Consider the following 1153433-nt stretch of genomic DNA (forward strand, 5'->3'; position numbering starts at 1 on the left):
ATGAAGGGACTGGCATGGTGGGTACAGAAAGTGTCTTACCTGTCCATGTGTTGATATGTGCCATAACAAATGCAGACCCATGCCACTTCAGGGGATGGGGTTCAGTGGTATGTACCTGTACTACAGAACACTACTTTGGACATACAGGGAGTGCAGAATTATTAGGCAAATGAGTATTTTGACCACATCATCCTCTTTATGCATGTTGTCTTACTCCAAGCTGTATAGGCTCGAAAGCCTACTACCAATTAAGCATATTAGGTGATGTGCATCTCTGTAATGAGAAGGGGTGTGGTCTAATGACATCAACACCCTATATCAGGTGTGCATAATTATTAGGCAACTTCCTTTCCTTTGGCAAAATGGGTCAAAAGAAGGACTTGACAGGCTCAGAAAAGTCAAAAATAGTGAGATATCTTGCAGAGGGATGCAGCACTCTTAAAATTGCAAAGCTTCTGAAGCGTGATCATCGAACAATCAAGCGTTTCATTCAAAATAGTCAACAGGGTCGCAAGAAGCGTGTGGAAAAACCAAGGCGCAAAATAACTGCCCATGAACTGAGAAAAGTCAAGCGTGCAGCTGCCACGATGCCACTTGCCACCAGTTTGGCCATATTTCAGAGCTGCAACATCACTGGAGTGCCCAAAAGCACAAGGTGTGCAATACTCAGAGACATGGCCAAGGTAAGAAAGGCTGAAAGACGACCACCACTGAACAAGACACACAAGCTGAAACGTCAAGACTGGGCCAAGAAATATCTCAAGACTGATTTTTCTAAGGTTTTATGGACTGATGAAATGAGAGTGAGTCTTGATGGGCCAGATGGATGGGCCCGTGGCTGGATTGGTAAAGGGCAGAGAGCTCCAGTCCGACTCAGACGCCAGCAAGGTGGAGGTGGAGTACTGGTTTGGGCTGGTATCATCAAAGATGAGCTTGTGGGGCCTTTTCGGGTTGAGGATGGAGTCAAGCTCAACTCCCAGTCCTACTGCCAGTTCCTGGAAGACACCTTCTTCAAGCAGTGGTACAGGAAGAAGCCTGCATCCTTCAAGAAAAACATGATTTTCATGCAGGGCAATGCTCCATCACACGCGTCCAAGTACTCCACAGCGTGGCTGGCTAGAAAGGGTATAAAAGAAGGAAATCTAATGACATGGCCTCCTTGTTCACCTGATCTGAACCCCATTGAGAACCTGTGGTCCATCATCAAATGTGAGATTTACAAGGAGGGAAAACAGTACACCTCCCTGAACAGTGTCTGGGAGGCTGTGGTTGCTGCTGCACGCAATGTTGATGGTGAACAGATCAAAACACTGACAGAATCCATGGATGGCAGGCTTTTGAGTGTCCTTGCAAAGAAAGGTGGCTATATTGGTCACTGATTTGTTTTTGTTTTGTTTTTGAATGTCAGAAATGTATATTTGTGAATGTTGAGATGTTATATTGGTTTCACTGGTAATAATAAATCATTGAAATGGGTATATATTTGTTTTTTGTTAAGTTGCCTAATAATTATGCACAGTAATAGTCACCTGCACACACAGATATCCCCCTAACACAGCTAAAACTAAAAACAAACTAAAAACTACTTCCAAAAATATTCAGCTTTGATATTAATGAGTTTTTTGGGTTCATTGAGAACATGGTTGTTGTTCAATAATAAAATTAATCCTCAAAAATACAACTTGCCTAATAATTCTGCACTCCCTGTATGTGCCCATCCTACAGAGATGGCATCCAACAAACCAAAGCATGTGTTGTACAGTTTCTGCTATTTGACCAAGCTACTGAGTTACATATCAAGGCCTCCCTGGAATCAACACACTGTCTACACTGTCAGTTATGCAGTAAGCCTCTACAGGGCAAATATGACCTGTGTGAAGGTGACAACAGGCCTGTGGGAGTAAGGGACCTGTCATGAGTCAAAGACACACATTGTCAATGAAGCTAAGTGCACAAATGGCTTAGATTAATAATTTACCTCTGTACTCATTCCTAATCTAATCAAAGGAATGAGGCATTCTGGGAAGGATTTGCCACCAGAGTCTTATATTGGCCACATGATAGGATCTGCTGGGGTAGAGGGAGTGGACTCAGTGCCATAGTTGCATAGCCAAAGTAACTCTACCCCAGCCTGGACTAGGACTCATACTGGGAGATGCATATGACAGGCCCTGGTCTCTGTAGGCTGAGCATACAGAACCTACATGACACTCCATTCTCATCACTTCCAGGCATGACATTACATCATGTAGCCAGCAGCAATTTGACATGTGGTGTGTGTGGCAGCCTGAAGGGCAGAGTGAGTCATGACATGCCTTCCATACAACAGTTTAGCAAGGGCAGACGTGTTAAGAAATCTCTGTGGCACCATACACATTGCTTACATGACTCTCAACTTACTCATAAAACCTGCACACTCAGCTCATGCTGTCATGCACATACATGTTGTCTGACATTGAGAACAATCATGAGGAAAGATATGTCTGTGGATTTCAGCAATGTCTCCTCACCTAGTTATCTGCATCCAGCACAAAGGGGATCTAGGAACCCAAAAACCTCAAACAACACAATGTGACTGAACACTGGTTATCAATACCTGCACATTGCCCTTCCCATTAATGCCACACAAACAGCAACAACAGGCACAAGAGTAGTCAAACTGGCACACATGGCCACATTATATGGTGGATGGTTAAGTACAGAGAAAACTGTGCACATGAGGTATTTACCTTCTCCTCTCATGCACCATAAAGCTTTCCATACAGCGGTAGGAGCTCATCTACTAGCCTCTTCAGCTCCTCTGTAAAGAAGGCAGGGGCCCTACCACCTGTGGGAGACGGCATAATTGCTCCCAGAGGTGGCACACAGCAACTTAGGTATTGGAGGTCTTGCTGCAGTATCAGGAGTCAAGTGAGTGAATCTGCAGAACATGACGGTCACGTTGCCACATACGCTGTCTTCACCACCAGCAGACACAGCCATTGGCCTGCGACCGCCACTGGAAAGAACGTTATTCTATGGCTGTGTTCACTGCAGTCGGAATGGTCTACTGCCATGATGACTTTCACCAGCAGTCGCAGGCGGTTCCTAAGGTCTAGTGAAGTAGGTTAAGCAGCTGCCATTTTGGAGGCCTGAAATGCTGAATTGGGCTTTTCAAACTGTGTCACACCTCAAACATGTTGTTTTGAACTCAAAGAAATGCTTATCCTGTCTTGTTCTGTAGGTCCTACTAATCAAACACCATTGTAATTTGTTGCAGGTTACAGATGAGCTGTCAGCCCTGATGGTGGGGCATAGTCCTCCCCCGCCGACATTCATTGAGGTGGTAGGGGAATTCAGTCACATTTCAATGTGAAATTGTGTTGCACATCTTTGAGTTTGGTCCAGATAAATGTTGTATACACATGTGTCAAAAACTATGGGGGTTACATGTGACCCTTGTGTTATTTGCAGCTGTGATGTGTACTGGTTGCCATGTCTATCCCTTATGAAATGTCTTGTCACATGATATCATGTATGTTACTGTAGACACAATGACTAATGTCAGAAATCATGTCTTGTCGTACATAGGTATCCAGGGAGAGGGAGGATGTGACAACCTCCTGTCTACCGTCCACTGCCAAACCTTCATATCATGGAAGAAAACTACATCATACAGCTCTGTCATCTGAATCGGCAAACAATAGTGGACTTATGTTTTCAGTTGGATCCAGATCTGATGCCAGCTATTAGTTATCCAACCAGCATTCCACCCTTTGTACAAGTCATGTCAGTATTGCACTTCCAAGCTACAGGGTCCTTCCAACATACAGTGGTCCTGTCAGTCGGCATGCCCCAATCTATGCTTAGTCTGGTGTTGAAGGATGTCCTCACAGCATTGATGAAAAACCTGGACACCTACATCCAGTTTCCCCAACATCAGTATTCAGTCAAAGTGTGCTTGATGAGTAAGCCTTTGAAATATCCCCACCTTGAAGTAGCTACTTTGTTTTTGTCAGACTCATTGCAATGAAATTTCCTTTCCAGATGTTTGCTATATGATTTGTGTAATAGATACATTTTCAAGCCTAAACTTCTTGTTTTGTCTTTGTACAGACACCCTCAACATGACATCTTCATGGGAGCATTTCAGAGTTGTGACATTGGCAGTTATATGATGCAGTTCTGACACACAAAGTGGACATGGATTGTTCCAGGTAATGTAGGTCACAGATTTGGCATGTATGAGACCGATGCCAAGGCAGCTTCAACAGTGTTTGGGTGGAAGGTCAGAATTGCACATTGTACTTGATAATTGTTCTGTGTTGGGCCAATTGCATTATGTGTGTGATCATGTGGACATGAAATATGTTGTCATCAATTGCAAGCAAGGCATTCACCCTTCACATAAGCTAATCACTATTCTTGTATGAGCTCTATGTGTATGTAGATGTGTTTCACAATTGCAGGCCACAGTGCCTGTGCCACAACACTGACATATGTTTGTGTCATACCACCAGGTGCATGGTCATTGGATTATGAAGGGACTGTGATCTGTAACTGTTGTACTGCCCTCTGTCTGTATTTTGGTTTATGGTATGTTGGATTTCTTTGGTGTGGTATGTGATAAGGCTCAAGCTAGTGATACCATCCACTATTTTGCTTGCCTATTCTACAGGACAATGTCTGACAAGGCCCTCCATTCTGTGGGCTGGGGGTCTGTAGCTTGGCATGTGCACCATGACACAATGACACAATATGAGTCAGCCATTCTTAGCTATGACAGTCCAGACATTTCAACAGCCTATGTGCTGTACAGTGGGATAAAATATTTGGTGTGACCAGACCCTTGTAGAAATGTATTTGTGTGTGTTGGTAGTAATCCTTAGCAGGATACTGTACCTGTAAAATATACCTCCTTGCAGTAGCAGGTCACGGTTCCTGTAACACATGCATTAGTATCCTGTGTCTTCCTCATTTGCTTCACATGGTCTTCATCTCTACATAGCAAAATGTGGAACTGAAGCAAGCAGATAATGACTTTGTGATAGGTGGATTTATTGAACATTTGTGCAGTGAACAAATTGGGGCATTATGGAGAAGAAAAGTGAAGGTAGATGAAATCATTGAAGTAGACTCCACACCACTGGAAGTCCAAAGTCTGTGTACTCCTTCCAGTGAAAATGGAAGGTGACTGAAAAACAGTCAAAAGAGTGAACATGTGGCACAAAACAGAGGTCATTTTGAAAGAGGTCACTTTCTGGCAGTAGTGGATGTCTTGCCATCAACACCTCCTGGAATACTTGCTGGACATCCCAGCTTGCATGGTAGGGGGGGAGATTTGCTGCTATAGAGGCAGGGGTGTCTTGGGCAGGTTTTTCCCTTGACAGGGCCTGCCTTCCGGTGGCTGGCACCGATGAAGGGTCTGGTGTAGATGCACCAAAGGAAGGGGTAGTGTGTTGTTGTTGATCCCTGCTCACGGTGGTGGTAATGTCCCTCAGAACCCCTGTTCAGTAGGCTAAGTTGTTATTGTGAGCCTCCCACTGTCCATGCATTTTCCGATTGAAGTCCTTCTCCAGCTTCTTCTTTTCCCGGACTTCTGTAAGTACCTGGCCCATCACACTTTGGGACTCCCGGTAGACCCAGAAGGCATGGCTGATGGTGTCCTGACCAGGAGCATCTGCAGTGGCCTCAACTTTCTGTCCAGGTCCAGACATCCAGGACTCCGTCACTAGACCGCCGGCGGTATCACAACCCTGCATACTGCCATGGATTGCATGGGGTTATGTACCGCCACGAAATCCATGGCGGTAGGCACTATCAGTGCCAGGGATTACATTCCCTGGCACTGATAGGGGTCACCCCCACACCCCTCCCCCTCCCCCTCCCCAGAGTCCTACCCCCAAACCCACGACCCCCCTACCACCCTCCAAAGGTGGCAGGACCCACTTCCCCCCAAAATATTGACACACACACCCCCACCCTATACACGTATGCTCACACAACTACTACACATACACACAGACATAAACGCACACATGCACACAGACATATACGCACACATTTCCCATACACACAACACCCCCACATGCATACATGCACTCACACACCCCCTCTACACACACACACACCACAATGCACGCACACAACACCCACCCACATCCCTCCCCTAATGGACTATCACCTTACCTTGTCTGGTGATCCTCTGGGAGGGAACGGGATCCATGAGGGCTGCTCCATCACCAGCTCCCCCGTCACCAGAACACTGCCACACCGAATCCTGCATTGTGATTCAGTGGGTGGTGTTCTGATGACGTGGCGGTGGAGGTGGAGCAGCCTCCACTTCACCGCTGACCGCCAGTATGGCTGCTGGCGGCTCTCTGTCCGAAAAAGGGCAGAGGGCTGCCAGCAGTCATAATACGCTGGGCGGAAAACCACCTGCACTGGCGGTCTTCAGCCCGGCGGTACCTCAGTGGTCTTTGAAAAAGACCGCTGTGGTCCAACTGAAGGCCTTAATGTGTGAGTTAACAAACAAGGATATTTGGTGAAGGAAACATTGGGATGGTGGTTTGGGTGACAGTAACACCAAGGAGTTGTAGTCATGTAACTTCCTCTACTACATACTCAATATAAATGTTATCCCCCCACATGAGTAGAGTCTTTGGACACATGAAGACTGGGCTGGTGAGTGGAGTAGCAGTAAGTGAGGCAAAAGATGAGCTATGAACATGCATGACATAGCATTTTGATGGCATTTTTATTGTTGTCACTTACCAGCCTCCACTCCCCCAGATATTCCTGTCAAGCACTCAGGATGCAGGATGGCCAAGGCCTACACCTCTCAGGGATAGAGTTGAAATTGGGGAGAAGGAGGACCGCAACCAGTCATCTTGGCCTGCAACTGGTGCAAGGAAACAGACCATACCCCTTAGGTTGTTCTACCTCTTCCTAAGGTCCTCCCTTGTGTAGACGGTAGTGCCTACAGTATTCATTCTATCGACAATCCTGTCCCACATTTCCATTTTCCCACATAGACGAATGTGCTGCTCCAAACAATTGTGGCTCTACTCTGATGATTTCATCCACCATGATTTTCAACTCATCCTCAGAAAAACGTGTAGTTTTAGAACGTGACATGGTGGAATTTGAAAACAAAATGACAGAAAAGGGGAAGTGCAAAGGTGCGTGACTGATCAAAAGTGTGTGCTGGGTGTGAATGGAGATTTTTAGAAAAAAGTGGTGCCTAGTAGCTGTACTGCTGTGTTGAATTATGGGCTTTGGCTTGTTTGTGTTGCAGTGTAAATGCAAAAGATTGTGGTGTGTGAAGGGGTGTGTTTTACAGTGTCCGTCGCAGGTGTGTCCAGTGTGGCAATGTGTGTCAGCTGTGTTGTTTTCAAATGCATCCAATGTGCCTCTAAGTGTTACTTTGCTGACTGTGAACCACCGTGGTTCAAGTCGCCATTGGCTGACCACCATATGTGCCTATCACTGCGACTTTGGCTTTGTAATGTGGTCAGTGGTTGGTCACTGTGCTGTGGGGAATGGAGGCTGGGCCGCCTATTTCCAGGCTTCCACATCACTGGCAGTGTACCTTTTTTGGATGGCAGTCCTTTCTGTCTGCAAGACTACAAACATGGTGGTATTTGTAGGACCTCCACCATGGCGGTCTGGCGGTCTGAGTGCCAAACTCGTAATCAGGCCCTTAGTCCCCTGTCCTGGAGTTGGAAACAAAATAAAATAATGTAAGGAGCAGGTTACAGATACTCTGACCCACTAAGCCCCATTGGGGGACCCAAAGGGGCCTCTCCTGGGGTGAAATAGGGAAAAACAGCAAAAATTGCTGTGATCCTGATGGACTACCATGGGACTGAAAAAACACAAAATACCGGCTGGGCCACATTTATAAAATATATTCCTTGGGGAGCCCACCACCTAGGCTATATTCTTAAAGGGGTGGGCTTCTGGCCCCCTTCCCTGATCCTCCAGAGGCCCCAGGGAGTCCATCCCCAGGGATGAAATTTGACAGGTTGGAGAGGGGATCCATGAGGCCCCCCTCTCCAGGCCCCCAAAAGCCCTTGGAAGCCTACCCAACGGGATGACATTTTGCAATATTGGGAGGGGGCCACACAGCCTCCCTCCCTAAGCCACTATTTGACCCAGGGACCCCATCACCTGTAACCGGCTCTGTAGCAATGTTCTGAGGAGCCCCCCACCAGGACATAGCAGTTTGCTTGCCTGCAGCAGAGTGAACAGTGAAACCTGTGTTTGCTCTGGCTTGGGGGGAGAAGCATGAGCAAGCACCAGGGGGCATATTTACAAGCCCTGTATGCTGCTGGTGCATCACCTTTTGTGACGCACTGGTGGTGCATAGTGTAGACCCGTATCTACAAGGCTACACAAAGCCATTTTGCATGGCTTTTCATGATCTTGTAGATATGGTGTGAGGCAACACAGCACAAGTTGTTGCATTCCCTTACACTGGATCAGGGAGGCGTACCAAGGGCATTACAGTGGGTGTTCCCACGCAACACCCATGGGTTTTGACACATTCCCAGATTTACAAGAATATGTAAACCTGAAAATATGTCAAAATTGTACACATCCCCAGGGCAGGCGCAACAAGGAGAAATATATTTTTTTCTTCTCATTGTTTCCTTTGTGTATGTGTGCTGCATCCTCAGCACACACAGAAAGAGGAAAATACCTCTCTGGATTGTTTTTGTGCAGTAAGGTGTCCCTTCCTGCACAAAAACAATCATCCCTGCAACGAAGACACCCTTGCACCATGGTGCAAGGTCGCCTGCATTGCCTCTAGGCAGCAATTTGTACACCAGCGCAGAGAGAAAGAACAGATCTTATAAATACAGTGCATTTCTTTCCTTGCCTTGCATCATGGGGCTTGAAAATGCTTCTGTCCTCTGGGAGTGCACTTCTGATATGTTTGCTTGCCCACAGTGAAGATGGCAGGAAAAAAGATCTAAACATTTCTCCGACCCGAGAGAGCGACATTAATAGCTGCTCTCTACAGACGGGAGCAATGCTGACTCCTGATGCATTTGGGAAGTTGGTTGAGGCCCCAAGGGCACTGGTTCTTCCCCCATAGCCCCCAACAAGAGTATAATGTGTGCCATGGGTGGGCACCAGAGCACTTACCTTTAAGTGTGAGGGCCCCAGAAGATGGGATCCCTGGGGCCAATAACAGCTAGAGGAAGGAGCAACATGTCACTCTTCCCCTGAAAATCACACGGGCACTAAGGGATGGGTTATCCCGGGCCAAGATTGGCCTGGGTAGAGGGGCTGTGTGCGGCCCTCCCCCTATAGAGCACACTGGGCACAGGGAATGGGACCCTGGGGCTGAAATCAGCCAGGAGAGAGTGGCTGTGTGGCCCCTCCCCTTAAAAATCATGCCAGGCACCAGGGAATGGGGTCCCTGGGGGAGATCGGTCAGGGGAGGGGGCCACATGCAACTCTTCCCCTTTTTTTAAATGAATAGCCCTGGGGATGGGGTCCCCAGGGACTACCAAGGCTAGGGAAGAGGGGGGAGGGCATACAGCCCCCTCCCCTTTAATACAAAAAAACAGTCCTAGGTGATGTGGTCCTGAGGGCGTAATAAGGCTCTAGCAGGGGGTTGCATGACTTTTTTTATTTTAGACCCAGGGAGGGGGGCCCTTTGGGCCCCCCCCATGGGGTCTAGTTGGCAGAGTATCCCTACCCTACCTCCTTATATATTTTTTTTAAAGTTCAGGACAGTGCACTAAAGGCCTAATATAGATCTTGGTGATAACAGTCTCGCCATAGATTTTCCATTTGGATTTCCCTTCCTCCACCTTTGCAATCTTCCCATTCTATTTAGAAGTTCACAGTCCCATAGATGAAAGACTACCAACAAACCAATGTCACAGCCATGCCTGCATGCCAATGGACACCTACATAAAAGGGCACAACAATCCCTAAATGGGAGTGTGTCCATACTGGTGTGTGTAATCATTTAATATAAACTACCATATCATTGACATAAACAGTGCACATCATTGTAAATACATAAAGCCAATATAATGTAGTATTTGCACTACACAATTAAACAAGTGGGTTTAAACAGAATATACAACCAATGCAACCTCTAAACCTCAAACATGTCTGAGATGTATTAAGGTCACAGGTCCTATTGATTTGTATAATAATTCCTGTGAGACCTTAGATATCGTGCAACTCTAAAGTATCATACTCCCTGTGTAATGCATATATGTACATCATTAATACATCATGATGAAATAAACACACATGAATTCTCAAGTCACAAAAACAGAAACATATATACTTTTGGTGCAACTGTCCAGTACCAGGATGAATGCTTGCACCAAAAACATATCTATCACAACTGTACAGCACTAATGTATGCACTATAGAAATATGACAACACTATAACCTGTGCATGTCACTGTCAGGAATTATAATAACTGCATGTCACATACAATGGCATAAATAACATCATCAGCAATCAATTACTAATAATCTAAAATCAATGCCAGGACAAAGGTATAGAAAATGATTGAACTTCTAATTGCACCAAGAGATAAGTCTCTCAAGAAGTCAGTAATGATATAAGGAAACACAGTTTCCAGAGTCCAGCTTTGGATCATTGAGCTGCAGGCCCAAAAGCTGCCTCCTATTTTCACTGCCAAGTGAATGGTTTTCAGGAAGGGAGCATCTACTGGGGACAGAGCAGGAACATCAATTAAGTTACTTCGGAAAGGGGATTGTGCTTGTGGAGGGGTGGTTTTGTTTTTGGGAGGGGTAGCTGTGTGTTTGAGAGGGGGGATTTTTGGTTTGGGAGGGGTGGTTTTTGACTTGGGAGGGGTGGTCTTGGGTGTGGGGGTTGGTTTGGCTATGGGAGGGGTGGATTGGGGTTTGAGGTGGTGGTTTTACATTTGTGTGTGATGGTTTGAGATGTTGAAGGGGTTGGGCCAGGTCAAATAAAAAATCTTCCAGAGGAAAATGGGTTGCATTTGGCAGGGAATTCAGATTGAGGGGGTAGATGGAATAGCAGTGGGTGATGTATGTGTGTATGTTGAGGGTACAGGTGCCTGTGGGTCTGGTGTATGTGGTGTATGTTTGCGTGTGCGCTTTTTGCTTGGTGTCTGTTGTTTGGGTAAGTGTGGGCATTTGTGTCATGTTGGTATATTGCTATGTCTGTGGTTATGTGTGCATGCATTGCTTCTGTGTGTTAGAGTGGGTGAGTGCAAAGGAATGAGTGTGTTTTGGACAGGGCTTGTAATAGGAGTTTGGGATGGGAAAGGAGTGGGCTTTGGGGCATGAGGGTGGGAAGGTTGGGAGGCTGTGGTCAGTTAGAAGGCCAGACCTTGAATGACCTCTGTAGTCCAGATGTTGAATGCCGTCCAGGTAAGCCAACATCTGTTGCGTCTGGCAACAAAGCCCCTGGATAGGATTCAAAAGGGCAGTTTGGCCTACAGAGATAGCCTGCAAAGGTCAATAACCTCCTCACATAGCGCAGCTAGGGATGAACAGGGGCAAGGTGGAGGTACCTGCAGCAAATTTCATAATGGTAACACTTACTTAAAGTAAATAAAGAATATTTCAAACATACTGTATATCATGTGGAGTCTGTACTGAATTAGAGCAGGATTGCGTTAGGCACTATGTACTTATCTATGCTGTTGAAGCTACTTAAAAAATATTTTTGTGGTAGATTGATAAATGGCTTTGACAGCATGAGTAAATACCTACGCCTCGATACACTTCTAACCCACTTCAATACAGAGCAAAAACATTTTCATTCTTCTGAAAGAGACAGGTTTTGGGCCTGATATTTACTTTTCAAGATGGGATACTCCAACCTCCATGTGATATAACCTTCCTTAAGCAAAAGTCCCTTTAAGTAACACATTTCTCACCATCATTGATTTCACATATAGACATAACTAAGGGCACTAAAATGTTGTTTGGGGTATGTCTAACTCTGTCACCAATTTGGACACTGTTTAGATAAAGAATAATATTGATTAAAACAGACTGGCTTACATGCACATTTGTGAAGAACTAAGGCTTTATGCCAATTTGCTACTGTCTACATGAACTGCCTTGAATCCTGATGTGAATACATATACCTAACATGTTTTTGATGAGGAAAGATGCCATTGCACTCATGACTCCAGTCCTTTTGGACCAGATGCTTATTATCTTTTGGTCATCGTACCAGCTTACCAATGTAAAGTCGGAAACATCAACTGCATCATATGTGCTTAGTAGTCATGTGACCTGTGATGAGCCTACATTACTTGCTCACATTTGTGATGGAGCATCACACCTGACCCAATGCTGAAATGGGTTGAATGTTTGGCGCAACTGTTCCTCATAACATCTGCAAAATGCAGGTCCCCATTTTTTGTATTGCAGCCATGTGTTTGTTCAAACAGTGCTTGGCTTGTGATGAGGAATCTAGTGACAATCTGTAGCACAATTCAATACATCAAACACAGCATCAGACACAGTATGAAAAACTTAAACCTCCAGAAATCCTCATGTACATTAGACATGTGACAACAATCATGTTGATCCCATAAAACAGTGCTGTAAACAATAAAAGGTTAAATAACAAGAATGGCTACAAACAATAACTCAACCCCCAGATGCTGCTGTTGGGCCCTCAATTGTATAACATGCTCTGGGTAGGTCACCACAAGGATGCAGGCCATTAGGGGGCCCAGGGTGCAGCACATGCACTTGGCTCGTTGGGACGACTGGCCGAGCTGGACTTATGCTGGCTTTCTGGTTCAGCATTGAAGGTCCTCCCACCTCTTCCTGCAATGCAGGTTGTGCCACTTATGGATATTCAGGGTTTGCACCTTCAAATCCTCTTTTTTCTTGATATAGCTATTAATGCTGGTCCAACATCACAGCAGGAAACAGTAGCCCGGCTGCGGCAGCAGAAGCTGGAGGCCATCAGGGCAGAATATCGGCCGCTGGTGGTCCTCGAGGAGGAGGAGACAGCAGCAGCCACTGCAAATGCTCAGGGCTCCAGCCAGCCCCCAGTGCCAACAGCCCACTCTCAGCACTGGTGCCGCAATTCTAGGGCAGCCGCCCGCTGCCGTACTACCACTGCTGCCCCCATCCTCGGACACCGCTTTCCAACACCGCATTCTTAGAAGGCCGGTGCAAATAGAAGCCAGGCAGGCAGACAGGAGTGGCTACTCAAACAACTCCTGGTCCACCATAAGGGCCCTCTTCTGCCCCATTTTTAACCTTTTAGTTTGGTGGGTGGGACTTGTTATGGGTAGAAAAGGGTGGGAATGGGTTTTTGGATGGGGACTTATGCACTTTGTTTTCATTTATTCAAGGACAATTGGACATTTTGGCCCTCATTACAACATGGCGGTAAATGCCACTTACCGCCGTGCAGAATACCGCCCACACACTGCTGTGGCGGCGAAATTCTGCTACAGCTATTACGACCCACAGCTCGAAATCTGCCAAAATCCAGACACACACACAAGTCCGCCACACCAATGCTCAGTAATAAACTGGCGATAACAAAACCGACACCGTCTCGCCAACAGGAACACGCCCACACTATCACGACCCACGAATCCACGGGGGTGTCTTTCAACCGCGGTATTCCATTGGGGGTACACACCGCCACGCTCAAAATACACACACATTTACAAAACACAACCACATTGGACAAATCGAAATACACACACCTGATACACATACACACACCACTCCCACACACCCAATCCAATATAAAACACACACCCACATCACCCACAAACCCTACCAAAATTGCGAACGAAGGCCAGAAAGAGACACCACCAGAAACAACACTAGCATCCACAGACCTACAACATCATCACTCATACAACATCCACGCACCTCAGACAACACACACAAACACATCCATTCACACATCACAACACACACCACCCCACACATCATCCACACCACATCATGGCACCTCAACGACACCCCAGGTTTTCTGAGGAGGAGCTCAGGGTCATGGTGGAGGAAATCGTCCGGATAGAGCCACAGCTATTCGGATCACAGGTGCAGCACATCTCCATTGCTAGGAAGATGGAGCTGTGGCGCAGAATCGTCGACAGGGTCAACGCAGTGGGACAGCATCTAAGAACACGGGATGACATCAGGAAGAGGTGGAATGACTTACTGGGGAAGGTGCGTTCCGTGGTCTCAAGATTCCAGATTGCAGTACAGAGGACTGGCGGTGGGCCCCCACCTCCTCCCCCACAACTAACAACATGGGAGGAGCAAGTCTTGGCAATACTGCATCCTGAGGGCATTGCAGGAGTAGCAGGAGGAATGGATGCTGGTAAGTCAACTCTTAACTATTATATCCCCCACCCTACCTGCATGCCATCACATACCCCCACCCTCACCCTCACCCCATCACCCCAACATCTCACATATGTCCCACTATCACAAACCACCCATCCCAACACCAAGCCCTGCATGCAACACCAAAGCATGGACACTCATCACCAAAGCATGTCCACTACAGATACCCACACAGACCCCAAACCAAATATCACACAAGGACCTAGACAAGAATGCAAGTACTGGAGTACAGGGTCACTCACCCATTGCACACAATGGCACACACAGATGTAATAATCATGCCTTTACACCCCTGCAGGACCCCTACCCAACGTCACCGGCCAGGAGGTTCCAGACATGTCCACTCCCCCCCACAGAAGAGGCCCACAGTGATGACAGCAGCTCTGTACAGCTGGATCAAGATGACCAGCCCGCCCCATCTGGGACCTCTGGACAGTCGGTTCCCCTGACACTGGCACAAGCCACCACAGAGCCTCCCCCCTCAGGAAACACCAGCACAGCACCCACCCAGCAGGCCCATCCCTCTGTCCCCAGGACACGTCAAGCAACAGTGTGTCCACCACTACAGGGAACCCAGCAAACCCACCACCCCAAGAAAATCAGGGACCTGGGGGCAGTGGGAGTGTGCACACCGTTCAGGGGACAGAGGCACAGGAAAACAGGGGAACTGGGAGGACTGCTGTGCGACAGGGGGAGGACATGCCCAGGGAACCCACTCTCCACGAGGCCCTCTTCAACATCATGGGAGCGTACCATCATTCCCAGGAGAGGATGGCAACGGTACTGGCCAACTTTCAGGAGACCCAGCGGCTGCAGGAGAAACACTATATGGGGATCAGGGAGGAACTCAAGTCCATCAACACCACCCTGGTCACCATTGTAGGGGTGCTGCAGGACCTTGTCAACACCAGGAGGGACACTGTGGCACAACAAGGGGCCCCTGACACTAGCCTGTATGATGAACAGCCCACCCCCTCTGCCAGCGCTAGTGGACAAGAGGCTCCGCCACAGGACCACGACACCAGCACCCCACCCCCTGCAGATGGAGAGCCACCCTGCAAACGGTCCCTAAGATCCAGGAACAAGACAGAGAACATTACCAAGTCCCAGGAAATGAGACCCTGAATGTCATCCTTCTGTCCCACTTTGTCACCCTGTTCATCCTTAAACTGCCCTTGCTCCACTTCCTATGCCCTTTTGGACAATGCACCTGTGAAACAAATAGACTGGACTCTGCCATTGACATTCCTCCACCATCACCCCTGACCATTTTACAACCCCCTCCACTTATTTGCACAAAAATAAACACACATCAATCACAAAAGAATCTGGAGTCAGTCTGTGCTTTCACAAATGTGTATTTACAATAACTTTGAAATATGGCAATGCCAATTTTATTGTTAACATAAAGATGTAACACAGCTCTAGTCCATGAGGAAATATAGCAGAGGTCGCATAGTGGGACCCACGTCTGTGAAATGGAAAGCCAAAGTGACAAGTCTGGGTCCATACACTGGGTGAAAGTGACAGACTTATGATAGTTCAAACAATAGTATGAGATATGTGAGGCAGTGATATCTTCTTACCTGTGTCTCACTGGAAGTATTGCTGGATAATGTTGTTTCTGTTGTCGATATCCTCTTCTTCTGCCTCCTCTTCTTCAGTGTCCACAGGCTCCACAGCTGCCACAAGACCTCCAGCTGGACCATCCTCCTGTAGAAAAGTCACCTGTCGTCGTAAAGCCAGGTTGTGCAGCATACAGCAGGACACGATGATCTGGAACACCTTCTTTGGTGAGTAGTAGAGAGAACCACCTGTCATGTGGAGGCACCGGAACCTGGCCTTCAGGAGGCCGAAGGTTCTTTCTATAATCCTCCTAGTCCGCCCATGTGCTTCATTGTAGTGCTCCTCTGCCCTTGTCCTGAGATTTCTCACTGGGGTCAGTAGCCATGACAGGTTGGGATACCCAGAGTCACCTGCAAATGTCGAGGGACAACTGTTAGACACACACTAACCCGTAGGGACAACCCCAGACAACTATTCACAGGGTATAGGGTCCTTGTCCTCACCTATTAGCCATACACTGTGCCTCTGGAGTTGCCCCATCACATAAGGGATGCTGCTATTCCTCAGAATGTAAGTGTCATGCACTGAGCCAGGAAACATGGAATCATATGGGAGATGTACTGGTCGGCCAAACACACCATCTGTACATTCACTGAATGGTAGCTCTTCCTGTTTCTGTACACCTGTTCACTCCTGCGGGGGTACCAAGGCCACATGTGTCCCATTAATGGCACCTTTGATGTTGGGGATATGTCTTAGGGCATAGAAGTCACCTTTCACTGTAGGCAAATCTTCCACCTGAAGGAAAACAATGTAGCTGCGCTTGTGTTTCAGCAGGGCAGACAACACTCTGGACTACATGTTAGAGAACATTGGCTGGGACATCCCTGATGCAATGGCCACTGTTGTTTGAAAAGACCCACTTGCCAGGAAATGGAGTACTGAGAGGACCTGCTCTAAAGGGGGTTCCCTGCGGGATGGCGGATAGCTGACATCAGGTCTGGCTTCAACTGGGCACACAGTACATGGATTGTTGCACGATCAAGTCTGTAGGTGACTATTACGTGTCTCTCTTCCATTGTCGACAGGTCCACCAGCAGTCTGTACACCGGAGGATGCCCCCACCTCATCACCTGCCCCAGCGGACGTGCCCTATGGATAAGAACAGCAAGCAGAGAGTCAGCAAATACTGAGGTATCACAAATTGTCATTAGCACACATTTATTAATCCGCAATGTGCCTGTTACTGTGTGAGTTATAGGCCTACATAGGTGTGACGCAGTTGTTATTATTATTGCCATGTGGCCCCCTGAAATGGCGGCTGCTTGACCTGTAAGATGGGACAAGGGGATATGAGGTAACTGTGCTGGCGTTCTACACCATAGCAGTGGGCGGTCGAAGTCCGCGGTGCAATCCTGCATTGGTTAACATTGGACCATATGGGTCCGAGGAGCCAATGACGATGTACGCCGGCAGTGATGGTACGCACCGCCGCAGACGAGACAGCCATTTTCTCTCTGTTCACTCACTTGATAACTGGCCTTCAACAGGAGAGGATCTACACTGCAAGTGCTGCTGTGACCTCAGTCTGGAAGCGACGATGGCTCATGCGTCTGGGTAAAGGACCCCTGCCTTCATTTTGGAGGAGTTGGAGAAGTTAGCGGATGGGGTCCTCCCACAGTACACGCTACTCTACGGTCCTCCAGAAAAACAGTTGAGTACACTGTGAGCATGCTGCATGGGCAATGGCTGTTTGGAGTGGTGTGGATGGAAGATACATGGGGGGCAGACTGAGCCCTGCATGAGCGGACGGTGAGTGTCTGTGCGTCAGGGCAAGGGTGGGAACGTCGGCCAATTACTATGACGGTCTGGACGGTGAAAGATTTACCTTTTCCCCTGTACTATTCCTCTAGGTCAGCGCCCACCAGAAGAAGGATATTTGGCGTGCCATCGCGAAGGAAGTCCGGTCCCTGGGGGTCCACCACAGACGGAGCACCCACTGCCTGAAAAGATGGGAGAACATTTGCCGCTGGAGCAAGAAGATGGCGGAGGCCCAGTTGGGGATGGCCTCCCAACGTGGGAGGGGTGCCCGTCGCACCATGTACCCCCTGATGTTCCGGATCCTGGTGGTGGCGTATCCCAAGTTGGATGGGTGCTTGAGGGCATCACAGCAGCCACAAGGGGGTGAGTACAGACACATTCATCTGACTCTGCACGCATTACGAGGTGTCTGGGTGGGGGAGGTGGGCAGTGGGATCCCCTAGGCCAGGGCAAAGTTGGTAGGCAAGGTTCCTTGTGAGGCAGGCTATGTGGCACACCAACCCCATCAGTGGTAACATCCATCTACACCTAGTCAGGCTCCTGTGACTTCCATGTGAGCAGCAATCGGGCACAGGCCTTGTACTCCATGGCCTTGTGAATAATCTAGGAACTGTTAGTGCATGGCGTAGTGCAGAGGTCTGCTGTGTCTGTAGTGTCCGCCAACGGTAGTGGTATTGCATGCACTGAACATGATTTCTTCTGTCCTCCCTCCCATTTTTGTGGTTTCCCTGTTCTTGTGTGCAATAGCATCATCTGGCACCCACTTGGCCCTGGAAGGTGAAACAATGGAGTCTGAAGCCACCAGTGGGACGGAGGGCAAGTAGAGCTCCAGGGCGGGGACAGGAGGAGACAGCAGTGACAGCGACTCCTCCTCTGATAGGAGCTCCCTTGCGGTGGCAGGTCCTTCTGTGCCCCACGCATCCACAGGTACAGCCGCCACCCCCCCTACCAGAACCTCCCTCCCAGCAGCCCCTCAGCATGTGTCCTGTGCCCGCTCACCCAGGAGGGTGGGCATCTCCTTCGCCCCAGGCACCTCAGGCCCTGCCCCAATCAGCCCTGCTGCCCTCAGTGAGGAGGCTATTGACCTCCTGAGATCCCTCACTGTTGGGCAGTCTACCATTGTGAATGCCATCCAGGGTGTTGAGAGGCATTTGCAACAAACAAATGCATACCTGGAGGGTATTCATTCTGGCCAGGCAACCCAACAGAGAGCATTTTGCCTAAGCACTGATGGCAGCCATTGTCCCTGTGTCCAGCCTCCCCCTCCAACTTCCTCCACCCAGACCCAATCCCCTGTACCTCAGCCTATCCCAAGCACTCAATCATACCAGCATGCACACACCTCAACACACAAAAGTGTCTCAGGCAAACATAAGCACCACACATCCCACAGGCACTCACACAAGCATCATACCCATGCAGACATACCAACATCCACTGCCTCCACTGTGTCCCCCTCCTTCTCGTCTCCCTCCTCCCTCCCAGTCTCATCTCCACTCACACCTGCATGCACTACATCTTCAGCCACTACCTCCATCACCAGCACACCCATCACCACACACCGCTCACGTGCACTCACCAACCCCACTACCATACACACATCCCCTGTGTCCTCTACCAGTGTGTCTATGAGCCCTCCTCCCAAAGTACACAAACACAGGCACGCACCCACCCATTAGCCATCCACCTCACAACAGCCTCCATTCCATGCACCTTCACCCAAATTCAGCAGACGTACACCTCCCACAACAACTACCTCTTACTCCACTCCCAAACCCCCTCCATCTACCCGTCCCAGTGTGTCTAAAAAACTTTTCCTGGCTAGTATTGACCTCTTCCCTACACCCCCCCACCGCCCGTCCCCCAGGGCCAGGCTTTCCAGGTCCCAACCCAGCACCTCATCCACCACATCACCAGGCACAGTGGTGCCAGCAACTGCGGGCTATTGGAGTGCGCTAACCATCAGGACTGCCAGTGTGCCTCGGAGCGAGGGCAAGGACATTACGCCACCTTCAAAACTTAAAATGTTGCCCACATCCCGGAGGAGAAGCAGAAAACACCTGCCACGAAGGGCTCAGGTAACCGAAAGATGCCCCTCCAGTGTTCTCTCCGTTTGGAGTCAGGTATCAAGTGTGGGCCTCGCCCATGCATTTTTGGCCCAGTGGTCCACGGACAATGATTGGTGCACTATCCGGACTTGTGTAGTTGGTGTTCATAATTGTACGTACTGTATTTAGAGTTTTGAGTACTGGATTTTTATTGATTACAATCGTTCAAATCAATTCCTTTTGTCCTTGCGTTATTGAAGGGGGGTGTATTTGTAATGTTGCAGCGTGTATTTGTGTGTATGGTGTTGTGGGTGAGGGTGGGGGTGGGGGCGTTGCGTGTGTGTGTCATTCTCTTTTCCCTCCCCTCTCCCCTGTGTTGTAGGTGCAGTACTCACCGTGGTCATCGCCGCCGTCTCTGGAGCTCCTGATAGAGGAGCAGGAAGACGATTGCCGGCAGGATGTGAAGTTCTGGCTCCATGGCATCCTGGTTCCTCAAGGGGTGTGGAGAGGTGAGTGATTTCCCCTTCTGTGTACTGTTTCCGCTGCGTTTTTGATTGCGTTGGTTCCACCCCGGAAAAGGTGGTGGATTGGCATCTTGTGAGAGGGTGGGCAGTACATTGTCTTCCGCCTGTCTGTTGGCGGTTACCGCTGCACTGTTTGTTTGTACCACCGTGGCGGTCAGAGTGTTAAAGTGGCTGTCTATGTTGGCGGTTTCCGCTGTGGTCGTAATCCCAGGGTTGTAATGACGGCCATAGTTTTTTTGGGCATTGGTTGGAGAAAGGGATATTTGTTTGGAGATGGAGTGGGCCAGTTGTGGGTGGAAGGAGTAGGTTTCTATTCTTGTTGTTAGGGACAGTGGGTTAATAAATATGTACTTATTATTATTCATGCCTAAAATCTTTTTGGGGGTGTTTTACTTCGCACTGCTGCCTTTTAGAGCAGCGTGTTTTTAAAATCTGCTTATAATGTATTCCTCTTAGCGCAGCATGATTTAAAATCTGCTGATAGTATATAACAATTATTTATGTGGTTAGGTACCTTTGTTCTACTACTCTTCTAGTCTCTACACTAAGTTCTGCAACTATATTTGACTCAAAAGAGGGGGGAGATTCACCATTATCTATTATATTGCATGAACAAAAAGTACAACAATGCTCCATAGTTTTCTTACCTGAATAGATGAAGCGAGTGCTGCATGGTTTCTCAAGGTGCCATGGTGATGTAGTAGTAGCATGCTATTGCACTAACAGTGAAGGCATCTGAACCAAGTTCCAACTTCACCTAGATGAACTCAATGAAGATCCTGGACACTGAGTTGGCATTGCTTCCACCACACCCACCCCACCAAGTGTGTGATTAATCAATGGTGTAAATTATTAAGTAAAACCTCAATAAATCACACAGCCCAGGAGAAGAGGGTTCGGGATTTGATGAATGGATGGAATAGGGATTTAGAGAAAGGTCTGATAAAAAGACAAATACTACACAAACACAATATTCATCTGGGCAATGATCAGCAGCCTGCTGTGGGAGGAAAATAAATGAGTATGTATGACACAGTTAACATTGCATTCCGTCAGCCCCAGAGAGACCCAAGTCATTATGGCCCATATTTAGACTTTTTGACGCAAAACTGCGCCAACGCAGTTTTGCGTCAAAAAAATTAGCGCCGGCTAATGCCATTCTGAAGCGCCATGCGGGCGCCGTATTTATTCAATGACGTTAGCCGGCGTTAGCCGCCGGCGCTGTCTGGTGTGCGTTAAAAAAAACGACGTACACCAGGCATCGCCGGCGTAGGGGGAAAATGGCGTATGGGCGTCCACAAATGGTGCAAGTCAGGCTGAGGCAAAAAAATCGCCACAACCCGATTTGCGCCATTTTTTTATGACGCCCATCCCCCATTGAAATGACTCCTGTCTTAGGAAAGACAGGAGTCATGCCCCCTTGCCCAATGGCCATGCCCAGGGGACTTATGTCCCCTGGGCATGGCCATTGGGCATAGTGGCATGTAGGGGGGCACAAATCAGGCCCCCCTATGCCAAAAAAATAAATAAAAAAAAATTCTTACCTGGACTTACCTTAATGTCCCTGGGGTGGGTCCCTCCATCCTTGGGTGTCCTCCTGGGGTGGGCAAGGGTGGCAGGGGGTGTCCCTGGGGGCGGGGGAGGGCCCCTCTGGGCTCATTCTGAGCCCACAGGTCCCTTAACGCCTGCCCTGACCCAGGCACTAAAATCCGGCGCAAATGCGGGTTTTTTAGACCCGCCCACTCCCGGGCGTCATTTTTGCCCGGGAGTATAAATACGACGCACATGCATCGCAGTCATTTTATAACACGGGAACGCCTACCTTGCATATCATTAACGCAAGGAAGGTGTTCACGCAAAAAAATGACGCTAACTCCATGAACTTTGGCGCTAGACGCGTCTAACGCCAAAGTATAAATATGGAGTTAGTTTTGCGGCGAATTTGCGTCGAAAAAAACGACGCAAATTCGGCGCAAACGGAGTATAAATATGCCCCTATATATCTAAAAATTTTCTAGCACCCACGTTTGCAAAAGAGTAAATATAATTAATGTTGGAGTGAAGCTAATAAACACAGTTCTCAAAAAAAGATTATTGAAAGAAAAATTATAGTAGTCTGTATTGCCAAATTGGGTGGTGCATCTGCATTGTTCTTGGATTGCCCCATCAATCTTCTTGAGTGCCCTCCTGAAGCTGTCTGATAAAATAAGCATGAGTGTTATGATGCAGGAGAAGAGAAGGCTGTGGGTTGTAAAACAGAAATGATTAATATGATATTGGAGAATCAAGAAGGACAGAATGGAACGTATGCTTCATGAGGAGTAGTGTACCAAGAAGACTCAGAGGTGGCAGAACAAGAGCAAAGTCCTTTCGAAAAATACATTACTGATATGCAATCAATTAAGTGAGAGCAATTACAACAACTAACAATCACAGACTAGTGGCTGCATGTATCTGGGTGATCAAACGCACAGCTGTCATGATCATCATAACATTTAGCCTAGAGCACGTGCACATTGTGACATCATCCATTAAATGTCTGTCTCCTTCAATTAACTACAACAGCCACCCCACTCAACCACATAGTTTAAAATTTGAGCCAGCCAGCACACAGATACAGCAGCATTACATTTCCCAAATCAAGTAATCGATGCACCTCTCATCACCAGTCCATAGATTGGAGTAGGCCTCTTAGACTCATCATCATCCATGTTGATTTCCATGAATTTGATGACTTCCTCCTTCTGGCAGTTGTTTAAGTTGTCAATTCACGCTCTGAGTCCCTCCATCATCCTCCTGACTCAGATTATGTCCAACTCCATACCAACTGCTCCTGAGAGTCACAGGCTCATGACCCAATTGAGATAGAGCAACCTGTAGTACATAGTTGTGTTCAACAACAACAAACACATTGACTCGCTTTTTTTGTGTAGACTAGATTTGTGTTTGTTAACTAAATGGACTGGTCAGAACTTTGACCAAGGTGATCCAGAAAAAAAAGCACCAGAAAGCAAAGCAATGTGACACTACTGGCAAACAAATTTTGCTCAATGTCAAAGGCAAAGGAAAAAAAATCACCTTCACGAAAAAAATGTATCACCCATTATTAGGCCACCAACATTGTAAATCAATCACGACACAAACACAATCAATCATAATAATTATAGTGAAATAATAAACACTCACTGTCACTATCTGCCACCACTAGACATGAGTCCCATGAACCATCTCAATATTGAAACAAGAATCGCTCACATCACTCGTTGGGGCATATGGCATTACTTACCTCTTCAATCAAGCATAGTGGTACATTGCTGCTCCTCTTTGATTCAGAAAAAAAACATGCATTGGCCAGTGAGTTGTAAATCACATTTCTGGGGCAGTCCTGCTAGGGTATAAAATGAAGTATAGGCTCAAGATGGATGCAAGCATTGTCTCTCAAATCTCCTTGAAGTGATTTTGTGGGTGAGGAGGCTTCTTCACTGTACACTGGTCCAACTCCATTCCGGCCATACATGTGCCTAAAATGGTTGCAGTTCATTAGTCATTGAGACAGAAACAAACAATATAAAATAATAATGTTCCCCCAGCTAGCAATATCCTTTTTATCTCACAGCAGTTCATCAATAGAAAAAAGAAGAAAGTTCTATGGTGGCCCAGGTCTACTCAGTAGTCATGGAAGTAGAGTTTGTCCTCAAACTCAGGTGGTTCACCCAGAAGTTGGTCCACTAACACACTACCATGACCTGAGTCTGACCAATCACCCTTATCCACCTCCTGTTGTAGTCCAGGTATGCTGGTATGCTGTAATTTGGGGGTTTAAAGTGCTGATTCATTTTGATCATGGTCAAGCTCTCAATATTTTGGGGCAAGAGACTGGTCCTTCTCACTGTGACAACTGCACCAGCTGCAGTGAACACAAGCTACAGGGCAGGCCAGATACTTTATTGCCAGCCTGCTCAGCACTGGCCATTGGCACCTCTTTTCATACCAATACACCAATTGGCTTTGATCCAGATAGACCTGTGTTGGGTCATCCATGTAGGCTTGGAACATCCTTTCAATAGTCATTTGTGCTCCGCCTTGCTTTGCCTTCGCCTCTGCAGTGGACTTAAGCCCTGCCTTTAGAAACCAATCAAAATACAGGTTTTGGGGCTGCTGCTCCCATTCCTGTCATTGTTGCGGATGCTGGTTTTGGCTGCTGTGAGCAACAGCACTGTCTGCAGGCTCTATGGAAGTTGTAGGCTGCACACCAGAACTTCTGCCCATGAGTGGGCCTCTAATTCCCAGCAATTCTTTTTCTTTGTCGCTAGCTTGCTCAGCGGTCCATGACTTATACTTTGAAACATCCCTGTCTGAAAAAGGAATGAAAGTGGCCAGCAATTGTTGGTATCTTGGGTCAAAAGTGTGGCACAGATTTGATATTTGGATGACACAATGGCCCTCATTACAACCTTGGTGGTAAATGCCACATACCACCGTGCTGACGGCCGCCAACCTACCGTGACTGCGGCGGCATACCGCTACGGGTATTATGACCCACACAGAGAAATCTGCCACTATACAGACACCCACCCAAGTCTGCCAGACCAAAGGTCAGTGATAAACTGGCAGTACCAAAACCCAAACCGTTACGCCAGCAGAAATACACCCACAGTATCAGGACACACGATTCACAGCGGCGGTGTTTCAACCGCGGTAACCCATTGGCGGTACACACCGCCGCGCTCAAAATACACAGACTTACAAAACTACACCACATTGGACAATTCAAACTACACACACCTGCAACACATACACACACCACACCCACACACTCAGACCACTATAAAACACAAACCCTAATTACCCACAACCCTTTCAATGAAAAAAAAGATTGCCAACAGAGAGAGAGAGACTAGCCAGGAGCGCCCACTCAATCGGAGCCACAGAACAACATCACCCATACACCATCCACGCACCTCACAGCACACACCATAACACATAACCCTACACATCACCCCACACATCCTCACACATACCACTCACACCACATCCATGGCACCCCAAAGACACCCCAGGATTTCTGTGGAAGATCTATGGATCATGGTGGAGGAAATCATCCGGGCACAGTCACAGCTATTCGGATCACAGGGGCAGCAGATGTCCATTGCTAGGAAGATGGAGCTATAGCGGAGAATCGTGGACAGGGTCAATGCCGTGGGACAGCACCCAAGAACAAGGGATGGCATCAGGAAGAGATAGAACGACCTACGGGGGAAGGTGAATTCCATGGTTGCAAGAGACCAGGTAGCTATACAGAGGACTGGCGGTGGACCCTCAACTCCTCCCCCACAACTAACAACATGGGAGGAGCAAGTCTTGGTGATCATGCATCCTGAGGGCCTCGCAGGAGTTGCAGGAGGACTGGACTCTGGTAAGTCAAATCTTTACTACTACTCCCCACCCTACCTGCATGCCCTCACAAACTCCTACCCATACCCTCACCCCATCACTCCACCACCTCACATATACCCCACTATCACCACCCACCCATTCCAATACCAAGCCCTGCATGCCACACCAATGCATGGACCCCCATCACAGACCTGCATGGACACCCATCACCACAGCATGCCCATTAGAGAGAGGAGGTGCCCGCCACATCCAGTCCCCCCACAGAAGAGGCCCACAATGATGACAGCAGCTCTGCATGCCTGGATCACGATGACCAACCTGGCCCATCAGGGACCTCTGGACAGTCGGTTACCCTGCCACAGTCCCAAACCACCACAGAGACTCCCCCCTCAGGAAACACCAGCACAGCACCTACCCAGCGGGCCCGTGCCACTGTCCCCAGGACAAGTCAATCAGCAGTGTGTCCACCACTACAGGGACCCCAGGCAACCCCACAAACTCAAGACAATCAGGGCCCTGGGGTCAGTGGCAGGGGGCACACGGTTCAGGGGACAGAGGCACAGGACAACATGGAAGCTGGGAGGACAGGGGGAGGACAGGCCCAGGGAACCCACTCTCCACGAGGCACTTGCAGGGATCCTGGGAGCATACCAACATTCCCAGGAGACCTTGGGCCAGATACTGGCCAAGTTACAGGAGACCCAGCAGCTGCAGGAGGGACAGTACCAGGGGATCAGGGAGGACCTCAAACACATCCACACCATCCTGGTCACCATTGCAGTGGTGCTGGCTGACATGGGCAACACCATGAGGGAGGCAGCGGTACAACAACGGGCCCCTGAGACTAGCCACACTGATGAACAGCCCTCCACCTCCGCTGGTGCTAGCGTAAGGAGGCCCGTCACTGGAACAACAGGCCACCTGCACCCCTCCCCCTGCAGAAGGAGAACCACCCCGCAAACGGTCCCTGCGATCAAGGCAGAAGCCAGAGAACATTGCAAAGACCCCTGCGAGGAAATAGGACTCTCCTGATTGTCACCCTTGTGCCCCACTCTGTCACCCTGACCACCTTGAACTGCCATTGCTCCCCTTTCAATACCCCATTGGACAATGCACCTGTGATACCAAGAGACTGGACTCTAACTGGACATTTCTCCATCATCACCCCAGTCCATTGAACATCCCCCTTTACTTATTAGCACTTAAATAAACACCCTTGGAACAAATACAATTCTGGAGTCTGTCAACTTGATTGAAATATGTATAAGTACAACATTCTGAAAACATTGCAATTCATATATACAGCAATTTATACATTGGTATTACTTGTAGTGGGCAGCAGTAAACACACCAAGAGCCAGAGTCGGGCACAGGGATCTGAAAATAGAGATGCCAAAGGGTACAGTAAGTGGCCATAGACATAGGAAAATCATTCTGCCATGTACAATGTCCAACAGAAAACTGAAAAGTAAAGCAAAGTTACAGTGTCTTACCTGTGTGTCACTGGAAGTACTGCTGTGTGGTACTATCTCTATTGTCCACATCTTCTTCCTCTGCCTCCTCTTCTTCACTTTCCACAGGCTCCATCGTTGCCACAAGACCATCTCCAGGCTCATCATCCTGCAGAAAAGGCACCTGGCATCTCAAGGCCAGGTTGTGCAACATGAAACGATGATTTGGCACACCTTCTTGGGTGAATAGTACAGGGATCCACCTGTCAGATGGAGGCACCGGAACCTGGCCTTCAGGAGGCCGAAGGTTCTCTCAATAATCTTCCTTGTTCGCCCATGTGCCTCATTGTAACGTTCCTCTGCCCTTGTCCTGACATTCCTCACTGGGGTCAGAAGACATGACAGGTTGGGGTAACCAGAGTCACCTACAAATTTCGAGGGACTATACATAGAAAAACATGTGGAGCACAACAAAGCTATATGTAATTAATTCTTACAACCATCATAGTATACAATTGTATATAGTCATTTAGAGGCAATCTTGAAAAAGGAACCAGTATAACTGCATGTATGTGACAAAACAAAATTATACAATCTTTGGCTGGTGGCTCGCAAGGTCCACCAGGGGTCTGTACACGGGAGATGTCTCCATCTCCTATTCATCATCAGCAGTTGAAGTCCAGGGATGTGCAATCACACATCTATTGCAATAATGATGCATCTCTTCATTTACAGAACCAGTATGTGAATCCGAGAGTCAGTTGATATGCCAATGTCTGCTGTGTTGCAGTTAGGTGCCATTGCCTTTGTCCCCCTGAAATGGCAGCTGCCTGACCTGTGAGGAGGGACAAGTGGAAATGAGGTAATTCCGCTGGCGTTGTGCGCGGTTGTGTGCCGCACAACTTGGCATTGGTTAATATTGGGCCCTATGTGTTCCAGGAGCCAATGGGGATTTACGCCGGCGGTGACGGTATGCACCGCTGCGGACGTGACCGCCATTTTCTATCTATTCACTCACTTGCTACCTGACCTTCAACAGGAGAGGACCTACACTGCAAGTGCTGCTGTGACCTGTGTCTGGAAACAACAATGGCTCATGTGTCTGGGGAAAGAGCCCCTGCCTTCACTTTGGAGGAGTTGGAGAGACTTGTGGATTGGGTCCTGTCCCAGTACACTTTACATTATGGTCCTCCAGACACACAGGTGAGTGCACTGTGAGCATTATGGGCCATGAATGTATGGAGTGCTGTGAGTGTAAGCCACATGTAGGGGGGGCTGAGGTGTCCTGGGCAGAGTGCTGCATGTATGGTGGTCAATGTATGTGCGTTAGTGGATGGGAGGGATATGGTGGGCCATGAGTGTGACGGTCCAGACGGTATTATTAATCCCTTTTCTGCTGTATTTTTCCTGCAGATCAACACCCATCAGAAAAAGGGTATTTGGTGTGCCATTGCCAAGGAGGTGCGGACCCTGGGGGTTTTTGACAGGCGTAGCACCCACTGCCGCAAATGGTGGGAGGACCTGCACTGCCGGACAAGGAAGATGACAGAGGCCCAGCTGGGGCTGGCCTCCCAACGAGGAAGGGGTGCCCGTTGTACCCACTGATGTTCCGCATCCTGGCTGTGGCCTATCCGGAGTTGGATGGGCACTTGAACACATCACAGCAGCCACAAGGGGGTGAGTACAAATTCAGATTGATGATTTGGCGCGTGTTAAGGTTTTACCTGGGTGGAGGATGTGGACTGTGGGTGGCCCTATGCCAGGATGAACATGTTGTTGGGCAGGCTCTGAAGCACTCCATCTACTACTGGGCAGGGTCCCATGAGTTTCAGGTGTGCAGCTGATGGCGTTATGCCATGTCCCCCATGGACTGGTGACTAGCATTGGAACTGGTGATGCATGGCCTAGTGCATAGAGCAGCTCCCTGTGTGTTGTGTACGCCAACAGTAGTGTTGTTGCTGGCATTGACCAAGTGTATCCTCTGTCTCTCCCTCCTTTTTGTTTTGTCACCCTGTCCTTGTGTGTATTGGCATCATCTGGCAGAGGAGCAGAGGCACGGAGACAGAGGGAGCTGTATCCCACATGGCCCATGAGGCCGAATCTACCAAGGGTGAGGGCACCAGTGGGACAGAGGGCGAGGGGAGTACCACGACGGAGACAGGAGGGGACACTACAGACACCTCTGTTCCCACTCCAACAACAGGTACAGCCGTCACCCTCCCTACCAGCACCACCCTTTCAGCAGCCCCTCAGCATGTTTCCCGTGCCCGCTCACCCAGGAGGGTGGGCATCTCCTTTGCTCCAGGCACCTCAGGCCCTGCCCCAGTCAGACCTGCTGCCCTCAGTGAGGAGGCTATTGACCTCCTGAGAGCCCTCACTGTTGGGCAGTCAACCATTCTGAATGCCATCCAGGGTGTTGAGAGGCATTTGCAACAAACAAATGCATACCTGGAGGGCATTCACTCTGGCATGGCTGCCCAACAGAGAGCATTTCAGGCTCTTGCCTCTGCACTGATGGCAGCCATTGTCCCTGACTCTAGCCTCTCCCTCCAACTTCTTCTACCCTGTCCCAATCCCCTCAACCCAGCCTATCCCAAGCATACCTTCAGACCAGCATTCACCCAAATCAACACACAGAAGTGGCTCAGGCAAACACAAGCACCACACTTCATCACCGGCACTCACACAAGCACCATCCCCATGCAGACACACCAATATCCACTGCCTCCACTGTGTCATCCTTCTCTTCGTCATCCACCTCCCTCCCAGTAGCGTCTCCACTCACACCTGCATGCACTACATCCTCATCCACTACCTCCATCACCAGCACGGCCATCACTGGCAGTCACCACCCCCACATCCATGCACACGTCCCCTGTGTCCTCTCCCACTGTGTCTGTGACCCTTCCACCCAAAGTACGCAAACGCAAGCACACACTCACCCAACAGCCATCCACCTCACAACAGCATCCAGCTCATGCACCTGCACCCAACCACATCAGACTAACACCTCCTACAAGCACTCCCTCTTCCTCCACTCCCAGACCTTCACCCTCTTCCCACCCCAATGTCCCTAAGAAGCTTTTCCTAGCTAACATTGACCTCTTCCCTTCCCCCCTGTCCTTCCCCTCAGGCCAGGTGGTCAAAACCCAGCCAAGCACCTCAGCCACCAAGTCCACGTCCGCTGTGGTTCCTGAAGCTGTCAGAGGCTCAAAGGGGGCAGCCGTCAGCCAAGCCAGTGGCCCACCAACCCCTGCCGAGGCAAAGAACATTCCGCCACCTGGCAAGGTGAAGAAGGGGACAGCATCCAGCAAGGGGAAGGAGCCACAACCACCTAGCAAGACCACCTCAAAGACTCCAGCTGCCAGACCCAAGGTGACACCACCATCTGCCAAGGACAGGAAGGGGCACAAAACACCAGACCAGGCATTTCATCCGTCCGAGCCTGCAGGTGAAGGCCTGGTGGCTACTAGCACAACCGCCAGCACCACCACCTGCACCGCCGCCAGCACTGCCACCTGCACCGCCGCAAGCACTGCCACCTGCACCTCTACCTGTATCGCCGCAAGCACCACTACTGTCAGCAGCAGCAGCCCCAGTGGGCAGCCATCCAAGGCTGCAGGAGAAGGGCTGGAGCCTTCCCCCACCACTGGCAGCACCGGCACCTGCACCACAGCCAGCACCGCCACCTGCACTGAAGCAAGCACCGCCGCAAGCCCTGCCACCTGCACCGCTGACAGTAGCACAACTGCCAGCAGCAGCAGCCCCAGTGGGCAGCCGTCCGACGCTGCAGGAGAAGGGCTAGAGCGTCCCCCACCACTGGCAGCACCGGCACCTGCACCGCAGCCAGCACCAGCACCTGCACTGCCACAAGCACCGCTGCAAGTCCCGCCACCTGCACCGTTGACGGTAACACCACTGCCAGCAGCAGCAGCTCTAGTGGGCAGCCGTCCGAGGCTGCAGGAGAAGGGCTGGAGCCTCCCCCCACCACTGGCAGCACCTCCACCACTAGCGGCACTACCACCACTGTGCAGCCGTAGCCACCGGCGGATGGACTGTAGCCCTGCCTCCATGGACTATCATGCATCCTGACCACTGCAAATCTCGTGGCTCTGACACCCAGGTGAAGGACTGTGACCTGGCATCCCCCAAGTGCTGCATCACTGGGCACCAATCCCCCTCCAGAACGAGTGGAGAAAGGCGTCCACTCACCCTATCCTTGGCAGGATCAAGAACACTGGGCACAAAGCCCCCATCAGAACCAGTGGAGAAAGGCATCCATTCACCCTATCCTTGGCAGGGTGAAGCACACTGGGTACCAAGTCCCCTCCAGAACCAGTGGAGAAAGGTTTCCAATCACCCTATCCTTTGCAGGATGAAGCACACTGGGCACAAAGCCCCCTCCAGAACCAGTGGAGAAATGCATCACTTGATAGACTGTGGCCTTGCACTCCCCAGGACTAAGCAGTGGGCAGACCACCCACTTGAGAGACTGTGGCCTTGCACTCCCCAGGAGCAAGCAGTGGGCAAACCACCCACTTGAGAGACTGTGGCTTTGCACTCCCCAGGAGCAAGCAGTGCCATGGGGTACAAGGCCTATGCCTGATTGCTGCACACATGGAAGTCACAGGAGCCTGACGAGGGGTAGATGGCTCTTAACACTGGTGGGGTGCCACATAGCCTGCCTCACGAAGGGACCTTGCCTTCGAAACTCGCCCTGGCCTAGGGGAACCCACTGCCCACCTCCCCCAACCTGACACCTCCCATGCAAGCTGAATCAGATGAATGTGACTATACTCACCCCCTTGTGGCTGCTGTGATGCCCTCAAGCGCCCATCCAAATCCAGATACGCCACCGCCAGGATCCGGAACATCAGGGGGGTCATGGTGCAACGGGCACCCCTCCCATGTTGGGAGGCCATCCCCAGCTGGGCCTCCGCCGTCTTCTTGCTCCAGAGGCAAATGTCCTCCCATCTTTTCTGGCAGTAGGTGCTCCGTCTGTGGTGGACCCCCAAGGTCCGGACTTCCTTGGCAATGGCACGCCAATTATCATTCTTCTGGTGGGCGCTGATCTACAGGAATAGTAGAGGGGAAAAGGAAAAACTATAACCGTCCGGACCGTCACAGTCATTGGCCCACGTTCCCACCTTGCCCTGACGCACATCCACTCACCGTTGTTTCATGAACGCCTCATTCCCCCCCTATCTCCCATCCACACCACTACAAACAGGCATTGCCCATACAGCATGCTCACAGTGTACTCACCTGGTTGTCTGGAGGACCGTAGAGTAGTGTGTACTGGGGGAGGACCCCATCCACTAGTTTGTCCAAGTTCTCCGATGTGAAGGCAGGGGCCCTTTCCCCAGACACTTGAGCCATTGTCGCTTCCAGGCTGAGGCCACAGCAGCACTTGCAGTGTAGGTCCTCTCCTGTCAAAGATCAGGTATCAAGTGAGTAAACAGAGTGAAAATGGTGGTTACGTCCGTGGCGGTGCGTACCGTCACCGCCGGCGTACATCGTCATTGGCTCCTGGGACCCATAAGGTCCAATGTTAACCAATGCAGGATTGTGCCGCGGTCTTCGACTGCCTACCGCGACGATGTACAATGCCAGCGCAGTTACCTCATATCCCATTGTCCCACATTACAGGTCAGGCAGCCGCCATTTCAGGGGGCCACATGGCATTAATTTTAAATGCGTCACACATATCTAGGCCTTGCATACACACTAAGACAGTCACATAGCGGATTGACAAATGTGTGCAATAAAGTTGTTTTTTCGTACCTCAGTGTTGGCTGACCCTCTGATCACTGTTCTCATCCTTAGAGCATGTCCACTGGGGCAGGTGAGGAGATGGCAGCATCCTCTGGTGTACAGACCGCTGGTGGACCTGTCGACAATGGAAGAGCGACATGTAATAGTCACCTACAGACTTGATCGTGCCACAATCCATGAACTGTGTGCCCAGTTGGAGCCAGACCTGATGTCAGCTATCCGCCATCCCACAGGAATCCCCCCTCTAGTGCAGGTCCTGTCAGTACTCCATTTCCTGGCAAGTGGTTCCTTTCAAACAACAGTGGCCATTGCATTAGGGATGTCCCAGCCTATGTTCTCCAACGTGTTGTCCAGAGTGTTGTCTGCCCTGCTGAAACACATGTGCAGCTACATCGTTTTCCCTCAGGTGGAGGATTTGCCTACAGTGAAAGGTGACTGATATGCCATGGAACATATCCCCAACATCATAGGTGCCATTGATGGGACACATGTGGGCTTGGTCCCCCCCCCTGCAGGAGTGAACAGGTGTACAGAAACCGGAAGAGTTACCATTCAATGAATCTGCAGATGGTGTGTTTGGCCGACCAGTACATCTCCCATGTGAACGCCAAGTTTCCTGGCTCAGTGCATGACGCTTACATTCTAAGGAATAGCAGCATCCCTTATGTGATGGGGCAACTCCAGAGGCACCATTTGTGGCTATTAGGTGAGGGCATGGACCCTATACAGTGTGAATAGTTGTCTGGGGTTGTCCCTAAGGGTTAGTGTGTGTCTATCAGTTGTCCCTCGACATTTGCAGGTGACTCTGGCTACCCCAACCTGTCATGGATACTGACCCCAGTGAGGCATCCCAGGACAAGGGCAGAGGAACGCTACAATGAGGCACATGGGCGAACTAGGAGAGTGATCGAAAGGACATTCGGCCTCCTGAAGGCCAGGTTCAGGTGCCTCCATATGACAGGTGGTTCCCTATACTACTCACCAAAGAAGGTGTGCCAGATCATCGTGGCCTGCTGTATGCTGCACAACTTGGCTTTGCGACGATAGGTGCCTTTTCTGCAGGATAATGGTCCAGATGGAGGTCTTGTGGCAGCTGTGGAGCCTGTGGACAGTGAAGAAGAGAAGGCAGAAGAAGAGGACATAGACAACAGAAACACCGTGATCCATCAATACTTCCTGTGAGACACAGGTAAGAAGACCTCACTGCCTCCTACATCTGATGAAATTATTCGACCTCTCATCTGTCTGTCACTTTCACCCAGTGTATGGAACCTGATTTGTCACTTTCCCTTTCAATTTCACAGATGTGGGTCCCACTGTGTGACCTCTGCTATGTTACCTCATGGACTAGAGCTGTGTGACATAGGTATGTTGGCAATACAATGGACATTGGTATTTTCCTTAGTTATAGCTAATACACATTTGTGAAAGCACAGACTAACTCCAGCTTGTTTTGTGATTCAAGGGTGTTTAATTAAGTGTAAAATAGTGGAGGGGGTTGTAAAATGGTCAGGGTTGATGGTGGAGGTATGTCCATGGCAGAGTCCAGTCTATTTGTCTCACAGGTGCATTGTCCAAAGGGGTATAGGAAGTGGAGTTAGTGCAGTTTAAGGATGGACAGGGTGACAAAGTGGGACAGAAGGATGACAATCAGGGTGGTCTCATTTCTTGGTGGGGGTCTTGGCATTGTTCTCTGTCTTTGTCCTGGATCTTAGGGACAGTTTGCAGGGTGGTTCTCCATCTGCAGGGGGTGGGGTGCTGGTGTCGTGGTACTGTGGCGGTGCCTCCTGTCCACTAGCGCCGGCGGAGGTGGTGGGCAGTTCATCATCCAGACTAGTGTCAGGCGCCCCTTGTTGTAACACAGTGTCCCTCCTGGTGTTCACGAGGTCCGTCAGGATCCCTACAAATGTGCCCAGGGTGGTATTGATGGGCTTGAGTTCCTCCCTGAACCCCAAATACAATTCCTCCTGCAGCCGCTGGGTCTCCTGAAACTTGGCCAGTACCGTTGCCATCATCTCCTGGGAATGAGGGTAGGCTCCCATGATGTTGAAGAGGGCCTCATAGAGAGTGTGTTCCCTGGGCCTGTCTTCCCACTGTCACACAGCAGCACCTCCCAGTTCCCCTGGGTTCCTGGGCCTCTGTCCCCTGAACCGTGTGACCACTACCACTGCCCAGAGGTCCCTGCTGTTGTTGGGGTGGTGGGTTAGCCTGGGTTCCCTGTAGTGGTGGACACACCGCTGCTTGACGTGTCCTTCGGACAGAGGTATGGGCCCGCTGGGTGGGTGCTGTACTGGTGTTTCCTGAGGGGGAGGCTCTGTAGTGGCCTGTGACTGTGTGAGGGGAACCGACTGTCCCGAGGTCCCAGATGGGCCAGGCTGGTCATCTAGATCCAGTTGGACAGAGCTGCTGTCATCACTGTGGGCCTCTCCTGTGGGTGGAGTGGACATGTCTGGAACCTCCTGTCCGGTGACGTTGGGTAGGGGTCCTGCAGGGGTGTAAATGCATAGTTTTAGTATCTGTGTGTGAGGTGGTGTGCAATGGGTGGGTGACCCTGTACCCCAGTGCTTCCATTCCTGTGTAGGACCTTGTGTGATAATTGTTTAGGGGTCTGTGTGGGTATGTGTAGTGGACTTGCATTGGTGATTGGTGTCCATGCTTTGTTGTTGCATGCAGGGCTTGGTGTTGGGATGTGTGGTTTGTGATAGTGGGACATATGTGAGGAGTTGGCGTGATGGGGTGAGTGCGAGGGTGGGAGTATGTGATAGCATGCAGGTAGGGTGGGGGATGAAGTAGTTAAAGCTTTGATTTACCAGAGTCCATTCCTCCAGCTACTCCTGCAAGGCCCTCAGGATGCAGTATAGCCAAAACCAGCTCCTCCCATGTTGTTAGTTGTGTGGGAGGAGGTGGGGGTCCGCCACCAGTCCTCTGAACCGCAATGTGGTGTCTTGAGACCACGGAACGCACCTTACCCCGTAGGTCGTTCCACCTCTTCCTGATGTCATCCCGTGTTCTTGGATTCTGCGCCATAGCTCCATCTTCCTAGCTATGGTGGTGTGCTGCACCTGTGATCCGAATAGCTGTGGCTCTACCCGAATGATTTCCTCCACCATGACCCTGATCTCCTCCTCAGAAAACCTGGGGTGTCTTTGCAGTGCCATGGGGTGGTGTGGGTGATGTGTGAAGTGGTGTGTGTTGTGATGTGTGGGGTGATGTTTAGAGGTGTATGGTGTTTTGTGCGTGGATGTGTATGTGTGTTGGTGTTGTGTGCCTCTGTATGCTGGTGTTGTTTTTGCTTTGCTGTCTCTCTGGCCTACTTTGGATTTTTGGGTAGTAAGGGTTTGTGGGTAATGTGGGTGTGTGATTTATATTGTATTGGGTGTGTGGGAGTGGTGTGTGTATGTATATCAGGTGTGTGCATTTTGAATTGTCCAATGTGGTTGTGTTTTGTGAGTGTGTGTATTTGGAGCGCGGCAGTGTGTACCGCCAATGGATTACCGCCACGTGGATTCGTGGGTTGTGATAGCGTGGGCTTATTCCTGACGGTGTCGGTTTTGTGATCGGCTGTTTATCACTAACCTTTGGTGTGGCGGACTTGTGTGGGTGTCTAGATTTTGGCGGTTTCTTAGCAGTGGGTCATAATAGCTGTAGCAGAATTCCGCGGCTGCAGCGGTGTGTTGGCGGTCTTCTGCACGGCGGTAAGCGCCTTTTACCGCCAATGTTGTAATGAGGGCCAGAGTGTTTTATATTATGGCTCTTATTTATTCTTATGTGTGTATTGTAGGATGAGCTTTTATGGTACGTTTATTACCGAGATAAAGCTAAGGAAATGAAATGAGATTGTGTGTTTGAAAATGCCACTTTTAGAAAGTGAGCATTTTCTTGCTTATACCATTTTTGTAACTCTGCCTGTTTGTGGATTCCCTGTCTGTGTCAGTTTGACAGTTGGGCTCGTTGCACCTCACACTAGACAGTGACACAAGGTGAGCTGGGGTGTAGTCTGCATTTACTGATGAGCCATCTGTGCTAGGAGGGAGGGGAGGAGTGGTGACTCACTCCTGAAAGGGCTGTGCCTGCCCTCACACAATGCAGTCTTTAACCCCCTGGTGAGTGTCTGGGGCCTGGCCTGGGCAAGGCAGTATTTCACATTCAAGAGAGACTTTGCTTTGAAGTAGGCCTACTTTCAAGTTTTTCAAATTCTTCATCGTAAAACTTTATTACGATCAGCAAGATCATAAAAGCATAGCATAAATAAAACAGCAGATAAGAATACATATAACTTAAAAGAGAGGAGAATCTCATAAAATTAACATATTCATCCAAGGACAACAGGGCAATTAAATAAATAAAATCCAGAAATTAAGATAGGCTTGTTTCATTCTCTCTAAAAATACAAATAACAGCTTATGTAAAATAATCCCAATATAAAATGTGTTATCTTATCACAACAACTATAAAAATACATTAGCCAGATAAAAAAATAATACCCAATAAATTTCACAGTTGACTTTGGCTCTACAAAGAGAGGGGAATCTCTGCTATCTAACATTATAACTAATCCAGAAGATATAACAACATTTATTCAACAAACTGCATAAGGAGCTATGTTGTGTACTGCAGGCAGCTAAAAAGAGCACAAATTAGCTTCAAAACACCTCCCATATCTCATAGCACCCTAGAAACACATTCCCACAACCGAAATACATACTAAAGATACTGTAAATAAGGAAGTGCACGTTGCCTAATTTTCCACATCGCCAACAAGAAACGGGAGACAGAGAAAGCCATGCAAGGCTTAGCATCAGTTTTTAGAAGCCTTAGAGCAGTCTGATGTTCTCTTACCCCTAGTAAATGGCACACAGGAACAATCCACTTCGCCCTGCTCTGTACATACGCTGGACAGAAAAATAAAATATGCTCTTCTGTCTCCTTGGCTGCCCCACACAAAACACAAGAAAAAGAAGCAGAATTCTTCTTGTGCATCCAGTTACCCATAGAAGATGCAATTGGTAATATGCTGTACCTAAACTGCAAGTACAATATCCTTGCAAGGGACAGCTGAATCTCGTCCAGAGATGGTTCCAGATGAAACACATCCATAAACTATAAAAAAGAAATGGGCCAACGCACCTCCTAGAGAGTGCGCAAGGACCTGCCCCGTAATGTACTCCCAATATCTTTTCTTTAAGAGAGCATTCCCAATAAAAGGAGGGGACTCCAGGGAAAACCACAAGCCCCTCAAACCTATTTTTGAGAGAATATCAATAATATATCTAAGGCAGGAGAAATGGTTTGACCCTGGAAGGACTAGCACTTCTTTTAAGACTTCACACTAGGAATACAATGCAAGTGGACCAAAGCCTTCGCCAATAAGGAGGGGGCCTAAACCCTCCTTCCTCTTTGATAGACGGAGGCCTAAATCGAGTCTAAGGGGGAACAGTGGAGTACTAGTAGGAAGGCCAACTAACTGACGTTTAAAGCAGTTCTCAGCAACCAATAATTTACTCATATCCTAATGCCCCTAAAGTTCGGCCCCATAGAGGACCATCCCTAAGGCCTGCGATCTATACATTTGCAAATAAGGGACTTCTGGGTGAAAAGAAGAAGCACTATGTACTCCCAAAATCGCCCCCAGGCACTGCACCAATGTCAGTCTACATTATTCAATATGGGCATTCCAGTATAAATTTCCTGTCAGAACACAAATAATCAAACACACAGACCCGATCAGGGGAAACCCCTGCAAGCTTAGGATTTGATCTGGAAACACGGCTCATGTTAAATATCATAAATTGTGTCATCTCTATATTAATTTCTAAACCTCTTTGTACACAAAAACTGTAAAAATGACCCAAAGTTCTTTGCAACCCCATGGGTGATTTAGATAACAGAAGGATATCATCTGTGAAAAAAAGCACAGGAATTTTGAGGTTAGCCAACTGAGGAGCATCCCCATTACAAGAATTCAGGTGTTCAACCAACCATTCATATTATGGGAAAAAAGAGGAGGGAAGATACAACTCTGCCTGACCCCCTGATCCACCGGGAAACAATCAGTCAGCTCCCCAAATGGACCATACCGCACTTGGGCATAATTATTATTGTGTATCAATATAAGCAATGTATAAACGACTACCTCCCAAAACCACTGTTTTCCAGTAAATTAACTGGAGTCTGACAACCTGATCGATTGTACTGACATCCTCCCTGAAACCTGCTTGGAGATCGGTCAAGATGTCATTGTCCTCCATCCACATCTGCAATCGAGTAAAATGGAACTAATTAAGCTGATTGGCCTGTAATTCCACAGATCATTAGGTGAGCCCTTTTTATGGATGGAGATGATTTCTGCCCCTGCCCAGGAAAGAGTGATCGGTGCACCCACTAGAATATTAATAAATGTAACCAAAAGTTGTGGGGTCCAAACATCTGGCTCGCTTAAATGGAGATCGCTGAGGACTTTATCCAGCCTGGGTGATTTATTAGGTTTTATTTTAGTAATGGCTGCTCTTACTTAATCTTCAGTGATAGGGGAGTTACCCAACTTACTACAAGTGCCAGACTCCCTACCATCAAGCTATCACCCCGGAGGATGGGGTTTGGAGAGTGAGAAGTACCTTCATAACCGTGTAATATGAAGAAAAGTGGGCAAACCAGTCTGCTGCCACAATGTTAGTCCCCAATTGAAAGGCACTTTCTCTACTCCTTGTTGAAACCAAGGTCCAAAACCCACGTGTGTTTCCATCCCTAGTGGCAACAGGCATCTTCTCCCATCGTGCCACTTCCCATTCTTTTTTAGCAGCTGAAATAGATTTTTTATACAAAACCCTCTGGACTTTAATTTCACCCCTGTCCTGCTCTGTGATTGCAGAAATTAAAGTGGACTTTGCATCTTTACAGGCCCTACTGTACCATGATTGGGGAGCCCTCCTGTCTATGGATCATCGACCGGCCACATAAAAAAAATCCTTTATCCCACTTAATAAATTGTTGTGAATTGAACAAATCTACTCTCCACAAATCAGCTGGTTAAGGGCCCCATCTCCTCTTAAGAGGGCATCTAAACTAGCAGTGACCTTAGCATCAATAACCCCTAGCTTTTCCGTTGAGCCAATCAAAGTGGACCATTACACCTTGTGCTTATTACTAGTTAAATGCAGATTACAAGCTAAAGAGTCACTTGCACTACCCTCCCTCCCAGGACCTGTTCAAGACTCAAAACATTATGATCGCTATCCTGGCGTAAAATAATGACCATGTCAACCAAGGACGGCCAAATCCTAACATCCACTAAATACAATGAATCAGACTAGTGCCAGGGGCTTGGTTAAAAGTATGCCTTCTTTCCTTGTCAGCCTCATTCTCCCAATGCATGCTCGCAGGCCATACTTCATGGTAAAGGCATTATTTGCAGGGCCAAACTAGACCATTTCTTGATTGGTGCCATTGTCAACAGGGGTATGGATCAGACATTGTCAAGCTCTGAGGTCAGTGAGACAGCACTATCATCTAAGGGTCATATTGACAATTAAAGTCCCCACCCACAATCTTCTGAACACTCCCTGTTGCATCTGACATATGAGAGTTCAAAACTTTCATAGTAGGTGGATTCTTTGTTAGCTCCACCAGGCCTTAGATAGGCATTATAAAGATATATCACACGGGACGTGGAACTCAAACAAACACACAGGATATCCTGGGAGGGTATTGATAGTTCCCTTGCCTTACAAGGAAGGCTTGTATGAACCCAAATAGTTAACCCCCCTGATGGACGACCCCTCCCACAGGTAACTGTTGCTTTGCTAAAATTTGTAAACCCTAAATGGTGACAGGGTTGAACTACCCAGGTTTTCTGAAATAAACATATATCATACAGGTCAACAAACCTGGTCCATTCGGGAATACTACGTTTTGCTGCTACCCTTGTGATATTCCATGACAGCTCTGTCTCTGCTGTTTTTAAACCACTGGGCTGGGACTGCTCCTGGATGGATAATCCCCCAATAATACCATTACTATCCAAAGGAGCAGGTAATACACAAACACCGCTAAGGAAGCCTATATCCAAGGACCTTTGCTCACAGTTAACACCAGTGGGTTGGCTAGCCTCAATACAAGTTTGGTGGAAACCGCAGAAGGCCAACTCTTCACCCGGATATCCTGCCTGCACAAGAGGAAGAATGGGCCTAACAAACCCAACACACCCATTAGCCACCTCAGTGCCCTGCAGCCCAATTCCCATAGATTCCAAAGCACTAGTTCCCTTGGAACGAATGTTCATGCGATAATCCCCACTGGATTTCACTCTATCTATGACACCACACCCTTCCTTGTGCCCCCACTTCACCGTTCCCCACTTCTAACTGCCAAATGGGTGGAACCCTTCCCCTTGGGGGTAAGTCAATCCACCCTGTCCAGAATATCAACCAGGTTAGAGAGTGGGAGAAGGAAACCATTATTATTAGGTGCTTGCTTAGCATAATGCCTTGGAAATGGATTTTTAACATGATAAACCCAGTTTACCGTCCTTTGTCCAAAGGACCCCTTTTCCCTACTGCAACCAGGCTCATAAAAAATATCCCAGTGACAGCAGTACCAACTTTGATTCCCTCAAGAAACACCCTGTGGGGGGTAAATAGGAGCCTGTGCACCTCTTGGGGGGACCGAATGTTGATGATAATACAATCGCCAATAATATCTTTGAGACCAGAAACCCACCCAACCCACCAGATGTGTAAGTAAAATTTCACTGGCCATACTAAGGAAAATCCTTATGGAGGGCTAACCAGTTGATACACTTAGGTGGTCATTCCGAGTTTGGCTGTAACCTGACCGCCACGCCGGTGGCGGTATTGTGACTGCCGCCAGGGTAGCGGTGCAGACCGCCATATAACGTGTAAGGCAGTGAACCCAACGCAACACAGACAACTGACTGCCAGTACTGCCACCGCCGATGAGCAGCATCAGGCAGCGGTAGGCAAATTCAGTCTGGCGGAAACCTATGTGCTGCCCACCACATTCTGAGTCACCATACCGCCAGGATAACTGGGGCAGGCTGGGCGTGACCAAAATCCTGGCAGAAACAAAAAGTACAAAAGGAGACACTCACCTCTAGCCACAGAGACACGTCCTCGGACGCCATGACAAACAAACTGCTAGTCTTCCCAGCGTTGTATCTCATCATACACCTTCAGGGTCTGTGACAATGACGAAGACGACAACCATAAGTTGGAGGAAATGGCAGTGATACACACCCACACATAGCACACATTCCCGGCACGGACAGCGAAGGCCACACACACATGCATACATACGTACCGTAATAGCACACACATCCACACACACACACACACAGGCACACACAAGATACATCAAAGCCACTGTCCTGGGTTCACACTGCATCATCATCTGCTTATCGTCACAAATTCATTAATTTCAGTTACACTTAGTGGATAATCACATATGTGGTGAGAGTCAGGTGACATCTCCACACTTGTCACTACATTTGTCAGTATTGACAATCCGTGTGGTGGAACACATGGAAAGTGTATGTTTACATGTCCTGTAAACGTCCATTGTCACAGGGATTATGTGGCATTGTCTGGTTTGGAATGGAGTGTGGAGGAATGTGTCTTCCAACAACATAACATCCAACTTACATGACCAATTATTTGTGATTGTCGTATGTCATACTTGGTGCTTAACATTGTGAGAGGTTCCCAGATTGTTGTTTGTCTCCCTACCTAGATATCGCCAACATGGAGTGATGAGGAACGTACCAGTTTACCGGCCACTCGTAGATCATTAAACCATGGAAGAGTGCCACATCATCCTGACCTATCGACTAAACCGTTGGTGCATTAAGGAACTGGTTGCCCAATGGAAGGAAGATCTCCTGACAGCTTTGAGAAATCCCCATACCATCCCTCCAACAGTACAGGTGTTGTCAGACCTGCATTTTCTGGTGAGTGGCTCTTTTCAGGTGACTGTGGGACTGGCTGCAGGGATGTCACAGCCCAAATTCAGTAAGGTTTTGGAGGATGTTCTGGATGCCCTATTCAAGCATGTGCACAGGTACATCAGGTTCCCACAAAGTGCAGAATTGGCCACTGTCAAAGCAGCCTTCTACAATATATCAAATGTCCCACATGCAATATGAGCCATTGATGGTACTCACATTTCCTTGGTACTTCTGAGGGCCAATGAACAGGTCTACAGAAACCGGAAAAATACATATTTGCTCAATGTACAAGTGGTTTGTCTTGCAGATGGGTACATAGTACATATAAACGCAAAATTCCCAGAATCAGTACATCATTCCTGCATTCTGAGGAAAAGCATTGTCCCTTCATTGATGTCACAGCTACAGGGACAAAGGGCCTGACTCATAGGTATGTGTACTGCTCTCCATATCAGAGGTTTGCACCCCTCCCTACACAGTCTGCACTCTGCCTTGCGTTGTTACCTATAGTCATCCCCTTTTCCACACAGGTGACTCCAAATACCCCAACCTGCCCTGGCTCCTGACACCTGTTAGATGTCCAACTACAGGAGGGGAGAACAGGTACAGTGAGGCATATGGCCGGACGAGGAGAGTGAATGAGAGGAATTTTAGCCTCTTGAAAGCTAGGTTTTGTTGCTTCCACATGTCTGGCGGTGCCCTACAATACCGACCAGGGAAAGTCTGGAAGATCTTTGTTGCATGCTGCGTGCTCCATAATCTGGCCCTCAGAAGGCACATTCCACTGTTGGAGGATGGGGACATTGATGCTGGAGATGTGTTTGGGGTCGGTGACTGAGGACGAGGCAGAGGAGAATGAGGCACATGACAACAGGACTGACCTGATTCGTCACTATTTTCAATGATGAACAGGTATGTGTGATTTGCATGTCATCTGCACTTGGAATAATTATTGTTAATGCCAGTCTGTACCCAGATTTTGCATGCATCAAGGTGTGCGTGGGGACTACAGCCTTCCAACCTATTTTCCAACCCAAAAAGGTAGCTTTTCCACTTACCATGAGAGGTAGCAGAAATGCATTCCTGCTAATGACGTGTGTAATGCTGGTGTCATTAGGGAACATCCTTATGGTTGTACCAAAGGTTTTCAGTTCTCAGTCTGCCTGTTTGGGTTAATGTAAGAGACATTTATCTGTCTTGTCCTGCTGTGCAAGCATGTCATGCTGCATTGTTAGCTGCTGTGTGGCAACTACCTGTCCCTGACTACTAAGGGAGGTGGACAGTAGAGGATGTTACCTATGTGGCATCTTATAAGTCTATCACATGTGTGAGAGACAATGCAGGCCCTTACATATGTGGTATCATAGCTGCTGGGACAGTCACCCTGTGTTTGTGTTCAACTGCTGTTGATGTATGACTGTGGATTACATACCTTACAACATTGTGCCTAATTCAATTTAATTTTTACTTCTCTGTTTGCAATCTGCTTACTGAATAGCCTGTAGGGATTGTTGACAGTGGATGTTACAACAACATGGATGCACTTACACACCTGCTGAAGTATCCCACTACATCTGTCACTTTGACATTATTGTTGTGTCGAAATGTGTATATATTTGTTGCTTCTAAACAGAATTGCCACTACATACAATGAAGAGACATGCACCATGACTTGTGATAATTGGTGTTTATTTAGTGTTTAAAATCACGGTCTAGAGGAGTTGGGTGATGGGCTAGGTGAAGGTCAGAGTGGATGATATAGCTGTTTGTTTCACAGGTCCTGTATCCATTTGCCTCGGAATGATGGGAACTGGTATTGGACAGCCAACAGGGTGTAACAGTGGCACACAAATGTGACAGTTCAGAAGAGGGATTACTTCCTGGTGGGGGGATTGGTCTTTGCCTCAGGTCCTGCAGGATGTCTAGATGGCTGACCTCTTTTATAGGGTGGGGGTCCCTCAGATGCAGGGGTGGGGGTGCTGGTGGCCTGTGGGTCCTCCTTCTGGGCCTCCATTCCAGTAGCAGGTGCTGATGCTGAGGGCAGTGCTGTAGACTGACTACTGGACGGGGCCTGCTGTTGGGTGGAGGATGTCCGCAGGATGTTGTTCAGTTTCTTGAACTCCCCTAATATGGAGACCATGGTGGCACTGAGTGCCTACCACTGGTGCATGGCCTCCTGGTGGTATTCCCCCTGCGGCCTTTCGGTGTCCTGCAAGGCAGAGAGTATCTGGCCTATCTTGTCCTGGGATTTCTGGTAGGCTCCCAGGACTCTGTAAACGGCCTCCTGGCCAGTCGTGTCCTGTACCTGCCTTATCCCGTGGCCCACGATTGCCCTCCCACTGGCCCTTGCACCCTGTGTCTGTGCCACTGGTGCATTGTGCCCCCTCCCACTGACACCAGGACCGTCATTGTCTTCGGTTTGCACCGTTGACTCCTGCCCCTGTCCTGTGGAACACACTGATGATTGATGTGACCTTGGGACACTGGTTTGGGAAGGTGGGCTCTGCTGTGCAATGGATGCCACGGGTGAGGTTGTTTCAATTGGGGCAGGGTGAGGTTGGTGTTGGTGGTGGACTGACCGCTCATGCCTGATGAGCAAGGTTTGTTATCCATATCTAAGCATCCAGGGGATTCCTCCACTATTGGACATGCTTCCAGGCCTGGACTTTCTGTCACTGGCCTCCTCTGCTATGTGACAGCACTTTGGAGACCTGTGGATTGAGAGGTATTGTGTCAGATGATGGTATTGTAGAGGTGATACGCATGGTATGTGCCATCATTGAATGGATTTGCAGGGCAGTAATAGCATTGACAGTTACTAGACCACTGCTTGTGTTCCCATCAGTGGAATGTTGCAATGGTCCTATTTTGGGGAATAGTTTATATATGTCTTGCTATTATCATTGCCATGTACTGATGTGTATTCCAAATACTTTTTAGTGATATGGAGTGACATGGCTTAATGTGCAAGTACTGAGATGTGAAGTGGATGTAGCAGTAATGCAGGGATAGGGAATGTTGCATTGTGGTAGTTGTAGTACTTCTTGCAGTGTGGGTTATCCATGCACTAAGTGGGCCTGTGAGGGAATGGTGTCAGTAAGGAGCTGTGGCATGCAAGGGTGGGCATTGTGTTCATGGTGGATATGTGCACATTAGGGTGGTGTGAGGGGGTCAGAGGGTGGTGGGGGTTTGTGCTGTGCACTGGTACATGTTGGCCAGGGTGTGTAATGACTTACCAGTGTCGAGTCCACTATGTATTCCCATCAGCTCTTCTGGTTGTGGGATGGCCAAGACCTTCTCCTCCCACGCTGATAATTCTGGGGGAGGCGGTGGGGGCCCACCACCAGTCTTCATGACAGTGATTTGGTGCCTGGAAGCCATGGCCCGTACCTTCCCCCATAGGTCATTCAACCTCTTCCTAATGTCCGCCCATGTGCATGGATTGTTCCCCACAGCATTCACCCTAATGACTATCCTCTGCCATAAGTTGTTTTTCCGGGATATTGATGTCTGCTGGACCTGTGGTCCAAACAGTTGTGGCTCTACTCTGACGATTTTGTCGACCATTACCCTCAGCTCCTTGTCTGTGAATCTGGGATTTTTTTGCAGTTCCATGGTGGTTGGGTTGTGGGTGGGAGATGTGTGTTGTGCAGGGATGCTGGGTGTGCTGTTTGTTGGTGTGACTTAGGATAATGGGATGTGTGTGTGGTTTGTGGTGTTTGTATGCAGTGGTGTGTTGTTTGATGCATGTTCAGTGTGATGGTACCTGTGATATCTAGGTGCAGTCCCTTCTTTCAGTGTGCTCTTGCCTCTCTCTAACAAAGTTTCTGGGGACAAAGTGTTCTGGGTATGTGTGGGGGTTGTTTTGTAGTGCTGTGGTCAGGTGTGTGTACGTGAATCAGGTGTGGGGTAATGGTATTGTCCAATGTGGTGCAGGGTTCTGGTGGACCTGCATTTTTTTACGCGGCGGTTTGGACCGCCAATGGAATAGCGCCATTTTGAGAACGCAGTGTAGATTTGTGATTTGTTATTTGGCGGGCAGGAGGTTTTCGGCATGGTGGTGCTGGTGGTGAAGACGCCTCCTTCACGCCATCGTTTCAGCTGACAGTGTCGTTTTTTGGGTGAATTTTAGGTGGTGTTGTGTTGGTGACTCGTTATGCGACGGTCTCCAGACTGCCATCACTGGTGGTCTTTCGGCGGTCGCTTACACGGCGGTCTTCAGTAAAGACTGCCAAAGTCACAATGACCACCCTATTGTACAAATCACTTTGATCCTCCTTCTGGCCATTTTGCCACTGAGGGACCCCAGCTAAAATTGTCACATAAGGGCATGAGGCTAGTGGATTATCAGTCACAGGTTGCCTCTTCACAGGGTGACCAACGGTTAATGCCACCTGAAGCCCTCCCTACCCAGCCACCTTAACAGAAGCCTGGACCCCTCAGGCATCGAAATTTGGCCTCCACCCGCATCATGCACATTAGAGGAATACCTGACCCTGGCTAACCCAGTGTCCAGGTGACCTAAAGGCTGCGCATCATCTAGTTTAGCCAAATTAGCAGAAAAGTAATTTTCAGGAATCTGAGCACCCACTTGTGAATTGAACGCATCAGGAGAGGTGTGGGTGGCTTCTTCTATTGTGATAGTACAACATCTAAGCCTTTTTCTGTGGCTTCCAGGCAGTTAAATACAGGTATTGGTGTCTTATGCAAGAGGTCTTCAAATTTTCATAAAACGATTTCCAACCAATTCTCCACCCCAAGGGGAAGTTGGTCAAGCCATCCCGGAGCAGCGACACCTGGATTCAAAACACCCACTCCCATACTACCACTAGAGTCTGAAGCCACTACCAGGCTTCGTCTAGCAAAGTGCGAGTTTGAATCATTGGTGAGTTGCAAAGGCTGGAAACCAATTTAGGGTGTGCATCTGTTGATCCCGGTGCCTGTATCTCACCAGGATTACTAGATTGACCATTGTCTATTGCAGAGCAGTCCGACCTGATGCTAAAAGATGGCTGGTTAGTGTTGCATTGAGGGGATCCTCCTATAGACAAATAGTTAGTACCACCCAACGATGACCTCCTCTCTGTTAACTCGATCTCGGTAAAAATAATCCCCGTTGCCCTCTTCAGCATTTTGTCAATACTGGTAGTATTTTTTGGTGAGGGCAAGTTTTTAGAGGAACCACCTGGAGTTTTCCTCCTAACCATTTCCTTGTGAAAATAGATTAGAAGCAAGGAATCTCTGCACGCAGCAGCAAGTGTGATAGAAAACACAAGAAGAATGAATCCAACACAATCAGTGTCACCACATAGGGAGTACTTGCTAGGAGAGACTGAACCTTGGGAGCTCGACGATAGATAGTGGTCCCAGGCCAGCATCCTGCAGGGCTTTGACGGATGCAGATGGATCCACTCTTGCCCTAGTCTTCGCCCAGGCATGTGTCTGGGTACATCTCCGCACGGCCCGTGCCGTGGGGGCCTTAAAGTGCTTATAGCGCAAAGTTAGTCCTGGCCACGCCTCCTCCAGCAGCAAAGCTCCATTGGGGATGAAGTCCCACCCCAGAAGAACAACAAGTTAGCAACAACTCGCTCCGCTTATCGCACAAAGATTGTAATGGCCCCCATCCTCCAGCAGCAAAGCTCCGTGGGAGATGATGCCCCACCCCTTGGGAGCAGCAGCAAGTCAGCAACAACTCTTCAAATTACATCTGGGAGTTTTGAGGCCTTATATAAACCACCTCTCAAATGACATCTTGAAGGATATGCAGATTCCTGTATTCCAGGCGCACAGCGGAAAACATTCCAATCCATAAGAAAGGTGACCATAGCTCCTGAGCAATTACTGATAAATTAGTTTAATTGACGCCTCACAGAAGATATTTTGTAAACAGACCTTACAACACCTCTTAGAATGGATAGGGGACAGCAATGTACTATCCAATTTTGAGGCAGGGTTTAGAAGCGTATTCAGTACGGTAGAGCAGATCTCCTGCTTTAATTGCTTGTATTGGAAGACTGTAGCTGTCAATGGAGGTCGACTTTTTGTTGCTTTTGCCGACCTGTGTGCAGCTTTTGATTTAATCCCTAGGGCCAAGCTTTAGTCTACATTGTATAGGATGGGCATTCCGCCCAAACTGTTGGCAATATCAGTACGGTTGCACGAAGAGAACTACACAAAGGTTACATGGGGGTCAGGGGCAGTTCACTTATCCAATGGGTATTCAGCAGAGGGTTCATCCAGAGCTGTGACTGGCCCTGACCTTGTTTTCGCTTTATATTAAAGATGCTGTGAAAACACTGGATAGGGACGGCTGTGATACACAGGGTGGGGGGTAGGAGAGTGCCCACCATGCTTTTTGTGGACTACACTCTCCTGACTTCAAAATCGCTGAAAGGCCTCCAGCAGCTTCTGTTTAATTTGAATACTTTTTGTACAGAGCAAGGGGTAAAACTTAATAGATAGAAATAAAAGGTATGATCTTTAATCCCATAAGAAGCAAAAAGTACAATTGCAAGCTGTATGTAAATACAGATCAAATAGAGCAGGTCTTCAATTTTTATTATCTAGGGATATGGCTAACACACAATTTAGGTGGGTCTATGCAGGTTCAATAATCAAAAGCACAGATACACAATTCCTCTAGACTGCTGAAGACCTTCAACAAAACGTGTTCAAAGAAAGCTCCTCTAGCGATCAAGATTTATAATATAAAGGCTGTTCTTTATGGAGCCCAGATTTGGGGGTATGCTGACTGTAACATATTATTGATAACAGAAAAACCATTTGTGATGCTCATATTTGCTCTGCCAAAGAGCACACCCTGACCCCGCTATTTCTTGATCTTGCATTTAGGAGAATATCCTGGAAAGTTGATCTTAGGCCTTGAATTTATTGGCATAGGCTATGGACCTCACCAGTTTTAGGATCGTAGAGAACCCTTAGGGACCTTTTGGCTCTGTCTTGTGTGCATGATATACTGTTGTTTGTGATTGTCAGGTCTATGCTTAAGACGCTGGGAATGGAAACATTTTGGGCAATACCAGAGGATCTCATCTCCATCTCTAAAATGAACATCAAACTAGCCTACTGGTAGAACCGACAGGTGGAAAACTTGACAGATTGATTGATGATATAACCCCTCCTCTAGCTCAGAAATTGTTTTTACAAGACTCTAACCATTAGGGTTTTTGTGCTAAATGGATTAATGCAAAATGTAAGAGCACCAAGTGCCTGACGTGTAGGGGGGCACCTGAAACTATAACACATTTTATATTTTTCAGTCCCGCATATGGTCCACGGAGTAGAAAATGGTCATTACCCCTGTGTAGGACCCTGGGTGCAAGAATGCACTTGGACGCCCTTAAGATTTTAAGAACTGATACTTCCAGGTGGTGGTGTTCGCTGTTTGGAGATACCTCCATGCAGTCTGGATTTGGCGTCCTAAGTGTATTCATAATTATGATGTTAATGCGTCCCAGGAAAAACAATAAGGGGGGTAAGATTATTCCTGTTGCTCCTTGGCGCTACAATTTCACAGTGCATATCCGGTATTTTTAACCGGGTTTTAATTCTTGTTCAATTTTAATTGATTGACCTCTGGTCACTTTATTGTTGCTTTTAATTTTGCCATGAATTTTGTGTTTTTTACCCCCTTCCCCAAATGCACTAACAATTTAAATGGCCATGGGTTACTACGGTAATCCCTTAGCGGATGTGCCAGAAGAAATGACTTTGCACAGGCACATCTGTTTCGGTGGTGTGATTTTAAACACAACACCCTGAATACTACTACTAAGGTACTATTATGATAATGTGGTTTTTATGTGAGAGAAAATATGTAACAGTTCGGTACAAATGAGATGACCATTGTATAAGAATGGACGTGTGGGGTCTAAATGTACAATATTTGTTTTTAACGAAAGTTCTTAGTACTTGCACTTTTATGATCTATGCAGACCGAAATAAAGTTATGAACTGAAGTAAATCATTATTTTAAACTTGTGTTACACACACTATAAGAGGTTGCTCCAAATGTGCAAAATAATTTAATGGGTGTAAAGCATGTGACTTCAAAATATATACTTTTAGTGATACTTTAACAATTCACTTTTTTATACGTATCATTTGAAAGGGTGCAGTTCAATACTCAGTTCCTAATACCCTTACTTTATCTCTCTAAAAGAATAAATCCTTGTCTAAGTGAAAGGTCAAATGGTTGCATCATTTAAAGCCTACACGAGCTCATAAGCAACCTTTGTATTTGCTGATTAACCAATAGCACACATTTATATTTCTCACCCAGGTATCCTGGCAAGAAGGGTAGCTTCTAAATCTTTTTGTTCCTCCCTCGGTGTCTCATTACAGGAGACACTCCTCCTACTCCATCTCAGTCAGAGCCAACTCGAAGTTGGCATAACTGTTCAGGACCAGTTGTGTTTTTTTAACAAAAAGTAGGGGAAGAGTCCTTGTAAAATTAGAAAAAAAAGGTTGTGAACGTTGTGCCCAAGAGACCCTACCTACTTTGAGCTCTGCCTGCTGTGTTGTAAAGAGGAAGAGGAACAGATGAGAACAAGTTACTCTAGAGTAGGTGTCAGCTTGATGACATAGGGCCTCATTTTGACCCGCCGGCCCAGCGGGAAAGACCCTGCAACAAGGATGGACCCGGCGGAGTTGCAGGGGTGCGGTCAGAATGGCCCTGGAAGCACCGCCAGCCTGGTGGCGGTGCTTCCGTGTCCCTCGGTTGGAATGAGGGCCATAATGTATTTGTGTGTGGACCAGTACGTAGTCAAGCTTAGACTGCAAGTCTGTACCGTGAGAATATTGAAATAGAAGAGCCTTTAATGAAATTCTGATTGAGAGGAAAGTCCCTGCACTGCCATAAAAGTTCCACCAGCTATTTCCTTTTTGTGTTAGCTTGTTTTGGGAATGGTTTCCATCCTGCTCTCGCCATCTGCATTCTCTGTATTTACAAGAATGTGTTGTTACTTTAACATAAAGTCGTGCTTGGCTTATAAATTTGTTTCAAAGACTCTTTCTCACTTAAAGCAATAGGAAGACGTCTCAGGACGTGTGCGGCTTCTCATCCCCAGGCGTGGTTTAGCAAAGAATGGCCAGAATGAATTGTTTTTGAAAACATCTCAAAGGAGAGTGGGTCCCCGCAGTGAAATAACTGTGTTTAGACTACATGTGCATAACAGAAGTCTGCGTCTTGTTTCGATGGAGATTCTAAATGGGCAACAGAGGAGTCTGGACAGAGCAAATTGCAGGCTGGCCCTGCATGTGAGTAAAGCACTGTGGTTTTGTTTTTAAAAGCTGTCCTGCTCTAATAGGGCCCACCTTCCACTGCTGAGTCGCACAAAATAAGCAGCACAATTCCCTGTGGATAATTGGTCTACACGTCACAGCTGTGCAAAAAAGGCAAACTCTGCGGCTATTCCTGCCCTGATCAGAGATTTAGAGATGTTTAAGAAATTCATATTTAAGTACACTATTCGAAAGTCCTGGGGTGACCCCGCATTTGTTACAAAATGTGCACTGCACATGGGCAGAGAGTTTGGAGCGCCCGCACAGATGTTGGATTGTGAGGACCCGGCATATCGACAGTGATTTTAATACATTCCCTCCCCGCATAATGACGGGGCAGAAGTCATTGTCCCTGCTTTAGGGTCACACAGCCAGGCCAGTCACAGAGAGCTGGCATCATTTTGATCCAACATTCCCACTTAAGCACAAGTTCATTAAAATAGTCAAAACAAATTCCGACATGCTTGGTCCTCACTGGTGTAAAAAAATATTTGGCTAGAACACAAGGGGTCTCATAGACAAGAAATCGATTCTGTAAAAGTGGTCACAAGTCGCTCACCATTTTATACTGAATAATTTTTGATTTTGTGAACCAACCTATGTAGTAATAGGTTGGTTTGCAAAATACATAATCATAATGGGTCACAATTAGACCTACCCTCATCAATGTGCTAACGCAGTTTTGTGTTAAAAAGTATAGCACCGGCTTGCACCATTCCAGGACACCAGACGCGTGGCATATTAATGGAATGGTGCAATCATGCGCAAAGAGTGGGCTACCGTCAAAAAAACTGATGTTAGCCAGGTGGGTGTGGTGGTATGGGAGAAGGGGGTTTAGGGTTAAAAAATGGCATTAGGCTGGTTAGAGTAAAAAAAGATAAATCTAACCAGCCTAGCGTCATTTATTGATGCTAAACCTACCATACCACTTGACTCCTGTCTTATAAAAGACAGGAGTCATGCCCATAACCCAGTGGCCAGCACAGGGGACAAGAGCCCCCCGGGCATGGCCATTGCACCCACTGCCATGTATGGGGGCCCATTTCTGGGCCCCCTATGGCACTTTGAGAAAAAAAGGTAAATACTTACCTTTACTTACCTGTACCTACTTGGTAATCCTCCACTGCCCCTTTGGTGTGGGTGTCCCTGGGGAGGGCACCTGTGGCCTTATTTCATGGTGTTCCACCATGGAAGTGGGCCCACAGGTCCCCTAACGCCTGCCCTAACCCAGGTGTAAAATAATGGCACTAAGCAAGCTTAGCGCCATTTTTTAGGCCCACCTCGCTCCCGTGCACCATTTGTACACGAGAGGATAAATAAGGCGCTAAGGCCTTTGAGTATTTCTTTGCCTGGGAACGCCTACCTTGCATCTCATTGATGCAAGGTAGTATTCTGCAGGCAAAAAATTATTTTAACTCCAATATTTTGGCGCTAGACATGTCTAGCACCAAAATATAGATATGGAGTTAAGTTTGCGCTGAATTAGCGTAAAAAATGATCTGTGTTTTATCACGGTGCAAGAACTACTATGGTGTGCGCTTGTCATCCCTGACGTCACTGCATGCTATGTTGATTTTGTTTCTAACTAACACAGAGAACAATGTCCTGGAATATCTAAAGTATACCACAATAGTTCGCTGCTCATTATACAAATTGAAATTTCTCTGCAAATTGACGTGATATGCCTTCTTTTAGTTATCTTACATTTTATGGGATTTATATTGTCACAATGGCCCACATTATGACATTGGTGGTATAAACGGCCTACCACCGTGGTGACGGCTGCCGAAAGACCATTGCTGTGGCTACCAGCCATCCGCCAGATTATGACCACAGCTGGACTTCCGCCACAGGAAGTGGGGAAATCCACCTGTGGCCATACTGGCAGATGGTGGTAAGGTGTTGCTGCAACCACCAGCACTGCCACGCCAGTAGACCGCCGCCAGCTGTATCATGACATATGATACGGCCCGGCGGTGTTCTGCCGGTGGGCGCTGCTGGCGGTAACAGCACCCCATCCCGTTCCCTGACGGAAGACCAGCTGGAAGAAGATAAGTTGGACTTCCAACAGGGGAAGGGGGGTGGGGGGTGTTGTGTGTGTGGGGTTGTGCGTGCATGAATGTGTGAGTGTGTGCGTGCATGCGTCTGTGTATATAGTGTTGTTTGCATAGGTGTATGCATGTGTGAATGCGTGGAAGAATGGAAATGTGCATGTCAGTGTGAATGTGTGTACGGATGTGTGCGAGCATGACTGGATGTTTGCCTGTATGAATGTGTGTATGCCAGCGTGAGTGAGTTGGTGTATGCGTGGTGCATGTCTGAGGGTGTGTGCGTGTATGGAGGGTGGGGGATTCGAAGGGAGGAGGGTGGATGGGGGGAATGGGGGTGTCTGGGAAGTGTTTGGGGGGGTGGGTGAGCCTCTTACTAGTGACAGGGAAGGAACTCCCTGTCACTGGTAGGGTCTACCACCATGGTTTTTGTGGTGTTGCTAACGCCATGAAAACCATGGCGATAGGCTGGCTCATAATGCCGCCGGCAGTACTATAGTGGACGCCAAGCTGGAGATTGTTATCTCTGGCCCGACGGCTGCTACCGCTATGGCGGTAGGAATGGTAAATTGGAGGGTAGGCTGCAGCCAACCCGCCAATATCATAATGCGGCTGTATGTACCGCCATCCTGTTGGCGGTACTACCGCCACCTTATCACCTACCCCCGGGCCATAATGACCCCCCAATGTGTGATCTTCGTCACTCACTGAAAGTAGTGCCTTTCTTAAAGACGAAGGCCCAGATTTATACTTTTTGATGCAAAACTGCTCTAACATAGTTTTGCGTCAAAATGGTTAGCCCTGACTAGCGCCATTTTTTAACGCCACCCGGGCGTCGTATTTATACTATGACGCTGGGTGGTGCTAAAAATAGGTTAGAGTAATTTTTTCTGACATTAACCATTGCGCCTTGTCGTAAGACAAAATGACGTTAATTTAGGAAAAATGAATCTAATCCAGTTTACGACTTGTCGCAAAACAGAAATGCACCACTTTTACCCGCAATAGCGTCAAATACAGATGCTAACAGTGAAAACAGTGCAAGGAGAGGCAAAAGGGAGACAGGAAGCCAAGAGAGACCCCAGGGAGACCCTATTCAACCAGGAGCCAGCTAGGAGGACACAGACAAGACCCAGTGGAGGGAGAAAAAAAAGAGAAAGTGTTGTTTCAGCACAGAGGAGCATGAAATATTGGTGAGAGAGGTGACGGAGCAGCAACATCAACTCTTCGTCACCTCAAAATTGCCAATTGAAAGGAGAGAGACAATCTGGCAGCAGATAGTGGATAAGATTAACAGTGTGGCAGAGTTCAGGAGAACTGTAACTGAGTGCAAGAAACACAGGCTTGACTGCAAGTGAAGGACAAAGTAAAAAATGGCAAGGAACAGGAAGGCAGCGCTGCAAACTGGATGTGGGATTCCAGCACCACAAGAGGACTTGGGTGAGATTGTAGTGAATCCTAGTTTGTTTTTACGGGATAACAGGAGTTAGCTTAGCTGTAGACTTGTAAACTTGTGCCCCCGTCACCCAGTGACTTTTAACCTACTTAGCTTGCTCTGTCTTAGTCCATTTAATTATTTATTTCCGTTAAGATGGCGGCCTTGTTTATAGTTAGGCCACTTGTTATGGGTTCTATTATCAGTGTCACTGCGCCAAGGCGTCAAGATCAAGCACGAAAGACAAACATACAATAGGCATTCACACTTAGGGATTTTCCCTCTCTATACTTTCGAGGGATTTTTTATATTAATTGCCGTCCCTAGCATGCCTGTTATCTATTGTTATGAATAACACTTATGTCAGGGGACCTTGTAGATCTGTATAAATACAACACACTTTTAGACAGATAATCAGAGGGATTCCGACCAGAGGGCATCGCCACCATCGCTGATACCGATGCTGCAGTCATCTTGACGCTGACCCAGTCTTCGTGTCCCTGCGGAGTCTGAGATAGAGACATTATTCCAAGGTAACGAGGGTTGGGGGCTCCTCTCATGGACACGGCTTTGGCAGATTAGGTTTAACGAACCCAGCTCTCCTTTTAGGTAGGAGGTTAGACCTACTCTCCTTAGGGTATTAGGGCTTATTCCATTTTATACATATACATATATTTCTTTCATATATTGCATAATGGTGGGGGTCTTTATAACAATGACTCTCCTCTTCACAATACTGTTGCTTGGTATATTCATTATCCTAATCATTGCAGTTCATGCAACTTATCACAAATTGCAGTTATGTTGAATAAAAACTATTATAACTTCACTGCATCTGTGTTATTGCCTTTGTTTGTATGAGACATAATAAATCTGTGAGAAAAGGGTAATTTCCGTTTAACCACGACAACCCTGAGAGATCTTACTTTGAGTCCATGCGTAAGCGACTGCTACAAATCACCTTTTACTATTATGTTTCTGCTGAGGTACTGCTAGTAAGCCGGTAAGGTTTGGACAACAGTTACAACTAGTTGTAGGAAGAAACTTAGTCACCTACAAACGAAAGTACTGTCATCCTGAGACCAGCAGTCTTGCTTAGAGCAAGAGTCCAAACTATGACAAGATGGATGAGATGGTTGCAGCGGTCGTCCCGGGGGAGATCATCACAGGAATCACAGGACAGGACTGCACAGACTACCAGGAAACACCACAAATGCAGGGTAAGTTGCATGGGGGAAAGTTAAGTGCAAGAAGGCGGAGGCACATGGGACTCACACAATGCATGTCAACAGAGCGCAGAGGGACACAATGCACATTAAGCAAGTTGTACCATGCCAACATAAGCTACACATGTACCTACGCCTTGGTAGTGCCATGCACCATGACACATACACAACCTGGATGTACTTTGAACACCAGGCCTAAATACCTACATGTACATATGCAGCACATGGGATGGATGGCATGTATAATCACTGTGACATGATTGTGTTATCACAATATCCCTTGCATGTAGTCATATCAATACCACCAACACAACCAAGAACTCAGAGACCAGGCAGTCAGTCAATACCATTCCTGGGGTTACGTCATAGTGGTGTTCCTTGCAGTTACACCTTGCAAATGCCTTGCCTCATTGCCCAAGCACATGTGTACTGCATCTCACAGCACACAAGTAATCCAAATGAGGAGGCCACCACTCCATCATGCAGACAGGGTGTTCCCTGGGTGCATGGAACAATGAACTGAACAGGCGCTGGGGGAATAGCAGGCTGGACTTGTGTCATTAGTAACATGTCACTACCCAGACCAACTAAACTGAATTAGTGTTGAACCACACATCTTGATGCTGAACTGAAATGTGCCACTACAGAACATATGTACCACAGATAGCAAACAGTAGGTCACATCAGTCACAGGCTGAGCCCACAACTACTCTGACACAAACATGTCAGACACATGGGATTGGGGAAATAAACACAAACATACAACTCATGGGGTATGACTGTGAACATAATGGTGTATAACTCCACATCGATGGGGGGGATGGTGCATGGGCATGTCCAGTGTTGGTAAGACTGCCGGTGCAGTGTGCCCTTTGCGCTTGGCAGTGTGAGTCACACTATGGGAGGGCAGCTTGAAATCTGTCTGCTCATGGTAGCTTTGTGGGGCACTTAGCACAACATTCTTGATGGATCAACTAGACTCAGTGCCACTTTTGGGCTGCATTGAATGTAGCAGGGCATGCTACACTTAGCCCTGCAAGTCAGGCAGTGGATAGGGCAAAGGACCAGGGCATGGGACACCCTGCACTGCCCATGCCAAGAGCATGGGCTGTGCATGGGCACCCAGGGCCACACCACACCACATCACCAACAACCATTGTATGGGGGTTTCACTGCTATGCAAAGGCTGGTGGAAATGTGGAAATAGACCTGGAGGGTAGTGTTGAACTAAATACTGGTTTGGTGTCACAAGACAGATGGCATAGCCAGTCAGTAAGCTGCTGGAAATCTGCTATGTCGAGGACATTGTCCCATTAGGCATTCCACATTGACAACAGTTTCCACTACCACCTGTGCTGTTGGGGGTGCTCAAACAGACAATGGCAGTCAGGTGCCAATAGGACTGATGCACTTGAAATTAGGGACTAGTATGCCTGCAGAATCACCTCTAACTAGCTTCAGGCCCTAAGTACAATTCCTGTTATCTGGCTATGTCCATCGACTCATTTACCATCAGGCACTGTCACATACAGAATGACATACACACCAGAAATGTCATACCTATGCTCCCCATACCTGGGTCTAACTCTGAACTTGTGTCAAATGAGCTGTACTATCACCATGCTGCACTCAAGTATCATAGTGCAAGGAGGGCTGCATTGAGGGGGAGGACATAAGTGTTTAGTAAGGAAAACACACCTACACAGACAGAAGATGAAACTGAACTCTGCCAGGTCCATGAGTGCCATGCAATGTAGGACACAAACAACAACATCAATGGTAACAAGAGCATAGTGCCCTGGCAATGCCATCCCTGGGGTGGTGCAAGGTCTCAGTACAGCATGGGTGTATGTGAAACATGTAAGACTATGACAGGTGAAAATTGCCATGTGTGGTGCTGTGGCATGAGCACAGCAATACCCATTGCAAGGCCTCACCATGCAAATGGATGCACAGGGAGGGTAGATAATGAAAAGATGGTGTCAAGCCACAAAAAGGATAGACATCACACTTAGAATATATGACCCAGCCAATTGTGCCAACTGGGCTTCCCTTCATGTGACATGCAGGTAGGGCATAGGTCTGTGGACTGCAGTCATGATTCACAAGAACAATCCTTTGGTACTAAGGGGAGCAACATAGGCCCCTAGCGTCACTTTTAGTGACGCTCCTGTGGCGCTAAGCACTGCACCATATTGACAAGGTGGCGTTAATGTCACCTTGTAAATATGGCTCCTTCCTACTCATCACTGTCCGTGGAAAGGGTGTGCAATGGGTGTCACTGTGGGAGTATCACAGCAACACCCATTTCATTTTGATGCTGCCTCAGATTAATAGATTTTTTTTTAAACTGAGGCAGCACCTAAATCTTACACCACCACCAGGGGTGGCGTTAGCGGGGCGCAATGAGGAGGAACACATTTATACCTCCTCATTTTTTCATTCTGCAGCATGCACAGGAAGAGCAAAATGCCAGAAATTATTGTTTATATGCATTAAGATGTCCCTTCCTGCACATAAACAATCATTTGAAAATGACACTTTGGCACTTCTGTGTTTGATGCATTCTACAGCTCACACAGAAGTGCCAAAGCACCATTAGTGATTGTTAATGTGCAGGAAGGGACACCTTGACGCACATAAACAACCACACCCCTCAACACAGACATCCTTGCACTATGGTGCAAGGATGACTGCGTTGGCACGGGCAGCTGAATTTTGCACTAGCGTGGGGGACAACACAGGAGTGCACCATATTCACTTACATACGGCGCATCCTTGAGTTACCAAAGTGACGCAGCACAGTGCTGCCAAGTTTTGCACAGCACCGAGCTACACCACTTTTCCATAAATCTGGCCCTAAGATGACAATGAGCCTCAAGTATCAAGTCAGTGACATAAAGTGACATATCAACTGCCACAACAAAGATAGACTGATTTTACACCATTTCATTGCAGAGGATGATGGCTCTTCTGCAGATCTGCCTGTCCTGGAGTACCCTGATGACCTGGATGTCCAGCTGGCAACTATTAGCCAAGATACCCTCCATGAAGTCCGTGTAAACCTCCTGACACCACCTCCAGTTGTAAGGAGGAGTATTTATGTATCAGACATCCCACAGGTCCCACTTAGCACCCCAATAGTATGACCCGCCAGCGCCTACACAGCTGAGGACTCCAAGGACCAGCTTTGAGAGGACAGTGGTAAGAGTCTAGTGGGAGCTGGCCAAGGCGGTGCGGGTGGGGATGCAAACTATGGCAGCCAGCCTGAAGGGGATGCGGACGTGCATGGTTACGGTTACTGAACCGACTGCAGCCAACCGATGCACACACTCCCAAAATGCGTGGAGTCCAGGAGTGTCTGAGGGAGATAGCTGCTGCCATAAGGGAGAGGCCACAACAACTGCCCTCCAAACTGACATCAACATGCTTGAGGACAAGATGGACTCCATGCACCAGGAAATGGTCTCCTTCAGGGCAGACATGGCTGCCTACGACAGAGATGTTGCTGCTGTACTCAAAAATCAGCAGCTCCTCCTTGCTGCAGTGATGCCATATGTAGTTCCACAGATGGCAGCTGCTGGGAATTGGGAAACCTCCCCACTACCACTATCAAGGGTAGACGAGACACCACACACATCGGAGGATGAAGATATGGAACAGATCATCTTCACCCATAGGAGTTCCCGATAGCACCTGCCCATGCCACATGAGCAGTGTTTTCCTTTGTCCTGTGCTTAACATCATGCCAGTGTTAGCACTGTTGCCGATATGCACTCTTCACCAACACACTGTTGACCTTTCTGCTATGGACTGCAATTGTCTCTATCTTTTCAATTGGCAATGTATGTTCCCCAGCACTGAAAGACTCTTTACCCAAGCATGTCCCATGACATGTCCCTCAACCATGGACTTGTGTTGTGTCACAATTGGATGGATTCCACTAATGGGATCACAGACCTGGACATTGTAAATTTTGCACTACAACACTTGTTATGTAACACCACCTACACAACCAGCATGTCCTTGTGTGTTGTGACACATCTACTATGCTTGGGAATTGTGATATGTGTGACATGTCTTTAGTCACAGAGTGTTGGTACAAGCGTGCATGCATATGCAGGCACATATCTACGCACAAGATACCCACATGATGAACGTTGATGCTCGTCTCTTCCCCTACAAGCAATTCACTGAGTATGTTGAACGCATGTATGCTGCGCCCACTACATATGGCAGGAATGGCTGTGAAACAGTTGTTGGGCAATATCATCAGCTGGGAGTACCAGTAGAACACATTGGTGTGACACAGAGGGACTCGACCTCATCTGTAATTGCCACTGATCAGTTTAGCAAGATAGAAATGAAATGTAGGCTGTTGTCAGATGTCCCACAGTGCCCAACATTCCGACACAGGACCCATACAATGGCAGCTGAATTACCACACCTACCTGTCCTATACATGGTCAACATAGTCACCTTGAGTGGTGAGTATACTGGATGGCAGGTGCACAGACAAGTAGATGTGTTGTATCTGCCAATGTGACAGCTCAGTTAGAATAAGGTGATGAACATGTCAAGAGAGGGATCCGGAGGCAGGACGGAATCCCTAGGACAACACACAATTTTGACTTTACGCCCATGGGAACACCCAGAGACCCATGCAGAAGACACATGAAGTAAGGGAGTATCCAAACAATTTTAATTACAATTTAACTAAACTAAAAAGAATGATGAACACCTATCCTAACCTAACCTAACCTATCCTAACTCTACATAACCAACAACAGACCCTAACTACTATACGCTACACGTACCTGATGCATTTAACAATACACTCTAAACATTGCACCCCCAACCTCCTTATATCACAAGACACATGCAGGACAACGTATACTAAGCTACACATATACTACCTATTAGTAAAGAAATATACATATTTTTGGTATATTTTATCTTTTTTTTTTAAATATATAACACATAAAAGCCCCAACATCACCCCCCTACACCCACCCACATAGTAAAATGTAAAAAGTAGAATTCCCACCCCCAAACCTACTTATCCTAACTGGGGATGAGTGTCATTAGGCAATTCACAGATTGGCCCTCTTGAGTTTCCTCTTGATGAATTTGAGTCTTTGTGTGTTCTTCTCCACCTCCTTCTCAAGAGTGTCCAACTTTTTGAGGACCAGTGTGACATCCCTCTGTAGGTCCCTAATAGCACTCATTTCCATGGCAGCAGGTGTGGTCGGCTGTGGAACGGACATTGAGGGTGCAGCAGCTGGGGCTTTTGTGATGGTGACAGCTGTGGCCCTCTGCACACCTGTGGTGCTTGGGCCTCCCTGTGTGGGCAGTGTGGGTGAATGCCCGCCACTCACCCGGGAATTGCTCCATGCGATAGTGTTGTGCCATCCTCTGGAACCCAGATTCCACTGCCAGTATGTGCCGATAGTGGACTTCCTTCTTCTGTAAAGCCCACAGTTTCTCATTGGTCATGTTGGCAGCTGTTAAACTGAGACTGGCGACCATCAGTGTCAGTATTGTGTGGAGTATGTACAGATAATTAGCTTACACTCTGCATAGAATTGCACATGCACTCCAACTCACATTCCAGATATTACAATGGCCCTGCTGAATTAAATAACAAAGGTGCCTTATCATCATTTTATTGACACCATAGCCACTCACAAGATTAGTAAACAAACAAAATAAGATGAGCATTGATTTTGTGCCATGTGTAAGAATGCAAAGGCAGCGTCAACTTCACATAGATCAGGGCCACTATTCCTCATCATCTGTGTCAATTCTGGACCATACATCACCAGTAACATGAATCTGTTATTGGGAGTATGCGATGCATTTGGTAACCGCAAGGGGTCAGTGTTGATAGGTACACATGCAAGCCTGATCAAAATTACTGTCACCTACACTGTGAGAATCACATCTACCTACAAATGTGTTGTTCCTCACCCCCGTGCCTCAGGGGGGATGGCCATGCAATTCATCATCTCAACTGTCCAGGTCATCCACAAAGGCATGCCCACTTGTACATGGAGGCAGGGAGTGGACGATATGTTAGGAGGGCTGACAACTAGGAAGCTGGTATCCATAGGTCTTTCATATCTACATTCATGTGTCCAGGTGTAGACACCCACCAATACCTGATCAGCCAATACCATTCCTTACACACCCATATCCATGCCAGCACACGTTTGGACTTGACCTGCATGCATGCCTATTACATTCCATATAAATGTCACGTAAGTGGAGTACAGCACCATGTTGGGGACAATTGCCCACCCAGTCCTACATGTACATTTCAATACAGGGATGTACCAATTTGTGTAAAAAATGGTGCATCACTGTGTTGTGAGAATGACAATGTGTCCCAGTGCCAATATTTTCACAACGGTGCACATCTAAGTCACATATGGGCCTACATGTGGCTTGTCATCACCTTGTTTACATGATGCTGCCCATTGAGCGCCACAAGCTTCACAAGATATGACTCTGTGCTCATGCATGGGGAACCCTTAAACGGGACACAGTGTCACCCTCCAGCCTACTTTGATATTTGATCATTTGACAGGACATGACTTCTAGCATTGCATGCAACACACATGACTAACTCACACAAAAGCCTTTATCACTACCTAGGACATACATAATCACACTTACTGGATACATCTGGGTCCTCTAATCTTGCCACTTCGCCTATGGTCTAGGGGGCTGGTCCACATGTAAGATATGGATGGAAAACCATGCTTACTATTATATCACTGTCACTACTAGTGGGCAACATATTACAGTGTGTACTATTTTAGAGGAGTGATCTAATTATCCAGGTTGAGAAGAGTGCAACAGATACACCACTGCAAACTCACAATGACACTGACACTCAGGTGAGTGGGAGCCACACATCTGCACACTTACACTAGGCCTGAGACTTATGTAGTGCTACACTCTGCAACAACCATATGTGGGCAATCTGCAGAAGATGGAACTCCATGGTATGAGGGGGACTTGGGTGACAGATACATGACACTACCCTGTTCCTGCAAGGCAGAGAGAGGCACTTTGTGAAGGACAAGCAGCTCAATGTTTAGTCTGCAATGTTCATGCATTGAGTAATCGATGACTGATGTGTCAAAGTTGTCTGATGGTATGAAATGCCCCATTGCCAGTGCCCCGTAAGGCGGATATGCCCCCTTTGCTAACATAATGGCAAGGATAATGTATGTGAAATTATGACAATGTAGCGCCATACATGGATTGCCCTACTTTGTTATCACAATCCAGTTACAAATGGTATGCTGGTGGTGTATTGGCCTATCGTACATGACACAATTCTGGGGCACAGATGTTGTCATGGCCCCTGAAATGTGTGACTTAGTGATGGTTGTACATGACTCAACAAACATCTGACTTGCATTGGTAAACTGTAGGATATGTAACTCCATGTCTATACTGGTGCAGGCACACTTATTCTGGTTGCAAGCAACCTGTCCACAAGCATTGCATGCAGCACGCCAACACATCTGCTACTGTCATTCAAGTGCGGTGAACAGTAAATAGTTTGCCAATGGAAGACTCACCAACATGGCCACCAATCACCACACCAAGATGGTCTAGCAGATCCTGCTCCCTGGCCACCAGACCTGTCCAGCGATGCTTCAGCTGGTGCTCTCTGCGGCTGCTGTGGTACACCCTCTTCAGGTGGTGAATACCTTGCCCCACCGCAGCCACCTCTCTCCATCCGGTAGCCCTGTATCACATGGTCCCACCATGTCCAACATTAATGGGATATAGCGGGCTACCAGCCACACAAAGCCTCCCAGCTCCACCTCCTCCATCCTAGTAAGCCTCCCCCTACCAGACATATCTCTGTGGTACAGGTTGACAAAAAATATGATTGTAAACAAAAATTAAGTAATGGAAACTTCAGCCCTAAAAGTAACAATCCCAGCTACCCCAAATTAACAACTATACTAGACAGACACCCCACAGCACAAGTACAATGAAAAATACAAAAAACACACAAATTCACTAACACTGGGACAAAGTACAGTCAAATACTACAGAAAACACAACAGGAGGGACACCACAAGATACAATACAGAGCAATAACACACCACCAACTCCAAGACATAACCACACAGTCAAAAGAGGCAGAGACTGTAAAGAGAAAGTGAAAGTATGCCCACTGTACCATGCCTGTAAACAGGATTTCCTATGACATCACTTCCTGTCCCTGTGCGTCACATTTTCTGTAATGTGTGTATTGATTTGACAAATCTGATATTTGCGTGAGTATTTCTGACACATGACCTACGTGCGTCTTTTTTTATTGATGCATTACCTTAATGCGTCGATTTAACAGTAAATCAGCATTGAGATGAGTGCGAAGGTGGAATTGACGCTAATGGCCCAGGGATCATATACTTTGCGTTTGCTGATGTTTTCGACTCATTTGCATAATGTTTTTTACTCTATTCCTGATTGCATGATTTTGTCCATTGTCAATTAATACACCCTGTATCAACATGCACATTGAATGGCCTGGGCTGCAATGTGGCTCTTTTCGTATGGCCACATGTGGTAGTCTATACAACAATGTGATGTGGGTGTGATTGGTCTATTACACCAATGTGTGTGTTAGAGAATTGACAGCATGAACATGTATTCACGTCATGCATATGTATGCATGTGTGACAACAGTGTACCTACTTATGTATGGCAGTTAGTACTATGCAACAGTTATGGAATGTGATTGTGAATTGTGTTTACTTATAAGATGCGTGTAGTTGTCTTACAGAGCATTACATTTTAGACGACATACACAGCTCGAGCATTGTTGATGATGACTGATGAATGCTATCTAGCAAATGTTATCCGACAACTGTCTCTATATGTTGATCTTCAGTATATGGTGACATTTGTGTGTACTACACATATGTCTGAAATGTGTACATATTTGGTACATTCTGTGATTGACACACTCTGCCTACATTCCAACCATATCATGTTTTGAACACAATAATCAGATCAACGTCATTACATTTGGCAGTGTTATAATGATTTTTGTGGGATGGACCTACAGCCCTAGCTGCTTATGTTCTCATCCATTCTGATGTGCATTCCACAGACATGTCCGTCCAAAGTGTGAGGTCATGTGTACCCTGTATCAGGATTGGGCACCATGGCAGTGGCAGGACTTATTTCCATGGATGTACTGCACAGTCTCAATTTCTCCTATTGCTTGTCAAACCTAGGCTAATCATAATGACCATTGTCACCAATGATATCCCTCCCTTGTCACACATGCTCCATGCAGCCATTGAAACTCTCATACTGAGTTGTGTCAGCGGTCTGTTCAAACATGACAGTCTCACCATGATTTGACATCCACTACCTCATGTGTGGGCCCCTTTTCTACCTCCTATTTGGACATGTTGTAGTTGTGTGTGATGAGCTATTATTGTACAAGTTGTCAACATGGATGTAAATAATATGTTGTGGTCCATAGATTGTGTTCTTCAGTTGTCACATTCAAGTGATGAGGCTATTTGGGATATGCATGATGTAGCAGTTCAATCTTACACATCACATGTGATGTTGCTACTGTACTCATCAGATAAGTGTTTGTGACATGCTCCCTGAGGTTAGACTCACAATCCTGTGGTATATATTGTGTAGATTGAAGAGACCAAAGCTGGATTTTGTGAATAAGTGAGGTGTGTATTGACAAAATGTACAAGGTGAGTTACTTGATTATTACCTGAAGAGGTTTTCAACGATGTGCAGTCTGCGGCGTATCCCAGCAGCTGTGTTTTGCCGTTCCCACCCATTTTCTTCTTCACCATCTTCCTCCTTCTCCTCAGGCAGGTCATCAACCTGCTCATATAAGGGGATGTTCATCTGCACACATATGATGTGTAGGATGGCACATGCCATGATTATTTTGCAGATGATGTGTGGAGCATATATGAGGCTGCTTCCTGTGATGTCCAGGCACCTGAATCTGGACTTCAGGATGCCAAATATCCTCTCCACAATAGTCTGTGTCCTCTGATGTCCCTCATTATATGCATGCACTGCTGATGTGCTTGAATTGGGAAATAGGGTCATTATCCATGGCTGTATGCCATAACCCTGATCCGCTGCAAAAGATTAATGGAGTAAGTTGTTGTTAGGGCTTGCAACAGGTATGTCATCTTGCATGGCATTTGATATTTTGAGCTGGTTGTGACTCATATGTATTTGTGGAATGGTGTGTGTTCCTATCGTTGTGTAATGTCTCCTCAGCACTAGGTTGTTGGACATGACAACCTTGCGTTTGGCTCAGGGAGCTGGGACATGTGATTTAGATTCCACACTGATGGTCATTATGTATGTATATGCGTTGTATAGTGCACCTGTGTCTCAGTGTGCTATCACTAGAGGGGACATGACACATCCTCACAACAAAATGGGGTCAGATGTGGTGGAAACATGGTAGCACTAGAGAGCTTCAACATCCCATCCCCTTTTGACATGTGTCATTGCCGATGATGTGTGACACTTAGGGCCTTTGAAATTGGTAAGTGAGAATGCACAACACATCTCCAAAATTGGCTGCACTGTCCTGCAACATTTATACTATGCAAGAATGCCCCGTGTGTGACATGTCACTTGGCAACCCTTTGTTGTCCCCTGCGCCAGTTGCTCATACACTACCTACTGCTCCAGAGTACTTGGCTAGCTGCCTTGTTGAGGTGGATGTATCTGTGCAGGAAGGTACACTGCTCTATACAAATGCTGTTTTGATGGCCAATTGGTTCTTTCTGTGTGAGCATCAGTATGCAGCATGCATTGGTGGCACAATCATCTGAGTTCAAAGCACAGTCTACTTCCTTATTGCAACAGATATCCAGGACCCCTGGGGTGGTCTTTGTTGTTGGCACTTCCTCAGGTTTTAGGTGACAGCTACATGTGAGTCAGCATCATCATGCTATGAATCTTGTGGTGAGAGACTTGCAGCAGCACATGTTGCACACTGTAAGGAAATGGCTCCCTGTTGCAGTTACCCCCCCACTTTTTGCCTTATACTGATGCTGACTTGACTGAGAAGTGTGCTGGGACCCTGCTAACCAGGCCCCAGCACCAGTGTTCTTTCACCTAAAATGTACCATTGTCTCCACAATTGGCACAACCCTGGCACCCAGGTAAGTCCCTTGTAACTGGTACCCCTGGTACCAAGGGCCCTGATGCCAGGGAAGGTCTCTAAGAGCTGCAGCGTGTCTTATACCACCCTAGAGACCCCTCACTCAGTGCAGACACACTGCTTGCCAGCTTGTGTGTGCTGGTGGGGAGAAAATGACTAAGTCGACATGGCACTCCCCTCAGGGTGCCATGCCAACCTCACACTGCCTGTGGCATAGGTAAGTCACCCCTCTAGCAGGCCTTACAGCCCTAAGGCAGGGTGCACTATACCACAGGTGAGGGCATAGGTGCATGAGCACTATGCCCCTACAGTGTCTAAGCAAAACCTTAGACATTGTAACTGCAGGGTAGCCATAAGAGTATATTGTCAAAAACAAACTCCACAGCTCCATAATGGCTACACTGAATACTGGGAAGTTTGGTATCAAACTTCTCAGAATAATAAACCCACACTGATGCCAGTGTTGGATTTATTAAAAAATGCACACAGAGGGCATCTTAGAGATGCCCCCTGTATTTTACCCAATTGTTCAGTGCAGGACTGACTGGTCTGTGCCAGCCTGCTGGAGAGAGACGAGTTTCTGACCCCATGTGGTGAGGGCCTTTGTGCTCTCTGAGGACAGAAACAAAAGCCTGCTCTGGGTAGGTGCTTCACACCTCCCTCCTGCAGGAACTGTAACACCTAGCAGTGAGCTTCAAAGGCTCAGGCTTCGTGTTACAATGCCTCAGGGCACTTCAGCTAGTGGAGATGCCCGCCCCATGGACACAGCCCCCACTTTTGGCGGCAAGTCCAGGAGAGATAATGAGAAAAACAAGGAGGAGTCACTGGCCAGTCAGGACAGCCCCTAAGGTGTCCTGAGCTGAGGTGACTCTGACTTTTAGAAATCCTCCATCTTGCAGATGGAGGATTCCCCCAATAGGATTAGGGATGTGCCCCCCCTCCCCTCAGGGAGGAGGCACAAAGAGGGTGTAGCCACCCTCAAGGACAGTAGCCATTGGCTACTGCCCTCCCAGACCTAAACACACCCCTAAATCGAGTATTTAGGGGCTCCCGGAACACAGCAAGATAGATTCCTGCAACCTAAGAAGAAGAGGACTGCTAAGCTGAAAAACCCTAAGGAGAAGAGGGAGACACCAACTGCTTTGGCACCAGCTCTACCGGCCTGTCTCCCCACTTCTAAAGACACTGCTTCAGCGACGCTTTCCACAGGGACCAGTGACCTCTGAAGCCTCAGAGGACTGCCCTGCATCTAGAAGGACCAAGAACTCCCGAGGACAGCGGCTCTGTTCACCAAAGACTGCAACTTTGCAACAAAGAAGCAACTTTGAAACAACTCGTGTTTCCCGCCAGAAGCGTGAGACTTGGCACTCTGCACCCGACGCCCCCGGCTCGACTTGTGGAGAACAAACACTTCAGGGTGGACTCCCCGGCGACTGCGAGACCGTGAGTAGCCAGAGTTGCCCCCCTTGAGCCCCCACAGCGACGCCTGCAGAGGGAATCCCGAGGCTCCCCCTGACCGCGACTGCCTGCTTCTAAGAACCCGACGCCTGGTAGGGACACTGCACCCGCAGCCCCCAGGACCTGAAGGATCTGAACTCCAGTGCAGGAGTGACCCCCAGGAGGCCCTCTCCCTTGCCCAGGTGGTGGCTACCCCGAGGAGCCCCCCCCCTTGCCTGCCTGCATCGCTGAAGAGACCCCTTGGTCTCCCATTGTTTTCTATTACAAACCCAACGCTTGTTTGCACACTGCACCCGGCCGCCCCCGTGCCGCTGAGGGTTTACTTTCTGTGTGGACTTGTGTCCCCCTCGGTGCCCTACAAAACCCCCCTGGTCTGCCCTCCGAAGATGCGGGTACTTACCTGCTGGCAGACTGGAACCGGGGCACCCCCTTCTCTATTGAAGCCTATGCGTTTTGGGCACCACTTTGACCTCTGCACCTGACCGGACCTGAGCTGCTGGTGTGGTAACTTTGGGGTTGCTCTGAACCCCCAACGGTGGGCTACTTTGGACCCAAACTTGAACCCCGTAGGTGGTTTACTTACCTGCAAAAACTAACAAACTCTTACTCCCCCAGGAACTGTTGAAAATTGCACTGTCTAGTTTTAAAATAGCTATATGTGATTTATGTGAAAACTGTATATGCTATTTTGATGATTCAAAGTTCCTAAAGTACCTACCTGCAATACCTTTCATTTGAAGTATTACATGTAAATTTTGAACCTGTGGTTCTTTAAATAAACTAAGAAAATATATTTTTCTATACAAAAACCTATTGGCCTGGAATTGTCTCTGAGTGTGTGTTCCTCATTTATTGTTTGTGTATGTACAACAAATGCTTAACACTACTCCTTTGATAAGCCTACTGCTCGACCACACTACCACAAAATAGAGCATTAGTATTATCTCTTTTTGCCACTATCTTACCTCTAAGGGGAACCCTTGGACTCTGTGCATACTATTCCTTACTTTGAAATAGTGCATACAGAGCCAACTTCCTTCACACACCCCTTCCACACTAGGGGGGGTGGCCGATTTACAATGTGGCTTCAAGTCATTATGGAATGGTCTTCTGCCAAGTTGTACATACAGTGCCTGCCATGACAATGGAACTGTGGGCTAGGACATAGGTCCCTTGGTGATCCAGAGTGGTTGCTAATGTTTGTGGCAACCATGGGGTGTCCAAGGGTGTGTATCCCATTGTCACAGGATGATCAACATTACTACCAGTGTCTCTTCTATCTTCCAAAACATGAATGTGCATTTATACTGTTGACAAATGCACGGTGCAGGCTATGGCATGGAGCTCAGCTACTTAGCAAATGTGTCCCTTGGCACAGTGCATGCAAGATCAGTGATGTCTTGTTTTCTCCTACTGGGTCCCACTATGACATCTATGATCTACAGTGTCTGACAGTGACTCTGCCCCATGTCGGGTCATTTGTTGTATCTGGTACAGACATAATGGTGTTGTGAGTCAGTGAGTGTTGCATGTGAGGTGGCATTACAGTAGATATGGTACCACTTATCACACATCTGGCACATGGGCCCTCATTCTGACCTTGGCGGGCGGCGGAGGCCGCCCGCCAAAGTCCCGCCGTCAGGTTACCGTTCCGCGGTCGAAAGACCGCGGCGGTAATTCTGACTTTCCCGCTGGGCTGGCGGGCGGTCGCCTTCAGACCGCCCGCCAGCCCAGCGGGAAAGAGGCTTCCACGATGAAGCCGGCTCGGAATCGAGCCGGCGGAGTGGAAGCTGTGCGACGGGTGCAGTTGCACCCGTCGCGTATTTCACTGTCTGCGCAGCAGACAGTGAAATACATGTAGGGGCCCTCTTACGGGGGCCCCTGCAATGCCCATGCCAGTGGCATGGGCACTGCAGGGGCCCCCAGGGGCCCCGCGACCCCCCCTACCGCCATCCGGATCCCGGCAGCCGGACCGCCGGGATCTGGATGGCGGTAGGGGGGGTCGGAATCCCCGCGGCGGTGCAGCAAGCTGCGCCGCCGTGGAGGATTCAATGGGGCGGCGGTACACTGGCGGGAGCCCGCAAGTGGTGCCGGTCCGACCGCGGCTTTACCGCCGCGGTCGGAATCCCCATTGGAGCACCACCGGCCTGTCGGCGGTGCTCCCGCGGTCCTCCGCCCTGGCGGTCTTTGACCGCCAGGGTCAGAATGAGGGCCATGGTATGTGATGGGCATTGATATTGTATTCCTATGTGTGTGAGCCAATGCGTCAGGCAATGTGTCGCTGCATACTACAGTTAAGTCAGGTATGTGTGGATGAGATGCATTTTATATGGTGGCAAGTTGTCTGGTAGTAGATATTTGTTCTAGCAGTGATTTGCACGGCATGATTTGAAGGATCTGTTCCTACATGGAACTTACATGGCATGGGCATGGTGTATGTCATTGACATGTCTGTGCTATTCTTTGTTTGGTGTACTCTGTGTGAATTGTAGGTAGTAGGCAACCTGTGGGCACTTGTAGTGGTCTGTGTAGTTCTACTGTTAGCAAAGGGTACATGTCTGCACCTGTCCTTCACACTGTGTGCCTGTCAAGTTATGGGTGTGTTACGTCCATGTTGGTGTATGTATATGTGTTGTGCTGCAGCATGATGCATATGTGTAATCACCTACACATGTGTGTTACCCTGGCCATGTGTAACTGTAGTAGTGTATGTCTTGTGTGTCCGACAGGGTTGGTGCGTTGTGTGTGTATATTGCTAGATTTGTTGACTTACCCACAAGTAGGTCATTTCCAAGTTGTCCATCCTGGAATTGTTCATTGATCCTGGTGTGCCGGAACATGTAGGCGACATGGACACTCCCAGGATACTTGGCCAGAATGTTTATGAATAGTCACCGGTAGTCCACTATGCCCTGCACATTAATGGAATGCGTGTGCTTGCCATTCCGCTTTAAGTACTCTGTTGCTGCAGGTGGTACGAGCTGGACATGGGTGCAGTCAATTGCACCAAGCACATGTGGGAAGCCATTGATTTGATAGAACCCCTATTTGTTCTCCTGCTGCTTTTGCTGGGTTTTGGGGAAGCTGATGTGACGGGGTGTCAGGAAGATGATAGCGTCTAACACCTTTGGCAGGAATGTAGAGAACGACGGCTGTGAGACACCAGCAACCTTTACACCCCTTGTTTGGGAAGAACCACTTGCCAGCATGTGCAGGACAGCAAGCAGCTTTGTCACAGGTGGTATGTTGTGTGGGGTCTGCAGGCTTGCTGTAATTTGTGGATCAATGTGGTGCAGCAGGTGTAGTAGGGCTTGCCGGTTCAGTCTGTAGGTCCTAATAATGAGCAGGTCCCTGAGGCCAGGATTGTTGTCCTTGTTCTGAACATCCTCTCCTGCCTTCTGCCTTGCATTAGTGGGCTGCATTGTCGGGCTGATGATTGCTGGAGTTATTGCTGTCCTCTGCGCCATCTAGCAAGCTGGATCAATATCACCTCCATCTTCCGTTGAGGGTTGGCAATGTTGCTCTGTGTGTTCTCCTTAAGTAGTGGTGTGTTTGCCTCATTTTAATGCCTGCCCTGACCCAGGCATTACATTTTGATGCAAATCGGTGTTAACATCATCTTTTGGGTCCGCCTCCCACCCATGCATCTTTTATGCCCGGTTGGATAAATACAGTGCTAGGGTGTTTGAGTCATTTTTTGGATGGGAACGCCTACCTTGCATCTCATTGATGCAAGGAGGTTTGATTCACCCGAAAAATTACGTTAACACCAATATTTCAAAGCTAGACTGGTCTAGTGTCAAAATATAAATGTAGCTGAATTAGCGTAAAATAATGATGCTAATTCAGAACAAACAGAGTATACATATGCCCTGAAATGTGGGTTATTCAGAGGCCAAACTGGATTTAGATTGAAAACAACTGCCTTCACAGGCCTGTGAACAACAAGGAGCAGAATATGCCTTGACCTACTTTTCATAGATAGAGCCCAATATATTCTATTGCTTTTGAGAAGGTAATCCACAACCTTTAAAGTTTGTCTATGGTTTTGTACACCTCATAGGTGTCTTGTAGTTGCTTTGTATGAAAAATTATGTGTTTTTGCAAGCCTCTCTCTCTCAAGTCAATTGTAGCGGAACCATTTTTATAAATGCTCTTTCTCTGTTTTGTTGTGCGCTATTCATATATAGTCACTTAAAATTGATTTAAATTAGTGCCTGGGAGCTTTTTGCTGTTGGCATAGTGCAGTTTTTGATTGGTCATTACAACTAAAAGCATGATGCCAGTGTGAAGATGATGTATCTGTAAGTGCGTCAACACTGATCTTTTGTCACCACATAGTTGTTATCTTGCGTTTAGTGCTCCTTGCACCCTGAAGATTGTAAAATTCATGCAGAAGACTGCCTAGATTTACTGGAAGTTTCTACAGAATTAACTGAAACACCATTATGAAATTACAGGTAACACCACTGAAATATCATCTTCCTCAAGCAGGGTACTCGTTACAAATGAGTCTTATATAATGAAAAGGACTTCAAAATAGACGAGTCGAAAGTGGTTTCTTGCCTGTCATGGGCTCTTTTATGACAATGGCACTATTATTCACCATTGTGATCTATCATGCAAAATGACCAACAGCAATCCAAACGTGGTGCAGGGTTCCTTATGGTTTATTTTCTGCTTACCATGAAGTGTATCATAATGTTGCTACACTGCCTGTTTAGTTCCTGACCACTGCCTCTTGTGTATGGAAATGGTAACCAGTTTATGTGAATCTATTGACGAGTGCCAGTTAGGGCCTGAGTACGAGCGTGAAGTGGTTTTCCGACCACTGCCTATGTTTCTGTCTGCACATGGGTCGGAATTATGAGTTTGGTTGTATTTAACGCATCAGATAATTATTGAATGCATTTAATACCTCACCATTCGTTAAGTTTGTCAGGTCAAACCTGACAAAATTTAACAGGGGAAATGTGCACGGTATATACTGTGCCATGCAGATTTCGGGGGGTTAAACACCAAAAGTAGAATGTTATTCATCAGAAACTTGTACTAGATGCTTTCTATCACACCTGATAGATAACGTACCCTGTGGTATCTTTACTTGTCAAGTGTGATAATTAGCACCTTGGCATGCAATATAGGATGCAAGATACAAGATTTCTCAGTATTATCAATTTATTTTTACAGTTATTATAACACTGTTGTTTTCCTAATTCTTCTATTCTCCTTTTCTACCAGGAGGATTTTTGTCTCCTCAGCACCCTAGAGAAAGGAAAAGATCTCAGGTAAGTATTTATCAGGCAGGGTTTCCAGATTAAGGGTTAATAATAAAGTGACCTTGTCTTCTCTGGGATTCAATGAGGAGAAGAGGACAGTGACATTAGTCCTGTGAGGAATTGTTGGGGTATCGCTGGTCACATAAAGAAAATAGAACCAATCACCAAACAAAGGAAATGTAAGATCAAAGGAACCAAAGAAAAAAATGAAAATAAATAGAAGCTCTTTTATCCAGGAGCCAATTTAAGTGAGGGTTAGCTCTATGTTCTAGGTGTTCCTCTTGTCTAATAACCGAGTAAATCTCTCTCCACTATCATCTGCGCAGAGAAGAGAAGGGGAGATTCAGCTTCATTAGCCTAAGGTGTAATGTAGCCCACCGTCTTGTTGCGTATGTGTTACACCCGTGTGAGCATCTCTGAACTCAGGAAGGTAGGGTCTTACAGTCCTAAAACCCACCAGAGTATACCACCCACACAAAATAAACCCTCCCACTACAAAATCCTATATTTCAGCTCCCAGTCTGGCCCTGACTCCACCTCAGCTTTCTTGGTGTGCCTAGACCGTAACTGGTCACGTACCTGAGAAAGCAGCTGGTGGCTCCTCTCAGGTTCTGCCATCCTCGCGTCACCATCTCGGGTCACTTCAGGAGTCTCAGCTCCTTGTCTCACTTCTCTCGGCATGATGGTGGTGTCTCTCACGTCCTCTCCGCATCCAGCACTTATTGTCAAGTCTGGCTCTGCTTCCGAAGAAATTGGATTCTCCTTTATCCTGCTGGGTGACCAATTAGGAAATGACTCCCAGTGTACCAATACTACTTGCCTGACCCTGGTCATCTTCACTGTCGATGCTACATTGGAAGTCCTGTAAAGCCAAAGGGGACCCTTGGTTCCTTAATGTCAGAGTGCCAGGGGATAAGATACAAGGCATTTCCCCAGGTAAGTTGTCAAGTCATCTGACGGTTAGAAAGTGTGTCTCTGGTTGGCAGAGATATGCACCTGTCCAAGTGGGGAGCACAATCCTAGTCAGGGTAAGTCACCACAGAACCTTAATTATCCCATGCTCACCCTCCGTTAGCTTGCCACAGAGCAGGCAGGCTTAACTTAGAAGGCATTGTGTAAAGTATTTGTGCAATTACTCCTGCAGTAGCACAGTACAAAATACAAAAAAGTAATCCACACTTATCTGATAAAACAAGAACAAAGCGACAAAAATCCAATATGCACAAGTCAAAATATAACGTTTTGGAGTTTTAACTAAGTCTTAATTCATAGGAATCGATAAATGTATCTCTTTAGTAGAAAGTACTTGGGAATGCATCAAAAATAAAGATGCTGCAGGCCAAAGAGGAGATGAGGCATCGGAAAGTAAATCAATGCATTGATTTTTCCAGTGCAGTGGAGGTGGTGCGTCAATTCATTCCTTGCAGGCAAGGTGATGCGTCAATTTCCAGGGCACGCAGCCTTGGTTCCTTACTATGGTGCAGGGTTCATTACAAATTGATGCCCAGGGATGATGTCCAAATGCGCTGTGATTAGAAAACAGGAGCTGCATCACTTCTGCAGGTGTTGGGTTGATTTTTCCAGTGTGGTGGATTTTCTTTCTTAGGTTAAGTCTTTGATGGCCTTGAGACTTCTGAACAGGAGACAAGCTGATAAGTCCTTGGAGATCGCATGTGGGGGGGAAAAGTCTTTCAAGCAAAGTCAGGGAGCAGCAGGCAGCAGGGCAACAAACAGGAGAGCAGTCCTTCTAGAAAAGCAGTCCAGATGAGTCCCTTGGGAAGCACTGCAGTCCTTCTGACAGAGTCCTGCATTACCAACAGGTTAGATGCTAACAGTGCTGCAGCACCATAGGCACTTTTGACTAAAACTGAAAGAATCAAAGGAGAACTCTTGAGTACAGCCCAATAGTGAGCATTTCCGTGATGCAGCCACCAGTGAATGGGGAATAATCCTGAAAACATTACATGAAAGAGGGTGGGATAGGAATTTGACTGATAACTACTAGAGCCCTGACCTCAAGGGGATTGTGTTGTTGCTTCTGAATGTTTTATTCCTTTGCAAGTCTAGAGTTAGAAATAAAACACTACTTTTTCTTATAAAAACAAGTATTATAGTGGACATTGATTTATCATTTTTGCCACATGCACTTAGAGTAAATAGGTTGGGTTTACTGACCTGTACCTACATCTGCCCCTGAGGGAGCCTTGACTGCTTGACAACAGCTATCACTGAAAGTCAAGTGCAGTAGAGCTTCTTACCCAGTTGCTCTTGATCCATAGAAGGTCGGGTCCTGGGACATAAGGGGTTTTAAGGCCTCAGTCACCATGGCTAGGCCTAGTAGCCCCTGCTTCCCTCATAACCCTCTAAAAGGGGTTCTGAGAGAATTTTTTCTGCATGCTGTTTCAAAATGTCAAGTATCAAAGTTACCCCGGACTGCTAACTTGTTTCTTTCATGTTGTTGTGTTTCTTTCATATTAGAGTGTTCTGTCAATAATATTAACTGTTCTCTCTTGGGTTCCAGAACAGAAATTATTGGATCATTATCTATGTGAGTCTTCCTCAGGCTTGGATACAATGGGCCATATTTACAAGAAAGTGGCACATCAGCTTGCGCCCCCGCCTCCCTAACGAAACTATGTGTGTGCCGTATTTACAAATCCGGCGCACCATGGTGCATGTTAGGACAATAGTGTCACAGATTTTTTACACTATTGTGGTACTTTGCAGGTGGCGCTAATCCTGCAAAGTGAAGGGAGGCATTTTCAAAGTAATGGGCATGTCAAAATGATGCTAACAAGGGGCAGCAAAATGTTACAAGTTTCAGTGTGCCATTTTTACAGGCATCCCTGCTTGGGAACGCTCTCTTGAATACATTATGCCTGCCGCAGACATAGGGCCTGATTCTAACTTTGGAGGACGGTGTTAAACCGTCCCAAAAGTGGCCGATATACCACCTACCGTATTACGAGTCCATTATATCCTATGGAACTCGTAATACGGTAGGTGGTATATCCGCCACTTTTGGGACGGTTTAACACCGTCCTCCAAAGTTAGAATCAGGCCCATAATGTGGAGCAAGGGGTTACATAGTGGTGCAATGTGTATATTGGCCCTTTCTGGAAATATGGTGAAGGAGAATGGCCTCCTTAATGCCACATTAGCGTAAACAATTATGCTAGTGTGGCGCTAATAGGTGCTAGGGCCTTGTAAAGCTGACCTTAAGTTTATAAATTTAGCTAAACCACACTCAATTGGAGCAGACAGATAATGAACAACCACCAATACAGCCTCTTAGTTGCTTTGCAGATTTTTTTTTTGATGTAAGTTGAATAGTGTACTTCATTTTGCACTTTTGTGTCTCATCTTCGTATCTAAGTGCTTTGTGTGCTTTTTGTGCTACACGTTACTTTAGTGAGCCACCATCTGTTTATGAGCTGCTTACAATATGCACTCGCAGATTCACCACAATTCTGATCTAAGCTGATCGACAAATGATATTTTTACAAAACTTTATTAAAAGAGTTTTATTGATAGTCACCCTTTTGATTATCTGCTATCATGGGCAATATATTTTTGAAGAAGGTATATTTTGTGAAAGTGTATAATCAAAATGTTACTGTGTATCGTTATTGAAAGTTGCATTAGTGCATAGAGCTGTGAGTGTTATTTTTTCATTGCATTACCATGCTACTTCACATTTGGAGAGCCATGGGATATTAGCCGTACACATAATCATTTTATTAGCACCACAAAAGAAGAACAGCAGAACACAATTTATTGGTCTATACTGGCTACTCACAAAAAATGCTATAATTCTTGACATTGGAACATGCAACATAGCAAAATAGTTACGTGTGTTTAAATATATATGTATATTTACGGCACCAATCTCCCCCCACGATTATATAGTGATGTGGATATTACAATGCTGGTATTATGACAATGTAAACATGAGTGCCACAAAGATGATGCATAGATGTTGTTATGTTGTTTTTTGATGATGGTAATTTTATGCTTGCACTTGAAGCATTGGTGGAAGCGTATTCTGTCTTTGACCGTTGGGATAATGTATTGTTGATCACTAACTGTGTTCTGCTTTTGATGTTATTATGTGGCATTTTAGATTCTTGCACATAGTTTAAGCAGTCGATCTCTACTCACACTTTATAGTAGAGGGGTTAGACTGTAAACCAGTGCTTAATTTGAGGCAGTGGTTTCCCGTGTGTGGCACCAGCACTTGTTTTTGATGGCCAGTACTTAGTTTTCTGGATCAGGCATTTATTGGGAGCCAAAGACATATATGGGAAAGGCAGAGGAAGAGAAACATGAAAAACGTCAAAAAGGGAGAAAGCAGGAAGCTGAGGGAGTGATTGAAGGGACAGGGAGTGGCTGTGAATGGATTAAAGAGGTCCAAGATGGCTTTAGGATTACGCTTTCTCAATGTTCTGTGCTCGCACATTTAGTTGTACCAGCTGCATGTTTCACTGGAGAGCTTTGGGCACCAGCACGTTTTTATTTACAAATTAAGCACTGCTGTAAACTGTCTTGGGATTGAATATGTGATATATCAGACACTTATTTAAGCCATCCTATTCATCAATCTGCTGTTTAGGTTCAAATCTTTTTATTGAATTTTAAAACATTACAAACATCTCACCTAAAACCACTATCCGGTGAAGGAAGGAATGCCTGAACCTTTAAGTAATTAGCTTAAATAGTAGGAAAGAACTGCCCTATATAATGTCTCTCCAGCCCACATAACCAGTTGATATCAAAATGAATTTAGCCTAGGGTGAGACGTTGGCCGTGAGGGGAAGAATTCTCAGGAAGTGGGGCAGGTAAGATCCAAGAATTCTTGTGAAAGATGTTTTAATCATGGTCTCCATGTTTTATCAAATTGTGGCCGTTTCTGTTCTATCATTGCCGTCAGCTTCTCCATACCGAGTAAGTTCTAAAGCTTGTATAGACAATCAAGGTGTGTGGGTATGGTATCAGTACCACATCTATTTAGTAAAACGTGCATGGCAGCGCATAGCACCAATTTCATAGCTCACCCTCTCAGGGATTTCAAAGTGTGGTTCAAGACATCGGGCGACCCAAAAGAGCTTAGCTTGGGAACCTTGGGATCACAATGTGATACATTTGGTCAATGGAGTCTAATACCCCAGCCCAGTAATGGTGAAGCGTTGGACAGTGCCAAAGAAGGTGAGTTAATGCCCCCTCCTGATCACAGCCCCACCAACAATGTGCAGTCCTGTCCCTTTTCCATTAGGCAATACATGCTGATGTGTAATACCAGTAGTGGACTACTTTATGAAGGGTCTCTTTTCCTGTAGCTCAACATGCTGATATGTTAGCTCGTTTGAGAATATCTGACCACTCCCTTGATGTGAAGGATTGCTCGCATTCCCTCTTCCACGGTTGCTGTGAGGATGATTTTAGTGTGGTCTTTGAAGTGTTGATAAAAGAGTAGATGTCTGAAAGTATATGCTTTTCGGACTTCCTAGTCAGAAGCCATTTCTTGAATGCAAGTAAAAGACGGCTAGCATATGGTCTAATGGATGGCTGAGTCACCCAGTGGCAAAGGGCCACATGCTGCCAACTAACTCCTGATAGGCTACACTGTTGTTGAAGTTGATCGAAAGTCATAAGTCCAGATTTGTCAAACAAGTCGCCAATCCTTTTACAATTGGCCTGCTGCTGAGTGGCCTATGATCAGCGTGAATGGTGAAATGAAAGTAGAAAGGCCTTTATCCATATGTACCTTTTCCCAGACTCCTGTTGTGGCCCTACGAATGGGGGGAAGATAAGTTCCTAGTGGTCTGTGTTGTTTAGGTAGCCACAGTATCTTCCAAATATGTATAGCCTGTTCTATGAAACACCAAAGTTTTTCAGTGAGTGGTCTGGCCCACTCAATAAGATGCATCAGCTGTGCAGCCTGGTAATAATGCATAAGGTGAGGAATCCCAAGACCACCCACTGCCAGTGGTAAATAGGACTGCTTCTTGGTCATGCATGCTTTCCTTCCTGCTGAGATGTAGTCCTCAATATAGAGCTGCAGCTTATATAACACTTGAGGGGAGGGAGGAGAGACAGTGTTTGCACGACATATAACATTTTGGGTAATAATATTTTGACAGCTGCGATGCAGCAAGCCACGAAAGGGGGTGGACCTTCCAAGAGTGGAGGTCCAAACATGTGTTGGTCAATAGATGCCATAATTAGACACTGTAGTTTGAGTTGTAGTGGGAAAATGCAGAGTCCCAAATATAATACTTCCTGTGTGGCCCAGGATAATGGGAAGCGTTGCTGCAGAAGTCCCTGATCCGTTGTCTAGACCATCAGGTTTAGGATTTGGGATGATTGCAATTAACTTTAAACCCTGAGGTCCTCCCAAAGGATTCCAGTTCCTCCATGAATGGTGTTGATCATCGTAGAGGATGTGTTAGGACCACCGTGATGTCATCTGCATAAAGAGCTAACTTATGATCCCTTCCTCCCATATGTATACCTGTTATTGTGGGGTTCTGGCAGACACGCTCTGCAAAAGGCTCCATATACAAGGAGAAGAGCAACAGAGACAGTGGACACCCCTGTCTGGTGCCCTGGGATACTGTAAAAGGAGAGGGAGTAAGCCCATTCACCAGGACCACTGCCCTGGGAGTCTTGTAACTACATTTTACCCATCTAAGGAACTGCAGGCCCAGACCCACCTTCCGGAGCACCGCAAATAGATAGAGCCAGTGCACCCTGTCAAACGCCTTTTCAGCATCCACTGATAGCAGTAAAGATGTATTAGGTTTTATCTAACAGATGGCATGTATTCTTCGTCTTGTCATTACAGTTGTGCTTTGGGAAAAACCCTGCCTGGTTTGGGTCAACAAGGCCCTGCATATAGGGAGCTAGCCCGTTCACAGAGATAGCTGAGAAGATCTTGGCTTCTACATTTAGTAATGAGAGTGGCCAGTAGAAGGAGCAGTGTAGTGAATCCCTACCTGGTTTGGGTAATACCATAATGGTGTCGAGTCTCATAGACTCTGCAAGATCCCCCATGGTACTAAATGAGTTGTACAGTCGGGTTAGGATTGGTGTCAGTTTGCCAGCAAAATATTTACAAAATTCCAAAGTATAACCATCATATCCTGGTGCCTTACCGGGTTGTAAGTGGGAAATTAAAGACAACACTTCTTCTTCACGGATGTCTTGATCTAAATGCCTGGCTTCCGATGGGGTTGACTATCTATTGGGATGTGTGCTAGGTAAGACACAGTGGTGGTCATTCTGACCTCGGCGGTAAAAGGCGCCCACCGCCGGTCAGAAATCCTCCATAATTCCGCTGCGGTCGCGGTAACCCGCCACGGTCATTCTGACCCGCAGCAGCCAAACCTCAGAAAATCCGACAGCCACAACAGACCGCCAGACCAGCGGTCGGCGGAAAAGTGGAGGTGACCAAACCTCCACCGTCACGCCAACAGAAATACGCCCATGCCATTACGACCCAGGAATCCACGCGGCGGTCATTCAAACGCGGTTTTCCATTGGCGGTACACACCGCCGCGGTCAGAATACACACAAACTAACAAAACTCAGCCACATTGGCCGATTTGAATTCCACACACCTGATACACATACACACACCACTCCCACACACACAATACAATATAAAACACACACCCACATCACCCACAAACCCCTACGACAAAAAATTCAGAAAGAAGCACCGAGAGACACATCATCGAACACAGAATACCATCACACAGAGGCACACTACACCATCACCCACACAATATCCACACACAAAACAACACACACCACCACACTCAACACACTTAACTACACATACTCCACCCCACACATCATACACACCACTCCATGGCACCCCAAAGACAGCCCCGCTTCTCAGACGAAGAACTCAGGGTCATGGTGGAGGAAATCGTTCGGGTAGAGCCCCAGCTCTTCGGCACACAGGTCCAATACACCAGCATTGCCCAGAGGACGGAGCTATGGCAGAGGATTGTCGACAGGGTCAACGCTGTGGGACAGCACCCCAGAAATCGGGAAGACATCAGGAAGCGATGGAACGACCTACGGGGGAAGGTGCGTTCCATGGTATCCCGGCACAACATCGCCGTGCAGAAGACTGGCGGAGGACCCCCACCTCAACCCCCACAATTTACAACATGGGAGGAGGAAGTCTTGAACATCCTGCATCCTGACGGCCTCGCAGGAGTCGGCGGAGGAATGGACACTGGTAAGTTGAAACTTCACTACTGCTTCCCCCCACCTGCATGCCAAATCATACCCCAACCCTCACCCCCATCCTCGAACCCCACCCTCACCCCCACCCCCATCCTCACCCCCACCCTCACCCTCACCCCACCACCATCCTCACCCCCACCACCATCCTCACCCCCACCCCCAGCACACCTATTCCCTGCCAATGTCTCACCATCACAACCCACACATCCCAAAACCTAGGCCTGCATGCGTCCACTAAGCATGGACACCCATCACCAAAGCATGCCCAATGCATATACACATCCCCCCCACAAGCCACCCTCACCAAAGCCCCCACACACGAATGCCAGCACTTGGGGACACGGGAACCCACAGATACACCCATATGCCACACATTGAAACTATAACCATACCTCTATACCCCTGCAGGACCCGACCGCCAACACACCGCCACGGAGGGCCCAGAATTCTCCACACCCCCCACCCAAGAGGCCGTCAGCGATGACAGCAGCTCTGTCGACCTGGACACCGATGACCAGCCCGGACCATCGGGGACCTCTGGACAGTCGGTTCCCCTCAGACAGCCACAGGCCACCACAGACCCAAACCCCTCTGGGAACACCAGCACAGCTCCCACCCAGCGGGCCCATGCCTCTGTCTCCAGGGCGCGTCAATCTGCGGTGTGTCTACCACTACAGGGCACCCAGGATAACCCACCACCCCAACAACAACAGGGACCTGGGGGCAGTGGTAGTGGGCACACCGGCCAGGGGGCAGAGGCCCAGGGAAACAGGGCAACTCGGAGGGCAGCTGAGCGACAGGGGGGGACGGGCCCAGGGAACCCACTCTCCACGAGGTCCTCACCACCATCATGGGAGCATACAACCGCTCCCAGGAGACGATGGCGACGGTACTGGCCCGGTTCCAGGAGATCCAGGTACTGCAGGAGGAACACTATCGGGGGTACAGGGAGGACATCAGAGCCCTCACCTCCACCCTGGTTACCATGGTCGGGCTGCTGCAGGACCTCATCAACACCAGGACGGACACTCAACAACAACAAAGGGCCCCTGCCACTAGCCTGGACCAAGAACAGCCAACCACCTCCGCTGGCGCTAGTGGTCAGGAGGCCACCAGACCCCCACCTCCTGCAGGAGAAGAACCACCCCGCAAGAGGGCCCTGAGATCTCGCAAGAAGACAGAGTAGGATGTCAAGACCCCCGCCAGCAAAGGATACCACCTGATGTCATCCCACTGTCCCACATTGTCACCCTGTCCATCCTTGAACTGCCCATGCTCCATCTCTCCACAGGCCTCTGGACAATGCACCTGTGTGACTGTTACTCTGGACTCTGCCATGGACATTCCTTCACCATAGCCCCCACCCACTTGAAACCACCCATCCCATTTTGAGCACTTAAATAAACACCCATTTAGCACAAAACTATCTGGAGTCTGGCTGTGATTTCAAAATATTGTAATTGACATGACATTGCAAATATGTCCTTGTACATAGTGAAGTCAACAAACAGCTGCCACAAAGCTGTAGTCCATGGGGAAACGAAGCACAGGACTCGTAGTGGGGACCCAAGATCTGAAATAGGGAGGGAAAAGCCACAACTCAGTCATCATACACTGGGGCAAATAGACAGGCAGCAGAGATGCAGGAGAGTAGTTCACATTCACTAAATTATGTTTGAATTGTTACCTGTGTCCTATTGGAAGTACTGTTCAATGATTCTGTCCCTGTTGTCTGTTTCAGCCCCGTCGTCTTCCTCCTCGTCACTCTCCACAGGTTCCACAGCTGCCACTACACCACCGTCTCGACCATCCTCCTGCAGGAAAGGCACCTGGCGGCGCAAAGCCAGGTTGTGAAGCATGCAGCAGGCCACGGTGATGTGACACACCTTCTTAGGTGAGTACATTAGGGATCCACCTGTCATATGCAGACACCTAAACCTGGCCTTTAGGAGGCCAAAGGTGCGTTCGATCACCCTCCTAGTACGCCCATGGGCCTCATTGTACCGTTCCTCTGCCCTGGTCCGGGGATTCCTAACTGGGGTCAGTAGCCACGACAGGTTGGGGTACCCAGAGTCCCCCAATAGCCATACACGGTGTCTCTCTAGCTGTTCCATCACGTAAGGGATGCTGCTATTCCTCAGGATGAAGGCGTCATGCACTGACCCAGGGAACTTGGCATTTACATGTGAGATGTACTGGTCAGCCAAACACACCACCTGGATGTTCATGGAATGGTAACTTTTTCTGTTCCTGTACACCTGCTCCCTGTCTCTTGGGGGAACGAAAGCCACATGGGTCCCATCAATGGCACCAATGACGTTGGGAATATGTCCAAGGGCGTAGAAATCACCCTTCACTGTAGCCAATTCGCCCACCTCAGGGAAAATGATGTAGCTCCTCACGTATTTCATCAGGGCAGACAACACTCTGGATAACACCTTCGAAAACATGGGCTGAGACATCCCAGAAGCAATTCCCACTGTTGTCTGAAATGACCCACTTGCCAGGAAATGGAGTACTGACAGGACCTGCACCAGAGGGGGAATCCCTGTGGGTTGGCGGATGGGGGACATCAGGTCGGGCTCCAGCTGGGCACACAGTTCATGTATAGTGGCACGGTCAAGCCGGTAGGTCAGGATAATGTGGCGTTCTTCCATTGTCGACAGGTCCACCAGCAGTCGGTACACGCGAGGATTCATCCGTCTCCTCGCCAAACCCAGCGGACGGTGCCTAGGAAGGACAACATGGAGCACACAGTCAAGCAACCCACAGGTACGTACTCACAGCTTGCACAGTAAACGATTCTCTATAAAGTGAATGGCGTGTCTGAGTGGCTATGCAAGGCCTAGGCCTGTGTGACGCAGTTGAAATTGAGCCATGTGGACCCTCGAAATGGCGGCTGCCTGACCTGTGAAGTGTGACAATGGGATGTGAGGTCAATGCGCTGGCGTGGCACACCGCGGCGGTCGGCGGGCGAAGACCGCGGCGCGAAGCCGCATTGGTTAACATTGAAGCCTATGGGTTTCAGGAGCCAATGGCGAAGGGCGCCGGCGGTGGCGGTACGCACCGCCGCGGTACGCACCGCCGCGGACGTGACCGCCATTTCCTATCTACTTATCCACTTGCGACTTGAACTTTCACAGGAGAGGACCTATACTGCAAGTGTTGCTGTGACCTCGGTCTGGAAGGGACAATGGCTGCTGCGACTGGGGAAAGGGCCCCTGCCTTCACTGGAGAGGAGTTGGAGAAACTTGTGGATGGGGTCCTCCCCCAGTATGCGCTACTCTACGGTCCTCCAGACCAACAAGTGAGTTTAATTCAATATGGATTTGGGGCCACTGGCTGGCTTGGGGGCCTGGCGGGGGGCCTGGCGGGGGGCCTGGCGGGGATGGGGGGCATGTTGGGCCTGGCGGGGGGCCTGGCGGGGATGGGGGGCATGTTGGGCCTGGCGGGGGGCCTGGCGGGGGGCCTGGCGGGGATGGGGGGCATGTTGGGCCTGGCGGGGGGCCTGGCGGGGATGGGGGGCATGTTGGGCCTGGCGGGGGGCCTGGCGGGGATGGGGGGCATGTTGGGCCTGGCGGGGGGCCTGGCGGGGGGCCTGGCGGGGATGGGGGGCATGTTGGGCCTGGCGGAGGGCCTGGCGGGGGGCCTGGTGGGGATGGGGGGCATGTTGGGCCTGGCGGGGGGCCTGGCGGGGGGCCTGGCGGGGATGGGGGGCATGTTGGGCCTGGCGGGGGGCCTGGCGGGGATGGGGGGCATGTTGGGCCTGGCGGGGGCCTGGTGGGGGGCCTGGCGGGGATGGGGGGCATGTTGGGCCTGGCGGAGGGCCTGGCGGGGGCATGGCGGGGATGGGGGGCATGTTGGGCCTGGCGGGGGGCCTGGCGGGGGGCCTGGCGGGGATGGGGGGCATGTTGGGCCTGGCGGGGGGCCTGGCGGGGATGGGGGGCGTTGGGCCACTGGCAACGATAATGCAGACAAACTTGAACGTGGTATTTCTCCCTCCCTGTACGTGTCACATAGGTCCGCGCCCATGAGAAGATCGGGATTTGGCGTGCCATTGCCAAGGAAGTCCGGACCCTGGGGGTCCACCATCGACGGGGCACCCACTGCCGCAAGAGATGGGAGGACATCCGCCGCGGGACCAAGAAGACCGCCGAGTCTCTGCTGGGGATGACCTCCCAACGTAGGCGGGGTGCCTGCCGTCAACTGACCCCCCTGATGTTCCGGATCCTGGCGGTGGCCTACCCTGATTTGGATGGGCGCGTGAGGGCAGCACAGCAGACACAAGGGGGTGAGTACAAGCATCATCTACTCTGTTGTCGTGCAGTGGAGGTGTCTGGGTGGGGGAGGAGGGCTGTGGGTCCCCCTAGGCCAGGGCGATATCTGTAGGCTGGGCACCCCCGTAAGCCCCTGTGTCCCCAGCCACCACCCTCAGTAGTGTGTCAGTACAGCCATCCCTGGGCCGTGTCATCCATGGGTGCAGTTGTCAACTCTAGGCGTGTAGGGCATGTTCCACGGAATGCGTAGCGGACCCCAAGTGCGCAACTTAGTGCAGGGGGCATCTGTGTCTGTCATGTCCGCTAACTGTACCGGTGATCCATGTACTCAAAATCTCTTTATTTCTCTCTCCCCCCCCCTTTTTGTTTGTCCTTCTGTGCTTGTGTGCATCAGCATCATCAGGCGGAGGAGAAGTGGCATCGGGGCAGGAGGGAGCTGCATCTCACATGGCCCAGGAGGGCCATGCCACAGAGTCTGACTGGACCAGTGAGACGGAGGGCGAGGGGAGCTCCACGACGGGGACGACTGGACCCTGCAGCGACACGGACACGTCCTCGGAAGGGAGCTCCCTTGCGGGGGTGGCACCATCCGTGCCCCCCGCCATTACAGGTACAGCCGCCACCCAGCGCACCATCTCCGCCCTCCCAGCAGCCCCTCAGCGTTCGCCCCGTGCCCGCTCTGCCAGGAAGCCGGGCATCTCCTTCGCCCCAGGCACCTCAGGCCCTGCCCCTGTTACCCCCGCTGCCCTCAGTGAGGAGGTCATTGACCTCCTCCGAACGCTCATTGTTGGGCAGACTACCCTTTTGAATGCCATCCAGGGGGTGGAGAGGGAGGTTCATCGCAGCAATGCGTACCTGGAGGGCATTCATTCGGGTCAGGCTGCCCATCAGCGATCGTTCCAGGCTCTGGCCTCAGCACTGACGGCAGCCATTGTCCCTGTCTCCTGCCACCCTCTACTAACTACCTCCTCCCAGTCTCCTGTTCCTCTGCCTGTCCCACCCACACCATCAGACCAGCCTGCACACACCTCAACACCCAAGAGCAGCTCATCCAAACATAAGCACCACAGATCACGCAGACATTCACACAAGCAACATTCCAATGCAGACATGCCAACAGTCACTACCACCTCTGTGACCCCCACCTCCTCGTCTCCCTCCTCCCTCCCTGTGACGTCTACACTCACACCTTCATTCACCTCACCATCAGCCAGTGTTTCCATCACCAGCATACCCTCCACTCCAGTCCGCACACGTGCAGTCACCACCCCCACTGCCATTTACACGTCCCCTGTGTCCTCTCCCACTGTGTCTGTCACCCCCTCTTCCACACCACACAAACGCAGCCACCCACCCACCCAACAGCCATCCACCTCACGACAGCCTCCCGCTCCTGCACCTGCACCCAAAGACAGCAAACTTGTCTCGCCTACAACCACATCCTCTCCCTCCACTCCCATACCCACTGTACCTACCACTCTCCATTGTCCCAAGAAAATCTATCTCTCTACTGCTACCTTCTTTCCTGACCCTGAGCCCCCCCTCCTTCTCGTCGGAGTAAGAAGAGCACCTCAGCCACCACCAGCCCTGCAGCCCCCTTGACAAGGGTGCAGGGGTATTGGAGCCCACCAGCCCGCAGGTCTGGATCTTCGCCCAGCAGCAAGGGGACAGCCAGCCCACCCCCTGGGAAGAGGAGCAGAAGGCGGAAGGGCCGCCGCCGGAGCCCGGATTCGATATACCCCCAGGACACTAGCCAGCCACCGTCAACAGCCACAACTCCAAAGGGAGGAAAGGGCCACAGACTCCCGACTAAGGAGGGCAAGGGCAGCAAGGCGGAGAAGTCAGGCAGCAGGCCTGCTGCCCATGGAGGACCCGTCACAGCTGCCCAGGAGGAGCCCGCAACCCCCATAGCCGCTGCCCCGGGAGGAACCGGCACAGCTGCCCCGGGAGAGCCCACCACCCCCATAGCCGCTGCCCAGGGAGGACCCAGCCCAGCTGGCCAGGAGGGCCCCACCACCCACAGCCCAGGTGGGCATTGAAGGAGCACCATCCCCGCTGCCCAGGAGGGCACCACCAGGCAATGAGCAGTTGGCCATAGAATGGCCGCCGTCTCCAGCACCGCTCCGCTGGGGACCGCCGTCTCAAGAACCGCTGAACTGGGCCCTTCAAGGCAAGAACCGCTGAACTGGGCCCCGCCGTCTCCAGCACCGCTCCGCTGGGGCCGGTCGTCTCAAGAACCGCTGAACTGGGCCCTTCAAGGCAAGAACCGCTGAACTGGGCCCTTCAAGGCAAGAACCGCTGAACAGGGCCCCGCCGTCTCCAGCACCGCTCCGCTGGGGCCCGCCGTCTCAAGAACCGCTGAACTGGGCCCTTCAAGGCAAGAACCGCTGAACTGGGCCCTTCAAGGCAAAAACCGCTGAACTGGGCCCCGCCGTCTCCAGCACCGCTCCGCTGGGGCCCGCCGTCTCAAGAACCGCTGAACTGGGCCCTTCAAGGCAAGGACCACTGAACTGGGCCCTTCAAGGCAAGAACCGCTGAACTGGGCCCCGCCGTCTCCAGCACCGCTCCGCTGGGGCCCGCCGTCTCAAGAACCGCTGAACTGGGCCCTTCAAGGCATGGACCGCTGAACTGGGCCCTTCAAGGCAAGAACCGCTGAACTAGGCCCCGCCGTCTCCAGCACCGCTCCGCTGGGGCCCGCCGTCTCAAGAACCGCTGAACTGGGCCCTTCAAGGCAAGGACCGCTGAACTGGGCCCTTCGAGGCAGGAACCACTGGCCCTTTGGCGGACGTGGCAGGGCAGGATCTGTCTCGGGCAGGGCTGCAGGATGTCCTCTGGCCAACATGCCTCCTCCAGTGGCAGTGGAGTCTGTTATGGACTGCTTGGACTGTGGCTTTGCTCTCCCCAGGATGGCCCAGTGGGCAGGCCACCCACTGTATGGACTGTATGGACTGTGGCTTTGCTCTCCCCAGGATGGCCCAGTGGGCAGGCCACCCACTGTATGGACTGTTTGGACTGTGGCTTTGCTCTCCCCAGGATGGCCCAGTGGGCAGGCCACCCACTGTATGGACTGTATTGACTGTGGCTTGGCTCTCCCCAGGATGGCCCAGTGGGCAGGCCACCCACTGTATGGACTGTTTGGACTGTGGCTTTGCTCTCCCCAGGATGGCCCAGTGGGCAGGCCACCCACTGTATGGACTGTATGGACTGTGGCTTTGCTCTCCCCAGGATGGCCCAGTGGGCAGGCCACCCACTGTATGGACTGTTTGGACTGTGGCTTTGCTCTCCCCAGGATGGCCCAGTGGGCAGGCCACCCGCTGTATGGACTGTATGGACTGTATGGACTGTGGCTTTGCTCTCCCCAGGATGGCCCAGTGGGCAGGCCACCCACTGTATGGACTGTTTGGACTGTGGCTTTGCTCTCCCCAGGAAGGGCCAGTGGTCATGGAGTCCCCTCGTGGATCTGGCGTCGTGTACTCAAGTGGCTGAGGTGCCCCCCCTTCCCTTCCCCCTGAGGTGCCTGTCCTTTTTTCTTTCTGATGCCCCTGCAGTGTTCTCTCCGTGGAGTTCTTGTCGTGGGACTGGGCCTTGCCCCTTTGCTCAGGACCCCTGTGGTCCACGGACAGTGGTTGGACTACATTTAGTAGATGTATATATTTTGTACATAGTTTATTTATTTATTTGGATTACTGCTGTCCATTTTTCAATATATCTGCCCGTTTGAGATCTCTTCTTTTGGTCTTTGCATTATTTCGGAAGGGGGGGGTTTGTGGGTTGTGACAGTGATCTGTGGGAATGCATTGATGTGTGTGTTGTAGTGGGTGTGGGTGGGTGGGTGTGTGCCGGTAATCTTTTCCCTCCCCTGTGTCGTAGGTGCAGTACTCACCGATGTCTTCCGCGCCGCCGGGCGTGCTCCTGGTACAGGAGCAGGTATAGGAGTGTGGGGATGACCTGCAACTCGGGTTCCATACTGCCGGAATCTCGCGTGGTGTATGTGGAGGTGAGCGTTTTCCCGTTCGTAGTCTGTTTCCGCCGTGTTTTTATCGGCGGTGCTCCCGCCCCGGAAAAGGTGGCAGATTGGTGGGTCGTGATAGGGTGGGCGGTACATTGTCTGCCGCCTGGCTGTTGGCGGGGACCGCCGCGCTGTTTGTTTGTTCCGCCGTGGCGGGCGGAGTGTTAATGCGGCGGGCTGTGTTGGCGGTTCCCGCCAGGGTCAGAATTGCATATTTTGGACCGCCGGCCTGATGGCGGGTTGGCCGCCGCTTTATCACCGACCGCCAGGGTCAGAATGAGGGCCAGTGTCTCCCTCCACCATGGGTTCTGCTGCATAAAGATGAGCATAGAACTGTTCAAAGGAGTCGGCAATTTGGTCATCCTGTAGCAAGCATTCACCCTGAGGCCTCTCCAACTCCTCTACCTTCTGCTGGACAGCTTGAGTTTGCAGGTGATGTGCCAGAGGTCACCCAGCCTTATTTCTCCAAGTATAATATTTTTGTTTAGTGCGTACTAGAGTGTATGCCGCTTTTTCCATATCCAGTGCTTGAAGTTGTTTGCGTGCCACGGTTAGCTGGCGGCAGATCTTGTAGGACCCTGTTCTTTTATGATCCATTTCTAGGTCTTTCACCTGCTTCTCAAGCAGAGTTCTCTATTGAGTCGCACAGCTAGGGCGATTAAATATCTGCGTAGTACTAATCTCAAGTGTAGTAATGGGTGTATCTGGGTTGTCATTGTGCTGTAAATACTCAGTGATCACCCCTGTTAGCTCTTTGACATGTGTTGCACTGGTGAGAAGTCTATGATTGAGGCACCAACTGTGTTGTTGAGCAACTAGGCTTGGAAGGTGTACTGTAGTGTTCAAGGGGGCATGGTCTGAGAGTGCTGCTGTCCCTATCACTGCCTGAAGTCAAGGTATGGCCGAATAGAGAACTATTTGTGCATATGTCTGGTGTGCTGCTGAGAAGAAAGTATAATCCCTCTCTATGGGATGGTGGCTGCGCCATACATCTCTGAGTCCAAACCAAATTATACTTTATTTCGGCTAAAAGCCATAAAAGTAAACAATAAAACATCATATCATAGCTAAGCAGTATGCCGATTACAAATGGAAATCAACAGCAATTACCACATTATGCATTAAGACCCTGAATAAATATTAAATTCGCTTTTTATAAAACCAATATAATACAGATATTATTCTCAAATCTTTTGTCTTAAGGTGTTAAATATGTGGTGCGATGACCACTGTATCTTGGCTCTGGTCGGTTTACAACTTGCTTCTTAAGATAAATAAATGAGTAGAATCTAAAACCAATATGTTAAAACACACAATTATGACAATTCTCTATTTCTTATTGCCCATGCACTTTGCAGGTATCTTGCGACAGAAAAAACTATTTTGTCATTTGTGTCAGTTATGAAGAGACGTAAGGCTGTGTTCCATTCCCTTATCCCCATTAACCTACATAACGGGGCAATCCACTTCTTCCTGGGCACCAGATATCTAGGGCAAAAGAACATAAAGTGCGCTAGTGACTCTTTTGTCTTTTGGCAATAATGACAAAATATTGAATTACAGTCCTCCACACTCCATCGTGCAGTGAATGTCTTGAGTGGGAGGATCCCTAATCTAAATTTAATAAAAAGTGTTTTGGTGTAGGGAGGATTTATGTTATCCATATAGGCCTCAAATTTGGGGCTCCATTTATGATCCACGAACTGTAGCGTCAGACTATCTTGGTTTTCCGTCCAAATTTGCACCAGGATGTTCTCCCAATAACACCTATTAATACGCTCTTTTGCTTCCTAGGTCAGGTTATATGGAGCACTCCACACCTCCTCCATTTTAAGGAGTTTACACGTGTCTATGATGTGTCTAAGCCAAGGGATCTTTAATACGCAGTCACCTAGAAGAAACACCTTTAATGCTATGTGTAGGATAGACAGGTGCTCGGAAGTCCAAAGGCGCACCCAATACTTTAGTGGTCTTAGCGCAATTTCGTGGTGGATTTCATTTAAGGCTAGGTCGAATCTAAGCGGAATAAGAGGGGTGCTCGTCGGCAGTCGCAGAAAGTTCCGTAAAAAATGGTTTTCTGCTATAGTCAAACACCTGGGATTAGTGTGGCCCCAGAGCTCAGCACCATAGGTTGTGGGTTAAAAGCCATGAACTTTGATTTTGTTGGATTTATTTCAAGCCCTCTATTCAAACAAAATTTATAAAAAGCATTCAATTCATTTTGCAAGCCCATAGGTGTTCTTGAAATTAGTAGAGTATCGTCAGCGAACATTAAAATGGGGACAGGGGTTCCAGCGAGCTTTAAGGCATCGTGGTTGCAATGTAATAATTGGTCTGCCACACCATTAATATAAAGATTAAACAATACTGGGGCCAGAACGCACCCCTGCCTAACCCCCCTATTAACGGGTATTGCTTCTGTAAAGTCGCCACTTTGAGACCAACGTACTTGAGCGTTCGTTCCCTCATGAAGATATCTAATCAATCTTAGTAGTTCTCCATCAAGTTGATAGCTCTCCAAGACATTCCACAATAGATCACGGGGGACCATGTCAAAAGCAGCTTTTAGATCAATGAAAGCTACATACAGGTGGCTCTTATTCAGTGACAGATATTTCCAACAAAGGAGATTAAACCTGAATACCTGATCTATTGTACTCATTCCTTTCCTAAATCCTAACTGGAAGTCGGAAAGAATATGAAAATCCTCTGTCCATGCCTGTAATCTGTTCAGTACCTGCTTGCTAAATATTTTTTGAGTGACATCGAGTAGGCTAATCGACCTGTAGTTAGTAGGTTCTTCTCTTGGCCCTTTCTTGTGAATAGGGGCTATGATTGCTCCTTGCCACGTGGGGGGAAATCCTCCCCCCCTCAGTATCTCATTGCTGAGCGCATTTAAGTACAAGGACCAAATTGTCGGTCGAGACAGGTATAAATCACCTGGGATGCCATCCAGCCCAGGGGCCTTCCCTTTGCGCACTGATTGTAGGGCCAAAGTTGTTTCTTTTAGGGAAAAGAAAGCCAGAGCAAATTTGGGTGATATAGGTCTTCCAGCAGGTAGTGTGTTAGCAACAAGATCATTAGATTTGAGTAAAGGGATGGTAATACTATTAATTTGAGGTTTTCCATATACTTTGCTAAAATGTGTCACCCAAGTTTCTGGCTGGATTACAGGATAAGTCTCCCCGTCTTTAGAGCTACCTTTGTCTACCACTAATTTCCAAAATAGTTTGAAGTCCTTCTCGTGAAGTGCATCTACCAGCCCATTCCAATATTTGGCTTCCCACTCTTTTTTTGCTTTTTTGAGTGCAACTTTGTACGCAACCCTGGATTCTCTTATCTCTAAATGGGTCCCTGCCTTTAGTGCTCCCAATAACTGTATTTTAGCCTGGCGACAGGAGTTAGAGAACCAACTTACAGTTCTAATTCCAATCGCTGTCCGCCTCCTTGCTACCTGAAAGTGTAGTTTTAGCCGGTTGGTCAAAGTGCTATGCAGACTGATCAGATCCACCAGTGTGATATTTGAATGCTTCAATGGGGAAAGTGTTGTTGCAACTCTTCTGTATATAGATAGCTGGACATTTGCATCATCTTCTACCCGTTCCCATTTTACACTTTTAAGATCATTCGTCATAGCTAGGGCATTGCCCTTAACCCATGTTGTCAGTGTTTTACAGCTAAATGAAATTGTAGAAAAGACGGTACTCAGGGCTTGGTGATCACTATCATTTCGAGGGAGGACGGCCATGTCTATGAGAGATTTCCAGAGAACATCATCTACTATGACGTAGTCAAGATGACTAGTGTACAGTCCTCTCCTATAAGTGGGCGAAGCCGGACTGTCTGATCTAGTGTTTCCGTTTACTATTCTTAGTCCCCTTGTTGTTATTAGGTCATCTAATATATTTAATGCTCCCCATTCTCTTTTAGCCGTGGCTCAAACCTGCCCAGATCTATCCCAAGGCTCTGCAAACTGGATTTCTTTTTGCTGATTTACATCTCTGGAGTTCAGTTGCATATTGAAATCTCCTGCGATGATTAGGCCCTGCCCTCCCGGTAGACAGTTAAGAAAATCTGCTAGCATGCTCATCAATGCAATCTACGTCCTTTGAGTGCCAGGTCTAATGTATATGTCCCCTGGCAGTACTAAGTTCCACCTCAACGGCTAATAGATTTCTTGTGGGAGTTGTTAGCTCCTTCACCTTTGGGAACAGATCGTGTTTTATCCAAGTTATCAAACCCCCTGACGCCCTACCAGATGGTGAGGGAAGCGCGGTCTTCTGAAAGGCCCAATAACCTTCCCTGTTAGTCACTGCTGACACCCATGTCTCCTGTAGTAAAATGATGTGGTGTTGGTCTATAAAACTACACCAGTCAGGGTTATCTGGCTTCTGAAGCAGCCCTGCCACATTCCAAGATAAAAACCTAATCTGAGGATTAAGACCATTCCCCGTATCTAGTGGGATCTCTCTGTTCTCATTTAAACAAGGCATTGCTCCATAGTCCAGCTCCTCTAGTGGATCGCTACAATGTGCTCCTAGTTCCGCTCCCCGGGTATACAGTGTCTGGTTACTTGGCTTAGAGGGTTCTAGGTTGGATATGCCATCTTTCCCATCCTCCAACATGTGGGCCTCACGTCAGTCTATGGCTGAGGTTGGGCTCCTCTTTTGATGCCTTCTAGGTGTGTTTATATGCAGGGCCGTTGTTATATCTCTCTTGGGGAGACAGATTTGCCAATGGTTGAGGGATTTTTTGAGCGAGTGACATTTGTGAAAAAGTACCAGGTCTCACTCTTGAATCCAATGCCAAGAGACCCTTTACTAGGCTCTGGCTACTCAGTTTGAGGCCTATGATATCTGTTGTTAAACCTTCTCTTGTATGTCTGTGAGCGGTGATTATGTCATCCCTTATGATGGAGCTACACTTCTTCGTCCCCCTTATCCAATGGATTACTTTATTTGTGAGAGAATCTCTCTGCTCCTTTTGGCCATTGCTTAGCTTGGGTACATTTATCATGTATATGTCGTAGTTACTATATCTGGTCTGGCTTAGAGGAACATTTCTCAATGGGCCTATGGTCCTTTTATCTGAATGATCATTCCTATGCACCTCATAGCTAGGCCCTCTATTACACATTGTTTCATACTTGTTAGAAACGCCCACAGTCGGAGGTACACCTTTGCCCCCCTGAAAATTCTGCTTTACCACTTCGGTCCTTTTGTCCCTACATATTCCTGTCATAGATGTTCTAGCTGGATGGGTTTGCTTGGGGAGGGGGTTAGGGTCAGATTTGGGTGATGAATTCCTTATGTCCCCAATTGCAGCAGATATGTCGTCCAGTTTCTTATGCATCATGAGGGTAAAGGACGTGAGGTATTCTTTTAAGCTCATGATTTCAGCTCTTATCTGCACTAGCTGTGGCTCGGCGGGTTCATCCCTCTGCCTGGCTGAGGGAGTTGGTGGCTCCTCTACCTCCCTGTATCTGCTCCTCTCTAATTCAGGTGGCATCGATAGTGCGAGTGGCGCAAAACGGTTGTTACAGTTTATAAGTGGGGACTCACCACCCTGGTAGCTAGGCTGGCTCTGTTTAGGACTCGCTATTAGGTTGTTTGAATTTCCTGACCTGATAGGTTCCGTATTAGGTCCTTGTAATATAGGCAGCTGTGGGTCTCTGCTCACAGGGACAAAGAAAGTTTTTATGTCATTAGTAGTAACAGTCATGTCTTTTTTGTGAGATTTTGCAGGCTTGGTGGCTAAGAGGCTTTCCACTTCCTCAATGAGCTCGTCAATTTGAGTCAGAGTACAATTTTAGGCGGCATGTCGAGGAACTTTCTATGCCCCTCCCTGGTCAGTGGAATTGCCACTGGCTTTCCTCTTCCCCATCCTTATAAGTTATTTAAGTATCCTCCGTTTAATTGTCACGCAAATAAGAAGGTGGAAGAGAGGAGGAATATAAGCGCTGTAGCAGTATGTGGGAACTCGACCTAGCCTAGCCACAATGACTAAATACTGGTGTTTAAGTTTGTTTGTTAATAGTGAAGGTTGAATCCAATCACAAGGTGGTATGTAAAACAGCCAAAACAAACACCAGACAGTACCTCTAGGCAGACACACGCCTGTGTGCCACCTAATCCTGCAGTCTTTGGGAGGATGTCAGGGGGGGCCCTGCTTTCCTCTTCCTGGCGATGACGGGCGAAGGACGGGCCCGCCCTTGGCCCGGGCTTTGCCCGGGTGCGTCCCACGAGCGGGAGCGCGTTTGTGGAATTTAAAGGGCTCCTGCCCTTCTCGAATGCTGCTGCCGCCGCCTCCAGGTAAGAAACGCGCTTCCCGCGAGCGGGAGCGCGTTTGTGGAATTTAAAGGGCTCCTGCCCTTCTCGAATGCTGCTGCCGCCGCCTCCAGGCAAGAGACACGCTTCCCCAAAGTCCATATTTATTCAACTGCTCCTGACCGTGCGGAGAGAACACCCTGGTCTGTCCCACCCATTGCACAGATCTGTCTACACTCATAACAAGTACTAAGTTGAAATCCCCTCCAATCAGTACATCTTTATCAGTGGTAGCCATGACCCGACCCAGGGCCTCTAAGATAAAAGCTTATTTATGTTCATTGGGTGCATGGAGAGTAGTGAGTGTAAAAGTGTATTGCTGTATTGTTATACGAAGTGATAGAAGTCTACCAGGAATCTCGGCCTGCATCTGGACCACTTTCCCAGGAAAATGAGAGGCAATGGAAACGCAACCCCCACCTTCTTCCCTATGCCCAATGAGAAATATTGGCGGTCATTCTGACCTTGGCGGGCGGCGGAGGCCGCCCGCCAAAGTCCCGCCGTCAGGTTACCGTTCCGCGGTCGAAAGACCGCGGCGGTAATTCTGACTTTCCCGCTGGGCTGGCGGGCGGTCGCCTTCAGACCGCCCGCCAGCCGCGCGGGAAAGAGGCTTCCACGATGAAGCCGGCTCGGAATCGAGCCGGCGGAGTGGAAGCTGTGCGACGGGTGCAGTTGCACCCGTCGCGTATTTCACTGTCTGCGCTGCAGACAGTGAAATACATGTAGGGGCCCTCTTACGGGGGCCCCTGCAATGCCCATGCCAGTGGCATGGGCACTGCAGGGGCCCCGCGACCCCCCCTACCGCCATCCGGATCCCGGCGGTCGGACCGCCGGGATCTGGATGCGGTAGGGGGGGTCGGAATCCCCGCGGCGGTGCAGCAAGCTGCGCCGCCGTGGAGGATTCAATGGGGCGGCGGTACACTGGCGGGAGCCCGCCAGTGGTGCCGGTCCGACCGCGGCTTTACCGCCGCGGTCGGAATCCCCATTGGAGCACCGCCGGCCTGTCGGCGGTGCTCCCGCGGTCCTCCGCCCTGGCGGTCTTTGACCGCCAGGGTCAGAATGACCGCCATTGTCTGTCGAACCACTTGTATCAGAGACGCTACCAATCCACTTGAAGGAGATATGTCACTTGCACCTGGCAGATGTCACATTTAGATTTGCACAGCACTGATAAGAATGCTAATAGTTTTGCAGGTGCATTAAGGCCCTGCACATTATAACACATGATGTGTACCATACTGGTTCTAATTTAGGGGTGTAGCTATATGAGGAACACCACAAGCTGTATTCGGCCGACCACCTCTTGTCCAGCAAGCTAATAAAATACACCATTCATTTCCCATTCTATAGGTCAGGTAAGAGGATAGAAAGTGAAAAGTAGCACAAAGTGTCAGATAAGAATAAAGAGTACACAAACAATGCAATCTCTCCCAGTACCACCTTAAACAGCAGAATTGGGGTCCATGTCATGACACCATGAGTAGAACAGTCATCTTCTAAAATCAGCATATCTCATCCCCGAACTATGGTGATGGGATTCGTGCATCTCATTCACTTCCGAGACGTGGTTTGTAGCATTGTAACTGTGTTGGCCCGGTTTCTCTTATTCGAAGCCTGCAATTGAAGGGTTATATATTGTGACACTCACATTTCAATTATTTGAATGCTACTTACCAATATCTGCAATACAGTGCGTGTAGACCTTGGGAAGTTATAAGATGGCAGTTAGTGACCAGGTAAGCTGTCAGAGTACGCTTATCACTATTCACAATGTAGCACTTGATTACAGTATGCATTTTTTAAGTTAGCCAGGAGGGTGTCTTATATGTCAATTTCACAGGTTACCAACTTGAAACAAAAGCGTGTATGTATCATGATGGATTATTGAATGTGGCTTGCAGATATCTGCAATTTAGTGGGCTTAGACTTTTGTGATAGTATGATGGGCAACAGATTGTAATTTAGATGCATAAGCAATACTGTGTTTTGTCACATCAGTAGCCTTTGAATGAAAAAATATAATGCACTTAAGCACTTTCTGGAATATGTTTCCTATTCTTGCATTATTGCCAATTTGGGCCTTGATATGTTGTGCACTTTTTCAGAAATTGTTAGGTTGCTCTCACTGTTTTACCTGATGTGGCATTCTATGCTCAGGCACTTTTTGTATCAATACGAATAAACGTATAGTGTGCATGAGTTCGCAACCACAGCATGTATGATCCTGCACGCAATACAACAATCACTTGCTCATAATCTGTCAATGTGTGTAATATTAGGTATGGATATGTTATACAAATGAGGTTACAAGCAGTTTTTGAATTTTTTATTCTGCTTGAATATTTTCTGTGAGCACGGGTTTAGAGTTGTAGCATTTGTAAAATTGTCAGACACTCCTATGAATGTACTTATTGAAATTTTTATTAATAATTGCTTACAAGTTAACAATGTTGGAACATATGTGATTGCAACAGTGGCAACTCTGCCATGTTTGAAACTGTTTATATGATTGAGCACTCTGTCATGACATGAGAGCAGGGCTGAAAGATGCAGCGGTCTAGTGTGTGGGTGTCAGGGGCACAGCAACTGACAAAGGACCATTTTTAAATTACTGAGATGTGGGGAAATGGGGTGCCCAGTTGAAGACTTGAGCCGATATGCGTTGCCATCCTGTTTGTGTTTAGTGCTATAATAATGATTGGAAAAGAATAAAGATATGCTGTAACATCCTGCTGTGCTGGAGCTCTTTGATGTATTATCCTCAGACCGTGGTGCAGTGACTTTGTTGGGATGAAGTACTGCCACAATTGTTGATTGAGCTTGCAAGCTATACATCCAGCATGACGTGACAAGAGAGCTTCTGACTGGTCTCAGGAAATTGTGTTTGGAGAAAAAGGAGCGACTCTCTGTTGAAAAGAAACTGGAGAATGGCTACGGTGGACATGTGATTGGGGTAAGTGGATTTCCCAAGGAAGTGCCTGGGGGGCTCGTGAGGAGGGTATCACTCCCAGCACTTGCTGTCCTAGCCAAAGACATGCTTTACCTGACATTCTCAGCCCGGTTACCAAGAGGAGAGTGATCGACTGGCATAATAGGACCAGCATGACATGCAGGCTAGCTCTGCAGTGATCACATAGACATTGTCAAGTAGCAGTGGATGTGAAAATAAGCAACATAAAAATACAGAGGCACTTTTGAATTTATTTAGCACCATCACACAGCTCTATGGGAATACACAATAATTTATATTGAATTGAATAGACATATAAGACGAAAAAAAATTACCAGAGCTTGCTTTTTCAATGCATCTTCAGCCTAGGCAAGCCTGTTTTGTGGTTAATGACCAATATGGCCGATGAAAGGGCCCAGTGGGAAAGGACCATGAAGGAGGTGTTCAAGGGCGCTGTTACAACTAATGTGGAACAACAGGGAGCCACTAAGGGCACTTGGGCTGCAACCTTGACCCTGCTCACCAAATATATGGCATGCAATAGAGTGCCACGTGTATTGCGAATCTTGGTAATGCCTATGATTGGAGGCATGGTTCGAGATCTCTTTGAGGAATGGAGCACACATACGGAAAAGCATTCCAAGAAGATGATGGGCACGCTCAATACACATGCAAAATGTCACATGGAACAACAGACAGTGAGAATTGAGGAACTATTGAAGGAAATGGAATGTATTAGAGACAAACAAGAAGGAAAAACACAATTGACCAAAATGGAGGAGCACATAGCTAAGCAAGAGGATGACATTTTTTACATTAAGCTCACAAATTTCTTTGGAGATAAGTTGGACTATCAATATGGCAGGATTTTTAAGTTTGCTCAAAAATATGAATCATTAAGAGCGAAAGAGAAAATTAGCACACCTGGTCAAATTAATATGGTATCCAGCAACACAAAAGTCAGTTCAGATCCGAGATCTTCAGCAGATGAGGATCCCAATGAGAAATTGGATTTTCACAGGGAAATGCGGCTATTCAGAATGGCTACACCACAATGTGGAAGAGGAAGAAGTTGAGGACGCAATATCACAAATTGAGGAGGGGGAAGAGGAAAAGCCACCAATGCACAGGCGAAATAGGGACCATCAAGGCAGACCCAACAGACAATCTGAGAGTCAACAATATTTCCAGTACACCCCTCACAAGAGAACAAGAAAGAATCTTGAATTATGGGTTCAGTTTGTATACTATATTAGTTCCAGACTGTGTGAATCTCCGTACTGAAACATACAAATTTGTTAGTAAGTTGAAGTTGTGTAAATAACATGCTATGAAATCTCTGAGACAAAATATCAGCCCTGGAGTGTCATCTGCCTTGGACATCAAGTTCAACATTGAGAACATTACAGAAATGTTAACTTTGAATGATCTCATCAAGGATGAAGCTGATGGGATGTCAGAAACATCAGAAGTGAATCACACACCCATCCAACAGTTGGAAGAATGGGATTCCCCAGTGATTGTCATATTGATAGTGGCCTGAAGCTAACCAGCAAGTTTAATCCTCAACTACTGAGTGACAATATGATTGATATCTTTCATGAGCTAGTAGTTGAAGACATCCATTCATTGAGAAAAACATCAAGATAGAAGATTCTTAACAATTTTAAATTTTAAGACTTTCAAGAAATCAACCAGTTGAAGAATAACAAATCCATCATCATTAAGCCCTCAGATAAGGGACGGAACATCATAATAATGGATATTGACGAATATCTGAAGGAGGCTTATAAACAACTCAACATCAAGGATCATAATGAAAATATGAGAGTTAATCCTATTAAGATACATCAAACTGAGTACCATAGCATGCTCAAGGAATGGCTGGGTTGTGGGTTATTACAATTTGAAGAATATACTTATCCTAAGATCGACCATCCCAGGAATCCAGTTATATAAGTCCTGCCAATAATTCATAACGACAGACAAAACTCTCCAAGGAGACCAATTGTGAGTATGATTGGCTCATTGTTGGAAAACACCGCCACATTCTTAGATTTTTTTCCTCTGTGAATATGTTAAAGGCCTGCTCTTTGCACATTCAGGACACAAATGATTTCTTATGCAAAATCAATAAAATTGCTGGTGTAACACCTACATCATGGTTATGATGCATATTGCTTCATTATATACGTCCATTAAACACGAATATGGCCTTGAAGCTTCCGTTCACTTTCTGAGAGCCCGTCCCTTGAACTATGTGCAACATACTCACATGTTGATCACCATGTTAAGATATTTTCTTGCACACAACATCTTTCTATTTGACAATAAGATCTATCTACTGAGACTAGGGGTTGCTATGGGGGCCTCCTTTGCTAAAACATATTCAAACTTATATATGGGATGGTGGGAAAAGGAGGTTGACTGGTCTGACAGCCATATCCATTATATGGAAAAAGTTGTGCTTTGGTACATTTCTTTAATGGCCTATTTGTGATATGGGATGAAGTAGAAACTCTCTTAAAGGAATACATTGAAAAACTAAACTACAAAGTGTTCAACATCAAGCTCACAGCAAAATGGAGCAAAAGCAGTATTGACTTCTAGACGTACGTCTGGATGTTGACAATAAATCCATCAATACCAGCATTTTTTAAAAAGAGTCAGCTTGTAACTCCATCCTTCATGGCTACACTGCACAATCCAAAGCACTCATACGGAGTATTCCATATATCCAAATGTTGAGAGCCCGAAGTATCTGCTCCACTGACATGCTTTTGGAAACTGAATCTAGGCCATGACCAAATGGTTTGCAGAAAGGTAATATCCAAACAAAAGTCTGACTGAAGCGTACCAAAGAGTAAAAACTCAAACCAGGGATAAATTGCTACATGGCAGTGCACAGAATAAGACACAGGGGCCCACCACCACAGATTCGTTTTCTTCTGGAATATAATTGAGAACAACAATTAATAAGATTGATCTTGAAATGAAACTGGCATGTTTTGCTGCATGAGGAACATATTTAAATTATGACAGGTCAACATCATCAGATTACTTTTCGCATAGTTGTTAGGTATTTTAACTAGGAGTATGTTTATCATCAATGATAATAGGAACTGTCTGTCCAAGAATAATTTGGGGTTTTGGAAATGTGAACATTGTAAAGCCTGGAAACATGCCCTTTATAGGAAAACATACAAAACGTTTGAATGTAATAACTGTCCAATAACTGAAAGAACTACTTGTGACACCGAATGTGTGATATATGTCCTTGAGTGCGAATCCCACATAAGATATGTTAGAAGCACCATCCATAAAGTCAAAGTTCTGATTTTGCAGCACCTAAGGGCAATTAGGAACCATAAGAGAAACTATCCTGTGGCCAAGCATTTTTGGGAGGTGCACCAAGGAAACCCTAGTGGTTTGACCTTTTCTGGCATTACATGTGTTAGAGCTCATCCAAGGTGGGAATATTGTGAGCTTCAGTTGCACGGAAATGAATTATGTTGTTGAGGACCGATAAACCATCGGCCCACAACCTTAATGCTGAGCTACATATTCATATTTAAGTGAGGGAACATCTATTATACAACCTTTCAACATCATGTGGAGCTGCTCATTGATTGAATATGTGGTCCTGTGGTGAAGTGTGGCTATCGCTCATGATGACAAGAAGGTGGACGAGTATGAGCACCGATCTTGCCCCATGATTATAAAGTGATGTGGATATTACAATGTTGGATTACCAATTGGATTGGTACAGTGTATAAATGACTGCCACAAGGATTATGCATACAGTTTGTTTTTTAATGATGGTCCTTTTATGTGCACACTCAAGGAATTGATGGAAATGTATTCTGTCCTTGACCGTTGGAATAATGTATTGTTTATCAGTAACTGTGTTCTGCTTTGGATAATATTATGTGGCATTTTAGACTCTTGCACATAGCATTGTAAGCAGTAGATCTCCACCCAGACTTTGTAGTTGAGGGGATGGACACTTTTGACAAATTCTATTTCAACTTATTGTATACGATTTATCTAAAGGTGTCACATTGTGGGCTTGAATCTTGAGAGAGAATAGATGTTAGTAAATGACAACTGGAGCCTCCTCGCATTTTAGCACATATCACTTTATCTATTTTATTATATGTACTGAAATTTACAATGTCATGCCTTGCTAGGTAGTGCTTTCTTGATTGAAGTGGCAGGGTATTTCCCTATCCCTCTCCCAGATGGTGTATCTTGGTTACCAACTGTAAACTCTCTTGGGATTGAGTATGTGATATACCAAACCCTTATTTGTGCCATTCTTTAAATCAGTCTGTTGTTTAGAGTTTTCAAATGAGGTAACAGGCATTGTGACACACACATTTCAACTAATTGATAGCTGCTCATCAATATGTGCAATAGAGTACTCTTAGACTTTGAGAGACCACAAGAAGGTAGTGATGGTGTACCTTGATTACCAACTGTAAACTGTCTTGGGATTTAATATGTGATATATTAGAACCGTATTAATGCCATCCTGTATATCACTTTCTTGTTTAGAGTATGCAATTGGGGTAACAGATATTGTGACATATATTTTAACCGATGGATTGCTGGTTATCAATATGTGCAATTTAGAAGGCTCAGACACTGAAAGATCACAAGATGGTAGTGATTAACAACTGAAGAAATTAAGCACAGTACTTTAGCTGCTAGATTTAATATGTGATACATCAGACCCTTATTCATGTCGCCCACTCTTGTTCAAAGTCTGCAAATGAGGTGTTAGACACTGTGACACACACATTTCAATTAATTGAATGCTACTTACCAACATGTGCAATACAGTACGAGTAGACCTAGGGACATCATAAGATGGCAGTTAGTGACAACTGAGGCACTTTGGCACACAGCACCCTTAGCTATCAGCGTACGCTTATCATTATTCACAATGTTGCATTTGATTGTGTTATGCATTTTTTGAGTAGGTCAGGAGTGTGTATTATATGTCCATTTCACAGGTTGCCAATTTTAAACAAAGGCTTGTATGTATCATGGTGGATTATTGAATGTGGCTTACAGGCATCTACAATTTAGTGGGCTTAGACTTTTGTGATAGTATGATGTGCAAAAGATTGTAATTTAGATGCATTTATGAATCCCAGCACCCAGCACAGCACAAGTCATATTTACATGTGTAAGCAAAACTGTGTTTTGTCACATCAGAAGCCTCTAAATAACCCACTTGACTTTTTGAAAAATTAAAATGCACTTTGGCACTTTCTGGAATATGTTTACTATTCTTGCATTATTGCATTGTTTTTCCCTGCTTTAGCATACCATGCTCAGGTACTTTTAGTATGAATGTGAAAAAATATATAGTGCTCATCAGTTCACAACCGCGGCTTAGATGATCCTGCATGCAATACCGCAATCACTTGATTATGATGTATCAATGTGGGGTCAGCTATGGGTATGTTATACAAACGGCTGTATAAGCAGCAATACTGCTTTATTATGCTTGAGTACTTTTTATGAGCAGGGGTTGAGAGCTGCAGCAATTGTAAAATTGTTAGACACTGGAATGTACTTATTGAAATTTTCATTAGTAATCGCTTACATGTTAATGATGTTCAAACATACATGATTACAAGAGTAGCAACTCTGCCTGTTTGAAACTGTTTATATGATTGAGCACATTGTCATGGCACCAGAGTAGGGCTGAGAGCTACATGGATACAGTGGCCTAGTGTATGGGTCTCAGGGGCAGAGGAACTGATAAATGACCATGTTTAAATCACAGTGATGTGGGGATATGGGTTGCCTATTTGAAGGTGTATACCAAAAAGCACTGGAGTCATGTTTGTGTTTGGTGTGATAATCATGATTAGAAGAGAATAAAGAATAAATGATCTGACGTCCAGCTATGTATGAACCCGAGACTGTGTGCAGCGACTTTGGTGGGAGAAATACTGCATAAATGTTGATAGATATATTTTGTCAATGAAAAAAACAAAGATTACAGGGACGTTATATACACAAAGCCATAGAAATTCATCTGTTAAAGTTAATTCAAGTAATTAGAACTCATGCCTTAAGGTAACTATACCTCACACTCCTACATCCAGAGTTTTCTCATGAATACTTTTATTGCAAATGTTTCAGTGATAATGTCAATGATGCCCTAGAAGATGTCATGAATGATGTAATATGTGGGGTAATTAGCTGGGCATGGTGAAGGCATGAGTTATATTTGCACAGAAAAAGACAAAGATGAAAATTCTGTCCCTAGTGGGTGGGTGGAAACAGCTTTCCTTCTCCCACCCGCTGGGACCAGACTTACAGTTTGCTCTCATTTGGCAGGAGCTGCCAAATCTCCCACCAAGTGAAAGCAAACTGCTATCTCCCAAGGGTGACAAAAGAAAAAAAAAAGGTGATGGACAGAATGCTGAACAATGCAAACATTCAGAGATCTGGGCTTAACCCATTGTTTTTTGGCTCACCATACCACCCCAGTTTAGACCCATCCATATGCAAATCAGTCTTGACCCTGTTCCCCATGGGAACAGTTCAGCCGGTACTGCCAAGTGAGGTCCTCCCTGGAACAGAATCAAGTATCCTGCACGGAACCTACATATGTGCATACCCTTCCAACTTAAGTGACAAAAGCAAAAAGAAAAGATGATGGACGGAATGCTGAACAATGCAAACATTCACACCCAGTCACAAAGATCTGGGTTTAATCCATTGTTTTTTTTTCCTCACCACCTCACTTTATACTGTTTCCTATGCAAATCAGCTTTGCCCCTGCTTGCCATGGGAAAAGTCCAGCCTGAACTGCCAGTCCAGGTCAAGGCTGATTTGTACTTCACTCATCACTTCATGCCAGGTCAGTATAGTGCTCACCCTTTGTCCTGAAAGTGGTTAAAGAAACAAATGCTTGCCAACGGAACAGGTTTTTGCAAGAGTTTTATTAATTATGCTCCGTTTAGGAGAAATACAGGCTACAAAATAACCAAAAGACTTACCAAGCCCTGAAAAACCTATTTGATGATGACTGTGTTGCATCTGTGGATCAACAGCAGATACAAGGCGACCAGGAGCTTGTGCTTGGCAAGTTAATTAAAGATCTTGCGCATGCTCGCATTATGGAGATCAACAAATGGTGGGATATGGCTACCTTAAAAAAGTGTATTGATTGTTTAAGCATACGAAGGGGGCTGAGGATCTTTGTTTTACCAACCTTGAATGACATGGGTGAAGATTTTATGAAGCAGTAGTAGGCAAATACAGTTGAGTGTTTAATGAAGCTCATGAATACACTAATTATACATGTGAAATGGAAATTGCAGCTCATCTCTGAAAGGATCAAGGAGAAAAGGAAATTATTACATTGAGTGAGATTAAAAAAAGAGTGGAAAAACATGAGAAAGCGGTACAGACAAAAAGAGAAATTTAATTACGACAGGATAGAGTATGCTACACGCCAAGTATATACATTTGCAAGGAGATTCAACCCACTATACAACAGGCAAACAATGGACAGAGTACAGTTTGTGCTATCAAGTTTTGACAGCTCTCATGTCAGTTCGGGGGAAAAGGCCTCAACCCTGGGAATACAAAAACTGGACTTCTCAGGGTAGATGCATCTATTTATAATGCAGACAAGAAGAAGGGGGGGGGGCAAGTGAACAGGATGCCTGCAAACTTAAGCAAACCAGAACAGAGAGGGGGCAAAAAAGGGGTTGGAACTCTAGTCATCAGCATTTAAAAAAGAAAACTCAAGAAGAAGCAGATTGACCTGTTAAATAAGGGCTTAACATTCTGCCCTTTGACTCGGATGGATCTGGTGAATTACTCAGAATAGATGACACTTTCAATCAGATACTTACTGGTTGCACATAAAATGGCAGGTTCATCAGGGGGATCATTTACAGAGCAGAGGAAATGATAACTCTATTTGCTTGACATCTAAACAGGAGCGTTTTTGGCGTTGTTTGAAAATGTAAAGCCTGCTATCATGGTAAAAATAGGACATCTTTTCCATTTTGTAATGGTCAAACCAAGCTCATCAAAGAATGGTTAACCTGTGAGATGCCACATGTGGCATATATTTTGGAGTGCGCCTGCAGGGATTGGTTTGTGGGGAGTACTGTCAACAAGCTCAAATTCCAAATTTTGCAACATCTTAGAGCCATCGCTAATAAAGAATTCTTCTATTCCATGGCTAGACAAATTTGGGAAAATCATGACCGGTATAAATGCAAAAGGAGCTACTATGGCATTCAGCACATCAGGAGAGCCTGAGAGGACGTGATCATGAGCTAATGTTTGAAGATCAGAGTTGAGGTGGATAATTAAAATGGGCCCAGCGGTATCATGGGATTTGAGTGCAGAATTACATGTATACTTATGATATAGCGCAACACCCTAAGTACAAGTGGACTTCACAGACTCTGATGTACAGGGCACTTTAGGGAATGGTAGAATCATATAGGGTAACCTAAGTGTTGACACTTCCAGCCATTTCCAGCCTCAATATATTGATGTACATTATAGTAAGCACAAGGCAATCTAAGCATTGATATTTTCAGTCTCAGTGCTTTAACATTTATTAGAACATTGGAATGCTGGGGGCTCCATTGAAGACAATGGACTGCTGCAGGCTTTTACTGGCTGGTAAAAGCCCGCAGCGCCAACATTCCAATGTTCGCTTTGTTCACAGCAACAGCTGTGAACAAAGCCTCACGGAGCCCGAGGGGATTTAAATCCCCTCTGGCTCCGTGAACATTTTTTTTTTTAATAGAACATTCTGCCCTGTGTGGCAGAATGTTCTAATAGCCTTAGAACCCGCCGTAGCGGGCTCTACCGGCTATTAAAGTCCCTCTGCCTTGTTAAATGCCCTCGCCTTCGGCTCGGGCATTTAACGCGGGGAGCGGGCCTTTAATAGCCGGTAGAGCCCGCTACGGCGGGTTCTAAGGCTATATTATTTTCGCACAGGACACTTTGGAGAACGCAAATTACCAAGGGTTACTTAAGTGTTGATATTTCCAGCCTCAGCACTTTAATATAAATTACTGCATGCACAATACACTTTAGAGAGCAAGAACTACTCAGAGTAACTTAATTACCTCATTGCTTTGCCCAATTAGTAAGTTATAATAATGAGCATAAGACATTTCAAAGAATGTGAATCACTTAGGGCAGCATTGGCATTGAGAAAGTGGAATATTCACACCAACTTGAGAGCTAACAATGCTACTTTTAAAGCTCATTCAGGGGCTCGGAGAAATCCAATTGCTGACAACACCAGCTTTAACATTTTAATGTATATTTGTGCATGCACAAGACACTTTAGAGAATGTTCCACCAGCCCAAAACAACCGTAGTGTGAACAATGACAGCATTTGAATCACAAGACACTTTAGAGAATGGTACAATAACTCAGGACAACCTAGGTGTGGATAATGTCAGCTTTAGCACCTAATGTAAATGGCTGCATGCACAGGACACTTTGGAGAATATGAAATATTTCTTAAGAATTCTAATGTAAATTATTACTTGCACAAAACACTTTAGAGAATGTAAAACACACAGGGTTAATTCAAGTGCTGACAATGCCAGCTTCAGCATGGGTACTATGGTTGAAATGGTAATTAGGGCATGCAAATTCTGAAAGTGTAGATTTAAATGTGTTGTGGGCAGTTGAACTATTGAAAATAAGAGCTAATAGGGCTTCATTACAAGCCCCTGCGGTGCCGGTGCGTCACTTTTTCCCATTTAAAAAGTGAAGCACCGCCAGCGCAAGGGGCTTGTAAATAAGAACCAATGTGTCTAGATTGCAGTGAATCCTCAGAGGACATATGAAAATAGTGTGAATTTCAGCTATATTGTTACTGTTAAGCATAATGTCCAGTGAGTAGTAAAAATAGCATTTTACTAACAGAAATGTTTGGAACATCCATGTGGATATTTTGAGCAACCTTATTGGTGTTTACAAAGCCTGGGTGGAGCTTGCGGAGTCTCTCTATGTGGGACTCAGCAAAGTGGTTAAAAACCTCTGCTGCACTAGGCTGAGTTTCCCATTGTGCCCGTTCCCTTTGGGTTTTACATCAATCGCAATGCAGAGTACATCCTTGCACCCAAAATTGTGCGTGAATAGCACCATGTGGTTTACATGGGCGCGGCCAACTTGTTTTCTTACTCTGTTCATGGTGCTGGGTCTTTTTGAATTCCTTCCTAATCTTTTCAATCCTCAACCCTCCTAAATAATCTACCCCACATTTTTTATTATTGTATTAGTGTGTGTTTTTGTGACTGTGTATTTAATGTTTTTTCCTTTTTTTGTGACTTTTTGTATTATTGTTTTTTTCCCTTTACTTCCTTATTTCTTCCTTCCTCCCTTCTCCTATTTCTTTTCTTTACCAAACCCAGCACCACTGCAGAGCAGGGTAGCGACCAGGGAGCAGTATACCAGCCTCCCCTGGACAGCCAACAGCAGCAGCCGACTACCATGTAGACAGTGTCACTGCCAAGAGGCGCAGCCCGGCCAATCTTTTGTGAGGTGGAGGTGGCAGCATTGGTTTTTACATGCAGTGCCACCTCCCCTCCATGCTGGCAGCAGGTGGCAGGCCTGGCAGTGGCTGTCCCCTGTGGGAGCATCAGCTGCGTTGGCAGAGGGTATGCAGGTGTATGCAGCGCACCAGGCAGGCCCATAGCACCACCTCGCAGCTGATGCACCACTGGGTAGATATCCTTGACCAGGAGTAGGACCTGCTCGACCTCCTAGGCGGACACATTTCAGGGCTCAGTGAGTATTAATTGTATTATTTGTTGTGTTTGTGTTCTTCAATGCTAACTTTTTTTTCTGAATAGCATACTGCTCACACTCAGAGGTGAGTTACATTTAGTTTACATTACATATATTGTTATGAGGTCCAGTTTGAACTAGGGATGTGCTTGGCGGTACCTAATTGTACTCATTGGCACTCTCCTCGGCTGGTTATATAAGAAGCCATTGCAATGCAGACTTCTCTGTCCTCCAGTCACCATAGTGAATTAGGGAAATCAGTGAGTTGACATTCTCTGTGACTGTGTAGCTCATACAGTCCCAAGCAATTTTCCAGTGATGTGTAGTACTAGTATGCATCTATACATCCATGCAGCGCAAAAAAGACTCAGTTGAATCAGTTGGTCCATAAAGGGTGTTGAGAAAAGAGAATAGAACCAAAGATGATTCATTGCAATGCAATAGTTCCAAATGTAGTTGTTATTAGGGAAATTTAGCATAGGGATTTTAGGATTAGTTTAGCCAACTCAACGATAGCAGATGCTAGTACCATAGGCGATCTGATTTTGATAAGTATAATGGTACCACGTTTGCATGTTATAATAATTTTGTGGAGATTAACTGAACCACTAATCTATTTTTTTTACCTTCTTTACATCAGCACCCAAGGGCAAGAGAAGGGGCAGTGCCAAGGCAGGTCCGGGAAGAGCTGGGGGGGGGAGGCTCTGACCACCAGCAGCACTGCTGAAGGGTCTTCTATTATTTAATTTTCGATATCCCTACTTTTATCTCTGCCCACTATTGTACTACTTTTAATTTTACCTTGTTTATTTTTTGTTCTGTTTCCTTTTTCCAAATTCCCTATCCAATTTTTGTTTAACTCAGGTTTTTTTTCTGGTAGCTGACTTTTTCCAGTCTCTACTAGCCTGCAGATTACTTCTACTTTGTTGGTAATCTTTCCCTCTGCCCTACATATCTTGTGGTACTGTAAGACTAAGAACAGATTTGAGGTACTCTACTGTCTACTGTAAAGATTGCATACCCAAGTAAGCCAGTATTATAAATACTATTCACCATGTATGTTTGTTGAGAAGGCTTTCATATTCTTTAGCTAACAAGAGAGTGGCTACTCCTCCAACCCCCAATGTTGTGCAGTGTAATTCATTTATGCAGTATACCAGCAGTTCCCATGACAGTGCTGCATGACTGGAAAGTATAAGGTCCCATTGTATTTGCCAACCAAACCAAGGGGCATATTTAAACTTATTGATCCAAAACTGCACTAACGCAGTTTTGCATCAAAAAGTTTTGCACTGGCTTGCACCATTCTTGAGCGCCAGCCAGGCACCATATTTATGGAATGGTGTAGCACGGTGCAAAGGGTAGGCTACCTTAAATAAAAACAACGTTAGTCGGGTGAAGTGGCGGTATTGGAGAAGGGGGTTTTGCACCAAAAAATTACGTTAGGCAGGTTAGAGTAAAAAAAATGACTCTAACCAGCCTAGCGTCATTTTTTGATGCAAAACCATCGATACCACATGACTCCTGTCTTGGAAAAGACAGGAGTCATGCCCACCACCCCAATGGCCAGCATAGGGGACCAGGGTCCCCTGGGCATGGCCAATGAACCCAGTGCCATGTAGGGGGGCCCATTTCAGGCCCACAATGGCACTTTAAAAAAATACTTACCTGTACGTACTTATACTGACCTGGATGGGGTCCCCCATCCTCTGCTGTCCCTCTGGTGTGGGTTAGGGTGTCCCTGGTGCCTGGGGAGGGCACCTGTGGGCTTATTCCATGGTGTTCTACCATGGAAATAGGCCCATAGGTCCCCTAACACCTGCCCTGACCCAGGCGTTAAATAATGGTGCAAAGCATGCTTTGCACTTTTATTTGTCCCCTCTTTCCCTGTGCGTGATTTGAGCACGGGGGATAAATATGGCACTAAGGCTATAGAATTATTTTTTTGAACGGGAACGCCTATCTTGCATCTCATCGGTTTCCACGTCCAAAAATCGACTTTGACTCCATAACTTTGGCACTGGAAGGGTCTAGCGCCAAAGAATAAATATGGAGTTAGTTTTGCATCTAATTTGAGCCCAGATGTCTTACATTGACCATTATTATTCCACCCGTTCATTGTGCTTCAGTGATTTGGAGTCATCATCTTCATAGGGTATAGCTCTGCCCCTCCATTACGAAATGTTTTTTGGTTAGCTTGACTGCCTGGCTTTTCTAACATTGTGAACCGTCAATATGCCCAAAGTGATATTTTTGATAGAAGATACTGCAGTGCTAACTGAACTGTAGGGATTTATTGAGGTTGTAGTTTTTGATTACAACAATTAAGCAGAGACGTATCTGGCATCTAAAAAAAATGATGATTTTCTTTCTAGCCACACAGAGTGCCACCGGCTCAAGTGCCTGTGCAAGAAGAGATTCCATTGGAGGAGGAGAAGCGGCAGCAGGGACCGGTGGTGGTAAGTCATATTTCTTACTTATTGAGAATTATTATTGTATCCTATAATTATGATACAGGGGGCATTATGGTGACTCTTGATCGTGAATTCCTCACTTTACCAAGTACAGCGGTGGTTGAGTTGTGGCTCTTCTAGCTGCAGCTCAGCAAAAACTCATATAATGTATGCTAAAAATTATGGCTTGATGGAAAAAGGAAAGAATGGAAGGTTAAAAGAAAGGATGGGTGAAATTAGTGATATAATAGGAAGAATGAAAGGATGATTGAAATTGCTTGGATTAATAAACAAGGGAGCTATTCTGGAAAAGGGCATGCTCTTCACCTACTTCACTTACTTTGTTTTCTGGTTATCAAACCTATGGTTTAAAGTGGGGACATTTAAATTTTTGTTCTAATCACTTGACTCACTGTATTTGTTAATTGAGGGAGATATGTATCCCATCCATCATCATTCATCAAACCCCATCCCTGCCCATGGCATTTTGCACCCCGACCAAAGAAGTACAGTATGGTTCAATTCATGACTGCAGTGTTGGCTGTGCAATGTGCATCTGCTTCAGTTAATGCTGCATTTACAAATCTTTCAATGTATTGCCAACCAAACACACAAGGTGTGTTTCTCTTTGCCGACTCAGTCACCTGTTAGTCCTTCAGTCCTTTATTCTTTGCTAAGTTCTTCCACCCCAGCCTACCAAAAAAAACTGAAAAATCCATTCTTGACATGTGCCACATTTTTTATGGCCATGTGAAGTGATTCCAAAATATATTTCATGGTTTCCCATAACAGATTTAGGCCCTCATTACAACATTGGCGGTAAATCCCGCTTACCGCCGTGCAGAAGACCACCAACACACCGCTGCGGCCACAGAATTCTGCAACAGCTGTTACGACCCACAGCTCGGAATCCGCCAAAATCTACACACCCACACAAGTCCGCCACGCCAAACGTCAGTGATAAACTGGCGATAACAAAACCTCCACCGTCACGCCCACAGGAATACGCCCACACTATCACGACTAACGAATCCACGCGGCGGTCTTTCAACCGTGGTATTGCATTGCCGGTAAACACAGCAGCGCTCAAAATACACACACATTTACAAAACACAAACACATTAGACAAATCGAAATACACACACCTGACACACATACACACACCACTCCCACACACCCAATACAATATAAAACACACACACATTACCCACAAACCCTTACAATGAAAAATTTGGAAGAAGCAGAGAGACAGAAAAGCAAAGACCACACCAGCATACAGAGGCACACACCACTATCACTCATACACATCCACGCACAAAACAACACACACCCCTAAACATCACCCCACACATCCCAACACACAGCACCTCACACATCACCCACACCACCCCATGGCACCGCAAAGACACCCCAGGCTTTCTGAGGAGGAGCTCAGGGTCATGGTGGAGGAAATCATCAGGGTAGAGCCACAGCTATTCCGATCACAGGTGCAGCACATCACCATAGCTAGGAAGATGGAGCTATGGTGCAGAATCGCAGACAGGGTCAACGCAGTGTGACAGCACCCAAGAACACGGGATGACATCAGGAAGAGGTGGAACGACCTACGGGTAAGGTGCGTTCCGTGGTCTCAAGACACAACATTGCGGTTCAGAGGACTGTCAGCAGACCCCCACCTCCTCCCCCACAACTAACAACATGGGAGGAGCAGGTCTTGGTTATACTGCATCCTGAGGGCCTCGCAGGAGTAGCTGGAGGAATGGACTCTGGTAAGTCAAATCTTTAACTACCATATACCCCACCCTACCTGCATGCTATAACATACCCCCACCCTCACCCTCACCCCATCACTCCAACTCCTCACATATGTCCCACTATCACAAACCACACATCCCAACACCAAGCCCTGCATGCAACACCAAAGCATGGACACCCATCACCAATGCATGTCCACTACAGATACCCACACAGACCCCAAAACAATTATCACACAAGGTCCTACACAAGAATGTAAGCACTGGGGTACATGGTCACCCACCCATTGCACACCATGTCACACACAGATGCAATAATCATGCCTTTACACTCCTGCAGGACCCTTACCCAGCATCACCGGACAGGAGATTCCAGACATGCCCACTCCCCCCACAGAAGAGGCCCACAGTGATGACAGCAGCTCTGTCCAACTGGATCTAGATGACCAGCCCAGCCCATCTGGGACCTCGGTAAAGTTGGTTCCCCTGACACAGTGACAGGCCACCACAGAGCCTTCCCTCTCAGGAAACACCAGCACGGCACCCACCCGGCGGGCCCATACCTCTGTCCCCAGGACACGTCAAGCAGCAGTGTGTCCACCACACAGGGACCCCAGGAAAACCCACCACCCCAAGATCAGCAGGGACCTGTGGGCAGTGGGCACACGGTTCAGGGGACAGAGGCCCATGGAAAGCCGGGGAACTGGGAGGTCTGCTGTGCGACAGGGGGAGGACAGGCCCAGGGAACCCACTCTCCACGAGGCCCTCTCCAACATCATGGGAGCATACCATCATTCCCAGAAGACGATGGCAACGGTACTGGCCAAGTTTCAGGAGACCCAGCGGCTGCAGGAGGAACAGTATTTGGGGTTCAGGGAGGAACTCAAGTCCATCAACACCACCCTGGGCACCATTGTAAGGGTGCTGAAGGACCTTGTGAACACCAGGAGAGACACTGTGGCACAAGGGGCCCCTTACACTAGCCTGGACGATGAACTGCCCACCACCTCCGCCGGCCCTAGTGGACAGGAGGCACTGCCACAGGACCACAACACCAGCAGCCCACCCCCTGCAGATGGAGAACCACCCCGCAAGCAGTCCCTGAGATCCAGGACAAAGACAGAGAACAATGCCAGGACCCACGCCAAGAAATGAGAACACCCTGAATGTCATCCTTTTGTCCCACTTTGTCACCCTGTCCATCCTTAAACTGCCCTAGCTCTACTTCCTATGCCCCTTTGGACAATGCACCTGTGAGACAAATAGACTGGACTCTGCCATGGACATTCCTCCACCATCACCCCTGCCCATTTTACAACCCCCTCCACTATTTTGCACTTAAATAAACACCCTTGAATCACAAAACAATCTGGAGTCAGTCTGTGCTTTCACAACTGTGTATTTGCAATAATTGAGGAAAAATCATATGTCAATTCTAATGTCTACATACCTATGTCACACAGCTCTAGTCCATGAGGTAACATAGCAGAGGTAACACACTGGGACACACATCTGTGAAATTGAAAGGCAAAGTGACAAATCAGGGTCTATACACTGGGTGAAAGTGACAGACAGGTGATCTTCTTCTGCCTCCTCTTCTTCACTGTCCACAGGCTCCACAGCTGCCACAAGACCTCCTTCTGGACCATCCTCCTGCAGAAAAGGCACCTGTCGTCGCAAAGCCAAGTTGTGCAGCATACAGCAGGCCACAATGATCTGGCACACCTTCTTTGGTGAGTAGTATAGGTAACCACCTGTCATATGGATGCACCTGAACCTGGCCTTCAGGAGGCGAAGGTTCTTTCAATAATCCTCCTAGTTCGCCCATGTGCCTCATTGTAGCATTCCTCTGCCCTTGTTTGGGATTTCTCACTGGGGTCAGTAGCCATGACAGGTTGGGGTACCCAGAGTCACCTGCAAATGTTGAGGGACAACTGTTAGACAAACACTAACCCTTAGGGACAACCCCAGACCCAGACAACTATTGACACGGTATAGGGTCCTTGTCCTCACCTAATAGCCACACACGGTGCCTCTGGAGTTGCCCCATCACATAAGGGATGCTGCTATTCCGCAGAATGAAAGCGTCATGCACTGAGCCAGGAAACTTGACGTTCACATGGGAGATGTACTGGTCAGCCAAACACACCATCTGCACATTCATAGAATGGTAGCTCTTCCGGTTTCTGTACACCTGTTCACTCCTGCGGGAGGTACCAAGGCCACATGTGTACCATCAATGGCACCTATGATGTTGGGGATATGTCCCAGGGCATAGAAGTCATCTTTCACTGTAGGCAAATCCTCCACCTGAGGGAACACGATGTAACTGCACATGTGTTTCAGCAGGGCAGACAACACTCTGGACAACACGTTAGAGAACATTGGCTGTGACATCCCTGATGCAATGGCCACTGTTGTTTGAAAAGACCCACTTGCCTGGAAATGGAGTACTGACAGGACCTGCACTAAAGGTGGGTTCCTGTGGGATGGCGGATAGCTGACATCAGGTCTGGCTCCAACTGGGCACACAGTTCCTGGATTGTGGCACGATCTAGTCTGTAGGTGACTATTACATGTCGCTCTTCCATTGTCGACAGGTCCACCAGCGGTCTGTACACCGAAGGATGCCGCCATCTCCTCACCTGCCCCAGCGGACGTGCCCTATGGATGCGAACAGCGAGCACAGAGTCAGCCAACACTGAGGTAGGAAAAAAACAATTGTATTGCACACATTTGTCAATACGCTATGTGCCTGTCTCTGTGTATATGCAATGCCTATATATGTGTGACGCATTAAAAATAATGCAATGTGGCCACCTGAAATGGCGGCTGCCTGACCTGTAACGTGGGACAAGGGGATATGAGGTAACTGCGCTGGTGTTCTACATCGTCGCGGTAGGCGGTCAATCCTACATTGGTTAACATTGGGCCCTATGGTCCCAGGAGCCATGTACACCGGCCGTGACAGTACGCACCACCACGGACGTAACCGCCATTTTCTTTCTGTTCACTCACCTGATACCTGATCTTCGACAGGAGAGGATCTACACTGCAAGTGCTGCTGTGACCTCAGTCTGGAAGCGACGATGGCTCATGTGTCTAGAGAAAGGGCCCCTGCCTTCAAATCGGAGGTGTTGGATAAACTAGTGGATGGGGTCCTCCCCCAGTACACGCTACTCTACAGTCCTTCAAATAAACAGGTGAGTACACTGTGAGCATGCTGTATGGGCAATGCCTGTTTGGAGTGGTGTGGATATAAGATACAGGCGGAGATGAGGCTGGCATGATCGGACGGTGAGTGTATGTGCGTCAGGGCAAGGGTGGGAGTGTAGGACAATGACTGTGACGGTCCGGACAGTAAAAGTGTTACATTTTCCCCTGTACTATTCCTCTAGGTCAGCACCCACCAGAAGAAGGATATTTGGCGTGCCATCGCCAAGGACGTCTGGACCCTGAGGGTCCACCACAGACGGAGCACCCACTGCCGTAAAAGATGGGAGGACCTTTGCCGCTGGAACAAGAAGACGGCGGATGCCCAGCTGGGGATGGCCTCCCAACGTGGGAGGGGTGCCCGTCGCACCATGACCCCCCTGATGTTCTGGATCCTGGCGGTGGCGTATCTGGAGTTGGATGGGCACTTGAGGGCATCACAGCAGCCACAAGGGGGTGAGTACACTCACATTCAGCTGACTCTGCGTGCATTGGAGGTGTCTCAGTGGGGGAGGTGGGCAGTGGGTTCCCCTAGGCTAGGGCGACCTTTGTAGGCAAGGACCCTTTGTGAGGCAGGCTAAGGCACACCCCAACCCCACCTGTGGTAAGAGCCATCTACACCTAGTCAGGCTCCTGTGACTTCCATGTGTGCAGCAATCGGGCATAGGCCATGTACCCCATGTCCCTGTGATTAATTAGGGAACTCCAAGTGCATGGCGTAGTGCAGAGGGCTAATGCGTCTGTAGTGTCCGCCGACGGTAGCGGTATTGTATGCACTGAACATGTCTTTCTTCTTTCTTCCCCCACCCCCTTTTTGTGGTCTCCCTGTTCTTGTGTGCATTAGCATCATCAGACGGAGGAGCTGTGCCACCGGAGCAGGAGGGAGCTGCATCCCACATGGCCCTGGAGGGCCAGACAACAGAGTCTGAATTCACCAGTGGGACGGAGGGCGAGGGGATCTCCATGCGGGGACAGGAGCTGAGACCAGCGATACCGACTCTTCCTCTGATGGGAGCTCCCTTGCGGTGGAGGGACACTCTGTTGCCACCGCATCTACAGGTACAGCCGCCACCCCCCCTACCAGCACTGCCCTCCCAGCAGCCCCTCAGCGTGTGTCCCGTGGCCGCTCACCCAGAAGGGTAGGCATCTCCTTCACATCAGGCACCTTAGGCCCTGCCCCAGTCAGCCCTGCTGCCCTCAGTGAGGAGGCTATTGACCTCCTGAGATCCCTCACTGTTGGGCAGTCTACCATTCTGAATGCCATCCAGGGTGTTGAGAGGCAATTGCAACAGACAAATGCACACCTAGAGGGAATTCATTCTGGCCAGGCAGCCCAACAGCGAGCATTTCAGGCTCTGGCCTCTGCACTGATGGCAGCCATTGTCCCTGTGTCCAGCCTCCCCCCTCCAACTTCTTCCACCCAGACCTAATCTCCAGTACCTCAGCCTACCCAAGCACACCATCAGACCAGCACGCACACACCTCAACACACAAGGGTCGCTCTGGCATACATAAGCACCACACACCCCACAAGGACTCACACAAGCATCATACCCATGCACACATACCAGCATCCACTGCCTCCACTGTGTCCCCCTCCTCCATGTCCCCCTCCTCCCTCCCTGTCACGTCTCCACTCACACCTGCATGCACTGCATCTTCAGCCACTACCTCCATCACCAGCACGCCCATTACCACACACCGCTCATGTGCACTCACAATCCCCACTACCATTCACACATCCCCAGTGTCCTCTCCCAGTGTGTCTGTGAGCCCTCCTCCCAAACTACACAAATGCAGTCACACACCCACCCAACAGCCATCCACCTCATGACAGCCTCCATCCCATGCACCTTCACCCAAAGTCAGCAAACGAACACCTCCTACAACCACTACCTCTTCCTCCACGCCCAAAACCCCCTCCATCTACCCGTCCCATTGTGTCAAAAAAACTTTTCCTCTTAAATGTTGACCTCTTCCCTACACCCCCGTCCGTCCGTCACCTACGGCCTGCCTTTCCAGGTCCCAACCCAGCACCTCAGCTACCACATCACTGGGCACACGGGTGCCAGCAATACCCGGTTTTTGGAGTGCACCAAGCAACAGGGCTGCCAGTGTCCCAAGGAGCGAAGTCAAGGACATTCCCCCACCTCCAAAACAGAAAAAGTTGCCCACAACCCAGAGGGAGAAGGCCAAGACACCTGCCACCAAGGGCTCAGCCAAGACAAGTGTGGGGAGTGGCAAGACAGCAGCGCCAGCATCCACGGTGGGGAAGGGCCTGAAGCAGAAAGTCAAGTCAACATCGCTGCCAACCTGAACGGCGGACAAGACCGCCACCGGCACTGCCACATGCACCGCCGCCAAGGACACCGCCGCCAGCAGCCCAGATACAGAGCCCTTCAACAGCACCGCAGTCAGTGAGCCCGCCACCAGCACCGCCATTACTGACATCGCCGCCAGCACCGCGGTCAGTGAGCCAGCCACCAGCACGGCAGTCAGTGAGCCAGCCACCAGCAGGGCAGTCAGTGAGCCAGCCATCAGCACCGCAGTCAATGAGGCCGCCACCAGCACCGCCGCCACAATTACCTCCGCAAGCACCGCCTCCACCATGACAGCCACAAGCACCGCCGCTAATGACACCACCGCCAGCCCCGCCAGCAGCCCGTGACAATCTGAGCCAGTGGCACCACCGCAGACATGGCTGCCATCCCCAGTGGTCATCCTGTACGTGGCTGGTGGTCAGTTCCAGGGGTCTGGGCAGCTTCCATGTTGCCCCACCGTCAGTGGAGTATCACATCCACTACCTCAGTCCTTGGCAGGATGAAGCACTCTGGGCAGAAAGCCCCCTCCAGAACCAGTCTCGAAAGGAATACACTACCTCAGTCCTTGGCAGGATGAAGCATTCTGGGCAGAAAGCCCCCTCCAGAACCAGTGGAGAAAGGCATCCACTACCTCAGTCCTTGGCAGGATGGAGCACTCTGGGCACAAAGCCCCCTCCAGAACCAGTGGAGACTGTTATCCATTCGAGAGACTGTGGCTTTGCACTCCCCTGGATAAAGCAGTGGGCAACCCACCCACTGGAGAGACTTGAGAGACTGTGGCTTTGCACTCCCCAGGATAAAGCAGTGGGCAACCTACCCACTGGAGAGTCTTGAGAGACTGTGGCTTTCAACTCCCCAGGATAAAGCAGTGGGCAAACCACCCACTGGAGAGACTTGAGAGACTGTGGCTTTGCACTCCCCAGGATAAAGCATTGGGCAAACCACCCACTGGAGAGACTTGAGAGACTATGGCTTTGCACTCCCCAGGATACATCAATGGGCATGGAGCCCCCTTGTGAAGCTGGCATCGTGCACTCATCCGGCTGAGGTGCCCCCCCTTCCCTTCCCCCTGAGGTGCCTGTTTTATTTCGATCTGATGCCCCTGCAGTGTTCTCTCCGTTTCGATCGGGTATCTTGTGTCGGCCTCGCCCATGCATTTTGGGCCCTGTGGTCCACGGACTATATAGGTGCAGTACCTGGACTTGAATTCTTGGTGTACATATTTGTTTATAGTGTATACACATTTTTGACTAATGGATGTCTATTGATTACAATGGTTACAATAATTTTCTTTTGTCCTTGTGTTCTTCCAGGGGTGGTTGCGGGGTCTAAATGTAATCTTTCAGCATGTATTGGTGTGTGTGTTGTTGTAGGTGAGGGTGGGGGTGCGGGTTTTGGGTGTTGCACGTGTGTGTGTCACTCTCTTTTCCCTTCCCCCTCCCCTGTGTCGTAGGTGCTGTACTCACCGTGGTCGTCGCCACCGTCGGTCGTGCTCCTGGTAGAGGAGCAGGAAGACAATTGCAGGGAGTATTTGGAGTTCAGGCTCCATGGAGTCCTGGTTCCTCATGGGGTGTGTAGAGGTGAGTGTTTTCCCTTCCAAGTCCTGTTTCCGTCGTGTTTTTGTTCACGTTGAATCCGCCCCGGAAAAGGTGGCGGATTGGCCTGTCATAATAGTGTGGGCGGTACATTGTGTTCCACCTGTCTGTTGGCGGTGACCGCCATGCTGTTTGTTTGTACCGCCATGGCGTCGGAGTATTAAAGTGCCTATCTATGTTTGCGGTTTCCGCCATGGTCATAATTCCATTGTTTTTACTGCCGGCCTGTTGGCGGTTTTACCGCCGCTTTACCACTGACCGCCAGGGTTGTAATGAGGGCCTTATTTTACACCTGTTCTAATTTTCCCCTCCAGGTTTTCTCTTACAGTGACTGAATAAGTCAAAGTTTATGCACATGACAAAGATGGTCAGTGACTCCCTTCTATTCTATACCAAAAGCTCTTCCTACCTGCCTATTCTATCTATCTTACCTTGCAGTAGAGTAAGTCACATTTTCTTTGCTTACTGCTCAGCGAATGAATTTGTTTAAAATACTTTGTGGAGGTGGGCGAGGTCAGTGAGTAAAGTGAGACAAAGTGTCTGATTTGATTTCAGGTTTTGGCATAAGGGATATTCTGTGATGAACAAGCCAAGTACAATATATATAGCCCCCTCCTTTCCCTGTAGTGCATTGCATCATTTTCCACACTTATAGCAGACAAGTTGATAATATCTGCATTTCATACGTGACATGTGTGACATAGTATCTTATTTATTATTCATCTGTGTCTTTTGAGTCAGGGCAGAAAGTTAAAGGCATTTGGAGAAGAGCAGGGCTACTGTAAATAAAGATAGATAATTGTCAACTACAACTGCCCCTGCAGCAGACAGTAGAAAAGTAACCAAAGTGCTACATAGCATGCCTCCATTAATTTAGCACAACAACTTGTATTTCATAGTGCATATGTTACTCCTAAATAAGAGGGAATTTATCTTTATTTTTCCACTCAGCGTGTCATCTGGTAAATTACTAGAAAAGCCTTTAAAAGAAAAAAATCAAATCAATTTTTAACCTTGTGTTATTCTTCCTTAATCATCTTCTGTCAGAAAGTCAGTGCTTTTTATGTGAGGCATGTGTGGGTAAGCAAATAGAAGTGGCCCTCTGGCACTCCTATTCATAATTATATCAAATTCCAATGTCCCTATGGAACCAGCAATATACTGCTACTGTGCCACCCACTACTTAATTTTAAACAAATGTTTGCACAGAGCATTGTTCACAATGAGTCTTTTTTCTTTTTGTTTTTCTCAATACAGCTATTCCTGCTGGTCCACCAGCACCACCCAGCAGCTAAGAGTAATTGGCCCGTCTGCAGTGGCAGAGGCTGGAGATCATCCAGGCAGAATACTGGCACCTAGATATTCTGGAGGATGAAGAGGCCATAATAGCTGCCTCTGCCCCAGGCTCAAGTTCAACGCACCAGCCCCAACCTCCAGCCTCCTAGGTATTACATCCCCAGTGCTGCCGCCAGCTATCTGGGGCCCTGACTACAACTGTTTCTGCACCCTCCTGCTCTGACAGGGCATTGCTGGAGCACATCCTGCAGTGGATAGACAGTATGGAGAGCTGGCTAGGGAGGATAGAACAGAGACCGGACCAGCCCTTGACCCAAATTGACAATTCCATCCTCTGAGTACTTTTTTTTTTTTTTTTTTTGGGTGGAAGGGACCAGTTGTGTGTGGAGAGGTTGAGAAGGGAGTTGGGACTGGGGTTTTTCAACTTTGGACTTTCATTGGACTTTTGGGACAAGGCCATTTGTTTGGGGAGAGAGGAGGGCCTGTTGCGGGTGGAAAGGGTGGGTTTTGTATTTGTAAAAAATAAGGGGTGAAAATTTATTTTCTTTCATTTATGCCTCAAATGTGTTTTAGTTGGCACCTCTGTCTTCTAGTGTAGCCTGTTTTTTATATCTGTAAAAAAGGTGTACGTCATTTACTTATATCCTTTCTTCACTGGCCTCTGTAAGTAAATTGACCACTAGCTGATGATTGCCATTGTCTATTTTTTTGTACAAAAACCCAGATACACACAAACAACATATTCTTAGTTAATTACTAATTAAACAAGTTCACTTTAATCCATAGTTCTTCTTTTACCTGAATAGATGAAGTGAGGGCTGATTCCTCAGTCTCCTTACTGCAGGGTTTTCCCAAGGTGGAACCTTATTTTAATGGGGTGGTAGTCATAGTAGTTGTTGTAGTAGTAGTAGTAGTAGTAGTAGTAGTAGTAGTAGTAGTAGTAGCAGGATAGCGTACCAACAAGGATGACACAAGGGGCCACTCCCATCTATGCAAACTTCAACTGGAGGATTAATCAAAGGGTTACCCATCACTGTCAACTAGACTGAAATAAAACAGAGAGTTAGTGGGTTATATATTATATCATATCTTTAGGAAGACTGAGACCAAACTACTACAATGGCAGTATTTGAGATACAACAAAGAAGACCTGATATGATAATAAAATTAACAATATCAACTTCTTCTGAGTAATGGTGACCTAGTATTTAATGAAACTAAACTTAGGAAATGAAATCCTTGAGTCAGGAGAAGTGTGCTCGGAGTCAAGCGTGGTGGGGCAAGGTTAAATGTTTACGCAACACAAGACCTTAATGATGATATTGATGGGGCCAGTGTGGAATATTGCTCAGGTAATAAGAGGTCATGCAGTGAGTCGGAGTTGCTTTTACCACATTCGCCCCAGCAAGTGTGTGATCCTTTTATAGTGTAAAATGAAGGGCCTAATTAAGGCTTTGGCAGTCTGAGCATTGGAACACCAAAGCCGCGGGATGAGGCCATCATTAAGCTTGCTGCCTCACCCCCCATCGTATTAAGATGTTTCCATCGCTCTGACAGGCGGAAAGGTCATATTACAATGTTTCCACCTATCAGCCCAGTGGAAGAAGTTTGGTGGCATTGACCTTGGCTCTCCGAGGGAGCCAAGACCAATGCTGTGGCACACCAGCACTGTCTGAATGTGGGTGCTGGCAGGGGGGACCCTGCACTGCCCATGACATGGTCATGGCCAGTACATGCGTTTCCCTGTGACCCCCATCACTGGCTTTCAACCACCCTTTCCATGGCGGTAAAACTGCCATGGAATGGCTAGCGAAAAGTGAAGTTGTGATCAGCAAGGAGGTGCCACCATGGGCACAACCGTGGTTGACCACAACTCCAACCGCCACCAACCCATCAGGATCTGACCACCAGGATCGTAATCTGGCAGTTGGACCACCAAGAGTGAGGTGGTCCGACCACCACCACGTGTTTGGCGGTCCTCGGACCGCCAAATTGGAAATCAGGCCCTAAGTCATAGCTCAATAAATCACACAGCCTGGGGGAAGAGGGCCAGGGGCTTAATGAATGGATGGGAAAGGGGATTTGGGGAAAGGTGTTATAAACACTACACAAAAGAAAAACAACATATTTATTGGGGTACTGAGCAGCACACCATCATCAGTCTGTTGTGGATGGAAACAATGAAGGGATAAGTATGACACAGTTCAGGTAAATGCATTTCAAATAGTCCTTTTGCCCCATAGAGACACAGGAGAGTATATCTCTAAATGTTAAGTCTTCTAGGTTTGGAAAATACAAATTATGGAGGATTGAAGTTAACCCACAACGTTCTAAAAATTATGATTGTTTAAAGAAAAATGATACTGCATTACCAAATTGGGAGGTGTATCTCCATTCTTCTTGGAATGTCTGTCACTCTTGGGTACCTCTCTGAACCTGGCTGCAAGGTAAGTTGGAGTGCTGAGCTTTCACCACGTTTTGTTCGTGCAGGAGAGGACTAGGGAAAGACCTTTGTATTGAAAAACAGTAACTGTATTATGGAGTAAAGGAAAAGGACAAAAGGAAGCAAGATAAGCTTCATGAGGAGTCAGGAGTGTACCAAAAAAGACTCAGAGGCAGAGCAAGAACACAAAGAAAAGTTTCATGTTTGAGCCAGCAATGCAGCAAACACACACTCACCAGCATTTTCCAAATCAACACATTTTCCTCCAATCCACAGAGCTAAGTAAGTACTAGGCCTCAGACTCAGAATCTTCACAATCATCATAGTTTTTCTTTGAATTTGATAACGTTATCCTTTTAGCTGTATGAGTAGTCCCACCCTGAGTCCCACCATCCTCCTCCCCCTGATTCTGAGAAACTTTGTCCCAGTCCCAAACCAAGTGAGGTAGACCTGTGTAGTGCACTGCTGTAGCAAAACAAATAGAGAAATAGAATTCAAGTATCTTGTGTAGATTTGTGTTTGGTAACTAAAGTGACTGGTCTGCTCTCTGAAGGACCAGAAAAAAGGAGTGGACCATGCAGGTAAATTTCACTAAGTTTGAAAGGCTAATCACTTTGAGAAAAAATGATCGCCCATCAGCCCCCAAACATTTCTAATCATCAAAATCAAGTTTACAAATTTGTTGAACTCCCTCCGTCACTGTCAGCCACCACGTACATCATTAATCATTACTCACAATCACTCAATATATCATCACTCATTGGTGCAGTAGGTAGTGGTTACCCCTTCCAGTCCAAGCGTGGTGGCTGATACAAAATATTATTTCCATTTTGATAGCAGCAACACATTGAAATTTGGCAATGGCACTGGCAGTCTTTTAAACTATGATCTTCTGGGGCAGCCCTGCTAGATGATGTAAAAAGAGGATACGCAGTAGCATGTGAGGGAGGCAGGCATTGTCTCCAATGTCCTGAAGGGATTGTAGGGTTTCTTCAATGCACAGGAGTCCAACTCCAATCCAGCCAATAGCTAAGGGGGTCATTATGAACTACCGCCGTGTTCATGCTGGCGGTCAAAACACTGACCGCCAGCGACCCCAGAACCCCGCCGGCCACATTCTGAACTTTTCTTTGAGCCGGCAGGGGAAAACCTTGTTTCCGCCCGCCAGCTCACAGAAAAGCTCGGCCGGGACATTGACGGCGGCTCCACATGGAGCCGCTGTCAATGCTTCTGTGCGGCAGGTGCAGTTGTACCTGTCGCACAGATCGCTGCCCGAAAATTGGGCAGTGACCTGCGCGATGGGGCTCTGCACCGGGGCCCCTGCACTGCCCATGCAAAATGGGCACCCCCTCCACCAGCCTTTTCCTGGCGGGATATTCTGCCAGGAAAAGCTACCGTGGCCGCTACCCTGGCGGATGGTGTTTCATCCCGCCGCCAGGCTGCCTGACGGCAGGAGCCTGGCGGTGGGTGACGGCTGCCGGCTGTCACCATGTTTATTATATGGCAGTTCGGCCTGCCATGCCGGCTGGCAGCTTCAGCTGCCATGATCATAATGAGGGCCTATGTTTTTGGCAAAGAAAGAAATAAGTTCAAAGAGAAATGATAAAAAAGTTCTATGGTGGCACTGGCATACTCAGTCCAGTAGAGTTTTCACTCAGTAGTTGGTCAGCAAATACACTTGATTCTGAAAAATCATCCTCTTCCTCCTCCTGTGGTGTTTTGAGAACTGTGTATTCACATGGTATAAGTGCTGGTTTATTTTGTTCATGGTTAATCCCTCCATGTTTGAGGCAAGAGACTGGTCCTTGTCACTGTAACAATTGTGAGAGTGCACTGAACACACATTTAGGAAACACGCTGGCCACATGACAAGTCAGAGTTTTTATTGCCAGCCTGCTGTGCTCTGGGCAACGGTACATCTTCCCATATCAATACATCAATGGGTTTTGTTCCACATCCTCTGGTGCCATTGGTGCTGCTACTTGCTCGACCACTTTTGCTTTCTTCTGTGTACTGGACTTAAGACCTACCACTTGAAACCAAGTCAATGCAGAGATTGGGTCAGATTCCTCTGATGCTGTTGTTGCCTGTATTCTTGTTTTTGGTGTTGGCTACTGTGAGACAAGACTACCCTTTCTGTAAGTTTAATGCAGCACCTCAAAACTGGGGAGTGGGACTCTACATTCCAGCCATTCTTCTCCAGTACTCTGACTTGCTTAACAATCCTTCGCTAGTATTTTTAGACATCCCCTTCAGGAAAAGAAATGTTTTCGTAGTGTGTCTCAAGTAAGGTGGCAAAGATGTGCTCTTTGGACAAGATAATATCATTTTGCAGCCTTGCATTAGAAGTCAAGCAGAAACTTAGGCAACCATCATACTGTCCTCCTTGCTAACCTCCCATGTGAAAACCTCAAAGAGGAGCAGCATCTGTGTCAGGCATCTATGGTCATAGCTCTCCCAATTGCATCCCCTCCTATTTGAATGACATGATCATTGATCTGTCTGTACTGCTCAAACAGATTTTGCAATAAATAATAGGTTGAGTTCCAACATGTTGGGACCTCCTGTAGCAGGGATTTAACTGGGACCCTGTAGCATGGTGAATAATCTCCAACATCTTCTGGGCTTTAAAAAAATAAGTGAAATAAGTGCAGATTTGTCCGCAGGTTGTCAGTATGTTGCTGACTATGGGGCAGATTTAACAGCCCCTAGCACTTCCTTGCACCACATTAGCATCATTTTTTAAATGCTAATGTGGCCCAACGAGGCCAAAATCGCAGCACCAAATTTACAAAATGGCGCAATGCATGCATTGCGCCACTTTGTAAGCCTTTGCACTACATTATGCCTGTACAGGCATAATGTATGCAAAGGGGACGTTCCACTGTTAGGAGGGCCAAAGAATGGTGCAAAGAAATCTAAAAGATTTCTTTGCATTATTTTTTTCACCACTTGTATCGCCTGCTCAGAGCAGGCGTCAAAAGCAGGCACACCATTGTTTACAACGGTCCTCAATGGGCTTTGCAGGATTAGCTATTCCTGCAAAGCTCCAAACTAGAGAAAAAATGTTGATGCTAGTTCCCCTAGCTACCGGCATGGTGTGGCGCATCTTAGATGCAATTCACACATGATGGCATTGGGGGGGCACTAAGGGCACAACAAAAGTTGCGCTGCACTGGGTGCAGCACCACTTTTCTTGAATCAGGATATATGCCTTTTTTTTCTCAGAAAGTCTTGCACAACTATTTTGATGCAGTGCGCCAAAAACAGGACACTGAAGCAGCAACCGTCTGCCATGGCCGTAACTATGTTACTGCCATTGTCTGTGGCAATAAATCCAATTCAGAGACCTCTGGGTCACAGCCATTCAGATACCTTGCTATTAAATTTGTCCAAGATGTTTGCAGATGTTTGTGATTTCTCCATGATGAACATAACTACTGTTGCATGCCGCAAATGCTCTCACAATTTTCTTCAGGGCCAAGACCTGTAGAAAGCTTTTACTTTACCTCCGCAAAAGAAATCCAGTGTGCAGTGATGCACATGTAATCAGTAGCCTGACAAATGGTCCACATGTCTGTCGTCAGGTGAGTAGTGTGGACAACACTTTGCTGCAAAGCTTGTCCAACCAATTGCAGCATATCATGATTCAATGCTGGAACAGCAATTGTGGCAAAATAAGTCTGATTTGGAACATTCCATTTCAGGCAGAAGAATTCCACAAATTCTAAGAATACCACTGCTTCCCGAAAAGAAAAAGGGAGGAGGTCCAGCGCTAACATTTTTTCCAGCTTCCCATTGTACAAACGTGTCATTGGATGGTTGTGGTTGAAGGGCCCCTCCTACCTCAACATGCCTGTGATAGTAGCCTGGATTTTCTTCTTTTCGGGGCCACTGAAATAGGCAACTTTCGAGAAGTAGGTGGTGGTAGACTCAATGTGCATCATGGTGCAGTGACCGTATGCCAGGGTGTTTCAATCTGACCCTGAGTCTTCCTGTGCCAATGTGAGATTGCTGAGGTGGATGATTCTGGAGCATTGCTGTGGACAGGGCTGCTTTGCATGAGGATGTCATTTCTCTTCTGCTTTAACTTCCATCATGATTTCACCAGTTGTAGCTGTTCTTTCCCGGCTCTCCTCACCTTCACCACCTTTACCATGATCAGCAATTTTTAAGGTGCTTTAGAACAGGGTGGGGTAGGTTTTAGGATAGGGCAGGGTAGCTTTTAGGGTTTGGGATGGGGATGGGTAGGTTTTAGGACAAAGCAGGGTAGGTTTTAGGGTTTACGGCAGGGCAGAGTGTCAGGGTAGTTTTTAGGACAGGGCAGGGTAGGTTTTAGGACAGGGTAGATTTTAGAGTTTAGAGTGGGGGTCAGGGTAGTTTTTAGGACAGGGTAGGTTTTAGGGTTGGGGAGGGGTAGTTTTCAGTGGTAGAGGTAGGGTTTAGGAGAGAGCAGGTAGCTTTCAGGGGTTAGGCCAGGGGGCTGGGGTGGTTTTTAGGACAGGACAGGGTACTTTCAGTACAGGGCAGTGTAGCTCTTAGGCGGGCTATGGTAGATTTTAGGACAGGTCGGGTAGATTTTACGTTTCAGGGCGGGGGTCAGAGTAGTTTTTAAAACAGGAAGGGGTAGTTTTTAGGGCAGGGTAGGTTTTACAGTTCATGGCGAAGGTGGGGGTAGTTTTTAGGACAGGGTGGGGTAGGTTTTAGGACAGTGCAGGGTAGGTTTTAGGGTTTAGTATGGGGTCGGGGTTGGGGTAGTTTTTAGGACAGGGTAGGTTTCAAGGTTTAGATTTGTGTCAGGGTAGTTTTTAGGACAGATGTAAAATTGCTACTGGGGTGAAAAGTTGGGGTTACATAGGCGCTCGGGATCAACAAATAACATCAACTTTAGATCAAGTAAACATGGAAACAAAGAAAAACATGGGTGCCTGCACAAGGGAACACCCCCATCCCTTATAGGTTAGAAACAACCAAACAGACAGGATTACATGGTGCGGCACACCTAAAGAAACTAATTAAGAATGATCCGTAGAAAATTCAACACATTCAAGTATCCACTTTTAATACAAATTCAAAAAGTCCATTCAGTGTTTTAAATATTTGCTCCTCATAAGTATAAACATGTCTCCAAAATGGTACAACTCAAGCCAACACGTGTTTCGTCTTGGGAAAACTCCAAATCGATCCCAAACGACTTCTTCAGGGCTCTTAATTTTTCAAAAGGTTGACCAAACTTCAAAACATCCTCAAGCACAATCCACGAGATATCACACAAAAAAAGTAAGTGATGATTTTCTATCATCACAGGATTTCTATACTCCAATGTACGGTTTAGAACATCAATGTTGGTAATTAGTCCATAAATCAGTAAATGTCCAATACAATAGCCTTTATAACGCCTCCAGATCGTATCCACAATATAAGCAGAAATAAGCTCCAAAATCTACTACGAAGATACCGGAGAGGCGAGTACGCTAGTCTCCGACTTAGTGAAATTTAATGAAAAACGGGAAACGCGAGTACGCGACTCTTGCAACTGTCTCTCTAGTTTTTAGGACAGTGTGGGATAGTTTTAAGGACAGGGAAGGTTTTAGGGTTTAGTGTGGGGTTGGGTTCGTTTTTAGGACAGGGCAGGGTAGGTTTTAGGCTAGGGCAGGATAGCTTTTAGGGTTGACATAGTTTTTAAGTCAGGGCGGGGCAGTGTTTAGGACAGAGCGCAGTAGGTGTTAGGTCAGGGTGATTTTTAGGTCAGGGAGGGGTAGTTTTTAGGAAAGTTTAGGTTTTATGGTTTAGGTTGGGGGTCAGGGTAATTTTTAGGACAGGGAGGGTTAGGTTTTAGGACAGGGCAGGGTAGCTTTTAGGGTTTAGGTTGGGGTGGTGGTTGGGGTAATTTTTAGGACGGGGCAAGGTGGGTTTTAGGGTTTAGGGTGGAAGGTCGGGGTAGTTTTTAGGACAAGGTGTGGTAGTTTTTAGGACAGGGTAGGTTTTAAGGTTGAGAGCAGTGTGGGGGTCAGGGTAGTGTTTAGTACAGGGCAGAGTTGTTTTTAAGATAGGGAAGCATAGAGTACGGGGTTAGGGCCCGGGGCCAAGGGCAGGAGGTAGAAGGGTAAGTTTTAAGGGCTTGAGCAGGTGCAATATGGCATCAGGTGTAGGGGGCAGGAGGGGCAGAGGGGTGGAGAGGCATCTAATTTACCATGCATGTTCCTTTAACAAACATGCTTTTACAATGAAATTCGTTGTAAAGGCATGCATGGTAAAGGCATGCGTGGGAAAGACGCAGTCGTAGAAACCGCGCTTTAAAAGCATGCGTGATATACGCATGCGTTGTTCCATCATACATCTAGTAGTACCTTTCCTTGTTCTTGCTGGAAATCTGGGAGCTATTGATTCTAAAAGAAGAAATTCTTGCTCTGCAGGAAACTCAACCTCCTATTCTGCTCCAAATTCAGAAGGATCTACTATTGCTGGCTTCAGCTGCTGTCTACTTTGCTCTATTTCCTGAAACAATTGGGTACTACTTTGGGAAAGGGATGAATCCATTTCAATGTCACTGCTCATCAACGTCACTATGATTGTAGTAGCTGCCTCACTGACATAGGCCCTCATTACAACCCTGGCGGTCGGTGTTAAAGCGGCAGTAATACCGTCATCAGGACAGCGCTAAAAAAAGTGGAATCACGACCATGGCGGAAACCGCCAACACAGACAGCCACTTTAACGCTCCGACTGCCACAGCGGTAGAAACAAACACTGTGGCGGTAACTGGCAACAGACAGGCGGAAGACAATGTACCGCCCACTGTATTACAAGGCACCAATCTGCCAGCTTTTCGGGGGGGGTACCAACGATATCGAAAGCACGGCGGAAACAGTCTTTGGAACGGAAACCACTCACCTCTCGACACCCAACGAGGAACCAGGAGCCCGAGTTACAGGTGCTGCTAATGTTGGTTTACCTCCTCTTCTACCAGGAGCAGCAAAGACGGCGGCGACGACCACGGTGAGGAATGCACCTAGTACACAGGGGAGGGGGGAAGGAAAAAGAGAGTGACACATACACGCAACACGCAACACGCAACACGCAACACCCCCACCCTCACCCTCACCCACAACACCATACACACAAATACATGCAGCAACATTACAGTTACACCCCGTGACTCCCTGGAAGAACGCGAGGACAAAAGGGAATGATTATAACAAGTGTAATCATCTAAAATTCAGATATGGAAACAAGTCTGTAACAGATCAGTATAAACAAGTATGTACAGCAACTACACAAGTCCGGACAGTGTTCCATTCATTGTCCGTGGACCAGTAGTCCCAAAATGCATGGGCGAAGCCCACACATGATACCTGCCTCTAAACGGAGAGAACACTGCTGGGGCATAAGGTAAAAAAAAAACAGGCACCTCAGGGGGAAGGAGAGGTGGGGCACCTCAGCTGGATGAAGGGACAACGCTACTGCTCCACGAGGGGGCTCCATGCCCATTGATTGGTCCTGGGGAGTGAAAAGCCACAGTCTCACAAGTCTCTCAAGTGGGTGGTTTACCCACTGATTGGTCCTGGGGAGTGAAAAGCCACAGTCTCACAAGTCTCTCAAGTGGGTGGTTTACCCACTGATTGGTCCTGGGGAGTGCAAAGCCACAGTCTCACAAGTCTCTCAGTGGGTGGTTTAGTCTCTCAGGTGGGTGGTTTGCCCACTGATTGGTCCTGGGGAGTGCAAAGTCACAGTCTCACAAGTCTCTCAATTGGGTGGTTTGCCCACTGATTGGTCCTGGGGAGTGCAAAGCCACAGTCTCTGAGGAAGTCCTTTTCTCCACTGGTTCTTGAGGGGGCTTGGTGCTCAGAGTGCTTCTTCCTGCCAAGGACTGGGGTAATGGCTGCTCTTCTCCACTGGTTCTGGAGGAGGCTTGGTGCGCAGAGTGCTTCATCCTGCCAAGGACTGGGGTAGTGGATGCTCTTCTCCACTGGTTCTGGAGGGGGCTTGATGCCCAGAGTGCTTCACATGGTGTGTGGCAGTTCCCATTCCCACACATGGGTGTCAGAGCCATGAGATTTCCTGGGAACAGGTAGCATGATACTCCATGGAGGCAGAGAAACACTCCACCCTGCGGTGACTCAGCCTGACAACTGCTGGTACTGCCAGTGCTGGTTGTGGTGCCTCATGTACGCTGTGCAGGGTCCCATATGCCTCCTGCAGCCTCGGATGACTGCCCACTGGGGATGATGTCCATGTCGGCTGTGGTGGCACAGTCTGAGTATGTCGTGGGGCAGGTGGCAGTGGTTGCCATGGTGTCTGCGGCAGACATGCTGGCGGTGGTGCATGTGTCAGCACCTGTGGAGGGAAACACCAGGACGTCTCCTGCAGCCTTGGATGGCTGCCCACTGGGGATGATGCTGGGGACTGGAGCAGAAGCAGCAGGCATGCAGGTGGCAGTGCTGGTGGCAGTGGTTGCGGCGGTGTCCATGGTAGTACAGGTTGCTGTTCTGACCTGCAGAAGGGATGTCACCAGTCCCTCAGCCTGAGGCTCCGTGCCCTGAGCTACCTTCCCTTTAGCCTTGTGTCCCTTCCCCACCTTGGAAGTCGCTGCTGGGACCTTGGCACTGTTCGCTTTATTCTTGGAGGAGGCCTTGCTGTTTGGTTGGTGCAGCTTGTCCTTACGGCATGTTGCCCCTTCTTCACCTTGGCAGGTGGCGGAATAGGGTGATCCTTGGCCTCATTAGGTGGCACACTGGCAGCTCTGATGGGTGCATGCCATGATGTAACAGGACTTGAAGGGACCACAGTGCTGGAGGATTTTGTGGCTGAGGTGCTGGGCTGGGATCTGGACATCCTGGCCATAGGGGAAGGACAGAGGGGGGAGGCGTAGGGAAGAGGTCAATGTTAGCCAGGAAAAGTTTCTTAGACACACTGGGATGGAAAGATGGAGGGGGTTTGGGAGTGGAGGAAGAGGTAATAGTTGTAGGAGGTGTACGTCTGCAGAATGTGGGTGATGTTGCATGGGCCGGAGGCTCTTGTGAGGTGGATGGCTGTTGAGTGTGTGTACCGGCGTTTGTGTAATTTGGGAGGAGGGCTCACAGATACACTGGGAGAGGACAGAGGGGATCTGTGCATGGTAGTGGGGGTGGTGATTGCACGTGAGCGGTGTGTGGTGATGGGCGTGCTGGTGATGGAGGTAATGGCTGAGGATGTAGTGCATGCAGGTGTGAGTAGAGACGAGACAGGGAGGGAGATGGAGGATGTGGAGGAGGGGGACACAGTGGAGGCAGTGGATGCCGGTGTGTCTGCATGGGTATGGTGCTTGTGTGAGTGCCTGTGGGATGTGTGGTGCTTGTATTTGCCATGTCCACTCTTGTGTGTTGATGAGTGTGCATGCTGGTCTGATGGTGTGCTCGGGACAGGCTGAGGTACAGGGGATTGGAAGTTGGAGGGGGGATGCTGGACACAGGGACAATGGCTGCCATCAGTGCTGAGGCCAGAGCCTGAAATGCTTTCTGTTGGGCCGCCACACCAGAATGAATGCCCTCCAGGTATGCATTTGTTTGCTGCCTCTTGACACCCTGGATGGCATTCAAAATGGTTGATTGCCCAACAGTGAGGGATCTCAGGAGGTCAATAGCCTCCTCACTGAGGGCAGCAGGGCTGACTGGGGCAGGGCCTGAGGTGCCTGGGGGGAAGGAGATGCCCACCCCCCTGGGTGAGCGGGCTCGGGAAACTCGATGAGGGGCTGTTGGGAGGGCGGTGCTGGTAGGGAGGGTGGCAGCTGTACCTGTTGTTGCAGTGGGCACAGAGGTGCCCACCACCGCAAGGGAGCTCCCATCAGAGGAGGAGTTGATGTCGCTGGTGTCTCTTCCTGTCCCCGTCGTGGAGCTCCCCTCGCCCTCCGTCCCACTGGTGCCTTCAGACTCCGTACATTCACCCTCCAGGCCCATGTGGGTTGCAGCTCCCTCCGGCTCCGGTGCCACTGCTCCTCTGCTAGATTATGCTAATGCACACAAGGACACGGTGACAAAACAAAAAGGGGGGGGGAGACAGAGGAGAGACATGGTCAATGGCTGCAACAACACCACCGTTGGTGGACAAAACACACAGAGAGCAGCCCTATGCACTAGGCCATGCACTAACAGTTCAGGGGGAAATCACATGCCCATGGTGGACTGTGCCTATACCCATTTGATGCACACCTGGAACCCACAGGAGGCTGACTAGGTGTAGAGGGCCACTACCACTTTTGAGGTTGGACTGACACTGAGCCTGCCTAACAATGGATCTACTCTGGCACACTTTCCCTGCCCTAGGGGAACCCACAGCCCTCTTCCCACACCCAGAAACCTCATGAAGCACGCCGAGTCAGCTGCATGAGACAGTACTCAACGCCTTGTGGCTGCTGTGATGCCCTCAAGCGCCCATCCAACTCCAGATATGCCACCACCAGGATCCGGTACATCAGGGGGGTCATGGAGCAACGGGCACCCCTTCCACATTGGGAGGCCATCCCCAGCTGGGCCTTCTCTGTCTTCTTGCTCCAGCGGCGCAGGTCCTCCCATCTTTTGCAGCAGTGGGTGCTCCGTCTATAGACCCCAAGGTTCCACACTTCCTTGGTGATGGCACATCAAATACCCTTCTTCTGGTGGGCACTGATCTAGAGGAAATGTAAAGTAGGAATGGCTCTTACTCCCCCGTCCGTCCGTCCGGTTATTCTCACTCACTGGCCACAACCACCCACCCTGGCCCACAAACACATACACTGACCATCCTCACATGCTGGCCTCTGCCCACCACCCACCTGTATCTTCCATTGACGCCACTCCATACATTGATGTCCCATCCATCATCCTCACAGTGTACTCACCTATTTGTCTGGTGGACCGTAGAGTTGCGTGTACTAGGGGAGGACCCCATCCACCAGTTTGTCCAACTCCTCTGCAGTGAAGGCATGGGCCCTTTCCCCAGACACTGTAGCCGTTGTCGCTTCCAGACTCAGGTCACAGCAGCACTTGCAGTGTAAGTCCTCTCCTGTTGAAGGTCAGGTATCAAGTGAGCAAACAGATAGAAAATGGCGGTCACGTTCACGGCGGTGCATACCGTCACCACCGGCGATATCGTCATCGGCTCCTGGAACCCATAGGGCCCAATGATAACCAATGCTGAATTGCGCAGTGGTCTTCGTCCGCCTAGCACAACGCTGCACAATGCCAGCACAGTTACCTAATTTCCCCTTGTCCCTCCTTACAGGTCAGGCAGCCGACATTTCTGGTGGCCACATGGCAGGCCAAACACTGTGTCATAGCACTTTTGGGAAGGAATACGGACAAACAGCGCTAAACACAGATTACATCACATTTGTTCTAAACACCCTTGTGAAACCTGTGTGGTGTATGACCCTCTGCTCACCCTTCTGCTCCATCGGGCACGTCGGCTGGGGCAGATGATGAGATTGTGTCATCCTCCGGTATACAGACCCCCTGGTGGACCTGTCGACAATGGAAGACAGACACATCATCATTACATACAGACTTGATCGTGCCACAGTCCAAGAACTGTGTGCCCAGTTGAAGCCAGACCTGATGTCAGCTATCCACTATCCCACAGGAATCCTCCCTCTAGTGCAGGTCCTGTTAGTACTCCATTTCCTGGAGAATGGATCCTTTCAAACAACCGTGGCCATGGCATCAGGGATGTCACAGCCAATGTTCTCCAACGTGTTGACAAGAGTGTTGTCTGCCCTTCTGAAACACATGCGCAGCTACATAGTATTCCCCCAGGTGGAGGATTTGCCCACAGTGAAAGGTGACTTCTATGCCCTGCGACATATCCCCAACATCATTAGTGCCATTGATGTTACACATGTGGCATTTGTCCCCCCGCATAAATGAATAGGTGTACAGAAACCTCAAAAGCTACCATTCAATGAATGTGCAGATGGTGTGTTTGGCAGACCAGTACATCTCCCATGTGAATGCCAAGTATCCTGGTTCAGTTCATGACCCTTATATTTTGAGGAATAGCAGCCACCCTTATGAGATGGGGCAACTCCAAAGGCACCGGGTGTGGCTAGTAGGTGAGCCCAAGGTCCCAAAACAGATTACATATGTGTCTGGCTATGGTAGAGTCCTTAATTGTTGGTGTATGTCTCACAGTTGTCCTTCTATATTTGCAGGTGACTCTGGTTACCCCAACCTCTCATGGCTACTGACCCCAGTGAGGAATCCCAGGACAAGGGCAGAGGAACGCTACAATGAGGCACATGGGCAGACTAGGAGGATAATTGAGCGTACTTTCGGCCTCCTGAAGGCCAGGTTCCTGTGCCTCCATCTGACAGGTGGCTCCCTATACTACTCACCGAAGAAGCTGTGCCAGATCATTGTGGCATGCTGTATGTTGCACAACCTGGCTTTTCAACGCCAGGTGCCTTTTCTGCAGGAGTATGGGCCTGATGATGGTCTTGAGGCAGCTGTGGAGCCTGTGGACAGTGAAGAAGAGGAGGCAGAAGAAGAAGATATAGACAACCGAAACAACATCATTATGCAATACTTCCAGTGAGACACAGGTCAGAGACTGGCACTGCTCCTCTCATATCAGACTACTGTAGGTCATTGCTTGATTCTGCCTTTTTGCCTCTGTGTATTGACCCTGACAGTTCACTTTGGCTTTCCATTTTACAGATCTGTTGACCACTTTGTGCCTTCTGCTATGTTTACTGCTGCCCAACAACTGTCTAACATTTGTATGTGAAAATGAACATTGACATTGCTATTTTTCTGAAAGTTTGCAATAGCACATTTGTGGAAGTACAGACTGACTCCAGATTGATTTGTGATTCAAGGGTGTTTATTTCTGTGCTAATAAGTGGAGGGGGCTGTGCAATGGGCTGGGGTGATGGTGGAGGAAAGTCCAGGATAGAGTCCAGTCTCTTGGCATCACAGGTGCATTGTCCAAGGGGGCATAGGAAGTGGAGTAATGGCAGTTGAAAGTGGACAGGGTAACAGAGTTGGACTGAAGGGTGACTATCAGGAGAGTCCTATTTCCTGGCAGGGGTCTTGGCAATGTTCTCAGTCTTGTGCCTAGATTTCAGGGACCGTTAATGGGGTGGTTCTCCATCTGCAGGGGGTGGGGTGCTGCTGGCCTGTTGGTCCTGTGGCAGGACCTCCTGTCTACTAGCGCCGGCAGAGGTGGAGGGCTGTTCATCATTCATCCTAGTGTCAGGGGCCTGTTGGTGTGCCACTGTGTCCCTCTTGGTGTTGGCCATGTCTGCCAGCACCCCTGCAATGGTGACCAGGGTGTTGTTAATGGACTTCAAGTCCTCCCTGATCCCCAGGTAGTGTTCCTCCTGCAGCCTCTGGGTCTCCTGAAACGTAGCCAGTACTGTGCCCATGGTCTCCTGCAAATGATGGTATGCTCCCATGATGTTGGAGAGTGCCTCGTGGAGAGTTGGTTCCTTGGGCCTGTCCTCCCCCTGTCGCACAGCAGTCCTCCCAGCTTCCCTGTTGTCCTGTGCCTCTGTCCCCTGAACCGTGTGCCCACTGCCACTGACCCAAGGTCCCTGATTGTCTTGGGTTAGTGGGGTTACCTGGGGTCCCTGTAGTGGTGGACACACTGCTGCTTGACGTGTCCTGGAGACAGTGGCATGGGTCCTCTGTGTGGGTGCTGTGGGGGTGTTTCCTGAGGGAGGAGGTTCTGTGGTTGTTTTGACAGTGGCAGGGGAATCGACTGTCCTGAGGTCCCCGAAGGAGCCGGGCTGGTCATCTTTATCCAGGCGTGCAGAGCTTCTGTCGTCACTGTGGGCCTCTTCTGTGAGGGGACTGGACATGTCTGGCACCTCCTGTCCGGTGACGTTGGGTTAGGGACCTGTTGGGGGGTAAATGCATAGTTATTGTATCTGTGTGTGCCCTCTTGTCCGATGGGCGAGTTACCCTCTACTCCTGCGCTTGGCTTACTGTCTTTGGCCTTGTGTGATTGTTAATTTTGGGGCCTGGGTGTGTATCTGTACTGGACATGCTTTGGTGATGGGTGTCCATGCATTAGTGTGACATGCAGGCCTTGGGATTGGGATGTGTGGGTTGTGATAGTGGGGTGTCTGTGGGGTGCTGGGGTGATGGGTGTGAGGGTAGGGGTATACGTTTGTGATGGCATGCAGGTTGGGATGGGGGGATATAGTAGTAAAGATATGACTTACCAGAGTCCAGTCCTCCTGCTACTCCTGCGAGGCCCTCAGGATGCATGATCGCCAAGACTTGCTCCTCCCATGTTGTTAGTTGTGGGGGAGGAGGTGTGGGGTCCACCGCCAGTCCTGTGTACTGCTACCTGGTGTCTTGATACCACGGAACGCATCTTCCCCCATAGGTAGTTCCACCTCTTCCTGATGTCATCCCGTGTTCTTGAATGCTGTCCCACTGCATTGACCCTGTCGACAATTCTCTGCCATAGCTCCATCTTCCTTGCAATGGATGTCTGCTGCACCTGTGATCCGAATAGCTGTGGCTCTACCCGGATGATTTCCTTCACCATGACCCTGAGCTCCTCCTCAGAGAACCTGGGGTGTCTTTGAGGTGCCATGATGTGGTGTGGGTGATGTGTGAGGTGCTGTCTGCTGTGATGTGTGGGGGGATGTGTTGGGGTGTGTTGTTTGAGGTGCGTGAATGTTGTATGAGTGATGGTGTTGTGTGCCTGTGGATGCTGGTGTTGTGGTTGATATTCTCTCTCTCTGGGCTTCTGCCAAACGGGTCATTGTAAGGGGTTGTGGGTAATGTGGGTGTGTGTTTTATATTTTTGTGGGTGTGTGGGTGTGGGTGTGGTGTGTGTATGTGTATCAGGTGTGTGTATTTTGAATTGTCCAATGTGATTGTGTTTTGTAAGTGTGTGTGTATTTTGAGCGTGTTGGTGTGTACCGCCAATGGATTACCGCGGTTGAAAGACCGCCGCGTTGATTCATGGGTCGTCATAGTGTGGGTGTAGTTCCGTTGGCGTGACGGTGTAGGTTTTGCTATTGCCAGTTTATCACTGACCTTTGGTGTGGCGGACTTGTGTGGGTATCTGTATTGTGGCGGATTTCTAGATGTGGGTTGTAATACCTGTAGCGGCATTCCGCCATGGTCACGGTATATTGAGGGCCTTCAGCACGGCGGTAAGCAGGATTTACCGTCAGGGTTGTAATGAGGGCCATAGTCTTGGGTTTAGGTTGGGGTGGTGCTCCGGCAAGTTACTCCCCGGGGGCCAGTGTGGCAGGCACATGTCTCCCGAAAAAGGTTGAGTTCTGCATGCTGCTTCTTCTCAATGATCACTTTCTTGGGAGAATTTTTTTTTGGGGCCATCGTAAAGCTCTCAGATGGCAGTGGCACTAAGCTGCACAAGTGGAAGAGATTGGGGGAACTGGAAGCTCTGTACAGGCCTTCTCTTTGGCAGTACTGCAGGTAATTTAACGTCTTTTCTCGTAAAAAAATTAAATTAAAAAACAAGAAATTAAATTAAAAACATTAAATACTAAAATAAAAAAATTAAATAAAAAAAATGTAAACATAAAAGAAATCAAAAATTACAAAAAGAAAAGAAAAAAGAAAAAGAAAAAAAACATTGAAATAAAAGGTAAAAGAAAAAAGAACATAAAAAATAAAATTAAAATATAAACTTATATTACACAAATGATCAATAATTGCCTATTGAGAGGAAAGGACTAATGAGAAGTAAAATAAAAAAATGCAAATAAAGAAAGGATATAATATAAGCAATCATATTCTTTTTGTGTGTGTGTGTGTAAATATATATATATATATATATAGACATACATATATATATATAGACACTGGCTGGCCGACAGCCACATGGTTTACCAACAACAACAAGGTGCAAGGAGGCATGGGAAAAAAAGAACACATGCAAGCCTATGGCAAAGGAACACTGGCTTGATGCACAAAATAGCCACCAGCCACATGGTCAAGCAACAACAAGGTGCAAGGAGCAAGGAGGTATGAGGCATAAATAAAGAACACATGCAAGCCTATGGCAAATGCACACTGGCTGGATGCACTAAATAGCCACCAGCCACATGACCAAACAATAACAACAAGGAGCAAGGAGGCATGGGGAATAAAGAGAACATGCAAACCTATGGCAAAAAGAAACTTACTGGATTCACAAAATAGCCACAAGCCACATGGTCAAACAACAACAACAACAAGGAGCAATGAGGCATAGGGAAGAAAGAAAACATACAACTCTTTGGTGAAAGAACACTGGCTGCATGCACAAAATGGCAGCCAGCCACATGGTGAAACAACAACAACTAGTAGCAAGGATAACAAAGAACACATGCAAGCCCCTGGCAAAGACACACCGGCTGGATGCATAAAATGGCTGCCAGCCACATAGTCAAGCAACAACTGAGAACAAGGAGGCATAGAGAACAAAGAACACATGCAAGTCTATGGACATAGACTACACAAAATGACCCCTGGCAACACAGCATGGAGAACAAAGACAAAAAGTGGATGATGACAAACACACACACACACACATGTGCACTGACCATAACGAGGCATGGTGTTAACACTGAGGAAAACACTAGCACGTTGATTCAGCAATGCACAGCATGAAAATTAACGGAGCTATTAAACTTGAACAGCACTCATCCTCTCATGCCATCATATATTAACCCGCAACATATATACTTTTTGTTAAAAAAAAATGAAATGCAAACACTGCAAACAATGGGCAACATTTTTAATTTAATCCTATGACATCACTGCCCTGAATGAATTTTTAAAAACATATACCACTGAACCATTTATTTCATGCTCTGAAGACTACTAGTATTTGGCCTACTAGCTAGATGGTCTTTTGCAAATCTAGGCAACATAGTAAAATAATATTGCAAATGTTACAAAGATGTAGGAAAAAGTACTGAGCTGTGCAAAGATTTTCCTGTACCAGAACTGAAAATGAAATGTAAAATAAATAATAACGAGTCCCATACTTAAATCCCGGTCCGCCCACCACTATAAAATTTAAAAATAAGAATTAAAATACAAAGAAATACTGGTGCATGACCAAGCAAACCAACAACACCCTTATACCATAGTTTTTTAAATTCCTTTTGTGATTTCACAAAAACAAAGGCCCTGATTAAGGGTTTGGTGGATGGGAAAACCCGTCCATCAAACTCCCGACTTTAGTGGCAACCTTCCCGCCGGTCGCATTATGACTTTCTCGTAGAGCTGACTGGTAGAAACCAAGGTTTTAGACGGTCAGCCCAGCGGGATAGTGGCAGCAGCATTGTTGCCAGCTCATAATCAAGGTGGGTGGCAATGCTAGCACAGTTGGGCGTCAAAGAATTTACAGTGAGCTAACGGTATCCCTTAGCACCATCCATGTGGCATATTTAAAAAATGAAGCACCATGGCGCTAAGGAATGGTTAGCATAAAAAACAAAAATGACGCTAGCCATTGCTAACCATTGCGACATGCCGGAAAGACAAATGATGCTAATGCTGTAAAAGTGGCATTAGAACATTTTGCAACACTTTTTTTGATGCTCACGCCCATATTTATACTTTTTTAGCGCTGCATTGGCGTCATTTTTCAACGCAAAAACATCTGTATTTTGTGAGTTTGTCAAATAATGATGCAAATGAGGTGCTAAAAAAGTATAAATATGGGCTTAAATGTTTCAACGCCATATTTAACAGCATATGCAAAAAAAAATGTGCCAGGAAGAACAAAAATAGGGAGACATAATGGAAAATGCAGGCCAGAAGAGACCCCAGAGAGATCCCATTCAGCCCAGTACCAGCCAGGAGGGACCAGCAAAGAAGGAAAATGGGAAGCAGAAGTGTCGCTTTAGTGAGGAGGAGAAATACATCTTGGTCAGAGAGGTAATGGAGCTCTTCGTCACCCCAAATTGCCAGAAGGTAGGAGAGAGACAATATGGCAGGCAAGAGTAGATAAATTCAAGGGGATGGCAGAGGTGAAGAGGACTGTCACTGATTGTCAGAAGTGATGGGACGATTGCAAAGCGCAGAACTAAGGAGAAACTGGTTAGGAACTGAAAGGGAGAACTGCAGACTGGAGGTGGAAGTCCTGTGCCCCAGGAGGACCTGGATGAGCTGGAAGAGATGGTGGCAGAGGTCATCCCGGAAGAGCTGGTCACTGGAATTGCAGAACAGGACAGGGCAGACTACCAAGAACTACCACTAATGCATGGTAAGTTGTAGGGGGGACTATCTGCAATTTTACAAATTACAGAAGGGGGAGGCACATAGGACACACTGAATGCATGCAAAGGGGTTGCATCAGGACACTTAGGGCCAGAATCAAAAGGCCCCATCATCACCGGACCCTCACTTTTAGTGACGCTCTAGTGGTGCTATGCACTCCGACATATCAACAACGTGGTGTTAAGCCACTTACTGTGGCTTAATGCCACTTTGTAAATAAGGGCCTACACATTCAGCACTTTGCCTGGAAGGGTCATTCTACCAGTGTGGCTGTGGATAGTTGTTGCCCCAGATCAAAGACTACATGTTAGACTGAGGCTGTGACTAACTTCAACACCATCCCAGGGGTGGTGTTAAGTTGGCGCAACAAGGTGAAATGCTTTCCTTCCTCCTCGTCTCACAGCCCTTCTTATGTGTGCTGCATCGTGCAGCACACATAGAAATACCAATTGCCACAATAGATTGTTTAGGGACACCTTCCTGCAGATAAACAATCAATCACCTCAATGCAGACACCCTTGCACTATGGTGCAAGAATGCCTGTGTTGGTGCAGGGAGCTTAAATCTGTGCAGGGGGGAACACAGGGATGTGCTGTATTCCTCTGATATAGCTCATCCCTGCACAACTCTCACACACCTCCATGCACCATTCAGGAATGGGTATACAATTGAACATATACAACATATAGGGAATGTCTGTGATCATCATTTGTGTTGCTGTACAAGTAGCTCCAATTTCACCATATAATGAGGTTGCCTGTGTTGTGGGAATCGTTGACATTGTGCATAAAGGTCAACCTTCATCTGTAAGAACAGGCACAAGTGGCATCAATGTTGCACTACGGGCCCAATGTCACTGGCCTGTAATGCAACAGTACCATCATACAAATAGTTGCCAATGTGGATCCAAACTGCCCATTCCCCTCGTTCCACATTAACAAAGTCTCAAACACATGCATAGATCCACATTGCACATCCTTACACCAACATATGACTGTGGCAGATATGCTGTATGCAAGGAAATGTCCCTAATGTAGGGGGGGCCTGACTAATGGGGCTGATAGTCCATAAAGGTGGGGGACCTGCTAAAGGCAGATGACAAAGTTACACAAGCATTGTCAGCAATTGACCTCTCTGTGCTTTGCTGTAGTAGTGCCATCATTCATCGTGCCAATGCAGTAAAGCACCAAAATAGCGACAACGCTCTTTACACTACTGTGAGAATGTACACCATGGTGAATAGGAATGTAAATGACATGCTACCATGGAGTCAGTGGCTGGGCAAGGGGCCTGCAAGCAATATGGTGATGTGGGATCAATACACAAAATACCTTGAAAGATTGCCCCACATGTGATGAGCAATGCAATACATAATAAACAACTACAACCTGGGGTCTGTAACATGTCACTGAGCCACCAATACACCAATAGCAAGTAAATGATGAGCCATGTCAACAGCCACTACAGACAAAGATTGGCATTTTACTATCCCATTGCAGAGGATGATGCCATGGATTACCAGCTGCAGACCATCAATGGAGAGATTCTCCAGGATGTCCTAGGTTCCTTCCAGACACCACCTGCAGTCACAGAGAGGACACACAGCGTTGTGGGGTCTCCACATGAACCACCCAACTACCAACACACAGCACCAACCAGTCCTGCCGCAGCCCTGGATTCTGAGGACCCAGACATCACCTTTCGAGGGGCAGTGGTAGGAGTCCAGCGGGAGCTGCCCAAGCATGTGCGGGTGGGGATGGAGACCATGGCAGGCAGCCTAGAGGGAGTGCAGAGGTGCCTCAGTCCAAAGAAGAACTCAAGTGCCATTAGAGGAACCCACTCCCCGTTACGTGGACTCCAGCAGTCCCTGGTCAACATAGCTGCTGTCATGAGGCAGAGGCTTCAACAATTGCTCTTCCAAAGTGGCAGCAGCATGATAGTTAACAGGCTGGGGGTGATATAAAATGCCCTGGAGTCCATACAGTGGGAAGTTGTGCCCCTCAGGGAAACCATGGCTGCCTACCACTGTGATGGAGCTATGGTGTTGAGAAATCAGCAGTTCCTCCTTGCTGCAGTGATGCCTTATGTGTTCCCACAAATGGCAGCTGCCAGGACCTCAATTCCACATCTCTATCCCCTGATGTGTGTGTGGCCCCCTCAACTTCAACAACACCACCCGTAGCACAGGAGGCACCACACACATCAGAGGATGAAGATGTGGAAGGAACAACATTCACACGTAAAACCACCTGGTAGCACCAGTCTATGCCACATGGACAGGATCTCCTTAGTTCTGTGCTTAAGATCATGACAGTATTGTAACAGATGGCAGTGTGCCCTCTTCACTCAGCCACTGGTGACTTATCTGTTATGGACTGTCATTGTCTCAATTCCTACCTATTGTTAATTTGGACACCTCCTCACTAATGCAAACGTCTTCTACCCATATCTCGTAACATATTCCTCACCCTTGGACTCTGAATATACATCAAATGTCTCAGGAACTCTCATGGGGTTAGCGAACTGGACATTGTACTGCATTGGAAAATAAATTTGAACATGTAAATAAAACACCATAATCACATGTATCATGCACCTTTTTTCAGTGTTTAATCAACTCATGTAAATGTCTGCAATGCGTGAAGCAATGTAAATATCTGCAATGTGAAGCAATGTCAATGAGAACAGAACCAAATGACATATGTGGCTTACTGTCAGACACAAAGGCATGTACTATGACTTAAACATGATTAAGGTGACAGATAGTATTGTGGACTACAAACACTTTATTGAACCTCACATGCATGTATTGAGCGCATCTCCATGCAAACCAAAAAAGGAGCACCCTGCCTCACACTCCAGCATGCAGTCAGCCCCAATGCATCAACGTAAATGCAGTCAAAGTTAGCTTTTTATCCATAAAGTAAACTGTAGTTTTTCACCTTAGGTGCAGCAAGTGCTGTAAATCTCTGGACACATGCTTCTAGGTTCAGCCCTTCATCAGCAGAGTGCAGCTTTGTCTCTGGGGTTGCTGGAAATGCTGCCAAAAGTCCTCTCAGGTTTATGTACCACTCACTGGCATGCAGGTGCTCAATCAGAGCTCGTCAGCTCATTGGCTCAAAGGAGCCTTCTTAAACAGGAAAACCAAAAAGGGAGCACCCTGCCTCACACTCCAGCATGCAGTCAGCCCCAATGCATCATGGTAAATGCAGTCAAAGTTTATTTTTTATCCATTCAAGTTGGCATAAATGGTTCAGATTTGTTAGGAAATTTTCCTGATGAATGTACCAATACAACAAATATGTAAGGAATTGAAGAGCATATTCAAAACTGTGACAGGCAGCTGTCAGTTTGCCAGTATCCATACCCCCAAATAAGGTGGAGTATAATGTGCAAAACTTTTCTAAAAGGTTGTGACACATCTTAGCAATGTCAATTGATGTAGCATCATTACATGTCAAATATATTCTATTCATACACAATCAGATTGTCAGGAACTGCGCTGAAACTGTTTTGAGTAGTTGATGTCATTGCACTGTCAATCAGACTGGTCATTGGACATTGGGGATACACATAGCCATACTTGTAAATCAATACTGAATGCAGGCCCCAGGCCATTTCTCCAACTTGGCTAGTGCAGACATGAGAACACTCATACAATCAACCATCATGGACACCTAATTGTCAAAAATATAACAGGATTTATTGGTACCTAAAAACACACTCTATTAAAAGGCTAACCTACTCACTAACCTACACTAAGCTAACCTATACTAACTTATCTTAACTTAACCCTACAGCTATCTATCCTATTCTAAACTTAACTCATACGCATAACGCCACTCAATAAACATTGCCCCCTTATCCCCCTTATGAGACAATAGACATGTAGGATAACATGAACTAAACTATACACATACTAACCAAGCCTGTGTTCTAAACAAATAAATATTTTCTTTTGTTTTCTTTGTACATATATCCCAAAACATAACCCCCATCCAACTACCCCCAAAACAAAACCAATGCCTAAATCCCACCACCAAACTAAAGTAACTATATCCTACAACTAACCTACACTATCCTACCTAACCTATGTCTAATTCCCTAAAACCCACTACAACTTTGAACGATGCACTCTAGGGAAGGGAAGGTCCATGGAAGTAGTGAATGGCCACACCTACAGCTGCTTTAGCTTTCTATCTATGAATTGCAGCAATTTATAATATCGGGCATTGTCTGCCTCAAGTCTGGCCAACCTAGCCATCAGCTCAGCCATGTCTTTTAGCATTTCTGTCTCCAAGCTGGTCCCAGTGGCAGATGGTGGTGGCTGTCCTGGTGTTGGTGCTGTCAGATGTGCTGTAGATGTTGAGGGTACCAGACCTGAAGGAGCATCACAGACTCTAAGTGTGGAGGACACTCCAGTAGTTGAGTTGGTTTGGGATGTTTGGTTGGTGCACAATCAGGGAAAGCCTTACACTCCACAGAGGACCTTTCCATGTGGTATCTCCTTCCCATCTTCCTGTAACAGGCTGGACCTTGCAAATGTGCCTGAACCTTTCCACATGTTTAATGAACTTCTGTTTTTGCACTGGAGTCATTGTTGCAGCTAAAACATGAGGAGAGCATGTCATCAGTAACTGCATTGGTTAGGGGAAGAACAAGTATGCATAGTAAACAGCATTTTGAGATGACACATGCTGTCAAGCAGTAAGCCAACAACAAGGGAAAGACCCGAGTCCATACAAATCTGCCTAGCAAGCATCTACAGTATTTGGTACTTGTCACAGGGACAATGGCTCTCCAAAGTTGCACACAATGTTAAAGGCCAAAATGTTAGAGGGTCTAGGGCGTCATTCCACCACATTCGCTTCATAAGCATTATGATGCAAATAAGGCTTACCAAGGCCAAATGGTCAGCAGAATCTCAACAAAGTGTTGCAATATCTGTTTTTTGCCACTTTGACACCCCATGCCCTACATCAGGCCTGTGCAAGGCATGATGTATGCAAGGTTTGCGTTACCCCAGTAGGGTGACTGCAAAAATGTTGCACTGCAATCTAAGAGATTCACCTGCCTCATTTATTTTCCTAGTTGTAGTGCCAGCTCAGAGTTGGAACTAAAAGGAAGCACACAATTGGTCACAATGGGCCCCTTTATATAGTCAAGGGTTAGCATTAGATTCTCTTGCACTAACCATGATGGACGGAATGCAGAACCAATCAAATACTCCCAGTAACAGATCTTGGTTCAGTCCATCAGTTCTTTTGCTCATCATGCCACCCTAGTTTGGATTTTTCCATATGCAAATCAGCCTTAACCCTGTTTCTTATGGGACAGTCCAGCCCGAACTGCCAGGCCAGGCCCTCCCTGGACCGGAGACAAGCTTCTAGGGACTGCTTTCAGGAAATCACCCTACATCAGCCAAGCTAACTTGAATCCGGTGGCACAGTAAGCCTGGGATCCACGTTTGGGCATAGCTGGCACACTTAGGGTGTGAAAAGCAAACAAACACAAATGATGGATGGAATGAGGAACCAATCAAACATTCACCCCCATTCACAGATCTGGGTTCTATCCATTAAGTCTTTTGCTCTTCATGCCACCCCTGTTTGGACCTTGCCATATGCAAATCACTCTTGACCCAGTTCCCTATAGAAACAGTCCAGCCCGAACTGCCAGGCCAGACCATCTCTGGACCAGAGACAAGATTCTTGTGGCTGAATTCAGTTTATCATGCTTCATCAGCCATGATAGCTTGAATCCAGCCGCCAATCTTTTTACTTTTTATATGCTGCATTTGTGTCATTTTTTGGCACAAAAGTGGTGCAAACTTACAAAATACAATTATAATTAGTAATTTTGCACCACTTTTGTGTAAAAAAATTATGCAAATACGGCACAAAAAAGGTATAAATATGGGCCATAGGGCATAAAAATAAAAAATAAAAAACACAAATGATGGACGGAAGCCGTAACCAATCAAACATTCAGCTTCAGTCACAGATCTGAGTTCAATCCATCAATTATTTTGCTCACCATGTCACCCCCGTTTGGACCTAGCTATATGCAAATCATTCTTGACCCTAGTCCCTATGGGAACCGTCCAGCCTGAACTGCCAGGCCATTTTTGCATTGTTTGAGCATTCCATCAATCATTTGTTCTTTTTGCTTTTGTCACCCTAAGTGTGCCAGGTATGCCCAGACATGAGTCGTGGGTTCACTATGCCACTGGAATCATGCTAGCCTGGCTGATGAAGGGTGCTACTCTGAAATTTGTTGCCCTAAGTGTGCCGGTTATGCCCAGACATCGGTCCCAGGCTCACTATGCCGCTGGATTCAAGCTAGCCTGGCTGATGAAGGCTGAAACCGGTTCCAGGATGCTTGTCTCTGGTTCAGGGAGAACCTGGCATGGCAGTTCAGGCTGGACTGTCTTCATGGGGAGCAGGGTCAAGGCTGATTTGCACATGGCTAGGTCCAAACCGCGGAAGCGTGGTGGGCAAAAAACTATGGATTTGACTCATACATTTGCAACTTAGGGTGAATGTTTGCATTGTTCAGCATTCCATCCATCATTTGTTCTTTTTATTTTTGTCGTCCTAAATGTGCCAGATATGCCCGACATGAGTTGTGGGTTCACTATGCCACTGGAATCATGCTAGCCTGGCTGATGAAGGATGCTACCCTGAAATTGGTCCTAGGATGGTTGTTTCTGAACCAGGGAAGACCTGGCTTGCTAGTTTGTGCTGGACTGTTTCCATGGGGAACAGGGTCAAGACTGATTTGCATATGGCTAGGTCCAAAGTGGGGTGGCGTGGTGGGCAAAAAAATTATGGATTAAACCCAGATGTTTGTGACTGGGCATGAATGTTTGCATTGTTCAGCATTCTTTGCTTTCTTTTGCCTTAAGTGCACCGGGTATGCTCAGATGTGGGTCCCAGGCTCACTATGCCACTGAATATAAAGCTAGCCTGGCTGATGAAGGGTAATACTCTGAAACTGGTCCCAGGATGCTTGTTTCCAGTTCAGGGAGGACTTGGCTTGGCAGTTCAGGCTGGACTATTTCAGTCGAGAACAGGTTCAAGACAGATTTGCATATGGCTGGGTCCAAACTAGGGTGGGGTGGTTGGCAAAAATACAATGGATTAAACCCAGATCTTTGCGATTGGAGGTGAGTGTTTGCATTGTTCAGCATTCCGTCCATCAATTGTTGCAGATGCAAGGTGAGGTGGTGCTCCCCAAAAATAAGACTAAGTCAAAAAAAATTACTCTAGACTGCTCTAGTGACAAATCTAAACATGCTGTTAAATTAGTGCAGCTTTTACCTAAAAAAATGATGCAAACACAGCGCTAACTTTTCTTGAATCTGGGCCTAAATGTTTTGCATACTTCTGTCATTGGGCTGTACTTGGACTACATTTGGGTGATATTTGTGCTACATTTTACTCTGATGGCCATCTTGGGAGACTTATTTGTTCTGAAGCTCCATAATTTCCTCATTTAGTACAGTATCTTCTGGAGAAAATGCTTTCAGTTTTCCACTTCTATCCATCAAGATATTATTCTGTCATGCCACACTTTTGGCTTAAATCCAGTATTTTAGCACTCTAGTTGCACTTTAATATTCTGTAGAGAAGCTGCTGATCACTAGGGAGTTACCTGGCAGTCTGCTGCTGGTGTTGAAACTGCATGTTTCATTCTGCAGGTAATGTTTTAATGAAATAGAACTCACTTAAAACATGTCATCGTTTTTCTTTCTACAACTCTAACCATAATGTCTATAACAAAATGAACCCCTTCATTTTGTTCCTTTCTAAATTAAATGTTTTAAGTTTTATCAGTCTGTTTCAATCAAGATGGCTTCAGGTGTGCCAGAAGTTTGACATAAGTAAGACTCTTAGCGCTCTAGTTTTTCATTAGAAGAATCTGGATGCTGCAGTAGAACACAAGAGAATCAATTGACAGGCTGCTTCAGTTGGAAGTACATGTTTTACTGAGAATGTCAGACTTCATTCTTATATGGCTCAGAAAGACAGTGTGAATTTACAGAACATATGCTCTCATTTTAGCTTCTGGAGCACCTTCCCTCCCCTCTATGGGAAAATCATGAGAAAACAGTTTTCCCACAAATATGATTCACAAAATCCCAGCAGAAGCCTTCTTCATAGGATAAAATCACCTTAGAACACACCACAATTCCTAAACTTAGTATGGTACCATCACACAATGATTTATATTGCAACTAAAATCTGTTATCCCCTTTATATGTTCTCCTTTTGTGACATGCAAAATCTGCCATTCACGACAATGCATTTCAATCCAGTGCTATCATGTATATTGGTCCCAAGATGGCTGCCAACACTTACTGGTTGAAGTGCTGACAGGCAATCAGATCTCACCATGAGATCTGTGCTTAAGCTCAGACTAGCTGTTGGAAAATGGGTTATTGGTAGGGCAGGTAGGTACCTACACCTAGCAACAAGCCACAAACCTCCACATAAGTACAGTTAGGTCTCAGTAAATTAATCCCAGCTCTACCCTTGGTAGCTTGGCATCGAGCGTCAAGGCTTAACTTAGGAGACAAAGTGTAAAGCATTCAAATATCACAAAACAGTAATTAAATAAAACACAGGAAACAGTTTAAAAATCCAAAACCAATTTATAAAAATAGCTTATATTTTTATCTTTAAAATGACACAAAAACGATTAAAATCGGTTCAGGGGAACCAGAGATATGAATTTTTAAAGTATTATTATTTTCTAGCGCTTAGAAACAAAAAGCGCCAATCGGGTCATCTGGTTGCACCAGGACCGGGGCAAAGTCAAACTTTCAGGCCGACCGCGATGGAGCCCTGCTCGGCTACAAGTCGCGGGAGGCCTCGGTTAAAAAGTTACCTTCTGACTTAGTCTCTTTTTTGATGTTTTTCTTCCCCGGGACGAACCTGCCAGTTGGATCCGACCTCCTGGAGCCCTTGCCCGGATACGCGAAGTCGGTTTCCTCGGTGGTGATTTTTACCTTCGGACTTAGTCGTTTTTTCAAGATGAAAATCCTTCGACCGGGGTAAACCTGGATCTTGATCCGACGTCCGTGGAGCCCTTCTCGGATACGATGGCTGGAAGGTCCCGGTCAACTTTTTACGTTCGGACTTAGTCTCTTTTTTGGATGTTTTTCTTTACCGGGACGAACCACAAAGTCAGGCCGGGTCGCGGTTGAGGCAAGCCGGCTAGAATTTCCGCGTCGGGTCGGTCACTTTATGGAGCTTTTTTTCAAAAATTCTCCAATCTTTTCCAAACTTCTGGGGCTTCACCCAGATGTTCTTTTAAGGTTCTTTTGGGGTCCACAGCTCACCCCAAGGGTCCAGAAGTTCTGTGATGGTCCTTGGGAAGTGCGGACTTCAACTCCCAGAATGCACCTGGTGCAAACTCCTTTTTGGCCACTGGACTGGTCAGCTGGTCACTTTTTCAGGAGTTGGTGCAGGGGACTCTGGATAGCAATTTTTCACCTGTAGCAAATAGGGAGTCCCTCCTTGAACCAGTGGAAGCCAGGCAAAGTCCTTCTTGTGGTGAAGCCCAAGTGTGCAGCTGGTGCAGTCTTTCTGAGTGCAGGGTCCAGGTGCAGGCCAGGGGTCCAGCAGGGCAGTCCTTCTTCTCCTTGTAGTTCTTTCTTCTTGAAATTTGGTGGGGATCTGAGGCGTGGGTGCAGGTCTGCCAGTTTTATCCTTGCTCCTGGGTGAAAAGCAGGGGGGCCCTGGTTCTCCAATCAGGGACAGGGTCGTCCCCCTGTGATGACCACTTCCTGGGAAGTGTGGCAAAAATCCATCCCAGAAGGCAACAGTCTCTAAAAATCCAAAATGGATGAATCTGATTTTTGGAGGAGAGATCTGGCTGAGCCCACCCACTGGTGTGGCTAAAAATCATAAACACACCCCTCTCCTGCCCTCTTCTAATCTAATCAAGGGGGCACCTAGCTGTCTGGGGTTGCAGGATGTGGGGGTGTTGCTGGGTGCTCCAGATGTCCTTCTCTGCCTTTGAAGACCAGTTTGGCAGCCCTCCCCCTTCCTGCCTCACCATCTGCTGAGGGGAGATTCTCTCCCCCAAGCACATTCCTTTGTGTGAAGCCAGGCCACTTCACACCTCATTAAAGTGGCCTGGCAGAAGCTGCTGCAGGCTGGCCAATCAGAGCACAGCAGCAAAAACAATGCAGAGCTGAAATTGGCAACTTTTTAGGTAAAGTCTAAACTTTTTACCTCCACTAGTTATATTAAATCCAACAACTGGAAGTTGTGGGATTTATTATAACAATCAATTTGATACCAAATTCTTGGTATGTAACATTTAAGGAGACTTTAAAATTTAAAATAAAGTCTGCCCATTCTAGCCTGTGAAGTCCATCCCCTGTAGGGAAATGGACCACCTTAACAGTTTTGGGTTCTCCCCCCTCATCTGCATCAACCATCTGAGAGGTCTGTGGTCAGTTTGTACACGGAAGTGAGTGCCAAACAAGTAAGGCCTCAACTTCTTCAGGGACCAAACCACAGCAAAGGCCTCCCTCTCAATGGCACTCCATTTTTTCTCTCTGGGGAGTAGTTGCCTGCTGATGAAGGCAACTGGGTGATCATGGCCCTCTTCATTAACTTCTGCTAACACTGCCCCAATCCCTTCCTCTGAAGCATCTGTTTGCACTACAAACTCCTTGCTATAGTCAGGGGCCAGTAACACTGGTGCTGAACACATAGCCTGTTTTAGGGTGTCAAAAGCTTTCTGACACTCTGGGGTCCCAATGACCTTCTTGGGTTGTTTCTTGGAGGTAAGCTCAGTCAGAGGGGCCACTATGGTCCCAAAATTCTGAACAAACCTCCTGTAATACCCAGTCAGGCCAAGAAAGGCCCTGACCTGTGTCTGGGTTTTTGGAGCCTCCCAATCCAGGATAGTCTGGATCTTGGGCTGGAGAGGTTGTACATGGCCTCCACCAACAAGGTGGCCCAGGTACACAACAGAACTTTGCCCTATCTGGCACTTGCTTGCCTTGATAGTCAGGCCTGCTTGAAGCAGGGCCTGAAGCACTTCCTTCAGGTGGACCAGGTGGTCCCTCCAGGTGGAACTAAATACAGCTATATCATCCAGATAAGCTGCACTAAAAGATTCCAACCCAGATAGGACTCTATTCACCAACCGTTGGAAGGTGGCAGGAGCATTTTTCATCCCAAAGGGCATCACCTTGAACTGAAAGTGGCCCTCTGGTGTGGAAAACGCTGACCTCTCCTTAGCTCTTGGACTTAAGGCAATCTGCCAATATCCTGAGGTCAGATCAAATGTGCTCAGGAATTTGGCAGCCCCCAACCTGTCAATGAGCTCATCAGCTCTAGGTATGGGGTGAGCATCAGTCCTAGTGACTGCATTTAGACCTCTGTAGTCCACACAGAATCTTAATTCTTTCTTCCCACCTTGGGGATTAGCTTTGGGCACCAGTACCACTGGACTGGACCAAGGACTATCAGAGGGCTCAATTACCTTCAGGTCCAACATCTTAGCCACTTCAGCTTTGATGTTGGCCTTGACCTGGTCAGACAGCCTGTACAGCTTGTTCTTGACAGGCAAGCTGTCACCAGTGTCAACATCATGGACACACCAATTGGTGAGTCCAGGGGTCAGGGAGAACAGACTAGCAAACTGTCCCAAGACTTGCTTACAGTCTTGTTGTTGCTGATCTGTCAATTTGGGAGAGAGTACCACTCCCTCCACTGACCCATCTTTTTCCTTTGAGGACAGGAGGTCTGGGAGAGGTTCACCCTCCTCCTCCTTCCCTTCATCAGTGACCATCAGCATGGTCATGTCTGCCCTGTCCTGGTGGGGTTTCATCCTATTAACATGCAGGATCCTGTGAGGATTCCTGGGGGTGCCACGGTCCACCAAGTAGGTGACCTCACCTTTTTTCTCTAGGATTGGATAGGGCCCAGTCCATTTGGCCTGTAGTGCCCTAGGAGCCATGGGCTCCAAAACCCACACCAGCTGTCCTGGGTGATACTCAGGCATGGTAGCCTTTTGATCATGCCAGAGCTTCATGAGCTCCTGACTGGCCTCCAGGTTTCTGCTTGCCTTCTTCATATACTCAGCCATGCGAGACCGCAGGCCTAGTACATAATCCAGCACATTCTCCTTGGCTTCCTTGAGAGGCTTTTCCCAAGACTCTCTCACCAAGCACAATGGGCCTCTTACAGGGTGCCCAAACAGTAACTCAAAGGGGCTGAATCCAACCCCCTTCTGTGGCACCTCCCTGTAGGCAAACAGCAGGCATGGGAGGAGGACATCCCATCTCCTCCTGAGTTTGTCAGACAAACCCATGATCATGCCCTTCAGGGTCTTATTGAATCTTTCCACCAGACCATTGGTCTGTGGATGGTAGGGTGTGCTGAACTTATAAGTAACACCACACTCCTCCCACATGGCTTTCAGATAGGCTGACATAAAGTTTGTGCCCCTATCTGAGACCACCTCCTTTGGGAATCCCACTCTGGTGAACACACCAAGTAGGGCCCTAGCCACTGTGGGAGCAGTGACTGTCCGGAGGGGTATTGCTTCAGGGTACCTGGTGGCATGGTCCACTACCACCACAATGTACCTGTTACCTGAAGCAGTTGGTGGGTCTAGGGGACCAACAATGTCAATCCCCACCCTCTCAAAGGGAGTCCCAACCACTGGCAGTGGAATTAAGGGAGCCTTTGGCTTGCCCCCTGTCTTGCCACTGGCTTGACAGGTGACACAGGAGCTGCAAAACTCCCTGACTTTTTCTGACATTTCGGGCCAAAAAAAATGGTTGACCAGCCTGCTCCAGGTCTTGGTCTGTCCCAAATGACCAGCTAAGGGGATATCATGGCTTAAGGTAAGGAGGAATTCTCTATACTTTTGGGGGACCACTACTCTCCTAGTAGCCCCTTCTTTGAGGGCCCTTGTCTCAGTGTAGAGAACTCCATCCTCCCAGTAAACCTTGTGGGTACCACTGGTATCCCCTTGTTCTTGCCTGGCAGCAGTCTGCCTCAGGCCCTCAAGAGTGGGACACTCTCTTTGTCCCTGGCACAACTCTTCTCTGGTGGGCCCACCTGCCCCTTGCAGTTCTGCCAAGTCAGGCAGAGTTTGCAGGGAAGGTGTCCCTCCCTCAGAGTTCAGATCCTCCCCCTCAGGGTTGGATTCTTCCTGACCCTCTGTACTTGTTGGGGCTGGCAAGCCAGACCCAGTGCCTTTTCTCTTTTTCTTGGAGGCTTGGCCCATTGTTCCAGGGTCCAAGTGTCCAGCATTTCCCTGTTGTGCTGCCTGTGACCTGGTCACAGCACACACCCATTCAGGGAGGTCCAGCATCTGTGCATGGACCCTTCTCTCCACTTCTGACCATTCAGATGCTTCAAGATCATTTCCCAGCAGACACTCTACTGGGAGGGCAGGAGCTACAGCTACTTTTTTAGGGCCAGTCACACCTCCCCATTCCAGACTCACCATAGCCATGGGATGGAGTTTGGTTCTGGTATCTGCATAAGTCACCTGGTGGAAGACACCAGGTAAGACCTGCTCTGGAGAAACCAGCTTTTCTGCAACCATTGTCACACTGGCTCCTGTATCTCTCAGAGCTTCCACTTCAGTCCCATTGACTTTAGGCCTCTGCCTATACCTCTGCATGATGGGAGGTAAGGTGGCCATAGTTGCAATGTCCACCCCACCCACGGATACTAAGGTGACTTCAGTGTACCCTGATTCCACCCCTGGGCCAACTTCCACCCCCAACCCTACACTAGCAATCCCCTGGGATTGCCCACCAGTGGGGGGCTTCTTGGTGCAGATAGCATCTCCTCTTTTATGTCCTGGCTGATAACAGTCAAAACACTTGCCGGCCTTAGCAAGCTCCTGAAACTTTCCTGCTTTAGCAGGATCAAAATTCTTTCCCTGATACCCTTTCCCTTTAAAAGTGAATTGGCTCGGGGCTCCCCCTCCCTGAGAAGTTTTTGGGGACTCTTGTGAGGACTCTTTGGGTTTTTTGTCATCTTTCCCTTGGTTCTTCCCCTGAGAAGAACCATGTCCTCCCTTTTTCTGATCACCCCCTGGGGGTCTCTGGTTAACTCTAGTTCTTAACCAGTCATCTGCTGCCTCCCCCAGCTCTCTGGGGTTGGTCAACCTAGAGTCTACTAGATACTGGCGGAGCCTCTCTTGGACACAATTAGTTAGAAGGTGCTCCCTCATAATCAAATTGTACAGCCCCTCAAAGGTACTTACCCTGTTGCCCTGTATCCAGCCCTCCAGTGCTTTTACTGAAATGTCCACAAAGTCCACCCAGGACTGGGTGCTTGTCTTTTGGGTGTCCCTAAACATAAGCCTATACTGCTCTGGAGTTAGACCAAACTTTTTAGTCAAGCAACTCTTCATACTGGGGTATGAGTCTGCATCCTCCCCACTCATGGTTAGGAGCCTATCCCTCCCAGAGTTGGGAACTAACTCCCAAAGGAGTGAACCCCAGTACTGAGGCTTGACTTTCCTCATCTGGAGGGCCCTCTCAAAGGCCCCCAGCCACTTATCTATGTCATCCCCCTCCACATAGGCAGGAACCACCCCTTTGGGTAATCTGGGGGCAAAACCCCCACCCAGGGACACCTCAGTTTCTTTCTCGCTGCTTCCATCTTTTTTTTCTTTGCTTGCCCACTTTTTCTTTTCTAGGGCAAGCTTATCTGCTTCCAAAGCTATGTAGGCTAGCTGGGCTTCCAGCTCTCTTTCCCTGATGGATGGGTTCTCTCCTCCTGAAAGGACCCTCTTCCTACCACTAGCTTTGGGTCTGCCCCTAGTGACTGTATCCAGTGAGGACCGTTCCTCCTCTTCCTCACTTGGGGTCTGATGCCTTCCCTCCCCTGAGTGGTTAGAGTTAGCATTTTCCTCTTTTTCTTCCTCCTCTGGAGCTTCCTCTGTCTCTACCTCTTGGGCCTCAGCCCATGCTGTCAGGGATTTAATCAGGATTTGCTTCCTGAGATCAGGGGTTGCAGGCAACCCCCTCTCAATACACAACCCCCTAAGCTGGACTACTGTCAGTGTGGGTAGGCTAGCCAGATCAAGCTCCATGGTTCCCTAGTTTTGTGTCAACAAAAACTTTTTGCAAAAATTGGTAACAAGAATTTAGAAAAATTACAAAAATTCAATAATTGAAATTAATCCAAATTAATAAAAAAAAAAAAAATTAAAATTAAAAATTAAAAACAATTTTTGCACTAGGACAATTTAAAGGATTTTTAATTTGTTTTATCTAAAACTGTAACGTGATATTGAACACAAGTACAGGATCCCGTCGCTGCTTCCAATTATGTTGGAAAATGGGTTATTGGTAGGGCAGGTAGGTACCTACACCTAGCAACAAGCCACAAACCTCCACATAAGTACAGTTAGGTCTCAGTAAATTAATCCCAGCTCTACCCTTGGTAGCTTGGCATCGAGCGTCAAGGCTTAACTTAGGAGACAAAGTGTAAAGCATTCAAATATCACAAAACAGTAATTAAATAAAACACAGGAAACAGTTTAAAAATCCAAAACCAATTTATAAAAATAGCTTATATTTTTATCTTTAAAATGACACAAAAACGATTAAAATCGGTTCAGGGGAACCGGAGATATGAATTTTTAAAGTATTATTATTTTCTAGCGCTTAGAAACAAAAAGCGCCAATCGGGTCATCTGGTTGCACCAGGACCGGGGCAAAGTCAAACTTTCAGGCCGACCGCGATGGAGCCCTGCTCGGCTACAAGTCGCGGGAGGCCTCGGTTAAAAAGTTACCTTCTGACTTAGTCTCTTTTTTGATGTTTTTCTTCCCCGGGACGAACCTGCCAGTTGGATCCGACCTCCTGGAGCCCTTGTCCGGATACGCGAAGTCGGTTTCCTCGGTGGTGATTTTTACCTTCGGACTTAGTCGTTTTTTCGAGATGAAAATCCTTCGACCGGGGTAAACCTGGATCTTGATCCGACGTCCGTGGAGCCCTTCTCGGATACGATGGCTGGAAGGTCCCGGTCAACTTTTTACAATCGGACTTAGTCTCTTTTTTGGATGTTTTTCTTTACCGGGACGAACCACGAAGTCAGGCCGGGTCGCGGTTGAGGCAAGCCGGCTAGAATTTCCGCGTCGGGTCGGTCACTTTATGGAGCTTTTTTTCAAAAATTCTCCAATCTTTTCCAAACTTCTGGGGCTTCACCCAGATGTTCTTTTAAGGTTCTTTTGGGGTCCACAGCTCACCCCAAGGGTCCAGAAGTTCTGTGATGGTCCTTGGGAAATGCGGACTTCAACTCCCAGAATGCACCTGGTGCAAACTCCTTTTTGGCCACTGGACTGGTCAGCTGGTCACTTTTTCAGGAGTTGGTGCAGGGGACTCTGGATAGCAATTTTTCACCTGTAGCAAACAGGGAGTCCCTCCTTGAACCAGTGGAAGCCAGGCAAAGTCCTTCTTGTGGTGAAGCCCAAGTGTGCAGCTGGTGCAGTCTTTCTGAGTGCAGGGTCCAGGTGCAGGCCAGGGGTCCAGCAGGGCAGTCCTTCTTCTCCTTGTAGTTCTTTCTTCTTGAAATTTGGTGGGGATCTGAGGCGTGGGTGCAGGTCTGCCAGTTTTATCCTTGCTCCTGGGTGAAAAGCAGGGGGGCCCTGGTTCTCCAATCAGGGACAGGGTCGTCCCCCTGTGATGACCACTTCCTGGGAAGTGTGGCAAAAATCCATCCCAGAAGGCAACAGTCTCTAAAAATCCAAAATGGATGAATCTGATTTTTGGAGGAGAGATCTGGCTGAGCCCACCCACTGGTGTGGCTAAAAATCATAAGCACACCCCTCTCCTGCCCTCTCCTAATCTAATCAAGGGGGCACCTAGCTGTCTGGGGTTGCAGGATGTGGGGGTGTTGCTGGGTGCTCCAGATGTCCTTCTCTGCCTTTAAAGACCAGTTTGGCAGCCCTCCCCCTTCCTGCCTCACCATCTGCTGAGGGGAGATTCTCTCCCCCAAGCACATTCCTTTGTGTGAAGCCAGGCCACTTCACACCTCATTAAAGTGGCCTGGCAGAAGCTGCTGCAGGCTGGCCAATCAGAGCACAGCAGCAAAAACAATGCAGAGCTGAAATTGGCAACTTTTTAGGTAAAGTCTAAACTTTTTACCTGCACTAGTTATATTAAATCCAACAACTGGAAGTTGTGGGATTTATTATAACAATCAATTTGATACCAAATTCTTGGTATGTAACATTTAAGGAGACTTTAAAATTTAAAATAAAGTCTGCCCATTCTAGCCTATGAAGGCCATTTACTTCAATGAGGGAAAAACGAATTTGGCTGTTTTTACCTCACCAGGGCTTATAAATCTATTTTTATAAAGTCCCTGCTTATAGTTACATGGCACCCAGCCCTAGGGGCACATAGGGCACACCTTAGGGGTGACTTATATGTAAAAATAAGGTAGTTTAAAACTTTGGAAGTACCTTTAATTCCAAAGTCGAATTTGCATATAACTTTAATTTAAAAGCAGCCAGCAAGGCAGGCTTGCTTTTAAAATGACACTGGGCACCTCAGCAATGCACCTAGGTGTGCACCACCTATGCTGTGGTCCCTAAACCTACATGCCCTACCATATACTAGGGACTTATAGGTAGGTTAACTTAGCCAATTATAATTAGCCTAATTTGCATATCCATTTTACACAGAGCACTGGCCCTGGGACTGGTAAGCAGTACCCAGGGCACAGCCAAGAGTCAGTAACCACCAGTACCTATCCAGAAAGAGTGGGGGTGATCAGGCAAAAAAAAAGGACTTTCCTACACTAGCTATCTAGATTTCCTTTACCTTTCATAACTCCAAAATTACTGACCAGATTTACCATAAAAAGCACACTCCAACTCCACACTACAGCTGCATAAAGAATCCCAAAGTAATGTCTCCAGTGACCTTGTGTGTCCCTAATTTTGGCAATGTAATTGTTACTCAAGCATCTTCATACTGATATCCTGTTGTGGTGAAGATGATAAAACTACAAACAGTTGAATGTCCACCAAACAAGGTTCCTTTTTTTTTTTTTAATTAAATGCAGTAAGTGCTTCTCTGTTTAGTGGAGATGCGCTCATATTGCTCTGCGTAAGGAAGGTGTCCCCAAAATCAGTGAGAAAAGTTCTCCAGGTGCTTTTTAGTAATCTGTCCATCATCTCGGTAAAAGAGGGGAAGAATTTCCACACGACTGACATCTACGTGGCGGGACCAAGGTCCTGTCGCAGTTGATTCTGCATGCATGGAGCAGCTTTAAATGCTGCTTGCGGCAGCAATACTTTCATCTATTTAAACAGATGGAAAGTCTGCTCCTAGCAAGGGGGGGACAGGTTCCTGCTCCCACCCACTGAGAACGGAATTACAGATTGCTCTCACTTGGCAGGAGCTGTCAAAGCTCCCATGAAGCAAAAGCAAACTGCTATCTCCTGATGGTGGGCACCTCAGGAGATAGGGAGCTGACCCAGGGAACCATGGTCTCCTCCCCCTTTATTTGGATTTCTGGCCTCAAAGAGGTGGTGGTCTATGGCTATGAAGGGGGGTCTGCACCGTCCCCCTCCAAAACAATAATTATGCCCTGGGAAGGTGGTGATTCCCAGGGACAGGAGGGGTTCCGTGTGGCCCCCTCTCCATTTTATCATGAGAGCCCCAGGGAGGTGGTAGTCCCCGGGGCTCCAATAAGCGTCTGGGGGGGATCCATGTGGCCCCCCTCAATTACTCATATAAAACCACATGGAAGTGGTGGTCTGTGGGGCTCAAAGGAAGCTGAGGAGGAAGGCTACATGCACCCCTCCTCCCTTTTTTAAAAGTTGCATGCCCCAAGGACCTGGCCCACCTGGAGGATCATAAAAAAACAAGCATATACATGGCTAGTTCTTTAGAGGGTTGTGCAGTCAGTGCTGTACAGTGCTAAGTCCATAACATTTCATTGTGGTTTTGGATCATTAAGTCACATGTGTGAAATGTAGGCCAATCTATCAATAGTTTTTCTGATCACTGGGATGGCTGACATCCAGATTGCTTGTTATTAGGCACGTGCATAGTTGTGGCACATGGTAGGATGTTTTAAATCGAGAATGTCAGAAAGTGGGTTATTAATTTGGGAAAGAGAAACCTATATCATCTTAATAAACACGCACTGATTACATCTGAAAACAAGTCTCACTGCTGCTAGCGCAGGTGTTTTAATAAAAAATGATTAATAAGTGTTTATATATTTTGAATAATAAGTTTATGTAGAAAATAAAATAACGTAGAAAAATAATGCATGCATTTGAAAATGTGATTACGCAGAATGGCCACCAATGTTTAAAAAATGTACTAATCAATGACTTAATATTATGTTATTTGAATATATGTTATACTAATGCAGTAATATGTCATATTAAGAGTTATGCAATAAGCTTTAGCTTTATTAATTGTAGGCCTTAACCTAGCGAGTTGCCTACTTGCCAGGCCTCATGTAAAAGCTGTATTTCTTAATGTTAAATGAAATGGCTGTTCAAGAAAGCTAAACTGTTAATTTCTATTGTATTGTTTAATATGCTCATAACGGAAGCTTCACATGAGAACCGAGTGCTAGAAGATGATGTTCCAACTAATGCAACATTTTATATGTAATGTGTGTGAGACTGACTTTCCCAGGACAAGAACAATGAAGATACTGACTAGAGCAGAAGCTGCAACAATAATATTACCTGACCAACCGGATGATGAGGATATTGCAAGACAAATTAATCAACAACATGTGAACAGAGTCATATTAGAATTCATAGATTTGGGATTTTAGTTTTATTGGAGAAAGTGTGAACATATGTTTAACTGACCAATAGGGATTTGGGAGGTAGTTTTAACAGTTTTGACTTAACAGGATCACACGGAGAGAAGACATTCATTCAGACCATTGCCCATTTTGCTTTTGGCCGAAAGGCATTTTCGTTAGACATTCTGCCCTTACCTTTACCCATAATGCGTCATGACAAGAGACGTGCTTAGCTTTAATGCTTACAGACTTTGCGTTTTCAAGACTTTGATACTGAATCCTGATGCCTTGCTGATCGACTGATGTCCTGAGGATGAAGACTGATTCTGCTTTGCTGATCCGTGCTGAGGATAGTTATAACATAAACTGTGATTATTATGCATTATTGCTTTTTCTTTCTAGGTACCAACTGCACTGTTTTGATAGAGCCATAGTTAGATGTTTTTCCAAATTTGTGTTACTAACTTGTTTTGCATGAAGCCCAACATGCTGATGCTAATTTGATGTTAGTTAAGGATTCTCACTAATGAATTATGATAATAGGGACTAATGCTTGATGACTTTCTCTGGCGAACTTCATGTATATAATTACATTGACGCAGTTGACTTTGCTATTGATTTGCACTATACAGTACCCTATAATGTGTTGTTGTTCAAGCTTTGATTAGATTACATTTCTTCCACCGCCTTGGACAGCCAGTATTGTTTCTGTATGTGTTTCATCTGATTTTGAGATTAATCTACATGACCTTAGCATTGTTAACATAGGGAAATAAATATTCTAACTTTTACTAAATGGTGTGGTTATTCATGAATGAAAGGTCATGGTGTGTGACAATTAGTGACTCCATTCATTATTGATGTTCTTGATTACTAATGATTATTGATTATTGTGTATTGATTATCAATTATGTACTGGAGCTATGGTAAGAACATCTTAATTGCGAGTCAAAATGTTTAATGACCTATTTGTCTCCCCTTGTAAGTTTACTTACTACGGTCAGATGCGCTAACAGAGATGGTAGCAGACAGAGGGTTCGTCTCCTTTAGAGTTTGCTATAGACGTCCGGTACAGAGTGATAGGTGTTAACAGAGATAGTAGCAGGATTGAAGGTGCGCGAGGGGGTAGCAGAATTCATGATTATTGAGATTTGGATTTTGTTTTTCAAGGATGATAATTGGAGAGAAAATGTTCCCTTAAGTCCAGAAATGACTTTCCCAGATCCTGTATCCTGCTAGTGACAGGGTGAATGAAGTAGGTTGCGCTTGCACAGCTTATGCAAATTGCTGGTGAATTGCGAGGTTTGAGAGGATTTTACGGAGTTTACGTACTCCAAATGAAGTTGTAGTAGGAGTGTGCATACTCTGCAGTGTGAGAGTAGGGAAGTCGTCGAACTACATATGTGTGGCACTTTGTGCTAAAAAATTGTCCAGGTGGTTGTTGATGTACAGACCTTGCGTGGTCTAAGACTCTGGAGTATATTGAAAAGTGTACAAGACAATTGGTTTTATGTTGTAATCTGTCTGGTTTAGTAGGTTGATCGGTCATGGTCAACAAGCCAGTGTATGAATGAAAGTGAGTTAAAGAAAATTTTGACTGAGATTTGGCAAGTCCTATGTGCACCAGGACAGACCCACTGATCAGTTGAGGGTAAAATCTGCAGGTTGGATTTGCTTGTGAATCTGGGAGACTGAGAAAGGAGTATCTGTAAGTGCGGGAAGAGCCATCAGTGAAAAATCTGTAAGGTTTCTGAAGCGATTGTGTTACTGTTCCTGTAGTAAATCAGATGATTTGTTTTTTTGTTTTTGATTAGTGCGTGCAATAGTTGCATTAGTTTGTGTGAATCGGAGTTCGGGAGGACAAGCCACAAGACTTTGTCAGCCGTGATATGTGTGAGTGTGACATCACTGGAGCCGCGCCGGGATAGGTCAGTTAGTGAGAAGGGTCACGCACGGATTGGCAGACGTCCGCGAGAGGCAATTGGTTGAGATCGTAGGTGAAAGGGATCTCGGGGTTAAAGTCACTTTCTGATTCAATTTTGAATAACAAAAAGGTTGAAAAGATGACATTTTTCAAAGCTTTAAAAAGTGCCCTCAGGGGAGATACGTAGAGTACAACGAGTGTAGGTGAAGCTACACCAACAAAAGGAACACCAGCTTACATTGTAATGGAAGAGACCAGCACAGTTTGAGACATTAGAAATTTGGGAGCTAGTAGCCAGACAGCAACAGCAACTGAAATTCGAGAGGAGGATGAAAAAGGCAGAAAAGACTCTAGCGGAAGCTAGATGGGACTGTGTTCAGAAAGCATGGAGGATGGAGACTTTGCAAGGGATTAAGTTGTTTCCAGCAATTACGCAGGCGAATGAGAAGGAAGGAAAGAATGCTACTAGAAAAACTAATAAAAGTCCATCTGAGAGTAAGGAGGGTAGAAAGTCTTCAAACGAAGAGGAGGACTTGGACTATGATGAGTTTATTACACAGTTATTGAGAGATCGACCACCACCATATACAGTATATGAAAGTGGTCCAAGTACCAGTATTGATTCAACAGCCCGACACAGGTTCCAGAGACTGTTAATGGTTCAGACTGAGCCAACTGCTATGTTATTGCCCCAAGTGCAGCCACAGGTGATGCCAAGATTTACTCTAGTAACAGGGACACAGTCAGATATGACTCCGATGATGAATCAGAATATGGGCGTTACTCTCCCACAGAGCATAAATGCCAGAACAGCCCTAGATGCTCTAATGCTACTTTCAGTGGTACCATTCTTTTCACAGAAGAAGCTGACGGTAGGTGAACAGGGAACAATGTATGAGAACCTAATGATAGGAGGACATAATGAAAATGTTTGAGTTGTCTCTCCTGTGGGACACACTTTTGACGGATCAAGATCACTGTTAGACCTTAGTCCATTTATAGCACTCACAAATACTGTGACAGGTCCAAACGTTAGCCAGCACTTTAAATTATTGACACCGCAGACTCCGAATGCAGTTGCACAGAAGGTGCCACCGGTTCAAACAAGTAACATTTCGTTACAAGGATTGACAGCTCAATACGTCACAAATTGCCCCTAAGGGAGAGGAGCATTTGAATTATACTAGGCTAGGCATGGAAGCGGGTGAACTCATTGAGGGAACAAAGGAGGTTAATAGATTAGAATCCTACACAGAGGGAAAATTTAGATATTTATGCCCAAAGATTACGAGAGAAGTGAGCAATGTGCATCAGAGATTAGCAGACTTGGCGGAAAAGTACGGCATAGAAATAGAGAAAACGAAGCATTTGAAAAGGAGTTACAGATTAGATTTTGAGATGAAAGACTTTGAACACATCAGAACTGCCAGAATGAAGACACACCTTAAAGAAATGCTCCAGAGTGTTCAGACCTGGGGAGCTTTAGACAAATGGGAAGGCAGATGGGTAAAGAAAAGTGAGAAGAGAAAAAGGGATTCTTTAGAGCTGACTGAAAATGTGCAGCAAGATAGAGATCAAGTAAAAATGTTACCAATGAGAGAAATTCATGTACCGTGGAGCAGAAGTGACATTCTGTCATTTACAAATGATTATCCAAAATTGAGAGAAAAGCCAGAACAGTGGTGTTAGCATACAGACAGGTTTGTAAAACTTGCAAAGTGTTTGAGGGAGGACTTGAACAATTTACTAGAGATAGTGGTTCAAGCTGATCTGTGGAACGAGTGTAAAAGGAGTGTAGATTGGCCAACAAGTGAACCAAAGAGAGACAAGAATACAGGTGCACCTTCTCCTGAGGTAATGAAATATTACTATAAGGTGATTGAGTTTTTGAAAATGAGAATTTCGCCCAAGAATATTGATTGGCAGAGGATTAGCAGGACAGCCCAGGAAGCAAAGGAGTTGATACATGCATATTATGAGAGATTGTTGCAGGCATTCAAGCATTACAGTGTGCAATTCAATTGAGGCGAAAAACATGCTTCATTTTGTGTTCAGATTTGTGGAAGGATAGAGACCTGAAATTAGCCAGATGATTAAGAGTCATTTGATTTGATGGCAAGCAAAGCCAATTGATGAGGTGTTGCAGTATGCAAAATACTGTAGTGATGAGATTGAGTTCAAGAAGAAAACGTTGGCAAAGAAGGCGATGTTGATGCAGATTAAAGCCACTCAAACAGGAGTGCAAGGGAATTGTTCTCAGCAGTTACCACAGCAGCAGCAAGGAAACATGATGTTTCAGCCCCAGATGAGAGGTAGAGGTCGTGGAGGTAATATCAATCATGGTCCAGACTTGAATACTGTAGTCGTTCAGAATGATGTTTAGGGAATGGAGAAGCTATTGCCATGTCACTTTTGCGGAGCCATTGGACATTGGAAATGGGAGTGTCCAATGATGGTGCAAGAAGGTGTTGTTCAGCAGATTAATTACATCAATTCATTTCAGAACATGAGAGGACTGAGAGTGAGAGGTCCTAATCCGAAATGTCAGAATAATGTAAATCGAATGCAACATTTTCAGCCCATGCAGCAGGTGCAAATGCCCCATGCACAAATGTCACAGTTGCAGACAATGCAACAGCAGGGTTCCATGGCACCTAGACAGCAAATTCAAATACCTCAAGCCCAGATGGAGCAGCAACAGATGATCCTTTCTCAGCAGGTCACAGGTCAGAGGCATAACAGAAATAGTAACACAGTGCACCTATTCCTGTTACACGGTGAGAATGGAATAAATGATGAATGGACGAGTGACAGTTCAGATGAGGAGCCGTGTGTGCTTGTGACTTTCCTAGAAGTAGATCAAAGGTAATGGGTCACAAAGTTTCATTCTTGGTTGACACAGGAGCTACACGTTCTACAGTGAGAAGCGCAGAAGTTACAAATTTGGCACTTTCAGGAAGAACTGTTCAGGTTGTGGGAGTAGCGAACACAGTATTTGACAAACCTGATTACAGATCCAGTTCAGTTGAGATTAGCAATTTTCAGGGACTGCATAAATTTGTAGTCTGCGATTCAAGTTTGGTATCCCTACTGGGAAGATACTTGTTATGTAAAACAAGGTGTTTGATTACTTGTTCAAAAGATGGAATTGAGATTCAGACGAATAGTGATGAAGAAGATGACCTAGCCCCGGAAATAGAGTGTGAAACTACAAATGAGGAGTTCCCTTTGATTGTATTTTTCCTGATGTTCACAGTGAAAGAGCTTCATCCTGATTTGCAGGAAACGGTTAAGGAGAAAGTGTGGGATTTAACAGGAAAAGAAGTGGGTTTAATAAAGGGAGTTGAGCCAGTCAAAATTACTGTGAAGCCGAATGCAGTTTTTCCTCAACTTCCACAGTACCACATGCCGCAAGATGTCCTGATGAAAGTAACCCAGATAATTGCAGACTTTGTAAAGCAAGGGTATCTGAAGGAAGTATTCAGCAGTCCATGTAACTCACCAATAATGGGTTTGAAGAAGCCCTGTGGGAAGGTTCGAATTGTTCAGGATTTGAGAAAAATAAATGAGATTGTGGTTAAATGTCCCATGGTGCCAAACCCAGCTGTGATAATGTTCCAAATTCCATGTGATGCCGAGTGGTTCACTGTCATCGATTTGTCACAAGCATTCTTTTTTGTGCCTCTTCAATGTCAATTTCTCTTTTGTTTCAAATTCCTGGATCGAGTTTATTGCTGGTGCCAAATTCCTCAAGGGTTTTCAGAGTCACCTTCCATATTCCATCAGATTTTGAAAAAGAATTTGGAGTTGCTGGAATTGACTTTCCAATCGACTTTGGTGCAGTACATTGATGACTTACTGATTGCGTCCAAAACAAGAGACAGGTGCAAGTATGATACAATTGACCTGTTGAACCATTTCGGAAAGAATGGTCACAAGGTGTCTCCGCTTAAATTGCACTACTGTGAGAAAGTAGTGAAATATTTGGGTCTTCAGATTGAAAAGGGTTCAAGAAAGATATCCAGAGAAAGGATTACAACAATATTGCAGATGAATCCCCTGACTACACAGAGAGATGTCAGGATGTTTTTGGGGATGGTAGCTTATTGTTGCCAATGGATTCCAAATTTCTCAGTCATTTCAAGACCATTGCAGAGGTTGACTCATAAGAAAGTCACTGATCCCATAGTGTTAGACCAGGATGAAATGAAAGTGTTCACTGAATTGAGAGAGAGTCTCTGCAGGACTCCAACGTTGGGTAAGCCTGATTACATTAAACCTTTCAAATTGTTTTGTCATCAGCGTGACTCATGTTCTTTGTCTGTCTTGACCCAGGTCCATGGAGGTGTAAACCGCCTAGTAGCATATGTTTCAGCTACTTTGGACCCAGTTGCAGCAGCCTTACCAGGTTTGTTTGCACCCAGGTGCAGCAGGTGGTCATAGCCTTAAACAGTGTGAGGGCATTGTGATGGGACATCCCCTGACTGTAATGGTCCCTCACTCTATTGAGATTCTACTCACAAGGAAGAAAACCCAATATTTGACTGGTGCAAGGTGGACTAGATATGAAACGAGTATTCTAGGGTCACCAAATGTGTCATTGAAAAGATGTACAGTGCTGATCCCGGCAACCTTACTTCCGAGTGAAAATGCTGAAATTGAAAAAGAGGAAGATGTTGAGCATGATTGTCGTGAAGTAACTGATTTGTGCACAAAACCGAGACCTGACATTAGAAATTCCCGGTTGGAAGAAAGTGACCAAATTATCGTTGTTGATGGTCCTTGTCTGAGAGACAATACAGGGACACTGAGAGCAGGATATGCTGTGTACACAATTCCTGATACCTTGGAAGCTTCTTGGCTTCGAGGAGTGTATTCTGCCCAAGTAGCGTAACTGGTAGACCTTGCTAGAGCGTGCCATGTTTCTGCTTAGCTGAAAGTTACAATCTCTATGGATAGCCAGAATGGATTTGGAATAGTCCATGGTTTTGGCCAGTTGCGATCACAGAAAGGTTTCCTGACCTCTTCTTGTTCACCAGTAAGAAATGGTGAGAGAATTAAAGAATTGCTACATGCTATTCAAATGCCTGAAAAGATTGCTGTGGTGAAATGCAGTCCACATCTAAAGTCACAGGACTTTGTGTCATTGGGAAATGGATATGCGGTTCAAGTAGCAAGGTTTTGTGCATTTAACTGTATATCGTTCAAAGACAAATGGGAACTGTTATCTGAAGAAGATGAAACATGTACAAGCTATGCATTGAAAATAACTGACACTTTGGAAGAATTGAAAAAGTTGCACAATAATGTTGACATGGAGGAAAAGCGTTCATGGAGCAAAATTAAATGTGCAAAGACAAGAAGAATTGTCGGTTTCAGAAGAGGGTCAATTGGTTTTGCCAAATAGCCTGTTGTCTCAAATGGCGAGGTACTTATGATGGTCAAGCACATATTGGGAGGGATGCAATGATTTCTTTGTTCATACATGATTGGTTTAACCCAAAGTTTAGACAAGTTGCTGAAGCAGTTTGCCATCGATGTGTTATTTGCCAACAACTAAACACAGGGAAAGGAACAGTGGTTAACTTGAGCCACATTGGAAGAGTGGGAGGTCCATTCAGCAGAATGCAGATGGATTTTATTGAGATGCCTGTGTGTGAAGGTTTGAGATATGTGTTGGTGATTGTCTGCACCTGTAGTCACTGGATTGAATCTTACCCTACACAAAGACATGATAGTCTCACAGTAGCAAAACTACTGCTTAGGCACCTGATACGTCTTTAGAATCAGATAGGGGAAGTCTCTTCAACAATGAAGTAATTAAATTACTATGTGTACTATTGAACATTGAGCAGAAGTTCCATTTTAGCTACCGCCCTGAAGCATCAGGACTAGTGGAACAGATGAATGGTACATTGAAGTCAAGACTTACAAAGATGTGTGCATCCAAAAATTTGAAATGACCTGCGTTTAGTGTTGATTCCAATGAGAAACACACCTGACAGGAAGACAGGATGTCGCCGCAGGAGATCATCATGGGCAGAGCAATGAGGGTTCCAGCGGTGCCTGCAAATGCACTTGTCAACATTACAGATGATATGGTGTTGGATTACTGCAAAGGTCTGGCTGATGTGGTTCACTCTTCTTCTCAGCAGGTGGAAGCCACCACACTTGCACTGATCCATGACCCAGGGCACAACCTGTGAGATGGGGACTGGGTTATGATTCAAAAACACTTGAGAAAGATGTGTTTGGAGCCTCATTGGAAGGGACCTTATCAGATAGTTTTGACAACTACCACAGTTGTGAATTGTGCTGGAATTCCGAACTGGATTCACGCAAGTCATATGAAGAAAGTGGCATGTCCACTGGATCATGAAGAAGCGTTGTTGAGAGCACCAACAACAGTGAGACAAGTCTCAGGGCTGGAAAGAGAACAAGGGGAACTGAAACCGGATCTGAGCCCGTTGAGGACGGTTCAGTCACTCCTGTGAGAGACGAGGTAGGAGAACTCTAGGAGGGTGAATGAGAGCCTATCTCAATCGAGGCAACAGGAGAGTCAGAGGAGGGTTTCCCAGCAGCAGGTCATCTTGAGAGACAAACAGAGCGATTGCCAGAACCAGAAGGGGAAGGAGTTGAGGTGGATCAAAGTCAATGTGATCTGACTCCTCCTTAACCGGTTGCGGGTCCGTCAAGAGAAAACACCACAGAACAAGGAGAAGGTTCAAGTTCGACTCTGAAAAGAACTCTGACAAAGGGTTCACTGAGAGGAGATAAGTGGCCAGAGTCAAAGGTGGAGAAAGGGAAAGAAGTGGTTGGTGAACCAACAATCGAAGAAGAAGTAGGCACCACAAGGAGAGAAGATCTAAGTGAAGGAGGGCTGAATGGTGATCGAAAATTTAAAAGAAAGAGAATAGCAAGTTCAAGATATGCAGGTCCTGAATGGCCGAATGCAACTATGAATGAATGGCAACAAGAGTTTATGTCTTTTTGAATTGATAGAGAAATTCCGGGTCAGTATTTTGGCATGTGAAGGAAGCTAATAAACCCAACTGTTGAAACAATTTGAGAGAAATTTTTGAGAAAAGAAACTGTTGAAGATAACCAGAAGATACATTTATAACCTGATTTGACTTTTGAACCTGATTTTGACAAAGCTGCTAACCGATTTTTTCGAGGGATCATGGAAGTGAGACTGAATTGCTGAAAAAAGAGTTGTCTATTTTTGATTTTTGATGCAATTTTTTTTTAATTCCTTCTGCTTTCTGATTCTTTACAGATCATGAGTAACATTAGTCAACAGGGTAGTGATGCTAAACGCTGTAAATATATGAGCATTGGTTTGGTGATTATGGGGGTCATTACGACCTCGGGAGTCTTTTTGCAAGACCGCCGAGGGACCGCCGTGTGGAAGACCGCCTGTGCAAGCGGTTTGCCGCTCGGCGTATTATGACTGTTGGCGGCTCTCCGTCGTTATTCCAACGGAGAGCCGCCAACAGCCATACTTGCGGGCGACGGGGAAGTGGAGGTTGCTCCACCTCCACCGCCACGCCAACAGAACACCGCCCAGCGAATCACGTCCAGGCAAGTCGATCGTCCGTCAGGGGAGGGGGGTGGGGGTGTGTTGTGTGTTGTGTGCGTGCATGGGGGTGTGTGTGTGTGTATGTAGAGGGGGTGTGTGAGTGCGTGTATGCTTGCGTGGGTGTTGTGTGTATGGGAATGAGTGCGTGTATGGCTGTGGGTATGTCTGTATGGATGTGTGCGTGTATGTTTGAATGTGGGTGTGCGTGTCTTACTGTGTGTGTGGATGTAGGCATGTATGTCGGGGTGTGTGCGTGTGTGTGTTGGTGGTGCCTGCATGCGTGTCAGGTGTGTGTGAGTAATGTTATGTTGGGGGTCGGGGTGGGGAGGGGGGCCCTGCCACCTTTGGGGGGTGGCAGGGGTGGTTGAGGGTGCAGGGGAGGGAGTCGGGGTGGGGGTGGGGGGTGGGGGAGACCCCTATCAGTGCCAGGGAAGGAATTCCCTGGCACTGATAGTGCTTACCGCCATGGATTTCATGGCGGTTGAAACTGCTGGAAATCCACGGCGGTAAGCCGGGTCCAAATACCGCCGGCGGTATACTGACGGCCGCCGGGCTGGAGACCCAGGTCTCCAGCCCGGCGGTCGTCTCCGCCCTGGCGGGCGGGACGGAGAACCGGCGGTTGACCATGGCGGTAACCGCCATGGTCATAATACAACAAGGTAAGACCGCCAGCCTGTTGGCGGTCTTACCGCTGGTTCTCCGCCATCCGCCAGGGTTGTAATGACCCCCTATGTGTGGGATATTGTCTGTGGCGTTGATTGTGGGTATGTCTGTTCTTGATATAGAGAGAACTCAAACATACCTCTGCTTTTGAGACAACTAATGCACTAATGGCATTAGAGAAGTTTATGTTCAATGAGAAATATTTGCATTAGGATACTAATGCGCAGGCAGAACTTTCTTCTAATGTTTTCCATAGCTTATTGAGTGAGTATGTTGAGACAATGGATGCAAAGAATTGCTTTGTGTGTACGCAAATTCCTTCATCAGTCGAGGAAGGAGTCACCTATCATAGTTTGCCTTTAACTTATGGGAAAAGTTGTAGTCTGCTACTAAGAAGATTTTATAACCAGGTGTACATTCAGTACTTTTATTCAAATTATGATGTTGTGTTTTCGTTTGTTCCTTCAATTAGTATTGGAGTAGAGTAGCTAAAGATAATGACATAGTAATAGTCAGAGGTTTCTTTGAACCTTCATTGATGCTTGGCACAGATTATGCACATAAAGATTATTTGACACGCTTGCTTACACCTTCAGAGAAAAGCTTCTTAGATCACATAGATGACAGAAGAGAAGCATTAAAAGAGAAAATAGAAAAAATGGTTAGAGAACAGTCTTACGAGAATGATTATGCTAATAGTGCAATTAAAATGCATGGGAAATTAGCTTTAGATGCACAACATGTAGGGAAACTTTCTATATATAGGCCTAAATCACACACTGACACTTTATTTGTGGGAACAAGTGAATGTGGGCATGTGTTTTTGTTTCAGAGTAAATGGACGTTTATGTTGAATGGACAGAACCCTCCAATTCCAGGGATTTATTCTGTGGTCTTAATGCTTATTACCGCCTTCCAAGAGGATGTTATGGGACATGTTATTTGGGCATAGTTTTCGCAAAGATTTATCAAATGGAGGATTTGAAGAAATTTCCAAAAGTTACTGAATTACATCATTAGAGACAGAGGAGGGAGTCCTCTTCTGCTAAAGTGGGAGATATATTTGGTGCAGTGATTCCTTCAGTGGGATTCATTCTGAGTTTGATAAAGATTAGAAAGTTGTCTACTATTGTAGATAACATGCTGACACATTTTTCAGGGGCTATACTCCTGATAGATACTGAATTAGCTGCTGATAGAGTCTTCAACATTTTCTTGCTTTAGAAATTCTTTTAGAGAAGGATGGTGGAGTCTGTAGAATGATTAATTCTAGGCATTGTTGCTCGTATATACCAAAGAACAGTAAAGAGATAAGAGACTTAGGCCCTCATTATGACCCTGGTGGTGGGTGATAAAGTGGTGGTAATACCGCCAATAGGCTGGCAGTAACTACCTCCAAATTATGACTATGACGGAAAGATCTCCGAAAGCCAGCCAATGTACCACACCGATCGCCAGGGCGGACACAACAGCCACAACGGCAGTAGCCGCCAACAGCCAGGCGGAAGTCACTGTTCCGCCCATCATATTAAGACCCTGCAAACCGCCACCTTTTCTGGGGTGATACCAACGACATCAAAAGCCTGGCGGAAACTGAGCTCAGAAGTGAAAGGACTCAACATTGGAGACACAGGGAAGAATCACGCCGTCATGGAACCAGAACTGCATGTTTTTCCGATGCTATTCTACATTCTGCTCCACCACGAACCCCCACACCAGTGAAGATGATGACGGTGAATACAGCCAACTAGCACAGAAGGAAGGGTGGGAGGAAAACGAGAGTGACACACACACACACGCACAATACACACCCCACGCACACACACACTATACACACAACCAGATGCACAAGAAAATAATTTGACCCCATAACTTGGCTGAATAATGCAAGGACAAAATGATTTCGCCAAAGTGTTTGTAATAAGATTAACACAGTAGAATTAACAAGTTAGACAAGACATATTTACAGAAAAAGGGACACAGCCCAATCCTCAATTTGCGTGGGCCACATGGCCACAGGCCAAACTCCAAGGCCACACTTGTCACCTGCTTCAACATGAAGAGAACACTGCAGGGGCATCAGTTGGTAAATAGGCAGGCACCACAGGGGGACGGGGTGCGGGAGGCACCTCAGCCGGGAGATGAAACAAGACCACTGGTTCTGGAGGGGGAAACATGCCCTGTGCTTGATCCTGGGGAGTGATGGGCCACAGCCTGTCTAGTGGGTGTCTTGCCCACTGGTTCTGGAGGGGGCAACATGCCCTGTGCTTGATCCTGTCGAGTGATGGGCCACAGTCTCTCATCTGGATGTCTTACCCACTGGTTCTGGAGGGGGCAACAAGCCCTGTGCTTGGTCGTGGGAATTGATGGGCCACAGTGTGCCGAGTGGGTGTCTTACCCACTGGTTCTGGAGGGGGCAGGCCGCACACTAGCCCATGGAGGCAGGGTTACATAGTGTCCGCCAGCGGTGATGGCTTCACAGTGGTGGTGCTGCTGGTGGGGGGGAGGCTCCTGCTCATCCCCTGCACCCTCGTATGGAGGGACAGTGGTCATGCTGTTGGTGGGGGGAGGCTCCTGCACATCCCCTGCACCCTCGGATGGATGCACTGTGGAGGTGCTGCTGGTGGGGGGAGGCTCCTGCACATCCCCTGAACCCTCAGACAGATGCACTGCGGTGGAGCTGGTGGTGGGGGAGGATCCTGCACATCCCCAGCACCCTTGGATGGATGCACAACCATGGTTGGTGGTGGAGGCTCCGTCACAGTTCCTGGTCCAGGCTTCTTGCCCTTCCTGCCTGCTGGTGCAGCCTCCTTGCTCTTCCTGCCTGCTGGTGCAGACTCCTTGCACTTCCTGCCAATTGGTGTAGGCTCATTGTTCTTCCTGCCTGCTGGTGCAGACTTCTTGCTCTTGCTGCCTGCTGGTGCAGGCTCCTTGGCCTTTTGGCTGGCAAGTGCAGGCTCCTTGGCCTTCTTGTTTGCTGGGGTAGGCTCCTTCCCCTTTAGGCTGGCTGGTGCAGGCTCCTTCCCCTTCAGTACATGTGGCCTGGGTCCCTTTCTACCACAATTGGGTGCGGTTAGGACTGGGCCAGTGGACTGTGGGGCTGAGGTGCTTGGCTGGGTTCGTGATACCCTGGCCATGCATACAGGATGGGGGTGGTGTAGGGAAGAGGTCAATGGTGGATAGGAACAGTTTTTTAGGGACATTGGGGAGGGAAGAGGGATAAGGAATGGGAGTGGAGGATGAGGGAGTGGTTTTTGGAGGTGTCTGTCTGCTGCTTTTGGGTGCAGGTGCATGGGCTGTATGCTGTTGTGAGGTGGATGGCTGTTGGGTGTTTGAGTGCTTGCTTTTGTGTACATTAGGAGGGGTGGGGACAGACACAGTGGGAGAGGACACAGGGGACGTGTGCATGGCTGTTATGGAGGTGTCTGCCAGTGAGGTGTGTGTTCTGCTTGGTGTGGTGATGATGCTGGTAGTGGATAATGATGTAGTGCATGCAGGTGTGAGTGTAGTCATGGCTGGGAGGTAGGTGGTGGAGGGGCATGAGGGGGAGACATTGGAAATAGTGGATGTTGTTGTGTTTGCAACTAGATGGTGTTTGTGTGAGTGCCTGTGGGTTGAGGTGTGGTGCTTGTGGTTGCCTGTGACACTTTTGGGTGTTGTCTTGAGTGCATGTGTGTTTGTATGTGTGCCTGGGATAGGTTGGGGTTGAGGGGAATGGGACTGGGCAGTGGAAGCTGGAGGGGGTCGGTAGAAACAGGGACAATTTCTGCAATCAGAGAGGAGGCCAGAGCTTCAAACGATCTCTGTTGGGACGCCAATCCAGTGTGAATGCCCTCCAGGAATGCATTAGATTGTTGCATCTGGGCTGCCAGCCCCGGGATGGCATTCACAATGGTTGACTGCCCTACAGAGATGGATCTCAGGAGGGCAATAGCCTCCTCACTCAGGGCAGCAGGGCTAATTGGGGCAGGGCCTGAGGTGCCTGGGGCGAAGGAGATGCCCGCCCTCCTGGGTGAGTGGGCACGGGCAATTCGATGAGGTGCTACTGTCGCGTGGGCTCTCATTATCCTAAATGAGACTACTGGATTTCTAGGCAGCAGGATCGATAACGGTGTGGGGGACTGAGTCTGACCCACGTGTAAGGAACTCTGTCACCCTAAATCCGGTTGTTGCTCCGGCTAACTAGCAGTGCCTCATTTCTCCCACGGGGAAGAAATGATTGGGCAGCCGAGCGCATGACATCTTTGGAACTTCTCAGGGAAGTCGTGGTCACTCAGATCCAAACCAACTCTCTCATTCACAATATGGTCTCATATACAAATGACAAAGACAGTATAAGTTTTATATAATGTTTTAATAAAACAACTGTATTTTAGATATTAAGGCGTGAGCCGCAATAACCAGAACAATACAACATAGTAGGATGGATATAGTAACCAGGAGAGTAAAACATAGAAATAAAGCTATCATAATTCCTAACCGTTTCTACTCTCCCTCTGCTTGTTCTATTTAGAGCACAGCATGTTAAGCTTTCAGCTTGCCTTTCTGTATCACTAGGGAGACGGATACACTCATACCTGAGCAAAGGCCTGTGATCTTGGTTCAGCATCTGCAATGAGGCAGTCAGCGTCAAGTTGTGGTTCCCTGGTCGGAATCTCCCTCTTGCGTGTACTGGGACAAGGAAGTGATTTTATAACTAACATGTCAGCGAGATCACAAAATGTCCCTACGCAGGAATGCAGAGTCTAAACTCTTACCACGTCTACCGGCAATGTACCAGACTGTATCCTTGACTGAAGCACAGAGTAAATATGTTATGGAGAACTCTAGTGCAGAGTAGGCAAAACAGTGTGATATGAATAAAAAACATCACCGTAGAACTGGCTATTTGAAAAATAACAGTACGAAGCCTAATAAAAAGCATGTAGAGCAAAGTGCACAGAGGCTCTAAGCTATTAGCAAATGAATAAAATATATTCAGGGCAAAATGCACAAAGGCCTTAAGCCTGAAGCTAAAGCGCAATGAATACGTAAAACTAACCACACTACACCCTCCCCTTGTCGGTAGCAAGTGGTTCCAATAACATAAAAGGATACCCTAAACATAAACCAAATCTAAAACAAGTATTTCGACAAGGTGAGAAGACAATAAAGTCATAAATTTAGGTAACATGTGAGCACAACCAAATTCAAGATATTGTCAATTTTGTAAAAATCCAATCATCAGACAGAAGCAATAGAACGTAGGAGTTCCTCCACCTCGATATATGTCAATATCGGAAGATCCACGCCACAAAGTACCATGGAGCAGGTGTGATCCAAAGCCCCAAAACCACTCAGGGCGGCACCCCGTGCAGGGCCTATGAAAGAGACAATACCATCTTCCTCCAGGAAGGGAATCTCATAAACTGCCTCACGAAGCAAGCGCATCTGTAGTGCACAAGTCTGGGAATGAGCCCTCATCGGGAACATCAACAGATCAGTATCGACCATTGGAGGGCGCTGCAATGAGAGACAGAGAGCCAGTGCATGTTCAAACGAGCACCAAAGGCATCGAAACACGGGTTGCACACAATCCAAAACCGGTCTGCATGACAGAGACCAGTCGCACTCCAAATGTCCCAGGAGTGTTGCTCCAAAATGCCGCATCATGCGTTCACGACACAGCTGCGCTGATGGGAGCAGCAGTACAGGATCTCGTCGTGACGGGACAGCCATTGCGAAAAAATAGCAATAACAGCAAGACTCCAGCCAATAAAGCCAAAGTAATCGGGAAACCCCCAAAAATGCTTCCGAAAATAGAATGTATAGCCGAAGGTATCAAACCGAATATGGAAGAGAAGGTATTAGCAAAACCAACACCAACGACTTTGAAAAAATGTGCAATACCAGCAGTGCTGGATGCATTAAATATACGTCCCACAAGTTCACCGAAGTGAGTCGGAAAGTTAGTATTCAAAAGGGACTGTATCTCCGCCGATGACCTTGCCACCTGAAGTGCGCAGGTCTCGCTAGCAGATGTAAGGGCCACATGCTTTTGAAACAATAAAGCTTTTAGCCGACTCAACTTGTCGAAATCAACCTTGGAAGTAGCAATATGAGGCCAGATGTCCGCTACCTCCCTAATTTGAGTGGGGGGAAACAACACATTCCCGCAGCACGTAACGGCCTTGTTGACAACGACGATGTAAACTATTCCGGCACGCATGCCACAGCAGCGTTCGCTGTTAAGAACAATGTAACTGCCGTTAGAAAGCACCTGGAAAGTGTTTTTAATAACCGGGACTGGAACTCCCTTCAGATAACTAGCTAAGTTAGCAATCGAAGCGTTACACGCCCCGTGCAAGGACAGCTGTTTACAAACCATTGAATGGCTGACAGAAGCTTCGCATTCGCTGCCGCTAAGAAAAACCTCCTTCAAACCATTAACACATCTGTACTGAAAGGGAAGGTCCCACACCTCGTGTATGTAACTGTCTCCCAATAGTTCATATCTACCCACCGGAATGTGCTTCAAACACGAAGTAAATTGCAAAGTAGAGATAGGCAAATTAATAACCCCATGGATCAACCATTCAGCTGACGGAATCTCAGCTACCGTGAAAGGCAGTTTCTCTAATTTTTCAATATTTAACATAACATATGTTGCTTCCTTTTTAGCCATCAGTTGTTGTTGACGAGTCAAATTAAAAGAGATAAAGATCTCTCTGGCACGAACGTGCTGCCATGGAACGCGACCCGCCTTCAAGGTCTGAAGAGTCCAACCCAGCTGCATGATGGATCGTGTCTGACTCTGCCCATGATATAAAGAAGACATGTCCGATTTAATAATGTCTATAGCAGAGGACACAATGCTGTCAATCGTGTAAACACGTTCAGAAAGTGTATGCATGCCATTATCAACAACAGACAAAGGGCCTCATTATGACCCTGGCGGTAGAGAACCAATGGCATGGGCACTGCAGGGGCCCCCGTAAGAGGGCCCCGCTAGTATTTCACTGTCTGCGTAGCAGACAGTGAAATACGCGACGGGTGCAGTAGCACCCGTCGCACCTTCCCATTCCGCCGGCTCGATTACGAGCCGGCATCCTCGTGGGAAGGGAGTTTTTCCCTGGGCTGGCGGGCGGTCTTTTGGAGACCGCCCGCCAGCCCAGGGAAAAACTCATAATACCCTCCGCGGTCTTCTGACCGCTGAGCGGTATTATGGAGGGCGGCATCCTGGCGGGCGGCCTCCGCCGCCCGCCAGGGTCGTAATGAGGCCCAAAGTTTGCATCAGATTTGCTTGATCAATCTGCCTCAACCGGGCTGCAGCCTCTTGTTGTGAAAGCTTCCAAATCTCATTATAAACCTCGTATAAGAACCTTTTCTTCCGTGGTACTCTGGGACCTGACAAAAAATCTTGTAAATCAGTATTATTAGACAGTAACATGAGATGTGACTTAACTGCATCCAGCGTGGAGGACTTCAACCATTGCTGACAAAGCTTCCCCACACTGTATGTAGTTATAATATCAGCATGTTCTGGTGAAACGTAACGAGGGTCTGCCCTACTAGTCCTGAACCCCCCTGAAGAGGTGACAAAATGTTGATGACACATATTAGTGTCTATAGGCCATAATAACCACCCGCCTGGATGTAACGATGAAGTGTTAAGTGTACCATTCTGGACCCAATGTGTAAAGTCACTGAAAGTAGCATTCACATAGTGCTGCCAAGTTTTTAATTTAGAAGGGACAGGTATACTAGGCAAAGTTAATTCCTTAATCGTCGCTAAGCCCAAACAGCTAGTCTGTTGTACTGTGTCATTGAGGAAAATCATCTGCACAGGGATAATACATGCTCTAAATAACGTGTCCCTGCCTCGCATTTGCCAATTTTTCGTACCCCAAACACTTTTCAAGTCAACAGTTTTGAACCAGTATTCATATCCCTCGACCGACAGTTTAGATACAAACAAATTAGAATACAGTAATTTAGTATCGGTCAATAACATTTGCTTATTAGAATATGGTGTAACTTTAAAATAGTAGGACCTAGCATTACGCGGATCATGCCCAGTAAAATATGCAAATTTGTCATAATACGTTTTTGAACTCCCTTGTGGAGGAGTCGAGCAATGTTCCCATTGCACATAATTAAACATGGACTTAGGGCTACTAGCTTTATGAATAAAGTGGTGTCCATAATAGTTGTAACAAAACATTTCACCATGATTATCTCTAAACTGGTAAGCATCTTCATCGTCATAGACAGTATAATATTGCAAATCCGTTAGCATAGAATCTACTGTCTTCACATCCCAATCATCAGAAACAATGCCTGGTATAACAATATCATTCATAGATCATTTGAGGACATATGGTATTTGAATCAATTCAGTGGGACCATATATATCAAACATTACTTTATCCCACACAATTCCATCCGGAACTGGTATAGCAGAAATGTTCACTGTGGACAAGTCTCTTCGAACCATATGAGACGAAAAATGTGGTTTCAACACAGTCTCCACGTGCTCAATGTCAGATCGATCGGGAAGAAAATGACCATGTATTATTAGAAAAAAAGTAACCACAAATCCCAACCATAATAATATAGTCATCACGGCCAAAAATAGCCAAAAATAGTTCCAAGGAAAAACAAAATATGTTCGTTTAAGCCATCCCAGCAGCCGTTGTGGACCGTGGACAGAAGACATCGAAGACGAAGAGCCGGACCCATCATTATCAGCGTCGTTGAAGCAGCCAGAAGCAGTTCTAGCAAAAGGTGCAACTCTGAACGAAGAAGCAGACGGAGGCTCCCGCCGTGGCACGCTATAAACCACATGTTCAGAAACATCAGTAGAACGTACAGCAATTTGATCACAAGATTCCATATTAATCGCCGTCGGTGGAACGATCGCAAGATCATCATCCACCCTCCCCAAGCTCGGAGAGGAAACAGTGTCGGTGAAAATCACCTGCAGCGGGACCTCATCCCCAGTAGCGAGAGGGATTCCGGAACTACTGGGTGTCCCTCTTGGTTTGCTGTGCAGAATCGGCCACATGTTGTAACTTGACATTGTCAATGGAAACAAAGCGATTTCCTTTGGCCCCTCGCAGCGGCGGTAAAATCACAGTTCTCGTGCCGCTTACCCCTAACACAGGGACAGGTTCTCGATAAGAAGGACCAAATTCTTTTTTAACTGCGACCTTTTCACGCACCAGATCCCCAATCCTGGGTATCCAAACAGTAGGTGTTACTGGCTCATCCTTAATTCCTGAGGAGGCAGCATTGGCAGAAGAGTTATCTTCACGGAATTGTTGTAAATCCTGCAAAACAGTGACACGATCATTTATGTCAAAGGGCGTATCTGCCGCCTCCACACCAGGACCATCTAGATCAGGAACATACATTCGTGTTCCGAACAGGCACTCATATGAAGTACGACCCCCCAGTGACCTTCTAGGCAAGTTATTAAGTGCTCTCTGTACGCCATACAGGTGGGCTAGCCAACCACGACCCGTACCTATAACTCTGGCCGTTAAGGACTGCTTTAAATCACGATTTAAACGCTCCACGACAGAATTTCCCTCGGGATGAAATGGAGACGAGAATTGGAGTTGGACCCCCAACGAAGCCATGGTGTCCCTGAATGCCTTAGAGGCAAAAGCAGGGCCCTGGTCCGAATGAAAAGCCGCAACTGCAAATATATCGACAAATATGCGCAAATCTTTAATAACAGTGCGAGCGTCAGCCGAGCGTTGTGGCCATACCCATACAAATCTGGAGCACGAATCTACAGCAACCAATATATATTTGTATGCACTATCTGGTGTCAGCGGACCACAATGATCCAAGTACACACACTGTAATGGTTTGTTTGAAATCAGAAGGGGCGTCTGCTGCGGGCGTCTAGCCGACGATGTCTTAATTTCTTGACAAATGTCACAACAAAGGACATACTGTTTCGTCTCTTTATAGAGACCAGGCCACCAGTAACGAGCCTGTAAAAGTGAAATTGTGGCAGCCACCCCAGCATGTGCAGAAGCCACCCCCTCATGTGCTGCAGAAATCAATCGAGGTCTTTCAATTTTATTGGGAATTTCACGTACACCAATGCCTGGAATTGTAACAGTAGCATTTAGCGCACCATTCAAGCAGTAACTATATTTTGAAGGAAATCCCTTAGGAAAAGGCGTGCCATCAGCCGTAGCCTTTATGGCAGCTGAAATTTATGTGTCTGGTTTTGAACTCGAACGAGTCACTGCGGCTACTGTGGCGACAGCCACTGCTGATTTCGCGGCTTCATCAGCCAAAGTATTCCCAGCAACGTGTATTCCAATGCGCTGGTGTCCAAGTGTATGCACAACATGGACATTAGGAAGCGTTTCCTTTAGATCCGCAACCTTACCACACAACATTTTATGCTTAATGGTGTTGCCTTTAGAATCTCTGAACCCATTCATCTTCCAATAGTGTAAATATTCGTTGAAAGACTGCACACAGTAGTAGGAGTCACAGACCAGCAAGGTTAAAAGTGCCGGATCCGCGTGCTCCAATGCTAACAATAGAGCTTTGAGCTCAGCCAGCTGTGCCGTGCAATCTCCCAAGGTTTAAGTATAAGTATGTCGGGGGCAGAACACTTCCCCCTCCATAGTGCCGCTCACCACCGCACATGCAGCAGAATATTGTTGTTTAGTCCCAACCGCCGGTTGCGCAGAGCCATCAGTACACATGACCACTTCATATTGGTCAATAGGCAATGTACCAGCAGGAACAGGGTATTCTATTTCGTATTGAAGAAATTCTTGAGTCTGCAGTTTAGGGTCAAATACATAATCTACATCAGTGGCTGTCAAAGACGTAGCCCATTGTATCCATCGCGGGTGTAGAGCCTTTGAATTAGGAACACTTGCTTTAGTAACAGCCTCTAAGGCCGGAACCGGGGAAACGACAACAATGCGTTGACCCCGGGCCAGCGGTCTTTCTTTAATAACAGCCATCTGTACTGCAGTGAGAATTTTCTCAGTTTGTGCAAAACGTTGCTCTGCAGCCGAATACAAGTGAGATTTGTATGCAATCGGGGCAGTCTCCCCTTCATTAAAGGTGACATAAGTAAACCCAACAGCCCCAGGTATTCCCCTGATCACTAAATGTGTCTTATTGTCCCGAGTGTGTAAGTGTTTAACTGCTAAAAGATCACTCTGTAATTCTCGCAGTATGTGTGTATGTTCAATCGTCCAAAGTTTACTCGAAAAATTCGGGCGAATCAACTCGTATAATGGTTTTATACGCGTTGCATATTCAGGAATGTAAGTTCTGCCAAAATTCAGAAACCCCAACAATGACTGGAGCTTCCGAACCGTATTAGGAGGCTGCAATAAAGCACATTTCTCCCAAAAATGTGGCGCTAAGCTCTTGCCCTCACTCGACAACTCATATCCCAGGAAAATGACGCTGAGGAAAGCAATCTTTGATTTCTTAAAATTGAACTTATAGCCAATATCTGCAAATCCCACAACAATGCGCGATACACGCCTTAGATGTTGCAGAATCTCATCATCTGTCAGATATATGTCATCAACATATGATAATGCTTCAGGGTCGAACTCATGCAGCATTTCAGTTACACGAGCCGAAAACAGTCCTGGGCTATTCTTATACCCCTGAGGCAAACGACAACATTTTTTCTGAGAGCCAAACGCACTGAAACAGGTATAGTCCCGACTCTCGGGCGCTATATTCTGGCAGAAAAATCCATTCGAGATATCCAATGTTGTTTTGTATTTTTTACGCACTATATTATTCATAAGCGCTGCGCTATGTGAATTCTGTATTGCATATGTGCGTGTATGACTATTCAAATGTCGGTAATCCACCACTATCCTATATGAATGGTCCGGTTTAGCAACCGGAAACAATGGATTATTCATCGGCGAGACACAGGCCTCAATAACACCCTGATACTCCAATTCAGTAAGAATTTTCCTAACCGATGCCCTAGCTTCAAATTTGATAGGATATTGCGGTTGTGGCTGAGGTTCGCCCTTTATCGGTATTACATGATAAGGTGATTGTCTGTCCCACCCCACGTTATTTCTATACAAGGCGGGAGCCTGTGCTAGAGCCCATGATTTACTATAGGACTCCGCGAGTTCTCTCGGAACAAGTGGTGAGAAGGAAGGTGTAATAACCTCCTCCCCAACTGGACAGTCGCGAACAAAGTCAGGTGGCCAATCTTGTTCGGCCAACAGAACATCATATGATTTTACCACATGGTCCCAGAAAATGGCATTTATAACACGGTCAATGTCCCCTTCCAATCGCAGAGTTACTTCATATACTCTATCAGGATCAGAGACTCGCATATCCGCAGTCTCGACTTGTATGAAGTCATCAGTTGCTTTCACCTCCAGATGCTCTAGAAGACTCCGGCGAACTATTGTGACATCTGCCGCGCTGTCTAACAGTGCTAACGCCCATGTCTTGTTCGTCAAGAGAACTCTCTTCTTGAGCGGCATGTCTAACTGAGACAGCTGCCACTTTCTTCTTTTTGAATTGCTGTTTCTGTTGCAGCGGTTTCTCTTCTTGTTTAATAGAAACCTCCGCTGAGCGTTGTGAATCCTGTCTCGGTTTAACGTACTCCGTCCTCCGCTCTGACCGCCCACCTCTCTCACTTCTCTTTTCCGAGGAGTCCTGAAAGGAACGAGATTGGCGTGTATCAGTATAATGATATCTATCAGGCGTCTTCAAAGTATCCCTATTCCTGAGATTATACTTATTCTGAGGGGTCTCCGGCTGCGGAGACTGCCCATCATCCTTCTTAGGTGTTTGCTGTTTCTTTTCCCAGCGCTTTTTCGAACCCTCAGGTTGTTGCTGTTTAGCATGATCTTTATTATTTTTACCCTGTAACTGGGGTTTTTGTGGTCTAGCCCCTAGGCTATCACGACCAATACTAGAATATGTTTCCGCTATTATTCTCGGAAGCTCCTGCTCCTGTTGAAGCAGCGGAACATCCCGAAGACGCATACGCACTGCTAGTGCTACTGCCTCTCCCTTGAGATTACTCAAAATAATAGAAGAAACTGTGGCAAAATTGCCCAGCAACTGCATGCCCAAATCCAAGGCAGGGGCAGCCCCATATTCTTCCTGTATCTGCTTAAGTACGTCCGGTAAATTAGCTAATGTCGGTGTACCGTGTGCCGTAGTGTAGAGCGCGGCAAACACCGTGCCCCAGGTATTACAAAGGTCCACCGGAGGAACCATCCCGTACGGCAAACACATCGTCAAAATTCTATGTTTATCCTGAGGTCCCGTATGGGGAAATACTGCTTCCAGCGTATTAATTTTTTGCGCCAGCCAAAACGGAGTCTCCTCTCGTTTAGCCGTTGCTTTACCCATAACTGAGTGTACAGTGGCCGGATTAAGACCCGGAACCACCGCCTGTGGGTGCGATGGAGCAGCACGTGCTGCATTCGTATTTAATGTCTGCATCACAAACTGAACTAATCGTCTATATGTATCCGTTAATTCTGTATATAAATGACGAACTTCAACCACTGCCAATTGAGCAACCGCAGGATGTGGTGTATATGTGGCCAATAAAGGCCAGGTAGGACCATCATTACTCAGTGGACCTAACCTTACTTGTGCTATTGTGTGTGGGAGGGCGTCATCAAGCCAATTATGGTGTTCTTGATAAGATAGAGGTATTTCTAAATAAGCGTAAGCCCTGTATTGTCCAGGGGCATTCGCAACTGTGTATTTGTGAAAAGTATTTGTTCCCCCTTCCACTGCTGGAAAAGCGACCCAAGAATAAAAAAGTTCTGTTCTATAGGCTGCATGGGCGTCCACCACAAAAGTGACTGGACCCCCCTGGACTGTCAGTCCATGTGTCAATAGATGTCCCGTGAGCGGATGTCGCATATTAATTGCTATGTTCACTACATTAGGATTCGCCATTTCATTAAAAAAACGGCTGCAGGCCAGAGAAGGCACACCAATATCGGGGTTTTTTCCTTTCAAAGTTCAAGCTTGAACAACCGACCACTAAGCAATAGGATGTACCCAACCTGTGGTGGCGGAAACCCTCAGCCCCATGGACGTCTCCGCATACGGAACCGAGGAGTCAAAATATATACGAGACCGAGAGAGTCAGTCGGACCCAAACATTAGAGCCAGACCAAACGTTGGCGGCGCCATGTCGCGTGGGCTCTCATTATCCTAAATGAGACTACTGGATTTCTAGGCAGCAGGATCGATAACGGTGTGGGGGACTGAGTCTGACCCATGTGTAAGGAACTCTGTCACCCTAAATCCGGTTGTTGCTCCGGCTAACTAGCAGTGCCTCATTTCTCCCACGGGGAAGAAATGATTGGGCAGCCGAGCGCATGACATCTTTGGAACTTCTCAGGGAAGTCGTGGTCACTCAGATCCAAACCAACTCTCTCATTCACAATATGGTCTCATATACAAATGACAAAGACAGTATAAGTTTTATATAATGTTTTAATAAAACGACTGTATTTTAGATATTAAGGTGTGAGCCGCAATAACCAGAACAATACAACATAGTAGGATGGATATAGTAACCAGGAGAGTAAAACATAGAAATAAAGCTATCATAATTCCTAACCGTTTCTACTCTACCTCTGCTTGTTCTATTTAGAGCACAGCATGTTAAGCTTTCAGCTTGCCTTTCTGTATCACTAGGGAGACGGATACACTCATACCTGAGCAAAGGCCTGTGATCTTGGTTCAGCATCGGCAACGAGGCAGTCAGCGTCAAGTTGTGGTTCCCTGGTCGGAATCTCCCTCTTGCGTGTACTGGGACAAGGAAGTGATTTTATAACTAACATGTCAGCGAGATCACAAAATGTCCCTACGCAGGAATGCAGAGTCTAAACTCTTACCACGTCTATCGGCAATGTACCAGACTGTATCCTTGACTGAAGCACAGAGTAAATATGTTATGGAGAACTCTAGTGCAGAGTAGGCAAAACAGTGTGATATGAATAAAAAACAACACCGTAGAACTGGCTATTTGAAAAATAACAGTACGAAGCCTAATAAAAAGCATGTAGAGCAAAGTGCACAGAGGCTCTAAGCTATTAGCAAATGAATAAAATATATTCAGGGCAAAATGCACAAAGGCCTAAAGCCTGAAGCTAAAGCGCAATGAATACGTAAAACTAACCACACTACACTACTGGGAGGGCGGTGCTGGTATGGGGGTGGCGGCTGTACCTGTAGCTGAGGTGGTCACAGAAGTGTCCGCTACCACAAGCGAGCTTCCATCGGAGGAGGTATCTGTCTTAACTATCCCTTCCAGTCTCCGCCATGGTGCTCCCCTTGCCCTCCGTCCCACTGGTGCCCTCACCGTCGGTGGACTCTGCCTCCTGGGTCTGTGGGATGCAGTTCCCTCCGTCGCTGGTGCCTCTGCTCCTCTGCCAGAAGATGCTAATGCACATAAGGACAGGATGACAAAACAAAAAAGGGGGGAAGAGACAAAGGATACACTGGGTCAATGACTGCACCAACACCACTGTTGGTGTACACAGCACCCTCACACACAGGGAACAGGTCTACGCAATATGCATTGCACTACCAGAGAAAAAGCTGCATCAAAGGTATGGGGAGGGACACACACCGCCAAATGCTGCACAGCTGGGACCCAGGAAGCCCTGACCAGTAGTGGATGCCCACGAGCTAAGTAGCAAGATTATCCTTTCAAAACCCTAGCCACCAGGGGACCTACTCTGCAATGTCAGGCCTGGCCTAGAGGCACCCACCATGCGTAAGTTCTAATGATGGGCACTCTACTCACCCCCTTGTGGCTGCTGTGATGCCCTCAAGTGCCCATCCAACTCTGGATAGGCCACCACCAGTATGCAGGCCATCGGGGGCTCAGGGTTTGACGGGCACCCCATCTTCATTGGGAGGCCATCCCCAGCTGGACCGCCGCCGTCTTCCATGCCCAAAGTCTCAGATCCTCCCACTGTTTGCGACAGTGGGTGCTCCGCCTGCCATAGACCCCCAGGGTCCGCACGTCCTTGGCGATGACATGCCATATACCCTTCTTTTGATGGGTGCTGACCTGCAGAGGCAATATACACATGAACATAGAATTAGACAAACAATCCTGCCTCTTACACATATGGCACACCATACCCCTTCCCATCAGCATTTACACACACACAGGCCAGCACACAACCTGTACACCGCCAAGAGGACATCCACCCACCCGCCTTACACGAGGCCTTCACACACACAACTCCATGCATTCATGTCACATGCATCGTGCTCACAGTGTACTCACCTGTTGGTCTGGAGGCCCATACAGCAGTCGGTACTGGGATAGGGACCCCATCCACTAGTCTCTCCAACTCCTCCGAAGTGAAGGCTGGGGCCCTTACCCCGTCACACGGGCCATGGTGGTTCCAGACACAGGTCACAGCAGCACATGAAGTGTAGGTACTCTCCTATGGAAGGTCAGGTAGAAAGTGAGGAATATGATAGAAAATGGCGGTCAAGTCCATGGCGGTGCATACCATTACCACCGGCATAGATCACCATTGGCCACAGTACCCCATAGGGGCCCAATGTTAGCCAATGAGGAGTTGCACGGCGGTTCCCGACCGCCTCCCACAACGGCACACAATTTCAGCTGAATTACCTCACTTACACCTGTCCCTCTACACAGGACAGGCGGATGCCACTTCAGGGGGGGGCAGGCCCTGGAATAATGCTGCATCACAGGAGATATTAACACATACTGGACAAATCACAATGACCCATTACATGTTTACAGAATGCAAAGTACTGTTGTAGCTCCATTGTTCAGTTTGTGACCGGCTCCTCACTCTTTTGTCCCTTAGATTCCTACTGCTGTGGATGAATAGGAGATGGAGACATACCCCCGTGTACAGACCCCTGGTGGACTTGGTAACACTGGAGGACAGGCACATTATCCTCACCTATAGACTCGACAGGGCCACAATCACAGAGCTGTGTGCCCAGTTGGAGCCTGACCTGATATCTTCTATCCGTCACCCCTTTGGGATCCCCTCTCTTGTGCAAGTGCTATCTGTGCTCCATTTCCCGGCAACTGGTTCTTTCCAAGTGACAATGGGCTTGGCAGCAGGAATGTCACAGCCAATGTTCTCAATAGTGCTGACAAAAGTGTTTTCTGCACTGATAAAACACATGAGCAGCTACATTGTTTTCCCCCAGGTTGAAGATTTGGCCACAGTGAAGGCCGAGTTCTATGCAATGGGACATATCCCCAACATAATTGGGGCGATTGATGGAACACATATTGCATTTGTTCACCCCTCCCCCCAGCAGAATGAACAGGTGTTCAGGAATCATAAGAGTTTCCACTCCATGAATGTTCAGATTGTGTGCTTGGCGGACCAGTACATCTCCCACGTCAATGCTAAGTATCCTGGGTCGGTGCATGATGCCTTTGTCCTAAAGAATAGCAGCATCCCAAATGTGATGGGCCAAGTACAGAAGCACAGGGTGTGGCTGATAAGTGAGCCCTGGTTCCCACCCAGAATATGTTGGTGTATGGTGTGGGCCAAATATGATAGTGTGTGGCTTAATATTTGCAGGTGACTCTGTTTACCCAAACTTATCATGGCTGCTGACTCCTGTGAGGAATGCCAGGACAAGGGCAGAAGAACGTCATAATGAGGCACATGGGTGAACCAGAAGGATCATTGAAAGGACTCTTGGCCTCCTGAAGGTCAGGTTCCGGTGCCTCCATCTACCAGGTGGATTCCTGTCCTACTCACCAAAGAAGATCTGCCAGATAGTGGTGGCATGCTGCATGTTGCATAATCTGGTCCTCAGATGCCATGTCCCATTCCTGCAGGAGGAGGAGGCTGGAGATGCCTGTGTGGCAGCAGTAGACCCTGTGGACAGTGAGGATGAGGAGGCAGAGGATGAGGACAACAGGACATAGGTGATCTGACAATACTTACAATGACACACAGGTAGGACAATGTTACTTCACATTTCAATGACTTTTGATGGGATTTGTGTGGCAATGGCATGCTGATATTTTCAACTTCTGGGCCCACATACTGTTCCCTCTGGCAATTCATTTTGCAGATGTTGGTGACCTGACATTTACTCCTGGTGTGATCACTACAGCCAGCTACAGGTCATTAATCTATTTTCATTCTCTGTACAGTTGGTTTGCAATGTTTGTACCTGTTACACTAAATACATGTTTTAAATACATGACATTCTCCAAAATGCTTTTTTTCCAAAGGGTGTTTATTGAAGTGCTAATATATGGAGGGGCAATTGCAATGGGATGGGGTGATGATGGAGGAAAGTCCAGGGTATTGTTCCAGGATTTTTGCAGTGCAGGGGCATTGTCCAAGGGGACATAGGAAGGGGAGCAATGGCAGTTCAAGGTGGACAGGGTGACAGAGTGGGACACAAGGGTGACAATCAGGAGAGTCTCATGTCCTGGCGGGGGTCTTGGCAAGTGTCTCTGGCTTCTGTCTGGATCGCAGGGAACATTTGTAGGGTGGTTCTCCTTCTGCAGGGGTAGGGGTGCTGGTGGCCTGTGAGTCCTGTGACGGGGCCTCCTTGCCACTAGCGGTACTAACCCATATATGTTCAGTAGCATATGCCTTTTCTTGAAGTGGGTACTACAGTCTTGATAATCGTTGTTCTACCCAATGGAAAGCTAAAGGCAATTGTTTTAAACAGCTTAATGTTTTTTGCTGTCTTATCTCTATGTACATCAAATAAGAAAGCTCCTGAGTATAGATGGTGCACGAATTATGATACTGCCTGAAAAAGAGATGCAGTTGTAAACTGAAACTTTGTATAGTGAAGCATTTCCCTCATTCTGTGTTTCTTTAATTTTGTTTATGAACCAGAAAAAAATAGAAAGAGAATATCAATTTTTTCATAAAGTTTATTGCCTCTCTAACGCTAATTAATTGAAAACCCTTTTCAACATCTCTCCAATTAAATATCTGCTTTGTTTTGACTATGCTCATCTTGGTTGTATTGATGCTGTCAGGGCTACTAGATTTGAAAGAAACATTTGACATAGCGATCCCCACCATCCTGTTGCATTATTTGGAACCAGCAGGCCTATGACAAGCTATTCCCTCTTCCGCTGTTTTTCAAGAAGAAATGCCTCACTTGACTAGTCTCACAGGACTCCTTGCAGTTTTCCATGTTTTTTTTTTAAATCATTAATACAGTGTGTGCACCATGTACTATTTTCTTTTACACTTTTCTATATAGATATCCAGGTCGACCTCTGGCTGGAAAGGGACATAGACTTGAAACTGTATATTTTCGAGCAGGGTATTGTGGAGGTCAAGATTGGATGGGCAGCACGTGACTCAAACTTAGTTCTGGCAAATCCAAAGTGATGATTTTTGGGAAAAACAATGACCTCATATTCTGGCCCGACTAGTTTAAGGAGTCCCACCCCAGACATTTTTGGTAAAACTTGGAACTTTAAACTGAACTTAAATTTAGATCTGGGACTTCAAATACCTACACTGGTCCTTTTCTCTTTTTCCAGCATAACCTTTGCAGAAGGATAAAACCTTGTTTTTCCCCTGATTTTAGAATGTCTGCAGCCACTGTTTTATTTGGTGTTCACCTTGACTAATGTACCTCATTTCTTTAAAAGAAATCACTATTTTTAATACTTGTATTCCTCTGCTGAAATTACTCTACTTGCTTTGCAACTCAGGATAAGTGGTAATTAATTCTCTCTCTTTTTCCACTGAACTCAGTTTTGCAACTGCAAGATTTATCAATTTATCATAGAAATGTATCATAGAAAAAGTCCAACACTGAAATGTCAGGCATATTTTCCATAGTATTCATGTATAGTGTTGTCCCATCAACCAAATCTCATGTTTCACATAGCTCCACATTCCATTCAAAATAATCTCTTCAGTCACAAAGGAATATCTGGAGGTCTGCGCTTCACACTTGATTCTTTATACATTTGTTGGTTTCACCAACCTCCACACCATTCCATAGTTCAAAAAACGCACTTTCTAAAGCTTCTGATTATCTATTTTCTCTTCAGTCACAAATCTTTACTCTCACTTCATTCCACTTGTAGTTCTTCAGATCCTTGCTTTAGTCTCATGCATTTTACATTCCCCTTCTCTCTTCCTACAAATATATGAATCGTCCATCCACTATAGTTTTCTATAGTACATTGACTTACACCGCAATGCTTCCCTCTAATTGGACTCATCCTAGGTGGCACCTACACAAAGGGACTTTAGGTCCTGACATACAATATTTTGGAATAGGCAGTGGAGGTAATTTTGAAATGTATACTTTAAATCACCTACCTCTTAGCATGAGGCTATTTTATACCAAGTACTATCCTGTTTACATGGTTGAGCATATTTGTAAAAAATTGAATTTTGTTCTTGTCATTAATAACATTGCATGCGACTCATCAATAAAGGCTGACGTCCTGGGTTAAGGTTTGGGTGAACATTGTTCTTTACCTATCAGTAGCATTGCATTTGTTATTTTCCATGCATTATACTACATTTGTTCCTGTTACAGTCTTGCATCGTTGTGGCAAAATGTGTTATCAAGAGGCACATAATTCACATTTGCCCCAGATTATACTCTATCTTCTACCAATTGCTATGGAAATTATAGGAAAGGAGACTGCTCCTATAATACACATATACAAATATATCTTTTGTAGTAAATTAGATATACTCTAACTCATTCTCATGATTAGAGCTTTGCTGCGGTGCCACTTCCCAAAGTAACCCAAATAGAATGGTGTATTGTCAAAATGCATCTTTTAGTTGCTGTGCAAAGTCGTAGGTTGTAGATCTCTTTTGGTAATTTAAATATCTTTTGGCAATTTCTATGAGGGACCAGGTACAATGGTGTTGATAACAGATTCATCAAATGCACTGGTTAAATGTTGGTAATCCGTTGTTTATTCGAAAATATGAGTTTTGGAGAGCATCTAGAATGTTGGGAAGACTTTAAATAGGCTACCTCCCTTGGAGGATGGTGTAAAGATTGCAGAGTCACACACTTTGATATCGGTTCTGAGTCACGATCTGAAACTTACATTTAAGATTCAAGGTCAGTCAAGATTATTCACATGATCCAGGAAAGTGGCATTTGAGACATTCTTGGTAGGGAGGAGCTAATGATAACAAAGTGGACATTTAATTAATCTCCATCATGTATGAATAAAGGTCTCGGCTATTGTGGAGTTGTTTGCTAGGAATTCTTTCATAATATAGATGATTTGTGCTTGACATGGTTTGAGCAATGAATGAGTTGATGGCAGCATCACCTGATAGAAGGGGGACTTTTGAGACTCAAAGGATTTCGTTTTTTAGAGATGATGCTAGTTTGGTCGATGATGATGTATTCAGATTTAAAGTGCAAAAGCCTCTCAGGAATTCGAGTTGTAGTATTTCTCGAGAATGTTTATTTGAGCATTATTGCTGCAGAAATGAACTGCTGTTGCTGTTTTTTTGTGGCCTTACAGGGCGCGAACACAACCCGAAAGTACTGGAGTGCTTTAGAAGGGCACCACTTGCATGACACAACTTCACATTAACTGTTCATAGGCACAAGTAGAAGAAGACATTTGCCCAGAATCACAGGATGTTGAGTCACGCCGAGACCTGGTTCTCCGGAGCTAAAGTCGCGTCTCTGACCATTACGCCCCATATTTTGATATGTCAATAGCCCTCCCAGTACTTATAACCTAAACTACTGAGCCAAAATCTAATTACATGCTGTAAATGGTCCGACAGCATAACGATAATGTCTATTCGTAACCCCTGCACAACCTCTTCCATAACAGACAATCATGCGCGCGCTTTCCCTATATGCAGAAATATCCCAGAGGATTGAAGGCAGGCAAACAGCACAATTTAGTCCCTGCATTCTTAGCAGTTGGCAGAACTCATCGCTACATACGGTGTGAGGTGCTAATCCAGTGTTGTGTCAGAGTATTTGTGTAAGTCAACTGGGCAAGCTAAAAGAATGTCTATGAATTAACGCCTGTTTAACGTTCATTAATAAGCGAACAGACTAAATGCTATGGAGATTATAAACATGCGTGAAACAAACTTATTGTTTCCACAGTAAGAAATCATGACTTCAAGGTTCACAGGCACACTATTCTTAAGCAAAATGGAACATGTACTAGTAATAAAGCACCGTATTTTTATTTCTCGAAGTGCCAGCATTCATCAGTCCAATATTGTTCGACGAGAGTATTAAGCACATGGTTCGTGGTTTGTCCTGAAGGAAGACAGATATAGAAACAGCTGCTTGGAATCAGCTGAAATCGCACGGACTTTCATATTTCTGGACGGCATTAACTGAACATCTGTTCCCCTTTTATTTGCGGTGATGTTTTTGTTGTATTGTCCTGTATATCAACCTCCATTGAAAGAGCATCGGAACTGCTTTCCCTGAAGTGATTCAACTATCTCTAGGTTCATCTTACTTTTTTTTCATGTTTTCTGGTGGCTGCAAAAGAGAGAATAAAACAATATGTACAAGTCTGTCCGCAGCAGCCTTGTCAATTTTGTCAACAGTTTGAAAAAAACTAGCTTGATTCAATGATGCATCTGGTGACTTATAAAACAAGTGTAAATGTCAATAAATCACGGTGATTTCAAATATGACATGCACGTTTTGGTTGATACTAAATAAACAAGAAAGTCCCAGGGGCAAGACTTCACGCTTTACGCACTGCATGATATGTGTGCCTCGTGCACACTGTTGTTAACGTGCGCCAGTCTTGAAAAAATGACTTCAGATGCTGCTCATTCACTCTGCTCCCAGGTGTTACCCCTGGCCTAGTCAGGTAGGATAGAAGGCCCCCGAAGTTGGATCACACCCTGATGAGAACTAGGCCAGTTAGGCCATGCTGGATCCGTTGAAAGATTCAAGAGAGCACAGGGACTAGACAACCCCAGGTTTCTAAATAATTTGTGGTTTTCAGCCAGCTTCAGTCATGGGAAATAGACTAAGGTATGGTGTGGCATCGTGCCACATGATAATGAGTACAACCCTGGGAAAATGGCTCTTGAGGGTATTTAAATCTATCACTTCACTTAAGATTGTGTTTGCATCCGTCCAACATATGTGCAAATATGTATGTGTTTGCCCTATTTATTCCACCGTGAATTGCTCAGTGAATAGAAGATTTCATGACACTACTGTTTAGTACCAGAAAGCTCTAGACTTTGGAAACTTCGAGCTTCCCTTAGGGAGCCTCTGCAATAGGGTGCCTACCCATGCAATCCCTAATACTCTGAGGGCAGTTTTTCAATACAGGAATGTTTTATAATTTGGTCTCCCAGAAGAATTGGATGCAGTGAATTCCTCTCAACCTTAATTAGCTTGAAATTGGGCTGATAATTCTTTTTTTTGTTTATAACAGTTGGTTATAATAAATCCATTCATTAACCATGAAATATTTAGTGTTGGCCAAACAGACACAGGAGGGTGATACTTCTACAGGAAGCTTTTTGCGTTTTACTAGTACCCTAGCTGTCAAGAAGAAGAGGAAGACTTTATTGCATGGGCTAGAATAAAATCAAGCATCTGCGGAATAGCCCACTAAAGATATCATGGTTTTGGGTGACATCTAATAAAAGAAGTTTAATAATGTCTGCAAAGATTGAGCATAATAATTTTTCCAAGTGGTGCTGTTGTGCTATGGCATGGTGCTGTTGTGCTGTGGTATTGTTTCCGCCAGGCTGACCATCAGAAACATCGTAATACAATGTTTTTGCGGGTCAACCTGGTGGAAACATCGTAATGCGACAGGGGGAGGAGGGCACCGGCATGACAGGAGCCTCCTCTCTGCAGATTTGGTGGTTGTCTCGTCTGACCACCAAAGTCGTAATTAGCTGGTTTGTGAAAAGCAATAGTCATGGAGTTCCTACTGAATCTCAATTAAGGTACTTCACCACTGAAGATATTTAAAATGTTCCCAATTTAAAGGAACCCATATTTAACTTCTGGTTCCTCAAAAAGATTTTATCCCCAAACTGTTAAACCTCTTTGAATACTTGATTTTCTATCTTGGTAGGGGATAGAGTGATTGCTGTCAGAAAAACCATATTCCTTGACAGTGGTGGTTATCTGACTTCCCACAAGAAGTCAAACTTTCTTATGCCAGAGATTATTCTGACACAACATCTCCATTGTACAGAATTCAATTGCAGAGGTGAACAAGGACCCTGAAATTTGGCAGTGAAGCCAAACAATTCTAAGCCACCTGTCATCTCGGAAAGTATTGACAAAGAGAACTGATCACTTGCCTCCCATATGTCAAGCCTCTGTACAATGTGAAAGACCATCAGAAAATAACTGCTTGCGAACTTTGGAAGAATCCAGTACCCTTTAATTCAATTTGCCACAGAGCTCTTTAACCATTCAAAACGGGGTGATTTACCTGCCCAAACAATAATTAATTTATTTCGTTTTTTTAAAAACTCGGTTGAGATAGATACATAGGGTTTTAGAAAAATGGAAGTGGGTAGTCATTTCCACGGGGTTTAGATACTCAAACAGTAACAGGAAGTATGCCCCAACTTAAAGAAGTCTTGCCTAGTTTTCAAACTTCTTTTTGGACAATGTTTCCGCCACATAGTTTAATAAGGAATATTTAATCTGTTGCATGGGATAATAATACGTTTGCCTTAATTCTGTTAATACAATTCCATGAGGTACTAGAAAAATCATCTTTCAATTTGTACACATTTTCAAAATTCGACATCTAGGGGCTAGAAACAGAGCACTATCACCAGCATTCTGGCAAATTTTTGAGGCCCATTGAATGCTCGGACTAAAGCTAATGTAAATTTTTAATATATGACGCAAGACAACCTTGTTGGGTTCCCTCTTTAGCCATATTGATCCATGAACAAATATTATGGGGAGCAGGGCAATTCATTTAAATTAAAACATCTTTCAAATATACCCTGCTCTCCACCGCGAAAGTTTTTCTCTGCATCAAGAAAAAAAAACTGCTAAGGGATTTCAAAATGATATCGGAACTGTCTAAAGCCTCTATAAATTAAAGTGTGTAAGCACGTGAATATAAAATTAATTTACTGTGGGTCTGTGAGATTCAGGATCAGACCAGCCAACTTCATTGCAGCTTTCAAAAATATTATAATTAATGCTCGGAATTGGAACTGACCGATTTGAGACACAGACCTTGTGGCTGTTTTCAGGTTTCATAAACGATATCAATTTAGATTGGTAAAATGAATCAGACATGATTACACACCATAATTCAGTACTGGAAAAGTTATTTATCCTTGGCATAGCTCAGGCTGAAGTTGCTTGTATAAATTTCAGGAAAGCCCAGCCTTCACTTGTCAAAGATACTTACACTTGGCTCATCTTATTTCTTCTTCTGACATTACATCAATTAAAATGAATTGCTCTTTGCTGTTTATTTTTATAAGATCCTTGAAACTTAAAAAATCCTTAATCTTGTCCAGACCTAAGGAGAGAGTTGCTGCATATGGCTAACATTTTATAAATATCTTGCTGACAGCAGCAGGTTTCCCAAATAACCTACCAATATCTTTGTCACATATTTTATTGGCCTTTTAGATTTTAGAATATTCTGATAATTACTCTTTGTTTGCACCCTTAGTATCGAAGTCAGCATAACAACTGAATAAATATATATAATATATAAAACAATATAAATAATATATCAAAGCCAGAATATTGTGAGTATAATTATATTGAGGTAAATATTAACATTGGAAGATATATTTTATTTTACTTTATACAATAATATTTAAGTTTTACATACTAAAACAAATTTTGTTTTATAATATAATTGCTTGAAGTGTTTTAATGTGTAATTTCTGTGTAATGTTATTAATCTATATTTGAATGTTAAATGTCTGTTTACTCTCAAATATAATTGTAATAGTTTAAGTATGTGGGTGAGTATGTGTGTGGGTGTGTTGGTATTTAGATATATATATTTATTTTCAGTGGCTTTGCTGTTTTATGTACATTAAAATATTACTTATAAATGATATTGACTGTTGGGTATTATGGGGAATTAGTGAGGACAGTGTACTGAAATATGTTCTTTTGGTGGTCCAACCGCCAGCATTATAATCTGGCAGTTGGTCCGCCAAGGATGTGGTGGTCGGATGGCCACCATCGGTACAGCGGTCCTATGGACTGCTGTAGTCATGATCAGGTTGAACGTTTCTTTTAGATTGCTTAAGAAATTGCAGTTGAAATCTTTAGAATTCAATAGTGGTATTTATTTTTTGGTTAGTTGGTTATTTAGGGGTTTAGTGAGTAGTAAATTAAAATATATTTTTAAATATGATTTTATTTTTAATTTAACATTTTTAACAATTTAAAATGTATTTATGTGATTTATAGGTTGACATTTTGGGTTTTATATAAGTTTGGGTGGGCAGTTCTTTAAATGTATTTTTATTTAATTTATAAATAATCAATTGTATTTCGTTTTTTAGATTTATTTTATTTTAGACTTCATGTTTTTACAAGCCATAGCTGTTATTTATTTTTTGGTTTGTTGCAGGGTATTTTTACTGTCTATCTTGTGGTTTGTTCAGGTTTAGAGGGTGATAAACCACCTCTTAGTAGGACATCTCTTTATTCTACATTATTCCATGGTCTGCAATGTATCAAAATCTTCAACAAATCTATCGAAGTAAAAATGTACACCTCATAAATGTCCTTGTCACATAGAATTTGTGTATAGGACTGTTTTGCAAATCGTTAACATGGGCATGTGTCCAGGTATTCTCTAGTGGATAACGTATTGTCAACTCCAGTTTTTGTGTTTCTCAAAAGATTTTTCAGAACAGGCTATCACTTTAACCCGAACCAGCTTTGAACCATAACTCTAAAGTCCACATCAGTTGCACACAACCTTCACCATGTTTGATTTAGAGCACTACTTCCACTCCAAATGACAGTGTTTCATAAATGGTGCACCTCATACCTTTAAACATGCACAATTACAAGGCTTAGACTAAGGTCTGATTTTCTAGTGCTGGAGACAAGACAGGCTTCCTAAAGAGTTGCTTTTAGGGGAGCCTACATAAGGTTTAGATAGACCAGCTAAGAGGGCGTTACCTCCATCAATATGAGAAAGAACACAGGATTAGACAGCTCTCTTGAATCAAGCTGGTGGAATGGTAGATTGCATTTTCTTATGAAGGGCAGCTGATATGAAGTTGATTTTGTTAGCTTGTTAATGTGTTCATTTCATTTGAGGTTGAAGTTGATGATGAAACCTACAGATCTGGTTAATGGTGTTAAAGAATATGTAATACGTAATGGAAGGAGGAATCAATTTTTTTTTGAACTGTTGAGAGATAATTGTTGGAATCGAGTAAGATGATTTTTGTCCTGTTCAGGTTTAGTTTTAGGAATAAGTCATCCAGTTGATTATTTTTTTAAAAGAGCTTAAGCAATGTAATGTCTGAAGGGCTGTAATGTTTGTGGTATAGATTAATGTCATCAACATATTGATGTATGGAGAACTTCTTATAATGAATCATTATGTTTAGAGGTTCCAATGCAAACAAATGTCTCTGCCAAGAATGTCTATTCTGGTTTTCTTGCATTGGGGTCTATTTGATATGTTTCCTCTAATGTTTGGTAAAATGACTGAAATACTAGTTAATTGACTTAGCTGGTCTTGCTTTGTCCTAGGCTCCTTCTCTAACCTGACAGTCAAGAAATAGGCGATTGTAATTTGAAAGGAGCCTCGCAGCTTCAGTATTTTGAAAAGGATACTTGCAACTGAAAGGACCCTTAAAGACGATGATGAATCTTAAAAAATTGTCACCCTTATCAAGTGAAGATGGGGCATGAGGTAGAGCAGTGCCTAACTGAGAACTAACTGATTTAAGACCCCAGACAGAAACATGAGAGCAGAGAGATGAGGTGAGGAGCCCCTACATCTCACACTCTCAACCTTGATATAACTAAGTAGCCACGGGCATGATGTGTGGAAATGCACATGATTTATGAAGAGAACTGGGCCCAGTTGTGTGAATACACAGGTGTGCAGAAGGCCTTCTCTTTGTTCTTTTTAGGGAATGGTGCTGCCTTCCTATCCACTGGACTGGCTGTTGTAGCTGGCTCCTGATAGGCAGTACCTGGCACATAAGATAGCAGTTACCTTACTTTGCTGATGCTGCTGGTTGGGTCAGCCTCAGCTGTTGCCAATCTTGAGTATATGACATTGTCCTGCCCATATCCAGGACAGAAGACACTACCTGACAAAACCCTCCCCTAGAAAGCGTGTTACAATAAACAGACAAAAGACTGAGGGGAATAGACCTCAACTTCTCCACAAACCTAAACCTGTGACTTTATGTCCTATTTCATGCAAACTCCTGTATACAGACTAACATTCACCTTGGTGGCCATTTGCCATGGGGTGAAATGACAAAAATACCAAAATATACTGAAACAGCTATAATGGGAGAAGTAAGCAGGGTGACCCTACCTATGCAGCAAGATGAGCAGGGAATCAGGAAGCATATGACTGACATTACTCACACAGATTACATTCAGCAGGCTAATATTGACATGGATAAGAATTCCCGCAGCTTGGTTCATTTTCCTAACACCCTGATGCAAGTACTTAGATCAACGCATCATTACTGAAGTATGAAAATCAGTTGGACCACAGCCCAGTCACAGGCTCGCAAAGCAATCTTGCCCAGGCAGTGTTTTCCGGTTACCATCAGCCCCATTCAAGTTTTAGGGACAAACTGAAAATCCAAACAACCGTTTGTTTGTGAACAAAACATTCGACGATGGCACCATGAATCAAAGGCATTTAGATTGCAATGTTTTTTTAAATCGTCAGTCCAGTGCATAACATGAACTGTAACCGCACAGAAAATAAAAACAGGAGCAGTTAGGCTTGTTATAATGAGCAAATAAAGAAGATATTTCCTAGCATTTAAGTGAGCAGTTCCTAACATTCTAACACCTTAACGCTATTTCTAAGAGTTAGGCTTAATTGTAACTACAGCATTAAATAGCACATTTGCATATTGAGTTTCTCACGATGGATCGCACATCATTCCTTTGAAAGAACCAGTTCATCTGTTTCGTATCAGTGGATCAAGAATGTGTGCCTTGTGTCAGGAACGCTTTCATCAGGGCTTCCGGAGTGAGGAATCAGTTCTCAGGTCTCCGACTGACAGTGGTTGGATCAGCAATCTGGCATGTCCTCTGGCGATAATTCCAACACAAAGACTTCTTCAACTCAACGGTCAATTTCTGGGGTATAAATAGGATTGGACCACTTATTCTGTCTTATGTTTTCCAAATAAAACAGTGTGCAGAGGCACTGTATCCCTAACCAGACTAACTTAACATGGCAAAAAGCATGTTAGATCTAAGTTTCACTTTAAGTAAGGTGCCATTTTGTAAATGACTAAAGTTACAAAACGTGTCAACTTAGACAGTGAGCAGCCATGATGAACTCAGCATTATCATGTTAATACTTTCTATTACAGATAACACAGACGGCAAACCATGAAGCAGAAATATGCTAACTATATTGAAGACTTATCGCGGTGTTCACAACACCGCCCTGGAGAGCTAATCTGAGAGATTGATGTTGATGTGGCACTACTGTGAAAGCACTTGAGGAATACGTTGAACCATATGACAGAAGTAAAGATTAAGGGGGTCATTCTGACCCTGGCGGTCGACCACGGAAGCACCGCCAACAGGCTGGCGGTGCTTCCTCTTGTATTCCGACCGCGGCTGAGAAGCAGCGGTCGCCCAGCCGGGTCCGGTGGTTTCCCGCCGGATTACCCCCGGCTGGGAGAATCCTCCATGGCGGCGCTGCTTGCAGCGCCGCTATGGGGATTCCGACCCCCTTCCCGCCAGCCTGTTTCTGGCGGTTTTCACCGCCAGAACCAGGATGGCTGGAACGGGTGTCGTGGGCCCCCTAACAGGGCCCCAGGGAGATTTTCACTGTCTGCATTGCAGACAGTGAAAATCGCGACGGGTGCAACTGCACCCGTCGCACCCCTGCAACTCCGCCGGCTCCATTCGGAGCCGGCTTCATTGTTGCAGGGCCTTTCCCGCTGGGCCGGCGGGCGCTCCTTTGGCGGGCGCCCGCCGGCCCAGCGGGAAAGTCAGAATGGCCTCCACGGTCTTCTGACCGCGGAGCGGGCATTTGGCTGTTCCCGCCAGACCCTCTAAGTGCCAGATCAGAAAAACGAGATTAAAGCACCAGGAAAAAAGTCCAAATAATTACTGAAATGTCACACTCACCGCAGGACATGCTGGAGCGTTCAATGACTCAATTTGCAGTAAGGTTGGTAGGACAGACGGAGATGAATGCAGATATCCACAGAAATTCCTTGAGTTTAGGCTCCACACTTTGATCCCAAGAGAGGACTTTTCCAACAGTTTTGAGAGGACCCTTAGATCATTGTTGTGCAAACCATTACAGGGGGCCCCTGTGAGCCACTTCCTTGTGAGATTCCTCAGCTTTAAAGATGGAGATGCTATTCGAAAATACCATATGAGAAGAAAAATGTCAACTTTGAATCAGTTTGTATCATGTTCTTGCCGGACTATCCCAAACTAGTACAAAAAACGACGATGAGGGTACTGCAACTAAAATATATGCTCCTGTTATTGACATAAAGTGACACATAACATCAGGATATTGTTCTGGAATCAGCTTGGGATTCGCTAGTGAAATGGAAAGACTTTTCACAATTACAGTGGCTTTCCAAGAATGAAAAAGCGTGTAAGCAACCATTTGAGATGGTGGAAAAAAAGCAAAAAAAAGTATATTAACATGCGAAGAAGGCTCAGTAACAGGAAAAAAGCATGTTCCCCATAAATCTCCCTCTCCTGAGACAACATTGACAGGTTGTGAGGACTGGGAGCAGCAACAAGAACTTGGGCCATGAGCGAGGTGAGTGACACTTGGGTAGGACCCGCAACTGAATAGGGGGCCAATGTAATACATACATGACACATATCCTTTATGTGATGATGAATGGCAAACTAAACCTTGCAGGCTCCGCTTGGAGGAATGTTTCACTGTGATATGTATCTCCATCAAGCACTTTGTAGGGGATTGTGAATTGCTCATTGTTGGTTCATTCATAGGTTTTATGGAATTTGGGACGTGGGTGCCACATACCTCTCCAGCATTGGAAGGCAGATATTTGAAATCTATTGTATGCAAAAGTTTGGGGCACTTCGGTCATTTGGTCTAATACAAGTTTGTTCGATTATTTTTTTATGTCTAAAAGCATGGAGGAGGGTATCCAAAAGGTAGAGGTAAGATGAAGGAATATGGTGCAAGATGTAAAAGACAATGAATAACTAAGAATCCCTCCCTGGAATATGAGCAGCCTGGCAATGAAATGACATATGGTGTTGTGACCCCATTTCTTCGGCAACACAGACCAGGCATGATTCTCTTGCAAGAGACCCAGCTGATAATTTCCGTATGCAGGATTTTGGCAAAGGAGAAAATATATCTCTCTGTTTCATGTGGTTTACACACTAGGGTCTAGGGGAGTAATCATAGTGGCTAAGAAATTGATTCCCTTCATACTTAAAAAGACATTGACTGATCCAAATAGATGCAACATATGCAGCCTTGACCTTGCCATTATTAGCATACATTCTTCACTAAGGGCCATATGTACAAACACTTTTTCCCATAGACACAAAATGGGTAAAAACCTTTGTTACATCTGGCCCCAAGTCTGTAAAAGATGATAGACAAAATAGGTGCATTACTCCTGAAAACAGCATCATCCCTACACATGTAAGGTGGCAACTTCAATGATGTTATGTCCACCAAGGTAGACAGATCAACTATTATGGCAACAGTTTCTCCTACACCAGGGCATTTGGGCTGAAAAACACATGGAGGATAAAACATGCCTCAGACAGGCAATGCTCATATGTCTGTCGGGTAAATGGGTGACTCTCAAGACTATACTATTTCTTTATCATAGCACTACAGATCTCTCCCCATCATTGTAATAGGAAATGTGGCAAGAGTCATATTGGTCCCCACTCCTCTCATGACTACTGTGGGCCCCAGGGGCAGGTAGATAAGGGCTTCATGAAGATATAATGTATGGGCACTGATAGACCCTAACATTAAGGTAGGTCTACTGGAAGGCAATACCACTTAGTTCAAAGATAGTAAGGGGTTGGTGCAACCCCCTTGTATGTTTTGTGTGGCTTGCAAAACGACACTCAAATACAGAGTCCAGAACATGATCAGCAAGGAAAAATCCAGAGAGGAGAAAAATCTTGTTTTGGAAAATAAGATTGTAGAAATAGAGAAATCAATGGCTGCTCTGCCATAGGCCATGCAACTGTGCAAGCTAGAGCTGATTCAGAGAGTGTATAAATACTAGATAAACAGTACTATAAAACTGCATTAGTTGAGCATGCAGCTGAGAGGAAACTGTACTAGTTTGGGGAAAAGGTGGGCAGACTCCAGGCCTCCTTCAGAAGAAAAGAAGAAATAACCAGATGGGCAGGAGAAGTTCTTGATAGGAAGTGAGGCGGATCTTAGGTCACCCAGCCATTATCCAAACGTTTGAAACCTAGTACCAGGTAGTGTATTTAGCCAGAAATAAGCAGGGGCTGCCAGAAATGTCAATCTTTCTACAATACCTGGATGTCCCATTTCCCTCTGGAAAAGATTTGGCAATATTAGATGAGACAATTACGCATGAGGAAAAGATTGAGGCTAGCTGTCCTCATCAAAGTGAAAAATGTCCTGGACTGTGTGGTTAGTTACGGGAACGTTTAAGTGGGCTTAACTCGCTGTATTTCCTTGACATTTTTATAGAAGCCCTAACAATGGCCAACCTAATGAGAGAGCTCAGACATGCTGTCATTCTTGTTATACCCAAAGAAGGTACATCCAAAGAAAAATATACGTCATATTGTCCAATATTTCTACCTCAATGTAAAGGGAAAGTTCTGGCTATGGTACTTGTGAGTAGGCTAATGGGGGGTAATAACATCCTTCATTCACTAGGATCAGTCTTGGTTTATGCCTGTAGATCCAGCAGACTGAATCTGTGCCAAATTGTACAGTTGGCTCAAGAAATGGGAAACTATAATAGAGCACCTATTTTTACTGTCAGTGTGAGCGTGGTGATGTTATCTGAATTGAATCTGGGGAGAGAGATCTGTCAGGGGTGGCCCGTCTCCCAACTTCCGATTTCCCTGAGTATAGAGCCATTGGTGTAATGGAGACAAATGGGACAAATCCAACTTTCTCAAAATACATGACTAGAACAAAGGTGGACTGTGACTGACCTGCATCTGTTTGACCCCCACGAGTTTTAATTATTTGGGGGTAAAAATAACAAAAAAATAAAGTTCTGTTTCTGGAACACAAGGTGATGATGCTGTTTCTGTGCAATTGTGCAGAAATGTCATGAATGCTTTCCTAGAAAAACATACATTTAAATTACAATGATTATCTTACCCAAAATATTCTATGTACTGCACAAAACTCAATACATGGCATAGGGATCCTTTTTCCAGCATCTGGAATTACGCATCTTACTGTGGGAAGGAGGTACCCTGAGGATATTATTTGAAACTCTTTTTTAGGTATGTATACGCCAAGGGTACTGTACTGCAATATGAGAGCGCATACTGGGCTTCCAACTCAATTACTGAAAGACTGGATATGTGCCCCAACAGATCACAACACAATACAGTTAGACTGACTGACATTGGGTGATATTACTTATCTGCATTACATAAATTGAGGAGGAGGCAAACAATCTGTCTGGGTAGCAACTCAGATAGTGCTACAACCTTAGAGCAGGGCAATATATCCCAAAGGATGGATGGAGAAGATTATCAAGAAAATTCTACTATACGTGAGTACTCTGTTTAAGGAAGTATATAAACTGAAGGGATTTCGAAGAGGGAACATGGTAGTATATAAACAAAATAATAAAATGTGGCACACTCACTGGGATTCAAATACATTCAATTGTGCCATTCCATAGAATTGTCCCACATACTGGGCAGGCTTTAGCGCTAGTGGTGCCCTGTGCAGCAGTCTTTTTTAGTGCTCCCCCACCCCATGACCAGCTCCTCTGATTCACTCACTACCACCTGGCAAATGTGCTCCTCATCTCTCCATAGCCCCTCTCACATATATTTCATTTGTTTTAAAGCGCTTATAAAGGCTGGCTTTACTTATCCACTCAGTTATACACATAAAATATAGCTCTGTTCTTTGCAGCATGCATCTTAACCCTCTACGCAACTTTATGGTGAGTCAAAGCTGCTGCTAGATAAAACTGCCAGCTCTCTCCCTAGCAGGAACATTACTCACAAGAGGTATCATGACATTTTAATTGTTTCCTGAAGGCTGGACCCACAAGGAACTTTTCAGCAGGTACTTTTAAATCGCAAGTTTCGTAAGTCATTGCTAAACACAGCGCCCCCCTGAGGTCAGCACCCAGTGCGCCCGCACCACCCCAAAGCCGGCCCTGCCAACATGGATTGTGTGGAGATGTCAGATGCTGGCCCCTGGGAAGCAGAGTTTTGATGGGAGAACTGATTAGAGGAGAGGCCTCATCAGTCTATAAGACCATAACTAACAGAATGTCCGACTTAGATTGGGAAGCAGCATTAAAACATCCTAGTAAAGTGGCAATAAAAGCAAGACTCATCCCAATGAAAATATTACATAGAGCCTATTACAACAGAAGTAGATTACAAAAATCGGGCCTGCTTTAGACGGCTACCTTTTTAAAATGTAAGGCAAAAGAGGGTACGTTCGTCCACAATATGCCAAGGCACTTGAATACTTATGCAGAATAAAATCATAACCAACATTCACCCTCACTTCGGATAGGCTGTGAACTGCCAGTTACTTCCAAGAGACTACAGCAAGTGTAGGGGAAGGGTTTAGAGAAGGTGCCTTCCTCAATGAATAGATCCTGTTGACGAGAGATCACGTTAAAGGTATTTAAGTAGGGGCGTGGCCAAGATGGCGGCCAGAGCAGACGCCTGATTCAGGAGCTCTGCTCTTGGCCCACCGATTATTAAAATATCCTGATCCCGGATGCGCAACACCGTAAAGAGGCTCCCCCCTGTTTTCTAGGAGAAGCCCAGCACGCGAACACCCTGGACCGGCGGCGCCTCTGATGCAAGGAGCGGAGCGGGACAGGTGCGAGGCTTCCGGCGCCGAGGAGCGGCTGCACCTGAGGAGGTGAGGGGAGGAGAGGCCCATGTGGTGTCCGCTGCCGCCGCTGTGGCCCTGATGCCTGGCGGGGCCCGCGGGGGCTGCGAGCTGCCTCCCGGAATGCGCTGATCGCTTCCGACACCCTCTGCCCCGGTCACGGTCGACTAGAGCGGTTTTGACCCGGAGCGCGAGGGACGGATGGGCCGACCCCCGGGCTGGGAGCTGCGACCCACCGGCCTCATTGTCTTCGTGCGGGGGCGGCGCGCGGACCCTGGTGCCTGTCCACGTCCTAGGATAGCAACAAGGAACGAGCAAATATAATCCTGAGGCGGAGTCCGTGGTTGCACCAGGACTAGTCACCAAAACTACTTTGGAGAAACCCAAAAAACAAAGAAAAGCATAAAAGGACAAAAAAAAAAAAGTGAGTAAAGGTGAAAAAAGGGAAAAAATCTTTAATTAGATACCAGAAAAACAAAATTCCTTAAGTAGTAAGTACTTGACTACAATAAACACCATTGGCGCACGATAATACTTTTGCTCTCCAATAAGCGGAGGCTGTTGCTGAGGGGGCTGCACATGTGAGGACACTGTGGATTGCGCAGGAGAGGCAAAGAGAAAAAAAAAAACGAATCCCGCACTAATAACATAATCTCAGACAACCTTTGGCTCCACAACAGTACTAAACTTCGCCCTACTATTCATAGAACCCCACAACGGTAGCACCGAACGCTGCATCTCCATATCACGCACAAACTGTCTGGCCTAAACCTCCTGGAACCCCTGCTGGATCCTACCTAACTCTACTTATTCCGCCCAAGAAGAGGGCACCATGGTCAAGCCAAAGCTCCCCAAACCGGGACCCCCCACTGCTGGGGAATCCCTCCATGACGCCGAATACCCTGATACGCAAGCTGCAACACTGCTCCAACTGATCAAAACTCTATGAAACATTCCCAACAGTTCGACAAAATCATGCAAGCAATAATGGAGACCAAGACCTCGCTGGAAGGGAAAATAGACTCCGCGGCATTGGAGGTCTCGCTACTCCACGATGATCACTGCAAACTGACAGACAGAGTGCATAATACAGAATCAATGTTAAAAACGGTCCAACCAAAGATAGCAGACATGAAAAATAAAATCCAACAAATGGAAACGGAACTGGCGCAACTGCACCACAGGACCGAAGAAGCGAAAGGGCGCTCCAGACGCAATAACATCATATTTGTTGGCATCCCGAAGCGCCTGGAACTACCTACAGCCGAAGATTTCATCGAAAAATGGCTGAAAAACATTATGGATATACAAGGCACCGCCAAAGTTCCGGTAATAGAAAGAGCCCATAGAATTCCGGGCAAACCCCCCCGACCCGGAGCACCGCCACGCCCACTGATAGCTAGATTCATTAACCACAGGGAAAGAGATTCCCCTCCAGCACTTCAGAAAAGCTAATCCAATCATTTTGGAAAACAGTACGGTCTCCGCTTACCCAGACTACACATTGGAAGTGCAACGTAAAAGAGCGGCATAAGTCAAGATAAAACAACTGCTGCGGGAACATAACATCATCTACTCACTTGTTTCCAGCCCGCCTGCGTATAGACACCGACGATAAAACACTCATGTTCCCCACTCCGGAGGACGCATGGACATGGATTTACGCAAAGGGCCTGGTCGACTCGCCCAAAGGAAAAGAACCAACTGAAGAATGGGTCACCCCCAAATCCAGAAGGAAAAAGAAACCCAAAACAACATCTCGACCAACAAAATCACAGATGGAAGCCGATCATGCACAAAGCTTAAAGGAAACTAGCACATTCACCCGATCCCAAACAGACACCAGAAGCGAGGCGGACAACACCGACAATGGCTCTCCCGGAGGGGGGTCCAGTCCGTCCATCTCCCCTCTCCTGGCTGGTCCCGTCTTCACCCCACGCTCGGGTAACGAACTCTAATGTTTCCACGCGAGCCCGAACCGCGCTCTCTCCAGATGCCATGCGAGGGGGGGCTGGACCCCCCTTCCCACGTAGCCACGAATGGAGCCGCGTGGCCGCCCTGAACTGGGGCCGGAGCTGCTTCTGCCCCTCCGGCTCCTCGCTGAACTGCCGCCACGAGACGAGTCCACAACTTAACGCACAAAGGGAAAGAACTATCTTTGAGGTGGGCCACTGCAGGTCCAACCTCAATTAACCCACGCTCCCCATCAACCTCAAACCCATATGGAACTTAACCTCCTGGACTGCTGTTTAGGCACCGGTTGTGCCACTTTGATTCAAATCGGGCCTTACCCGAAATATCCTTTAGCGTTGTATTTTGTTTTCCCTCTCTATTTTTCCCACTTTACCTCTGCACTATCTCCCCTTTTCGCGGCTGGGGTGGCTTCCGTGCCGGTACGGGACGGGCGGGGGGCTCGGGCTGGGGATGCGCGCGGCGTTCTGACATCGTTACATAGACGACACTGGGGATGGGATCCCGAGATCACTTTGCTGACACGTTAAACCTCAAATTAACATAATGAATAAGGAACCAATATACAATATAATGACTTGGAATGTAAAAGGCATGGCGGGAATAAACAAGCGCAACAGAATTCTTGCACATCTAAAAAGACATCGCATCCACCTAGCTATTCTTCAAGAAACACATATCCCCTCAGATGAGATCCCGCGGTTGGCAAAATCTTGGACGGGACAAGTTTACGGCTCTGGCAACTCATCCTTCGCTAGGGGGGTTCTGATCTGGATAGCTCCAGGGGTTCCCTATGTGGTACTACGCAGCGTAACAGACAGAGATGGCAGGTACATACAACTAGTAGGCCATCTCGACGGAGAGATACTGAGGATAAATGGACTATATGTCCCGAACGCTGGTCAGGGCGACTTTCGACAAAGAACGATATTGCATATATCAAACGACTCACTCTCAGCATGCGTCTGGGGTGGGGATATGAACTGCGTCCCACAGATAGACATGGATAGATCACACACCCCCATAGCGGCCACCCCGGTAGCTAAAAACTCTCAAATTCTGCGACTATGGATGTCGGATCACCGCTTGATAGACTCTTGGAGACATTTACATCCTCAAGACAGGACATACTCCTATTACTCCCCAGTACATAGATCTCATTCTCACTACACAAGACTTGATACACAGAATCACAAGCGCCGAATACACTGCCAGAGTAATTTCAGATCATTCCCCACTTATTGCACATATCAAGTGGAGCAAGCCACGCGCTTGTATCCCAACTTGGCGCCTGCAAACACACTTATTACAGGACCTGCCATTCAGAAAAGAACTAGCCACACATATCTCCTCCTATTTCACTCACAATGACGGATCAACGAGCACAAGAGCAAATGAATGGGACGCCCACAAAGCAGTTATAAGAGGTGCTTGCATATCAACAACGGTAGGGGTACGCCAAACATTGGTACGCGAGCTCCGCAAGCTCGAGGATGAAGTCCACTCCTCGGAATGTAAATTTGCCTGTGGCACAATTACCCAAGCTGAGCTCACTGGAACGCGTACACAATGGCATGAAACGGATAGGCGACTAAGGCTCTTCGATTTCAAACACCACACGGCGCGTGCGCACGCGGAGGGAGATAGGTCAGGCAAACTCCTATCATGGCTCACGCGTTCCGAACCAAAGAATTCTCCTGTAGGGGCCATCCGCCTCGACACAGGACTAATAGTAAACACGCAAGTTGAGAGAAACTGCGCCTTCAGAGAGTATTACAGTACACTATACAAAGCTCACCCACCACCTCCCACAGAATCACTGAATGAGTTTTTTACAGATATCAAACTGACCTGCCTGACCGCCCCACAAACAGCTGACCTAGATAGGCCAATAGACATTATGGAAATACAACAGGCTTTACAACTACTATCACAATGCAAGGCTCCCGGCAGCGATGGGTTACCGCTAGAATATTACAGCACGTTCCTGACTCAAACATTAACTCCATATCTCGCTATGCTATCTGAAGCCCTGAAGCACGGCCAACTCCCTGACACTTGCCGGGAGGCTCTAATAGCGGTACTCCCCAAAACGGGCCGTGACCCACTAGATGTACGCTCATACAGACCACTTTCGTTACTTAACACAGACTGTAAATTATTAGGTAAACTGTTAGCCAGTCGATTACTCCCATATATGACATATCTGGTCCACCAAGACCAATCCGGCTTCATACCAGGTCGCAGCACCTTCAGCAACATCCGGAATTTACTGCGCCTAATGACAAACTCCCCAGAGGGCGACTATCACTGTGTTGCCGTGTCATTAGACATAGAAAAAGCTTTCGATACGTTGGGATGGCCCTTCGTGATGGATACACTTCGACGCATGGGATTCGGACTGATATACATGGATTGGGTGGGGGTGCTCTACGCTAACCCCATCGCACGAGTCAAAACTGGCGACACGATCTCCCAACCATTCAACATAGAAAGGGGAACCAGACAGGGATGTCCATTGTCACCACTCCTGTTCGCACTTGCTATCGAACCACTAGCAGCCCGATTACGAGCGGTTGCCCCTTTATACACATACCGCATAGTATCTTTATATGCTGACGATGCCCTTATTTTCCTTCGTAATCACAATGAAACTCTGCCGGACCTATGGAAACTACTGAGTGAATTCGGCGCTTTAGCCGGTTTAAAGGTGAACTGGACAAAGTTGTGTATATTCCCTATGCGCTCAGTCCCTGAAGCACTCAGGACGCCTCCCAGCTCGGGCGATCTGAAGTGGTGCAGCAATACTTTCAAATACTTAGGCATAAATATATACCATGATACACGCCACCTTAGGGAGGGCAACCTAGGTCAAGCAATCAGATCCATCAGAGGCTCCCTGCCCTTCTGGTGCTCGCTCCTGCTCTCACCCCTGGGCAGAGTGGCCATATGTAGGAGGCTGGACTGGCTTGTAGTGAGTACCTAGGGGTACTTGCACCTTGCACCAGGCCCAGTTATCCCTTATTAGTGTATAGGGTATCTAGCAGCATAGGCTGATAGATAATGGTAGCTTAGCAGAGCAGCTTAGGCTGAACTAGGAGACGAGTGAAGCTCCTACAGTACCACTTAGTGTCATATGCACAATATCATAAGAAAACACAATACACAGATATACTAAAAATAAAGGTACTTTATTTTTATGACAATATGCCAAAAGTATCTCAGTGAGTACCCTCAGTATGAGGATAGCAAATATACACAAGATATATATACACAATACCAAAATATGCAGTAATAGTCTTAGAAAACAGTGCAAACAATGTATAGTTACAATAGGATGCAATGGAGACACATAGGGATAGGGGCAACACAAACCATATACTCCAAAAGTGGAATGCGAACCACGAATGGACCCAAAACCTATGTGACCTTGTATAGGGTCGCTGGGACTATTAGAAAATAGTCAGGGTTAGAAAAATAGCCCACCCCAAGACCCTGAAAAGTGAGTGCAAAGTGCATTAAAGTTCCCCAAAGGACATAGAAGTTGTGATAGGGGAATTCTGCAGGAAAGACACAAACCAAAAATGCAACAACGATGGATTTCTAGTCGAGGGTACCTGTGGAACAAGGGGACCAAGTACAAAAGTCACAAGCAAGTCGGAGATGGGCAGATGCCCAGGAAATGCCAGCTGTGGGTGCAAAGGAGCTGCTACTGGACTGTAGAAGCTTAGGTTTCTGCAGGAACGACAAGGGCTAGAGACTTCCCCTTTGGAGGACGTATCCCTCACGCCGTGGAGAGTCGTGCAGAAGTATTTTCCCGCCGAAAGACCGCCAACAAGCCTTGCTAGCTGCAAATTGTGCAGTAAGCGTTTTTGGATGCTGCTGTGGTCCAGGAGGGACCAGGATGTCGCAAATTGCGTCAGGAGAGAGAGGGGACATCGACCAAGACAAGGAGCCCTCTCAGCAGCAGGTAGCACCCGGAAAAGTGCCAGAAACAGGCACTACGAGGATGCGTGAAATGGTGCTCACCCGAAGTTGCACAAAGGAGTCCCACGTCACCGGAGGCCAACTTAGAAAGTCGTGCAATGCAGGTTAGAGTGCCGTGGACCCAGGCTTGGCTGTGCACAAAGGATTTCCGCCGGAAGTGCACAGGGGCCGGAGTAGCTGCAAAAGTTGCGGTTCCCAGCAATGCAGTCTGGCGTGGGGAGGCAAGGACTTACCTCCACCAAACTTGGACTGAAGAGTCACTGGACTGTGAGGGTCACTTGGACACAGTTGCTGGATTCGAGGAACCTCGCTCGTCGTGCTGAGAGGAGACCCAAGGGACCGGTGATGCAGTTCTTTGGTGCCTGCGGTTGCAGGGGGACGATTCCGTCGACCCACGGGAGATTTCTTCGGAGCTTCTAGTGCAGAGAGGAGGCAGACTACCCCCAGAGCATGCACCACCAGGAAAACAGTCGAGAAGGCGGCAGGATCAGCGTTACAGAGTTGCAGTAGTCGTCTTTGCTACTATGTTGCAGTTTTGCAGGCTTCCAGCGCGGTCAGCAGTCGATTCCTTGGCAGAAGGTGAATAGACAGATGCAGAGGAACTCGGATGAGCTCTTGCATTCGTTATCTAAGGAATCCCAAGAGACAGAGACCCTAAATAGCCAGAAAAGAGGGTTTGGCTACCTAGGAGAGAGGATAGGCTAGCAACACCTGAAGGAGCCTATCAGGAGGAGTCTCTGACGTCACCTGATGGCACTGGCCACTCAGAGCAGTCCAGTGTGCCAGCAGCACCTCTGTTTCCAAGATGGCAGAGGTCTGGAGCACACTGGAGGAGCTCTGGGCACCTCCCAGGGGAGGTACAGGTCAGGGGAGTGGTCACTCCCCTTTCCTTTGTCCAGTTTCGCGCCAGAGCAGGGCTATGGGGTCCCTGAACCGGTGGAGACTGGCTTATGCAGAAATGGGCACCAAATGTGCCCATGAAAGCATTTCCAGAGGCTGGGGGAGGCTACTCCTCCCCTGCCTTCACACCATTTTCCAAAGGGAGAGGGTGTAACACCCTCTCTCAGAGGAAGTCCTTTGTTCTGCCATCCTGGGCCAGGCCTGGCTGGACCCCAGGAGGGCAGATGCCTGTCTGAGGGGTTGGCAGCAGCAGCAGCTGTAGTGAAACCCCGGGAAAGGCAGTTTGGCAGTACCAGGGTCTGTGCTACAGACCACTGGGATCATGGGATTGTGCCAACTATGCCAGGATGGTATAGAGGGGGCAATTCCATGATCATAGACATATTACATGGCCATATTCGGAGTTACCATTGTGAAGCTACATATAGGTAGTGACCTATATGTAGTGCACGCGTGTAATGGTGTCCCCGCACTCACAAAGTCCGGGGAATTGGCCCTGAACAATGTGGGGGCGCCTTGGCTAGTGCCAGGGTGCCCTCACACTAAGTAACTTAGCACCCAACCTTTACCAGGTAAAGGTTAGACATATAGGTGACTTATAAGTTACTTAAGTGCAGTGTAAAATGGCTGTGAAATAACGTGGACGTTATTTCACTCAGGCTGCAGTGGCAGGCCTGTGTAAGAATTGTCAGAGCTCCCTATGGGTGGGAAAAGAAATGCTGCAGCCCATAGGGATCTCCTGAAACCCCAATACCCTGGGTACCTCAGTACCATATACTAGGGAATTATAAGGGTGTTCCAGTAAGCCAATGTAAATTGGTAAAATTGGTCACTAGCCTGTTAGTGACAATTTGGAAAGAAATGAGAGAGCATAACCCCTGAGGTTCTGGTTAGCAGAGCCTAAGTGAGACAGTTAGGCACCACACAGGGAACACATACATATAGGCCACAAACTTATGAGCACTGGGGTCCTGACTAGCAGGGTCCCAGTGACACATAACAAACATACTGAAAACATAGGGTTTTCACTATGAGCACTGGGCCCTGGCTAGCAGGATCCCAGTGAGACAGTGAAAACACCCTGACATACACTCACAAACAGGCCAAAAGTGGGGGTAACAAGGCTAGAAAGAGGCCACTTTCTCACACCATAGCAAAAATGATCATCCTCCCCTGGCTATTATACTACTTTATGGCCCTCCCACTGATCTTACCAGCATCCTTCTTCAAACCACTGAATAGCCTATTAACAGCCTTAATTTGGGGCACCGGCAGGCGCCGAGTAGCGCAAACTAAAATATACCAATCAGTGAACGTGGGAGGACTGGGAGCACCCAGTCTTGAACTATACTACGCAGCCGCCCAGATACAGTGGACATCCACCTGGTTTGGGTGCCCTGATAGCGCGGAATCACAATTGATTCTCTCCACAATGGGTAACCCGGGACTACTAAAATACCTGATGAATCGTGAGCACCCCAAACACCCACGCAATATATTATTGAAAACCGCGCACTGGATATGGGGCCGCTACGTCCTAGCCAGCGCCCAAAAACCGCCGTACTCCCCCAAAATTCCACTACTAGCTAATTCGAAACTCGCCAATATAGCTGCAAGGGTGGGGCTAGATGGATGGATTGATAAAGGCATACGCACAATCGGCGATATATATAGTGAAGGGCACCTCCCAACATTCAATGCTCTTGCCGAAAAGTATGACTTGGGACAGGGTGGTTTCATAACAATTGGAGCAGTAAGACAGATAATACGCTCCTGGTGGAACTGCAGCAATTTAGGACCCAACATTGCTCCCACGCTCCACGACATACTGGGCAGCATAGACACCCCACTAAATGTATCCAGAACATACACGATCCTAGCAGCCCACCAAGAACACAGACAAGAACAAGCAAAAAACAGATGGGACAACGTGCTGACTGCACCACTCTCACAACACGCATGGAGCCAAGCTATGAACATGATAAAAGAGGTATGACGCAACCCACGTTTCCGCTATACCCAGTTTAATTATATACACCAAACATACCTATCCCCTCATCGTATTACGTGCATGTTCCCTCAGTCAATTCAGGTGTGCCCCAGATGCTCTGTTCCTGACGCCAACTTCTATCACATGACCTGGGACTGTCCCCCGGTTCAAACAACATGGAATGACATAATAACTTTGCTGTTGGAATGGACGGCCATTACGCTCTCCCCCACACCCGATCTGTGCCTACTGGGGATAGCTCCAAGACTTAAAAACCGGAAATAGTCACTGAAATGCATAGCTCTGGCACTGGTGATGTACCCTGGGATAGATCTGTGGCGTTCTGAGCTGCTGCGATGGGCCAAAGCGGAAGCAGACACACTGCAGCTCCTATTGGCCAGGGGGATTCTAGTTAAAGGCTTAACCACCTGGAACTCCTTTGTAACAACCATAGAAAACAAAGACGACGAACGCCCACCATAAATATCCTACAAAACGGCAATCCCCGAGACTTCACACCACAATCCCGTTAACACTACCTCATATTAACATAAACATAACAAGGTTGTGTCTCAAAGCACACAGAACTACACGGGCACATGGAAAGCTCAACACACTTCTGGCAAACGAACACACAATAACAATGTACAATAATAACAAAACAAAAAAAAAAGCGGCTCGGTGCCCCCTCGCCCCGCCTTGCGTGCCCCCCCCTCTGCCCACAGCACTCGCTGGCTGGGCACCCCACCCCCTGACCTGTGCTCTCATCTATACTTCCCTAGTAATAGACTCTTAATTTCTTAAGGTCGATCAGATAAACGTTCTCCCTGTGCCCTGCCATCCAAAACCAGCGCGCGCCACTCCCTGATCGCGCGCGCACCGGCACCACTGGGCATCTTTACCAGGAGGTGCCTGATTTGATAGCTGAGGGCTGTGCAGAACATGTTGCTATTTGCCATGTAACTTGATCACCTGTATCTATCTCTTTTTTCTATGATTATTTGTTACATGTTAAAACAATAAAAATATATTTAAAAAAAAAAGGTAATTAAGTGGATTGGCTCCTGACAGAGGGAAGCTCTGCAGATTTTTCTCCCTGTGGAGTAGAGTGATGGGGAATTCGGAAATAAAGTTTAGTGAACATACACAGAGTTTCTCACTTTTTCTCCAAGAAATCATTCTCTCCCGCAACTCAGGGATTCTTCCAGTTCATTCAGGACTCAAAACATATATCCAGAAATTCTTGATGTCAGAAAGAGAGTTTTAAAGTCAATTACCAGCTCACGTTCCTATTATGCAATCTTCTTTATATGCAAGAACAGCATTGGCTAGCAGTTTCCTGTGGGTGATACACTCTTTTGCAGTGGGGTTCCACTCTAGATGGCTGCCAGGTGTCACAAGATCTCACATCTACATCACAAGATCTACCACAAAATAATACCCAATCTTGCTCCTCTCCAAATAGAAATGGGCATGGTTTACACAGACTACTACCCACTGTGAGGACTCATGAAAGTCCGCACCTAGGGTCTGAGTCAAGAGTCCATACTGCCACCTGAGCATCACTTTTTGTGATGACCCGGTGGCGCTAACCACTGCTCCATATTTACAAGGAGGTGTAACTCCACTTTCTGTGGCGTTTCGCCTCCTTGTAAATATGGGCCGTCCATGTAGTTTTCTGCATCACAGGGGCATGCAATGGGTGTTGCTGTGGGCATTCCACTGCAGCACCTATTGCTTTTGACGCTGCCCCAGATTTACGAGAAATCATAAATCTGTGACAGTGCCAAAAACTAACCTCACCCCAGGGGTGGTGTTAGCATAGCAAAACTAGGAGGTGTGAATTTATTCCTCCTTGCATTCTGCAGCACACATAGAAGAAGCAAAATGCCATGGATGATTGTTTATGTGCAGGAAGGTTTACCTTCCTGCACATAAACAATCATACGAAAATGACGCTTTGGTACTTCTATGTGTGTTGCATTTTGCAGCACACATAGAAGTGCCAAATAGCCAATATAGATGGTTTATCTGCAGGAATGGACACCTTCCTGCACATAAAAAAATTTATCCCCTCAACACAGACAACCTTGCACTATGGCAGCTTAATTCAGCGCTGGCGCAGCTGAAACTCAGGGGTGCGCCGTATTCCTATAAGTATTTAAGTACCAGGTTTTTCTTTGCTTTGTCAATAACATCTCAATGACAAACTTGTTTTCTAAAATTTCTTTATGAGAACTTCCAAACCTGTCTTTGATAATGTGAAAAAGGAATTACCTTACTAGTTTAGTTTCAGATTTTCATGGTTCTATTCCAGATCGAGTATCTAGAGACACTGAGACCCTCAATACGTGTTTGGCGGTCCATTGACTGCCACAGTGATGATGGCAGTCGCACCGCTGGTGGCCCGGCAGATAAGACCACCATATTATGATCATGGTGGTGTTCCCAACAGAACACAGTCAATACACTGGCTGTACTGTCAGTGTGGACGGACCGCTTTGTCTGGCAGCAGGTATCTTCAGGCCGGCGGAGACCATGTTTCCATCAACCATATTACAAGGATGCACACGGCCAGGATTTCCGGGGAGGTTACACCCCCACAAAAAGCCTGGTGGAAACGAACAACATAAAAGGAGGCACTCACTTCAAGGAACACAGACACGTCAGCAGCTGCCATGGAACATGAACTTGAAGTCTTCCCACGGCTCCTGCTGGCGATACTACTCCAGAATCAGCAATGGTGACTAAGACAATAACCGTAAGTGCACCCACCTAGCACAAACTGGAGGGAAGGCCATTAGTACACACCCATACACAACCTCAGCAGGGCTAAACAGGGCCACACACACACTCAAACATACACCTGTAGCAACACACAAACAAATCTACATACACACACCCACACACACATAACACACACCAAGGCCAACATACATGTGCCATACACACACCACAGCGCACACACACACCACCGCCACTGTCAAACACATCTACACACAACACCACTGAGTCAACGACAACACCATTGTAATCACACAAAGCATTGTCAGAGAGGCACATTGCACACCTCTACAGAAAACACATACTAGCAGCAACACGTAACAACAGCACACAGTCAATTCAAACAATAACACTGCCAAACAACGTGTCTGAGCACACGCCACATCCACCCAACACACAAAGTACATCACAGATGCATCACAATACACACACCACTATCACACAATGCCACACAACACCAACACAACACATCACGACAAGTGTTTAGCCCAACTCACCCACACAACCCGTGCTGCTACACAAAAACATCATATAAACAGAAAACACACATCAAATCGCACATATAAAACACATACATGTGGAAGGAAAGCCAGGTCAAGTTTGTAACCATCAACACCAACGGTGAAGGGGTGCAGATATATTAAAATATATAAATAGATGTATAAAAAATTATATACAAAATGGGCCTATTGGTTAGTCCAATAGTTCTCAGTGCCCCTGGCACACTGGGCAATGTCTCTCAGCTCAACTTGGCTCCTGACTGCAAAGTGGCCTCCACAAGGCAGGGGCATCAATGGGGCAAGCAGCTACCTCAGGAGTGATGAGGGACGAGATGGGGGATTGGGTTTGGTAAGGAGGTCCTTTGGTTTAGGCTTGGAGGTGGGGTTTGGCCGTAGACTTCAACTTAGGGGGAGGGCCCTTGGTTATGGATTTGGGAGGGCTCTCCCTAGCTTTTGTGGGGGTCAAAGTCTTAGGTGTGGTAGGGACATAGGCAGTACTAGGGAAGCCATGGGAGGACTGGGAGGTGGAAGAACTGGGTCTGGGGAGGATAGCAGGGTGCTCGGAGGAAACAGGGACTGGGTCAGTGGGAGGGAGTAGGGCAAACTCATGCAGGCAGTCATGGAAAAAACATTTGGGAGTGGAGGGAGAGGACGTGCTTAAGAGGTGTGTATGGGTATGTGCCTTGGCTGCTGGTGCGTGGGTGGATGCCATGTGTGTGCTGGGCGTCTGCTAGGTGGGTGGTTGTGGACGTTTAGATGTACTGGGAGGAGGGGGGAGGAGATGCAGGGAGATTCCATGGAAGATGTATGTGTGTCTGTTGGGGTGGTGTGTGCAGGTAAGGTGGATGTACTGCATGTGGGGGTGTTGGTATCCGTGGTGAGTGCACATGTTTTGTATGGGGTGGATGTATGGGTGTCTGCTATTGTGGTGATGGTGGGCATGAGGGACTGGTGGCTGAATCTGGGAGTGTTGATGTGGTGATAGCAGGTTTGAATGTTTTAGTGTCTGTGAGGGAGGAGTTGGTGGAGGAGTCTGTCTAGGGAGTGGATGTTGTTATGTCTGCATGTGTGTTGTCTGTGTGCATGGTGGTGGTGTGACTTGTGGTGCCTGTGTTTGTCTTTGCGAACCATGTCCGCTGAGGTGGATGAATGGTGGTCTGACTGTGTGCTTTGGATAGGTGTGGGGTGTGGGATTGGGCACAAGTAGCTGGAGGGGGGACGGAAGATGAAGAGACATTGGCTGCTATCAACAGTGAGGCCAGAGCCTGAAAGGATCTCTGCAGGCCAGTCAGGGCACTGTGAATGCCTTCCAGGTAGACATTTGTCTGTTGAATCTGTGATGCTGGTCCCTGGACAGCATTCGCGATGGTTGAGTGTCCCACAGAGATGGACCTCAGGAGGTCAATAGCCTCCTCATTCCGGGCAGCAGGGCTGACTGGAGCATGGGCAGAGGTGCCTGCAGTGGAGGAGACGCCCACCCTCCTGGGTGAGCAGGCATGGGCAACTGGGTGGAGAGCTACAGGGAGGGAGGTGCTGGTAAGGGGGGTAGTGGAAAATGTTGGTGCTGGGCTGGTCCCAGATGGGTTTGCCACTGCCAGGGAGCATCCATCAGAGAAGGAGTCTGTAGATGATTTTGTCAATCCGGGCCCCCTCTAGAACTCCCCTCGTCCTCTGTCCCAATGGTCCCCTCAGCTTTGCTGGTATCAGGCTCCTGGGTCCCGTGGGTTGCAGCTTCCCCATTCGCCGGTGCACTTCTCTTTTGCATGATGATGCTGATGTGTGGAAAGAAAGAGAAGAAGAGGGAGGGTTGGAGAGAAAGGATTTTTGCAATGGGTCAATACCTACCCATCATTCACACAGAGTAACAAGGCCAACACCCTTCATCACACAGAGTACAAGGCCATACACAATGCAGGACCAGCCTACCTGAACCACTGAATCTCCTTCCACACCCCCACCAGTTCCCTCTGCTCTGCCCAGATGGACCACCATCGCAGTAAAGAGCTGGAACAACCTACCCCTGCACCTCAGACAAAGCCTGTCGCTCACCATCTTCAGGAAGAAGCTCAAGACGTGGCTCTTAGGACGAGGCCCTTCCCTTCCCCTACAGCACATTAAGAGCCTCATGGGTGAGTAGCCGATCTTTACAAAAACTGATTGATTGATTAACAACCTCAAAATCTGCTGATATGCCATGCCATTGAATGCCTTTAAACTCACATGGACATCTGGCTGGAATCATAGGACAAACTGAAGCTATGCAGTGAAAACCTACGGATGTGGATATATGGGACACTTTGATTTGATGAAGGGTTCTACAATGCACAGTAGCAAAATACTTGCCATACTACCATGCTCGTTTGCATAGACATACCCTGTACTCCTTACCCATACCATTAAGGTAGCATGCCAACAAATCCTTTCACAATGTTTAAAGTAATATCTTGGCCCCCTGCAGCCAACTGCACCTACAGTATGAGGCAGCTGAATGAGAACTCACCAATTTCCTCTGTCATAGGGGCAGTCTATTACTGATGGCAGTATTGTGATGTGTTTATTCTTTGTGCACACACTCTGGCTATCCTAACCTACTGTGGCTGCTGACACCAGTGAGATACCCGACCACAGATGGGGAAGACTATTTCAATGAGGCCCACGGCAGGACAAGGCGTGTCGAGAAGACCTTTGAGCCACTGAAGGCCAGATTCCGATGTCTTCAAGTTTCAGGAGGTGCCCTGCTCTACAGAACACCAAAGGTCTGCCAGATAGTCAATGCTTGCTGCATGTGACGCAATCTAGCCCTGAGATATCACATCCCATTACAGGATGTTGAGGAGGTGACAGCTGGACCAGTGGCTGATGATGGTGACATTGATAGTGATGAGGAAGCAGGTGATGAGGATGCAGCTAACACTAGAACAGAGTTAATTTAATAATATTTCCTATGAAATACAGATATGTGTTTATTCTGTTGTATGTGTACTGTACTGCTGTCTGCCTTGTGACATTGCTCATCTTGAAGTTTGCCATCAGTGGAGGTGGAAAGTGCAGCTATCCCACTGTGTGGGTTTGGGAGACAACATGTTGGCCATCAGGAAAGGAGTTACTGTTCTGATGTCAGAGCAAATTTTACTATGCTGTAGTCTAGCATCACATCTGCATTGACTTGGGCATTTGTATGTTCCCTGAACTGCTATGTCAAATGCAATTGGAATGCCACACATATTGTGGTTAACAGTATTGCTTCTTATCCTCAATGCACACAATGGACGTTTATAGACAGTGGGACTTGCCTTTAGAGGAGTAACATCAGCTGTGAGGGATGTACCATTGGGAATGCATGTCTGGAACATGTGGGCCTGCCATGGTAATATGTGTTAACATTACACTTGCCTATTCACATTAGTGAACTTGACTGGTGGTTCCCTTGACACAAGATTTCAGAAAATGTCTGTTCTACTGTCATCCTCCTTGCACATTACACCCCCTTCTATCCATCTTCTAGACTTTTAATGGTCAATGTGTTAACTATAATGACATTTTGTACAAAAGTAAATCTTACTGGTTACAATAAAGACAGGTAAGCAGTAGCTGAGCTCAATGCTGTTTATTGTGATACATAAGTGCAATGGGTGAAGAGTGGGGTCCTGGTGGCTGAAATCATCAGAGCAGTTGGCCCAGCTGCAGGTAGTACAGGTCCATTGTCCAAGGGCCACGGGAACATGGAGACATGGCAGTGGACAGTCAACAGGGTGTGTCAGTGGTACACAAGGGAGAATATTAAGGAGAGGCTCACTTCCTGGCAGTGGTTTTGGTCTTGGCATCAGGTCCTTCAGGATGTCTGGATGGATGACCTCGTTTGCGTAGGGGTTCCTCAGCTACAGAGGGAGGGGTGCTAGTGGCCCCTGGGTCCACTGGCAGGGCTTCCATTCCACTACCGTGACAGAAGTGGATGGGACAGTTGGTGTGTGGCTAGTGCAAGGGGCCTGCTGTTTGGTGGAGAACCCACACAGGATGGTAGTAAGTTCTTTGACCACCCCTGCAATGGAGGCCATGGTGGCATTGTGGACCTGCCACTGCTGCATGGCCTCTCGGTGGTATTCTCTTTCCAGATCTGGTTCTTCTGCAAGGTTGAGAGGATCTGGCCTATCTTGTCTGGGGATTTCTGGTATGCTCCCAGGACTTTTAAGATGGCCTCCTGGCCAGTCATTTCCATGTGGGGGCCCCATCCCTTGGCCCACAGGTGCCCCCTGGCACAGTGTGCCCACTCACATTTACACCAAAACCTTCATTGTCTTCTGTGTGAGGGGTTGGTGCCAGGGAAGTATTGTTGACTTACCAAAGTCCAGTCCTCCGGTTATTCTAGTCAGGCCCCCCGGATGCATGATGTCCAAGACCTTTGCCTCCCACAATATGAACTCCAGGGGAGGGGGTGGGGGACCACCGCCAGTCTTGTTGATGGCAATCTGGTGTTGTGGGATCATGGAACACACCTTCTCCCTAAGGTCTTTCCAACTCTTCATGATGTCCTCCCTTGTGTGTGGATGGGTGCCCACTGAGTTGACCCTGTCAACTATCCTCTGCCATAACTACATTTTCCTGGCTATGGATGTTTGCTGGACGTGTGCTCCCAACAGTTGTGGCTCTACCCCAAGGATTTCTTCTACCATGACCCTCAACTCTTTGTCTGTGAATCATGGATGCAATCAAAAAGACCGCCAAACTCATAATGAGGGCCTGAGTTTGACAATGCTGCTTCCTCTGTCTCAATGCCTGTTGACACTTGCTTTATTTAGTTGTTATTCATACCCAGTCGCTTCAAGTAATTAACTAGTATTGTCCCTGAAGAAATTATATCTGCTGTCATTTTCGCTTACCATCTTTTTGAACCTATTTTTGGCCACTTTCTTGTGCATCTTCTGTCCAATAGAAGTGGCATCAGATCCAACACCTTTTGAGTCATAGTTTTATTCTGTTGAAGAACCTTGATGCTTTAATGAAAGGAGAATGAGGCTCTCTCTGCTTGATTCCTTTATAATGGGTATTGGTCCACAGAGCATTTTTGCCAGATCATTACTTTCCTTTTCCAAGCTGTAGCCTGTCGAGTTACTATGTCATGTTTTTTTTGGATTGCTGGTACAGTGGCGTATCATCTTTATGAACGCCTGTTTTTATACCCTTTTCTGTTTATACTCGACATGTATATGTTAGAATCATCCTCACAGCCACCCTCTGGAACCGCACTGGCACCGGAAGTGACCTGCTTTTTATATCTGCCAAATCTGGGTTATAAATCCACTTTATCAGAAACCCTTGCCATGTTCACTCATTTGCCATTAGCACTCAAAGCATAAAAAGTATCTTTCATTTTCCTCTGTGTGGTAGTAGACCTTTTCTATACTGAGGTTTTATTCTTAGCAGCATTTTTTTATTTTCAAGTGTCTCCCTTGTATACATATGAACCACGTTTATCCCTTTTAACTACTTCCCAGGCTAGTCTGCGCTGTAGCTCGCACGTCCTCCACCACCTATTACAGGTATAGTATGCCTGTTTTCCTCTTTTCCTTTCTTTCTTACATTTTTCCTCCTCAATTTGTGCACTAGAGCCTTGATGTAACATCAGGCCTGTGCTGAGGGGAAAGCTGGGATTTGAGTACTGAATCCCTAATTGCACATGGTGCAATTCAGAGACTGTGGGTTTAATTCCTTCCATCTTCCCTTTAACACCGAAGGTCAGTGCTTTTGTGTTTAGATATTCAATTATTGTTATTCATTGAGTATTAACTTCTGGCGTTCAATAAATACACTTTTCATTGCTTACATCAAACTGACGACCTTAGAAGTAAACTCTCTGAAGGCTTGACAAACAGACAGATTTGAGGGCAGGTTCAAAATCTTAGTGACCACAATTAAATAATGAATAAAACAAAGATGTGTTAGAGCTCCTTTAGGTAACAGCACTTCAAGGAGAATTAAGCGATGTGCAACATGGCTTCAGAAAGATATTTTCAGTCGACCACTGTTTTCATTTCGGTTGCCACTTTAAAATCTAGGGGGTGTTGTTTCCTACATCTCCCGCTCACTCTAGAATCTGGGGTAGGGGTGGGGGAGATACATTTCCTTGATCTTCCTGGTTTCAATGTTCATACTGTGTAACTCAAAGAATTTGTCTAGGATAGACAAGCCTTCTTCTATAGATCAGAGTTCTCAATATGTTAAGACCACATCACTCAATTCTTCAGTTTACTAAATAATGCAACAATGCAGCATGAAGAAGGGAAAATCATTTGAAAATAGTGTTTATAGAGAACCCAACAACACAACGGCTCTTCGTCACTAAAACACACAGGAAAATTATACAACACATACCGAATTGCAGCTTCATGAAATATTCAGACCTGCAAACTTCTGTAAACAAAGATGACCATCAACCCTGCCTAGATCAACTTGTGCGGAGGAGCATCTGTGTTATTACCATCAAGAGGTAACAATATTCTGCATCCCTCCATGCATCCATCAAGAACTTGCAGATTGATAAGAATGATAAGTAGCAAAGGTTCTTTTTCCGCTTGACAAAAATGCTGAACCACCCACAGCGAATTAAGTTGAAAACAGTTGCGAGGACCACTCATATTCTTTCTGTCAGTAAACCCCTCGACCCTACAAGAATATAATTCTGCATCACCGACAGAGCCCCATCCGGTGGAGCACCATAATATGGCCATGGTGCCCACATCACCATTGAGGGAGCAGTAAATCTCAACTAAGTTATGCTAACGTTTATAGCTTCCATGATTTCAAGGACAGGCTGAGAATGCTAAATTATATAAAAGCAGGATGACTACCAAGGATCTAACTGTTTATATTACTTTTTAAACTTTTTGTTTTATGAAATATGACCCAAACAGTAGTGGTAAAACTAACAGAAACCTGAGTCTAAGACGGTGGCATTAGGTCTATCTGTGTTCTGATGACTGGAAGAGGAGAACAATGTGATTTAAAATCTAATGATTACAATATACATGTGATGTGCAAAATCCATATTAATGTAAATTCTTCAGCAGGGCACAGGCATCATTTAAATATTCATGCTCACCATTGGGAATGCCAAAGAAGAAATGCCAGAGAAGAAAATGCTCCTGTTTTTCTTGGTTGGTCGATGCCTATGGACAACATTTTGTCGCTTTGATTTCATTGTATCTGTCTGCATGCAACAACTAAGCAGTTTCTTGTGGGTTACATGCATGAACCATGCCTCACAAGTCATTACATGGCTACTATAATTTTCTCAAAAGTTTGCAAACCACAGTGTCCTATGATGTTTGCTACAGTTCATCGTGCCTTAATTTTTTACATATAGCTTTACTTCCCCACAACCTTGACTCTCTACTACCTCTTTAAAGATATTGAATATACTATATGTTGTGATTTGTGTAGGACCTGCTAAGTTCATTTTCGGTACTCCTAAATTCTGAAAAGTAAGTTTTGCTCAAACAGAAAATTATTTAGTACAAAGGTAAAGATTCTATTTTACATTAATCATGAGTTTCAACATAGGAAGCCAAGGCCTATTTCTGCTCTTTTTTAGATTTTGCTTTTGTTGATGCTAATCTATAGCTTTGTGTAAAGAGAGGCATGTTTCCAGAGATGTTTGTAGTGTCCCCTTAATTGCTTGCAGCATTTTTAGGTCTTACCTAAGACAACGCATGGCTCTCACTTGTGAAAGACTTTGTGCATGATTATGAGTTCAGAACTTCAGACGGGGAGGTTGCGGCCATACTGGCTACCTCCCTGCTGGGCCCATTAAGAATTTCCTGCTAGATCAGCAGGCGGAAACCTGACTTTCTGCCCACTGACCTAGCAGGAAACTGCCTACAGCATTATCTCCAACTCGTAATCAAGCCGGTGGCAATACTGTAGGCTGCAAGGTGCACCAGCACCCTCACAATGTTCACTGTTTGCAAGGCAGACAATGAACATTGCAAGGTCCTGGCCAGGCACCCCTTCTCTGCCAACCTTTTCATGTCGATGCTATGGCTGGCAGAGAATGTGGTCATAATCCCCAGTGTTGCCATGGTGGATTATGACCGCCATCTACCACCAGGATCCCAGATCCTGGCAGAGCTGGCAGTCCCCTTGTGGCCTGATCGCCAGGGTTGAAATATGGCACTCAGACTGCCACATTGGTGGTGGCCCAACCACCATCCGTGAGTCTGGCGGTCTAGTGACCTCCAGACTTGTAATGAAGGTCTTTGTTTACTTACAGGGTGCTAGGATGCTGCCAGTTGCTTACCATTAGTTAGCTTTATTGTCACTGTAATTTGTTTGCTTTTTATAAATTGGTGCATGTGGCATTTTCTCCCACTTCTTGTGTTTGTTCCACCCTTGGAGTATGGTCGAAGTACTTGTGTTCTTCCACATATGTCCTGAAGTACTCCAATCCCCAAGCTGTTGCTAGTGCCTCTTTTTAAGTTATGGCATAATGATGCTCTAATATTGTCAAGGACCAGAAAGTAAAAGCTGCAGTTTTCTCTGTGGACCAATGCATCTGTGATAACACTGCTCTTATGCCAGTGGCACTGGCGTCCAATGTTACTATCATTTGTTTTTCATATTATATGGGACTAAGATGCCTCCTTTGCATACTTCATCCTTAATACTTTGAACACACTCCTGTTCCACCTTTTCGCATTAAAGATTTTGTCTTACTGGCAAAGGTTATGACAAATTTGGAATAGAATTCTATTAGACTGAGGAATGAGAATAACTGATCCTTGTTCTTGGGCATTGGAGCAGATTTGATAGAATATAACAAATCATTCTTTGGTTTAACACCATCTGCAGACAATGTGTGTCTGAGGTATTCAAACTCTTCCACCAGAAATTCACATTTCTCTTTGCTCAACGAACGACCTGATTCTGATTGTCTGTCTAAAGCCAAGTTCAAAGTAACAGTGTGACTCTCCACACTATCCTCAAAGACTAAGATATTATCCTGAAAGTAGATGAAATTGTCCAAGCCCCTAACACCTCATTCATCATCCTCTGAAAGACACTAACCCATATGATAATCCAAATGGCATTCTGGTAAATTGATAAGTGCCTTCAATGGGAATGAATGCTGTGAAGGGCATGGACTAACTGTGGAGACATATCTGGTGGTACACATGTCTGAAGTCTAATGATGTTAGGCAGTAGAAACTTGTCTGGAACAATATTCTGATTTAATCTTCTTAGGTTGACACAGAATATCAACTTTCCATTTTTCTTTTCTCTGATTTCAACAGGAAAAACTGAATTGGATGTTTCAATTGCTTCAATCACACCACTCTCAAGCAAATCTCCCAACAATTGTTCAACTTCTTCCCTCACCAAAATGTGTACTGTTCTGGCCTTGTGGTGTAAAGGGACCACTCCATGTTTCAACTAAATTTCATGTACATATCCCTTCAATTCTCCTATGTCCTCTCTGAACATATTTTTTGCCCCGTTAGAATTTCTTAAACTGTAGTGTCTTCAACAACCATAACCTGAGTGGGTGCCCCCAGATTTATGATAATGTGGAAATCATCTTGAGGGAACCACCCTAAAAAGGGCAGTAGTGATTCAGCAATGTACACTTTACCCGTTACATGTCTGTCCTTGAAGGTGACATCAGTAGTCATGTATCTTATAATGTCAATCTTTTCTCCTTGGTTCCCCCCCCCCCCCAGGATTGATGCCCTTGGGCAACAACCACACTCCAGGCAATTCACACGTGAACATATTTTTGGTATAATGGTATTCAATGGCCCTGAGGCAACCATTAACTCAACTGACTTGCCCCTAATGGTAAATTGCACTCTCGGTCTATTTAAACTGCCCACCTTTACTCTTCATTCTAAAATTATTCTGCTCGCGATTCTTTCTCATCCAGTGTCACATGCAGAGAAACTGTTTGAAAACCACCCGGGGCGATTGCACTGATACCTCTGTTGGAGAAGTTTTCAAAATCTGATGTACGTCTGCTTTAAAGAACAGGTGTCTGCACATGTTGCTATGGTAACTGGAATCTGGTTTCTAATACAGCATTTCCACATGTACTGCAGTTCCCATTGAGCTAAGACATGCTCTCATTGTGGAGACTCCAGCATTTAACAGAGTATGAGAGCATGATACTGTTGCTATGGTAGCAGTGCGCATGCTAACACCAAGCATACAAAGAAGGATTTGACTAGATTTCGCTGGGCCATAGTTATAAATCAAATAATCAGAGTTAATCGCAAAACATGTGTATGGATCCGATGGAGACAAAAGCTAACATATGGTGCACTGTAAAGTTTAACTTTAAATCGAAGCTTCAGGAGCTCTAAATGGAGTGAATACATTTTGCTGCTGATTTTCATACTTGAAGTTCTCCATGCTTTCCTTTGGATTCGTGGCCTTCATGCTTGAAGAGAGTACATTTTACTTTGCTGGCCTGGTCGTCCCAAAAATATTGTATTCAATAGGCCATCTGATGAGTTGATTTAAGGCCCGCATTCACAATGACATTGTCTCCCTAATGTGGTGCTTCCTTCACCAGTCAGCAGCAACTGCCGGTGAATGGAACACCATAACAGATTACAATTCAAATGGAATGCAGCTGATTAAAGGCATTTTAATTTGAAAGCAATAGGTAAATATTTACAAGTAAATTACAACAGTGCCCTAACCTCCTGCCCCACCCACTCTGTGTTGTTGTTCTCCATACCTTACCCACACCTTCTCTCTTCTTGTTGCCTTTAGCCCCCAACCTGCAATAAACAACAAAAGCACAATGTTGCGGATAACACTGGGCGCACCACAGCACGTTTTTCTCTGCCAGTGTTCTCTCTTTTGCCCCCCCACATGCCCTTCCTACATGTTGCTGCCTGCTCCGTAATAAACAAAAGTGTGAGGGCACTACCAGCAATGACCACATCATATTGGTTATTTTTTTGGTTTGTCATGTTTTATCTATATTGAAGGGTGGGATAAAGATTCTCCCTACCATATAATACCAATTAGGTCCCAACCACAACCTCAACCCCAATATCCCAAAAAGCATGAAGCTAGAGCACCAGTGAGAGAAATCCTCATGCAGTTAGAGTACCAGGGCGTGATTGAATCTTGTGTCTCACCAATGAACAATCTATTGTTCCCCATAGCTAGACTGGACCATTCATATAGAATAGTCTTAGACTACAGACACTCAAATAGTCACACACGCACATTTGCCATTTAAAATGCACACAGCACTGCACGTATTATCAATATAATGAGCAAAAAATACAAAACATCCTTGGATATTTCCACTGCTTTTTTCTGCCAATAGCACCTAAAAGTAGGGATTTAACACGTTCTAGCGTGTTAGGCTCACAAAACAATCTGCAGACTCCCACAGAGGTACAAAAACAGTCCAGGATTGCTTTCAGCTTGTGTTACTTTAATTTTACATGACATTGACCCTGAGGCATTGTCCTACATAGATGATAGCTACCTTACGGATGATGATCTCACTCAGCATATAAAATGGGTAAAATGCATTGTTGTAGGATTTGCCAAAATAGGCTGCAAATTTATCTTAAAAATAAACAACAGTACCCTTCCTTAGTGTCCTGTTTTTGGGATATGAATTATCAGATGAAGGCAAGTGCCTAGCGTCCCAATTTTGAGTAAAATGCACGCAATTACAACCACCCAACACCATCAAAAAGCTTCAGTCATTGTTGTTTTTTTTTTACTTTGGCAAAACTTACATTCCAGATTATGCACAACGCATTAAACCACTGCATTATTTGATACATCATGACTTTTCAAGAAAATATTGGAGAGTCGAACACACATGCATTATCAGAGCATTGTAACAAGAAATGTTTACAGCTAAACACCTACATACAAGAGACAGCAAAACACATTTGGTCATTACATGATTGCTGGTGCCATTGGTTTCCCCTATGTAACGTGCAATGAGGGTAATACTGTCCTTATTGCATACAAATCACATCTGTATTCCACAGTTAAACAATGCTTTGCTCCCACAGAAAAAAAAATCTGACTGCTGTTCAGATGGCTGTCATTAAGAGAGACCTCTGGGCCAGGGGAAACACATTATTATCATATCTCTGATCCCAGCCCTCAAGGCTGTCACAAAAGCCAGCGTTCCACTGTTTAACACCAAGGCATTACATCCATGTTGGATTCAATGGAAAATGTCTCTGACAGCCACTGATGATGATTATGTTTTTTACCCTAAATCACAAACGCAAGAATTTCTCCAACATGAACTAGAATACCCAGTTCCAGCAACTACTTTGCCTATTGATCAATATCATACAATAATTTGCACTGATGGTTCAGCCCAACCAGCAATTGGCACTAAACATCAATACTCCACCACCTGTGCAGTTGTGAGTGACTACATGAAGGATGGTGAATTCCATCCACAACACACCTCCACGCAGACCTTATGGGACTATACAGCACAGTTAGCAGAGCTCAAGGTGCTGTGGATGCCACTGGAACACATAGATCCAGGACAGTTAACACTAATTGCCTGTGATTCGTACTACTGCGCCCAGTCCTTCAATGAATACCTGCATTACTAGTGCCAGAATGAATTCAGAGATTCCGAAGGCAACACCATTAAACACAGACTACTGTGGGGGAAAGTAGCAGAACTGAAAGGAATGCTACCCAATGTCCATGTAGTTCATACATTCGGACATGAACGTATTGGAATCCATGTCACAGGCAATACCTTGGCAGATGAAGCGGCCAAGTCAGCAGTAGCTGTGACTTCTGTTGCTACAATAACTCATTCATGGACGATGTTGGATAATAAAACATTGGCTTCTGTGAAAGCTTTGGCTGGAAGGAAACCCATTCCAAAGGCATATCCTGCCAAATAGTCCTAACGCATATCTAACCTAAATACTACCCTAGTAGCAATAACAGGGGTGGGTGATAGTGTGATCCCAAACTAAGACCTAAGTTGATAAAAGCAGTACATGATTGAGTTGCTTCTGCCCATGCTGGTGTGGTGGCTACTATTTCACTAGTACAAGTGTGTTACTGGTGGTCAGGTCTATACAAACAGACCAAGCAATATGTCCTTTGCTGTGACATCTGTCAGCAAAGAAAAGGGTCCATCGTCAATCACCTACTGCAGACCCCACTCCTAATTTCCAACAAACCTCTACAATCTGTGTACCTGGACCTTTGTGGTCCCTTGACACCTGATGGTGCATACAAATACATCTTGGTCACTATTGACTCATGCTCCAGATTTCTATCGGTATGGCCACAACGCTCATCTGAAGCTCGAACTGTTATTAAAGATTTGCAAGCCTTTATTGGCACATATGTAGTTGCAGATTTCCACTCAGACCAGGGCCCTGCATTCACCTCAAGGGCTTTCAGGGACACCATGGCTTCATTAGGGATCCAACTGTAATATTTGTCTCCATATCATCCTGAGGGAAATAGTTTTGTGGAGCAAAGAAACCAGGACTTAAAGCAATCCTTAACAGCGAGAGTATTAGGCACCGATCATAGGTGATTAAGGTTATGGAGTCCAGAGAGCACTTAACAATCTTTTCAGAAGGTCCCTAGGAGGGTGAACCCCCATATGAAGTCCTGTTTGTGGCACAAATTTTAATTCCAAATCTTGGAGCAGAGCCGGCAGATATACCTTTTGACATAAATGAACGTGTAACTGTCTTGCAGGACTTACAAACGTTCCGTGATGACATCGCATCTGCCAGTGCCACCTACTTGGGAATAAGGGATACACCAATAACACCTACTGCCTGGATTCCAAAAGTTGGGGATCTAGTGAGTGAAAAGACTGCTGTGAAAAAAGGAGTTCAGTCCTTCTTATAGTGTACCAGTTCCAGTCCTGGGAGTAGAAGGTATAAGAACTGTGATTCTACCACCGCTGCATGGTTCTAAAGAAAACTGCTTTGTCTCCATCGACAATGTCAAGCTACACCATATGGCTGATCCTACACAGCAGACCTAGAGAACTCCTGGGTAGTAACCAACTCCCTCTCACTACAGACCAGGATATTCCCCTACAGGTTTTGAGCAGCAATGCTGACACCTCTCGAAGCTTGGAAAGTGGTCGAAATGATCTTTCAAGTAATGTCCACAACAATGAACAATTGTTCTAAAATTCTACTCAAATAGATGGACTCGCTTACTATGAACCACCAACAAAGACTACTGCCAGTTCTCCTCTTCCAAACACAGCTCCAAACTGCTTCTGGATATTTTGCCAATGTCACTGACTCGTCTGCCTCTTCTGCGACTCATCTGCCTCTTCTGCAACAAGATTGTCAAGAGCACATAAGCTGATAAATTGGCTCAAAATTAACTATTTTATACATCCATGGAACTATCTATGGCTCGTATTAACTGTACTTGTCTTCCTTCTTTGGATTGGGTTTCTCATTGTCATTTTCTTATTAATACATGGTCACTACCTTCCTGAACCCTCTGCAGTTGAACTGGTGGATGGGGACCTAAAACCACTCATAAGATCTATCATGATTTGTCCCGAGTGAACATTTTAGCTATACCAATTCCTGATGGGATTGTTTGTGATAAAGTGTCTTTTGATATATATGGCCCGACAGAGGTTATTCAAATTCCATATCTGTTTAAACTTTCAATGGATGATGTAGTATCACCTGGAGTTGTTTCTGATGAATGGGATGTAAAACAGTTGATTCTATGTTGCCTGAACTTGAATATTTTACTATATTTGAAAGTGAAGATGTTTATCAATCAAAAGAAAATTATCCAGATAAGTTCTGTTGCAATTATTAGGGACCTCATTTCATTCATAGACCAAGTACCCCAAAGACTATTTTTAATTACATGCAATGGAAACATTGTCCTACTCCACCAGTGAGTTCTAAAACTTATTCTGAAAAGTTTCACATTTTTCTGAGCCCAATGTTAAAAATGGTGAGTCATATTATTTTTAATTGCCTATAATGATAATGGACAATATTTTATTGACTGATACAAAATAAATTTATTCTGATTCCTTGGTTTCCCAGTTGGCTATAGAAGGCTATGAATATTGGCTGAAGTCGATTGACTTAAAAAGTGTATGAGGAAGTAAAAATTGGCAAACAAGAGAAAATGAAGCTTTATTTAGAGCATGCCTGATACCTGTTCAAATGATATTTTTAAATGGAACTGTTTAACAGACAAGTTGTTTAGGCTTTGCAAAAATTAAGGAATTGAAAGCTCCCATTATCCCTGCCCCAGTTCAATTCTATAAAAGGCAAACATTCCTTAATGCAACTGAAGAGCAGCTCGATGGGTGGGTTCAAAATGGATCATTTAACACATCACTTTCACATCCTGGCAGGTGGTTATTGTGGCCAGTGGAAACAAATGGTTGTCATGTACATTTTATGGACTTCATAGGGAGTTTTAGAGCTAGTAGACCAGACCCCTGCTATGTGTCAACAGAACACTCGGGTTTGGTAACAAATTATGCCAACAATGGTTAAATGGTTTCTCACTAGATGCTGTTAAAGACCACCCCAGTCTCCCGTGCAACAACACAGATTTGCAGGATTTCCAGTTAGCACCAGAAGACAATGTAAAAAGTGCTTCTTATATACAGTTCACAATGAAACTTGGAAACTTTCCTTACAAGAAGTGCTTCCCGGTTAAGGCAAATAGATCAGGAAAATTTACAGAAAGCATTAGCCATTGTAGATAATGGGACTAACACCTTGTCCGACTGAATACGCACTCTAAACAACATTGTGTCATCTGCAATAGACATTGTACAAAGTGACATATCATTTTTACAATAAGGACAGAGTCAGCGTAGGTCCATTATGAAGTTGAGATGGACACTACAAACATTAAAATCTGGTTGCGTTCCCCGGCAACACGTTAGTGCAAGGGGCATCTTTTCAACATTTAATTTGCTACAACAGCAACAAATTATGGCTTACAGGGAAGTGACTTATGTTATGCTAAACATCGAAGTTAGAAAAGTTGCCTTTTACTGTGGCTGATGTACCATCTTCCAAATGGCTAATACATGGGTTTATCAATCTGCCTATTTCAACACAGCAAATCACATGCGTAAAACACAATCTAGTGGGAAGATATGATAGGCTAGGAGATAGGTACATCCATGAGGTGTGAGAGCTACCCTTTTTGCACAAATGTCTCAATGGCATGAAAGAGGTCTTTCTAAGCTGCAGTGAATGCAAGACTTCTGTGAGTCATTAAGTGGTTTGAAAGCAGCTGTCCTTGCACGTGGCGTTCAAAGCTTCAGAAACAAATTTAGCTTCCTATCTGAAGGGGGTTCCAGTCCCTTTGATTAGCCGGCATTCCAGGTGCTCTCTTGTGAAAGTTATGTGCTTCTTAATAGTGACAGCTGTTGAGGAATGCGAACTGGAATTGCTTATGTAGTTTCTGTCTCCCAAATTGTCACCTGTTTCGGTAACATTCTTTCCCCCATGCAACAGACTAAAGTAGCAGATATTTGGCCTTATATTGCTACTTCAAATGTGAATTTTGACAAGTTAAGCAAACTAAAAGCTGTATTGTTTCAAAAACATGTGGTGCTGACATCAGCACGCGAGAACTATGCACTCCAAGTGGCAAGCTCATCTACAGGGATACAATCCCATTTAAATACAAACTTTCTGAGACACTTTGGTGAACTCTTGGGATGAACTTTTAATGTGTCCATTACTACAGGGATTGTGCATTTCTGCAAGGCTGTTGATTCTGGTTTCATAAGCACTTTGTTCTCTATATTTGGCAAAATACCTTCAGCCATACACTCAATATTTTCAAGTATTTGTGGGGGATGTATTACTTTGGCTATAATAGGTGACATCTTGCTGTTGCTATTTTTTATGCACAATGCCTGCCCCATCGCAACAAGGAGGACTGATGGCGCTTCCAGCAGCGCAACTGTGCTGTGAAAGCATGATGCAGTATTTCAGAGCACAAGTTCTGGAAGAATTAGAGTGTAACCGCTCTCTGTCATTTAGACTGTGTACAGCCTGTGTTTCGATGCTTGTGATGCCTTTTCAAATGTGCACTAGAAGATTGCCTTTTTACGTGGTGCTTATTTTCATTGGATGCTGATCTGCTGATGTTCTCGCTGAGGGCTCTTTACCAGACATAACCAGACATGCGCACTGAGGGTGCGTTTGCTACAGTAAGCAATCTATGAGCTGCTCTTCGTGGATCATGTGGCTCTTGCTTCAACATCTGGCACAACATAGAATGCTGTTGCTTCAACTGGAGCTCAGGCTTTGGAACATGAGTGCTCTTGGGTTTTCCTTGGCACCAATTTAGCTAACTTACCCCCTGCCAAAGGGAAGCATTTCCGTGCTTCAATTGTTCCAGCTGTAATTGGAGATTTTCAAAATGACACTGACTTTTAAATTCTGCTTCATTGGTGCCACTGTAACTTTTTAAATTGTCCACTTAAAAAATGTTTTTAATCCAAATGCTCAAGTATGTTTTGACTTGTCACAGTTGGCATTTATGTATATATGTTTTAAAGTATTGCTTTTTAGTTCCTTTTATATTTAGTAACTGGGCTGCTTTACAACTTCTAAACCAACAAGGGAACGATTTTAGAGACGTCTGTCAGCACGTAATTTTAGCAAATAGGCCTGATGCCTGTGCCCTTCGCCTAGTAACATTTCATTTTATTCTTTTAGAAATGATCACAATTGTGGTGCTGTTTTATTTTCCTTTATCTTGCTTTCCTTTCAACTAGGAAAGTATTTAATTTTCTTAATATGGCATTCTTTCAACCTGTGCTTTCTTCAAGGATGCAAGAGAATGGATTGTCGGCACAAGTGGTACACTGCGTCTCTAACATAGAAACATACGTATTTTTACATGTTGACACTTTTCTCGGAACACTAGCTGTTTTAAAAAAAATAATTTCTCTGTCCAGTGCATGCAGAGGGAGGTTCCAGACAGATGACCACAACGTCATGCTGTGTGACTTCGTTACAGCTGCTCGCTGAGACTACCATTTCCCTGGCTTATATGGGGATGATGCCTCTATAGCTAACAGACTTCTCCACTACTGTCATACTCAGGTATGGGGGATGATGTCTTCCCAGGGGGCCCTAAATTGTGGGTTAGGGCTTATCCTGCTGTGATCTAACAGCATAGGTAAGAATCACATAGTTGGCATAGTTGACAGTATGGTGGGACTTTTCTTGTATTTCACTTTTTTGCTTCTAGTGTGTTTCATCATCCTAATTATTGTAGTTCATGTTATTTTATGTAGGACACAGCTGATTTAATAAACCTTATTGAACCATTCCCTGCTTCTGTTTGTCTTTGCATGTGTTAGATGAATGTGACTGAGAGAAAAGGATGAAATCTGATCCACCACAACTTCCCTGAGAATTTACAATGTCATGAGCCCGGATGTCACAAATCTTCCCTGATGTTGGGCAGAGGTGCTCACTGGCTGGAAATGGGTTAGGCTGACAGTTTTCACATGGTGTGTGATTGAACTCAGTTCCCCACATTCAGATGATGCTGCACCCAAATCCCACAGTCTCATTGGTACAATGAGAGCCAACGCAACAATGGTATTAAGTTATGTAATATGTGTATTTTTCACTTATCTCATACAGGATAACAGCATACTTCTTTCTTTTCCTCCCATAAGTTCCCACTCTCTCCTTTATCTCATGGTTGTACTATATATGTGCTCTGGATTGTCCCCTTCTGGTTGCCTCTGGGCTCCCGTCATGTCATCTTCCCCTTGTGGTCTCACCATCCCCATTTATTTGTTTGTTGCCCAGTATGTTAATTGTCTCCTTCTGTCCTCCTTATTGAGGTTATGTTTTCTTTCTCTATTATGATGCCTTCCTATCACTTCTCTCTTCCTTTTTCTTTCTAGTGCAGTCCTTTTTTATCCATCTACTAATTTTTCCCTGCACTTTTCTTTTTCCTTTCCCACTTTTAATGCAATTCACTCTTTTTATTTATCTAATGTTGATGATTTCAAGCTTAAGAGCATTCCAGAGAGTTTTTCTACTGCTCTGTGCCTAGAGGCTGATCATGGGAATGAGCTGGAACTGGGAAATCAGTCTGACACCGCTCTATCTTGCACTTTGTTTTAAATATAATTTCCCTCGAAGATTCCAGGAATGTTATACTGAACCTTAAGTCTGGTTCTCCTGGCAAACCATGCCCTACTTCTATTTTGGCATTGAGTATTGATGTTATTAATCCTACCCTAAATGCACTGTTGAAGAAGTCTTTAGGCAATGCGTCAGTTTCTACAAGCTGGAAGAAGTCTAAAATTGGCCCGCTGTTAAAGAAACCTATGATGGACCTGGATATACCATGTAACTAAAGACCTATCTCCCTTCTTCTTGTGATGCAGAGAGTGGTGGGAGTGTCAGGACAGGTTGTGACAGTTCATGTGTGTGCAGGTGTATGTTGCTTGAGTACATGCCAGTGGTGTGTCTTGTGGTGCCTGTGTTTGTCTGAGCTACCCTTGGGTGTTGAGGATAACGCATGCTTGTCTGTCTGTGTGCTTTGGCTGGGTCGGGTAAGAGGGGTTTGGGATTGGGAAGAGGAATGTGGAAGGGGGCAGAAGACAAAGGATGACTGGCTGTCATCATTGTGGAGGCCAGAGCCTGAAAGAATCTCTGTAGGCCAGCCACTATACCGTGAAAACCCTCCAGGAATGCATTACTCTGTTGTATTTGAATTGCCAGACCCAGGATGGCATTCATTATGGTTGACTGACCCACAGAGATCGACCTCAGGATGTCAATAGCCTCCTCACTGAGGGAAGCAGGGCTGACAGGGGCAGGGACAGAGATGCCTGCGGCCAAGAAGATGGCCACACTCTTGGGTGAGCTGGCATGGCCAACTGGGTGGGGAGCTACAGAGAGGGCAGTGGTAGTGAGGGGGTGGCATATAGAGATGGTCCCAGATGGCCACACCAGGGAGTGTCCACTGTAGGAGGATTCCAATGATAGAGAGGGGGAACCTGTCTCCCCCGTGGCACTCCCCTCGCCCTTCAGGTCACTGGGTCCCTTGGTGCTGTGGTCTCAGCGCTCCATGTCCCGTGGCCAGCAGCTTCCCTACTCAACTGTGCCCCATCTCCTTTGCTTGCTGATACTGATGCAGAGAAGAGAGAGATAGACAGTCATCACATTTATCACACACACATATATTACAGCATGCACAACAGTAACAACACATCTATGTCAAATAAAACCCCAGTTAGAAACCTTTCAGAGCCTACATCATGTCACATGAAGATATTTCCAACATTCCCATATGACCACTGTATCACCCACAACATAAGCCAACCATCTGACCACTACATCACCATCCCATCAATTCAGCTATAACTCAAAAGTATCATGCACAAGATGGATTGGCTACATCTGAACTCTATCCCCGTACAGATCATCACTGTCCATCAACAAATCATCCTAAGGAAATATATTTGAATGACTACACAATAATATGCCTCCCCCCCACTCCACACTTGCCCAGTTCATCACCAGTAGTCATGTTCCAAGAAAGAAAGGCCATCTCAATTCAAATATGACACAGCATGTTGCTTTCCAATCACATGCTTAACTTATCATTCTGTACACAATGTACACAGTGTCAAACACCTCAGATGAAGACACTACATATGGCATGACCATACAGTGTGCATCACAAAATGACTTAGCATGTCATTGAAACATCTATCTAAATACTAGGAAAAGATTATTAGGAGTATCTGGACCCACTTATCTAACTCATTGGCACATTGACAACAATTCTATGTACTGAAAAAGGGGCCTACCTAGCACACTGGATACATCCACAGACAACCACAGGGAACCTAGAAACACCAACAATACAATGGACACCAAACAATGTGCACGAAGGGCTCCTAGCATTTCACCATACGTGCTGATTAGAAACCTCTACATCACTAACAACTGCCCAGAAATGTGATTCCCATTACCTTGGTCCAGAACCGACACTTACACAACTGATTTCCAATGTAACCATGAATGACACATACACCTAGTGTCAAGCAAATTGAATGACAACATATCCCAACACAACAACATGTGTATCCGAAATGGAACACCTGCTATACCATCAAGTCAGGCAGAAATGATCAGAGCTGTTACCAAAACTGTCCAAACAGCCCCTGATTAGCAAAGGTAAGTGACAAGCCTGCAGGAATATGACCCATGTAAGTGAAAGGTTCCAGTACTTGGTAGATCAGTCCTGATCTCTGTCTGTACAGTGGGATGTGTATATTTGGAAGCTATGGTATGGATATGTGATAAGGCTTTACCAGATGATACAGAGAAACAATCTGTGTGCCTCTTGCCTTGTTGGTAGAGTTACATGAGCCTAACGTCTATATTGTATAGTTTATCATTGTGTTACACCTTAGCAGACACCCTGATGCTACTCTCAGTCATTCTCCGTGTGCTGTTAACATATCTATCACTGATTGTGTGTAGTTGTAGTTCACAACTTTTTGGTACTCTGTTCTGCTACAATCCTATTGTAATGAGTCTCCTGCTGATGGAGTCCATGTTTGAGGTCCATAACAATGATTGTCCGATGCAAAGGGACATAATCAGACTAGCGTTGGCATGGATGATAAATGAGACATACACAGAACCTCTGTTTAAGTGTGATTTATTGTGGAAATGAAAACAACATATGTGACTGTTAACATAAAACACACACAAATAAATAATGATAGGCTCAGTCATGGTGGATGAAATCATTAGGGTAGCTGCTACACTATTTAGAAACACATGTCCAGTGTCCTTGCACCATAGGAAAATGGGGATTGGTTACAGAACATTCAACAGGGTGTATCTGTGGCACACAAGGGGAACAAATCAGGAGAAGGTTACTTCCTGGCAGTTGGTTTAGTCTTGGCATCTGCTCCTGCTGGATGTCTGAGTGGACGTCAACGTTTGCTGGTAGGTTCTTCAGCTACAGAGGGTGGGTTGTCTGAGGCATGTCCTTCCCCTGGCAGGCCCTCCATTTCACTAGGAGCACACAATGGATGAAACAGTCCTTGGGACACATGTTGGGTGGCGAATAGTTGCCTGTGACGCTGATGCAAAAGGGCTGGGAGGAGTTGATGTGGGCAGGGTGAGGCTGACAGTTGTTGACTGACCAGGTGTCCCAGATGGGCCAGGTCCTTCATCAGTGTCCAGACATCCAGGGATGATGTCCTCACTGGGGCCTTCATTCAGAGGGGTAGTGACAGTCTCTGGTATCCTCTCAAGGGGGAGAATGGCAAGGTTACCTGTGCAGGGAGTGAAACAGAGTTATGGTTAAAATAGGGGCATTGTAGCAGATGTTTGAGATGTAGACAGTGCCTTAACATGATCCCCAGCAAAGACAATGACAGCTGTTGCACAGTGTAACTTGGTACAACATGAAACTCTCTAACTTCAAATCCATACACCATGTTTTGTGCTGTAAAACTATGTTTTCAGTGATTGTACTGCTGATGGCATCTGATGTAGTCTCCTTTTGTCATCGCTGTTCACCTCCGTTACCTAGTGAACTGCCTGGCATGACATATGGCACAAATAAGAGCTGTACAATGCAGATTGTGTCCTTCTAGGAACACAGTATGTGAGTTAACAATGGACATTGATCTGTATCTGGATGTACTGCATGTGCATCCACTCACCCATCTGGCTTTCCAAAACAGGTGAGTATATTTCAAGCTTGGGGTCTTTAATCTGTGACCATTATAAATGGGCACTCAGTTATAGCTGTGTTTTGCTTGGATGCTAGTGTGAGTGAGCCATTGCATTGCTGTCATTGTCATGCACTGTTCCACATTGGAACAATCAAGATGGGTTACATAGGATATTGGTTTAACATGCATGACAAGTAATATTTGGAAATGTTGGGACATTGCATTCTGGGAGTTGCAGCGCTATAATTAGCCAGTACTTCACATGCCATTTCCAAGGGCTGTAGGGCCACATGAGGTTAGTGGACATGTGGCATTCCAGGGAGGGATATTAGGTGATTTGGATAGAGTTGTAATGAGTGGTGTGTAAATTGGGTGGGTATAAGTGGCGGGGAAGCATGCAGGGCAAGACTATTGTGTGACATGAATGTTGTTGGTACTTACCAGACTCCCCCAGGTATTCATGTTAGGCCCTCAGGATGCAGGATGTTCAAGACCTTTTCCTCCCAAGATGCGAAGGGTGAGGAGGTGGGGCCCAGCGCCAGTCTTCAGTACCGCTAGCTGGTGCCTGGATACCATGGACCGTACCTTTCCCTGAGGTCATCCCACCTCTTCCTGATGTCCTCCCTTGTGCGTGGATAACAGCCTACAGAATTTACCCTGTTGACTATCTTTTGCCACAACTCCATTTTCCTTACAATAGATGTTGGTTGGACCTGTGCTCTGAACAGGTATGGCTCTACCCTTACAATTCTGTCCACAATGACCCTCAACTGAAATGTGGGTGTTTTTGTGGGGACGTGGTAGACATTGTGAGAATGGTGCGGTTGTGTTCAAAGTGAAAAGTTGCAGAGTTAGTTAAATGGTGAGGTGTAGGTTTTGTGATGTGAGTGGGTGTTGTGGATTGTTGTGGTACTATTGTGTGCATTTTGTATGTGGTGCAAGTGTGTGATGTGTGCGTAGTGAAGTGTATGTGCATGCCAATTCTTGCTATTTTAAACTCTCTGGGATGTTGGTTGTCTGTGGCTGTGTGTGGAGTTTTGATTGCAAAGGATTGTGGGTTGTGTTGGGGTGTGTTATATAGTGCAGTGAGTAGGTTTGTCAGGTGTGTGGAGGTATATCAGGTGTGGGGTATTCAGACTATCCAATGTGGTGTGGTTTTCTGACTGAAGTGAGTTGAGACTGCTGCGGCTTGCACCTCCAATGGGTTTCAGCTTTGGAAGATCCTCTGTCATGATTTGTAGATCGTAATCTGATGGGAGGATTTTTGTCTGGCTGGCGGTGCTGGTTGTGGGACCATCTCTTTTCCGTATTCCAGTGTCTTGGCTGTTTCAGAAATTTGGCTGCTTCTTAGTGGAATTCACTGTGTGACTCTTAATATGGCGATTGGATTGCCACCAACATGGCAGTCTTTTGGCAGCTACCACTGCGGGGATATTGCCAAAAGACAGCAAAACTCGCAATAAGACCATCAGTATTTTCTAACTGTCCAGAATTTAGATTCAAAATTAGAAAGGTAATAAAATATATAGTATTGTTGCTGAATAGTTTCAAAATTAAGAAGCTAATTAAATATATTGTATTCTTGCTGAAATGTATTACTTATCCCTAGTAATCAAAAGGTTGCAAGAGCTTTTTTTAGTAAGTACCACACAATCTATTTTGAACAGTACATAAAAGCTCTTAGGAAGCAGCTAGGATGTAGACAAAGTGACTACATTCATACGAGATGAGTAGATCAATAAAACCGAAAGAACAAGAACCTCAAGGGACTTCAATGATAATGAAGTGGGTTTACGTGAGAAAGGATAGGTCTTTTTACAGCATTTGTAGACATCCAAGCAGCATTTGAAAACTTATGTTGGTGTTTGTCAACAATGGGTAGCTTTAAATAGACATGCTGTATGATCTTGCTATTACACTATTCGTGCTGTATACCAAAAAATATTCAAGTGTTAGATTTGTCTCACGTGGAGAGCAAAATAGCTTTTAATGAGGACATTAGGAAAGACTTCACTATTTTGCCAGCTGTATTCATATTTTTATATAAATGATATTAATGCCTATCATCTCTGGGACTCGCAAGCTGTACCAAATTCCAATGGAATGTCTGTCCCATATCCCCTGTACAAAAGGTATGCAATATTTGCAAAAACAATGTAAAATTGAAACTAACCTTTCAAACTTACTCTATGCTAAAAGAATTAAAGCCTCGTGTTGATAACTGCACGGATGTAATAGTAGTAATAGTAAGGCACAGGTCCTGAGGAAATCATTTTAGATTTACTATAAGAAAAAATAGGTAGCAGGCAATTTTCATTACTTTGTATTTTTATCCAATAAACAGGATATGTCATCTTCACAAAAGCAACCAACTCCAACCAACAACACACATATTTTCTCAGTGTATAACCTTAAGTCAGAAGGGACATTTTATTAGCACCACTATCGCATTCCAAATAAATGCTGAATGATTTGGCCTTTATGAGGCTGAAGCATTTGGGTTCAGCAAAAACTCTTTATAAAGCACCAGAACACTTTCCTCGGGTGAATATGCAGCCTCCAATAGTTTGGACCTCTGATAGCTTTAAGAACGGAATAGGGTGTTCGATGTATCAATAGTTTCAACAGTACCACTCCAATCAAACAAGTCCTCTTGGAATCTAAAACTGACCAACCATCAACAAAGATATATTAAGATGTCCTGAGAAATGTATTTCTTTGTATACATGCTCTGCATTTGCATTAGAGACTGCAGGCCAGATTTATTATTATTTTATGTGTTAGAAATGAGATCTTTGTTTGGCAGTCAAGTTACCCCCTGCCCAACTAAGGACCCTCACTATAGTCAGGACAAAGGCGAAACACACCGGTTAACCCCCACTTACCCCATGGTAGCTTGGCATGAGCAGAAAGACTTAACCCAGAGACAAAGTGTAAAGCATTTGTACCAGCACACACAGTATTACAGTGAGAACATTGCAAAAGGACTCAACACCAGGTTAGAAATAGCCAATATTTACCTAAGTAAAACAAGACCAAAATGACAAACATCCAACGTGCACAAGAAACCTTATGAATTTTTAAAAGATTAAACTTCAATATAGCGCTTAGAAATAATGCTTCAAATTGTTGATGTTGGAGTCTGCATTGTTTGAGGGCAGGCATTGCCCATTGAGGTGTAAGTGACCACTCCTCCCTCCTCTCTAGCCCAGATGGCTCATCAGGATATGCAGGTTACACCTCAGTTCCCTTTGTGACACTGTCTAGAGAAGATTCACAAATAGCCAAAATGTCAGTCTGACCCAGACAGGTAATTCACAAACATGCAGTCACAGAATGGTTTGAACAAGAAAATGGATACTTTCTAAAAGTGGCATTTTCAAACTAACAATCTAAAAACCAACTTCACAAAAAGATGTATTTTTAAATTGTGAGTTCTTAGACCTCAAACTCCAGATTCCTATTTGCTCTCAAAGGGAAACTTCACTTTAAGGCTAGTTAAAGGCAGCCCCCACTTTAACCTATGAGAGAGATTGCAACAGTGAAAACTGAATTTGGCAGTATTTCTCTGTTAGGACATGTAAAAGCACATCACTACCTGTCCTAACTTTAACAGACACTGCACCCTGCCCATGGGGCTACCTAGGGCCTACCTTAGGGTTGCCTTACATGTATAAACAAGCATTTGCAATGCAATAGGTCTTGCATTTGCTCAGGTTAGAGCTATTAGCATAGTAAATTCCCAACTGGACTTTTCTTGCCACATAAATTGAAAATGAAAAGTAAAACAGTTGACAGAAGCAAGCCGATTCAAAGCGCCACCACCGCCAAGAGCGTGAGCACAAGAGTGATTGGCTCCTTGCGTCAATGTCTAGAAAGGATCATGGCTGGGATGAAAGGCAAACCAAAAATGGAGGAGGAGCCATCACATGATGTAACAGGAGGAAGCGTGATGTAGTGTGATGGTCAACAGAAATGTTCACTGAGTGAAATCGCCTGGGGAGAGAACTCAGCACGCAAAGGAGGGGCAGTTCATAAAATGCACCAATAAAAATGAAGCAGTTAAGGCAAGAACAACAAAGAACAAATAACAAGAGTGGGCATGTTTAAAAGCCCACAAAGAGATTACAATAGGCTAGAGCACTTGCGCACTCATAATGTAAAAATACAATAGTCTCTTCAAAATTAAAAAAGAGCATTTCTTAATGTATAAAAGTGTTACACCTTCGTATGTCACTGCAAAGACAGACATTTATTACAAGTGATCATTTTTCAAAAAATTAAGGGCTCACTCGCCCGCCATCCACAACAACAATGCCAGCAGTGAACTAAGAGACAAGTTGGTAATCATGCAAACTCTAAACATGGCCTATGTCCTTATTACGGATGGCGCAACATTATAGAATGTGTCAGGATACTTCAATTCGATTTCCTCAGAAGCAGAAGATAACTCCTCATTCCCGACCCGAGCTACTCACAATGAATATTAATCCTTCGTGCTGAGTACCCCGGAGGGGGAAAGGGGAATGGGATGGTAGAGAGACTGCCACAGAGATGATGAACGCCAGTACTCAGTCTGCCTCTTCACATCTAAGATTGGATACAGCACCTGCAAGAGTCACAGTCGCAATTACTAGGGACATACAACATCAGTTTTTCACTTTCTACTCTCAACACTTAATTCTCTTTAATTCTATTATTTCTTCACTCACCCTGAGTTCTCTGTAGCCTTGCTTCTCTCTATAAATGATAGCTCTTCTTAAAAAAATGCTTATTACTGATTCTGGAAGAACTTCTCAACCTTTGTTAGAGATTGGTTTTATGTTGCTATATATATATATATAGTTTGTGATAATGCGTTCTTCAAATCAGCTGATGTTATTTAATTTCTCCTGTCTTATTGTGACTTCTGTCAATACTTGTATTTGTAAATGCTTGTTTATTAAAGATCTTTTCTCCTTTCTTACTTCGACATTTGTTGATAACTTGTATTTGTAAATGCTTGTTTATTACAGGGACAGTTTTTAACAAAATGCCCAGATGCACTGCAATATAAACATAGTTGATTCACTCTTCTTTTCTCTTTTTCTTCCTTAGATAAAGGACCTCGGATGGAACCAATTTGCATTGGTTCTTCTATCGTTATCCCTTCTCCGGCTCTCGTATGATCATTTCTTACACGATCAATTCTCAGGGGAAATGGTCGATACTCTCTTCTCTTTTCTGCTCTTCGTTCAGTTAACTGGTGGTCAATCTGTAACACAAGATCAATTAACTCCGAAATTTCAGTGGTTCTATTTGGAACTTGTGCTAAGGCATCTTTCAATTCATCTCTCAGTCCACGATAAAATATGGCGGCTCTTTTTGACTCCGGCCAGGCAGTCTCTACAATGAGTTTATTGAAATGAGCCAGATAGGCTACTAGATCTTTATTACCTTGCCTGATTTCCAGTAGTTCATTGTCAGTGGCTTGAGCTGCAGTTCGCCGATCAAATATTCTTAAGAACTCTTCCTTGAAATTTTGGAAATTATGTAAAACAGGATCATTTCTGGAAATTATTGGCATGGACCATGCGGCCACATCTCCTGTCAGATAAGTCAATATAAATGCCACTTTGGACTGGTCTTCGGAAAAAAGGACTGGTCTACATAAAAAATGCAATGAGCATTGGGTCAGAAAAATCTGCGCCTTATTTGGATCCCCACCGAAGCGCTCGGGTTGAGCCAAAGGAATAATAGGGGAAACCGCATGAATTACTTGAGTGGATATACCTGCAGACTGTGAAGGGCTAGGGATTTGTGAAAACACAGATTCATTTGATTTAGCGGTGTTCCCTAACTCATTTATTCGCTGTTTTATTTGGACTGTTTCTTCTATGGTGTTATTTAATTGTTTCTGTAACCCTTCCAAAACGGTGGCTAATGCTTTTATATCAATTCCTTCTGCCATTCTGCTCAGGAGGAAATCTGTTTTTTCCCTAAAATTAGGGTGATGGCACTTCAATCTGTCAGGATACTTCAATTCGATTTCCTCAGAAGCAGAAGATAACTCCTCAGTCCCGACCCGAGCTACTCACAACGAATATTAATCCTTCGTGCTGAGTACCCCGGAGGGGGAAAGGGGAATGGGATGGTAGAGAGACTGCCACAGAGATGATGAACGGCAGTACTCAGTCTGCCTCTTCACATCTAAGATTGGATACAGCACCTGCAAGAGTCACAGTCGCAATTACTAGGGACATACAACATTAGTTTTTCACTTTCTACTCTCAACACTTAATTCTCTTTAATTCTATTATTTCTTCACTCACCCTGAGTTCTCTGTAGCCTTGCTTCTCTCTATAAATTATAGCTCTTCTTAATAAAATGCTTATTACTGATTCTGGAAGAACTTCTCAACCTTTGTTAGAGATTGGTTTTATGTTGCTATATATATATATATAGTTGGTGATAATGCGTTCTTCAAATCAGCTGATGTTATTTAATTTCTCCTGTCTTATTGTGACTTCTGTCAATACTTGTATTTGTAAATGCTTGTTTATTAAAGTTCGTTTCTCCTTTCTTACTTCGACATTTGTTGATAACTTGTATTTGTAAATGCTTGTTTATTACAGTTAGTTTCTCCTTCCTTACTTCGACATCTGTCGATAACTTGTAGTTGTAAATGCTTGTTTATTTAAGTTTGTTTCTCTTTTAAACTCTATTTTGGTTTATTACCATTGAATTTGTAAATGCTTATTTGTTAACAGTTCGTTTCTCCTTTAAACTTGGCCTTTCTTTATAACATTGACATTTGTAGATACTTGCTCTTTTAAAGTTTGTTTTTTCTTTGACTTTAATATCTTAAATAAGAACCTTGTAAACATAAGGTTAATTCATACATTAACTCTGTAGCCTTGCCGACTTCCACGGGAACGGTCTACTATCAAACTCTTCAAATAAACCTTGACAGTATTTATCAGTTTTCTGTAATATAGGGGGTCATTCCTACATTGGCGGGCGGCGGTCGCCGCCCGCCAAGCGGGCACCGCCGAATGACCGCACCGCGGTCAAAAGACCGCGGCGGCCATTCTGGCTTTCCCGCTGGGCCGGCGGGCGACCGCCAGAAGGCCGCCTGCCGGCCCAGCGGGAAACCCCCTTCTACGAGGATGCCGGCTCCGAATGGAGCCGGCGGAGTCGAAGGGGTGCGACGGGTGCAGTGGCACCAGTCGCGATTTTCAGTGTCTGCTTTGCAGACACTGAAAATCTTAGTGGGCCCCCAGGGGCCCCACGACACCCGTTACCGCCATCCTGTTCCTGGCGGTGAAAACCGCCAGGAACAGGATGGCGGTAAGGGGGTCGGAATCCCCATTGTGGCGCTGCAAGCAGCGCCGCCATGGAGGATTCCCTGGGCCAGGGGTAAACCGGCGGGAAACTGGCGGTTGCACTTTTCTGACCGCGGCTTTACCGCCGCGGTCAGAATGGCCAAGGAAGCACCGCCAGCCTGTTGGCGGTGCTTCCGTCATTTTAGCCCTGGTGGTCGCCGACTGCCAGGGTTAGAATGACCCCCATAACCTTTAAATGTAATTTTACCTCACAGGAGTTTCTGTTCTGAAGCGCGCTCTCTCTCCACACAGCTGATTCCTGTCAGACCTCAGTTGAAGTGCAAGGCTTCCAGCTGGAGAGCTCGTAACCTAGCAAACAACCGATTGCAAGACTAGAACTATAACTAACCTTCAGGACTCACAGCGGCCATCTTGGATCTTCTCTTCTTGATTCTTCCTTTGAAATAAGCGCAAGATTACTCTGCAAACCTTCTTCCAGTTTGGGCTTTGCTGTCTCCACTGAGGATATCTCTTTGCTTTTCTCATGCACTTCTTTGATTTGACTTGGCAAGTTTGTGTGGTCATGACAGAATGTTAACAGTTTCATAACACAAAGAGATAGGGCCCCCCTGCTGAATGTGATGAGGAGCCTCTAAGCTTCCCATATCTCACCGATTGGTCTTAGGCTGAATTAGGGCCCCCCTTGGGGGTTGAGGTTCCTGCTTTACAGCAAGGAGCTGCAATGGACTGTGCTATGCCCCTGACTATTGAATTAAACATAAGAGGTGCTTGTATAGTGAACATCCTGAACTCAGATATTTAAATGTGGTCTCATGTGTGATAATAAAGAATGGTCTGTGAAATAAATAATTTACCTAGAATTACACAATTTGGACAAGTAGGGAAGCCGGTATTGATTTCAGGTTATTTGATTTCACATCTTAAAATTTAGACACCACATGGGTAACTGTCCTTTTCTCTGTCGTGTTTACATCAAAGATCAGAATTTGGCTTTTGGCTTTTCTTGGACCATGAAATGAAAAACCAACACAGGTATAGCAGACTTGACTGAGGGCCCCCAGACCCAACCACCACACCAAGAAGGACTTTATTTAGGGGTGTCACAGCCCAAACCACCTCTCCTCAAAGCTATGCCCCTAGAACCTTTGTTTATCCTTTCCACTCAAATTGTCCCAACACCTAACCACTCACCGGCACTCGTTTATAGGTAACTTCTACAAGGCATCAAAAATGATTAGAATTCTAAAATTCATATGCGGTACCTATATATTTTATGCCTCACAGCGACTTTACATCCACCTTACTTTGAGGTGTGAAACCTGGGGATTGCGCCCGTGGGCAGCAGAGAGGAGGCTACACTCCCTGACACCCCTGAGTTAGGTCAAAGGTTCCTTAAGATAAAATAAGGCGATACTTTTAGTGCACCACCAGGCGGTAGTGACAAGGAATGCACAAGGCCTGAAAAATAGCTAATGATAACAATCCAGCTTTAAAAAATGTATTCTCCCTGGAGAGCTAAAACTCCTTGCATCCTCCCCAACTTCCTCTGGAACTTCCCTTCTCAGAATATTCTCAAAATAACCACATTCATATAAGCCAAATGCAGTGAGCACCCGCCCATCTGCTCACATCGGGTCCACAGCTGAGATCACCTCCTTCTTCTGCAGGCTTCTAACGGGTCCTCCATCTGTTACACACATATACATCTCTCTAGACATTATGAACTCGTCAACCAATCAGAACACTCTCCTCACTGTTTCTGCGCATGCACTTCCTGCACAGCCAGTTCAGCTCACAAAACACTCACAGGTAGCTTCTCCTTATTGCCTTTTTTTACAGTCACACTGCTCTTAAACAGACAAGAGCTTTTAACGCTGTTTTATTTTTTAAAGGTAAATCAGCTTTATTGAAATCAAATACATATTAATCTCATAGTAACAGTACAAATGTCAATCTCAAAGACAACTGAATAAATGTGGAAGTAACTGAAAAAAGCTGTTTAACATTTTAAATGTAAGGGGTGATAAATAGGGAAAGAAGGGTGAGTGAAAACAATAAAAGGAACAAGACCAATAAAAAGAAAAGCGGTACAATGTATATTAAAAACTAGAGCGCATTAGCAATAATTAAAAGCATATAATAAAATTTAAATTAAACTCAATCAATCACGGAAAAAGCAAACCAATTACGGTGACCTAAAATCTTCGGATAGTGTACAATGGATAGATTTTCAAGCAGAAGCATCAAGATAAGTAGTCAAAGGTAACCAATACAGATCTCTATTAATGGAGGGGCAGCATAGAGAGGTAAATGCAGTATCAAGCCTATGGTAGTGGCATACATTATACCACCAAGCTTTGTAGGAAATATTGGATGAATATTTCCAATTAAGGGCAATTTGCTGAAAAGCTAAAGCTAACATAAGATCTAACAGCTTTAAATTATCATCATCTGAAACAATATCATCAGATAAACTGCCTAGGAAGAGCGCATAGGGAGATAATTGGGTTCGCAAATGAAAAATGGAGGTGAGCTGATGCCAAACTTTCCTCAAAAAAGAGCCAGAGGGTGGACATTAAAAAAGGATGTGCAGAAGATCTCCCTTTTGGTTGTCACATGACCAACAATGTGAAGTTGAAGATATAGAAAATTTAACTATGGTGGAGGGGGTAAAATAAAGTCTGTGATAAAGAAAAAACAATGATTGTGTAGTAGAAGCTTATCTAGATATTTTATATGATCTCTGCTATATCATATCCTGTTCTAGAAAGGAATAGTCCAGGTACATCCCAAATCCAATTCCCATTGAGATTCAATTTTAGATTTAGGTCTTGTCAAAATAGGAGAATGAAAAAGTTTATAGATATTTGATGCCGTAGGAAAAGAGGTAAGAAAGGAAGCCAAAGAAGAAGGCAACTCCACAGAAGAAGGGAAATTTGGCAATGAAAATAAAATATCAAGAATAATATTATTAAGAAGGAGATATTTAGGCATGAAGGAGTTAAGACAGTTAAAAAGAAGTAGAAATTGCGATAACAAAAGTGGAGTGTCATTGGAAAAAAAGTCCTTGACCCATACTATGCCTTTTTGACTCCAAGATTTCCAAAATAGAGGTTTTTTATTTATAGTTATAAGATGATTATGCCAAAGAGGGGAGTTTAGAAATGAGAAACAAGTGACAGATGGAGATAAACAATGAGAGTGTAGAAGAGCACAAGTATGTTTAAGAAGCGGGGAGGAGATGAGCAAAATATTATAAATAAGAAAAGGACACCACCTCACGAGGAGAAAACGGTAAAAGAAAAGAACATTCAATATCCAGCCATAAAGGGGTAAACGGAGAACCTGACAAGGCAATCCATCTAGAAGCATGACACAAACAAAAAGATTTATGGTAAAGTTGAAAATCAGGAAAGTTGGCTCCACCTTCTTGTTTAGAACAGCGAAGTTGACAAAAAAAAATTCTAGATTTCTTATTGTTTCAAAGAAATTTAGACAATCTTGAATCACGTTGTTTGAAAAAAGTAGCAGGAAGAGGGACCAGAATCATAGAAAGAATATATAAAATGATAAGAGGAATCATCATTTTGATCGAGTCAAGACGACCCCAACAAAGATAAAAATAAAAGGTTCCATAATAGAAGGGATCTATCTATTTTCTCTAAAGCATCACAGATGTTTACTTCAATAGACTTTTTAAATGGAAGAGGTAAACCAAATGCCTAAATATTTAGTCGTGGACGTTTTCCAATGAAAGCCAGTAATAGCAAACAGTAATCTAAAACACAATTTTGTAAGAGGGAGGATTTCAGTTTTATCTGCATTTATCTTATTACCTGAAATCAAAGAAAAATCTTCTATGTCCTGGAGTAGAGATGGTATCGAAATTTCCGGGTTTGAAATACATAGAAGTATGACATCTGCATATGCCGTTAGTTTTAAGTGTTTCTCACCATTTTGGAAGCCCTCAATTTTAATATTATTTCTAATACAAGATAGAAATGGCTCTAGAGCTAAGATAAATAAGAGAAGAGAAAGCAGACAACCTTGACGAACCCCACGACTTAATGAAAAATATCTATAAAATTTTCCATTAACTAAAACCAATGCCATTGGGGAGTGATAAAGCAAATAAATAAACTAAATAAAATGGGACCCTAGGCCATGCCAAGCTAAGGCTTTTAATAGAAAAGACCAGTCTATTCAATCAAACGCTTTCTCAGCACCTTTGGAAATTGCTGCTAGGGAGCATGAAAGAGGGAATGCTTTACTAAGTACATTAAAAAATATTCTAGAATTATCAGAAGCAAGTCTACCTTTAACAAATCCAGTTTGTTCTTTCCCTATCAAAGCAGGCAAAAGAGGTTCAAGACGTAAGGTGAACAATTTATCAAAAACTTTATAATCTGTATTAAGTTGAGAAATTGGCCTGTAATTTTTACAAAAATAATGATCCTTACCCTCCTTTGGGAGAAGACAAATAGTGGCTTCTTGAAAAGTCCCCCTGTATATCCTGATTCTGAGAAAAACTGGAAAAGAAATAAAAGTTTGGGAAGTAGAAAATCTGGAAAATGAAGGATAAATTCCACAGTAAAGCCACCCGGGCCAGGAGTCTTACCTTTTTTAAGAGAATGAAAAGCATTACGAATTTCTAGCAAAGAAATATCTACTTCAATAGAAGAAACATCAAATAAAGTCCTATTGGGATTTGGACTTTTCTTTAAGTACTCATCTAGCTGTGAAGAACACGGGACCGATTCAGGAGTATAGAGTGTTTGATCATAATTGACAAATTGAGCTAAAATATCCTTAAGGAGAGATTTCCCAGTATCCGTAGTTATAAACTTCACTGTGTGGCGTTGTTTCTGGGCTTTTAAATAATTAGCAAGAAGTTTTCCCGATCTATTTCGACCTCCCTAATAGCGGGCACTACTGCGTAAATGAAAGGAAGAGGCATTATCCATGGACAATTTATTAAATTGCAATTTTGCTTGAAAGAGTTCTCGCAAGTTAAAGGGAGAAGAAGAGGAATAATTTGATGTTCTAAACGTTTAATTTTTAGAAGTAGAGATTGATGTTGTGCATTATAAGCTTTTCTTTTATTAGAAACAACATTAATTATATGCCCATGAGCTGCAGCCTTAAAAGAATCCAATAACAATTGTAGGCTATGGTTGCTACATGAACATTAAAGCTTTGACTACTGCATGAATATCCAAATGTAAGGATGATTTGTTTTATATTGATGGCGAACTTTGTACTGCAAAAATAAATGGTTTATGAACTCTCTATGGTGTTATTGCCATTCCAAAGCTAAAGTCTCTATACCGTATTAACTTTTAATCATGAGTGCCCTGACAGCTGGCCTTTTCTTTGGTAGTTTCCCTTGAAACATTGGAGGAGTAAGGAAGATCCTCTTGCCAGGAGCACCGTGCCACATTTAGAATTCGAATTTTACCATATGGACTCACTGTGAGCGCCCAAATCCTATGATTTTCTTCCTATGTGCCTTTGTTCTAAAACAATTGCAGGGAGATATGAGAATCATATTGAATTTAAAAAACTCCTCCGCAAAAGCAATAAAAGAAGTGGAAAATTTAGAATCAAGCAACAAAGAATCATTAAATCTTCATCTATTGTACTTGGGATGTACCAGGAGTAAATCAAAATCCGTAATGACTGGAGCATGATCAGATATAACCATGGGTTCAATGGAAGAATTAATAAGGTTTTGGGAAAGTGATTTTGAAATAAAAATATGACCAAGTCTATATAAGGAGCTACGTGGTGGAGAATAAAACGAAAAATCCCTGCTATCAGGATTGCAGATTCTCCATGAGTAAACTAAATTGCAATGTGATAGAAATGCCTTGAATTGTGTATGCATTTTGTGGGGAGAAAATTTGACTATGGATTACCTATCTATAAAAGGGTCAATCATTTAATTGCAATCCCCTCCAAGTAGAAAAGAATCATCATTATATTGCATACATTGTTTAGTAACACTAGGCCAAAAAAGATACTCTGATTGACCATAAATGTTACCAATAGCCAGTGTAATTCCATTAATAATTAGTTTCACAAAGAGCCATCTGCCATCTGAATCTGAGTCCTGAGAAAGAACACTGACTGATAATTTTTTATGGCAAAGCAAAATTACTCAATTTTTCTTTGTGGATGTAGGAGAAGTAAAAACATTACCCACCCAACCTCTTTTAGGTTTCATCACTTCAGGAACAGTCAAATGGGTCTGTTGTAAAAGGACCAAGTCTGGATTTTATTTAGCTAAATGGGATAAAATTATCTGCCTTTTTATTGGATTAATAAAACCTTTGACATTCCAGAAAACAACTCTGAATTTACGTTACATAACTATATATACACACTAAGGGCCTGATTCTAACTTTGGAGGACGGTGTTAAACCGTCCCAAAAGTGGCGGATATACCACCTACCGTATTACAAGTCCATTATATCCTATGGAACTCGTAATACGGTAGGTGGTATATCCGCCACTTTTGGGACGGTTTAACACCGTCCTCCAAAGTTAGAATCAGGCCCTAAGGGTCTTGCAAAATAAGTAACTGAAGAAATATAAAAGGGATAGGAAAACAAGAATAACAAAGGAAAGAAAGAGTGAAGAAAAAACAATAAGAAAATGGAAGGAAACTATTCAAGTGAAAAAGAAAAGACAGTACATGCCAAATAAAGACGACTGTAGGAACATACCTGATATGAATGAACAATAGGGTAGGGGTGGAGACAGCACAGACTGAAGACGGCACAGCGAGGATACGGAACGCATCAATGGACAAATGATACATGCAAGAGTAATAAAGAGAACACCAGGAACCTGTAAAAAAGAACATTTATATTAACAACATAAACATAACACATATAGGTGGTCATTACAACCCTGGCGGACGGTGTTAAAGTGGCGGTAAGACCGCCAACAGGCCGGTGGTAAAAAATTGGAATTACGACCGTGGCAGAAACCGCCAACAAACACAGCCACTTTAACAGTCCGACTGCCACGGCGGTACAGACAAACAGCTTGGCGGTCACCGCCAACAGACAGGCTGAAGACAAAGTAGCGCCCACAGTATCACAATCTACCAATCTGCCACCTTTTCTGGGGTGGATTCACTGCGGACAAAAACACAGCGGAAACAGGATCTCGAAGGGAAAACGCTCACCTCTACACACCCCATGAGGAATCTGGACGCCATGGAACCAGAGCAGCACATCCTGCCAGCCCTTATCTTCTTGCTCCCCTACCAGGAACACGAACGCCTGTGGCGAAGACAAAGGTGAGTACTGCACCTACGACACAGGGGAGGGCAAAAATAGGGACACACACACGTAACACCCCCACCCCCACCCTCACCCACGACAACACACACACAAATACAGCATGATACATTACAGTTACACCCCCCAACCCCCTGGAAGAATGCAAATACAAAAGGAAATGAGTGTAACCATTGTAATATATTAAAATCAAGTATGCAAAAATATATATTTTCACCATAAACAAAATATACACCAAGCTTAGTAGTCCAGGTAGTGCTCCAATGAAGTCCGTGGAACACTGGGCCCACACGGTATGGGCGAGGCCCACACAAGATCCCCGACCATGACGGAGAGAGCACTGCAGGGGCATCAGAGAGCAAGAAAACAGCCACCTCAGGGGGAGGTAAAGGGGGAGCACCTCAGCCGGATGAGTGCACAATGCCACATGCCCACTGTTCAATCCTGGGGAGTGCAAAGCCACAGTCTCTCAAGTCTATACAGTGGGTGGGTTGTCCACTGTTCCATCCTGGGGCATGCAAAGCCACAGTCTCTCAATTCTATGCAGTGGGTGGGTTGCCACTGTTCCATCCTGGGGAGTGCAAAGCCACAGACTCTCAAGTCTATACAGTGGGTGGGTTGCCCACTGTTCCATCCTGGGGAGTGCAAAGCCACAGTCTCTCAAGTCTATACAGTGGGTGGGTTGCCCACTGTTCAATCCTGGGGAGTGCAAAGCCACAGTCTCTCAAGTGGATAACAGTCTCCACTGGTTCTGGAGGGGGCATGGTGCCCAGAGTGCTTCATCCTGCTAAGGACAGAGGTAGTGGATGACAGTCTCCACTGGTCGTGGAGGGGGCATGGTGCCCAGAGTGCTTCATCCTGCTAAGGACAGAGGTAGTGGATGGCAGTCTCCACTGGTTCTGGAGGGGGTCTGTGCCCAGAGTGCTTCATCCTGCTCGTGATGGACTCAGCGGTGCTTGTGGTGCCGGTGCCCTGTTCAGCGGTGCTTGTAGCGCCGGTGCCCTGTTCAGCGGTGCTTGGAGCGGCGGTGCCCTGTTCAGAGGTGCTAGAGGCGGCGGTGCCCTGTTCAGCGGTGCTTGTAGCGGCGGTGCCCTGTTCATCAGTGCTTGTAGCGGCGGGCTCCTTTGCAGTGACTCAGCTGCTGGTGCTCCTCTCTAGCCCAGCTGGGCTTGTGCTGGCAGTCCTCTCTAGCCCAGCGGGGCTTGTGCTGGCGGTCCTCTCTAGCCCAGCGTGGCTTGTGCTGGTGGTCCTCTCTAGCCCAGCGGGGCTTGTGCTGGCGGTGGCCTCCAGGGCAGCGGGGATGATGGCGGTGGCCTCCTGGGAAGCGGGGATGATGGCGGTGGCCTCTTGGGCAGCAGGGCAGGTGCTGGCGGTGGCCTCCTGGGCAGCGGGGATGATGGCGGTGGCCTCCTGGGCAGCAGGGCCGGTGCTGGCGGTGGCCTCCTGGGCAGCGGGGATGATGGCGGTGGCCTCCTGGGCAGCGAGGATGATGGCGGTGGCCACCTGGGCAGCGGGGATGATGGCGGTGGCCTCTTGGGCAGCAGTGCAGGTGCTGGCAGTGGCCTCCTGGGCAGCAGGGATGATGGCGGTCTGCTCCGCCGTGCTGCTCTTCCTAGACTTGCTGGGTTTCTTGTGGCCCTTCCCCACCTTGGAAGGTGTCGCAGCTGACTCCACACTCCCACCGGGACCCCTGGGAGCGGCTTTGGTGGCTGGAGTCTTCCCCCTCTCCCACCGGGCACTGGCCAACTTTTGATGCTTGACAGGCGGGGGACTGTCCATGCTGTGGCTCCGTGCCACACTGGCTGCCCTGGTGGCCGGTGCATTCCAAATTCTGGTGACTACAGGCACCACTGGTCCCGGAGATGTTGTGGCTGAAGTGCTAGGTTGGGACCTGGAGAGTCGGGCCCTAGGAGACGGACGGGGTGGGGGAGGTGTGGGAAAGAGGTCAAGGTTGGACAGGAAAAGTTTTTGGGAGACACTGGGACAGGTAGCTGGATGGGGTTTGGGAGTGGAGAAAGAGGTTGTGGTTGTAGGAGGTGTTCGTTTGGTGACTTTGGGTGAAGGTGCATGCGCTGGAGGCTGTCGTGAGGTGGATGGCTGTTGGGTGGGTGTGTGCCTTCGTTTGTGTATCTTGGGAGGTGGCGTCACAGACACACTGGGAGAGGACACAGGGGACGTCTGAATGGTAGTGGGGGTGGTGACTGCACGTGAGCGGGGTGTGGTGGTGTGTGTGCTGGTGATGGCAGTAGTGTCTGTAGATTTAGTGCATGCAGGTGTGAGTGTAGACGAGACTGGGAGGGAGGAGGGAGACGAGGAGGAGGGGGACACAGTAGAGGCAGTGGATGTTGGTGTGTCTGCATGTGTGTGATGTTTGCGTGAGTGCCTGTGGGATGTGTGGTGCTTATATTTGCCTGAGCTTCCCTTGTGTGTTGACGTGTGTGCATGCTGGTCTGAAGCTGTGCTTGGGATAGGCTGGGGTACAGGGGACTGGGTCTGGGTGGAGGAAGTTGGAGGGGGGAGGCTAGAAACGTGGACAATGGCTGCCATCAGTGCTGAGGCCAGAGTCTGAAAAGCTCGCTGAAGGGCGGCCTGACCAGAATGAATGCCCTCCAGGAATGCATTTGTTTGTTGCAACTGCCTTTCTACACCCTGGATGGATTTCAAAATGGTAGACTGCCCAACAATGAGGGACCTGAGGAGGTAAATGGCCTCCTCACTGAGGGCAGCAGTGGTGACTGGGGCAGGACCTGAGGTGCCTGGGGCAAAGGTGATGCCCACCTTCCTGGGTGAGCGGGCATGGGGAAAAGGCTGAGGGGCTGCTGGGAGGGTGGTGCTGGTAGGGAGGGTGGCAGCTGTACCTGTAGATGTGGGGGGAACAGATGTTGCCACCACCACAATGGAGCTCCCATCAGAGGACGAGTCCGTGTCGCTGGTGTCAGCTCCTGTCCCCGCCGTGGAGCTCCCCTCGCCCTCCGTCACACGGGTGAACTCCGAGTCCGTAGTGTTGCCCTCCAGGGCTATGTGGGATGCGGCTCCCTCGTGTTCCGGTGCCACTTCTCCTCCGTCTGATGATGCTAATGCACACAAGAACAGGGAGACCACAAAAAGGGGGGGGGACGACAGAAGAAAGACATGTTGAGTGTATGCATTACCGCTACTGTTGGCAGACACAACAGACATAGAAGTCCCCTGCACTACGCCGCGCTCTTGGGCTCCTCTGTTCAATCCCTGAGAAATGGCCTACAAGGCTATGGACGACCTCGGCACACATGGATGACACAGGGGCATGACTAGGTGTACTTGGCACTCTACAGAGGTGGGGTGGGGTGCCACATGGCCTGCCTTACGGAGGGACCTTGCCTACTAAACTCGTCCTGGCCTAAGGAAACCCACAGCCCACCTCCCCCACCCAGACACCTCCAATGCGCGCAAAATCAGCAGGATGAGAGTGTACTCACCCCCTTGTGGCTGCTGTTATGCCCCCAAGCGCCCATCCAACTCCGGGTACACCACCGCCAGGATCCTGAAAATCAGGGGGGTCATGGTGCGACGGTGCACCCCTCCCACGTTGGAAGGCCATCCCCAGCTGAGCCTCTGCTGTCTTCTTGCTCCAGCGGCGAATGTACTCCCATCTTTTCCGGCAGTGGGTGCTCTGTCTGTGGTAGACCCCCAGGGTCCGGACGTCCTTGGCGATGGCACGCCAAATATATTTTTTCTGGTGGGCGCTGACCTACATGAATTGTACAGGGGGAAGAGAAACTTTATTACCAACTGCACCGTCACAGTCATTGGCCCCCATCCCTACCCTTGCCATGTGGCACATGCATTCATCGTTGTTTCATACACGCCTCAATCTCCTCCCCCCATCTTTCATCCACCCCACTCCACTCAGGCATAGCCCACACAGCATGCCCCCCGTGTACTTACCCGTTTGTCTGGAGGACCGTAGAGTAGCGTGTACTGGGGGAGGACCCCATCCACGAGTTTCTCCAACTCCTCCGTTGTGAAGGCAGGGGCCCTTTCCCCAGACACTCGAGCCATTGTCTCTTCCAGACCGAGGTCACAGCAGCACTTGCAGTGTAGGTCCTCTCCTGTCGAGATGAGGTATCGAGTGATTGAACAGATAGAAAATGGCGGTCACGTCGGCGGCGGTGCATACCCTCACCGCCGACGTACATTGTCATTGGCTCCTGGGACCCATAGGGTCCAATGTTAACCAATGCAACATTGCACCACGGTCTTCGACCGCCTACCACAAAGATGTACAACGCCAGCACAGTTACCTCTCATCCCATTGTCCCACTTTAGAGGTCAGGCAGCCGCCATTTCAGGGGCCCACATGGCTTAATTTTTAACTGTATCACACATACCTAGGACTAGACTCAACACACATACAGGCCACTTTTCGGATTAGGTTCCGTGTTCTGTGTAAGCTGTGGGTACGTACCTCTTAGTTGGTTGACTCTGTGCTCGCTTTTGTCCTTCATAGGCACCGTCCGCTGGGACATGTGAAATGATGGCGGCATCCTCCGGTGTTCAGCTCGCTGGTGGACCTGTCGACAATGGATGAAAGACATGTGATCATCACCTACAGGCTTGACCGTGCAACAATCCAGGAACTGTGTGCCCAGTTGGAGCCAGACCTGATGTCAGCTATCCGCCATCCCACAGGAATCCCCCCTCAAGTGCAGGTGCTGGCAGTACTCCATTTCCTTGCAAGTGGGTCATTTCAAACAACAGTGGCCATAGCATCAGGGATGTCCCAGCCTATGTTTTCCAACGTGTTGTCCAGAGTGTTGCTGCCCTGTTGAAACACATGCGGACCTACATCGTTTTCCCTCAGGTGGAGGATTTGCCTACAGTGAAAGGAGACTTCTATGCCCTGGGACATATCCCCAACATCATAGGTGCCATTGATGCAACACATGTGGCTTTGTTCCCCCCTGCAGGAGTGGACAGGTGTACAGAAACCGGAAGAGTTATCATTCCATGAATGTGCAGATGGTGTGTTTGGCCGACCAGTACATCTCCCATGTGAATGCCAAATTCCCTGGCTCAGTGCATGATGCTTACATCCTGCGGAATAGCAGCATCCCTTATGTGATGGGTCAACTCCAGAGGCACCATGTGTGACTATTAGGTGAGCACCTGGAAGGAAGTCAGTGGGAATGGTTGTGTGGGTCTGGGGATATCACTCCAGGTTAGTGTGTGTCTAACAGTTGTCCCTCGCCATTTGCAGGTGACTCTGGTTACCCCAACCTGTCATGGCTACTGACCCCAGTGAGGAATCCCAGGACAAGGGCAGAGGAACGCTACAATGGGCGAACACGCGGATAATAGAGCGGACCTTCGGCCTCCTGAAGGCCAGGTTCAGGTGCCTACATATGACAGGTGGATCCCTATTCTACTCACCAAAGAAGGTGTGCCAGATCATCGTGGCCTGCTGTATGCTTCACAACTTAGCTTTGCGACGACAGGTGCCTTTTCTGCAGGAGGATGGTCCAGATGGCGGTGTTGTTGCAGCTGTGGAGCCTGTGGACAGTGAAGACGAGGAAGCAGAAGAAGAGGACATGGACAACAGGAACTCGGTGATCCTGCAATATTTCCATTGAGACACAGGTAAGAGTACAAACCTGCCTACTACATGTACTTTAACACTACTTCCTCTGTACTGTCTGTTGTTTTCACCCAGTGTATGGTCACTGAGTTGTCACTCTCCCTTACGATTTCACAGATGTGGGTCCCACTGTGTGACATCTGCTTTGATTCCTCATGGACTAGAGCTGTGTGACATAGGTATGTTGACATTACAATTGTAAGAGCATTTTGCCACAGTAATTGCTAATACACTATTCCGAAATCACAGACTGACTCCAGATTGTTTTGTGCTTCAAGGGTGTTTATTTAAGTGCTCAATATGTGAGGGGGTTGCAAAATGGTGAGGGTTGATGGTGGAGGACTGTCCATGGCAGAGTCCAGTCTATTAGTCTCACAGGTGCATTGCCCAAATGGGCAAAGGAAGTGGAGCTGGGGCAGTTTTATGATGGACAGGGTGACAAAGTGGGACATGGGGATGACATTCAGGGTGGTTTAATTTCTTGGCGGGGGTCTTGGCATTGTTCTCTGTCTTTGTCCTGGATCTCAGGGACTGTTTGCGGGGTGGTTCTCCCTCTGCACGGGGTGGGGTGCTGGTGTGGTTGTCCTGTGGCGGTGCCTCCTGTCCACTAGCGCCGGCGGAGGTGGTGGGCAGTTCATCGTCCATGCTAGTGTCAGGGTGCCCTTGTAGTGCCACACTGTCCCTCCTAGTGTTGAGTACTTCCTTCTGCACCCCTACGATGGTGCCCAGGGTGGAATTGATGGTTCTGAGTTCCTCCCTGAAGCCCAAATACTGTTCCTCCTGCAGGCACTGGGTCTCCTGGGAGTGGTGGTAGGCTCCCATGATGGAGGAGAGGGCCTAGTGAAGAGTGGGTTCCCTGGGCCTGTCCTCCCCTGTCGCACAGCAGCCCTCCCAGTTCCCCTGTGTTCCTGGGCATCTGTCCCCCGGACCGTGTGCCCACTACCAGGTCCCTGTTGTTGTTGGGGTGGTGGGTTATCCTGGGTTCCCTGTAGTGGTGGACACACTGCTGCTTGACGTGTCCTGGGGACAGAGGTAAGGGCCCGCTGGGTGGGTGCTGTGCTGGTGTTTCTAGAGGGGGGAAGCTCTGTGGTGGCCTGTGACTGTGTCAGGGGAACCGACTGTCCAGAGGTCCCCGATGGGCTGGGCTGGTCATCTCGATCCAGTTGGACAGAGCTGCTGTCATCACTGTGGCCTCTTCTGTTTGTGGTGTGGACATGTGTGGACCCTCCTGTCCGTTGACATTGGGTCCTGCAGGGGTATAAAAGGATGTTTATTTACATCTGTGTGTGCCATGGTGTGCAATGGGTGGGTGTCCGTGTACCCCAGTGCTTGCATTCCTGTGTAGGACCTTGTGTGATGATGGTTTAGGGGGTGTATGGGTATGTGCAGTGGGCATGCTTTGGTGATGGGTGTCCAAGCTTTGTTGTTGCATGCAGGGCTTGGTGTTGGGATGTGTGGGTTGTGATAGTGGAACATTTGTGAGGAGTAGGAGTGATGGGGGTGAGGGTAAGGGTGGGGGTATGTAATGGCATGCAGGAAGGGTGGGGGATGTAATAGTTAAGATTTGGCTTACCAGAGTCCATTCCTCCATCTACTCCTGCGAGGCCCTCAGGATGCAAAATCGCCAAGACCATGTTGTTAGTTGTTGGGGAGGAGGTGGGGGTCCACCGCCAGTCCGCTGAACCGCGATGTGGTGTCTTGAGACCACAGAACACACCTTCCCCCATAGGTCGTTCCACCTCTTCCTGATGTCATCCCGATTCCTTGGGTGCTGTCCCACTGCGTTTACCCTGTCCACGATTCTTCGCCATAGCTCCATCTTCCTTGCAATGTAGGTGTGCTGCACCTGGGATCCGAATAGCTGTGGCTTTACCCGGACGATTTCCTCCACCATGACCCTGAGCTCCTCCTCAGAGAAACTGGGGTGTCTTTGCCGTGCCATGGGGTGGTGTGGGTGATGTGTGGGGTGGTGTGTGTGGTGATAGGTGGGGTGCTATTTAGTGGTGTGTTGTGTGAGGTGCGTGGAAGTTCTGTGGGTGATGGTATTGTGTGCCTGTGGATGCTTGTTAGTTGTTTGTGGTGTCTCTCTCTGGCCTTCTGTCGCAATTGTTGTTGTTGGGGTTTGTGGGTGATGTGGGTGTGTGTGTTATATTGTATTGAGTGTGTGGGAGTGGTGTGTGTATGTGTATCGGGTGTGTGTATTTCTAATTGTCCAATGTGGCTGTGTTTTGTAAATGTGTGTGTATTTTGAGCGCGGCGGTGTGTACCGCCAATGGAATACCGCGGTTGAAAGACCACCGCGTGGATTCGTGTGTCGTGATACCGTGGGCGTATTTCTGTTGGCATGGCGGTGGAGGATTTGTTTTTGCCAGTTTATCACTGACCTTCGGTGTGGAGGACTTGTGTGGGTGTCTAAATTTTGGCAGATTCCGAGCAGTGGGTCATAATGGCCGTGGCGGGATTCCGCGGCCGCGGCGGTGTGTTGGCAGTCTTCTGCATGGTGGTAAGTAGCTTTTACAGCCAATGTTGTAATGACCCCCATAATAACATAAATATATATAATATATAAACTACAAATGAAGGACCATCAGCTGCATCTCAATAAACAGCAACAAAAGCATAGTAAATTAAGAGACTTGTACAGTCAACGTGTAGAGGGCCCAGCTGTTTCCATAGAGTTTGTAGATTGTAATCTTAGAAAATCACGAAGAGCTGCAGGAGATGTGTATGAAGTTGTCTTATTTTGATATGTCACTTTAAAGAAACAAGGATGGAATAATCCAAAACGAGCTCCCAAATCACAAAGCTGTGGACGAAGATCCAAAAATTATTTTCTTCTCTTTGCTGTAACTTTGGACACATCTTGTGAAATGAAGATCTTACTTCCATGCCAGGAAAGTTGTTTTTTGGGTTTTTGCTGCATTAAGGACTTTCAAGAGATCAGTAAATTAAAGGAAGAAAATAATCACTCCTCTTGGTCTAAATAAAGGAGAGTTCTGAGGACAATGTCCTATACGATGTGCCCTCTGAATGTTCAAAACTGTAGTAGATGGTAAATCCACTAACTGTGGAAAGATTGAAGCAAAAATTGAAATTGGGTCACTTCCTTCACGACCTTCCGGTAATCCATAAAGGCAAAGATTGTTTCGCCTATTTCTGTTTTCCAAATCCTCAGTAAGTGACTTTAATGTTGTTACTTTCTTCTCCAAAATGTTAATTTTATTTGTTTCCTCCTGCACATCACTAACTCTTTGCTCCAAATCAGAAACTCTCACTTCCATTTGAGACCACTTATTATCTAAATTCTGCATCCGAGAGTTGGTTTCTTCAATAAAAGGACCCAGTGCACGTATTTCATCAAGCACAAGTTCAAGAGAAATCGGTGAAGGAGATTTCACTCGTGAAGGTGGATCCTGTTTAACCCTCTTATGAGGAGTTGTAGAAATACTCTGAGAGGCCTTAGGCAGAGAAGAAGCTTTAAAAATTGTGAAAGTCTATCGGTGGAAGAGGACTGATGTGTCCAAGATTTAAGTTTCTTTAATTTGCCCATATAGGGTAAAAAGCCTTCAAAAAGGAAAAAACTCCAAATATATATTGATGGAACAGCAAATAGAAGAAGTGTTAATTAAAGGAAATAGGAACTCGCTCACAAAAGAGTCATAATCCAGTCAGATGGGCACCTATAATAATGAGCAGTTGAGATTTAAGATGGCCGCCTTGTGAAGTAAAATGTAAAAAGCATTTTAAGAACAAAAAAGACAGAACAAGGCGGCTTCCAAAAGAGTAAACTGCTCACCAAGCCTTCCAACAAATATGCAAATGATCAAAACGCCATTAAACCGAAGAAAAACGTTTCCGGTCCGCAAAACACGTCAAACGATGCACGGTACTCCGATTTCAGGCGGCCAACTTGTCTGGTGGTTTGCGTGCCTCCCCCCAGCTCTTAACATTTTATGTATGCGAGTCCCTCCTATTTTGCATATTGGCTAATTAAATCTGTGATGCCTCCTATGCTCTAATGTGACTCATTAGCTTTTATCAAAACTGTTTTTCATATAACATATTCATAGCAGCCAAGTGGCTGTGTGACACTGGGGCACTTTTTTACCAAACTAAGCTTGACAGCCAACAAAGAGCACTTTACATGCTAGGTGTTTGAAGCCCATGTTTATAACTGTAAAAGCAAAACTACATGTCCCAGTATGTAAAGCAGGGTTGGCTAAAAGGCCAGGGCTGGGCTATGGCTTCTCACCTAACATTCGTCCAATTGGCTGCGATGTAAAAATAAAATGACACTGAAAAGATATCATTCCATTTAAAGTCCAAGAAATCAATGTTCTCAACTTATACAATTTAACTTGGACTTTCAGTGAAGTGCACTGGAGTGAATACAAACCACAGACCCCCTCTACATATATCTGTGCGTTTTCAGGATTTGCTGGTTACATTATTAGCGAGGTAGCACAGTGGGTTAGGGGTCTGGTTGAGAGTTCTCTGCATAGCTTACAACCTGCGATATGCAAAGTTTCACAGTCTGATGACTTACAACTTTACAAAATGAGTTAAAAAAAAAACTCTCACAAAGGTTTAAAAATCGTGTCCCCAATGAAGTTAGAGCTGTGCAAGACAGGTGGTGGTTTGCTACCTAGATGGCTGTTGTGTTTCCTCTACCCCAAGTCCTCTTACCTTCAGAGTCCTGGGTTCCATCCACCGGCCTCTCCCACACCCACTTCAGCAGTGCTTTGGGTCACCGTCCCCACACACCACAACCTCGGGTGAAATCAAAAAAATTGGTCTTCAATTGCCCTACTCGCAGCTCCCAGGCTTTGGTGGTGGTAAGCAAGCTCACTGGGTTGTGTGCCTGCTGCAGAGGTGTGTGTGTGCGTTTATGTCCCTGTGTGTACATTTCTCTGCTTGAGCAGTTTAGATCGTAGGTGTTCAGTGTGGCTACAATGTACCTCTATATTCATCTAAATGATCGTTGTGTGGGCATCTCCAAAGTCCGTTGTGAAGCAGTCCTTCCCCCATTCCCGTTTTTGAAACCCTGTTAGTGGCTTCAATTGTCCCTAATGCAATTGTACCATATACTCCCCGTAGTACAGCTAAACCACGTTATAGTGTGGTTCTCGGAGCCTACCAGGTGTAACCGGTATCACTATTACCCCATCTCATAGTAATCAGCCTAGGCAGGATCAGAGGCAGCGTTGGCCCTGCCAGGAATCAAACCTATCACTTGCAGGTGACATATTAGCTCAGCATTAAGCACTTGGGTCGTTAAGCCATCTTCCACCATCAAGCACCTTCATTCATGCATTTATCCATCCATCCCCTGTGGGGTCCGCCCTGTTGCAAGTCATGTGTAATACTTCGGGGATGGGAGGCACCTTACATAAGCAAAGAAAAGTAGGGCACTAGACGTGCCTTACCTAAGGTGCCCACGCACCATGCGACAGACCTGCCAACAACGAGCTGTGGGCAGCAGATAGCACCTACAAGCTGCAATGACTGCCTCCACATTTCGGTAGATTATACTTCTGCAGTTTCTAAGCACTGTAACTATTGTGTTCCTCTTACCAATGCTAATTTATTCAATGTACTACTATAGAAGAGCTGGAAACCTAGGCTGGTCCAGTGGTGATCTGGAGCCATGACCCTCAGATCACTGCATGTTTCAGCAGCGAGCGTTTCAATCCACCCCACATTCCACCACTTTCTAAGGCAAGAGTCCTTGCAGTGGGTGCAGGCACTGGTCTGGATAGGGTGTTTTTACCAAGTCTGCTGATTTAGGGCATAAGGCGGAGGTTTGTTCTAAAGAAGCTTAAAGCATGCTTAAATACTTGGGCACTTTGGACCCTCGGTACTAAGGGCCCAGACATCCATCCCTACACATGATTGACACCATCTAGCCTGCATACCTCCCCCATGCCATACCCTTTTCCACTCTCTTTGAGGCCATTTAGCAAGGAAGTTCACCCCAAAAACCTAACAAAACAGGGGGGATAGGAGAGGGTGGGGAAAGGTCCGGGAAAAAATAAAAAAACGATTTAATTTTTTTTTTAAACTGAGCACTATCGCGCGGTGTAAAACCTTGAAATGATGAAGGAGTGCTAGGATAAACAATATGATTAACCCTACCTGGTGCGGGTCCCGACTAGTGGCCGACACCAGGGAGAGGATTTTTTCTTTCTTTTTTTTCCCGTTGGAGAAGCGGAACAACTTCTGCGTCTCCATCTCTGCCCCCTTCCACCCCTTGGTGATGTCAGCGCACCGCGAGGTGCGCTGACGTCACATTTTTTCCCCACCGGAGCAGAAGCGGATCAGGTAAGAGTCCTCTTCTACTCCGGTGGGGATAAAAAGGCCAAAACCGCCTCCCCAGATGCCAGGAAGGCATCGATGGAAAGGGGAGACTATCCCCTTTCCATCGATGCCTCCCTGGCACCGTTTCCGTGCCATGGATCGCGGCACGGCTTCTTTGAGGGGGTCGGCCCCCTTGTAAAAGCTTTTCGCGCACCCCAGATTGGAAAAAAATGTTTTTAAAAAAAATGGCGGGGTCGGCCCTCCGAACACGGGCCGACCCATGGGGGTAAAAGAAAAATCTAGTTTTCCCTGGGGCGGCCCGATCGCCCACCAAGGGAAAACTAAATTGTATTACAAAAAAAAATAATTGAAATTGATGGTCAGCCCTTAGGGTGACCATCTATGGGCCCATTTTATTTTATACATGAGTGCTTTGCCAAGGGAAAGCACACATGTATGAAAAAAAAGTTATGTAAAGTTAGTGTCTTGCTTTCTCTCTCTCTCTCTCTCTATATATATATATATATATATATTTTTTTTTTTTTTTTTTTTTTCAGGTCGAGCATTGCAGCACGCATGCGCTGCTTTTCTGACGTGTTGGTGTGTATCTGGGCTTTTAACAACGCCCACCTCATGCCCATCGCTACCACTCGTTTGTGGGCTTGCCCTTCAAAAATCCTTTGATTACATTCGTAAATGGTTTAACTTTGTCTCTTCTTGGGGAGGTTTTGTTACCACCTTGGTCATCACTCCTGGTACATGGCTAATTGCACTTTTGCCGTTAAATTTAACTGCGAGCGAACTTCTTTTCCTTTTGTGTATCTCTTCACCTGATGCTCATGGCGGCCGTGGCGCTGTGAATTGGCTCCCTTATGTGAAAGTGTTTAACTTTCAATTTCCAATTTATGTGGCAAGAAAAGTCGGGTTAGGTAACACAAATTGGTTAAAAGATTGTTGCTCAGCGCACTCCACTGCCAGTGCTCGGTGATGGAGGAGAGCAACCTCGAAAATATTTTGAGAACAAGAATCTCACTGCACTCCACGAGGTTCACATTGACATGTTTTATTGCAAGTATAAAAAATGAAAGAAAAGAGGGACTCATTTACCGTGATCAAGACTTGAGAGTCGAAACGCGTAGGTGGCTGTTGCTTGCAAGAAAACATGCCAATTTGAACCTCATGGAGTGCGGTGAGATTCTTGTTCACAAAATATATATATATATATATATATATATATATATATGTACATGCATGTATGTCTTTTCTGTAGTGGCAGTTGCCATAAAGTAGCGCAGATGGTTTATTGTCCCACCTCAAATGATATACATTTATATGTATTTGGCTGAGTGGATAAGAAAAGGCAAGCGTTACCTGCGCTTTAGAACAAATGTTATGCCAGGGGGACTATGGAAATATGAGTGGCACTTTTGCTGGGTGTTACTGGGGGAATTAGAAGAGGAGGTAATGGGAGGCAGAGCACCAAAAATGACTGTCGCACTAGGTGCCACCAGCGTTGAAGGCTGTGATGATGGGTATGTTGTAAGGTGAAGTAATACATTATTTTTTGTTTTTTCAGTGTTTTCAGAGAATCTGCAGAATTGGAGAAGCGGCGAAGGTAAGGTGACGACATTTCCTATTGTACACAACAAACATACCCATGAGCAATTTTGTGACTATCTGCCTTCTACGTAGGCTAGTAATTTAGAGGGACAGTTTAGCCAGTAGCAGAGATGGCGTCTCTTTGGATGACTGCTGATCAAGCCCTAACTCGGGTTATGGAGGACAGTTCTGATGTAGGCTCAGAGACTGAGACAGCAGATACTGAGACAGCATCTGAGGGAGAGGACAATGGGGCAGAATCTGGGAGTGATTTTTCAGTCAGCGGAGTCCCATCTGACAACACCTCTTCCAGTGAGTCTGAAGGAGACAATGACGACAGCCATGCTGTCCCTTCGTAAGCACATTCTGTGCAGCGGGACCACATTGGGTTAGCCGAACCCAGAAAGCACATGTTTGCGGCTGCAAGCACAGAGAGAGTGCTCTCTTGGCAGCCCGCCTGTTTAGTTCAGCCCCAAATTCCACCTTTTACTGGTGACGCTGGATGTAAAGTCGATACAGCTAACTTTTTGCCAGTCGACTACATCCATCTATTTTTGGATGTTGACTTCCTTCAGAAAATTGTGCAGCAAACAAATTTGCGTGCAGACCAATTTCTGAGGGAGCGTGGAGGCACTCTAGGGCCCCGTTTTAGGGCACACCAGTGGACTTCCACTTCACTGGCGGAGTTGAAGATATTTTTGGGCCTTACGCTCAAAATGGGATTAGTGCAGAAACCCACCTTACAGTCCTACTAGACGACTCGCACGGTTTGGGTAACTTCCATCTTCGCACCATACATGAGCAGAGATCGTTTTTTGCTACTGCAGCGCATGCTGCATTTCAATGACAATTCTGCTGCATTGCCCCGGGAACATCCAGACCATGACAGGTTGTTCAAAATTTGGCCTGTTGTGGAACATTTGTCTGCCAGGTTTCCAGAGATCTATACTCCTGGAAAGAATATAGCAGTCGATAAGTCCTTGATCCTGTACAAAGGACGGCTGCTTTTCAGACAGTACATTGCGAGCAAAAGAGCTCGCTATGGCATAAAACTGTACATGCAGTGTGAGAGCTCTTCTGACTATGTGTACAGCTTGAGAGTGTATACAGGGAAGGATTCTACCCTAAACCCTGTAGGTTGCCCTCCCGCGTTAGGGGTCACAGGTAAGACTGTATGGGAACTTGTCCAGCCACTTCTTTACAAAGGTTATAACCTTTATGTGGGCAATTTCTATACAGGAGTAGAGCCGTTCAGTGAGCTCTACAAAGCTGGCACTGTGGCCTGCGGTACAGTTCATTGTAACCGCAAAGGATTCCCGCAGGAGCTTGTTTGCAAGAAGCTCCAGAAATCAGAGAGTACTGCATTGCATTCTAACGAACTGCTCGCAGTCAAGTTCTTAGATAGGCGTGATGTATACGTGCTCACTACAATTCATGATGAGAGCACTTCTCCCATCACGGTTTGGGGTCAGATGGCCGAAGTCCACAAGCCCATCTGTATACTTGATTACAATAAGTACATGGGCGGAGTGGACAAGAACGAACAAGTTCTTCAACCATACAATGCGTGTCGTAAAACTCGCACTTGGTACAAGAAACTGTTTACCCACCTGATTCAGATGGCAACATATAATGCATATGTTGTTTACCGTCAGACAACCACAGGAAGACTCATGACTTTCCTTGACTTCCAGTTGTCTGTAATTGAAAGCTGCACTGCTGTTACAGAAGCAGCAGCAGCCTCCACCTCATATGTTCTGGAGGATGTGGCAATGCTGCAGGAGTGACACTTTGCTGATCGCATTCCTAAAACACCCAAAAAGGATCGTCCATGTCGTCGCTTTAAAGTGTGCTCGAAGCATGTAAAGTGGCAGGAGAGTCGGTATTACTGTCCCCAGTCTCCATCTCAAACAGGCCTCTGTATCCCTACTTGCTTTACGTTGTATCATACTAAAGCAAAGTTCTGGGAAATCGACTGAGGTTGAGATGCCATTGGGTAACCCTTTCAGTGGCAGTGCATGGATACCGAATGTCCATGGGCCACTGCTTCGTTAGGCAAGGAGCCACAGAATTTTACTTCATCATGGACTTCCTTTTGAACTGCTTGAGAGCTAAATCCACTGTCAGAACGTGGTCGGTGTTCTGTTCAATTAACATGCATTATATTCCTCCTACTGCATATACTAGTGGACAGACATATGCCACATTGTCACGGAGTACCCTTTCTTCACCAGCATGTCTACCTTACTTTCAACGGTAGATATGCTCTCTCAGTTCGAGGAATCACTTTGTTCGGCATACTTGGAAACCCCCAACTGGCATCCACAAACTAGTATAGGTTCACTTGGCAATTATACAGGATTAGCCAGGACTCTGATGAGAACAGAGATATGCATGGGTAAGGAGAGCTTATGGTAGGTGTGCCTTCACAGGCTTCTTGCATAGGTAGAAGGCAGATAGTAAAGGTAGTACAGATGTACATCATCTACACCTATGGATTCAAACCCATTGGTGCCATCCCAGCACTGAAGGAGAATGACTTGTATAGGTCAGTGTTTGACCTGCTTTTCATGTACATCCTTCATCAGAACTTAATAGATGTTCAGTTTGCTGTATAAGTGCATTACAGTCACATCACTGCACATAATGTTGGCTGGGACATATGCTACGTTCTCATGGACTCCCCTGTGTACCAAACACTACCCTTTTTATAGCCTATGACCTTCTCTTTAGGGAACTTCATGAGAAATCCCCGGCATGTCTCCCTTAGTTTCAAAGGTGGATCTGCTCACTCAGTTCGAGGAATCGCTTTGTACGGCATACTCGGACACCCCAACTTGCATCCACAAGCTGGAAGAAGTTGGATTTAGCACAGATAGTGCATTAAAGGCGCATGAAAAACATGTCTTTCTGAGCCTCAGGTGGCTGTCACAGGAGTCATTAGTAAAGGTTTGTCACGCATGCATTTGGTAATGTTAAGGAAGAAGGAGGCAGTTAGCCTATGACCTTCTCTTTAGGTAACATCATGAGAAATCCCCAGCATGTCTACCTTAGTTTCAAAGGTAGATATGCTCACTCAGCTCGAGGAATCGCTTTGTACGGCATACTCAGACACCCCCAACTTGCATCCACAAACTGGAAGGAGTTGGATTTAGCACAGAGAGTGCGTTAAAGGCGCATGAAAAACATGTCTTCCTGAGCCTCAGGTGGCTGTCACAGGAGTCATTAGTAAAGGTTCGTTACGCATGCATTTGGTAATGTTAAGGAAGAAGGAGGCAGTTAGCCTATGACCTTCTCTTTAGGTAACATCATGAGAAATCCCCAGCATATCTAACTTAGTTTCAAAGGTAGATATGCTCACTCAGCTCGAGGAATCGCTTTGTACGGCATACTCAGACACCCCCAACTTGCATCCACAAACTGGAAGGAGTTGGAATTAGCACAGAGAGTGCGTTAAAGGTGCATAAAAAACATGTCTTCCTGAGCCTCAGGTGGCTGTCACAGGAGTCATTAGTAAAGGTTCGTTACGCATGCATTTGGTAATCTTAAGGAAGAAGGAGGCAGTTACTTGACAGGTGGTAAAATGTAGGCAAACTTATTCCGTTCTGTGGCGTGTGAATGTGATGGGCCCTTGTCTGGCAGCGGTAAGTTAATGTGAGTGCAGTGATTGGTTGGATTGGGCCCATGGCTGGTGATATGAAAGGGTTGTTTGTTGTGCGTGAATGGCGTGTGAATGGACCATAAAGAGGTTGGTGCCTGGACACGGCTTTATGGCCCACCTTCAGATGGCTTGGTTTCAATATTCAGATACTTTGATAAGTATTCATGCTTTGAAACCATAATTTCTGGAGGTGCTAAAACCAACCAGTGTGAGTGGTGGGTTAACTTTAACAAACTAGTACCAGGGGAGTCCAAGGGTGCAAGACTTGCGTGGCTCTCACCAGTTTTCCTTCACCCAGAATCCCCTTGAAATCACAAAATGTGCTTAAAAAACACATTTGCCTTGCATTCCAATGAGCAGAAGTCCAGGATCTGCAGGGAGCCCCAAGTTACACTAAGGGGGTGATTCTAACCCTGGCGGTCGGTGTTAAAGTGGCGGCCAACCCGCCAACAGGCTGGCGGTCCAAAAAATGGAATTCTGACCCTGGCGGGAACCGCCAACACACCCCGCCAACTTAACACTCCGACCGCCGCGGCGGTACAGACAAACAGCGCGGCGGTCACCGCCAACAGGCAGGCGGCAGACAATGTACCGCCCACACTATCATAACTCACCAATCCGCCACCTTTTCCGGGGCGGGAGCACCGCCGATAAAAACACGGCGGAAACAGACTACGAACGGGAAAACGCTCACCAAAACACACTCCACGAGTACGGAGGACAGCATGGAACCCGAATTAAACATCCTACCTGCTCTTGTCTACCTTCTCATCTACCACGAGTACGAAGTCCGGCGCAGACGACAACGGTGAGTACTGCACCTACGACACACGGGAGGGGGAGGACGAAAGGTTACGGGCACACACATATGCGACCCCCCAATCATGTACTCACCAATGCAGAGCACCAAGTCACAGTGACACGACCCAAACACCCCTGAAAAATGCTAGGACATAATCATATTTGGAATAAATATTTATGTACCAAAAAGCTCCAGAAAATTAGCGTACAACCATGAAAGATATCCACAACAAAACAAATGACATACACATCAGTGTATAACTGAAGTACCAAGTCCTGCACATCCTACGAATTCAGCATGTCCGTGGGCCAAAGTCTTGAGAAACAAGGGCAAAGCCCACACAGGAGACCTGAGTCCTTTGGAGAGAACACTGCAGGGGCATCAGATGTAAAAACTACAGGCACCTCAGGGGGAAGGGAAGGGGGGGGCACCACAGCCACATGAGTCCACGACGCCAGATCCACGAGGAGCCACCATGCCCACGGGACCATCCTGGGGAGTGCAAAGCCACAGTCTCTCAAGTCTCTGCAGTGGGTGGATTGCCCACTGGACCATCCTGGGGAGTGCAAAGCCACAGTCTCTCAATGTCTCTACAGTGGGTGGGCTGCCCACTGGGCCATCCTGGGGAGTGCAAAGCCACAGTCTCTCAATGTCTCTACAGTGGGTGGGCTGCCCACTGGGCCATCCTGGGGAGTGCAAAGCCACAGTCTCTCAAGTCTCTGCAGTGGGTGGATTGCCCACTGGACCATCCTGGGGAGTGCAAAGCCACAGTCCATCAGGTGGATGACAGTCTCCACTGGTCAAGGAGGAGGCATGGTGGGCACAATGAACCATCAACGGTGCTTGAGACGGCGGTGCCCTGTTCAGCGGTGCTTGAGACGGCGGGGCCCAGCGGAGCGGTGCTTGAGAGGAAGGGCCCAGCGGAGCGGTGCTTGAGAGGAAGGGCCCAGCGGAGCGGTGCTTGAGACGGCGGGGCCCAGCGGAGCGGTGCTTGACAGGAAGGGCCCAGCGGAGCGGTGCTTGAGACGGCGGGGCCCAGCGGAGCGGTGCTTGACAGGAAGGGCCCAGCGGAGCGGTGCTTGAGACGGCGGGGCCCAGCGGAGCGGTGCTTGAGAGGAAGGGCCCAGCGGAGCGGTGCTTGACAGGAAGGGCCCAGCGGAGCGGTGCTTGAGAGGAAGGGCCCAGCGGAGCGGTGCTTGAGAGGAAGGGCCCAGCGGAGCGGTGCTTGAGAGGAAGGGCCCAGCGGAGCGGTGCTTGACAGGAAGGGCCCAGCGGAGCGGTGCTTGAGATGAAGGGCCCAGCGGAGCGGTGCTTGACAGGAAAGGCCCAGCGGAGCGGTGCTTGACAGGAAGGGCCCAGCGGAGCGGTGCTTGAGACGGCGGGGCCCAGCGGAGCGGTGCTTGACAGGAAGGGCCCAGCGGAGCGGTGCTTGAGACGGCGGGGCCCAGCGGAGCGGTGCTTGAGAGGAAGGGCCCAGCGGAGCGGTGCTTGAGAGGAAGGGCCCAGCGGAGCGGTGCTTGAGAGGAAGGGCCCAGCGGAGCGGTGCTTGAGACGGCGGGGCCCAGCGGAGCGGTGCTTGACAGGAAGGGCCCAGCGGAGCGGTGCTTGAGACGGCGGGGCCCAGCGGAGCGGTGCTTGACAGGAAGGGCCCAGCGGAGCGGTGCTTGAGACGGCGGGGCCCAGCGGAGCGGTGCTTGAGAGGAAGGGCCCAGCGGAGCGGTGCTTGACAGGAAGGGCCCAGCGGAGCGGTGCTTGAGAGGAAGGGCCCAGCGGAGCGGTGCTTGAGAGGAAGGGCCCAGCGGAGCGGTGCTTGAGAGGAAGGGCCCAGCGGAGCGGTGCTTGAGACGGCGGGGCCCAGCGGAGCGGTGCTTGACAGGAAGGGCCCAGCGGAGCGGTGCTTGAGACGGCGGGGCCCAGCAGAGTGGTGCTTGACAGGAAGGGCCCAGCGGAGCGGTGCTTGAGACGGCGGGGCCCAGCGGAGCGGTGCTTGAGAGGAAGGGCCCAGCAGAGCGGTGCTTGAGACGGCGGGGCCCAGCGGAGCGGTGCTTGACAGGAAGGGCCCAGCGGAGCGGTGCTTGAGACGGCGGGGCCCAGCGGAGCGGTGCTTGACAGGAAGGGCCCAGCGGAGCGGTGCTTGAGACGGCGTGGCCCAGCGGAGCGGTGCTTGAGAGGAAGGGCCCAGCGGAGCGGTGCTTGACAGGAAGGGCCCAGCGGAGCGGTGCTTGAGAGGAAGGGCCCAGCGGAGCGGTGCTTGAGAGGAAGGGCCCAGCGGAGCGGTGCTTGAGAGGAAGGGCCCAGCGGAGCGGTGCTTGACAGGAAGGGCCCAGCGGAGCGGTGCTTGAGATGAAGGGCCCAGCGGAGCGGTGCTTGACAGGAAAGGCCCAGCGGAGCGGTGCTTGACAGGAAGGGCCCAGCGGAGCGGTGCTTGAGATGGCGCGGCCCAGCGGAGCGGTGCTTGACAGGAAGGGCCCAGCGGAGCGGTGCTTGAGACGGCGGGGCCCAGCGGAGCGGTGCTTGACAGGAAGGGCCCAGCGGAGCGGTGCTTGAGACGGCGGGGCCCAGCGGAGCGGTGCTTGACAGGAAGGGCCCAGCGGAGCGGTGCTTGAGACGGCGGGGCCCAGCGGAGCGGTGCTTGAGAGGAAGGGCCCAGCGGAGCGGTGCTTGACAGGAAGGGCCCAGCGGAGCGGTGCTTGAGAGGAAGGGCCCAGCGGAGCGGTGCTTGACAGGAAGGGCCCAGCGGAGCGGTGCTTGAGATGAAGGGCCCAGCGGAGCGGTGCTTGACAGGAAAGGCCCAGCGGAGCGGTGCTTGACAGGAAGGGCCCAGCGGAGCGGTGCTTGAGACGGCGGGGCCCAGCGGAGCGGTGCTTGACAGGAAGGGCCCAGTGGAGCGGTGCTTGAGACGGCGGGGCCCAGCGGAGCGGTGCTTGAGAGGAAGGGCCCAGCGGAGCGGTGCTTGACAGGAAGGGCCCAGCGGAGCGGTGCTTGAGAGGAAGGGCCCAGCGGAGCGGTGCTTGAGAGGAAGGGCCCAGCGGAGCGGTGATTGAGACGGCGGGGCCCAGCGGAGCGGTGCTTGACAGGAAGGGCCCAGCGGAGCGGTGCTTGAGACGGCGGGGCCCAGCGGAGCGGTGCTTGACAGGAAGGGCCCAGCGGAGCGGTGCTTGAGACGGCGGGGCCCAGCGGAGCGGTGCTTGACAGGAAGGGCCCAGCGGAGCGGTGCTTGAGACGGCGGGGCCCTGTTCAGCGGTACTCTTCTGCACCGCGGGCCCTGTTCAGCGGTGCCTATCTCCAAGGCGGGGCCCTGTTCAGCGGTACTCTTCTGCACCGCGGGCCCTGTTCAGCGGTGCCTATCTCCACGGCGGGGCCCTGTTCAGCGGTGCTCTTCTGCACCGCGGGCCTTGTTCAGTGGTGCCTATCTCCACGGCGGGGCTCTGTTCAGCGGTGCTCTTCTGCACCGCGGGCCCTGTTCAGCGGTGCCTATCTCCACGGCGGGGCCCTGTTCAGCGGTGCTCTTCTGCACCACGGGCCCTGTTCAGCGGTGCCCATCCAGCAGGTCAAGGGAGCCAGACCTGGCCTGGACTCCCTGTTCAGTCGCCCTCGGACCGTGACGTTTCTGGACCCTTCGGGGACGGACTCCTGGCCTCCTTAGTGTCCTCCTTCCCAGCTGGGATGTGGCATGTGGGGTCCACCTTCTCCGCGCTCCTGCTGCCCTTCCGCTCCTTTGATGGGGCTCTCGGGCCCTTGCCTCCCCCAGATGGTGTGGGTGGTGAAGTGGCCGCACATTGCTCCTTGGGGGCAGCCCTGTCGGTCCTCGCACGGCGGTCCTTGGTTTTGCGGGTCCTCTTGCCGGGGGGGGGGCTGGACGTGTCCTTGCTGCTGATCGATGTGTCACTGCTGGCAAAGGGTGGGCTCCAGAACCCAGGCACAACAGTGACACCCGAAGCTGGGCTGGTGGTGGCTGCGGTGCTCTTGGGACTCTTTGAAGATGGATGGGGGAGGTCATCGGGGGGAAAGAGGTTAAGGTTAGCCAGGAAAAGTTTTTTAGGGCCAAGGTAAAGGGTAGGAGAAGTGGAGATGGAAGTGGAGGTAGAGGAGGTGGTTGTAGGAGAGTCAGGTGTGCTGTCATTGGGTGAATGTGCTGGTGCTGTAGGCTGTCGTGAGGTGGATGGCTGTTGGGTGGGTGGCTGCCTGCGTTTGTGTGTCTTGGAAGAGGGGGTGACAGACACAGTGGGAGAGGACACAGGGGACGTGTACATGGCAGTGGGGGTGGTGACTGCACGAGTGTGGACTGTACTGGAGGGTGAGGTGGTGATGGAAGCACTGGCTGATGTTGGGGTGCATGCAGGTGTGAGTGTAGACGTCACAGGGAGGGAGGAGGGAGACGAGGAGGAGGGGGACACAGGGGTGGCAGTGGCTGTTGGCATGTCTGCATCTGGGTGTTGCTCGGGTGAGAGTTTGCGGGATCTGTGGGGCTTGTGTTTGGATGAGCTGCTCTTGGGTGTTGAGGTGTGTGCAGGCTGGTCTGATGGTGTGGATGGGATAGGCTGAGGAACAGGAGACAGAGACAGGCTGGAGGCAGTCAGAAGAGGGAGGCTGGAAACAGGGACAATGGCTGCCGTCAGTGCTGAGGCCAGAGCAGTGAACGCTCGTTGATGGGCAGCCTGACCCGAATGAATGCCCTCCAGGTACGCATTGCTCTGTTGCACCTCCCTTTGCACACCCTGGATGGCATTCAGAAGGGTCGTCTGCCCAACAATGAGCGTCCTTACCAGGTCAATGAGCTCCGCACTGAGGGCAGCAGGGGCAGGGGCTGAGGTGCCTGGGGCGAAGGAGACGCGCGCCTTCCTGGGCGAACCGGCATGGAGCGAAGACTGAGGGGCTGCTGGGAGGGCGGGGCTGGTGCGCTGGGTGGCGGCTGTACCTGTAGAGGCGGGGGGCATGGATGTTGCCGCCACCCCTAGGGAGCTCCCATCTGAGGACATGTCGCTTTCGCTGCTCTCACCAGCGGTCCCCGTCGTGGTGCTCCCCTCGCCCTCCGGATCACTGGTGCCCTCGGTGTCTGTTCCTGGGCCCACCGGGGCCTTGTGTCCTGCAGCTCCCTCGTGCTCCGATGCCATATCTCCTCCGCCTGATGATGCTAATGCACACATGCACAAGAAGATGAAGAGAAAGGGTGGGGGGAGAAAAAAGAAGACCAGGTTGAGTGCATGCAATGTCAACACCGTTGGCGGAGAGGACAGACACAGGTGCCTAATGCACTAAGCCGCGCATTCGGGGTACACTACTCAGTACTACTGACTAAGACAACAGGCCAAGAGACGTCAAACGCGCACATGGGAGATGCTGGACCTTCAATGGCTGTACTTGTCACCCTACAGAGGTGGGGGCCGGGGGCACAGGGCCATGCCTAAGGGAGAGGACTACACTACAGAAAGCGCCCTGGCCTAATGTCACCCACAGCCCTCCTCCCCCACCCAGACGCCTCTACTGCGCAGAAAGATAGGAGAATGTGCTGATACTCACACCCTTGTGTCTGCTGTGATGTCTTAAAGCACCCATCCAATTCAGGGTAGGCCACCGCCAGGATCCGGGACATCAGGGGGGTCATGGTGCGACTGGCACCCCTCCTAGGTTGGGAGGCCATCCCCAGCAGTGTTTCTGCGGTCTTCCTTGTTCCGCGGCGGATGTCCTCCCACCTCTTGCGGCAGTGGGTGCCCCGTCTGTTGTGGACCCCCAAGGTCCGGACTTCCTTGGCGATGGCACGCCAAATCTCGATCTTCTGATGGGCGCTGACCTATTAGACATGTACAGGGTGGAAGGAGGAAATCATCAATGGCCTGCATGTTAGATGTAATTGGCCCCCCCCCACCCACTTTGCCATATGGCACATGCTCTCATCTGTCGGGCGTTGAACTCCTCATTCGCCCCCCACCCCACCAACTTACATCCACCCCAATCCACACAGGCATAGCCCATTCCATTGGCACCCGGGGTACTCACTTGTTGGTCTGGAGGACCGTAGAGTAGCGCATACTGGGGGAGGACCCCATCCACGAGCTTGTCCAATTCTTCAGACGTCAAGGCAGGGGCCCTTTCCCCAGTCACAGCAGCCATTGTATCTTCCAGACCGAGGTCACAGCAGCACTTGCAGTATAGGTCCTCTCCTGTGGATGATCAGGTCTCGAGTGATTAAGCAGATAGAAAATGGCGGTCACGTCCGCGGCGGTGCGTACCGCGGCGGTGCGTACCGCGACCGCCGGCGCACTTCGTTATTGGCTCCTGAAACCCATAGGCTTCAATGTTAACCAATGCGGCTTTGCGCCGCGGTCTTCGACCGCCTACCGCCATGGTGTGCCCCGCCAGCGCAGTGACCTCACATCCCATTGTCCCACTTCACAGGTCAGGCAGCCGCCATTTCAAGGGCCCACATGGCTTAATTTTGACTGCGACACACAGGCCTAGGCCTTGCATTGCCACACATACACGCCTTTCAACCCATTGCCATTCTTTAACTGTGCAAGCTGTCTGTACGTACCTGTGGTTTGGCTGACTCTGTGCTCCATGTTGTCCTTCCTAGGCACCGTCCGCTGGGACTTGGGATGAGAAGGAGGAATCCTCGCGTGTACCGACCGCTGGTGGACCTGTCGACAATGGAAGAACGCCATATAATCCTTCGATACCGACTTGACCGTGCCACTATCCATGAACTGTGTGCCCAGCTGGAGCCAGCCCTGATGTCCCCCATCCGCCAACCCACAGGGATTCCCCCTCTGGTGCAGGTTTTGTCAGTCCTCCATTTTTTGGCCAGTGGGTCATTCCAGACCACAGTGGCCATGTCATCTGGAATGTCTCAGCCTATGTTTTCAAAGATTTTGAGCAGAGTGTTGTCTGCCCTGAAGAAACTCATGCAGAGCTACATCATTTTCCCCGAGGAGGGTGACTTGCCCACAGTGAAGGGTGATTTCTATGCCCTTGGACATATCCCCAACATCATTGATGCCATTGATGGGACCCATGTGGCTTTCGTACCCCCAAAAGACGATGAGCAGGTGTACCGAAACAGAAAGAATTATCATTCGATGAATGTCCAGGTGGTCTGTTTGGCTGACCAGTACATCTCCCATGTAAATGCCAAGTTCCCAGGGTCAGTGCATGACGCGTATGTGATGCGAAATAGCAGCATCCCCTATGTGATGGAGCAGCTACAGAGACAACGTGTGTGGCTAATAGGTGACTCTGGTTACCCCAACCTGCCGTGGCTACTGACCCCAGTAAGGAATCCCCGGACAAGGGCAGAGGAACGCTACAATGAGGCCCATGGGCGTACAAGGAGGGTGACTGAGCGAACCTTTGGCCTCCTGAAGGCCAGGTTTAGGTGCCTGCATATGACTGGTGGATCCCTAATGTACTCACCAAAGAAGGTGTGCCATATCATCGTGGCGTGCTGTATGCTTCACAACCTGGCTTTGCGACGCCAGGTGCCTTTCCTGCAGGAGGATGGTCCAGATGGTGGTGTTGTAGAAGCCGTGGAGCCTGTGGAGAGTGAAGAGGAGGAAGACTCTGAGGACGACACAGACAATAGGGACAGAGTGATACAACAGTATTTCCAGTAACACCCAGGTAAGAATCACCCACGCCATTTCACAATTGCTTCTAGCCTCCTGCATCTGTACTTTCTGTAGTTCCCCACAGATGTTTTTTATTAATTTATGCCTTTCCCTTCCCTTCTCAGTGCTGTCTGACTCAGTACCTGACTTCTGCTTGGTTCGCCCATGAAATACAGCGTATTGACATTGGTATGTTGTCATGACTAATTGACAGAACAGAAATTGAACAGTAATATGTTATCCCTTTGTTAATAATACAGCATGACTCAAAACAGGTTTGTGTGCAAAATGTGATTTATTTACAGTGCTAGATACCGGTACATGTGATTCTAAGGGTGATGGGTGGGGGTGGAGGAATATCCATGGCAGAGTCCAGTTCTCAGTCTCACAGGTGCATTGTTCTTTTGCCTGTGGAAGGATGGAGCATAGGCAGTTCATGGTTGGACAGGGTGGCAATGTGGGACAGTGGGAAGACTTGAGGGGGTATGTCCTGCTGGCGGGGGTCTTGACATCCTACTCTGTCTTTTTCTTTGGTCTCAGGCTCCTCTTACGGGGTGGTTGTTCTTCAGCAGGAGGTGGGGTTCTGGGGGGCTGTCGAGGTGTTGGGACCTCCTGTCCACTAGCGCCGGCGGAGGTGGTAGGCTGTTCCTGGTCCGGCCTAGTGACAGGGGCCCTGTGTGGTGCACCATGGTCCCGCAACGCGTCCTCTATCCTGTGGAGGGCCAGGACGATGGTCCCCATTGCGGTCCCGATGATTCTCAGCTCCTCCCTGAACCCCATGTAGCGTTCCTCCTGCTGTGCCTGGATCTCAGTGAACCTGGCCAGTACCGTCGCCATCGTTTCTTGGGAGTGGTGGTAGGCCCCCATGAGGGTGGTGAGGGCCTCTTGGAGAGTGGGTTCCCTGGGCCTCTCCTCCCCCCCCTGTCGCACAGCAGCCCTCCGAGCTGCCCGGTTTCCCCCGGCCTCTGTCCCCTGGCCGGTGTGCCCGCTCCCACTGCCCCCAGGTCCCTGTTGTTGTTGGGGTGTCGGGTTAGCCTGGGTGCCCTGTAGTGGCAGACACACCGCTGATTGAGCTGTCCTAGAGACAGAGGCATGGGCCCGCTGGGTGGGAGCTGTGCTGGTGTCGGCAGAGGGGGTCGGGTCTGGTGTGGCCTGTGTCTGGGTGAGGGGAACCGACTGCCCAGAGGTCCCCGATGGTCCGGGCTGGTCATCAGGTTCACTGTTGACAGAGCTGCTATCCTCAGTGTGGGCCTGTTCCGGTGGTGGGATGGACACTTCTGGACCCTCCTGGCTGGTGTGTTGTCGTTCGGGTCCTGCATGGGGTAAGAGAGTTTGGTTATTGTTTCTGTGTGTGCAATAGCATGCGTGTTGTGGGTGCCCTTGTCCCCCAGTGCAGGCATTCCCTGGAGGGAGGTGTTGTGAGGGTATTTAGTGGGGGGGAGGGGTTAGTGCAGTGGTCATGCTTAGGTGATGGGTGCCCATGGTTTGTGTTGGCATGCAGGAGTTGGTGTTGGGATGGGTGGGTTGTGCTGGTGAGACATTGTCAGGAAGGATGTGTGCTGGGGGGTTGGGGGTGAGGGTGGGGGTGTGGGTTGGCATGCTGGTGGGGTGTGGGGGATATAGTAGTTGAGATGAAACTTACCAGAGTCCATTCCTCCGGCTACTCCTGCGAGGCCCTGAGGATGCAGGATGGTCAAGACCTCTTGCTCCCACGATGTAAATTCGGGAGGGGTGGGTGGGGGTCCGCCGCCAGTCTTCTGGACCGCGATGTTGTGCCTGGAGACCATCGACCGGACCTTCCCCCGTAGGTCGTTCCATCTTTTGCAGATGTCCTCCCTATTCCTGGGATGCTGTCCCACCGCGTTGACCCTGTCCACGATCCGCTGCCATAGCTCCGCCTTCCTGGCTATACTGGTGTGCTGCACCTGCGAGCCGAAGAGCTGGGGTTCCACTCTTAGGATTCCTCCACCATGACCCGGAGTTCTTGGTCCGAAAATCGTGGATGCCTTTGGGGTGCCATGGGGTGGTGTGGGTGAGGTGTGGGGTGGTGTATGTGATGAGGAGTGTGTTGGTGAGTGGTGCTTTGTGCTACTATGTGGTGTGTGTGATGGTGTAGTGTGCCTCAGTGTGTCTTGCTTTGGATTGTCTGCTGTGTCTCTCTCTCCTTCTCTCAGTAATTGGGGTCGCAGGGGTTTGTGGGTGATGTGGGTGTGTGTTTTATAGTTGGTTGATTGTGTGGGAGTGGTGTGTGTATGTGTATCAGGTGTGTGTTTTTCAAATTGTCCAATGTGGCTGTGTTTTGGTGATGTGTGTGTATTCTGACCGCGGCGGTGTGTAGCGCCAATGGAATACCGCGTTTGAATGACCGCCGTGTGGATTCGTGGGTCGTAATGGCATGGGCGTATTTCTGTTGGCGTGACGGTGGAGGTTTGGTCATCTCCAGTTTATCGCTGCCCCCCGATGTGGCGGGCTGCAGTGGAGGACGGATTTTTGGAGGTTTGGCCGTTGTGGGTCAGAATGACCGTGGCGGTTGACCGCGGCCGCGGCGGTGTTATGGCGGTCTTCTGACCGGCGGTAAGGGCATTTTACCGCCGAGGTCAGAATCACCCCCTAAGTCTCCAGCGAAAAACTACCTCACTTTAGTGAGTGGGCAAGTGACCACAACAGGGAAGTACCCAAAACGGATTGTGGAGACATTAAAATTACCTACCACAAAACAGCCTCGTTTTTTAAGACAGTCACCTAAGTATTTGGTCCTGGGCTCAGCAGCCATATAGGGAAACGTACCAAACACAGACATTTCTGAAAACTAGACACCCAAGGCAGCCCACGTAAATGTGGCTTGTTTGGATTTAACAAAGTTTTCTTACCCCGAATACCCTGCAAAAGTGAAACGTTGATTAAAACCACTATTTTTCCTTTCTTTTTTATCACAGAAACTACAGGAATGTGCAGGGATCCTCAAAATTCCTACCACCTAGTGTTTCCCCACTTGTCCTGATAAAAACACAACCCCCCTTGTGTGCCTGTGCCTAGTGCCTGCTTCAGGAATGGATCACTCCAGGGTTAACAGTAGCCCTTATGCAAGGACTACCATTGACCCTTGTGTGATCCATTCCTGTCGCGGGCACTAGGCCTACCCACACAAGTGAGGTACCATTTTTATCGGGACACTTGGGGGAATGCTTGCTGAAAGGAAATGTGTGGCTCCTCTCAGATCCCAGAACTTTCTGTCACCAAAATGTGAGGAAAATGTGTTTTTTAGCCAAATCTTTAGGTTTTCAAAGGATTCTGGGTAACAGAACCTGGTCAGAGCCCCACAAGTCACCCCATCTTGGATTCTCCTAGGTCTCTAGTTTTCACAAATGCACAGGTTTGGTAGGTTTCCCTAGGTGCCGGCTGAGCTAGAGGCCACAATCTACAGTTAGGCACTTTGCAAAAAACGCCTCTGTTTTCTGTCAAAAAATGGGATGTGTCCACGTTGTGTTTTGGGGCATTTCCTATTGCGGGCGCTAGGTCTACCCACACAATGAGGTATCATTTTTATTGGGAGACTTGGGGGAACGCTGGGTGGAAGGAAATTCGTGGCTCCTCTCAGATTCCAGAACTCTCTGTCACCGATTTGTGATAAAAAAGTGTTTTCTTAGCCAAATTTTGAGGTTTGCAAAGGAATCTGGGTAACAGAACCTGGTCAGAGCCCCACAAGTTACCCCATCTTGGATTCCCCTAGGTCTCTAGTTTTCAAAACTGCACATTTTTGGTATGTTTTCCTAGGTGCTGGCTGAGCTAGAGGCCAAAAACCACAGGTAGGCATTTTGCAAAAAACACCTCTGTTTTCTTCGAGAAAATGTGATATGTCCACTTTGTGTTTTGGAGCATTTCCTGTCACGGGCACTAGGCCTACCCACACAAGTGAGCTACAATTTTTATCAGGACACTTGGGGGAACGCTTGCTGGGAGGAAATTTGTGGCTCCTCTCAGATTCCAGAACTTTCTGTCACTGAAATGGGAGGAAAACATGTTTTTCGGGGTAACAGAACCTGGTCAGAGCCCCACAAGTCACCCCATCTTGGATTCCCCTAGGTCTCTAGTTTTCAAAAATGCACAGGTTTGGTAGGTTTCCCTAGGTGCCGGTTGAGCTAGAGGCCAAAATCTACAGGTAGGCACTTTGCAAAAAATGCCTCTGTTTTCTGTCAAAAAATGGGATGTGTCCACGTTGTGTTTTGGGGCATTTCCTGTTGCGGGCACTAGGCCTACCCACACAAGTGATGTATCATTTTTATCGGGAGACTTAGGGGAGTGCTGGATGGAAGGAAATTTGTGGCTCCTCTCAGACTTCAGAACTTTCTGTCACCAAAATGTGAGGAAAACGTGTTTTTTTAGCCACATTTTGAGGTTTGCAAAGGCTTCTGGGTAACAGAACCTGGTCAGAGCCCCACAAGTCACCCCATCTTGGGTTCCCCTAGGTCTCTAGTTTTCACAAATGCACAGGTTTGGTACGTTTTCCTAGGTGCCGGCTGAGCTTGAGGCGAAAAACCACAGGTAGGCATTTTGCAAAAAACCACCTCTGTTTTCTTTGAGAAAATGTGATATGGCCAAAATCTACAGGTAGGCACTTTGCAAAAAATGCCTCTGTTTTCTGTAAAAAAATGTGATATGTCCACTTTGTGTTTTGGGGCATTTCCTGTCACGGGCACTAGGCCTACCCACACAAGCGAGGTACCATTTTTATCAGGACACTTGGGGGAACGCTTGCTGGAAGGAAATTTGTGGCTCCTCTCAGGTTCCAGAACTCTCTATCACCGAAATGTGAGGAAAACATGTTTTTTTAGCCAAATTTTGAGGTTTGCAAAGGATTCTGGGAAACAGAACCTGGTGATAGCCCCACAAGTCACCCCATCTTGGATTCCCCTAGGTCTCTAGTTTTCAAAAACGCTAAGCCTACCCACACAAGTGAGGTACTATTTTTATCGGGAGACTTGGGGGAACATAGAATTGCAAAACAAGTGTGATTGCCCCTTGTCTTTCTCTACATTTTTTCCTCCCAAATAGAAGAGAGTGTGTAAAAAAAGACGTCTATTTGAGAAATGCCCTGTAATTCACATGCTAGTATGGGCACCCCGGAATTCAGAGATGTGCAAATAACCACTGCTCCTCAACACCTTATCTTGAGCCCATTTTGGAAATCCAAAGGTTTTCTTGATACCTATTTTTCACTCTTCATATTTCAGCAAATGAATTGCTGTATACCCTGTATAAAATGAAAACCCACAGCAGGGTGCAACTCATTTATTGGCTCTGTTTACCTAGGGTTCTTGATGAACCTACAAGCCCTATATATCCCCGCAACCAGAAGAGTCCAGCAGACATAACGGTATATTGCTTGAAAAAATCTGACATCGCAGGAAAAAGTTACAGAGTAAAACATAAAGAAAAATGGCTGTTGTTTTCAGCTCAATTTCAATATTTTTTTAATTTCAGCTGTTATTTTCTGTAGGAAAACCTTGTACGATCTACACAAATGAACCTTTGCTGAATTCAGAATTTTGTTTATTTTTCAAAAATAGTTAGCTTTCTGGGATCCAGCATTGGTTTCACACCCATTTCTGTCACTAACTGGAAGGAGGCTGAAAGCACAAAAAATTGTAAAGATGGGGTATGTATCAGAAAAATGCCAAAAATGTGTTGAAAAATGTGGTTTTCTGATTAAAGTCTGCCTTTTCCTGACAGCTGGGAAGCTGATGATTTTAGCACCGCAAACCCTTTGTTGGTGCCATTTTCAGGGGAAAAACCACAAGCCTTCTTCGGCAGCCCTTTTTTAATTTTGTTTTGAAAAAAACAAAATGTTTGCTTTATTTTGGCTAATTTCTTTGTCTCCTCCAGGGGAAACCACAAACTCTGGGTACCTTTAGAATCCCTAGGATGTTGGAAAAAAAGGACGCAAATTTGGCATGGATAGCTTACGTGGACAAAAAGTTATGAAGGCCTAAGCGCGAACTACCCCATATAGCCAAAAAAGGGCTCAGAACTGGGGGGGGGACAGGGGGACGGCCCAGCAGCTAAGAGGTTAAACTGGTAGTTATGAAAAGTGCTAGATTATTGCCAAGTGTGATTGCGCTGCATAGGAAATAAAAATAAAAAAGTAGTCCAGAAGCCATACGGTAAACATGGAGCCTCGTATGTTTTCAGTAATTGGCCGGTACGCTCGAGGAGGGCTAAAAAACGGAAAAGGCGTGACGTATGCATGCCTTTCACTAATGAAATGAATCAAATTTTAAAAGGCAAGACCATTAACTAACGAAACTGAGGGGCATGACATGGGCATGGTTAAAAGCCCACAGAGAGATCACAACAGGGGCCATTGTGCTTGGGCACTTGACCCTATAAGAGGAAGGTTTGGGCCTGGCAAGTTGTTTCACTTACCAAGTCGACTTGGCACTGCAAGACTGCACACACAGACACTGCAGTCGCAGGTCTGAGACATGTTTACGGGGCTACTCATGGGTGGCACAATCAGTGCTGCAGGCCCACTAGTAGCATTTGATTTACAGGCCCTAGTCACCTCTAGTGCACTTTACAAGGGTCTTACTAGTAAATCAAAGCTGCCAATAATGGAAAAGCCAATTACACATACAATTTCACATAAGGAGCACTTGTACTTCAGCACTAGTCAGCAGTGGTGAAGTGCCCAGAGTAACAAAAACAGCAAAAACAGAGTCCAGCACATAGCAACTACCTGGGAAGTAGAGGCACAAAGTTAGGGGAGACCACGCCAAGGATGCCAGGTCTAACATGTGTCCCTCCCCTTGTGAAAGTGGGGAGAACTACCCAACCTCATGGGAGCTCTCATCACTAAGGCAGAAGAATCTGGACAGATTATCAGCATTGGCGTATTCTGTTCCAGGCATTGTTTCACCATAAAGTCCATTCCCCATAGGTAGATGGACCACCCCAACAGTTTTGGATTCTCACACCTCAACTGAATTAATCTTATGAGGTGCCTGTGGTCAGTCTGAAACCGCAAGTGAGTCCCAAACAAGTAGGGTCTTAGCTTCTTTAGAGCCCAGACCAGAGCAAAAGCTTCACGCTCAATTCCACTCCACCTACGTTCCCTAGGAAGTAACCTCCTACTGATGAAGACTACAAGTTGATCTAGGCCTTCTTTATTTAGGTGTGACAACAATGTTCCTACACCATGCTCTGAAGCATCAGTCTGCATGACAAATTCTTGAGAGAAGTCAGGTGCCTTCAGCATGGATGCCATGCACATGGCAGTCTTCAGGGCATCAAAAGCTGTCTGTCAAGGCTCAGTCAGATCACTTTCTTTGGTTGTTTCTTGGAATTTAACTCTGTTAAGGGAGCAACAATGGTGCCGTACCCCTTAACAAACCTCCTATAGTATCCAGGCTCTCACATCAGTCTGAGTCTTGGGAGGCTCCCAAGACACAATAGTGTCAGTCTTGGATTGTAGGGGTACCACCCGGCCACACCCTACCTGGTTCCCCAAGTAGACTACAGAGCCCTGTCCTATTTGGCACTTGCAAGCCTTATTAGTGAGGCCTGCTTTTTTGCAGGGCCTCTAACACTTTGCAGAGGTGTTGCAAGTGTTCCTCCCTCCCTTGTTGCAAGTGTTCCTCCTCCAAGTGGAGCTGAACACTTCAATGTCATCCGGGTAGGCTGCACTGAAATCATCCAGCCAACACCTGGTTAACCAGCTTTTAAAAGGTGGCAAAGGAATTTTTATCCCAAAGGGCATCACTCTAAACTGGTAGTTCCTATCTGGGGTAGAAAATGCAGACCTCTCTAGCCCATCTGGGGTAGACAATGCAGACCTCTCTTTAGCCCCCTCAGTCAGAGCAGTCTGCGAATACCCAAACATTAAGTTAAATGTGCTGAGATATTTGGCAGCCCCTAACCGTTAGCTCGGGGTGGGGTGGGGTGCAGGTCAGTTTTAGAGACCGCATTGACTCCCCAGTAATCCACACAGAACCTGAGTTCTGGAGTGGCACCAGGAGCAGCAGCTTTTGGGATAAAGACCACAGGACTGGCCAAGGGCTACTGGAGAACTCAATAACTTACATTTTGGATATCTCATCCTTAATGTTGGCCCTAACCTTGTCAATCAATCTTTAAGCTTTATGTTTTACAGGAGGACTGTCCCCAGTGTCCTCATCATGTGTACACAAATGAGTAAGCCCTGGGATCAAGGAAAACAAGGAGGCAAACTGTCCCAACACCTGGCAAGCCTGGCAATAGTCCCTCTGTTGCTCTAGGGTCGGTGAGGGCTAGAGGTTCACACCTTCCACAGACCACTCTTTCTCCTTAGCAGACAGGAGGTCAGTCTTTTCCTCCACCCCATCATCTGTTGCTAGGAGCATTGTCATCTCTGACCTCTCAAAGTGAGGCTTGCTGCAGTTCACATGTAGGACCCTCAAAGAGTTCCTATGAGACCGTAAGTTCACCAGATAGGTGACATCACTCTTGCTCTCCACCACCTAAAAGGCCTAGTCCACTTATCTTGTAGAGCGCAAGACTCCACTGGGGCAATCTCCCACACTTTTTGTCCAGGATGAAACTCAAACAGAGTTGGCATTCTGGTCATACCAATGTTTCATATCTTCCTGGCTTGCTTCCAAGTTCTCCTGGGCGAGCTTCCTGAAGCGAGAAGACTGGTTTCTAAAAGCTAACATGTAAGGGAATACATCTTGGGGGGCTTACTGGAGGCCTTCTACAAGCCTTCACTAACCAGACTCAAAGGTCCCCTGATAGGGTGGCCATACAGCAACTCGAAAGGGCTAAATCCAAGACCCTTTCCTGCCACCTCCCTATAGGCGAAAAGTAGGCATGGCAAGAGGAGGTCCCACTTACGCATCAAGGGCTTTGACAGGCCATAATCATGCCCTTCCAGGTGCAGTTGAATTTCTCAACCAGACTGTTTCCTTGGGGATGGTAAGGAGTGCTAAACTTGTAGGTTACCCCATTACTCCTTCCATAGAGACTTCATATATGTAGACATGAAGTTGTTACCCCTATCATATATCACCTCCTTGGGGAACCCCATGCTGATAAAACCAACCATCAATCCCATATCCCGCCACAGGGTCTCTGATTGACCTCGGGGGATAGCTTCTGGGTACCGAGTGGCATGGTCCACCAAGACCAGGATGAACCTGTTGCTCATGGTTGTCCTGGGATCCAGAGGCCCCACAATGTCAATACCAACCCTTTCAAAGGGGGTGCTGACTACAGGAAAAAGTTGGATGGGAGCCTTACATCTTCCCCACTCTTCCCACTTGCCTGACAAGTATGGCAAGATCTATAGAGTGCATCAGAGTGCCTGTTCACTTGGGGCCTGTAAAAAAGAGTGAGATGCTGTTCAAAGGTCTTATCCTGCCCCACATGTCCAGCTAAAGGCACATCATGAGCCAGACACAGTAGGAAGGCGCTGGAGCACTGGGGTACCACCAGCACACATGCTGACCCAGGCTTGGCAGCCTTAGGCTCTCTATATAGGAGGCCGTCCTCCCAGAAGATCAAGTGTGATCCAGACTCGTTGCCAGACACCTGGTCTGCAGCCTGCTGCCGCATACCTTCTGTGCCTCCCAAAATGCTTTCCTGGTGGGCCCCCTTCCTGCTGCTACTGAGTCAGCTCAGGTACCTCCCCCAGTTCAGCCACCTCTTTCCCTGTAGGCCACAGTTCCTTCTCCTCAGGTTCAGCCCCCTTTGGACCGTGGGAACTTTTGGAGCAGGTTTCCTGCAGCTCTTGCCCTTCTTCCTTCTGGTACACACCTCAACCACTCTTTTAGACTTCAAGGTCTCCTGATCACCCTGATGGGCTGCCATTGACTGGGTGGACACACACAGCCACCCAGGCAGACCCATCTCCAAGTGGCACCTGTGTTCCACCTCCTTCCAAGGGGAATCCTCCAGGTCATTGCCAAGCAGACAATCTACAGGCATGTTTAGACTCAAAGCTATTCTCAAGGCACCTGAGGCCCCCTCATTTAAAGGGAAACTGCACCATTCTGCACAGGTGCTCTGAGTTGTCTACTGCAACTACTTGGTGAAGTACATGGAGAACTACCTGCTCCTCAGACACCAGGTGACTTCTCACAGTAGTCACACTGGCTCCTGTGTCTCTTAGAGCCTCTACCCTCTGTCCATTGATGCTCACCCACTGCCTTTACTTTTTAGTGTTTTCAGGAACATGGGTTCTCTGGACCATCTCACTGCCCACTAGTGAGACAAGAGTCATCTCAGCTGGCTCCCACCCACAGGGAACCAATTCCTCCCCAAGCGCTACACTGGCCAAACCCTGTGACTGAGAATCAGTTGGTGCCGGTGTCCACTTGGTACATTTGGGATCCCCCTTCACATGACCTACCTTTCCGCATGCATAACACTTGTGGAGACCCCCTTCTGCTGATTTCCCTTTAGAAACCATGGCTTCTTTTCAACTGGGGTCTGGGAATCCTTACTCTGGGAACTAGGTTGGGGCGCTTTAGAGAACACCCCCTGTTTACCCCTACCCCCAACTTCTTCTGAGAGGGACCCTGCCCACCCTTGCTGTGGTCTCCCCCAAACCTCCTTTGGACCCTGGTGCTCTCCCAATGGTCCACTTGCTGTCAATGAGGTGCTGGTGCAGCTCTGGAAAACAAAGACTGTACAAGTGCTCCCAAGCAATTAAGTTGTAAAGCCCCTCATAAGTTGTTACCTTACTGCTCTTCACCCAGCAATCCAGTGACCTGCAGAAAGAGGCAACACATTCTAACCATATTGGGGTTCCTTCTTCTTGTAGGACCTAAACTTGTCCTTATACTGCTTAGGGGTGAGACGATACCCTGTGAATAGGGTGTCCTGTATGATAGTGTAGGTGAGTCCCTGAGAATCTCCTAAGGATGTCAAGGTATCCCTCCCTTCTACCTCAAAGTGCTTCCCCAGATCTACCCTCTAATGTGCTTCAGGGACTATGTTCATGTGCGGAACAGACTCATAACCCCTTAAACCACAAGTAGATGTCATCCTCCCTCTTGTAATCCTTAACTAGGTCTTTGGGAATTTCAGGCTGTACTGTGGTTGCTGCTACCATCTATACTGGACTGGCTCCTCTGATTTAATTCCTTTAAACTAAGCTCATAATCCAGCAGTATCTTCTTCTCCTCAATGGCCAGCCTCCTCTCCTCTGTCTCCATTTTGATCTTTTCTACCTCAAATCTGTGCACCCTCTCTGCCTGTCTGTCCTGCAACTCTTAAGGAGTCAGACCCATAGAGGACACACTGTTACCCACCCTGGAGACCCTACCCCTAGGAATTAAAGGCACCTCTACAACACCATGGCTGTCTTGCACCTCTGTATTCTCAATCTCCTCCTCTGTGTGCCCCTCAACATTCTTGGCTTGCATCCAGTCCCTCAGTGCCTCCAGCGGAGTTGATATCTGGCAGTCATGAAATGGTACGGCGACTTCTACAGTGGCCTTAGGCCTGCGGGGTCATCTTACTCCAGTAAGGACCACTGCTTCAGTTGCAGGCGGCATCACGGGACCTGCCAGCGTCCCGGACTCGTCCGAAGTCAGTTTCCTTAATTCTTCTTGTTTTTCCACCAGCTTCTCCTTTCAAGGGCCCGGAGACTAGATAGGGTAATACTTGGCAGAGCAGGAGTCTCAACAGAGAATCCAGGACCTGGCAGAGGAAGTCTTTGATGGCCCTGCGACTTCGGAACAGGGGGCAAGCTCAGTCCAAGCCCTTGGAGATACCTCTTAAGCAGGAATATACCACAAAGTCCAGTCTTTGTTCCCTTTCTCAGGGAGAAGCAGCAACTGCAGGATAGCCCAACAAAGCCCAGTCCCAGGCAGGGGCGCCACTTCTTCAGCTCTTCTGGAAGAGGTGCCTCTTAAACTCTTGAAGTGATCTAAAGTCTGGGGTTTTGTGTCAAATTCTTATACCCCTTTCTGCCTTTGAAGTTGCCCAACTTCAAAGAAAAGTCTCTGTTGCTTACAGGATCCTGCCTTGCCCAGGCCAGGCCCCAGACAAACACCAGGGGGTTGGAGACTGCATTGTGTGAGGGTAGGCATAGCCCATTCCGGTGTAATTGACCACTCCTCCCTACACTCTAGCCAAGATGGCTCATCAGGATATGCAGGCTACACCCCAGCTCCCTTTGTGACACTGTCTAGAGGAGATTAACAAACAGCTTAACTGTCAGTCTGACCCAGTCAGTGAATCCACAAACAGACAGAGTTACTGAATGGTTTAAGCAAGAAAATGCCTACTTTCTAAAAGTGGAATTTTCAAACTAACAAAGTAACAATCTAAAAACCAACTTTACTAAAAGTTCAGAAACCTGAAACTCCATATTCCTTTCAGTTCTCAAAAGGAAACTGCACTTTAAGGATATTTAAAGACAGCCCCCATGTTAACCTATGAGAGAGATAAGCCTTGCAGCAGGAAAAACCAAATTTGTCAGTTTTTCACTGTTAGGACATGTAAAAGCACATGACCTACCTTTAACATACACAGCACCCTGTCCATGGGGCTACCTAGGGCCTACTTTAGAGGTGCCTTACATTTATAAAAAAGGGAAAGTTTGGGCCTGGCAAGTGGGTACACTTGCCAAGTCAAATTGGCAGTGTACGACTGCACACACAGACACTGCAGTGGCAGGTCTGAGACATGTTTTTATGGCTACTAATGTGGGTGGCACAATCAGTGCTGCAGGCCCACTATTACCAGGGATTTACTAGTAAATCAAATATGCCAATCATGGAAAAGCCAATTACACATACAATTTCACATAGGGAGCACTTGCACTTTAGCACTGGCCAGCAGGGGTGATGTGTCCAGGCCAACAAAAACAGCAAAAACAGAGTCCAGCACATAGCAACAACCTGGGAAGTAGAGGCACAAAGTTAGGGGAAACCACACCAAGGATGCCAAGGTTAACATCATGAAATGTAGCATGACAACTTTGCTATGCTGGTTGAAACGGAGAGGGCAGGGATACACCATACCAATCAAGATATGGTGCATTGCAGCTCTCTGCCTGCTTTGGCACACAATCTGCTCCCTAGCCACAATGCAGGCACCCTTGTGCCATGGTGTAAGGGGGCCTGCATTGTAGACAGGATTTTTTTGTGTAAAAATATTCCTCTGTGGCTTTTACCTCTTTGTCTTGTGATGAAAAATGCAGCACATTAAGAAAGAGGAAATAACAAGGTTACAGATATTTCTCCTCATTGCATCGCTCCTGGGGAGGCATAGCATTTTGAGTAATTTCCAGGTTTACCAGTGTTGGGAAATCTGGGAATGCGCCAAAATCCATGGTTCGATGAATGGGAACACCCTTGCTCCACCCATGCAACGTCATCCCGGCAGACAGTACCCTAAGGCAGCAATTTGTGCTGCTTTGTGTTACACCAGATTTACCAAGCCACGCTAGGTGCATCTTTGTGTCATAGTAAATCTCATACTAAGTTTTGCATTGCTTTGCATCGTCCAATGGCAATGTAAATCCTTGATAAATCTGGGCCTGCATATTAAGAAAACTGTGGTGAGGGGGGGGGGTTCTGAACTTGGCCAGTTCTGAACTGGTGGAGTGAAAACTAGGTGCAAATTGACCTGGAGGAATTCAAAGAAAATCTGCTAAAATTCAGTAGCATCTATATCTCAATGCTACCAATCTTTTGTGTCTGTGATAACTTTGCAAATCATAACTCACTTTGTTTGAGACAGAACTCTGTGGTGATAGTTCTATTACTAATATTTTACTATTTCATCAATCTCTAAATAATAGTTACATTAACTATTATGATTTTTTCTGACATTAATTATGATGAACTGTGTAGTGGGTTTGCCTCACAAGTGAGGATGTAGCCAATTGAAGACGTGTGAGAACAAGCGTAACGTGCTAAACATAGTCCTCTACTGTTTGAGCTTTAAAGAAGTTTTCCATCGGACACCAGCTGCAAAATCCTGAGCCTTCCAGCTTTCATACAGGTTTGGAAAGTTTCTCCAGTTTTGGCTGCAGGTATGGAGCACCAATAATATTCTGATATTATACAGGGTATTAAAAAATAAAATAAAGTATATGGAGATATCTTTTAACTGTAGTCCAATTTCTACCATCCAAACATAAATAGCAATTTCGGAAAATAGTCATTTTTGCAATAACATGGTTCCTGAAGATCGCGCCGGGGACATGGGCTGAGGATGTGCTAGTGCTGTAATAGCTGAGCGAGGAGCGGGAGAACCAGGAGCTGTGAGAGCTGTGGGGGCCCATGGGGCCCAGCACAGTCAGAGAGGACAGGGATTTCCACCTGATCCCTATCTCCCATTTTTCTCTGCTGCCCGTAAGCTCTGGTTTGATCCACCAGACCCGCTTTCTGCTCATACAGACCTGCAGCCAACCCCTGCCTCCATGTATGCACAGGACTAAGGCATAGTTTGGCGGGTGAGAGCCAGGACAGGAAGCCACCATCGGAGACACCAAAGAGTGGCGGTAAGTGCATTTGAAAGTGCAGCAGGCACTAGTCGCTCGTCGGTCACTTGATGGGTAGAGGCAGCCATCATTAAGATGGTAGGGCTTGCTCTTGGGTGGCAATTTTCACCATTCTCCATCACATACCCTCTACATTTTCTGCTTACCAGTATTCCTGCTGCTGCGTCTGCCGAGATTGTGGCTTTGGTTTGCACAGTTCCTTTATAATTCTTACACAGCTTTTTACTCATTAGGGGTGAGGAAAAGCATGAGGAAACAGGGGGTTAGGAGGTTAGGAGTCGGGGAGCCAATAGGACATACCAAAGAGTGGTACTACTCCCTTCCTGCCATAGCAGTGACTGTGACCAATTACTGCTCTCTTGGAGGGCAAATTGCAGTGATACAAGTGATAAGAGGCACTGAATGGTTGCACAACTAGTGGAAGTATTATTGTGTTGAAGTTAATGCAATCTGTGAGTGAATTATAAGCAAGCAAGAAACATGTTGAGAAGTTTAGAGTGGAGTCGGAGACACATTCGCTTTATGTCTTCTTGAATTGGCTGGTCAAATCAACTAAATTTGAGGAAGGAGTGTGAAGACGACTCAGCTAGGACTTGGTGCAGCTTGACACTGCAGGTGAGCTGGTTGTATTTTCTCTTAGTTGGAGTGCTATTGTATATATCATTGTATAATTAATACTTTTTCATCACACCTAGAAGAAGATATTCTTCATGTTTTGAATGCCACAAGCAGTCATCTAGTCATTTGTGTTGGAGCGTGCCTATCTTTTGGTGTGGCTGATCCCAACACTTCTCTGGGCTGCTTAGATAAGATGACATTGAAGAAATTGCAATCTGGGTTTTTAATTGCCGCAAAAAAATCCTTTGAAGCAAAAAAAAATCAATTTGTAGGAAAAAAACACAGCTGCCCCACCTTAAGTCTTATACTACTATTTTGAACTTCTTCTCTCCAAACAGTAAAGAATTGAACAAATATATGGATATTTTTAGAGCTAAGGACTTAGGTTTTATGCAGCATAAAGTTCCTTTGACTCCACCCCTTAGTATCAGCATGTCAGAGGGGGTCAAGCTGGTCAACATTTTCCGCTTTTCATGGAGTTAAGTACGGTAAGAAGGTCTCCCGGCACAAAAGAAGGAGGGGATGGTGTTAGAGATCTTGCCATTCATTTGAGTCCTCAAAACTGGGAAAGAAATGATACTGAGCTAAGTCTGCTGGAGTTTTGATGTTGCACAGGGCGGAGCTTAAATCCCATTCGGGAAAACTTCAAGAGGCCCCCTTTAACGTGGAGGATTCAGCTTTAGTTCCAAATGATGTTATTCCCTTGGCAAATTCATCTGAGACTGCTGGTGAGGGGGTAGTCGTGTTTGAGGATTTTACTCTGCCAGACATTTAACCTTCTAGCAGGAATGAGCTGTTGGAGGCATGCTCAAAATTTCCCACACCCCTGGTAGGAGTGAAACGAGTCTGTTCCCGCAATGACCCCCCAATCGTCCATCCGTGACTGCCCTATATATTAGTACTCCTTCCATGCGAGGTTCTTCAGATTCTTTGAACTCAATGAACTGTAAATCATTGTCTTCTAGAGCACAATGGAACTTGCAGCCATCTAATTCTGGAAGGAGGCAGGAGCTTCATCTGAAATATTGTTTTGTACTGTTTTATATTTAGAAAGTTTTATCTTCTATTTTATTCTGATCATGTGCTTTTTGTGCTGTCTCCAATTTTTTTCGGGATTCAAAGTGTTACCTCCCTGGGGTTGTGTCAAATATAAGTCCAATATTTGAAAAAATTGAAATCGCAAGCTATCCAAACTAATTGCATGGTCACAGATATCAGCAGACAGGTGGAGAAGGTATGTTGGATTCAGCGTTCTCTATATAAACCAAACTATTGTAAAATCTACTTTAAAACAAATGGAGGACCAAGTATATTCTCAAAAGTCTTTCTTTAGGGGGTGCAATTCAGACGTCTTAGAAGAACAGTTATTGGTTAAAAAAATCCCAATTTAAAAAAAAGGGGCAATTCACTCTGGTGGGTTTTCCTCTTCTTCCTCAGGGACTGTCGTAGATTCCTAAACCTTAACAATTAAGGATTCACAAGGGGATACATGGGTAGTGTCTAAACTAAAGGGCTCAGGGGCTTATAAGAAAATAGGGAAAAGAGAAAAGAAATGTATTATGAAACAGATCCAAATTACTCAGATTTGCAAGTGGCTCAGTCTTGGGCATTGAAGAACACATGTTATGCTTCTCCTCCATGAGTAATATTATTCCAGTTCGCGTTTCCTCTTCTCTGGGCTCAGCGCCTGGTCCATCGAAAAACCCTATTTCCCAGGTGTTGATTGATGAGGTGTAAGAGACTGGATTTATGCCAGAAAAGGGGGTCGGTGTCACACAGTGCCAGAGGTGATCCTGATTTAATCGACAACAAGGATGCTGTGAACCACGATGGAGGATGTAAAAGAGGGAATGAGAGCACTGGTGGAATAGGGGTTTATGTTGATTCCCATTGGGTCTCTCTGGAAGTGCAAGGTACCTAGAAGATATCAACAGTAGCCCATACCAAAAAGATGTATCCAAGGCATGGTCCAAGACCTATTAACCCCTAAACAGGGATGCAAATCCTTTTCTTCCTCTATCACATTGTCATGAGTGTAGATGTAAACTTAAACAAACTGAAAGGATGCCCAATGGGTCTAGAAACAGTCCCAAAAAACAAATATGTCGGATTTCGTTATTTTGTTTGCTCAGAAATTGGACCCTCTCAAGACACCCTTTATTCTACAATCTTTAACTGAAAAGTGAAGCACTGACACTGGAGACAAGTAGCAACATTGAAAATGTCTACATAAATCCTTCTCTGCTGCCTAGTTCTAGAATAACGTTTTGCCAAAAGTTATTGTCAAGGTAATCCTGGAGAATGCTGATTATTTCCTTAAAGAGGTAATCAACATAACCCGTGTAGAGCATGAGTTGGAGCCTAATCGCCATAGTCCCAGGATGAACAGTCATGAATGTTTCTGGTATCAGTATCAATGTGCTCTGCTAACTTATTCCGCCTAGATCATCTTAAGGATATTACTGTTTCAGTGGGTGAATGGAGGAGAATTATAAATATTTCGGAGGCAGCAGAATTCCGTTCCCGGGGGCCTGAGCAGGGGGGATGTGAGTTATCAAATTGGGCTGAGTAGCAGGTCCCAGCAATAATTTAAAGTACCCGGTGTCACGGAGGTAACCCCAGGGCAATACTTTTATCCTGGAATATTTCAGGCCGGGCAAGCTGATGAAAATTGAAATATATGATGCACCTTAATCCATTGATTTTATGTTTGCAGGAAACTTGGGCCTGCACGGACGTTGTGCAGAAGTATTTAATTTTTTCACGGAGAGTAAAATTAGCTGCAAAAGGTCATGCTGGTGGAGGTATACCCATTCTGCTCGAAAATAGCATCTATTGGAATCAAAAATATTTTTACACCCAACAAACTTGTGTCTTTGTTTAAAAATGGCCTTGTTTAAAGGGAGAGGAAGCTTTCATTTTTCTGTATATTCCCCCCCGGCTACACTTAGGACCATTTAGTTAATGTAATGCTCATATTCATCTACAATATCAGTTTAATGGAGGAATGTAGTCTGTTGATTATTGTAGAAGATTCCAATGGTAAGGTATCGAATTCAGCTTGTTTGACATTTAGTAACACTGAAATGGATGAAGCGTGGTCTATAGTGAAGTGGTGGTGCCCGAAAAGGTTAGAACAGACAGGCGTGGTCCATTATTCATAGAGAATCTGAGACTGCATGATCTTATCCTTTGGAATGGTAGGTTCCCCAAAGATACACTTGCTGCTTACACTTTTCACTCTTCTCACGGTCAGTCACTAATTGATAACAGGATAGTGCCACATCAAATGTTTAGTGCATGTTTGCAGTCGGACCTAAGTGACCACAATATTCTCTCTATTTAATTTGACTTACAGTTGAAGACTTTTGATTCCTGGACTACAGCAGGGGATAGTGTGGTTTATAATAAATCAAATGGGAACACTTTTTGGTCCCATAACAACATAAAGGCTCTAGGCCAATGCCTGAGGGTAGCAAGTGTTGGCCCACTGGGTAAGCCCCAACACAACCATCCTACAGGGTATGAAAGTCATAAGAATTGCTCACGCACTTTTGGGAGTAAAGATAAAGGATTAAAACCATTTAAAAGGGCTCTAAAGGTGGTAAACGAGGAAATAAATAACATTGTCAGGAAGCAATTTATGTAATTCACAATTACAAGATGGGGTGAAGTTTCCTACCTCCAACACAAGAGCTAGATTGAAATTGTCAGAAAGTACAGAAAAAGAGGCTGAAAAACTGATCAATTTGAGGGCAGATGCTGTCTTCAATAATTGGCAAACTATTGGTCTCAAGTCACCCACTACTGTGACTCCAGAGTTGGCGCTCAAGGGATTCCGATTTCAGATGATGTTTGGAGTCAATACGTTTCTGATCTATATGCATGGAACTCAAGCAGCAGTGACTCTTGTGCTTTAGGAGCAAATGTAGTTTCCTTAGCTTCATATGGTCCACCGACATGCATGGAGATTTAGGGATTTATTAAAGGTGTTAGAGCATACGGTGCCATGGACCCTGATGGAATCCAGATAGCAATTAATAAACAGGAGGACCTTTTATGGACTACCTGTTTATGCCTGTTACTCTAGCATTGCTACCTTTCAGGTGATGCTCCATCCTCGTGGAAGGGAAGCATTATTGTTCTAATGCTTAAATAAGGGCTGAAAAAGTCTCCAGCTTACTATAGGCAAATTGCACTTCTTGATGTGACAGGCAAATTATTTGCCAAAAGCATCCTACTTCATCTCCGTTAGTGAGCATTTGGAAATAATATAACACCCGCAGAGCAGGACAGTTTTCAGAGTAATTGCAGTACTCTTGATAACACTGCGTAGGTATAGATAAGTACCCCAATTTTAGAAGTCTGTCCATTAAGTCACCTTTCATTGTTTTCTACACAGCGTTCAGTGGAGCAGAAAACTGCTTCTGCTAAGAATCCCCACATATCTTCTGAGGCTAATCATAGGTTTTCACACTTCTATGTAGACCCAAGTGTGGATGGGTGGAATTCAGGGTCTATCGCAAAGAGTTATGACAAATAATGGATTGAAGCTGGAGCCTCTGTTGGTGCTGTTGCCTTTCTCGCTTTACTTTTAGGATATGCCCAGTAGAGTAGGAATGGCAAGGAGTGTTTCTCCTAAAATTGGCTCCATCGGCGTACGTTCCCTTTTATACACCGAAGATGTCATACTGTTGGATTTAACACCAATAAGGCTCGGAAGATGTCGCAATGCCTCGGAAGAATATGCTGAGGAGCACTTTAAAAAAGAAACATTTCAAAATGTTGTCTTGACTTTTAGAAAAAAGTATGCTAGAATCAGGTACAATATTAACTGCTTTTGGGGGAGTGATACGAGGGATAAAGTGCAATTTTACCTTTATTAGTGCTAGATTCTCTCTAGCAATTGTTGTGACAGAAATTGTATAAGCCATTGTACAAGTAAGGAACTCACCCAAGATCATGATTTTAAGAGATTGTATAAAAGCTGCTGGAAAAGGCGCTCTGCACATGTCCTGTCAGTTTATAAGGCAAAACGTTTGCCAACATTATGCCTGCAAAGTGATGGACCTAACGCTTTGGGCCTTTTTGATGTAGGGGAGGGCGTATTTGATGTCAACTTTGTATTTGTAATTCTCTGGTGTCCTCTTATGTACTGCGACTTCAGTTTGGGCTACCTTTACCTAATGTGCTTGCTCTGGTGGCAGTTTTGAGATTGGGGAACTGCCAGCTCAGAAGTGAACAGGGGTCATTTAGAGCTGCATTAAGGCATGACGTTTTCGACCTCCAGAGAGGAGATGTTTGAGATTGTTCAAATTGGTGATATTACACTGCCAAAATCACTTTTTATAAGCTTTTTGAAAAAGTAAGCATGAAAAGAGATCTTTTGCTATGTAACCAGCACATGAGAAATATGGTTGCTCAGGAAAGCTGTTTATGCAAAAAAAAATCAGCCTTACCTTATTTGAAATCTTCCTCATTAAGTGTGCAGAATTGTTTTGCTTTTAAGGCTAAATTTACTCCCTCAGCGGATGATCACAGGAATATTGGAAGGCTTACCCAAGGGAGAGGGACTTCGGGACATACAGGCGTGACACTCTTGTTGGTGTAAAAGGTCATTTATTAGAACAGGTTTTAACATCATTACTCAAAACTTAACTATATTTCCTTTAACAGACTTTAACTTAAACAATTCCTTTTCCTTTATTTCCTCCTTAAAATATCTCCCTTCAATTTCCCTACCGTATCTACTCCCCTATTCTTCCCATGCCTTCCCTGCCTGTAGCCTACCCCTCCCCGCTCTGATCCTTCAAATCCTTGTTTTTCCCCCTGGAAGGGTGGACAAGCCCGCACCTGGCTCTCCACCCTCCCCCATCTCCTGCCATCCCTTCGAATTCACCTGTCCTAAATGACTATTAACCGCCCCTACTTACCCCTTCCTACCTACCTACGATCTCCTCCTTCTGTCTTCCTAAGCTGGGTGGGTGGGTGGTCCTAAATAAATCTCCCTCCTACACTAGCGTCGGCGCGGTGAAGAGGCCGACCCCAGCCTCCACCCCCCTTATATCCCCTGCCTAAAACCCACCCCCACCTAACTCTCGACCAATGAGGCGCCTTGCGTGCCACTTCCCTTCCCGAAATGCCCGCGGAGAGACTAGACTGCGTCTCTCCCTCTCCGCGGGCCCCTCCATCCGGACATACAGGCGTGACACTCTTGTTGGTGTAAAAGGTCATTTATTAGAACAGGTTTTAACATCATTACTCAAAACTTAACTATATTTCCTTTAACAGACTTTAACTTAAACAATTCCTTTTCCTTTACTTCCTCCTTAAAATATCTCCCTTCAATTTCCCTACCGTATCTACTCCCCTATTCTTCCCATGCCTTCCCTGCCTGTAGCCTACCCCTCCCCGCTCTGATCCTTCAAATCCTTGTTTTTCCCCCTGGAAGGGTGGACAAGCCCGCACCTGGCTCTCCACCCTCCCCCATCTCCTGCCAACCAGGGAAACCCGTGAGGCGTTTCGCTGCCCCACCCTCCCTTATTCCTTGGTACACAAATTTGTACCCCATGCGCTTTCTAACATCAATCTCAATTCTGTAATATAATACACATTGCCCAGTTGTGATAAATGTACCCCATCATCACGAAACAACTCTTTTTCTTGTTCTTTCATGTCCCCGTGTCTCAGCACTTTGATCCCCTGGGCCCAGCAGAAAACCCTCATAGCTCTGTTCAATTTTTTCCGAGCCCGCTTTATGGCTCCGTGATTGATAGCCCCTCTCCAAGCCCTTCTTGGCACAAATTCCGTCCAAATCAAGCATGTTCCACATAGTTTGTGTTTTAAAAGTTCCAGATCCCTCTGCATCATTTGAATCAAAGTGAGGCCCGATAGTTTCACCAGATCATTCTCCCCCAAATGTATCAATAACAAATCTGGACACCCCCAATGCGGCAAGTTACTCGTGATAAATGGAAGCAGGCTCCCCCACCTCATACCACTCTTGCCCCACCAGCGCACTTCATGGTTTCTGCTGGGCAGTCCCAATGATCTGCCGTACACTTGCTTCTCTGCAAATTTCGCCGCCCAATGTACAAACGAATGGCCGACCAACCATGTCGTCATCTTTCCCTTCTCTGGCCCAGCCACGCAACCTATAAAGAAAAAACATTGTAACAACTGCCTGAATATACAAGACCCCCCCCCCCTCCCTCCCCTATTTTCTTCTTCTGTCTGTACCTTATTCTTCACGGCCTAACATATCTTTCACAGCACCTCGACTTCCATCTCCCTATGGCCTTGATCTTAGCCCAATCCCATCCCAAATGTGCCGCCTCTGTTGCCGCGCCAATCCTAAAAGAGTGCGTTCCATAATCACCTGCGCGCCGCCCTGTCCTTCCAAGTGCCATTCTCATAACTTGTAAAAGTTGGTAACTCGTTAGCTTCTTTCCTGACGTATGCACGAAAACACCTGTTTCACCTGCCCTTGGCCATCTTTCTTTAAAACTAACCCATTCCTCAAACGGGCAAGCTAAAACCACACCCCCCTTTCTCAACCATATCCATTTGCCTTTCCCCAGCTGGTCAGTTTTTGATCGTCTTAACCATATCCCCAACCTGTCTCTATGCACATATACCTCTTTTTTCCTTACCCCGATTTCTTTCCCCACCCCCAACAACTCTGATACTCTAAAAGCGCCAAAAAACATCCACAACATGCCTAACCTAAACAAGCCCACCTCGTATTCATCCCTACAACAAACTGGTAACACCTGTAACATCTCTACCAACAGTTCAAACGTAATGGGCTCCCTGGCTGGTTTGTCTCCGCTCACTCTAACTTTGCTCCATCCGTTCAGCATTTTGCCCAATAAGTCATTACGTGCTGGATCATAGCCAAAAAACAATTTACCAAAAAACAACACACCAGCCGGTTTCCCCCCGATAGTAGCTGGAGATAAACCCTCCCGATCAAAAACAGCACGAAACGTCTAGTCCTGGCTTCCAGCATTGGCAGGCTTTGTGCCCAGAAATTGCCCCAAAACCGTTCAAAAGATTGAAATTCCAACCATGCCATTCTGTAATTATGCCGCGTAGATACTGCTAATGACATCTCCACCAGCCCCATGATCATCATGCCCCCTATTCCCAGATGTCTGCCGGGACCACAGTCTTGTTCCGATCCGCTCCAGGTGCCAATTAGCGGAAACGCCGCCACTGTGAACGAGATAGTGAGTCTGCAATCTCGTTGTAAATCCCCAGTATATGTGCAGCTTTAAAAATAACATTCAATGACAGGCATAACAACATGAACTGGCGCAACAAGCGCAACACTCTGAGGTCCCTTGCTCTCTGTCTATTGACCAATTCTACCACTGCCATATTGTCTATCTGAAAAACCACTGTCCTGTTCGCTAATTCTTGACCCCACACTGCCAGTGCAACTAAAAGGGGAAAAAACTCCAAGAACGCAATGCTTCTCCCTTGCTGCATCCAAAATGCCGGCCATTTCTCCGCACACCACCTCCCGTCCCAATACAGACCAAAACCTGACGCTCCTGCTGCGTCTGAAAAAATTTGTATTTGCCATACCGTGTCCGACTCTCCAAAAGACATCGGCACTCCATTGAAATGTCTCAGAAAAATCTCCCACACTCTAATGTCTTCTCGTAACGACAATGATACTCGTATCCTGTGGTGCGGAAGCACAGCACCTGACATGGAAAGTCCCAAATGCCTGCAAAAGGTTCTACCTCCCCTAACTACCCTGCACGCAAAATTGAGATAACCTAACAGCCTCTGAGCCATTCTCAGGTCCATCTTACGCAACGTGCGCACTTCCTCTAGGCAACCAAGCATTTCCCTCACTTTTGCCGCCGGCAACCTGGCGACCAAATTTTTTGTATCCAGTTCAATGCCCAAAAAGGTTAAAATCGGCACTGGGCCTTCTGTTTTTTCTGGGGCCAAAGGCACACCTGCTTGTTGTGTCAGATTTTGGAAAGCGTCCAGGGCCCGCCCACATGCCCCTGATGCCGCTGGCCCTACGAATAAGAAGTCGTCTAGGTAATGCGTCACCCACCTATGGCCGCTCGCCCTTACGAAAACCCATTGTAAAAAGGTGCTGAAAGTCTCGAAAAGGGCACATGATATCGAGCAGCCCATGGGCAGCACCCTGTCCACGTATATGTTGCCATCCAGCTGCATGCCCAAGAGGTCAAAATCTGCCGCATGAATAGGGAGCAGTCTAAAAGCTGATTGGATGTCGCATTTTGCCAATTCCGCCATCCTGCCACATTTCAAAACTAACTTTATCGCATCATCAACTGATGCGTAAATTACTTTAGAGTCCTCGTGGGCAATGAAGTCGTTGACCGACGTCCCTTCCGGCCAAGACAAATGATGAATCAACCGGAATTCTCCTTGTGCTTTCTTGGGTACCACTCCCAAGGGGGATATCATAAGAGTGTCACTTGGCCACCCAGAGAATGGGCCCGCTATTCTTCCTAAGGCTACCTCTTTTGCCAACTTGTCATGCACTATCTGCGGGCGTTCTTTGGCTGACCGCAAATTGTCAGCCCATCTACGTTGCCGGGGGCCTTGGTAGCCTATTCTAAAACCTTCTCTAAAACCCCATTCGAGTAGACGCGCTTTATCCCTGTCTGGGTATCTATGCAACCATGGTAACAGAAATTCCAGTCTAACTGTTGTAGGCCCCTTTTGGTGCAGGAGTGCCATGCCCCCCTCTCCCTCTAGCAGCCCTCCACTGTTCAGCTGGGCTGGACAATGAGAAACATTGGGTGACTGGATGACGGCCCCCGCACTTGGAGCAGTCGTGCTTGAATCTGCATTGTGTCCTGGAACAAAAACCTTTGTTAAAGTTCCAACAAGCCCCTGCCGTTGTCCCTGTTGCCTCAGTAGTATTGCCCGCCCCTCCCTGGGCGGGGCGAATTTGAAAGGGCTTATAAGTCACTGGCAGGCCACTCGCAGTGTGAGTGGACGCCGCTGTCTGCGCCAATGCCATCCACTGCATCCATAATTCGGGGTCCACGTCACCCCACGGTTTCTCCGGATTACCACTCACCCGGGCCCTGAATTCCTCGTCATAACTGAGCCATGCAAAACCTCCAAAATGCATCTGTGCCTTTCTAATTATATCCATGTATTTGAAAAGTGCAATGGCCCTGTCCGGGTATTTCTCGCAATATATACTGGCGAATATCAAAAAGGCCGATGTCCAGTTATCCATTGTTATCGGCACCCGAGGTCTACGCGCTAGCTCCCATTCCTCCTCCTTGGACCCTTCCTTTGCCTGTATGTCCCTATGCAACAGTTTAAACACGTCCCCATATTCATGTTTCCATATTTTGTTTTTTGTTTTTTTCGCCACATGCGAACCCAGAGGCATGGCTAAACCCATGTATGGCAGTCTCTTTCTGAGGCCTCCCCCTTCTTTGTCCTCTACCATCTTTTCTCCCATATCCTCCTTCCCCGTTGTAGCCGTACCACTCGTGGCTGTGCCTTCTTTGTCCTTGTTCTCTACCGACTTCTGAATGTCGCTATCACCTGCCTTCTCTAGAACTGACCCGTTCCCTACCCCAATGGACCTTTTTGTGTTAGCCTCCTTCATTATACCACTCCCTTCGTCCCACACTGACCACCAGTTCTTACCTCCAGTGGTGTCTGCCAGACTCCTTGGTATTCTTTTTAGGCTTCTGCCTCGCGGCGTAATTTGCCGACCGCCCACGGGGCCTTCCAGCGGGGGTGCCACCTGTAAAACAGACAACAAAGAGGTTGCGCCGCTCTTGCGCCCTCGCCCGCCCCCTTTGGTAACCGTATTCACCTCCCAATCACGTATTTCGCCATCCTCCCATTCATCCCCTTCCTCCTCATAGTCCAGTTCAAGTTCGTCATCTCCTTCCCACTGGCCCCTGCGCTGCCCGAAATCTCTAGTATTGTCAGATGTCCTCGTACTTGCTTTCCCACCCGCATGGCGCGTGCCATCGGGATGGCGTCCGTGGTCCCTTGGTGTGGAGAAGGCCGCTGCAGACCCCTCCAGAGCTTCGTGCCAACGCGTTTGGGCGGTATTGCGCCCAGTTGGCGTATTCCGTCTCTTGCCAACCTCCGCCGCTGGCATTGCTGCCCTTCTGACCCCATGACCGTCTGCGTCACCGGGTTTCACCGCGCCTACTGCCCCTTCGGCCGCTCGAGCCTCTTGTCTCTGTTCTCCCCTTGCCTGTGGCACCCATACCCAGGTACCATCTCCCTGCCCTGGTTGTTGTGGCCCCGCCTGTCCCTTGGCCTCTCTAAGCTTTGGTGTTAGCTCACTGCGGGCCTGTGCCTCGTCTCTGTCCTTACAGAGCTGCGCCCACCTGGCTTCCGTTTCTGCCACTGCCTTGCGCTGTTCCCTTATTCTAGCCTCTAAATCCCATGTCTCTGCCTGGTTCCAGGCCACCTGCCTGTGCGAGCTCAGGTCCCCCGCGGTCCCCGTTCCCTGCGCTGCCTTGACTTTTCCTCCCTTGGCTTGGCGGGGCGCTGCCTTGGCCCTTCCTGGCCCGCCCCTGTGCCTTCCGGCATATTTTCCTCTTTTCTTGACAGGTGCCCCGAAAAAACCCGAGCTGTGGACCTCCCCCCTGCGGTATGACAAATCTAGCGGGGCAAAATCCCCGCTGGGCCCCGCTATGGGTTGCTCTGCCTCCTTGTTATGACTGTCGTCTCCTGCCTCCCCCACCTTGGGACCCCCGATACCTGCTGGGTCCGCGCCTACTTGCGCGCTGACTGAAGCTGTGTCCTGCGAAGCCTGGGTTTCCCCGTCAAACATCAGCGGGCTCTGAGTCCCTTGGGGGACCTGCTGGGTGATCCCGGCATGCCCGGGGGCTATCGCCTCGTCATCTCCTTCCTCTTCAGAGTCCTGTGACTCGCAAGCCGCAATTGCGGCCGCCACCCGCCCCGATGCCGCCCTGCTGGGGCGTGTCATCCCCACCCAGGCCTTATCTAAGACCCCAGGTCTAAGCAAATCCGCCCTCCCTGCCTCGCCTAGCACGCGTAGTGCGGCCCTTACAGCCTCCGTGTCGTGGCCGGTGGCCATGTTGTGGCCTGGACTTCACTGGTTGCAACTACCCCCAGGCTTATTGGCTGTGTATGTATATATTTGTTTTTTCTTATTATCTTATTATTTATATATATATATATATATATATTATTTTTTTAGTGGCCCAAAAATATCTGGCCCCACTCTGGTGCGCCCTGCGCTGTCCCTTGCCCTTGGGGGGGGGTGTCCGCTATTTTTCTAAATGCCGCCAGAAATTGTGAGGGCAAAAGAAAAATTATTATTTTTTTAAAATTATTATTTTATTTTTTTTGAAGGCCCTTCCGCGTGGCCTAGCGCTCGTTAATGGCCCCGGGGGCCCCGCGCGTCGGTGCCGACAAGGCCTGCCCCTGCCTGTTTATGTCCCGCTCCTCCGGTGTCCTTTATTGAGGCAAAACCCCCCGGGGGCCGCCTCCCGCAAGCGCGCGGCTCCGCGCTGTATAATTAATGTAGAGGGGTGGGGCCGCCCTTCCCCGGTCCCACCGCTGGTGTTCTGCCCAACGGAGCCGCTCCCCCCTTCAAAAACGGGCCGCCCGCACCTTCCGCCGGTGCCCTAATAATGAAAGCAGGGGGAAAATTACAAACGGCCCGCGAGGCGGGGCGCCTGTTTATTAAACAAAAAACCTCCCCAGCCTGGCCCTGTGGCCTGACTAGCCTGCCCAACTCCTTACCTACACCTCCTAAATAAATCTCCCTCCTACACTAGCGTCGGCGCGGTGAAGAGGCCGACCCCACCCTCCACCCCCCTTATATCCCCTGCCTAAAACCCACCCCCACCTAACTCTCGACCAATGAGGCGCCTTGCGTGCCACTTCCCTTCCCGAAAATGCCTGCGGAGAGACTAGACTGCGTCTCTCCCTCTCCGCGGGCCCCTCCATTGCGAGTTTTTCTCTATAGAAGTACAAGTACAATACAAGATTTAAATCATGTGGTTTTTGTGTGCCCTTATTTGCTCTCTGCATGGCGTCACTTTTGACCCCGATCTTTTTAAACTATAATGTACATTTGGCAGCTGAGGCTCGTCAATGTTTATTTGTCCCCCCCCCCACCAGTGGCAGTTGAGGCTCGTCAATGTTTATTTGTCCCCTCCCACCAGTGAGATGGTTTGTGTAAAAACGTTTAACTTCTTTTAAATGCTTCTTAAATGTGTAATAATCCTTTGCTTTGTCACCATTAATTGCAATTATGCTTGTGTAAATATGTGTGTATTTGCACTCTTTGCACTTTTTAAGTGTATTGTTGTGAATTTTGCTGTATTCACACATAACATTGAAATCGTGTAGTTTTATATGCCCTACTTGCACTTCGCACGTCACTACTTTTTAAGAGCGTTACTTTTATATTTTCGTCATAACTATTACTGTGAAAATATATGTTTAGATTCGTATTTTTGTACTTCCTGTGTGGAACTCCATTGGAGTTCCAATAATTAATTGTAAATAGCAAAAAAAACTAATTTAATATGCAAATGACAGGATAGTAATTTTTGTGTTTGGACAATTACAAAGCCCAGTAAAACCTTCAGTTATAAGCGTTATTACCAATGCTGCAGTTTCATTCCTGAACCAATTGCTTGCTAGGGCTAGTTGTAGTTTATTCAATGAGTCATCTAAAGCAGTGTAACCATGCAGTTACTAAGCGAGATCTAAAGTGATATTTGTTTTACACAGCAATAAAATACAGTTTTCGCTTTTTCATTGTTCATGAACTTAAGATTTCTTGAGATATGACTTACTCAACAAAACAGATTGATGGTTTGTCTAAGGAGCCAAGAAAATGTTAATACAATAACCTCAAAACCAAAACATACTGGAAGATGATCCATAAAGAGCTACAGTTCTTTCTTAGATCATCGACCCGTGCTATTTATTCAGCCATCCATCTGTCGAGTCTCTCGACAAAAGGAGGTAGACAGGGCCAAAGGCCCTACAGCAGTGAAAATGCTCTCACTAAAATTGAAAGCATATTAAAGCGTCTGGAAGCATTAATGCTTCTGGCAACTTTTCAGAGTTTCCATCGATAAGAAATAATTTTTTAGATGTATTGCTTCTCTTAGTCAAGATGGCACTGACAAATGTTCATTTTTCATCTAATGTCGATGCTGAGTTGTGAGAATTGCACTGCCACTTTGTCAGTAGTATCCAAGGGCCAGATGTAGCAAAATGCTAATTTGCGACTTGCAAATTGCGAGTCCCTGTGACTCGCAGTTTGCAACTCGCAAATTGGTATGCAGTACGGTGTCTCAGACACCGACTGCGACTCGGTATGGGGTCGCAATGACCCACCTCATTAATATTCATGAGGTGGGTCGCTAATTGCGGCCCCATAGCGAGTCTAGGCACTCGCAAACATGGAGGCCTGCTGTCGTCAGCAGACCTCCATGTTCGTGACTGCTTTCAATAAAGCAGTTTTTTTTTTTTTAAGTGTAGCCCGTTTTCTTTAAAGGAAAACAAGCTGCACTTAAAAAAAAAAACTAAACCTTTAGTTTCGTTTTTTTTTCAGGGCAGGTAGTGGTCTCTTGGACCACTACCTACCCTGAAAAAATATTTGTGGGTCCATTCACAAAGTGGAAGGGGACCCCTTCCAATTTGCGAGTGGGTTACCATCCACTTGAAGTGGATGGTAACTGCAACACCATTTGCGACCGCATATGCGGTCGCAAATGGTATTGCATACCACTCAGAATCGCAAATAGGAAGGGAACACCCCTTCCTATTTGCGATTCTGAAATGCATATTGCGAGTCGGTACCGACTCGCAATATGCATTTCTGCATTGGGAAACGCAAATAGCGAGTCGCAAACGGCAATTTTTGCCGTTTGCGACTCGCTATTTGTTTCCTGCATCTGGCCCCTAGTATCTACAGCATCCAATCGCACATTTAAATATATATTTATATTCAATGAAATAAACAAAGGTTAAAGTAACATTATAGTTAGGTAAAACGTTCAGTAACAACGTAATGTTTTAAACTCTAATACCACTGAAATTCACCTCTTATAGTTCCAGTTATCGCAAGTAACTATAACTCATGCCCTCAGGTAACTGTGACTTGCTCCCCCAACCATTCACAGTTTTGTCATCAATAGTTTCTTTGTATATGTTGCAATTATATTACCAATGATGTAATAATGCATGGCAAGAGCATGAGATATAGTTACTTTTGGTTACTGAACATTTCACCTAATTATGATGTTACTAAAACCTTTGTTTGAAAAAAAAAAACAAATCTAGTTTTTTTTTAAATTTTAAAGTAACATTTAATTACCATATGTAAATCTAACCCCTCACAGTGCACAGCTTTGAGCCATGCATAGCTGGGGGGTGGTTGGCCTCAGGGTCTGGCTGCGGCTAACACCCTGCATGCAACCAATGCACCTAATGGCAGCCAACACCTGTAAAGGCCGCCACCCCCACACTGTCTTTGGCCATGCACAATGGAGGGTTGGCCACAAGCCTGATACACAAAAGGAGTGGGTGTGGGGGTCTAGTGAACAGACCTGCAGGACCTGTTCAACCTGTGATAATATCACTCTTTTCTACCATCTAGTCAAAATAAAGCATGATTGTGATAACTCTGTGTTGGGGACCTATCGCAGGGGTTCCTCCTTACGGAATAGGTGGTCTCACACACACATTAAAGTGACATGCTCCATCATTTGGCCACCTATCCCCACTCAGGTGGGATGATACCACCTGGGCAGACTCACCCTCGTGGTTAAATGAACACTGAGGGAGTGCCGAAATGCTATTTCTCTGGATAATATAGGATCCAGTTATATAAATAAAATTCCCTAGTAGATCACCAGTTTAGATCACACCTTTTAATAATGGTGTTTGTTGGTAAAATAAAAACAAAGTCGGGACACTATTGAGTATAATGACTCATAATGTCACTCTAATCCTACTGGCCAAAATGTTTCTGCCCACCCTGGTCTGGGGCATTCTTCAGGGCCTGGGATCCCTCCTAAGTATAGGGTGAAGAGGATGCCTCCCCCAAATTAACGGTGAAAGGCTCATATATAACACATTCAGGGCCTACCTGAGTATTTACTCAAAACTGGAAGGCCTAAGAAAAGAAAAGGAGGAAGGAAGATTAAAACATGACATGCACAAAGGCTATATGTATGTGAACATAACCACAGCAAACCACTGCACACAAAGTGTGAAAACACATGCCAATTGTGGTATCACAACCATGCAACTACTCATTGTTGTCAACACAGTGCCTAGAGACATTAATTTATTGTATACACTGCATCTGTGAAGAAAAAATGGACTTTTTCTCTTACCCTAAATACTAAGGGCAGCTGGCCCCTGGTCTGGGGGAAGGGGTGATGCCACTTACAGTCACACCCTGTGAGAGAAATTAAAAGGAATTAAAGGGAATCAAATGGAAAGAAAAATGAATGCTGTAGAGAGGTATTACACGTGTTGCAATTTCACGACCTCCTCCATCAAAGCAGAGGGAAGAAAAGCTACAAGTGGAGGAAATCCAGAGCATTGCAAAATGCCTAGTCTCTCATTAAATTGTTAGGAGTGGTCTTTAGTAGAATTAAGTAAATCAAAGCACATACCAGGAGTCTATCTATATCACTAAGGACCCCCAAATAGACATAGGATGTTAATTAGTGGAAGGCAGTAGGTCACAAAAGTGCATAATTAGATAAATAAATAAACAAACTGAGTCTCTGCATTTGGGAAAAGAACCCCCGCCCTTGCGGGAAACTCACTTCCACGTGCCTGTATGTCACGAGATTCTTCTTGTGTAACTCAACACAGACCAAACTAGACAAAAACAAAGGACAGACACAAAATGTGACAAAAACGAAAAAGAAAGAGAAAACAAAGGAGACTCATCTTATCTCCCGTTTGGGATATGGAGGTATGGAGCTCACTAGCTCCTGTGCGCCTTCAAGATGTGGCGCCCTAGGGGGTACAAGAGTTACTTTGTCAAAGGGAGCAATCTCTTGTTGCACCTATTAGGGCCCCTTCCCAGCTGCTAGTGATCGCGAGCTGGAGAGGAGTGTCGAGTAATGTAGCAAGTCAGAGTGTGACTGGCGTTCGTCAGGGCATGAGGGAGGCGCTTCATCTCTGCGTCTCCATAGTTTGATTTTGGGAGGTAGTATGGGGGCTATTACCTTCCTTGTCTCTCTCTATGTGTAATAAGGGTCCCTCAGAGAGGCATTTTTGCCCAGAACCATGACCGATGTTGTTTTTTCACCATTGTGCTTGAGAGAGCTTTTATTCATCCATCCATAGATTCTACTCAAGCCCTGGTTCATGGTCCAAGGGTCCTGGTTCTGAGCCAATGACAAAGAGAAGATGATCTGTGTGTCATTTGCATATAAAAAGAGGGCAAGCTTGCAACTCTCTATCCAGTCTGCCAAAGTGTGGGCATAGATATTGAATAGCAAAGGGCTCTGGACACAGCTTTCAGGTACTCCTAAAGTAAGAGCATAGGTCTTAGATTTCGCATCAGCTGAAAAAACCTGAAACAGGTAGTCTGATAGGAAGGAGATAAGCCATTTTAGAGCTGTGCCTTCCAGGCCTAGAGCCTCCAGGGATTCCACCAGGATTGGGAGGGATACCATGCCAATGGCTGCACTCAAATCCAACAGGATGAGTGCAACTGTACCTCCATCATCCAGATGTTGTCTGAGATGTTCAGTAACACCCAACAGGGCAGACTCAGTGCTGTGTCTGGACATGAAACTGGACTGTGAAGGATAACAAAATTTGGGGCCTCGACAAAGCTAGTAAGGTGAGCATTAACATGATTTTCTAGAACTTTGAAGAAGGCAGATAAAAAAGAAATAGGCAGGAAATTCGACAGGTTGGAGGGACCCAAATTAGTTTTTTTCAGTAAAGGAAGGATCATAGTAAGTTTCCACCTCAAAGGTATAAACCCATCCCACAAAGAAGAATTAAGAAGGTGTAATAGCAAAGTTTAGCAAGTCCTGTCCAGTAGTCTGCACTTATTGGGGGGTAAAATATCCACTGGGGATCCTGATAAATGGATTGCAGGACAGCTAAAAACAATATGAAATAGAAAAGAGGCCATTCACTTAATTTAGCGTTGGATCCTGCCTGAGATGACAGGTCATTCCCCACCTCTGCAGGCAGATTTAACACATTCATACCTGGGTCAGAACCTACTTTCAAAGAGTCTCTGGCCAACTTTATGTGAATGTGCTCCACGTTTTGATTGAAAAAGGAAGCTAACTCATCACACTGTCTCTGAGAAAGAGGGGAGGCAGCGAAAAAATTACTAGTGTCTGCCAGCTCTTTCACCACTTTAAAAAGTGTCTGCGGGCAATCCTGGATGTTAGTAATTTTATGTGTGTATAATGTAGCATGAGAAGACATACAGAGGGCATGATCGACTTTCAAAGACTCCTTTTAATTAATCTTGGCCTCATCCATGTATGACTTCATCAAGAGGCTTTCTAAAGCTTTGCAGTGATTATTTTCTAATTTAAGTGCATCCGTAAACCAGTGGGCAGGAGGATAAATTCTGCCAGCATGTTTAGCAGTAATTGGCTGTGTAACATCAATGGCCTCAGTGAGTCACTAGTGGACAGTAGCCTGGTCAGGATCAACCTGATGTTGTAAAGCAGGCTGAGTGCTAAGCAACTGGTCATTAATTGCCATGATATTACATTTGGGTCTATTCTTAAAATTCATTTTGGATTTTCATGTTGCAGGATGATAAGAATAGACCTGCAACTTGAACGGCACAGCAAGGTGATCAGACCAGCAAAGTGGGAGAGGAGGGTCTATTTTCAAATTCTTAATGTTAGAGAAAATGAGATTCAAGAGATGCCCCATTACGTGAGTGGGCGCAGAGTTGAGGAGTGCCAAATTAAGTACACTCAAATCCTCAATAAAAGATGTATGCAAATTATTATGTGCATCATCAAGGTGGAGATTAATATCCCCAAGTAAAATAAAGTTAGTAGTTCTCAATATGTGAAGAACCAATAAGTCAGGTAAGGAGGTGCACTACTTTCAGGGTACCCGAGGGAACAATAAATGAAGGCTACAGAAAGTGTAAAATTGTGAGTGAGGGAGAGTGAAAAGGTCAATGCTTCACAGTCAGGGACCAAAAATTCTTCAATTTCACATCAGTAATATATATATATTTTTTTTAAATAGTGGCAGTACCTCCTCTTAGTCTGTCTATCCTAACTAGAGAAAAGTTAGTAGGAAGTGTTGTGATGGTGAAGAACCTGTATGTAGCCATGTATCAGTGAGGAATACTGTGTCTGGATTATAGTCACACAAGAAATTAAATAGGTGTTGCTGCTGTTTCGAAAACGAGCAGGAGTTAAGGCAAAAAAAAAAAAGTAAGGTGGTGCTCGGCTAAGGGCTGATGACTGTGCATATCAGCAGTCTCTTTCATAGAAGCATGGTTGGTCAGCAAATGTGGGGAAGTGGGATCAGCACCAGAGTTGTTAAAGACTGTCATGACCACACAAACTTGCCAAGTCAAATCAAAGAAGTGCATGAGAAAAGAATCAAGAAGAGAAGATCCAAGATGGCCGCTGTGAGTCCTGAAGGTTAGTTACAGTTCTAGTCTTGCAATCGGTTGGTTGCTAGGTTACGAGCTCTCCAGTTGGAAGCCTTGAACTTCAACTGAGGTCTGACAGGAATCAGCTGTGTGGAGAGAGAGCGCGCTTCAGAACAGAAACTCCTGTGAGGTAAAATTACATTTGAAGATTATATTACAGAAAACTGATAAATATTGTCAAGGTTTATTCGAAGAGTTTGATAGTAGACCGTTCCCGTGGAAGTCGGCAAGGCTACAGAGTTAATGTATGAATTAACCTTATGTTTACAAGGTTCTTGTTTAAGATATTAAAGTCAAAGAAAAAACGAACTTTAAAAGAGCAAGTATCTACAAATGTCAAGGTTATAAACAAAGGCCAAGTTTAAAGGAGAAACGAACTGTTAACAAATAAGCATTTACAAATTCAATGGTAATAAACCAAAATAGAGTTTAAAAGAGAAACGAACCTAAATAAACAAGCATTTACAACTACAAGTTATCGGCAGATGTCGAAGTAAGGAAGGAGAAACTAACTGTAATAAACAAGCATTTACAAATACAAGTTATCAACAAATGTTGAAGTAAGAAAGGAGAAAAGAACTTTAATAAACAAGCATTTACAAATACAAGTATTGACAGAAGTCACAATAAGACAGGAGAAATTAAATAACATCAGCTGATTTGAAGAACGCATTATCACCAACTATATATATATATATATATAGCAACATAAAACCAATCTCTAACAAAGGTTGAGAAGTTCTTCCAGAATCAGTAATAAGCATTTTTTTAAGAAGAGCTATCATTTATAGAGAGAAGCAAGGCTACAGAGAACTCAGGGTGAGTGAAGAAATAATAGAATTAAAGAGAATTAAGTGTTGAGAGTAGAAAGTGAAAAACTGATGTTGTATGTCCCTAGTAATTGCGACTGTGACTCTTGCAGGTGCTGTATCCAATCTTAGATGTGAAGAGGCAGACAGTACTGCCGTTCATCATCTCTGTGGCAGTCTCTCTACCATCCCATTCCCCTTTCCCCCTCCGGGGTACTCAGTACGAAGGATTAATATTCATTGTGAGTAGCTCGGGTTGGGACTGAGGAGTTATCTTCTGCTTCTGAGGAAATCGAATTGAAGTATCCTGACAGATTGAAGTGCCATCACCCTAATTTTAGGGAAAAAACAGATTTCCTCCTGAGCAGAATGGCAGAAGGAATTGATATAAAAGCATTAGCCACCATTTTGGAAGGGTTACAGAAACAATTAAATAACACCAAAGAAGAAACAGTCCAAATAAAACAGCGAATAAATGAGTGAGGGAACACCGCTAAATCAAATGAATCTGTGTTTTCACAAATCCCTAGCCCTTCACAGTCTGCAGGTATATCCACTCAAGTAATTCATGCGGTTTCCCCTATTATTCCTTGGCTCAACCCGAGCGCTTCGGTGGGGATCCAAATAAGGCGCAGATTTTTCTGACCCAATGCTCATTGCATTTTTTTTATGTAGACCAGTCATTTTTTCCGAAGACCAGTCCAAAGTGGCATTTATATTGTCTTATCTGACAGGAGATGCGGCCGCATGGTCCATGCCAATAATTTCCAGAAATGATCCTGTTTTATACAAGTTCCAAAATTTCAAGGAAGAGTTCTTAAGAATATTTGATCGGCGAACTGCAGCTCAAGCCACTGACAATGAACTACTGGAAATCAGGCAAGGTAATAAAGATCTAGTAGCTTATCTGGCTCATTTCAATAAACTCATTGTAGAGTGCCTGGCCGGAGTCAAAAAGAGCCGCCATATTTTATCGTGGACTGAGAGATGAATTGAAAGATGCCTTAGCACAAGTTCCAAATAGACCCACCGAAATTTCGGAGTTAATTGATCTTGTGTTACAGATTGACCACCGGTTAACTGAACGAAGAGCAGAAAAGAGAAGAGAGTATCGACCATTTCCCCTGAGAATTGATCGTGTAAGAAATTATCATACGAGAGCCGGAGAAGGGATAACGATAGAAGAACCAATGCAAATTGGTTCCATCCGAGGTCCTTTATCAAAGGAAGAAAAAGAGAAAAGAAGAGTGAATCAACTATGTTTATATTGCGGTGCATCTGGGCATTTTGTTAAAAACTGTCCCAAGAAACCCAAAGCTCTTCAGTCGGGAAAAGGCCAGCTTCATCAGTAGAGGGAGTTGCCCTGATGAAAGCAGAACCCAAGACAACTCCTTTAGATCAACGAGTGGCGAATACCTTACAAACCGCAGCGCCACATTTGGTACAAACAGTATCAGTTAAGACCCTTGAGAAGGAAATTCAAGGGATCTCAGTTATGATAGACTCTGGAGCTACGGGCAACTTCTGTGATATCAAATACGCTCGTAAAATGGGTATTCGATTTATCAAGAAATCTACTTTGGAAGTAGTAAGAGCTGTGGATGGAACCAATCTTTCTTCAGGACCCATTTCCCATGAGCGAAGGATTAATATTCGTTGTGAGTAGTTTGGGTCGGGACTGAGGAGTTATCTTCTGCTTCTGAGGAAATCGAATTGAAGTATCATGACAAAGACATTGCATGCAGAATTCCAGTAGCTGCATGTCAAGGAATTCCCCCTGTGGTTAAAGACCTGACAGCCTATCTTATGGACCGGCGACAGTGATTTAAAAAAATCAACTGTATATGATCTTACCTCTGGCTGCAACAGACCAGGGTTGATGGCCACCAGCCCTGGTCAGACATGGATGGGTGGCATACTATCAGCGTGCCTGATGCGTGCATACACTACAAGTCCACCACCTGGCCATCTTAAATAAGGCCGTCTACCTGGGAGCTAGAGGGCTAGCTCACAAGCATCACCAAAGATGGCCCTCTCTAAAAGGAACAGAAAACTGAACACGCACAGGTCCACAAATAAAAGTAAAAGAAATAAAAAGCCCTGGTCCCCCCAAAAAAGTCCTAAAAAGTATCCACTAAATTTTAAAAAGGCCCCCGTTCCCCTCAAATGAGAATATCAAAAGTGTCCGACAGAATATAAAATTAGTCTAAAAAGTGCAATAAAGTGGTGTAAAAAGGTAAGACAGCACCCTACCTCGGCGCTGCACATCTGCTCCCTGGCCATCTTAAATTAAGCCATCTATCCTGAGGTAGAGTGCTAAACCCACAAGCATCACTAAAGATGGCCACAGCTAAGTGGAACAGCAAACTGAACACATGATGTCCCACAAGTAAAAGTAAAAGAAGTAAAAATCTTGGTTCCCCCCAGAAAAGTTAAAAAAATATCCTCAAATTTTAGAAAGGCCCCAATTCCCCCCAAATGAGTATATCAAAAGGGTCCAACAGATTATAGAATTAGTCTAAATAAAGCGGTGTAGAAAGGTAAGCAATATATACTTTGAAAAGATAAGCACCCTACCTAGGCGCTGCAGGTCCACTCCCTGGTTATCTTCAATAAGGCTATCTATCTGGGAGCTAGAGTGCTATCCCACAAGTGACACCAAAAATGGCTGCCGCTAAGTGGATCAGCAAACTGAACATATGATGGCCCACAAATAAAAGTGAAAGAAGTAAAAAGGCCAAGTTCTGCTCAAATTTTTTCCAGACGTAGCCCCCAAATTTTAAAAAGGCAACGGTTCTCCCAAATAAGTATATCAAAAGCATCTAACAGAATATGAAATTAGTCTAAAAAGAAAGAGTGACTCTGCAATAAAGCGGTGTACAAAGGTAAAATAGCAGCATTTATACTTTGTAAAGAGTTTGTAAAGACAAGCACCCTACCTAGGACATCATCCTCAAGGCAGTTTATAGGGAAGGGAACATTTTTTTTTATTAATGGGGAGAAAGGCTGGGTGGATCCCTCCTCACGCCTTATTAGGCCATGCAAACCCATCCCTCAGTCCCACTACTGAAAATATAGGGGATGGGAAACCGTTATCAGTCCCAGGGACCCTATTCCAGCATTACTTAAAGATAGGTGCCCTGGTGCCTGCCCAGGGTAACAACCATATGCTAGTTTTGGGCTGCTGGGGAAGCCCCTGCTGCCCCAGCCGGTTCTCTGCATGCTGCAAGAGACGGCATTGCTCCGCGCCCGCAGGGAGTAGCTATTATGCAGCTCCCTCCAGGTAGGAGCATTATTTTGATCTGTTTCCCTTCCCTGCATCATTGCTTTCAGGGAAACAGATGAAAAGTATACTCCCAGCTGGTGGGAGCATTCTTAAAACTCCGGCCCTCAAGGAGCAGACTTTGTGTTTGCTCCTGCATAGCAGGAGTTTTTGAAAATGGGAGCAAACACAGGTTTCCCTACCAACTCTGTGTCCTGGGGTTGGGTCCCCGGGACAGAGCATGTGATTTGGCCCCAGGCGTGGGATCCCCAGGGTCATTAATGGTCCAGGGAGGGGAGCTGCACATACCATGCTGTCCACTTCCCCTTTCTGGCATATTTTGGCCCCAGAGGTAGGCTCCCCAGGGCGAATATTGGCTCACAAATGGGGACCACGGAACCCCCTTCCCTCAAAATGCATTACTACCTAGGGGAATGGGGTTTCAGGGGTCTCTTTGAGGCGCATTCAGGGACACAGTTGGCATTGTCTGCTTATGTGAAGGTGAGCCACAGGGAGAAAAGCAAAAGGAAAATGCCATAGAGACTGTAGAGACCTGATCATGGGAGACTGGGGGTGAGGGACAGGAGCCAGATCTTTCAGGTCAGAATGACAAGGTCAGCCAATCAACCTTCACATCCACCATAATTTAAACAACCAGGTAGCAGAGGAAAGTTGCTTTACAGCTATGTTGTATAGTACCTATTCACTTAGTTGGTTCACCATTCACAACCATTGTATTTGGTGTGCAACTTATAGCTTACATGGCTGTTGTGCAGGATATAAATTTCTGATTTAAGCATAACTTGCAAGGTTCAGTGTTTTTAGTTATATTTTGTAACTATGCCTGTACTTTAGGTATAGTTTAAGTGAATAGCGCTGTTATAACCGAAGATCATCATAACCTAAATTTAACCTTAGATATTTCAGTCAGGCTTTTGCTCATATACCACACCCAGCATCTATGAAAGTTTACCATATACTGAGGCACAAGATAGAAGTCGATGCACAGAGGAGGTTGGTGAGTGCAACAGGCCTAAAGCCAGGCCCTGTGATGACACCATCACAGGAGGCCAGCCCCTTCTGGGCACAGCTTTTAGCTGTTTGCAGCAGGGGTGGGCTGCAGAGCCAGGCCTAATGCCAGTCCCTGTGCCCAGCCCTGTGTAAGTAGTCAACTCCTACTGTATATAGCCTTTGGCCTTCTGCAGTAGAAGTTGGCTCTAGGGATTGCACACAACCATCTGCAGGCAGACAATCAGCATTATGCATGGCCGAAGATGGTGAGCAGTGGAGCTACTTTGCAGGGGCTGGCATTTGGCAGCTCCTGCGCCCAATTCTGTGCAAACTACCAACCACCACTGCAAATGGACAGTGGACTTTGGTCAGGCCCTGATGCCAAACCTGCTGCAGGCTGCTGATCCCTGCAGAAGACGCCCATGTGCAGTGGGGTTGGCCACATGGCAAAGCTGCGCTAGGCCATACACTCAACCTGCTGCAGTTGGCCAACCCCCATTCCACACAACCTTCTGCCTTGTCCAGTGGACTTTATGTACAGCCAGGCCCTATGCACATCTTTCTGTAGATGATGATTTTGTGCTGCACGTGTCCTTTGGCCATGCAAAGTGGGATTGCCAAAGCCAATTTGCACAACATTGTGAAGATGGCCAACTACCAATGCAGTTAGACATAGGCTATGCACAATGGAATTGGTCACAGGACCTGGCATTCAGGCACAATTGATGTAAAATTATCTGCAACCAACCCTCACTGCACTTGCCTGGAGACTGTGCACAGTGTGGGTTGCCCAAAGCTCCTAGCCTTCTACCAATCCCTAAACCCAACCTGCCTCAGGCAGATGACCTCTACTGTGAATGACCATGCGCTATTTGACTGCAGGCAGCCAACCTTGTTGTGCATGGTATATTTTCTGAAAAACACCAACACTTCATCAGCTTACCTCCGGCCAGGGCTGGTGCCATTGCAATAAACGATGCCCTAAAAAGACCAGGCAATAAATGTGATTGTTTTCCACAACTGAAAACCTGCAGCAACTTCTTCTGCAGCTAAGAGCCCACCCTATTGAATGCTCTCACACAGCACACAAAAAACATGACTTCCGTCCTGTCCTTACAGTTATTTTCAGACAAGCTTTGTTCCTGTACGTAAACACGTTTAGCTGAAAAAATGTCTTTTAACCCATGTTTTTTTCAAATGTAACTGTTTAATTATTGGGCAGATAAATGCTGATCTTTTAGGCATCCATGACATAAGTGGTGAAATGGGGCATAGTAACTTGTTGGGCCAATCATACTCTGCGTAACTAAAAACAATCCGTATGTGATTCTGGGAGAACAGTTTTCAATCCCTGTACACGGTCTGTAATGATTGTGAGTCTAGTTTCACCTGTAACGAGAGACCACATGAAAAATTGGCTCGCTGCTATACCCTGTGCTGCCAATTACAAATGTGCTGGAAGTAACAGTGAGTCAGAAGCATGTTTTCGATTCTTTGTCTCCCAGAGACATGACTCCTATAAAAAAAAAAGTAAAGATAATACAGCACCTTTGTTTGTGAAGAGTGACCCTCGGTTGGGGTGTTTGCAAGGAAAATATTGTCTCGTAGATGCATTTGGTTTATGAACCAACATGTTAGTGTCAAACTCAATATTACGGTAGGTAGCAAACATCCTTGGTTTAGGCACAAGTACATAAATAGGAGGGGCAGGAAATCTTATAATTTCCATCGAAGAGATTTTTAACCACATCCAATTCTTTTCAGAGTAGCTCCGGAGCTGATTTCACAAAACAACTAGGATAATGAAATGAAGCCCACGAAGGTCACAGAATTGCAGGCAAAAAGATTTATCTGACAATGTACTATTTTTAAAAATGTCACAATGATTACCCCAATGTTCTCCCTGCCAGAACGCGGAAGTGGGATTAGCTGGCAGAAGGGCATTTACATAAATAGAGTTGTGCTAAATTTTCATATAAATCTGGTCCGCCACAGCAGCCATTCTAATATGTGTTGATAACAGATGATAGAAAAAGCATTCCCACATAATAAAACTGAAGGTCAGTATGATAAGCATCCAATCATTGTTAAGCTAACTGTTCGAATTCTGCCACGAAGCTGTAATGCAGAATTATGTACCTGCTTATAATGGAATCATAAAGCCGTTTTCTGGTTGATGAATTGCTATGTGAGCTTTTGCTAGGCCGTGGAGTGCTGGATGTTAAACATCTCTGACGATTAAATCATGCATTAAATTCCAATACTCGCGTAAGTCTATTTCTTTTGAATTTTCATATTAACTGGAAACTGAAAAAGATGATCATCTTTATCAGAATGTAACTCAAAACATGCTTCCGTACAGTCCTGACCAACAGGTTTTGATCACTCACCTTTGGCCCAGGTGGTATATTGAGTCCCTCTGCCAAACTTTAAATATATGTTCTTTTAAGAATATAAGGTGAATAGTGTTTTCTTATTGTAGCTGCTCCTGTTCTGTAATTGATCAGAATGGGTATCATGTTGCTTCTTATGTATGTAATTAACCTGCATATGCATACTAAGCCCCTCTAAATCTCTACTCGTGGCATCTGTCAGTTCTGTGGAAGGTTCTACGTTGTCATAATAGTTTTCAATCTTCAAGATTTTAAATTTGACCCATTCCTTACATAGACCCATTTCCGTACTTCCTTCCCCCTCTAAGGTTTTAGAAAAGGCAGTAAATATCCAGCTTTGTACTTTAATACAAAGCAAACTATATTGTATAACTTGCAGACCGGCTTTTCCCCCCTACACAGTTCTGAAACAGCTTTACTTTCCGTGACTAATGATATGCTGATAGTGCTGGTCAGGGGGGGAGCACGGTATTTTACACCGTGGTTCATTCAGTTCACCAGCAAAGGCTCCCCTCTGTTAGCATTTCAGGTAAAGTATTGGATTGGCTGCATTTTTTTCTGGAATGACCTCTCACAGTCGGTTGCCCTGGGTCCAATCCGCTTTCAGCTAGGCCTCTAATATGTGGGTGTTGGATGTGGCCCTTTTTGGAGCATCTCCGCTAGATGTTTGCCTTCTGTTGTTGAACCAGGTTTTGTTGGCATTGGGTCCCTGTCTACCGGTTCCCTGCTAACTACCGGTAAAATGCTTGTGCTTTTTCCTTCAAACATGGTAAGATTGGCCTAGACCTAACTGGCACATTTCATTTACTTGTAAGTCCCTGGTAAATGGTAATATATGTATTCAGAGCCTGTAAACTAAAAGCTGCTAGTGGGTCTGCAGCACTAATTGTCCCACCCACTAAAGTAGCCTTTTAAAACATGTCTCAGACATGCCACTGCAGCCTGTAGCGCAAATATATACTGCTATTTTGACCTGGCAAAATACAAGTTTTGCCAAGCCTAACCCTTCATTTTTGATGCATACAAGTCTTCCGCAAGGCAGGCCCCACAGGCTCATAGGGCAGGGTGCATTGCATATAATAGGTAGGACATGCTCACCTAGGTTTGCATGCCCTGACAGTGCAAAACCCCTACAGCAGTTTTTCCCTGTTGTTAGGCCTATATTTCCCATTGACTAACACTAGGTTACCCAATTAAATGTAATAACTGATAACTTTGGATTAGAAGCAGACAGAAATGTGTTGTAATTTAAAATCCTCATTAATTGTAAAGTTGAATTTTAACAATGCTGCTTTTAGAAAGTTGACATTTTCTTGTCTCAACCATTTGTGCCTTCTGCCAGTATCCTAGGTCACATGGTGAATGGTTCTGCATTTAGGGTTTGTGTATTGCTTTCAGACAGTAACACAAGTGTGGACAGGATGGGCAAACTTGCCGGAATGCTGAGGAAAAGATCTATAGTTAATCTCATTTACACTTCAAAGGGCTTTTCCTCCAGCACCCATGAAGGAATCTGACATTAGGGCTGCCTGCCTTTTTCAACCCCCAAAGAGTTTGGAGCTGTGATAGGGGAACAGCCTTCCAGGACCAGGACAGGGACAGGGAATCCCCCCACACAAAGTCTGGCCTCAGATATAAATATTTGCTCTCCAGAGCCACCCTTCAGAACACTCCTGCACAACAGAAGTTAAGAAAGAAGTACTACCTGCTGCCAGAGGACTTCCCTGCTGCGTGAGGTCTGCCTTGCTGTCTGTGAAGGAAAACTGAACCAGCTTACCTTCATCCTCGGCTAAAACAAAGTGACTCTAAAGGTCAGTTGTCTTACCTCCTGTGTGAATTACAGGGACACAACAAGACCCAGATGCTTCCCTGCAACTGCTCAGCTGACCTGCTGCAACTGGACCTGCATCGACCTGCAAGTGTACTTGCCTGAGCACTCAGGGCTCTGCTGGAATAAGCCCTGATCCCCAAAAAGTGCATCCTCATGTCCTGGACCATTAACTGGCGTTAGCATCAGAGTCTTCTCCTCCATGCATAAGTGTGGCTTCATTAGAACTGACGCAGTGTGACAACTTGATGCAGGAACGTGCATCGCAGCCTTCACCGCTCCTGATCGGGACTTATGTAGCGCAATACCACTCAGCATAGGAAATTGCATCACAGCACTTGGAGCTCCTGTTCTGAACAGACAGGGTGTGAATCATATCGATGCAGGTATTTGCATTGTTGCATCATGGAGATCCTGAACAGAACTGATGTTGAGTGAAGAGAAGCCTCACATTGACAACATAAGTACAACTCTCAGCAAGATTAACCTGGTCCCTGTATCTGGCATGCACATTATCATGGTCAGGCTGAACTTCTGACTCTGTCCCAGTCCAGCAAAACCAGATAACCACAGTTGGCCCTTTGTGTTTTAGGTACTACTGATTGGGATTTTGTTGTTATAGTATCATTTTTTTTATTACATTTTTTCTAAATTGTTAGGGATTGTTCTTGTACTGTGTTTTCACTTTATTACTGTTTGAGTGCTGAATAAATACTTTAAACATTACTTCTACAGTTAAGCCTGACTGCTTTGTGATCTACCCTGACAAGGATTGTTGTTGCTGAATGACTGGGGCTTCCAACTCCTCAACAAATAACCCAATGTCTTACATAGTGGTCAGTGGTGAGTAGTTCTAGTACTTGTTTTGTGCCACTCAGTGATTTGCATAACACTAAAACCCTGAATATAATCTGATATCAGATTCCACCTCTTTTTAAATTCTCTTTGGTTGACTATTTTTCCAAATGTAATTCTTGTCTCACATTTTGTGCACCTGTAACACTTGTCTGCAATGATGGAGTCGGATCTTGACAAACTTGAAAGCTGCAGTATGGCAGAGTTGAAGAAGTTGTGCAAGGAGAGGGGGATGTCGGTGGTCAAGAGCTCTCCAAGCTGTACTATGAGATAGCCCTCCAAGCTTGGGAGGAGGTCCGCAGGATACAAGCTGCAAGACAGGAGCAGGGTGATGATGAGGAGGAGGAGGAGGACAAAGAGGAAGATACATTTGCAGCAGCTCAGGAATAAAGGAGAGACGAAGAAACACAGAAATGAAGTCCTCTGCTGGATCCATTGTAGGAAACTGAAGAGGAGCAAAAGGCCGAAAGAACCTTTGAGAAAAAAAGATGTGGTTGCTGATGAAATGAGACCAAGAGAACTCAACCTAAAGATCAAGCAAGCCTCAGAATCTAGCAGAAATGATGGCAGCAAAAATACAGTGCCCAGTGGAGTCAAAAGGGTTCACGTACCCAAAGACCTGGTGAGTAGCTTTGAAGTGGGGAATGATCTTGATAAGTCGTTTGCAGCCTCTGAGGTAGCCCTAAGAATGCATAGGGCCCAGATGACCTTTGGCGGGCTAATCTGTGGAGGCACAGGTGAGCTACTGAGAGAGATACCCTGCTGGCTTTAGAGGTGGCTGTCCTTATCTTCTGCAACCCAGTGAAAACTGCCCTTATCACAAAGTTTGGCACCACCTAAGCGGGATACCGTTTAAGGGTTAGGGACAGGCACCAACTGTCTAACCAGTCTTGGGCAGAATTTATGGACTTCTCCATGAGGCACTGAATGGTTGGATGAGAGGAAGTACTGTGTGTAGTTATGAAGAGCTGTAGAGTCTGAGTTTGAGAAGGCACAGGACCAATACCTGTTCCAAAGAGCTGTACCAATACCTAATAGATAGCAGTCTCATTGACATCAGGGAGCTTGCCAAGGAAGTGGACCTTTGGCTCAGCTCTAGGTATATTAGAATGTACCTGGGAGCAATACTGAATAAGGTGTTTCAAGTTCCCCAAGCAGAGTGAGGGGAAGGTCCAGAGTGACACAGACAAGTCCCAAAAAAGTGTGGAAGGAAAAGGGTTCCCATGCCTCTTCTAAGAATAGGGGGAAGGTTCTGGTGGGCAGTGGCCAAAGGACACCCTTTTTCCAAACCTGTGCTTTGTTTGCTGGCAGTTGGAGCACAAACAAGGGAACTTGTTCTGTACCAAGAGTTCATCCACTGGAGGAACCTCTACGAGGGTGGCCAGTGTGACCTTATAAGGAGGTAGTGCCTAATGATGGGGATAGAACATGCCTAGGTGTCCCTTAGCAGGAAGGTGGACTCCAAGTCTCCAAGTACAAACTAGTGATCCCTGAGGGTGGAAGTCTTCACTTCACACTTAATGGGATACCTATTATAGCTTTAGGGGATATCTGTGCCAGTCAGACCATGGTGGTGGAAAGACTGGTTTCCCCAGAGCAGTGCACTGGGCAGGTGTTTAGGCTAAACCAGGCCCATGAGCTTGACTTCTTCCACCATATGGCTCTGGTATTCCCAGAGTGGGTCAGGAATGTGACCTAGCGGAGGGTTATAGTTAATCCCCAGATGCCCATTAACTGTATTCAGGGAAATAAATTATCACCATTGTTAGAAGAGCTGGGAGGGGCTGCTGTCCAGGGTACCCTGAAAGTTCTGGTTTCTGGGGGTTCCTATACCAACAGAGGAGTAAGGAGGCCTGTATGTATTGGCAGTAGGTGGAAACAGCCCACAGTGGGAGAACCAGTGGATCAGGGGTTGCCACCTCTTTCAAAAAAAGAACCTCAAGACTGACCTTGGTGAGGTCATGTCTGGCCTGGAGGTGATCTCTGCAATGTCAAAGAGACAGAGGGCCAGAGACCTCCACCAGGCAGACCACTTCATGACACAGATGGAGTGTGAAGGTGGTGATAGTTTCCTCCTGGAAGTCTTGGCTTGCCAGGTGTCTGTCCACCCGTACTGTGCAGACCCTGGGCTGAGTGGGCAGCTTCAGTTTACCACCCCTGGATTGGTGGGAAGGAGAGTGGAATTAGGGTGCTTAACACCCAGGGCTGGTATCCCCCCACAATCAGATGTCATAGAGATCAGAGATCCTTCAGGAGCGAGTAGGGGACTCATTGCCAGCCCCAAGGTTGGAAGTGAGGCCTGTCTGTAAACCCCACCTATAGACTCCACCTGGCAGTGGATTCCCGGGGCCTATCTCTTACCACTGAAATCTTTCAGTTGCTTCTGTCGGTTGCTGTCTTTATGGGTAGAGTTTTCCTAGGCTGGGGAAGTCTGACCCAAGGAATGGAATGGGCCATATCACCTTGTTGGCCATGGTGGTATTGTCTGTCTTCTGCAATGCATCTGTGAGCAAGTTAAGGTAAGGAGCTTCACAGATGGGATCAAAAGATGAAGAGAACAGTTCCCCATTGGCTAGTGTAGTGACTCCAGAGGATACTGTCAGGTGGATACAGTAAAGCTAGGATGGGAATAACTGATAGAGGTTCCACTGCAAACATATTGATTAGCCCACCCTAGCTTTTGGCATGGGGTGTTCAGTTGGACTTGGCTTTTCGCAGGGTCTCCCATAGAACTTTTGGCTTCTGTTGCTGAACTTGATTTTGTTGGCACTAGTTGCACTTTTTTCCTGCTAACCAGTGGTAAATTGCTTGTGACGTCTCCTTCAAACTAGGTATAATTGGCCTACACCTACTTTTCCCATTAAATTTACTTGTAAGCCCATAGTAAATGGTACTACATGTGTTCAGGGCCTGTAAATTAAAGGCTACTAGTGGGATTACAGTAGGGTACTAGATGGCTCCTCATTATGCTTCTTGTCCTACATAACAACACTCTGGCTGTTGTCTCTTTTCCTGACTTGTCCTCCCCCACTGCTTCTAATTTCCATATCTGCCTGTCTGCTGTAGCTTTATGGATGAATGAACTCCCAGCATTTAAATGGAGATAAAACTGAGCTGTTCATTTTTGGGGGCCTCCCTCATCTTGTCTCTTTTGTTGTCATCTTCTGAACTAGCTGAATGCATATCCCCCAAAGTGTCTGCAAAAACGTAGGAAATATTCTGAATGTTTCCCTATCCTTCACAAAACAAATATATGCTTTTCCAATTTATGTATGCTTCCTTTAAATTGTTATTATTCTTTGTGAAATAACATGTGTAACAATCCTCAAAGTGTTGAAAATCTAATCCCACCTTCTTCCAATAGAGGCTGTCCCATTCCCATATCAGTGTCCAGGAGAATACGGAGCACCTATAATCATTTAGAGGAAGAAGAGGTAAGGGATGAGAGAGGGACAGCAACATCATAATTTCCAGCAGGATGGGTGTTAGGAGACTTGGACTGTGCTCTCTGGGGTACAGGATGACACAGAATTGCAAAGGCATACTTAGACTCACTGTTAAGAAGATCAATTTTAAATGCCTGTACAGAAACCTATACTAAGTATCCTGTCAGGAGCGTGAGAAGCTTTACCTATCTTTGGAGAAGCAGTGATCTAACTAGTCCCCAGGCAAACCAATAAACTTGCCTGAGAACCAAAGATGGAATGTACAACTCTATCAAAAAGCAGAGGTCCAGTTACCAAAGCAGAAAAGGGGAGTTTCATAGCAAAATGCAAAAGCAGGTTCCGGATAGTCAAGCCTATTTGCAGGAAAGACAAAAACAAATGTAAGTACAGAGAGTAGGTCGTAGGGAAAACAGGTAACCAATAAAAGGGAAAAACAACAGAGGTGAACTAACAGAGATACAGGTGTAAAGTAAAGTGTCAAGAGAAACAAATGAATGATGTTACCAGTCCCTGCCTTGAGCTTCAACAGCTCTGTCCTCTCTGTTTTTTCTAATTTGGAAGTCAAGTTCTGGTCCGCAGGTTGCTGCAGCGTGTATCAGACTCAACCCTAGACGTTGATGTCCAACACGAATGACCCATTCTCTAGCTCCACCATTTGACACTCTACCTGAAACTTGTATGTGGCATCTTATGTTGAGACACATTTTTTGTGTGGTTTCCCCATGACTGTTTGCTTTCAGACCTCCTGTTTTGACTTTGTGCTGAACTTAATTTTGCTGGCTTTATGACGCTGCACACTTTATCACTGCTATCCAGTGCTAAAGTGCATGTGCTCTGTGTCTAAAACATGGTAGCATTGGCTTATCCATGATTGTCATATTTGATTTACTAGTATGCCCCTAGTACATTGCAGTATGTGTTCCCAGGGCCTGAAAGTCAAATGCGACTAGTGGACCTGCAGCACTGGTTGCGTCACCCACTACAGTGGCCTTTCAAACACGCCTCAGGCCTGCCATTGCAGAGCCTCCTTGTGCAGTTTTAACTACTGCCATTTCAACCAGGAAAGTGTACCCACTTGCTTGGCCCAAACCTTCATTTTTATTACATGTAAGGCACCCCTAAGGTAGACTCTAGTTAACAACAAGGGCAGGGTGCAGTGTATCAAAAGGTTGAACGTGTACTTTTAAGTCTAACAAGTCCAGATAGTGAAAAACTCTTAAATTCATTTTTTACTCATGCAAGGACTATCTTTCACATGGGCTAGTATGGGGATTGCCGTAAAGCATTTTTGAGTGCAATTTCCAATTGAGTAAAGTTAGAAAATTTTTGTTTTGTGTCTCTGTACTCACAATATAAAAAAACATATTTTGCTAAAGGAGTTTTTTAAACTGCAGGTCTGAAACTGCCACTTTTAGAAAGTTTACATCTTCTTACTGTAACCATCCTTTGCCTTAGCCTTCCTCTGCCTTGGCCTACCTCCAGTCCACATCTGATCTGTGTAAGGTTAGGTGACAGCTACCTTTGTGCATTCCCTCCAGATACCCATAAATAGAGGACACTCAACTGCCCCTGCATTCCATCTACATACTGATGGGTCTTCTTCCTGGGCAGGAAGGGTGGAGGGGCTCTCACTTATACTTCAAAGGGTAGTGGCCTGATCCCCCCACAAGGGACTGATAAGGCTCCAGGCAGACATGACTGGGCTGAAAGGGAACTGAGGCACTATAAAACCACTCTTTGAAGTATCTTCTGTTTCAAAGGCACATTTAGGTATACGTACTGGGACGCTGACACCATATAATCAAAACATTTCTGGACTGAGGATATTCTACCAGGAAGAAGGATATTGGGGCTTCCACTTTGCTGTTTGCTCTGCTGTGTTTGCCTGCTGCCTGCTACTTCTTGCCAGGAAGTGAGAGGACTGTATCTAACTCTCTACATCCTGTAATCTAAAGTTTCTCCAAGGGCCTGATTGAGCTTGCCTCCTGTTTCTGGGTATCAAAGACTTCACCTGCATCTTGCTACCAGCACTTGGGCTCCTCTGCCAAGTGTTGTCAAGCCCAGTCCTGGGTCCTTGGAGGTGAGTGTGGTGCTGCAAGAACTGACACAACAACACTGGTGTTTCACTTGGAACTGACGTATACCACTGCTGAAATGCTGCTTTGTCGCTGCCGACACTGAAACCATGGACACCACTTACTGACTGCACAATGCAACAGCCCCGACTTACAACACAGCTCCGGCTTGGCCGATGCAGCACCTTTGCATCAGAACCTGTACTCATCACATCTGGGCATTGATACATCAATGATGTTGCTTGACCAGGAAAAGACGCATCAACTGCAGATGTGACACATCCCCTCCTCTGTATTAATGCAACGTCATCGAGCATCAACACAACAAAAGTAATGTCAGCAGGTCTGCATGACTCCTACCCGGCCTGTGCTCTATCATGGTCAGACTGCACTGACGAATTTGCCCTGCTCCAGCACAAACAGAAAGTTCTGGTTGTAGCTATTGTCTTCTAAGCACTGCAATTTGATTGAATCTTTGAAAATTCATAACTTGACCTGTGCATGTTGCATGTTTGTCCATTTGGTCTTGTTTGACTGAGATAAATATTGGCTATTGTTCAAAACAGGTGTGGAGTCCTTTTGCAGTGCTTTCATGGGGTTCCTGTGTGTGTGTGTGTGTGTGCATAAATACTTTACACATTGCCTCTTTAGTTTAGCCTGACTGCTTTGTGCCAAGCTACCAGAGGGTGAGCACAGGTACACTTGTAGTGTCTATCTTAATTGCCCTGACTAGGAATGTGGGGCCAGATGTAGGAAACTGTTTGCGACTCGCAAACGGCAAAATTTGCCGTTTGCGAGTCGCAAATCGCAGTTTCCTATTCAGAAATGCATTTTGCGAGTCGGGACCGACTCGCAAAATGCATTTCCGACTCGCAAATAGGAAGGGGTGTTCCCTTCCTATTTGCGAGTCTGAGTGGTATGCAATACCATTTGCGACCGCGTACGCGGTCGCAAATGGCATCGCAGTTACCATCCACTTCAAGTGGATGGTAACCCACTCGCAAATTGGAAGGGGTCCCCATGGGGCCCCTTCCAGTTTGTGACTGGACCCACAAATATTTTTTCAGGGCAGGGAGTGGTCCAAGGGACCACTCCCTGCCCTGAAAAAATTCCGAAACTAAAGGTTTCGTTTTTTTTTTAAGTGCAGCTCGTTTTCCTGTAAGGAAAACGGGCTACACGTAAAAAAAAAAAAACTGCTTTATTGATCAAGCAGTCACGAACATGGAGGTCTGCTGACGACAGCAGGCCTCCATGTTAGCGAGTGCCTATACTCGCTATGGGGCCGCAATTTGCGACCCACCTCATGAATATTCATGAGGTGGGTCATTGCGACCCCATAGCGAGTCGCAGTCGGTGTCTGAGACACCGTACTGCATTGCAATTTGCGACTTGCAAATTGCCGTTTTGCTACATCTGGCCAGTGGTCCCTACTTGTACAGAGTGCAAACCTCTGCCAACTAGAGACCCAATTTCTAACAAAGTGATTATGTAATCACACTTGCATACTGTAACTCTCTTAACTGAGTTTGCCTGCATGAACATTACAGCATCTACTCAACTTCTCTGATACACTTCTACCAAATATTTATTTTCATTGTTCCATTTCCTAGAATCTTAGACGTTTACAAAAGCTGTCCATGAAATAGCACATTAATGTCAAGATTTTGTGCATTGTTCACAAAGGTCTTGTTGTGTTCAATCCAGAGTTAAGCACTACAATTATATTATACTAAGCAGAAACCTCCCTGCTCCTTGTATCCATATGTTTTGTACTCCACTAGGAGAAAGCATTTTCTTTTATGTGACTCCTAAACATGGGAACTTTCTTCCCACTCATCTTTATTCAGAGACTGATCATTCAAGGTTGCTAAAAGCTGGAAAAAGCATTGAAAAAAGTGTTATACTCCTAAGTTTATTGACATTGTTAAGCTCAGTGTTAGCTCACACATTTTTGGTTAACTGAGGCATATTTACAAGCCCTTTGCGCCACCTGAGCACCTTCATAACATCATTTTTCTGATGCTAAGGCAGCACTAAAGTGGCTTTTCTGCTGCGCAATATTTACAAAGTGGTGCAATGCTTGCATTATGCCACTTTGTAAATTCATTCGCCACATTATGCCTGCACCAGGCATAATGTATGCAAGGGGGGGTGTTCCGGGGAAGGGAGGCCCAAAACAATGGTGCAGTGAAATTAACAACATTTCACTGCACCATTTTTGCCATAATTTTTAATGCCTGCTCAGAACAGGTGTTAAAATGACACACCCATTAGATGCAATGGGCCTCACTGTGCTGTGCTGCAGTAGTGTCAAAATTATTGAGGCTAATGTAGCAAAGCACCACAATTTTATCAGAAATTTTGCACTATTGTGCTAATAACTGCCATGGTGCGCAGTATTGTAAATGCGTCGCAACCATGGTGCCGTTAGGTGCCGATAGGGGGGAGCAAGAAAAGTGGTGCATCATCTATGATGCGTCACTTTCTTGTAAATATGCCCCATTGTACTTTACAAGTACTTATCATAATCATTAGTCTACTAATAGCTCCTCCATTACTTGGCAGCACTATAGATTGATACATCTGCAGCTTTTTCAAGTTTCCACATACGTGAACACTATGATTGCTATTAAAGTCACCACATGACATAATATTGATTTACATCAGATGCTATTATACTGTAATATGTGCATTGATATGGTTATCAGCCACTGTGTGAGCGTCTACATATGTGACAATTGCTAGTGTTATAAAGATTACTATTTCACTGCCTACCAATTAAGGTAGTTTTGGAACTACTTGACATTCCTGCATATGTCAACAGCTAACCCCTCATTAAGGTTCTACAAATGGAACCACTAACAATGCACCAAAGCACTGATTGCAATTTTTGTGCAGATGGGACTGTTGACTGTCCCATAGACAGCAGCCCACCTTCCTACAAAGAAGCATATTTTTGTTCCATGTATACTTTTTGAATGTTTACCATGGTGCCCAACACGCTCCACCAGTCTGGAATGGTCTATACTATGAACATTGTATGCATTAATACAGAAATGGTCTCCTTTGAAGGAAATGATGAAATATCAATACTATCTATTGCTTAATATTAATTGATAAAGGACCTCCTTGATATGTGCTGTATGGAATATTTATAGCATCAATTAATCAGTGGTAAATTACAGAAGACCTGCTTGATATGAGTTGTATGAAAGATCAAAATCACCAATTGCTCAGTAGTAGCTGCCAAAGGCCTGCTTGATATGAGCTCAGTCAAAAAACAATATCATCAATTGCTCAGTAGTACTTGCAGAAGACCTGGTTGTATGAACTATTAATTTAATCAACTGTTCAGTATTAGTAGTAATAATATTGTTTTTTTTCTTTAAAAGAAAGAGAAGAGGGGGCCCATGTGGGACTAACTTTTTTAAGGCAACATGTTTGCACTTGTTTTTTGATGGTGTCCTAGGGTTAAATATACCTTTTCTCCATTCATTTGCGCATTGTGGGACGTTTGTACTGATTTGTATTTTACTGTAATGATATTTTAATGATACGGGGAAGTTTATACTGCACTAGGTCTTTGATATATACCTGATGTAGTTTTCACATTCTCACTGCCTCTGTGCTATACATTTTTTTAAACATTTATGAGGTCTTATGAGGTTGTGTTATTTTGTTTTGCCCACATGTGCATGTTGGTAGTTAGGATTGAAGTGGCTCCTGGATCCTAGGCCCATGTAGCCTGACATCTGCCTTTGTTCTCAGTTAGCTTCTTCTTGCCAACTTTTATTTGAGTTTGCGTATGTGACATGGTTTAAATTGTGGTTGGGGAATTTTTAAACTTGATTTAATTTTAATTTCTAACATTGCTGTTATAATGGTGGTGGGTATATGGCAGTGGCAAGTGTGGCCCCAGTCACATTGGGTAAATAATAGCTTTGCAATGCCTTACCTGCGATGCTACAAGATGTTTTTTATTGGGGGAATGGTGCTCCAGGGAGGGCAGGGGACTGCCTTTCTTTGTTCTCCATGTCTCTTGTTTTGCTGGCCCTGCAGTGGTGGGCATTTTGCGTACCAAGTGTGTGTATTGGCCTTTGGCTTTCATGTGTTCTTTGTTCTCCATGTATTCATCTGTGCTGGCCATTTGGCCATGGCCATGTTGTGTAGCGTGTGTGTGTGGGTGTGTATGTGCATGTGTGTGTGTGCTAGCTCTCACATTTCGTGCAACCAGTGTGTGCTACAACCCTTTAATTCCAATGTTTAAATCTATCTAGTAGGAATAGTGATAGAAGACACCCCGGACAGGTTTTTCTTTTCATTTTTTCTATTTTCATGGTATATTGATTTCCACTTGTGGCTGATTGTAGTACTGTCTTCTTGTTTTTTTTATCAATTATTTCAATTTTTGACTGCCTCCCCTGACTAAGATAGAATTCCCACGGACCCTGGTGGGGCACCTGTAATTATTTAATGTATTTTTCAATTTTTGTCTCCATCCCCCTCTCCATAGATTCTACACTGTATCTGGTGGGGCGCCAGCAATTATTTTATGAATTTATATTTATTTTTGCCTGCCTCCTATAGAGTGCCCATGGTCCCTAATGGGGCACCAGCAATTTTTAAAGATATTTGCTTTCAATTTTGTCTGCCTCCCCTAGAGTCCCTGTTGGCCCTGGAGGGGCACCAGCAATTTTTTATGCATTTATCTGTTTCTTTGTCTGGCTTCCAGATGAATCCCATCCCACAGCCTTGGAGGGAAACCAGCAAATAATTAATTATTTTTCTTTTCTCTGTGATTCCTGCCTTCTGTAGGCATCCGTGGCTCTGAAGGGCCACAAACTGACATTTACAGTGTAATGTTGTTATGTGAAAAATAGTGGAATCATGTTTAACCATTTGAGATGATGATGAGAATGATGATTTAATTTGTGTTACATTTCCTAGATTCTGATTATCTATGTTTAATTGACTTGTTGATTTTCTTGTGGGTGCACAAGACATCCACAAAGTATTGATGCAGAGAGAGGCCTGTGAATTATCTGTCCTCCTCTGCCAAATGCTTCTGCTCCTGGTGTAAATGCCAAGTGCCAGTGCTAAGAAGAGGGACCCAACGAAAGAGATTCCTGCCACAAAAGTGGCCAGTGGGGAGCAGAAGAAGAAGCCAGTTGTCATCACTGGCATCCAGCCTGCATCCTTTTCCAGGAAATGTGACATACCTGCTGCAGCCTCCTCTGTTCAGAAAGACGCTGAAAGGATCACTCGGCCATCAACACCATGACCACCATCAAAATCTAAGGTCATGTCTCTCACAGTTGCACTGACTGCAGCCATAGAGAGCAATGAACCAGAAATGAAATTATCTCCACTGTAAACTGAATCATCATTGGAAAGTGGAGAACAGGAGCACCAGTCAACAACAGATCTTCTGGAAATTGGAGCAGAACAGAAGGTTGAGGTCCTGTTTTTGACAAGCCTGCCCTTCCCCTATCAGCATCATGATCTCCAGCACGGAAAAGAAAGAGTACATCACCACTTTCTCCAAGACCCTTTTCTTATGGGCTGGACATGTATTGGGCCACAGACTTTTTTAAGAGACAAAAGAAAAGGGAGCTTCCTGAAAGCCTTGCAAGTGAGGAAGGTGGTGAAGATGATGATGATGATGAGCAAATGGTCATCAATGTGGAGAGTAACACAGAGAAAGTATGACTCACCTCTATTGAACCTGCTCAGAGGCAGGTGGTACAACCAATACAATTGGCTCGAATATTTGCAGGACCACAGAAACCTGCAGCAACCATCACCCCACCTCCCCCAATGGGGTCACAAACCACCTTACACAAAGGCAAACAACACATCTGTATTTCCAGTGCTTCAGGCTTTGGCATAATTAGAAAGCTACTCAACCCAATTTGAAACTTACTTATGCTTTACCTGCCTGGGGATAATATTGCAATATGTTCCATTTGGCACAATACAGTTTGTCCTGTTTGGCCAGGAAGGTGCAAGGGTACCTCACACTAAGCATCTTATTTGAAAACACAATACTTAATCATTTGAGAAAAGCATCCTTAAAGACATAGCTGCTGGTGGTGTTTGAAAATCAGCAGCTGAAGTGATAGAAGGCAGTGGTGATGAGGAAGAAGGAGAGCATGTCAGCAGCAGCATTACGCAAAGCAGACCTGTAAGCCTCTTCCTTAGTGTACAATTGTTACTCACAGCAGCCCCTGTATGGCTCAAGGCATAGCAGGATATAGCAACTTTCACTCCAAAGCACCCAGGCAGCCTACCTGCTGCCAGTATCCATAGGTTGCTTCTGGCAGTAGTACCACAACAAAAACAGTCTACTATTAAGGCTCTGTTTACCAAAGAGTCTCTGTACCACAAGAACCACAAAAAAGCCCATTTCTACAGTGATAAGCTGGCTAAAAAGTCTGCAATTGACCACTATCATTTTTCTTTTGTGTAAGGATTGGACTTTTTGGGGATTTGTGGAGGTCTTCTGCCCAAAATGAATGGTACCCATCCAGACTTAGTTTCCACAGTTACTGTGCCAGTACTGCTTCACAAAGTGCTACAAGTGATTGGCAAAGCTATGAAGAAAAGTGCTGTTTAGTTGACCCACCTCACAACAGACATGTGGACCAGCTGTCAAGCAACAGATTATATGTGCATCACTGCACACTGGCTCTCTTTCCAGGGAGCTAAGCAAAGGCTAGCCTCTGGTATCACAACTAATGATGGTTCTTCAGAGCATTTGCTGGCAAGCAACTGTTGCAATGTTTTCAGATACAGTGGCCAAATCTAGGATGAGGTCTATGAATGGCTTAAACCCAGAGGTCTCACCGTTTGTCTTATTGACACTGACAGTGGCAGTGATATAGGCAAAGCCATGGCTAATGGTGGATATTTCAGAGTCCTGCATTGAGCTTGTGCAGTAGCAAATCTACTCAGACAGCAGCCCTCTGACTGACACTGCATGCAGATGTTGGCGACTGGCATGTTAAAAAACCGCCTTAGGGGATGCCAAATCTCGTTTGCGCTCGCTAGCGTGCATATTCTGGAGCCTCAGATGAGAAAGATCATAACATGTGAAGGGATTTGGCCAGAAATCCATCTAAAAAAAGTGCCAAAAATATCAATGATTATGTAATTTAATAGAGGTGGGATGCAACTGTCAATGTCATGACAATGGAGGTGGACAAATGGAGGATATTGGAGCGCCTCCTACAAAAATGTACTTCCTTTCAAGATTAAGTAGCAGGAAGTCAGCAAGGAGGACAGTACCACGATCCAAGCGATCTTGTTGTTGCATCTGATACAGGATAATTTGACAAAGGTGGAACAAACATTCACGAATGTCAAAGAGGAAGCAACTTCTTTGATGGATAACTTAATCCTTCACTTGAACACTAATCAATGGCTACAAACTGAGATTGTGTCCTCCAAAGATAACATTTAAGCCACAATACTGGGTCAGTGATAGAAAGAAGCACTGACCACCATCATTGCTTTTGCTGAAACAGATGTTTGAATTTACAAGAGTTTGGGCGTCAGTAAAGTGAGTGATCAAGAAGAACAATTTCAAATTTGGGGCCATGGCAACAGTTCTGAAGTGCATCCTTCAAACTCTACAGAGAGCAGTGCTATTGATTCACAATCTCTGTAGCAGCAGCCAACACCATTGCAGCTACTCCAAAAACTTGCAACTGTAACTACTTCATGTCCACTGCCAACCTCTTAAACAGGTTAATTGTATTCAGCATAACTTAAATCAAGTGTAGAGGTACAGGTAATGCAGGCACAGCAGGTGGCAGCACCAATGTCAGATCAGAAGATGGCCCAAGACTATCTGGATGACTAAACAGAGGTGTACACAGAGCAAAACCCACTGATGTATGGGCAAGGCAAGAGGGCACGGTGGCCACAGGTCAGTAGGCTCGCAACAAAATAGCTATCATGGCTGGCAGCAGATGTGTCTTCAGAGCATGTTTTGGTGCAGATGGCACAGTTGTCACAGTCAGAAGGGCCAGTCTCTCATCTCAAAACGGAGAGAGACTGGTGATGATTAAAACTAACAAACACTTTATTCAAAAAGATTACAGTGCTCCTAAACAACTGAGGCTGAAGAGGGCAATTGGGCTGACCTCTCAAGTTCAGCCATTGGTTATCCTCAGACTATCCTCTTTCCAACAAAAGTTATATAGGAGGACTGGGTAAAAATGATATTGAATTCATATCTGATTTGCAGCTTGCACCGCCTATTGTAAATATGAAACTGAAATGGAGTGGACCAGTGTGCATGGCACAAACAGTCAATCAAAAAGGACCGAGTAATTGTTTAGCCTGGATGGCTGAACAGTGAGAGCTAAAAAAGGCTAATTAAACCTTTGTTTCAACCATAGACTTTGAACTGAGCAAATCATTACAGTCTACTGCAGACAAAGCCTCCAATTACTATAAAGAAGTTAAAGAACAAGATGACTCCCATCCCTATCCTTCATTTGATTCCCTTGCTGGGCCACCAGTGAAGCCTGCTGTATATTGTGCATCACTTCCATGGAGAAGACAGATACATAGATAGGTGAACACCAAACTTGGAAAGGCACATTACATGTACCAATGAGTATTACCAAATAAATGATTCTTGTTGTGTTGGCTGGAAGGGTCTGATAAATTAAATTTGACAAGGTCATGTTAGGGGGATAATGCTGCATCAATGTTTGCATTTCACATTTTACTGGGTGTTAGAAATGGAGATACACACCTAGGATAACCCCTTCTCACCCCCTTGGTAGCTTGGCACAAGCAGTTAGGTTTATCTCAGTGGCAATGTGTGAAGTATTTGTAGAAACACAGACAGTAACACAGTGAAAACACCACAGAAGCATTCAACACCAGTTTAGAAAAACAGACAAAATATCTGAGTAAAACAAGACCAAAATGACAAAAAACAATCATATACAAGCAAAGATACAAATTTTCAAAGACTCAATTTCAATATAGCGCTTACAAACAAAATAGCTCAAACTTTGGCAATTGCGACATCATTGATGGAGTCCTTCCCAGCAATCCAACGCCACTCATGAGGAGGGCGGTGCCAGTCATGGAGTCACACGGACCCCCAGGTATAGTACCTTTGATGAACAAGGAAACAAGCCAGTGCACAGAGTTAGAGGACTTACTGGATACAGTGTGGCGTTGGTTCCTTACGGCAGAGCAGGGAAGGGGATGCTGCGTCAGTGTGAGGCATTGGTTCCTGATGATCCGGCGGCGTTGATGAATCCAACAGGTCAAGATACGGTGGACGACCTCACTGGGTCATGGTCATACCACAGGGCTACAGATGCCGCAGTGGTGTTGGGTGTCATGGAAATCAGTGACACAGCACTCGGGACTCACTGAGCACCAGCAGGGCTGCAGCAGTATCGGGCCTGTGGTGTCAGTCATGGTCGTCGCACCCCAGCAGGGAACACAGCTTCAGTTGCAGGCAGCGTCGCTGAGTTGGGCAGTGGTGCTGGTCCTGGAGTCATCCGGAGTCGGTGAACCTGATTCTTCTTGTTTTTATGCCATTGTTCACTCCAAGGAGCCCATAAACTGGAATAGGCACCACCTTGTGAGTTAGGGTCCACAGCAAGTGAACCCAGAGGCTGGTAGGTGAAGTCTTTGAGACTTCTTAACAGGAGGCAAGCTCAATCCAAGCCCTTGAAGAAACTTCACAAGCAAGCTACACAGCAAAGTCCAGTCTTTGTCCTCTTTAAGTCAGAAGCAGCAACCGCAGGCCAAGCCAGCAAAGCACACACAACAAATGGGCAATACTCCTCCTCCAGCTCTTCTGCTGTTTTCCTTGGCAGAGCTTCCTCTTAGTCCAGACATGTTCTAAGAATCTGGGGTTTTGGGTCTACTGCTTATTTTCATTTCTGCCTTTGAAATAGGTAAACTTCAAAGAAAAGTCTCTGCTGTTCTCAAGAGCCTGACTTGCCCAGGCCTAGCGCCAGACACACACCAGTGGGTTGGAGACTGCATTGTGTGAGGACAGGCACAGCCCATCAGATGCAAGTCTCAGCTCCGCCCCCCCTCACACTTCCCACTATAGACCGGAAAGACTCATCAGGAAATTCAGGAGACACCTCAGCTCTCTTTGTGTCTACGTGGATTTCACAGGCAGGAAGAGGCACAGAATGGTTAAATAAGAAAACTTCCTGAAAGTGGCATTTTGAAACAAACAATCTAAAAATCAACTCTAACAAAAGATGTATTTTAAAATGTTGAATTCAGAGACACCTAACTCCATATGTCTATCTGCTCCTAATAGGAAACTGCACTTAAAAGATATTTAAAGGCAGTCCACATGGTAATCTATGGGAGAGCCAGAACTTGCATTAGTGAAAACTGAATTTGGCAGTATTTTACTATCAGGATTTGTAAAGCACACCAGTAAATGTCTTACATTTTAAATACACTGCACCCTGCCCATGGGGCTACCTAAGGCCTTCCTTAAGGGTGACTTATATGGAGTAAAAAGGAATGTTTGGGCCTGCCAAGTCGGTACACTTGCCAGGTTGAATTGGCAGTACAAAACTACACACAGGCAGGTCTGAGACATGTTTACAGGGCTGCTCATGTGGGTGGCCCATTCAGTGCTGCAGGCCCACTAGAAGCATTTTATTTACAGTCCCTGGACCCTCTAGTGGACTTTACTAGGAACTTACTAGTAAATCAAATATGCCAATCAGGGATAACCAATCACAATTTATACGGGGAGCACTTGCACTTTAGCACTGGTCAACAGTGGTAAAGTGCCCAGAGTACCGAAACCAGCAAAAACAAAGTCCAGCACACAGTCAAAAATAAAGGAAGCAGAGGCAAAATGATAGGGGAAACCATACTTATGATGCCAGGTCAAACATGGGATATATACTTTAATTTTCCTTTCGTTAAAGTCCATCATCTCTTTATTCGTCTGAGACCACCAGTCAGCTTATTTACATAGAAAGCTTATTGCTTTCCTTCACTCTCCAATATTGAGCTTTTATTTTTGCTTTCCACAGGCCATCTCACCTTTTAGAAGAGTCCTCCGTAGCGCTTCAGTTTTGCTGTTTAGCCCTCCACCCAAGAAGGACAAAGATATAAGAAGAGGAGCATAGCTTGGGGTGGGATGTTTGGGCTGTTACACCCCCCTAATAAATGTATTATATACTAAATAGTTGGGTACAGAAGCTTCCAGTCAGGTATGGAGAGGTGTCTGTTGGATATCACCTAGGACTTTTTAATGCAAACAGAGAAGAATGCACATACACACACTCCTCTCAGTTTTGACTAAGTACCACTAACAACTCACACTGCTCTCCCTTTCCATTGTCCCTCATAGCCCCCTCATGTCCTATTTCTCAGATAATGTATTTTACCATTATATGTGAGTGTGATTGTTGGGAAATCTGAAGTTTCCCCAACTCAACCCACTCTTACTGACCAAACTATACCCCCTGTAGAAGAATGGAGATGGACCATCCATTTGTCTACAGTATCAGTTTATTTTCTTAACTACTGTGGGTCCACACTGTTTTTCACTTTGTAAGCCTAGATGACAAGTCAATTAGATAACCTGAGAGCTTGGGCTGAAGGAATGTTTGCATTTGGTAACCAAACTGTTATCTTCCTTCTGCAATAGAAGTGATGTGCTCATTGACTTGCTCAATGTTGTACTTGTCTGTCTCTCCACTTTTCCCCAGTTCCCCCTACCCATTTAATAATGAAAGCCCTAACACTTTTCCCCCAGATTCTCTGTGATTGTTTAAGGTGTGAGTAGATTTCCACCATCAACAGATCTCTCTCTTGGCAGGGTGGTTAAAGTAACACCAACTGTTACAGTAGGTAGTTTAAAAAAATTCCACATTTTCCCAAATCACCCCTCCCACCCAGGAATGAAAGGGACAGCATATTGCAGAGACTTAATGACAGCAATGTTTTTACATAATCTATACTCAATGGATTCTACTGAATTAACCTTCTCCTGAGTTCTGACTACCAATACTTGGGGGTTTTGATAGGCTTACTGTAGTAAATAATTCAATGCTATGGAGCTAGTTATTGTATTCTCATGGCGATCTCAGTTTTTGATCCACTCGCTCTGTGTTTTCTTTTAGTCTAGTTGCCTGTGAATGCTTTGGCTTGTTCACCCATCAGCATTATTCACAATAAGAAGAACCTTGTTCCTTTTGTTATATCTTCCCTGTTAGCGCTGGGCCACCACTATCACTGGCATTAAGAAGGACCTTGAAGTGAGGTATGGGACAATTGTGAGAGGTAGCAGGTATTGCCTAATCTACCCAAGCAATAAAGAAGTCTTCAGGAAGGAGGGTTTGTTGTTTTGGTGTTGTTTTGGTGTAAGCTTTGGTGTATGTTCACAGAGCCCATTATTGATTATTAGTTACAGAGGTTAGAGAACGGGCAATAAGTAAGCAGTGTACCACTATTACCTCTCTTCCCAGAACTGGCCCACCCAGGAAACCCACAAAACATAATAAATAAGTGCCCTGTACCCATTCCCCAATTGTTCTTACTACACTCTCCTCCCACAACAGGCCCAATCAATAACCTAAAAACCATAAAGTCCAAGTACCCTGTTGCTAATGGTAACCACCACCACCTCCTACAACAGTCCTTCCCCCTCCCTCCCTATAAAAAAAATGGCCTCCATAGCCTTCATTCTCATTGAAAAGTCTAATGGTGGTGGTATTGATGCACAAGAGTGGCTGGGATCCTCGGCTACCTGCAGCAGTGACAATGACATTGCTGGGTTCCTTTCAGATGGTGGCCGGAGGCAATGGTGGCTGCTGCTGCCTTGCTGTCCTCCTTCTCAAGGACCACCAGTGGGTGGTGCTCCACTGCAAGATTTCCATTTTCTGGAAGCACAGTGAGAGGCTGTCTCCGACCAGGAGTGCACCTCTGGTACAGGTCCTCCATCAGGAGTGGCTAGATGAGCCAAAGAAAGAAGAAAATAATATATATTTAGGTTCTCAATGCAAACACTTGTTTATATACCGTTGCTCAGTAACAAAAACATTTCTCGTCATCTAAGGCCATTGGAAAGTATTTTGGTGTGTTTCATGGTCACATGGTGAAGATTCTTTTAATACTTACATACTGCACACAGTGCAGTAGCTGTGCATGGTATGAATTATTCCATGACAATCACCATAAGCAGGTCTCTGTGCTATTTTACTCTTCCTGCAGCTTGATTTTGAAGCACAACAAGGGCAAAGCCATTTTTGGGTTGGCACTGTTCGTGTTCACGCCTTTCAGTTCGGATTGGGCTAGTTATGTGGGGGTGCACCTTGTCTGATGTGCTGATGGCTTTCCCACATCTGTATTAGCACAGTTAGATAATGAATTGGAATTAGGCCCAGAGCAATTGTCAGTGGCTGAGATTAATTCAAGCATTCGACTCATCACTTCTCATTTTGCTCATTCAGATGTCCAAAGTGTGCCAGTTATACCCAGACACGAGTCCAGTAGCTGTCTGTGTCATAGGACTCTAGTTAAAACTCACCTATGAGGCAAAAAAGGTCAAATTCACTGTGGGGTTGCTTGTGTTTCTGTGTAAGGGAGATGTGCCCTGGCAGTTCATACTGGAATGTTCCTAAAAGGGTAGGGCCATGTTGCCTGTTGTGGCATAGTAAATAAAGAATCAATGTACTAGGGTGATGCCCAGAATAATTGTTAATGGTGGCGATTAATGCAAATATTTCTCCCATCATCTATTCATGTTTTCATTACAATGACTATCAGCATAAGGTAAATGCTGAAAGTAGGTCAGAAGAAGTTGCTTAGGGGAGTCTTCCTAGAGATCTGTAGTGTGTCCCTTATTATTTGCCTCTTTTTGCAGCCAACTCCAGGGAGGAGACTCAGGGTCTTATTTAGCATGTGTTTGGCAATCCACCATTGTGCCTTGTCAGCGGATGGATGTTCTCTACTCCCCAGGTAGACCACCGCCCACACAGTGTTTAATGTGATTTTGTGGTTGAAGGTGGAGCCCACCAGCACTCATTTTCAGGACTGACAAATATTTTTCCTCATCAGATTTTTAACGAAAGAACAAGAAAAATAAAAACACACAAGAATGAAAGGGGGAAAAAGAGCAATAACCTTTAAAAGGAGAAGGCAGGAAACTGCATGAAAAAGTCAAAGGGACTAGGAGTGTCTGTGGGTGGATTAAAGAGGCACGTGATGTAACCAAGTCTATGCAACCTTGGTACTAGGCAAGCTAGCATTGAGTATTGTCAGTCACATGCTTCGTAACAAATCTAAGGCCCTGGCATTTATTCTTTTACAAACTAAGCACTTCACCAACCATATCTAGAGATTCTGTCTATGGGGTGGGGTTTCCTTCCGTTAAAGTTTCCTCTTTGCTGGGGCTCCCTTCACAGCAGTAAAATGTACTGAGCAGATGCCAAGTCTACAGCAGGAGTATGTTTGTTTTTTGCTGAACAAAAAGTAAATGCCATTGATGCTTAAGGGGATTTTTCCCTGTATGTGGAGGCCATTTACATTTTGTCCTGCCTGGCTGCTATGGGCAGAAAAGATTGGTGACAGTAGACCCACCCTCAAAAACATGAGATGACTGTCACTGTCTGGTTGCTCTGGACAGGAAAAATTTGTGACAGTCGACCCATTCTCACAAATGTGAAACAACCTAGTAGTCCTATGATTGATGAACTGGGAAGTAAGGCGTACCACCAGCAGAGCCAAAGAAGGCTCTGTTGAAGGTAAAACAACAGTTCTCCCAACTATAAATCGAGCACGGGAACATTAGGGTTGGCATTGCAGAAGGACCACCAATTTACAACTTTCTTCCCAATCTGCCAAACAATAAAAAAAGCCCCACATCTTTGATGTGCATGGTATAAACAGAACAATGATATGAAGGTAAATAAGCCCCATTTTAAGATTGACAACAGGTGGTGACATGCACAGTGATGACAGTGAAGATCCGGCATGACTTTATAAAGCGGTGCTTTGCTGACAGGCAGCTAGTAGGTATTTTTTCACTGCTACAATATGGACTACTCCACGGTACTTTCACCATCGCTTTTTCTGACTATCACAGCCACCCCGTACTGCCTACATTGCCCTTTCAGCACTATTGAAGCTATTTCGGGAATGATCCTTCTTTATACGACTGTTATTGACATGTCAGTTGACGCTCAACATTACCTATGACCTTGACCTCTCAATTCATGGATTTCTGCCATCTCAACAAAGTCCACTTGAGCATGTTTGCTGTTTTCAGAGTGCTTGTTATTTACATGAGTTAGAAATGGGGTTTTTGGTTGGTAGTCAGGTTACCCCCTGTCCAAGAAAGGACCCTAGTCAGTCAGGGTAAGTAACACACAATCCAAATTATCCTGTGCCCACCCTCTGGTAGCTTCTCACTGAGCAGTCAGGATTAACTTAGAAGGCAATGTGTAAAGTACTTGTGCAATAAATCATACCATAACACCATATAGCACCACAAAAATACACCAGACAGTGTTTAGAAAAATACATAATATTTATCTGATAAGATGCAGGCCAAAACGATTAGAATGCCATATGTATATGTTGAGATATCACAGTAGAAGTGATATGAAGTGTCTTAAGTATCTTAAAAGCAATCAAAGCCTCTTTCAAGCACAAAGTACCTGGTTCACGTGCAAAATCTCTGCAAAGAACCGCAGAGGAGGAGATATGTGGAAACAAAGGGGTGTGCTTCGATTTCTCAGGCCGCACGCGGCGATGCGTCGTTTGGTGCTCACGCATGGACGGCTGTGCATCGATTTCCGGTGCTCATTCATGGATCCTCTTTGGGTTGCGGGGTTTTCGGATGCCCCGGGGATGATGTGTGGATTTCCTGCGCTGGCAGGCTGAAGTCACAGGAGCTGCGTCGATTCAGTGGGCATTGTGTCAAATTTTCTACTGCACAGTAGATGTGGATTCCTCTCTGGAAGTCAGTCTGCATCGTTCTGGCTCAGCTGTACATCGATCCGGTGGGCCGTGCGTCGAATTTCCGGTCGCTACGCTGGCACTGCGTCGATCTTCTCTATGCGAAGTCAGGCTGCGTTGTTCCGGTTGGGCATTAGGTGAAATTTTCACCGTGGTGCAGGCTGTACGTCATTTCTAGCAGGCTGTGCATTGACTTTTGCCGCACAAGCATTCCTTCTTGTAGAGATGAAGTCTTTTTGGTCCTGAGACTTCCGGGAGGCAAGCTCTATCCAAGTCCTTGGACAGCACATCTTCACCGCAGCCAGAGAGGAGCAAGGCAGCAGGGCAACAGCAAGGCAGCAGTCCTTCACAGGAAGCAGACAGATGAGTCCTTTGGGCAGCCAGCCACGTCTTCCTGGCAGGATGCAGGTTCTGGTTCAGATTCTCTTCTCCAGGAAGTGTCTGTCAGTTAGAGTGTCTACCTCAAAAGTGTCTGAGTTGGTTGGGGCAGAGGTTGTGTTTAAATACTGAAATGTGTCTTTGAAGTGGGGGAAACGCATTGCCAATATTAAGGACATTGTGGTCCACACCCGCCCACGAGTCCCACGTGACATCTCTACCCAAAAGACTTTATGGGGTCTTCCCCCTATGGAAGGACACCATCCTTGTGGCAATTGTAATGTATGTTCCCTTACCAGACACCTTTTGACCCTGAATTTGGATCCTGTGGGTGTCTGGCGTCTTAAAAAAAACACTAATTGCAACACCAGGAACTGTATTTACATGATAACATGCCCCTGTGATTTACGCTACATTGGGATGACATCTAGACCCGTAAAGATACGCATTAATGAACACAGAAGCAACATTTGATGCAACAGAATCACAACTAAACTTAGTGCTCACTTTTTGGATTCTTCACATTCCCCGGATGACCTTTGGTGGGTGGTAATAGAAGCACCAATAATTCGCCCTGATGATCCGGGGCATTGTTCAGGATTGAACAAAGATTGGTGTTTAAACTGGGTACTTACCTACGGGGATTAAACAATGACATTCCCTGGTCTTCACTTTCTTATTAATGTTAATGATCTATATGCATATGTGGATTCCTTTGGATGAAATCCACTAAATTTCATAATTATGTGAATATGCCACCACCTAAGCACATTCCACTGTTGCCCCTATATGACATTGCTTTAATCTATTCCACACTAGGTCCTTTTGGATATAGGCATGCTTTAATTTTATCGTTTTTGGGGTTGCCTATTTTTCCTTTTTTACTGGTTTTTACAGTCAGTGCCAACCCCTATGCAGCCTATCCGGTCCCCTGGCTCCAGTTAAAGGCAGTCCTTTTTCGAGTTTGATTGTTTCTCCAAGGGACTACACCGCGTTAGTCCCTTCTTCATTTCTACTATTTTAGATGCACGCGTACCGAGAGACTCAGTTCTTCCGGGTTCGCGGCGTCTTATTTATAACTCTGACGGTGCCCGAAGCAGATGGTTGTTCGGGACACCATTTCAGAGGGTAGGTCCATAGTGTTGGACCAGCGACACAATTGTGAGTACATTATTCTTTTGCAGCGATACGCGGAGGCCATTTAGTGAATTGTTTAAACTGGCACACCTATCCACCTCGACTAATTGACGAGGTTTACTTGGGCTACAGCCCGATTGTATTGACGTTCTACTAAGATAATTCATAATTGGGCTATAATTAATGAGATCTAGCACATTTGAGCATATCTTTTATGATGAGAAAAACTCCATTCTCCTAATTCTTTTTCTATTATTTCTTCGTATAAAATCACACAAGAGACTGAATTCACTTTACATTAGGTTGTTTAATTTATACATTGTTGTTCTTATTCACCATGTACAGTGTCAATCTGAGTCCCAGGAACGTTCTTCCCAAGGGGCCTGTTCTCGATTTGGGGATGGTAAGCCCGTTTTAACACACTTTTTGACGACCCATCACTTGCTTATCCGTCTGACCACCTTTAACCACATTTTGGGTATTTTTGGTGTGTTGTTTGTTCTATGTGTTTGTTTTCTAGGGTGACCTGACTTAACCAGTGTACCGGTTTATCTACCCTAAATAGAGGTGGTTTTTCTTTTTTGTTTGTGAAGAGGTGATTTATAATTGATTGGTCCTGATGAAGCGTCAATGGATCCGGCTGGACCGATAGACGCGAAACATGTCGACCTGAACTTAGAGGCCCTACAAAAATTCGGAGTCCTCTGAGATTATATTATTTAGTGAAAGTAACATGAGCATTATACTCTACATATGACTTTCAATGTTTTGGTTTTAGTCTTGGTCTTCATCTTCGTTATACTGATTAAATTATGATGTTGATTGTGAGATGAATAACCAATTTTAACTATTTTTTGGACCTCTCTTTTGTTTACTGGTGCCTGAATGTAAGCATCTTTGACTGCACAGTAGATTCCACCAGTCACGATTAGATGAGTATGGTCTGGGCCCACCAGGCATTGCAGTTCCAGCCTGGTGAAGAGCATTTCCCGATGATGATACTAGTCATCCATTGTGATGCTTGAGGGCTCTCGCTCCTGAGACCAGTGGTCCCCTAGGACGATAGTTTAATTTTTGGAACAGTGTATCTTAAATAATTGAAAGAAGTTTTAAATGCCAAGTCGAAGTGGCAGTCAACCTGCACACACAGGCACTGCAGGGGCAGACCTGAGACATGGTTAAGGGGCTACGTCTGTGGGTGGCACAAGCAGTGCTGCAGCCCACTAGTAGCATTTAATTTACAGGCCCTGGGCACATGTAGTGCACTTGACTAGGGACTTACAAGTAGATTAAATAAACCAATTGGGTATGAGCCAATGTCACCATGTTTTAAGGAGAGAGCATATGCACTTTAGAACTGATTAGTCCTAAAGCAAGCAAAAATTAGGTCAGAAAAAGAGAAGGAGGAAGGCAAAAAGTTTGGGGGTGACCCTGCAAAAAGGCCATTTCCAACAATGCCCCCCCCCCCAGGAATGTGTTCCCTTTTTCCAAGGTTTGAGAAAATTGAGTTAGGATAATAAATCTAATAAATCTCCCCTCTTTCGTTGTATGTATGTTTCCCAATGTTTGGTAGACTGGACTTGGTGAGAATAGTAAATCTTCAAACCTGAAGTGGTACTGAGTGTCATCTACAAACATGGTATCCAGTACTGTACGATTATAAAATGTCTTCAAGGAAGGCCATGTAAGTGTTAAAAAGCATTGGTGACTGAGCCTAGCTGAGACCCAACCCGGATAATGTGACCCATTTCCTCTGACGGGTGAAGTTCCAAAGGACTAAAGCAAGTCAGGACACTACTGTTCCTCCAACCCCAGCCTAAGCAGGCAACCTTTTGATTTGCATGTGATGGTCAATGGTGTCCAAAGTGGCCAAAAGGTCTACAATGATTTATTGTGTTTTCATTTGACATTCTTGCCAACCTGTCATCTTCAACATCTAAATTCTCTCTCTGCTGAAATGAATTAACAAAACGTGGTTGTTTTCACTAGGACCATCACCATCTATAACATTTGAATATTAGAGATGAAGGTGCATAAGATGCCATAGACATTGTCCTGTACTCCAAATCATGTTGGACTGCTGCCAGGGTATTCCTACTATCTCTGTTCTACTCACTACTAACTTCAGTCCATCCAGAGGCACCCTAACATTTATGGGATTAACTCGGTAATTCTTGCAATTCCAATGACGATGCCATTTTCTGAAATGTTTTAATAATCATTTTAGCTGAATCTCATTTTGCTGCCACTCTTTGAAAGTACTTCTCTGGTTCCTTCAGTTCACGTTATTCCTTTCACAGAAAATAATACCTTATGGCAAAGTATAGTATCCTGGTTTCCCTAAAGCAAGGAAATGTATCCATGATAGTGCTCATGTATTCCCCTCCCTCACATAGTTGCCCTAGCTTCATTATTTAGATGGAATTATTTGTCATCAGAAAACTGTTCTCCATGAGGGGGAAGAATTAACCTTTTCAAACTGAATATCAGAAATAAATGTCTCAACTGCATCTCTGCCTACCAGTTGTAACCTTCGGTCAAGCAGCCAATGTCTTCATTTTCTCAAGAGCTCCCTCTATTAGTAGTCTATTGTAACTAGGTATGCCTTTAAGGGATGGCAGCATTATTTTAAATAGTGTGAGCTATTGGGAACATAACATGAGTTTCCCAATTTTCCCATATTGTCCCTATGTTAGGATGTTACTTAAAGGGATTTAGAATCACACATAAATTAAGTCAGGGTGTAGTGAGTATTCAGCACTGGAGCAGACTGTTCAGTGAGTTCCACTGCAGTAAGACCCTGAACCTTATTTTTCATACCATTAACTGCATGCATGCATGTGTGTGTAAGCATGCATGTGTTTCTACATAAGTATCTATGAAGTGAAGTATATCTATAGTGCAAACCTATGCAAAAAGGCAGCAAGCACCATACAGGTAAAAGAAAAACATAAAGCCAAGGATTGATAGGGAGAAGTAGCTGATCTGTGGACTGCTAATGCATTGAGAGGTAGTGTTCTTAAAAGAGGTGCGCCTTCAACTTTTTGTTAAGTTGAACCAATGTTGGGGTGGTTTTGATGAATGCAGGGATGTTTTTTCAAATCCTGGGTGCACAGATGGAAAAGGCCTGCTCTCTTGCTATTTCATTTTTACCCTTCTGAGTCAGCAGTCTGATGGCTGTGGGTATGCTGATAACCACCTGAAATGGCAAGCTTGTTTGCAAGATATGTGGTGTTCCTGGTTGGTGCAGGCCGGAAAATGGATCCAATGGAGTTCCAAGATGAGGCATGCAGCATTACCTTAAGGAGTGCCAGTATGGAGTCTGGTAGGGCACGGAGTAGGGTGCTACCATCATCCAGAATCAAGAGTGCAAAGGCTTGAACATCAGTTCTGAAATCTCTTTCTAAAATAAACAGCTTCCCTTTCTTTAGAAGAGAGAATTGGTATCAGGCCATTTTTGTTTTTTGGCAATGTGTTTCTTGAGATGAAGGCTGGTGCTCAGGATGAATTCAAGTAACTTAGCATGGAGTGAAGTTGGGTGTTTGAAGCCATCAAGGTTCATTTCATTGAGAATGGGCACACGCCTGGAGTATTGAAGAGCTGGATGTGTATCACATCATCACTCTATATGCAGATGATGCCCTGGTTTACCTCCGCGAGGCAGAGGCCTCCCTACTAGCCCTCATGTGTTTGCTGGGACAACTCAGGACTCCTGGTGAACTGTTTGTTCCCAGAGGTGCCGAGCCCCGATCAGAACAGAATCCATCCATTGAGGACTCACCTTCAGTGGTGCAATGATACTTTTAAATATCTGGGCATTCAAATGTACCACTCAGAGAAGGACATCAAAGATGGCAATGTAGACAAAGCAGTCGGGTCTGTTCGCTGTCTCTGCTTTTCTGGCATTCATTGCCCCTGTCTCCGCTGGGTTGAGTGGCGATCTCCAAAATGCTGGCATTACCCTGACTATCTTTTTGTGGCTCTCCCAACAGAAGTTTTTTCCAAGAGCTCAATGGTCTATTTCTCACAGTAAAATGGGCTGGGGGCAGTCGACCAGTTGTATTTTCAACCCTACAATGTCTGCTGACTACTGACAGGCCCAGTGCACCTACATTTGAGTTAAACTATGTAGCCACCCAGCTGCAGTAGACAATAGTCTGGCTGTGCATACCCACATGTCCTGAGTTGATATCTATCAATAACATCTTGGGTAGACTGAGCATCCATACATGGCTGTCAGATCCAACAAACCACCCCCATCAAGAGATGGGCCAGATGGCCATGGACTGTGCATACAGACGTAGATTTGTACATGGTAGAGGACCTCATCTTCTATACTCTCCAACCTTTCTGATTTGGGACCTGCCATGACTCCAGAGTGTGACACAACTCTATGACACAGTTTCATGGAGGGAAGCTGGAGTAGGTCAACTGAGGGAGCTTTACCATGAGGGACCTCTCATGCCTTTCAAAATACATCATAGACGCTTATAGCATTGGAGGTGGTCAGTTTTTACTGTTTCATACCATACACAATGCACTGTGCGCTGCATGGAACATGGGGGAGAGTGAGTCTCCCCCATCCACCACATTGTATGTGCTCCTGACTTATGATAGTATGACTCAACAAAGCAGGGGCACATGCCAAATGGGATGGCATGTTGCTGCACACATTGTCAGACAAGGCATGGTCTTGTACACTTCAAATGGTGAAGGATCTATCTTGCAAACCTAAATTTCATTTCATGCAATTCGACTATGTGCATCATGTTTACCTCTTGCCTCAGCGTATCATGCCCATGTACACGACTTTCACCCCAGAGTGCCTTCGTTGTGAACTATTGGATGCCTGGTTTTCCCACATGGTATGGGATTGCTCAGTGCTATACCCGGCCTGGCAAGCGATGACTGCAATTTTGGCAGAACTCGCAGATCACACCCTTGATTTTACACCTTAATCCTGCCTATTGGGATTATAGCCCAGATCAAAAGATGACAAACACCTTCACAGGTTCATTGATCTTGCCTTTATTCTGTTCAAGAGGCAGCCACAGATGCCAAAGAAGGTGCCTACCCCTCCTGATCTTTAGGGCTTAATGGCCCCATTGCTAACATGGACATGAGTGGAAGTTATCATCCTCAATTTGCTTCACATAAGCGGGGACTCACAGACGAGGGGGATGCTCTGGGAAACCTATTTACATAATGTCGAAGCTAAGAATAACACGTACCCACCCTGACATACAATATCACACCACAAAAATAGTCTCAAAATCACACGGTTGATGGTGGGCATACTGTTCCGGGACAAGACTGTGCAACATAATGCCCATAAGTGCCATGCTGGCCCTGTCCATAATTTGTTAGTATTGACATAAGACATGATTCTTACAACTTTGTGTAACTGCCATCAACTCTCTCTCATGTGCCTCTTCCCACTCTCTTATTGCCCTCCTGTTCTGTTTATGTAACAACCTCACTGAATAACCCACTTATGGGCTAGCCCCTTCCTATTTAACCTATCATGCAAGTCACACCTCATCCCCAGTCTCCATAGACTCCATGGTTCCTATTGTTTCTGTTATTGCAAAAAATTGTTTATGTTTTTGATCATGCTGTTTTGTAACATGGTGAATGATAACGGCTACACTATGAGGCCTAATTGTACTCCCACATGTGACATGCTGGACTGCACTGTTATGCTTGGATTTTTAAGCGTTGTTATTGTCGTATTATGCCTAAAACCTGAATAAAGCACATTTTAAAAAAGCTGATTGTCATTGAGCCTGGTTTGTTCCATTTGTTGTTCTTCACAGTAAAAATAATTCTGGCTTGGTTTGGCTGAGCTTCAGGTAGGCACTGGACATTCAAGTCTGGATGATATGCAGACAGTGTTGGAGGCAATGGATGTTTGAGGCAGAGGAAACATTCAAGTAGAGTTGTGTACCGTCTGCATATTGGAGAATCTTGATGCTATTATTTGTGAGTAGAGCAGCAAGTGTGTCTATGAAGAGGCTGAGCTGACCTGGAGCCTCTGGAGGTGATAGGGATCTTTTGGCCATTGCTGTTGAATCCAGTTTGAGACCCCAAGGTACATATGTTGTCATGTGTGTCTTTGAGGGAGCTGAGTATGTTGGTGATACCTGATGTGGATATGATTAAGATAGGGCTTTAGACCGGAGACCTTTATTGGATTCTAAAGGAAAGGGGTGGGTGTCAGAGATGAAGCAAGCTTGGTATTGGGTGACTGGCTATAGGATATTTTATATTTTGTTACTGAAAAAATAGGTGGATAGAATTGCACATTTCAGTGGAGTGACAAATAGGTAGGTCCTGTAAGGAAGTGAAGCAGTGCTTGATTGTCTTGAAACTTGTATTAATGGATTCCTTGAGAGTCTTTGCAGTAATACCTTTCTTTAGCAGATGTGATGGGCTATCTTTGTCTTGCCCAAAGGGGCTTCAGTATCATGAGGTCATGGGAGTCTTGTTTTTCATCCATTTTCCTTCCTGTCTGCAAATAAATAACTTATTATCATCAAGGCTTTATGGTACCAGGGTGCTGAAGACCTTAGTTTGCATTTGTGTGTTTTAAGTGGTGCATAGATCTCCACATAGTGTTCCAAACGAACGTGGAAGTTATTTAAATGGCTGTTGGCATCAGACATGGAGTTGATAGGGTAAGAGATGATTTCAAGCATTAGGTTGTCACGTTTGAGGACTTTGAAGGTTCTGAAAGTTTGATCTTGTTTTTTGGGTTGACATTGATTTGTTGGTAGAACGCAGAGGAGGGGAGATAAGGATAGCAAGGTGGGTGTTCTACTACAGGACATTGGTGGTTTGTGCTGGATTGTTGGTGGTCTTAACAAGAGAAGGTTGAGGATGTAGTCCTTGGAGCCTGTTGGTTGTGTGATATGCTGTACCAAAAGGCACTAATTCTAGATTCTAGATGCCTGTACCAAACAGGCTACAACTCCTTTGTTGATTTCTTTAAAACTAAGTATAACCAGTCTAAGTTCTGGAGATATCCTCAATGCTCTCTCTGGGGGATAATGGTAGAGGTTCCTCAGATCCCTAGCTAAAGTACACTCTGGCTAATTTCATGGACCAGCAATTGTCGACTGAGTTGTAAGTAATTATCCTGATCAGCCTTGAGAAAATAGGATTCCCCACCAGATGGTCTTGTCAATAAATTTGTATAAAGAAATGCCACTGAGCATCTACAGCAGAGATTACAATCAAGATGTCAGAGCATTCATCGTAATAACTCTCTAGATGTGATTGTCACATGCAAGTCCCGGATTTAGTTGTGGTTGGGACTGGAAAAGGCAAGATCCTACTTTTTCAGGCAAAAAGCTAAAGGCATAAACCTCTACTTCCCCTGTGACAAGGTCCTTCATTTTATCTTCATTTAGCTTCATGCCATTTGGTCTCATCGATCAAATACCGCAGAAGCCAGTTGGGTATTTTACTCCCTGCTAGTGGTTTTTCTCCATCTAACCTCAGTATAGTACAGAAGTGAATGTATTCACATTTGCCTTGCGTTCTATGGTCTTTGACTAATTGACTGAGGACAGGTGTCCTGAAGAATATCATTTTTCAATTCATCTATATTGAAAGTGACCTAGATGTTACAGAGTTATTGTGAGATGGGGATTTCTGGGTTCCTGGAGCCGGGGGTTTCTGAATTTTGTCACCACTCGTAACAGCTCCCAGAAGACACATTGGACACACAAGAAGGTACTTTAATGCTACTTGTCATAGTGCTGCATACTCATAGCTAATTGCAATAAGTGTTTTTCCACCTCCTACCTGGTTCCTGTTCCTTAATAAACAACAAGGTAGCGAAATTCCTTTATTATGTCATTTCAATAACCTTTATTCGATCTAATTAAATAAACCACAAAAATACATTAAAATAGAGGAAAAAATGCATAAAAATGCTATTAATATCCAGGTACATTTAAAACAGTACCTAATAAACACAATTCAAGTAAAAAAAAAACTGTCACGCTTTGACGTTCCGACATCTGTTGCATCAGAATTAAAGACAGTACATATCCACTCTCAAGAGAAAGAAGAAAAAAACTTCAACTAGCAGCCCACTATGTGATCCTATCAATATGATTGCCATTATGCTATTTTCTCTCTTGTGCTTATTGGGTGGGATTTTAAAAGAGCAGATCACAGGTGGTCAGCAAACATTTCTTGTAGTTATCAAGTGGTACAGTTAGTTTATTAGATACCGTGTCACTATTACCATCAATGTGTCAATAGATCTATTCTATAAAAAAGCACCATCTTACATTAGGGTAGCAGAGGAAAATACACCTGACTGTGTTGTTGATGCAATTTTTAGAAATGCGTCTCAGATGTGACAAAGAGTGATTCTGTGCAGCAATGGATGTACAAATATGTCATTACAATTTCAGCATTTGGTAGGATTCACAAAATTCGTATATAATTAATATTAATGAAACAGAAGTCCGTATGTGAATCAGTCTGAGTGCATACAAATGAAGGGGTTGAAGCCTGCCAGGAACAATAGATCTCTGTATCCTGGCTCGTTTGTGCAAAATAGAGAACGGTAGCCCCTGACCCTCCAATGGACAGGGGATGTAATTTAAACGGTAGCGGTAAAGCCAAAATGTCTCACCTATACAAGAACATTTGACTTAGTCAATGTGGTTTGCCATGCTGTACACCAGTATGGCTGCTGTTCAGCATGGCTAAATGTTAATGGCGTGGAGTGTCAGAGTGGAGTGGGGGAGTACAGTGTAATTGAGTCGATTGGTTGGAGTGTCATAGAGTGGAGTAGGGGAAGTAGTGTGTCAAACAGTTGAATAGAGGAACTAGAGTTCAGTGGTTTAGTGACAGTGTGTAGAGTGGAGTGGGGTGGAATTGCGTGGAGTGGGTTAGAGTGATTGAGGTAGTGGGTGAATTGGAGTGGGGATGATTGGATTCATTAGATTGGAGTGGGGTAGATTGGACTGGAGTGGGATGGGATGATTGGAGTGGGGTGGGTTGGAGTGGGGTAGATTGGAGTGGTGCAGGCTGGATTGGAGTAGGGTGGGCTGGGTGGATTGAAGTGGGGTGGAATAGATTGGATTTGGGAAGAAGAAGGTTGGCTTGGAGTAGATTGTGGTAGATTGGAGTGAGTGTGGTGTGGTGGAGTGGGGAAGACTGGAGTGAGGTGGATTGCAGTGGGGTGGGTGGATTTGGCTAGGGTGTGGTAGGTTGCAGGATGGATTGGGGTGGGGTGTGTTGAATTGGATTTAGGTGGATTGGAGCGAGGTGATGAAGTGGGGTAGATTGGAGTAGGGTGGATTACACTGGGGTGGATTACACTGCGGTGGGGTGGACTGAACTGGGAAGGGTGGGTGTATTGGAGAGGAGTGGATTGGATTGGCATGGGATGGGATGGATTGGATTGGACTGGGGTGGATTGGAGTGTGGTAGGCTGGATGGATTGGACTGGAGTGTGGTGGACTGAACTGAGATGGGTAGGATGGGTTGGACTGGGGTGGAGTGGGGTGGATTGGCGTACAGTTGGGTGGAGTGGATTGAAATGGGGTGGGTGGGTGGAGGTGATGAGGATTAGATTGGGGTGGGTTGGCTTGGAATGTGATGGGGTGGATTAGGATGGATTGAATTGGGGTCAGGGTGTATAAGAGTAGGGTGAATTTCAATGAGTTGGGGTGGATTGAATTGGTGTGGGGTGAATTGTTTTGGTGTGGGGTGATTTGGTTTGGAGTGGGGTGGGCTGGAGTGGGGTGACCTGGAGTGGGGAGGACCAGATTGTGGTGGACTGGATTGGGATGGATCGGATTAAGTGGGGTGGATTGGATTGAGTGGGATGGATTAGGGTGGGGTGGGTTGAACTGAATGTGTTGTATTGGAGTGGGTGGGATGGGATGGGGTTGATTTGACTGGAGTGGGGTGGGTTGGGTTAGAGTCAGTAGATTGAATTGGAGTGGGTGGAATAGATGGGTGTGGGGTGGAGTAAAGTGGTTTAGAGTGAAATTAATTTGATTGAGTAGGGTGGATTAATGTGGACTGGATTGGATTTGAGTGTGTTTGGTTGGGGTGGATTAAAGTGGATGGGTTAAGGTGGTGTAGGTGGATTGGACTGCAATGAGATTAATTGGGTAGCTGTGGACGTGATAGGAGTTGGGTGTATTGGGTTAGATTGGATTGAAGTGGAATGGGTTGGACTGGAGTAGGGTGGGTTGGATTGGATTGGGGTGAGGTGTATTGAACTGGAGTGGGGTAGATTGGACTGGGCTGGATTGGGTTGGGTTGGTGTTGGATGGACTGGATTGTAGAGGGGTAGATTGTAATGGATTGGAGTGGGGTGAATTGGGATGGAGTGGGGTGGATAGGATTGGGGGAGGTGGAATAGATTTGGGGGAGGTGGATTGGCTTGGAGTGGTGTAAATTGGAGTAGGGCAGATTGTTTTGGGTTGTAGTATGTTGTTTGATATTGGAGTGGAGCAGGGTGGAGAGGAGCAGATTGGAGTGGGTCAGGTTGTTTTAGATTAAAGTGGGACCGATCAGAGTGTGGAAGATTGAAATGGATTGGAGTGGGACAGATTGGTTTGGATTGAAATGGGACAGATTGGAGTGGGGCAGATTGGAATGGGACAGAAGGTTTTGGATTAGAGTGGGGCAGACTAGAATGGGGCAAATTGTTTTGCATTTGAGTGGGTCAAATTGGGGCTGATTGGAGTGTGGCAGATGGGGAGTGGGGTAGATTGGATTGGTGTGGGGTGGATTGGATGGGACTGGGGTGGAGTGGATTGGTGTGGTTGGATTGGATGGGAGTTGGTGGATTGGATTGGAGTGGGAGTGGATCGGAGTGTAGCAGATTGGGGTGGGGTAGAAAGGAGTGGGGCAGACCTGCATGGGACGGATTCAAGTGGGACAGATTGTTTTGGACTTGAGTTGGGCAGATTGGAGTGGGAGTGGATTGGATGGCAGCAGATTGTTTTGGATTATAATGGGGCAGATAGGAGTGAGGCAACTTGGAGTGGGGCAGATTGTTTAGGATTTGAGTGGGGCAGATTGGAGTGGGGCAGTTTGTTTTGGATTGGAGTGAAGGATATTGCAGTGGGGCAAATTGTTTTGGATTACAGTGGGGCAGATTGGAGTGGGGCCAATTGTTTTGGATTGGTGTGGGGTTGATTGTCTGGGGTGTGGTGAGGTGGATTGCTGTGTGGTGGGGTAGGGTGGGGTGGATTGGGGTATACTGCACGATTATGTGTTAAAGCACAATTTCAGAAATTACACATAATAAAGAAACAACATCGCTGTGCAATATTTATAACACAATAATCATCATGTTTTGAGGACAGCACTTACAAGCAAAAACAAGAAAAAAACAAAGACAATTTGGCAAAATAAAAGAAAGTTAGTTATAGAAAATGAAACTGTGCAGATTTCTTGTCCTGCTGGGCACAATTTTTCTAGTCACAACCCTTCTGTTTGCAGGGAACTAGAAGTTAAAAAGAACAAAATAGAACCTTAATAACGTCAGGAGCAGTGGTAGGGGAATGATTAAGTTGAAACAGTTAGTGCTGGTCCCTTCACCACACAGAAGAATGGAAATGATGTTTGGCCTGAAGTAACGAATTACGAGGCTTACGAATTACGAGAAGAGTGACATGCAAGACAACAAATGGTAAGTGACAGGCAAGCTTCAAGCCCTTTACTGTACACAGCAGAGTCTGAAGAGCCAGACACAGGTGCTAGCGCACACACTCGCAGGTTCGACCCTGAAAACAAATGGCATTATTCAACTGGATATTGGGAGGACCATGCAGAGTCTTCTGTAATTGCTGTCTGCCCCCTATACCATCAGCTGTCATTCTCAAAGTGAAAATTCTCGCTCATGGTCAGCTTCCAATTTGTGAATAAATGCCCCACCTCCTTGGGCCACAGCACCCCCCACCCTTTGTGATATGTGGTATTCCACCATAAGTTTCCAGTCGCAATAACGGTTGTGAATCACGAGCCCGTTTTATAATACCTTTCCTTCCAGTTTGGAATGAATCGTAATGTGGAAACTGTGAGTTGCAAATTGATTTGAGACTCACAGTTTTCATTTTGAACATTTCTAACATGATTTTGCACCATAAAACATACTTTTTTCTGCCCTGCAAATTTTAGGTAAGCAAAAGGACTTTGTGCGTGAGGTTTCAGATAATATTAAAAAACAAATTGTTTTAATGAAAACTGTTTTTGACATGGCTCTGCACGTATTAGGTCTTAATAATTATTACTTATTTTATCACACTTATAGTAAATTCACTTCAATTTAGACATCTAACATTTTGGGAACATTTCAGAGGATACTCTGTCTTGTACACCAGCAGGCTTAGTGGGAAAAAAATAGGTAACCACTGAAAAGTAGTCACAAAGGTGGCATTCACCATGTACAGAAAAAAGTGCATAGAACTCATACTGGGCCTATGTTCTTCAATCCATTCTTTGAACAACCACTTTTCGGTCATTCCACTATCATGTGTATGCATCATGTACATCCCATCTAAAATGGCTGTCTGGTAAGGCCATATATTAAATTTATATTTTTCCTACAAAACTGGACAATTTTGTACTGGGAACAAGAGGACTGAGGCCACCACCATATTTCACTTCGGTCATGAAAGAGCATAGTCTTTGTTTACCTCCTATGATCACTCACAACCATGGCAATAATTGAACAAACAAACATAGAAAGAAAAGCGTCTTGAATTGATGTGCATTTCAAACTGATGGGCAATCTCACATTTTTAGGGTCAAGTTTGCGAGTGCATGCACTTGCGCATGCGTTTCGTAAGCGATATGCTGTTGTGTTCAGTAAAGGGCTTGGAGCTTGCCTTTCGCTCACCATTTGTTGGTTTGCGTGGCACTCTTCTTTACAGCCTCGTAATTCGTCAAGGTATGTCTGGCATCATTTCCGTTCCTCTGTGTGGAGCAGAGATCAAGCACTAATTGATTTCAACTTAATCAGTGCCTGTCTGCTGCTACCGATGTAACTAAGGTACTATTTTGATCTACCTTCCAGTGCCCCACAAACAGAAGGCTTGTGACTGGCAAAAACGTTCCCAGCAGGACAAACAAAAGTGCAAAGCTTTATTTTTCAAAGCTAACTTTATTTCAATTGAAGTCGTCTTTTCTCAGTTTCCACTCATGTTTTTTTTTTTTTGTAGCCACTCTTGGCAAAGGATGGCAATAAGGTGGTTCAAAATATGCGAGACCTAAAGCATTTCAAATGCTTGTTAAGGCTGGCATCATCAACCATAGCAGAGATTCATTTTACTGGGGCAAGCCCATCATCTGAAGTTAAGTACTAAGTTCACATCGCCTCTTTCAATCATGCTCACCCCTACTTCTCATAAGTCAATGTATAGATTTGGGTCTTATCTTTCAGAAATAAATAGTTTGAATCGCAGGGTTGCAGCCTGCACACCTTTATATACGTTTCTCCCTGAGGCTCTTGACAAACAAGATTAGCAAGAACTGTCTATTCAATAGGTATTGGGGTTGCTGTTCATGTTTGGTTACTTTTGATTAAAATGCTCAGCATAAATCTAATTTTCTAGACATGCCTAAATAAACAGAAGCAAAACAAAGGACAATGAACAGGAACTTCATGTAAATGTTTTAAATAAGAGGCGATCTGAATTTGTCAAATGATTGGCTGTCATGAATGACTGAAGCAAACATCACAGGTGGTGGAGATGGTGTGGCTGAATTAAAATAAAATCTGTATGAGTTGCTGTAATGACGCTATAGACTTATGAAATAGCTTCTTAAGTTGGCTGCTGTCCAGCCAGAATAGCTGATCGTTTTAGGAATTGCCAGTAAGTTAAAAAATATTAAATCAAATTAATTAACTAAGATAGACTCCACATCTGCCAGACAGGGAGGATGCCGATGTGAGTGAGTTCATCCCCTAGGCACTCAAACTTCAGAAAATGCTAAATTATGGGGGGGATAGGAAGCCTGGCAATGGTGCTGAGAGACTAGTTGGCAGCCCTCCCCATGCGAGAAAGGCAGCTGGTTTTACAAACAAGACTCCTTTTCATTCTCAACAGTGGTAGCTTGGAAACGGTGGTGGATAGGGCTTCAACCCTTTGGGTGCCCAGGTGATGCGCCGGTTCCCTAGTGCCGAGGACGAGACCACCTGGTCCTGCTATGGGCCCCCGGGGGAGTACTAGAGCTCCCCCGATGGCCAGGCACCCCCAGCCCCTGGGCAGGGATGGAAGGGGAATCGCTTCTCCTTCCACCCCCGCCCCCCTCCGTCACCCACTGTGGCATCTGATGACATCAGCGCGCTTTCGCGCGCTGACCTCATCAGAGACCTTTCCTCCACCCAATCGAAGGAGAAATGCTTTGCATTTCTCCTCCGATCACATGGAGGGAGCAGAGAAGCCTGAAAGGAGAGGAAAGGCCATCCTCTTCTTTCAGGCTTCTCTGAGCATTTCTGCTGCCCGATCGCGATGTGATCTGGCAGCAGAAATGCCACTAGACACCAGGGAATTTTTTTGTTTTCTATTTACTTGACAAGGAGAGCGGCCCCTTGGGCAAGGGCCGCTCTCCAGGGGGGCAATTTGTTTCTTGGCTGTTTCTGCCCCCAGGAGGGGCAGAAACCCCCCTAGACACCAGGGATTTTTTTTTGTGTTTTATATTTGTGGGGAGCGACCCCTTAGGCAAGGGTCGCTCCCCTGGGGGCAAATAATTTTCTAGGACATTTCTGCCCCCCTTGGGGGCAGGTCGGCCTATTTTTATTAGGCCAATCTGCTCCCAAGGGGAGCAGAAACCACTAGACTCAAGGGATTTAGTTTTTTTATTATCTGTACACATAAGGGGAGTAGCCCTTTGGGCAAGGGCCGCCCCCCAGGGGGGCAAATAATTTCACGGCTGTTTCTGCCACCCCTGGGGGCAGATCGGCCTAATATAATTAGGCTGATCTGGCAGAAACCCCCTAGACACCAGGTATTTTGTTTTGTTTGTTTTGTTTTTTGTTTGTTATATGTGGGGAGCGACCCCTTAGGCAAGGGTCGCCCCCCTGGGGGCAAAATTAATTCTAGGCAGTTTCTGACCCCAGATTGGCCTATTTCTATTCCCCCCAAGGGGGGGCAGAAACCACTAGACACCAGGGATTTTTTTTTTGTCAGTTTCACTTGAGGGGAGCGACCCCTTAGGCAAGGGTCGCTCTCCTGGGGGGGGGGCAATTTAATTTTAGGCCATTTCTGCCCCCCTTGGGGGCAGATCAGCCTATTCTAATTAGGCTGATCTGCCCCTGGGGGGCAGAAACCTCTAGGCACCAGGGATTTTTTTTGTTTTGTTTTGTTTTATTTTTTAATATGTGGGGAGCGACCCCTTAGGCAAGGGTCGCTCCCCTGGGGGTAAAATTATCTTTGGGCCATTTCTGCCCCCCTAGGGGGCACATCGGCCTATTTTTATTAGGCCACTCTGCCCCCACGGGGGGCAGAAACCACTAGACACCAGGGATTTTTATTTCTTTGTGAAAATTTCACGCAAGGGGAGCAACTTCTTAGGCAAGGGTTGTTCCCATCGGGGGAAAATTTATTTTAGGCCATCTCTGCCCCCCTTGGGGGCAGAGCTGGCTATTTTTATTAGGCCGATCTGCCTCTGAGGGGGGCAGAATCCACTAGGCACCAGGGATTTTTTTTTTGCACCAATTTTACGCAAGGGGAGCGACCCTTAGGCAAGGTCAGTTCTGCTCCCCTTGGGGGCAGATCGGCCTATTTCTATTAGGCAGATCTGGCCCCGGGGGGCAGAAACCACTTAGGTACCAGGGATTGGTGTGTGTGTTTTGTTTGGGGGGCCAGCCCCTTGGGCAAGGGTCGCTCCCCATGGGGGCACATTACTGTTGGCCATATCTGCCCCCCTTTGGGGCAGATCAGCTTAGTTTTAGAAGGCCCATCTGCCCCCAAGAGGGGGGGGGGGCAGAAAGCCCACCAGAGACCAGGGAAGATTTTGTTTTCAAAATAAGAGGGTGGGGGTATGGCCAAACCCCCACCGCAAATAAATGGGGCCAAAGTTGTTCTGCCAACCAGTGGGCAGATGGGGCAACTACCCCCGATCCACACCCCGGGGGGCAGGAAGTCTACTAAATGCCAGGGAATAAAAAAAAAAAAGTGGGGCTGTGGCTACCAACCAGTATGGGCATGGTTATGCCCCCACCCCAACTGAAGGGGGTAACAGTCTTTCAGCTTTCCCCCGCACACTAAAACATCTTATCCCACGGCAAGCAAGTGGACATTTGATTATTTGGGGTTTTGGTTTTACATTTGGGCCATGGGAGCTTGGCTAACTCTCAAAATCGTCCCACTTGGAATGGTGAGGGCTGCTCTTTTTGGACTTTGGGACGCTGTCTTGTAGAAAAATCCATAAGACCTAGACACATCTGAACACTAAACATCTGGGTGAGTCCAGGGTGGTGTGCTTCACATGCACCCCGCACCATTTTCTTACCCACAATGCCCTGAAAACCTCCAACTTTGCTGGAAATCACACATTTTTCCCACATTTTTGTGATGGAACCTTCCGGAATCTGCAGAAATCCACAAAAAATTCCTACCACCCAGCATTGTCTCATCTATACCAATAGAAATTCTGCCCCACTTGTCAGCCTAAAAATGTTTTTTTTCCAAACTGCCCTTTTGGACCCGCTTTGGTTCCCCCTCAATTTTGACATGTTTTTGGCTCTTCTCTGTCACAGGCACTTGTCCCACCTACACAAGTGAGGTATAATTTTTACTGGGAGGCTGAGGGGAACGTTGGGTGGTAGGAAATTTGTACCGGTGCGGTGATCCCACACAGAAATGTGGGAAAAATTAGATTTTTTTTAGCTAAGTTTGAGGTTTGCTGAGGATTCTGGGAAAGAAAACACTGGGGTATCCACGCAAGTCACACCTCCCTGGACTCCCTCGGGTGTCTAATTTTCAGAAATGTCTGGGTTTGGTAGGTTTCCCTGCATGGCTGCTGAGCCCAGTGCCAAAAACGCAGGTGCCCCCCGCAAAAACAGGTAGTTTTGTATTTGATAATTTTGATGTGTCCAGATAGTGTTTTGGGGCATTTCCTTTCGCGGGCACTGGGCCTACCCACACAAGTGAGGTACTAAATTTGTGGATCCTCTCAGATTTCAGGTGCTGGCTGAGCTGGAGGCCAAAATTTACAGCTAGGCACTTTGCAAAAAACACGTCAGTTTTCAATGTAAAAATGTGATGTCTCCATGTTGTGTTTTGGGGCATTTCCTGTCGCGGGTGCTATGCCTACCTACACAAGTGAGGTACCGTTTTTGTAGGCAGACTTGGGGGAACGCTGGGTAGAAGAAAATTTGTGGCTCCTCTTAGATTCCAGAACTTTCTGTCACCGAAATGTGAGCAAAAAGTGTTTTTATGGCCAAATTTCGATGATTGCATAGGATTCTGGGTAACAGAACCTGGTGAGAGCCCCACAAGTCACCCCATCTTCTATTCCCCTAGGTGTCTAGATTTTAAAAATGTGCAGGTTTGGTAGGTTTTCCTAGGTGCCGGCTGAGCTGGAGGCCAAAATCTACAGCTAGGCACTTTGCAAAAAACATCTTGTGTTTTGGGGCAATTCCTGTCGCGGGCGCTAGGCCTACCCACACAAGTGAGGTTTCATTTTTATCAGCAGATTTGGGGGAACATAGAATACCAAAACAAGTGTTATTGCCCCTTGTCTTTCTCTACATTTTATTCTTCCAAATATAAGACATTGTGTAAAAAAGACGTCTATTTGAGAAATGCTCTGTAATTCACATGCTAGTATGGGCACCCCAGAATTCAGAGATGTGCAAATAACCACTGCTCCTCAACACCTTATCTTGTGCCCATTTTGGAAATACAAAGGTTTTCTTGATACCTATTTTTGTCTCTTTATATTTCAGCAAATGAATTGCTGGATACCCGGTATAGAATGAAAACCCACTGCAAGGTGCAGCTCATTTATTGGCTCTGGGTACCTAGGGTTCTTGATGAACCTATCCTATATCCCCGCAACCAGAAGAGTACAGCAGACGTAACGCTATATTGCTTTCAAAAATCTGACATTGCAAAAAAAAGTTACAGAGTAAAACGTAGAAAAAAAATGGCAGTTTTTTTCACCTAAATTTCATTTTTTTTTATTTCAGTTGTTAATTTCTGTAGCAAACCCTTGTATGATCTACACAAATTACCCATTGCTGAATTCATAATTTTGTCTTCTTTTCAGAATTGTTAGGGTTTCTGGGGTCCAGCATTGGTTTCACACCCATTTCTGTCACTGACTGGAAGGAGGCTGAAAGCACATTAAATAATTAAAATGGGGTATGCCCCAGTAAAATGCCAAAATTGTGTTGAAAAATTGGATTTTCTGATTCAAGTCTGCCTGTTCCTGAAAGCTGGGAAGCTTTTAATTTTATCACCGCAAACCCTTTGTTGATGCCATTTTCAGGGAAAAAACCACAAGCCTTATTCTGCAGCCCCTTTTTCCCATTTTTTTGAAAAAAATAATTATTCACTGTATTTTGGCTATTTTCTTGGCCTCCTTCAGGGGAACCCATGAAGTCTGGGTACCTTTAGAATCCCTCGGATGTTGGAAAAAAAGGACGCAAATTTGGCGTGGGTAGCTTATGTGGACAAAAAGTTATGAGGGCCTAAGCGCGCCCTGCCCCAAATAGCCAAAAAAAGGCCTGGCACCTGAGGGGGAAAAGGCCTGGCAGCAAAGGGGTTAAAAAAGTGTTGTGCTGCACAGTGGCTGATATGCATTCCCAACCTTTTCTTAGGTAGGCAAAGACATTTTTACTTTATTATTGGTACATTACTTTAATAATAAGGCATTGTGCTACCCAGTTGGATCCCGCCTGGCCAGCCATACCACATTCCAATGGAAAAGGTGTATGTCAGATTTATCTGCCGAGCGTTCCAGTTCCAGAGACAGCCGATCATTACCAGGGGCGACACATTACATTAATAATATCATTAATTACCTAGCTAAAATATATTTGCAGTAAAGGTTTAAACAAAAATGTAAACAGTGGAAATATACACTAATGAAGTAAAAATACAGTAAAAACTTTAGGGCCCTCTGACACAAAGACAATATGAAATTGGTTAATTTATTTTTGGTTCCAAAACCTGTACCTTTCACAACACTGATTATCCTAACCTTAAAGATAAGGTGTAACTGAGAAATACAGTGGTAAATGATGAACCAACACCACAGACAACTTTTAAGGTGGAATAACAATTTTAAGATTAAGTATTCAAATCTATAACTGAAGATATTTCATGTCCTGAGGTGCTAACACAAATGAGTAATAATTGTCCCTACACTCAGGAAAATGTACGTAAATGAGAAAGGGGGAGCATACACAGCAGTCTGATATCCACAGACACAGAAGTAAGTAAATCAACAGGACAAAGAGGCACACCATGGAAACATTTAAGTCCTTTTTAGGTCTTGTCTAAGATAGTGCATGCTCTGTCGCTTGTGAGATCTCTTGTAAACTAAAGGAAAAAAGTATATATGGCTTAGAGTGTAGTGAATCCTAGTTTGTTTTAACGGGATGACATGAGTTAGCTTAGGCGTAGGCTTGTAAACTCGTGCCCCCGTCACCCAGTGACTTTTAACCTACTTAGCTTGCTCTGTCTTAGTCCATTTAATTATTTATTTCCTTTAAGATGGCGGCCTTGTTTATAGTTAGGCCACTTGTTATGGGTTCTATTATCAGTGTCACTGCGCCAAGGCGTCAAGATCAAGCATGTAAGACAAACATACAGTAGGTATTCACACTTAGGGATTTTCCCTCTCTATACTTTTGAGGGATCGTTGATATTAATTGCCGTCCCAAGCATGCCTGTTATCTATTGTTATGAATAACACTTATGTCAGGGGACCTTGTAGATCTGTATAAATACAACACACTTTAGACAGATAATCAGAGGGATTCCGACCAGAGGGCATCGCCACCATCGCTGACACCGATGCTGCAGTCATCTTGACGCTGACCCAGTCTTCGTGTCCCTGCGGAGTCTGAGATAGAGACCTCATTCCAAGGTAACGAGGGTTGGGGGCTCCTCTCATGGACACGGCTTTGGCAGATTAGGTTTAACGAACCCAGCTCTCCTTTTAGGTAGGAGGTTAGACCTATTCTCCTTAGGGTATTAGGGCTTATTCCATCTTATATATATACATATATTTCTTTCATATATTGCTCAATGGTGGGGGTCTTTATAACAATGACTCTCTTCTTCACAATACTGTTGCTTGGTATATTCATTATCCTAATCATTGCAGTTCATGCAACTTATCACAAATTGCAGTTATGTTGAATAAAAACTATTATAAACTTCACTGCATCTGTGTTATTGCCTTTGTTTGTATGAAACATAATAAATCTGTGAGAAAAGGGTAATTTCCGTTTAACCACGACAACCCTGAGAGATCTTACTTTGAGTCCATGCGTAAGCGACTGCTACAAATCACCTTTTACTATTTTGTTTCTGGTGAGGTACTGCGAGTAAGCCGGTAAGGTTTGGACAACAGTTACAACTAGTTGTAGGAAGAGACTTAGGGGGTGATTCCAACCTTGGCGGGTGGCGGTACCCGCCCGCCAGGCAGGAACCGCCAAGCGGCTGCCATGCAGCCGCAATAACGCGGCCCCCATTCCAACATTCCCGCTGGGCCGGCCGGCGCTAACCATGTTAGCGCCCGCTGGCCCAGCGGGAAGGAGGCCGCAACACAGGAGCCGGCTCCTAATGGAGCCGGCGGTGTTGCAGCCGTTAGGGGGCCCCTGCACTGCCCATGCCAGTGGCATGGGCAGTGCAGGGGCCCCCCGGGGCCGCAGGACACCCCTTACTGCCAGCCTCTTCCTGGCGGTGTAAACAGCCAGAAACAGGCTGGCGGTAAGGGGGTCATAATCCCCAGGGCAGCGCTGCTTGCAGCGCTGCCCTGGAGGATTATCACCGCCGGAGGAAAATCGACGGGAAACCGCCGGCCCCGGCGGTGCGACCGCAGCTTTACCGCCGCAGTCAGAATAGGGATTGAAGCACCGCCAGCCTGTTGGCGGTGCTTCCGTCATTCTTGCCCTGGCGGTCCAAGACCGCCAGGGTCAGAATGACCCCCTTAGTCACCTACAAACAAAAGTACTGTCATCCTGAGACCAGCAGTCTTGCTCAGAGCAAGAGTCCAAACTACGACATGGTGCCACCAACGATGGTGTTTAGGCACTAATTTACGGATACCCTGACTATCACTGTCTCACAGACAACAGGTACCCTCAGTACCATTATACGGAGACGTCCGTGGTCTTTGGGAGAATCCACCTCAGCCAAACAGGTAACACCTAATTAGGCTGTAGGTTGTTCGAGCTCGAACTCACAAAAGGAAAAACTTCCCCTATTTTGGTGTTCCGTTTCTCTAAACAACTATGGCTAATACCATAGACATTCCTGCAAATGCTAGACATGCACTTACACAACATTTATTAGCGCATGGCCTTACAGAATAGGGCGGGATGTTACTCTGAATATAGAAGCGTCTGAAGCCTACCAAACAGAATTGTTTTACTGTTGGGTTGCCTTTCCTGAGGCTGACCAACGCCTTATTCTGCAGCCCTTTTTTCCCATTTTTTTGAAAAAAATAATTATTCACTGTATTTTGGCTATTTTCTTGGCCTCCTTCAGGGGAACCCATGAAGTCTGGGTACCTTTAGAATCCCTCGGATGTTGGAAAAAAAGGACGCAAATTTGGCGTGGGTAGCTTATGTGGACAAAAAGTTATGAGGGCCTAAGCGCGCCCTGCCCCAAATAGCCAAAAAAAGGCCTGGCACCTGAGGGGGAAAAGGCCTGGCAGCAAAGGGGTTAAAAAAGTGTTGTGCTGCACAGTGACTGATATGCATTCCCAACCTTTTCTTAGGTAGGCAAAGACATTTTTACTTTATTATTGGTACATTACTTTAATAATAAGGCATTGTGCTACCCAGTTGGATCCCGCCTGGCCAGCCATACCACATTCCAATGGAAAAGGTGTATGTCAGATTTATCTGCCGAGCGTTCCAGTTCCAGAGACAGCCGATCATTACCAGGGGCGACACGTTACATTAATAATATCATTAATTACCTAGCTAAAATATATTTGCAGTAAAGGTTTAAACAAAAATGTAAACAGTGGAAATATACACTAATGAAGTAAAAATACAGTAAAAACTTTAGGGCCCTCTGACACAAAGACAATATGAAATTGGTTAATTTATTTTTGGTTCCAAAACCTATACCTTTCACAACACTGATTATCATAACCTTAAAGATAAGGTGTAACTGAGAAATACAGTGGTAAATGATGAACCAACACCACAGACAACTTTTAAGGTGGAATAACAATTTTAAGATTAAGTATTCAAATCTATAACTGAAGATATTTCATGTCCTGAGGTGCTAACACAAATGAGTAATAATTGTCCCTACACTCAGGAAAATGTACGTAAATGAGAAAGGGGGAGCATACACAGCAGTCTGATATCCACAGACACAGAAGTAAGTAAATCAACAGGACAAAGAGGCACACCATGGAAACATTTAAGTCCTTTTTAGGTCTTGTCTAAGATAGTGCATGCTCTGTCGCTTGTGAGATCTCTTGTAAACTAAAGGAAAAAAGTATATATGGCTTAGAGTGTAGTGAATCCTAGTTTGTTTTAACGGGATGACATGAGTTAGCTTAGGCGTAGGCTTGTAAACTCGTGCCCCCGTCACCCAGTGACTTTTAACCTACTTAGCTTGCTCTGTCTTAGTCCATTTAATTATTTATTTCCTTTAAGATGGCGGCCTTGTTTATAGTTAGGCCACTTGTTATGGGTTCTATTATCAGTGTCACTGCGCCAAGGCGTCAAGATCAAGCATGAAAGACAAACATACAGTAGGTATTCACACTTAGGGATTTTCCCTCTCTATACTTTTGAGGGATCGTTGATATTAATTGCCGTCCCAAGCATGCCTGTTATCTATTGTTATGAATAACACTTATGTCAGGGGACCTTGTAGATTTGTATAAATACAACACACTTTAGACAGATAATCAGAGGGATTCCGACCAGAGGGCATCGCCACCATCGCTGACACCGATGCTGCAGTCATCTTGACGCTGACCCAGTCTTCGTGTCCCTGCGGAGTCTGAGATAGAGACCTCATTCCAAGGTAACGAGGGTTGGGGGCTCCTCTCATGGACACGGCTTTGGCAGATTAGGTTTAACGAACCCAGCTCTCCTTTTAGGTAGGAGGTTAGACCTATTCTCCTTAGGGTATTAGGGCTTATTCCATCTTATATATATACATATATTTCTTTCATATATTGCTCAATGGTGGGGGTCTTTATAACAATGACTCTCTTCTTCACAATACTGTTGCTTGGTATATTCATTATCCTAATCATTGCAGTTCATGCAACTTATCACAAATTGCAGTTATGTTGAATAAAAACTATTATAAACTTCACTGCATCTGTGTTATTGCCTTTGTTTGTATGAAACATAATAAATCTGTGAGAAAAGGGTAATTTCCGTTTAACCACGACAACCCTGAGAGATCTTACTTTGAGTCCATGCGTAAGCGACTGCTACAAATCACCTTTTACTATTTTGTTTCTGGTGAGGTACTGCTAGTAAGCCGGTAAGGTTTGGACAACAGTTACAACTAGTTGTAGGAAGAGACTTAGGGGGTGATTCCAACCTTGGCGGGTGGCGGTACCCGCCCGCCAGGCAAGAACCGCCAAGCGGCCGCCATGCGGCCGCAATAACGCGGCCCCCATTCCAACATTCCCGCTGGGCCGGCCGGCGCTAACCATGTTAGCGCCCGCTGGCCCAGCGGGAAGGAGGCCGCAACACAGGAGCCGGCTCCTAATGGAGCCGGCGGTGTTGCAGCCGTTAGGGGGCCCCTGCACTGCCCATGCCAGTGGCATGGGCAGTGCAGGGGCCCCCAGGGGCCGCAGGACACCCCTTACTGCCAGCCTCTTCCTGGCGGTGTAAACAGCCAGAAACAGGCTGGCGGTAAGGGGGTCATAATCCCCAGGGCAGCGCTGCTTGCAGCGCTGCCCTGGAGGATTATCACCGCCGGAGGAAAATCGACGGGAAACCGCCGGCCCCGGCGGTGCGACCGCAGCTTTAACGCCGCAGTCAGAATAGGGATTGAAGCACCGCCAGCCTGTTGGCGGTGCTTCTGTCATTCTTGCCCTGGCGGTCCAAGACCGCCAGGGTCAGAATGACCCCCTTAGTCACCTACAAACAAAAGTACTGTCATCCTGAGACCAGCAGTCTTGCTCAGAGCAAGAGTCCAAACTACGACATGGTGCCACCAACGATGGTGTTTAGGCACTAATTTACGGATACCCTGACTATCACTGTCTCACAGACAACAGGTACCCTCAGTACCATTATACGGAGACGTCCGTGGTCTTTGGGAGAATCCACCTCAGCCAAACAGGTAACACCTAATTAGGCTGTAGGTTGTTCGAGCTCGAACTCACAAAAGGAAAAACTTCCCCTATTTTGGTGTTCCGTTTCTCTAAACAACTATGGCTAATACCATAGACATTCCTGCAAATGCTAGACATGCACTTACACAACATTTATTAGCGCATGGCCTTACAGAATAGGGCGGGATGTTACTCTGAATATAGAAGCGTCTGAAGCCTACCAAACAGAATTGTTTTACTGTTGGGTTGCCTTTCCTGAGGCTGACCAACGCCTTATTCTGCAGCCCTTTTTTCCCATTTTTTTGAAAAAAATAATTATTCACTGTATTTTGGCTATTTTCTTGGCCTCCTTCAGGGGAACCCATGAAGTCTGGGTACCTTTAGAATCCCTCGGATGTTGGAAAAAAAGGACGCAAATTTGGCGTGGGTAGCTTATGTGGACAAAAAGTTATGAGGGCCTAAGCGCGCCCTGCCCCAAATAGCCAAAAAAAGGCCTGGCACCTGAGGGGGAAAAGGCCTGGCAGCAAAGGGGTTAAAAAAGTGTTGTGCTGCACAGTGGCTGATATGCATTCCCAACCTTTTCTTAGGTAGGCAAAGACATTTTTACTTTATTATTGGTACATTACTTTAATAATAAGGCATTGTGCTACCCAGTTGGATCCCGCCTGGCCAGCCATACATCATTCCAATGGAAAAGGTGTATGTCAGATTTATCTGCCGAGCGTTCCAGTTCCAGAGACAGCCGATCATTACCAGGGGCGACACATTACATTAATAATATCATTAATTACCTAGCTAAAATATATTTGCAGTAAAGGTTTAAACAAAAATGTAAACAGTGGAAATATACACTAATGAAGTAAAAATACAGTAAAAACTTTAGGGCCCTCTGACACAAAGACAATATGAAATTGGTTAATTTATTTTTGGTTCCAAAACCTATACCTTTCACAACACTGATTATCCTAACCTTAAAGATAAGGTGTAACTGAGAAATACAGTGGTAAATGATGAACCAACACCACAGACAACTTTTAAGGTGGAATAACAATTTTAAGATTAAGTATTCAAATCTATAACTGAAGATATTTCATGTCCTGAGGTGCTAACACAAATGAGTAATAATTGTCCCTACACTCAGGAAAATGTACGTAAATGAGAAAGGGGGAGCATACACAGCAGTCTGATATCCACAGACACAGAAGTAAGTAAATCAACAGGACAAAGAGGCACACCATGGAAACATTTAAGTCCTTTTTAGGTCTTGTCTAAGATAGTGCATGCTCTGTCGCTTGTGAGATCTCTTGTAAACTAAAGGAAAAAAGTATATATGGCTTAGAGTGTAGTGAATCCTAGTTTGTTTTAACGGGATGACATGAGTTAGCTTAGGCGTAGGCTTGTAAACTCGTGCCCCCGTCACCCAGTGACTTTTAACCTACTTAGCTTGCTCTGTCTTAGTCCATTTAATTATTTATTTCCTTTAAGATGGCGGCCTTGTTTATAGTTAGGCCACTTGTTATGGGTTCTATTATCAGTGTCACTGCGCCAAGGCGTCAAGATCAAGCATGAAAGACAAACATACAGTAGGTATTCACACTTAGGGATTTTCCCTCTCTATACTTTTGAGGGATCGTTGATATTAATTGCCGTCCCAAGCATGCCTGTTATCTATTGTTATGAATAACACTTATGTCAGGGGACCTTGTAGATCTGTATAAATACAACACACTTTAGACAGATAATCAGAGGGATTCCGACCAGAGGGCATCGCCACCATCGCTGACACCGATGCTGCAGTCATCTTGACGCTGACCCAGTCTTCGTGTCCCTGCGGAGTCTGAGATAGAGACCTCATTCCAAGGTAACGAGGGTTGGGGGCTCCTCTCATGGACACGGCTTTGGCAGATTAGGTTTAACGAACCCAGCTCTCCTTTTAGGTAGGAGGTTAGACCTATTCTCCTTAGGGTATTAGGGCTTATTCCATCTTATATATATACATATATTTCTTTCATATATTGCTCAATGGTGGGGGTCTTTATAACAATGACTCTCTTCTTCACAATACTGTTGCTTGGTATATTCATTATCCTAATCATTGCAGTTCATGCAACTTATCACAAATTGCAGTTATGTTGAATAAAAACTATTATAAACTTCACTGCATCTGTGTTATTGCCTTTGTTTGTATGAAACATAATAAATCTGTGAGAAAAGGGTAATTTCCGTTTAACCACGACAACCCTGAGAGATCTTACTTTGAGTCCATGCGTAAGCGACTGCTACAAATCACCTTTTACTATTTTGTTTCTGGTGAGGTACTGCTAGTAAGCCGGTAAGGTTTGGACAACAGTTACAACTAGTTGTAGGAAGAGATTTAGGGGGTGATTCCAACCTTGGCGGGTGGCGGTACCCGCCCGCCAGGCAGGAACCGCCAAGCGGCCGCCATGCAGCCGCAATAACGCGGCCCCCATTCCAACATTCCCGCTGGGCCGGCCGGCGCTAACCATGTTAGCGCCCGCTGGCCCAGCGGGAAGGAGGCCGCAACACAGGAGCCGGCTCCTAATGGAGCCGGCGGTGTTGCAGCCGTTAGGGGGCCCCTGCACTGCCCATGCCAGTGGCATGGGCAGTGCAGGGGCCCCCCGGGGCCGCAGGACACCCCTTACTGCCAGCCTCTTCCTGGCGGTGTAAACAGCCAGAAACAGGCTGGCGGTAAGGGGGTCATAATCCCCAGGGCAGCGCTGCTTGCAGCGCTGCCCTGGAGGATTATCACCGCCGGAGGAAAATCGGCGGGAAACCGCCGGCCCCGGCGGTGCGACCGCAGCTTTACCGCCACAGTCAGAATAGGGATTGAAGCACCGCCAGCCTGTTGGCGGTGCTTCCGTCATTCTTGCCCTGGCGGTCCAAGACCGCCAGGGTCAGAATGACCCCCTTAGTCACCTACAAACAAAAGTACTGTCATCCTGAGACCAGCAGTCTTGCTCAGAGCAAGAGTCCAAACTACGACATGGTGCCACCAACGATGGTGTTTAGGCACTAATTTACGGATACCCTGACTATCACTGTCTCACAGACAACAGGTACCCTCAGTACCATTATACGGAGACGTCCGTGGTCTTTGGGAGAATCCACCTCAGCCAAACAGGTAACACCTAATTAGGCTGTAGGTTGTTCGAGCTCGAACTCACAAAAGGAAAAACTTCCCCTATTTTGGTGTTCCGTTTCTCTAAACAACTATGGCTAATACCATAGACATTCCTGCAAATGCTAGACATGCACTTACACAACATTTATTAGCGCATGGCCTTACAGAATAGGGCGGGATGTTACTCTGAATATAGAAGCGTCTGAAGCCTACCAAACAGAATTGTTTTACTGTTGGGTTGCCTTTCCTGAGGCTGACCAACGCCTTATTCTGCAGCCCTTTTTTCCCATTTTTTTGAAAAAAATAATTATTCACTGTATTTTGGCTATTTTCTTGGCCTCCTTCAGGGGAACCCATGAAGTCTGGGTACCTTTAGAATCCCTCGGATGTTGGAAAAAAAGGACGCAAATTTGGCGTGGGTAGCTTATGTGGACAAAAAGTTATGAGGGCCTAAGCGCGCCCTGCCCCAAATAGCCAAAAAAAGGCCTGGCACCTGAGGGGGAAAAGGCCTGGCAGCAAAGGGGTTAAAAAAGTGTTGTGCTGCACAGTGGCTGATATGCATTCCCAACCTTTTCTTAGGTAGGCAAAGACATTTTTACTTTATTATTGGTACATTACTTTAATAATAAGGCATTGTGCTACCCAGTTGGATCCCGCCTGGCCAGCCATACCACATTCCAATGGAAAAGGTGTATGTCAGATTTATCTGCCGAGCGTTCCAGTTCCAGAGACAGCCGATCATTACCAGGGGCGACACATTACATTAATAATATCATTAATTACCTAGCTAAAATATATTTGCAGTAAAGGTTTAAACAAAAATGTAAACAGTGGAAATATACACTAATGAAGTAAAAATACAGTAAAAACTTTAGGGCCCTCTGACACAAAGACAATATGAAATTGGTTAATTTATTTTTGGTTCCAAAACCTATACCTTTCACAACACTGATTATCCTAACCTTAAAGATAAGGTGTAACTGAGAAATACAGTGGTAAATGATGAACCAACACCACAGACAACTTTTAAGGTGGAATAACAATTTTAAGATTAAGTATTCAAATCTATAACTGAAGATATTTCATGTCCTGAGGTGCTAACACAAATGAGTAATAATTGTCCCTACACTCAGGAAAATGTACGTAAATGAGAAAGGGGGAGCATACACAGCAGTCTGATATCCACAGACACAGAAGTAAGTAAATCAACAGGACAAAGAGGCACACCATGGAAACATTTAAGTCCTTTTTAGGTCTTGTCTAAGATAGTGCATGCTCTGTCGCTTGTGAGATCTCTTGTAAACTAAAGGAAAAAAGTATATATGGCTTAGAGTGTAGTGAATCCTAGTTTGTTTTAACGGGATGACATGAGTTAGCTTAGGCGTAGGCTTGTAAACTCGTGCCCCCGTCACCCAGTGACTTTTAACCTACTTAGCTTGCTCTGTCTTAGTCCATTTAATTATTTATTTCCTTTAAGATGGCGGCCTTGTTTATAGTTAGGCCACTTGTTATGGGTTCTATTATCAGTGTCACTGCGCCAAGGCGTCAAGATCAAGCATGAAAGACAAACATACAGTAGGTATTCACACTTAGGGATTTTCCCTCTCTATACTTTTGAGGGATCGTTGATATTAATTGCCGTCCCAAGCATGCCTGTTATCTATTGTTATGAATAACACTTATGTCAGGGGACCTTGTAGATCTGTATAAATACAACACACTTTAGACAGATAATCAGAGGGATTCCGACCAGAGGGCATCGCCACCATCGCTGACACCGATGCTGCAGTCATCTTGACGCTGACCCAGTCTTCGTGTCCCTGCGGAGTCTGAGATAGAGACCTCATTCCAAGGTAACGAGGGTTGGGGGCTCCTCTCATGGACACGGCTTTGGCAGATTAGGTTTAACGAACCCAGCTCTCCTTTTAGGTAGGAGGTTAGACCTATTCTCCTTAGGGTATTAGGGCTTATTCCATCTTATATATATACATATATTTCTTTCATATATTGCTCAATGGTGGGGGTCTTTATAACAATGACTCTCTTCTTCACAATACTGTTGCTTGGTATATTCATTATCCTAATCATTGCAGTTCATGCAACTTATCACAAATTGCAGTTATGTTGAATAAAAACTATTATAAACTTCACTGCATCTGTGTTATTGCCTTTGTTTGTATGAAACATAATAAATCTGTGAGAAAAGGGTAATTTCCGTTTAACCACGACAACCCTGAGAGATCTTACTTTGAGTCCATGCGTAAGCGACTGCTACAAATCACCTTTTACTATTTTGTTTCTGGTGAGGTACTGCTAGTAAGCCGGTAAGGTTTGGACAACAGTTACAACTAGTTGTAGGAAGAGACTTAGGGGGTGATTCCAACCTTGGCGGGTGGCGGTACCCGCCCGCCAGGCAAGAACCGCCAAGCGGCCGCCATGCGGCCGCAATAACGCGGCCCCCATTCCAACATTCCCGCTGGGCCGGCCGGCGCTAACCATGTTAGCGCCCGCTGGCCCAGCAGGAAGGAGGCCGCAACACAGGAGCCGGCTCCTAATGGAGCCGGCGGTGTTGCAGCCGTTAGGGGGCCCCTGCACTGCCCATGCCAGTGGCATGGGCAGTGCAGGGGCCCCCCGGGGCCGCAGGACACCCCTTACTGCCAGCCTCTTCCTGGCGGTGTAAACAGCCAGAAACAGGCTGGCGGTAAGGGGGTCATAATCCCCAGGGCAGCGCTGCTTGCAGCGCTGCCCTGGAGGATTATCACCGCCGGAGGAAAATCGGCGGGAAACCGCCGGCCCCGGCGGTGCGACCGCAGCTTTAACGCCGCAGTCAGAATAGGGATTGAAGCACCGCCAGCCTGTTGGCGGTGCTTCCGTCATTCTTGCCCTGGCGGTCCAAGACCGCCAGGGTCAGAATGACCCCCTTAGTCACCTACAAACAAAAGTACTGTCATCCTGAGACCAGCAGTCTTGCTCAGAGCAAGAGTCCAAACTACGACATGGTGCCACCAACGATGGTGTTTAGGCACTAATTTACGGATACCCTGACTATCACTGTCTCACAGACAACAGGTACCCTCAGTACCATTATACGGAGACGTCCGTGGTCTTTGGGAGAATCCACCTCAGCCAAACAGGTAACACCTAATTAGGCTGTAGGTTGTTCGAGCTCGAACTCACAAAAGGAAAAACTTCCCCTATTTTGGTGTTCCGTTTCTCTAAACAACTATGGCTAATACCATAGACATTCCTGCAAATGCTAGACATGCACTTACACAACATTTATTAGCGCATGGCCTTACAGAATAGGGCGGGATGTTACTCTGAATATAGAAGCGTCTGAAGCCTACCAAACAGAATTGTTTTACTGTTGGGTTGCCTTTCCTGAGGCTGACCAACGAACGCACACATTTCACACTTATGAAATTGCAGACGTACCCCTAAGATACGAAGCATACCAGTATCATGAAATATCGCTCACATATCAAGAGCATCAGAACTGGTTTGAAGGCGCCCTACCGCATGTACTACGACGGGTGAGGCTAGGTCGTTTAAGTAATGAAGGGCCTACATGGCCCATGTTTGCCACATATACACCTCACCCAGGCATACAGACTATGCCGATTGTAGATTTAAGAATATTATATAATGAATTAGTGGCATTATATAGACGATTGGTTCAGTTCGTAATGCGAACATTGAACACTACACCAGCGCGTCCAGCACCACCAGTAGCTGGTGGATATCAATTGGCTACTGGGATTAATCCTCAAACAGTTCATACTATTATGGGTAAAGTGCCCACGGAGCGTGAAAAAATACCGTTCTGGATTGCTCAGAAAACAAATCAGCTGGAAGCTGTGTTCCCCCATACGGGGCCACAGGAGAAACATAGATTGCTCACTATGTACTTGCCATTCGGGATGGTTCCCTCGGTGGATGAATGTGCCACTTGGGGTACAGTCTTCGCTGCCATTTATACTACCACACATGGTACCCCTACACTTGCCAATTTACCGGAAGTGTTGAAACAAATACAAAATGAGCATGGGGCTGCACCGGCCCTGGATCTGGGGATGAAATTGATGCATAACTTTGACGCCGTCTCCTCGATAATACTAAGTAATATTAAAGGGGAAGCGGTGGCACTGGCAATACGCCAACATCTCCGGGAAACTCCAAATGTGGAACAAGAGAGACAGCTACCGAAAATAATCTCCGATACCTATACTAGTATAGGACGGGATGGGTTGGGAGCCAAACCTAAAAAATTGGACATACCAAGTACCGCCCATAGGGAAGGTACAAAGCAAGCACAAGAGGGCTCCAAAAAGCGCTGGGATAAACAAAAAGATTTCAAAGACAGGAGAAATAAAAGAGCTGATTCTCCACATCCGGAGTAGTCCGAAAGGTGATATAATCTCAGGAATAGGGATAACATTAGAAATCCAGACAGATATACTGATTCACGTCCCTCTCGTTCCTTTCAGGACGCACCGGAAAAACATAGCGAGAGAGGGGGCCGTCAAGATCGATGTCCGGAATACGTGAAAGAAAAGAAAGACTCGCCGCAGTCTACCAGTAAAAAAGAAGAAAAGACTCCTCAGCAAAAACCACAATTTAAAAAGAAGAAAGTGGCAGCACTGACTGAGAGGTGGGCAGTGACTCTGTTGGACAGCGCGGGAGAGGTCACGATATGTCGCCAGAGTCTGAAAGATCATCTGGATGTGATAGCAACTAGCGATTACATTGCGGTTGAGACGGCGGATGGCCGCGTTCTCCCACCCGATCGGGTTTATGATTTAACAATTCAGGTAGAGGGAGACGTGGAACGCATTATTAGTGTAATATTCTGGGATGAACTTACTAGTGATATCCTGTTGGCCAAGAGAGACTGGCCACCTGAACATGTCCGCAAGCTCCCACATGGGGAAGATGTCATTTTGCCTTCTTTCTCCGATCTTGTTCCGGAGGCAGACAAAAAAGCCTATGCTGCTGAATGGGCTTTAGCGAAAGGCACCTGCGTTATACCGTAATCATGTAGGTTGGGACAAGGACTCTCCTTGTCATGTTATTCCTGTTCGGTCTACACAACACCCACAGCCACAATACCCTGTTAAACATGAAGCGAAAGCTCCAGTGACGGAGATACTGTCACAACTTGAATACCAGGGAGTAACTGAGCCCTGTACATCGGCAATGAATAATCCGCTATTTCCCGTTGCGAAACCTGATCATTCATGTAGAATAGTGGTTGATTATAGACACTTGAATAGTCATACACGCACATATGCTATACAAAATTTACACAGCACAGCGCTGATCAATAATATAGTGCGTAAAAAATATAAAACTACATTGGATATATCTAATGGGTTTTTCTGCCAGAATTTAGCACATGAAAGTAGGGACCTAAGTGCATTTTCCTTTGGCTCTCAGAAACGCTTTTGTCTTTTACCCCAAGGCTATAAAAACAGCCCAGGACTGTTTTCGGCCCGTGTAACATCAATCTTGCACGAGCTTGATTCTGATGCATTATCCTATGTGGATGACATCTATCTCACTGACGACACCCTCGACATTCATCTTGCAAGGGTCGATCGGATAATTTTGGGATTTGCAGCCTTCGGCTATAAATTTAATTTTAAGAAAAGCAAGATAGCCTTTCTTAGTGTATTGTTCCTAGGATATGAACTATCAAACGAGGGAAAGAGCCTGGCCCCGCACTTCCTAGAAAAGTGTGCTCAGCTACAGCCTCCAAACACGCTTAAGAAATTACAGTCATTACTGTGTTTCTTTAATTTTGGCAGAACATACATACCAGATTATGCTGAACGCATCAAGCCTCTTTATGACTTAATTCAGCCCAACTTTTCTGGCAGGCGATGGACGATTGAACACACACACATCCTTAGGGACATACAACGGGACATGCTGGAAGCTAGACATTTATACACACGTGACAATAAAACAAATTTGGTCATCAGAATAATAGCTGGTGCCCTTGGATTTACCTATGTCACCTTTAATGAGGGTGACACGGTGCCGATAGCATACAAATCACATTTATACTCCAAATCCTGAGAAACGTTTTGCTCCTACTGAAAAAATTCTGACAGCAGTTCAGATGGCCGTCATAAAGGAGTGGCCACTTGCCCAGGGGAAACGCATTATTGTTGTCTCCCCGGTGCAAGCCTTAGAGGCTGTCACTAAAGCGAGCGTTCCAAATGCTAAGGCATTACATCCACGCTGGATTCAATGGGCAACGTCTCTGACCGCCACTGATGTTTATGTGTTTGACCCAAGACTTCAGACACAAGAATTTCTCCAGTATGAACAGGAGTACCCCGCTCCTCTACACATATTGGCAATAGACAGTTATGATACCATCATTTATACTGACGGATCGGCACAACCGGCTGTGGGTACTAAACATCAATACTCTGCAGCTTGCGCAGCCGTGTGCTGGGTAATGGAAGACAGAGTTTTCCATCCTCACAATACCTACACGCAGACCTTAGGGGACTGGACAGCCCAGTTGGCCGAGCTTAAGGCTCTTCTTCTAGCGCTCGAACATTAAGAGCCAGAAACACAGACTTTGATCGTCTGTGATTCATATTACTGCGTCCAGTCATACAATGAATATCTCAATCATTGGAAACTGAACGGGTTTAGAGATTCTAAAGGAAACACCATTAAACACAAAATGTTGTGGGGAAGGGTGGCTGATCTTAAGGATAAGCTACCATGTGTCCATGTAGTTCATACATTAGGGCACCAACGTGTAGGAATACACGTTGCCGGCAATACATTGGCTGATGAAGCAGCCAAAGCATCAGTAGCTACGGCTTCTGTGGCTGCAGTGACTCGTTCTCGGACGAGGTTGGATAATGAAATACTGATTGCCGTTAAAGCTTCGGCTGCAGGCAAAACGCTTCCGAAAGGATACCCTACGAACTATACTTATCATATCAGTGCACAGAATGTTGCTTTTGCAACGATTCCTTAGGTAGGTGATCGAGTGATCCCAAATGAAGACCAAAGATTAGGACTGATTACAGCTGCACATGAGGGTGTCACTTCTGCACATGCTGGTATACAGGCCACTATCACCATTCTATTTCAACGGTACTGGTGGCCTGGTCTATGCAGACGGATTAAACAGTATGTCCTTTGCTGTGACATTTGTCAGCAGATTAAGGGCTCAAATATCAAATGCCCTCCGCAGACATCTCTCTTAGTGTCAGACAAGCCACTCCATTGTGTGTACCTGGACCATTGTGGTCCCTTGCAGCCTGATGGTGCATATAAATACATTCTAGTGGCTGTAGATTCCTGTTCTAGATTCCTGTGGGTATGGCCACAGCGGTCGGCTGACGCCCGGACTGTTATAAAAGATTTGCTGATCTTTATCGGTACATATGCGGTTGCAGCATTCCATTCGGACCAGGGCCCTGCATTTGCCTCTAAAGCTTTCAGGGACACCATGAGAACGATGGGTGTTGAACTCCATTACTCCTCACCATACCATCCCGAGGGAAATTCGATCGTGGAGAGGTGGAATCGTGATCTGAAGCAGTCCTTAGCAGCTCGAGTATTAGGTTCAGGCCGCAGTTGGTTACATCACCTATATGGGGTCCACAGAGCACTGAATAATCTGCCAAGCCGGTCCTTGGGGGGAATGTCTCCATATGAGGTTCTCTTTGGGACACCTATGTATGTCCCCGATCTAGATGCCCCTGGTATGGTAGCAGCAGAAACACCATTTGACATAAAAGAACGTCTCGCTGTTTTACAGGAGCTTCAACAATTTTGTGATGATAAATCATCTACAAGTGCTGCCACCTTGGGAATAAAGGAATTGGTGAAAACTTCGACTGGCTGGATTCCTAACGTTGGGGATCTGGTTCATGAGAAGATCGCTGTGAAAAAAGAGTTTGGTCCATCATACAGAGCACCTGTACCGGTCTTGGGGATAAAAGGCACCAGGACTGTCATCCTTCCACCATTGTCTGGTTCCAAGTCAAACAGATTCATCTACATTGATGACATCAAATTACACCATGTGGCCGATTCTCCACAGTAGACCAGGAGGTCCCTTTGGTAGTTCCCGATCCCCTCTCACTACCCAACAGGACATCCATCTACATAGTAGGATGAATATCACTACTACTGACTATGCAACTATGTCGACTGCTGTTCCGAACACTTCCTCGACCATGGGGAGGGCGGAAAATGAACTTTTGTTGGTTCCAGTAACAACTTCGGAGACCACCCCGCTTCAGGATTTGGCTGTGTTTTACACGAACACTTCCACGGCTAATAACGTTGTCTATCAAGAACTTCCACAAGCAATAGATGAGAATTCAACGGGTCCTGTGTTTGCAGAGACTTCCTCTGGCTATTTTGTAGACATTGATGATTTTTCTTCAGATTCATCCTCAACTGAGACTGACAAACTTTCGAGAGGTAGCAAATTCTATCGATGGCTTAAGAAGAACTATTTGATATATCCATGGAACTATCTCTGGTTCTGTTTGACATTTATTGCATTGTTTTTATGGATTGGTTTTGTGACTGTTTTCTTTTTACTAATTAATGGTCACTATATCGCTGATCGCTCCTCTGTGGAGCCTGTTGATGTAATTTTAACACCACATCATTCATCACACAAGGTCCGACGTGATTTGTCCCCTGTCAATATTACAGCTATTCCGATTCCTGATGGGATTGTATGGGACAAAGTTCCGTTCAATATATATGGGCCTACAGAGATAATTCAAATACCATACGTGTTCAAAATTTCAATGTCTGATGTTATTACACCTAATGTTGTCTCTGATGATTGGGATGTCCAAACAGTTGATTCAATGCTAACTGAAATGAAGGACTACTCCGCTTTTGGAAGTGATGATGTATATGATTATATAATGAATTATGGGGAAATGTTCTGCTATAACAATTGGGGACATCACTACCTGCACCGTGCAACTAGATATAGGCCTCTCTTTAACTACACACAATGGGAACACTGTTCAACACCACAGGTGGGGAGTCCAAAGTATTACAGTGACAAATTCACATACTTTTCTGGGCATGATACAAAGAAAGCTGAATCATATTATTTTAAATTACCTACAGCACAATTTAGAAAACTTTTGCTAACAGATACGAAACTGATTTATTCTGACCCCTTTGTTTCCCGACTCTCGATTGAGGGTTACGAATATTGGAAGAACACTATCGATTTGAAGAGTGTATGGGGAACATAAGATTGGCAAATACAAGGTAGGGAGGCTTTGTTTCGAGCTTGCTTGATTCCTGTGCAAATGATTTTTGTGAATGACACTGTTGAGCAGACATCATGTCTGGGGTTAGCAAAAATTAAAGATCTAAACACGCCCAATATCCCTACACCGACAAAATTTAGAGATTGGCAACACTTTCTTAATGTTTCAGAGGACAGGCTAGATGCAATGGTTAAGGCTGGTGCTTATAATTCTTCACTTTCCCATCCCGGGGGGTGGTTGGTATGGCCCACCGACACTGATGAGTGTCAAAGGCGTTTTTTGAACTCTTCAGGGGTTTTTTCCATTCATAGGCCAGACCCTCGCTTTCTATCAGGTCAACATACTGGAATAATTACAACATACAGTGTGGGTAAGCTGTGCCAGCAATGGGTGCAGACAAACACTTTAACAGCGGTTAAACAACACCTGAACACTCTTTCTGATAATATAGACTTACAGGATTTCCTGTTAGGTCGTAGGAAACAACGCTCGAAACGTTTTTTATATTTGGAAACTTTCTCAAATTGAGGCTGCTGCATGTTTAAGGCAACTTGATAAGGAGAATTTGGAAAAAACATTGGCTGTTGTCGACAATGGCATGAACACACTGTCTAACAGGATTTATTCACTGTCAAATATAGTGTCATCTGCTATTGATATCACTCAGACTGATTTGTCCCGGTTATATCATGGGCAAACACAGCTGCGTTCCATCATGCAGCTGGGTTGGGCATTGCAGACACTAAGAAGTGGCCACATTCCATGGAAGTACATTATTGGGAGTGAGCTATTCGCTGCTTTTAATTTTTCCAGGGAATAAGAGACAATGGCTAAAAGGGAGGCTCGTTTCACCTTGCTTCAAGTAGAAAAATTAGATAAGTTGCCCTTCACGGTAGCAGAGAGTCCTTCAACTATCTGGCTTTTACACGGCATTATTAATTTACCGTTTTCGACCTTTCGTTTCTCGAGCTGACTGAAACATCTTGCAGTGGCACAATATGAACGGCTAGGAGATAGCTTTATTAAGGAAGAGTGGGAGTTGCCCTTTGAGTATTGATGTCTGAACGGTGAACAGGAGGTCTTTCTAAGCGGAAGTGAATGTGAGACTACTGTTCGTCATTCCATGATATGCAAACAGGTGTCTCTTCACGGTCTTTGCAATGCAGTGGTCGCAAATTTGGCCTGTTTTCTGAAGGGTACTCCCGTCCCCTTGATTCATTCAGTGTTTCATGTACTTTCTAATGGGAGTTATGTTCTACTGAGCGATGACAGCTGTTGCGGCTTGCGACCTGGAATTGCCTACGCAATCTCAGTCACGAAGGTCGTTACGTGTTGTGGACATGTTTTGTTTCCCCCCACACGAGAGATACAAGTATCTGAAATGTGGCCCCACATTAATACTATTAATGTGAACTATGACAAGTTGAGTAGACTAAAGGCGCTATTGTTTCAAAAACAGGTCGCCTTGACATCCGCAAAAGAGACGTATGCTCTCCAGATTGCGCGATCATCAGCCGAGATACAATCCCTTTTAAATACCGATTTCCCCAAACACTTTGGAGAGTTGGTATCCAGAATATTCAATGCTTCAAGCACAACTGGGATTGTTCATTTCTTTAAGGCTGTCGGGTCTGGTTTCGTGTCCATCTTCCAGACTGTCTTCGGAGTCATCCCATCAGCCATCCATTCTCTCTTTTCAAGTGTGTTTGGAGGCTTTCCAATTATTTTGGCATTAATTGGCGGACTGCTACTGCTGTTTTTTCTGATTCGCGGTGGTTGTTTATTTCCAGCGACACAGAGCAATGGAGCCGCTTCCGTCAACCCCGCTGTGCCGTGAACGCATCGTTCGGATCTTCAGTACACTTTTGCTGGTGGAACTGGAGTTTGATTGGTCATTGTCATTCCGGCCTCTACTCTGGTGTGTGCAACCGGTGTTCCGCTGCATATGGTGTCTCTTTGAACATCTGCCTATGGTCTGTCTTGCTGTTGCACCGACATCTCCTGTGGACAACGAACTGCTGATGTCCCCGATGAGGGTTCATACACGCTCATGCCCCTTGAGACTGAGGTTGCTCCGCGAGGCCACCTATGAGCCTTCTGTTATACGATCTAACATGGATGAGGACGCTGCAGCGAGTGTCGATACACAGATGAATGTGGCTCACTTCTGCTCTGTGGATCCGTTTGTCCGTCCAGCTCTCGATTTCACTTCAGACGATGTTGACTCGTTTTTAAGATCCTTGAATGGTGACGTCGATGACATTCTTCAAGAGCCTGCATATAGCACATGATTTGATGAATTTGCTTACCAGTTCCCGGTTCTAAAATAAGCGATTATACTAAAAGTTTGCTATACTTGTCATGGTTGATATTAACATCTCTGTATGTTTGTTTTAAACAAATTTTAACACACAGCAATTATTTTGTCATTAAGTAAATTTTTTAGCTTGAGTTTTCGTTTTTGTTTTTTGGCTTTTAGTTCAGTAGCGGCTTTTTTAGCGTTTGGGTTGCTTTACCTTCATCATACCTGTTACGGCAATGGGGAGGGTGTAGTGAATCCTAGTTTGTTTTAACGGGATAACAGGAGTTAGCTTAGCCGTAGGCTTGTAAACTCGTGCCCCTGTCACCCAAGGACTTTTAACCTACTTAGCTTGCTCTGTCTTAGTCCATTTAATTATTTATTTCCTTTAAGATTGCGGCCTTGTTTATAGTTAGGCCACTTGTTATGGGTTCTATTATCAGTGTCACTGCGCCAAGGCGACAAGATCAAGCACGAAAGACAAACATACAGTAGGTATTCACACTTAGGGATTTTCCCTCTCTATGTTGATATTAATTGCCGTCCCAAGAATGCCTGTTATCTATTGTTATGAATAACACTTATGTCAGGGGACCTTGTAGATCTGTATAAATACAACACACTTTAGACAGATAATCAGAGGGATTCCGACCAGAGGGCATCGCCACCATCGCTGATACCGATGCTGCAGGCATCTTGACGCTGACCCAGTCTTCGTGTCCCTGCGGAGTCTGAGATAGAGACCTCATTCCAAGGTAACGAGGGTTGGGGGCTCCTCTCATGGACACAGCTTTGGCAGATTAGGTTTAACGAGCCCAGCTCTCCTTTTAGGTAGGAGGTTAGACCTATTCTCCTTAGGGTATTAGGGCTTATTCCATCTTATACATATACATATATTTCTTTCATATATTGCACAATGGTGGGGGTCTTTATAACAATGACTCTCTTCTTCACAATACTGTTGCTTGGTATATTCATTATCCTAATCATTGCAGTTCATGCAACCTATCACAAATTGCAGTTATGTTGAATAAAAACTATTATAAACTTTACTGCATCTGTGTTATTGCCTTTGTTTGTATCAGACATAATAAATCTGTGAGAAAAGGGTAATTTCCGTTTAACCACGACAACCCTGAGAGATCTTACTTTGAGTCCATGCGTAAGCGACTGCTACAAATCACCTTTTACTATTTTGTTTCTGGTGAGGTACTGCTAGTAAGCCGGTAAGGTTTGGACAACAGTTATAACTAGTTGTAGGAAGAGGCTTAGGGGGTCATTCCAACCCTGGCGGTCGGTGTTAAAGCGGCAGCCAACCCGCCAACAGGCAGGCGGTGCAAAAAATGGAATTCTGACCCTGGCGGAAACCGCCAACAGAGACCGCCACTTTAACACTCCGACCGCCACGGCAGGACAAACAAACAGCGCGGCGGTCACCGCCAACAGACAGGCGGGAGACAATGTACCGCCCACCCTGTCACAACTCACCAATCCGCCACCTTTTCCGGGGCGGGAGCCCTGCCGATAAAAACACGGCGGAAACAGACTACGAACGGGAAAACGCTCACCTCTACACACTCCACGAGGAATCTGGACAGCATAGAACCCGAATTACACATCCTGCCAGCTATTGTCTACCTGCTCCTCTACCAGGAGCACGAACGCCGCCGCAGGAGACAACGGTGAGTACTGCACCTACAACACAGGGGAGGGGGGAGGAGAAAACATTACGGGCACACACACATACGCGACACACCCACCCTCTCCCACAACTACCTACACATCAATGCAGAGCAACAACTCAGAGTGACACCCCCCAAACCGCCCGGAAGAATGCAAAGACAAAATAAAATGATCATGAAATGCAAAATATATTGTAAGGCTACGTAAAACTTTTCTTTCAAACATCTATAACTATATACACATATGTAAATTGTCCTGTCCAAATTGGGTTTCAGTCATTGTACGTGGGCTGATGGGCCTCAACACATGGGCAAAGCCCACACAGGAGACCCGAAGCCATTGGAGAGAACACTGCAGGGGCATCAGATAGAAAAACTACAGGCACCTCAGGGGGAAGGGAAGGGGAGGCACCTCAGCCAGATGAGTCCACGATGCCAGATCCACGAGGGGCCTCCATGCCCACTGTCCCATCCTGGGGAGTGCAAAGCCACACAGTCTCACAAGTCTCTACAGTGGGTGGATTGGCCACTGTGCCATCCTGGGGAGTGCAAAGCCACAGTCTCACAAGTCTCTACAGTGGGTGGATTGCCCACTGTGCCATCCTGGGGAGTGCAAAGCCACAGTCTCACAAGTCTCTACAGTGGGTGGATTGCCCACTGTGCCATCCTGGGGAGTGCAAAGCCACAGTCTCACATGTCTCTACAGTGGGTGGATTGCCCACTATGCCATCCTGGGGAGTGCAAAGCCACAGTCTCACAAGTCTCTACAGTGGGTGGATTGCCCACTGTGCCATCCTGGGGAGTGCAAAGCCACAGTCTCTCAAGTGGATTACAGACTCCACTGGTACTGGAGGAGGCATGGTGCCCAGAGTGCATCGTGCAGCCCTGCCCAACACAGATCCGGGCCTGCCCCTTCTGCCAATGGGCCAGCGGTGCTTGAGACGGCGGTGCCCAGCGGAGTGGTGCTTGAGACGGCGGTGCCCAGCGGAGTGGTGCTTGAGATGAAGGGCCCAGCGGAGTGGTGCTTGAGACCCTCGGGTAGGTCGCTCCCCTGCTCACGCAGCGCCACCAGTCCCTGACTGCCCTCCTCACCGTTCTCATCCTGTGAGTGTGTGCGAGTGTCCCCCCTCTTTACCCGTGTACCCCGAGTGCTTGTGCTGACTGACTGACCGGAATCCTCCTTTCTTCCCGTGTATCCCGTGCGTGTCCCCCTGAGTGCCGTGTGCCCCCTCCTGCCGTTCTCCCTCATTTTCAGCCCCTCCCTTTAGAGTTTTACCTGGCCTCTCGCCGTTTTTTGCCGCCGTTCTTTTTGCCGCCTTTTTCGCTGCTTTTTCTTTTCCCGCCTCCAGATTCCCCTGCCCGCCCGCCTCCCGCCTCCCAGCTGACCCCTCCTCCCCGGCTACCCTTAAATGGCGGCCGCTGCGAGGCAGAGGTAGCGACCACTGACCCTCGGGTAGGTCGCTCCCCTGCTCACGCAGCGCCACCAGTCCCTGACTGCCCTCCTCACCGTTCTCATCCTGTGAGTGTGTGCGAGTGTCCCCCCTCTTTACCCGTGTACCCCGAGTGCTTGTGCTGACTGACTGACCGGAATCCTCCTTTCTTCCCGTGTATCCCGTGCGTGTCCCCCTGAGTGCCGTGTGCCCCCTCCTGCCGTTCTCCCTCATTTTCAGCCCCTCCCTTTAGAGTTTTACCTGGCCTCTCGCCGTTTTTTTGCCGCCGTTCTTTTTGCCGCCTTTTTCGCTGCTTTTTCTTTTCCCGCCTCCAGATTCCCCCGCCCGCCCGCCTCCCGCCTCCCAGCTGACCCCTCCTCCCCGGCTACCCTTAAATGGCGGCCGCTGCGAGGCAGAGGTAGCGACCACTGACCCTCGGGTAGGTCGCTCCCCTGCTCACGCAGCGCCACCAGTCCCTGACTGCCCTCCTCACTGTTCTCATCCTGTGAGTGTGTGCGAGTGTCCCCCCTCTTTACCCGTGTACCCCGAGTGCTTGTGCTGACTGACTGACCGGAATCCTCCTTTCTTCCCGTGTATCCCGTGCGTGTCCCCCTGAGTGCCGTGTGCCCCCTCCTGCCGTTCTCCCTCATTTTCAGCCCCTCCCTTTAGAGTTTTACATGGCCTCTCGCCGTTTTTTGGCCGCCGTTCTTTTTGCCGCCTTTTTCGCTGCTTTTTCTTTTCCCGCCTCCAGATTCCCCCGCCCGCCCGCCTCCCAGCTGACCCCTCCTCCCCGGCTACCCTTAAATGGCGGCCGCTGCGAGGCAGAGGTAGCGACCACTGACCCTCGGGTAGGTCGCTCCCCTGCTCACGCAGCGCCACCAGTCCCTGACTGCCCTCCTCACCGTTCTCATCCTGTGAGTGTGTGCGAGTGTCCCCCCTCTTTACCCGTGTACCCCGAGTGCTTGTGCTGACTGACTGACCGGAATCCTCCTTTCTTCCCGTGTATCCCGTGCGTGTCCCCCTGAGTGCCATGTGCCCCCTCCTGCCGTTCTCCCTCATTTTCAGCCCCTCCCTTTAGAGTTTTACCTGGCCTCTCGCCGATTTTTTGCCGCCGTTCTTTTTGCCGCCTTTTTCGCTGCTTTTTCTTTTTCCGCCTCCAGATTCCCCCGCCCGCCCGCCTCCCGCCTCCCAGCTGACCCTCCTCCCCGGCTACCCTTAAATGGCGGCCGCTGCGAGGCAGAGGTAGCGACCACTGACCCTCAGGTAGGTCGCTCCCCTGCTCACGCAGCGCCACCAGTCCCTGACTGCCCTCCTCACCGTTCTCATCCTGTGAGTGTGTGCGAGTGTCCCCCCTCTTTACCCGTGTACCCCGAGTGCTTGTGCTGACTGACTGACCGGAATCCTCCTTTCTTCCCGTGTATCCCGTGCGTGTCCCCCTGAGTGCCGTGTGCCCCCTCCTGCCGTTCTCCCTCATTTTCAGCCCCTCCCTTTAGAGTTTTACCTGGCCTCTCGCCGTTTTTTTGCCGCCGTTCTTTTTGCCGCCTTTTTCGCTGCTTTTTCTTTTCCCGCCTCCAGATTCCCCCGCCCGCCCGCCTCCCGCCTCCCAGCTGACCCCTCCTCCCCGGCTACCCTTAAATGGCGGCCGCTGCGAGGCAGAGGTAGCGACCACTGACCCTCGGGTAGGTCGCTCCCCTGCTCACGCAGCGCCACCAGTCCCTGACTGCCCTCCTCACCGTTCTCATCCTGTGAGTGTGTGCGAGTGTCCCCCCTCTTTACCCGTGTACCCCGAGTGCTTGTGCTGACTGACTGACCGGAATCCTCCTTTCTTCCCGTGTATCCCGTGCGTGTCCCCCTGAGTGCCGTGTGCCCCCTCCTGCCGTTCTCCCTCATTTTCAGCCCCTCCCTTTAGAGTTTTACCTGGCCTCTCGCCGTTTTTTTGCCGCCGTTCTTTTTGCCGCCTTTTTCGCTGCTTTTTCTTTTCCCGCCTCCAGATTCCCCCGCCCGCCCGCCTCCCGCCTCCCAGCTGACCCCTCCTCCCCGGCTACCCTTAAATGGCGGCCGCTGCGAGGCAGAGGTAGCGACCACTGACCCTCGGGTAGGTCGCTCCCCTGCTCACGCAGCGCCACCAGTCCCTGACTGCCCTCCTCACCGTTCTCATCCTGTGAGTGTGTGCGAGTGTCCCCCCTCTTTACCCGTGTACCCCGAGTGCTTGTGCTGACTGACTGACCGGAATCCTCCTTTCTTCCCGTGTATCCCGTGCGTGTCCCCCTGAGTGCCGTGTGCCCCCTCCTGCCGTTCTCCCTCATTTTCAGCCCCTCCCTTTAGAGTTTTACCTGGCCTCTCGCCGTTTTTTTGCCGCCGTTCTTTTTGCCGCCTTTTTCGCTGCTTTTTCTTTTCCCGCCTCCAGATTCCCCCGCCCGCCCGCCTCCCGCCTCCCAGCTGACCCCTCCTCCCCGGCTACCCTTAAATGGCGGCCGCTGCGAGGCAGAGGTAGCAACCACTGACCCTCGGGTAGGTCACTCCCCTGCTCACGCAGCGCCACCAGTCCCTGACTGCCCTCCTCACCGTTCTCATCCTGTGAGTGTGTGCGAGTGTCCCCCCTCTTTACCCGTGTACCCCGAGTGCTTGTGCTGACTGACTGACCGGAATCCTCCTTTCTTCCCGTGTATCCCGTGCGTGTCCCCCTGAGTGCCGTGTGCCCCCTCCTGCCGTTCTCCCTCATTTTCAGCCCCTCCCTTTAGAGTTTTACCTGGCCTCTCGCCGTTTTTTGCCGCCGTTCTTTTTGCCGCCTTTTTCGCTGATTTTTCTTTTCCCGCCTCCAGATTCCCCCGCCCGCCCGCCTCCCGCCTCCCAGCTGACCCCTCCTCCCCGGCTACCCTTAAATGGCGGCCGCTGCGAGGCAGAGGTAGCGACCACTGACCCTCGGGTAGGTCGCTCCCCTGCTCACGCAGCGCCACCAGTCCCTGACTGCCCTCCTATTTGCTATTTTGAGCCTCAGGGGCTATGGTTGCCAGACTTCAAATCTGATTGTTATTGCTTCTTTCAACCTCTCACATTGCTGCTTCAGCTACCCAACCCATTATGCCCAGAAAAAAAGCATTGGCAAAGCCAAAATATCTCATCTATGCAGTGTTCCGGCTTAGACAAAGGGGGTCATTCTGAGCTTGGCGGGCGGGAAGGCCGCCCGCCCGCCCAGTGGGAAACCCCTTCCCACGAGGATGCCGGCTCCGAATGGAGCCGGCGGAGTGGGAAGGGTGCGACGGGTGCATTTGCACCCGTCGCGATTTTCAGTGTCTGCTATGCAGACACTGAAAATCTTAGTGGGGCCCTGTTAGGGGGCCCCTGCAGTGCCCATGCCATTGGCATGGGCACTGCAGGGGCCCCCAGGGGCCCCACGACACCCGTTACCGCCACCTGTTCCTGGCGGTGAAAACCGCCAGGAACAGGATGGCGGTAAGGGGGTCGGAATCCCCATGGCAGCACTTTTTGCAGCGCCGCCGTGGAGGATTCCTTAGGGCAGCGGGAAACCGGCGGGACACCGCCGGTTTCCCGTTTCTGACCGCGGCTGTACCGCCGCGGTCAGAATGCCCATGGGAGCACCGCCAGCCTGTTGGCGGTGCTCCCGTCATTTTAGCCCTGGCGGTCGTCGACCGCCAGGGTTAGAATGACCCCCAAAGTCTTTAGCCTTGACGCAAAGCAGCACGGCTGCTGTGCAGCATGGCTAAAAGGTCAAAACATTGCTATAATGCTGATAATGCCAGAGCACTATGATGCAGTCAGCGTTGGCCGCTTCATATCACTTTTATTTTAACATTCAGCCATGCTACACAGCAGCTGCTCTGCTGTACAGCATGGCTGTAACCTATTTTCAAAGTCAATAGCCCTCATCGTAGGTGATACCCATTGGCTTTACCAATGATTACTGATCAGGTCAGTGTGCAGGGTAACCATAAGCTAGACAAAGGGCACACAAAGAAAGGGAAGCAAAAACAAATAAATGTAGTGCAAGAAGGAAGAGAATCAAGGGTTTACTCTACATGGATCTCTGCTGAGGAATAGAAACAGATTGTATGCACTGTATCCGCTGTGTCTGAATCTCAGGACTCCTCATGCAGCATGGGGAGTCCATGTAGGCAAAACAGCAGCAAGAAGAGGGCAGTCCAGCAGAACTCCCAGAGGGGATGCAGGATTGTTCCCTGTCAGAGGAAAGTGGACTGCATCTCATTCTGGATTCACAGCAACAGGGTCCACATAGCTCAGTTCAATATTGGTGAGATTCTCCTAGAGCTGGAGAGAATGGACTCCAGGCTAACTGTTGGATAGCAACTTACTGCTTATCAAGGTCAGTGCTTATTTCTAACTTTAAAAAAATCCTTGCTAGAGAGACTTTTGATAAAGCCCTTCCCATCAATTTATCAGGAGGCGCATCCAGCCGGCCATGCACAATTTCCATGGACCTGAACTGGCAAGACACCTTTCGTATTTCTATCACAATGATTAGGGAAGTAGGGGTGTACCACAAAGCAGGGGAATGGCTTTCATTATTGATTTCTTTCATCTGTAAACATTTTCCATGTTGCAAACATTATTTATTCAATCAGTTAAGGATAAGCCTACCAAAAGCAACATTTCAAACTATCCTCTGTGATAATTCAATATTAGTAATCAATATGGCAAAACCTATGCCTGCAAAAACATTCCCACTGAGAAATCAATAAACATGAAGAAAGCCCCAGTTGTTTCAGGATACTGAACCTATAAGTTGTCAAACAGATGGGGCTCAATCAAATTGGTTCAAGGGATCCACACAAATTGGGGTTCTTCCCAATCTCAGGACACACTGAAAGTGTATCTCTGGAGTATCATTTGAAGGATGCTACAGTATCCGAGGCACACAGATTATGCCAAAGGATGAAGAGAATAAAGTGGGACAAATGTTGAGGGACTTCTGTTCTTACATTTAATGGTAGTGAAGGATGGAAGGTGCTTCATACCTATATCAGGCCCAAGCCATGGAGAAACTTCAGAATCAAAGAGGGTATGTTAAACAATGTTATACGTCTTGTTTATTGTAGAGTAGGTAGCCAAGTAGGCCTGCTGGCTACATGGAGGTACCACCTCCATCTCTTTTCAGCAAACACCCCCCTATACCTTTCATACAAGGCTCACAAACCCTGAACATATTCTAATGTGTGGAATATCCACCTAAGTCTCTGACAAATGCAGAGTGGGCTTGCTCAGCATTTATTCTGTCCTCCACAGAAAAACTCCCAAATAGGATTTTTTTTTTGTGAAAAACAAAATAGTAAAATCATTGACATAGACACACAAGGAGTTTTTCCCTGCAGGTGTGGGCAATTGTTTGTTTTCTCTACTCAGATATGCTATGGCTTGCATAAATAGGTCTAGAGATCCAAACCTAGTTAAGGATTTCCAATGAAAGATCTAGCTGTGACTCCACCTGGCTGAAAACATTTGGTTCACCCAAATATAAAGGAGGTGCAGGAATCGTGATTTTGGTAGGATGAGAACTCAGTCAATTTATGGCAGATCCTTTCTCCTTCCAAATTCTAGATTATATTGTATGTTTGGAAAGGATAATCTGATCAATAATACGGACAATTCCAGTTCAGTGATGTAGAAAAAGAAAGAGATGAACTCAGTAGAGACAAGTAAAAAACATTTTTTTTATGATGTTGAAGAGTGAAAAAAATGAAGAAATTACATGACTTTGTTTGGCAATATAATATCTGCTTTTATGAATTACAGCCAGAAGGGCAGCTCAGCTCAGCGACTGATACCGCACTCAAATTCGTCATCACAAACAACACCTTTCATAGTCTCAGAATATCTTGTATGTATCTTATCACCTGTCATGCATATTAATTTAAGTGCTTACTTGCGACATTGTTTTCTCTTCTTATTTTAGCACAAAGCAATATTTCTCCTTAAGAAAGCACCTAATTACGCATTTACCGGAAAGCGAAGATTACACATCAATCATGGATACATTTGCTATAATCACAGTGCTTTTGTTCTCACGTTCTGAAGGCTATCAATATGTCCTTCCTCAGTTAGCTCCATGCTTGGAAACATTTCTGTCTATCGTCCTTTGCACAGCTGCTGGCCTTCAAGCATCAAAGCTTATTGTGTTCCCTTTCCAAAATCACCATGATGTACACTTTTCCTTGTGAACGTGGATCAGAGTGTACGCCCTCCCTGTGAGTGTGTTATCAGGTTGTGGCTCAAACTTTCATGTTGTGACCTTCTACTTTCAGCTGCATTATGAATAAGTGTTTCTGCTCACCCCTGTCCTTGCACCCCTAGCATCCTCTCTATCATTGGCTCTCTGTTTGGAGATCATGAGCATTTTAGGTCTGTACTCTTCCCTAACCCTGTACGATTCTGTACATTTTCCTCCTAATTCATGCTTTAGCAAATGTGGGCCTCCTCCTTGTTCCATATTTTCAGTAACATTCCCTCCTTTAGTTAAACTTTCAACTACTTCCTCACCTTTCCTGCTAAGTCCATTCATTAGTGTGTATATGTTGTCCCCATCTTCCTGCACTTTCCTGACCACTCTAAAAGTGAACATCCCACTCAACGTCTGGCTAACCCTCTTACAGAATCCTACCACTACCTGGAAGATATAGTACATCAAGAGTATCACCAAAAGGATCGAGAATAACCCTTAAGACAGTCCTGACAACCAGGATTACATCCATACAAACCACCCTGAAAACCATTCATTGGGGACATCCCCTTCGTCAGCCATCTTCTTCCGCAGGTTATGTAGAGTCTGTATGGCCTCCGTTATTGTTCCATTGTCCGCATCATTAGCTGGCACATACGTACAGCAGGCAGTTCCGATTTTAGCACAAACCCCACCCTCCATGCCGTTATCAAGTCTAGCACATACCTTTGCTGCATAAGCATCACCCTCATAGCCCCCAATTCTTCTTTGACTGCATTGAAACCATCTTCAGTTGCGTTGATGGTCTTCATCAGTTCCCATCGGGTTATTTGCAGCCAGAGGGCAGTCGCCTTTGCTTGGACTAATGGGAAGATTGTTCCGAAGAACAACTGGGCATCATTGAACAACCTGTGCTCTTGCGGAATGTCTTTCCAGGTTGTAGTGCCTAAATAATCTGCAGGTCTCTTCTTCAGATAATGGTGTAGCAAGGTAGTTGGATGGCTCATGGGATGGTCATGTAACTTTGAAATGTCTACTCCTGGAATCAGCAAGGAGGGGGTGTGAACAGTAACCAAAGAGCAGAGACCCCTCCATCCGTCCATTCTCCACACTGCCAATAGTAGTCCATCAGACTGGAGGTGCCTCATTGCATGTCAGCATTATACCTTGTGGTGATGCAATTGATGTTCATCCCCACCGGGACTGTTCCATTCCCCCTGAAACATAAAAAAAAAAACAATCACTGTTCTATGTGCTCAAAGAGTGGATGGTGTTTCTACCTATGTTAATCTAGATATATTTTTGTCCCATATATCCTGACATTTTTATTGCGTGCTATTATCACTCTGATTCCCCATCCACAAAGAGAGAGCTCTACATCCAAATGTTGCGCCATACTGCCACTGACCATAGACGTATACTGATCTATTTACCCTAAAATATGGCCTCTCTTGACATTCATGGGGCATAGGTGTGACTGAGTAGTTCTTACAGAAAACTGTAGGTTGTGATATTCCCAGGAATCCCTGCTCTAATATTCTAGTTTTCCATTTCTTACTCTTATACCTCATGACCCCTGTCTCGGCCATTGTTTCTAACTTCACTTTCAACTCTTTGTGGTCTGTCAGGACATTCATTATGTCGGCTAACTTCTCCTCATATTGTGTGGTGTTCATTAAGAACGCTTCCTGCTTTATTTGTAGGGGTTGCATCCGTGCTCGTATTCTACAAAGATACAGCCTGTCTGCATCACTAGTATGTGGAATCAGAGAACAAACAAAACATGACTTATTAGTAGTCTGCATGCCTATCTCTGTCAGATGCTGGTACCACATATTATCTAATAAGCTAGCATGAATATTATGAGATACATTTTCATATTTATATACTTCTCTCTGCAAGCGCTTAGTGTACTGACATATTGCAATACATGGGCTAGAATACCATTGCTCTGAAATTGCTAACAGAAGAACAACATTGAAACACATAACTGTCAGCTAGCAGTGTCCAATAGGAACTCCGCTGGCATTTTTAAAGGGGATGTTGTCCTTCGACTTTCTCTTTGCTCTCCTCTAAAAGTTTCTGTAAAGATAGCAATGCGTGACATGAAGCAGGGGCCAATTGAACGTCTGACAGATGGATCCACGGCTTCCTGCCCTCCACTTTCAGTGCTGTGGGTGTGCTCTGGGTAACTAAGTAGGGGCCCTTGAACTTGCTGTCCCTCCATCATCATACAAAATTGCAGGTGTACACTTGTTGGCCCACGGAAATTGGACTGGTCTGCTGGGATACAGTGGTGCACTTCTCCTGTTGTAACACATGTTTAGAGTAGAACTTGGCAGATTTCAATAACTGAGATAAATAACAACTCATCTTATTTCCTAAAAGCTCAGCTGTCTTTTGAGCATGTGTCTTCTGTTGAGCTATTGGTAAGGGAGTTGACATAAGATGCCCTGTCACTATCTGGTTAGGGGTCAAGTAATGATCACTTCCTGGTTGATTTATGATGCCATATAAAGCTAGTGGGAGGCAATATAGCCAGTTTTTCTGCAGTGTAGCACATAGTTTACTTATTTTATTTTTTTAAAGGCTGTTAAGGCTTTCCACTATACCCTTATTTTGGGGGTGATAAACAGATGACAATTTATGTTTTATTCCTAGAGAGGTGCAGATGTGCTGAAACATTGCATTAACAAAGTGTGTGCCGTTATCGGAGCGGATCGCTTCTGCGATTCCCCACCTTGGTATCACCTCTCTTATCAGAAAATTTGCTGCTGCTTTAGCATCATTATGTACACATGATCCTGCCTCGATCCACCTCAAGAAAGGGCAGACCACCACAATAAGGTATCTGTAATTGTTACATCTCTCAATAATGTCGACAAAATCTAAAGGTCGATTTTTAAATGGGCCTGTCGGATGAGGTATTTTTGAGGTAATCACTTTTAGTGTGGGCGTAGGGCTGTATTGTTGGCATACTGCACATTCTGCAATATACATAGTGATCATCTCAGATAGTTGTGGAATGAACCAATCTGCTTGTAATGTAGCAAGGAGACATTCTTGGGCAGTGTGTGCAGGGAGGTGTAGTTGCTCTACGGCTGTATATAACAGGGCTTGTGGCATTACTGGTTTACCTGTGATCCCTTGCCTATAGATTAAATCTGTTGGTGACTGTATACACCCTCGCTGTTCCCGCAGCTCCCTTTCATGAGGTAGTGCTTGTTCTTGCAATTCGCATAACTGTAATTGTGCTGTATCTGTATGTATTGGTGTGGTAATTCAGTAGCATTCTGTTGTCTGCTTGTCATAATCCCTAATGTGTGTTTATTTTGTTCACTATAATTTGGAGATGTTTTAGCTGCTTCTTTTGCTACCCTGTCTGCCAAGGCATTACCCCTGGAGACAAGGTCTTGCTCATTAGTGTGTGCTGCACATTTTATAACTGCTACCTTAGTTGGCAGAGTTAAAGCCTTTATCAATTGTGCCAGTAAAGCTTTATGCATTACAGGGATCCATCAGATTCAAGAAATCCCCTCCTCTCCCACTTATGGATACTGGAATGTACAATGGTGGCAACATATGCTGAATCTGAGTAAATGGTGAGCTCTCGGCCCTCTGCTTGCTGTAATGCTTCAATAATGGCCACTAATTCGGCAGCCTGTGCTGAAAAATGGGAAGGGAGTGGTATTTGACTCACTATCTGTAAGATGTCATATGATCCCTGCTGTTCAGCTCTTACAACGGCTGCTAAAGAGTGTGTAATCCCTGTTTCCTGATATATGAAAGAGGACCCATCATCAAAGAGCAACGTGCACTCAGAGATGGGGTCTTCTCCCATCTTACTTCCTTCTTCTGGTGTGTAATTGGCACAGTGATTGTCAACACCAGGGCAGTGGACGCTCTATTGGCGACTACAATGCAAAAACCCAGCACTCTCAAAACAACGTAATTTATGCATTGTGCTGATATGTTGTCGTTTAACCTTTTGCATTGCAGAGTTTAATCCTGAAGACTTATTTTTAATGTGTTTACAAATACTGTTCATTTGCAATGTATTGCTGCAGGCTTTCAGAGTGTGTTAGGGTGTGGTCCCTTTCCAGGGCCTACCAGAGACTTTCTCTGCAGCATGCCTGGGTGTGGTTGTGGGCTGGGCCAAGATTCTATAAAAAGGGAGCCAGCCGAGCTCCAAGTGCTCACTATTCAGGGGTCCCGGTGCAGAGCAGCAGCTTCTTCCTGAGCCCCTGTCCCGGCGGCCTATTTGGATCTTCCAGTCTTCTGCCCTTCATCCTTCATTGGTGATCATTGTTCCAGGCGGTAAGACAGTGGTTGGGCTGTCCCGACACCGTTATCGACAATTTGTATTTTCTTGGTTTAATTCTTTAATAAGTAACAGATTACTTGAACGCTACCATTTCTTGACATTTATATGGTAGTTTACAAATAGGCAAGACGCGCAATTTGTTTCATAAAGGTTTGACTTTGTTATTCATTGCGTGCTACCATTTCTTGACATTTGCATGGTGGCTTAAGAATCGGCAAGACACGCGATTCGTTTTATGGTGTTTAAACATTGTTGTCCATTGCACGCTACTGTTTCTTGGTATTTACATGATGTCTTACGAATTGGCAAGACGCGCAATTCGTTTCATGAGGATTTAACTTTGTTGTTCATTGCGCGCTACCATTTTGTGACATTTACATGGTGGCTCAAGAATCGGCAAAAGAAGCGTGATTCGTTTCATTGTATTTTGATCTTGTTATTCATTGTGAGCTGTTATTTCTTGACATTTACATCGTGTTTTACGAATCGACAAGACGCGCGATTCGTTTAATGATGATTTGACTTTGATATTCATGGTGTGCTACCATTTCTTGGTATTTTACATGGTGACACTCAAATCGGCAAGACGCACAATTCTCTCCTCGAGTTTAATTAATGTTGTTTATTGTATGCCACTATTCTAAGATATTTATTATGTAATATTCGAGTTGACAAGTTTTGTGATTTATTTCCTGAATCCATATTGTGTTATTCATGGTGCACAATCCTTTTATGGTGTTTACTATATATATATATATATATATATATATATATATATATATATATGCAATATGCGCAATTTGTGTTGAAACATTTTAAGAGTACACAGAAGGCCAGAGTTTCTAGATGCAATATTGTATGGTCCTAGTATGCATTCTCAAAACAGGATTTATATGACTAGTTTAAAATTAAGTCAGAATGTTTTTCTGATTCTCATGTAAAGGAAAGTACTTGAATAAGAACGTTTTTTTCATTTAATTCATTTTGGTTCCCTGACAGGTATCTGCCCATCTTGAAACTTAGTTATTTTAAACTTAATTCTTAGATTGTTCATATTTTCAGAATGACTAGGCTTAGAATAAAAGTCTAGTATTGATTTCAGGAGATATAATTTTCATATTGTGTGTTCTAACCTTTTTCTTACTACAGGCCTCCTTCCCAGCTGTTCCCTTTCTAATCCCCTCTTCCCCTCTTGAACTCTCTCAGCCTCTGTGATTTATCTATCAGAGTCTTGGAGCTGTTCAGTGGTGGACGTGTTGGGAACGTGCACAGACCCCGACGATCTGGTGACTCTGACAGTGATGTACTTGTTCATCATCAGAAACTGGGTGTGCAAAGTACGTTGCTGGATTAACTGTGTGACATCGAACCACTTGCAATGATGGTATTGAAGTATTACATCATATATACCCTTTGAGTTATAAGGGTGCTCTTGCTTTTTTGCAAGATGGTGAATACTGCATGCTCTACATACAATGGTGTTAAAGGTGATCCCATCACTATGGTGGTGCTTTTCGGTACTGCAAAAGCTGCTGTAGCCAGTGCTTGCTCACATGGATAATACCCTTTCACGACGGGATCTAGCAGTCAACAGTAGTAGGCAATTGGTTTGTGTCCCATGGATGTTATCTGAGTTAGTACTGCTGTCATTGCCATTCTGTTACAATGACAAAAGAGGTAGAATGTTTTATTTTAATCAGGTGTACCTACCAATGGAGCATTTGTGATTGTCCTCTTTAGCTCCAGGAAGGCTATCTCCCTTTCGTAAGTCCAGTCAATTTTATTTGCATTTGTGTGGGGCTCCTTTAAAGCTATTAGAAGTGGAGCGATCAGAGTGGAATAATTGAATACCCACTGCCTCACATAATTGCAGAGTCCTAAATACTGCTGCATTTGTTTTGTGGTTGTTGGCTTAGGCATGTTCCTGATGCTCTCTACTCTGTCCGATGTCACCCACCTCCCATCTTTGGATATTATCTGTCCCAAATAGTGACCCTCTGTCTGCACGTATTGCAATTTATTTTTGTCCACTTCGTAACCTTTTTCTGCAAGCATGAAGAGGAGACCGATGGTGTCTTCTATACATATGTCTTTAGTAGCGCTACAAACCATGATATCATCCACGTATTGTAAAAGAGTACTCTTGCATTTTATGTTTGCTAAATCCTTTTTCACTGTCCTGTTAAAAATGCTTGGGGACTCACAGAAGCCTTGTGGGAGCCTTCTGTAGCAAATTTGCGTGCCTTTAAATGTAAATCTTGTCAAGTATTGACTGTCAGAATGCAATGAAATGCTGAAAAACGCATTTTTCAAATCGACCACAGAAAAATAAGTCCCATCTTTGGGAATGTTGGTCAGTATGAATGATGGGTTGGGTACCTCTGGAAATCCTGGTATTATTACATCGTTTAGGGAGTGCAAATCCTGAATCATCCTCCAAGTTCCCCCCTTCGCCTTGCATATCGGAAAAATAGGCGTATTGCATGGTGTCGACCACTCATGTATAACTCCCTGATCAAGTAACCCTTGGATGGTAGGTAGGATGCCTTCTTCTGCCTCTTTGGACAAGGGTCACTGATGTATCCTGGGCAGTATTGCTCCAGGTTTCAATGTAATTTTCACAGACTCAGCCCCTATGATCAGTCTCATATCATGTGGCCCCTTTGTCCACAACACTTCTGGTACCTTTTCCAAATTTTTTTCTATTATTGTTCTGTCTTGTGTGTGTCTGGATACTATCCTGTGTTGCAACTGCACTCTAATGGCTATGTCCCTCTCAAATTCAACTGTCTCAATTTGTGGACAATCATCAAATACTTCTTCGTCTGATACATCTCTTAATTTAACCCCGGGATCTGTGAACACTACTGATGCCCACATTTTCTGTCCCCTGTCAACTGCCATTAGCACAGCATATGTTGATCTTATTTCAAGGGTGGATATTTCCAACATCATTTCATGTTCTACTATGGGATCCACAGGATCGTAAGGTCTAAACAGCAGTTCCTTTGGTAATTGCACTGTTTTCCTTTGAAGCACTGGTGTGTGTGCAGTATCAAGGCATATATGCCATGCAAAAAACCCTCTGTGTTGACAGGACCTGCTCTGACCTGCTGTCCTAGCTCCTCATGAGCTATGAGTGACAGTATTCTGCTCAGAGTGACACCTGGTGTGTAACGTACCATTGACCATCCTCAAGGAAGGAGATGGGCATGTTCAACTTGCTCATTAGGTCTCTCCCAAGAAGATTGACTGGTGCCTCTAGAGAGTATAATAGCGGTCCTTCAATTTGGGTATCTCCCACAATCATGCTCACTGATTTGGTGAATGGAACCCTCCTCACAACCCCAGAAAACCCCTGTGTGTCCATTGTGTTACAAGAAAGTGGTACTGTTCTTTCCTTCATACACTATTTGGTGGCCCCAGTGTCACTTAAAAACCTGTAGGGGTGACCTTCTATGGCTACCGTCACAATGAATTCCTCATCTGACCTGTGGGTTACTGATAGTATTGGACATGTAGTAGCCATCTGCGGGACCTGCCATTGGGTATAGTTGTGTGTTGGTGTTTCCTAGATATTTGGGCTGGTACATAAAAGGGGTTGCCTCCTTGCACTGTTAACCCTCCCAACTGAACCTGTGCTTGTCCTCCCATAGTGTTGCTGACACCTTGGGGCCTGTCCTGCGACATCGGCCCCTGTGGTGCAACCCACTGGACTTGATGGCCCTGAGGGGGGCCCTGCATTGCTTGCTGCTGTGGCTCCCTTTGCACCTGTTGTGTTTGCACCTGCCCCTGCAGGGTAGTCCAACCTTGTGCTCTCTCATCGTTTTTCCTGGCTCTGCATTCCCTTGCAAAATGGCCCATCTTACCGCAATAATAACATTGTAGTCCTACCCAATAGCCTCCTTGTCTTCTACCTTGTGTCGATCCTTGCTCTCCTGAAAAGCTTCCCTGCTCCTTCCTCGTATCACTTACTGGCTGTCCTCCCAGCGCCTGTACCTGCACTGGCGTTATGACAGTTGTTGGTGGCGCAGTAACAAGTGCCCCTTCTGTACTCGGTTTCTTAAGCTTGTGTTGCACCAACTTAGCTGTGGCCCTTCCTGCCTGTTCTATTCTTTCCTTGTCCTTTTTTTTTTAGCTTAAAATAATGTATAATATGGGCCTGTATTTCGGGCCATGGTTTAGCCTCTATTCCCACCACTCCATCTAAGCTTGCTTGTATAGTAGTGTGAAGGCCTCGCTTTAATACATTATAAAACAAAATTGCATTTCTCCTTGTGTTTTCCCAGTTACATCCTACTTCCCGCACCCATCGTTCTTTCATTCTAATAATAAATTCTGCAATATCCTCAGTCGGCTTTATACTTTCTGCCATAAGGGCTCCAATGTCTGGACTATCTGGATACGTCCGCCGAAGTGCATCCCAAACATTTCTGTGGACATTGTTAAAAGATGATCGATCAAACTGTGTACTTATCAATGCCACTTGAGGGAACTCTGCTCTAACAAAAATAGTGTTTACTTCGTCTCCCACTAATGAACTGAGCAAGCGTTTAACATTGCCTAAAGCAAGGTTGACCACGTCAGTGTGTTTTTCAAAACATCCTCTCCATTTTCCCGCTCCTTCAAACAGTGGGGGCGGTGCTCCTTTTAAATTCTCTTTGTCCATCTGAGGCCATGGCACGTATGTTGGTACCTGCCCTCCCTCAAAAATAAGGGGCAACTGAGTTAGTGGTAGAGGGCTTACTGACCTGAGGCTTAACCTTGGATCTAGTCTAGTACCACATCATGTCACTATAGTTGGTTTGTCTATAGCATGCTGCTCCCAGATGGCAAGGCATTCTTGCATGTAGGGGTAGTTACAATCTGGACCACCCCGTCCCTGCCGTAAGCAATATTCTGCAGTCACTAAGTCAAAGGGTTGAAAAGACTCTTGTAAGGCTATGGCTTTCTTCCTTCCTTTTTGGTCCACCTCACCAATTCATCTGAGAAGGGTTGACAAAAATAGCTACCCTCCTTTTGCTCTATTGTCTCTATGGTTGTCAAATCTGACCTACTTGTTTTTAGGATTGACCTACCTTTTGTAACTGTGGTACCTCTTGCTGTCATTAATAACTCTCTTGTAGGGCGTGGGTGAAAATGACATAGCCTTCCGTTAACCGCTTGTTCGTGCGCACTCCTATTAAACCCACCGTCCCAGCCCTCATCATCTTCTGCCCCTTCTGCACCCTGTAAGTCATCTGGGGGCTCCTCATATTATGGTGTCTCTACATCTCTCTCCCATTCCTCTTCCTCTTCTATCCATTCCTCTGCTGCCTCTCTCAGAGTGTCTGCAGATGTGTCTCCAAGCCTAAGAATGACATGCCCTGTAGTCCATTGCCCCTGGAGAGGGGCAAGGCTCCTAGACCTCTCTGCCTGCCTCACCGTATGCTGCAACTCACTTAATAGCCTGTCTCGCCCAGTCTGTTCTGGGTCAGCTCGAAGAGCTGATGGGACAGGAGCTGGGTTCGCCTCAGCTACCTGCGCCTCTAACCTCTCCTCCCTAGGCTCAACCCGAGCAGGATCCTGGTTGTCAGGAGATTACCCATTACATCAAACTTCCACAGACGCCTTTTACCCAACTCCCTCCAACAGATGCGTGCTCAGACTTTACTGATTATCTGGACCCTGCATCTGCTAGGGGGAAAGGGGAATGGGAATAGAAAACGAGAGACCGCCCCCAGATCCAGTTCCAGCCTGTGTTTACCACTCGAAGGTAGGATATTCAGTGTGTGCTTCTGTAACCTGCACCTTCCTACTTATTGGGATTTCTTTAAAGAAAGGACCTGCAGTTGGGTTATAAGAGCATAGATAAGTAGATTCCTACTGCACATTCAACTGTTCAGCCATTCACATTCACCCAATTCTATTGTTCTTCTAACCTGGATCTTTTGAGAGACTAGCCTCTCTCTAAAAGAACAATGTTAACTTAATATCTTCTTTTCTCCAGGAGTCAGAGTGTAAGGAAATGCCTCCTTGGCATGGTTACCCCCTGACTTTTTGCCTTTGCTGATGCTAAGTTTTGATTTGAAAGTGTGCTGAGGCCTGCTAACCAGACCCCAGCACCAGTGTTCTTTCCCTAACCTGTACTTTTGTTTCCACAATTGGCACACCCTGGCACCCAGGTAAGTCCCTTGTAACTGGTACCCCTGGTACCAAGGGCCCTGATGCCAGGGAAGGTCTCTAAGGGCTGCAGCATGTCTTATGCCACCCTGGGGACCCCTCACTCAGCACAGACACACTGCTTGCCAGTTTGTGTGTGCTAGTGGGGATAAAACGACTAAGTCGACATGGCACTCCCCTCAGAATGCCATGCCACCCTCACACTGCCTATGAAGTATAGATAAATCACCCCTCTAGCAGGCCTTACAGCCCTAAGGCAGGGTGCACTATACCATAGGTGAGGGCATAAGTGCATGAGCACTATGCCCCTACAGTGTCTAAGCAAAACCTTAGACATTGTAAGTGCAGGGTAGCCATAAGATTATATGGTCTGGGAGTCTGTCATGCACGAACTCCACAGCACCATAATGGCTACACTGAAAACCGTGAAGTTTGGTATCAAATTTCTCAGCACAATAAATGCACACTGATGCCAGTGTACATTTTATTGTAACATACACCCCAGAGGGCACCTTAGAGGTGCCCCCTGAAACCTTAACCGACTACCCGTGTAGGCTGACTGGTTTTAACAGCCTGCCACACACCAGACATGTTGCTGGCCACACGGGGAGAGTGCCTTTGTCACTCTGTGGCTAGTAACAAAGCCTGTACTGGGTGGAGATGCTTATCACCTCCCCCTGCAGGAACTGTAACACCTGGCAGTGAGCCTCAAAGGCTCACCCCCTTTGTTACAGCACCCCAGGGCACTCCAGCTAGTGGAGTTGCCCGCCCCCTCCGGCCACGGCCCCACTTTTGGCGGCAAGGCCGGAGGAGATAATGAGAAAAACAAGGAGGAGTCACTGGCCAGTCAGGACAGCCCCTAAGGTGTCCTGAGCTGAGGTGACTCTAACTTTTAGAAATCCTCCATTTTGCAGATGGAGGATTCCCCCAATAGGATTAGGGATGTGCCTCCCTCCCCTCAGGGAGGAGGCACAAAGAGGGTGTAGCCACCGTCAGGGCTAGTAGCCATTGGTTACTAACCCCCCAGACCTAAACACACCCCTAAATTCAGTATTTAGGGGCTCCCCAGAACCTAGGAACTCATATTCCTGCAACCTAAGAAGAAGAGGACTGCTGAACTGAAAAACCTGCAGAGAAGACGGAGACACCAACTGCTTTGGCCCCAGCTCTACCGGCCTGTCTCCGCCCTTCTAAAGACACTGCTCCAGCAACGTGTTCCCAGGGTCCAGCAACCTCTGAAGCCTCAGAGGACTACCCTGCATCTAGAAGGACCAAGAACTCCTGAGGACAGCGGCTCTGTTCACAAAAGACTGCAACTTTGCAACAAAGAAGCAACTTTGAAACAACACACGTTTCCCGCCGGAAGCGTGAGACTTTGCACTCTGCACCCGACGCCCCCGGCTCGACTTGTGGAGAACAAACACCACAGGGAGGACTCCCCGGCGACTACGAGACCGTGAGTAGCCAGAGTTGACCCCCCTGACCCCCCACAGCGACGCCTGCAGAGGGAATCCCAAGGCTCCCCCTGACCGCGACTGCCTGCTTCAAAGACCAGACACCTGGTAAAGACTCTGCACCCGCAGCCCCCAGGACCTGAACGATCCGACCTCCAGTGCAGGAGCGACCCCCAGGTGGCCCTCTCCCTTGCCCAGGTGGTGGCTACCCCGAGGAGCCCCCCCTTGCCTGCCTGCATCGCTGAAGAGACCCCTTGGTCTCCCATTGCTTTCTATTGAAAACCTGACGCTTGTTTACACACTGCACCCGGCCGCCCCCGTGCCGCTGAGGGTGTACTTTCTGTGTGGACTTGTGTCCCCCCCGGTGCCCTACAAAACCCCCCTGGTCTGCCCTCCGAAGACGCGGGAACTTACCTGCTGGCAGACTGGAGGCGGGGCACCCCCTTCTCCTTTGAATCCTATGCGTTTTGGGCACCAATTTGCCCTCTGCACCTGACCGGCCCTGAGCTGCTGGTGTGGTAACTTTGGGGTTGCTCTGAACCCCCAACGGTGGGCTACCTTGGACCCAAACTTGAACCCCGTAGGTGGTTTACTTACCTGCAAAAACTAACCAACACTTACCTCCCCAGCAACGGTTGAAAATTGCACTGTATAGTTTTAAAATAGCTTTATGTAATTTATGTGACAACTGTATATGCTATTTTGCTAATTCAAAGTTCCTAAAGTACCTACCTGAAATACCTTTCATTTGAAGTATTACTTGTAAATCTTGAACCTGTGGTTCTTAAAATAAACTGAGAAAAGATATTTTTCTTTACAAAAACCTATTGGCCTGAAATTGTCTCTGAGTGTGTGTTCCTCATTTATTGCCTGCGTGTGTACAACAAATGCTTAAAACTACCCTCTGATAAGCCTACTGCTCGACCACACTACCACAAAATAGAGCATTAGAATTATCTCTTTTTGCCACTATCTTACCTCTAAGGGGAACCCTTGGACTCTGTGCATACTATTCCTTACTTTGAAATAGTGCATACAGAGCCAACTTCCTACACAGAGGTATCCAAGGTTCTATGGAGAACAGTTCAAAGGTTCACAAATATACATTCCACTAATGTCTTTTACAGGAAACGAAAACTCCTTCTCAAGGTTCAGTTTTCTCAATCACAGTCTCCAGGAATTAGTCTGAGCACTAAAGTTTGTCTCTAAGACTGACAAGTCTGTAAGGTGAAGAGTTTTTGAATATATATGTACATATATATATATGGGCAAGTCTGGAAATCATACAAAAGGATTCCTGACTGCAGTTGCTTGAAGTTCTGTTAAGCCAAACAAATTCTCCTCAGAAAGCCGATAGCCAGTTGTTGGAAGAAGGAAGAAATTCAGCTTCTCCAGAAGGGAAAAAGTTGCTGGTGTGTACACCGTAACAAGAAAAATGATTAATTACTGAAAACTGGAAGTATTCTCTATGAAACGAAGCGCCTCAGGAACACTGCTTATTCTCCTCAGGATGACAGTTGAAGTGCACAGCTCCTAGAGAGAAACAGCTGGAGGGAAGCTTCAGCACAAGACTAAGGTAGAAACACTAGAGCGCTGACCTCACAAAGATTTGCAGCCACCATCTTGAGTGGCAGTTAAACCTGAAGAAGTAAGTTCTAAGAACAGCTTCAGCAAGTACCACCGGGAGTGAGGACACCGCTGCAACCAACGTGGGTACAAGGAAAAGGGGAATTGTTTTTGCTGAGGGAAGAACTTAACAATACTGGCAATAGTTTTCCTGACAGTACTCCCCTCCAAAGAACTCCCTCCCAGAGAAGGTTTGTTGGGGAAAGTGTTGTGAAATTGCTTTATCAACCTTGAAGCATGCACATTTTGGAAGGCTTCCCAGGACCTTTCTTCTGGGCCAAAACCTTTGCAATCAGTGAGGTAATATAATGTTCCTTTTTTAAACTTTGAGTTTAAAATTCTATTCACTTCATATTCTAAATGGGAATCTACTTGGATAGGATCTGGAGGGGTGGTTGTCCTAACATTGGTAGGGCTTCTTTTAAGTAGCAAGACATGGAATACTGGATGAACCTTAATCTGAGGAGGCAAGGTGAATTTGACTGTTACTGGATTTACAATTTACTTTATTTTAAAGGGTCCTACATATCTAGGATGGAATTTTTTGTTCCCTCTTAAATGTAACTGTCGAGTGGATAACCAGACCTTCGCACCCTCGGAATAACCAGGATTGCCTCTCCTCTTTTTGTCAGCATGCTTCTTGTAAGAGACCTCCGCCTTGGTCAAATGTTCTCTAGCAGATTAGTAGGTCTTTTGAATTTTCTTACTGAACTCATTCGCAACTGGGACCGAGCCATTTCCTGATGATAACTGGCAGAATAACGTGAGTCTGTCCAAGTTGTTTCATAAAGGCCCTCCAGAATTGGGATAAAAATTGGGGACCTCGATCTGAGATTAGAACCACCGGAATGTCATGAGCTCCCACTATGTGCTGTAAAAATAACTGTGCTAACTGAGAGGCTCTAGGAACCTTCTGCAAGAGGATGAAATTACTTATTTTAGAAAAGGTGTCCACAAAAACTAGGATTGTGCCAAAACCTTGACTTGAAGGTAAATCTACAATCAAATCCATAGTAATGGTGTGTCAGGAATATGGTGGAATGGGAAGATTCTGAAGCTCACCTTCAGTAGCTAGTCGTGTTGTCTTTCCTCAAATGCATTTATCTCAGGTTTGAACGTATTGTCTTATTTGAGGGATCATGGCGGGCCACCAGAAATACCTCTTAATTAATTTGGTAGTCTTCAAAATTCCTTTATGGCCAGCTAAAGGATCATCATGACACGCTTGTAGCGCTAGTTCTTGCAACCATGATTTGGCAAATATAAAGCATTTTCAACAAAAAGGAGATGTTCTAGAACCTTTCTTCCTTCCTTTTTGTTGGCCCCATCTGAAATTTCTTGGTCAGACATGGATTCTCGAACATTCCTTTTTATTTTGGAAAATTGTAAGGTACAAACAAACTTGTCTGCAGGAATAATTGGAATCTTTTCAGCTTCTCCGACTCCAGGTATATTATTCATTCTTGATAACGCATCTGCCTTACCATTGTCAGAACCAAGTCGATAGGTAATGGTAAAATTTAAATCTGCAAAGTACAAGGACCACCTCAATTGCTTGGAGTTAATGTCTTAGCCTTCTTTAAAAACTGAAGATTTTTATGATAGGTTAACACAGTGACTACATGACGAGCCCCTAATAAATAATGCCTCCATTCCTGAAGGGCATCCTTTACTGCCAATAGCTCTTTGTCAGCAATTGGATAATTTATTTCAGGAGGAGTTAATCTCCTGGATCTAAATGCCACTGGGTGAAGTTGACTAGTTTCCTTGTGCCTCTGAGACAATACACCACCAATTGCTTGGTCGGAGGTGTCAGTATCCACAAAAAATGGCTCCTCATGGTTAGGATGGAGAAGGATCGGGGCTGTCATAAAGGCTCTTTTGAAGAACTCAAAAGATTCTACAGCATCAGTTGACCAATGGAAGGGTACTGCTTTTCTCAAAAGTTTTGTAATGGGGACCACCTTTTTAGAAAACTCTTTTATAAACTGGTGGTAAAAATTGGCAAAGCTAAAAAAACTTTGCACCTCATTCACCGTTTTAGAAGAAGGCCAATCCAGGATTGTTTAAATTTTAGCAGGATCCATGGAAACTCCATTTTCCGATAAGACAAATCCCAAGAATTCTACTTCCTTCGCCTGAAAAGGCACACTTTTCCAACTTCACATATAGGTTATTTTCCAACAATTCCTTTAGAACTGCTCTCATGTGATCTACATGGTCTCGTAAATTCTGGGAGAAGATTAAAATATCATCAGCGTAGACTACTACAAATTGATCTAAAAACTCTCTTTGAACATCGTTCACAAACTGCTGGAAAGGGGCCGGCGTGTTACATAGCCCATAAGGCATCACTTGCTACTCGTATAGACCAAACCGGGTGCAGAAGGCCGTTTTCCATTTGTCTCCCTTAGCAACTCGAATTAAATGGTATGCTTCATGAAGATCTAGCTTGGTGTAGATTTGTGCATCTTTTACCTGATCTAGCAGTACTGAAATCAAGGGCAGGGGATATTGAGTCTTCACCGTAACTTGATTTAACGCTCTATAATCAATACAAGTTCTTGACTCGTCATTCTTCTTCTTTGGGGCGAAAAAAAGGGGGGAAGAGACTGGGGATCACGAGGGATGAATAAAACTGTTTGTTAGATATTTTTCCAAATATTCTTTTCAGAACTTGTTCTCCTTTTCAGTAAAAGCATAGATTCTACTGCAAGGTAGATTCGCACCTGGCTCAAGTTCGATCCTGAAATCATAGGATCTGTGGGGAGGGAGCTTCTTTGCCTCTACTTGGTCAAACACTGCAGACAATTGTTTATATTCTGGGGGAATGACAACCTTTTCCAGCGCACAAACCACATTGGATTTAGCAGCTAAAACTTGAGCGGGAGGTGGTGCACTACTTATCTCTTGAGGACCATAACAATGTTTCCGACAGTAGCTTGAATTTAATTGGACAGTCCTCTTTTCCCAACTAATTGCAGGGTTGTGCTCCATAAGCCACGGTAAGCCTAAGATCAGTAGAAATTGAGGAGCATCTTTTAGAATAAAATATATATTTTCTTGGTGTCCTAGATGATCTTTTAGAACTATAGGTTCAGTTTCATCTTTGATAGGGCCTGAAGACAGGTTTGTTCCATCCACCACACAATCAGGCTCTGCAATTCTTTTTTTGACAAAAAGTATTCCCATTTTTGTGGCATACTGGATGTCACAGAAATTTCCCATAGCTCCTAAGTCAATCATCACTGAAACCTCCGGCAGCTTCTTTTCTTTGAAGATGAGGTCAAAGGAGATGGTTAGATGAGGGGAAGCAGACTGTAAGGTGTTTGCCACTAATTGGGATTCAGGGGCTGGTTGGTGTTGTGAGTCAACCAGGGTTACTCGCTTAGTAGAATGAGTTTTCTCTTTTCTTGAATTATCTTGTTGAGGCCTCTTTAGGCATTCTCTTAAAAAATGCCCAGACAACCCACAATAGAGACATAGGGGGTGATTCTGACCGCGGCGGTCGGCGGTCGCCGCCCGCCAAGCGGTTCCCGCCGAAAGACCGCTCCGCGGTCAAAAGACCGCGGCGGTCATTCTGGCTTTCCCGCGGGGCCGGCGGGCGACCGCCAGAAGACCGCCGGCCGGCCCAGCGGGAAAGCCCCGTCAACAAGGAAGCCGGCTCAGAATTGAGCCGGCGGAGTTGAAGGGGTGCGACGGGTGAAGTGGCACCCGTCGCGATTTTCACTGTCTGCAAAGCAGACAGTGAAAATCTTTGTGGGGCCCTCTTACGGGGGCCCCTGCAGTGCCCATGCCATTGGCATGGGCACTGCAGGGGCCCCCAGGGGCCCCTCGACACCCCATACCGCCATCCTGTTCCTGACGGGCGAACCGCCAGGAACAGGATGGCGGTATGGGGTGTCAGAATCCCCATGGCGGCGCAGCTTCCCATGGCCAGCGGAAAGTCGGCGGTACACCGCCGGCTTTCCACTTCTGGCCGCGGCTGTACCGCTGCGGTCAGAATGCCCGGCGGAGCACCGCCAGCCTGTTGGCGGTGCTACCGCCAGCCTGTTGGCGGTGCTACCGCCAACCTCCGCCCTGGCGGTAATTACCGCCAGGGTCAGAATGACCCCCATAGATTCTTAGATCTTTGTGTGTCCTTTTCCTTTTTAGACAGTGAACCTCTAACACTGCTGATTTGCATTGGCTCTTCCGAAGAGTGTGTCTCAAAGGTCTTGATACTTTCCACTTTACTCCTGTTGAAGCGCGGTTTGATAGGATGAAATTCTCTCTTGCGGTCAGCTTTTCTTTCAAACAGACACTGATCAATATGTAAGACTAGATCAATTAATTTTGACACATTAGTAGGTCGATCTGGAATTTGGGGTAGCACATCTTGTAGTTCTTCTTGTAAACCTCGGGAAAAAACACAGCCCTTTTGCTCTCAGGCCAACCAGTTTCCACAATTAATTTGTTGAATTGGGCCAGATACGAGATCGAATCCCTATTTCCTTGTTTTAAGTGTAGTAATTCATTATCTGTGGCTTGGGAAATTGTTCTGCGGTCAAAAATTTGAAGGAATTCAGTTTTAAAAACTTCAAAATCTCCTTATATAGGGTCATTTCGTGACACCAAAGGCATGAACCACAAAGCTGCATCTCCACTCAGAAGACAAAATGAACCCTGTTTTTGACTGATCCTCTGTAAAAATAACGGGTCGACAAAGGAAGTGTAAGGAGCACTGGGTTAAAAATATCTGTGCTTTGTAAGGATCTCCACTAAAACGTTCAGGTGGGGCCAGGGGAATGATAGGGGAGATGGAATGAATGACTTGTGTGGATATGTGTGGATATTTCTGAGGTAGAGATAGGGAAGGTTTTACCTGAAACCCTACTAGTCCCAGCAGTATTCCCAGAAGTGAAGTTATTTAATTTGTCCATGAGCTGTTGGGTCTCAACATGGGATCTTTTTATTCCCTCTCTCAAGTTTTTGTTTTCATCTAGGGCAGGGGTTAACTATTTCTGCATGTCATCCATAAGTGCTGCCAAGGCATTAAAATCGAAACTTTCAGCCATTCTTCTCGAGTGGAAATAAGTATTTTTAGGCACTTCAGTCTGTCAGGAGATTACCCATTAAATCAAACTTCCACAGGAGCAGATGCCTTTTACCCAACTCCCTCCAACAGATGTGTGTTCAGACTTTACTGATTATCTGAACCCTGCATCCGCTAGTGGGAAAGGGGAATGGGAATAGAAACCACCTCCAGATCCAGTTCCAGCCTGTGTTTACCACTTGAAGATAGGATATTCAGTGTGTGATTCTGTAAACTGCACCTTTCTTCTTATTGGGATTTTTTAAAGGAAGGACCTGTGGTTGGGTTATAAGAGCATAGATAAGTACATTCCTACTGCACATTAAACTGTTCTGCCATTCACATTAACCCAATTCTATTGTTCTTCTAGCCTGGATCTTTTGAGAGACTAGCCTCTCTCTAGGAGAACAATGTTAACTTAATATCTTCTTTTCTCCAGGAGTCAGAGGTATTCTCTGGAGAACAGTTCAAAGATTCACCATTATACAATCTACTAATGCCTTTTACAAGAATCGAAAACTCCTTCTCAGGGTTCAGTTTTCTCAATCACATTCTCTAGGAATTAGTCTGAGCACTGAGGTTTGTCTCTAAGACTGTGCACACCGTAACATGAAAAATAATTAATTACTCAAAACGTGGGGTTCTGCTTGTTTTTGCACCACTAACTCTTCGGGCACAGTTGACTTTCCATTTGTCTTGTTATGACTGAATACCCGCCATAGTGACAGAATAGCTTCCTTTTTCTGTCACTTGTTTTTCGTATACTTTGAGCGAATGTAAGTCAATGTGTGTTCAGCTATGTCCCTGTCAAATGTCCTATTCTTTGGCCATGGTTGGGCGTGATCCTCAGTGCCTTCATGCCACTGCTTACAATATATATATATATGTTTTTTTATCTGAAGGCACCGCTTTTATCATATGGTCCAGAGCGTTGTGTCCACGGTCCCCACAGGATGTGTGTTTCCTATGCGTACCTCTTGCAATCTGACCACTGCAATTTGTGTCCCTTTACAGCCCTCGTCTCCCTCCTTAATGTGTATTTACCTTCACTACTGTTGCTGACATATAGCAGTGATATGCAGAGGTAATCTTGCTCTGTATTTCCTGACTTTACATATATTGCTATGAGACCGAATTGGTGAATGTCAGCCATACTTATCGCTAATCTATGCAACACCTCTTCTATGGTGATATCTGGGGCAGGTGAGTTTATGGGGGGGATCTAAGTGGATTGGTGTCTGACGCAATGCGAGTTATAACGTTGTTTTGTATTTAGATAACTACTTGTGGTGCTCGGAGATGTGTTGAGCCATTAATTGTTTAAGATTGTAAAATTACGAATATCTGTGAGAAATGCACCAAGAAGAGCATCTAATATGATGGGTGACTGTGTTATTTCAAACAACGGCATGTTGCATGGGCATGGGGGTTTCCCGTGAGCCCATTTAAATACTACTTTCAACTCAATGGTATCTGTTTCCTGCCACAGAGAATCATCAATCTCACTCATGGGGATTCATTATCAATCTTCACTTACTTTGGGATGTTTTATTCTGGTCCCTGTGTTTTTATCTACAATGATTATTCCCCACTTATGGGACACTTGAGGGGTGTCTATTGGGATGTCAAAAATATGGCAGAGATCTTACACCCTTTCCTCCTCACTTATATCTGACTGCGTGACAACTGGTGGGGACTCCTGCCACTTGTCTATAACTTGACCCTTTGGATTATAAAACACTGTACTTTTTTTGTCTTCCTTCTCACTCTTTACTCATAAAATGCATCCTCTTGTTATTGTTGCACTTTTCAGGTTTGTAACCAAGGGTCTGACCGTGCTCAGGGCAAAGTCAACAGACACCAATCATCTGGTTGTCCCCTTACCTAAGACTCCCAACTGATACCTCAGCTTCAGTCATTCTCCCTCAAAGACGGCTTCCAGATGTTTTAAATCTGGGAATTTGGTGAGCCAGGCATCTGACTCATTCAGAGCAAGGCATGCCGGCGCAGGTAAAGTGACCGGCTCTTACCACGTCAGACTTCACACTCGTTACCCGAGATACCTGCTGGGCATTACCAAATAAATGTCCCTTTCAGGGGCTGCCCCCGTGGGTAATGCACTGCTACCTGTTGTTCCTTCCTCTTATCACAAATGGGGATTTGTACTAGCTAGTCTTCCGGTCTGACTGGGAAATCACAAATCATTCGTAGCATAACAACATAACATTGCATTTAAACCTCACATAAATCATGCATTCCCTCTCATATTCCCTCATATTATAGTTGCCAAAACGAATCATGCAATTAAAAAAATAAGATACGAAGCCCAACGTCTCCTCACCCTTTAGGACAGCAACATCTGGAACCCCGACTGCCTGTTTGAATAGGCAGGTGTATGCTCTCCTGATTTGCACGCAGTATTCTATTCAAGCAGTGCAGGCGGTGCCTCCTTCAGCCGCAGTCCGGGGAAGAGAAGACGGCTCCTGGTTGGCTTGCCAGATGTTGGAGAGTGAAAAAATGAGGAAACAACACATCTCTGTTTGGCAATATAATATGGGCTTTTATGAATTGCGGCTGGAAGAGCAGATCAGCTCAGCGACTGATACCGCACTCAACTCCGTCATCACAAACAACATCTTTTATAGTCTCAGAATATCTTGTATGCACCTTATCACTTGTCATGCATATTAATTTAAGCGCTTACTTGGGACATTGTTATGTCCACTTATTTTAGCACAAAGCAATATTTCTCCTTGGGAAAGCATCTAATTTCGTATTTACAGGAAAGCGAAGGTTACACATCAGCCATGGATACACTTGTTAATAATCATGGTGCTTTTGATCTCACGTTCTGAAGCCTATCATTATGTCTTTCTTCAGCTATCTCCACGCTTCGAAACATTTCTGTCTATCTTCCCTTGCACAGCTGCTGGCCTTCAAGCATCGAAGCTTATAGTGTTCTCTTTCCAAAATCACCTTAAAGCTCACTTTCCCTTGTGAACAAGGATCAGAATGTACGCCCTCTCTGTGAGCGTGTTATCAGGTTATGGCTCAAGCTTTCGTGTTGTGGCCTTCTACTTCCAGCTGCATTACGAATAAATGTTTCTGCTTGCCCCTGTCATTGCAGCCCCAGCATCCTCTCTATCCTTGGCTCTCTATTTGGCCATCATGAGCATTTTAGGCCTGTGCTCTTCTCTAACCATGTATGATTCTGCACATTTTCCTCCTAATTTATGGATTAGCAAAAGTGGGCCTTCTTTTTTCATATTTTCAGTAGTGCTGGCAAGGTACAAATAATTGTATACTGGCAACTCTAGATATCATTATGTAAATATAATATTGAACTTCTATGCCACTATACATTGGCTTTGTACTGTTGTGCAGTAATTGAAGGGGACTTGTTTTAGTGCATGGCCTAGATGGACTCCACATACACTAGCACATGGGCAGAGAAGTAGACAACACAGTATCAGTAAAATAGGAGAAGTAGTGGATTTAAAACTAATTGCCAAATCTCTGTTCTTAGTAATAATGCCTACCTATAAACAGTACAAAGACTGCTGCCTTTCCATAAAAAAATGTTTGCCTCTGGAGCTCTCCCCGTCTGCTAATCTTGTATTTTCTTGTGATTTGGTGCACTCTAGTCAAGGTGCGTTTAGGAATATCTTGCTTTACAGAAGCACTGTCCTTTATGCTAGAGGATAACCTCTATTGACTTTTCTTGCTTGGTGCTTGCATCAGTGTAGGCCATGCTCGGTAGGTATAGGTGAAATGCCGAGCTCACACCTTATAATGTCTCCTCAGATGGGGATGAATAATGCCAGTTCACTCTTAACACTTCACAGACAAAATATGTTCAATTAAATACGCGCCTCGGGGTTTTACATGCTGGACCAACTCGAGCTCCTGAGAATATTTAATGCTTGCACAAAAACAGCAGACAGTTAAGAACAGTAAAATGTGCAATTAATCAAAACAAACAAAGCGCCTTACATCGTTCTGCAACTGCTGGATGTCGGCCCAAAATCTGAATGCATCGCTGGAGACCTCGCGCCCCAAGAGGAACAACAACAGTGAATCAGGCCCGCGAAAAAAACAAAGACTTCAGCCCCAACTGGGAGAGAAAGAACGGGCAGTGAGTGAACACCTGAAATAGCTACTGTTCTTAGGAATTCATTTTGCCCTCGGGCCCTGTGCTCTTGGCTCGGGATGCTTGATGATCATAAATGTTTAAATGAAACTTTTCCAGACAGTTTCTTGACTCACGCTGAAACTCAGAGGTTACATAAATTATACAAATTATCAAGGCAATGGAAAAAAAAAAAACTTTAATTACCCATAATCCCTGACATGCCAAAAGGTGTTTTAATGTAATACAATATTAAATACTTTACTGTTCTAAGATATAATTATTTCGTCAAACGTGACTTTAACATTCTTGATTTCTTGCACCAAATGAGCCAGGGCTATGTTTAATTCATGCTAGCAAAGCTCTCGGCTACTTTGAACTTTGAAGAAATATGATATCATATTATAATCAGTCACAGTATGCTAATCAACCCTTGTTAATGTGAACGCCTATCCAGCTGAATACTGATACTCAATTTAACCATTATCACACCAAAGGAAATGTTCTACCTGGAAAATAATTAAATAGGCGTCCTTGTCCGACAACCTAGCAAATATTGAACTTCAACTACTTTGAAATGCACATACATTAATAGGCATTTCAACCGAAAGTCATCAGGGCAAATGGCATATTAAAGACACAAATAAAAGATAAGACTAACAAAACAGATATTCTTGATGGAAAATGAAAACAAAATGTTGGTCAGTAACGCAAATGCAACGCCTAAAATTATACCCGTTGAACATAACATTTTTTTGTATGCTTGTGACCAGTCTCATGGGTAATGTAACTAATCTTATCTGAAACGGGGATAAATGTACCTGGGAATTGTAGTCCAGATACACAAAAGGTGACGGGAGGATGGTTGCAAATAGTCTAAACTACTGGCATCCGCTCTAGGTAGCATTCCAACATATCGTTTTTTGCCAACTGTGGCACGCTAGAAAGAATCCCGACTACTGCAGATTAGTACTAACAATGCTACTCATGAGAACAGTCCACCCATCTGGAGGGCACCTTGCATGGCAGTCAGGGACGTAAAAACAAGCCCCTGCAGTGCAGAGAGGCCAGCGCCCTTCACAGGATACGCAATTCAAATCGAAAGCCTGTGAATATCTAAGAGTTAGTAGAGTCTCGGGGGCCCCTCACCAAATTCGTCTTTTGTGCTTCCTCGTTCCGATCTTTGCCAAACGTCACAGTTTCTTCACTGAGTCTTCTTTCTTCCCAGCCTCTCTTTCACTATCTGCCTATAACTTGTACTTCGACTTGGGTTTGGAGCCTGTCTTTGGAATACATTCAGGCACACAAAATGAGATGAGAGGAATACATGCAGAGCATTCGCTCTGGCTAGAATTCCAACCAACTATTCTCAATCACCAGAGCTGGTCTATGCAGAGGCCAAGCTTATGCATATCAGCTCTTGTCCAACTGCGTGGAGCAAAATACAATTCTAGACCGTTTTCGTTATGGCTTTCGACAATCTCACAGCACTGAGAAGGCTGTCCTGTCTGTGCTGGATGATTTGCGTTCGTAGCGGACAGGGCCATACCCACGACACTTGTGCTGTTGCACCTGATACAGTATCACACTCTTTTCTGTTAACCATGTTCACTGCCAGGCATATTGAGAAGTCTACAGTATATGAATGGCCTCGAGGGATCGACCTCCATATGCTGCGTAATAAATATCAATGGCACAGTGCTCATCCTTAAACTCTGTATTTTAACGCAAGAGTGAGCTTCCCTGTGTTGTCAGAGGAAGTATACCACTGGTTCCTGCTGGTGTCCTAGCCAACATGTTTCAGTCCCTCCTTCTTGGTAAAAGTGCAGAGTTTTGCTCCTGCAAGTCATGGTTTCCGCCTCTTCCAAACAAAAGATTTGACAGTGGCATCTAATGTGTTCAATAATGTCGTTAATATGTGCAAGAACAGAATGCTGAAGACATTCTTAAACCTGTGTACTATGCTCATTGAAGTAAGTTAAGTTCTGCCCCACATGAACAGCTGTACTGGGGGCCCTGCCTAGAGGTCCTTAGTCATTTTGCAGAGGAGGACTTTTATACTTTTATTCACCATATTATGGAAGCTGGAATGAAAATAAATACCTAGATACATCAGGTTAGGAAGTCTTCTGTCGAAAGCAGGTAGAACAGTGTGCATTGAAATTCATGGGCAGCGCCTCATAGTTGGACCAGTCCACCTTGTACACAGAGAAGGTAGCAGAGGACTCTATAAGGACCCTAAGTGCTCGAAGTGATGTTGCTGGGCATGAAACAGCCACTGAAATGTGGTCCGCATAATACATTGATTTGTGTTCTTCTACATTGGAGTGCACCCCGTAATCACTGAGTCTACCCTAAATAGCCAATGCCAGTGGTTACAATGCCAAAAGGAACAACAGTGGGATTAAGGGGCATCATTGCTGAGTACCCCTGTGAATAAGCATCATTAGAGACAAACATCTTCCGCAGTTTAGCACAGCTGTCGTATTGGTATAAGGCCACTGGAAGTTCTTGAAAAACGTCTGTCCCAAGCCCAACTTCTCCAGTTTTAAGAAACGATATGACCATTCAACATAGTAGAATAAATTTTCAGCATTCAGATAGATCACTAACTGGTCGTCAGTGTTAGTCCAGCTCGTCCAAAGAAGATGTAAAAGTGTTAGAAGAAGATTGGCAGAAGATTTGCCCTGAACAAAGCGAACTTGTTCGGGTGTTTTGATGAGGTATAAATGTTCTCAGTCTGTTTGCAAGTATTTGTGTGTATATTTTCTCATAGCAATTCAGCATCCATATCAGTCTGTAGCTTGCACATTGCAAGGGATTTTTTTCTTCTTGTGATAAGAAGTGTTTGCCTTATTCAATTTGTTATGGTGGAGCCCTCTTTCCTCAGTGACCTTATATATTTTACTGAGCAACAAGGTGACCAAGTTATTACTGATGTTCTAGAACTCTAAGGGGGGCCTGTCTTCTCCAGCTGCCTTATGAACAGCCATCCCGATGATCATCTGTTTTATTTCATTGTCAGTTATCCCTTGAACTAGTTTCTCCTATTGATAGTCGTCTAGACATAGGAGGGATGGAAGCCTCAGGAAATCCTCTATTGCAAATTCTGGAATTGTACGGTTGGACTTACAAAGTGTACTATAAAAAAGGATACATATTCCCCGGTGCTATCAACTGATTTGGTAATTAGTTTACCTGCCTTGTTTACAAGTATAGGAATTATTCTAATGAGTTGTTGCTGTCTCCGCTAGACAGCTAATAGGGACCTAACCTTCCCACCGCCTTCAGAATGTTGCTGTTGCAATTTAAAGAGAACTGATTCCGCCTGAGCAGTGTATGACTGACAAGGTTTGTGTTTGGTTTGGAGCTGGGCTTCAAAGTCTGAGGCTGAGGTTGGGCATTGCATAGTGCCACCTGATATACCACCTCTTTCTCCAGGTTTTTCTCTCCACCTCCCTTTTGCGTTTAGCAAGTGCTGAGTCAATCAACATTTCACCACACACATTGGACTTGCCTGCTGCCCATACAGTTTGAGAGGAGTTTACAGAGCCCTCATCATAAACCAGTTAGGTCTTTCAGAATGATAGTGACCTATCTTTCTCTTCCAGTGTTCTATACATGGGAAGGTTCGTTCAGTACACAGTCTTTGGTGGTGTCAGAGCTCCCGTATCAAGACTGATTTCTATAATGTTGTGATCAGACACACTGTTTGAAGGTGTCTATGTTGTCTCTAGTCTTCTGGTCAAAGTCCTTGGGTATAAAAAGATATCAGCCCTGGATTGTGCCCCATGTACCCCAGATGTAACCATGCAAACTCTAGAACAGTAGGCGCCATGAGTCTATGAGGGAGTAATCTGACATCAGGTCCTGAAGTATCTTGTCATCCCATGACTGTTTCAGATCTACAGTGCCTGAAATATCCAGCAAGGTGTTTTAACACCATGTTCTTATCTCCCCCAATTAAGATCTGTGTTTTGCCAAAAGAAGCATGAGCTTAGGGAGGTCCCAGAGAAAGTCTATTTTTGGTTAGAAATGTGCATAAACAGAGCCCACAATGAGTGCCATATCTTGAATCTTCAATTTTGCGAATACAAACGTCTGACATTTTTAACAAATGTACAGACAAGGATTTATGTATCAAAAGGGCTACTTTTCCTTTGCAGTGTTCTAGTGGAGTCATTGGCATTGACTGAGAACTAGGGCTTTTCATGCATATATCACCTTCTCTACCCATTCACACTTGAGTTTATCACTTTCTTCCAAGGTGAGGTGTGTTTCTTGCAGCAAGGATACATTTGTGTTCTTGAATTTGAAGAATGTTAGTACTTTGTGCCACTTAAGAAAATGTGTGAGGTCATTAACATTGAAGTGCACTATGGTTAAAGGCTTTGTTGACATTCATGCCTTGTACGTGTTGTGTGGTTGGTATGAGCGGTGAGATTCCCATGTATGATTGTGAGATTGTTTCAGCGCACATAGATGTATGAATTCTGTATCCCATCGTCGCTAAAAGCTAGTGGAAAGACTAATGAATGTGTGTTTAGCTTGGATATTGCTTTGGGGGAGCAAGGATGAGTATTGTGGTATTCTGTGTACAGGCGGGTGCAATAGGTTGTTGGGTTTTGAGCTTGCCCCTCTCGATTATAACCCCCCCCAACTTGTACATCTTGGTGCTAAATGTTATCAATATTCAGAAGCCAAGGGCTGCAACAAATATCATTGAAGACTTTGAAACATTGAGATTTCCCTCAATAAGAGAGGGAGTATGTGTCATACATCTTGGGAATGCCTAGGGTGATGTATCACATGTCTCCCAGCCCTCATTCTGCTTCCAGATATTCCTTTCCCTCCTCTCTTTAAAACTCAGTCAATTAATAAATTATTGGTAAAGTGTGGCAAATCACCCGTGAGGGTCTCAAAGTGCTGGAGCCTGCTGGCTGCAGCTTAGTTATGAGAGAAAGATAGTCTTCGGCTGTTGGCTCGGCAGATCCGGGGGACAACTGCAAGGAAGAGGGACACTGAATATAGGTGTCTGGTTGGTTGTAGAAATGTCACATGCTTGTTGATGTATGCAGATCCTATGTTGTGCAGTGCCTTGTATGCAAGGGTCAACATCTAAAACTGGCACCTCTTCTGGATCGGGAGCCAGAGTAGCTTCTTAAAGTGGGGTGTGATGTTGGTACATCTCGGGAGGTCGAGGATGAGTTTTGCAGCTGAGTTTTGCATTGTCTGTAGTCTCTTCAGGAGGCATGCTGTGATCCCTACTTAGAGAGTGTTCCCATAGTCCAACCTACTGGTGATGAGGGGCTGTGTGACGGTCTTTCTGGTATCGACTTGGAGCCACCTGAAGATGTTGCAGAGAATGCGTAGGGTGGCAAAGCAGGCGGATGAGATTATGTTTGCCTGTTAATTCATAGATAACTTTGCTGTCCAAGATGATGCTGTGGTTTTGGGTGTGGTCTGTTGGGACGGGGGTGGGGTGCATTCCATAGGCCACATTGTTCCATGGTGAATTGTTGTTCCCAAAGATGAGGAATTGTGTCTTGTCTGTGTTCAGCTTGAGGTACTTGTCTTTAATCCCATCTGCAATATTTAACATTTATCTCTGGAAGTTGGATCTGGTGGTGGAGGGGTCTTCTGACAGTGAGAGGATGTGCTATGTGTCATCGGTGTAGGAAATTATGTTGAGTCCATGTGATCTGATGATGTTGGCCGGGGGAGGTGGTGTCATGTAAGTGTTGAAGAGGGTGGGTCAGAGGGATGATCCTTGGGAAACGCTGCAGATGATCTTCCTAGTTTCAGAGGTGAATGGTGGGAGACGGATTCTCTGGGTTCTGCTGTTAAGGAATGAGGCAATCCATTTATTGAGTCTGTTGATCAGTATGTGGTGGGAGAAAATATCAAATGCAGTGTCGAAGGTGGCTGATAGGTCCAGGACGATGAGGGTCGCCAGCTTACTCAGTAGGGTGATTAGACCATCACTACTATTGATAATTGAGTCCTACCTAATCCTGCCCACTTAGCTGCATCCAAAGAGCATTACTTGGGTACGGGCCTATTTCTTCTGTTCCTGCTTTATGATCATTAACTTTCAAGGAGTCTCATCAAAAGACTTTTTTATTGTTAATGATGTCACACCTTCCAATTCAGAATCCCATTTCTATACCATTTCCCCAGATCCCCATTACAAAAACCAAGTGTATTAAGACTTCAGGGGCAAGCAAAACTTATCTGTAGGCTGTGAGTGTTTCTTGGTTCTATTTTGACTATTTTCAGCCCACTGTTGGGCGATACAATCCAGTCTCTCTCTCGCTCCACTCAGTTGACCTTGTCTTTAGCAATTTTCTGATGCATTCGTCAATGCAGCAGTATTTGCCAAGTTGCAGTTAGATTTTGGGGGTTCTGGAGTCTTTGTACCCTCTGCACTCTTGGGAATTCAAATTCCGGAGAAAATGATATATTCATCAGTGTGAGGATAAAGCTCCTAAAGTAGGACATTGTGTCATCCTTTTCTTGGGGCTGCAGTACTCCTGAGATCCGTGAGCTGTCCCATCTGCTGAGGTCTTACAAATCCACAATCTTGACATGTAACTTCCAGATGTCAGGTCCGGTATGGAGTTGAAACAGACTTCCAGATGCATTACTTTCTTTTCAGTAGTGCCCAGGTGGATATTAAAGGTCGGTATGTCTGCCCGTGGTGAGTGATTGGATAACAATGACCGTCTATGTGACTGCAGTGTTGTCTGATTTAACAGAGAGTTTTATATTGGTTATCTTATATTGCAAACCCCTAAGTCTGTCCGTCATTGTTTTAGCTTGAGGAGATGGTTTTACATGATCACTTCTGAGAGCAAGAGTTGATGCATTGGATTTGTTTCGACATGGGGAGTCCTTGCTGCTGTTTTTTTCAGTCTCACAGGAGTCAATGATTGTCAAACCTGTGGCACTTGCACAGGTGTCTCTAAGGATTTCAGATGGTGTACACAGTTCTTTCAGCCACTGTCCATAGTTAATACATCCTGAGTCATCCCTGAAAAGCATCATTCCACCCCCCAATCCTACAATTGTCAGGAAATCAGAGCAGTGTCTATTAGAACAGAGGTGGGAGGGTTAGAGAGAGTCCAAATAATATGCCCCAACCATTGTGTTGCAGTTCTAGGCAGGATGGCTTCATGAGTTCACCATGCTCTGATTGGTGCCCAAAGGAAAAATAGCACTGCCATATGTATCAGGGTACTGTTTTTATGTTTTTGTTGCTCAGACCCTTGGAATTTGATCCCTGTACCAAAGGTGAGGCAGCAGGATTCACATGTGCCAAAATACCTTTCGGTGTCCCACATCACTTTCCTTTTCCCCCTTATCTGTAATGCGTACTCCCACATGTCTTACGTGTCGACCCCTCCGGGAATCCCAGGTTCCTGCATCGGGCTCCGCTCAATGCTGGATATCAAACACAGGGGCTACCTTTCCATTTTGGTGAGCAACAGGGAGGGTAGAGAGTGGTGGGTGAAAGGTGTATGATTCTAATCCTCTGGATACCGGGACCTTGGGATACCTCACTGCAATTCTGGTCTCAGACTGCTTTTAATCCTACACTGCTGGTTGTTGATGGCTTCAGCATCCATCTGGGGGGATGGTGTGAAGGGGAGTCCAAAATTGCTTCATCTGTACCTCTTGGCACTCTGATATGTATTGGCACACCCCTCGGATTCTTTCAGCGGCATGATGTCACACTTCTAATGATATTGAGAAGGATTCAGCAGCACAAAGCCATCATGCTTGGCTCTAAACCCCACCTCTTTATAAGTACCTCAAACCATTAATTGACAGGAAACCACTGGAATCCATTATAGAACTATTGGGCTTTAAAGTTGGTTGTTAACTGTCAGACCAATTAACTGTCAGACCAGGTAAAAAAAAATGCTCTTGATGATGCTGAACAGTCACTTTCAGTCACTCTCCCAGGACCCAAGAGAGGACATGGAATGGTGAGTGATGATCCAACATAAAGGTGCCTTTTTATGCCTTTTTTCTGGCCTATACAGATGCCGGGTGGTGAGGGAATGCGAGTAATGGCTCTCTCCACTATTAGACATGGGTCTATGCCAGCCTTCTCCACCAGTAGCTCATGAGGTACTGGTAGCTCTCTAATTACTTATAAGTAGCTCTCCTGTGTGCAGCCCAGTGCATTAAAATTGAAGCTATGGTTTGGTGAAACAATAAAAGTACCAACATTGGAAAGTGTGTATTCTAGACAAAAATATGTGTATTTTCAGAGCTTATAAACTGACATTTAGATAAAAATGGTTTAATTTCTGAAATATATTTAAAGTTGATATATGAGTGCTAAACTGTGTGGCCTTCAGGAGAAGTATTACTAATATTAGTACTGTGGTGCCAGGGACATTGCATATATGGTTGTTCTGCATTACACACATATCAACATTCCGCACTGACAAATCCTTTTTATGTTTCTGCTGGCAACCATGCCTGATGCAGGGAGGGGATCACTGCTGGTAATCTTGCATACAGTGGCCAGTAATGTAATCCTATCTAATGTGGTCACTTTCACAAAACTATTAGTATTAGTAGATCGGGATGATTTTCATTTAACATAAGTAGTTCATCTTACAGAAAAGGTTGGAGAACCCTGGTGCATGCCTATCCACAGCAGCAGTCCATGCAAGCAGTTCATGCCAGCAGTGGGTCTCTGGAAGAAATGGGGTCTCTAGTTGTCAGTCAGTTTACACCCTGTCCAAGTAGGGACCCTCACTCTGGTTAGGTTAAGGTAGATACACAGCTCAGAAAACCTCTGTTCACCCCTTGGTAGCTTGGCACAAGCAGTCAGGATTATCTCACAGGCAGTAAAGACCCACACAGAAACACAGCGAAAACACCACAAAACAACTCCACACCAGTTTAGAAAAATAGCCAATATTTATCCAAATCAAACAAGACCAAAACCTAAGATACACAAGCAAAGATATGAATTTTTAAAGTAAAATGATTCCTAATCCATAGAAATCAATGGATGCATTGTTTTAGCACAAAGTACCTGGTATGTGGTAAAAGTGCAGCCACACAGGTGAAATAGTGTCAGAAAAGTAAACAGTGCGTTGATTTCTTACTTGCAGGTGAGGCCGTGCATCGATTTTTTCTCTGTCAGGCAAGCAATGTGTCGATTCTTTTCTCGCAGGGAAGAGATGCGTCGATTTCCGGGGAAGCAGCCTCAGATCTGTGCAGTGATGTTGCAGGTTTTGTTGCCCAGGGACGATGTGTGGAAAATCTGAATGCACAGCAGTGATGAATCTGCTGTAAGCTGGTGATGCGTCGATTTTACCATTGATGCATTGATTTTACAGCCGTAGTGCAGGCGTTGCTTCATTTTTTCTGCCGCTCAACTCTGGGGTGTGGATTTTCTCCTTGGGTTCACCAGCTACTCCTTTCAAGGGCCCAGGGAGTGGATGTAGCACCACTTGGCATGGTGCTGGCAGATAAAGTCTTTGATGGCCGTGAGGCTTCAGAACAGGGGGCAAGCTCAGTCCAAGCCCTTGGGGAATTTTCACAAGCAGGATACACAGCAAAGTCCAGTCTTTGTCCTCTTTAAGGCAGAAGCAGCATCTGCAGGCTAACCCAGCAAAGCACACACACAACACAGCGGCCGTACTCCTTTTCCAGCTCTTCAACTCTTCTCCTTAGCAGAGGTTCCTCTTGATCCAGGAGTATTTTAAAACTCTGGGGGTTTGGGTCCACTACTTATACTCACTTCTGCCTTTGAAGCAGGCAAACGTCACAGGTAAGTCTCTGTTGTTCACAGGATCCTGCCTTGCCTAAGCCTGGCCCCAGACACACTCCAGGAATATATAGAAATATACACAAGTGACCTTAGCAGTCTTACTTTCATTCTAAAAACGTTCTAAAACGTTTCTGAAAAGTTTGAAAACGTTTTTTCTCTTTAATTTAAAAGTTGTCTTAACTTTTTCTCTCTTCCCTAACCTCTTTCTTTCCACTATGTCTGTGGTAGAAACCACTCCCAAAGTTGTAAAGACAACTTATGCGAATCTAAACTTTAAAAGTTTGAGGGATCTCTGTATAGAAAGGACTTTAGGTATTGGTAAGAACCCTACTAAGGATCTCCTTCTTAGCCTTCTCCTTAAAAGTGACCAGAGTCAGACTGGTCAAACCCAGGATCAGGAGGTAGAGGAGGGGGGTACCCAGGTAGAATCAGGGGAGGGCCCTGAGGACTCTGGGGAGGGTACTTCCAAATACATTTTAGTTTTTTAGGCCACCTAGTGAAGCTGGTAGTGGGAGGGGGTCACACATCAGTAGGGCACCTTTCACTCCAAAAGGCCAGGTCACTGGGGTTCAGGTAGTTAGAGAAAGGTCCACTTCTGCTAATTCTCACATTACTTCTGTGTCAGAGAATTCCCAAACCTCCCACCCTGAGGATAACACCCTATACAGGGAACTCAGAAAGCTGAGGTTGGAAGTTGCCAGACTGAAGCTAAGACAGCAGCAGTTGGCCTTAGATAGGGAGTCTTTTTATGTGTAGAGAGAAAGACAGAAGTTGGGGTTAGTTCCCCACGGTGGCAGCAACAGCAGAAATCTTGATAGTCATCCTGTTAGAGAAACAGATTTAAGAAGCCTGCATAAGATTGTCCCCCCTTACAAGGAGGGGGGGTGACATAAACAAGTGTTTTTTTGCAATTGAGAGGGCCTGTAAGGTACAGTTGGTCCCTCAAAGGCAGTGGGCTGCTATATTGTGGCTATCTTCCACTGGCAAAAGTAGGGACAGACTCCTTACTGTCAGGGAAAGTGATGCCAACAATTACAAAGTTTTGAAAGATGCACTCTTAGATGGATTTGGCTTAACCACTGAACAATACAGGATAAAGTTCGGAGATACCAGAAAAGAGTCCTTTCAAGACTAGACAGACGTTGTAGACTGTTCAGTGAAGGCCTTGGAGGGATGGTTACATGGCAGTAAGGTGACTGACTAAGAAAGCCTGTAGAATCTAATTTTGAGAGAGCATATTTTGAATAATTGTGTATCTGACCTGTTGCATCAGTACTTGGTAGACTCAGATCTGACCTCTCCCTAAGAATTGGGAAAGAAGGCAGACAAATGGGTCAGAACAAGAGTGAGCAGAAAAGATCATACAGGTGGTGACAAGGATGGCAAAAAGAAGGATGGTAAGTTTAATGACAAGGGTGGGGACAAAGACAAAAATAATTCTGAGTCTTCATCAGGCCCACAAAACTCCTCTGGGGGAGGTGGGTCCACATCCTCTTTACACAATCAAAAGAACCCATGGTGTTATTTATGTAAAGATAAAGGCCATTGGGCAAGTGATTCCACCTGTCCAAAGAAAAACACCAAGGCTCCCACCACCACAACCCCAACTGCGTCCGCTAGTGCCCCTAGTAATAGCAGTAGTGGTGGTGGGAAGAACACTACAAATAGCCAGTCAAAGGGTGTAGCTGGGCTCACCATTGGTAATGTAGTGGGGGTTGGTCTTGTTAGGGAGACCACAGAGGCTGTTTTAGTCTCTGATAGTGGTATTGATTCTGCCACCTTGGTTGCTTGCCCCTTAATATGGGTAAGTACAAGCAACTACCCTTAATAAATGGTGTTGAGGTTGAGGCCTACAGGGACACAGGAACCAGTGTCACCATGGTGATAGACAAAATGGTTGCCCCTGAACAATACCTACTTGGTCAGCAGTACCAAGTGACTGATGCTCATAACAACACTCCTAGCCACCCCATGGCTGTTGTGAATCTCAACTGGGGTGGGGGGGTCACTGGCCCAAAGAAAGTTGTGTTAGCCACTGATTTAGCTGTAGACTGCTTACTAGGAAGTGATCTGGAGACATCAGCTTGGGCTGAAGTGGAGTTGGAGGCTCATGCAGCAATGCTGGGCTTTCCAGGGCATATCTTTGCTCTCACAAGGGCTCAGGCACAGAAGCAAGGAGGACATCCAGAGGCAGCCATTTTGCACCTTAATCCGGGGATTAGTGGGCTCCTGCCCCCCGTGGACACTTATGCGACTCTTGGACTTAGTCCCCTTCCTTTGCAGGTCCTCAGGTCCAGGAATCCGCCTTCAGTGCTTTACAGTCTGTTGTGGTCTTTGCAAAATCACTTATCACAACTTTAATGTGTTTCTGGGGAAATAGTAGTAATTTACTCCTAATTTCCAGGGTCTTGGTGTGGGGTATCTTGGACACCCTTAGTGTTTTCTTACACTCCCAGCGACCCTCTACACACTACACTAGCCTAGGGGTCCACTTGTGGTTCGCATGCCACTTTCTTAGTATATGGTTTGTGTTGCCCCTAGGCCTATTGCATCCTAATGTATTCTACAGTGGTTGCACTACTTTCTGACTGTTTTACTTACCTGATTTGGTCTGTTGTGCATATTTTGTGTATTTTACTTACCTCCTGAGGGAGAATATCCTCTGAGATATTTTTGGCACATTGTCACTAAAATAAAATACCTTTATTTTTATTAACTATGAGTATTGTCTTTCTTATGATATAGTACCTATGTGATATAAGTGGTATTGAATGAGCTTTGCATGTCTCCTAGTTCGGCCTTGGCTGCTCTGCTATAGCTACCTCTTTCAGCCTAAGCTACTAATAAGGGATAGCTGGACCTGGCACACAGTGTAAGTACCATTGGTACCCACTATAAGCCAGGCCAGCCTCCTACATCACTGTCTAGAGAGCCCAACTGTCAATCTGACCCAGACGTGGATTCCACAGACAGGCAGAGAAACAGAATGGTTAAGCATGAAAATGCCCACTGTGTTAAAGTGCCATTTTCAAACAGACAATATATGAACCAACTCTACCAAATGATGTATTTTTAAATTGTGATTTTAGAGAACCCAAAACTCTAAATGTCTATCTGCTCCAAACAGGAAACTGCACTTAAAAGTTATTTAAAGGCAGTCCCCATATTAACCTATGGGAGAGAATGGCCTTTCAATAGTGAAAAACAAATTTGGCAGTATTCCACTATTAGGACATATAAAACACACCACTACATGTGTTACATTTTGAATACACTGCACCCTGCCCATGGGGCTACCTAGGGCCTACCTTAAGGGTAACTTACATGTAGTAAAATTGAAGGTTTGGGCCTGGCAAGTGGGTACACTTGAGAGGTCGAATTGGCAGTACAAGACTTCACACATAGACACTGCAGTGGCAGGTCTAAGACATGTTTACAGGGCTACTCATGTGGGCGGCACAATCAGTGCTGCAGGCCCACTAGTAGCATTTGATTTACAAGCCCTGGGCACCTCTGGTGCACTTTATTAGGGATTTACTAGTAAATCAAATATGCCAATCAGGGATAACCAATCATAATCACAATTTATACAGGGAGCACTTGCACTTTAGCACTGGTCAGAGTATCAAAACCAGCAAAAACAAAGTCCAGCACACAGTCAAAAATACAGTCAGCAGAGGCAAAAAGACAGGGGAAACCATGCCAGGAATGCCAGGTTTAACAGTCCACTCTCCGGACATTCTTGGGGAGTGGAGAGCATTGCAACCAGGTCAGGAAACAAGAGATAGCCCAGAGAGGTAGGTAGGGTATTGTAGTGCGTTTTTGGATATTCTTTTTTAAGTATTTGAGTGGGTGATTGCAATATGCTATGTACTGCATATTTTTACCTTTGGGTTAGTGAGGAGAGGGTGTTGCCGGAAGATGAAGTGCCAGGATGCTAGTGGAGTGAGATATGGGATTTTAGTCTTTTGGACCCCATGACTTCTCTGTCTTAGGTCTGTGCAGCTATTCAGTGGAATCAGTTTAGTGGGGGAGATGCTTATACACTCACACTCAACATCCATCCTGCCTGAACAGCTTTTGATCCATTTCATTCCTGCTGTATCCTGAAAATATCTTTGAAAAAACTGTCAAGAAGCAGCTTTCCTCTTTTCCGTACACACTTAGGCCCTCATTACAACCCTGGCGGTCCAAGACCGCCAGGGCTGTTTCGGATGAAGCACCGCCAACAGGCTGGCGGTGCTTCCCATGACATTACGACCGTGGCGGAAGCGCCGCGGTCGCACCGCCGGAGCCGGCCGTTTCCTGCCACAATAGCCCCGGCGGTGTGAATCTACCAGGGCAACGCTTCTTGCATTGCTGCCCAGGGGATTACGAGTCCCCTACCGCCAGCCTTTTCCTCGTGGTTTGAACCGCTGGCATGGGCAGTGCAGGGGCCACTGATAGGGCCCCGTGCAGCTTTTCACTGTCTGCAACGCAGACAGTGAAAAGCGCGACACATGGCCGCAACACCGCCTGCTCCATTTGGAGCCGGCCCCTGTGTTGCGGCCGAGATCCCTGCTGGGCCGGCGGGTGGAAACTAGGTTTCCGCCGGCCGGCCCAGCGAGGATCTCCAAATGGCCGTGGCCGGGGTGCGGCCGCATTGGCGTCCGCCCGCACGCCAAGGTCATAATGAGGGCCCTAGTATGTTGGATACAGTGCAAGCAGGACATCCGTTATTATAATAGTATTGGATAAGCTATGGTTTCCAGATTAGGCAATCTTGGTATTCTAGTAGATCAGGGTAATTTACTAACCCTGGTAATGCTAGATTTATCTGCTGCTTTTGTTGCACTTGATTGTTAGACTCTGTGACGCTGGTGTCCAAGGCCAAGCACTGGAGTGAATTAATATATATCTGTCTATCTGTCTACCAGAGTATATGCAGTTTATCTCCCTCTTTATCACTCTGAATTTTCTTCAAACCTTACTCTTTAATCTGTACATTCATCTATTGACCCAACTCATTTGTTCTTTTGGATTGAGGTTCATGACCCATGCTGCATACATCTACATTTAATTTGTGTTGTGTGAGAAAGTGGACTATTTGGGGTGGATGACTGTCCACCTCAAGGAATAAAAACACTTCTTGTCAGGGTGAGCCCTCAAAGTCACTAAGGACCTCATTACAACCGTGGCGGTAAATGCCGCCTACCGCCATGCTGACGACCACCAACATATCGTAACTACGGCGGTAATCCACTATGGGTATTATGACCCACACAGAGAAATCCGCCACTATACAGACACTCACACAAGTCCGCCAGACCAAAGGTCAGTGATAAAATGGTGGTACCAAAACCCACACCGTTACGCCAACAGGAACACGCCCACAGTATCATAATCCACAAATCACCATGGCGGTCTTTCAACCGCGGTAAACCATTGGCGGTACACACTGCTGTGCTCAAAATACACACACACTTACAAAACACCACCACATTGGACAATTCAAACTGCACACACCTGACACACATACACACACCACACACACACCAGTATAAAACACACACCCACATTACCCACAACCCCTTACGACCCAAAGGATTTGACAACTGATAGAGAGACAAGGCAGGAGCACCCACACAATCAGAGGCACAGAACACCATCACCCATACACCATCCACGCACCTCACACCACACACCACAACACATCACAACACATCACCCCACACATCACCCCACACATCCTCACACCTACCACTCACACCACATCTATGGCACCCCAAAGTCAGAGGAGTAGCTAAGGGGCATGGTGGAGGAAATCATCTGGGTAGAGCCACAGCTATTTGGATCATAGTTGCAGCAGACGCCCATTGAAAGAAAGAAGGAGCTATGGCGGAGAATCGTGGACAGGGTCAACGCCGTGGGACAGTACCCAAGAACTACGGGGGAAGGTGTGTTCCCTGATTGCAAGACACTAGGTAGCAGTACAGATGACTAGCGGTGGACCCCCACCTCCTCCCCCACAACTAACAACATGGGAAGAGCAAGTCTTGGCAATAATGCATCCTGAAGGCCTCGCAGGAGTAGCAGGAGGACTGGACTCTGGTAAGTCAAATCTTTACTACTAAATCCCCCACCCTACCTGCATGCCATCACAAACTCCTACCCTTCCCCTCACCCCATCCCTCCACCACCTTACACATACCCTGTCATCACAACCCACCCATCCCAATACCAAGTCATGTATTCAACACCAATGTATGGACACCCATCAAAGACCTGCATGAACACCCATCACCACAGCATGTCCATCACAGAGATTCACCCAGCCCACAAAACCACCACGAACACAAGGCCAAGCTGACAGGGAAATCAAAATCATACAGGGAAACACACCCATGCTCAAGATGGAACACGCAGATACATTAACACTGCATTTGCATCCCCACAGGACCCTTACTCAACATCCCCGGAGAGGAGGTGCCACCTACAACCAGTCTACCCCCTGAAGTGACCCACAGTGATGACAGCAGCTCTGCACACCTGAATCACGATGACCAACCTGGCCCATCAGGGACCTCTGGACAGCTGGTTCCCCTGCCCCAGTCCCAACACACCACAGAGCCTCCCCCTCAGGAAACACCAGCACAGCACCCACCCAGCCGGCCCATGCCACTGTCCTCAGAACACGTCAATCAGTAGTGTGTCCACCACTACAGGGACCCCAGGCAACCCCAAAAACACAGGAAGATCAGGGGCCAGGGGTCAGTGGCAGTTGGCACACGGTTCAGGGGGCAGAGGCACAGGACAACAGAGAAGCTGGTAGGACTGCTGTGTGACAGGGGGAGGACAGGCCCAGGGAACCCACTCTCCATGAGGCTCTCTCCAACATCCTGGGAGCATACCACCATTCCCAGGAGACCATGGGCCAGATACTGGCCAAGCTGCAGGAGACCCAGCGGCTGCAGGAGGGACAGTACCTAGGGATCAGGGATGACCTAACAAACATCTACACCATCCTGGTCACCATTGCAGGGGTGCTGGGTGACATGGCCAAGACCATGAGGGAGGCAGTGGCACAACAACAGGCCCCTGACACTAGCCACACAGATGAACAGCCCTCCACCTCCGCCGGCGCTAGTGGACAGGAGGCACCGCCACAGGACCAACAGGCCACCAGCACCCCACCCCCTGCAGAAGCAGAACCACCCCACAAACGGTCCCTGCGATCCAGGCAGAAGACAGAAAACATTGCCAAGACCCCCGCCAGGAAATAAGACTCTCCTCATTGTCACCCTTCTGTCCCACTATGTCACCCTGTCCACCTTGAACTGCCATTACTCCCCTTCCTACGCCCCTTTGGACAATGCACCTGTGATACCAAGAGACTGGACTCTAAATGGACCTTCCTCCACCATCACCCCTGCCCATTGCACATCCCCCTCTACTTATGAGCACTGAAATAAACACCGTTGGATCAAATACAAGTACGGAGTCTGTGAATTGATTGCAAAATGTATTAGGTGAACAAGCTGTAAACATTTCAATAAATATGTCCAGTTATATATAAATTGGTATGACCTGTAGTGGGCAGCTGTACACATAGCAGGAACCAGAGAGGGCACAGGGATCTGAAAATAGAGATGGCAAAGGGTAAAGTCAGTGGCCAGAGACATAGGGTAAGAGGCTGTCTTGTACAATATCCAACAGTTAACTGAAATATAATATGAACGCACAATGTCTTACCTGTGTATCACTGGAAGTATTGCAGAATAATGTTGCTCCTGTTGTCAACATCTTCTTCCTCTGCCTCCTCTTCCTCACTGTCCACAGGATCCACCGCTGCCACAACACCATCTCCAGGCTCATCCTCATGCAGAAAAGGCACCTGGCTTCTCAAGGCCAGGTTGTACAACATGCAACAGGCAACGATGATCTGGCACACCTTCTTGGGTGAGTAGTACAGGGATCTACCAGTCAGATGGAGGCACTGGAATCTGGCCTTCAGGAGGCCGAAGGTCCATTCTATAATCCTCCTTGTACGCCCATGTGCCTAATTGTAATGTTCCTCTGCCCTTGTCCTGGCATTTCTCACTGGGGTCAGTAGCCATGAGAGGCTGGGGTAACAAGAGTCACCTGCAAATATCGAGGGATACCTGTTGGACACACACGCTAACCCTTAGGGACAACCCCATACCCAGATACCTACTCATACTGCGTGAGGACCTTGTGCTCACCTATTAGCCACACCAGGTGCCTCTGGAGTTGGCGCATCACATATGGGATGCTGCTATTCCTCAAGATAAAGGCATCATGCACAGAGCCAGGAAACTTGGCATTCAAATGGGAGATTAACTGGTCCGCAAAACACACCATCTGCACATTCACATAGCGATAGCTTTTTCTATTCCTGAAAACGTGCTCATTTCTCTGGGGGGGGGACAAATGCCACACGTGTACCATCAATGGCACCTATGATGGGGATATGACCCAGGGCATAAACGTCAGCTTTAATTGTGGCCAAATCCTCCACCTTTGGGGAACACGATGTAGCTGCGCATGTGTTTCAGCAGGGCTGACAACACTCTGGTCAACACGTTAGAGAACATTGGCTGAGGCATTCCTGATGCCATGGCCACTGTTGTTTGGAAGGAACCATGTTAGAAATGGGGTTTCTGGTTGGCTAGGGTATGCACCTCAGCCAGGCAGAACTTACCCACTCTAGTCAGGGCAAGAGAGTTACACGTCCAAGATAAACCCTGTTCACCCCCTTGGTAGCTTGGCACGAGAAGTCAGGCCTATCCCAGAGGCAATGTTTAAAGTGCTTGCACAACACACACAACACACGTGACGCAATATCCCCACTACAAAGGAAACACAACCCCAGATTATATAAAAATATACTGTATTGTACACAACGCAATTATAAGACCAAACATCACATATCAGTACTATCCTGCTACCTTAGCAGTTGTCAGAACATTGCACATTAGTTACTCTGCAAACTAGCAGTAGTCACACCTAACACACAGGTTACTCAGTATTCTGCAACATAAGCAGTACTCAGGAAACACGTTATCACGCCCAAAGCACTTGTCATAAGAATATCATAAGATGCCCATAGTAGGAACAGTAGAAAACATATGCCAAGTTAGAAAAACATATTAGCAAGTGATGTCCATAAAAGGAACATTTGCACCCATATATAACAACATCATCAAACAGGCAGGCAGTATATCACTCAGACAAAGTCTGTAGGAAGAAGTTGGATTGTAAATATAACAGTGCTTTGAGAGTACCTGGGTTGATGAAGGCACCTCCAGTGCCTATAGAATGATAATTGGGGTCCCCTGCGCTCCTCTGCGTAAAACAGGGGCCTCCTGTGAGCACTTGATACCGAGAGGGGCGGCACGCACCCTCTCTGTATTTCTGACGGGCCCCTCCTGGGTCCCGCGATCACTGGGAGCCCCCCCGGGCATCAACCGGCCCTCAGGAAGGGGGGCCAACGTCCACGAGACAAGAGGAGAAGGAGGGGGGCACCATGCACCCCCTCCAATTCTGTAACAGACCCCTCCAGGGGCCCGTGATTTCTTAGAGTCTCCCCCGGGCCTGTCCTGGCCCTTGGCAGTGGAAGAGACAACAGTTATCAATACTGGCCCGCACGGGGCCACGCAAGGAACCTGGTGGCGCGGGGGAACCTCCAGCGGGGTTCCCACCCCGCCCGCGGCCTCCTTCAGCACCTCCAGAGTGTCGGAGGAGCAGGGGGAGCCTCCGGTGAGGCTTCCCTTCCCAATTCCTCATTGGAAGAAGTCACAAGGAGCCTGAGGGCGAGGGAGCCTCCGATGAGGCTTCCTTCCCTGCCCACGGCTCCCGCAGCACTTGGCTGCCCATCCGGCCGTTGGAAAGGAGGCAGGCACCAAAGTCGGTGCCTGCCAGTGCCCCAGGGGCACTCTACGGAGCGTGCTTCACCCCGGGGGCAGGACAGGAGCGCTGGTGCTCCAGGTTTGGCAAAGAAATGGATTCTTCTGGTGCTCCGCACTCACTGCCACAACTTCCCCTGGGCTGCGGCTGTGATTTCGTTAGCCAGAACACTGACAAAGGGTAAGCGCTTTCAAGCGCTGGGGGAATCCCCAAAGGAGCGCTTTCCTAAGCGCTAGATTAGGCACCTCTCGTGCCTCAGGGTCACTGCAGGGGTCCAGGGCCACAGAACCCTGCCCCTGAGGAGCCAAGGTTCAGGAAAAGGCCCACAGGTGGAGGGGCCCTAGCAACAGGCCAGCACAAGGGAAAGGCAGCAAATGGCAAGTCCTTTACAGTGACCAAGCAGGTCACAGGTCAGCACATCAGCAGCAGTCCATGGCCGTCCCTGGTAAGTCCTTCAAGCATTTCTGTGTCCAGTTCCATGATGTTCAAAGAGTCTCCAAATTGTGGGGAAAATTCCACTATCCTTATACTCAGTCCTTACAATGTTTTGCAATAGTAGGGAGAGGAGGTTCCAGCCAGTTACAACTGGTTCTGGGAGTGCCCCCTCTCTCCTTTCAGCACAGGCTACAAACATCAGTGGGGGGTTAACAACCCTATTGTGTGAGGCCAGGGCACAGCCTTTACAAATGTAGGTGTGTCCCTTCTCTCCCTTCTCTCAGCCCAGGAAGACTATTCAGTATGCAGATGCACCTGTGTGACACCTCCACCCTCCCTATGTACAGGCTGTCTGAAAAGTATGCACAAAGCCCCTACTGTCACTCTGCCCAGAAGTGCTGCAAAACACCAGAGTCATAAGCACATATAAATGTGCACTTTCTAGAAGTGGCATTTCTGTGATAGTAATACAAAATACACCCACACTAGTAAGCAGCATTTATTATCACCATCACAACCATACCAAACATGCCTACGCTACCCCTCATAAATCAGACAATACCCCTTACACATAAGGCAGGGCATTTCTAATGCACTCCTATGAGAAGGCAGCACTCACAGCAGTGAGACACCTAGTTAGGCTGTTTGTCACTACCAGGACAGGCCACACAACCTGGCACATGTCCTGCCTTTCTACATACATGGCACCCTGCCCATAGGGCTAGCTAGGACGTACCTTAGGGGTGACTTACATGTAGTAAAATGGGGAGTTCTGGCCTTGGCAAGTAAATTTAGATGCCAGGTCTCTGTGGCAGATGACTTACATGTAGTAAAATGGGGAGTTCTGGCCCTGGCAAGTAAATTTAGATGCCAGGTCCCTGTGGCAGAAAACTGTGCACACAGGCCCTGCGCTAGCAGGCCTGAAGCAGGTTTGAAAGACTATTTCAGTGGGTGGCGTATGCAGCGCTGCAGGCCCACTAGTAGTATTTAATTTACTGGCCCTGGGTATAGAGATACCACTGTACAAGGGACTTATAGGTAAATTAAATATGCCAATTAGGTTTAAGCCAATCATACCAACTTTAGATGGGAGAGCACCTGCAATTTAGCACTGGTCAGCAGTGATAAAGTGCTCAGAGTCCTAGAGCCAACAGCGAGAGGTCAGAAAAAAAGAGGAGGAAGGAGGCAAAAAGACTGGGGATGACCCTGTGTAAGGGAAAAAGTCCAGCAAACCACTTGCCAGGAAATGGAGCACTGACAGGACTTGCTCTAGAGGGGGGATACCAGTGGGCTGCCGGATGGCTGACATCAAGTTTGGGTCCAATTGGGTTCACAGGTCCTGGATTGTGGCACGATCAAGTCTGTAGGTAATGATAATGTGTCTGTCCTCCATTGTTGCAAGGTCCACCAGGGGTCTGTACACCGGAGGATGCCACCATCTCATTTGCAGCCTCAGCGGTTAGAGCCTATGGAAGAGAACAGTGAGCAGAGGGTCACATTCCCACATCTATTGCACTAATGCTGTTTTTTTTAACTTTACAGAAACAAACTGTGAATCCTGAAATCATTTGCTGTGCCAATGTCTGCTGTGACGCAGTTATGTACCATGCCCTGTGGCCCCCTGAAATGGCAGATGCCTGACCTGTGAGGAGGGACAAGTGGAAATTAGTTAATTGTGTTGGCTTTGTGCGCCGTCGCGGTAGGCGGTCAATGACCGCTGCGCAACTTCGCATTGGTTATCATTGGGCCCTATGGGTTCCAGGAACCAATGGTGATGTACGCCGGCCGTGACGGTATGCACTGCCATGGACGTCACCACCATTTTCTATCTATCCACTCACTTGCTACCTGGCCATCAACAGGAGAGGACCTACACTGCAAGTGCTGCTGTGACCTGTGCCTGGAAGCGACAATGGCTCGAGTGTCTGGGGAAAGGGCCACTGCCTTCACTGCTGAGGAGTTGGAGAAACTGGTGGATGGGGTCCTACCCCAGTACACGTTACTCTACGGTCCTCCAGACAAACAGGTGAGTACACTGTGAGCATGATGCGTGGCCCATGAATGTCTGGAGTGCTGAGTCTGTATGCCACATGTTTGGGGGGGCTGAGGGGTCCTGGCCAGAGTGCAGCATGTAAGGCGGTCAATGTATGTGCGTCAGGGGATGGGTGGGATCTTGTGGGCAATGAGTGTGATGGTCCGGACGGGTGATTAATTCCCTTTTCTGCTGTCTTTTCCCTGCAGGTCAGCACCCACCAGAAAAAGGGTATTTGGCGTGCCATCGCCAAGGAGGTGCGGACCCTGGGGGTCTTTGACAGGCAGGGCACCCACTGCCGCAAGAGGTGGGAGGACCTGCGCCGCTGGGCAAAGAAGATGGCGGAGGCCCAGCTGGGGCTGGCCTCCCAACGAGGAAGGGGTGCCCGTCGCACCATCACCCCCCTGATATTCGGCATCCTGGCGGTGGCGTAATCGGAGCTGGATGGGTGCTTGAAGGCATCACACCAGCCACAAGGGGGTGAGTTCTGAATCTGACTGCTGCTGTGCGCGTGTAAAGAATTACTTGGGTGGGCGGTGGGGGCTATGGGTGCCCCTAGGCGAGGGAAAAGATGGCAGGGTAGGTGCCTTGTTGGGCAGGCTCGGAGGCACACCGACACCAATAGTGTTAGTGGGCATCTACTACTGGGCAGGGTCCTTTAGGTTTCTGGGTGTAGCTGATGGGGTTAGGCATTGTACCCCATGGGCTGGTGGCTATCTTAGGAACTGGTTGGGCATAGCCTAGTGCATAGGGCTGCTCCCTGTGTGTTGTGTCCGCCAACAGTAGTTGTGTTGCTGGAATTGACCAAGTGTAGCCTCTGTCTCTCTCCCCCCCTTTTTTTTGTCACACTGTCCTTATATTCATTAGCATCATCTGGCGGAGGAGCAGAGGCACCGGGGACAGAGGGAGCTGCATCCCACATGGGCCTGGAGGCCGAATCCACTGACGGTGAGGGCACCAGTGGGACAGAGGGCGAGGGGAGCACCACGGTGGGGAAAGGAGGGGACACCACAGACAGCGACTTCTCTTCCGATGGAAGCTCCCTGGTGGTGATGGACACCTATGTGCCCACCCCAACAACAGGTACAGTCGCCACCCTCCCACCAGCACCGCCCTCCCAGCAGCCCCTCAGCGTGTTTCCCCTGCCGCTCACCCAGGAGGGTGGGCATCTCATTCGCCCCAGGCACCTCAGGCCTTGTCCTAGTCAGCCCTGCTGCCCTCAGTGAGGAGGCTTTTGACCTCCTGAGATCCCTCACTGTTGGGCAGTCAACCATTCTGAATGCCATCCAGGGTGTTGAGAGGCATTTGCATCAAACAAATGCATACCTGGAGGGCATTCACTCTGGTATGGCAGCCCAACAGAGAGCATTTCAGGCTCTGGCCTCAACACTGATGGCAGCCATTGACCCTGTGTCTAGCCTCCTCCCTCCAACTTCCTCTACCCAGTCCCAATCCCCTCAACCCCAGCCTATCCCAAGCACAGCTTCAGACCAGCATGCACACAAGACAACACACAGGAGTGGTTCAGGCAAACACAAGCACTACACATCATCCCACAGGCACTCACACAAGCACCATCCCCATGCAGACACACCAACATCTACTGCCTCCACTGTGTCCCCCTCCTCCTCATCGTCCACCTCCCTCCCACTATCGTCTCCACTTACACCTGCATGCACTACATCCTCATCCACTACCGCCATCACCAGTACGTCCATCACAACACACCCCTCACGAAGAGTCACCACCCCCACAACCATACACATGTCCCCTGCGTCCTCTCCCACTGTGTCTGTAACCCCTCCTCCCAAAGTACACAAACGCAAGCACACACCCACCCAACAGCCATCCACTTCACAACAGCATCCAGCACATGCACCTTCACCCAAACTCAGCAGACACCTCCTACAACCACTTCCTCTTCCTGTACTCCAAAACCCTCTCCCTCATCCTGCCCCAGTGTGTCTAAAAAACATTTCCTAGCTAGCATTGACCTGTTCCCTACCCCTCCCGCCATCATTCCCCTCGGGCCAGGGTGTCCAGAACTCAGCCCAGCACCTCAGCTACCAAGTCACCGTCCAATGTGGACCCTGCTACTCCCAGAGGTTCAAAGGGGGCACCCTTCAGGAAAGCCATTGTACCACCAGCCCCTGCAAAGTACCAAACATACCGCCACCTGCCAAAGTGAAGAAGGGGCCAGCATGCAGCAGGGGCATGGATGATGACCCACCCAGCAAGGCCTCCTCCAAACGTCCAGCTGACAGAGCCAAGGATAAAACAGCATCAGCCAAGGTGAGTAAGGGGCAGAGAACCAAAGGCAAGGCATTTCAGCCGATGGAGGATGCAGGTGAAGCCCTGGTGCCCACCAGCAGAACCGCCAGCCCCATCACCTGCAACGCGTGCAGCACCGTCAACAGCACCGCCAGCAGCCCCACCACCTGCACCGCCACCTGCACCGCCACTGCCACTACTACTGTCAGCAGCAGCATCCCCAGTGGGCAGCCGTCCAAGGCTGAAGGAGAAGGTCTGGAGCCTCCCTCCACTACTGGCTGCACCTGCACCACAGCCAGACCCGCCAGCAGCCCTGCCACAAGGACTGCCACAAGCACTGCCGCAAGCACTGCCACCTGCACCGCTGACAGTAGCACCACTACCAGCAGCAGCAGCCCCAGTGGACGGCCGAACAAGGCTGCAGGGGTTGGGCTGGAGCATCCCCCCACCACTGCCAGCACCAACACCAGGACCGCCACTGCCACCACTGAGCAGCCGTCACCGCAGGCGGACAGTGTTTAGTCCTGCCTCCATGGGCTGTTGTGCGTCCTGGCCCCTGGAAGGCATGTGGGGGTGACACCCAGGTGAGAGACTGTAACCTTGCACTCCCCAAGAGCTGCATCACAGGCCACAATGCCCCCCCCAGGACCAGTGGAAGAAGCCATCCACTCACCCTATCCTTGGAAGGATGAAGCAGACTGTGCACAAAGCCCCCTCCAGAACCAGTGGAGAAAGGCATCCACTCACCCAATCCTTGGCAGGATGAAGCAGACTGGGCAGAAAGCCCCCTCCAGAACCAGTGTAAGAAGCCATGCACTCACCCAATCCTTGACAGGATGAAGCTGACTGGGCACAAAGCCCCTTCCAGAACCAGTGGAGAAAGGCATCCACTCACCCAATCCTTGGCAGGATGAAGCAGACTAGGCACAAAGCCCCCTCCAGAACCAGTGGAAGTAGCCATCCACTCACCCAATCCTTGGCAGGACAAAGCAGACTGGGCACAAAGCCCCCTCCAGAACCAGCATAGAAAGGCATCCACTCACCCAATCCTTGGCATGATCAAGCAGACTGGGCACAAAGCCCCCTCCAGAACCAGTGGAGAAAGGCATCCACTCACCCTAACCTTGGCAGGATGAAGCAGACTGGGCACAAAGCCCCCTCCAAAACCAGTGGAGAAAAGCATCCACTCACCCAATCCTTGGCATGATGAAGCAGACTGGGCACAAAGCTCCCTTCAGAACCAGTGGAGAAAGGCATCCACTCACCCAATCCTTGGTAGGATGATGCAGACTGGGCAAAAAGCCTCCTCCAGAACCAGTGGAGAAAGGCATCCACTCACCCAATCCTTGGCAGGATGAAGCAGACTGGGCACAAAGCCCCGTCCAGAACCAGTGGAAGAAGCCATCCACTCACCCAATCCTTGGCAAGATGAATCAGACTGGGCACAAAGCCCCCTCCAGAACCGGTGGAGAAGCCACCCACTTGAGAGACTGGCCTTGCACTCCCCAGGACCAAGCAGTGGGCAAGCCACCCACTTGAGCAGCTTTGCACTCCCCAGGACCAAGCAGTGGGCAAACCACCCACTTGAGAGGCTTTACACTCCCCAGGACCAAGAGTGGACAAACCACCCACTTGAGAGACTGTGGCTTTGCACACCTCAGGACAATGCAGTGGGTAAACCACCCACTTGAGAGACTTGAGAGACTGTGGCTTTGCACTCACCAGGACATCGCTGTGGGCATGTAGCCCCCTCCAGGAGCAGTGGCGTTGTCCCATCTTCCGGCTGAGGTGCCCCCCTTCCCCATCCCCTGAGGTGCCTGTGTGTTTACGACCTGATGCCCCTGCAGTGTTCTCTCCGTTTTGAGGCAGGAGTCAAGTGTGGGCTTGGCCCATGATTTTTGGCCCAGTGGCCCACGGACATTTGTGAATGGACAATGTACGGCCTTCTGTACATATTGTATATTTGTGTTAATACTGTTTTCCAAACTCCATTGTATATCTGCCTATTTCTAATATATCACTAATTTGAATCAATTCCTTTTGTCCCTGCATTCTTCCAGGAGTTTACGGGATGTACATGTAATGTTGTTGCATGTGTTTGTGTATGGTGTTGTGGGTGGGGATGGGGGTGTTGTGTGTTGCGTGTGTGTGTGTCACTCTCTTTTTCCTCCCCCCTCCCCTGTGTACTAGGTGCAGTACTCACCATCGTCATCGCAACCGTCTTTGATGTTCCTGGTAGATGAGGAGGTAGACCAGCATCGTCAGGACCTGTAACTCTGGCTCCATGGCGTCCTGGTTCTTTGTTGAGTGTCGAGAGGTGAGTGGTTTCCCTTCCAATTCCTGTTTCCGCCGTGCTTTTGATGGCGTTGGTACCACCCTGGAAAAGCTGGCGAATTGGCGGGTTGTGATATGGTGGGCGGTACAATGTCTTCCGCCTGTTTGTTGGTGGTGACCGCCGCGGTGTTTGTTGCTACCGCCGTGGTGGTCAGAGTGTTAAAGTGGCTGTCTATGTTGGCGGTTTCTGCCGTGGTCATGATCCCATTTTTTTTACCGCCGGCCTGTTGGCGGTGTTACTGCCGCTTTAACACTGACTGCCAGGGTTGTAATGAGGGCCTAAATGAACTTGAGCACCCGGTGGTAGCAAAAGCACAAAGCAGACAGGTTTAACTTAGGGAAATGAGTAAAGTATTTATGCAGTACCAAACAGCAATAAAGTCAAAACACCCAAAAATAAAAATGACAAACTGATTTAGAAAAATTGAGGACATTTTAATAAAAAATATTGGCACTAAAATAAAATCAATCCAATTAGTGGAACTGGAAATATGATTTTTTAAAGTTTTAAGTAAAAACAACACCCAAAGCATGAACCACCAATGGTACCAATGGTAGTCAATGTCCTCAGTAGACCAAAACATAAGAGCTATTTGATGCACAGAATGGGACTTTGTCACTTTTTTGGAAGAAAAGTTCTCCCTGTGAAGGTCACCGGTGAAATTGCAGTGGTGGCCAAATTAAAGGACAGACAGCTGAAGCAGGTTGACCCTACTAGAGCTCTAGAGACTTCTCGCTGAAAAATATTGAAGTCCAACACAGAATGTGTTTTAGTCATTGTTCTGAAGGTACGAGGATCTCTGAGGAGTGGAACAAAGCTGAAATTTAATCCAGTGCTGTGGAACTGAGTTTGAAAAAAAAATTCCAGAAGGTCCTGCTGAACCTCTGGAGGTAAATGTTTTAGAAGTTTTGAAACTTTCTTCTGGAGTCCAAACAACCACAGCAGTACACGTCTAAGGTTCCCAGGACCTCAGGGGAAATCTCTTAGACACTCTACGGATGTCAGAAAGAGGCCAAAGAGCAAAGTTCAGTCCAGGTCTAGGGGCTACAGGTCACCTGGGCATAACAGCAGACTAAACAGCCTTGAGCAGCTTGTTGTGTCCCTGTAGTCTCACAGGAGGGCAGCCAATCAATGCTTGGAGCACACTTCTTTGTTCTGTGTTGAAGAGGGAGCTGATACTGTCCATCAGGCATTCAATCAGTTCATAGACAGCAGTTTTAATTCTCTTTTGATTTTCCGAAGATCCAGAAAGTGTTCTGAGAAGGGTACTTAGGGGTTGCCCCATTTATGGTTAGCACTAGCTAGTGGGTGGGTGCCCTGCCCTACTTGCTTTTTTCTGTAGTCTCAAATTCCAGTGTGTCACGGCAATTCTTCAGCAACACTAAAATTAGGTGTTGTGAGCCTTGGGTGTATAATGTTTTACTGAAATTACTAGTGTTCACCCACATCTAACACTAGACTTTGGTTGTAAGCAGGCTTTGGACCCACAAAATAAAACAAGACAGTAGTATGGTAAGACAAAGAAGGGCTCTTCAGCAAACAGACAGGGGATAAATTGTGCCCTGGTCCTGTTTGACTCTTGTCCAAGGTGCAACAGTTTTTTTATATGTGTCTCAGACAGGACTTTCAGATGGGATTTGGCAGGCCTTGGCACTGTTGTGCCTACATCAGGGGCAGCATTGATCACCCTTCATGTTCAGCTGAGCTCATATGAGTCATCCTTGCCCATTTCGATCAACATGTAAATCAATTTGGTCTGTTGTGTAGGCTTATGGAAGGAATTTTTCACCTCCTTGAGGTTGAGTACAGGCTAGGAAGATGCTGGAGAGGCCTCCAAGAGATTCAGATAGGGTGAAGGCATCTTTCTAAAAGTTATTTTTGCCTAATACGTATTAAGTTCTGACTTCACCATTGAATTGAAATTGTATTAACTATTAAAATAGTGGTTTAATTATTTTTCTAGCTGGTCCTAAACCCTAGACAGCAATATTAATATTTCAATATGTCATCTGGTTTTCTATATGGCACAACCAGGCCTTTCACAATTAAAACATCATTTAACCCTTTAGCTGCTAAGCCATGTCCCCCTCCTCTGCTAAGCCTTTTTCTGGCTATTTGGGGTATTTCACACTGAAGCCCCCATAACGTTTTGTCCACATAAGCTATCCACGCCAAATTTGTGTTCTTTTTTTTCAACATCCTTGGGATTCTAAAGGTATCTATTGTTTGTGGATTCCCCTGGAGGGGACCGTGAAAGTGTCCAAAATACACTTAAAATGTGTGTTTTAGGCGGGAAAAAAGTGATGCAGAAGAAAGCATCTATTGTTTCCCTGTAAGTGGCAACAACAAAGTGTGTGCAATGCTACAATCACCATCTTCCCAGCTCTTAGGAGACAGCAGACTAGAGTCAGAAAACCAAACATAGTTTTTGCATTTTACTTGGACATACACTATTTTTCCTATTTTTTGTACTTTCAAACTCCTTCCAGTTAGTGACAGAAATGGGTATGAAACCAATGTTGGATCCCAGAAAGCTATACATTTCTGAAAAGTAGACAAAATTATGAATTCAGAAAGGAGTCATTTGTGTCGATCCTTCAAGATTTGTGCTATAGAAGGTAACAGTTGAAAAGAAAAAATATTGAAAATGAGTTGAAAAAATATCCACTTCTATCTGCTTTTTTATTTGTAACACCTTCCAGTTTTGGCAGATTTTCAAAAGCAATATACCATTATATTTGCTGGATCCTTCTGGTTGCAGGGATAGTTAGGGTTTGTAGGTTCTCCAAGAACCTAAGCTACCCAGAGCCAGTAACTGAGCTGCACGTTGCAATGGGATTTCATTGTGTCCCGGGTGTACAACAATTAATTTGGTAAAATATAAAGAGTGAAAAATAGGATAGGGTGACTTGTGGGGCTCTCACCAGATTCTGTCACCCAGAACCCCTTCCAAACCACAAACTTTGTCTAAAAACATATTTCCTCACATTTCAGTGATGCAAAGTTCTGGAATCTGAGGAGAGCCACAAACTTCCTTCCACCCAGCATTTTCCAAGTCTCCCAATTAACATAATACCTCACTTGTTTGTTAGGCCTAGAAAAAGGCCCAAAAAGCAACATGGACACATCACTTTTTTCACTGAAAACTGACTACGTTTTTTGCGAAGTGTCTAGCTCTGGATTTTGGCTTCAAGCGCAGCTGTCACGTTAGGAAACCTAGCAAACCTGTACTTTTTTGAATACTATATACCTGGGGGAATCCAGGATAGGGTGACTTGTGGAGCTCTCATCAGGTTCTGTAACCCAGAATCCTTTGCAAATCTCAAATTGTGGCTACAAAATTCAGTTTACTCACGTTTGTGTGAGGTAAAACTCTGGAACCTGAGGAGAGCCAAAATCTTTCTTCCACCCACCATTTCCCCAAGTCTCCCATTAAAAATGGTACCTCACTTGTGTGGGTAAGCTCTCGGCTTTGGACTCCAGCTAAGGCAGAACCTAAAACAACCTAGCCAATCTGTACATTTTTGAAAACTAGACACCTTGGGGAATCCAGGATGCTGTGACTTGTATGGATCCCATTAGGTTTTCTTACCCACAATGCCCCGAAACCTCACACTTTTCCTGAAATCATGCATTTCCCTTATATTTCTGTGATGAAACCTCTGGAATCTGCAGGAACCCACAAAACCCCTACCACCCAACATTGTCCTATCTCTGTCAATAACAATGCTGCCCCACTTGTGTGGCTGGTGTTAGTGCTGGATCAAACTAAGCTCAATGGGAGCGCTTGCTTAAAGACTTCTATTGACCTTGGTTGGATCCATTCCTGTCTCTGGCATGAGGCCCAACCACACAAGTGGGGTAGAGTTTTTATCGGCAGAGGTGGGGCAATGCTGGGTGGTAGAAACTTTGTGGATTCCGAAAGTTTCCATCACGGAAATGTAGGGAAGATGTGTGAATTTAGGCAACGTTGGAGGTTTGCAGGCATTGTGGGTAAGAAAATACTGTGAGATGCATGTGAAGGATGCCACCCTGGACTCCCACAGCTGTCTAGTATTCAGAACTGTCTGGGTCTGGTAGGTTTTTCCAGATGGCAACCTACCTAAGCCCAAAAAGTGCAGCCGTCCACCATTGCAAGTGGGACAATATATGGAGTTAACCACGCTCTCCTGGCCCATATATAAAATCAAAACCCTAAAGAGTCACATTTCCTCTTGCTTGCCTTTTGAATGAGATGCTTTAATCCGCAGGGGGAGCAGAAAGACTTTTGCCTCCTTCAGGTGGGGTAAGGGCATAACCAACCGGGGTGGTGGGCAGACCCCACCCCTCTTTTTTTCCATAAAATATTCCCCGGAGTCTAGTAGGCTTTCTGCCCCCTAGGGGAGCAGATGGGGGCTATTGGCCCATCTGCCCTCCCAGAGGTGGGTGAAAATACTTGAGCCCCATTTATTTTGGATAGGAGTACGGCCATGGCTATTGTGGGCAGCCCCCACCCCTATTTTACATTAAAAAAACTCTGGTGTCTGGTGGGCTTTCTGCCCCAGAGGGGGCAGATCCGGGGAAACTACCCCACTGGCCTCCAGGGGGGCAGAAAGACTGTGCCCATTTTTTCGGGGGTGGGTGGAATGCCAGGCCCAATGTGGTCCGCCCTATCCCTAGACTCTTTCTTTTAAAAAAAAACCCTGGTGCCTCGTAGGTTTTATGTCCCCCACCCCTCGGGGCAGGTGGAGTAATTACCCCCAATCTGCACCCCCCAGGGGCAGAAAGCCCACCAGAAACCAGGGTTTTTTAATGGAAAATAGGGGTGAGGGCTGCCCACAATGGGCATGGCTGTGCTCCTATCCAAAATAAATGGGGCTCAAGTCCTTTTGCCCCCCAGCGGAGGGCAGATTGGCGGATAGCCCCCATTTGCTCCCCTAGGGGAAAGAAATCTTAATAGGCATCAGGGATTTTTTAAAGAAAAATCTAAGGCTGGGGGCTGCCCAGATTGCTCCTGGCAATGCCCTCACCCCCTAAAATTTGGCACAGTTTTATGTCCCCTGGGCTGGCAGATCAGTGGCTATTTCTCCCATCTGCCCCCGGGGGGGGGGGGCAGAAAGACTTAGCATCCATTTATTTTTGGGTTGGGGCATGGTCATGCCTATTGTGGGCAGGCCCCACCCCTCTTTAATAGAATCCTTGGTGTCTGGGATGGGGGACTGAAACACTGAATATGCCCACAATATCAGAAGGGAGCAAATGCTCATGCCCAAGGGGTCACTCTCTGTCCCTGGTGTCTAGTGAGTGGATCCCTGCTTGGGGATTGCCCTCCCTGGGAGATTCCCAAGCAATGATCCACTAGGGAGGGGTACCATTGGAATGGGACCAAGCAGGAATCCACCAGGGAGAGGTAATGCTGGAAAGGGGACATTCTCCTCTTTCAAATGATATCTCTTTCGTCTGCCTCAGTGGTCAGGGGCTGAGATAGCCCCTTAGCAGTGCTTTTTTGTGCTTGTTGTTTCCGGTGCTGAGCACCAGCACTTATTTTTGAGGGCTGGGGCTTATTCTTTTGCCTCAAGCATTTGCTGCGAGCAAAAGGCACATATGGGAAAGACGGAGGAAGGAAAAAATGAAAAAGCGTCACAAAGGGAGAAATTAGAAAGCTGCAAGAGTGAATGGAAGGGGCAGGGAGTGGCTTTATATGGATTGAAGATGCCCGAGATGGCTTCAGGATTACGCCGCCTCAGTATTTTGTGCTTGTACATTTAATTGCAGCAGCCGCATGTTTAAGAGGAGGGCTTTGGGCACTGGCACCTTTTTATTTACAAATTAAGCACTGCCCCTTAGCACTGAGGCAGGAAAACGTAAATGAGCCAATCGGCTCATTTCACTTTCGTTTTCAGTTAAATGATGTCAGTGTGCCGTGAGCGGTGATCATCATTTCATTGAACACCCAAAACAGCCTTGGGAGCTGGGGAATCTAATCACCAGCTCCTGAGGCTGTTTTGTGGAGAAGGATCAAGTGACATGTCCTTGGACGGCTGGAAGCCGCCTGACACACATGAGCACCATTGCGTTGGATGCCTCCCAGCAGCCTGAAGCACCAAAACAGTTAAGGCTTTCTCACTGTATAGACATGTTGTCATTAATTGTCTACTTGGCCCACTATTCAATGCCATGCACTCTACTCTGTAGGTAACAAGACCTACACAGAGGTGACATTAATATTTAAAAGGGAGCACTTTGCTTCAGAAATGGGATTCTTTTTAGAGGTAGCACTGCAGGGTTTACACTGAGGCAGTCAGGCTCAATGGTAGCATTGAAACCATGTTTTGTAGGTCCACTCTACCGATGACACAATAGGTGTTACAGTCCACTGGTGGCATTTTCTACTTCTTAAACTAGGGAGTTATAAACCAGCTAAAAGTGTCAATTAGGAATAAGCCAATTTAACCACGTCTAAAGGGAGAGCTCAGGCACATCACACTTGTTTAGCAGGGTAAACAGTGCACAGAGTTCTAGGCCCAGCACAAATATGATTAAAAAAAAGGTGAAAAGTCTCAGGTAAATACACATAAAAGCCAGATTTCAAATACAGTGAATGATAGCACACATGATCTTCTGCACTTGTTTCAGAAGTGAATAATGTTTTTAGCAGAGCGGTTTGAAATTCACCTCCAATAAAATGGAAATCTTAAAATAAAAGTGTTTTGCTGAATTGGACCACATGCTAACCGATTAAGGCTGGAGTAATCAGAGTGATTTTGTGAATTCCGTGTTACTCTTTGACACGAAATTATCGATAATTACTGATAACTAAGCAATTACTCCTCTGTGAATATTTAAGAGTCATTTGGAGTGAAAAATCCTACTGTGAGAACACTTTTAGCAATTTCTGTTCTACTGCTTTTAGCATTGTTTCTTTGTGCAAAACGCATCCTTACATTCATTTTGGATGCAAGGGTTCATTTTGCACTATGAAAACAGTGCTACATGCAGTAGGGGAAAAATCCTACCCCAAGAGCATATTTAGCGAGTGCGAGCGGCCACTTGCACTCGCTATATGTGTTCTGTTGCGTTAAGTACTATTTGTTACTGCAAAATGCATCCTGGCATCCATTTTGGACACATGGCGGCATTTTATGCACTAAGAGATACCACTAAACTCTTCTTGTGTAATCTTGTGTAATTCTCAGGTAATTCTTATTGATTATGCTACACTGAATTACGTGGGTTACGCCCACCCCTACTTTAGGCCTGCATAATTGGGCCCTGTTCTGATCCAGTTGCCTTCTCTATATAACCTCTGGCTTCTATTCAATTCAAGTTTACCTCTGACCAGCCATATTAACCAAGTGCCATTCCACTTCTTTGTTGTACCTGAGACTTCTGCAAAGAATTCTTCTGAAAGTTCCAGCACACAGCTTCCTGCTAGAAGTTCGGATGACTATCCTTAGTGGCTTGATCAAGGTCAATTACTTGTACTTGGTATCATCTGTTTTACTGTTGAAACAAAGCAAAGGACTTAACATGATGCTCTCCAGCTGCCTCAATGGTCTCCCTCTTCTTCTCTGAACACTCTACCCTGGTAACTAGGTCTGGGCAGAGTTGATGAAGTCCGACTCAGTGGACTTCTGCAGAGGCGGAGTTCCGTGACCCGCAGAGTCCTGAATGCGCCAGATCTTGGTTAACCAGGCCCGACCCTGCTTAGCGCTTCCCAGATTGGGTGCATTCAGGCGAGAGCTGTAGGCAGTGAAAGCTGCTGTTTCAGGACTCTTGTGCACTGTCCTGTCCTGCGCGCGGTGCACACAGGGCAGGCCGGTGCACAAGAGGCCTGAAACAGCAGCTTTCTTTCACTGCCTACGGCCCTGGCCTGAATTCAGATTAGGACCGTAGGCAGCAAAAGCTGCCAGGTCTGTTGTGCACCAGCCTTCCCCGGTGCACAAGAGGTTGGTGCACAAGAGGCCCGAAAAGACAGCTTTTACATTGTGCAGAGCATTTCTGAAGTGTATTCATTCATGGTGATCGGGACACCATTACCTATGGTGCAGGTTATGCAGTGTCATACGGTGATTTGTACACCCACACATCTCAGTGTGGAATTAACATTTCATTCAAGATCTTCAATACTGCATTCTACAGTCTACAGTGCATACTGTGCAGAGCGCATTGTTTGACGTGATCTGCACACTTTTACATATATATGTGAAGAATAGACAAATTCACTTAATTTCATGGTGGTTTGCACACCTGTACAGTGAATCTATTACAGTACAGTATAGTATTTTGTTTATCAGGGATTTTAGTGACACTGCTTAAGTGACGTTATTCTGCGTTCTTCATTAGGTGGGCATTCTTTGTATTAACAGTTATAGAGATATTTGAACCTATTATGGCATCACAAAGCAATATGAATCCTCCTCCATTCTTTTTATTTCAATCAAGAGTACCTACGGTAATTTGGGAAAATAGGATTACAATTTTTCAGAATTACATTATTGCCTTAGATGGACAAACTGTTTTGCCAGTGTTAGAAACTGGGTTTCTAGTTGTCAGGGGTATGCACCCTGTCCAAATAGGGACCACAATCCTAGTTAGGGTATGTGACATACATAACCTAAATTAGCCTGTGCTCGCCCTATGGAAGCTTGGCATAGAGCAGGCAGGATTCATTTAGAAGGCAATGTGTAAAGTTTTTGTACAACATTTAATTACAGTGACACTGAAAGACAACACAAAAAGACTCAACACAGGTTTATACAAATGGATACTATTTATCTGATTAAAACAAGCCCAAAACAACAAAAATCCAATCAGTAGAAATCAAGAAATTAATTTTTAAAAATTAAGGGGCTGATTAGGAGTTTGGCAGTCCCGGGACCGCCATAGTGGAGTTGGCAGTCCGACCGTTGTCGGTCCAGTGGTCGGGTCGCCATATTACAAGTTTGGAAGTCGTAACAACAAAAGAACATCATCGGTCTGCCAGCAGTGCCAGGCAGCACAGACAGCCATGGTCACAATGAAGCACAAACAGCCTGGCAAAGCCTGAGCTTTTGAGGTTGTATACCACCAATGTGACCATGGCAGTCCAAACACTATGTACAAGCAGGCAGGAACAGACAGTATGAAGGGAGATACTCACCTGCAAGCAGCCTTACGCATCCGGTCCCACATGGAGCCCTTCACAAATGTCATGCGCTGATGATGATCATTGAAAGACAACAAAATCCATGCTGCAGTGGGCACCAATAACCATAAGTGCACACATGTACCTGTATCATTAACCTTAAAAACAGCTTGTAGCACCAGCTTACACATCATAGGTTGGGCACACCATTGGCAGCAGGTAAACTTCTTGACCTATACACACTCTGTAACATAGGTGCACACAGTCACAATACGCCCCCTTTGGGCTGCACACTCACACTGCACTGCAACACTGCACAAATACACAGCCACACAGCTCAGGCACAGGGAGACTGAAGGCTACACAACATTGCCACACACATCAACAACACACCTACAGCACATATACAAATACAACTCACGCAATCACATTCCACACTGGCCAGGGCCTGTCATAGCATACAACACACATATGTATCGATGTGGCATGGAACACAAACAATATCACCATTAAACAGCCCTGCAATGGACACACACATCACAGCATAATGGAAGGACAATGTCATGCACAAAACACAGAACAACAAATAGACTAGGAACACTATGCTAACTATACCTGCACAATTGTGAAAGGGCCATCTGGGACACCCAGGGAAGGAGGCTGACTGGGACACATGTCACTTTAAAAAGGCACCTCAAACAACATAACCTTAGCAGTCCTGTCAGTACATGCCTACACACACAATCTACAAATGTCATCCTTCCAGTTGAGTACACTTCAATGGGGAGTTCAGGGATAAGGGCCATTGCAGCAGAGAACACTGTGGTGGCTTAGTGGAGTGGCAGTGCCCATGCCTCCTGGCCTCAGCAGTCCTGTCAGTCCCTGTACTGCACACATACTATACAAATGTCACCCTCTCAGGTGGGTACAATTCAAAGGGAAGTTCATAAACAAGGTACTTTTGAGAAGGATACATGTTCTGGTTTTTGGAATTGTTAAACAGTGCCTGCTGGGAATTGTAATACTTTCAATCTGTGTACTACACACAATATACACAGATGTTGGTCCCCCAGGTGAGTCTACTTCACTTGTGAAATGCCAGACAGGGGTCTATACACAGGTGGACACTGGGCTGGTGAGTGGGGTGACAATGAAGGTGGCAATGTCACGTAGTGTGCTGGACTTCTCACCTCTGGATTTCGGATTGGTGAATACACCAAGTCTTCTACAGGTGCTGAATACTCCCAGATAAGGGCGACCCCTTCTAGTAGCCACGGTGCCGCTTGACAGGCTACGCCAAAGCAGACCGTACCCTCCAGATGGAGTTCCAGAGGGAAAAAAACCCAACACTGGGGAAAAAACCTCTAACAGGAACTCCTGAAGGAAAACAAGAAAAAACAGGACTTGACAACAGGAAATAAAAATAGGCAATATCCAGGGTAAAAGGCAGGAAAAAAGGAACAGGCAAAAATATCCCAAGGCAAAAGCAGGAACAAAGAACAGGCAACAATCTCCCAAGGCAAAAGCAGGAACAAAGAACAGGCAAAAATCTCCCAAGGCAAAAAAGCAGGAACAAAGAACAGGAGCGAACAGCACAACCAGAAGGAAGTGTTTGCAACGCAAGGAGTAACAAGACTGACTGACTTATATACTGAGAAAAGGGAAGTGACATCACAGGAAAGGGAAGTAACACCATCTTGGATTGGGAAAAGCCCATAGACCAGTATAGGAAAAAGGAAGTAGTATAAAAGAAAAACAGAGCATGCTGGGACAAAAACACGAAGAAGACAAGATGGACACAACATGGATAGAGACAGGCAAAAGGACCAACAAAAAACCCACCACCAACAACAAAAGAAGAAAAAAGGCTACAAGTAAGTGTAGCGCGACCGAGAGCGAAATATATTCTTCCCAGAAAGCATAGTCAAAAAACGTGGGGAACAGCGCTCCGAATATCGATAGCGCATCCCACCCACGAGGACAGAAAGAGACGCCGTGTCAGAGCGTGGCGTTACAGGCAAAAGTCCAGCAGTGAGCAAGCATGGCAATTCATTTTGGTGACATTTTTGTGTTGTTACTTACCAGACTCTACCCCACCAGGTATTCCTGTCAAGCCCTCAGGATGCAGTATGGCCTAGAACTTCTCCCCCTGAGGTTGTTCCACCCCTTCCTGATGCCCTTCCTTGTGTGCGCGGTGCAGTCTACAGAATTCACTCTGTCGACTATCCTTTGCCATGTTTCCATTTTCCTGATAATAGTAGTTTGATGGACTTGGGCTCCTAATAAATGTGGCTCTACTCTTATGATTTCTTCCACCATAACTCTTAACTTATCTTCAGTGGAAGAGGGATTGTTCAGCAGTGATAACGGGTGATAAAAGCAATAGTAGGAAACTAACAAGTGATGGAGAGTTAATGAAGTTACAAAGTGCAAATAGATGTGATTGGAAATAAAAGTGTGTTGAGGGTGTGGGATATGTGCTTAGGGAAAGTTAGAGGGGTGCCTATTTTATAGTTTTATTGTTTTGATAATGCGCTCTGGCTGAAGTGCTTGGTGTTAGAGATGCAAAGGATTATGGTGTGTGAAGGTGGTGTTTTATAGTGTGCTTTGCAGTTGTGTCGGGTGTGGCAATGTGTGTAAGCTGTGTTGTCTTCAAATCCATCCAAAGTGCAGTTATGTTTTACTATGGTAACCCCAAACCACAGTGGTTTGGACCACCATTGGTGGACCACCATGTCTGGCTGCCACTGCAAGTTTGCACTTGTAATACAGTTGGTGGGTCCTCAACGGGCTTGTGGTGCTAGAGGTCGGACAGCCTATTTCCTGCTCTCCAAGGTAATGGCGGTCTGGCTTTTTTGTCTGTTGGTTTACGGTCCTGCCTGTGTAAGTCGTAATATGGCGGTTTGTAAGACTACCAATATAGCGGCCACTATGTGGGTCTGGCAGTCCAACTGCCAAACACATAATGAGGCCCAAAATGTGAAAACACTGCTTAGAAGTCTATAGCGGTAGTAAGGTTACTTGAAGTCATGAGGGACTGGTGCAAAATCAAAATCCAGGCCAACCGTGGTGGAGGGTAGGCCGGATACAGAGCCCACGCAGGGTCCAGTGAAAGAGTACCTTTGGAGGAGCAATATGTCATCGATGAAGACATGACACATTGGTTTTCCTGTTGCACCCGGGCTGGTGCATCGTCGGCGGGCTCCATGAAAGGTAAATGTGATGCGTTTGTTTCCTTGCCACACTCGGAGTGAGGCATTGATGGCAGCCCTGCAACACTTTTTTATCAAGCCACGGAGTCCATGTATCTGCTGTTGTCGGGCAGCCCTTGCATTGCCAGCGATGCCGCGATGCATTGATTTTTCCGCACACTTGGGCTATATGTCGATTTATGGAGATTTAAGCTGGAGAACACACTTCTGAGGTCCAGGATTTAGGCAAGGGCAGGACTCACAGAGGAAGAGTCCAGCAGCACCAGGAGAGCTGCAAGCAATCTTTGACATCCGTGAGACTGCAGAGAACAGGAGAAAGACAACATGCCTCTTAGTTGCAGGGATGTAGAGAGCAAGACCAGTCCTTCTTACTGTAGGACAGAAGTAGCAGGCAGCTGGCCAACACAGCGGAGCAAACAGCAAAGTGTTAGTCCCTCCTACAGCACAGCACACAGCAGCACTGAGCTAAAACAGCAATGCAGTTGGAGAGTGACAGTCTCTCCTGGCAGCACATCAGTCCTTCCTCCTGGCAGAGTGTCCTTTGTTCCAGCAGAGATCTGATTGTCTGAGGTTTGAGGTCCAGTAATTATAACCAAAAAAGGCTTTTGATGTGAGGGAGACTTCAAAAGAGTTATCTTAAGCACACTATGGTCCTTTTCATCTCAGCTCTGTCTAACAGGCTATTTGTGTGGAGACAAGACACCACTTATTGACGTGTAAGTGTCAAGACCTCCCCTATCTTCTGCCCAGGAATACCCAGATGAATGCAGATACAGCTGAGTGTCCTGTGTTTTTGGCTGTCTTAAGGGAATTCACAAAGTGTAGCTGTCACCCAGCCCATCCCAGACGTCTATTCAGGGACAGGCTTAGACACAGAGGTAAGTGGTTTAAGGTAACAAAATGGCAACTTTCTAAAAGTGACATTTTCAAACTTACAATTAAAAATCCAACTTCAACATAAGTTGCGATTTTACACTGTGAGTCCAGAGACACCAAAGTCCATATTTCCATCTCTTCCCAATTAGAAATTACACTTAAAAGATATTTTTAAGGTAATCCCAATGCTATCCTATGGAATAGAGAGCCCTTTAAATAGTGAAATATGATTTTAAGCGTTTTTCACTATCTGGACATGTTAAACTTGAAAGTACATGCCCAACGTTTTAAATACAGTACAGGCCTGAGACATGGGTGGCATAATGAGTGCTGCAGGCCCACTAGTAGCATTTAATATACAGGCCCTGGGCACATTTAGTGCACTATACTTGGGATTTATGGGTAAATTCAATATGGCAATTGAGGAGAAGCTAATGATGCCATGTTTTAGAGTACAAAGCATTTGCACTTTAGCACTGGTCAGCAGTGGTACAGTGCACAGAATCCTAAAAACCAACAAACATGAGTCAGAAAAACAGGAGGTCAGAGGGCAAAAGTCAGGGGAAAACACACCTAGGATGCCAGGTCTAAAGACCAGCTAGGAAAAAGGGCCTATTATTGAATGCACTGGGTAGTGAAGATCAGCAGATATTTAAGTACTTACCTGTAGTAGGTGGATATAATGGTCAGCCTATGGATAATGTGCATAAGAAGGCACTTAAGAGGTTAGAGACGACGTTTAAAAAAAAAATGAATCTGGTTGTAGCACTATACAAATTTACTCTCCACCACAATCAAAACATTAATCCATAAATGAGTTTGTGGCCAGACGCAGGGAGTTGTCAGTTAAATGCCAATTTGGAGTAATGAAAGATGAGTTGATTCACAATCAACTCATTGTTCAATGCAAGGATAAAAAAATACAGATGGCAGAGGTAATAGAGGAGCCGCAGAGGTGTCTTAGGGAATGACAGGTATAGTCCAGGAAGGAAGGCCAAATGCAGTTTCTAGAAACAGTAATAAAGGAGGTGTTGTGGGTATGTAAAGCAGTATTAAAAATATAGTAAAAGGATGTAGTTGATGTGGGAGTACCTATCATACTTCTGATTAAAACAAAATGTTTTGTGGCAAACAAAGACTGCAGGAAGTGTGGTTGCAAGGGTCACTCTGTGAAAATATGCAGAGAAAGAAACAAACAAAGCTCAGAAAATGTCAAATCCAGAGTGGATATACTGGATATTGGGGAGGATATTGATTGTAGTGACTGCATTTTGGTAGTAAAAGAGGGAGGAAGAAGAAAAAGAATTGTGTGGCAACAAAATACGATTGATGAGATCAACACCTGAATTTGGAGTGTGTGGGTATACAAAAGCATTGATAATAGATTCAGTGTCAATCTACAGTATTATCCCTGAAAAAATATTCAGGACACATTGGAGAAATATCAAGCTTTTCCCAAAGAAATAAATCCAGTGGGTATCAGGGTGAGACAGTTGACATTGTGGAAGGCATCATTTGGTTTGTATCACGTCAATTTAAATAGAAGGTGTGTGTGTCTGTTGATGGCCCACCTATTTTGAGATGGGTGCACTAAAATGATCTCAATATAATAATCAATGCCAGAGCACCAAATCAGAATATGATAGTGGAGGAAATGCATTTGCGGGATGTATTGGCTGATGCACAGAAAGTGTTTAGTCAAACCTAGGATATCTAAAGGGGTATGTGCATACAATAATCTTAAAGGGTGGTGCCATTTCTGTCCAACACAAATTGAGATGTGTGCAATTGGCAGTGAGGGGAGAGGTAAAAAAATTGTTAAATGAAATGTTGCAAAGTGGTATTATTGAACCTGTAGAAACCTCTCTGTGGATATCACCAGCGATGATCACGCAGAAATCAGATGGATTTGATGTCAACTTTAGATCACTAAATCATAATGTTGTTGCTGACATTTTTCCGCTTCTAAACCTCAATGAATTGTTGTTTTCTAAAAGAGTGGTAGATACTTTTAGAAACGGGATTGAAAAGTTCCTACCACCAAGTAAAGTTGCAAAAAAATTCCAAGCATCTCACTGCTTTCATAACAACAGAAGGCACATTTCAATTTACTTGCATGCCATTTGGCTCAGTCTCCACTGCAAGTATGTTTCTGCGAATGATGTTTCAATTGTTTGAGGGTATGGAAAATATTGCCTATTTCCAAGATGATATTCTTATTTTTAGAGACTCAATGGAACAGCACAATGGAGTATTACAAAGGTTTTGAAGTCATTAGGAGAGGCTACTTTGATGTTAAGGCAAGGAAAATGCATGTTTTTAACTCAACAAATTGAGTGTTAAACCCAAGTGTTGTTTGGTGGATGCTACTAAACTGGCTCCTTGACTGAAAGACAAAGATGATTCCTAGGGCATATATAATACTATTATAAATTTGTAGAGAAATTTGCTGATAAAACAGAGAATTTGGGGAAATTGTTACGGAAAGGAAGTACGTTTCTGTGGGACAATGAACAACAAATACGTTTGAAAAGATAAAAACAGAAATTTCTGAGGCTAACATTTTGACAGCTTTAGACACAAAACCTGAATTAGTACTCACTGTTGATCCAAGTGCTTCTGGAATAGGAGCTATTTTATCTGAAATCCTTGGAAAAAAGAGAAGACTGTCATATTTGCACACGCTCACTCAACAGAACTATTCACTTTTAAAACATGAAGCACTGGCTGCTGCCTGGGGAGCTGAACATTTTTGTGTGTATTTGTGTGGCACACGATTATTCTTAAGAACTGATCACAAGCCCTTGATGAAAAGGTTGTCACTGAGGGAAGCTGGAAAGGACTCAGTTAATTTACCCAAATTAGCAGCAAGATTTCAGGAATACATCTATATAGTGGAATTTGTCCACGGCTGGCAGGAGTGGGAAGTGGAGATGACTGACGTGGTATTGAAAGATGTCAAGAAAATGATATGTAATGGTGTGAAAAGGGGGAGTGTTATTTCCATATCTGCACAACCGTTTTTTAAATATTTGATGAGCTCACTATGTTTAGTCAAAGTGTTATTATGAGAGGTGACTGATTTGTACCTCCTCAGGGCTTGAGATTGAGATTTGTCATATTGGCTCATGAGGGTCATTTAGGCCAAAGTTTAACACAAAAAGATTGAATAGTGAATTTCGGTGGCCTGGCTTAGACGAACAGGTCAATATGTGGGTGGAAAAATGCTTGGTTTGTAAGGAAAGTGAAAAGTTGAGAGTGGGTAGTAAGCTTTCTGAAGGACATATTGAAGATTCTGGTATGCAGTGACACAGAGTATGTTTGGATTTTAACGAACCCCATGTCTGTATTGTAACAAGAGATGTGTTTTGCATTAGTTATGGTTGATGTAAATTCAAAGTGGTTGATTGTAATACTGATGAAAGAGGTGACCACTGAGCTAACCATAACGGAATTGGAAGATATTTTTACTGAGGAAGGAGTACCACTTGTACTCATTACGGATAATGGAACAAAGTTAATGCCTTCTAAAATGCTTTGATTTCTTGATCATTGGGGGATAAAACATTCATGCACTTCTCTTTATAACTCCCAAAGTAATAGAATAGCAGAAATGGCTAATTGATTGATTAAAGGAAACATTCAGAAGGCATTAGCTGGTCATTGCTCTGTGAGGAGAATGGTATGTGATATGGTGTGTGCATATCGAACAACTACCCACAGTGTCACTCAAAAATGTCCATGTAGAGAAATGAGAGGATGGTCCGGGGACCAAGATAACCCATGCCTGGTTAAAGGGTTGGGTAACATCAGGAGGTAGGAGTGCATGGGAAAACATGGGAGTCTGGAAGCCAAAATAGAGAAAGTTGATTGAGTCAAGTTCAAGCCGGGACGTGAAAAGGATGGTCTTTCCCAATTCAAATGCCATTTATATGTGGAAAGGGTCAGTGAATATTTTGTGGTAGTGAAAGGGGAAATTTGAGAAATGTGCCATTACATCAAAAAGGAGGAGAATGTGCAAGAAAGGAGGAAGGAGGAAAAGAGGATGGGTGTCAGGAGCTACACATATGAGAGATGATGAGATAAATAATAAGGATGTTGGAGAATCTGATATTGATAACTCGACTGATAGCTGTGATCCCTCTAGAGTCATCATAGAGAGCAGGGTTCACAGACCACCTTGACCACCTTCTTACTTTCAAGAATATGTAAGTTCATAAAGTTTTGCGTATACTTTGATAACGTTTTGTAAATTTAATTGTATCAACCATTTAGATGTCTTTCTATCTTAACACCAATTGTGGTTCTTCTATTACCTTATTTTCTGGTTTATATTACTTCATGTTAATTACTACATTTAGTGAAGGGGAGGGAAGGGCATGTGTTATGATGTAAAGTTTTACATGTTCTAGATTGTGTTGTGAGGTGACAAGAGTTCCACAAGAGTCAGTTGGCATCTAGCTCTCAAGAAGGATCAATGCCAGTTTGTGTACTTAATAAAGTATTAAGCTGAAACTTGTTTATGGCATACTGGTCTTCTTTTATGTGTCACAACAGTGCTCAAGATGTGATCTCAACGGCAAACGTAACTGCTGAAGAATAAGCCAACATTGTACTTATTCTCCGAAAGTAAACGTCTCTCTTCCAAGAGAAACCGTAATACCGAAACATTTCCTCCACTTTCTGGTTTTCTTGTCTCCTCTGAGACAAGTTCGAAACCTGGCTGGGACAGAAACACAATGCTGCATCCAAATGCCTCTTTGGTGGGGGATTCAGGTGGATGATTGTTATAACTGCAAAAAGCCCGGTATGTTTCTTTGTGCTTCTCTCAGCTAAGAGAAACTGGAGTAGAATGTGGGCCTTATATTTTCCCTCTTTTGTGTAATGTGCGTATTTTGTACATTTTAGATAGGGTTATAACTGAAGCTGGGTGCTATAGCAAGTAGTGTTATTTAAGATAAAGATTACTGCATAGCCTCTTGGCTTTATATTTTGGAGCTATTCTTAACAGTAATATTGGTCACGTTTGACCCCGTTACCCTGACTCTCACAGCAAATTAATTAAGCTCTGTGAGTCAATCGATACAGTAGAAAAGTTGCCTTTTGGGGATGAACAAAGAGAGAAGACCTAGCAAATGTGCCCGCAACTAACGTTAAAGCCAGTATAATGACAGTATTGTTGAGCCACGAAAAGCCTTCACAGTCATCTTGAAAGAGACAATCCAAAATGTTACTTTGTGTTTTACATCAAAATAGAGTAAGGCTTGAAAGATGGGTGTAAGCAAAAAATAATCATGAAACGTAAGTTGCCTTGACAGCAGTTTTACTGTAGTCTCTAATATATTTTGGACCATCAGCATAATTGAAGGAACCGAATGATCTGCAAACCCGAGACAGTTAAATATTGCACAGTTTTGTGGAGGATGGGTTGATTAATATGGGTATAAAAATGAGACATATTTTAGGGCAGTGACCAGAAATTGAATGAAATTGAATGCCCTGTTGAGGGCTAGAGCTAGCATCTTTCCCTGGAGAAGATCTACATGCAGGTGAGACATAAGGTAATGTATAATCTACATTCAACATGCATGAAAATAACTCTACATTGGTTTAAATGCCAGAGATGTTTAATAGTGACTCCTGAAACCTTTTAGGATGTGACATATCCGGCAACAAAGAATGCATAACATATTGACATGCCAGATCACTGGATAGATTTAATGGCGGTACAGATTATTTACAAACTCTTTGAACTTCAAAGATAAGCCAAATATACAGTGTAGCCCGCACACGACTGTGCTTACATTTTTTTATTCAACCAATTGACAAAATAGGTTCAGATATTCTGAACAATAGTGAGCGTGCCTCTCTACTCTTAGGTAAATCTGCAATTGTGCTCCACTAAAATCAAAATGAAAAGATTACGCAACTAGTCACTCTTGCCCACAATTACTCACAACAGACAGCAATCACACTTTGAAAAGCATATATACATCTCACACACAGGTCATATGTTGCGTTCACTTTGCATTGTGTCAATTAGAGCCAGAGCCCTGCCAGTTCCAGGAAGATGTAGACCAGTGCTTCCCAAACATTTTAGAATCACAACCCACTTTTTAGATTGACAAACGTTTGCGACCCATCTAGCTTTAATGGCCAGGAGGCGGGCAATTTTTTAATTTAAAGACAGCACTTTCGCATTAAAACACTCATTAAATTTGCACATACATAAAGGCCCTTGTTATGACATTGGCGGTGAGTGATAAAGTGGCAGAAATACCGCTAACAGGCCGGCGATTATTACCGCCAAATTATGACCATGGCAGTGAGAACTCCAATAGACAGCCAATGTACCACACCATCCGCCAGGACGTGAAAAGCAATGACCACAGCGGCAGCTATCAGCAGCCAGACGGAAGACAAGGTACCGGCCACCAGATTATGACACAGCACATCGCCTCGATTTCTGGGGCGATGCCAACGGCATCAAAAGCCTGGCGGAAACCAAACACAGAAAACAAAAGACTTAGCAACAAGTATACAGAAGACTCTGCCGCCGCCGTGGAACCGGAACTGCAAGTCTTCCCGATTCTCTTCTATGCCATGCTCCACCTCCAACACCATTGCCGACAAAGAGGACGACGGTGAGTACAGCTGCCTAGCACACAAGGGAGGGAGAGAGGAAAACGAGAGTGACACACACACGCACAACACACACCAGACACACACACCATTCACACAACCAGCTGCAGACGTAAACCAATCGCACACAACACACGTCACAATAAAACAAGGACCAGATTTCCTAAGTACTGAAAATGTATTAGCAAGGCAAAAGCCACCACATGAACATGATATGTACAATTGTCCACAAAAGGCCAATGCCCAGTACAAAGTACAAAGGGCCCACATGGCCACAGGGCACAGTCTACGGCCCAACTTGTCTCCTGACATCAACTGCATAGAACTCTGTAGGGGCATCATGTTGTAAGTGGGCTGGCACCTCAGGGTAAAGAGGAGCGGGGGCACCTCAGCTGAGTTGGCTGGAGAGTGCAAGGCCACAGAATCTGGAGTGGGTGACTTTCCCACTGGTTCTGGAGGGGGCTTCATGCCACTTTCTCTGTGCTGGGGAGTGTAAGGCCACAATCTCTCAGGTAGGTGACTTTCCCACTGGCTCTGGTGGGGGCTTCATGCCCATTTCTCTGTGCTGGGGAGAGCAAGGCCGCAATCTCTGGAGTGGGTGACTTGCCCACTGGTTCTGGAGGGGGCTCCATGACCATTTCTCTGTGTTGGGGAGTGCAAGGCCAAAGTCTCTCAGGTGGGTGACTTGCCCACTGGTTCTGGACGGGGCTCATTGTACAGCAGTCACAGGAGGATACCCTACATACCCTCTGTTGGAGGTGAGGGCTGCACTGTCTCATCTGGAGGTGAGGGCTGCACTGTGTCAGCAGGTTAAGGTGCCTCCTGGGCAACCTCTGCTGGAGGTGAGGGTTGCACTGTCTCAGCTGAAGGTGAGGGCTCTGTGACCACTGGTGGTGGTGTCACCCTCCCAGCCTCTGCTGGAATTGAGGGCTCCTTCCCCTTCCTGGCAGACGTTGAGAGCTTCTTCACCTTCATGGCAGGAGGTGCAGGCTCCTTCCCCTTCATGGCAGGAGTCGAGGGCTCCTTCCTCTTCACGGCAGGAGGTGCGGCATCCTTCCCCTTCACGGCAGGAGATGCGGCCTCCTTCCTCTTCATGGCAGGAGTCAAGGGCTTTTACCCCTTCATGGCAGTAGCTGTGGGATCCTTACCCTTCCTGGCTGATGGAGTGGGAACCATTACGGTCTAGCCTCCATGACTAGGATGTGCCTCCACTGTCCGCGTGGACTGTTTGGCTGAGGTGCTGAGCTGGGTTGTTGGGACCCTGCTCTTACGGGCAGGATGGGGGAGGGGGCGGGAAGAGGTGAAGTTGGGCAAGGAAAAGCTTTTTAGGGATGTGGGGGCAGGAAGAGGGAGAAATGATGGAAGTGGAGGTTGAGGGAGTGGTTGTTGGAGGAATACGTCCGCTGGACTTGGGTGCAGGTACATGGGGAGTTTGCTGATGTGAGGTGGATAGATGTTGGTGTCTTACATTTGTGTGCTTTAAGAGGGGGGACAGACAGAGTTGGAGACGACACAGGGGATGCGTGCATGGATGTTGTGGAGGTGTCTGCTAGTGAGGTGTGTGCCGCTTGGTTTGGTGATTCTGGTGTTGGTTGTTGAAGCACTGCATGCAGGTGTGAGTGTGGACGTGACTGTGAGGGAGGTGGAGGAGGAGGGGAGACAGTGGAGGCAGTGGATGTGGTTGTGTCTGCAAATGTTGGGTGCTTGCATGAGTGCTTGTGTTGTCTTGTGTGCATGCTCGTCTCTATGTGTGCCTGGGATGGGTTGGGGTTGAGGAGACTGGGATTGGAAAGTGGTAGATGGAGGGGGGACGGTAGGGTCAGGGACAATGGCTACCGTCAGAGAGGAGGCCAGAGCCTGAATTAATATCTGTTGGGCCACCAAGCCACCGCTGATGCCCTCCAGGAATGCATTGCATTGCTTCACCTGGAATGATATCCCCTGGATGGCATTCACAATGGTTGACGCCCTACAGAGATGGATCTCAGGAGGTCAATAGCCTCCTCACTTAGGGCAGCAGGTCTCACTGGTGCAGGGCCTTAGGTGCCTGGGGCAAAGGAGATGCCCACCCTACTGTGTGAGCCAACTGCATGCCTACTGGGACCCATTAAGCCCTGCCTGACATGGAATGCAACCTAGCTAGGTTGGCTTATTTTCCCCTTCATCCATTATCCTTGAGCTGGATCACACTGCAATGTATGGCCTGGCATTAAGGGGCACCAACTAACTGACACCCACCATCCAGATCCCATACCACTTACCAATTATTGTAAGAATGACCACTGTACTTACCCCCTTGTGGCTGCTGTGATGGCCTCAAGCGCCCATCCAGCTCTAGGTAGGCCACCCCCAGCTGGCCCTCCGCAGTCTTCCGTGCCCAGTTCCTCAGGTCCTCCCACCATTTCCGACAGTGGGTGCTCTGCCTGCCATAGACCCCCTGGGTCGGCACGTCCTTGGCGATGGCACGCGATAATCCCTTCTTTTGATGGGCACTGACCTGCAGAGGGATACAGATGGGAGGACACCATTATACATACAATCCAGCCTGTCACACATATGGCCCACCAATCCCATTTCCATCACCACTGGCACACACATCGGCCGGCGCACACCATGTACACCACCACATTACACCCCTCTCATGACATAATACTTGCACACACATCTCCATGCCTCCTTCCCACATGCATTGTGCCCAAGGTGTACTCACCTGTTGATCTGGAGGCCTATGCAGCAGTCCGTACTGGGGTAGGACCCCATCCACTAATCGGTCCAACTCCTCTGAAGTGAAGGCAGAGGCCCTTTCGCCAGTCACATGGGCCATGGTAGGTTCCAGACACAGGTCACATCAGCACACGTAGTGTAGGTGTTATCCTGTTGAAGGTCAGGAAACAAGTGAGGAATCAGATTAAAAATGGCCGTCACATCCGGGGCGGTGTACATCGTCACCACTGGCGCTGATCCCCATTGGCCACTGTACTCCATAGAGCCCCATATCATCCAATGAGGAATTGCACAGCGGTGCAAGACCGCCTTTCACCATGACGCCCAACGACGACAGCGGAGTTACCTCACTTCCACCTGTCCCCACATACAGGACAGGAGTACCCCATGTCATCGAGATGCACAACCAGCAGATTATCATTTACTGCTTCACTGCCTAGATTTTTACATTTCTGTCATTACCACTGTCCCATCACATAAATGCAACATGTACACTGAGGTTGTGGTTCCATTGTTCAAATTGTGAAAGCCTACTCACTCTTATGACCCTAGATACCTACCACTGCGGATGAATGGGAGTAGAAGACAGTGCATGACGCCTTCGTCCTGAGGAATAGCAGCATCCTAAATGTGATGGTCCAACTACAGAGGCACAGATCCCCCACCCACTGTATGTCTGTGTATGTCTTCAGGTGTTCTCCCCAGAGGATTGTGTAAGGCTAAATGTTATCCCTCAATACTTGCAGGTGACTCTGGCTAACCAAACCTTATCATGGCTGCTGACCCCTGTGAGGAATTCAAGGACAGGGGATGAAGAACATTATAATGAGGCACATGGGTGAACCAGAAGAATAATCGAGCGGACCTTCAGCCTACGGAAGACCAGGTTCAGGTACCTCCTTCTGACAGGTGGATCCCTGTGCTACTCACCCAGAAAGGTCTGCCAGAGAGTAGTGACATGCTGCATGTTCCACAACCTGGCCCTCAGATGAAATGTGCCTTTTCTGCAGGAGAAGGGTACTGGATATGACCCTATGGCAGCAGTGGACCCTGAGGACAGTGAGGATGAGGAGGCAGAGGATGAGGACAACAGAACATCATCTCTATGATGACAAACAGGTGAGACAGTGTAACTGACCATAACTCTGACTATTGATTTGCCTGTGTGACCGTGGCATGATGGCATTCACGTCCTTTGCATCTCAACTTACTGTCACCTATGGCTTGTCATTTTCCAGATGTTGGTGATATGACAACATTGTCCTGATGTGATCACTACAGACTGTTCCATGTCATTATTTGATAGCTATCACAGTGTTCAGATCATTTGCACTCGATGTGACTGTTCCCGCAAATGCACATTAAAGACACATAAAACAGTGTTACTCAAATTGTGTTCAAGGGTGTTTATTGTAGTACTATATAATTGAGGGTATAGTGCAATGGAATTGGGTGATGGTGGAGGAAAGTCCAGGGCATTGTTCCAGTCAGTTTGTAGCACAGGTCCAGTGTCCAAGGGGCCATAGGAAGGGGAGTAATAGCAGTTCAAAGTAGACAAGGTGACAGGGTGGGACACAAGTGGGACAATCAGGAGAGTCTCATTTCCTGGTGGTGGTCTTGGTCTTGCAAGTGTCTCTGGCTGTTGCCTGGTATGCAGGGAACATTTACGGGATGGTTCACCTTCTGCAGGGGGAGGGGTGCTGGTGGCCTGTGGGTCCTGTGGCGAGGCCTCCTGTCCACTAGCTGCAGCAGAAGTGGAGGGCTGGTGAATAGACTGGCTAGTGATAGGGGCCCGGTGTGCTGTCCATTCCCTCATGATGTTGGCCACATCTGCCAGCATCCCTGCTATGGGGATCATGGTGGTGTTGAGTGCCTGCAAGTCCTCCCTGATCTCCTGATGGTATTCCTCCTGCAGCCGCTTGTTCTCCTGCATGTTGTTCATGATCTGTCCCATCGTATCCTGGGATTGTTGGTAGGCATCCAGGACATTGGTGAATGCCTTGTGGAGAGTCGGTTCCCGGGGCCTGTCCTCACCCTGGCTCACAGCGGTCCTCCCAGTGTCCCTGTTTCCCTTTGCCCCTGTCCCCTGAATGGTGTGCCCACTGCCACTGACCCCAGGTCCCTGATTGTCTTGTCTTGAGGTGTGGCCTGGGGTCCCTGAACAGGTGGGCACACTGCTGATTGACGTGTCCTGGGAACAGAGGTCTTGGTACGCAGGGTGGGTGCTGTGGTTTTGGTAACTGATGGAGGAGGCTCTGTGGTGGACTGTGAGCGGGCTGGGGTGACTGACTGTCCAGTGGTCCCTGATGGGCCAGATTGTTGATCCAGATCCTGAAGTCCAGAGTTACTGTCATTACTGGGGGCTCTTCTGTTTGGGGACTTGATAGTCGTGGCACCTCCTCTCCACTGAGATTGGTTGGGGCACCTGTGGGTATGTAAGAGATGTATTATGCTTCATGCCTGTGACATGTTGTACATCCCTATCTTTCCCTCTATGGTTGCTTTTGCCCTGCCAACTTTGAATGGGTATGGTGATGTATTGTGGGATTGTTAGTTCCCCCATGCTGTGCATGCTTTGGTGATGAGTGTCCATGCAAGGCTGTTAGCGCTGTCCATGAATTGGTATGGCATGCAGGGCTTGGCATTGGGGTTAATCATCTGCGTTGGTGCAGTGTGTGGGATGGAGTGGAGTGATGGGAGTGAGCGTGAGGGTGTGAGATGGGATGCAGGTATGGGGGGTGATAAGTGGTAAATGGTGACTTACCAGTGTCCAGTCCTTCGGCTACTCCAGTGAGTCCCTCAGGATGCAGTAATGCCAAGACTTGCTCCTCCCACGCTGTGAGCTGTGTGGGAGAGGATGGGGGTCCACCGACAGTCCTCTTATGGTGAGCTGGTGCCTTGCTGCCACGGAATGTACCTTCCACTGAAGGTCGTTCCACCTCTTCCTGATGTCGTCCCTTGTTCTTGGATGCAGTCCCACGGCGTTCACCCTGTCCATGATTCTCTGACATTGCTCCATCTTCCTTGCAATGGATATTTGCTGGACCTGTGCTCTAAAGAGCTGTGGCTCTACCCTGACTATTTCCTCCACCATGACCCTCAACTCCTCATCTGTGAAACATGGCTGCCTTTGTGGGGACATGGGTGTTGTGTCATGTGTGTGGGTGTTGGGTGGTGTGATTGGGTGTGAGTAGTGGAGTGCATCAGGGATGTATCGGTGTGTGTGTATTTGTCGCAGTGGTCTTGATTTCTATCTGGTGGCAATGTTTTGTATTCGTAAAGGGTTGTGGGTTATGTGGGTGTGTGTTTTATAGTGGTGTGAGTGGGTGGGTGTGGTGTGTATATTGGTGTCAGGTGTGTGTTGTTTGAATTGGTCAATGTTGTGTAGTTTAGTTTTTGGGTGTCCATTCTGAGTGAGGTGGGGTGTACCGCGAATGGTTTACAGACGTTGAATGTCTGCCTTGGTGATTTGTGGGTCATGATGTGGTGGGCGTTGTTTGGGTTGGCAGATTTGTGGATGTGGCTGTATTCTGTCGGTTTGGTGGTGTGTGTTGTAATATGCAGAGCGGTTATTCAACACCGCAAGGGTATGTTAGCGGCCGTCAGTGTGGCGATAAGCGGGATTTACCACGAATGTCATGATGAGGGCCATTGTTTTATTGATAAAACTGTATTGCATGCAAATGAAAATGTGTGGAAAGAAGGTTTGAATGAATATTTATAGTTTGTGCATCATCAAGTAAAGTGTAATAATTTGTTTTGATCCTTATAAAATCTTTATTACCATCATTCTTCAGAATTACAAAACGTTTGCTTCATTTTTGCTTTCCTAACTCTTAAATGTGTATGTTTCATTTACAGGTATTTACATTTTGTTGTGTGTTACAAAAATGTGACATTCCACTGCCTTTCCCTCCACACTCACTGTATGCCTGTCACAAAAGACTGTCACATAATGCACTTTAGTTTTGTTTCTCTAACTACAAAGTGAGAGATGTGTGTAAAAAGCAAATCCTATGTTACAAAATAGCCAGCAATTTGTTAAAAGGCATAGTGTGACGTTTGACTTCTGTCTTTGAACAACAAATGTGACAAGATAAATACAGAATTTAGAAAAATCTTCTTTTATTGCTTGGTCTTTTGTGGTGACCCACCTAAAATTGGCTCATGGCCCACCAGTGAGTCGCAATCCACAGTTTTGGAAACACTGACATAGAGCAGGACATTCAAAAGAAAAAAGGACTTCATTAATAAGGAAACATCTATGGTGAGCTAACTTGCTTGCCTCTAAATGTCCTAAGTAGAGCAGAGAAGTTGACGATTTGCAAGATGGGGGTTAATCTTTTGGGGGTGGAGTTACACACCAGGGGGAGCATTAAGGAAAAATGTTAGAATGAGACGAGTCAAGTTAAGGTTATGTACTGCCTATATTTTCCCATCTACCCCCCACTGTTCAATGTACCATTTGCACCACCACCATCTGGATGCTCTAAATGTTCTGGAGAAAACCAGTCAGGCTGAGTAAGATGCACACTACGTTACACAAAGCAAGATAACACATGCACATTTAATGCCACTATGCCTACATACGTATGTATACAAAAAAGTGCATAAATTATTCTCCACTGGTAATTATTCGAGCCCCATCCCAGTCCATAATTATTTTACACACTATGGCACTTCACTTTAAACCCAGCCATATACAAATCAGTCCTGAACCTGCTACAAAAGGAAAGTCTAGCTCAAAGTGCCAAGCAGGGACATCCTGGAACCAGAAACTCAAACAACCCAAGACTAGTTTTGCTCTTATTAGGGCTTGTCACTCACGTATAACTGAAACTAACCCATTTGCTGCTGGGCCTTTCCCCCCAGTGCTGGGCCCTTTTTTGGCTATTTGGGGTAGTTTGCGCTTAGTCCCCTATAACTTTTTGTCCTCATAAGCTATCCATGCCAAATTTGCATACTTTTTTCCCAACATTCAGGGGATTGTAAAGGTACCCAGGGTTTATGGGTTCCCTTGGAGGAGACCAAAAAATTTGCCAAAATACAGCTATAATTTGTTTTATTGGGGAAAATTGGTAAAAAAGTGCTGCAGAAAAAAACATCTGTTTTTTTCCTTGAAAATTGCATCAACAACGGGTTTGCAGTGGTAAAATCACTACCTTCGCAGCTTTCAGGAACAGGCAGACTTGAATCAGAAAAACACATTTTTCAACACAGTTTTCAGCCTCCTTCCAGTTAGTGACAGTAATAGGTGTGAAACTAATGGTGGATCCTGAACAGCTAAATATTTCTGAAAAGAAGACTTCAGCAAGGGGTCATTTGTGTAGATCCTTTAAGATTTTCTTAAAGAACGTAACAGTTGAAATAAAAAAAAATGAAATTGAGTTAAAAAACCAGCCATTTATGTCTACGTTTTCTTCCATAACTTTTTCCAACTATGATAAATTTTTTAAACCAATATACCGTTACACCTGGTAGCGGGTATATATAGGTCTTGTAGGTTCATTGAGAACCCAAGGTATCCAGAGCCAATAAATGAGCTGCACCTTGCAGTAGGTTTCATTGTATACTGGATATATAGCAATTCATTTGGTAAAATATAAAGAGTGAAAAATAGGTATCAAGAAAACCTATATATTTCCAAAATACACAAGATAAGGAGTTTAGAAGCAGTGGTTATTTGCACAACTCTGAAATTGGGGGCCCCCATACTAGCATGTGAATTACACAAAAATTCTCAAAATAACTCCTTTCTTTCACTCTGTTTTACATTTGGAAGGCAAAAATGTAGAGAATGACAATCGGCAATAACACTTGTTCTTCCATTCTATGTTTCCCTAAGTCTCTCAATAAAAATGGTACCTCGTTTGAGTGGATAGCCCTAGTGCTCGTGACATGAAACACCTCAAAATGCAACATGGACACATTGCATTTCTCCATTAACCATTAAAAACTGATGTATTTTCTCCAAAATGCCTCGCTGTGGATTTCGCCTGTAGCTCAGCCGGCACTTAGGAAAACCTACCAAACCTATACATTTTTGGAAAGTAGACACATAGGGGAATCCAGGGTAGGGTGACTTGTGGGGCTCTCACTGATTTCTGTCACCCAGAAGCCTTTACAAAAAAATGGGCTTAAAAAATCACTCAACTCACATTTCGGTGCTGCAAAGTACTGGAATCAGAGGGGAGTCACAAACTGCCTTCCATATAGCATTTCCCCAAGTCTCCAGATAAAAACAGTACCTTACTTGTGTGGGTAGGCCTAGTGCCCACAGCAGGAAATGCCCCAAAGCACTACATGGTCACATCACATTTTTCCAATGAAAACGGATGTGTTTTTTGCAAAGTGCCTAGCTGTGGATTTCAACCTTTAGCTCAGCCAGTACCCAGGTTAACCTACCAAACTTGTACACGTTTGAAGGTAGACACCTAGGGGAATACAGGATGGGGTGACTTGTGGGGCTCTCACTGGGTTCTATCACCCAAAATCTTTTGCAAACCTCAAAATTGGACTAAAAAAACACTATTTTTGTATATTTCAGTGCTGCAAGGTTCTGGAATTTAAGGGTAGATGGTGTGCATCTGCACTACCTTTACTATATGCCTTCTACCTGTGCAATATCCCTGGCAAAACACACCTGTCATTAGCCGTTCATGTCTCTGTCCTCATCAGAGTCCTGACTAATCCCATATAATTGGCAAGTGAACCTATACTAATACCTTCCGCCATTAGCTGCTTGAAGCTCATAAAAACATGTCTTTCATGTACCATCAGCGCACTTACTAGGCTAAATCCAACTCCTTCCAGTTTGTGTATGCCAGTTGGGGGTGTCCGAGTGTGCCTTGCTACACCTATTCCTCAAACTAAGCAAGCATATCATTGACACTAAGGCAGACATGATGGTGAATACTACGAAAGATCTCTCAAGTAGAAAATCAAACAAATATCCTGTAGGACTCATTCACCAAGACTTCTACTTTTGCTTTGAAAGTGAAGCTTCAAATTGAGTTCGCACACTTTCGAACAAGTAGAAATGTTGGTGAATATGTCCCACAAGACAATTGTTTGACTTATTAAAGTTTCTCTGGTTCCCGTTGGCAATCATGGTGGTCCTTGTGTAGCAGACATAAGTTCCCTAACAAGCACTTCAAAATTCAGTCACGCCTTTAACATTTTGCCACACAGGGTACTCTGTGACAATGTGGCTTATGTTCTGTCCACTAGTATGTGTAGTGTGTGGACTATAATGCACATTAATCATCAAACAGAACACCTACCCATGTTCTGACGGCGGATAAAGATGTCAAGCAGGCCATGTGGCAGTCCATGATTTCCTGAAGTAGATGAACTAAAATTCTGTGGCTACTTTCCTAAGGAAGTAATGGCCTATGGACGTTAGGTATACATGCACAGCCATTGAAAAGCTTACCCAAAAGCAGCTCCATCTCAGTCGATTTCCCAGGCGTTTGCTTTAGTGTTATGCAACTTAAAGCAAGTAGGAAAACACCAGGCCTGGCTGAGATGGGCACTGGGGACAATAAACATGAATCTCTTTTTCCCTGCTTCAAGCACACTTTACATCAAGAACATAGTTGATCCTTTTTTGGTGTTGTTAGAAATGGGGTCTTTGGTTGACAGTCAGGTTACCCCCTGTTCAAGCAAGGACCCTCGCTCTAGTCAGGGCAAAAGAGAATCACCCTCAGCTAACCCCTGCTCACCCTTTTGGTAGCTTGACAGAGCAGTAGGCTTAACTTCAGAGTGTTAGGTGTAAAGTATTTGTACCAACACACACAGTAACTGAATGAAAATACTACAAAATGACACAACACAGGTTTAGAAAAATAGGAAATATTTATCTAAACAAAACAAGACCAAAACGACAAAAATCTACAATACACAAGTCAAGTTATCAATAAAAAATGCAAAAAGAGTCTTTAAGTAGTTTCAAACATACACTAACACTGTCAGCGTGAAAAAGTACCTTAGGTGCATCAAAAATAACCCAGCACGGGCAAGTGCACATCAAAAAGGGCTTGCGATGCGTTGATTCCACTCACGAGTGGGACCTTGCATTGTTTCTCCTTTTGCCAGGACTGGGCGTGTCGTTTCTTCTCTCTGCAGGACAGCGATACGTCGATCTGGTCAGCGCTCTCGGGTCCGGGCAGGCCTTGCGTTGTTTTTCCACGTCCAGCAGTACTTGAGTCGGAAATCCAGCTGCATCGATTCTTCTGTCACATTTCCTGTGAGCGTCAATTCTCAGCTGCGGAGCCGGCGGCGCGTTGTTTCTTCAGCCGCATATCAGAGTTTAGTCAATCTTTTCCCCGCTCAGCGCTCTGTGCGTGGATTTCCTTGTCTTTAGTCTGCCAGCGTCTCCTTTCAGGGTCCCAGTACCTGGATGGGCACTACAGGGCAGAGTAGGAGTCTCCCCAGAGACTCCAGGTGCTGACAGAGAGAAGTCTTTGCTGTCCCTGAAACTTCAAACAACAGGAGGCAAGCTCTAAATCAAGCGCATGGAGATTTCTTCTCAAGATGAAAGACTTTGCCCTCTTACTCTGACAGAAGCAGCAACTGCAGGATAGCTCCACAAAGCACAGCCACAGGCAGGGCAGATCTTCTTCCTCAGCTTTTCAGCTCTGCTCCAGGCAGAGGTTCCTCTTGTTTCCAGAAGTGTTTCTCTAAAGTCTGTGGCTTTGGGTGCCCTTCTTATACCCAATTTCTCCTTTGAAGTAGGCCTACTTCAAAGTAAAGTCTATTTTGAATGTTAAATCCTGCCTTTCCCAGGCCAGGTCCCAGACACTCACCAGGGGGTTAGAGACTGCATTGTGTGAAGACAGGAACAGCCCTTTCAGGTGTAAATGACCACTCCTCCCCTTCCTCCTAGCACAGATGGCTCATCAGGAAATGCAGACTACACCCCAGCTCCTTTTGTGTCACTGTCTAGTGTGAGGTGCAACCAGCCCAACTGTCAAACTGACCCAGAAACGGAATCCACAAACAGGCAGAGTCACAGAAATGGTATAAGCAAGAAAATGCTTCTAAAAGTGGCATTTTCAAACACACAATCTTAAAATCAACTTTACTATAAGATGTATTTTCAAATTGTGAGCTCAGTGACCCCAAACTCCACATGTCCATCCGCTCCCAAAGGGAATCTACACTTTAATCAGATTTAAAGGTAGCCCCCATGTTAACCTATGAGAGGGACAGGAATTGCAAAAGTGAAAAACAAACTTAGCAATATTTCACTGTCAGGACATATAAAACACATTACTACCTACCTTAACCATACACTGCACCCTGCCCTTGGGGCTACCTAGGGCCTACCTTAGGGTTTCTTACATGTGAGAAAAGGGAAGGTTTAGGCCTGGCAAGTGGGTACACTTGCCAAGTTGAATTTACAGTTAAAACTGCACATGCAGACACTGCAGTGGCAGGTCTGAGACTTGATTACAGAGCTACTTATGTGGGTGGCACAACCAGTGCTGCAGGTCCACTAGTAGCATTTGATTTATAGGCCCTGGCACCTCTAGGGCAATTTACTAGGGACTTACTAGTAAATCAAATATGCCAATCATGGATAAATCAATTACATTCAATTTACACAGAGAGCATATGCCCATTAGCACTGGTTAGCAGTGGTAAAGTGCTCAGAGTTCAAAAGCCAACAGCAACAGGTCAGGAAAAATAGGAGGCAAAAAGATTGGGGATGACCCTGCATAAGCAAAACAAGTCCAACAGGTGTTTTAGGAATGCGGTCAACAAGGTGTCTCTCCTGCAGCCTTGCCACATCCTCCAGAACATATGAAGTGGAGGTTGCTGCTTCTGTAGCAGCAGTGAGGCTTTCAATCACAGACAACTGAATGTCAAGAAAAGACATTATTTTTTCTGTGATTGTCTGACAATAAACAACATACACATTGTATGTTGCCATCTGGATCCGGTGGGTAAACAGTTTCTTGTAACAAGTGCAACTTTTACGACACACATTGTATGGTCGAAGAACCTTTTCATTCTTGTCCACTCTGCCCATGTTCTTATTGTAATCAAGTATACAGGTGGGCTTGTGGACTTCGGCCATCGGTCCCCAAACTGTGATGGGGGATGTGCTCTCATCATGAATTGTAGTGAGCACATATACATCACGCCTATCCAAGAACTTGACTGCGAGCAGTTTGTTGGAAAGCAACCCAGTACTCTAAGATTTCTGGAGCTTCATGCAAACAAGCCCCTGTGAGATTTCTTTCCTGCAGCAAAGAACTGTACGGCAGGCCACAGTGCCAACTTTGTGAAGCTCACTGAACAGCTGTACTCCTGTACAGAAATTGTCCACATAAAGGTTATTATCTTTGTGAAGGAGTGGCTAGACAAGCTCCCATACAATCATCCCTGTGACCCCTAACCTGGGAGAGGAACCTACAGGGTTTAGAGTAGAGGCTTTCCCTGTAGACACTCTCAATCTGTACACATAGCCAGAAGAGCTCTCACACAGCATGTACAGCTTGATGCCATAGCGAGCTCTCTTGCTCACAATGTACAGTTTGAACAGCTGCCACCCTTTGAACAGGATCAAGGACTCAATGACTGCTATATTCTTCCAGGAGCATAGATCTCTGGGAACCTGGCAGACAAATGTTCCACGACAGACCGAATTTTGAACAACCTGTCAAGGTCTGAATGGTTCCGGGGCAATGCAGCAGAATTGTAATTGAAATGCAGCGTGCGCTGCAATAGCAAAAAATAATCTCTGCTCATGTGCAGTGTGAAGATGGGGGTTACCCAAACCGTGTGTGTCGTCCAGTAGGACTGTAAGGTGGGTTTCTGCACTAATGCCAATTTTTGTGCATAAGGCCCAAAAATATCATCCACTCTGCCAATGAAGTGGAAGTCCACTGGCGGGCCGTAGAAAGGGGCCCTAGAGAGGCTCCATGATCCCACAGAAATTGTTCTCCACACAAAATTGTTTGCTGCACAATTTGCTGAAGGAAGTCAACATCCAAAAAGAGATGGACGTAGTTGATTGACAAAAAGTTGGTTGTATCGACATTACATCCAGCGTTACCAGTAAAAGGTGGAATTTGGGGCTGAACTAAATCGAGGGGCTGCCAAGAAAGCACGATGTCTGTGCTTGCTGCCACATGCACCTGCTCTCTGGGTTGGGCAAACCCCGTTTTCCCGCTGCACAGACTGCTTGTGAAGGGACAGCACGACTGTCCTCGTCTACCTCGGAATCACTGGAAGGGGTGTTGTCGGATGGGACTCTGCCAACTGAAAAATCCCTCCCAGATTCTGCTCCATTGTTCTTTCACTCAGATGCTGTCTCAGTATCTGGTGTCTCTGTCTCTGATCCTGCCTCAGAGCTGTCCTACATAACCCAAGTTAGGGCTTGAGCAGCAGTCATAAAATGAGACGCCATCTCTGCTACTGGCTAAATGGTCCCTCTAAAGCACTAGCCTAGGCAAAAAACAGACAGGGTCACAACATTGTTGGTGGGTTTGTGTGTGATGTGTGCAACAGTAGATGTCAGTCACCTTAAATTTGCTTCTCTCAATCAGCAGATTCCCTGAAGACACTGAAAGAAACAAAAAAGACACAGTATTACTTCACCTTGCCACATACCCATCATCATAGCCTTTAGCACCGGTGGCACACAGCGTGACAATAATTTTTGGCGCTCCCGTCCCATGTACTCCATCACTACCACCCAGCAAAAGTGCCCTTTATCTCTCCATAGCCCCCACGCTCATACATTTCATTTGTTTTAAAGCGCGCGGGTAACAGCTGGCTTTACTAATCCACTCAACTATTCCTATATAATACAGATCTGTTATTTGCAGCAGGCATATAAGCCTTCTGTGCTACTTTATGGCATCAAAACTGCCGCTAGACAAAAGTAAAAATCGGATCTCTTTCTCTAGCAGGAACATAATCATAAGAGTTATCTTGACATTTCTATTGCTATATATATATATATATATCTATTCACTTTTCTTTTTAATTTGCCCTAAAATATTTCATTCTACATACATCATTCATCAAAGCCCAAAACCCTCTCTCCCTCACTCTCCCTCTTTAACGTTTTCTGTCAATCTCTTTCTCTTCATTTCTCTTCATTTCCATGGAAGAGAGAGAGAGATTGTTATTGTAATAGTATTTCCCTAGAATGAGTTCAAGGAATCGGACTAGCAATGTTTGGTACCAATGTTGTAGTCACATTTGGATGTAGAGCAGAAAAAGTCACTTCTGGCCTAATTTTCAAGGCCTTGTACTGGTACTCAGTGGGGTGAAGGAGCAAATCCTAGTATTGCTTGGTCGTGTGTTTGTTTATTCGCTGTTATTTGACTGTTAATTCTTCTTTGTGATGAAAAATTCATGCTTCTTTGCTAGCACATGTGTGGTTTGAGTGTCATAGGTATGTTTGGAGGCAGCACACTACAGAGTCACCTCTGCCCTAATCATGAAGATCACGGACCGTAACCCTGAAAGTTTAGGGTTCTACTCCAGGTATGTCCATGTCTTTACCTCTTTTATTTTCTTGAAACTTCCGAAGTCTAAGTTTCATACTGAAAGGTCATCTCATTCCTTTTAAATTATAAATACACTTTTCAATCTCTTTCTCTTAATTTCCCTCCATCTCTCTCAGTCTCTCACTTTCTGTCTCTCTCTCCCTCTCTTCCATCTCATAATGGGATGGAAGAGAGAGAGATTGTTATTGAAATGGCCTCTCCATAGAATTAATTCAAGGAGTCAGCCTAGCAAGATGTTTGTTACGAATGTTGTAATTAGACTTGAGAGGGAAACCCTAGGATATGAAAAAAAAAAACCCTGCCCTTTTTAAAATTAAACATTTTTTTTTTAGCCCCTGTGTGGGGAGCAATCGCCCCCCCTGACCTCCAGAGGGACAAGTCCTTATTTTTTTCTTATACTGCCCCCACGGTGGGGCCCACTTACATGGGGGCTGACCCCCCCTGAAGCAATCCCTGGTGCCTAGTGCTGTTTCCTGGCAGTGGATCGTGGCTATGGAAACAGTGCTACAAATGCATTGACAGAAAGGGGAGACTCTCCCCTTTCCATCAATGACTCTCTAGCATATGGGGAGGCCATTTTGGCCTTTTGTTCCCCACCGGAGTGCGGAAAGGAGGCTTATCCTCTGGTGGGGAAAAAGTGTGACATCAGGATCACAAACGGGTGGGCGGGGGGAGACGCGGAAGCTCTTCTGCATCTCCAGAGGGGATAATAAAGAAATCCTCCGATGCTTTGCACTGGAGGATTTTTAAAACCCCTCCCTGGCATTGGACAGTGATCTTGGCCCGCACCAGGGAAGACGTGCATTGGCTGACACACACACTGATAGGGTTCATTTAAGCATTCCACCCATCATGTTTTTGTTTTTCTCAGTGCAATTCCCCTAACTGGGTAAGGTATGCTCAATGGTCACTATACCATAGTACTCAAGCTGAACCGGATATGTCAAAGTCAGTCTGGGGTAGCTTAATTTCCCACTCTGAAGGGATTCGGTCTGGCAGATTGGGCTGAACTGTGAAGATTGTCACATGGCCAATGCTGTTTTGCTGATGGCTGGTTCCTGTCTGACGTGGTATTGGGGGCAATAAAAACATAGGTGGTCATTATGACCTTGGCAGTCAGGTGACCGCCACGCCGGTGATGGTGGTAGTACCATCGCCAGGCCGTCGGTAATGACTGCCAAATAATGACCATGGCGGTGATCCCTCCCATAGACAACCATTGTACCCCACCAACCGCCAGCACGGTACGACAACTGAACACGGTGGTAGCCACCTACAGGCAGGCGGAAGACAAAGATACACCCACCATATTATGACATAGCACACCACCAGGATTTGCGGGGTGGTAACAACGCCACCAAAAGCCTGGCAGAAACACATCATAGAAAAGGAGACACTCACCTGCAGGCACACAGAGGAGTCAGCGGCTGCCATGGAACCTGTGTTATGTAGCCATTTTAGTTCTAGCTCCATGCACTTTATTTTAGCACACTAGGCCTGCCGCTGTGCACTTTAACCTAGATATATTTTATTCAGCTTAATTTATTATTTTAGCCACATTTGCGGTCTTGTTTTATTTCTCTCTATCTAGCTATTCTTTGCTTAGGCTAGTACTGTGTCCTTAAACGAGCACTCTGTGCTTCTCTCAAGGCTACAGTAAGATAGGTTGCCAGTGAACGTGGTAAACGTTTTGTCTCTGGTATTCATAAAAACACACACATCCTTACGTAGGGACATTTTCTCAGAACATCAGTTGTTTTATTATAAAAACACTTCCTTGTCCCATACACGCTGGAGGGAGATCCCAGCCAGAGGACCACGACTGTATGCTGGTTGCTGAACGCTTCGTTACAGCTGCTTATGCAGACTTCAGGCCTTTGCTCAGGTATGGGGGATGATGTTTTCTCGGAGGAACCTGAAGGGCAGAACTACAGCAACATGCTGTGCTCTAATGTAGCCTAGGTAGGAATAAGTCTACTTGACTCTAGTGACAATATGGTAGCGTTATTTCTATGCTTTACTCTCCTTGTCACAATTTTAATCCTGTCAAGCTTTATCGTCCTGGTTATTGTAGTACATGCTTTAGAGTCTAAGTTGCAGTCACTTCATTAAAACCTTATTGAAACATATACCACTTCTGCCTGTCATTGTGTATGTGAGACTAATATAACTGAGAGAAACGGATGAGATCTGAATAACCACGATTTCCTTGAGGAGTCAATTGTGTCATGCGCACGGCTGCCCAATCATCCCTGCTCTTGGGTAGGGATGAGGCACTGCTAGTTAGCCAGAGCAAAAACCCAGATTAGGGTGACAGGCATCACCTGTAGTGGTTTAAGACTCAGTCTCCCACATCGCTAGCAATTTTGCCGCTCAAATCCAGTAGTCTCATTAGAATGATGAGAGCCTACACGACACCTGAACTGCAAGTGTTCCGGATGCTGTACCATGCTAAAGCCGTCCTGGAGCAGCAACGCTGACAATGGTGAGTACAGCCACCTAGCACACAAAGGAGAGAGGGAGGGAGGAGAGGGTGACACACACATGCACAACACACACCATACACCCAGAACCAGCTGCAGAGTAAATCGACGGTAACAGTACCCAGGAGCAAAGAAAGACAGGACACATACCTCTGTTCCAACCACTGTAATCATGTTGGATGAAAATACCAAATCCCAAAACATACACAACTGCATATTTACAGGCAGGCCCAAAGGCCAGTTCAAAGTCTCTAATGCCCACAGGGCAAATTGAAAGCCCCAACTTGACTCCTGACAACATCGGGACTCCACTGTTCAGGGGCACCATGCTGGAAATGGGCAGGCACCTAAGGGGGCAGTGGTGGTGGGGTGGGTGGGGGGGCTTCTCATTGGGAGGGGGCTCCTTGCCCACTGGTCCTGGAGGGGCCACCTTGCCCTCTGGTTTTGAGGGGCACCTTGCTGCCTGGTTCTGGAGGGGGCACCTTGCCCACTGTTAATGGAGGGGGCTCCTTGCCCTCTGGTTATGGAGGGTGCTCCTTGTCCACTCATCCTGGAGGGGGCTACTTGCCCTCTGGTGATGGAGGGGGCTCCTTGCCCTCAGGAGAATGAGGGGGCTCCTTGCCCACCGGTTCTGGAGGGGGTACCTTGCCCACTGGTGATGGAGGTGGCTTCTTGCCCTCTGGAGATAATGGGGGCTCCTTGCCCACTGGTTCTGGAGGGGGCACCTTGCTCCTTGCCCACTGGTTCTGGAGGGGGTACCTTGCCCACTGGTGATGGTCAAACAAGACATGTGGATGGATGTTGTGGTGGTGTCTGCAAGTGAGGTGGGTGTGCTGCATGAGGAGGTGATGGTGGTGGTGGTGACTGCACATGTGGTGTGTGGGGTGCATGTCTGCGGGTCTGCTGTGTTGGTGACGGTGGGCAAGGCTGTGCAGGTGGCAGGTTGAGGGACTGTTGATGCAATGCATGCAGGTGTGAGTGTGGATGTGACTGTGAGGGAGTAGGAGGAGGGGGAGACATTGGACGCAGTGGATGATGTGTGTGGATCTGGGTGTTGGCTGTGTGAGTGCTTGTGGACTGAAGGGTGCTGTCTGTGTTCGTGCAAGTCTTGTGTGATATTTTATGTGCATGTTTATCTGAATGTGTGCGTGGTATGGGTTGGGGTGAGGACGCTGGGACTGGGAAGTGGTAGGTGGAGGAGGGACAGAAAAAACAGGGACACTGGCTGCCATCAATGAAGCGGCCAGAGTCTGAAACGATCTCTGTAGGGATGTCAAGCCACTGTGAATGCCTTCCAGGAAGGAATTGCATTGCTGCATCTGGGATGTCAGCCCCTGGATGGCATTCACTATGGTTGACTAGCCTGCAGTGATGGATCTCAGGAGGTAAATAGCCAACTCACTGAGGACTGTAGTGGACTGGGTGTGGGCTGGGGTAGCCGACTGACAAGTGATCCCAGATGAGCCAGGGAGTTCCGAGTTGCTGTCATCACTGGGGGCATCTTCTGGTGAGAGACTGGGTAGCCATGACACCGCCTCGCCCCTGACATTGGCTGGCGCACCTGTGTGGGATGTAAGTGGTGTTTTATTCTACATGTCTGTGACATAATCTGCATCACTAGCTTCCCCTATATTATTGCTGTTGCCCTGCCACCTTTGTTTGTGTATGTTGATGGATTGTGGGATTATTAGTTCCCCATGTTGTGCATGCATTGGTGGTGGGTGTACATGCAGGAGTAGATCGGATGTGTATGCTGTGGGTATGGCATGCAGGACTTGAGATTTCATTTTGGTAATTGTGGTGGTGCTCTGTGTGGGATGGAGTGGGGTGATGGGTGTCAGGGTGAGGTCTCGTGGTGGCATGCAGGTATGGCGGGGTGATAGGTAGTAAATGTTGACTCACCAGTGTCCAGTCTTCCGGGTACTCCAGCAAGTCCCTAAGGAAGCAGGATTGCCAAGACTTGCTCCTCCCATGCTGTCAGCTGAGGGGGGGAGGTGGGGGTCCACCACCAGTCCTGTGGATGGTGAGCTGGTGCCTTCCTGCAAAGGAACGTACCTTCCCCCGTAGGACATTCCACCTCATCCTTATGTCGTCCCTTGTGCATGGATGTAGTCCCACGAGGTTCACCCTGTGCACAATACTCCACCATTGCTCCATCTTCCTGGCAATGGATATCTGCTCAAACACCTGTGGCTCTACCCTGACTATTTCCTCATCCATGACCCGCAACTCCTCATCGGTGAAATGGGGGTGCCTTTGTGGGGACATGGGTGTTCTGTGGTGTGTGTAGGTTGTGCAGAGGGTGTTGTGTGATATGGTGAGGTGTGTGGTGCGTGTCGGAGGAATTGGTAGTTGTGATATGTGTGTGCAGTTCTCTTTTGGATTGTCTTCACAAAGTGTAGCTGTCTTGTTGTGTTAGCAAAGGATTGTGGGTGATGTGGGTGTGTATTGTATAGTGCTGTTGGTGGGTGTGTGGAATGTGGTTATGTGGTTATTTGTGTCAGGTGTGTTTTTTTTGTTCTGGCAATTGATGGCTTGTTTTGTATTTGGGTGTTCACCGCCAATGGTTTTCCGTTGTTGAATGTCCGCTGTGGTGATTCATGGGTCATTATTTGGAGGGCAAAGTATTGGTGGCATAACGGTATGGGTGGTAGTACCGACAATTTATCACGTTCAGTGGGTCTGGCGAATTTGTGGTTGTGGCTGTTGTCTGTCAGTTTTGTATGTATGTGTCATAATCTGGCGGATGGATGTCCACCTCCACGGCGGTATGCTGGCAGCAGTAAGCATGGTGGTATTCACTATTTACCTCCAAGGTCATAACGAGGGCCATACTCTTGAATGAGGCCCTGAGTAATTACCAGTGGAACTAGGTACAAGATGCAAACCTGTCTAACCTGGGGGAAGTTTCACAAACATAATGAAACCAAAGTTTTTTTAACTGTTCTTTATCCACAACACTGTGTACAAATACAGACAAAGGTCAACCACAATTAAATAAAGTGCTGTAAGTTTGTAAAAACAACACTTGGCATCTTAAAAATGTACTTGCACTTCTGAATGGGTCCTAGAGAAGGTGAAATAAAGAGATAAGTGAATGGTTTCGTAACAGACACTAAGGTAGAAAGTTTCTTGCTTGCTCTCAAAATCGTATTTTAATTAGAAAAAGGCCAGTTTGCACTTTTGGTTTGTGTCTGGAAATGTGAAAACTACTCTGAGCTACTATTGTTGCTTTTTAAAAGACTATGGCGGTAATTCTGACCGCGGCGGGCGGCGGTCGCCGCCCGCCATGCGGTCACCGCCGGATGACCGCCCCGAGGTCAAAAGACCGCGGCGGCCATTCCAACTTTCCAGCTGGGCCGGCGGGCGACCGCCAAAAGGCTGCCCGCCGGCCCAGCGGGAAAGCCCCTGCAACGAGGAAGCCGGCTCCGAATGGAGCCGGCGGAGTTGCAGGGGTGCGACGGGTGCAGTGGCACCCGTCACGATTTTCACTGTCTGCTAAGCAGACAGTGAAAATCTTTGTGGGGCCCTGTTAGGGGGCCCCTGCACTGCCCATGCCAGTGGCATGGGCAGTGCAGGGGCCCCCAGGGACCCACAACACACGTTCCCGCCATCCTGGTTCTGGCGGTGAAAACCGCCAGAAACAGGGTGGCGGGAAGGGGGTCGGAATCCCCATGGCGACGCTGCAAGCAGCGCCGCCATGGAGGATTCCCTGGGCCAGGGGAAAACTGGCGGGAAACCATCGGTTCCCCTTTTCTGACCGCGGCTTTACCGCCGCGGTCAGAATAGCCCAGGAAGCACCGCCAGCCTGTTGGCGGTGCTTCCGCGGTCCCCGGCCCTGGCGGTCATGGACCGCCAGGGTCAGAATGACCCCCTATCTCTGGTTCAAATTCAAATTGACCAAATTGTAAATCCACAAATCACTGTACTTGTGACATTTATAGGTCATTTTAATACATTATTGATGTTCACTGTTTTTGACCACCACTCTTAGGTACTGTGGTTGAGCTTTCATCTATCAGGGTTAGTGCATAGCAAGCCCTGCTCTAGAGTTATTGGATTACAATAAGTACATAATTCAGAAAGATGATGTTATTTTGTTCTCAGTTTGAGGTAGATCTGAATAGTAAGTAATGAACACATTTAACAATTTAGTTGGCAGTGAGCAGCTCTTTGGGAATCTTCTCCGAGTCCTTCTATTTTATATTACTGACTATCTACACGCATGTAGGATAGATTAGATAAAACATCACCTGACACTGGTTAGAGGGCCTGAGTTGATACAAGGCAATGTCAGAGATATAGGGTCCAAATCCCCAAAAAACAAACAAATCTACACTTGTTAAAGTACTCCTAGTAATGGGTGCATGCTTACTATTTTTTTCAAATTCACAGATACTCCTAGTCACACTCCTTAAATCCTAAGCCCTGTACAGGATTGCAGTGATACTACCATGGCAGTCATATGACATCTTCCCGGGCTTCCATTTCCCTATTGAGTAATTGTACATAGCATAAGATTACCCACTAGGCAAAGGAGCCTGATGTGCAAATATATGTTTTTACTTTTTTTCTCTATTAGGAAAACATTTTCCCTCTGAAGAAGACGATCCATGCCCTCCCCCCTACTGGGAATGGAGTTATTACAGCCCTTTGCGGGAGAAAATCTCTGACCATTTTAGGGCTGTTAAGGGTAAGATTCCAGTTTGAGAATGCTTACAACTACACAGTTTGGGGGAGTACATACAATTGAAAAGGATAACAATGTTTTTTTCTGTCACTTGTGAAGCTTTGTTTGGGATTTACTACTGCAGATTTCTCAACACTGGTATAACCATTTACACCTCCCAGGATTCCTTTTGTTAATAAATCAAGGCACTCGAAGCCTTAGATGTGCGTGTACGGCCAGAAATGTCTTTGTGAATCTAACTGATTTTGCTTACCGAGTTCAACACACATTTGGGAAATTCAAAAATGGCCCATGAAAGTCTGGGGGCTTGGTCCAAAGCCCAATTTGCCCATGCCTTAAAACATCTCTGGCTCAAGGATGAAGCTTAAGTTTGGAATTTCTTTCTCTGGCAGCTAGTCTCCCACTGGTCTATAGACTTAGTGTGACACATGATTGTCTATGGCTAGGGAATGAAATTTGCTTGGGCACTAAACTAACCTCTGAGAACTCTTTGCAGCAAACTCTTCTTGTGTATTTGTGAGCATGACATGACAGAAAATTCTGCTTGATTAGCATTAGTTTATCTCCACCAGAAAAGGGGGAGCAGGCTGGATGATCAAGCCGTAATTTGATTAATTTGTCGAATTACAACATCTTTGAATAAGACTGTGTCTTGTCAGAAGTAGATATTTGAGTGACCGTCGATATTACTAATAACAGAGATCTGCGTAAGGCTTCATTGCTTAAGGGTGAGCATATGTACAATCAGATGGTGAGCGTCTGGTAGCCTTGGTACTATGGGAACTTGGGAACAAAGCTATAGGTGAGTATGGGTATTATTATGGGTATTATTAGAAAGAGTGCTCTCCGTGAGTCTCAATACCACCAGGTACAGAGTGCTGGATTGGTGAGGATTGGTATTATGAGGACCAAAGCTCTGAGTGATTTGTTTTCATAGGAAGCAGCAAATCTATTGACGTACATATTTATGTTATGATAGTGATGACGCAGAAAAGAGGGTCCAACATATATTCATACATATCGTGTAATCAAAAGCATATAATGTAGTGTGATTTTAGTAAAGAAAATAATGTACGGGGGAAATTGTGCCTTCGGGGTAGTTCGCCATCATTATAAACGAGCTTTATTAATCATGAAGTATTGAAAATTGTAGTAATCCGTCATAATTGCAAAATGTATGCCATGATTTCTTAGTTGAAACTGTTTCGCTTAGCTTAAATTTAGTAGAGGCTTTGGCCTAGTTGCCTGGTCTCAAGTTCTAACTGCGTGGTTTTCTCCTTGAACTAATGAAACATATATTCTTGCTTGAAGTTGTATTTTTCCAGTAGAGATGACTAATATACTTATCTCCAAGGTTTCGTACTAGGCCGGTTTCATCCCCTTTGATACAAGGTCAGTCTCTGCAAGTGCGGACAATGAAGGTACAGATAGTAAAATAATTGGCAAACCATGTTACAACTTGTGTTCCAAGGCTCCAAGGACAGTGTATGCATAAATGAGCGCTAGTAAAAAGACAATTTTCATTAGACAATTTGAAGCCAACCTATGAACCCTCCAATGGAAGACCCTGCAGAATTTGGAATGTTTCTTACTTAAACCCACTGGACAAAGAGAAGTCAGCCATTTTCCTTGATGCCAGTTTGAAGCCAGATGCCAGACTCCATTTTGGACGATACCCTGATGCCCTTTTCTCTATCTGAGAGAAAGAGACTTTAAGAATTCTCACCCTAGAGACTTTCACTTTGATTTGCCCCGTCTTGCCCATGAAGTAACTTTGCCCTATTCTCCTTGCCGCTGCAAGGGAGCTTGCCCTTAACTTTGCCCCTTTGAAATGTGTCCCATGCTGATCGAACCGGTACCTGAAGGACGAAGACTTTCTTGAATGCTGATTGTACTTGGTAAATATGAAAGGATAAATGTATTATGCATTGTGTTTTTCTTTTTAGGTACCAACTGCTATTTTGATAGAGCCCAAGCTAGAAGTTTTCCAAATTTGTGTTGACTAAATTCGTTTTGCATGAAGTCCCACATGCCAATGCTAATTAGAGGTTAGTCGAGGTATTCATTCGATGCATCATGCTAATTTGATATCTTGTTATGCTGACCAATGTATGAAATTAGTCAAATACAGTTAGTCATATTAGTAATTTGCATTGCGATAACTGAGTGTATCATTATCCAGATTTTGCGTAGATTGCGTTTCTTCCGCCGTTATGGACAGCCAGTAATGTTCATCTACATATATCATTTGGTTTTGAGACTTATATATATCGTGTTAGCTTTGTTAATATAGGGAAATAAATTCACTAACTTTTAATAAACTGGTGTGGTTATTCATGACTGAAAGGTCATGGTGCGTCGAAATACCAACTGTTATTGATTTCTGATGTGCTATATTGATCTATTAATGGAGTACTGATTACCGATTGCAATGGTTATCGATTATTGATCTGAGTGACCCGACTATTCTAGGATGAAGAGAGCCCGACTCGGTTAAAAGATTCACCGACCTCCAACGTGTCCAGGTACAAGTAATTTATAAGGGCTGGACGCGTTATCAGTAGATGGTAGCAGAGATTGATGGTTCAGCCCTTTGGGACCCCATCCGAACAATAAACAGGATCAAGTTAGAATTTTCTTTGATAAAACAAGTTGGAGGGATGATGATGCCCTAAGTCCCCAATGACTTTCCCGGAATCTCGGAGCTTGCGAATGGAGGACATGGAGGTGTGAGAATGTTTTCAGCGTTTCTAGTGACGGTATGAGTGAAGTTAGGGTTTTGCGCTTGCACAGCTTATTGCCGCAGATTAATTGAGAAGTTTGTGAGGATTTTAGGGGGTTAAAAGATATTAGAGGAGTGTTACTCCAAAAGTGTGAGAGTAGGGAAGTCGTCAAACTTCACGTGTGTGTACCGCTTTGTGCAGAATAATTGTCCACGTGGTTGTTGATGTTGAGACGGGCCCTGCGAGGTCAAGAGACTCCGGAGTATGTTGAAAAGTGTATGAGACACTTGTTTGATGTTGTGATCTGGTCGGTTTAATAGGTTGATCGGGCGTGGTCAACAAGTCGGTATGAATTCTGAGGAATGAAAGAAAATTTCGACTTTGAGATTTGACGAATTCTAAAGTGCACTAGAATAGTTCATTGATCAGTTGAGAGTAAAGTTTGCGGGTCAAATTTAGCTTGCGAAAGCGGGAAACCGAGAAAGATGGAATAACTGCAGAGGCTAGTGAAAAATCCCTAAGGTCTCTGAAGCGATTGTATTACCCTTCCTGTAGTAAACCGATAGATTTGTTTTCTTCTTTTTGGTTAGTGCTCGCGTTGTATTGCAGAAATTAGTTTGTAAGTGAAGATGAACGAAAGCAGACAAGCCGCGGGACTTTGTCAGCCGCAGTGTGTGAGTGTGACGTCACTAGGAGCCGCGCTGGGATAGGTTGGTTGATGAGAAGGGTCGCACACGGATTGGACACAGTCCGTGAAGCGCAACTGGTAGGGGAAAGGCAAGCGAAGAGTATTCCGGGAATTAAAGTCACTTATTAATTACACATTTTAAGAAAATAAAAGACGGGAATATGAAATTTTTCAAAGCATTTAAGAGTGCCATGAGGGGAGATGTTTATATTAAAGCAAATGTAGGAGAAGAGACACCGCCTGAGGGTACACCAGCTTACATTGTCATTGAAGAAAAGGGTGTAGCACCATGTCTTTGGTTAAAACAATGGTGCAAATTAACAGAGAAGCATTGAAGTGTAGCGTTCCCTATCCACGGGTCGTTTAATCTAAGGGTTTTAGAAAATCTGAGATTTGCACTATAGGACATGAAAGTACCTCCAAGACCAGCACAGTTTGAGACACTAGCAATTTGGGAGCTAATAGCTAGAAACCAACAACAAAAGAAGTTTGAGACCAGAATAAGAAAAGTAGAAAAGACACTAGCGGATGCTAGATGGGACAGCACACAAAAGGTTTGGAGATCTGACGTATTGCAGGGGATTAAATTGTTTCCAGCAATTACAGATGAAACGGAGACGGAAGGAAGGAAAGCCACCTGTAAGACGAACAGGAGTCAGTCCAGAGATAGAGAGAACAATAGAAACTCGAAAAGGGGAGACGAGTCAGACGATGAGGAGTTCATTATACAATTGCTGAATGATCGCCCACCACCATACGTGGAAAGCGAAAAAGGCATTAGTACTGCCCCTCCAGAACCAGTACAGGGTAATGTAACACCAAATTTGAGAATATCTCAGAGGCCGAGCAGCTCCGACATGCCTTTCTCACCACAAATACCACAGATTCAGAGAATATACCCAGACGTGCCAAAATTGAAACCTGCTGATGATTATCAGCCACAGGTTCAAAGGCACTGCTGTGATGAGCATAACATGGGAATGACTTCTGATTCAACGGCGCAGGGAGGACAGGGTTATCAAAGACCAACATTGATTCAAGCTGAATCAACACAGTTCTCGATGCCTCAAAAGGAGACACAAGAAGTGCGAGTAATAGAAAGCCAGTTAGGAATGCCAGCAATGATGAACCACAATGTGGGGATTAACATGCCACAGAGTTCGGGGAACAGACAGAATCCAGACGCGATATCTCTGCCTATTATTGTAGGTCCACCAGTACCACTGTACATGCAGGCAAATTCAAGCAAGGGGTTAATGATACAGAGTGGGACAGGGAGAAGATGCATAGAAACCACTCCAGAAACAACTCCGATAGCGACACTGCCAAATGGATCTGGGTCCTTGTCGGAATTCAGTCCAATTCCAATTTGTGCTCCGTCAACCGTGGTAAGGTCACATCCACCACTATTAGTACCGTTAACCTCAGAGACTGAAACATTACAGAAGCCATCAGTAGCAGTTGATGTAACCGCTACGCTGATGGGACTGAACGCGCAACAGTTAACACAATGGTACAACAGCCTGAACTCCCCACAGAGTACATCCAGCGGGAAGGGAGAAGAATACCTGAATAAAATAAGGTTGGGTATGGAGGCAGATGAACTGGTAGAGGGAACAATGGGTTTGAATAGATTAGAATCATACACAGAGAAAGAACTAAGATACATGTGCCCTAGGATTACAAGAGAAGTAAGCAGCATACATAAGAAGTTACAAGAAATTGCAGACAGAAACGAGATCGATATAAGTAAGACTAAACACCTGAGCAGGAGTTACAGGTTAGACTTCGAGACAAAAGATTTTGAACACATGAGATCCGCAGGGATGAAAACACACCTTAAAGAGATACTTCAGAGTGCGCAGGTCTGGAGATGTTTAGACAAGTGGGAAAGCAGGTGGGTTAAGAAAAAGGACAAAAAGAAAGAAAATACTCCAGAGCGGAATGAGAAAAAACAACAGAATGACGATCTGATAACTATTTTACCAATGAGAGAGACAGCAGGGGGAAAACTTGTACATGTACCATGGCACAGATGTGATATTCAATCCTTTACGGATGACTTTCCCAAATTGAGAGAGAAGCCGATTGAGTGGTATCAACAAACAGATAGATTTGTGAAACTCGCGAAATGTCTCTGGGAAGATCTATTAATGGAGTACTGATTACCGATTGCAATGGTTATCGATTATTGATCTGAGTGACCCGACTATTCTAGGATGAGGAGAGCCCGACTCGGTTAAAAGATTCACCGACCTCCAACGTGTCCAGGTACAAGTAATTTATAAGGGCTGGACGCGTTATCAGTAGATGGTAGCAGAGATTGATGGTTCAGCCTTTTGGGACCCCATCCGAACAATAAAGAGGATCAAGTTAGAATTTTCTTTGATAAAACAAGTTGGAGGGATGATGATGCCCTAAGTCCCCAATGACTTTCCCGGAATCTCGGAGCTTGCGAATGGAGGACATGGAGGTGTGAGAATGTTTTCAGCGTTTCTAGTGACGGTATGAGTGAAGTTAGGGTTTTGCGCTTGCACAGCTTATTGCCGAAGATTAATTGAGAAGTTTGTGAGGATTTTAGGGGGTTAAAAGATATTAGAGGAGTGTTACTCCAAAAGTGTGAGAGTAGGGAAGTCGTCGAACTTCACGTGTGTGTACCGCTTTGTGCAGAAAAATTGTCCACGTGGTTGTTGATGTTGAGACGGGCCCTGCGAGGTCAAGAGACTCCGGAGTATGTTGAAAAGTGTATGAGACACTTGTTTGATGTTGTGATCTGGTCGGTTTAATAGGTTGATCGGGCGTGGTCAACAAGTCGGTATGAATTCTGAGGAATGAAAGAAAATTTTGACTTTGAGATTTGACGAATTCTAAAGTGCACTAGAATAGTTCATTGATCAGTTGAGAGTAAAGTTTGCGGGTCAAATTTAGCTTGCGAAAGCGGGAAACCGAGAAAGATGGAATAACTGCCGAGGCTAGTGAAAAATCCCTAAGGTTTCTAAGGCGATTGTATTACCCTTCCTGTAGTAAACCGATAGATTTGTTTTCTTCTTTTTGGTTAGTGCTCGCGTTGTATTGCAGAAATTAGTTTGTAAGTGAAGATGAACGAAAGCAGACAAGCCGCAGGACTTTGTCAGCCGCAGTGTGTGAGTGTGACGTCACTAGGAGCCGCGCTGGGATAGGTTGGTTGATGAGAAGGGTCGCACACGGATTGGACACAGTCCGTGAAGCGCAACTGGTAGGGGAAAGGCAAGCGAAGAGTATTCCGGGAATTAAAGTCACTTATTAATTACACATTTTAAGAAAATAAAAGACGGGAATATGAAATTTTTCAAAGCATTTAAGAGTGCCATGAGGGGAGATGTTTATATTAAAGCAAATGTAGGAGAAGAGACACCACCTGAGGGTACACCAGCTTACATTGTCATTGAAGAAAAGGGTGTAGCACCATGTCTTTGGTTAAAACAATGGTGCAAATTAACAGAGAAGCATGGAAGTGTAGCGTTCCCTATCCACGGGTCGTTTAATCTAAGGGTTTTAGAAAATCTGAGATTTGCGCTATAGGACATGAAAGTACCTCCAAGACCAGCACAGTTTGAGGCACTAGCAATTTGGGAGCTAATAGCTAGAAACCAACAACAAAAGAAGTTTGAGACCAGAATAAGAAAAGTAGAAAAGACACTAGCGGATGCTAGATGGGACAGCACACAAAAGGTTTGGAGATCTGACGTATTGCAGGGGATTAAATTGTTTCCAGCAATTACAGATGAAACGGAGACTGAAGGAAGGAAAGCCACCTGTAAGACGAACAGGAGTCAGTCCAGACATAGAGAGAACAATAGAAACTCGAAAAGGGGAGACGAGTCAGACGATGAGGAGTTCATTATACAATTGCTGAATGATCGCCCACCACCATACGTGGAAAGCGAAAAAGGCTCAAGCATTAGTACTGCCCCTCCAGAACCAGTACAGGGTAATGTAACACCAAATTTGAGAATATCTCAGAGGCCGAGCAGCTCCGACATGCCTTTCTCACCACAAATACCACAGATTCAGAGAATATACCCCGACGTGCCAAAATTGAAACCTGCTGATGATTATCAGCCACAGGTTCAAAGGCACTGCTGTGATGAGCATAACATGGGAATGACTTCTGATTCAACGGCGCAGGGAGGACAGGGTTATCAAAGACCAACATTGATTCAAGCTGAATCAACACAGTTCTCGATGCCTCAAAAGCAGACACAAGAAGTGCGAGTAATAGAAAGCCAGTTAGGCATGCCAGCAATGATGAACCACAATGTGGGGATTAACATGCCACAGAGTTCGGGGAACAGACAGAATCCAGACGCGATATCTCTGCCTATTACTGTAGGTCCACCAGTACCACTGTACATGCAGGCAAATTCAAACACAAGCAACCAGGGGTTAATGATACAGAGTGGGACAGGGAGAAGATGCATAGAAACCACTCCAGAAACAACTCCGATAGCGACACTGCCAAATGGATCTGGGTCCTTGTCGGAATTCAGTCCAATTCCAATTTGTGCTCCGTCAACCGAGGTAAGATCACATCCACCACTATTAGTACCGTTAACCTCAGAGACTGAAACATTACAGAAGCCATCAGTAGCAGTTGATGTAACCGCTACGCTGATGGGACTGAACGCGCAACAGTTAACACAATGGTTCAACAGCCTGAACTCCCCACAGAGTACATCCAGCGGGAAGGGAGAAGAATACCTGAATAAAATAAGGTTGGGTATGGAGGCAGATGAACTGGTAGAGGGAACAATGGGTTTGAATAGATTAGAATCATACACAGAGAAAGAACTAAGATACATGTGCCCTAGGATTACAAGAGAAGTAAGCAGCATACATAAGAAGTTACAAGAAATTGCAGACAGAAACGAGATCGATATAAGTAAGACTAAACACCTGAGCAGGAGTTACAGGTTAGACTTCGAGACAAAAGATTTTGAACACATGAGATCCGCAGGGATGAAAACACACCTTAAAGAGATACTGCAGAGTGCGCAGGTCTGGAGATGTTTAGACAAGTGGGAAAGCAGGTGGGTTAAGAAAAAGGACAAAAAGAAAGAAAATACTCCAGAGCGGAATGAGAAAAAACAACAGAATGACGATCTGATAACTATGTTACCAATGAGAGAGACAGCAGGGAGAAAACTTGTACATGTACCATGGCACAGATGTGATATTCAATCCTTTACGGATGACTTTCCCAAATTGAGAGAGAAGCCGATTGAGTGGTATCAACAAACAGATAGATTTGTGAAACTATCAAAATGTCTCTGGGAAGATCTGAATACTTTATTTGAAATTGTGGTTCCGGCAGATTTGTGGGAGGATTGTAAAAGGGCTGTAGGTTGGCCAACGAGTGAACCAGAGAGAGATAGGGACACAGGTGCGCCATCACCCACGGTAATGAGCTTACACCATAAGGTGATCGAGCACTTGAAAACCAAGGTTGCGTCGAAAAATGTGGATTGGCAGAGGATTGACAGAACAGCCCAAGAGGTTAAAGAGTCTATACATGCGTACTACGAGAGATTGTTGAAGGCGTTTAAAAATTACAGCGGCACGGAAGCGATTGAGCCAAAGGACATGCTCCATTTTGTGTTCAGGTTCGTGGAAGGGCTGAGACCCGAAATCAGCCAGATGATTAAATCGCATTTGATTTGTTGGCAGTCAAAGTCGATCGATAAAGTGTTGAATTATGCAAAATACTGCAGTGATGAGATTGAGACAAAGCAGAAAAGACTGAAAGAAAAGGTGATGGTGATGCAGCTTAGGGCAGCTCAGACAGGTTTGCAAGGTTTGCAAGGGTTTCAACAACAGATGCCACAGCAGCAGCAGGGAAATGCTATGTTTCAGCCGCCGATGAGAGGCAGAGGCCGAGGAGGCTTTGTGAATAATGTTCCTGATTTGAATGCCGTTATGATTCCAAACGGTATACAGGCAATGAAGAAGGTGATGCCATGTCACACGTGCGGAATTGTCGGGCATTGGAAACGGGAGTGCCCAATGATGGTGCAGGAAGGTGTAGGTCAGCAAAACAATGATGTCAATGCATTTCAGACTATGAGAGGACAAAAATTGAGAGGTCCGAATCCAAATTTTCAAAGCAATATAAACCAGATGCAGGGTTTACAACCCATGCAACCGCAACAGGTGCAAATGCCCCGTGTGCAATTGGCACAACAGCAGTTTCCTATGGTACCTAATCAGCAAATGCAAATACCCTTAGCACCAATGAATCAGCAGCAAGCAATGCTTCCTCAACAGGTCACGGGTCAAGGAATGAATCAAAGTGACACAGTGCACCAATTCCCCTTACATAGTGAGAATGGAATAAACAATGCATGGGAAAGTGAAAGTTCAGATGAGGAAGGAAATTGTATGCTTGCAGCATCTTTGGAAGTTGATCAAAAGGGTCCGTATGTGGAGGGAAGAGTTATGGGTCATCGCGTTTCATTCTTGGTTGACACAGGAGCTACACGTTCCACTGTCAGGAGCATTGAAGTACCAAATTTGCCACTTTCAGGGAGAACAGTTCAAGTAGTGGGAGTAGCAAACAGGTACCTGACAAACCCAATCACAGATCCAGTTCAAGTCAGAATTGGTAACTATCAAGGGTCACATAAATTTGTGGTGTGTGATTCAAGCCTGATATCACTATTAGGGAGAGACCTATTGTGCAAATTGGGATGTTCGATTATGTGTTCAAATGATGGAATTAAAATTCAGACAAACAGTGATGGGGAAGAAGAGGACAGTGTAGGAGGGGATGAAATGGAGACTGTCGATGAAGAGTATCCCCTGATTACTCTTTATCCAATGATCACTGAAGCAGACATTCCTGCTGAGTTACAAGAAACAGTTGGAAAGGAAGTGTGTGATATGACAGGGAAAGAGGTGGGATTGGTGAAAGGAGTGGAACCAGTGAAAGTGACTGTAAAACCCAATGTAACCTTTCCCCAGACCCCACAGTACCATATGGCGCAAGACACCCTCATGAAAGTCGCCCAACTCATTGATGAGTTTGTAAAGCAGGGAGTACTGAAAGAAGTGTTAAGCAGTCCATGTAATTCGCCAATCATGGGACTAATAAAGCCAAGTGGAAAGGTCCGAATTGTTCAGGGTTTGAGGAAAATAAATGACATAATAATAAAATGTTGCTCTGTAGTACCAAATCCAGCTGTGATAATGTTTCAAGTCCCTTGTGATGCTGAATGGTTCTCAGTCATCGACTTGTCACAAGCATTCTTTTCGGTGCCTCTTCATGAGGACAGCCAATTTCTCTTTTGTTTTAAATTCCTAGACAGAGTCTACAGTTGGTGTCAAATTCCTCAAGGGTTTTCAGAGTCACCATCAATTTTCAATCAGATTCGAAAGAAAGATTTGGGAGCGTTGGAGTTGCCATTCGAGTCAACCCTAGTGCAATACATTGATGATTTGTTAATTGCATCCAAGACCGAAAGTGACTGCACAGCTGACACCATTGCCCTGTTGAACCATTTGGGAAGGAATGGACACAAGGTGCCCCCTTCAAAATTACAGTTATGCCAGAGGAAAGTGAAATATTTGGGCCACCAAATAGAGAAAGGGTCACGAAGAATTATGAAGGAAAGAATAACAAGTGTACTTCAAATGAGTCCCCCAAAGACGAGGAGAGAGGTGAGGAAGTTTTTGGGAATGGTGAGCTACTGTCGCCAATGGATTCCCAACTTCTCAACCCTAGCAAAACCTTTACTGAAACTGACCCAGAAGGATGCGCTGGATGAAATAGAGCTGAAATGAGATGAGATGGATGCTTTTATTGAATTGAAAGAATGCATGTGCAGGGCTCCAGCTTTAGGTATGCCTGATTACACGAAGCCTTTCACATTGTTCTGTCATGAACGTGATGCATGTTCCTTGTCTGTCTTGACCCAAACCCATGGTGGCGTAAACAGACCAGTAGCATATTTTTCAGCTACTTTGGATCCGGTCGCAGCAGCACTGCCAGGGTGCCTGCGTGCCGTAGCTGCAGTTGGTATCAGCCTCACTCAGAGTGAAGGAATAGTGATGGGACACCCTTTAACAGTCATGGTCCCTCACTCAGTCGAGATACTTTTGACACGTTCCCGAACACAGCACATGACTGGTGCTAGACTCACAAGGTATGAAACAATAATTCTGGGATCACCTAATGTGCAGCTGAAAAGGTGCACTACGTTGAATCCAGCAACTTTGTTTCCCAGTGAAAATGCCGAAATTGAGAACGCTGAAGACATCGAGCACGACTGCCTTCAGGTGACTGAATTTTGCACCAAACCAAGACCTGATATCAAAGATACCCGATTGGAAGAAAATGATCAAGTTATTTTTGTTGATGGTTCATGTTTGAGAGATGCACTGGGAATATTGAAAGCAGGTTATGCTGTATGTACGGTAACAGGTGTTCTGGAAGCCTCTTGGCTTCAAGGAGTTTATTCTGCACAAGTAGCGGAATTGGAAGCCCTTACTAGAGCTTGCCAACTCTCTGCATTAATGAAGGTTACCATTTACACTGACAGTCAGTACGGATTTGGAATAGTGCATGATTTTGGATAATTATGGTCACAGAGAGGCTTCATGACCTCTTCAGGATCACCAGTGAAAAATGGTGAAAGAATAAGAGAATTGTTACATGCCATCCAGTTACCAGGAGAAGTAGCAGTGGTAAAATGCAGTGCACACTCGAAGGGACAAGACTATGGGCCTCATTCTGACCCTGGCGGTTGAAAAATTCGCCAGGGCAGAGTGCCGCGGAAGCACCGCCAACAGGCTGGCGGTGCTTCATGGGCAATTCTGACCGCGGCGGTAAAGTCGCGGTCAGAAAAGGGCAACCGGCGGTTTCCCGCCGGTTTACCCTTGCCCCAAAGAATCCTCCATGGCGGTGCTGCTCGCAGCACCGCCATGGGGATTCCGACCCCCTTCCCGCCATCCTGGTCCTGGCGGTAAAAACCGCCAGGAACAGGATGGCGGGAACGGGTGTCGTGGGGCCCCTGGGGGCCCCTGCACTGCCCATGCCACAGGCATGGCAGTGCAGGGGCCCCCTAACAGGGCCCCATAATGATTTTCAGTGTCTGCCTAGCAGACACTGAAAATCGCGACGGGTGCCACTGCACCCGTCGCACCCCTTCAACTCCGCCGGCTCCATTTGGAGCCAGCTTCATTGTTGAAGGGGCTTTCCCGCTGGGCCGGCGGGCGGCCTTCTGGCGGTTCCCACCAGGCGGGGGTCAGAATGACCCCCTATGTTTCTCTGGGAAATGGATATGCGGATCAAGTCGCAAGATTTTGCGCATTGAACTGTATATTGCTCAGGGATGAATGGAACTTGATAAATGAGCCAGAACTTGAATCGAGCGAAGTCTTTGCTCTAAAGGTTGTGGATACAATGGATGAATTGAAGTCCTTACAGAATGATGTCAGTGAGGATGAGAAACTCTCATGGACCAAATTGCAGTGTGTAAAGAAACTAGATGAATTGTGGGTTTCAAGTGAAGGGAAGTTTGTTCTGCCAAACAGTCTTTTGACACAGTTAGCCAGATTTTACCATGGACAAGCCCATCTTGAGAGGGATGCCATGATTAGACTGTTTAAAACTGATTGGTTTAACCCCAAATTCCGTCAATTTGCTGAAGCAGTTTGCCATTGTTGCGTCATTTGCCAGCAGATGAACGCAGGGAAGGGAACCGTAGTAAGTTTGAGCCACATTGGAAGAACAGGGGGTCCCTTCAGCAGGATGCAAATGGACTTCATTGAGATGCATGTGCATGGAGGCTTGAAGTATGTGTTGGTGGTTGTGTGCATTTTTAGTCACTGGATTGAAGCATACCCTACACGCAGAAATGACAGTCTCACAGTTGCAAAACTACTCTTGACAGAGCTAATACCACGTTTCGGATTCCTGATCTCCTTAGAATCAGATAGGGGAAGTCACTTCAATAACGAAGTAATAAAATTACTTTGTGCAGCGCTGAACATTGAGCAAAAGTTGCATTGTAGCTACCGCCCTGAAGCATCAGGTTTAGTGGAGCAAATGAATGGCACATTGAAATCAAGAATGGCGAAAATATGTGCATCAACAAACTTAAAATGGCCTGACGCATTGCCCTTGGTGCTAATGTCAATGAGAAACACCCCTGACTGAAAAACTGGACTGTCCCCGCACGAGATCCTCATGGGCAGAGCCATGAGACTTCCAGCAGTTCCTGCAAATGCTCTTTTGAATATTACAGATGATATGGTGTTGGACTACTGCAAAGGTCTAGCTGATGTGGTCCGCTCTTTCTCTCACCAGGTGGAGGCAACCACCTTGCCACCGATCCAAGGTCCAGGACACGCCCTGAAAGCAGGTGACTGGGTCGTGATAAAGAAGCACGTGAGAAAGTCGTGTTTGGAACCCCGTTGGAAAGGACCTTTTCAAGTGATTCTGACGACTACCACCGCTGTGAAGTGTGCGGGAGTTCCCAACTGGATTCACGCCAGTCATACAAAGAGGGTATTGTGTCCCACAGATGAGGAAGTTGAAGCGCTGAAATCACCAGTGTCTGACAACAAAGTGCCAAGCGCCGAGACAGAGCGAAAGGGAGCTAGAAGCGAACAGTTAGAAATAGAGGAGGGGGAAATATTCTCTGAGGACGAAGCAACTGATTCATTTGGGGAAGACCAAGGAGGAGCCTCAGAGAGTGACGAAGGTCCGGAAGGTGACAAAGAGCCTGAAACAACTGAAAGTGACAAAGAGCCTGAAGCAAGTAACAGTGGCAAAGAGCTTGAAACGGGTGAAGGAGCAGGAGAGCCTGATCAGAGGAGGGCTTTCCCCGAAGCAGACGATACAGGAAAAGAAAAGGAAAACCTGATTGACTTCCCAGAAGGAGAAGACAAGACGGAACAGAACGAAGCTGTTCAAACTTCTTCGGAAGAAGTTGCAGGTCCATCAAGTGGACACAGTGCAAAAAGAAGACAAAGCATATCGCCAGTAAAATTAAGAATCAGAGAAACGTTGACCGACAGTGAAGGGCCAAAGGTGAAAGAGAAAAGAAAGGAAGTGTCTGTCGCAATACCAGCACCAAGTGAAGAAAAGGTCTTGGCCACGGAAGAAAGTACCAGCGAGAGAGAGTCAAAGAGAGATGCAAAATTGAAAAGAAAAAGAATACCAAGCAAAAGATATTCTGGTCCGGAGTGGGAATACTTAGCCACTAACGATTGGTCAGACGAATTCGTATCCCTCAGTCTCGAGAACGAAGAGACAGAACTTCACTTTGGCACATGAGGAGTGAAACTCCATGAACTTTACCGAATAGAGACATTGAAAATCTGATTGACTTTTCAACCGGCTAAGACATTGCTAACTTGATTGACTTCTGAAACCGATTCTGAGACAACGCTGCTAACCGATAAGAGACTAAGCTGCTAAAGAAAACTGTGTGAACATTGAACTCGTTCAGCTTTGTAAATATTTGCCAACCCGCTTTGATAAAGTGTCTTCAACTTTCTGATTCTATACAGATCATGACTAGTTTCACTACACAGGGGCGTAAAATGAAGTGTTGTAAATACATGTGTATAGGTCTAATAACCGCATGTGTACTAATCATTGTAGCCATAGTTCTTGGAATGCATGGTAAGAATGGGAGTGAGACGAATGATGCTTCTACTTCTAAGCCTACTATTATTACTGAACTAACAGCTCTGAAAAGACTCGAACAAGACGAGAGACACTTGCAAGATAAGAAGGAACTTTCATCTAACGTTTTCTATCGCTTGTGGAGTGAGTATGTTGAGACAATGGATGCGAAAGATTGTTATGTGTGTACACAAATACCTACCTCAGTAGTGGAAGGGGTGACATATCACAGCATGCCTCTTACGTACGGAATTACATGTAGTATAATAACGTCCATATTTTATGGTCAGACGTACATTCATTATTTTTACTCCATTTATGCTGTCACATTTGCATATGTCCCCATAATAGAGTATCTGAGTAAAATAGCTAGAGATTATTATTTCAAATTAATGAGGGAATTCTTTGAGCCGTTATCACCCTTTCACACAGCTCATGCGCATAGAGAGAACCTTACATGCTTGCTTTCACAGGTAGAGATAAATTTCTTAGACCACACTGATGATAGGAGGAAAGAAATGAAGGAGGAATTAGAAAGGGAATGACACAAAAGGACATCTGTAGATAACTATGCTTTTGCCGCAATAAAGACACAAGGGAAAATAGCTTTAGATACATTGCACGTAGGGAGATTTTGTATACATAGGCATAAATCATACTATGACACAGTTTTTGTGGGAACGAGTGAATGCAAACATACGTTTTTGTTTCAACCTAAGTGGATGGTATGGGAGATGTTATTTGGGAATAGTGTTCCCAAAGATTTACCAACTGGATGACTTAAAGAAATTTCCAAAGCTGTCTGAATCACATCATGTTCAGAAAAGGGAGACAGCTTCTGGTGTGGTAGGAGATATATTTGGAGCTTTGATTCCTTCAGTGGGAGTCATATTGAATTCAATCAAAATACGAAAGTCGTCTACTATTGTGGATAACATGCTGACAAAATTTTCTGGAGCTATAATCCTGATGGATGCTGAACTCGCTGCAGAAAGAGCTATGACTCTTCAAAATCGGCTTGCCCTAGACATTCCTTTAGCAAAGGATGGCGGCGTTTGCAAAATGCTTGGTACACGTCACTGTTGTACATATATACCAGAAAGCAGTGGAAAAATTAGAACGATGCTTACAAATTTAACTAAAGAAAGTGTAGATTTAAAGGAACTGAAAGAACCAGGAGTCTGGGAGAAAGTTGGAAAAGGATTTGCTTCTGTGGGAAATTGGCTCAGCAACGTTTGGAACGGATTATTACTGAAAATAATAAAGGGAATATTAATAATATTAATTTGTGTATTGGGTATTTGGGGAATATGGAAAGCTATCAAAATGTTAAAAGCAAGGAACAAAAGAAAAAGAGAAGAGAAAATAGAGAACAAAATGGTAGAAATATATAAAGAAAAATATAAAGGGACTAAAAGAAAAAGGGAATTAACTGAAGTGCCAAATTACTATACAGAATTTTAATGGAATAAAATTTGTGGTTAGATTTGATGTGATGACATAATTAGTCATCAGAGGAGGGATTGATGATGCAGAAAAGAGGGTCCAACATATATTCATACATATTGTGTAATCAAAAGCATATAATGTAGTGTGATTTTAGTAAAGAAAATAAGGTACGGGGGAAATTGTGCCCTCTGGGTAGTTCGCCATCATTGTCAACGAGCTTTATTAATCATGAAGTATTGAAAATTGTAGTAATCCGTCATAATTGCAAAATGTATGCCATGATTTCTTAGTTGAAACTGTTTCGCTTAGCTTAAATTTAGTAGAGGCTTTGGCCTAGTTGCCTGGTCTCAAGTTCTAACTGCATGGTTTTCTCCTTGAACTAATGAAACATATATTCTTGCTTGAAGTTGTATTTTTCCAGTAGAGATGACTAATATACTTATCTCCAAGGTTTCGTACTAGGCTGGTTTCATCCCCTTTGATACAAGGTCAGTCTCTGCAGGTGCGGACAATGAAGGTACAGATAGTAAAATAATTGGCAAACCATGTTACAACTTGTGTTCCAAGGCTCCAAGGACAGTGTATGCATAAATGAGCGCTAGTAAAAAGACAATTTTCATTGGACAATTTGAAGCCAACCTATGAACCCTCCAATGGAAGACCCTGTAGAATTTGGAATGTTTCTTACTTAAACCCACTGGACAAAGAGAAGTCAGCCATTTTCCTTGATGCCAGTTTGAAGCCAGATGCCAGACTCCATTTTGGACGATACCCTGATGCCCTTTTCTCTATCTGAGAGAAAGAGACTTTAAGAATTCTCACCCAGGAGACTTTAACTTTGATTTGCCCCGTCTTGCCCATGAAGTAACTTTGCCCTATTCTCCTTGCCGCTGCAAGGGAGCTTGCCCTTAACTTTGCCCCTTTGAAATTTGTCCCATGCTGATCGAACCGGTACCTGAAGGACGAAGACTTTCTTGAATGCTGATTGTACTTGGTAAATATGAAAGGATAAATGTATTATGCATTGTGTTTTTCCTTTTAGGTACCAACTGCTATTTTGATAGGGCCCAAGCTAGAAGTTTTCCAAATTTGTGTTGACCAAATTCGTTTTGCATGAAGTCCCACATGCCAATGCTAATTAGAGGTTAGTCGAGGTATTCATTCGATGCATCATGCTAATTTGAAATCTTGTTATGCTGACCAATGTATGAAATTAGTCAAATACAGTTAGTCATATTAGTAATTTGCATTGCGATAACTGAGTGTATCATTATCCAGATTTTGCGTAGATTGTGATTCTTCCGCCGTTATGGACAGCCAGTAATGTTCATCTACATATATCATTTGGTTTTGAGACTTATATATATCGTGTTAGCTTTGTTAATATAGGGAAATAAATTCACTAACTTTTAATAAACTGGTGTGGTTATTCATGACTGAAAGGTCATGGTGCGTCGAAATACCAACTGTTATTGATTTCTGATGTGCTATATTGATGGAGTACTGATTACCGATTGCAATGGTTATCGATTATTGATCTGAGTGACCCGACTATTCTAGGATGAGGAGAGCCCGACTCGGTTAAAAGATTCACTGACCTCCAACGTGTCCAGGTACAGGTAATTTATAAGGGCTGGACGCGTTATCAATAGTATGGGTCTTCTTGGCTAGTAACAGAGCAGAGCTGTGAGAGAGTTTGGATATTATTATGAGTATGGGTGATTCTGGGCGTTATAATGAGAAAACCTAATGTGAGTATATGTTTGGCAAGAGTGAATTTGTATAATATGAAGAGGAAAGGTATGAGTGACTTTAGGCATTTTCAGGCAAAGATCTGTAAGCCACTTTAGAAATGATTGAAAGTACATCTATAGGTTATTTTATATTATCAAGAATTCTGAGTAACTCTGTATCCGGGGTCAGGGAGATACACAGGCCAGAGTTCAGTTCTACCTAAGATTGGCTTTTTTCATGAGCATTACTTTGGGTGAGTTAAGGCATTCTCAAATTCATGGTTATGGTGGGTCTGGGTATTATCTGAAATACAGCTGCGAATGTGTTGGGGTAGATTAACAGCATTGCTTGGGTGAGTTTGTGAATTAAACATAGTAGAAGTCTGGTAGAGTCTGTGTAATATTAGGGCATCTCTGACTGAGTCGGGGTATTATCAAGAGCATAGCTATGAATAAGTATGGAAATAACAGGAAATCGATCTCTGAGTGAGTCTGGCATTACATCACCTGATCATTAACTATAGCAGATGATTGAGTGTGTATGTTACATTAAAGAAGAGAGCTGTGGTTGACTCTAGGTATTGGTAGCTGAGCTCTTTGTGAAATACGATTGGGTGTTATCAGCAACAAAATGATGCTGGACATTCATAACTGATATTAAGTACAATCAATGCTAAATTTGAGACATTGGTTGCAGCTGGGGCTCACCAGCACTCATTTTTGGGTACCAACTCCTATTTTTCCTCATCAGATATTAAACATGAGCAAGAGAGAGAAAAACACACAAATGGGAAAGAAAGAAAGAAAGAAAGAAAGAAAGAAAGAAAGAAAGAAAGATGACTGACAAAAAGGGCAAAAGCAATGTCTGCCAAGAGTGAGATAAAGTGACAGCAGTGTCTGGTAGTGGGTTAAGAGGCCTGAGATTAATTTGACACTATGCAGCCTAGGTATTCAGTGCACCGATTTTTAATTGGGCCTGGCACTCAATCTTTTACAAATTAAGCACAGAGTATAATCAGTCGTAAGATAACGTTATGGACTATAGCAGAATAGAATAGTATCATATCATAGATTCACAGTACTAAACCTTGCAGAGACCACTTAGCTGAGCATGGGTAGGTAAAATGAACACCAAAAATTTCAAAATCTTCTTTCGTGTACATCCTAACAGAATATGGCAAATAGCTATTCTGAATGTGTTCATTTAAAAAGGATGGTCTGTTATGTTTTATGCCATTCAATTTCCTGAAATGTACTTAGGGCTCCCAATTGTTAATCTAAAATATTTTTGATTGGCAAAGAAATAATGCATATCAGCATTATTTAATATTATAACTGTAACTATATTTATATATACACAAACTTATAATGTCCCTGTCAGTTCTGCCTTTAAAACATAACTAAGTAGTGAAAAAACAATTATAACCTGACTGTTCCCAAGTATGTCTTTGGGGTAGCTAGCCTGTAGTCGCTTCTATTTGATAATTGTTACCAAGATATCATTCCAACTACATCCTCCACCCCTTTTGAACCAGCTCTCAAGTCTCAGCACACAAACATGGATCTTTAATTAATATATTTTGCTAAATGTTTTCATACTTTTCGTAACATCATGATTTTATAAAACTTAGTGAGCTCAGGCAACAAGGCAACACCCTGAATCTGAAATTGTTCCAAAGCCACTGCCCATAGGAGAATGCAAAACATGTGACAAACATGTATAGCAAGGGTGTGTGAACAAGGTTTATGTATGTACTGTCACAACATATTCTCTTGGCATTATCAACACAGACACAACAAACAGATAAAAAGTCAAAAACACAACACAATAAAAATTCCACTTAAATTTATAATTAGAGAATATTTCAATGAACTAAACAACAAATAAATGATAAAGTTACAATAGAGGTACAGAGGATATGAATGTTTAGAGTTTTAGAAAACAATAGTGCCAAAAAGCACAAGTTGGCAACTGTGGGCAATTGGTCATGGTAGACCCAGACAAGAGCAAGGTTTGAGGCCTCCTACTATGGATTGCACACCACATATGAGGACCAGGTAGGTTCTTTGCACTTAGAAGATTTAGAGACAGTAGAGTCCTCGGCTAGACTTCAAAAATGACTTGCTGATGAAGGACAAGTTCTCAGTTAAGTCGTCGATGAAGGCTGTAAATATTGCTTGATTGCTGCTCTCTGTCAGAACTGTTGAAGATTTCAACCTGCAGACTTAAGCTCTTTTCTAGAAGTCAGATTTCCTCAGCAGGACTAGGCTTCAAGATGTAGCTGAAGAGGGTTAAAAATCGTTGGGAGCTGTTTGGCATCAGGCATGCTGAATCAGATTTACTGCTGCAGAGTAGAACACAGCGGGAGCTGAGGTAAAGTTGTCAAATAGACTGGCAGGCGGGTCTGGTCCTCACAGTGGTTCTCCAGGTAAAATGACTTTGAAAAAGTTTCCAAGTCCGAAGTTTGAGGGTTAGGCAGGAGTACACTTTGACACCAGTGTTCCAGGACCTCAAGAACAGCACTTGGGAGTTAGGACCCACAGTACCTGCACAAAACAATCCTCAGAGGCATTTTCCTGTACAATGCAGCACACATAGAAAGGGGAAAAAAAGGAAGAGAAATAAACATGCTTCTCTCTGTTATGCCTCCCCTGGGGAGGCATAGGATTTTGATACATTCCCAGGTCTCCCTCCAATAATAAATCTAGGGATGTGCCAAAATACGTGGATGAATCATGGAACACCCATGCTCCACCCATGTAACGCCTCCCTGGGACAGAGTAACTCAAGGCCGCGATTTGAACTTCCTTGTGTTATTTCATTTTTACCAAGCTATGCAGGGCCATGCAAGATGCCTCGCACTGCTTGGTAAATACCATTCAAAGTTTGCATCTTCTTTGCACCCCATTGGCGAAGGATGATATAAAACCTTGATAAATATGCCCCTGTATAACTATTTAGGCACGATTTATTAACATTTAAAAGGAGGGTCTAGCCCTCTGAAAAGGAGTTAGTGGGACAGATCTAATTTGCAGTTTAAACTTACACATTGGGGTACTGGTGACAGGCCTAGAGTCATGTTTTGCAATGTCATTTTAGTGGTGACAGTAGGTGTTACAGTCCACTAGTAACATTTAAACTACAGGCCCGGGGTATATTTTGTATTGTATATTAGGGACATATAGTTAGTTTAAATAAGTAAACTAGTAGTTTAGCCAATTTCCACTGTAACTCTGCCTGGTTAGCAGAGTTACAGTGCACAGAGTCAAAAAACAGCAGCATCAAAAATGGTGGTGATCATGCAAAAAGATGTGTTTTCCTACAGTAGCCATTCAAGACAAGACCGTAGAACCTTTACACACACGTTATTCACACGTTATTTAGCTTGCTAGCAGATCATAACTGATTCCACAGCAGTTCTTGGCCTTCATGATTTTTTTCTGCTTATTAACATAACTCTTCCTGAGCTCCTTGAAAGGAATTTCCTCATATGTCATTGGCACTGCAAAATGAGTGTGTTTGACAGTTTTTGCTTTTTTCAACTACATTCTAAACATACCATCTATAGGCCCTCATTATGTCTTTGGCGGTAATAACAGCCTACCGCCGCGGTGACGGCCGCCAAAAGACTGCCACCGCAGCTACCACCCGTTCGCCTAATTATGACCACAGCCTGATTTCCACCACAAGAAGGGCAGAAAACCCTGCTGTGGCCATACTGGCAGATGGTGTTAATCAGATGCTGCTACCACCAGCAGTGCCATGCCAATAGACTGCTGCCAGCAGTATTAGGTGAGGGAGATGACGAGCAGGGTGTCGTCTGCATATGAGATGATGGTGATTCCGTGGGGTCGGAGGATGTTGGCGAGAGGAGCCATGTAAATGTTGAACATGGGGGCAGATCCCACTAGACACCAGGTACTTTTTTTTTTTTTTATGAACATAAGGGCTGCTCCCCAGGGGGGCAAATCATTTTTAGGCCATTTCTTCCCCCCTGGAGGCAGATCGGTCTAATATAATTAGGCCGATCTGCCCCCGGGGGGGGGCAGAAAACCCCCAAGACACCAGGGATTTTTTTTTCTTTTATGTTTAGGTCACTCCCTGAGGGGCCAAATTGTTTCTAGGCCATTTCTGCCCCTCTGGGGGCACATCAGCCTAATATAATTAGGCCAACCTACCCCCGGTGGGGCAGAAACCACTAGACACCAGGGATTGGTGTGTGTGTATGTGTGTGTTTTGTTTGGGAGGGCTGCCCCTTGGGCCATACCCCCACCCCAAATAAATGGGGCCAAAGTTGCAAATGGAGCAATTACCCCCGATCCACACCCCGGGGGGGGCAGAACGTCTACTAGATGGCATGGAATTTAAAAAAATAAAAAATAGTGGGGTGGTGGCTACCAACCAGTATGGGCTTGGTTATGCCTCCACCCCAACTGAAGGGAGTCTTTCAGCTCTCCCCTCAAACAATAAAACATTTTGTCCCACAGCAAGCAAGAAGACATTTGATTATTTTGGGTTTTGGTTTTACATTTGGGCCATGAGAGCTTGGTAACTCTCAAAATCGTCCAACTTGGAATGGTGAGGGCTGCACTTTTTTGACTTTGGGACACTGCCATGTAGAAAAATCCACAAGACCCAGACACATCTGAAAACTAAACATCTGATTGATTCCAGGGTGGTGTGCTTCACATGCACCCTGTACCATTTTCTTACCCACAATGCCCTGCAAACCTCCAACTTTGCTGAAAATCAACCATTTTTCCCACATTTTTGTGATGGAACCTTCCGGAATCTGCAAGAATCTACAAAATTCCTACCACCCAACACTGTCCCATCTATACCGATAAAAATTCTACTGCACTTGTCAGCCTAAAAATTTTGTTTTTCAAACTGCCCTTTTGGACCCGCTTTTGTTCCACCTCTATTTTGACATGTTTTTGGCTCTTCCCTGTCACAGGCACTTGGCCCACCTACACAAGTGAGGTATCATTTTTACTGGGAGACTGAGGGGAACGTTGGGTTGTAGGAAATTTGTCCTGGTGCGGTGATCCCACACAGAAATGTGGGAAAAAAGGGATTTTTTAGCTAAATTTGAGGTTTGCTGAGGATTCTGGGTAAGAAATCACTGGGGGCTTCATGCAAGTCACACCTCCCTGGACTCCCTCGGGTGTCTAATTTTCAGAAATATCTGGTTTTGTTAGGTTTCCCTAGATTGGTGCTGAGCCCAGGACCAAAAACGCAGGTTGCCCCCCCCCCCCAAAACATGTAGTTTTGTATTTCATAATTTTGATGTGTCCAGATAGTGTTTTGGGCATTTCCTGTTGCGGGAACTAGGCCTAGCCACACAAGTAAGGTATAATTTTTATCGGGAGACTTGGGGAAATGCTTAGTGGAAGGAAATTTGTGGCTCCTCTCAGATTCCAGAACTTTCTGTCACTGAAATGAGAGGAAAAAGTGTTTTTTTGGGCCAACTTTTGAGGTTTGCAAAGGATTCTGGGTAACAGAACCTGGTCAGAGCCCCACAAGTCCCCCCATCTTGGATTTCCCTAGGTGTCTAGTTTTAAAAAATGCACAGGTTTGGTAGGTTTTCCTAGGTGCCGGCTGAGCTAGAGGCCAAAATCCACAGGTAGGCACTTTGCAAAAAACACCTCTGTTTTCTTTGGGAAAATGTGATGTGTCCACGTTGTTGTTTTGGGTCATTTCCAGTCGATAGGCCTACCCACACAAGTGAGGTATCACTTTTATCAGGAGACTTGGGGGAACGCTAGGCGGAAGGAAATTTGCAGTTCCTCTCAGATTCCAGAACTTTCTGTCACCGAAATATGAGGAGAAAGTGTTTTTTGGCTAAATTTTGAGGTTTGCAAAGGATTCTGGGTAACAAAACCTGGCGAGAGCCCCACAAGTCACCCCATCGTGGATTCATCAAGGTGTCTAGACTTAAAAAATGTACAGGTTTGGTAGGTTTCCCTAGGTGCCGGCTGAGCTAGAGGCCAAAGTCCACAGGTAGGAACTTTTACAAAAACACCTCTGTTTTCTTTGGGAAAATGTGATGTGTCCACGCTGTGTTTTGGGGAATTTCCTGTTGCGGGCGCTAGGCCTACTCACACAAGTGAGGTATCATTTTTATCGGGAGACTTAGGGAAATGCTGAGTGGAAGGAAATTTGTGGCTCCTCTCAGATTCCAGAACTTTCTGTCACCGAAATGAGAGGAAAAAGTGTTTGTTTGGCCACATTTTGAGGTTCGCAAAGGATTCTGGGTAACAGAACCTGGTCAGAGCCCCACAAGTCACCCCATCTTGGATTCCCCTAGGTGTCTAGTTTTCACAAATGCACAGGTTTGGAAGGTTTCCCTAGGTGCAAGCTGAGCTAGAGGCCAAAATCCACAGGTAGCCACTTTGCAAAAAAACACCTCTGTTTTCTTTTGGAAAATGTGATGTGTCCACATTGTGTTTTGGGGCACTTCCTGTCGTGGGCGCTAGGCCTTCCCACACAAGTGAGGTATCATTTTTATCGAGAGACTTGGAGGAACGCTGGGTGGGAATAAATTTGTGGCTCCTCTCAGATTCCAGAACTTTCTGTCACCAAAATATGAGGAGAAAGTGCTTTTTAGCCACATTTTGAGGTTTGCAAAGGATTCTGGGTAACAAAACCTGGTGAGAGCCCCACAACTCACCCCATCTTGGATTCCCCTAGGTGTCTAGTTTTCAAAAATGCACAAGTTTGGTAGGTTTCCCTAGGCGCCAGCTGAGCTAGAAGCCAAAATCCACAGGTAGGCACTTTGCATAAAACACCTCTGTTTTCTTTGGGAAAATGGAATGTGTCCACGTTGTGTTTTGTGGCATTTCCAGTCGCGGGCGCTAGGCCTACCCACACAAGTGAGGTATAATTTTTATTGGGAGACTTGGGGAAATGCTGGGTGAAAGGAAATTTGTGGCTCCTCTCAGATTCCAGAACTTTCTGTCACCGAAATGAGAGGAAAAAGTGTTTTCTTGGGCCTTGTTTTGAGGTTTGCAAAGGATTCTGGGTAACAAAACCTGGTGAGAGCCCCACAAGTCCCCCCATCTTGGATTACCCTAGGTGTCTAGTTTTAAAAAAGGCACAGGTTTGCTAGGTTTCCCTTGGTGCCGGCTGAGCTAGAGGCCAAAATCTACAGCAAGGCACTTTGCAAAAAACACATCAGATTTCAATGTAAAAATGTGATGTGTCCATTTTGCGTTTCCTGTTGCGAGCATTAGGCCTACCCACGCAAGTGAGGTACCATTTTTATTGGGATAATTGGGGGAACACAGAATAGCAAGACAAGTGTTATTGCCCCTTGTCTTTCTCTTCATTTTTCCTTCCAAATGTAAAACAGTGTGTAAAAAAGACTTGTAATTGAGAAATACTCTGTAATTTATATGCTAGAATGGGCAGCCCGGAATTCAGACATGTGCAAATAACCACTGATTCTCAACACCTTATCTTGTGCCCATTTTGAAAATTCAAAGGTTTTCTTGATACCTATTTTTCACTCTTTATATTTCAGCAAATGAATTGCTGTATACCCGGTGTATAATGAAAACCCATTGCAAGGTGCAGCTCATTTATTGGGTCTGGGTACCTAGGGTTCTTGAAAAACAGCAGATGTAACATTATATTGCTTTAAAAAATCTGACATTGCAGGAAAAAGTTACAGAGTAAAACGTAGTGAAAATGGCTGTTTTTTTCACCTTTATTCATATATTTTTTTTATTTCAGTTGTTATTTTCTGTAGGAAACCCTTGTAGGATCTACACAAATTACCCATTGCTGAATTCAGAAATCTATCTACTTTTCAGAAATGCTTAGGTTTCTGGGATCCAGCTTTGGTTTCGCACACATTTCTGTCACTTACTGGAAGGAGGGTGAAAGCACAAAAAAATCGTAAAAATGGGGTGTGTCCCAGTAAAATGCCAAAATTGTGTCGAAAAATGTGGTTTTCTGACTCAAGTCTGCCTGTTCCTGAAAGCTGGGAAACTGGTGATTTTAGCACCACAAACCCTTTGTTGATGCCATTTTCAGGGAAAAAAACACAATCCTTCTTCTGCAGCCCTTTTTTCCCATTTCTTTTTCAAAATCGAACTTTTCACTGTATTTTGGCTAAGTTCTTGGTCTCCAGGGGAACCCACAAAGTCTGGGTATCTCTAGAATCCCTAGGATGTTGGAAAAAAAGGACGCAAATTTGGTGCTGGTAGCTGATGTGGACAAAAAGTTATGAGGGTCTAAGAGTGAACTGCCCCAAATAGCCAAAAAAAGGCTTGGCACCTGAGGGTGAAAATGCCTTGCAGCGAAGGGGCTCAACAGACCCAAACAAAATAAACAACATGCCACTCTTCACAGCCTCACATCTCCATGTCTACTACACAACAAGGTTACTCTACAAAAATAGCACAACTTACCATCAACTCTCGACCACCATGTCCACCACCGGCACACACAAATCCAACAAAATGCCTTCTAAGTCTGCTGTGGACAGAATGTGATGTAGAAAAATAACACTATTGCAGCTCTCATACTGTTAATACCAGCAGTAATGACACATCTGCCACAAGTTCAAAATATATTGCTCACTCTTCTGGAAATCAAAGTCACACTACCATCAAAACACAATCTATTAACTCCCTACTAATAAATGCTTGATCACTCTCTAAAAACAAGCACCGCATCTACTCACTGACACACAACCTGACTTGCTCTTCACAAATGAATCATGGTAGGGAGATGACATGGTTCCAGCATTGCATGAAGCCATTCCTCAAGTTTGTAAACTTTCACACAAAATTGTATAGGCAACAGAGGATGTGGACTATCTGTTATATGTAACCAAACAATAAATCTCACCAAAACTGACAACATTTCCATACAAGGTTGTGAGACCCTCATCACCAGATGCAATCCTACACCTACTTCCTCCTGTAACTTCCTCCTCCTTTACAGGCCACCACCTAATAGCAATGCAGCATTCCCTACACGTTTCTAGACACAGTTTCAAACCGTATGACACTACACTCCAACCTATACATTCTTAGGGACCTAAACATTTGGTTTGACAAATACTATATGCCCCATCCAAAAACTATCATCACTGGCCTAGTCACACTAAACCTACATCAGATCATACATAAACTCACACACATTGCAGGACACATCCTAGATGTCATTTTTGCAAATCTATTACTAGTTACCTTTGAAGAATTACTCCAGTCACATGGTCAGACCACCATTTAGTAGCTTTTCAACATAAAACACCACAAATTAACACATCCAAGACAACCTTCCACGCATCCACCTGTCGACAGCGGAACAAACTCAATTTTCAATACATATAAACACAACTAACAGCCAGCACCGACCTAGATACAATAAATTATGTTCAAAAACTTTGAGTGGCTACAAGAAACTTCCGATACAATAAGAACAACAAAAAGGACAAAAGAAAACAAGCATCTCAGAGAAATACAGAACTAAAAAAAGATAAAACAACAAATCAGAATGCTGCAACTAACCTGGCTCAGAACAAACAGCAATCAAGTTAAACTTCACCTAAGAAAACTTAACAGAATATACAAACTAACAAACATAAAAGCTGAAAAGGGCACTATTCAAACAGAATCCAAAATGCAAACTGTGCAAATAAAGAATTTTATAAAAATTCTCATCCAATTTCGTAAACCTAAATGCACGGAAGGCACTCATCCCATTCTTCAAGAATTCACAGGTAAGCTGGCAGATCATTACACAACTAATGCAGACATGCTGGACTGTTGTTAAAACAAAGAAAAACCACCAGCACCAACCAATATCTGAAAATCTCCTCCAAAAGTAAGCCAAACCAGCCTATGTGTTCCTTCATTCCTTCAAACAAGTATCACAAAGTGAATTTATGGATCTGGTCAAAGTAAGCAGTCCTCTTGGCTGCCCATGTTACCCTTGCCCTTCACACATTTAAAAAAACATGCTTTTATCTAACTCTGCTGCCACACCAGTAAGAAGAACCATCAATAATTCTTTAATTATGGGAATCTGTCCAGAAGACCTAAAAATAAAAGGCATACATGAACAAATTATTAAAGAAAACAAACCTAGACACACATTACCCCAACAACTACAGACCAATTACAAATAGACTTTTCCTGGGCAAATTGATAGAGAGAGCAGCATTCATGCAGATGTCACAATTCATTGAAGATAACTTTATACTTTTAGACTACCAAACTGGATTCTGGCCAAGAAGAAGCCCATCTTAGATGACCTTAAAAACACAGTAGATCATAATGGAGTTGCTGCACTACTTCTCTTGGACCTCTCAGCTGCCTTTGACACAGTTGATCATGACACCGTAATACAAAGACTCTACGAAGCTAGCATAGAGGGGACTGCTCTTGACTGGATCACATCCTAACTTCAAAACTGAACAAATGCCATCCAAACTCCCCCTTTTTCATCCAAACCGTACTTCACAAAAGCAGGGATCCCTCAAGGCTCACTCATCTCACCCATACTTTTCAACATCTTCATGAAGTATGACCAGCAATAATCAATGAATTTTAGCTCACATGCTATAACTATGCAGAGGACACACAAATACTTCTTATACTGGAAATCCCCAAAGACATTGGAAACTCAAAAATCTTCAGTTGCATCAGAGCTGTTGATCAGTGGATGACATGGTACCATCTCAATCTGAATGCTTCCAAAACGGAAATACTCAGACGTGGAGATTGGAAAAACTATGAACCACTCTGCGTCTGTCCTGACAATCTGGGACCATCTCCTAAAGTATCCAAGGAAATAAGGTCCATATTTATACTTTTTTACGCAAATCAGCGCTTGGGCAGATTTGCGTCAAAAAGTTTACCGCCGGCTAATGCCATTCCAACATGCCAGCCGGGCGCCTTATTTATGGAATGACGTTAGCCGGCACTGTGGCCTGGTTAGCATCAAAATAAATGACGCTAACCGGGCAGCAGAGGCGAAGGGAAAACTAGGGGTTGTGCACCAAAGAATTGCGCAAGTCAGGTTAGAGTCAAAAATATTGGCTCTAACCTGACTAGCGCCGTTTTCTGACGCACAACCCCCATGGAAATGACCCCTGTCTTAGCAAAGACAGGAGTCATGCCCCCCTGCCCAATGGCCATGTCCAGGGGACTTCTGTCCCCTGGGCATGTTAATTGGGCACAGTGGCATGTAAAGGGGCCCAAGTTAGGCCCTCTTATGCCACTTAAAAAAAGAAAAATTATACTTACCTGCACTTACCTGCACTCACCACGGATGGGTCACCCCATCCATGGGTATCCTACAGGGTGGGCAAGGGTGGCAGGAGGTGTCACTGGGTGCAGGGAAGGACACCTGTGGACTGCTTCTATGGTCTCTGACCCAGGCGTTAAAAAACAGCGCAAATCTGGCTGGCCGCCTCCTGTGCGTCATTTTGACACCTGAGGATAAATAAGGCGCATATGCCTTAGAGTTATTTTTTGCATGAGTACACCTACCTTGCATGTCATTAGCACAAGGTAGGTTTTCACGTACAAAAAATGACTCAAACTCCATAACCTTGGCGTAAGATGGGTGGAGCGCCAAAGTATAAATATGGAGTTAAGTTTGCGCCGAATTTGCATAAAAAAAATGACGCAAATCCGGTGCAAACATAGTATAAATGTGGGCATAAGAAACCTTGGAATTACCATGAACTAGAAGTTTACAAGAAATGCTCAATTGGACAAGTTAGCAAGATAAAGCTTCATCACTGTAAAAACTCTGTGATGCACCTTCCACCACATTGAATTTCCACACAGGGTCCCAGCTACTATCTCTCTTATTCTGTCTAAGTTGAATTACGCCAACGACCTCTACCACAAATCATCTCCATCAACTATGAAGAGACTACAACGGATTCAAAACTCTGCTGACAGGCTACTACTACATGTAAAGCCACAAGCCCACATCTCCTCTGCCTGTAGGACCTTACATTGGCTACCAGTTGCTAGAAAATCCACCTTCAATTTGCTTTATATCACCCACAAAGCAATAAATGGAACAGGACTGCTTTTCATCATGGATAAAATCAGCAAATACATTCAACAAAGGAACCTATGTTCAAGATTGGCACCTCACCTCAAAACCCCACCATACAAGAAAAAGACAATAGGCGATACATCTTTCTCTGTCCAAGAGGCCAAACTATGGAATTCATTATCCCTAAATATAAGCTATCTTTTCTTAAGAACACTACTCAAGATTTGGCTCTTTCCTACATAACCACTGTGCTCAAAAAGTAATGTATCTCATATCCCTATGTATGTAAACATTTATAATTTGGATACACATATATATATCTAAATATGTGAATTTCTCTGTTCAAATATGTATAAGAACTTGGGGCCAGATGTAGGAAACTTTTTGCATGGCGCAAACAGTGAATTTCGCTGTTTGCGACATGCAAAAAGCACATCGCTATACCCATTCCCATTTTGTGAGTTGGTAACCTGGGAATGTGACTCGCAAATAGGAAGGGGTGTTCCCCTTCCTATTTGCGATTCGTATTGCGATGCAGAATTGCTTTGTGCAAACGCGGTCGCAAAGCAATTCACAGTTACCCCTTTGTGAATGGCTCTGAAATAATGAAACAAAAAAGTTTTTTTTTTTTTCGTTTGTATTGCAAGTCGTTTTCCTTTAAGGAAAGCGGGCTGCATTACAAAACAAAAAAATAATGCTTTATTGAAAAGCAGTCACAGACATGGTGGTCTGCTGTCTCCAGCAGGCCACCATCCCTGTGAGTGCTGCGACTCGCAAGGGGGTCGCAAATTGCGACCCACCTAATTAATATTAAAGAGGTGGGCCTTTGCGACCCCCTTGCGACTTGCAGATGGTGTCAGGGATACCATCCTGCATCCGGGTTTGCGACTCGCAAATTGCAAGTCACTCAGACTAGCAATTTGCGAGTCGCAAACCCTGAATTTCGTACATCTGGCCCTTGGTTTTTAAAATATATAGATACTCTTTACGCCTGCTTAACAAATGTATATTTTACTTATGGTTAAATAAATATATATAAATATATATATATATATATTTTTATATTTTTATATATATATATATATATATATATATATATTTCTATGCTCAATCTCAATAGATTATCTTCCTATACATATATTCCCTTGCAATGTAATCATGTATCTACATATTTGTTATATAAAAGAGAAGAAGGGCCAAGGCGATGATTGCAGCACCTCTCCCTAATAGTAGATATGTTCAATTTGCATCCTGTATTTGGTGCACGAGTCTTGAAGACCAGCCCTCTTAGTCCTTAAAACACCAGGACAAATCCTTGAAATCCATTTTTTTCTCTTGCGACTCAGCACTTCTATGTATTTCTCTTATTGATATAAATACTTCCACAACTTATGATTTCCACAATTTTCAAACTTCTTATTGATGGGACAAATCTTTATGCAAGGAAATTTATTCCCGATGATCCTTATCTTTTAAGGTTCATAGTGTCCATGAGGAATATAAATCCCAACTTATAATAACCATAGTAGCCAACGCGTTTCGTCCACAAGGACTTCTTCAGGGCTACAATCATACAAAAAACAAACCATAAATATATACATACATATGGAAACATACATAAAATTATCTTTATAATAAACATTAACAGTGCCAAATTATTGTGTCTTGTTATATGATGGAAGTCATAAATCAGGAGGCAAATTGATATGAATAGGCATTAAATAGTCTTGATTGTAATTTCATATGTTTAGAACAAGTAAGGATATAATAAATTATTTTTATATTTTTACATTTCTACTATTGCATCACATCAAATCTATTTTAAATGTGTTAAATTAAATTAAAAAACGTTTCAAAATCAATTATTTAACACCCAAGAAAAAAAGATTATAAACCTCTAAAACGTTTACCCTGAATCCTAACTCGCGAGTTCATTCTCAGACATTTATATTAAAACATTATGCCCTATAACAATAGTTTAAGTATCGTTATCCATATATTCATGATTATAGGAACAAAATATCATTCCAATTCTTAGTAACACTCCAATAGAGCAAGAAAAACTATGGTGGCCATTTCACAATATGTATAGACAATTCTAATTATAAAAATTCAGATGTAAAAAAGCATTATAAATTTTCTAAATCAAAGCACCAACATATATGTCTGGGAAACTAACAATCAAATTTCTAATGCTTCTGCAAAATATTCTGTAATAAGGGGTTTCCCAGCGAAACGCAATGCTGAGTAATAGAATCAATATACAGGGACCCTTACCTCAGGTATCCATTTCTCAGTGTTCTTATGGCGGTTTCCCATCTAATGGCAAACATAGAAAATATTCCTACCTTTGTTTCTCCGTTTTTATATGCTAGACTAATCAGTATCACCTGTCATTTTCATTAATCCTATCGTAGAGCAGAGGGGATTATGGTAGCCATGTTGCTATGTACAGTATGTATCGAATTGTAATTCTAATGACTCGTGTTTCCATCCACCTGCTTATCAGTATTAAAAGCGTCCTGTACCAAATGCCAAAATTAAGCAATTAAAAATCGATTGTTTTAAAGCACTATATATACTTTTAACCTTAAGGCGAGTAGATATGCATATCCATGGTCAAATTTGGAATGCCTACGGTCATTTTTAAATGACATTTGGTGCCTTAGGAATTACGTCAGCCATCTTACAGTGGCCGAGTACACATTCAGACACTGTGTGTTCGTATCCTAGTCAATTTACATATCAGTGTACCATTAGTACAAAACATACCCAACAACCAGAAACGCTTATCCTCAGATGCTATACATTTTAGCTGTGTCTAGAAAATCAAACTTATTATATATACGGTCAACTAAAAATTCCAAACAGCGACAGCCATCTTAGACTGGCTATTTGTATAGTGACCATTAAAGGTGCTAATATCCAATCATATATATACATCATTGTATATTATAGGCACTCATATGCGCATTGTGATATATTGTAATCACTCATTTTAAAACACAATGTGCATATACAAGATGAAAATTATATTTTTGCGTGCCAAATTACACCTACCAGACACATGCATAAAACATTTCCAATCAAGGGGGACACTGTAGGAAGGCACTATATTTCACATTAGGTTCTAAAAACTAACCTTTCATAGTCCATTTAATCTATCTTATCATACTCCTAAAAAGCGATGAAATTCATTTTTGATGTTGAAACCATCATATAGAGTTCTTAAACGACATATTCATCTTGCTTCTGCCTGTCTAAGCGAAAGCTCCCTATTTCCCCCTCTTTCATGAAGTGTCACATGTTCAAAACCATGAAACCATATTTGTGTGCTGGTAGAATGAGCCAAGTGTATATGCATGGCCACCAGGTATCTTTCATCCCCATTCTTAATATGTTCTTTAAGCCTTATTTTTAGGCTTTGGATACTGCTGCCTCCATAAAGTGTTTCGTGTGTACATCCTAATGCATATACCACAAACGTGGTGTTACAATTAATAAATGATTCAATAGTATATTCTGTCTAAGTATTATATCTGAACTTCTTTACTTTATTAACTCCTATTTGACATGCAGAGCACTCTCTAGGTTTATCTGGCAACCATGTCCCTATAGTTGATTTTTCACAATTACTTTTGACATAACTATGGCATAACATATTTTTTAAAGTGTTACCCCTACGATAAACTATTTTGGGCTTTTTTGGCAAAATGCCTTCCGGTAAAAAAGTGGAATCTATGCCAGTTCTTCCTCAGCACATCCAAAATATGATTGCTATGTACAGTATATCTTGTAATAAAGAGTACCTCTTGTCTTTTGTTTCTTTCCTTCTTCTTTTTCACACATTCTTCTCTCAAGGTGGATTTTCTATCCAATGTTCTAACTGTGGTTTTAGCTTTTTTAAGAATCTCAGCATCATATCCACTATTTCGGAAATCATACTCTATAGCCAATAGTCTTTTTTCAAAATCCTCTTCTTGGCAACAGTTACATCTAGCCCTTACCATTTCATCATAGGGTATTGATTCAAAGGTATTTTTAGGATGGGCACTTAAGGCATGGAGTATGCTATTGCAGGCAAAAATGTCACTGTTGATAACATTGTCCTGTATATATAGACACAAATCCAAGAATCCAATCTTTTGTTTGTCATATTTTAGGGTGAGCTTTTCATTGAATCTATTTTTATTTAGAAAGGAGTACTATGCCAAAAGATCAGTTATTCTACCAATCCATATAATTAAATATGATGTATGTAACGTCCATAGAAGATAATGTTATCTATCCATTCAGGTGCTTTAGGACCCCAGGCGTACTCAACCTCAAACAAAACCATAAACAGGTTTGCGTAAGATGGAGCAAACCTGGAGCCCATCGCAGTCCCTTTGTTTCTGTAGAAACCATGTCCCATCATGGAGAAAGACATTCTTAGTCAAAATCATCTTAGCCACATCTAGTACCATCAGTGTATGCTCCAAATGACTCATATTTTGTTTAAAAATATAAAATGTAAGTTCTTCCAGTCCACTTTCCATTTGTATACACACATATAGACTCTCAACATCCATGGTTACAAAGATAAGATCAGTACTATCCCAGGGAAAATCATCCAGTTTATTAAGTAAATCCTTGCCATCCCTCAAATAGAATGGCAAGTTCTTAACAAAGGGTTGTAAAAAGCTATATACATATTCTGCCAAACGTTCTGTGGGGGACTCATTTCCAGAAATAATTGGTCTTCCAGGGGGAAAAATCTCTGATTTATGAATTTTTGGGAGAATATATATAAATGGAAATCTTTGATTACGTACTTTTAAATATTTATATTCATCATCCAGTAGTAAACATGATTCATGCTAATCTGTAAATTCGGCATTCATCTTCTGTTGTGTCTCAATGATGGAATCATTTTTCAATTTTTCAAACAAGTTTGATCTTGTAACTGTCTTTCAATTTCTTTGAACTAATCAGTCTTATTCATGAGTACAATATTTCCACCTTTATCTGCCTCAAGTATGATTCAATTTAAGTCATTTTTCAAGGTATTCATAATTTCCCTCTCCCTTTTACTCAGATTGAATTTATGTATGCATTTCTTATTATTGTGGTGTAGATCTTCAATTTTATATAGATCTTTAGTTGCTCTATGATAAAACTCTTTGATCACAGTATTCTGTGCACTTGGTGGCATGTATTTGGATGGAGGCTTAAAGTGACTACGGCCCTCATTATGACATTGGCGGTGAGTACCGCTTACTGCCACCTGACTGCCGCCAACATACCGCTGCCGCAGTGGATTACCGCTACCCATATTTTGACACACACATAGCAATCCATCACAATACAGCCACACACACAAGTCTGCCAGCCCAAAGGTCAGTGATAAACTGGCGGTAACAAAACCCATACCGTTACGTCAACAGAACAACGCCCACAACATTATGATCTACAAATCACTGTGGCAGACATTCAATGGCGGTAAACCATTGGTGCTACATGCCGCCGCGCTCAAAATACACACACACATACAAAACAACACTAATTGGACAATTCAAATAACACACACCTGACACCCATACACACACCACACCCACACACCCACACCACTATAAAACACACACACACATTACTCAAAAACCCTTTACAAATACAAACAAGTGTCACAAGAGAGATGGCAAGACCACAAACAAGATCACTGCCACACACCACCATCACCTATACACCATCCACGCACCTTACATCACACACCCCAACACATCACCCCAAACACACTCACCCACACCACTCACACTACACCCATGGCACCACAACAACACCCCAGGTTCTCAGAGGAGGAGCTAAGGGTCATGGTGGAGGAAATCATCCGGGTAGAGCCACAGCTATTCGGATCACAGGTGCAGCAGACATCCATTGCTAGGAAGATGGAGCTATGGTGGAGAACGTGGAGAGGGTCAACGCCGTGGGACAGCACCCAAGAACAAGGGATGACATCAGGAAGAGGTGGAATGACCTACTGGGGAAGGTGTGTTCCGTGGCAGCAAGACACCAAATAGCTGTACAGATTACTGGTGGTGGACCCCCATCTCCTCCCCCACAACTAACAACACAGGAGGAGCAAGTCTTGGCAATCATGCATCCTGAGGGCATGGCAGGGGTAGCAGGAGGACTGGACTCTGGTAAGTCAATTCTTTACTACTATCACCCCCCTACCTGCATGCTATTGCATACCCCCACCCTTACCCTCACTCCCATCACTCCACCACCTCATACACACCCCACCATCACAACCCAACCCTCCCAATACCAAGCCCTGCATGCAACACCAATGCATGGACACCACTCACAGACCTGAATGGATACCTATCACTAAAGCATGTACACTAGAGGGAAACAGCAAGCACGCGAAATAACTAGTCAAACCAGGCAAAGCTGCCAGGGCAATAACAACCATAGAGGGCAAAACACCCATGCACAAGATGTCACATGCAGAAACAATAACACTGCATTTACATCCACACAGGTCCCCCAGCCAACGTCACCGGAGAGGAGGTGACAGCACCATCCAGTCCCCCCACAAAGAGGCCCACAGTGACGACAGCAGCTCTAGACGCCTGGATCAGGATAACCAACCTATCTCAGGACATTCGGTTACCCTGGCATAGTCACATACCACCACAGAGCCTCCCCCACAGGAAACACCATCACAGTACCCACCCAGCGTGCCCATACCTCTGTACCCAGGACACGTCAATCAGCAGTGTGTCCACCACTACAGGGACATCAGGCCACCCCACAAGCACAGGACGATCAGGGAACTGGGGTCAGTGGCAGGGGCCACACGGTTCAGGGGACAGAGGCACAGGACAACAGGGAAGCTGGGAGGACTCCTGTGCGACAGGGGGAGGACAAGCCCAGGGAACCGACTCTCCAGGAGGCACTCACCAAGATCCTGGGAGCATACCACTATTCCCAGGAGACAATGGGCCAGATACTGGACAAGATGCTGGAGAACAAGCGGCTGCAGAAGGGAAAGTACCTGGGGATCAGGGAGGACTTGAAGGACATCAACACCACCATGGTCACCATTGCAGGGGTGCTGGCAGACATGGCCAAAACTATGAGGGAGGCAGTAGCACACCACCGGGCCCCTACCAATAGCCAAACCAATGAACAGTCCTCCACCTCTGCTGCCGCTAGTGGACAGGAGGCCAAGCCACAGGACTAACAGTCCACCAGCACCCCTCCCCGTGCAGAAGGAGAACCACCCTGCAATCCAGGCAGAAGCCAAAGACTATTGCCAAGACCCCTGCCAGGAAATAAGACTCTCCTGATTCTCACCCTTGTGTCCCACTCTGTCAACCTGTCCACCTTGAACTTCCATTGCTCCCCTTCCTATGTCCACTTGGACACTGCACCTGTGATACAAATAGACTGGACTCTAACCTGGACTTTCCACCATCATCACCCCAGCCCATTGCACTACCCCCTTTTATTCAGAGCACTGCAAAAAAAACACTTTTATAAAGTATGGTGTATGTCAAATGATTAAAGTATGTATAAGTTTAACAGCATGCACACAGGACAACACATAGGAGTGATTCAGTCAAGCACAAGCACCACACATCATCCCACAGGCACTTACACAATCACCATCCAGATGCAGACATATAAACATCCACTGCCTCCACTGTGTCCCCCTCCTCCTCGTCATCCACCTCCCTCCCTCCCAGTTGTGTCTACACTCACACCTGCATGCACTACATCCTCATCCACTACCTCCATCACACCTATCACTACACGTCCCTCACTGGCAGTCACCACCCCCACATCCATGCACACGTCCCCTGTGTCCGCTACCACTGTGTCTGTGCCCCCTCCTCCCAAAGTACACAAACGCAAGCACTCAGACACCCAACAGCCATCCACCTCACTACAGCATCCAGCCCATTCACCTGCACCCAAAATCTTCAAACACCTCCTAAAACCACTTCCTCTTCCTCCACTCCCAAACCTTCACTGTCTTTCCACCCCAATGTCCCTAAGAAGCTTTTCCTCTCCACCGTTGACGTCTTCCCTACCACTCCCCCCGTCCTTCATTTGGTCAGAACCCAGGCGAGCACCTCAGCCACCCAGTCTTCGGCCACAGTAGTGTCGACAGCTACTGCAGGTGGGAGAGGATCCCGGCACCAAGCAGCCACACTGAAAGGGTGCCTGCACCAGGTGCTTCAAGAAAGGGCAAGGAGGCATCACCAGCTGCGACAGGGAAGGGCAAGGAGGCATCACCAGGAGTGTCTAGGAAGGGCAAGGAGGCAAACCCAGCTGCTATACAGAAGGGAAAGGGACAATCCCCGGATGCTGACAGGAAGGGCAGGGGGCCTGCACCAGCAGGCAGGAAGGACAGGAGGCATGGTGCTGGGACTCATTCAGAGCCCCCACCACCAACCATGGTGGTTCAGCCATCCGAGGCTGCAGGGGATGGGCTGGAGCCTCCCACCACCACTGCCAGCACCGCCACCAGCACCACTGCTAGCAGCAGCAGCCCCAGTGGGCAGCCATCCGAGGCTGCAGGGGAAGGGCTGGAGCCTCCCCCCACCACTGCCAGCACCACCACCAGCACCACTGTCTGCACCGCCACCAGCACCACTGCCAGCAGCAGCAGCCCCAGTGGGCAGCCATCCAAGGCTGCAGGGGAAGGGCTGGAGCCTCCCCCCACCACTGCTAGCACCGCCAGCAGCACTGCCACTGCCACCACTGAGCAGTCATCACCGCTGGTGGACAGTGTGTAGTCCTGCATCCATGGGCTGTTGTGCATCCTGCCCCCTGCAAATCCTGTGGGTCTGACACCCAGGTAAGAGACTGTGACCTTGCACTCCCCAAAATCTGCATCACAGGGGAAAATGCCCCCTCCAGAACCAGTGGAAGAAGCCATCCACTCACCCCATCTTTCCCAGGATGAACCACACTGGGCACAATGCCCCCTCCAGAACCAGTGGAGAAGCCATCCACTCACCCCATCCTTCCCAGGATGAAGCACACAGGGCACTATGCACCCTCCAGAACCAGTAGAGAAGCCATCCACTCAACCCATACTTCCCAGGATGAAGCACACGGGGCAAGAGCCCCATCCAGAACCAGTGGGAAAGCCATCCACTCACCCCATCCTTCCCAGGATGAAGCAAACTGGGCACAATGCCCCCTCTAGAACCAGTGGAGAAGCCATCCACTCACCCCATCCTTCTCAGGATGAAGCACACTGGGGACAATGCCCCCTCCAGAACCAGTGTAAGTAGCCACCCACCGGCAAGACTGTGGCCTTGCACTCCCCAAGCCAAGCAGTGGGAAAATCACCCAAGTGAGAGACTGTGGCCTTGCACTCCTCAGGACCAAGCATTGGGCAAATCACCGACTTGAGAGACTGTGGCCTTGTACTCCCCAGGACCAAGCAGTGGGCAAACCACCCACTTGAGACACTGTGGCCCACACTCCCCAGGACCAAGCAGTGGGCAAATCACCCACTTGAGAGACTGTGGCCTTGCACTCCCCAGGACCAAGCTTTGGGCAAATCACCCACTTGAGAGACTGTGGCCTTGCACTACCCAGGACCAGGCAGTGGGCAAACCACCCACTTGAGAGACTGTGGCCTTGCACTCCCCAGGACATTGCACAAGGCATGTAGCCCCCTCCAGGACAGAAGTCGGCTTGACTGAAGTAGAGGGGTTTTTGAGATGGTACCAGATGGAGCAATACAGCCCATTCCTATTTTATTTGTGCCTTCCATTAGGACTGACAAGGTCTTAAGAACTAGGTCTAGTTGATGTGTTTTTGGATGAGAGAAGAGCTTAGAGGAGGAGAGAAAAAGGGTGTCTTTGTCCTTTTGTTTAAAGGTTTACCCATATAGAAGGAAGGAGCATAGCAACTGTAATAATAAAGTTGCCAAGTAATTACTGTCCAGAAGCTTTGAATACTAGATGCACTACTGGCAATATCACTGAGACTAATGATCCAGGTACTCTGGTAAAAAATGGAAAAAGAAAGTCGACTTCACTGATACAACTACTATAGTGGAGAACTGTTAAGTGTCTTTCAAGGGAACATGCAAATTGCCTCAGACAAGAAGTATTTGTTAACTTACTAATTTTCGTGAGGCAAGACAGGTATTAATCTTCTGGGCCCATTATGTCTTTGCCTCATGAATTCCTGTCAGGATAACAAAATGACGGCTAGTCGGATGGCGCACATCGCTATATGATTGTAAGTGCATAATGGTACATAATGGAAGTGAACCAAACATATAACAGGAAGGCGCCCAGCTCTGGATTTTAGATCCAGGCATTGAAGAAGGTGGCATCGGGTGAATGCGCTGCATTTATAGAATTTTGCCAGGGCTGATAGGAAGGCGGCCATCTGGAACGACGCTCACAACGTACTCCCTCCAAAGGAAGTTATGCTGTTTCAATATTGTCGTGGAAAACATGTTGGTATTTTGTATTATTCTGTGAATATATTTACTGACCAGATTAAGAGAATCACAATTAATACTCATATCTATGTAAGTCTTGAGTAACTCTTTGGAGTTATGCATCAGTTACTTCCACAAGCGCCTCTAAATCTGTTTCTATGGATCCTCCAAAGCTCTCATATGACGCCCCCTCCAAAGGCCCTTGTTTTGTGAATAAACTTGTTTTTGAAGGAGTACAGAGCTCATACTTTAATCTTTATTCTGAATTCTCTCATTGGATACTCTAATTGTGTTTACTAGGAGCTGTCCACTTTCAGTAACAATGTGGGAGTCTGTATCGCCATATACACATATTTAAACCACTATTTTGCTGTTAATATGGAAACAAAATCTAACAAGTATTTCAAGGCCAAAATGTCTCACCTGCTAGAGCAATGCACTTTGTCAGTGTTTTTTGTAGACAAGTTGTCCAGCACTGTATCTGCTGTGCGGGATGCCAAAAAGGAATTTTAAAAAGTGCAATGAAGTAGAACAGCAGGGGCAGCATCATAGAGTATTTTTTATTGCTCTCTGTGGGCAACACAGAAGGAGGGATTGTGGGATGCAATGAGGGAGGGCAGTTGACAAGGACATGGGTAGGAGAGGAATAAAAAAGCACTATACTGCGTTCTGCACTACCCGAGTCATACAACTTTATAAAATTATTTTACGAGATAGAAAGCAGAGAATGGGAAGCAAGACGGATGTGGTGGACAGCAGGTGAAAAATGAAAGGTGTGCAAGAGGTTCTGCTGTAAGCAAACAGACAATGGAGGCTTGGAAGGTGGGAAGGACTGGGGAGGAACACAAGTGAAAGAGAAGTACACAGAGAGACAGCTGACAACACATTCTTGTAGAGTGTTTAAACAAAAATAAAAAGTAGCACTTGAAAAAATGCACAGTGGAAGCACGTAAGTAATGCATCCATGCTCCAGGGAAGAGGAAGGAAGGCTACAGAAGCTGACCAATAAGAAGCACTCAAATGAGAAAGACTATGAATTGATCCAGCTGTAAGCAATAAGTGTCCTCAGAGCCGTTTGTAGGATAACAAACGGTCTCACAAGAGACATGTACTCTCTTAGGTGAGTTCTAAAATTACAGAATATGAGGCACCTGTTCCTCTCAGTCTTTCTTCTCTTCAATTCTCTTCATGCAGCATGCTGCAGAGGGGCTTTCCGCTCCAAGACAATATCCTTCAACAACAATAGCCAGGAGTTTCCTCCAGCATTCACTTTAGCTTTTCCTGGTCTCCAGTAGTGCGATTAAATTAGCTCAAGCTCAATAGATGGCGGTGGTCCCAGCTCAACAAAGGGCTTCAATCAAATCTCCTTCCTCCAAGAAAGACAGGAAAAACATAGTAGTATGCACTGGGATGGACCTCAGATATAGAAATTACATTTTAATATGGGCTTGAATAAGAAGGAGGGATTTGATGGTAATCTCATCCACATCCAAAAAATATGGTGGTTTTTGGGAAGTTTGCATGCCTAATTTACCTCAATTTCTCCTCCTTTGGCATTAACACTAACTAGTCAAATCGGGTGTGAAAAGGCATCCAAAGAGTTTGTGAATACACACACAAGTACATCATTTTGGATATATGCCACTTAACTGAGGGCCACCTCTTTCCTTACACCGGGATAATATATGTTCCATTCCATAACTATCAGCCTACAACTGTTGAAAATCCACCATACTGGAGGACGTTTTATATTCATAAGTTCTGTCTGGCATCATAAAAGGAATTCAGTGAGCATTTGGGAGAACTGCACCCAATATAATTGCACCATTGTTAAGTTGGTACCTACCAAGTTTCACTGATGAGTCTGCATGAAAGAGTCTTAAAGTAATTCTGAGAAGAGAAAAGCATTTCCTGCAGTCGCCCAATGTAAGCTCAAATGTATTATGATGAGTCTTTTAGCATTGCAGACACTCGATAACCCTCCAAGCTAAAAACCCACAATTGCAACTCTAATTTTATATTTTTGGTAGGTACACAATGTGCTTTTGGACCTTTCATTTTGCAAGATGGTATCATCTTTAATTGGACCCCACACAACATGCACATCTTTAAACAAAGATATTTATATTAAAAATGACAGCAATTATTTGCCAGTGCCTTGTAACTGCGTGCCTTTCTCTGAGACAGCAGAGCCCTAGCAGGCCAGTAATTCCAGAAAATGAAAGTAGCTGTTGTGAGAAAGCTTATGTGTCTGGCTGAAACATATTGGCGTCTACCTTAAGCAGGCCACAACATGAAAGAAGACCCAATATAACCTTTTCAGTCTGTGAACAGCACCCTGATCAGTGGCAGCTCTATGTTACTCACACGGGCTCGAGTGGTTACAGCCAGTGATAGGGGAAAGGGGACCCCCTGTTTGACAGGGAGATGGATACATCTAGGAGTGGGAAGCCAGCCTGGCTTTGTTATACAATTTTGTACTCACATAGCACGTATGATGTTTTAATGCAAGAGTCCCGTCTTGTTGAAGTACACGCACCACACATGTGCATGCCTAGAAACTGGTGCAGCTGCTTTTTTCCATGTTTTACCAATCTGTGTTGGATTAGTAACTAAAAATAAAACAAAAGGCACAATGCATTTTTTTTTATTTAGGGTGAGGAGTTGGAACTCAAGTAATGGGGGAGCAGCAAAAGTAACACAGTGGAGGGTGGGAGGTAAGAAAGTGCAACACACAAGGCTTGGATGGGAGGAAGCAACATGGAGGGTGCATGGAGACATTGGGAAGAGTGCAACCAGAAGGGAGGCAGGGAAAATCATTCAGGCGAGCACAACAGGGAGGGAGGCAGGGAGAAGCACTCTGGTGACAGAGAGCAAACATGAGTACAGGGGAAGATACGTATACATTGGCAACAGTTTGAAAATGCATGCAGTCTCATGGAGTGTTCACTCAAAATAAAAAAGTAGCACTTAAAAAAAGAGCAGGGATTCCAGCCAATCAAAGCAGTAGTAAAGAAGGAATGTTCCATGGGAGAGACAAAGAGACAAACTGGGACACCAATAAGAAGCAAGCAGATGAGAATGACAAGGAAAGACAACAAATGGCAAGCAATGTTTGGCCTCCAGGCCCCTCTATGTACTTGGTAAGCTACAATATGCCTCAAAGCAGCCTGTGCAGACTGAACCTAAGAATGTGTATGGTCACCCAACTGCAACCTTATTCGTTCCAATCCATAAGAACCTAAAAGCAAGCATTATTTCCCTTAGATAATGTATCATTCTGAGGTATTTTGTTGATACGCTTTAGTGCATTGACAGGTCTCAGAAGACTAGTAATTTCAAAAACTGTGTACATATATTTATATCCTCAAAGAAAAAACTTTCACATTTTATCAAGGATACATTGGTATGTCAACACTATTTTGGGCTACCCTCCATCCTTTCATATCCAATAAAATTCAGCACCAAATCCATTTTTTGAAATGTAGCGTTTCCCTATCAAAGAGGGATGGTTCAATTCGGAAACTGTGATTTAAGTATCCTGACTGGATGTAGTTAAAACTAGCATAATGGGTACTGAATTAAAAATCAGGTTACAAAGAAGGTCTGCTCCTGATTGCCCATAAGAAATGTAAGTAGGGGATGAATGCAAGACATTACCTATAAATGTTTTGAGGCCTAACTGTTAGTCGTGTCTTATTCTAATGCATAGATGAATACCCAGTAGTGGCATACTATCCTTCTCACTACCACTGCTTTCTACAAAACTGGAAACTTAAAGAGTGTCTGTGTATGTGTGTACACTATAAGTGTATTAATCAACACAAAAATAGGGATGCATAAATGTACACATGTTAGCCGTATCACATTTGTAGGTGTAAATTGTCATCACATTCACAACAGTTGTTTTTAACTGATATTTGAACTTCTTAGGCTATTGCATCATGTTCTGTAGAACAATGAAGTCTGAAGATGTTGTGTGTAGGCAATGGGATTTTCCACCTTAAATCAATAATTCAATATTGCCACTCCACTGTCAAGTACCAACAAGTCTTGCAGTCCAGATGAAGTGTGAAGCTGAATGCTGATCATGCACATGCAGCTCCTGATCTGTTACCTCTAGTCAGTGGTCCAGATCAGGGGCATGGACAGGGCTTTAATGCTGTGTTGGGGTCTGTTTATAAGCTACAAAGGTGATACTATGCAACACACATCAGGTAAAAAAAATCTTGCATAGTACTGTACAGGAGCACGCAAAGCACCATTTGTGATCAAAGCACCTGAAGCATGAATTGAGGGTGCAAAATATGAGGGGTTGTATCAATGTGTGTGTTGAGTTATTTCTCTGTTGAGGGGATAAAGAGAAAGGCCATACATGCCACCATCTGCAAAACAGTAGGGTTGGGCAGAATTGGTAGAATTTCATTCCACAGAATTCAGAGTATTACATTATAGTTCCACAGAATTCTGTGAAGGGTCGAGTGGGCACTGCAATGCGCACTTCATACCCCTCAGGGCCCTTAGATAACTATGTAAGGGCACTAAGGGGTATCCACTCAAATGCATATACCTCAGTGACCTTTAATAAAGATGTAAAGGCACTAAGGTGTATCCATTCCAGTTCATATCCCTGGGTGCCCTTACATACATATGAACGGACCTAGAGGAGTGTGCTGGCCCGCCCTTACATACTCATTTAACGATATTGAGGGGTATGCTGTGCACCCCAGTGCACAGCATACCCCTGGGTGCCTTTAGATTAGTATGTAAGGTCACTGAGGGATATACTCACTTATGTAAGAGCACCAATGGTTATGCAGTGCAGTGTAAGTATGAAACGTCACCCAGGAGTATCCACTACAGTGCATACCCCTCAATGCACTCACATAAGTATGTAAGGGCACCCAGGGTTATCCACTTCAGTGCATAAAACTCAGCTCCCTTACATACTTATGTAAGGGAGCAGAGCGGTATACACAGCACTGCACATGGTTTAATCAGGGCTTGAAGAGGGAGGACTACATCTATGTTTAAAAATCACAGCAGATTGAAGTTTAATCTCCACTAGTTTTTAAACAGAGAGGGACTACTGCCTCTTCCAGACCTGTTTAAAACCATTATAATGCTGATTTAATTCTACTAGTGGGATGGTGGAATTAATGAGTAATTCTGCATTATATGAGTCACAAGGAGTTACTAAATTATTCCAACTCTGCCAGTGGAATTAAACATTCTGTCCACCTCCACAAAACAGACATGGGTAAAAGTGTATCAACTGTCACCTCTTTCCAGTAACCCTTCAAATTCCTGCCAAGCATGCATTTGTGGAGTTAATCAGATTTTAGTTAGTGAATGGGAGATGATCTATGAATGTCAAAATTCAGCCTGGGTTTGTAATTTTTTACCTGGTAGCCATGCGTCACCATAATCCCCAGCAACCAATTGATATGGAATTTTCGGCAGAAGTTGTCAAATATTAAACAAGGAAAGGCAGTGTTATACAGCTGTTGCTTACAGCTTTCATGTTAATGGGAAGCTAGCAGTGCTTATTCAAATAATTTTGCACCCTGTGCTGTGGTGGCTGAAGTTCCACGTGTGTACAATTAATGGCATCTGGAGCTCAGGAGAATGGGGACTAGCTTGTAATTGATGTACCAGCCAATGCTTATGCTGCAGTAAGTGCTGCAGGGTGACGTAGTGCTGCACTTGAATGGTGATGCATGTTAAATCCTGGTGTGTGTACAGGGATTGGTTGGCCAACATTTTGACATGGGGGCAGGGGTGGAGCTCCAGTGGGATGTTTGGGGTGTGACCCCTAATAAATGGATTCTGTTGTATTTAGTTGGGTCCAGAGGCCTCCAGTCAGGGTAGCAGTGTCTGCGGTTGGGTTTCCCGTCGATTTAGCAACCCTGCTAGCACAGAGGCACATCAACAATAAAAGTGATAGGTGAAATGCTCAAATTAATCTTAACCTCCAGTAATGACAACGAGCCTCATTCAGTGCATCATTAATTCCCATCTTGCCACTCCACACAAGAATTATCCTCAGGCTGCCCAGGTCCAATAGTTTGAGTCCAGCCCAGACTGAGAGATCAAGTAGCCATGGAACAGAAAAACAACCAGTCCCAGACTGGTCTTGGACTATTTGAGCCTTTTCAGTGAGGGGCACCTGACTTATGTGGCACTGTGAGCAGCAGACCCATGTCTGGACTTACCAGCTGCACTTAAGTTTTGCACTTAGCAATATCAGAAATGAGATTGGTTTAATGATTGCATTAATCTGATCCACTGGTAATTATTCTGGGTTGGATTCTAGTACACTGTTTTGTTTATCGACTGTGCCACTTCAAACCAGAACTACCCTTAAACAATTAAAGCCTAAACTTTTTCCAAAACTAACAGTTGAGACTAAACTCTCAGGACAGGTCTTCTCTGAAAGGGACAATGAGTGACTGCGGACCAGGTTCATTCTTTTTAGTGAAGTGCAGCTTGATTCCTATTGCACAGTGAGCACAGCACCCACATCTGGGCATGGCTATTGTACCTCGGGTGTTGCACTGAGAAAAGCAAAAATGTGATGGGTGGGATGCTTACATTAACATCAGACATTCGTACTTAATCTGGGTCGCACTTCAGGACATTCTTTTCTGCCACTCCAGACAAGAAGCACCCTCATACAAGTGAGGCGTCACATTGCTTCAATATCAAAAGTCCAGTCAGAACCGCCAGGGCAGGTTCCATGTGAACTTCAAAACAAGCAACCCCAGTTGCTTCCTAATTGGGCTTATTTACTCAGGGGCAGCTTGAGTCTTCTGACACAGGAGGTTTAGCACCCATGTCTGGATGTACCCGTCTCACTTTGGAGAAAAATTAAAGTTCATAGGGGAAATACCAGCCACTGACTATTACTCTGGACCACAACTGAGTCCATAATTTCTTGCTTGATGAGCCACTTTAGACAAGTACTACCCGCTTGGAAATCAGCCTTTTACCTGCTCCAGTTGTCAGAGTCCAATCAAGACTACCAGGCACCTCTTTGCCCACCAAGCAGTGAGTTTACAAGAGCATTTGTGCAGTGTAGTAGATATAAGCAATGATGGACAGTGACAGCACCAAACGCTGTATGTGCATTCTGTATTGTGTCTGCAATCCCTATGGTGTGCCAGTCAATTTCCCTCATTTTCTTTTTTGGGAGAAATGATATGCTAAATAGCTAAATAGCTCAGCATTGCATCAATATGGAAATGATAAAATAGTGAAAAGGATAAACCTAACTAGTGGTCGGAGAATCGGGATTTAGATGTTACCCAGAAACCCTGTGTTTCATAATGTATAAAAACATGCGAATACATCGCTAAAAGTTATTGATTGTCCTGTGTTATGCTTTTCAGAAATTGACAAAGATGGGTGATTACATATGTTTGGTGATTACATATGTCCAAGGTGTGTTGTACCTCAGGCTAATTGAATGTATATGTTCACTGAATATAAGGATTAGGCAGACAATTCTTTCTAATGAACATTCACTCAATTTCATTTTGTCTAACACAAAATATTAGCACTTACGAGGAAAACGATTTTTGATGGCTCATCATGGTCACTGCCTGATTCTAACAATATTATGGCTGGGTGTAGGGCTTCCTGAATTAGCTCGATCAAAGATTGTTTTGCCAAGAAAGAAAGCAATCGGGTGAGGATGAAAAATATTTCCGTTTTTGGAATATTATGGCTTGCCACCAATGGGATGTCTTCTATGAAAATAAACATTGGTGTTAACACTGGGCTTTCGTTTACGTTTCGTTGTCTTGCAGTACCATTCTGGTGATGCTTTGCTTTCTCCCTCCATATTTTTAATCAAGCCGCGCATAAATACATTATTCAGGGAAGCATGCCATTCGTGTATATAAGTTTGTGTGTACTTTTCTTATAACAATATGTCTGTGATATCCCCAGTCAACTGTAATGAGATCATTCTGTAGTTACTCAACTGTAAAAACGTAGCTATGATGTCACACTACATGCTGCTTGGGCCAATATGAAAGGCTGGTAAAAAGCACAATTACGTCTGGCATTTTAACAACAAGAACGAAAACTCGCTTGGCAGCCCTTTGGAATTTTTCCTAAAATGAATTGCAGCAGAAAGGGGTCCTTTATTGCAACATGCTATATATTGCACAGCTATACTGTAGCTCACAGCACAATAGTAAGCATTTCTCCGCATGTCACCAGATATTATGTGCCATAGCAATTTTTTTAAAGTGATCTATGCAGAACGATGTTTAATTTGCTTTTGAAACGAATTTCTAGCATATTTTTTCTGCCTACATGGAACTATACTAGTTAATACGAAGGAGCAAGAAACCAAGGAAAACGAGGGACATATGGAAACGTGGCACATCAATCATGATGTGCCACTTTTCTACCACCCCATTGCGTTCCCCTAACGGCGCCATGTGTGCGCAGTATTTACAATATGGGCACCATGGCGGTCGTGTCCACATTAGCTTCATAATTTACAGTGCTAATGTGGCGCTTTGCTAGATTAGGGCCAAAAATCATGGCGCTAATGCAGAAAATCACAGAGAGGCCCACTGCTTTCAATGGGAGCATCATCTTTAGGCAGGTGTTAATAATTATGCGAAAAATGGTGCAGTGAAATCTAGTAAATTTCACTGCCCCATTTTTCTGTACCTCCCTATGTGGGAACACCCCCCCCCTTGCATACATTATGCCTTGGCACAGGCATAATGTGGTTCCAGGGTTTTCAAAGTAGCATAAGGCTTGAATTGTGCCACTTTGTAAATATGGTGCGTGGGAAATGCCAACTTAATGCCACATTTGCGTCAAAAAAATGAAACAAATGTAGCGCAAGGTGCCACTAGGGGCATTATAAATATGCTCCCATGGATTTAAGCATTTTTGGGGAAGAGAATTGGAGTAACCAGATATCAAAAGTAATGAAATACCTTCTGTCCTACATTAGAATGATATTACAAGTGAACTTGAACTTCCATGTCATTTATGAAGAAACTCAACTTTGGCCTCGTTCCCCTTTTTGGTCACAGAATTCATCTGAATTTCAATATCAGCATAATATATAGCAGAGAGTACTTGTCCTATCTATATTGTTATGGAAATGTTTCCCAATGGAAATATTATTAAACAAATCAAAGACAACCCGCATTTAAGCACCATTAATGTCATAGTTACAGTTTTTTGGTTTCTTCATTTTTCATAGAGTAGCACAAAGAGTAGGAATATAACACAAAATATTACTCTTAAGATACTACCTAACATCATTGAACCACTTGTACTTCTTTAGAGCATTATTAACCTTTCCAGAAAAAAACTGAAACTTTAGACAAATAATGGCTCTTATCATTACAACACAATTTTTATATGTTTCAACAATGTTTACCTAACATCTAAGTAAAACCCTAGATGAAATTATTAATTGGAAACAAAAAAATTGTTTTTCAAGCAGGGAAACTAGCATTTTCCATTACAGTATGAAATCGTATGTCAGTCCTTATTAGTACTATAGTGTTGCCTTTTAAGACAACAACATTAATATAATTATTCCCAATCAAAATTGTTGCTGGCTTTATTTGCACCAAAAGGGTGAAAGGCTGAGTTGATCATGCTGGTATTTAAACCTATTACCTGCAGATCACATATAGCTCTCAATAGCAACCACTTAACTCTCTGAGATATCTCAGAACAAGATACAAGATTTGTATTTCCTTTTTCGTCACTCTCTGCTGTTTTAGTTTCTTAGGCTCTTTTTAATGGGGATGTTCATCCGTTGGGGAACAATAAGGATCCCTGATTGGCATACAAAAGGGAGCCCCGTTGTTGGCATCATACTGACTCATTCATACTATTCTGTAATCGGTCTATTCCCCTTTAAGTGTCTCTGTGTCCTGATGAAGCAGAAAATGAAGGTTTTACATTTATTAACACGTAAACGTAGTGTGAAATAGTCATGTGTGACTTTAACCGAACTAATAAAGATTGTACGGGGACAAAATGTGCCCTCAGAGTAGTTTGCCAACATTTATAAGCGTGCTTTATATAACGTGGTGTATTAGAATTGCACTAATCCGACATAATCGTAAACGTGTGCTATGATTTGCTTGTTTGAAATGTTTTAGCTTAGCATTACTTTAGTGCAGGCTTCGGCCTAGTGGCCTGGTCTCACGGTTTAGATGCTCGTATTTTTCCAATGTGCTATTAAACGTGTACTTTTGCTTGAAGCTGTACTTTTCCACTGAGACCGTTCACATGCTTATCTTAAGGTTTCGTGCCAGCCTGGCATATTTTCTCTTTACTCCAAGGTCGATCTGCAGGTGCGGACAATGGAAGCTCTGAAAGTGAGTTAATTGGTATAAAATGTTGCAACTTGCGTACCCATCTCCAAGGATAATGTATGCTTAAGTAAAAGCTTGAGAACTGTCGTTTTTGATTGGACAATTTGAAGCTAACCTATGAACCCTCCAATGGAAGACCCTACTGGATTTGAACTGTTGTCTATAAAAACCAGGTGCACGAGAAGAAGGTAGCCAATGCAGCCATTGCAGCCATTACCAGCTCGATACCCGCCATTTTTCAGGACATTGCAGCTATTATGGCCCACTTTGCTGCAACGCCATTTTGAAAGAGACTTTGATGCTTTCTATAATCGAGAGAAAGAGACTTTAATGATTCTTGCCCTAGAGACTTTAACTTTGATCCCTTTGCATGAAGTAGTAGTTTTACCTTGCCGCCGTGAGGCAATTGCCCTGTCCACCCCGGCCCCTTTTGCCCCGTCCCATGCTGATCGAGAAACGGTACCTGTGAGACGAAGACTTCCTTGATTGCTGATCGTAATTGGTAAATATGAAAGGAAATTGTAAAATTGCATTGTGTTTCTTTTAGGTAACCAACTGCTGATTTTGATAAGAGCCCTAGTTAGGAGTTTTCTAAATTAATGTTGCTAAATTGTTTTTGCATGAAGTCCCACATGCCGATGCTAATTTGAGGTTAGACGAGGATTCCTTTTGTCGCACGATGCAATTTGAGATCTTGTTATGCTGACTAAATGTATGCAATTAGCTCGTTACAGATTATCGTATTAGTGATTTGCATTGCTATTATCGAATGCCTTGTGATTCAAATGCAACATAGATTGCACCTGTTTCGCTGCTATGGACAGCTATTAATGTTCATTTATGTTTATCATTTGGTGTTGAGACACATCTATATTGTGCTAGCTTTGTTAATATAGGGAAATAAAATTCACTAACTTTGAATAAACTGGTGTGGTTATTCCTGACTGAAAGGTCAGGGTTCGCCGAAATGTATTCTGGATTAATTGTCAAGTGTTATGTTGATCAAGGTATTGCTTATGTTCGTTATTAATTATTGACTTAAGGAAGTTGATCGATATAGAGTACAGAGAGTCCCACTTAGTCAAAAGATTCATCGGCCTAAAGAGCGTCCGAACACAGGTAAAATTATTAGTACGGACCGCTCTATCAGTAGATGGTAGCAGAGGACGGTTTCGTCTTTTGAGACCCTGTACTCTTAAAGTACATGGTGTTGAATTAACGGTTACGCATTTTGAGACCCCACTCGAGAAGTTGAATTAGATTTTTCTTGGGTAAAATAGATTGACAGAATGATGATGGGCTAGGTCCACCGCGACTTTCCCGGGATCTCGGAGCTTGCGAATGGAGAGAATGGAGGTGTGGATTCGGCGTTGGTGGTACTAGTGACGGTATGAGTGAAGTTAGGGTTTTGCGCTTGCACAGCTTATTGCCACAGGGTGTGTGAAAAGGTTGCGAGGATTTTTCTTTTAGAGGATAGCGGAGGTGCGACTCCGAGTGTAGAAGTAGAGAAGTCGTCGAACTTCATAGAAATAGCGGAGGTGCGACTCCGAGTGTGAGAGTAGGGAAGTCGTCGAACTTCATGTGCGTGTGGCGCTTTGTGCATAAAAAGGTCCATGTGGTTGTTGTTGTTGAGACGGGCCCTGCGAGGTCAAGAGACTCCGGAGTATGTTGTTTTATGTTGTGGTCTGGGCGGTTTAGTAGGTTGATCAGGCGTGGTCAACGAGTCGGTACGTGTGTGAGGGAGTGAAAGAAACTTCGACTTCGGGCTTTGACAAGATTATAAGTGCACTAGAACAGATCATTGACAAGTTGAGAGTAGGTCTGCGGGTCAGATTTGCTTGCGAACGTGGGGACCGAGAAAGATGGAATAACTGCCGAGGCTAGTGAAAAATCCCTACGGTCCTGAAGCGATTGTGTTACCCTTCCTGTAGTAAACCGACAGATCTGTTTTATTTTTGGTAGCTCGCGATACATGCAAGAAGTTGTTACGAGAGGAGCTGAGTGAAGGAAGACTAGCCGCGAGGCTTTGTCAGCCGCAGTGTGTGAGTGTGACGTCACTAGGAGCCGCGCTGGGATAGGTTGGTTGCAGAGAAGGGTCGCGCACGGATTGGACGCAGTCCGTGGGACTCGATTGGAAGGGGAAAGGCAAGCGAAGAGTATTCCGGGAATTAAAGTCACCTATTGATTACAAACTTTGTGAAATAAAAAGACGAGAAAATGAAATTCTTTAAAGCATTTAGGAGTGCGATGAAGGGGGAGTCTTACATTAAAGCGAGCGTAGGAGAGGAGACGCCGCCCGAGGGCACACCAGCTTACATTGTAATGGAAGAGAAGGGGGTAGCTCCGTGTCTTTGGCTAAAGCAATGGCACAAGCTGACAGAGAAACATGGGAGCGTAGCGTTCCCGATACATGGGACATTCAACATAAGGATCCTAGAGAATTTGAGATTCACGATGTACGACATGAAGGTGCCTCCAAGGCCAGCCCAGTTTGAGGCTCTAGCGATTTGGGAACTAATGGCCAGACAGCAACAGCAGAAGAAGTTTGAGACCAGGATGAGAAAGGTAGAAAAGACACTAGCGGATGCTAGGTGGGATAATGCACAGAAGGTGTGGAGGTCAGATGTATTGCAGGGGATAAAATTGTTTCCCGCAATTACTAAGGAAGAAGGGGAGGCAGGTAAGAAAGCTACCTGTAAGACAGACAGGAAGTGTTCCAAGGATAGAGAGGACGAGGAAAAGTTGAGAAGAGAAGAGGAGTTAGAGGATGAGGAGTTAATAATGCAATTGCTGAACGACCGTCCACCACCTTATGCGGAGAATGGACAAGGTCCAAGTACCAGTTCTGCCCCTCCGGCACCGGTACAGAACAGTGAAACCCAGAGTTCAGGAGCGTCATCGGGATCTAAGGACCCGAGTTTATTGTTCACCCCGCAGATACCGCAGGTTAGGAGAATATATCCAGATGTGCCCATGTTGAAACCAGCAGAAAATTATCAGCCGCAGATGCCAGGGTACTACAGCAGTGACAACAGTGGAGGAATGGTTCTAGAACAAACCGTAAGGGGAGTACAGAATGGTCACAACCAGACATTGGCACAAGCTGAATCAACTCAGTTTTTGATGCCCCAAAAGCAGATGCAGGGGGGAAACGCACATGCTCAAATGACGGGGAGTCAGATGGGCATGCCGGCAATGATGACCCACAGTATGGGAATGAACATGCCTCAGAACATGGGAAATGGACAAAACCCAGATGCGATATCACTACCCATTACTGTAGGTCCACCGGTACCTTTGTATAGTCAGCCTAACTTAGGTATGAGCGGTCAGGGATCAATGCTGCAGAATGGGACGGAAAGGAGGTGCATAGAAAACACTCCAGGGATAACTCCGATAGCGGCTCAGCCAAATGGATCTGGGTCCTTGATGGAGTTTAGTCCTATGTGTGCTCAGTCAACACTGGTGAGGTCGAGCCCCCCCCTGATAATACCTCTAACATCGAACACTGAAAAGTTGCCGCAACCATCAATGGCAGTCGATGTGAACGCTACACTGATGGGGGTGAATGCGCAACAGCTGACACAGTGGTTCAACAGTTTGAATTCCACCCAGGGCTCAGCCAGTGGGAAAGGAGAAGATTATCTGAATAGGATGAGGTTAAACATGGAAGCACAAGAATTGGTGGAAGGGACTATGGGTGTGAATAGGTTAGAGTCCTACTCGGAAGAAGAGTTGAGGTATCTATGTCCCAGGATTACGAAGGAAGTGAACAAGGTACATAAAAGCTTGCAGGAAATAGCCGATAAAAATGGGGTTGACATAGACAAGACAAAACATTTGAGCAGGAGCTACAGGCTGGATTTTGGGGCCACAGATTTTGAACACATGAGGTCAGCTGGCATGAAGGCGCACCTTAGAGAATTGCTGCAGAGTGCACAAGTGTGGAGGTGCTTAGACAAGTGGGAAAGCAGGTGGGTAAAGAGAAAGGAAAAGAGGAGGGACAGTGCTACAGAGCATAATGAGAAAAGACCACAAAGCAGCGAGACAGTAACCATGTTACCAATGAGAGAGACAGCAGGGGGAAAATTAATACATGTACCATGGCACAGAAGCGATATTCAGTCTTTTACGGACGATTTTCCCAAACTGAGAGAGAAACCGATCGAATGGTATCAACAGACTGATAGGTTTGTGAAGCTTGCAAAATGTCTCTGGGAAGACCTGAACACTCTCTTTGAGATTGTGGTTCCGGCAGATTTGTGGGAGGATTGCAAAAGAGCTGTAGGTTGGCCGACAAGTGAACCAGAGAGAGACAGGGAGACGGGTGCACCATCACCTATGGTGATGAGCTTGTACTATAAGGTGATTGAGCATTTGAAGACGAAGGTTGCCGCGAAAAATGTGGATTGGCAGAAGATTGATCGAACTGCCCAAGAGGCTAAAGAATCGATTCATAGTTACTATGAGAGGTTGTTGAAGGCGTTTAAGAACTACAGCGGCACGGAAACAATAGAGGCAAAGGACATGCTTCATTTTGTGTTTCGATTCGTGGAAGGGCTGAGACCGGAGATAAGTCAAATGATAAAGTCGCATTTGATTTGCTGGCAGTCGAAACCGATTGATGAGGTGTTGAATTATGCGAAATACTGTAGTGACGAAATTGAAGTGAAACAGAAAAAGCTGAAAGAGAAGGTGATGATGATGCAGCTTAAAGCAGCTCAGACAGGTCTGCAAGGTTTGCAAGGGATGCAAGGGTTCCAACAGCAGGTACCGCAACCGCAGCCGCAGTTGCAGGGAAACATGGCGTTTCAGCCACAGGCCAGAGGCAGAGGCAGAGGAGGTTTTGCGAATAATGGTCCGGATTTGAACACTGTTGTGACGGGTGTGCAGGCAATGAAGAAGGTGATGCCGTGTCACGCGAGCGGAATTGTAGGTCATTGGAAACGCGAGTGCCCGATGGTGGTGCAGGAAGGTGCAGGTGCAGGTGTAGGTGTTGGTCAGCAAAACAATTATGTCAATGCATTTCAGACAATGAGGGGACCGAAAATGAGAGGTCCAAACCCAAATTTTCAGACCATAAATCAATTGCAGGGATTGCAACCTATGCAGCCGCAGCAGATGCAGATGCCTCGTATGCAGATGACGCAAATGCAGCCAATGCAACAGCAGTTACCCATCAGCTAATCAGCTAATGCAAATACCCTTGGCACCAATGAGTCAGCAGCAAGTGATGGTTCCTCCACAGGTCTCGGGTCAGGTAATGAGTACAAATGGCACCGTGCAACAGTTCCCACTACACAGTGAGAGTGGAATAAACAATGTATGGGAGAGTGAAAGCTCAGAAGAAGAAGGAGATTGTGTGCTTGCAGCATCCTTGGAAGTTGATCAAAAGGGTCCGTACGTAGGGGGAAGAGTAATGGGTCATCGTGTCTCGTTCTTGGTTGACACGGGAGCCACACGTTCAACTGTTAAGAGCAGTGAAGTACCAAATTTGCCACTCTCAGGGAGGACAGTTCAAGTGATGGGAGTAGCAAACAGACATCTGACGAACCCAATAACAGATCCGGTACCAGTCAGCATCGGTAACTATCAAGGGGTACATCAGTTTGTGGTATGTGACTCAAGCCCGATAGCACTATTAGGGAGAGACCTATTGTGCAAATTGGGTTGTTCGATCATGTGTTCGAACGAAGGAATAACAATACAGACGAGCAGTGAGGGGGAAGAAGAGGACAGTGTAGAGGGGGATGAGATGGAAACTGTAGATGAAGAGTATCCTCTGATTTGTCTTTTCCCGATGATAACTGAAGAAGATATTCCAGCCGAATTACGGGAGACAGTCGGAAAGGAAGTGTGGGACATGACAGGGAAAGAGGTGGGATTGATGAAAGGAGTGGAACCAGTGAAAGTGACTGTAAAGCCCAATGCAATCTTTCCCCAGACCCCACAATATCACATGGCACAAGACACCCTCATGAAAGTTGCTCAACTTATTGACGAATTTGTAAAACAGGGAGTACTGAAAGAAGTGTTAAGCAGTCCATGTAATTCACCAATAATGGGACTAATAAAGCCGAGTGGAAAGGTCCGACTCGTGCAGGACTTGAGGAAAATAAATGACATCATAGTCAAATTCTGCCCAGTAGTACCGAATCCAGCTGGGATAATGTTCCAGGTCCCTTGCGATGCTGAGTGGTTCTCAGTCATCGATTTGTCACAAGCATTCTTCTCGGTGCCTCTTCATGAGGACAGCCAATTTCTCTTTTGTTTCAAATTCCTAGACAGAGTGTACAGTTGGTGTCGAATTCCTCAAGGGTTTTCTGAGTCACCGTCAATCTTCAATCAGATTCTAAAGAAAGATTTGGAAGCATTAGAATTGCCATTCGAGTCAACCCTAGTACAGGACATTGATGACTTACTGGTTGCATCAAAGACAGAAAGTGGCTTCACAGCCGATACCATTGCTCTGTTGAACCATTTGGGAAGGAATGGACATAAGGTGTCTCCTTCCAAATTACAGTTCTGTCAGAAGAAAGTGAAATACTTGGGTCACCAGATAGAGAAAGGGTCACGGAGAATAATGAAGGAAAGAATAACGAGTATACTTCAAATGAGTCCACCAAAGACAAGGAGGGAGGTGAGGAAGTTTTTGGGAATGGTGGGCTACTGTCGCCAGTGGATTCCCAACTTCTCAACTCTAGTGAAGCCTCTACTGAAACTGACCCAGAAGGATGCCTTGGATCAAATTGAACTGAAAGGAGATGAGATGGATGCTTTTGTTGAATTGAAAGAGTGCATGTGCAGGGCTCCAGCTTTAGGTATGCCTGACTACACAAAGCCTTTCACATTGTTTTGTCATGAACGTGATGCATGTTCTTTGTCTGTCTTGACCCAAGCCCATGGTGGCATAAACAGACCAGTAGCGTATTTTTCAGCTACTTTGGATCCGGTCGCAGCAGCACTTCCAGGGTGTTTGCGCGCCGTAGCAGCAGTTGGTATCAGCCTCACTCAGAGTGAAGGAATAGTGATGGGACACCCAGTAACAGTCATGGTCCCTCACTCAGTTGAGATACTTTTGACCCGCTCCCGAATGCAGCACATGACTGGAGCTAGACTCACAAGGTATGAAACGATAATTCTGGGCTCACCGAATGTGCAGCTGAAAAGGTGCACTACGTTGAATCCAGCAACCTTGCTCCCTGGAGAAAATGCTGAAATTGAGGACGCTGAAGACGTCGAGCATGACTGCCTTCAGGTGACTGAATTTTTCACAAAACCTCGACCGGACATTAAGGATACTAAGCTTGATGAAAATGACCAAATTCTTTTTGTTGATGGTTCATGTCTAAGAGACGGGATAGGGATTTTGAAAGCAGGATATGCTGTATGTACTGTAACAGGGGTCTTGGAAGCGGGATGGCTTCAAGGAGTCTATTCTGCACAAGTAGCAGAACTTGTAGCCCTTACCAGAGCATGTCAACTGTCTGCATTGATGAAAGTCACCATTTACACTGATAGTCAATACGGGTTTGGGATTGTGCATGACTTTGGACAACTATGGTCACAGAGAGGTTTCCTGACTTCTTCAGGATCCCCAGTGAAGAACGGGGAGAGGATAAGGGAATTGTTACACGCCATTCAAGTGCCAGCTGAAGTTGCAGTGGTAAAGTGCAGTGCTCACACGAAAGGACAGGACTATGTTTCTCTGGGAAATGCATATGCGGATCAAGTCGCGAGATTTTGTGCCTTGAACTGTATATTACTCAGGGACGAATGGAATTCAATAAGTGAGCCAGAACTAGAACCAGCTGAAGCATTTGCCTTGAAGGTCGTAGATACAATAGATGAATTAAAAGCATTACAAAATAATGTCAGGGAGGATGAAAGAGATTCCTGGATTAAATCACAATATATAAAGAGACCAGACGAGTTATGGGTTTCAAATGAGGGAAAATTCGTTTTGCCAAACAGTCTCTTATCACAGCTTGCGCGGTTCTATCATGGGCAGGCTCACCTAGGGAGAGATGCCATGATAAGATTGTTCAAAACTGATTGGTTTAACCCCAGATTTCGTCAAGCTGCAGAAGCAGTTTGCCATCGATGTGTTACTTGCCAGCATATGAACCCAGGAAAGGGAACAGTTGTGAACGCGAGCCACATTGGTAGGGCAAGCGGGCCTTTTAGTCGTATGCAGATGGACTTCATTGAGATGCCTGTGCATGGAGGTCTGAAATATGTGTTGGTGATTGTGTGCATTTTTAGTCACTGGATTGAGGCATACCCCACACGTAGAAATGACAGCCTTACAGTTGCAAAGCTATTGTTGAGGGAGTTAATACCACGTTTCGGATTCCCGATCTCTTTAGAATCAGATAGGGGAAGTCACTTCAATAACGAGGTGATAAAGTTACTTTGCGAAGCGCTGAACATTGAGCAAAAACTACATTGTAGCTATCGCCCTGAAGCCTCAGGACTGGTGGAGCAAATGAATGGTACACTGAAATCAAGAATGGCGAAAATATGTGCATCGACAAATTTGAAATGGCCTGACGCATTGCCCTTAGTGCTAATGTCAATGAGAAACACCCCTGATAGAAAGACTGGATTGTCTCCACACGAAATTCTCATGGGCAGGGCTATGAGACTTCCTGCAGTTCCCGCAAACGCGCTTTTGAATATTACAGATGATATGGTGTTAGACTACTGCAAGGGTCTGGCTGACGTGGTTCGCTCTTTCTCTCACCAGGTGGAAGCGACCACCTTGCCACCGATCCAAGGTCCAGGACACGCACTGAAAGCAGGTGACTGGGTCGTGGTAAAGAAGCACGTGAGAAAGTCGTGTCTGGAACCCCGTTGGAAAGGCCCTTTCCAAGTGATCCTGACGACAACTACCGCTGTGAAGTCTGCGGGGGTTCCCAACTGGATTCACGCCAGTCACACAAAGAAGGTGTTGTGTCCCACAGATGAGGAAGTTGAAGCGCTGAAACTGCCAGTGCCTGACAAAACAGTGCTGAGTGCTGAGACAGAGCAAAACCGAACTGAAAGCGAACAGGCAGAAACGGGAGAGAGAGAGATATTCTCTGAGAACGAAGAGACCAACTCGCTTGGGGGAGACCAAGGAGAAAGTTCAGACAGCGACGAAGCAGCTGAAGGTGACAAAGAACCTGAAGCAGCTGAGGGTAGCAAAGAGCCTGAAGCAGCTGAAGGTGACAAAGAACCTGAAGCAGCTGAAAGTGATAAAGAGCCTGACGAAAGTAACGGTGACGAAGGGCTCGAAAAAGGTGAAAAAGCAGGAGAGCCTGATCAGAGGAGGGCTTTCCCAGAAGCAGACGATACAGAAAAAGAAAAAGAGAACGTGATTGATTCCCCAGAAGGAGGGGACAAGGCAGAACAGAACGGAAAGGTTCAAGCTTCCACAGAAAAGATCGCAGGTCCATCAAATGGACACGGTGCAAAGAGGAGACTAAGTATATCACCAATAAAAGAAAGGACTAAAGAAAGTCTGAACGACGGAGAAAGGCCAAAAGTGAAAGAGAAAAGAAAGGAAGTGACTGTTGTGGAACAATCCTCAAGTGAAGAAAAAGACTTGACAAAAGAGGAAAGTACCAGCGAAGCAGAATCAAAAAGAGAAGCAAAATTGAAAAGGAAAAGGATACCAAACAGGAGATATTCCGGTCCTGAATGGGCATATGTAGTCAATGACGATTGGACTGACGAGTTTGTATCTCTAAGCATCGAGAACGAAGAAGAAGAAGAGATACCAATAGAAAAGAAAAGTTTTATGGACTCTGTCGATTGAAAGGGTAATAAATGATATTGCTTGCTACAATATAACGTGAAACAAACAACCAGCTGAGACATTGCTAAACCGGATGAGACTTGCTGAACTGATAAAGACTGAGTTATTGCCGAATTGAGACAAATGCTGCTAACCGATAAGTGACTGGTCTCTTGAAGAAGACGGTGTGAACATTGCGCTCGCTCAGCTTTGTAACTGAATTGCTAAATAGTTTCTTTTACAGGTGCTTCCAGCTCTCTGATTCTATACAGATCATGACGCAAAACAATAGAAAGAAATATTGTAAATATGTGTGTATAGGCTTGATAGTTGCATGTGTACTAATAATAATGGCAATTGTGCTTGGAATACATGGTAAGACTGAGAATGAGAGAATTGATGCTTCTACTCTTGCTCCTGTTACTGTCACCGAACTATCCGCATTGAAAAGACTAGCATTGGATGAGAGGCTCTTGCACGATAAGAAAGAGCTTTCGTATAACGTTTTCTATCGCTTGCTAACAGAATATGTTGAGACTATGGATGCAAAAGATTGTTATGTGTGTACACAGATACCGCCATCAGTAAAGGAAGGGGTGACTTATCACCACATGCCTCTTACATACGGGATTACATGTAGTATAGTAATGTCTAGATTTTATGGTCAAACTAACATACAGTATTTTTACTCAAATTATGATGTTACCTTTGCATATGTTCCTATAATAGCGCAGCTAAGCCAGATTGCTAAAGATTGGGATGCTAAAATAATGAGGGAATTTTTCGAGCCAATGCAACCTTTTGAAACGGCTCACGCTCACAGTAAACCTTACCTGCTCGCTCTCTGCAATAGAAATAAGCTTTTTAGATCGCACAGATGATAGAAGGGCACAAATGAATGCGAAATTAGAAAAGGAACTACATAAGAGGACTTCAGTAGATAATTATGATTTTGCCGCAATAAAGACACAAGGGAGAATAGCTTTAGATGCTTGGCATGTAGGGAAATTTTGTATATATCGAGGTGAATCTTATTATGACAATATTTTTGTAGGAGCGAGTGAGTGTAAACATACGTTTATCTTTAAGGCCAAATGGACATTCATGATGAACGGACTTGACCCTGTCATTCCAGGTGTATATTACATTTGTGGGTATAATGCCTATTATCGTCTTCCAAAGGGATGGTGGGGGAGATGTTATTTGGGTACAGTGTTCCCAAAGGTTTATCAACTGGATGACCTATCGATGATTCAAAAGACATCTGGATCCCATCGTATCCAGAAAAGAGAGACCGCAGCTGCTGTGGTAGGAGATATATTTGGAGCCATGATTCCTTCGTTGGGAGTTGTGTTGAATTCCATCAAAATAAGAAAGTTGTCTACTATAGTGGATAACATGTTGACGAAGTTTTCAGGTGCTATAATCCTGATAGATGCTGAACTTGCAGCGGAAAGAGCTATGACTCTTCAAAATAGGCTTGCTTTAGACATTCTTTTAGCAAAGGATGGTGGCGTTTGCAAAATGCTTGGTACACGACACTGTTGTACATATATTCCTGACAATAGTGTGAAAATTAAAACTATGCTTGCTAATCTAACAAAAGAGAGTGCAGATTTGAAGGAACTGAAAGAACCAGGAGTGTGGGAGAAGGTTGGAAAAGGACTTGCTTCAGTGGGACATTGGATTGGGGGAATTTGGAATGGAATATTGCTAAAAATAATAGAGGGAATTTTAATAGTTATAATTTGCATATTTGGAATTTGGGGAATAAAAAGGGGAATAATTATGATTATGGAAAGAATTAAGAGAAGAAAAGAAGAGAAAATTATGAAAAGAATGGCAGAAGAATACAAAGCGCAAACTAGGGGAATTAAAAGGAAAAGGGAACTGACAGAATTTTAATGAATAAAATTTGTGGGCATGATTTGGTGTGATGACAAGTAGTCATCAGAGGAGGGATTGATGAAGCAGAAAATGAAGGTTTTACATCTATTAACACGTAAACGTAGTGTGAAATAGTCATGTGTGACTTTAACCGAACTAATAAAGATTGTACGGGGACAAAATGTGCCCTCAGAGTAGTTTGCCAACATTTATAAGCGTGCTTTATATAACGTGGTGTATTAGAATTGCACTAATCCGACATAATCGTAAACGTGTGCTATGATTTGCTTGTTTGAAATGTTTTAGCTTAGCATTACTTTAGTGCAGGCTTCGGCCTAGTGGCCTGGTCTCACGGTTTAGATGCTCGTATTTTTCCAATGTGCTATTAAACGTGTACTTTTGCTTGAAGCTGTACTTTTCCACTGAGACCGTTCACATGCTTATCTTAAGGTTAGTGCCAGCCTGGCATATTTTCTCTTTACTCCAAGGTCGATCTGCAGGTGCGGACAATGGAAGCTCTGAAAGTGAGTTAATTGGTATAAAATGTTGCAACTTGCGTACTCATCTCCAAGGATAATGTATGCTTAAGTAAAAGCTTGAGAACTGTCGTTTTTGATTGGACAATTTGAAGCTAACCTATGAACCCTCCAATGGAAGACCCTACTGGATTTGAACTGTTGTCTATAAAAACCAGGTGCACGAGAAGAAGGTAGCCAATGCAGCCATTGCAGCCATTACCAGCTCGATACCCGCCATTTTTCAGGACATTGCAGCTATTATGGCCCACTTTGCTGCGACGCCATTTTGAAAGAGACTTTGATGCTTTCTCTAATCGAGAGAAAGAGACTTTAATAATTCTTGCCCTAGAGACTTTAACTTTGATCCCTTTGCATGAAGTAGTAGTTTTACCTTGCCGCCGTGAGGCAATTGCCCCGTCCACCCCGGCCCCTTTTGCCCCGTCCCATGCTGATCGAGAAACGGTACCTGTGAGACGAAGACTTCCTTGATTGCTGATCGTAATTGGTAAATATGAAAGGAAATTGTAAAATTGCGTTGTGTTTCTTTTAGGTAACCAACTGCTGATTTTGATAAGAGCCCTAGTTAGGAGTTTTCTAAATTAATGTTGCTAAATTGTTTTTGCATGAAGTCCCACATGCCGATGCTAATTTGAGGTTAGACGAGGATTCCTTTTGTCGCACGATGCAATTTGAGATCTTGTTATGCTGACTAAATGTATGCAATTAGCTCGTTACAGATTATCGTATTAGTGATTTGCATTGCTATTATCGAATGCCTTGTGATTCAAATGCTACATAGATTGCACCTGTTTCGCCGCTATGGACAGCTATTAATGTTCATTTATGTTTATCATTTGGTGTTGAGACACATCTATATTGTGCTAGCTTTGTTAATATAGGGAAATAAAATTCACTAACTTTGAATAAACTGGTGTGGTTATTCCTGACTGAAAGGTCAGGGTTCGCCGAAATGTATTCTGGATTAATTGTCAAGTGTTATGTTGATCAAGGTATTGCTTATGTTCGTTATTAATTCTTGACTTAAGGAAGTTGATCGATATATAGTACAGAGAGTCCCACTTAGTCAAAAGATTAATCGGCCTAAAGAGCGTCCGAACACAGGTAAAATTATTAGTACGGACCGCTCTATCAGTCCCACTGTCATTGCCCTCTTATGCGAGCTCCTACAGAAGTTTACAATTAATGCGTGATAGTCGTCTTTAGGCTCCCATATGCTGGCCTATGAGGAAGTAACTGAAGCAGCCAGCCCTCAGAGATGCAGGTAATGATTGGCATGGCACCAGGAAGCATCTTCGCTTTCCGCAGTTCCCCTGTTGATCGTGTTGTTCTGAACATATGATTCTCTTCAAACTAGGATGTTCAATTAGAGCTCCTCCTTGTGGCACAGAGAGGGTGTGCCACCTCCTCTGAATGGAGCAACTTTAATTACAGCAGTGAAAGAGCCCGAATACTTCTAAATCTGTAACACTAGACAGGTATTGTCTTTATCTGGAAGGCACATGGAGGACACAAAACTTAGATAAAATGTTTATAAGATTGGTATAAAAAGAATTAATGTAAAATAATGGTCAGAAACGGTGTATTTTTTCGATCAGTTTCTACCTATATGTATGCCAAGCTGTGGGGAATATGCAGGTGGAGAAGGTGGAGGGAGCGAGAGTGGTTGCACAGCACAGGTGTCTTGTATTTGGTGTTGCGGCCTAGACAGAGTTCAGCGACAGTGTCATGCATTTAGGCAGGATCTGAAGGTGCAGAAATAGGCCCGGGCACCAATATAAGGGTGGCCACAATTAGGAAATCAGATACCTAGAAAAGTGACTCACATTCTGCAAATCGGGGCGCTTTGGAACTTGTAGAGTTACGCTGTACAGGGGTTTTGCAACGTATGGGAGACTACATACATTTGTGGTTGCTACAGGCAGTGCTTGTTGTACTTTCACGGAAATCAGCTGTAAAACGACCCACCAGACCACAGAACAGGTCCACAAACAGTAAAAAAAAAAAAGAATCCCACATACTGACCTGTCAGACCAGCCTTCTGGCTCTGCCAGGCTGCTCTACAGGACAGTCCGACCCTGCACTAGGGCCTAAACCATAATGTCTGTAAGTTACAGGTCCAGCTCGGTAGTTTGTTTAGTGCCATCAGCTGACCATAAACTGTAGCCTTTCACTCCATACAGTAACATAATACTGTTCCTCCTTTATGTGTCAGCACAAAGCCCGGTGCATAATTATGCCCCATGCCATCGTGTATACGGCAGGGGAAGTAAAAATAGCATTTGTTTTTTGTGTTGGTGTCAGTGCTTTTTGCTTTTTTTTATTTTTCATTTGAATCATTGAATAGTATGCTGATCATTTATCCATTATTATTAAGTTCTCACTCGTGTTATATATGTTTATACCCAGTTCTCTTGGCCCTGAAGAGAACTGAATATAAACTCTGTTAAAATTGAAAATGTCAATGATTTAAAATTGCAGACAAACACAAACAACCCTGGATATGACGCACAAATAAGCTCTGTCCTTCGCGTTGATATGGTATTCCATTGGTTTTGTGCCTGTGCCACACCACAACGTTCTGAGATAGCTGAACTCATTGAAATAAAGTCATTTGATATTAGAAACCGGTGTGCGTGCACAGAACCAAACAGCAGTTCTCATTTCCACGAAGCCGCACGAAGCCCCTCGTGGTGGGGCCTTGTAATTGTCTGGCAAGCCACCCCAGGTGAGATGGGGTTGTGGTTGAAGGATATGCAGGATAATCTGAAGAGGCTTTTTTGAGCAGAAACAGCTGCAACATTTGCGCTAAAAATGCCGCGTTTTGCTAATGTATTATGCAAAGTATGATTTTAAAAGGTACAGTTGTCAAATATTTTAAAGTAAGGAAATAAATAACACACTAAATATGTTTTTAATGTGAAAATCGACTGTGTGACATTCAACACAGCTTAATCTAGAAATTGTAATCCCTCTTCCTGAGATGGCAAGCAATGTTTTCAATTTCACGTGTTTATGGAGAGAAAAAATATAATTTCTTGTCAGAATTTCCTGGAAGGCATCTAGAAGCCATGTTCTTCCTTTCAGTGTTTTATTGAGTTATTGTGAATAATTTGAAACAAGCCTTGTACATTACTTTCGTTTTTGCCTTGTTTTTTTTTCTAATGATATTGTCTCAAACATTTTCTACTAGGTGCTTGCTCCTTTACAGTAGTTTCCATTTTACATATCGATTGTAAATCAATGTTACTAGTTACATCATTTAGGAGGCCTGTTTAAAATTATTGTATTCAGAGGTACAACATGGCTCTCCAAATATAAATCTCGCAAATACCGTGCTTAGCTATTTCTTATCCTTCGGTAAATACTGTATGCTAAATGTGAAAGGTCAGCAGTCGTTGAGAATGAAAGAATGCAAATCACTCAAAGTAGAAGAAACGGGCCACTGAGTCGCCCACAGAACAAGCTGCGTGCAAAAAGTCTTGTGTGAAACAGAAAAATGGAAAATACGTTCACTCTAAGGAATTCACTCTCAGTGCTGTATTAAGGGAGGCCGTCAAAGAAAACTTTAAATCCTGTGTGTGGAGATTTCGCTTAACGATGATGCAACTTCACATTCAAACGCAAGAACATGCTCCAAAAACAGTCAAACACATCTGAAAACTCTGAAAGACACATTGCATGCGATGAAAAGTCAGTTTATGTTCTTTTCAAGAAAAAATACCATAAAATGCACTATTGTGGAATTTTGCTACCGTAAACGTGCATTTTGATTAGACACAGTCGTTAACGTGTTGCATATTTAAATTTTAAACAATTGCAAGATGGTTTAACCGGCTTTGGGAAATAAGCACACATGCACATACCCTTCCGGTCCACATGATGGCAGAAGATCTACTTTCTTTACTCCGAATTGGAGCTTGCAGCCTTGCATTATTCAACTTAATACACCGAGATAAGCCATCTTACATATTTCAAAATCTATTTCAGAGTAATTTGTTCTCAGGACATACCTGGGCAAGGGACAATACATTTCCCTGCAGGGAAAATAAACAAACCATTAAACAGTAACATGGCAAGATATTTTTCTTAAAGTTTATCAAAGATGATATTAAGATAGACAAGCATGCCTTGTAAAATGCATTACCTGTTTTTCTATTTTGCAAAATCATTCTCTTTTGTTGCAACATAAATTCATGAACCAATATTTATTTATATACATAGTTAGGTACGATTACTGATAGAACACGTTGTACTTTGCTTTTTATTGGGCTTTTTCAGCTAGTCTGATATTAATCCCCCATGTGAGATTATATAGCAGTCAGTAAAAGTTTGCAAATGATGCAGTTTTGTCTTAAACAATTTCCCGAATTAGATTTCAATTGTGGTTTTTTTATCTGTAAATAAAAATGTGATGTAATGTAGACTATTCAATGATCCTTTTCTAAAAACCACACAATCTAGAAACAATGTAATGCTATTCAAATTTAATACAACTGAAATACAAACAAGAATTACTAAAAATGAACAATTTTAAAACGAATTCCTTTAGACAGCTGACATCGTGTGGAAAAAAACGAACCCTTCACCATGCCACCTTATGTCATGTTTTTCTTTTCTTTTTCTTTTACCCAATATGGTGCTTGCACCATGGTGAGTAATGGCGACCACAACAGAAATATTTCTGTTATGGCCACCTAATCGAGAGCGGATGATTCGTAAATCTGCTACCAGATTCACAAATCCCCACCGTATTATGGGAGAAAGATCCACATAGTCTAATTCACAAAGAGCCTGTGAATTAACACTACAGGTATTTGTAAAAGTGACCCACTTCGTGCCCCGATGGAACTCGTTCTGAAAGCTAATTTCTTGAAAACTACTGACCGAACTTAAACCAAAATCAAACAAGGCCATTCTTTAAGTATCATTGCATTAACATGGCATTGTCCGGTGTAATTCCTGTCAGCTCTTTTTTCGTATCGAGCAGCAAAAATACCAATATGTGTTAAAATGACAAATGTAACATTTACTACCACGCACACACCTTCCATACTGAGGCTCCTGCTTGATCTATTTGCTCAAAACCTGCAAGAACAACACAAAGTGAATGTAATAGGAAAGCTTCAAGCAGATTCATCAAATGGTGGAAAAGTTATGAAAACAAAAACATGTTTTATCAAAAGTAAGTTCGACTAAAACCAAAACTACAGAGGCGATATCAGCTCACTTTAAAAATCAAACCACTTTACATATTTTGTTCTCTATGTTCAAATGCCACCTTAACGTCAGAAATCCTTGGTGGAGTCAGTGGCATAGCCAGTGTGTCATGGGCCGCAGGGCAAGGAGGAAATGGCCCCCTGGCCACTATTTGAACAGTGAAATACAACAATAATTAGTATTAAGTGTGATCCTTAGGCTTCTGGGCCCTGGTGCCAGTTCACCTGATGCACCAATGAAAGCTATGCCCACGTATTGAGTTGTAAATGCCACTATTGAAGGCCTGCTTAATAGTTTACCTTTGTGATAATTAGCTGCAAAGAAGAACAGCAAGAAATATCTTTAAAAAAAAAGGCACCATACTACAATATATCCAGCCGATTAGAAGGCTATTGTAGGTGCACCATGTGGACCACTAGGTCTACTTTTTTAAATGAAGCACTTAATGCTGTGTGACAAGCATCAACAATGTTTTCGGGATGGGAGATATATAATAGGCACCAGGGCCTACTATAAAACTTTTGAATATATACTATTTTATCTGATCTTCTAACTTTGCATTCTTATCTCTGTGTTGCTACTCAGTATGACTTGATGCATATACATTCCCTTATCATATGTAGTGTTAGTCTGTTTGACCTAAGGCTGTTTGCCTTTGTCATTTGTCACTGATCTGTGTAAGACTCTTTGACTCTCTCAGGCCCTGTACGCACCATGAAAAACTGACAAATAAATACATAAATATATTTTACATGCAACAAGGGCCCTGTTTGGGAGCATCATTTCTGGGGCTGAGGCCCCTTCGGAATTTACCAAACCCTGCTGCAAGGGACTGCAACACCCACAACTTCCACCACCTGAAGGTGCTGCAACAAGTGAGGAGGAGGGGATGGGGCCAGAACAGAATCATGCTTATATCACACCCTGGCCTCCCACAGGGACCCTGTTTGGGGGCATCCATTCAGGGGCTGACACCCCTTTGACTTTTACCAATCCCTACTGCAAGGGACTACAGTACCCATAACTTCCAGAACCCAGGGGGAGCTGCAACAAGCGAGGTGAAGGGGGTGGGGCCAGGATAGCATTGCGCTCATAGCACACCTAGCCTCCCTCAGCGTGGGATGCACCCAGGCCATACACGGGTAAAGCCCAGGACAAGGGTGGGCCCATTTGTACCCGTCAGAGCCCGGGCTGGACCCCGACTCTTGACTCAGTTTTCTTTCAGTCCCCAGAAGCTCTTCTTGAAACAAGGAAGGATGCATCCCAATTATTATCACCAGAGACTCTGTAGTTATTCATTCTTAATTTTATTTTACTTTAAAAGATGGGCAAGTGCAAGGGAAGCCACTGGACAGCTAGAATAATAAAGGGTGAAGTTGGCTCCAAATCGATTACCATTTATTTATCATCAGCTATGGGGGTAATTGAGATGGAGATTGGCCACGTGGAAGCAAGCATGGATTCCACTTTGAGGAAATCTGTCTTTTTGGAGCTGCTTCAGTCAACCCTACTATAGACCTACATGATTCCACGCAGAGAGGGTCGTCCTGCCAGACTCCTCTAGATAATCTTTCTCCCATGGATTCTCCATCTGCCTGTAAAAGATCTATTGTAATTCCCCCATGCAACCCCTGTGTTGCTCACGACCCACAAACATTGACTATGCTTGAAGCAATAGCACACACTGAAAGTCCATCCCTGAAGAAAAGTAGACGGAAGCCGGCAATCACAAATAATGCAACCCTTACGTATCCAATATCAAGATGTTTAGTGAACTAAGGCCCAATCAGCAATACGAGCGCAGGGAAAAATTCTAGAAAATAGACTACCATCAGTGAAACATATTTTCCAAACTTTGCTTCTGTTTGTGCAGAGAGGCTAGGTCAGCTGGATAGCTACTTTAATAACCCAAACCAAGTTCTGTTCCTCAGTTCTGTCAAAGATAAGCATTTTGAAAGAGAAGTTAGATATTTCTCATTTAATCCAAGAGAAGCTAATGGGGAAAATGGCTTCACTGGAGAGAGATAAAAACTGAGTCCAAGCGCAAGTAGCTAATTCTACCAATTTAATTCATCTGGAGCAACTGAGAGAGGACAGGGGTATAAAAGGATGGTTATTACATCTGTGTGTGTCATGGTGTGCAATGGGTGGGTGACTGTGTACCCCAGTGCTTGCATTCCTGTGTGGAACCTTGTGTGATGGTGGTTTAGGGGGTTGTATGGGTATGTGCAGTGGGCATGCTTTAGTGATGGGTGTCCATGCTTTGTTGTTGCATGCAGGGCTGGGTGTTGGGATTGGTGGGACATATGTGAGGAGCTGGTGATGGTTCCACGCCATCACCTCTCACCATTTCACTACCCCCTCCAATATTGAGCACTTAAATAAACACAACTAAAGCACAAAACGATCTGGAGTCTATCTGTGATTTCGAAATAGTGTATTAGCAATTACAGTGACAAAATGCATTTTTAAATAGTAATGTCAACATACCTATGTCACACAGCTCTAGTCCATGAGGAATCTAAGCAGATGTAACACAGGTGGACCCACATCTGTGAAATCGTAAGGGAAAGTGACAACTAAGTGACCATACACTTGGTGAAAATGACAGACAGTACAGAGGTAGTAGTGTTAAAGTACATGTAGTATGCAGGTTTGTAGTCTTACCTGTGTCTCACTGGAAATATTGCAGGATCACAGAGTCCCTGCATGTCTTCTTCCTCTGCTTCCTCGTCTTCACTGTCCACAGGCTCCACAGCTGCCACAACACCGCCATCTGGACCATCCTCCTGCAGAAAAGGCACCTGTCGTCGCAAAGCCAAGACAGTTTGGGGTAACCAGAGTCACCTGCAAATGGTGAGGGACAACTGTTAGACACACACCAACTCTTAGGGATATCCCCAGACCCAGACAACCATTCCCACTGACTTGCTTCCAGGTGCTCACCTAATAGCTACACACGGTGCCTCTGGAGTTGACCCATCACATAAGGGATGCTGCTAGTCCGCAGGATGTAGGCGTCATGCACTGAGCCAGGGAACATGGCATTCACATGGGAGATGTACTGGTCGGCCAAACATACCATCTGTACATTCATCGAATGATAACTCTTCCGGTTTCTGTACACCTGTTCAATCCTGTGGGGGGGGACCAAAGCCACATGTGTCCCATCAATGGCACCTATGATGTTGGGGATAAGTCCCAGGGCATAGAAAGCACCTTTCACTGTAAGCAAATCCTCCACCTGAGGGAAAATGATGTAGCTCCGCATGTGTTTAAGAAGGGCAGACAACACTCTGAACAATACGTTGGAAAACATAGGCTGGGACATCCCTGATGCCATGGCCACTGAAATGACCCACTTGCAAGGAATTGGAGCACTGACAGCACCTGCACTTGAGGGGGGATTCCTGTGGGATGGCGGATTGCTGACATTAGGTCTGGCTCCAACTGGGTACACAGTTCTTGGATTGTGGCACGGTCAAGCCTGTAGGTGATAATCAAATGTCGCTCCTCCATTGTCGACTGGTCCACCAATGGTCGGTACACCGGCGGATGCCGCCATCTCCTCACATGTCCCAGCGGACGGTGCCTATGAAGGACAACATCGAGCACAGAGTCAAACAACTCAGAGGTATGTACCCACAGTTTACACAGAACACCATTCATACACAAAAGGTGGGCTGTATGTGTGTTGAGTCTTGGCCTAGGTCTGTGTGACGCAGTTGAAAATGAAGCCATGTGGGCCCCTGAAATGGCGGCTGCCTGACCTGTAAAGTGGGACAATGGGATGTGAGGTAACGGCGCTGGCGTTGCACACCGTTGCGGTAGGCGGTCAAAACCGCGGCGCAATGCTGCATTGGTTAACATTGGACCCTATGGGTCCCAGGAGCCAATGATGATGTACGCTGGCGGTGACGGTACGCACCGCCACGGACGTGACCGTCATTTTCTATCACTTCAATCACTCGATACCTGATCTTCGACAGGAGAGGACCTACACTGCAAGTGCTGCTGTGACCTCGGTCTGGAAGAGACAATGGCTCGAGTGTCTGGGGAAAGGGCCCCAGCCTTCACATCGGAGGAGTTGGAGAAACTCGTTGATGGGGTCCTCCCCCAGTACAAGCTACTCTACGGTCCTCCAGACAAACAGGTAAGTACAATGGGAGGGTGTTGTGTGGGCTATGCCTGTGTGGAGAGGGCTGGATGTAAGAAGGAAGGGGGCAGAGTGCTGCGTGCATGAAAGACAGTGAATGCATGTGCCACATGGCAAGGGTAGGGATGGGGGCCAATCACTTTGACGGTGCATTTGGTAATAACTTCTCTTTTTCCCCTGTACATTTCATGTAGGTCAGCGCCCACCAGAAGAAAGATATTTGGCATGCCATTGCCAAGGAAGTCCGGACCCTGGGGGTCTACCACAGACGGAGCACCCACTGCCATAAAAGATGGGAGGACATTTGCCGCTGGAGCAAGAAGATGGCGGAGGCTCAGCTGGGGATAGCCTCCCAACGTGGGAGGGGTGCCCGTCGCACCATGACCCCCCTGATGTTCAGGATCCTGGCGGTGGCCTACCCGGAGCTGGATGGGCGCTTGAGGGCATCACAGCAGACACAAGGTGGTGAGTACACTCTCATTCAGCTGACTTTGCGCGCATTACGAGGTGTCTGGGTGGGGGAGGTGGGCTGTGGGTTTCCCTAGGCCAGGGCGAGTTCCGTAGGCAAGGCCCCTCCGTAAGGCAGGCCATGTGGCACCCCACCTCTGTAGAGTGCTAAGTACAGCTATTTATGCCCCTGTGTTATCTATGTGTGCATATGTCGTCCATAGCCTTGTAGGCCATTTCCCAGGAATTGAAGAGTGGAGCCCAAGAGCACGGCGTAGTGCAAGGGGCTTCTGTGTCTGTCGTGTCCGCCAACGGTAGCGGTAATGCATGCACTCAACATGCCTTTCTTCTGTCTTCCCCCCCCTTTTTTTGGTCTCCCTGTTCTTGTGTGCATTAGCATCATCAGACGGAGGAGCAGTGGCACCAGAGCACGAGGGAGCTGCATCCCAGATGGAGTCAGAATTCACCAATGGGACGGAGGGCGACGGGAGCTCCACGGCGGGGACAGGAGCTGACACCAGCGACACGGACTCGTCCTCTGATGGGAGCTCCCTTGTGGTGGAGGCCACATCTGTGCCCCCTGCATCTACAGGTACACCCACCACCCCCCCTACCAGCACCGCCCTCCCAGCAGCCCCTCAGCCTTTGCCCTGTGCCCGCTTGTTGAAGTAAGCCTCAGCAAGGCCTACTAGTGCAAGGGGTTCACCTTTCTCTGCACAAAGTCCCCACACCATGTAGGAAGAAGTTGGCACAGGAACTGAAATAAAAGACAAAGTTTATTAACCTCATGAGGTGGTACTACAGTTCAAACAGCACCCTTAGGTAATGTCTGAAGTAGCACACTGAACTGAGAGAGCATGGTCCTTTTATACCCACGCAGGGGCTAAAAGGAGGTGGTATACATGTAAGGTCATGTGGAAAATGCACAGTCGACAGGTCGGAGGAGCTAACAGTTTTCAAGGACTAACAGCTGCAGACCTTACTGAGCATGTGCGAAAGTGGGAGATGCTAAATATAACTTGTCACTAGGCAGATTTCAAGAGTAGTTAACAGAAAGGTAGGACAGAGCACATGGTGAGCACATGGCAGCATGTGGCAGAGAAAATGGCTGCCATGAATACAAAATGGATTCCGCGAAATGTTCACAATAGTTACAAATACAAGATGTCTTCTGCTAATGCTTAATCTAATCGCTGCTAAACTACAACAGACGACCCTTTCAGCATTAGCTGAAGACATTCGTCTTTCTGGGATAATCAAAATATTCATCTTGTATATTTATGCTCATCATTTCAGCTATTTCTTTATCTAACATATGTTGTGCTTTCATTTCTGTAATATTTCTTTTGGTAGGCATACAAGCAGTAATACACATGGAGCAGAACATTGGACCACACTGAATACAGATACAGCATGTGAAAAATATTGCAATCATTACACACAGGATAGTCAGTAGTTTCCAGCCCCAGGCGGAAACAAGAGCCCAAAACTATCCAGAAAAAGTCCAAGTACCAGTCTCTGTGTGGATTTCTGCAGCAATTTTATGCAATTTAGATATTGCATCATATACTGAAGGTGAGTGATCAGGAATGAAAACACAGCAACTACTACCGATGATGCAACATGCACCACCTCGGTCAGCTAATATCACATCTAGTACCATACGATTTTGGAGCGCTACAATCCTCGCTATTTGGAGCTCCTCAGTAATATTCCCAAGTGCCAGAGCTGCCTGATTGGTAACAGCTTCCACAACCCTAGTCAATCGTCTCACTTTCCTACTGTTTAACGCAGCACCCACAAAGGGGAACAATCCTAAATTAAAATCAACATATTGTTGCAGGCTAGTATCCGTTTGGTCTACCTCATTTGTACTTATTTCCCTTTTATATCTATTGTTAATGATGTCATTGAACAGTTTTAAATCTCGGTGATATGATGCAGGGGCCAAAAACACAGGGGGTAATAGAAAAGATACATAACACACACCTGACCACCCAACAGGTAGTTGGTAATATCCATAGTTACCACAAACAAAATAAGTATTATGTGAAGCTGTAAAACTACTATTATTTACACCCTCAATAGTTAAAATCAAGGTACAATCACTTATCCCTACTGGAAAGCGCCCAATGCTACGTATACATAAATCTGCTTTAGTTTTTGTAACAGAAATCACAAATTGTTCTTTCTTGTCAGAGTCTCTTATATTTGTGAAGACATATGGTATTGATACGTTGTCCGGTTGATACTCTTCCCATTCCCATTTAGTTCCTTTGGCTTGGGGATACCCATCTTTGTCTTGGTAGCATACTTTATTAAGGCGAAAAAGAAGTCCGCCCTTTGTACGTTTTCCAGATGCAAACAAAAGCGTGTACCAAGCTTGACAAGAACCATTGTGTGAAAAAGGAAGAGGAATGAAAGGTGTTCCTCCTTTCTTTTGATGCGCAGGTATCATTCCACATACCCAACAGTTAGTAGTATTTGTAGCATTATGAGTATGATGCAACATCTGAATGAAAGTATTATTGAAGTACGATTGATGCTGCTTCTGCTCCTGATTGGGAAGTGTAAAGTAATAGTGATCCTCTGGTACTGGAGTAGTGGCAACAAAAAACTCACGAGCAGGAGCCTTCTTTTCAACAAACCAGGTGATTGTTGCTGTAACCACCAAAACAACAACAAACCCCATAGTACTAAAGATCAGTTTGTTATTCATTTTAGCAACAGTGATAATCGACCCTTTCAGAAATGGATTAAAAACAATCGTTGGAGCTCTTATCCCTGGGCAGCCGCTGATTTCTTCACCACGGGCCAAGACGGGTGTCACTACTCTAATGCATGGCTGATCCCCCCCCCCCTTGCCACATTGGCTCTCCGTTTCACTTACCCAGGGCGGTAGCTCAACCAGTTTCTTCAAAAAATTTCAGATTCTTTCCTCGGTCTCAAATTATATCGCGACACTCCAGAAGTCTTATGGTCCGGGAAGACCTCTGCAGATTCGTCAGGTGATATAGCACGGCCTTTCTCCGTAGTCAAAATCTCTCGTTGATTGGTCAGCACAGCAGGTTCCACCAAAGTAGGTAGCACTCTCTTGCAGTGAGTACTATGGACCCAATTCTTTCGGTTCGTCCCTCGAACTGCTGTCCTTGTCGCAAGGAGCACCTGTTCTGGGGCTCGCCACCTTGGTTCCAAGCTGCTTGATCTTTCAAAAGACTTAATCATCACCTGGTCACCAGGTCGGAGTTCATGGCCTTCACCTGTAGATCTGTCAGGAAGTGCTTCTCGAACCTGTTGATGAATAGAAACCAAATTGTCGGTTAACTGTGCCAAATAATCATTCATCAGGACACAAGGTACATCATATACGGATTTTGGCTTAGGAACTCCCCAAATATTCATTGGCCTCCCAAATACTATTTCGTATGGGCTAAGAGTGTGGCACTGACCTAATAGACAATAATGCCAATGGTAATGCATCTGGCCAAGTTAAGGATGTGGAAGCCTGTATCTTCGCTAACTTCAGCTTCAAAGTAGCATTATACCTTTCCACCAACCCTGCTGATTGTGGGTGGAAAACCGCATGCAAACTTCTGTTTGATCCCTAATCCTTTCAGGACATACTTAATAACTTCCCCAACAAAATGAGGTCCGTTATCACTCCATAAAAGTCTGCAAACACCAAACCTAGGAAAAAATTATTTCAAAAGCACCTTTGCTGTGCTAATGGCAGTATTATCCTTTGTGGGATACGCCTCTATCCATTGACTGAAGGCACATACCACCACCAAGACATACTTTAAATTGTTGCAGCGTTCAGGCTGAATATAATCCATTTGTAGAACTTCAAAAGGTGCAGTTGGTGTAGCAAACCCTCCCGCAGGAGTACGTGTCCCTTTTCCAGGATTGTATTGTAAACAGATCAAACAAGACTGTACTACTCTCTTAGCTGTACTGGAAACTTCTGGATGCTCCCAAACTTGCGTAAGCAACTTCGTTATTGTTGAAGCTCCAACATGTGCCAGCCCATGTGCCATCTGAACCATAGGTTGTACAAAAGCTATAGGCAATTTCCATTTATCCATCTGCTTATTCCACCAACAGCCCTCATCATCCAATTCTCCATCTTCAGACCATTGCTCACGTTCTTTCACAGAAGCAGATTTCTGTATATCTAATACGTCTTGTCTAGCATTATGCCAACGTTCAGCTTGTGACTTCACTACATACATAGAAGTAGTACTTCGCTGCATCGCAGTCTCACGTGCTACGCGGTCTGCAAGAGTATTACCTTGCCCTATTTTATCGGTCACTTTCTTATGTGCACTACATTTCACAATAGCTAGATTCTTTGGATATGTCAATGCAGTCAAGAGGTTATGCACTAATTCTCCATGCATTATTCTGCATCCCGTGGGATGTGAGAAAGCCTCTCTCCTTCCAAAGTAAACCAAAATCATGAGCCACTCCAAAAGCATAGCGGCTGTCTGTATAAATGTTCACACATAAGTCAGTACTAAGCTCACATGCTCGTGTCAAAGCTATTAGTTCAGCTGCTTGAGCTAACTTCTGTGGTATACGAGCTGTCTCCACTACCGTGTGTATTGTGGTGATTGCATATGCAGCTGAGGTCATACCATCTGGCAACTTCAAACAAGACCCATCAACCCACAATTCCCCGTCTACATCTAAAAGGGGCGTATCTTGTAAATCAATACGACCCTTTGTCTGTTCTTCGGTAAGGAATATACAATCATGTGTTTCTTGTGACTGAGGCTGAGTCACCGGATATGGCAACAAAGTGGCTGGATTTAGTGTTGCACATCTCTTCAGTGTAATGTGAGGAGCCAGCAATGTCAACTCATATCCTGTTATACGGACGCTAGTTAAATGTTGTGTCTTTGTTTGATTTAAAAGAGCATCAGCCGCATGGGGTACTAACCAACAGCTTATGTGACAAAACTATCCCTTCACTCTGACGTATTGACACAGCTGTTGCGGCAACTGAACGAAAACACCCAGGCAACGCTCGAGCGACAGGATCAAGTACTGCTGAAAAATATGCACAGGGACGCTGCTTATCGCCATGTGTCTGTACTAAAAGTGACAATGCACATCCATCTTTCTCATGTACGTAAAGTGCAAAAGGCTTCATGTAATCTGGAGTACCTAACACTGGTGCGGAACAAAGGGCTTGTCGCAGCTGCCTGAAAGCAGTGTCACATTCATCTGTCCATGGGAGGGGCATTGGAGTACCTTTAGTCAAAAGTGCTAGCAAAGGTTTGACAATGTGTGAAAACCCTAATATCCATTGCCTACCAAAAGAAGTAAGACCAAGGAATGCCCGAACATCTTTCTGAGTAGAGGGTACTGGTGTGTCTAAAATTGCTTGAGTACGATCTGATGTAAGTGCACGGCCCTCCTTAGACAAAAGGTGACCTAAATAGGTTTCCTTTGGTCTACAATATTGCAATTTCTTTCGTGACACTTTATGATGGTGTGAAGCAAGAAAAGAAAGTAAGGACAAAGTGCACTTTTCACATTGCTCAGGGGTATCAGCCGCCAACAAAATATCATCGACATATTGTATGAGAGCCACACGTTCAGGCAAAATAAAAGAATCAAGTTGTCGTTTTAACGCTTGACTATAAATACTTGGACTCTCCGTATAGCCTTGAGGAACTCTGCAAAATCTATATGATCATTTATTCAAAGTAAAACCAAACAAATATCGGCTGTCAGGATGAATAGGGATCGAAAAGAAAGCATTCTTCAAGTCTATCACAGAGAACGTAGTTGCTGTCGGGGGAACCAAAGTAAGAAGTTTTGTGATGTCAGATACCACAGGATATTGTGGTATCACAATCTTATTGACTTCTCGTAAATCAATAATGAATCGGTAAATCCTAGTATCAGTATCCTTTTTCAGAATAGGAAGAATCGGACTGTTACAAACATTATACAGAACTTCCTCAACAACTCCAACTGCAATAAGATCATGCACAATTCGCGTGAGTGCTTCTTCGCCCTCCTGTGAAATTTTGTATTGAGGCAAACGTGGCAATACAGCTCCCTCCTTAACACTAATATGTACCGGTGGAATAATCATTTGTCCCACATCAGTATCTGAAGTAGCCCACAAAGTACTAGGGAGTGAAGCTAATGCAATATCCTCTTTAACAAGACACACTCTTTCTATCACAGGATGATTATCATTTAAAAGAACACGCACCCCTTCAGGAGAGCATCGTATTGTAGCCCTGAAATACTTGAGCATATCAAGACCCACAATATTGTTTGGTGTATTTGGAGAAAGCAAAAATGGACATGGAGCAGTAAATTTATCAACATGGAATGCAAGTGGTTGTGACAATGGGCTAGTGGAAGGTTTTCCATCGAAACCTATCGATGTAATGGTTAAGCCAGACAGGGGAGCCCTTGGAATCAATTGTTTAGACAAGGCGCTACGAGTAGCTCCTGTATCAACCAGAAACTGATCAGTAGAACCCAAAACATGTGCTGTAACATATGACCCCTCTGAGCTACTGGAACTTCAACTGATTCCTTACCCCATCCTAGGCAATCCTATTCATAAGCAGAGTCTTGGAAATCAGGCTGCACATAGTTAGACATCTGGTATTGGTTCCGTCTATCAAAAGTGTTAAACCCATCCTGCCCTCGTACATTAGCATCAACCCTAGCATGATCATTCGTGCTTCTTCTAGGTCCTGAATATCCTGAGCGATTTCTCATTAGTCCCCGACCACGTGAACACTGCTGAACACGTAGTGCTGGACAATCAGCAGCCCAATGCCCAAATTTCTTACAATACGCACACTGATCAACAGACAAATTCGAACAAGTGTAAGAAGAACCATAAGATCCACGTCCACCTCTATCACTACCTCTAAAAGGCAGACCATAAGCTTAAGCCAACATAACCTTTGTCTTTAATTCTTTAATTTTTTTGTCCTCGCTACCTTTTGCTTCTAATTCCTGACGCTCATAATACTGAGCCATAGTCAAAAGAGAAACCGGAGTAGAGGTAGTCCATGAACTTTCACTAGCTTTTAGACGACTAGCTATTCCTGGTGACAGATTTGCAACATATTTATCGACAAACAAATGTCTGCCCGTATCATCTGACAATAACTGACCGCTAAAATCATGAAATGCTTCTTCAAAGCGTGTAAAGAAATCAGAGACCGATTCATCTGCCTTTTGCTTACAAGACGCTAAAACAGTCCAATCTATCTTTTTAGGGGGAATAATCGTTTTTAACTTAACTAATATGGCTGCAGGAAGATCTAGAATCAACTGATATGGCTTTTTCGCAGGTTCCCTATCCCCGTCCATCTGTTCTAATTCGTTCCATGACGCCCCAAAAACTGCACAATCATCAATTTTACGATCAGTTCTCCACATATCTGGCGGTAATATCAATCCGAAAAATAAATCAATGTCAGCCAAAGTCATAGTACAAGAACTAATTGCTCCCTCAACTTCCTCATAAAAGGCGGCTGGATTTTTCTGCGGGTCAGGTAATGCTGTTTTAAGTGCCATTACATCTGCCCTATTCCAAGGAGTATACACCCAATTACAAATAAAATAACCCTTAGCATCAACAGAAGTTTTATCATCACTTGTACCCAATCCTTTAGGAGGAACATACAAAGTTGCGGCCTCCCGCATTGGTTTCGCATGAACTATCATAGTCTTATCTGTTCCGAAGATGAAAGCTTGCACCCCGTCGGTCTGAGATGTCCGTGCAACTACGTCCACAGCCCTTTTCTCCTCTTGCAAACGGACTGCCACAACACATAATTTCATTAAACGCCTGATTGCATCAGCCACCTGGGAGAAAACAAAAAGACCATCACGCATTTGCTTATGATCAGCTGCTACATCATCGGGCTCTAACTCATCAGAAAATTTCCGATATAGTTCAATAACTTCTGAGCCAAATACCTCAGTAAAATATAGCTGCTCCTTTTCCGTCCACCCTTTCATGTTGTCTAAAAGTTCAGAAGCAGAGACAACGCTACGAATTGTTTTACGAGCAATAGATCTAAGCTCAGACGCACGGTCAGCAGGCAACATAGAGCGACTGTCTCGCATCTTCTGTTGCTCTGAACTGGAGGCCTTAACTAACTCATGAGGGGCAGAAGGGACGACATACGGAGGTGGAGGGCGATCTAGTAACAATAAATCATCATGTGGTTTATTAAGGATAGGATAAAGAGGTTGCCTAACGGTGTATTGGCCAGTTACCTGTAATTTACGTTCTTTCTCTTCTAGCTCCTTTAAGTCATTTATTTATTTTTTTCTCATTTCCAATGCTTTCACATATACATTCTTCCGCTGCTCTTTTTCAAGCAAGGCTTGCTCACGCTTCACTCGTCCACGCACTTCTTTCTCCCACATTCGTACACAGTCAAACATATCTTGCCTAGACTTTCGCTTAAACATACATTGTTCCACATACTCAATCTTTCGCAAATCAAATGACCCATGCATAGGCCAACGTAACTCAGTATCTGCACGAGTGTATTTATTCCATAATGTGCTGTACATTATAGAAGAAAGACCATGTTTAACATACATATCTCTATTTGGCGTCCCCTCTGGGGGTGCCGGTTGCGATTCTTCCAGTCTCAAATTGGTACCATTACAAAAGCAACACATCCTACGAAGTGCGCTAAAAACAGGCATGCCAAAAATAGTGCAAAATATGCAATATTATAATCAAAGTAGCACTTAAGGTGCCGTTCAAATCAAAATTAAATTGGAGAAAATTCTCCTCAGTACCTGCCTATATAAATTGCAATTAAATATCAATTCAAATGATACAAATTGACTAGTCACCCAAAACACGAGAGCCACAGTAAGTAGTGCTAAACTACATTACCAAACAAAGGCATCAAAACCCACAGCAAGTGCCGTAAAACGGCTCCTACCAATCACAGGGTGTCCAGGTTCCAACTGCCAAGTTCTAAAATCGACCAAATGGTCACTGCATGACGAATGAACAAAAAGGATCTCAGTCGAGGACCGGGGCCACCTGGATGGTCAAATCAGGAAGAAGGGAAAAACGCCGTGGTTGCCAAGACTCGGGTCTCCTCAGGCATTGATCGTCTGCAGCGAGATCCCAATCCTTCGTCGCAACCAATCCGTTGGGCGTCCGAGTCACCGATGAGTCCCTGTTCGGGGGCCAAGTTGTTGAAGTAAGCCTCAGCAAGGCCTACTAGTGGAAGGGGTTCACCTTTCTCTGCACAAAGTCCTCAGACCATGTAGGAAGAAGTTGGCACAGGAACTGAAATAAAAGACAAAGTTTATTAACCTCATGAGGTGGTACTACAGTTCAAACAGCACCCTTAGGTAATGTCTGAAGTAGCACACTGAACTGAGAGAGCATGGTCCTTTTATACCCACACAGGGGCTAAAAGGAGGTGGTACAATTATAGAAGCAAGACTTGTATACATGTAAGGTCATGTGGAAAATGCAGAGTCGACAGGTAGGAGGAGCTAACAGTTTTCAAGGACTAACAGCTGCAGACCTTACTGAGCATGTGCGAAAGTGGGAGATGCTAAATATAACTTGTCACTAGGCAGATTTCAAGAGTAGTTAACAGAAAGGTAGGACAGAGCACATGGTGAGCACATGGCAGCATGTGGCAGAGAAAATGGCTGCCATGAATACAAAATGGATTCCGCGAAATGTTCACAATAGTTACAAATACAAGATGTCTTCTGCTAATGCTTAATCTAATCACTGCTAAACTACAACATGCTCACCCAGGAGGGTGGGCATCACCTTCGCCCCAGGCACCTCAGGCCCTGCCCCAGTCACCCCTGCTGCCTTCAGTGAGGAGGCCCTTGACCTCCTCAGGTCCCTCACTGTTGGGCAGTCTACCATTTTGAATGCCATCCAGGGTGTAGAGAGGCAGTTGCAACAAACCAATGCACTCCTGGAGGGCATTCATTCTGGTCAGGTGGCCCTTCACCGAGCTTTTAAGACTCTGGCCTCAGCACTGATGGCAGCCATTGTCCCCGTCTCTAGCCTCCCCCCTCCAACTTCCTCCACCCCTACCCAATCCCCTGTACCTCTGCCTATCCCAAGCACACCTACAGACCAACATGCACACACGTCAACACACAAGGGTAGCTCTAGCAAACATAAGCACCACACATCCCACAGGCACTCACGCAAGCATCACACACATGCAGACATACCAACATCCACTGCCTCCACTGTGTCCCCCTCCTCCTTGTCTTCCTCCTCCCTCCCTGTCTCGTCTACACTCACACCTGCATGCACTACCTCTACAGCCACTACGTCCCTCTCCAGCACACCCTCCACCACACCCCGCTCACGTGCAGTCACCACCCCCACTACCATTCACACGTCCCCTGTGTCCTCTCCCAGTGTGTCTGTGACGCCCCCTCCCAAGATACACAAACGCAGGCACACACCCACCCAACAGCCATCCACCTCACGACAGCCTCCAGCGCATGCACCTTCACCCAAAGTCACGAAACTTACACCTCCAACAGCCACCACCTCTCCCTCCACTCCCAAACCCCCTCCAGCTACCCGTCCCAGTGTGTCCCAAAAACTTTTCCTGTCCACCCTTGACCTCTTTCCCACACCTCCACACCACGTCCATCACATAGGTCCCGAAGTAGCACCTCAGCCACAACATCTCCGGGACCAGTGGTGCCTGTAGTCACCAGAATCTGGAGTGCACCCGCCACAAGGGCAGCCAGTGTGGCACGGAGCCACAGCACAGACAGTCCCCCACCTGTGAAGCATCAGAAGTTGGCCAGTGCCCGGCGGGAGAGGGGGAAGACTCCAGCCACCAAAGCCGCTCCCAGGGGTCCCGGTGGGAGTGTGGAGTCGGCTGTGACACTTTCCAAGGTGGGGAAGGGCCACAAGAAACCCGGAAAGTGTGGCAGGAGCAGCACGGCGGAGAAGACCGCCATCATCCCCGCTGTCCAGGAGGCCACCGCCAGCCCAGCTGCCCAGGAGGCCACCGCCAGCCCCAGCCCAGCTGCCCAGGAGGCCACCGCCAGCCCCAGCCCAGCTGTCCAGGAGGCCACCGTCAGCCCCAGCCCAGCTGCCCAGGAGGCCAGCCCCAGCCGAGCTGCCCAGGAGGCCACCGCCAGCCCCAGCCCAGCTGCCCAGGAGGCCAGCGCCACCACCAGCCCAGCTGGGCCATGAAGGACCGCCAGCAAAAGGCACGTTGGGCCATGAAGGACCGCCAGCAGCTGAGACCCTACAATGTAGACTGCCATCTGAAGCACCGCTGAACAGGGCACCGCCATCTGAACCACCGCTGAACAGGGTACCGCCATCTGAAGCACCACTAGCCCATGAGCGGCAGGGGCACTGACGCAACTGGGTCCGTCACAGGGTGAATGATGCACTCTGGCCACCATGCCCCCTCCAGAACCAGTGGGAACTGTCATCCACTGCCTCTGTCCTTAACAGGATGAAGCACTCTGGGCACCAGTCCCCCTCCAGAACCAGTGGAGAGATCCATCCACTACCTCTGTCCTTAACAGGATGAAGCACTCTGGGCACCAGTTCCCCTCCATAACCAGTGGAGACTGTCATCCACTTGTGAGACTGTGGCTCTGCACTCCCCAGGATGGAACAGTGGGCAACCCACCCACTGTAGAGACTTGAGAGACTGTGGCTTTGCACTCCCCAGAATTGAACAGTGGGCAGACCACTCACTGTAGAGACTTGTGAGACTGTGGCTTTGCACTCCCCAGGATGGAACAGTGGGCAGACCACCCACTGTATAGACTTGTGAGACTGTGGCTTTGTACTCCCCAGGATGGAACAGTGGGCAACCCACCCACTGTAGAGACTTGAGAGACTGTGGCTTTGCACTCCCCAGGATTGAACAGTGGGCAGACCACCCACTGTCTAGACTTGTGAGACTGTGGCTTTGCACTCCCCAGGATTGAACAGTGGGCATGTGGCCCCCTCGTGGATTTGGCATTGTGCACTCAAGTGGCTGAGGTGCCCCCCCTTTCCCTCCCCCTGAGGTGCTGGTTTTCTTGCTCTCTGATGCCCCTGCAGTGTTCTCTCCGTCATGGTCGGGGATCTTGTGTGGGCCCCGCCCATACCGTGTGGTCCCAGTGTTCCACGGACTTTCTTTGTGCAGTACCTGGACTACTAAGCTTGGTGTATATTTTGTTTATGGTGTATCTATATATTTTTGCGTACTTGATTTTAATATATTACAATGGTTACACTCATTTCCTGCTACCACACGCCTATTTCCAGCCTCATCCTCCTGCAGAAAAGGCACCTGGTGTCTCAAGGCAAGGTTATGCAACATGCAGCATGCCACGATTATCTGGCAGACCTTCTTGGATGATTAGTACAGGGATCCACCAGTTAGATGGAGGCAACTAAACCTGGCCTTCAGCAGGCCAAATGTCCTTTCTATTATTCTTCTTGTTCACCCATGTGCCTCATTGTAATGTTTCTGTGCCCTTGTCTTGGGATTCCTCTCAGGGGTCAATAGCCATGAGTGGTTGGGGTAACCAGAGTCACCTGCAAATATCGAGGGATACCTGTTAGACACACACTAACCCTCATGGCCAACAACATACCCACACCCCAACATCCACTGGGAGGGAACCAGGGCTCACTCATTAGCCATACCCTGTGTCTCTGGAGTTGAGCCATCACATATGGGATGCTGCTACTCCTCAGGATACGGGCAACATGCACAGACCCAGGATACCTAGCATTGACATGGGAGATGTACTTGTTCGCCAGGCACACTATCTGCACATTCATGGAGTGAAAGCTCTTTTGATTTCTGAACACCTGTTAATTTCTCAGGGGAGGGGGACAAATGCAATATGTGTTCCATTGATTGCCCCAATGATGTTGGGTATATGTCCCATTACAAAGAAGTCAGCTTTCACTGTGGCCAAATCCTTCACTTGGGGTGAAAAGATGTAGCTGCGCATGTGTTTAATCAGGGCAGACAACACTCTGGTCAACACTATTGATAACATTGGCTGTGACATTTCTGCTGCCAAGCCCACTGTCACATGGAAGGAGCCAGTTGCCAAGAAATGGAGACTTGCACAAGAGGGGGGATCCCAGTGGGGTGACGGATAGCAGATATCAGGTCAGGCTCCAATTGGGCACACAGCTCTGTGATTGTGGCCCTGTCCAGTCTATAGGTGAGGATAATGTGTCTGTCCTCCATTGTTGCAAAGTCCACGATGGGTCTGTACACAGGGAGATGTCTCCATCTCCTATTCATCCACAGCGGTTGCAATCTAGGGGGCAAAATGGGGAGCAGCTGGTCAGTATTCCACAGTTACAAACACTACACTACATTGCATGTTGTGACTGTAACAGTATATTGTTGGATAGGTCCAAATGGTACCTATGTGTACTGTGACGCAGTCAGGTGCCAAGGCCTCCGCCCCCTTGAAATGGCGTCTGCGTGTCCTGTGTGGATGGACATGTGGAAGTGGGACAATGGCCCTCATTGCAACCCTGGCGGTCGTGATAAGGAAGCAGTAATACCACCCATTGGAATCACCACAAATGGACACCACACCAGTTTAGAAAAATAGCAAATACTTATCTAAATAAAACAAGACTAAAAGAACAAAAATCCAAAACACAACAAAAAACATACATTTTTAAACTTAAGAGTCTTAACCCACAGGAATCAATGGGTGTCTGTTTTAGCACAAAGTACCTGGTAATCATCAAAAATAAATCCGCAGGAGAGGTGATGTGTCAGAAAAGCAAGCAATGCTTTGATTCTTTAGCTGCAAGTGAGTATCAACCGTCATTCTCATATACCTTTTGAATCCCACCATCAGAACTATTGCACATACAGCAATGATAAACAATGTCTTTAAAACAAAACCTACACCTACACTTCCTAAGTTTCTAGCCCACCTACATACAGCAACAAATCCATCTCCAAAATGTCCATCCACCTGTGGTTCCAATTCATTTAAAACCTTTGTAAACCTAGAGATGTTTCTAGTATACTTCTGCAAGTCCTTACTTTTGTCTGGGATGTGAGTATAGCATTGCTGAGCTTTTAGCATCCAACAGACTCTTTTGTGAGCAGAAGGTCTAATGCAAGTCCATTCTGAAAAACCTTAGAACTTATCACTACCATTTCTGTGTTTACAACCTATAAGGAATTTGCTGTACAGTGACTAATTTAGCTACTATTGAAGACAACTTTCTAATCTTCAAATCATTCAGTATCACCCCTATGGATGGGATCAACGCAAAGAAGATGTCTCCCACCACCTCACCAGCACTAACACCTCTCTTAATTCTGAGCTTTCTATCCCACACAGGATCATCAAAATGCTCTACATGGTAAATCTTTGGAAAAACTATTCCAAATTTGCATGTGCCGTGCCATCCCTTGGGCAATTTGAAATAGGTATACAGTCCACAAATAAAATACACTCCAGGGATCATAGGATCTTTTCCATCTAAAAAGAATGCACTATTTCCCCTTACATCAAAGACATGCTCACAATCACTCGTCCCTATGAGCAAGGGGTCTATATAACCCTGGTCAATGCGCATGCACAGCTTCCCTTAGTGTAGCCAATTGATAGTCAAAGCTGGTAAATTCCCCTTCACTTGCTGGTGCCCCTCTTATGAGTAGTTGCCTTACCAAGTATGAATTTGTGGCAGAAAACATGACTGTCAAGCGCTGTGGTCTTCTAAATCCTTCCACCTTGTTACCTGTACCTGATTATAAAAATTATGTTGTTCACCATTCACAAGTCCTGCAAAATTCAGTAGATCCCACTTAGCTTCTGCAAGCCAATATTGGATGAATTGCAAAGACTTTCAATAATTTCTCTCAAGATCTCCGGTTGATTCATGGACTCGATCACTGAAGCTATCCCAGGAATCGTTTTGAGTGTCAGGCTTTCTCGGGTACTCAGCACTGAATGTGATTCGGAAAAGCTCAACACTTTAAGTAAGTCTGATGTCTTTTCCAGAAAACCACACTTCAGGCCTATTTGTATCTTTAAGATCTGGTGGTAAATCATCAATTGTTAGTAGAGTAAACAATGTGATATTGGATTCATTGTTTGCCAATTTAAAGGCAACATCCTCATCATGAGTATGCTGCTCTATGCCTGTCGGCATACAATAGATGAAGCAGTTCAACTTACAAAGAAGATCCCTTCCTAGAAGAATCACTGGGCTAGAATCACACACCACAGATTAGTGATTGTCTTCAAAAGACCGTATTTTTACAGGCACTTCTTTTGTGTCTTGGGTTGTGATTTATTTATTTGCCACTCCTATAGCTTGGACCATTTTTCCTGAGAGGAGTAGGTTTGGGACTTCTACTGTTCCTAAAGAAGAATGGATAGTACCAGTGTCAACCAAAAATGACACGGGTGGCCATTTACTTCAGCATTAAAGAATGGATCACTATAGCCTACCTCCAAGACTCCGCCCATGATACAATATTTCTCCCCTCTCAGGAGTAGGAGGCTGGTCCTCTATGTAGTGTGCAAAGCTAGGCACACTGTGCAAAGGGTCCAGGGAATCACACATTGTTTTACAGAGGTAGAAACTAGACCACCTAATGCTTTAATTTTTATGGAAGCTTGGTCGAGCAGTTAGGCTAATCTTGGAGAAGTGAAAAGCATTTGATGTACTCACAGAATCAATAAATCAAGACATACACTCAAAAGAATAACTCAAGACCAATTTACAAAAATACTTCAGATTTTTATAAAATGTTTAAGAAACAGATCATCAGAATCATGTAAGTACTTTTTAAATTATGAATTTTTAAAGTTTTAGCAAAAATAGTATTTTTGTGCATAATTACGCACCATACTAATCAATGGAGAAATACTTTAAAAATGCATATAAAATCAGGGAATGCCTTTAGCAATGTCTCCTTTTGCAAGTATGTTGAGGTCGTAGGTGGGCACTACAGAGCAGCTAGAGACGTTCAGGCAGTCCCTGGTTTTTGTGGAAGAAACTGCAGAAAGTGATTAGTGTCAGGCCACTGCGGGGGGAACACTTGGAAAAGTACCATACAGGTGGACTTAAAGGTAAATCTGGTGGGTCCCCGTGGAGTGATGAGGTTGCAAGGGGTGGGGGACCCTTAGGGCACAGCTGGTTCTTCTGTGCAGGCCTCAGGGTATCCAGGTGCAAAGCAATTCGGTGAGCCAGGAGCTGTGCACAAAGGTGCCCTTAGAAGCAGGAGGTAGGTCACTTTGAGGTTTGCTTGCAGGTCAGAAGGGGCACTCTAGTGGGAGGTCCAGGTGATTTCTGAAGTTCCTCAACTGGGTGTTCCTCCTGGTCATTTTACAGTCTGGAATGCACTGTCCTTGTGGTTTGTCCAACGTTAAGTGACCACTACCTGGGCAATAATGCTGTTCAGACGCAGAAGGTCACTGTGCCAGCAAACCTGGCACACTTCCAGGGTTTGTCCTCATGGTATATTTGGTGGAGTTTGGTCTGGCTGTGGCATCCAGTTCCTTGGTCAGCAGCTGGTCAATGAAGTGACTTTTACTGGCTCTTTGGTCTTTGTTTGCATGAGAGTGATGCTTTCACTCTGGAGGGAGATCTTTAGCAATTTCCAAAATGCGGAGGTCCTCTGGGGGTTTGTGGAGTCGGTCCAGTGTTCAAGCAACCCCTCAACAGCGATTGTCGAGCCCTCGGTTCAGCAGGCACCGTTTCTTCAGTTCAGTTCAGTTGGTCTTCTTTTATTCTTGGAATCTGATTATCTGGTCTAGGGATGCCCACTAAATACTGTATTTAGTGGTCTTTTAGAGGAGTACCTAGTAGTGAGCAATGTGTTGTCAACGTTACTGTGGCTACACCCATTGAGTGGCCACTTCCTGTGGCTAGAGGGCAATGGGGGCAGCCATCTGCTGCTAGCAGCAGCCTTGGGGGTCGAGTTTCAAATGCAGGGCAGTGCACATTCCTTCATCAGTTCAATATTTCGCATACCTCAAAATCTCATCAACTGATTTAGTCTGCCAACAAATCAAATGTTGCTGAATCATCATGCTAATATCGGGCCTTAACCCTCTCACAAACCTTGACACAAAATGTCCCATATCCTTAAGTTCAAGTGTCTCCATTCCACTAGCCTGTTTGAATGCCTGCAACAACCTCTCATAGGAAGCATGAATTGATTCTTTAGGTTCTTGAGTCCTTCAGGTGGTACCTTTGACTTCGATAATGTCATCACCTGTTGACTCTTTTCCATCATCAACAGTGCAGGACCATTCTTGGCGGTTCTGATTTAGGCCTCTGAACAGACACCTTACAATCCGCCCACAAGTCACTCAGAACCACCGTTTTCCCTTTTCTGACCAGAATTGCCCCAGAAGCACCGCCAGCCGGTTGGCGGTGCTTCCGCAGCACTCTGCCCTGGCGGTTTTCAACCGCCAGGGTCAGAATGACCGCCTTAGTCTCTTTTTGGGAGATTTTCTTCACCGGGACGAACCTGCAAATCAGGCCAGGTCGCGGTTAAGGCAAGCCGGCTAGAGTTGCCGCGGCAGGTCGGTTCCTCTATGGAGCTTTTTTTCAAAAGTACTCCAAAGTTCTCCAAACGTCTGGGGCTTCTCCCAGGTGTTCTTTTAAGGTTCTTTTGGGGTCCACAGCTCACCCCAAGGGTCCAGAGGCTCTGCGATGATCCTTGGGGGTGTGGACTACTATTCCTAGAATGCACCTGTGCAAACTCCTTTTTGGCCACTGTACAGTGGTCAGCTGGTCGGTTTCTTCAGGAGTTGGTGCAGGGGACTCTGGTTAGCAATTTTTCACCTGTAGCAAACAGGGAGTCCCTCCTTGAACCAGTTGAAGCCAGGCAAAGTCCTTCTTGTGGTGAAGCCCAAGTGTGCAGCTCATGCAGACCTTCTGCGTGCAGGTTCCAGGTGCAGGCCAGGGGTCCAGCAGGGCAGTCTTTCTTTTTTTGTAGTTCTTCCTGGTAGGGATGTGGTAGGGAACTGAGGTGTGAGTGCAGGTCTGCCAGTTTTATCCTTGATCCTGGGTGAAAAACAGGGGGGTCCTGATTCTCCAATCAGGTGCAGGGCCCTTTCCCTTGTGATGACCACTTCCAGGAAAGTGTGGCAAAAATCAATGCCAGGAGGCAACATTCTTCAAAAATCCATCATGGCTGAAAATGATTTTTGGAGGTTACATCTGGCTGTTCCAAATGTCCTTCTCTGCCTTTGAAGACCAGTTTGTCAGCCCTCCTCCTTCCTGCCTCACCATCTGCTGAGGGGGAATTCCCTCCCACAGGCACATCTCTTTGTTTGAAGCCAGGCCACTTCACACCTCATCAGGGCAGCCTGGCCAGGATGCCAGAGGCTGGCCAATCAGAGCACAGCAGCAAAAACAATTCAGGGCTGAAATTGGCAACTTTTCAGGTAAAGTTTAAAACTCTTTATCTGAACAAGTTATATTAAATCCCACAACTGGAAGTTGTGGGATTTTTTATAACAATTAATTTCATACCAAACTCTTGGTATCCATTACTTAAGGGGACTTTTAAAATTAAAATAAAGTCTCCCCATTCTAGCCTATGAAGGCCATTCACTACAATGAGAGAAACACGAATTTGGCTGTTCTTACCTCACCAGGGCTTTTAAAACTATTTTTATAAGGTCCCTGCTTATAGTTACATGACACCCAGCCCTAGGGGCACATAGGGCACACCTTAGGGGTTACTTATATGTAAAAATAAGGTAGTTTAAGACTTTGGAGCTAATTTTAATTCCAAAGTCGAATTTGCATATAACTTTAATTTAAAAGCAGCCAGCAAGGCAGGCTGGCCTTTAAAATGACACTGGGCACCTTAGCAGTGCACCTATGAGTGCACCACCTATGCTGCGGTCCCTAAACCTACATGCCCTACCATATACTAGGACTTATAGGTAGGTTGACTTAGCCAATTATAATAAGCCTAATTTGCATATTGATTTTGCACAGAGCACAGGCCCTGGGACTGGTTAGCAGTACCCAGGGCACCATCAGAGTCAGGAAAACACCAGCCAAAAGTGGAAAATGGGGGCAAAAAGTTAGAGGTCCTTTGCAATCAGCCCTGTTTTCTCACACTGATCCACTGACTGTACCTTCAGATTTGTACATAGGGACCACAGGACCAATACTAAGTGGGATGGTAAGAGCATCAACAGTGTTTGGGACAGAATTAGGTCGAGTTTGCATTCTTGAAACCTCTCCCCTTTGTTCATAATGTACATTTGCCGGAGTGACTTCCACAGGACTAGGATTCACATTTACCAGGGTGGTAGAAAATTCAACCTTTCCACTATAGCCTGCACCATTTCCATCTTTCTCCTGAGTCTCGTTAAATGGAGGTGGAAGTTCAGACAATAGCACATCTAAAAGGCTGTCTCCAGAATCATTGTCGTTTCCCTCAGTCATATCACCTGGTTCCTTTCACTTTCACTTTTCCTGTTTTTGTTTCTTGTCTCTTTTCCTTCTGCCACCCTCAATGTTTTGCTCATCAAAGTTGGATACAATCTTACTCCCTATATTGTCAGTCCTCTATCTTTTCTGTTCAGTGTCCCACCTAGCATCCGCATAGTTGCACACAGCTCTTCGACTCTACCCTATTTTTCTTTCTGTCTAGCAGTGCCTCATACTGTGCAAATCTAGGGGGCAGTTTCATCCATACAACACCCTCCTCCAATTCTCAATAATTCTCAAATTGAATGTGCCATATCCTGAAAACCTCAGTGCACCTTAGTTTTCTGTGATCTTCTATCATTGACTAAACCAACTACATATATGGAGCCCTACATTTTTCACCATGTAATGACCTGGAGTATCTTCAGAAGGTGCCTCATCTCTCTCTAGGTATAAGCACATGTCCTCTATACAAGTCCAGAATAACAATGAAATATTTAATTTTCCTTAATTAAGTATGAATAGTTACAATAAAATCTTGTTTCAAATCAGAAAGCAACACTGTGTTCACAATTAATTGTTCAGCAGTAATAACCAATTACAGTGCAACCCCTTATGACATCCAAAACCACTACCAGTGCAGTAACACACCAACCAACCTATACCAGCGTGCATACTGTGACATCACTCTCCCTTCTCGCAGCTGTTCACACTCCTTTACAATCTGCAAGCACGCACTCTCTTCAACATCATACGCAGATGACAAATTACAACATAATAACCTTTGTGTGTCCGATCAAAGCATCAACAATATCCAGTCACACAGGAGTATCAAACAATTTCAATGACACCTCAAGCTGAGGGGTATCAGTCAGATTAGTATAGGTTCACCCTGCGCATTAAATTAAGATTCACTATACTAATCATGTCACATTCATGCAAAGATAAAGTCTCTATCTCAATTGTGCTGTCAACGACACCTTGCAATGTGTACCACCAAACTTAGCAGACAATTACAATATGGTGTCTTCTACACCTTTTAATACTATCCTGAGGTCTTAGGTCACGTCGGACCCCATAACAACTCTAACATTTGTTTACTAAACACCGCACTCACATAACACTTAAAACATCTCTGCAAAACATCATTCAAATCCTCAAATACTACAAACTAAACCTGAACCACTGCAACTGGCAACCCTATTATCCCCACTCACCACTGCTGGTACAACTCTCTCTCAAATCTCCAAGTTCCGCAGGCCCTCCAAAGTCTGGAAATGGGCAGTTTGAGCACTAGGGACTGGACTCTGGGGACTAACTAATCTAGAATATAGGGTTCTAGCTCTTTTTACTTCAGGATCCTAACCATCCTACTCTGCTACAATCTGTGAACACATCTGGCCCTTTTTCTTGTTTCTCTAGTTCTGATGGACCTTTTTAGGAGTTCTGAGGAGTAAGGAGAATCAAATCAATACTTTCTTATCTTATCAATCAATTTGGTCACACATTAAATCTCGGAGACTGAAGTTCGAGTTCAAAGATTTATTACAAATTTAAGGTCAGACTTATGTAAATGAGTCTTTGAGACATATTGTATAAGTACAGAATTACCAAAGGCGAATTAAAACGTCAGATTAAATTGTACAAGCATAAGGCATACAAGTATTTCTGCAGCAGCATTACAAAATATAAGACACAAAACTTGGTTTTCAGAATCTAGGGCCCTCCTTACAACCTCAGCGGTCTTTCAAAAAGACCACCAATGCTGATGGAGAGAGAATACCGCCAGTGCAGGCGGTATTTCTGGCTCCTTATTATGACTTTTCCGCTGGCCCAGCGGAAAAGTCACATCAATATTGCTGTCGGCTCGTAATAGAGCTGGCGGCAATGCTGATGTAAAAAGGGTGCAGTAGCACCCATTGCACATTTCATGCGTGACGCGGCTATGCCTGGGGGCCCCTGCACTGCCCATGCCAAGTGCATGGGCAGTGCAGGGGCCCCCAGGGGTACCCCAAGTCCCCCTTACCACCAGCTTTTCCATGGCGGTGTTTACCACCATGGCCAGGCTGGCAGTCGGGACTCATAATCCCCAGGACAGTGGTGCTTGCACCGCTGCCCTGGGGAATATGACTGCCAGGCGAAAGCCTGGCGGTATAGTGGAGGGGCCGGAGGTATGGCTGTGGCTATTGCGCCACGGTCATAATAGCTGGAGTAACACTGCCAGCCTGTTGGCGGTGTTACCGTCAGCTTACAACCGGTCGCCAGGGTCGTAATAAGGCCCTAAATTGTGATCCTCCTGTCTAATCATTTGAAAGCTAATTAAATCTAAATATTCTAATTAAGCTATGGGAAAACCTACATTTTACCAGAAATGAGAGCATTTGAATAATAGCCAAAAATTGTCAGCATCACAGAAGCCTCAGTAGAAGATTTGCAAGAGAGATGTGAGCAGCACAAAGCCACTCAGCCAACGAAAGAATAGAGAGTCTTTACCTTTTTAGGTCTCAAGGGAATCCGCTGTAGTCAAAGGGTAGAAAAGATCTGCCTCACCTAACTGAACACCACTTTAGACCTTGCAGAATCTTCGAGAATCCATGTCATCATCACCAGTAGTTTTCCATCTTCTGTGCACAGCTTGGAATTTGCAACGCCCAGTTTCATCTCACAAACCAAACATCAGGGTACCTCCCTGGTCCAGGAGATCACAAAGGAGTTTTTCTTTCATCTGTTTGTTAGCACTCCTTGCCATGTAAACAAATCCTCCCATACCCCTTTGTCTGTAATACGCAGCACTCCTTTCATTAACTGCAGACTTGGTCATATGCACCTGTAAATAAAGAAAGATACAACACAAGCAAATCTCCATGTTGGAGATTAAGCATAGAAAAACATTTCATGCCTTCACTTGAGTCAACTTGACAAGCAGTTCAATGGACATCCTAATACATGGCTATATGTGCATTTCTCCTCATACATGTAATAAATTTCAAGTATCTGTGATTAAATAACTTTTAACTGTAATACTATAATCCCAATACATTGCATACATGCATTATATTTCAGTTGATTAATGTCATTATCTAAACATACATAGAATTTCTACATTTTTACATATAAGTGCACTGTGAACAATATGATTTCAATGCAACACTTTAACATTGATATATTAGTTGTTGGATAGAATTTTAGGCCCCTTCTACAGCACATAATGCCAAGTTATGCATTCCCACAAGTTCAAGAGAATTTTTCCACATATGTTTAATGACTGTGAGTTTCACGTTTCCATTTATATTTCAACGTCAACACAGTTTTGGTTCTCATTTAGGAAGACTATTAAATTATTTGCCTACAGTATGTGACCAAAGTGTTACATTTAATACCAGTAGTTTATTAAGAGTACATTATCAGCAAAATAAGCAAGGGCTTTCTTATTAAAGTACATCATAAGATTATTTCATCAAGGTGTTGGTGTTTCCTTTAATATATACTAAAAAAATAAAGGTTATAGTTATAGGTTTTGCAATAATATAAAAACTAATGTTTAAATATAAAAAACCCACTGAAATTCACCAGTTATACTTTACTGAGTGAACTATACCTTGCTCCCCCACCATGCACCGCTTATGACCTAACATGCCACATCACTCTTAGTATGCTGAACGACATCACTCATGACATCATTGATTACATCTCAAATGACATCACTGATGACATCACTGCTCACATTAATGAAGACATCATCCAAAGTATATGACATTTTGCTTTACGTTTTTCATATTGGAAGGCATTCAAAAAGCTACACCTAGATCCAAGCTATATTTAGTTCAGTAGCATATAACTAGTAAATTTCAATGGATCTTTTTTTTTATTTTTTATTTTAGTTGTAATATTTATACAAGACTTCACTGTATAGTCACTTTTACTGTTGTCTTTTTTCAGTGAATTTCTAGACTTTCCTTAAATATAAACTAAAATATTATTACCATACCTAACTTTGGGATACACAATTTTTCATTTGCATAATTATCACAATTATAAGTAAAATGTGATTTACAATGCTAAATAACATGCATATATTAATCATATAATTTGTAGGAGGTGACTGCATTAGCTCATTATGAGCAGCATACCAGTTAACATGTTGTATACCTTAAGTTAGCCTAAGATTAACATCATTATGAATGTCGACTTTCCTACATGAAAGGATGAAAGGCCAGCACATTTATTGTCACATTGATCCATTGCAGATGTGTGATTTTAAAGATGCCTTTTGCTATCTAGTGAATATTTTATTACGTATTAGATGATTGATAGTGAGGTTCTTACCAGAAGGAGGAGAAGATACTAGAATGAGAGAGTGACTCATAAGAGGAGCTGACTGTAGCTGACAGTCTGTCCAGTGTAACCATTCAAGGACATAGGCATGCATTGATTATGGTCAAGACATGGAAAGTGTGGAAGATACCTGCTCCCAGAGTTTGGAGAAAACTGATTAGTTCCTGAGAGTGGGAACAAGTTGAAATGTTGTAATTCATGTTTTTTTGCATAATGCTAGTGTGCATTCCTGAGACTATCTAAGAGAGATACTTGCTAACTTTGAACTGAGAAGATCCTTTTCACCTCTGCTGACCTCCACAGCCTGAGTACAACGGCTTTATGCCTAAGCCTTTATATTCTCTCATTCAGAGACCTTTATTTGGTTTTCTGAAGCTGACACTTTACCTTATTTGCCTAATTAAATGTGTTTCCCAATCCATACCTGCAAATTTAGATTGGGGATTTTTTTTATGAAGCACACTTTCTGGACATGCTGTATTCTTTATGTAATTCTTGCTAAGATTCTGTTTTTCCTTATTCTGAAAAATTGACTATTTAAAATTGTAACAAATGATGCTTGAATTTGAATCCTTAATTGATCAATGTCTTTGCTTTAATCCAAATTTTATAATAAAACCTTTTTGAATTAATTTCAATTCTACTTGTAGAACCTAATGGGTTCCCAGTTTATGAAAATTTATTTCAATGCTAGTTCCTAAGTTCCTCTTAGCGTCAACTAGCACAAATCCATTTGATCAGTGGCAGGGTTTGTATGATGATTACACAGTAGATTAAGATTAAAAAATCCCTGTTCCATCAGCTTTATTCAGAGAACATCTGAGATGTATTTACACAAATTAAAATCTTATTACCATATCTAACTAGAACATCACTTTATCCTTTGTTTTTCAGTGAGTCTCTGAAAGTTTTTGATCATATTCACCCAACTCCCTCACAGAGCATAGCTTTAAATGCATGGTGGGGAAGTCAGAAGGCCCCTGTGACCCCACCAGGTTTTTGTACTCTGTAGGAGCTGGCATCTGCATTGTGCTGCTGCCACTGTTTTACTGCTCCTGTAGTGGGTGGGACTGGGGCATTTTCCTGCCCACAAAGAGTACGGGCAGAGATATAATTGGCTGACGTACTGGGCAATGCTATTTTACTCTCCCAGTGTGGGTGGAGTTCCATGAGACTCATAATTTTCTCTGGGTCATGGCGGATTGGGTTCCTGGGGCAAAAGGCTGGTTTCAGGAGGGGGACAAAAATGCCCCTTTCCTACTTTAAACATTTAAAAAAATGCAACATTGCTCTCTAGGCCGTAGCACGCCCGGAGTAGGGAAGGGGTTTAAACAAAGAGTGTTGCCCCATTTTCTTTTCCTGTCAGTCCCACACTAAACCAGTAGGATCAGAAAATGAATAAAAAGGAATTTCTTACCCCAGGTGGTCCCACTGGGATCCTTCCACAAGTAAATTGGGTCAGGGTATCCTTACCCTGCCCTCTATATCCTTTTTTCTTTAAAAACAGTTTCAGGACAGAGGATCAAGCCCCCAAGTCCTGTAATGGCTCCCTCAATGTTTTATTTTCATGCTGATGCCAGCCAGTCAGAACACTCACTCAAAAAATGCCCCATCAGCAAATTAGAAGTCTTGGATTTTCGAACTGTCAATAAATCTGTAAACTTTAAGCCTTAATTCTTCTAAACTTACAAAATTACCACAGAAATATTTTATGGGTAAAGACCTAGCTTTCTGCCACACTTCAGCCATTTTGGTTTTATTTTTGTTTATAATTCCCTATTGAAATTGCATGGGGAAATTGCATTGGCTTCCAGTTATTGGATCACCCCAAAACATTCCAAGAGGAACTGAAGTGGATGAAAATTTCTAGCACCAAAGTTATTATTGGATTGATTATTTTTGTATGGGTCCCTCTGTCATGTCAAAAACATATTTATGGTGAGGTGGGTGAATCACCATTTTGCCCATGATCAAGGCCCAGCTGGGCTAAAAAGCGTTGGGGAGAAGCCTCCATTAAAGCACTTGAAAGCAAATCTTGTTGTGTCCCTGTAACCTCTGTTTGTTTCAGTGAATTTCTAATGTTAAGTAAGATGCCCATCACAATGCATGGTGGGGGGTGGTTGGACGCAGGTCCTGGCCTGGCATTGTGCTGCCCCCACCTGAGCTTGCTGCTCCTGCCCCCCTCCTCCTTGGCATCCATTGTCCAAGTCCAGGCTCCGGCTCCCTCATTACAGCCCTACGTGGCTGTGGTTCTGCCACTGACCTTCCCGTCTGCCACATCCACCTCCTTCCTACCCTCTGTTGTCTGAGTCCATGCACCAAACCCCTCCCTCCTGCCCATCTTGGACTGTTTTGCTGCAACCTTTCCTCCTGTGTGCCTAGTATGGTCAGCTTATTGTCCTTGTCTCTTTCATTTCTGCTCTCTGTTGTGCTAAACTGCCATTTTCTTGCCCTGTGTGGTGTATTGTGCTCTTGTAACCCCTGACGCTTTCCCTGTAAAGTCAGTTTGGTACCCCTGCCCATTTCCCTCCTGCCGTCTGTTATCTGACTCCATGTCCCTATCCCATACCTCCTGACCCTTCATGATCCAGCACACCATACTTGCCAACACTCTGAAGTTGGTAAAAGGGAGATTTTGAAAATAAACTGGGGAATAGATTTTACTCATTGACTTACATTGAAAAAGGATATTTTAGGTAGGAGGTAGATAGAATAAAGCCCCTTTTGGCTCAAAAACATAAAGAGTCCCCTGCCTTAATTGGGTCTATTGGCATGTATGGTTGAACTGCCACTGCCTCTTCCTTCTGCTCTTGATTGCCTGGTATATTGCCATAGCCTGTATTGCCTGCCCTGAATTGTTGGTTTATTGCCTCTGCCCCCTTTTCTCATGCCCTCCATGGTCCATTGTGCTGCCACTGCCCCTCCTGTCTGCCCAGCGTTGTCAACTAATTGCCTCTGCACTCTCCTCCCCGCCATCAATCATAAATATCTATGACTTCTGCCTCCCCACAGCATTCTAATGAACAACTACATTGCTTATATTCTATATTTATTACAAAAGTGTGGCACACCTGATGTCATCTTGATGACACCAAAATTATAATATCTAAAACATTTTCTTTAGAAATTAGAGAAATTAGAGGGTCTTATTCCCATAGAACTTGTGGTTAATGTTGTAAAAAACTAAAAAGAAGATATATTTTCCGAGTTCTCAAATAGTGACAAAGTGACAAAGCACTTTCAAATTATTTGCAATCTTGATTTTTTTTATCCAATTGATCACTTGATTATTTGTTACAATCCCGCTGTCAGAAACCGGACATTGTTTGCTTTTGCTTTGCTTTTGCTTTACTTTTGCTTTGCATTTGCTTTGGTTTTGCTTTGCTTTTGCTTGGTGGGAGCTCTGAGCTCCCACCAAGCAAAAGTAAACAGCTATCTCCCAGGATTGGGCACCCCAGAACATAGCTGGAACTGACCCTGGGGGGTGGTGGTCCCCAGGGCCATTATTGGCTCCTCTAGGCCCCACTCCAACAACTATTTCCCAGAGAAGTGGTGGTCTCTGGGGCTCAGGGGTCCAAAGTGGAGCCCCTTCAATCTTTTGTTGTAGCCCCAGGAAGGTGGTGGTCCCTGGGGCTGCAAGGGGGTGTGCAGCCCCCCACATCATATTGGTTTAAAGCCCGGGGAGGTGGTGGTCCCCAAGGCAGCAGGGGGTCGGGTTGCTCCCCTTACACGTAATGTTTGTAGCCCCGGGGAGGGGCAGTCCCCAGGGCAGTGTAGGAACATGGCAGCACCCTGCATTAAAATTTCAATGCTCCCAGGGCCTGGCCCACCCAGAACAAGCACAGTAGCCACACTTGTTTATTTTTTATTTCACTGGATCCACATCAAAGGTAAACATTTTAAAAACTGCTTTTGAATTCTGGAGGATCCCTCTGGGACCCCAGCACTAGAGCTAAGGGGCCAGGGTGTCCCTACCGTGGCCCCTTTCCTTTTTTTTTACCCTTTTTTCTGGAATTCGCCCGAAGCCTAGTCCTAAAATGGCTGCCAACATTTTCTTGTTGGAGTGTTAGCAGCCAATCAGATCTCAGCACAAGTACGGGAGGGTTTGCGAAGCCTTTTTGTCCTTATATATACACATTTGGATTTTCCTTAATTTCTCTAAAACTACTGAATGGATTTATACCAAATAACAAAAGTGTGGCTTTCTGGACGACCAAGAGCTACCTTTCTGCCAAATTTGGTGTAATACCATCTAGTGATTCAGGTGCTATCGCTGTTCAAAATCCCTATGGAACATTGAATGGGCAAAAAGCGCTTTGGGACCCCACTTTATATGTATATATATATATATATATATATATATATATATATATATATATATACACATACATCTATATATATACATATATCTATATATCTATATATATATATGTATATATATATATATATATATATAAACACACACATATATATATATGTGTGTGTGTATATATCTATATATATATATATGTATATATATATATATATATATATAGATATAGATATATACATATATATATATGTTCAGCAAAAAGAAAGCACTGCACTCCCGGGAGTGCTTTCTGTGAATATTGTATTGCATGACGCTACCATAGTAGGTACTGTGCTATTGCTGTGATCTATGAATAACAACTCCCACACATGTGGGCAAATAAAAGAAATACAGACTTTTCGTGAGCACTGCAAAAGACAATAACAGCGTTTTGAATAAGTGAAAAAATGGAGTGTCAAGAAGAAATATGAACATTACAAGTGCTTTTTGTGAACATTGCATTCCATGACACTGCTATCGTGAGTAGTGTGTTATTGCTGTGATTTATGAACAACAACTCCCACAATGCTTTTAGAGTATGGAATGACCAATCAGGTGTCAATTGATCCTTTTTAAACCACTGTGATCAAGACGGTAGTCGAAACGCGTAGGTGGTAATGGATGAAACACTGATGCTTATCGCTATTAAATGGGCAGAATAGAGTCTCCCGGGAGTGCAGTGCTTTCTTTTTGCTGAACATTACATGTGGGGAGATGGTCAATCCCCAACACTTGCACCAGCAGTAAGTGCGCGCCGCTCTTGTGACCAAATTGTTGCTGTTATACATATATATATATATGTATATATATATATATATTTGTATATATAAAATCTTCTGCATAAACAGATTGTTTGAGTTCCATGTCAATACATCATTACATGTAACACCAAAGATTAAATGGTTGCATCATAATCATTCTAAAAGTGGTGACAAGGGACAACCTTGCTTCATTCCTTGATTTCGGCTAAGATAACGAGACAAGGATTGTAGACAAAACAAATAGCTCTGATAAAATAATATTATAATCTAATCAAGGATATAAAACAGGAATCAAAACCATATCATAGAAAGGTGATGAACATAAATTGTCTTGTTGTCATTCATTGAAAGGTCAGCAATTGGGACTTTGAGTTTGGATGCCAATGCAAACACATGCATTATCTGATGCAAGTCTACTGTTAATAAAACCAAACTGGTCAGTTTAGACTAAATAAAGAATAATTGATTCAAGTCTGGTTCTGGACTGGTCCTCAGAGACAATTGGTTCTAAGGTAGGAGGGTATATGTGAGGGTTCATGGGTGCCTGAGGAGAAATAGAGAGCCACATTTCTCACAGACCTCCTTGCTTGTGGTAATGTCCAGGACCACCACCTCTCCCTCTTGTGTGTGTCCTCTTCCTGAAGACACTTTGTGAATAAATCTGTGGTTTTCTTTGTGGGAACTGAAACTTCCTCAGAGAATGACTGTTCCTCCTCTTTGAGGGTGGTTGTGGTGGTAATGGGCTTCTGTCTACCAACCAAGGATTATTTTGGGTTTCCCTCATTCCTGTGTCCAGTGCTTATCTTGCTGTTTCTCGTCATCAACATCATGATAGAGCACATAAGACATGACATTACAGTTCAGGGCATGTACCTTCCAATATTTGTAATGAAAGGAAATATAATCAGTGTTGAACTATTGCTCATGGAGTTCAAGCTGGCAATGAAGTTGTTACCAGACGTTTGCCACAAGCCTCTTCTACAATGTGGTGACCTATGACTTGTGTTGTGTAGACCTAATTAGGATGTCCTGTGGTTTGAGTCTCAACAATCAGTACTGGTCCACTCAACACTTTCATTTTACATGCATCCATCCCTTGCAAATATTGAAGCCCCCACCTCAGAGCACATCCTTTGATCTACTTCCAGACCATGTTTAGCTGATACATCATGGATGTAATAGATGTGTTTCAGGATATTCTGTGTGGATCTATTATTCACCTTTCATTGTTGTTCTTCTCAGTTTCAACATTGTGATGTGACAAATAGATTCTCAGCTCAGCTTAGATAAGAGGTCACTTGTTATTAATGCAAATGCATATTTTGTCCGCTAGGTACTGGACCATGTCATGGTCTTGAATGGGATCAGACTACTGGATGCTGAGCTATGCAAATACCCCTTTGCAAGGCAATATTGTATAATGTGCAACAGGCAGGGAAGATATTGCACACTAGTTCAGCAGAGTATGTGCTCAAAACATCAGAGATTAAACTTGAGGATCCCAAATGTGTATATCATGTTACCTTGGGTCACTGCATGTGATCTGTTACTCCTCTGTTGAAGCACAATGTTTGCACTACTGGAGGGCTTGACAATATGGGGAGAGAGGCCATATCCACCACGCATGCAAAGAAGACTGATTCATAGATTACAGATGCTCTATACTTGAGTACCTTTGAATTTCATCCATGCACTATCTCATAACTTTTATCATGGATTAAGAATAGAACAGTATTGAGTGATGGGCCAGCCACCGAGATGTCTTACTCCAAATGTACATGCATTGAACAGACCCCTTGTTTACAGCAATTGACTCCTCTGGCATTTCATCAATGTACAGACTGTCTGCGATGCCAGGGGTGGCTTCATACATGTGTACCTTGAAATTCTTGGTGGAACACATAATGATTTAATCTTCCATTAGTCATCGATTACAAATCATTTATTGGCCAGGTATTATTATTGCCCAAAATTTCTATGCTAATAATTGCCTGGTCTGCGGTTGCAGTGTGACCAGCTGCTGCATTGGAATGGTGATGAATGTATTCATAGTGCAATCGCTAGGACTGACTTAGATGTGAGATGCCAGTTGTGGCCCTGCTCGACATCTCAAATAATCATGGGAGTGCAGCCACTAGATTATGGATGGGACTCCGTCAAGCCTTTGGTAAAGAGAGGTCCTGTTTTTCTGCAACCATGCCCATTTTGTTTTCCATTTTCTTTTTTTTTGGTTATGTATTAATAACCATAAATCACATAAATACATAGCTCTTTACATAGAAACATACAAAAAGAAAGAGTAAACACTTGCATATTTAAAATCTTAAAAATGTCCCATTTCATTTACAGTTAAAATTCAACAAAAATAATTAATCATTCAAAATGTTTACACTGTTCTGCCAATGAATAGCCCCTTTTAAGAAAGACTCCAGCACACCAACTCATCAGGGACCATACGTAACCATAGGTATGCCCATTTTTCACATATGGAGGCAAACAGAGTTTTCGGCAATCTCTTTCTCAGACATACCTTTGCCAATATATTGTTTCACCTCTCCTCAAATATTGAGTCCTTAGTATGAGATGCAGTTTGGTGTAGTTGACATTGAGGGAAAGAAGCCTTGCCACTGGCTGCTCTTTTTATGATTCGGTGCGATTGGTTGATGGTTTGATGAGGTGTAGCTGGAGAGGGGTACTGTGCTAGAGCTAATGAGCTACACCTGCATTGGAAGGTCTGTTCTTACCTTGCTATGTGTTTCTGAGAAGGGGGTTGTTTGCTTCCAATAGATTTAGCAGTGTTATAAGTGTATGATGTATTTTGTTAAAATATTTTTGCAGGTGTGTTTATTGTTGAAAAACTTTTCCTGTAACAAAGTTCCGTAATTTTGGATATAATATTTATATTTATTAGCCTGATTATTGGGGATGTTGTAATTTTGCAGAGTGTTGCGGTGTGTACTGTTTTCCCATTGAATTTATTATTTGATTTTTGTACTCCTCTTCTAGGCATACGCTTTTTAATTATTTAACAGTGATTACATGTGGTTAGCATGAAACACACATTTATTTTATGGCACTTGTCTTTGCAAGGTAACATGCAAGTCTGTCAACTATATTCATAGAATTTAATCTTAGCTTGCTATTTTGTTCTACATATTTGCTATTAAGCTGTGAACAAAGTTTCAGAAAAAGATGATATCTATCTATTTTATTGTTGTTCACGAGAACAAAGTATTGCAGATCAAATTTAAATAAAAGGGCATGGGGCGACTTTCTGCTTATTGTTTATCATGAAAAATTGAACAGTGACTTAATAATGTTACATTAGCTAAGCACAGCACCCACCTTGGCTGAAGGCTAATGGGAAGACACAGCCTTCACTTGCTCATCAGTGCAGTGGCTAGCACAAGACAAGAATAGCTGGCTCTAGTATTCTAATGATCGTAAAGCCTTATTGTTCAAACAGGTTTGTGGGTGTGAATCATCTCTGAAACACTAATTGGCCTTTCCTTTTAGAGCTAAAATTATCTTAGAAGATGGAAGAATGAGGGTGGAATTCTATGAAGCTATACTATTCCTGTTGTTTAAGCTTTTAGTTAACATTGCAGCTATCATTCTTTCTCTATAATGTAGTAGCAGTCAAATACTGCTCAGTGGGCAGTAGGGTATTTGGAGTTTAACTGATTTTTTTCTCTTGGGTTATCAAATTGACTAAGTTCTTTGTACCCAGAGGTCTAGAAAACCAAATGTTGGTCAGTTCTCTAGAGGATGATCTAGAAAATGTATCATTATTTTTTATTTATTTCCTTTGTCCTTGCAGCCTTTCTATCTCTGGCTGCCCCATTTAACTGCTGTGTGATTCCATTGCGCCCTCTCTGTGTGACTTGATGTTCTGTAAATCTCACTTCAAGGCTAGTATGGAGTAGATTTGAGCTGTTTTGCTTGTTGTATTACTTGAGTAGATGCGGGTGTAACCTTTGTTATTTGGGACATATGTACACTTTTGTGGGTGTGCTAGTGGATTTTTCTGGCTCTCCGTGTCCCCATTGAATTTCTGACTGAGCCTCCCATTCGGTAGGACATATATTCCCCACATTTGAGTCACTCCTATTGGCCAGCCCTGCAGAATTATACCGCTTAGTAGGTTTACATGTATTGAAAATTCCACTTGCATGGCTGAATATTCTGCAAGCACTGTAGATTTTGTGTAGACAAATAATTGGGGGGAGACCTGTGTATATGTTTCGAGCTGGCTATTCTTGAATTCTCACTGTAGCACTGTAGGTACCATGTGGTAGCACTATAGTAGTAGTATTTTTATGTGCTTAAAAATGGCTTTGGGGATGGGCCAATGACTCTTTTGGGTATACACATTGTTTACTATATGGACAATGGCCTACTATTAGGAGACCGAGAAATTCTTAACTGCTGTCACTTTCTGTGTACCTCTTCTACACACGTTCATTTGGAAATTTAGCATTACATTTTGAGCAGTGTCTCCACCTTGCAGTTGTATGCAAGTATTGTAAGAATATTGCACGTTTCAGCCAGCGTCTCTCTGTTTAAGATCAATGTGCAGGTCCTGTTTAAGAATGAATTACACATTCATTGTTTGCCATGTTTGCAAATATATTCAATTTGCCACAATAATCCTAACAATTACCTCCACTAATCCGACTTCAGGAAAATGTCAAGATAATTTTTTGCAATGATTTTTTTATCATGATCATACATTTAGGCATAGGCACTACAAATCTTCTGAGATACATAAACAACTGTCTTTCCAGGGTTGTATCGTCGAATTAAATTAACGCAGTCAGAGGTTTCGTGCATTAAATGTTAGGCAAATATTGTGTTAATTGTAACAAAAGAAGGTCTTACTCTCGAGTTCGGATACAACGGCTGGGGTAAAGTTCAATATGAAAAGGTTAATGCGCCATTGGACAAGGGAGGGGCAAATGTAGGCGAGGGGACTGTGACAGTGCATAGGCTTGGGAAGACACAAACCCAGGATAGGAATACATGTCTAATTTCTAGAGAGTACCATGCTGCTGCTGGTCTTAAGAGGTAAACCTTGGGGCAGCTGGACCTAGGTGACTCAGTGCAAGCTGCACCTACCTCAACACGAAGCTGTGATGTACCCAGGAGATATGCTCATTACTCGATATATGCAGGAGTGAAGTTTTAAGGTTCTGGCAATTCTATCCCTGGCTATCAGTCACTAATGGCATTATCTTATATTTGGTTAAAGACCTCCATTTGGTAATTTATCCTATATGAACTTTTCACAATATGCTATACTCGAGAACTCCAGTAGCCATGAATTCGTAGTGGGGATGTTTGTTTACTATCAATGGCACAGAAGGCATAGTGTTGCAGTTGTCATGAACGTTTCCATCTATCTACAGTTGTGGTTAATAGGTGCAGCTATTTTGGCCATTTCATGCAACAGACTAACTGGGCTAGCGGGAGGCCACTGGTCTTAGACACATGTGGCAAGATCTGCTGCCAATAGTTCTGAATGGACAGGTACTGCCACAGGAGTTTTCCAGGGACTAGGTGCTCTTCCTCTTGAAATGGGATATGAATCTTTTTTATATAAATTTCAAAGGGGTCTTGAGATCTGGACTATTCTAAGTAGTGTGATCCAAGTGAATTCCAAGCCTTAATACCTATCTATTTCTTAGCACCAAACGACTCTTCTTAGAGAAAGCACTGCTCTTTGCCACCTTACCATATATGAGTCACATCACATGCAGTGATCATAGTATTGTACTGCCCAGAAAGCATGTCCTGGAAGCGGCCTCGTAACCAGAGACATGGCAGGAAATTAGTAATCTTGTCCAAGGGTCCAAGGTTCTCTGTAAGCAAAGTCAGGGGTGTTTTACTGCCAATTGTGTGAGGAGTCAACTCTGAATTTCTGCTCTTGTAGTGAATCCTATCTTGTTTTAATGGGAGTAAGCTTAGCCTTCCGGCTTGCAGACTTGTGCCCCTGTCACCTAGTGACTTTTACCATACTTAGTTTGCTCTCTTTTAGCACAATTATTTAATTATACCTTCCCAAGATGGCTGCATTGTTTTTAATTAGGAAGATGTTTTAGTTTGGCATTATCAGTGCCCGTCTGCAAAGGCGTCACTATTAGCGTCAAAGATAAATAAGATGTAGGTATTCACATTAGGTACTTTCCCACTTTGTGCTTTCCAGGGAATTGTTTATGTAATTGGTGCCTCAAGCTTGTCTTCTTATTTATTGTTTGGGAACATACCTCTGTCAAGGGTCCAATCAGATCTGTATAAATACATCCCACACAGACAGATAGTTTCCTAGCAGATGCCATCAACGCTATCGATGCTACATGTCACCTTGATGCTGGCCCAATCTTCGTGTCACCACTGAGTCTGAGCTAGAGACCTCATTCCAAGGTAACATGGGGTGGGACGCTCTTCTCATGAACATGGTACTGGTAGATTAGGTTTAACACACCTAGCTCTCTTTAAGTTAGAGGGTAGGCTCATCATATTAGGGTATTAGGACATCTTTCACATCTCATGTCATTTCATGCTGTTGCAAGATGGTGGGGGTCTTTGTATTAATGACTCTCGCCTTTACAACTTTGTTTCTTGCACTGTTCATTATCCTAATCATTTTAGCCCATGCAACTTATCATAGATTGCAGTCTTGTTAATAAAACCTATTGAAAACTTTACTGCATTTTCTCCATTGCCTGTGTGTTTGACTGAGACATGTTGTTCATGTGAGAAAGGGGTAGTTTCTGTTTCACCACGACCTCCCTCAGATGTCTCACTTTTGAGTCCATGCATAAAGGCTTCCACAAATCACCTTTTACTGTTTAAGTTACTAGTGAGGTACTGCTTGTGAGCCGGAAGGGTTTTGGATGACAGTTGCGACTTGTAAGATAGACCTATTCACCTACGGACATAAATACTGTCCTTAAACCAGCAGTCTTGCCTAGAGCAAGAGTAAAACTACGACAAGTCTTTAAGGTCACCATTAAGATACCACTGATCCAAATGGGGGGTCCTTTTTCAGGACCATTCCACCAGATAGGCCCCAGAGCACCCCCTCCGCCAGCCTTTTCCTGGCGGGTTTCAGGCTGGAGGAAAAGGGATCATTATATGAAGGGCAGCGCTGCTTCCCAGCTGACAGCCCAGTGGGAAATTCTTAATGGGGGGAGCAGGGAGGTTACCAGTAAAGCAGCAATCACCTAGTTTGAAGTTTGGTGGAAGGGTCTTCCCCTTGCCAAACTCATAATCAGCTCCTTTGTTGTTAAAGTCCTGACCGATACCTGTCCTTTCCATTACTCGGAATAGGTGATGCCATTCAACCTTTTCAAAAGCTTTCTCTGAGTCAACCTGTATCACCATTGCGTCTTCTGGTAGGTCCCTCACTAGTCGCATGACATGTGGCAGCTTCCTGAGATGATTCTGGAATGACTTGGCAGGTGTAAACCACACTTGTATCTCATGTATCAGAGACAGGATGACTTTACAAAGCTGGCTATCTAGTACCTTGGCCACATTACTTAACTATCTTAGCATATATCTGGGCCACTCTAAGTGGCCTTTTTCTCTGTCTGGAGATGAGGATTGTTGTGGCCAAATCAGTCCCAAGGATCCCATAGTCCCAGCTTCTTGGGAGAAATTGTAATCATGCCGGAGTGGTCAGAGCAACTTTTGTAATTTCACATTACTCTTATGATGTGAAAATTATGTGATTACACCAGCTCACATAATTTAGATAAATCTGGGGCAAAAATGCCCACTGCAAGAGCACAGGAGCAGAGTGTGACCAGCTGCTTGCTGCTACAGTTCCTTTTCTCTTACATTTAGCACTATTTTCTTAGTGTAAAATGCATCCCTGGGTCCATTTTAGATGCAAGGGTGCATTTTGCACTAAGAAAATATGGCTAAATGCAAGTTAGTCCTTGTATAATTGAGTACTATCTTGTATAATTTTGTTGTAATTGTGTTACAGAAAATTGTGAAAGTTACATCAATCCCTAATTTTAAGGATACGTATAACAGTGGTGACATAGTTGTTTTCCTTGTTTTACATAATTCCCTTTGAAATCCATAATTTCCCAGGGATTTGTAAGTGGGGAGATCAGTATTTGCCTGTGATATTCTCTCCTTTCTTGTTTTCCTACATAGAATGAATCACCCCTTAGGACTCATGACCGTCAGGCTTAGAGACTGAACAAAATAATCTTCACTAGTCTGTGAATTAGAGTTTTCCCTACTGTACACAGCTTCATTATAAGAAAAAAAGATACCCATGATGTCTAAGGATGTGCAATCAATCAATCAATCAAAAGTATTTATAAAGTGCGCTACTCACCCGTGAGGGTCTCAAGGTGCTTGAAAACAGGGGGGGGGGGAGGGTTACTGTTCGAACAGCCAGGTCTTGAGGTTTTTTCTAAAGAGCAGGAGGTCTTTTGTTTTGTGGAGGTTTGTGGGTAGGGAGTTCCAGGTTTTGGGGGTGAGGTATGAGAATGCCCTGCCTCCTGTGGTGGTTTGTTGGATGCGGGGGACTGTAGCTAGTGCGAGGTCGGCTGATCGGAGGTTGCGGGTGGGGCTGTGGAAGTTCACTCTTTCGTTGAGGTAGGTCGGGCCGGTATTGTGGAGGGATTTGTGTGCGTGGATGAGGCTCTCGAAAGTGATTTGCTTGTCTATGGGGAGACAGTGAAGGGTTTTGAGGTGTGGAGAGAAATGTTCATGGCGGGGGTGGTCCAGGACGAGGCGTGCGGCCGTGTTTTGGATTCTCTGGAGTTTGCAGCTGAGTTTAAGTGTGGTGCCGGCGTAGAGGGCGTTACCATAGTCTAGTCTGCTGCTGATGAGTACATGGGTGACTGGGTGCAAGAGTAAAGCAATCAGGGCAATGGATGATTGAGATACAGATTTACAATTCGCACTGGTTTGAATGCACCATTAGGAGTCTCCCCACACTCTATCCATGCTCAATAACGTCTATGCTCAAGTGAGGGCAGTCTACAGCATGCATTAACACTGAGTTAAGTTCCTGCTTTGTCGTTTCCAAACAAGGTCTGGAGGTAGTGGAAGCGTCTGTATTATATTGTATGGTCACTGTGGTGATTGAGTGCTCTAATCCAGCTTACTTCGCCTAATTTTGTGCCTTGCATTAGCAGAGCTATGCATTAAGAGGCCTCTCAAGGTCATGTTTACTGCTGCCCACAGCAACGGCGCTGAGGTGACAGATCAAGCATTTTCCACTACCAATGTCCTTAGGTGGTGACTTAGAGGTTTTGTTTTATCTGTGGGCATCCTGAGGCCCATGGCACACATGTTCTATTGCATATTCAGATAGTGCACATGATCTAAATCCAAACCCAACAAAACAGGATGGTGATCAGTTAGCCCCCCTTCTACTATATCGTTGTGCAAAGTTTTTCTCAATAAAGGTCCTCATAATAGAAAGTTGTTATGGGATGAGATGCCATGAGGGCAGGAACTAAATATATAGATAAATTAGTAGGGTGGAAGAGATGCAAGACATCAAGAACATCACAATCAATGATTACATTAGTGAACATAGCTCTACCCTGACCATTAAGTTTGCCTGGTGCACCAGTCCTATTAAAGACAGGGCATGTGGCTAGATTCCAGTTCCCAATGACTACCAGTTTTACCAACCTGAATTCAGGGAAGAGTTTTGGTATGTGTGAGAGAAGCCCTTTTTTGATAAACCTGGCACAAATACCACCTCCATATCTAAATTGTGTCATTGTCTTAACTGTTGTAAAGGAGTATTGCCCTCCGTGTCTGTCCAAGCCTTCAGGAGTTTACAGGATACATTTTAGGAGTCTTCCTAATAAATATTGCTTTGCTACACATCTTGGAACTAGCCACCACTGTGGGATTTTGACTTTTTAAGTCGATTCTGTGGCTGCTATTCACTACTGACCCACCCAGACTCTTTAAACTCCTTAATCCTACTTCCGACAAATATGTTTTTTTGAAGCTGGTCTACACAAGTGTGGTTTGCGTTTAGATAATGAATCATTTTTTGTTTAACATAATGTGATATGCCATTAACATCCAGGGACACTATTTTCAGTGGTGTATTTTGAAGATGGGAGTTGCCAAATGAGTGGCATGATTGATGAAATGTTACTGCCTGAAACTCCTGCGTATAGCCACTCATTGCGCTGATACAAATGTACAGTGCTTGGTATCAATCAGGTCCCCAAGAATGAGCCATGTGGGATTTTCAGAGGGGGGCCAGTGAGGACAAGAGGGTTGCAACCAGTCTGTGATGAGTTATGGACTGGTTACTGCTGTCTCACTAAACTCCAAGGAAATTAGAGATATAGAAAGTCCATACATTTAGAAAATTGATATTGGGAAGGCAATGGTGGAGTTAAAGGAACCCCTTTTGCACATATAAACGTCTTATTAATTTCAATTTCTTTAGCACAGCCTGCTTTCAGCTCGTAGTTTTTATATTTTAATCAGCTGCTTCCTTCTGAGAAGGCATAGTTGTTAGTGCTGCACATTTTATCAGCCCTTTCCATGCATTTTTACTTTGTGCCCTGTTCAAGGCTGTCATATTTGGTACATGATATTCTAACTTCTATTAGTACTCCAGGAACTCAGAAGCCAGTTTCCATCTTTTAGAAATATTATCGTGTCAGGCCTCTTCTTCGAACACTGTAGGATTAATTATATAAACACCATGTAGACCTAGAGTGGGCAGAAGGCATTCCAGTCATGGCTGTCCTGCGATGTACACCATTCCACTCACAGCTTCACTGATCCTGGTGCTGACTCTTCAGCCAATTGAGAGAATTGCTATCCAGACAACAGGCTGTTCCTTGGCAGCCTTTTCAGGTACTGGGTTGGGGTTCTTCTCTTACACCGGAATCGCAGAAGGGTTACCCCTGCTATGCTACCAGATTTTAGACATAAGGCACATGTAGGAATTCTTTAGGCTTTTAGGATCATGCTATAATAGTGGGGTTGTTTATCTTTTTTTACCCTAATTGTAATGATGATCATTGGTTTATATTTCATCTGGCTTATTATTGCATCCCATGCTTTTTACAGTGCATTGAAATCCATCTTGCTTCTCTTATTCTCTTATTCTGCCTTGGCATGTGTGAGTCTCTGTTTACAATGAGTTCCCAGAGGAGCCAGAGTGTCATGTTTAGGTTGCAACAAATCACCTTTACTTTCTTGTTTTGGGTGAGAAACTGCGGACTAGCCAGGAATCAGGCTGACAGCTTCCAGATGGTGTGGACTGACTCAGTCACACACACGCAGTGATGGTGCTGCCCTAAAACATGCATTCTTATCTCCATAATAGGATCATATGACATGGTGCTACCAACGTTGGCCAGGCACAAATTTTAACAGATCTTCTGAGTAACTCTCTCTTGCATGCCAAAGGTACCCTAATCACCTTATACGGAGACGTCCGTGGTAGTAGGGAAAATTCCACCTCAGCTAAATAGATACTACCTATCTAAGTGTGTAGGTTGTTTAAGCTTGAATTTTACCCCTAACTATGACACAACCACAACCGGTGGTATTTCCAGTAAATATGAGACAACCTCTCGCACAACATTTATTAGCTCATGGGCTTGCTAATGGGGCTAGAGATATTACGTTTGTGATAGAGGCGTACATTGCATACAGAATGAAATGTTCTTTTCATGGGTCACCTTTTCTGCAGCAGATGGAAATTCAAATCACTTCAATACATATACTGTAGCAACCCCACCTGCACAATACAGAGCTTATGCATATATAGAAATACCGCTATCGTAGCAGGAACACCATAATTGGTTTCATGGCACCCTTCCACACATTAATCAAAATGTCAGGTTAGGTCCTTCACTCAATGCTGGCCCTAGATGGCCAGAATTGGCCACATATACACCACATCCAAACATACAAAATTTACAGGCAACAGACCTGCCCACTACATAATAATGTAGTTAGGATATATAGACGATTAGTACAATTAATGATGCAGACTCTAAATTCTGCCCTAGTGAGGGCTGCTCCAGCCGTTCCACAATCGGCTGCACCTGGAACAAATTCAGTGACCATTCATTCAATAAGGGGTAACGTTTCCACCAAACACTGTGACATTCCATTTTGGATGCCACAAAAAACAAAACAACTGGAAGCAGTGTTTCCCCATTTGGGACCCCAGGATAAACATTGAATTCTCACAGTGTGCTTGCCATTTGGGATGGTTTCCTCTATAGACGACTGTGTCACTTGGGGTGCAGTATTTGCTGCAATTTACACTACCATGCATGGTACACCAACACTTGTGAATCTTCCGGAAGTGTTAAAACAAATACAAAATTAACACGAGCAGCCACTGCCCTGGATTTGGGGATGTAACTAATGGGCAAATTTGCAAACAGTCTCCTCAATTATTAAAAGTAATATTCAAGGGGAAGCAGCAGCATTGGCAGTATGCCAACAGCTGTGAGATGTTCCTCCACTAGATCAGGAACGTGAGCTGCCAAAGATTATCGCCAAGACTTATACTAGTATAGGTCGGGATAGTCTGGGGGCCAGACCTAGTAAGTCACAGCTTCAAGGTAATTATGGCAAGGATAATAACAAGCAAGTACAAGACAGTTCTAAAAAATGCTGGGATAAACAGAAAAATAATAAAGATAAAGGAAACCAAAGAGGAGAATCTCCACATTCGGAGATCTCTGAGAAAAGATACAATCTTAGGAATTGTGACAATTTAAAACCTCCTGAAAGATATCAGTATACTGATACACAGCCTTCTCATTCCTTCTAGGACTCATCCAACAAGGTGAATGAGAGAGGAGGGTGGTCAAAGCACTGATTTGAGTATGTGAAGCTGAAAAAAAACTCACAGCGGCCCTCAGACATCGCGATAAAAAAGGAAGAAAAACTGGGCAACGACTCTGCTAGACACCACGGCAGAGGTCACAATACTTTGCCAGAATCTTCAAGAGCTTCTGGAGGTGACAACAATTAACGACTACCCTGAAGTCGCAATAGCAGACAGGTCAGTCTCCCCACCCGACAGAGTTAAAAATTCAAATTGCGAGGGACATTGATTGCAACATTAAAGTGACCTTCTAGGGAAGATTAACACTAAGCTATGACATTCTTCTGGCAGAAAAAGATTAGCTGGCAGAGTTTGTCGAAATGCTCTCACAAGGGGAAGATGTAATTTTGCCTTCTTACTCAGTCTTTGTTCCAGATCTAGTAAAAGAAGCCTATGCCATAGATTTGGCTCTGGCACAGGCTCCAGCACTGTAAAACAACCATGTGGGTTGGGATACAGATTCTCCCCCTTATGCTATAGCAATACGGTCCAATGAACTAATACAACCTCAATATCAAATAAAACATGAGCCCAAAGCCACAGTGAGGGAAATTCTCTCACAATTTGAGTACCACGGAGTAATTGAACCCTGTGTAACTCCTATGAATAACTCTTTGTTTCCCTTTGTTAACCCTAACTATTCATATAAAATAGTCTTAGATTACATACATTTAAACACCCACAAAGGCACATTTGCCATTGAAAATTCGCATAGCACAGCACTTATGAACACTCTAGTGCACAAAAAACGCCAAACAACTTTGTATATTTCCAGTCTTTTTTACTGTCAAAATCTAGCACCTGAAAGCTGGGATCTAAGCACCCCCACGTTAGGCTCCCAGGACCGATTTTGTCAGCTTCCTCAAGGGTATAGGAACAGTTCAGGCTTGTTCTCAGCCTGTGTGACGACATCAATACTGCATGACATTGACCATGAGGCATTGTCCTATAAACATGACATTTATCTGATGGACAGTTTCCTCAATACTCACCTAGCCAGGGTAGATCACATTGTTTTGTGATTTGCCGAGCATGGCTATGAATTCCATTTCAAGAAAACAAAAATTGCCTTTCCCAGTGTACTATTCCTGAGATATGAGCTTTCAAATGAGGGGAAAATCTGCCAGTTTCTAGAGAAATGTGTTCATTTACAACCATCTAATAACATCAAGAAACTGCATTTTTGCTAGGTTTCTTCAATGTTTGCAAAACCTACATTCTAGACTATGCACAACACATCAAACCAGTATGACTTGATTTATCCTGATTTTTTAAGAAAACACTGGACACCACAACATACACAAATTCTCACATTACTGCAGACTGGCATGCTTGAAGTGAAGCATCTACATACATGTGTAAACAAAATAAACTTGTTAATTTGGGTAATCTCGGGTGCTATCGATTTCACATATTTCACATTCAGTGAAGGTCACACGGTACCCATAGTGTACAAATCACATCTACAGACCAATGCAGAAATGAGTTTTGTACCAACAGAAAAAATACTGACTGCATTTCAGATGGCAGTCATCAAGGGGAGACCTCTAGCCCAGGGAAGACACCTCATTGTTGTGACCTCAATACCAGATGTTGAGGCTGTTACCAAAGCCAACATTCCTAATGCAAAAGCATTATATCCACATTGGTTACTGTGGGCTACCTCCCTGACTCCCACCGATGTTGACTATGTCTTAAACCCAAAACTACAGACCCAGGAATTTCTCCAATATGCACTTGAGTACCTCATGTCCACCAATGTCATGCCTCTGGACCATAAAGAATCATCATTTACACAAATGATTCAGCTCAACCAAATGTAGGTACTCTGCTACTTGCGCAGCCATTTGTGGAGTGATGGGAGATGGTGAATTCCACCCTTAACAGACTTATACGCAGACCCTTGGGGATTGCACAGCACAGCTTGCAGAGCTTAAAGCTTTGATTTTGGCACTGGCACATACAGATCCAGAATTACCAACAGTTATTGTGTGCCATTCATTCTATCATGTCCAGTCCTTTAACAAATGCTTACATTACTGGTACCTTAATGCTCCACCCCAAGTATGGACCTAAAAATAGTACTTGTAAATGCCCTTTGAAAATACCCAAAGTCGTAAACTCAGACCTAACGTCTAAGTTTACCTTTGTGAATGGGTCTGCAGTCTTATTACCATAATAGGAACCGCACAACACTTCTGACTGTACAACACTTTTGGTCTTTGGCTAGATTTCTACCACAAAAATACAACTATACATATGCACTCAAATGAAGTGACCAACTTAGCATAATTGCAAACACATTTTTGCAATCACCAATTTCTCTTAGTGACTCGTAAACAGCTGCTGAGTTTTGCTGTATAGCTTCCCTCTAGAGGAATTTAAGACGGTTTCCTTTGCTGTTTCTAAACCGCATGAAAGGCAGTAGAGACAAGAATTGTCCGAGTACACTGTTTAAATGTGTCTGTACATGTTTCCAGTTGCAAAAACACCTGGTTGTGAACTTCGCAGTGGAAATTTCTTTCGTGTTCTCAATCAACAGTTCAAGTGCGCAATAATCTATCAATGACAAACGTTTTTTTCTTGCTGTTTGTGGGGAAATCATCACTATTCTTCTCTGAAGTGAATGTGAGAGCTCTCCATGACGGGCAAGTGGCCTGCACGAGACCAAAGATAACAGATGCAAGACCTAGTGCTTGATCAAGTACCTCACTGAGCACTTACTTAAGCACCGAATACTCAAGAATTTAAGAAATACACAACTATCAAACATTAACAACATGAAAATATAATACGACCCAACGAGCGAGGATCATGTTGAAATGGGCCTACTTGAAATGAGATTTTCAAAGTCACAAAGTAGCACTATTTTACCCACTCTTACAAGCCTTTAAACATTAGATCTAAAACATCAAAAAATGGAAAGAAAACTGTAATATTGATATACATTTAGAACGAACAGGAAAAAAAATGATAGTAAGTTGAACGATTCGGCCGATCCACGAAAAAAGCTGAGAGTACTTAAAAGGGTACTCTTGCACTACTACCTCCAGTACTCAGAAATGCTGTCGTGAAACAGCTCATTTAAGTTTGGTGGAAGTAAAAAGTTTAGCAGAAATAGTTCAGCCTGGCCTTTTCCCTATAAATATATTTTTGACGTTTAGTGCACCGCTTACCACTCGATTAACAAAATGAAATTAAGAGTAGCACATGAATGTCGCAAATGCCTTTCCAAATTATTCTGAATACCGAAAAATGGCATAATGTTTGCAAGGGGGGCGTTCCCAGGGTGGTGGGCCCAGAAAAATGGCACAGTGGAATCCATAAGACTCCACTGTGTCATTTGTAGCAACGTTTTTAACGCCTGAACAGAGCAGGCGTTAAACGTTGGCACACCATTATTTATATATGGGCCTCTATGTACTTTGCAGGATTAGCACCAACATTTTTTGCGCTAAACCTGCAAAGTACCACAGCGTAAAAAAACATCCTTGGGGTGCAGGTTTTTTTTTAAGGACGTGAAAGAAACGCATACTTTGTACAGCCCGGGTAGCTCGCCCCTACATGTGCATGTGCAACTTGATTCCGATGTATTATATACCATTCGTTCAATGATATAGTTAGGAAATGTTCAGGCCTGGATGTCACGCATTGTAAAAGCTTAATTAATCAGTCCTTTGTTAGTTCGTAGGCATATAGATACATCTGTTAAATCGTCTGCTTCATCTGCTGCACCACTGATGGCATCAATAACTATATAGGTGTGATTAAAATCAATGTTAGACTGTTCAAGCTGCAAGACCGAGGCCTAGTTCTGGGGGCATTCACCTAACAGGACTGACACTTCTATCTTATCCCCTGCGATGGGGACGGAGGGCAAGTGGTACCACATGAAAGCACACAGATGAGTCAGGTATAAATGATTGCCTTTACTAAAATACTAGAACTGTACAAGTTGCCTCGGTTTGGAAGCGACCATCCTCTGTGCTGCCAGCTTGTCTCTCAGTCCAGCTTCACTGCCCTTTCCACTGGACCATGATGTCAGGTTGTTTGGGTGTTCTTGACGTGGTGTCAGCTTATAGTGGTACCTTTTGAAGAGGGAGATATTTCTGCTCACTCTCTCATCCCCATTCTCAGCAGTAATCATAGTTCCATTTCAGCTGGTTACTTGGAGAAGTTGGCTCTGATACCGGACGTCTGACTATCTTTGTTGTTCTTGTTTGACTATCACCCAATTTCCTACTGTGAAAGGAAGATCTCTTGCTCTTCGCTTGCCATCAACATATTTCTTCTTTGGATCTTTCCGTCTCTGATTTCGCTCACATACTTCAGGATCATTGCTCAGTTTTCTTAAGCATTTCAGCATTGTCTCTTCTCTGGGCCCTCCAGATGCACCTCTTGTCCTAGCATGGACGAGGATGGACATTTGCCTGTGTTGCTGTGCGGAGTCTATCAGTATGCACTGAGTACGGTGTTGAGTGCCTGCTGAAGTGGTATATTTTCAGTTTCTGCTTGTTGCACAGTCTTCTTTAGAGTGTCCATGAATCACTCCACCATGCCTGTTACTTGAGGGTATAAAGGTGTGGTTTTCTGATGTTTAAAATCAAGATGCCTTGCAAATTCTGCAAAGTCACATCGGTTGAATGGCGTGCTCTTGTCCATCCTTACAAATTCAGGGATGCTCTAGATGGCAAATGTTTCATTGAGAGCCGGTACAACGATGGCTGTGCTTGTGGACAGCTGCTTGATCAGCAGGAATCTGGAGTATTCATACATGATTACCATGAGATACTTACCACGGTCTAGCAGGCCAAAGAAGTAGATTGCGATCTAGCTCCATACAGTGGTAGGTAAACTACATATTTGTAATGGCGTTAGGGCTTCTTTTAGACTTGTCACTTGACATGTCTGAAACTCCTTTTAGGATCACTTTTATAAGTTGCTGAAGCCTTGGGAACTACACTCTTTCTCTTAATGCTCTTGTCGTTGCTGCCACCCCTTGATGTCCTTCATGCTCGGAGTCTACCACTTGCTAGTGTAGACTCTTTGGGATGATTATTTCTTTTACTCTCATGAATCCATATGATGTTATGGCCAGGTGCTCACACACATACTTGAATGTGACTAGTTCTTTGAGGTCTATGTCCATGTCATCTTCAAGCCTTTGACTCGGCATCCATTTTTGCTGTCCTGTTTGCCGGGTCACTTCTGTAGTGTATGATCTATAATGGCAGCAGCAGGTACTGATGGGAGTACCAATTGTTCAACTACAAAATTAAGGTGTTCGTCGGCAAACAACAGTCTCTTCTTTATTGATGTTAGCTGTTGTCGAGACAAGAAATCCACCAAGTTTTGATCTTTTCTAGGTATGTGTTTTATGAAGCAAGTGTATTCATGCAGTCTAATTCTCCATTCTCCCATCTGTGGTGGCGTTTTTGCTTTAGGGTTTCCAAATATCGTAAGCAGTACTTGATGGTCATCACAATGATAAATAGTATTCCATAGATGAAGTATTGGTAATTTTCACATGCCCACACAACTGCTAGGCATCCCGTTCTAGTTGGGAGTATTCCTTTTCTACATCTATGAGACTTCCACTAGCATAAGAGAATATAGACATCGTGTCATTGTCCCGATCATGGTGAGTGAGGATTTTACCGAGGCCAACAGGGCTGGCTTCTACAGTGATTTCTGTGCATAGTTGGCGGTTGAAATATGCAATGTTTCCTGTGCTACTAACTTCTACTTTATTGTCTTGGAATGCCTGTTCGCATTCTGCTGTTCAATTGAAGACTCTCCTTTTTTGTCAGTTCTCACAGGGATGTTTTTAGGGTGGCATAATCTTTGACATATCAGGAGCTGTATGTGGCCATTTCCAGGAAGAATCTGAGCTCACTGGCTTCCTGAGCTGCAGAGGTGCTTTTGAGGGCTTTAAATGTTTCAGGGCTCAGTCACTTGCCTCAATGTGTGTCCAGAGAATTTTCAGTAACCTTTCTGGAACTCATACTTGTCAGAACTCAGGGTCAGACTTGCCTCCTGTAGCCCTCAAAAGGCATGTTGTAATGTCATGTCATGCTGTTTGCTTGAGTCGCTAAAGACCAGAATGTCAATGTTGTAGTTGCAGACATTTGTGTGGTGTCTGATGAGTCTCCACTTCCTGAAAGATTCCTATTGAAACACGATAGCGAGTTTCTTGCATCGTAATAATCCTAGGTGCTTGCTAAGTATGGTGATGTATCAGGAATGTTTGTAGAGTTCAAGTTGATGATTTCAACTCCAGCTGTGAGAAGATTTTGACTCCATTGAGCAATGTGATCTTGTCATTGACGTGAGGACCAGGATATCGTTCCCTCTCAATTGCTGTGGTAGGCTATCTCAAGTCGAATCACAACCTCACCTTTCCACTGGAATTTCCTTTCAATCAGTCATAAAATTTATAAAGCGCACTACGTACCCGTGAGGGTTTAAAGGCGCTGGGGTGAAAAAAAGGGGGGGTTGCTGTTTACTGATCGAAGAGCCAGGTTTTGAGGAGTCTTCTGAATGCGAGGAGGTCTTGGGTCTGGCGTAGGTTGGTAAGGAGGGAGTTCCAGGTCTTGGCAGCAAGGTAGGAGAAGGATCTGCTGCCGGAGGTCTTTCACTGGATGTGGGGGCTAGGGCGAGGTTCGTGGAGCGGAGCTGGCGGGCGGGGGCGTAGAAGTTGAGTCTGCTGTTAAGGTAGGCAGGTCCGGTGTTGTGGAGGGCCTTGTGTGCGTGGGTGAGTAGTTTAAAAGTGATCCTCTTGTCTACAGGGAGCCAGTGGAGGTCTCTCAGATGATGGGAGATGTGGTTGTGGCGGGGTACGTTGAGGATCAGTCAGGCGGAGGCTAATGGGCATACCTATGGGGACGGGCCTATAGACTCTGTGAGAATGCCTGCATGGAGAATATCATAAAGTTTATCTTCAATGGCCTGTTGAAGATGGAAGGGTACTTTGCAAAGATGTTGAGCTGCCAGTTTGACGGTTTCATCTGTGTTCACTTGGTAGCTCCTCATCTTGCCGAGACCAGTGAACAACTTGGGTTGCTAATCAGCAAGTGATGTATAGTCCTGCCAGAATAGCAACTAGCTTCATCTGTTCAGCAGTGTGGAAGTTGAGGAGGCATTCAGCTGGACCAAGACCATCCATGACCTGCACTTCTGTCTTTATCAATCGGTCTTTGTAGGTGAGTGCAGTCTTGAATTTTCTGAGGCATGAAAGTAGTTTGTGAGCTATCCAGGTGAAGACCTTTACGTCCATGTGTCATAGCTTTGACTGCAACTTAATTTTGTGACGCTCCATGATGTAAACACTGTTGAGGGACCGGACGCTGTCAGTGGAAGACATGATCCTACGGTCACCCATTTGTAGTTCAACTGTGGGACACTTGCCTTTCTGGTCTTGTGCTGAACCATAAATGCCCACTCTTCATTGTCTTTAGAGTAGGTGGATGTGCTTTTGCATGAGTCACATGATGTTGACTGGGATAATCGAGAACTGGAGTGGAAGATTTTGAGTAACTGCAGCTTCTTCCTCTCATAGCTCGGACATAGTGGTGTTTCTTATCTTTGTTGCAATGCCTTGAAGTGTCATTACTGTCATTTCAGTCAGCTCTACAAATGGACTGATGAAGTGATTGTCTTTGCCATTTTGGTTACAGGTGTGCCCAATTGCTGGGCATTTGCCTTCATGGAGGTAGGTTTGTCCACATCAATAGCACAGTAGTGGTGCCTCTTCCTTATGGATAATTCATGGTGGTCTCCATGCTAGTGATGATAGTCATGTCACTGATCTTGGGATTATGACTTTCTATAAATGTCTTTGTTATTCCTTCTCAGCTCTCTTTCATGCACGCAGAATACTTGCTCTTTCTTTTCTACCTTGCAGGCTTCAATATTTTTTTTTGCTTGTAGCTCTGCCTGATCATTGATGCGGGTCATTTCCGGTATCTGTTCAAAAGTGTACTGTTTCTTCAGTAATTTCCTCTGTAGAGATTCTGAAATTTGTCCTTTAATTATGCATAGTCGAATGGCATCTTCATTGGTGAACTTGTCAAATTCACAGTATTGAACTAGTTGTCAGAACTTTGTGATATAGTCATCTTTTGCTACCCCTCTTTCCTGTGAGGCTAGGTTGAATGAGTACCAATCAAGGTCTAGGTTCCTTTTTGGAAGACATTTGTTATTCATTGTGTCATGCACACTATTGTAGTTTTTCTCTTTTACAGCTGGGAGGTTTTGCAGATGTCTCGACCTTCAAGTGAGTGGCTACATTTGCCCTTTAACCTTCCCTCCTGTTCCCTCAAGTTGCGTCCATATCTTTGAGCCATTCTTTCCTCTTGGTCGGAGATTTCTGCTCCAGGTTACCAAGAATGGCGCTGTGGCTCAAAGATATGCTGCAGATCCTTTCACTAGTTTATTGTTATGTACATGACTATTGTATTTCTGCTCCTTTGAAGTTAGTGCTTTTTTCCCTTCTCTTTTTGTTGATTTTCCATGACTTTAATTGTTTTGGTGTCTGCCTTCCTTTCATACTTTGGTTACGTTTGCGTGGCTCTGTAATGGCTCCCTTCTTGGTTGTCAATTGGGCTTGCCTGATTTAAAAGTCCTGGAGACCATGCATTCCTGGACTTGTTTTGGAGGGCAATGTGCCTTTTGTCACTGTGCAGCTGAGACTAGTATCCACCTCCCACCTTAAAGTGACACACCCACTCCACAGCCTCCCTGTTTCTAGACCACCAAATGTTTTTCTGGAACTAACATGAAACTTCTTCATACCATGCACTGATGATCACCAGCTTCTTCTTGATCTTCTTATACCACACTGCACTCTTACACTGCAGTAAACAGAGCATAATTGCTTTGCCCAGTTGTAGTCAGAGGCATAGCTTAGTCTGTGAGATTTGGGGGCTGTTAATCTCAAGTTTCCCAACTAAAAGAGCAGTAGACCACAGGGTGAATTGGTGAGATGAACAAGGTTTGAGATGGATTGTTCTCAATTGGAGAAGAGTCAGTACTGATTTGCATTCAGTGATGCTCTATGATGGATTTAGAATTTTGTGGATAAGGTACTTCTTTGCAACAGCACCCTGTCCACCAATCTCAAGGTCCACCAAGGTACTCCACTGGTGTAAAAGTCCTCTGATGGACCAATGGAGAAGGGATGTCGCAGGTAAGCCATCTGACCATCTGGACTATTTAAAATAGATGGTCGGATGGGTTTATTTTTTTACTGTCCATCACTGCCAAGTATATTTTAGTGATGAGAGAAGGTAAAAAAAAAAGAAATATTGCTCCTACATCATAACAGAAAATTGCTATGATCTAGAGGGTATTATTTGATTTTTTTATTTTTTAAACACAAACTTCTGCTTTGGGAATTTGCTTTTGAAACATAAAAAAAAAAAAAACTTTGGAAAAGTTTGACAGCTGTCCATCTTATTTGACGTAGCAATATGATAAGCTTTTCTAACAATGAAAATAATCCCCATGATTGTGGTTCCTGTCAATGTGTGGAGATGTCCATTGAGCAGGCTGACATCTCTAAATTGGGTGGAAAATGATGGGTTAGAATGTTACCCCAATGATTGATAGTGGTTAGGCTATTTGCAAGCATTCATCCCATCACCTGTTGGGTGTTTGATTGCCAGCCTACCTACTACCAATTTTTGTGAACTCCAAAAAGTTGTAAATTCATACTGATTCAAGGAGTACTTTTAAGGGGTCAGATTTACTACTTGTTTGGTAAACCTGTCACAAAATATATTTAAGTCACTGATCCAAAAAAATACAAAGCAAAACCTCTTAGTGAAATCAGGATAATGATTAAAACCATTACAGACATGGCAAACCGGACTTGTAGACCCCGGACTATACTACCAAGCCATGAATACATTTAATTGGGGGGTGACATGACCCAAAGAACTACCCCGCTGAAGCTGTACCTGTGACTGGAGCTCCCTAATCACCTCCTGTCAGTTATGGGTGCGCACCTGAAAGAACAGCTGTCTGCCAGCAGGTACAGCCCAAGCCTCACTATGCTTTAGGTGCACTACCACTGATATGTAGATGTAATCCATACACTGTGGGACTCTTGTTCTACTTCTCTGCGGTGCAAAGCAGTCAACTGCTGGGCCTTTCCACAGCTCTCAGGTACACTCCCTATCAATTGTGGTAGACCAATTGAAAGTGTGACAGGTTGAAAGCAAGAGAGGCCAGCCACATTGCAAATAGCAACACCACAAACTTTGTCATCATTATTTTCCTACCTGTGTCCAGTTGGCCCAATTAACATTGGTGCACATCCCCAGGTCTTGGTAATGGGTGTCTGGGTAAGAAAGGAAAGTAAGACAAAATACTAGTTTGCCCTCTGAATAATGATTTTCAGGGTTCGGCATAGAGGACTACAAGTGATGTTTGAACAAAATATTGAATAAAAAATATTGTGTTACATAAATGTTGTGTTAAGAATATCGTGATGTCAAAAATATCATGGACAGAAATATCAAAGTAAAAAATCTCACTTTAAGTTGTTTTTAATATTGTTGTGAAAATATTGGGCCTCGTTACAACTTTGTCGGTCCTTTCACAGGACCGCAAAGCTGCTGCAGGCAGCCAGTACTGGAGGTCTTTTGTCCGCCATATGAGGAGTGTTCGGCTGGCCCAGCAGGCGAAAACAGTTTTTTTGCCCGCTGGCTCAGTGGAATCAATCAATCAATCAAAAAATGTATTAAGCGCGCTACTCACCCGGGAGGGTCTCAAGGCGCTGGGGGGGTAGGGCGGGGAGATGCCATTTTACTGCTCAAAAAGCCATGTTTAGGTGCTTTCTGAAAGTCGGGAGGCCCTGGGTCTTGCATAGGTTGTTGGGGAGGGAGTTCCAAGTCTTGGGGGCGAGGTAGGAGAAGGATCTGCCTCCGGAGGTGGTGCGTTTGATGCGGGGAACTGTGGCGAGGGCGAGGTGAGCAGAGCGGAGGAGTCAAGTGGGTGCGTGGAAGTTCACTCGTTTGTTGAGGTAGGCTGGTCCAGTGTTGTGTAGGGATTTGTGGGCGTGTATGAGGATTTTGAAGACGATCCTTTTTCTGCTGGCCACCCAGTGAAGGGTTTGAGGTGAGCAGAGATATGTTAGTGGTGTGGGAGGTTGAGGATGAGGCATGTGGCTGCGTTCTGGATACGCTGGAGTTTCTGCTGAAGCTTGGCTATGGTACCAGCATAGAGGGCGTTTCCGTTGTCTAACCTGCTGCTGATGAGTGCATGGGTGACGTTTTTTCTGGTTTCTATGGGAATCCATTTGAAGGTATTCCATAGCATGTGAAGGGTGTTGAAACAGGAGGATGATATGGTGTTGATTTGCTGGGCCGTGGAGAGAGATGAGTCTAAGATGATGCTGAGGTTGCGTGCGTGGGTGGAGGGTGTTGGGGGTGGTCCGAGGGCAGTGCGCCACCAGGAGTCGTCCTGTACTGTCTTGTTGGGGTTAAAGATGATGATTTCTGTTTTGCTGGAGTTGAGTTTGAGGTGGCTTGCAGTCATCCATTTGGCAGTGTCGAGGAGTCCAGCGTGGAGGTTTGTCTTGGTGGTGGAAGGGTTCCTGGTGAGGGAGATGACGAGCTGGGTGTCGTCTGCAAGATGATGGTGATTCCATGGGGGCTGAAGATGTTGGCGAGCGGGGCCATTGTAAATGTTGAACAGGGTAGGGCTGAGGGAGGACCCTTGGGTGACCTGCAGATGATGTTTGTTACTGGGGACTGGAAGGGAGGGAGGCAGACTTTCTGGGTTCTTTCGGCGAGGAAGGAGGTGAGCCAGTCTAGGGCCTTGTGCCAGATTCCTGCGTCGAAAAGGAACACTCACCACAACATTGACGTCGGCTCCTAATTGAGCAACCGACAATGTTGTGGTGCGTCAGGTGCAACAGCACCCGTCGTGCATTTGATGCCCTAATTCGGGCAATGAAACGCATGATGGGGCTGTGCATGGGGCCCCTGCACTGCCCATACCAAGTGTATGGGCATTGTAGGGGCCCCTAGGTGCCTCCGATGCCTCCATTCCACCAGCCTTTCCATGGCAGTGTTAACCACCATGGAAAGGCTGGGAGATGGGGACTCGTAATCCCCAGGGCTGCACTGCTTGCAGAGCTGCCCTGGTGGATTACAACCTCCAGAGACCGTCAGGCTGCAGGCTGGCTGCAGCCTGGTTGTGTCGGTGGTTGGACCTTGGTGGCTCCGTTATGGTTATAATGGGGTGGTCGGACTGCCCTGTCTATGACGGTCCAACCACCATCGCAAGGATTGCGTTTTTAACACCACCAGCTTCGTAATGAGGCCCATTGTTTTAAAACCTATCTTTGTATGCCATAATGACTTATTGGGTTAATTTAGAATTGTATTGTGATGTTTTATTTTAGTTGTATGGTAATTTTTGTGTTGGTATGTTTTGTAATTTTTTCATAATTTCAAAAAGGTTAAATACATATTTTACTATAAGTTTGATTAATGTTTTTAATGAATGTACATGTAATTATGTGTAGGCCTGGAGGAAATTTTAAGTACACAGTAGTAATCAGAGTAATTTCAGTAGTTATGCATTACATTTGTAATGTGTACCAAAATTATTTGATTACACCAGTTTGAGTTATTAAGACTAATATGGGCAATAATCCTACCCTAGGAACACAAGAACAAGGAATAAGGAGAGAGCAGGTGGCTGTTGGCTACTGCTGTTCATGTCCTGTAGCATTTAGTGCTGATGCAAGAGTGCAATTTCCCCTAAGAAAATAGCGCTAGCTGCTGTATTATGCTTCTCACACAACTATGCATAATTATGAGAATTTTGAAGCAATTACGAGTAAGTACACTATAGAGAACTTCGGCAGTTATGCCAACACCCAACTATGTTAGGGGAGTGAGATGTTGGGTTTTTAGGAGGAAAAAGTGGAGAGATTATTAAAATATGTCACTATTAAACTACTTGTACATTACGTTTTATTTAATACATTAAAAATGATTTGTTCGTTTTTAAATTGTTGAATTACATTTTAAAATGTAACTGTTTTATTTTTAAAATGTTTTAAATTAATAATAACATTTTGTATTTATGTAAAGTATCTAACATTTTTATAAGATGTACATTTGTTTGTAATTGCAAAAATAATTAAAAAATTTATATTTAGAAGCAAAAATGATTACATGTTATATGTGTATTATAATTATTCATTAGCTCTGCATGATCACAAGCTCAAGCCCTGATGGCAGTGATGCACGCATTAGTGTGAGAACCTGAACAAAAACAATAACATTCCACTCCCAGTTGATGGAACCTGTGTCCAAGGCGAGGGTTCACCAAAACGTTTCAGGTGCTTTCACATTTTCCTGCACATTTTGTGGATTAAATATCTTTTACTGAGCAACTCTGGAGTGCGCGTTTTCCATCAACTGGGAATGGAAAGCTGTTGTTTGTGTATTATATTTAATACATGGCATTTAAAATATACATTCTATAAATAATCTTGTAAATTATTCACTTACTGTAAATGTATGATGTTATGTTATATTTATAATATTTTCAAATTGTATTAATAATATTGAATATATTGTATAATTTATTTAATGTTATCAATTAAAAATAATTATTCCTATAGGTAATGGGTACTGTCAATTATATTACAACTATTCATTAAGTAAGAGTGGGTTGCGTGTTTTTTCATTTCTTTACAGTTAAAACATATGTAGGATGTCTAAGTATGGAATCGGTATAGTAAATGTAACCCCTTTATTGCCCATCATCTTCCCCAAAATGGTTCAGCTTGGAGTGAAAATAGTAAATGTAACCCCTTTAGTATCCAACACCTTCCCCAAAATGGTTTAGATTTGAGTGGGAATAATAAATGTAACCCTTTTGGTGCACAACACCTCCAAATGGTTTAGATTAGAGTAATAATAATAAATGTAACTCCTTTAGGGCCAGATTTAAGAAAAGCGGCGCTGTACCCAGTGCAGTGCCACGTCTCTTGCACCCCTTAGCGCTCCCCTAATGCCACCATGTGTGTGCTGTATCGAAGAAATGGTGCACTATGGCATAGTTAGGGAACCAGTGTTGACATTTTGGACGCTAGTTCGGAGCTTTGCAGGATTAGCATAAAAAATGTTGACGCTAATCTTGCAAAACCCAATGATGCCCATTGTGAATAATGGTGTGCCTCCTTTTAATGCCTGCTCTGAGCAGATGTTAAAAATGCAGAAGAAAATTATTTATTGGCACAATTTTTTTGCCCCTCTCACGGGGGAACGCCCCCTCTGCATACATTCTGCATGGTGCATGCATGATGTAGCACAAAGGTTCACAAAGTGGCGCGATGCATGCATTATGCCACTTTGTAAATCTGGTGCAGCGGTTTGTCATCTAATGCCACACAAGCATAAAAAAGTTACCCTATTCTGTCATTAGATTGCGCAAGGGGCTCTTAAATCGCCCCTTAGTGTCCAGCACCTTCCCCAATGAAGCTAAATATAGAGACCCTCATGACTATGTCATATTTGCTAAAAACACATGTAAATTAAGGCACTCTTACACTGTCCTTAAGGTTGATCTAAAGCCATATTCAGTTTCAAGGTAGGATTCCTTTTTTTGTCCAAGTGTGGAAAATGATCATAAAAATTATTTTTCCTCCTTGACAATAGAACCTTATAAAGAAGTTGGGTGGTAATAGCTGGGATTTCCTTTAGCTCTGTATGGAGCAACTGAATGACTAGCTTCATTAGTTCATTGGTAATGTAGGGGAACTACAATTAAAAGTTGTATTTGAAGGTTCCACTTAGCAAATGATGTTGTAATAGGTGTCAAACTCGAGCTAGCATTATCAAACAAATAAACATTTTAGAATGCCTATTGTTAGTGATTATTAGAGATGCAAGACTGGGCAAAGGGATTTTTTTCTCTATACTCAACAGCCCTCATAAAGAGTTTCTAAGGTTTTACCGGAAGGTCTATCCTTGACAGCAACATTCACTTCAGAAAGATTAAGGACCTCACTACGAGTTTGACTGTCAGTGGACCGATACGGTGGAGTTTGCAGGCGCACAGCCGTGGGTCTGGCGGTGAAGACCGCATATCACAAGTACCGGGAAGGAACCTGCAGAACACAGCCAAGTTACCGTTCTGCCCACCATAACGGAGGGGCCGGCGTGGCTGGCGGCAGCCATCTCCTGGCCACTGGTTAGGCAGTATCCCATGATCACATTACGAGGTTCCACACCACGAGGATTTCCAGGGCGGATCCACCACCACCGAAAGCCTGGCAGAAACGAGCAATATAAAAGAGAACACTAACCTTCAGGAACACAGGCACGGCTGTAGGCACCATGGCATGTGAATTGCTCTACTTGGATATGCAACTCCCGGACCAGCGACCAAGACACCAACCGTAAGTACACCAGCCTAGCACACACTAAAGAGAACGACGTTAGTACACACCCACAACACACACACAACACGGGAAGCCATGCCCACACACATGCAAACACCCGTACCAACACACACGCACACACACATGCATACACACAAATACCCACAACCACCACACATACCTGTGGAAGGAAAACCAGGACTATGTAGGTACCATCGACACCAATGATGTTGTGCGGCATATATATATTAAATTTAAAAATTGTGTATAAAAGTATGAACATACAGGCCCAAGGGCCAGTCCAAAAGTCCAACAATGCCCTGAGTACACTGGGCACAAGGTGACACCCCAACATGACTCCTGACCGCAAAGTGCAGGCCTCCACAGGGCAGGGGCTTCAATGCCGTATACAGCTCCCCTTCGGTGGTGGGGTAGGGGGGTCTTTGGGGTTTGAGGAGGGGTACTTTGGTCTGGGCTAGGAGGGGAGGGGGTTTTGCTGGGGGGGTGGGCTTGGCCATGGAAGTGGAGGGAGTGGGTGTGGCCTTGGAAGCGGAGGGAGTGGGCTTGGCCTTGGAAGTGGAGAGAGTGGGCATGGGCTTGGGTTTGGCAGGAGGATGAGTGGACATGGCATGGGTGGATGTCGCAAGTGGTGGATGGGCATGTCGAGGGGCAGTGGTGGACTGAGAGGCAGAAGGCAGTGGCCTCGGAAAGGGTAGAAGGACATTGGGGGAACAGGGACTAGGGCAGTGGTGGGGAACAGGAAAAACCCTCTGAGGAAACTTTTTTGGGAACACAAGGGAGGTCAGGGGAGGGATGTTTGGGAGTGGAGGTAGTGGGTATGGTTGTGAGGTGTGTACGTGGAGGTGCCTTGGGTGCAGGTGAGTGGGTGGATGAAATGTGTGTGCTGTGGGGACTGTTGGGTGGGTGATTAGATGTACTGGGAGAGGTGGGGTAGAGATGCAGGGAGATGGCAGGGGGGACGTGTGAGTGTATGTTCGGGTAGTATCTGCAGGTAGGGTGCTGTGTTAGACCTGACAGCCTTAGGGCGATCACCCCTAACTTTTTGACTGCCTCCTTCCACTTTTTAGATACTTGTTTTGCTGATTTTAAGACTCTGCACACTTTACCACTGCTAACCAGTGCTAAAGTGCATATGCACTCTCCCTTTAAACATGAGAAGCATTTGCTGTGGTCTGGGCATTGAAGAAGCTGAGACCATACCTGTTTCGGACTCACTTCTGGGTTCAGACAGACCACAGGCCCCTCAGATGGCTCATGCAGATGAGGGGTGAGAATCCTAAACTCTTGAGGTGGTCCATTTCCCTACAGGGGATGGACTTTACATTGAAGCATCACCCGGGAATTGACCACGCCAACGCTGATGGTCTCTCCAGATACTTCCGCCTTAGCGATAAGTGCTCCCAGGAGGTTGGGTAGCTCTCCCCACTTTCAGCATGGGGGGACACATGTTAGACCTGACAGCCGTAGGGTGGTCACCCCTAACTTTTTGCCTGCCTCCCTCCACTTTTTAGACACTGTTTTTACTGGTTTTAAAACTCTGCACACTTTACCAATGCTAACCAGTGCTAAAGTGCACATGCTCTCTTCCTTTAAACATGGTAACATTGGATCCTACCCAATTGGACTATTTAATTTACTTATAAGTCCCTAGTAAAGTACACTATATATGCCATGGGCCTGTAGATTAATTGCTGCTCATGGGCCTGCAGCACTGATTGTGCCACCCACTTAAGTAGCTCCTTAACCTTGTCTCAGGCCTGCCATTGCAAGGCCTGTGTGTGCAGTTTCACTGCCAATTCGACTTGGCATTTAAAAGTACTTGCCAAGCCTAAAACTCAAATTTTTCTACATCTAAGTCATCCCTAAGGTATGCCCTAGGTAACCCATAGGGCAGGGTGCTGTGTAGGCAAAAGGCAGGACATGTACCTGTGTAGTTTACATGTCCTGGTAGTGTAAAACTCCTAAATTCGTTTTTACACTGCTGTGAAGCCTGCTGATCTGAAAGGAATCGGAAGGTCATATTTAGTATGGCCAGAATGGTGATCCAAAATCCTGCTGTCTGGTGAAGTTGGATTTAATATTACTATTTTAGAAATGCCACTTTTAGAAAGTGGGCATTTCTCTGCACTTTAATCCTTCTGTGCTTTACAATCCACGTCTGGCTGGGTTTGGGTGACAGCTCCCTTGTGCATTCACTCAGACACACCCCAAACACAGGATACTCAGCCTCACTTGCATACATCTGCATTTTGAATGGGTCTTCCTGGGCTGGGAGGGTGAGGGCCTGACAATTTCATGTCAAAGGACAGTAGCCTGCCCTCACATAAAGGACTGCCATACCCCCTACTGCGACCCTTGCAAACAGAATTGAACTGAAAAGGGACCTTGTGCACTTCTAAGCCACTCTTTGAAGTCTCCCCCACTTCAAAGGCACATTTGAGTATTTAAACAGAACCTCTGCCCCAACCAACTCAGACACTTTTGAGGAAGACACTCTAACTGACAGACACTTCCTGGAGAAGAGAATCTGAACCAGAACCTGCTGGCTGGCTGCTCAAAGGACTTACCTGTCTGCTTTCTGTGAAGGACTGCTGCCTTGCTGTTGCCCTGCTGCCTTGCTCCTCTCTGGCTGTGGTGAAGATGTGCTGTCCAAGGACTTGGATAGAGCTTGCCTCCTGTTCCCTGAAGTCTCAGGACCAAAGCGACCTCATCTCTACAAGAAGGAATGCTTGTGTGGCGAACTCCGACGCACAGCCTGCCAGAAATGACGTACAGCCTGCACCACGGTGAAAATTTCACTGAATGCCCAACCGGTACAACGCAGCCTGACTTCGCATAGAGAATATCGACGCAGTGCCAGCGTAGCGACCGGAAATTCGACGCACGGCCCACCGGATCAATGTACAGCTGAGCAGAACGATGCAGACTGACTTCCAGAGAGGAATCGACGTCTACCGTGCGGTAGAAAATTCAACACAATGCCCACTGAATCGACACAGCTCCTGTGACTTCGTCCTGACAGCGCAGGAAATCCATGCATCATCCCCGGGGCGTCCGAAAATCCCACAACCCAAAGAGGATCCATGACTGAGCACCGGAAATCGATGCACAGCCGTCCATACTGGGACCCTGGCAGCCAGAATTAAACTGAAAGGGGACCTTGTGCACTTCTCAGCCACTCTTTGAAGTCTCCCCCACTTCAAAGGCAAATTTGGGTATTTAAACAGGGATTCTGCCCCTACCAACTCAGACAGTTCCTGGAGAAGAGAACCTGAACCAGAACTCACGTGCTGCCAAGAAGAACTGCCTGGCTGCCCAAAAGACTTACCTGTCTGCTTTCTGTGAATGACTCCTGCCTTGCTGGTGCCCTGCTGCTGTGCTGCTCTCTGGCTGTGGTGAGAAGATCTTTCCAAGGGCTTGGATACACCTTGCCTCCTGTTCCCTGAAGTCTCAGGACCAAAAAGACTTAACCTCTACAAGAAGGACTCCTTGTGCAGCAAAATTGGATGCACAGCCTGACAGAAACGACACACAGCCTGCACCACGGTGAAAACTTCTCTGCACGCCGAACTGGAACAACGCAGCCCGACTTTGCATCAAGAAGATAAATGCAGCACTAGCGTAGTGACTGGAAATTCGATGCACGGCCCACTGGATCGACGCTCAACTGAGCCAGAACGATGCAGCCTGACTTCCAGAGAGGAATCGACCCAGCGTCTGCCATGCAATAGAAATTTCAACGCAGCACCCACCGAATCGATGCAGCTCCTGTGACTTTGTCCTGCCAGCACAGGAAATCCATGCATCGCCCTCGGGGTGTCTGAAAACCCCGCAACCCGAAGAGGATCCACGACCGAGCGCTGAAAATCGACACACAGCCATCAGTGCATGAAAACTAAACGACGTATCACCGTGTGTGGCCTGAGAAATCAACACACACCCCTTTGTTTCCAGGCAATCTCCTTCTCTGCTGTTCTTTGCAGAGATTTTGCAAGCAAACCAGGTAATTTGTGCTTGAAAGAGATATTGATTGCTTTTAAAAGACTTCAGACACTTTACATCACTTTTACAGTGATATTTCAACATATACTTATTGCATTTTAATAGTTTTGACCTGCATCTTGTCAGATACATATTAAATATTTTTCTAAACACTGTGTTGTGTATGTTTGTGGTGCTATACTGTGTTATTGCATGATATATTGTAAAAATACTTTACACATTGCCTTCTAAGTTAGGCCTGACTGCTCAGTGCCAAACTACCAGCGCGTGGGCACAGGATAATTTGGATTGTGTGTGACTTACCCTGACTAGAGTGAGGGTCCTTGCTGGGACAGGGGGTAACCTGACTGCCAATCAAAGAGCCCATTTCTAACATGCTGCATGTGGGTGTGTCGACAATCGTGGTGTCTGCGCCAGTGGTGTATGGGGTACATGAATGGGTGCCAGACAATATGGTGACGTGGCAGTGCGGGCACATGTGGCAGGATCAGTGACTCATTTGGTGCTGACTGCAAGTGTGAGTGGTATACTGACTGTGAGGAGGAGGTGGTGGGGGAGTCGTTGTCATGTCTGCATGTGTCTGTTGTGTGTGTGCATGGCAGTGGTGGCGTCTGTGGTGCTTAAGTCTGTCCTTGCATACTGTGGCTGTTGAGGTGGATGCATGTGGGTCAGCAGGTGTGCCTTGGATGGGTGAGGGGAGAGGGATGTGGGTTAAGGAAGAGGTGGGTGGAGGGGGACAGAAGAAGAAGGGACAATGGCTGCCATCAAGGAGGAGGCCAGAACCTGAAACGATCTCTGTAGGCCAGACAAGGCACCGTGAATGCCTTCCAGGAACACATTGTTCTGTTGCATCTGGGATTCCAGTCCCTGGATGGCATTCACAATAGGTGTCTGCCCCACACAGATGGACCCCAGGAGGTCAATAGTCTCCTCATTGAGGGCAGCAGGGTTGACTGGGGCAGGGGTGCCTGCGGCGAAGGAGATTCTCACCCTCTTGGGTGAGCGGGCACGGGCAACTGGGTGGGGAGCTACAGGGAGGGTGGTGGTGGACAAGGATGGTGCTGGGGTGGTCCCAGATGGGTCCACCACAGCCAGGGAGCTGAAATAGGAGGAGGAATCTAAAGATGGTGTGCTCGATCCTGTCTACCCCATGGCACTCCCCTCGCCCTCTGTCCCACTGGTCCCCTCTGCTCCGCTGGCTCCAGCCTCCTGGGTCCCGTGGGCTGCAGCTTCCCCACTTGCCAGTGCCCCTTCTCCTTCACCAGATGAGGCTGATGCACACAAAGACAGAGGAGGACAAGGAGGGAGGGAGAGAGAGAGAGACAGGGTTCAATAAGGTCAATGCCAGCACAACAGTTACACAGGGTAGAACAACAGCACTTGATGCCATGCCATGGTACATTATGTCCACCCCTGCACATCCTACAAATAGGGAACACCATAGGGGAAATCACAACAATGCACATGTGAACTCACTGATGGTGTGACTGATGCAAACATCTAGGCTAGGAGTGGCATATTCGCCACACCTGTCCAGTACCTGCCCACTACCCATGGCCGTTGAGACAGGCATGTGATGGACTTCACACCCAACAGAATCCTGCATGGCTAGTTGGCAGCCCTACTTGACTATTGTCAATTAGCACTCTGACCACTTGGCGCACCCATCTCCACTACACATGCAGTGCCTGCTAGCTTATTGAGGTCCCGGGATCCACCACTGGCACACACCTGTGATGCCAATCCTGCCCAGATGGACACTACCCATAGTGGCCATCATTGTACTAAGCACCCACACTACAGCTACCCAATGGTGCCCACCCAGAGACACTATGGCAACACATGTAGCAAGTGAGAGTGGGTACTTACCCCCATGTGGCTGCTGTGCTGCCCTCAAGCACCCAGCCACGTCAGGGTAGGCCACTGCCAATATGCGGGTCATTAGGGGTGTCAGGGTCCGACTGGCACCCCTCCCTCATTGGGAGGACGTCCCCAGCTGGGCCTCTGCGGTCTTTCGGGCCCAGCGTCTCAGGGCCTCCCACTCCTTTCTGCAGTGGGTGCTCTGCTGGGCATGGACTCCCAGGGTCTGCACTTGCTTGGTGATAACACACCAAATCTCCTTCTTTCAATGGGTACTGACCTGCATGGAAGACATAGAAAGAAGGACAAAGTCATGTAGAGTGGCATTCCTGGGACAGCAATGGACAGCACACATCACACTTCCACACATACATGTCGTCACCCAAAGTAGCCATAGGCCCCTCACCCATGTCCATGCTCCAGACACACTGCCACCCACCGAGGCCCCCATCCCCATGCACACAACTCACATACAGGAAAATCACAATGGGCTCACCTGCTGCTCTGGTGCCCCATACAACTGTCCATAGAGGGCAGGACCTCATCCAAGAGCTGCTCCAACTCTTCCTGAATGAAGCTGGGGCCCTGTCTCCTGCAGGACGTGGCATCTTGGCTACCAGAGTCAGATCACAGCAGCACATGCAATGGAGGTCTTCAGTGCACGAGGTTGAGGAGTCAAGTGAGCATGAGCATATGAAATGGCGGTCACAGCTGCCGCGGACAACACCATCACCGCCAGAAGCGATCATCATTGGCTCCTGTCTCCCATAGGCAACAGTGTTAACCAATGATAAGTTGCACAGCAGTCGTGACCACCTACCACCATGACGTGTTACGCTGGCAGTATGACCTCACTTCCACCTGTCCCATGCATGGAGGACGGCGGCTGCCATTTTACATGTCCAGTGTGGGTTGTGGGTGAAATGTTAGTGCGTCATGGGTGACTTTTGGTGGCCTGTGGCCACATCAACACAGACTTCACAGTCTATGGTGCACGATAATACCCACTCTCTCCTGTTCCCAGGTACGATGTAAGGTTGAGGATGAGGAATGCACCAGTGTACAGGCCGCTAGCCAACCTTGCCACCCAAGAGGAGCGTCACGTCATTCAGGCCTATCACCTGAACCATGCGACCATCATGGAACTGGTGGCCCAGTTGGAGCCAGATCTGTTACCTGCCATAGTCCATCTCAATGCCATCCCTCCCACAGTGCAGGTGTTGTCAGTCTTCCTCTACCGTGCCTCAGGCTCCTTCCAGGTCACAGTGGGCCTGGCAGCAGCGATGTCCCACCCCATGTTTAGCAACGTCCTGAGGGATGTACTATGTGCCCTGCTCAAACATCTGGGCAGCTACATCCAGTTCCCCCCAACATGCAGAATTGCCCACTGTCAGGGCTGCGTTCCATGGAGTGGCACACGTCCCTCATGTCACTGGGGCCATTGATGGCACCCGCATTGCCCGGGTGCCAACCAGGAGGAGTGAACAGGTCTGTAGGAACTGAAAAAACTTTCATTTGGTTAAAGTGCAGGTGGTGTGCCTTGTGGCCCAATACATCTACCAGGTGACGGCCAGGTTCCCAGGGTCTGTGCATGATTCCTTCATCCTGCGGAACAGCAGCATCCCACACCTGGTGGCACCACTTACGAGGAACCGGGACTGGCTCATCGGTATGTACACCTGCATATGTGTGTCCCTCAGCTTTCTGCACTCTTTTGTCCCTGCCCTATCGCCCTCCCGGTCTTGACATGCCTCTCACCTCTGTGCACACAGGTGACTCTGGCTATCCTAACCTGCCCAGGCTCCAGACACCCGTGAGGCATCTAACTACAGATGCAGAGGACCGTTACAATGAGGCCCACGGTCATACCAGATGGGTCATTGAGAGGTGCTTTAGGCCAGATTCTGGTGTCTGCACATCTCCTATGGTGCCCTGCTCTACAACCCACAGAAGGTGTACCAGATCATTGTGGCCTGCTGCATGCTGCACAATATGGCCCTGAGGCATCACATCCCATTGCTGGATGCAGATAAGGGGGTAGCTGTACCAGTGGCTGATGAAGGGGACATGGGGAGTGATGAAAAGGGGGATGATGAGGATGTAGCTGACTCCAGGGCAGAGCTGATTCAACAGTACTTAGACTGAGATGCAGGTATGTGTCAACTGTCTGGTATGTTGCCTCCATGACTGTCCACCTTGTCCCTGCTACCACCTGCTGCCTGTGGCTACTAAAGGTAATGGTTTAAGCTCTGCCCTGTCTGGTTGGGGGGGTGTCACACGTGCCCATGACTTAGGTAGTCACAGTGTACAGGTCAGGCCTATAATCAGGCAGCTGTTGTGCTGGTGCACTAGTGCCATCAACGTGTATGTACAATGTTCCATGAGCTGCCAGTTCAAGTGCTATGTGTGTGCCACACAGGGTTGTTGCATCTGTGCAGCATCCATCCTGGGAGTCGACATTGGGTGGCAGTGCTACATTGTTCTTAGTGGCAGTGGGTATGGGGTCAGGTCTGGCTCTGGGTGCTGTGAGGATGGTACCATAGGGTTGGTATGTGTTGATTTTTGTGTGTTGGTACTGGCCATTTGGTTGTGGACTTGACTGCCATATCTGCCTTGGATACCTTTTCCTACAGTGCATTTGTGTTGAGTTGGCCCTGTCTTACTCTACTTTCAGGACATTGTAGTGGTGTACTCTAGTCCCTGACTGACCTGTTGCCTCCCTTGACACATATCTCCAGCCACTGGATGCTCCACGATTGACCTCCCTGCATTTCGCTCCCCCCTCTGTCACCCTCCTATGCATTTGCTGGGCGTTGGGTTGCCAGTTGCAAATGTATCAGCAGTTCCATTCGTACCCATTAAAAATAAAGACGTAGGGAGTAACTGTGCTCAATGGTCTTTATTTGGGAGGGACAAGTGAAAGGGGTGATGAGTGGGGTCATGGTGGCTGAGATCATCAGAGTGGTGAGGCCAGCTGTGGGTAGTCCAAGTCCAGTATGCTGGACAGTGGACAGGGTGTCACTGTCACACACAAGGGAGGATGCTCAGGAAAGGGTCACTTCCTGGCGGTGATTGTGATCTTGGCATCATAGCTGGCTTGATGTCTGGTTGGACTTCCTAGCTTGCGTGGGAGTTTCTCAGCTACAGGAACAGGGGTCCTAGAGTCCTGTGGGTCCTGTGGTGGGACTTCACTACCACTGGCTGACGTGGAGGGCGCAGATGTGATATGGCCAGTGGAAGGAGCTTGCTGGTGGTTGGTGGACTCACTCATGATGGTGGTCAGGTCCTGGAACACCCCTGCTATGGTGGCCATGGTGGCATTGTGGGCCTGCCACTGTTGCTAGTCCTCCTGATGGTATTCCCCCTGCAGCCTCTAGTCACCTGTAAATTAGCGAGGATCTGGGCCACTGTGTCATGGGTTTGGTGCTATACACCCAGGACTTGATTGAGGGCCTCCGGGGTAGTCGTTGGTGTGGCTGACCCAAACCTTGAACGACGGTTCCTCTCCCACTACCCCTGGCCCCCTGTGCCTGTACGCCTGGCACAGTGAGTCAACTCCCAGTAATAGCCAGGCCTTTATTGTCTGGGGTGTGTGCCCTTGACTCTGGCCCCTTTACTATGGGGCACACCTCTGATTGTGAGGTCCCTGGGGCACAGGTTTGGGGTTCATGGGCTGGTTAAGGTGTTGTTGCCACATGGGTGGGGGTGTCCAGGGTCGGTCTGCTGTTGGTGGACTGTCCAGTGGTCCCAAATTGCCCAGGAAAGTCATCCCATCCAGACATCCAGTGAGGCCTTCACCCTGGGGGGGGCTATTTGAGCCTGGCATCCTCCGCAGGGTGGCAGTGGCAGGTGTACCTGTGGATGGAAACAGAAGATATTAGTTGTGTAATTGTAGTTGTTATGTCCCTGTTGTGATGCATGCAGTGCTCGACTTGCTTCCCAGTGATGGCAATGACAGCTGCAGCACTGCAGACGTTGATTTGGTATAGGGGTTTGTGGCATGGTTTCCATGAGGCATGGAGGTTGTGGATGGTGGTTGTCATTGTTGTCATTGCCATGTGCTGGGACGAAGTCCTGGCAGCCAGTTGGTGTGGGCTGTGGTATGCTTGTCAATGCAGATGTTCCACTGTGCAGTGGGTCTGTGGTGTGTTGCAGTGTCAAGCCCTCTGCTGATGCCAGTCAGGCCCCTGGGTTGCATGATGTCCAGGACCTTCTCCTCCCAGGATGTCAAGTCAAGGACAGATGGTAGGGACCCACCACCAGTTTTTTTGCTGGCTATCTGATACCTTGACGTCATGGACAGACCTTTCCCCTGAGGTCGTTCCACCTCTTCCTGATGTCTTCCCTTGTGTGTAGGTAGGTGCCAACTGTGTTGACCCTGTGGACAATCCTATGCCATAACTCAGTTTTCCTGCATATCGATGTAACTCATTGTCAGTGAAGTGTGGGCGCTTCTGGTGTGACATGTTGTGGGGTGGGTATGTGGTGTGTGTCGGGTGCAGTGAGGAATGTGTGGTGATGTGGTAGTGTTTGGCTGTGGGTGCTGGTGGGCTGTGTTGAAAATTTGTGCAATGTGTGCAATGTGATTGGCTTTGTTGTGTTTGGGGTGTACTTCATGTCGAGTGTGTCTGCTCGTATTTGTCGCTAGGGTTTGTGGGTGTGTGTGGGGGCGTGCTATATGGTGGCGTGTGCAGGTGTGCATGGTGTGTGTATGAGTTTCAGCTGTGAGTACAAAAAATATCACACTTCCTTAATTTAAGTTGCAAAACCTATATATTATGAACTCCAACATGCCAAGTGTTGACATCACTAGTAAAAGAAATACGATCCTTGTAAGCAGACCCCTCTCAGCCATGCCAAAAGAGGACAACAAATCAGGAACTACATAGAGCCCATACCCATTTAAATGAAGTCACTTATAATATTTTAATATTATAGTCACTAGTAGAGTTAGTCGAGTTCCCATTTGCTAATATAGAATGAAAACTAGAAGTACTTCAGGAAATAAAACTAACAGCAGCTGTTTTAAAATGGTAAGGGGTTGCTGAAAGGAAAGAAGTGTTTAGAGAAGATAAGCAATCATACACATTTGTTTTAGGGGGTTTGCTTGGCAACAGAGCACTAAACAATTAATCTATGTCCTTTAAAGTTTCAAATGGTGAAATTCTATTTAATAGAGGACATAATTGTTTTGATTAGAGGTTGATGTCCCTCATCTAACAGCATGTTGAAAAAGTATGAGGATTGTTGAAACAACCTAAAGAAACTGCTTTCATCATAGAATTTGAGGAAGTGCTGGATTCACAGAAGCAAACAGGTCACCTAAAAAACCGGGCCTTCTAATGCTAACTACCACACATTCCCCAGTCACAAATTTGAGTTAATTGCATAAACAACCAACCCATCTCACCATATTAACATAGTCAAACTCAGTTTCCTCCATTCCCTTATTAACTGTATGTAATCAGCAGAAAGTTTTATTTCTTGAACGGATCAAAATCTTCTCTTAGAGGATAATTCAAAGGGAGAACAAACAGTGTCAGCAATAGTGGCAATAGTAGTACTAACTGGTTGGCCTAGCTGGAAACTATGATTGGGAAGCAGCCTCTAGAGGACGGATAATTAATTACCCTTTCAATTAAGACTATGGATACAGCGCCTGTCTTCAAGTGATGGGTCTTAAGGGCAGCAGAAGTAGGTGATGCTAAACTAACATGCACATCATTTGCCAGCTTGCTAGGCAAACTGTTACTTGACCAATCTAAACTTGATGTGAATATGAGGCAATCTGTGGAGTATTAAACATTTAAATGCTTGTTCAGTCTCTTTATTGATAACTTCCACTGTCACTGCTAAAGGTTGATTGCCACTTTTTACCCATAGTACCTGTGGTACTTCAGCAGGGGTATAACAGGGGTACAGTAGGTTTCCTTTACTTCCTGTACAGGAGGTTCCCTGTAGTAAAAATGTTGACCAGAGCTGATTTCAAGAACCAAAAGGCAAAGGCCGGCCTCTTGTGACCTATGAATGGCATCGGTTGGGCAAGTCCTTAGTCTGAACATACCCATGTGCATCTCACACAGGGGTGGTCTGGCCATCTTAAATAAGGGTGTATCCAAAGCAGTGAACTCTTGTCCTTGGTATTCATATAGGGATGATGATGTAAGTGGTACTATGGAATGTGAACATGGAGCTATGGGTTAGAATGTTATTATGTGAAAGGGAACCCAACACTACAGCTGAGATGCAGCTGGATATATGCTGGGAGCATCTGATGACAATAAATCATGTGTTGTGAAATTCCAACCTAAAATGGTGATGAGGTGTGGAACTGCGTAGGGGGCAGTTGTGTGTTGCTTTCACCCCTGGAATACATTGAAAGCACAAGAACTCTTGCTTTTCAAGAGGAGATTAAGAACACTCTTGTGCATATTGAGTGTACTTGAGTGAAGGAACAGCTCCAATTCAGTGAGAGTTCACAGTTTCCTGTCTATAACAGACTCTAAGTTTAAGGAACCCTGCATGACCTGCAAGCATATCTGGATGCTAAAGAGCTGTTTCCTTCAAGCGTGAATTATGCTTTCCTGTGAGTGGTGCATTCCCCGAGAGACTATTTCATTTTAACTGTATATTACAAGCCCTGACGGAGATGGAGGGTCATATAGAAGCTGTAATTACTTTTCCTTGCTAAAGGCTACGGAGAAGCACATTTTGCTAAACATTGTTATTTTCATTTTAACATTGTTTTGTTTATTTTTATAATAGTTAGTACTCATATTGTGTTGTGTGTGCTAGGATAGGATTTTGATATTAATTCTCATTGAAAGTACAGTCTTAGCTTCCTGGTGCTCTTGAGTCTTTCTATTCTTGATGAAAGAGGGTTTGAGTTCCACTATGTGTCCCTGTGAAGTCTTACTTCTCTGCGACATCTTAAAGAGATGATCAGTACCTAAAACTCATGTCAATCTACTAATGCTCTGTAAGTTGCAAGACGGTTATGGTCCACTGGCTTTTCTGTCTCATGTTGAAACACTGACTAAGTCCTTAGTTTCAGAAGGTTAAGAATTCACTCTGCTGGATAGAAGTCTAGAAAACATATAATTGGCATCCACAAAACATAGGTCTGATCTTTGAGCAATCTTGGATAACACACTCATGATTTTACCAATTTTTTGTAATAGCGGAGATATCTGTTGTAATATCGGTCTACTCCTTCATTTCAGATAGATGCACCCTCTCTGCTGTGGAATTGTAATTGACTTATATTGATTAATGAAAGTTTATTCCCCATTTTGATTTCAGTTTTGAATTTCAAGTTTTGAAATATTTTCAATAATGGCGCAGCCACCTATTCCAATAGGAGTAACCAGGACACCAACTACATAAGACCTCTTGGCTAGGATTTTCCCTAACACAGGAGGTAGTGTCTCATTTGTTGTTAATGCACATACTACATATATCTTTGAAATATTTTACCCCTGGGTGGCGTTTGATGCTGTAAACCCCAATATTAATACATTTTGCAAACACCAGGCTAATGCAGTACTTACTAATCCTGAATCCTAATGCAACTTAGAAGTTCCAGTGGAATATCAAGAACATCAAGCACTCTACCATGTGGTTTAGAATGTTAGAAAGAGATCCCTGAGTAAGAAAGGGGGTACCTGGTAAATGCAAGCTGGATTCACACCGTATCCTAACATGGCCTTACAGATCCAGAAGGAAGACATTTAGTAAATGAGTTAGTAGCCATCTTTTGATGACTTTAACAGTGTTTTCTTTTACACTATAGTGCATTTGTTGCTGGCCCTGCATCACAAATGCATTCCATGGTACAGACAATTAGTCCACCAACTATTAATGCTATCAAAGGCAATGTGCCTGCAAAAGAAGATGACGTTTCATTTTGAATCTCTCATCAACACTAACTAACTTGAAGAGTACTGTCCTCACACATGATATGATACCACCTGTAGAAGAGTGTACTATAGGATAAACAACCTTTGTGAGTATCTATACTACTACTCATGGCACACCCTCATTAGTCATGTTACTGGAGGCGTTAAAGCAAATACAGATACACACATATACAGATCTGCAATTGCTCTTGCTTTAGGAATGAAGTTAATAGTGAATTTTTAAACTGTTTCTTCAATAGTTCTAAGTAAACTTTAAGAAGAAACTGCAATTTTGACAGTGTGTCAGCAGTTGGCATTGGTTCCTGCTTACGATCCTAAGATTATTTCAAAAGATTACACCTCTGTGGGCTGTGCTTCTTAAATCTTAAGCCTCAAATCTGCAAATCAAACCAAAAAATGAGACCAATGGCTTTTGTAAAAAGATAACTGCCCCAGAGGAAAAGAAAAGAAGACAAAACAGAAAAACAGAACTGGATCGCTTCCAATGCAGGTGTCCAGTAGGGTTGGATATTATTTGAGGGGCATTGACAAAGTTAGAAAGCTAGATCAGTATTCTGATACCATTTCTAGCCGTTCTTTGCAGGCCTCAGGAACAGTAAAAGTAAAGAAAGGACTAGACAAACTGAGTATCAGATAAAGGACAAGTACGTCAAGTAGAAAAGTGAGCAGGTGTGTGAATCTTAAGTAAGAATAAAGAAGTAAAAGAAAGGTTCAGAGTCGAATATGCATTTTAAGAAGAAGAAACAAGCAGGTTTACTGAAAAAGATATCTGAGAGGCTATGAATACTTCTGCTGAACAAGCCTTGGGCAATAGCATTTTTGAACAGTGCAGCAAAGTGACAATAGCTAGTCAGTCTCTCAAGGCTTATCTGGTGGAGACTCTAACTGAAGAATATATGTAGGTTGAAACAACAGACAGACATGTAAACCCTCTGCTGAGGGTCAAAGATGTCTAAATACAGATTGAGGTTGATATATTGTGCAAAATCAAAGCCGTATTTTGGTCTCACTCATTGGATGCTTATAATATCATCCTTAGAGAAGATGACTAGCCTCCGGTTTTTATAAGGAATGACCCTGAATGTAAGGAGGTTAAGGAGGTAATAATGCAAGCATCTTCCTTCCTATTATATGAAGAGTTCAAGGAAAAATATGCACACAAATGGGTCTTAAAGCAATCTCCACTGTTTTATAGAAACCAAGCAGGGTAGGACAAATAATCTGTTGCACATATGATTCCCTTAAATAGTAAGCCCAAAATACACACTGAATAGCCCTTAAATTAGAAATAAAAGAAATATAAAAGGTATTTTGATCAATTACAACATCAAGGTATAAGAGTGCCTTGTCATTCCACCATGAACACCCCTATTTTTCAGGTATTAAAACTTGACAGTCAATAGAATCTAGAACTTTAAATGCACATAAATGCACACATGCAGTATAACAGCACTGGAAAAATGCTACATCTAGTCAGGAAAAATATAATATAACCTTAGATATATCTAGTGGATTCTTTAATCAAAATATAGCTCCTTAATACCAGTAGCTAACGACTTTTTCATTCAGCAGCAATTCTTTTCTCAGAGTTATAAGAATATCCCTGGGCTCTTTGCAGCAAGGATTATGGAAAACTTACAAGAACTTCCCACGGAACTGTCATATGTTGACCACATCTACATTACAGAGGATGACTTGACTGAAAACTTAAATAGTGCGGACAGATAGTGGCAGTGATGCTCTTAGCCCAAATTAATTTTAAAAAATCCAAACTTGCATATCTTAATGTGAGTTTCCTTGGATATGAATTATCCAGTGAGAGTAATGGATTGGTACCTGACTTCCTACAGAAGTGCTCTACTTTGCATCCTCCTCACAAACTGATATATGTATGCAACAGACAGAAAACATTGCACAAACTCCTAATATTTTACCTATACATGAGTACCAGAGCACGTTCTACATGAACAGCTCTGAACAATCAGTGGTTGGGTCTGTGGGAAAACTGGGCAGATTGCAGAAGCCCCCTCACTTTTTGCTCCCATTTTTCACGTATACTGGGGTTTTTCTGACTCTGACGGTGTCCTGGGCAGTGCTAAACAGTCCCAGGGCCTGTGCTCTGTGTAAAATGGTATTTTCAAATTATGATAATTATAATTGGCTGACCCAACTTAACTATAAGTCCCTAGTATATGGTAGCACAAGTAGGTTTAGGGGCTCCACCATTGGTAGTACCCCCATAGATGCACTGCTGTGGTACCCAGTGTCATTTTAAAGGCAGGCCTGCCTTTCTGGCTGCTTTTAAGTTAAAGTTAACCCCACATTCAACTTTGGAATTAATAGTACTTCCAAAGTCCTAAGATACCTTATTTTTACATATAAGGTATGCCCTAAGAGCAGGGTTGGGTACAGTGTAACTATAAGCAGGGACTTTATAACAGATGTTTTATAAGCCCTGGTAGGGAAAAATAGCTAAATTCATTTTTCTCCATTGCAGTGAATAGGCTCCAAAGGCTAACATGGAGAAACTTTTTTTTTTTTATAATAAAGTCTTATTTCCCATGGGAAGAAGTTAAATATAGCAAGAGTAGAATCAAATTAAAAGTTATAATAAATCCAACAACTTGCCACTGTTGAATTTAATATAACTTGTGGCTATAAACAGTTTTAGAACTCTTGTTAAAAGGTACCAACTTCAGCACTGTAGTGCCCTTCTCTGATTGTTCAGCCTCTGGCTGACTATGCTAGGCTGCCTTGAAGAGGTGTGAAGTAGCCTGGGCTGAAACAAAAGAAGCATTTGGTGAGAGGAGATCTGCCTAAGCAGATGGTAGATCAGGATGGGGGAGAGCAGCCTGGACTTCATTCTTGGGAAGGAAATTTGGGGCAGCAACTGTACATACTCCATTTTCTGCAAACCCTAACTGCCAGGTGTCCCCTGATTAGATTAAGAGCAGGATGTAAAGGGGTGTGTTAAAGGAAACTTAGCCACACAAGTGGTTGGACTCACCCAGATCTAAACTCTAAGATTGAATATTTGCCATCTTGGATTTTGGAGGAACGTTGTTCCCTGGTATTGACTTTTGCCACACTTCCCAGGAAGCGGTCACTTAATGGACCACTGCCTACTCTGAAAAAACGAAAAGAAAACTTTTATTTTGAATTTTTTAAGTGCATTCCATTCTCTTGTAAGGAAAAAGGCTGCAAAAAATGCTCTATTAAAAAAGCAGTCACAGACAAGGTGGTCTGCTGACCCCAGCAGACCACCATCTCTGTGAGTGCGGCCATTCCCAAATAGGTCACAAATTGCGACCTGCCTCATGAATATTAATGAGACAGGTTCTTTGTGACCCATTTGGGAACCACTAACAGTATCTCGGACACTGTTGTACATTACAGATTACGATTCGCAAAAACATGCAAATTGTGAGTCTCAATCTGTAATGGTCATACATCGGGCCCTAGATTTAGACAAATGCTTACTATATGAAGTGGGCATACTGTAGATCTGAAAGACTGGGTAAAGTAAATGTAAGAAAATGAAAAAAATATTAGATTGGGTTCTGTTAAAAAGGCTAATTTTTCAGCATGACCTGAAGATGTATGACATTGAGCATAGAAGCATGTGTACATTTAATCAGAATTGTATTGAGCCATGAAGATGAATAGGAAGCCTGAGGGAGTCATAGGGTTCTCACAATGACAGGAGAACATAGCTGCCTCTTGAAGCAAATGCTCTTCATGGCCACTAAAACTAACAGTCAAACTGAGAATTTAAAAGTCAAGAATTAATCTGTATTGGCCAATACGATATGTGATGACATCAGAAGTGATGACGAGCATCATTTTACTCTTGGTGAGTGGTCCTACACTCAATCTGCAATGAACCGGCTGCATGGAGGTTCAAGGAAGACAGGTAAAAAGCTCATGCTGTCACTTCAACTTCTGGTTACTTTAAAGGTGATGAAATCACAAATTGTTTTTATTTATAAGAGGGACCATGGCCAAATTTTTCTCCAAGTAAGAAAACTCCTAACATACATGATCAAACATTTATATTATATTTTAAAGGTCATCTCATCCCCCAAATTATTGTGGCATGCTTCATCCTCAGTGACCCCCCACACAAGTGTAAGATGGTACTACTCCAGCAGACTCAATCGTACCTCGGAGTTCCTAGATATTCTTTTCTTCAGGACAGTTGAAAGGGTCCAGAACTTATGTTAAAATTACCTAAGTGAATACCCAAAGAATTTCTCTTTGTTTATAGGCACCCTTGGTGCATATTAAAAATAAAAATGACTGGTGTTTTGGGAGACATCTGAGTATGTGGCAGTGCGGGGACTGAGTAGTCAGAGAAGGCTGCATGTATCCCTTAATGAATGCGTGGGTACAGGGAAGATGCCACTGTGTGTGAACCATGAAGCTCAGATAATAGGGGTTCACAACTGAGTTACAACAGACAGGAATGAGAACCATATGTTTCATATCTTTGCACCTTATGTATGTATGTATGGTGTATTTATAAAGCGCATTCCGGCCCCGGGGCATCGAAGCGCTGACTAAGGTGAGGCAGTGCATTATCTGTAAAGAAAAAGGTGCCGGCTATCGAGGGAACAGCCAGGTCTTAACCCGTTTCCTGAAGGTAAGGTAATTGTGCTCTTTCCTGAGATTTAGCGGGAGAGAATTCCAGATCCTGGCAACGACGATAGTGAAAGCTTTGTCCCCCCACTTCACCTTCTTGGTACGGGGGACTAGAATTTGAAAGGTGCTGGCAGAGCACAGCAGGCGTGTAGGTTGGTGCCACTGTAAATTGGTAGTCAAGTACTTGGAACCAATCCCGTGAGTGGCTTTATGTACGATGCAGAGTGCCTTAAAAGAGATCTGTTGGGCTATAGGAAGCCAATTCAGATTCCTAAGGCTCTCCGTAGCGGAGGCTGATTGTGGCAAGTTCAATATTAGTCTGCCCGCTGTATTCTGCATCAGCTGCAGTTTTTTTAGTGATCCTTTATCCAAATTGAGCAAGAGAGAATTGCCATAATCCAGTCTGGACAGGACCAGGGCCAGAGTAGCAGTAATTCTCCATTATTTTAAAAGATAGGGGAACATTTTCTTCAATTTCCTCAAAATCCACATGAAGGATTTAATGGTCTGGTTAACCTGAGGTTGAAAAGATAGATGATCATAAAAAATAAATCCTAGATTCCTTGATGTAGAACCAGGTAGAGGCAGGGTGCCACACTCTTTAGGCCACCAGTTAGGGGACCACTGTGCCCTACTTATCCCAAAGCAAAGAACCTCGGTCTTATCGCAGTTCAATTTTAGCCAGTTAGCCTTCATCCAGCTGCTTACCGCCAACATACAAGCATTAAAACGGGCTGCAACTACTTCTGCGTCTTTGTTAATAGAGATGATGAGTTGCGTATCATCCGCGTATGAGGTAGGGATGAAGCCAAAAGAGCGTATTAGTTCTGCCAGAGGAGCCACATAGATATTAAATAAAGTGGGGCTGAGCCACGAGTCCTGAGGAACCGCACAGGGCAGAAGGTAAGCAGGGGATCTAAAATCTCCACAGCTTACCGTGGACCACCTGTTAGAGAGAAAGGATTCAATAAGCTTCAGGGCTAGATCCCTAATGCCTATCTGATGTAGGCATTCGAGCATAATGTGGGGAGCAATGGTGTCAAATGCTGCTGATAGGTCCAACAGGACCAAGAAGACACCCTGACCCTCATCAACCAGCCTACGAATGATGTCTGAAGAGGAGATGAGGGCAGATTCCGTACTATGAGATTTCCGGAATCCATGTTGAGGCAGATCGAACCCCTCTGAGTCTAACAAGAAGCTGACCAATTCTCTATTAATGTATTTTTCAAACATTTTGGGTAGAAAAGGGAGCAAGGCTATGGGGCGAAGATTGGTTGAATCGTTGTGTTTCCCCGTTTCCTTCTTCTTTAGGGGAATAATAGTAGTTTCTTTCCAGGCAGAAGGGTAAATACTGGAAGTGAGGACCTCCTGAAATATGGGGACCAGCGCAGTTGCCACCAGCTCCGGGACCAATTACAAAATAGCCGGAGGGCAGGGATCTAACGGAGAACCAGATTTACATTCCTGAAGCAGCTTGCAAATTATGTCTTGGGATGGCATGTTAAACTTAGAGAGTAAACTACCATTATCAGACGTGGCGTTAGGTGAGGTGGAGGAAAGCAATACCGACATGTCAGTGGGAAGAGAGTACCCCTGAGTCTTATCAGAAATGAAGCTAGAGTGAATGTTTAAAATTTTACTTTCAAAGAACTTTGCTATTTTGTTGCAGAGATCTTGAGAGTTCTCCAGCTTAGTCGTGCAGAGGGGGTTGTAAGGACATTAATAACTCTGAATAGCTCTCTAGAAGAATAGGTAGCTTTCCTAATTTTTAGTGTAAAGTAGTCTGCTTTAGCTCTGAAACAGGCCTCCTTATAGTTATTTAAGGCTAATTTTAAATTAACTTTCTCGCTGGCACCAGAATTTAGTCTCCAGCGACGCTCCTGCTGTCTATATTTCCTCTGGAGTGCTTTAAGGTCCTGGGAAAACCAAGGATGGCTGGGTTTTTTGCCTATACGTGGTGCATAAACCTTCAGAGGGGCTAATGAGTCAATTGCCAGAGTAATTCCCTGGTTGAAGCGAGCCAATGGCGGTAAAGCAGACATTTTAGGATCCTTCCAGCTGAGTTTTAGTGCTGTTTCCAGGGATTTGACCTTGATGGTTTTCCATTGTCTTAATAGTCTATTCAGGGGGGTGTGTGTAAGAAAAGACTGTTTCTCAGTGAACTTAAAAGTCAAAAGCGAATGGTCCGTCCAATTTAGCGGGGCAGTAATAAGCTTTAATTCTTCCTCAGGATGAGTAAAGATCCTGTCGAGGGTATGTCCAGCTATATGAGTGGCCGGACCTTCCTTTAGAACCCAAACTAAAGAGGCCATGAGATTGAGAAATTCATTAACCAACGGGTTACCCCTGTCATCAAAATTAATGTTGAAATCTCCTAGTATGATCGCTTTAGGCGCCATAACAAGAGGTTCCAGCAAATCTGTGCATTCCAAAAGGAACTTAGGGAGGGGACCAGGAGGACGGTAAATTAAGAGGCCTTCGGAGATTACGAAATTGCCGTAAATAAGTTTGAAAACCATTGTTTCACATACATCTGAAGTAGTGCTCTTAACAGTCCAAGTGCAAGTGAGGTCCGACCTACAAATAATGGCCAGTCCCCCTCCTCTACCCGTTGTCCTGTCGGACCCATAATACGAATATCCTGCGGGGGAAGCCTCAATAAAGTCCGTGTCCGAGTCAGGCCTAGCCCAAGTTTCCGTTATGAAAAGACAGTCCATTTTAAGGGTGGAAATAAGTTCCCTGATTTCGAATTTGTGCTTGGGAAGGGATCTGGCACTGATAAGAGCAAAATACCCCATTTCTCTAAAGCCCCCTGTACCCCTACAATTGGCCTAATCCAACTTACTTCCAGCTGCCCTCAAACCTCTGTGCTCCTCCACTGTTAGAGGCCTCGCCGGGGACCATGCACAGCGTGCACATTTCCAGGGGGCAGAGTGACCCGGCATAAACGTATGAGGGCAGGGACTACCTGCCAAACTACAAATGTCAGGATAGGTGAGCAGGCCTTCTTTAGGAGAGGATGTAGGGTTCCTGGCCCTCTGGCCCGTCCTGGCGCGGACGGGAGCAGACGGGCTTGCCTTTGGCGCACTAGCAGCGTGCCGGCTGCGCGCATCCGCGCGTGGCCGTGTTGCTGCTCCCATTAAATCCCCCAGAGAAACAACTGGCCCGCTACCCAGCAGGAAGCGGCCCTGCCGGTAGACAGGAAGTGGGCTCTAACAGGCCCAAACTTCCTGCAAGGGTCACCAGCCAAGATGGACCCCCGGCTAAACAATTTAGTAAAAATTAAGTGCAAAACAGCCCCCCACAACCCGTACGCAAAGCGCTAATGCAGCAATTGGACAGCGCCTATAGCAGCAACAAAACGGGTAAGACAGGGTGAGGATTCAGACTGAGGCAGGGTGTTCTCAAGCCCTGAAGAAGACCTGTGACTGGTACTGCCACACAACTCAGTCAAAACATATTGTCACTCATGTGTGATTAGGTGAAATACTAGTCTTCATTCTTCTACAGAACATTTTTGTTTTTAATACACATCTAAGGTACTGAAATAAAGAGACTTTTTTTAGGTATTCCCTCAGGTATTTTTAAAATAAGAGATGGACCCCTGTAACTGTCATGAAGAAAAGAATATGAATTTTGTAGATGGGTCAGTGAATTCACAAAGGGATCAAGGAACAATCCTGTCAGCATTCCATTTGTGACTGTTGAGTACAGATATGGTTCAGTGAACACAAGACAAAGAAAAAAACTTAACATTTCCAGTTAAGGAACGCTGCACACAATGCACACCATAACTCATTCCCCTTGGCATATTTTGCTCTGTGTAGACTGCTTTCTTCTTTACATACCATTGAATATGGGGGTGTACTGATCATGGTGAGGATCTGAGTTATGGTGTGCTTTGTGCGTTGCGCTCTTTTTATGGAGAATTTTAGAGCTTTTCAGTGTTGGAGTCACTGGATAAGTGAATTAAACTGGGGCTTTTGCAATGAATTCCATAGGTTTTTTATGATGCCCTACATTCTGTTCTCCTGCATATATTCACTCTGTGCTGAGGACAGCCTTTGACCAGGCCCTGCTTTCAACCTTCTTTGGCTGTGTGCATCACAGATTGGGTGCATGGTCTGCCTGTACCTGGGCTAGGGTTAATGTGCTTGCTGCAACACGCCGTGCAAATTCATCAAACAGAGCCAAAGTTAATAGATAAATTAAACATTTGTTGTCCCTTTTTTCTTTACCCATCCCCTTTGAATGATGTGCTTAAATTTTGACATAACAAACAGAAAGATGCATCTTGTAAACAAATGAAACACTTTGGGCCTGATTCAGACCCTGGCGGCCGGTGACCGCCAGGGTCACCGGCCACGGGAGCACCGCCGACAGACCGGCGGTGCTCCAAAGGGCATTCTGACCGCGGCGGTTCTGCCGCGGCCAGAAAGGGTAAACCGGCGGTCTCCCGCCGGTTTACCGCTGCCCTTGGAATCCCCCATGGCGGCGCAGCTTGCTGCGCCGCCATGGGGGATTCTGACACCCCCTACCGCCATCCTGTTCCTGGCGGTTCGCCCGCCAGGAACAGGATGGCGGTAGGGGGTGCCGCGGGGCCCCTGGGGGCCCCTGCCGTGCCCATGCCAATGGCATGGGCACGGCAGGGGCCCCCGTAAGAGGGCCCCACTGTGTATTTCAGTGTCTGCCTAGCAGACACTGAAATACGCGACGGGTGCAAACTGCACCCGTCGCACATGCCCACTCCGCCGGCTCCATTCGGAGCCGGCTTCCTCGTGGGGAGGGGTTTCCCGCTGGGCTGGCGGGCGGCCTTCTGGCGGTCGCCCGCCAGCCCAGCGGGAAAGCCAGAATGGCCTCCGCGGTCTTTCGACCGCGGAGCGGCCATATGGCGGTTCCCTCCAGGCGGGCGGCGACCGCCGCCCGCCGGGGTCAAAATGACCCCCTTTGTGTGGATTCCCTAAATTGTGCCACATTCCTTAGCAAATGAACACTTCTTTAACCACCCCATGGAAATTAGCTCCCCCCGATGGACTTGCATAAAAACAAGAAAACAATGAGTAAGCTAAACATGCTAAGCATCTGTATGAAGATCCATCAAGTGATGTCAAAGTTATTGGTAAATTAAAATTATTTTGTCCCACTCATTTTATTGGATCTGAACAAAACATATTATACCTACACTGGTTTTATGAGGCTAACTGCCTACCATATTTGATGCAAATTCGTCATAGAACACTAAAGCTTTAGCCAAACAGTTTGCCCCTAACATGGAACTTGGCATACAGGACCTTAGTTGGATATGCCAAGTAAGTGCTAAATTTAGTGCAGATCTGTTGATGGGGTCCATAGTTATAGGCACATAAAAAAATGTCTGTTCAATTTAAATTGTGGCTAAACCATACATAGGCAGTTGCGGGTGTCACTGTGTGATGCATAGTACATGTTCAGAGCTACAGAGTATAATAAGCTCTTTATTACCATTATTGGGTGTGGGGCGGCTATGAATCACAGGCAGCTCAGCTTTGAGTGACTCATGATGCCTCTTCCCTCCATCGCCAATTTTTATAAATATATTATACACTGTACATCTGAATATTTGGTTTGAGCCATGGTTTATTCACGTGAACTAGTTTTAATAAAAAGGAATTTAACCAAGAACAGGATGCAAGCAGTTAATGTTTGCATTATGGTAAAATTACATTAAAGAGACGATGTAACTGTTAGTAGAGTTGTACCCTGCGTAAAGTAATTATTGCATGCTACCTGTGAAGCAGTAGTAAGTGTTTTTCTCATGCTAACTTTACTTTATTGTGGAAATAAACTTGAATTTTAACTTTGCACTGTAGTAATAAATGTGTGAATGTGAGTTAATTAGTACAGTATTAAAGGGCCACATTTATTTTCATTGTCATATCATAAAAATCTTGTTTATCTGCATGAGAAATGAGAAGGATCCTTATCACTTCCAAAGACTTTAATATTTTTCAAGGGCTGGACTGGCCTATAGGGCAATCATACACTACACGATGGGCTGTTCTCTCAGATCAGTGTGCAGGCCAGTTTTTAGCACTTCATTGGCCTGTTTTATAGTGTGCTGGGCTGGTTGTTACTGTTGATTTCCCTGAGATTAAAACAAACATTGCCTCCAGCAAGCTCAAATCAATGAAGTCTCCCATACCTTAAAAGTTCAAAACTGGACTGATTTGCAAATGGTGGCACTTTTTAGCTATCTGGTTCGCTAACGGGGGCCACCCTTATATAGGTGACCAAGCCTATTTTTTGTCCCATTCCGACCTTGTATTTTCTCATGCTGGCTGTTTTGTATTCAGGAAGTAAAATGGGAAGTGGTTAGCAACCATGTGAACTTTCTGATGAATGCTTGTTATAGTGCAGTTTAAGAATCTTGAATATATATTTTAACTTGAAGGTGTGTTTTCACAGTACAGAAGATAGTTGCCTTATTCATTTCAGTAAAGTAAGTGAGATTAATCCAAATACTTGTGACCTTGGTTTCATGAGTCATGTTTATGTTTCAGAGTTCGGAAAGGTTCATAGTTCTAAAAGAACATAAAGATTTAGAAGCACCACGATATTCTTAAGGTATGATGTTTACAATGGAAAGTAATGAACTCTGGAGATGTTGAGAAGATGCTGTAGATCTTTATCTTGCCTTTAGATATTCGCTATGACCCTGTAAAAGTAAATGCCCTGCAAAGAGACGAATAACAGTGGTCATATCCAGGGTCATCGGTTTCTCTCTCACTCTATTTTCCTTTTCTCAATTCTACTTCTAACATATTCATCTGATGTGTGATTGTCTGAAAGAGGTACAGAAACATGTTTCTCTCCCATTGGGTCTGGACTACAGGGTTAGTAGTTTTTGCCACAGATTGCAATGGCGATTACTAGAAGACTTTGTAAATAAAAGGATTTTAAGTGTGTTATACTATCTTCAGGTATCTTCCAGAGCAAGTTAGTGCGAACAAAGCGTCCCTCAAAGAGGATCTCGATTGCCTAGCAAGGCTTGATGGGAAATGACATGATATTTATACCCAGCAACCCAGAAGGCCACTGGGACCTCACAGTATCACGATATCTCAAAGTTGCATCATTAAAAGCGTTCTTATTTTGTTGAAACTAGCAAGAAAACATACACACCCGACATGCTGCTACCTTTACAGTCAACAGCTACTACAAACAGCAAATTTCAGAAGCCGATCCTGCTGGTGAACCTTCCAACTTATCAGAGCCATCACACCTGTAGGCTGAAGCATAAGTGCTTATTATTTTTGTGGTGGTTGTTTTACAAATAAGCATGTACTTGTCTTCTACCTCTTCTATGCACTGCTTGATTCCAATGGTTAGGTGGCACACAACCTGGAGATCCCAAGTGTCTATTCTGGTGAATTATTTCTCAGTTCACAGGAAACTGGTAATTGGTCCTTTTCCGAATGTCCATTTGGTGTGTGTTTTTTCATGGGTTCTTCAACAAATGAGTACAAGACAACCAACCCATGGGTGGTGTGATCAAACTGAAGACATGCACCATTATGTGTGAATATTATCTGCTTGAATGTATTCATATTTGCAAAATAATCACAGGACAAAATGCTGATTTCACAATTATTTGAACTGTCTTCTTTACTATGGACAGATATTTTGTTATCTATGTGGATGGTTTGTGGCATGTTTTTGTAGTGTTCATGCAGATCAACGCGATAGTATGTAAAGTAATACTGTTATTCTCTGGGAATCTGTATTTGTCAAAAACAATTATGTATATTGACATTCGAGGCTGGGTATGTGCAAAGATTGTTTCTGTGCTTTATTCGAGAAAAACTATTATCTTTAACCGACGACTGCGCTGCTAATGACTGCTCTTGTGGTTCAAGATTTTTAATGATGGTCGGTATTTTAGTCATGAAGAAGAGTTTCGTTTGTTGCAACTTTCTGAAACTGTAGTATTGCTTTTGTGCGTGCTTGCTTTGCTGCTTTCACACTTGCTGTGCAGGTGTCAGTTTTTTTGGTGAATATTAATTTTGCTTATTGGAATGTTTTATTGTCAAACCGAGCTTTGTGTTGCAGGGGATTGTACTTCTCCCCACATCTTTTTATTTTTATTTTTTATCTTTTCTCCCGTATGGGGATCTTGAATTACTTTTTATTGGCATTGATTGGTCATCCTGGGGGATGTGTTTCCAGGAATAAAAAGGGCGGCGTCGATTGTCTTAGAATGCTTTCGTGACTTTCTTAATTTCCTTTTTTTTCCTAACATTTTCCTAGTACCAACTGTTTCACATAGGATACAGTTAAAAATGTTTGCTTAGGACTATCAATATTTGTTGGAAATCTTGGAACGTTTTCGACTCCGAATCCTAAAGTTTAGTCCTGTGTGACTTTCTGCTTGCATTTCAGGAAGTAGGCGGCACTGTCTGATAGGCACCCCATATGATAACTTTAAATCCCTCTCATTGTCTTTGGTATTCATGATTGCAGTTGCAGACTTGGAATTTAGCTTTTTTAGTGTTTTATTCGCAGAGGCATTTGGTGGTATAGGCTAGCTCAAATTGTTTTCCATAAATAATCTATATGCCTTTTAAAAGGAATCTATTCGGCTTTCACAAAAGTGATATATATTCTGTCAGGTGGTAAAGAATTCAGACACAGTCTATTCTCATAAGTATGCTGAAGGTCTCTCTTTTGCAAAGGTGCTTGCTTGACAGTGATTAATTTACAGCTTCGTTCAATGTCTCACTTAGATTATGAATGATACTGAATTGATTTATGAGCTGTTCTGGTAGAATATTATCCAGAGAAGATGCACTGCTGTGAACAAAAAGAATATATCTGCTTTGTTGATCCCTGGCTGTTCTTATTGCCGTTTCTGTTGCATTTCAATAGGCTACAGAACTTGAGTTTTTCAGATACGGAGGACCAGGGCACAAGTCGGGTGCACCCACGGGTAGACGGCGTCCACCACTATTTTCACAAGGTGGGGGCCTTCCACCCTGCCAAGTAGGTGTGACATACTGTAATATGTTGAACTCGTCCTGGTGTAATGTTTAAACGCCACACATTCAGCATTGCCTGCATGTTGTCTGCTTTCCTTCTGAGAAGCAAGGTGGATGCAGCAGTGAGAGGGATTTTTTTACTTTAAATTCGAGCTGGGGCCAAAACAAAGGCCGAAGTTAAGTGGCCCTCAGGCCTCCTTTTGTTCTCATGGAAGCTATCTGGAGCCTCACACCTAGCTGCAATGGAGGGGAAACAAAGGCACACAGTTTGTGGTCACTTCACAGGTACTAAAGAGGAGCATGATTTTGACTTTGGTCAGTCTTGATAATTAAGAGATATGTATGCACAGTAAGATTGCCAGGTATGCTGGTCTGTTCCTGAATGTACACAAATAGCGATTTAAATATTACTATTTTGTTTTATTTTGTTTATAGTGCTACTTATCCCAATGCAGGGTGTCAGAGCACTTTACATTATATGTACACATAATACACTGACATTAAATCATAAAAGCATAAATCTATGTACAGGATGTGTTATATAGGATTGTGAGGGTTACAAGGTGTAGAAGCCACATTTGCTTTATAGCTCACCGTGCCTAATTAGGATTACAATGTATGAACTGAAAGTAACTGAAGGATCTCTGTGTTAAAACAGTAGCCCACTTACCTATCTACATAAATGTCATGATGTGCTTTGCAGGAAATATGTTAACCCTCTATGCTACTTTGATTCAAAATGGACTAGACTCCAAACATCTCTCCAGCAAATGTGTTACCCACCAAAGTTATCTTACCATTATTATTATTATCTGAGATTTATGGGGCATACAAAGCTCTCTGCAGCAGGTACCTTAACCCCATAACATTTTTTTAAATGCTGTCTGTGCAACCAATTAAGCAGAACATATGTGTTGCAAAGTTTCTTCTTCTGCCAATTTCTTTGTGGCGAAGACTTAAAAAAATAAATGTTGAAATTGAGGGCCAGATTCTGCATCAGGGTTGTGTCACATTTTTGGCACAAACCCAAGGCAAGATCTACTTTGTTAAATCCTTTAATTTGCTCAAATGTACTCCTCATAGACCTCCTAAATATATGTGTGAGGTCTTAAGATCTGATGTCACCTCTTGTGATGTCACTTCCTGTCAGGGTATGGGTTGTAATGCCACTTCCTGTGATGCCACTTGTTATGCCACACCCTGTGAAATTACACACCATGATGTCACTTCTATATGGTATAACATGGTTAGTCTTTCTTTAGGACTTGTGCCCTGGCTAATATTCCTGTCCTTTCGAGAGCAATCAGGCAATGAGGACATCAGTTGCTCCCTTTACTTCTCATATGTTGGATGTGTACATACCTATTTTCCACCTGGGCCCCACTAACATACTTAGGGGCATTTTTACAAGCCCCTAGCGCCCCTTAACGCCCCTGTAGTATCATTTTTTTGATGCTACAGACAGTTAACCAGTCCCTCACCATATACCATATTTACAGAGTGGCACAATGCTAGCATTGTGCCACTTTGTAAACCCCTGTGCCATATTATACCTGTGCCTGGTATAATGTACGCAAGGGGGTCGTTCCCTGCAGAGATGCCCAAAAAAATGGCACAGTGAAATTTATAAAATTTCACTGCTCCATTCTAGCATAATTTTTTAACGGCTGCTCAAGACAGGTGTTAAAGTGACAGTAGGCTATTTCCTATGGGCCGCCCCGAGCTTTGCTGGACTTGCATCAACATTTTTGGTGCTAGACTAGCAAAGCGCCACTATAATCCCTGCTTGCATCATGCTGAGATCATGTATAGATGTATCCGCAGGTGATTTATATTTTGAAGACTCAATGCTTCTTTGTTCTAAAGGAAACCAATACATGGTTTTCTACTCTGTAGTTATCCAGTTGGAGTGTTCAAGAGCACCATGGACTTCTTATTGTGCGCTTTGTTTGACTTGGCAACAATCCTCATATGAGGTGCATTACACAGTATAGGGCAGCAATGAAGGTTATTGACAGGACCCAAAGTCAATAATGCTACCAGCACATGACTAGTCTATTGATATCACCATCTTCCATGTTTCTGCCTTTCTTCCAGTATGTGGCTTACTGTAAAATAATTTTAATTGGTTGCTTACGCTGATGAGCTACGTTCTGGTACCCAAACTCAGCGCCTGTTGTTCATTTTCGATTTGGCGTAGAAACAGTTTTAGCAGTTACGTTTGTTTCTTGTTTTTTCAAAATAAGCGCAATAAAAATGTATACATTTATACATAACAAATGGGGTTACAATCAGACCTCTTCTCCCACTGGTCTGGGCACACGACATTCACATTTTGCTTCCGCCCATCACAGCATACACCTTGGCGAATGGGTGAGCCCACTTCACCAATTGACTGTCTTGCATTCTGAATGATAGCATTTTGCCTCATCATATGTATAAAATGTATGAAGCTGCTTGAAAAGGAGTGCACTTTAGTGTCAAGGCTTTTGTGTGCCTGGCCTTCTGGGCCACTCCTTTATTTTTTATATTTTGTTTACTTTTAGCCATTTTTTTCCAGATCACATATGTTTAAAAAAAAAGAAACAAATACAAAAGTTGCACACTTGCCAAGGCAGAACCTTTGGTTTTTCCAATGTTTGATTTTCATTCTGCCCTGAAATGTGAAGTTCCATCAAGGATCTGAGGACAGTGATTTTGTCTTCACTTTTTTCAGCTCTTGTTCTAGAATTCTGGCCTTCTAGAGCAGTGGTTCCCAACTTTTTGACTTTTGTGGACCCCTACTTTATCTTTCCTGGAACCTGGGGACTCCCACTGAATCATTATTGGAATCCGGGGACCCCCCCAACACTGAGTCAATATTAGAAGCTGTGGACCCTGGCCTAAATATTGTTAATGATTCAAACCACATAACAATACATAACAACTATAGAAACAAGTATTCATCAAACACATCCACAAATGATAACATATTTTATTTAATTTGCAAGTAAAATTAATTGAAAAAAATAATTTTAATAGAAAGGTTTGATCTTTTCTAAGTTTAATTGAAGCCACACATCCTCCATACTATATTCTGTCTGATGAACTACACTTCTCCCACAAATCAATCTGAGCATACCAATACAATTTTTAGCCTCCAGTTTCAAATTCCTTGACAATCACAATACATTTTATAATTTTCAATTGTACATTTAGCAACTATATGTATATACACTTTATTAATCTGTTATAATTATTTAATTTTCTAGGCAGTCCCGGACCCCTTGAAAAGACTTTCGCGGACTACAATGGGTCCCCGGACCACAGGTTGGGAACCATTGTTCCACATCGATTCTGATATTTACTTGGTGGAAAAGTACAAGTAATCAAGAAACTATTTTGTGACTTTACATATCTCCTCAAACTAAAGGCCAAGTGATTTGTCATGGTGCAAACTATGTGAGCAAATAGTAAACATTTAGAGTTTGGTCACGTCAGAATCACGGTGAGGTGGGGGTCAAGCAAAAGTGGCATATTAGCTCCAATTCCTAAGTCTAAAACTCTGAATGAGGTGCAAATAGCAAATCGGGTAATTTAAATTCCTTGCACTATTGATATTGACTCTTTCTCATGAATGGCGATCAATCTGTTAGAATGTTATTGGTTTGTAGAAAACACATTTACAAACATGAATCCTAGAAGTACCTGGAATAACCGACACATAAATGAGAATTATTCAAATGTTTGTAGAAAAGCTATTAATGGGAATTAATTGATTTCACTACTACATGCCAACAATAATAGTCATTGCATGATATATCGGGAGGTAAAAGTGCATGTTGGTAGGGATCTTCACTTTGATTTAATATATTAAATATTATAATAATATATGGAACTCTGGGCCTTGTATAGAGTTTGCCGAATGGGATCTTCTATCACAAACGTTGAGAATATTCCTTCAGACGTATTATAAGTGCATTATAATTTATGGCACTTACAATAGTGGGCAGGCTATCCACCTGAGTCTAAGTAAGCCCCAATGTCTCCTATGTTTAGGCCTGGGTTTCTCCCACTGGCCCCTTTCACCTGCAAGTTAACAAACAGGCTTATTCCAGGTCAGACAATCGAATCCATTGTGGCACTAGGTGTAACTCAAGGGCCCATGTGTTATGTATTTGTCCACTGTACAAACATCAACAAGTAACTTGCTGAAATGTAATACGTACAAGTATAAAGTCAGTAATATACGTTCACTTTTTATATTTAAACTGTAAAGTATATTCTAATAATCCTGCAAGTTTCATGACTAAGTTCTCCTTTTATAGTATTGGTTGTATTTCAGTTTTTTAAATTGAAATTGATTTTAAATTCTATGAGGGAGATATGCATCTGGGTGCATTATTTCAATAGCACCCGTTTACATGTGGGTTTCAGTTAAACCTCATTAGAATGATAATGCATGAGTCGATTGCAATACATGTTGTGTCGCTTACTGTTTGTATCACAATAGAGAGTTTTCTCTTAATAATGTTTACGTACACTAAAACATATTATGGGTCATGGGAGCAAGACTTTGGGAATGAGTTTGATAACACCTAGATTGAGCCCTACTTATAAAATCTCACTGCTGATGCTTTAAAACAAGTGGAGAAATGAAATGTAAGCTTCATAATTAATTTCAGAAAAACCCTGTGCATCAGCACGCCTACGTAAACGAAGGTTTCAAAGGAAGAGGTTTTATATCTATGTAGAACTGATAAGAAATGGTTGTGTCATGGGGAAACTATGAGAAGCGTACACGCAAAGTGTGATATTTTAGATAATTTTCAGTAAGAACACTGAAACTCTTGGAAACAAGTTCACAAAAGGTCAATTTTATGTGATATTTATATTCCATTCCTCTCATTTGCTGACAATGCCATTTTTATGAGAGATAGCAAATATTTCTAAAGAAGAACAGTTTTCCTTTAAGAATCGTCTACAAACATAAACGTTAACCTACTTCCCTTCATTATCCAGTACATTTCTATATTATATACATGTATAGTAGGCTGACTTATGAGTGTGCTATATTTCAGTCAGTTTTGTGGAGCTGGCTTTCTATGGTTAAATATTTTTTTATTCATTTTAATTGAAACGTAATACAGAGAATATATAACACCCTCTCCCATATTTCGCCCAGCCTCTGGTAGTCTAACCTCCTCCCACTTATCAACTCAAGTCATAGTAATACTAAGTTCTCTTTATTCCACTAAGATGAAATATCATGAGAGATATTCAAAGTGAGATCTCTAGAGTCTTTTGACAAGTAGTCCGGTAGAAGTCAATTTTGCTAGATTTGTCATTTTACTGCATTGTTGTTTTAGTGCTTGGGTTTAGCCTGCAGTAGGCCTTGGATATATTATTAGTGTATTTTTCATTCTGTGACATCTCTTGTGCTAGAGGTATTTTTTGTAATTTTGGTGCTTCTGTTTGTTTTTTTATTCATACCAAATGTAAGTTCTTATTTTTGATTTTGTGTGTCTGTTGGTAGATAGGGTCATAGAATGACTCCAGGAGTCCCCCAAAAATATTTTCCTTTGTTCTCGGTCTTCTGAATGTGATTGGCCACCATTTTGTTGGTTGTTGGTTGATATTGTTTTCTGCACTTTTAGGAGTGTTTTGTAGGGATGTAAGTTGCCATATGCTCTTTGTGTAGACAGAGAAAGAGAGAGAGTCATAGGCAGCAATCTTGTCCTTGTTCTCCATGCTTCCTTCTTTGCTGGCCATGTGTTGCATGTGACTATCATTTTACTGACCCTGCTTGTGTGTTTCTGATTTAGTGAAGTTTTCAAAACCTTTTGCTTGAACTATTGGTTGTAATAGAAATTAACAGGCCCATGTTTCGTTTTTTTTTTTTCTTATATCGGTTTACTTGTCATATTATTTAGTTGTGCATGTAGTTGATTGTAGTAGTCTGTAGTACACATCTGTTGATTTTATTAATGTATTAGATTTTTGTCTGCCTCCCATAGGGGTCCCATGAGCCTTGCAGGATCACCAACTATTTTATGTATAAATGTATTCCATGTTTGCCTGTCCCCAATCCTGCTTTCTATCAGTGTCTCATGTCTCTGGAGAGACATCAGCTATCTTTTTTTAACTACTGTATTCGATTTTTGCCTGCTTCCCCCTGCCTCCTATATGGATCCCACAGGCTCTAGAGGGACACTGCACTAGCTTTTCCTTTGTACGGACTAACAAAAAGTTTGTTTACTTCTGGGTGCACTATTCCAACATTGAGAAGATTGGCCAGGTCTCACTGATTTCCGGCTTATTTGTAATTGCAGGTGCTCAAGACGTCACAATACTGAGACAGAGAGAAGTCTTTGAATTAACTGAGATTGAAACCAGAGTTCAGAGTCTTCTCTATTAAGTGCTTCTTCTTGTGCTATTTGACCCATTCAAGATGTAAAGAAGATAATCCTGAAGAAGGAAGTTTTGCGAAGAAAGATGCCAGCAAGGAGAAGCAATGTGGTGTACCTGTTATGCCCTCTTCTGGGCAGGAAAAGGCTGAGAGGAGGATCACCTTCTGTATCAACAACAGTACCGCCACTCCCTAAATCAAAGTCTTTGTATCTCAGCGCTGTAGTGACTGCAATCATAGCTGAGACCTGTGAGTCTGAAAACTGATCCCAACAGTAAACTGAATCTTATTAACAGGAAATTCAACACCAAACACAATCTGCTACACCTGATCTTTAGGAGAGAGGAGCACAGCAGGAAGGTGAGCTTGCTGCTATGCAAGATGTTGTGACTGACCTTCTATTTAACACATAAGCCCTCATTATAACATTGGAGGTAAATCCCACTTATCGCCATGCTGACTGCCGCCAACATACCGCTGCTGCAGTGGATATCCGTTCACCATATTATGACACACACACACCAATCCGTCACTATACAGCCAAAGACACAAGTCTGCCACACCAAAGGTCAGTGATAAACTGGCGGTATCAAAACCCACCCCGTTATGCCAACAGAACTATGCCCACCATATTATGATCCACGAATCACCACAGCGGATATTCAATGGCAGTAAACTATTGGCGGTATATACTGCAGCGCTCAAAATACACACACACATACAAAACAACACCACATTGGTCAATTTAAATAACACACCTGACACCAAAACACACACCACACCCACACATCCACACCATTATAAAACACACACACACATTACCCACAACCCCTTATGACTACAAACCATTGGTACGAGAAAGACACCATGAATACAGACAAAACCAGAGCCACACACCACCTACACCTACACACCACCCACACACTCCACATCACACACTCAAACACATCACCCTACACACCCTTATCTACAAAACTCACGCAAGACCCATGGCACCACAAAGACACCCCAGATTCTCAGAGGAGGTCGCTAAGGGTCATGGTGGAGGAAATCATCAGGGTAGAGCCACAGCTATTTGGAGCACTGGCTGGAGTAGCAGCAGGACTGGACTCTGGTAAGTCAACTCTCTACTATTATCACCCCTCTATCTGCATGCCATCACATACCCCCACTCTTATCCTCACTCCCATCACTCCACCACCTCCCACACCCCCCACCATCACAAATCAGTCATCCCAATGCCAAGCCCTGCATGCCATACCAATGCATGGACACCACTCACAGACCTGCATGGAAAACTATCACTAAAGCATGCACACTAGAGAGAACTATTCATCCCACCATACACCAACGTACACACGTGAAAGCTGCCAGGGCAAATACAACCAAAGAGGGCAACCCACTGATGCACAATATGTCACACACAGAAACAATAACACTGCATTTACATCCCCACAGGTATCCCAGCCAATGTAAGTGGCGAAGAGGTGCCAGCACGAATCAGTCCCCCAACTGAAGAGGCCCACAGTGATGACAGCAACTCTGGTCGCCTGGATCTGGATGACCAACCTGGCCCATCAGGGACCTCTGGACTGTCGGTTACCCAGGCACAGCCACAGACAACCACAGAGCCTCCCCCATATGGAAACACCAACACAGTACCCACCCAGCGTACCCATACCTCTGTCCCCAGGACACGTCAATCAGCAGTGTGTCCACCACTACAGGGACACCAGGGCACACCTCACACCCAAGACAATCAGGGACCTGAGATCAGTGGCAGTGGGCACACGGATCAGGGGACAGAGGCACAGGACAGCAGGGAAACTGGGCGGAGTGCTTTGCGCCGGGGAGGACAGGCCCAGGGAACCGACTCTCCAGGATGCACTTGCAGAAATCTTGGGAGCATGCCAACATTCCCAGGATACGCTGGGCCAGATCCTGGACAACATGCAGGAGAACAGGCAGCTCCAGGAGGGACGGAACCAGGGGATCAGGGAGGACTTGCAGGCCATTAACACCACCCTGGTCTTCATAGCAGGGGTGCTGGCAGACATGGCCAACATTATGAGGGAGGCAGTCTCACAACAGCGGGCCCCTGCCACTAGCCAGACATCTGAACTGCCTTCCACCTCCACTGCCGCTAGTGGACAGGAGGCCCTGCAACAGGACCAACAGGTCACCAGCAGCCCTTCCCCTGCAGAAGGTGAACCACCCCACAAACGTTCCCTGCGATCCAGGCAGAAGCCAGAGACTATTGCCAATACCCCTGCCAGGAAATGAGACTCTCCTGACTGTCAGCCTTGTGCCCCACTCTGTCACCCTGTCCACCTTCAACTGCCACTGCTCCCCTTCCTATGTCCCCTTGGACAATGCACCTGTGCACCAAATAGATTGGAAAATGCCCTGGACTTTCCTCCATCATAACCCCATCCCAATTTGCTTGCCCCTCTACTTCTTAGCAATTCAATAAACACCCTTGGAAAAAATACAAGTATAGAGTATGTCAATTTTTTTAAGTATGTATTTGTTTAGCCAGGTTCAAACATTGCAGTTCTACTGTACAGTAATTTTCACATAGGAAATACCTGTAGTTGGCTGCAGTTATCATACCAGGGGCGAGAGTGGGGCACCAACATCTGTTAAATGAGTTGCCAAAGGGTACAGTGAGTGGGCATAGAAGTGGGAAATAACAGCATGCCAGTGCCAAAAATAATCCAAATAATGACAATGAAATGTGAAGTACTACTGTCTTACCTGTGTGTCTTTGGAAGTATTGTTGAATCACTGCAGTTCTGTTGTCCTCATCCTCATCCTCTGCCTCCTCATCCTCACTGTCCACAGGGTCCACTGCTGCCACAGGACCATCTCCAGCCTCCTCCTCCTGCAGAAAAGGAACAAGGTGTCTCAAGGCAAGGTTGTGCAACACGCAGCATCCCACAATTATCTGGTAGACCTTCTTAGGTGAATAGCACAGGGATCCCCATTTAGATGGAGGCACCTGAACCTGGCCTTCAGGAGGCCAAAGGTATGTTTGATTATCCTTCTTGTTTGCCCATGTGCCTCATTGTAACATTCTTTTGCCCTTGTCCTGGGATTTCTCACAGGGGTCGTTTGCCATGACAGGGTTGGGTAACCATAGTCACCTGAAAATATCGAGGAACAACATTTAGGCACACACTATCCTATATGGCCCACACCATACCCATACACCAACATTCACAGGGTGGGATCCAGGGCTCACTTATTAGCCACACCCAGTGCCTCTGTAGTTGGGCCATCACATTTGGGATGCTGCTTTTCCTCAGCATAAAGGCATCATGCACCGACCCAGCATACTTAGCAATGACCTGGGAGATGTACTGGTCCACCAAGCACACCATCTGTACATTCATGGAGTGGAAACTCTTTCGATTTTTGAACACCTGTTCATTTTGCCAGGGGGGACAAATGCAATATGTGTTCCATTAATTGCCCCAATTATGTTTGGAATATGTCCCATTGCAGAGAAGTCAGCCTTCACCATTGCCAAATCCTCCACCTGGGGGAAAACAATGTAGCTGCACATGTGTTTAATCAGGGCAGAAAACACTCTTGTCAGCACTATTGAGAACATTGACTGTGACATTCCTGCTGCCATGCCCACTGTCACTTGGAAAGAACCAGTTGCCAAGAAATGGAGCACAGATAGGACTTACACAAGAGGGTGGATGCCAGTGGGGTGACGGATAGCAGGCATCAGGTCAGGCTCCAGTTGGGCACACAGCTCTGTGATTGTGGCCCTGTCAAGTCTACAGGTGAGGATTTTGGGCCTGTCCTCCATTGTTGCCAAGTCCACCAGGGGACTGAACATGGGGGTATGTCTCCATCTCCTATTCATCCACAGCGGTTGCAGTCTAAGGGACAAAATAGTGAGGAGCCGGTCACAAACTAAACATCAGAGCCACAACAGTACAATGTATGATGTTAATTTGTAATGTATAAGTGGTATTTGTTCAGTTTGTCCTATTTTAAACTGTGACGCAGTTATTATCCAGGGCCTGCACCCCTCACCCAGAAATGGCATCCGCCTGTCCTGTGTGGAGGGACAGGTGGAAGTGAGGTAATTCTGCTGACGTGCACCATTGCGGGAGGCAGTCAGGAACCGCTGTGCAACTCCTCATTAGTTATTTTTGGACCCTATGGGGTACAGTGGCCAATGGTGATCTATGCCGGTGGTAACGGTATGCACCGCTGTGGACGTGAGTGCCATTTTCTGATTCCTCACTTGCTACCGGACCTTCGACAGGAGAGGACCTACACTGCATGTGCTACTGTGACCTGTGTCTGGAACCTACCATGGCTCATGTGACTGGGCATAGGGCCCCTGCCTTCTCTTTGGCGGAGTAGTAGCCACTGGTGGATGGGGTCCTACCCCAGTACGGACTGCTGTATGGGACTCCAGACCAACAGGTAAGTAGACTGTGAGCACGATGCATGTGGCATGAATGCATGGAATGGTGTGTGTGAAGGCCTCGTGTTGGGGGGTGAGTGGATGTCCCCTGGGCGGCGTACAGTTTGTGTGCTGGGCCCTGTGTGTGCAAATGGCGATGTGAAGGGATATGGTGGGCGATAAGTGAAACAGGCAGGATGGTCTGACTGATATCATTTCCTGTATGTATTTCCCTGCAGATCAGCACCCATCAAAAGAAGGGTATATGATGTGCCATCACCTAGGATGCATGGACCCTGGGGGTCTACGGCAGGCGGGGCACCCACTGTCGGAAACAGTGGGAGGACCTGATATGCTGGCCACGGAAGATGGCGGAGGCCCAGCTGGGATGGCCTCCCAACGAGGAAGGGGTGCAGGTCGAACCCTGACCCCCCTATTGACCTGCATACTGGCAGTGTCCTATACTGAGTTGGATGGGCACTTGAGTGCATCACAGGAGCCACAAGGGGGTAAGTACAGTGCCCATCATCACAACTTATGCATGGTAGGAGGGTACCCGGGTGGGGGATGTGTGTCAGTGGGTGACCCTAGGCCATGCCTGACATTGCAAAGTAGGTCTCATGTTGGGCAGGATTCTGAAGTGATAATCCTGCTACCTAGCTCGTAGGCATCCACAACTGGTCAGGGCTGTGTGGGTACCATGTGTGCTGCATTTGGCGGTATGTACCCCGCCCCATGCCTTGGCGGCTAGCATTATTACTGGTAGTGCAATGCACAGTGCGTAGGGCTGTTCCCTGTGTGTGACGGTGGTGTGTACGCCAACGGTGGTGTTGGTGTAGCCATTTAGCCAGTGTATCCTTTGTCTCTTCCCCCCCTATTTGTTTTGTCACCCTGTCCTTATGTGCATTTGCAGAATCTGGCGGAGGAGCAGAGGCACCAGCAATGGAGGGAGCTGCATCCCACAGGACCCAGGAGGCAGAGTCCACTGACGGTGAGGGCACCAGTGGGATGGAGGGCAAGGGGAGCACCACGACAGAGACAGGAGGGGACAGTTTGGACACAGATACCTCCTCTGTTGGAAGCTCCCTGGTGGTGGTGACCACCCCAGCTACAGGTACATCTGCACCCCAGTACCAGCACCGCCCTTCCAGTAGCCCCTAAGCAAGTTGCCCGTGCCCGCTCACCCAGGAGGGTGGGCATCTCCTTCGCCCCGGCACCTAAGGCCCTGCCACAGTAAGCCCTGCTGCCCTGAGTGAGGAGGCTATTGACCTCCTGAGAGCCATCTCTGTAGGTCAGTCAACCATTGTGAATGTCATCCAGGGGCTGGCAGCCCAAATGTAACAGACTAATGCATTCCTTTAGGGCATTCACACTGGTGTGGTGGGCCAACAGATATCAATCCAGGCTCTGGTCTCCTTTCTGATGGCAGCCATTGTCCCTGTTTCTACCCTCCCCCTCCAATTTCCTCTTCCCAGTCCCATTCCCCTCAACTCCAACCTATCCCTAGCACTCAGGCAGAAGAGCATGCACACAGGACAACACACACAAGAGTGGCACAGGCAAACACAAGCACCACACATCATCCCACAGGCCCTCACACAAACACCATCCAGATACAGAAATACCAACATCCACAATTTCCACTGTGTCCCCTTCCTCCTCCACCTCCTTCCCAGTTCTGTCTACACTCACACTTGCATGCACTACATCCTTATCCACTACCGGCATCACCACCACACCTAGCAGAACACACACCTCACTGACAGACACGTCCACAACAGCCATGCACACATCCCCTATGTCCTCTCCCACTGTGTCTGTCACCCCCCCTCCCCAGGTACAAATACGCAAGCACTCAGACACACAACAGCAAACCACCTCACAACAGCATCCAGCCCATGCACCTGCACCCAAACACAGCAGACAGACACCTCCTACAACCACTCCCTCTTCCTCCTCTCCCAAACCTTCTCCATCTTCCCGCCCCAATGTCCCTAAGAAGCTTGTCCTCACCACCATTGACCTCTTCCCAACCCCTCCCCCAGTCCTTCACGTCTGGCCAGGGTGGCAAAAACCCAGGAAGCACCTCAGCCACCCAGTCCACGGGCCTAGTAGTCTCCACACCCACTCTTGGTGGGAAAGGATCCAGGGCACCAGGCAGCCTCAAGAAAAGGGTGCCTACCCCAGCTGCTTCCCAGAAGGGCAAGGAGCCTGCCCCAAGTGCTGCCAGGAAGAGCAGGGAGCCTGCCTAGCTGATGCCAGGAAGGGCAGGGAGCCATCCCCAGCTGCTGCCAGGAAGGGCAAGGGGTCTGTACCAGCAGGCAGGAAGGACAAGGGGCCTGGTGCAGGGACTCAGATGCAGCCCCCACCACCAACCATGGTTGTGCAGCCATCGGAGGCTGCAGGGGATGGGCTGGAGCCTCCCCCCACCACCAGCAGCAGCAGCACCACCAGCAGTGGGCAGCCATCCAAGGCTGCAGGGGATGGGTTGGAGCCTCCACCCAGCAGCGGCTGCAGCAGCAGCACCACCACCACGGAGCAGCCGTCACCGCTGGTGGACGGTATGTAGTCCTGCCTCCATGGGCTGCTGTGTGTTCTGCCTCCTACAAATCCTGTGGGTATGATACCCAGCTGAGAGGCTGTGACCTTGCACTCCCCGGGATCAGAAGCACAGGTCATGATGCCCCCTCCAGAACCAGTGGGTAAGACACCCACCAACCCCAGCCTCACCAGGATCAAGCGCACAGGGCATGATGCCCCCTCTGCAACAAGTAGGTAAGACACCCACCAACCGCAGCCTCCCAGGATCAGAAGCACAGGGCACGATGCCCCCTCCAGAACCAGTGGGTAAGACACCCACCAACCCCAGCCTCCCTAGGATTAGAAGCATAGGGCGCAAAGCCCCCTCCAGAACCAGTGGGTAAGACACCCACCAACCCCAGCCTCCCCAGGATCAGAATCACAGGGCACAATTCCCCTCCAGAACCAGTTGGGAAAACACCCACCTGAGAGACTGTGGCTTTGCACTCCCCAGGACCAAGCACAGGGCATGTTGCCCCCTCCAGAGCATGTGGGCAAGTCACCCACTTGAGAGATTGTGGCTTTTCAGTCCCTAGGACCAAGCAGAGGGCATGTTTCCCCCTCCAGACCAGAGGTCTTGTTCTATCTACCAGCTGAGACTCCCTCCCGTTCCCCGTCCCCATGAGGTGCCTGCTATTTTCCAAATTATGCCCCTGCAGTGTTCTCTCCATGTTGGTGCAGGGGACAAGTGGGGCCTTGGACTTTGGCCTGTGGCTCTGTGGCCCACGCACAATGAGGACTGGGCAGTGTCCCTTGAACTGTATATATGTATATTCAACTAGATTGCATTTTTGTATTTCTACTGTGTTGTTATTATTACACTCACTTTTGCACATTCCTGTAGCCCTTGCATTATTCCTCAGGGGTACAGGGCATATGTTTTATTACTGCAGCTGATTGCGTGTATGGTGTTGGGGGTGGAGGTGTGTGTGGTGCGTGTCACTCTTTTTCTTCCCTCTCTCCCCTGTGTGCTAAGCGGCTGTACTCACCATGGTCGTCTTTGCCGTCATTGGTGTTTGTGGTGGAGCAGGACCTAGAAAATCATAGGGAATATTTGAAGTTCGGGCTCCATGGCGGCGTGGTTCTTCCCTGTGTATCCAAATGTGAGTCCTTTTCCTTCTGAGATCTGTATCCGCCAGGCTTTTGATGTCGTTGGTACCGCCCTGGAAAACGTGGCGGATTGATGTGTCTTAATATGGTGGGCCTAACATTGAATTCCCCCTGGCTGTAGGCAGCTACTGCCGTGGTGCCTGTCATTTCTGCCCTAGCGATCAGTGTGGTAAAGTTCATGTCTATCTGAGCTGTCACCGCCGTGGTCATAATTTGGCAGTAGTTACTGCCAGCCTGTTAGCAGTATTACCGCCACTTTATCACCAACCACCAGGGTTGTAATGAGGGTCATAGTCTTCACAATTCACTTTAAGGAAAAGAAAGAGCACTGCCCCACCTTCTCCAAGCCTCTTTTTATGTTGGTCTTTACATAGTTAGGACCTTGACTAAGACCTGCCACTCGAGTCAAGAGAAAAGAAAGGTTCCTAAAAGCCTTGGAAAATAATTAACCAGGGATTGTTTGTATGAAAGTGTCCCAAAGGATGTGGATCTCATCTTTATCCAACCTGAACTATGTACTACCACCTATATCTGCTTCCATATTTAAGAAAGACCCACAACCTGCGCCCACCAACACCACCACTATAGTAGTCACAGCCCGCCCTAGTGAAAGGCAAGGACAAACTCCTAATTCCACCTCAGCAGGTTTTTCAGGAATTGGCCTGATAAGAAAGTTGTATTCTCCAGCTTGGGACCTTTTTACAGTTAGGCCACATGAGGATCACAGCACAAATGCATGCTTTGCCACAAACCAGCAAAATGTGGTAAGTCAGAAAAAATTATGGAGCCAGGAGTCAACTGGCCCATTTAAAAAATCTACATGCTATCATGCAGGAAAAGCACCTCAAATATATAGCTCCTGGTAAAAGAAAGGAAGACGTTGAACTGAGAGGAGGTGGCAGGGAGGAAGAGCATGTCATGTGAAGAAGCCCTGGGACTTTCGCTCATAGTATGCAGCCATCACCTGCAGGCAGCCACAGCAGAGTACAAGTAAAAGATAGATACTGTCACTCCACAGCATTCAAGCAGCTTACCTACTACCCATAGGTCACAACAACCTAATACCAGATTTGTGTTTAGCAAGGAGTAAGTGTAGCACTGACATCATGAGCTAGTCCATTTATACAATGAAACTTGGGCTTGAATGATATAAATTGACCTCTGTCTTTTTCTTTCATGGAAGGAAAGTGGTTTCTACAATTTATGTAGACCCTCTATCCACAATAGAAGGGTTCAACCCCAACCCATTTTTCCACTGTTGTTATGACAGTGCTCCACCATCAAGTGCAGGAATTTGTTGGCAAAGCACTGAAGGAGGGCACGGCTCAGGCCATCCTCCTCATGGCAGACATGTGACCCAGTGGTTAAGCCACAGGCTACATGTGCATCACTTCACACAGGGTCTCCTTCAAGGGAGTGAAGCAAAGGCTAGCTGCAGTTCTGACCACAGAAAATGTGTTCTGAGTTGTTGGGTGTTATACAACAGTTGCAATGCTCTTCATGGAAATCACACACAGTTGCCAAAATTTTGGAAGAATTTAACACCAAAATATATGAATTATTTCAACTCAAAGTCATTGCTAGAGGATACTCTGGAGCCCTATGTTTAGTGTGCTGCCTCAGCCTAATTGTGTAGGACATCCTCAAAAAAGAATCAGTAGTCAACAACATATTGGCCTGCAGGTACTCGATTTGCATTCATTTCAGTCATTCTTTCAAAGCCTAGAAGCAGTTGAGGATCATTTAGCATACTAAATAAGTCCCTGTAAAAGCCAAAATAAGGAGGTGCCAACCTGTTGGATTTCCACCTTTTAGTTGCTAGAACACCTGTTTGAGCAGTACATGCCTATTAATGATTACGTACTAAAAAGGCAAGGGAATGTAACTGTGCCAAAGTCATGATGATGAAGGGTGACACATGTGGACTGGGGGAGTGCCAAACCCAAATACTAGTGGGTTTTGAGACTTTGACACAGAAACTCATAAAGAAGGACACCATAGTGAGCCAAATGATTCTGTTGTTGCACATACAGCAGGATTATTTTGAAAATAAAGAAGCATCTGCTTTGGTAAATAGCTTAATTAGTATTGTGAATGCAAACCAATAGCTGTAAAGAGAGTTTGTGCCTTCTGCAGAGTACATCTGCATCAAGATAATGGATCCATAGTACAAAAAAACGGTGACAACTTTAATCTCCTTGTCAGCACTGTAATCTCAATTAACAAAAATGTGGATCATAAGGAAAGCAGGTGACTTAGAAGATGGACAATTGCAAATGTGATATCAAGCAGAACTGAAGTGTGTCCTTCAACCTTTGGAGAGAGCAATGTTGGTTTAGAATCCAGAAATATATCACAACAGCAGCAGCAGCACACATCAGTGTTAACCCCATCACCTGCTTTACTGCCAGCATCTGCTTTGGGTTCGTTAAAGGATACAGAAGGACTTCAATCAAGTGCACTGGCAATACTGAAACAGTAAATGTCAACCACAAAGAAAATTGACAAGATGGCACAAAACTATTTGGTTGCCCCGAAAGAAATCTATGTGGATCATAACCCATTGACCTAGTATCATGGGAACAGTGGCCAGAACTCAGCAGACTGACAAAAAATTCCTGTAGCCAGTGTATCTTTGCAGCAGGTGTTCAGAGGAGTTGGGTAATTTTTACAGTACAAAATACAAGTCTCTCTCCTCAAAATCTACAGGGAAGGACGATGATGAAAACTAATAAACATTTCAAATCCAAAAAATGGTACGCCTCGGATCAGAACCTGGATGAAGGAGATTTCTAGACATCACATGTGTGGTGAGCGATCAGCCTTCAGATTACATTCTCTGAATTTAAGGATGCACTCTACTTTCCAGAATAAAAAATATGCACTAACACAACAGAACTGTATGGTGTACAAATTTTTATAGTTGGTGTACAGCTATTGCCAATAAATGTAAATAGACCACTGGGCATAGGACGGATATACAACAATGGGGTACACAGCAATTATTGCCTGGTGACTAAGTGGTAAGAGATGACAAAGAAATGAAACTAATTCAACCTAAGGCTTTTACATAGACTTTAAAATGAGCAGTGATATCTAAGTCTGCAATTAAATCCTCAATTTTCTAAAATAAACGAGATGACTCTCATGTTTAACCTTTAATTTCCATGCTGAACTGTCAGTGAAGATTAAAATAACAGTACTGCTTAATTATGTATATTTCTTCCATGTACAACAGAGACTAAGTGGTAAATACACACCACATTTGGAACAGGTAACTTTCATCAATGAATCTCAAATAATAATTGATGAATCAAGTGATGGATGGGAGGATCTTAGGTAAACTTGGTACTTAACTTTGGATGATCATTCTGGAACAATATTTCGACGTGTCACTGGCAGTATTTCTTGGTTGTCATTTCATTAACCAAAGTCCATCATCTCAGGGTTCTTCGTAAACGACTTAGTTTACCTAGACTGAATTAGGAGTCAATTTTGTTTTGTTTTCTTGATCAACATATCTTTCTCTTTGTGGAAGTAAAATCTACAAGTACCATTGACAATAGCCCAAAGAAGGACCAATGCCTATCTAGTTCTATGGAAATCAAAAGGCCACAAAGCTGAGGCCTACCCCGATGGACTGGAAAGAGGCTAGTTGATTAGAATAATATAGGCTAGGGGCAAATCCTAATTGAGTGGTTGTGGACCTGCTGGGCATAGCTAAATGTTTGTTTTTGATCGCATGATCAAGGTATGTGCAGCTAGTTGTCTGAGATCTGTTTAAAATTAAATCTCAATTAATGGTATGCCATACTATGCTCTGCAATCTGACTTTTTGTTCACCATGTTTACCCTGATTCTCTAATACTGAAATTTTCTTTTTTCATTCCACCGGTATTCTGTTCTGCAAGGAACCTCCATGGTGCTTCTGCTCTGTGGTTTAGTCCCTCTTCCAAGACTGACAATGTGTGAAGAATGTAGTTGCGCTTTTTTTAATCAAGTATAATTTGTCCTTACTTTTAGCATAAAGAGCTTTTTAACGCATTGATCTTCTCTATTTTTCATGTCTGCCTTGGTAACTATTAGCTAACTTGGGACACTGGCTACAAAATACTGTTTGAATATTTAAACATAACTGTCACTTTCCTTCAATGACAGTTGAGTGATCTGTTGTACTCTTATCCGTCCACCTCCAACAGATCTGACAAATGATTCTACCAAAGCTTACCACTGTGATGTGAATGTTCATTATGCTTACTTTAGTAAATCTCTCCCCCTCTTTACACTGTCTTAATTTATGCTGTTCTTTATCTTGGATTTTCTAATCACTCTTTTTCCTTTTATGTTATGTTGCAGAATGATAATCCTTTTTTGCTGATTTGCCTGTCCCATTCTGAATAAGAAAAACTTGTTCTTCCTGTGCCATCTTCCCTGTTTGGGTCTGTTGAGGTAACCAGAAGAGACCTGCATCAACAGAAGGTCTTTGAGAAGGTGGTAGACAATATATGTTTGCTAGAATAAGAAATGGAAAGAGGCAGTTATTGGGTTTGGTTTTGGAGAGTTCTTTGCAGTATGCATAATATGAACATGTCTCCTGTTTTCCATTGATTTTTGTAAGTAGCATTCCTAAGTGATGGTGATTAGGTAACCTGGGTAGGACAGTATACAGATATTACAAATACTGACCAATTGGAAGGTGGGTGCTCTCTGGTAATATCAAGCAATGAAGGAGAGAGGCAAAAGTAAGGAATCATCAGATTTCCAACGCTGGCATGAGTGTAGACTGAAGGAATGCAGTGGTGATTAGAAGGCCTGTGACTAGTTGAAAATTGTGTTGGTGTATTTCACATTCTTTTGGGAAATTCATGTTACTCTTGTTACAGGAAATTCACAAAAAAAGTAATCATGTTAATTTGTTATTTACTCGCTACTAATAGCATTCCTAAGTGATGGTGCTTAGATAATATGGGTAGGACAGTATACAGATATTACAAATACTGACCAATGGGAAGGTGGGTGCTCTCTGGTAATATCAAGCCATGAAGGAGAGAGGCAAAAGTAAGGAATCATCAGTTTTCCAATACTGGCATGAGTATAGACTGAAGGAATGAAGGAATGATTAGAAGGCCTGTGACTAGTTGAAAATTGTGTTGGTGTATTTCACATCCTTTTGGGGATTTCATGTTACTCTTGTTACAGGAAATTCACACAAAAAAAGTCATCATGCCAATTTGTTATTTACTCACTACTCGTGGCAAACATTGATCACGAAGTGCGCAATGTGTATTAAAACATTATAGCAAACACATAGGAACAGAATGCAAGCAGCCATTGTTTGCCGTGCTCTTGTTTAAATGCATCCTCGTGCCAAAAACTGATGCAAGGATGCATTTCACGCTAAAATATAGCGCAAAATGGCAGATTTGCACTTTATGCATAATTTTGCTGTAATTATGCATAATTATTCAAAAGCAAATGGCACAAATGTTGCACATGCATAAGTGGTGATATGAGAGCTCAAGTCAAGTAGAGAGGAGACTAGAGAGTGGATAAAGAGGGTGGATAAATGAGCAATTTGCTTTTGATGAGCCAAGTTTGGAGCTTACTCATCACTCTAACAGTAGGTATATGGATCATCCTGTTGTACAGATATTGCAATAAAAATGACTATCTAATTGTAAGTAACCATCCTAATTAAAAACCAATAAGTAGGAAAAAAATATATATTTATTTTTACAAAAAATAAACTGACTAACTCAACCTATTCCAGGCCCACTCCCAATAAACCCTCAAAAAGCATTCTAATAAATCTATCCCTTCCCAAACTGTAATATGCAGCCACCCATAACAGCCTCCCCAACACCCTAAAAAAACTATCCAAATAAACGTACTCCTTCCCCAACTGTTACACCCTGGCCACCATTTCCTAAAACCTTTGAAAAACAATCCTAATAAGTTTATCCTTTCCCAACTGTCCCACCTTCACCACCCACAAAAGATCACCTCCCTCCCTTTTGAAACTGTCCCCTATAAAGTCTTATCTTTTTAATTTTCCCTCTGGTTCTCCTTAATTTCCTACTGCCCTTTCACAATTTTCCAGAGGAGGACTCTAATTGAAGGAGTAGGGGGACTGGATGTTCTAGCATAAGTGAGTTGGAACATCTTGCTGTGGCCATGGCAATAGCACTGCTTCTGTTACCCTGGCTGGACACCGGAGGCACCGGCTGCTGATGCCTCCTCCTCTTTCCCTCCATGATTACTAGGCTGCAAAAGGGTATTGCTATGGTCTCCATCTTCTGGTGGCACAGCAGGCTGCTATCTCCTGCCTGTGATCATCCGAGCCCTTAAGCTGGGACTTCAGGGCCAGGCTTCCAGCAGGGATAGATGGATGGTCCAAGTGACTCATTGACTGTCTCCAGCATTTTCAGAGGGGGTGGGGTGAGGTGGGGGCGGATGGGAAGTGATAAAAAGAACAAGCTAAGCGCACAGGAAAAGATGAAAAGTAAAAGTCCAGGTGCAAGTATGGGAGACAAACATTAGAGATAGCTGAAAAAATAAGAGGGATGGATTGGAATGGGTTGGCTAGATTAGGATTGGTGAGGGAAGTTAGGGAACACATACAGGATCAGGCTGGATTTACACACTAATCAAAATGGAAGCAGGCGTGCATCACACAGCATGTCTGTTTCATGTAAGTTTTTATTATGAAATGCCTTATTATGCCTAGTGCACTACAACGTCCCCACTATTTAACAGACCTATTGTTATCAGTGTTTTGGAGGCATTTCAGTGCCCAGTGCATTACCTTCCCCAATGTCTCCAGGTCACAAGTATGTGTAATACACTTGTAAGCCTCCTGTAATAATATTTAGCATTGTATTTCTGAAAAAGACTACCCCAATTCATGTTCTTATCTAAGCTGAGAGATCCTTCTTGTAAGTGGCCCACTTTCTAAGAGAAATTTGTATATTCTAGTTATGAAGTGCGTCATTATTTTCTACTGATCTAAGCAGTTTTTGAAAATATGCCAGAAATGGGCTGGCTGTATCCCTAATGTAATGAATCTGGTTTCCTACATAGTTCCACATTCAAGTTAGTGCTGTCCCACACTCTTAGTAATAAATTGCACAATACTTTGATTATTCAAGACTTTAAACTGCTCATTAAGGTAACTTGATTAGGTAGATGGCTACTTGCATTTTCGACCCGTTTTTGTTCTTTTCATGTATTAGTTATATATGGAACTATATCTATGTATACAAAGAAGGGCTAACCCATATACCCACTTGGAACCAGGGTAGAAGAACAGAAATAGTGTAACAAAGGTCCCATGGGACTTTTAAAAATATCATCATTATTACACCGATACAAATGAGTCCATATATATATTTTTAACACAATAACAATAAATGTACATACAGGCCTCTTTTTTCCATGGAAAATGTTATATTCTTTAGTCACAGTGTTCCGAACATAGTTAGTCATAGTGCAGATGGCACAATGCTCACAGTGGTGATCATATTTACAAATGAACATAAAATCACTGATACATGCACGATAGTCTCATCAATATTAATAGATCGGAATCCACCAATCTTTTAACAGATTTTGGTAATGGATAAATCAAGTTGCAACATAAGGTATGTCATCAACATTTCAATCCTAACTTTATTTGGCAGATCTCATCAAGACTTGTGCCATCTGTCTATTAACCAGTATTAAAAAAGGGCCCTTAATTCTATGGGAGGGGTGTCTCATTAAAAGAAGGTCACTAATGTCCAGGTTACATATCAATAATCTTAATTACTCCGAGTCCAGGCCTTTCTTTTCACAGTCCTTACTCTAAGAGTGATTGTCTGTCGCCAGATACACTGTTTACCTAGACCAGCCCAAAAATACACCCAATTTGGTGCTTCACTTTACTAAAATAGCATAATACAGGAACATGCCATGGCCACATGCTAACATGCTGATAATTACAAGTAAAAAAAATCTTGAATCATAATTCTTATGGGGAGTACTGGTAACTGGGACATTACCTCCATATTCTTACTTAATGAGTAGAAAAATGTGATTTTGATTCACCAAGATGAATACACTGTGACCACACCTATCATACTGCACTTATGAATTTTAATGAAAATAAACAAATAGTATTAATCATCATGCACTACAGAAATAGATGCAGGAAAGGAGCCTTCCACCTGTGTGCCTGTACATCATGTGTCCTTGAGAGTAGCCTCTTTGAAAGCTGCCTAGGAAGTAGCCACTCAACTAATAGATCTATCTTGGATTACCAAAGGGTGTTCCTGACCAGCTGATTCATAGCATTTTAAATTATTCAGTTTGATTATCCAGAAAGTGTAGAAGAGGAAGAGCACAGACCTTTGCCCAAAAGGGCAAAAGTTATGAACGATGGAAAGATATCCTGATAATGCTGTATGGGCACCAAGGGTTTGGAGCCCAGCCTGCTCTTCTGAAGAGGGGTCTTGGAAAAAACTGGAAGGACAATAACTTCTTAATAGTGAAAAGTAGTCAGGATCTTTGGAAGAAGGGCGGTACTCTGCCTCAGGACAGCCTTATGTCCAGTGAATCTAAGGAATGGAGGGGAACATATTGAGGCCCCAATTTCACCCAATCTTCTCCCAGAGCAGATGGATACCAGAGATAGGACTTTGGCTGACTAAAATGTAAGGTCTTGATGTAAACAGGGGTTCAAAAGGAGGGTCCTGTCCCATAAAGGAACCAGGAAGTGAACAACAGGACGATGAAGAAAGACGCATCTTAGAAGGTTGAGAAGGTGAAAGAGACACAATCCAAACATCCAAACCACGAATCGCTTGGATCACTGCCCATTGGCTCCTGATTATTGAGACAGCTAAGTCCAGCAAGAAGCCATCCCTTAAAAAAGGAAGGAGAAAGCTCCTTAGACAAACACCATAAAGTTGATATCGTTTTTGTGTGTTTAAATCAAAATGTGCATTATTATTAATGTGCTGAGCAATTAATGTAGACTTGAACTCACTTGTGGATATTGGCATGAACCTAATTCAGTGGAAGCAAATTTGCTACTACCCTTTAAAATGAATGTTCCTAGTTTATGCTAACTAGGCCTCATTCAGGCCTCAACGCCATCTTGCTCAAAATGACTGTCACCAGAACATTATTCTCTGTTTATATTTCTGCTGCAAAAAGTGAAGCAACATGTGGATTTGTTTAGTGCAAATTACACTGTCTCAAAGAGAGCCTACTTTAACTCTTTCTCAAGAACCTTTGACTTCCATGCAGCATTGCATTCCTTCATTATGGTTTACTGCTGTTTATGTAACTATTGTTTTCTGACACCACAGCACGACATTCCTTCCTAAGGCTGAATCAATATTTGTGTAGGGGGTTAGTGCAAAGCTGATAGGTTTATGTGACATTTTACAAATCATTAATTTGATGTGTTGACAATGTAATTCTTTGTTCTTACCACAATGAGTTTGCATTTTTGATGCTTCTCTATGGAGGAAATGGTTATATGAGCCCTTAAATTTGGGAGTGAGCCTGAACACTTGAGTGACCTTTCCTATGCTTCTAAGGATATTGTCCAACTTCTTACTGATTTTACTGCATATATGACACTTAGGGGCTGTTTACAAGTTTGGCGGTGGAGGAGGTCTGACCACCAACAGTCTGGCAGAGCGGACCACCAAATTACGAGTTTGGTAGTCGAACAAACAGAGGACCGCCAGCAGTCCGCTGGCACCACCACGTAGTACAAACCACCACTGTCAACTGGAAGCACAAACAGGCCGATGGAGCCTGTTTCTGCCCGACCCATTCAGAGGTTGCCCACCACCAATGTGACCATGGCGGTCCAACCACCATGTACAACCTGGCAGAAACGGATAGCATAAAGGGCGACGGTCACCTGGAAAAAGCCTCACACATCCAGAGCTAATATGGAGCCTTTCGAAAACGCCATGCTGCTGCCCCTGCTCATCCAAAGACAACTAAATCAACGCCGCTGTGGACAACAGGAACCGTAAGTACACACACCTATCTGTATCATTAATAAATAAAAGTAGCACGTAGCGCTGGGAAACACTTCATGGGTGGGGGCCCATGGGCAGCAGCTACGCGTCACACAATACACACCCCAAAACATATATCAACACTGACACCCACACACTCACAATTCACACACTTTGGCCAGCACACACACACACACACTGCAAAACTACACATATACACTCCACCACACAGGTCAGGCACAGGGACACTGAAGGCTGCACAACATTCTCACAAACAGCAAGAACAACACAACTACTGCACATATACAAATACAACTCACACCCAACACTGGCCAGGAACTGTCTGCACATACAACACACATATCCATCAATGTGGCATGGAACACATGCAACACTACCATGAAACAACCCTGCAATGGACACACACAACACACACACATACATAGTACAATAGAAGCACAATGGCATGCACAAAACAGAGAGAGACAAATAGACAAAAGAGACGAGAGCACCGAACAACCATACCTGCTCAGTCCGGATAGGCGCCTCAGGAGCATATATGGAATGAGGCTGCACTGGGACACATGTCACGTTGAACAGGGTCCTCAAACAACATGTATACAGAAAATGGCCCTACATGGATCCAAGCTATAAACAATACCAAAACAAAATGTCATGCACAGTTACACAATATGGAAGGGCAAGTCTACCAAACACATACAACTTCTATACCATAGGACACACCTCTACACAAACTAGCTGCAAGAGACACACATCTAAATGGACATGTGCATACTCAAATGCAAAGCAACTTAGCACAACTTAACACACTCCATGTCTGCAATAACAAAACCCAAGAAGACCCACATAACATGTATATAATAGCCATATCAGAGGGACTAGTCCAACATCATACATGCCCACATTGCACATCACAACAAGAAATACTTACCATAACAAATACTACACAACTGGAGGACAACAGCACTGTACAGAAACTCACATACTGCAAACAACACCACATGGAGCAGCAAGAAGGCACAAACACACACAGCTACAGGCGCACAAAAAAGCCATTTAGGAACAACAGAAAGCTAGGAATTGCAGGACAAAGTTGTACCCAACAAATCAACAACTGGTTGGATTTGTTTAACAAAGGGCTGTAAGCCCAAGGCCAAAGGCCAGTCCTTGTGATGTCCAAATAATGGCCCTGTGTTGTTGCCAAGCTTGACTCCTAATTGCCATCTAACCTCCACAGTAAGAGATATCAAGGGGTCAGGATGGCACTGCAGGGATTATCTGTGGGTGGGTGTGGGGGGGTTGGGATTTTGAGGGGGGTTTAGGTTTGGGCTTTGGAGGGGGAGTTCCTTTTTGGGAGGGGTGGGCTTCTCCTTGGTGGCTGGAGGGGTATGGGTCTTTTCAGCGGGAGCAGGGGAGGCCTTGGAGGTGGAAGGGATGCCCGTGGAGAAGAATTAACAGGGGGAGCACAGAGGTAAGGTCTAGCACACAAAGAAAAAGTTTGTTAGACACATGGGGAAGGTCACCAGAAGGGGTCAGGGTTTGGCGGTTGAGGGAGAGGTTGTCTGACATGTAGTAGTGGATGTCTTGGGTGCGTATTGTAGGAGGTATGCTTGTAAGGCTGGGTGTCTGTTGGGTGGGTGAGTAAGGGTGTTTATGTGTCTTGGGCTCAGGGGGGTGAAGGCGCTAGGGGATGCCATGGTGGGTGGGTGTCCGTTGAGGTGGTGACTGCAGGTATGCTGGATGTGGTACATGTAGGTATGTCTGTAGTTGTGGTGTCTGCAGGGCTGGTGATACAGGTGGATCAGGGTCTGCTGGAGTGTTGTCTGCAGGTAATATGGGTGTTGGTGACTGTTGTGATGGTGTCTGGAGGTATGCCAGATGTTGTGTGTGTGATGCTGGAGGTGTCAGGGAAAGTAGCAACTGTTGCTGTGTCTGCAGACTGATGTTGTTTTGTGTGTGCCAGTGTATCTTGTGGTGCTTGTGTTTGTGAGCGCTACATGTGCCTGTTGAGGTGGATGCATGGGAATCTGTCTGTGTGCTTTGGGTAGGTCGGGGAAGTGAGTATTTGGACTGGGAAGAGGGAGGTAGAGAGGGACGGAAGGCAAGAGTTGACTGGCTGCCATCAGTGTGGAGGTCAGAGTCTGAAAATAGCTCTGTAGGCCAGCCATTGAACCGTAAATGCCCTCCAGGAACGTGTATGTCCTCTGGAGTTAGGTCTCTAGTCCCTATATGGCATTCATGATGGCGGAATAGCCCACAGAGATGTTTCTCAGGAGGTCAATAGCCTCCTCACTGAGGGCAGGCGAGGAATAGGGGCTGGGGCGGAGATGCCTGCGGCAAAGGATACACATCTCTCTTGGGTGAGCTGGCATGGCCAACTAGGTGGGAAGCAACAGGGAGGGCGGGGATTGAACGGGGGTGGCAGACAAAGATGGTGCTGGAGGTTTCCCTGATGGGTCCACCACCACTAGGAAGTGGCCGCTGGAAGAGGAATCCGAGGACGTAGAGACTGATCCTGTCTCCACCGTGGCACTCCCCTTACCCTTGAGGCCACTGAGCCTTCTGTGTTGGTTGTATCTTGACCCGAGGTCACGTGGCCAGATGCTTCCCACTCGGCTGTGCCCCATCTCCTTCATCTGCCTTTGCTGATGCTGCCAAAATAAAGAGAAATAGGGTCACAACATGGACATGAAAACACACCAATCAAAACTCTGAGACACTAACCATCTCATCATGTCAAATAGCCCCCTCAAAAAGTGCCATTTAAGTGGCACAATCATGTGCCATTATAACCATGAATGCCAACTGGAATTACAAAAGGACATTTGAGGAAATCAGGGTCTCAGACAACTACAATTGCATGAATGAAGTCTAGCAATCACTCTAACCATACCACAACTAGGTTACGACTCCATCCTCAAACCTGTGCCACATGCAGCAGACCCCAGTGAACCATTAGCCAACAATTGGACACCATTGTAAGGTTCTCTACCAAATACACAGACAGAAGCTCAGGCACACGTCTATTCTGCACAGACATGATGTACCAACAATATCAGAGCTTGCAAAGGAAATGCAGTTTACACAGGTACAAATCTGCAAAAACCTGGAGTAGGTGACATGGAAAGGCCTATGGCACTATGGACATATCAAAACAATGTTCATCTCCACAAGTGACACCTGTACAAAATGAGTCAAGGGGGTAGTAGCAATGCTACTCAGACATGCCCCAACTGTGGCATTGTAAGGAACAACAATGAAGTCATGTTCAAAATCTCATGGAGAGATGTCTCCAGAATACACAAAAAAATTATCCTGTAAGGCCAAGGATAGTCACCAGCAATATCTGACACCAACTACAATGTCCACATCTGAGTGTGTTTGTAGTGAACAACTGTACTTTGCAGGTTGGAGAGACACAGAACTTGCCATCAACAGAAGACGCTCAACTTGTTGTCGAATGAGAAGCTACATCACTACCCATATCTCAGACATGGGAAGCATGGCATCTGTCTGTGGATGAATCCCTGTCCCCAAATGCATGTGGTGCAAACATCACTGCAAGTCACTCCATGATGCCTTCCAACAGTCAGGGCACAATCCCTTACATTGGTGCAGTGCACTTCTTAACACAAATCCACATCCAGGGTACGTACAAACATAAAGTGGATCCACACTCTGGCCTTACTTGTCATGTACCTCACCGCTACTGTAGTTTTACATGACTAATGACATGCTATGAGGCAAGAAGGTATCTGTCAGACAACATATGATGGTGACACACTCCCGTCTGTGGCACCACAAGAAATGGACCACCATTGTAGATGTGCCATTACAACAACAGTTCCCCATGTACATAAATGCCACATATTTGTGAGAGACTCCAGCCATCATCCCATCAACATGGGTAACACATGTATTAAACAGCAGCATAGATATGTATCCTAAGGAGAATGGAGCACATGCTGACATGTAGGCACAAGGACTGTTAGCTACAGTGATGACAAATCATTCATGTCAATGCACATTCCCCACTTTCCAAGGGAAAGTAGTTTGCTGCAGCTGCCAAAAATTAGCTATGCAAGTCATGTCACATGTATGATGGATATGTCAGCATCACAGACTGCAGTGAGGCACCAGAGCCCATCATACACTCAAGATAACTAGCTCCTGGGTGGCAGATGTCAACCTACACATATTTGCAGGTACATGGTAGAGAACTGTGATCCACATCCTACTTAGCTTTGGCCTGTAACATTTGGGAGGAGTGATCTGTTAGAGATAACTAACACCCACTAGAAGAACAAATATAAATGTTTGTTCACTTTACACAGCCATATGTGGTCCCTGCAAAGCAATAGGTCTGAGGAGTCTCCATAGTTTAGTCCTACGTTCCATGCCCAAAAGGAAAAACACATCAGTTGGAAACACTTGGCCTGTCTACATAAAAAAGCTCCTATATGATCTGTGACACATGACACATCCCTCATTGTCAGGGGGAGTAGTCAGTCCTTCATTCAATCACCTGGCTAAGGGACAAGCAGGAATTTGCCTTGAACTTACCCCCTTGGGGCTGCTATGCTGCCCTTAAACGCTCATCCAACTCCGGGTAGGCCACCGCCAAAGTGCGGGCCATTAGGGGGCTCATTGTTCGACGGGCACCCTGTCCACATTGAGAAGACAGCCTCAACTGGGCCTCTGCAATCTTCGGGCCCAGCGTGTTAGGTCCTACCACTTCTTCTACAGTGGGCACTCTGCCTGCTGTGGACCCCAAGGTCCACACCTTCTTGCTGATGGCTCTCCAAATCCCCTTCTTGTGATGGGCTTTGAGCTCCATGGATGCAAAAGGCAAGACATCATGTCCAAAAGCCCATGTAAGATGGCTGAGTCACATACATGTTGTGTTCCAAGCTACGAACATCCTATCTGGACCATACTGCCCATGTGTGGCACATACCAGTCATTGGACACAGAGACATGACTACAATCATTCCCCAATATGCTGCCCTACACACCACCCAGCTCAGGCCCTACACTGACTAAGTAAGTCAACTATGACTTCTGTAGGATATGAGCGAACAACCTGACAGAGAAACATTATGAGGCACATCACATCAAGTGGCTACTGACAGGTAACCCCTCAGTCAGGAATGCACTTAAACATCCACTATCCTAGATTATCAACCACAGCATACAATCCCTACAGGCCATAGCCAGTCTACAAACTCCACTATCGCCCTTGGCTCCCAACGAAGGGAGTGGCATGGTGGGCACACAGAGAATCAAGCATGTCCATGTGTGGACATGTGCAGATACAGATGCAGGCACAAACACACTTCTGCACATGTGTGCTAACTTAACTAAGGGTGCCTTTGGAAAGTCATGGGCGTGCATTCATATATGTCCTTGCTATGTGCCCAAACAACAGAGTCATATATCATGGCTTATCAGTAAGCAACACACTGTTTCCACTTATGTAATGACCTAAATTCAATGATCCTGCACAGACACATGTGAGCTGGATGAAGATGACAACAGGGCAGTGGGATCAAGGCACCTGTCAAGGCTATGTAACACATATTGACAAAGTTGATACCAGCATATCCGTCACAGATCATCAGCCTGCCCCTAATACCATTTCCATTGTTATCAGTGGACAAAGGCTCAATAAGCTGCATATTGGCACTGAGGCATGATTTGGCGTCTGACCATGCTGTGCTGGATACAGAATGTGGGCACAGGGTCACACTTACATAGCAGAAAGGGATTCAATACCAGCCAAGATTACGACAGATACTGTGAGAAACATCAGATAGGCCCGATCTCTGCAGGCTGAACATACAGACCTACATGAAACACCATATCCACCACATACATACATAACAGTACATCATGTAGGCAACAGCCAATTGGCATGTGGTGCCTATGTACCAAGCTGAGGGCCATAGTAAGACATGAACTGGCTTTTGAACAACAGTCTAAAAAGGCCAGATGTGGTTTGAGATCACTGTGCCAGCACACACACACATCAACTTACAATCAACCGTTACTTACATCATGCATGCTCCACTCCTACTGTCATGCAATCACATGTGATTGCACATTGATAACATATTCTAGTGAGAGATGCCTGGGGATGACTGTCATCACACCTGATGTAGGTCAGGGAACACTCAATACACACTCACCACAATGTTTCAGACCTCAGTACTTGTTACTTGACACAGAAACATGCCCATTGACTCACTCACTGATGCACACTGACAGCGCCTACAGGGTTTTGACTACACAATCTGACAACCTATGGCACACTCTAGGCTGTCTAAAGGTAAGATATGTCGAAGTACAGAGAAAAGTTTGCACAGTGGTCACTTACCTGCTCCTCTGCTGCACCATTAAGCTGTCCATTTAGAGGCAGGACCTCCTCTACAAGCTTCTCCAGCTCCTCTGGGGAGAAGGAAGGGGCCCTATCACCTGTTGGATGTGGCATGATTGCTGCCAGAGGCGGTATAGAGCAGCTCAGGTGGTAGAGGTCTTGATGGCAGCAGTGTCAGGAGTCGAGTGAGGGATTGAGCAGAACATGGCGGTCACCTCTGCCATGTACGCCACCATCACAGCCGGCGACACAGACATTTGTCCAATACCACCACTGGCAACAACGTTAACCTATGGCTGTGGTTGCTGCGTTAGCATCCACCATGAGGACTACCACTGGCGGTCACGGGCAGTTCTTAATGTCCAGTGGAGTAGGTCAGATGGCGGCCATTTTAGAGGCATAATATGCCATTTTTAGCTGTTATAGATTTGTCACAAATCCGAAAATGTTGTTCTGGTGAACTGTGAGTGCTGGAATTGTCCTGACATGTAGGTCAATTGAGTTGGACATTATTTTGGTATGACACCAAGCACATGTGACAACATGATTAAGGGCACAGGCCCCCAACCCTTCTCTCCAGGGCAATGTCGATTTTGGGGCATTAACTCACAGTCTGAGTGGCAAGTCACATGCACATTTTCTTGCCGATGATGTGCACACATTTGTGGAAATGCAAGGGGTAAACATATTACTACTGTGCAATTGGAAGTGGTGATGTGCACTATGTATCATGTTCTCTGCTACTCACATGCAATATGACTATTCTTCTATCACATGCATTATGTATCTTCCAAGGGACACATTGAATGAAAGCTATTCTCTCCTTTTGCCCTATAGTTACCGAGGGAGCGGAAGGATCAGACAACCTCCTGATGTACTGTCCACTGGCAGATCTTCAGGCAATGGAGGACAGACAAATCATCCAGATATACCGCATGGATAGGCAGACAATCATTGATCTTTGTTGTCAGTTGGAGCCCGATCTGATATCTGACATTTGACATCCTAATAGCATACTACCCACCTCTCAAGCCAGGGCAGTGTTGCATTTCTTGGCCAGAGGGTCCTTCCAAAATACAGTGGCCCTATCCCCTGGGATGTGCCAGCCTATCTTCAGTCTGATCTTGAAGGATGTGAGCTGACTTCTATGGTTTGGCAGACATCCCATTTATGGTGGGCGCCATTGATGGTGTACATGTAGCATTGGTTCCATCGCATGGCAATGAACAAGTCTATTGGAACAGGAAGAATTTTCATTCCATCAGTGTCCAAGTTGTTTGTTTGGCAGACTTCTACATTTCCAAGGTCTGTGCCCGTTATCCGGGTTCAGTCCATGATGTCTTCATCATGCGAAACAGCGCTATTTCACAGCTGATAACACAACTGTACCCAGAGAGGGCCTGGCTGGTTGGTAAGTCACAAATTTCCTATTTGTTTGTATGCTATGTCTGCTGCTAGAGGGACGATGCTTGGGACTCATGGTTGCACATATGTCGCATTCCCTTACAGGTGACCCTGCGTACCCAAACCATCCATGGTTGTTGACACTGGTGATAAACCCATCCACGCCAGGGGAAGTCCACTTCAACGAGGCTCATGGAAGGACACAGTGTGTCGTAGAGTGGGCTTTTGGGCTCCTGAAAGCCAGATTTTGTTGTATGGACAAGATTGGTGGAGCCCTCCTCTACTCACCTGGAAAAGTGTGTAAGATCATTGTGGCCTGCTGCATGTTCACAACATTGCCCTGAGGAGGGATATCTCATATATTCGAGATGAGGGGGAGCTAGCACTGCCTCTGAGTGAGCCTCCTGAAATGCCAAGTGAGGATGACAGTGAGGAGGATGAGGATGGAAACATGTAGGCAGATCTCATCAATCACTATTTCACTTGAGTGTAACTATATGATAACTGTGACTGTATGGGGTACTGTAGGGGTCATGATGTGCTGAGAATGGAATCTCTTTTTCCAAGAGACATGGAATCTCATGCTATATAGGCATGGTTTGCTAGCTAAGTCAGCCTTTCTCTTGTGGCTACCTTGATGATCTGCTTTGTTTGGCTCTCTCTCATTGCATTGTCAGTGGATCAACTGAAGTTTGAAATTAAATGATAATTGGATCATATGTATGTCTTTACCTGCCTGAACTCCTTGTATTTTATTCCTTATTTAAACTGTCTTCACCATGCCATCCTCAGGTGGTCATTTCAGAGTTGTGTCATTGGCAGGTAGCTGTTGCTGGTCTGACATGTGAAGCGGACATGGATTGATCCAGGTAATGTTGGTCACATATTTTGGGTGTATGTGCTCAAGCAACCTGGACAGTGGGTAGGTAGGAATCTGTAATACACAATACCCTTGTTTGCTGTGGTATGTTGGTCCTATGGTCTTATGTGTGTGATCATGTGGCCTTGCAACATGTCATCCTATGCAATCCATGCATTCCACATTCACACTGTGTTGACATTGATCCAGTAAGATCTTTTTTGTAGCCGTTGTGTTTCCACATTGCTGGCCAGTGTTCCTAAGTCTGTGCAAAGATGTGTTTCCCGCAAGTGAGTCTAGTTCCCATGTGAGATGAGAGGCAATGGTCTTTTGACAGGTGATGACTAGGCTGGTGACTCAGGGGACAGTGGAGTGAAGGTGACTAATGGTGATCAGTGTGCATGCATAACAATACACTTAGGTGACATGTATTTTATGTTGTGACTTACTCTACTCCACTTCCACAGGTATTCCTATCAGGCCCTCAGGATACAAGTTGTCCAAGACTTTTTCCTCCCATGATGTCAGCTGTAGGGGAGGAGGTGGAAGACCACTGCCATCTTCAGGACAGCAAGCTGATGCCTGGATGGAATGAACCTTCCCCCTGAGGTCATTCCACCTCTTCCTGATGTTGTCCCTTGTGAATTCACTCTATCAACTATCCTTTGCCACATTTCCATTTTCCTTGAAATAGTAGTTTGCTGTACTTGGGCTACAAATAATTGTGGCTCTACTCTAATGATTTTATCCACCATGACTCGTCTTCTGTGAAACTGGGATTTTTCTGGGGTGACATGGTGGTGTTGGACGAATACCTATCTTGATGGGTGCTGGGTGCTGAACAGGTGATGAGGAGAGTATAGAGTGGAAGGTGCAACTGGATGTTATGAGTGTGTGTTGAGAACGTGGGATATGTGGCTGTGAAAGTTGGAGGGGTGCCTAAACTACGGTTTGAATTTTCTTTTTGCAAGCTCTATTTTGTTGTGTGTGATGTTGTAGATGCAAAGGAATGTGGTGTGTCAAGGGGTGTGTTTTATAATGTTCATAATATGCTTTGCAGATATGTCAATTGTGTGAATATGTGTCAGCTGTGTTCTTTTCAAATGCATCCAATGTGGAGTACTGTATTGCTGTGGTTTGGACTGCCATTGGTAGACCGCCATGGCAGGACTGCAATTGCAACTTTTGACTTGCAATATGGTCGGTGGTTGGTTGACGGGTTAGTGGTGCCGGTGGTTGGACCTCCTGTTTCCTGCCGGCAGTTATACCTATGTTTCTCACAAGACGGCAGTCTGTGTGACCACAAACATGGCGGTCTTTTGGGGGCTGCCACTATGGCAGTCTGGCTGTCCGACCACCAAATTCATAATGAGGCTCTTAGCCCTTTATTGCTTTTGCCTAATTTTCTGCATTCTTTTTTGTTATTAATAGTCTTTATGGCAATGATTTTATGCATTTACTTGAGATTTGATGCATCTACTCTTTACTATTTGTGTATTGTACCATTGCGAATATTGTAATAAACACTCATGATTTTTGTAAATTCATCTCTGAATGTCACTTTTTGAGTCAACCCTTTCTTTATTTGACCTCATTTAGAAATGCTGTTTTGAAGACTGTCTCTGGTACGGATTGCCTTGTGATCCAAGTTAACACCGTCCCCAATCCATCCAACTCTTTGGCGCCCCATTGAGCTGAAACTTTTAGGGGCACAGTACACCAGCCAATCAAAGTATCGTCAGTGCCTGCTATAAGAACTTAGGGTTGAGGGACATCTTGACCATTTTATTGTCTCTGCAACTTCACTAGAACAGACCAGAAGTATAATCTTAACCTTTCACATGCCGACCCCTCGATTCAGATGTTTTACAGATGAATGCGGTAGGCAAGGATCTTTCAGAGGAAATTGATGTAGCAGGAACTGCCAAGTGGTGAGACCATCATTTGGAGAAGAATTGGAACCAGGGTCTCCTGGACCACCCAGGGATCACAGGAAAGCACTTCTTCCAGATCCTCATGGATCTTACTCACTATCCTTGAGATCAACTGGAACAGGTGAACAGCAATAAAAGATACCTGCCAGCCACAGAAAGGCGAATGCACCCGTGGTATACACTCTGCAGGATGGAATGATGGAACTAGAGAAGAGATGCATGGCAGGAGAGCATTCTCCTCCATGGCAACCAGGTCCAGACACAACTTTCTGAACCTCCTGGAAATCTGGAGAAACAACAAAAGCCACAGACATAGGGCCACTGAGGATGGTTTCTGGAGACTAAGCAGATTTGCAGGCCGACTCTCCTTCCATGAAGGATAGGTTGCAGTGAGAGAGAGGATATTCTCCTCAGCTCAATGGCAAATCTTCTGAGAAAGCAAAGAGTTGGTGATCCCATTCCCCCATTTACATAGGAACTGACAATCTGGTTGTTTGTCTGAATATAAACCATGTGTGATCTGATGAAAGATGAGAAATGAAGAAGAACTATGAAAACTTCTGCCAATTCCCTCCAATTGGAAGACTGGTTCACTTGATGAGGGAATCATTTTCTTGAGTCTTGTGATACATTTATTTTAATCTCCAAACCCGCTTGCTAGCATCAGTTGTAATTATTAGAAGAAGAGGAAAATTTAACAAATAAACTTTGTCCAAATTGGACTAATTCAGGCACACCTGGAGTTGCTCCCTGATCTCGAGTTCACCGGAATCAGGGCATCATAGTTTCCTAATGCTGTGTCCTAGAATAGGAGAAGAGGATGGATCATATGGAGGCACTCTAGGGAATGATGTGAAGCAATGAGACCATATTTCCGCACTCCTGAGTCAGGTACTTGCAGAAGCTGAGTCTTTGGCCAATAGATATTGGACATGAGTGGGTAGTTTTCACTTTCTTACTTGAGTGAGAATTACTTGTTCCAAGGCTGTTTGAAACAGGGCGTGATGAACTGTGGCATTTGAATTGGTGTTAGATGGGATTTTTATAGTTTCAGCAGGAAACCATGATCCTTGCAGACATGGTAAACGTCATCCCCCACCTCAAAAAAAGAGGAAGGTGCAATTATCAAATCATCCAAATAAAGATAAACCTGAATACCAGAGGTATGAAAAAACCCAACCAATGCAGCCAGCAACTTGGTTAATACAATGGGGGATAATGAAAGGCCAAAGGGTAACACCTGGAACTGGTAGTAGCCCTCACTCACTGAAAATGTGAGTAATGTTTGAGAATTTAGATAGATAGTGATATGTAGTATATTGATGGAGCATAGAACTTCCCCTTGCTTAATACACAGTAATATAACCTGAAGTGAGACCATTTTGAAAGCTTGATGATGGCTAAACGTGTTTACCCCTTGCAGGTTGTGGACTTACCTGAAGCCCCCATGGCCTTCTGTACAGGGAAAACAATTGAATAATATCTTTGGCCTCTTTGTTACTGAGGAACTTCAATTATGTCAGCCTTATCCAAAAGAAGGCAGCTTCCCTAAAGACTTGCTCTATGGATCACGCACTGTAGTAAACGAATCTATTGAAAGAAAGTGGATGGATATGTCAAGAAGGGATGTCTCCAGAGCCCAGTCTTCCATTTGTATAGATCGCCAAATGTCTTTGAATAATAGAAACCTTCCCACCAGGAGCTTACAAAAGCTTACTCAAGCTTTTTTTTGGCAGGGGCAGGATGGGTTGAAGAATATGTTCTTGGCCACAAACTTTAGACCCTGAACAGGGAGATTCATTAACACAGCTTTAAGGGATGCAGCAGTTTTCCACAAGCACATTGAGATGTGCCTATACACTGCACCATCTGTTCCTGATATTGCAGCTGAGGCTCAGAGATTGCTAAAGTAGATATCCAATAGAAAAGGGACCTGCTGTTCAATGGTAGAGAGAACAGTCACCTCCCTCATTCATCTAGTTTGCTAATGTTTGAAAATCCCTAAGGAGCGATTGGCATGTAAATGTAGAACAAACTTTGACCTGCACTGCAAAATTAGAGGCTGAATATGCCCTCTTAGCAGCAGCCTCATTTGTTGTTATCCACAAGGTCGGAAGGAAGGGCAAATTATCTTCTTAGTCAGCCAACCCCTAAGAGGAAAGAACCACTATCAAATTGTCCACCTTTACATTAGCAGGGCATTCACCTACAAAATATTCCACATGATATCTTTTCATGAGGAAACTGGTAAAGAGTGTTTCCCTAAGTCTCTCCACTTGTGAGTTAACACTCACCCCACAACACTATGTAAGGACAATTATTCAGGATCCAAATGCTGGTATTGTGCAAAAATAAACCTCCTCATGTGTTATATGTACATGAGGAGAGAACACCAAATCATCTCTTAGGTGCTGCCGGACATTATAAGATCAGATCCCTGGATTAAGAGATCCTTAATATCCTCATCATCATAATTGATTACACCATCATCTGTATCCAGCCTTGGCACCTTAGGGGTTAAGGGCACCCCTGTGGCCCTTTTTGCAGCTTCCATAGCACAGGAAATCATCCTTTACTGGACCTCCTTACATGTAATGGTGTTATAGGGACCTGATCTCTCTGAAGTCATGGCCTCCTCATGGAAGCTCTTACATTCCATAATGACATGCAGCAGTGCCTCCCTTACCTAGGTAACAAAATATTGTTTAATGCCAAAGGACACATGGTGGGCATCCTAAAGCCAGGCTATGGAGGCCCAGGATAATACAGCACATGCTCAATGCCCGGTATTTCTGAAACACTACACAGACATACAGGACCAAAAATAACAACATAGATATCACTCATACTAATAGGAGCCCGCTCAGAGAGTCTTTCATATATTGTAAAATCAGTCCCGGCTGCCCAGCAGGCCGTCAGGCCAAACCTATTAAAAGAGAAGTCACTATAGCAGACCTCTAAAGATTGAAGAGAGAAAATTAGTTCAGCAAAACAGTAGTTGTTAGATTACCAGAAAAAATAATCTCACCTTTGGATGAGAAGGTATTAACTCTATTGCACTGAAGAAGAAAACAGCATGTGGTCATGACAAGCTGCTGTATTATAGTATTCAAGGAAGGTGGGGGCCAATCTTGGGTGTTTTTTCGCGTGTCTAAGTAAACATTATCTGTGGGGGCTGAAGACTACACATGACTACGCATGAAGAAAACATTGGACGAGGAAGATGGATGATTGAAGATGTATTAGAGGATAAGTGGCTCACCTACATCTAGTCTAAGACATAACAAACAGGCCCTCATTCTGACCCTGGCGGTCAAAGACCGCCAGGGCGGAGGACCGCGGGAGCACCGCCGACAGGCCGGCGGTGCTCCAATGGGGATTCCGACTGCGGCGGTAAAGCCGCGGTCGGACCGGCACCACTGGCGGGCTCCCGCCAGTGTACCGCCGCCCCATTGAATCCTCCACGGCGGCGCAGCTTGCTGCACCGCCGCGGGGATTCCGACCCCCCCTACCGCCATCCAGATCCCGGCGGTCCGTCCGCCGGGATCCGGATGGCGGTAGGGGGGGTCGCGGGGCCCCTGGGGGCCCCTGCAGTGCCCATGCCACTGGCATGGGCATTGCAGGGGCCCCCGTAAGAGGGCCCCTACATGTATTTCACTGTCTGCTGCGCAGACAGTGAAATACGCGACGGGTGCAACTGCACCCGTCGCACAGCTTCCACTCCGCCGGCTCGATTCCGAGCCGGCTTCATCGTGGAAGCCTCTTTCCCGCTGGGCTGGCGGGCGGTCTGAAGGCGACCGCCCGCCAGCCCAGCGGGAAAGTCAGAATTACCGCCGCGGTCTTTCGACCGCGGAACGGTAACCTGACGGCGGGACTTTGGCGGGCGGCCTCCGCCGCCCACCAAGGTCAGAATGAGGGCCACAGTCTGTACAAACGACTGAAACAATTTCCAAATCATCAAATTCAATCTTCACAGAAATACAAGAAAACATTGGCTGTAAATAACCATCCTTGCCATTATCTCTAATAGAAACAATTATTTAATTGACTACCTCCACTTCCTGTAGTGGATGTACAGGTCTAATATGGCTGTCACTGAGCACAAGAACAGTGTTTTAAGCAATGTACTCACTAAATGTGTGTTACTTTCCCCCCCTTAACAGACTGAAAAAGGATTTAGAAAGAATTGCCATATTGAAATTCACAACATTTAACTTCATCTGCAACAACAAGTGTTTGCTACACCATTAGTATTAACTGTAACATAGTATGAATTATATAAACCCTCTTCTTCCTGGATTACAAATTAACATATGCTATGTGGCACCATAGAGGGGACCTTGCATCCAGCTGCATCTTTTCAGACGATTTTCTGAGAGAAAAATGACCCAGTGCAGGGCATCCTAATTCAAGACTAAAACCCTAATTATGACATTGGTGGTCTTTTTTAAAGAATGCCGAGGTGACGGCTGCCAACAGACCACCACGAAGGCGGCAATCCACCTGCCACATTATGACACACAAGCACAAAACCAACAGAAACCAGCCACAACCACAAATCCGTCAGACCGAACAAAGGTAAAAAAACTGTCAGACACACCACCCTTCGTGCTATGCCTACAACAATCCGCCCTCCAAATTATTAACCATGCGTCGCAACAGCAGTCACTCAACGGTGCAGACCGCCGTGATCAATTTGGCCACTCCACACCAACAGAAGCCAACATTGGCCAGATTGAAAAGTCCACACCTGACACATATACACGCACCGTACACACCCACCAACAGCACTATAAAACATCCCCCACATAACCCACAATTCTTTGCCAACATGAAAACCTACCTAAACGTTGCCAGCCCAAACATTTACAGAACTGCACACACAAACCACAACCACCTATACACCCATTACACATCATACACCATACACCATACCTCAACACCTGACACCCTCTGCACAACACAAACACTAAACAATAGGCATGTCCCCACAAAAGAACCACCGTTTCACAGATGAGGAGTTGAAGGTGATGGTGGAACTAATCATCAGGGTAGAGCCGCAGCTGTTCGGTGCACAGGTCCAGCAAATATCCATTGCCAGAAAGATGGGGCTATTGTGAAGGATCGTGGACAAGGTGAACTCTGTGGGAATCTATTCACTCACAAGGGGCAACATTCTAAAGAGGTGGAACGACCTATGGGGGAAGGTGTGTACAATGGCCTCCAGGCACCACATTGCCATAATGAAGACTGGTGGTGGACCCCCACATCCTCCCCCACAGTTGACAGCATGGGAGGAGAAAGTCTTGGCTATCCTGCATCCAGAGGGCCTCACTGGAATCACTGGAGGGACAGACACTGGTAAATCACCATTACTACCCCTCTACCACCAATACCTGCATGGCATGTCACCCCCTCACCCTGACTCCCTTTACCCCACTCCATCCCATACAGAGAATTACCCCCATTACCACCATCAACTGTGTACCCCTGCATGCCCTACCCATTGCAAGCACAACCCTTCCAGCTATGTATGCATACACAACAGTAACACATGAGCAGCATGTAGCACTACCAATCTCGCAATCCATAACCAGACACTAACCAAAGGTGGAAGCACAACACCCATCCCATAGGGTAAGCCAGAAATGCTGAATATGTAACTGACAATGACTGTAACAAATCTTTTACATGTCCATAGGTACCACAACCAATGTCAACGGTGACCATGTGCCACGGCAACGCAGTCCATCACCAGAAGAAGCCCTCAGTGATGACAGAAACTCTGAATGTCTCGATCTGGATGATTTCCCTAGTGTATCTGGGCCCACTGGCCAGTCAGGTACTACAGCCAACACCCAGTCCACTACAGGGCCCCCCATCCGACTCCAACACCACACCATCCACCCAATGTCCCTAAACCTCTGTCCACAGAACACATCGATCAACAGTGCACCCACCTGTACAGGGACCTGAGTCGACACCACACAGGCAAGATGATGGAGGTCCTGGTGTGAGTGGGAGTGGGCACACAGTTCAGGGGCACAGGGGGCCAGGGCCAGGACCACTGGGAGGTTAGCTGTGTGCCAAGGGGAGGCGCAACCCAGGGAACCGACTGCCCTAGAGGCACTCACACATGTCCTGGGAGCCTACCAGAAATCCCAAGACAGGATCGCCCAGGTGATAACCATCTTGCAGGAGAACCAGCAGTTGCAGGGGGAACACCACCAGGAGGTCATGCAGCAGTTGCAGGTCTTAAATGCCAACATGGCATCCATTGCAGGGGTGCTGGGTGACATGGCCAACATAATGTGTGAGTACACCACACACAAGCGGGCCTGCTCCACTAGCCATTGTACTCACTAGCCTTCAAAATCTGCTGCAGCTAGTGGACAGGAGGACCTGCCACAAGACTCACAGGCCACCAGCACCCCTCCCTCAGCAGCTGGAGAACCAACCCGCAAACGTTCTCTGTGACCCAGAAAGACACCAGAGACTGTAGCCGAGACCCAAACCACCACCAGGAAATGAGCCCCTCCTGAACGTCTCCCTTGTGTGCCACTGAGACACATTGTTCAATTTGGACTGCCATTGCTCCTTTTCCTATGGCCCCATGGATACTGGACCTGTGCTACAAACCAACTGGGCAACTACACTGAAGATTTTGTCTACAATCACCACACTCTAGTGCACTATCCCTCCTTTTTGTCACTTCAATAACCACCCTTGAACACAACTGAAGTATCTGTGCTTTATTTATAACAAAATGCAATATCTTGACCTGTAGAATCCTATGTAAATGGCATGTAAAATGTGAATCCATCCACCAAATGTGTGAAAGCAGTCTGTAGTCATCACATTGGTTCTCAGTTGGACCACGCCAACATCTGCCAAAAGGGAAAGCATTAGTGAAAGTCAATTGAGAAGTGAAGGTATTATAGCAACATGAGCCCCTGTAACATAACAGCCTATATTCAGCAGGACACTTCTACTCAGTAATTTGCACAGCATGTGCCTCCAAACACCATCAATGAGTAGTAATAACCCATTTCAGACCCTCACACAAGATGACACACTATGAGCTATGCCATGTTGTCAGCATGCCAATCCCTCCTCTGGACCACCTATTTTGGGCAACACTGCCAGGGAAATAGAAGTCACAGATCAGTTATGTAAGCACATTGTAAGTCACATGACATTCCTAGCAACATATGCTAAGTACTGTAAGGGATGAGGACACAGATCGCAGTGGGCATGTCATTGAGAAAGCTAAACTACTGACACATTGCATGGGCAGAATAAGCTTATACAACATCACCATAACACTGTCATGACTGACCACAGATGGAACAGTGTCAGCTCACATAATGCACCCATTTTTGCTTGGCACAACACAACAGCCACACAGCACTTAACTGTAATGGAGGTATGAACAGAAGTCCAGTCTTACCTGAATGTCATTGGAAGTACTGCTGTATCAGATGTGTCCTGTTGTCCACATCATCCTCCTCCTCATCATCATCACTGTGTGTTCACTGTCCTCTGCTGCCACAAGTGCTTTGTCTTCCCCCTCCTGCAGGAATGACACATGGTGTCTGAGGGCCAAATTGTACATCATGCAGCAAGCCACCACTGTGTGGCAGACCTTCCCAGGGGCGTAGCGTAGGGATCCACCAGAAACATGGAGGCACCGGAATCTTGCTTTCAGTAGCCCAAAGTCCCCTTAATAACCCTTCTGGTCCGACCATGTGCTTCATTGTAACGATTCTCTGCCACTGCCCTCGGATTCCTCACTGGTGTCAATAGCCAGGATAGGTTTGGGTAGCCAGAGTTACCTGGAAGAAGTGAGAGACACACATTACTCATGTACAATGTCACAGATGAGAACCTCAGGTGACATACATTGACATACATTGTGTGAAAGCTTTAGCTCACCTGTGAGCCACACTCTCTCCCTCTGTAGTAGTGCCATCACCTGTGGGACGCTGCTATTACTGTAGGATAGTACCACCTTCCTTGGCACGTTACCCCCATTTTTCACATGTATGTCAGTATGTTTTTGCCTGTCTCACTGGGATCCTGCTGGTCAGGACCCCAGTGCTCATAGTTTGTGGGCTAAGGTGTATGCCTGTGTTGTGCCTAACTGTGTCACTGAGGCTCTGCTAACCAGAACCTCAGTGCTTATGACCTCTCTGCTTTTAAATTTGTCACTGTAGGCCAGTGACTTCATTTAGCAATTACAATTGGCATACTGGACTCTCCTTATAGGTCCCTAGTATATGTTACCTAGGTACCCAGGGCATTGGGGTTTCAGGAGATCCATATGGGCTGCAGCATTTCTTTTGCCACCCATAGGGAGCTCAGACAAACCCTTACACAGGACTGCCACTGCAGCCTGCGTGAAATAGTGCACACACCATTTCACAGCCATTTTCACTGCACCAAAGTAACTTACAAGTCGTCTATATGTCTAACTTTCACTTGCTGAAGGTTAGGTGCAAAGTTACTAAGCGTGAGGGCACCCTTGCACTAGCAAAGGTGCCCCCACATAGTTCAGGGCCATTTCCCCAGACTTTGTGAGTGCAGGGACTCTATTATATGGGTACACTACATATAGGTCAATACCTATATGTAGCTTCACAATGGTAACTCCGCATATGGCCATGTAACATGTCTAAGATCATGGAATTGTCCCCCCATTCCAAAACTAGTATTGGGGAGCCAATTCCATGTATCCTGGGGGATTCACCATGGACCCCTAATACTGCCAAACCAGCTCTCTCAGGCTTGCACTGCAGCTACAGCTGCTGCCACCTCACAGACAGGGTTCTGCCCTCCTGGGGTCTGGGCAGCCCAGTCCCAGGAAGGCAGAACAAAGCATTTCTTCTGAGAACAGGGTGTTACACCCTCTCCCTTTGGAAATAGGTGTTACAGGCTTGGGAGGGGTAGCCTCCCCCAGCCTCTGGAAATGCTTTGAAGGGCGCAGATGGTGCCCTCCTTGCATAAACCAGTCTACACTGGTTCAGGGACCCTTTCACCCCTGCTCTGGTGGAAAACTGGACAAAGGAAAGGGGCGTGACCGCTCCCCCTGTCCATCACCACCCCTGGGGTGGTGCCCAGAGCTCCTCCAGTGTGTTCCAGACTTCAGCCATCTTGCTTTGCGAGGTGTGGGGGAGCTCTGGAGGGCTCTGAGTGGCCAGTGCCAGCAGGTGACATCAGAGACCCCTCCTGATAGGTCCATACCTGATAAGGTAGCCAATCCCCCTCTCAGGGCTATTTAGGGTCTCTCCTGTGGGTTCTCTTCAGATTCTGCTTGCAAGTTTCCTTCAGGAATCCTCTGCAACAACTTCAGACTTTTCTTACCTCGGATCAACAGCAGCCTGCTCCAAGAAACGCTGTAACTGCAACAAAGTGTCTACAAGAGACACTTTTCTTCAGCAACCTCAGCTCCAAGTTAGCAACTGTAAAAGTTTCCACAGTGTGCATGCTCTGGGGACTCCCTGTCTTCATCTTGCACCAGAAGGACTGAAGAAATCTCCTGTGGAGTGACAGAGTCACTCCCCTGCTCCAAGCAGGCACTTTCCAAGGTGATGACTGGTACCCTAGGACTCCTCTCACGGCAAAAAGCATGCTCCTAAGGACACAGAAGGTGGACATCATCAACATAGACTGTCCTGAGGTCCTACTGATGCAATTTGGAGGAGGTAAGACCTTGCCTTCACCGAGAACAACTGTACCCCAGTGTATTATGTCTTCTTCGCCTCTTGAGGCCTCTGTGCATTCTTTGCAAATTCCTTTGTGCACAGCCTGTCCCAGGTCCCCAGCACTCCACCATGTGACGCTCAACTCACTGAGTTGTTCTCCGGTGACGTGGGACCTTCTTTTGTTGTGCTGCATCAACTGTGTTTTGCACCTCCTTTGAACCTAGATCCTGTGGCTTCTTGGGGTGCTGGCTGGCATCCTAAGGGCTCTCTAAAGTGCTGAGAGCCCCCTCTTCCTCCTCACACAGAGTTGAGGCCCCCAAGTCCCTCCTGGGTCCATCCATCACCATTTTGATGAAAAATGCACTTTTGCTGTAGCCAGTACATTTCACAATACATTTCAAATGGGATGCTACCAATCACGACACACGACTCCGAATACATCTGTGTGACATAATGGCTAATGAACAGTATTGCTAGTTTTTGATGAAACCTGTTTGCAAGTAGAAGACACTGGTGCAAATTGCAATCATTGTTTGTAGACATTGGATGTGACTGCTTGTGTACTGTGATATTGTATGTCCAACCTCCCTGCAGTCACACACTTCTGATGTTTGATTTATCTAGATACCAACCACTGCGGAGGAGGAGGCAAGTACCCATGTACAGACCCCTAGTCGACTTGGCTACACTGGAGGAATTGCACATTATTCTGACCTATCGTCTGGACAGGGCCACAATCACTGAACTGTTTAAACAATTGGAACCAGATCTGATTCCTGCTATTCATAGCACTACAGCTATAACCCTGCAGTACAGGCCCTGACAGTGCTCCATTTATTTGCAAGTGGATCTTTCCAGGTGACTGTGGGTTTGGCTGCAAGAATCTCACAGCCAATGTTTTCGATTTTGCTTGAAAGAGTTTTGAAACACATGACCAGCTATATCGCATTCCCCAGAGTGAAGATTTGCCCACTGTGAAGGCTGCATTCTACACCATAGGACACATACCACATGTGATTGGGCCATTGATGGGACCCATATTGCCTTGGTCCCTCCCAAGACAAATGAGCAGGTCTACAGGAATATGAAGAGTTTCCACTCAATGAATGTCCAAATGGTGTACCTTGCAGAGCAATACATCTATAATGTTACTGCCAAGTTCCCCGGATCTGTGCATGATGCCTATGTACTGAGGAATTGTAGGAGGCTGGCCTGGTTTGTAGTGGGTACCTTGGGTACTAACACCTTACACCACGTCCAGTTATCCCTTGTTAGTGAATGTAGTAGTGTTCTAGCAGCTTAGGCTGATAGAGGTAGCTATAGCAGAGCGGCTTAGGCAGTGCAGTGGTATAAGGTCTAATTTGAGTACCAGAGTCCACAAGCCAAACAAAGTATGCAGCGGACTGGAATTACATTGGTGTCCACCATTGGTACCTATGACGCACATTAAATTGACCGCCATGAGTACCAGCATTAGGAATTGGCAACCGCCTGTCCTATATGTAGGGACAGGTGGAAGTGACCTCACTCTGCCCGTGTTTTGCATCATACCGGATGGAGGTCTGCTCTGCACCGCCATGCAACTCCTCATGGGTTATAATGGAAGTCTACAGAGCTTAGGAATCAATGATGACCACTGCCGGCACTGACGGTGTTCACTGGAGCGGACGAGACCGTCATTTTCTCTATCCACCTTTACTTGATTCCTGACTCACACCACATCAACATCCCCACTGCGTGTGCTGCTGTGTCCTGTGTCCTGTGTCTGAAAGTCACAATAGCCCATGATGCAGGGGACACAAACCGAGCCTTCACATCAGAGAACCTGGAGAATCTGGTGGATGGGGTCCTACCCTTGTATGGACAGTTGTTTGGGCCTTCACACCAACTGGTGAGGCCTTTTAGATACTTTGCATGTGACATGGATGTATGTTGAAGTGTGTATGTGCTGGCAGTGTGTCATTTGGGGAGTGTATTTTTGCTGCATGCAATGTGTACATAGAGGTGAGAGTAATGTGTGAGGTGAATGTGGGATCTATGCAGTATGCAATCCATTGCTGTAACAGAATGTAGTGTTGAGTTCATAGTGTCCTATTGTCTGTGTTCCCTTTTCAGGTCAGCACCCATCAGAAGAAAGAGTTATGGCAGTCCATCGCCAAGGATGTGCAGACCTTGGGGGTCCATACCCGGTGAACCATCCACTGCTGAAAGAGGTGAAATGGCCTGTGATTTGGGGCCCGGAAGCCCACGGAGGACCACCTAGGGATGTCCTCCCAATGAGGGAAGGGTGCCCGTCGGACCTTGAACCCCTAATGGCCCACATACTGGCGGTGGCCAATCTGGAGTTGGATGGGTGCTTGAAGGCAGAACAGCAGCCACAAGAGGGTGAGTACACACTGGCCCTCATTCTGACCTTGGCGGGCGGCGGAGGCCGCCCGCCAAAGTCCCGGCGTCAGGTTACCGTTCCGCGGTCGAAAGACCGCGGCGGTAATTCTGACTTTCCCGCTGGGCTGGCGGGCGGTCGCCTTCAGACCGCCAGCCAGCCCAGCGGGAAAGAGGCTTCCACGATGAAGCCGGCTCGGAATCGAGCCGGCGGAGTGGAAGCTGTGCGACGGGTGCAGTTGCACCCGTCGCGTATTTCACTGTCTGCGCAGCAGACAGTGAAATACATGTAGGGGCCCTCTTACGGGGGCCCCTGCAATGCCCATGCCAGTGGCATGGGCACTGCAGGGGCCCCCAGGGGCCCCGCGACCCCCCCTACCGCCATCCGGATCTCGGCGGTCCGACCGCCGGGATCTGGATGGCGGTAGGGGGGGTCGGAATCCCCGCGGCGGTGCAGCAAGCTGCGCCGCCGCGGAGGATTCAATGGGGCCGCGGTACACTGGCGGGACCCCGCCAGTGGTGCCGGTCCGACCGCGGCTTTACCGCCGCGGTCGGAATCCCCATTGGAGCACCGCCGGCCTGTCGGCGGTGCTTCCGCGGTCCTCCGCCCTGGCGGTCAAAGACCGCCAGGGTCAGAATGACCACCACTGTCTGGAATTCTTTCTTGATGCCTGCCATGTTGTATGGGTGCAAGTTTCTAATCAGTGTATGGTCCAATATGCCAGTTTAGCTACTCTTGTAGAGTCCTGCCTAGCAATGAAGAGTGGTATGTACATTTGGTATTGACAAGTAGCTGGCATTCCATGGCAGGCATGGCTAAGTGAGTCCCAGTAGGTCTGGAGTTGGTAGCGTCTGTGTTCATTTCTGTTGTAGTTCCCAGACAATGGTTTGGTATTGTGGTTATGCAGCACAGTGTTAGTTCCAGTAAGTCTTTGTGATGTGTACGCCATATGTGCTGTTGTTTCTGAACTTGACCCTGTGCTCCCCTTATTTCTAACCCACCCTCACTCCTTTTGTCATCCTCTCCTTGTCAAAGGAGCAGGGGCACCATCGAGTGGGGGAGCTGCAGCCCAAGAGACCCCAGGATGCGGGGAACACAGATGCTGAGGGAACCAGTGGGTTGTAGGGCAAGGGCATGCACCCAAGTCAACAGGCAGTACTCGCACAGACAAGCACAGGCACCACAGATCACACCACAGGCATACACACAGCCAACACACAGAAGCACACACAACAGCAACCACTGCCTCCACTGTCTCCCCCTCCTCCTCTTCCTCCCTCACAGTCACATCAGCACTCACACTTGCAAGCACTGCATCATCTGCACACAGATCCTACCACCTGTTCCGCCTTGCCCACAGTCACCACAACAGCAGAAACACAGGCTAGCACCCCATTCACCACATGCGCAGTCACCACCACCAGCATCACTACCACATGCAGCACACCCACCTCACTTGCAGACTCCACCAAAACATACATGCATGCAACCTGTTTGTCCTTTCGCACCCTGTCTGCACAACCTCCTCCCAAAAAACATAAACGCTCCCATTTAGACACACAACAGCCATCCAACTCACACATGCACACTGTACATGCACCTGCAACCCAGTCTAGCACACCTACACCTCCTACAACCACTCCCTCTACCTCCACTCCCACACCTGCTTCCACAGCCCATCCCATTGAACCAAAAAAACTGTTCCTTGCCTGCTTTGATCTCTTCCCTCCTCCTTCCCCATCTCGTCCTGTCCGGAAAAGGAAAGTCCCCCTCCCCAAGCCCAGTGCCTCCAGCTCCCAGTCCTCTCATGTTCCTCCCCCTGCAGCAAAACCTCCCACTATTGGCACAATCCTGGCACTCTGACCCCCGTGCACAAAGCCCACTCCTCCACCCCCTAAACAAAAGAGCAAATGCCTCCCCCTCCCAGACCCAAACCCAAGGACCCCCCCAAGAAAAAGACACCACCACTCCCTCATCCCCCTCTGCTCCCTGGGGTGCCTTCCTTCCATCATGATGTCCCTGCCCAATGGAGTGACTTGGGCTGTCAGTTGGGCCTTGTATGTTGCCCCCATGGGTTCTTGTGAACACTGGACTGGACAATGGCCCTGTGTATATAGTTGCCTCATTTGTTGCTGGCGTAAGTCCACCAAAATACAGAAGTTGGACCAAAAAGATTTGTCCTGGCTTTCTTTACTTCTGCCTCATGTTATTGTAGTATTTCTCTGCAGATTGTTCTCAGTGTGTGGTCTGAGTGTATGTTGTGTGTTGTGCATGTGGCCTTGTCACCCTCCCTTGTGTGCTAGGTGGCTGTACTCAGCATCGTCGTCGGCGTTGCTGCTCCTAGACTGCCATTACGTGGTACAGCATTGGAAGGACTTCCAGTTCAGTGTGCATGGAGGCCGTGGACTCCTCTGTGTCCCCGGAGGTGAGTGTCTCCTTTTGTATGATTAATTTTGACCAGGCTTTTCATGGCAGTGGTCCCGCCCCGGAAATCCTGGCAGACTGCTATGTCATAATATGGTGGGCAGGAAATGGTGTTCCACCAGCCTGAAGATGTCAACCGCCGTGGTCGGTGATCAGACAGCACTGGCGGTTCAGGTGGTACTTTGGCTCTCTAAGGGAGGGATCACCACCATGGTCATATTTTGGCTGTCTTCACCTCCAGCCTGGCGACGGTACTACCGCCACCGCCGGTGTGGCGGTCAGCTGATCGTCAATGCCATAATGAAGGCCTAAGTCAGGGATGAAAGGCTAGACTCCTCGCTTGCAATGACGTGTTGCCATGTTGGAAAGGTGCTCCACCCTCTCACAGGTGCGTACAGTTAGGGTGCAGGAGTATATCACACTTAAAGTTAAAATTAATCTCACTGAAACTGTGTAAGCTAAACTGAGAAGCCTAATATGTTCATTAGCACCTATTAGATGTTAGTGCAAAATAATGTAAAGGGGATGTTATACATCATCTAAAGGTAATAACGAGTAAAGGTCATCATGTTAAACCATTCCATTTAACTATTCATTATTGAGTACAACGAATATATGTCTAGACCATGGATACAAGCCAATAGGGCTAATGTGCCAATATCCAGCATGAAGACCTCATGCCAATATCTTGCCCACGTACACATTGAGAACTGTTGTGTATTACATACATATTATCAAGCAACAATATACACTGAGAGTTGCAATACTTAATAGCTCATACACTTCATTAAGTCACTTTGTGGTGGATTGCAGGTAGTCCACCCATTTACATTCCTTGATGGAAAGTATAGCAGTGATGTTACCTCTTTTCCAAGGTTCATCACCTCCACCACTTGCAATTAAATGCTATCTTTGGTGTGCCCTGCTTCCACATAGTGTTTAAGGCAGTAGTGCATCTTCTTCCTTAGATCTTATGCAACTCAATTTTTAACAGAACTTCTGTTAAAGCAGAGAGACAACAACGCACACAACACCAAGGAACTATTCAACATCATGAAGGAACTCACCAACCACAAATCCTGCTCCATCTACCCCCCACTCACAAGACCTCTGCGACTCCCTCTCCATCTACTTCCACGGCAATATTGCAGACATACATGAAAGCTTTGCAACGCCGTCCCCCACCACCACCACCACTGACATGGTCAACCCCATCGCACCCTGCCGCACCAACGTACTGAGCACCAGGACCCCCACCAACAATGAAGAAACCACCAAAACCATGAGCACCATCTAGTCCGGCTCTCCCAGAGACCCCTACCCTTACCACGTCTTCAATAAGGCCAGCCAAATCATCGCTCTGGACCATCATCAACAGCTCCTTCGAGACTGCCATTTTTCCAGAAAGCTGGAAACACGCCAAAGTCAACGCCTTGCTCAAACAACTCAAAGCCGACCCCGAAGACCTCAAAAAGTACCGACCTATCTCCCTACTCCCCTTCCCTGCGAAGGTCATAGAGAAGACACTCAACAACCAACTTCCCCGCTTCCTGGAGGACAACAGCCTACTCAACGTCTCCCAGTCTGGATTCCGCAAAAACCACAGCACCAAGACTGCCCTCATCGCCTGCACCGACGACATCAGGACCAGCCTTGACAAAGGTGAAACCGTTGCCCTCATCATTCTCGACCTTTCCGCAGCCTTCAACACTGTATGCCAGCAAACCCTTTGCACACACCTCTTCGAGGCCGGAATTCATCACAAAGCCCTGGACTGGCTCACCTCCTTCCTCTCCGAAAGAACACAAAGGGTTCGCCTCCCCCGTTCCGGTCAAAGGCCACCAAGACCATATGCCAGGGATCCTCACTCAGCCGCACCCTCTTCAATATCTCCATGGCTCTGCTCGCCAGCATCGTCCGACCCCACGGATCCAACATCATTTCCTATGCTGCGGACACCCAGCTCATCCTCTCCCTCACGAGGAACCCAGCAACCGCCAAGAACAACCTCCACACCTTACTTCTCGCCATCGCTAACTGGATGACAGCAAGCCACCTCAAGCTGAACTCAGAAAAAAACGAGATCATCATCTTCGGACCCAACAAGTCAGCATGGGACGACTCCTGGTGGCCAGCCACCCTGGGGCCACCCCGACACCCACCACCCATGCATGCAATCTCAGCTTCATACTAGACTCTTCTCTCTCCATGACCCAGCAGGTCAACGCCATCTCGTCCTCATGCTTCAACACCCTTCGTATGGTCCGCAAGACCTTCAGGTGGATTCCCGTATGTTGGAAAATGGGTTATTGGTAGGGCAGGTAGGTACCTACACCTAGCAACAAGCCACAAACCTCCACATAAGTACAGTTAGGTCTCAGTAAATTAATCCCAGCTCTACCCTTGGTAGCTTGGCATCGAGCGTCAAGGCTTAACTTAGGAGACAAAGTGTAAAGCATTCAAATATCACAAAACAGTAATTAAATAAAACACAGGAAACAGTTTAAAAATCCAAAACCAATTTATAAAAATAGCTTATATTTTTATCTTTAAAATGACACAAAAACGATTAAAATCGGTTCAGGGGAACCGGAGATATGAATTTTTAAAGTATTATTATTTTCTAGCGCTTAGAAACAAAAAGCGCCAATCGGGTCATCTGGTTGCACCAGGACCGGGGCAAAGTCAAACTTTCAGGCCGACCGCGATGGAGCCCTGCTCGGCTACAAGTCGCGGGAGGCCTTGGTTAAAAAGTTACCTTCTGACTTAGTCTCTTTTTTGATGTTTTTCTTCCCCGGGACGAACCTGCCAGTTGGATCCGACCTCCTGGAGCCCTTGTCCGGATACGCGAAGTCGGTTTCCTCGGTGGTGATTTTTACCTTCGGACTTAGTCGTTTTTTCGAGATGAAAATCCTTCGACTGGGGTAAACCTGGATCTTGATCCGACGTCCGTGGAGCCCTTCTCGGATACGATGGCTGGAAGGTCCCGGTCAACTTTTTACGTTCGGACTTAGTCTCTTTTTTGGATGTTTTTCTTTACCGGGACGAACCACGAAGTCAGGCCGGGTCGCGGTTGAGGCAAGCCGGCTAGAATTTCCGCGTCGGGTCGGTCACTTTATGGAGCTTTTTTTAAAAAATTCTCCAATCTTTTCCAAACTTCTGGGGCTTCACCCAGATGTTCTTTTAAGGTTCTTTTGGGGTCCACAGCTCACCCCAAGGGTCCAGAAGTTCTGTGATGGTCCTAGGGAAGTGCGGACTTCAACTCCCAGAATGCACCTGGCGCAAAATCCTTTTTGGCCACTGGACAGTGGTCAGCTGGTCACTTTTTCAGGAGTTGGTGCAGGGGACTCTGGATAGCAATTTTTCACCTGTAGCAAACAGGGAGTCCCTCCTTGAACCAGTGGAAGCCAGGCAAAGTCCTTCTTGTGGTGAAGCCCAAGTGTGCAGCTGGTGCAGTCTTTCTGAGTGCAGGGTCCAGGTGCAGGCCAGGGGTCCAGCAGGGCAGTCCTTCTTCTCCTTGTAGTTCCTTCTTCTTGAAATTTGGTGGGGATCTGAGGCGTGGGTGCAGGTCTGCCAGTTTTATCCTTGCTCCTGGGTGAAAAGCAGGGGGGCCCTGGTTCTCCAATCAGGGACAGGGTCGTCCCCCTGTGATGACCACTTCCTGGGAAGTGTGGCAAAAATCCATCCCAGAAGGCAACAGTCTCTAAAAATCCAAAATGGATGAATCTGATTTTTGGAGGAGAGATCTGGCTGAGCCCACCCACTGGTGTGGCTAAAAATCATAAACACACCCCTCTCCTGCCCTCTCCTAATCTAATCAAGGGGGCACCTAGCTGTCTGGGGTTGCAGGATGTGGGGGTGTTGCTGGGTGCTCCAGATGTCCTTCTCTGCCTTTGAAGACCAGTTTGGCAGCCCTCCCCCTTCCTGCCTCACCATCTGCTGAGGGGAGATTCTCTCCCCCAAGCACATTCCTTTGTGTGAAGCCAGGCCACTTCACACCTCAGTAAAGTAGCCTGGCAGAAGCTGCTGCAGGCTGGCCAATCATAGCACAGCAGCAAAAACAATGCAGAGCTGAAATTGGCAACTTTTTAGGTAAAGTCTAAACTTTTTACCTGGACAAGTTATATTAAATCCAACAACTGGAAGTTGTGGGATTTATTACAACAATCAATTTGATACCAAATTCTTGGTATCTAACATATAAGGAGACTTTAAAATTTAAAATAAAGTCTGCCCATACTAGCCTATGAAGGCCATTTACTTCAATGAGGGAAAAACGAATTTGGCTGTTTTTACCTCACCAGAGCTTATAAATCTATTTTTATAAAGTCCCTGCTTATAGTTACATGGCACCCAGCCCTAGGGGCACATAGGGCACACCTTAGGGGTGACTTATATGTAAAAATAAGGTAGTTTAATACTTTGGAAGTACCTTTAATTCCAAAGTCGAATTTGCATATAACTTTAATTTAAAAGCAGCCAGCAAGGCAGGCTTGCTTTTAAAATGACACTGGGCACCTCAGCAATGCACCTAGGTGTGCACCACCTATGCTGTGGTCCCTAAACCTACATGCCCTACCATATACTAGGGACTTATAGGTAGGTTAACTTAGCCAATTATAATTAGCCTAATTTGCATATCCATTTTACACAGAGCACTGGCCTTGGGACTGGTAAGCAGTACCCAGGGCACAGCCAAGAGTCAGTAACCACCAGTACCTATCCAGAAAGAGTGGGGGTGATCAGGCAAAAAAAAAGGACTTTCCTACACTGCCCCCCCCCAGATGAAAGGTGATGGGTACTAACCTACACCCTGGTAGTCCTCATCAGCTAAGTGGAAAAACCTGGAAAGGCCATCTGCATTGGCATGAGCAGTCCCAGGTCTGTGCTCCACTGTGAAGTCCATCCCCTGTAGGGAAATGGACCACCTTAACAGTTTTGGGTTCTCCCCCCTCATCTGCATCAACCATCTGAGAGGTCTGTGGTCAGTTTGTACACGGAAGTGAGTGCCAAACAAGTAAGGCCTCAACTTCTTCAGGGACCAAACCACAGCAAAGGCCTCCCTCTCAATGGCACTCCATTTTTTCTCTCTGGGGAGTAGTCGCCTACTGATGAAGGCAACTGGGTGATCATGGCCCTCTTCATTAACTTGTGCTAACACTGCCCCATTCCCTTCCTCTGAAGCATCTGTTTGCACTACAAATTCCTTGCTATAGTCAGGGGCCAGTAACACTGGTGCTGAACACATAGCCTGTTTTAGGGTGTCAAAAGCTTTCTGACACTCTGGGGTCCAAATGAACTTCTTGGGTTGTTTCTTGGAGGTAAGCTCAGTCAGAGGGGCCACTATGGTCCCAAAATTCTGAACAAACCTCCTGTAATACCCAGTCAGGCCAAGAAAGGCCCTGACCTGAGTCTGGGTTTTTGGAGCCTCCCAATCCAGGATAGTCTGGATCTTGGGCTGGAGAGGTTGTACATGGCCTCCACCAACAAGGTGGCCCAGGTACACAACAGAGCTTTGCCCTATCTGGCACTTGCTTGCCTTGATAGTCAGGCCTGCTTGAAGCAGGGCCTGAAGCACTTCCTTCAGTTGGACCAGGTGGTCCCTCCAGGTGGAACTAAATACAGCTATATCATCTAGATAAGCTTCACTAAAAGATTCCAACCCAGACAGGACTCTATTCACCAACCGTTGGAAGGTGGCAGGAGCATTTTTCATCCCGAAGGGCATCACCTTGAACTGAAAGTGGCCCTCTGGTGTGGAAAATGCTGACCTCTCCTTAGCTCTTGGACTTAAGGCAATCTGCCAATATCCTGAGGTCAGATCAAATGTGCTCAGGAATTTGGCAGCCCCCAACCTGTCAATGAGCTCATCAGCTCTAGGTATGGGGTGAGCATCAGTCCTAGTGACTGCATTTAGACCTCTGTAGTCCACACAGAATCTTAATTCTTTCTTCCCACCTTGGGGATTAGCTTTGGGCACCAGTACCACTGGACTGGACCAAGGACTATCAGAGGGCTCAATTACCTTCAGGTCCAACATCTTAGCCACTTCAGCTTTGATGTTGGCCTTGACCTGGTCAGACAGCCTGTACAGCTTGTTCTTGACAGGCAAGCTGTCACCAGTGTCAACATCATGGACACACCAATTGGTGAGTCCAGGGGTCAGGGAGAACAGACTTGCAAACTGTCCCAAGACTTGCTTACAGTCTTGTTGTTGCTGATCTGTCAATTTGGGAGAGAGTACCACTCCCTCCACTGACCCATCTTTTGCCTTTGAGGACAGGAGGTCTGGCAGAGGTTCACCCTCCTCCTCCTTCCCTTCATCAGTGACCATCAGCATGGTCATGTCTGCCCTGTCCTGGTGGGGTTTCATCCTGTTTACATGTAGGATCCTGTGAGGATTCCTGGGGGTGCCAAGGTCCACCAAGTAGGTGACCTCACCTTTTTTCTCTAGGATTGGATAGGGCCCAGTCCATTTGGCCTGTAGTGCCCTAGGAGCCATGGGCTCCAAAACCCACACCAGCTGTCCTGGGTGATACTCAGGCATGGTAGCCTTTTGATCATGCCAGAGCTTCATGAGCTCCTGACTGGCCTCCAGGTTTCTGCTTGCCTTCTTCATATACTCAGCCATGCGAGACCGCAGGCCTAGTACATAATCCAGCACATTCTCCTTGGATTCCTTGAGAGGCTTTTCCCAAGACTCTCTCACCAAGCACAATGGGCCTCTTACAGGGTGCCCAAACAGTAACTCAAAGGGGCTGAATCCAACCCCCTTCTGTGGTACCTCCCTGTAGGCAAACAGCAGGCATGGGAGGAGGACATCCCATCTCCTCCTGAGTTTGTCAGACAAACCCATGATCATGCCCTTCAGGGTCTTATTGAATCTTTCCACCAGACCATTGGTCTGTGGATGGTAGGGTGTGCTGAACTTATAAGTAACACCACACTCCTCCCACATGGCTTTCAGATAGGCTGACATAAAGTTTGTGCCCCTATCTGAGACCACCTCCTTTGGGAATCCCACTCTGGTGAACACACCAAGTAGGGCCCTAGCCACTGTGGGAGCAGTGACTGTCCGGAGGGGTATTGCCTCAGGGTACCTGGTGGCATGGTCCACTACCACCACAATGTACCTGTTACCTGAAGCAGTTGGTGGGTCTAGGGGACCAACAATGTCAATCCCCACCCTCTCAAAGGGAGTCCCAACCACTGGCAGTGGAATCAAGGGAGCCTTTGGCTTGCCCCCTGTCTTGCCACTGGCTTGACAGGTGACACAGGAGCTGCAAAACTCCCTGACTTTTTCTGACATTTCGGGCCAATAAAAATGGTTGACCAGCCTGCTCCAGGTCTTGGTCTGTCCCAAATGACCAGCTAAGGGGATATCATGGCTTAAGGTAAGGAGGAATTCTCTATACTTTTGGGGGACCACTACTCTCCTAGTAGCCCCTTCTTTAAGGGCCCTTGCCTCAGTGTAGAGAACTCCATCCTCCCAGTAAACCTTGTGGGTACCACTGGTATCCCCTTGTTCTTGCCTGGCAGCAGTCTGCCTCAGGCCCTCAAGAGTGGGACACTCTCTTTGTCCCTGGCACAAATCTTCTCTGGTGGGCCCACCTGCCCCTTGCAGTTCTGCCAAGTCAGGCAGAGTTTGCAGGGAAGGTGTCCCTCCCTCAGAGTTCAGATCCTCCCCTTCAGGGTTGGATTCTTCCTGACCCTCTGTACTTGTTGGGGCTGGCAAGCCAGACCCAGTGCCTTTTCTCTTTTTCTTGGAGGCTTGGCCCATTGTTCCAGGGTCCAAGTGTCCAGCATTCCCCTGTTGTGCCGCCTGTGACCTGGTCACAGCACACACCCATTCAGGGAGGTCCAGCATCTGTGCATGGACCCTTCTTTCCACTTCTGACCACTCAGATGCTTCAAGATCATTCCCCAGTAGACACTCTACTGGGAGGGCAGGAGCTACAGCTACTTTTTTAGGGCCAGTCACACCTTCGCATTCCAGACTCACCATAGCCATGGGATGGAGTTTGGTTCTGGTATCTGCATAAGTCACCTGGTGGAAGACACCAGGTAAGACCTGCTCTGGAGAAACCAGCTTTTCTGCGACCATTGTCACACTGGCTCCTGTATCTCTCAGAGCTTCCACTTCAGTCCCATTGACTTTAGGCCTCTGCCTATACCTCTCCATGATGGGAGGTAAGGTGGCCATAGTTGCAATGTCCACCCCACCCACAGATACTAAGGTGACCTCAGTGTACCCTGATTCCACCCCTGGGCCAACTTCCACCCCCAACCCTACACTAGCAATCCCCTGGTATTGCCCACCAGTGGGGGGCTTCTTGGAGCAGATAGCATCTCCTCTTTTATGTCCTGGCTGATGACAGTCAAAACACTTGCCGGCCTTAGCAAGCTCCTGAAACTTTCCTGCTTTAGCAGGATCATAATTCTTTCCCTGATACCCTTTCCCTTTAAAAGTAAATTGGCTCGGGGCTCCCCCTCCCTGAGAAGTTTTTGGGGACTCTTGTGAGGACTCTTTGGGTTTTTTGTCATCTTTCCCCTGGTTCTTCCCCTGAGAAGAACAATGTCCTCCCTTTTTCTGATCACCCCCTGGGGGTTTCTGGTTAACCCTAGTTCTTAACCAGTCATCTGCTGCCTCCCCCAGCTCTCTGGGGTTGGTCAACCTAGAGTCTACTAGATACTGGCGGAGCCTCTCTTGGACACAATTAGTTAGAAGGTGCTCCCTCATAATCAAATTGTACAGCCCCTCAAAGGTACTTACCCTGTTGCCCTGTATCCAGCCCTCCAGTGCTTTTACTGAAATGTCTACAAAGTCCACCCAGGACTGGGTGCTTGTCTTTTGAGTGTCCCTAAACTTAAGCCTATACTGCTCTGGGGTTAGACCAAACTTTTTAGTCAAGCAACTCTTCATACTGGGGTATGAGTCTGCATCCTCCCCACTCATGGTTAGGAGCCTATCCCTCCCAGAGTTGGGAACTAACTCCCAAAGGAGTGAACCCCAGTACTGAGGCTTGACTTTCCTCATCTGGAGGGCCCTCTCAAAGGCCCCCAGCCACTTATCTATGTCATCCCCCTCTACATAGGCAGGAACCACCCCTTTGGGTAATCTGGGGGCAAAACCCCCACCCAGGGACACCTCAGTTTCTTTCTCGCTGCCTCCATCTTTTTTTTCTTTGCTTGCCCACTTTTTCTTTTCTAGGGCAAACTTATCTGCCTCCAAAGCTATGTAGGCTAGCTGGGCTTCCAGCTCTCTTTCTCTGATGGATGGGTTCTCTCCTCCTGAAAGGACCCCCTTCCTACCACTAGCTTTGGGTCTGGCCCTAGTGACTGTATCCACTGAGGACCGTTCCTCCTCTTCCTCACTTGGGGTCTGATGCCTTCCCTCCCCTGAAAGGTTAGAGCTAGCATCTTCCCCTTTTTCTTCCTCCTCTGGAGCTTCCTCTGTCTCTACCTCTTGGGCCTCAGCCCATGCTGTCAGGGATTTAATCAGGATTTCCTTCCTGAGATTAGTGGTTGCAGGCAACCCTCTTTCAATACACAACCCCCTAAGCTGGACTACTGGCAGTGTGGGTAGGCTAGCCAGATCAAGCTCCATGGTTCCCTAGTTTTGTGTCAACAAAAACTTTTTGCAAAAATTGGAAACAAGAATTTAGAAAAATTACAAAAATTCAATAATTGAAATTAATCCAAATTTATAAAAAAAAAAAAAATTAAAAATTAAAAACAATTTTTGCACTAGGACAATATAAAGGATTTTTAATTTGTTTTACCTAAAACTGTAACGTGATATTGAACACAAGTACAGGATCCCGTCGCTGCTTCCAATTATGTTGGAAAATGGGTTATTGGTAGGGCAGGTAGGTACCTACACCTAGCAACAAGCCACAAACCTCCACATAAGTACAGTTAGGTCTCAGTAAATTAATCCCAGCTCTACCCTTGGTAGCTTGGCATCGAGCGTCAAGGCTTAACTTAGGAGACAAAGTGTAAAGCATTCAAATATCACAAAACAGTAATTAAATAAAACACAGGAAACAGTTTAAAAATCCAAAACCAATTCATAAAAATAGCTTATATTTTTATCTTTAAAATGACACAAAAACAATTAAAATCGGTTCAGGGGAAACGGAGATATGAATTTTTAAAGTATTATTATTTTCTAGCGCTTAGAAACAAAAAGCGCCAATCGGGTCATCTGGTTGCACCAGGACCGGGGCAAAGTCAAACTTTCAGGCCGACCGCGATGGAGCCCTGCTCGGCTACAAGTCGCGGGAGGCCTCGGTTAAAAAGTTACCTTCTGACTTAGGGGGTCATTCTGACCTCGGCGGTAAAAGGCGCCTACCGCCGGTCAGAAATCCTCCATAATCCCGCCGCGGTCGCGGAAACCCGCCACGGTCATTCTGACCCGCAGAAGGCAAACCTCTGAAAATCCGACCGCCACAACAGACCGCCAGACCAGCGGTCGGCGGAAAGGTGGAGGTGACCAAACCTCCACCGCCACGCCAACAGAAATACGCCCATCCCATTACGACCCACTAATCCACGCGGCGGTCATTCAAACGCGGTATTCCATTGGCGGGACACACCGCCGCGGTCAGAATACCCACAAACGAACAAAACTCAGCCACATTGGACGATTTGAATCCCACACACCTGATACACATACACACACCACTCCCACACACACAATACAATATAAAACACACACCCACATCGCCCACAAACCCCTACGCTAAAAAATTCGTCAAGAAGGCAAGAGCGAGACACCAGCATCCAAAAAATAACAGCCACAGCCACTCAACACCATCACCCACACACTATCCACACACAAAACAACACACACCACCACACTCAACTCACTTAAATACACATACTCCACCCCACACATCATACACACCACCCCATGGCACCCCAAAGACAACCCCGCTTCACAGACGAAGAACTCAGGGTCATGGTGGAGGAAATCGTTCGGGTAGAGCCCCAGCTGTTCGGCACACAGATACAATACACCAGCATTGCCCGGAGGACGGAGCTATGGCAGAGGATTGTCGACAGGGTGAACGCAGTGGGACAGCACCCCAGAAATCGGGAAGACATCAGGAAGCGATGGAACGACCTACGGGGGAAGGTGCGTTCCATGGTATCCAGGCACAACATCGCCGTGCAGAAGACTGGCGGAGGACCCCCACCTCAACCCCCACAATTCACATCATGGGAGGAGGAAGTCTTGAACATCCTGCATCCTGACGGCCTCGCAGGAGTCGGCGGAGGAATGGATACTGGTAAGTTGAAGCTTCAATACTGCTTCCCCCCCACCTGCATGCCAAATCAGACCCCAAACCTCACCCCCATCCTCGAACCCCACCCTCACCCCCACCCCCATCCTCACCCCCACCCTCACCCCCACCACCATCCTCACCCCCACCACCATCCTCACCCCCACCCCCAGCACACCTATTCCCCGCCAATGTCTCACCATCACAACCCACACATCCCAAAACCTAGGCCTGCATGCGTCCACTAAGCATGGACACCCATCACCAAAGCATGCCCAATGCATATACACATCCCCCCCACAAGCCACCCTCACCAAAGCCCCCACACACGAATGCCAGCACTTGGGGACACGAGAACCCACAGATACACCCATATGCCACACATTGAAACTATAACCATACCTCTATACCCCTGCAGGACCCGACCGTCAACACACCGCGGCGGAGGGGCCAGAATTATCCACACCCCCCACCCAAGAGGCCGTCAGCGATGACAGCAGCTCTGTCGACCTGGACACCGATGACCAGCCCGGACCATCGGGGACCTCTGGACAGTCGGTTCCCCTCACACAGGCCCAGGCCACTACAGACCCAAACCCCTCTGGGAACACCAGCACAGCTCCCACCCAGCGGGCCCATGCCTCTGTCTCCAGGGCGCGTCAATCTGCGGTGTGTCTACCACTACAGGGCACCCAGGATAACCCACCACCCCAACAACAACAGGGACCTGGGGGCAGTGGTAGTGGGCACACCGGCCAGGGGGCAGAGGCCCAGGGAAACAGGGGAACTCGGAGGGCAGCTGTGCGACAGGGGGGGGAGGAGAGGCCCAGGGAACCCACTCTCCACGAGGTCCTCACCACCATCATGGGAGCATACAACCGCTCCCAGGAGACGATGGCGACGGTACTGGCCCGGTTCCAGGAGATCCAGGTGCTGCAGGAGGAACACTATCGGGGGTACAGGGAGGACATCAGAGCCATCAACACCACCCTGGTTACCATGGTAGGGCTGCTGCAGGACCTCGTCAACAACAGGGCGGACACTGAACAACACCCAAGGGCCCCTGCCACTAGCCTGGACCAAGAACAGCCAACCACCTCCGCCGGCGCTAGTGGACAGGAGGCCCCCGCACAGCAGCAGCCCACCAGACCCCCACCTCCTGCAGGAGAAGAACCACCCCGCAAGAGGGCCCTGAGATCTCGCAAGAAGACAGAGTAGGATGTCAAGACCCCCGCCAGCAATGGATACCACCTGATGTCATCCCACTGTCCCACATAGTCACCCTGTCCATCCTTGAACTGCCCATGCTCCATCTCTCCACAGGCCTCTGGACAATGCACCTGTGTGACTGTTACTCTGGACTCTGCCATGGACATTCCTTCACCATAGCCCCCACCCACTTGAAACCACCCATCCCATTTTGAGCACTTAAATAAACACCGATTTTGCACCAAAATATCTGGAGTCTGGCTGTGATTTCAATAGATTGTAATTGACATGACAGTGCAAATATGTCCTTGTACATGGTGAAGTCAACAAACATCTGCCACAAAGCTGTATTCCATGGGGAAACGAAGCACAGGACTCGTAGTGGGGACCCCAGATCTGAAATAGGGAGGGAAAAGCCAAAACTCAGTCATCATACACTGGGGCAAATAGACAGGCAGCAGAGATGCTGGAGAGTAGTTAACTTTTACTAAATTATCTTTGAAATGTTACCTGTGTCCTATTGGAAGTACTGTTCAATGATTCTGTCCCTGTTGTCTGTTTCAGCCCCGTCGTCTTCCTCCTCGTCACTCTCCTCAGGTTCCACCGCTGCCACAACACCACCGTCTCGACCATCCTCCTGCAGGAAAGGCACCTGGCGGCGCAAAGCCAGGTTGTGAAGCATGCAGCAGGCCACGATGATGTGACACACCTTCTTAGGTGAGTACATTAGGGATCCACCTGTCATATGCAGGCACCGAAACCTGGCCTTTAGGAGGCCAAAGGTGCGTTCGATCACCCTCCTAGTACGCCCATGGGCCTCATTGTACCGTTCCTCTGCCCTGGTCCGGGGATTCCTTACTGGGGTCAGTAGCCACGACAGGTTGGGGTACCCAGAGTCCCTAACTAGCCATACACGGTGTCTCTGTAGCTGTTCCATCACGTAAGGGATGCTGCTATTCCTGAGGATGTAGGCGTCATGCACTGACCCGGGGAATTTGGCATTTACATGCGAGATGTACTGGTCAGCCAAACACACCACCTGGATGTTCATTGAATGGTAATTTTTTCTGTTCCTGTACACCTGCTCCCTGTCTCTTGGGGGAACCAAAGCCACATGGGTCCCATCAATGGCACCAATTACGTTGGGAATATGTCCAAGGGCGTAGAAATCACCCTTCACTGTAGCCAATTCGCCCACCTCAGGGAAAATGATGTAGTTCCTCACGGATTTCATCAGGGCAGACAACACTCTGGATAACACCTTCGAAAACATGGGCTGAGACATCCCAGAAGCAATTCCCACGGTTGTCTGAAATGACCCACTTGCCAAGAAATGTAGTACTGACAGGACCTGCACCAGAGGGGGAATCCCTGTGGGTTGGCGGATGGGGGACATCAGGTCGGGCTCCAGCTGGGCACACAGTTCATGTATAGTGGCACGGTTAAGACGGTAGGTCAGGATAATGTGGCGTTCTTCCATTGTCGACAGGTCCACCAGCGGTCGGTACACGGGAGGATTCATCCGTCTCCTCGCCCAACCCAGCGGACGGTGCCTAGGAAGGACAACATGGAGCACACAGTCAAGCAACCCACAGGTACGTACTCACAGCTAGCACAGTATACGATTCTCTATGCAGTGAATGGCGTGTCTGAGTGGCTATGCAAGGCCTAGGCCTGTGTGACGCAGTTGAAATTGAGCCATGTGGGCCCTGGAAATGGCGGCTGCCTGACCTGTGAAGTGTGACAATGGGATGTGAGGTCAATGCGCTGGCGTGGCACACCGCGGCGGGCGGCGGGCGAAGACCGCGGCGCGAAGCCGCATTGGTTAACATTGAAGCCTATGGGTTTCAGGAGCCAATGGCGAAGGGCGCCGGCGGTGGCGGGACGCACCGCCGCGGTACGCACCGCCGCGGACGTGACCGCCATTTTCTATCTACTTATCCACTTGCAACTTGAACTTTCACAGGAGAGGACCTATACTGCAAGTGTTGCTGTGACCTCGGTCTGGAAGGGACAATGGCTGCTGCGCCTGGGGAAAGGGCCCCTGCCTTCACTGGAGAGGAGTTGGAGAAACTTGTGGATGGGGTCCTCCCCAGTATGCGCTACTCTACGGTCCTCCAGACCAACAAGTGAGTTTAATTCAATCTGGATTTGGGGCCACTGGCTGGCTTGGGGGCCTGGCGGGGGGCCTGGCGGGGATGGGGGGCATGTTGGGCCTGGCGGGGGGCATGGGGGGGGGCCTGGCGGGGATGAGGGGCATGTTGGGCCTGGCGGGGGGCCTGGCGGGGATGGGGGGCATGTTGGGCATGGCGGGGGGCCTGGCGGGGATGGGGGGCATGTTGGGCCTGGCGGGGGGCATGGCGGGGGGCCTGGCGGGGATGGGGGGCATGTTGGGCCTGGCGGGGGGCCTGGCGGGGATGGGGGGCATGTTGGGCCTGGCGGGGGGCATGGCGGGTGGCCTGGCGGGGATGGGGGGCATGTTGGGCCTGGCGGGGGGCCTGGCGGGGATGGGGGGCATGTTGGGCCTGGCGGGGGGCATGGCGGGGGGCCTGGCGGGGATGGGGGGCATGTTGGGCCTGGCGGGGGGCCTGGCGGGGATGGGGGGCATGTTGGGCATGGCGGGGGGCATGGCGGGGGGCCTGGCGGGGATGGGGGGCATGTTGGGCCTGGCGGGGGCCTGGCGGGGATGGGGGGCATGTTGGGCATGGCGGGGGCATGGCGGGGGGCCTGGCGGGGATGGGGGGCATGTTGGGCATGGCGGGGGGCATGGCGGGGGGCCTGGCGGGGATGGGGGGCATGTTGGGCCTGGCGGGGGGCATGGCGGGGGGCCTGGCGGGGATGGGGGGCATGTTGGGCATGGCGGGGGGCATGGCGGGGGGCCTGGCGGGGATGGGGGGCGTTGGGCCACTGGAAAGGAAAATGCTGAGAAACTTGAACGTGGTATTTCTCCCTCCCTGTACGTGTCACATAGGTCCGCGCCCATGAGAAGATCGGGATTTGGCGTGCCATCGCCAAGGAAGTCCGGGCCCTGGGGGTCCACCATCGACGGGGCACCCACTGCCGCAAGAGGTGGGAGGACATCCGCCGCGGGACCAAGAAGACCGCCGAGTCTCTGCTGGGGATGGCCTCCCAACGTAGGCGGGGTGCCTGCCGTCAACTGAGCCCCCTGATGTTTCCGGATCCTGGCGGTGGCCTACCCTGAATTGGATGGGCGCGTGAGGGCAGCACAGCAGACACAAGGGGGTGAGTACAAGCATTATCTACTCTGTTGTCGCGCAGTGGAGGTGTCTGGGTGGGGGAGGAGGGCTGTGGGTCCCCCTAGGCCAGGGCGATATCTGTAGGCTGGGCACCCCCGTAAGCCCCTGTGTCCCCAGCCACCACCCTCAGTAGTTTGTCAGTACAGCCATCCCTGGGCCGTGTCATCCATGGGTGCAGTTGTCAACTCTAGGCGTGTAGGGCATGTTCCACGGAATGCGTAGCGTACCCCAAGTGCGCAACTTAGTGCAGGGGGCATCTGTGTCTGTCATGTCCGCTAACTGTACCGGAGATCCATGTACTCAATATCCCTTTATTTCTCTCTCCCCCCCCCTTTTTGTTTGTCTTTCTGTGCTTGTGTGCATCAGCATCATCAGGCGGAGGAGAAGTGGCATCGGGGCAGGAGGGAGCTGCATCTCACATGGCCCAGGAGGGCCATGCCACAGAGTCAGACTGGACCAGTGAGACGGAGGGCGAGGGGAGCTCCACGACGGGGACAACTGGAGCCTGCAGCGACACGGACACGTCCTCGGAAGGGGGCTCCCTTGCGGGGGTGGCACCATCCGTGCCCCCCGCCATTACAGGTACAGCCGCCACCCAGCGCACCATCTCCGCCCTCCCAGCAGCCCCTCAGCGTTCACCCCGTGCCCGCTCTGCCAGGAAGCCGGGCATCTCCTTCGCCCCAGGCACCTCAGGCCCTGCCCCTGTTACCCCCGCTGCCCTCAGTGAGGAGGTCATTGACCTCCTCCGAACGCTCATTGTTGGGCAGACTACCCTTTTGAATGCCATCCAGGGGGTGGAGAGGGAGGTTCATCGCAGCAATGCGTACCTGGAGGGCATTCATTCGGGTCAGGCTGCCCATCAGCGATCGTTCCAGGCTCTGGCCTCAGCACTGACGGCAGCCATTGTCCCTGTCTCCTGCCTGCCTCTACTAACTCCCTCCTCCCAGTCTCCTGTTCCTCTGCCTGTCCCACCCACACCATCAGACCAGCCTGCACACACCTCAACACCCAAGAGAAGCTCATCCAAACATAAGCACCACAGATCACGCAGACATTCACACACGCAACATTCCGATGCAGACATGCCAACAGTCACTACCACCTCTGTGACCCCCACCTCCTCGTCTCCCTCCTCCCTCCCTGTGACGTCTACACTCACACCTCCATTCACCTCACCATCAGCCAGTGTTTCCATCACCAGCACACACTCCACTCCAGTCCGCACACGTGCAGTCACCACCCCCACTGCCATTTACACGTCCCCTGTGTCCTCTCCCACTGTGTCTGTCACCCCCTCTTCCACACCACACAAACGCAGCCACCCACCCACCCAACAGCCATCCACCTCACGACAGCCTATCCCTCCTGCACCTGCACCCAAAGACAGCAAACGTGACTCACCTACAACCACATCCTCTCCCTCCACTCCCATTCCCACTGTACCTACCACTCTCCATTGTCCCAAGAAGCTCTTCCTCGCCACTACTAACTTCTTTCCTGACCCTGAGCCCCCCCCTCCTTCTCGTCGGGGTAAGAAGAGCACCTCAGCCACCACCAGCCCTGCAGCCCCCTTGACAAGGGTGCAGGGGTATTGGAGCCCGCCAGCCCGCATGTCTAGATCTTCGCCCAGCAGCAAGGGGACAGGCAGCCCACCCCCTGGGAAGAGGAGCAGAAGGCGGAAGGGTCGCCGCAGGAGCCCGCCTTCTACATCCCCCCCGGACACCACCCAGAGACAGTCACCAGCCACAGCTCCAAAGGGAGGAAAGGGCCACAGGCCCACGACTAAGGAGGGCAAGGGCAGCAAGTCAGAGAGGTCAGGCAGCAGGCCTGCTGCCCAGGAGGAGCCCACAACCCCCATAGCCGCTGCCCCGGGAGGAACCGGCACAGCTGCCCCGGGAGAGCCCACCACCCCCATAGCCGCTGCCCAGGGAGGACCCAGCCCAGCTGGCCAGGAGGGCCCCACCACCCACAGCCCAGGTGGGCAGTGAAGGAGCACCATCCCCGCTGCCCAGGAGGGCACCACCAGGCAATTAGCAGTTGGCCATAGACCGTCCGCCGTCTCAAGAACCGCTGAACTGGGCCCCGCCGTCTCAAGAACCGCTGAACTGGGCCCTTCAGGGCAAGAACCGCTGAACTGGGCCCTTCAGGGCAAGAACCGCTGAACTGGGCCCCGCCGTCTCAAGAACCGCTGAACTGGGCCCTTCAGGGCAAGAACCGCTGAACTGGGCCCTTCAGGGCAAGAACCGCTGAACTGGGCCCCGCCGTCTCAAGAACCGCTGAACTGGGCCCTTCAGGGCAAGAACCGCTGAACTGGGCCCTTCAGGGCAAGAACCGCTGAACTGGGCCCCGCCGTCTCAAGAACCGCTGAACTGGGCCCTTCAGGGCAAGAACCGCAGAACTGGGCCCTTCAGGGCAAGAACCGCTGAACTGGGCCCCGCCGTCTCAAGAACCGCTGAACTGGGCCCTTCAGGGCAAGGACCGCTGAACTGGGCCCCGCCGTCTCAAGAACCGCTGAACTGGGCCCTTCAGGGCAAGAACCGCAGAACTGGGCCCTTCAGGGCAAGAACCGCTGAACTGGGCCCCGCCGTCTCAAGAACCGCTGAACTGGGCCCTTCAGGGCAAGGACCGCTGAACTGGGCCCGCCGTCTCAGGAACCGCTGAACTGGGCCCTTCAAGGCAAGAACCGCTGGCCCTTTGCAGACGTGGCAGGGCAGGATCTATCTCGGGCAGGGCTGCAGGATGTCCTCTGGCCAACTTGCCTCCTCCAGTGGCAGTGGGGTCTGTTATGGACTGTATGGACTGTGGCTTTGCTCTCCCCAGGATGGCCCAGTGGGCAGGCCACCCACTGTATGGACTGTATGGACTGTGGCTTTGCTCTCCCCAGGATGGCCCAGTGGGCAGGCCACCCACTGTATGGACTGTTTGGACTGTGGCTTTGCTCTCCCCAGGATGGCCCAGTGGGCAGGCCACCCACTGTATGGACTGTTTGGACTGTGGCTTTGCTCTCCCCAGGATGGCCCAGTGGGCAGGCCACCCACTGTATGGACTGTATGGACTGTATGGACTGTGGCTTTGCTCTCCCCAGGATGGCCCAGTGGGCAGGCCACCCACTGTATGGACTGTTTGGACTGTGGCTTTGCTCTCCCCAGGATGGCCCAGTGGGCAGGCCACCCACTGTATGGACTGTTTGGACTGTGGCTTTGCTCTCCCCAGGATGGCCCAGTGGGCAGGCCACCCACTGTATGGACTGTATGGACTGTGGCTTTGCTCTCCCCAGGATGGCCCAGTGGGCAGGCCACCCACTGTATGGACTGTATGGACTGTGGCTTTGCTCTCCCCAGGATGGCCCAGTGGGCAGGCCACCCACTGTATGGACTGTATGGACTGTGGCTTTGCTCTCCCCAGGATGGCCCAGTGGGCAGGCCACCCACTGTATGGACTGTTTGGACTGTGGGTTTGCTCTCCCCAGGATGGGCCAGTGGTCATGGAGTCCCCTCGTGGATCTGGCGTCGTGTACTCAAGTGGCTGAGGTGCCCCCCCTTCCCTTCCCCCTGAGGTGCCTGTCCTATTTTCTTTCTGATGCCCCTGCAGTGTTCTCTCCGTGGAGTTCTTGTCGTGGGACTGGGCCTTGCCCCTTTGCACAGGACCCCTGTGATCCACGGACAGTGGTTGGACTACATTTAGTAGCTGTATATATTTTGTACATAGTTTATTTATTAATTGGGATTACTGGTGTACATATTTCAATATATCTGCCCGTTTATGATCTCTTCTTTTGGTCTTTGCATTATTTCGGAGGGGGGTGGTTTGTGGGTTGTGACAGTGATCTGTGGGAATGCATTGATGTGTGTGTTGTAGTGGGTGTGGGTGGGTGGGTGTGTGCCGGTAATCTTTTCCCTCCCCTGTGTCGTAGGTGCAGTACTCACCGATGTCTTCCGCGCCGCCGGGCGTGCTCCTGGTACATGAGCAGGAATAGGAGTGCGGGGATGACCTGCAACTCTGGCTCCATACTGCCGGAATCTCGCGTGGAGTGCGTAGAGGTGAGCGTTTTCCCGTTCGTAGTCTGTTTCCGCCGTGTTCTTATCGGCGGTGCTCCCGCCCCGGAAAAGGTGGCAGATTGGTGGGTCGTAATAGGGTGGGCGGTACATTGTCTGCCGCCCGGCTGTTGGCGGGAACCGCAGCGCTGTTTGTTTGTACCGCTGTGGCGGTCGGAGTGTTAAGTTGGCGGGCTGTGTTGGCGGTTCCCGCCAGGGTCAGAATTGCATATTTTAGACCGCCGGCCTGTTGGCGGCTTGGCCGCCGCTTTATCACCGACCGCCAGGGTCAGAATGAGGGCCTAAGTCTCTTTTTTGATGTTTTTCTTCCCCGGGACGAACCTGCCAGTTGGATCCGACCTCCTGGAGCCCTTGTCCGGATACGCGAAGTCGGTTTCCTCGGTGGTGATTTTTACCTTCGGACTTAGTCGTTTTTTCGAGATGAAAATCCTTCGACCGGGGTAAACCTGGATCTTGATCCGACGTCCGTGGAGCCCTTCTCGGATACGATGGCTGGAAGGTCCCGGTCAACTTTTTACGTTCGGACTTAGTCTCTTTTTTGGATGTTTTTCTTTACCGGGACGAACCACGAAGTCAGGCCGGGTCGCGGTTGAGGCAAGCCGGCTAGAATTTCCGTGTCGGGTCGGTCACTTTATGGAGCTTTTTTTAAAAAATTATCCAATCTTTTCCAAACTTCTGGGGCTTCACCCAGATGTTCTTTTAAGGTTCTTTTGGGGTCCACAGCTCACCCCAAGGGTCCAGAAGTTCTGTGATGGTCCTTGGGAAGTGCGGACTTCAACTCCCAGAATGCACCTGGCGCAAACTCTTTTTTGGCCACTGGACAGTGGTCAGCTGGTCACTTTTTCAGGAGTTGGTGCAGGGGACTCTGGATAGCAATTTTTCACCTGTAGCAAACAGGAAGTCCCTCCTTGAACCAGTGGAAGCCAGGAAAAGTCCTTCTTGTGGTGAAGCCCAAGTGTGCAGCTGGTGCAGTCTTTCTGAGTGCAGGGTCCAGGTGACGGCCAGGGGTCCAGCAGGGCAGTCCTTCTTCTCCTTGTAGTTCCTTCTTCTTGAAATTTGGTGGGGATCTGAGGCGTGGGTGCAGGTCTGCCAGTTTTATCCTTGCTCCTGGGTGAAAAGCAGGGGGGCCCTGGTTCTCCAATCAGGGACAGGGTCGTCCCCCTGTGATTACCACTTCCTGGGAAGTTTGGCAAAAATCCATCCCAGAAGGCAACAGTCTCTAAAAATCCAAAATGGATGAATCTGATTTTTGGAGGAGAGATCTGGCTGAGCCCACCCACTGGTGTGGCTAAAAATCATAAACACACCCCTCTCCTGCCCTCTCCTAATCTAATCAAGGGGGCACCTAGCTGTCTGGGGTTGCAGGATGTGGGGGTGTTGCTGGGTGCTCCAGATGTCCTTCTCTGCCTTTGAAGACCAGTTTGGCAGCCCTCCCCCTTCCTGCCTCACCATCTGCTGAGGGGAGATTCTCTCCCCCAAGCACATTCCTTTGTGTGAAGCCAGGCCACTTCACACCTCATTAAAGTAGCCTGGCAGAAGCTGCTGCAGGCTGGCCAATCAGAGCACAGCAGCAAAAACAATGCAGAGCTGAAATTGGCAACTTTTTAGGTAAAGTCTAAACTTTTTACCTGGACAAGTTATATTAAATCCAACAACTGGAAGTTGTGGGATTTATTACAACAATCAATTTGATACCAAATTCTTGGTATGTAACATTTAAGGAGACTTTAAAATTTAAAATAAAGTCTGCCCATACTAGCCTATGAAGGCCATTTACTTCAATGAGGGAAAAACGAATTTGGCTGTTTTTACCTCACCAGGGCTTATAAATCTATTTTTATAAAGTCCCTGCTTATAGTTACATGGCACCCAGCCCTAGGGGCACACAGGGCACACCTTAGGGGTGACTTATATGTAAAAATAAGGTAGTTTAAGACTTTGGAAGTACCTTTAATTCCAAAGTCGAATTTGCATATAACTTTAATTTAAAAGCAGCCAGCAAGGCAGGCTTGCTTTTAAAATGACACTGGGCACCTCAGCAATGCACCTAGGTGTGCACCACCTATGCTGTGGTCCCTAAACCTACATGCCGTACCATATACTAGGGACTTATAGGTAGGTTAACTTAGCCAATTATAATTAGCCTAATTTGCATATCCATTTTACACAGAGCACTGGCCCTGGGACTGGTAAGCAGTACCCAGGGCACAGCCAAGAGTCAGTAACCACCAGTACCTATCCAGAAAGAGTGGGGGTGATCAGGCAAAAAAAAAGGACTTTCCTACACCGTAGAAACCAGAAGAATGGGCACCCACGCCTTCGTCAGTAGCAGACTGGACTACGGCAACGCCCTCTACGCGGGAACTATGGCCAAGCTCCAGAGAAAACTCCAGCGCATCCAGAACGCCTCAGCACGTCTCATCCTCAACCTCCCTCGCCACGAACACATCTCCGCCCACCTCAGAACCCGACACTGGCTACCCATCAACAAAAGGATCATTTTCAAAATCCTAATCCATGATCACAAAGCCCTCCACGACACGGGACCGGCCTACCTCAACGACCGACTTAACTTCCACATCCCGACACGCCAGCTCCGTTCCACCGCCCTCGCCCTCACAACAGTCCCTCGCATTCACCACACTGCATCCGGTGGCAGGTCCTTCTCCCACCTCGCCGCCAAAACCTGGAACTCCCTCCCTACCAACCTACGCAAGACCCATGACCTCCTTTCCGTCAGAAAGCACCTCAAGACCTGGCTCTTCGAGCAGTAGCACCCCCCCACCCTAGCACCTTGAAACCCTACCGGGTGAATAGCGCGCTCAACAACTTTATTGATTGATTGATTAATTGAAAGTGAGGGGTAAGTTGGACAACATAAACCTTTTAAATAAATCTTGCTAAGCTCTAGAAGATCTTACAAACATGCCTTATGTCTCTCCCTTCAATGTGTATGTTGACATGTTTCAGCTTCTATTCTATTAACTGTAGGTATGTATCAAGTAAATATAGAATTACATATAAGTACATCGCAGTGCTGATTGACCTCAATCACTGTCAGGGATGGTATTTTTCAGCATTTTCATTTTGAAAGACCTTTACTTATGGGCCGGTTGTAATTCAATTACATGATAATTAACTTTATGTGGTTAAAGATATTCATTGTCTGTATCCCTATCGGTTATCTCTGTACATGTTAGCACTACCGTTATAGTGATGCTTCCCTATTGTTTAATGGACAGTCATCTCTTCAATCAGCCTAATTCTTCCATTGCTCATGGTCAGCTCATCATAAGATTGACAAAAATACCTTCAAATGTATTCAAAAGTAGCCATTACATGTAGACATTTCAGTCACAATATGTAAAGTTTGCCACGTTCCCACAAGGATGACAAATATTTAAACCCCGCCATAAAGATTTGTCGTAGTTGAATTGGTTTCATGAAGTAACGTTCCTATGCCCAGTCACTGGGTAGAAATTAATTCAGTGTAAAAAAGAGGTAACAGAATTCCCTCTGAAGTCTTTGCCTAGTTCTGCATCAGAAAAAGCTGGGATAATTCTAAACATTTTTGCTCTTTCACTGCTATGATGACAATTTGGTATACAGAAGTAGTAGTACAATGATGTGGCATTCTGAAGCACACATAGAAAAGGGAAAATGCTTCTAAGGATTGTTTTGTGCAGGAAAGTGCCCCTTCCTTCACATAAACAATCCTGCCTACAATGGAGGCATCCTTGCAGCATGACGCAATGGTGCATGCTTTGGCTTTTGGCAGTTAAAGGTGTGCCAGCATTAGGAAATGACAGGCATGCACCCTATAATGTTAGATTTGGTGCATTCCTTCCCTTTCCCTTTTCATGCAGTGCAGCAAGGTGGTTAGGTGCATTGTGCTGCATTAAAGATTGGTAAATATGCCCTTGAATGCAACAGCGGGCAGCTCATATTTACAATGGGGGGCGTGAAAGGAGGGATACAATAAAAATTCTAAAAATTCAAAAAGCACCTACCTGGACATGACCTTCTCGCCTCGCGTCAACTCATCTCTCCCAGCTCCGATGGTCACAGGACCCAGGAAATTGCACAAGCCAATCCTGACGCTGGTTTCATGCTGGTAACCAACATGAAACGAGCGTCAGGATTGGTGGGAGCGGGCTCTCTCAGCATTCACCATAGCACTGGAGGCCTGTGCCTTCTCTAACCTAGCTGTAAGACAGCTGAGTTCGAGATGTTTAAAGTGTGCATGTGTAGCTGGCCATCACAAGACGGCTGGCCAAAGGGACATGCACACTTTAAACCAGTGCACAACTCCCTACTGCCACTCAGCAGCAATTGCCATGCCCCTTCCTGACAATCGGTTCAGGATGGGGCACTGAAAAATAAAATGGTGATAAACACAGTTTTTTGGTGGGACGATGCTCCTCTGCCCCTATGGAGAGGCCACCCCTGCTTTAATGTCTTTAAAAAGTCAGGGAACTCCAAGATGACCTACAATATCCTTTCCATACAGAGGTGCAGGTATTTTATTTCTTATGATACATGGCCTCACCTTTTCCATAACTGTCAAGTGGTCCTATAGCATATCTGATTTCTTCAGCCAGTCTTACATTTTTAGCTCACAGCACTTTGCCTGCTTAGACATTTGAGCCCAAATTTACATTTTTTAAATGTAAATTACAAGTCCCAGAAAGCAACATATTGTTAGATAAAATGCAAGAAGTAACCAAAAGAATCACGTTGGACAAAAAGCCACCTAGCAGCAATGAAACAGTGAATTACAAGCTCCAAATAAATATATAATTGTCAAAGCATAAAGCTGGCTCATGTGTGGGGGAGAACAATTATCCTGTCTTTAAACAAGATATGTCCTTTTAACAAACTACCTCAAACAAATAAAGTCGGTAGGATTCCCACTGGGATAGGGTAGGATTCCCACCTTTCCCTAATACAGTAAAATACAACAAATGATGTATGGAATGCTTGAATTATTCTCACCCAGAAGTGCTTAATTGGACTACTCTCCAGTCCATGATATTTTTGCCTAATGTATCACCTCAGACAACAACCGTCTATGTGGAAATCAGGCTTGGCCCTGCTCCATAGGAACATTCCAGCCAGACTAACCAGACGACATCCCCTCCAGACATGAACACAGGTATATCCAGGCTGAATTCCATCTATCTGGGCCTCGTCAGTAAACCACTGATTAGTTTTGGCCTAATCTGACCTCATCATTGATGTGCAGCTTAAGTCCTATTTCTAGAAAGAGCCATCTCACAAAAACAAGCTTAAAAAATTAAAACAAAATGTTTGTTAGACTATGGGGGTCATTCTGACCTCGGCGGGTAAAAGGCCCTTACCGCCGGTCAGAACTCCGCCATACTACCGCCGCGGCCGCGGTAAACCGCCACGGTCATTCTGACCACCAACTGTGAATCCGCCAAAAACCCGACATCCAAGGAAGGCCGCCTCATCAGCGGGCCGCGGAAAACTGGAGATGACCAAACCTCCACCGCCACGCCAACACAAACACGCCCATGCCATTCTGGCCCACCAATCCACGCGGCGGTCTTTCAACCGCGGTATTCCATTGGCGGTACACACCGCCGCAGTCAAAATACACACACAGCTCCAAAACACAGCCACATTGGACAATTTGAAATACACACACCTGACACACATACAAACAACACTCCCACACATCCAATCAACTATAAAACACACACCCACATCACCCACAAACCCCTACGACCGAAGATCAGAGACGAAGGAGAGAGAGACACATCACAGAATAGAGAGCTACATCACACAGAGGCACACTACACCATCACACACACCACATAGAAGCACAAAGCACCACACACCAACACACTCTTCACCATATACACCACCCCACACCTCATCCACACCACCCCATGGCACCCCAAAGGCACCCACGCTTTTCGGACCAAGAACTCCGGGTCATGGTGGAGGAAATCATAAGAGTCGAACCCCAGCTCTTCGGCTAACAGGTGCAGCACACCACTATAGCCAGGAAGGCGGAGCTATGGCAGCGGATCGTGGACAGGGTAAACGCGGTGGGACAGCATCCCAGAAATCGAGACGACATCCGCAAACACTGGAACGACTTACGGGGAAAGGTGCGCTCGATGGTCTCGCGACACAACATCGCAGTGCAGAAGACTGGCGGGGGACCCCCACCCACTCCACCCGAATTCACAGCATGGGAGCAAGAGGTACTAAACATCCTGCATCCTGATGGCCTCGCTGGAGTACACGGAGGAATGGACTCTGGTAAGTACAATCTCAACTACTTCCCCCCCCCAGCATGCTAACCCCCACCACCACCCTCACCCCCAACCCCCCATCACACATCCTCCCTGAGAATGTCTCTCCAGCACAACCCACCCAACACCAACCCCTGCATGCCACCACAAACTATGGACACCCATCACCTAAGCATGACCACTGCACATCCCCCCCCCCAAACACCCCCACAACACCTCCCCCAAGGGAATGACAGCACTGGGGGACAAGGGCACCCATAAATCGCACTCAATAGCACACACAGAAACAATAACCATACTCTCTTACCCCATGCAGGACCCGAACGCCAACACACCGGCCAGGAGGGTCCAGAAATGTCCATCCCCCCGCCGGAAGAGGCCCCCAGTGATGACAGCAGCTCTGTCGACCTGGAACCTGATGACCAGCCCGGACCATCGGGGACCTCTGGACAGTCGGTTCCCCACACACAGGCCACAGCAGACCCAACCCCCTCTGGGAACAACAGCACAGCTCCCACCCAGCGGGCCCATGCCTCTGTCTCTAGGACAGGTCAATCAGCGGTGTGTCTGCCACTACAGGGCACCCAGGCTAACCCACCACCCCAACAACAACAGGGACCTGGGGGCAGTGGTAGTGGGCACACCGTCCAGGGGACAGAGGCCGGGGGAAACAGGGCAACTCGGAGGGCTGCTGTGCGACAGGGGGGGAGGAGAGGCCCAGGGAACCGACTCTCCAAGAGGCCCTCACCACCATCATGGCAGCCTACCACCACTCCCAAGAGACGATGGCGACGGTACTGGCCAGGTTCCAGGAGATCCAGGCACAGCAGGAGGAATGCTACATGGGGTTCACCAATCATCTCACCAACATCTCTGCCGCTATGGGGAGCATAGTCCAGGCCCTCAACCGGATAGAAGACACGTTGCGGGACCATGTGGCACCACACAGGGCCCCTGCACTAGCCCGGACCAGGAACAGCCTACCACCTCCGCCGGCGCTAGTGGACAGGAGGCCCCACCACAACGACAGGCCACCAGAACCCCACCTCCTGCTGAAGAACAACCACCCCACAAGAGGAGCCTGAGATCCCAAAAAAAGACAGAGTAGGATGTCAAGACCCCCGCCAGCATGAGATACCCCCTGAAGTCATCCCACTGTCCCACATTGCCACCCTGTCCAACCTTGAACTGCCCCTGCTCCATCGTTCCACAGGCATATGGACAATGCACCTGTGAGACTGAGAACTGGACTCTGCCATGGACATTACTCCACCCCCACCCATCACCGTGTTAATATCATGTACCATTATCTAGCACCAACAATAAATCACTCAATGCACTGAAATCATGCTGGAGTCAGGCTGTATTATTTACAAATGTATAACACATTACCGATCAATTATGTTCTGTTAACTTTGTGCTGAACACATACCGAGATCAATAAGCATTAGTCCATGGGCTAACCAAGCAGAAGTCACGCAGTGGGTCATACAGCACTGAAAAGGGAAGGGAAAATCAAACATCAGTTTTAAAGAACTGGGGGGTCATAGACAAAGTTGAGAAGCTGGAGGCTTTCAGGAAAATTAAAATGGCGTGTGTGATTCTTACCTGTGTGCTACTGAAAATACTGTTGGATAACTCTGTCCCTGTTGTCTGTGTCGTCCTCTGAGTCTTCCTCCTCTTCACTCTCCACAGGCTCCACAGCTGCTTCAACACCACCATCTGGACCATCCTCCTGCAGGAAAGGCACCTGACGTCGCAATGCCAGATTGTGAAGCATACAGCAGACCACGATGATCTGGCACACCTTCTTTGGTGAGTACATCAGGGATCCCCCTGTCATATGCAGGCACCTAAACCTGGCCTTCAGGAGGCCAAAGGTCCTTTCTATGATCCTCCTAGTTCGCCCATGGGCCTCATTGTACCGTTCCTCAGCCTTGGTCCGGGGATTCCTCACTGGGGTCAATAGCCAAGGCAGGTTGGGGTAACCAGAGTCACCTATTAGCCACACACGTTGTCTCTCTAGCTGTTCCATCACATAAGGGATGCTGCTATTACGCATCACATACGCGTCATGCACTGAACCAGGGAACATGGCATTCATATGGGAGATGTACTGGTCAGCCAAACAGACCACCTGGACGTTCATAGAATGGTAACTTTTCCTGTTTCTGTACACCTGCTCATCGTCTTTTGGGGGGACTAAGGCTACATGGGTCCCATCAATGGCACTAATTATGTTGGGAATATGTCCAAGGGCATAAAAATCACCCTTCACAGTGGGCAAATCAACCTCCTCCGGGAAAATAATGTAACTCCGCATGTGTTTCGTCAGGGCAGACAACACTCTAGACAAAACTTTAGAAAACATTGGCTGAGACATTCCAGATGACATGGCCACTGTTGTCTGGAATGAGCCACTTGCAAGAAAATGGAGGACTGACAGCACCTGCACCAGAGGGGGAATTACTGTGGGTTGGCGGATGGGGGACATCAGGGCTGGCTCCAGCTGGGCACACAGTTCATGGATAGTGGCACGGTCAAGTCGGTATCGTAGTATGATGTGGCGTTCTTCCATTGTCGACAGGTCCACCAGCGGTCGGTACACACGAGGATTCATCCTTCTCCTCGCAACTCCCAGCGGACGGTGCCTAGGAATGACAACATGGAGCACAGAGTCAAGCTAATCACTGGTACGTTCACCACAGCTTGCATAGCACACGGTTATCTATGTATTGAAAGGCGTGTATGTGTGGCAATGCAAGGCCTAGGCCTGTGTGTCGCAGTAGAAATTATGCCATGTGGGCCCTTGAAATGGCGGCTGCCTGACCTGTGAAGTGGGACAATGGGATGTGAGGTCACTGCGCTGGCAGAGCACACCGTGGAGGTAGGCGGTCGAAGACCGCTATACGGAGCCGCATTGGATAACATTGAAGCCTATGGGTTTCAGGAGCCAATGACGAGGTGCGCCGGGGGTCGCGGAACGCACCGCCGCGGTACGCACCGCCGCGGGCGTGACCGCCATTTTATATCTGCTTAATCACTCGAGACCTGATCATCCACAGGAGAGGACCTATACTGCAAGTGCTGCTGTGAACTCGGTCTGGAAGAGACAATGGCTGCTGCGACTGGGGAAAGGGCCCCTGCCTTCACGTCTGAAGAGTTGGAGAAGCTCGTGGATGGGGTCCTCCCCCAGTATGCGTTACTCTACGGTCCTCCAGACCAACAGGTGAGTACACCGGGTGCACATAGAATGGGCGATGCCTGTGTGGAGTGGGGTGGATGTAAGTTGGTGGGGTGGGGGGCGAATGAGGAGTGCAACGCACGACAGATGAGAGCATGTGCTATATTGCAAGGTTGGGGAGGTGGGGCCAATCACATCTAACATGCAGTAAGTTGATTAATGTTTCCTTCCCACCCTGTACATGTCACATAGGTCAGCGCCCATCAGAAAGTCGAGATTTGGCGTGCCATCGCCAAGGAAGTCCGGGCCCTGGGGGTCCACGTCAGACGGGGCACCCACTGCCGCAAGAGGTGGGAGGACATCCGCCGCGGAACCAGGAAGACCGCCGAGTCACTGCTGGGGATGGCCTCCCAACCTAGGAGGGGTGCCAGTCGTACCCTGACCCCCCTGATGTCCCGGATCCTGGCGGTGGCCTACCCTGATTTGGATGGGCGCTTGAGAGCATCACAGCAGACACAAGGGGGTGAGTATCAGCACATTCTGCTATCTTTCTGCGCAGTGGAGGCGTCTGGGTGGGGGAGGAGGGTTGTGGGTGACATTAGGCCAGGGCGCTTTCTGTAGTGTAGTCCTCTCCCTTAGGCATGGCCCTGTGCTCCCGGCCCCCACCTCTGTAGGGTGACAAGTACAGCTATTGATGGTCCAGCCTCACACATGTGCGCGTTTGTCGTCTCTTGACCTGTTGTCCGAGTCAGAAGTACTGAGTAGTGTACCCCGAATGCGCGGCTTAGTGCATGCGGCTCCTGTGTCTGTCCTCTCCGCCAACGGTGTTGACATTGCATGCACTCATCCAGGTCTTCTTTTTCTCCCCCCACCCTTCTTCTTCATCTTCTTGTGCATGTGTGCATTAGCATCATCAGGCAAAGGAGATTTGGCATCGGAGCACGAGGGAGCTGCAAGCCACAAGGCCCCGGTGGGCCCAGGAACAGACACCGAGGGCACAGTGAGCCGGAGGGCGAGGGGAGCACCACAACGGGGACCGGTGGTGAGAGCAGCGACACAGACACGTCCTCGGATGGGTGCTCCCTAGCGGTGGCGGCAACATCCGTGCCCCCCGCCTCTACAGGTACAGCCGCCACCCAGCGCACCAGCCCCGCCCTCCCTGCAGCCCCTCAGCCTACGCTCCGTGCCCGCTCGCCCAGGAAGGCGGGCGTCTCCTTCGCCCCAGGCACCTCAGCCCCTGCCCGTCACCCCTGCTGCCCTCAGTGCGGAGCTCATTGACCTTGTGAGGATGCTCATTGTTGGGCAGACTACCCTTTTGAATGCCATCCAGGGGGTAGAAAGGGAGGTGCAACGGAGCAATGCCTACCTGGAGGGCATTCATTCGGGTCAGGCTGCCCATCAACGATCGTTCACTGCTCTGGCCTCAGCACTGACGGCAGCCATTGTCCCTGTTTCCAGCCTCCCTCTTCTGACTGCCTCCACCCTGTCTCTGTCTCCTGTTCCTCAGCCTATCCCATCCACACCATCTGACCAGCCTGCACACACCTCAACACCCAAGGGCAGCTCATCCAGACACAAGCACCACAGATCCCACAAACACTCACCCAAGCAACACCCAGATGCAGACATTCCAACAGTCACTACCACCCCTGTGTCCCACTCCTCCTCGTCTCCCTCCTCCCTCCCTGTGACGTCTACACTCACACCTGCATGCACACCAACATCAGCCAGTGCTTCCATCACCACCACACCCTCCTGTACAGTCCGCATGCGTGCAGTCACCACCCCCACTGCCATTTACATGTCCCCTGTGTCCTCTCCCACTGTGTCTGTCACCACCTCTTCCAAGACACACAAACGCAGGCAGCCACCCACCCAACAGACATCCACCTCACGACAGCCTACAGCACCTGCACCTTCACCCAATGACAGCACACCTGACTCTCCTACAACCACATCCTCTTCCTCCACTCCCATCACCACTTCTCCTACCCTTTACCTTGGCCCTAAAAAACTTTTCCTGGCTAATCTTGACCTCTTTCCCTCCGATGACCTACCCCCTCCATCTGCAAAGAGTCCCAAGAGCACCACAGCCACCACCAGCCCAGCTTCGGGTGTCACTGTTGTGCATGGGTTCTGGAGTCCACCCTTTGCCAGCAGTGACACCTCCATCAGCAGCAAGGACACATCCAGCCCCCCCCGGCAAGAGGACCAGGAAACACAAGGGCCGCCGTGCGAGGACTGACACGGCTGCCCCCAAGGAGCAGAGTTCGCCCACTTCACCAGCCACAACATCTAGGGGAGGCAAGGGCCCGAGAGCCCCATCTAAGGAGCGTAAGGGCAGCAGGGCGGAGAAGTCAGCCAGCAGGAGCGCGGAGCAGGTGGGCCCCACATGCCACATCCCAGCTGTAAAGGAGGACACCAAAGGGCCCAGGACTCCGTCACCGAAGGGGCCAGAAACATCACGGTCGGAGGGCGACTGAGCAGGGAGTCCAGCCCAGGTCTGGCTCCCTTGAACCTACTGGATGTGCACCGCTGAACAGGGCCCGCCGTGCAGAAGAGCACCGCTGAACAGGGCCCCGCCGGGAAGATAGGCACCGCTGAACAGGGCCCGCTGTGCAGAAGAGCACCGCTGAACAGGGCCCCGCCGGGAAGATAGGCACCGCTGAACAGGGCCCGCCGTGCAGAAGAGCACCGCTGAACAGGGCCCGCCGTGAAGATAGGCGCCGCTGAACAGGGCCCGCCGTGAAGATAGGCACCGCTGAACAGGGCCCCGCCGTGCAGAAGAGCACCGCTGAACAGGGCCCGCCGTGCAGAAGAGCACCGCTGAACAGGGCCCACCGTGAAGATAGGCACCGCTGAACAGGGCCGGCCGTGAAGATAGGCACCGCTGAACAGGGCCCCGCCGTGCAGAAGAGCACCGCTGAACAGGGCCCGCCGTGAAGATAGGCACCGCTGAACAGGGCCCGCCGTGCAGAAGAGCACCGCTGAACAGGGCCCGCCGTGAAGATAGGCACCGCTGAACAGGGCCCCGCCGTGCAGAAGAGCACCGCTGAACAGGGCCCGCTGTGAAGATAGGCACCGCTGAACAGGGCCCGACGTGCAGAAGAGCACCGCTGAACAGGGCCCGCCGTGAAGATAGGCACCGCTGAACAGGGCCCGCCGTGAAGATAGGCACCGCTGAACAGGGCCCCGCCGTGCAGAAGAGCACCGCTGAACAGGGCCCGCCGTGCAGAAGAGCACCGCTGAACAGGGCCCGCCGTGAAGATAGGCACCGCTGAACAGGGCCCGCCGTGAAGATAGGCACCGCTGAACAGGGCCCCGCTGTGCAGAAGAGCACCACTCCGCTGGGCCCCGCCGTCTGAAGCACCGCTCCGCTGGGCCCTTCCTGTCAAGCACTGCTCCGCTGGGCCCCGCCGTCTCAAGCTCTGCTCCGCTGGGCCCCGCCGTCTCAAGCACCGCTCCACTGGGCCCTTCCTGTCATGCACCGCTCCGCTGGGCCCCGCCGTCTCAAGCACCGCTCTGCTGGGCCCCGCCGTCTCAAGCACCGCTCCGCTGGGCCCTTCCTGTCATGCACCGCTCCGCTGGGCCCCGCCGTCTCAAGCACCGTTCCGCTGGGCCCTTCCTGTCAAGCACCGCTCCGCTGGGCCCCGCCGTCTCAAGCACCGCTCCGCTGGGCCCCGCCATCTCAAGCACCGCTCCGCTGGGCCCTTCCTGTCATGCACCGCTCCGCTGGGCCCCGCCGTCTCAAGCACCGCTCCGCTGGGCCCTTCCTGTCATGCACCGCTCCGCTGGGCCCCGCCGTCTCAAGCACCGCTCCGCTGGGCCCCGCCGTCTCAAGCACCGCTCCGCTGGGCCCTTCCTGTCAAGCACCGCTCCGCTGGGCCCCGCCGTCTCAAGCACCGCTCCGCTGGGCCCTTCCTGTCAAGCACTGTTTATGGTTCACTGTGCCCACCATGCCTCCTCCTTGACCAGTGGAGACTGTCATCCACCTGATGGACTGTGGCTTTGCACTCCCCAGAATGGCAGAGTGGGCAACCCACCCACTGTAGAGACTTGAGAGACTCTGGCTTTGCACTCCCCAGGATGGCAGAGTGGGCAACCCACCCACTGTAGAGACTTGAGAGACTGTGGCTTTGCACTCCCCAGGATGGCACAGTGGGCAACCCACCCAATGTAGAGACTTGAGAGACTGTGGCTTTGCACTCCCCAGGATGGCAGAGTGGGCAACCCACCCACTGTAGAGACTTGAGAGACTGTGGCTTTGCACTCCCCAGGATGGCACAGTGGGCATGGTGGCCCCTTCGTGGATCTGGCGTCGTGGACTCATGTGGCTGTGGTGCCCCCCCCTTCCCTTCCCCCTGAGGTGCCTGTAGTTTTTTCATCAGATGCCCCTGCAGTGTTCTCTCCAAAGGACTCGGGTCTCCTGTGTGGGCTTTGCCCTTGTGTCGCTACACTGTAGCCCACGGACTGTTCTATTTAACTTTGATGTAGAGGACTAATTGCCTCGGTTCTCCATGGCAGTGTATATAGTATTATTTTGTTATGGATATTTTGCATAGTTGACCGATACATATCAGAGTCTATTTTTTATATAAATTTTTCTTCACAATTTAATTATGTCTTTGCATTTTTCAGGGGGGTTTGGGTGGTGTCACTGTGCATTGTTGCTCTGCATTGGTGTGTACATAGTTTGGGGGGGTGGGGGTCGCATATGTGTGTGCCCGTAACCTTTCCTCCTCCCCCCTCCCGTGTGTCGTAGGTGCAGTACTCACCGTTGTCGTCTGCGCCGGCGTTCGTACTCGTGGTAGATGAGAAGGTAGACGAGAGCAGGTAGGATGTTTAATTCGGGTTCCATGCTGTCCTCCGTACTCGTGGAGTGTGTTTTGGTGAGCGTTTTCCCGTCCGTAGTCTGTTTCCGCCGTGTTTTTATCAGCGGGGCTCCCGCCCCGGAAAAGGTGGCGGATTGGTGAGTTGTAATACTGTGGGCGGTACATTGTCTGCCGCCTGCCTGTTGGCGGTGACCGCCGCGCTGTTTTTCTGTACCGCCGTGGCGGTCGGAGTGTTAATGTGGCGGGCTGTGTTGGCGGTTGCCGCCAGGGTCAGAATTCCATTTTTTGGACCGCCGGCCTGTTGGCGGATTGGCCGCCGCTTTATCACCGACCGCCAGGGTTAGAATCACCCCCTATGTCAGAAATTGGGTCTCTGGTTGGCAGTCAGTTTGCAGTCTGTCCAAGCAGGGACCCTCACTCTAGTCAGGGCAAAGGAGATGCACACTTAAGATAACCCCTACTCACCCCCTTGGAAGCTTGGCACAAAGTCAGGCTTATCTCAAAGGCGATGTGCAAATTATTTGTACCAAAACACACAATGTAATACAGTGAAAACACTACAACATAGACACCACACCAACTTAGAAAATAAACAATATTTTTCTAAATCAAACAAGACCAAAATGACAAAAATCCAACATACATAAGTCAAGTATGAATTTTCAAAGTAAAAATAGTCTTATTCTGTAGAAAACAGTGGAAAGATTGTTTTTATTCAAAGTACCTGGCTTGCATCAAAAATAAAGCCGCACAGGCAAGCGTGCATCAGAAAAGTCAGCAAAGAGTCAATTCCTTACTCGCAAGTGAGGCTGTGCATCGTTTCTTCTCCTGTCAAGTAGGCGATGCATCATTTTTCTCTCCTGCAAGAGAGTGATGCCTTGATTTCCGGAAAGTACAACTTGGATCTGTGCAGGTTCATGGTGACTTTGACACCCATAGACAATGCATGAGATATCTTGGTCACACAGTGATGGAAAACTGTGCTCTGTGGGGTTTGAGTTGTCTTCAGTAGCCACAAGTGGGTGTTGCGTCATTTCTCCAGCTGCAATTCAGGTGATGGATTGAAATCAGGCACAAGGCGGGTGGTACGTAGTTTTTACAGCAGCATTGCAAGTGATACATCAAAGTTTTCCCTACACAGCTCCCTATGCATGGAATTCTGTCCTTGTTCTACCAACTTCACCTTTCAAGGGCCCAGGAACTGGATAGGGCACCACTTGGCAGGGCAGAAGTCTCAACAGTGCTGGCAGAGGAAGTCTTTGATGGCCCTAAGACTTCAAAAGAAGAGGCAAGCTCAGTCCAAGCCCTTGGAGATTCTTAACAAGCAGGAATATGCCACAAAGTCCAGTCTTTGTTCCCTTTCACAGGCAGAAACAGCAACTGCGGTATAGCCCAACACAGAACAGTCACAGGCAGGGGCAGGGGCAGCACTTCTCCTCAGCTATTCAGCTCTTCTCATTGGCATATGTTCCTCTTGGTTCACATTCAAAATTCTGGAGGTTTGTGTCCACTACCTATACCCCTCTCTGCCTTAGACGTAGGCAAGCTTCAGAGGAGTCTTTGTTGTTCACAAGATCCTGCCTTGCCCAAGCCTGGCTCCAGACTCACACCAGGGATTTGGATACTTCATTGTGTGAGGGCAGGCCCAGCCCATTCAGGTGTAAGTGACCACTCCTCTCTCCACTGCAGCCCACATGGCTCATCAGGATATATAGGCTACACCGCAACTCTCTTTGTGTCACTGTCTGGAGAAGATTCACAAACAGCCCAACTGTCAGTCTGACCCAGACAGGGAATACACAAGCAGGCAGAATTACAGAACGGTTTATGCAAGAAAATGTCCACTTTCTAAAAGTAGCATTTTCAAACAGACAATTTAAAAAACAACTTTACCCAAATATGTATTTTTAAATTGTGAGTTCAGAGACCCCAAACTCCACATCTCTATCTGCCCTCAAAGGGAAATTGCACTTTAAGGATATTTAAAGGCAGCCCCCATGTTAACCGATGAGAGAGATAGGCCTTGCAACAGTGAAAACTGAATGTGGCAGTATTTCACTGTTAGAACATGTAAAACACATAAGTATATGTCCCACTTTTAACATACACTGCACCCTACCCATGGGGCTACCTAGGAACCTAACTTAGGGGTGTGTTACATGTATAAAAGGGGAAGGTTTGGGCCTGGCAAATAGGTACACTTGCTGGGTCGATTTGGCAGGTTAAAACTGGACACACAGACACTGCAGTGGCAGGTCTGAGCCATGTTTACAGGGCTACTCATGTGTGTGGCACAAAAAGTGCTGCAGGCCCACTAGTAGCATTTGCTTTACATGCCCTGGGTACCTCTATTGCACCTTACTAGGGACTTACTAGTAAACCAAATATTCCAATCATAAAAAGGCCAATTGCACATGCAACTTACACAGGGAGCACTTGCACTTTAGCACTGGTCAGCAGTGGTAAAGTGCCCAGAGTAACAGAACCAGAAAAAAACAGACTGCAGCACACAGTCAAAACATGAGAAGCAGAGGCAAAAAGGCAGGGGAGACCATGCCAAGGATGCCAGGTAGCTGCTGTAAATTACTCATGACTGCTCTCCAGTCTAGTGTGTTATTGGCCACAAAGCCACTTTAATCTAATCCATGAAGCGCTCAAAATATCCGGAAAACCAAGGTTTGTTCACAATGGTTCTAAACTGAAAGAAATTATGGCAGTCATTTTAAGCTATGTGAATGATGTGGGCCTGTCCAATATTGAAATGAGCAGATGATGACATAATTGCACTGCAACACATCTATTTCACAGAATAAAATGTAAGATTTAATGTAGGTACGGGTTAAAACCAAGTTGAATTACACTTATGAAAACAAAAACATATCTTGGGAAGTTTTGAAATGTGTCCCACTTTTATGAAAGCAATAGTCGATTTTCTCATGAAGGTGATGAGGTTCCTATGTCAATCCAAGGCAGTTTACCTGGGTAAGACAGAGAAACCTTCACATCTGAACATACTTCGGCAGTAATGGCATCACTCTGGAAATAGTCACATTCAAAAAACATAATTCTTAAAAAAACATATTCCACAACGTTATAGTTGTGATGTTACAGCCAATCAATCCATTTTGTAAACCTCGGGGTTAAAATGTTAAAATATCTTTCACAATCAACACAGTTTTCACTAGACATAGCACAGAACTTTTGAAAGTGAAGAACACCAATAGAGGGTAAAATATGACATACAAAACTGTATTTATAAGGGCTCTTGGGATTCTTCGTGCCTTTCTTTAGAGGGACCAGTAAAGCATAAATAAATTATGTTTGGTTTTCCAAATGGACTACTCTATGACACCATGTTTGCACAATCAGAAGTATAGTGATCTATGTTTGGCACCAGTGTAGTCAAATTAAGGATTATGACATGAAATGTACTGAACATTTATAGCTCACTTTGATATCGACCCATTAAATTCTGTAAGAGCTAAGGAGTCTGAAGTGCCTTCAGGATTTTCTGACACATTTATCTAGAAGTAAACTGATACTAGACCATCTCACATTTAGCCTGCCTGAAAATCATGATTTTCACTTTTTCCAAGGGATTTCACTATTGAAAATTGACAAAGAAGCTCCATTTATGTCATGCGTTATTCAGATAGAGAGGCTTTGAGGCAGTATCACATAAAACCAGTACTGGAAGTTCTAAGTTGAGACATAGGGCCTGATTTAGAACTTGGACGGGTTACTCAGTCACAACTGTGACAGATATCCCGTCTGCCGAAATCTAAATCCCATAGGCTATAATGGGATTTCAATTTTGGTGGATAGGATATCTGTCACTGTTGTGACGAAGTAAACCGCCTACAAAATTCTAAATCAGATCCCAGTCTCTGCCACAGTTTTGTGCTAGCTAGTATCTTAAGTAGTTGAAGAGTTAGAGCAACCCTATTGTACCACTTGGACAGTGGTAAATGACTCCTTGGCACAGGAACTTTCAAGGCATGTGAAGCTTTTGGTTGGAAATGTAGTAGCATGTGTTGACATATCTAATGCAAACAACAGAACATAACATCTTAGTACAAAACAAACCAACACTACAATTAAAACATAGCAGGGCACATCACAACAATTAAAACAGAACGCTACAACTGCAGTTCAACACAACAAAATCAAACAGCAGTAACACAGCAAAAATACACAGCAGTATAAAAACAACAGAACACAACGTTACCACACCAAAATGCCACACAACAAATATGCACAAACGTACTTGCGATACCTTTCTACCTCCAGTATTCTGTTTTTAAGCTACAGTGGCAAATAGATGTATGGTGTCAGCACTCCCCTAATTTACCACCATGGACATAACATAGCACAGTCAAACATGGTTAGTGATCTGGTGTGGGATACAAACTCATGAACACACTTTAAATGGGCAATTTGTGATTAGCCCGGAACTGTTACTTCCATCCTATACAACTTATGATGGAGGGCAGGATAAAATCTCTCTTGTCTGTAGTGTCTGCAGTTTTTTAGTATATCATGCTGTTCTTGGCAGTCTGTTGGCATGTGGCACTGAATAACTGTAATCCTTTTGTGAACAGCTGACAATATGACTTCGTGGTCAAAGAGATTAAAGAAGTGGTAGTACGACGTGATAAGTAAAGGGGAGCATATGCATTCATTGCACAACTTATGCTTTTCCAGTCCTCTTGACAGACTACAAACCACGCAACACACTCAAGCCTTTAATCAAGAGGCTTTACACCAAAACCAAGCAAAATCTGTTGAGAAAAAATGGGCCTAGTTTCCCAAAGCGCATCCTGTTTTACATGCATATTCGTTAAAAATTAATTTAGTGGTAGGCGCAAATCTGCAAAATCTATTCAGAGACTTCATTTTTAAATCAATGCAATTCTATGTTTGGAATAAACAAATTGGTGCATTAAAATGCACAATGTAACATTTTTTAAACGCTTAACACATTAGGTTTGGCACTTGTCTAAATTCTAAACATGGTCACAGCTTGGTGCATTTCTTGCCTTTATTATTGTAGCTTTTGAGTTGTGTTTTGCCAGTCGTGATACAGAATAGAGTTTACCATCTGACTATGATCAATTTTGACAATATTCTATTGCTATGTGCTGTGTCCACGAGTAACAATGATTCCCAATTCTGTCTGTGCAGGGCCGAAAAATAATGCTATACACCAGGAATTATATTTTCATTATCTGTCATGAAACATAAATAGCTCCAGGGAGTGTTTTCAAAAGAACACACATGTCGTGGATGGAAGATCATCTTGAACACCGGGTACCTAACACAGAACAGCAACTCTTGACCAGATCATAAAAAAGAATGTAACTGGACAGCACATTCTACAGCTGCTATTTACAAATCTACGTGCCACCATTACAAGTTTCTATAAACTAACTGAATGGCTCACCAAGGACTAAATTAATATGCAGTCTTAGTTTCAATAGTCGAATCAACCACTGAAACATTGAATGTAAATATTGAAATGAGTCCCTAACGGCCCTAGCCGGCACACCTCTTGCAGCCGGAGGTGTCATTGCTGAGCTGCTTCCCTTCCTGTATCAGTGCGGGAAGGGAAATTCAAGTCTGTTTGCAGGCTGTGGGTGCATTTCTAAAACACCAACCCCCTTGGAGCAGAGTTTGGGTCAACACTCTGCGGCAGAAGACTCTAAAACACCATCAAGTACATAGGGGGTGATTCTGACCGCGGCGGACGGCGACCGCCGAAAGTCCGCCCGCCAGCCCAGCGGGAAACACCCTTCCCACGAGGACGCCGGCTCAGAATTGAGCCGGCGGTGTGGGAAGGTGCGACGGGTGCAGTTGCACCCGTCGCGAATTTCAGTGTCTGCTAGGCAGACACTGAAATTCCTTTTGGGGCCCTCTTACGGGGGCCCCTGCAGTGCCCATGCCATTGGCATGGGCACTGCAGGGGCCCCCAGGGGCCCCGCGGCACCCCCTACTGCCATCCTGTTCCCGGCGGGAGAACCGCCAGGAACTGGATGGCGGTAGCGGGTGTCAGAATCCCCATGGCGGCGGAGCACGCTCCGCCGCCATGGAGGATTCTCAAGGGCAACGGAAAGTCGTCGGGACACCGCCGACTTTCCGTTTCTGGCCGCGGCTGAACCGCCGCGGTCAGAATGCCCAGCGGTGCACCGCCAGCCTGTTGGCGGTGCTACCGCCGACCTCCGCCATGGCGGTAATTACCGCCAGGGTCAGAATGACCCCCATAGTGTTCTGCCGGCTGTATTTAGATGTATTGCAGCTGAGCTGCAGACCCCCCACTACCAAGTGCTGTTCCTAGCCATCAAGCTGGCGGGTTTCCACCGACCCTATTTAGATGTTACAGTCCTGCATGCGGTGTATTGATGGAGGGAGACCATCACAGGAGCCATTGGGCTTTTTACAATGGTAGTGACTATCGCAAAGAGGTAAGTGACACACACACTGTACCTTAGCCATATGTGTCCAGCAGCACAACACACAACAAACAACATTCACACTATTATACACTGCCATTCCAATCCAACACAAAATCTACATGCAGAAAACACACATTGCCATACATCTATGATGCAACATACACACACACATGCAACACAACCACATCAACCAACATAATGACACATTAATCTACACAAATACACACACACTAAAGCACTATTGCACACATCACAATGACCACCACACAACAACATTACACACCTGAATGTTGCACATAGCAACACAACATACACCTCAAACCACACAACATACCTCAGACCCACGTGCACATGGCACACATACCGACCCAACCACTTCACCCACTCCAGCTCCCTCAACCAGCAAATCCAGTCTCTCACACACACACACACACACACACACACACACACACACATACATGTACTGACTGACGCACACAGCTGGACTTATAACATCACAGGTACTGATTAATTTGCAATGTGCACACCTAGACATGGTGACAAGTGTGATGCCATTGTTTTTGTGATGCCAGCATTCATTTGGCAATGAATACTGACAGTATAGGCAGTATCCCTTTTTTCGAGTCTGGCAACAGTGGGGTCATGTGTCCTCAGTGGTCCAGTGGCAGCAGTGACAGCAGGTGATATCCATTCAGGTCCAGTCCAAAATGGAAGCATAAATGTGGAAAGAGGTAAGTGTTGTGCCCCTTCCCCCTCCAATCTACCAATTCAGGTGTGGAGGTTGGCCCACTACAGTTGGCTTGCAGATAAGAAAAAACTCTGCTCAGCAGTAAAGGTGGCTGGAGTCCCGCCATCAACCCCTAATCCCAATGCTGCCATTGAGGTTGCTGAAGATTCTTGGCAGAGTAAGCGGGACTCGGGCGGTCTTTCGCCTATGGTCCTGACAACATCTGAATTAGGTGAGTGTACTGCCAAGCAGGCGGACAGATTTTCCGTCAAACATTTTACAGCGGGACCATTACCACCAAGATCTCGATCAGGCCCTTTGAGTTTGCATCTGTTTGGCAGGAGTTTTAAAAATGCTTCTGCCAGATAGAAGCAAACACAAATTTACTTGCCCGCCGGAGTGCTAACAGGGAAACCACTGTGTCCTGGGGTGGTCTTCCTGGGATATAGCATGTGAGCCTTATGGGATCCTTGGGGCCATTAAAGGATGAGGTAGGGAGGGTTGCGCATTCCCCCCACAATTAAAGTTTAGTGCTAGCCATAAGGGATGGGGTTCCCACTATGTGGCCCTGGGCCACCATTTTTTGTGGCAAAAATTAAAATGTTGTTTTACTTTTCCTACCCCTACCCTGCCCATGTGTGTGTGTGTGTTTGTGTGTGTGTGTGTGTGTGTGTGTGTATATATTTTTGTTTTTGTTCAGGACAGGAGGCTAAGTCCCCTAGTCCTGTAGTGGCTGCCAGCAACCTTTTAGTGGCAGCCAATCAGAGCACCTGCACCCTCAAGAATCTGAGTGCTGCAGGAGCGAGATGAGCTAAGGGAAAAAAAGCTCCCTCGGCCAGTTAGAATAATCTAGTTCTCAAAATTGGGTCCAAGGGACTCTCACAAGAGTCTCTCAAACCCAATTGTCCAGATAAAATCAAATAAAGCACAATCTGCACACTCAGATCTAGCTTCCTGCCACATTTGTTGTAATTCTGTTCAGCAGCTTTTCTGTATCCTTGCCTGAAGAAGTCCATAGATAATGCATGGGAATTTTGCATTTTGGGACCCCCCTTTTTTTCTCAGGCAGCTTGATGGATCACCCCAAAATTTTCCATGTATAGACTAATCAAAATGCAGCACCTTTTGGGAAGTTTTGTGGCTATTGGTCCAACGGGCCAAAGTTATTAACAACACAAAAAACACTTTTTTCTATGGATCAGCTGACCTAACTATAACTACTGCCACTGGTTTATATATACATATATTAACTGAAGAAAAAAAAAGTTTACAGGGACATTCTAGTTAGGAAATAGAATTTAAAAAAACTCAGATATTCACTAAAAACTAAAGGTTACATGGATGTTACAGTTAGGTTCAGATTTTACACGCACAAAACTATAGAAATTAAGCTGTTAGAGTTATTTCAAGTAACTATAACTTGTATCATAAGATAACTATAGCTCATGCCCTCGCCCTGCAGGGTTTTCTCATCAATAATTTTACTGCAAATGTTACAGTGATATTATCAATGAAGAGGTCATAAGTGATGTGTTATCTAGGGTAATTAGCAGTGCAGGACGGGCCATGAGTTATAGTTGCCCCTGCTCCCTCATTATAGCCTTGTGTGGCCGTTGTTCTGCCACTGCCCTAAACAGTTAGCTTGCTGCACCATCCACCGTTCTTTTTGCCCACCATGTTCCATGGACCTGCCACTGTCTCTACGATCTATTCTGAGGGCCTGATTTAAGAGGCCATAATGCCACCTCAGAGCCACCATAGCATCATTTATTTTAAGTAAGGTGGCGCTAAAGTAGATTTTTACACGTGCCATATTTACAAAGTGGAGCAATCCATGCAAACCCTTGTAAACCCTTGCACCACCTTATGCCTGCACCAGACATAATGTATGCAAGGGGTGCATTTCAATTTTACCAGTTTGATTCAATACAGATGGCTTCAGGTGCGCCACACTTTTGTCATAAGTAAGCCATAAGCTCTCCAGTTGTTCTTTAGAACACTCTGAGTGGCTGCAGTAGAACACAAGGGAATCAACTGACAGTGTGTTCCTTTTTGGAAGATATTTTAGAACTCACTTAAAAGTGTCCTAATTTTTCTTTCTACAGCACTAACCATAATTTCTATGGCAAAATGAACCTCCACATTTTTTTCTAAATTAAGGGGGTCATTACGACCCCGGCGCTCGTTGTAATAGTGGCGCTAGTACCGCCAACAGGCTGGCCATGCATACCACCACTATTATGACATTGGCGGTTCGGCCAAAGCCAAACCACCAATTCAACACACCGACCGCCATGGCGGTAACGACCACTGGGCTGGAGACTACAGTCTCCAGCCCAGCGGCTGTCACTAGGCCGCCCAAGGCATTATGACCCCGCCCACAGCCATGGTTTCCGTGGTTTCATACACGCCCATACACTCACGCATACCCACATACACCCACGCATGCACGCATGCATACATTCATACACACTCACAGCAACACTCACCAACATACATCCAGGCACACACCCAATCACACAACACAACATGCACGTACTGTCAAACCCATTCATGCACACATGCACTAGACACACATGAACATATTCAAACACAGTCACACACACCCCCACACACGCACATAACACCCCCACCCCCTCTCCTGTCAGAGAACCCGACTTACCTGCTTGCAGGGGGTCCTCCAGCAGGAAACGGCACGTGGCGCTGCTGCCAGCAGCAGCATCCGCCAGCAGGTCACCGCCAGGCCGTATCATGGCTCATGATGCGGTCGGCAGCATTCCGCTTGCGTGGCGCTGCTGCCGCCATGACCATGGCCAGAAGGCTAGTGGAATTCTGGCTATGGTCATATTTCGGTGGACGGTTGGTAGCCACAGCGATGGTATGTTGGTGGCAGTCGCCGTGGTGGTAGGTGGCATTTGCCACCAATATTATAATGAGGGCCTAAATGTTTGAAGTTTTACCAGTTTGATTCAATCAAGATGGCTTGAGGTGTGCCACACTGTTGTCATAAGTAAGACATTTAGCAGTCTAGTTGTTCTTTAGAACAGTCTGGGAGGCTGCAGTTGAATATACATAGCACTTCAGTTATATATATTCACTGAAAAAAACAAAGGTTACAAGGATGTTGTTGTTATGAAATAGAATAAAAAACCTTAGAAATTAATTAAAAAAACAAAGGTTACAGGGAAGTTATAGTTAGGTTCAGATTTTACACTCACAAAGCCATAGAAATTCAGCTGTTAAAGTTACAGTTAATTATATATATACTCTCCTCACAGATTCCTTCATCCCTTTAATGGTGGTGCATGCTCTGGTGTGACGACCAGATACAAATCCAAAGACTCCTGCCAACTTTCAACAGAAGGCATGCACACTCCAGCAGATTAATTCTCAGAGAATATATGTTTTATTCAGCATGTGATCAAGAATACTTACGTGTTTAAATGTGTTGATGGGTTTTGTTTGCCAAGTAAAACCATTATTCCCTGAGAATTAATCTATCTAAAAAAAACAAAGGTTACAGGGACGTTATAGTTAGGCTCACATTTTAAACATTCCAAACTACAAAAATTCACCTGCTAGGGTTATCTCAAGTAACCATAACTATAACAAGTGCCCTTGCCATCAATCAATTGGGTATTTATAAAGCGCAGCTTATCACCCGAAGGATCTCAAGGCTCTATGAGGAAGCATGCAGATCAGTCGAAGAGCCAGGTCTTGAGGTCCTTCCTGAACCGGATCAGCGAGGAGGATTGCCTGCTGTGGCGAGGCAGTGTGTTCCAGGTCTGCGCCACAATATAGGAGAAGGATCTTCCTCCAACTGAGTTATTATGGATGCTTGAGGTGGAGTCAATGGCCAGCTGGGGAGAACGGAGCTGTCTGGTGGGAGTGTTGAAGGAGAGGCTGTGGTTGAGGTAGGCGAGTCCGATGTTGTGTAGGACCTTGAGTACGTGTGTGAGGAGCTTGAAGTTGATTCTTTTGTTGACCAGAAAATCAGTGGAGGTCTCTCAGGTGTGTGGTGTTGTGGTTGTGGTGGGGGATGTCCAGGATGAGTTTAACCGTAGTGTTCTGGATTCTCTGGAGTCTTGTTTGGAGTTTCTTGGTGATGCCACCATAGAGTGTGTTGCCGTAGTTGAGCTTGCTGCTGATGAGTGCTTGGGTAACTGTCTTCTTGCCTCGATGGGGATCCATTTGAAGATCTTTTGGAGCAGGCGAAGTATGTGGAAGCACGATGGTGAGACGGCGTTGACTTAGCGGGTCATTGAGAGCAAGGAGTCGAGGATGAGGTCAAGGTTGCGTGCGTGGTGGTGGGTGAGGGAAGGTCCCCGAGAGCTGCGGGCCACCAGGATCCATCCCAGGTGGAGGATGTGAAGCCCAGGATGAGGACCTCAGTCTTATCAGAGTTTCACTTGAGACAGTTGTCTTTCTTCATGCGGCGACTGCCTTCCTTCCATTGTGAAAGTTTTTCTTGGCTGTTGATGGTTCATCGATGAGGAGAGAATCAGCTTGATGTTGTTGGCATATGAGACAATGTTGAGATTATGGTGTGTGACAATGTTAGAGGGTCAGGTCATTTAGATATTGAAGAGGGTGGAGCCCTGGGGGATGCCGCACCTGGCCTCTGTCGGTTTCGAAGTGAATGGTGGGAGCCTGACTCTCTAGGTTCGGACAGTGAGGAAGAAGCAGAGCCACTCGAGGTCTTTACCGCGGATGCCAACATCATTTAGTCTGGTGCAGAGGGTGGTGTGGGAGACGGTGTCAAAGGTGTGCAAGAGGTCTAGGAAGATAAGGGCTGCTGTTTTGCCACTGTCAAAAAGGATGCGGATGTAATCCGTGGCTGCAAGGAGTGTGGTCTTTGTACTGTGATTGGTCCTGAATCTGGATTGGGAGGGGTCCAGGATGTAGTTGGTTACAATGATTTCGGTGAGCTGGGCGGTGATGGTCTTCTCTATGACTTTGGCTAGGTAGGGGAGCGGTGAAATAGGTCTGTAGCTTTTAAGGCCCTTTGGGTTCGGGAGGGCTTCTTCAGTAGAGGGTTGATCTCCACGTATTTCCTGTCTTCCAGCCTTGATGGAGCAGTTGATGGTGCGGCACAGTTCGGGGGCGATAGTGGTACCGACTTGGTTGAACATGTGGTGGGGGGGCAAGGGTCCGAGGGCGCCCTGGAGTGGATTGATTTCATGATCTTGAGGGTGTCTTCGAGGAGAGGGGGGTTCAGTGGTGGAGGATTAGCAGGGGGTGGAGTCTTTAAGTGTGGTAGCAGTAAGCGGGTGGGTAGGTCTGGGTGGTGAATCCATCATAGATGTCCAGGATCTTGATGTGGAAGAAAGTGGTGAGGTTGTCACAGAGGTCTTGGGAGGGTGGGATTTCTGTGGTGTCCATGCTGGGAATGGTGAAGCCTTTGTCCATGGTGAAGAGTTCCTTGAGTACGCATTGGTGTTGATGCTTTCCCGAATGGCCGATTTTCTTGCTGTTCTGATGAGGTGATGGTGAACAGTGATGATGATTTTGAAGCCTTTGTGCTCTACTGTGTTCTTGCTGCTTCTCCACTTTCGAGTCGTCTGCAGGTGTGCTTGGATTCTTGGAGGTTGGGGGAGAACCAGCTGGTTTTCTTGTGGTGTTGATTGTTGGAGGGTTTCCTGAGGGGGGCTAGAGTATTGGTGCAGTCGGAGATCCATTGGTGGAGGTTGCGAGCTGATGCCTTGGCGTCCGTGGTATCTAGTAGTGGGGTGTGGTAGAGGGCTTCAGTGAGTTGGACTTCGGAGATCTTGCTCCAGTTTCTGCGGGGGTAGTGATGGGCGTGGTGGCATTCGGTGTTCTTGGTGAAGGAGAAGTGGACACAGTGGTGTTCTGTCCAGTGTAGTTAGAAGGTATGTGAGACGGAGATGTTGTTGCCAGGGGAGAAGACTGGGCCAAGGGTGTGTCCTGCGGAGTGGGTTGGGGAGTTGACCAGTTGTTTGAGTGCAAGGGTGGCATGGTCCTCTGTGAAGGATGAGTTGGCCTGGTCGCTGAGGTTGTCTATGTGGAAATTGAGGTCACCAAGGAGGATGTAGTCCGTTAAGGTGAGGGCGTGGGAAGCGATGAAGTTGGCTATGGATTCGCTGAACTGGGTTGCAGGGTCTTGGGGGTCTGTAGAAGAGGGTGTCGTGGAGGGTGGTGTTCGGGTGGTCTCAATCTGGAAGTGGAGGTGTTCCATGCCAGGAGAGTGGTTGTCGGTGCTGGTTGTGGGGTGGAGGGTGCTTTTGTGGACGATGGCGATGCCTCTTTCTGGTCGGTTGATGCAGTCTTTGTGGATGATCTTGTAGCCGTTGGGGATGGAGGTGGCCATGCCCAGGGCTGAGGTGGGGTTTATCCAGGTTTACATGAAGAAGGCGACATCTAGGGAGATGGTGTTGAGCAGGTCCCATATATCTATTGCATGTCTGACAAGGGAGCGGGTGTTCGGTAGCATGTAGCTGAGATGTCAGGGTGGGCTTTTGATGGGTGGGTCTGGTGTGCGAAGGCGGATGAAGTTGCAATTGCGGTAAGAGAAGGGGCCCTCTGTAACATATGCGAGGCATGGCAGTAGGCAGTGGATCCTCCAGTGTTGATGGCACGGATGACGTTGATGGCATGGAGTCGTACCATTGAATGGTGCAGGAACCAGGGTTGTGATGCTAGGTGCAGACCACGTGCGAACGGGCACAGACAGGCTTGCCTTTGGTGCATTTTTGGCCACCAGGGATGAGGTGCTGGTGGGAGCCTACAGGTGGAGGAGGGCCTCGAATTTGCAGCAGTATTTTTCACACAGCAGTGCTAGGGACAGCAGTATACTAGTGGAGCTGCGCGGAGAGAAGTGGCAGATGCTGACCAGAGGTCAGTTTAGTCGCCATGACACCGTGCAGCAGCTGCCATTAAGAAGGGCAGGGAGGTGGGAGGGGCTGTTCAGCTGGGAGGTGAGAAACGCAATGCTGAGAGTGGGTGGGGCCACAGGGGTGATGCAGGAATGGAGGGGGCAGCAGAAGTAAAGGAAAAACAGAGTAAAGAGCAAAGCAGAATAAAGAGGAAAAAGCAGAAATAAGAGGCAAAAACAGAAATCAAAGGCAAAAACAGAACAGGCAGAAAGGAGACAGATACAGACAGAGGTTCACCACTGGGCCACCAGGGATGAGGTGCAGGCGGGGGGCCTGTGGGTGGAGGAAGACCTTAAACTCACAGCAGCAGAGCTCACAGAGCAGCGCAAGAGGCACCAGCACACTGGTGGAGTTGCGCAGTGGGGAGTGACAGACACTGATCAGAGGTCAGTTTAGTCACCCTGAAACCACGAAGTGACCGCCACTAAGAAGGGCAGAAAGGTGGGAGGGGCTGGTCAGCTGGGAGGTGGGAGGTAGGAAACGAAATGCTGAGAGGAGGGTGGGACGCAGGGGTGAAGCGGGGGCAGGGAGGGAGAGGAGCGGCAGAAGTGAAGGCAAAAACAGTGTAAGGAGCAAAGCAGATTAGAGAAGAAAAAGCAGAAATAAGAGGCAAAAACAGAAATCTAAGGTAAAAACAGAATAGGCAGAAAGGAGGTAGAGACAGAGAGAGGGTGGTCCTCAAACTCGCAGCAACAGAGTTTGCAGAGAAGCGCAAGGGGCAGCAGCATACTAGTGGAGCTGCATGTGGTGGGGAGCGGCTGACACTCACCAGATGTCAGTTTAGTCCATGCACTTCTAATTGCCCAAACAAATTATGGCACTCAAAACATCTTTGATAACATTATGAATAATATCAATGTAATATTTTCAGTAACAGTTTTGCTGAAATAAATGTGTATGGCAGAGGATCAAATTATAGTTTCTTCAGGGCACGAGTTATAGTTACTTGAAATAACTCTAACTAGAACAGGTGAATTTCTATGGTTTGGTACATTGAAAATGTGAGCCTGACTAGAACATTGATGTAACCTTTAGTTTTTATATGTGAATTTCGATGCTTTTTTTAATTCTGTTTCCTAACTATAACGTCCCTGTAACCATTGTTTTTTTCAATGCATTTTCCTGGTTATTTTAACATACAATAATTCTCATTACTATAGGTTAATCCAACCACCACGAAGAATGGGTTGCGTCCAGATCCTATAGCCAAACCCCTTTAACCATCCAACCTTGCGCTGCGCCAAGCCCCCTAACCACCCAAACCTGATAGTGAGAGGAAGAGAACGTGAGCGACTGAAGAGAGAGCAATTTAGGTTTTGATGAATGATATACTTAGAATGATATATTTCCAGACAAATTGAAAAGAAAAATATGTTTGTCAATTATAAAGAATGTGATGACCTTTCAGTATGTAACTTAGGGCCAGGTGTATCATCACGGCCCTTTGCGATTCGGAAATAGCGATTTTTAAGAAATCGCTATTTCCGACTCGCAAAGTGCCATGTATCACATTTGCGATTCGTTAATAGCGATTTCTTTAAAATCGCAAATGCTATTACCGAATCGCAAATTGCAATACCGGCCCCATTCGCAGCTGTGGGCCTGTTGGCCCATATCTGCGAATTTTTTGCATTTCCAAAATTGTGATTTCTGAACCAGAAATTGCAATTTTGGAAATGCAAAACCCCAGGGTGCTGGGGGGCTAAGGCCTCCTCTGCTGCACCCCAAACATTTTTGGGGAGACCTGTAACGTGCACAAATGCTAAAAGGGCATGTGTGCTTTACATGTACAATTTAAAAATGCATTTTAAATGCATTTTTACATTTTGCACATGGTTACCACCAAGTTCAACTTGGTGGTAATTAGCGATTCCTAAATGCCCAAATCTCATTTAGGCATGGCTTCATACATGTGCTAAGAAATCGCAAATAAGGAATCCTTATTTGCGATTTCTAATTTAGAGAGTCACAATTTGCGACTCTCTAAATAAGGTCGCAATTTTAAGGAATCACTATTTTAGCGATTCCTTAAAATTGCGTTCAGAATGTATTTCATACATTCTGAACTAGCATTTTGCATTCGCAAACGGCCTTCGCACTGTTTGCGAATGCAAAATGCTTTCATACAACTGGCCCTTAATATCTATAGATGAAAAGAAGCTAAAGCAGGAACTGACCACAGACGCACCTAGACTAGAACCCTTACACATTAGTGTGGATATCTGAAACCTTAACCACTAGGCCAGAGGTGATTCATTATTGTGCAGTGTCCAGACTTAGTTATGACATTCAACTCACAGAGTTTGAGGGGAAAAGACTTCAATGTTCCATCACTAAGACGTTTAACTTTGAAACACTAGAAAAAAAACAGACACACTGTCAAGCGATAGTAGGATTTGAACCTTTAGCCTACTGAGTGACAGCACAAGACTTTGACCATTATGCCAAAAGTGACTATTTTCTGCTCTGCATCGAAACCTAACTATAAATTCTTCTTAAACATCTTGCTAGTGTGACTCTTTGAAGTCACTGTATTGGAGAGATGATTGCAATAACAATCTATCTCTCTCTCTCGCTTTCATTCCATTATGGGATAGAAGAGATAGAGAGAGGGAGACACACAGAAAGGCAGAGATTGGGAGAAAGGGAGGGAAATTAAGAGAAATAGATTTACAAAGAGAACTTGGGAGGGAGAGAGAGAGAGAGAGAGAGGGCATTTTTTAGGCTTTGATAAATAATATACATAAAATGAGATATTTTAGGACAAATGAAAAAGAAAAGTGTATTTGTCATTTAAAACGAGTGAGATCACCTTTCATTGTGTACCTTAAACTTTTGAATGTTAAAAGAAACAAAAGACAAAAGAAGGAAAATTACCATGGACAGACGTGGAGTAGAACCTCAACATTCAGTGTGCGAGTCTATGACCTTAACTTTTTGGCTATAGATAACTCCTTACTGTGATGCTTCCATACACACCTATGACAGTCAACCCACGCATGTGATTGGAAAGAAACATGAAAGTTACATCACTTGGAAAGTTTAACAGTCAAAACACTAGTAAATAAACAAACACAGTGCCAAGTGATACTAGGATTTGAACCTTCAGCTGACCGAGTGACAGCACAAGACCTTGCCCATTAGGCCAGAAGTGACTCTGTTCCATGCTGCATCCAATCATAATTATATCATTTGTACCAAACATTTTGCTAGTCTGACTCTGTGAAATTATTGTACGGGAAGACCATTTCAATGAAAATCTCTCTCTCTCTTCCATCCTGTAAAGGGATGGAAGAGAGTGACAGGACTGCAGGGGGAGCCTCAATGCCCCATGGTGCTAGCCGACTCTGTGCATCCTGCGGGAGCCAGCATTACTCCCACAATCACGGAGCTGCTTTAAATAGCAATGGGAGCAATGTTTTCATGTGCTTCCCTGCATGCATATTTGCTTGCACGGGAACAGATGAAAACTTCACTTTCTGCAAGTGAGAGCTGTCAGACAGCTCTCACTTGCAGAAAGTGAAGTTTTTGCACTGACTTTGTGGGAGGTTTCAAAGCTCCCACAAAGTCAGAGCAAACAGCTACATACTAGGGGTGGGCACACCGGGACATAGCAGGAGGCAGCCCTGGGTGATGGTGGTCTCCATGGCCATCATTGGCTCCACGAGGAGGGTCACGCAGCCCCCTCCAACTTAAATAGCCCTAGTGCGGTGGTGACCCCCTTCATTCTTTAAATTGGGCTCAGGGGAGGTGGCGGTCTCCAGGGCTGCAGGGGGCTGGGCAACCCCCACACACATTTGTTGACAGTTTGTGACCCATGGAGATGGTGGTCCTGGGTGCATGCATGCCGAGAGAGGCAGTGGCCCCAGGGGCCTGCCAGGGGGCTGGGTGCCCCCTGCCTCCATTTACTTTGACACCACAGGGAGGTGGCAGTCCCCGGGGCTGCAGGAGGTCCAGGTGGCTCACTGCATCCATTTACTTTGAAGTTCCGGGGAGGTGTTGGTCCCTGTGGCTGCAGGGGCACCCATTTTGTTTGAAGTCCCAATGAAGGGATGGTCCCTGGGACTGCAAGGGGGTGGGCAGCACCCTACATTGATTCAGTTTAAAGTCCAGGGGAGGTGTCAGTCCCTTAGGCTGTGGGGGGACAGGCTGCCCCCCCACATTGATTTAGTGTAAGGCCTTGGGGAGGTGGCAGTCTCTGGGGCCCATGGGGGCAGGTGACCCCCCACTTTCAAAATGTAAATGCCCCCAGGACCTGGCCCACCCATGGGATTCACTGAAACAAGAGGGGGAGCCCCCAATGTTTTTTTTTGTTTGTTTTTTTTTACTATAATAATTTCGGTGGATCTGCAGATGTACTGCATCTCCTGCCAAACTTTTATTTTAAAAATGCTTTTTTGCTCTGGGGGTTCCCTCGGGGAAACGAGTACCAGAGCTAAGGGGTCAGGGTGTCCCTACCCTGTCCCCTTTTTTGTAATCTCTTTCTGGGACTCGGCTGAAGCCCCAATGTGGCTGTCAAAAATTCCTTGTTGAAGTGTTGGCAGCCAATCAGAACTCAGTACAAGATCGGGAGGCTTTGCAGAGCCTTCACGTCACTATATATACACATTTGTTTTTCTTTAATTTCCTAAAAAGTACAGAAAAGATTTCCACCAAATAACAAAAAGCTCGCTTTCTGGACAAAGGGCTCCCTTTCTGACAAATTTGGTGTAATTCCATCCAGTCCTTCGGCCGTTATTCCTGTTCAAACCCCCTATGGAAAAATGCATGGGGGAAAAAGAACTTTGGCGCCCCCCCCCTTTTTTGCAGCCCCTCTTCACGGATCACCCCAAAAAGTATACATATTAGCACATGTTCAGAAGGGAAATTCAGGCCTTAAATATATAAATATTCCTTAAAAAAATACAAAGGTTAAAATGAGGTTATAGTTAGGCATTGTAATTATTTCCTACTTTACATTTAAAAAAGAAGCTTACATATTCACTGACAAAACTAAAGGTTAAAGGAGTGCTATAGTTAGGTCAAAATAAGAGTTAAATCATATTGTTTAAGGTAACAAAACCATTGAAGTTCACTAGTTATGTTTATCCTAGGCGGCAATAACTCGTGCCCTTAGGTAGCTGTACCTTGCACCCCACCGCTATGCCCAATGTTGTCATCAAGAATATAACTTCAGATATCATTAGGGATGTTATCAACGCAGTCATTGAACGTCATGAGTGATGTAAAATGTGAGGGTACAAGCAGTACATGTGAAAAAGAGCTGCCACACAGAAATATTACATGATTGTTGCCAACTGTTGTGGCTCCCCTCCTAGGTATCCAAGAGCAGAGTCACCACTCACCCTGAATCGCTTTCCAGATTTCCCGACACGACCATAATCTGCCAATCTCTGTTAGTGCGATTCCCACCTGTATCAGAGCACCTGTGTCAAACAACGGGTCGTGGACTGCTGTAAACCTGTTGCAAAGTGTTCTGACACTGACACAAGAGTTCTGCATGTGTGCTTGAAAGCACTGGGATTCGTCCTAGCTTGGCAATAGCTGCAATGGGAGGTGACTGTCAAGATCCTCATTCATGGCATTCTTAGACAGTACGATGCCAACTTGAAGTCAAGGGAATATCAGTCCATCATAGCAAGAAAGCTAAAGAGGTTCATAACAAGCCAGCGCCCATCCTCCGATGAACTCATTACTCAGCTTTTCAAACTATCTCCATTTCATATGTAAGAGAAAATGGACGCATATGATGAATTCCAATGGAACTGGGTTTCACATTTGCTGTAAATTCTCAAAACCGGCTTTCCTTTCAGAACTGGATAGAGTTAAGTTTATAAATATAATGGTTAGTGGGCTGGAGAAGATGTGGCATATAACCCATTTACCTCGTTAGGGGGTGGACTACAGTGGAAGAGTGTTGCTCCTGCCAAGGCTCTTTCAGAACAATGGTCACAGCACTGTAGCTCCAAATGCCTCACTCAGACAACCTTCAAATGCAAGGTGCATGTAACTATTTCACTATCAGTTAAACCCTCCGTAAGCAACTCTGGATTTGAAATAGATAGAGGGCGGTGGACATGGACGTCATTGAATAAGTCAGCAGAACTGACCGTGTTATTGCAGAAATCAGACGGGTATGCGATGAAAAAGTCAAACAACGTACATTATGGCCCTCATTCTGACCCTGGCGGTCTTTGACCGCCAGGGCGGAGGACCGCGGGAGCACCGCCGACAAGCCGGCGGTGCTTCAATGGGGATTCCGACCGCGGCGGTAAAGCCGCGGTCGGACCGGCACCACTGGCGGGGTCCCGCCAGTGTACCGCGGCCCCATTGAATCCTCCGCGGCGGCGCAGCTTGCTGCACCGCCGCGGGGATTCTGACCCCCCCTACCGCCATCCAGATCCCGGCGGTCGGACCGCCGAGATCCGGATGGCGGTAGGGGGGGTCGCGGGGCCCCTGGGGGCCCCTGCAGTGCCCATGCCACTGGCATGGGCATTGCAGGGGCCCCCGTAAGAGGGCCCCTACATGTATTTCACTGTCTGCTGCGCAGACAGTGAAATACGCGACGGGTGCAACTGCACCCGTCGCACAGCTTCCACTCCGCCGGCTCGATTCCGAGCCGGCTTCATCGTGGAAGCCTCTTTCCCGCTGGGCTGGCTGGCGGTCTGAACGAGACCGCCCGCCAGCCCAGCGGGAAAGTCAGAATTACCGCCGCGGTCTTTCGACCGCGGAACGGTAACCTGACGGCGGGACTTTGGCGGGCGGCCTCCGCCGCCCGCCAAGGTCAGAATGAGGGCCTATGTTAGTATCTTATTAATGAGCGCCGTTATATAGCTGTCCTGGGAATTATTAAGCTGTTGTGTTCTACCTTGTGGAATGTTGGGCATACAACGGAGAACCTCCTCGCTGGTGAGGTTCTTTGGGATGGGTTTGAGAACTCTGGGAGCGGGGTTCCGTGGAGTTGGATTAGAGCTGGAGATGGGTGTGCCTGCCCTGGTTGGTGGTACTCGGAATAAACTCGCTTTACTGAACATTACCTAGTGTACCGTATCTTAACAGATGCCCTCCTCAGATAACCTTTCAAATGAACTCAGAGGTGGTCGGCTGCACAACCTTGACTCTTTGGCAGAAGAACATGTCGAAAAAAGGATTGATTAACTAACATTGATGTAGAAGGCGTAACGGCATGAGAGCACTCTGCATCCCAAATGCTGCCCGAAGCAGGGATATGGGAGTCGATTGTTCTTGCTTGGGTAAGGGACTTTGGCATAAGGGGCAATGGTAGAGAACGACAACAAGGAAAACAAAAAAGTATGTGCATCATGCACTACGTTTTTTTTTATCTTTTCTACAAGCGAGCTATATATTTTGATATTTTTTCAAATCCTGGGACCTGTTCTAAATTGCAGGCATTTCTCAAATAAAACAAGTGCATTACCCATTCAATCAACTTGATTAAAATGGATTCAGCTCATGAATAAAGCTAATTTGACATAGCCTAGATTTACAGTAAATATTTTGGACTAGCTGGTCATGCGACCCAATGAAAAGCTCCATGATGATCCATAGTATCCATACATTTCTTTATGTCTCAACAGATAGCACAGATGTGCAAATACTTCACCATCTGTCACAGCTATGCTCCAAACTCTCCTAAATATAAAAACGTAAAATATGACTTGCACTTGGCTTCCATTTTGTTGTTATTTTATCTAAGACCCTGAGGTAGTTTGCACTTAAAAGTTCTCATGCAAGACATTTGGGGGCATATTTATACTCCGTTTGCGCCGAATTAGCGTCGTTTTTTTCGACGCAAATTTGGCGCAAAACTAACGCCATATTTATACTTTGGCGTTAGACGCATCTAGCGCCAAAGTATGAGTAAAGAGCGTCATTTTTTTGCGTGAACGCCTTCCTTGCGTTAATGAGATGCAAGGAAGGCGTTCCCGTCTAAAAAAATGACGGCGACGCAAATGCGTCGTATTTATACTCCCGGGCAAAAATCACGCCCGGGAGGTGGCGGGTCAAAAAACCCCGCATTTGCGCCACTATTTAACGCCTGGGTCAGGGTAGGCGTTAAGGGGCCTGTGGGCTCAAAATGAGCCCACAGGTGCCCTCCCCTGCCCCCAGGGACCCCCCCTGCCACACCTGCCCACCCCAGGAGGACACCCAAGGATGGAGGGACCCACCCCAGGGACATTCAGGTAAGTTCAGGTAAGTATAATTTTTTATATTTTTTAATTTTTTTTTGTGGCATAGGGGGGCCTTATTTGTGCCCCCCTACATGCCACTATGCCCAATGACCATGCCCAGGGGACATAAGTCCCCTGGGCATGGCCATTGGGCAAGGGGGCATGACTCCTGTCTTTACTAAGACAGGAGTCATTTAAATGGCGTCTGGGCGTCGAAAATAATGGCGCAAATCGGGTTGAGGCGATTTTTTTGCCTCAACCTGACTTGCCCCATTTTAAGACGCCCTAACGCCATTTTCCCCCTACGCCGGCGCTGCCTGGTCTACGTGTTTTTTTTCCACGCACACCAGGCAGCGCCGGTCTGCTTGCGCCGGCTAACGCCATTCCATAAATACGGCGCCCGCATGGCGCTTCAGAATGGCGTTAGACGGCGCTAAATTTTTTGACGCTAAACTGCGTTAGCGCAGTTTAGCGTCAAAAAGTATAAATATGGGCCTTGGGGGCATATTTATACTCTGTTTGCACCAAATTGGGCCCGTATTTATACTTCGTTTGCGCCGAATTTGCGTCGTTTTTTTCGACGCAAATTCGGCGCAAAACTAACGCCATATTTATACTTTGGCGTTAGACGCGTCTAGCGCCAAAGTATGGGCAAATTGCGTCATTTTTTGGCGTGAACGCCTTCCTTGCGTTAATGAGATGCAAGGAAGGCGTTCCCGTCTAAAAACAGACGCACATAGCGTTGCGTGGTATTTATGCACCAGGGCAAAAATCACTCCCGCGCGGCAGGCGGCGCAAAAAAATGGCGCAAAGCACGAATAGCGTGAAATTTTAACGCCTGGGTCAGGGCAGGCGTTAAAATGGGGCAAACACACCTGTACTTAATCAGAACACACAGAACAAACAACAGAGCAGCAGAGCAGCAGAGCAGCAACAGGGAGACATGGAGGTGCTTTTTCTTCAAAGTGCACGTAGACGCAGAGCCCTGCAGCAACAACAGCAGCCACAACAACAACAGCAGGGACCCCAAAGACAGCGCAGAAGGCAGGAGAGGATATTCCGCCCAAGAACAACCCTGCATGGCCTCAGGGAACGAGACATCATCCAGAGGTACCGGTTGAACTGGCAGGCCATTCAGCAGCTGCTGACAAATATTGAACAGCAATTGGCCCCCACTTTAGTGACTCCACGCGCTATCCCAACAGAAACAAAGCTGCTTGCCGTACTTCACATGCTGGCAAGTGGCTCGTTTCAGACAACTGGTGCCCTGGTTGGTGGAATCTCACAACCATCTTTCTCCGCATTCCTGCCTAAAGTACTGGATGCCATCATTGGACTGACACCCCGCCACATCTGCTTCCCTAACACACTGCAGAAGCAGCAGGAAACAAAACAGGGGTTCTACGCCATCAGTGGCTTTCCGCACGTCCTTGGTGCAATCGACTGCACACACGTACGCCTTGTGCCACCTGCTGCGAGTGAACACCTCTACCGCAACAGGAAGCACACACATTCCATCAACGTGCAGGCCATAGTCGATCACCAAGGACTGATCAGCAACATTGTGGCTAAATATCCTGGGAGTGTACATGACGCATTCATCTTCCGTCACTGCACCATCAACCAACACTTCCAGGATGGACGGTATGGCAATGGACTACTTGTTGGTAAGGAGTAAAATCTACTTATATACTCACTGCACAGAAACCCTCTAGGATAAACAACACATACACCACAATAGCAACACCTAGACAGGGACACACTGAGGTACTCACATCACTAGCCATGTGTCACAAGTCACCATTGAACCTCTCACACATTTGAATTTACTCCACAGCTTAGTGTGAAGACATTCATGACTGTGGTTGCCTAAATGTCACCTTGCAAATTGGAAGTCTCACAATAACCTGTACACTAATACAATGCATAACTTTTAAGGGATGGGATGGCCTGGCTATGTTCATATGAACGTTTCTAATACCCTTTCATGTTTCAACTCTGCATGGAACTATCATCACACCCCCAGTGAGGACACACGGACACCTGTGTCACAAGTCACAATACAAGGGAGGGCACACTGTACTTGAGAAACCAATACATCCTGCTGACAAACAGTTAGACAACAAACACTTGCTCAGCCAAGGAAAAAAAACAATGCCAAAGTTTCCACCAACAACCATAGGTTGTCACATTAGTACACAAAATAGTCACAGACAACACAACACAACTACTGCCATCAAAGATACGTACAACAGTGCCTCCTACGTCTAATTGATACCATTCTGTGTTTCTCTTTCAGCTGATCAGGGGTATGGCATCCAGCCTTGGCTAATGACACCATATGGGAACCCAAATACTGCTGCTGAGCGGGCATACAATGACGCCCACAAGAGGACACGCAGCATTGTGGAGAGGACCTTTGGGATCCTAAAGTCAAGGTTCCGCTGCCTTGACATCACTGGCGGAAGCCTACTATACTCCCCAGAGATGGTATGCAAAATCATACTCACTTGTGCCATATTACACAATATTTGTGTACAAAGGAACATTCCCCTCCTTGAACCGGACCCAGACATGCCTGAGGATGATGATGAGGAGGATGCTGGCCTGCAACAGGAGGGGGAACAACCTAACACCGCAGCAGGAGTGCGTAGGCGCCAACAGCTTGTGAACAATTTTTTTACTTAAGTCATTATAATCACTTGTATTCCACACTTGTAAATAAACACAGATCACAAACACCACATCATGCTTTGGCCTATTCATTTCTGACCACCTTTAGTTTGAAATAGCTGAAGATGAATGTTGTCTCATTGATCAAGAATGCCATTAAAATTCATCACACCAAAAATAAACATCACAACTGTATGCACAGAGGGTAGGATGTGACATGTTACATTACCATACACAGAGCCCAACAAGAGTACAAATGTGACAATTAGACATGCCGGATCCAAACAACTGAAACAGTCTCTCATCCAGCCCAAAATTGGAGATCATTTGAAAGTCACATCACACGTGTTCAGAGACAGGGTGGGACCATCCATGTGTACGTGAACATGTCATCAATGGCTTCTCTCAAGTGTATGATGTGAGCAATACACAATTGGAACAACATCAGCTGACACTAACTCAGGAGGAGACCTTGAAGTTACAGTGACAACATACACACAGACAGGTCATACTGGATCCACATTCCCACACACATGTACACATATGTCATACAACCAACCTAATATTTGAAAGTAGACCATCACAGTTGTGTCCCAGTTTGAACCGAGCAGGAAGATTGTAACATGACACTAAACCAGTTTATGCAGAAAGGGACACAGACAAGCAAAACAATCTTCGCATTATCACATCGTGAACGCTGAGAGTCTTGCAAACTTAGGTGGTCATTCTGACCCTGGCGGTAATTCCCGCCATGGCGGAGGTCGGCGGTAGCACCGCCAACAGGCTGGCGGTGCACCGATGGGCATCCTGACCGCGGCGGTTCAGCCGCGGCCAGAAACAGACTTCCCGCTGCCCTTGAGAATCCGCCATGGCGGCGGAGCGCGCTCAGCGCCATGGGGATTCTGACACCCCCTACCGCCATCCTGTTCCTGGCGGGTCTTCCGCCAGGAACAGGATGGCGGTAGGGGGTGCCGCGGGGCCCCTGGGGGCCCCTGCAGTGCCCATGCCAATGGCATGGGCACTGCAGGGGCCCCCGTAAGAGGGACCCACAAAGAATTTCAGTGTCTGCTTTGCAGACACATAAATTTGCGACGGGTGCAACTGCACCCGTCGCACCTTCCCACTCCGCCGGGTCCATTCTGAGCCGGCGTCCTCGTGGGAAGGGTGTTTCCCGCTGGGCTGGCGGGCGGACTTTTGGCGGTTGCCCGCCAGCCCAGTGGGAAAGCCAGAATGACCGCCGCGGTCTTTCGGCGGGAACCGCTTGGCAGGCGGCGACCGCCGCCCGCCGCGGTCAGAATGACCCCCTTAGTCATATGACAATGGTATGCAACTTAGCTCCAAATCATCAATACTGCAAACGTCAAATGGGCTAATGAGATGAATGAATGGTCAACAGTCATTCATACCATATGGCCTTACATTCGCCCGCTGCTGCAGGTTTGCCAGGATATGATAAAAATACTCCATGGATACAGTAGCTATTCTGGATGGTCAAATCCTAGGGTGCTGGGGGCCTAACTCCACCTCTACCACCCCCAAAACATACAGCAATCATGTACTTGTGAACTAAACACATGCATAAGGCACATATGTGGCCTCCATGTCACAAGTCCTACACAAATATGAAACACAAAATCATAATGGGACATGGTCAGCCCCCTAAAAACTGAAAGTGACTCTCCCACTCCCTGTTAGGACTACAGATAAAAGCATCCCCATCATAAAGGTGGGGACATTTTGGAGACGGAATACATAATGGTATCAAAAACCTCATTTCAAAATAGCCATCAGCAATTACACCAAATATGTTGTCAAATATGGTCAATACATTAGTTAACGTATCCCAAACATCACAGTGTGAAGGCCGTCTATACATAAAAGTAGGGACATTTGTCATATACAAACACAAATGTGTCTCACATCGCACCGTTTTACCATGACAAATCACCTTTCCAAAGCTAAACACATGAAGACATTTGGATAAATTTGCTCCATATTCGACGCATACAGCATGGCCGTCATAATTTGTTCATGTACATGAGTGCACACAATGCAGAGTCAGATACAAATGTATCCAAAAGTGTCTTGATATTTCACCTTCAAATTATTATTTACATCCACAATTTTTTTGACTCTGCATCATGTGCACTACTGTACCTGTAATAAAAACCACGCACATGATGTATGCGTGGTCAAAATGACGCTATATGCACAATATATTCCTCATTTCATGTACAGTATTAATTATTAATATTCATACCATTTTTTTTCACTCCGCATCATGTGCACCACTGTACGTGTAAAAAAAACGACGCCCATGATGTATGCGTGGTCAAAATGCCGCTATATGCACAATATATTGCTCATTTCATGTACAGTATTAATTATTAATATTCATACCATTTTTTTTCACTCCGCATCATGTGCACCACTGTACGTGTAAAAAAAACGACGCCCATGATGTATGCGTGGTCAAAATGACGCTATATGCACAATATATTGCTCATTTCATGTACAGTATTAATTATTAATATTCATACCATTTTTTTTCACTCCGCATCATGTGCACCACTGTACGTGTAAAAAAAACGACGCCCATGATGTATGCGTGGTCAAAATGACGCTATATGCACAATATATTGCTCATTTAATGTACAGTATTAATTATTAATATTCATACCATTTTTTTCACTCCGCATCATGTGCACCACTGTACGTGTAAAAAAAACGACGCCCATGATGTATGCGTGGTCAAAATGACGCTATATGCACAATATATTGCTCATTTCATGTACAGTATTAATTATTAATATTCATACCATTTTTTTTCACTCCGCATCATGTGCACCACTGTACGTGTAAAAAAAACGACGCCCATGATGTATGCGTGGTGAAATTGACGCTACATGCACAATATGTTGGTCATCTCATGTACAATTTGAAATATTAATATTCATAGCATATTTTTACACTCCGCATCATGTGCACTGTAATGCGTCAAAAAAATATGACGCACATCTGTGTATGCGTGAAAATATGACGCATTACGCGAAAATAAAAACGGCGGCCATTTTATGCAGGAAGTGATGTAATAGGATATCCTGTTTACAAAATCTGTACTGGGAGTTGACTTTCACTTTCACTTTGCAGTCTCAGAGTTATCTAGACTGTGTGGTTGTGTGAAAGGTGTTGTCCTGTGTTTTACTGCTTTAGTGTCCTGTGTGCCTTGTATTTTGTCTTTGTGTCAATCTTTTATTGTTGTCAAACATTGTCTCAGTCTGTTTAGTGTTGTTTTGTCTATACCTGTGAGAGTTTGTATTGTCTGTGGGAGTCTGTTGTGGGTAGCATAGTTTGGGGGGTTAGTTGGGCTATTTTTCTCCTTCTTCTTTTTCTTTCACACCTCTACCTTTCCCCATTTCCCACTTTTTCTTTCATTTTTCTTTGGTACTTTTTTTACACCTCGCATCATGTCAGGTAGGCCTCGCCTGTCCAGGATGGGTGAGGACGAATTGGGGGGCTTCATATGGCTCGTAAGCCATTTCCTCCCACTGATGCTGGAGGCTGGGGGCCGTGTGATACAGGGGTATCACACGGAGGCGAGGAAAATCCGTTGGGAGAAGGTGCGCCATCACCTGGTCCGGGTCTACGGGAGTCTGAGGAATATCCATCAACTCAAGCACCGCTGGGCAGATCTGATCAGCAGGGAACAGGACCTGCTGGACCACCTGGGACTCCGGATTGGTGGCTATGTTGGTGAGTAATAATCAATTACATGGGAATAATAGGAATGTGTGCGTGAACATGTGATGATTGGTAGCCAATCTGCAAAATAAGTAGCTGACTGCGTGTTATACTAGGGAAACCTAGGCCCATGGGCATACACATAAATCCCCATTTTTGCTACACATGTACACCCAATAACAGCAGTAAAATGCAACATCTATTTGTATTTTGCTAAGTAGCCCCCTCTCTGCGTCACAAAATGATGCAAATGCTGCGCTACAAAGGTATACATATGTGTCCAAATGTGTATTTGTTGCCGGGTGTGTATGAAGACCTATGCTACCAGGCCGATGCCTCATTTTTGCAACACATACCAGATGGCTGTAGCTGCATGGAATGTAGTGTTGCATTTGTGTCTGAAAAGCAACACGTGAACTGCTCTATTTGTACTCTACTGGTCATAATGGCCAGTGAGTACGTCATGTAGAAACAACATACCTACATATGTAGACGCCATAGCTAGACCGAAAATTGCAAACACATGATGATGCAACACCTGTGTGTTGCCTTCACGTCACATGAAGTTAGTCATGTTGTCCACACATATGTCACATGTGTGTCTGGTTGCTGTGTGTTGAACCTGTCCACATAGCCTGTTTGATTGTGAGTGGTCATGCAGTCCTCAGGGAACCAGTTGTGGAATGTTTCTCTCTGGGATGCACATGCTGAGATGTATGGATCACATGATTGTTCGGGCCTACTAATGGAGGAGTAACTTGGACGACACATGACTGTCCTGGCCACTGCATGAGTGTAGTAGGGTGTGTCACTGGAGCAGGAGACTCATCCAATGATAATCTAGAATACAAAGTCAGCCAGGCAGGATGAGCATGTGTGAAAGTGTATCATTACCATGTAATATTCACACACTGTCATTGTAACAGAAATTATTTGTCTGTTCCCCGAGTCTGAGAATAATCTTCCTTTCATGCTTTACAGGTGGACCAGCCCCGTACACCGTTGGTGAGGTAGCCCATTTTGACGACCCCGATACCTACAGTGAGTGTTGCCTAAGTGCTATTTACATTGTTTGGAAATGAAGCATGATGGATTACTGTGTGTTCAGGACAATTCATGATATGATGTGCTGGCCGTTCATTGGCTTTGTTGTTTTGGTGTGATATCAAATTGGAATAATGTTTCGGTAAAGCAATACCTAGTCATCTCTCAGATTGAGGGGCAGTAGGTCATTCAATTAGTGCGACAATTGGGAATAGCATGACTCATTTTGAATACACTGGTCAATGTTAGACTTGGTCAGGAACTTGCCATTAACTGAGTCAGCATATCAGACTGACAGTCTCCCAGATAGCTTAGGCACATGGCTTCGATGACAAGTGCTTCTTCCTAGTTGAGGATGGACTGTGTACACTGTAGGTCGGATCTTCCGGGGGCATGTACTTCCACAAGGTGACCTCGAAGTGTGTGTGACTTGAGTGCAATGGCCTAGGTGTTCTGTTGAATCATGTGAATGGGTGTTCTACCTCCTCTGTGTGTGTTGTAAAACATGCCTCACTAATAGTATGTTATGTTGGGCTAAGTCATATCATTTTGACATGTGTGGACCTGGGATGTGACAAGGTTGGGCTGACTCCAACGTGTTGCTAGCCCTTCATAGGTGTTGTGTGTGAAGGCACATGCTTGTTGAACTTTCTGTACACTCCTGGTTGTGCATTGATCATGGGATTGTTGTTTGTTCTTCCCACACCACCCACAAAGACTGGGATGTTACTGTGAAACAGGGTACCTAGGACTGTAGCAAACAGTATGTTACATGTACTTAACACCTTTTGTGACTTGAGTTTGTACCTAGGTCCAGATGTAGCAAAATGTCTCCACATTGCAAATAGCATAATTTGATGTTAGTGAGTTGCAAACGTCTGTTTCCTAATCCAAAATGTTTTTGGTGGTCATGTACATATTCGCAAAATGCTTTTCTAAAGTAAAAAAATAAAGGAGTTTACCAGCCCTACTTGCAAATCACAGTGTTAGGCAATCCCATTTGCTAACGAGTACGTGGTTGCAAAGTGAGTAGCTGTTATCATCCACTTGAAGTGGCTGCTAACCAACTTGCTGACTGGAAGGGGTCCTCATTGTGAACCTTCACCTTTGTGAGTGGACCAAAATACTCCTGCACAAAACAGCCAGTGGTCTAGGGGAGCAATAATTATTGTGTAAATTACGAACAATCAATTGTTGTGAATTTAAACAAATCGCAGCTCATTTTCCTTTCAGATAAAGGGCCTACACTTGGTGAAAAATAACTTGCTTCATTTAAAAGCAGTCACGTCTATGGAGTTCTGCTGTTCCCAGCAGGCCTCCATCCCCGTGAGTGCCCATAGTTGCTAAGGTGGTGCAAGTTGGAACCCACATCATTGATGTTCATGAGGTGGGATTTAGGGACCCCATAGTGACTCGCAGACGGTGTCAGAGACACCGTTCAGCTTTGCAATTTGCTAGTTGATTTCCCATCAATTCCTACATCTGGCCCATAGTGTCGACATATGATTCATGGCCAGGGGTTCAATCTTAGCACACAACTCTTTCGAAATGCCATTGAGTGAGGAGTGTGATTCTTATCACATAGAATGACATATGTAGTGAAGTCAGTATGCGGACGAGCTGGTGCCATAATGTATAATGGCTTAGGTATGAATTGTAGGAGTAGTTTAGGGTGATGTCATCCATCATGTAGAGACATGGATATGCTATATGTGATATGCCCTTTAGTATGCATGATTCACATGTACTTCCTCTGAGCCTTCCCGTGAACTATGTTGTAACAATTGCTGCAACCAATACCTTGCTAGTAATGGACAAATTACCCATTGTGGTATTCAACCCACTGTAAATTCTATGCTCAATATTTGCCTTTTCCCTTCACAGCTGCAAACCTGAGTGCCGCAACTCGCAACCAGTTTGAGCGCCGGGCAATGAGGTACAGACACATCCTGCAGGTGCAGTGTGGGTATCGGAGGATGGCCCGCAGGTACAATTCGGAACGGGCCTCCGGGGCGTGGTATGCCACACCACAGGCTCCCCCAACGGTGCCCCCAACAACCCCCGCCACTACATCCACCAGGTCTGGCCAAGTGGACCCAGCAACGGACCAGGCATCCTCATCCAGACCTGGACCCAGCCGTGTGGTGGGAGCAGGGCAGTCCCGTACCCACACCACTCCACCAACACAATCCACCTCCACCGGCACCCAGACCTGCACTGACCCGCCGATCAACCCAGCGGACTTCCACGCATTGTCCAGGAAATTGGACAGGTTGATAGCAAAAGTTGACACCCTGACGGAGGACATGGCTGAGGTGAAAAAGAAGGTGCGCTCCATCCGGCGAACAGTACGGAGGCAAAATCCGTAGACATTTTGCCCTCCAGAACTTTTACCCCTCCCCTCTCACCTCTTTCCTATTTCATACTGTTAGTTGGGTTTGGGGGGTTAGTTATAGGATAAGTGTAGGTAATTAGCTTAGTTAGTGTTAGGTAAGAGGGTGAGGGGTCCTTCTTCTTTATATCTTTATTTATCTTATCTTTTTGTGTGGGTGGGTGGGTGGGGGGCAATGTTGGGATTCCTGTTTAAAAAAAATAAAATAAAAAAAAGTATAAAAACAAAAAAAATACAAAACAATATATGTTTGTTTAGGATAGTGTAGTATGTGTGTAGGTTAGTAAGTGTTGTCCTGCATGTGTCTTGTCTCATAATGGTGGGTGGGGGGTTGATGTTTAGATCGTTTCGTTACATGTGTAGAGTAAGTTTAGCTTAGGTTAGTTAGGGACAGTTGTGGGTTAGTAGTAGTCAGGTTAGATTAGTGTAGGTTTATCTTTCCCTTAGTTGCCTCTTTTCTTACTTATTGTAAATAAAAACTTTGTTAACCCTTTACCTGATGCGTTAGGTGCTACCTTTTCATGGCCTTGACATCAGTGTAGCAGAAAGTTTTAGTATGACATTTGTGTCCTATGCTCGCTATCCCCAGGCTATTGAGGTTTAACATGCCAGCTACCCGTGTGCTAACTTGGTAAGTATCCACCATGTGGGAGAGCCACCATTGGTAGTGTCCATAGATCATCAAGATTTGGGGTTGGTATGTATCCTACTTCACAAAGAGTGCTTCCAGAGTTGATTTTGTAGGTAAATAGATAGGTCGGACAGCATTGTGAAGTTCAGGGAGAGCTTTGTAGATGAGTATTTGTTCACACTCTTGTCTTGTTGCTGTCATTGCTGACCTACATCATGTGTGTACTGCTTGAGCATGACTTTCCTTCATGGTAGTATACGCTGTAAGGGTGATTGATGCAGTGTAATTTGGTTATCATTCCTTTCATTTTACAGCATAATGTATTGTTTTAGTATCGCAAGGTGCCTACATTTCTCATCCACCATTAGTTGTCTCGAATGGCTATGGATGGGGCCTCATTCTGTCCAACACAGCATGATTGTGTGTGCTTAGTCCCTACATCAGTTATTTTCCTCAGTCTAGTAAAGCTATGATGCAATCCTGGCCACTGCACAGATGTTTCAGTATACATGAAATCAGGACAGTAGTATAGAGAATCAACATGGTTGCCACACAGCCACTTTGGAGTTATGTACTGCACAGTTGAAGTGTGAAATGACACAGAGACACAATAGGTGTGCAAGTGATATTTATTTTTAGGTGGAGTAGTGCAAAAAGTCCATTGACAATGTTAGGTGAGTCCGTTCTGGTGCATTCTTAAATGGTGATCCTATTTACAGGGTGTGGATGATGCTCCTGACATGCTGGGGTGATGTCACAGACGGTGCAGAGGAACAGGAATTGCCAAATGGTAGGAGAGAAACATTTACAGCCAATGTGGACAAGTTAAACAGTAGATTGCCGAACAGTCATTGAGGGTAGTTGGAGTGAGGCTGGCATGTGTCAAAACGTAGGACCTTGGTCAGAGTGGGGCATGGTGCAGGGACTAGGGCTTGTTATCTGTTCCATGTCTTCTTCTTCTGATGTGTGTGTTGCCTGGTGTGTCCTTGTTGTTGTTGGTTTTGAAGGGGCAACACACACCTCAGTGTCAGAAGACATGGAGGCAGACATCCCGGGGGCTGATCCCTGTCCAGTTATGAAGGGCAGTACTGCAGCAAGGAGAGCGTGCTGGTTTTTCAGAATGGCAGCCACATCCCGATGGTAGGCAGCCAGGTCTGCCCTGAGGGGTTCGATGTTGCATTCGTGCACACGCTGACTGGCTTGCTGTTGGAGTTGTTTGGTCAACTGGATGACAGCTGTGCAGATTGCCTTCTGTGTTACTAAAAGTTCCTCCAACAGCGATGTTCTGGCTTGCATTGCAGCTGCCTGATCAGCAGTTGACAGCATGCACGAACGCACCCCCTCAAGGCTGGCTGCCATAGTTTGCATCCCCACCCGCACCTCCTTGGCCAGCTCCCGCTGGACCCCAACGACTGTTCTTTCGAAGCTGGTGCCAGTGTCGTCAGAGTCCTCAGCTGTGTTGGAGCTGGCAGGTCTTACAATTGGGGTGGCGGGTGGTTCTACTGTGGTGGCTGCTTCTTCTTGGCTCCTCCTTGTTACTGAAGGGGGGGTTTGGAGGCTTTCGAGGACCATGTCAATGGTCTCTTGTGTGAGGTTGATGTTCTCGTCATCCATATCATCAGGGAACTCATGGACAGGCATATCGGCAGGAGATACGTGTTCCTCTGCAAAGAAACAGGGTACAATTAGTGTGTCTGTGTTGAGATCATTTAGCACTAAGATACAAGCCTTTGGATGCCTTAACTTTGTACTCTGATTTTGTCTTGGTATCTGCTGTCTGTCATAGGGCATTGTTGTAGGCCTATGGCCCACCTGTGTGTCACATAAATGATATGGAGCTATCAGACATGCCTGCCAGGTCATCTCTAGGTGTTGATTTGTAATTATTTCGGAATATGCATTTTTTTGCCCTACTCCTCCCTCGGTGTTTCACTATTGTTAGGGAGGGACATTTGTTTGGGTGGGCTCTCATTATCCTACATGTGATTCTTGGCTTTCTAGGCAGCAGGATAGCTAATGGTATGGGGGACTAAGTTTGACCCACTTGTAAATAACTCGGTCACCCAGATATTCTATTTAGCTCAGACAGACTAGCAGTGCCTCTGGTCTCCCACAACAGAGGAATGTTTAGAAGTCCAAGCCCATGACATCTTTGGAACTTCTCAGGGAAGTGGTGGTCACTCAGGTCCTACACATTTCTATCTTTTCCGGTATGTTACCATACACAAATGACACAGACAGTATTTGTTTGATATGAGGTTTCATTGTACAACTGACTTGTAGGAATTTAGGTGTGAGCCCCAATAACCAAAACAATACACACAGTTAGAACTGAAATAGTCCGCAGGAGAGTAATACATTGGTACACAGCTATCATGGTGCCTAACAGTTTCTACTCTCCCTCTGCTTGTTCTATATATAGCACAGCATGTTAAGTTTGGAGCTTGGCTGTCTGAATCACAGGGGAGACATCATCCCTCATATCAGAGGAAAGGGCTGGGATTTGGTTGTGCATCAGCAGCAAGGCAGGCAGCATCTAGATGTGATTTTCTGTTTGTAAACTCCCCCATGCGTGTCTTGGGACGAGGAAGTGAATTTCAAAGACATATGTCATTGTGATGACAAAGTTTCCCTACGCAGGAATGGCAAACCTTAACCCCTACCACATCTATCATCAACGAACCAGACGGTATCCTTGACTGGGGCACAGAGTGAATATGTTCTGGCAAACTCCAGTGCAGAAGTAGGCAAAACAGGGTGATTTGACTAATTGCCAACACCTTAGGACTGACTATTTGCTACATTAACTGATAGGAAGGGCAATGAGATTCATTTAGTGCAAAGTGCTCTGAGGCACTTAGATGTGAGCAAATGAGTATAAGTACATTCAGGGTAAGATGCACAAAGGCCTCCAGCCTGAGGCTATTGCGCAAAGTATACGTTTCACTTGCCACGCTACACTTTGACTGACTGTGGGTGTTGTGACTGCCCTGCCAGCACACTTGCCTCACAGGCCCTGCACCATACACTTTTTATTCACATTGCATGATCTGTACATGTTAGGGGGCATGACCTATGTATGTCAATGTTAGGATGTGGTATGGATGTAAACATTGTTGATGTTTGTATCTGATGGGGTCTCATGTGTGTCTTACTGGATTGGCCTGTTTATCGTATGAATGTCCTATTTTTTGGTTAGACTGTGCAGATGTGTTTCATTGACCAGTTGCCTGTGTCCCCTCGTCAATGTTGTTGTCTGAGCAGTATGACATTTGTGATGTAGCATTGTTAGGCAGGCACGTGAGGGACCCTGACGTATGCAGCATGTGTGTGTCGTTAGTGCTGTGTGGCTCCTATTGCTGTTTACTTAGGCTTATGTATTTGTCAGTTATGGACATTCGGCATTTAAGTGTACTGGTACCTTTGTCTTATTTCTAGGAGTAGTTGTAGATGTCATCCTCACCCCCTAATTTAGGAATGTATGTTCCAGGGTGGGGTTCCTGCCATTTGGTACTATAGCTGCCCAGAGATGAGAGGTGTTATTGTCAACTGTGGTGGCAGTTAAGTTGCAGTTGTTGTATTTGCTACTGCATTACAGGTAGGGACCTAGTTGATGGGGAATAGTTTGTGCAAAACAAGTGCCTGGATGTGGATTCAGGGTAGTGTCCTTCCCACCTGTCACTGGTTTCCCTTGGCTCTCTTGTTGTAATTACAGGATGTCCCCATGGGACTGTAGTGGTGGCAGTATTTTGTCGTGCCCCGGCTATGGTCAGTACTGGGCATTCCCCCCTGCCGTGCCCCTTTCCCCATGCCACTTCATATATGTGCTAAGTTACATGCATTGTGTAGTAGGTATCCCCCCCCCTGCTTACAGTCCCCATTATTGCATTGTAATTCCCCATGCGACTTACCCTGCATGTGCGTTGTGTCGTGGTAGTCTGCGCTGTCCAGTCCTTGTATCCCTGTGACGATCTCCTCCGGGATGACGGCTGCGACCATCTCCTCCATGTGGTCCAGAGCCTCCTGTTGTGCTGGACTCCCCCCTCCAGTCTGCATTGCTGCCTTCCTGTTCCTGGCCATTTTCTCTTTGGTCCTACGTTTACAGTCATGCCAGCGTTTCTTACACTCGGTGACTGTCCGGCGTTCTTCAGCCACACTGTTTATCTTGTCCACAATTTCTTTCCAGATGGCCTCTCTCCTACTGAGTGGCAATTTTGAGGATATGAAAAGTTGGTGCTGGTGTTCCGTCACCTCTTTCACCAGGATTTCCTGCTCCTCTGCACTGAAGCGACACTTTCTTTTTTTCTTTAACATGTTCTGGTTCCTGTATGCTTCCTCCTGGCTGGGTCCTGGTCTGCTCTCATCCTCCTGGGGTCTGTTGGGGCATCTGGGATCCATTTTGGGTCTCCTCTCCTGCAAGTGCAGTTTTCGCGCTAAAATGTCACGCAATAGCGTGAAAAAAAACGGCGTTTTCACGATTGCGCTGTCGTAAATCGACCCACAGTGATTTGCGTCCCTTTTACGTGGGTTTCCCTTACGACAGACTGACGCTGTTTGCGTCACGAAATAATGACTCCCACCTGTTGGTTGCGCCGCCGTACGTCAAAGTATAAATTTGACGCCCGAATGGCGCATCCAAATGGCGTTAGACGGCGCAAATTTTTTTGACGCAAAACTGCGATAGCGCAGTTTTGCGTCAAAAAGTATAAATATGGGCCTTAGTGTCATTTTTTTTTACTCTAATTCGGTGCAAAACTAACTCCATATTTATACTTTGGTGCTAGACCCCTCTAGCACCAAATTTATGGAGTTAAAGTAATTTTTTGAAAGTGGAGACCTACTTTGCCTTAATGAGATGCAAGGTAGGCGTTCCCGTGCAAAAAAATGACTATATGGCCTTAACGCCATTTTAGGGGCATATTTATACTCTGCGGCATATTTATACTCTGTTTGCACCGAATTAGTGTCATTTTTTTTTACTCTAATTCGGTGCAAAACTAACTCCATATTTATACTTTGGTGCTAGACCCATATAGCACCAAGGCCCTGATTTAAACTTTTTTTGCACCGCATTAACGTCATTTTATGACACAAAAGTGGCGCAAACTTACAAAATATTGGCCCTTATTTATACTTTTTGCTGCAAAACTGCACTAACTCAGTTTTGCACCAAAAAGTCTAGCACCGGCTTGCACCATTTCTGTGCACCAGCCGGGCACCATATTTATGGAATGGTGCAAGCCGGTGCAAAGGGTAGGCTAGAGTTTTAAAAAATGACTTTAGTCGGGTGGGGCTGGCAGTATAGAATAAGAGGGTTTAGCACCAAAAAATGGCTTTAGGCAGGTTAGAGTAAAATAAAATGACTCTAACCAGATTAGCGTCATTTTATGGTGCTAAACCTACCATGCCACATGACTCCTGCCTTAGAAAAGGCAGGAGTCATGCCCACCACCCCAGTGGCCAGCACAGAGGACAGGGGTCCCCTGGGCATGGCCATTGCACCCTGTGCCATGTATGGGGGCTCATTTCAGGGCCCCCTATGGCACTTTAAAAAATAAAATGCACTTACCTGTACTTACCTGGTATGGGGTCCCCCATCCTCGCAGTCCCTCTAGTGTGGGTGGGGGTGCCCCTAGGGCCTAGGGAGGGCACCTCTCGGCTTATTCCATGGTGTTCCACCATGGAAATAGGGCCACAGGTCCCCTAACGCCTGCCCTGACCCAGGTCTTAAAAAAATGGGGCAAAGCAAGCTTTGCCCCATTTTTTGACCCCTCCTCCCTCCCTTGCACCATTTTTGCATGGGAGTATAAATATGGTGTTAAGGCCATATAGTCATTTTTTTGCACGGGAACGCCTACCTTGCATCTCATTAAGGCAAGGTAGGTTTCCACTTCCAAAAAAATGACTTTAACTCCATAAATTTGGTGCTAGACGGGTCTAGCACCAAAGTATAAATATGGAGTTAGTTTTGCACTGAATTAGAGTTTTAAAAAAATGATGCTAATTCAGTGCAAACGGAGTATAAATATGCCCCTTAGCATCAAAAAATGATGCGAATCTGGTCAGAATCATTTATTTTGACTCAAAACTGCCTAACGTCATTTTTTTTTTCAGCTAACCTACCCTTTGCACCGGCTTGCACCATTCCATAAATATGGTGCCCAGCTGGTGCTAAAAAATGGTGCAAGCCGGTGCAAAACTTTTTGGGGCAAAACTGCCTTAGTGCAGTTTTGCACCAAAAAGTATAAATAAGGCCCTTGATCTCAAGTTTTATACCTGAATAATGCCCCTTCCTGCAAATAGTAGACTGCTAACTACAAACAGATGTGTCCCCAAAGAAGACTATTACTTTCCCTCCTCATCTCTACACAATTATCAATAATACGCCTTTGTTGCAATGCTACATGACTTTTCGGTATATCTGCATTGTGCCTTAATGTCTGCATTTAAAATCAAATCAGGTTACACCACAAGGTAAAGTGTCTTTTTTAGGGTGCCAGTATCAATGTCTGAAATGTGTGCATTAATATTTCCCGTGATAGCCGATAGGTATTCAAGTGACGATGTATTGGCAAGAGGGAGTGCTCCCGAGCTGCTCTGCATATGTTCACTGTACTTTTTCCAGTGTCTGCACGTGTAAATGTATAACTTATGTTACCTTTAAAGGAATTTAATTTTTTTCAAAATAAAAAAGTAAGAAACTGAAAAAGATGCCTATTTCAGGAATTTGAACTGGTAGTGTGTACCTTACTTGGATAATCTGTAACTTGATAAATTAGACCAACGCAAGTGAGTTATTTAAAACCACTGGTGAAGCATTTCAACTTTTGAACAGAGATTTAATGGAATGCCCCTTCCTTTATGTTACTGGTCTCGGCACCTAATTGAAGGTAATTATAGGAAAGGTCTGTTTCAAAAGCTGCCCAGGTCTTAGCAGTTCCAGTCCAGCAGGATTGATGCCCACACTGGAGCATCACATTTCTCCCGTGGACCTTAACATTTGTCTTGTCTCACAATCGTCTATTTGTGCTTTCCTTGATCGTAGTCCTAGTTGCCATTACAGTGTTTCAAATTAGTTACTCGAATAACAGTTGAGGTTTAGAAACTTCAAAGATGCGAAATTAGTAGTATTCTGAGAGTACTTGTAGAATATGCCTTGGCAAAGCCATTAGTTCTGGTGTTGTGAATACTTGTTTCATTTTGTCATCGTTTTGCAAAACGTTATTGTAGGGAAAGTAGCTGGGCAATCATCAAACAAAAACAAAAAAAAGAAACATTAACTTAAAGCAAAAATGTTTTTGTCTCATAAAGCACATATAGTCACAGTAGTCATTGGCACCTGTGGTTATTGTTTTGTGTAATTTGTGGATGTGATCTCTGTGAAAGTGCAGGATGTTGTCACTCATGGTGAAGGTACTCAATGGCTGTAGTAGGTCGAATCACTACTCCAAAGAGAGCTGGCTGAAAATTACTATAAGTGTTTTATACATATACTTTTAGTAAAATCAAAAGACATTGACTAATGCCAGGTCTGAAAATGGCTGACTGAGATGATTTTTGGATAGTTGCAGTGCTTTAAATGGGGCGGTACTCAGCGGTACTGAGTACCGGAACTTCTCCTTGCGCTAGGAGAGCACCGTACTCCTAGCGGTGCGCAAGTGCTGCAGAAAACGAGGCTTTCAGATGGAGCTTGTCTATAGTCAGTGTATTCCAGAGCGGGATGGCTGCTGCTGTCTTACATTTAAAGTGGCAGTGCACCAGGAATGTGGAGAAGTGTGTCTAATGGCGAGAGCTCCTGACACTGAAACTGTCGTGCTGTCAGAGTGTAAGGCTGCAGCTGCACCCCAGTGCTGGAATACAATACTATTGACTGTCAGAAGGTCTAACGTCATCCACCGTCACGCCAACAGAAATACGCCCACACTATCACGAAAAACGAATCCACGCGGCGGTCTTTCAACCGCGGTATTCCATTGGCGGTACACACAGCTGCGCTCAAAATACACACACTTTTACAAAACACAGCCACATTGGACAATTCAAAATACACACACCTGATACACATTCATACACCACTCCCACACACCCAATACAACATAAAACACACACCCACATCACCCACAAACCACTACTACCAAAAACACAGAAAGAAGGCCAGAGAGAGACACTACAAACTACAACCAAGCATACAAGGCACACCAGACTATCACCCACATAACTTCCACGCACCTCACACAACACACCACTACATATCAGCACACTTATCACCACACACACCACCCCACACATCACCCAACTACCCCATGGCATGGCAAAGACACCCCAGGTTCTCGGAGGAGGAGCTCAGGGTCATGGTGGAGGAAATCGTCCGGGTAGAACCACAGCTATTCGGATTACAGGTGCAGCACACCTCCATTGCAAGGAAGATGGAGCTATGGCGAAGAATAGTGGACAGGGTCAACGCAGTGGGAGAGCACCCAAGAAATCAGGATGACATCAGGAAGAGGTGGAACGACCTACGGGGGAAGGTGCATTCCGTGGTCTCAAGACACCACCTTACGGTTCAGCGGACGGGCGGCGGACCCCACCTCCTCCCCCACAACTAACAACATGGGAGGAACAGGTCTTGGTGAGTCTGCATCCTGAGGGCCTCGCAGGAGTAGATGGCGGAATGGACTCTGGTAAGTCAAATCTTAACTATTACATCCCCCACCCTACCCGCATGCCATCACATACCCCTACCCTCACCCCCATCACTCCAACTCCTCAAAAATGTCCCAACATCACAAACCACACATCCCAACACCAAGCCCTGCATGCAACACCAAAGCATGGACACCCATCACCAAAGCATGCCCACTGCACATACCCATACACCCCCCTAAACCATCATCACACAAGGTCCCACACAGGAATGCAAGCACTGGGGTACACGGTCACCCACCCATTGCACACCACGGCACACACAGATGTAATAAACATCCTTTTATACCCCTGCAGAACCCCTACACAACGTCACCAGACATGAGGGTCCACACATGTCCACATCACCAACAGAAGAGGCCCACAGTGATGACAGCAGCTCTGTCCAATTGGATCTAGATGACCAGCCCGGCCCATCGGGGACCTCTGGACAGTCGGTTCCCCTGACACAGTCAGAGGCCACTACAGAGCTTCCCCCCTCTGGAAACACCAGCACAGCACCCACCCAGCGGGCCCATACCTCTGTCCGCAGGACACGTCAATCAGCAGTGTGTCAACCACTACAGGCAACCCAGGCTAACCCACCACCCCAACAACAACAGGGACCTGGGGGCAGTGGCAGTGGGCACACGGTCCAGAGGAAGGAGTCCCAGGAACACAGGGGAACTGGGAGGGCTGCTATGCGACAGGGGGAAGACAGGCCCAGGGAACCCACTCTCCACGAGGCCCTCTCCTCCATCATGGGAGCCTACCACCACTCCCAGGAGACGATGGCAACGGTACTGGCCAAGTTTCAGGAGACCCAGCACCTGCAGGAGGAACAGTATTTGGGCTTCAGGGAGGAACTCAGAACCATCAATTCCACCCTGGGCACCATAGTAAGGGTGCTGGAGGAAGTACTCAACACCAGGAGGGACACTGTGGCACAACAAGGGGCCCCTGACACTAGCATGGACGATGAACTGTCCACCACCTCCGCCGGCGCTAGTGGACAGGAGGCACCGCCACAGGACCACCACACCAGCACCCCACCCCCTGCAGAGGGAGAACCACCCCGCAAACGGTCCCTGAGATCCAGGACAAAGACAGAGAACGATGCCAAGACCCCCGCCAAGAAATGAGACCACCCTGAATGCATCCTTCTGTCCCACTTTATCACCCTGTCCATCCTTAAACTTCCCCAGCTCCACTTCCTATGCCCATTTGGGCAATGCACCTGTGAGACTAATAGACTGGACTCTGCCATGGACATTCCTCCACCATCACCCCTCACCATTTTGCAACCCCCTCCAATATTGAGCACTTAAATAAACACCCTTGAAGCACAAAACAATCTGGAGTCAGTCTGTGATTTCGGAATAGTGTATTAGCAATTACTGTGGCAAAAAGCTCTTTCAATTGTAATGTCAACATACCTATGTCACACAGCTCTAGTCCATGAGGAATCAAAGCAGATGTCACACAGTGGGACCCACATCTGTGAAATCGTAAAGGAAAGTGACAACTCAGTGACCATACACTGGGTGAAAACGACAGACAGTAAAGAGGTAGTAGTGTTAAAGTACATGTAGTAGGCAGGTTTGTATTCTTACCTGTGTCTCACTGGAAATATTGCAGGATCACCGAGTTCCTGTTGCCCATGTCCTCTTCTTCTGCTTCCTCGTCTTCACTGTCCACAGGCTCCACAGATGCAACAACACCGCCATCTGGACCATCCTCCTGCAGAAAAGGCACCTGTCGTCGCAAAGCTAAGTTGTGAAGCATACAGCAGGTCACGATGATCTGGCACACCTTCTTTGGTGAATAGAATAGGGATCCACCTGTCATATGGAGGCACCTGAACCTGGCCTTCAGGAGGCCGAAGGTCCGCTCTATTATCCGCTGTGTTCTCCCATGGGCCTCATTGTAGCGTTCCTCTGCCCTTGTCCTAGGATTCCTCACTGGGGTCAGTAGCCATGACAGGTTGGGGTACCCAGAGTCACCTGCAAATGGTGAGGGACAACTGTTAGACACACACTAACCTGTAGGGATAACCCCAGACCCAGACAACCATTCCCACTGTCTTGCTTCCAGGTGCTCACCTAATAGCCACACACACTCTGGAGTTGACCCATCACATAAAGGATGCCACTATTCCTCAGGATGTAGGCGTCATGCACTGAGCCAGGGAACTTGGCATTCACATGGGAGATGTACTGGTCTGCCAAACACACCATCTTCACATTCATGGAATGATAACTCTTCCGGTTTCTGTACACCTGTTCACTCCTGTGGCGTGGGGGGGGGGGACCAAAGCCACATGTGTCCCATCAATGGTACCTATGATGTTGGGGACATGTCCCAGGGCATAGAAATCACTTTTCACTGTAGGCAAATCCTCCACCTGAGAGAAAACGATGTAGCTGTGCATGTGTTTCAGCAGGGCAGACAACACTCTGGACAACACGTTGGGAAACATAGGCTGGGAGATCCCTGATGCAATGGCCACTGTTGTTTGAAATGACCCACTTGCAATGAAATGGAGCACTGACAGCACCTGCACTTGAGAGGGGATTCCTGTGGGATGGCAGATAGCTGACATCAGGTCTGGCTCCAGCTGGTTACACAGTTCCTGGATTGTGGCACGGTCAAGCCTCTATGTGATGATCACATGTCTTTCCTCCATTGTCGACAGGTCCACCAGCGGTCTGTACACCAGAGGATGCCGCCATCTCCTCACATATCCCAGCGGACGGTGCCTATGAAGTACAAAAGCGAGCACAGAGTCAACCAACTCAGAGGTACGTACCCACAGTTTACACAGAACACGAATCCTAATCCGAAAAGTGGCCTGTATGTGTGTTGAGTCTAGGCCTAGGTATGTGTGACGCAGTTAAAAATCAAGCCATGTGGGCCCCTGAAATGGCGGCTGCCTGACCTCTAAAGTGGGACAATGGGATGTGAGTTAACTGCGCTGGTGTTGTACACCGTCGCGGTAGGCGGTTGAAGACTGCGACGCAATGCTGCATTGGTTAACATTGGACCCTATGGGTCCCAGGAGCCAATGACGATGTACGCCGGCTGTGGCGGTACGCACCACCGCGGACGTGACCGCCATTTTCTATCTGTTCAATCATTCGATACCTGATATTTGACAGGGGAGGACCTACACTGCAAGTGCTGCTGTGACCTCGGTCTGGAAGAGACAATGGCTCGAGTGTCTGGGGAAAGGGCCCCTACCTTCACATCGGAGGAGTTGGAGAAACTCGTGGACGGGGTCCTCCCCCAGTACACGCTACTCTACGGTCCTCCAGACAAACAGGTAAGTACACTGGGAGCATGCTGTATGGGCTATGCCTGTGTGGAGTGGGGTGGATGTAAGATGAGGGGGGGAGACTGCAGCATGCATGAAACGACGGTGAGTGCATGTGCCACATGGCAAGGGTAGGGATGGGGGCCAATGACTGTGCAGTTGGTAATAAGTTTCTCTTCCCTCTGTACAATTCATGTAGGTCAGCACCCACCAGAAAAAAAGATATTTGGCGTGCCATCGCCAAGGCCGTGCGGACCCTGGGGGTCTACCACAGACGGAGCACCCACTGCCGGAAAAGATGGGAGGACATTTGCTGCTGGAGCAAGAAGACGGCGGAGGCTCAGCTGGGGATGGCCTCCCAATGTGGGAGGGGTGCCCACCGCACCATGACCCCCCTCATGTTCAGGATCCTGGCGGTGGCGTACCCGGAGTTGGATGGGCATTGAGGGCATCACAGCAGCCACAAGGGGGTGAGTACACTCTCATCCTGCTGATTTTGCGTGCATTGGAGGTGTCTGGGTGGGGGAGGTGGGCTGTGGGTTTCCCTAGGCCAGGGCGAGTTTAGTAGGCAAGGTCCCTCCGTAAGGCAGGCCGTGTGGCACCCCACCCCACCTCTGTAGAGTGCCAAGTACACCTAGTCATGCCCCTGTGTCATCCATGTGTGCAGATGTCGTCCATAGCCTTGTAGGCCATTTCCCAGGGATTGAATAGTGGAGCCCAAGAGCGCGGCGTAGTGCAGGGGGCTTCTGTATCTGTCGTGTCTGCCAACGGTAGCGGTAATGCATGCACTGAACATGTCTTTCGTCTGTCGTTGTCCCCCTTTTTGTGGTCTCCCTGTTCTTGTGTGCATTAGCATCATCAGGTGGAGGAGCACTGGCACTGGAGCACGAGGGAGCTGCATCCCACATTGCCCTGGAGGGCAAGACAACGGACTCGGAGTTCACCAGTGGGACAAAGGGTGAGGGGAGCTCCACGGCGGGGACAGGAGCTGACACCAGCGACACGGACTCGTCCTCTGATGGGAGCTCCCTTGTGGTGGCGGCAACATCTGTGCCCCCGCATCTACAGGTACAGCCGCCACCCCCCCTACCAGCACCACCCTCCCAGCAGCCCCTCAGCCTTTGCCCCGTGCCCGCTCATCCGGGAGGGTGGGCATCACCTTCGCCCCAGGCACCTCAGGCCCTGCCCCAGTCACCCCTGCTGCCCTCAGTGAGGAGGCCATTGACCTCCTCAGGTCCCTCACTGTTGGGCAGTCTACCATTTTGAATGCCTTCCAGGGTGTCGAAAGGCAGTTGCAACAAACCAATGCATTCCTGAAGGGCATTCATTCTGGTCAGGCGGCCCTTCAGCGAGCTTTTCAGACTCTGGCCTCAGCACTGATGGCAGCCATTGCCCCTGTCTCTAGCCTCCCCCCTCCAACTTCCTCCACCCAGACCCAATCCCCTGTACCCCAGCCTATCCCAAGCCCACCTTCAGACCAGCATGCACACACGTCAACACAGAAGGGAAGCTTAGGCAAACATAAGCACCACACATCCCACAGGCACTCACGCAAGCATCACACACATGCAGACACACCAACATCCACTGCCTCCACTGTGTCCCCCTCCTCCTCGTCTCCCTCCTCCTTCCCAGTCTCGTCTACACTCACACCTGCATGCACTACATCTACAGCCACTACTGCCATCACCAGCACACACACCACCACACCCCGCTCACATGCAGTCACCACCCCCCACTACCATTCACACGTCCCCTGTGTCCTCTCCCAGTGTGTCTGTGATGCCCCCTCCCAAGATACACCAACGCAGGCACAAACCCACCCAACAGCCATCCACCTCACGGCAGCCTCCAGCGCATGCACCTTCACCCAAAGTCACCAAACGAACACCTCGTACAACCACAACCTCTTCCTCCACTCCCAAACCCCCTCCAGCTACCCATCCCAGTGTCTCCCAAACACCTTTTCTGTCCAACCTTGACCTCTTTCCAACACCTCCCCCACCCCGTCCGTCTCCTAGGGCCCGACTCTCCAGGTCCCAACCTAGCACCTCAGCCACAACATCTCCGGGACCAGTGGTGCCTGTAGTCACCGGAATCTGGAGTGCACCGGCGACCAGGGCAGCCAGTGTGGCACAGAGCCACAGCACGGACAGTCCCCCACCTGTCAAGCATCAAAAGTTGGCCAGTGCCCGGCGGGAGAGGGGGAAGACTCCAGCCACCAAAGCCGCTCCCAGGGGTCCCGGTGGGAGTGTGGAGTCAGCTGCGACACCTTCCAAAGTGGGGAAGGGCCAGAAGAAACCCAGCAAGTCTGGGAAGAGCAGCACGGGGGAGGAGACCGCCATCATCCCTGCTGCCCAGGAGGCCACCGCCATCATCCCCGCTGCCCAGGAGGCCACCGCCAGCACCTGCCCTGCTGCCCAGGAGGCCACCACCAGCACAAGCCCCGCTGGGCTAGAGAGGACCGCCAGTACAAGCAGAGGTGGAATTAAATTAAATGAAAAATAATTTAAAAAAATAAAAAACACCAAAGCTCGGCTCCTCCGTCTCTTCGCCGCAGACAGGCAAAGGCTCCCAGCCTGCCCTGTGCTATTCCTGACACTGCTTAGAGCAGCGTAGTATTGGCTGGGAGCACCCAGCCAGGGTCCCACTCATTGCTTGTCACCCCTGTGTTCCTCTCCCTTTTCACAAAAGATGATAATAAACACAGTTTTTTATAATTTTTTAAGAAAAGATTTGCAGGCCGCAGCTGTTGGGGGGGTGACACTACTCTGCCCTTATGGAAGAGACGCCCTTGAATGATGAATCAATATAGTTTACTTGGAAGTCAGTATACGTGAATACTGGATTTTATATTTGGTTATTTTATGCTATTATTTCACAGCAGTGGAAACCAGGACTCATATTGAACGGAGATGACATCACACAAGAAAGCAGACACTTCCTCAGTCTTCCCTAACTTCAGTTGGTTGAGATTGTACGACGAAACAACAACTTCAAAAACAACTACTGCCTTAACAACGAGGTTGGAACACCGACCATGTTGCTACTACTAATGATTTTACCACGAATGCCTTAACAACGATATTTCGTTGTAAAGGCATTCCTGATAAAAGCATTAGTAATAGGCACCATTCACCCTACATCCCTCACCCCACCACCCCAACTGCACCCCAAAACCTAAAACCCCCTGACCCCCCACCCCCTCCCCAAAACCAAAAATGCATCACCCCCCAACCCCACCCCAAAACCTAAAATCCCCTAGCCCCCCAACCCCTCCCCAAAACCAAAAACGCCCCACCCCCCAACCCCACCCCAAAACCTAAAACCCCCTGACCCCCCACCCCCTCCCCAAAACCAAAAATGCCCCACCCCCCCAACCCCACCCCAAAACCTAAAACTCCCTAACCCCCCACCCCCCCAAAACCAAAAACGCACCAACCCCACCCCAAAACCTAAAACCCCCCACCCCCTCCCTAAAACCTAAACCCACCACTTACCTTCGCCAACTCCCTTCTATGTACCTTAACCACGCATGTTCGTTGTTCAGAACATACGTAGTTAAGGCACAAAAAAACGGAGTCGTGGTTAAAAAAAGCGTTGTTGCAGATGAGAGAAAGTAAAGAGCACAGTTGTTGATTGGGTGGCATGGCAGGAATCAGAGTATACATATTTAATATGTGTGTGGGAAAAAAGAAGAGTTGGGTTACAAGATTTCAAGTACTGTTTTTTTCTAATGTTGACGTTTCCTTATATTTTGCAGTTTTTAGCTTTATTGTTGTTTTTAAGTAGTTCTGCAGACGAAGATTGAACACATCCCCCAGTCCAGAAACAAGATTCTCCCAAACGTACAAAGTAAGTTACCTAATCATCACACAATGTGCATCTTAAACAATTCTACATAATGTTCAGATATTGATTGAAACAATGGCCAATGCAGAGTACCCTGAATGTGATGGGGGAGAGGAGATGTCAAGAAGATTTTGCATATATTTCTAACATTGATTGCCCCACTTTGCAAATATCTTCTTCCTGGTTGTACAGGTTGGTAACCTGCCAAAGTTTGCTACTGTAATTATGGTTTCAAAGCTCTGATACATTCCATAGTGATTTGTAAGGAATGGGTGGTGACTCTTTCATGTCCTTGTCTACTTACATATTTATATAGCATACAGCTGTACAGCGAAAATAACAATTTACAGATGTTTATGAGAGAAATAAAGAGAGGTAGCAACTTATTGTAAGTTGGAGATCATGTAGAACTCAGCTGAACATGGTGCAGAGCTCCTGCCCAAGCAATCTCATCTAGGGACGGGAGAACCACTAAATTTTCAATGGTGATCTTAGCTGACTTCACTACCATACCTACTGACCATGTGGTCCAGCATAGGACTGCTGGGTTACAGCAGTGGTCAACTGCGCCACAAAGAGTGGAGTAATCATCACTGACTTTCACTGCACAAGTCCACGATGTGAGGAATATTGGATCTGAGGGAAAAAATATAGCTCCAGTGCGTGGGTAGAAAACTTCCTGCTTGTCATAGCCATTTTTATTTTGTTTTTCAGAAACCCTTATTTCCTTTAAGAATTTCTTTCTGCAAAGCATAATTCAATGTGAAGCAGGCCAAAAAAATTAGGAACATTCTCTGTGTTTTAGCACAGTGGTCCCTGCCAGGTTGGTATGCATCTCTAAATATAGTGGATGGTCCTCCGTCAAGGAGGCAAAGGTCTGGGTCTCCAACAACTTTAGAGGTTGGTGGGCAATACACAAGGTTATGACTAACCTAATTAGCATTTAAGGTGAGTTTTGCATGTGTGAACCTTTAGCACCTTTCTTTTTTATTTTTTAATGGGGGCATGTTACGATTGAGTCATAACTGTTGTGGTAAATTATTGCATAGGATAAGCACTTCAAAGTATAGAGCTTAAGGGCCTCATTTAGAGTATTTGCCCATCTTATTGTTCTTATCTTCAGGGATCTGCAATTTCTGCTTTAAGTAGCAGGGCAAACCTAAATGAAATGATTTTGGTGTGATCTAAACCGTCTTAATGGTGATGCTGGCCTCAAGGGAAGCCAATGATGCTCTTTTAGGCTGGGGGTGAGGTGATTAATTTCTTTGCTCCCGAGACAAGGTGAGCAGCTACATACAGAATGGCTTTGTTGAGGCCAGTGTTGATTTAGAAATGCCATTCAATAACTTTGCCTTAGTCCATGTGCGAAAGCATGTCTGATTGCACTTGTCCTTCATTCAAAGGCAGGGATATAAGCTTAGAATTTCTTGAGAGCACATGTAGTTGGAATGGAGCAATTTTATGTGGGTTTTGATCAACCTGACGATTTGCATAGTGGACACGTAAGGGTCGGATTCCTACTTTGGACAATATTTCAAGCCACTTTCGTACTGGGGAAACTATTAGGAGTAGATGGGAACGACTTCCATGTTTTCAATGGTTTCATTCAAAGGAAAAGGGACCTAATCCAGTTAATTCAGGTTTCTAGGGTGAAGATGTTTGAAGGGCTAGATAATTTTAACTACAGAGGAGTATCATACTAGATTTGGTGGATGATATTCTAATAATTCAGCATGGCTCGGAGTGGTTTGATGTAAAGGCTTAAAATGTGTGAGAGAATATCGATTGCTGTGGTACACTCCACTTTAGGGCAAGGTTTTCTAAATTGCAAAAGCCCATTTTGACCTAGTGGGATCTTGACTTAAGGAACAAAACATGTTTAATGTTTTTCCTTCAAACACATCATCATGATGAGAGGATGTTCAGCATGGTGTCATGGTCAATTGTGTTGAATGCTGCCAACAATTTAAATAGTAAAAGAACACATATGTCTCCTTCGTCTAGATATTGGAGAATCGTCTTAACTACCTGAAGAATTGTAATTTCCATGTTGAATTTGGGGTGGAAGACTGAAATGTTTTGCATAGGGTATTGTTAGAGATGTTTCTCTGTATTTGTGGAGAGACAGTTTTCTCTGTGATTTCACTAGGAAAGAAAGTTTCGAGAGCGGTGCTAAATTCAGAATGTTATTAGGATCAGGATTACTTTTTTGTGATCTGTGAAATTTAGGTCAATATTACAGAAGAAGGAAAATATACTTCCTATGGTGAAGAGTTTATGTTTCTTAGAAGGGTGATATCTTGGGTGCAGGCTTTGATTGCAGTTAGGTATTGAGTCACCAGCGAATGCTGAGAGTTTAGTGGAGTAAAATTATTTTGTGTAAAGCTTGTAAACCTAATATCTTGCATGATGACCATTTTGGGGATCTTATTTTTGATGTGTGAGGAAGCACCTTTGATAGGCTTTTGAGCCTCTTGTGATTTTTTTGTGTTTTCTCTAAGAAGCATCTTTGCAACAGCAAGGCATTGTAATATGTAAATTGTGAGTAGGAAAGCCATTTGTCCCCCCCAATGTACCTTTTGTGCAATGGGACTTGACTATTTGCAGTTGCCAAGACCATACTTGCGCGAGTTACAGGCTTTGCAACCACAAAAAGATTGTACTGCTAAATATTGCACAGCCCGGACTATTGTGATATAAGAAAATTGAGGACAGACTTTCGAAGTACAAAGTGTCAGAATATGGAAAGGTAAGTACATATAGGGAAGTATAGATCTACTATTCCTAACTCCAGATTTATGTACCTTAAAATTATAGATATAGATACAACATAGATATATATATGTGGAGTTAAGAATAGAACATCTAGACTTATATACCTGTCAATATTGTTTTCAATATTTTGTCCTCAGTTTAGTGTCTCACTGATATTCTGGGATGGATATTTAGAGTCCACAACACAAAAAGGACTTTTGCACCCAAATCCCAAATAGAGTATGTACAAGTCACAGAGGTGCGCGCTCATGTTGAAAACTGTATGTAGCAGTCTCATGTGATGTGTCTGACAGTTCCAAAGCAAGAGAAAAAAATAATTAACGCACCAGTTCAGCCACAAAACTTCTATTATTTATTATTATGTCCACGTGCATATTTTTCTGGTTAATAAAACTATATAGAGCAGTCAAAGCTAGATTTCAGCATTCTCAATTGAAAGACACTTGAGATCAGCTGTGTGTAGTGGAGCCGAAGTAAAGACAATGTTAGAAGACTACATCCATTTAACAATGTGCAGAAATTGAAAAAAATGTGACACTGCACAATCTAATAGAAAAGCAACTTAATCATCACCCAATGCCCAGGTAGTGGCCAATACAGCAACTGGGCAGGAGCAAGACTTGGAGAGAGAAAAAATACCTATAACCTATCAGAGGTCCGCAGAGAGAATAGCAATCCGTATTTACTTCCATGTCAGTTCCACTAATTCACAGAGAATCATTTATATTCTACTTGCTCTTTGGACTAACTGTAAAGTTTTGTACTTCCCACCACTGAGTCCATCAAGACACAATGTCCCATCAGTCCTAATTTTTTGATAGAGGGTTTGCACCTACTCCTCTCTGTAAAGTCTAAATACAGTATCAATCATGACTTACTCTTGCATAAAAAAAAGTCAAATATCAACTTTATCTAAATCATCAGTTACATTTAATTAGTGTACCTCATTTCTACAAAGTGTTGACAATTAGGACCTGATTAAGAGTTTGGCAGATGGGGTCACTCGTCACAAACAGGAAGGTTATCCTGTCCACCGTTTTATGATTCTATCATATCCTGTAGACATCGTGATACAGTGGACGGGATATCCGTCACGTTTGTGACGGAGTAACGCATCTGACAAACTCTAAATCAGGCAATTTATTTCATATTTCGCACCATACATTGGGGGAAGGTTGCACCTCCAGGAAAATCTGCTCTAAAAAGTGTTCAAAAAATGAAAACCTGCACAAAATTCCGAAAATAACCAAAATAAAATTGCACTCTCAAAATGCACACTTTCCTTTCTGAAATGTCCAGAATCGGATGTTAACTCCAATCAGGTTTCTTTACTCTCAATTAACAATATATTCATTGTTTTCATCCTCACTATGTGCAAATTCTGATTAAAGTAATTTTGAGGATGAACAGCCCTGCCTTTAGGGCATCCAGCCATTTGTTCTATGTACATATCCCAATGATGTCTCCATCTTGCCTGAGATACCTCCGAAGCAGTTTGTTGTTGTGGTACCTGTAACAAAATGATCCTTTTAAGGTAGAAAGATAATCAGATTCCTACGACTGGCCCCAATGGCTTCAAACAGTATGAAGTCGCTACTGCTGAAAATTGAATTCTAAAGATTGCATTAGTTTCATTAAAGACTGACTCTGATCTGCTTCTGAGTGTCTTAAAGAATTTGAAACCGATTCCATCAAAACCAAAGAAGAACCTAGTCGTGCTCTGACTTTCTAAACTTTCATAAAATTTAGGTGAATATTTGTTATCGAATTATGTAGGATATCCTTGCTGAATCCCACACTACAGTCAAAGGGCACGCACCACAACTGATAGAGAGCGGATTGTATTCAAAACTCCCAAATACCTTTATTGCCCACACATCAAGAGGTTGATCTAGACCTGAAAACGCTGAAAGATTCAACAAAATATTCTTGAATGAGAGTCTAGTAGAAAATATCCTAGTCTAGGTCCGAGTACTATATCTAGCAAAAGTAATGAAATAATAGTGATGATTCATTAGATGCTTCTAAACCCTTATCTACTTCTTGAAAAGAAAGACAGTCGACTCATCAATAAACACAACTACCCTTTGGCTTACATCACTTACAGATTTTAAGATCCTGAACAGTCAATATATTTCAGAATCTGTACTAGTTACTGGCAATGACTGTAAACAATTGACAGCTACAGTGACCAACAGTATTATATTTTATTGAAACCGAAAGGCAGGGTGCTTGTCTGAAGGGGGACCAAATATCTTTCTAAGGCTGCCTATACTTAGCAGACTGCTTTAAGCAATATATGCCCAAATATATCAATTATGTCAAAATGTTAGCATCTAAAAAGTTTGAAATGATCAAAGACCCTTCATGACCTTTACGCAATTAGATCTCATATTTGGTGCACTGCCAAAACTGGAAAATCACGATGTGCTGAATTGAAATGTAAATTCACTAATAACCGAACAACCATTGATACTGCATCGCTAGGTGCTCCAACATGTTGGCTAGACTGTTCTGATCTTTGCTTAATCTTCTGCTTTTACAAATCGCCCTCAGGGTCAATATGTGCCCTCAAGAGCTGGAAGGGGACTCCTGAACTTATTCAGATTAGAGTCCAGTGGGAAAGCCCGAATATGTGGTACAATAACATTGCACTTTCCAGCGCCTTTGCAAGTGAGTGCCCTCCCCACCTATGACATGTGTCGATTGCGACAGAGCTATCTGTATGCCCCTCCTTCTAAGGTATTGTTGAACCGCATGCCTCTTCCATGCAGTGCCCATACCCCGAACATTCCATGTAATTATTTTTATTTTTGCCATCCCAGGATTATAGTGAGGGTGCAGCACCTACAGGGAGCTACCCATAACTATACCACAATTACACATCACAAGATGGGTGCCCCATCCCTGGAAAGGAATACATTAGTGCATCACTTGACTCAACAAACTGTAAACACAGAACCCCCAACTCCCTGCCAAGGCAGCCCACGAACATATAGTCACACAAACCAGTGAAAGAATGTCCCATGGATGGGACACTCCCTTATGTGCATCCAAGTGCATCGATATTGCCTAGGAGCTAGGCAAGGGGGGTAGCCAGCCTAGTTACAACTCTGCCAGCAGGGGTCATAACCTGTAGGTGTCTCTAGTCCAAAGTCGGTCAGGAAAACCCATTGTTGCACGGTCAATGGTGTGGACCTGGAGGAAGCATGTCCACAGAAGTGACCCCCAATGGGATCTTCTGTGATGTGGTTAGAGTGCAATCACATGAGCTTATCATTCCTCTGCGGAATTACCAGCGGTAGAGATCCTTAGATCATGCTGCCAGTGGCATGAGTGAGTCGTTTCAGACATTCCTCTGTCTGAAGATGATGTAGGTTGTGACCGCTGTTCCGCCCATATTGACTATGGGGTTACGTTTCCAAACTATTTGCGGACTGTTGTTTCATTAAAATGTTCATCATGAAATGATAACAGCATCAATACATCAACATGAAATGCAACTAAGCATCACAGAATATCAGTGTAGAGGACCCGGGCATCATTATTTTAAGGCCTGCTAAAAGATTGACAAAATAATGTTGTTTTGTGTTTACTTGTTGAACTTTTTCCTAACTGGCGACCAATTTGCGAGACATATGACTCAAGAATATTAGCTGGATGGACTAAGCATTTCAGAAATTCCGCATCAATTTGTTAAACAGCACCAAATATTTTAGCGAAAACAAAAAGAGCATTGTCTGGGTAAATTGCTACTAAATAATAACAACCGAGCCCTCATCATCTACATTTCATTTATAGAAGTAATTCACCTGAATTTTCATTGAATGTTTCTGTTCACATCCCGCTGTACTGAGTTACAAAATGTAACTTTGGCATTATATCTTCAGTGCACTCTATTTAAGGTTATTACCATCTGAAGCACATATCTGATTAGTTCGTAATCTCACTTCGACCCTCTTCAGACAGCCCCTCCTCCCTATGGATCTAATAGGTAAACATAATTCTTCGCGTGTGATCAAACATGGTTCAGCCTATTTTAGGAGACTGATCTATAACGTTTGATGGATCCACGACCCCCGAACCACCCCTTTGATAACAGCTGTCATAAAATTGGCGATGAATATGGTTCACATGCTTGAAATGCTTCTGTTAGAGAGACGTGTCATGCTTTTGCCTTGCTTTGCACGTTTTACAAGAGCTGAAAATACAATATAAAGAGTCGAAGAGGAAAAGATTATTACTGAAGCTAGAGTGATTGCGAGAAGGGATTTGTGCTGTATTCTTTGGCATGTCTTTCCGCTATCCGATTGATTGTTAATGGCCACACAGTGCCGCAGCTCTATCTCATCCAGCTTTGCAGTTCTCATATCAAATCATAGTATATCCCTGAACAAATCACAACTGCTTGTGGTTACTTTCCAAGCCAAGAACAGGTCAAATCATATCTTTAACACTCTGGCATATGTTGTCTCCAATGTTTCTCTAAGTCCTATTGTTGATTGTCGTGAGAAAACTCGTATGCCAATACATTGTATTATATAACACTTAGAAAAGCACTGCACGTCACCTTTATGTATAACATCAGGAGTGAGGTAGTCACTTGCATATTTCGATACCTCATAGGCAGGCAAAAATTTCTGGGTCGAAAATTCCCCATCCACTCGTTCTGATAGATTGTAATTATTCGATCTTTCAAAAATGCTAGTTGGATTCCAGACCATCTGGGCTACAGTACATCTTATATGCTGGAAACATGTAGTCGTGTCATTTTAATTCAAAATGATATTAAATACAGCTGCCCAAAATGTTTGCATTTTAGAGATTGTGGGCAAGTTCAAGGAAAGTACAAAAGTGATAGTTACTCTTTATTGTATGCTTTCCTATGACATCAAGATTTTTTGGCAACAAAAAGTGATGAATCGAACTGATGAATGAAGTCTGAACTAATAGGAATTATGCAACAAAACCAAGGCTGTTTCGCATTTGTTTTGTCCTTGTCTCCAGTGGTACAGTTAGCAAAATAACTAGAGTTATGCATTGCCTTGCATAATTACCAATGGTTGAAATGAATTCAATCATTCATCGATTCATAGACCTCATTTAAGACAGCCCATGCATTATCACTTTTGACGGCTTAGATCGGGGCTTTTTGCCCACCAGTTACTGACCATTAGTTGGTTTAATTGTCAATCTTATTTCCTTCTTTTTCAATGGAGAGTACCAGTGCATAATTTGTAATAGAATAAGAGTTGGTGCCCAAAGCTCTGCTCAGAGGCCCTCAACTCAATGCATCAAATACCAGGGTGGTGTAGTCTTGAATCAACCTCATGGCTCTTCCCTTCTCTACCATATGCTCCCATCGCCACTTTATCTCCCTCTTGCAAGTTTCTGCTATCACCCACTATAAAGGGTTTCCTGTATTTCTCTTTCTACTTCTCTCCGATTTGTGTGTTTTCTATCTAAATTCCAGTCTCCAAAAATGAGTGCTGATGGGAACTAAATGCAAACAGACTCAGACTAACCACTGGTGAGCAGCTGCCAGAGCCTGTTGGTGTCATTTTGTCTCCATGTGTTTCTTTTCATCCCTGAAGCATGGGGAAGTACTGATTAATTTCTTGATTTTTGTTCTTCCATGCTGCTTGCCTTGCATTATGGTACTTTTGATTAGCTTTTGCTTGCAAGACAACTTGAAACCATCAAAGTTGAAGTTAATGTTTTACAGTGTTGCCAAGAGCTGACCGTAAACAATTAGCACTACCAAAACTCTGAGCTGCATGTAACTTTAATTGACAATGAAGCTGTAAACATACTCCCTTAGTTTAATACTGTTGCCATACAGTATGTGTTTTTCTGAATTAAAATTTGCCACTGTGTGGTATGTTCTGATTTAAGACTGAAATCATCCTTACCTCCCTTAAACTACACGCTCCTGAAATTTAGAAACACAATTCTTTCCCTTTCCTTCTGCCCACCACTGAACCCTAAAATCATTCTTACCTCTCTTTATCTCTACCCAACCCTGAACCCTAAAAAAACGTTATTCTCCTGTACATCTACCCATCCCTGAACCTTAAAATTAGCCTTATCTCTCTTTACTTTTACCCACCACAGAACTCACAAGTAACCTGCACCTCCCTTTACCTCTACCCAAGCCTGAACCCTCAAGTCACCCTCACTTATCTTTACCATTACCGACCCCTGAAACAAAAATCCCTCTTACCTGCTTTTACCTCTAACCACTGAATCCTAAAATCACCATTACTACCTTTTACCTCCGCCCATACTGGAACCCTCAAGTCACTTTCTCCTACCTTTACTTCTACCTAGTCCTCAACCATACAGTCCCCCTGAACACCCTTTTACCTTTACCCATCCTTGGGCCCTCATGTCACCCTGACCTCTACCCACCCTAAGCCCTCCAGTCACCCTTACCTCATCTCCCATTACCTTTACCCACCCCTGAACTCTCATGTCACCTTACCTCCCTTTACCTCTACCCACTCCTGAACGCTCAATTCACCCTCACCTCCCTTTAACTCAAACTTCCCCTAAACCCTAAAATAATAATTACCTCCCTTTACCTCTACAGTTCCCTAAACTCTAGAATCTCTAAAATCACTTTTTTAAATAACACAAAAGCATGTTATTTAAAAAAAAAATGCTTACCAGCATGTAAAGTAGTGTATGGTTAAGGTACAAACACTTACCTGTGTGATAAAGGCTACATGTTAAAGGCTGTTTCCCTTCAGTCAGGCACATCCTTGCCTGTTATTTAAACATGCTTCTGCCATCCCTTGACACTTCTAAATTCTTTGGAGGCACAGTTGTTTTTGTTATGCCATTCAACATGTTTCGTGGGCACCTTCACCTCTATGACAGTTTGCCACCTCCATATACACTCTATACTTTAGGTCTCACTGGAGACAACACATGCTTTGTTTCATGTGAGATTTTGTTTACTTACAGGGGGCTTAGAGCCCATCCATTGCTTACCATTGATTGGCTTTATTGTCACTCTCATTTCTTTGCTTGTCTTTGGTCAGTGAGTGCAGGGCTCACTTTCTCTTTGTTTGTCCCTAATGTGGAGCATGGCCCAAGTTCTGCTTCCTTTGCCCAGTGTCATTCCATTGGTTGACATTTTCAGAGGTACAATTTTTCCTTTTCTTTCATCCATTTCCTTCTTTCCCCTTCTCCCACTATTACTGACTTCATTCTCCCAGCCCCTTCCTTTGATTATCCCCTCCCATTAAGCCACAAAAAAACACCCAAAAAACATGGCAATGGGTTTCAGGATGCTACAGATATGCAGACGGCACTGGGATTCCTCCTTTGCATAGAATGTTTGCCGCTGTGATCATGCAGGGCCAAAATGGCAAACTTCAGCTTGAATGTAATATAATGAACCATGTGTGAAGGCAGAGATTAATCCCATACTAAGGCAGCATCGTAACCATTTTTTCCCCCCTAACGTTTGGTCATGCTGCACACCAGCTGTGCTGCTGTACAACATGGCTAAAAGTAATTGACAAAGCCAATTGCCCTCCCATAGGCAAGATATATTGGCTTTGCTAATGCTTGGTTTTGTTCTTCCCACAGAAAATGTTTCAAACACTTTCAGCTATCAGAAACTGAACAGAGTGCCACAGGTACCTGATTCTCAAGACCAGTCATTGCTTTTATTTGCCCTTGTGGGGTTCTGTAACAGTTATGTTTCTGTGCCATGATGCTCTCTCATCACTTCTATAGTACCCACAGACTGTATGCTCCACACTCAATCTTCTAATTCTAACTAGCTGCAGCTCACCCCCTTCAACCATGTACCCAAATGGCACCCAGGAACATGACAAAAACAGGAATGATCCAATGACCTCTCGGGGCTACAAAGCACTATAAAAAATGCAAATAGAGAACATACTTACTCGACAATCTGAAAGGTCTTTAGGCCTTGCCAGGTTCTTGAAAGTGCTCTTTCGTTGACTGCTTTTTTAAATATGCAAACAAAATCAACTAAAATAGAGTCTGACACTGTTGTAATCATTAAAAGTGTTGTGATCCACTTACCTTCTTACATGAGTTGAATCAAATATAATTTGCCAAATAACCTGCCTGTAGAGACAAACATATCTGTGTTTTGCCTGCGAATATTTTTGAAAACTAAAATATAGATATAAAGAAACAAAATGAAAATACCACTACTCTATGGATTTCATATTGATAACTTTACAGACAATTTATAAACACCAAACTAAATGTATAACAAGCATTGGCAAAGCATTTGAGATCTATTAGTTTTGTTGGAGTTGACTAGAGTTGATTGGACTGGAGTAGAGTAATGTGGAGTAGTGGGTTTCATTCTGCAGCATGGAATGGAGTGGCATTTTGTGGCATGGAGTGGAGTGAACCATCACGGAGTGGAGTGGAGTGAAGTGACATGGTGGGGCTTTGAGTGTACTAGCATTGTGTGGTGCTGAATGTAGTGGCACTGTGTGGTGTGGAGTGGAGTAACAATGTGTGGCATGAAGTAGAGTGGCATTGTGAGGCATGGAGTTACCTTATGTGGAGCGACATGGTGTGGCTTCGAGTGTACTAGCATTGTGTGGTGCTGAGTGGAGTGACATTGTGTGGTGTGGAGCAGAGTGTAGTGAAAATGAGTGATGTGGAATGGAGCTGAGTGGAGTGGGGTGGCATTGAATAGAGTGGAGTGCAGTGGCATTGTGTGGCATGAAGAGAAGTAGACTGGCATTGTGTGGAATGGAATAGAGTGGCAATGCATGGAGAGGAATGGCATGTTGCAAAGCACTTCAATGTCACATCAGGAGTAGTAAGCACTATATAGATGCAATAAAATAAGCACTATATAAATGTAATATAAAAGCAATAAAAATTGAGTGGAGTGGCAGTGAGTGGAGGGAATATATTTGCATTAATTGGAATGGAGTGGGGTGGCATTGTGTGGACTGGAGTGGCATTGTGTGGAGCGAAGTGGCATTGTGTGGAGTGCAGTCTATTGGAATGGCATAGTGTGATGTGGTGTGGCGTTGAGTGGCATAGTGAGGCATGTTGTGGAGTGGCGTGGCTTTGTGTGGTATGGAGTGGAGCGGCAGTATGTTGCGTGGACTGGCACTGTGTGGAGTAGAGTAGCACTGAGTGGAGTGCAGGATAGTGACATTAAGTGGAGTGCAGTGACACGAAGGGCCCAATTCACAAAGGGCATCTGCGCTCATGGTAGAGACCCTGTAGTTAAGATGGGGTCCCACAATCGTGGTGGGACCTCTGTAATGCATTTACTCATAGCGGAGGTCCTGCAATGAGTACGGGCCCCCTGTCACAAGTGCGGGGCACCCCAACATGACTATGAGGCCTCTACCATGAGTGCAGAGGCCCTTTGTGAATCGGCCCAAGAGTGTACCGGAGTGGCATTGAGTGGAGCGGCATGGAGTGACATTGTGTGGAGCGGAGCAGCATTTTGTGGTGTGGAGTGGAAAGAAGTGGCACTGCATGGCACAGAGTGGTATTGTCATAGCCACCCAATTTACATAATGAGGTGTTTCACAGTACATCCCAGGGGGTTGGTCTTTTTGGGTACATTTGTGGAGAAGCAAAAAGATGATTCACAAAACTTTAAGGGCAGGGGGACTCACAAGTGTTAAAATGTAATAGATCTATAATAAAAAACATACTTTAAGACTGTTGGTAAAAGAAAACAAGCTTTTCAACTAATCACTCATTAATAGACTTTGAAAAGCACATCGCAATCTATCAGGAACAGTCCAGAAGGTTCTGGAACAAACCAGAAGGTTCTGGGACAAGACAGTAAATAGACTTTGGCTGCACATCGCAAACTATCTGGAACAAGACAGAATGTTCTAGAACATGTCAGAAGGTTTTGGAAACAGCCATGTGAAGGTGGCAGTCATCTTGGTTTTCAGGAGGGTACAAACACCAGTCCCTTGGACTGCACTCTTTGCTAGGCAATTAGAGTTCCTATGAAGACATCACCCCTGTTTCTCCTGCCAAAGCAGCTTACCTGTGCATCCAGGAAATGTTCTTCCTCTGTGAACCTTGTGCTTCCTGGAGAGAATTCTCGATGATCTGCAAGAGACATAAGAGACAAGAAAACTAAGTACATTTATTGTTTAACTCTTTCATACATGCATGCAAGTCAGGAATTTGGGACAGAGAAATCATGACTGAACATCAGTAAAAGCACTTGGTAGACACAAATGCAATATACTTTATTATTTACAAGGAACGTATTTATTATTTGGTAAATCACACAATCTACATTAACCAGAGAGAGATGTTAAGGAAACTACGCAACATGCCAAACCCAGACTAGTTTAATTCTAGTGAAGAAAGAACTACAAGAGAAGGAACTAATTTTGTAAAGGATTTTAATGCAGATTAACATGTATATTGAGTCTAGCTTGAGAGAGACAATGTAAATGATTGAAACTGTAAATCAAAAGCTGTAAAGTTTTTTTTTTTTTTTTTAGAAAAAACTAAACATTTTTGTTGTTGTTTTGTCACTCACACTCTGAGAGGCAGATGACAGTTGAGTCTGAAGGGTGATACAAGGAAGCTGTTATACAGTCAGAGGTTGGCCATTTTCTTATTTTGTCCCATTCCCCAATTCCTCTTGGTGCTCCTCCAGAATGAGCGCTGACTACAACTTGATTGGTTGATCAGGGGGTGTGGAAGGATAAGCATTGTACATCACTTCTGCCCATCCGGTTTATACAGTCTCATCAGTCTCTTTTCTGTAATTGTGGTATCTGACAGAATGCCTAGCCCACATTGATCTTTCTGGCCTGAGTGATGGACACGAACCACGTTTTAACTACTGTTTTGGAAACCATCACCCAGTAGCTGTTCAAGTGCAACTCCCTTAACACTCCAGGTACATGTGGTATTTCACCTTTCATTACTCAAACCTTGCCACACAGAAATGCTTCTAGAATATATCCCAGCTCCCAATGAAGTAGATGGTGAAGTAGAATATGAAATCAAATGTATACTTGATTTTAAGAAAATATGAGCTACATAATTGACTATAAAGGATTCAGCCCAGAGGAAAGGTCTTGGGGACCAGCTAGTCATCTCCATGTACCACAATTACATCACAACTTCCACAATCAGAATTTCACCAAGCCAGGTCACCCGCAGAGACAGTGGTTATTAAGTGGGAAACTGTCATGGCCACCCAGTTTACAATGTCAGGTTTTTCACTGAACATTCCAGGGGGTTGGTCTTTTGGGGTACATTCGTGGAGATGCAAAAAAATAGTTCCCAAAGCTTTGAGGGCAGGTGGGGGTCACAAATGTTTAAATGCAATAAAACTGCAATGAAAAAAACATGATTTAAGACTGTTGGTAAAAGGTAACACGGTTGTCAACTAATCGCTCATAACTAGACTTAGAAAGCACATTGCAATCCATCTGGAACGATCCAGAAGGTTCTAGAACTAGCCAGAATGTTCAGGAACAAATCTGAAGGTTCTGGAACAAGCCAGTAGATAGACTTTGACAACATGGCAATCAAACTGGAAAATCCAGAATGTTCTGGAACAAGCCAGAAGGTTCTGGAAACAGCTATGTGTTGGTGGCAGCCATCTTGATGAAAAAGATCCAGAATCTTGGAAAAAGATCCAGAATCCTCCCTGGAGGTGAACTGATGATGTACTAGAGCGTAATCTGTATCTGACTGTGACGCGCGGTTTCTATCTTCCTCTCCTGGAGACACAGAGTAGAAGGTTCTCCCTTTATGAAGCACCTGTAAGCTCCGCCCGCTAAGCCACGCCCCGTCCACCCTCGAATGTAGGTAAAGGAATTCCCGCTTTTTACCAGGATGACGGACAGCTTTCCAAAACGACCCCACTGCGTTTTACCGCCGATTCCGGTGGTGCGTTGTTGATGCACAGAAGCACGAGGACATCCCCACAGAGACACACTAGTAACAATAACATTGCCAAAGGCACACAAGGTTGCTGGAGACGTTTACCCCGTGGCCCGTCAGGTACCCCTAGTGTACAATATAAACGGGGCGTATAAAACATGCTAGGTAACGCTTACTGACATACTCGTAGAAAATACTCCGGTTGGTTCGGTCACGATGCTCATTTTTTACAGAAACTAAACCTCAACAGGAAACACTTACCAATATAAACGTAGCAGGTGCCCCAGTTGAAGCTCAGCTTCTGGAAAGGACAAGCCACCCTAACTCTCGGGCTTGGCAAAGATAAAGCAAGGCTGTACGCTCAGAGATCCCATAGCAAAAAAAGATCCAGAATCCTTCCTGGAGGTGAACTGATGATGTACTAGAGCGTAATCTGTATCTAACTGTGACGCGCGGGTTCTATCTTCCTCTCCTGGAGGCACAGAGTAGAAGGTTCTCCCTTTATGAAGCACCTGTAAGCTCCGCCCGCTGAGCCACGCCCCGTCCACCCTCGAAGTAGGTAGGGAATTCCCGCCTCTTGCCAGGATGACGGACAGCTTTCCAAAACGACCCCACTGCGTTTTACCGCCGATTCCGGTGGTGTGTTGTTGATGCGCAGAAGCACGAGGACATCTCCACAAAGACGCACTAGTAACAATAACATTGCCAAAGGCACACAAGGTTGCTGGAGACGTTTACCCCGTGGCCCATTACGTACCCCTATTGTACAATATAAACAGGGTATATAAAACATGCTAGGTAACGCTTACTGACATACTCGTAGAAAATACTCCGGTTGTGTAGGCCACGATGCTCATTTTACAGAAACTAAACCTCAAAGGAAGCACTTACCAATATAAACGTAGCAGGTGCCGCAGTCGAAGCTCAGCTTCTGGAAAGGACAAGCCACCCTAACTCTCGGGCTTGGCAAAGATAAAGCAAGGCTGTGCGCTCAGAGATCCCATAGCAGAGGAAGATCCAGAATCCTTCCTGGAGGTGAACTGATGATGTACTGGAGCGTAATCTGTATCTGACTGTGACGCGCGGTTTCTATCTTCCTCTCCTGGAGACACAGAGTAGAAGGTTCCCCCTTTATGAAGCACCTGTAAGCTCCGCCCGCTGAGCCACGCCCCGTCAACCCTCGAAATAGGTAGGGGAATTCCCACCTCTTGCCAGAATGATGGACAGCTTTCCAAGGCGACCCCACTGCGTTTGCCGCCGACTCGCGTGGTGCGTCGTTGATGCGCAGCGGCGCGAGGACATCTCCGCGGGGACGCACTAGTGGCAATGACATTGCCGGGGGCACACAAGGTTGCTGAAGACGTTTTGCCCCCGTGGCCCATCACGTACCCTAGTGTACAATGTGGACGCGGCAGATGCCGCGGTTTGAAGCTCACCTTCTGGAAAGGACGGCCCACCCTGGCTCTTGGGCTTAGCAGGGATGGGGCGGGGCGGGGCTGTGCGCTCAGAGATCCCATGGCGGAGGGGATCTGGAATCCTTCCTGGAGGTGAGCTGATGATGTGCTGGAGCGTGGTCTGTGTCTGACTGGGACGCGCGGTTTCTGTCTTCCTCTGCTGGAGACACAGAGTGGAGGGTTTCTCCCTTTGTGGAGCACCTGTGGGCTCCGCCCGCTGGGCCACCCCCCGTCCACCCTCGAGGTAGGTGGGGGAGTTCCTGCCTTTTTACCAGGATGATGGATGGACGACTAAGTATTTTTTACCCATGTTTCTAATGATGTATTGTATGTGCAGATGTGTGTGTATAGTCATGTGTGTGTGTGTATAAATATATATATATATATATATGTGTATATGTTGTTTCTGTGCCTGGCATGTTTCTATGAATTTCTGCTCTCTTTTTATCACACTTATCTACTCATCGCTCTTATGTCAGGTCTCTATCAAACTATCCTCCATTCTCACTCGGACTCATCCCAAATCCCTTCGACCACTTCCATCTCCTAAATATCTCTGCCTAAGCTCATCCCTCCACCCCCACATCTAACTCACCAAACCTCACTCTACCTCTGTGACCTCCCACACAACCCTACTAAATTCTCCTGCATTCATCTCACCCTGCTACTATGCTCTCCCTAACCCTTCCACATCCTCTTTCCCCTCCGCCCCCCTTTTATTCATCTCAAGCCTTTGGATTGAGCAAATGAAGGATAAACTCCCAATTAACACTTCTGGATTTCTTTCCTCCTCCACCCCTCCATTACTCCAGTCAATCTAACTAACAAACTCTCATATCCGCAACTCAAATTAACTCATAATAATACTAAAACTGTACTCCTTATTAAATTATACTAATCCATCACTAATTCTTGTTGGGTACCGGAGTAGCGTGCTACTCATCGAAAAGCGCTTCGACGCCTCGTCAGGAGTAGTAAGCGCTATATAAATACGATTACAATACAATACAATCTTTGGTTTTAGAAGAATTAAAATACCACTCCCTTAGACCTTTCCTAGGCGTTGGGCGTTCCAGTGAAGACTTCACCGGTCTTTCTCTCACTGACCCAGCTTACCTATACATCCAGAAAATCTTCCTTTGTGAACCTTGCGCTTCCTAGAGAGAGTTTTCGATAATTTGCAAAAGATAAAAAAGACACAAGAGTAGCTAAGTATATTTAATGTCAATATCCTACATGGGTGCATGCAAGTGAGGATTTTGAAAGAAAGAAATCATGATTGTACATCAGTAAAAGAATGTGGCAGAAACAAAGGCAAGATACTTGATTGTTTACAAGGTACTTAATTAGAATTCAGTGAATCACACAATCTATGCTAACTAGAGAGAGACATTAAGGAAACCACGCAGTGTGTGCCAAATCCAGAGACTAGCTTAATTCTAGTGAAGAAACAACTAGAAGAGAAAGAACTCATGTGAAGGATTTTCATGTGAATTAACAGGTATATTGAGTCTAGATTGAGAGACACAAAATTAATGATTAAAACTGCTAATCAAAATCTGTAAAGTTTTTTTTTTTTTAAACTAAATATGTGTTCTTGTTGTTGTTGTTCAGGCACTCACACACTGTGAGGTAAGCAGCAGACAAGCCTGAAGGGGGATACAAGGAAACAGTCACACAGTCAGTGGTTGGCTATTTTCTCATTTTGTCACATTTCCCTTGGGTTTCCTCCAGAATTAGTGCTACAACTCTCTTGGTTAAGCATCAGGGGGTGTGGAAGGACAAGCATCGTACACTGCTCCTGTCCACCCGCTTGTCATAGTTTCATCACTGTCTTTTCAGTAATTGCGGTATCTTACAGGCATTGTGTGGCATGCAATGGAATGCCATTGTCTGGAATCACGTGGAGTAGAGTGGCATTGTATGGTTTATAGTCACATTGTGTAGTGTGGAGTGGCATTGTGAGTGTAAAATGGAGTGGCATTTTGTGGCATGGTGTAGAATGGCATTGTGTGCATGGAGTGACACTGAGTGGAGTGGAATGGCAATGTGTGGTGTGGAGTGGAGTAGTATTGTGTGGCATGAAGTGGAGTGTAGTGGAGTTGAGTAGAGTGGCACTGAGTGGTGTGGAGTGGCATTAAGTGGAATGGCAGTGTGTGGCATACAGTGAAGTGGAGTGGCATTTCATGAAGTACAGTGTGGTGCAGAGGAGTAGAGGTGAGTGGCACTGTGTGGATTGCAGTGGCCTTGTATGCAGTGGTGTGGAGTGGCATTGTGTCAAGTGCAGTGGAATTACATTCTGTGGAGTGCCATGGAGTAGAATCGCATTGCATGATGTAAAGAGGCATTGAGTGGTGTGGCATTTTGTGGCATGGAGTGCAGTGGTACTGTGTGGAGTGACATTGTATGTAGGAGTAGCATTGTGTGGCCTGGAGTAGAGTGATATTATGTGGAGTGAAGTGGCATTGAGTGGAGCAGAGTGGCATCATGTGGAGTGGAGTAGCATTGTGTGGTGTGAATGTGGAGTGGCATTTTGTGGTGTGGTGTGGAATGGAGTGGAATGGCATTGCATGGCATGAAGTGGACTAAATTGGCATTGTGTGGTTTAGAGTGAAGTGGCATTGTGTGGAGTGGATTAAAGTGCCATTTACTGGCATGTCATTGAGGGGAGATGAGTGGCAATGAGTAGAGTGTAACTGTTTGGATTGGATTGGAGTGAAGTTGCATTGTGTGGCGTGGAGTGGCACTGTGTAGTGTGAAATGGAGTGACATTTTGTGGCATGGAGTAGAGTGTTATTGTGTTGTGTGAAATTTAGTTGCACTGTGTTATAGAGTGGTATGGCGATGTGTGGCATGGAGTGGCACTGTGTAACATGGAGTGGCATTGTGTGGCATGGTTTGTGGTGGATTGGCATTGTGTGGATTGGCATTTAGTGTAGTGGCTTTGAGTGGAACTGGAGTAGTGTTGAGTGGAGTGAAGTGGTACCGTGTGGAATAAAGTGGTACGGTAGGCAGTGGAATGGAGTGGCAATCTGTGGTGTGGAGTGGCGTGGCATTGTATCGGGTGAAGTGGAGTGGCAATCTGTAGCATGGGGTGAAGAATCATTGTGTGGCATGGAGTAGCATTGTATGGCAAGTGGTGGAGTGACATTCTGTGGCATAGAGTGGAGTGGCATATTGTGGGATGTTATGTGGGGGAGTGCCTTCTGTGCTATGGAGTGGAGTAGAATTGTGTGGCATGGAGTAAAGTGGCATTGTGTGCTGTGGAGTGAAGAGGAATGGCATTGTGTGGAGTGGATTGGCTTGTATGGTGCAGAGTAGAGTGGCATTGTGTATGGAGTGGAGTGACATTGTGTAGACTGGAGTGGAGTTGCATTGTGTGGTGTGGAATGGCAGTGTGTGGTGTGGAGTGGATTGGCATTGTCTGGTGTGGAGTGGATTGGCAGTGTGTAGTGTAGAGTGAAGTGGCATTGTGTGGTGTTGTGATGGAGTGGCATTATATGGAGTGGAGTGGCAATGTGTAGCATGAATTGGAATGGAGTGCCATTGTGTAGAGTGCAGTGGAATTGCATGGAGTAGCATTGAATGGAGTTAAGTAGCATGATGTGGTGTGTAGTGGCATTGTGTGGCATAGAGTGGAGAGGCATTGTGTTACGTTGAGCAGAGTGACTGGTATTGTGCGATGTGGGGTGGAGCAGCTTTGTGAAACATGGAGTGCAGTAGCATTGTGTGGAGTGGAGTGGCATTGTGGAGAATGGAGTAGAGTGGATATGTGTTGAATTGAGTGGCATTGTGTGGTGCTGAATGGCATTGGGGTGCATGGAGTGGCTGTGTATGGAGGGGAGTGGTATTCTGTGGTGTGGAGCTGAGTGCCATTACGTGGCATGGATTGAATTAGAGTGGCCATGTGTGGTATGGAGTGGAGTGGAACTGTGTAGAGTAGACTGGCATTGTGTGGCTTGTAATAGATTAGAGCAACATTGTACGGTATGAAAAATTGCCTGAGGTGCCACTGAATTGTCCTATGATGCTTCAAAGCACATGCAATAAAAATACAATATGTTGCCGATTTTCTTGACCTAAGATCTATAGAAACATATGATACCTTTGATCTGAATGAGCTTATTATTATTTAAAACAATTCTGTGAGAACTGGTTTGTTCACAAATAAATTCATTTTAGACTGGGAGGTATTAGTAAGTGAGGAAGCAACAGAAATTGTACCAGTTGGGGATGAAGGAGTTGGAGCCATGTAGCTGCAGTGTTGTGGAGCTACAAATGTCCCAGATAGGAGTAGCAGACATGCTCAGTAGTCAGTCATGATAGCGAATGATAGTAAGTAACAATCGCCATGTTGTGAGATGAGGTCAACAGAACAGACTGTCCGAGGTTTAAACATAACTTACTCCAGAGTTGAAAATCGGGGACCTGTAAGACAACTAACTCAGTGAGTGGGAGGGGAAGAAGCACCACAGAAGAGAGCAGTGTGGGGAGGAAAAATAGTAACTCAATCGCAGTGCGAACAGTGGAGGGCAGTTATTGAGATAAATCAATCTTATTTCATGCTCCGCAGACAGAATTAGGAGTCAGCAAAGAAGAGTGACAATGATGCCAATAAATGGTAAGCAATGGGCATGCTCCAAACTTTTTACAGTACACCATAACCTTCGCAATGACACAATGAGTCCTGAAAACAGAGCATTTTTTTGTGTTGAAAAACACAAAGGGGGTCATTCTGACCTCGGCGGTAAAAGGCCCTTACCGCCAGTCAGAAGTCCGCCATCATACCGCCGCGGCCGCGGTAAACCGCCACGGTCATTCTGACCTCCAACTGTCAAACCGCCGAAAACCCGACATCCACCGAAGTCCGCCTCCTCAGCGGGCAGTGGAAAACTGGAGATGACCAAACCTCCACCGCCACCCCAACACAAACACACCCATGCCATTACGACCCACGAATCCACGTGGCGGTCATTCAACCGCGGTATTCCATTGGCGGTACACACCGCCGCGGTCAAAATACACACCCAGCTCCAAAACACAGCCACATTGGACATTTTGAAATACACACACCTGATACACATACATGCACCACTCCCACACATCCAAGCAACTATAAAACACACACCCACATCACCCACAAACCCCCACTACTAGAAATTCGGAGAGAAGGCGAGAGAGAGAGAGAGAGAAAGATAGCACAGCTATCGAAAAACCCAACACACACAGGAACCCAACATCATCAACCACACCACATCTACGCACACATCACCACACACCACCACTCACATCACCACAAACACCACCCCACACCTCATCCACACCACCCCATGGCACCCCAAAGACACCCCAGGTTTTTGGACCAAGAACTCAGGGTCATGGTGGAGGAAATAATATGGGTAGAGCACCAGCTCTTCGGCACACAGGTGCAACACACCACAATAGCCAGGAAGGCGGAGCTATGGCAAAGGATCGTCAACAGGGTCAATGCTGTGGGACAGCATCCCAGAAACCGGGAAGACATCCGAAAGTGCTGGAACGACCTACGGAGGAAGGTACGGTCGATGGTCTCAAGGCACAACATCGCTGTGCAGAAGACTGGTGGCGGACCACCACCCACTCCTCCCGAATTCACTGCATGGGAGCAAGAGGTCTTGAACATCCTGCATCCTGCGGGCCTCGCTGGAGTAGGCGGAAGAATGGACTCTGGTAAGTCTCATCTCAACTACTCCCCCCCCAACCACCAGCATGCCAACCCACACCCCCACCCTCACCCCCAACCCCCCAGCACACATCCTCCCTGCCAATGTCTCACCAGCACAACCCACCCAACCCAAAACCAAACCCTGAATGCCAACACAAACCATGGACACCCCTCACCTATGCATGACCACTGCACATACCCATCCCCCCCACACACCACCCTCACAACTCCTCCCACAAGGGAATGCCAGCACTGGGGGACAAGGGCACCCACAAATCGCACGCCATGGAACACACAGAAGCAATAACCATACTCTTTTACCCCTGCAGGGCCCGAACGCCAACACACCGGCCAGGAGGGTCCAGAGTTGTCCATCCCACCCCCAGAACAGGCCCCCAGTGAGGACAGCAGCTCTGTAGACCTAGAACCTGATGACCAGCCCGGACCATCGGGGATCTCTGGACAGTCGGTTCCCCACACACAGACACAGGCCACAGCAGACCTAACCCCCTTTGGGAATATCAGCACAGCTCCCACCCAGCGGGCCCATGCCTCTGTCTCCAGGACAGGTCAATCATTGGTGTGTCCGCCACTATGGGGCACCCAGGCTGACCCAACACCCCAACAACAACAGGGACCTGGGGGCAGTGGTAGTGGGCACACCATCCAGGGGACAGAGGCCCGGGGAAACAGGGCAACTGGGAGGGCTGCAGTGCAACAGGGGGGGGAGGACAGGCCCAGGGAACCGATTCTCCAAGAGGCCCTCACCACCATCATGGGAGCAAATCACCACTCCCAGGAGACGATGGCGACGGTACTGGCCAGGTTCCAGGAGATCCAGGCACAGCAGGAGGAACGGTACATGGGGTACAAGGAGGAGCTCAGGAACATCGTCCTGGCCCTCAACCAAATAGTCACCACATTGCGGGACCATGTAGCACCCCAAAGGGCCCCTGTCACCAGCCTGGACCAGGAACAGCCTACCACCTCCGCCGGCGCTAGTGGACAGGAGGTGAGGAAATTCAATTTTTAATACGATCGTATCGACCCGCCATTTTGTGGCCCGCCGCCATTTTATGTTGCCTTCACTCAGGCAGCACAGCGAACGAAGTCCATTCTGCCTTTTCTGCTTATTCTGCAACATGGTGTTCAAAACAGCTTTCTGCCTCTATCTTTACAAGGCTGGTATTAAGGTCTGACCGAGTACACTAATCCCTGTCTGGTTTTCTAATCCTTGTTTCAACTATCTGTAGGCTCACACTATTCTCCGCCGATCTTATCTTATCGTCTGGCCTTCGCTGTCCTTTGCTAGTATTCTCTCATTTCACAACTGTTTTCCAAACGCACACAAACTTATCGCACCACATGCAACTTCGTTATGGATCGGTTAATGAATTAGTTCAAGGGAGGGGTGACAAACACAGCTGGAGGGGAGGCAACCTTAAGTCACTTGATACTTTGTTCTGTCTTGTTTTTCCGACATTTCTATTGACTCTGTTCTATCTTTACATGATTCTTACTGGCTCCTTTCTATGTGTTCTGGGAGTGTATGTAGTTAATAAATGTTTTTATACGGTATATAAGATTGTGCGCCACAAGGCAAAGTGGCAGTCTCCTGAGAACATACCTTGTGTACTTCTTGGACAACTGTACTAGCTGCAGCTAATAAAATCTGATCTTTTACGCCTGACAGAGTGTCCCGTGTCTCTGTTAGTTGAGGCAGGTGAATCCAAGGAGATTTCAGGCGTACCCTGCGCCGCCAGGCCCATAAGGTTCTGGTTCTTCAACTGGCGCCCAACGTGGGGCGGCTTCAGCGGTACCGGTTCTGCCTGAAGGTCGTGAGGAACCCCGCAAGAAAATTCTGGAGGAATCGCGAGCCACGTCAAGCGACCCCTGTATGTCGAAGTGGTCCGAAGGTCTTTTTCAGCGCGGTTACTCCTTCCTGACGGCTACTGACGACTGCTGCCCTGACTGCCGCCCTGCCTTGGCCCTTTCTTTGATGATGTATGGTAAAGCGAGACGATAGACGGGCCTCTGTTGGTGTAAGAAGACATCCTTAGTTAAGTATTTGGTGGGTCGCGCCCACAAATTTTGGTCTTTGTTTTGTCCTTAGGTTCTTAGATTTGGCCATTGCAGTGGCCAAAGCCGAGGGGTAAGTGCATTTGTGCTGTGTAAACTGAAAGTTTTACCCCCTTGATGTTTGTGAACAGCCAGTAAAAATCGTGAGATGTCTGGTCTGACTAAGTTTGGAAAACTTTGTTGCTTTGGTTGTAATAGGGACTCCCAGATTGAGGACTCCTGTCCGATTCCTTCGGTTGGAACTCCCATATATGAGCTCTATTCTAAACATGGTGTTGGTCCTATTGCCTTTAATAAGACATGGACCCGATATACAAAGAAAGATGGTGTTTTAAAATGGCCAGAAAATGGTAGTTTCGAAACTGATGTGCTAGATAATTTGGAAGCAACGTTATTTAAAAGAAAAGCCCGGCCGGCAATGTTTGACTCTTTTCGCCTTTGGCGTAAGGAAGCCAAACAGAGAGAAATTAAACAAGCGAAACGAGATAGGAAAACACAGGGAATGACGATTATACAGGCTGCTCAGCAATTCAAAGATGATGAAATAGATAATGCAATGGAAATTTCAGACAGACAGCATCGAATGGCAATAGATAAGTGCTATCCGACGTTGCCTATCTCTTCCCTTGATAAGAGAAAAGATTTTGAGGAAGATTCCTTAATGTCCCACTTATTGAAATTGCCTCCGCCCTATGTACAAGGTGCTAATGCACCCCCGATGTTACAGCCTGTTCAGCCGCCAGTTGTGCTTCCGCCTGCTCCAGCTTTTCCACATTTGCCTCCTCAAGTATTGCCTATGCCAGCTTTGCCTTTAACTCCTTTGCCTTCTGCTCCTTTGGCAATTCCTAATGCTCCTTTAGTTAATTCACCTAATACCTTGTCCCCTATCCTTATGTCAAATTCTCCATCTACGCGTAAGCGATTTACCGATACTGTCTCTGGTCTCTTATCACCTTTCTTTGAAGCTTTAAACGTGTCTCCAGCTTTTTCTCGAAGACAGTCTCGTAGTCAATTCCCAGACTCCGAAGAGCGAGAAAAATTGGACTCACTTGCTTGTAGATGGATCAAGAAGGGTCCCCAATATAGTACGTCTGATATTATGTCCACCTTTCTGCAATGGAATGCACCTACGCAGAGATATGTTTTTAAAGTTATGTGCGATACTCTCGCTAAAGAATGGGAGGATATGAATTTGGGTTCGGTCCCACAGGATCTGTTAGATGTTCAGGCTGACTTTGACAAAGGACTTATTGTAGGTCCTAAGGTTGAAAACGCTGTCAGAACACTTATTTCTTTCAGATCCCTATTGTTCTCACAGACTTTTCCTGATTCTGATCCTTCAGTTAGGACAGCACTGAAAAACGATCCCATGAGAGAGGTTTCTCCAATATGGAAGGAAGAAGTTGCAGCAGCAGGTGCTAATCCAGCTATTCCTGCGCATTTTCAGCGCATATGGATACATGTCCCCTGGAAAAGGTCTGAAGTTTTAGCACTTAAACAGTCACTACCAGATTCACGCAAAAATCCTGCTGGTTACTATAAAGAGTTGTCGCAAACAGTTGATGCATGTACTATGAATTTAGCAGATATTGACATGTTGATGGGAAATGTAGTTCCACAGACAATATGGGCTAAAATTCGTAGAGAGGATCACGCTCAAGAATTAGGCGGCGATTGGAACGCTATTATTGCCGCAGATAGAGGTCAAGTAGGTGGTGCAAAACCCGACGCTTTGATCTCAGAACTCCCTGGTAGGATTATTACATTAATGAAAACAATGATGCCTGCTTTGAGAGTTAATTGGGATAAGCTAGCAGCATGTAAACAAAAGAAAGATGAAAGTGTTTCCGATTTCTTTACCCGATTTGAGGAGACATTCATTGATCACAGTGGTCAAGATATGGCTACAGAAGGGGGACAGCGATTATTTGTGGATAAGTTCGTATATAACTTGCTTCCTGAACTATCACACAAGCTAAAAGACTCCGAGAGTTCATGGGCAGTTTCTTCTTCCGCCCAGATATTGGCTACTGCACAATATTATGAAAATAGAGACAAAGAAGAAAGGGAAAAACAAGAGAAAAAGACGAAAGAATTAAAAACTAAAGTTCTCTTGCAACAGGCTTATCCTCCTCGTCATGTTCAGCCTCAGTTTCAACAGCCTCCGCAGTTTCAGAGGTTGTATCAAAAGCCTGAACCATTCATTCCAAGACCTTTGCTAGGTCCCAATCAATGTGCTTATTGTAGGGAGGAAGGTCATTTTAAGAACAATTGTCCGGCATTGTTGCAGCGTAATGGAGCAACATCTGCTTCACGAGGTCGTGGTGGTCTTCAGTCAGCAAATAGAGGTAGAGGTCGAGGTGTGTTAACCCAAGAGCAGCGTTCTTTTGTTCCTCCAAATTCCGGAAATTACTTTGACCAGCAAAATGTTAGGTCTACACAGTATTACAGTGAGGATCAGTATATTGAAGGAGGGAATGAAAGTCTTCATTTTGAATAGGACAGCCATGGACAAAGTAAGGGGGTTACGTCAATTCCAGTGGATCAGAATGGACCTTATGTTAATGTCACTACAATGGGTGTTTCAGAGCCATTTCTTTTAGATACTGGTGCCATGAGAAGCTCTATCATTCATTCTAAACTCCCTGGCGCACCTTTGTCTGGCTTAACGAATGTATCTGTAGGATTTTCTGGCGCCCCTGTTCGCAATCCAGTTTCTTGCCCTTTGCCTGTTTCAATAGGCCCTTATGATTTAGAAGCTCCGCTTCTTCTGACGAATGGTTGTGGTGAAAATCTGTTGGGTTTAGATCTATTAAAAAGAATGCATGCTACGATATATTGTTCACCTTCTGGTGTATACCTCACTCTAGGACAGAAAATGACTAGTCCAATGTACTTATCAAAAGATCAATTTCCACCTGAATTGCTTTCTCTTCCCGAAACGCTTTGGGCTACGGGTCCGAATGACGTTGGTTGTCTTGAGATCCCACCCTATGTTGTTACTCTCAAGCCCAATGCTGAAATGCCACGTATTCCGCAATACAGAATTTCTACTGAAGGTGAGAAGGCACTTCTGGAAATTGTCCATGATTTGATTCAGAAGGGTGTGGTTGAGGAAACGAGAGGAAATATATGTAACAGTCCTGTTCTTCCGGTTCTTAAACGCACTGATTCTTCTCAGCCTCCTGTTTATCGTTTTGTAATTGATCTTCGGGAGGTAAACAAGATTGTCGTACCACAGTTTCCTGTAGTCCCAGATATCACTGCTCTGTTGACGATGATACCTTCTACAGCGACTTGGTTTTCAGTTATTGATCTAAAGAATGCTTTCTTTAGTATTCCCATCGCCGAAGAGAGTAGAGATATTTTTGGTTTTTCCCTCGGAGGCCGAAGCTTCCGGTTTAAACGCGCACCTCAAGGTTATTGTGAAAGTCCCTCTGTTTACAGTCAAGCTCTAAAATGTCATCTTGATGCTTTTTCCTTACCGTCCGGTGCCGCTCTCATTCAGTACATGGATGACTTATTAGTTGCCGCTGATTCAGAGGAGATTTGCAAAAACGTGACCGTTGCACTGTTGCGTCATTTGTTTGATCTGAATCACAAGGTTTCTCCTTCTAAATTACAATATGTCTGTCGCGAGGTGACTTATTTGGGTCATCTCTTGTCAAAGGAGGGACGACGATTGACCCCCGAACGAATTCAGGCAATTGCACAAATGTCAGTGCCATCCACACAAAGAGAGGTACGTGCCTTTTTGGGCATTACTTCTTATTGTAGACAGTGGATTCTGAGTTTCTCTTTATTGGCTAAACCGCTGTTGGCACTAACTTTAAAAGATACGCCTCAGCCTCTTCCGTGGACTGACGAGTGTCAGAAGAGTTTTACTGATTTGCGTATTGCTTTGTGTTCTGCTCCTGTATTGGGTACTCCTGATTACAGTAAGCCCTTTACGCTCTATGTCCACGAAACAGAGGGTTGTGCATTGTCAGTCTTAACGCAGCGTTTTGGAGATCAACAGCGACCATGCGCATATTTCTCAGCTACGTTAGATCCAGTAGCTAAAGCATTGCCTAGTTGTCTTAAGGCGACAGCGGCAGCAGCAATTTCTATTCGACAGTCTGCTGGAGTAGTGCTAGATAATACTCTCATTGTTATGGTGCCACATGCAGTGGATACTTTACTAAATAGGACAAAAACGCAGCATCTTACGAGTGCTCGGTTGTCCGGATATGAGCTGACGCTTTTGGCTAGTCACATACACATCAAACGATGTAATACCCTGAATCCAGCTACTTTGTTGCCTCTTCCAGAAGAGAGAGATGTCTCTGAACAGCATGATTGTTTTCTCCGTACTGAAGAAGAGACTAAGGGTAGAATCGACCTAAAAGACACGCCATTAGTGAATCCAGATGGAACACTATGGGTAGATGGTTCTTGTTTCAAGCTCCCGAATGGAGATACAGTTTCAGCCTACGCTATTACTACTTTGCATACGATTGTGGAGACAGCACGCATTAGACATAATTCAGCTCAGGCAGCTGAATTGATAGCCTTAACTAGAGCGTGTGTGTTATCCGAAGGAAAAAGAGTAAACGTGTACACTGATAGCCAATACGCTTTTGGTGTAGCCTTTAACTTTGTGCGCTTATGGAAGGAAAGAGGATTCTTTACTTCCCATGGTACTAAGATACAACATGGTCAATTAGTGACTGAACTTCTTGAGTCACTTACAATGCCTACTCAGATAGCGATCGTGAAGTGTAGTGCACACAAAAAGATTGTGGACGATGTTGGTCGAGGAAATGCATTTGCAGATGAGGTAGCGAAAAAGACAGCCAGAGACAACACAAGTCGAATGTATGTTGTAGGTCCCGCAAACTGCGTAAGAGAAAAGGGAATGTGTGAAGATACAGTAGAGAGTGTGAAATCAATTCAAGGAGAGGCTACGGAGAATGAGTTGAGAAAGTGGAAGGAAAGTACAGGAATGTTAGATGAGATGGGATGTTGGGTTGAATTATCAGAACATCAACGTTGGCTGTTACCAGATGCTTATGTACTACCTGTAGTTACTATGGCACATGGTCCAGCTCACCTAAGTGCAAAAGGAATATGTAGGCTTCTGGCTCCAGTGTGGCAAAATGAGGGGATCCCAAAGTGTGCAAATAATGTAGTAAAACATTGTATTGTTTGCTTGATGTACAATCCGGGAAAGGGAACCCCAACTCCAGCAGGTCATTTTGCTCCTCCAACATATCCATTTGAGGTGTTGCAGATCGATTATATTCACATGGAACGATGCAACAACCTCAAATATGTTCTGGTGGTAGTATGTGCTTTTTCTAGATGGGTAGAAGCCTACCCTCTGAAGGACAATACTGCTTTATCAACTGCCAAAATACTTTTGAAAGAATTCTTCCCTAGGTTTGGTTTGCCGCGCATTGTCTGGAGTGACAATGGGAGCGAATTTGTGGGTCAAGTCATGCAAAAAGTTTGTGCAGGTCTTGGCATAAAACAGAAGTTCCACGCGGCGAATCACCCACAGTCGGCTGGTTTAGTAGAATGCTACAATGGAACCTTGAAGCTCAAAATTGCTAAGGTGCAAGCTAGCACAGGACTTAATTGGCCTGATGCTTTACCATTGGCTCTTCTGTCCATCAGAACAGCAGTACACTCTCGTTTGGGGCTTAGCCCTTACAAAGTGATATTTGGTCGCCCAGCTAATGTATGGGGAGTTCCTCGCCCTAAGAAATACTCAGACTTGCCATACCCGATGTTGATTGACTACTTGCATGACCTTACAACTAAATTGCGTGTTCTTCATCAACAGGTTCAGAGTGCTCTACCAGAGGCTTCCACAGACCCAGGTCATTCCATCCGACCAGGTGACTGGGTCTGCACGAAAAATTTCCAACGACAGAGAAATTTGGAGCCCAGATGGAGAGAGCCACGCCTGGTTCTTTTGACCACAAGAACAGCAGTTAAAGTCGAAGGAAAGAAAAACTGGGTGCATGCCGTGCACTGCAAGAAAGTGCCTTTGCCTTTGCCTTTCGATCAATGGGTCCGTAGAGGCATCAGTGACTCTGAAAGTGAGAAAGTTCCGCAATTTGTACCATTCAGTGATGCGCGTCTAATTGGAACACTTTCTGAGAAAGAGGACGACGACATCCTTCAAGAAGCAATACCATCGCATCGACGCTTAAACACGACAAATCCAGGAACATTGTTTCAAAACCAGACTGCCTCTGGACAGGAACGCTATAATTTGAGACCAAGACCAAAGAACTTGTAACTTTCTCTCCTATGTAGTACTCTATCCCGGTTGCAGGGTCACGGTAGGAGTCTTAGTCACGACCTGAGTAAGTGGCAATAGGCCTGCAGGACCTCACAGTGTCATAGGACGGTAGATAATCGTGACTACAGTGATTGAGGAAGATTGCCGTGAGCATCCACTTAGAAAGATGGAGGCTACATTAAATAAAAGAGAAAGTAAAAATGTACAGAATAATTGTAAAGAAATATGTAGTCATTGTAGTATTGCTCTATGCGTCATTATATTGTCGTGTATTCTTTTGGCATCTGTAAACTGGATCATTATTACTCTGCAGCAAAAAGTTGTCTCTTCTCCTACCTCTACATCTCCTTCTACTATCTCTCCGCACCTATTCCACACTCTTCCTCAGCATGAACTCATTAGAAGAACTGAATACTTTAACAATTCCTTCGTCCAGTTGTTACATCAACATCAGTTAGTGATCAATACAACTGACTGTTGGGTGTGTGGACTCATACCACATACGGTAGAAAAAGGAATGCCATATTTAGTTCTTCCATTCTCCTATGAAGGTTCCGCTTGGGCTTATTTTGTCATTTTCAATAATGCATATCAAAGTAAAATTAAACAACCTGTCAGTTCACATAGTGTTGGTTCAGATTTCAGTCATAGTTTATTGATAAAGGGAATGGTAGCTATGGCTAAAATCATGGAAAAAAGTGAAGCTTCCATAGATGAAAGAAAAGCATATACCAATTGGAACATAACTAATTACATTTCCAGCCTCAATGATAAGGTTGAGCAAGGAAAATCTCCTCCGATACGGGTCATACCCCAACAAGGAAATTTCTGTCTGCAAATAAATGGAAGAACTCCAAACACCGGACAAAGAGAAAGTTTATGTTCCCATACATATGTTTATTCAGCCCTGAATTCACCGCCGTTAGTACCATCTCAAGGTACATACTTCGTTTGCCACGATAGGGCTTATACATGGTTGCCAGCTGATTTTTCTGGTACTTGTTATATAGCCTTTCTTCTTCCCCCTACATACACCGCTCCTGCGAACCATCATAAAAATAGATATGGCAGAGGGATTGTGGATTCGAAAGACACAGCAGGACAAGAGGGAGGAGATTTCCTCAAAGGATTTCTTCCCTTCTGGGGTCCAATGGCCAACAGCAGAAATATAAGGCAATTGGTTCGTGTCGTAGAAACCACCATAGACATCACTGTAGGAGCTTTAAGTAACATTACAGCTGAACTACAGGCTGATCGTCTTATGACCTTGCAGAACCGTGTTGCCTTAGACTTTGTTCTTGCGGACCGTGGTGGAGTATGCAAATTGATCGGATCAAGTTGCTGTATTTTCATACCTAATGACGCTCCGACAGTATACCAAGCTATCTCTAAGTTACACATAATCTCCGAGTCGATTCATCAGGACGAAGGAGATTGGTCCTTTTCAGAGTGGTTTTGGGGATTACTGTCCAAATGGGGTTGGAAGGTATTGACATTCTTTGGAGTAATTTTAGCTTTTATATTCTCTTGTTGCCTTTGTATGCACTGCGGTCCTGCCGTCTGCAACCTATGTACTACTGCATGTATTCCCAAACCCAAGTCACAAAGAACAGAGAATATCAAAATGATGGTACAGCAACAGCTTGATGACCTCATGGCCATAGACATCGACTCAGATTAACATGAGTTTGTGTATCTTGCCTGAGTTCTGGCAAAAGGAGGGTCTGAGGAAATTCAATTTTTAATACGATCGTATCGACCCGCCATTTTGTGGCCCGCCGCCATTTTATGTTGCCTTCACTCAGGCAGCACAGCGAACGAAGTCCATTCTGCCTTTTCTGCTTATTCTGCAACATGGTGTTCAAAACAGCTTTCTGCCTCTATCTTTACAAGGCTGGTATTAAGGTCTGACCGAGTACACTAATCCCTGTCTGGTTTTCTAATCCTTGTTTCAACTATCTGTAGGCTCACACTATTCTCCGCCGATCTTATCTTATCGTCTGACCTTCGCTGTCCTTTGCTAGTATTCTCTCATTTCACAACTGTTTTCCAAACGCACACAAACTTATCGCACCACATGCAACTTCGTTATGGATCGGTTAATGAATTAGTTCAAGGGAGGGGTGACAAACACAGCTGGAGGGGAGGCAACCTTAAGTCACTTGATACTTTGTTCTGTCTTGTTTTTCCGACATTTCTATTGACTCTGTTCTATCTTTACATCATTCTTACTGGCTCCTTTCTATGTGTTCTGGGAGTGTATGTAGTTAATAAATGTTTTTATACGGTATATAAGATTGTGCGCCACAAGGCAAAGTGGCAGTCTCCTGAGAACATACCTTGTGTACTTCTTGGACAACTGAACTAGCTGCAGCTAATAAAATCTGATCTTTTACGCCTGACAGAGTGTCCCGTGTCTCTGTTAGTTGAGGCAGGTGAATCCAAGGAGATTTCAGGCGTACCCTGCGCCGCCAGGCCCATAAGGTTCTGGTTCTTCAGAGGCCCCCACACAACGACAGGCCACCAGAACCCCACCTCCTGCTGAAGATCAACCACCCCGCAAGAGGAACCTGAGATCTCAAAGGAAGACAGAGTAGGATGCCAAGACCCCCGCCAGCATAAGAAACACCCTGATGTCATTCCACTGTCCCACATCGTCACCCTGTCCAACCTTGAACTGCCCCTGCTCCATCCTTCCACAGGCATATGGACAATGCACCTGCGCGACTGAGAACTGGACTCTGCCATGGACATTACTCCACCCCCACCCATCACCGTTTTACTATCATGGACCTATATGTAGCACTTTAAATAAATCACTAATTGCACTTAAAAAATCAGGAGTCTGCTTGTATTCTTAACAAATGTATTACACATAACAGTTCAAAAATGTTCAGTTCCATTGTGACGACAACATACCAATGTCAATGTGCTTTACTCCATGGGCAAACAAAGCAGAAGTCACGCAGTGGGTCATACAGCTCTGAAAAGGGAAGGGAAAGTCACAATTCAGTTGAAAGGAACTGGGGGGAAACACAGAAAGTAGAGATGCAGGAGGCCTGAAGTAAATGTAAAATGGCGTGGGGGAATCTTACCTGTGTGCTACTGAAAATACTGTTGTATAACTGTGTCCCTGTTGTCTGTGTCGTCCCCGTCGTCTTCCTCCTCTTCACTCTCCACAGGCTCCACAGCTGCTACAACACCACCATCTGGACCATCCTCCTGCAGGAAAGGCACCTGGCGTCGCAATGCCAGATTGTGAAGCATACAGCAGGCCACGATGATCTGGCACACCTTCTTTGGTGAGTACATTAGGGATCCACCTGTCATATGCAGGCACCTAAACCTGGCCTTCAGGACCCCGAAGGTCCTTTCTATGATCCTCCTAGATCGCCCATGTGCCTCATTGTACCGTTCCTCTGCCCTGGTCCGGGGATTCCTCACTGGGGTCAGTAGCCACGGCAGGTTGGGGTAACCAGAGTCACCTATTAGCCAGACACGTTGTCTCTGTAGCTGTTCCATCACATAGGGGATGCTGCTATTTCGCATTACATACGCATCATGCACTGACCCAGGGAACTTGGCATTTACATGGGATATGTACTGGTCAGCCAAACAGACCACCTGCACATTCATAGAATGGTAATTTTTCCTGTTTCTGTACACCTGCTCATCGTCTTTTGGGGGTACTAAGGCCACATGGGTCCCATCAATGGCACCAATGATGTTGGGGATATGTCCAAGGGCATAGAAGTCACCCTTCACAGTGGCCAAATCACCCTCCTCAGGGAAAACAATGTAGCTCCGCATGTATTTCGTCAGGGCAGACAACACTCTGGACAAAATCTTAGAAAACATAGGCCGAGACATCCCTGATGACATGGCCACTGTTGTCTGAAAAGACCCACTTGCCAAAAAATGGAGGACTGACAGAACCTGCACCAGAGGGGGAATTCCTGTGGGTTGGCGGATGGGGGACATCAGTGCCGGCTCCAACTGGGCACACAGTTCATGTATAGTGGCTCGGTCAAGTCAGTATCGAAGTATTATATGACATTCCTCCATTGTCGACAGGTACACCAGCGGTCGGTACACGGGAGGATTCCTCCTTCTCCTCGCAAGTCCCAGCGGACGGTGCCTAGGAAGGAGAACATGGAGTACAGAGTCAAGCAACCCACAGGTACGTAACTACAGCTTGCACAGTACACGAATCGCTATGCATTGAATGGCTTGTATGAGTGGCAATGCAAGGCCTAGGCCTGTGTGACGCAGTAGAAATTAAGCCATGTGGGCCCTTGAAATGGCGGCTGCCTGACCTGAGAAGTGTGACAGTGGGATGTGAGGTCAATGCGCTGGCGTGGCACACCGTGGCGGTAGGCGGTCGAAGACCGCGGCGCAAAGCCGCATTGGTTAACATTGAACCCTATGGGTTTCACGAGCCAATGACTAGGTGCTTCGGCGGTCGCGGGACGCACCGCGGCGGTACGCACCGCCGCGGGCGTGACCGCCATTTTCTATCTGATTAATCACTCGAGACCTGATCATCCACAGGAGAGGACCTATACTGCAAGTGCTGCTGTGAACTCGGTCTGGAAGAGACAATGGCTGCTGCGACTGGGGAAAGGGCCCCTGCCTTCACTACAGAAGAGTTGGAGAAACTTGTGGATGGGGTCCTGCCCCAGTATGCGCTACTCTACGGTCCTCCAGACCAACAGGTAAGTACACTGTGTGCACGTTGAATGGGCTATGCCTGGGTTTTGAATGGTGGATGTAAGAAGGTGGGGTGGGGAGAGAATGACGAGTGCAAGGCACGACAGATGAGAGCATGTGCCACATGGCAAGGTTGGGGAGGGGGGGGGGAATCACATCTAACATGCAGAGAATTTACTTTTCCACCCTGTACATGTCAAATAGGTCAGCGCCCATCAGAAAGTCGACATTTGGCGTGCCATCGCCAAGGAAGTCCGGACCCTGGGGGTCCACAACAGACGGGGCACCCACTGCCGCAAGAGGTGGGAGGACATCCGCCGCGGGACCAGGAAGACCGCTGAGTCACTGCTGGGGATGGCCTCCCAACCTAGGAGGGGTGACAGTCGTACTCTGATCCCCCTGATGTCCCGGATCCTGGCGGTGGCCTACCCCGATTTGGATGGGCGCGTGAGGACATCACAGCAGACACAAGGGGGTGATTGCCAGCACATTCAGCTATCTTTACGCGCAGTGGAGGTGCCTGGGTGGGGGAGGAGGGCTGTGGGTGACATTAGGCCAGGGCGCTTCCTGTAGTGTAGTCCTCTCCTTTAGCCATTTCCCTGTGCCCCCGCCCCCCACCTCTGTAGGGTGACAAGTACAGCTATCCATGGTCCTGCATCACCCATGTGCGCGTTTGTTGTCCCTAGACCTGTTGGCCTAGTCACAAGTACTGAGTAGTGTACCCCGATTGCGCGGCTTAGTGCATGAGGCTCCTGTGTCTGTCCTCTCCGCCAACGTTGTTGACAATGCATGCACTCAACCTGTTTTTATTTCTCCCCCCACCCTTTTTCTTTATCTTCTTGTGCATGTGTGCATTAGCATCATCAGGCGGAGGAGAATTGGTACCAGAGCACGAGGGAGCTGCAACTCACAAGGCCCCGGTGGGCCATGGCACAGACACCGAGGCCACCAGTGATACGGAGGGCGAGGGGAGCTTCACAACGGGGACCCGTGATGACACCAGCGACACCGACACGTCCTCGGATGGGAGCTCCCTAGCGGTGGCAGCAACATCCGTGCCCCCGCCTCTACAGGTACAGCCGCCACCCAGCGCACCAGCTCCGCCCTCCCAGCAGCCCCTCAGCCTTCGCTCTGTGCCCGCTTGCCCAAGAAGGCAGGCATCTCCTTCGCCCCAGGCACCTCAGGCCCTGCCCCTGTTACCCCTGCTGCCCTCAGTGAGGAGGTCATTGACCTCCTACAGACCATCATTGTTGGGCAGTCTACCCTTTTCAATGCCATCCAAGGGGTAGAGAGGGAGGTGCATCGTACCAATGCATACCTGGAGGGCATTCATTCGGGTCAGGCTGCCCATCAACGATCGTTCAATTCTCTGGCCTCAGCACTGACGGCAGCCATTGTCCCTGTTTCCAGCCTCCCTCTTCTAACTGCCTCCACCCTGTCTCTGTCTCCTGTTCCTCAGCCTATCCCATCCACACCATCAGACCAGCCTGCACACACCTTAACACCCAAGGGCAGCTCATCCAGACATAAGCACCACAGATCACACAAACATTCACCCAACCAACACCCAGATGCAGACATGCCAACAGCCACTACCACCTCTGTGTCCCCCTCCTCCTCGTCTCCCTCCTCCCTCCCTGTGACGTCTCCACTCACACCTGCATGCACACCACCAACAGCCAGTACTTTCATCACCAGCACACCCTCCAGTACAGTCCGCACACGTGCAGTCACCACCCCCACTGCCATTTACACGTCCCCTGTGTCCTCTCTCACTGTGTCTGTCCCCCCCTCTTCCAAGACACACAAACGCAGGCAGCCACCCACCCAACAGCCAACCACCTCACCACAGCCTCCAGCTAATGCACCTTCACCCAAGGACAGCACACCTGACTCTCCTACAACCACCCCCTCTTCCTCCACTCCCGTAACCACTACACCTACCCTTTACCTTGGTCCTAAAAAAGTTTACCTCTCCACTCTTGACCTCTTTCCCTCACCTGACCCACCCCCTCCATCTGCTAAGAGTCCCAAGAGCGCCTCAGCCACCACCAGCCCGGCTTCAAGGGTCACCGTAGTGCATGGATTTTGGAGTCCCCCCTTTGCCAGCAGTGATACATCGGTCAGCAGCAAGGGGACAGCCAGCCCCCCCCCTGGAAAGAGGACCCGTAAAGTAAGGGGCCGCCGCGAGAAGACTGACACGGCTGCCCCCAAGGACCAAAGTTCTGCCACTTCACCTGCCACAACATCCAGGGGAGGCAAGGCCCAGAGAGCCACATCGAAGGAGGGCAAGGGCAGCAGGGCGGAGAAGTCAGCCAGCAGGAGCGCGGACCAGGAGGGACCCACAAGCCCCATCCCGGGTGTGAGGGAGGACACCCAAGGGCCCAGGACACCGTCACCGAAGGGTCCAGCAACTGCACGGTCGGAGGGCGACTGAGCAGGGAGTCCTGGCCAGTTCTGACTCCCTTGACTTACAGAACAAGCACCGCTGAACAGGGCCCCGCCGTCCAGAAAGGCACCGCTGAACAGGGCCCCGCTGTCCAGAAAGGCACCGCTGATGAGGGCCCCGCCGTGCAGAAAGGCACCGCTGAACAGGGTCCAGCCGTCCAGAAAGGCACCTCTGAACAGGGCCCCGCCGTGCAGAAAGGCACCGCTGAACAGGGCCGCGGCCAAGACAGGCACCGCTCCGCCGGGCCCTTCCTGTCAAGCACCGCTCCGCTGGGCCCCGCCGTCTCATGCACCGCTCCGCTGGGCCCTTCATCTCAAGCACCACTCCGCCGGGCCCTTCCTGTCAAGCACCGCTCCGCTGGGCCCCGCCGTCTCAAGCACCGCTCCGCTGGGCCCTTCATCTCAAGCACCGCTCCACTGGGCCCCGCCGTCTCAAGCACCGCTCCGCTGGGCCCTTCATTTCAAGCACCGCTCCGCTGGGCCCTTCATCTCAAGCACCACTCCGCTGGGCCCCACCGTCTCAAGCACCGCTCCGCTGGGCCCTTCATCTCAAGCACCGCTCCGCCGGGCCCTTCCTGTCAAGCACCGCTCCACTGGGCCCTTCATCTCAAGCACCGCTCAGCTGGGCCCCGCCATCTCAAGCACCGCTCCGCTGGGCCCTTCATCTCAAGCACTGCTCCGCTGGGCCCCGCCGTCTCAAGCACCGCTCCGCTGGGCCCTTCATCTCAAGCACTGCTCCGCTGGGCCCTTCCTGTCAAGCACCGCTCCGCTGGGCCCTTCATCTCAAGCACCGCTCCGCTGGGCCCCGCCGTCTCAAGCACCGCTCCGCTGGGCCCTTCATCTCAAGCACCGCTCCGCTGGGCCCCGCCGTCTCAAGCACCACTCCGCTGGGCCCTTCATCTCAAGCACCGCTCAGCTGGGCCCCGCCGTCTCAAGCACCGCTCCGCTGGGCCCTTCATCTCAAGCACCGCTCCGCTGGACCCCGCCGTCTCAAGCACCGCTCCGCTGGGCCCTTCATCTCAAGCACCGCTCCGCTGGGCCCTTCATCTCAAGCACCGCTCCGCTGGGCCCTTCATCTCAAGGACCGCTCCGCTGGGCCCCGCCGTCTCAAGCACCGCTCCGCTGGGCCCTTCATCTCAAGCACCGCTCCGCTGGGCCCTTCCTGTCAAGCACCGCTCCGCTGGGCCCTTCATCTCAAGCACCGCTCCGCTGGGCCCCGCCGTCTCAAGCATCGCTCCGCTGGGCCCTTCATCTCAAGCACCGCTCCGCTGGGCCCCGCCGTCTCAAGCACCGCTCCGCTGGGCCCCGCCGTCTCAAGCACTGCTGGTCGAATGACAGTGCCGGTTCTGTGTCGAGCTACTGTTCACGCTGCACTCGGGCCACCCTGCCTCCTCCATTGCCTGTGGAGACTGTTATCCACTTGATAGACTGTGGCTTTGCACTCCCCAGGATTGAACATTGGGCAAGCCACCCACTGTAGAGACTTGAGAGACTGTGGCTTTGCACTCCCCAGGATGGCACAGCGGGCATGGTGGCCCCTTCGTGGATCTGGCGTCGTGGACTCATGTGGCTGTAGTGCCCCCCCTTCCCTTCCCCCTGAGGTGCCTGTAGTTTTATCATCTGATGCCCCTGCAGTGTTCTCTCCAACGGACTCAGGTCTCCTGTGTGGGCTTTGCCCATGTGTTGCTACACTTTGGCCCACGGACAGTTGAAATTTCAGTGACTGTGCAGGACTTATTGCCTCTATTTATCGGTTACGCAATGTTTTAACTTGATATTTTTTAATTCATTTTCCTATTTTACCATGACTTCAATTAACCTATTTTATACATAAATTTAGTTTCTCACTTTAATGATATCTTTTCATTATTCCGGGGGGTTTGGGTGGTGTCACTTTGACTTGGTGCTCTGCATTGGTGTGTAGATAGTTGGGGGGTGGGTGTATTGCGTATGTGTGTGCCCGTAACCCTTCCTCCTCCCCCCTCCCCTGTGTCGTAGGTGCGGTACTCACCGTTGTCGTCTGCGCCGGAGTTCGTACTCGTGGTAGATGAGCAGGTAGACGAGTGCAGGTAGGATGTTCAATTCGGGTTCCATGCTGTCCTCCATCCTCGTGGAGTGTATAGAGGTGAGCGTTTTCCCGTTTGTAGTCTGTTTCCGCCGTGTTTTTATCGGCGGGGCTCCCGCCCCGGAAAAGGTGGCGGATTGGTGAGTTGTGATAGGGTGGGCGGTACATTGTCTGCCGCCTGCCTGTTGGCGGTGACCGCCGCGCTGTTTGTTTGTCCCGCCGTGGCGGTCGGAGTGTTAAGGTGGCGGTCTGGGTTGGCGGTTCCCGCCAGGGTCAGAATTCCATTTTTTTTACCGCCTGCCTGTTGGCGGGTTGGCCGCCGCTTTATCACCGACCGCCAGGGTTGGAATCACCCCCAAAATGTGTTAGGGATGAAATCATAAAAAAACTTGCAAAAGCCAAACATCAGTGCATCATAACTTTTCATGCACACTTTCCACAGAGTTCTGTCCTTTATGGATTAAAAAAAAAAAGTCTAGAACTATACATGACAATTTGCAGGGTGGACAGTTCACAGGAAACAGTAGGGTCACCTGTATGAATCCATTTATCTTTGGAATATTTTCCCAGGTGAAGAAATCCTTTCTCCTACACCCAAAGAAAAAATGGATGTGTTAAGAGGACCCTACTCCCCCGGGCCCACTTTTTAGGTTTGACTTAAGAGCACAGGTCTCATCTGATGTTATGTAATCAACAAAAAAAGAGCTTCGAGAGCACTACTGAAAGTGGGGCTTTGGCTCCATCAACATGTTTCTTCAACTGAATACAGAATTTCATTGGGTCGAAGGTGTGTGCTATCACTGAAGAAAGTGCTTGTAGTGCCCTTTTTGACTTGCAGCAGAGCCTATATTCATTACAGTAGAACTAGGTTGATTGTGATGGCGACTAATTGATCAGGTGTATAGGCCTGAACTGTTTATTATGAAATGCTGTAGTAGGTCTGACATATTTATTGAGAAACACATATGTTAACATCAATCTATTTAAAGATATATATATATATATATATATATATATATATATATATATATATATATATATATATATATATGTGTGTGTGTATGTAAAACAAAGTCCTCTTTTCAGGAAATGAGAAAGGCAGGAAATCCAGAGTGTGGTATTTACATGAACATTTTATTTAGGATCAGGTCTACGGCGCCATCCCAGCATTTGATGAATATGTAATTCTGTGGATGCATTTCATAGATGATATTTTTATCATTTGTAAGGGGGATGTAACTTAAGCAGAGGCTTTTATTAGAGAATTGAGTTGCATCCATGTCAATCTTCACTTCACAGGTACAAATGATAGACTGAAAATTGCATTTTTGGAAGTGGAGGTTTATGTAAAGAATGCTAAAATTAACACCAGCTTACACTTTGAATCTACTGCGGGGCAACAGCTTACTATTTGCCACTAGAGTGGACCCTAAAAGCATGGTTTACAGCAACTGCTTAGGGTTAGACGAATTTACAGTACAATGCCTGACTTTGAACGTGAAAAGCAGACCATGTCTGAAAATTTTAAAGAAAGAAGTAATAGCCTGAAAACGATCCAACAGGATATCAATCATGTGCACTCTGGATAGAACACAAGTACTTTATCCACAATCCTCGCCTTCTGAAAATGAGAGAACAATCAGACACATCACTACATTTTCTTTCCAGACCCCCAGATACGTAAAATATTTAACAACTACTGTGATGTACTTAAGACAGAGGACCACATAGTTAAATTTGTGCATAATACACCTCAAATTACATTTCTGGCACTACCAGGAATACAATCAGCAATAGATCTCAGAGTACATAGGTTTTTATTGCTGTATGAAATGCAAGGCTTGTATGCACAGTAATAATTGCAACAAGCTGTGCATCTCCACTTGACAGAAATACCATCACATCAACAAAACATAGACATGCAATACAAATTATAGGATATACTGTTTGATATGCCCGTGTGATAAGCTATATGTGGTCAAAACAATTCATACAGCCAAGAAGAGAGTTTTGGAACACATGAGGGCTATCAAAAACAATAACAAACAGTATCTGGTTGCTAGACATTTTACTGAAACCTATGGTGGTAATGCCAAATTGCTGAGATCTGTCGTAATTGATGATGTGGAATAACACATCAATCAATCAAATAATTTCTTAAGCGCACTACTCACCTGTTGGGGTTTCAAGGTGCTGTGTGGGGGAGGGAGGTTGCCGGTTACTGCTCAAAAAGCCATGTTTTAAGGTGCTTTCTGAAGGTTAGGAGGTCTTGGGTCTTGCGTAGGTTGGTGGGGAGGGAGTTCCAGGTCTTGGCGGCGAGGTGGGAGAAGGATCTGCAGCCTGAGGTGGTGTGTTGTATGCGGGGACTGTAGCGAGGGCGAGGTCGGCGGAGCGGAGCTGTCGAGTAAGTACGTGGAAGTTTACTCGTTCGTTGAGGTAGGTTGGTCCAGTGTCATGGAGAGCTTTGTGAGCGTGGACGAGGACTTTGAAAATTATCCTTTTGTTGATGGGCAGCCAGTGTAGGGATCTAAGGTGGGTGGATATGTGTTCATGGTGAGGGAGGTTGAGACGTGCGGCTGCATTCTGAATTCACTGGAGTATTTTTTTAAGCTTGGCTGTGGTCCCTGTGTAGAGGGTGTTGCCGTAGTCCAGTCTGCTGCTGATGAGGGCGTGGGTGACTGTACTTCTTGTTTCTAAAGGAATCCATTTGAAAGTCTTGCGTAGCATGCAAAGGGTGTTGAAGCAGGAGGATGAAATGGCGTGGATTTGCTGGGTCATGGAGAGAGATGGGTCTAGGACAATGCCAAGGTTGCGTGTGTGGGTGGTGGGTGTTGGGGGTGGTCCGAGGGTGGTGGGCCACTAGGAGTCATTCCATGCCGTCTTGTTGGGGCCGAAGATGATGATTTCTGTTTTGATTGAGTTTAGTTCGAGGTGGCTTGCTGTCATCCATTTGCTGATGTCGAGGAGTCCGGTGTGCAGGTTTATCTTGGCGGTGGCTGAGTTCCTGGTGAGAGAGATGATGAGCTGGGTGTCGTCTGCATATGAGATAATGGTGATTCCAGGGGGGCGGAGTATACTGGCAAGAGGGGCCATGTAAATGTTGAAGACGGTGGGGCTGAGGGAGGATTCTTGGGGGACCCCGCAGATGATCTTGGTGGCTGGAGACCGGAATAGAGGGAGGCGAACTCTTTGGTTTCGTTTGGCGAAGAAGAAGGTGATCCAGTCCAGGGCCTTGTGTTGAATTCCGGCATCAAAAAGGCGTGCGCGGAGGGTTTGGTGGTATACAGTGTCGAATCACACATTAGAGGTGGGAAAAAAGAACACAAATGACATATTCCAGAATCCAAATATATCATAGATTTTGATATTTTGGTTCCTCAGGGTCTGAAGTCAAGTGGAGAACTGGTGGTACATTTATATTGATATGTCTCATAGGTACATGCTGTTTGCACAGGTGCATATATGGCATTCTCTTCCCCTCTCTTTACTCCTCCCCTCTTTCCTACTATTATCTCCTTTTCCTCCTTCTTCTCTTTACAATATATACAATATTTTAGAGGTCTAGTTTTAACTAAAAAAATTTATATTTGTTTTTATATTTCATTCAAGTAGCATCTTCAGGAAGCATAGTAGAATCGTACTTTGAGATAACTCAGCGCAAATGGGGTAGGGCCCATGTGAGACCTTTTGTTTATCAGGTCGAGTTGGGAGTTGTTAAATGTTATAGTTAAAAGGATATCAATTCTTATTTTTGGGTATTGTGGACTTTATTTCAAATTGATGTAGCATATAATCTAATGTTTTATGTATTTGCAATCATTTTGTAATTGTTTGGGGACAGTTATAAAGCCCACATGGGCGAGACCACCTATATTTATTTACTTAGACATACTGTCAAAGACGTTACTGCCCCATTACCCCAGGATATACTTACAAGAACACTACCCCGTTTTTTTGCTCATATGATCATATGGAAGTCATAGGTAACCCCTTCAAGGATTGTGGTAGGGATATCTTCATTATCAGGATGGACATTTACCCCATCATCATATATATACATCACATATGCTGGATAGATTTTTTATACGCTTTTGGAGGAATTCTAACAACACGTGCTTCCTTTGGATATAATGCAGCTCAATGCAGTAGTTTGTAGTAAGACAGATTGTATGTTTTAGTTATTATAATTCAAGAGCGTCTTCTCAGTAAATGTACTAGTGTCATGCTCGAGGATCATTCGAGCAACAATCCATATGTGCGCAATTTATTTTGCCATCCATGCTTGAATACACCGAAATGATACTGTGGACCTAATTTCGGACATTGTTCTTTGTATAAGGATTAAACGATGGTAAATTTTATTTATGTGCCTTATGATTGTTACAAAGTTTAGCTTGTTGGAATTTAAAATGTGAAGGAGAATCCGTGAGATTGGAAATTGATGCCCTTCACAACCCTTAATGGGTGTCATGCTTCATCATAGGACTTAGCTTATCCTCTGGCCATTGCTTCAATGCCCAACGGGCCCGCAAGAGGGCTCTTTTTTGGAGATCTTTTTATTATCTGCTGCAATGATGAATATGTGTATGAGGGTAGAGGGTGTGTAGGGTTGAGTGAGTAAGAAAGAAAGTGAATTAAAACTGTCTTAGGAATACTGAGCTAATTTTAATGCAGTTGCTCCCTGGACAGAGCTAAAATTTAAAAAATGAGTGCTGTCATGGGGTCCAATGTGCCAGGATTGCCTTAGTATGTGTTATGTAGGGTTGACATGTTTCACTCCTAGTGGGCCTACCGGATTCATGGCATTTCTTCAGTACCAGGATATTCCACACCCTACACCTGGATAGTATGTGAAAAAGTGAGTAAGGTTCCCTAACAAAAATACCTGATTGAAGCAATTCTCAACCCCATAGGATAGATTTGTTAGGCCCTTAGGTCAAAGCTAAAGTCATGCACACTGCTGCAATAATGGTGGTCCAGCAAGGCATGTGCCCGTCCGTGACCTAGCCTGCCCCACTTTCACTGAAAGGCATATATATATATATGTATATAGTAATATATATATATATAAAAAGAATCTGGCACCTTCGTCTCGGTACCTAAGGATAAACGCACTCCACAGGCTTGTGATCAGTGATGAGAAAAGTTTTGAATGGCAACGTGTTTCGATCTACTCGAGATCTTCCTCACAGCCAACAAATTTTAAGTGCACTACCACCCTTAAAAAGACATAACAAACAATAGACCAGGAAAAAAGACTATGGGCCTGATTACAACTTTGGAGGAGGTGTTAATCCGTCCCAAAAGTGACGGTAAAGTGACGGATATACCACCAGCCGTATTACGAGTCCATTATATCCTATGGAACTTGTAATACGGCTGGTGGTATATAAAAATATCTTTAAATTAAACATACATAGGTTATAAATGTTAAGATAAAAATCATACTATTATTATTTATAAAAAAACTTTTATAAAAATAACCATCCTTTATACACCAACCAAAGGCCAAATGATATATCATGATATTTAATACCTAATAAACTGTAGAAAAATCTTCTCAAATCTGTAAAACTAATCTGCCCAATGCTCAAAGTATATGTGTATATGTAAAACTCTGGGAAATTCCAAGGTCTTCTGCCCAATGTCATAATGGTGCAACCATTCATTAGTGCCAGACAATTTGGTAACAAACAGGCACATGATCTTCATAGTAAGTAATTGCACAGAGATCTGCAGTCCATAGCTTAGCATGCAGAGTCCATGAGTCCATGAGGTATTGTTCCCATCAAATTATTACAGCACAAACAATGGGCCTCATTACAAGTTTGGCATTCTGTTGTCCGCCATGGCGGCAGTGGCTGTCCTGCCATCATCACAATGGCGGTCAGACCACCGTATTACGAGTCATGCTGTTCTATGGAGCAAAGACCACTGTGGTTCCACTGGCCCCACCAAGCAGCACAGACCGTCACAGTCACGAGGCAGCACAAAAAGACCAGCGGAGCCTGTGTTGCCACCAGACACATTATGAAGTTGCACACTGACAAAGTGACCATGGCAGTTCAAACACCACGCCTCAGAAGGTGGAAATGGACAATATAGATGGAAACACATACCTGCAGGCAGCCTCACAAGTCCAGTGCAGCCATGGAACAAATCATGCATGTCCTGCTGCTGTTGTTGATCCTCAAAGGACCACAAAATCAACTCTGCAGTGGGTGCAACCGACTATAAGTACACACTCCTACCTGTGTCATTAACCTTAACAACAGATAGCAGTGCCATCATCCAAATCATATGGGGGTTACGCCACAGGCACCAAGTACACGTCTTATCTTGTGCACAGTCCAAATCAAACATGAAGATGGACACATTGTGCCCCCTTTGGGCAGCTCACTCACTCACAAGACACAGCAACATTACAGAAAAACACACGTCCACACATCTCAGGCACAGGAATAGTGAAGGCTACACAACATTGTCTAACACATCACCAACAACACACAAACATCACATCTACCAATACAACTCTCACACTCACATTCAACACATGCCAGGCACTGTTGTCACATACAACACACACATGTATCGATGTGGCATGGAATATAAACAGCAATCCCAGTAAACAGCCCTGCAGTGGACACATACATTACACGCATTGCAGCACAATGGAAGGACACTGCCACACACAATAGACAGAGAGACAAATATACAAAGAACACTGTGCCAACAATACCTACACAATGGGGATGGTGGCATCAAGAGCGTTCATGGAAGGAGGCTGCACCGTGACACATATCACTTTGCGCGGGCCCCTAAAACAAAATATGTGCAGGAAATGGCTATACATGTGCCTCACAGACAAACAGTACTGGGCCCAAATGGCATGCCCATCTGCACAATGTGGAAGTGCAAGTCAACAAAGCACATACAACTTCAACTGCATGGGACATCCCTCTACAGAAACTAGCTGCAAGTACACACACATCCACATGGACACATGCACAGTCAAAGGCAATCACAGCTAGCACAACTGAACACAGTTCATGTCTGCAGAAGCAAAACCCAAGCTGACACACATCAGATGAATCCATAAGCCATATCAGGGGACAGGTCCAACACCATAAACACTCACATTGGACAACACAAGATTAAATGCTTGTCAGAACAAACAGTGCCCAATGCCATGATACCACAATTGCATTTACACCCACATATCCAAACACTCAGCATATATCTTTTTCTTGGGGGACACTGCCCTGCCAACAAAGTCAGATACTGCAAACAACCACAAATAGAGCAGCAAGCAGGCTCGAACACACACAACTGTAGCCACATAACACAAGCCATTCAGGAACAACATGAAGGTAGAAAAGGACAAATGTTTACCCCAAAATACCAACTGTTTGGGTTTAATAAACAATAAATATTTGAAGTCCAAAGGCCATTGGCCAGTGCAAAAGCAATCCAATGTTGTACCTAAACTTGACTCCCAATTGCCATGGAACCTCCAAAGGAAGGGGCATCAATGGGGCAGGCAGGCATCTCAGTGATTTTCCGGGGGGGGTCAGATTTGGGAGGGAGGAGTTGGGCTTGGGAGGGGTGGTCTTCTTTTTGGGAGGGGTGGGCTTCTTGTTGGGGTGGGGAGAGGTATGGATGCTTGCATGGGGACAGAGACGCCTGGGAATTGGAAGAGAGGGGCTGGGCGGGGCCTCTTGGGTTTGGGACAGGGGGTGAAGGGAACAGGGCAAGGGTTCAGGTCAAACAAAAATAATTCTTATGCACATGGGGACAGTCATCATGTCGGGATTTGAAGGTCGAGGGAGTGGTTGTATGCTATGTTGGTGTGGATGTTGTGGGTGCGTTCTTCTGGGTGGTATGCTAGTGTGTGGTGGGTGTCTTTTGGGTGGGTGAGTGAATGCATGTGTATGTCTTGGGGGACTGGAAGGTGGTGGTGCTGGGGGATGGAATAGTGGATATGTATATGGCTGATGTGGTGGTGACTGCTAGTTGGCTGGATGTGGTGGATGTCTGTGTGTCTGTATTTGTGGTATGTTTAGGTGTGGTACTGTGGTGGATGTCTGGGGGTCTGCTGGGGTGGTGTCTGTGGGTATGATGGGTGTGGTGGGTGTGTCAGTGACTGCTGGTGTTGTGCCTGTGGGTATGCCTGATGTGTGTGTGATGCTGGGGGTGATGGGGTTGTCTGGGGAAGTTATGACTGTTGTTATGTCTGTGGGTGTACGTTGTTTGCTTGTGTGCTGGTGTGTTTTGTGATGCTTGTGTCTGTGTGTGCTCCTCTTGTGTGTTGATGTGGATGAGTGCAGATTTGTCTGTGTGCTTTGGCTAGGTAGGGGAAGGGGTGATTAGGAAGAAGGATAGAGGGATGTGGAGGGGGTTGGAAGGTGGGGTTGACTGGCTGCCATCAGTGTAGAGGCCAGAGCCTGAAAAGATCTCTGTAGGCCAGCCATTGCACCAATAATGCCTTCCTGGAATGCGTTGGTTTATTGTAGTTGGGTGGCCAATCCCTGGATGGCATTCACAATGGCTGACTGACCCACAGAGATTGTTCCCAGGAGGTCAATAGCCTCCTCATTGAGGGCAGCAGGGGTAAAAGGGGCTGGGGCAGAGGTGCCTGTGGTGAAGGACACATCCACCCTCTTGGATGAGGAGGTATGGCCAACTGGCTGGGGAGCAACAGGGAGGGAGGTGATAGAACCGGGGTGGCGGACAAGGATGGTATTGGGGAATGCCCTGATGGGTCTGCCAGCACTAGAAAGTGTCCACTGGACGAGGACTCTGATGATGATGAGGATGAATTTGCAGTCTCCCCCATAGCACTCCCTTCTCCCTCCAGGCCATTGCGTTCCTCTGTGTCAATGGTGTCTTGACCAGAGGTCCAATGGCCAGATACTTCCCCACTCAGATCTGCCCCATATCCTTGACTTGCAGATGCTGATGCTGAAAATAGAAATAGGGTCATCACATTTCCATGATCACACTTGAACAAAATCAAACATTACCATGATGTCAAGTTGGCCACAGCTACAAATTCCACCTAAGTGGCCCCTACATCTGCCATACCATATGCATGCATGCCATCTGAACTGTCAACAGCTGCCCACAGGAAAATCAGAATCTCACACAACTACGGCTGAAGTCATACAATTACAATGACGATTCAACCTTAGGGCGACACCATCACCCTCAAAGCTTTGCCCCATGGAGCAGACCACAGTCACCTGTTGGCATACTATAGTAGGCCAATACAAAATGCATTTCCACAGATTCCACACAAGGTCATGCACACATTTCCTTGTCACTTACATTGTGACCCAACAATGAGGACTGATGATACAAAATCATGCCATGTTGATTCCAACAGCACAGTATCCTGGAGAAGGTGACATGGAAATATCCATGTCACACTGGAAACATATCAACAATGTACACTTCACCAAGTGATATTTATCCCAAAAGAGTCAAGGAGGTAGTACTAATGTTGCTCAGATAGGCCACACATGTGGCATGGACATGATCACTGTAGACATCATGTAAAAGATGTCAGGGACAGATTTCCCCAAAATACACAACACAATGAATAAACAAGTCCCAGGGTTATAACCATTAATGCCTGGTGCCCCTTACAATGAAATACTCTGAGTGCTTCAGAAGAAGCCATTAATCCATTGCATGTTGGAGAGACACATACATTTGCAAGGGCTTGCAGAAGGCCCTCCACATGCCACCCAATAGGAAGCTATACCACTGTCCCCATTTTGCTCTTGCAAACCCATATGTCTGTCTGTGGATGAATGCCTGTGATTTACACATAACTGCAAGTCACTCTATGAAGCATACCAAAAACTAAGTTACAAACCTTAACCATTACACATGTGCAGTGCACTTTTCTACATGATGCCACATCAAGGGCACAGATATTCACATTTTGGCTCTAAGATCTAGGGCTCCCTGTCATGCCCCTCATTGCTATTACAGCTGTACATGCCAAATGACATACGATGATGGATGAGGATATGTGTCAGACAATAAACAATGGTGACACTCCTGTCTTTGGTACAACATGAAATGTACCTGTATTTGTGATGTATGTTTCCACAGTTTGCTATGCACATATATGTGAGGGAATACAGACATCATCCCATCAACATAGGTAGACCATGCATGAAACTGCAGCTTACAAATGTTTTCTAAAGAGAAAGGGATGCATGATGACATATAGGCACAAGAAATGTTTACAACAGTGATGGCACATAAACCACGTCAATGGACATTCCCCACTTATCAAGGGAAAGTACTGACCTATAACTGCATCCAAAGAACAATGGGAGTCCTGTCCCATGTATGTTGGACACCTTTACATTACAGACTGCATTGAGGCACCAGGACCCATCATATGTTGAAGGAAACTAGCTTCTGGGTGACAGATACCAACATACACATTTACCCAGACACATGGCAGAGGAAAGTGATCCATCACCTATTTACCTTTGGCCTGGAACACTGAGGAGTGGTGGTCCATTGCATAGAAATTACACCCACAACAATAACACACAGTACATCATTGATCAATGTACCAGTCATATGTGGTCCCTGCAGAGTAAGTGGTTTGTAGTTTCTACCCAGTTGTGTCCTTGGTCCCTGGTCCAATAGGCAAGGTTCATCAGTATACAACACGTGACATGTCAACACAAACAATCTCTCATCTACTGTGTGACACGTGGCTCATCCCTAATTGTCAGGGGGAGTTGTCAGAACCTCACTCAATCACTTGGCAATGAGAAAGGCAGGAATATGCCCTGTACTAACCCCCTTGTGGCTCCAGTGCTGCCCTCAAATGCCCATCAAGCCCCAGATAGGTTACTGCCAGGATGCAAGCCTTCAGGGGGGGTCATAGTCCGACAGACACCCCACCCATATTGGGAGGACAGCCCCAGCTGGGCCTCTGTGATCTTCCAGGCCCAACGTCTCATGTCCTTCCACCTTTTTCTCCAGTTGGCGCTCCGCTGCCTGAGGCCCCCCAGGTCCGTACCATCTTGATGATGCCGTTCCATATCACCTTCCTTTGATGGGCGTTGAGCTGAATGGATGCAAATGACAAATCAAGAGATTAAGATCACAAGTTTCATCACAAATGGTAGAGTCACATACATTTGAGAAACAGCAAGCAAGAACTTTCCTAGTTGTCAATACTCCCTGAGTGTGACACATACAAGCCAAGAAGTACAAGGCCATGACTACAGGCGTATATTTCATAATCTGCAGACCAACCCACCACCCTACTCAGGCTCTACAGCAGCTAAGCAAACCTATTGACATCATATGGGACAGTTTCTAGCAACCTGGCTGAGATGTGAGCCACTATAAGACAAATCACACCTCTTTGGCTTCTGTAAGGTAAAAACCTTCAGGCATGAATGGAACAGTACATTCACACTCTGTGAGAATGACTCTGCATATAGTCCCTACAGGCTACTGCCAGAGTACAAACTCAAACATTACATATGGGTAACAATGAAGGGACTGGAATGATCGGTACAAAAAGTGTCTTCCCTGTCCATATGTGAACATGTGGACTAACAAATGCAGACTCATGCCATTTCAGGGGGTGGGTTCTGTAAGATGTAGCTGTACCACAGAGCACTCCTTTGGATATACATGTCCATCCTACAGAGATGACTACTGTTAGACGTGACACCTTGGCGTGGATGCCCCTGTCTTTTTGCCTCTGCTTCCTATGTTTTGACTCAGTGCTGGACTTTTTGTTTGCTGGTTTTGGTACTCTGGCCACTGCTGACCAGTGCTAAAGTGAAAGTGCACTCTGTGTAAACTGCATGTATAATTGGCATTTTTTCATGAGTGCCATATTAGATTTACTAGTAAGTCCCTAGCAAAGGGCCCTAGACGTGCCCAGGGCCTGTAAATCAAATGCTACTAGTGGGCCTGCAGTACTTATTGTTTGACCCGTATAAGTAGCCCTGTAAACATTACTCAGACCTGCCACTGTAGTGTCTGTGTGTGCAGTTTTAAGCTGCCAATTCGACCTGGCAAGTGTACCTACTTGCCAGGCACAAACCTTCCTTTTTTGTACGTGTAAGGCACTCCTAAGGTAGGCCCTAGGTAGCCTCTGGAACACACAGAAGGTACAGACACCACCTCCTTCCTCCGCTCCATCCTCCCAAAACTGACCAAAACAGTCTTTGAACCGCCACTGGAGTTCGAGAGAGCACATCGTCCTGGCCAAAGAGAAAAGACTGAACCTCCAAACCTCGCCCAATCATTGACTGTCTCTTGAGACACAAGCAGGTCCGCCAACTCCTATCAGCAGCCTGAGCGCACGGACCCTTCAAAACAGACAGATATGAGATCCGCATATTGGCTGATTTCTCCAGAGAAACTAACAAACGTCAGAAGGGGTTCTTAGCAATCAGACCAAGGCAATTGGAAGTAAAATATGCCCTGTTTGAACCAGCAAGACTATGGGCCACTAAGAATGGAGAATCCAAGAACTTTTATGACACAGAAGAGCTGCAAATTTATCTGGATAGCCTACAATCCCAATCCATGGACACAACAGCCCCAGACCGTCCTCTGCGACCACCCTGCGACAACCGAGACACGTCGCCTCCATCATCCAACCAGGAGGGGCCAGGCTGATTTGAATCCTAGATAGACTTGCAAAAACCCACGACACAAGGGGACAGAGCCTGCAAGCGGTGACGCTCCACACACAGTTTTCGAACAGAGACAAATCCCGCTCCCCCCCTGAAGCCCACACCGGACCCCACCTGAACTCACTTGAACTCACCTGCACTCACCTATAATCGAAGTCACGATGTGAAGACCTTGAGAGCCCAGAGACTTGTCGAGATTCCGGAGGGCTCATCAATTGATCGGCAGACAGATAAGTATCTGCCCGCATGCTGAAGTTAGAATGTTATACAATTAGAATGTTTCTGGCTTTTCACATCATACTTTAAATGCGTAACTTTACATTTAATTTTGGTCTTGATCTTGGTTCCGACTTAGTTTCACAAGTCAACAAGGTATAGCCAGACACATGCACTGCCTCTCAATATGTTTATTGTTCCTTCTATGCCGTTGTTTCACCTTTACGCTTTCCAGAACTGTCCACCTGCAGCTTTGCCACTCCAACCCTTACTCCCTCACTTCCGCCCCTTCCCTCTCACTCTAACCTTCATGGGAGTGACCGCTGTCCAGATAATCCCTTTAACCCAACGCCGCAGATTCAGTTCTGACACAATACGACTCAACCATAGAACTACAACACAAGTGACGAGCAACTCCCTCCGACATGATGCATGTCCATGGATCTATGAAAGACTGAGCCACAAGATGATCAGTAATGCAGTCAGCACTGACGGCGCACACACCCTCCATCACACTGCATTCTCTCCCTACCAACGACAGTGGGAAACCCGACCCTCGCCGACCCCTTTGCGACCAATGCAGACCCACGAACCAGAGATATCACCTCTCAACATGACTGGATAATACTCTCACATCCATGGGATTGTCGCATGCCCTCCTCGCCCCTCCATCCTTTTTCCCTCCCCCTATTTCTGCTTCAGCAATAAAATTATCAATAATTGCATGTCATAGTGGATCCCCCCCCTCTGAAATGACACGCACCCCTACGGCCCTCAGTGATTCCGCCCACTCCTGAGTTCTGCCCTTCTCTATCCTATGTGGAGACGGACCCTGGGCATTTTTACTCCCAACTGGGGCCCATCTAGCTGAGCGTGGGGGCCCCATAGGTCCAGACCCGCAGTCTACAGATCCGGTCCGTTGGAGTTTTGTTCCTGCACTCCCCTCCCTAGCTCTCTTCTCTTTCTCTACCCCGTCTGCTCTATCCTGCGTCTCCTCTCCTCCTCTCCCCCCTTTTTCTGTTTCTCCTATCTATCTATTTCTCCTCTCTCCTCTCTTTTCCACCCACACCCTTCCTCCTCCCTCTCTGCCTCCTTCCCTCTTTCCCTCTCTCCCCCCACCCCTCCACGTCTATCTCCATATTCCCCCTCCCGCACAGTGGAACACCTAACGCTAGTCACTCCCTCCCCCCTCTTCTTCTTCCATAACCCAACTTGACAGTCCCGCTGGTCTATACGGCGCCTACCTCCCCCTCTCCACCCTAATAACCTCTTCTGGCTCCACCATCATGGCCAGCCCTATTCCTCCTGCGGCCTGCACCCTACGAATTGTCTCCTGGGATGTCCACAGTCCGATGCATTTTGTAAAACGGAAACAAATACTGTCCTACCTCCAGTCCAAACGGGCTGATATAGCTCTTCTTCAGGAGACATATCTGGATAGCACAGAATCCAGTAAACTACGGAAAGGTACTCTTCAGCTGCTGCCCTCAATCTCAAGAGGCGGGAGGTGGCACCCCGCGGAAATGCGGGGTTGCGATTCTGCTACGCAAGACACTGCCCAGATCGGCTATCAAAACATGTGAGGATCCAGAGGGGAGATTTGTATTCACTAAACTGAGGCTGGGAGACTCATAGATTTGCGTGGGCTCCATACACGCTCCAACTGGCCTTCAAAGACAGTTACTCTTGCAACTCAACAGCCTTCTGGCCAAAATAGGAGCAACCCGCTACATCATGGGGGGGACTGGAATCTGACACGAGACAAAGTATTGGACAGGACGGGTCCTCTCGACATTAGCAATAACCATGATAGAGCTCTCCTAACTGATGTGATGGCAGATGCAGGACTGGTAGATTGCTGGGGACTTACACACCCAACCGACAGGGAATACACTTTCCTGTCGCCTATACATGGTACTCAGTTCCGACTGGACTTTTTCTTGGTGTCGCACATTACTGTGGCCCAAATACAGGATACTAGTACTATGTAATGTGGTCTTTCGGACCACTCCCCGATTCAATTATTAGTACAGTCGGGCTTGACGTATCCCGACCGCAAACCCTGGCATTTCACCGTTCCACGATATAGAACTCTGCAGGGCAAGGTACACCTGCAGAACCATGTGTCCACTTACATGAGGGACAATATCGGCACTGTCACTTCCAAGAGGGTGCTGTGGGCAGCAGTGAAGGCAACGCTAAGAGGGTAAACGATGTGATATGCAGCAAGAGATAACAGAGACAGGAAAGCTCACCAAACGAACATAGAGGAAGATATACAAGTGGTCATTACAACCCTGGCGGTCGGTGTTAAAGCGGCAGTAAGACCGCCAACAGGGCGGCTGTAAAAATTGTGCAATGACAACCGTGGCTGAAACCGCCAACAAAGACAGCCACTTTAACACTCTGACTGCCACGGCGGTACAGACAAACAGCGCGGCGGTCACCGCCAACAGACAGGTGGAGGACAAAGTCCTGCCCACAGTATCACAACCTACCAATCCGCCACCTTTTCCGGGAGTGGATGCACCGCAAAAAAAATCAAGGTGGAAACAGAACTTCAAAGGGAAAACGCTCACCTCTACACACCCCATGAGGAACTAGGACACCATGGAGCCGGAACTCCAAATTCTCCCTGCGATAGTCTTCCTGCTCATCTACCAGGAGCACGAACGCCGGCGGCAAAGACCACGGTCAGTACTGCACCTACGACACAGAGGAGGGGGAGGCAAAAAACAGGGACACACACATGCAACACCCCCACCCCCACCCTCACCCACAACACACACACTAATACATATTAATACATGATAGTCACACCCACCAACCCCCCTAGAAGAATGCAAAAACAAAAGGAAATGAGTGTAACTATTGTAATATATTAAAAGCAAGTATGCAAAAATATATATATACACCATTAACAAAATATACACCAAGCATAGTAGTCCAGGTAGTGCTCCAATTAAGTCTGTGGAACACTGGACCCACATGGTATGGGCAAGGCCCACTCACGATCCCCAACCATGACGGAGAGAACACTGTAGGGGCATCAGAGAGCAAGAAAACAGGCACCTCAAGGTGAGGGAAAGGGGGGGCACCTCAGCCGGTTGAGTGCATGACGCCAAAGCCACGAGAGGGCCACATGCCCACTGTTCAATCCTGGGGAGTGCAAAGCCACAGTCTCTCAAGTCTCTACAGTGGGTGGTTTGCCCACTGTTCAATCCTGGGGAGTCCAAAGCCACAGTCTCCCAAGTCTCTACAGTGGGTGGTTTGCCCACTGTGCAATCCTGGGGAGTGCAAAGCCACAGTCTCTCAAGTCTCTACAGTGGGTGGGTTGCCCACTGTTCAATCCTGGGGAGTGCAAAGCCACAGTCTCTCAAGTGGATAACAGTCTCCACTGGTTCTGGAGGGGGCTTGGTGCCCAGAGTGCTTCATCCTGCTAAGGACAGAGGTAGTGGATGGATCTCTCCACTGGTCCTGGAGGGGGCATTGTGCCCAGAGTGCTTCATCCAGCTAAGGACAGAGGTAGTGGATGTATCTCTCCACTGGTTCTGGAGGGGGCTTGGTGCCCAGAGTGCTTCATCCTGCTAAGGACAGAGGTAGTGGATGTATCGCTCCACTGGTTCTGGAGGGGGCATGGTGCCCAGAGTGCTTCATTCTGCCTGTGACGAACACAGTAGCGTCAGTGCACTTGGCGCTCATGGGCCAGCGGTGCTTGAGGCGGCGGTGCCCTGTTCAGCGGTGCTTGAGACGGTGGTGCCCTGTTCAGCGGTGCTTGAAACGGCGGTGCCCTGTTCAGCGGTGCTTGAAACGGCGGTGCTGTGTTCAGCGGTGCTAGAGACGGCGGTGCCCTGATCAGCGGTGCTTGAGATGGCGGTGCCCTGATCAGCGGTGCTTGAGATGGCGGTTCCCTGTTCAGCGGTGCTAGAGACGGCAGTGCCCTGTTCAGCGGTGCTTGAGATGGCAGTGCCCTGTTCAGCGGTGCTTGGAGCGGCGGGCTCCTTTGCAGTGACTCAGCTGCTGGCCATCCTTCATGGCCCAGCGGGGCTTGTGCTGGCGGTCCTCTCTAGCCCAGCGGGGCTTGTGCTGGCGGTCCTCTCTGGCCAAGCGGGGCTTGTGCTGGCGGTCCTCTCTAGTCCAACAGGGCTTGAGCTGGCGGTCCTCTCTGTCCCAGCGGGGCTTGTGCTGGCGGTCCTCTCTAGCCCAACAGGGCTTGTGATGGCGGTCCTCTCTGTCCCAGCGGGGCTTGTGCTGGCGGTCCTCTCTAGCCCAGCGGGGCTTGTGCTGGCGGTCCTGTCTAGCCCAGCGGGGATGATGGCTGTGGCCTCCTGGTCAGCGGGGAAGATGGCTGTGGCCTCCTGGTCAGCGGAATGATGGCTGTGGCCTCCTGGTCAGCGGGGATGATGGCTGTGGCCTCCTAGTCAGCGGGGATGACGGCTGTGGCCTCCTGTGCAGCGGGGATGATGGCTGTGGCCTCCTGGGTAGCGGGGATGATAGTGATGTCCTCCGCCGTGCTGCTCTTCCCAGACTTTCCTGCTTTCTTGTGGCCCTTCCCCACCTTGGAAGGTGTCCCAGCTGACTCCACACTCCCACCGGGACCCCTGGGAGCGGCTTTGGTGGCTGGAGTCTTCCCCATCTCCAGCCGGGCACTGGCCAACTTCTGATGCTTCACAGGTGGGGGACTGTCTGTGCTGTGGCTCCGTTTCACAATTGCTGCCCTGGTGGCTGGTGCACTCCAGATTCCGGTGACTACAGGCTCCACTGGTCCCGGCGATGTTGTGGCTGAGGTGCTAGTTCGGGACCTAGGAGACGGACGGGGTGGGGAAGGTGTGGGAAAGAGGTCAAGGTTGGACAGGAAAAGTTTTTGGGAGACACTGGGACGTGTAGCTGGAGGGGGTTTGGGAGTGGAGGAACAGGTTGTGGTTGTAGGAGGTGTTCGTTTGCTGACTTTGGGTGAAGGTGCATGCACTGGAGGCTGTCGTGAGGTGGATATCTGTTGGGTGGGTGTGTGCCTGCGTTTGTGTATCTTGGGAGGTGAGGTCACAGACACACTGGGAGAGGACACAGGGGATGTGTGAATGGTAGTGGGGATGGTGACTGCACGTGAGCGGAGTGTGGTGGTGGGTGTGCTGGTGATGGCAGTAGTGGCTGTAGAGGTAGTGCATGCAGGTGTCAGTGTAGACGAGACTGGGAGGGAGGAGGTAGACGAGGAGGAGGGGGACACAGTGGAGGCAGTGAATGTTGGTGTGTCTGCATGTGTCTGATGTTTGCGTGAGTGCCTGTGGGATGTGTGGTGCTTATGTTTGCCTGAGCTTCCCTTGTGTGTTGACGTTTGTGCATGCTGGTCTAGAGGTGTGCTTGGGATAGGCTGGGGTACAGGGGATAGAGTCTGGGTGGAGGAAGTTGGAGGGGGGAGGTTAGACACAGGGACAATGGCTGCCATCAGTGCTGAGGCCAGAGTCTGAAAAGCTCGCTGAAGGGCCGCCTGACCAGATTGAATGCCCTCCAGGAATGCATTTGTTTGTTGCAACTGCCTTTCAACACCCTGGATGGCATTCAAAATGGTAGACTGCCCAACAGTGAGGGACCTGAGGAGGTCAATGGCCTCCTCACTGAGGGCAGCAGGGGTGACTGGGGCAGGGGCTGAGGTGCCTGGGGTGAAGGTGATGGCCACCCTCCCGGATGAGCGGGCACGGGGCAAAGGCTGAGGGGCTGCTGGGAGGGCGGTGCTGGAAGGGGGGGTGGCGGCTGTACCTGTAGATGGGGGGGGCACAGATGTTGGCGCCACCACAAGGGAGCTCCCATCAGAGGACGAGTCCGTGTCGCTGGTCTCAGCTCCTGTCCCCGCCGTGGAACTCCCCTCGCCCTCTGTCCCACTGGTGAAGTCTGAGTTCGTAGTGTGGCCCTCCATGGCCATGTGGGATGCAGCCCCCTCGTGCTCCGGTGCCACTGCTCCTCCGCCTGATGATGCTAATGCACACAAGAACAGGGAGACCACAAAAAGGGGGGGGACAGAAGAAAGACATGTTGAGAGCATGCATTACTGCTACCGTTGGCGAACACAACAGACACACAAGCCCCCTGCACTACGCCGCGCTCTTGGGCTCCACTGTTCAATTCCTGGGAAATGGCCTACTAGGCTATGGGTGACATCTGCACACATGGATGACACAGGGTCATGACTAGGTGTACTTGGCACTCTACAGAGATGCGGTGGGGTGCCACATGGCCTGTCTTACGGAGGGTCCTTGCCTACGGAACTAGCCCTGGCCTAGGGAAACCACCTCCCCCACCCAGACCCCTCCACTGCACGCAAAATCAGCAGGATGAGAGTGTACTCTCCCCCTTGTGGCTGTTGTGATGTCCTCAAGCGCCCATCCAACTCCGGGTACGCCTTGCCAGGATCCTGAACATCAGGTGGGTCATGGTGCGACGGGCACCCCTGCCACGTTGGGAGGCCATCCCCAGCTGAGCCTCCGTCGTCTTCTTGCTCCAGCGGCGAATGTCCTCCCATCTTTTCCGGCAGTGGGTGCTCCGTCTGTGGTAGACCCCCAGGGTCCGGACTTCCTTGGCTATGGCACGCCAAATATCTTTTTTCTGGTGGGCGCTGACCTACATGATTTGTACAGGGGGAAGAGAAACTTATTACCAACTGCACCGTCACAGTCATTGACCCCCATCCCTACCCTTGGCATGTGGCACATGCACTCACTGTTGTTTCATGCCCGCCGCACTCTCCACCCTTCCTTCTTACATCCACCCCTCTCCACACAGGCATAGCCCATACAGCATGCTCCCAGTGTACTTACCTGTTTGTCTGGAGGACCGTAGAGTAGCGTGTACTGGGGGAGGACCCCATCCACGAGTTTCTCCAACTCCTCCGATGTGAAGGCAGGGGCCCTTTCCCCAGACACTCGAGCCATTGTCTCTTCCAGACCGAGGTCACAGCAGCACTTGCAGTGTAGGTCCTCTCCTGTCGAAGATCAGGTACTGAGTGATTGAACAGATAGAAAAAGCGGTCACGTCTGCGGCGGTGCGTACCGTCACCACCAGCGTACATCGTCATTGGCTCCTGGGACCATAGGGTCCAATGTTAACCAATGCAGCATTGCGCCGCGGTCTCTGTGTCACACATACCTAGGCCTAACCTCAACACACGTACAGGCCACTTTTTAGATTATGATTGGTGTTATGTGTAAGCTGTGGGTACGTACCTCTGAGTTATTTGACTCTGTGCTCGCTGTTGTCCTTCATAGGCACCGTCCGCTGGGACATGTGAGGAGATGGCGGCATCCTCCGGTGTAAGAACCAGTGGTGGACCTGTCGACAATGGAGGAAAGACATGTGATCATCACATACATGCTTGACCGTGCCACAATCCAGGAACTCTGTACCCAGTTGGAACCATACCTGATGTCAGCTATCCGCCATCCCACAGGAATCCCCCCTCAAGTGCAGGTGCTGTCAGTGCTCCATTTCCTTGCAAGTGGGTCATTTCAAACAACAGTGGCCATAGCATCAGGGATGTCCCAGCCTATGTTTTCCAACGTGTTGTCCAGAGTGTTGTCTGCCCTGCTGAAACACATGGGGAGCTACATCGTTTTCCCTCAGGTGGAGGATTTGCCTACAGTGAAAGGTGATTTCTATGCCCTGGGACATATCCCCAACATCATAGGTGCCATTGATGGGACACATGTGGCTTTGGTCCCCCCCCACAGGAGTGAAGAGGTGTACAGAAACCGGAAGAGTTATCATTCGATGAATGTACAGATGGTATGTTTGGCCGACCAGTACATCTCCCATGTGAATGTCAGGTTCCCTGGCTCAGTGCATGACGCCTGCATCCTGCGGAATAGCAGCATCCCTTATGTGATGGGTCAACTCCAGAGGCACCATGTGTGGCTATTAGGTGAGCACCTGGAAGCAAGACAGTGGGGATGGTTGTCTAGGTCTGGGGATATCCCTACAGGTCAGTGTGTGTCTAACAGTTGTCCCTCGCCATTTGCAGGTGACTCTGGTTACCCCAACCTGTCATGCCTACTGACCCCAGTGAGGAATCCCAGGACAAGGGCAGAGGAACGCTACAATGAGGCCCATGGGCGAACTAGGAGGGTGATCGAGCGGACCTTCGGCCTCCTGAAGGCCAGGTTCAGGTGCCTCTATATGACAGGTGGATCCCTATTCTACTCACCAAAGAAGGTGTGCCAGATCACCGTGGACTGCTGTATGCTTCACAACTTGGCTATGTGATGACAGGTGCGTTTTCTGCAGGAGGATGGTCCAGATGGCGGTGTTGTTGCAGCTGTGGAGCCTGTGGACAGTGAAGACGAGGAAGCAGAAGAAGAAGACATGGACAACAGGGACTCAGTGATCCATCAATATTTCCAGTGAAACACAGGTAAGAATACAAACCTGCCTACTACATGTACTTAAACACTACTACCTCTCTACTGTCTGTCGTTTTCACCCGGTGTATGGTCACTGAGTTGTCACTTTCCCTTACGATTTCACAGATGTGGGTCCCAATGTGTGACATCTGCTTTGATTCCTCATGGACTACAGCTGTGTGACATAGGTATGTTGACATTACAAATGAAAGAGCTGTTTGCCACAGTAATTGCTAATACGCTATTCCGAAATCACAGACTGACTCCAGATTGTTTTGTGCTTTAAGTGTGTTTATTTAAGTGCTCAATATTGGAGGGGGTAGCAAAATGGTGAGGGGTGATGGTGGAAGAATGTCCATGGCAGAGTCCAGTCTATTAGTCTCACAGGTGCATTGACCTAATGGGCATAGGAAGTGGAGCTGGGGCAGTTTAAGGATGGACAGGGTGACAAAGTGGGACTGTAGGATGACATTCAGGGTGGTCTCATTACTTGGCGGGGGTCTTGGCATCGTTCTCTGTCTTTGTCCTGGATCTCAGGGACCGTTTGCGAGGTGGTTCTCCCTCTGCAGGGGGTGGGGTGCTGGTGTGGTGGTCCTGTGGCGGTGCCTCCTGTCCACTAGCGCCGGCGGAGGTGGTGGGCAGTTCATCGTCCATGCGAGTGTCAGGGGCCCCTTGTAGTGCCACAGTGTCCCTCCTGGTGTTGAGTACTTCCTTCAGAACCCCTACGATGGTGCCCAGGGTGGAATTGATGGCTCTGAGTTCCTCCCTGAGCCCGAATACTGTTCCTCCTGCAGGCGCTAGGTCTCCTGAAACTTGGCCAGTAGCGTTGCCATTGTCTCCTGGGAGTGGTGGTAGGCTCCCATGATGTTGGAGAGGGCCTCGTGGAGATTGGGTTCCCTGGGCCTGTCCGCCCCCTGTCGCACAGCAGCCCTCCCAGTTCCCCTGTGTTCCTGGGCCTCCGTCCCCTGGACCGTGTGCCCACTACCACTGCCCCCAGGTCCCTGTTGTTGTTGGGGTGGTGGGTTAGCCTGGGTTCCCTGTAGTGGTGGACACACTGCTGATTGACGTGTCCTGGGGATGGAGGTATGGGCCCGCTGGGTGGGTGCTGTGCTGGTGTTTCCAGAGGGGGGAAGGTCTGTGGTGGCCTGTGACTGGCTGAGGGGAACCGACTGTCCAGCGGTCCCCGATGGGCCGGGCTGGTCATCTAGATCCAGTTGGCCAGAGCTGCTGTCATCACTGTGGGCCTCTTCTGTTGGTGGTGTGGACATGTGTGACCCTCCTGTCTTTTGACGTTGGGTAGGGGTCCTGCAGGGTTATAAAAGGATGTTTATTACATCTGTGTGTGCCATGGTGTGCAATAGGTGGGTGACCCCAGTGCTTGCATTCCTAATTGGGACCTTGTGTGATGATGGTTTAGGGGTGTGTATGGGTATGTGCAGTGGGCATGCTTTAGTGATGGGTGTCCATGCTTTGTTGTTGCATGCAGGGCTTGGTGTTAGGATGTGTGGTTTGTGATGTTGGGACATTTGTGAGGAGTTAGAGTGATGGGGTGAGGGTGGGGGTATGTGCTGGCATGCAGGTAGGGTGGGGGATGTAATAGTTACGATTTGACTTACCAGAGTCCATTCCTCCACCTACTCCTGCGAGGCTCTCAGGATGCAGAATCACCAAGACCTGCTCCTCCCATGTTGTTAGTTGTGGGGGAGGAGGTGGGAGTCCGCCGCCAGTCCGCTGAACCGCAAGGTGGTGTCTTGAGACCACAGAACGCACCTTCCCCCATAGGTCGTTCCACCTCTTCCTGATGTCCTCCTGATTTCTTGGGTGCTGTCCCACTGCGTTGACCCTGTCCACTATTCTTCGCCATAGCTCCATCTTCCTAGCTATGGAGGTGTGCTGAACCTGTGCTTCGAATAGCTGTGGCTCTACCCGGACGATTTCCTCCACCATGACCCTGAGCTCCTCCTCCGAGAACCTGGGGTGTCTTTGCCATGCCATGGGGTGGCGTAGGTGATGTGTGGGGTGGTGTGTGGGGTGATAAGTGTGCTGATATGTAGTGGTGTGTAGTGTGAGGTGCGTAGAAGTTATGTGGGTGATGGTGTTGTACTAGCCTGTGGATGCTAGTATTGTTGATGGTGGTGTCTCTCTCTGGCCTTCACTCAGTAATTGTGGTCATCGGGGTTTGTGGGTGATGTGGGTGTGTGTTTTATATTGTATTGCGTGTGTGGGAGTGGTGTGTGTATGTGTATCAGGTGTGTGTATTTTGAATTGTCCAATGTGGCTGTGTTTTGTATATGTGTGTGTATCTTGAGCGCGGCGGTGTGTACCGCCAATGGAATACCGTGGTTGAAAGACCGCCGCGTGGATTCGTGGGTCGTGATAGTGTGGGCGTATTTCTGTTGGCGTGACGGTGGAGGATTTGTTTTCGCCAGTTTATCACTGACCTTTGGTGTGGCGGACTTGTGTGGGTGTCTGAATTTTGGGGTATTCCGTGCTGTGGGTCATAATAGCTGTGGCGGATTTCCGCTGCCGCGGCGGTGTGTTGCCGGTCTCCTGCACGGCGGTAAGCAGCTTTTACAAACAAAGTTGTAATGACCGCCACAATGTCTTACAAGACAGTATACCATCCAGCCATCTCTGGGCACGTGCTACTCCATGGAACACGCCCGTATAGCGCATAACGAGCTCTACACGTCCCAAGACAAATACGCGCTACAACATCTGCAGCAAAGACACTATGAACAAGGGGAGAAGGCTGGCCGGCTACTAGCGGCGCAGCTCAGACAAAGAGAGGCTACTCTAGCTATCCCGGCCATCACATCCACGAATGGTGAGATACTCACTCGACCCCAGGACATAGTAAACATATTTGCAACTTTCTACCAACATCTGTTTACTCCGGAACCAATGTCTGACCCCGCCCACATAGAAGCCTTCCTCAACAATACAGCTCTGTTGTGCCTTTCGGCCAAAGGCCGCTCTCTCCTAGACGGAGAGTTAAGCAGGACTGAAATAGAGCAAGCCATTTCCAATCTCCCCTACCACAACGCGCCCAGGGAAGACGGTTTCCCTGCCAAATTTTACAAATGGGGTGGTGACCAGGGGCCAGATGTAGCAAGCAGTTTTGCCCATTCTGTGTCTATGGGAAAATGTGTTCGTACATATGGCCCTAGGTGATTGGGGCTGTCCATGACGCACTAAATGAGGCCTGTCGAGAAGGTTCTCTGGGCGTGATGTCCAAGAGAGCAACGATAGCTGTCATACCTAAACCTGGACGGAACCCGCTATTATTTGGCAGCTATCGTCCCATATCTCTCCTAAACGGGGATATGAAGATAATTTCCAGTGTCCTGGCAGCCCGTCTCCGTAGTCATCCCATCCTTGATACACCACGCCCAGGTGGGATTTATGCCGGAATGCACTTCTCTGAATCACTTGCGCACTCTTAGTCATACCCTGTGGGAAGCTCGGAACATCCTGGAAGAGGCTCTCGCCCTGTCCTTAGACTCTGAGAAGGCTTTTGAATGGATTAAATGGCCCTATCTTTTCGCCACCCAGTCAAACTTTGGATTAGGAGACCAGTTCATTGCCAAAGTTTGCCTGCTCTATGAACACCCTACGGCTCAGGTCAATTGCGGGGGCTTTCTATCAGACCCCTTTCCAATCCAAAGAGGGACGCAGCAGGTATGTCCTCTCTCGCCACTCCTGTTCTTGCTGGAAATGGAACCTCTCATTGCCACTATTTGTCAATCCCAACAGATCATAGGTATACCCCTGAAGGCTGGAACCTCCACAATATACTTATACCCGGACGACGTGCTACTCACTCTAACTGGCCCTGCCAGCTTTACTGCAGATCATAGATGGATTTGCATTACACTCCGGTTACCAAGTGAACTGGGACAAGAGTGAAGCACTGCCCCTTCTCCACCAGCAGCCACGTCACCTACAGCCATACTACTGAACTCCACTGGACAGACCACCGCTGCGTCCACTTCACCTTCTAGAAACCCGCCACTCACCACTGCCCACAACAGATCCCCTGCCGCAGCTGGAACAAGATCTCGGAAGACCAACTGATCTCCACCCTCATCTGGGCCCCGATACCCAGCACCACTGACCAAACACAGCTGCCCTCAACCTCAGACACTGGATAGACGACAGTGGCAGCACCCTCGCTCCACTCAGAAAATCCTCCAACAACTGCACCAGCACCAAGGCCATCTGGTTCACTGCCGACTTTCAGGCCTCCAAGCAGGAGTGACGGAAAATTGAAAAGAAGTGCCGCCACGATTCTACAGTGAACAACCACGCCGCACTCAAGACAGCCATCCGCAAGCACCACCATCTCATCCAGACCACTAAAAGATCCTTCTACAAAGATCACATTGACAACAATGCCCACAACAGCAAAGAGCTCTTCAGCATCATCTAAGAACTCACCAACCCCAGGTCATGCTCCATCGACCCCCCTCCATCGCCAGAACTCTGCGACTTCCTCACCACCTTCTTCCACCGCAAGATCACGGAAATCCACGACAGCTTCAACTTCTCACCCCCACTACCACCACGGCCACCACCAACCCCAATGCACCAAGCCACACCAATTTCTTGCTCCGCTGGACCCATATCAATGATGAGGTCACCATCAAAACCATGAGCACCATCCACTAAGGATCTCCCTCCGACCCCTGCCCCACCATGCGTTCAACAAAACGAGCAACATCATTGCCCCCCAACTCAACATGATCATCAATAGCTCCTTCGAGACTGCCACCTTCCCGGAGAGCTGGAAGCACGCCGAAGTCAACGACCTGCTAAAGAAACCCAAAGCAGACCCCAAAGACCTCAAGAATTACCAACTCATCCATCTCCTTCCCTTCCCAGCGAAGGTCATCGAGAAGATCGTCAATGGCCAACTGACCCGCTTCCTGGAGGACAACAACACGCTGGAAAACTCCCAATCTGGATTCCGGAGGAACCACAGCACCGAGACTGCCCTCATCGCCGCAACCGACGACATCAGGACCATGGTCGACAAAGGCGAAACCGCAGCCCTCATCCTCCTGGACGTCTTGGCGGCTTTTGACACCGTCTGCCACCACACCCTCTGCGCTCACCTCTACGACGCCGGGATCTGCCACAAGCCCTGGTCTGGATCACATCCTTCCTCTCCAGCAGAACTCAGAGAGTCCGCCTCCCTCCCTTCCTGTCGGAAGCCATATGACCATCTGCGGTGTTCCCCAAGGATCTTCTCTCAGCCCAACACTTTTGAACATCTACATGACACCGCTCGCCAACATCGTCCGATCCCACAACCTCAACATCATCTCATACACCCAGCTGATCTTCTCACTCACCAAGGACCCCACCACTGCCAAAACCAACCTCCAGGACGGACTGCATGCCATCGCCAACTGGATGGAGAAGAGCTGCCTCAAACTTAACTCAGACAAAACAGAGATCCTCATCCTCGGCTCACACCGCTCCACATGGGACGACTCCTCATGGCCAGCCACCCTGGGAACTGCACCAACACTCACCACCCACGCATGCAGCTGGGCTTCATCCTGGACTCATTGCTCACCATGACCGAGCAAGGCAACGCCGTCTCATCTTCCTTCTTCAACACCCTCTGCATGCTCCACAAGATTTTCAGATGGATCCCCACTGAAACCAGGAGGACAGTCACTCACGCCCTCGTCAGCAGCAGATTGGACTACGGCTACGCACTCTACGCAGGAACCACGGCCAAACTCCAGAGGAAACTGCAGCATGAACAGAACGCCTCCGCACGCCTTATCCTCAACATATCACGCCGCGACCATATCTCAGCCCACCTCAGGGGCCTACACTGGCTCCCCGTCACCAAGAGGATCCCCTTCAAACTCCTCACCCAACCCCACAAAGCTCTTCACAACACGGGCCCTGCCTACCTCAACGAGTGACTCACCTTCTACACTCCCACCCGCCAACTCCGCTCCGCCAACCTTGCCCTCACCGCCGTCCCTCACATCCATCGGACTACAGCCGCCGGCAGATCCCTTTCCCACCTCACCGCCAAGACCTGGAACACCCACCCCGCCCACCTACGACAGACCCAGGACCTCCAGACCTTTAGGAAAGGACCCAAGACCTGGTTATTCGAGCAGTAGCAGTCCTTCCCCCTCAGTGCCTTGAGACCCCAGCGGGTGAGTAGCGCGCTTTACAAATGATTGATTGATTGATTGCCCCTCTCATTCATAACAACGAGAGCCGCACTACATGGCTACCAGTTCCGATGAACCCCGTCCCACCTCAAGTACCTGGGGATATTTGTCAACTGGGGTTTAGAATGTATGGTGCCAGATAACCTGGACCCCCTTATAGTGCGCATGACACTAGACTTCGCGAAATAGTCACAACTGGGCCTCTCCATGTGGGGCAGGGTACAGGCAGAGAGAATGGTCACACTCCCACGTTTTACCTACATTCTAGGCATGATCCCCCTCCAAATCCCCCTCTCAACCCTCAGATAAATAGACGCAACGCTGAGAGCCTTCGTGTGGTACTCCACATGCCCACGACTGACACCGGCAAAGCTACTGCCACATCGAGCCTGCATGGGCTTGGGACTCCCCTCCATAAAGCATTACTCCCTGGCTCTCCACTTATCACAACTGGCATTCATGTTACCCGGAAACACAGAAGAACCAGAATGGGAAGCTACGGAGAAACTCCTACTTTCCCATCCTGGTGGCCTAAACAGCCTATAATGCTTGGACCCTACACAGTCCCAACCAGCCAACCTGATGCTAACAGCAATGCATGCTGCCTGGCACAGAGCACACCGCCTACTTGGTATACACCCCTTCATACATGCTCAAGCCCCCATTTGAGGAAATAATAACTTCAAGATCGGGGGAACTACCATTAACTGGCCACAATGGAGCCAGGCGGGCATTGAATGCCTCGCTCAGATAGTTAATGAGGGGTTGCTCCAGTCATTCGATAACCTAGGAGTGGAATAAAATCTACACACGAGGCAGGAATGGCGCAACCTGCAACTCAAACACTGTCTCCAATAAACAATGGGTGCTGCCCCTTGGGAACTTAAGGCCTCACCAGTGGTTACTTATTTATAAACATGGGGTCGCCATAAAGGAATATTGTCACCTTCACTCGCAACCCCTCCTCGAAACGATACGCTCTAAATGGCAGGCCATTTTACAGATGAACTATTCAATGGAAGACTGGACGGACATACTGGATGACATAGACAGGGGACTAGGGAAGCACAACTGAAATTCTGTCTCTTTAAGATATTACATGACCGATACTGGATCCCCCTGAAACTGCACAGAGCTGGATTACTACCACATGCGAAATGCTGGAGATGCCCGGCGACTCGCTGCGATCTGCTTCGTATCCTATGTGAACGTCCCTCAGTCCTGCCCCTGTGGGAAATGGTGAGTTCCACCCTCAGAGACTCCATGCCACATCAATCACCACTCACCCCATCGACTATCCTCCTACACGATATGGGCCCACTCCCCACTCTATCTCACCGCAATAAAGATTGTTACATGTGGCGCCTGCAATAGCTAAGTTTGCATCCTTTGGCACTGGAGATCAGTGGCATCCCGAACCCCAGAAGAATGGATGGCGGCTATGATTCGAATACCCACCCATGAACGTGTTAGCCACAATCTATAACATCAGGCAGCATTATTCATCCAGATGTGGGCCCCCTTCCTAGCAGAGGTATCATAACTCCTTCTTCATCTATCTCCCTCCCCCTCATTCACGCAAAGTACCATCAACCGTCAGTCACAACCTCATTATACCCCCCACCCTCTGACTTGCGATAGTGCCCTCTGTGTCTGTCCGCCCTTTACCCCTTTCACCCACTTCCTTTCTTTCCATTACCCCCCTCCCCCTTAACTTCCTTCCCCACACCTCTTCTCCACCCCCTCTTTTCTTCTCTATCCATCTCTATTCTCTCCCTTACCTCCTCCTTCTCTTACCCACACTCCTCCACTCCCCACAGGTCCTCCCCTAGCCTCATTGCAGAAAATCAATCCTCTCGCCAGCTAGAGAACGTGGCCTACTGATACATACTACCAGGACTACACCTTTCAACGATAGGCGACCCCCCCTTAATCCCTACCAATACCTAGCATCAAAACTGGTAGTCAGGATGGACAGCTTGCTTACGGACCAACACAAAGGGGGTGCTCTGTTACTGGACATCGGATATCACGATTATTTCCTAATGGACATATGAAATACACACAGGTTAAGGCCGGCTGGCACACTCAGATATGTCGGTCTACAGGACAACATGTCCTAACTGACAAGTGTACGCTTTCTCCCAGCCTGCGACAGTATAATGTTTAACCCTACTCCACCTCCCTGGCCTTGAACCCCTTCCCCCTCTCCTCTTTTCCCCTCTCTCTCCTTCTTCCTCTATACCTCCCCATCCTGAGCATTATTTCTCATTTGCAGGATTGGACAATGGTTAACCTCATACACTGGTCTTTCATGTATAAGAAATGTGTTCCGGCCATCTTGATAGATCGCTAGGACAGACCTGAAAATGTCCTTTAACCTGTACAGTTTCCGTGTGTGCTATTGCAATTCTATAATAAAGAATTGCAAAACAAAAAAGAAAGAAATTGGGTCTCTAGTTGGCAGTTGGTTTGCACCCTGTCCAAGTAGAGACCCTCATTCTAGTCAGGATAAGGGAGATACCCGTTCAGATAACCCTTGCTAGCCCCCTTGGTAGCTTGGCTTGAGCAGTCAGGCTTATCTAAGAAGCAATGTGTAAAGCATTTGCACATAACACTCAGTAATAAGTGAAAACACTACAAAAGGACGCCACACCAGTTTTAGAAAAAAATAGCCAATATTTATTTGTGCAAATTAAGACCAAAATGATAAAAATCCAACATACAGTAATAAAGATATGAAGTTTGTGAGATTTATCTTAAAAATACATTTTCTTGAAGTCGATAGCTCCACCTGGAGCTATCACGGCATCGCGAGCAACGAAACCAACAGTTCAGGTTGGCCGCGGCGTCGCGGGCCAGCTACGGTGTCGGGAAGACCCGCAAACAGTACTTTGGATTTTTAGGGTGTTGTGACCTTCGTGCTGAGCTCCGGAGAGCGGCGTTGCTGACGTTGTGGTGTTGATTCCAGATTCGATGCAGGAGTCATTGGGCCCTTGAAATCACATGCCTTGAGGATCAAACTCCGGGCTGATGAAGTCAGGAGCGCTGGCGAGGATAGCTTCGGGGCTGCGGTGCCAAGCGGGATGATGCGACATGTGGTGCCCACATGTCATGTGCAGGCAGTGGCTCGGTGATGGTGTCCAGCGGTTTCAGTGAAGCCAGGGCTGCGGTGTGAAGCGGGGCAGTGCGGCGTGCGGTGTCACCAGATCATGGTGCAGGCAGCTGCGTCATCATTGCTGAAGCGATATCGTCTGTAGGCCCAAGCCAGCTGTGTGGGGCGGTGCTTTGTGACCCTCACGAGCCGTGTCCACAGACCACGGTGCAGGCAGAATCCCTGGTGACGACACTGGAGTCGATAGTGCTGGTGTCGGTGGACCGGAGCTGCGGTGCGTGTCCACAGGCCAAGGTGCAGGCAGCGGTGCCGGTGTCAGCAGGAGTGGTGTCATCGGGGGGCCCAGGCTGCGGTGTGAGCATGCAATGCCGGAGTGCGGGGCCCACAGGTCGCAGTGCGAGCAGCGGCTCGGTGAAGTCATCTGATGGCATCAGTGAGACTAGGGTCGTGGTGCCAAGCCGGTCAATGCAACTCCGTGTGGCGTCAGCGGGTAATGGTGCGGCCAGCAGCTTTGTTGGCAGCATCGCAGTGGTTTTTCCTCTTGAACAGCACAAAACACACAGTTCCCAGTGCTGCAGGTTGAGGAAACTGAAGTATTTGGTGTCCCTGAGACTTCCAACAGGAGGCAAGCTCTACTCCAAGCCCTTGGAGAACTTTCTCAAGCAGGACACACAGCAAAGTTCAACCTATGCACTCTTTTCAGGCAGAAGCAGCAACTGCAGGCCAGTCCAGCAAAGCAGCACAGAAAAGGGATAGTACTCCTTCTTCAGCTCTTCAGCACTTCTCCTGGGCAGAGGTTCCTCTTGATTCCAGAAAGATTCTAAAAGTCTGGGGTTTTGGGTCTTCTTCTTATACCTGGTTCTGCCTCTGAAGTTAGCAAACTTTAAAGCAAAGTCTCAAGTGTTTGCAAGATCCTTCCTTGTCCAGGTCAGGCCCCAGATACACACCGGGGGTAGGAGTCTGCATTGTGTGAGGGGAGGCACAGTCCTTTCAGGTGTGAACAACCACCCCTGCCTCCCTTCTAGCTCAGATGGCTCATCAGGATATGCAGGCTACACCCCTGCCCTCTTTTGTGTCACTGTCTAGAGAAGAGGTGTGAACAGCCCAACTGTCAAACTGACCCAGATGGGGAATCCACAAACAGGCAGAGTCACAGAATGGTTTAAGCAAGAAAAAGCCTACTTTCTAAAAGTGGCAGTTTCAAACAGATATTTAAAAAACAACTTAAATTAAAGATGTATTTTTACATTGTAAGTTCAGCGACCCTAAACTCTACATTTTTATCTACTCTCAAGGGGAATCTACATTTTAACGATATTTAAAGGCAGCCCCCATGTTAACTTATGAGAGGAATAGGCCTTGCACAGTGAAAACCGAATTTTGCTTATTTCACTGTTAGGACATATAAAACACACTGGTATATGTCCTACCTTAAACATACACTACACCCTGCCCATGGGGCTACCTGGGGCCTACCTTAGGGGCTCCTGACATGTAGTAAAAGGAAAGGTTTAGGCCTGGCAGGTGGGTACACTTGCCAAGTCGAATTGGCAGTGTAAAACTGCACACACAGACACTACAGTGGCAGGTCTGAGCCATGGTTACAGGGCTACTAATGTAGGTGGCACAACCAGTGCTGAAGGCCCACTAGTAGCATTTGATTAACAGGCCCTGGGCACCTTTAATGCACTTTAGTAGGGACTTACCAGTAAATCAAATATGCCAATCGTGGATAAACCAATCAACAGTACAATTTCTATAGGGAGCACTTGCACTGTAGCACTGATTAGCAGTGGTAAAGTGTGCAGAAACAATAAACCAGCAAAAACAGACCTGAAAAAATAGGAGGAGGAAGGCAAATATCTTGGGATAACCCTGCAAAAAGGGCCATTTCCAACACAACCCACTCCCAGCCTAAAGCCAGGGTAGGCCAATCAAAACCTTGCTGGACTCCTCTGCTCAGGGTGATAGAACCTGGACAATGGCCCACTACTGCAGGAGCTCTTGTCAGGTCGACAGCTCTCTGAACCCAGGGCCCACTGAACTAACCTTGGGGGAACTCTTCTCCTCATCTGAGAACTCCATCTGTGTAGCACCTAACCTTACCTTACCCACAGATGCATCCCAGTAGGCAGACAGTACCACCAGGGCTAACAGTGTGATGAGGCCCATTCCAACCCTGGGGTCTGACTTCAGTTCCCCTCCCAGGGAAAACTCTGACCACAAAGATAATACCCAACAGAGGCCATTAACAGCAGTCAATGTCAAGAGCCTGGCCCCAGGCCATCCTAGGGTCTCTAGCCTCTGTGGTTTTAAAAAGTGGGGGGCAGTAACCTCAGGTGACATGCACCCTTTTTCCACTTCACCTCCGACCAGTTCAGGAGTGGTGTCCTAGGACTGGTTACTCAACCTTGGGTCTGTACCTTCAGGCTGAGGGGAGGACAAGGATGGGCTCTCCCTCCTCCTGACCCTCTTGCTAGGGTCCTGTACTTTCTGACTTGGAGTGGTACCCCCAGACAACTGAACTGTGAGGGCACCTCTGGTGGCCACCCCTCCCAGTTCCCCTGACAATCGGGGCAACTCATTCCCCAGAATGCAGTCTATGGGCATCTGGGGACTGACTATGACCTGCCTCTGGGTCACCTCCCCACCCCACTGGCCATTTCCAACAGATCACATACTACTTTTTTTTTTTTTTTCTCTTTTTGGATTTTTTCTGCTTCCTTTTTTGGTTTTTCTTGGGATCTATATGCATTTTGGAATTCTTGCATCTTTATTGAACCTTGCCAACAAGTATGTCTCAATCTGAGGATGCACCAGCTGTGGCTTCAAAAGTTGTGTTTGAGTTGGAGAAACTGGAGGAGCTTACAGTGGCTCAACTTAAGCAGTTTTGAAAATACCTTTCCTGGCCAAAGAAGAGCTCTGCTAGGAAGGAGGAGCTGCAAAACGTACAGAGGGACAGGGTGGCAGCTAAGGAGGCTAGGGGGCACATAGAGGAGGAGGATGGGGTGATGAGGTGCAGAGTATTCATGATGCTGTGTTGGCTAAGCCTCTCTTGCCTAGGGGGAGGGTCTCCAGGGCAGGCAGTAGTGTTTCCTCCAAAGTCCTGACCCCTGTGGAGTTGCAGGACTGACAAGCAGAGAGGGTGCACAACTGGAATTAGAGAAACTTAAAATGGAGAAGGAAGAGAGAAGATTGGCCATACACGAGAAAAATATGTTTTTGGCTCATGAGTTAAGTTTTAGGGAGCTGGACCAAAGCAGCCAGTCCAGCAAAGATGGTGGTAGCAGTACCTAAGTGCAGCCTAAAAGGAGGCTGCACATTCCAAAGGACTTAGGGCCAGATGTATGAAGGTTCACATTTGCGAATACCAAATAGCGATTTTTACTGAATCGCTAACTGGGATTTGCAAAATGCGATGTAACAAGTCCATCAAATAATTTTTTGCAATTTCCTAAAATTCGCACTCGCAAATAGCAAGTACCAAATAGTGATTTTTCTAAAATAGCGAATCGATATTTGGAAACCACAAATTGTGATTTTTGTATTCTGGAGAAGCATGATGACATCACAAATGGGAAGTGAGTTGGTGCATGCTGTTCCCAGAAGCCTGAGCCACAGGAACAGCAGAGATTCTCAGCACAGCACCAGGGAGGCACTCAGGAGAGTCACCCAGGACCAGGTGAACACAACGGCCACTGATGGAAGTGGCAAGGACACAGACGGGAGAAAAAGAAAACTAAAATTCAGTGGGCCGGAATTGGAGGTGCTCACAGAAGAGGTGGTCAGGAACAAGTTATTTGGCAAACACTCACTGCATGTCCCAGAAAGTAAGAGGAGGAAAATGTGGACTGACATCCAGACCAAAATTTGCACAGCATTCAAGAGAGGAGATACACAAGGTGTGACTTGCGATCACGTGCCTAATAGAGGGTAGCAAGGAGGCAGAAGGAAGCAAGAAGCATTTGTGGTGGACCACCCATCCAGACACTGTCCACCCCCTTCGAAGACATGGTGGAGTCAACACTGCTGCCTGAAGCAGTAGGTGGTGTCACTGACATAGACACCTCAGGCACACCTGGCACCATATGTGCATGTTCAAATGTCTCTTAGAAAATTGCAATGGCATTATGCACTGTGATGAATACCCCCATGCCACATTTTCCATTCAACAGAACAATGCCTTATGGGAGTGGAAGTCCATAACCCCAAAAGTGTACCTACTACATAAATAGCAGTATACCGTAAAACCAAACATAAAAACAACTCAACAGACAATTAGAGACATCAAGCCAGGGGAAATGTGAAATTACACATGCAAGGAGAACATCATGAATTACATGCTGCGCATTGTTGCTGCAGATTTTCTGGGCCCTGACGCAGCAGAAACTGGAACAGGGGGGAAATGACAAAAGTCACCCACAGTCAAATTCAACCACTGTGTCCATCACACCAGCACAAACTAGACTCAGGGCAAGAATGGAACCCCTCCATGAGCTTACTCTGGACTTCGATGAATTGCAGGGAGAGGTACTCACACCACCTTTAGAGGGTAGAAACACCCACAGACACCAATCCCTGTTCCAGCGTCAGTCTACTTCCCTCAGGACGCATTGTGAAAAGACAGACAGAGCACAGAAGAAGGTGATGGTCCAGCACTGTTCGGTGGTCTTGAGGCATCCATGTTCAAAGTGCAACGCCTGCAATGTAAACACATGAGATCAATGCACAGGCAGTTGGTGTCTCTCAATCACAAAATGTGCAAGCTGCATGAGGGACAGCAAGCTACAGCAGAACACAGAAGGGAGATGAAAAATGCCTTTAAGGAACTGTGCACTGCAATGCAGCAGGAGCATGTCACCCACCGTAGGCGCCATCACCAATTGATGGGTAGGTTGGTTGGGTTCACCAGATCTGTCAATCGGCTCACTAACACAACTGGTTTGCTGTCACGACATGCTGCGGGCATGCAAGTAGAAATGGCACATTGCAAGCAGGACGTTGCACTAGGATTTGTCCAAGTCACCAATGTATTGGAGCCAATGCAGACAGCCCAGAGTGCTACAAACAGCGACCTGGGTGTTGGGGATAGTGAGGAGATCTCTAGCCTCAGCAGTGTCACAGCCCCTGTGATGGATCCTAGGCGTCACAGTTCCAGACACTGTTCTGTCTCTGAACCCGAAACAAGAGGTGCCACTGAGCCTACTGAACGTTCAAGCAGAGTGCATGAATGTTAAAAGTAATATTGAGAAGTTCAGGGCCTTGCATATTTTGTAGCAATGCATTGATTTTATGATGTCAATAGAATCACACTATAATTGGGACCTGACTGTGTCTTTTGAAAATCTATGTCCTACTCACACATATATGTCCTGAAGTCAAGGCAATAAATGTGATACCTGCAGCAAAACATTTAAGTAAACGTCATGTTGTCATTACTTACATCAGAAATAGTTGTGCATAATCCCAGCACTTCTTTGCCTGCCCTCTGCTGCTCTGGTTCTGTCTGCTGGATGAAGGGGTGGTAAGGGGTCATCATCCTCATCGGATTCCATCTCTGTGGGTTCAACTGGTATGCCTCTTGTTGTTGCAATATTATGCAGCATTGTACATGAGGCCACGATCTTGCAATTGGTGCCTCAACTGTATTGCAGTGCGCCCCTACTTTTATGCAGGGATCGGAAACAACTCTTCAAAGGTCCTCTCAATCATGCTTAGTATCCTCCTATGTGCCACATTGTATCTCTGTTCACTTGCGTGGCAGGATTGAGGTATGGTGTTAGGATGAAGGACCGCACTGCATATGCACTGTCTCCTAGAATGTCAGGAGTGTAAACCTGGATGTTCATACAATGTGTATTTTTTCTATTCCTATATATATATATATATATATATATATATATATATATATATATATATACTCTGTTGCAGATGGTGAACAGATTGCTATATGTGTCCCATCAATGCAGCCAAGGAAGTGTGGAAATTGGACTCCCTCATAGAAATCTAGTTTAGTTTTTTGCAAAAACTGTGGGAAATTGGGGAACTTATATGCAGATGAAGTTTAGTTAACATGGCATTGAGGAATGTATTAAAGAAGCGTGAGAGCGCACTTTGTGACACACCTCCAGCTGCTGCGATGACCCCTTGATAGCTTCCTGAGGCTAAGAGGTGCAGGGATTATAATACCTGCACATGAGTGGGTATGGCATTGGTTCTGTGTGTGTGTGTGTGTGTCGCTGCAGTAGGGGATGTAAATCAGCTAATAAGTCAAGTATAATGGCAGAGTTCAACCTGTACTTGTCAAATATCTCCTCCTCTGTCTGATCAAATAGGGTAATGGGCACTTTGAAAATGCACTCCTATCTCCTCCTCCCTCTCCTCAAACCTGCCAGGATCCTCATCCTCCTCACCATGACGTAGAGTGCAGCCATTGTTGAAAAGGGCTGATGCATTCTTAGCCTCTTTATATAGGTTGCACCTGTTTACCACCTGATTTCAATTTGTGGTAAAATCCACATGCAAAAACCCATTTTGTTACTAATCGCAATTTGCGAATGCTTGATACATTGTATTGTGATTCCTTATTTGCGAATCGCAGAACAAACTTTAGTCACATTTTTAAGGAATCGCTCGAATGCCTTTCATACATCGTGAAAGGCTATTTTGCATTCACAAATGGTGGAATTTACCGATTCACACCATTTGCGAATGCAAAATCCTGTGATACATCTGGCCCTTAGTAAAGGATTACAAGAGGGAGGATAACATCTATCTGTGGTTTAAGGGGTATGAGTCAGCTCTCCACATGAACATGGTCCCTGAAGCACATTGGGGGGTGGGTCTGTGGAAGCACTTTGAGGTAGAGGGGAGGGACACTCTGACATCCTTAGGGGATCCTCAGGGACTCACTTATTCTATTGGTTGGAATGTGTAGATTCTTTCTGCAGGTCACTGGATGGTTGGGTGAAGGGCAGTAAGGTGACAACTTATGAGGAGCTGTACAATTTGATTGCTTGGGAACACATGTATAGTCTTTCTTCTCCATAGCTGTGCCAGAACCTAATTGACATCAAGCTGACTGACCCCAGGAAGTGGACCGGTGGGAGAGCACCAGGGTCCACAAGAGGTATGGGGAGACTCTTCCAAGGGTGGGCAGGGTTCCCATCAGAATAAGTGGGGGTGTAAGGGTAAACAGGGGGAGTTCTCTAAAGGGCCCACACCTAGGTCCCAGGGTAAGGATTCTCAGCCCCAGTTGAAAAAAAACCATGGGCAGGTAACCCTGTAGAGAAAGGTCCCCACAAATGTTCTGCATGTGAGCAGGTGGGTCACATGAGGGGGATCCAAGTGTCTCAAGTGGGCATAGGCACCCACTGGTGCTCAGTCACAGGGTTTAGCCATTGTAGTGCTTAGGGAGGAGTTGGTTCCAGGAGAAGGGTGGGAGCCAGCTGAGATGACCCTGGTCTCACTAGAAGACTGTGAGATAGTCCAGAGGACCCTTATGCCTGAGAACAGTAAAAAGTACAGGCAGTGGGTGACCATCAATGGACAGAGGGTGGAGGCTCTGAGAGACAGAGGAGCCAGTATGACTACTGTGAGGAGTCACCTGGTGCCTGAAGAGCAGGTAGTTCTCCATGTACTTCACCAAGTAGTTGCAGTAGATGACTTAAAACACCTGTGCAAAGTGGCACAGGTTCCCTTTGATTGGGGGGGAGTCTCAGGTTCCTTGAGAATAGCTGTGAGTCCAACCATGCCTGTTGACTGTCTACTCGGCAATAACCTGGAGGATTCCCCTTGGAGTGAGGTGGAATGCTGGTCACAATTGGAGAGGTTGGGTCTGCCTGGGTGGGCATGTGTGACCATCCGGTCAATGGCGGCCCATCAGGGTGATCAGGAGGCCCTGCAGCCTGAAAGAGTGGCCCAGGTGCCTTCCAGAAAGAGGAAGTGCAAGAAGCATGGGAAACCTGCCCCAGAAGTTGCGATGGTCCGGGAGGGGGCTGAATCTGAGGGGGACGCCCTGGAGCCTACAGGAGAACAAGTGGCTGAACTGGTGTAGGTGCCTGAGTGGCAGAGGGAAGGGGTTCACATCAAGAAAGAATTCTGTGAGACACAGAAGTCATGCCATACTCTAGAAGATCTGCGGCAGCAGGCTGCAGGCCAGGCATCTGGCAAGGAGTCTTGATCACACTGGATCTATTGGGAGAATGGTCTCTTGTATAGTGAGCCTAAGGTTGCTGAGCCTGGGGCAGCACCTGTGCTGGTGGTACCCCAGTGCTTCAAAGCCTTCCTACTGGCTTTTGCTCATGATGTGCCTTTGGTAGGACATTTGGGGCAGGAAAAGACTTTTGAAAGTATTGTCACCCACTTTTACTGGCCTCAAGTTCCATTGCAGGTCTTGCCAAACTTGTCAAGCAAGTGGCAAGAGTGGAGGGAAATGTAAGGCTCCCCTCCTACCTTTTTTGGTAGTCAGCACACCATTTGAGGGGGTGGGGATTGCCATTGTGGGGCCTCTGGATCCCATGACAGCCATGGGCAACAGGTTTATCCTGGTCTTGTTGGACCATGCCACCTGGTACCCAGAAGCTCTCCCTCTGAGATCACTCACAGCCCCTGTGGTGGGCCAGACATTGATGGGGCTCTTTACCTGCATGGGGTTCCTTAAGGAGGTGGTATCTGACAAGGGTACCAACTTCTTATCTACCTTTATGAAGTCTCTATGGAAGGAGTGTGGGGTGCCCTACAAGTTCACCACTCCTTACCACCCCCAAGGAAAAGCTTTGGTTGAGAGATTCAGCCAAACCCTAAAAAGCATGATTATGGGTCTGTCAGAACCCATGAGGTATAAGTAGGACATCCTCTTGTCATGCCCTCTGTTTGCTTACAGGGAGGTAGCACAGAAAGGACTTGATTTTAGCCCCTTTGAACTGTTGTGTGGCTACCCTGTGAGGGGACCTCTGAGTCTAGTAAAGGAGAGCTTGGTTAAGGCCTCCAGTAACCCCCCCTGCTTTTCTGCCTTTTTTCACTCATTTTTCCATTTCTCCTTCTTTCCTCTGCCCTCTTTCACTCTTTCTTTATTGCCTTTTTTTACTCATTTTTCCTTTTCTTTTCTCTCTCCCCTCCTTTCCTTTGCCCCCCTCGCAAAGCATTTTTACCACCGTCCCACCTCCTAGCAGACTACTCCCCCCACCACCTTCCTTTTTTAATGGTGGCCACAGTGCAGCAATGCCACTGGTGCACCAAAGGCAAGCCCGTCAGTGCAAGTCCGCGCCCGGACCACGCCCAGCACCAGGAACCCTTGTTCTCCACTAAACCACCCCCTGGCCTGCCTCCGTTATGACACTGAGACCCTCCTCTGTCTCAACACCAGGTGTCTCAGCAACTGCTGCATCAACTCCCCCAAGGACACCCACAAATCTTTCACCTGCGGGAGTTGCAACTTCAACGCTTCAACAAGCTGAAAGTACTCTCCACACACAGAGACACCAAAAACCTCCACAACCCCATCAACTGCCTGCTCCTGAACATCTGCTCTCTTAACAAACACGCCACAGAACTCTGAAATTTGATCAACACCTCCTGACCAGACATCGCCTTCTTTACCGAGACCTGGACCAACCCCACTGTGGGACCAGACATCCCCATCGCCATTCCTGATGGATACAGCATCCTAAGGAGGGACCAGCCCTCCTGCACGGGCAGAGCACTCGCCATCGTACACATGTCTTCACTACGTGTCAAGGCCGTCCCAGAAGAACAACACACCACCATGGAACACCTACACTCCCTGGTCCACAACTCCTCCATCTGCGACACCCTGGTGTACAGTCCACCCGGTCTCTACCCATCCTTTCATTGAAGTAGTTGTAGACATTGCTACCCCCCAGGCCCTGACCTCAGATGACTACTTCCTCATCGGTGACCTGAATTTTTAGCTCGAGGACCACGCTGACCCAAACACCACCCTCTACTTGACAACCCTGCAACCCTCAGCCTCAGACAGCTGGTCTCCACACCCACACACATCGTAGTACACACACTGGACTCCACCTTCACCTCAGGCAACCAGATCACCATCAAGACTATCTCCACCCCAAACTGGACTGACCACCTCTGCATATACTTCACAATCACCACACCCAGCAGCAGCACCCACACCCCCAGGACCAACCACTGGAAATGGAATGAAATCACGAACGAGCAACTCACCTCATCTCTCTCCAAATCCCTCCCTCCTCCCTCTGATGATGCCAACCCAGCAGCACGCAATCTCAACTCATGGATCACCGAATGCGTTGACACTCTAGCCCCCCTCTGGCTAACACTGGCCAAACGCGTACCTAAGAGAGCCAGCTGGTTCACCTCCAAGAATCAAAGCGTACCCACAGATGTTGAGATAAAAAATAGAGGAACAGCCAAACAAGCGAAGACATTGCCTCCTTCAGAGCCGCACCCACCGCCCTCTGCTGAAAAATCAAGAACACAAGGAAGAATGTACTCTGGTAGCGCATCAATTCCTCCACACGCAACTCTAAGGAACTCTTCTCGTCATCAACGAGTTCACAGATCCCCCCTCCGAAGCCACCAGCTTCCCCCATCACCGGACCTCTGCGACAAACGCCACCTTTTTCCACTGCAAGATCCAGGACATCTGGGACAGCTTCCTCCTGGAAAATCCTGACACTTGAACCTGTGACCGAGCCAACCCCCCAGAACCCACCCGGACTACCCACAACTGGTCCACGCTCACTACAAAGGAAACCGTCAGCATCATGAACAGCACCCACTCCGGAGCCCCCACGGACCCCTGTCCACACAACATATACATCAGAGCCAGCGCATCCATCGTCCCCAAGCTCCGGAACACAATCAACTGCTCTATCAACACTGGCACCTTCCTGGAGGGCTAGAAACACACTGAAATATACCCTTTCCTGAAGAAATCTTCGGGCAACCCATTAGAACTAAAGAATTTCTTGCCCATCTCACTGCTACCCTACCCTGCCAAAGTACTGGTTAAAGCAATCAACGCACAACTAAGGAATTTCATTGAGACCAACAACTCCCCGGACAGCTCCCAGTCCAACTTTCACAGCAACCACAGCACGACATAGCACTCCTGGCAGCCATCGACGATATCCGATTACTCTTAGATTGCTGCCACACCGCAGCGCTCATACTCCTCAACCTCTCAGCAGCCTTCGACACGCACAATGCCGACCAAACTCCACGACATAGGAATCTGCGGAAAAGCCCTGTAATGGATCCACTCCTTCCTCTCCAGGAGGACACAGAGGGTCAGACTCCTGCCCTACACATCCAGAACCACAGGAGTCAACTGCGGAGTCCCCAAAGGAGCCCTACTGTGTCTCACACTGTTCAACGTATTCATGGCCCCTCTCGCAGACATCGTCAGAAGCCACAGTATGAACATCGTGTCATATACCGATGACACACAACTCATCATTTCCCTCACTGAAGACCCGACATGGCCAAAAGGAACTTCCACTCAGGAATGGAAGCTGTTGCCACTTGGATGAGAGAAAGTTGCCTCAAGCTCAACTCCGACAAGACTGACCTCATGATCTTCAGAAATGCCACCTCAGCTTGGGAGGACTGCTGGTGGCCCACATCCCTCAATCCCTCAGCATCCCCCCTGCACTGACTGAGTATCTCCGCAACCTAGGCATCATACTCGACTCCTCCCTATCCATGACCCACCAGGTAAACTTAGTCGCCTCCTCCTGCTGACCAGAATGCCACTATGGTTGAATTTCAGCCTGGTCTGAAAGTGTGGGTCATGGCCCCAGTAGAGCCTCATGCTCTCCAGGATAAGTGGACTGGGCCTTTGGAGGTGGTGGAGCGCAAGAGTGATGTCACCCATGTAGCGAACTTGCAGTTCCAAAGGTTGCGGCCCCCAGTGCCACCCCAGAACTCAGGTTATGTGTGGACTACCATGGACTCAATGCCATCACCAACACTGATGCGCACCCCATCCCCAGAGCTGATGAGCTCATTGATTGGTTCGGAGCTGCCAAGTTTCTCAGCACACTTGATTTAACGTCTGGGGACTGACAGATTGCCCTAACTGATGGGGCAAAGAAGAGGTCAACCTTTTTCATCCTAGATGGCCCTACCAGTCCAGGGTTATGCCCTTTGGGCTGAAAATTGCTTCTGCCACCTTTCAGAGATTGGTCAACCAGGTTTTGGCTGGGTTGGAGGACTTCAGTGCAGCCTACCTGGATGACATTGCAGTGTTCAGCTCTAGCTGGGAGGAATACCTGCAGCACCACTGTGAAGTGTTGAAGGCTCCGCAGAAGGTAGGCCTCATTATTAAGGCTAGTAAATGCTAAATGGGGCACTGATTCGTGGTTTACCTGGGGCACCAGGTGGGGAGTGGCCAGGTGGCACCCCTGCAGCCAAAGATTGATACTATTCTGGCTTGGAAGCCTCCCAAGACTCAGATAGAGGTGAGAGCCTTTCTAGGTCTCACAGTATACTACAGGAGGTTTGTCAAGGGTTATGGCACTATTGTTGCCCCTTGACTGAGTTGACCTTTAAGAAACAACCCAAAAGGGTGATCTGGACTGATGCTTGCCAGACCACTTTTGATGACCTGAACACAGCCATGAGCATGGCACCCATGCTGAAGGCACCCAACTTCTCAAGGAATTTATTGCGCAGGCTGATGCTTCAGAGCATGATGTGGGAGCTGTACTTGCACAGCTCAATGAAGAGGGCCTAGGCCAGCCTGTAGCCTTTATTAGTAGAAAGTTACTTCCCCAGGAATGGAGGTTGAGTGCAATTGAGTGAGAAGCTTTTGGTGTGGTCTAGGCACTGAAGCAGCTGAGGCCCTACTTTTTTAGGACTCCGTTCTGGTTTAGTTAGACCACAGACTGCTCAGATGATTAATGCAGATGAGGGGTGAGAATCCAAAACTGTTGACGTGGTCTGTCCCCTTACAGGGAATGGACTTTACGGTGGAACACCGCCCAGGAACAGACAACGCCAATGGTGATGGTCTGTCCAGATTCTTACGCCTTAGTGATGAGAACTCCCATGAGATTGGGTAGTTCTCCCCAGTTTCATCTGGGAGGGACATGTGCAAGACCTGATATCCTTGCTATGGTCTCCCCGGTTTGTTTGCCTCTGTTTCCTATGTCTTCACTGTGTGCTGGACTTTGTTTTTGCTGTTTTTGGCACTCTAGGCACTTTAAAACTGTTGACCAGTGCTGAAGTGCAAGTGGTCGTGTGTAAAATGTATGTGTAATTTGCTTTTCCATGATTGGACTATTTGATTTACTAGTAAGTCCCTAGTAAATTGCACTTGAGGTGCCCATGGCCTGTTAATTAAATGCTACTAGTGGGCCTGCAGCACTGATTGTGCCACCCACGTAAGTAGCCCTGTAAACATAGTTCAGACCTGCCACTGCAGTGTCTGTGTGGGCAGTTTTAAACTGCCAATTCAACCTGGCAAGCGTACCCACTTCCCAGGCCCAAACCTTTCCTTTTTGTACACGAAAGGCACCCCTAAGGTAGGCCCTAGGTAGCCCCATGGGGAGGGTGCAGTGTATGTTAAAGGTAGGACATATACTGTTGTGTTTTACATGTCCTGACAGTGAAATACTGCCATATCCAGTTTTCACTGTTGCAAGGCCAGTCTCTCTCATAGGTTAACATAGGGGCTGCCTTTAAAAATATTTTAAGTGCAGTTTCCCTTTGAGTGCAGATAGAGATCGGGAGTTTGGGGTCTCTGAACTTACAATTTAAAAATACATCTTTTGGTGAAGTTGGTTTTAGGATTGTCAGTTTGAAAATGCAATTTTTAGAAAGTGGGCATTTTCTTGCTTAACTATTCTGTGCCTCTGCCTGCTTGTGTATTCCATGTCTGGGTCAAACTGACAGTTGGGCTGTTTGTGAATTTCCACTAGACAGTGACAGAAAGGGATCTGGAGTGTAGCCTCCATATCCTGATGAGTCTCCTGGGCTAGAGTGGGGAGGAAGGAGCTGAAACTTACACCTGAAAGGTTGTATCTTCCCTCACACAAAACAGTCTCCAACCCCATGGTGTGTGTCTGGGGCCAGGCCAGGCCTGGGCATGACAGGATCTTGTCAAAAACAGAGACTTTCCTTTGAAGTTTGCCTAGCTCAAAGGCAAAAAGAAGTATAAGTAGTGGACACAAACCCCGGATTTTTAGATTACTTCTGGACTCAAGAGGAACCTCTGCCAAGTAAAAGAGTGAAAGAGCTGGAGGAGGAGTACTTTTCCTTGGCCTGTGAATGTGCTTTCTGGGTTGGCCTGCAGTTACTGCTTCTCCCTGAAAGAGGACAAAGACTGGACTTTATGGTATATTCCTACTTGTAAAGTGTCTCCAAGGGCTTGGACTGAGCTTGCCTCCTGCTTTGAAGTCTCAGGGCCATCAGAGACTTCCTCTGCCAGCACCTGGACTCTCTTGCTGAGACTTCACCCTGCCGAATGGTGCCCACTCCAGTCCCTGGGCCCTTGAAAGGTGAAACTGCTGGGACCAGGACCTAAATCCATGTACAATGCACAGGAGCTGCGCGGGGAAACATTCAATGCAACACCTGCAACACGGCAGTAAAAACAACACACCCCCTGCATTGTGGCGGAGAAATCGACGTACCACCTGCATCACCTCTGGGAAATTGATGCATCACCTGCATCGCCGCTTGAGAAACAACGCAACACCTGCTTGTGGCTGCTAAAATAGACGCAACTCCACACAGCATGGTTCCTCATCATCGTGCGTGCAGATTTCTTACGCATCATAGCTGGACTTCAAAATCAATGAGCACCCGCTCGGATCTGTGGTGCCCATCTGGAAATCGATGCATCTCCCTATTGTGGGAGAGGAAAATTACGCATTGCCTACCTGACCAGAGAAGAAACGATGCACGGCCTCACTTGCGGGTAGGGAATTGATGCATCGCTGACTTTTTATGATGCACGCTCACCTGTGCGGCTTTATTTTGGACACAAACCAAATACTTTTTGTAACATCAACACATCCATTGTTTTCTATGGAGTTAGACTCGTTTTAATTTAAAAATTCATATCTTTACTTGTGTATGCTGGATTTTTGTCATTTTGGTCTTGTTTGATTTAGATAAAGATTGCCTGTTCTTCTAAACTGTTGTGGTATCCATTTTGTAGTGTTTTCACTGTATTACTGTGTGTGTTGCTACTAATACTTTACACATTGCCTTTAAGATAAGCCTGACTACTTGTGCTAAGCTACCAAAGAGGTGAGCAGGGGTAATCTTAAGAGTGTATCTCCATTGCCCTGACTTAATTGAGGGCCCCTGCATGGACAGAGTGCAAAGTGACTGCCAACCAGAGACTCCATTTCTAACAACATCCATCAAACAAAGGAATGCTTTGTAGAGTTTCTACTATGTGACTAGACTACTAAGTCAGATATCATGGCCTCCCATGAATCAAAACACTGTCTTCACTGTGGGACTCTCATTTATGAAATAAGCCTGTACAGGATAAATATGATCTGTGGGAAGGTGACAACAGAGATGTGGGAGTAAGGAACCTGGCATGAATCACATTGACAATGAGTAAAATGCACATGTGGACTAGCATAATGACATACCTCTGTACCCATTCCTAGTTTAATCGAAGGAATAAGGCACTCTGGGCAGGATTTTGCACCAGAGCCTCATATTGCCCACATGACAGAATCTGCTGGGGTACAGGTATTGGGCACAGTGCTACAGGTGCATAGCTACAGTGACTCCAGCCTAGACTAGGACCCACACTGGGAGATACATTTGTCAGGCCCTGGTCTCAGCAGGCTGGGCAGACTGAACCTACATGACACTCCATTCCCATCACTTCCATGCGTGACAGTACATCATGTCACCAACAGAAATTTGGCATGTGGTTTGTGTGGAAACCTGATGGGCACGGTGAGTTATGATATGCATTCCAAACAACAGCTTAATAATGGTGAATGTGTTTAGAAATCTCTGTGGCACCATACACATTGCTCACATTACTCTCAACTGACTCATACAACATGCATACTTAGCTCATGCTGTCATGCACATACATATTGTCTCACATATACAACAATCATAAGGAAAGAGATGTCAGTGGATGGCTGTAATGTCACCTCACCTAGCTATGAGCATCCAACACAAGGTGGATCTAGGAACACAAGAAACACACATGCCACAATGTGAATGAACTCAGCATATGGCACTGGCCACCAATACCTGCACATGGTACATCCTATTGATGCCACACAGACGGCACTTACAGGCATATGAGTAGTCAACCTGGCACACAAATCGGCACAATCTAGCCTGTGAGGAGGAAAAGAATGGAGAAGTACAGAGAAAAATGTGCACATGAGGCACTTACCTGCTCCTCTGGTGGACCTTAGAGCTGTTCATACAGGGGTAGGACCTCAGTCACTAGCCTCTCCAGCTCCTCTGGAGAGAAGGCAGGGATCCTATCACCTACTGGCACATGACATGATTTCTCCCAGTTGTGGTACACAGCAGCTCGGTAGTGGAGGTCTTGCTGGCAGCAGTGTCAGGAGTCAAGTGAGGGAATCTGCAGAACATGGCAGTCATGTCTATCACATATTGGGTCTTCACTGCCTGCGCACACAAGCATTGGCCCGCGACTGCCACTGGCAACAATGTTAGCCTATGGCTGTGTCCACTGTAGTTGCAACCGCCTTCCGCCATGACGATTTCAACAGGCGGCCTCTGGCGGTTCCTAATGTCCAGTGGAGTAAGTCAGGCAGCCGCCTTTTCAGGGGCCTGAAATGCAGTACTGGGATCCACAAACTGTATCACGCCTCCAAAAATGTTGTTTTGTCCTCACAAAGATGCTAATCCTGTCTTGCTATGTAGATCCCACTACTCAAACACCATTGCAGTATATTGCAGGGCACAGATGACATTTTTCAGTGGGGCACAGTCCACCCCGATCAAAAGTCATTTTTGCGGTCCGGATAGCAGGTCACATTTCGAGATGCACATCTTTGAGTTAGGTAGTTCCAGATACATGATGTGTACACATGTGTGGCAAACCGTGGGTATCAGATGTGAACCTTGTGTCACTAGCAGCTGTGATGTGTACTGTTTGCCATGTCCATCTCTTCTAACATGTCTTGTCACCTGTTTTCATTGACATGCATCATGTATGTAGCTGGGGACACAATGACTAATGTCAGAGCTAATTTCTTGTCATATATAGGTACCCAGGGTGAAGGAGGATGTGTCAACCACCTGTCCACTGCCGGACCTAAAGACCACAGAAGAACACCACGTTATATAGCTCTATTGTCTGAATCGGCAAACAATAGTGGACGTATGTCATCAGTTAGAGTCAGATATGATGCCAGCTATTAGTTATCCAACCAGCATACTACCCATTGTACAACTCATGTCAGTATTGCACTTCCTAGCCACAGGGTCCTTCCAACATACAGTGGCCCTTGCTGTTTTTATATCCCAACCTATGTTCAGTCTGGTGGATGCCCACTCAGCAATGTTGAAACATATTGACAGCTACAACACATTTCCCTGATGTGAGGATTTAGCCCAAGTGAAGGCTGACTTTTATGGTTTTGCATACCTCCCACATGTGGTGGGGGCTATTGATGGCACACATATTGGCTTGGTTCCACCACATGCCAATGAACAGGTATACCGCAGCAGAAAGAACTTCCTTTCCATCAACGTCCAAGCTGTATGTTTGGCAGCCCTATACATTTCACAGGTCTGTGTCCGTTATCTGGTTTCAGTCCATGATTACTTCATAATGCAGAACTGCACTACCCCCCAGCTGATGTCACGACTGTACCCAGAGAGGGCCTGGCTGGTTGGTAAGTCACACCTGTCCTGTTTGCGTGTGTGCAATATCTGGTGCTACAATTCTGACAAGAGGGACTCATTGTTGCACATATGTCCCATTCACAATATGAGTCAGCTACTCTTGGCTCAGACAGTCCTGTCATATGAATAGCCTATGTGCTGTACAGTGTAATAAAATGTTTGGTGTGACCAGACACTTATAGCAATGTGTTTGTGTGTGGTGGTAGTAATCCTTAGCAGGACACTGTGGCCCTCATTCCAACCCTGGCGGTCTATGACCGCCAGGGTGGAGGGCAACGGACGCACCGCCAACAGGCTGGCGGTGCTTCCAGGGCCATTCTGACCGCGGCGGTAAAGCCGCGGTCAGAAAAGGGGAACCGGCGGTTTCCCGCCGGTTTTCCCTGGCCCAGGGAATCCTCCATGGCGGCGCTGCTTGCAGCGCCGCCATGGGGATTCCGACCCCCTTCCCGCCAGCCTGTTTCTGGCGGTTTTCACCGCCAGAAACAGGATGGCGGGAACGGGTGTCGTGGGGCCCCCTAACAGGGCCCCATAAAGATTTTCACTGTCTGCTTTGCAGACAGTGAAAATCGCGACGGGTGCCACTGCACCCGTCGCACCCCTGCAACTCCGCCGGCTCCATTCGGAGCCGGCTTCCTTGTTGCAGGGTCTTTCCCGCTGGGCCGGCGGGTGCCCTTTTGGCGGTCGCCCGCCGGCCCAGCGGGAAAGCCAGAATGGCATCCGCGGTCTTCTGACCGCGGAGCGGCCATTTGGCGGTTCCCGTTTGGCTGGCGGCACCCGCCGCCAGCCAAACTTAGAATGAGGCCCTGTATCTGTTACATACCATTCCTTGCATTAGTATCTTGTGTTTTCCTCATTTACTTCAAATGGTCTTACATCTCTACATAGCAAAATGTGGAACAAAAGCAAGCAGACAATGACTGTGATAGGTGGATTTATTGCAAAATTGTGCTTTAAAAATAAATTGTTGCATGGTTGAAAAGAACAGTGACGGGTTCAGTCATGGTGGATGAAATCATTGGAGTAGATGCCACACAATTGTTGTCCAAGGTCTAGTGTACTCCTCCCATAGGAAATAGGAGGTGGTTGAAGAACAGTCAATAGAGTAAAAATGTGTCACACAAACAAGTTCTTTCAGGAAGAAGTCACTTGCTGGCGGTGGTGGGTGTCTTACCATCTGTTCCTCCCGGAGTCTTTGCTGGACATCCCCGCTTGCGTGGGGGATGATCTGCTGCTACAGAGGCAGGGGTGTCTGTGGCAGGTTCTTCCCCTCACAGGGCCTCTCTGAAAGTGGCTAGCACTGATGAAGGTCCAGGTGTTGCTGCGCCAAAGAAAGGGGGAGATTGTTCTTGACAATCCCTGACAAGGGTACTGTTAACATCTCTCAACACCCCTGTTAGGAAGGCCATGTTGGTATTGTCGGCCTCCCACTGTTGATGCATATTCCTGTGGCGGGCTCAATTGTACAGAGGACTCTGACTCCGATTTCAGGGTGGCCCTATAAGGGCGTAGCACCGTTTATTTATTTATAGTAAGGAGAAAATAGTTATAATGACTATAAGTCTTCCCAGTTTATCTTTCTTGTGACACTTGATTGGCTTTTGTCAGTCTTTAATAAAGGAGTCAGGATCCTCACCCTCTTGATATTTCTGTAGTACCGAGCTAGGCACATTCGGATGTACCTTGCTGGCAGCAATAGTATCGGTCAATTTTCGAAGGGCGGTTTCGTGGACCAGTTGATTATTGGCCATTATAGTGGCCTGACTTTTCAGGGCGGCCTGGAGAGCCTCTCGATCTTCTCTGGCCTCCCTCTGTTGTGCCTCCCATACCAATTGGAGGTGGCGTTGGCCTTCCGCCAGTTGTTTTATCATGTCTTCGAGCGTAGGTTTCTCCTCCATGCAAACAACACCTCTGTACCGCCCGGGGACAAAATCCCACTTCTGACACCACTGTGGCGGCTCAATGGTACAGATGACTCAGACTCCGATTTCAGGGTGGCCCTATAAGGGCGTAGCACCGTTTATTTATTTATAGTAAGGAGTATATAGTTATAATGACTGTAAGTCTTCCCAGACTTGTGACACTTGATTGGCTTTTGTCAGTCTTTAATACTCTTTCTTTTTCCTTTTAGGCGGCGTCTTCCGGACTGCTTCTTCTTGATTCCCGTGGGCTCTCGGAAAAAACAAGAAGATATCTCCAGGTAAGTGGGACGAATTTGGGTGTCTCTATGATGTTAGTATAGGTGAGGGAGGGCGGGGAAAAGAACTATAGGAGGCAGTGCATTAACGACGATTGGCAACCACAGGAGGGAACGGATTGTTATAGTGCCTAGATTAGGTTGGTGACAGGCTGGGAATAGGATCAGTGTTTCCCCGGTCCCCAGCACCCAGAACAACCCGCCCCGTTCCCTTTATATCCTCCCTGGTGTCCTTACTTCCCCCTACCGCTCCCTTATTCCCCTTATGACGGTTTCCCTGGAGAATAGCCCGTACCTTGTTCAGCCACGACCCTCCTGGGTCGTGGCTGGGTTCATCTCTTCCTCAAGGCTTGCTTCTGGCTCTACCGTTTGTACTGGGCTTCCTCTCCTCGCCGCGCGTTCCGCTGGTCTCCTCTCCGTTTTGTTTTCCTTCCTTGATCTCTTCCTCCTCTCCCGCCTCTTCGTTATCGTGTTCCGCTCGCCGCTCTCCCCTGGCGTTCTCTCCCTTTTCTCCTGCGGCAACCCGGAAGTCTGGTGTCGGCAGGCCGCTCTGCCCCCACGCGTCTCCTAGGTGACGCTGAACGGGGCCGGAGGAGGTGCGCGATCCGCGCCATTCCAGCTCTTCGGTAGGCGAGGTGGATGACACCCGCCTACAATTCCTATGGAGGTCCCTCTGCAGCTGCTTGATCTCCCAGAGTTCTGCAAGTACCAGGCCCATCACACCTTGGGACTCCTGATAGACTCTCAAGAGGTGGATGATGGTGTCCTGGCCATGAGTAAGCATCACCAGTGGCCTTACCCTGCTGGCCCTCAACATCCGTCCCATGCACCCTGCCCCCATGGGCCTGTGCATGGGACACAGGGAGTCTCTACCACTGGTTCCATGACCATTATTGTCCTATGTTTGGTACTGCGACTTAGGATCCTGGACTGGGGGGCCCAAGATGATTGCCACTGACCTAAGGACACAGGTTGGGGGTAAATGGCTGCCTGAGATGGTGAGGCAACCAGACTTGGAGGTGTTGAAGTAGTCACAGTGAGACTCACAGTTGGGGTCTGACCAGGTTGTCCAGATGGGCCTGAACCGTCCCCCACGTCCAGACGTCCAGGAGTGTCTTCTTCACTGAGGGCTTCAGCCATGGGGGTAGTGGCAGTCTCTTCTGTTGGTTCTTTGTTCCCAGTGGAAGCTTGACCTGTTGATGTGAAAGATACAATGTTACTGGTTGAATTGTGACATCTACCTCCAAACATTTACAGTGGCATTTTGCACAGCTTGTGCACACAGTCGATTTGCAGGTTATCCTATTGTAACAGGTAGCCCTGCTATTGGTTGTATTGACCTGACATTTGTGAAGCATGTAAATTCCATTTAAGTCAAACAGCTACTGGAGTTTGCAGGTCATTAACACTTGGAAGGATGGGCCGATATTTACATTTTGCCACCAGTACAGGCAAAACAGTGGCTGGGCATGATGTTGCTTTGACCATTTTGAGGACTAGTTGATTGTTTTGAAGGCAGACCCAGGACTTTGTTGTATATGTGATTGGAGTCATGTGGTCAGTGCATTATGAATGTGTCTGCTGCCAATACCATTCTGGTGATGCATCTTGAGTCCTTTGGGACTGTTTTTGTTGTACACTAGGTGAGCTGTCCTTCCTATCCTCAATAGTTTCATCGTGGCTTAGCAGTTCAGGAGGGAGCAAGGCGGCCAGACACATCTCTGAGTTGTGCATCATCTGTATCTTGGTCCCTCCCAAGGTGAGTAAACTTCAATCGAGAATTAGCAGGCAAGGGTTTTGGAAAAGTGACCACTGTTCTGCTATTTGGAGTCACTTGAACAGGGCCTATTGGGCTTTGTAGTCAGGTAACTCCCTCTATTCCCCAACAGTTGACAAATGGTATACTCCCAGATGAATAAACTTCATTTGAGAGTTCAGTATCAGATGTACTGGGGCAAGTGGACACTGGGCTGGTGATTGGAGTTAGCAAGACAGGGCCTATTGGGCTTTGCATTGAGAAAGCTCCCTCTACTTCCCAGAAGTTGACAAGTGGTACACTCCCAGGTGAATAAACTTCATGTGACAGTTCATTAACAGATGCATTGGTGCAAGTGGACACTGGGCTGGTGATTGGAATCACAGTGACAGGCCATCCTGGGAGTTGCAGTCATGTTACTCCCTGTACTACACATAGTATACAAAAGTTATCCTCCCAGGTGAGTACACTTCCAGTGTGAGTTAACAAACAAGGGTATTTGGACAAGTGAACACTGGGTTTATGTTTGGAGTTGGAGAGACACAGCACCTGGCCTTAGCAGTCTTTTCACTCCCTCTACTTCATACACTTGATAAATGCAGGTGAGTACACTTCATGTGTGGGTTCTCAAACATGAGTCTTTGAAGAAGAGGAGACTGGGCTGGTGGTTGGAGTGACAGTAAGAGAGCCTCCTGGGAGCTGCAGTCATGTAACTCCCTGTACTACACACACTATACAAATGGTTTCCTCCCAGGTGAATACACTTCCATTGAGAGTTAAAACACAGGGGTCTTTGGAGATGAGAACACTGGTCTGGTGTTTGGAGTTGGGGGAACAGTGCCTCCTGAGAGTTGCTGTCCTGTCACTCTCACTACTTCCCAATACTTGACAAATGTTAGCACCCCAGGTTAGTAAACTTCATTTTTGGATTGACAAACAGTGGTCTTTGGAGTAGAGAACACTGTGCTGGTGTTTGGAGCAGCAGATACACTGCCTGCTGTGAGTTACAGTCATGTCACTCACTCTAAGACACACACTGGACCAATGTTCTCCCCCTAGTGACTACACTTCAATTGTGGGTACACTAACTGATACTTTTGGGAAAGTGAAATCTGTGCTGGTTTTTGAAGTTACAGAAACAGGGCCTGTTGGGAGTTGTGGTCATGTGACTCACTCTAGTACACACATTATCCAAATGGTATCCTCCCAGGTGAGTATACTTCAATTGGGAGTTAACAAACAAGGGTATTTGGAGAAGAGGATACATTGCTGGCTGAGTGGAGTAACTGTAACAGAGCCTCTTTGGCCTTATCAGTCATGTCAGTCTCTGTACTACACGCACTATTCATATGTTACCCTCACAGGTGAGTGCACTACAATTGGGAGTTAAATACAAGGGTATTTGGAGTAGGAAACACTGTGCTGGTTAACAGCAACAGTGCCTGCTGGGAGTTTTAGTCATGTAACTCCCTGAAATACACACACAATACACAGATGTTGTTCCCCACAGGTGAGTCTGCCTCAGTTGTGAGATGCCAGACAGGTGTCTTTGGACAGGTGGACACTGGGCTGGTGAGTGGAGTGACAGTGAAGGTGTCAAAAGCTTAGAAGTGAACATGCATGCCACAGCATTTCTGTGACATATTTTTGTATTGTGACTTACCAGACTCCACTCCCCCAGGTATTCCTGTCAAGCCCTGGAGTTGCAGGATGACCAAGACCTTCCCCTTCCAGGGATAGAGTTGCAAGGGAGAAGTGGGAGTGCCGCTGTCTGTCTTCTTGGCCTGAAGCTGGTACCTGGAGACCAGGGAATGGACCTTTCCCCTTAGATCGTTCCACTTCTTCCTAATGTCCTCCCTTGTGCACAGGGTGGTGCCTACAGCATTCCCTCTGCCGACTATCCTGTCCCACATTTCTATTTTTCTACTGAGAGGAGTGTGCTGGACTTGGGCTCCAAACAATTGTGGCTCTACTCTTACGATTTCATCCACAATGACTCTTAACTCTTTATCTGTGCAACTGGGAGTTTTAAAACGTGCCATGGTGGAAAAGAATGTCTGACAGTGACTTACCAAAGGAGGGTAGTGCAAAAGGGTGTGACTGGACAAAAGTGTGTGCTGAGTATGAAAAGAAATGGTGAGAAAAAAGTGGTGCCTTATATATGTGCTGTATGGTAAAGAATTTGCTTTAGCTTCAGTGTTTGATGTTGTAAATACAGAGGATTGTGGTGTGTGAAGGGGTGTGTTTTATAGTGTTTGTTGCAGGTATGTCCAGTGTGGCAATGTGTGTGAGCTGTGTTGTTTTTAAATTCATCCAATGTGCAGTTGTGTATTACTTTGGCGACAGCGGACCTCTGTGGTTCGGACCGCCATTGGCTAACCACCAGTGGTGCCTGCCACTGTGACTTTGAACTTCTAATAAGGTCCGTTGTTGGTCGCTGTGCTGTTGGTGCTGGAGGTTGGACTGCCTATTTATGGGCCTCCGTGCCACTCCTGGCCAGCCTTTTTTACTTGTTGGTCCTGCCTTTATAACTTGAATTAGGGCAGTCTGTAAGGCCGCCAACATCGCGGTCTTTTTGGGACCTCCAACATAGCGATCTGGCAGTTTCGACCACCAAACCCATAATGAGGCCCTAAGTCAACAATGGTATTGTGTGTGCAACAATGTCTTTTCAAAGACTGTCAAGGGCATGATGGGGTTAATCACATAAAACTGTAGTATTATAGCAATTTTTATTGTTTTACATGATCCATTAGCAACTTGAAGGTTCAATTCTCTTTCTGCAACAAACACTTCTAGATCCCTAGATATCCTGCAAAGCAATATAAATTTCAGTAAGCTACTATAATTGTCAGTAAGACCATGCAGAATACCAGATCTCTGATCAATGTTGAGTCTGTGAGTCGGGTTCCTTCCCAATGCTTAACTTATAAATTAATGAGTGCTGGCGCCCAGAATGCCAGACTGTGTGTTGTCCTAAATCCAGCTCTGGCCTCTTCAATTCACTGCCAGACACTGCACACCACTTTATCTCACTCTTGCAGGTTCCCCTTTCCTCCCTTCGTGATGGACTTTCACTTTTCTCTTCCTCCATCCCACCTGTTTGTATGTGTTTTCCTCTCTTGCTTTCGGGAAAAGTTTGGTGAGGAAAAATAAGTGCTGCTCCCCAAAACTGAGTGCTTGTGCCCCCCACCAGTGACAGCTGGCTCAAATTAAGCACTGCCCCTCCCTCCTTTTGGTCAGCATCAGTGCCATAACAGTTTACTACCATTCTGATGCTGGGACATTACAGACTTAGCCCAGAAGGGCCCAACAAGAGGAAGGGCTGCAGAACAGTTAATCAAATGTTTTAAGTATCTTATGTAATATCTCCTTCACAGAAATGTATAAAGTTGTAGTCTATGTTTACTGTTATGTGAAATGTATTTTGCCTGTGCACTGCATACAAGCCACTGTTCCTCAGATATTGGGGAATAAAGGGCCATATCCATTCACATAATGTAGATTGAAGCATAATTATCTTGAAATAATCAAGTATTACATCGTTATGCTATGTTCTATTGATTTGTATAGCACACTGATCGGCCGAGACTGTATCTGGCATTTGGGCAAATGGGCAGGTGTATGGTTCCCAAGGTGATTGTACAAAGAGCCGGGTCTTCATCATCTTGTGGAACTGCACATTTGAACCGGAGGCTCTGATGTGTTGAGGGAGGTTGTTCCATGTTTTGGGTGCAATGTAGGAGAATGAGCAACTGCCAGTTTTGCTTTTACAGAATGTGGAAAAAATGTGCAAGTGAGAGTGAGGCAGAGGGTACGTGTCTGGTAGGTTGATGAAAGTGTTTGCAGCTGTTCAGGTATTCTGGGACTGTGTTGTGTAGGTTTTTTTATGTGTGTGTGACAGGTTGGAATTGGCTGCACCTGTGAACGATGAGTCAGTGAAGCTTTCTGAGGTGTGGTGTGGTGTAGGTGTGACGTGGGAGGTCGAGTGTGAGTCTTTCAGTGGTCTGAAGTCTGTGTAGGATTTCTTTGAAGATTTCAGCATAGACAGTGTTGCCACAGTCCAGCCTACTGGTGATGCGTGCTTGTGGGAAAGTCTGTCTGGTGTTCTGAGGCAACCATTTGAAGATCTTTCATAGCATGCTTAGGATGTGGAAGCAGGAGATGCACACTGCATTCACTTGATCCCTCATGTTTAGCTCATCATCTAGGATGATTTTCAGATTTCTTGCATGGTGGTCTGTGGGTGTGGGTGTAGGTCTTAGCTCCAAGGGCTACCAAGTGGAGCCCATGGGGAGGTGTTGTTGCCAAAGACCAGTACTTTCATCTTGTCAGAGTTGAGCTGCATGCAGTTGGCTTGCAGTCTGTCTGCTACCATGGTCATGCAGTTGGAGAAGTTGGTCCTAATTGTGGTTGTCTTATCCGTCAGGGAGAGGGTGAGTTGGGTGTTATTGGTGCATGAGGTAACAGTGATGTCTTAATTGTAAATAAAGAAAGTTAAGTGACAAGAATAGGTCCTACCAACTGGGAGCAAAGGGCCAAAATGAGACTGGGATTCTAGAGGAAAAAAGGGAGAGCATGGCTGCTGTATTCCAAAGAGAGGTAGGCAGAGGAATATTCCCTGGCCTTAATTCTGGTATTTTCGTGAAGTGGCCTTACTGGCAAAGATCTCCCAGTGTTGGGCAGTAGGAACTTGTTGAACAAAGAACCTTGGTACCATCAAACATGGCTATGTCTACCAGGTCCACTTTATTAGGGTGGTGTTATCTATATAGGAAACTGGTCTCATGTGTGCTTGGAGTGAGAGGCAACATCTTACAATCAGATGGGGTGGAAATGGTGGTGAATGGCGCAAACAATTGCATAATTCACTTGAGTTGCATAATAATAAAGGTCAAAAGCAGGGCCGAAAAACCTTTCTTTTTTTGTAAGGGTTGGGTTAGTGTTGCCCAGCCAATGCAAGTTTGCTGGTTAGCCTACATGAGTTTTATGATTGTCAATCTTGTTTATTTAAAGGCACCATTGAGGGAAATTGGAATCGTTTTAAATGTATAGTAGAATATGGGAAGGACTACCATCTTTATGAGTACAGTGTACCCCACTAAAGACAATGATAGACTGATCCACTGTTTCATCAAGCTATCAGTTTTACTAATCTATACATCATAGTCTAGTGATGAATATTTATTCCCAGATGTCAAACTGAGGTTTCCCACAACTGTAGTGAGAAACCCATTTACTTTGCACAGCTCTTAGGGTCAACAGAAAAAACAGCAATTTACCCAGTTAAGGTTAAGTATCATCAAAACTAATTAAGACCAGATTTTCGGGGGTATCATTAAATATAATCATCATGTAGGAATAGTAGAATAATGTGACACTGGAAACAAAAAGTTCAAGAGTTGTTTTCTTGTTGTTCACTAGCAGGGTCAATAGCACCTTCCTGACTGGAGCTCCCTGCTATATACCACTGGAGTAGTATATAGTAGGAAGATTCTACCCACAAGTTGACTTTTAGATTGGTGAACTAAGGCTACAATTTCTTTAAAAATTCACCTTTATAAAACTGACATTTAAATTTGGGCTGATGATTGTGAGGTGTGTGCCAAAGGATGGGTATTAAAATTAAAAAGACTGATCATGGAAAATCAAGGTAAACCGTTGTTAAAAATTGCCTTTGGCAATACTCTCTGTAAATCTTTAAATATATTTTGTGACTGTTTAAAAAACCTGATCAAAACCTGATGATACTTGGGTATTTGCAAATGAGGAAATGAAGTATTATATCCAAAACAAGCCGAAAAAAAAACCAAGTAAATTTTTGATGTCAGCATATTGTGACTGTCAACCATTGTTAGATTTTCAGAACATATTTATAAAGAATACAACTACTGGCGTGGTTCTCAAAGCTAGGGTGGTATTAGGCCTTAGAAACAAAGTCAAGAGGTAGGCTCATGAACAGATATTTATACCAGTGAAAAATGAACGGCTACTTATTTCCCTTATAGGGAAGTAAGGAGCATATTTATGAAAATGACGCAAACCTGCACAAATGCAGTTTTGCGTCACTTTTCTTAATGCCGGCTAACGCCATTCCGTAGAGCCGTATCAGCACCATATTTATTAAATGATGCAAGATGGCGCTGGGGAATGGCTAGCATCTAAAAAAAAAGATACTAGATGGTCAGGGATGGTGTTAGGGAAAATGGTGCTAGTGGGTCTGAAATGACGTTAGGCTGGTTAGCGGAAAAAAATATGCCAGTAACCAGCCTAGTGTCATTTTATGACACCCAAGCAGCCAAAAAATGACTCCTGTCTAAGTGTAGACAGGAGTCATTACCACCCCCCCAAGGCCCACCACAGGGGACCAATGTCCCCTGGGCAAGCCCACCATACCCTGTGCCAGTCAGGGGGCCCCATATAAGGGGCCCCCAATGGTACTTAAAACAAATGTATGCTTATCTTAACTTACCTGGGATTGGGTCCTCCTCCTGTAGTGTCCCTGTGGTGTGGGTGGTGGTGTTCCTGGGGCTTGAGGTAGGCATCGTTGTGCCCATTCCATAGTGTTTCACCATGGAAATGAGCCTACCTTCACCCTAACGCCTGGCCTGTCCCAGGCATTAAATAATAGTGCTAAGCAGGCTTAGCACCATTACTAAGGTCTGCCTCCTCCTTGCGCAATGTTCATGCACCTGGCGATAATTATGACGCCTACCTTGCATCTCATTGATAAAAGGTGGGTTTGCGCATTCTAAACATGGAGCTAACTCCAATATTTAGACGCTAGACAGGTCGAGCGTCAAAATATAAATATGGAGTTAGGTTAGCGTGTTTTAACGCCAGAAGTAATGGTGCTAAAGCAATGCTAACCATCCATAAATATGGGCCCAAGTGTCCAGAAATAAAGGCCACAAAAATACTGATCCCATGGGAATGTGGGTAACGTGGAAATACCGTTTTTTTATATTGCAAGGATCGAAACATGCAGAAATTATGGGATTTGTTAATTCACACACATCTTCGAATCTTGTTGCACCTAAATTACATATTCCTCAAGGGCAGGAATGCCCTAGTGTTTTGATTTGTCATGAAATCCAAAGCCTTTATGTCTGCGGTACGTTTTTTCACTGAATAGTAGTGTGGAGAAGTTATATTTAGTTTATTTTATTTTTCTTAATAAAAAGTTACATTTTGGAAATAAAAACTGGTTGTATAAGTAATGTTAGGTGGCTGCACATTGGTTGTCCACGTGCTACCTAGAGATAAGAAATACATTAAACATCAGAATTTGACTGGGGGCTTCGATTTTTAGATGTTGAGTGTTCAACAAATGTTTGAACAAAAGAAATAGGAGAGAAAACAAGTATTGTGCTAAAAAATGTTAGCTATTTTTGCAATCTGTTTTTACCTTCCACTATTTCTTTAAAATCTTACTACCTACAATATGCACACAATGGACACCTTTCAAATTAGACTGTAAACAGGCTAGAGGCAAATATTGTATGCATGCCACTGATTGTAAAGAGACTCTCTTTAAACATTGATATCGCTTATACATAGCTCAATGGGTTATTTGTCTTGATTAGGCTGGGATCTAATTTTAATATATTAGATATCTTTCACGTGAAATGTTATTTTTAAAAGAGACGCATTACACATTATTTTACTGCAAAGAAAGGGTGGTGAGTTACTCAAAGGATGATAAATCGGTCTTGTGGTACCTCTAACCAAAACAAATGGTCCCAACTAGTAGCTTTTAGCTGTGTTTACAGTAGGCCTTCGCTTTAGCAATTGCGGTGATTAATCTGAGATGTGAACGTAGGTAAACACAGTGCTATTAGTTCGCCCCCCTGTATTCTGATATATACCGAGCACCGCAGACCTCTGGGGGCATAACATTCTCCAAGGTTCAGTGTGTGGGAACTTCATAAGTAGAGGCAAATAATCGCGCTAATGCATTTCATGGGGAGCTGAAGTAAGCTGGCTACTTATCCCCGAGAACCAAGGTCTCGGTGACCTCGAGCACGTGCCTGTGTAAAAGGGCCCAGAGAACCCCACTGTGGCAGGCATTGCACACACGTTAAACCTCCTGACTGATCTCCCTTTGTTAAACACAGAACATTCACCTCAACCCCTTACCAGGAGGAGGAATAATGGATAATAGTGATTCCTTGCATCACTGGATGGAAGATGGGTAACGAAGAGAAGAAACTGGGGTCGAACATTTCACATTATAGCTGCACAAGTGTAAGTAGGCATCATTAAACATGTGTAGTACTAAGGTAAGGGAATGAAGTACAAGCTTGGACCTGGGATGCAACAATAGCTTACAAAGCAAGAGTTCCTTCGGACTATATTAACCAGGGTTGGTACGCGAATATGCTGTATGTACTGTGTGTGATATATTTCTCATGCTTTACACTGTGGTGCCAGTACAATTGTTAAAACAATGTTTAGGCACACTAAAGGGATGGCAAATAATATTCACATATACATTTAATAGAAAAATGCTCTAACGGAGGAACGAGTAAAAATTCTAAGAGTATGTGAAGTTGTGAAAATACAACCTTCATGAAAGTATATGTAATTTATTTCTACTCTGCCACTCATGAGTGAAAATTGTTGATGTTGCATTAATTTATGTCACACATACTCTTACTGAACACTGACGGAATAGCTTTACGTGAGAGACTTTGCAGAAGAGAGTGCAAACGTTCGTTTTGGGGTACTGTGCTATTTTATTCCATACACTTCCTGATGAAAGTTCTGCACAAATTTGCAATCGCACACAGCTTTGCAAAAAAGAAAACTTGTAAAAACCGAGTTTTTTATTATATATTTATTTTTAAGGTATACGTAGATGTTCCAGCTTATGAGTGTGTTGTACATTCAGAATGATCTTGCAATCGTTGAAAACATTTTGCAACTGTGAGCCAGGAAATTGAGTGACATTAGCAAAGGGAAAAATATTAAAAACTTCAATTTTATTGACGTGTTGATCGCACTAGGCCCAAAACTGTTAAATCCACACAAAGTGTATTGCAATGTCAATTTTAATCTTATATGTATTAATAAAGCTAAGTGTTTAATCAAATACTCAAATATATGTTGTCTAAACTGGATTCACACTCCAGCTGTGAACTACTAGGACGTCCCTCTAATCCTTCACCCCTTCTCGCACTCCTGTTGATTTATGTATGCTCTCCAATTGCATCCCTATCTTCTTCCTGCTCTTTGTCTCAAAGCCATTAAATGTATGTGTTCAATCAACTCACATGCTGTTATTTAACCATCAACAGTGTTGTGACCTCATACATGAGGGGTCTCCACAGAGTCCAATCTATATATTTTCTCTCCTACTTAATTATATTTTCTACCCACCACAATAATTTCTCTTTCCTCATCCTACAGACTTACTTTAACACAGCTGACCTAAAAATGCAGCATTTTTGTAAACTATGCCAAGATGTTTTAGAAGATCTCGCGGATAGGTTGATTCATCCTGTCTTCACCCAGATCGTGTTGTCATGAACAACCTAAACACACATGGTGCCTGTAATCACCTGGCTAACTGAGATTTCACTCTCCTGGCTTTCTCTCACACGTGATAACAATTCCTTCTTAAGGCCTTGTAGTTATTACAACGTGCGTGTTCCCTCTCCCTTCAGTTAATGCTGATGCCCGGGCTATCAGTAACTCCAACCTGGCGTGGTTGTTCTGGATTACATTGTTCCCTGATTTTTAGGTGATTTTATGCCTCTTTTACCATCTGTAAAACGATCTGGCGAGAGAATGGGAATTATATTTAATAATACAAAATAATGTATATCTTACAACTACAGCGTGTTAATATGTATGTGTGTTGTGATGAACAATGGTGGCTTCTAAATAAAAATACTCTAATAAACGGAAAATAATTTTAAAGACTGATAAAAAACATCAATTTAGAAGAGAGGCACAGGCTTTGGTGTGTTTACCCCTCTAGTTCTGCAGTTGGCAGCAGCTCAAGCAAGGACCATTCTCACCTCCAAAGTCAGCCTGCTCTGAGATAATGGTAAGAATATAATGTTGTCTGGTCCAGCTGAATGGTGCCTAAGCTTGTGTATTGTTTCGAATAAATTCGCACTGAAGCTTTTATTACACCTCCATTATGAGAGTCCACGGTGCGAGCCAAACTAAGCTAAACGTGTATTCTCATGTGTTAAAGTTGCCGGGATCTGGGTTTAGATCTTTCGAACCATTTCCAGGTGATGTTGGACATTTTCACATCATTCTGTTTACTTCAAACTACACTGACTGTGATCATATGTACGGTGTGGCACTAAGATTGGCTTTCTCAAATAGATGCATAATAACGGGTGAGCTGTCATAAGTGGGGCATTACCCCCGGTACAGATTATTCACTTAGTTCAAGGTAATTTGCATATTAAATGATTGTACACTGTGTAAAACATCACCCATCGCAGCACACTAGTGCCCATTTATTTTTGTTTAGTGACTTTGCCACATGTGGCACTCTGTGACTGGAGCCAACACAATGTGTTTTATCCCTCTGTGTGTGGGTTTTCAGGGAGCCTTTTAATTCCTGTAGAAAAGGACATTTAAGAGAAGGGTAAAATTAACAAACTCAACAATGTCAGCATTGTGGGCTTGTGACAGTGTGTGTGTGTGTGCTGATCTACAGCCTTCTATTCTATTGATTATCACTATATTGCAATGTAATTATATATACGGAAATATACATGTATTATTCTTAGGACCATATCTACCTATCTTGACGATACAATCTAAATTGATATTTTGGATTCAATAATTTTGTTAGTAGGACAATATTTTGACAACGACGTAGTGCCTCCCATCCTTGTGACATCTGACAGGGCATACACAATAGAAAAGGCTAACTCTAGTCTATTCCACAAAGGAGAGAGTCACCTTGATTTGCCAAAATGGATGGGATGAATATCAAGCTTCAATAAAATAGTTTCATATATATAGTATTCATAATAGAACAGCCAAGGATAAGTTATGCGTTTTATATACAGATCCAATGGAATAAATGTGACCCTCCGCATAGAATGGAAACGTTTGGACCAGCACTTGTAGCAGGGCCCAAGCATTTAGTGGCATTTTTTCTGTTTGTGTAATTAAGAAAGGTATTGCTCCCTGGTAACGATTTCACATTGTGTTTTTTGTGTTTTCATTATTAGGAATAAAGTACATAGCTTTTGCTTTTTTCAAGCGTGAACGTTCAACTATTTTTGAAGAATAATATTTTTGATTATTTCTAATAAAATAATCAGAAAAGTAGCGCAAAATAAACCATCTCAAATTTTGTATAAAGGTAATTCATGAGCCAGGTTGCATTACTAGGCTTTACACAACTAATATGTCTTAAAGATGCTTACATATTTTTGCAATGGTTTCACAATATATATTCCCTATTTTTGCTGGGCAAAATACTATTTTGCAGCATTGCCAACAGAAAAAAATGATTTGCTACCGATTCCACTCGACAAGGAGCAAATATGGTGCAAATAAATGTGTTCAATCGTGCATCAGTGGAAAGATTGTGACATATGCCCCACAGCATTTCTTTTTTTTATAAAAGCAAATCATGCTGGATAATTATTCGTTAACAGTTGTTTATTTTTCCTATAGTCCTATGTTTGTAACTAGAAGCACTTTGCATGCCAGGACTTGTACTTGTGGTTTTACTATCCAAGTATTGGCATGCAGAACTCAGTGTGCAAAATTCTCTTGGCTGAAACTAGCACTGGATAAAGAGTGGTTTCACAGAGCCAGAGGACGACTCTGGGCACATGACAAACACCAAAAAACCAACACCAGTCGCAAGGGATCTGAACTAGAAGGGAAACAAATATTTATGAATTTGTGTATTTAACCCAGTGCTGACCTAGCTCCAAGCAGCAGTTGAATAGCTGTTTTGCACTGGAAGCGCCTCAAGCATGTGGTGCTGTACACAGAATAATACAGTCTGTGAGGTTCAGTTCAAACAGATGCAAAACCAGGCCTCGGTGAGAGATGGGAATAGGCAATTGGGCAGTACTACATAGTACACTGTACACTTGGATATTTTTTATACATTCTACATATGTACACGTTGCTTCTATTACATTACAAATCCTTACAAATCTAAGCACAGTGGAATGTCTTCCCAGCCAGCAGAACACTTAAGTATTGTTATGCGATGACAGCCCCTTTAAAGAATGCTGTTCAGTTTCGAAGAGAGCATTTAGGTACATCTGCAAACTACCAAGTTCAAAGAAATAACTTTCCATTCGTCAACAGTTTTCAAAGACTATATCTTTGACACACCTTTGTCGGAGCCTAAGAGACCAGTAAAAAAAGATGATTCACAGACTTGCAATGTTGGTCACGGTAACGTTTGCTTCCAGTTAGTTGGTGTTTACCACACAGCACTGAAACTCATTACCGCAACAAGTGAACTGTGACATCTTCCGCTCAGCACTTACATTTCAGATTTCAGGAGCCTCATGGCGGCCAAGGCAAGTCTGATCCGGATGCACATCTATTATGTGAAACAGTAGATTGTGCACGTGCTCTGATAAAGTAACTATTGACTTGAACTTGAACATTAGGGACATCCTGCTTCATTTGAATCCTTCTCGCATTGAAGGGTGGCCAACTGGCCTGACTTAGTCAGGATTTTATAGCAGTGGCTGATTTATGCACTTTGACTGGTGGAAAAAATAGTTTTATATTTTTTCTTATTAACATGCAACTAAAAACTAAATATTTTAAATGTTTTTTTATTATGACGGCAGGACAGGATTGAGCTGCTTCTGATGGTATGTGCCCATCGGCATCTCTGTTGGCATAGGACCCCATCTACAAGACAAACACTGCCACTGGATCACAATGAAAGAAGAACACAGGGGCACCGCTGATCTAACCTTTTATTTACTTATTTTGGTATAGAGATATTGTCAACTATTCGGGTCACCACACGTTTCAGAAGTGCCCCCTGTAGGATGCACACTTCTGGTTTGACCAAGCACGCAATCCAGATGTGATGAACATTGAAGCAACTATGAACGGTATGTAAAACACAAAAGGGGGAATAATGGTAGTGTGTGATACTCAACATGAGCTAGGGTTGAGCCACCCTGTAAATAAGCAAAGACGGTATTTGGAAGGGCCGAAGGGTAGCAAAACATATTTTGGTGTCTGATACCCCTCTGGACTTCATTGCAAATCTCACGATTAAACAAATATGATAACTGATCTTTTAAAAGTAATCATGCCTTTAGTTTGTTACTTTTAGTAGCTGGACCTTGTACCTACCAACCTTGAATCTTTGCTTATTAATACGTGACAGCTCCAAGTTTTCAAAATAAAGGATTTGAAAAAGAAGTGTCAGACAGTTCGCATATCAATTGGCACCGCTGTGGATAAAGGTTTCATACTGAAAATTTATTATGAACAAATATTGCACACAATTACAGCCAGCGCGGTGTGAACTGACAGCTCAACACAGAGAATAGACAAGCACATGGGCTAAAGAAACAGATGTCTTTAGTGCATTTAAAGTGCATGATGAATGAAAGTTGACACTGGAATAGGTTAACACATTACAGCCAGGAGGAACTGACTGACAGAAAACTACAGAGTTGAGAATTCCGGGATTATTTAGCCAGGCCGTCAAGCCCATCTCGCTGTGGAGTCTATTGGAGTTTATTGCACTTATGTTACTGCTGTGGTTGAATTCTGCATAAACCTTCTAGATTAAAAGATTATATTTGTGAGTAATGCTCCATTAGATGGGGTACATGATTAGTCCATTGAATTGAACACAAATTCAGTCCTGAAATGATTTATGCATCTGCATAGCTACATTGTGTTTAGTTAAGACTCACATTGTTCTGTTCATGTATGTTAACATGTTATTTGTTGGTTTCTTTTTATGTTCTATGAAAAAAGGGAAGATGACTGAATTTTATTAGAGTTTATTGCACCAGATAGGGCACCGCAGTTCTTACCTGTGTTAGGACATGTACAATCGTGGATGGCCATTCTGAGGCTGGTGTGGAGTGGAGACAGTGAATCTGACAGTGCTCCACTAACTAATGTGTGTAATACCAGGATTGATACAATGAAACTTTGGAAAACATATGGAGTGAAGACTCATCTTAACACTTGCCCAGAAACACCAGCCCTTCCTTACAAAAGCTCACCATTCCATGGTTCCAGGGATGAGATTTGTTTAGACCTATTGTTATAAGCAGTGATTTAACAAGACACTGTCCGACTATGTAAATATGTGTATATATATATGTAACAAGTTATCAGTTAACGTAGAAACACAGTTAGCCATCAATTTACACTTAAATTTAAACCACAAGTAATAATATGGCACGTTCCGTTCTCCCTAGAATGTTGAGACACATGGAATCACCGGGAGCTTAGAGTAGAATGTTGAAGTAGGTTCCTGTGAGTGGGATTGTGAGGAGTTGATGAATAAACATCTTCCTACAGAACTCGTGAGTTGTCTGTAGTTATTACACCTATAGAGTTTATTAGACCCCTATGGCATCGAGGTCAGTACAGGCTATTGCCACCACACCCCTGCTGGAGAAGTCCACCATATTGAGACATCACTGCCTGTCTAGCATGGATTTCACAGGTTTCAGAGCAACCACTGATGTGGCAGTTGATCCAGAAATTGGATAGATTGTAGAAAGGGAGCATTGTTCACTCCACCCTCTTGCCTCTGTTTTGTTTTTCAAAAATAAACTAACATGCAGAAGTTTGCTTTTGAAAAAAAAAAAAACTGTGTTCAAATACACAAGGAGTTTCCTTCCTGTGTGTGAGGCTGACTGAGTGATTTCTGTACCTGGGACCACCATGCCTGGTGGTCCTGCATGCCGGTCCCACGTAGGGAAATTCATTCCCAGTTGTCCATCTCTAAATGGATCTGGGCAACTACCACTATGACCTAACAGCCCTGTGACTGATGAGATCTCTGTTTAAAGGTTTCTGATGCAGGAGCCTGCCAAGACTTTGCTGACAGACACCGTGTGCCCCCCTATCCCCCAACAAATGGGAATGTGGAACTGCAAGTTTGGCACAACAGGAGCATTGCCATTTTATGTAATGGACTGTGTCCCAGAGATCAAAATACTTTGCTCTCCACTTTCACCACCAGCAGAACGTAGCACCAAAACTACCAAAAGTCATTACATGACCAAATGGTGCTTGAGTTGCAACAGAATCTCTACATGTTTCTGTATAGCTGTTCAATGAATAGCACGATGGGTTCTAATTAACAAGTGCAACCAATAACCACTCATATGGGACTTAATGCCTCCTCCAGTCTTTCTTTTTCAGAAGTTAGGACTAGAGGCCATACTTTTTGGGCACAAGCAGGGTATCTGTGATTATTGTTGCATTTTTTGCTTTGGCAACAGTATTCCTTTTCAATCCATCAATAAAAGCTTAAAGATTTTTCTGTCAAGAGGCTCATTTACCACTATCCCCTTTAAGCCACTCAGGCTGGTTATTTTTATATGAATTCTTTATTAAAAATACAAAGAGGAAAAAGCAATAATAAACAATGAGTCATATATATATATCAGCGTTTCCTTGCCAAATGAGAGGAATACAGTCAGGACACTTTCAACAAGTTTAAAATATATTTACTGTCACCAGGTTCTATCTCCCAACTCGTTTTAGCCGTAGCTTTGTTCACGGATAGGGGAGTCAACACATTAACACAATAAATACCAAAATACACCAACATAAAAAACAGACTACCAATGCAATACAAACAGACTACTCTGTAAGGGGGTCGCCATATCGGAATGCTAACTAATACCCATTTCTTGGCACAATTATCACAAATCAAATTGGGACTTGCTAAAATCACCCAAAGAGCATCATAGAAGTAAAAAGCATTTAAAATATCATAAACAGGTAATATATATCAATCTTTTTGCCTAATAATGTTAAGTTAATATCATATACATTTACAATCCTATTGTATATACCTATATTATAACCAATTGTCATCCCATTATTAGGCAAAAAGATTGATATATATTACCTGTTTATAATATTTTATAATGCTTTTTACTTCTACAATGCTCTTTGGGTAATTTTAGCAAGTCCCAATTTGATTTGTGATAATTGTGCCAAGAAATGGGTATTAGTTAGCATTCCAATATGGCGACCCCCCTACAGAGTAGTCTGTTTGTATTGCATTGTTAGTCTATTTTTTATGTTAGTGTGTTTTGGTATTTATTGTGTTAATGTGTTGACTCCCCCATCCATGAACAAGGCTACGGCTGAAACGCATTGGGAGATAGAACCTGGTGACAGTAAATATATTTGCAATTTGTCAAAAGTGTCCTGACTATTTTCCTCTCATTTGGCAAGGAAACGCTGATACATGTTATTTGGAATTCCCGGTTCCATGGTCAGACTGCCACACGGCAAGCCTCGCTATTCCGGGATTTTTTGAGTGAGATATTTATAATATCGAGGCTCCCACAAGACGACCAACTTTGGTATCGGGATTTATGTCCTGCCGAATAAAAATTATTTCGAGCACGGAGCACGGAGGTCTATGTGTGAGTTCGAGATACGACGCGGCCGCCATATTGGAAGTAGAAGGAGGTTATAACACGCTGGCTGCTAGAATCGACTGGCAGGACAGCAGGGGCAGAACGCTGTGCTGCGGAGCTTCCTGCAATTGGAATTAACACTGTGTGGAGCGGAGATCAACGGTAAGCGGTCTGCAACAATCCGCTGCTACGGCATATGAAGTTACAATGCAGGAATTGCAGATGGGAGTAAGCGCAGTAGCACTTCGGAAGATGATTGCCGAATGTGTCAGCAGAAGGTTTTACTATTGGTGAAATGCAGCATGAACAAAGACGGGGAGGTAGAGTAATGTCCTTCCTGTTATATACCAATTACAAAAGCATATGAACATTTGTATTATTGCTTTTGGTTTTTGTAGTTTATTATTATATCATTGAGACATTATTTCTCTATACAACAGCTGACAGCTGCTCTATCCCAGAGCTTTGATCCTATATTCTGAAACTTATGATTGCTTTCATCTTGCACAAGAATACAAATATTATTATCTGTTGGGCACTAATACCAAAGTCTTGTGGTGTGGAGTGGGCTATAATAGTTTATAATTTTTGAATGCCCACATTCAGACAGTTGCATAATTAGGAAAATTCATATCTGTCATAGAGATGGCTTCCTCATTAGAGGCTTGAAGAAAAGAAAAATGTAGCAAGCTCTTCTTTACCCAGGATGACTCTGATGGTGGTGTACGACAGGGGGCATCTACTGCAGGAACTGCATTGAAATTACAGTTACTATATGATAAATTGGAAAAATTATTGAGAAAGGAACTTTCCAAATGGTGGGAGATTGAGTCTCACCTGCAATATATTGAAGTGGAGCGAGTACCTAGGGGCTTAAGAATTTACACAATTCCAACCTATGAGGACCCAGATCCCGAGCTATAGAAGGAATGGGCAGAGAATGCCAAATTAAATTCCCTCAATATGATGAAAATAATGATAAAATATGCCTCTAAGGATAGAGCCAAGATCCTTGAAGAGATTGACAAGATCACTATGGAAAGTTTGACAATGGTGTCGCCGGCTACTTTGATGAGGTAAAGGAGAATTTGGATAAAAAACTCTCTAAATTTGAATAAAAAATTACACTTAAAAAACAGAGAAAACTTATTCGGGATTTCAAGGATTGCCAATCAGGAAGAATTTTGACATTCCATCGGAAATATGATTATATGTATTCAGATGACTATGAGGAACCAGCACTTTTGGTTGCAAGTGGAAATTTTGACTCTAATTTGAGAATATCTGAAGAAAGTGATGTCTTGGATAGTAATTTATTAGATGCATCAGACACCTCTCTTGTGAAGAACTCAGGATCTGATAAAAACACCAATACATCTAATTTTTTTAAACAGTTTTGTCTGTTAAACCAAGGAAGGACAGATCAAAAGAAAGATACATTCCAGCTAAGAGGCAGGGGTCGGGCCTGAGAGGCAGAGGAAGAGGAACAGTGCAGCGAAGATACAAAGAAGGAAAAGAAGGTCCCATGACAACAGGAGTGACAACAAGGGCACAGAAGATAACACAATTACTGTAGTAAATCTGTCTAGTATAGTATTGACTGATAAGGAGAAAGGTCTTTTAGGCATGGGCCTATCCTTTTGCCTCACTGATAATTTTGATTATGTTCAGACAAGGATTGATCTTTTTCACTTTGTGAGGAAATTGAAGTTAAAGAAGTGGTATCAAACTAAAGTAACAGTGAAGCCTGGTTTATCTGAAAAGGCTAAAGCTAGCAGACTATGTATCTCAGATATAGAAATGTTACATACGTTATCTATTTTAGATGATTGTACAGAAGCACGTGCCGATCCAATTTTGAATTTGGAAATTTTGGGATTGGAGACAGGTATTTCATGTCCCAGTCCTTTTAAACCAAAATCAACCTTCCTACCAGTTATACATAGTGATGCTAGAGAGGTCTTTGAGAAGCATGTGATCAGACAGCTTAAGAAAATAAGATATGGATCTAAAAATAAGAAATATGACAATCTCTCTGTCTCACAAAAATTGGCCCTTGATAATATTAAAAAAGGACACCAATATTGTGATTTGTGAATCGGATAAAGGTGGGAATGTTGTTGTCCTAGACACGAGGCAATATCTATTGGAAGGGGGATGCCAGTTCGGGGATCCAGATTGCTATGTTACAGCTAAGCAGTTGGACTTAAAGACATCCATTGTTAAATACCATAAGTTATTAGTGGAATGGAGAGAAAAAGGTCTATTAGGGTGGGAAGAATATCAATTTCTTAAGTGTGATCAACCTAAGACCCCAGTTCTTTATCTTTTACCAAAGGTACACAAAGATGGACAGAACCCGTCAGGCAGACCAATTGTGTCAGCAATAGGTTCTTTTCTCAAAAACACCTCAAGATATATTGATTACTGTCTTAGACCATTTGTAGAAAGCTTGCCCTCTTATGTGAAAGATCCAACACAATTTTTGAAGATGATGGATGGCCTGAGATGGGAGGAGGACCTTTTGCTCTTGACATTGGATGTCACAAGCCTTTACACATGTATACAACACAATTTAGGCTTAGCGGCGCTTAGACACTATATGAGAGCTAGATCTATCTCTTATTTAATGCATACTGAAATGATTTGTGACATGAGTTGGTATTGTCTTACTAACATTTTTTTTCTATTTGACAATCAAATATACAGACAATTACAAGGGATGGCTATGGGCACCTGTTTCGCTCCCAGCTATGTGAATCTTTTTATGGGCTGGTGGTAAGAAAAGGTGTCCATTAATATAGCAGATTATGAGGACAAAGTTGTGTTGTGGTGTCGTTATATAGATGATATCTTTGTAATTTGGAGAGGGGATGAGAACTCAGCAATGAACTTTGTAGCAGCTCTTAATGATAATGAATACAATCTTAAACTGGGTGAACAGCATGGCAAGACTTTAATCCAATTTTTGGATGTAGAAATAAGTGTTGAGACTGATCTTGTGAATACAAGGCTGTATAGAAAGGCAACAACAGGTACAGCCTATTTAATGCTAGAAGTGCTCATCCATCGAATCTGAGCAGAAGTATCCCATATGGAGAATTTCTGAGAGCCAGGTGCATATGTAGCACTTGGGAAAACTACCAGCAGGAATGTACGATAATGTGCAAAAGATTCAGAAGGAGAGGATATAGTAATGCCACGATAACAGAAGCTACAAAAAAAGTAGAGAGCTGCTCTAGAGCAGATTTACTGTATCAGGTACAAAAATCAAGAGAAAATGAGGAGAAAATAATATTTATTACAACTTACTCCAATCAGGCTTCTAATATGAGTCAAATACTCATGAAGAGTTGGCATATTTTACAGACAGATCCACACTTGCCGACTTATGTTTGTAATATGACATCGGTCACCTTTCATAAGGGAAGATCATTACGGGACAGTTTGAGCCATAATGTGGTGGTTAGTTCCAGTAATGGGGACAATGACAGGTTAAGTCTGATGGGATTTTATTGTTGTAAACAGTGCAAGGCATGTAAATATAGCACCAATTGCACAAATGTCAGATTAGGTAATGGATAAAGTGACTATGAGATCAAGGGACACTTTAACTGTAATACAGATTTTTGTGTATACTGTTTAAGATGCCCGTGTGATAAAATCTATGTGGGAAGCACTATACACAAAGCAAAAAAGAGAGCTTTGGAACATTTAAGAGCTATTTGTAACTGTGATGGTAATTATTCTGTAGCAAGACACTTCCATGAAGTACATCAGGGAAATGAGAAATTGCTCAGTTATGTGGTGTGTGATCAGATTAGACCTAATTCATGTGGAGGTGACAGAAAAAAATCAATACGGATATTGGAATCAAAGTATATTATTACATTATGACTCTTTCCCCTATTGGTCTTAACTCAAGTGAAGAAATTAGTATACATCTGGGCAGTTAAACTTGGGTATAAGAAGAATGAATGAAATTATGATAGTTGAGCTTCTATTTGATATGGATGTATATAGATAAATGACTTTTGTATATTAGTGGGGTGTCTGGTGGTAAAAAATTCAAATATAGACTCTAGGGCAGCAATAGCCACAAGTTTAATGGCAAAAAAAAAGGAATTTTGAAAAATTATGTATAATGTGTATAGGGGACCATCTAAACCTAATTGGTGTATGTAGGTAGTATTGTAATAATATAGCATATAAACTATATCCCATTAAATCCAGTTGGATGACTATTGGTTATAATATAGGTATATACAATTGTAATAGGATTGTAAATGTATATGATATTGTAAATGTATATGATATTAACTTAACATTATTAGGCAAAAAGCTTGCTATATATTACCTGTGTATGATATTTTATAATGCTTTTAACTTCTACAATGCTCTTTAGGTAATTTTATCAAGTCCCAATTTGATTTGTGATAATTGTGCCAAAAAAATGGGTATTATTTAACATTCCAATATGGCGACCGCCTTACAGAGTAGTCTGCTTGTATTGCACTGTTAGTCTGTTTTTTATGTTGGTGTATTTTGGTATTTATTGTGTTAATGTGTTGACTCCCCCATCCGCGAACAAGGCTACGGCTGAAACGCGTTGGGAGATAGAACCTGTGACAGTAAATATATTTGCAACTTGTCGAAAGTGTCCTGACTGTTTTCCTCTCATTTGGCAAGGAAACACTGATATATGTTATATGGAATTCCCAGTTCCTTGGTCGGACCGCCACATGGCAAGCCTCGCTATTCCGTTTTTTTTTTGTGATATATATATATAAATATAATTTCATATACTTAAAGAGTACATATTATATAAAAGATAAAAAAGGTAAGAAAATACACAGCAATAATCATAAATAGATATAAAGAAAAAGTAAGAAAAAATAATGTTTGAATGAAAAGTTGCTTCTACATACGTCATATAATAAAACATTTTGTCAATGTAATTAGATATTGCAGTAGATGTTAATATTAGTTCATATAAATATCTTCGAGAAGTGAAAATCTGACAATGGAACACATGTAAACACATTTGATTTCAAGAAAAGGCCCCAGATATATAATTGAAATGTAAATTATCATTCAATTTATTTATCATTTGCTCTACCTGAGCCAATTCAAACATGTCTTTCAATGAAGAATTAAGTGTTGGAACTGTATCTGTCTTCCAGAAAGGTAAAATATTAATTTTGGCTACACTAAGAGCTGTTGAAAGCCACTTAAAAGTATGAGCGGAAATGTATGTCAAACCTGATATGTCATCTAATAGTGATAACCAAGGTGTGAAAGAGAGTTGAACAAGTGAATATTTCCTAGATAGCTTTCACCTTGTGACCAAAAAGGACACGTTTTTTTACATTCTCATAATATATGTACTATATCGCAGTCAAATTCTTGCCATCTCCAGCACTGTAAATTTGGACTGAGTTTAGCTGAGTAAAGTTTAGCTGGAGACCACTGCAGCAGTGTAATATTTTAAAGTAATTAAATTTGAGTCTTTAAGTCTTTTATTGCAATTGTCGAGAAATGTGATCTATTCTTTGTCTGAAAAAGTTGTATTCAAGTGGGAGGACCACCAGGATCTCAAATTGTTGGATGTTTCATTACAAAAAGAGTGTTCAATTAAAATAGCATAAATATCCGAAACCGTTTCTTTGGAGTTCTTCCAAGTATGAATAAATTGTGCAATTGGTGAGTGAGAGATCTTTTCCTGAGATTGGGCCAAGTTGGAATTAATTGTGGAAGTTAGTTAAGTAGAATTATTAAACTGTGATGATGGAAGATTAAACTCCTCTTGTAGATTCACTAATGATTTTAAAGAGTTTTGTTATCTAAACATATCAGAGACTGTATTTATTTTATGTTTGGCCATGGATTTCTGACCCTCTGCTAAACTTCTTTGCTGTGTTGGCCTGCTGAGTGCTGCCTCTTGCCTAGGAGAGAGAAGGACTGGCCTTACCTCTCTACATCCTCAAATAACCTGCAGGACTCCAAGGGATTGCTGTATTGTCTCCTGTTCTGAAGTCTGAGGGCCAACAAAAACTTCCTTCCATCCTGCTTCAGCTGCTGGACTCTGCCAACAGTGAGTCCTGCCCTGCCAAGAGGTGCTAATCCTGTTCTGGGCCTTGGAAGTGGACTTTGCAGCTGTCCTTGTACAAAAATCAATGCATCAACACTGCTGCACCAATTGGAACTGCTGCATCCTCCCTTGATGTTGATACACCACAGCTGCGGAAAAGGATGAGGTCTCCGCATCGACGAGTGTGCAGCTCAGGATCATCTCATCACCACCCCCCTCGGTCCTTCAGCATTGCATCACCGGCTGCATGGCTTGACGATGACACATCACCTTCATCGCAAAATGCTTGATGCTGCACCCCCAGGACACCCATTTGACAACATTGCAGCTCGATGACGACACATCCCCTGGACTCTGTGAATCAGAACCGGCAAAACGCCTTTGCATTGCCTCCTCGACATTGGTGTGCCCCTCCACCCAAGGTACTTTAAAGCAGGCCCTGTGTGGGCCCTGTAGCTGGCCTGCCCCCCATTTCGGTAGGCCTGATCTTTGGATTTACTCCGATCTAGTGAAACCTAAAGTAACCTTTTTAGTGTTATTAACTTCTAAGCACTATATTGCAGTTTAATCTTTTGAAAATTCATATCCCCAGTTCTACTTATTAGATCTTTGGTGTTTTGGTCTTGTTTCACTCATAAATATATTTTCTATTTTGCTAAACTGGTGTGGAGTCTTTTTGTCGTGTTTTTACTGTGTTACTGTTATTTAAGTGTTGCACAAATACTTCACAAATTGCCTCTTAAGTTGAGCCTGACTGCTCTGTGCAAAGCTACCAGAGATTGATCACAGGTTAATTTAGGTTGTGTATCTGACTTACCCTAACTAGGATTATGGTCCCTACTTGGACAGGGTGCATTCCTCTCCTAACCAGAGACCCAATTTCTAAAAATCTGGAAATGTGAGATCATAAGAGGAAGAGATATTATCTACCAGGAATAAAATAGTAAGTCATTTCAACAGTGTATTAATATTAAAAGGTACCTTTGATATATGCAAAGTGTCCAACCAAAAAGGTGTTCTGAAACAATGTTTTAGAATGTGTGAAAATCACACAAAATAGATATATGTGCCTGTAGAGGAGGACCCAAAAAATACTATACTGCAGCATTTTCAAATTTGGCTGAAAGCACTCTAGTGGTAGCTTGCAGTGGTCAACAAAATTGTGAAGGCTAGTATGCAAGAATGAGACAGTTAGGTCTTTATTTGTGTGTTACTGCAGTAGAATCATCCTGTGATAACAAAAGCAAATTAGTGAGGCTACTTCAAAAAAGGAAATGGCACACCAGTAACGACCCTAGAGACTGAGCCACCATCAAGGCTTCACTCAACCAATACTACCAACTACTGGAAGAGATGAAAATGAGTGCCGTAGCCGCCAGTATTGAAGTCAGCTCCAACCACAGCAAAGAACTCTTCAGGATCGTCAGAGAGTTTGCCAACCAGTTAGCAACTAAAAACATCATCACTCCTTCTCAGGAACCCTGGTGGACTTCTTCCATGAAAAGATCTCCACCATCCATAAAACCTTCAATCCCCAACCCACTACTGCTGACACCCTCAGCCTCCTCACTATCATGATTGCAAACCTTGATTTGATCTCTGACCACCTGCTCACCACCTGGGACCATCTCACCACACAAAAAACCGCAGCCATCATGAACTCTGCCCACTGAAGAGCACCATGAGCCCCTATCCCCACAACATTTTCAGTCTCAGAAGCATGATGATCAGCAGCAAGGTCACTGCCATTTTCAACTTACCCATAACCACAACCACCTTCCTCAAAGTATGGAAAGATGCAGAAGTTAAACCACTTCCCTCAACCGACCTCTGTGAACTCGAGAACTACTGTTGAAACTTGCTGCTCCCCTTTCCCGCCAAAGTCCTTGAAAAGGCAATCAACACCCAACTCACAGAACACCTGTACATGAACAATTTTCTGGACCATAACTGGGAAGAAACAGAGGCCCTCATCCTCCTCGACCTATCAGCATTATTCAGCGCGGTATCACACCACACATTAGGCTTTATCACATTAGAATTCAAGGAGACCCTCTCAAATAGATCACTTCCTTCCTCATTGGAAAAACCCAGAGCATCTGCCTACCACCTTTCACCTCGGAACCCAAAAACATAATCTGCGGACTCCCTCAAGGCTTGTCCATCAGCCGTACACTGTTTAGAATCTACATGACCCCCCCGGCCAACATCGTCAGAACCCACAGAAAAAAAACATCATATCCTATGCAGACGACACCCAGGTCATTCTCTCACTATCAGAAGACCCCTCCACCATAAGGGCCAACTTCCACAGCTGCATGACAGCCATCGCTGACTAGATGAAAAACAACTGCCTAAAACCCAACACAGACAAAACAGAAATGCTAATCATCAGGAACAACACCACCCTAAGGAATGATTCCAGCTGGCCATCTGAACTAGGACCAGCCCCACTATGATAAACCACACATGCAGTGTTGGCATCATCCTGGAAAGCAAGGTCAACATGAAAAACCAGACCAACACAGTGTCTTCCGTCTGCCTACTCACTCTTCGCGTGCTCTGTAGGGTCTTCAAATGGCTCTCCATCAAGAGAAGGTGAACCGTCACTCAAGCCCTAGTCACCAGCAGGATGGAGTACAGCAATGCATTCTACATAGGAATCACCATGTACCTCCTGAAGGCACTACACACCATACAGATTTTAGCGGCCAGGCTCATCCTCAACCTCCCCAAATGGCCCCACACCACCCCGCACCTCAAGAAGGTTCCCCAGTCAGAAAAGATGTCAATTCAAGATGCTGATCCACACCTAAAAGGCCCTTCATAATCAAGGATCAGCATACATCAACCACTGCCTGAACTTCCACCAATCTTGCAGACACTTGCCCTCCACTTCCCTCCCCCTCATGCACACATCCCCCGCATCTGCTGAAGCAACAGTTAAGAATGCTCTTTTTCCTACTTCACAGCAAAGTCCTGGAACAACCTCCTCCTTCAGCTCTGACCTCATCCTCTTTTCTGGAAGTCAGCAAAGGACTTAAGACCCGCCTGTTCAACTGAACCCCTTAGCAGTGTTGGTCTCTGTGCCTGGATACCATTGCGGGTGGTTAGCTGCGCTCTATAAATCCTGATTGATTCAAAATACTGGACGTGTGTAATGTAAATCACCATTTTCCCAGATTATGTGTGAAGAAAGAAAAGTTAAACCTTGAAGCCAAAGAATACAAGACTCTCAAGAACAGTGCACCCAAAACAAAGACAATATTACCTCTTTTAGCACCGGGCCAGTTGCCTACCTGCAAACCAATTTTACCAAACACATCAGATGCTCAGCCCAACTGGAAAAGGTTGGTCAGAATTGGTTGTCAACTGCTGAACAGAAGTTGAAAATGGAACTACAATGGTACTGTATTACATAATTGGCTAATGGATTTCCCATTTGGTTTAGAGGTGGAAAAGAGCTAGACCTCACCATATTAAACAACCAAGAGTTTGTTAAGAAAGACAAGACTCCCCATGAAAGGATAAAGGAATGGTATAATTTTACAGTTACAGAGAAGTGCCTAATAACTCATGCTCAACCAATGGCAAGATCTTTCTTGATGATTTTAAGAGTGAGGCAGAACTATGTCATTCTTTTGCATGTGTAATTATTAAAATATCCTTGGATCTGTTTTGTCCATACATTCTATAGTCCATAGCATGACTATCTATAAAAAGTTCTATTTTCTGGTACTTCATTTATTCATGCTCATTGTGTGCCACAGGAACAGTAATTGGAAATATTTGCTGGTAGAGTATTTAAAACTTGGTATATCTCTACCAGGATATGACTTTTGTTGGACTTTTTCCAGGTATTGCACTTAGTTTCAGATAGACCCTGCTCGTTTTGCAACACAAACTCACTGAGCATCCAGGTTCTTTTCAGCTGTGTAAACACTTTTTATGAACGCAAATCAATAACTTAAAATGTATGTAGAAATATTGTAGCTGTGCCCCATGGGAGACCCTAGCAGTTTGAAATATTTCATTGGTTCCCTGCAGAGCTACCACAATGCCCTGTGGCTTTTTAACAAAGATTGCACATTTTAAAATTCCATTTTGGGGCTATATCTTTCAAAAAAATATTTCAGTTTGAGATGTCCATTGAAAACCACTTCAGCAGATGCAAACCAAATGTTGAAATGGGGTATGTGAATTTCTATCCTCTTGTAATATTTTATCAACTCTCCTTTAGATATTTAGAAATACTTCTGAGCCCGATGGATTGTTTTCATTTTCATAAACATACTTGACTAACCATAACTTCATAGATTGGCCTTACATTTTAACATTTGTTTCAGGAGCGAGACTCTTCCCAGTAATCACACTGGACGAGGTGCACTCACTTGCAATTCTTCCTTACTAGGCGTGGCTGATTTGGCTGGTAAGAAAGTTTAGTTAGTGCTACTTTTGTTCATCAATCCAATGTCATTTAAACGTGCAGGTGCCTGTACCATGTAGCAGCCGCCATGGTAGCGGCTCCTTAGAAAACAGAGAGAGCTCCACAAGGCCAGACGAGATCTCTGAAAAAGGTGCATGCTACTAGGCCAAAGTGATGGAATAACCATCGCCATCCTCGTGAAAGCCAGTACGCCTGTCAAATTCCTAATGTACAAAGGCTCTTTTCACAAAAATTGGGTGCAAATTGTGCACCAACTTTTTACAAATAGAATCAGATTTTGTAAACAGAACTATAAGATAATAGGACAATTTGCAAAATATTGAACTCTAGTGAGTTGAGACTGTCTTGCCTAATAAATATTCATTAGGCAGGTCACAATTTGGGACTCACTACGATTGGTCACAATCGCAGAGATGCAGCCCTAGTTTTCTTAAAGGAAACCGGGCCGCATTTAAAAGTACTTTTGCATCAGACTTTGAAAATTGGCAGGAGTCTCTTGCAAACCCTGCATTCACAAAGAGGAAGGGTGCCCTTTGGCGAATGGGTTACCTCCACACACTTAGGAGTCAGTATTTTCTGACGTTTGACAACTGAATTGCGGTTGCACAACATTGAAAAATTGACACATCTCATACGGATTCTCTATCCCATTTCAGGAGTCAGTAAAAAGTATTTTTTTAATAATTAAATATATACTTATTTAAATATTTTCGTCAGTACTTCATTGAATAACACTAAATATAACTAGCTCCCAGTCTCGTCACCAGGTGGAATAATATTTTTCTCCATTTACACAGACGATGTTGGATTAGGTGTAGCAAAATTGAAGGTATTAATATGGAAAAGATTAAGTTTTCCTCCTTAATAAGGACCTGCAATAATAACAAAAACTTTAGCCATCGCTCGATGTCATACTCTTGCAGTCTTGCAGTCAATTTAGTGAACCTGAAAAGGTGGAATGGTGAGTTGGCCTTGGCAACATTCGAATCAGTAGCCTTCAGGACACAGCACTGTATTTCACTGAGCTATCCGGGAGGGTCACAATGTTCTTCATCCTGCTTTTTCTCCTACACGTAGAGTCAGTCATGATATTTTTTAGAAGTGTCCCTTTCAACACATTTCATACCACTTGTAGGATTTTTCTGATCACAGACCTTTTTTTATACCTTTAAGTAATCTTTACCAGCTGTATGTGTATTCATTTAAATAACCCCTTTTGTTCTCGGTCTGTCAAATTTACGTGTTGATTTTAGGCACATAACTACCTGTGGATGGCGAGATTTCAGATTACAAGGATTTAACTCGAAAGCATAGAGGTGAAGTTGTCCAAGTTACATTAAAACAGACATTCATACTTACATAGCTTTATGTATTAATTCCACGTTGACAAATACACTGTTGAAAATCACATGTACTGTGAATTGGGCATTGGAAATGACTGCAAATAATAGGAAATAACGTGCAAAATTCGGCCTGGTGCATTTTATTGTAGTTTGTGCATCTTTTGACATGGCTAATTGCCACTGTCAACAAGCTTGTGGCAACTGCACGTGAAACAACTTTCGCAAAGCTAATATGTCTGCCTCTAATGTGCTAATGCATACAAACAGCATGCAAGTCTGTGTTTAGACACCTAGATATGCATTAAAGTCAGGAGTACGACATTTTACAATGCTAGTTGCAGAAAAGAACTACAAACAGTGGTAGATCATTCTCACACCTTGCCACCAAAACGTGGATCACTCTTCCCACCCATCTGCGCCAGACCAAAGAGCTCCTTACCTTCAGGAAACTTTTCAAGACCTGGCCGTTCGAACAGTAGAAGCACCTTCCCCCGCTTGACCACCACCCCCCCCCCACCCCCCTTCATCAGCACCTTGAGACCCTCATGGGTGAGTAGTGGGCTTTACAAATTCCTGATTGATTGAGAAGGAAGGCTCATAAATAACTATGTCAACACCACCCCCACTTAAACTACGAAAGCGGGAGTTCAGGACTCAACTGCATACAGGGACCTGAAAGCGTTGGTTATGTTGCTGTGTGGTGAGACAGGAACAATGAAAGTATTTTGATGTGTTTTAGGCCAGAATAAAGGGGTTACGTGATGCTTCTGCGCCATATGCATAGAATTAGGGTGTCTCGAGATTTCTGTGGTATGTGTAAGGTATAGGACTCCAAAAATCAGATTGCTGTTGTGTGCTTAGTTGTCAATCGAGCCCGTCTTTGAGGTAGTCTGTCTTTTAAGCAGCAGAACACTGAATGATGGCGCTCACTTATCAGCCCACACGGATAATGAGAAAATGTTACCTACAACTGCTATAACGTGAAGTACTATTAGTTATAATGCCAGGATGGGCTGGAATGTTGACATTCGTATTCTTGGCAGCGCCTTTGTTAGAACTTGCCACTGTACTAATGGCATTGTATGTCAAATGAGCAGCAGGCGCCCCTGGCAGGCTGGGCCTAAAACCAGCTTTCACATTTACGATGGTCTTGTACAAGTGTTTGCATGAAAAGGTGTGGAATCACCGTTTGTCATATTTCTATTAGGATTGCTATCCCAAGCCCCAGGTTTGAAGTAAGGAAAGGTAAGCCGTCTCTGTTACTTAAATGTTTGAGTAATGACAAAAACATCGGCCAATTTTAGGTTTCCCCAGTGTTGGAAAACAGAGAAGAAATGTTGGTTTGGGTGCGCAGTTACTGGATTTGTTTTTTTCATCTGACATGAAGATCTCTTTTCGGGACAAACAGAACGATTCTTCAGCCCGTAGCACAACCTATGATCTTGTGCACTTAGAAATGATTCTTGGCTCCCATATCCCTGTGACACTTTCACAAATCTCTTGATGATGGTGATGTGATAACTTGAGGGGCAATCTTAGAAGAATGATATCTCATAGGGAACTAATAACATAGTAGAGTTCTTGGAACACTCCAATCCCAACTTACTTTACTTTGAGCATATCCATTACCTGTCTGTAATATCTGTATTTTCGTGAGATCACTTTTGAGCCCAAAACTAATCACTCGATCGGTTTACAAATGCAATGAAGTATTTTATTATACGTGATCAGAGTACAATACCCGAAAATACGAATCACACCCCTCTCCTTGATGGCAACCCCAGACTTATGCGGAAAGCCATGGGGCTGCCAAATGTGCTACAGGACCTTGTTATGGCGAATGTGGACTATACAAATACCACTCACAAAATTTTGCAATTCAGAAAAGTTCCATTGGTGTAAAGGATTCTAATTGTCACACGTAAGTGCTTTGCATTTTTCATTTATATGCAGAAATGGTAACGAGTAGAGCACTAAGGTTCTGCACAGGTAGGGTTGAATAACATGAATTGGTGCTAGAATACTAAGCACATGTGCATAAAATGCATATCAATGCAGTATCGCTGATATTGCTGATTGCCATGTGCCATATTGCTTTTAGTCAAGCTTGATTCTCACCTGAAAGGAATTATCTTGGACTCTTAAACTGAGAGGCAGTGAGTGGTGTGTAGGTAAGCACTGTCAGTGTTCCTATCAAAATGCACTTCAGAGATGTATTTCCATTAGTTTTAGGCTCTATGACAATAACATTGCTAAGTGAACTGATGAAGACCAGTTCAGTAACACATTGTTACAATTAATTGTAGTTACCACTAGGCTTTGGATGCGATTATCATTAAGGGTTTAAAATACGGTGTAAAAATGAGATTTGACGACAAGAATATATGCTGGTGTAGCTTTCACTAAGATGAAAAATATTTACATGCTTAATGAAGTCTGCTGTTTTCTTTAGCCTCATTAGGTCTGGTAAAGAGCTACTATTACAGGCCCTCTGATCTTGTAATTTCCTGCTTCAGATCTATTCGGCCGGAGGCCTTCCGTGGCTTCAGTTCTTTAATTGTTCTTTTAATTGTTTTTTTTTTTTAACTTTGTTGAACTGTATCTACTGGCATGATGTTCTAAAGTTTACCCCGAGGACTGGAACTTTGAGTATATTCTGCAGGAAATCTATTCCTCGAAATTTGCTATAACTTTTTCCTGACTTGAAACATTTTTTAGTCCGTGTCCAAGGGTTGTTGGTAAGTTTCAGCTAGTAACCCACGACTATCTATTTTTTTGTTTGTTCAGGTTGGTTAATTGTCCCAGCCATGATCAGCTCTCAGTGCATCTTCCTGTGTTGAACCTGCCTCCCTCCACATTTCTGACACTGTTTTTGCTGGTTTTAGGACTCAACACACTTTACCACTGCTAACTAGTGCTAAAGTGCATATGTTCTCTCCCTTAAACATGGTAACATTGGTTCATTCCCAATAGGAATATTTGATTTACTTGTAAGCCCCTAGTAAAGTGCACTGCATGTGCCACGGGCCTGTGAATTGAACGCTACTAGTAGACCTGTAGGACTGATTGTGCCACCCACATAAGTAGCCCCTTATACATGTCTCAGGCCTGTCATTGCAACACCTGTGTGTGCAGTTTCACTGTCACTTTGACTTGGCATTTAAAAGTACTTGCCAAGTCTTAAACTCCCCTTTTTCTACATATAAATCACCTCTAAGGGAGGCCCGAGGTAACCCATAGGGCAGGGTGCTATATAGGTAAAAGGCAGGCAAGTACATGTGTGTGTTATATGTCCTGATAGTGAAAAACTCCTAAATTCATTTTCCACTACTGTGAGGCCTGCTTTTTTCTTAGGCTAGCATTAGGGCTATCCTCATATACTGTTTGAGTGTTAGACTCTGATCAGAAAGGGGTAACCAGGTCATATTTAGTATGGCCAGAATGGTAATAGCAAATACTGCTTATTGGTGAGGTTGGATTTTATATTACTATTTTAGAAATGCCACTTTTAGAAAGTGAGCATTTCTCTGCACTTAAAATCCATCTGTGCCTTACAGCCTGTCTCCAATCAACGTCTGGGCTGGGCTGGTTGACAGCTTCCTTGTGTATTTCACCCAGACAACCACAAACACAGGACATCCAGTCACGTCTGCACTCATCTGCATACGGAATGGGTCTTCCTGGGCTGGAAAGGTGGATGGCTTGCCACTTATATTTCAAAGGCTAGTGGCCTGCCCTCACACAATGGACTGCCAAACCCCCTACTAAGACCCTGACAGACAGGCCTATACTGAAAGGTGAACTTGTTCACTTCAAAACCACTCTTTGAAGTCTCCCCCACATAAAAGGCATTTTTGGGTATATAAACAGAGTATCTGACCCCACCAAATCAGACACTTCTGGACCTGAACCTGCAACCTGTCAATATGAACTGCCTAGCTGCCCAAAGGACTCATCTGGACTGCTTTGCCGAGAAGGACTGCTACCCTGCTGTTGCCCTGCTGCCCGGCTGCCATCTGACTTTGCTGAGAAGTGCTCTCCAAGAGCTTGGATTGAGCTTGCCTCCTGTTTTCTGAAGTTTCAGGGCCCAAAAAGACTTAGGGGGTCATTATGACCCTGGCGGAAGGTGGAGAACCGGCGGGAAGACCGCCAACAGGCTGGCGGTCTTACTTTGTGGAATTATGACCATGGCGGTTACCGCCATGGTCATCCGCTGGTTCTCCGTTCCGCCCGCCAGGGCGGAGACGACCGCTGGGCTGGAGACCTGGGTCTCCAGCCCGGCGGCCGTCACTAGACCACCGGCGGTATTTTGAACCGGCTTACCGCCATGAAATCCATGGCGGTAAGCACTATCAGTGCCAGGGAATTCTTTCCCTGGCACTGATAGGGGTCTCCCCCACCCGACTCCCTCCCCTACCCCCCACCACCCCTGACCCCCAACATCACATCACCCATACCCACACGACACGCACGCAGGCACCACCTACATACTTACACACACCGACATACATGCCTACATCCACACACACAGTCAGACACGCATACCCACATTCAAACATACATGCACACATCCATACAGACATACCCACAGACATACACGTACTCATTCCCACACACACAACACCCCCGCAAGCATACACGCACTCACACACCCCCTCTACATACACACACGCACACCCCCATGCACCCACACAACACACAAACCCCCCAACCCCCTTCCCCTCACGGACGATCGACTTACCTGGTCCGACGATCCCCCAGGAGGGGACGGGAGCCATGGGGGCAGCTCCGCCGACACCACACCACCAACAGAACACCGCCACGGCGAATCACAGGATGTGATTCGCTGGGCGGTGTTCTGTTGGCGTGGCGGTGGAGATGGAGCAACCTCCACTTCCCCGCCTCCCGCCAGTATGGCTGTTGGCGGCTCTCCATCCGTAAAAGGACGGAGAGCTGCCAACGGTCATAATAGGCCGAGCGGCAAACCGCCACCACTGGCGGTCTTCCGCACGGCGGTCCCTCGGCGGTCTTTAAAAAAGACCGCTGAGGTCAAAATGACCCCCTTAATCTCTTCAGGAAAATCCTTGTGCGCCAAAAATCGACGCACAGCCTGCCGGAAACAACACACAGCTTGCCTTCTGATGAGAAATCGCCACACATCCGAACCGGAACGACACAGCCCGAGTTCCAGAGTGGAAATTCAACGCACCACCTGCCTTGCAACAGAAGATTCAAAGCACAGCCCTAACAGATTGATGCACAGCCGAGCCAGAAAGATGCAGCCAATTCCCTGAGTGGAAAATAGATGCAGCGCCTGCTGTGCAATAGAAAATTTGACGCATCGCCCACCATATCGAGGCAACACCTGTGACTTTGTCAGCGCACCCAGGATTTCCTGGCTTCGTCGCTGGGCATCAAAAGATCCCCGTATCGCAGTGAGGAACCAAGACTATGCGCTGGAAAATTACGCAAGCCTCTTGTAGCGTGGAAAGAAACAACACATTGTCTGTGCCACGTCACAAACTCCGAGGCAGCACCTTATTTTTCCATGCATCTCCTCCTCTGCAGTCTCTGTGCTTGTTATTTTTTAAGCAAATCAGGTACTTTGTGTAATCAAGAGACACTGTTGATTTCTAAGATTTAAGGCTCTTTTTAAACCTGCAAATGTGATATTTCAACTTGTGCTTCTTGAATCTTTATTGTTTTGACCTTAATTTAACCAGATTAATATCCTATATTTTTCTAAAACCTATGTGGTGTATTTTTGTGGTGTTTTCACTGTGTTACTGCATGATTTATTGCACAAATACTTTACACATTGCGTTCTGAGTTAAGCCTGACTGCTCAGTGCCAAGCTACCAGAAGGTGGGCACAGGATAATTTGGGATTGTGTGTAACTTTGTTGTGTAGCCATTTTAGCTATAATTTTCTACACGTTATTTTAGCGCACTAGGCCTGCTGCTGTGCACTTTAAACTAGATATGTTTTATTTTAGCTTTGTTTCCTCCTACACGACAGAGGGAAGTAACTGAGATTTGGCCCCATCTTGCTACTTCAAATGTAAATTTTGACAAGTTGAGCAGACTCAAGGCTTTATTGTTTCAAAAACATGTGGCGCTTACATCTGCACGCAAGACCTATGCGCTTCAGGTTGTGAGGTCATCTGTAGAGATACAGTCCCTTTTAAGTACTAACCTTCTGAGACACTTTGGTGAGCTCGTGGGATGGATATTTAATGCATCCAGTACTACTGGAATCACACATTTCATTAAGGCTGTTGGCTCTGGTTTCGTTCACACCTTCTCCCCTAAATTTGGCTTAATACCTTCAGCCATCCACTCAATATTCTCCAGTTTTTTGGGGGGATTTCCGATAACTTTGGCTATAATAGGTGGCATCTTGCTATTGCTACTTTTTATGTGCAATGGCTGTCCCATTGCAACAAGGAGGACTGAAAGCGCTTCCACTTTGAAGCACCACTCCTAGAGCGATTGAAGTGCGACTGGTCTCTGTCATTCAGACCGGTTTTGCATTGTGTGCAGCCCATATTTCGGTGCCTCTGATGCCCTTTTGAATATGCCCCGCAAGTTTGTCTTTCTATGCTACGCTTGCTTTCATTGGACGCTGATATATTGATGTTCTCGCTGAGGGCTCCTTACCAGACATGCACATTGAGGGTGCGTTTGCTACGGGAAGCCGTTTATGAGTTGCTCTTTTTGGATCATGCAGCTCTAAACTCACTGTTGGGCACATCACGGAGTGCTGCTGCCTCGGGTGGAGCTCAGGCTTTGGAACACAAATGCTCCTTGGTTTTCCTTGGTAATGAACTTCCAACTTTACCACCTGCTGAAGTGCAAGATTTCCTGTCTTCAAGTATCCCGGATTCAATTGGCGATTTTAAAAATGACTCTGACTTTTTTAATTCGTTTTTTTTTACGCCATAATTAATTTTTGAAATTGTCCTTTTCATACATGCTCAAGTTTCTTTTTAACTTGTCATTATTGACATTCCCAAACATAGGCTTTAGGATGAAGTTTAGTAGCTTTTACATATATAATTAGGCTTTGAACCACTTTTGAATCGGCAAGGGGAGGGTGTTGTGTAGCCATGTTAGATATAATTTTATACACATTATTTTAGTGCACTAGGCCTGCCGCTGTGCACTTTAACCTAGATATGTTTTATTTTAGCTTTGTTAGATTAACATTAGCCACATTTGCGTCCTTGTTTTATTTTATTTTCTAGCTGTTCTTCACCTAGGTCAGCAATGTGTTCTTAAACAAGACATTTATTTCACGCTGTGCTTTTCTCAAGGCTGCAGTAAGATAGGTTGCCAGCAAAAGTGGTACGCTTTGTCTCCAATGTTCCCAGAAACACACACTCTTACGTGGGGATCCTTTCTTGGAACATCAGCTGTTTTATTATAAAAACACTACTTTGACCCATGTATGTTGGAGGGAGATTCCAGCCAGATGACCACTTCTTTATGCTGATTGCCGATTGATCCAGAGTGAACCTGAAGGGCAGAATAAGAGCTTAACATACTGTGCTCTAACATAGCCTAGGTAGGAAATAGCTTTACAAACTTTAGTGACAGTATGGTAGCATTATTTTTGTGTTTTACTCTCCTTGTCACAATTTTAATCTTATTGTACTTCATCGTCCTAGTTATTGCAATACATGCTTTATTATTTAAAGATGCAGTCACTTCAATAAAACCTTATTGAACTTTACTCTGCCTCTGATTGTCCTTGCATATGTGAGACTAATGTAACTGAGAGAAACAGATGAGATCTGAGTGGCCACAATTCCCCTGAGGAGTCATTTATGTCATGTGCCCTGTTGCCCCAATCATCCCTGCTCTTGGGTGGAGATAAGGCACTGCTAGTTAGCCTGAGCAAAACCCAGATTAGGCCGACAGGTTTCACGTGGTGCAGGATCAGCCTCAGTCCCCCGCAGTACAGGTGATTCTGCCACCCACATCCAGTAGTCTCATTAGGATAATGAGAACCTACGCAACAACTTACCCTGACTATCATTGTGGTCCCTACTTGGACAAAGGTGTATACTTCTGCTAACTAGAGACCTCATTTATAGCATCCCATTTTATTGAACCAATAGGGTTATTGCAAGGACGTGGAGTTAAATTGCATGGACAGTCTCCTACACATTTTTCAAATGAACCAAATGTGCATACTTCATGCTTTGTACATTTTGCTCTGGGTGTGTAACGCATATATATAAATCTTCAGAGAACCTTTAATGTATTCATGCATGACTATATGCTACACTCAACCTGCTCTAACTGTGTGTTCTGGATAAGTAAGGGCCTGATTTACATCCTGGCGCAGGGGTTACTCCATCACAAACGTGAGGGATATCCTTTCCACTCTATTACATCCCCACAGGCCATAATGGGATCGAAATATGGCATGAGGGATTTCCGTCACGTTTGTGAAGGCGTAAGCCCCTCTGCCAGGTTCTAAATCAGGCCCTATATCTTGTATTCTCAAGGTCATGAGGACTCATTTATTTCATTGGTGGTCTAAGCACAAAAAGAACAACAGGGGAAGTGTGATACAGGACACAAGCTTTGCAGGAAGGATGAGTGATGGTAACAGGGTGGGGTTCTTATGGAGAGAAACCAAAAGCAATAAAGAACAAAGAAAAAAAATGTAGATTCCAAAATGCAAAGGACGGTTAGTGAACTATTCAAATCGGTATTAGGGCAACACAAATGACAAGGCACCTTCAGGCAGTTTACTTTGATTTTGGATGTGAAAGAAGAAGTCACACTTTCATTAAGCATTTGCAATGCAATGGGTCTCTCATTTGCTCGAGTTAGAGCTATTAGCATTGTAAACTCCTAACCATTTTTTTCTTGCACGCAAGTTGAAAATGAAAAGTAACACAGTTTCAGATAAGAGAGCCGATTCAAAGCGTCATGCCATGAGCTTGAAGGAGACACACAAAAGGAAAAAGAAGTTCGCTCGCAGTCAAACGTATCGGCAAAAGTGTAATTAGCCATCTAACAGGGTCGATGTCCTAGGCGGTAACCAACCCGCCCAAAGGAGTGCCGAATGTAAAGCATTCACCAATGATAACAAAGGCAGAAATGATTTTTGAAAGGCAAGCCCATAAACAAGCGATAGTGATGAGCATGAGGTAGGCGTGGCTAAAAGCCCAAATAGATAACAACACATCAGAAAAGCAGCGCTTGTGCGCTGCTATGCTCGACCTAAAAATGGAAGGACTGCACTTGTGGAGGAAATGTAAGGCAATTCAGAATAGTGGAGGAATTAGCAGAGATGGATTTTCAACCACAGAGGTGCATATGAAAAAGCTAATAGTCAAATGTTTACTCAAAGAAGCTTGCTAAAAATCTGTATTATGCAGCATAATGAGAGCTCCCAGACACTTGGACTGTAGGAAAAGAACAGTGAGCAGCTTCACAGCTCTTGTTGTAATGCCTGCAGGGAAGCAGAGTGTTGGAAAAGACACTATTCTCTGTGCTAGCACTCCTTTTCCACACTGATCCCAGGCTTTGCAGGAATCGCAGGATCTTCACCTGCAAGAGTCTGCAGCCAATTGAGAACGCTATTTCTTTTTATATAATGTCTAGGAACTGATTTGCAGTAAAAAAAACAAGCTTTGGCAAAGCCTACATGTCTCACCTCTGTAAGAGCTATTGGCTTTGTCAATTTGTTTTAGCCATATTGTAGATCATCATGTCTGCTGTTCAGCATGGCTAAATGTCAGTGGCATAGAGGAGAGTCGCATGGAGTGTTGTAAAGTGGAATGGCCAAAAGCGGAGTAGAGTGTTGTAAAGTGGAATGTCAGAGAGTATCCTCTATTGGAGTCACATAGTGTGGAGTCACTTAGAGTGCCATACAAAGGAGTGGCAGATTAGAGTGGACTGGTGTAGAGGACATTGACATTGAGTGTTGCAGATTATAGTGCAATAAAGTGCAGTGGCATTGGGTGCAGTGGCATTGAATTCAGTGCCGTACAATGCAGCGATATAGAATGCAGTGACATAGATTAGAGTGATGCACTGTAGAGTGATGCAGAGTAGAGGGATGCAGAGTGATGCAGACTGCAATGGCGTCGAGTGCAGAGTACAGTTGAATGGCACTGAATGCAGTGGTATTGAGTGGTGCAGAGTAGAGTAACACAGAGTAGTTCTGAGTAGAGTACAGTGCCGTAAAGTGCAGAAGCACAGATTGCAGTGACATAGAGTACAGCAGCATAGAGTTGAGTAGCATAGAGTGGAATAGTGCAGATTAAAGTGGTGCAGAGTTCAGTGCAGGAGACTGCAGTGTTGCTGAGTAGAGTGTCAGAGTGTAGTAGTATAGAGTGGAGTACAGTGGAAGACAGAGCAGTGACATAGAATATAGTGGTGCAGAGTAGAGTGCAGTCGCATACAGTTCAGTGACATAGAGTGCTGTTGTGTTGAAAGCATTGGTGTAGATTGCAGTGGTTAAGAGTAGAGTGCCGTAGAATGTAGTCAAATAGAGTGGAGTAGAGTGATGTAGAGTGCAGTGGCATAGAGTAAATTGCAAACAAGCTCCCTCTGAAGACAGCACCTGCCATTTGACCTTGGTCTTTGAATGCACAGTAAATGTTACAAGATAAAAACAAGATTTACATAAAGGGAGCGCTAGGAAGGATACTGTTAATAGGGTTTGAGCAAGGGAAGGTAGGAACTCAAGCTGGACATCCCAAAACAAATAAAGCAAGCACATGGAAAGCAAGAAAATGTGAGTTACGAACCACAAAGTCAAGGTAAATTAATGGGCCAAATTCATTCCTAGTTCAGCTTTCTGAATGTCCTCAAGATGTTATTAGCAAGGCAGACAGCTGAGCTGTCTGGTAGACTGCAACCTAAAAAGTATGAGAAGACTGCTCTCTTTAATTCCCACTCACTTCAATCTCTGATTTTTATAGTTACAAAATGAACATTAGCAGTGTTTGAAAAGCAAAATACATCCTAGTCTTTGCACACAAAGTGGTGAAATGTCAACGTTAATCAACTTTAACACAAGAAAAATGTTCTTGCAAGGAAAAGTTGACAAGATTACATTGCAAAATTACTCTGTAGTGTATAGCACAAAGCTCCTGTTAGCACTTTCAAAGGGGGTGAAATAGAGTGAAAACAGCATAAACACCTCGATACAGTCTATGCAAAGTGAGGTCATCTAATATAGCATGACCTGGCTTTAGGGAAAACCCCAGCAATAAACATAGCCAGGCACAAACAATGGACAAAAGGAAAAGCACTGGGTTCCTCATCATTTTTTTTTTTTTTACTCTTTTTATTGTACATTTTGCAAATAAAAACTAAACAAGCAGAACATCTGAAAAGAATGTGTCCATCAGAAGTCAACATCATACTGCAGATCATAAAATGCAGCATGTACCAAAATGACCAAACTTTATTAACATCCATATTGACTGGTCTTGAGGGGGCCAGTTTCACTAGTACATAGATATAAGGGCTACTTGGGTACTCTAGGTGTTTGAACCTCATGTAGGGACTATGCCATGGCCCCCAAATGTAAGAATTTTTCTCTGTGCAACCACATGCACTTTATATCATTTCTCCAGCTTTTGAACAATGGTCCATCACTCTGAGCCAATCACTCAAATTTAGGGCATCTCTACCCTTCCACCTTTAGTCAATGTCCCATTTGGCTACCAGCAACCCCACTTCTACCCATCTAATTGTGTGTCATTATCATAAACAACAAGGAATACAAAGCCAATCAGTCCATTAAAAGCAGTAATGCCATGGAAGTATCCATCCCTTCTTAGTTTGTCCATCACTAGTTTCATACAAATCAATATCCTGCAAGGTTTTACAGCACCATTGGCATTCTAAAACACACTACCCTAGTACGCTCTGCCAAGGTAGAACCATAAAGATCACAAACATAACACTCATCCTTCTTCATAATGCTACTCACAGGATCGTGAGCTGCAATGGCTACCAAGAATGGCAAGAATGAGGGTGCATACACTTGAAACTTTAGAGGCAGTCCAGAAATTACTAACCTATCTAGCAGGTCAGTTTGCAACTTCAAAGCCAGATTAAGTTTGTGCTTCCTTCCACCTGCACAGAAATTAAATAATCACTCTTATTGGGAAGTAGAACAGCATTATTACTTCAGTCCTGCTCCCACATAGTACACCAAACAATAGAGATGAAAGGAATATTTAAATTAATTTCAGTAACTGGGATGGTACATGGCTTGGCGGTTCAGGCCTAATTGTTAGTTTTGAAGCAGGACTAAGACTGATTTGCATATGGCAGGTCCGTGTCTAAAGTGGAATATTAGGCAACAAATAATGCAATAGGATATGGCTGTGATTGGTGGCTGAGATTAATTCAAACACTCCTTCCATCACTTTGTTGTTTGCTGATGTAGAGTTCTTAAGACTCATGAGTAAGCTCACACTGTGTCACAGAATTCAAGCTCATTAATGAGGTACAATTAGGCTAAAACTGATCTGGGGTTGCTTGTGTTCTGACCTGGAGGTAGCCTGGCCTGGAAGTTCAGGAAGAACTGTTACTATTAGAGAAGACCCTAGACTGATTTGCACATGGCTGTTTCTCTGTCTAGACTGTCTGTAGGAAATGATTATCTTTTGCAAAATGCTGCCCTATTTGTTTTGCTGGCTTTAGAACTCCATGCACTTTATTTCTTCTAATCAGTAATAAAATGACTGTGCCCCCCCTTTCAAATTGACATACTCCTATCTGCTATATTTAACTTCCTTATTAAGTCCCTATTACATAGTATAAAATGTACCCAGAGCCTGGAGTTTAAATGCTACTTGTGGGCTGGTGCACCTATTGCGACATCCACTACAATGGCAGCACAAACACGGCCTACCATTGCAGCCTAAATGTAACAATGCAACACATGCACTGCAGTGTGTCAAAATTAATCACTTTTTTGCAGTTTAAACCTGTTAGAAATGGGGTCTATGGTTGACAGTCAGGTCATCCCCTGTTCAAGCAAGGACCCTCACTCTAGTCAGGGTAAAAGAGATTCACCCTCAGCTAATTCCTGCTTACCCCTATGGTAGCTTGGCAGAACAGTAGGCTTAACTTCAGAGTGCCAGGTGTAAAGTATTTGTACCAAAACACACGGTAACTTAATGAAAACACTACAAAATAACACAACACAGGTTAAGTAAAATAGGAAATATTTATCTAAATAAAACAAGACCAAAACAACAAAAATACACAATACACAAGTGAAGTTATCAATTAAAAAGCAAAAAGAGTCTTTATGTAGTTTAAAACACACACTAACACTGTTAGCGTGAAAATGTACCTTGGATGTGTCAAAAATAACCCCGCACTGGCGAGTGTGCATCAAAAAGGGCTTGTGATGCGTCAATTTCACTCTCGAGCGAGACATTGCATTGTTTCTCCTTTTGTCGGGTCACGGCACGTCATTTCTTCTCTCCACAGGAGAGCGATGTGTCAATCCAGTCAGCACTCTCAGGTCCGGGCAGGCCTTGCGTTGTCTTTACACGCTCAGCGTACTTGCGTCGAAAATCCAGCCGTACGACGATTCAAAGACCACGCAGCGCGGGTTTCCATCTCCAAGTCTCCGTCAGCATCGGTTTCTCCAGCTCTATACGTCAATTCTTTGGTCGTGTTTCCAGTGAGCTTCGATTTTCAGCCGCAGAGTCGGCGGTGCGTCATTTCTTCAGCCGCAGATCAGGGTCGCGTTGATCTTTTCCCCACACGGCCCTCTGTGCGTGGAGCTTCTCCTTTCAGGGTCCCAGGAACCGGATGGGCACAACAGGGCAGAGCAGGAGTCTCTCCAGAGACTCCAGGTGCTGGCAGAGAGAAGTATTTGCTGTCCCTGAGACTTCAAACAACAGGAGGCAAGTTCTAAATCAAGCCCTTGGAGATCTTCACAAGATGGAAGGCACACAAAGTCCAGTCTTTGCTCTCTTACTCTGGCAGAAGCAGCAACTGCAGGATACCTCCACAAAGCAGGCAGGGCAGCTCTTCTTCCTCATCTCTTCAGCTCTTCTCCAGACAGAGGTTCCTCTTGGTTTCCAGAGTGTTCTAAAGTCTGTGGTTTTGGGTGCCTTTCTTATACCCAATTTCTCCTTTGAAGTAGGCCTACTTCAAAGTAAAGTCTCTCTTGAATGTGAAATCCTGCCTTGCCCAGGCCAGGCCCCAGACACTCACCAGGGGGTTGGAGAATGCATTATGTGAGGGCAGGCACAGCCCTTTCAGGTGTGAGTGACCACTCCTCCCCTCCCTCCTAGCACAGATGATTCGTCAGGATATGTAGGCTACACCCCAGCTCCCGTTGTCTCACTGTCTAGTGTGCGGTGCAACCAGCCCAACTGTCAAATTGACCTAGACAGGGAATCCACAAACAGGCAGAGTCACAAAAATGGTATAAGCAAGAAACTGCTCACTTTATGAAAGTGGTATTTTCAAACACACAATCTTAAAATCAACTTTACTAAAAAATGTATTTTCAAATTGTGAGCTCAGAGACCCCAAACTCCAAATGTCCATCTGCTCCCAAAGGAAATCTACACTTTAATCAGATTTAAAGGTAGCCCCCATGTTAACCTATGAGAGGGACAGGCTTTGCAACAGTGAAAAACTAAGTTAGCAATATTTCACTGTCAGGACACATAAAGCACATTACTATATGTCCTACCTTAACCATACACTGCACCCTGCCCTTGGGGCTACCTAGGGTCTACCTTAGGGGTGTCTTACATGTAAGAAAAGGGAAGGTTTAGGCCTGGCAAGTGGGTACACTTGCCAAGTCGAATTTACAGTTAAAACTGCACACACAGACACTGTAGTGGCAGGTCTGAGACATGATTACAGAGCAACTTATGTGGGTGGCACAACCAGTGCTGCAGGCCCACTAGTAGCATTTGGTTCACAGGCCCAGGCACCTCTAGTGCACTTTACTAGGGACTTACTAATAAATCAAATATGCCAATCATGGATAAGCCAATTACATACACATTTTGTAAAGGAACACTTGCACTTTAGCACTGGTTAGCAGTGGTAAAGTCACCAGAGTAACAAAAACAGCAAAATCAGAGTCCAGCACACATCAACAACCTGGGAAACAGAGGCAAAAGGTTAACAGAGACCACGCCAAGGATGAAAAGTCTAACAAAACCCTTCTTTTTAAACAGTACTAGGTAATCACTATGTAGGCCATGTAGCCCACAAGGCTGTGTGCATGGTATTTAAACCTAGGACATGTAGAAATTTTAAAGTAACATGTCCTTTCAGTGATTAGCACTCAAAAGCTATTTTCACTGTAACAAGACTGGTAGACCCATAGAGAAACATTGGAAAGCTATATTAAATATTATTTCTGCTAAATCAGGGTTGAGACCAGCCAGAAAAAATGATTCAATACCTCTTTTTCATATATATTAAAAGCCCAAATCAATGGCGCAGCCAGATGTTCAATAAATATTAAGAAAAAGTAAGTTTTAGAATGTTATCTTTTTCCTGCCTGCTCCTGAAGACTACATTATATGAACCTTCCAACTGTCACCCAGCAGGTGAATGGCTCTGAATGAGGTGTGACAACTGCTCCCAGAGCAGAGGCAAAGGCTTGGTGCGGGGATGTGTTTTTGTTCCTCTGGCTGGATGACTAGTTGGCCTGTGCCCAGGAACTTAATTTCACCATGTCACAAGCAGATGCCAGATGGTACCTGGAAAAGCAGCATCTTTTGTCTTCCAAGTCAGGCAGGCACAAAACCCAGTAGGAAGAGAACTCCCCCAGAATGGGTTTGGAGTGACCACAGTGAAGGGACTGTGAAGTAAGTAACAACTGAATAGTTGTGTATAGAGAGATCACAAAACAGCACAAAGATTAATCTTCTTTCAAGGTGTTTATTCCAGTTAGAAATCACAGGTGACAGGAACTCCATCCACACCAGCAAGCAAACTGCTCTCCACCAACTGCCACATAGAACACTCAGACGTGTCCCAGGCAACAGCACAGAGAGCTAGCGTGGGGGGGGTAGTGGAGCATACCAAGATAACATAAAAACATGGGAAAAATTACAATAGATGAAAAGGGGAAATAATAACAAATGAAACAAGACCATAACCACAAAACTAGATAACAATACTACAGGCTGCTCATTACAATGGCTATGCTTCTGGATGGGGATGCAGTCCCTGCAGAATTGGAAAAGTGTTTCACCATTTTGCATTTCAGGAGTGAGGGGCACTGTTGAATTGTTTGTAGTAGGGTAGTCAGGACAGTAGCAACTGGGAGCTTTTACCCCATCTTGAGTGGGAAGAGCTAGGAGTCACCCCCACCCACAAGCTAGTGCCAGACATAAATGTGACATCCCCTGGCACCCTATTCAAAACACTGCTGGACCTGGGGAAGAACAGAAGAAGACTGGACCTGCTGTTTGTGACATAGAACGAGCCCCAAAGGACTGGATTGCTCTTCCTTGCACTCAATACAAAGAAATGGACTGTAACAATCGGTTTGCTGGTCATCTGTTTGGCTACAAGGCTACAAAAGCAACAATGGCCTTTTCCTGCAACTCCCTACTGACCAGTACCAACTGGGCTTGACCTGGACCCTGCTGGTGGCCTCAGATGGACTGGTTTCTGACCACAGGTACTGTTTCTGCAGTCTTAGAACCCTTGGGTGTCTCTAGCTGGACTTCTTCTACCACCCTTGAAAAGCTGGGACTTAAATGATTTTTGGACTTGAAAGCCTCCAGAGGACTGGGACCAACCTGCAAAGCCAACCTACCATAGGTGCGTTTGCTGCTGTGTCAAAGAAACAGGTTTCTCTCATTCAGTGTTTTTTCACAGCAGAAAATCCAATCAATCGGTGGGAATGTATCCAGCCTTATGGAGCCCTTGTCAGAGAGAGCCCACAGCAGTGCCCTGCTAGAAGGTTCCGGGCAAAAAGAGATTAAGCTTGAACATAGGAGCTTTGACAAGATGAGGGCACCAAAAGCCTCTGAATGGGCATGAATTTCAAATGTTCTTGCTCAGATTTTTTCCCACCTAAACCAACGGCTTCAATGGGACCTTGTCCAATGGCTAACCAGTGCTGTGGAGACCTACTCAGACATAGCCTGCTGCCTTGTCCTGCTGAAGGATTATGAATTCCATTTTTGGAGACCCAGTCCCAAAAGAAAAACTAAGACTGGGTGGAACCTGGTTGGTGTATCCCACTAATGTTCCAGTGCAGACAGTCTGAAATTGCACCTATTTCCTGGTCTACTATGACCAGTTGACCCATTATTACTTCGTGTTATTTTGGCAGCATTTTCACTTTAAAACTTAAACATTCATGTCTCTGGTTCCCCTTATTAGATTCTTGTTGTTTTGGTTTCATATTATTTATTAAAATGTACGCTATATTTCTAAATTTGCTTGGATTTTTTATTGTTTGGTGTTTTGACTGTATTGCCATTTTGGTACTGAATGAATACTTTACATCTTGCCCTAAGTTAAGCCTGTATGCCCTGTGCCATAACTACCAGGTGGCTGAGCTCAGGTTAATCTACTGACATCTTAGCGTTCAACCTTACAAGGGTTGTAATTATTCTTTGACAGAAGTAGTCACCCATCCCAATTAATAATTCAGTTTCATATACTACTTTAATTGGCAAAAAATGATGAGTTGCAACTAGCACCAAACGATCATCAGGGACTGAGATTAATACAGAAATTCCTACCATCAGTTTGCTATTATATTGCTCCGGCTCAAGTCATCTATTTATGCCCTTAACATCCACATAAATGACCTGTAGCACCATTTTCATATGATTCATCCATCTCGCCCAGAAAATCAGGGCACTTACAAAAAATGTGGGGGGTGGCCAATCACAGATACATTTATCTTCTCAAGCACTGCTTTACCCATTCAGTTCATCCCTTTGGCAGTTCATTACTTGATCTAGAAATTCTCTACACTGGCAACAAGTCCCTCTGTCATGTGGCAGCATAGGAGACCACGTAAGTGGCTGAAATAGTCCTATTCCTCAGAAAGTAGTGGTGGCAGCCTCAAAAGCCATTCTTTGCTTGTGCAGTATCAAATCAGTGGTGAATCAGAGATTAATTGTTCTTGTCTCATGTCACTTCGCCGGCCTTTATTAGGTATTGGATCTGTCTTTTCTTACCTGGATCACATTTTTATGAAAAGCTCCCAGTGTGAGTCTTAGCAACAAATGCTGAATGTTGAAAATGTTGTGACCACGCCATGCTGCCATAGAGAATTACACTACCAGTGTACATCAAGGCAAGGTGGATTAAAGTGTGTTAGACCAAAATAACTTTATGAACTAGTAATAAACATATGCACTGGTTAGTTATACCAATATCTTAATCCTATGATAAAACGAGAGTTAAGAAAAGAAGTATCCATAATAGACGAAGCAAAGTCAAATATTTCCTTCAACATGCAAACATAATTTCCACACATGCCTTCCCTTCTGACAAATCTTGCAAATGTTTAATTAATTGATTTGTGTGCTTGAATGCATTTTCTGGACAAGTATGGCGAATTCATTTGGCTGTGAGTTAGGTGCTCAGATGAGAGCAGTAAGTGTATGTTGAAATGCTTTAAGATTTCTCGTTTGTGGTTGTGGTGATACTTACATTTCATGTATGTGGCCACTTCTCTGATGCTTTTCATCTAACACCCACTGCTTCACGCCCTATGTAAAAAAAGGGCTCCTTGCACAGGAACATCCTGGTTTGGGAGGTCAGTGGGTGGGGTCCCCACATAAGGAAGAGCCCATTTGAGGATCAATATTATGAACTAAGGGGTTTAAGAGGAAGGGATAGTGCAAACAGTCATCTCACTCATACAACACTGTTTACTGATGCACAGGAACAATTTTAGTTATGGGTAGGTAACTCACACATATTAGTGGCTCTGTTAAGGCATGGACTCCATCTCTGTAAATGAAGCTGCAAAATGTTGGGTTACTGTGCATAAAAATTATTGTAATGTGTTTTTGTATATAACTGTAAATAAATGCGGCCCATGGACTTTCGACCCCTCACCCAAAGAACGTGATCGAGGGTCTTGTCTGTGTCCTTTCAATCTGGGGTGTTGTGTGGGCTGGCGCGGTTAAAGGGTGGGCTGGTTCCCGGGGAACATCGACTACTGCCTGGCCATACGTCAACAACTCCCCCTATAATGTGGCTGCATAAGAGACCACCTAAGTGGCGAAAGACTCCTATTCCTCAGAAAGTAGTAGGTGGCAACTTCAAAGCCACTCTTTGCTTGTGCAGTATCACATCAATGGTGAATCAGTGATTAACTGCTGTTGTTACTTCATCTGTCCTTATTAGGTGTGGGATTTGTTTTTTCTTACGGGGATCACATTTTTCTGAAAGGTTCCCAGTGTGAGTCCTAGCAACAAATGTTGAATGTTGGCAATGTTGTGACACCCCACCCCCAACCATGCTACAATAGAGAATTACACTACCAGTGTACATCAAGGCAAGATAAATTAAAGTGTGTTGGACAAAATAACTATATGGCCTAGTAATAAACATATACACTATGCCAATATCCTAAACCTATGCTAAGACTAGTCCGTAATAGACGAAGCTAAGTAAAATATTTCCTTCAACATGCAAACCTAATTTCCACACATGCCTCCTCTTTTGATACAAATCTTGGAAATGTTTAATTAATTGGTTGGTGCGCTTGAATGCATTTTCTGCACAAGTGTGCCCAATTGATTTGGCTGTGAGTTAGGTGCTCAGATGAGAGCAGTAAATGTATGTGTAAATATGGCTGAAAGGTTTCTCGTTTGTGGTTGTGCCGAAATGTACATTGCATGTATGTGGCCACTTGTCTGACGATCTCCATCTAACACCCACTGCCTTTGTGGCAGTTACACAAGTGTAATGTACATGTCAGCCACACAAGTTAAGCACCCAGTCCTCGTGCACCTTACGCACATGCAAAATGCCAATTTTTGAACGAAAGGTTTGATGGTGGCTTACTTCGCGAATCAGTCTCAAAACATATCAGCCAAGCTGGACAAAGTTACACTTAAAGTGTTGATTCGACCGAATTTAATGGTGCCTTAGTTTCTACTTTGAGCTACTGAAAAAGTTAAAAACGTGCTGCTCACACCGGCTTCCTAGGCCGTGATACTAAGGTGAAAACCTGAACCCCCCTTTATGAAAGGCCATCGGTTGGTGCGAATTGCCATGCGTAATTCTCTTTTTTATCCGCTTCAGCGCAGTCGATATTATGACAGCACTTGTCTGACGCGTGGTTCATTAAGGCTTGAAAGAGACAGGAGGCCTCCTTCCCCAAAAGGTAAATCAAATAGTGCAATCATAACATTTCTTACGTGGCTAACACTTAATCTAAATGTCTGAAATGGGAAATTGTCTGTCGACATCACCAAGTAAAAGGCAAACAGGTTACCCTAAGGATTAGGCTCTCGCGCTGCAGATTTGGATCACAGATAACACAATTATATAAGGGATTAACAGAGCTGACATAAAGACTGCGCATGGAATTGACATTTTATTGGCAGTGATCGGATGATAGGAAACATTAGCCACCATGCCAGCTCCCCAATTATGCGTCTTGGTCGTTTCTTAATACTACTGGAGATAACGCGCCATTAAGCAGTTTCAATCCTTCTGCCTCCGCCATCAAACCCCCAACAAAAATGTCTTCCTCGGTTACACTTTTTTAACAGCTCCAGGCTGGCTGGCTGCAGAGAAAGTGACTGAAAGTTATTTGAGAATAGAAAGGGTTTTGGGTGAATGAATCTGAAGTGGCTAAAGCTCTTAGAAAGGAATTTAGAGATCTCAGTGGCATGTAGTCATGTTATATAAACACATTATGAACTGTACCATTGCATCCACAGGCCTGGCGCCACAATTGCATTAGGTGAAATTTTATACAAAAAATTCCGAAAGTGGACTGCGGTGGGTTTCTAGCTGCTGTTCTGCCCGCCACAAGGCATTAGAAAGGTTAAGAAGCCAGGTGCCGGAGACGCATGAAGACAGTGCCAAGATGATCCTTCCTTCGAGAGTGTATGGGGGATGGAGAAATGGCGCTCTCTGTTATTCGACAAGTCTCTTATTAGAGTGCATTATTTCTTTCTAAGCTATCCACTCACATGCTTTTACAAGACCGAATACTTTGCAGTGTAATAGCTTTAAAAAATATGAGTTACCAGCCTAGCAGCATTGAGGGATAGTTTCATATGTGCTGGCAACGAGACTGCTTGATCTGTACTCTTAAGAAGAAATGTGTGAATTAAATTTTGATTTTGATATTAATAGGGCTATTTGTGGGCAAAAACTATACATTTTGTTCACCGAGCGGTGGAATACGTCGACATGCTTTTCTGGTTTTCATAAGTTTGTGGTGCTTCTTCCGGCTATATCTGTGGAAGGATTTCATATCTTCACGGCCCCAGCCTAACTTTCTAAAATATGTGCTAGAAAAGTTGTGCCAGGAGAGAAAAACTGGAGTTCTGAAAAGAAAACACTACGCTTTGCTATCTGAAATAGAACATGTATGGAAAAACTCTTTTGAAATCTGTCCAAAGATGTGATACTTGTGAGCAAAACTCACCTTGTTAAAATGCGCAAAGAGCACTATTTCAAGTCCTCGGATATGTTTTGCAACACGGTTACCTCAAATAGAGTTGGTTGCAGTGAGTAGGGTCATCATTCCACCCAGGGACCAAGGAAGTTCCACGTCTTAAAGAAATATCAAAAGCTACAGGTGACTGTGGTGTGGCATACTTGGAATATCACTCTTATCCTTGAACGATTCCGCAATGCCTTCCAATTTGATTTTGAAAACTTTTTTGATTATTTTTTTCTCTCCTTCTCTAGGCCACTCTCTCTCTCATACACACACACACGCATGCTATCTCTCTCTCGTGTTAAATTGCTCACTGCCTGCTAAAGGTATGTCTTTAGACAATATGTCTGCCTGGAAAATCAATATTCCGGTATTAGGGAAAAATGGAGACCCAACTTTTTTTTCTTAGTCACCTCCCACTTCAGTCATTTAGCTATCCACATACATCCAAGAGACCTCTGGGTGTCCTTAGCATTTTATAAATGGCTCATATCATAGTACATAATACATAATTATACATGGACATGACCCATCAGCCTGCGCCCCCACACAAAATAAGGAGGGGTGGAGTGAACTGCAGTCTTGGTTTGAGCAAAAATCAAGCTTTTGGGATAAGAAAGAAGAGCAAGAAAAACATGGATTGGAGTACAAATATGTTACTCGATAATGTGTGCAAGGTCTACACCTTATAGATGTGCAGGGCATTTCCCTAAAATGAGCACTGCAGGTGCTAATTTAAGGGAGGTCTCTGCCACAGTTTTGTGAAAATAGTTGAAGAGTGGAAGCAGTGCTCCTTTGCCTCATACGATTGTGGTTAATTGTTGCTGTTCATTTGAATGTTAAAGGCTGGTGTTGCTTTTAGCTGGAAATGTAGCAGCTTTTGTTGACATACCTAAAATATACAACAGAACAATACACAATAATGTAAACAAAGCAACGTAATGCCACAATCAACACATAGCACAGCACAACACAAAAAAAGAAACACAGCCAAAGGACTACACATCACACTAACATAATACTGCACAAAATCACCGCAGGACAAAAAAACAACACAGCACATCATTACCACTAGAAAAGAACACACAACAAATGTGCATATAATCACTCACACCAAACATTGTCAACTCCATAAATGTGAGGCTGTGCCATAATGCCGTTGTTTGTGCAGTGACAGGGCAGAAGGGTCCTGTGCGCTTCTTTTAGGCATATTGAATTCCTACTCTGAATTGTAACATCTCTGAGTTAATATGTGTTTTGCCGACAGCACAGCTCAGAAACACAGGGTCGTCTTTGTTGCTGTCTTTCCGAACTCTGCTGTCAGAAATACTTGTAACAACATCGAGATTTTTCGATTAAATGGATTTGCTCAAGACAACAAAAAAGAATCGCACAGACTCCTTCTGCCTGGCACACAGCAAAAAAATACATAATTATATGGCCCATACCATCATATCACGATGGTAAAAGGCGATTGCACCAAGCATAGCTTTAACTTGACAAAACTGGCATGAAATAGTGGCAGTCGAAATATTTTGTGATTCAGTCCACTGTTTTTGAGGGCATTCCAACTACCCTCACACCCACAGACCTCCAAAGGCGATGTATGTGGAACACTGTTAAAAGAAAACTGGCTAAAGTAGCATATCAAAGCTAAAATACCATGAAGGGATTATAGTCCATCTGATTTGTTCAAAGAACCGGTAAGTACTCTAGCAGTACAACAGTCTGTGACGTTTTTAAAGGCACACTTTCAAAGAACTCTTTTGTAAACCGTTACTTTCCAAATAAAAAAATAAAAAAAGACAATGGTCATTGGAAGTCACATTGAAGGTGAGTTTAACTAGGCTCTAATTTTCTCTGAGGAAAAAGTGTCTCTGAGGAAAAAGTGCTTCAAAGTGACCTTTGGGTTATATGTCTAGCTAACAATATTGCCTTTGTGTGAAAGTCACTGGCTGTTATATTGTAAGTTATTTAAAGCACCACCATTGTTCAAATCTGCGTCTATATTTTACTCGCCAGTGCCAACATGCCGACTTCCTGGCTATACAAAATTACGTCAGTTGTAATAATTAACATTGTTCCCAGAGATGTAGAATGTTCATTTTATTTAGACACATACAAATATAGTGAAAAAGCTCTATGACACAATAAAAAGTGTATTATTCCTTTGGCAATTAGACCAACTCTTGAGAGTAAAAATCTTCCTAAGGTCTTGGCGTTCTACGAAGAATACGATCTTGAGTTCCTATTCTAAAGATATGTTTATGCTGGAGTACAAAAAATATCCAATCCTTCATGCGCTCGATTAGTTGCTGTCCTAATATTGAATCAAGCATGTCCGTTTTCTATAAAATATGGTATCAGGAGAAGAAAATATAGCAAACCGATTCTGTATTATAATCAATGTTTTTGTGAAATAAGGAACAAATAAGAATAGTTTAACATCTACGAGAATAACTGCAAAACGATTGGCTCAGGTTGAGACAAAATGGGTTTACTCTGTTCCTACTTACAGACTATTGCGTAAAATCACTTTATTCAAAATGTCACTGTGGACCAAGTTTTCTATATTCTAATATCTATTACTCAAGAACTGTGTATTATTCAGAATGTTTGTTTTATTTATCCCTAGTTCAAATATTGTTATGTAATATGAGAGAGGGTTAAAAAAAACATACTCCTTCATTCATTCCGAAGCACCCAAAGGGGACAAAATGGGTTGGCTATTGGCTTGCACCAGCAAAATCTTCGGATAAGGCGCCCTTTTCTTGACTCAGTTCTCAGTCTTCCGAATGAGCGTTTCTATTTCTGTAGGATTCTCCCAAAGCAGGTGCTTTGCAGCTGAGCCCTGGAAACTCAGAAGAGACGTGATACAATACACCAAGGATCAAAAGAAACCACAATGCACCACAAAAGAGATTATTAAAGGAGAAGAAGAAGACAAAATATCTCCTGTACCAGGACCAGGTAGGAAACAATAGAAGGTTAAAAGGGGGCATTCAGTATACCAGCATTTCTACAAAGGCAACTCTTCAAACAGCCAGGAAGTTTCAACACCAGCTAATACTAGTGGAAACAAGGCTCATGCGCTGATTTGTATGTAGACAAAAGGAGCCCACATGTTGTTAGTGATGTTTGATTCTGGGTATAAAAGAGCCCAATCTGCGACTACAGGCATATGTCTATGACGTGCAAATGTAGTGTTGTGCAGCGTAGAATGTTACCTGCTGCTGGTTATTGACATAGAACCACAGTATTATTTTCAGAGACGTGTTAAGAATTGTTAATCTCGACATTATCAGTGAAGGAAAAATGCTGTTCTGAGCCGGATTCCTTACAAAACCTCACTATGTGCTTCGCATATTGATTTTCAGCATTGATATTTGGCTTGCTGGGGGATCCACTTTTGAGCATTATCACATATATATTAAACTCATTGTAAGACCATATAGATACTACACCAATGGAAGTTTTTGCATATATTTACATTACATTCATACCCAACCTCTCCTCCCATCTTGAAGTATTAGCGTGGTGAGGATCTAGCTGCATGCATGCCTGTTTGCACTTTTCTATCTTCTATGGCGACCTAGATGTGTGGTTTGGAATCATTTTCAGATACCTATTCCAAGTCTTCTGTGTCCACGTCCACATCTCTTCATGTTCGCAAAGCTTTGTATTCAGTGCTGTCTTTTCTAGTTAGATAAGGTATATTTTATACAGCCCTTACATAAGTGCTTATTGCTTTATGGAATCTTACCTGCAGGCCATATTTACCTTTCTCACTGGGTGCATTTTGAGGCAAATGCCTCATTCGCCTTTTCTATAAATTGCGGGATTATGCTACAACTTGCTCATATGAAAGCATTTTTGGGAATTTATGAACATTTAGTACTTGGAATCCCCCAAAAACCCACATATTTCAACTATATTTCTTTTTCCGCTTGTGGTAATCCCTAGGATTGTCCATTGCTATGCATTTGGGTAAATGTGTAATTTCACATTTTCACCATTCTGATGTGGGGAATATTATGAATTTGAAGGCACATATACTCAAATATTTTGCAGTACTTTAACATGTGCATTTAAGGTGGTAAAAGGCACTTAGAATGTATGTGATTATACACACAGTTCTTGCATTGTGGACGTTTGCAGCATTTCGGGTGGCTACTCTGCTGTTCCCCCACTTGGAACTCTCATTTATTAACTCCTTAATTATGCCAACAAATGTGGTTATTTAACAAAGTTTTTACAGTTGTAGGCTTTAACTGCAAAGTTAAATGAAAATCATTATTTGTAATTTGCACGTGTGGGTGATGCTTTTTGCTCAGCTCAGTGTAAAAAAAGTTGCTAAGAAGTTCTGTGAAAATGGTCTTTTAATATGTAAATTGGTAGACCTATTTATTTATTTTATATGAAGTTTTTATAGAGCATCTTGTCATCGGAGATGTATTGAGACACTTTACATAGAAACAAACAGTTTCCATGAGTATGTCAAGGGACACCAAGAAACAAGAAAAGGAGAGAGAAGCTGGGGGGATGGTAGAGAAAGGAAAATGGAACAATGTGAACAGTTGAATGTAAGTCACATAGGCCCTCATCACAACCCTGGTGGTCGGTGATAAAGCGGCGGTAATACCGCCAACAGGCCGGCGGTAAGAAATATGAAATTATGACCATGGCGGAAACCGCTCAGACAGACAGCCACTTTAACACACCGCCTGCCAGGGCAAAACCAACAGGCACCACAGCGATAATCACCAACAGCCAGACGGAAGACAAAGTACCGCCCACAGTAATATGACCCACCTATCCATCACCTTTTCCGGGGCGGTACCAACGACATCAAAAGCATGGCAGAAACATAGCACAGAAGGGAAACGACTCACCTCTGGACACTCAAGGAAGAACCACACAGCCATGGAGCCCAAGTTGCATGTCTTCCCCATGCTCTTCTTCGTTCTGCTCCACTATGAACACCAACGCCAGTGAAGACGACCACAGTGAGTCCTGCAGCTTAGCACACAGGGGAGGAGGCGAGGAAAAAGAGAGGGACACATATACGCGCAACACGCAACACTACAACCCCTAACACCACAAACACACAACCAGATGCAATAACATTACATTTTCACCCCTTGCCCCTCAGGAATAATGCAAGGACAACCAAAATAGAGTAAAAAGAGTGTAATAAGATAGGTATATTAGTGATACGTGCATCCAAATCAAAAAGTTTATACATATTTACAATGCAAGGGACACTGCCCAGTCCTCAATGTCCGTGAGCCACAGGGCCACATCACAAAGTCCAAAGCCCAACCTCACTCCTGCAGCAGCTGGGGACTGCTCCTTGCCCTTCCTTTTACCAGCTGGGGGTGCGTCCTTGCCCTTCTTTGCAGCAGCTGGGGGTGCCTCCTTGCCCTTCTTTGCAGCAGCTGGGGGTGCCTTCTTGCCCTTCCTTGCAGCACTTGGTGAAGGCACCCTATCAGTGTGGCTGCCTGGTGCCCGGGATCCTCTCCCACCTGGTGTAGCTGTGGACATGACTGAGCCCATGGACTGGGTGGCTCAGGTGCTTGCCTGGGATCTGATCACCCTGGCCTGATATGAGGGACGGGGTGGGGGAGGTTTAGGGAAGAGGTCAAAGGTGGAGAGGAAAAGCTTCTTAGGGACATTAGGGCGGGAAGAGAGAGATGGTCTGGGAGTGGAGGTAGAGGGAGTGGTTGTATGAGGTGTCTGTCCACTGTGCTTGGATGCAGGTGCATGGGCTGGATGCTGTTGTGAGGTGGATGGCTGTTGGGTGTCTGAGTGCTTGCGTTTGTGTACTTTGGGAGGAGGGGGCACTGACACAATGGGAGAGGACACAGGGGACGTGTGCATGGATGTGGGAGTGGTGACTGCCAGTGAGGGGCGTGCGCTGATAGGTGTGCTGGGGATGGGGGTAGTGGATGAGGATGTAGTGCATGCAGGAGTGAGTGTAGACACAACTGGGAGGGAGGGGGACAACGAGGATGAGGGGGCCACAGTGGAGGCAGTGGATGGTGGTATGTCTGCATCTGGATGGTGTTTGTGTGAGTTCCTGTGGGATGAAGTGTGGTGCTTGTGTTTGCCATGTCCACTCTTGTGTGTTGTCCTTGGTGTATGCTCATCTGACTGTGTGCTTGGGATAGGTTGGGGTTGAGGGGCATGGGATTGGGTAGAGGAAGTTGGAGGGGGGAGGCTAGAAACAGGGACAATGGCGGCCATCAGAGAGGAGGCCAGAGCCTGGATTTATCTCTGTTGGGCCACCATGTCAGTGTGAATGCCCTCCAGGAATGCATTTGTCTGTTGCAATAGAGGCTGCCAGCCCCTGGATGGCATTTACAATGGTTGACTACCCAACAGAGATGGATCGCAGGAGGTCAATAGCCTCCTCAATCAGGGCAGCAGGGCTAACTGGGACAGGGCCTGAGGTGCCTGGGGCGAAGGAGATGCCCACCCTCCTGGGTGAGCGGGCATGGGAAACACGCTGAGGGGCTGCTGGGAGGGCTGTGCTGGTATGGGGGTGGCGGCTGTACCTGTAGCTGAGGTGGGCACAGAGCTTCCATCGGATGAGGAATCCGTGGTAGTACTGTCCCTGCTTGTCTCTGCCGTGATGCTTCCCTCGTCCTCCGTCCCACTGGTGCCCTCACCGTCGGTGGATTCGGCCTCCTGGGCACTGTGGGATGCAGCTCCCTCTGTCGCCGGTGCCTTAGCTCCTCCGCCAGATGATGCTAATGCACATAAGGACAGGGTGACAAAACAAAAAGGGGCGGGGCGAGACAAAAGATACACTTGGTCAATGGCGCAAACAACACCAACGTTGGCATACACGACACACACACACACACAGGAAACAGCCCTACGCACTATGCAATGCACTACCAGTCACAATGCTAGTCACCAGTGCAGAGATGGGGACACCTAACGCCTCTTGCAGCATACCTGAGGCCCACAGACCCGCGCCCAGTAGCGGATGCCTACTAGCTTGGTTGGAGGTATTTTACATCAGAACCCTACCCAACATGGGACCTACGCTGCAATGTCAGGCTTGGTCTAGGGGCATTCACAGGCGCACATCCCCCACCCGGATACCACTCCACCATGTGCAAGTAGTATATTGGGGCACTGTACTCACCCCCTTGTGGCTGCTGTGATGCCCCCAAGTGCCCATCCAGCTCCGGATAGGCCACCGCCAGTATGCAGGCCATCAAGGGGGTCAGGGTTCGACGGGTACCCCTTCCTCGTTGGGAGGCCATCCCCAGCTGGGTCTCTGCCATCTTCTGTGCCCAGCGTCACAGGTCCTCCCATCGTTTGTGACAGTGGATGCTCTGCCTGCCGTAGACCCCCAAGGTCCGCACGTCCTTGGCGATGGCACGCCATATACCCTTTTTCTGTTAAGCGCTGACCTGCAGGGAAATGGACACAGGGAAAGATATTAGTCTGACCGTCCCACCTGTTACACTCATGGCCCACCATGCACCTTCCCATCCCCATTAGCACAGATATGGCCCACTATACATGCAGCACGCTGCTCAGGGCCCATCCACCCCCCCTACATGAGGCCTTCACACACAGCACTCCATGCATTCACGCCCCATGCATCATACTCACGGTGTACTGACCTGTTGGTTTTTGAGGCCCATAAAGCATTCGGTACTGGGTAGGACCCCATCCACCAGTCTCTCCAACTCTGCCGAGGTGAAGGCAGGGGCCCTTTCCCCAGTGACACGAGCCATGGTTAGTTCCAGACACAGGTCACAGTAGCACTTGCATTGTAGGTCCTCTTCTGTTGAAGGTCAGGTAGCAAGTGAGTGAACAGATAGAAAATGGGGGTCACCGCCGGCGCACATTACCATTGGCCACTGTAACCCATAGGGCACAATGTTAACCAACTGCCTCCCGCAACGGTGCACAACGTCAGTGGAATTACCTAATTTCCACCTGTCCCTCCAAACAGGACCGGCGGATGCCATTTCGGAGGGGGTGGGGGGCAGGCCATGGCTCCTAACTGCGTCACAGTACACATATGCACCATTTGGACCTCTCCAACAAAATACTGTTACAATCACGACATGCATTGAAGTGCAGTGGTTGGAAATAAGAGATACTAACCAGCTCCTCACTGTTTTGCCCCATAGATTGCAACCGCTGCGGATGAATAGGAGATGGAGACATACCCCCATGTACAGACCCTTGGTGGACTTGGCAACAATGGAGGACAGGCACATTATCCTCACCTATATACTGGACAGGGCCACAATCACAGAGCTGTGTGCCCAAATGGAGCCTGACCTGATATCTGCTATCCGTCACCCCACTGTGATCCCCCCTCTTGTGCAAGTTCTAGCAGTGCTCCATTTCCTGGTCCTTCCAAGTGACAGTGGGCTTGGCAGCAGGAATGTCTCAGCCAATGTTCTCAATAGTACTGACCAGAGTGTTGTCTTCCCTGATTAAACACATGCGCAGCTACATCGTTTTCCCCCAGGTGGAGGATTTGGCCACAGTGAAAGCTGACTTCTATGCAATGGGACATATAACCAACATTATTGGGGCAATCAATGGTACACATGTAGTATTTGTCCCCCCCGGTGAAATGAACAGGTGTTCAGAAATCAAAAGAGCTTTCACTCCTTGAATATGCAGATGGTGTGCCTGGCGGACCAGTACATCTACCACCTCAATGCGAAATATCCTGGGTCTGTGCATAATGCCTTCATCCTGAGGAATAGCAGCATCCCATTTGTGATGGCTCAACTCCAGAGGCACAGGGTGTGGCTAATAGGTGAGCCCTGGTTCCTAGCCTTTGGTTGTTGGTGTGTGGGTATGGTGTGGGTCCTAAGGGTTGTTGTTTGGCTAACAGTTGTCCCTCAATATTTGCAGGTGACTCTGGTTACCCCAACATCTCATGGCTACTGACCCCTGTGAGGAATCCCAGGACAAGGGCAGAGGAACGTTACAATGAGGCACATGGGCGAACAAGAAGAATTACAGAGAGGACCTTGGGCCTCCTGAAGGCCAGGTTTCGTTGCTTCCATCTAACAGGTGGATCCCTGTTCTGCTCACCCAAGAAGGTGTGCCAGATCATCGTGGCATACTGTATGTTGCACAACATTACCTTACGCCGCCAGGTGCCTTTTCGGCAGGAGGATGAGGCTGGAGATGGCAGTGTGGCAGCAGTGGACCCTGTGGACAGTGAAGATGAGGAGGCAGAGGATGAGGCCATTCACTGTAGCCTTTGGCATCTCTATTTGCAGATATTTGTGCCCCACTTTCACTCCTGGTGTGTTGACTGCAGCCAACTACAGGTCATTCCTATGCTTACATTTCTGACAGTTGATTTTCAATGTTTAAACCTTGTTGAACTAATACATACTTAAATCATTTGACATACTCCATACTGATATTTTTTCAAAGGGTGCTTATATAAGTGCTAAGAGGTAGAAGGGGATGTGCAATGGGCTTGGGTGATGATGGAGGAAAGTCCAGGGTATAGTTCCAGTCTATGTGTATCACAGGTGCATTGTTCAAGGGGGCATAGGAAGGGGAGCAATGGCAGTTCAAGGTGAACAGGGTGACAGAGTGTGACACATGGGTGACAATCAGGAGGGTCTTATTTCCTGGTGGGGGTCTTGGCAATAGTCTCTGGCATCTGCCTGGATCACAGGGAACGTTTGTGGGGTGGTTCTCCTTCTGCAGGGGAAGGGGTGCTGGTGGCCTGTTGGTTCTGTGGTGGGGCCCCCTGTCCACTAGTGGCAGCGGAGGTGGAGGACTGTTCATCGGTTTGGCTAGTGGCAGAGGCCCGGTGGGGTGCCACTGCCACCCTCATTGCGTTAGCCATGTCTGCCAGTACCCCTGCAATGGAGACCAGGGTCATGTTAATGTTATTCAAGTCCTCCATGATCCTCAGGTACTGTCCCTCCTGCAGCCGCATGTTCTCCTCCAACTTGTCCTGTATCTGGCCCATTGTCTCCTGGGAATGGTGGTATGCTCTCAGGATCACGGTGAGTGCCTCCTGGAGAGTCAGTTCCCTTGGACTGTCCTCCCCCTGTCGCACAGCAGTCCTCCCAGCTTCCCTGTTGTCCTCTGCCTCTGTCCCCTGAACCGTGTGCCCACCGGCACGGACCCAAGGTCCCTGATAATCCTGTGTTTGTGGGGTGGCCTGAGTGCAGCTCACATAGAAAGAGGAGGACACCTCTTGTGATTGCTGTTGTGCAGAAAGATGCCCCTTCCTGCACAAAAACAATCATCCTCATGATGCAGGCCCCCTTGCACCATGGTGCAAGGGTGCCTGCATTGGCGCACGACCCAATTTGTGTCCTGTTGGCACAGGGAAGCGCAGCAAGGCACTTGTTGCACCACCCTGCGCCACAGGCCCTGTAACTGAGGCCCTGCCTTTCAAACTTTCATAAATGCATTGAGTTCAGGGACTTAGAAAAGAGACTGAGAGCTTAATTACAAGCCTTGCAGTCACTAGATCACCAAACTCATGGTGGCGGTCTGGACTACTGCTGCTGTGGCTGTCCGACTGCCACATTATGACTCTGGCAGTCCGAGCGTCAGGGTACCACCCGCTCCGCTGTGATCGGTGATCCCAACAGTTTGACGGTGGGTGCAGGTTACAATCAGCCAGGGCAGCGCTGCACGCAGCCTTTTCATAGTGGTTTCACTGCAATGAAAAAGCTGATGGAGAACAGGTGCAGGGGGCCATAGGGGGGCTCCTGCACTGCCGATGCACATGACATGGGCATTGCAGGGGTCCCCCTGCCCCGCACCCTTGGTGTGCATTACAAGGGGGCTGGTGCGTCCTGTGGGTGGCAGCATTGCCACCGGCTCGAATACAAGCCTGCAACAATGCTGCCACCACTTTCCCACTGGGCTGAACTTTCCCACTGGGATTACCGCCCATCAGCCCAGTTGGAAAGTCAAAATGTGGCAGGCGGTGAGGGTGCAACCACAGTGTGAGCCACCCTATCTGGAGTTTGGCAGACTGGTGTGCCCATCCACCAAACTCGTAATTATGTCCTGAGTGGCAGATTACATTGAACTAAGATGCCCTAGTACCTTACTGCCAGACCAGTAACTGCTACCATGAACATTCTCAGTGAGTTTCTATTGGGGCTGGACGTAACTTGCGTAGCTTGTTGAAGCTTCATTAGGCCAATTTACATCAACATTATGCAAGATTGTGCGCAATTATGCAAGGAGTGTAACCCAGCATTTAGTGCTATTTTTCTAGCACATAATACTCCCTTATCTCCAAGATGGACTTTATTTTGTGCTACAAAAATAGCACTAAATTCAACAGAACACAAACAACAGCAGTTGCTCTAGCTTACTAATTTTATTTTTCCTGTGCTCCTGAGGTACGACTTTTGTGTCAACCAAATCATAACTATGGGAACTTGTGTAAACGTGTAATGTTTGGTAATTTTACATCGAAAGAGTAACTCAAAGTTGCCAAAATTACTCCGATAACTGCAGCATAACTAACATTTTGTCCAGGTCTAGTTTATATTCTGTCTACAAGTAGGGATATTGAAAGGTAAATTTGACTGCAAAGTTTTGTGAACTTGAATAACTTCGAACATTGCAAAGACTGCACAATTTGTCAACTTTGCGAAAAAAAGTTTTTGGAAAAACCTATTTTCCTGAAAAACAGGTTTTAGGAAACAGAGGGAGATGTCATGCTAAAAATCTATTTTTTATCTAGGAATTCTTCAGCAAACTCTACTTTCTGCAAGACTTTTCCCATGGATTCTTTAAAGGTATATTGTAGCTCTGGAAAGTTTGGAAAAATCCTTGACAAAGTGTTGAAGGGAAATTACCAAATATTTTCCAACCTCTGGTCATATAGTGCTCCACCTGGATTCCCTATTTCCCTCAGCCAAACAATGTTGCTTCTAATCTGTTGGAAGACTAAAGTGACATTTTGATTTGTGTGGCATAATGAAGTGAATGTTTAGCAAAGTAGAAGGAACTGCAGTGTTTTCTCATCAGTGAGAAGAGATAAGGAACAAGGAATGGAAAAGTTGGACGATTCCTGAAGAAATTTCCCACTATTGAAGGTTCACTAGTATATTGCAAATGGAGGACACTCCTGATCGGCCTTCTACATAAGCATTGGATCAAATGTGCATCTGTTAATTCTGTATCAGTGTCAAACTGGTGAACTGAGCTCAAATCTTCACACAGAAAAGCAGACAAATGTTCTACTAAGTTGCAGTGACACTGCAGTAGTTCACAAGATCTTTGATTGATCAATACTTTCAATTTACTCATTTCAGTTTAGTGAACATATGGAAAAAATTGTACTGATTGACAATCTTCCCTGCACAAGACGTGGACAAGAATAAGTTCTCCTGTACATATAGTAATGAGAATGTTTGTGTTGGACATTCTTCGCACACAAATTCAGAACCCTCTTATTCACCGAAGGGGCTAATGCCCAGTTTAGTGAAATAATTTCCCACTACATGCCATTCGGATTAGCTAACATGAAGCTTGACCCACGAAAGCACTATACTATCAGAGTGTTAATGCCTTAAGTTATTAGCCTTCCGAGGAGAAGCGTGACATGGAAATAGAGAGTGGCTTTCTATTAATGCAATAATACACTGCAGGGTATGAATTTATAAGGAAGCGGCCAAACATATTGAGTGGTCAAAGGTAAATTGCATTAACTGCTGCCATGCTGCAGGGATTATTAGTTTAAAAAATGATTTGCTGGCAAGTTAGCCGGGGATCCTCAGCCAAGTATTGCACAGAATCTTGGGATGGGGCTTCAGCAAAGCTCCCCAGGCTGTCCATTAATTCACCTGATGCGCACAATGTATAGTTTCGAACCACTGAAATGGAGAGGTGTAGGCAAAATTAAGTCTGCACCAGCAGAAATATCCACAGAGATGTCAGAAGACAAATGTTCAATCTAGTGAACATTTTAATTAAAATTAACTGGTAGCTATGGAACAGTCATCAGTAAAAATATTTGCTTCGAAAATAATTATAGACTAAGGGGCATATTTAAGAGCCCCTAGTGCCATTTTAACACCACATTAGCATCAGTTTTTGATGCTAATGTGGCGTTAGAAGGCCAAAAACACCGTGTCATATTTACTAAGTGGCGCAATGCTATTGTCCCCTGCCCTGTATTTTAAACCCGCACACAGGGTGGCAGTGGTGGGGTAGGACGGTAAAGGTTGCCACATTTCTTAAATATACCCAAAAGCCTTTCTTTGAGAAAGGGAAGACAGCAGGTGGAAACAACCTTTTTTTCCGTTTCCACTGAAATTGCTGGTCATTTTCTAAATATATTTAGATTCCTTTTCCTGCGATTGCAGAACAAGAGATTTTTAGCTCTGAAATGTTTTCACAGCTCTTCTGTTATAAAAAATAAATATGCAATGCATTTAATTAGGTACCGTACACATATGTAGTTCTTGGTTTTCCATATAGTGCCTTCTTGGGTCAGCTCTAACGCACTGGAACAACGCTTTACGAAGCACATATCAGGGGACTGAAAATGTTCTATAGCAATAGACACGAAATCAAAGTTAGACTTCAAAGGGTTTGCCACAAGAATTCATTACAGTTCAAGGCGGTCGATGAAGGAAATGAGTTTCCAGATCAGACAAGGTTTAATCTATTGTATAGTTCCGAGGGTAAATCATAAGGAAAGTAATATAGTTGGAGGCAAAGAATAGGGGACATGGATTTTAATGTAAACATTACGTAGTTACATACAATGACAGCCCATGGTCGACGGGTTTCACGACAATAAATAGAATAGCGAGTATTAAAAAAATACTTAATAGGGTTTAACCTAAGTATGATAGAACACAATATTCCTTGTGAATGCTACTTGTTGATTTACTATAGCCATTTCAAAGTGCTAAATCCACTCTCACAATGAGCTCTCTACTTTCATTCATACAATTGCGACTAAAGGATTTCAAATTTTTGACATGAAAGAAGAGGCGTGGGAATAGTTATGACGATTTTTGCCTAGGATACATTTTTGGAAAATTCCTTTTCACTCAGAAATGGACACCTTTTTGACTGACCAAACACGTTAGTTATTCTTACATTCGTGCTACATTTCATAAAACAGATAGGGTGTCCACAAAAGAGACAACATAGTTTTTTGTTTCTGGTTACGAGTGTAGGTTTATATTGTGGGTTTGTAGTGCGAGTTGTGCGGGAAGATTTATGTGTCATGCTTAAAATTTGGAAATGAGATCCAGTACTGTTGCAGGTCCCTGGAACTAGAAGTAATTGTGCAAGGTCAATATATATATTCATATATATGTAAGTATGTGTATATATATATATATATATATATATATATATATATATATATATATATATATATATATATATGAATACTTACATACATATATAAAAAATAATGAAAACTGCATGGACTTTGATGTGACTTTCATGGAAAAAAAATATGAAATAGGCGTATCTGCCCCTTTTCTCACTCAGGGGCCAATGTCACAATTCATTAGTCAGCATATAGTGATAGCGCCGGTGTGGTATTTGTGTTTTGTGCAATTGTGGAGGAAAGAATGGGGAGAATGCAGTAAGAGTGTGATTTCCCTGTTTCTTTTACTTAATGAAGAGAAATATGGTTAATATTCCTCAAAAGTATTTGTAATTAAGTAAAATGGAAATCCGCCAGCACTATGTTTTAGCACAAAATGCATCCTCGCATACATTTTTGAAGTGAGGATATATTTTATGCTAAAAAATAGCACAAATCACACAAGATCGAATCATATTCAGATTGTTTGCATTATTTCTGCACAGTTGGCCATAATTATTTGATGTGGCGTAATTTCAAGAATTTTGCATGACAAGTGTAAATGAGAAGTTCCCAAAATTATGTGAATTACTCCTAGTAAATTTAAATGTTGCGGAGGACATCTGAAAAGACTGCTCTTAGTTATGCTGGAGGTTTGCTCGAGAAATGTGTTGTATTAGGCAGACTGTATTTTTTGATTGTTTTTGTCCGTTTTGGAGCCGTTTAGTTTTTATTTTCGAATGTCCCGAAGGTCAGGAAAGAAATAGTTACCTACAACTTTTGATAAGCAAATAATTTCCGATTTGCACATTATTAATAAGCAGTTAATATTAAAGGTTAGGGTATCTCATGGTAGCTAATTATCAATAGGATGACCTGGCAGTCCCAATGTAATGAAAAACGATTTTACCACTCGCCCAATTGATCAAGAGAAATGCCTGACCTTCACGAAATAAGCGCTACACAAACTTTCATAGAGCACAGAAAACTATATTGTGACGTGCCAATTACGAGTTGCCTGCTACCTTCTTTTTCGGAAAGGATGGATGTGTTTTTATGACAATTAAAGTACTGGAGTATTCCCGTACTGAGGGCTGGCTTTATGGTGGTGACCAGCACAGCCATGCCTGGGGCTGACCTCGGGAGAGGCACTGTGTTCAGAAATAACTTCTGGTGTTAAAAGCACCTGCTGTTTCCTTTCATGTCCAGCAGTTTTCAGACAACAATAAAAATGGCGAGATAAAGAGGATGAGAGTGCAGGAAAAAAAAAAAGAGAAAGTCTTATGTGGACGACGATCTCATTACGCAGCTGTTAAGAGGCCGACCTCCAACTTTAACAACCTATTTGGGGGGTCCAGGCACTAGTGCTGCTGCCACTACAGCTGCTCCGGCACATGCCCAGGGAGCCGGGGGACCTGTATAGGCAGAAGGCAGACAAATACCAGGGGTAGTACAGAGTACACCTAATTCAGGAACTACTACTGAAGTTCAAGCGCAGATACATCCACCTTCGGTGCAGAGAATTTATCCGGATGTGCCAGTCCTAGAGGCAGTCTCGAGCATAATGGTGCCAAGGGAGCAAGTGCTTCCGAAGCCAATGCTGGTTCAGACAGACCCGACACCAATGTTATTTCCTTTGGTGCAAGCACAGGGTTTGCCGAAGTTTACACCACTGATAGGAACGCAATCAGATATTACACCAGTCATGAATCAGGCAATGGGGGTATCATTCCCACCAGGTGCAAGTGTTAGGGCAGCTCCAGATTCAATATCGCTACCAATTACTGTTGGTCAATCGGTACCCTTATTTGCGCAGACGAAATCAGACGCAGGGGAACAGAATGAACTGTCAAAAAGTCTCTTGAGGAGGGGAGTGAGTGATACTGTGCAGACGATGTTGTCTGCAGGACAAACTTTCAATGGATCTAGACCTTTAATGGATCTTAGTCCACTTGTAGCACTTCCAGATGCAGTGAATGGCCCGAATGTGAGTCAGAGTTTGAAACTTTTGACCCCACAAGCTTCAGGTGCAGTGCTGCAACAGCTACCGGTGCCAAATGCGAGCAACATTTCATTACAGGGATTGTCAGCTCAGCAATTGAGTGAGTGGTTAGATAGTTTAAACACACCTTAGAATGCATCCAAGGGTGAAGATCAGATAAATCATATAAGGTTGAATATAGAAGCAACCAAATTAGTCGAGGGAACAATGGGTGTGAACAGATTAGAATCCTACACAGAAGAAGAGCTGAGGTACTTATGCCCAAAGATTACAAGAGAAGTGAGTAAAATACATCAGAAATTGGCAGAGCTAGCAAAAACACATGACATTGAGAAAACAAAGCATTTGAAACGCAGCTATAGATTAGATTTTGAGGCAAAGGATTTCGAACACATGAGATCAGCCGGAATGAAGGCACACTTGAGAGAATTGCTGCATAGTGCACAGATTTGGGGGGCATTAGAGAAGTGGGAAGGTGGATGGACAAAGAAAAAAGATAAACGAAAATGGGATTCACAAGAAGGGGTTGAAGGTGTCGACAAAGGAGAATCAGTTAAGATGCTTCCAATGAGAGAAATTCCAGGAGGGCAGTTTGTTCATGTTCCATGGCACAGAAGTTACATATTGTCATTTACAAATGATTATCCAAAATTGAGAGAGAAGCCCGTTGAGTGGTATCAACAGACAGAGAGATTTGTGAAGCTTGCCAAATGTTTGTGGGAAGACTTGAAACACGCTATTGGAGATAGTGGTGCTGGCAGACTTGTGGGTCGAGTGTAAGAGAGCAGTAGACTGGCCGACTAGTGAACCGGAAAGGGATAGAGTAACAGGTGTTCCTTCGCCCGAGGTAAGTGAGTCCAAGAGTCTAAATAGTCAATAAACACTTACTATGAAAGATTGTTGAAAGCATTTAAAGAGTACAGTGTTAAGGAAGCACTTGAGCCGAAGGACATGTTGCATTTTGTGTTCAGATTCGTCGAAGCTTTGAGACCAGAAGTAGGGCAGATGATTAAGAATCATTTGATTTGCTGGCATGCGAAACCAATTGATGATGTGTTGCAGTATGCAAAGTACTGTAGCGATTAGATTGAATTGAAGCAGAAAAAGTTGAAGGAAAAAGCAATGGTGATGCAAATAAAAACAGCCCAGACAGGAATGCAAGGAGCTATAGTACCGCCTATGCCGCCGCAACAGAGAGCTGTTATGTTTCAGCCTCAAATGAGAGGTAGAGGACGTGGAATTGACATGATGCGTGGCCCGGACATAGGGACTGTGGTTGTTCAGAATGACATGCAGGGAATGAAAAAGATGTTACTGTATAATTTGTGCGGAAACATGGGACACTGGAAGCGGGAGTGTCCGTTGATAGCGTAGGATGGTGTTGTTCTTCAAGGTGACGTCAGTACATTTCAAACTGTGAAAGTCCCAAGAATGAGAGGATTAATTCCTAATGTTCAGAATCGAGGACATAATTTCTTACTGGTGCAGCAAATGCAGGTGCCATGCGCACAATTTACCCAATTACAAACAGTAAAGCAGCAGGTCCCTATGGTAACTATAAATTAGAGTACACTGTTCCAAACTACTCTGGCGTCCTAAGGGGACCAGAAGCCTCAGGAGAAAGAGCCCTTAAGCATCACAATGGATGACTGGCATCATCATCGGGAAATGCTCCTCGCCAGGCCGGCACTCCAACGCCTGACGGGCTCCCCGAAGGGGACTCTTACGCCGTACTGTTCTGGTAGTCAAAAGTTGTACTAACAAATGTGAAAGCCTGCAGCAAAGGTCTGCTAGGGTTGGAGAGAACAGAAAAATATATAGAAAATTAAAATTGGTTATTCATCACGCCAAACATCATATCTTGAATCAGTATAAGGTGGGTGAAGACCAAGATAAAAAAAAAAGAGTGAAAGTCACACTAGAGTGCAATGCTCAAATGACTCTCAAAAATGACAAACCTAGGGGACTATTGGAAATATAGTACCCCTACATCAATGCCAACATGTTTCGCGTCCATACGGTCCAGCCGGATCCATTGACGCTTCATCAGAACCAAAAAATCAACAAGTTAGGTTTCTTCTCCAAAATGCTACAATAGTTTAAATGTGTCCTTATTTTAGGATTGAAAAAACAGTCACTTACATTGAAGTCGAACTGGTCAGGTCGCCCATCCCCAAAATGAGAGAAGGCTCCATGGGACGCACGTTTACCAGGACTCACATGAACAAATTTTGACGGAGGTCCTGAGTGATGGACCTACCCTCTAAACAGCGCCCCGTATCAGAATGGTACTTAGACAGCAAATGCAGATACCTCAACCCCCGATTGGAGTAGCAACAGGTGATGCTTATTCAGCAGGTCACAGGTCAAAGACATAATGTTAGTAATAACACAGTGCATCAGTTTCTATTTTACAGTGAGGGTGAAATAAACAAAGAATAGATGAGTGACAGTTCGGATGAAGGAGCTTGTATGCTTGTCGCTTCCTTAGAAGTAGATCAGAGGGGGCCTTTTGTGAAGGGGAAAGTGATGGGTTACAAGGTCTCATTCTTGGTCGATACAGGAGCTACTCCTCTACAGTAAGAAGCATAGAAGTCCCGAATCTACCTCTTTCAGGCAGGACAGTTCAAGTTGTGGGTGTGGAGAACAGACAGTTGACCAATCTAACCACAGAACTATTGTAGGTTGAAATTGGAAATTATCAAGGATTGCATAGATTTGCAGGGTGCGCTTCAAGTCCCGTATCCCTATTGGGAAGAGACTTACTGTGTAAGACAAAACGCTCCATTAATTGTTCAAATACTGGGATAGAGGTCCAGACGAATAGTGATGATGAAGTAGAACAAGCGACTGAAACAATGACTAACAATGCCTATGGAGAATGCCCATTAATTGAATTTTTCCCAATGTTTACCGTGAAAGAATTGCTTGCAGACATGCAGGGTACAGTGAAGGAAGAGGTCTGGGATTTGACAGGGAAAGAAGTAGGTTTGATTAAGGGAGTGGAGCCGATTAAAATCACTTTGAAGCCGAATGCAGTGTTCCTGCAGCTTCCACAGTATAACATGGCACAAGATGTTTTAATGAATGTGGCACAAATAATTGGAGACTTTTTAAAACAAGGAGTGTTGAAAGAAGTGCTGAGCAGCCCATTTAATTCACTGATAACGGGTTTGAAAAAGCCATGTGGGAAAGTGCATGTTGTACAAGACTTGCGAAAAGTGAATGACATGGTGATTAAATGTTGACCGATAGTGCCCAATCCAGCAGTGATACTGTTTCAGATTCCTTGCGATGCAGAGTGGTTCACAGTAGTAGATCTGTCACAAGCTTTCTTTTCTGTGCCTCTTCATTAGGATGGTCAGTTTCTTTTTAGTTTCAGATTCCTAGACAGAGTCTTCAGCTGGTTCAGGCTTCCACAAGGGTATCCGGAGTCACTATCACTGTTTAATCAGATCTTGAAAAAGAACCTGGAGTCGTTGGAATTGCCATGCCAATCGACTCTTGTGCAATACATTGATGATTTGCTAATTGCATCCAGAATGAGGGACAAGGGTAAACATGACTCGATTGCCTTGTTGAATCATTTTGGAGAATCTGGACATAAGGTCTCACCTGTGAAATTGCAGTATTGCCAAAAGTCAGAGAAATATTTGGGACATCAGATTGAAAAGAGATTGAGGAGAATCTCCAGAGAAAGAATTACCATGATTCTGCAGAGAAGTCCCCCAACTGCACAGAGAGATGTCAGGATGTTTCTGGGAACGGTAGGGTACTGTAGATAGTGGATTCCAAATTTTGCTGAGATTGCCAAACCCTTGCAGCAATTGACACATAAGGAAGTTACAGATCCCATTACCCTAGATGAGAACCAGATGAGGGCATTCACTGAACTGAGAGAGAGTTTGTGCAGAGCTCCAGCGTTATGAATGCCTGATTACACAAAGCCTTTCACATTGTTTTGTCATGAACATGATGCTTGTTCTTTGTCTGTTTTGACACAGGTCCATGGAGGTGCTTATCAACCAGTAGCCTATTTTTCAGCTACCTTGGACCCGGTTGCAGCAGCTTTACCAGGTTGTCTGCGCGCAGTAGCCGCAGTTGGTCAAAGTCTTTCCAATGTCAGGGGTTAGTCAGGGGATACCCTTTGATGATAATGGTATCACACTCTGTTGAGATTTTACTGACAAGGACGAAAACCCAATATTTGACGGGTGCAAGACTGACAAGGTATGAGACGAGCATATTGGGTGCTCCAAATGTAACACTGAAAAGATGTACAGTGTTGAATCCAGTGACTTTGCTTCCAAGTGACACAGCTGAAATTGAAAAAGAGGAAGATATTGAGCATGATTCTCTTGAGGTGACTGAGCTGTGTACAAAACCGAGGCCTGATATTAGAGACACACGTTTAGAAGAAAATGACCAATTGCCTTTGTTGATGGTTCGTGTCTCAGAGATGGAGCAGGCACACTGAGAGCAGGATATGCTGTGTGCACAACCACAGGCACATTAGAAGCTTCATGGCTTCCAGCTGTATATTCTGCACAAGTAGCAGAATCAGTAGCTCTTATCAGGGCATGATATGTTTCTGCAAGATTAAGAGTCACAATTTACACTGTCAGTCAATATGGATTTGAAATTGTTCATGATTTTGGCCAGTTGTGGTTGCAACAAGGTTTTATGACTTCTACTGGAACTCCAGTGAGAAATGGTGACCAAATAAAAGAGTTGTTGTATGCAATTCAGTTACCTGAAGAAATTGCTGTGGTAAAATGTAGTGCACATCAGAAGACACAAGATTCAATTTCCTTGGGAAATGGATATGCAGATCAAGTCGCAAGGTTTTGCGCATTGAACTGTATATCTTTCAAAGACAAGTGGGAATTAATACCTGAAGAAGAAAATAACTGTGCAAGTTTTGCTTTGAAAATAATTGACACACTAGAGCAATTAAAAACATTGCAGGAAAATGCAGACAAGGAAGAAAAAAATATTTGGGTAAAGTTTAAATGCGTTCAAAGACCAGATGAGATGTGGGTTTCTGAGGAGGGCCAGATGGTGCTGCCCAACAGTTTGTTGACTCAGATGGCCAGGTATTATCATGGCCAAGCACATATTGGAAGAGATGCCATGGTTAGGTTGTTCAAGGCTGACTGGTTTAATCCAAAGTTCAGACAAGCAACAGAGGCAGTGTGTCATCGCTGTGTAATCTGTCAGCAACTAAATGTGGTGAAAGGGACAGTGGTAAACTTGAGCCACATTGGGAGAGCAGGAGGACCATTCAGCAGAATGCAGTTAGATTTCATTGAAATGCCTGCATGTGGTGGATTGAAGTAAGTGATGGTGATTGTGTGTGTGTTTAGTCATTGGATTGAAGCATACCCCCCAGGAAGGAATGATAGTCTCACTGTTGCAAAGATGTTGCTCAGAGAGTTAATACCATGGTTCGGATTTCCGATCTCTTTAGAATCAGATAGGGGAACACACTTCAATAACAAAGTGATCAAACTCTTATGTGCAGCATTAAACATTGAGCAGAAGTTGCATTGCAGTTACCTCCCAGAAGCTTCAGGACTGGTAGAGCAAATGAATGGTACACTGAAATCAAGAATTACCAAAATGTGTGCCGCAACAAATCTAAAATGGCCAGATACATTACCTTTGGTGTTGATGTCAATGCAACATATACCTGATGGAAAGACAGGACAGTCACCCCATGAGATTCTCATGGGCAGAGCAATGAGGTTACTAGAAATTTCAGCAAATGCTCTTGTCAGTATTACAGATGATATAGTGTTGGACTACTGCAAAGGCCTGGCTGATGTGGTTCGATCTTTCTCTCAGCAGGTGCAGGCTGTTACCCTGCCACCCATCCATGACCCAGGTCACAATTTGAGAGCTGGAGATTGAGTCGTCATCAAAAAGCATGTTCGAAAGACTTGCCTAGAGCCGGGCTGGAAAGGGCCATACCAGTGGGTCATGATGACAACCACGACAGCTGTGAAGTGTGGGGAAAGATTTGAGACGGATCAAAGCCTGAGTGATCCGACTCCTCCTGAACCCGTTGCGGGTCCATCAAGAGAAAACACCATAGAGAGAGTAAAAGAGAAGAGTCCAGTCTTGAAGAGAATACTGACAGAGGGATCAAGGAAAGGAGAAAATTGGCTTGAATTGCAAATTGGAAAGAAGAAGGAATTGCTCATAAATGAGCCAATAGAGGAAGAAGTAGATGCTGCAAAAAAAGTCTAACAAAGTGAAGGAGAATCAGGTGGAGAACGAAGGTTGAAAAGAAAGAGTAGCAAGTTGAAAATACGCAGGTCCTGAGTGGGCATATGCAGCAACAAGTAAATGGCAAAACGAGTTGCTTTTCTTTTGCTTTGACAGAGAAGTTCTGAATCAGTACTTTGATGCAACCTGAAGGGAATCAATAGACTGAGTTGTTGAGATAATCTGAAGAAAAATCTAAAAAGAGATTGTGGAAATAAAATCAGAAAAGACATTGATAACCTGATATGACATTTGAAAACCTGGATATGACAAGCTGCTGACCAATTTTTGACAAAGGAGAAAAGGGTCCCTGTGTGTAAAATTGAACTGTGAGAAAAGAAGCATTTTTGTTATTTTTATTTTTATTTTTCCTGTTGCACTTTAACTAAGAGCTATTTCTATTTTCTGATTCTTTACAGATTATGGTTGAATTAAACAATCGAGTTAAAAATATTAGATATTGCAGATATTTGAGTGTTGGAGAAGCAATTATGTGCAGAATAATGTTTATAATAATGTTTGTGGGAATGTCTATTCATGAGATGAAAGAAGCTGCTATTACTCCTATTCTTGAGACTACTACACTAACAGCTTAAGAAAGGTTTAAGCTACATGAAAAATATTTGCATGACTACACTAATGCTCAAGGAGAGCTTTCTTCTAACGTGTTCTATAGGTTGTTGAGTGAGTATGTGGAAGTAATGGATGCAAGGAATTGTCTTGTGTGTAAACAAATTTCTTCCTCTATGGAAGAACGGGTTATGTACCACTGCTTACCTCTAACGTATGGCATAACTTGTAGTTTGCTACTAACCAGATTCTATAATCAAGAGTATATTCAGTATTTGTATTCCAATCACGACGTAGTGTTTTCTTTTGTACCCATTATTAGATATTTGAGTAAAGTAGCTAAGGAGCATGATATAGTGTTAGTTAGGGGATTCTTTAAACCAACACAACCATTTGGAACTGCATATGAACACCGTAACAACCTAACTTGTTTATTGACTCCATTATTAAAAAGCTTCATAGGGCATACTGATGAGAGAAAGGACTGGAGAAAAGGACTTATAAGAATGATTACGCTTACACTGCTATTAAAACACAACGAGAGCGAAACACGTGTCAGGGGTTGCTTTTACTCATTCCAGGTTGGCTTGGACGGTATTTTACCAGTCCAAAGCTGTAATACTATGCCTGGAGTGGCAAATGGCTTTCGTCATTTTACAGCTTGGCAAGGTTGACATTGTGTCAAACCTTTGCTTAAAGGCTTTGCTGTACAAATGGCAAAAGACTTTGGGGGTCATTACAAGCTTGGCGGGCGACTACCGCCGCCCGCCAAGCTGTAACCGCGTGCGGCCGCCAATGCAGCCGCACTCCCGCGGTCCCCATTACAACACCTAGTTTACGCCCGCCGGCCCAGCGGGGATCCGGCCGCAACATAGGAGCCGGCTCCTAATGGAGCCGGCGGTGTTGCGGTCGTGCGACGGGTGCAGTAGCACCCGTCGTGCTTTTCACTGTCTGCTACGCAGACAGTGAAAAGCTGCACGGGGCCCTGTTAGGGGGCCCCAGGACTCCCCTTACTGCCATCCTCTTCCTGGTGGTGCAAACCGCCAGAAACAGGCTGGCGGTAGGGGAGTCATAATCCCCTGGGCAGCGCTGCTTGCAGCGCTGTCCTGGCAGATTATCACTGCCGGGGCTAAAACGGCGGGAAACCGCCGGCCCCGGCGGTGCGACCGCGGCGCTACCGCCACTGTCAAAATATGGGTCTCCGTACCGCCAGCCTGTTGGCGGTACGGATGCTACTTTAGCCCTGGCGGTCTCTGACCTCCAGGGTTAAAATGACCCCCTTTGTCACTATCTAGCTCGGCATGGATAGCACTGTGCTGATCCAATGCTTAAAAACCTTGCTAGATAAACAGACATTTGAGATGAGCAAATCTAGAGTGTCGCTGGTATTGCAGGGTGCTCCTTACTAGAGCTGCTCTCCACCTAAACTTGGGAACTACCCAGAGTTTTCTATTCTTTTTTTTATAATTTATGCAGGATTCTAACCCTGAAAGGGATTTGTTTTTGACTAATACTGGGTGTTCCCTTGTGAGTGGACAAAGCTAAACCTCTCTGATGAGCTCTAATGAGAGCGAAACACGTGTCAGGGGTTGCTTTTACTCATTCCAGGTTGGCTTGGACGGTATTTTACCAGTCCAAAGGTGTAATACTGTGCCTTGAGTGGTAAATGGCTTTTGTCATTTTACAGCTCGGCAAGGTTGAGACTGTGTCAAACCTATGCTTAAAGACTTTGCTGTACAAATGGCAAAAGACTTTGGGGGTCATTCCGACCCTGGCGGTCCATGACCGCCATGGCGGAGGGCGGCGGAAGCACCGCCAACAGGCTGGCGGTGCTTCCTGGGCTATTCTGACCGCGGCGGTAAAGCCGCGGTCAGAAAAGGGTAACCGGCGGTTTCCCGCCGGTTTTCCCCTGGCCCAGGGAATCCTCCATGGCGGCGCTGCTTGCAGCACCGCCATGGGGATTACGACCCCCTTCCCGCCAGCCTGTTTCTGGCGGTGTCCACCGCCAGAAACAGGATGGCGGGAACGGGTGCCGTGGGGCCCCTGGGGGCCCCTGCACTGCCCATGCCACTGGCATGGGCAGTGCAGGGGCCCCCTAACAGGGCCCCACAAAGATTTTCACTGTCTGCTTTGCAGACAGCGAAAATCGCGACGGGTGCCACTGCACCCGTCGCACCCCTGCAACTCCGCCGGCTCCATTCCGAGCCGGCTTCCTCATTGCAGGGGCTTTCCCGCTGGGCCGGCGGACGGCCTTTTGGCGGTCGCCCGCCGACCCAGCGGGAAAGTTGGAATGACCGCCGCGGTCTTTTGACCGCGGTGCGGTCATTCGGCGGTAACCGCATGGCGGGCGGCGCCCGCCGCCCGCCGCGGTCAGAATGACCGCCTTTGTCACTATCAAGCTCGGCATGGATAGCACTGTGTTGATCCAATGCTTAAAAACTTTGCTAGATAAACAGACATTTGAGGTGAGCAAATCTAGAGTGTCGCTGGTGTTGCAGGATGCTCCTTACTAGAGCTGCTCTCCACCTAAACTTGGGAACTACCCAGAGTTTTCTATTCTTTTTTGCATAATTTATGCGGCACTCTAACCCTGAAAGGGATTTGTTTTTTACTTATACTGGGTGCTCCCTTGTGTCTGGATAAAGCTAAACCTCTCTGATGAGCTCTAATGAGAGCGAAAAACATGTCAGGGGTTGATTTTATTCATTCCAGGTTGGCTTGGACGGTATTTTACCAGTCCAAAGGTGTAATACTGTGCCTGGAGTGGTCATTGTACAGCTCGGCAAAGTTGACACTCTGTCAAACCTATGCTTAAAGACTTTTCTGTACAAATGGCAAAAGACTTTGTCACTATCTAGCTCGGCGTGGATAGCCTTTTCTGATCCAATGCTTAACCTCTTAGCTGCTGGGCCTTTCCCCCCCAGTGCTGGGCCTTTCCTACCCCAGTTGGGGTAGTTCGCGCTTAGGCCTTCATAACTTTTTGTCCACATAAGCTATCCACGACAAATTTGCGTCCTTTTTTTCCAACATCGTAGGGATTCTAAAGGTACCCAGAGTTTGTGGTTTCCCCTGGAGGAGACCAAGATATTAGCCAAAATACAGTGAACATTTCGTTTTTTCCAAAAAAATTGGAAAAAAGGGCTGCCGAAGAAGGCTTGTGGTTTTTTCCCTGAAAATGCCATCAACAAAGGGTTTCTGGTGCTGAAATCACCATCTTCCCACCTTTCAGGAACGGGGAGACGTGAATCAGAAAACCACATTTTTCAACACAATTTTGGCATTTTACTGGGACATACCCCATTTTTACTATTTTTGGTGCTTTCAGCCTCCTTCCAGTTAGTGACAGGAATGGGTGTGAAACCAATGCTGAATCCCGGAAAGCTAAACATTTCTGAAAACTAGACAAAATTCTGAATTCAGCAAGGGGTCATTTGTGTAAATCCTACAAGGTTTTCCTACAGAAAATAACAGCTGAAATAAAAAAATATTGAAATTGAGCTGAAAACAACAGCCATTTTTATTTATGTTTTACTCTGTAACTTTTCCTGCGATGTCAGATTTCCGAAAGCAATATACTGTTTTGTCTGCTGGACTCTTCTGGTTGTGGGGATATAAAGGGCTTGTAGGTTCATCAAGAACCCTAGGTACCCAGAGCCAATAAATGAGCTGCACCCTGCAGTTTGTTTTCATTCTATACTGGGTATACAGCAATTCTTTAGCTGAAATATGAAGAGTGAAAAATAGGTATCAAGAAAACCTTTGCATTTCCAAAATGGGCTCAAGATAAGGTTTTGAGGAGCAGTGGTTATTTGCACATCTCTGAATTCCGGGGTGCCCATACTTGCATGTGAATTGCAGGGCATTTCTCAAATAGACGTCTTTTTTACACACTCTCTTATATTTGAAAGGAAAAAATGTAGAGAAAAATAAGGGGCAATCACACTTGTTTTGCTATTCTATGTTCCCCCAAGTCTCCCGATAAAAATGATACCTCACTTGTGTGGGTAGGCCTAGCGCCCACGATAGGAAATGCCCCAAAACACAACGTGGACACATCCCATTTTTTTTACAGAAAACAGAGCTGTTTTTTGCAAAGTGCCTAGCTGTGGATTTTGGCCTCTAGCTCAGCCGGCACCTAGGGAAACCTACCAACCCTGTGCATTTTTGAAAACTAGAGACCTAGGGGAATCCAAGATGGGGGGACTTGTGGGGCTCTGACCAGGTTCTGTTACCCAGAATCCTTTGCAAACCTCAAAATGTGGCTAAAAAAACACGTTTTCCTCTCATTTCGGTGACAGAAAGTTCTGGAATCTGAGAGGAGCCACAAATTTCCTTCCACCCAGCGTTCCTCCAAGTCTCCCGATAAAAATGATACCTCACTTGTGTGGGTAGGCCTAGCGCCCGCGACAGGAAATACCCCAAAACACAACGTGGACACATACCATTTTTTGACAGAAAACAGAGCAGATTTTTGCAAAGTGCCTACCTGTAGATTTTGGCCTCTAGCTCAGCCGGCACATAGGGAAACCTACCAAACCTGTGCATTTTTTAAAACTAGAGACCTAGGGGAATCCAAGATGGGGTGACTTGTGGGGCTCTGACCAGGTTCTGTTACCCAGAATCCTTTGCAAACCTCAAAACGTGGAGAAAAAAACACATTTTCCTCACATTTCAGTGACAGAAAGTTCTGAAATCTGAGAGGAGCCACAAATTTCCTTCCACCCAGCGTTCCCCCAAGTCTCCCGATAAAAATGATACCTCACTTGTGTGGGTAGGCCTAGCGCCCGCAACAGAAAATGCCCCAAAACACAACGTGGACACATCCCATTTTTTTAAAGAAAACAGAGCTGTTTTTTGCAAAGTGCCTACCTGTAGATTTTGGCCTCTAGCTCAGCCGGCACATAGGGAAACCTACCAAACCTGTGCATTTTTTAAAACTAGAGACCTAGGGGAATCCATGATGGGGTGACTTGTGGGGCTCTGACAAGATTCTGTTACCCAGAATCCTTTGCAAACCTCAAAAAGTGGCTAAACAAACACGTTTTCCTCACATTTCAGTGACAGAAAGTTCTGAAATCTGAGAGAAGCCACGAATTTCCTTCCACCCAGCATTCCCCCAAGTCTCCCGATAAAAATGATACCTCACTTGTGTGGGTAGGCCTAGCGCCCGCAACAGGAAATGCCCCAAAACACAACGTGGACACATCCCATTTTTTGACAGAAAACAGAGCTATTTTTTTCAAAGTGCCTACCTGTAGATTTTGGCCTCTAGCTCAGCCGGCACATAGGGAAACCTACCAAACCTGTGCATTTTTGAAAACTAGAGACCTAGGGGAATCCAAAATGGGGTGACTTGTGGGGCTCTGACCAGGTTCTGTTACCCAGAATCCTTTGCAAACCTCAAAATGTGGCTAAAATAACACGTTTTCCTCACATTTCGGTGACAGAAAGTTCTGGAATCTAAGAGGAGCCACAAATTTCCTTCCACCCAGCGCTCCCCCAAGTCTCCCGATAAAAATGATACCTCACTTGTGTGGGTAGGCCTAGTGCCCGCGACAGGAAGTGCCCCTAAACACAACGTGGACACATCACATTTTTTCATATAAAACAGTGCCTACCTGTGGATTTTGGCCTCTAGCTCAGCCGGCACCTGTGGAAACCTAGCAAACCAGCCCATTTTTGAAAACTAGAAACCCAGGGGAATTTAAGATGGGGTGACTTGTGGGGCTCTGACCAGGTTCTGTTACCCAGAATCCTTTGCAAACATCAAAATTTGGCCAAAAAAACACTTTTTCCTCTCATTTCGGTGACAGAAAGTTCTGGAATCTGAGAGGAGCCACAAATTTCCTTCCACCCAGCATTCCCCCAAGTCTCACGATAAAAACGGTACCTCACTTGTGTGGGTAGGCCTGGTGCCCGCGACAGGAATAGATCACACAACGGTCAATGTTGGTCCTTACATGAGGCAACTGTTGACCCTGGGGTGATCCATTCCTGACGCAGGCACTTGGTGTAGGCACTCAAGTGGGGTAGTATTTTTATCAGGACAGGTGAGGAGTCACTGGGTGGTAGGAATTTTGTGGATCCCAGCATATTCCTGTAGTTTGTGTGACAGAAATGCAAGAAAAATAGAGTTTTTATTCAACATTTCAGCTTTGCAGGATATTCTGGGTAAGAAAACTTTGGGGAATCCACACAAGTCGCACCTCTGTGGACTCCCCCGAATGTCTAGTTTCCAGAAATGTTTGGGTTTAGTGTGTTTCTCTATATGGCCGCCGAACCCAGGACCAAAAACACAGGTGCCTGCCTTTCAAAACCAGTTTGTTTTGCCATAGATAATTTTGATGTCTCCACAATACGATTTAGGCGGTGGAATTTGGGGCTGAACTAAATTGGGGAGCTCCCAAGAGAGCACTCTCTCTCTCTGCTTGCCGCCGCATTCACCTGCTCTCTGGGTTGGGCTAACCCACTATTACCCAGTTGCACAAACTGCTTGCGAAGGGACAGCAGGACTGTCCTCATCACCTCCCTCATAATGTACTGGAAGAGGAGTTATCGAATGGGACTCCTCTGACTGAAAAATCACTCCCAGAGTCTGCGCCATTGTCCTATCCCTTAGATGCTGTCTCAGTATCTGATGTCTCAGTCTCTGATCCTATGTCAGAGCTGTCCTCTATAACCCGAGTGCCGGCAGCTGTCATCCATCAAGATGCAATCTCTGCTATTGGCTAAACTGTTGCTCTAAAACACTAGCCTACGTGGACAGTCACAAAATCGATGGTGTGTATGAGATACGTGCAACAGTAGAGGCCACCTTACCTGCGCTTCTTCCCTCAATCAGCACGTTCTTTCAAGACACTCAAAAAACACCTTGTCACATACCATTCGTCACAGTCTTTAGCACCTCCTGCGCCCAGTCCAACAATCATTATTGGTGCTCCCACTCCCCCCTCCTCGGATACCCTCATTACCACTCAGCAAAAGTGCCCTTCATCTCTCCATAGCCCCCCTCCACCCCGCACATACATTTTATTGGTATTATAGCGCAGGTAATGGCTGACTTTACTAATGTAGTCAGCTATTTACATAAAATACAGATTTGCTCTTTGCAGTAGGCATATAAACCTTCTACGCTTCTTTATGGCACTAAAACTGCCACTAGACATGTCTGACCCTTTTGTAGCAGAAACATAGTCACAATACTTACTTGACTTTTTTATTGCTGCCTAAAAGCTACAGTTGAAAAGCGTCAGTTGAAGTATGTGCATTGCTTTGAAGACGCAAGCTGCAACTGCAAGACAACTGGCGGCAAATCTATATATATATATATACATATCACTTTTATATGTGGGGTCTGGTTTTTCCTGGGAGCCGATCGCAGCCCCCAGGGAAACCACACACATATTGACAAAAGTAATATATATATATATATATATATATATATATATATATATATATATATATATATATATATATATATATATATATATATGTATATATATATATATATATATATATATAGATAGATCTATCTCTATATATATACCTATCTACATAGATATATCTATAGATAGATCTATATATATATACATATATCTATATATATATATAGATCTATCTATAGATATATCCATGTACATAGATGTATCTATAGATATATCTATCTATATATATATAGATCTATATATATATAGATCTATTTTTTTTAGTTGTTGTATGGTTTCCTTGGGGGCCAAAATAGCCCCCAGGGAAACCCTACAACAACTAAAAAAAATATTGCCCCCACAGGGGGTCGCCCTGCCACGGGCGACCCCTGTACATTTTTTTTTTTTTTTTTTAAAGTTTCCCGGGGGGGGGGTTTGGGTGGAGGGGGGTGCGATCGCGCACCCCCCTCCCCCCCCACCTACCTTTTTTTTTTTTAAATATGCCCCCGGGGGGGGGCGGCCCGTTTTCCGAGGGGGCTGACCCCCCCAAGTGAAATCCCTGGCGTCTAGGGACTCTCCCCTTTCTTACGAGGCCTTCTTGAAACTGTTTTCTGGTCCCCCGACCACAGCTGTGCTGCGATCGGGGGCCAGGAAACACTTTCAGGAAGGCCTCGTAAGAAAGGAGAGACTCTCCCCTTTCTCACGAGGCCTTCCCGAACGTGGGGAAGGCCGTTTTCCCCATTGGAGCAGGAAGCGGCCGCAAGGCTGCTTCCTGCTCCGATGGGGAAATCAACTTTGTTACGTCAGCGCGCCGTCACAAAGGGGCGGGTGGGGGACGGGGGGAGACACGGAAGCTTCCGTGTCTCCCAGTGATAGAAAAAAAATAATAATAAATCCTCGGGTGAGACGCACCCAGGGATTTATTAACCCCCTCCCTGGTGTCTGCCACTGGTCGTGACCCGCACCAGGGAGGTAGTGCGGGCGTCAGCCAGTGGCCAACGCCCGCAGTGAAGGGGTGAAAAACTTTTCTAGATAAATAGACATTTGAGGTGAGCAAATCTAGAGTGTCGCTGGTGTTGCAGGATGCTCCTTACTAGAGCTGCTCTCCACCTAAACTTGGGAACTACCCAGAGTTTTCCATTCTTTTTTGCATAATTTATGTGGCACTCTAACCCTGAAAGGGATTTGTTTTTGATATATATATATATATAGCAATGGACCTCCAGGGGTTCAGACGCATACCACCTCCAGCATTATTAATCAGTTAGAGAAAGCACATATTTCGGAACTTAAAAAATGGTGGGAGATGACTTAATTGACCAAGTATATTGAAAGCGGTAGAGTGCCAAGGGGCCTTCGCATTTTAATACTGCCCACTTTAGGTGATATGGATCCGGATTTGTTGGAGGAGTGGAGAACCCAAACAGCGGATTGTTCCACTAAACTTATGGGAACTTTAATCACCCAGGCCAAAAGGCGAATGGATGAGCAGATCATTAAGATTGAACAACTAACTAAAGATTTAGAGAAAGTAGCTAACCAACAAGAAGTCTCTAATCAGTTAGCCAAAATGGAAGAACGAATTAAAAACAAGGAAGAAGAAATCAAATCACGTAAAGCACATAAGTTCAATAGAGACAAATTGGATTATGAACATGGGAGAATCTACACGTTTGCTCGGAAATATGACAATGTAAGAACAAAAGATATGTTAAAGAGTGGAGCAGAAGTTGCCGTACATCACATGTCCGCTGATGACAGCTCCGAGATAGGCTCCTCTGCAGATGAGGCACCACGTAATAAATTGGATTTTCAGGGGGAAATGCGTCTTATGCAAATGGTCACGCCACCCCCTGGCCAAAATCGCAGACGTGGTCGAGGAAGCGGAAGACGAGGCGGGGTAAGAGGAAGAAGCAATCAACACAAGGAAAAGGATTGAACCCTCAATCCCTCAGCAGCTCGAACCACATGAGTACTGTTGTTAACATCTCTAACAGCATTCTTACAGATAATCAAATAGGAATACTAGGTTTAGGATTAAGCTTCTGTCCTAATGTCCAATGGGACTATGTCAGTACACGGATTGAGCTCTATAAATTTGTTCGTAAATTACATTTAATCAAACATTTTTCGAACAAGGATAAAAATCTCTTTGCAGATAATGCGATAAGTAGGGCTCCAGTCTCAGGATTCAATTTTGCGGATAGTACAGAATTGATGGCCATTAATGATCTAGCTAAGGAAAGTAATGAATTTGAACGCTTGACATATGATCAAACTGATATCAACACCTCACCGCTTAATGTGATGGGGTTTGTTACTAATTTTCATGATACCAGTCATCTAAAATCATCGAGCAGATTCAATCCTCCTTTACCAAGTGGAAATTTAATTGATACCTTTCATGGGCTGGTAATTGGCGACATCGATAAATTCCGCATGAAAGTTCCATCGAATACAACAAACAGATCCAATTTTACACAACAAGACTGGAAAGATCTCAATGTACTGAGAACCAATACGTCCATTATCATTAAGCCCTCTGATAAGGGCGGTAACATCGTTATTATGGACACACGTGATTACACCAAAGAAGCTTATCGACAATTGATGAATATAGATCATTATGACAAGTTGCGAATTAATCCTATAATTCAATATCAAGTGACTTATCATGAGATGCTTAAAGATTGGCACACTAAACAACTTATTGACTATGATGAGTTCACATATTTGAAGATCGACTATCCTAGAATTCCATGTATCTACTTTCTGCCGAAAATCCACAAGAATAAATCACATCCCCCAGGCAGACCTATAGTCAGTATGAACCAGTCGCTGCTAGAAAATACTTCGAGATATTTGGACCTGTTTCTGTGCACCTTTGTCACTGAATTACCATCTTACTTACGTGACACCAATGATTTCCTGGCAAAGATACATAACATTCCATGGCATAAAGATTATCTAATGGTCACCATGGATGTGGCCTCTTTGTATACCTCCATTAAACATCAATATGGGTTACAAGCATGTAGATATTTTTTACAAACACGACCTATTGAATTTCTTGAACATACAGACATGCTTTTATCCATGTTGCAATTTTGTTTAACCCATAACCTGTTCTTATTTGACAATGACTGTTTTTTACAAAAACAAGGGACGGCCATGGGGGCTTCCTTTGCTCCCACATATGCCAATATTTATATGGGCTGGTGGAAGAAAGAGGTGGCATGGTCTGAAAACAATAATATGTACATGAATAGGGTCGTACTATGGGTGCAATATATTGATGATCTTTTTATTATTTGGGATGGTACTGATCAGTCATTGTTGGAATACATAAACATATTAAATGACAACCAATTTAACATCCATTTGGAAGCCACTTTTAGTGGAAAGACTATTGAATTTCTAGATGTCTTACTAGAAGTGAGAAATGATCGGTTAGAGACCACCATATATCGCAAACCCACGGCATGCAATTCTATTCTGCATGCCAATAGTGGGCATCCCACGACATTAAAATGGAGTGTACCATACAGCCAGTTTCTGCGGGCTCGCAGAATATGTTCAGGTGAGAGTAGATATGATTTGGAAATTAGGAATATGACAGAAAGATTTCTGAATAGAGGATATCCTCTCAAAATTTTGGTGGATTCACAGAATAGAGTCAAATATAAAAGCAGAGATGAGTTACTCTTCAACAACACACCCACAAACAGTGAGACTAAACAATTGTCCCCTAGAATATTTTTGCAATATAACCAACAACATTGCTCCTTGAAAACCATACTTCAAAAGAACTGGCACATCCTACAGAATGATCCCATTATTAGGGATAACATTGGTCCACATCCATCCATAACCTTTCGGAAGGCTCCCTCATTAGGGGATCATTTCACTAGAAGCTTTTTCTCCACAAAAGAAAAGACACCCTGGCTTAGTAAAAAAAGTTTGGGATTTTGAAAGTGTGGCCACTGTAAGGCGTGCAAGTATGCACACAACATGCAAAAATATCAAACGTTTGATGGTCGTTACTGTGACATCAAGGATAGCATTACATGTGACACTGAATTTGTGGATTATGTTGTTGAATGTGGATGTGATAAAAAATACATTGGTAGCACCATCCACAAGCTAAAAGTCAGATTTTTACAACCTTTTAGAGCCATTAAGAATCAAGATAGAACATATCCCCTGGCTAAACATTTTTGGGACATACACAAAGGGGACTTCAGCACTTTATCATTTTATGGCATTAAATCTATCAAGAATAATCCTAGGGCCGGTGATAGAACATCTGAGCTTAGCAAATGGAATCCAAGATGATTTTATTGCTTGGTTCTGAATCCCCCTGGGGGCATAATTTGGATGGTGAATAACATTTTCATTTAGGATAAAGTATAGAATGTTTTTTGTACTTATGAAATATTAGTAGGGTGATTGAAAGTGTTGTGAAATTTTGTTCATATTGAACTGTGAATATAATGTGATCTTCATAACTGCCGTTTATAAGGGGTATTTCTAATGACATAAATGATATATGTGATTTTGCAGAATTTATAGGAATATGTATTTGTCCCTGATTGAAACCCAATTAGACTCTTTCAGATTTTTATCTTTTTAGATCTTTCCTTCCTCTTGAAATTGATATTTATAGAAGAGTGGATATATAGATATAAGTTTTCAACACTGTTTTTCACTAGTTATAGACACATATTAATACAGAAGTAGTTTTTTCTAATTAGCACTTTGCACTTTAGTCTGTGGCCTTTTTCCATTTCCATCTTGTATACTTGTATCAATTACAATTCTACAGTATAGATCAAAATAGAACACATCAACCTTACATAACAAATGTATTTCTCCCACCATGTTAATGGGGCTAAATGACAGGTTGACATTAAACTTATAGACGATATAAAAGATGAAATTCCAATATGTTTTACCTAGATATTGCAATCAGTTGTATATATTTATTGCACTTGACACTTTATAATTGGTTTTAGATTTTGAATTGAATAATGATTAAGATCTTATTTACTGTGAGAATTGTAAATTTAATGGCTGTCACTTTTCATACTGAATTGTATAATAACAGCTATTTTGTTGATTGGTTTGTATGTATTAATAATCTATAATATTTTATAATATTTTACACTATTTACAACATTTAAAATATTTGAGATTTTTACACTCAAGTTGTTTGTAGTATTTAAAATATTTATATACAAAAACCAACACTGGAGAATATATTTTACAAATATTTAATTAACTAGATTGAAAATTGCTGACCAGAAGACACTGATGACATTGGCCAAATAAGTGTAATAATGTAAGTTCCTTAAAATGCCAATTTTGGCATGTTACAAACACAATGATGACAGAGTTATATGTAAGGACATAGTTACATGTTAGGCTAATACATTAATGAGATATATTATTGATTGTTAATTATTATTCACAATTCGTAAATTTTAAAATTTTCAATTCTGAATCAATTTTTTGTCAAGTTTCCCTTTTATCAAATTATGGATATGCTCCATGTATTTATCAAATATATGTGGAATATATAATGTTTTAATGTCTAGACCATTGAAAATATTTTATGTTAACATTGCAGTGCTAAAACTGGGTATAGATATGTTGATTACATTTAGGTTGTTGCATGTTCCAAGATGGCTGCTGCATTAGAGCACACTACAACATAATGAAAACAAATGATGGATTTTATTTTGTGTATATATGGTGCTGGTTTCTTGACCGGTATTGTCCAGTAGAAGGCGTTTTTGCCGAAAAGCGTTGACATTCCATTGCAGGACTCTGTGTAACCATTATAAGGAATAAATCTGAACCAATTCACATTGTTCTATCTGACTTTGTTTCAACGGTCAGGATCTAACCAAGGGATTGGTGCAGCCGTTGGATGGTTATCGTTCCATCTGTCAAGGATTATATATATATATATATATATATATATATATATATATATATATATATATATATATATATATATATATATATTACCTACTGATCTATGGACCACTGCCTGTTCTGAAAAAATGTAAAGAAAACTTTTCATTTTTTGTTTTTAAAATGCATCTTGTTTTCCTTTAAGGAAAACACGCTGTATTTAAAAAAAAAAAAAGCTTTATTTAAAAGTAGTCAGACATGGTGTTCTGCTGTCTCCTCCAGCAGGCCACAATCCATGTGAGAGCGGCCAATCCCAATGGGGTCACAAATTGCGACCTACCTCATGAATATTCATGAGGTAGGTCATTTGCGACCCTATTGGGAATCGCAAACAGTGTAAATGACACTGTTGTGCATCAGGTTTTGCGACTCGCATATTGCAAGTCACTATGACTCGCAATGTGTGAGTCGCAAAACCTGCCGTTCGTACATTTGGCCCCTAGTTTCCATAGAAAAAGCATTTTTTGTTTTTCTAATAATTTTGGCACCGTTTGAATCTTCAGGAAATTTTCCAAAAAACAATAGTTTTCACTTCAGCTGCTGTCTGGAATTTTTTTGGGTGAAAACACCTTTTCCCCATTGATTTTTTTTGGACAGCGATATCCCCTAAACAACTGGGCGGAATTACACCGAATTTGGCAGAATGATAGCTCTTGGTTCAGAAAGATGCCTTTTTGTTATTTGGTGGGAATCCATTCAGTAGTTTTCTAATTATTAAATGAAAAACAAACTTATATATACAGGGACGTGGATCCTCCTTGGATCCTCCTCAGATCTTCCGTGGATTCGGAGGAAAAGCATGACCATGATTGGCTGGCCGCAACCTGACAGAAAAGATGCGGTCACCATTTTGTTTCTTGCATTACCTTACTTATACTTATCTGAAGAAACTATAACTTGTACTGGAAAATAACTCTGCGCAATGAGTTATAGTTTCTTATCAAAAGTGTAACTATAGGTATAACTATAATCACTGAATTTATATTGTTTTGTGTACCTTAAACATCAACTTAACTATAACGCCCCAGTAACCTTTGGTTTTCTCAGTGAATATATTTCTTCTATATATATCTATTAACTGAAAAAAAACAAAGGTTATAGGGATGCTTTATATGTATATATCTACATATCAATCTACATATATTGTACAAAACCATAGAAATTCAGCAGTTATAGTTATTTCAAGTACCTGTAACTCTCTGCATGCACAGTTTTCTTATCAATAAGTTTATTGCAAATGTTGCAGTGATAACATCAAAGATGCCATAGAAGATGTCATCAGTGATATAATATGTGGAGTAATTAGCTGTGCATGGTGAAGGCGCTAGTTGTAGTTACCTTAGGTCGCAAGTTATAGTTACTTTAAATACCTCTAAATACAACTGCTGAATTTCTATAGTTTTGTACGTGTAAATTCAGAACCTAACTATAATGTCCGTGTAACCTTTGTTTTTTTCAGTGAATTTCTATGGTTTTCTAACTTAAAGTAATTTCTCTTATTATGCGTAATCAAACCACCTCTGTGCACAGTCTTTGGCCGTGTGCAGCCAAGGTTGGCTATAGGGCCTTCACCCAAGCCCTAAAAAATACTAAACTCCACGCCATGCACAGCCTTTAGCCATTCACAGCAGGGGTTCGCCACAGGACCTGTCTCTGTCAGTAGATCTGTGAGTGGGTGCATGAGTGTCTGAGTGGGTGTGTGAGTGGACGCATGAGTCCCTGAGTGTATGTATGAGTGAATTCATTAGTGTATGGAAGAATCTGTGAATTTAAAAACATTTTTTTTTGCATATTCTCAAATATCCTCAAATATTCGAGAATATCCTCAAGATATTCAAGGCTATTTGCAAATTTCATGCATGGTGAAGAAAATCATTTTAAACCCATAATTTGACCCTCAAACACCCTTATATCACATCCCTGGGGTTAGGGTACCTCCACCTTGACCCTTTATACCTCTTATCATTTCTATTTTCCGCCCGGGGACCCTCTCCCATAACATAAAATGGCAGCTGCAACTTTCTAGTCAGGTTGTGGCCAGCCAATTATAATGCTTCTATTCACAGGCACATTCACGAAAATTTGTGAATATTTGCTATTTATTCACACCCAGAGATATACAAATTTGGATTTCTCATTAACTACTTAACAGATTTACACTAAATATCCAAAAGCATAATCCGCATACTGGGGAAACCTTTCTGTCAAATTTGGTGTAATTCCATTCAGTGGTTTGGGCTGTTTTTTGACTCCCCGTTTTTCTCAGCCCCTGCTTGGTGGATCATCCCAAAACAAGAATGACTGGCATACTTTTTTGGGGAAATTTTCATGAAGATTCGTCAAACGGCACTAAGAACATAGGCAAGTCAAAAGGAAACATGTTTATAACTATAAAGACCTACTGGCAACCACCAGTAGGCTATATATATATATAAAGATGGAGTACACTGCCTCACAATCCAGCATGCAGTTTGCCCCATTGCATTATGATAAATGCAGTTCAAATGTGTGCATACTTCATCTGCAGTCTGTAGTTTTTCACCTCAGTGGGTGCAGCTAGTGCTGCATATGTCTAGACATCTGTTTCTGGGATTAGCTTTTTATCAGTAGAAAGCAGCAGGCTTTTATCTGAGGTTGCTGGAAATACTGCCAAAGTCCTCTCAGGTCTCAGTACCACTCACTGACACACAGGTGCATCAACCAAAGCACGTCAGCTTGCTGGCTCATGGGAGCCTTTTTAAACAGGAAGCAGTTGGGAGCACACTGCCTCATACTCCAACATGCAGTTTGTCCCATTGCATTTTGGTAAATGCAGTTCACATTTGTGCGTACTTCATCTGTAGTTTTTCACCTCAGTGGGTGCAGCTAGTGCTGTATATCTCTAGACATGTGTTTCTGGCTTTAGCCCTTCGTCAGTACAGAGCAGCAGGATTCTTTCTGGGGTTGCTAGAAATGCTGCCTAAGTCCTTACAGGTCTTAGTCAACTACAAACTACAGATGAAGTAAGCACAACTTATTACTTATACTTTGCTAAGTTCAGCTTCTGCTGGAAAGGTTGGAGGTGATCTGTCAGGCGGGGGCCAAGAAAAAGGAGGGGGGTTCCCAAAACGCGTTTTCCCCATTTGTTTTTCCATAGGACCTTTAGACACGCCTACAGACCACTGATCGGAATTACACCAAATTTGGCACAAAGCTAGATTCTATTCAGCAGATCACACTTTTTATGGTTTGGTGCAAATCCATTCAGTAGTTTCAGAGAAACGTAAGTTAAAAGAATATAGATACCACAGATCGAGCCATGGATCCACGTGCCACAGGAAGAATCTAATTGGCTGCCTACAACCTAAGAGAAATATTGCAGCCTCTATTTTCTTTTATCGGTAAACGGTCCCCGGGGCTGAAATGTGGGGGGCAATTGAGTTGAGGAGGTCAGAGTACAGGTTTCCTGACGCATGGGGGTGATAAAGTTATGGTGATGGGACAAATAATGCCTTTGAAATGCTGAAAAGTATTATTTTGACACTTCACCAGATCTGCGGATCCACCCATGGGGCCCAGTGCGGCCCTTGGTTTGAATCCACGGGTAAATTCGCAGAGTTCAGGAAATGGCTCAATTCTAATAGAGACATTCTACATTCAGTATTACACACAGAGAGACATTGTCACTCCTAGTGTGACATGCAGGCAGACAATGCCACACCCACTCTCACACCTAAAGAGATGCTGTTACATCCAGTGCACATCTACACAGACAGTCTCACACTCGCTCTCACGCTCAGAGAGACACTTTCAATCCCACCCTTGCATCCAGGTAGCCACTGTCACACTCCCTTTCACACCCAGACACAGACTCTCACTCTCAGTGTCACACTAACATAGAGACTCTCACATGTAATGTCAAACCCAGAGATGTACTCTTACGCTCGTCCTCACACCCAAACTGGTACTCTCACACCCAGTCTGACATCCAGGCAGTGACTGTGACTGCCACTTTCACACTCACTCTCACACTCAGAAAGACACTCTCACACCCACCCTCACAACCCAAAAGGTTTTTTTCCTTTTACGAGATCCGTGGAGCCGTTCGTGGATCCAAGCGAGAGTTGAAAAAAAGAGGTGTATAAATAGAAATATATATGTATATGGGTAATAGACTGGCTCTGAAAAGAACCTTTATGCTTATGATGTGCAGGTAATTACTACACATGATAGAGGATAGTTATGCAGGAAAAGTTTGTTACCTTTTTCTGTTGGGTGAAGTCCGTCATCTCTGTATATACCCTTCATATAAAATTGTAAGTTGTTGTGGTGTATAGAAATCATGTGATGGTCCCTAAGGAATGCAGAGACAGTTTTCTTGACAAGTTTCATGGATTTCTTTATTTGTGGGCAGAACCCAGCTGACCAGTTCACTTCTTCCTTTGGCAAATGTTTGAAAAAATTTAGGTGGTGTATGGGAAGAGTGTCATTACTTTTCCAAATGCTTCTTTCATTAGGATTTCCAAACCAATTCCTGCGACTACACCTAGGTCATTGCCACCACAGTGTACAATCATAAGGTCTGGATGTTGCCAATCCTTGAAAGTTTCAACCAAAGGAAGTAATCAATGCCACTTTAACCCTCTCTGGCAAATCCAAGTAATATCCACATTAGACAAACCTAGGTCCCTGTGACTACCACTTCTTTTTGCATGCTCTCTGGCCCAAAACACAAAGCTGGGACCCACAATCCACACTCTGAGCATCTTGGATGTAATCTGGAGAAGCACACAGGAGATGGCTGCAGCTGAATGAGGATGGTATGAAATGAAAATCAGTTGATATGGAGGGTAGTAGGAACAGTCTGGAAGAAGTGATCCATTGGCTGTTGAAGATATTTTTTGGATGGAGGTAGGTAGTGAGGTCACGTGAATTGCAAGTATATGATGGATTGGGTTTAGAAAAATTGGAAAACAGTAAAAATAGCTGTGATATGTTTACTCGGAAAGATTCAACCACACCTGCTAAATGTGGCTTGAAACTAAGCATGCTCTACTCAGAAGTGAACTTGTGACCTGGTGCAGTACAATGTTGCAGACTGTGTAACAATGGTAACAGAACTAGAGGAGCATGAAGGGTAAGGAAATTGAAAAATGACTAGAATGTGACTTTGTTTTACCATTTATATGGAGGGAATGATGATTCATAATGATTATTTACTGTTATGATTTGGTTTTGTGTTCTAAAAAAAGTGTTCAAATGGAAGTGTTTTTCTATAGGATCAAAAAATAATTTCTGAACTTCCCCATAAATCCGTGGATCCACCTGCACATTTACACGGGGCCGCGCTGAGCACCTCGGTGGATCCGCGGATCCAGTGAAACTGACATCGTATTGGCTAACTTTTCAGGAGCACTACAAAGGGTTATCTATACAAACCATTGTGAAGTCGTAGAACATTGTATTAACATGAAAGGGAGATTGTGATTGGTTTACTGACTCAGTAACCTTGAAAGGAGAGTTGAAGAGGTTGCCATTACTGGTTGCCTGCTCTGAGAGTGGACTTAAACTCTTGTGATTTGTTTTCTGAGCTTTGTTCATTGAGAAGAAATTCTAACTCATGCTGAAAGAGAAATATAGAGCATAAGAAAGAGAGTCTTCAGGTATGGGTAGTGAAATGTACTTTACTTTAGAAAGTGTTAGTATATCAATACATTAATATAAGGTTGAAGAAAGTGAGCAGTGTGTTCACAAAATGCTATAAAAGATATAAACACTAGGTTTGTGATTTATGTAAAGGAATTATACAAGTAATACATTATATAAGAAAGGTATTCAGCTGAACTTGGATAAGGGGTTTCATGGATGTTTCCAGTTTGCATCAGTATAATAAAGTTATCCCTCATGTATGCTGAAGCTAGAATGGAAAATGCACTAATGACTAATTTAATGGTTAAAAATGTTATATTGAGTTCTAGAAATGTAATGTGTTTGTCTATACAGAAATGGGTATGTTTAAAAGCAATTATGAATTCCTGCTGCGAGTCACATATGTATTGAGAGATGATAGATGTTATTTCACACTGAGTTAGGCATTGATTTGAGTGAAGTATATTACTTGAAAAGGTAAGAAAAAGGATTGGGTGAGAGCAAGTTGAATTGCTTTTCGCTGTAGAAGGTGAAGGGGTCAGATATACTTTATGTAGGCTGAAGAGGAGGTTGCTGTGTCTACAGAAGAGAACAAAATGTTTTAAATTGTTTTGTGTGTTAAACGTGTACTTGCTATGTTAAGGTATATTTATACTGTCTAATGTATACGGTAAAGGGGATAAAAAATAATACAAAAATAAAGGGAGACTTACACTCATTTAGACACATCAACAACTACTTGTATATTGATGTAGACATATATAATTTAAGTACATATGCTGCAGTAAGAGATGTATATAGGATGCAATATACTAAATGCAATATGTAGTTTTGTATATTGATAATATCCATTCTTATAAAAATTGTGGTTTAAATATGGTGTAGGGTACTAATTATGAGCAGAGGTACACAGTTTTATTTTTAAGTACATTTGACATTAGAAAATGTGTTTAAGTAGGTTTATACTGTGTGTTTAAGAAAAGTCACCTTTTTAGTGAGATGGATGTAGACTATAGAAGAGAGTGTATTTCTATCAAAAGATGAAATATGTTGTTATGAGTTTTAGTGACTGAGATGAAAGGTTGTAGAGGTCTACGTCCAGGTATATATGCACTCTACTAGAACATTTGGTACCTTATATAGCTAAGAAGGAAAAGATACAGTCAATCTCATAGTCATAAAGTTACTTGTGTATTCACAAATGCAGATACTAATATACCAAGCCATACACCAAGGATCACACTGATAGATTCAAAAACACAATCAGGGACACACTGATGCATACACTGACACACCTATGCACACTGTGATGTATAGACTAACATCCCCAGACATGTGATAATGAGAAGAGTGACATATCCTGGCATGCAATGTTGCATGAACTGACACAACCATGTGGAACTGATGCATTGACTGAGGCACTCAGGTGCTCTGTAATGCATAGACTATAATACCTAGGTGACAGTGATGTACACTGAAACAAATCAGGGATACACTGACATATACACTGAGACTCTTTGGTATGCATTAATGCATGTAGTGGGACACGGAGATACACTCTTATCTATAGACTGAGAGAGCCAGGCACACCCTGCTGCATACAGTGATACATCCAGACACACTCTATTACATATACTGATACATCCAGGGATGCAATTATGGATCTACTCACATATTCAGGCACATATTGGCACATGCAGCGATGCAGCCAAGTGGACTCTGATGTATTCTGAGAATAATTCAGATGTATATTGATGTATACACTGAGCCACTCAGGGAGTGAGTGATGGGTAGAGTGACAAGCACCTAGGAGTACACTGATATATAAACTACCACATACAAACACACACTGATGCATACACTGACACTGCCAGGAAGAAATTGATGTATACACTCACACAGACATGTACACACTTATGCAATCACTGATACAGCCATCTAGATACATGATTGTATACACTGACACACACAGATGTACACTGATGTATACATTAATACAGCCAGAGACACATTAATACACATACTATCACAGTGAGATACACTCTGATGCATACACTGAGAGACTCAGGCAGACACGAATGCAGAAACTAATTAAGCCAGTTATATAGTAATGCTTCCATTCAAATATACAGGTAGATGCTATCATACATTGACATACCCAGGATCATATTTACACATACACTAACACACCTAGGGACAGAAACTGATAAATAAACTTATACATGGAAATGAAAAGTTATTTATGGATTCACACAGGTACGGAAATATTGATGAGTAATAAAGACTCAAACACATCTTTTTGTTTGATTCTTTGATGGTTCTAACAAGACCGTCTTTGGTTTTTTTTTTATTTTTTTTATTTTGTTTTAGAAAATGTATTGGAAACTTGGGAAAAACATAAATGCAATACTTTTGCATTATGAAAGCATAACAGTGTGCAACACAGCTAGTTTGAAGAAAAATCTTGTGAAAATAAATTAGCAACTGTGGTTTTTGACCTGCAAAAAGAAGTTGTTGACGTTTTTAACTTTTGCAACCACAAGATTATGGCAGATGCTGTAGGATGTTAACATTTGACCTGATTCAGTACATGTGGCTGGCATACTGATACTCTGAGCAGTAGCTTGGCTAGATGATGATGTACCAGGTTCTGCAACGGAATGTGCCAGTTATTTTTCTCTCATCATTTGTCAATATGCCCATTCATGGATTGTGCACTGATGTTTCCACATACTCAACGTATCATGGCTGTATTTCTTTGATGTACCACAAGAGAGATTTTTTCACAGAGGTTGCATTTCACAATTCTTGCACTGACATTTTTTCTCCACTAGGTATGGTAAAGAAATTCCATACATCACTCTCTTTTCTAGATGAAGAAGGTACCTGTTGAGATCATCTTCTCCAGGAATATCTCGAGACTCTCCAGGTGGTGGTGGAGCACTCCCTTCAGCCATTCTGGAAACTTCTGTAGAAGGAGGATCATAGCTGAGATGCTTTTTCCTCAAGAGCTAGCAGAATAATATCTGTTTTAAGGAGTGGCTCTACCCAAAACTAGGTGTGGTTCAAAAGTAACCATTGAAATGCCAGATTGCTCTTTACATATCGAGCAGCTCCACGGTTCCGAACTGGAGTCGCAGTTCCACGAAAATTGTAATATAATTTTTGTGTTCTATTGTAAATAAATAAAAGATGTTGGTAAATATGTTTGGTCTTCTGTTTATATGGGAAAGAATAGGGTGCACATTGTAATTTTATTTTTTTTTAATCGCAAATCCAAACCGCAGATTCATTCCAGTCAAACGATGGGAACAGGAACCATAGAGCTTTACTGCTCTGCTTCTGCAGAACCGCGGGTGGCACAGCAGTTACAAAATTAATTTAAAATATATAATATTACAATACTACTTCAGAACTGTGCAAATACTGAATAAAGTACAAAACAGTATCAGCAGCACTTTTAGGGTTGGGCTTCTTCAATTCAATTTGCAGCACTTTTCAAGGTTGGTGTTTTTCATTGTGGCAGAGAGCTTAATGAAAGGATTCCTAACACTTTTTCCCAAGACATCTCGAGTTAATATCTAGGTATGTATGGACAAAAATGATAATTATCTAGTTTTAAAATACACTTAAACAAACCTTAGAAGTTCCATAAAAATACAAAAGGCTAAAGGGACATTACATTTAGGAAATAGAATAAATAAACCTTAGAAATTCACTGAAGAAACAAAGGTTACAGGGATGCTATAGTTAGGAAATAGAATTAAAAAACCTTAGAAATTCTGTGACTTTAACAAAGGTTACAGGGATATTGTAGTTAGTAAATAGAATTTAAAAAAACCTTAGAAATTCACTGAAAAAAACAAAGGTTTCAGGGACATTAAAGTTAGGATATAGAATAAAAATGCAGTAGAAATTCACTGAAAAAAACAAAAGTTACTTGGACGCTATAGTTAAGTTCTGAATTTACTCATACAAAACAGTAGAAATTCAGCAGTGTTAGTTACCTGAGCTAAATATAACTTGCGCTCCCATTTTGCACTGCTTGTGACCTAACATATTACATCATTCATGACATGGTCAGTGACATCGCTGATGACATTATTTATTTTTAGAATACCATACCATATGTCATAGCTTATAAGACAATGTAACAATACAATGACTTCAGTTTCAAGAATGTTAGAGGCTTATCAGATACTACCAATGGAATATATCACTACTAACAGTACATTTTTAACACAAGATACATGTTTTTAACTTTAATGGAAAAAGATATTGTAAGAATTTAGCTCAAGAGGCAGCTTGTCTCTGATATGTTTCTGTGCCCTATTTCAGTGAGAGGTGATAGTGAAGTCCTTATGGTGTTAGATAAAAGTTTGGTCATCTGTTATCCTGCATTGTATGGTCAACCTATGCAAACCGGTGCAGTGAATACCCAAAAATATAGAAGTAGATTGGGCCTGATTCCATCAATGCCTAGAGATTTACTTCTAAAGAGGGGATTCAGATTTGGAATACTTTTTTTCATCATTTATGCTGCCAGGATATCTGATCCAGGCATCCTACTGAGAATGTCAGATGACTTCCCTTTGAGGGCTATTCCCACTGTGCAGTGTAAAAGTTTGCCTAGGGGAAATAAAGCTCTCTGTGAGCATGCACCATTTTTTTCTCAGTGTGGAAAACAGTTTCCCTTGGAGAAATCACGTCCTCTAAACCCTACCAAATGTGGGGGTGATCTATTCTTCATGCATCAGAAAGGGACTTACAACAGGCCTATACCACAGTAAATGTCCTACCATTTCCAGGGTATAAATCGGTGGCATTGAAGTTTGGGAATGCCCAAAAAACTATGGGCCTCATTTGGACCTCAGCGGTCTTTCCACAAGACCATCGAGGTACCGCCTTGCTGAAGACCGCCAGTGCAGGTGGTTTTCCGCACAGCGAATTGTGACTGTTGCAGCCCTCCACCCTTTTCCAGACAGGGAGCCGCTAGCAGTCATACTGGCAGTCGGCGGTGAAGTTGAGGCTGCTCCACCTCCACCGCCACGTCATCAGAACACCGTCCACCGAATCACATCCCAGGATTCGGTGTGGCGGTGTTCTGGTGACGGGGAGCTGGCGGCGGAGCAGCCCCCATGGATCCCGTTCCCTCCCGGAGGATCACCGGACCAGGTAAGGTGATCGGCCGTTAGGGGAGGGGGGTGGGGGAATGGTGTGTGTTGTGTGCGTGCATGGGGGTGTGCGTGTGAGTGTGTAGAGGGGTTGTGTGAGTGCTTGTGTGCATGCGGGGGGTGTTGTGTGTATGGTAAATGTGTGCGTGTATGTCTGGGTGTATGTCTGTGTGTATGTGTGCGTGTATGTGTAGTTGTTGTGTGAGTGTGCATGTGGGGGGGTGTCAATGTTGGGGGGGTGGGGAGGGGGGTCCTACCACCTTTGGGTGGTGGTAGGGGGGTTGTGGGTTTGGGGGAGGACTCGGGGAGGGAGAGGGGGATGGGGAGACTCTTATCAGTGCCAGGGAATATATTCCCTGGCACTGATAGTGCCTACCGCCATGGATTTTGTGGCAGTACAGAACCCCACGAACTCCAAGGTGGTATGCGGGGTCGTGATACCGCCGGTGGTGTAGTGACGGCCGCCGGGCTGGAGACCGAAGTCTCCAGCCCAGCGGTCATTACCACCCTGGCGGTCGGAGTGGAGAAGTGGCGGTCTTGCATGTCGGTCACCGCCATGCTTATAATTTCATTTTTTTTACTACCAGCCTGTTTGTGGTATTACCACCACTTCTCCACCGACCACCAGGGTTGTAATGAGGGCCTATTTGTTTGTGAGCATTTCTAAGCTTCAGAGGCAAACCATGTCTTGGAGGGAACCTCTTCCCATCTCATGAGTGCGATTTAATATTGTCGATTCCTCTGCATTTGTGGAAGAAATTTCTATACTAAAAAAACGTTGCAAATGTCAGGAATCCTATTATAATTCCTGGCAAGTGTAAAAAATTACACTCAGTACTCAGTACTGCCTTGTGTTTATAACTGAATGTAGCTTTGAAAATCAGGGTTATTGAAACAGATATCTCTTTTCTTAAGGGAGCAAGGAGCATGCATTGAATACGACGCTCATTTTCAATACAAACCGAAGGCCTAATTTAGAGTTTGACAGAAAGGGTGCTTTGCTGCAAATGTTACCTTTTCTGCTAAACTGATAGTCCGTCTGCTTTATTTAGAGAACATCATTTGTAAAAATAGTGAAAGATAAAGTTTCAAGGGTACCACCCATGTTTTAGCATTTTATTTTAAAAAATGTGAAAAGTGCAATGTCGAATGAAAAATTATTTCTGTAATTTTGAAGTTGTAATGAGAAATACAGTTTAGAGCATATGGGATCAGTGATGTTACATTTGAAAGACGTTTGGTGAGTCATTTAGAAATGCAATGAACACTGTGAAGTAGTTATGCCACTGTTATATTCTATATTCAGGTTCTGAGAATGTGTGCGTGAGTGAGAGAATGTGAGCGAGAGAATGTGTGAGCATGAGAGAGAATCTGGAGCGTGAAGTGCGAGAAGGAAGGACGGTTGCAGAGGGAGGCGGAGGTCAGGATGCTTCCTCTTCGGAAGAACTAACTGCTTTCTACAATAAACACACGCACCTTAACTCAGCGATCTGATTCCTGTGGTTAACTTCAGTCCTTGTTACACTGGAGATGAAAGGCTTTCCCACGCGCATTTCAGGAAGCATCCTGACAGATATTATCAGCAAAAAACAGACTTTCTGCTGCACTCGATTGATCGACTGAGAGTTGCCTATTGTTTTTATTTTCTCCAGCCTCTCTGAGCAATATTCTGTTTTCTTCGTTCGTTCGTCCTTCCGTTCCTACTCTTCCATCTTGAGTGCTGGTTGCGCTCTCGTGCCTCCTGTTGCCAGGACAACCGAGCAGTTTTCGGGGATTTCACTCGTGGATTCCAACGCAATGGCCTAGCCTGTTTCCAAGGCAACCTACACTCTGATACCACGTGACTCCAGACTCTACGTCTTCAGCGTCCCTTGTTTCTAGGACGACTCTGTATTTCTACATGCTGATCGACGGCGGCCTTTGTTATCAGGACACTTCAACTGTGCTTGGCACGCAAAATTGACATGCTAAGCCAGTTTAATTTCAGCGTCCGCCGTTTTTGTTCTTCTTGCCTCTTCAACTGCGACTGGCACGCAGAATTGACACTCTAAGCCAGTTCAATTGGTGTTATTTCTTTTTTAACGTATACAATACTCACAACCATTATACCACACACCTGTGCCTGGCAATTAGTATCCTTTGCGTCAGACACGCAGTATTTTACTGTGTCATAGCGCTATACCACTGCTGCACATACATATATATATTTTTTTCTTTCTTTTTCTCTTTCTTTCCCATCATACATTAGTTACTTTATTTTGATCTCTGAACAATGCAGAATGTTACTGCTCCTCCCTTTTTCCACTCCACTCCTGAAGATCCTCCAATCAAATGGAGCAAGTGGAAGAAAGTATTTGAAAGGTACTCTAGAGTTTGTGGTACTTCACTTAGCACCGAAAGGAGGACTGCTTTATTACTTCACTGCCTAGGTACAGAAGGTCAAGAGGTTTTTGACCATCTCCCTGATATTCCTGACACTGACTCCATTGCTCTTAACAAGTATGAAATTTGTATTAAAAAATTAGACTTACATTATGTACCAAAAATCCGCACCATCTTGGAGAGGTACTATTTCGGTAGAAGGCTACAAGTTGAAGGAGAAACAGTTGAGAACTACTTATTCGATTTGAGACGTTTAGCCTCCTCATGCAAGTTTGGCTCTACCTTAGATGAACGAATTTGTGATCAATTCATGCTAGGATGCAAAATTGACAAAGTACATGATGAGCTATGGTTGTTAGATGATCCACATTTAGATGAGGTCATTCTCCTTGCAAAAAGAATTGAACACTCCTTAAAGTGCGTTGAGGTCATGAAGAAACAAGAGTCCAAAGAGGTGTCTGTAGCGGTGAAAGACAGACCCAATAACTCCTCTCAAAGTTCCGCCAACAAGAAGAGATGTTTTAGATGTGGTAAAGAAGGACATCTTGCCAACGATAAGTCGTGTCCTTCTTCTAAAAGCTTTTGCTCATACTGCAAGAAGAAGGAACATTTCTCTGCAGTATTCAACCAACGAAAGTTTAAAAAGTCAGTCAACTCCATTGATAATCACAGTGATGAGACTCAGGTGGTTGGTGACTTTCAGTGTGGTCAGATTGTTTTACAAATCTCCGACTGCAAAGTTAAGGGTCCTGTGGATTACGTATTGGTAGAAGGGGCAAAGACCTTAATGCTTTTTGACTCTGGTGCCAAAATCACAATAATATCTAATCAATTTTTTCAGGAACACCTAAAGGGGAAGGTTCAACTATCCAAGCATGACATCAGAGCATGCGCTTATGGTGGAGAACCCATAGAATTACATGGCTACTTCCTAGGTTTACTTGAATATAGTCAGCGCTTCACTACGGGCAAGGTTTATGTTTGAAAAAAAAGGGATAGCATAATTAGTTGGTGGCATCAAAGAGATTTGGGGGTGATGCTTGACCCCAACAGTTCTCCTCCTATCATCCTTAGGGAACAGCTGTGTGTTAGAGAAGTAAACAACATGGGAGTAAACCCTGATTTCATTTCTACTCTTCATCGAGACTTCAGAAATCTATTTAGTGATAAGATAGGGTGCATGCGAGGTTATTCACACAAGATCAAATTGCTTCCTGGTTCCGTTCCTTTTTGCAGCAAGGTTCGGAGTGTACTTTTTTCCATAAGGGATGATCTTCAAACTGAACTGATGAAGCTAAAGGAACAAGGAATATTCGAAGAAGTGGAGGGCACAGAATGGTTGTCTCCCATTGTTATTGCAAGGAAAACTAATGGACAGATTAGGCTTTGTGTGGATCTCCGCAAGCTCAACAAGTGTGTTGTTGTGGATAGGTATCCTCTTCCTAACATTTCCGAGTTGCTGTCTACTGTCTCAGGAGCTAAAGTCTTTTCTACAATTGATTTCACGTCAGCTTATCACCAAGTCGAACTAGATGAATCATGTAGGAACTACACGGCCTTTATTACTCCGTATGGCACCTTCAGATTTGTACGATTACCTTTTGGTCTGATTTCTGCTGCTTCCGTATTTCAAAGGTTGATGGAGCGTGTGTTGAAAGGATTGAGTGGAGTGTGTGTGTATCAAGATGACATACTAGTATATGGCAAGTATACCAAAGAACATATGACAAGACTCAGAGAGGTGCTAAAAAAAATAACAGAATGTGGATTAACTGTAAAGGCTGAGAAGTGCAAGTTTGGGGTGGATGGCATTGACTATTTAGGGTATACGATTTCTGGTGGGGGTGTTTTACCTAAGAAAGAACTGGTTGACTCCATTCATTGTCTGTCATCTCCCACTTCGAAAGAGGAATTAGTGCGATTCCTTGGTATGGACGAATTTTACAATAAATTTGTCAGGAATTTTGCCAGTTCTTGTTTTAACACGAAGCGCTTGTTAAAAAAGGGAACTGATTATAGTTGGGATGATGAGTGTGAGAAGGAGTTTTGTGCTCTCAATGAGTCTCTAGCGATGGCGCCCGCTCTCAGGAATTTTTATCCTAACGTGCGTTCTATTTTGACGACCTATGCCAGTAGCAAAGGGTTGGGAGCAGTTTTACAACAAGGTGGTTTAGATCCGGAAAACACCATTGCTTTTATTTCTAGGAGTCTTAGAGGTGCTGAGAATAAATATTCTGTGATCGAGAGGGAAGCGCTTGCGGTCTTTTGGGCGATTAAGAAGCTAAAAAGGTTTTTATAGGGAGGTTCTTTAGTCGTGCGGACTGATCACAAGCCTTTATGTCAGGTTTTCTATTCTAAGGGAATTGATTCTGTCTCAAGTAGGATCACTAAGTGGATTGTTGGATTACAGGAATATGATTTTGTGGTAGAATATGTTCCTGGCTCTCATAATCTGTCGGCTGATGTTTTATCTAGATTTGTTTCTACAGAAAGTAAGAACAATGAGAGTGAGGGTTTGGATCGTGATGATACAGAATGCTTTGATCGAGTATGTGAAGTGAATTTTGAAATAATTCCCGAAGCCAAATGGTGTGAAGAAACCTTGAGAGATGTTGTGTTACAAGAAGTCATCAAGTTTTTACAAGATAATTGGAAAACTAAAAAACAAAGTAGTGGTGGGAGTGCAGAATTTTGGAATGTAAGGAATGAATTGGTATGTGTGGATGGACTGTTGTTGAGAGGTACAAGGTTGGTTCTTCCTTGTAATGTGAGGAGTCAATTATTAAATCAGGCTCATGATAGTCACATGGGCATCTCAAAAACCAAAGAGAGGTTGCGTTCCTCTTATTGGTGCCCAGGGATGGACATTCAGGCTGAAAGGGTTGTCAGAGATTGTCTACAGTGTGCAGTGAGTGATAAGGCTTTGAAACCTCGGGTTCAACCCATGATCACTAAGGAAACACAGAAAGGTCCGTGGCAGGACATTGCACTAGATATCTTAGGACCCATTCATAGTGGTGGCATGGCTAAATACGTGATTGTGGTTATTGATATGTTTTTAAGGTGGCCTGAGGTAAGTTTTACTGGAAGCATCGAAACTAACAAAGTGATTAAATTTATCAAGAAGTTAATAATTTAAGAAGGCATACCCATTACCATTCTCACTGATAATGGGGTACAGTTGGTTTCTGGGGAAATTAATTATTTTTTGCACTGGTGTGGTATCAAACACAAACTCTGTGCCCTGTACCATCCTGAGTGTAATGGTATGGTGGAACGATTTAATCGGGTCCTCAAAGAAACCATCTCCATTGCTAAAGACAACCAGTTGAACTGGAAGGAGGAAGTATTAAAAAAAGTCTATATCGATAGACATACACGTCTACGGGGGAGACACCTTTTGCCCTATTTCAAGGTTGGAACCTATTTGGGTTAATAGCCTACTTGATGGTAGAGGTAGGGTGGTGGTGAATGATGATTGGATGTCCAAGGAGTGTGCGAAGAGGGTTAAAAGTAAAATTAATTTCAATAGGACCCATGCTGTCAAGAAAACTGTGATTAATGTTGATGATTGGGTTCTTATCAAGAATCCGCTGTTGAAAAAGAAACTCTCTGTTCCCATGAAGGTTGTGAAACTATTTACCAATGCTGTGAAAACAGATGATAATAGAATTTGGAATTTGAATAGAATTGTCAAATTTAGAGGAGACCCCAATTCCTTATGTAAAGATGTAGTCCATAAAAAGGCCGTTGGAGATTCCACACAGGACTCAGACTCAAGTAGTCGGAAGGATACCACTAAAGAGTTGTCAAGCAGGCCAGATGTGAGGAGATCGAACAGATCTGTCAAACCTCCTTCTCATCTCAAAGACTATGACATGTTGTAAAGAACCTGTTTTCTAAAGTATTATAGTTTGCTATAATGAGTTTGTATTTCAAATATTTATGTTTTTCTCTGTTGTTTCATGTTAAGGAAGGGAGAAATGTTATATTCTATATTCGGGTTCTGAGAATGTGTGCGTGAGCGAGAGAATGTGAGCTAGAGAATGTGTGAGCGTGAGAGAGAATCTGGAGCGTGAAGTGCGAGAAGGAAGGACGGTTGCAGAGGGAGACGGAGGTCGGGATGCTTCCTCTTCGGAAGAACTAACTGCTTTCTACAATAAACACATGCACGTTAACTCAGCGATCTGATTCCTGTGGTTACCTTCAGTCCTTGTTACAGCCAGATTTTCAGATGAGATGACATCTACTTAAATATGGGTGCAGATTTAGCTAGCTGCTCATCTTGCACCTGCTCATTTCCTCTCCCAATTAGTGTCCAGCTGCAAACCATCTCTCTTCTTTCTCTCTTCTTGTTTCCATGGAGCATCAAGTGAAAGACATCAAAGGTTCGGAATGGGCTATTGTATTAGGAAATATATGATGTGAATGAAGCCTCCATCATGTATCCAACGTATCATATTCGAGGACTTCCATTAAAAGTTCAGTTGAAAACATGTTGGTGTTAATTCTGTGAGCCATTGTTGAGAAATGTTTCATTTTGTGCTGATCATCTTCAGCGTGCTTTTGTTGAAAGAGTATGTGGAAAAAGTATCTTACCTTTCTAAATGAGATAGTGTTAAATAATTATGTAGTTTTAAAATATTATGTTGCTATCTCTGAAATGCCAATGTGACCCTAACCATGGTTATACCATGCAGATTTTGCAGAATCTGTTAATAGAAATGTGATTTGTGTATAAAACCTATTGGGCCTTACTGTTAGTGGGCCCGTTCTGCCTCTCGAGGGGCATGCTTGCTTGCTTGTTTTCCCTATTTTATATGTGAGGTCTATTTCCACTGCTGCTGCTGGGATTCTTATTACTTTGCCCATTTGTTTTTGATATTTCTTTATGGGTATATTGTTGGTGGAGGCTGCATTTAATAATCTTTCTGTAATAAATCTAGTTTTGCCTTAATTTTGATGCAGAACTCGGTTATTGGTGTTTTTTCCTTTATTTTGTTTTACTCTGCTTAATGTATGATTATTCATGAGGAGTGTAGTCTCTAACTGCTAAATCTGCTAAATCTATTGGAGAATCTAGATTAATTGAATACAATTTTAGGTGATCAGAATATTGGTGTTGAGATGATTATTTGGGTTCGGCTGCCACACCCATGTAAACAAATCTAGAAAAATACACCAGACCAATGCTATTGAAGAATGACTGAAAGGGAGCATTTTCACAGGAGAGAGCCAAACCTATTTTCACCAATGTATTTAAAGCCATACAGGAAACAAAAGTGTCACAGTGGACGCAGTTGCTGTTGAGTTAAATCTGGTAAGGGCAGATGTGGTGATATCTCAAAAAGAGTATTGCATTTGGATGCATTTAGCAGAGGAAACAGGGCAGCTTATATCACTACTCCAGGTAAAACCTAATTATCTCCTATCTTGGTCAAGTCACCTAGAAAATCACACTGAGGATGCAGACAGATGTTCAAGTTAAAAAAAACATTTACCTGGCGGGCCTGCCTTAAAAATTGGAAGGTAATGTTTGGTACTTTACCTAGAAGACTATGGGGCATATTTATACTCTGTTATGCACTGGATATGCGTCATTGTTTTTTTAGACAAATCCAGCGCAAACTTAGCTCCATATTTATATTATCTAGTGTCAAAATATTAGAGGTAACGTCATTTTTTTACTGTGCAAACCTACCTTGCGTCAATGAGATGCAAGGTAGGTGTTCCCGGGCAAAAAATGTCTGTAAGGTCTTAGCCCCTTATTTATCTTCCCATGTAAAAACGATGCATGAGAGGAGGAGGGCCTTAAATAATGCCACTAAGCTTGCTTAGTGCCATTATTTAACGCCTGGGTCAGGGCAGGCATTAGGGGATCTGTGGGCTCATTTCTATTGTCAGAGACCATGGAAGCAGCTCACAGGTGCCCTTCCCTGCCCCCAGGGACACCCCCATCCAACCGTACCTACACCTTGAGGACACTTCAGGATGGGGGGACCCATCCCAGGTAAGTCCAGGTAAGGTTTTGGTTATTATTTTTCAAAGTGCCATAGGGGGGCCTAATTTGTGCCCCCCTGCATGGCACTGTGCCCGATGGCAGAAGTCCCCTGGGCATGGCTATTGGACAGGGGGGCATGACTCTTGTCTTTACTAAGACAGGAGTCATGTCCATGGGGGTTGTGCATCAAAAAATGATGCCAGTCAGGTTAGTGTCCTTTTTCTGACTCTAAACTGACTAGCGCCATTCTTCGACGCACAACCTCCTGTTTCCCCTACATCTCCCCCACCTGGTTAGCGTAATTTATTTTGACTCTAACTGGCCTTTACCACCATCTAGCGTCATTCCTTAATTATGACGCCAGGCTGGCGTCCAGGAATGACGCTAGCCGGCGGTAAAAGTTTTGACGCAAACCTGCGCTAACGCAGGTTTGTATCAAAAAGTATAAATCAGGGCCTGTGTGCTTATGCTTTGAAAACAAATGGCCTGTTGAACATGTTCCCAATAGAGAGGGAAAAGATGGTGCCACTGCAGCAAGTCATCTTTGCATGCTCAACTTTAAGGACAGAGATGTGTTAGTACAGATGGCCAGGAGAGGGGGCTAATCAAATAGAGGGGGCATGTCTGATGATGTTCCTAGATTGCACACAGTTTGTTTGAAGCTGTGAAAAAGATGTGCAGACACAGGAGCATAAAATATGTGCGGTTATTTCCAGCAAAGTTGAAAGTGCCCCATGATGGTAAAGCACACTTTTTGAAGGTGGTCTAGAGGGTTTGGAACTGGCAGAAGAAACAGGAATGTCCTGAAGGTCGCCGTCCTGGGACACAATGTTGGGGAACTTCACCAAAAAGCACTTCAAACCAATGGGTGTACTTCGAACGACAATGGACAATCAGAATACTGAAGCAGGCACAAACATTGCAGGCCTCAGATGATATGACCGTTTGAATATAGCAGTGTATATGATGGGTAGGCTGTGAGCTGTAGTTGACAAAAAGGGACCAGTCAGCAGTAAGGCACCTGTTAAGCACTTATACAAACTCCCTCCCCTACCTCTTCTTAAAGTGCACTATTGTCTACACATTTGGAGCAAGTGGGTCTCAAGGAGCTAAGGGTCAGATGTATGAAAAAGGCCTTTTGCGAATCGGAAATAGCGATTTTTAAGAAATTGCTATTTCTGATTCGCAAAATGCAATGTATCACATTTGCTATTCGGTAATAGCGATTTCTTAAAAATCGCAAATGCTATTACCGAATCGCAAATTGCGATACCGGCCCCCATTCACACCTCTGGGGCTGTAGGCCCATATTTGCGAATTTTTTGCATTTCCAAAATTGCGAATTCCTAACTGGAATTCGCAATTTTTGGAAATACAAAGTCCAGGGTGCTGAGGGCCTTAGGCCCCCTCTGCTGCACCCCAAAATATATTGTTTTACAACATGTAAGGTGCACACATGCCAAAAGGGCATGTGTGCTTTACATGTAAATTTTAAAAATGCATTTTAAATGCATTTTTAAAATTTGCACATGGTTACCACCAAGTTCAACTTGGTGGTAAATAGCGATTCCTTAAGGCCCAATTCACATTAAGGAATTGCTTGTTACATGTGCTTTAGAAATCGCAAATAAGGATTCCTTATTTGCGATTTTTTATTTAGAGAGTCGCAATTTGCGACTCTCTAAACAGGGTCACAATTTTAAGGAATCGCTATTTTAGCGATTCCTTAAAATTGCATTCAGAATGCCTTTGATACATTCTGAAATGGCTTTTTGCATTTGCAAACGGGCATTTGCACCGTTTGCGAATGCAAAAAGCTTTGATACATCTGGCCCTAAGTTCATTGTTATTGCTGTAATTGATTTGGTGGTTAGCTGAAGGTTTTTTTTCTCCCCCCATCTTTGTGTTTTTTATTGGTAAAAGCACCACTAGTATAGGTGCTAGCTATCATTCTGATAACTGCTGCAAAGATGCAATCTTGTGTGGCCTGAGATATGTTTCATATATCATTACGTTTCTCCAGCAAAGTGCCCAGTGCTGAAATATTTCATGCACCTGTTCCATAATACAAATGCTTTAGCTGTTTAAAAGGTTTAGAGAGTACATAAGGTTCCTATAGTAAGAAAGAAATGGACATAATTTCAAAATTGACTTGGAACATCAGGAGGCTCAGCAGTTATGTAAAAAGGGGCCAGGTTGGGCAAAGTACAAATAGTGTGCATGCAGGAAAAACATCTGCAGCGCGAATGGAGGGACCATTTTTATCATGCAGGTTATAGTACATGTTCGAAATGTCCTTTCTGCAGGGTCACTCCCAAACTTTTTGCCTTCCTCCTTCTCTTTTTCTGACCTTATTTTTGCAGGCTTTAGGACTCTGCTCACTTTACCACTGCTAATCAGTGCTAAAGTGCATATGCTCTCTCCCTAAAACATGGTGACATTGGCTCATATCCAATTGGCATATTTAATTTACTTGTAAGTCCCTATCAAAGGGCACTACATGTGCCCAGGGCACATTAAACACTAATAGTGGGCCTGCAGCACTGGTTGTGCCACACACATAAGTAGCCTCTAACCATGTCTCAGGCCTGCTACTGCAAGGCCTATGTGTGCAGTTTCACTGCCATTTAGATTTGGCATTTAAAAGTAATTGCCAAGCCTTAAACTCCCCTTTTTCTACATATAGGTCACCCCTAAGGTAGGCCCTAGTAGCCCATAAGGCAGGTTGCTATGTAGGTAAAAGGCAGGACATTAACATGTGTGTTCTATATGTCCTGGTAGCGTAAAACTCCTAAATTTATTTTACACTACTGTGAGGCCTGCTCCTTTCATAGGATAGCATTAGGGCTACCCTAATATACTGTTTGAGTGGTAGATTCTGATCTGAAAGGAGTAACCAGGTCATATTTAGTATGGCTAGAATGGTAATAGAAAATCCTGTTTAATGGTGAAGTTGGACTTAATATTACTATACTAGAAATGCCACTTTTAGAAAGAGAGCATTTATCTACACTTAAATCCTTCCGTGCCTTACAATCCATGTCTGGCTGGGTTAGTTGACAACTTCCTTGTGCATTTTACTCAGACAACCCCAAACACAGGATGCGCAGTCTCACCTGCACACATCTACATACTGAATGGGTCTTCCTGGCCTGGGAGGGTGGAGGGCCTGACACTTACATGTCAAAGGACAGTGGCCTGCCCTCACACAATGGACTGCCACACCCCCTATTTGGACCCTGGCAGACAGGATGGAAGTCAAAGGGGACCTTGTGCACTTATAAGCCACTCTTTGAAGTCTCCCCCACTTCAAAGGCACATTTGGGTATATAAATTGGGTCCCTGACCCTCCCAGCTCGACACTTCTGAATTCAGACACTTCTGGACACTTCAAGATACTCCTTGGGACAGACATTCTGCCACAGAACCTGAAACCTGCCAAGAGGGACTGCCTGGCTGCCCAAAGGACTCACCTGGACTGCTTTTCTGAGAAGGACTGCTGGCTTGCTGTTGCCCTGCTGCCTTGCTGCCCTTTGGCTCTGCTGAGAAGTGCTCTCCAAGGGCTTGGATTGAGCTTGCCTCCTGTTTTCTGAAGTCGCAGGGCCAAAAAGAGTTCATCTCTGCAAAGAACTCCTTGTGTGGTGAAAAATCGACACACAGCCTGCCGGAATCAATGCACAGCCTGTACCACGGTGAGAAAATCACTGCATGTTGAACCGGAACAACACAGCCTGGCTCCCCGAGTAGAGATCGATGCAGTGGCAGTATTGAGACCAGAACTTCGACGCACAGCCCACTGGACTGACGCATTGCAGAGCGGGAATGATGCAGCCTGACTTCCTGCAGAGAGGAATTGATGCAGGACCTGCTCTGCGACAGAAATTTCCCCGCATCGCCCACTAGATCGACACAGCTCCTGTGACTTCGTCCCGCACGGCCAGAGTTTCTCCGCATCATCCCCGGGGCATCCAACTAACCTCCAACCCAAAGAAGTTCCAAGTCCGAGCCCTGGAAATCGACACTAGGCCCTTGGTGCATGAAAAAAATATTGACATATCGTCTCTGTGCGCCCAGAGAAACCAACGCACACCTCCCAGTTTTCCACACACCTCCTTCTCTGCGGTCCCTTGAGGATAATTTAGTCACAAACCAGGTACTTTGTGCTTGTAAAAGACTCTTATTGCTTTTAAGAACTTAAGACTCTATTTTATCATTTTCTAAAGTGATATTTCAATATTTCAATCTTTATCGTTTTAACCTTTAATCAGATAAATATTCTATATTTTTGTAAACCTGTGTGGTGTTATTTTTGTGGTGTTTATACTGTGTTATGGCATGATTTATTGCACAAATACTTCACACATCACCTTCTAAGTTAAGCCTGACTGCTCAGTACCAAGCTACCCGAGGGTAGCACAGGATAATTTGGATTGTGTGTGATTTACCCTGACTAGAGAGAGTGTCCTTGCTTGGACAGGGAGTAACCTGACTGCTAACCAAAGACCCCATTTCTAAAGGTACACATCTAAGGATACTGGGTATCTGGATTGCTCCTCAGACGCCTTTTGCAGCAGATAACATACACATACCCAATAAGGCCAGTGTCTGATCTTACATGGCCGATTAAATGGCAGAACAATTACATTAGTGGGCATATACATCCAAAGGCTGATGCTCTTTACTTCTAAGGTCACCTGGGGGACAGCATGATTTTAATTGTATCTTAGATCAGAGACTGGATAGAATGCCACAATGCTTAACAAAGAATGCTTAGATCCTTGATTTCTGCCATCAACATATTGAACTTGGGTGATGTCTTGAGGGTAGGCAATCACACATTGAAAAGGTTCATTCATTTTGCTCCTCCGCAAAATACATATTCAAAACTGGGTTTCATGTTGGTACACCGAAATCATGTGCAACACGTCTCCTAAGTACAACACTTGGGAAGGATTTTGTCTGACCTCTTCCCCTGTAACTTTCATATATAATACAGTAAATTGGAGCACTAGGACCCCTACATAGGGATTGCCAGTCTCAGCCCTAAAGGAAACATAATTTCGCATGAGCAATGCAATATCAGAAGGTTTTTTAACTGAATGATTAGACTGCCACTAGCTGAGGAATAGAAAGGGATGCCATGAAAGTGGTTATGAGGGGTAAGGCTATTTCCCGGGTGTCTTCCACCACCAAACAACTAGAAGCTGTCCTCACTGCTTAAGAAAAATAACAAGCTAGTGTACAAAATCAATAAGCTTTTTGGTACATTACAGGGTAAGACACAGGAGAGAATGCAAATTGAGATACTTGAAAAGATCTACTCCAGAATCAGTCCTGGTAAGATGCGATGCATAGTGAGGGAGATAAGGTGGGTAGGTTATTTGCTTGGCTCCTAAAAAGAGAATGAGCACCCATGAATATCACCTCTATTTGAGATGCTAAGGGGGCACCCACTACGTGCAGAAAGGGGTAAATAAAGTGTTCCACTCTTAATATATGCAGTTGTATATGAATATAGATAGACTAGGTGAGGAACGACCACACACGGTACTTTGATCTCAAGGGTTGAAGCAGCTAATCCATGTTTAAGCGGAACAGTTGGATGTACCACTAACTCTGAAGGAAATCACACCTGATATAAAAGAATTAATTACATCAAAATCATCGGGTCTCTTGGCAGAATGGTATTAAGTTGAAAGGGTATTTTACCATGCTCTATGAGAGAGGCTGCAATGAGGCTGTAGTTGTTATATTATTAAAACTTTGTAGGGGCCACCACATTACTCAACACACTCTCACCAACACACAACATACAACACCCATGGCACAACAAAGGCACCCCGTTTCACTGAGGAGGAGTTAAGGGTCATGGTGGAGGAAATTGTCAGGGTAGAGCCACAGCTGTTTGGAACACAAGGACAGCAGATTTTCATTGCCCACAAGATGGAGCTATGGCAGAGAATCTTGGACAGGGTGAACACCGTGGGACAGCACCCAAGAACAAGGGACAACATCAGGAAGAAGTTGAATGACCTACAGGGGAAGGTATGTTCTATAGCAGCAAGGCACCAGCTCGCCATACAGAGGACTAGTGGTGGACCCCCACCTCCGCCCCCACAGCTCACAGCATGGGAGGATCAAGTACTGGCATTACTGCATCCTGAGGGACTCCCAGGAGTAGCCAGAGGACTGGACACTGGTAAGTCAACATTTACTACCTATATCCCCCCATACCTGCATGCCATCTCTCACCCTTACCCTCACTCCCATCACTCCACTCCATCCCACACACTGCACCTACACATATGACTAACTCCAATGCCAACCCCTGCATGCTATAAAAATGCATGGACAGCCCTCCCAGTCCTTTATGGACACCATCATCAAATCATGCACAGCATAAGGAGACTAACAATCCCACAGTACATCATCATGCACAAACAAAAGGTGGCAGGGCAACAGCAATCATAGAGGGGAAGCCAGGGATGTACAATATGTCATACACATGAAGCATAATACATCACTTATCCCCGCAGGTACCCCAGCCAATGTCAGTGGAGAGGAGGTGCCACGACTATCCAGTCCCACAACAGAAGATGCCCCCAGTGATGACAGTAACTCTGGACTTCTGGATCTGGATGACCTACCTGGCCCATTAGGGACCACTGGACAGCCGCCCACTCACAGACCACCACAGGGCCTCCCCCATCAGGTTCCAACACCACAGCACCCACCCAGCATCCCCACACCTCTGTCCCCAGGACACATCGATCAGCAGTGTTCCCACCTGTACAGGGACCCAAGGCCACACCTTGCCCCCAAGACAGTCAGGGAGCAGGGGTCAGTAGCAGTGGGACCACCGTTCAGGGGACAGAGGCACAGGCCAACAGGGACACTGGGAGGACTGCGACTCTCCAGGAGGCACTTCCCAAGATCCTGGAAGCCTACCAACATTCCCAGGACATGATGGGCCTGATCCTAGACAACGTGCAGGACAGGCAGCTGCAGGAGGGACAGTATCAGGGGATAAGGGAGGACTTGCAGGCCATCAACACCACCATGATCTCCATAGCAGGGGTGCTGGCAGACATGGCCAACATCATTAGGGAGGCATCAGCATATCAGCGGACACCTACCACTAGCTAGTCCATCGACCAGCCCTCCACTTCTGCCGCAGCTAGTGGGCATGAGGCCCCGCCACACGACCCACAGGCTACGAGCATCCCTTCCCCTGCAGAAGGTCAACCACCCCGCAAACATTCCCTGTGACCCAGACAGAAGCCAGAGACACTTGTCAAGACCACCGCCAGGAAATGAGACTTTCCTGATAGCCCCCCTTGTATCCCACCCTGTCACCTTGTCCACTTTGAACTGCCGTTGCTCCCCTTCCTATGGCCCCTTGGGCACTGGACCTGTGCTATAAACAGACTGGAACAATACCCTGGACTTTCCTCTATCATCACCCCATTCCATTGCACTTTCCCCTCAATTTTGTAGCATTACAATAAACACCCTTGGACACAGATCGACTACTTGTATGTTATGCGTTGAAAATGTGTATTCACGGAAACAGTTTCATCCATTGCAAATGTACTGTACATTGTGAGAGCATAGAAATAATGACCTGTAGCTGGATGTAATCAGCACATCAGTACACAGTTGTTATATCAACATCTGCAAAATGACAAACCATAAGTGACAGTAAGTAGAGGTAAAATGAAGTGAATGCCATCATGCCGCAACCACACAGAATACACCAATAGTCATAGAAATGTTAATCTGCACTGTCTCACCTGTGTGTCATTGGAAGTACTGACGGATAACTGATGTTCTGTTGTCCTCATCCTCATCCTCAGCCTCTTCATCCTCACTGTCAGCAGGGTCTACTGCTGCCACAGGGGCATCTCCAGTCTCCTCCTCCTGCAGAAAAGGTACATGGTGCCTGAGGGCCAGGTTGAGCAACATGCAGCATGCCAATACCACCTGGCAGACCTTCTCGGACGAGTAGCACAGGGATCCACCTGTCAGATGGAGGCACCTGAACCTGGCCTTCAGGAGGCCGAAGGTCCTCTCGATGATCTGTCTGGTTCATCCATTTGCCTCATTATAACATTCTTCAGCCCTTGTCTTGGCATTCCTCAGAGGGGTCAGCAGCCACAATAGGTTTGGGTATCCAGAGTCACCTGCAAGTATTGAAGGACAACATTTAGCCACACACAATCCTATGGGGTTGACACCAGAGGCATACACTAACATACAGTGGGTGGGGACCAAGGCTCACCTATTATCCACACCCTGTGCCTCTGTACTTGGGCCATCACATATGGGAATCTGCTATTCCTTAGAACAAAGGCATCATGCAACAACCCAGGATACTTAGCACTGATGTTGGAGATGTACTGGTCCTCTAGGCACACTATCGGCACATTAATTGAGTGGAAACTCTTACGATTCCTGAACACCTGTTCAGTCTGGTGGGGGGGAAGAAACGCAATATGTGTTCTGTCAATTGTACCAGTAATATTGGGGATATGTCCCATTGCATAGAATCCGGCCTTCACAGTGGCCAAATCTTCCACCTGGGGAAAGCTATGTAGCTGCACATGTGTTTCACCAGGGCAGACAAAACTCTTGCCAGCACAATTGAAAAGATTGGCTGTGACATTCCTGCTGCCAAGCCCACTGTCACTTGGAAAGAAACAGTTGCCAGGAAATGGAGCACTGATAGAACTTGCACAAGAGGGGGGACCCCAGTGGGATGAGAGATAGCTGATATCAGGTCAGGCTCCAACTGGGCACACAGCTCTGTGATTGTGGCCCTGTCCAGTCTATAGGTGAGTATTGTATGCCTCTCGTCCAGTTTAGACAAGTCCACCAGAGGTCTGTACACGGGAATATGTCTCCACCTCCAAGTCATCTGCAGCAGTAGGCATCTAAGGGACACAAGAGTGAGTCGGGTGTCACAAATGGAACAACTAAACCACAGCTGCAATCCACATGGTGCACTTATGTATCAGGACAGTGTAAATGTGAATGTCTAGTGGCAGTGTATATGTTGTACGCTGGGTTATGTGTGTCCCAATGGTGATGGAAACGGGTCTGTGGGTCATTTGTGTGACAGGCTGGACTGTTTGTCTAATGGTGTTCTTCTGTCTGTATTGCCTCTGCAGTTCAGCATCCATCAAAAGAAGGGAATATGATGTGCCATCGCCAAGGACGTGCAGACCCTGGGGGTCTATGGCAGGCGGAGCACCCACTGTCGGAAATGGTGGGAGGACCTGAGGTGCTGGGCACGAAGACCGCAGAGGCCCAGCTGGGTATGGCCTCCCATTGAGGAAGGGGTGCCCATAGGACCCTGACCGCTCTGTTGGCTTCCATACTGGCGGTGGCCTACCCTGAGCTGGATGGGCGCTTGAGGGAATCACAGCAGCCACACGGGGTGAGTACAGTGGGTATCAATACATATTTTGGTGGGTGGTGTGGTATCCGGATGGTGGATGTGTGCTAGTGGGTGCCCTTAAGGCCAGGCCAGACATTGCAGTGTCGGTCAACTGAAGGGTAATGGGTGTATGGCAAATACAGGTAACATAGCTTGTAAGCGGTCCATTTCAGCCAGGGCATCGTGGGTCCCAGGAGTGCTGCAGTTGGCGGTGTGTGGTCCTCATCTTGCCTTAGTGGCTTGCCATATCACTGGTAGTGCAATGCATAGTGTCTAAGCCTGTTCCCTGTGTGTGATGGTGATGTGCATGCCAATAGGGGTGTTGGTGCAGTCATTGACCCAGTGTATCCTTTGTCTCCCCCCCTTTCTTGTTTTGTCATCCTGTCCTTGTGTGCATTAGCATCATCTGGCATTGGAGCAGGGGCACCTGCGACAGAGGGAGCTGCATCCTACAGGACCCAGGAGGCAGAGTCCACCGACGGCAGTGGGATGGAGGGCGAGGGGAGCACCACGGCAGAGACTAGAGGAACAACACAGACTCAGATACCTTCTCTGATGGAAGCTCCCCGGTGGTGGTGGACATCTCTGTGACCAGCCCAGCTGCAGGTACAGGCACCACCCCCGTACCAGCACTGCCCTTCCAGTAGCCCCTCAGCAAGTTGCTCGTACCCACTCACCCAGGATGGTGAGCTTCTCCTTCGCCCCAGGCACCTCAGGCCCTGCCCCAGTGAGCCCTGCTGCCCTGAGTGAGGAGGCTCTTGATGTCCTGAGATCCATCTATTAGGTCAATCAACCATTGTAAATGCCATCCAGGGGCCGGCATCCCAGATGCAGTAATACAATGCATTCCTGTAGGGCATTCATGGTGGAATGGCAGCCCAACACAGATTGATTCAGGCTCTGGCCTCCTCTCTGATGGCAGCCATCGTCCCTGTTTCTACCATCCCCCTTCTAACTACCACTTCCCAGTCCCATTCTCCTCAACCCCAACCCATCCCAGGCACACATACAGATGAGAATGCACACAAGACAACACCAAGAGTGGCACAGGCAAACACAAGCACCACACTTCATCCCACAAGCACTCACGCAAACACAATACAGTTGCAGACACGACAACATCCACTGCCTCCACTGTCTCTCCCTCCTCCTCCACTTGCCTCCCAGTCATGTCCACACTCATACCTGCATGCACTACATCAATATCCACCACTAGCATCACCACACCAAGCAGCACACACACCTCACTAGCAGACACCTCCACAACATCCACCCATTTGTCCCCTTTGTCCTCTCCCACCATGTCTGTTCCCCCCAAAGGATACAAATGCCAGCACTCAGGCACCCACCAGCCATCCACCTCACAAATGCACACTGCCCATGCACCTGCACCCAAGTCCAGCAGACGTACACCTCCAACAACCACTCCCTCAACCTCCACTCCCATCCCTCCTCCCGCCCCACAGTCCCTAAGAAGCTTTTCCTTGCCCAACTTGACCTCTTCCCTCCCCCTCCTCCCCATCCTGCCCATAGAACCAGGTTGCCAACCAGCCAGCCCTGCACCTCAGCCAAACAGTCCATGGGGACAGTGGAGGAACATCCTAGTTGGGAGGCAGGACTGTGAGGGATTCCACTCCAACAGCCAGAAAGGGGAAGGAGGCCACAACACCTACAGCCAGGAAGGGGAAGGAGCCCACAACACCTACAGCCAGGAAGGGGAAGGTGCCTGTACCTCCTGCCATGTAGGGAATGAAGCCCTCAACTCCATCAGAGGCTGGGAGGGTGAAACCACCACCACCACTGCCACCACCTGTGGTCACGGAGCCCTCACCGCCAGCAGAGGCAGGCCAGGAGACACCATCACCTGTTGCCACAGGGCAGCCCTCACCACCAGCTGAGGCAATACAGCTATCACCACCAGTGGAGGACATGTATGCCACCCTCCAGGAACTGCTGCACAAGGGGCCCCCTCCAAAACCAGTGGGCATGTTCCCCAGCTCAGAGACTGTGGCCTTGCACTCCCCAACAAAGACAAATTGGCATGGAGCACCCTCCAGAACCAGTGGGCATGTTTCCCAGATCAGTGACTGTGGCCTTGCAATCCCCAGCACAGAGAAATGGCCACGGAGCCCCCTCCAGAACCAGTGGGCATGTTCCCCAGCTCAGAGTCTGTGACCTTGCACTCCCAGCAAAGACAAATGGGCATGGAGCTCCCTTCAGAACAAGTGGGCATGTCCCCCAGCTCAGAGACTTTGACCTTGCACTCCCAAGCAAAGACAAATGGGCATGGAGCCCCCTCCAGAACCAGTGGGCATGTTCCCCAGCTCAGAGACTGTGACCTTGTACTCCCCAGCAAAGACAAATGGGCATGGAGCCTCCTCCAGAACCAGTGGGGAAGTTTCTGTATTCGGCTGAGGTCTCCCCCAATTCCCCTGAGGTGCCTGCCCACTTGCAAAATGATGCCCCTGCAGTGTTCTCTCCGGATTATGTCAGGATTCAAGCTGGGCCTTGGACTGTGCCTTGTGACCTTGTGTGACCTTATGACTTTGGACTGGGCATTGGCCCTTTGTGAACTTTTGAATATATTTGGTTTGTGTGGTGGGTTTTGCTATGCTAATACATTTTCTGTACATCTATACTCTGGTCCTTGTGTTATTCTGCCATGTGTCATGTGCCATTGGTTTACGTATGCAGCTGGTTGTGTGTATGGTGTGTGTGTGTCGGACATGTGTTGTGCGTGTGTGTGTCACTCTCGTTTTCCCCCCTTCCTCCCTTGTGTGTGAGGCGGCTGTACTCACCGTCGTCATCTTCGTCGGTGTTGGTGTTCCAGGTGGAGCATAACATAGAAGATCATTGGGAAGACCTGCAGTTAGGGTTCCATGGTGGCATTGTTCTTCCCTGTGTCTCCTATGGTGAGTCTTTTCTCTTCTGAGCTCTGTTTCCGCCAGGCTTTTGATTGCGTTGGTACGGCCCCGGAAAACATGGCGGATTCGTGTGTCTTAATATGGTGGGAGGTACTTTGTCTTCCGTCTGGCTGTTGGCAGCTACCTCCGTGGTGAGTGCTGTTTCCGCTCTGGCAGTTGGCGTGGTACATTGGCTGTCTATGGGAGTTATCACCACCATGGTCATAATTTGGTGGTACTTACCGCCAGCCTGTTCTCGGTATTACCGTCACTTTATCACTCACAGCCAGAGTCGTAATGAGGGCCATTGTGGACTGTTCTGAATTAATAATTGGGATTGTAATCCCTAGTGTTTGTGGTCTGAATGTAAGGTTGGTGTTGCTTTCCCAAATGAAGAACCAGCTGGGGTTGCTCCTGGTAATGCTCATTCTGAGGAGGTAACTAATAAATATAGACAGATGATGGAACATTTGAACAAGAAGGTACTTGAAAAAGGTATTAATTGGGGGAAGGTTTCAATAACTTCCCAAGTGCCGAAGAAAGTGTCAGTGCATGCTTATCGTGCTTACCTGGAGCAGTACTGGAGGTAGACCAATGATGCCCATACATTGATAGTGAAGTCAGTGGCCACCCCATTTCCTTTTTAATCAATACAGGGGATATACTCTTTCTACAGTTTGTTCCGTGGAAGTTCCATGTTCTACAATTTATTAGGTAGAAGTCCCAAACCTATCCCTCTCTGGAAAATAAGTTGAAGTTGTAGGGATCAGTAACAATCAAATTGTTAATCAAGTTACAGTAGATGTCCCAGTTAAAAAAGGGTCAATAGAAAATAAACATCAGTAAATTTTGTGTGATTTAAGCTCTGTTAACTTATTTGCAGGCACTTGCTTTGCAAAATGAATTGTGTGAATTACTGTACACAGGATAGTGTTGTGATTGAACCACAAGATGAGTCTCATTTAGATTACTTCCTGATCTCACATCCAGTTTGTCCGATAATCTTGGACAGTATTATTATCAAGGACTTCATGTTCGACCATGTCCTGGCCTGATCATATGGAATTTGCAGAAACCAACTCAAAAGCCTTAACTTTTCAAAGTAGCATGTTGCACGTCACCACATGTGAACATATGGCTACAATCCCACATAACCACTCACCTAAAAGAAAACCAGGTCACCGTGACCTCGGACCATATCCTATCTGCTACAGCCAAAGCAACTCTGCAAAGTAAACTGAAGAGGGACACTGAGCTGGCCAACAAATAGCAAGCATAAAAGTCAGCTGCCCTGGAGAGTGTTATTAAAACCCATACCTGTGAATATGCCAAGATACCTTTTGCAGGGAGCAGGGACACCCTGGTGAGACCAAAATAGATGTTTACTTTTATAGACATCTCAGGTAGAATTTGCACACTAAGCTCATCACTGCAAACATGGTGACAAAGCGGGCAGGCTCCTGACTGCACAACTCCAACAATAGGAAGCAGTGGTGGCAATTCAGGTCATCAGAGATGGCTAAGAGTGACTTTTCTGAGATATGCAGAGAATTGCAGATGCCTGTGGGGCTTTTTACGTAAATTTCTATTGCTTTGAAAAGGAATAAGACAAAGACTGTGTTGAGTTTTTTAGTGCTACCATTAATCTGCCCAGCCTCAGTGTTGATGACAGAACCCTTTTTCAGGGAGAGACGACCAAGGAGAAAGTGGCCTTACACATGTCATGTGCCTACATATCTCTGCCGTTTATTATGCTTGTTGTTTTAGAAGTTAATCTCACTGTTCATTGGGGCCATTCCGTTGGTCTTTTATACTGCTCTGGTTGGGATTGTTGTTCTACCCACTGTACAGGTACATTGCTGGTCTCATTATCTACAAAAATGTAATAATAAAAATAAAAAAACACAAGGAGAGGGTTCAGTGTTCAAAATCAAAACACAAGATTTGAGGGTTTAACTGTTTTCAGCTTCAATAAATCTCTGGATTTAAGATATGCTGTAAAAGAAGAAGTGTGGGATTTCTCTGGTATAGAGATAGAGCTGATAAAATACCAAACCAGTTAAAATGAGAGTAGAAACTGATGCAGTTTTCCCAGAATTAAACCATATAAACTTTTAAGAGAGCCAGAGAATGGAATGAAACCTGTTATTGAGAAAATAATTGAGTGAGGAATCCTTTGGGAAGTGCCTGGTAGCCTTTGTAACTCTCCCGGGATGGAGATGAAGAAACCGAGTGGGAAATGGCTGATTGTGTGTCACTCCATTTTGTCTGGTAGTACCAAATCCAGCAAAAAATGTGTTCCACATTATTTCAGATGCAGAATAATATACAGTCATTGATTTATGCAGATGCTTGATACTTTTCCATAAGGAAAGCCAGTATTTATTTGAATTTCAGTCTTAGTACAGTATATTTATGATTTATTGATTGCATCAGAGACTAAAGGAAGATTGTAAACAATATAATTGCAATACTTAATCATTTAGCTGACACTGGGAGATGCAGTATTGTAAAAAGGAAATAATCTATCTTGGTGAACATACTGAGAAAGATGTGAGGTAATAGTCAAAGGAATCTGTTTCTGCAATTCTGAAAAAGAGTCCTCCTACCATCCAGGGGGAAGTGACGATGTTTCTGGGAATTGTTGGTTACTGTTATCATGGATTCCAGACTCTTCCATGATTGCTAAACCTTCAACAAAGTTGACCCACAGTGACATAGAGCATCCAGTACCATTTGATAAAAAGTGTTCAGAGGCAATCCAGGTACTAAGAGAAAGTTTATGCTATGTACCTGCCTGACTTTATTTTGACTTTCTTTTTGTACTGCCATGAAAAAGATGGGAGTCCATTATCAGTTCTTACACAGATACATGGTGGGATCATGAGGCCAGTGGCCTACCTTTCAGTTGTGCTGGATCCAGTAACTGTAAGTCTTCCTGGTTGTCTGGAATCGATTGTAGTTGTTTGCATTGCCATTAAATAAAGTGAAGAAAAAATGATGGACCATACTTTAATTGTATATGCCCCAAATTCAGTTAAAATCCTATTGACAAGTACAAGATCTCAGCGCATGATCAATGGTGGCCTAACCAAATATGAGCAAGTTATTCTTACAGCATAGACCATCTGAATAAGAAGGTGTAATTCACTCAACTCAGCAACACTGCTTCCCATTCAGGACAAAGGCTGTAGAGACAGGGAAAGTAATGAAAATGAAGAAGAAGATAATAAGAGTGAGCATGATTGTCTTGGGGTTACTAAATGAGATACCAAACCAAGACCAGGTATCAAAGGAACTTCTTTAGAAAGGGCTGATCAGACCATAACAGTTGACTGTTCTTGTTTGAGAGACCAATATAGAGCATTGAAGGCTGACTATGTATTATGTTCCGTTTCTGAAGTTTTCTGAAGCAACCTGTCTGCTAAACGTAAGTTGAGCACAAGTGGTAGAGTTTGTTGCATTAAGAAGGGCTTGTTGCCTGTCAAAAATATTAAATGTAACACTCTATACAGCCACCCAGCATGGGGTTGGTGTGGTGCCTGACTCTGGTCAACTGTGGTCATAGAGAGGTTTTATGACATTTATTTTCTGGCACTCCCATGAGAAACATTCTATATATATATATGATCTTTTGAAAGCAACATAGCAGCCAAAAGAAATTGCTGTAGTCAAGTGTGCTGCCCTTAAGGATGGAAAAGATATGGTTACTCTTCAAAATAACTATGCTGATCAAATAGGCAGATATTGTACACTTGAAGATAAGACAGTGGTCTAGGAAACTGAGAATGATGCATCAAGAATAATTACTAAACAAAATGCTCACTATTTAGTTCAATTTAAACCTCATTGAGCAAGTTGAGAGAACCTCAAGAGGAATCTTTTCATGCACTCACCTGGGTTAAACTACTGAGATGAGGCAGGTCCTCCAATCTCACCTGAGACAGGGACTGAACAAAGGCAAAAGCAACCCTTATTTAGCCACTGCCTCCAAGGGGTAGGGAAAAGGGATAAACAAGAAAAGATGAACTTGCATCACAGGGAGAGACTGCTTGCTATCTTATATACTACCTAGTAGGATTTGGACTCCCTGGACCGTGCTACCCTTATGCAGGTGTGGTACACTAAAAACAACAAGAGGGTAAAGTTACCAATATGTTCTCAACTCCATATTGTCTGGCAATTGTTTAAACTATTTGTACACTTACAGAATTCATCATCAGAGCAGAAACCATTTCAAGAAAGAACTGGATATTTTCTGGCACTCTGGAACATGTGAGGTTCAGATTCAAATTTGAATACAACTTCAAGCTCTAGAAATTTCTTCTGAAATATTAGATACAACTTGTCAAGAACACAATCACAAACTTTCAGTTTGGATACACTAAGGGGGTCATTCTGACCCTGGCGGTCATTGACCGCCAGGGTCAACGACCACGAGAGCACCGCCAACAGGCTGGCGGTGCTCTCAAGGGCATTCTGACCGCGGCGGTTTGGCCGCGGTCAGAAAGGGAAAACCGGCGGTCTCCCGCCGGTTTTCCGCTGCCCTCAGGAATCCTCCATGGGGATTCCGACACCCCATACCGCCATCCTGTTCCTGGCGGTTCGCCCGCCAGGAACAGGATGGCGGTATGGGGTGTCGTGGGGCCCCCGTAAGAGGGCCCCACAAAGAATTTCAGTGTCTGCTTAGCAGACTGCACCCGTCGCACCTTCCCACTCCGCCGGCTCCATTCGGAGCCGGCTTCCTCGTGGGAAGGGGTTTCCCGCTGGGCTGGCGGGCGGCCTTCTGGCGGTCGCCCGCCAGCCCAGCGGGAAAGCCAGAATGGCCTCCGCGGTCTTTCGACCGCGGAGCGGCCATATGGTGGTTCCCGCCAGGCGGCCGGCGACCGCCGCCCGCCGGCCTCAGAATGAGGCCCTAAATGTCAGAGCGCTGCCATACAAGAGTCCATAACACTGGGCTTCATGGGGGTTAATAATGTTCAATATCTGAAAATGTGCTCACGCCTTCGTAGGAAACAGTCATTGAATTATTTGCTAACATATGGATTAGTTAGCACCAACCTGAGGGGGCAGTACTTAGCCATGTCTAATACATGAACTGGAATCTGAAGACAACAGGAGACTTGGTGCAAGAAGCTCAAGAGGAGGAGGAATCATAACTCATCAAGGAAGAGACTGGAAGTGTTGCAGATGCTAGGATCACAGAATTATCATGAATGGTTTGAAGACAAGAGCGCTTGAACCTCTGGGCAATCCGGGAGGTGAGTGCAAGGACGAAATTCATAGGTCTGGAACGAGGCCAAGTGCTGATGCAGGTTCAGTGTGGGATATTTATGCTGGAAGAAAAGAGTGTTCTAGAAAGGCATGTGTCCCACGTGGAAGTGTGGAATATTCCAATGAACTTGGGGAAAATCATGTGTTACATACGATGGATAGGAGGGCTTGCAGGTGGCAGATACAAACGGTAATTGGCAACAATAAACAAGTGCAACGGAACACCAAGTGCATGATGGGACAATTCAATGGTTCACAGTGCAGCCTAAATATTCTAAGTACATATGTGATAATCTGCAGGTACACTAGACTAAACTTGCATTTTGGTTCAAGGGTTCAAGCTTCCTGGGAGGGGATGAGTGCTCAAGACCGGAAGGCGCCATAAGGGAAGCATGACTTGGAGCCTTCGGGGCAGGGAGGTGCAACAAAGGGAAGGGTGACATGAGCCCAGAGAGTAAAACCCACCGCACATCGGGCACAAGAAGGAGTCATGACAAAGATACAGAAGATGAAAAAGGGAGATTGAAAATTTGGGTTACAAGAAAATCAGAATTTGGATGTTTATTTCTGGAAACAGATACATTCTCCCTAATGCTATGTTATATGAAATTGCAAGGTATTTCCATGGCCAGTCTCATTTAGGGCAAGTCTGTGTGCTTCAAACTTTTAAAAAATATTGGGAAAACATACATCACAGAAATGTTGCTGAAAGCCTAGGTTCGAGATGTTTGGTGCCATAGAAATAAGCAAGGAAGGAGGACATTGACTTTGATGAATCTTCTTGGCAACTTACATGGCTCATTTACAAGATTTCAAGCAGACTTTGTAGAGATGTCAGTTTTCAATGGCTTGAAATATATCTTGGTCATTGGCTGTTTGATTTCTAAATGGGTTGAGGAGTGCCCACCCGGAGATCTGACAGTCTTACATTTTGTTGAGGGAATTTATACCAAGATTTGTTTGCCAACTTCTATCGAGAAAGATCATGTCTCACACTTTAAAAATGAAATTGTGCAAATAATATGTACTGCCGTCCAAATTGACGAGCGTATCCATTGTAGTTATGGTCCTCAATCTTGAGAAATGGTTGGGTGGGATGAATTAAACTTTCAAGAACAAATTGGCTAAAGTCTGTGCTTCTACTGATTAGAAAAGGCTGGACACTTTTCCTCTTGTTTAGATGAGCATCAGATGTACCCCAGACAAAGATAGTGGTTTTTCATCCCATGAGGGGTTCAAAGGCAGAATAATGAGAATGGCTTAAACTCCCTCACCTGCATTAGTTTCAATAACTGATGACATGGTGCTAGATTACTACCAAGTTCTGGCTGATATGGTGAGATCTGTCTCTCATCAGGTGATTGTGACAAGAGAAGAAACAAAGGATGTCATAGAATGTACCTTGGAGGATGCATGGTGGGTGAAAGCATGTGGGGAATAACTGCCTGGAGGAATGCTACATGGAGCCTATTAGGTGATGTTGATAACAAAAACTGTGGTGAAATGTGCTTGAATCCTGCTGTGAACCCGCCCGCTCACAAAAAAAGAGTGAAGGTGGCAGACGAAGAAGTGTTGAGCACAACCACTGATTCTCAAGATCAAGCCCAAGTTCACAGCGTGTATCAGTAATGGGTGAAAATGTTGAAACTGGTACTTGTACCAGTGGTGCTATTATCAAATTTCAAAGTGGGGATCAGAGTGAAGAGCTGTTAAAATGTCAAAGGCATCAGTGGCAGCAAGAATAAGTAGTCTTTGATCCAAACAATTAAAGACTATAGTTAAAAATTGGAGTCACAAGAACTCCCAGAGGAAGAAAACATTTGACAGTAAATCACCTAGTTGAGATTGATTGGGTTTCAAGTCTAAAAGTGAGTTGAGAAAAAGGTAAAATAGAGAGAGAACAGAGGAAAATAACTAATTGAAAAGAACTTGCAAAATAAAGCACTGTCAGCCAGAGAAACAAGAGAAGCTAAAGCCAATCAATGAAAGCAATTGAACCAGATTCAGAAAACAGTGAAAGTGAATCTTCACCTGTTGTTAAAAGCCCAGTCAAGAAAGAGAACACCCAGTAAAAGTATATATCACTGGAATGGGTATATCTAGCTACAGTATCAGAGGAAGAAGGTTCACAGTCAGAGATCTGCAGCCTAATAAATCACTGGCATTGTAGTTTTGGAAGACAAAAGATGAAGAAGAAACACTGAGAAAAACTATAAAGACTAAACTTTTGAGTTGACATAAATGGAGAGGAAAAGTTACTGAGAATATGAACTGAACGAACTTCTGAAAAAAAGGCTTTGATTATCCTTTTGAAAGGAATAAGAAGAAAGGCGGAAACCTATTGTTGTTTTAAAGGAAACTGTTGTTTGCTTTTGATTTTTGAACCTCACAATCATTTTTGCTTTTTTGTCTCAATAGAAAATGGAGTACATCAAATGCTGTAAAATCATTGGTTGATTTTTTAATTAACAGTATTAATATTCTGTGTTGGGCTGTTGTTGTGCTTATACTTCTGGAGACATATGTCTCTACAGGAGTTGAATTAGCAACAGTACATGATGAAGTGAAACATAACACAATGAAAGGGAATGTAAGAAGATTTCAAGATATCATTTATACTAAAATGATATTGGAATACTCTGATATTATGAAGGTTGGAAGTTGTTTACTTTGTTCTGCCCTTCCTTTTCCTGTAGGTGAAGGGGTTACATAAACACAGTGGGGGTTATTCTAACTTTGGAGGAGTGTTAATCCGTCCCAAAAGTGACGGTAAAGTGACGGATATACCACCAGCCGTATTACGAGTTCCATAGGATATAATGGACTCGTAATACGGCTGGTGGTAAATCCGTCACTTTTCTGTCACTTTTGGGACGGATTAACACCTCCTCCAAAGTTAGAATAACCCCCAGTATATTTAATAACAATTAATTTTTGTCCCCTATCTGTTGGATTTCAACGTGATATTGGAGGATTATGTTATCTTGGTGAATGAAGATTCAAATAATGATATTAAGTTTGGTACATTTTTTAAAATAATTGCACGGGTTAAGCATGAAACTAAATCTATTAAATGAGGGTATGTGTGTGTGAGTTGAGTGAAGAAGAACTTGAATAAAAGGATATGAGAGGATAGTAAAAATCATGAGAGACTGGGGAGATAAAAAGGCTATACGTAAACAAATTAAAGAAGAAGAATAACTTAGATTGTATAATCTACATCGTAGATTGAGGATATAACAAGAAAGGACAGATGATATGTGTATGGTGTGTTGTGAACTTCTTAATGATGGTAAGGCAGAACATGTGGGGAAAAGTGAGTGTGAAAGGAGTTGTGTTATAAGTGATAAATATTTGGCTGATGAAGAGGTATTACTTAGTGGAATATATTATGTGTGTAGTAAGACTGCCTATTTTACTTTACCGCATAATTTGGTTAGGTCTTGTCATCTTGCTTTAGTGTTTCATAGAGTTTATGATATGAGTGGTACGGATGATATAGTTGGGTTGAGGAGATTGAAACATGGCTTTGGACAGTAGTTTTAGATATATTAGGTGCTATTATTCCTCACACAGGTGATGCACTGAATCATGTAAAAATTAGACAATTGTCTATTTTGGTGGATAGACTACAGCTGGAGCATTAACTCAAATTAATGAAGAACTAATCACTTTTAAAGCTTTTATTGATGCAGAACCATCTAGCACTAGATATCCTTCTTGCTAAGGAAAGTGCATTTTGCAAAGTAATAAAGGTTTAGAGATGCTGCACTTTTAGTCCTGATAACAGTCCTATTATTAACTTTTATATCACCAAAATCTCCTGTGAGCTTCAATCCTTCAAAGATGACGGCTTATGGGAAGCCATCGGTTTCTGGGTTTGTAAAATAGGGAGGTTTTAGTAAAATTGCCAATTGGATTGATAATTTGGGTGGTGGAACTTTACACTTAATATCAACACCAGTAATAAAAATGATTTGTGAAGCTGTTTTGTTTTATTTACTACAATTTTCTGGGTGTCTGATTAAAAATAGTGGAGAAGATTTCCAGAAAGAAACAGAAAGTAATGCAGACTGGTTTAATTTCTGATTTAAAAAGTTTTAGTAATTGTTTTGCTAGTGATAAAATAATATGAGAGGGCATCTGTGAAACTGTTTTGGAGTTTTTATTTTGTGCATCAATGATGATGATTACTATGCCTTTTTATACATGATTTTAATTTTTAACTCAAAAAATCCAAACCCGATAGCAAATTTACCAACAAGTAGGATGACACTAATTTGTTGTGAAATTGCATTAGAGGTTTATATTTGGTGCATCACAAAAGATGCTAAATATGCCCTTTTACACATGATTTTACTTATATTGACAGTCATAACATAATTACAATTGCAACAAAGTTTCTAGGAAATGTGTATAAATGTGGTTATTAATGTGTTTTAGCTATACCACAGTCTCTGTGCAAAACACCATATTAGACAACATGGATGATGTCTCTGACACTCACTCCTATTTCCCCCGGTGAACATTCTCTCCCACAGGCTCCACAGAGCCCAGCCAAGCTGATGTGTAGTAGTTTATTTCCATTGTAATGAACACATTGCTTCTTCTTTGATTACTAGTCTATTCATACGCTGAAAGTTTTTTGGTTGATGTGTCATATTTTTTTTAACATTTCCATATATCATTAGCATGGATGGTGTTGAATAGTTTTTTTTTTTTTTTAAATCGCAATGGTATTCATATGTTAAGGCAATGACATGTCTAATTCTTGTACTCTGATGTACTAAAGAATTGATACTTCTGCTCAGAGCACAATCATTTTATTGTTTTACTAATTTTCTATGCAAAGAACTATGTATAAGAAACCCTTGATTTTGAGTGTGAACCATAAGACTTTCCTGTTTTTCTACAGATGCTGCCTGATTATTTCCTGATTTTGCTGCTCATTTGGGACTTTGAATATTTCTGAATTTAACTATTCTGTATGACTTTGATCCAGAGAGCCTTCAAGACACTTACTCTGTATTGCTTATTTTTGGATTTTGTAATAAAACCTTTTAACTTTTCTCTGATCTTGAACTTCATTAATGAGCTGGTCACATTACTTTTAAAACTCTGCTAACATGATGTTTGAGGAGGTGCCTTGATTTGAAATTATATGGGAGAACCAAATGAGGTAAATTGTGTGGTGTCTAAATTGTAGTGGTAAACGTTTTGCTCTCACACTGTCTATCCTAAAAAAAAAAGGTTGGAGGCTGGAAGATTAATGAAGGCAAAAAAAGAGGTAGATAAAGAAAATTACAAAGAGTGCTCATTATAAGGCTGTCCAGAAAGCAAAGAAACATACTACACAAGCTGTATTAAACAAGCCACAAACAAATCTTAAGAATTATTCAAAATCTACTGGTAGACAGAGAAGTATTGAATACATTCAATTATTTGAAGACCTAAAGACTTTCACTGAAAGTAAAACATCAATGATTCCAATCAGCACCCAGGATAATCAGGAAAGACCCACTCTCTTGCTTAATGAGAGCATTAGTTCACAATCTCAGTTTTCAAACTTCTCCCACATGTATATCAAACAAGTTCTGAAAACAACAAACAGACTCAAGCCATTAAACCCTCCCAGTACAGCCATGCCAAGGGGTAGCTATGCTATCAAAGAGAATCTATCCATACTAGGTCCCCACATCTTACATATTATAAATTTCTCCCCCCAAATTGGACGTGTACCCACGAAAGTAAAAGCAGCAGTATTGACCCCACATCCTGAGAGAAACAAACTGCTGATCCATTGTTGTTTTCAAACTGCAGACCCATCTCAAACCTTCTCTCGTTAACTGCTTCTGTGCCGGGGACATCATCGTTACGTCCCGCAGCACAGTGCTCCTTTGCCAAGAACGTAACCATTATGTCCAGGCACTGGAGCATGGGGGGAGTGCTAGCGCTCCCCGTGGGCCTCCCATCCACCACCCACGGCTGGGATGGAAGGGGAAACACTTCCCCTTCCACCCCCAACCCCATCTAATGACATCAGCGCGCGATCGCATGCTGACATCATCAGAGGGTGCCGGTCGCACTGGAAACCATTTGTTTCCAGCGTGACCTCAGAGAAGAAGGTGAGTTTCTTCTCCGGCCATGGGGGTATTGCTATAAATGAGGCATTGAGGGAAAAGAAAGAGTTTTCCTTTCCCTCAATGTCTCTTTTAGCATTCCTGCTGCCTAATCTCGATCGGGCAGCAGGAATGCTTACTAGACATCAGGGATTTTCTTTTTTAGTTTATTTCATTATGGGGAAGCGTGCCCTTAGGCAAGGGTTGCTCCCCTTAGGGGGGCATATTATTTATGGACATTTCAGCCCCCTTTGGGGGCAGATCGTCTATTTTTTGTTGGCCCATCTGCCCCAAAGGGGGGCAGAAGACACTTAGACACCAGGGATAGTGTGTGTGTTTTTTGTTTGAGGGGGCAGCCCCTTGGGAAAGGGTCACTCCCCATGAGGGTACATTACTAAAGCCCATTTCTGCCCCCCTTGGGGGTAGATTGGCCTATTTGTTAGGCCCATCTGCCCCCAAGGGGGCAGAAGCCATGAAGATGCTAGCAATTGTTTTAGTTTTAGTTTTTGTGTGTGTGGGTGGGATGCCGCTTGGGCAAGGGTTGCCCCCCAAAGGGGGCACAGAACTGTTGGCCATTTCTGCCCCCCTTGGGGGCAGATCAGCCTATTATTTTGTTGGCCCATCTGCACCCAAGGGGGGCAGAATCCACTTCGGCACCAGGGAAAATTTCTAAATGCCTGGTGGTGGGGTTTTTGTCAACTAGCGAAGTATTTGCTTTTGTGATTATAGCAGTTTATTTCTCCTTTTTGTTCTAGTTCAAAGCTTTTGCTTCCTTTGCTGTGGCTTCCGTTATCGACACTGGTTGACCTGCAGTTTGCGTAGTTGCATGTTTTAGGTAAGTAATAAGAATTTACTCCAAAGGAGTATTTGTACCATGCATGAATTACATGCTTGTAGGTGGTATACTAAATGCAGGATTGTGTGTGAGATTGTCCTTAAATTTTTGCACAGTGATATTTGTGTTATCGTATGTCTAATTTGCTTTTATTTTTTATTTTTAGTGGGATATCATTGGTGATTGCTGTGTCTGTACAGAGTAGTTGCTAGTGAGTCTAGCATTTTCAGGCAAGTGAGTGGTATAGTTTTTGAGTACATAATTGTTCGTGATAAAGCCACATTTTGTTTATTGCTTATCTTACACAGTGCTGGTTGTTGGTGGTGCATTTGTCCAGTTACTTTTCATAGAAAGGATAATGGCTAGCTGCAGTATGACTGCTCAGCAGGTTATTGGTATGCTTTTTGAGTCATCGTCTAATCATGATTATGAGACTGACTCTGCATCTGAGGCAGAGGAGTAAGTGAGAGATTCTGATAGAGAATTTTCTGTCCGAGAGGAATCTTCTGATGATGAAGCCACTCTCAGTGCAGATGGAGGGCCTGTTTTAGAAGAGGACACTCATGTGCCAACAGTGCAGAAGCCTGGAGCTGAAAGGTTTCCCATTGGAAGACCAGAACTCTGGGTTGCCCCAAACATGGAGCAGCCAGAGTTGCCGGCCTTTACTGGTCTCCCGGGGTGTAGAGTCAATACAGAAAACATTTTGCCTGTCAATTTCCTTCAGTTGTTTATGGACAATGCATTTTTGGAAAAGATTGTTGAGCAGACTAATTTGTAGAGTGCAGTATTTGAGGGACAAAGCTGCCAGACTTTGGCCACACGCTAGAGATACCCAGTGGCTTCTCACAAAATTTGGAAGAGATGAAAAAGTTCTTGGGTTTAATTTTTTGATGGGTTTGATAAGGAAGCCGTCACTGGCTTCTTATTGGTCTACTAGTCCCTTGATGGCAACAGCTGTATTTCCTGCAACCATGAGTCATAATCTGTATTTGCTTCTTCTTCGGATGCTGCATTTTGTTGACAATGCTTTAGCCTTGCCACAAGATCACCCTGATTCTGACTGTCTTTTTAAGATTAGGCCTGTCCTCGATCATTTTGTAGATCGGTTTTTAGAGGTCTATGTTTTAGGCAAAGATATAGCTGTGGATGAGTATTTGGTGCTGTTCAAGGGTTGTTTGGTTTTTAGGCAGTACATTCTTAGCAAGAGGGCAAGTTATGGAATTAAAATGTATATGCTGTCTGAAAATAGTACAGGATATGTGTATAATTTCTATTTCTACACTGTTAGGGATTCCAGTATTGATCCCCCTGGTTGTCTGACCATTTTTGGAGATAGTGAGAAAATTGTGTGGGAACTTGGTAGGCGACTGTTTAACAAAGGTCACCATTTGTACACTGATAACTTCTATACTGGAGTGCAGTTGTTCAAGGAATTGTTTAGAGTGGAAACTGCTGCTTGTGGCACAATCCACTCTAGCCGGAAAGGCTATCCAAAGAAGTTTGTCAGTAAAAAAACTTGAGAGGGGATAGTGCAGTGTCTTGCGGAATGATGAGCTGCCAGTGCTGAAATTTTCAGGCAGGAGGGATGTCTACATGCTAACTACTATCCATGATGAGAGTACTTCCCCTGTGACTATTTGGGGTCAGGTTGCCGAAGTGCGCAAATCTCTATGCATTTTAGATTATAATAAGCACATGGGAGGTGTAGATAGAGTTGATCAGAGGTTGGAACCTTATACTGATGGTCATAAGTCTTACATTTAGAATAAGAAGCTAGCGATTCACCTGTTCCAACTGGCAACTTTTAATGCTTTTATTGTGTTCAAGGATAAATCTCCAGAGTCAAAGATGACGTTTGTAAAATTTCAGGAGTCAGTGAAAGAGAGCTTAATTGTGGTGGAACAGGCAAGAGTTTCTAGAGAAGCAGTGGTGGAGGATGTGGCTCGATTGAAAGATTGCCACTTTGCTGAGCACATTCCTCCCACGCAGAAAAATACTTTCCTGCTAAGAAAAATAGAGTCTGTGCTCAAAGATGTATTCGGAGGGAGACTCGGATGTACTGCCCAGATGGTCCTTCAAAGCCCGGGCTGTGTGTGGGTGGCTGTTTCAGGAGTTAGCACACTCAAAAAATGTTTTGGGAACTACCGTGAACATAAACTGCCTCTTTTATATTTTCATATGTTCAGTTTCACAGTTGGCATCACTGTCATGTACTCAGTTAGAGCTTTTGTCTTTGTAGTTTTGTATTTATTTTATTTTGTTAGTGGTTTCATTGTTGTTAAAAAACAACAAAAAAGTGATGGCGGTGTGCATGGAGTGGTGCTTGGCTGTAGGTGTGTGTGGAGTGGTGCTTGGCTGGCGATGTGTGTGGAGTGATGATTGGCTGTAAATGTGCGTGGAGTGGTGCTTGGCTGAAGGTGTGCGTGGAGTGGTGCTTGGCTGGCAGTGTGCGTGGAGTGGCGATTGGCTGGCAGTGTAAATAGTGACTTGCCAGTCCACACACTCTCATCAGCTGGTGTGATTGCTGTGTCAGGCATGTGGGCATGTGAAAGTGATGGGCCCTTTAATGGCGCTGTCTGTTGATGCGAGTGTTGTAATGTGCTGGGCCCGCAGCTGGCAGCATGAATGGTCTTGTGCATGTTCTGTATGAAAGGTGTGTGAATGGACTGTAAAGTGGTTAGTACCTTGTTACAGCTTTACAGCCCATCGGCTGTGAGTCATTGTTTCCGTTTTTTGACCTTTCAGTTATTAACAGTGTATTTCATTTTTGTGAAATCTCTTGTTAATAAAATTTGATCTACTGAATCATCACTCACCATTGTGCCAAATCCAACCAGTATGTGTGGAAAAATGACAAAACCTGCTCCGCTATAATGAGGCGTCACAGAACACCCATGAAATGCAAGGTGTCTCGGGTGGGACTCAGATGATGAAGCATGCCACCAACTTGATTGGTGGGGGAGGGGTCTTCTTAACATAACCTAAGTGTGTTTCTTTTCCCAATTTTTGTGTTTTGAACATCTCAGAAGGGTGTGGATACATTTACAAAGCAACCTGTTTTTGCAGGGGGGGTCACTTGCGTTTTTGGTCCCGGATGCAGCGGTCATCTAGGGAAACCTACCAAACCAATACACTTTTGAAAACTACACACCAGGTGGAGTCCAGGGAGGTGTGGCTTGCGAGGATGCCTCAACATTTTCTTACGAATACTCCCTGCAAACCACAAATGTTGCCTAAAAAGCATATTTTCCTCACTTTTCTTATTAGGATCACCGCACCGGCACACATTTCCTACCACCTAGCGTTCCCTTCAGTGTCCCAAGTAAAATGATACCTCACTTGTGTGGGTCCCCAAAGCAGAGTCAGCCTAAAAATGTATTTTAAAAAAAATGTGCTTACAACTCGCTGTGCTGTCCCCTCATGCTCTACACATTTTTGGCCTTTTCCTGTTGCAGGCACCAGGGCCACCCACACAAGTGAGGTATCATTTTTATCAGCAGACCGAGGGGAACATTGAGTGGTAGGAAATTTGTACCGGCACAGTGATCCTACAAAGAAAAGTGTGGAAAGGTTTATTTTTTTTATCCATATTTGAGGTTTGCAGAGGAGTCTGAGAAAGAAAATGTTGGGGGAATCCACGCAAGCCACACCTCCCTGGACCCCACCGGGTGTCTAGTTTTCAAAAATGTCTGGGTTTGGTAGGTTTCCCTAGATGACCGCCGCACCTGGGACCAAAAACGCAGGTGCCCCCCGCAAAAACAGGTAGTTTTGTAATAGATCATTTTGATGTATCCACATTGTGTTTTGGGGGCATTTCCTGTCATGGGCACTAGGCCTACCCACACAAGTGAGGTACCATTTGTATCGGGAGACATGGGTGAATGCTGGGTAGAAGGACGTTTGTGGCTTCCGTCAGATTCCAGAACTTTCCATCACCAAAACATTAGAAAAAGTGGGTTTTTTTTGCCCAGTTTTGAGGTTTGCAAAGGATTCTGGCTAACAGAACCTTGCGAGAGCCCCACAAATTACCCCATTCTGAATTTTCCTAGGTGTCTAGTTTTCAAAAATATATAGGTTTGCTAATTTTTTCTAGGTTCCGGCTTAGCTAGAACCCACAATCCACAGCTAGGCACTTTGCAAAAAACAGGCCAGTTTTCTTTGCGAAAATTAGATGTGTCCATGTTGTGTTTTGGGGCATTTCCTGTCACGGGAACTAGAACTACCCACACAAGTGAGGTACCATTTTTATTGGGATACCTGGGGCAACACTGGGTAGAAGGAAGTTTGTAGCTCCACTCAGATTCCAGAACTTTCCATCACCAAAATGTGAGGAAAAAGTGTTTTTTGCCAAAGTTTGAGTTTTGCAGAGGATTCTGGGTAACAGAACTTGATGACAGCCCCACAGGTCACCACATTCTGAATTTCACTAGGTGTCTAGTCTTCAGATATGTACAGGTTTGGTAGGATTTCCTAGGTGCCGGCTGAGCTACAGGCCAAAATCCACTGCTAGGCACTTTGCAAAATACAGGCTAGTTTTCTTTGGGAAACTGTGATGTGTGTATGTTGTGTTTTGGGGCATTTCCTGTCATGGGCACTAGGCCTACACACAAAACGGAGGTACCATTTTTATAAGGAGACCTGTGGGAACGCTGGGTGGATGGAAGTTTGTGCCCCTCTCAGATTCTAGAACTTTAAATCACGTTTTTTTTGCCAAATTCTGAGGTTTGCAAAGGATTCTGGGTAACAGAACCTGGTGAGGGACCCACAAGTCAGCCCATTCTGAATTCCCCTAGGTGTCTAGTTTTTAGAACTATATAGGTTTGCTAGGTTTTCTTGGGGGCCATCTGAGCTAGAGGCTAAAATCCACAGCTAGGCACTTTGCAAAACACAGGTCAGTTATCTTTAGGAAAATGTGATGTGTCCATGTCGTGTTTTGGGGCATTTCCTGTCGTGGGCACTAGGCCTACCCACACAAGTAAGGTACCATTTTTATCAGGGACCTCGGGGAACGCTGGGTAGAAGGAAGTTTGTGGCTACCCTCAGATTCCAGAACTGTCCATCACCGAAATGTGAGGAAAAAGTGTTTTTTTGCAAAATTTTGAGATTTGCAAAGGATTCTGGGTGACAGAACCTGGTGAGAGCCCCACAAGTCACGCCATTCTGAATTGCCCTGGGTGTCTAGTTTTCCAAAATATATGTTTGCTAGGTTTTCCTAGGTGCCGGCTGAGCTAGAGGCCAAAATCCACAGCTAGGCATTTTGCAAAAAACAGGCCAGTTTTCTGTGGGAAAATGTGATGTGTCCATGTTGTGTTTTGGGGGATTTCCTGTGGTGGGAACTAGCCCTACCCACACAGGTGAGGTACCATTTTTATTGGGAACATGGAAGGAACGCTAGGTAGAAGGAAGTTTGTGGCTCCCCTCAGATTCCAGAACTTTCCATCACCGAAATGTGAGGAAAAAGTGGGTTTTTTTGCCAAATGTTGAGGTTTGCAAAAGATTCTGTGTAACAGAACTTGGTGAGCGCCCCACAAGTCACCCCATAATGGATTCCCCTTGTGTCTATCATTCAAAAATGCACAGGTTTAGTAGGTTTTCCTAGGTGCTGGCTGAGCTAAAGGCCAAAATCCACAGCTAGGCAGTTTCCAAAAAACACGCCTGATTTCAATATAAAATGTGATATGTCCATGTTTAATTTTCTGTCACTGCCATTAGGCCTACCCACAAAAGTGAGGGAAATTTTTATCGGGGGATCTGGGGAAACACAGAATAGAAGAACAAGTGTTATTGCCCCTTGTCTTTCTCTACATTTTTTCCTTCCAAATGTAAGACAGTGTGTAAAAAAGATGTCTGTTTGAGAAATGCCCTGTAATTCACATGCTAGTATGGGGACCCCGGAATTCAGAGATGTGCAAATAACCACTGTTTCTCAACACCTTGTCTTGTGCCCATTTTAGAAACATAAAGTTTTTCTTGATACCTATTTTTTACTCTTTATATTTTACCAAATGCTTTGCTGTATACCCAGTATACAATGAAAAGCAATTGCAAGGTGCACCTAATTTATTGGCTCTAGGTACCTAGGGTTCTTGATGAACCTACAAGCCCTATATGTACCTGCAACCAGAAGAGTCTAGTAGACGTAACAGTATATTGCTTTTCAAAATCTGACACCGCAGGAAAAAGTTACATAGTAAAACATGGAGAAAAATGGCTGTTTTGTTTACCTCAATTTCAATATTTTTTATCTCAACTGTTATTTTCTGTAGGAAAACCTTGTAGGATCTACACAAATGACCCCTTGTGAATTCAGAATGTTGACTACTTTTCAGAAATGTTTAGCTGTCCGGGGTCCAGCATTGGTTTCACACCCATTTCTGTCACTAACAGGAAGGAGGCTATAAGCTCAAAAAATAGTAAAAATGGGGTATGTCCCAGTAAAATGCCAAAATTATGTTAAAAAATATGTTTTTCTGATTCAAGTCTGCCTGTTCCTGAAAGCTGGGAAGATGCTGATTTCAGTACCGCAAACTCTTTGTTGATGCCACTTTCAGGGAAAAAAACACAAGCCTTCTTCTGCAGCCCTTTTCCCCATTTTTTTTTTTTTTTTTTAACGACATTTTTGCTGTATTTTTGGTAATTTTTTGCTCTCCTCGAGGTGAACCCACAAACTCTGGGTACCTGTAAAATCCCTAGGATGTTGGAAAAAAGACGCAAATTTGGCATGGGTAGCTTATGTGGACAAAAAGTTATGAGGACCTTAGCGCAAACTGCCCAAAATGGCCAAAAAAGGTTCGGCACAGGAGGGGAAAAGGCCTGACAGCAAAGGAGTTAAGCAAAATCCTAGATAGCCAGAGCAGAAAGCAGCTTCACGATTACATTGAAATCAACAACCTGCTATATGACAAACAATCAGGCTTCAAATCTGAGGGGGTGTACTTATAAATTCAAAAGTCATGAACTATGTCAACAGAATTCATCAATTAAATCAAATTAAAATAATTAATTAAATGGCACACAGAAGTCACGTAATCTTAGCATATTTTTATTTCATATACAAAGTTCATATTGACACGTACACAGGAACATTTAAAGTGTAATGTGAATCCCCAAAAGTGAAATAATAATGCAAAACATATATTAAAAATGTTTCAAAATTGCACAATGTCCATAACTTGACATACATTGAGATGTTTAATTTCTTCACAATGTCCATATAAGAATCATTGAGTCTCTATGTAACAACAGCTACACTTCAATTGAACATTCCTTGCTGTGTACTGAGAATTCGTCAGAACATCCTACAAGTATTGTTGATGTTTCGACCCTAGAGGTCAGTTTATCTTATCAAAAATCAAAACGGGTCTTCTTCAGTGCCAAACATAAATGCAGCCTGTGTGATAGACATATATCATCTGTGGTACCCTGTGTGCCATGAGCAAGAACAAGAAAAAAATATTCTCTGTGTGAACCAATCACACTCACCTGTTGCAAATGGAGCTGACACACATCATTTGGGTCAGAAAACAAGAAAATAACTCAGAACCTCAGAGATGGAGTTCAATGGTTCACTGGTCTAACAAAGAAAAAGGATGTGGCAATTACTCACTGCTCCCAAACAATATGTATGTAAAAGTATCTTACCTAGCAACCTTGCCGGCAGTAGAAAATAATCTACTCTGAATTGAAGCATTACTTCAGGGTCAAAAGGATTCCTTATGGCAAGTAACTTGCTTTCTGGCATGGTTTTAAGGGGGTCCAACAGATCCCATAACAAGGCAGTAAACACTTGCCTCCTTCTGGAAATGGAACAAATACGTCGGTGAAACTAGAACATAATCTGAAATCTGTGACCTGTAAATTATGCACAGAACCCTTTAACCTATTTCGGCATCAGGCCATGCCTACTGCATGCTGTTTTTTGAGTCAGGTTTTAGTCTTCTTTGGAAAAGTTAGAGGCCAGTCACAGAAAAGACATACATTGGGTGTTTCTTCCACAGAATAGGGTTTCCAGATGCCATGTCAAGTCATGCCAAGGTCATGTCAAATAATGACTTGACATGATATTAGGACACATTCTAAAAGATGTATAGATGAAGCCCTGAAGAAGAAATACAAATAACTAAACTTGAAGATTATAAAATCAATGGAACTATAGAAAGAAGCATCACAGAAAGACGGAGCTAAATTTAAGGTTTGAAAGTGATAAAACTAGAGACATCAGTGACCAGCAGTGAGATAGGGTGATAGAAATCTCAATGGGGAAGCACACTATGTTTTCTCTATTGCTGCCTCCTACTCCCTTGGATCACAATTACAATGCATGATTTACCATGCAATGCCTTTACCATGCATGCCTTTACCACAAATATACCTGTACCATGCATGCCTTTACAGCAAAATCATAAATATTTATAAGGTAAGTGAAACCCCTACTTTTCTCCCAAACATCCTCTTTTTTAAATTATTATACAAATCAATATTTAATTTTGAGGGGGATACCTTAACCGCCTTTTTTGAAACCTTACCACCCTATACCCTTGCCTACCCCTAAACCCTCAAAACTCCCTACATGCTATACCCCTACCCACCACTAAACCCTTAAAACACCCTTACCACCCTATGTCCTTACCCACCCCTAATCCCTAAAATCACCCTTACCACCCTATGCCCTTACCCACCCCTAAACCTTAAAATCACCCTTACCACCATATTCTCTTACACACCTCTAACCCCTAAAACACTCTTACTACCCTATGCCCTTACCCACCATAAATGCTAAAACACCATTACCACCCTATACTCTAAACCCTAAACACAGGTTTACTACTCTATACCATTACTTATCCCTAAGACTTTAAAACACCCTTACTACCCCATACCCTTATCCACTTCTAAATCCTAAAAACACCCTTACCACCCGATGCCCCTAAACCCTAAAGCCGCCCTTACCCCCATATACCCTTACCCAAACCTAAACCTTAAAACTACTCTTACCACCCTATGCTCTCACCCACCCCTAAAGCCCAAAACCACCCATACCACCCTATACCCTTACCCATTCTTAAACCCTTAAATCAGCCTTACCACCCTATTCCATTACCCATCCCCACAACCTAAAACACCCTTACTACCCTATACCCTTACTCACCCATAAACTCTAAAAACACCCTCACCACCCATTTCCCTTACCCCCTAAAACATATACACACAAACACACACTCACCTTATATATATTTACCATTGTATTGTACATGCATGCAAGGTAAAGGTACATGCGTGGTAAATGCATTGCATGGTAAAGGCTGCTTGAGAAAGGCATTGTGTAAAGGCTGTCTGCCATAAAAAGCTAAATGGTGTATCACAATCAAGAAATCTGCTGCACCGTATTCTATAAGACAAAGGTGCATATTTATACTCTGTTTGCGCCTGAATTTTTGCGTCGTTTTTTTTTACGCAATTCCGACGCAAAACTAACTCCATATTTATACTTTGGCGTTAGACGGGTCTAGCGCCAAAGTCCATGGAGTTTGCGTCATTTTTTAGCGTGGACACCTACTTTGCGTTAATGATATGCAAGGTAGGCGTTCCCGTCTAAAAAATTGACTCCGAGGCATGTGCGCCGTATTTACACTCCCGGGCAAAATTCACGCCCGGGAGTGGGCGGGTCAAAAAAAATGACGTACGGCCGCTTTTGCGCCATTTTTTAGCGCCTGGACAAGGCAGGCGTTAAGGGACCTGTGGGTTCGGAAGGAGCCCAGAGGTGCCCTCCCATGCCCCCAGGGACACCCCCTGTCACCCTTGCCCACCCCAGGAGGACACCCAAGGCTGGAGGGACCCATCCCAGGGACATTAAGGTAAGTTCCGGTAAGTATTTTTTTTAATTTATTTTTTGGCATAGGGGGGCCTGATTTGTGCCCACCTACATGCCACTATGCCCAATGACCATGCCCAGGGGACAGAAGTCCCCTGGGCATGGCCATTGGGCAAGGGGGCATGACTCCTGTCTTTGCTAAGACAGGAGTCATTTCTATGGGGGTTGGGAGTCGAACAAAATGGCGCAAATCGGGTTGAGGCGAATAATTAGCCTCAGCCTGACTTGCCCCATTTTTTGGCGCCCAAGCTCCATATCCCCCTACGCCGGCGCTGCCTGGTGTACGTTGTTTTTTTTCACGCACACCAGGCAGCGCCGGCGGCTAATGCCGGTTAACGTCATTGATTAAATACGGCGCCCGCATGGCGCTTCAGAATGGCGTTAGCCGGCGCTAATTTTTTTGACGCAAAACTGCGTTAGCGCAGTTTTGCGTCAAAAAATATAAATATGGCCCAGAATTTTTATAAGAAACGTTTGTATTACTCCCTCCAACCCATAAGCTCCCTTCCATCCCCACTCCCCACCTTTCAGACAACAGCATCGGTCCTTCCTATTCGCAAACACCATGCATCCTGCTTACTGAAAATTGGTATAAGGAAGCAGGATGTTTCAGGATCATAAAGTTTCACCAAAGTAGTTATTAGCTCTGAAGGGGATCAAAGCATTCTACCCTCATGTGGTCTAGGAAGCACATTTCACATTTACTGATAAGAGCAGAAAACAACACAAAATATATTTTTGTGAAAGGGAGCAAAACATCATGCGCTGGGTAGCAGAAAGAGCAGACACAAAGAAAACTAACATACTATATATTTTGTTTTGGAAAAGTCTCACAAAACTTACATAGAGTATCTCGTGGAAGTACTTAATATTGTAACAAATATATGTTGTTACTATTTATTCAAATCAAACCTCAATGCTTTGTCAAATACAGGATGCTTTCTTCTTTTTCGCAAATTGCATTATCTTCAGAAATAAACGTGCATTAGCTCTATGCTTAAATCAGTGAAGGGTTCGCCTTCGCAGTTCGCGAAAGTGAATTAATGGACTCGCACTTTGCAAAGTGACATATGAGCGCAGGCATGTTCACACTGCAGGTAGATGTATATTTTTGATAACTGAAGTTGACCTCTATCCACGTGATTCACAAAAGATTTGTACGTTAGCACCCATAGATGTACTTCTGTGTATAAGAGTACCTGGACGAATTTTAGGAACTCGTATATCTTCATATATTTCCACTAGGACACCTATAAAGCCCTCCCTGGAAGTTGACTTAAACCAGCCATTTGCTGGAGTAAGTCTCCAACCATTTTCAGAGAGGGGAAATGTCGGAAAGCAGTTTGTGACTGACAACTTACAAGTTTGTGGGCGTTCACAAACTCTTAAGGCAAGTCAAACCTTGACCCTCTCACTCCACAACCACTGCATTGCGTAATTGCACACAGTCATGGAATTCAATTATACAGTAGTAAACTAAATTATGCCTTTTGTTTATCCCTCACAGGCATGAATTGAGCCATTTTCATTCTTAGCCATAGGCGCATCTATAAATGGCTTTGTGAATCAGTCCCTGTCATTTTGCAAAACCTGAACCATTCAGTCAGTCATCATCGTAATGTGAGCATTCATTGCCACAGGCTCAGCTAGTCAGGAACCACACACCGCTATATGCAAGTTCAGTCTCAGATTTATGGCATCCTATAGCTGCTAATAAATACCCATATTGCGGAGAAGTAGAAAAGTTAAGTCAACCACATGCCCATCCCACAAACGTTTCTGGAATGAGTGAAAATATATCAGTCGGTGAAGTTGTAGGTTGTGTTCGTTCAAAGACTCCCAAACTTTTGTTGATCGCATTTTTACATGCACAGTCATGCTTAAAAGTTTTACTGAAAAAATAAACTACGCCTAGATTGAGGGAATATTTTACTGAAACAGTGCACGTTACTGCTAAAGAGAGAGGCACTCTTTAAGAATTGTGACTAATAAAACTATTCCCTGCACGTCGTATTTGCCAATAAACTATGTTAAAAAGTTTCTCTGAGACGATATCATAGCCTATTTTCTATTTAAGCATGTACGTGTGCAGAATTATTGTTTTTAAAATTCATATAAAATCACTGCCTAGGCCAATAGTCAAGTGGTCATCCATTACATCTTTTAGCATGTTTCATGGTTATGAAAGAAAAAATGTTACTCCTATCCGCATTGGCTCACTTCTAACATAGATCTTAGCTGAGTTATGTTTTTAAGTCCTTAAAAAACAGACTCTTGCGAGTCTTACACGAAGGATCAAATGTTTTGCTCGGATCATTGCGGTCACGTTTTTTAAGCATGTTCATGACTTTCCTTTGGGTGTGTTTTGAATTTTTGTACATGCTCCACCATTTGAAAATTGTTTTGTTCAACCTGTCATAATCTGATTTGGACGTAAAATGTAAGCTGAAGGTGATCATTAGATTTCATTATACTGCCATTTTTTATAAAGTTATATAATCTAAGACTGATTATGCAATTTAAGAGCGAGTTAAAATGTGAAGTCATGTATGTGCCTCAGTAACATATTTTACAATATCCAAAAGGATAATTGAGAGTTCCATTACTCAGGGAAAATCTGAGAGCAGAAAAACGAAAATATGTTTCAAACTCTTATTTTTCATTTGATATAGGACAGTTAATTTGTAGAATTATTGCCTCCAATATAGGTTACAATATTGCATGCAGGCCATGAATGCGAACAAATAATGAGTCGTGTAATGTTATGGCAATGGAATAAAATTAAAAGAGAAGCACATTTTAATTGCTCCATTTTGTGACATGCCTGTGACCATGTGCATTAGTAACAAAAGTGACTCCAAAAACTTCAATGTGCATAGTACACGAAGGTAAGGCAACGTCAAAAACTAAGGCCCTAAAAAAATACCACTGTCCCTAAAAATGGTTGCCTGAACTACTTCATATTACTAGTAAAATAGTGCCACTGAAGCCCCTTTCATGACATTGCTAAGGAGAAATCCACTGACCAAATGACTTACAATATCTGGCATGATTTGGACAGTTGCAGAGCACTGATCACTATGAGTCAAATAGTAGTTAGATGTTTTTTTTTCTAAATGTATCTTTATTTTATTTGAAAAGGCATATAACATTCGAATCTTTAAATAAAAATGAATAGGCCTGGAAACAATTTTAATTACGTCGGAATAATATTTTCAGAAATTCCATGTTACTATCTGATGCAAAATTACTGATGATAATATGATTACACCTGCTTGCAAAATTAAGAGTATGTTAGTGAATGGCGACTGAAGCTCATGCAGAGGACGCAGAATCGGACTTAGCCTACAGTGTCGACCACGTCCAGCACCCAGCTACCCCAAGTTGCCCCTGGAACTGCTGATGATATTATCTAACGGTTCACTGAGTTGTTGGCTAAATGTCAGACCATGGCTCGAAGACCCTGGTGGCTCTACCTTACACTCATAAGGGGCTGGAGCTCCATTAGAAAGGATGCAGATGTTTCAAGTCATTGGATGGGTCTCTGGATTTGGGGCCCACAATGGAGTCTCTACTTTGTTTACACATGCGTGCTTTGTGGGACAGCCCACATCTTATGGTTGGTTATCTACTGGTTTGGACAGGGGGCCCAGCCTGATACGTCCTGGGGAGGGAATGTTTTTTTGGGGTTTGGGAGGTTTGTTTACGTGGGGTTTTTAGGATTGCATCAAACTGTGACATGCCATAACAGCTAGGCACGCTCTGGGGGCAAACATAGTGAGAAGGGAGACAGGGTGCAAGCATACTCTCAGTATTGAAACCTCGCACGGCTCCACTACTGAGTTATAAGATTCTTTCCTGGAACACTAGAGGTATGCACACCATGTCAAAGAGGTACAAGGTATTCTCATACCTGAACAGGCGAGGCATCCATATAGAGTTTCTCCAGTAAACCCATCTTAATGCTCAGGAGGGGATGGTGCTTCAGCGCAGGTGGTGCAGCCAAGCCTATTACACTAGTTACTCTGCTTTCACCAGGAGGGATCTCATCTGGGTGAGAGCAGGACTCCCCTTACAATATGCCTCTCATTTGATAGACCCAGACGGGAGGTGTAAAGCAGTGGGAGGAAGGCTGTAGGCTAGGGACCTGACTCAAATTAATATATACGTGCCAAACTTGGACCACCAGGGCTCCTTTATCACAAGGCTATTAGGGTCTCTGGCACATTCCATTGCCCAATCCATAAAGATAGTGGGGCGGCTTTTAGAGCTTTAGGGGGCTAGATGGGCACATGGAGCTTGGCGCATTCCCACGCTCGAAATTATTCATATTTGTCCAGCCCATATAACCTGCATGTGCAACTTGACACCTTTTTAAGTTCCCCGGACGTTCATAGCATGGTACTAAATGCTGAATATTTGACCTGAATGGTCTCGGACCATAACCCGCTCCACTTGAGCTTTGATTGGCAATGCCCTAGGCCTAAGGTACCCACATGGTGGCTAAATCCTGAAATGTTAGAAGACCAGGTCTTTAAGGAGGAAATCAAGCAAAATATAGACCAGTTTTTTGCAGCTAACGAAGGGACAGCATCGACCAAGCAGGTTGAGTGGGGTGCATTTAAAGCAGCATTACGGGGCCAATGCCTGGTGAAGGTGATGGGTGTCGGGGGGGACTGTATTGAGGGAGGTTCTGGATGGTGAGGAGGAATTCTGCCAGATGGGGAAGGAGAGACCGGAGAACCCAGATCTATAACAGCCTCTACTAGATAAGAGAGAGGAGATAGCAGGTAAGGTGGGGAGGCTCCACTGTTTTGATTATAAGGGATACATGGTGCACACATAAATAGAGAGGGACAGGGCTGACACACTACTGGCCTGGTTGGCTAACCCCCACGAAGCAAGGGGTCCCAATATTAGATCTAGAGTTAGATGCAAGTAGGGATAAATGATTTCTTTCTCCAGTAGTACACACAACTATATCAGAGCTTATGCACCCATGATGCAGAAGCAGTGAGGGCACATCTGAGCCCCTGAGGGCTCCCGCATCTTACGTGTGAGGAGGCAGAAGCACTTGAAGGGGCTATTACCCAACAGAAGATCAAAGTAGCAATAAAGACCATAAGATGGGGGAAGACCCCAGGAACAGATGGTTTCCTGCCGAGTGGTATGCAGACTAAACAGATCAACTGGCACCCAGACATGAATCATTGTTAAATGAAGCCTGAGCCTCAGGCTATCTACCTGACACTAGGAGGCACTGAGATACTCCACTACATGCCTAGGCTTATACATCCAGAACAGGCCAATTTCATTCCTGGGTGCAACAGGGCCTTCAATATTAGCTGCCTTCTGTATCCTAGAATCCGGTGGCCTTGACCATGAAGGAGGACTGGTTATGGCTGTTGACAAAGAGAAGGTGTTCACTAGCCTAGAATGGGAGTATTTCTATGAGGTAATGTTGCAAATGCATCTGGGGGTTGGATTCTTGGCCTGGACAAGATTGCTCTACGTGAACCCAACTGCTCAAGTTTGAACAAATTGAGTGATCTCACGCAGCTACAAGGTGGAGCGGGGACAGGGCAGGGGTACCCTCTGTCACCCCTGCTCTTTGCTTTGGCGGTTGAGCCTTTGCCAGCCGAGGCCTGCTTGGGAACCCACTACTGGGGGCTAAGGGCAAGGGACCACTGGCATAGGATAGCCTTGTATGCTGACGACCTGCTGTTATTCCTGCAGGACACTGCTGACGAGTTGGGCGGAGCTAGGACCATGTTTGATGCCTTTGGACAGTTATCAGGACATAAAGTGAGTTGGCAGAAATCCTGGGTGTTCCCAGTAACCCCAGACATGCCCCCCGGGTGACCTGTCTTCCCTGCAATGGGACGCTAAATGTATATCTTACCTGGGAGTTAAGATTGGTCACAATTGCAATGATCTGCTAGTCGGGAATGTAGGCAGCGCATTGCATACCCTAAAAAACAGTAAATATTTTTGGAAAACCCTTCCTCTATCAGTTATAGGCAGAGTAGCACTACTGAAAATGATTGCCCTACCCCATCTGTTATATGTTTTTGGGGCGCTCCTCCTGTGGATCCCCCGGGCGGTATTCAGAGAGCTGGAACCAATAGTTATAACATTCATCTGGGGCTTAGCCCACAGGCGGGTGGCATTGGCCACACTGCAGTGCCCTGTCACAGAAGATGGGTAGCGGCACCTGCCTTGGATAGGTACTACCTGGCAGCTCAACTTCAGTGGTTCATCCAGTGGTTGGTGGGCAGAAAGAGGCCAGGGCAGGAACTTGGCCCTTAGCACCTGGGATGACCAAGTTGGTTCAAACCTTGTTGAGGCCAAGGCAAATCTCGTCATCAGACAGTGAGGAATTCCAGGTGTTTGCTAGATGTTGGGCTCGATCCCTAAGGAAGGTGCACACCAAAATTCCATACACCCCAGACTTACCTATAACTATGTTGAGGGCCCTCCCTCATAGAGGGGACTGGAGAGGGCTGGAGGACCGAATGAAGGCAGGAGCCTCTGCCGTGTGAGACCATTTTAGGAAGGGGTATTAGTCCCCTTTGAGGAATTTAGGGCTGAATTTGACATCCCACAGGGACACTTCCTCTTGTAAAATGCGATTACTGCGTCAATCCCACAGCATTGGTGGAATGAAACTGTTGAGCCTTTGACCCTAGGGAGTTACTGCTATATTGTCCTTTCTGCAGGCACAAACAAAGTGGTTTCCTGCTTATATAAAGCCCTTGGGGGGGACCTTCACCACCCACTTGAAAAGCTGAAGACAAGCTGGAAAGAAGACTTAGGGATCCAGATATCAGAGAAGGGATGGGACTCCATTCTTGATAGGACGCCTCGCATGTCTAGAAATGCTGCATCAAAAGGATTCACTTTTTTGTTCTGCAGCAAGCATATTTAACCCCTGAGCATATTCAGAGATATTTCCAAGTAGAAGAGGCCAGATGTCCCAGATGTAGGGAGAATGAAGCAGGACTAATACACATGTTATGGGATTGCCCTCATCTCCAACAATATTGGGAGGGGGTCACAGACCTGTTGGCCACTGTCTTAGATAAGGAAATCCCATGTACACCGGGGCACTGCCTCCTGAGCTGGTTCCCACATACCTCAAAAACGAAAGCTATCAGCAAGTTTGAAGACGAAGGCCCTCTTTACAACCCTGGCGGTAAATCCCACTTACTGCAGTGCCAACATACCGCTGCGGCCGTGGAATTCCGCTACAGGTATTATGACCCACAGACCGGAATCCGCCACAATACAGACACCCACACAAGTCCGCCACACCAAAGGTCAGTGATAAACTGGCGATAACAAAACCAACACCGTCACGGCAACACTATCACGACCCACGAATTAATGCGGCGGTCTTTCAACCGCAGTAATCCATTGGCGGTACACACCACCACGCCCAAAATACACACACATATACAAAACACATTGGACAGTTTGAAATACACACACCTGATACACATACACACACCACACCAACACACCCAATCCAGTATAAAGCACACACCCACATTACCCACAAACCCTTACTACCAGAAATTTGAAAGCAGGCCAGAGAGAGACACTACCTAAAACAACACCAGCATCCACAGACACACAATACCATCACTTACACAACATCCACGCACATCAAACAACACACACCAACACACCCCCTCACACATCACAACAGACACCACCTCACACATCACCCACACCACATCATGGCACCTCAATGACACCCCAGGTTTTCTGAGGAGGAGCTCAGGGTCATGGTGGAGGAAATCGTCTGGGTAGAGCCACAGCTATTCGGATCACAGGTGTAGCAGACCTTCATTGCTAGGAAGATGGAGCTATGGCGCAGAATTGTCGATAGGGTCAACGCAGTGGGACAGCATCCAAGAACACGGGATGACATCAGAAAGAGGTGGAATGACCTACAGGGGAAGGTGCGTTCTGTGGTCTCCAGACACCAGATTACTGTACAGAGGATTGGCGGTGGACCCCCACCTCCTCCCCCACAACTAACAACATGGGAGGAGCAAGTCTTGGCAATACTGCATCCTGAGGGTCTCACAGGAGTAGCAGGAGGACTGGACTCTGGTAAGGCAAATCTTTACTATCACTCCCACTCCACCTGCATGCCATCAAATGCTCCCACCTTTACCCTCACACCCATCACCCCAACAACCCACAGATACCCCACCAACACAACCCACACATCCCAAAACCAAGCCCTGCATGTAACACCAATGCATGGACACCCATCACCCAAGCATGTCCACTACAGAGACTCACTCATGTCCCAAAATCACCAATCACACAAGGACCAAGCCAATAATGCAAGCACTGGAGTAGAGGGTCAAACACCCATTACACACAATGGCACACACAGATACAATAAATATGCATTTACACCCCAACAGTACCCCTACCCACGTCACAGGACAGGAGGTGCCAGACATATCCAGTCCCCTCCACAGACGAGGCCCACAGTGATGACAGCAGCTCTGCACGCCGGGATCAAGATGACCAGCCTGGCCCATCAGGTACCTCGAGACAGTCGGTTCCCCTGACACTGTCACAAGTCACCACAGAGCTTCCTCCCTCAGGAAACACCAGCACAGCACCCACCCAGCGGGCCCATCCCTCTGTCCCCAGGACACGTCAATCAGCAGTGTGTCCCCACTACAGCGAACCCAGGCAAACCCACCAACCCAAGAAAATCAGGGACCTGGGGGCAGTGGCAGTGGGCACACGGTTCAGGGGACAGGGGCACAGGATAACAGGGAAACTGGGAGGACTGCTGTGCAACAGGGGGAGGACAGGCCCAGGGAACCCACTCTCCACGAGGTACTCTCCAACATCATGGGAGCTTACCATCATTCCCAGGAGACGATGGCAACGGTACTGGCCAAGTTTCAGGAGACCCAGCGGCTGCAGGAGGAACACTACCTTGGGATCACGGAGGACTTGAAGTCCATTAACACCACCCTGGTCATCATTGCAGGGGTGCTGGCAGACCTTTTTCAACACCAGGAGAAACACAGTGGTACAACAAGGGGCCCCTGACAATAGCCTGGACCATGAAAAGCCCTCCACCTCTGCCGGCACTAGTGGACAGGAGGCACCGCCACAGGAACAATAGGACACCAGCACCCCACCCCCTGCAGATGGAGAATCACCCCGCAAATGGTCCCTAAGATCCAGGAATAAGTCGGAGAACATTGCCAAGACCCCCGCCAGGAAATGAGACCCCCCTGAATGTCACCCTTCTGTCCCACTATGTCACCCTGTCCATCCTTAAACTGCTGCTCCATTTCCTATGCCCCTTTGGACAATGCACCTGTGAAACAAATAGACTGGACTCTGCCATGGACATTCCTTCACCATCCCCCAGCCCATTTTACAACCCCCTCCACTTATTTGCACAGGAATAAACACACTTCAATCACAAAACAATCTGGAGTCAGTCTGTGCTTTCCCAAATGTGTAATTGCAAGAACTATGGAATATAGCAATGCCAATTTACTTGTTCACATACCAATGTAACACAGCTGTAGGCCAACAGTAAACATAGCAGAGGGCACAAAGTGGAACCCAGATCTGTGAAATGGAAAGTCAAAATGACAAGTCAGGGCCCATACACTAAATGAAAATGACAGACTTATGCTAGTTCCAACAATAGAATGAGATGTGGGAAGCAGTAGCATCTTCTTACCTGTGTCTCACTGGAAGTGTTGCATGATTATGTTGTTTCGGTTGTCGATATCCTCTTCTTCTGCCTCCTCTTCTTCACTGTCCACAGGCTCCACAGCTGCCACAAGACCACCATCTGGCCCATCCTCCTGCAGAAAAGGCACCTGGCGTCGCAAAGCCAGGTTGTGCAACAGAGAGCAGGCCACCATTATCTGGCACACCTTCTCCGTAGAGTAGTATAGGGAGCCACCTGTCAGATGGAGGCACTGGAATCTGGCCTTCAGAAGGCCGAAGGTGCATTCGATCACCCTCCTAGTTCACCCATGTGCTTCATTGTAGGGTTCCTCTGCCCTTGTCCTGGGATTCCTCACTGGGGTCAGTAGCCATGACAGGTTGGGGTAACCAGAGTCACCTGCAAATGTCGAGGGACAACTGTTAGACACACACTAATCTTTAGGGACAGCCCCATACCCAGACAGCAAATGAAACTGTGTGGGGACTTTAGGCTCACCTATTAGCCACACACGGTGCCTCTGGAGTTGCCCCATCACATAAGGGATGCTGCTATTCCTCAAAATGTAAGCATCATGGACTGAGCCAGAATACTTGGCATTCACATGGGAGATGTACTGGTCTGCCAAACACACCATCTGCACATTCATAGAATGGTAGTTCTTCCGGTTTCTGTACACCTGTTCATTCCTGCAGGGGGGGGTACAAATGCCACTTGTGTACCATCAATGGCACCAATGATGTTGGGGATATGTCCCAGGGCATAAAAGTCACCTTTCACTGTGGGCAAATCCTCCACCTGAGGGAATAGGATGTAGCTGCGCATGTGTATCAGCAGGGCAGACAACACTCTGAACAACACGCTGGGACATCCCTGATGCCATGGCCACTGTTGTTTGAAAAGACCCACTGGCCAGGAAATGGAGTACAGACAGGACCTGCACTAGAGGGGGTATTCCTGTGGGATGGCGAATAGCTGACATCAGGTCCGGCTCCAACTGGGCACACAGTTCCTGGATTGTTGCACGATCAAGTCTGTAGGTGACTAGGATGTGTCTCTCTTCCATTGTTGACAGGTCCACCATGGGTCTGTAAACCGGAGGATGCCGCCATCTCATCACCTGCCCCAGCGGACGTGCCCTATGGAGGAGAACAGCGAGCAGAGAGTGATCCAACACTGAGGTATCACAATGTGTTATTTGCAGAAACGTTATTAATCCGCAATGTGCCAGTATCTGTCTATATTCCTGGCCTAGATAGGTGTGACGCAGTTAACATCCATCCCATGTGGCCTCCTGAAATGGCTGCTGCCTGACCTGTAAGGTGGGACAAGGGGATAGAAGGTAACTGCGCTGGAGTTCTACACCGTTGCAGTGGGCGGTCGAAGACCGCAGCGCAATTCTGCATTGGTTAACATTGGGCCCTACGTGTCCCAGGAGACGATGATGATGTACGCTGGCGGTGACGGTACGCACCGCCGCGGACGTGACCGCCATGTTCTGTCTGTTCACTCACTTGATACCTGACCTTCAACAGGAAAGGACCTACACTGCAAGTGCTGCTGTGACCTGTGTCTGGAAGCAACGATGGCTCATGTGTCTGGGGAAAGGGCCCCTGCCTTCACTTCTGAGGAGCTGGAGAAACTAGTGGATGGGGTCCTCCCCCAGTACACGCAACTGTACGGTCCTCCAGATAAACAGGTGAGTACACTGTGAGCATGCTGCATGGGCAATGCCTGTTTTGAGTGGTGTGGATGGAAGATACATGGGGGGGCTGAGGCCTGCATGTACGGATGGGGAGAGTATGTGTGTCAGGGCAAGGGTGGGTACTGGGGGGCAATGAGTATGATGGTCCGGACGGGAAAGTAATTTCCTTTCCCCCTGTACCATTCCTCTAGGTCAGCCCCCACCAGAAGAAGGGTATTTGGCGTGCCATCGCCAAGGACGTTCGGACCCTGGGGGTCCACCACAGACGGAGCACCCTCTGCCGGAAAAGATGAGAGGACCTGCACCGCTGGAGCAAGAAGACGGCAGAGGCCCAGCTGGGGGTGGCCTCCCAACGTGGGAGGGGTGCCCGTCGCACCATGACCCCCCTGATGTTCCGGATCCTGGCAGTGGCGTATCCGGAGTTGGATGGGCGCTTGAGGGCAACACAGCAGCCACAAGAGGTTGAGTACACTCTCATTCAGCTGACTCTGCCCGCATTACGAGTTGTCTGGGTGGGGAAGTGGGCAGTGGGTTCCCCTAGGCCAGGGCGAACTTGGTAGGCAAGGTCCCTTGTGAGGCAGGCCATGTGGCACCCGAAACCCACCAGTGGTAATAGCCATCAACACCTAGCCAGGATCCTGTGACTTCCAGTTGTGCAGCAATTGGTCTTAGGCCTCGTACCCCATGGTCAGCTGAAATTTCTAGGAACTGTCAGTGCATGACGTAGTGCAGAGGGCTGCTCCCTTTGTGTTCCGTCCGCCAACAGTAGTGGTGTTGCATGCACTGAACATGTCTTTCTTCTGTCTTTTCCCCTCTTTTTGTGGTCTACCTGTTCTTGTGTGCAATAGCATCATCAGGCGGAGGAGCATTGGCACCGGAGCAGGAGGGAGCTGCAACCCACTTGGCCCTGGAGGGTGAAACAACGAAGTCTGAAGCCACCAGTGGGACGGAGGGCGAGGGGAGTTCCACGGCGGGGACAGGAGCAGACAGCAGTGACAGCGACTCCTCTTCTGATGGGAGCTCCCTTGCTGTGGTGGGCACCTCTGTGCCCACTGCATCAACAGGTACAGCCGCCACCACCCCTACCAGCACCGCCCTCCCAGCAGTCCCTCAGACTGTGTCCCGTGCCCGCTCACCCAGGAGGGTGGGCATCTCCTTCCCCCCAGGCACCTTAGGCACTGCCCCCAGTCAGCCCTGCTGCCCTCAGTGCGGAGGCTATTGACCTTCTGAGATCCCTCACTGTTGGGCAATCTACTATTGTGAATGCCATCCAGGGTGTCGAGAGGCATTTGCAACAAACAAATGCATATCTGGAGGGCATTCATTCTGGTCAGGCAGCCCAACAGAGAGCATTTCAGGCTCTGGCCTCAGCACTGATGGCAGCCATTGTCCCTGTCTCCAGCCTCCCCCCTCCAACTTCCTCCACCCAGACCCAGCGCCCTGTACCTCAGACTATCCCAAGCACACCATCAGACCAGCATGCACACTCATCAACACACAAGAGTGGCTCAGGCAAACATAAGCACCACACATCCCACAGGCACTCACAAAAGCACCATCCCCATGCAGACACAGCAACATCCACTGCCTCCACTGTGTCCCCCTCCTCCACGTCCTCCTCCTCCTTCCCTGTCTCATCTCCACTCACACCTGCATGCACTACATCCTCAGCCACTGCCTCCATCACCAGCACGCCCATCACCACACACCGCTCACATGCACTCACCACCCCCACTACCATTCACACATCCCCAGTGTCCTCTCCTAGTGTGTCAGTAAGCCCTTCTCCCAAAGTACACAAACGCAGGCACACACCCACCCAACAGCCATCCACCTCACAACAGCCTCCGGCCCATGCACCTTCACCCAAATTCAGCAGACATACACCTCCTACAACCACTACCTCTACCTCCACTCCCAAACCCCCTCCATCTTCCCATCCCTGGCAAACCATTACCTCTTCCCTTCACCTCCCCCCGTCCTTTCCCTAGGGCCAGGCTTTCCAGGTCCCAGCCCAGCACCTCAGCCACCAAATCCCCAGGCACAGTGGTGCCAGCAACTGCGGGGTCATGGAGTGCGCCACCTATCAGGGCTGCCAGTGTGCCACGTAGCGAGGGCAAGGACATTCAGCCACCTGCCAAGGTGAAAAAGGTGCTCACATCCCGGAGGGAGAAGACGAAAGTACCAGCTACCAAGGGCTCTGCAAAAAACAAAGGGGAAAGTGGCAAGACAACTGCGGCACCATCAAAGCTGGGGAAGGGCCAAAAGCTGAAGAGCAGGTCAGGCCATGGTGGCACCGACTGAGGGACCAGTGTCACATGTTCTGTCCACGACCACGCCAACCTGTACGGCAGCAAACACCGCTAGCTGCCCCACCACCACAACCGCCACCTGACCCACAACCTGCACCGCCATCTGCACCGCCCCGGCACGTCTACAGCCTCAGCGACAGTCCCCAGCCTCTTCCCCAGTGGGCAGCCATCTGAAGCTGCAGGAGACGCCCTGCTGTGTCCCTCAGCAGGTGCTGAGCCATGCACCGCCGCCAGCACCGCCGCAACAGACACCGCCGCAAGCACCGCCACCAGCCCCGCGGCGTCCGCGGACACAGGCACCACCGCTGACATGGCTACCATCCCCAGTGGTCAGTCATCTGAGGCTGGAGGAGAGTTCCTGGACCCTGGTCAGCTTCCATGAGGCATTTCTTCCATCACTGTTTGCACCTGCAGGCGGAAGGCGCAGCCGGCCCAGTGTGGGGTATGTCGCTGCCTCCATGGCATATCATGCTAACTGAACCTCGCAAATCTCGTGGCACGCACACCCAGGAGAGGGAATTGTACTGGCCACACTGCACGTGGAGCACTCTGGGCACAAAGCCCCCTCCAGAACCAGTGAAGAAAGGCATCCACTACCTCAGTCCTTGGAAAGATGAAGCACTCTGGGCACAACCCCCCTCCAGAACCAGTGGAGAAAGGCATCCACTACCTCAGTCCTTGGCAGGATGAAGCACTCTGGGCACAAAGCCCCCTCCAGAACCAGTGGAGAAAGGCATCCACTATCTCAGTCCTTGGTAGGATGAAGCACTCTGGGCACAAAGCCTCCTCCAGAACCAGTGGAGAAAGGCATCCGCTACCTCTGTCCTTGGCAGGATGAAGCACTCTGGGCACAAAGCCTCCTCCAGAACCAGTGGAGTATCACATCCACTACCTCAGCCCTTGGCAGGATGAAGCACTCTGGGCACAAAGCCCCCTCCAGAACCAGTGGAGAAAGGCATCCACTACCTCAGTCCTTGGCAGGATGAAGCACTCTGGGCACAAAGCCCCCTTCAGAAGCAGTGGAGAAAGGCATCCACTACCTCTGTCCTTGGCAGGATGAAGCACTCTGGGCACAAAGCTCCCTCCAGAACCAGTGGAGAAAAGCATCCATTTGAGAGACTGTGGCTTTGCACTCCCCAGGATAAAGCAGTGGGCAAACCACTCACTTGAGAGACTTGAGAGACTGTGGCTTTGCACTCCCCAGGATAAAGCAGTGGGCAAACCACTCAATTGAGAGACTTGAGAAACTGTGGCTTTGCACTCCCCAGGATAAAGCAGTGGGCAAACCACCCACTTGAGAGACTTGAGAGACTGTGGCTTTGCACTCCCCAGGATAAAGCAGTGGGCAAACCACCCACTGGAGAGACTTGAGAGACTGTGGCTTTGCACTCCCCAGGATACATCAATGGGCATGGAGCCCCCTCGTGCAGCAGTGGCGTCGTGCATTCATCAGGCTGAGGTTCCCCCCTCCCCATGAGGTGCCTGTTTATTTTCGATCTGATGCCCAAGCAGAGTTCTCTCAGTTTCCAGTCAGGTATCATGTGTGGGCCTCGCCCATGCATTTTGGGCCCAGTGGTCCAGGGACAATGATTAGTACACTATCTGGACTTGTGTAGTTGGTGTACATATTTGTATATACTGAATTTTGACTTTGACTAATGCATTTTTCATGATTACAATCGTTACAATCATTTCCTTTTGTCCTTGCGTTCTTCCATGGGTGGAGGGTGTATATGTAATGTTGATGCATGTATTTGTGTGTATGTTGTTGTGTGTGAGGGTGAGGGTGGTGGTGTTGTGTGGTGCGTTTGTGTGTCACTCTCTTTCCTCCCTCCGTCCCCCTCCCCTGTGTTGTAGGTGCAGTACTCACCGTGGTCGCTGCCGCCGCCGTTCGTACTCCTGGTAGAAGAGGAGGTAAACCAACATGGGTAACACATGAAGTTCGGGCTCCTTGGCGTCCTGGTTCCTCTTCGGGTGTCGAAAGGTGATTGTTTACTCTTCTGTGTACTGTTTCCGCCGTGCTTTTGATAGCATTGGTTCCGCCCCGGAAAAGGTGGTGGATAGGCCTCTTGTAATACAGTGGGCGGTACTTTGACTCCCGCCTGTCTGTTGGCGGTGTCCGCTGCGCTGTTTATTTTTTTAACTGCCGTGGCGGTCGGAGTGTTAAAGTGTCTGTCTATGTTGGTGGTTTCCACCAGGGTCGTAATCCCATTTCTTTTTTCCCCAGCCTGTTGGCGGTATAATAACACCGACCGCCAGGGTTGTAATGAGGGCCTAAGTGTTTCTTTTGGTGAAGAGCAAGATTATGAGGAACTGCAAGTTGGCGGAGGGACCTCAACTACTGAAGTGGCATAGTGAGTTGAAAAAGTGGGCAGCAGAAGAGGGAGAGGTATTGCTGAGGGAGGCACAGAGGAGGGTTGGTACACTAGAGATGGTGCATGAATGGAAGGCTGTGGTAGCTGAACTTCGGGGGGCCATTATGGAGGAAGAAGCCATACCTTGAAAAGTCTTCTGGGGGACCTGTATGACCGGACCACATGCCTTTTGATTGCTGACCCCTCTTTTCCCCATTACAAATTTGGTATATTTAGACTGTTAACCGCAGCCTGACTGAAATTTGCTGCCTGGGGGCCTAGCCGGGGCATTACTGTTATTATTGATTACTGCAGGTGCAATTGTTGGAATGGGGGAGGTGTGGATGGTTTGGGTGTTGTTTTTGATGTCTACTGAAGGCTAATAATGGACAACATGTGATAGAAATGTAGCACTATACTTCGATACATACGCTGAAGATGTTCTGTTCAATGTAATGCTAATCACATATATGCTATGGAGTTATAATGTACGAATGTGTTCCATTGGGCCTTCTTTAAAACTTTAAAAAAATAATATTTTAGAGACACATTTAGCAAACCCGAGTGGCCACTTGCTTCTGTTCATGTTCTGTTGCATTTAGCGCTATTTCCTTAAGTCATCCTTGCACATTTTTCGGATGTTAGTGTGCAATTTGCAGTTAGACACAAGCACTAAATGCCAGGAGTAAGTTGGGGGAAAATCCTACTCCAAGTCTAATTTAGAAAATGTGAGCGACTGCTCATGATACTATCCATGTTATGATGCACTTAGTGCTATTTCTTAGTACAAAATACATCCTTGCACCCATTTTGGGTAAAAGGAGGCATTTGTGCGTTAAGAAAATAGTGTTAAATACAGAATTACTCTTTTCACAGAATTTTTTGATAATTCCACATAATTATGCTGCACGGTAATACACAAATGAAGCCCATCCTTAAAAATTAATACATGCAACAGATAAAGGGGCTGATTAGTTTAGTGGATTGAAACTCCTGACGGGGTGGTCCTCTCCATGCGGTTGACCTCACCTTCAGCCCTATTATGACTTTCCCATTGGGCTGACCACCAGAAACCTTGTCAGCCTAGTGGAAAAAGGGCGGCAGCATTTTTGCCAGCTCATAATAGTGTCAACAGCAATGTTGCTGTACGCATTGGGCAGCAACACCCTCGAAATTCATGTTGTCTGCACAGCAGATAGTGCGCATTTTTAGGGTCCTGGGCCAAGGGCATTCAATTTAACAAAGTAACTGAATTTTAGTTTTATGGAAAAACTTTTAATGTTATAATTGTGTTAAAAAATTATCAAATTTCTAATATTTTTAACGTTTTTTTTAATTATAATGTCAAATTGTGAGAATATTTTTGATACATGTAAATGTTTATATTTGCATTTATTTAAAAAAAATCTGAATTATTGTTTAGGTAAATTATCTAAATACAGTATATATTTATTACTTATGATGTAGAAAAATTGTATTTTGCTGCAGGTTTATATGTTATTGGTTTATTAATGAAACAGTTTTGTCAACAAAAATGAAATATTAAAATATTTATTATGTTCAATAATTTAATACATATTGCTTTTGGGAATATATCTGATAAAATTGTATTAATTTTCACTTGATTAGGAAAAGAGTTTTTTTAAAATTGTTTTAATTTGTTTTTTAATTTTATGACCGTGATTTCGGACTATGATTTTTTTTTTTATTATATGGTTTAAAGCTTAGAAATGAATTGATTTTTTCAAATCTATATTATTTATTAATAGTGATAAATATTCTTTTATACATTAATTTTTAAATATGAATATTTAGGTTTGTAGTTGTGGTTAGTGTGTTTTTAAAGTACATTTTTGCTTTTAACATAGATCAAAATGTATGTGTGAGTATAGAGTACTGATATAACGTTTTCAATGTGTAGCACCTTGCATAAAATGTTTTAGATTGTATTGGAAATAGTAAATGTAACCCTTTTAAAGTCTCACACCTTCCCCAAATTGGCTTAGATTGGATGGCAAATTTTAAATGTCACCTGTAATAACTCGATCTTATGCCCTATGTGCGGTGGGTTTTACCCGCCAGGCCCAAGTCACCCTTCCTTTGTGGTGCCTCTCCAACCTGAAGACTCCCAGTCATGCTTGCTTCCCTATTAGAACATTGGAATGTAGAGAGCTCCATTGGAGGCAATGGAGTGCTCTGGGCTTTTACTGGCTGATAAAAGCCTGGAGCTTCAACCTTTTAATCCCCTTGGGCTCTGTCAGGACTTTGTTTTATTTATTAGAACATTGTCCCCTCTAGTGGGGGAATGTTCTATTAGCATTTTAGCCCTTTGTAGCTGGGCTATACCAGCAATTAAAGTCCTGCCTTCTTCTTAAAGGTCTGAGACGAACGCTGGAGCGGGCCTTTAATGGTCGGTATTGCCTGCTACAGCGGGTGCATCTCTCAGGCCGGTACATTCTCTATGGTTCCCCCTCCCGCTGAAGTCTGAACCATTGACCCTCCTATTGTGTTACTATTCAAGTTTCATCCAGTCTGCTCTTCCAGATATCACGTGCCCAGTGAAAATAATCATGTTTCTTTTGAAGAACACTGGGTTATACCATCATGCACTAGGGTACTGTTGTAATGGTCATATATCAATTACTATTTGCACCTGCTACTGGGTCGGCCCATTTCCACGGTTGTGCAACACATGTATTTGCCCCCTCCTTAGGTTCTTATGATTATTCCACACCACCATGTTAGCCACCTGCCCTTCTAGAACACTCCTGGCTTCCTGTATAAATTCCCTTCTTGAATCTGTATCAGCGTTTGGCCTCAAACCTGTTCCTGATGTGCACCAGCATCGTTCCTGCACTCATCTTGCCCCAGTCCAGGACAAGTTTCTTTCTCTGTGATTGTCTCCTGATTCGCACAGAGTTTACAATGCTCTAGACTTCCAGGTGCTCTGATAACTCTGTGATTGTGGCGTCCGCGATGATTCCAGTGTTTTCCTCCATGAGTTACAACTCTACTCCTGCTGATCTTCTTGCACAGAGTTTCCTGCTGTTTTAGATTCCAGTTCCAGTACTGTTAAGGCTAAGTACTTAACTCTCAGGTTAGTGTGCATTAAACCATAGACTTGTGATATTTCAAGACTTTCTTTCAGAGACGTGATCCTGAACTGAAACTTTGTCATTGTGTTCTGGAGTGGTTGTATCTGGCACCTTGGAATACGTACTGAGGGGCTATGGTTGTATTTGTTCAGACTCGGATTTCCTGTGTGTTCCGGAGTTCTGGAAGTTCTTAATTTACTCTTGAATTGATTGCTGTTCTCTCTTTCATGTTATGTTTATGATTATGTCTGTAAGTGTATCTGAAGCGTAAATGATTGTTGGGGTTCTAAGTAGGGAATCTTAGCTAACATTGTATTTTTTCATTTGCATTGTATCACATCTGCATAGAAGATATTGAGATCCAGGAAGTCCAAAACCTTCTAGGCAGTGCACAAGGCAGTCGAGAGGTCCTCACAGTGATCTTGGCTCTTCTTTTTCTATTTGATCCCATCCCCCTTTCCCTCCTGGGGGCTGTCGATGGAACCAGACAGTTGTAACTTGTAACACTGCTCAACCCCAATTGAAATTGGAGGTCCAGTATTGTTCCCGTGGTTGGAATCAGGTGAGGGTATGATATTACACCTATAGTTTTCAACACCTACCCCAAATTAGTATAAACTGGGGTGGGGATAGTAAATGTCATCAACCATTTAGTGTCCAACACCTTCCCCAAATTGATTTAAATTGATGTGGAATAATAAACATTACCCCTTTAGCTTCCAACACTTTCCCCAAATTGTTATAGATTGGAGTGGGAATAGTAATGTGTCCAGCACCTTCCCCACATTTATTTAAATTGGAGTGATAATAGAAAATGTCACCCTTTTAGTAATCAACACTTTTCACAAATTGGTATAGATTGGAGTGGGAATAGTAAATGTTACACCTTTAGTATCCAACCCCTTCCCTAAATTTGTATGGATTGGAGTATTGAATAGTAAATGTCACCCCTTTGGTGTCCAACAACTTCTACAAATTGGTTTCAATTGAAGTTGGAATACTAAATGTCACTCCAATTTCAATGTATATTAGGTAGGAGTGTCATTTATTAATTATATCATTTTAGTGTGAAATCCCTTTGTTTAAATTGTATTTGTATGTTGTAGAAATGGTTTGTTGTAGGGCCTGATTATGAGTTTGGCTGCTGGGTCACCAGACAGCCATGTTCTCGGTCCTAAAAAGACCACCTTGCAAGCGGTCCCTAGCCCCCCATTTTACAATGAAAACAGGCAGAACTGCTGCCTGCCAAAAAGAAAGGCAGACCGCCAGCAGTGCGGCAGTCTGGTAACTAGGTGATCCGACCTCCAGGGCCACATGGTCGTCGTGGAGGTTCACTTGTGGTGGTTAGCCACTGGTGGTCGACCACGTGGTCTGCATTTAGCAAAGTAACTGACAGGTCCAAATTGGATGAATTTAAAAACAACACAGCTGACACGCATTGGTCTATTAGACACACCTTCAAATCACACTATAATACACACTCCTTCACAGACTACAATCCTTTGCATCTTCAATGGAAGACAAAGAACATCAACCACCGTTTTTTGAATTTTTCATAGATTAGGCACCCCTTTTTTCACCATCCAATATAACACCTTTCAACACATTTGTTCATTCACTCCCAATTGCACCTCCCCTGCTAAGTAAGTACCTGTCACCCACCTCAGCTGTCCATCATGTCACGTGTAAAAAATTGCTATTTCTCTGAAGATGAGTTGAGAGTCATGGTGGACGAAATCATAAGAGGAAATCCACAGTCATTTGGAACCCAAGTCCAGCATACTCCCTCTCAGTAGCAAAACTGAACTGTGGCAAAAGATCGTGGACAGAGAGAATGCCCTAATAACCACCCGGCGCATGAAGGAGGACATTAGGAAGAAAGGAAGTACCTGAGAGGCAAGATACGTTTCCTTGCCTCTAGGCAACAGATGGGGGCCAACAAGACTGGCAGTGGCCCTCTCAGTACCCTATTAGGGCTCAGTCCCTGGGAGGAGAAGGTCTTGGCCATCCTACATCCTGAGGCTTGACAGGAGTACCTGGGGGAGTGAAGTCTGGTAAGTTACCACAGAAAAACAGTCGCAAAACTGCAATGTCCTGCATGCTTGCAACTAAGCTTTTGCCACTTTGTTGGTCATGTACTTCACCAACATTCAATAGCCAGAGTATCTGAGATGTAACACTGTCGATGTGTATTGTTGGACCCAACATCACAGCTACCAATGCCCATAACCTGCCATAAGTCGAAATGGTGCCTGTGAGTCTTTAAATATCAAAAAATCACCCCAGGAATCATAGTTTGTCTGAACATGTAAATGTATGCTCAAACCTAAATGCAGTCTGCCTACAGATATGTAACACCCAAGATTTGTCTAGTGTGTGAAGTAGAGGGCACTCCCAGAAGGACCTGTGTCTATGATTCCACTCACCAGCCCAGTGGTCACTTGCCCATATACCCCTGTTTGTTAACTCTCAATTGAAGTGTACTCAGCTGGGAGGATACAATTTGTCAAGTGTGTAAAGTAGAGGGAGTGACCTGACTGCAATTCCCAGGAGGTCCTGTGTCTGTAATTCCAACCACCAGAACAGTGGTCTCTTGCCCATATACCCCTGTTTGTTAACTCTCAATTGAAGTGTACTCAGCTGGGACGATACCATTTGTCAAGTGCATGAAGTAGAAGGAGTGACCTGACTGCAACTCCCAGGAGGCCCTGTGTCAGTAATTCCAACCACCAGCCCAGTGGTTACTTTCCAATATCCCCCAGTTTGTTAACTCTCAATTGAAGTTTACTCACCTCTGAGTAAGCAAGATACAGATCATGCTCAACTCAGAGACATATTTGTCTACCTATCACCAGATTGGTAGCAGCAGCAAACACATTGATACAGCACTGCACACATGATGACTGCAGTTACCTAGACAACAAGGCTCTGTGTTTGCCTGTATCTCACCCAAGTGGGACTCCAAATGGGCAAAGGCAAATGTTCCCTCTCCACTGTGTTGGCTTCACTGTTGGTAAGATGTCATTTTTATTCCATCATCCAAAGTGCAACTGATAAGACATCTTGTGAGAGGCCTGAGTCAAATAGTTTAGGCAAGCTTCATAAATGTCATGTCAAATACTCCAATACCATGGTAACATGTCACAATAGGCTAACCTAGGAATGTCCAATGTGTCTGCTTACTGTAACACAAACCAATTTAACCAGTAACAGTATACTTTCTTCATGAACAGGTCAAGCTGCCACTGGGCACACAGAGGCAACTGAACAGACACCCACTCCTCCAATGGATGAAGCCTTTAGTGATGACGATACTCCTCGAAATGAAGAACGGTCCTGGTCAGATGTCAACAGTGGGTCTCACTGTGGCCACAATGTCACTTCTCAGTCCTATTGCATCAACATCCCAGGCAATGATGCACCGCCCAACCTGTGTACCTAGCACCTAGCACAGTTTCCACTATCCTGTGCCCCCCAATCCTGGATCCTGAGGTGCATCTCGACATTCCTGACACTGAGGGTCCTGGACCCAGCTGGAGCGGGTACCCTGTGCCAAGGGCACAGACTTGCGGGGTAGGATGCATGAGAGGGATGGTATGGGCCAGTGGTGTGAGGCTACTGGGGCTGATGTCAGCCAGAACACCACCAGACATGTCTAAGGGTCTATCAGGAGATGCAAGGCATGATGGGCCAGATGTTGACTGAACTCCAGGAAATGAGGCAGCTTCTGAGGGTCATGATAGAAAAAATTGATGCCCTTAATGACAAAATGGGCAAACTAAGAGGGGTGCTGAGGGAAATCAGCATTACCCTGAGCACAGCTTTCACCCCACCATCTGAACAGCCCTGCATCTGAAGGGAGGCCCTACTGGAGGCAGAACCACCCACAGATACCCCCACCTCTGCAGCAGCTGATCCCCCCTCACAAGGAGGGACATCCAGCAAAAAATCCAAGAGATTCAGATGGCAAGACACCCACCCCTACTAACAATAAAACTATTCTTTAATATCCTTCTTTGTGTGACACACATACACTCTATGTACTGATCCTGAACCACATATTATTTCCCAATGTCTGGGCTTTGGACTTCAAATGGTGTGGCATCTACTCCATAATTTCATTCACCATGACTGACCCCTTCACTTTACATTTTTGTTTATTTCTGTCACAAATATTTTCTGTTTGTAGTATCATTGCAATACATTCACCCATCACAATCTCATTGTCTGCTGTCCTAAATTTTACATTTAGACAAGTAGATATATCAGATGATGTGAACCATACGATGATGATCCAAGGTACTTGTGCAAGCATAGATATGATGCATGTATACCGTGTTCAGCTCAGGATTACGACAATGCCACACAAAAATAAATACATACAAGTGTCTTGTCAAAGAAGAAATTGTATTACATTGTTCAGCGCATAGGCTGTCAATATGTTTGAAACATAGCAAATCATGCATGATTGAAACATAAGGGTTAAATGAACAAATTTACAGATACAGACCTCCAGACCATGGATCGAAGAGATTTATCAGAGTTTGTCCTGGAGAACAGGCAAACAATAAAGGGGTTGATGTCATCAGCTGGAGCCATATCACTTACCACACAAAAATAATCCAATATCATGTAATGCAAGACTCAGACAAATGGCAGTACAACAGATTCTGATCCCAGGGTCATTACAATCCAGTGATTCTGCATCTGGTGGTATGACACAAATAAATGTAATTGATGTACCAAAGGTACTTTGGCCTACAATGATGAAACACATCAACAGTTACATACAGTTCATACAAAAAGAGTATTTAGCCAATATCAAGGGAAATTAACATGATTTTGGTCTACGACTACATATTTTCTGATGTTACACATAATACATTAGGGCCAACACACAACAAGGAACAAGTCCAATGAAGTCTTCTAAACTTCCATCCTATCATTGTGCAAGCAGTCTTTGCACAGGTCTTCTACACCCGCAGTCTGTGACCTACATTCCCCGGAACAATCCATGTCCACTTTGTATGTCTGAACAGCATCACATACCTTCCAATGTCACAACTCTGAAATGCCCCCATGAAGGTCATGGTGAAGGTACCTGAACAAAGAAAAAAATAAGGAGTATAGGCACAAAACTATACCTATGACAGATGTTACATAGCAAGCATCTGGAGAACTAAGGGCCTGATTACAACTTTGGAGGACGGTGTTAAACCGTCCCAAAAGTGACGGATATACCACCTACCGTATTACGAGTTCCATAGGATATAATGGACTCGTAATACGGTAGGTGGTATATCCGCCACTTTTGGGACGGTTTAACACCGTCCTCCAAAGTTGTAATCAGGCCCTAAGTACTTTACAATCAATCTAATGCAGACAAAGCAACATCATCAAGATTTGGATGTGTCAAAAGTTACTTCATCAAAAACCCTTTGGCACATTCTGCCTGAGCATCAGCTCCCTAACTATTTCCAAGAATGAACTCCACACCTTTTCACAACTACAGTTCATTGTACAGTCAAAGTCATGCAATCTCATTAAATACTTACACTCATGAGAAGAAGCTGTTGAGATCTTGTCGCAGGTCAGCTCCTTCCTCCTCACCACTATCATCTTTGTTTGGCATTTCAGGATTCTCATCTGGTGGCACTACAGGCTCCCCCTCCTCTGGGATGTAATGGATATTCCTCAGAGTCTCCTGTTTAGGAATGACACAGAAGTGCAGCAAGGAATCACTCACTTCATGATTGGAGCACCTGACATTGCTCACACAAAATCAGAACAGATGTGACTTATCAACCAACCAGGCACTCTCTGGTTGCAGTTGTGACATCAGCTAGGGTATGGTGCTGTTCTGCCTTACAAAGGAATCTTCGGCTGAGCCAGGGAACCAGACACATACGTTTGAGATGTAGAGATCTAACAAGCAACTTGCACGTTGATAGAATGGATGTTTTTGTTGTGATAGACTTGTTCACTGGCTTGCAATGGCACCAAGGCAAAATGTGTGCCATAAATGGTTCTCACCACAAGTGGGAGGTGAGCAAAACCATAGAAGTCAGCCTTCACACTGGCTAAATCCTCATACTAGGGAAACCTGATATAGCTGTCAATGTGTTTCATCATTGCTGATAGGACATCTGTTAACACAAGACTGAACATAGATTGGGACAGAATACCAGATATGGCCACTGTATATTGGAAGGCACCTGTGGCCAGGAAATATAATAATGTCATGAGTTGAACAATGGGTGGTATGCATGTTTGATTACTGTTTTCAGGAATCAGATCTGGCTCCAACTGACTATATAAATCCACAGTTGTTTGCCTATTCAGATGGTACTGTTTTATGATGTGACACCCTTTCATGGTCTGAAGGTTTGGCAATGGATGGTACACTGGAGGTTGTCACATCCTCCCTCTCCCAGGGTACCTATCTGTGAAAATACATGAGTTGGAGCATTAGTCACTGTGTCCACACCAACATACGTGATGTATAGCAATAAAATCATGTGACAAAGCATTTCTGACTGGAAATACATTACACCCAGTATGCATCACAGTTGGCAACTACACAGGGGTCAAACATGTATCCATAACATGGATTTGGGCAACACCCAACTATCTGCTTCTCAAATGCCCCTCAAAATGTAATAGTCTGTTCCGACCGCCAAAAATACCGCCAGTGGGGGTGAACATTGCACCTCCGTCGTATACCATCTGTGCCCAGCAACACACTACACTGCTGATTGTGTAGTATAACCTATGCAACAAGTCTGCTTTAGAATGTTTGTGATGATCCAACACATATATTGGTGTTGTGATGCTTTTATCAGGGCCCAATACTGTATTTCTATCCGCCAATATGGTGGATGCCTGACCTACTTCACTGGACATTAGGAACTGCCTGTGGTCGCCAGTGGGCTGGTCCAACTGTGGAAGACAAAGTCATTGGCTAATGTTGCCTGTGATGGTTGCAGGCCAATGGCTGTCAGCAGTGATGACCAGGTACATGGCTTACATGTATGCCGCGTTTTGCAAATTCACTCACTTGACAACTGACATTGCTGCCATCAACACCTCCACCACTTCAGCTGTGGTGTGCCGCCTCTGGGAGCGATAATGCCAGTCCAAGCAGGTGAAAAGTTCCCTGCCTTCTCTCCTGAGGAGCTGGAGAGGCTCGTTGAGGAGGTCCTTCCGCTGTATGATCAGCTCTATGGCTCACAAGAGGAGTAGGTAAAAGCTTATGAACAGGCATATTTAACTCTGTTCAACACCATCCTTTCCTTCCTCATAGGCTACAATGTGTCTAGTTAGACGTTTTGGGTGCCTGTTGTCACATTTTATGTGCTGTACATGTGATGTACATTGTGCTGGTAGTGTAGAAGAGTACTTATGTATTTCAGATTAACATTGTGTTGTGTGATGTGTGATACGGCCTAGGTCCTACTTGTGTTGCATTCACATATGTGTCTACATGATAGTTGTAAATGCCTCACAGCATTAACTGTCTATGTATACTATTTGATTCATTTGAGGACCTTGTTAGCAACGTGTATGGTGTCACAGAGCACTCAGCCCACTACTGGCCTTGGCAAACTGTTGTATGAGAGCCATATGAAAATCACTGTGCCCTTCAGAGGTCCATACAAGCCACAACCCACTTAGAGGTTAGGCACATGATGCACTGTCCTGCATGAAAATGATGGAAAAGTGAGAGTCATGTAGGTTCTGTATACTCAGCCTGCAGAGACCACAGCCTGTCATATGTATCTCCCAGTATGGGACATTACCCAGGCTGGGGTAGAGTTACTGTGGCTATGCTACTGCGGAACCAGGGTCACTCCCTGTAGACCTGCAAATATTGGCATGTCACTCCAATGAGTCTCCAGTGGCAATACGAGGCCTAAAGGCCTTTGTCAATTGACTACATTAGGGATGGGCACGGAGGTTACTCAATAACCTAGTATATTTGTGTATTTTGCCTCATTGTCAATGTGTGTCATTGGCTTATGACAGCTACCATACTCCCAAAGGTCCGTTGTCACCTTTACATGTTATATTTGTCCAGCACATGTATATTGCACAAGTGACAAACCAACAGTGCAAATAGTTGGTTGAGTCCAGGGAGGGCATGACATGTAACTTGTTGGCATGGTTACATGCAACCAATCAGACCAAAGTGACATAAGTATGTTGGATGACACCTCTGTAGGATTGCCACATATGGTAAAAAGTGTGTTCTGTGCTACAAGTACATACCACACAAACCCACCCTGAAATGATACGAGTTAACATTGGGTAGCTTACGTATTAACACATGCACAGGGAAAAGCCTTTCTGTGACACTCGTGGCAGCCCTTTCATTGTCATTTAAGTGTTAGTTTGTACTTTGATAGTTACCTGGAGGGACTGTATGCATTGAATCAATGTGTTTGGATGTACATGTTTCTGTCCAGTCTGGCTCAAGGAGTTTACTTTTCAGAAGGCCACAATGGTGTGTTAAATGTCATTGTGGCTCACAGCACAATGCATGTTGCTTGAATCTGGGCTAACTGATGTCAGTAAGCTTACTCAGTCAATGTAGGCCATGAGCAGGTTGGGGGGTTAGTCTGCAGATGACTCCAAAACTGTGAAGTCGTGTTCCTGTACTTAGCAACATGTGTGCTTTACACTTGTGTTGTGTTTACAATTACATTTGTGTGGCTGGTGTTTCTGAAATGTCTGTGGCACAACTATTTGGGCAAAAAAAACGAATTTGTAAACTGTTGATTTGTCTCTTGCTTCCATACAGGTCAACGCCATCAGAAGTAATGTATTTGGAGAGCCATCGGCTAAAAGGTGCATACCGTGGGGGCCCATGGCTGTCAGAGCACCGACTGTTGCAAGAGGTGGGAGGACCTGAGACGCTGGGCCCAAAGATCACAGCAGTCCAGCTGGGGATATTCTCCCAAAGTCGGCGGGGGTGCACGTCAGAGCCTGATCCCCCTAAAGGCCTGCATTCTGGTGGTGGCCGACCCTGAGCTTGATGGGCGTTTGAGGGGAACACAGCGCTACAAGGTGGTAAGTCCTGAGCATACTCCTGTCTTTTACTTTGCCAAGTTGATGTGTTAGAATCTGCATTTCCTTCTGAAGATTGGATATGGGCCATGTGTGACACACAAGATGAGTGATTGTGGGTGCATGCTTATGTGCCTTGCCTGTTGCCCAGTAACCTCTCCAGGACAAAAACATGGCTGAGTACAGTGATCAATCAGGTCATATTGTTTGTTGTTGTTGGTGTCATTTGTACCCAACAGTCCACTTGTTTTTAGCGTGTCAGCCCAAACAACATGGAGTAATAGATCACTGTTCTCATCCATGTGTCTGCTCAGTGAGTCTATTGGCATCCGTCCCCCACCGGCCACTTGCCATCAGTGTGTGATGAGTGCTCGTGCCTCACTACCGTCTGTCATGTGAAGGTTGCCATCATACATGTGACAGAGTATACATTGCCCTTTGGGTGCAGTCTTAGATCAATACTTTCCCTTGGTAAGTAGTGATTGTCCAGTGACGTGATTTTGGTGACATCACTGTTGCCATCATTCTTTGTGTCTACATGTTAACATGTGTACCTTTCACTTTTGCCATATCATATTCACTGTTGTTTCGCGCATGGTCTACCTGTCTTCATGGGATGATGTCTGATTCCCTCACATATGTGATGGGGCTACAGTACATGTGGTTCCACAGACAAGAGTGTGTCACCATTAATTGGTTGCTCACACATACCATCACCCATCATTCCATGTAACCTGGCATGTACAACTGCAGTAGCAATGAAGGATATGACAGGTAGGACTACAGTTGTTACCCTCAATGTGCATTTCCATGCAATTGATGTAGGATAATTTAGTACTGTGCTTAGCACATTTTAAACGATGAAGGTTCATTCCCTAAGTGTTGACATGCATCAGGGAGTGACTTGCAGCAATCTAGGAATCATATGTGGTTGTGTGCAACCATTCATCCAAAGAAATCTGTTTGCATGACAAAAAGAGACAGTGATATGCCCAGTGCTTCATTTGTAACAAAATAAGTGCCATGTCCCTCGTCAGGAGGCCACTAGCTTGCACTGCCCATTGCCCTTGCCAGCGCGGCCAATGTGACACTGCCAGAACACTACTAACCATCAGTGTCCTGCAAGAATAGTTTGGGTGGCAGTAAATAGTCATTTTTATTGTAAACCTCTAAGTTAGGCAGATAGCACTACTATGAGGCAGACTGTCACAAGCATTGGTGTTGACAATTAAGGGCCGGTGCTGAGCTCCGGAAAGCACTGGCACAAATTAAGCACTGGATATGCCTTCCCATTGAACAACATGCTAAGGGCCTTCCACATGAACTAGACAATCCCTGGGAATTTACAACATTCAGTGGACTATTGGCTTCTACTGATGCAATCAGAGTATTGCATTGCCAGGAATACCTATCAAGAGAGGTGATTTCCCTGGGGCTACCTGATTCATTGTGGTTTGGATTTTGTAGACAAATCTCCCTGACACCGTGCCTATCTTTTCTCTGGTGTACATATCTGTGTAGGATGTGTTATCTATCTGAGCATCATTAGTACAACCTCCAAGAGTCCATTTAGCAATGTACATATAATGAAGTAACCATTGTTATTTCTTCTATTGTGACATGGGTGTTTTCATGTCACCTTCTTCTCATTTCTGTACTTAATTCAGCAAAACGGTTGGATTATTTGGCCATAATTTCTTCATGATGTGGCACTGGGTATATGAAGATTACCTGTATGCATTACCTTGTGTGGGATCTGTGAAATTGAACTTGCCATTGCCCTAATATTGTGTGACAACAGGTAACTGAAGGACGCCACATGAGGCAAACCATTGAAGGTGATGAGGTCTCCTACTTGTTAAGTGGCTACTGTGATTGCACAACTTCACCTATGCAATTGTAGTTGTCTGTGATTCTGAATTCCCTGTGGGCAACTGCTGACAGTTCATACAGCATGCATGCATATGGTGTGGGAAATGTTGAAGCCACTTTGCTGGAGCTTGTGGCTGGTGGTTACCGTACATCATGTTAATGTTTGTGAATCACAGCTGTTGTCCAGGTGTAATCAAGCACATGTAGTGACCATATTTGTCTTTGAAATTTCAGCATCATCCCAGGCAAGCGGAGGAGACAGAGTGGAACCGAGTGGGGAAGCAGTTGGCCACAGTACCTTCAGTCATGAGACAACCAACATGGAGGGATCCAGTAGCCCGGAGGGTGAGGGGAGTGCCACAGAGGACACAGGATCCACATCATCATCTTCAGATTCTTCCTCCAGTGACCACTCCATAGTGGTGGTGGATTCATCAGGACCTGCTCCTGTTCCATCCTTGTCTGCCACCCGTAGATCCTTTGCCAACCACCCCTTTGCTCCCCACCCACTTGGCCAAGCCTGCTCACCCAAGAGGGTAGGTATTTCCTTCGCCTGAGGCACCTCACTCCCTACTAATGCTACCCCTGCTGCCCTAAGTGAGGAGGCTATTTACCTCCTAATGAGTACGTCTGTGGGTCAGACTGTAATTCTGAATCCCATCCAGGTGCAAGGCAGCCAGCTCCAGCAGATGGTTGCATACCTTAAAGGCATTCATAGTGCAATGTCTGGCCTCCAGATATCTTTTCATGCTCTGGCCTCCAGACTGATGGCAGCCATTCACCCCCCCACAATCCTCACCTTACCACCTACCTCTTCCCCATCCAATTTCCCTATTCCACTACCTGTTCCAAGCACACAGACACATCTGCATGCACCCAACTCAACACACACAAGCACCACACATAAACACAAGCACCACAAGACACACTGGCACATATGCACTTAACAGACACTCACACACACAATAACCACCATTCACACAGACAGCACCCCCACCAACCCACACATCACAACCACCATGCCCACAGACACCACCCCAAATCCCACTGACACATCCACCACACCCAAAATACCCTTAGAAACCACCTCAACAACCACACACAAACACAACACAGATACCATACCCTCAGATGCCACCCCAACACCCACAGACCCAGCCACAACTCACACCATAACCCCAGACACCACCCCAGCACCCATAGACACAGCCACCATATCCATCATACCCTCAGACACCACCAAGCACTCACAAACACAGCCACCACATTTAGCATGCCCCCAGACACCACCCTAACATGACACACACAGCCACCACTCCCACGTCACCAAGCATCTCCACCTAATAGACCCCCAAGAAACACAAATGCCACACTCATGCATGCAACAGACACCAACCAAACCGAAACATTCCTCAGGCACGCACACACCAGCAGGATCAACTCTCACAGGCAAGACAAGCATTCCCTCAATATCCCAACCTGAAACCCCTTCTGCAGGCCCTACCCATTTTCTCAAAGAAAGTTTCCTTTTTGACCTTGTCTTTACCCCTGTGATCCCCACCCCCTCCCAAAACCAAGAGAACCCCACCCACATCCCAGCCCTTCCCTTTCACATCCAAGTCTTCCCCTGGCCCCTTCCTGTAAGCAGCCATGCCCCCTCCCACCCCAAAGAAGAAGGCCACCCCTCCAAAGGTAAAGACCACCCCTTCTAAACCCAAACCCATGCATCCGAAATCCAAACTCACCCCACCCAAGAATGGCCGCTGAGGTGCCTGCATGCCCCCTTGATGCCCTTTCCTGTGGAGGTTCTTCGGCACTGATCAGAGTCGAGCTGGTGCAGAGTACTGTGCAGAGACTTTCTAATGGACTGGCCAATGGCCTTTGATTCTCATTATTCTTGAGTTAATAAACCCAAGGTGTTTTTTTGAGTACACATTTGTCCTGCCATTACTTTTCTACCTTGTTGTTGTTCCTGAGTAACTTGTGTTGTATGCCTACAGTTGTGTGTGATTCCGTCTGATTGCTATTTCATATGCTGTGGTTGTCAAGTTTTGACTTAGGGGGCAGTTCTGATGTCGCCCAGGATAATGGTAGATGTTCACTGTATGGATATGTGGGTGGTAATCCAATTGGGGTGGAATTGCATTCTGTTTTGCTTGATATGGTAAGTATTTCATCTTGGCTTGAATATTGTCAGCATGTATTAGGTTAGATGTGTCCACTGATGTTGACTGGACTTGTGCATCGTGTACAAGCTAGAGTTTTGTTTATACACACATGGAGAGTGTTCAATTGTGCTTCTTTCCTACACTTTTGACTGACCATGTGTCAATGTTCATGTGTGTACCTTGCAACTACTTCATCTACATGTGACCCATGCTGTTGCTGATATATTTACTTTCTTGATTTGCAAATACACATTTGGCAGTTTGACATGTGACTTGACTCTACTTTTGGATGTCCCTGCAATACACGAAGGCTCAGTTCCTGTGCATTTAGTGTTTTAGGGGCACCTGAAAAGTGAAATGTGTCCAGGGGCAGCATAGTTCCTAGAGTGCCTTTGATGCCCCATCCCTATTGTGCAGGTATCCTTTACATTGTGAGCTTTGGATATTTTATCACAAAATATTGTGATTTCCTTTGACCTTCCATTGTCTTGCAATATGGTTGAAATGTGTGGGTCATTTATAGGGATGTTGCATGGAAGGTGTGTTTGAGTTAAATGACACATCCATACATATGTGTCTTCAATGTCTGGACAGACCACGGCATGTGAGAAAAGTGAGGGTGACTGTGTGATTAGGTGTGATGCTGAAGTGGTGTTGCTGTGACAATGTTCTGTACACTTCACTATCCCGGTAACTGGAATGAGCAGACATGTGTGTTTTGTGGCGTGTGGGATTGCAGTGACTGTGACCTGCCCAAAGGGGACGTCAGGTGGCTGTGTATGGGTCATTAGTTTTGGACATCTCTGACCCAGGACACAAAAAATGGTACTTGGTCCACATGGCTTAAACCACATACCAGCTGGATTGGGATGCATTGATCAGTTGTTGTGTTTCAGAACAGGGGTAGGTGTTTTGTCTTACCGTCCATTGCATCCACAGGGGCGTTGATTTTGGGCTCTATCCATCAGCAGTGACAGGACGTGAAGTATAGGCTCCATGGTAGCACAAGATGTGTGACTCTGCCTGCAAGTGAGTTTCTGCCTTTCATGCCTCTGTTTCTACCAGCTTGGATGTGGTGATTGGACAGCCATAGTCATGTTGGCAGGAGTCACCATCATAATCTGTCCAACGGAAACACTAGCTCCGATGCCCTCATTGGCCTACCTCGCCACTGCAGCAGTCTGCGATGCCTGCTAGTGTCAGTGGGAATGTAGTGGTCTTTGATCTATGAAACTGCAAGCATCGTAATACAGTAGTCCGACCACCAAGCTGACAGCCAAACCCGGAATCATTCCCTTAGTATTGTTGGTGTTGACAAATATAGCACAAAAAAAAGTAGTTAGTTGTATGTTTGTATTAGGCAATATTAATTACATAAACAATTTTTTAATTTTTGTTTTACAGTTTTTAAAATTAATTTAATTTATAATTTTACATGTTTAAACAAATATATTTTGACTTATAAATAATGTCTTTGTATATAGATAAAAAACAATTTTTAATGCATGTTTATTGTTAAATACAAAATGTAAACCATATGTATGTTGTACGTTTTCCACATTTTCCTATTGTTTTACTTTTGTAACATTTTTTCAAATCATTTCATATACATAGTTTTGATATAATTTTAACATAAGGTTTTACAGGACATATTAAATATTTATATATGTAATACTAATAATGAATACATACTTCATAATTTTTACAACATTTTTCACATGGTTTACATGTTTCCTTTTTTTTACATTTCTTAATACATTTCTTCATTATTTTTTAATTATTTCCAATTCATTTCCATTGGGAGATAGTCTTTTTTGTTTCATTAAGCAGCTATTGTTTTTTAAGGCTATTTTGTAGTCCATTTGTGTAATTGTAATCCATTTTCCAGGATAAAGGTTGCTGTATGGTGCTGCTGCTCACCAGAAGACATTTAAGGGCTAGTTATAATGTTGCTTGTGGGGCTTTTGTACGTTTACTTGTATTAGAAGTAGTGGTCTTCACTAATGTGTAACTGTGGGTTTTCGTACACTGTTTTAGTAATGTATTGCTTTGTTATGTTACGTTGTGTTATTTATTTTATGATGATCAAGAGGACTGTATATGTATTATTTGGGAATGTAAAGTTTTTTTGTAGGTGGGTTTTCTATTTTACTTTACTAGTTTCTGTCTATGAACGTGTCTTACAGACATTAGGATATACCTATTTTTTTAAGGAAATCTCTTTTAACCAATATTTTCTAATTTTGATTCCTTTTTTCGGGTTTCCAGAAGCATTTATTTTTTTAAACACGTTTTTTTTTTTATCGTTCCTAGATACTTTGGGTTTGCTTCAATGATTTCTACTGGGTTGGTTTTATTTTTGGGGGCTTTTTCCATTGTATTTTCACAGATTATGCTATATTATTATTTTTGACTACTGGGATACAGAGGTGGATCTAAAACTACAGTATAGTAAGTCATATTTATTTTACTTGTTCTGGATGGGAAATGGTATATTTTATTGTTTGTATAGTTATTATTCAATTGTTTTTTGAAAATGTGTAGTTTATGTGTAGTTTTTATTTTGCTTGATTTATTTAGTTTGTTCTTCGAGTTTTCGGGATTGGGGTTTCAGTTAATAATTTAATTGATGTAATAAAATAGTATGCTTGGTATTTATTTCAAAAATGATTTTTATATTGGCAATTATTTTATTGTCTTGTTTTTTGGGACTTTTGTAGGTTCTTTTTATTTTATTACATGCTTTTAGCAATTATTTCTACTTCTTTGTTGTTTATGAACACTTTGAATTTAAACTGTAGCATATCATACATTCGTTTGGTTTGTGTGCTAGTTTTACGTGCAATTTGGGTTACAGATTGCTCCAGTCATTGTTGTTGGTAGTTTTGCTCTTTTTGCAATGCTTCTGTGGGTTGTAAGGTATTGTGCCATAATACCATTGCGCTGTTTGTTTTGGTTTCCTGTGCAAAGGAACTGTCAGAAACTATCAACCATGGTATTTGCAATTTGGGATGGCTCTCTGTATCTGTAACAATGTAGTCTGCCAACCCAAGTATCTTCAAAATAATCCATTAGGGGACATAATCTGTCTTCATTTTGTTGGTAGAAAGGGCTTTCTATTAGTACATTTTTATGGTTTGCTACCTTATTGACAGGGACATAGGCAAGTGCTATCATTTTTTATTTCAAAAGCAAACTGACTGTTTGTAGCTTATTATACACGGTACAGATTTTGGAGGTGTCGCCGTATGCTATGATTGAAATGTTAGTAATAGTATGGCTATGTGGGGGTAAACTTTTAAAATGGTTTGAGTAATGGCTTGTTCAAAGTCTGTGATAATTTTTATGGATAGTAGCTATTTATTTTATGTTTAATGTGGCTTCAGAGTTCATAGTGATTGCTACTTTGTTTATTTGGTAGTAGACTATATATAGAAGGAATATTTGTATTTTGATGTTTCCCATTAATAGTGTATATCTGAGTGAGAAGTTTGAGACACATTTTGAAGGTTCCATCCATCATCCATATTTGATAATGGCTTAGTTTTAGTATTTTATCTGCTGTTGAAAATATTAGCATTTGTTTATCACTGTACAAGTTGTCAAAGGAAGGGGTCCTCATTATGTGTTACTTTTAAATGCTCTGGTATTTCTATATCTTGGTATCTTTTAAGGGCACAAGGATTATTACTGGTGGACATTTTAGTTTATGCAATTAAATATTTTTTTAAGTGAGTATATGTGGCAGTTGGTCTATGATGTATTTAGGGACTTTAGGGAGTATATCTTTTAGGATCTTGGTTGCGGTTTCCTGGGAGCTTATGTTTGCCTCTCTAATATCCTGTAATACCTCCCTTGCTTCTATTTCTTTCACATTTGGGGAGGGAGGGTGGGTGTTTCCGTTACATTAACTGCAACATCCTCTTTTGTAGTGGCCCTCCCATAGCATGCTTTAGAATAATGTTTGGTACATTGTAAATTCATGTTTTCCATCAATGTAGTTTCTTGGTTGTAGGTGTAACCCATGTGACTTAGTTATTGTTTTCCATTGTGGGATATTATATATTTTGCTATCTCACCTTTGCATCCGAAAGCAGTGTAAGAGTATAAATGAATATAATTTTTACATTGTTATATGTTTGCTATTTACATATATCAATATGCAACTACTTTTTTATTTATACTTAGATGTATGTTTTTAGTAGATGTTTTACACTATTGTGCAGCCTTGCTGTTGAGGGTAATGTAATGTGGAGCAGGTGCTTTCTTTTTTGTCGTAAAAAAAAAGAGTGTCAGTTTCATTTTAAATATTTTTTTGTTGGTAGTTTGTTGAGGGTAAGGTAATTAGGTGTATGATGCTCACTTTTGCAGTAAGGTTATATTTTATAACAATTTATATAGACTTACTTTGTTATATTGTTTTGCTGGTTTGTGATTGGTGTTGTTATTCAGCAGGTTAGCACTTTTTCAAGTTGCAGTATTTTCATTTAGGAAGTACATGTAAAGAGATAGAAGTTGGACAGTGTTTTGTTAATTATTTGCTATGTTACATTTATTATTTTAATTACAAGTAAGTTTTAGTTTGAATATAAGTTTCATTTACTTGACAAGGTAGTTGTCAAAATGTACATATTTCTGTTTTAAGGGTCTGTTCAGAGAATCCGCCAGAGTTTCCTCCTCTTGCAGCATTTGCTGTTTATGAAGTATTTAGTTGGGGGTCGTGGCCAAGATGGCGGCCGAGACCGATGTGTAAAGCACAGCTCCATTTCGGGCCCATGAAAAAATCCTGCCAGAACCGACATCGCCCCAGCCACTGGCTGTTATAGCTGATGGGGCACTCAGGGAATGTCCTGGCCCTGCCCTCGGCCGAAACCCGGTGCTGGAAACTTGTGGATTGGACGGATGGGAGGAGACGCGGCTCGCTGATCTGTCGGGCCTTCGTTAATTGGCCTGCGGATAGGCAGGCGGCTGCCGGATGGTGTGTTGTGATGCCGGAGCAGCGGACAGTTTGCAGCCCGGAACAGGGGGGGGGGGGGCCTGAGTTAAGTGTAGCATCGCCGCCGGTCCACGCGGAAATACAACTTAGAGCGTGGCCGGCACACGAAAACCTACGACGGGCCTGTCGCTGGAGCGGCAGAGCGTGGAGAGAGGAGCTGCGTTATTGGGCTCTGATGAGGGACGAGCTTATGCGTGCACTGTGCTCTGGCCTCCTGCACTGGTTGTCCGGAAAGCCGCCGCGGCTTGGAGGTGCGGGAGAACATACTAATTGGAGGACTGGAAGCTGTGGCCTGGTGGATTGGCGGCCGCGACCCCGTTAAGTGCATAGTCCATATCGGAGACTCTGAGTGGACACAGGACTCTACTGTTTGACGAGGGCTTGACAGTGGCTGCCCACTGTATCCTCCTATTGGGCTGACGGCTTGGGCCCCTATCGTGTGAGACAAGGTGTACTGTTGGTGGCTGTGGGCTCATTGTGGACTAGGAGTGTGAATTTGGGCTGCTGTGGAGAGAGGGGCTTCTTCCCCCTGCATGACAAGTCACTTCTATCTTCGCACTGAGTAAAGACACTGCAGATGACATAACTTACAAGAGGCGTCCTACCACTAGCACTTGGCTTGTACGACTAGAATGATGGGGAAAACAAAATCCACTAAGTCGCTGTCACAGTGCAAGGCAGTGACGCCTCCTGAAGCGTCGCAGGGAGCGTTCAACCTGCAAACTATGGGGTCTAACCTCCATGCTCATTCGGGACAATTCGAAAGGGTGCTACAGGCTATTATGGACACTAAGCAGTCACTTGAAACCAGAATTGATAGGATCTTAATTTGCCCCCGAGCTGATCATCGTAGGCTGGCAGACAGGGTGACAGAGACAGAGACCGGCTTGCGGGCCATAGACCCTGTTGTGTTAGATCTGCAAAATAATGTGCAAAAACTAGATCTGGAAGTGAAGGATCTCCAGCGGCATGCGGAGGATGCCAAGGGTAGATCCCGCCACAACAATGTAAGGTTCATAGGATTTCAGGAAAAAGTAGAGGGCCACAGCGCTGAATTATTTCTGAAGAATTGGCTTATAACAGAGGTGCTAAAAGGATCAAAAACGAAGTTCTTTTTGGTGGAGCGGGTGCACCGGATACTGGGCAAGATTCTGGCCCCTGGACTGTCATCTCATCTGCTCATAGCACGATTTCTTAATTATAGGGACTGCGATATGATTCTACAACACTTCCGCAATAATGGCCCAGAGCACTGCGAAGGTGCTTCAGTAACAGCTTACCCAGACTTCACGGCAGGGGTGCAGCGCCAAAGATACTCTTATGTGAAAATTAAGCAGCACCTCAGAGAGCACAATATTAAATATGCTTTGATATTCCGGCCAAACTTTGAGTGATTGCAGATGACTGCACTCACATCTTCTCCACGCCTGTGGATGCCTGGACATGGATGCATGCAAAGGGCATCGCCCATGCAGTGGAAGGGGATGGGGAGGTGGAGGAATGGCTCTCACCGGCGGCTCGTCAGAAGCCCAGGAGGAGACTGAAGGCATGACCTACAAGAACACAGGTGGATGCTGAACGAGCCAAAGTACTGAAAGATATGCCAATTCATACCCAGAATTCCTTTCAGCCGCTCCAAAATATTATGAGGATGCACATGGACTCGGACTCAGGTAGCACTGACTCAACGGTCACAGATATCCTCAGGGGTCCGGATGTCACTCCCCAGATGGCATATGACCTCTGACGAACAGGGATATCCCATACAGGTACATGAGAACCTGGGGTAACACGTCTACTGCTTCCAATGTGGTGAGGGTAACCTACGGACAATATGGGCTAAGGGAATTACACAACATCAGGTGAAGGTGGGTCATGTTGGTCGAGACCTGCAAGGAATGACTTGATGTTTAGTCCAGCTTTGAATAGAGAGTTTTCTACATCATATGAATAATTGTTTTCTAGCACAGATGTGGCTGTGGATGGCTTTGTGATGGCTACCAGTCATCCTTCTTGTCTTAGGGCCCCTTATAGCTTCCCCATGTCAGTTACCACGTCCCCCTGGTTGGTTCCCACACGGACAGCCCTCATATGTGATTGTTGTAGACATGTTATATTGTTATTGTTAGGAATGTTTACAGGTGTGCCTTTGGCCACCAGATATAGAGGTTTATGGGTGTTATGGGGGTGTGGGGGATGCTTTCAGTATGCTTCAATGGGTCGCACAGCATTTCAAGGTAAAGGTCAGGCAGATATATCTGCTAGTTTTGCAGGCACGCATTCATCACCGGGATTGGGCATATGACAGGACACATGACACAGCACTATCTATTGCACCATGAGTTCACGTAAATCGCAATCTTTTCACGATTATACTATTCTAACGTGGAACGTTCGTGGGATGGCCATGCCTGTCAGAAGACATCGTATTTACACTTTGCTTAAATGACAGAAGGTACACTTTGCAATAATACAAGAAACACACCTTTTGGACAATGATTTGAAGTCATTGGAAAAACGCTGGAGGGGTCAGGTGTACCGCATGTCTTTGTCTACTTATGCACGAGGGGTAATGATATGGGTGGCGCCTGGAGTACCATTTACACACAGTAGGCAACGAGTGGACACCGGGGGCAGATATGTGGTGTTGGAAGGTCAGCTGGATGGTAAACTGATCACTATAGTGGGAGTGTACTCTAATAACTGTGCACAGGGAGACTTCTTCAAGACCCTCACTCCTGCACTGCTGTCAGACCCCATGGTGCCTACTATCTGGGGAGGGGATTTTAATTGTGTTTCTAATGTGCTTCTAGATAGTTCATCCATACCCGCAGAGGGAGCAAATAGAAGGCAGAATTCCAATCTCCTGGTGGAATGGGCCAGGGACAATAAGATACATGACATATGGCATATGGGTCACCCGCAGCATAGAGAGTATTCTTTCTACTCCCCAGTACACAACATACATACCAGTATAGATTTGGCCTGGGGAACCCCAGCAGTATGTGCTATGATAAATTATTCAAACTACCTGGCACAGGTGATATCTGATCACTCTCCACTACTGCTAACTATCAGATGGGGTCAGACGTGCACAACTATACCCATCTGGCACTTACAGAGGGAGGCGCTGCTACATGCCCCATTTAGAGAGGAATTGGCTGCCTGTATTAAACAGTATTGGGAATTGAACGCTGAATCCACTACTTTGAGGGCTACAGAATGGGATGCACATAAGGTTGTCGTGAGAGGTCACTGCCTATCGGCCTCATGGGGAGCTCACCGCTCCCTGCATCAAGAGGTAGTCACTCTAGAAAAAGAGATACATGCACTAGAAATAGAAGTTGCGCAGCGCAGGGCTCCCTTCACACTCCTCCATGATAAACTACAGGTATAGGGTGAAGCGGATCAAAGACTCCGCCAACACGATTACAACTATGATCTAACGCTACTGCACGTGGAGGGTGACCGCTCAGGGCAACGTCTGACATGGATGCTCCATGAAGAGCAGCAGCATAACCCCATAGGGGCCATCCGCATGGAGAGTGGGACAGTGGTTTCCACACAGGAGGCCATTAATTATGCCTTTAGGGATTATTATAAAGAACTCTATCGCAGCGGGAGATATTAGATAGTCAGAAAGTAGGATTTTTTTTGTCTTTGACGCCACTTGCACAATTATTGGCTAATAACAAGGCAGCTCTTGATGAGTCCTTAAGTCTTGAGGAACTTCATGTGGAAATAGCGCAAATAGCCAGAGGCAAAACCCCAGGCACAGATGGCCTGCCAATCGAATATTATGCTACCTACTTGCAACATTTGTCCCACCTCTTGCTGTCTGTGTATGAAGAAGCATGGACTTGTGGCATGCTTCCGGTTTCTCAACGGGAGGTGCTGATCGTGGTGCTCCCTAAACCTAGTCAGGATCCCACAGGCACGAGGTCCTATCAACCACTGTCCCTTCTCAATTTAGAGTGTAAGATTATGGGCAAAGTACTGTCAAACAGACTTGCCCCTATTATACACACCCTCATACATGAGGATCAGAACGGCTTTATACCCACACGTAACACGTTCCTGAATATACGTAGGCTGCTCAGCATCATTAGTGATATGACGGCCGAGGCATTTGCCAATGTGGCCGTCTCTTTAGACATAAAGAAGGCATTTGATACCCTAGGCTGGAACTTTTTATTTGCCACACTGCACTGTATGGTTTCGGCCGGGGCTTTGTGAAGTGGGTGCAGACACTGTATGCTAATCCTACTGCTAGGGTGAAGACGGGAGGAGTGATAGCTGACAGTTTTCCCATCGGGAGAGGGACTAGGCATGGATGCACACTATTTCCCCTGCTGTTCACCATTGAAATGGAACCTCTGGCTGCCCGTTCACGGATGAGGGTTGAGCAGTGGGGGTTATATAGGATGGGGAGACACCACGTCATTTCACTATATGCAGATGATGCCCTGATTTATTTGGACGACATGGGGTCCACCTTGCCTGCGGTGATAGCATTATTGGATAGATATGGAGAGATATCAGGCTTACAGGTCAATAGGCCCAAATCATGCTTGTTCCCACTGGTAGAACCCTCCACAGAGGTGAAAGAGGCGCTCCCCCGAGTAGGCTGAAGTGGTGCTTTGATACTTTCAGGTACCTGGGCATACAGATATATCGTAGAGTGGACGACCTACGGGATGGTAACTTGGTCCGCACGTTTTGTTCCATGAGGGGTTCGCTCTCATTTTGGTGCTCGCTGCCTCTGTCTCCACTGGACATGGTGGCCATAGCGAATATGTGTATCCTACCAAGGCTCCTGTACTATTTTGCAGCCTTGCCCATAGCGGTCCCTAAAATCTTCCTCCGTGAACCAAACAGTATGTTGCTAACACTAATCTGGGGGCAGGATAGACACTGGGTCGCGCTCACCATTCTGCAGCGGCGCTGCGAATGGGGGGACTGGGAGCCCCGAATTTTGAATATTATTCTGTGGTGGTGGTTGGATTAACGTATAGTAATTTAAATTACTTTACATTAAAAAAGTTGAAATTCATGGAAAAAAACAAAGGTTATAGGGACGTTATAGTTAGGAAACTGAATTTTAAAAAAACATAGAAATTCACCTGAAAAACCAAAGTTTACAGAGACTTTATACTTAGGTTCTGAATTTATTGGCACAAACCATTGAAATTTAGCAGTTATAATTAGAGCTATTTCACATAACTATAACTTGTGCCCTAGAGTAACTATAACTTGCGCCCTCGCCATGAACTGCTAATTACCCCAGACATTACAGAACTCATGACAACTTTTACATCAATAAAAATATTAATGAACCATTAGCAGTCAAGTTATTGAAGAAAAAACTGTGCATGCCTGGTGCGTGAGTAACAGTTACCTTAGGGCACAAGTTATACCTACTTGAAATAACTCTAATTATAACTGCTGAATTTCTATGGTTTTGTGGAAGTAAATTCAGAGCCTAACTATAACGTCCATTTACCCTTTGTTTTTTAAGTGTATTTCTATGTTTTTTTTTATTGCACTTCCTAATTATCATGTCCCTGTAACCTTTGTTTTTTTTAAGTGAATATACATATATACAAATATATATATATATATATATATACATATATATACACACACATATATATATATATACACATACATATGCTTGTAATCCACAGGAAACACAGGCGCCATTTTTAAATGTCCAGCTATGCATATTGTATTGTATGCACCTTGTATGGATACATACGTCATGATAATATTTATATTTATATTTGAAGATGCAATTAATACAATTCATAATACTAATCAAATAGTATAAGTTAGATCATAACCTCAATACTATACTTGCTACCTGGATCACTCTATTACATTGCCTATCCATGTTCTAGTAAAATACCAATAAATCTATTACTCAACAACAACATTATTATGACATACCCTTTATTTCATGCTAACATGTGAGCAAACCCAAATCCAACACATCTAACTATAAAATTACATGACCCATAAAGTGCAAAAATTACTTAAAATTATTACATACAAATTATAGCCAGCAACTCATTTCAACCCAAATGTACATTCATTTCCTCACTTGAGTTGAGACCCACAGGGCTCAGGGTGTTGAGCCTAATTATCACCTTGGATTCTAAGATCCTCATTTTTCTCTCTCTATTGCCACCCCGAGTGGTAGACTTAATCTGATCAATGACCACAAAACTAAGCAGCCGTTCATCCCCATTATGTTTCTCATGGAAATGTCTTGCTACCGGATAATTCCGATCACAATTGCGAATGGCTCTAATATGCTTGAAAACCCTTTTCTTAGCTTTGTGTATTGTACTGCCCACATGTAATTTCTTACATGGGCATCTCAAACAATTTATACAAAAATCTGTGTTGCAATTGTAATGACCCCGAATTTGATGGGTCCAATGTCCATTATCACCAATTACTTCAAAGCAATTATCACTATACCTACAAGCCTTGCAGTGTTTACAACAGAAAAACCCAGCCGGGTTATCTGATGCTAGTACACTCTCATGACCACTTGTGACCATATTATGACTCAAATCTTCACTTAGTGATCTACTCTTACGAAAAGTGACCAGGGGCATATTGGATATAACATTGCTTAAGATAGAATCTGTGTGTAAAATGTGCCAACTCTTATTAAAAATCTGTCTAATAATCTGAGATTGATTAGAATATGTAGTAATAAATCTCACATTTTGCTCAGTTCTGTCTGTTTTTTTGCACTTTATGGGTCATGTAATTTTATATGTAGATGTGTTGGATTTGGGTTTGGTCACATGTTAGCATGAAATAAGGGGTATGTCATAAGTATGTTGTTGTTGAGTAATAGATTTATTGGTATTTTACTATTACATGTATAGGCGATGTAATTGAGTGATCCAGTTAGCAAGTATAGTATTGAGGTTATGATCTAACTTATACTATTTGATTAGTATTACGAATTGTATTAATTGCATCTTCAAATATAAATATAAATATTATCATGACATGTGTATCCATACAAGGTGCATACAATACAATATGCATACCTGGACATTTAAAAAAGGTGCCCGTGTTTCCTGTGGATTGCAAGCATTTGTCTTGTGTAGTCCTTTGTTTGTGTTTTATGTTTAGTATTGTATTTAATATGTGTAGCGAACTACCAGCCTATACGTGAACAAGGCAACGGCTGAAATGCGTTGTGTGTGAGGGGGCATTTGGTATTAAAGTATTTTTGGACTTCAATTTGCTGTCCGAGCATTGTTCTAAATAATAATCGGAGGAATTGCTGTAGTATTTGTGGAGATCTGGATCCACACTCGGACCGCCACCATCAAAGCAGCCTTGGTTGTCTGGCATTTGGGAGTGTTAACATATATATATATATATATATATATATAGAGAGAGAGAGAGAGAGAGAGAGAGACAGAAACTGCATTATACATTTTTGTAGTTAACGCAATATTTTTTGGTTACATTCTTATCAGTTTAGTTATATGTGTTGATCGTATGCTTGGAGGTAACAGGCCAAAGAGATTGCTGTGATCAAAGTGCCAAGGTCTGCATTATCCACCTCTACAGAAATGTGCAGTTGATACAGCGTAGGGTGCAACCAGTAGTAGTGTTTAAACCACCCTGCTCGAAGTGTACAGCCAGCACCTCCCTAGACAGACAGCTCTCATCTGCCCCACTTAAATGCAACAAGGAAAGAGCAGAGGAAAGCAAAGACTGCTTTAATGAGGGGAAGCATGATGTTAACAAAGAGGTAGAGGAAATGTTTGCTATGACAATTATCTCCACAAGAGAGACAGTGAGTCTGGATGAGCCCGGAACCTGCACCTCGAGCCACATGACTGCAGTGCCTTAGTTCTCCCTCCATATGTTCATGAGGTGTCTACTAAACCAGATCTCCAGGTAGTGGACACCGAAACCTGCCCACCACAATTGGAAATCTGGTGCAAAGGGTGTTTTTCACCAGTCAGTGGGAAGATTTTAGATGTAGACAAATTTATTGGGATCCTAGTGAGTGCACTGAAAGTGAGGAATTCACACAGTGCAGGTGAGTGGTTAATATTAGGATCTCCTACATCTACAGTAGCAACATCAGCATACATGGATACCACTAGTTGGTGGGTCAAGTTGAGGATGTGGTCGACATGGTGTTGATGAAAACAATTGCCCAGTTCCTCCATGTCAATCTCATAACATATTGGAGATAGTGAGCATCACTGACAGATGCCTCTGCTGATGGCAATGGGTTGGAGACTCTCCATTTACTCATAGCCAGACATCATACATGGGAGTTTAATCCAGCGAATGAAACAATCACAGATCCCAATACAGTGGAGCATTGTAAAGATGAAGGCCATTACAAGGAGTTAACATTGCTGCTACCAACAACTGTGTGGTGGAGCAACCCGGAATGATTCCTAACTGATCTGAGTGGATTATGTCAGGGAGGAGGGGAAGAAGCTTGCAATTTAGTCAAGTGCATTAGCAGTTGTCACAGCAATGCTACATTTATGTTGTGTCACCTAAGTAATGCAAGGACCTGCCTAGTTTTCTTAGGTTGTTCAAACCCCACACTTTTCAAGATAACCAAGTGTTTGCTGACATCCTAGGCAACATGAGGGGGAGAACCCGAGGAGTAAATTAGTCACTAAGGAACACGGTGGCTAACTAGTCATGATCAGCAAAGAGGCGAGCGTGCATGTTGGTAGAGGATTGGCCGCACTGTCAAGGCCTGGTAATGCCAACAGTCAAACAACCAACAAAGAAATCCCCATCACCTACCTACCCACTTTAACATCCCCAACCCATTGAAGAAACATCCATCCCCAACCAGTAAAAGCTATCATCTATCTAGTAGAAACTTCCAGTGGCCAAATGGGAATCATTCCTGGTTAGTTCAGTGAGCCAGGCAAACACCTAATTTCAAAGGCAGAACGAGTTGACAGGTGTAGAGATGGTATAGGAACAGCAGATAAATCACATAGGGATGGGGCTTTATCTAGCCTGGGGCAGGATGCTACAGTGAGTAAAACAAGTGTTTTGTGGTGCAGGTGCTCCCAGAAGGCAAGGGATGAGGGTTCATAGGCAGCAAGATCAAATGTTTAAGCATTTTAACAGGTGTCGCAGAGACAGTCATCAGGGCCATGCTTAGAAGCTTCTTATTTCTCCAAAGACTTAGGTATGTGACTGGAACACAACATTAGAGCCAGTTTAGGACCAGTGAAAACAGGAGGTTTACCATCAGTAGTGATGTGAGTCAAGGGAACAGAACAGGCCCCCTTTTTGCAGCAATCAATTGATGGGAAGAAATTCCTGGCACGCAGTGAGATCTTATTACCTTTGAAGTGCAGTTTACCTCTCTCCTTCACCAGGTGTGGGATAGTGTTGCGGTCTCTGAAGTGTTGCAGGTGGGCTAAGCTCAGATGTGCCGGGGTGGTCAGGTGGAGGGAAGGACCAATAAACCCACACAGAGAACATAGGGTTTAACTGACCCGGTAAAAGGGATTAAAGGATGCACTCCACACAGTCCTCAATCTTGTTTCTGGCTATTTACATTGGATATCCGCTTACATGGTTGAAATAGTGAAATCCAAATGGTGGATGCCATTGAATACATTAATTGAAGAGCCTAATCTAGTCTGCAGACAATGCTTTTGATCATACTACAGGGCACCAGCCACTCATCCATCTAGGCAGAGATGTTAGGTTCCATATAGATATGCAGTCTAAATAACAGTGCTTTTAGCATAGGGTTTAGCAGGTATGTTGAAAATATTGAGTTACATGGCAGTGGTATGGCTCAACTTAGCTGTGGGGCACTAAAACAATTTGGGGATAAACATTAGACCTTATTTGAGGACCGCCTTTCAAGGGGTAGGAAGATGAGGACTCACTATTTAATTGTGTAATAGAAGATTTTGTAAGCTACCTATACATGCAGTTTCCACTGCAGTACTTTCATACAGAAGAAGAAGTTAGCAGTACATATGCAGCCAGACACCCACTCAGCATGGCAGCTGGGCCCGATCAGGCGAGGGAGTGTCACGAAGGGAGAAAAGGGCTAGATGACATTAAAGAAAAGAAAATAAGACTGCCAACTGATGATTAGAGTCAGAAGGCTGACATAAGCACAAATTGAATATTCTGTAACATCAAATGGTGATAAATGAATACATTAAGAGGAGACAAAACACAATAAGGAGACAGTGTGATGGTCGTTGTAAGTACTGGCAACTAGGAAAAATGCGGCTTGCATGGGCCTTGCAGACGCGTTCATGCGCTCTTGTTGTTAAGGAGTACCACATCAAATTAAGACATGAGGAGATTGACGTTTCAGATGAGAGAGATGATACCAACAGAGCCATTGGGCTGAAAGGGCTTTAACCCTCCTGTCAGTTGCAGTGGAGTGGGTTGGAACCTCTGGGCTGGGGCTACCAGCTTGGTCTGGTCTGGCCAGTCAAGGTAAAGGGATCTGATCACTTCATAAACATGTTTACAGTTTATTTTTTGTTTTCATCTCTTAAGGTGTCCCTGCTGTCCGCTGTGCCCTATCTAATAATTTCCTTTCTTGTCTCTGTGGCTCAGGTGTGAACTCAGCAGCAGGAGATGAAAGCTGCTAATCAGATTTCACCACAACCCCAAACAAACAGAAATGTTCCTCTGTAACACTCACAGAGCAACAAGAGGGAGGCAATAGTCACCACCACATGGCTAATAAAATACAGAGAAAATCTAATGGTTTAAAAACAGGATTGAAATTAGAGAACTGCATGGCATTAAACCACTTATATTTCTTTTTTTAGTTGCTACCTAACTACTTCTAAGTGTAGTATATGTGAAGAATGCAGTAGTCTGACAGTATCCTGAAATACAGAGTTTGAAGCACTGTATAAATAAAATATCAAAAAATGCACAAATATGATCTGTATATAGCTAAGCATATCTGGCTTCCACACAGAACTAAAGTTCTAGCTCTAATTCCAGCAGTGGCATCTCTGTTTTTAATCCTTTAAGGGTTGATACTATGGTTAAGTCTACGCATCATTCAAAGTCCTTTAAAAGTGTAAAATATCCTGTAGCAAGTGCTACACAGAGCACAAATTATATATTCATAAAATTAAAAAACAGGTTTCAAGAAAATGTAAGGCTTTTTACTACAACACCTAAAAATAAAAGGTCTTAAAAGCACTGAAAGGAATCAGTTACATTGTTCTTAAAAATCAAACTCCTTTCCATTTATCTTAACTCTTCCAGAATTATGGATAGAATTATGTAATGATTTTGGAGTAATGGTTGACATTTGGAATTACATGAAGGGTTCTATGTTTTTATTTAAAAGTACCTTAATTGATGCACTTCAAAACATTTTCAAAATATATTTGTTACGTACTCTAGTCTATACTATTGTACCCTTAAAGCTTTACAATCAGTAGCTTTCAGTGACTAAGACCTAAGTTACAACTGGAGCAGTTAATTACGATATGTGCGTTTACTCCTGTTATACCACATATCTGAATTATACGTTTTGTGGCAAGGATCAAAATTTCACAATTTTCAGTAAGTAAACTTTGTTTGGGAATCCTATAGAAATTACTAGGGGAAAAATGCTGATTTGGTGTGGAGAGCACTAATGGTGCTATTTATAACATGTGATAAAGTAAGATTCCTGAGGCCTCAGATTGTATCAAGTGGGAAGAGACATTCTCACCAAGAGTATTCATAATCAGAAAGTGGTAGAGTCTGTTGTGAGGCATGGAAAGCAGAGGGGTACCCCTATCATCTTGTAGCAATATTGCAGATTCATTTAGGCTTCAGATGAAGTCAAGGTGAGAGGGACATGCTATTACCTACCATGTGCATGTAGGGGACTGACAGCTCTTTGGGATTGTTAGGATGAGGTATTGCTTTGCAGTATCGATGACACCTTTTACTTAATGATTGTCATACAGTGTTGTCTGCCAGAAGAGATGGACTTGTGGTCGGAGGATGGAGGTTGCTGTGGGACTTACTTCTGAGTTATTATTCTAGGCTACCAGTTTTCATGACAAGATGGTCTGCAAAAGCCCCACACAGGGAGGTAGAGTATTCTCGGTAGTGGTGTACACTGTGTTATGGACTTTTGAGAGGCGGCTGTTTTCAAGCTTTGAATAAAGTACTGTGGGGCTGACAAAAATCCCAATACCTCTATGTCTGTAGGTAGAGCACAAATACACACATCAACCAGATAACATGAGGGGAAAAGGGAAAGGGGAAGAGAGGTACCAGCATCAATTGTCTGCTTCTTGGGTTCAGCAAGAAGGTTAGCAAGCTAGGTAGTGGATGTGATTGTTAGTTGCAAAGAAATATATATGAGTATTAAGTGTAGCAATGGCTGATGGATAACCCAAATAAGTAGTGAATACTGAATTGTTCTTACTTATCTCCACAGCGAATGTGCTGTTATGAGCTCCACACCAATCTCGATACAGGCGTGGTACCCGGTGGTGCAAGGATAATCAAGGGCAGTCTTAAAGATAAGGAAGCAAAGAACAAGTGGAATTGCAAGGGCCCTGTCTAACTCTGCTAGCACGAGGTAACAGAAAAAGATCTGTAAGAAATGACAATCTCTTTACGTGGTGTACCACAGATTGTTGCTCTTTCTGTTTTTGCCGACTGTAGAACTCAGTTCCCTTTATCCCTGTTAACCAGTGGTAAAGTGGCTGTTCGTCTCTTTTCAGCATTTATGAAATTGGTATACTCCTACCTGGCATTTTAACTTGAGTGTATATCCCTGATATATGGTACAGAGTGTATCCAGGGCCAGTAAGTTAAGTGTCAGTACGGGACTGTAGCACCTATTGTACCATTATGACAGTGAAAGTATAAAACATGTGTTGGATTTTGTTCCCTTTTGCAGGGTCATCGCCAATCTTTTTGCCTCCTTCCTCCTAATCTTTCTGACCTGTTTTTGTTGGCTTTAGGACTCTGAGCACTTTACCACTGCTAACCAGTGCTAAAGTGCATACACTATCTTTGTAAATTGTATTGTTGATTGGCTTATCCATGATTGGCATATTTGATTTACTAGTAAGTCCCTATTACAGCGCACTAGAGGTGCCCAGGGCCTGTAAATCAAATGCTACTAGTGGGCCTGCAGCACTGGTTGTGCCAGCCACATGAGTAGCCCTGTAAGCATGGCTCAGACCTGCCACTGCAGTGTCGGTGAGTGCAGTTTAAACTGTCAATTCGACTTGGTAAGTGTACCCACTTGCCAGGCCTAAACCATCCCTTTTAAATCATGTAAGGCACCTAAGCTAATGTGTTTTATATGTTCTGACAGTGAAATACTGCCAAATTCAGTTTCCACTGTTGCAAGGCCTTTCTCTCTCATAGGTTAACCTATTAAATATGATTAAAGCGTAGATTCCCTTTGGGAGCAGATAGACATTTGGGTTTTGTGATGTCTGAAATCACAATTTAAAAATACATATTTTAGTGAAGTTGGTTTTGAAATTGTGTGTTTGAAAATGGCACTTTTTGAAAGTAGGCATTTTCTTGCTTAAACCATTGTGCTTCTCTGCCTGTTTGCGGATTCCCTGTCTGGGTCAGTTTGACAGCTGGGCTGTTTGCACCTCTCTCTAGACAGTGACACAAAGGAACATGGGGTGTAGCCTGCACATCCTGTAGAGCCATCTGTGCTAGGAGGGTGGGGAGGAGTGGTCACTCATACATGAAAGGCTGTGCCTGCCCTCACACAATGCAGTCTCCAAACCCCTGGTGTGTGTCTGGGGCCTGGCCTGAGCAAGGCAAAATCTCACAAACAAGAGAGACTTTCCTTTGAAATAGGCCTATTTCAAAGGCTGAAAGGGGTATAAGAAGAGACCCTGAAAATCAGACCACTTCTAGAATCAAGAGGAACCTCTGCCAAGGAGAAGAGCTGAAGAGCTGAGGAGAAGTGTTGCCCTGCCTGTGACTATGCTTTGTGGAGCTATCCTGCAGTTGCTGCTTCTGTCTGTGAAAGGGCACAAAGACTGGACTTTGTTGTGCATTTCTGCTTGTGAAGAATCTCCATGGGCTTGAACTGAGCTTGACTCCTGTTTTTGAAGTCTCAGGGCCATCAAAGACTTCCCCTGCCAGCACCTGGACTCCCTGCTAAGATTGCTGCCCTGTAACTGGTGCCCTATCCTGTTCCTGGGCCCTTGAAAGGTGAAGCTGGCAGACAAAGACTGAAAATACACGCACAGAGCACCGTGCGGGGACATTTTCTATGCACCTTCTGTGACACGGCTGATAAATGACACGCCGCCAGCTTTGCGGCTGAAATCAACGCTCCACCTGCATCACGGCTGGAAGATCGATACAACACGGCTGGAGAAACGATGTGCAACACCCTCTAACGGATGCTGATAATTCCGCAAACCCCACGCAATGCAGTTTTGTGCTACCGTGCGACCGGATTTTCAAAGCAACATTGCTGGGTGCAGAAAAACAACACAAAGCCTGCCCAGAACCGAGGTGCCTGTGTGGATCGGCACATCGCTCTCTTTCTGGAGAGGAGAAACGATGCATGTTGATCCGACCAGAGGAGGAACGACGCACGGTCTCGCTCTCGAGTGAGAAATCGATGCATTGCTGGCCTTTTCCGATGCACACTCGCCTGTGCGGTGCTATGTTGACTCTAGCCAGGTACTTTTGTACGCTAACAAAGTTCTCACTGTTTTCTAAAGGATTTAAGACTCTTTCATAACTTGGCTTGTGCATGTTGGATATTTGTCGTTTCGGTCTTGTTTTGTTTAGATAAATATTACCTATTGTTCTAAACCTGTGTTGTGTCATTTTGTAGTGTCTTCACTGAGTTACTGTGTGTTGGTACAAATACTTTACACATTGCTTCTGAAGTTAAGCCTGCCTGCACATGCCAAGCTACCAAGGGGGTGAGTGGGGGTTAACTGAGGGTGATTCTCCTTTACCCTGACTAGAGTGAGGGTCCTTGCTTGGACGGGGTAACCTGACTGCCAACCAAAGTCCCCATTTCTAACAACATGGCTTTGGGCCCAGTTATTTTGCATGGCTAAGACAACTTTTACGCTGTAATTCAACTTTTCAAATAACCATTTGGGCAGTTCTACACATTCCTTTCACATTTTAATCATCACTCCTAAATTATCCTTATTACCCATAAGGCAAGGTGCATGGTAATTAAAAGTAAGACATGTAGAAATGTAATACTAAACATATCCTCATGGTGAAAATGCTCCAAAAGCTATTTTCACTGTAGCAAGGCTGGCTATTGCATAGTAAAATATGGGGATGCAATTTTAAATGGAATGAAGTTATCTCTGGCTAGGAAACAGATAGAAATTTCAATCTTGGACTCGCTGTCATATTTAATAAAAAACTTAATTCATTGGTTTGAAGTGACAAAAATGGAGTAATTAATCGTATCTAGGGCCACATCTTTGGGGAGGGGACACAGGCTCTGCACACGGGAAGAAGAGTTTCACCATCTTGGATTTAGGCAGAGAGGAGCACTGAAGGATTATTTGTAGTAGGTCAGAGAGGAAATGCTACAAAAGTGGGTAGGGTTACCCTCTGACCCTTTACCCTATTGTTTAGCGAAGGGGAAGAAATCATCCCTACCCACAGGCTAGTGCCAGTCATAAATATGACACTCACAAATACGGTACCTACTCTCCTCAAAACACTACTGGGCCTGTGGAGAATCAGAAGAGGACTGAACCTGCTGTCTGAGGGCTAAGAAAAGCTCTGAAGGACTGGACATGCTCTGCCTTTCGCACCCAGGACAAATAAGTGGACTCCAAAGGTAGTAAAGCTGATCTGTTCAAGCTACAGGGACACAACAAACTACAAGAAACAAGAGGTCTTTCCTGCAGCTTCCCAGCTGACCAGTTTCATCAAAACCTGCCCTGGACCATGCTTGTGGCTCCTGGTGGAGAGAGTCTTGACCGCAAGTGATGTTCCTGAGATCATGGAACCCTGGGCTGTGTCAACGTGTGCTCCTCCTAACATTCTAAGAAACCTGGGACTTAGACACTTTTTGACTTCAAAGATCTCAGGAGGATCGTGACAAACCTGCTGAGTTGATCCAACAAAGGTATGTTGCCGCTGGGGTGAGGATTCAGAATTTCCTGACTCAGACCTTTCTCATAGCACCAAATACAATACAGAGGGACCTTGAGGAGAAGGATCCGGCCTTGTGGAGCCTTCTTCATCCACAGCCTTCTGCCCTGTCCCACTGGAGCAATCCAGTATTCAAATAACAGGCTGTATGTAAATGTAGAAATCTTTACTGAGCCAAGGTACCAAAACTATTTTTCTGGTGATGAGCCTTTTTTGGGTGCAAACATCAAATTCCTCCCACTTGTGTCTTCTCCGCTGTTGGAAATGGCACTTTTTGCAGGGTTATCCCCAAACTTTCTGATTCTGACATCCTGATTTTGAACCTGTGCTGAATGTTGTTTTTGCTGGATTTACGACTTTGGGCCCTTTACCTCTGCTGACCAGTGCTAAAGTGCAAGTGCTCTCTGTACAAATGTTATTGGTGATTGGTTGATCCGTGATTGCACATTTGATTTAGCAGTAAGTCCCTAGTACAGTGTCCAGTGCCTGTAAATCAAATGCTGCTAGTGGGCCTGTAGCACTGATTGTGCCACCCACTTGAGTAGCCCTGCAAACATGTCTCAGGCCTGTAATTGCAGTGTCTCTGTGTGCAGTTGTAAACTGCCATTTTGCCTTGAGAAGTGCACCCACTTGCCAGGCCCAAACCTTCCCTTTTACCAAATGTAAGTCACTCCTAAGGTACGCCCAAGGCACCCCCATGAGCAGTGTGTAGAGTATTTAAAAGGATTTGACATGTACTGGTGTGCTTTACACATCCTGACACTGCTACATTCGTTTTTCACTAATTCAAGGACTATCTCTCCTGTTAGGACCCAACAACTCTGCTTCATTTGTCAACATCCTCAGGGGTGTTGTTTTAATCATGTGTGTGTAGCACCACTGTGTTGCTTGTAACATAATTGTACTGTCTGCATTTCAGGATAGATATTGCCAATGCTTGATATGTACTTGATATTACCAATGCTTGTTGCACTATATAGAGTTGTTTTCACCAATACTTGTTGAACACATGTGACTGTGTCAAGTCCTCATGCTTCTAAATATGTCAGATTCACTTGTTTATTGGTTACCAGGCAACCACCACGCCCCTAAGGTCTCCAGGGAGCAGCTGCCTCCTGTTTTCAAAAACATGAGTCATGCCAGCTATAAATACTCTTGCTGTGCACATGACTCTGCTTGGATTTCTTCCTGTCTGGCAAGGAAAGGAATTCCCTCCAGTCCCGATCTTCTGCCCTCCTGACCTCCTGGCAGCAAAGAGCCTCAGCAGAGATCTTCTGGAAAGAACACACCTCTGTCAGCTAAGTGGAGCAGGCAGTCTGGAATCTGTTTGTGTAGAATTTCATTACGGTTCTTTTTTTTTTTGAGAAAGCTGAAAACTGAGACTGATTGCAGGCTATCCTTCTTGAGACTTTGAAAGGCCTCTTCTAAGGATACAGACATGATTTATGAGTGGTGGCCTTGATGAGGGTTGAATAACAGATTTAGCGTGGGGGCCTTGACAACTTTCATTTTGTAACTGAGAAGTGTGACAGAACTTCACTATCCTCCACTTGTTTATTTTTTATACTAATAGTGAGTATGCAATTCAGTGCTAGGATTACCTTATGTGTGAGTTTGCTTGCTTTTGGCCTTGCAATTCTTTTTATGTTAATAGTGATTATGCAATTCAGTGCTAGGTATACTTTATATGTGAGTCTTCTTGCTTTTGATATTGCAACTAGGTTTATGGTGTAGTTTTACCGTAGAAAACCTAATGTGAAAGTGCAGATTCATGAAACAGACTTGCAGAACTTCCTAATTCGTTTAGAGACATTCAGATGTCATCACCTTTTGTATATATTAATCCATGATCAGATTGAGAGGCCCAAGTTGCTGATATTAGCAGGTGAATGTGCTGTGATAACCAAATTAGACGAATGTAATGAGATCAGTGCATGCCTTTTTGAATGCTGTTTAATGAGACCAGTACATGCTTTATTTAATGTTGTGAAACAGTCTCTTAATAGCACATAGCTTAACCAATACCGTAATTCATCACAGAGGGACAACTTCCAGAGGCTCCACTGACAGTCCCCCATAACCTGAAGCATCGAATCCGGCTGGACCTGGTGAAAAGGAGTGCAGTGTTCTTTCTTCTTACAAATCCCCTTTCCTTTTGGGGCACCTGCCGGGACTCCTAGTGCTATCAGCAGCACTGAAAGATGCCTCAGGAGGTCGGGAGAACAGTCATCGCCCCTGAGACAGCCTGGTTTTCAGGTGAGTGGCTGCGCCACAACATCTCCCATAGGGTAACATGGAGATTGTCTTGAAATATATTTTAAGTGTAATTTCCCATTGGGAGCAGATAAGTTTGGGGTCTCTGAACTCACAATTTAAAAATACATCTTATGGTAATCTTGGTTTTTCAATTGTAAGTTTGAAAATGCCATTTTTAGAAAGTGAATAAAACAAGAGAAAATGCCAATGCTGACTCATCATTTTTGCTCTTTTTCAGTAGGGAAGTGCAACTAAATTACGCTCCCAATTAATTAAACAGCGTGATTGGAATGCAATCAAATAACGATGCCAAACACACAAACAACAACATAGAATGAGCAATGTTTCTGGCAAAATATCTAACAAATAATTTCCACTTAATAAAAGATTTTAATCATAGACAGATCATGCCTATATATATATACATATATAGACATGATCTGTCTGTGATTGAAATGTTGTTTGTATATATATATATATTTATATATATGGATATATATATATATATATATATATATATATATATATATATATATATATATATATATATATATATATATATATATATGTATACATATATATACACATATACATGTATATATATATATATATATATATATATATATATATATATATATTACATAGTGGCAGTCACCACTTGGTAGTTATAGTTAGGACCTAGTTTCCATAGGAAAATAATTGTATGGCTTGCCTATATCTTTAGCACCGTTTGACGAATCTTAACTAAAGTTTCCAAAATAGGTGTCACCGTGTTTCTTGTTGTGCGTGGAAAGTTTTGATGCAATCTGTCAAGCGGGCCGAGAAAGATGGGGCTGAAAAAAGTTTGCGTTTGCCACATTTATTTCCATAGGATTTGTTTGACACATCTACAGGCTGAACCACTGGACAGAATTATACCAAATTTGGCTGAAAGCTAGCTATTGGTACGTAGATCACGATTGGTTATTTGGAGTACACCCATTTTGAGAAATTTTGGGAAATTATTTTATTTCACAAAAATAATATGAAAGCACATAAAGGGCTAGAAAATAATATTTTAAAAAATAAATCCCCATACCTCAGTGTGAAGGTCGCAAACCTTCACACTGAGTTATGGGTGGTTTGAGTCCAGCCGGCCTCATTTCCCTTTCTATTTTTTAAATTGAAAAAAATATATTATATTTTTTTTAAATATATCTATTTTTTTATTTTAAATTGGAGACAAATCACTTATTCTAAATATATACTCCTGTTTGCCAACAAGACCAAACATCTCCTATTTCAATCATAGCTCTTAAAATTACACCTGATCTGTTTCACACTCCAAATGACAGAACAAGACAAATCTCTTTGATTCAACCATTACTCTTACCCAAAGAACATATTGCTAAGAAGACCAAACCGCCTGGTTCTAACTTACTATCCTCTAAAATGAAACCTTTTTTTCCAGGCGAGAACTTCAGTTCAATCCTAGTCCTCTATCTGAACCTATATGAAAACAACACAATGACTCTCCTTAAAGGCATTCTTCATGCAGAAGCATAGATCTGTAAATGGGCTGAAGAAGTCCAACTACATCACCCTTGCGCTAAAGGATCTACACAGGTATCCACTGCAAGACCTGATCACATTCAAGGTCAGCTATATCACTTACAAGACCCTCTACACTAAAAAACATTTCTACCTAGCTGACAAAGTAATAATATCTTGAAGAGAGCTACAAATGAGGAGCTTGATTCAGTTAAGGAAATACCTGCAATTTATATAGGAGTTATGCTTTGAATATAAACTAGCTACCATACTTTGCATTGACTAGGCATACATCAAAAACAGCTCCTTTTATTGTTTTTCTCACATTGAAAGTGCTTAGTGATAAAAAAATATATAGGGACTTTTATGATGGAGACATAAGTAATGTCTATGCACTTGTAAATTAATCCCACTCAACACTTGTGCATGTTTTAGTTAAATATGAATTAAACACTCCCTTTGCTCTCCTTAAAACAGTTGCTGAGGAGTTAGCTAGTGTGTAGCAATTCATGATGGCAAACTAATTCCAACTTATATAAAAAAGTTAAGACAGTGATTCATTGTGGCAAGTGATACATTTAGAATGTAGAAAGCAATATTCTTAATTGTTCCCAGGTAAGATGTTGAGATAGGAACATCCTCTGCTTGGGAAACAGGAGTGTACCCTTACCATAAGTGCTCAACTGTAACGAAATTGGTATCCTAACTTTTATGTTGGTCCTGGAGTCAGGTTAATCTAGCATGTCTAGGCCTGTCCCAAACAATGTGAAATCCAGGACTTTTTCTGTGACCTCGGGCACCCCAAGAATGCTCTTCTAATAGATAGTGAACTACTGTCCATGTTCTGGGTAAAGCACATAATCAGCTTACCATTTTCTTTTTATCTCTAAACCTGTGTTAGTAAGAGTGAGAGTACGGTCTACTGAACCCTCTGATGTAAAGCTCAACTGGGATTTGAAACTCAGAAACCTGCACTGACATCCCGTGGGCATGTCAAATGCTTCAATATGCAATTATGTCACATGATTGGTTGCAAGACTTGGTGTGTGGTGTAAATCCAAGAACTGGGGCCATGGACACCAATATAAAAGCCACTAGTTTAGTATGGAATGAGATGGAGGATGATGACAGTTTTCTGCAGACATTGGAAGTGGCTGGAGGGTGGAGACTCAGACAATGAAGTGAAGAGGATGGGCACAGAGATACTTTAAAAATTCTTTGCTGTCCTATTAGATTAGATTATATTTTACAGGGCACTGCCATTTGGTAAATGTTAAGGGTGAGGATAGGAAGTGTCTTGTCAAGATGCGAAAGCTTATAGGGAGGGCCTACTCTTTTTTCTGTCTTTGATTACTTAAGGTCAGCAAGCGAACATTTTAACAGAGAGACTTGCGTCAGACCAGAGCCAAAGGTAGGCTATAAAAGCCTGTGCCTGAGCCAAATCTATTAAAATATTTGGCATGCATATCATGAAACAAACTTCAGGTTAGAGGATGATGAGTTGTCTTCAAAATAAATTCTTTCCCTAGCACACACAAGCATTTCACCTTTGTACCTTACATTATTTAAGAAGTATTTATTAAAAGAGGCTGTTTTTAAACATGAACTGAAAAACCAGTCTGCCCCACTATGGTAACAATGCTATTAGTTAAATAAGAGTCAATTATCATGTATACAGTATACATGACCTAAATCCTTGTTATAGATGGACAAGTTCATAGGTTATTTAAATTAAACACAAGGCAGGTTTTTTTGTACAGCGCCCTCTTGAACTCATACATTTAAAGGTGCGCTCACATCTGATAATGAACAAAAAGGATGCTGGGAAAAATAAAGTATTTGCCAAGGACCACAGTATTTGGTCATGCACACAAACTGGAAACCATACCAGATTTTCCAGTTCCACACTGCAATTCAGCTACTAAATCCGTATCCTTTTCTGACTTCAAAGATTAATACACTGTGCTTAACTCTTGGAGGACAAGATTAGAGTTTGCGTCTGTAATAACAGGCTGACTCCACATTTTATTTTGGGCAGATCTACATAGTGAGAGCCTTGCCCAAGGACCTAACAGACTATTTTACATCTTGTTTTTTTGTACATGGAGATTTGCCAAGGATGGTGAGCCGAGGCCAGAAACAGAACCTGACTTACAATGATACATGGTCAGCAGCTGTGGCCACCATGCCGCACCACCTGCTGTAAACATTGGGCTTGTTTTGGCCTCACGGTTCCCAGACTGTAAGAGCTGTGCCAGAGCCAGGCATTTCGCTTCAGAGTGGCGCGACCTTTCAGTGGCTCGCCCACTTCCATTAATTACCACTTCAGGAAGTCGGAAGACAGACAGGTGCAAGAAACTCCTGCTTCATTGTGCCCCTGTTTTGGGTAGTCACAAGGAAGGAGGGGAGTTTACGTTAATGCTGTACATTTGCACTTTATGACAATCCCTATAAATTACCCATATCACTGTGTAGTATTTAGTGCTACTGTTAGATTACATTTCTTTCTTTGTCCATAAAAGATAATCACCGGGCTAGATATGTTATTTTGTCTTTTGGTTTTCTGTTCAGTGGTGAACTCTTGCCCCCACACTACCACGCTGTGAATCAGGAGTATGCTGAGGAGTTCTCGGATTTATTAACCTGTTCAGGCAAAACACATACTTAAGAGCAATGCAATTAAATCGGTGCTATTTAAGTATTTATGTGTCTCTGTGCGTTTTTTAACTGAAATCTTATAGCACAGTGTGATATCGCCTACATTGTTATTAGGGGAACATTTGGCTATGAAGTTTCTAAAACAGACAAAGAATGTGAAGGAGGGCTTCGTCGCTGCCTAAATTACCGACGTCTCAACACCTAGCGCCTATTTTGTTTTGGAAGAAATGTTCACACTGCCTTAAAAGTTGCATTTCATAGTTTTGCAATATTCCGACAAGAACTTCCTTTCTGTAGCCTGCAGCTGAACTCATTTGTGATCGGATCACTGCCACTGAAAAGAGACAAGACGGGCGTCTGTTTGACACATCTCCGCCTCTTTTCTTCAACATGCAGGTAGACATTGTGTTGTCTTTTCAGTTAACAATGAGTCTTGGCGCTGCACATTAATTAAGGCTGGAATGTTTTTCTCCCGTTTCCTGTCCCTATTCCAAAGCCTGACTTCAGTTCCTTTGAAGAACAAGGCCGTTTTTTCAGAGGGCTGGATGAATCGTTGCAAAAGTTGTTGCAGCTTATCCCAAAAATGGAGAAAGAGGACTATATTCAATGATTTGAGAACATTCAGCGCCTTGATATTATACACCCTTACCTGTAGACAACAGAGTAGCACGGAACAGGGGCGTAAAAACAATAATGCATTGAGAGACACACCATTAAAGATTGCTGACGAGAGTGCAATATATACAGTTCTTATGTGTGTGCATGCTTACATGCATACTATGCTCCCCTGAGCAGTGTACACCAAACTTGAAAACAGTTTTCGGTACTCACTCTTGGAGTGTGTGCATGTTGATGCAGGTTTCTGAAATGAGTCAAAGTTTTAAAAGTGGGTAAAAAACTTGCCACTTTTTAAACTAGAACCCAGCAGCAGACCTTCGTTAAGTGCAGAGGGGCAACACCCCTGCACCGTTTGGACAGAAAGCGTGTCTGTCAGGCTGAGGAAAGGTCAGCCTGACAGACACTTGTTCTTTTCAGGTCAGGTAGCCAGGAACGAGACATGCGCTAAACGAGCAGGATCCTGGCTGTCTGACCAGAACTTTGCTGAGATAAGGAGGTCACAGCTCCTGTGAGCGTGACCTCCTCAGTTCAGCAAATGACTTCAAGGCCCTTCCCCTCCTGACAAGAGAAAGCGTCAGTGATAGCATCGTACCAGGGCAAATTAGGTTTAAGTCTTGAAGGCCCAGGGCTGAGTGTCTATCACTGACCCTTCGTCACAGAATGGGTGGGGTCAGCAGTCGCTCTGACTCAATTATACTCTGTAACGTGGTAGGGACTCTTGCCTCTCCTCATTGGCCAACATAAGGTCAGCCAATGAGGGGAGGCAGCAGTCCCGATCATCCTGGCACCATCTAGGGGAGGCAGTAGTCCCGACCCTCCTGGCACCATCGAAGCTTCTCTTCCCAAGCTGCAGTGCAGGTAAGTGGTTTTTTTTCAATGACTGTTCAAAGGGTGCGTGTATATATGAATGTATGTGAATCTGTGAGTGAGTGTTGTGAATGAGTATGTGGGTGTGTGTCTGCATGTGAATGTATGGGTGTAAGTGAGTTTGCAGGTGTGTGTGTGCGCCTACCCTCTCCCACCCCCTTCTCATTTATACTTACAGGCCACCTTTATCAACATAGCACAGTGTCTCCATACATAGCTCTGAAAACACTGAATGACAAATGCCAATATTTTAGTGAAACTGGGTCATCTCTGTCATTCGATGCTGTTTCGGCCATAAGCCAAAACGTGAGTGCCCTGTCCACAAGCATCATCTATTATCATACACATAACTGCATGCAGTCATCTGAAAAAAAACACAGATAATAGATGGTGAACTAATAGAAATAAGTATTTGCAATGCAATGGGTCTCGCATTTACTCAACTTAGACCTGAAAAGGCATAACTTATGCATGACTCTCACAAATGAAAGTAAGCGATTTTTAAAAGGCAAACCCACAAACCAATGAAATGTATGGGCATGCAGTGGGTGTGGTTAAAAAACGACAGAGAGATTACAGCAAGCTAGAGTGCCAGCGCGCTCGAGTCAAAAAATTTAGTGCATGCATCTTATAGATATACATGCAGTGAACTCTTGCTACTCACCCCCCCACGCCCCACACCCAAAAGACTGTGAACTGTGGGAGAAAACAAAATGAAAAGGATCAGGAGTGTAACCATTACCCCCTTGACCTTCAGGGTGGTAAGATAAAAAAAAAAAACCTCTGACAATGTGCCAGATGGATTTCATTGTACTGCAATCTGGGGGAATATTTGCCCCTTAACTTGTCTTTCTTTGCTCCCCCCCCCCCACCTTGCCCAAGGGCTGCAGCTGCAAAGTCACATAAATCCTGTAAAATGACAAATTGCAGGGTTCTAATTTGGTTACAGACCATAACATTGTCCATGTATGGGGATAGGAACTGACCGCTTTGGATCACACTGTGCATTACAGTGCAGTGTGGATTTCATTAGCTTTCCCCATCTTGTCTGAGGACTAAGAGGATATTTAAGTATTTCCTCCCTCTGGCTGCTGAACCGCAGTAGGAGGAAAATTAAGGGAAAATTAGGAAATGGAGTCTTGGTTGCTGACTAATACTAAAGGTCACGGAGACACAGCTCCTAGTTCTCAGCTGCCTAAGAACTCTGTTTGGAATTGCAAAAGACAACAACTGTGAACTCCCCTCTGCCCGTTGTGCTTTGAAAAATCTGCACTAAGGCCATTGGGGTAGCTTTCAACTGTACAGCTCCTCTATAGCTAGCATTACTTTGAATGCCACAAAGGAGTGAGCAGCTCACAGTTGCTTCTGTAGCCTATTCGCAAACACTACCAGGGCCCATGTATCCAGAGCTGCCCACATTGGCTGGCCAAGGAGAACGGTCTGCATCGATGTCATCAATGAGTAAAGGTTAGGGGCTCATAATGGACTCATTTAAAATAGTTTTCTAATATCTGTCCAAACAGTGACATTGAGAAATACATCGAATCAAGAGTTGGATATTATAACACAATTGATCCTAAAGAAAAGGCGCACAGAGAAACTTGTAAATCAATTTCAGTATCTGGATAAGGAAAGAAAAGGTTTATGTCCATAAAGTCCACTCAATTGATTGTCAATTGCTTTACACCATGAAGATCAAACAACAGAATTGTGAGAATCCCGAAGATTCACATGGGAAGAAATGGACCTGTCATTGATGTTTCGGAATAGTAAGTACAGAGTGTGACCCCTCATACCTTATTAGAGTAAATACAAACAAAATAATTGAAATAAATTAAATTATTGATGCTGTTTATACCCAGAGAAAATCAAAAGACAGGTTGGAAAATCACCCAGTATTGAATTGAAGAAGACAATGTATTGGAGCAAGGTCGAATAAATCAATGTCATCAATGTTATCCTTGCAAATACAAAGACAATACTGGGGAAACTGATAGTTGCCCCTCATTTTGGAATACTTTCCCTTTTCGATATTATAAGGGACTGGAATATCCGCCCACCACCCTTGGTGAGAAAATATAAGAAACTTCATACCCATCCAAATAGGGTGTTCACAAAAAGGGCTAATAATAAGCATTTCATATTTATTTTACGTCATGATGTGGCTTTAAATAATGTTTTAATAAGAGATATAATTGCCATGTACAGAAAATTATGGAAAAGTGTACCAAAGTAGTAGTCCAATGGCTAGTATGCATTTAATAAGGATACAAATCCCCAATGGTCGTGACACTAGAACACTAAAACACTTCAGTAAGACATGAGTGACTTCTCATACAGGTTACCAAATTTAAAGTCACAAACAAAATGTGAATAGATACTAAACATGAGGTAGCACTACGGTGAAGACTTTGGAGGTACAATTTTGTAGGGTCTTGCAGTTTCTACACTGCTGGTTGCAATTGAAATATGTGGTCTCATGCCCATGATTGGGCTTATCAATTCCTAGGCGATTGCAAAGTACCCCAGGAAGGAGTCAGATCTGATGGGTGTCATCTCTTCAATTTGAAGAATTTGCAGTTAAAGGCCGCAGATGACCACAGGATATTGATTGTGCCCTCACACAAATCGGACGGCGCTGGGTCTGCAATCAGGGCAGCCAAACCTCAGAGCAAGTTCAAACAGGATTCCTGACACGTGTCAACCAGAAAATCATCAGTCGTGAGGCGTCTAAGATGCTTCATAGGCTACAGGTAAGGGGCTTTTGCAGGAATATTCTGAGCTGACAGTGGAAATATGTATTCATGTTGTTATCTTAGTTCATGGTTTTCTTAAAACAAGTCTAAAAATAAAGAAATATGTACTATTAATATGTACGATTTCTCTCCATCTGACATAAGCTCCTAAGAATAGATGAGTAAATTGTTTGGATTGTAAAATACAGAGCAACAGCAAAAATAATGTTCTTTAAATCTGCACTACTATATCTTCAAACAATTTTGTTCCTTACTCTAACTTGTAAAGCAAGATGACAATGCTCACGTGCAGATGCCAAGTATACACATGAACAACTCGCAACATCGTTGCTCAAAAGCAACAGAAAACGTGAAAAGAGTCTTTCATTGAAAGCAAAATAACGTTATCTATAGCTTTAGAATCTGTAGTGACTGCAAGTAGTTGAAGAAAGACCGTTCACTTTGGGTTATATTTGTCAAATATTTTAAAATATACATTTCTTTGAAATTAATTCCACATTTTTGATGGCGTGTTCACGAGGCAAAGGAAACGAAGGGAGCTGAATCTCAGTCATCAGTTTTAGGCTATAGGATACAGCATATAATAGGATTTATATTTCAGATGAAGGGAAATCTGTCACCATTATGACACAGTAACTCGTCTACCAAGTCGTGGCTCGCAGGACTTACAGAAGGTGGGGTGGTGCATGGGGGGAATTAATAACATTTATAAAAAAAAAACCTTTCCTCCGTGCCGCTGATCCTCCATCGTCTCAGCACTAGGCAGGCACAGGCTCCCAGCCTGTCCTGTGGCCAATCCTGACTCTGCTTAGAGCAGCATTAAAATTGGATAGTAGTGCCCAGCAGGCAGACTGGGAGCTTGTGCCTGCTCTCTTCAGCCTGGCAACACAGTGCTGAGCTGGAGAGAGCCCTGTGCGCATGTGTGTTTGGCCAGCCCGAGTCAGTTGGCCAAACGTACATGTGTATGGATGGGCGTGTACAGTGCACTCCCCTCAGTGCTCATCATCCCCAATGCCCACCACTTTAACAATGAAAGTATAATTACCCTAGTTTATTATCCTTTGATTGTTAAAGGATTTGCAGTGGTTACTGCTGGTAGGGGGGTGGGGGAGGCACACTCCTCTGCCATAGTGGAGGAGTTGCAACTATATATGGCTAAAAAATGCATGATCTTGTATGTATTGTTAATCAATTTTCTGGGCTTGTCATACATAGATGTGCACAGTTAGGGAATGGCTGGCACTATAGCAGTGAAATAAGCAAAGGACACGCTGTCCTTTGCAAGTTACAGTGTGAAAGTCCTTATTCTGTCCTGTCCAATTTCAAGCTTGTTAGTGAAAAAAGAAGGCAGAATTAAATAATACAATTATGGAAGTCTAACCGTGAACAAGGATATGGGATATGTCATCATTCTTAGTATTAAGAACATGGAATATTTTTGTCAGCTCCCTAGACAAGGCAGTGGTTTTCCTGTCTCCCCTGTTTTGCCAAAATACTGCGATCCACAACAGTCAATTCACTCAGAACAGAAAAACATGCTAAGGGACTTTCAGTTAGGGTTCTATGTATGTCATAGAGCAGAGCTCACCATCATTAACATCCACAAAAACCTACTCAGCATTTTTGGTCAAGGCCAGCCTTGATCTTTTACTATCACTTAGCAAGGTAGAACATAGCATACACTACAAATACCCATGAGCCACCAGCAGTCTTAATGGGGTGGCAGCTCAATTGCACCTGTGAGTCCCGCAAGGACCATCTGACTCTCCCACGATTGATATCATCTGCATGACACTACTTGAAAACATTTTTGAGAGTTTCTATTTGGACAATCATGTGTAACCAGATGGCATCCAAATTCACATAAAGGTCTCCAACAATCTAAACAAAGAGATGCTACTATTTGGCCCAGTTGATCTACAATCATTTGCTTTAACTTCTTTCCTTAGGCTTTCTATCAACTGCCTATCAAAATGTTCATGATCTGAGTGCCTCTTTCATTAATGATCGCTTAATGCTGTAGAACTTAAACAGCCTCCATTTCTTCAAACTTAACGGATCACTGTTAAAGGACTAAATTGTAGCGAGCACAGACCTAAGCTGCTCATCTCATCCTAAGACTATAACATACCCAATTCATCACTCACTCTTCAGTGTTGCTGCACTGGCTCTCGGTAAAACAAATTCAGTTCAGCACCTAATGCCTTGGGCCCAAGGCCTTTCATGCCTTTCATGCTACCCTTCCAAACCAAATTGCTTTATCGACCAACCAGCCACCTAATTTCGACCAAAACTGACAAATGTAGGAGGATGGCTATATATGTAGTGTTCCAGGGATGGCTCCTTCACAATGGCGAAGGAGGGTCGCCCCCCCCTGGTTAAGAGCCAGGAGCTGTACAATAAAACAATATTTAATTATTGTTTTTTTACAGCTGCTGGCTTGTAGCAAGTTCAGGGAGGGGTGAGGCTGGGCCACGGGAGGAGGAGAGTGGGTGTGGAGTCTGAGCATTTTAAGTGCACATGTATGTTTGGCCGACCATCTCATGCCGCCCAAACACACATGCACACTTAGGATTCTTATGCAGTGTCCCAGTGCAGGCCATGCTGCTCAGACCAATCCTGGTGCTCCTCTCATGCTAGGTTTAGCTGGGAAGCCTGTGCTGGTGTCCCTGTGAATGCCAGGATACCAGAAGAAAAGACGAGTGTGAGGCGACCGGCAGGTAAGGTAACTGAGAAGGTATTTTTTTTTAAATATTTTTTTTTTATTTCCCCCCACCCACCTGCAACCCTCCTTGAGATTTGTGACAGTTGCTGCTGTAGTGTACCAATGTATGAGGACACTATGCTGATAGTCCAGGTTGACCATTATTGGCTGACAGGGGCTAAAATAATAACCCTAAATGCTCTCTTTCATGGTAGTGTGGATGAGCAGTTAGGCTTACTAGAGGACAGAGTTACGCATGTATTGCACACACAGAGCCAGTAAACAAAACACACACTGAATAAAGAAATCCATCACCAATTTATAAAAATAACACAGATTTGTATGTGAATTTAGATACCAGAATCATCAGAATCAGGTAGGTACTTTTTGAGAAATGAATTTTTACACATTTAAATAGTTGACACTTTGGGGAAAAGACATATACTTAATTCAGGCACTTAACAATGATTTACAGGCCTGTTCTTCAGAAGTTGAGGTAAGTATGGGGCAAGGTCCTACACAGCACCAACAGGTCACTTTGGGAGGCACTGAGGCATCTGGGTTCAGAGGTGCTTTTCAGCTTCAGGTCTCTAATGTTATCTTATGGGAAAGAAACAGACACTGCATACGGGTACTTGGCAACGACTAGCAGGCCTGTTCTTCTGGAGTTGAGGTAGTATAGGGCAAGGTCCAATGCAGCCAACAGGTCTCTTCTGGAGGCATTGAGGTGTCTAGGTGCTGAGGTGCTTTTCAGCCTCGGGTGCCCTAATGTTACTATATGGGAAAGGAACAGACACTGCAAATGGATACTTGGAAATGACTTACAGGACTGTTCTTCTGCAGTTGAGTATGGGGCAAGGTCCAAGGCCACATCAACAGGTCACCTCGGGGGCTCTGGGGCATACAGGAGCAGAGGTATGTTACGGCATTGGGTGTCCCATTCACTTCAATTGAGATTGGTCCGGTTAGAAAGTGGCTGCAAGGAGGACCTGGGGGCCAGTCTGGGGGAACCCACAGGGGAGTTTGACCCTTTGATCCTCCGGCACATAGGGACACTGTTGGCTCACTTCTCCTTGGGATGTAGGGCACAGGTGCAGTAGTGTCTTTTGATGCTGGGTTCTGATGCAGGGGATACTCACGGCTAGAGAAGCCCTGCAGAAAGAGGCTGCAGAGAGCCTCAGGAAGTCCACTGTTGGCAAATCCAAGGTGATCTTTGGCTCTAGAGGGCCTGGGAACCATGCTGGCACCATTGGGCCACTTCAACTCAAAAGTCCAGTGGTGCTGTCTGGTGTTGGGTTTTGGTGGTCCAGAATCCTCGTGAGTCTTCTTTGGTGCCTGCAGGGTTAAGGCAAGCAGCTCTGCTACTCCATTGGAGATGCTGATTATTTTTTGAAGTTCTGGGAGCCCTCCCAGACCTTTGAAAGCAGAAAAGCTGCAGGACGGGTCATCTTTGATACAATGGTTGAGGACAGCAAGCAGGCCGATAGGGTTGGGGCCAAGTCAGTTGCTGCACCTCAGTTCTTGTTTTTTACAGCTTTTCCGGTCCTTCTTCTTCTTTAGTCCGGTGAATCTGAAGTCCTGATATCAGGTGGTACCCTAAATACTAAATTTAGAGGCATTGAGGGGAGGGAAGAGTAGTAACTAATGGGGTCACTACACCCCCTAGATGACCACTTCCTTTATTGAGCAGACATCACCCTGTCCCAGAACTACTAATTTCACCAAAACCAAGATGGTGGAATTCCTATTTTTGTGTTTGCTTTATACTGACCACCCTAGAGTTGTGTCCAGCCTGGCAGTGCAACAAGCCTCCTGCATAGCTACTTTTCCCACCTGTCCTAGTGTAAAATGGGCCTCAGGGCAGAGGGTTTATTCTCCTAGGTCTGCGTGAAGCTGGGGGGGGGTCACATACCAAAGGGGGCAGGGACTTTGAAGTCCCTGGCTTTGGTTTGTAGATTACTAGTGATCCTGCTGACAGAGGTGATAACACCTCCTGCCAGGGCAGGCATTGTTTCTGACTATGGACAGCAGAGAATGTCACCTCCGGGGTTCATAAACACATCTGTGGTGGCAGGCTGATTGAAACCAGTTAGCCAGCACACTAGAGGACTAGTAGGTTTCAGGTTTACCTCAAAGGTGCCCTCTGGCTGTATGTCATAATAAATCCAATACTTGCATCAGTTTGGATTTATTAAGATGAGGTTGTTGATCCCAAACACCACTGGTTTCATTGCCGCTATCATGTATCTGGGTCACTTATGCTGAGAAGTGTCCAGTACAGCGGTGCAACTAGACCTGAACTTTGGGGTGGAGGGCTAACAGATAAACCCTTGGAGGTAGGCTAACACTTCAAACAATGAGGTACAGCTATCCTTGGACCCGATACAAGAAAAAGTGATAAACTGTGCGTTTTAAACATACTGATCAAACCTTACAGGATAAAAATAAGCATGTTTTAGTGGATGTGGCAATGCTTATAGGTAACTAGCAAAGATCTTTACAGAGGGTAATGAGTCATTTGACAACTAAAAAGCAACATTTACAGATGTTGGTACAAGGCACTGAAGAACCAGTGTTTTCCATGTTATTATAAGACAATCACTGTTTTTGCCAGTTCTTTGAAAATTACACCTGTGAAATGATAATGAGTTCATGAAATATTTTTAATTTCATTTTCAGAAAAACCCTCCTGTCTGAGTGTTGACAAAAAGTACTCTTTCAGTCTGCTCATTGAGGCGTTAAAACATATACTTATTTGAGGCCACACACGTACATGTCTCAGAATATCGGGCTTAGTAGGGTAAAGTACCAGATTTGGGGATTTGTGACTGGCAAGTCTCAGGTATGAGGCCTAGTGAATCTTCCATTGCTCTATAGATTGAATAGGTCAGTGACAATCAGATGGTGATATGAACACCTGTTAATTACTTAAACTGTGCTGCTCTAAATTGAAATAAAATAGTGTTGAGCATGTATCGTATGAGATGATGGAGATATATCCACCAGGCTAAAAGCAAAGGCAAAAAAGGTAATTGCCTTGAAAACACTTTGCAACCAATGGTGTTATAGCATGCAAATGATGCAAGTATCTTTCAAGCTCCAGAACACATGGTATGTGTAGCTGATGGGCAATGTTCTCCAAAGAGGTGACTTACATATAAATGATGCCTCTTAATAGTATATAATAGCAACCATGATTTCAAATCTGTTCTGAAGTGTTCATCTACTTACATTGTCAAATGCACTTAAGAATCAATGTTGTTACTACACACTTAGGCGGTCATTCCAACCGTGGCGGTCGGTGATAAAGCGGCGGCCAACCCGCCAACAGGCAGGCGGTCCAAAAAATGGATCTCTGACCCTGGCGGGAACCGCCAACACAGGGCGCCACTTTAACACTCCGACTGCCACAGCGGGACAGACAAACAGCGCGGCGGTCACCGCCAACAGGCAGGCGGCAGACAATGTACCGCCCACAGTATCACAACTCACCAATCCGCCACCTTTTCCGGGGCGGGAGCCCCGCCGATAAAAACACGGCGGAAACAGACTACGAACGGGAAAACGCTCACCTCTATACACTCCACGAGAACGGAGGACAGCATGGAACCCGAATTAAACATCCTACCAGCTCTTGTCTACCTGCTCATCTACCACGAGTACGAACTCCGGTGCAGAAGACAACGGTGAGTACTGCACCTACGACACAGGGGAGGGGGGAGGACGAAAGGTTACGGGCACACACATACGCCCCCCCAACTATCAACATACCAATGCAGAGCAACAACTGAGTGACACCCCCCAAACCCCCCTGAAAAATGCAAAGACACAATAAAATTTTAATTTAAATTTATGTATAAATTAGGTTCATTGAAGTCATGGAAAATTATCGTCATGAAATATCAAAGCAAAAATCATGAACAGTGCGAAAGCTATGTACATAGTCAATAAGTCCTGCTCAGTGTGTCAAATATCCACAGTCCGTGGGCCAATGTCTAACAAACACATGGGCAAAGCCCACACAGGAGACCTGAGTCCGTTGGAGAGAACACTGCTGGGCATCAGATGACAAAACTACAGGCACCTCAGGGGGAAGGGAAGGGGGGGTACCTCAGCCACAGGAGTCCACGACGCCAGAACCACGAAAGGGCCACCATGTCCACTGTGCCATCCTGGGGAGTGCAAAGCCACAGTCCATCAGGTGGATTACAGACTCCACTGGTCATGGAGGAGGCAGGGTGCCCAGAGTGCAGCGTGAACACTAGCTCGACACAGAACCGGCACTGTCAATGGGCCAGCGGAGCGGTGCTTGAGACGGCGGGCCCAGCGGAGCGGTGCTTGACAGGAAGGGCCCAGCGGAGCGGTGCTTGACAGGAAGGGCCCAGCGGAGCGGTGCTTGGCAGGAAGGGCCCAGCGGAGCGGTGCTTGACAGGAAGGGCCCAGCGGAGCGGTGCTTGAGACGGCGTGGCCCAGCGGAGCGGTGCTTGACAGGAAGGGCCCAGCAGAGCGGTGCTTGAGACGGCGGGGCCCAGCGGAGCGGTGCTTGACAGGAAGGGCCCAGCGGAGCGGTGCTTGACAGGAAGGGCCCAGCGGAGCGGTGCTTGACAGGAAGGGCCCAGCGGAGCGGTGCTTGACAGGAAGGGCCCAGCGGAGCGGTGCTTGACAGGAAGGGCCCAGCGGAGCGGTGCTTGAGACGGCGTGGCCCAGCGGAGCGGTGCTTGAGAGGAAGGGCCCAGCGGAGCGGTGCTTGAGAGGAAGGGCCCAGCGGAGCGGTGCTTGACAGGAAGGGCCCAGCGGAGCGGTGCTTGAGACGGCGGGGCCCAGCGGAGCTGTGCTTGACAGGAAGGGCCCAGCAGAGCGGTGCTTGAGACGGCAGGGCCCAGCGGAGCAGTGCTTGAGCGGAAGGGCCCAGCGGAGCGGTGCTTGAGACGGCGGGGCCCTGTTCAGCGGTGCCTGTCTTCACGGCGGGGCCCTGTTCAGCGGTGCCTGTCTTCACTGCGGGGCCCTGTTCAGCGGTGCCTTTCTTCTCGGCGGGGCCCTGTTCAGCGGTGCCTGTCTTCGCGGCGGGGCCCTGTTCAGCGGTGCCTGTCTTCACGGCGGGGCCCTGTTCAGCGGTGCCTGTCTTCACAGCTGGGCCCTGTTCAGTGGTGCCTGTCTTCACGGCGGGGCCCTGTTCAGCGGTGCCTTTCTTCTCGGCGGGGCCCTGTTCAGCGGTGCCTGTCTTCACGGCCGGGCCCTGTTCAGCGGTGCCTGTCTTCACGGCGGGGCCCTGTTCAGCGGTGCCTTTCTGCTCGGCGGGGCCCTGTTCAGCGGTGCCTGTCTTCACGGCAGGGCCCTGTTCAGCGGTGCCTGTCTTCACGGCGGAGCCCTGTTCAGCGGTGCCTGTCTTCACGGCGGGGCCCTGTTCAGCGGTGCCTGTCCTCACGGCGGGGCCCTGTTCAGCGGTGCCTTTCTTCTCGGCGGGGCCCTGTTCAGCGGTGCCTGTCTTCACGGCGGGGCCCTGTTCAGCGGTGCCTGTCTTCACGGCGGGGCCCTGTTCTGCGGTGCCTTTCTGCTCGGCGGGCCCTGTTCAGCGGTGCCTGTCTTCACGGCGGGCCCTGTTCAGCGGTGCCTGTCTTCCCGGCGGGGCCCTGTTCAGCGGTGCCTGTCTTCACGGCGGGGCCCTGTTCAGCGGTGCCTGTCTTTCACGGCGGGCCCTGTTCAGCGGTGCCTTTCTTCTCGGCGGGGCCCTGTTCAGTGGTGCCTGTCTTCACGGCGGGGCCCTGTTCAGCGGTGCCTGTCTTCACGGCGGGTCCCTGTTCAGCGGTGTCTTTCTTCTCGGCGGGGCCCTGTTCAGCGGTGCCTGTCTTCACGGCGGGGCCCTGTTCAGTGGTGCCTGTCTTCACGGCGGGCCCTGTTCAGTGGTGCCTGTCTTCACGGCGGGGCCCTGTTCAGCGGTGCCTTTCTTGTCTATCAAGGGAGCCAGACCTGGCCAGGACTCCCTGCTTAGTCGCCCTCCGACCGTGCAGTTGCTGGACCCTCCTGTGACGGAGTCCTGGGCCCGTGGGTGTCCTCCGTCACACCCTGGATGGGGCTTGTGGGGCCCTCCTGGTCCGCGCCCCTGCTGGCTGACTTCTCCGCCCTGCTGCCCTTGCCCTCCTTCGATGAGGCTTTCTGGCCCTTGCCTGCCCTTGATGTTGTGGCAGGTGACGGGCCACGACTTTGCTCCTTGGGGGCAGCTGTGTCAGCCTTCTCACGGCGGGCCTTGGTTTTACGGGTTCTCTTTCCAGGGGGGGGGCTGGCTGTTCCCTTGCTGCTGGCCGATGTATCTGTGCTGGGAAAGGGTGGACTCCAAAACCCGTGCACAATGGTCAGACTTGATGCAGGGCTGGTGGTGGCTGAGGTGCTCTTCGGACTCTTACCAGATGGAGGGGGTGGGTCAGGTGGTGCAAAGAGGTCAAGTTTGGAGAGGAAAAGTTTTTTAGGAGCAATGGGAAGGGTAGGTGCAGTGGGTATGGGAGTGGAGGGAGAGGATGTGGTTGTAGGAGAGTCAGGTGTGCTGTCTATGGGTGCAGGTGCTTGTGACGTAGGCTGTCGTGTGGTGGTTGGCTGTTGTGTGGGTGGCTGCCTGCATTTGAGTGTTTTGGAAGAGGGGGTGACAGACACAGTGGGAGAGGACACAGGGGACGTGTAAATGGCAGTGGGGGTGGTGACTGCACGTGTGCGGACTGTACTGGAGGGTGTGGTGGTGATGGAAGTACTGGCTGATGGTGGTGTGCATGCAGGTGTGAGTGGAGACGTCACAGGGAGGGGGGAGGGAGACGAGGAGGAGGGGGACACAGAGGTGGTAGTGACTGTTGCCATGGCTGCATCTGGATGTTGCTTGGGTAAATGCTTGTGGGATCTGTGGTGCTTATGTCTGGATGAGCTGCCCTTGGGTGTTGAGGTGTGTGCAGGCTGGTCTGATGTTGTGGATGGGATAGGCTGAGGAACAGGAGACTGGGAGACGGTGGAGGCAGTTAGAAGAGGGAGGCTGGAAACAAGGACAATGGCTGCCGTCAGTGCTGAGGCCAGAGCATTGAACGATCGTTGATGGGCAGCCTGACCCGAATGAATGCCCTCCAGGTATGCATTGCTCCGATGCACCTCCCTCTCTACCCCCTGGATGGCATTCAAAAGGGTAGACTGCCCAACAATGATGGTCTGTAGGAGGTCAATGACCTCCTCACTGAGGGCAGCAGGGGTAACTGGGGCAGGGCCTGAGGTGCCTGGGGCGAAGGAGATGCCCGCCTTCTTGGGCGAGCGGGCACGGAGCGAAGGCTGAGGGGCTGCTGGGAGGGCGGAGCTGGTGAGCTGGGTGGCGGCTGTACCTGTTGAGGCGGGGGGCACGGATGTTGCCGCCACCGCTAGGGAGCTCCCTTCCGAGGACGTGTCAGTGTCGCTGGTGTCACCACGGGTCCCCGTTGTGGAGCTCCCCTCGCCCTCCGTATCACTGGTGACCTCGGTGTCTGTAGCATGGCCCACCGGGGCCTTGTGAGTTGCAGCTCCCTCGTGCTCCGATGCCAATTCTCCTCCGCCTGATGATGCTAATGCACACATGCACAAGAAGATAATGAAAAAGGGTGGGGGGAGAAATAAAGACAGGTTGAGTGCATGCATTGTCAACACCGTTGTCGGAGAGGACAGACACAGGAGCCTCCAGCACTACGCCGCGCAATCGGGGTACACTACTCAGTACTTGTGACTAGGCCTACAGGTCTATGGACAACAAATGCACACATGGGTGATGCTGGACCATGGATTGCTGTACTTGGCACCCTACAGAGGTGGGGGGTGGGGGCACAGGGCCATGCCTAAAGGAGGGGACTACACTACAGAAAGCGCCCTGGCCTAATGTCACCCACAGCCCTCCTCCCCCACCCAGGCACCTCCACTGCACGTAAAGATAGCAGAATGTGCTGGTACTCACCCCCTTGTGTCTGCTGTGATGTCCTCACGCGCCCATCCAAATCGGGGTAGGCCACCGCCAGGATCCGTGACATCAGGGGGGTCAAGGTACGACTAGCACCCCTCCTACGTTGGGAGGCCATCCCCAGCAGTGACTCGGCGGTCTTCCTGGTCCCGCGGCGGATGTCCTCCCACCTCTTTCGGCAGTGGGTGCCCTGTCTGTTGTGGACCCTCAGGGCCCGGACTTCCTTGGCGATGGCACGCCAAATGTCGACTTTCTGATGGGCGCTGACCTATTTGACATGTACAGGGTGGGAAAGGAAATTTCAACATTTTTCTGCATGTTAGATGTGATTGCCCCCCCCTCCCCAACCCTGCCATGTGGCACATGCTCTCATCTTTCGTGCCTTGCACTCCTCATTCGTTCCCCACCCCACCATCTTACATCCACCATACACAACCCAGGCATAGCCCATTCAACGTGCACCCAGTGTACTTACCTGTTGGTCTGGAGGACCGTAGAGTAGCGCATACTGGGGCAGGACCCCATCCACAAGTTTCTCCAACTTTTCTGAAGTGAAGGCAGGGGCCCTTTCCCCAGTCGCAGCAGCCATTGTCTCTTCCAGACCGAGGTCACAGCAGCACTTGCAGTATAGGTCCTCTCCTGTGGATGATCAGGTCTCGAGTGATTAAGCAGATAGAAAATGGCGGTCACGCCCGCGGCGGTGCGTACCGGCGCGGTGCGTACCGCGACCGCCGGCGCACATCGTCATTGGCTCCTGAGACCCATAGGGTGCAATGTTAACCAATGCGCCTTCGCCTTCGCCAGTGCGTTGACCTCACATCCCACTGTCACACTTCTCAGGTCAGGCAGCCGCCATTACAAGGGCCCACATGGCTTAATTGCTACTGCGTCACACAGGCCTAGGCCTTGCATTGCCACTCATACAAGCCTTTCAATGCATAGCGATTCGTGTACTGTGCAAGCTGGGTGAACGTACCTGTGGGTTGCTTGACTCTTTGCTCCATGTTGTCCTTCCTAGGCACAGTCCGCTGGGACTTGCGAGGAGAAGGATGAATCCTCCCGTGTACCGACCGCTGGTGGACCTGTCGACAATGGAAGAACGACATATTATACTTCGATACCGACTTGACCGAGCCACTATACATGAACTGTGTGCCCAGCTGGAGCCAGACCTGATGTCCCCCATCCGCCAACCCACAGGGATTCCCCCTCTGGTGCAGGTTCTGTCAGTACTCCATTTTTTGGCAAGTGGGTCTTTTCAGACAACAGTGGCCATGTCATCAGGGATGTCTCAGCCTATGTTTTCTAAGGTTTTGTCCAGAGTGTTGTCTGCCCTGATGAAATACATGCGGAGATACATTGTTTTCCCTGAGGAGGGTGATTTGGCTACTGTGAAGGGTGATTTCTATGCCCTTGGACATATCCCCAACATCATTGGTGCCATTGATGGGACCCATGTGGCTTTAGTACCCCCAAAAGACAATGAGCAGGTGTACAGAAATAGAAGAAATTACCATTCGATGAATGTCCAGGTGGTCTGTTTGGCTGACCAGTACATCTCCCATCTAAATGCCAAGTTCCCTGGGTCAGGGCATGACGCGTATGTCATGCGAAATAGCAGCATCCCTTATGTGATGGAACAGCTACAGAGACACTGTGTGTGGCTAATAGGTGTCTCTGGTTACCCCAACCTGCCTTGGCTATTGACCCCAGTGAGGAATCCCCGGACCAGGGCAGAGGAGCGGTACAATGAGGCACATGGGCGAACTAGGAGGATTATAGAACGGACATTCGGGGTCCTGAAGGCCAGGTTTAGGTGCCTGCATATGACAGGTGGATCCCTAATGTACTCACCAAAGAAGGTGTGTCATATCATCGTGGCCTGCTGTATGCTTCACAATCTTGCATTGCGACGCCAGGTGCCTTTCCTGCAGGAGGATGGTCCAGATGGTGGTGTTGTAGCAGCTGTGGAGCCTGTGGAGAGTGAAGAGGAGGAAGACGACGGGGACGACACGGACAACAGGGACACAGTTATACAACAGTATTTTCAGTAGCACACAGGTAAGAATCACCCACGCCATTTTACATTTACTTCTGGCCTCCTGCATCTCTACTTTCTGTGTTTCTGTGTTCCTTTTAACTGATTTTTGACTTTCCCTTCCCTTTTCAGAGCTGTATGACCCACAGCGTGACTTCTGCTTTGTTTGCCCATGGACTAATGCTTATTGACATTGGTATGTTGTCATCACAATGTAACTGAACATTATTCCACCGTTATGTGTAATACATTTGTAAAGAATACAAGCAGACTCCTGAAATTTGAAGTGCAATTGGTGATTTATTTTAAGTGTTGCATATAGGTCCATGATAGTAAAACGGTGATGGGTGGGGGTGGAGTAATGTCCATGGCAGAGTCCAGTTCTCAGTAGCACAGGTGCATTGTCCATATGCCTGTGGAAGGATGGAGCAGGGGCAGTTCAAGGTTGGACAGGGTGACAATGTGGGACAGTGGGATGACATCAGGGGGTATCTTATGCTGGCGGGGGTCTTGGCATCCTACTCTGTCTGGTTCCGCTTGCGGGGTGGTTGATCTTCAGCAGGAGGTGGGGTTCTGGTGGCCTGTCGTTGTGTGGGGGCCTCCTGTCCACTAGCGCCAGCGGAGGTGGTAGGCTGTTCGTCGTCCGGGCTAGTGACAGGGGCCCTTTGGGGTGCCACATGGTCCCGCAATGTGGTGACTATCTGGTTGAGGGCCAGGACGATGGTCCCCATTGCGGTACCGATGTTCCTGAGTTCGTCTCTGAACCCCATGTACCGTTCCTCCTGCTGTGCCTGGATCTCCTGGAACCTGGCCAGTACCGTCGCCATCGTCTCCTGGGAGTGGTGGTATGCTCCCATGATGGTGGTGAGGGCCTCTTGGAGAGTGGGTTCCCTGGGCCGGTCAACCCCCTCTCGCACAGCAGCCCTCCCAGTTCCCCTGTTTCCCCGGGCCTCTGTCCCCTGGACGGTGTGCCCACTACCACTGCCCCAAGGTCCCTGTTGTTGTTGGGGTGGTGGGTCAGCCTGGGTGCCCTGTAGTGGCGGACACACCGCTGATTGACGCGTCCTGGAGACAGAGGCATGGGCCCGCTGGGTGGGAGCTGTGCTGGTATTCCCAGAGGGGGTTGGGTCTGCTGTGGCCTGTGTCTGTGTGTGGGGAACCAACTGTCCAGAGGTCCCCGATGGTCCGGGCTGGTCATCAGGTTCTAGGTCGACAGAGCTGCTGTCATCACTGGGGGCCTGTTCTGGGGGCGGAATGGACAAATCTGGACCCTCCTGGCCGGTGTGTTGGCGTTCGGGCCCTGCAGGGGTAAAAGAGTATGGTTATTGCTTCTGTGTGTGCCATGGCGTGCGATTTGTGGGTGCCCTTGTCCCCCAGTGCTGGCATTCCCTTGTAGGAGGAGTTGTGAGGGTGGTTTGTGGGGGGGGATGGGTATGTGCAGTGGTCATGCTTAGGTGATGGGTGTCCATGGTTTGTGTTGGCATTCAGGGATTGGTGTTTTGTGGGTTGTGCTGGTGAGACATTGGCAGGGAGGATGTGTGCTGAGGGGTTGGGGGTGAGGGTGGGGGTGTGGGTTGGCATGCTGGTGGTTGGGGGGGTGAAGTAGTTGAGATTAGACTTACCAGAGTCCATTCCTCCGCCTACTCCAGCGAGGCCCTCAGGATGCAGGATGTTCAAGACCTCTTGCTCCCATGCTGTGAATTCAGGTGGAGTGGGTGGGGGTCTGCCACCAGTCTTCTGCACAGCGATGTTGTGTCTTGACACCATCGACCGCACCTTCCCCCGTAGGTCGTTCCAGCGCTTTCGGATGTCTTCCCGGTTTCTGGGATGCTGTCCCACAGCGTTGACCCTGTCGACGATCCTTTGCCATAGCTCCGCCTTCCTGGCTATTGTGGTGTGCTGCACCTGTGTGCCGAATAGCTGGGGCTCTACCCTAATTATTTCCTCCACCATGACCCTGAGTTCTTGGTCCGAGAACCTGGGTGTCTTTGGGGTGGTGTGGGGTGGTGTTTGTGGTGATGAGTGTGGTGTGTGTGGTGGTGTGTGGTGTTTTGTGCGTGGATGTAGTGTGGGTGATGATGTTGTGTTCCTCTGTGTGTTGGGGTTTTTGATAGCTGTGCTCTCTCTCTCTCTCTCGCCTTCTCTCCAAATTTCTAGTAGTGGGGGTTTGTGGGTGATGTGGGTGTGTGTTTTATAGTTGATTGCATGTGTGGGAGTGGTGTTTGTATGTGTATCAGGTGTGTGTATTTCAAATTGTCCAATGTGGCTGTGTTTTGGAGCTGGGTGTGTATTTTGACCGCAGCGGTGTGTAACGCCAATGGAATACCGCGGTTAAATGACCGCTGCGTGGATTCGTGGGTCGTAATGGCATGGGCGTGTTTGTGTTGGCGTGACGGTGGAGGTTTGGTCATCTCCAGTTTATCGCTGACCGCTGATGAGGCGGCCTTCCGTGGATGTCGGGTTTTTGGCGGTTTGGCAGTTGTGGGTCAGAATGACCGTGGCGGTTTACCGCGGCCGTGGCGGTAGAATGGCGGTCTTCTGACCGGCGGTAAGAGCCTTTTACCGCCGAGGTCAGAATGACCCCCTTAATGTGGGAAGGCTGGTGGGGTGTCTGACACAGTCTGTTGATTTCTGAAAGATGCTTCTGCTATTCGTGATAGGGTGGATAACATTATCGAGATGGTCTTCCTGCCACAATGCCTCTACATGTTGCAGAATGTGATGTGACCCCCTTCACATTCACACAGCTGGATAAACTGCAGGGGATGTAGCCTGGGCTGGTGGGTGGAGTTGGGTAAAACCTGACACATTTAAGCTCCCTTAATGGAATGAAAGCCTCATCCTTCCTGATCTACTTTTGTACTACACAGCGCCAAAATTCCAGCACTTGGTGCAGTGGCTAGCTGACAACCCAAACTCAGAAAAAAACCTTACTGGCACTAATGAGTGACCCACACACCTTCCGGAGGTTCTCATGATGGGGGAAACAGCCTGGCTCCCTGTCATAATTATGCAACACATGGGTTGCAGTTTGGTGCAGGGTGGTGCCAGTGGTCTTATGCAGGGTGCCATATGCAGAATATCGTCCCCTCTGGGCACTTATAAAATTGCCATTGATCCTGTGTTTCTTGCTTGAGGGGACCCACTAAATGTATTGAAAACCTGTACATGCAAGATATAGGATGAGCTGTTACTTGTAAAGTGCTCTAAGGCTGAACAGACTGAACCTCAGGAAAGATATGGGGATTATCAATAAAACAGATGCATTTAAGAGACTTTCTAAACATAGAATGGTTCTTTATTTGGGCAGTACGTGATGAGTGCATTTGAAATAGAAGAATCAATAAGAGAAGGAACATGCCTCTCTACACCCTCACCAAGTCCTTCTAAATCAGGGGAATAATAGCAGGACAGAAGAACCCAAATGGAGGGATTTCTTACAATTGGAAGCAAACCAGTAAGGAGCAAGACTCCTATTTCATAATGAGCTCTGTGGGCAAAGTGGAATGCCTTATAACTGATCATTCTAGAAACTTGCAGCCACTGCAGCTTAGGAAGAGCCTCAGAAACCCTATGGAATTTTGTGAAATTCATGACAAGTCATGATGCCATATTCTAAAGTCCTTGAAACTTGTAAATAGCTTACTCAGGAACAACAATATAGCAAGCACAAGAATAATTCAATCTGGAAATTATGGCAGCATTAACAACATAAGCTTTCAAGTGGCACAGGATAAAAACAAGGTTTTGTAGATTTTGAGGGAAGTGATAACTGGGCTTTTCATCCCTGTTGATCCATGCTCAGGTACTTTAAATGGGCCACCATGGCACCCAATTACAAGTTGCACAATTCTGGTGGGATTCCGCATCTGTATTTGCCAGTACTGTGTGGTAGCAGCCCACCATTTTGAGTTAAATCTCAAGGACCTGTGAATTACTGTGCAGACCAGGATCTACCATGTGGTCAACCTCATCATATTTCCTTTTTTGTAGGGTTTAACATGCACATTTATTAACTGCTCTGAGCAGGTGGTAAAACTGTGCAAGGGGATGTGGTACATGTGTGCTGTCGTAGTTTGACTAGGTGACTATGCCTGTCCTACAACAAGTCACAACTGTCGTCCCAACATCTCAGGGAGTGTTGTGGTTAAATGGAGATTACCCCTTTCTCATATGAACATCACGTCTCAATCAAACACACAGGCAATGAAGGAGATTCAGTAAAAGCTTAATAGGGTTTTTATTAACAATACTGCAATCTACTATAAATTGCATGGGCTGCAACGATTAGGATAATGAACAGTGCAAGAAACAGAATTGTGAAAACGAGAGTCATTAGTATATAGACCCTCATCATCTTGCAATTACATAAACTGACATGAGATATAATATATGTCCTAATACCCTAACATGATGAACCTAACCTAAAGAGAGCTAGGTGTGATAAACCTCATCTGCCAATGCGGTGTCCATGAGAAGGGCCCCCCAACCCTTGTTACCTTGTAATGAGGTCTTTAGCTCAGACTCCATGTGGACACGAAGACTGGGTCAGCGTCAAGGCGACATGCAGCATCGATAGAAGCAATGGCATCTGGTCGGAATCCCTCTGACAATCTATCTTTGTGAGATGTATTTATACAGATCTGATTGGACCCCTGACGTAGGTCTGTTCCCAAACAATAGATAACAAGACATGCTTGTGGCGGCAATTTATATAAACAATTCCCTTGAAAGCGCAAAGAGGGAAAGTACCTAATGTGAATACCTACAGTTTGTTTATCTTTGTTCCTTGATACCGATGCCTTAGTGCAGTGGCACTGATAACATGAAACTAAAACATTGGCCTAATGAGAACAGTGCAGCCATCTTGAAAGATATAATTAAATAAATGTGTTAAAACAGAGCAAACTAAGTAGGGTAAAAGTCACTGGGTGATGGGGGCACGAGTATAGAGGGCTAACTCCTGCTTCCCATTAAACAAGATAGGATTAACTACAGTGCTGTATGGTGCAGTTGGAGGAAAGGGATAAGAAGGGTGAAGGAAGTGGTGGAGAATGTTTTCTGGCAGGCAGAAGCATGTAATGCTCCTTCTCTGCTTGTTTGAGGTTTGTTAGAAAAAACAGGAGTTGGGGTTGCCCTTTAATAACTGCCAGTCGGGGGCTACAATAATGACCATATACAATGATGAGCGCAGAAAAAAAAAATCTAACATAAGTAGATATGCTAAACAAAGAATTATTGTTTATGCAACACAATAATAAATTGTGGCAGACTACGTTGTAATGATTCAAAAGAAACATATATCTTCGCGCTCAACCTTGGGAGCAATTTGTTTTTTATTAACATGTTCGCAACTAGATCCAACCAGACCACGTTTTCACATTTTAGAGAAAAATAAATTGCTCCAAAGGTTGAGAACAGACATATGGTTCCTTCAAATCATTGCAACTTAGCTTGCCACAACTTATTATTGTGTTGCATAAACAATTTTTCATTGTTTAGCAAATCTACTATGTTAGATTTTGTGTTATTGCGCTCATCATTGTCTATGGTCATTATTGTTTGAGTTTTGGGCAGGGGTTAAAGACGGAGTCACAGAAGTAAAGTAGGCTTTTCCCACAGTGACTTTACCTGCTGGGGTTTCCAACAGGGACAATCACTGTTTGCACACCCAGTAAATCCATGTGCAGGTACATGGGACCTCTTATAATTGTGCTGAATGGAAATTCATTCACTCAGGTATTCAGCGCCATACATTTCCCAATAAGGGCACATGTCTTTTACAGGCACCTTGTAAGTGGGCTGACTAGATAGAGTGAGCACAGCACCATGAGGCATGAAAACCGATGAAAAACTAACCAAAGACTTCTCTGCCTGTAAATAATTTTTGATGCAGTAATCTATCTAATACCGTGTGTAATATTGAGGATTAGCCAACAAATTAACATGGAAATCCGAGCCGTGTCTTAATCAAGCCAAGCAGAGTGTCTGGCTTAGCTCTAAGAGCTAGTGCATGAGCTGAGCCCTGAAAATGTTTGGCAAATACATTGTGCAGGTGACATCATAAATTATGATATGAGCCCTGAAAATGTTTGCCACATATATCGTGCAGCTATAAATTATGATAATGTCTCTAGAAAAGAAAAATATATATATATTTGGTAGTATGCTGAAGCATTTCACCGTAGTACATAAGATTACCTCACTGCATTGAGGAGCATATCTCGAATAATGTATGCCTACTTCCTCATCCTAATGACTTTGCCATTAGTGAACTAAGAAGCAAGTCAGTTGATGGGAACCCTAAATGTGACCTCCACTTTTATCACATATGGAGCAACGTTATAGAGCATTAATCAAAGTCAAGAGGTTTCTGTACAGCACACATCATGAGGTCATGTATTTTAAAGTGCTCTCATATACACATATAAAGAAAAAAGAGGGACAGTGAAATAAAATATATGCATACGATCACAAAGTTTGGTCAAGTGGGGAAGCTCTGACCAGTTTTCTGGCTTCATATTGAGGAATTCAGCCACTAGATGGATATTTTTTCTCTTTGTTGTTTTACATCAAAGGATAATGCTTTGTTTTTAACCCCTTTGCTGCCAGGCCTTTTTCCCCCTCAGGTACCAAACCTATTTTTGGCTATTTGGGACAGTTCACACTTAGGTCCTCATAACGTTTTGTCCACATAATCTACCCACTCCAAATTTGCATCCTTGTTTTCCAACATCCTAGGGATTCTAGAAGTACCCAGAGTTTTAGGTCCCCCTGGAGGAGACCAACAACTTAGCCAAAATACAGGTAAAACTTTGTTTAAAAAAACAAAAAAACAAATGGGAAACAAGGGCTGCAGAAGAAAGCTAGTGTTTTTCCCTGAAAGTGTTATCAACAAAGAGTTTGCAGTACTAAAATCACCATCTTCCCAGCTTTCAGAAACAGTCAGACTTGAATCAGAACCACACACTTTTTGGCATTTTACTGGGACACATCCCGTTTTTAATAGTTTTTGTGCTTTTAGCCTCCTTCCAGTTAGTGACATAAACAGGTGTAAAACCAATGCTTGATCCTAGTCAGCTAAACATTTCTGGAAAGTAGACAGAATTATGAATTCATCAAGGGGTCATTTGCAACGATCCTTCAAGGTTTTCCTACAGAAAGTAACAGCTAAAATAAAGAAATGTTGAAATTGAGGTGACAAAAGAGTCATTTCTGTCCATGTTTTCTTCTAAAGCTTTTTCCATCTATGGCAGATTTTTTCAAAAGCAATATATAGTTATGTCTGCTGGACTCTTCTCATTGCGGGGATACACAGGGCTTGTAGGTTCATCAAGAACCCTAAGTAGGTACCCAGAGTCAGTAAAGGAACTACACATTGGGTTTTCATTGTATACTGGGTTTACAGCAATTCATTTTGTGAAATATAAAGAGTGAAAAATAGGTATCAAGGAAACCTTTGTATTTCCAAAACGGGCACAAGATAAGGTTTTGAGAAGCAGTGGTTATTTGCACATCTCTGAATTCCAGGGTCCCCATACTAGCGTGTGTATTACGGGGCATTTCTCAAATAGGTGTCTTTTTTACACACTTTCTTACATTTGGAAGGAAAAAATGTAGATGTAGAGAAAGACAAAGGGCAGTAACACTTGTTCTTCTATTCTGTGTTCCCCCAAGTCTCCTGATGAAAATGGTAACCTCACTTGTGGGGGCAGCCCTAATGCCCATGACAGGAAACACAACATGGACACATCATGTTTTTACATTCAGATCTGATGTGTTTTTTGGAAAGTTCCTAGCTGTGTACTTTGGCCTCTAGCTCAGCCGGCACCTGGGGAAACCTACAAAACCTGTGCATTTTTGAGAACTAGACTCCTAGGGAAATCCAGGATGGGGTGACTTGTGGGACTCTCACCAGGTTCTGTTACCCAAAATCCTTTGCAAACCTCAAAATTTGGCAAAAAAACACTTTTTCCTCTCAGTTCAGTGATAGAAAGTTCTGGAATCTGAGAGGAGCCATAAACTTCCTTCCACTCAGCATTCCCCAAGTCTCTCGATAAAAATGGTACCTCTCTTGTGTTGATAGGCCTAGTGCCCGGACCAGGAAACACCCCAAAACGCAACATTGAACACATCAAATGTTTACATAGACAAGTGATGTTTTTTTTTTTTTTTTTAAAGTGCCTCACTGTGCATTTTGGCCTATAGCTCAGGGAAACCTACCAAACCTGGACATTTCTGAAAAGTAGACATCTAGGGAAATCCGGGATAGGGTGACTTGTGGGGCTATCACCAAGTTCTGTTACTCAGAGTCCTTTGCAAACCTCAAAATGTGGCAAAAAACCCACCTTTTCCTCACACTTCGGTGACAGACATTTCTGGAATCTGAGGGGAGTCACAAACTTCCTTCTACCCAGGGTTCCCCCAGGTCTCCTGATAAAAATGGTACCCCACTTGTGTGGGTAGGCCTAATGCCCTTGACAGGAAATGCCCCAAAACACAACATGGACACATCACATTTTCCCAAGGAAAATTGACCTGTTTTTGCAAAGTGCCTAGCTGTGGATTTTGGCCTCTAGCTCATCTAGCACCTATGAAAACCTAGCAAACCTGGACATTTCTAGGGGAACCCGGGATGGAGTGATTTGTGGGCCTGTCACCAGGTCTGTTATTCAGAATCCTTTGCAAACCTTAAAATTTGGCTAAAAAACACCTTTTCCTCACATATCAGTGATGGGAAGTTCTGGAATCTGAGGGGAGCCACAAACGTGCTTCTATCTAGTGTTCCCCCAGGTCTCCCCATAAAAATGGTATTTCACTTGTGTGGGTAGGCCTAGTGCCCGATACAGGAAATGTCTCAAAACACAACATGGACCCATCACATTTTCCCAAACAAAACTGACCTGTTTTTTGCTAAGTGCCTAGCTGTGGATTTTGGCCTGTAGCTCATCCGGCACCTAGGAAGACCTAGCAAACCTGAACATGTCTGAAAAGTATACACCTAGGGAAATCCAGGATGGGGTTACTTGTGGGGCTCTTGCCAGGTTGTGTTACTCAGAATCCTTTGAAACCTCAACATTTGGCAAACAAAACACATTTGTCCTCACATTTCAGTGATGGAAAGTTCTGGAATCTGAGGGGAGCCACAAACTTCCTTCTATCCAGCGTTTCCCAGGTCTCCCGATAAAAATGGTACCTCACTTGTGTGGGTAGGTTTAGTTCCTGTGAAAGGAAATGCCCCAAAACACAACATAGACACATCACATTTTTCCTAAGAAAATGTACCTGTTTTTTGCAAAGTGCCTAGCTGTGGATTTTGGCCTCTAGCTCATCCGGCACCCATGAAAACCTAGCAAACCTGGGTATTTCTGAAAAGTAAACACCTAGGGGAAACCAGGATGGAGTGACCTGTGGGGCTGTCACCAGGTTCTGTTACTCAGAATCCTTTGCAAACCTCAAAATTTGGCAAAAAAAACACCTTTTCCTCACATTTCGGTGATGGAAAGTTAGGGAATCTGAGGGAAGCTACAAACTTCCTTCTACCTAGTGTTCCCCCAGGTCTCCAAATAAAAATGGTTCCTCACTTGTGTGGGTAGGTCTAGTGCCTGAGACAGGAAATGCCCCAAAACATAACATGGACACATCACATTTTCTCAAAGAAAACTGACCTGTTTTTTACAAAGTGCCTTGCTGTGGATTTTGGCCTCTAGCTCATCCGGCACCTAAAAAAACCTAGCAAACCTGGACATTTATGAAAAGTAGACACCTAGGGAAACCCAGGATGGTGTGACTTGTGGGGCTCTTGCCAGGTTCTGTTTCCCAGAATGCTTTGCAAATCTCAAAATGTGGCAAAAAAACACCTTTTCCTCACATTTCGGTGATGGAAAGTTCTGGAATCTGAGGGGAGCCACAAACTTCCTTCTACCCAGCGTTCCCCAGGTCTCCCGATAAAAATGGTACCTCACTTGTGTGGGTGACCTAGTACCTGTGAAAGAAAATGCCCCAAAACACAACATAGACACATCACATTTTTCCAAAGAAAACTGACCTGTTTTTTTAAAAGTGCCTAGCTGCGGATTTTGGCTTCTAGCTCACCCGGCACCTAGGAAAACTTAGCAAACCTGGACATTTCTGAAAATTAGACACCTAGGGAAACCCAGGATGGGGTGTGTTGTGGGGCTGTCCCCAGGTTCTGCTACCCAGAATCCTTTGCAAACCTCAACATTTGGTAAAAAACTAATTTTTCCTCACAATTCAGTGATGTAAAGTTCTGGAATCTGAGGGAAGCCACAAACTTCCTTCTACCCAGAGTTCCCCCATGTCACCCAATAAAAATGGTACCTCACTTGTGTGGGTAGGCCCAGTGCCCGCGACAGGGATGGGTCCAAAACTCAACATGCACACAACAAAATGATCTATTACAAAAGTACCTGTTTTTGCAAGCGGGGGGCACCTGCGTTTTTGGTACTGGGCTTGGTAGCCATCTAGAGAAACCTAACACACACCAAAAAAATTTAAAACTAGATACCCGATAGAGTCCAGGGAGGTGTGGCTTGCATGGATACCCCAACATAAAACTAGACTCCACAAGGTGTCTAGTTTTAAAAAATGTCTGGGTTTGGTAACTTTCCCTAGATGACTGCCTCACCCGGGACCAAAAAGGCAGATGCCCCCTCCCTGCAAAAACAGGTAGTTTGTTAATAGATCATTTTGATGTGTCCAAATCCTTCTGTGATGTTCCAAACATTCAAATTAGGAAAAGAAACAACGTTAGGTTATAATAAAAAGACCCCTCACCCACCAACCTAGTTGGTGGCATGCTTCATCATCAGGGTCCCACCCGAGACACCTAGTATGTCACTGGTGTGCTTCGATGTCTGATTACAGCGGAGGTTTTTTTTTCATTTTTTATTTTCACCACACATACTGGTTGGATTTGGCACGAGGGTGAGTGATGGTTCAATATGAAATTCATTGTTAATAACTGAAAGTCCAAGTTGGACTTTTTTCCTTATGCAGAGTCATCCCCAATCCTTTTTGCCTCCTGCCTCCTGCCTCCTATTTTTTTTCTGACCTGTTGTTGTTGGCTTTTTAACTCTGAGCACTTTACCACTGCTTACGAGTGCCAAAGTGCATATGCTCTCTGTGTAAAATTGTATGTAATTGGTTTATCCATGATTGGCATATTTGATTTACTAGTAAGTCCCTAGTAATGTGCACTAGAGGTGCCAGGGCCTGTAAATCAAATGCTACTAGTGGACCTGCAGCTCTGGTTGTGTCACCCACATGAGTAGCTCTGTAATCATGTCTCAGACCTGCCACTGCAGTGTCTGTGTGTGCAGTTTTAACTGTAAATTCGACTTGGCAAGTGTACCCACTTGCCAGGCCTAAACCTTCCCTTTTCTTACATGTAAGGCAGCCCCAAGGACAGGGTGCAGTGTATGGTTAAGGTGGGACATATAGTAATGTGTTTTATATGTCCTGACAGGGAAATATTGCTAAATTCATTTTTCACTGTTGCAAGGCCTGTCCCTCTCATAGGTTAACATGGGGGGTACCTTTAAATCTGATTAAAATGTAGATTCCCTTTGGGAGCGGATGGACATGTGGAGTATGGGGTCTCTGTGCTCACAATTTAAAAATACATCTTTTAGTAAAGTTGATTTTAACATTGTGTGTTTGAAAACGCCACTTTTAGAAAGTGAGGATTTTCTTGCTTATACCATTTCTGTGACTCTGCCTGTTTGTGGATTCCCTGTCTGGGTCAGTTTGACAGTTAGGCTGGTTGCACCTCACACTAGACAGTGACACAAAGGGGGCTGCGGTGTAGTCTGCATTTCCTGATGAGCCATCTGTGCTGGGGGGGAGTGGTCACTTACACCTGAAAGGACCGTGCCTGTCCTCACACAATGCAGTCTCCGACCCCTTGGTGAGTGTCTGGGGCCTGGCCTGAGCAAGGCAGGATTTCGCATTCAAAAGAGACTTTACTTTGAAGTAGGCCTACTTCAAAGGAGAAATTGGGTATAAGAAGGGCACCCAAAACCACAGACTTTAGAACACTTCTGGAAACAAGAGGAACCTCTGCCTGGAGAAGAGCTGACGAGCTGAGGAGAAGTGCTGCCCTGCCCTTGACTGTGCTTTGTGGAGCTATCCTGCAGTTGCTGCTTCTGCCAGAGTAGGAGCTAGAGGGCAAAGACTGGACTTTGTGTGCCTTCCATCTTGTGAGGAAATCTCCAAGTGCTTGATTTAGAGCTTGCCTCCTGTTGTTTGAAGTCTCAGGGACAGCAAAGACTTCTCTCTGCCAGCACCTGGAGTCTCTGGAGAGACTCCTGCTCTGACAAGTGGTGCCCTATCCAGTCCCTGGGCCCTTGAAAGGAAAGGAAAGCTGGTGTAAATCCAAGGAAATCGACTTCGGACGACTTCGAACCGACTGCGCTGCTGAATCCGGTGATGCCGCCTGCAACCTACTCCGTGATCTTCGCTAGAACATGACGACTTTTGCAGGCCCGATGCTGCTGCAGCCTCACTGAAGTCCGCGACTCCGTGGAAGTCGCCGCACCACGTCGTGACCTACACCGCTCGAAGTGCACGGATTCAACGTTTCGCACAGATGCCGCGATCCCTGACTTCACGCATCGACTTGTTTTCACTTTTCACCAAAGGTACTGTACCTGGGGGTCTATGCGACTCCGTGTCTGACGCCGCTGGTATCGGCTTGTTGGGAACGACTCCGTGTTAACACCTCATCGAAGCATTTTGTGTTTCTAAGCGCTATTTTTTTGTTTAATCTTTAAAAATTCATAACTTGACTTGTGTATGTCAGAATTTTGTTGTTTTAGTCTTGTTTTGTTTAGATAAATATTTCCTATTGTTCTAAACTGGTGTTGTGTCATTTTGTAGAGTTTTCATTAAGTTACTGTGTGTGTTGGTACAAATAATTTACACCTAGCACTCTGAAGTTAAGCCTACTGCTCTGCCAAGCTACCAAGGGGGTAAGCGGGGGTTCGCTGAGGGTGATTCTCTTTTACCCTGACTAGAGTGAGGGGGTAACCTGACTGTCAACCAAAGACCCCATTTCTAACAGGCCAAAAACCGGAACCAATGACTTATAGCTCGTGAGCTGTAAAACCACATCAAGGCACCAACCGCTTTCCAGTCCATTCATACACCTTTCATACATGACATGCAGAAGACCGTTCACACCGCCAGCCGCGGGCCCAGCAAATTACAACACTCATATCAACAGACAGCGCCATTGAAGGGCCCATCACTTTCATACGCCCACATGCCTGACAGAGCAATCACACCAGCTGACAGAGTTTGTGGAATGGTATTTGGCTAGCAGTGTCACTATGTATACCATCAGGCAAGCACCACTCCACTCACACCACCATCATTTATTTTTAACAAAAAAAGAAAACACTAACTAATTATAAGTAAGTACAAGACAACAAACACAAAAGCTCTAACTAAATAAATGACAGTAATGCCTAATGTGAAACTGAACAAAAAATATACAACAATATAGAACAGGCAGTTTACCCTCACAGTAGTTCCCAATAATTCTTTTAGGTGTGGTAACTCCTGAAACAGCCGGCCCACACAGGCCAGGCTTAGAAGGGCATTCGGGCAGCACATATGAGTTTCCCTCCAGATACCTCTTCAGGCACAGACTCTACATTTCTTAGTGGGAAAGTCTTTTTTGGGAGTTGAAGGAATATGATCAGGAAAGTGGCGATCCTTCAATCTGGCCACATCCTCCACCAATGCTACTAGGGAACTAATGTCTGTTCCACCACAACAAGGCTCTCTATCATTGCCTCCTGAAATTTAACAAATGTATCCCTGACTCAGGGGAATAATCCTTGATCACAATAAAAGCATTTAAAGTTGCTAAATGAAACAAATGTATAGCCAACTTTTTATACCAAACGTAAGACTTACAAACAGCAGTGTAAAGTTCCAACCTCTGATCTACGCTATCAACATCACCCTTGTGCTTATTGTAGTCCAAAATGCACACAGGTTTGTGCACTTTGGCAACCTCATCCAAAACAGTCACAGGGGAAGTATGCTCATCATGGATTGTAGTCAGTATTTACACATCCCTCCTGTCTGCAAATTTCAGAGCTAGTAGCTCATCATTACGCAAGGCACTACACAGTCCCCTCTTAAGTTTATTACAGACAAGCTCCCTTGGATAGCCTTTCTGGTTAGAGCAGATTGTGCCACAAACAGTGACCACTCTGAACAATTCCCTGAACCACTGCACTCCAGTGTAGAGATCATCCACGTACAAATGGTGACCTTTGTTAAACAGTTGTCTACCAAGTTCCCACACAATGTTCTCCCTAACTCCAAAACTGGGTGGACAACCAGGGGGGTCAATATGGGATTCCCTACCAGTGTGGAATCAGAAATTATAAACGTATTCCGTACTACTTTCAGACAGCATATACGTCTTAATTTCATACTGTGCTCTCTTGCTAGGAATGTACTGCCCAAAAACCAAACGGCACTTGAACAGGACCAAAGACTCATCTACAGATATTTATTTTCCTGAACCATAGACCTCTGAAAACCGATCTACAAAATGATCAAGGACAGGCCTAGATTTAGAAAGACTGTCAGAATCAGGGTGAGCTTGTGACAAGGCTAATGCATTGTCAACAAAATGCAGCATCCGCAGAAGAAGCAATACCGATTACGAGTCATGGTTGCAGGAAATATAGCTGTTGCCATTAACCCCATTGTAGAAGGAACACACGGAGGGTGGTATCTGGGGTATAATCGTGGCGTGTATTACTGGACCCTTGATTAACAAAAAAAACAATTGAAAAATTAACACTACTTCTGGGCATAGGTCAATGTTATTGGTTTTGTCTGTTCTCTTTCTTCTTTCTTCCAATGTTCTTATTTGCGGCATCTTTCATCACAGTAGGTTCCCAATGGCCTCCATGTTCCTTGTCATCCAGGATTATAAGGGGAAAGGGGGGAAAAACAAAACAAGAGGCCAGTTTCAGGTAAGTGTTGTCTGGAGTTGTTATTTGTGTTTTCTTCTTTTCTTAGTGGCATGCAAGGGTAACAATATGCTTCTTGAAAACAGGTGAAAATTACCCCTGTGCGCTGAAGGATTGTGGTTTTGGGATCACCCTAGTGCCACCTTTTCTTTTAAGCACAACCCCTTTGATTCGTATCAGTGTTTTGGGGAATCAAAATAGTGCCCAGTGTGTCTCTCTGTCCCCGCTAAAACCCCTTTTTTCCCTTGTGCCCTATTCTGAAATCAATTGTGTAAGCGTTCTCATACCTGTGACAGCCACTTCCCTCCAGGGACGTGGTGGGCCTCAGCTTTCCTCCCGGATGTTGTTGGCCAGTTGCCTCCTCTTGTCCAGCATTCTTCGTCTCTTGGGGGCAGATGGGCCTAAAAAAATAGGCAAATGGGCAACAGTTCTTTGACCACTTAGGGGGTTGACCCTTGCCCAAGGTGCCACCTCCCCCAATAAACAAAACACACACACAAACACACAGATCCTTGGCGCCTAACGAGTTCCCAACCCCCCAGGGGTCAGATCAGCCGAAAACATGGCCAATCTAGCCCGGGGGGGGGGGGGGCAAAACATACAAATAAAATTCTTGCCACCTTGGGGAAATGTCACTGCCCTAAAACTTAATTAGAATTTTATTCCTGGTGTGTAGTGGATTTTGACCCCCCTGCGGGGGCAGATCAGCCAAAAAAAATGGCCAATCTAGCCCCCAGAGGTGGCCGAAACACAGATCCTTTGTTGCCCTCAAGGGTGCTACCCATGCCTAAGGGGTCGCTCCCCTAAAGAAAAAAAATAAATCTTTGGTGTCTAGTGGGTGAACTCCTGCTCCACGTTTGCGGGCCTCACCCACGATCGTGGAGCAGGAATACATTCAAAATAAGCATGGAGGAAAGGAAAAGCTCTTTCCTTTCCCTCTGTGTCTGTTTTCCCCTAAACTCCTCCCCAGTAGAAGGACTTATCTAAAAGGCGTCCTCTCTCCAAACGTGCTGGAAGCAAATGGCTTCCAGCAAGTCCCTGGCAGCATTTGATGATGTTGGCGTGCTGTGAATGTGAAGATGTAATCAGATCACTGAGGAGGGGGGTCAGGGGTGGAAGGGGAAGCGATTTCCCTTCCAACCCTGCCCATGGGACGGGGGTGGGAATCCCAGGGAGGGTGCGCTAGCGCTCCACCAGTGGGCCAGTTGCAGGATGAGCTGGTCTTGTCCTCGGCACACGGCAACTGTGGATGAAGATGAAAGGACCACAAAATAGTTGTAGAGTGTTTTGTTGACTTATAACCCCCCGATTCGTATATTCAGGGTCATAGCTCCCATATTAATGTACTTCATCTTCTGGGTGACATGCAAAATTCTTTGTAGAAGGCTGTCTACCCATTCTGCAGCGCAGGCCAGCACAGTTGCATCCCGGGCTAAGACACACAACTGGGAGGGCTGTAGCCCCTTTAGCCTAATGGGCGTTATGCCCCTGGTCCAGTACATTCTTTAAGATGGCTGCCTGGTCACTTGCAATGTTTAGGAATAGTACTAGGCATCACAGGCACTGGGGCATATCTACTCATGCAGATATTTCCTCACATATGCTATAATGCACCCGACCTTAGTACTCTTAAGGCCTGCTGTAGCGGTGGCTTATATATAATGAATGCAGTGACTATGGCCAGTGGCGTAACAAAGGCCACCGCAGCCCCCCTCCCAGGGACAGGGAGCCCTGAGCTCCAGGGGTCCCCTCAGCACAGTAGCCAGGCCTGGTAGCCTCTGGCTAAGTCTGAAGGGTGGCCCTCAAAGTTTTGTGCAGGGGCCCCCTCAAGTTTTGTTATGCCACTTACTTTGATGTGGCCCACAATGAGTGTGCCATGTCGTATACTGAGGGTTTGCATCCTGTCACGCAGTTTGCAATGGCAGACTGTGTGCAATTTGTTTGTGGTTCCCTTAGGGTGGAATAATATATGCTGCAGCCCTGAGGGACCATCTTTAATACCCATTCCCTGAGTACTAGGAGTACCATTTACTAGGTACTTACGGGTGTGCTGAAGCCCTGGGCCAATTGGAAAGCAATCAAACATATTTGTTTTAAGGAAAGAGTACTGGCACTGAGGTCTGATTAGCAGACCTCAGTGCACTGTCGAAAACTAGCATCTAGTAGTTCCAAAAGGGGGAAAAGTGGGGAGGGCATCTGCAAAGAAGCGCAGTTTCCTACACCTAGTTATTCACCTGGTAAGATATAAATATTTGGTGACACAGTTTCCCACATTGAAGGATCTTTCCTTTGGAACATCCTTCCTTCTTTCCTTCAAGCCAAAGAGGATAGCCTAAAGTTCAAGTCACTGAAGACTGTTTCTTCATGCAGACATTAGGCAGGCTTTTTACTGATATTCAGACCTTGTCATTTTTATTATATTTTATTTTACTTTGTCACAACTGATTAACCAGCCTCCTACTTTTTATAACACCATCATTAAAGCACTGCATGTACAAGGACTATAAAAAATCTATTAAAAAAGTAAAACATTTTTTTAGAAATATTACCTAGATGTTTGTGAAACTACAGAATATCATCTCTCTCTTTTAATTCTTAGTAGAAATTAGTTTTTTTTTCAATCACTCTATTCATATTTGAAGTAATTCTCAAAATGAATCCTTTTTTTAGGTTTATAGCAACATAAAAAAAACTTGAAAGAATACTCAGAATCTGCTGTTTTCCCCAAATAAACAAGGTGTGCTTGAAAGAAATGGCAAAAAAGTGTATTTGCTGACTTTTTTAAAGTGCAATGTTTTTGTAAAAATAAAATTAATATTAACCTGTTTGCTTAAACAGCTGTGCAATTTTAAATGTGTGGTTAAATATGCCCCACAAAACACCTGCAGGAGAACACATCACTGTTGAAATAATTAAGAAAAAAACAACTTTAAAGTTCTACAATTCCATTCCAGAATAAAAAACATAGCTCTGTTACTTTTTTCAGAAATATGTTCCATCATCGAGTCAAAATATTAGGGGCAGCTCCTTCGCAATGGTGAAGGAGCCTCACCCCCCTTGGCTAAGAGCCAGAAGCTGAAAAATAAAACAATAGTCTAATATTGTTTTATATTTCAGATGCTGGCTCAGCCAGCGTGTGAAGAGAGGGACGGGGCTGGGGCGTGGGAGTGGGGAGAGGTTAGAAGGAGGAGTGGAGTGCACTAAATGCACATGTCTGTGTGGCCGGCCGTCTTAGGCCCACCAAAAAGACATGTGCAATTAGGTTTCTCCAACCCAGTGTGTTGCGCAGCTGGGTTGGAGAAACTGCACAGACACCCATGCAGTGTCTGAGCCACGCAATAAGCTGCTCAGGCCAATCCTGGCACTTTTGGCAGAAATTCAGAACTTTAGCACTGTAGTTGCTCATTAGAACAGTGTAAGCTGCTGCTCATCAGGGATTTAACTGGCAGTCTGCTGCTGGTGTTGAAAGTGCATGTTTCAGGCCACAAGTCAGAATATTTTAATGGAATAGAAGAGAACAATATTTAAGAACTCACTTAACACATTTGCAAATTTTTCTTTCTACAGCACAAACGATAATTTCAATGACAAAATGAACTCTTTCATTCTACTCCTTTCTAAATTAAATGTTTTTAGTTTTATGTTTGATTCAATCAAGATGGCTTCAAGTGTGCCACACTTGTTATAAGCAAGCATGTTAGCACTGTAGTTCTTTAGAACACTCTGGCAGGCTGCAGTAGATCACAGAGGAATCCACTGACAGGCTGCTCCAATTGGAAGTACATGTTTTACTGTGAATGTCTGACTTCATTCTCATATGGCTGAGAAACATAGTGAATTTACAGAAAATGTGCTCTCATTTTAGTTTCTGGTGCACCTTCCATATCCTCTGTGGGAAAATAGTGAGAAAACAGTTTTCTCTCAAACATGATTCATAAAATCCTAGCAGGGTAAAATCACCTTAGAACACACCACAATTCCTAAAATTAGAATGGTACAATCAACCAATGATTGATATTGTAACAAACATTTATCACCCTTTATATGTTCTCCTTTTTGTGTCCCTCACAAACCTGCCATTCACTACAATGCATTCAAATGGGGTGCTAAAACGTACATTGGTCCCAAGATGGCTGGCAGCACTTCCTGGTTGAAGTGCTGGCAGCCAATCAGATCTCACCATGAGATCTGTGCTTAGGCTCCACCCAGATATACAAATTTGGTTTTCTTTAAATATCTCCAAAGCTACTAAACGCATTTGCACCAAATAACAGAAAGGACACTTTCTGGACCAACCGCTACCTTTCTGCCAAAATTGGTGTAATTCTGCTCAGCGGTTCAGGCTGTAGTCATGTTCAAAATCCCTATGGAAATTAACATGGGAGAAACACCTTTTGGGACCCCCTGTCTCTTTCTCTACCCCCTCCTGATGGTTCACCCAAAAACATTCCAGATAGCAGCTGAAGTGAGCATCACATTTTTTGGGAAAATTTCATGAAGATTCATCAATGAGCACAAAAGATATAGACAACACTTTTTCTATAAAAACTATAAAAACTAGGTCCTAACTATAACTACTGAGTGGTGACTGCCACTAGGTAATATATATATATTTACTAGTGGTGATTGTCACTAGGTAGTTATAGTTAGGACCATGTTTCCATAGAAAAATAGCTTTCAAACTTGCCTATATCTTTGGCACCGTTGGAGTCTTCATGAAATTTCCCCAAAAAAGTGTGCCATTGATTTTTGTTGGGCAGAGAATGTTTTGTGGTGATCCACCAATCGGGGGTTGAGAACATTTAATTGGTCTCATATGCAGCTAGAGTATGCTGTGGCATAATGCCAGTCAGTGCGGTCAGGTAGTTAAATTTCATGATAACTATGGCAGAGGAATTTCTGAGAGGTCGGGATGCCACAGCGTCAGTGATATTTAAATTGAGTGGAATGGCAATTGAAAATAATATGAGAGTGTCAGGTCAAGGGAGTACTACGATGTGCAGAGGGGTAAACAGTTGTAAAGATTAATACGTAAAGAAGTGAGTCGATGGTGGGAGGCCACCCTCTGCAAAATTATCTGGTGGTTGGAGGTATTCCTCATGGGCTCAGAATCTTAATTATTCTTAACTTGTCTAAACCGAAACCTCATCTTCTGGAAGAGTGAGCAAAGAATACTAATAAATGTTCTAGGGTCATGTTACAGTTGCTTATAAAAATTGCTTGGGAGGATCATAAAGAATTGATGGAACAAATTCAGAATTTGATTGATAAATTGTCAAAAGAAGTGGATCAGGAGGAAACCAAGATAAAACTACTGAAGTTGGTTGATGATAGAATTAAAACTTTGGAAAAAGAAGTGATTGAAACAAAACAGTGTAAATTTGAAAGTGATGAGAGGGATTACAACACAGTAAGAATACTGACCTTAGCACGGAAGTGTGACAAACCAAGGAGAGAACAATGGTGGCAATGGAGGAACCTAGGGGTGAATCAAGCAAAGATCTGAGCTCGGATCTAGAATCAGTGGAGAGTGCATCATCATTGGATATGGCTGCACTTTCTGTTTCCGGGTAATGCAGCCTCATACAGTCAAACAACTAATAGTCATACAGAGGCAGACAAAAAGGAAGGGGCAGAGAAGGAAAATACAGAGCCGGAAGAGAAGGCAGTGAAGATAGAAAGGATGGAGCTGGCATGAGAACATGCAGCCAGGGGCTCAGGAAGCAATGATAATAAACATTGCACCAAAATTAATGATTATTAATCTGTGCAATAGAAAGATTAATGATGCTGAAGAACAGGTCCTCAAGCTAGGTCTCTTTTTACCCTGATCTACAGATGGATTATGCACAGGGGCTCATTGATCTTTATAAATTCCTGTGAAAGTTGAAACTTTATAAGGTTCATGCTTTGAAACATCAGAAAAGGCTACCCCTGAGTAATCATCAATCTCAAGAGAAAACCTTCTCTTTGCTGATTGGTGATATTGAGACCTTATATGTTTTGGATGAATTGAGTAATCCAGGGTCACCCAGTGATACCAGTGATAATGTAGATCTCTTTGACCCTCTGGTTGCAATAGAACTGGTGGAATCTTTTTAAGTAGATATTGGGGCGGCATGTGAAACTTCTTTTAGAGTAAAGTCCATGTCTGTACCTCAATTAGCGAGGAAATATATTGATGTTTTTGGTGATGTGGTAGCTGACAATCTTCTAGGATTATTGAAGGAAATTCCTAGAAGGAGCAATATGACGAAGGAACAGTAGGAGGCTATGATAACTTTGAAGCAAGATCAAAATTTGGTGATAAAAACCTCTGACAAAGGGGGGAATGTGGTATAGTTTGATAGAAACATGTAGGTCAAAGACGGAATGAGAAAATTGCATAATACTGATTTTTATACTAGAGTGAACAGAATGTATCTAGCAGAGGTACAATAGAGGTATTTTGATCTTACAGTGAGGTGGTACCATGAGGAGCGATTAAGTTGGGATGAGAGATTATTCTTGAAAAATGGCATCTTTTATCTGCTTCCAAAGGTACATAAGCATTTATTAAATCCCCCTGGACATCCAGGTGTTTCATCTAAGAACAGTCTATTGGAGAACACATCAATCTTTGTGGATCATTTTCTTTCCCCTTTTGTCAAAGATTTAACATTATTTTGTGATGGATACCAAAGATTATTTATGAAAGATACGAAACCTCCACTGGGGGTTTCAACACTGGTAGTCTGTCTAGATGTAGAAAGCTTACATACGAGCATTAGGCATAGTGATGGTCTGAAAGCATATACATATTTTTTGAGAGCTAGAAGCATTTATTTATTGAAGCATACACATATGATTTTGAGAATGATTGGCATATGCCTTACAGAGGACATGTTCAAGTTTGGGAAAGAGTGGGTGGGAGTATATGGGTGCATGTGTGTGGGTATGTGTACGTGTGTGCGAGTGTATCCTGGTGAGAGGAATGTTTATTTCTGTCGCCAGGAAGCAAGATCACCAGCTTTTTCTGGCGGTGCGACCTGTGTCGTAATACACCTAGTGGTGTTATGGCGTCTGCCGTGTTGGAGGTGCTCACCTCCAGCCCAGCGGATCACAGAAAAGCAGCAGTATGGGCGGAGTATCGGCGGTTGCTTTGGTCAAACTGCCAAACTGCCAAACTCGTAATTTGGCAGTCTTCACTGCTGGCCCGTTGGCGGTGAGACCGCCACTGTGGCCCAGGGTCGTAATGAGGACCTATGTCTTTTTTTTTCTTTTTTAGTGTCTTTAAAGACCCTGCAGATTTAGGAAAGAAGGTAAGGTAAGGTCACTTAATTTTTTTACTGTTGCACACAACACTCATGCACAAACCCACTGACTGTTTTAGAACAAGAAATCTGCCTTCTACATAGGTTAGTGTTTTAGAAGGACAATTTTGCCAGTAGCAGAGATGGCATCTTGGTGGATGACTAACTCGGGTTATGGAGGACAGTTCTGAGGCAGGATTGGAGATTGAGATTGGGATAGCAGATACTGAAACAGCATCTGAGAGAGAGGAAAATAGAGCAGAATATAGAAGTGATTTTTCATTCAGCGGAGTCCCATCGGGCAACTCATCTTCCAGCGATTCTGAGGGACACAATGATGACAGTTGTGCTGTCCCTTTGCAAGCACATTCTGTGTAGCAGGACGAAAGTAAAAGGTTACACCAACCCAGAGAGCAGACATATGCAGTGGCAAGCACAGATGGAGTGCTCTCTTGGCAGCCCCCAGTTTAGCTCAGCCCCAAATCTGCCTTTCACTGGTGATGCTGGATATAAAGTCGATACGATACAGCAATCTTTTTGCCAAATGACTAAACACATCTCTTTTTGAATGTTGGCTTCCCTGATCAAACTGTGTAGCAAACAAATTTGTGTGCCAAACAATTTCTGAGGGAGCATTGAGGCACTCTAGGGCCTCGTTTTAGGGCATGCCAGTGGACTCCCACTTTGCTTGAGGAGTTGGAGATATTTTTGGGCCTCATGCTCAAAATGGGGTTAGTGCAAAAAAAAAACTTACAGTCCTACTAGTCTATTTGCACAGTTTGAGTAACCCCCATCTTTGCACCGTGCATGAGCAGAGATAATTTGTTACTATAGCAGCGCTTGCTGCATTTCATTGACAATTCTGCTGCTTTACCCCCGGACCATCCAGATCATTCAGGTTGTTCAAAATTCAAGTCATGGAACCTTTGTCTGCCAGGTTTCCAGAGATTTACACTCCTGGAAAGAATGTAGCCATCAATGAGTCACTGATCTTGTACAGAGGGCAGCTGCTGCTCAGGCAGTACATTGCGAGCAAAAGAGCTTGCTATGGCATCAAGCTGTACATGCTGTGTGAGAGTTCTACTGGTAATCTGTACAGCTTGAGAGTGTATACAGAGAAGGACTCCACTCAAAACCCTGTAGGTTGCCCTCCCGGTCTAGGAGTCACAGGGAACTTTGTATGAGAGCTTGTCCAGCCACTCCTTTCAAAAGTTTATAACCTTTAGATGGACAATTTCTGTATGGGAGAAGAGCGTTTCAGTGAGCAGTACAAAAATGGCACTGTGGTCTGTGGTACAGTTCATTGTCACCACAAAGAATTCCTGCAGGAGCTTGTTTGTAGGAAGCTTCACAACTCTCAGAGCCCTGCATTGCGTTCCAATGAACTGCTCCCAGTCAAGTTCTCAGATAGGTGTGACTTGTACGTGTTCACTAAAATTAATGATGAGATCACTTCCCCATCATGGTTTGGGTTCAGATGACCAATGTTCACAAGCCCACCTGCATACTTGATTACAACACGTACTTGGGTGGAGTGGATAAGAATGAATATTTGCTTGGTCAGCGTATGAAGCATTGCTACCTGGTTAGACTTATGGAATCATACCTGTGAGATTTTATTCTCCCTGTCAATGCTTGAATGCTTTAGTGTGTTTGTAACCCTCTCTCAGATGATCACAAGAGTTGGAAATACATCACGAAAACAAAAAACTGAAGTTTGACTGATGAAAATTGAAAGAGGTGAAAAAAAGATCTTGACTCATAGGCCACTGTGTTGTAAAAACTCGACGGTCATGATCTTATTCTCTTTCTATATCACACAATTAAAATGAACAAAGTACAATAGCTAGGAGCAGCGTGACATGAGCGCGTGTGGGGCTATAGCTACACGCAGATGTGTTCCATGATAACATGCACACAGTGCCTTGTTAGAGATGTCTGAGCAGTACATAACCTTATTGTGCCGAATAATTATATGCATAGATTGCAGCAGCTTTGGAGTACGGGAATACTACATATTGAATGAATCACAATCAATCAAATTGTATCTCTGATCACACTTTTGAATATCTGTCTCTTTTATATAAATACATACTTTATTTTTTTTAAATCTCAGTGACCACTGAAACTCCTAAAGGGCAAAATTCTCATCCCCTCGCAATACAAACTTTAAAATAGATGCATGGACAGCGTCACTTCAAATTTAGCTATGGATATGAAGCTCACCCCCTCTCTTTGGACAGTATTCGTAAGAAGATGAAGATGTGTCCCTGGGTTGTTGTGCATGTGAAACGCTACATTGAAATTATATCACGTGTACAAACACCCACAAGGAAGAAAATCACCAAACAAGCAAAGCCAAGGCTGGCAGGAGATGTTCACAGACACTTCATTGAATTCTCCTTCAGCAAATAGTCTGCAAGTATAACATAAATACATAAAAAGGAGAAAGCAAGAAAGAATACAATTAAAAAACTCATATTTTGAAGAAGTCTATATCTTTTGCTCATTTGTGTAGTGATGCTGTTTTTCTGGTTGTACTTCCCTTTAGAGCCAAGAAGTGCTATTGGTGAATTGCCGTTCTGAATAAAAGTATAAGATGGCCAGCGCAGCTTTGAAATGCATATTGAGAAAGCATTTTAATTTTTAATTGTGCACTCCAAAGGAGTGCCATCCATCTTAAATGCTGATCTTGAATCTTAATAAAGAGCAGATGCAGGGTTTAGGATTTGGCATAAGGGTTAGAGAGGCCGATCCTGAAGCTGAGGAGACCGGATGACTCACTTAATACAAAGTACTTAAACTTTCAGTGCCAGTGAATGTGTCTGTCTGGTACTCATGCAATGCACTCTAATACCTAAATTGCATATAAAATAAAATGGAAAGAAACACAAGGGAGTGTGAGAAACAACAGCGAGAGGAGGGTTGTAAGAGGTAACATGTGCACTCGTATGAACTGTGTGGGTTAATAAAAAAATAAAGTACCTCAGAAGTGCACGACCAGCCAGCCACTGACCACAGATCGGATAGGGTACTTTGTCCAAGATATAGGGAACAGCTGAAGCCCAGGAAAGAAGAGAGGAAGTGCAATGTGATGACGTAAGAAGCTACTGCTGACCAGTAAGAAGTTAGAAAAGCAGAGTGACAGGAGAAACCTATTAATAGTAATTAATAGGCAACAAGGAGCAGTCTTTAAGGTCCTTTTAAGAATTTAAAGATTAGTAAAGAATTTGCAACCACAGTTCAAGCGTTGTGCAGGCACTGCAAAGGCAAAACCTAAAAAGAGCTCAGCACTGAGGCTAAAAGGCCCAGCAGCTAAGGGCTTAATGTAAATGTAAATAACCAGTAGGATTCACATCACTTTCCTGCTTGGCCAGGCCTGCCTTGTCTGGGTTACCATTTCTGAAAACAAGAGGTGCTGTCACGGACTGAGCACAAACTTGTCAACCTGTTTTGTTATTTGGAGAAGACAATAGTTGTGCCCATTCAACTCAAAGCTAGTTCTTATTTTTTTTTTAAAATGCCTCTTAGTAGAAGTACACTAGGACATCAGAATGTGTTCTAGTTTAGGATTCCAAACTAATTGGTATACATCAGTCGGGTTCAAGGTTAACAATGGGGGATGGTTCAGTTCCACTAATTTTACTTTGCAGATCAATGTGTTCTAAAACAGTATCTCTAATTTGATAATGGGCAAACATATACGAAGTGGCTTTAATTGTCCCTTGTCTCTAAGAACATTAGCATTTTACTAATTACCAACAAATGATAAATAAATAAAAAAGCAGCTATTTCACAGGCAACATGCAAAACCATTATTTAAGCATTATTTCAGGTATACCATCTGACTTATCCACTCATTACATTTACATTGAATTGCAAAGCTGTTGTGGTCTCTTGTGGTGGCAGCCTGCTGCTCCCTAGTCCTGAAAACACCTCTTCTTGCTGTTTTCAGAAATATTGCAGAGGAACAAACAGTATTGTACACCCTGTGTCTTTTTAAGTTCTCAAATGCAAGCTGTAGGCCTTGCCAGTTTAGAAGCAGAGGGCACAGTTCACAAAGGTAAACTTAGGGGTTTGGTCTAAACTTAGATCAAACATCTGAGTTTACCCCTTTGGGAATTCACAAAGGGTATTTATGAGTAGAATTTTAACACATTTTCTCATCCTTCACAGGATCTCAAATGCTTCACTGAAGTTGACTGATCTTTTGACCCAGTAAAGAGTGTGGCTAACCATATACAATCAATTCAAATCCACCCCAACACATTTAGAAACCATGACCAATGTGTTTGCAGAAGAAAAACTATAATGAATAATGGTTTCAAGTCTTTTTTTGACATCCACAAAGTAAATGTCACATAAACTGTGCGCATAATCAAATTGTAAGATAACTTCACACCACTGGTTGCCCAAACTGACAAAACAAGTTTAATCTACTTAGCATCAACACCATTAAGCACTTCAGACGAATAATCATTAAAGAGAAAATCGGAGAAATATATCTCAAATCAGACTGCGTTGACATTTGACAAATCAAAATTAAACAAATCATGAATTGGGTTGTGCATGAGTTATCCCAACAACTAATCAAATTAGAACATGCATGTGTGGGAGCACACCAACACATGTGGAAAAAGAGAAAAAAACAATTTGGAAATGATCTATCTTAGGCTAAGAGAAACTAACTAGAAAAATAAAATAGGTAGGTGTCATCATGCTACCTTTTATTAGGAAAAAACATATCAAGGGAAATCACATTTGCAGGGAGATAGACCTCTCCTAGGGTCAGCATTTGAGGATTCTTCATCAGCAAAGCATGTAGATCACCAGCCAAATCCTTTAGAAGCAGCATCCGGGTATGAGTAAAACAAGAGCTACACAGAGAACAGTTCTCAGGGACAACAAGAAGACAACTAACTGAAACTTACAAAGTCCATCCCTATTGTAAAGTACATGAACGTCTCTGATTTGACAGTTCATTGGTCCCACATCCTGCAAAAGGTGCAATATCCAATCAGAGCCTGAACAAAAATGAAAGTTGCAACATTGCAAGGTTTTCTCATGTTTGGTCTGAAGTCATCTCCTCCTTCAGTGTGAATCCAACAGTCAATTACAATTTTCTATCAGTTGCAACAATTCCAATTCTTCCCAGGTTATACAATAGACTCGTCCTCTCCCCTGTGAAAGTACATATTGAAAGAAACAATTTATTTTATGTTTAGTCAACAGGCCTAAATGTTCCAGAAACCAAGGTCATTTAGAAACAAGTTTTGTAAAATTTAATGAAGGTACCCTTTACTATTAATAAAAACAACAGAATGGACAAATTCATGTTAGAAAAAGAAGAATGATTCACCACTTTTACATGACTGCACATGTGACATGCGCAGGCCTAGTTATACTAACACAAGACATTACATGAATTAATATAATTAATATATAATGAATTGCAAACTAGTTAAAGCATCACCTTAGGTATGACAAAGAAGTGCATTTATTTTTAGGTGCACGTCTATTTAAACTCATAAATCACACATCTAACATTAAAGAACAAATTTCGTTTGACCACAAGTAGTTATTCTAATGTATTAAATATTATTTGACCTCTATTAAATCTTGTTAGTACATTGTTAAATCCACAAGGCACTATGATGACCATCACAAATGAAAACATCAACACTTTTAAAATAAGTACCAGTGTAGCTTTCTACATTAGGCTTTTAAACATGAATGAAAATGTCACCTACTGCTGAAGTCTGGGTCACTAAAAGCATTCCTAAAATGTTATGCTCCAATAGTCCCTCCTCTGATGGCAATCTATACTGTCACAAAAAGAAAACTCTAATTTCAATGAGACAACTCAAAGCCTTGTGGTTTGATGACTCTTTGGTCTACTGTAAGTCTCAATTCGCCACAAGTTTTTGTAATAAACACTCCTCATCTTCTCCATTTAAATCTCTTTCCTCCTCTTTTTACTCTTAGCTCTTTTCTCTTTCCAAAATTTGTATAGTGTTGATGATCCAAGTGCAACCAGGGCACACAAAGCCACAATCAACACAGGTTTCAAGATCATCCTTACTATTCGCTTTCCCAAGTTTCCAAACCATGATCCAATAGTCAAAAATCATTTACCTGTGGCTTCACATGCACCTGTTGCTTCTAGTTTTTTTAGGGTCATTTTTCAGATTTGTGATCTTAGAGATAAACTTCATTATCTCTTTACTATATCCGGTATATAAGTGCAGCAATGCAAAACCCATAATATGTCTAATGCAAGATGATTTTGCAAAACCATTGATCTCACAGCAACCATCTCCGTATTCATTAGCAGCATTGCTCCAGCATAATCATTTTGCCCACTAAACTTGACAACTTCCTAAACTTGATATCATTCAAGAGTACACCAACTGATGGAAGGATGGCACGAAATATATGACCAGTAATCTCTACTGCACTAGCTCCTCTCCTCACTCTGGAATTTGGTGTCTCTTTTCAGACTGGATTGTCAAAATTGCTCACAACATAGATTTTCAGAAAAACTACCCCTAGATAACATGTACCATACTAGGCTTTCAGCAGATTATAATAGGCATTCTTTCCACAAATTAAATAAACTCCTGGTATGGTATGGTCCTGTCCATTTAGCATTAAATTCCAAACAATTTTAAACAAAAAAACATGCCTACATTCACTAATCCCCACAAAATGAGTGTCTGTCTTTAATTGAGGCCTATATATACTTGAGGTTTACATATATTACATATATATTTGTATATGTATATATATATATATATATATATATATATATATATATATATATATATATATATATCTTTCCTACATGTTGCCAGTCTAATGCTAGGTGTCCTTGTATATCACTGCCTGTAAATGTGTGTGGTGTCTTTCTGCCAATCCTGTAAAACTTCACCTTTCATAGGCCATGCCTAGGCAGCATGCATGCGCTGTCTCTTAGAGACATGGTGTGTTCAGTTTGTAGAGCTACATCCCACCCATCTCTTGTGATTGGTAACTTTTATTGTTGCTTACAGTGGGCTTGCTTGTGTGTGGTTCTTTTTCCTTGTATGTCCCTCCTTTTGTTGTATTGTTGCCACCCACAGAGCACGGCCACATTACCTGTGTCCTTTCACTTGATTGTATTTATGTTTGTTGTGGCACTATTTGTTGGGGGGATTCTGCTTGTGTTCATGATAGGGATTGCTGGTGTTCTACTCCGTGTCCAATGGTTTATTTCAGCTCACTTAGCTCGTGTCCGGGGGACACGATGTTGCCTAAACAAACTTTAATTCATGATAGCTATTATCTGCTCCTTGGATTGAAACTGAGTTAGTATAGTTTTTTCTTTTTTTTCTTCTTTTTTTTTATCATGTTAGAGCCAACACAGAGACTCAAACCAAGCTTCCCAGGTCCAAAGTCGGCAGCTCTGAATGTTATTCCGCATCCTCTCTTCAAGACAATTGATATTTGTTTGAGGGCTTTATCTCTGTTTCTCTCAATGATTCACCCTCCCACCGTGCACCCACTCTTAACCCCTTCTTTGCTTTTGTTACAGTGAGTGCCTCCTAATTACATTTAAAATAAATTGCATTGTTATATTGCGCTTACTAACCTGCATTAAAAAGCCTTGTTTCATTCTTGTATGCCCTTATATCAGCCCCTTGTTATTTACAAACTAATTTTGTATGCTGGCGTGCTACTACAACAGTGAAAAACGTATGCAGCTTCAAGCTGGGAACACATTCGTTGTAAAACATGGGTTAAGGTAAGGAGACATTCTGGGTTGCTCAGGAATAAGTCAGGAAGGGGAACATGTCATTGAATTATGCAACTCATATCCTTTAATGTTTTCCCAGTTATATTCAATCAAAGTTTCCACAATGTTTAAGAATCAAGGGTTTGTTTAAAGTCATTTGCCAAGCATACAGCCTCTTGTTTGAACACAAAATTATACCTTGTGCACTGAGAGCTTGAGACATATCAGCAGGAGACCTGTGGAGGTTACAAAGTCAGTAATAAAGTTATTTTTTATGCTGGTAGGCACAGGGCGTTTAAGTGATTTACACAATCACGGGATGTTGAGCCGACGACAAGACTCAAACCTGGTTCCCCAGCTCCAAGGTCTGCAGCTCAGGACATTAAACTACACCCTCTGCCCTCCTTCTTCCGAATCACGCTCTTTAGTCCTTCTTTTCTTTCTAATATGACTCAGTGATGCCTGTGGTCCTTCCTTTGTTTTCGCGGTCGCTTCTTGAAAAATGTGAGTGTTTGCTGCATTTTGTTTTCTAGGTGCAGCGCAGGACTTAGTGTGGGCCGCTGACATTGGCGCAGTCGAGGTAGGAGAGGAAAAAGGTAAATGGAAGTGCTTTAGTTATATGCCAGACCACTGGAATTATGTGGCAGAAAGGACAAAATTATGCAATAAGGTTGATCAATTTATGTGGCAAGAAAAGTCCAGTTATGCTTTTATAACGCCAGTAGCTCTGCTTGTCCTATTTTGGTTTTCATTGCGTTTCTTCTGTTATCAACTTCACCAATAAACTCTTTCTCTACTGGTGTGAGAATACATCTTAAATAGTTTTTGTGAGCATATGCAGTTCCAACAGTCAGGACAGGTTCAAAGTAACCTCCCACAATGTCAGTGTTTTTTGCTTTAGCAATACTACTCAGTTGCTAATTTAGAGGCACAAAAGAAATCACTGAGGGCCTTATTACGACTTTGGCAGATGGGATATTCGGTCACAAATGTGACAGACATCCTGCCCGCTGTTTTATACATTTCATTGGCTATAATATAACTTGTAATAAGGCGGACGGGATATCTGTCACATTTGTGACGGAGTATCCCATCCGCCAAGATCGAAATCAGGCCCTAAGTCATAATTGAAATAAAATTATTGGATATACACCTGGTTGTACAATCGAGTTAGTAACAGACTGCAAGAAATTCCATATGTTGGTGGCAAGCTGATATATGTCATTCCTTCCTGTTCTGATGAAGGGACATGTGAGCAAACATAAAAATCACTCACCTCCATAGTCTCAATATATTTATACAGTAACATGTAGTATACATTTGAAGACCTACCTTTGAGTCATCAAGGTGAAGTAATCACTCATCCTCATACAGGGGATCATGTTCTGTATGTGAATTTTCCAACACTGGTACAATTGTGCTCTCAACTTTGTTTTTCAGAGGCAGACTCAATCCAACTATCAACAAAATACTCACAATCATGCATACTATTGCCAGTCCTACACTCACATTCTTACATTTACTCTGCTTACCTTGATCTGAACTCATGGCCTGTCTATTTTTAGCCCACAATATCAAATTCAAAAATCTAAATCAAAATCAAAAATATCAAGTGTCTTTTCTTTTTTTAGGTGATCAAAGTAAAATAAAATCAAAAATATCTTCTCAGAGTCTTTTTACACTTGTTTTTTTACACAAAGTTCTTGATCTAGAAAGTTCATCAAGTTTGCCACTTGCAGATTTAAATCACTACTAAAAGTTCAAATGTCTCTAATAATAAACCACCTGAGAATCACTAATTAGTACTTTCAGCAAAACCTCCATTCAACAAGTGTCAATGAGATTTCAAAGTTCAGTCCTAAAGCAATTTCAAGATCCCAAAAATTCAGTTGAATCCGAATTGTCAGCACAAAAGGCAAACATTCCTTCTCCCACTCATTATCTGCACAATAAGGCATTTCAGGTGCTGAGTATCTTCGATTTGGCACTTTTCTTTTTGTTAACCTCCTTGCTGTATGACTTTCAATATCACTGTCACTTTGCTCTGATTCTTCAGTCACTTTAGCAATAGCCGGAGGCATGTTTTTCTCTGGTTCTAGACATTTTGCATGCCACTGGTCTCCAACCACAATTCTGCTCTTAGACACAACTGGAACGTAAGCATTTTCTGAGATAGCATGAGTTGACTGTCCCTGACTCACCCCTCCTACACCTTTGATTGCCTTTGATGCACTCAGACTTTCACCAGACTGTACATGCTCTGCGATAGCCACTTTTCCAGTCCTCACAGTTTGGCTAACCTGGACCCTTCTCTCACTGTATTCGACCCTAGAGGAACAGGCACTGTATCTCCAAGAGGACTTGCAACTTTGTGCATGTGGCTTGCATGAACCCAGTTCGGCAAACCAGCAGACTTCACAGCAGTTGTGGTCACCAAGATAACCTGGTAAAGCCCTTTCCAATGCGGCTCTAAGCATGTCTTTCTAACAAGCTTCTTCACCTGAACTCAGTTTTCTGGACTCAAGTTGTGACGCTGTTCTTGTGGTGCTTGAGCAGTTGCTTTTTTAACCTGGTGATACAAAGAGGGAATCATATCAGCTATTCCTTTTTAATAATCCAGCACCAAACCATCTGTAATGTTCACAAGTGCATTTGCAGGCACAGCTGGCAACCTCAGAGCTCGCCCCATAAAGATTTCATGAGGGTACAGTACTGTCTTTCTGTCTGTTGTGCTGCACATGCTCATCAGAGGCAATGCATTCCGCTATTTCAACATTGCAGATGCACACACTTTTGCCAAACAAGACTTTAAAGTTCCATTCCTTTGCTCAACAAACCTGGGATCTTCCGGTAGGTAACTGCAGTGCAACTAATTTGGGGCAGAAAACGATCCTTGAAGCCATGAAGCTTCTATAAATCCTGAGACTGTGCAAACTGCATAACCAGCTCTCAAAGTTCTAACAGTATCTCTTAAACAGGAGTCATCAACAAACATGACATAGTCATTTTCATCTAGTGGGGTATCTTGAATATCAGGCCTTGGTTTGGTGCACTGATCAGTCACATCGAGACAGTCATGCTCCACCTTATCTTCGCAATTGTGTACATTTTCAGCAGTAATGGGTAAAAGTGTTGCAGGATTCAATGTATGACATCTTTTAATATTTATATTTGGGGATCCCAAAATAGCTTGTTCATAGGGGTTCAAGGCGGCATTGGTTAAATATTGGGTCTTGGTTTGGATCAAAAGGACTTCATCAGAATAGGGCACAATAACATTCATGTGGTAGCCCATGACAATGCTTTCGCACTTCCCAATACTGACAACTATAGCCACACTGCTTCTAAGCCACTGAGCAATGCAGCAGCTACAGGATCAAGTGTGGTGGAAAAATATGCCACTGGTCTGTTGACACCTCTGTCTAATTGTGACAAAAAAGAAAGTGCATAACTGTCTGATTCAGGCATTCCCAGAGCTGGGGCTCTCAGATTGTAGAAGACTTTCATGTATGTGTCATCACATGGTACCAGATCAGATACCTTCTTGTGTGTCAATTTCAACAAAGGCTTGGACAAAAGGAAACCATTCTTATACATTGGCAGCAGTAGCCAAATATTGCCAGAAACATTCTGACATCTCTCTGTATTACTGGTAGGTTAATTGCATAATTACCAAAATTCTCTCTTGGCACACCTTCCTTGCACCTTTCTCTATGTGGTTACCCAAGTAGTTCACCTCTTTTTGACAGTATTGCAGTTTTGTGGGGGCAACTTTATGACACGTCTCACCTAGGTGATTTAACGGGGAAAGTGTATCACTTTTACAGGCTTCACATGTAACCATCAAATATCAATGTATTGCACCACAACCGAATGAAAAGGCATTTTAAGTGACTCCAAATTCCTTTCCTAAATCATTCACCTTTCTCAAATCCTGAACTATCGGTATTTTCCATTAGGCTTCTGCAGTCCCTAAAATAGGGGAATTGCATAGACTTACCAGGATCTCTTTTAGAATACTTTGTTCAATAAAATATTCAATAACAGGAGTTATTCCAGCAATTACTTCTTGGGTCATATTATAAGGCAGTGTCCTCAGATACACTGCATTTGACTTCACTGTGATTTTAACTGGCTCAACCCCTCTTCTGAGTACAATATCTTCCCCTGAAAAATCCCAAACCTTTCTATTACTGTCCTTTGTAACTCCTCGGGCAATCGTTAACTGTCATAATTGGGAACGATGAAACGAGAGGGTACATTTCTTCAATTTTGCAGGACATTTCATCATCACTATTTGTCTGAATGCCTATTCCCTTGTGGGTGCAGTTAATATAACAATTTAGCTTACACAAAAGATCACAAGCTAACAATCTAATCGCAGGACTTGAATCACAAACCACAAATTGGTGCAGATCCTCAAATGACCCTATTTTGACTGAGGTATGTTCTGTAATCAGGTCAGTAAACTGCTTATTTGCTACTCCTACCACCTGAACCTTTCTCTCCGACAAGGGCATGTATGGTACTTTTGCTGTTCTGACAGTGGAACGAGTAGCTCCTGTGTCAACCAGAAATGAAACATTGTGTCCCATAATTAAGTCATTTACATAGGGACTACGCTGATCTACCTCTAAGGATGCTGCTAACATGCAATCCTCATCATCAGATCTATCACTCTTATATTGATTCTGAAAACTCATCAATCAAATCAATTAAGGGAAATTGCATTATCAACTGATTTACATTTGCATTTGCTCTGTGATTCATGTTTTGCTGAGAAACCATCACTGGCTGCTGTGTGACTGGGGCTTGTGGAATCTGCATTTGCTGCAGTACTTGAATCTGTTATATGATCTGCTTCTACTGTGGGACCTGCATTTGCTGCTATCCTGTAGGAACAGCTACATTTTAGACTCTGGGTCTTTGGAATCACTAAATTTGAACTTGATCACTGCCAGTACTCTGAGCAACACCACCATTCTTCACCAAGTTATTCACATTATTATAAGGACACTCTTGTCTCCAATGTCTGAAGTTGCCACACATATGACATGCCTGCATTTTCTTCATTGCATGTACATCAATCACCTTACTACTCTGATCTATCCGAACACCACGTCCTCTACCTCTAAGCTGAGGGATGTTGTTAACCTGCTGTTGCGCGCCTTCCATTCCACTAGTGTTCACCATTATCTGCGCGCTCTGATTTCCTGTCTGTGAAGGTTTTATTTTCATTACCATTGATTTATCCTTCAGCTTTTTCTGTTTCAGTTCAATTTCATCACTGCAGTACTTTGCGTACTGTAGTAATTCATCAACTGGTTTGTTCTGCCAACAAATCAAATGCTGCTGAAACATTGTGCTGATCTCGGGTTTCAATCCTTGCACAAATCTAAACACAAAATTACTCATATCGTTCGGCTCAATAGTTTCAGAACCACTGTGCTGTTTGAACACTTGCAACAATCTCTCATGGGAGAAATGAATCAACTCGTGTTTCCTGTACTGTCCTGTCAATCTTTTGCCATACAACATCTTTTGGAGAAACTTTGTTCTTCAGAAATTCAATCAGTTTATAATACCCTTTCATCACCGCTTCAGGTGGCGCACCTGTTACTGAATCTCTCTGCGGTTCACAATTTGGCCAATCAAAACTCTGCTTGCACTCAAACCCACAAATCAACTGGAACCACAATGTCAAACAATGTGTTCAAAGCATCACACAGACTTCACAAATCTCTCTGTCGGCTCGTACCACTCTACTCTCTCAATCTTGGGTAATCATTTGCTAATGACAATATGTCACTCCTGCTCCACAGGACATGGACATAACCTCCACCTGGTGTTTCCCTCATTGGTAACATTCTTACATTATCATCAGCTTGATTTGCTACAGTCAGAGTCAATTTCTGCTTTGCTTTCTTTTGTTCTCTTTTCTTAGCCGTCTGCCTTCCCATTTATCTAATGCACCCTATTTTTGAATATGTGTAATTAATTCCTTTATGTGCATTCTCATTCTGGATGATCTCATGTTTGCTATGTCTTTCGTACTGAACTCAAATTTGTAACTTCTCCTGAAGAGTTTGGATTTCCCTACTTTTTTTTGTTCATGTTTCTCAGCTAATTCTGCTAACTTGTCATAAGCCAGTCCTGCACGCTGTATAACATCTTTGCACATGAATTGCAATTCATCTTCTGTGTATATTTCCAATCACGCCATCTCAAGCGTTCTAATAAATAATTCATTTAATTCTAATTTTAATCTGGACCCATTCACTGTTCTGTCCTTTTGTGGTGTCTCTTCTGTTCTAATGTTACCATTTGTTAGATAGTTTCAGCCACAAGGGAGCAACAGGTATGACCACTCAGGCAATTGCTGGGCTGAAAAACCTTGCAAACTAACATTATCTTTCTATGACATATTTTGCGGGGTACAGCAATGTACACTTGTAATCTGATCTGGTTTGGGCATGTTAGGAAGTGGAGTTCCCTGAGGACATCTTGCATCAAAAACTGGTCCTGCTTAATTCAACGTCTGGTTAGGTTCTGCAATTTGTGTAGGATTCAAAGTTGGGACACAAGAAACTATTCTCTCCATCTCCAAATTATTTGAATATACTGATCTTTGCATATCAATTGGTGACATCCCTGCAGATACTGGGGTTTCATGAACTGCTGAAACATTCATTGACTAAGCATTACTTTCAGGGTTGCCTGAAGTATACAATGGAACAACTGGACTTATAGTCACGAGAACCGTTAATGCATCGGGTTCTGTCACATTTTTCCTATTCTGCGAAATTGTCATTCCAGACTTTCACCCTGTTAAAACATTACTGAAAGTCTGTCCTGTTTGACTCAGGGTAACATTTGACATTGTCTACACTGGTGCATACAAAGGCATAGTCTGATTCTGATTAAAATTCTGCACAGGTGTAGTCACATTAGGTGTAGACACCATCTGATTCACATGAGGGCTTGCCACTACCAGATTCATAAGAGGGCTTGTAATGTATTGTGCTGTATTGACAGTCAGAAATGGTGGATAAACCACGGGCACCTGTGTCACTGAATTCTCAGGTGTACTTGGAACTATCTGACTCGGGCTCTGTGTAACTGGAGCAGTTGGCACATTCGGGGCTACATTCTGCGCTGCTTCCTCAACTGAATGATACAGTGGAGGGTGATTCATCAAAAGCTGATTTATGAACTAAATTTTTGACTCACTTTCATATATGGCTGTCTTTTTACCCTCATCTGCTGTCTGTTCCACTTTAGCTGCCTGATTCTTTCTTATTTGGGGTTTTGTACTCCCATCATCTTCCTCTGTGATAACTGGAAACATTCCCACTCCATCTACTGTAATAGCTCACCTCTCCATACTTTCTGTTTAGCATCCCATCTGGCTTCTGCTGATGACAATTGCTTTCTTCATTCTATTCTCAAATTGTGTTGTTTCCTTTTATCTTGCAACAAGTTCCGAAATAGCGAGGGCTTCAAATTGTGCTGGTCTTAGAGAAGGCTTTAATTCACACAATACTCTCCACACACTTTCTAAAATACTCAAATTAAAAGTTCTGTAAAACAAGGAAAAGCTAATGAACATTCTTTCTCAGTGAAATTACACCACTGTTTAACCCAAATGCATGCTGAAACTCCTCTCGCCACGGACACCTGATATGCTGGTGTTCCCTCAGGTGCTACCTGTTCACCCTCCCTAAGGGGAATAAACACATCTCCGAAATACTTCATTTTCACACAGGTTCAATTATTAATACGAATTTCAATGAAACCAGGAAGTAAATTCAGTCCCACAATCCTTCTCGCAAGCTGTTCTCCCATGACAAAGCAATATTATCCACCAATACAAGCACAGCTTTCTCACCAACTGACCCATCCCAGTGCAGTACAAATGACATCACACTCAATTCACTTAGCAACTGCAGTCGCTTCACAATTGTCTCCCACACAATTACTAACACATACACTGAATGCAAAATACTACGAGCACTTCACAAGCCAAAAACCTGTCTGCACACTATGGGTGGGGCACAAACGCTTTTGAAAGTTGTGTCGCTTACACATCTGACTGTGGCTTTCGCAATCATAGAACAAGTGAAACTTAGCCACAAATTCTCACCCTGTTTGTTACGGATCCTCCCTAACTTTTTGGGATTCGCCCATTACCAACCAACAAATCACACTGGCTCAAGGAAAGAGCTACTGCCACTGTCAATGATGTGTCATGACCAGTACCTCACTGCAGACAATAAATTAACCAAGTGTCTTCTACACTTGTATGTTACCCGGGGTCTTCGACCTCGACAGACCCATCATTAACAACCATAATCACTTTGAGTACGACGACTCTGCAAAACACTTCACAACCTCACACTTCACCGCAATTTTCAAGCAAAAAGCATTGCAAAAGCAAATCCCTACTTATACTTATACTGCGCTACACTTGCACACACAACACTGGAATTTCATCAACCTCTCAAACTAACCATAGAACAACTAACAGGGTAGGCAATTTTTGACTGAACAAGAACATGTGCTTAATCCTGAACCTAAATATGGCTACTCCTCTCATGGGACGTAACCGTCACTCTGCTACCAGCATTTTTAACGCATTTTCTCATCCTTCACAGGATTCCAAACGCTTCACTGAGGTCAACATGCCTTTTGACTCAGTAAGGAGTGTAGTTAACCATGCACAATAATTTAAAACCCACCCCAACAAATATAGACACCATGATCAATGTGGCCACAGAACAAAAACTCCAATCATTAAAAGTTTCAAGGCTTTATTTTACATTCACAAATCTAATGTCACATAAACTGTGTGTAAGATCAAATTGTAAAGATAAATCAACACCATTGGTTGCCCAAGCCAGCAAAACAGGTTTAATCTACTTAGCATCAACACCATTAAGCATTCAAGAAGAATAATACATATCATCAAAGAGAGATAATCTGAGAAATAGAAACATATTTCAAATCAGACTGTGTTGACATCTGACAAATCAAAATTAAACAGAGATCAAGAATCAGGGTTGGACATGAGTTATCCTTACAACTAAACAAATTAGGAGATGCATGTGTGGGAAGAGACTAACACATTCAGACAGAAGACAAAATAAATAAAAATATTTTGGAAATGATCCATCATGGGCTAAGAGAAACTAACTAGAAAAGTAAAATAGGTAGGTGTCAGCATGATAACCTCTATTAGGGGAAAAGCATATTGAGGGAATTAGCATTGACAGGGTTATATACCTCACCTTGGTGTACAACAGACTCGTCCTCTTCCCATGTGAAAGCACATGTCGATAGAAACAATTTATTTCATGTTTAGTCCACAGGTCTAAATGTTACAGAACTAAGGTTATTCAGAAACAAGTCTTGTAAAATTAAACAAAGGAACCCTTTAGTATTCATAAAAACAACCTAATGGAAAACATCATGTTAGAAACAGAATGATTCATCCCTTTTACATGACTGCAAATATGAGATCTGCAGGCCTAGTTATGCTAACACAAGAAATATAATGCATTAATATATTTGTTAATAAAACACATATGATACACAAACTTGTAAATTCAGCATTAATAATATATCATCAGAATATATCAAACGTTTCCTTATGAATTGTGTTGCCAACTGATTTACATTTGCATTTGTTCTCATGTTTTGCTGAGGAAACATCACTTGCTGCTGCGTCACTGGGGCTTGTGAAATATGCATTTAGTGTGCAACTTGAATCTGTTGTGGAACTTGCATCTGCTGTGAGACCTACATTTGCTGTAATCCCGTAGGAAAAGCTAAATTTTGGACTCTGGGTCTTTGGATTATCTGAATTTCAAATTGATCACTGCGAGCACTCTGAGCAAAACACCACCATTTCGAACCTAGTTATTCACATTATTACAAGGACACTCTCATCTCCAATGTCTGAAGTTGCTGCACGCATGACATGGCTGCATTTTCTTCATTGACTGCACATCAATCACAATACTACTCTTGTTTATCCGAACACCACGTCCTCTACCTCTAAACTGAGGCACATAGTTAACCTGCTGTTGCACACTTTGCATTCCACTAATGTTCACCATCATCTGCGGGTTCTGATTTCCAGTCTGAGCAGATTTTATTTTCATCACCATTAATTTCTCCTTCAGCTTTTTCTGTATCAATTCAGTTTCATCACTGCAAGCATTTATTTTTATGCACGTCTTTTTAAACTCATGAATCACACATTAAACATTAAAGAACATGTTTCGTTTGAGTACTAGCATTTACTGTGATGTTTAAAATATGCTTCAACATCTTTTCAATCTTGTTAGCACATTGTTAAATTTGGTAGGCACAATGGTGACTACCACAAATGAAAACATGAGCACTTTTAAAATACGTGTCAGTGCAGCTTTCTTTGTTAGGCTTTTAAAAATGAATGCAAATGTCACCTACTGCTGACGTCTCGGTCACTAAAAGCTTTACTAAAAATGCATGCTTCTGGGGTCGCATGTCTATAGGTCCGCACTCTGGTGTGGAGATCCTCCCCAAGTGCGGACCTAAAGCTAGTACTCATAAATGCCCTTTGTAAATTCCCAAACACGTAAACTTAGACGCTTGGTCTAAGTCTAGACCAAACATCTAAGTATACCTTTGTGAATCGGGCAAAGTGTGTTTTCACCAGAACTGTCTATTAGATAACTTTAGTAGACTTCTGGTGCACTGAAAGCCAATTTCAGACTACAATAGGTAAGGCAAGTGTGAGGGCTAATCTTTCAGAACACTGCAGTGGAATATTTGCTTCATCCTGATGCTGCTTGTCAAACACCCAAGGAACTGAGAACCCTGCAAGCTCACCCTCCAACCACGTTGCTTTTGAACTCTGGAAAACAGATAAATATATGCACTAGTAAGAAGCTACAGGTGATGCCTGGGGTCTAATTGACTACAGGAGGTGGGCAGCAGGGGAGAAGGACATCTCGTCACTTCCAAAGGCTATCTCTGCCTTGCCCTGCATCTCTAAAACAATGCCTAGGAATCCTCAATCTCTGTCATGCCTAGATTTCTCTTGCTCATCCCCATAAAATTACTGATTATCGCCTCCCGTTAGTAACAGATTCCTGCTGACTATAACCTCTTCCACTCCTTTTCGTTTAATTCTTTATTTCTTTGTTAATACAGAGAACCATTACAATATAGGGGGGGTCGCTAGGGTGCCTGGCTGCAAAATGGGCAACACTCTGTGAGGTTCTGCTGACCGGAGGACTTTAATTGCCATTTATCCTACCCAGGGGGGTGCCATCAGCACCCTTTGCTGGAAGACCATGGGCACATTGGCTTTCTGACCCCCTGGGCTCCATTTGCAGGGTCGTTCTGAGCTGGGCTACTGCTGATCACTGAATAGGCTTTTGTGGTCTGGTTGGGGCACATGCCCCAGGAGCTCCAAATGCAGCTGTGGCTGGATCTCGAGGCAGGGCCGTCAGTGTGGCTGGGGACATCTGGCCACCCGCGGGCTTTCTGGGCTGAGATGCTGGGGGCTTGTGAAGGCTTTGTGGCTGGTTGCCCTCATGGCCCAGAGAGACCGGAGAAGATGCCCGGATTCCAGTTGGGCTGCTGCTGAGTGACAGGGAGAGGGAGCAGCTTGTGTGTGAAGCTAGACCATGCAGACAGCTCCAGTGACAGACGCACAGCATCTGGGGGGGTCGAGTAAATTCCTGGAGACTGTTGTGGGATCCCTTAGGCCTAGGGGCGTGTTACACCTCACCGCTTTGCCCTGTAGGTGGGACTGGGGACTGTGGGGTGTGGGGCACCGTGGCTGGCAGTGCGCTGTCAATAGGGACAGAAACCCTAACTGCCTACTGGGAGTTGATCCCTGTGAAATCAAGCTCCAGGGATATCTGGCTCCCCTTACAGACATACCTACGTGCTGAGGCTGGAGACGATGCAGTGGCTGATGCATCCACTGTGCATGTGTTTGTATGAGGTTGTCTGTGTTCAGCTGGTGTGGACTTTGTGCAGATGTAGCCCTTGCTGTTGTATGTGGTGAACCGTTGCGGTATCCTACAGGATGGATCAAAAGTCATGAAGAGAGGATCTATACCCACTGAGCATTCTGAGTGCTCTTCCCTCCCTTTTCCTTTCTCCTTCCCCCTCCCCCTCTCTCTGTGCTCTTGTTTGGGGGTGACCCCACAATGATGATACCATTGGTTATGCGATATATACTGCTGTACCTGAATATTGTTGACATTGCAACTAGAGATACGTTGTGTGGGGAATCCTCTCCTCCCATTTTCTGTTGTAAGTGTTGAAGCATCAATATATATATATATATATATATATATATATATATATATATATATATATATATATATATATATATATATATATTTGTATTTTTTTTCTCGAAACAATTACAATATAGAAAAGGTGTGAAATACCAAGGTATAACGTTTCGTACACCCAACATGCACATACAGTTTGGTGTTTTAGTACTGCACCAAACAGTTAGGGTAAAGTGTATTCAAACTCTCACAGACCCTTAAGTACATTCCCTCATCAACCAGCCGTCACCTGTCAAAGAGGGCAAGAGTTGGAATCATTGTGTCATGATTCCCTGCACAGCACTTGGCAAACCCAGGTAGGGCCCTCATCACCATACGTTTCGAGCCAAGTATGCTGTCATGTACATGATAATGGGCTCCATATGTCTCTGGGCAGGACTTTGCTGGCATCAAGTCCCAATAGTCTTCAAGTTTTTATTGACAATGCAAGATATCTGCCACACAGTCCCTCACAAGTGGGCAAGTGTGACGGCTCCAGTGCATGAACACTCTTCTTTTGGCCAACACCAGCATCATCACTGGCAGGCAACAAACGCCACCAGGGATGTCTTTAACATACCCAAGGAATGTAACAAGTGGGTACATTGGCACTTGACAACCAAGTATCTGTGAAGTGCAGTCCAGCACCTCAGGCCACTAATATGCAATTGCTGTACAGTTCCAGGCAAGGTGTAAAAAAATCCATGCACATGGATCTGCATGACAGACAGGGAGAGTCAGGGAGAATACCCATTCTAAAGAGTCCCAGAGAAACATAATATACTTTGTGATGAAACTTAACATGCAGCAGTCATAGCCTGACGTTGGGCAAAAGCAAACCTGTTAGCATGGAGCAATATTTCCATTTCTCTTTGGTGATTTCCTCAGGCAGGTCAGCCTGGCACCTCTCCAGTGCCCGGGGATTCACCATGGAGGCATTATCTTTGATTGTAATTAGTTTCTTGGAAAGAGAGATGTGAGGATACTATCAAGGGGATGTAATGTGCCTGGCTCCTGTGGAAAGGAAGGCAAACATTTCCCCTCAAGGTAGAGGCCACCCAACCTCCGTTGCCCAAGAGTTGTCATCTCAACTGGTTTCCTGATTGGCTATAAATAGCAGAGTGAAGCATGCCTCCCTGCTTGTCTTTGTTTAGCTTCTTGGTCTCAGTATCTGACTTGGCAGTCCTGCCCCTGCTGTCATCCTTGTATTCAGGACTTTTGAGCCAATTATTTTCTTCGTTCCTGTACAGCTGACACCAGGCATTCCTCCAGCACTGCGGAAAAGACTGCAGCTAAGTGGCTAATATTCTCCAGGGAGTTTGTTCTTTGAGCGCTGCGCTTTCTTAGAACAGCTGGTGTATTTCAGACCTCGTATTTTGGCAGAGTGCTTACCTTGAAGAGACAAATGCATTTCTGAGCATTCTACATTATTATTGTAGTTACTTGCCTAAATGTGCTTCAGGAATTCTGCGTGAGCTCAAGCACTACAAAAAGTGACAGTGCAATTTTAAAAGAGCAGTTACATGACTTTTCTTTCTCTAATAGCATAACTCTTGGATTTAAATTGTGTTATTCATGCCTGTGTTTCAGGTTTGAGGAATTTGCTTTTTGAAGGGTTTTTCACACACAGAGTGAAATCATACCAAACTGTGCCACCCTAACTGTTTGAACCCAGAGTGGACATTTGTATTTCTAGGATTGTTTTTGTTCCTTTTAGTTTAAACCTATGCACGCAGGAAAAAAGTATATGTGATATAAATTATGCCCTTGTTTGTCTTTCTTGTGCATGATAAGTGCAACCACAGTTCTAATTGTATTGTACAACAGGGAATCTCTGTGAAGCCTGCCCTAGTGTCGCACTACTTATTGTTATGGTACTCAGTTTGGGTTTTTGGTTATGCAGTGTTAGTAATTGTGCCAACAGTTATTATTATCCAAGAAAAGTGCTGGAGCATCCCGGTGTTCTTCTACCGCTCCCGTGCCCATATGAAAAAGAGAGATTCAGTTTCAAGGAAGTTGAGTGCACTAACTCTACTATCACTTTGACAACAATGACCAGCCCCCCGAAGATACAGGTTGACTGGCTGGACTGGCAAGACATGGCAGTGTTTTGTCTCTTTCTCTTACACTCCCCCTTTCCTTTTGAGACACCTGCCGGGGTTTCTGTGTCTACCGGAAGTGCCGAGAGGTGTTCCAGGAGGTCGGGGGCACACCATCGCCCCTGCAGACATCCTGCTTTTCAGGTGAGTGGCCCCGTCTTGACTTCTCCTATCTAGCCCACTGGCAGACTTGAATTAGTGCAGTCAGTTAAGTGCAGTTTCTGTAACAGAGCTATATCTAAATTGTGTCTACAAAGATATGCCATCACCTGCTGCCCTTCTCTAGGGTAATTTGGACCCCAGATGTTCCAGGACATAAGCTTAACACTACCTGTGGTTGTGTGATGTCAGGCATCATGAGAGGTCTGCATGCATGGACATCTGGCACCGTGGAGAGCCTGGGGCACTGAGCAGAGAGCCATGCACGGAGTCTGTGAGTAAGTGGTGCTCCATGTCCAGTAGTAAGGCAGGCACAGCATACAACATGTTAAACAAACCCTCCCTTCCCGTTTCACCCCACCACTTCAACTTCCACAACTTGTTGAAGACCTTACCCTTCCACAGAAAAACAACAAAAGAACAGTCAGGTGGAATAATCCTGGGGACAGCATAGCAAGACAGGCATCACTTCAAGCCCCATAAGGAATGGAGGGTCCAGCCTTTTCTTAGTTATGGTTGAGCAAAACATGTTCAGTCATTGTCACGGAGATGACTGTCAGGCTAGGCGTCTAACAGAAAATCAGGGACATCCATCCAGCAGGCACATTCATAGCTGAATTTCATTGCGAGCTTCGGATCAGTGAAATAGTGCATCTTGTTATGTAGTAGGATATGAAGTTCGGCTGAGTAAAGGAGGGCATACGTTAGGCTAGCTTTTGCCAAATGACACTTAATGGGGAGAAGCTCCCTGTGGGAAGCCTGAACAGCTTTCTTAAGTTCACAATAGAAAAGTAATTTGTGACCTTGGTACTGGATTGGCCTCGTGGGTGACAGAGAAGAGAGCAGTCTGCTGGTCACAGAATAAGTTGCAGAGAAATGCTTCCATATACCTCTCAACCATGGCCATGGCGGTAGTCTCAGGACTGTCAAGGACTCTGATGTTGATCCTCCTGGAATGTGCGTCCAGGTCCTCATTTTACCTCTTCATAATCACAACAACCATTTCCATTTGAAGGAGATGCTCTTTGTCATTTTTATATTATCTGAGTCCAAGACCCGGTGCTCTAAGTGGGCCAGGTGGTTGTCATGCTTGTCCCTGCGATTGCTCATGTGGTCCAAGTGGGTAGTGAGTGCACCTGTTTTATAGTCAATAGTCTTGAGGCTGCTGCACACGTTGGCTAGAAGCTCCTGCACAATAATATCAACTCTGGAGGCACCTTGTCCATGAGCAGCTCTCCCTCTACTCATCCCCAGGGGACCCAGCGGGCCTCTTCTTATCAAAGACAGTTTAGACTGTTTATCAATCTTTCCCATGGTGGAGGTGAGACAGGGGGAAGCCGCGGTGTTATGGATTCGCTAACTACAATGCTGTGTTCAGTTCCTGAGGGTCCCCACCACATCCCAGGGACAACTGGGGGTATAAATGAGCCCAGGCCTGGGAATACATTCTAGGGGCCCTGCATTCAGTCCAATCAATTCTCCAGAAGCAGGCCTGCAGGGCTTGGAGAGCAATCATGAGGAGGCTCATCAAGCCCCCATCACAAAGTAAACACAGCAGTAAGAGTGTCTTCCCCCAGTGCACAGTTCAAAGGAGCTTGTTCGAATGCAGGAGGCCATAAGATGTTTCCCACAGGCTGCAGTGATGCAGGCTCAGCAGGTACCCCACTTCTCCCTGGATAACCAGGGGGAATGTGCAGGCCCCAGAAGCAAGAGTCCAGGCATAAGAGCAGCACCAAACCCAATATACAGGGGTTCGGGCTTGCAAATTCGGTGTCAGAGCCAAGACACAAGGTCCCGAACAGCTCCAACTTCCTGTGCCACCAGGGCTGGTTGTTATGAACTCTCCAGGTGGTAGGTTCACTGTTGAGCCGGGTTGGCATCCTTGAAAGTGGTTATTTATGTATTTTTGGAGATTTAATCAAGTGAGGATCATTAAGTAAACTATGCATGTGCTGCCAAAATAAAACTCTGATTTCTGATGGACATTAACTCAACATAGGACTGGAAAATAAAAGTGCCTTCTGTCATCCATGTAAACCAAGCAGCAATCCTTCACTAACACTGTTGCACCATAGCGTGCTGGAACCACTAGGTGTCATGATATTACTCAGCTACAGGATTTCCAAAGGCCTATGTTTAAAAGGTGCCAGAGTTCTAGGGAAGTAGATATTTCATTTATATGAGTATAAGGGCCTAACGTACAAAGCATGTTTCTGGTCGCAAACAGGTGGATTTGCAGAATGAGCCCATTTGCAACTAGAAAAATGCTTTTTGGGATGTTCAAAGACAAAATCAGGATTCAATAACTTGTTACTAAATCATTTGGGTTTTGGCATTCGGTATTAGGAAGGGGCATGTTGAGGGCATTTGAACTACAAAGGTATGTATGTATGAATGTTTTGTGACTGGAATGTGGTCACAAATCATTTGCAGTTTCCTGCCAATAGAAAGTTGGAAGTAGCCCATTCACAAAAGGGATGGGGTCTCCTAATGACCCCTTCCCCTTTAAGAATGGTGGGGAAATATTTTTAAGAGCAGACAGTGGTTCCAAGTACCATTGCCTACTCTTAAAAAAAGTGAAACTTAAACATTTCATTTTTTCTTTGTAAACACATCCTCTTTAAAGAAAACGGGATGCGTTTAAAAAACAAAATATATTACTTATTTGAGAGCACTCACAGACATGCTGGTCTTCTGAACCCAGCAGACCACCATCCCTGTGATGGCTGCAATTCTAAATGGGTCGCAAATTGCGACCTACCTCGTGAATATTCATGAGGTAGGTCCTTTTGCGACCCACTGAGAATCGCAAAAGAAACTCAAAAGAGTTTCATACAATTGAAATTAACATTTCCTAATTGCGATTTGCATAAAATCCCAATTAGAAACTCGAAATTTCAAATTTTATTACACGTGGCCCTAAATTTCCTATTCCTCCGACTTGCTGACTGCTATTGAAATACGATTTGTACATTCGTTGTCATGCTGGGATGCCTTGTGTTATTTTTCATGAAAGTTTACCTTTCTCTTTCAACAATTTTGCCTCTTTAGGTGGTCTGATTCTTTTTGAGTTATGGAGTATTTAATTATGGAGACCGCAGGTGAAATTCTATCTTTGGTACTGGTCAGAGTGACACAATGCTCTGCAAAATCTTAATTCCTGGGTATTTATTGATACATTTATTCACTCATTCAAGTTGACTTATTGTATGCCAATGTCTCGTCAGTGTGCAGCTCTTTTGTCTATCGACAATTAAGGGTTAGATTTACAGTGCGTTTGCACATTAGTAATCTGTCTCAAACTGTTTAATGGCAGAGAATTGCCAAGTTTGGACAGCATCAACATATCAGTTCCATTTGCAAAAATAGATGCAAACCAGATCTTAGTGACTCACTATTATACATTTGTGTTTTTTTTTAATTTTTGAACGTGCTAATGTTTCACAAATTACAAATAGGTGCAAAATCAGGTTTTAGCAGCACTCGCAAATTAGCATCAAATAAAGGCACCTGTTAATCAGGTGCAAACGATAAAAGAGGCGGAAACTACCTTTTTTCCACAAATGTTGCTCTGTATGTTATGGTGAGAAAGATGGGGCTTCTTGCTCAACACCAGCACAGGAAAAAGCAAAGACAAGATAGCATTTTCAGATAATTTCTGAATTAGATATTGTGTGGTCCAGAGACATACATAGGAGTGTTTCCATGGCCACACACATGCAAGTACTTTACTGTATTCACCTTTTAGGAAATTATCACGGGGATGTTCCATCTCTAGCAAGTTCAATTTCCCAGTTTTCCGATGTAACACTGCTTAATATACTTTGATAGATTTAATTTCCAAACACTCTTCGAGAGTTGGAGCAAGTAAAATTACAGTTTTTTCATGTGCCACGTTTTCCCAGGGTTATAGGCGGTGTGGATGTTGCAGTGTCCAGCTGGACTTGTTCGAGTGTTCTGCCAGCCACTCTGCTGAGGGCTGGTCTTACATGTGCACCCCACACCCACCCAACACAGGCGTCACCAGTCAGGTGACCCTGCCAATAAAAGGGGCGGGGTGCACGTGCCTGAGGCCAGTTTGTGGTACCACCATACTGTGGCTGCGTGCGTTCATTCCAGAGCATGAGGCCCTAGGGCCCCCAACATTACAGATGTTACACATGTTTTAATTTGCCCACCAAGTACTACGTAATTCTCATATTGGAATACAAAGAGTCACCACTCTGTAAACTCACAAATTGTATGCATTGTTGGTTGTTTAATTACTGATCTTGTTGCTAAATTCCTTGGCTCAACTACTGATTGGTATATATCAGGCAGTGTGGCCTATGCAAGTGCCTTTCAACACAAGGATTTGGCGATGACTCTCTAAGGGTTTTTCTAATTATCTAGATTATGTTTAATAATATATTATTTTGTACTTTTTTTACATTTTATTTAGTTTTGTGTTAGGTAAGAGTGCCTATATTCTGCACACTTGGATTATGACCCCATACTTTAATGCTAGTGCACGTATAAAATGTTGATACATTATTGAGCACGTGTGAACCAGGGTGGCCATTGAACATACCTTTGGCATTGTTAAGGCAAAGATTTGATGCCTTCACAAAAGTGGTGGAGCTCTTCAATATTCCCCACCAGTAGCCCGCAAGACAGTGGCAGTGTGCGCTATTTTCAGAACATAGCAAAAAGGAAGGGACTATTTATGCAGCCAGACATAGACAACTCAGATGAAGGAGAGACCTACCTAGCTGCAGCTGATACCAGGAAGGGGTCGGGGGGTGAGGGGCAGCACACGGACCGGGTGTGATGGGGGAGCAATCAAGTAAAAAATAAAATGTACTAGCCGCTCTGAGATGCGCAGCTCTGCTCCAGCTGCCTCGTCTTCTCTCCCCAACCAATAACAACACATCATTCATGCTGTTACACAACATGAAAGAAGTGCTGTGATTGGCCTGAGTGGGCAGAAATGCCACGCAGGGGGAGAGTGGGGCACTGAGTTTGGTCTCCACCCAGCTGTAAAATACAGTTTGGCTGGCCTCGGATGGCTGGCCAAACTGACATGCGCACTTAAAACCACATATGCCACTCCTCCTCCACTTGACTTGGAGGAGGCTGGCCCCGAACTGCCCTGCCCTACGAAAGCAGAAAAATAAAGGGATAACAAAAGTATTTTATTATCCCTTTATTTTTCTGCTTTTCCTCAGTGAACCTGGACCTACCACCCCCAAACCAATCACATAATGCCTCTTCAGCTGCAGCTGGAAGGGAGAGACACACTTTCATTATGGAAAACTATTTTATAGTGTGTGTATTGAAAGTAGTAAATGTAATCTATATGTAAACAATCAAACTCAAAGTAATTTTTATATCCATATTTATTCACAGGAAATTTGAAGGTACCACATTTACAGATCGAAAGTGAGTACAAAAAATACATTTTACATTATTATTATCAAAAATACTTTCAATGACTCTTTTTTTTAGTTTAGTGGGAGTGGGCCTTTCAACATTAGTTGGCAAAATGTCCACCTCTATTTAAGCAGCCTGACCATAAGTATGCCTATATCTTATGATATCAGACAGACATACTGCCGTGGCTAGAAGCCTCCTCACTTTCCAGAACAGAGTGTTCCTGACCACTAGAACATGTTTACATATTTTGCAACAATACAAGACATGATGTAACCTGCCCAAAGGAATTTACAATATCCTTGTTCCAGTGCACCATTTCCTGCTAAATATGATGGTTCTCCTGCTAAGTACCCTCACAGCAGTTGTCATTTTCTCTACACTTCTATCATAATTGTGCATTTCAAACATTTCCTGACAACGTCTTTTGTTCTGTTGCTGTGCCCCCTGCCTAATAGCATCACATAAAACTTTCATTGTTTCACTCACATTATCAGTGCTTTTAATCATTATAGACAAGCCTTCATCCATGTTTCGCACACTAATTTTTATAGCATCCAATTGTATATTTTGGAAACCTAACATTCCTTTCTCTAGTTGGACAAATTCAGTTCTAGATGGTATGGTACCTCCTTGCATAGAGGTCTTTGCATGTAAACGGTTGTTTGATATTGTTAAGGTAGACAATCTAAAAGTTCTAACTGTTTTTCTTCTTGGAGCCACTGTTGTTTCAAACATTGTAGGTATAATCTACATTGGTTTAGGCATATTTTCCTGATCCTCTGCCTCATCCACTTTCTGATCATTATGGTCCTCTGTAATGTTTTCCTCTTTAGAGGTACACAACATGTGTAATTGTATTTTGTTGCTTATTCAACCTACCTATAAGTCTCTAGTATATGGTAGGGCATGCAGGTTTAGGGACCCCAGCATAGGTGATGCCCCCAAATGTGCACTGTCGAGGTGCCCAGTGTCATTTTAAAGACAGGCCTTGCTGGCTGCTTTTAAATTAAAGTTACATGCAAATTCGACTTTGGAATCAAAAGTAGTTCCAAAGTCTTAAACTACCTTATTTTTACATATAAGTCACTGCTAAGGTGTGCCCTATGTGCCCCTAGGGTTGGGTGCCATGCAACTATAAGCAGGGACCTTATAAAAATAGTTTTAAAAGCCCTGATGAGGTGAAACAGCCAAATTTGTTTTTCCCTCATTGTAGTGAACGGCCTCCATAGGCTACTAGGGGGAGACTTAATTTTAATTTTAAAAGTCCCCTTAAGTAAAAGATACCTCGGTATCAAATTCATTGTTATAATAAATCCCACAACTTCCAGTTGTTGGATTTAATATAACTTGTTCAGGTAAAGAGTTTTAAACTTTACCTGAAAGGTTGCCAACTTCAGCCCTGCAGTGTTTTTTCTGCTTTGCTCTGATTTGCCAGCCTCTGGCAGCCTGGCCAGGATGCCTTGATGAGGTGTGAAGTGGCCTGGCACAACATAAAGAGATGTGCCTAGGGGAGGAGATCTTCCCTCAGCAGATGAGAGGCAGGAAGGGGAGAGGGCTGCCAAATTAGACTTCAAAGGCAGGGAAGGACATTTGGAGCAACCCAGCACCTCGCTCACATCCTGCAAACCCAGACAATTAGGTGCCCCTTGATTGGATTAGGAGAGGGCAGGAGAAGGGTATGTTTAAGATTTTTAGCCACACCCGTGGTTGGGCTCAGCCAGATGTAACCTCCAAAAATGATAGATTTTTTAGGAATGTTGCTTCCTGGGATTAATTTTTGCCACACTTTCCAGGAAGTGGTCATCACAGGGGAAAGGACCCTGCACCTGATTGGAGAACCAGGAACCCCTGTTTTCAGCCAGGAGCTAGGACAAAACTGGCAGACCTACACCCACACCTCAGATCTCCACCAGATCCTTGCCAGGAAGAACTACAGAAGAAGAAGGACTGCCCTGCTGGACACCTGACCTGCACCTGGACACTGCACTCTGGAGGACTGCACCAGCTGCACACTTGTGATTCACCACAAGAAGGACTTTGCATGGGTTCAACTGGTTCCAGGAGGGACTCCCTGTTTGGTACAGGTGAAAAATTGCTAACCAGAGTCCCCTGCACCAACACCTGAAGACAATGACCAGCTGACCACTGTCCAGTGGCCAAAAAGGAGTTTGCACCAGGTGCATTCTGGGAGTTGTAGTCAGCACCCTCAAGGAGCATCTCAGACCTTCTGGAACCTTGGGGTGAGCTATGGACCTCAAAAGAACTTCAAAGGAACATCTGGATGAAGATCCAGAAGTTTGGAGAACTTTTGAAACTCTAGCCAGCTTGCCTCAATCGCAACCCGGCCTGACTTGTAGGTTTGTCCCGGTGAAGAAAATCTCAGAAAAAGTGAATAAGTCCGAACATAGGAAGTTGACCGGGACTTCCCAGGTAGTGTATCAAGGGCTCCAGGGACGTCGGATCAAGATTAAGGTTTGTCCCGTTCGAAGGATTTTCATCTCGAAAATACGACTAAGTCCGAAAGTAAAAATCTCCACCAAGGGCTACCGCGACACGTATCCATAGAGGGGTTCCAGGAGGTCGGATTGGACTGGCGACTTGGTCCTGCTGAAGAAAATCTTCAAGAAAAGTCCGAAGGTAAACTTTTGACTGAGGCCTCCTGTGAGCTGTAGCCAAGCAGGGCTCCATTGCATTCAGCCTCAAACTTTGACTTTGACCCCGTCAAGGTATGACCAGATGACCAGATTGGCGCTATTCGTTTCTAAGTGCTAAAAAGCATTCATTGTTTAAAAATGCATATCTCCAGTTCCCCTTATCCGATTTTATTTGTTTTGGTGTCATTTTCAAGATAAAAATATAGTCTATTTTTATAAATTGGTGTTGGATTTTATTGTGTTTTATGTTTTACTTATTTACTATGTTTTGATTTAATTTACTGTGGCCTAACTGGACCTAAGTGGAGGTTAGTGGCATATTGCGAAGTGAAGGTACTTACCTGTCATTACTAATAACCCATTTTCCAACAATAATAAGGCTACATGAGAAGGATTTTCTTTTTTAAATCGTTCTTATAGTCAAACCATATAGTGAAGTGTCAATGTTGGAATAAAAATATGAATGACTTGTAGTAATCTACAAGTCGCAAAACACATTTCAAAATACAGACTAAAACAAAATGCATTTTCATGTGCAATTCACAGATGATAACTGAAACCTGTTTAAACATAATTAACAGTCACAATAAATGTATTTATTGACTGCAATTTTGTGGTGTCATTTTGTAAACATATTTACACTAAGCTGGGTTTGTTGAGGAGATTCAACTCTGTCTATATTTTTAACCGCTTCTATGCCTTGGACGAGATGATCTCGTCCAAGGCTACAGTTCCCCTGTACCTTGGATGAGATCATCTCGTCCAAGGCACAAGGGAACTTGGGGGAGCGCTAGCGCGCCCCCCGTGCACCCTCCTCGCCCCCCAAGGCGGGGATGGAAGGGGAAGACCTTCCCCTTCCACCCCCGCCCCCCCCGGCAATCCGATGACGTTAGCGCGCGCACAGCGTGCTGACGTCATCTAGTGTTGCCGGGCGTGCTGGAAGCCATTTGCTTCCAGCGCGTCATCGGGAAAGGACCGAAAAGGAAAGTCCTTTCCGTTTTTGGGGGGCAGGGGGTGGTGAAAACAGACACGGGGGAAAGGAAAGGGTTTTTCCTTTCCCCCTGTGCCTGTTTTCACAAGATTCCTGCTCCACGATCGCGGACAGGGCCCGCGATCGTGGAGCAGGATTCTCCACTAGACCCCAGGGATTTTTTTAAATAGGTTTATTTTGGGGGCGACCCCTTAGGCAAGGGTTGCCCCCCTGGGGGACAATTTTTTCAGTATTTCGCCCCCAGGGGGGGGGGGCGAAAACCACTAGACACCAGGGATTTAATTTTTTGTGTGTATTTTGGGGGCGACTCCTTGGGCAAGGGTCGCCCCCCCCGGGGGCAATTTCTTTTTGTATTTCGCCCCCCCTGGGGGCAGATCCGCCGATTTTTCGGCGGATCTGCCCCCAGGGGGGGGGCGAAAACCACTAGACACCAGGGATGTTATTTTTTGTGTGTATTTTGGGGGCGACCCCTTGGGCAAGGGTCGCCCCCCCGAGGGCAATTTTTTTTTGTATTTGGCCCCCCCCTGGGGGCAGATCCGCCGATTTTTTGGCGGATCTGCCCCCGGGGGGGGCGAAATCCACTAGACATCAGGGAATTTGTTTTTATTGTGTTTTTTGGGGGTGACCCCTTGGGCAAGGGTCGTCCCCCCCGGTCAATTTTTTTAGTGTTTCACCCCCCCCCCTGGGGGCAGATCGCCTTTTTTTCAGCCGGTCTGCCCCCGGGGGGGGGGCGAAAGCCACTAGACACCAGGGATTTATTTTTATTGTAAAGTTTTTTGGGGGGGTGACCCCTTGGGCAAGGGGCGCCCCACTGGGGGGCTATTTTTTTAGTATTTCGCCCCCCCCCAGGGGACAGATTGCCCATTTTTGGGCTGATCTGGCGCCAAAGGGGGGGGGGGCGAAATCCACTAGACACCAGGGATTTTTTTTTTTTTTTTTGCAGCAACCCCTTGGACAAGGGTCGCTCCCCTGGGGAGCTATTTTTTTTTTCTGTTTCGGCCCCCCCGATGGCAGACCAGCCATTTTTTTGACGATCTGGCCCCTGGGGGGGGTGGAAGCACACTAGGCACCAGGGATTGTGTGGTGTGTGTGTGGTGTGTGTTTGGGGGCACCCCTTGGGCAACGGTCACCCCCCTAAAGTGGGGAAAGTTCGTATTGGCCATCTCTGCCCCTATTTTTGTAGGCCCATCTGCCCCCAAGGAGGGCAGAAACCACCAATACGGCAGGGATTTTTTTGTTTTGTTTTGTGTTGTGCTGGGGGTGCCCCCTTTGGGAAGGGTCGCTCCCTAAAGGGGGCACAGAGGTGTTGCCCATTTCTGCCCCTCTTGGGGGCAGATTGGCCAATTTTTTTACGCCCATCTACCCATGAGGGGGGCAAGATCCACTTAGGTACCAGGGACAACTTCTAAGTTCTTGGTGGTGTCTTGGTGGTGGGGTGTTTGTCGAATGGCAAAGTATTTGTATTTGTGATTATAACAATTTATTTCTTCTTTTTCTTCTAGTTCAACGCTTTTGCTTCCTTTGCTGTGGATCTTTGCAGTTTTGACAGTAGTTGTCCTGCGGTTTGCATAGTTGCATGTTTTAGGTAAGTGAAAGCAATTTACTCCAAAGGAGTATTGTTGACATGCATGAATGACATGTTTGTAGGTGGTGTACTAAATGCAGTATTGTGTGTTTGACATTGTCCTTAGATTTGAGCACAGTGATGTTTGTGTTGTCATATGTCTAATTTTCTTTTTTCTTTTTTCTTTTTAGTGGGATATCATTGGTGATTGCTGTGTCTGTGCAGAGTAGTTGCTTGGTGAGTAGCTATTTCAGGCAAGTGAGTGGCATAGTTTTTTGTAGTACATAACTCTTTGTGATAAAGCTACACTTTGTTTATTACTTATTTTAGTGCTAGTTGTTGTTGGCAATCCATTTGTTGTTAGGATCATGGCTAGCCGCAAAGTGACCGCTCAGCAGGTTGTTTGCATGCTCTTTGAGTCGTCTTCAGACCATGATTACGACACTGACTCTGCATCTGAGGGAGAGGAGGAAGCAGGAGATTCTGGAAGTGAGTTTTCTGTCCGAGAGTATTCTTCTGATGAGGAAGCTACTCTCAGTGCAGATGAAGGGCCTGTGTCAGAGGAGGACATTGATATGCCAAGAGTGCAGCAGCCTGGGGCTGAAGGGTTTCCCATTAGAAGACCTGACACCTGGATTGCCCCAAACATGGAGCAGCCACAGTTACCTGCATTTACTGGTCTCCCAGGGTGTAGAGTTAATACAGAAAACTTTTTGCCTGTCCATTTCTTTCACTTGTTTATGGACGATGTATTTTTGGAAGAGATTGTGGAGCAGACAAATGTGTATGAAGAGCAATTTTGCGGGACAACGCTGCCAGACTTAAGCCTCAGTCTAGAGCTACTCATTGGGTTCCCACATATCTGGAAGAGATGAAAAGGTTTTTAGGTTTATCTTTTTTGATGGGGTTGATCAGGAAGCCGTCACTGGCTTCTTATTGGTCTACTAGTCCCTTGATGGCAACTGCTATATTTCCTGCAACCATGACACGTAATCGGTACTTGCTTCTTCTTCGTATGCTGCATTTTGTAGACAATGCTTTAGCCTTGCCACGAGATCACCCTGATTGTGACCGCCTTTTTAAGATTAGGCCTGTCCTTGATCATTTTGTGGATCGGTTTTCAGAGGTCTATGTTCCAGGCAAAGAGATAAGTGTGGACGAGTCTTTGGTCCTTTTCAAGGGGCGTTTAGTTTTTAAGCAGTACATTCCTAGTAAGAGGGCACAGTATGGGATTAAATTGTATCTGCTGTCAGAAAGCAGTACAGGATATGTGTATAATTTCCGGGTCTACACTGGTAGGGATTCCAGTATTGACCCTCCTGGTTGTCCGGCCACTTTTGGAGTTAGCGAAAAAATTGTGTGGGAACTTGCTAGACGGCTGTTTAACAAAGGTCACCATTTGTACGTAGATAATTTCTACACTGGAGTGCAGTTGTTCAAGGAGTTGTTTAGGGAGGACACTGTTGCTTGTGGCACAATCCGTTCTAACCGGAAAGGCTATCCAAGGGAGCTTGTCTGTAAAACATTTGAGAGGGGACAGTGCAGTGCCTTGCGGAATAATGAGCTTCTAGCTCTGAAATGTTCAGACAGGAGGGATGTGTGCATGCTATCGACCATCCATGATGAGAGTACTTCCCCTGTGGCTGTTTGGGGTCAGGTTGTGGAAGTGCGCAAACCTGCGTGCATTTTGGACTACAATAGGCACATGGGTGGTGTTGATAGAGTAGATCAGAGGTTGGAACCTTGCACTGCTCTTCGTAAGTCTTATGTGTGGTATAAAAAGTTGGCCCTACATTTATTTCATTTGGCAACTTTTAATGCCTTTATTGTATACAAGGATTGTTCACCTGAGTCAAGGATGACATTTGTTAAATTTCAGGAGTCGGTGATAGAAAGCCTTATTGTGGTGGAACCGGCAAGAGTTCCTAGAGTAGAAGTGGTGGAGGATGTGGCTAGATTGAAAGATCAGCACTTTCCAGATCACATTCCTCCCACTCCCAAAAAAGACATGCCCACAAAGAAATGTAGAGTATGTGCCCGGAGATCAATCCGGAGGGAGAGCCGGATGTACTGCCCTGAATGCCCTTCAAAGCCTGGGCTGTGTGTGCCCAGCTGTTTTAGAAGTTACCACACAAGGAAAAACTTTTGGGAAATACCGTGAGCGTAAGCTGTCTGTTTTATATTTTCATATGTTTCACGGTTGGCATCTCTGTCATGTATTTAGTTAGAGCTTTTGTGTTTGTAGTTTTGTGCTTATTTTATAATTAGTGGTTTCTTTGTTGTTTATAAATAAAAAAAAGTGATGGCGGTGTGCGTGGGGTGGCGTATGGCTGGCGGTGTGCGTGGGGTGGCGCTTGGCTGGCGGTGTGCTTGGGGTGGCGCTTGGCTGGCTGTGTGCTTGGGGTGGTGCTTGGCTGGCGGTGTGCTTGGGGTGGCGCTTGGCTGGCGGTGTGCGTGGGGTGGCGCTTGGCTGGCGGTGTGCTTGGGGTGGCGCTTGGCTGGCGGTGTGCGTGGGGTGGCACTTGGCTGGCAGTGTGCGTGGGGTGGCGCTTGGCTGGTAGTGTGCGTGGGGTGGCGCTTGGCTGGCAGTGTGCTTGTGGTGGCGCTTGGCTGGCGGTGTGCGTGGGGTGGCGCTTGGCTGGCGGTGTGCTTGGGGTGGCGCTTGGCTGGTGGTGTGCTTGGGGTGGCGCTTGGCTGGTGGTGTGCGTGGGGTGGCGCTTGGCTGGCGGTGCCAGCCAAACGGCAGTCCACACTCCCATCAGCTGGTGTGATTCTTGTATCAGGCATGTGGGCGTATGTAAGTGATGGGCCCTTGAGTGGCGCGGTCTGTCGATGTGAGTGTTGTAATGTGCTGGGCCCGTGGCTGGCGGTGTGAATGGTCTTGTGCGTGTCATGTAGGAAAGGTGTGTGAATGGACTGTAAAGCGGTTGGTGCCTTGTCGCGGCTTTACAGCTCACGAGCTGTGAGTCATTGGTTCACTTTTTTGCCTTTCAGTTATTAGCAGTGCATTTCATTTTTGTGAAATCTCTTGTTAATAAAATTTGATCCACTGAACCATCACTCACCCTCGTGCCAAATCCAACCAGTATGTGTGCTAAAAAATGACAAAACCTGCTCCGCTGTAATCAGGCGTCGCAGCACACCTGTGACACGCTAGGTGCCTCGGGTGGGACCCCGATGATGAAGCATGCCACCAACTTGGTTGGTGGGTGAGGGGTCTTCTTCACATAACCTAAGTGTGTTTCTTTTCACAATTTTAGTGTTTGGCACATCACGGACGTATGTGCACACATCAAAATGATATATTACAAAAATACCTGTGTTTGGGGGGGAGGGCCCACCTATGTGTTTGGTCCTGGGTGCGGCCTTCATCTAGGGAAACCTACAAAACCCAGAAACTTTTTAAAACTAGACACCCCACGGAGTCCAGGGAGGTGTGGCTTGCGTGGCTCCCCCAACATTTTCTTACCCAGACTCCTCTGTAAACCTCACAATTTGCATAAAAAAGCATATTTTCCTGACTTTTCTTAGTAGGATCACCGCTCCAGCACAAAATTCCTACTCCCCAGTTTTCCCCTCAGTCTCCCAAGTAAAATGACACCTCACTTATGTGGGTCCCCAAAGCAGAGACCTTCTAAAGATGTATAAAAGAATATGCCCTTATAATCTCGCTGTGCTATCCCTTCTATCTCTTTAGGTTTTGGGCCTTTTTCTGTTGCAGGCACCTGGCCCACCCACACAAGTGAGCTATCATTTTTATCGGGAGACTTGGGGGAATGCTGGGTGGAAGGAAGTTTGTGGCTCCTCTCAGATTCCAGAACTTTCTGTCACCGAAATGAGAGGAACGGGTATTTTTTTAGCTACATTTTGAGGTTTGCAAAGGATTCTGGGTAACAGAACCTGGTCCGAGGCCCACAAGTCACCCCATCTTGGATTCCCCAAGGTCTTTAGTTTTCAAAAATGCACAGGGTTGGTAGGTTTCCCTAGGTGCCGGCTGAGCTACAGGCCAAAATCCACAGGTAGGCACTGTTTTCTATCAAAAAATGGGATGTGTCCACATTGCGCTTTGGGGCGTTTCCTGTCGCGGGCGCTAGGCCTACCCACACAAGTGAGGTATCATTTTTATCGGGAGACTTGGGGGAACGCTGGGTGGGAGGAAATTTGTGGCTCCTCTCTGATTCCAGAACTTTCTGCCACAGAAATGTGAGGAACATGTGTTTTTTTAGCCAAATTTTGAGGTTCGCAAAGGATTCTGGGTAACAGAACCTGGTCCGAGCCCCTCAAGTCAACCCTCCTTGGATTCCCCTAGGTCTCTAGTTTTCAGAAATGCACAGGTTTGTTAGGTTTCCCTAGGTGCGGGCTGAGCTAGAGGCCAAAATCTACAGGTAGGCACTTCGCAAAAAACACCTCTGTTTTCTTTCAAAAATTTGGATGTGTCCACGTTGCGCTTTGGGGCGTTTCCTGTCGCGGGCGCTAGACCTACCCACACAAGTGAGGTATCATTTTTATCGGGAGACTTGGGGGAAAACTGGGTGGAAGCTAAATCAGGCCATAAGTTAGGTGAAACTGCTCAAGTGACTAAAAAAACATTCTAGTAAGCATTTAGCCTGCTTTTCATCCATTTCTGTACCACTTTGTATCCTTTTTCATGCTGATTTTAATTACTACAGCTCATATATTCATGCCTTTCTCAATTTGTGATGTCATAATACCTCTGCATCCGCCATGCAACTGACATCTTCCCATTCATACCTCCCTCCACTACTTACTTCTTTTTTTTGCTCCCCTTCTCTCCTACCTCTATGTTTTGCATGCTTATGGTTCTTGTTGGAATGAAAAATTACGATTTTATTGAAAACTCTTTTGGGAGATGTTTATCTCTGCTCCATTTGGATCCTTACATTTATAATGAAACCTATTATGTAAAAAAAAGACATGCAATAAAAACACATTTTTATGAAACATTTTCAAATATTTGCAAGCACTGCTTGGTTTCTGTCTTTGGGCCTGCCCATCAGTGTTAGGACTCCATATCAGGAGAAGCAGACATATCAGTAGAAAGAGAATTAAAAGATGATGAACAGATATATATAGTGGGCAAAGCACAGACCTAGCAATCTTCTGTACAATGGATAAGAGGAACATATGCTGTGAGGGAAGCAGATAGTGTGTAGGATAAGATCCAACCAATAATGTAACTTTAAATAAATAAGGCTTTTCTGATGTTCAAATGGTATAGTCGGGAACTCAGAGCAAAGAAGCTTGAGCTCCAGAGTACTGTCTGACATTGTAGACCTTTTTAAAGTGGGGGACAGTTAGGAAACCAATAATGTAGAGTTTTAATATCCTGAGAACATTTTTCAAGTAGGTTGGTGCTGTGCTAAATGTCAGCACACCTATTTAAAATGAATTCTATTTGTGACAGATAGACAGTTTTAGATTCTGAAATGATTGAGGTGTGGTTACTTTTGAAATTCTTTGCAAAGCATACGACTGCCTTTGTGTTTAGACCATCCACAGCTTCCTAATCAATGTCCTAGCATACAGCACACAGAATGTGCCATTAATCATGTCAAGCACTGGGAGTATCTCTGATCACTGTTCTGTTCAATGGAGGAAGGCACTGGGTTATTTTCTTTAT

The sequence above is a fragment of the Pleurodeles waltl genome, chromosome 4_1, assembly GCF_031143425.1.
Source record: "Pleurodeles waltl isolate 20211129_DDA chromosome 4_1, aPleWal1.hap1.20221129, whole genome shotgun sequence".
NCBI lineage: Eukaryota > Metazoa > Chordata > Amphibia > Caudata > Salamandridae > Pleurodeles > Pleurodeles waltl.